General features: G+C 40.5%; 17 protein-coding genes and 1 long non-coding RNA gene across 43 annotated transcripts in view; 9 read left to right on the top strand and 9 right to left on the bottom strand.

Annotated features, from left to right (window-relative positions):
• FBF1 (Fas binding factor 1) overlaps window positions 1-22,206 on the top strand; it is a 37,181-nt gene extending 14,975 nt beyond the window's left edge. Inside the window, exons 13-27 of one of the 2 annotated variants that reach the window (XM_081320410.1) lie at window positions 803-861; window positions 2,108-2,263; window positions 4,512-4,612; window positions 6,681-6,887; window positions 7,096-7,203; window positions 7,737-7,876; window positions 9,312-9,430; window positions 10,287-10,409; window positions 13,259-13,444; window positions 13,877-14,053; window positions 14,832-14,969; window positions 16,074-16,212; window positions 20,103-20,233; window positions 20,551-20,608; window positions 21,350-22,206. In XM_081320410.1, the coding sequence (XP_081176536.1) occupies window positions 803-861; window positions 2,108-2,263; window positions 4,512-4,612; window positions 6,681-6,887; window positions 7,096-7,203; window positions 7,737-7,876; window positions 9,312-9,430; window positions 10,287-10,409; window positions 13,259-13,444; window positions 13,877-14,053; window positions 14,832-14,969; window positions 16,074-16,212; window positions 20,103-20,233; window positions 20,551-20,608; window positions 21,350-21,366 (1,859 nt within the window). In that variant the 3' untranslated portion in view covers window positions 21,367-22,206. Of the gene's footprint in view, window positions 1-802; window positions 862-2,107; window positions 2,264-4,511; window positions 4,613-6,680; window positions 6,888-7,095; window positions 7,204-7,736; window positions 7,877-9,311; window positions 9,431-10,286; window positions 10,410-13,258; window positions 13,445-13,876; window positions 14,054-14,831; window positions 14,970-16,073; window positions 16,213-20,102; window positions 20,234-20,550; window positions 21,156-21,349 lie in introns of those variants that run through there. The other variant, XM_081320409.1, reaches the window with a different exon arrangement.
• Window positions 22,207-34,157: 11,951 nt separating this feature from the next.
• On the top strand, window positions 34,158-47,459 carry MRPL38 (mitochondrial ribosomal protein L38). The gene is made up of 9 exons (XM_081319632.1): window positions 34,158-34,244; window positions 35,338-35,517; window positions 36,078-36,212; window positions 36,307-36,515; window positions 38,416-38,488; window positions 40,546-40,591; window positions 43,552-43,710; window positions 44,423-44,559; window positions 47,045-47,459. Exons 1-9 carry the CDS (start codon window positions 34,178-34,180, stop codon window positions 47,179-47,181), a joined length of 1,143 nt encoding a protein of 380 aa, XP_081175758.1. The 5' UTR covers window positions 34,158-34,177; the 3' UTR covers window positions 47,182-47,459.
• A 5,626-nt stretch (window positions 47,460-53,085) lies between these two features.
• Window positions 53,086-69,435, top strand: TRIM65 (tripartite motif containing 65; the record flags this gene model as incomplete). The annotated part of the gene is made up of 6 exons (XM_081320687.1): window positions 53,086-53,541; window positions 56,072-56,167; window positions 56,414-56,647; window positions 58,777-58,942; window positions 62,251-62,334; window positions 68,558-69,435. 6 exons carry the CDS (start codon window positions 53,086-53,088, stop codon window positions 69,133-69,135), a joined length of 1,614 nt encoding a protein of 537 aa, XP_081176813.1. The 3' UTR covers window positions 69,136-69,435.
• A 2,479-nt stretch (window positions 69,436-71,914) lies between these two features.
• On the top strand, window positions 71,915-95,371 carry TRIM47 (tripartite motif containing 47). Its single transcript, XM_081319948.1, has 6 exons — window positions 71,915-73,205; window positions 83,731-83,826; window positions 85,630-85,860; window positions 86,937-87,132; window positions 90,186-90,260; window positions 90,742-95,371. The coding sequence occupies exons 1-6, from the start codon at window positions 72,537-72,539 to the stop codon at window positions 91,365-91,367; spliced, it is 1,893 nt and encodes a 630-aa protein (XP_081176074.1). The 5' UTR covers window positions 71,915-72,536; the 3' UTR covers window positions 91,368-95,371.
• Window positions 95,372-97,605: 2,234 nt separating this feature from the next.
• On the top strand, window positions 97,606-116,097 carry WBP2 (WW domain binding protein 2). The gene is made up of 8 exons (XM_081318304.1): window positions 97,606-98,022; window positions 100,906-101,014; window positions 102,328-102,463; window positions 107,448-107,540; window positions 109,334-109,471; window positions 110,011-110,130; window positions 112,808-112,884; window positions 114,022-116,097. Exons 1-8 carry the CDS (start codon window positions 97,964-97,966, stop codon window positions 114,073-114,075), a joined length of 786 nt encoding a protein of 261 aa, XP_081174430.1. The 5' UTR covers window positions 97,606-97,963; the 3' UTR covers window positions 114,076-116,097.
• Window positions 116,098-118,951: 2,854 nt separating this feature from the next.
• UNC13D (unc-13 homolog D) lies at window positions 118,952-185,997 on the top strand (the record flags this gene model as incomplete). 5 transcript variants are annotated; one of them, XM_081317999.1, is made up of 36 exons in its annotated part: window positions 118,952-119,000; window positions 119,510-119,668; window positions 121,159-121,212; window positions 122,058-122,198; window positions 125,401-125,462; window positions 143,874-143,906; window positions 146,721-146,828; window positions 147,445-147,504; window positions 150,285-150,351; window positions 151,399-151,588; window positions 152,924-152,968; window positions 154,028-154,096; window positions 154,261-154,330; window positions 156,325-156,429; window positions 157,273-157,365; window positions 158,903-159,006; window positions 159,472-159,589; window positions 160,187-160,311; window positions 162,018-162,108; window positions 162,560-162,616; window positions 163,641-163,738; window positions 165,537-165,588; window positions 166,053-166,183; window positions 166,648-166,768; window positions 168,454-168,597; window positions 170,814-170,912; window positions 170,998-171,204; window positions 172,529-172,597; window positions 173,214-173,293; window positions 175,509-175,614; window positions 175,715-175,786; window positions 177,635-177,718; window positions 179,692-179,812; window positions 182,178-182,301; window positions 182,577-182,782; window positions 185,354-185,997. In XM_081317999.1, 31 exons carry the CDS (start codon window positions 143,874-143,876, stop codon window positions 185,458-185,460), a joined length of 3,156 nt encoding a protein of 1,051 aa, XP_081174125.1. In that variant the 3' UTR covers window positions 185,461-185,997. The 5 variants fall into 5 exon arrangements, with proteins under 5 accessions (XP_081174125.1, XP_081174124.1, XP_081174126.1 ...); XM_081317998.1 differs by lacking the exons at window positions 118,952-119,000; window positions 119,510-119,668 and having other exon boundaries at window positions 120,406-121,212; XM_081318000.1 differs by lacking the exons at window positions 118,952-119,000; window positions 119,510-119,668; window positions 121,159-121,212 and having other exon boundaries at window positions 121,901-122,198.
• UNK (unk zinc finger) lies at window positions 178,920-264,483 on the bottom strand. 3 transcript variants are annotated; one of them, XM_081318001.1, is made up of 20 exons: window positions 264,062-264,483; window positions 236,145-236,354; window positions 233,902-234,078; window positions 231,996-232,126; window positions 231,744-231,879; window positions 230,593-230,710; window positions 225,327-225,411; window positions 223,538-223,680; window positions 222,751-222,798; window positions 221,991-222,191; window positions 214,079-214,147; window positions 213,126-213,300; window positions 210,876-210,977; window positions 208,518-208,706; window positions 202,397-202,578; window positions 200,073-200,330; window positions 196,205-197,813; window positions 195,811-195,893; window positions 180,603-180,760; window positions 178,920-179,704 (listed from the first exon to the last, which is right to left on the bottom strand). In XM_081318001.1, exons 1-17 carry the CDS (start codon window positions 264,157-264,159, stop codon window positions 197,658-197,660), a joined length of 2,478 nt encoding a protein of 825 aa, XP_081174127.1. In that variant the 5' UTR covers window positions 264,160-264,483; the 3' UTR covers window positions 178,920-179,704; window positions 180,603-180,760; window positions 195,811-195,893; window positions 196,205-197,657. The 3 variants fall into 3 exon arrangements, with proteins under 3 accessions (XP_081174127.1, XP_081174128.1, XP_081174129.1); XM_081318002.1 differs by lacking the exon at window positions 210,876-210,977 and having other exon boundaries at window positions 195,811-197,813; XM_081318003.1 differs by lacking the exons at window positions 208,518-208,706; window positions 210,876-210,977 and having other exon boundaries at window positions 195,811-197,813; window positions 202,397-202,494.
• A 4,565-nt stretch (window positions 264,484-269,048) lies between these two features.
• H3-3B (H3.3 histone B) lies at window positions 269,049-271,099 on the top strand. Its single transcript, XM_081321447.1, has 4 exons — window positions 269,049-269,222; window positions 269,704-269,845; window positions 270,145-270,298; window positions 270,398-271,099. Exons 2-4 carry the CDS (start codon window positions 269,718-269,720, stop codon window positions 270,524-270,526), a joined length of 411 nt encoding a protein of 136 aa, XP_081177573.1. The 5' UTR covers window positions 269,049-269,222; window positions 269,704-269,717; the 3' UTR covers window positions 270,527-271,099.
• A 512-nt stretch (window positions 271,100-271,611) lies between these two features.
• LOC308663312 (uncharacterized protein) lies at window positions 271,612-311,092 on the bottom strand. Of its 3 annotated transcripts, none has more exons than XM_081319629.1 (16): window positions 310,977-311,092; window positions 305,757-305,864; window positions 304,657-304,732; window positions 303,568-303,724; window positions 302,310-302,355; window positions 293,422-293,480; window positions 293,246-293,281; window positions 291,272-291,324; window positions 286,831-286,963; window positions 284,393-284,589; window positions 282,253-282,298; window positions 282,086-282,151; window positions 274,110-274,169; window positions 273,855-273,937; window positions 273,287-273,381; window positions 271,612-271,870 (listed from the first exon to the last, which is right to left on the bottom strand). In XM_081319629.1, exons 1-16 carry the CDS (start codon window positions 311,011-311,013, stop codon window positions 271,836-271,838), a joined length of 1,287 nt encoding a protein of 428 aa, XP_081175755.1. In that variant the 5' UTR covers window positions 311,014-311,092; the 3' UTR covers window positions 271,612-271,835. The 3 variants fall into 3 exon arrangements, with proteins under 3 accessions (XP_081175755.1, XP_081175756.1, XP_081175757.1); XM_081319630.1 differs by having other exon boundaries at window positions 303,568-303,721; XM_081319631.1 differs by having other exon boundaries at window positions 305,757-305,802; window positions 310,977-311,058.
• A 7,082-nt stretch (window positions 311,093-318,174) lies between these two features.
• GALK1 (galactokinase 1) lies at window positions 318,175-334,276 on the top strand. Its single transcript, XM_081319787.1, has 8 exons — window positions 318,175-318,452; window positions 320,388-320,577; window positions 321,105-321,224; window positions 323,725-323,860; window positions 324,882-325,063; window positions 325,551-325,701; window positions 327,101-327,263; window positions 332,319-334,276. The coding sequence occupies exons 1-8, from the start codon at window positions 318,282-318,284 to the stop codon at window positions 332,391-332,393; spliced, it is 1,188 nt and encodes a 395-aa protein (XP_081175913.1). The 5' UTR covers window positions 318,175-318,281; the 3' UTR covers window positions 332,394-334,276.
• Window positions 334,277-334,414: 138 nt separating this feature from the next.
• Window positions 334,415-428,510, bottom strand: ITGB4 (integrin subunit beta 4). Of its 5 annotated transcripts, none has more exons than XM_081319783.1 (40): window positions 427,018-428,510; window positions 398,306-398,478; window positions 397,032-397,114; window positions 396,205-396,303; window positions 395,304-395,508; window positions 392,737-392,833; window positions 390,954-391,125; window positions 389,776-390,039; window positions 386,935-387,024; window positions 386,000-386,125; window positions 384,733-384,897; window positions 384,472-384,548; window positions 375,026-375,237; window positions 373,523-373,626; window positions 372,860-372,955; window positions 371,214-371,346; window positions 369,515-369,625; window positions 368,011-368,117; window positions 367,173-367,206; window positions 365,523-365,708; window positions 363,856-363,959; window positions 362,779-362,837; window positions 362,433-362,456; window positions 361,232-361,380; window positions 359,986-360,165; window positions 358,955-359,103; window positions 357,182-357,386; window positions 356,187-356,338; window positions 354,684-354,864; window positions 353,787-353,924; window positions 352,180-352,362; window positions 351,545-351,676; window positions 345,720-345,869; window positions 345,296-345,466; window positions 343,166-343,318; window positions 341,865-342,053; window positions 340,987-341,142; window positions 340,606-340,770; window positions 337,921-338,037; window positions 334,415-336,578 (listed from the first exon to the last, which is right to left on the bottom strand). In XM_081319783.1, the coding sequence occupies exons 2-40, from the start codon at window positions 398,382-398,384 to the stop codon at window positions 336,436-336,438; spliced, it is 5,340 nt and encodes a 1,779-aa protein (XP_081175909.1). In that variant the 5' UTR covers window positions 398,385-398,478; window positions 427,018-428,510; the 3' UTR covers window positions 334,415-336,435. The 5 variants fall into 5 exon arrangements, with proteins under 5 accessions (XP_081175909.1, XP_081175908.1, XP_081175910.1 ...); XM_081319782.1 differs by having other exon boundaries at window positions 427,432-428,510; XM_081319784.1 differs by lacking the exon at window positions 427,018-428,510 and adding an exon at window positions 401,601-403,318.
• A 9,865-nt stretch (window positions 428,511-438,375) lies between these two features.
• SAP30BP (SAP30 binding protein) lies at window positions 438,376-480,033 on the bottom strand. Its single transcript, XM_081320686.1, has 11 exons — window positions 479,099-480,033; window positions 476,573-476,682; window positions 473,928-473,975; window positions 451,722-451,764; window positions 445,485-445,573; window positions 444,442-444,533; window positions 443,397-443,457; window positions 442,769-442,820; window positions 442,324-442,382; window positions 440,976-441,057; window positions 438,376-439,603 (listed from the first exon to the last, which is right to left on the bottom strand). Exons 1-11 carry the CDS (start codon window positions 479,214-479,216, stop codon window positions 439,422-439,424), a joined length of 936 nt encoding a protein of 311 aa, XP_081176812.1. The 5' UTR covers window positions 479,217-480,033; the 3' UTR covers window positions 438,376-439,421.
• Window positions 479,496-565,694, top strand: RECQL5 (RecQ like helicase 5). Of its 5 annotated transcripts, XM_081320683.1 has the most exons (20): window positions 479,496-479,686; window positions 480,499-480,633; window positions 482,962-483,083; window positions 483,651-484,169; window positions 487,823-487,928; window positions 490,802-490,913; window positions 491,142-491,304; window positions 500,031-500,113; window positions 535,855-536,082; window positions 537,275-537,371; window positions 547,873-547,909; window positions 549,603-549,661; window positions 551,436-551,509; window positions 552,589-552,682; window positions 554,407-554,547; window positions 555,564-556,210; window positions 556,552-556,627; window positions 559,386-559,637; window positions 561,674-561,746; window positions 563,511-565,678. In XM_081320683.1, exons 2-20 carry the CDS (start codon window positions 480,513-480,515, stop codon window positions 563,609-563,611), a joined length of 3,105 nt encoding a protein of 1,034 aa, XP_081176809.1. In that variant the 5' UTR covers window positions 479,496-479,686; window positions 480,499-480,512; the 3' UTR covers window positions 563,612-565,678. The 5 variants fall into 5 exon arrangements, 4 of the variants coding, with proteins under 4 accessions (XP_081176809.1, XP_081176810.1, XP_081176808.1 ...); XM_081320684.1 differs by lacking the exon at window positions 479,496-479,686 and having other exon boundaries at window positions 480,286-480,633; window positions 565,543-565,694; XM_081320682.1 differs by lacking the exon at window positions 479,496-479,686 and having other exon boundaries at window positions 480,286-480,633.
• LOC308663891 lies at window positions 519,224-531,003 on the bottom strand. The gene is made up of 4 exons (XR_014025525.1): window positions 530,863-531,003; window positions 522,533-522,622; window positions 520,093-520,153; window positions 519,224-519,448 (listed from the first exon to the last, which is right to left on the bottom strand). It is a non-coding gene; the product is annotated as an uncharacterized lncRNA (long non-coding RNA).
• Window positions 565,695-571,002: 5,308 nt separating the features above from the next.
• MYO15B (myosin XVB) lies at window positions 571,003-674,422 on the bottom strand (the record flags this gene model as incomplete). The annotated part of the gene is made up of 62 exons (XM_081319007.1): window positions 571,003-571,411; window positions 572,129-572,269; window positions 573,599-573,732; window positions 574,893-575,023; window positions 575,860-575,981; window positions 576,486-576,634; window positions 578,872-578,962; window positions 581,570-581,612; window positions 581,873-582,040; window positions 583,636-583,712; window positions 584,935-585,041; window positions 586,540-586,612; window positions 591,946-592,006; window positions 592,299-592,420; window positions 592,631-592,791; window positions 593,939-594,050; window positions 595,015-595,156; window positions 596,029-596,147; window positions 597,143-597,261; window positions 599,355-599,430; window positions 600,670-600,729; window positions 601,803-601,918; window positions 603,933-604,128; window positions 604,830-604,902; window positions 605,250-605,403; window positions 606,449-606,550; window positions 607,464-607,560; window positions 609,494-609,898; window positions 610,828-610,922; window positions 612,475-612,561; window positions 614,946-615,040; window positions 615,140-615,337; window positions 616,304-616,376; window positions 617,923-618,101; window positions 618,194-618,429; window positions 622,097-622,192; window positions 622,774-622,904; window positions 627,700-627,757; window positions 641,548-641,641; window positions 641,835-642,010; window positions 642,672-642,789; window positions 643,622-643,746; window positions 645,486-645,531; window positions 646,843-646,991; window positions 647,534-647,611; window positions 649,257-649,382; window positions 653,217-653,348; window positions 653,896-653,991; window positions 654,990-655,113; window positions 655,213-655,271; window positions 657,709-657,822; window positions 659,326-659,487; window positions 663,061-663,174; window positions 663,735-663,798; window positions 665,224-665,327; window positions 666,555-666,651; window positions 668,487-668,561; window positions 670,287-670,396; window positions 670,859-670,922; window positions 671,193-671,254; window positions 671,817-672,136; window positions 673,219-674,422. The coding sequence occupies 62 exons, from the start codon at window positions 674,420-674,422 to the stop codon at window positions 571,352-571,354; spliced, it is 8,472 nt and encodes a 2,823-aa protein (XP_081175133.1). The 3' UTR covers window positions 571,003-571,351.
• Window positions 674,423-690,595: 16,173 nt separating this feature from the next.
• LLGL2 (LLGL scribble cell polarity complex component 2) lies at window positions 690,596-768,883 on the bottom strand. 2 transcript variants are annotated; one of them, XM_081317670.1, is made up of 26 exons: window positions 768,841-768,883; window positions 751,900-752,003; window positions 742,225-742,322; window positions 740,780-740,861; window positions 731,891-732,009; window positions 731,056-731,214; window positions 730,001-730,163; window positions 727,968-728,100; window positions 725,335-725,389; window positions 723,556-723,710; window positions 717,344-717,561; window positions 715,645-715,712; window positions 711,889-712,042; window positions 711,653-711,757; window positions 709,087-709,379; window positions 707,283-707,421; window positions 706,901-707,045; window positions 705,448-705,564; window positions 703,522-703,688; window positions 702,332-702,593; window positions 701,588-701,741; window positions 699,362-699,408; window positions 698,284-698,331; window positions 695,137-695,179; window positions 693,836-693,897; window positions 690,596-690,888 (listed from the first exon to the last, which is right to left on the bottom strand). In XM_081317670.1, exons 2-26 carry the CDS (start codon window positions 751,972-751,974, stop codon window positions 690,884-690,886), a joined length of 3,066 nt encoding a protein of 1,021 aa, XP_081173796.1. In that variant the 5' UTR covers window positions 751,975-752,003; window positions 768,841-768,883; the 3' UTR covers window positions 690,596-690,883. The 2 variants fall into 2 exon arrangements, with proteins under 2 accessions (XP_081173796.1, XP_081173797.1); XM_081317671.1 differs by lacking the exon at window positions 768,841-768,883 and adding an exon at window positions 768,588-768,659.
• A 5,994-nt stretch (window positions 768,884-774,877) lies between these two features.
• Window positions 774,878-790,003, bottom strand: TSEN54 (tRNA splicing endonuclease subunit 54). 8 transcript variants are annotated; one of them, XM_081319943.1, is made up of 12 exons: window positions 789,904-790,003; window positions 788,007-788,171; window positions 784,957-785,020; window positions 784,151-784,234; window positions 782,616-782,714; window positions 781,134-781,186; window positions 780,798-780,893; window positions 778,487-779,091; window positions 778,253-778,313; window positions 776,360-776,485; window positions 775,755-775,944; window positions 774,884-775,071 (listed from the first exon to the last, which is right to left on the bottom strand). In XM_081319943.1, exons 1-11 carry the CDS (start codon window positions 789,945-789,947, stop codon window positions 775,794-775,796), a joined length of 1,548 nt encoding a protein of 515 aa, XP_081176069.1. In that variant the 5' UTR covers window positions 789,948-790,003; the 3' UTR covers window positions 774,884-775,071; window positions 775,755-775,793. The 8 variants fall into 8 exon arrangements, 5 of the variants coding, with proteins under 5 accessions (XP_081176072.1, XP_081176071.1, XP_081176069.1 ...); XM_081319944.1 differs by having other exon boundaries at window positions 774,887-775,071; window positions 776,360-776,476; XM_081319946.1 differs by lacking the exon at window positions 776,360-776,485 and having other exon boundaries at window positions 774,878-775,071; window positions 775,755-775,826.
• Window positions 790,004-845,217: 55,214 nt separating this feature from the next.
• LOC308661513 (melanin-concentrating hormone receptor 1-like) lies at window positions 845,218-855,145 on the bottom strand (the record flags this gene model as incomplete). Its single annotated transcript, XM_081316459.1, has 2 exons — window positions 855,107-855,145; window positions 845,218-846,260 (listed from the first exon to the last, which is right to left on the bottom strand). Exon 2 carries the CDS (start codon window positions 846,223-846,225, stop codon window positions 845,218-845,220), a length of 1,008 nt encoding a protein of 335 aa, XP_081172585.1. The 5' UTR covers window positions 846,226-846,260; window positions 855,107-855,145.
• Between the last annotated feature and the right edge of the window lie 58,884 nt (window positions 855,146-914,029).

Below are 914,029 nucleotides of genomic sequence, written 5' to 3'. Positions count from 1 at the left end.
AAAAGGTTGAAAAGCCCTGGACTAGATGACCTCCAAGATCCCTTCCAACTTTATTATTAATTAAATCCAAAATGAAATCCATCTGTATTTTTAGTCTATTTATAACTTTCCAAAAACAAAGTTCTATTCAACCTTTTGCTATTTATTAAAAAAACAACAACCAGTCCTTAAACTTGTACTTAAAGCTTGTTTTGCTAAGGATTGAAGATTCCTTCAGTGTTCTCAGACTTGATGTTGCCAAGATTCCTAATAGCTAAAAAGCAATTAACAAGCAATTTCCAAAGGTGATTAGAAAATAAGTACGTTAATCCAGTGTCTTTTTGATGGCTGAATGTCTATTCCCTCAACTCCCAGAACTCTAAAGCTGCCTCGGAGTACAGTCTTGCATTCTCCTTGCAAGGTGCAACCGTCTAGAAAACCTGTGGGCGATCTTAAATCTTTTCCTTATCCAGGGAGGAATTACAAAGAGCTGCACTATTGGCTCCACTTTTAGCAAAGCTGTTATCTCACAATTTTGCAACAGTAAACAGGAAGAGCTAGCTAGCTTGTCAAAGCAGCCTCTCTTTTAGGTGTTAATCCCAAAATGCAAGTCAATTACAGGATACCAGACACAGTGGTTGCTATGCAGGAACTGCAGGAAATAGTATGAAGTCCACAGGTGACTACAGAGTCTTAGTTCTTAAATCTGAGAAATAACAGTGGGTATTATGGGCACTTAAGATCAATATTTTCTCCCTTCTTCTCTGAAATGGGAAACCTAAATTGGTTACCACAGCTGATTTTTTTGTGTCTTGGATTTCAGCATCTGCAACTTTTTGGCAAGGACATCAAGAAACCCCTAAGGTTCCTATTCATTCCCAGGTGGGTGTGGAGTAATACACTCATTTTAAATAAGGAATATCAGCAGGAATGATAAATTAATATATCTATTTAGCATCTGGTTATCTGGAGCAGGTAGATAATGGTGCTGCCTGGACTTTGTGAATTCATTCTTTTTTTTCTTTTTCTTTTTTTTGCCTATGTTGAAGAAGAAACATTTGTCCAGAGTCCAAATAATAACTTAAAAGGGGTGGTTTTTTTTTCCTCTTCCACTTATAAGAATCAGTTGAAGCATATGTTTGTATTAATAAATGCTCTCAATTTTTTTTCTAGCCCAGTGAGAACTTTCGTAGCTTCCTGACTGAAATAATTTCACACAGTAATCTACCTGTGGTGATTATATGTATCCAGGAAAAGGAATTCCTATTTTTCTCGTATAATTCACTACTTGAACTGTTTTATGTAGATCAGACATGTCAAACACAAGGCCCGGGGGCCGGATCCGGCCCGCGAAGTGGTTTCATGCGGCCCCCAAAGCCATCCTGGAAAGAGTGAGGGAACGGCCCCCACTGCCTTGGCCCTGGCCCAGAGACCCTCCTCCTGCCAGAGACCCTCAGATCTGTCCCACTCCTGCCCAGGCCCCCATAGGCACCCTTGATGCCAACGATGTAGAGCTGGCCACGCCCACCCAGTAGGCCATATGCACTCTAGCCACGCCCACCCAGTAGGCCACGCCCACCCAGGCCATACCCACCCAGCCCCCTGAGGGCAACCGCAATGCTGATGCGGCCCTCAATGAAATTGAGTTTGACACCCCTGATGTAGATGAAGATTTACTGCTGTGTATGTTTATTTAGGATGCACAGCTCTGTGGATTAGTGGGCAGAAAGGTGCTTTGGAATGATAGGTACTCACATTAAGCCAGCACCTGCATCAAGCCAGTACCCAAGCAGCTACAGGTGTGGACAAAGGTGCACTAGGTTTAAAGCTGCAGACCCATTCACTGTTTTGCTTGTGAATGCGCAATACTATACAGCCCTTCAGTTTATGGTCTTGAAGTACTTACGTTGCTTATAAAAAGGTATCATAGCACTTGGTACCCAAGACGCCACAGCCAACTTCCCTTTATTAAAACCCGTGAAATGAGTAAAGAACTTTGTGCAAGTTTTCAGATTTTCCAGAAACCTTTATGAAATTGGTAATTGATAAAGCTGAATGGAGAAGGACGCATATCTTTTAAAAAGTACGCTGGCTATTTAAAGCTATGACATTCTTCATTCTTTCTTAGGCTCTGATCTCGGAGCCCCATCTCCTGAGCTCAGCTAATAATGCTGACTATGAAAAAAGAATGGCAGGAGTGCAGGTGCAGTTCCGAGAGACCCTGGAAACCTATCAGGCTGAGCTTCTGAGTGCCCAGACTCGCCTCACTGAGCTTGAAATTCAGGTAAGGGCATTGTGCAAATAACAGAGTAAGAGACTTGAAGGGACCTTGGAGGTTTTCTACCAACCCTCTCCTCAAGCAGAAAACCCTATACCATTTCAGACAAATTGTTGTCCAGTCTCTTCTTAAAAACTTCCAGTGTTGGAGCATTCACAACTTCTGGAGGCAGGTTGTTCCACTGATTAATTGTTCTGACTGTCAGGAAATTTCTCCTTAGTTCTATTTTATTTGGTTTGATAAAGGACTAGACCTATAATTGAGAAGCTCTTCCAATAGTTAAGAGTAATAGAGAGCAAGGACAGGACTCTCATGCACACATACCACATTCTTCCTACAACCAGACTTCCATTCTCACGTATGCCTCCATAACCATAATGCTATGCATGGTCACAACTACGTAAAGGTAAAGGTTCCCCCGCACATGCGTGCTAGTCGTTTCCGACTCTAGGGGTCGGTGCTCATCTTTGTTTCAAAGCCAAAGAGCCAGCGCTTCTCCGAAGAAGTCTCCGTGGTCATGTGGCCGGCATGACTAGACGCCAAAGGCGCACAGAACGCTGTTACCTTCCCACCATAGTGGTCCCTATTTTTCTACTTGCATTTTTACGTGCTTTTGAACTGCTAGGTTGGCAGAAGCTGGGACGAGTAACATGCGCTCACTCTGTTACTTGGCACTCGGGATTCGACCTGCCAAACTGCCGACCTTCTGATCGACAAGCTTAGCGTCCTCTTTTTTCAAGTATCTACGCATATACATATCTCACACTTGTCTGCAAGAAGAGATTTTAATTACATCCCTTAGAATGATATGGTAGGGAAATGTCTATGGAGATTCTCAGTCATCCAGGTCATAGTTATCCTAATGGTGCTTTTCCACGAGGCAACTGGACTGTCTTATTTTTCTTTCAAGACGTTTCACTTCTCATCCAAGAAGCTTCTTCAGCTCTAACTGGATGTGGGGAATGAATGGAAGGATTTATACTCCTTGCAGACAGCTGGTCATTTGCATTCTTTTAGAGAATTGTTGAGGCCACCTGGAGGTTTATTTATGTCATCAGGGTCACCTGAGTAGTGCAAATGGGTGTGGAGCCTTCTTTGAACTGCTGAAAGGACTGTGTTGTAAACTGGGATAGATGATGTTGTATCCCTTTTGAGAGAGGGCTGTTCAGTTTTGACATAGATGGCCTCTTTGACCCCTCTTTCAAACCCACAGTCCTCTGTCCAAAATGTGGGCTTTGCTGTCTTCGAAAGAGTGGCCTTTATCTTTTAAATGAGAACAAACACATGAGGACAAGCAGTCCATCTACATTTAAAAGACAAAGGCCACTCTTTCGAAAAGTGGAAAGTCCACATTTTGGACAGAAAGGACCGCTGGTTTGAAAGAGGGGTCAAAGAGGCCATTTATGTCAAAATTGAACAGCCCTCTGTCAACAGAGGAGGGATATGACATCATCCATCTCCAGTCCACAACACAGTCCTTTCAGCAGTTCCAAAATGGCTCCACACCCATGTTTATTTATTTATTTATTTATTTCGATTTATATACTTCCCTTTTCCCGAGGGACTCAGGGCGGTTTACAGGGCAAATTAAAACAGTACAATATATACAGGTTAAAATAAAATTAAATAGTGGTCTGTCAGCTGCCAGCAGAGGTAGCAGCAGAGTCAGACGAGGAGAGGGAGCGGGAGGGGGAGCCTGGGTCAACTTCGGAGCCTTTGGAAGGCTCTGAAAAGGAATCAGAATCAGAGGCAGATGCAGAGCCGGGGCCCTCTGTCTGCTCCCAGGCATAGAGGCAGTTGTCTTTGGGGCCTGAGCTGAGTGAAGGGGAGGAAGAGATGGGGCCCGTCCCAGATGCGCACACACATAGAGAGGAGAAGAGAGAAACGGAAGGCAAGTTGGCTTTCAGGAAAAAGAAGAAGTAGACGCTAGCCAGCCTCTCCCTGGCTGGGAAATAAATAGTAGGGGTTTGGGAGTGGATGAGAAGTGAAATGTCTCCAAAGAAAAACAAGAAAGTTCACTTGCCTCATGAAAAAGCACCTTCGGGATTAGGTAGGGAACAGGTTTTGCCGCCTCCTCTTTTCACAGTTCTTATCAAGAATATGTTATACTACAATTGTGTTTATTCCACATTGTGACCTTCCTTCCTTCCTTCCTTCCTTCCTTCCTTCCTTCCTTCCTTCCTTCCTTCCTTCCTTCCTTCCTTCCTTCCTTCTTTCCCTTTAAAAATAACTTTATTTAAAAAAAACATTTCAGGTAAGGCGACTTGAACTGGAGAAGAATCAGCACAAACTCTTGCTGGAAAGTCTGCAACAGAGTCACCAGGAGGACTTGGAACTTATTGAGAATGCACACAGGTAGAAATAGGGGAACCACTGGAGGTTCCGGTTTCAGACCAGGTTACAGCACAGAAATGGCATTGGTTGCACTGGTAGATGATCACTGGCGGACCCGGAACAGGGGTTGCTCCTCTGTCCTGGTCCTACTTGACCTCTCAGCGGCTTTTGATACCATCGACCATGGTATCCTGCTGCGATGGCTCGAGGCGTTGGGAGTGGGAGGCACTGTTTTACGGTGGTTCTCCTACCTCTTCGGCCGTTCATAGTGGCAGGGGGGGCAGAGATCTACCCCGAGGCCCCTTTCTTGTGGGGTACCCCAGGGGTCGGTTCTCTCCCCCCTCCTTTTTAACATCTATATGAAGCCGCTGGGTGAGATCATCCGTGGCTTTGGGGTGAGATATCACCAATATGCCGATGATACCCAGTTGTTTATCTCCACCCTGAGCCAACCCAGTGATGCCCTTGACGTGATGTCCCAGTGCCTGGAGGCAGTGCGGGTCTGGATGGGAAGGAACAGGCTCAGGCTAAACTCCTCCAAGACCGAGTGGCTGTGGATACCGGCATCTCATATTGTCCAACATGTTCCATCTCTTTTGATGGGGGGGAGCTATTGCCCTCCTCAGAAAGGGCCTGCAACTTGGGTGTCCTCCTGGATTCACGGCTTAATTTGGAGGATCATCTAACTGCTGTGACCAGGGGGGGCCTTTGCACAGGTTCGCCTGGTGCGCCAGTTGTGCCCCTTTTTGGACCGAAATGCCCTATGCACGGTCACCCACGCCCTTGTCACTTCTCGCCTGGATTACTGCAATGCTCTCTACATTGGGCTGCCCTTGAAGTGCACCCGGAGGCTTCAACTGGTGCAAAATGTGGCCGCGTGGGTGCTTATCGAGATACTCCCATGTTACACCACTCCTGCGCGAGCTGCATTGGCTTCCAGTTGCCCTCCGGGTGCGATTCAAGGTGCTGGCAATTACCTTTAAAGCCCTACATGGCTTAGGCCCGGGGTACTTGCGAGACCACCTGCTGCCAATGTCAGCCTCCCATCGCCCGGTTCGCTCCCACAGAGTCGGCCTCCTCAGGGTTCCGTCAGCCAGGCAATGCCGGCTGGCAACCCCCAGGGGGAGAGCTTTCTCTGTGGGCGCGCCGACCATCTGGAATGAACTGCCTCCGGAACTGCAGACGGCCCCTGATCTTCGATCCTTCTGCCGTGACCTCAAGACATGGCTGTTCCAACAAGCAGGCCTGGACTGATCATGGTTTTTAAATTTGGTTTTTATCGGCTTAAATTGTCCTTTATTTCTTTGTTTTGTTTAATTCTTTTTTAATCTTTGTATTCTATGTTTTTTAGTTTTTTATTGTTGTGAGCCGCCCTGAGTCCTTAGGGAGAAGGGCGGCATGTTTTTTTTAATCCCATTTATATCCCGCCCTTCTCCGAAGACTCAGGGCGGCTTACAATCTAAGCACAAAATAATAATAATAATAATAATAATACTCTGAATTTCAGTATTATCTGACTCGGCTAAGGTTATATTGATCTGGATTCCTGCTTCCAAATTCTCAGGGGTATTTAGGGAATTCTGTCTGCGTCTTATTTCCTAGGATCAGGGTTCTTTATTGAAATGCTTTAATTATATCCTTTCATTGTTGTTTCCAAACAGCATGGGTATTTTGGAGCAAGTGGAAAAGCTAACATGAAAATTTGTAAAACTACAGCATTAAGAGAGAAACAGCAGCAGATAAAATATACATAAAATATACATAAAAAGTTATTTCTTTTACTCTCTTTATCTTCATTTTCCAACCTGGTACCATCTTAATCTATTCAGGCTCAATTCCTGAAATTTTCTGCTAGCTTAGGCAAAGAAATTGTGGTTTACATATGTTTAGATAATACCACTTTTGGGAAGGGCAAGGGAAACACAAATGTAAACTAACATGAAGAGCACAGTTTTCAAAAATGAAACCAGCTCCTAGATCATACCAGCTGCTTTTACCTGTAGATATGATAATCAGAAAATATTCCCGGCTGCCCAAAAAATATGTTGCATTCTTCCCCTCTCCCCAACTCTGCCAACTGGGGAGCTAGGAACCGTGTGAAGGTGGTTGAGGACTCGTATCGTCAGCGTGAGGATCGTCTCCGGCAAGAAAATCAAGAGTTGGCTGCACAATATCTGTCTCGCTGTCAGGGCGCAGAGCAGGCGAAATCAGAGATGTTAGCCCAGCATCAGCGTCGACTGACCGAGCTAGAGCAGGAAAAGGCCAAGGAAATTGATCGCCTACAGGAGCTTCAGCGGTAACATTGTGGGGAAGTTGATGAAAGAAATTTTCTTAGACTTTGAAACTGATGGTGCTTTTCAGAAGCATAAGTCAAACATGTAAGCTTGTTTTGTTTGACAGATCTGAAGCCGACTCTCCACAGATGTAGGCAAGCTTTGTGTACATACTGAAATAAATTGAGAAACAATGTTTTCTTTTTTTTATGGCCCTTTTGACTTTTGCAGTATGTCCATCCTGGAAATGCGCAAGGATCATGGAGAGCAATTACAACGGTTGAAACAACTGAAGACTCAGGAGATTGATGCAGTGACCAGTGCCACTTCTTACACCAGGTAGCAGGAGCTAATTGCCCTAAAGAATTAGAGCATTGGAACTTTTATTCAGTAGTAAGCAGCATAAATAGCTGTACTGAGTAGTCAAAGCACATTTGGTAAGCAGAATCAACTCCACAGTTCGCTTCTCTGGTTTACAGTGCTGCTATGAAAGAAAAAGGATGAGGTGTGCCCATAGCTCCATCCACGGACATGTGCAGTCCATATTAGAGGTCTGAGCAAAATACTAGAGTTTTAAGGCTGTATTAAAAGGGATTCAAATTAATAGTCTGGCAACAATGGCCAGAAATGCCATATGGGCAACTTGGATACAGAAAACTGCAGATAGATGAATCACTAAAATGCAGAGGCCTACAGCTCAAAAATAGAGTCATGTATGAGTCCAGGTCACCAGTAGGGATTTGGTCCATATCCAGTGGAATAAAATAATGTATACATCTTATTAATGTTGAAGGTAACTTTAGATTTCCATCTTTTGTTATAAGAAGTCAGTAAAAAAAACATGGAAATGATTGTCTGGTTGTCTCTTGCAGGTCTTTGAATGGCATTATAGACCAAATGGAGAAGTTCTCCAGCAACCTGAATGATCTTGCCAGTAAGGTGGAAGCCACTCACCATACTACCAACCAAGGTCTTGAGATGGGAGCTCGCCAAAGAGATGAACGGCTTAGAGGTATGTGCCTTTTGATGCTTGGGACCCACATACAACTTGCTCTAGAATAAAACCTGTTCTTGGACAGCCTACTTCCATCATGTAATTGCAATACAAAAGAAAATATTTATTGTCTGTATTGTAGATAAATGATGGATTTTTGAATGTCATAGACTAGGTTATAGTGTTTTAATATGCCATTACTTAGTTGTAAATAGTTTTAAATTTAAGCAGGAAATGGAGCAGCAGAATATAAATCACCAAATGGTGCAGTAAATTCATGGTGCAGTAATTACAGAGCGCAGTAAATTCAGTTCACATTACTAAAAATCTAATCTATATAATGCATAAACAAACCCAAATTTTGGGTGTGGTGCCAATCCATATATTAAATTGTAGTTTTAAGAGTCGTGTCCAGTCTGAGTTGAAACTTGTGTCAGATTTGCTTTTAAGCTATCAAGTTATTCCAAACACTGAAGAATCTTTCCACATCTTGGTCATCCATTCTTCTTTTGAAGGGATGAGGCCACCTTTTTAGTAAGATGACATCACTGCAAGGGGAATAAAGCTCCATTCCCCAAGCCCGATTTCTATCAGCTGGGGGGGGTCCAATAGGACCGAAAGTTGTCCCGTAGAGGCGACTGGCCAAAGCGCGAAACTTTGTAGATTGCGGGCCAGCAGTAGCTGACTCGCTTGATCCAAAGTAGCTCTCGGGATCGGCAGCAAAAAAGGCTGACTGCACCCATGTGGTCAGCCAGAAGCAGCTGCTCGTTGGAGACAACGAATACTAACAAGCGGAAAGCAAAACAGCTGATCCGGGTGAGAGTACTCTCCTTACCTTTCTACAAGCAAAAAATACTGCTTCTGGAAAAAAGCACTCAAAAGCAAGAAATCCACAAGCTTTAGGGAGGGGGGGATTTTTTGCTCTACCCCTCCCTCCTGGACTATAAGCGGCGGTTTAAGCTTTGGGGAAATTAAAACTGACTTAATATTGTGAAGTTAATTGAGGGGAAAAAAGAAGGATAATTTGGGAAACTTGCATTTATAAACCTTTTTTTTTTAAATTATTCCTTGTTTGGAAACCATTGCATTTTAACTTTTTAAAGTTTGGTGGGAATGGACTTCTGGTGCCATCTAGTGGCAAAATGAAGAACTACATTTAACCTTTTTAAAAAAAATCTTACTAAGTTGTTTTGACTGGAGTAGCGTAGGGGTATTATGGGTTAAGAAGGTTGGGGTAGGGTAGGGTAGGGTAGGATAAGGGCTATTCTCTAGAAATGCCTCATGTTTTGTCTAGCCTCCACAGATGATCGTGACAACTTTTTTGAAAATCAGTGCAGATGTCTTACTTCAAAAATTGGGCAATTTTGAGTTTGATCCAAAAAAAAAAAGTTCTGCCTACTACCCCCTGTGGCTGAAAAATGGTACTACTTCTTTCCTTGTCCTAATCTGACAGTTTTGCAAGACTCTTTGAACCGGCAGCAGAGAGACATGGAAGGTGAACGAGGCCGGCTACAAGAGGTTATTTCTAAGATGGAGGCCAGGCTAAACGAGCAAACCCGGCTTTTGGAACAGGTGAGCTGGTGCTAAACCGACTCATGGTTGGTATCGGTGGTGAGAATGTGAGAATTGAGTTGGAAGAGAGAGAAAAAGGGGATGTATATTTTCATTCCCCAAATAACATATGCATTGAAGGAAACTTTTAGGACTGCTCAGACTTAGCATTTCAATTTTTTTAATATTTACTGTGACAGAGATCTTAATGGGTTTCCATATTGACTAGTTGCCATATCTGGTCACTGTCCCTTCAAGATAAGAGTCAGAATGGAATTAGGTAAAGTGAAATTTCTCTCTAAGGACTGGCAGGTCTCTTCCCCTCAGTCAGGGAATCTGAATACTTCCTGGGAAGATCAATATAGGGAAAGGATAGATGACGTGCAGCTACGTTTGTGTATTGGGAACACTGGTGTTTGCAGATCTGCCCAGACTGTGCAAGCTAATGTTACTCTTGACCAAGAGAACATTGATAAGGAAGGTTATCTTCTTAGTATTAAGGTCAAGGTTTTTTTATTATTAATATTATTACAGGTCATCAAGTTGTTTTCGACTCCTAACATCCATATAAACAGATTTTCTCAATTGCACATGCTGGGTTTAAACAGTATATCTTGCAGTTTTAAATGGTGTTTCCAGTAGCAGAATAAATTTAGACTGGAGCTAATTCAGAACAATTAATTAGACACATAGGAAATGTTTCTCTTTTGGATAAGTACTGCCTCTGTGACACAGAAGGGCTTCAAAAGGAAATCCCAGTTGGGTTTGGGGTGACTTAGCCTAATTGTGCTTGCCTTTCCTACTTGTTTCACAAGCTATCTTGCTTGGAGGTGGATTAAGCCTTTCAGGAGCTGATGAGTGTCTTCTTCTGCCTTAGGAACGTTGGAGGGTCACCACTGAACAAGCCAAAGTGGAATCTTTGCAGCACTCACTCGAGGAACAGAGAAGAGTCATGACCCAGCAACTAACCATGGAGAGGGAAGAGTTAGAGAGGGCAAAGGTTAGAAGTGCTCGTGTTGTTTGAGTGATTAATGAGCATGTGGTGAAGTGAGGACTAAATGCAACTGGGTATATGCCATTTACTGAATTATACTAAAAGGAGGAATCTGATGATCTCATCTACTTTTTATTCTCCTATACAGTTGCAAAGAAAAGTATGTGAACCCTTTGGGATTATGTGGAGTTTTGCATGAATTGGCCATAAAATGCGCTCTAAACGTCATGTAAGTCACAACAATAGAAAAACACCGTCTGCTTAAAATAATACTACACAAACATTAGCTGTTATCATGTTTTAATTGAACATAAGATGGAAACATTCACAGTGCAGGGTGGAAAAAGTATGTGAACCCCTAGCCTAATGACTTCTCCAAGAGCTAATTGGAGCCAGGAGTGAGCCAACCTTGACGCCAACCAGTGTGATGATATTGGATGTGTTGCTGACAGCTGTCCTGCCCTTTAAAAACACACACCTGTTTTGGGTTTACTGGTCTCAAGAAGCACTGTCTGATGTGAACCATGCCTCGCAGAAAAGAGCTCTCAGAAGACCTACAATCAAGAATTGTTGATTTGCATGAAGCTGGAAAGGGTTACAAAAGTATCTCCAAAAGCCTTGATGTTCATGTGTGCACGGTAAGACAGACTGTCTACAAATGGAGAAAGTTTAGCACTGTTGCTACTCTCCCTAGGCGTGGTCGTCCTGTAAAAATGACTGCAAGAGCACAGCGCATAATGCTTAATGAGGTAAAGAAGAATCCTAGAGTGTCAGCTAAAGACCTACAGAAATCTCTGGCACATGCTAACATTTTTGTTGACACATCTACAATAAGGAAAACATTAAACAAGAATGGAATACATGGGAGGACACCACGGAGGAAGCCATTGCTGTCCAAAAAAAAATATTGCAGCACGTTTGAAGTTTGCAAAAGAGAACCTGGATGTTCCACAGCACTACTGGCAAAATATACTGTGGACAGATGAAACCAAAATTGAGTTGTTTGGGAAAAACACACAACACTATGTGTGGAGAAAAAAAGGCACAGCACACCAACATCAAAACCTTATCCCCACTGTAAAACATGGCGGAGGGAGCATCATGGTTTGGGGCTGCTTTGCTGCCTCAGGGCCTGGACGGATTGTTGTCATTGATGGGAAAATGAATTCCAGAGTTTATCAGGACATTTTGCAGGAAAACGTACGACCATCTGTCCGCCAACTGAAGCTCCGCAGAGGATGGGTGATGCAACAGGACAATGACCCACAGCATACAAGTAATTCAACAAAATAATGGCTTCAACAGAACAGAATAGGCCTTCTGGAGTGGCCCAGTTAGAGTCCTGACCTCAACCCGATTGAAATGCTGTGGCATGACCTTAAGAGAGCGATTCACACCAGACATCCCAAGAATATTGCTACACTGAAACAGTTTTGTGCAGAGGAGTGGTCCAAAATTACTCCAGATCGTTGTGCAGGTCTGATCTGCAACTACAGGAAACGTTTGGTTGAGGTTATTGCTGCCAAAGGAGGGTCAACCTGTTATTAAGTCCAAAGGTTCACATACTTTTTTCACCCTGCACTGTTAATGTTTCCATCTTATGTTCAATTAAAACATGACAACAGCTAATGTTTGTGTAGTATTATTTTAAGCAGACTGTGTTTTTCTATTATTGTGACTTACATGACGTTTAGAGCGCATTTTATGGTCAATTCATGCAAAACTCCACGTAATCCCAAAGAGTTCACATACTTTTTCTTGCAACTGTATTTTCCTCACTGCTTTTCTGATTTTTTCTTAATTGCTTTTACTGCATAAGGAAAAACTGACTAATTCTACAATAACTTTTATAATGCTTTATAATACTAGAATCCATCCATCTGTAACCATATTGTAAACACATATATTCTGTACAGGAACTCAAAAGAGCAATAGCTATGTTTCCATGTACTTCCATTTATATTTTAGCTATTCCTCCACTTATAAGAGACATTTTATAATGGAAGCAGAGAAGATTTCAAATAGAATTCTTATTCTGTTTCAAGGACAAAAAAGTACTTTGCTTTCAAAGGCACTATGAGGAAAAATTCAAGATATATCAACTAAACCAAGTAAAGCAGTGGTGTCAAACTGCCGGCCCATGGGTCGGATGCGCCATGCAAAAGCCGCGCCCATCCCATTGCCGGCAATGGCAAAACCGTCCTGATACTTTGCGGGATATCACGTGACATCGCGAGTTTGACATGTCTGAAGAAGACCAACAATCTTTTTAAAGTGGCTATAACAAGCCTATGGTGAGCTGCCCATGGGAAGAGGGGGTTGATTTATTCTCCATAGCACCTTAGGTCAGGATAAGAAGCAATGGGAGAAAGCTAATCAGAGGGAGATCCAATGTGGAAATTAGGATAAATTTGCTGACAGTGAGAACTATTAGTTAGTGAAATGGCTTGCTTCCTGCAATAATGCTCCATTGCTGGGGGGTTTTGGAAAAACTTTGGACAACCATTTGTCCAGAATGGAATAACGACTTCTGCCTTTCAGCAGGGGGTTGGACTAGAACAGCAGCCTCCAACCTTTTGGGCACCCGGGACTGGTTCCATGGAGAGAGGCTTTTCCACAGACCAGAAGGGGCGTGGTTTTGTGTGCTGCCTGCATCCCAGATGAGGCCCTGCTTGTTTGCACAGCCCAGTTTCTGGCATGCCGCAGCCCGGTTTTCGGTCCATGCACCGGGGGTTGGGGACCCCTGGAGTAGAAGGTCCATCCAGCCTTATGATTCTATGATGTTTGCTTTGATTTTCCTTTTAGTGCTGTCAAAACAACACTGATTTCCTTGTCTTCCTGTTCCTTGTTCCCAGAATGCTTTGCTTGAGGAACAGAAAGCAGTCATGCAGAAATGTGCCGAGGAGCGCCGTAAACTGGCGGCAGAATGGTCAGAGCTGCACATCCAACAGAGGCTGAGCAAAGAACGCTCAGAGCGGGAGGTTGACCGGGCTCTGCAAATTGACTCCCAGAGAGAAGGGGCCATCATGAGCCTAGCAAAGGTAAAGGGCTAGAGTCTTGGTTCTTTTAGTTCTTGGCTGTCTTTTTACTGGGCAATCTGGGAAGAGTCTAGAAGAATATCTGGTCACTGAACCAGTGGTTAGATTGCAGTTATAACCATTTATGATTTGTATTGACATGGAAATGGAAACAAAGGGTTAAGTAAAAAGGTCAATTCTCAAAAAAGACCTTTTCTTATATGATGTAGGTCAGGGATAGGCAACCTTGGCTCTTTTATGACTCGTGGACTTCAACTCCCAGAATTCCTGAGTCAGCCATGCTGACTCAGGAATTCTGGGAGTTGAAGTCCACGAGTCATAAAAGAGCCAAGGTTGCCTACCCCTGATATACAGTAGGTGAATTAAATATAGAATTAAAAACAGAAATATAAAATAGCAAATCTGTAAGACTACTTTTCCCCCTCCTCCTCTTAGGAACAAGCAGACCTGAAGATCAAATCCAGTGAGTTGAGGACCAGGGAGGAGCAGCTGGTGAGGGATCGAGAGCTTCTAGAGCAGGAGAAGCAGGAGCTGAGACTGGAGAAGGAAAGAGTTAATGCTGCAGCTTTGCATGTCAAACAGAGGGCAGACGAAATCAATAGCATGAGCAAGGTAGAGAAACTGCCTTTCTACATCTGCTATTCAAGGTAGAAAAGCTGATATAACTGAATAAAGTCTAGACTAGATATCCTGGAAATTTCATATCCTGGCACTTCTGGATGGTATCAGATAAAAGAAGGCTGGACTGTGTCACAGAAGCCAAAAAAAGCCCTTGGGCAGCAGAAAGTCTTTAAAGAATATGTAACATGCTCCTCCGGTCACAACTTGCCGCCGGTTTCTTACATTCCAGCTCCATTTTTAAAAATAATTTGTAGACTAATACATAATAGAGCCTTGGTGGAGCAGTGGGCTGATGCCTCCTTAAGTAACACCAGCTGCCTGCAATTAGTGCAGGTTCGCATCCCACCAGGCTCAAGGTTGACTCAGCCTTCCATCCTTCCGAGGTAGGTAAAATGAGGACCCAGATTGTTGGGGGCAATTAAGCTGACTTTGTAATAATGCCGCTTGGGGTGGGTGTGAAAGCCCTAATAAGCAGGCATATACATAGAATGAAGGCTACTGCTAAGCTTGTAAGCCGCCCTGAGTCTTCGGAGAAGGGCGGGATATAAATAGAATTAAAATAAATAAATAAATAAATAAATAAATAATGGCAGGTTCATACTCAGTTAAGCAATTCTGTGTGGCTATATAGCACACACCAAACCACAAGTGATCAATTATTTAGCATACTGCGTGAATGCAATTATATCGGGTTAAATTCTAAGGCAGAAACAAGTTTTAAGACTGTAGCTGAGATCAAATCCTGAGTCTTCCTCCTTATGCCGTAAAGCTATCCTCCCACAAGTACGAAGAAGGAGAGAAAGCCCTGATGGAGGCAAAGAAGGTGGAATATGAACATCAGGCCAGACTCCAGACTTTGCAGCAGCAAATGGAACGGCTCAGACAGCAGGAGGAACATTTGCATCAGGTCATCTTTCCTAACCTAGGGAAATGTCTTGTTCCTATGTACTATGTTTTTACTATTTATTAATGTTTTTTTTAATTTTTAATTCTGCTATTATTTATCTGGTCATCTAAGAGAAGAAATTTTTAAAGTAGAGCAACCTTTATTAAGGCTTCTTTTAGATGACCAAATACTTAAAAACAATTAAAAATACAATTAGCATATTAAACCAATGTTTGAAAATAAAGGATATCCAAATATTGACATGTGTGCCTCAGAGTACAAAAATCAGATAATCTAGTTTTATTGAATGGAAATAGTTCGCGCTGTTTTAGTTTGTGTTGCATTTCAGTTGCATGGCTATATAAATTAATTTAATAAAATAATAATAAAACAGATCAGCTCGTTGTAAAATTGTAGCCTGCATGAAATCAAGATAAGCAACAGTATGCCTAGATTTAAGAGGTATATAGGCACAGTATTTTTAAAATCCTTTTCTTACTTCACAAATTAATTTGCCTCCAGTTTTAACAGGTGTGCTGTCATCAGAATGGAGTTGAGGTGTCCTCCAAATGCTTTTATTAAAAAAAATGTGTACCTGAATTATTACAAGTATATCACATAATTTACGTTCTGTGGAACTCTGAATGCTTAGAGAAGTAAGGTGAGATCAGAAGGCTTCCTCCCAAAATTAGAAGTGATGAATAGCAAACAGAAGACACCATATATACCTGGTCTCAAGTTATGATGGGTTTTAATAGTTGATACCAGCCTCTTAAACTGCCTAGAAAGTCAATAGATCATCAGCGCAAAGAGCGGTAGCTTTTAATAACTTCTAGTTCACAGTCTGAAACATAATCTCACCAAAAAGGGCTTAAGGTTTCAGAAGTATAGATGCTGCTGGTCACACTGCAGCTTTCCAAAATGGACCATCTTGCACATCTGAATAAATTGTCCTTGAGCAAGAGTGGACTCCAGAGCTCTTCCCAAATTGGAAGATTTCAGTCTATTTTGATAATCTAGGAAATTATGACAAATTTAAAAATGGTCTGCTCAGCCTGAGATGGTTGAGGTATGATACATCAGTATTTACTGCTACAATATTTTTCTTCCTTCGCAATGAGTCAGGACCGCCTCAGTTTGTCGCATCAGAGAAGGCAGCTTGAACAGCTCCGGATGGAACTTCCAAGCAACCCACGGGCATTTCATAACATGCCTCAGGTGCCATTACCAGGAACTCCTGACAAAATAATCTCCAGTGTACATTGTAAGTACCTGCAGAGCCATTTGGGGTGGGTGGGCATTCTTGGTAGGCAAAATAAAGGAAAAGGATAAAATTCCAGTCTCTGTATTTTCAAGTGCTTTAATATGTAAATGACTTTAACTGAAAGGACAGAGGGCATTAATTCATGTATTATTTAAATAGTAGATCTTGGAGCACAGATTTGAGTTTCTTCCACACAAAGTGATCCTGGCACTCCGTAACACTGGCCCTCAAAATACAGAGGAGTGTCTGACAGTAAGCTGATAGGAAAAATTTAGTTAAATGTTGCTTCATTATATTTTTTTTAAAAGTAACGAAAGAGCAAAATAAAAAGAAACAGAGTTCCACAACTTGTTTCATTGTTCCATTGCCCCTTTGATCTATACCAGGGCTTTTCAACCAGTGGTACGGGTACACCTGTGGTACATTGGCACCTGGCAAGTGGTACATGATCATCGTAGAAAAGTGGTAGCAGGGGAGGGGAATGAGCTGAACCGGTGGCAGCACTGCACAAGCCTGAGCGAGAGATGGCTGGAGCTGCAGGGCTTTTCAAGGCTCAGTGGAAGTGCCAGGATCAGCACCAGGCTCCAGCTGGAGCTCGGCGCTGATCGTGGCACTTCTGCTGAGCCCAGAAGAAGCGTCGATCAGCTAGAATGTTGCAGCATCTCCAGGGTCTTGTGATTTACATTCAGAAGCTTGGCAATTGATTCATATTTATGACGGTCACAGTGTCCCAGGGTCATGTGAAGTGACCAAAACCTGCTGCAACCACCCAGCATATAGGGGGGGAATAGAAACCAAACACCCCCCACCCCACCCCCACTGCCAATCCTCAATAGAAATGCTCACAACAATGAAAACCTCTGACAGGAGGAAGAGCGCCGCCGGCTGGGCAGGCAGGTGTCTTGCTCGGCTGTGGCTTGGGGGGCACTTTTTTCAGTGCCATTGTAACTTCGAACAGTCATTAAGCGAACTGTTGTAAGTCGAGGACTACCTGTACATCACTTTTTTCCTTTTTTTTTTTTGGTCACCAAGTTTTTGACACCTTGCTAGGCAACTGGTGGTACTCGGATGTTGCCATATCCTAAAAGTGGTACCATGGGTGAAAAGGTTGAAAAGCTCTGATCTATACAAGCATCTGGGACAGGACCGTGGTGAGAGGACGGCCCTGGACTGGCTACTAACCCCCTGCTGGTGTGAGAGACGAGCAGAGGAGATTCCTGTTTACCCAGCAATACTGCCCTTATCCATCCCAGGCTGGATCTCATGGCTAAGTGAGAGGACAGTCATGGGCTCTTGCCTGGACCGGCTCAGGTGAGAGCAGAGCCAAATCGGCAGACTACTGGATGAAGACATGTTCCGGATTAAATGTTTTACCATCTTAATTAACACTTTAACATCTTATTAACATCTGTCCCCATTTGTGAATAACGGCTTACACGGACATGATTATTATTTTATGGCTCGACTACAATACTCCAGATCGGACTTGTATGCCCTCAGGGGGGCTTTCCCCTCCTGGATACGATCAGCCTCCTTTTCCATCATTTCCCTTGATGACGGGCCCAATTGTTGGGACCCCGAGAGGTGGCTGGGCTTAACTAGGGGCCTCTGGTGGAAACGCATTAAGAGGCCCCTGATACATTTTTTAGCTGGGTATTTTAAGGGATTAGGGAAGGGAAAGGATAATAGGATGGGGAGAGAATTTTTAATTAGTACTCAGTCTGGGCCTAAGACGGGTCCCGGTGGGATAGGGTTGAGGGGAGAAGCTGCTGGTTCTGTGTGTACTGGGGTGGGGCTTCAAATCCCCACAACGATAGGTAATGGCAGCAGATGTGTGCACGGAGGGCCGTATCGACATCCGGGATCGCGCCCCCGCTGCTTGCAAGCGGTGACACGCTCCGACCCTCCGATTAGCACCCTTTTGCCCGGGGGTGAGGGTGATCAGGCCCCTGAGCTCAGGCTGGTTTACCTTAATGCCAGGTCCGTTGTCAGTAAGGCTCCCCTCATTAGAGACTTGATCGAGGAGGAATGCGCGGATCTGGCATGCATTACGGAAACCTGGTTGGGCTCAGAGGGAGGAGTCCCTCTGATTGAGTTATGCCCCCCAGGTTTCCGTGTGCTACACCAACCACGGGCTCAGGGTAGGGGCGGTGGGGTGGCGGTGGTTATCAGGGAGACTTTATGTCCGCGGGAGACCACTATTGTCCAGATTGGTGGGAGTGAGTCCCTCCTCCTGAGATGTGGTTCTCGGGTTCAGATGGGGTTGTTGCTTACATACCTGGCACCCAGCTGTGTGGCAACAGCTCTGCCCAAGCTGCTTGACACCCTCTCAGGGTTGGTGGTGGAGTTCCCCAGACTCATAGTGCTGGGTGACTTCAACCTACCTTCCCTGGGAGGGTCATCGGAGCTAGCCCGGGAGTTCATGGCCTCCATGACGACCATGGACCTGACTCAGGTAATTCAAGGCCCGACTCATATGGGGGGTCACACTCTCGATCTGGTGTTCCTGTCTGGACAATGGTTGGATGATTTGGGAGGGGGTTTACTGGTTGTTACTCCCCTGTCATGGTCCGACCATCATCTCCTACGACTGGTCTTCCGTTATGCCACCCCCCACTGCTGGGCGGCAGAACCAACTAGATGGTTCCGCCCCAGGCACCTAATGGACCCTGAACGGTTCCAGATGGCGCTTGGGTCTATACCTATCGCCCTCACTCACAGCCCAGCTGATGTCTTGGTGGATGCCTGGGAAAGGGCGGGCACTGAGGCACTCAACTGTGTTGTACCCTTGCGACCTCTGACCTGACACAGATCCCGTTGGGCTCCATGGTTTTCTGCAGAGCTCCGGGAGATGAAACGTCGGAGACGGGGTGTAGAGAGCAGTTGGAGGTCCAGCCGTTCCGAATCTGACCAATTGCAGTTAAGAACCTTTATAAGGTCTTATCTTGCTGCGATGAGGACAGCGAGGGCTAACTACTTCGCCGCCCTCATCGCATCTGCAGATAATCGCCCGGCCGACTTGTTTAGGGTGACTCGCTCCCTTCTTAACCAGGAGATGAGGGAGGATCCCTTACAGGGACGGGCCAAGGAGTTTAGTCATCATCTGACGGACAAAATTGCTCAGATCCGGGCCGGTTTGGAGTCTGACTGGGTGGAGTCTGACGTAGAGGAATCGGACGGTCTTGAGCATGTTATCTGGACTGAGTTCGATCCTGTTTCCCCTGATGATGTGGACAGGATCATGGGGAGGCTGAACTCCACCACTTGTTTGTTGCATCCGTGCCCCTCCTGGCTGGTTTATGCGGCTCGGGAGAGGACACGAGACTGGTTCCAGGCAGTAATAACTGCTTCTTTGAAGGAGGGTGTCTTCCCCGCCACCTTGAAGGAGGCGGTGGTGAGACCACTCCTCAAAAAGCCTGCCCTGGACCCAACTGTTTTAAACAACTATCGTCCAGTCTCCAACCTTCGCTTTTTGGCGAAGGTTGTTGAGAGCGTGGTGGCACATCAGCTTCCTCTGTTCCTGGAGGAAACTGATTATCTGGACCCGTACCAATTGGGTTTCAGGCCTGGGCACAGCACGGAGACAGCACTGGTCGCGCTGGTGAACGATCTCTGGCGGGCTCGGGACAGGGGTTGCTCCTCTGTCCTAGTCCTATTAGATCTCTCAGCGGCTTTCGATACCATCGACCATGGTATCCTACTGCGACGTCTCAGGGGGTTTTATTTTCAGGGATAATTTAATCTTTTAATTCTCTTTTAACTTTGTATTTTATATTGGTATGATTTTAAAATGCCCTGTAAACCGCCCTGAGTCCTTCGGGAAAGGGCAGTATATAAATCTAATAAAATCTAAAATCTAAATACCATATCTAACTTGTTTTTCTTCCCAGATTTGCCTCTTCCAGTTACTGTTCCACCTAAAGTCAACCCTGAAAACACCAGAGCTACACAAGGATTTCCAAGACCAGACCCAGCAGATTTATATGCCAAATTGGTGCTGCACAAAATTACAGCTGAACGAGTAAGATTACATTGTCCAGCTTTCAGTCTACTATGAATTGAGAATATTAACATCTGTCCTGAGGTTATAATTTTACAGTTATGCAACATTACTGTTCTCTTTACCTTTAATTTCATCTAATTTTATTTAACTCTTTTTCGGGTAAAATTATTATCTGAAGAAGAGCTCAGTGTAATTCAAAGTTTGCATGAAACTTCATGTTAAGGAAATGGGAAGGACAGTGAAATTCTGATGCCTGGTCATGAAGCTTACATGTTTTTGGTTCACTTTTGAACCTTTTCTCCATTTTCATTCCTGTTTTTGTTTTTTTCTAACAGGATCATGATTTCTTGGAAGAAGAGCAGTTCTTTTTAGAAACTTTGAAGAGAACTTCCTGTAAGACTTCCTTTCAATCAGCATGAGAGAGGATCAGTCCTAAAGATAGCTGTGCCAAGATTCACACTTACTCCAAATAAAACTGTTAACACTTTGAATGGCTGACTTGAAATCAAGCATATAAATAACTGCGAAATTCAACTTTGGCAGGAGCTACAGTTTGTCAGGGACGCGGTGGCTCAGTGGGTTAGGACACTGAGCTTGTCGATCAGAAGGCCGGCAGTTTGGCGGGTTGAAACCCGAGTGCTGCGTGACAGAGTGAGCGCCTGTTACTTGTCCCAGCTTCTGCCAACCTAGCAGTTTGAAAGCACGTGAAAATGCAAGTAGAAAAATAGGGACCACTACGGTGGGAAGGTAACGGCGTTCCATGCGCCTTTGGCGTCTAGTCATGCCAGCCACATGACCACGGACACGTCCTCGGACAAGCGCTGGCTCTTCGGCTTTGAAACGGAGTTGAGCACCGGCCCCTAGAGTCGGAAACGACTAGCACGCATGTGCAGGGGAACCTTTACCTTTACAGTTTGTAAAATAAATATTTTTAAATGTTTCCTTACACTACCGCTATTGGTAGATCAACAGTTTTGTGTTTGGCTGAAACTCTTTGAAGAATGGTCCTTCAGAGCAGTGGTCTGCCTTTGATCACATTGCATATCCCCAATGTATTTTCACATCACCTTTGTCTCTTGTAATAATTTATTTGTTTATTGCATATATATCCTGCCACAATGTGATACCTTTCAGTAGCTCACATAATGTAACACAGTGAGATTGCTCCAAAGTACTACAACTACCACTGAGAAGACTTGAGAAGCAGTGTCTCCTGGTTTCTACTCCCCTCCTATCCCAGAATCATGGGACTACAAGGATTTTCTTCGTACATGATCTAGCAGGTCAGGCTGATTCAGGTTGGAGTAGGCAATCCAGAGTGTAGAGACGTATGGAGTTTAACCGTGAAGGAGCACTGCAAGAACCTTTATTTAAATATTTAGCCCCAGGAAAGAAGACAGTCTCAGAAAGAACTGCAGGATAACTCTGACTTGATTCTCTTTACTATTAGACAAATTAGTGGGAAACTCAAGCTTTTGACATTCTGTTGTTATACCCTGCAACAAAAGAATTCTAATAGTCCTTGTGATGTCTTTCCTCATCTGCCCTATCTTGAGGGACTGACATCCATCTTCAAAACTTCTCCACACATTCAGAGAAACATCAAACTTTGCCTTGGATTGTGGGATGGCATTCTCAGGACACCCCTTTATCTGCAGAACAACTTACTGAAGCCTTATTACAACCAATAAAGGAGAATATTTGAGCTCAGGGTTGAAATGAGAGGTCCTTGGTGTTCTCTGAGTTGGTTGTTTTCTTACAAACATTTCATTACCCACTCTGATGATGTTACCTAGTTTAGGTAATGAAATTTCTGCAAGAAAACAACCAAGCTCAGAGAGCACCAAGCACTATTACAACATTAATAAGGGGATATACAAATATCTCTGAATGATGCCACGGTTCAGTTGGCATATTTAATTAAATAAATAAATAAATAAATAAATATTCGTGACAATGCTTACTTCAATCAAAAGCAGTTCAGCCCAACTAATATTTCTTCACTCATAGGAGTTTGCTGATGCTGAGAAGCCTGGAAAGTTTACGGAAGATCAACCAGCAGAATTTCCTGTAGATCATTCCAGGGTGACCTTTGTTCCAAGTCTCCTGAAATAAAGAGCTGTGTGTCTCATTGAAGGCTGTGATACTTTGCTGGATAATTACCGGAACTTCCTGCAAAGATTGACTTGCATCTCACAATCTGATTAGGAGAGCAATAGCAAATGAAGAGATGCACAAACTGAAGTAGAGCAAGTGCTGACTTCATGAATCTACATTGGATTTTTAACTGTATGCCAGATATGAGGGATGGACTGATCTTGCTATGCCCAGTTTCAAGAAGCATTTGCTGATGAACTGAATGATGAATTATTGAGACAAGACATGCAAGAACTGTTCTTATGTGTATCAATCAGTGGGTGATTATGGGAGTTGAGGTGTGGGGAAAATAAGGGAGGAGGAATTTACCATTTCTCTTCACCCCTACTCCACCTTATTATGGCCTCCTTGGGCGTCAAGATTGAAGAACCATGCAAATAGGAATAGTAAATAGTCTGCATCAAAGAAACAGAGGAGATTTTGGTTTGTGTTTCTGTGGTAGAACCTCAGGACACCTCAGGAACCATAGGCCATATAGCAAGCAAGTGCCCAAATCACTCCAGAGCATCTTATTCAGGAAACTGCCATTCTCAAGAGATTGATGGGGGTCCTCAAACAATTAAAAATTGCTGAGGCATCTGAGAAAAGGGAGATGCTTTTATCACACTTTCAGGCACAGAAATAAAAATTCCTGTTTGCTGAGATTTGGGCTCAATTGTTTAAATAGCTGAGACATTCCTTAGCAACCATATAGAATTATTTGCACTTAATGATGTTGCAGCTTTTTTCATCTGCCTGGGCGTTGATTAAAAACTCATTATCCAAATGTCTCCTGGGAACAACAATTTCTGTAGCATTTCAAAAATTCTCTCTCTCTCTCACTCTCCAGCACAAAACTTTTAATTGCCCCTCCCCACCCCACCCCCAGAAAAACACAGAATATTCCGATGTTTTTGCAGAGGAAGAAGCAGCTGCATTTCCCTCATCATACTACAATCTGAAGAATTCACCCTTCCTCCTCACTTGCATCTGCGTCCTTTATTTTTTGTCACAAAAAAAAAAAATATTTGAGACCTGCTCTTGATTTTACATAAGGTGACCAATCGTCCTCCTTTAGGGAGGACAGTCCTTTTGTAAGTTCTGTCCTCTCTCAAAAAGTGTCCTCCTACATGTCCTCCTTTTCGATATTTGAAGACTAATCTGTAAATCCCCTTCATGGATTACTGCCTTGTCATGGCGAAGGGGCTTGCGTAATTCAATGAAGCAATGAGCTATGCCGTGCAGGGCCACCCAAGATGGAAAGGTCATAGCAGAGAGTTCTGACAAAACGTGATCCACTGGAGAAGGAAATGGCAACCCACTCCAGTATCTTTGCCATGAAAACCCTATGGACAGTACCAAAAGGCAAAATGATATGACGCTGGAAGATGAGCCCCTCAGGTCGGAAGGCGTCCAATATGCTACTGGGGAAGAGCAGAGGGCTAGTACTAGTAGCACCAGAAAGAATGAAGCGACTGGGCCAAAGCCAAAAGGACGCTCAGCTGTGGATGTGTCTGGTGGTGAAAGGAAAGTCCGATGCTGTAAAGATTTTTTCTCCATAGGAACCTGGAATGTAAGATCCATGAATCAAGGAAAGCTGGACGTGGTCAAAAAAGAGATGACAAGACTGAATATCGACATGCAAGTTCTTGAAAGGCTTCAGTGGTCTCTATAGCCCCCACCCCTCTCCCGGCTGCCCTCCAGTTCCTCTGAGCATATGCAGAGTGGCTTTGCTTTCTGGCCCTGTCACCTCCGTGGAGCTGAGCGACAATATTGTTTCCTTTTTTTTGCCCAAGATGACGGCGGCTGCAGCCTGAGCTCTGTGTGCTCCGCAACGGGCTTCACATGGGTCGGTCGGGGAGGCCCAGCCGAGGCATGACATGGTAGGCCGATTTAAGGGGGAGTTGGACACAGAGACAATCTGCCAGGCGCTGTTTTTGGTGGCGCTGAGCCTTCCCTCCCCCTTTGGATAGCGGCGCCTGCCTACCAGCCTGGAGATCAATCGTGGTTAGGCCTTGTTATCCGGGATTTGCAGATGGACGCTGAAGTTGCTGCAGGCTCCCTCCATTTATTGCAGGCTCCCTTCGCTGTTTTCTCGCCGTGGACACTCCCCGCTTGTCTGAGGGTCGGCGGCGATGATAGGACGAGCCAGGGATTCGGTCTGGAGTTGGGATTAATATCAGCTGGCAGACGCCATTTTCGGTGGCGCAGAGCCCTCCCTCTCCCCCCGAATGGCGGCAGTGGCTTCCCAGCCTGGAAATCGGCCGTGGCTTTGCCCTGCCACTGTGGATTTGTTGGTGGATGCCTGGATTTGGGGATGGAAATGCCTTCTTCTCGCCGTTGTACTGTGGGCGCCCTCCCTCTGTTTGGAGGAATGGGGATGACCCGACTCGGAAGATCTGATGGGAGTAAAACAACTTGAAGGCCGTCTGCAGCCTGAACTATCGTTAGATCAGCTGCCGGGTGTTTGTAGGTGGGGATGCCTTTGCCCCCCCCCGGAATGGCAGTAGTGGCCAGCGGCCCGAAGATCGGCCGTGGCCTGGCCCTCCTCCTTGTGCTGGTTGGCAGGTACTACTATGGCCCGAAGATCGGTTACGCTTTAATGCCCGGTTGGGGTTAACACTTCCCATTAATATTCTGGATTGGACCTGGGACTGGACCGTGGTGGGAGGATGGTCTTGGATTGGTCATCGACCACCCCACTGGTGTGGGAGACCAGTTGGGGTAGGCTTGCCCCGGGATTCCTTACTCTGTCCACGCCAAGCTGGATTCCTCAACCGTAGTGAGAGGACGGTTGGGGTTTCTTTTCTGATTACCACCTCAGGTGAGAGCTGAGCTGGACTAGTGGACTGAGGTACACTTACCGGACCTAATATCATTGATCCACCCATTATTAATATTAGCCCTATGTGGACATTCTTATTATTGTATGGTTCGCCTGCATTACTCTGGAGCCGATTTGTATGCCCTCAGGGGGGTTCCTCCCTCCTGGGTTCAACCTGCTGCCTTTTCCTGCACTCCCTTTAATGACGGGCCCAATTGTTGGGACCCCGAGAGGTGGCTGGGCTTAGAGAGGGGCCTCGGGTGGAGACGTATTAAGAGGCCCCTGATATATTTTTTAGCCAGTTATTTTAAAAGGTTAGGGAGGGTGAGGGTGGGGAGGGAATTATTAACCGGCACTCAGTCTGGGCTGGTTAGGGGTCCCGGCGGCACGGGGTTTGGGGTGGAGGCTGCTGGTTCTGGATGTGTTGGGGTGGGGTTTCAAATCCCCATGACGATAGGGAATGGCAGCAGGTGTTTGCACGGAGGGCCGTATCAACATCCGGGATCGCACTCCCGCTGTCTCCGAGCGGTGGCGCGCTCCGACCCTCCGGTTATCACCCTTTTGCCCGGGGGTGAGGGTGATCAGGCCCCTCAGCTCAGGCTGGTTTACCTTAATGCCAGATCCATTGTTAATAAGGCTCCCCTCGTTCGTGACTTGATCGAGGAGGAACGCGCGGATCTGGCATGCATTACGGAAACTTGGTTGGGCTCGGAGGGAGGGGTCTTTCTGATCGAGTTATGCCCCCCAGGTTCTGTGTGCTACACCGGCCACGGGCTCAGGGTAGGGGTGGTGGGGTGGCGGTGGTTATTAGGGATACTTTATGTCCGCGGGAGACCACCATTGTCCAGATTGGCGGGAGTGAGTCCCTCCTCCTGAGATGTGGCCCTCGGGTTCAGATGGGCTTGTTGCTCACATACTGTTGTGATTCAGGGTCAGTCTGTGGGTTCAGCAGTTGGGTTGGACGACTCAGAGGAGGAGGAGGGGGGTGTTGGAGAGCTTGCTGAGGGGGTTGGAGAGCTTGCTGATGAGAGCCCTCAGCCAGGCCCCTCCCACCTGGTGATGACGCAGACCCAGCTGTGTGAGCCTGACAGCATGGATGAAGATGACCCACAGCTGGCCCTGTTCAAGGACGCCTGACGCAGGAGGCAGTCAATCAGGAGTAAACAGAGGAAGGCAATGGGGCACCTCGGAAGGAGGCAGAGAGAAGCCACGCCCTGAACTGTTTAAAAGGGGAATGCGTGGGAGGGCTGGTTTGCTGAAGGCAACTGTTTGAATAGCTCCTGTTTCATGATTCGTGTTTGCTCTCTTTGCTCTGTTTGCTCTGTTTTATGTTAATAAATTTGGCAGGCTTAGTTCCAGCCTCTTGCCTTCTTGTAAAAGGGGTTGTCCCTGCCTTTTCTGCAGGGCCGGTAGCAGGCTGGTACAGAACACATACCTGACACCCAGCTGTGTGGCAACAGCTCTGCCTGAGCTGCTCGACACCCTCTCAGGGTTGGCGGTGGAGTTCCCCAGGCTGATAGTACTGGGTGACTTCAACCTGCCTTCCCTGGGAGGGTCGTCGGAGTTAGCCCGGGAGTTCATAGCTTCCATGACGGCCATGGACCTGACCCAGGTAATTCAAGGCCCGACTTGTGAGGGGTCACACTCTCGACCTGGTGTTCCTGTCTGGACAGTGGTTGGATGATTTGGGAGTCACCGGTCGTTGTTCCCCTGTCATGATCTGATCATCATCTCCTGCGGCTGGTCTTCCGTTATGCCACCCCCTGCCGCTGGGCTGCGGAACTGACCAGATGGTTCTGCCCCACGCGCCTAATGGACCCTGAACGGTTCCAGATGGCGCTTGGGTCTATACCTATCTCCCTCACTCACAGCCCAGTTGATGCCTTGGTTGATGCCTGGGAAAGGGCGGGCACTGAGGCACTCAACTGTGTTGTACCCTTGTGACCTCTGACCTGGCGCAGATCCCATTCGGCTCCATGGTTTTCTGTGGAGCTCCGGAAGATGAAGCATCGGAGACGGGGTCTAGAGAGCGGTTGGAGGTCCAGCCGTTCCAAATCTGACCGATTGCAGCTAAGAACCTTTATAAGGTCTTATCTTGCTGTGATGAGGACGGCGAGGGCTAACTACTTCGCCGCCCTCGTCGCATCTGCAGATAATCGCCTGGCCACCCTGTTTAGGGTGACTCGCTCCCTCCTTAATCAGGAGGTGAGAGAGGAGCCCTTGCACGGGCAGGCCGAGGAGTTTAGTCATCATCTGACGGACAAAACTGCTCAGATCCGGGCCAGTTTGGACTCTAACTGGGCAGAGTCTGATGTGGAGGAATTGGATGGTCTTGAGCATGTTATCTGGACTGAGTTCGACCTTGTTTCCCCTGATGTGGACAGGATTATGGGGAGGCTGAGTTCCACCACCTGTTTATTGGACCCGTGTCCCTCTTGGCTGATTTATGCGGCTCAGGAGGAGACACGAAGCTGGTTCCAGGCAGTCTGCCTCTCTCTATCTGCCTATCTGAGTGAGGGTGTCTTCCCCGCCACTTTGAAGGAGGCGGTGGTGAGGCCCCTTCTCAAGAAGCCTGCCCTGGACCCAGCGATTTTAAACAACTATCGTCCTGTCTCCAACCTTCACTTTTTGGCGAAGGTTGTTGAGAGCGTGGTGGCGCATCAGCTTCCTCTGTTCCTGGAGGAAACTGATTATCTGGACCCGTGCCAATCGGGTTTCAGGCCCGGGTACAGCATGGAGACGGCATTGGTCGCACTGGTGAATGATCTCTGGCAGGCTTGGAACAGGAGTTGCTCCTCTGTCCTAGTTCTATTAGATCTCTCAGCGGCTTTGGATACCATCGACCATGGTATCCTATTGCGGCGTCTCAGGGGGTTGGGAGTGGGAGGCACTGTCTTGCAGTGGTTCTCCTCCTATCTCCTGGGCCGTTCTCAATCGGTGTTGACAGGAGGGCAGAGGTCTGCCCCGAGGCCTCTTATTTGTGGAGTTCCTCAGGTGTTGGTTCTCTCTCCCCTCCTGTTCAACTTCTATATGAAGCCACTGGGCGAGATCATTCGTGGTTTTGGGGTGGGGTATCATCAGTATGCTGATGATACCCAACTTTTTCTCTCCATCCCGAACCAACCCAGTGATGCCCTCACCGTGATGTCCCGTTGCCTGGAGGCGGTCCAGGTCTGGATGGGGAGAAACAGGCTTCGTCTCAATCCTGCCAAGACTGAGTGGCTGTGCATACCGGCATCTCGGACTAACCAGTCTATTCCACCTTTAATGATGGGGGGTGAGGTGTTACCCCCCGTTGATAGGGCTCACAACGTGGGTGTCCTCCTGGATTCACGGCTCAGTTTTGAAGACCATATAGGAGCCATGACCAGGGGGGGCTTTGCCCAGGTTCACCTGGTGCGCCAGTTGCGGCCCTACCTGGACCGAGATGCCCTGCGCACAGTCACTCATGTGCTCGTGACCTCCCAATTGGACTACTGCAATGCTCTCTACATGGGGCTGCCCTTGGGGACCATCCGGAGGCTTCAGCTGGTGCAGAATGCAGCCGCGCGGGTTGTGATGGGGGTTTCCCGATACTCCCATGTAACACCTCTGCTCCGCCAGCTGCATTGGCTTCCGGTTGCCCTCCGGGTGAGATTCAAGGTGCTGGTGATGACCTATAAAGCCCTAAATGGCTTGGGTCTGGGATATCTGAGGGAACACCTGCTGCCTGCATCAAGCTCCCTTCGTCCTGTGCGCTCCCACAGGGAGGGTCTTCTCAGGGTACCGCTGGTAAAAGATTGCCGGCGGACAATACCCAGGGGGAGGGCCTTCTCTGTGGGTGCGCCTGCCCTTTGGAATCAGCTGCCTGTAGAGCTTAGGACTGCCCCTGACCTTTGCTCATTCCGCCGGGACCTGAAGACCTGGCTCTTTGAGCTCTCTGGCCTGGACTGAGAATATTAATTGGGATTTTAATTGTATTTTAACTGGGGTTTTATTTCAAGGTCAATATAATCTTTTTAAATGATTTTAAGTTTTGTAATTTGTTGTATTGTTTTTAAAAACCTTGTGAACCACCCTGAGTCCTACGGGAGAAGGGCGGTATATAAATCGAATAAATAAATAAATAAATAAATCTTAGGTATCAGCGAACTAAAATGGACAGGAATGGGTGAATATAATTCAGATGACCATCAGGTATACTACTGCGGGCAAGAATCCCTCAGAAGAAATGGAGTAGCCTTCATAGTCAATAAAAGAGTAGGATACTGGGATACAATTCTCATAATGACAGAATGATCTCAGTTCGAATCCAAGGCAAACCATTCAATATCACAGTAGTCCAAGTCTGTGCCCCAACCACCGGTGCTGAAGAGGATGAAATTGACCGGTTCTATGAAGCCCTACAGCACCTTATAGAACTAACACCAAAAAATGATGTCCTTATCATCATGGGGGATTGGAATGCTAAAGTAGGAAGCCAAAAGATAACTGGAATGGTGTTATATACTTAGTGTTATATGTTAACCTGACAGATCAGCCAGGCATCAGCTGTGTAACACCCAGCAACAACAGGTGGCGTCAAACTCCCATCCTATTTATCAGGCCGTTCTGGCGGGACCCTTTAAGGATGTGGATTGGCCGCCAGTTTGCCGGCAACAGCATTTAAAGGAGCTGAGCTGTGGAGAGTCTGTCTGTTCCAACCACAAATAAAGCTGAGTTGCTGACCCGCTGTCCTGTCATCTGTTCCTGATCGGTCTAACTACGATACATAACAGCGGCGACGAGGGTGGGATCCTGCTTTTAGAGCTGAAGCACTAGCTGAGTCACTAGAGCTGAAGCGCGAGCGAACCGCGGGAAAGGAGGGGAAGAGAAAATTCTCTCGACTAATTCCTTCCCTTCAAAAGCAGTAACCGGACCAGAACAGAATGACCCAATTCGGACACATCCATGAGTTTGATGTCCGCTACCTGGGACACTGGGAGTCACACCTGGGACAAGTCAAGGGATATCTCCTAGTGAATCAAATCATGGAAGATAAGTTGAGGGCAGCGGCATTGCTATGCATCAGCGGGCCAGCCGTGTATGATGTGGCTGTCGGGCTATGCATCCCAGATCCTGTCACAGCACTACCCTACGCTGACCTCGTCAGCAAATTGAGTCAGCATTTCATGCCGAAGAAATCCGAAATTTATTGGCGACTTAAATTTATCCAGAGGAACCAGCTCCCCGGAGAATCGGCAAGGGAGGTGAAGAAGAAGAGTGCAAAAGTTGGGTTGAAACTTAACATTAAGAAAACCAAGATCATGGCATCTGGCCCTCTCAATTCCTGGCAAATAGATGGGGAAAAAATGGAGGTAGTGACAGATTTTATTTTCCTGGGCTCCAAGATCACTGCAGATGGGGACTGTAGCCAAGATTGCTTGCTCCTAGGGAGGAAAGCCAGGGCAATTCTAGACAGCACACTAAAAAGCAGAGACATCACCCTGTCAACAAAAGTGCGTATAGTCAAGGCTATGGTCTTCCCAGTTGCAATGTATGGCAGTGAAAGTTGGACCATAAGAAAGGCTGAGCGCCAAAGAATTGAGGCCGTTGAACTATGGTGCTGGAGAAGACTCCTGCGAGTCCCTTGGACTGCAAGGCGATCAAACCGGTCAGTCCTAGAGGAGATCAACCCTGACTGCTCTTTAGTAGGCCAGATCCTGAAGCTAAAACTCAAATACTTTGGCCACCTAATGAGAAGGAAACTCACTGGAGAAGAGCCTAATGCTGGGAAAAATCGAGGGCAATAGAAGAAGGGGATGACAGAGAATGAGGTGGCTAGATGGAGTCACTGAAGCAGTAGGCGTGAGCTTAAATGGACTCCAGAAAATGGTAGAGGACAGGATGGTCTGGAGGAACATTGTCCATGGGGTCGTGATGGGTCGGACATGACTTTGCAGCTAACAACAACAACAACAATATGTAAATCTCTGTATTCGATCAATGCCGATCTGATCCGTTGCGTGTGATGTGACGTATTTGTATTTGACATGATGATTCGTCAAGGATCGGTACAGTGCAGCAAGACACGATTATGAGACGTATGCACTCTGCACAGGAGAATTGTTTTGAGAGAGTGCGCAATGTGCAAGTGGCTTTGTTTACTTCTTACCAAAACATGACACGGCACACATGCACGCATTAGACTCACTTCTTTCTCAGTGAATATTCAATCATACACAGGTGAGCACAATAATTCACATTTTATTAATTCATTATCTATTTAATAATTTCCAAATATGTATAATTTTATTTACAAGTTTATTCGCTTATGTTATTGTTTCAGTTTTAATAATTAATTTTATTTATTCATAATGAATGTGCTTGCAATGTTCGTGTAGCTCTATATTTTATTTTTAATTTTAAATTTCATTTAGGGATGGAAAAATCAAAAAAGAGGAAATGCCATTTCAATGATAAATTGAATAAGGAAGTTGTTGCACTAACAGCTGATAATACAAACCCAAATTTTGGTGGGCGAAGACACAAAGGGGTGAATAATGTATATGTAAAATTACAAGATTTACTCCAAAAGAAAATACTAGGAATAGGTTATAATGCACATATTTTGTCAAATTCAATCAACACGGCATCATGTGCCATGCCAATTGATGTAGAAGTAATAATAAACACAATTTATTTGTATTTTAGACATTTTACCATTCGTGTGGCTATTTTAAAACAATTTTGTGAAGAAGCGAATGTTCAATACAAAAAACTTTTAGGATATTCAGAGGTTAGATGGCTTGCTCTAACACCTGCTATAGAGCATGTTCTACAATTATTTGAGCCTCTTTGTTCATATTTTTTAAGTTTAGACAAATGTCCTAAAATCCTGGAATCGTTTTTCAATAATGAAATATCTGAGATATTAATGTATTTTGTACATAATCAAGCATCTATTTTTCACAAAGTGATTCAAAGGATTGAAGGTGAACACATTTCAGCTACAGAAGTTAGTCTTATTTTGAATGACTTTATCCTTCAATTTAAAACTCGATTTGAAGAAAAATTTCTTCCTTTAGTTATAAAAAGAAAATTGTCAGACTTAGAGGAATCAAATCCGGGCATAACGGAAAAGTTTATCAAAGAAGCGCAGAATTTTTACCAAACATGTTTTCAATATATCGAAGAATGGTCTGAAACAAACATCACAGGAAATAACAGTTTTCAATTGTGTTTTTTGACTTCATCGCAAGTATATTGGACAGATATTGAATCTTGTGTTGAGTTTTTATCTAAAGAAATGCCAGACATTAAAATAGACAATTGTCTCTTTGAAGAAATTAGAAGACTGAATGTATTTTTAAATTCTGAAAAATTAATACAATGGGAAAGTAAACACATTGAAATTGATTAAAGATGAGTGGAAATAGCCATTTCAAAAATGAACATATTCCATGTGAAAATTTATTTATTCTTGTTCAATTTACCTTGTGCTGCCCTGGAACTAATGCAGCAGTTGAAAGGGTTTTTTAAATTGCTAATGATTTTTGGAAAAGTCAGAAATCAAGATTGAATGTTGATACTCTAGCTGCAGCACTTGCCATAAAATTCAATATGAAGGATATTTCTGGTTCAGATATTTCCAATATATTGTTAGAAGATGATAAATTGACAAAAAATATTCATTCAATGGAAAACTACTCATTTAAATAATTAATAGGCATAATTACAATGAAGGGATTTTATTATACTTAAGGTTGATGTTAGTAATATTGATATTAGTAGTGATACTTTCTAATCATCTTTGTTTATGTGCAAGCAGCTTTGTAGGTGCTTTATATTGGGAAATTAGTTATATAAAAGCAAATGTTTCATGCTTTAGGTACAGGTGATTGCTTACATGAAAAGAGCATGGTAAGGGGAGGGGGGGGGGAAGAAGTTATGGTGGAACCTGAGTTGTTGTATATGAGTCATCATCTTGGAATTATTTTTCTGTACCTTTTGGTTCCTAGTACCAAACCAGATCTCTTTGTTCTGGAAAGGTATAAAAGGTGGAAGACATCTTTCCTGGTTGTTGCCTTCATCTCTCTACCAGCCACTAAGAGAGATGTGGCCACCCAACTCTATTTTGATGAAAATAAAAGTTGTTTGCTTGCTGAAACCTCAGCTCAGGAGTTTCTTTTAGCTCTTTTAAATTCCTGAGTAATGCTGGGGCAATTGTGAGGCTAAGTGTAAAACCTTACACAATATAAAATGTTATTGTTACAAATGTTTTTATTATGCATTTATCATATTATAATGTATTCTGTATTATTGTTGCAATGAATGTTTCTTTTATTTACGATATTTTTTTTCTTCTATTTATTTGTGTCCTCCTTCGCATTGTAAAAAACCTTATTATACATAGACTTATTAACTATGTATTGACCATTCAGGATGTTTCCCACTGTTTTTATTTCAGATCTGCTGAATTACCTTCAGAAGGCAGGGTGTTTTTTTTTAATTGTAGACGAGTCTACAATTTAATCAGAATGAAAGAAGACCGTGGATATTTAACTGCCTTGTTTAGCGCCACCGAGGGCGTCAGTTTGACTTGTTCATTACATTATAATTATAAAAGTTATACTCTTATCGTGGTCCTTACCTCTCCAACAAAGTAACAAAGTTGTCATATAAAAATTATAAAAGAATAAAACTAATTATTACAGGGGGTTTTCTGTATGTGTTTATACATTTGTTCATTTTGCTCGACTGGCAATCTTCATTTTAATCAAGTGATCATGTACATTTACTGTATTATAGTCTCAGTGAAAAGTCAGCTAATTTTAAAGAAATTAAACACGACTTATACTATACGCTTTTATGAATCGAGAAATGAAGCGAGCGCTGAGAAGAATTCTTGAAAGAATTAAAATATTTTTTAAAAGCCTTTGCGGGCACTCGAAGAAACAACTCCACCATGACGTCATTCCTATGCGCCGAAAGTGCGCTGATGGACCCTTTCCAAGAGAGGGAACCTGAGAACTTGCACAAAAATGGCGGCGCCCGTTCTAAACGCCGCCCTGCGCAGATTCCGGAGGAGCAGAGGGTTTAGTACTACTGGTGGGTGACGCTAGAACGGAAGGGGAAATTGTGATATTTTTTCGGTGATCTTTCAGCGCCTGGTGGAACTGGCTTCCCCACGTTCATTTTGCATTTTAGAAGTCCACGTTTGACCATTCCTCCTGTTAAGTTTGGTTTCGTTATATTCCAGTGCATCCCTGTGTCTGGAATATTGCTATCACCTTTATGGGTGTTTTGTTGAAAGACCCCAGGAATGGTGGTTTCTTCATTTAGAATTTATAAAGGATGGATTTAGGTTTTTCTGCAAGTATAGTATGCATCTTAACTTGTAAAGTTCTGCTAAGTTTTCGTTCTCTGGGCTGCAGATAACCGGACAATCATACAATAATAGACTATCGAGACTGAAAATATTTTGGTAGATGGGGTTAAGCCGTGCACCAGCGGTGCACATCTCTGCTGTTCATTTGTTGATCATTTTTCATGTTTCTGTGCAAGAAATTTGCTGTCAAAGGTGGACCCTTAAAACTGTAGCATTTTTTAAAATGCAGTCAGTTTAATAAAGGCTAGAGAGGTGTTGGATGCATGAGGGCCAAGGCATTTCTTCAAAATGACAAGAACATTGCTCTCAACTTGTATAAAGAGATTGGTTATGCATGTATCACTTTTTCATTCTGTAAAATGTTTATGAACAATACCCACAAAGGACTGATCCCAGTTTGAAGGGAACACTAGTTATTTGTGTTCATTTATGGTATTAATAATTGTGCATTTGTTTTGCATTCAGTATTTGGAAGCTAACATAAAACAGGTTATTAACATTGGCCAGTAGTATTGGTGCCCTTTTATGTGTGTAAGCATTGTATTGATTTTGATTGCAGCTAAAATACTTCGTGTTTGATTCTTTCACTTTTTTCATACTGTGTTTAGGTCTAACAATTTAAACATGTAAATTAAATGTAAATTTTAATATAATTACCTGGTTTTGCAGTCTTTTCTTCATTTTGCTCCTGTTTCCATTCTGGGATGGTTACATTTGAATAGGAGAAGCCCAAATAAAGATCACTGCGTTTTGATCCAACAAGATAATTTGTTACACAAATACAATTTATTTTGTTTTGTGTTTTTGTTTTAGCTGTCCTCTGCAAACTGGGTGTACCTCTGGGACCAATGCCTAATGAAGATATTGATGTTAGTAACTTGGAAGCACTGGAAAAGTATCGTGTTTTCACTCGTTATTTCAAGGTAGCAGAAAAAGAGAATAAAAAAACTCCTTGGTGGCGAACATATAAGAAACACATCACTCCAGAGGAAGGTAATAACCATGGAGGAGCACAAAAGCCTAGCCCAGTTTTTTTCCCCCTCCAGTAGCTTTGATTAAATAGTTTAACATTTTTCCCAAGGGCATAATGCATTTTGTATACTTATAAATTTTATTGACCATGATAAAACATATTTTTGAATAAACATAATGAATTGGATGGTAACATTCAATTCTATTAAGAAAGTGATCAGGAAAGTATAAACAAAATAAAGTTAATGATTTGGCTTTTGTAATTATATCTTAAAAGTAAAACAGAACAATTGTTTCAGTTCAAAGAGCAAAGCATCTTTACTGGAAAAATGCACCGATTTGTTCCCTCTTTAACTTGTAATGAATTCTGCTACTATTAAGAGTTCTGTAAATCAGAGATTCCAAGTCTACAACAGCCACTTTCTACATAAGATAGAAAATAGTTATTTTCACTTTTAAGGTATGCTATTTAAACAAGTTTGATTCTGCCCAATTTTTCAAATAGTTGTGGATTGTCCATCAGTAAACTATAGAAAACTGCAAGATTTATTTTCCATAATCTCTTTTCTTTTAAATCTTAGATGAAGAGGCAAAGATCGACATTGGTCTGCCCAGTCTTGCACTATCACGGAAAAATATATATAAAGAGAGAAAGGCTTTTAGGAAGCAAAATTTAACTAATCCAGAACTGGAAAAGGCATCCTGGCTCAAAACATGTATGTTAGTAACAGTTCTCCCAACATTTATTTCCTTTGCATTCACAAGAGTTTATCCACTTTGTTTACCTAACTATTTTGTTTCTGCTTGCAGTGCAGATTCCTCTAGATGATGTCAGAGCTGAATGGGAAAGAACCAGTGGCCCATATCACAAGCAACGATTAGCAGAACACTATGGACTGTACCGGGACTTGTTTGATAATGCCCTGTTTGTTCCTAGAGTGCTTCTAAAAGTGGAATATAACCAGGATGAGGATTATGTTATGCCAGTTTATTATGGAAATGTGGTTACTCCCACAGAGGTATTATACCAAAAGTAGGAACTTTGAGATAAAGTACATGCTTTTTTGGTTTTGGTTTATCTGCTGCTCATGTATTAGGTATAAGACACTAAAGTAATTTTCCTGGAAGGTTTCACAAAATTGTTTCATTACTGTAAACATGTGAATAGTTATATGTTCTCTATGTATTGATATAGTGCTCTGCCAGCAGAATACCCACCTTGCACGGCTACAGCTGTTAGGGTTAACCTGAATGAAATCAGATTCACTATAAGTTAATTCTACAATATAACATCTAGTAAATAGGAATAATTATAATCAAAGATACCTCTAGTGCTCTCTGTCAGATTAACTACAGGTAATCCTTACTTAGACAGCACACTAAAAAGCAGAGACATCACCCTGTCAACAAAAGTGCATATAGTCAAGGCTATGGTCTTCCCAGTTGCAATGTATGGCAGTGAAAGCTGGACCATAAGAAAGGCTGAGCGCCAAAGAATTGAAGCCTTTGAACTATGGTGCTGGAGAAGACTCCTGCGAGTCCCTTGGACTGCAAGGCGATCAAACCGGTCAGTCCTAGAGGAGATCAACCCTGACTGCTCTTTAGTAGGCCAGATCCTGAAGCTAAAACTCAAATACTTTGGCCACCTAATGAGAAGGAAGGACTCACTGGAGAAGAGCCTAATGCTGGGAAAGATTGAGGGCAATAGAAGAATGGGACGACAGAGAATGAGGTGGCTGGATGGAGTCACTGAAGCAGTAGGCATGAGCTTAAATGGACTCCAGAAGATGGTAGAGGACAGGAAAGCCTGGAGGAACATTGTCCATAGGGTCGCGACACGACTTCGCAACTAACAACAACAACAAATCCTTACTTAATGACCACTTGTTCAGCAACTGTTCAAAGTTACAACAATGCTGAGAAAGGGGACTTATAACTGATCCTAGAGGATGTGGCTGCCACAATTACATAATCACAATTTGGGCACTTGGCAACCATCATTGATTTACAATAGTCACTATGTCCTGCAGGCATGTGTTCACCTGGAGCAGTTTTCAACTAAAATGCTGAAAATCAGCAATGAATTATTTTGTGCAGGAAAAAAAAGTATCAGTTGCACGAGAAAAGCATGAGTAAGGCAGAAACTACCATCATCTATTAAATATCTGGGACCATAAGATGCTCTTAACCTATCACATAATCATGGCAAAAGATGCTTCAACTACTGACCCTCAACCTTACTTGTAAATTTTGCATGGGCTAGACTAATCTTACAGAATTAGATAGCTTTTTGCAATACTATAGGTGTTTGGGTGAGATTTATGTTACCAGTTAACAGCAGTATGATATTTTTTATTGTCCACAGTGTCCCCCAAATTCATGCAGTAAGGAAATTTGTCTTTGGACCAGTTATTTTCTTCTATTTGTAACCTAAAATGGAAGAAAAGGAGTGTGTAAATCATCAGGATTGTTATTGTATACATCCTGGGTTGAAAATAATCAAATTCCCCAAACAACTTGAAATATACTTTCTATCCACTTGCGTGATATAATGGGGACGTCACTACATTTCCTTGTGCAATTCATGGCTCCCAAAATTTGTCCCCACTCCCTATTTTTTTCACTATCACATCTTTCTTTTAACTCCCAAGGTTCCTTGAGAATGTTAGTTTTGATTGTCCATGCTGCAGTCATCAAGAAATGACATAAATGTCTGTTGACTGATGTGAAAGTTGTGAACAGCCAGGAGAGCAAGTATAATTTAAGAACACAAATTATTGTTATTTCAACTACGAAACCACTCAACTCCTCAGCGACTCTGGATAGCTTACAATTAAAGTTGTAATTCTTTATTCAGGACTATGGTGGGGAGTGGGAGAATAAGCTATTTAATACTCATTTTCATATTTTCCTGTTTAGGCTTTTAATCCTCCTGAAATCTCATTTGAAGCAGATGAAGGAACACTTTGGACTTTGTTGCTCACCAATCTAGGTAAGTGCCATTATGATAGGAATACTTTCTTAGTATGATAGGATTTCATAACATTTGGAAAAGATTTTCCATTGCATATTTTGAGCTTCTGAATAAAATCCAGTTGCTGCAGCAGAAGCAGACACTTTAAGTGAAAACGTCTGTAGAGAAAAAAATCAGAAATCTTGTAAGTAAGAAAAACTTCCTAGATCGGGGTTCCTCAAAGTGGCTAATATTGACCCACAGAGTCAATGGGACTATTCAGAGAGTTGATAAATGGCTGGGGATCAACAGCAGATTAAATGGTCAAAGATCAATTGGGGGTCAATCTTTTGAGGTTTCTGTAGAGTTCCATTCCAGTCTCTAGTCCTGAATGTGAGGTGCAGCAAGACAATGTTACCCAGGGTTGAATGGTAAGTTGCTGGCGAGAGCAACCATGAGTTGTCTCTTCTACTATGGTTCATTGCATAGTCAGCTAGATGTTTAGACTGGATTTGGTATGCAAATGGTGGCAAATATCTGTAGCTCAGGTGTAGAATGAGGGTGAAGGTTCATTCTCCGAACTTGTGGGTTGGTTTCTGAATGTTTCATTACAGGCTAGGTAACATCTTCAGTGGAGTTTAGGGGATGTTTATTTTTTTTATTTTTTATTTATTTATTTATTTATTTATTTATGTTGGTGTCAGTGTTCTGTTTATAAGGGCTTCAGGTGTGGGTGTGTCAAGTGAGGGTCTTGCGATAGGTCAGGTATGAGTCATCAGTGAGAGGCTTGTGATAGGGAGGTTACTTCAGGTCAGGGTCATTGGAAGGTGAACTGCTGGCGGGAAGGGGAGGCTGGTTGAGGATTGGTTGAGGGTCGGTACCGTCTCTGGTTGGCTATGTGGTTGATTTGGATTCTGAGGAGTTTGTAGGCTGGTTGTAGGTTGATGTATCTGTTGATGGAATTGCTTGTGGAGTGCCAGTACATTGACAGAACACTGACACCGACATCCCCTAAACTCTGCTGAAGATGTTACCTAGCTTGGTAACAAAACGTTTGGAAACCAACCCACAAGCTTGGATTTGGTATTTTTATCCACCTATCGAGATCTTTGCAAGGACCTGGGATAGGCAGATGTTGTTGTTTGATGGTGTTAAAGGTGTCTATTATTATTGTTTGTAGTATTAAAGTACCTATTAATTTATTTTTATATAATGTTTGGGAGTCGATGAACAATTTTGAAAATGCATGAAGGGTTGTTGAGGTGAAGCGTTTGGGGATCCCTGGCCTAGATCTTTGTTCAATTTAATTTAGATAATTCTTGCTTTTGTAAGGTAGACTGGGCATTTAAAAGGAAGATTTTGCAAGTTCTAGATGGCTTTTTTTGTCCCTAGCCTTTATTTAAGGCTTGTAGATGTTGTGAGCAACATAAAAGAAGGCTGCAATTTTTTTTCCAAAGCTGATAAAAGTTCCACTACTATCCAAACTCAATTGCTGCTTTGCCTGTCCAGGTCCATTGTAGGCTTTTGCTGAAATATTGCCTGCCTGATCTGGCAACCCCAATGAGTTATAGATTAAAGTAAAAATGTTCACAGTAAATAGCTATATTCATTTAATTAATTAATCTATATGTCACCCATCCCACTATCCTAGTGATTCTGGGAAGCTTATAATCTAGTCTAACCTCAACCCCATTTTCTAGTCATTTTTGGCATCAGAATATGAGGACTCCTCATTTAAAGAGATCAAGCAATAGTTAGAAAAGTTTTGCTATTTTTAAATATTTTATTATAATTTAATTGTAGTTTTGAAATTGGTAAGTGACTAAGGATTAATATGTGGCACAGATGTATCAGAACTGGAGGAGGGCTATTTTGTCAAATGTTCTTTATATACCGGTAATATTGTGCAACTTTTATCACTAAGTTTTTTTTAAAAAGCCATTGTAAAACTTTGCTATAGTAGCATGAAAAATGGAACTGTTGTAATAAAAAAGAAAAAAAACCTGAATATGCTACAGCCAAAACAGTATAATAAAGACAAACTTTGTAAGATGAGTTGTATATTCACTGGGTTTTTGTATACCTTGTTTGTACAGATGGACACCTGTCTGATGGCAATTTGGAGTATGTCCATTGGCTGGTGTGAGTATTAGCACTGTACAGAATACAGAATAACAGAGTTGAAAGGGACCTTGGAGGTCTTCTATTCCAATCCCCTGCACTGTGGGTATCATTTTCATATTCAAAGTTAATCTGGAACAAAAACTCAAAATTTAGCTACCAATATAATATCACGCTAATTTTCCTGATCCACCCATAATGATAGAATCATAGAATGTATGGATTAGATGGGATCTTAGTCTAGCCCAGGGGTAGGCAACCTTGGCCCTTTTATGACTCGTGGACTTCAACTCCCAGAAGTCATAAAAGAGCCAAGGTTGCCTACCCCTGGGCTAGCCTATTCTACTGCTCAGTGTACAGTCTACTACTGTTATGGCAACCCCAATAGATGGCCTTCAAGCCAACAGACTCCACTGTCTTCTGTTGATGGAACAGCTTATGCTATTAGAAATGTGCCCTTGATGACCATCTGAAATGTACTCCTTTTTCATTTAAAATTATTCTTTCTTGCCCTGGAACATGTTTGACCACCTCTGCTCTGTGTTCTATAAGGCAAGTACTTGGAGCCATTAGTTTTTAAATAAATGTCTTATGATCTCAATGGTCCAAAGCTAAGAAAAGAGTGGATATTGGTTCTTTGGCTGTTTCTACTTTTGACAAGCCAGTATATTTGCCAAATGTGATAATAACTGGACCATTCTAACCAGCCAAGGAAGATACAACTGAAATCCCCTATTGTCTCTTTCATCTATTTAATTTCTATCCAAGGATTCAAGACTTTCTTAGGGATCGGGTACAAACAGTGAGGGTCGGGTCTGCTCTGTCCACCCCCCTGAAGCTTTGCACCGGCACGCCACAGGGCTGTGTGCTTAGCCCCTACCTGTACTCTTTATACACTTATGATTGTGTATCATCTGACCCATCCACTGTGATAATCAAGTTCGCAGATGATACAACTGTGGTGGGTCTTATTACAGGTGGGGATGAGACAGCATATAGGGCGGAGGTACAAAAACTATCCATATGGTGTAGTAACAACAACTTGCACCTAAACATCAGCAAGACGAAAGAGATGGTGTTAGACTTCCGGAGAAAAAAAGAGGAACCTGCCCCACTTTACATCGGGGAGGACTGTGTAGAGAGAGTTCCCTCCTTTAAATTTCTGGGAGTCTACCTCTGTGAAGATCTGACCTGGAAAGTTAACACAACCCAGGTGGCTAGAAAGGCCCAACAGAGGCTTCACTTTCTTAGGATCTTGCGGAAGAACAGGGTAGAACAACAGCTAATGACCCTCTTTTACCGGTCTACCATAGAGAGCGTCCTCTCGTATGGTATTGTGGTTTGGTATGCCGGTCTGACAGCCGCGGATAGGAAAGTATTACAGAGGGTAGTGAGCACAGCACAAGACATTGTGGGCTGTTCCCTGACACCACTGGATGACATCGCCAGGGCTCGTTGCCTTGGAAGAGTGAGGAAGATTCTCAGGGATGACTCACACCCTGGACGGTATCTCTTTACTCTCCTACCATCCGGTAGGAGATATAGGAATATAGCCAGCCGTACCAACAGGCTGAAGAACAGCTTTTATCCATGGGCTGTTAGGCTTTTGAATGGGATATAATCTTATGCAGAGTTGACTTGGGAGGCCGGTGTGTGGTGTAGTTGGTTCACATAGTGTGGTGGGATGGAGGGTTTGTTGTCACTGTGTGTTGGGGGGAGAGAGCACAGGGGGAGGCTCAGCTAATCTCAATGTACACATGTTGTACTTTGACAATAAAGGTTTATTATATTATATTATTATATTATATTCTACTTAGTATAAGGCAATTTTAAATTATTTACTACAATACCAAAGTAACACCTAATTCAATAATGCCACAAGATTATATATGAGTGATTTATTTTCCCTCAAGGCAAAAGGGGGACAAGAATATATGGAACTAGAAAACTAAAAAGATGGTGTGTATTGCAAAAGTATTAGAAGGAACGAAGCCCAGTGCCTTCCAAATTCTTAAACTCAGCCTTCCCCAGACAGGATACTTTCTGAATCTGAGGCTTTCAAATCTCAGAATTCTTTGCCCAGTGTGGCCACAGCAAAGAATTTAGGGCCATGGTGGCAAACCTATGGCACGCGTGCCAGAGGTGGCACACAGAGCCCTTTCTGTGGGCACGTGCACCGTCGCCCCAGTCCTAGGCCTTCAGCTGGGTTTTATAAAATCTTTTCGCCTTAGGCTTCTGCCGCCGTGAGCAAAAAAAAAAAGATTCAATCAATCAATTTCAACTTCTCACAGGAAAAAAAAAGATCTCGCAAAGTTGGAATTGATTGATTGAACTTTTTAATCCCAACCAGTCTGTCATTACCACCACAGCCATGCCCACCCAATGGGCCACGCCCACCCAATGGGCCACACCCACCCAATGGGCCACGCCCACCCGGCACCTGATGATACATAATTGGGTTTTGGGTTGTAGTTTGGGCACTCGGTCTCTAAAAGGTTCGCCATCACTGATCTAGGGAATTTAAAGGCATACATCTTAAAGTTGGTGGAAAGCTGTCTGACCTTCAGTAAACTTTATAGTTTTGAATTGTCTACTCGGGAATTCTTGTGAATTTGACAGAACCCTGAGGATTGCACTGATTTCTGAGACATGTCCTGTAATGTAATACTGGTTAGATCAGAGATGAGATCCTTGGAATCCAACAGCAGTCTACCTGGTAAACCTAAAAGACCCTGAGGGATGTGCACAGGGTTTCCCCAGGGCTGTACACTGCCCAGATAAATCACTAGCAGCTTTTGCCAACTAGCAAGCCAGTTTTGCAAGGGAGCTTGCTAACCTTTATTACTACCCTCATTGGAATAGCTCCAACTTCCCCAAGATAAACACTAGTTCTATCCTTTGGTGGCTGTTGAACGAATTCCTTGTTTGTTCAGGGGAATAATGTCAGGCAAACATGTTTGTATCCTGTTTTCTATCAACAGGGGAAACATTCCAGGCAACCAAATAGAGGCAGGGCAAGAAATCTGCCATTATTTCCCTGCATTTCCAGCCAGAGGAACGGGATACCATCGCTACGTCTTCCTTCTATTCCAACAGAACCAGCCAATTGATTTTACTGAAGATGTGCGGCCAACACCATGGTAACTCTTCATATTTTCCATATAATGATGAAAGAAGATTGCACTGGAATATTACCTCTTATCTCGGGTGATGGCAGATTTATGAAGGAAAACTGAACAGTTGAAGATATTTTTAATATTAAAAATAAACAGTTAATATTAAACAGTTCAGTTCAGCAGGCAAACCAAAAAAACTTGAAAACAAGCACAACTAGCTAAATGGCTTTAAATGTTGAAACCTTTTTATTGGACAGTAGTCTGTACATACAACTTGTTGGGCTGCTGCTTTGGGTAGAAATCAGCATATGGCCTATAGTATTAAATAACTCTGGGGTCTTGCAGTGAGATGCCCACAGATAGATTGGGGTAGAGGTGTTGGGTGTCCACTAAGCTCTCTTTTTTTAAATGGCTGCACAATGAATGTACAATGGAAGGCAGAGGGAACACAGTCAAAATATATCTGCTTATGGGAGGCTGTTGAATAGGAGAACTGGATACAATTCTCTCATTCCAGAAACCTCATGTTCAATATTTAAACCAGTTTTAAATTGTTTTTTCTCACTTTCACTCACATTAAATTATAATTTCTAGGGAAAAAACATAGTACTCAACACATAGCACATCTATATTGTCATTTTAAGAGTTCAGAAATTGATGTTTGAACAGGGGGATAGTAATAGATGAAGAGATTACAAAAGGCAAACCCACTGCATTTGCATTTCCGTCTCTTCAGTCACAGCCTCAAGATGAGAACCTTCAAAACATTTGACTTCTACAAGAAGCATCAGAGTGATATGACACCAGCAGGACTGGTGTTTTTCCAATGCGAGTGGGATACTTCTGTCACAAACGTCTTTTATGAGCTTCTTAGTAAGTAATGGACCACATGTAAAATATCTACAATTCTGCATTTTTTTAGGGTTGAAATGAAATATTGGGACAGGCTTAAACTTTGTTATCCCAAAAAAACAAAACAAAACCCATTATATGAGGTGGGGGTGGAATGTAAGCTGTAGTTTAAACCCAAAATTGATAGAAACCGGAACCTTCCTCTTCAAAAATTCCTTGATAAGTCATTTTTATAGAGCCTGTTTCTTGTAATTGTCACTGACATAGTATGGATTTTTCCACCTGGGTTAAGTCATACTTCTTTCTATTGTTAGGTTTCATCTTTAAATCTCTTTCCTCTGGTTTATGTTCAGTTGTCTGTTTTATCTGCTCGCTCTCTATTTTTATTTTCTGAGAGTTTTTTTGTTGTAAAGTTAAATTGGAGATGTATTCATTTATATTTTCAAAGTTATTTTTAATTTCCTCGTGGTTTGAGATCATTGTTCTTTGAATTAGTTGCAACATAGCATACATCTCCTTCTGGAGAGTATTTGTTTTTTTCTTGGTATATTCCACAGGTCGGCAACCTGCGGCTCCGGAGCCGCATGCGGCTCTTTGAGCCGTCTCTTGCGGCTCCCAGCCGCCCGGTGCGCGCGCACCTCTTCCAACGGGCAGTGGTGCACGCGCACCTCCCCGAATGGGCGGAGGTGCGCGCGCACCTCCCCAAACGGGCAGCGGTGCCGCTCTTTGAGGAAGCTGCCGCGGCCCGTCTGTGAAGCTGCCGAAAGCGGCAGCTTAGCAGACGGGCCGCGGCAGCTTCCTCAAAGAGCGGCGCCCCTGCCCATTCCGAGAGGTGCGCGCGCACCTCTCCGAACGACCGGAGGTGCGCGCGTACCTCCGCGCGAATGGGCAGCGGTGCCGCTCTTTCAGGAAGCCCGCCGCGGCCCGTCTGTGAAGCTGCCGAAAGCAGCAGCTTAGCAGACGGGCCGCGGCAGCTTCCTCAAAGAGCGGCGCCCCTGCCCATTCAGAGAGGTGCGCGCGCACCTCTCCGAACGACCGGAGGTGCGCGCGTACCTCCGCGCGAACGGGCAGCGGTGCCGCTCTTTGAGGAAGCTGCCGCTTTCGGCAGCTTCCTCAAAGAGCGGCGCCGCTGCCCCTTCGCACGGAGGTACGCGCGCACCTCCCCAAAGGTTTGGGGAGGTGCGCGCGCAACTCCGGTCGTTCGGAGAGGTGCGCGCGCACCTCTCGGAATGGGCAGGGGCGCCGCTCTTTGAGGAAGCTGCCGCGGCCCGTCTGCTAAGCTGCCGCTTTCGGCAGCTTCACAGACGGGCCGCGGCGGGCTTCCTGAAAGAGCGGCACCGCTGCCCATTTGCGCGGAGGTACGCGCGCACCTCCGGTCGTTCGGAGAGGTGCGCGCGCACCTCTCGGAATGGGCAGGGGCGCCGCTCTTTGAGGAAGCTGCCACGGCCCGTCTGCAAAGCTGCCGAAAGCGGCAGCTTTGCAGACGGGCCGTCGCCATCGGGCAACCGGGAACCGGTTCCATCTCATTTTTAAAAAAATGGCAGCCGCGTGCGTCCACGCATGCGCAAAAAAACCTTTTTGCGCATGCGCGTGCATGGACACACGCACGCGGCTCCCTCTTTTTTTAATTTGTGATGGAACCGGTTCCCAGTGGCTCTTTTTCTTTTTTAGGTTGCCGACCCCTGGTATATTCTTTCTGCAAATCTCTGGTTTCCCATGATAGCCAAAAATTAGGGTTTTCCTTTCTCTGCAAACAGCTTTAGAGTCACAGTTCAGTAGGTATTTATAATCCAGAAAGGTCAATTTTTTTCTAAAGGCTATAATTCTTGCTTTGTAGGTAACCCAAAATGTTTTTTTTTATCACAGCTGTTCTCTGTTACTAAAGCATTGAAGGTCACAAAGACAAGTTATCTTTTCCTGGGCTTTGCCAGTTCCTGTATTGGAGCAACCACTATTGTATATTTTCATCCACCACTAGATATCAGCACCAATTTGTTTTTCAGTTTTCAAAAAAACAGTTGTCTTCTGTTTTCATGATTTAAAAAGAAAATCTTAACAAATTCCACCAATTTCAAACTTATCCAGATTTAGGTCTTATATTCATTTCATTTCAGTATATTTCTGTCCCCCATAAAAAGTTTTAATTCACCGCTTCCTCCTGTAGGAGAGTAGGGCAAAGATCCCCCTCCTTCTCACTTTCGGAGGCTTTTTGATTCTTAGGTTGTTTTTCCCCCCAGGAAATCAATTATCAAGTAGAAGAGAAAAAATTAACCACAATCTGGACATAGATTTATAATTATTGAATTCACTTCTTTTCACTTCACTAGGAAGGGAAGGAAGCATATGCTTTTTCGGGCCACAGTAAAAATACTGCAAATCATGACAGATAAAAGATAGAAAAATGATGAACCGTTAATTGGTCAACCTTGATATAAGAATCTTAAAATCAGAACTTGTTTTGTTTGTAATTTTTGAGAAGTGCTAACGTTCTCTTTTCCTTTTAAAGACATGAAGGAACCAGTGTTTGACTTTGTTCGGCCACCCAAATATCATCCCCCCCAGAAGAAATATCCACACCGTCAACCTCTGAGGTACCTGGACAGGTACAGGGACAGTGATGAACCCACCTACGGCATTTACTGAACAGAAGAAACAGGCTTCTTTCCATAGGAGACCTGAACAGAATAATTTGTGTGTCTGGTCCAAAAAACAGAAGTCCATAAAATATAATTGAAAGTGACCCAGCTTATCTTATTCTTATCACCTATTTGGAAGAAAACCCAGTTTCCATCTCTCTTGTGTATGTGTGTCACAGACTTTGTTATTATTATTTTTCCAGTATTTGATCAAATATTTTCATTTGAATAAAATCAGGCAATACATTGCACGTTACAAAGTGTTCGATTGCCACAGAGCCTGGACTATGCATTCTCTTTCATATTAAAAAAGAAAAGCATGATTTCAAAATATTTGAAACCAGTTTCATGGGAAGAAGCACATGGAATTCACTTGCAGACTAAGGTTGCTGGGATTGTCTTGCATAGATGCAGGCAGCACAAATCCTCTATTTCCAGTGTGCTTGCATTGAAGCCTCCAACTAAGAGTGTTGTCCTCTGAGCCAGTCTTGACTGCTGATGACTAAACAAGTCCCTGCAGTTTTCTTGGCAAGATTTTCAGAATTGGTTTATCACTGCCTTTTCCCTAATATTAAGCGTGACCTAACTGACTTTGGGCCTAAGGCAGGATGAAAAAACAGTCTTCGGGTTTCTAGCCAAATGCCTTAACCACCATACCAGACTGTCCCTCAGGTCCCAACTATGATTACAATTGATAATTTTTCAGGCAATCTTCAAGGGTGGCAAGTTACATTTTTTGATTGTTTTTATATTGGGTTTTTATTCCTTGTAACCACCTGGAGTCACTGAGTGAGTTGGGCAGCCATATAGAGCCATTAAAAATAACTACTAACGTTTCTGAATGTAAATGCTATTGGAAACTTACTTGAAATCATACCCTTAGAATTTAATTAAGGATGAGACATATCGCAGGAACAGCTTTACACAGCAATTCTAAGAAAATTATTTGGAGGAAAATGTATTCCATTATTTACTTTTAACTTAAATTTGTAAAATGTTACACTTACGTATTTATACTTTTTAAAAAGTCCTTAATGATTTTGTTACTCTCCTAGCAGTTAACAAATAAATAAGATGTATTGTGTTACTCTTTTCTCTTTTTTATAAGTTCTAGTGACCTTTTCTAACTTAGGACTGATGAACTATGAAGCCCAAAATTTAAATAATTTTCAAAAAGTTAGCCAAGGTCTCTGAGAGAAGAATACTGAGGATCCTTTGTAGGAGTTTTTTTTAAATTATTATTATTATTTTAATCCCATTTATATCCCGCCCTTCTCCGAAGACTCAGGGCGGCTTACAATTTAAGCACAAACCAATGTGCTTAGCAATAGCCAGGGCTTTTTTTCTCATAGAACGCTCAGAACGGAGTTCCGGCACCTTTTTTGGATGGAACCTTGTAGGGTAGGAAAGGCGGGTTGTATGACACGTGAGTTCCGGCACCTTTTTCTTTTACAAAAAAAGCACTGGCAATAGCCTTCATTCTATGTATATGCCTGCTTATTAGGGCTTTCGCCCCCCCCCCCCCAAGCAGCATTATTACAGTCAGCTTATTGCCCCCAACAATCTGGGTCCTCATTTTACCTACCTCGGAAGGATGGAAGGCTGAGTCAACCTTGAGCCTGGTGGGATGCAAACCTGCACTAATTGCAGGCAGCTGGTGTTATTTATTTATTATTTATTTATTTATTTATTTATTTATTTATTTATTTATTTATTTATTTATTTTATTATATTTGTATACCGCTCTTCTCCCGAAGGACTCAGGGCGGTGAACAGGGCATATATAAAAATACAAAATACAAAAATTAAAAAGAGAATTAAATACGAGCCTGCACTAAAAACAGTAGAAAAATGTAAAAAATCCCCAATAAAAACCCGAACGCATCCCCCATCAGGCCAGGCCGGCTTGTTCAAATAGGTAGGTCTTCAAGTCGCGTCGGAAGGAGTGAAGGTCAGGCATTAGCCCACTGCTCCACCAAGAGTCATTTTTTAAAATTATCTTTTGATACTTGCAAAAGTTACTGCCTCTTAACTACTGTTCTAGTAAGTTCAGGGGCTAAGCAAGCATTGCCGTTTTTTCTGCTTCTAGAGGGGATTAGAATTGTGATATCTTGAACTTTTTACTCAATGGGGTATGGATAGACCTGTGGTTTAATTATGAGAAAAATGAAAAACACCTATTTTTGTAGCCAATCTGTGTTTGACCCACACTAAAGGATAAAACAGCAACCAAGTAAATACCGTATATACTTGAGTATAAGCCGAATTTTTCAGCCCACTTTTTGGGCTGAAAAATTCCACTTCGGCTTATACTCCAGTCAACAAAAAAACTTACCGAGGACTTGTGCGCGGCCGAGGCTTTGGTGCTTCCGGGATCGCGTGCACCTCTCCCAAGCCACCGCCGTCCGGAGACCTGCCGAAGTTTGGGGAGGTTTGGGGAGGTGCGCGCGCACCTCCCCAAACCTCCCCAAACGTCGGCAGTCTCCGGACCTCCGCGACCTGCCTGCCTGCTTCTTTCCACTGCGGAAAGAAGCAGGCAGGCAGGGCGCGGAGGTCCGGAGACCTGCCGACGTTTAGGGAGGCGCGCACCTCCCCAAACCTCCCCAAACGTCGGCAGGTCTCCGGACCTCCGCGCCCTGCCTGCCTGCTTCTTTCCGCTGCGGAAAGAAGCAGGCAGGCAGGGCGCGGAGGTCCGGAGACCTGCCGACGTTTGGGGAGGTTTGGGCACCTCCCCAAACCTCCCCAAACTTCGGCAGGTCTCCGGACGGCGGCGGCTTGGGAGAGGTGTGCGCGATCCTGGAAGCACCGAAGCCTCGGCCGCGCGCAAGTCCTTGGTAAGCTCCGGGCGGTCACTTGCTTCGCGTCTCCTGAGGGAAGGGGGGGGCGACTGGAGCGGGCGTGTTTCCTCGCCTGCTGGGCGCCGCGATTTGCCCGGGGAACGCGCGGGCCCCGAATGGCAGCGTGGAGCGAGGAAGCGGACAGCCAGGGCTTCCCCGAGAGCCGCGGCCACACAGGGTATTCCTGTGTATTCAGGCTTGCAAAATGGCGGATCGAGCCTCTGCTGGCGGCAGAGGCTTGCAGAGCGCGGATCCAGCCTCCGCCGGCGGCGGAGGCTTGCAGAACGGCGGATCGGCTTATACTCGAGTCAATAACTTTTTCCAGTTTTTGGGGGTGAAATTGGGGGTCTCGGCTTATACTCGAGTCGGCTTATACTCAAGTATATACGGTACTATGTATTGCCATTATGTCTCATTTGTGCTTGTGTCTGCTTAAGTATCCCAGAATTGTAAAAATGGGGAAGATTTAGTTTCTGATCTGGCCATTCTTGTTGGAACTCAGTGATTCAGATGCTATTGCCATCACTACATTGAAGTCAGCTCAGTTCTAGGAAAGACTTAAACCAGAAGTCTTCAGCAAAGTTTTAACTCATGGAGATTAGTCCAAATGATCACTATGGGTCGGGTGTTGATCTTTGGAAACTTATACAGATAACTGCTACAGAAACAAACAAGCCTTTACATAATAGCCAACAAAACATACTGGCAAAGGTTCTAGCTAAAAAATTCCATTGGATTAACATGTTTAAGACGGCAGGACCTGGACCAGGAAAACGTATTTAGGAAAATTGTCCCATAGTCCAATCATCACAACTGAACAGTCGTACTGGGATCAAACCCTGAATAATGAACATAATGTAGCTTGTTTGATTTTGGTTTAAGGTATTATGAGGCCAGCCATTCTGGTTTATGTGCCTGGGATTATGGTTTAGCACAATGTGTGATCCCAGCCAATTATGGATGATTCAACAAATCATAGTTAGAAATCATGACTTAGCCTCTGTGGGACAAGAATCAAGGAATGACTTGTGGTCAGAGCCATGGGGAATTGACTAGTGCAGTGATGGTGAACCTTTTAGACACAAAATGCCCAAAAACTGCCCTGCCCCACCACCCACCTGGCTGCAGGGCCACCTACCGCCTCCACAGCCTGCTGCAAATTGCCCAGGCAGCCCTGCAGTGTGGCGGCCATGCTCTCCGCCCACGCCCCGCAGCATCATCTGCGTGCGACGGGGTGCAAGGGTGGAGTCTTGGCCCGGCTGCCCGGCTGCCATGCCCTTGGCTGTGCTGCTCTGCATGGGCCATATTCGGGGTGACTCTCCTCTAGGGGGGCTGCTGATGCGGAGGGGGCCCGGGGGGGAGGCGGGGCTGGGGCGACAGTGCACATGCCCACAGAGAGGGCTCTGAGTGCCGCCTCTGGCACATATGCCATAGGTTCACCACCACTGGACTAGCCTGTAACTGAAAGCAAGTGTTGGACTCCAGAAATGTAGAAATGCGTTTAAAGTTTATTTTCCCCTTTAGCATTCTGGGACAGGTTAGGCCAGGGGTAGGCAACCTTGGCTCTTTTATGACTCATGGACTTCAACTCCCAGAATTCCTGAGCCAGCGTAGCTGGCTCAGGAATTCTGGGAGTTGAAGTCCATGAGTCATAAAAGAGCCAAGGTTGCCTACCCCTGGGTTAGGCAAACAAAATCTGACTCTTCGGAAATTTAGCCAGGCAGACTTAAGAACGCAGAAAAACATTCAAAATGTAATGCCGAACTCCGGAGCTTTCTCTGTTTTCTTTCTAGCAGCACCTTCCTTGGCTACGCTCTGGTTCCCTTTTGCCTCTCTTGACTGCAGCTTGAGGCACCAGCTCTCTTCTCTGGGAAGGCAGTGACTTTTGCCAAAGGCAAGCAGTGTAAAAAGGGTTTGTGTGTGCAGACCTGAAGATCATTTACAGATGCCTGCAAAAGATGAACATCCACCTTTTCCCATCTCCTCTACTTCTTCTGCTTCATCAGAGTGGTCTTTATGCTCAGCAGGCACTGAGTCTGCCAAAACTTTCCAATCTGAGATTAGGAGGTTTAATCACAAGGAGGCTGGAGCCCCCCCCCCCACCTCCCCAGTACGGTTTTTGAGCTAATTTGATTTTGAAAAGACTTTGAAAGACACTGATCCTGAGCCATCTCTGGTTCTAACTCCGAAGCCTGCAGGTTTGTTTTTTTTCCAGATCAAGGGCTACTTGTACTATAAAAAGCAATAAAAAGGCCTGGGTGATAACTAGAGTTGGCGTTTCATTTACGCTTAGTTAAAAAATACAGTTAACATTACGCTCCAATCATGTATTTCCTCTTATGACCATTAAAGCTTACAATTTGTTATCAACATTTAGAAGCCTCATGAGTTCAGCCAAGCCTTTAGAACAGACATGTCAAACACAAGGCCCGGGGGCCAGATCCAGCCCACGAAGTGGTTTCATGTGGCCCGCAAAGCCATCCTGGAAACAGTGAGGGGACGGCCCCCACTGCCTTGGCATTTACTCCGGTCCCATCTCCTTCTGCCAGAGACCCTCAGATCTATCCCACTCCTGCCCAGGCCCCCCATAGGCACCCTTGATGCAACGATGTTGAGCTGGCCATACCCACCCAGTAGGCCATACGCACTCTAGCCACGCCCACCCAGTCCCCTGAGGGCAACTGCAATGCTGATGTGGCCCTCAATGAAATTGAGTTTGACACCCCTGCTTTAGAAGCTGTAGGTGACCTCAGATGGTGCACCTTCAGAGTAAATAATAAAGCTCAAGTTAACTAATGAAACATCAAAATTGATAGCACTGGCCTAAAGGTTGTTTGAAATAAGGAGAAAATTCAAACCCAAAGCTTGGGGTTTTTTCACTTAGAAAAAGGCTAATGCATTTAATATTAGGGCATCTGAGATTACCTTAAATGCTGTACTGTACTGTGTAAACTACAAATACCTTCTGTCCCTTTAAGGCTTACTCTTTCTACATTCAGGACCGCCCCTTAGGGAGCATTTTGGGTTGTGAGTGTATTAGTTTCTCTTTCTCTTTATGTGCTTCCTGGGGGGAAATGGCTTCCTCTGGATCTCAGAAGCTGGAAGAAAAGTTAATATGTTGCATTTGTCTGGAGATGTTTACCACCCCTGTGACTGTGCCTTGTGGACACAGTTTTTGTGAGAAGTGCATCAGCAGCCACTGGGACAAAGAAGAACAAGGATTAAATGGTCAGAAGACTTGCACTTGCCCTGAATGCAGAACATGCTTTACAGAGAGACCCAAACTTAGCAAAACTGTCCAGCTTGAAAGCCTGGTAGAGCTGCTGAAACTGGAAGAAGTGTCCCCAGGGATCCCAGAAGTGGAGATGAGGAAGGCAGCTGATTCTCCAGCAAGGAAATGCCACGGCCATGGCCGGCCCTTGGAGCTTTACTGTGTAACTGAGAAACGCTGCATCTGCTGTGTGTGCACCGTAAGAAGCTGCCAAAAACACAAGAGGGCTCTCTTCGAAGAGGGACGGAAAGCTCAAGAAGTAAGCAGGGTGGCAGAATCAAAACTAGCGGCTGGTGGGCTAATAGAATTCATCCTATAGCTTATACAGCCCAAATTTACAGAGGCTAAGACGTGTCTAGTGCTAAATGGAACTGGGCGTGGTTTTCTCTGAACAGATAGTCCTCAACTTATGACCATTTGTTCAGCAAACGTACAAGTTACGGTGGTGTGGAACAAAGGGACAATGCAGTGCTCCCAAGGTCATGTGATCAAAATTGGGTGCTTGGCAGTGTGCCCACATTTACAACCATAAGGACACTTCAACTTCCCCATCTATCTCCCCTCCCCCATGCTTTTTTGGCTCCCTGTACTTTATGGCAGGTGTCCCCAACCTGTAGGCTGCAGCCCACTACTAGGCCGTGGCCTAATTGCCACCAGGCCGCATGAGTGGCTGGTCAGTGCGCACATCTGTGCACACACTACCCCCTCACGAGAGGGTCATTGCAAGCATTGCGGGCGATCACAGCCCCACTCAAACGAGAGTTGTGGACGGTTGCAGCCCCACTTGGGTCAATGTTGTGGGCACTTGTCTCACTTGCACGAACCTCATTGTGGGCACAAGTGTCATTGCAGTCATTCAAGGTCCCACTCACGTAAATGTCGTTACGAGCAGTCTTGACCTGACTCGCGTAAGCCTCATTGCGGGTGCTTTCAGCTTCACTTGCACAAGTGTTGTTGCATGTGTTCAAGGTCCCACTCACGCAAGCATTACCACAAACACAAAATCATCCCCTCTTTCCCTCCTCCCACCCCCGCTCTTGGCTGCCAACCCGGAAAGATTGAGAAACTCTGCTCTATGGCTCCTGCTACCTTAGCTGACCTTCACATCTTCTTGGCCGTGCTGTTAAGCAAGTGTGCACACCCTGTCCCTTTTGCAATTCAGGTGCTGGCCACACAAGACTTTCTTCCCCAGGTTGCACACAGTGATTTCCTCTCAAGAACTGGGGAAGATGATCTCACGTGGCAATAGCGAACAGCCAGCATGAACATGGCTTGTCAGCATCAGGAGTAAGATGATGGCGAAGGTCCATGGGACAGCAAAGTGCACTGTGGCATGGGCAACTGTGGCTCAGCTTGGGCTGGGCTTCATGCTGCAAAAAGGCTGGGGCTGAGGTTCCCATTGCACTGTGGGTCAGGAGCTGCAGGGAGCCACAGCATGCATGGTTCTAGAGTTGCTTGCTGCTTTACAAGATAGGGCCAGGGCAACCACAAGGGCAGAGATGTGGGGGGGATAGGTAGATGGGGGTAATTGAAGGGGAGGCGGTCCCTTATCTTGAATGAACACAGATCAGGGCTGGGAGAGACCAAATCCTAAATGGCTTGGATAGGGGTAGGTCGTTGGTTAACAACCAATGGAATTTAGTTGATGATGATAATAATGCCAGGACTACTGTTGCTAAGCAACATAGTCATATAATATAAATCAAGGACTATATGTATATATGCATATATTTGTATGAACCAGAGCATGTTGGCATGCTCTGATTTTCAAATATAGTCACCCATTGCACCTCCAATTAAGATTTCTAAACTGGGATATGTCCATAGATCCCACTATGGTAAGAATGCATGTTGGTCTTCTTAGGTATAGGTTTCCCTTCTTTTCTGCCCAGTAACACTAAGGTTCCATATTGGTGTTATAGTAAAGAGAATAACGTCCCTGCTAAATGCCACATTTGCCTCAAATGCAACCAAGCAATTATACTAATGTAACAGAACTAATAAGCTTAACAGTTAATAGTTTCTGATGTGCCTTAAGGTACAAGTCCAACATCTCATGAAATTATATTTCCTATATATATATTTACTTCAAAGTATTGATAATCTATTCTGGCCCCAAAACACGCTGCAAGCTAACAACAAAACAGGGTTAAAAATCAAAATATAAGGAATAAGAATAAATAATACAACAGCCAAATCTGATCACTGTCCACAGTCAACTCAGGCCAAAGGCACATTGGAATAATACTGTACTGCTTTACAGTAATTGTTTTCCGAGATTGAATAATAGGGCTCTTGGGCCTCTGAGGAAGAGGATTCTACATTGCAGGGGTAACCACAGAGAAGGTCTGTTGTCTGGTCCACAAATCATGTACAATTTGAAATGGGTAATGGTTATGCTTTGATGCTATCTCACAAGAGAGATGATGCTGAAGGTCTTGCTAAATCCAAACTATTACCATGGTTCAATATAAATGTGAGTGAACCCAATTGGCCCATATACCATCACATTTTTCTTGAGCCCATTGCTCTTTCTGAAGCGGATAAGCAGTTCCAGGATCTTGGTCATCTTGTTTCAACAATGGCAGCAAGGTGATATTATTACCGTAGAGCTGTGGGACCTTTGCAAAGGATTACATGGGTAATACTTTGGTGTATTTCCTTAGATATTTCTTCCAATGTGAATAGACCAACGTGAATATGCCAAGTGAAGTATTCTCTATAGGGCTGGAAGGATCAAGGAAAGTATGAAACAATTGCCCATTTGAACTTCTAGTCTCCTTTGACAGGAGTCAATCAAGGAAACCTTGGAAGAAAAACGGAAAGCGGCAGAAAGCATTGCGGCAGAAATACAGAAACTGGAGCAGCAGATGAACCATGTTAACGTGAGTCCTGTGGAAATAGTTTGTGCTTCGGCAGTGTTTAATCGCTCTTGTGGCAGCTGCTGAATAAACAGAGGTGGTCATTTCCTCCTCATTACTAGCTTGTGTCCACAAAGTAAAGGTCAGTACCCCTTCCATTGTCTTCCCTCCGCATTTTATTTTATTGCCATATGGTGCTTTAAGAAAAGTGGAGAGAGACATTAACTGCTATGAGGATAACTTGATGTTTTGAATGTTGGCTTCCTACAGGTTTTCTCAATGAAGTTCACATCAGGAATTTTGCAAAAGTTTGATCATCTAGTGGAAACCCTAGAAGAATGCAAGAAGAAGGTGCTGAAGAAGGCAACAAGTGAGCATGCTGCTTTGCTAAAGCAAATGCAGGAGAACCAGAATTGCCTACAGCATCATTTGGAGACTGTCACACAATACAGCAGGACAGCGGAAAGGCTGCTGAGCTGTGCGGATGATATCGTGTTTCTTGAAGTGGGTAAAAAAAATATGTATGTCTCTGTGCATTGGGAGAACATTGCTATCATTGTATGCTTAATACAGTTTCTTTGCCAGAACGTACAATTGGGATCAGAGTATCAAAAGCCAGAGGCCCCCAGTGTGCAACCAGATATTTCAAAATAGAGGACAGATCAGGAATGTGGAGAAGTAATAGACAGAATTCTTCCTGACATGTGAGGTTGCTCCAAATCCTTAAGAAAATGAAACTTTATTAATAAATCTCCCAACACTGTTGGAAGGGTTAGACTAAAGTAAAATGGTAGCAACTGAATAATGGTTTATCCTCCTACAGAAACTTTTGCATGAGCCAGCCTTCCTTCCTTCCTTCCTTCCTTCCTTCCTTCCTTCCTTCCTTCCTTCCTTCCTTCCTTCCTTCCTTCCCTTCCCTTCCCTTCCCTTCCCTTCCCTTCCCTTCCCTTCCCTTCCCTCCCCCCCTCTCTTTCTTTTCCATTGGGACCACCACTGCTAGTTTATGCAATATTCTTTCAACTTCGATTTTTAGATTTTAATCATTTTGTGATCTTCTCCAATTAGGATAGGATAGGATAGGATAGGATAGGATAGGATAGGATAGGATAGAATAGAATAGAATAGAATAGAATAGAATAGAATAGAATAGAATAGAATAGAATAGAATAGAATAGAATAGAATAGAATAGAATAGAATAGAATAGAATAGAATAGAATTGCAAGGTCTTCTAATCCAGCCCCGTGCTCAAGAAGGAGAACCTATACCATCTCAAGACAGGTGATTGTCTAGTCTCTTCTTAAAAATCTCCAGTGATGGAGTGCTCACAATTTCTTTGCCTTCTGTTCTTCTATCTTCTGGTATTGCCATATCAATTATCCATATGTCTTTTTTTTCAACCACATTAAATCTGGTGTGTTATGCACCAAGATTTTATCAGTTTGTATTTAGAAATCCCACAATGTTTTAACCTGCTCATTTTTGGCTATTTGTTTTCAACTATATGTTCCCACCAATTTTTTTATTGCTGGCAAGTGATAATTTTTACAGATGTTCCAGTGAATCATTTTGGCGACTGTGTTATGTAATTTATAGCCAGCTTGCTTGTTCTTTTTGCACAGCTGAGTATATGATCTACTATTGGTTGGTCACCAGAGGTTTACATTGGATTTGGCAATTTTGTCCATGTATTGAGGATCTGAGATAGGCAGATTTGTTGTTTAATAATGTTATAGGTGTCATCACAGGATGTAAGTTGTTCTAAGTGAAGATGCCTTTTGCAATTGACTGATGAAGATTTGTCAATGCTGCTGGTGTTTAGTGGTGTTCCAGATGTTTTAGAATTGCGCCCAAGGTTTCTATTCCTATTAGTATTATTTTACTTTCTTTTGCCACAGTTGTTCTACTCCTATTTACAGATCTTTATATTTTATGATTTTCTCCAGTTCTTTCTCTTCTATTCGGCTATTACTTTGTCTGTTTCATAATCACACCAGTTCTTATTTACAGGCAAATTTATTTTATTTTTCATTTTATTTATTAAACTTATATGCTGCCCATCTTGCCAGAGGCAGCTTACAAACATTGGATAAAATGCAGAATAAGATCTTAATTTTGGATAAAATGCAGAATAAGATTTTTTTTAAAAAAAATGAATTAAAATGAAACTAAGATATTGTTGCTACATTGTTGTGCTGTGGTTTATAGTCAATCTGTGAGATCCTCAGGTGGTCCATGGTTTATCCAATTTCTTTGCAGAGCTGGCATTTGCTATCTGTTGCTGTCTTCTCAGTTCTGGTTTTATATGCATTTGTTCTTAAGGCTTGATCTTGTGTAGCCAGAATTAGATTCTCTTTTTCTTCAAATTTCCTGCTCCTAGGCATTACCAGGTCTTGTTTTATCTGCTTTGACTGCTAGGTTGTTTTTGTTTTATGTACTGGCTGTGTAATACTTTGCCTTGCCATATCTCTTTTCTATTCTTCGTCTGGTCTTTCTTGTAAAGCAGTTTGTTTTCCTTAATATTCAATAAGCCTTCATGGTGTAGCTTCAATGCATCTTCTTCACTGTGCTCTTGTTATTTTTTTAATTATCCATCTTTGCGCTAGCAGAATAATTATTTTCTATTTTTTTGCAGGAGCAACATCTCCTCTCTCCACCTAGTAAATTGGAAGCTCCTCCAGTCATTCAATTTGATTTGGATAACAGTGAAGATACCGTCACCAAGTTCTTCACTGAATTCTTCAGGGTTCTGGAGGAACTTCAGTCAAATCTTTTGAATCCACAAATGGCTGGCAGAAAAAGTAATTATCAAGCTGTTTTATGGGCAATGAAAAAATCGGGTCACACTTGACAGGTCAATTTCCTAGCAGATATATATAAGAATCTGGTAGCACTTTTTTTAAAAAAAATTCAGTCTAGCCATACTATGCATCCAATGAAGTGATTAGTGGCTCAGAAAAGCTCATGCCTTTGAATAAAATGTGTTAGCTGGAAAAGGTTAGCTACCAGATTTCTCCTTATTTTGTGCTGCTTTAGACTAACATGGCTTTCCTCCAAAGTCTGGCAGGTGCATGAAGTATATTACAATAAAGTAATATACTTTAAAGTAATATACTTTACAAAGATGTAAAGAGGTTGGGTGAATTCAAGGAGTGGAATGTGTGCCTTACATGTGACTTAAGCATCTTTTCCCCTTTACGTTTCATTGAAAAAGAAAACACTGGACATTTTGATATGTTTGGATTGGTAAAGGAGAGAAATGAGCACCTTTACTCCTAAACTCTTTATGTCTTCACCCTACAAGAACAGAATATGATTTTTTAGCTCTGCTTATTTAGTTCTCTCCATCTCTATACTGGAGGCTGCAAAGGGAGCATCAGAAGAGCTGCATAGGGCACATGCACTACTGTTAACTGCCTACCACAGCTGTGAAAAAACGAATTTTGAATATAATTGTTTGCATTAGAGGATAATACTGTAAGAATAATAGGGAAATTATTCTTGTTTCAATTAGCCTATTCAAAGAAACTCAATTTGTATAGTAAGAATGATTTAAATGGATGCCCACTCCCCACAATAGTCTGCAAAGTCCAGATCGCCTAAAAGATTTTTAAAATGTGTTTTCACAAAGAAGATGTAATTCAGAGATAGTAACTCACCAAGATTTGTCACTTTAAAAAAAATCTGTAGTAACTTTCAAATTCATACATTTCTTCCCTTTTCATTTTCAGTATCAAACAGATCAACGTTTCTGTTCTTTTTCTTGAGTGATTAATATAATCAAAGATGGGATATTCCTGAGTGTCCTTATTTATTTCAAGTTGGTTGCTGTTCAAAGCTACAAGCATGTATATAGCGCTGAATAGCTTTTACAGGTGTTATTTAATCATTAGAATTTTTTTTACTTTTTTTTTCCTTCTAACTATTTTCCTACAAGTGCAGGGTCTACTTTTTTTCCCCCTGGATCAACCAAGCGTTGGTATGACTATCTTAGAAAGAGTTTAGAACGAGTTGGTTTCTCAGAATCTCATGCAGATCAATGTGTTTTCACACGCAATTCCAAGGGAACCACAGAACGGGTGTTAGTTTATGTGGACGACCTTGTTCTGAACCAGCCCTCTTCTCGCACCCCTAATCAAAAGAAGAGACTGGAAAGCGTCCAAGGCTAAAAGGCTTCTGCCAAGATTTAATAGTAAATACACAAGAGCTTATCTTCTCAAGCAAAAGAGTTGCTTTCAGCAACCAGCCCCTCCCCAAACACTCCTTTTATAGAGAGCTCAGGGCGTGGTCTCCCTGTGCCTCCTCCCGAGGAGTCCCATAGCCTTCCTTTGTTTGTCCCTGCTCGACTGCCTCCTGCGTCGGGCGTCCTTGAACAGGGCCAGCTGTGGGTCATCATCCTCCGCACTCTCGGGCTCACACAGCTGAGCAGAGGTTCCCGGCTGAGGACTCTGCAAAGTCTCCAAATCATCATCAGCCGGTTCGTTTCCCTCCTCCCCCACATCTGAGTCCTCCGATACATCGGAGCCGGCTGTCGGACCCACAGGCTGACCCTGAGTCACAACAGACCTATTATATGTAGGGCCTAACAAGGAAAGGTGTGATGAATTTGCCAAGGCCCTGGAAGAAAAGTTTACTCTGAAGTCTTTGGGGCGGGTTGACAAGTACTTGGATGTGCATATTTTGGCCACTAAAGGGGGGTTCGCTCTATCTCAAAAAGAAAAGATAGAGGAATTACTGGCCAAATGCATGACAGAATCTAATCCTACGCATAGCCCAATGCAAAGCGACTTTTACAACCACACCCATAAGGACGGTCCTGAGTTCACAGATAACACGCTTTACAGATCTGTGATTGGCTCCTTGCTATACATCAGCAATTGGAGCAGACCTGACATAGCTTTAGCTGTGAACCTATTGTCCAGGCACGTGGAACACCCAAAGGAATTCCACTGGACTGCTGTCAAAAGGGTGCTCAGATACCTAAAGGGCACAGCTGATGCCCTCCTTATGCTAGAACCAGAGAAGGGGAAGACGGCCCAGCTCTCCGCTTACTCAGACGCAGACTGGGCTGGAGACACCAAAACTAGACAGAGCACTTCTGGTTTCCTCATATTGCTAAATGGCTGCCCAATACATTGGCATGTTAGGCAGCAAAAATTTATTTCTTGCTCCACGGCCGAGGCTGAATATGCCAGCCTGTCAGACACGGCCAATGATTTGACTTGGTTCAATGAACTGATAACAAGCATCTGGGCATCTCCCCCTCTGCCCATCCAAATTCTAGAGGACAACACTGCCGCAATTGCAATCTCGGAGGCTTATGCAGTAGGCTCCAGATCTCGCCATATAGACATACGCTATAAAAATGTCAGGCAGCTTACCAAAAAGGGTTTTATACATGTTGAGCACTGTAACACAGCTGACCAGATAGCTGATCTGTTCACCAAACCTGTTCCCATTGACCGGCACAACCTTCTGTGTAAGCGTTTGTGTTTGGCCTTCTGAATGTTTTTCATGCATGTCTATGACACCTGCTCACCCCTTACATACATTCACTGGTCCCTGTCATTGGCTGGCAAGAAGGGGAATTGTTAGATGTTTAGTGCCAGCCATTGGCAGTTCCCCAAAAGGGTCATCAGATGGAGGCAAAGAGACTTCTTTGCTTCCACTGATGAGCCAAGGGTCCCAGACCCACAGCCCCATTGGCGAGAGAGTTTTATGGTCAAGGAGGGGCCAAGACCCCCCATAAATACCTCTGCACGAGGGGCTGTTCGTTGTTCTGATTCTAGTTTTTACTTCTTGTTCTGCTTCTACTCCTAGTTAGTTTAGTCATGTAATCCTAGCTGATCCAATGGTCTCAACAGAAGTTGACTAACCAACTTGTTGCCTGAGCCTGATGTTGTGGGCTGAGAAAGAGCGACTGGGCCAAAGTCACCCATTTTTCTTTCATGTCTAGGGTAGGACTTGAACTCGCAGTCTTCTGGGGTCTAGTCTTAACTATCAGGCCAAACAGTCTTTTCTGTTATTTTGAATAATTATAGATAGAAATTTTTTGAAGTTTGCTTTCTTCGTGCTGTTGAATTTTTCTTCTCTGTATTGCATTCTGCAGTCAGACGTGAGCCCAAAGTATTTGTGAAGAGGACGCCTGGGCTTTGTCTTTCAGAGAATGAATTAAGGACAAAGCTTCTAAAGGGTAAGAAAATGGGCTAATAAGTGGGGTCTCATTCTTCAATGTACACAAAGATGTCTCCTACTGATCCTGCTTCAACAGCGAATGCACTCTTTTCTTCCAGTAATTTTAGTTACGTTCCTAAAAGGAATTTATATAGTTCCCAAAAGATTTAAGAGTGGGACAGCAATAAAATGTTATACAAGATACAGCCCCCTCTCTTTTGAAAGAAGAAAAACAAACTCTTTATTTACTCCACGTGGTAGAATGGTGACCACAGTGGCTGAATTTGCTGCTCCCTGTTCATGGAAGAGGTTACTTATGCGAATAAGGCTCTTCTTTGTATGTGTAAAGCAATTTAATTCTGAAAAAAAAAACCTCGGGAAAAGATCTCACACTCCTTTCCTACGGGAAAACCTGCTCCCTCAATACAAAAAGGCTGCTTGTCTCAGTGATAACGAGACCGCACAAAATAGATGACAAACAGCAACCTTGAGGAGTAACAAAATGTTTTCACAATAACAGGTCAAGAACATATTACTAACTCCCAGGAGGTTTTAGGTCCCCTATTCTGTTTTCTCTTGGCTTCACTCTTTGAATATATTCTCTGTGCTTATATATCTTTTTGTATGAGTGTGAAATAAACTCCACAATTTCCCTATAAACTCTCTGTTGCCCAAGCATTATCTGGGTCAGTTGCCTTAATAGTAATTCGAGATAAGAGTTCAAAGGTGCTCAAGACGGATGGGACATGTACCATGGAGGACACTTTTGCATCACTCCCTGCTCCCTTATTCTGGATGGAAGAGTTTGCAATCTACCCAGCCCTTAGCCATGAAAGCCAGCTGAGTGACCTTGAGCCAGTCACTCACTCATTACAGCCCATCTCATGTTGTTGTTGTGGGGAAAAATAGGACAAGGGTGTCTTGAATATGTTTGCTGCTTTGAGTTATTTGTAAAAATAATAAAGGGAGATATAAATAATCAAATAAATAAAATTCCTAGACCTGGGAGCCAAACTTTACTGAACAGCCCTGATACAAGTAAATATATATCTGTGGGTTTCTCTCTTCCATCTGTTAACAGCATTTCCCTGCTTACGGATATTGTATGAGGGTTAGATATTTTTCTATAAATTGGAAAAATGGAAAATCACTTATTTCTTTGATAGCTGAATCCTATACAGGCAGTTCTCAACTTCATTGACTCCAGAATTATGGTTCTAAGTCGTGCCGGTCATTAAGCGGGTCATGTGGCAGTAGTCGTTAAGCAAACCCATTGTCCATATTGGGCATTTTTGCAGGAAACTGGAAGTAAATATTGTAAATAGCAGTCAGGTGACTCCAGAATGCTGCAAACAGCCATAAATGTGGGCCAATTGTTGAATGCCTGAAATGCAATCATGTGACCATAGGTGGGTCCAACAGGACTTTGAATCCAGGTCATAGCACCATTTATTTTTTTTGCTCCATCGTAACTTCTAATGGTTGTCAAGGAACCGGTCATAAGTCGAGGACTACCTGTACGTAAGTTGTGATGAATTCAGTGGGACTTCCCAGCAAGTATTTGGCCTGCAGAGTGAAGAATGTGATAAAAAAGAATGTTTGGGATAAATTCCCTAGGCTTGATAAGAGATGTTTTTGAAATCTGTTCTTAATGACATCCTCTTCTTTATCAAAAGGACACAAGTTTATCTTTTTATTTTTCACTTGTTATTAAGGAAAGAGCCAGAGCATACTCTTGTTGCCCAATATATTACCCAACAAATTCCACATGAAGAAAACCTATTTACTTTATCCACTTTTATCAGTCACTATAATTAAATTTGTGTGAACTGCCAATTGCATAATTCTTCTGAATGCAGTATTGTACAATATGCTGATTTTCAGGATACAAGTTTCATACAAATAAGTTTCAGAAAGAGAGGACATGAGTCAGCAGGTGTTGCAGAAAATACCACAGGCAACAAGAGAAACAGGAAAAACTGCAGAATACCAGTAGGCAACTGAAAAGCTGTACAAATGCTGGTCTTCATTCACACAATATGCTAAGATGAACTACAGTATATTTGGCCAGTTAGTGCAGCATGTGTTGTAAACTCAGTTAGCATGTTCAGTTTATGGCTTACTGTGTTGGGTACTCCCATGCAATTAGGTTAATTCAAAAAAACTACTGAATTCTGTTAACTACGAATTAGCAGCCCAAAGTTTGGATTTAAATATTCTGTTGCACAAACAGAATGCAACTTCAACATAACGCTAGTTATAACATGTCCACTGTAAAAACATTTGGAGGGCCTCACATTTGTCTGAAGCAAATTTCTCAAAATTAGTTTGGGGTAGGAATTCTTCCTTTTAACAGTGTCATTTTATGATCCAAACTCTAATCTTTAATTTCTGCATTTTCAATGACAATATTATTTTGGGTCTGATGCTTTTAAAATCATTTTTTTCAATTTAGTAGGCATATGAAAAAAGCACTGTAATCTATAAGCTATGTTGCCTCATTTTGAAGATAAAACAATATTTGGACGAGTTTGCCTGTTCTAGAAAAAATAAATTTGCCTGTTCTTGGATGAAATGAAACATGTAATAGTTTTAAATGTTCTGGACATAGAAAAAAGAAGGATCCAAGAAAAGCTTTCTTGTCTGTAACAGTCAGGACTAGATGGCAGCAGAAAACACAATACACTCTAAAATGTTGCTGCCATCTAGTTGTAATGCAGGGTTTTGCAATCCAGATCTTGTAGCCTTGGCCCTAGTGTTCCTGAAATTTGCCTTGGAAGTAGAGGTGTTCTACTGTAAGTAAAGATTCAGGCTGTCTTTGTTAACCTCTCACAGCAAACAACAAACCATTCAGTCAATTACTTTCTGTGGTATAGGAGGATATTCTGAGAGAACAGAACAGAACAGAAATAGATCCACTGTCCAGAAGAGGGACTCCTTCCTAGAAAATGCAAAAAGTTTTCCCCTGCCACAGAAATCAGAAATGCATATTGAATGTACATTAGGGTTAGAGTTACTTTTATAATACTGTATCAAGTAGTGCACAGAACAAAAAATATGCTTATGAGTCATGCACACACCTTGATCAATAAAGCAACTCTTCATATTAAACCTACAGAACTACAGATGATCTCTAGCAAACAGGTTGAAACAAGCAAGTTCAAGCACACCTTTGTAACAAATGCACCATAGATTGCACTAGCTTTGCATAAGAGCACTTTTAAAATGTATTTATCTTAACAAATTTTAGAAATATAGAAATAAATACAATACCACTGGCCACACATGAAAGTTTGTTGGCTATGGCAGTGGGTTTAAGGGAAGATAAGGAACTATGGGAGAAATGTCCCAAAGGTGCTTTTCTAAAGGCAAACTTGTTTTTTTTCCTTGAAAATGTTTCACTTCTCCTCCAAGAAGCTTCTGAGTGAATAGTGAATAGTCAGAACTGAAGAAAACTTTTGGGTGAAAAGTGAAACGTTTTCAAGGGAAAAAAAATCAAGAAAGTCCAGTTGCCTTTTGAAAAGCACCTTTGGGACAACTATGACCTAGTCTAGAGCAGACATGTCAAACTTGCGACGTCACATGACATCGTGTGACGTATCGGGACAGTTTTGCCATTGCCAGCAATGGGGTGGGTGCGGCTTCCGGATGATGCGTCCGGCCTACAGGCCGGCAGTTTGACACCCCTGCTCTAGAGAATGGGGCAAGGGACTAATCCTTCACCTCCCTCATGTAGCAGGTCAGAAAAGTCCAATATGCGGGGGGGGGGATGACTTAAATAAAATGGATTATTTCACCAGGACAGTGTTCAAGAGTGAGTGACAGTTTGTCATCATGTCCCTTGTCCTGTAGAACACTCATTCAGGACATTGATTGATGAGTAAAAGACTTATAATCAAGTACCTAATGCTAAGCCTTGGCAGACCTTGGCCATTGCCTCAAATAGTAGTAGACCCATTCCCTCACTTTCCTCTGAGAAGCTTAGTTGATATAGGACACAGCCTTGTGCACTACTCTTTGAACCAATAGGCACTCATCCCGGAAAGACAAAGTGCAAAGCATACTGTCTCAAATTAAGATTGGAGCATTTGGGCCTACTAAGAAAAATCCTAGGCCAGTTACTGCTGTTACAGGAGTGGGTGTGTGTGGGGGGGTGTTCAATGGATGGCCCTAGTCTTGTCCTCCATTTGGGCTATTTACACTGTCAGTGGCCCTCTGTACCAGAAGAGATTGTCAGTTATGAACAATAATTCCCTACACCTTTGGGTCACACAGAGAGAAAAAAGAAATGATTCTTTGGAACTTAACAGTTCAGCCCCTCAAGTCCAATGTAAAGTTGGATGGCTGTTTCTGCCATCCTTGGAGTGCAGCTGCTCCTGGAGGTAGCAAAGGACTCCTCCAAGAAAGAAATCGGGGAGGAACTTGGTTCAACATACAGCTGTTTCTGAGCTTGATGTTTTTTGCAAAGATGAAAACAAGTCACGTCTTATCCTTTGTAACTGAATGGGAAGTTCTTGGTATGTAGGTAGGAATACAGTGGCTTTGAAGGGGCAATGCTGCATCACGCTTTCCAGATTTCCTTAGTTTATGTAATTTATTCCCATCTTTTTAAAAAAATCAAAGTCTGTATCATTAAGTTAAAAAAATGTAGTTGTATCTCCATGACTGCAGAGATGTGTGTACATTACATAACCCAGCAAATAGATTGCCCTACAATAATGTTGTCTATGGTACATCCAGCCAAAGTTATTTTACTGAACGTTGATTGCACACTCACCATTCTTGGTTGTTTCTAGTTCACCTGGTTGATAAGGCTCCATTTACAGTATAGGCCCCTCAGTCTATCTCATAGTTGATAGAGACAATTGTGACATCAGTGTAGGTAGGCTGAAATATGTTTATATTTCTTTTTTTATTTTCTCATTCTAATTTTTAAAGTTCTTGTTTTTAATGAGACTGTATGCAGATTAACACACAAGGAACCAGTTAATTAAATCTCTAATTTATATGTTGAATCCAATTTACCATAATATAGAGGCAGTCATTCATCTTCTTTGGCAAAATGAAAACTAATCAAAATGGAAAGCCATAGCTGTTTCTCACAGAGGTGTTTGTTTTCAGTAATTAACAACAATGAATACAGGATAATCTGTGATGTGTATGTGTCTATTTCCTGGGTTTGGGCTTCTGGTTTGTATCTCTAGGGGAAATAATTATCTCATAAATCATATTTAGGCAGAATGCTAAGCAAAGGAATCCTGAATTGCCAGCAAGAACAGATACCCTTTATCATGGCATAGATTTCAAAAAAGACTATGGTGAGCTCTTCAGCTAGGAATAATCCTTGGCCCTGAAGCTAGTTTTCAGTTTTCATTAACCATATCCTGGGAACCAAGAGACTATCTGAGTTCTACTCCTGCCTTAGGCACAAAATCAACTGGGTGACCTTGGGCCAGTCCCTTTCTCTTAGCCCTAGGGAAAAAGCAGGGACAAACTACTTCTAAAAAGGTTGCCAAGGAAACTTATCCAGGAGTGAAGACTGATAGGAACTTATCCAGGAGGGACTCATCCAGGAGTCAAGATTGAGCAAAAGATGTAAAACTATTATTATTATTATTATTATTATTATTATTATTATTATTATTATTATTATTATTATTATTATTATTATTATTATTATTATTATTATTATTATTATTATTATTATTACTTTCCTACTTATTACAGCATTTAATGGGTTTAGTATTTTCCAACCCTAAAAAGTTATTTTTTCCTAGAATCCAGATTAAAGACTCCACATCTAAAAACAATGGTAACTTGTGACACTAATAAACATGAAGCAAAATTACATTACATCAGGGGTGTCAAACTGCCGGCCCGTGGGCCGGACGCATCATCCGGAAGCCGCACCCACCCCATTGGCAGCAATGGCAAAACTCCCGATACATTGTGCGACGTCACGTGACTTCGTGAGTTTGATATGTCTGCATTACATCATCTAGAGTTTAGAAAATACAGAATAACGAAAAAGGATCTGTTCAACAACACAACTCCTAACTTTTAAAATTAACCATTACTTTAATAATATATCCTGCTGTATAACATGTTTTGATGTGTAACGTGCTTTCCTTTAATGAACGTGCAGAATGGAAAATATTCCAGAAAGGAGGTAAATTGGTGCTTAAAGATTCTTGAGTTTTGCTTTTTTTCCCCCTAATATGTTACCATTGTCACTCCCGCAGATCAGCAGAATTTGACATTTGATCCGGTCACAGCCAACAAATACCTGCAGATATCTGATAATAATCAGAAGGCAAGTCATCCCCAAGGTTTTCAAAAGCCAAAGCCAAATGACCCTCAAAGGTTTGAGCCATGGCAAGTCATGTGTACTCAGAACTTCAGCCAAGGCAGTCACTACTGGGAAGTAGAGTTATCTGACCACTCCGTCATTGTTGGCGTAGCTTGCCAAACATTCACCAGATTGAAACAGGCTCATCAGAAGTTTACCATTGGGTTGGATAAACTCTCCTGGGGCCTGCATATCCAAGAAGACAGCTACGTGGCTTGGTACAACAACAAGTCTACAAAGATAAAAGAACCTCTGTGCAAATTCATTGGAGTTCTATTGGAGTGCGATCAAGGAACGATATCCTTTTACAGCATAGACAATAATATGAAATGCCTTCATGTTTTTCATGCCACCTTTACAGAGCCTCTGGTTCCAATTTTCTGGCTTTGTGAAGGTACAGCCCTGACTCTTTGCCAAAGGCCACCCAACCAGATTGTAACTGTTGAGAAGTCACCTGATTTACAAGTATAGGCAAAGACTGCCGCTATGGAAAAACTCTGAGTAAGCAAATAATTCTGGAACATTGAAAAAAAAAATTAAGCTACTTGGCTGTAGAAGAGACAATTCTTTTCTGTTTTTATAGTTCTCTTGTGAATTCTAGGTACAGATGTAATTACTGTAGATGCTTATACAGCAAGGTATCTGATGCATGTGTTTTTGAAGCTGCATAAAGCTTCTGACAAGTTACAAAATTAAGAAATGAATAGCAATAAAGAAGTAGTGTAAACATAATTAACTTTTAATTGGGAAATGGTCATAGCCAACAAAGAATCAAGTTGGGCAGAAAGAAAATGTACAGTAGTGTTTGCCCTGGACAGATCACTATTCACAAGCATTCTGCAGTCACTTCATTGTGAAGGTATATTGTGAAACAGTTAAGTACTGAAGTAGCCGAAGGACCACTCGGGACGACAGGCTAGTTAACAACCGGTTTATTAAGAGCAAGGCAAACAGAGAATAACTTGTCCGGCTTTTATAGCCGGCAGCTGGTCGCGAGGTCCAATCAGATGTGTTTATTTTGGCGCCGTGTCAGGCAGGGACCAATCTGTATCGTCTTCTGTTGACAGCTCCGGCTTCCGCGTGGTGTGGTGTTTTGACAGCCGCGAGCTGTCAGTGGCTGCGCCTGCGCTGTGTGGTGGATGCTTTGACAGCTCAGGCTTCTTCACGGTCCGGAGTTTGACAGCCGCGAGCTGTCAGTGGAGGCGCCTGCGCAGTGCGGGGAACTTTGACAGCTGTCAAAGTTCCCGCGTGTATTCCTGTCAGGCGGCTTCCCTTATATATGCTTTGACGATGCTTTTGTGCTGTTAGCAAATATATACACTTAAGGGAATGTTTACATATATAATACAAGTACATATATAGTTTCTCATATGGGTGACTGGATAATAACAAGTTCTTCAGAATTCATATTCCGGAAAGCAATTTTTAAAATTTATTTTTGTAACCTTTTTCCTATTAGAAGAGACTACAGTCTTTAAAAAGATCAACAAGATCTTTGAATGGAAAACAGAATTATAAAAATGCAAGCATTAATGTTTTATTTTTTTTAAAAAAAAAGCAGCTTAAAAGGAAATCTAGATCTAAAGCAGGTTTTATTCCATTTTTCTAAGTTTGTGAAAATTTGCAGGGAAAGAAAGCTTATTTTTCTATGGAGAAAATTATGACATAAGTATAACTAGCATTACAGGTTCTTGTCATGTTTATTATCTGTGCATACAAAAGGAAAGTTGGAATGATGTTATGTAATGATCCTCAGAACTGTCCATTACCACCCCAAACCACATCTTAGGAAAACCAAAACTCTTGGAGTCAGTTCTAGTCCAAAAGGAATTTTTACTAGGACATGCTTGGTTGTGGAAATACAAGACAGGACTTGGTATTGTTTTACAAATTGAAACTCTATAAAGGGATCCCGGTTCAACCCCCCTTCCCTCAACCCCATTTGGTCAGCCCCCTTCATTTTACTTTGTGTCATCCCTTTCCTGGGAAATCTTTATGGTTATTGCCTTCTTCCTCTACAGAATAAAGGAAGACACAGGCCAGTGCCTTCTTCTCTAACCCTCCCTTTTGTTCCCCCAGTTCAAAAGGTTCCCTTGGTCTTTGAAATAACCTAAGGCAGGCTGAATCCACATGTGTTCCTCCTTCCTGGGGAGATGACAGAATCCATGGGGGGGGAGAAACAATGTTTTAAACATACATTTATGAATGTGATATAAATGGATTCTGACATATATCTTAGAAAATTGAACAGGATAGGACCATATTTGGTATGTGTCTGTGGGAGGGAGATGAGGGCTGAAGAGAAACTGGAAAAAGAAAGATCAAAGTTGAAACTGAGTCAGATCTGGCTAGAGATTTGGGGGAAAAGATCCAGGAAAAATAATTCAGTCAATCTGTATGGGAACAGCAGGAGGCAGTTGCTCAGCTTGCTGTCAATTCCTCCATTCTAAGCACCTCTCCATGCAATTCAAGAAGAGGCCATTAGTAGAGAGTTAGGAAGAATTCCAGAAATCATGCTATGTATTCTTCCTCTACCTAGTAGTCTTTAAGTCATGCCTCCTGCAAGTTGCTACCTCTCAAATACCCTAATAATGAAGCCATCTGTCCATTCATTAGCATGGAAAAGGAACAGCACCATTGGAACTGAAGGATCTTCCACCAACAGCCATTTTGCTACAGAGCTCTTGATGACATATGCTTAGTCTTGGCAGTGTGGGTTTTAAATGTAAACAGGTATCTCCACTATTACAAACCCATCCAATTACGCAAAATCCAATGTTACCAGCTTGTAAAAGACTTACTACTGAGGAGTGGCTCCAAATATTTATTCCTGCCCTCAGTTTAATAATAGTGGTCACAGATTGATTAAAAACAGAAGGGAAAGAATAATGCATTTCAGCTTTGTTTTGAGAAACCAGCACTAGGTGACTGCTGGCCAGATGACAGAAACTGCCTTTTCAAGCTTTCACCTGTGCATCTTCTTTCCTAGGGAATAAAATCAATTCATGGGCGCTTTGAAGAAATTAAGAACACCTAATTTGCGCAGCAATTGGATGGCTCAGGGGGTCTTCAAACTTGGCCCTTTCATGACTTGTGGACTTCAACTCCCAGAATTCCTCAGCCAGCAAAGCTGGCTGAGGAATTCTGGGAGTTGAAGTCCACAAGTCATAAAAGGGCCAAGTTTGAAGACCCCTGCGACGGCTGAACATGTCAGTTGTATAAATATGGTCCAAAATAGCCAGGTTTCGTGTTTAAAAAAACACACACGTTAAAACAGAAATTTAACTGCAGGAAAACCGGGGGCGGAAGGGGAGGAACCTGTCAGCAATTCATTACTCCTAATACCCCCCGCTAAGTGTTATATCACCCGGCTATCAGCTGCTGCAATGGACGGGACTCGAGCGGAGTAAAATGACGCGATGGCGTCCCGTTTGGAAAATTCGACGGCGGCGCGGAGGCGGGAACGGTCGGCTTCCCAAGTTCCGAAACCCCCCCCCTGGGATTGTTTCACAATTACTCCCACATTTTTAACTATAGAGTACGAAGGGCGGGGAAAAGAAAAAAAAAAGCTCGTCGCGGGTTCATTTGGCGCGCGCCTCGAGGAGCGGCGCTTTTATTTTTTCTTCTAACCGAGGCGGGCGGATAAAAGCCGGCGCTGCTGCCTCTGGTCTCAAGTCGCCCCTTTATAGAGAAACTCCGCGCACGGAAGCGGGCCCCCTCGCCGGCCTTTGGGGGCTGGCCGCGGCTGCCCGTCGTCGCCCCGAGCTCCCGATGGGCGGAGTTGGCGCTTCCAGCCCCCAGCCCTGCCCTGCCTCGGGGGAAAGGGGCCAAGCCAGCGTCGCGCTCTTCGTCTGCTAGCTGACTTCAGCAGCATGGACGCGGGCTCTGGCCCCATTAGCTTCTCTCCCAACTTCTTCCAGGAAGGTCCTTTCGGTTGCCCCATTTGCCTAGACGCTCTGAAGGACCCGGTCACCACTCCTTGCGGCCACAACTTCTGCTTGGAGTGCATCGGGGCTCACAGGCATCACCCCGGGGCCGTCCCAGGAGCCGGAGGACCAAGTGCCTCCCGCTGCCCCCTCTGCCAGGAATCTTTCCCAGCCGACCTCCCGCTCCGTAAGAACCACACCCTGGCGGAATTGTTGCAGCTCCGACAGCCCTCGCCGAGCAGTCCTGGCCTGGCTATGGCACCCGAGGAAACGGCGGAGCCGTGCGCTCCGGGCAACGGCGATGCCCAGATCGAGGAGGTGCTTTGCGACTTCTGCACCGATGGCGAGAGGGCTGAAGCGGCGAAGTCGTGTTTGGTGTGCTTGGCGTCCTTCTGCACCCCCCACTTGCAGCCTCATCTGAAAAGCCCGGCTTTCCAAAGCCACCGGCTGGTTCCGCCGTTGCGGCACATCGAGGAGAGCCTCTGTAAGTTGCACCTCAAACCCTTGGAGAGCTTTTGCCGGACCGACCACAGCTGCATCTGCCAGCTCTGCAGGACCCAGGAGCATCGGAGCCACGAGGTGGTGGCCGTGGAGGTGGAGCAGGAACACGTGGAGGTGGGTAGGGCTGTCGTCGAGGTACAAAGGGGCTCCTTTGTGCACTCTTGAGTCCAGAGGAGCGACGAAGGGCGCAACCTGGACGGGGCCGGTGGAACAAAGCCTCTAAGCTTTCGCTCGCAATTTCCAGCCTCAGAATAAACACGCTAGCGGCGTGTTGAACGTGTTAGGATTTAGAGCAGGGGTCTTCAAACTTGGCCCTTTTATGACTTGTGGACTTCAACTCCCAGAATTCCTCAGCCAGGCACGCCTGCTGGGGAATTCTGGGAGTTGAAGTCCACAAGTCATAAAAGGGCCAAGTTTGAAGACACTTGATTTAGAGGAAAGGAGTGGGGATAGGAAAAAAAATACAGATTGGAAAGCAGGAGTTGGGGAAGGCGAGAATCCGCAGTGGAAGGGGACTGCAAAAACCTGCCTCAAAGTCCACCTGATGCTCGTTCAGCCAAAGAGGAACGAAAGGTAGTTTGCAGATGGTCAGAAGCACATTTCTGCTGCTTAATTTTTAAGCGAAGAAACGTTTAACGATTAATGTTTTACCTACCAAAGTTTAGGGATTTTGAGGAAGACTGTAGTTGTTCTAGGAGAGATGGTTGGGAGATGTTTGTGGTTAAGTGTGTGAAAAAGAGAGGGATGGGGTTCCTGGCTGCTTGGGAGCTTTTCTGTTGGATAAAAAAATGGGAAAGCATTCTGCTCAGTCTTGGAACCCAAACAGGTCGGTTAGTCCTGGATGAAATTGACCCCGTCCCTTTATTTTTCATTATATAAGGCTGACCAGACAGAATCTTTTATCCAATAGATAATGGGATAGAGTTAGATTTAGATACTGAGACTAATATTGGGTGCAGGATCCTGCTTAATGTAGGCAGCTGATTTAATTAAGGTAAAGATTCTCTTCAACCTGATTTCCAAGTGTGCTTGGTCCAAACCCACCAGAATGGAAATCCTGGGAATAGCAATTCCCACTTGAATGCAGGGCTCCAAATTAGGGAAATCTGGTTTACAAAATTGACTGTTACCAAGGAACCACAAGTTGAACAGAGTAAAAGAGAAAGGGGAAGGGAGAAATCAAAGGACATTTTATATTTTTGGGGCTCACCAAAAATCTACGACATACGGCATCCCTTTTGCTGGTCTAAGACAACTGTAAATGGGAATGAATGAGCTTCATGAGAACCATAATTCCACTCATTGCAAAGCAATTTTTGGAGTGACTATCACGTGATTCTTGATAGTCATTATATACATAACTTAAGAGAGAAGTAAGGTTTAGGGGTAAAAGTTCTGGGGAATTACATATCTGGCATGTTGAAAGGGGTACAAGGAACATTTGGCATCATGAAGGAACTATCTCAAATTAGAGCAGATTTTTTGTTTTTATTTTAATTTGAAATGGTCAAATGAGTAATCCTTGATTTATGACCAATCACTTAATGACCATTTGAAGTTACAGCACACCCCCGAAAAGCTACCTATAATCTGGTTTTGAAATTAAAGTCATTGCAGAATCCCCACGGTTCCTTGAACAAAATTTGGGCGGATTCTCTCTTATGTCCAACTACAGAGATACTGCATTGCCCCTTCATCCATCTTTCCCTTCTCCCCCCCATCCTATTTAGCACATTCATTAAAAAACTCCCAGCTCATTAGATTAACCAAGAATGTAGCTTTATTGAAAAATCCATCTAGGTACTGCAGAAGCAAAGTCAGTTCTGGGATTTTTCCCATGAAAACCCACATAGGTAACTCCCTTTTTCCCTCCGGGCCACCCACAGTTCATAGTTCACCAATTGAGTTCAGTTTTTTTGCTTTGGGGAAAGCTGTCTGTTTCGGTCAAAACATGCTTCATCACTTGGCCTCATTAGATAACATCTTCGGCAACAGACGGTTCACTTGCATTCCATAGCTTCCCTCTACTCTTAGGTATTCCCTTCTCTGTTTGGCAAAGCTGCTGGCAAAAGCAGGTACAGGCAACTATGGAGTCAAATCAGGTTTGATATACACCCCAATCCTGCCCCTATCCTCCAGCTCCCTGCAGGCCTTGAGCCTGCTTCCCACCACACTGGGTCCCATACCACTCCTGTCACTGATTGCTCACTTCTGTACAGTATATTGGTTAATAGTTGATATTCAGATGGCTTGTCTAAATGTTTTATAATTGCAAGATTGAATATGGGTCAGTCAGTTTATAATTTTTCAATTTTCTGTTTTGCTTATTGCTATTTATGCTTTTCTGGGGCAGGGTTTGTAAATTATTTCAATATATTTTTAATAACTTAAAATAAATGAAAGTGGTTACACTTTTAAGGCAAAGTGTAAACTAAAGAAGGCAGCAGGCTTCAAGCCTGACATTATCTGTAAAAAGAAAGTTGATTAGCCTAGCTGGGGAAGATTGACTTCTAGAGGCCTTGGAGAGCTAAGAAGTTGATCTTTGTATAAAGCAGCTCTGTGGACTTGCATGATGAACACAGAGTGCCCAAGGATGGATGGAATAAGTGTTACAAAGCAAGATTAAGGCATAGAGGTACAAAGCCCTGGCCCTGCATGGCCTTTTGGAAAGTCTTTTTATTGGCTTAGGGGGTCAGGATATTAATTGAGCCCATGATATGTTTCTTGATTAGGCTTCTTTTGTTGCCATTTTCTATTTGAATTGGATGTTCTTTTATAACTTTGCGTTTGTTAGCTGCTTAGAGATTCATTTGCTGGGTGGGCAACTATATCAATTGTTGTTAAGTTGCGAAGTCGTGTCCGACCCATCGCGACCCATTGCGACCCTCTTGCTCACCTGTGCATGGGAAGTACAGCATGGTGTTAAAGTTGTTGTAGATTACCTGTGTATGACAACGGAGCGCAGGTGACCTAAACAGTTGCTAGTAGAATGGCCAAAGCTAATTATGAAAGAGGTGGAGTGCAGCTAGGGATTTGCAAAGAAAAACAGTTTTGTGAGCTACTGGGCCTACTTGGAATTTTGAGAATGTCATGGCTATCCCTGTAAAAATGCCCAAGCAGGGTAAGGGGAGCTAATTCACAAAATAATTCCTATTAGAATCATGAATAGTTACTATATATACTGCAAATTATTCTTGCTTACCTTAGATTTGTTCCTTGGCATATTACCAAAAAAACCAAGACCCTAGACCCTGGGCATTGAGCTACAGTATTTTATTTTCTAAGAAAAGAACAAGGTATGTATAGCCTAAAAAAGAGAAGGCCAATGGAAGAAATGACAGCAGTCTTCTAATGCAAAAAAGGCTGTCACAAGGAATAGGGGGTAGCTGTGTTCTCCATAGAGTCCAATGATAGGGCAGAACTAATGTCCAAACAACTGTTTACAAATAAAGATCCAAACTCAACATAAGGGTTTTCCTAACTTGAAGAGTGATTAATCAATATAAAAGCGTGCTTCCTGAAGTCAAGGGATGGGGATCCACCATGGAGTTTTTCAGGCAAAGGTTGGGCATCTGTTTGATTGGGATGGTCTGAGGGTTCTTGCTTCCAAGCTGCAGTTTAGACTCAAGAATGCCCAGGTCCATTCCAACCCTACATGGCTTTCAAAGTTTATGGTGCCTTTGAAGGGCCTGAAAGCATTCTTGGGAATCAGTATGCTGCTGGAGACTTTTGCTTTGCAGCATGTGGGCTTCCCATTTTTAAATTAAAATGAGTTTTTTTTAATACCTAGCAAGCACCCAAGGGGACTTAGATACCTGTGATCACATGTTTTAAGACTGCAGTCTTTGGGGATTTTTATTAGATTATTCAGTGGCAGGAATAATTTTTGTATAGGGCAAAAGCAACTGCACACTAACTTATATGGAAATATTTGCAGTCACAGAGCCTTGGGTTTGGCCCTGTGCAAGGTAGTTAATGATGAATGGGAAAACCATGCTTGGGAGGGAAAAGCCTCTGAGTTCTTGAACTGCAGCCAGACAAGTAAATACAAAAGTCACAATGACTGGAACAAATTGGGGGGGGGGAAATTGGGTGTAGTCAATTTTCCTCTGAAGTGAAATTTTGCAGTATTATTTTCCATTTAAAATAGTGCTGAATTTACTAACCTGTAAGGGAATAAATAGGATTCTAAGACCGGGCTGTGAATGGATTTGTAAAGATACGCATCCATTTATATACATTGAAAAAATATGAATAAAAATTCCAAAACTGACTTGACATAGAAAAGAAATATTAAACATACGAACTAGCCATCTGATGTCAGTCACAACCATTGTAGTATTTTTTTATTATGCTGCTAATTCCATTAAACTTTTCCCCAGCTGTGCAAGCAACTCTGTACAGATCAACCTGTTGAATTTCAATTTAGAGAAACGGCTTGGTGGATATTTGCTTGGTGGATATTTGCATTAAACTAGGGAAATAATATCTATTTCACACAGACTAATCTTGAATCACATGTCTGTTTTATTAGAAAGTAGGGGATGTTGCAAAAGAATATCACCCTAATGCAGAAAGAACTTGATTAGGTGATAAAGGTGTGAAAATGGCTTCTAGAGAGAGGGTGGGGAAGAGCTTCAAAATCTAAAAAGTGTTAGAATATTGTCTAAAAAGTTTGGAATGTATATAACTGGATGAAGCCATACAAGGGACAGGAACAATTTGGAAAAGGAAGGACTTCCCAGGAGGTAACGACTACCAAGTTAATCAGGGAAAAGAACTGTCAGGACTATAGTACCATAAGAACTGTAGTTTTAAATATCATATTGATCACCTTAAGCCAGACATGTCAAACACAAGGCCCGGGGGCCAGATCTGGCCCGCGAAGTGGTTTCATGTGGCCCGCGAAGCCATCCTGGAAACAGTGAGGGAATGGCCCCCACTGCCTTGGCCCTGGCCCAGAGACCCTCCTTTTGCCAGAGACCCTCAGATCTGTCCCACTCCTGCCCAGGCCCCCATAGGCACCCTTGATGCAAACAATGTAGAGCTGGCCACACCCACTCAGTAGGCCATAGCACTCTAGCCACGCCCACCCAGGCCACTGTTGTGATTCAGGGTCAGCCTGTGGGTCCGGCAGCCGGGTCGGATGACTCGGATGACTCAGACGAGGGGGAGGAGGAGGGTGTTGAAGACGAACTTGCTGATGATGGCTTGGAGGCTTCGCAGAGCCCCCAGCCAGGCCCCTCTTCTCAGCTGCGCGAGCCCGACAGTGCGGATGATGATGACCCACAGCTGGCCCTGTTCAAGGACGCCCGACGCAGGAGGCAGTCAAGCAGGAGCAAGCAGAGAAAGGCTGTGGGACTCCTCGGAAGGAGGCACAGGGAGGCCACGCCCTGAACTCTAATAAAGGGAGTGTTTGGGGAAGGGCTGGTTGCTGAAAGCAACCGCTCCGTTTGAGGATCAAAGTTCCGGTATCTTGTTTCATGTTTTTGTTGCTTGTTTGTGTAATAAATCTTGGCAGACGTTTTCCAGCCTCAGACGCTCTCCAGCCTCTGCCGTTTGTACAGGGGTTGCCTTTCTGCAAGGCCGGTAGCAGGCTGGTACAGAACAGCCACGCCCACCCTGGCCATACCCACCCGGCCCCCTGAGGGCAACTGCAATGCTGATGCGGCCCTCAATGAAATTGAGTTTGACACCCCTGCCTTAAGCGGTAATCTATGGCTTTTGGTTATTTCCAAGAATAAATCATTAGATGCAAGTTTAGATGATAGTCTGCGTTATGCTAGTTAAGCCACCCACAATCAAGTTTGTTTAGCATCCTGTGAATACCCAGCCATGAAATGATAAAGAGATCAGTCCTGAGCGCCTTTTTGAGGTCACATCCTAGTTTTGGGGTGGATTTGGTGGAGAACAATCAGGAAAAGAATACAAAAGGTGATTTTCCTCAGGAAGGAAAAAGAGGTTGATTAGGGTACTTAGCTTTCAGCAGTCCTCCGTAGAAAGAATTGTTTGGGGATTAAGAGAAGCCAGAAATTAGTATTTCAAACTATCAGAAAGGTCTTTCTAGTGCAAAGACTGATGTTTATTTGAATTTCTGGTGATTTGTGCCTGGCTTGCCAAACCATACACATAAAAGTAATCTATGTTGCTTGGATTTGGAAAGAAAGCGAAGAAAACAAGGAGCAGGGAAGCCACAGCTTGTGATTAATTCCATCTGATGCTAATTGGGTCCAGCCTAGTCTGATAGCTTTACTTCAGTGTGATGGCAGTAGGAGTTTATTCCTTCCCTTGTAGCTCTTTCCCACAGTGTTTCAATCCAGGTCCTTTATTTCCGTTGGCTTTTCTCCCAGGTTCCAGTCCTTGGTCCGTTTGTCTTTCAGATTGCACTACTGGCGTTATTTTTTTCAGACACTCCCTGTCCCAGATGGCTCTGACTAAACTCCTGTCGGTTTTAGTTTAAATCATTCTAAAGTGTTACTCGGGAAATCCCATTTCCAAACATTCTGTGGGTGTGCTGGACTACTTTGGAAGGATTGCTAAACTTGGAAAGGTTTTTAGGGAGTAATTTCACAAGTCATTAAAACAAAGAATGCACTAAGAGGGAATCAGGGAATCAAGTGTTGGTGAATTTCTCAATTGGCCACACCTAGGTACCAGTATAGGGTAGTGGTTAAGTATTGGATTAGGAGTGGAGAGACCCAGTTCATCATCAGCCACAGAAACTGGGTGATTTGGGGTTAGTCATGCTCTCGGCCCAACCTACCTCCTAATGGAGGAGAAGGATACCTCCACTAGTGTATTTGTTGTTGTTGTTAGTTGCGAAGTCGTGTCCGACCCATCACAACCTCATGGACAATGTTCCTCCAGGCCTTCCTGTCCTCTACCACCTTCTGGAGTCCATTTAAGCTCACGCCTACTGCTTCAGTGACTCCATCCAGCCACCTCATTCTCTGTTGTCCCCTTCTTCTCTTGCCCTCAACTTTTCCCAGCATTAGGCTCTTCTCCAGTGAGTCATTCCTTCTCATTAGGTGGCCAAAGTATTTGAGTTTCAACTTCAGGGTCTGGCCTTCTAAAGAGCAGTCAGGGTTGATCTCTAGGACAGACCGGTTTGAACCTCTTGCAGTCCAAGGGACTCGCGGGAATCTTCTCCAGCACCATAGTTTGAAGGCCTCAATTCTTTGGCGCTCAGCCTTTCTTATGGTCCAACTTTCACAGCCATACATTGCAACTGGGAAGACCATAGCCTTGACTATACGCACTTTTATTGGCAGGGTGATGTGTCTGCTTTTTAGTATGCTGTCTAGATTTTCCATAGGTTTCCTCCCCAGGAGCAAGCGTCTTTTAATTTCTTGGCTACAGTCCCCATCTGCAGTGATCTTGGAGCCCAGGAAAATAAAATCTGTCACTACCTCCATTTCTTCCCCATCTATTTGCCAGGAATTGAGAGGGCCGGATGCCATGATCTTATATATATTACACTGAGCTTTTGTACAAAAGGCGGGATTGTAAAAGTGATTAATATAATTTCAAGGGGTTATATTATACACACTGACACCTTCCAGCATCCTTGGAAGGTGAAAGTATTTCTGCACAGAGACGGAAATCACTATAACCTTTATAATAGAAACAGGCAGTCATAGATATAGAGAGAAGAACATTTGTTTCATCGCTCCTAATATATATCATTGCCTTCTACTTTATTGGATGCCCAGATGAATTTGCTCATCCGGCAGACTAGCTCAAACGTTGGGAATTGTGCTCCAAAAATGTAAGGACATGATAGGAAGGGTATGATACTAGATTGAGAACCCAGATTGTTGGGGGCAATATGCTGACTCTGTAAACCACTTAGAGAGGGCTGTAAAGCACTGTAAAGCAATATATATATAAGTCCAAGTGCTATTGATATACTTGGAAAATCAATCATCAGCGCTTTTTTTATAATAAGCTTATAGCTGAAGAGATTGCTGAAGGCTGTAGCAAATGCCTGTGGTTATCATAGTATTGGTGAAAAAGGACCCCAGTGAGTAATGCCATGACACAAATTATACAGCTATGATATGTACTACTAGATAACTAGGATTTTCCAGGGCCCAGGGTTTTTTCTAGTTTTTTTGGGAAGATTGAGAATTTTAAACTCTGTTTAAAATCTTGATTTTATACTTCATTTCCACTTCAGATAAAAGAAACTTGCAAGAAGGCAGGCAAAGGGAGAGAATTCAGGTGTGATGTGGTTAGTACTTCTGCTACTGCTTGGCTACCACTGAGACAAACATGACTAGATTATTACTCTAATGGTATCTAGAAACTGAATAGTTGATTGTCCTTGAACAAGGAGGAACAGTAATTCAGAATTTATATTTGGTTAACTCTCAGACACTGTATAATCTCTTGCTATGCTGCCTTCTCAGAAGAGATTTTTTCTTTGTTTTTGATTCTCATATTTGTATGATAAATTGCCTACTTATATTTTCTGCATCCCTGATTCCGTTCAGATAAATTTTCCAAAAGAGGCTGGATTCTTCCAGCCACTAACGGAGGCCTACCCTGAGCAAGCTAATAGTTCAGTGGTATTGTATATCTTTGACATGTAGACGTTCTTGGGTTCATTATCCAGTAGCTCTAATTATAGAAACATGAGTTGCAATGCATGGAAAGTCTTTGGCATGAGGTTATGAAAAGCCATTTTTAATCATGGTAGGCATTACTGGAATAGGTGGACCATTTCTTAGTTAAAATAAAACAGTCTTTTGTATCCTAGACACCAATTCTTTTTCCTAAGCCAGTGAGCCATAAATTGCCTCCAGCTCTGAAACCAAAGCATTCTGAAGCTGATGAATGAAAAGGAACATATCTATTAATTGTTTTCTTGCGGGAATAAAATGTTATCGCTCCTGGTGGAACAGAGGAAGCAAAGGTCTTCCTGTTTGGCAAAAATAGATGGCTTGTGGCTCAAAATCAGAGATGACTGCATTTGGAAAGGCTTAAATAAGTTGTCTTAGTTTAAACATAAATCTGAAATAGAATTTGGTAGTTTATGAGTGAGTATAAGATACATATAAAACAGAGAATTCTCCCTAAGAGAATTGCTACCTGTTTGGCTACCCACTACAGGTGGCAGCACCTGCTAATCCTGGCTGATGTTGAAAAGTAAAACAAGGGACAGATTTAGGATTTGGATGGGAAATCACCAGGAAATCCCAGGACTGAACAGAAAATCCAGTGGCAAGATACAGTCCTTGTTATTTCCAAGAAATGCATAATTGAATTTGATCCCCAGGAAGTTTTATCTTCATGCAAGACCAGTATCAAGCAAACATGACCTTTTCCCCTGCACTGTTTTAATGATAGCAGCAAAATATTTTCTAGGCATTGTAGTTAGCATATATCACTAAGGAGCACATTGGTCACCGATCTGGGAAACAGTTGTGTTTTCAGAATCTGTTTAAGAAAAGGGCAGCCTGGGGTGCTTTACCATTTAATCTCTTTCTTTTCCTCTCCTGGCTTTGTTTTAAGAGATCAGTGGGTTATTATGGCATCAGCAGATAAGCTCTCTTCCTAACACTCTGATTTCCTTGTTTTTAAATAAGAAAAAGGGTGTTGATTCATTCTGACCTGGTTCTTTCTTGATAATGCAATAATTGTTCTTTTCAGGGCAGCCCACTCCATCTGGTCTTTATCTCTGTCCAGGTCTGGTGTTTATCTCGGTCTAGCACATGGTCTCATGGAGTAGAAGAGGTCTAAATGCAGCACTTGTTCCTTTCAATTCCAATCAGAATATAACAAATACTGAGTGATAAAGAAAGAGGAAATGTAGCCTGGTTTACAGGCCTTGTAAGGGACGTGGTGGCTCAGTGGGTTAGGACGCTGAGCTTGTCGATCAGTAGATTGGCAGTTTGCCGGGTCGAATCCCGAGTGCCATGTAGCAGAGTGAGCGCCTGTCACTCGTCCCAGCTTCTGCCAACCTAGCAGTTCGAAAGCACATAAAAATGCAAGTAGAAAAATAGGGACCACTACGGTGGGAAAGTAACAGCGTTCCGTGCGCCTTTGGTGTCTAGTCATGCCGGCCACATGACCATGGAGACGTCCTCGGACAAGTGCTGGCTCTTCAGCTTTGAAAGGGAGATGAGCACTGGCCCCTAGAGTTGGAAGCGACTAGCACACATATGCGGGGGGACCTTTACCTTTACCTTTACAGGCCTTGTAGAGCGATGCTTTTTGCCCAAGTAATTCATGACGATCACGATTCCAACTCTAAATCGACTCCATGTATTTTGAGTTGCTTACCAGGCAGAGGGTTTGTTTTATGTTTGTATTAAAAACAAATTAAGATTGAGAAAGAGAGCTTTAGAGCACTTGGTTGTGTATATAAGCAATAATAAGGGCTTTAGAAAGAGAAAAGGATGAGACACAATGGAAAATGCAATCCTACATCTGATCTCTGACTGCATTTTGCACCTCCAGGTAAATGGATTTATTTTAATCTTTAGAAAAACAGGACAGTTATAAAATATATGTGTGTAGTTGTGATGATTGAACTATAAATGTCAATTTCTATACAAATTGTGGATAAATAATTGTGAAATGTAAATTTCTATAAAGTTGAGATTCTGACTTTCCTTTTTTTCCTGCCTGAAAGGCTCAGAGGCCAAAAATCCTGAACAATATTGAAAATCAGCTGGATGAACTGGGAGCCGCAATAGCACAGATGAAGAGGATGGTGGACCTCATCAAAGTATTTCACCATATTTATTTTATCCCCAGTAAAAAGCAAAATGTTGAACCTTCCTCTGAAACCTTTCCCTTCCGCAGGCTTTCTTCCCTTTATTGTCTGTTGTGAAGAGGTAACAAAAATAGGCCATCCTTCCCCTCAGGAAGGGGGCAACTATCAGGATGCTAGAGACCAAAGTCCCAACATATCTGGAAAATCTGAGGGATGTTGTCTTCAAGAAGTATCCGCTTGGGGATTATATGTCTCTTCTATAATTTTCTGTATTAACTAATTTGCATATTAATAAATTGTACTGCTCCACCATTTCTTATGCAAATGTTTTCCTGAGAACTAAATTACAAATGCAACAGAATCACATGAGGTTTCTTTCCCTGAATAACAGATAGTGACAGTGTTTAATGTTTGATCCCTGGAGTTGGGACCCCATATCCATAGAAAAGTAGTAGTACTGTAGGGCAAAGATAAAGTTCATGGATAACTTTCATGACAGGGAAAAAGCTTCCTTATTTTATGAAATGTAGTAAGGTTTGGATACTGTGCCTTAGAAATTGCAAAACGCTACAATTTTGTGAAAATTCCCTCAATTTGGGAATTGAATGTTCCTGATAATTCCAGAACATTCCATTCCCAAATTGCTACTTTTTGCAGTATTTTTAGAACAGTTGGGTTTTTTTTTATTTCTTCCAGTTTCTTAGTCATAATTAAGACATGGGGAGTACTCTCTTATCCCTCTCTTCTTTTTTCAGCATTTACATTCCACTTTAATGCTAGTTTTAAGTTTTCTGCAGCAATATGATCAGCCTGTAAAGAGAACAGCACAGTAAATTGAATTAGGAAAAATGATTAAAATGAGTGATGGAAAAGAAGCGTGTGAGTCTGAAGGACAAGGAAAGAAATGAAACACACAAAGACCTTAGCTGAACTCAGTTTGCCAAGAGATACAGCCCTAAATGAATTTTTAGAAAACTTTAAGGAGCAGCTTTTATTACAAAAATTCGGAGAGAAGCAGCTTATGTTTTTCTTTTCCAGCATGTTCTCATGAAATCCCCCTGTTTTAGGGGAAAAAAACTCCTTCATCCAATAGGTATCTTTTTAAGAACCAAGTTAGTGGGTGAGATTGGAAAAGCAAAGGTGACTTCATGGGTTACATACAACCCTCCATCACTCCATCTGCTGCTAATGGCATCTGAAGATCATTTGTCTTACATTTGGCAGCAGAATAGCTGAATTTCAACTGTTTGTCTCCCCTCTCCCTTTTTCCCTGTTCAGGAAATGTGCCCTCATTCCTACCCACATAAACTTCCCCAAATGAACCACATGTATAAAAATTGGCAATTTTGCCATACTTTTCTCTGATTAGGAAAGCTGAATAAGGATAGGAAGCTTTCTGTTCCCATTCCCGTCTTTAACTTGCTTGAAAGCTCTAAAAAAACAGTCACCAAATCTCCAGCCCTGCTTCTCCTGGATCATTGCTGTACCTGTGGAAGGCCTTCTGGAACCTTCAGCTACTGGAAGGCTGAGTTACCTCCCCTGATTCTTTGTAATAACCAAACCTGAGTGCAGAGTTTGGGAAGAAGGGTAAAACTTGTTGGTTGCCTACTCGCCCCATAGTTGTTAGTAAAAACAAAAGATTCTTTCTTGTGATGGTTTCCATATTGTATTTTCTCAGGCTATTTCTTGAATGTAGGGTTGACGTGATAATCCATTTGTTCTTATTTCGGAAAGGAGCTTGGTTTATTTACATTTTAGGCAATGATAATATGACAAAAGATTTTTATTGGAATAAATCCCTCTTTATTTTTTAAGGCTACTGCTCAGAAGGAGAAGGAAAAGGTCAGCAGTCTCTTTGCTGAGGCCACCAAGGTCCTGGCAACATTTAAGAAGGAAGTGCTTAGTTTCATTGAGGTAGATGAAAGAGCTATGCTGGGCAGAGCGAGGGAGGAACTGCAGCATAAAGAAGAGCGACGTGCCCTGCTGATGGAACACAAGCGGAACCTGGAGAAAGTCTCCAGCATGGACACCATCACTTTCCTGCAGGTGTGCTCCAAGAATTATTGTTGTAGGTGAATCAGCTGCCAGCAGAGAGACAGAATAGGCTTCATTATCTCTTCTCCACCTGGGCAAGACTATGAACATCCAGGATCCAGTAGCTCTCCCTGGAGAAGGTCAGCAGTAACTTTGGAGCTCCTGCTCAAGAGCCAGCTCCATATCCCTATCTATCTGCACAGTACAAATGTGTTTGGTTGGTACCTAAAAAGATCATTGTGTGAAATAGCATCCAAGTGTCTCCATCAATATAGTCATAGGGCAGCAACAGCTGTGTGCATTTGTCTTTAATATAAAGGGCTAGTGAAAAAGGATGCTACCATGTTTTCCCAAAAATAAGACCCAATCTTATATATTTTTTGCCTCCAAAAGAGGCATTAGGTCTTATTTCGGGGGATATATTATTTTTTTCTCAATACCTGTCAACGCCTCGCGGTGGTGGCACAAACAGCCCCGTCCAGGAGCTGTGTTGTGGCTGCTGCCCTATGTGGGCAGCGGCCACACAGCTTCTGGACGGGGCTGTCAATGCCACCATTGCGAGGCACGACAGGTGTCGGGCGTCATAGTCCTGGCTACGGGGTTCCTTCGCACAGTAAGTGATGGTGGGGTGTGTGCCTCCCCCCACCTTGTGTCTAGCAACTGGGCAGTATGACGGAATGGGCAGGCAGTCAGCTCCTCAGGCTCTTAAGTAGAGCTTCTGTTTGGGGTAGGGCTTACATTAGGCCCATACCCCAAAATCAAATTAGGTCATATTTTTGGGGAAATACGGTGTGCTTAATAATTTGCATCTACCAGCGGGTGGTTCCATATGAGTGCATGAGTGTGCCCCTGCATTGGCGTTTGCTTTATTGTCCCACCACTTGTCTGCTTTTTATTCATCCAAGATCACATGATCTGTCCCATCAAGATCTGTGCCAGTAGTTACAGCCAGTAGAGCTGTGTATACTTCTTCTTCCCTCCACTCTAACTCCTGTCACACTTTATTGAGTGTTAGTGACTTGAGAAGAGCTGCATCTGCTGCATAGACCTTGTAGTCAAACAATTGCTTGTTTGTTTTTCTTGACCAGGAATTCCAGGCATTAAAAATAGCAGCTGAGGAAAAAAACCGTGCATGTACAGACTTCCCCAGAGAGCTCAGTTTTATTAAATCCAGTCAGGCCGTGTTTGCTGTGAAGGAGCTGCTGGGAAATATTTGCAAGAACCAATGGGACCAACTGTCAGGGAAGAGTGAGAATGGACCTTTTCTTCATGGGATACCAGAAGGTTTGTAATTTATTGGTTTATTGAATATTTATAATCACCTATCTTATAGTGGAAGAAGCCCTCCCTTTGTGTTCTATGCTGAGACCTAGACAGAATTCTTATCCTTCAAGAGTTGCCCTTCAACTGAAGTACCAGATCTTTATGTGGCTGTGGAATAGGAGCTCTGTGTCAGCAGTGGAGCCTGGCATCCATTCACTGAGTCTGTCCATTATGCTAAGCCAGCGGTCCCCAACCTTTGTGGTTTGGCGGCCTGGCTGCGGGGGTGGGAGGGGAATTGGGTCGCGTGAGCAGTGGCCCGGTGCACATGCATGAGTAGCTTGAGTTTCATGAATGGTAGGCCAGTCTTCATGTGCTGGCCTGCTGCTCATGCACAGAGCTGTGCATGTGTGTGCCAGCCCGCCACTCACATGGCCAGTTCCAAATAGGCCAAGGCCCAGAGGTTGAAGACCCCTGTGCTAAGCCACAGTATGGTTTGTTCAATTTGGCTTAGTTCATTGGGTTTGCCTGTTTAATTCATGGCTTATTCAGCACACTATGATAAAGTATTAATAATACTTGACCTAAGATGTCAGTTTTGTTGTTCTCTACATGTAAGCCTTAGAAGGTCTGTAAACTGTTGTCACTGTGAGGTTTTTGTTTCTTTCCTTTCATGCAAGTTTTCAGAGTTTCATATTTATAGCTTTCATATTACTCTGATTTTTTTCCAAAAGTACTAATTCTTTTTCATGTGCAACAGAGGTATGCAAGCTTTGCTTTTTATGGTAAACCATTCTGTGGAGTTTTGATAAGTCTTTATTTTAGAACTTAGATGGAGGAGGATAGTCAAATCCATTGGGAGCAATTTATCTTTCTAAGTCCCTTGTGGCACTATAGAAGGGGCACAAAAACAGTTTTGAGTTAGCATTTGTGATTAGCAGATCAAAATGAATTGCTGACATTTCAAAGTGAAAAGAAGCAAGAACAGGCACCATTTAAAAGTGTTGTGAAGAGGTGCAACTGACAAAATTGCAAGATAGGAAGAATCTAAGTGGCCTTAGTTATTTAGGCTTTTAATAGCACTCATCTGTTTCAAAAATGACGCAAATATATAAACAGGCAACAAACAGACATCACTAGGTGTGGTTACTGGTGGTTTGGGAACCATATCCAAAGCTGGTGTCCTTGAATAACAGAATAGAGAAAGCTTTTTTATTTGTTAGGTTTTTTTTTTATTTTGAGACTCTTATCCTGACAGATTCAAAGCTCATGTTGCTTGTTCAGTTGAAGATAAAGATTGCTGTCTCATTTCTAAGTTTGAAATCTCAGTTTTTGTGTTTTCTTTCTACAGCTCTTTAAAACATTATTAAATTAGAGCTGTTCCACATCTTTCAGCCACTGGCAGGGAAGTTTGGATTTTAATCGTAATTAACAAACGCTTATCTTCTGTAGGGAATTAAATAGAAATACCTAAAAGAACTGCCAGAGCTTTTTACGGTATATATTGTCACCTCGCCATCTTGACAGCATTATTACATTTCCCCCTTCCTTTAGGTAGAACTGCAGATAGTCCTCAAGTTACAGCCACAATAAAATTTATGCTGATAAGTAAAACATTTGTTAAGTGAGGTTTGCCCATTTTTATGACATTTTTTTTGCCACAGTTGTTAAGTGAATCACTGCAGGGTTTAAGTTAGTAACATGGTTGTTAAGTAAATCTGTCTTCCTGATTGACTTTGCTTGTCAGAAGGTCTCAAGAGGGGATCATGTGACCCCAGAACACTGCAACTGTCATAAATATGAACCAGTTGCCAAGAATCTGAATTTTGATCACATGACCATGTAATCACCCACATTCCATGAAGAAGGAAAATAAAATGTTTGCATTCCTCTCCCCACCCCACCCATATCTTTACATCATGTTTTGTACATTTGTTTGATCACATGCAAAACAAAAATGGAAATGGAGATCTCTTCTCTTTGAGAGATCTGCTTCGGCCAAATAAGCAAAAAGCAGGGTGAGGCAGTTTTTTTTCTGCAAATGGTAAAAACAGTTTCCATGCAAACTCCACAGAGCCTGTGTCAGCCCTTGGATGTAGGCCAAGTCAGGAAATAGCAGCACAAGAAATAAGTAGATCTCCACTCTATTGATAAACTGTAGGCTATATTAATAGACACTTGAAAACCTGACATTTCTCATCCCCTCTCCCTTATACCAAAGAGAGTCAAAGTGGGACCGTGTTGCATTTTTCTCTTGTCTTTCCCAGGGTAAGGTCATGCTTACCTAATACTTGCCACATATCTTATTCAAGACCTCCCCATACTCCTCTATACTTGTTAGTTCTCAAAAAACAAACCAGGTTCGCAATTCTTTTAGCTGCTAGAGATCACATGGAACATGGAATATGGAGATTTTCCTGCCAAAGTCTTGGCAGTGACCCACAGAGTCCTTTGAAAATTGGCTCCACGCTTATTCCCAGTCCAAAAAAGTTGTGGATTTTATATAGAAAGTGACAAGTGCTTATAGAATCAAGGAAAACTTGCCAGCTTAACTTGAGTTTCCTGCTGGTGTCCCTGACTGTAGTATGCGAGTTATACAGAGTTCACAATACAGTGTTAGAATTGGGATCTCATGTTAACTTATATGACTGTTCTCCTCTGATGCTTTATCAGCTTAAAAATGTTTCAGGATCCAATCTGGGTCAGTCACCGGGACCAGAGGTTTAGTCTTCCGAGCTTTCGGATTCATGCTGGAGCCCATCTGCAGGGAACTTCTATCTCACCAGAAAGTGAATTTCACTGACCCAGATTACATCCTGCAACGTTATCCTGGGACATGTATATTTGCCTTCATTTATGTGTTTTATGTAGCAGGAGATTTTTAAGCCTATATATGTTCTGTGAAGATCACAAAATGTAAGGCATAAGGTATGCCATCTGGCTGAATATCAATTTGCCTTCCTCTAAAACCAGGAAGTAGTTACTGCTTTGGGACAAAAGGCTTCTTTATGGTGATGATATTTTCAATTCTGTCTGCAATGTTGACAGTATATATTGATGACAAATTCTTTTTACAGTGACAATTGAACCACAGGTTTCAGAAAGGAGGATCAATGCTGCCAGTTTGGAATCACGAGATTATTTTCTCAAATGTAAGGACATTCTATTTTCTGTATTGTTCTTGGTTTCATGCCTTTTTTGTTGGCTGATGGATTGAAACATCATACAAAACTCTAAGCAGCGGTGTCTGCAGAGATATATCTTTATTTAACTTTTTGGCATTATAGCTTTTATATGTTTAAAGGTACCGGTATGTTTTTAATTGTTACCTAGTTTTGTTTTATTTGCTGATTTTTAGTGTAAACCGCTTTGAGATGTCTAAATGGGAAGTAGTATATGAATATTTTAAATACAGTAACTAGCATTTTAAAATAAATGCTCCTGCCACTCTGAAAATGCAACATCCTCTTCAAATATTAAATATGGATTTCTAAACATCCCTTTGGTAATTCAAGATTAATCAAGCCATGGCTTAGTATGAGAACACTGCCTTTTTTGGGGGGGGGCGTATGCTTATGCCATGTGTCTTGCTTGTTTATCATTTTCAAGCTTTATATATTTGCTTTTGTACAGCTGCATTCATCATTGACTTGGACAGTGATACTGCTGACAAGTTCATCCAACTCTTTGGGACAAAGGGGGCTAAGCGTGTGCTGAATCCCATTGCTTATCCTGAGACTTCAACCAGGTTCATCAACTGTGAGCAAGTCCTGGGCGAGAATCTGATAAACCGTGGCAACTATTACTGGGAAGTGGAGATCATAGATGGTTGGGTGAGCATTGGAGTAATCACTGAAGACTTCAATCCCCAGGAGTCGTATGACCAGGGCCGCCTAGGCAGGAATGAGAAGTCATGCTGTCTGCAGTGGAACGGCCAGAATTATGTCGCATGGTTTGGCGGATTTGACTGTGTTATACAGCAGCCATTTTTTCATACTATTGGGGTGTACTTGGAGTATTCAGAGAAAGTGCTGACGTTCTATGGAGTCAAAGATTCTAAGATGACTTGTCTCCAGCAGTTCAAAGTGGCTCGTTTCAAAAAGGGACATTTTGACCCTTTCCAGAATAAGATCAACCACCAGTTTCCAGCACTGTTCACGCACAACCTCAAGCCAGCCTTTTTTCTCGAAAGCGTAGATGCTCACATGCAGCTCGGGCCTTTGAAGAAAGACTGTGTTTCAGTACTTAAGCGGCGATAATTTGGTCTGTGCATGACCAAGAATAAAGAATTTGACAAGTAGAAAGTTTGTGACATGTCTGCTGGAGCACTGTGTCATCTTTCTGAGTTAGTGTTGACGAATTAATCATACTTGTTACTGCACTTTTTTACTTATTTGATAAGTATCAAAGCTTAAAAAAGCACTTTCCAGCAAAACATTTTTTTTCTGTTGGACATAATTAGGGATCATTTACAAAGGGCTTGATCTAAAGCAAAAGGCATCTCCATTTCATCTATATGAACCAGTGGTATCTCCAGAGACTGCTGTTTCACAAGAAATACATGGATAAATAATCAACAAAATCATGGAAACCCATCTTCACAATGTGTCTCTAGGTGAATACTGCTCTTCCACTGCATTTGGAAAAAAAAACTGGAGAAAACAGTGGTCAACTGTTACATCATAGCAAATGAGATATATAAACAAATATATCTTTGTTTTGGATTATAACAGCAAGAAAAATAGTACGGGGCTGCGGGGAGCTTTAGTTGACTCTTAGCTTAAATCTAAATTCTAGTCTAAATATTAGAAATATAACTTTGAAATTAAATGGAGCATCTGTGGCTGTGTGTCAGCCCCAGTAGTTAGACCAGTTCAAGAAATGAACTCCAAAGGAAGGATAATTTTTTTACTGAGATCGGCTACAATAATTGAGGCAAGTTTGATTGTAATATACCATCACCTCTTTGTAGTTCAGTGAATTAGGGTGCCATTTGCCTGAGCAGCTTCCAAATGTTATGTCCTTGTTTTGGATGTTCCTGTCACTTTTGTTTAGATAATAACTGTGTATACTGTGCTTTAATGCTATATATGCCTGTTTATTAATATTGGGTTAAAAAGTGTACAAAGTAAAAACCGAGTTGCAAATCTGAACATGAGGTACTCAAGAGATGAGTACTTGCACAAGAGAGCAGAACGTTTAAACACTGGGTTGCAAGTTTTCTTTACAAGCATCTTACAAGCACAGAAATATTATAAAAATGGAGATTCAGTGGCTCTCTAGAGTCACTGGCTCGCTGAATCTGATGGGAACTGAGGCTTATCAGACTGTGGGTTCCTACTTCTATGATATATTCTGCTTTTCTTAGCTGTATTTTGAATACAGATCCATGGAAGTACAATGGAAGATAGACCCTTGGTTAAGATGGAGAATGGGGATTGAACTTTCATGTATAACAAGGATACAAGTGTATAAAATCCATTCTTTCCAAATATACTAAGAGGACACTGTAAACATTTATAAATTTATAATTTAGTCATGCTGATAGAATACAGGTGTGGTGAGGAAATTCTAGCTGCTATTGTTAAAAAATATTTCAAGTTAACCTATGGGGAGACCCAAGTTTTTCCTTAGGCTTAGGCTTTTTAAAAATAGTTTTATGGCTTTTTAAAGATTGTTTTGTTTAGAATGAGATTGACAGTTGAGTCTGAATAAACCATCCATTGGATTCCTTTCTTTCTAGAAGATTATAGGCTGTGAGTATAATGTAAATTATGACTGAACAGGGAGAAAAATTAGAGACAGATTTTGTTTTGCAGTCACAGCATAATTTTGTTCTTCAAAGCATTAATCCAATGCTAGTCCACTTCAATAATTTCATGATCTCAGGATTACATTGTTACAAGAGGGTTTCGCAGTATTAATCAGAACATTATTTGTCTCCCAAATGTGTTTTGTTTACAAAATACATTCCATTATATTCTGTATCTAAGATGGAAGTATAGTAGATTTATTAATTATGAAATTAATTTAATAAGAGCATTTTCTTTGCTGCTGGTCCTTACTGAAATATTCTTGCCTTTCATTAAAAAAAATGTGAGGCCTTATAGTTTGTGTGTCCTACTGAAAGCCCTGCAACATAGTCCTGAAATACACATGTGTTCTTTTTTTTCAAAGAAAGTTTTCATCTTTCTGTAAAGGAAAAATGATACATATATGATGTACGTATTGAATTACATGCTGGAATTTAGTATCTGAAATTTATACCCAATTAATTAGTGTTAGGAAGGTTACAGGGATTAATAAAGATACATCACTGGTGTTGGAATTTGTAAGATGTAATTTACTCTACTTTGAAATTAGGGCTTCTAAAGTATTTAAAGATGGTTAGTTAATAAAATAGATGGAACCATCACTGCAGGATTGAGAAAGGGGTACTCAGGATGGTTGAGAAGATCTCATTGTCCCTAACAGGATAGAAGGCACAGTTCTGTGAGGAGAGGATCTACATGCAGATGATCCCAGCTAGGGAAGGTAGACACGTTCCTTCATTTTTATAATGCAGCTATTGTAAGGGGGGGAGGGACTATAGTTTGTGATTTACTGAACAACTGGTTGAAGGCAGCAATGCCACACTTAATTTTTTGGGAGAAGTAGTTTGTTCAATTGGATTCAAACACTACCAAAATGTAGAGTTGTGTCATATGTATGACTGGGACAGGATTTTCTTTTTTCAAAAACATTCAGGATGAGAATTGAATTTTTTTTAATGCATTAAGGTGATTTAAAGTGTAGAGGTTTTTTTGAGTCATCTGTTTCAGCTTCTCAGGAAACTACATCATATTTTATCAGTCATGCTGCCAAGTTTGATAATATAGAGGGAGCTTCAAATGTTATGAAAAGGAAATATGGAAGCTAGACACCAGGGAGAGGCTACAGACTGGAAATTCCTTTATATTCCTGGTTAAAGATTAACAATACAAAAATTTAAGGCATGAAAGCATTTATGATCACATGATAATTATTCTTACACCATCAAATACAGCAAGTATTCTAAGTTTTCAGAACGATCCAGCATAAATCTTGTTAGAATCTGGTTAAAAATTATTTCTAGCTCTCATTTATTACATTCTGGTCTTGCCTAATTATTCTTCCACATCTAATAAGGTTTCATTTGTACACAAGGTTCTCAGAGCATTTAGTTTGGAAGAAAGCTTTGGAAAAAATGTGTTTTATCCACCGCTGGGCCAGCCAGGAAATTTTGTTATAAAAATCTATGGCATAAACCACAATAAACTGGAATTAAAAATAGTTCACAAAACCACAAAAAGATCTTTTTATTTATTTTGTTTTGGCAGTATATGTGCCTGTTCTGTGTGGCAAAGACTAAAAGTCAAGCTTGTCTAACAGTTCCATGTGCTTTCTGCTACCTTTATGTGGCCTTCAGATTTAATCCATTTTATTGGAAAAAAACACATACTGTAATGTTGAAGGAGGATGAAATGAAACACTGAGCGAGTTAATTCTGGTGTTTGAGAAAACAAAATCTGGTTAATGACATCTGATGGTTCAAAATCACACAGATAGCTAAAAGGGCAGACTCAAAATCATAAGTTGTTCTCTTTCCATTCACACTAATAATTAATGGTTAACTTAATGCCCTCCCCAAAGCATTGTAGCAGCAAATGGGAGAGGAGGACATTATTTGATTATTCTTGTTGGCATCATGACAAGAGTAAAGCCGAATGGATTCTCTGTATATGCTCTTGAGCTTCTCATATAAGCACGTATGTTTTATACACAATGAGAACAGCAGAGAAGTTATGTTCCCATTATATAATGCATTTTTTTAAGAATTGGAGAGATCCATAGGAGTGGAGTAATGGCAAATAACAAAACGTATAATTTGCAGATGCCATGAGTTACCTTCAGATATTAGAAGCTGATTTAGGTTAACACTTGCATAATATAACCAGGTACATTGGTCATCATCACTTTCACCGATAATCACTATTGGTTCTTGAATTTGCTTGTTTTTTCCTTCACTATTCAATCATTTTCCCACTTGTCTTTTCAGCTGAAAACCTATTTTTTAATGTATCTAGGAAAATTAAGTTGCATTATTGTATAACCATTTAGTAAAGAGTGATAATTTGGAAATGGTTTGGAAAGTGCAAAAAGTGCAAACTTATTTTAATATATTAAAATATATTTTAATAATATATTTAATATTGAGGTTTTATTGTATTTTATAAACAATAAAATGTACATAAAATAGATTTTATGTATGTAAATCTTCCCTTGAATTACTGAATGAAATTCAAAATAGACTAGAAGGCTTATACAATAATCATTGTTAAGCCTTTAAGGTACCACAAATTAGTTTTCACTGTGAGCTGCCCCACTAAGAATAATAGGAACTTCCTGACAATGGGAAAATTATCTGCCTCCACATTCTTTCTGTTAAGTGTCAGAAAGATAACAGACTTTTTGCCTCTTGCCTGCTCGTTATAGACAAGTCAGAAGAAAGTCAACCTGGTTGTATAAAAAGAAGGATGTGGCATCAATGCCAAATTATTGTTCATATGGATGGAGGGCCCCTTTAAGCCGAGGTTGCCTATCCCTGTCCTAGCATAATCAGCAGTCTCTGAGAATCAGATTGCAAGCCATTTAACCTTCAACTGTGCCTGTGTAACAGAAATACGTTTAGTACTCACTCAATATTCTCCAGAAGGAACAGGAGTTGCAAGGCGACCTATCTTTATAAATGTGTCTAGAAGCAAGTTGCCTTCAGGCAACCTCCATTATGTCCCTACGTTCTTGACTTTTATTTTTGCAAGTTCTTATGAGAATTGCCATTAATACTTTTCTGCAGAAGTCCAAGAAGGACCCACTCAGCAAAATAGGCTAGAGTGACCCCAAATGCACCAGGGATAGGTTTAATGAAGAGAAATAAGTAGTATGTGAAGTTAGCACTATCAGAATCTGAAACTTATATGTATACACAAATATGTATAAGAGTTAAAGTGAAAATCATTATTCATGTGACTAAGCAAATATGTATGAGTGACAAACTACACAGTATTATATAAACCACAGAATAGGTTCTGAAATGAAATAGAACGAGCAAAGCTGAAATAAATACACATTTTTACTTGAGCCCTGAGAGCATCTGGCAATTAAAAAAATACAAAACAAAAATTAAAAGGTATACATTAAAATTAAAAAAAGCATTAATTAGAAGAGTTTGGTTAGAGATGCATTTGGGCAGGGGTAGGCAATTAATTTTCCCAAGAGATATTGTAAGAAACAGACTGTTGTGGATGGCTGAATTAATATGGCTCTGAAGATGTGTGGGTATGCATGCACACACGTTAAAAAGTCACCTTCAAAATAAAATGCAGTTGTATGCATGGTGGCACTTATATTTGATCTCTAATTTTTGACTGACCTCATGCAGGCTGGAAAGGAGCAGCCAAAGGGGCGGATGTGGTCCAGGGGCCTTAAAATGATCTGAGCTGCTTTTATAACGGAAGAAAAAAGGCATTTTACTGCCTAGGAGCAACACAAGAATAAACCCTTTTCTATATGTCGGATACTGTTGAATGAGACTCTGACAAAAGGACATCAGAAAATTTCTCTTGCAGCTCTTACTGGCTAGAGCTAAACGTCCTAGCACAGGGGTAGGCAACCTCGGCTCTTTTATGACTCATGGACTTCAACTCCCAGAATTCCTGAGTCAGCTATGCTGACTCAGGAATTCTGGGAGTTGAAGTCCATGAGTCATAAGAGCCGAGGTTGCCTATCCCTGTCCTAGCATAATCAGCAGTCTCTGAGAATCAGATTGCAAGCCATTTAACCTTCAACTGTGCCTGTGTAACAGAAATACGTTTAGTACTCAATATTCTCCAGAAGGAACAGGAGTTGCAAGGCGACCTATCTTTATAAATGTGTCTAGAACAGTGTTTTTCAACCACTGTTCCGCGGCACACTAGTGTGCCGCGAGATGTTGCCTGGTGTGCCTTGGGAAAAATTGAAAAGTAATTATAAAATACTTTTTTTGTGTTTATTTGATTCCTATTCAAGAGAATTACTTTATATATAGTCAATATAGGCACAGAGTTAAATTTTTTAACATTTTCTAATGGTGGAGTGCCTCGTGATTTTTTTCATGAAACAAGTGTGCCTTTGCCCAAAAAAGGTTGAAAAACACTGGTCTAGAAGCAAGTTGCCTTCAGGCAACCTCCATTATGTCCCTACGTTCTTGACTTTTATTTTTGCAAGTTCTTATGAGAATTGCCATTAATACTTTTCTGCAGAAGTCCAAGAAGGACCCACTCAGCAAAATAGGCTAGAGTGACCCCAAATGCACCAGGGATAGGTTTAATGAAGAGAAATAAGTAGTATGTGAAGTTAGCACTATCAGAATCTGAAACTTATATCTAATTAGCAAAACCTTAAGAGACTAGCATTTTGTAACTTTAAACTTTATTCCAACATTACACTTTTGCGTTTAACTAAAGCATCAACTATTATGAACAGAATCCAGTGTTTTTATCCAACGTCATATATACAGACAAGAACTCGTGATTAGAAACTTCACCCTTCCCACTTTTCCGCAAAGTTTTAGCGGTCGAAAGCAACCTTTCCACCAACGAACTACATTTCCCATCATGCCTTGGCATCGCCCCGTTGCTTTATTCCTCTTCCGGTTTGGTTCGTTGCCTAGAGTAGAGCTCCTCTAAGCCGGAAGTCGCTCGCAGAACTTGCGTAGAGCCGCTTTACTAACGGCTAGCTTCTGAGCATCTCAGTCCAGCGGGTGCCAGGTGAAAAAGTCAGCAGTTGCTTACCGGCCATGGCGCTGAACAGGAACCATTCGGAGGGAGGCGGCGTCATTGTCAATAACAGCGAAAGGTACTGGGGGGCGGCATTTGCAGCTCGTGGGGTCCGGTCTGAGCGTACTGCGTCAGCGGCTCTTCCCCCTGTACCCCCCCGATTCCCGGGGCCCCGCCCTTTCGCAGATGCCCCGCCTCCAGGGGCGGAGAGAGAAAGTTCGTCGTCGCCGTCCGCCCGCTCAGCTCTCTCTTCTTTTCTTGCTTTTTCTACGTCGGGCGTCTCGTTCGATCCTTGCTGTCATAAATAATCTCTAGCGTACTATCCTCTTTTTTTGTTATGCTGCAATATGGTCATTTTCCTGGAAATTTCTTAGCTTCTGTGCGGCTGAAGGCATAATAAGATGAAAACAAAATTAGCTACCTAAGAGTGGAAAAAACGACTAAGAATTGTGTGTAATAGAACTTGTCCTGAGCTTAACATATTTTCCTAAATATCCCCAGCTTGTAAAATTTCGAAAAGAGCGTTTCTTTTTTGTTTCCAAGGATTTTAATTTATTGCCTCATTTCCCATGAAGATACGGTACTTTGAAATAACTAAGATTTCTTTCTTATTCCCTGTGGCTTAGCAGGATGATATTACTAGTAATAAATATCAATAATATCGATACCTTTTTCCCATTGTTGTCAGTATGCTCAAATCTGAGCAGTTGGCAAGTCAATAGATGCAAGCCAGCTCAAGAATCAGCTTAAAAATCACAGTTTCCACACACTCTTTGTAGAAAGAAGCTGGAAGGAATAACAGTTGGGGCCAACAAGGACAGATTTGGGAGAATAAATAGTAAAATTCAGAAAACAAATGAGAATAAAAGTTGGAACATTGCAAGTGGATGTAGGTGGCAATACTCCATCTGTAAATGTAACATTAAGGAGAACAGGAATTACAGGTAGTCCTCGACTTACATCAGTTCATTTAGTGATCATTCAAAGTTACAACAGCCCTGAAAAAAGTGACTTATGACCATTTTTCACACTTATGACCCTGGCAGCATCGCCATGGTCATGTGATTTACATTTGGATGCTTAACTGGTACATATTTATGACACTTGCAGTGTCCTGGGGTCAGGTGATCAACTTTTGTTACCTTCTGACCAACAAGGTCAATGGAGAAGCCAGTTTCAATTAACAACAGCATTACTAATTTAACAACTGCAGTGATTTATTAATAAGCATGGCAAGAAAAGTTGTAAAATGGGGAAAAACTCACTTAACAAATTTCTCACTTAGCATCATAAATCTTGGGCTCAATTGTGTTGGTAAGTCAAGGACTACCTGTACAGAATATATAGCAGTTCCGTATTTCAGATTTGGAAAGTTGCCACAGGTAAATAATCCAAATTACTTAGTAATTTCTCCTTTATTCCAGCCTGTCATAGCTACTTCTTATATATTTATAACTTTATTTATTGTACTTATATATTGCTGAATCAGCACAGACTCGTGGAATTTTATAAAACAATCAACAAATACATCCATAACAGAAAAGAAATTCCATATTTATGCAAATAAATTGAAACAACCAATATACAAATGAAAGTATAAATTATGATAAATGCAACAAATCCAAACAAAATCAAATTAATAGCAACAATAACTCAAAATAATATAACTATAGATGGAAATTTTGGCAAAGTTCCAATTTTGGTAGCTTCCTAAAGGTCAGAAGAAATGAAAGAAGCTTTAATTCAAAGGGGAGGGTATTTCATAAGGCTGCATCATCAGCTGAGAAACTGTGACACTTGGCTTCCATTCCCTTTTCTTCACAAAATAAATAAGATGATTTCTCCACTTCTACATGCTTCAGTGGCTTTTTACATTCCATATGGCATTTGTTGAATTTTCCCAAGGACTTAAATTGATACTGGGTTCTTATCTCCTCAGACTGAAAATTAATTTCCAGTACTACTTTTGTTATTTCCAGTTTATATATTGAGAATGTTAATGTTGGAAAGAATATCCTCAAAAAGAGCATCATATATATTTCCACAATAGGAAAGAACTTATGCCATAAGTGTCTTCTAATAATTTTGTCCAGTGCAAACTATCAGAAGGCTTCTTGATGTCATGTTAGTATTATGAAATAATATAATTACCACCATGTCAACTCTTCTCATCTGAATATGCTTTTGCCACTTCTTGTTCTTCCTTTGTCAAAAAAGCAGTTGCATTTAGAAGTGGCAGGCTATATTGAAATCCGTCACATTACAAAGTTTTCTATATTTGTTTCTTCACTGGAAGTAGTGAAAGAGCATATAAAATGAAAATATGACTTCAGCATTAAAAGATAATAAATGCTCAGGCTGAGGTCTGATTTTAACACCATTAAGCGAAGATTATAGAGTGATGGTACACGAAGAGAGTACCAGTTTTGTTGCTGCAGAGCTTAGGAACATGTACTGAGGAAGGCTGATAGGAACTTTTTCTGTCAATCCTGTGGAAAAGTAGAAGACTAGGGGAACTGACAACTTGTCTCAGTTCAGGATGCACAAAATACATGCATTGAAATAACAGTCCTATCCAAGTGGCAGATGGAATAGTTTGATATTGCTGCCACAGTATTAAAACTGGGTGGAATAAATAAAGTAGTCATTTTACTGAATTATGCCATTTCATATATAGTAGCTTGAGCTGTGTTAAGAATACTGCCTTTGGCAACCCTCATGCTGAGTAAAGTTGGCTCATTTTTTTGGTGATGATTTTCATATGTACATGTTTTTCAACAAAATGGGTTGCTGACAACCTCGCTGATAATCATTGTGTGCCTGTTTGTATTTAGTAATCTACAGGTTGCCTTTGTTGAAATATTGTGCCAGTGATGTTAAAGCTTATATTATCCGTCTTAGATGTAAAAGAATTTCTAGGAAGTAAATCTTAGTATCTGTTGTCTGTTTTCTTTGAGTATAGCATCTTGATGAATTACGAGCACATTGAAATGACATTCCATGATATGGAACATACGCCAGAGGCATTTAAAGGGACCAAGAAAGGCAGTGTCTTCATGACTCCGTATCGAGTAAGTCAGCAATGTGTATTTGTTTACATGCACGCTTGGAAAGAGAAAAAGATCCTAAAACTCCTGATAGTTATCTCTTTCTATCTATACCTTCTGTATTCTGGTTTAGCTATATTGAGGTGGGAGAATACATATGGATGTAGTCCCTTCTGTTAAAAACTGGGTCATTGCATTTAATCTTTGTATTAATGTGGCTGACATTTGGAATTAGCATTTTTATGCTTGGTAAGTCCAAAAGCCAAATGAAAAGGAGCATAAAATGAGTTGAACTGTAAAATAGGAGCGGCAAAGGTGGTAACTGTAAGGCCGGCCTTATCCTTTCTTCTCCTTTTCTGTCCCATAATTTGAAGTTCAGATCTTCTAGGCAACATGAAGCAATGGCTGAGGGCTTACAAAAAAGATTTGGGCTTGTAACAGATGGCATGATTTTGCAGTGCCCTAATCCCTTGAAGCTTTATGATGAGTTGAGTTTTCATTTCTAGTGGCTAGTTTTGAGTATTCTCAGTTGCAGTATGGAGCAACAGTAGAATTATGATGGTGGAGCAAGCTGGAGCTAATAAAAAGAGGTGATAAAATAGCTGAATTGCTTCAGTAACTTGAAAGTACATGGGCAGTGGGTATTTCAAGCACTTTGGATAAGAGCTCAGGTGGCATAGTGGTTAAGTACAGTATTGCAGGCAAACTCTGCTCACAGCCAGAAGTTCACCCTGATGGGGCTCAAGGTTGACTCAACCTTCCATCCTTCCCAGGTTGGTAAAATGAGGACCCAGATTGTAGGGAGCAATATGCAAATAATGCTTCAATGTTGTAAACTTCCCATAGAGTGCTATAAAGCAGAGGTCCCCATTTGAGCACCAAGGACCGGTTCCGTGGAGAGAGGTTTTTCTGTGGAGCGGAGGGGTTGTGGTTTCATGTACTGCCTGCATCTTGTGGATGGGGCTTTGCTTCTTTGCGTGGCCCGGTTTCTGGCATGCCGCAGCCCGGTGCCAATCCATGAACCAGGGTTTGGGGACCCCTGCTATAAAGCAGTATGGGCAGTATATAAGCCTAAATGCTATTGCTATTGCTATTTGATTAATACTGTACATCAATTGAGCATCTTGAGAATTTAAAAGCTATCTAGAAATAGATTAATATTGCTGCTTCATAGTATCAATCGAATAAATTGTTGGTTCCTATTTTCCTAAGATTTTGGAAGCATTAACTGAAACATTAGTTATATCATTTGAGATTAGTTAGTGTGTAGCAATGAAATCTAGTGTTTTGTTTTTCTGATTCTAAGCATTAAAAATCTGTATTCATTTTGCCTGCAGGTTATTTTTGTATCTAAGGGAAAAGATGCAATGCAGTCTTTCATGATGCCCTTTTATTTAATGAAAGAATGTGAAATTAAGCAACCCGTGTTTGGAGCAAATTATATCAAAGGCGTCATAAAAGCAGAGGCAGGAGGTAAGTACCCCTATGTTTTGGGCATTTGATTTATGTTGTTCTTACAAAAATCAATCCACAAATCATTGGGATTATTCTGCTCCGTCATCTTTGCAATGAACTCTGAATTCATCTTAATTTACTTACAAAAAATAACAAATGAGTTGTGAGTACTGTAATTAATTTATTCTAGTGAAATGTTTAGAATCATTATGCATTGTAATAACAGATGTGGGTGACATATTCAGAGGGCGAACATAGAGAACATGGAGGGTGAACATGCTGTGGACATAGTATACTTGGACTTCAGTAAGGTATTTGACAAAGTAGAGCATAACTTACTTCTTGGTAAGATAGAAAAATGTGGGATAGACAGCATCACCACCAGATGGATTCATATCTGGATTCATTCAAAGTGCAGTCCTCAATGGAACTTACATGGACGTGTGTAGTGGGGTACCCCAAGTTTCTGTCTTAAACCCAGTATTCTTCAACATCTTCATAAACTATTTAGAAGAGGATATAGAAGAGGAATGGATCACATTTGCAGGCAACACCAAGCTAGGAGGAATAGCCAATACTTTAGAAGATAGGCTCAAGAGCTAGAAAGATCCTGACAGATTTGAACACTGTGCCCTATCAAAAAAAAATGCAGATAACTAGTGAGAAAATTAAGGTTTTGTACTTAGGCAACAAAAATCAAATGCACAGGTATAGAATAGGTTGTACATGGCTCAACAGTATTAATTGTGAGACAGAACTAGGAGTCCTAGTGGACACTCACTTAAATATGAGCCAGCAGTGTGCTGCAGCTACCAAAAAAGCCAGCAGAGTCCTAGGCTACATTAACAGAGGGATAGTATCAAGGTCATGTGAAGTATTAGTATCACTACATATTGCCTTGGTAAGATCACACTTGGAATAATGTGTCCAGTTCTGGTCATCATGATACAAAAAGTTGTTGAGAGTCTAGAAGGAATGCAGGGAAGAAGAACAAATATGATTAGGGGTCTGTAGGCTAAAACATATGAACAGTTGCAGGAACTGGGTATGTCTAGTCCAGGGGTAGGCAACCTCGGCTCTTTTATGACTCATGGACTTCAACTCCCAGAATTCCTGAGTCAGCTATGCTGACTCAGGAATTCTGGGAGTTGAAGTCCATGAGTCATAAAAGAGCCGAGGTTGCCTACCCCTGGTCTAGTCTAACAAAAGGACTAGAGGTATGATAGCAAGCTTCCAAAATTTGAGAGGCTGCTACAAAGAAGAGGGGGGGCAACCTATTGCCAAAGCACCTGAGACAAGAAGTAATGGATGGAAACTTATCAAAGAGAGAAGCAACCTAGAACTAAGGAAAACTCCTGACAGTGAGAACAATTAATCAATGAAATGGCTTGCCTTCAGAAGTTCTGGGTGCTCCATTATTAGATTTTAAGAAGAGGTTGGACAGCCATGTGTCTGGAATGCTATAGGATCTTCTGTTTGGGCAAGGGGCTGGACTAGAAGACATCCAAGGTCCCTTCCAACTCTTATTATTCTGAATATTCGTCTTGATACTTTACTTATAATGAAAGACTAAATAAGCATGTTTGTCTCGAGTCATGATGAAACCAAATCATCTATGCCAGCGGCTCCCAACCTTTTCTATACCCCACACCCCTGGAGTGTTTCTGATACATTCTCGCACCCCTTACAAAAGTCTGAAATAACGGCAACAAATTATGCATATACACTTTAATTTTGAAAAGCCTAGTTTTTGCAACCCCTGGAATTTCGTCTCGCACCCCTGGTTGGGAACCCCTGTTCTGTGCTAAAGAAGAGAATGGTCTTCCATAGTACCTGAGTTGATGGGAGGGATACCTCCAAGATCAGCAGTATTGTTCCCATTCAATTCCCTGACTCTGGTCTCATCCTGCTAATAATAATAATAATTTTGGGAAACTCCAGTACTCCTTGCTTACACAAAGTATAAGATATGCATTCTTATTTTATATTTCAAATTTTGTTTTATTTTAATTTTGACCTTTTTAATTTTGACTTTTACCTTAAATCAGGCATGTCAAACTCATGACGTCATCTGACGTCGCGGGACGTATTGGAACTTTTCCCCCATTGCCGGCAATGGGGTGGGTGGGGTTTCGGCGTGAGACATCCAGCCCGTGGGCAAGCAGTTTGACCTGCCTGTCTTAAATCGAGAATGGATTTCCCTTCCATGATCTGTTTTCCCCTCCTCCCCCCACCCCACCCCCTCACTATTGCTCAACTAGAAGCTCAACTAGAAGTATTAGGGAAAAAATCATAATACAGAGCATGGAAACTTTTAAAGAGTTTAATAAAAACTGATGAAAACATCAACCACCTCAATGTCTATTTTCATTAAGTATGGTGAAGCAAGATGTCACAAAAATGGATCTCGACTTTTTTATTTCTTATAGTAAAGCTAAATCAGACACTATTTCATCTGTTTAGGTAAAATGGCTTTTGACAAGCAGCATTCTGAGATCCCACAGTGGTCAGTTAATCTATAGCAGGATTCTTATCTCGGTTGCTTTTTGATGGCTGTGCATTTCTGTTTGATTGCAGGTTTCATATTTAATTGACTTGAAAGCTCTTGAGCAGTTTTTTTCCTCTATGAAGTATGTCTTAGCAGAAGAATGGAATATGACAGTGTCCATTTCTGCCATTTTATATTGTATTAAAAGAGCCGAGAGCCTTACATCTGAGTGATGCTCAGTATCTGTCTGCTTCAAATATCCAATCTGTCAATCTAGCTGGGAGATAAAGGATCTTTTAAAGCAGGGGTGTCAAACTCAATTTCATTGAGGGCCGCATCAGCATTGCGGTTGCCCTCGGGGGCCGGGTGGGTGTGGCCAGGGTGGGCGTGGCCTACTGGGTGGGTGTGGCTAGAGTGCATATGGCCTACTGGGTGGGCGTGGCCAGCTCTACATCGTTCACATCAAGGGGGCCTATGGGGGCCTGGGCAGGAGTGGGACAGATCTGAAGGTCTCTGGGCCAGGGCCAAGGCAGTGGGGGCCATTCCCTCCCTGTTTCCAGGATGGCTTCGTGGGCCGCATGAAACCACTTCGCGGGCCGGATCCGGCCCCCGGGCCTTGTGTTTGACATGTCTGTTTTAAAGTGTCTGATTATATTGATTATATCTTTTCAGTATTTTACTTTTAGGATGGTGTTTTGGTAATGATTTGGGGCTGGTGAGCACATTTGGATTTTTGAAAACATACTATAAGTGTATACTGTTAGAAAATGGCTACAATAGAGGAGATATGGCTACTGAAAACTGGCTGTCTGTGTGGTTGTGACTACTCACATACACCTGTTTACCAGGAGGTAAAATAATTCATTGTATCAGCATATTTCTTATCCCCCCGATACACTTGTGCCTTTTTATGGGCAGGTAGGCACACTTCCAAACCCAGCACTTGGCCTCAGTTACTACCCCTTTATATATGGAATACAAAGATGTTGTTAATAATGATAACAGCAGAAACTGAAGTTTTGCTTTTCAGTATGCGCACTTCCCATTTAGTTTCTTTTAACTGAAATGCACATTGGATGTTTGGATATGTGGATATCCAGGATATGTGCACATGGTCCTCCATGGGTATCACACTGTTTTCCATATATAGGGGTTGAAGTCAACTAAATAATTCAGAAACGTACTTTTACCATGTTTTTTACGTGATCAAGGGCTGAAACATAGTCGCCTTTTCTGGAAGTTCCCAAATTTAAACGACTACAGCCATGTTGATGATATGTTTTAGTGGTCTGTTTCCAGTCCTGCAGCTCTAAATTGTTCCTATATAATCCATATAATTTTTAGCCCAGATACAATCCTATTTCTTATTTAATTTCACTTCATATGGTTGCCATTCTAGATTGATTTATGGTTATCTGAAGAGTAGTTGTAAAGATGTTTTAACAAATCAAATTTGCCCTGGCTTGCTCAGAACAAATTTAATCTGTGTAATGTTATTGTTTGCAAATTGTTGTTGTTGTTTTTCTTTCCTGGCCTTTGATGACTCTTGAAGGCACAGATCTTTTTTGTTGTTTAAAATCCATCTCCTTGTAACATTAGTGTCACACCACTTTGCACATATATAGTATTCAATTACACTTTCACACTTTGCTCAACCATTATAGAAAAAAGATTTCACTCAATTTTCCCTGCCATTAAACATATATTTATTATATTTATATTTATTAAATTTTTATACCGCCCTTCTCCTGAAGGACTCAGGGCAGTGTACAGGGCAATAAATATTAAAAAACAAAGTACAAAAGTTAAAAAACAATTACATAATTATGCCTGATATATACAATAATAAAACCATGTTAAAAACCCAACCCCAAACCCATCAAACCAGGCCGGATTGCTCAAATAAGTAAGTTTTTAGATCCCGCCGGAAGGAGCGAAGGTCGGGGGCCATCCGGAGCTCAACCGGCAAGCGGTTCCACAGGTCAGAGATAAGAACAATTATATTCACAAATGATTAGAATCAGCTAGGTCTCAGATTTTATTATCTAAATAAAAAAATATATATTTCTGGCTCCACAGTTTGAAAGTGTGTATCTGCTCTTAAAAGTAGCAACACGCAGAGAGCATGTTGGTGCAGTGATTAAATGCTGGCCTTGAAAGCAGGAAAATTCTCTCTTCTAGTCCCACCTTAGCCATGAAAGCCGGTTGGGGTGATTTTGGACCAACTCACCTCACTGGATTGTTATTATGAAGAAAATACAGGAATATTAGGTAGATGCACCACCTTGAGCTCTATATTGTCTAAAACAAAACTGGGCTAAAATGAGGAGGAGAAAAAGAGAACATGGCCCTCATTTTCTAATGTTGCTTTTTACTCTAAAAGACTTAGGCTGAAACGTAATGGAAAGATGATAGAGGAAGAGCCTTATAAGGATTTCAAGAACCTTACAAGATAAACCTGGTAGTAGACAAACTTATTTTGCTTTTTCCACCTATCTGATCTTATTTTACTAGGTGGTTGGGAAGGATCCACAACGTTCAAAATGACATTCTCAGCTGGAGGTGCCATTGAGTTTGGACAGCGTATGTTGCAAGTAGCATCTCAAGGTATTTATAACAGAAGTAGAACTGCTAAGGGCTGGTGAGAGAGAAATCTGGGTGTGCCTTGGTGAAGAGTTGAAAATGTGTTTCAGATTAGGATACGTACCTGGATTACTTAAAATAGTTGAGGGAATTTAAAACTCATTACAAAATAAAGGCTTATTTTGGTATTCCTATCTCACAATTACTCTTTTCATCACGAGAACACCAATAGATACATTTACTCTTGGCTTAGCACTTAACAACGGAAGTCTTATTGAGTGCTGTTAATGCAGGTGGTCCTCACTTAAAAGAGGCAATTCTCATTCAGTGACTATTTGAAGTTGTGATGGCCTTTAAAAAAGCTACTTACCCATCTTCCAAGTTATGACTGTGGTACCCCACCTCCCTTTCCACTTCCATCACGTAAATTTCATTTTGTGTGCTTGGCAACTGGCTCACATTTACGATTAGTTGCAGCATCCTGTGGCCCTGCGACTGTGAAGTTGCAATGTTTTATTTTTCTGTTTTTCAGCAAAAAAACCCCCAGCCATTGGGTTCATTTAATGACCACATACAGTAGTTTGCTTATCAGCTGTAGTGATATAATGGTTTTATAATGACCATCATAAAAATGGTTGTAAAATCGAGCCAGGTCACGTGATGACCCACTTAACTGCAACAACTTATGACCAAAATTCCAGGCTCAGCTGTGGTCAGAAGTCAAGGACCACCTGTGTCTGTTATTCCATAAGCCTATGGATCATCAGTTGGAGGTTCTGTTTTCAGATCTCCTTTATGCTAAGGCAGGGGTGTCAAGCTGCCGGCCCACGGGCCAAATGCGTCACACGGAAGCCGTGCCCACCCCAGCTCCGGCAAGGAGAAAAAGTAACCGTTCGTCGCGACACGTCATGCGACGTGAGTTTGACACCCCTGTGCTTAAGGGAAGAATTATAGCCTTCCTTTTCACTCACCTTTGCAATGAACCCCTCCTTTCCCCTGGCCTCTCCTGCTGCCTCTGAACTCTTTCTAGTACCAAATTGACTTTCATGAGACAGAGAAAAGTTTCATTTCTCCGGTGTCCTGTTTTCCTCCACTAACTAGTTCAATGCTGGACTTAGGCAGTTCTGCTTGGCCTATTTTTCTGCATTTGTAGTCTGGTTTTATCTGTTAGAGCCTTTAAACGGAAGGCCAGAACCGTGTTACGCTGCTATCAGCTTCATTTTTTGTTGCTGTACCAGGCTTCACAAATTCAGTTGTCAACATGGAAAAAGAAGTGAAAGAACTAAAGAATATAGCATAACTATGGGTAATCCTTGATTTAACAACTACAATTGAGACCACAGTTTAGATTACTAAACAAGGCAGGTGCATGACCTTCTTTTGCAGTGAATCATGCAGTCATTAAGTGAGTCCAGTTTTCCTCATTGACTTTGCTTGTCAGAAGCCAGCTGAGAAGGTTGCAAACGGTGATTACATCACCGCAGGATGATAAATACATGTCAGTTGCCAAGCGCCCACAGGATGCTGTGACGGTCGTAAGTGTCAGGATTGGTTGTAAGTCACTTTTGTCAGTGCCATTGTGACTTCAAACGACCTCTAAATGAATGGTTGTAAGTTCAGGACTATCTGCGTAAGAGTTCTAGAGGAGACTCAAGACCTGTAATTACTGATATTGCTAATTGTTGATTTAATTGGCACTGTAATCTCAGTGAGCTTCATGTGTGCCATTGTCCTGTGGAAGTGGGTTCTGGCTGTTGTATTCCTGAAACGCTTCCTGTCAGCTTGGTTGAATTAACTCACTCATCTTTGTTTTCTAGCTTCAAGAGGGGAAGTTCCCAATGGAGCCTATGGTTACTCATACATGCCGAATGGGGGCTATACCTTCCCACCACTTGCTACCAATGGGATGTATCCTCCTCCTCCTTCAGGATACCCTTATCCACCACCACCACTTGGTGAGTTTTGAAAGTAAATGAAGGCAGCTTTTAATTAATGTTTTATTTAGAAATATGGTAGGGAAAGGCAATAAGATTCACTTTTTCATCCTGTTTTCATCCTATTTTCAATGGTCACCCAAATGGGCAACTCCCTTGTTAAGTGTAAGCAAGTCTTGTTTTGTGTATACAAGAACTTACTTTCAGTTATTGCAAAGTTTCTACTGAGGAATATATGGTTCATTCTCATCTCAATACTTCTCCATACCTTTTATAGGTTGATTAAAGTTTTCAGATCCACGTCATCACAAGGGAGCCAATCTGGATAAGCTGGAAGCAGTTGTCATGGTCAGAAATATTTCTGAAATAGCTCTGATTGCATCATGAGCTATATTGTGATATAACCTATCAGTTTCTGAATTCCTCTTTTTTAAAAATAAATCGGGCTCTTTAAAATACCTAAAAAGGTCAGTTTGAGAACAAGCATTCCAGTGATTCTCTGGTTTGACTCAGCTAATTGTTTTTGCAGTGCTTTACTCTGTCTTTTTCCATTGTCCTAGAATTGTATCCTGGTCCACCAATGGATGGTGCTATGGGATACATGCAGCTTCCTCCTCCTCCCTATCCTGGGCCTATGGAACCACCTGCTGCTGGCCCAGATCTTCCCACCACTCCGGCAGGTAAAGATGCTTGCCCAAAGGCCAAGATAGGAAATTTTCTGAAAAATGATAAAATGGCCCAAAGCCTTTGAATCAGGGTTCACATATGTAACCTTTCTGACTTGTGCCTGGCCAGAATGCTGGTATACTATTTGTTATTCCCAACCAGCACGTTTTGAAGGCATCAGATTGGGAAAGGCTGTGCTAGGCTTAGCAAACCGTATTAGCATTTGTTTTGTTTATAAAACCCATTTAAAAGAAAATATATTTTGGAAAGCCACTCTGTAGAGATCTAATTTTAACTCAGGTGGCTAATTTCTAACAATGGCTCAGTTGAAGCTCTATTAATCTCCTTTGTAGGACCTCAAACTAATTCTGTTTATAAAGGAATTGCCTTTTGTTATTGCCAAGCTTTGCAAATCCAGTTCATAAAGTTAGTGATACCCTATGTATCACTAACAAAAAGGTAAAACATCCAGCAAATTTCACCATACATAAACCCAGGAAGGGCTGAGTTTTCAGTAGAGATGGCAGGCAATTAGTTTCTACATAGACAGAATAACAGCACAAGTTTTATTTACATGACTTTTTAAACATGTTTTTAATTAATTGAATAGAAAATAAAAATAATAAACCACATAGTTATCAAAAAGGAAGAATAAGAAAAAAAATATACAAGAAAAAGAAATGCATGCAGGGCATATATTCCTATGTATATATGTATATAAAGTGTGCCAAAAGTCAGGCCTCCATGACAGTTTATTATATAAATTACATTACATGCTTGAATTGGTTCCTTTTTCTCCTAAACTGTTCCTTATTCATTTGACACCATATCTTGTCCAACAGCACAGACTAGGAATTTTTAACGAATATTACAAATCAAAGAGGAAACTTTCACTATATAATGTTTATTATTAGCAAAGAACTAGAGAGAGAAAATTTTAGAGGCAAATCTAGTTCCTGGTGCTGGAGTCAGTGTTTGGCAACAGACATGTTATTGTTGTAGAGTGACAGTATGTCAGAGGGTATAATCTTCCTCTTGTGCACACAAACTTGAGATCTGCCTGGAGAAGAAGGGAATCAGGAAAGACTTCAGCTTTTTATCCTGCCTATAGCTTTTTAAAATGTCTAGTTTTTTAGAATAGTAAGCATCACAGTTCTTGCAACATACCCCTGCAGTAGGTCTGAGTTGAATACTGAGCAGGACTATATAACGAAATATAGAATAGTGCTCTGTTTGCTATTGGAAGTAGGTAGAAACAAGCTCTTTTTAGCTAAACAGAATAATCCTATTATGTGATTAAGGGACAGTAGACTTTCTGTTCTTATGCTGTATTTAGGGAAGAATTGAGAATTGAGTTAAATACTGTAAGTGGATGACTTAAATACTGTAAGTGGTGCTAAAGTAATATTCCATCTTTGAAGCAAGAATTGGATGAGACAAACTGCTGCCTTGTTTTAGCCTTGTCCTTTGAATAACTGTTCTGTTCCAGCCTACTACCAGCCCTGCAGAAAAGGCAGGGACAACCCCTTTACAAAAGGCAAAAGGCTGGAAGTAAGCCCGCCAAATTTATTTACACAAAACAGATCCAAAACAGAGCAAACTGAGCAAAACAAAATACGAACCGCTAAAACAGGAGCTATTCAAACGGTTGCCTTCAGCAAACCAGCCCTCCCACACATTCCCCTTTTAAACAGTTCAAGGCGTGGCTTCTCTCTGCCTCCTTCCGAGGTGCCCCATTGCCTTCCTCTGTTTACTCCTGATTGACTGCCTCCTGCGTCGGGCGTCCTTGAACAGGGCCAGCTGTGGGTTATGTTCATCCACGCTGTCAGGCTCACACAGCTGGGTCTGCGTAGTAACCAGATGGGAGGGGCCTGGCTGAGAGCTCTGCGAAGCCTCAGAACTGTCCTCTGCAGGCTCTCCAAACCCCTCCTCCTCCTCCTCCTCTGAATCGTCCGACCCAACTGCCGAACCCACAGGCTGACCCTGAATCACAACAGCCAGGGGTGTCAAACTTGCAACATCACGTGATGTGTTGCCACGTATTGCAGCTTTTCCCCCATTGCCAGAGCTAGGTTGGGCGCGCAGTTTGACACCCCTGCTTTAGCAGATTTCACAGAATTTGAATAGCTGATTGCATTCCTCTAGGAAAGAACATATGGCAGCTTTGGGTGAAAATGGTAAAGAGAGTTACAACAGGGATTATACATTGTATTAAACAATGGTGTGATCTGTTTGGTTTGATCTAGCACAGCATAATGACAATGATTTGTACATTCAGATTGAATGCTAATTTCCAGTTTAATAGTTATCAATCAGAGTTACATACGATATATAAGGTTTTTTTCTTGAATAAACCAGAACTACTTAGATTCCTACCACGTGCTAAGCGTAAATTACGGTTTACAAGTCATAATATGCATAATATTCAGGCAACAGGTTAAACCAAAAGAAAACAAATCATTTTATTCAGCAGCTGAGTACAATATGCATACCCAACTCTTATTTCCTATTTGAATCTATGCAACCCATCCTTACACAATTGTAGGATGCTCGGGTGCCATGTGTTTTTAATTGGTATACTGTATCTGTTTTATCTATTTTTATTGTAAGCCACCCAGGAGTCACAAGTGTGAGATGGGCAGCTATATAAATCGATTAAATAATAATCACCAGTACTTTTTTTTTTTGCAGCTGAAGCTAAGGCTGCAGAAGCTGCTGCCAGTGCATATTACAACCCAGGGAACCCTCATAATGTCTACATGCCCATGGTAACTTTCAAAAATATATTTAGAGCAAGTGTTAAGCAAGCGTGTCTCTTGGTTGCAGCTCAAAACTTCCACATGTCCTTTTTCTGAAAGCACCTAACACGCTGCTTTCTCATTTCTTCTTTTTTCATTCTGCCTTTAACCTTGGCGGGTTATTGTTTTGGGGGCCTTTTTGCATTTCCCCATCCCAATGATAGTTCCTCTTCTCTGTAAATTTTTCTAGATGTTTGCCTATGTATCCCCCACTTCTTCTTTTCTGTATTCCAGCCTTCTCTACTTCCTTCTTTCCGATTTCTCAGCTGCAGCTTCGTTGGCTTTCTGCCCAATCTACTGTCTATATTTGTTTGTGGAGGACATAAATATATATTTGCTCAGATCTTTAAAGAAAGGGCTGGGGAATGAGGGAGATACAGGTGGTGATTAGGCATATATAGTTTTAACAGGTGGATGTTTTACAGAAATTATATTTTTCCCGTAATTATCTACTTAATTTTAATAAATAAGATTATATCGCAGAGACTTTATAAGGGGAATTGATTTGCTTTTGGGAAAAATCCAGTGCCACAATGCTTTTGCCTTTGCTGTACCTCTCGTGGACATGAACAGCCCTTAACACAAACTTGATTGACAGTGTTTGTGGGTGCCATCTTTTCTTTCATCAAGGAACTCACAGCAACTTTGAAAGGATTCCCAAGGGCTCTTCTACCCAGGCACTAACTCAACCTAAATTTCTTAGTTGGCTGCAATGTATCCCCTCAGACCATATCCAAAGGCCCTTTATCATGTATGTCCATATTGCCTTAAATAATCTTCCAACTTGTACGTAATAGCTTCTTACATATATATTAGCACCTGAGCCTAATTATTAGGGAGCCATATTTATTTATTTAACACTGCCCGACTCCAGTAAGGCAAGAATACATGGCATAAAAGGTGCCTCAGATATGACAAAAAACAAGCTTTTTAAAATTACATGATAGTACAAGAGAAATCCCCCTGTCAGTTCAAGAACATGGTTCATGCAGCATAGGTCTAATTTATATATTGTTATATATATAAAGCTTACAACAGTGTTCTGCAGTTGAAATATGTGTAATAATAAACTGAAGTTGTTGTTTTTTCCCCTCTCAAACATTTTAGGACCAGCCTCCTCCACCTCCTTACTTTCCTCCAGAGGACAAGAAAACCCAGTAGAAAAACATCATCACATGTTGCATCTTTTATTGCCATATGGCTAAATATTGATTAGGGATATGACAATATTGTCTCCCCCCCAGTACATATATCTGTCATGGACCAAAATGATAGATATATGTGCCAGTAAGAAAGTGTTTCTAACATTTTTCTGGGTTGGTAATGCTCAGACACTAAATATTTTGTTCTCCTCTGTATGATATAACAAAGAATTCTTTTCCCCATCCCACATTTTAATTGTCCCAGAGAACATTCTTTCTCGAAGAAAGACTACTTCAGCTGAAATTCATCAACAACTATTGAATTTGGTAGATGTTGATATTTTAGGTGCTGCCCAGCTCATTCACCGTGAAGCTTCAGAAGAACATTATCTCTGTGATCTTTTGATTGGTTCTTCGTTGCATGAACCCTGCCATCCTATTAAGGAAGTTCACTGATCTTCTGACAAATTTAACGGCATGTATTAGACATTTGATTCTACTTGGACAATGGAATTTTCTGCCATTTCTTCTACAAGGTGCATGGCACAAACACTTCACACTACGGACAGTCTTGTCTATCCCTTTAATACCTTGGCTCTTTCAGTTTTACAGTGACAAAGTGGTGGCTGTGTAGTTTTAGCCAGGAAAGCATCTTTACCTCTATAGTTGAACAGGGTAGTTGATTTGACCAAATGGCTGATCATCCTAGTAGTAGGCGATATGGTTTCTAAGAAAGAAGATAGTCATATATAAGCCTATTTATGTGTTTAATTATTGCCTAGATATTATTCCTTTTATTTTGAGTGTATTGCAGCTTGAAGAAACAGATTTTTTTTATTGTTTTCAGCCATCACTCACTATGTGTGGTGAACATCAGATTATCTCTCAGTTCAATAACTCTTTGCTTTAACTTGACAAATTCAAAGGCTTTGCTAAAAAAAGAAAGGTCAAAGATCAAAGGGTTTGTGCATTTTCTCTTTCCTCAAGTACAATTCTTATCGCAAAATATCATACACAAATCACAATAAAGCAAAATTCTTTTCTGGAAACAAAATGGGGGAGGGGGGAGGTAAGAGGTAGGATTTTAGGAATTTTCTATGGCAGTAGGTCTAGATGTATGGCTTCCGAACATTCTGGAAACTTACCAGAACACTTGAAATCCTAGTGCTGGCATCCCCTCATCTGTCTGAATCATGAGAATCTACTCTTAATTCTTTAACATTGAATCTGATTTAATGCTGAAATGAAATAGATGCAAAACTATTTAAAACTACTGTCCTTGATAATAAAAATACTTGAAATTGCCATTTCCAGTACTACTTTGGACCTTCTTTCACTGTTGGCTTCAGTCCAAGTTCTATGTAGTGCTTGAAACAACACCGGTTATTTCCAACTCTGCTCTCTCCCGCTTGACAGTAGATACAAATTGCTTCCTGACTTTTGCTACAGATTGTCCTGGGGCAAAACACAGCATCTGGTAAAGAGAGCACAGCCGAATAGGATGGTCTTTCTGCATGCTTCTGCAATGCTTAGTTTTTGCTTCCCTGACTTAGCACAAATATTTTGCTATTACTAAAATTTGTGAACAAGCAAGCTTATTTATGACCCATTTGCATTACTCTGAACACGGCTACATGTCTGTAGACTTGAGAAACAGCCATCTCAGTTCAGGTTGGAAGTATTGCAGCATAAAAATTCAGATGCTTTTTCAGCAAAAGTGTTCCAGCGCTCTTTCCTCTAGAAACTGAAACACCGTTTAACTGATAACTAGGTTTGCAGACTGACTATAGCCTATTATAGGTTTTTTTGGTACAGTATGGTTTTTGCAAATGGTTTCTAACTGACCTATAATATACTTAAAAAGCCATGTATTTTTTCCCTAGATTTGCTATTTAAATGAAAGTGATGTAACAAAATTGTTATATTAAAAATCAGTATGTATTTTGGAAATTTTTTTGTTAAATTGGATGTGAAATGGCTCTCTTGAATGTGAGGCTGTCTTTTGATTTGCTGAGACTATGAAATAAAATACATGACATCACATTGCTTTGGTTCAGTGGGTCAACATATTGAAAAAAGTGCTTTATGAACTGTTTAAACACTTACGACTGTTGTAGCATCCCCCTGGTCACTTCATCAAAATTCATTTGGCAACTGGCGTGTATTTATGATAGTTGCACTGTCCTAGGATTGTGTGATCACCAATTGCAACCTTCTCAACCAGCTTCTGACAAGTCAATGGAGGAAGCCAGATTTGCTTAACAACTGCATGATTCGCTTAGCAAAAGCAAAAAAGGTTGTAAAATGGTGCAAAAGTTACTTAACAGCTGCTTTGCTTATCAACAGAAGCTTTGGGGCTCAATTGTGGTCATAAGTTGAGGACTACCGGTAATGTTTTACCTGTTCAGACCTGAATGAGACAGGTACAATGTTTTGAATTGCTATCGGCCTTCTAGAGATTTCAAAGAGGCTGCCAGCTTAAAGCCCAGTCTTCCTTTTAAGGCTGTGTTTCCCAACCTCAGCAACTTTAAGATGGGTGAATTTCAATTCTTTGAATGTTTAGCAATGGCCATGCTTCGGAAATTCTGGGACTTTATTTTTAATCTTTATTTATCAGATGCCACTCATCTCAGAGTTCGAGGTGGTTCTGAGTGGCTTATAATAAAATATATGGAAGCAACAATTATATTAAAAAATAATTAAAATTACAGAAGATTAAAACAAGCTGAAAACTGGGTTTAGACTGGAGAGGTGGGTGTTGGCTTGTCTTCTAGTCGAATTAAAGTTGCTGATGTTGGAAAATACTGACCTTTGGTTATCCTCTCCATGAAGGAAGGGAACTTGTGGCAATAAATGTTGCTGAATTACAGTCCTCAAGTTTCCCTTACTATTAGCCATGTTGGCTGTGAGGATTTGGAGAATCACAGGATCCCTGCCCTTGTGTCTAGCAGACATAAATGCAATTATTTTATAGTAGGCTTTGCTTATAAATAGGCACATGATCAACTTACTCTCCACTTGCCTTGCTGCTTGTCACTTTCACAGCAATTATGTTGGTTCTTCCTAATACATCACTGCAGGAGGAAAGGTGTGTTAGTTTTTGGTGGCAAAAAATGTAGAGGATCCTGATAGCACTTTTTCCAACAAACCCATTTTATTGAAAGGCATAGGCCAGGGGTCTTCAAACTTGGCCCTTTTATGACTTGTGGACTTCAACTCCCAGAATTCCTCAGCCAGGCGTGCTGGCTGAGGAATTCTGGGAGTTGAAGTCCACAAGTCATAAAAGGGCCAAGTTTGAAGACCCCTGGCGCACACTTTCATGAGCTTGCAGTTCCCTTCTTTGGGAACCATGGGACCAACTTGGCACCTCCTAGGTACTGGTTTCATCCGTCTGGTTTGCACAGTGACCATAGAGTGACCTCTGCATTTGCTTCAAAGAAAGGAAAGGGTTCCTGTTGATAATGCTCACAGAGGGGGCTACGCACTGCCCATAAAGCACTTAACCTGAAGCCGCACATTGGCCAAACAACATTTCCATGGCATGGCTCTTTGAATTCATTTCCTGGTATGAGTCATGTGACATTTGCTGCAGTACACTTTAGGGTTGGTGACCTATAAGCCTATGTAAGCACTAGTAAAGCCAAATTGTTCCTCCTGAGGCTGCTGATTGCCAACACTAACAACTGTTGTTACTGGTTCTGCCATCATGTAAGTGGGATAAGCAATGGCATACACACCCAAGGAGATGAGAAGCATCAGCAATACATCCAGAAAGATAATGTCAAGATTGTACAAGACTCTTACCTCTAGTTAATTTTAAGATAAGATAATCTTTATTGTCATTTTTTTACTGTGGGCACAGTGGCACACATCAAAAATGAAATTTAGTTGCCCGCTCTCAAAGTGAAACACATGACACACACCTAAAACATACTATAAACAACCTATGTTTAGACCCACACCCCTACATATACATAACAATAAATATTAAATGCTGCCCATCTTGAATATATAATGGAAGGAGGAAGCCTGAGAGTTCACAAAGTTAATGCAGTATGGAATGAAACTATGGGTGTTCTGCTATGGATACCATGAAGTCTCCTCCCAGAATGTAACAAGGAAAACAGGTTGTGAAGAGGATGAGTAGCGTCCCAGATAATCTTACGGACCCTGTTCAAACAACGCTTCTGTGCTATGTCCTGGATGGGAGGGAGGGAACTGCCAAAGATCTTTTCAGCCATCCTCACCACTCTCTGCACCGCCTTCCTGTCTGAAGCAGTGATGCTTCCAAACCAGACAATGATGCTGTATGACAGGATGCTCTCAATCGTCCCCCTGTAGAAAGTGGTCAGAACGGGAAGGAAGATGATAATTGATCCATAATTAATTCAGTTTTGGGGGTTCACATAATAACTAAATAATTCCATAACTTTCATTCATACAAGCTAGGCTGAAATGTAGTGCAACTACAGACACTGAATTTGTGTAACATTAAATGTGCACTTATGAGACACAAACTAGGTAACTACCGTATGTATTAACCTAGTTAATTGTGCAAACCCAGACAATTTTTGGAATCTGGCATCAGTTGTATTTTGAAAAGCAATGGCTTTGGTAGCAGTGTTTTCACTGCTGGGACCTTTTGCAAAACTTGTATGGCTAAAAGAAACACCTTCTCAATGCAAAGTAAAGAAATTTGCAGTTTACTTGGGGTATTTAGAGCCAAGTTTAGACGATTCCACAAGTTTTATTTACATACACACGCAACACGAACATGTCTCCTCCCTACCAATAATCTCAGAGGGATTTTTATTGGTGTAGGGTTGCCTTTGTTCTTGCCTCATAGCATTTTGCCCAACCCTTTACAGTAAAACAAGTCAATAAAGATCTACAGCTGTCAACCTCTCCTGCTTAAGAGGGAAAGGCACTTGATGCAGAACCAAGGTGAGTTTTGTCTTTCCCTTTCTTTCTACCCTGCCTGCTTCTGTTACTAAGAGCGCAGACTTTAAGCAGGGAGATTGTCCCTAAAGGGCGGATGCAGTGAAAAGCCTGAAAGAGAGCAGAGCTTATGGGCACAGGCTGCTTGGGTGAGGCAGCTAGAGAAGGGCGGGATGCGTTTCAGTTTGACGAGCAAAGAGAAGATTACTTAACCCAGATGGTCAGATTAAATCAGCATGTGCCCTAGGTTTCCACAAAAATGCTAGTGCTTGGGGGCGGGGGGGGGGAACAGCATGATGCCAGCCTCTCTAGGCAAATGAGTTTATATACGTTTTAGTCCTCTTCAGAAGTATCTCAAAATGTACTTTTAAAAGCAGGTTGCTTCAGTGTATCAAATGATAGAACGTTATAGACACATTTCTAAACATATTTCTTGTCAAATAAGACATGATATTAATATTTCCTTATGACAGATTGATTATGACTGTTTAATGGTTTTGTTTTGTTTTTTTTAGAAAATTGTTCCTGGACATCCCTTTATTTCCTGTGGCTTGAATAGGGGACAAAGGCTTTTAACATACATTGTGCGATAAAATCAGTGCACTCGTACATCGTATTGTGGCGTAGTTCACAGAATATGCTAAGCCATAAACGGACAAACTACATTTGGCTAAGTTGGTCATTTATATACATGCAGCCTGTAAACTGAATGTTTACAGTTAATAATTGGCCTCTTTCTTGCTATCTTTCATTTCTCTTTGATATTATTGCTGTGTCAAATTCCCTCAACCAAGGCTATGTCTGTATTACTATAAATTAATAAGTAGTATTAATATTATAAATGCTGTGAATACAAAATTATTATATTTAATTCTAACACAGGATAAATTTTCCTTTATAGACTGTGGTCCATGAAAGTTTACAGATTAATCCAATTGTTAGGGTTCACAGACCTGGTTTATATAATGCATTAAACCTTAATGTAGTTTGTTTTCTGTTCTTGACCTTGAAGTCAGTGAAATAATCAAATTATTGGTACTTAGTCTTCATATAAAAGTCCATATCTGAGAATGACTGGTTGCAATCAGTATTATTTTCCCTTTATAGCAGAGAGGGAAATTAATTGACAGAACTGAATATTCTTCCATGCTATAGGATGTATCTTACTTTTGATTATACTCTTGCATGGGTATGATACCATATATCCCAAGCTTATGATCATCTTGGATACCAGCTTAATTTTCTATTAGGAAGTTCTACATTTTTATTTGGTTCGTGATTAGATTAGATTTCACCAAAAGTGATTTTTATTGTGGTGTGAACTACAAATTATAAGCCTCTTTCTGCCATGTTAAAAGTACAGAACCCCTCTCTGGAAAAATACTGATAATCAGAGAGCAGTCCTTGCCCCCCCCCCCCCAACAGCCGCTGGCAGCTATTTTTCCTGTGAATAATGGAGCTTCCACAGTTACAAATTCTCAATCTGTGAAAACATAAAACTTCTTGGGACTTGCTGTTTTTGGATTTTGAGAATACTAATTCTAATAAAAAAGTTTGCTAACCACCAAGAAAAAAAACCTTGTGGCTATTTTAAAATAGATGAATTTACCTGAAATTGTTTACTTTGACTGATGTGGCTTTCCAGAGGGTTATTCCCCCCCCCCAGAAATGGAAAATACCAGAAATTTGGGTAGAGAGTTATCTAAGTGCAGAGGAATCAAAAGTTTCACAATTAAACATATGGATTTTCCCCTGTTGTTCTTTAAATACGACTTCTGTAATACATTTTTGATAGCCCTTTGTTTCAACATTTTCATCTGGAAAAAACTTGACTGAATTTTGAGTAAGAATTGAATTACTGAATTCATGTGACCCTGACTTGAACGCTAGTGTTTTATTTCAGCAGAGCTACCATATTTGCACTTTACATTTTGGTATATCTTTGTTGCCATCTAGCTCCCACCTGGATTTTTACCACCAAGATATTAGCTCTAATTTTAGCTAAATTAGCTCTAATTTTAGATATACCAGTCCTCAAAGCAGGACCAAACAGAACCAAGAAAAGCCTGAAATTGTTGAGACAAAAAAAAAAGAAAATTAGAAATAGGCATGTTTGTTGGAATTATGGATTTGGAGCTGATCATATTGTTATTTATTGTTGCAGAACTTTAAAAATTATTTTCATATGCTGTAGGTCACCCAGAGTCACTATGGAGAGGTAGGTGGCCATACAAATTGAATGAATGAATAAATAAATACTGTACATTCTGAATCAGTAGGCAACTATACATTAGATTTGATTAGCAAATCACATCCCAGTTTTGGTTACTGGTTATCATCAGGTATTTGGGATGCACGCTGTGGGTATTTACAAGTGAATGTGTGTGTGTGTGGGGTTGCCCATTGATCACAGGGTTGCCAATTGGGACATAATCTCTAAATGGAGAAGTCAGTGTGGCATCCCTCAGGCTGAGGGGTATATAGTCCTAGACAGCTGCCCGTTTGCTTTCATAAAATGGGAAAGCTTCCTCTTTGAAAACCAGAAAAGACCTGATCAGCCTCTGCCCGGGAAATGTATTTTGATATAAACAGTGCGGGGCCAATAAAATTAAGCATCCTTCTGGCAACAGGACAAGCTGTTATTTGCTTGGTTTTAGTCACATGAATGTAGCTGCCGGTGCTTGCTTTTTTTGCAAACTCATACTTTGAATTTGGAGGTCTAATCTCCAATTTCTCCCAAAAACATTAAAGCACTCAACGATTTGGAAAATGCGCCAGGCAGCTACCTTAAATTAACGTTTTAAGTTTCTTTTTCTTTCTCTTTATTCCCCCCCCCCACTCTTTTGCTAGGATTCAAGAGGAGACCAAATGACGGCCAACTGATTTGCATTAGTTCATTTCTTGGCTTCTAGCAGTAACCGAAATTGCACAGGATCGTAATTGGTGGGCTGCTGGCAAAATCCGAGGGCAAACTTCCTGACAAGAAAGATGACTAGCTGTCTGTTTTATAATAATCAACTGATAACAAAATAAGCAACTGATGTATGTTTCCGCCTTCCACAGAATGGGATTATATGATCTTTAGCGAGCCGCCAACCAGTCCTACCAGTCCTGCAGGCAAACGGGCAGCGCTTAGTTTAATGTGTCAGAGAAGCTGTTGCTGCTTGCAAAAATGCTTGGATAGATCCCTGTAATTTTTTTTAGGTAAGTATCAACTAACTTGGTAATTGGAGAGGATTATTTTTGTGGGTTACTTTTGTAATTACTCAACTTATTTGGATATTTCTAGAGAGACGGATGAATGCCTGGAAAGAGGGGAGAAAAACTTTCTCCTATTACGTGAGCTAATAACGGTCAGAGTTGTAGAATCAAGATCAGAATAGAATAGAGCTGGAAGGGACCTTGGAGGTCTTCTAGTCCAGCCCCCTGCTCAAGCAGGAGACCCTGGCCTATATCATTTCAGATAAGTGGCTGTCCGGTCTAGGTGATGCATTAGTTAGAATCCTCTTTCACATATACCTTGCATGTATCACCTGAGGGAAAAGAGAATCAGGTAGCTTATCATGGGTAACAAATCACTTTCACATAGTAGCAACTGCAGCGGTAACAAGTTAAACCTGTTGACTGATCTGGTCTGGGAAAATGTGCATTCCTAGAGTATTTGTCTTGGGTGGGGGGGTCTCTCTAGAACAACTACAGAATGGTCAGTTTCAGAAGGTGGGCAGGGAATGAACAGAGCAACCCTTTTCCCCTGGCTTTCCAGAAGTCAGAGTACAAACCAATCTTCTGCAGTCACATGCAGTTTAGCAGCTGTACGGCTTCTCTGGCTCTCATGGAGATGGAAGATCTTGAGCACAATGGTAACTGAAAGCAAGTCTACTGTGTCGGGGCAAAAGCCTGTGCTTTGGAAGATGTATGGTCTTCAAGAATTGGAGGAAGGGTCTCTGGATCCTTAAGGATTAAGTGCAAGAGCAAGCTAAAGGGAAGCCAAATATTCTGTTATATATGGAAAGAGATCTACTGTTGTTGTCAAGTTTCCGACGTATGGGTATCGAATGTTATTGCTTGACAGTTGTTCTATAATGATGATGATGATGATGATATGTCAGAAGGGATCTTGGAGGTCTTCTAGTCCAAACCCCTGCTCAGGCAGGAAAACCCATACCATTTCAGACAAATGGTTTTCCAGTTTCCTGTGAACGTTGGTGCATTCACAGCTTCTGGAGGCAGGTTGTTCCACTGATTAATTGTTCTAACTGTCAGGAAATTTCTCCTTAGTTCTAGGTTGCTTCTCTCTTTGGTGAGTTTCCATCCGTTGCTTCTGCAGGATTGGCAGCAACTAAAATACAATTGCCATCAGTTTTGTTTCAACATGGTTGCTTACGCTACATAATAGCTGCAATTTGGTTTTTACAGACTATTCAACCAAGAAAGGAGGGTAGTACTAAGCAATATCTTATAGGCCTGGCTTGTGTGTGTGCACGCGCTCGTACATACACACACACACACACACACACACACACACACACATTTTTAAATTGATCTTGACTCTTGGTGACTACATGGAGAAGTCCCTGCAGCTTTCTTCACAACATTTGCAGAAGTGGTTTGCCCTCCCTTCCTTCCTGGGGCTGAGAGAGAGTGAGTGGCCCAAGGTTACCCTGCTGCCTTTGTGCCCAAGATGGGACTAGAACTCACAGTCTCCTACCATAGTTTCTACTCAGTGTCAGTAACTGCTACACCAGTCTGGCTCTGTACAGGTTAGATAATGTCTAAAGAAATAATTACACATCTTCACATTCCGGGGCTTTTAAGAGAAGATTCGGGGGAGATTTGCCTATCACTCTACCTATTTTCTCATCTGCAAGAGAGGTCTGTCCATATGATGTTTTGGGAAGCTAGCACTCTGATTTTCTGTTCTGTATTCCTGCAAATGGGCAGGATGAATAATAGCGCTGTATTGTGAAAGCATGGAGATTCTAAGTAGGCAAGGAATTAATTAGCCCAGCCTTCTGTCTCAATCATACTCAATCCTAGTACTTTTTTTCTCTCTCTTTTTTTTTGGGGGGGGGGAGAGAGCATAATTTAAACTGTTTTAAATCTGCCTAGAAATCATGCATTGTGATTTTTTTTTAGCAGTATAAGTTTGGAAACTGCCAATGGATTATTTACATATTTCCAAGATACTCCTATCAATCCCATTTTTTACTCCTGTATTTGTCTTTGGCAAGCCTTGTTCTAAGTGAATTGGGCCAGGTGCAATCTATCAAATAACAGACAAAATAGTTTTCCCAAGGCTCAAAAAACAAAGGTAGAACATTATATTTTTTTTTCTAGACTTCTTTTTGATCCAATGTTCCAAGCTGAATAATGCTGTTTTATTCCAGCTAAAATTTAGCATAGAAATAGTTTTTCTCCAGTTTTCTCAGACCAAACCTCCTAATTGGTCCTCTTTACACCAAATTAAGTGTTCAGATAGGATCAGTCCTTCCCCCAATCTTTGAAGGAGACCAGTTGGCTCCTGGATCTTCATAAAAGAAGAAATTGAAATTGGCTTAAAGAAGAAAGCCATTCCAATAAATGTATTTTAATTTAAATACAAATATGCATCAGATCCACGAGTCTGAAACAGGGCAAAAACTGAGTTATACAGTAGGTGACAAATACGGTGTGGAGAAAAATTCAGGCCTACTTATCTTCCTCTTCATTGACACTTTAGCATTTTCATACACTTTAATATTATAGTATATTTTATATCATTTTATTGTAGCATTGTTTTTTGTGCTGTTAAATTATGTTACCATAACTTAGTAGAATAGTCTCCCTGAACTATATGATTAGCAGCTGTTAGCTTGGTTTAAAGATGGTAGAGGACAGGAAGGCCTGGAGGAACGTTGTCCATAGGGTCGCGATGGGTCGGACACGACTTCGCACCTAACAACAACAGCTTGGTTTAATGTTATTATTAGTCAGTGATCTGCAAACTGAACTTTCCATACACACACACACACAAATGGGCTATGATGTAAATAAGCTTGGGAGACAGAAGAGCAGCAACCTGAGTAATGGTCTGACAAAGTAGTTTCTCAGCCCACAGAAGGAATGGGTGGATGGAAAAAGCATCTCAAGGGACCTTCCTCAATTCTCTGAAAAATAAAGCAGTGAAAAATGTTTTGATTTCTTATAAATGGCTTTTCTTCAACAACTGCTGTTTATTGTGAAATGAGGTGATTTTGGTTTTTACACTGCAAAGTTTTTCCTTGAGTATCATTGACATTTGCGTAATTGTCACATTTAACTCACCGCCCCCACACCAGCCCTCTAGCTTTGGGCTATAAAGAAGTGAATCATTCTGAAAAATTTCCCATGACTGAGAATATACAAAGCCAAATTCTTCTATTTCTAGGTAACTATTTTTAGAAAAATCTTAAGAAAATTCAGATCTTCAGGACAATCAACACAAGCGAGGTAAGCCAAATTTTGTGTAAACCCCATAAGTTTTTCAAAAAATCAGGTTATTGTAGTATAAAAAAGGATTCTTCTTAATAGTGCATATAAGAGGTTCCAAAATCTATGCAGGGTGTTATAACAATAATTATGCCAGCAAGGAAATATTATTAATGGATGGTAGAATTATAAAAAAATGTCAAAGCTCTTGGCTCTGTCAGGTAGAGATGGGGCTTTTCAGCAGCGGATTGATGAATTTAGGAAAGGTATCATAGTACCCATGTTCAAATGTCTTTAAACTCATTTGCATATTTTTGCTAATCCCACATGTGAGCAGGAATCTGCCCTGAGCAATGATTAATAAAGTATCATAGGTCATATATAGTAACTACAGTATAACAGGTTTATGTGCAGGAAATGCATGATGGAGATGAGCAAAGCCAATCAACTAGCTAGCTACAGATAATCCTAAATTTGTGACCACAATTAAGCCCAAAATTTCTGTTGTTAAGCAAGACAGTTGTTAAATGAGTTTTGCCCCATTTTACTACCTTTCCTGCCATTGTTGTTAAGTGAATTGCTGCAGTTGTTAAATTAGTAACATAGTTGTTAAGTGAATCTGGCTTCCCAATTGACTTTGTAAGAAGGTCCCAAAAAGTGATCATGTGACCCTAGGATGCTGCAACTGTCATAAATGGGAGTCAGTTGCCAAGCGTCTGAAAAATTGGTCATGTGATGCTGCAATGGTTTTAAAGTGTGAAAAATGGTCCTAAGTCACTTTTCCAGTGCCATTGTAAGTTGAATGGTCACTAGACAAACTGTTATAAGTCGAAGACTACCTGTACATTAGGAAGAGAATCTGAGAGCATGTGTTCTGTAATTATGTAAGCCTGGGAGAAAATAAAAAGAAGGAATTGACTTGAGATTAGCACTCTTTTGGACAAAAAGCAAGCAAAGTAACAAAATGAGTCCCAGAGGAAATCTTTAACTCTCCATATCACATTGTCCCCTTGTGGTCAGTAAATCATGTAGTGCTAAAGCGTCAATGCCAACAGATTCCTCCCTCCAATCAGTGCAGTGAAATATAATGAAGGTGTATATAATAGTTGGCTCAACATATCTCCAGGGAACACAAGTTTAGGCCTAATCTTTGCCCCTCGGCCTAGGCAGACAAATCAGAATGAGTGAGCACTCTTCAGCAGCTGAATGCCTTTTATTCACTTTTATTGCTCATTTGCATGTGTCTTTGGTCAGTGGGGCACTCGAGTGAGAAAACAGAAGCTGCAAAAGCCAAGGGGCTACAGTGAAGCCTGAGCTGGTAGCGGAAAATGTGTTGACTTGTGACATGGTCTGTGCCTAGACAAACTAGCACCAGGTGTTAATGTTTAATATGAACATGTGTCCAACAGATACCATATTGCAAAGGCAATATATAAATGCACACCAGAAATATTGATGCCAGAAACAAAGGCATCCAAAGAAGCTAAAGAACACTAATCCAGTCTCCAGATGTTAAAGACAGAGAGAAAGCTTCTCATAAAGGGAGCTTGTGCCACAGATTTGAGAGAAATGGTGCTCAGATATCCTGAAAGCAAGTGGATGAAAGAGATTAACTGCCTCCAAATAAGCATGCAAACAGATTCTGTTTGTATACAGAAGGTTGTAAGAATTATTATCAAATATGTTCTCTGGATACTTGATGGCTTGCTATTTATTGTTTGGAAACTTGTGCATAATGAGACCAGCATCATTTGTTTTGCTTCTGCATGCACACATGTGTGTGTGTGTGTGTGTGTGTGTGTGTAGGAATGCATCTATGTACATATTGCAATTGTTTTTCCTGAAAAGGAATCAGACCTATGTCCACTGGATGACAAGATGTGGATGCAAATGTGAGAAGTAAAAATGTTTTGCCTCTCTTACCAACATGGTGTAGGTCTGATCCTGGGCACATACATGGGCTTGGTTAAACTGTTGTTCCCGAACTACCAAACCATCATTTCTGATGTTTCATGTCCCAGAGAAGTGGTTCTTAAACTGGGGTAATTTGGGCATATCCTGGAGGTAATGAAGCAATTGCAATTGCTTGTTTGGGAGTAAAGGATCCAGTTTAGGATTGCTGCTGATGAAACAGTTTTTCAATAACCAAGTCTGGTTGTTGTTTGTTTGTGTGTTTGTGTGTGTGTGTGTGTGTGTGTGTGTGTGTGTGTGTGTAGGTAATGATATTATTTGAGACTGGGAAAAGGGTTCTTAGTTCAAACAATTTATGCTAGAAAACCTCAGGAAATCATAGACACCCTCCCCCCCCCAAAGTGGCCAAAAAGTGGCCAGTGGCAAACCAGCTTCTTGATGGACATGCCTGTCAGATTGTGAGGAAAAACCTCAAGAACCTGGTTGAAATCATCTGGATCCAGAGGCCCAGCCCTGTGGAGATCATGGATGATCATCACTCACATTTGGACCATGAAATGCTCTGACCATGACAAAGGGATGGTGATAGTATTCTCACATTGAGATCATACAGCAACTACTCTGAAGTGGAAATAGGGTCTAATCTCTGTGTATCAGATCAGTGATTATCTTAATAGGCTCATGGTTATCATGGAGACCATAAACTCTTGTACTGTACTAAACTGAGCCTCCAAAGTATGGAGGTTGAAGTCATTCAACACCAACAAACAGGGATTTGACCACCAACCCAGTGACCAGATGCAGGAATGGTGTGTCAATTATCCTCATAACCATATATACCATGTACTAAGAGATGAACTGAAGACCATATGGCCCTAATAGAGATAGGTTACTGCCTTGTTCTAATATACTGATTTTTATATGCTTTCATCCCAGGAGAAATAAAAGATCATATAAGGTTGCTTAATCATACAAAGATCTAAATTTCACAGGCCCATTTTAATTTGCCAATTGCATATTGCCTCAATAACACATTCCTGTAGATTTTTATTGTTATTTTCATGCAGAGGTCCTCTGAGAGCTACAGAGCTGTAGATCATTACTAAGAAAGGAGGAAATAAAAAGGGGAAACAAAGAAATTCCTTTGCCCAGTGTGATCAAGAACATCAAAGCATGTTTAATGTTTAATTAATGTTTAAAAGAAAAGTTGGTGCTACAGTATGTTCTAAATAACTTTGAAGGGAAAGGAGGTGTATACTGGATATTTGAAACAATATTAATTACAGGGTATGTGTTTCTTTTTCAAAGATAAACCAAGATGGTAACAACTAGAATTTCCAAATGCAATGCTTTAAATTGCTTTAAATTGTATTAACAACTTAAAGCACTGCATTAAGGCAAAAGCCTAATAGGTTGTAGTTCAGAGGTCTCCAACCTTTTGAGCACCAGGGACCGGTTCCACGGAGAGAGGTTTTTCTGCAGACCGGAGGGGTCCTGGTTTCATGTACTGCCTGCACCCCGCGGATGCAGCTTTGCTTGTTTGCAGGGACCAGTTCCTGGCATGCCGCAGCACAGTGCCGGAGATTGGGGACCCCTAGTATAGTTGACTCATGTCGAGCAAGGAAGTCCCAGTTTGTTCTGGCTCAGGTAGGCAGCCTCTAGAACTTGAAAGAAGAGCCCTTTGGGGTTACAGGAGCCTTCTCAGTTCTTGTCTCATGTTTCCTACATTTTGAACAGAGAATGAGTTCATTCTTAACAGATAACATGTTAAATCTACTCTTCTATGGGTGGTTGTTATTTTCTTCTTCTCTCTCTGCTCTTTGATATCCTATCATGCATGTGGAAGTCCTATATTGTAAAATCCACAGGAGAGGAAATGGAGGTAGCTCACCTGCCAAAGTCAGGATGGTCATAGAGTTGAGATGCCTCAAGCAGGACATGTTTATTCACTTGCCTTTTGCAGGTGCTTGATTGCTGTTGTGTGATGGTAGATGATGCCAATGTGCACACACCACCAAATAATTAGCTTTAATTATCTGCCCCGAGGCCTCCAGTCAGCTGACTTTCCAGATTTGCATGAACATCTTCTCTTTTTTTCAGTCCTCTTTATTTATTATTGCATGTATTATTGTGGCCCAGAGTCCCTCAGTAGTGATGTCCTATAAATTTAATAAATTTGTTTTCTCTTGAGAGCTGAAGGCCATTTACATGGATCTTCCTTTCATACTCTGCAATGACACTGGATGTAGGTTGGACTGAGAGAGTCACCTTGTAAGCTTTATAATTGAGTAAAAAGTTGACCCTGGATTGTCTGGGTCCAAATGCCCTCATTACCAAACTACACGTCACTCTTATTTCTCCCAGACTTTCACAGCAATTGTTTTCTGGCTATATTCTAGTGGCCACCACCACCAAGGAACCCTGTTCATCTTTGGCAAGGTTTGTGTTAAGTCGTGGGCTCTGGAGAGCAGGAATGATGACACGAGGCTGAGTACAGAATAACTCATACTTTTATTCTTGCTAGAACTGTACTGAAGCTTGGGCCGCAACCAGCCACAATATATAGTCTAGCCCCTAGGCGGCAGCCAATAGGTTTGAACCCACGCTTGCCGCTTGGGGCTGACCAATTGCAGGACCGGAGACGGCCTGTCTGGGTTGCTGGAGAGCCGTTAGCTCCTCCATCAACGCACGTGGAGTAACACCACAAGCCCAATACCTAACAGTTTGCTAGTTGTTTGTTGAGGTTGTAGGAATTGTGTACTTAAGGAGAAAATAAGAGCTCTAGCAGTCAGCAAGTCAAAACAGAAAAAAGAAATCCCAAGCCAAAGAAATAATGAGAGGAATAGCAGCAGCCTTCTCAATCTGTCTAGATGATTACAAGTCCCAGCATTCTCAGCTAGAATGACTAGAGTTGTTTGGTTAGTAGTGAACCTTGTTTGAGAAAAAAAAATAGCAATGTTAAAAGATTTTAGAGAACAGGAGGGGGAAGTATGCACTGCTGACAGTACAAATAGATCTTTCTTTCCCTTTTTGCAGCCCTCAAAGGTCTGCTCACTATGGAGGCTAAAAACCGACAACTCCATTTCTTTTCATTCTGAGAGGAGAAAGGCATGAAAATTGTGGTGGTCACCTTAAAATATGTGCCAGTTAAGAAAAACAAATATCCCCTCCCCAGTTCCCCCCAAATTCAGTGTACGTTGTATGTGTGATAAGGCCGCATCTATTATTCAGCCTTTTTCTCCATGTTAAGGCTGCCTCTTGACCACCCAAAGCCTCTTCACATGTTTTAGCAAGACAAAAATCAGATTTGAGATCTAAGCCAAAACATGTTGTTTTTCTTTCTTAGTGAAGAAAAGACAGGCATGTTTGACCCTATCTTCATCTGTTTCAATTTCTGAGAGAATGTGCTGGTTTGGGACAGAGTAGGCCTTTCTCTTCTTGTAGGTCTGTATCACCTCAGTGCTTATCAGCGAAGACTTTTCATGCCACAAGCAAATTGCATCATGTCAAGCCTGTCTGGAAAATAACTAGTCAGTTTTGCAATTGCCAGGTTTCCTCTGGGAAAACTGTTATGTACTGGGCTTTTGGTACCACACCACGTGCGTTGCTGGAAAACTAACGGGCCTGCAATTGGTCAGCCTCAGGCAGCAAGCGCGGGTTCAATCTTATTGGTTGCTACCATAGGGCTTGGCTATATATTGGGGCTGGGAGCGGCCCAAGCCCTTGTACAGTTCCAGCTTGAATAAAAGAATGAGTTTCTCTGTACTCAGCTGTGTGTCTTCATTCCTGCTCACCAGAGCCCACGACTTAACAGTGGTGACGAGGATGGGATCCTGCTTCACCGCCTAAAGGGCTGAAATTCATGAGGGGTCGGCATTACACGCTGGAGGGAAGAGGCATCTTCCCTCCCCCTCTCTAGGCCGGCTAGTAAAGCTACACTAGTGGCCGCGTGCTCAGCGGACACATTCCCTGAGCAGGATCCAAGAATGCAGGAATCGAGGAAGATGCCGAAGGTCAGCAAACTCAGAGAGTTCAATGTAAAGCATCCAGAAGAATGGCCGTCTTACCTCTCGCAAGTGGAGAACTATCTATGAGCAAACCAGATTGCAGAGGAAGGCCTAAAAGCTGCCACGTTGCTGTGCATGTGTGGGCCAGTGACTTTCGACCTAGCAGAAAATCTTTTCGTGCCAACGCCCATTGAAGTGGTATCGTTTGCAGACCTTAAGAAGCAGCTGACCGGGCATTTTCAGCCCAAGATGTTGAAGATGGCGTGGCATTTTAAATTCGACCAAAGAGTGCAACTTCCCGGAGAGACAACTTCAGAGTTTATCGCAGGCCTAAGGCAGGCCACACGCCTTTGCAAGTTCTCGAATTTAGAGGAACGACTGAGAGACTGACTCGTCTGTGGCCTTAGAGACAGAACCCTACAGCAGAGACTGTTTGCCAGACCCAATCTCACATTCACCGAGGCACAGGACGAGGTCATGGCTGACGAAGCAGCCGGAGGTGCAGTGCAAACAGTGCAGCCCACCAAATCTTCAAAAGTAGAAAATTCCGTCCATCTCGAGGTCGCCAAATGCATTGTAGAATCGTCAGAAGACCAAGAACTCGAAATAAACAAGCTCCAAAGGCAGCCAAACGCGCAAAACCGCAGCAACCACCGAGAGAACGATTACAAGGCAGTTCTCTTACCTAGATGTAAGGGGTGCGGAGGCAACCATTTCCGTGCCAATTGCAGATTTCATTCGGCCACGTGTAGAGCTTGCGGAAGGACTGGCCATATTGCGGTGGTGTGCAGAGCCCGACAGAGAGACAGACCATCGGAGGAACCGACTAGGAGAGGTACTGGGGCCCAGGGTCCAGTTAGTGTGGGGTTCTTCAGAAGCCAGAGAAGCATTTGCCACACCGGAGCTCATCGCCCCCTTAAGCCTAAACTCAAGCTCTCGGTAGAGCTACAAGGAGTTCCATGGAGAGCCTTGGTGGAGCAGATGGGCTAATGCCTCCTTAAGTAACACCAGCTGCCTGCAATTAGTGCAGGTTCAAGGTTGACTCAGCCTTCCATCCTTCCGAGGTAGGTAAAATGAGGACCCAGATTGTTGGGGGCAATTAAGCTGACTTTGTAATAATGCCGCTTGGGGTGTGTGTGAAAGCCCTAATAAGCAGGCATATACATAGAATGAAGGCTACTGCTAAGCTTGTAAGCCGCCCTGAGTCTTCGGAGAAGGGCGGGATATAAATGGAATTAAAAATAATAATAAAAATGTAAGATGGAGTTGGACTCCGGCTTGGCGGTATCGATCATCTCGCATGACACGTTCAACTTTGTGTGCAGACGCAGTAACCATTGTTGCACCGGGTATTTTCCAAGGGATTATGGAACGCACATTTAAGGATATTCAGGGTGTCTGCCCCTATTTTGATGATGTTCTCATTGCCAGGGAATCCCCAGAAGTATTGGCCAATAGGCTCAGGGCTGTTTTGCAAAGGCTCCATGATGCGGGCCTCAAATTAAAGAAAAACAAATGTATTGGGGTCTCATCAATGGAATTCTTGGGGTTCCGTATCGATGCTAGTGGAATTCAAAAGTGAAGGCCATCAAAATGGCTCCTAGACAAAATCAAAAGGAGAGCTGCAAGCATTTTTGGGCCTCATGAATTTTTATCACACATTCCTACCTCATAAGGCTGCAATAGCAGAGCCCCTCCACAGGCTACTTGATAAAAAAGCCCCTTGGAAATGGACTAACTTACATGAAAAAAGTTTCCAGGATCTCAAAGCCCTTCTTTCAGAAAAGTCCACTGTAACTCATTACATTGAGTCTAAACCTGTATGTCTTGCATGTGATGTATCTCCCTACAGGTGGGGGCAGTCTTAAGCCACATAGAGAAGAATGGGAAACAGGTTCCTATTGCGTTTTATTCTAGGACTTTATCTTCTGCTGAGCGCAATTATGCACAGATTGATAAAGAAACCTTGGCCATAGTGGCTGGAGTTAAGAAATTTCATGATTATTTATATGGCAGGGATTTCACTGTTTACACTGACCACAAACCCCTTTTGGGGTTATTCACAACAGATAAGCAAACTCCCCACATACTATCTCCAAGAATGCTGAGATGGTCTATATTTTTGTCTGCATACAATTTTAAGTTAATTCACAAACCTGGGAAGGAAATGGGCCATGTAGATGGCCTCAGCAGACTACCACTGCCACTAATGGATCCTGATCCAGCTCCTGCTGCTAAAATATTGTCCATTCAGGACTTACCTGAGTATCCCTTCCACGCAAGGGATATTGCTGCTGAAACTGCCACAGATAAAATTCTGAGCAGAGTACTGTCATGGGTATACACGGGCTGGTTGGAAAAAAGTCCAGGCTCTGAATTTCAAAGTTATTTTGTCAGGAGACATGAGTTGTCTGCACACAAGGGCTGCATTTTATGGGGCAACAGAGTCATTATCCCCACTTCATTGAGGGACAGAGTCTTACAATCTTTACATGAAGGCCATCCAAGCATTGTGCGAATGAAAGCCTTAGCTAGAAGCTACCTTTGGTGGCCTGGCCTGGATAAGGCTGTAGAAGATCAAGTTCATGGTTGCTATACCTGCCAGCAATCTAGGCCTGAAATGCCTCAGGCCCCAGTTCACAGGTGGGAAGAAACACATACTCCCTGGTCCAGGGTTCATATAGACTACACTGGGCCTTTTCAAGGACAGCTTTTCATGGTAGTAGTGGATAGCCAGTCAAAATGGCTGGAAGTAGTTCCAGTCCCTAATATGACTACTGCTAGGACCATCCAGGTGCTGAGAAAATTCTTTGCTACACATGGGTTGCCTGATGTTTTGGTTTCTGATAATGGGGCTCAATTCACTGCTGCTGAGTTTTGGGCTTTTCTGAGAGCTAACCTCATCAGACATGCTACGTCTGCACCATTTCATCCTTCTTCGAATGGACAAGCCGAACGCATGGTGAGGACAACAAAAGAAGCACTCAAGCGCATCATCACAGGTGACTGGCATCATAGATTGGCAGATTTTTTTTTGCTCTGTCAGCATTCTACACCCTGCATGGCTACAGGTAAAAGTCCTGCTGAGCTTCGTTGGGGAAGGCGTTTAATTACTAAACTGGACAGGTTGCATCCAGACAGAGTGGCATCCAAAGCCTCTAGACCAAAACCCCCATGGGGGCTGCAAATGGGTGATTGGGTTTGGGACAGAAACTATGGGCCTGGAAATTTGTGGGTTCCTGGTCAGGTGACCAAGGCATCCGGACCCCTATCTTACAAAGTGGGGTTGGAGGGAGGGCGACTGGTCAGAAGACACATCGATCAACTTAGGAAGAGGTTTCCAGAACGGTCACTAAGTGAGGACTATGGCATAAGTCCCTCCTGAAGTCCTCAAACTGGCACCCAAGCCAGCCCACACCAGAACCACCAGGGTTTTCCCTTCTCAGCTGAAGTTGATTCCAAGGAAGAACCAGGAAGCTCGGAAATGAAACATGGGACCCCTGACCAGGCAAACCAACCGAATCTCAGCAACCACTGTGCCTACTCTGCAGAACAGACTGACTCTGGGGTGGGCCAACCTGGTGAGGCCAGGCAGAGTGTTTCAATTCCCCTGGAAGATGAAGCACAAAGGGACATGGGTCTACCCAGCCCACCAGGTAAGCTGGTAGACCACAAAGTGAGTGGAACTCCAAGGCATTCCTCCAGGCCACACAAACCTCCGGCATATCTTACAGACTATATTGTAAAATAAAGTGATGTATAGTGTTGTGACAATTGTAGCACTACCTACAGAAATTGGGGGCATTTTGTAACTGTTGGCAAGCATGTTCATTGAGATGTTTTTGTTGTGATTCAGGGTCAGCCTGTGGGTTCAGCAGTTGGGTCGGACGACTCAGAGGAGGAGGGGGGTGTTGAAGACCTTGCTGAGGGGGTTGAAGATCTTGCTGATGATAGCCCTCAGGCAGGCCCCTCCCACTTGGTCACCATGGAGACCCAGCTGTGTGAGCCTGACAGTGTGGATGAAGATGACCCACAGCTGGCCCTGTTCAAGGACGCCCGACGCAGGAGGCAGTCAAGTAGGAGTAACCAGAGGAAGGCAATGGGGCTTCTCGGAAGGAGGCAGAGAGAAGCCACACCCGGAACTCTTTATAAAGGGAATGTGTGGGGAGGGCTGGTTTGCTGAAAGCAACCGCTCAGATAGTGTTTCAAAGCTCCTGTATCTTGGTTCGTGTCTTGTTTGTTTTTGTAGTAATAAATTTGGCAGACGTATTCCAGCCTCTTGCCATTTGTAAAGGGGTTGCCTTTTCTGCAGGGCTGGTAGCAGGCTGGTACAGAACAGTTTTCACCTCTTTGTAGTCCTTACTGCATTGACAAGCCATTTAGCTGTTGTTAAATCTTATTGTAGTCCATACTACAAGGGCACATCTGTAAAGGTCACGTAATGTTATTCTAACTACCTTGAATTAACAAGCATTATTTTTTTATTTTTTGTTTTGTTATTATGTATTTTGGTTGTTGGGAGTGAATCATAAGTCTTGACTATTGTCAAGTTATTTAAGGGGATTATAGCCTGATCTTAGGAGGGAGGGGTGTGTTATGTACTGGGCTTTTGGTACCACACCACGTGCGTTGCTGGAGAACTAATGGTTCTCCAGCAACCCAGACAGGTCATCTCCGGGCCTGCAATTGGTCAGCCTCAGGCGGCAAGCACGGGTTCAATCTTATTGGTTGCTGCCATAGGGCTTGGCTATATATTGGGGCTGGGAGCGGCCCAAGCCCTTGTACAGTTCCAGCTTGAATAAAAGAATGAGTTTCTCTGCACTCAGCTGTGTGTCTTCATTCCTGCTCACCAGAGCCCACGACTTAACAGAATCCACCACAAAAAAATGAATGACCATTACTTCAACCTGATGTCGAAAGAAAAATCTTCATCAGGGTCCAGTCCAAGCTGGGAATAAACAAAATGGAGACTGCTTTAGAAAGAAGGTTGCAGTTTATTGAAGAGGAGAGCCAGACAGAAAGATGGTTCTGGGAAAAACTGACTATATGTAGTTGGGAATGGTGGGTTTTTCTACCTTCTGGGGCATTTGAAGTTGTTTCCTGTTCCTGTTTGAGGCTTTGTATTTCCTGTGTCATGCACTTTGACCTGAATCTGAGTGTGTGCTTTTGATACTTGTGGATTAATCCTATTATGTTTCCTGTCCTTAGAATTTGGGTGGGGGTATGTATATTTTAGGTGTCTATGTCTTCCTAATCTTTTCAATTTCTAGCTGGAAGGCTCCAACCTTTCTGAAAGGATTATTGAATTTGCATTTCTAAAAGCTGGCCTCTGCCTAGTTTCTGCTTGGGGGAGAGGGCTAGGGCTCGTTTCTGGGGGCTGGTTTCTATCTTTTTTAAGATCTTCTCCATTATTCCTTTGGGGAAATATATTCTGCCTTTTTAATATTTCCCAAAATATTTCTTTCTTTGGATTCTTCCCACATGATCTTGAGAAGACCACCATTTATGGAACTTGCTCTGCTCCTGAACTTTATTTCAAAGCTGAAGTTTTCTGTGGATTACATATGCTGGAGAATTAGTTTCAAGATAACATAACAGTATTACATCACCCAGGTATAAAAGGTGCTTGGTCTGGTTAGACTCTGGCACTGCTCTCTTAGAAACCATAGTTGTCCTTTCTACTTGGGGCAATGTGAGTTGCAAATTTATATTAATCTGTTTAGAGCAGTGTTTCTCAACCTGGGCAACTTTAAGGTGTGTAGACTTCAGGTCCCAGAATTACCAAGCTAGCATGGATGGTTAGGGAATCCTGGGAGTTGAAGTCCATCTTAAAGTTGCCAAGGTTGAGAAACATTGGTCTAGAGCAGGGGTCTTCAAACTTGGCCCTTTTATGACTTGTGGACTTCAACTCCCAGAATTCCTCAGCCAGGCATGCTAGTTTGAAGTCCACAGATCATAAAAGGGCCAAGTTTGAAGACCCCTGCTCTAGAGAGTTTGCATCCAGATTTAGCTCCAAGGAATTGTGACTACCGAGAAGCCCTCAGAGGAGGACAAGTAATTTTTTTAGGGTATATTCAGCATTGGGTAGAGGACTCCATGTTTAGAGAATTGCAAGGTATGAGCTGAGAAACAGAGCCCTGCTTCAATTTCCGTTTGTTGCTACAATGGTCAGAGTGATAAAAGAGTGTGGTTTCCTCTTCAGCATGTGAGAGCCAAGGGGAGCCTCAAGCTAGGAAAGGCAGATTTCTGACTTTGTGGGTCAGTCTCTGCCTGAAAACATGACCATGTTCTGATGACATCCTCCACTCAGCTTACCCCTTCCCCAGTCCATCCCAGCATGGAGCCTGAGAGTGAGACCCCAATGATGGGAATACCCCAAGAAGACAGCAGAAACGTAGGTTGTGCCACTTAACTCTGACCGGCCTTTCTTTCTTTCTTTCTTTCTTTCTTTCTTTCTTTCTTTCTTTCTTTCTTTCTTTCTTTCTTTCTTTCTTTCTTTCTTTCTTTCTTTCTTTCTTTCTTTCTTTCTTTCTTTCTCTTTCACATTCTGCTTTAATTTGAAAATATGCTGAAACCTTTTGGAGCACATTAGATACCATAATGATTTTAAGCTGCTTTCTTGGTTTGACCTCTGAAATAGTATACAAAAGTCTGCGGAGGTGGCTATGCTCTTGACTTGCCAAACACTACTTAGTAAGGCTCAGAACAGAATGAGGACCTGCTCCTATACTGTAGCCTTGCTGGTTCCTATCTAGAGAGGGACTTAATTATTTTTTCTTTTTGCAAAAAGAAACAACATGCAAACCTGAATGTTGAAAATGTGATCAATCCAGACAACTATGGAAAAGAATAACAGAGCTGGAAGTGACTTTGGAGGTCTTTTAGCTTAACCTCTTGCTCAAGCAGGAGACCCTATACCAGGGGTAGGCAACCTCGGCTCTTTTATGACTCATGGACTTCAACTCCCAGAATTCCTGAGCCAGCCAAGCTGGCTCAGGAATTCTGGGAGTTGAAGTCCATGAGTCATAAAAGAGCCACGGTTGCCTACCCCTGCCCTATACCATTCAGACAAATAGTTGTCCAGTCTCTTCTTAAAAACGTACAGTGTTGGAGCTCCCACAACTTCTAGAAGCAAGTTATTCTACTGATTAATTGTTCTGTCTCCTTAATTCTAGGTAAGTTCTCTCCTTGATTAGTTTCCGTCCGTTGCTTCTTATTCTGCCTTCAGGTGCTTTGGAGAATAGGTTGATCCCTTAGATATTGGAACACTGCTATCCTGTCCTGAAAATGTTGGCTAAGTAGATTCACACTCCATTGTATTTTGTATTTATATTGTTAACCATTATTAAACATTTTCTGAGTATGGAATTCCTCTCACTAGCTAACTTCCTCAATGACTCTGATAAATAAATAGTGACTAACTTGCCCAGGGCCTTGCTAGTTACTCTCATCTTAGTTTGCACATTGCTCTACATTATGGTTTAACTGTGATGTATCATGTAAACCATAAAGGGATTAGAGAGCATGGCTCTTAAGCAGTAAGCCATAATTTGCAAGCCACAGTAGTCAATTCACACAAAATAGTAACTATAATCAAACCACATTCTATATTTGTATGACATCTGAACTCTGTGTTCATCAAACAATTTTATGGTCAGCCTATCTGATCATCATTCCTTTAAACTGATTTCTGAGGTGGGAAAGATAGAAATTGGAAGACTAGCTTTAATTCAAAATTGGGCTTTTACGGTAACTATTATTCAGAAAGTAAAACATAATCTGGTAGGGCACTAAGAGTCCATAATCTTCTTCTCAGTCTCCCTCATTGTCTTAATTACAGAAGTAGCAAATGTATTGCTGCACTTTCTATCTTTTGCATAATGTAGGGCAAAGCCAAAATCTCCTTCCCATTTTCAAGCTATTTTTTTCCAACCTCGTGATAGCAATAGCCTTGCTCATATTTTCTTGCAACAAACTCAACTGTGTAAGTTTGCTTAAAATAAATCTTCACTCATTGTGGAGGTGTTAAGGCACTTCTGCTTCTAAATAAAACCACACTTAAATTCACACTTCAGTAGATTCCATGGAATGCCTCAAGAGCCTTATAATAATATTGATTGTTAAAGAAACATGCTTGAAAACATTAAAAAGTTTTGGAGAAGGTAAGGAGCATACAGGGATGATGAAGCCATTTTTTTTGTAGTTCTGTCTCTTAAACTGGAGGTAGAATTAAGAGACAGCTTCATCTCTTGATCGCAATTGTAGAGAAGTAGAATTAGACCCCCACCCTAGTTGGTTCTTAAACCTGACTAATATGAACATATAGTGTGAGATGCTGAAAATGTAGTTCAGTTGCATCTGATGAGACGCAGGTTCCACTTCCTACTTTAGCGTGGAGTTTAAAGGAACAAACTAGGGTAATTTTTGATAGATGGAGTATACAGGTTAGATGTAAGAAGACATTGCACAGCCCTGTTGTTGTCTTTCAGTGGCAGTATTAATCCTGGCTTGATTTGTAGAGGAAGAAAGTTGTCTGATTTGACTTGTGAGTGCAAATCCTGAAGAATGTGAATAGGGGCAAATTGCTCATCACAGATGACAGCATCTAACTGATATCAACTGATTCAGAAAAAAACAACACCAAATCGGAGTCTGAGATGGTGAATACTTGAATGGGAGATGTCTTAAGAGATTCCAGGGCTGTTGCCTAGACTGGGAGATTAATGCATCCCAAAAGAAAGCCAAGGCAACCCACTTGTTACCAAGACAACCATGAGGCTTTATCCATGTGGTCACCAAGAGTTAAGCTAGAAGTACTCTACCTTTTTGAATTCTCCTCACTCAGTCAAACCTCATCCCCACCTTGTTTTGTAAATTTGGTGGGGTCAGTGTATTACAGATAGTCCTCACTTAATGGTGATAATTAGAATGAAGGTAATTGGGACCAGAATTTCCATTGGTAAGTGATGTGGGGGGTAAAGTGCAACATCATGTGACCACCTCACTTAGCAATGGCAATCCCAGGCAGTCCCCTGTTGCCATTATAAAGCAAATCACCACAGGGCATTAAGTGAGGCTCACATGTGATCACCACCTTTGACTTCCTGCTGGCTTCTTTATTGACTTTGGTTATGGGAAGCTCTCATGATGCTGTGACACGGGAAATGCTGTGACAATAGTAATTTTGAGGACCAGTCATAACTATCTTATGTACAATGCTGTTATAATTTCAAATGGTCACTGAATGGTCACTAAGCAAGGACTACCTATAATAGTTACAAAATAAATTCTAATGCTTACTGTGGCAAGTAGAGTGGGAGGTTTCTGCTTTTTCAGGGGTGGGGTGGACAAATTTAGTTAAAATAGGGCTTGGGTTATTCGGCTATAAAAGAATGCAAAATCCAGTATTATTTGCAGGACCCATTTTTGGAGGGACCCATGTGCAGCTAATAGCAATATTTATAGGAGAGGTTTGATGGGAGGCACTATGATGGGAGGCACACACCAACCATGTTTTGTCCTATTAATTCACAGAATTTCTTTTTTATTAGTCTTCATGACTAAATATCAGCTCTTAAAGCTGCTTGTTGTAGCTGACGATTCTTGTAGCTAAATGTATCTCCTGTCCTGAGTTTTTGTGTGTTTATTTTTTGCCCAACAACTTTACTCTGCAAGTTGTAGAATGCAGTGCAATGGATTATATTTGTAAATTCCCCATCTTGTGGGCCCTCTGGGCAATTTTTCCAGTACCTGCACACGAATGCCTTAAGACTGTCTGCAACAAATATTTATTTCTAGAATTTCTTGTCTGGTGATTTATAAAAAATAAAAGTATTCTTTTGTCTTACATATTATGTCACAAAACCTTGTAGCTCTGACAGCAGATGAGGTACAAGTTAACCCAATCCAATTTTAATGTGATTCTGATATACAGCTAACTCTAGATCTGTCTAGGAATATAACCTCTGGTTTTAACTGTTTGCTAAATATGCCCAAGATATCCCATATTTGGTTCTGCACATGGAGCCCCACTCTTAAGGACCAGGATGCAACCTCAGAAAATGAGGTCACATTTAACATCCCAGCAGACCAAGTGCTGGTAGAAAGTAGCGAATAGTAAGTTTTGAGAATAAGTGTTTCTCAAAATATAAAAAAATGTCTATAAAAGTAGGCTTTTGCACACTGTTTTATATGGAAATGAAAGTTGAATATGTTAGAAGAAACAGAAAAATGAGCTGAGCACATGGTGTGACCAGCTTCATCCATATCAGGACTTCAGATACAGATAGAGAGAAAGTACTCAATGGAGCTCAAACTTAGAATTTCAACTCAGAGTTCTACACTTTAAATCAGACATGTCAAACACAAGGCCCGGGGGCCGGATCCGGCCTGCGAAGTGGTTTTATGCGGCCCGCGAAGCCATCCTGGAAACAGTGAAGGAATGGCCCCCACTGCCTTGGCCCTGGCCCAGAGACCCTCCTTCCTCCAGAGACCCTCAGATTCCCTGTCCCACTCCCCTGTCCCACTCCTGCCCAGGCCCCCATAGGCACCCTTGATGCAAACGATGTAGAGCTGGCCACGCCCATCCAGTAGGCCATATGCACTCTAGCCACACCCACCCAGCAGGCCACGCCCACCCTGGCCACACCCACCCGGCCCCCTAAGGGCAACCGCAATGCTGATGTGGCCCTCAATGAAATTGAGTTTGACACCCCTGCTTTAAATGATTATATACATATGCTTTCATTTAACAAGCAATACAAGTCCTTTGCAGCTGCAGGAAGGGATATTTAGAAGTACTATCAGAATAGTCAATCTACTTTCCTTTAAGTTCCTATATTATGACATTCCACCATGTCTGAGTCCCAATAAAGGGTGTAGAAGTCATATGAAACCCTGTACAGGGAGAGATGCTATAATGTCACACCTGTATCTCTATTCTCTGAAACTTTAAAGGAAGGTGGACTATACTATTCTGATAACACTTAAGACATACAAGACAGTGGTTAGGAATAATGGGGCATTAAATGAAAGTGGACTGAAGGCAAAAGAATGAAGGGAGTATGTGGAGATGGTTTGTTCAAAATAGTGATCTTTTCTATTATGTAATTAAGAATTGGTGCGTTGAAAGTTGTGGTTGATTTCATCAAAAACAGAGAAATTTAATAAAAGGCAATATAGGGTGATACTGTATGGAGAGGTATAATAAATGAAGTGAGTTTAAAATAAAGTTAGCGACTTTTTCTATTATGTATTTAAATTTCTTTGCTTGCTAGTTCTGAATCCTCTTCTGAACATTATATAATGCTGTTTATTTGGTCATGGAATATGATGATTATGTAAGTATTTTTAATGTATGTATTCAAAACATTTTATGTTACTTTTCATTACGAACAGTCCTAAGCCATACATTTGGCATCATGGGGTGTGAAATTCCACAAGATTCAATTATTGAATCATATTGTTTACATTAAATTAGCGTAAAGAAAGTATCAGTTTATCTGTTAGCAATGGCTAAAATAGCTATGTGTTCACAGCTGTTGAATTAGGTATGTATAAAGGATATATTAGGGACGCGGTGGCTCAGTGGGTTAGGACGCTGAGCTTGTCGATCAGAAGGTCGGCAGTTTGGCGGGTCGAATCCCGAGTGCCGCATAACAGAGTGAGCGCCTGTTACTCGTCCCAGCTTCTGCCAACCTAGCAGTTGGAAAGCACGTAAAAATGCAAGTAGAAAAATAGGGACCACTACAGTGGGAAGGAAACAGCGTTCCGTGCACCTTTGGTGTCTAGTCATGCCAGCCACATGACCATGGAGACGTCCTCGGACAAGCGCTGGCTCTTCAGCTTTGAAATGGAGATGAGCACTGGCCCCTAGAGTCGGAAACGACTAGCATGCATGTGCGGGGGAACCTTTACCTTTACCTTTAAAGGATATATAGTATATATAACATGGTGTTCCTGAGGAGAAAGTTGTGTAGAATATGTTCCCCTAAGATAGATATTTGTAGTACTTAAGCAGTACCAAGCCTAATGCATTTGCTTCAATAATTTAATATAAAATGTATAAAGTGAGCCTTTGCTATTTTTGGTATATCAGTGTTAAAAATTAGTAAATGCAAAACTAAATTTCAAGAAAACTTGAGGGATTGATTTAAAATAATGCTAATATCCATCATTAAATCAGGCTCCTTGGTGATATAAAGTAAACTGTTCTACCTCTATATGATAGATATAACAAATAAATAAAACCACCAATATTTTAAAATGTATGGTAAATAAGCAATGCCTTAACCTGGTGTCTGAAAGCCAGCAATTGATTCCGGTGTACAATTCGGATGTAAAAGACTTCTCATTTACACCCACAAGATGTGCTACTGATAAAGGAGTATGAACAGGTTGGTAATGGGAAGTGGCATTTCTTCCTTTGCACCAAAAAACTATTACACTATAGGCGTGTTAAAAACTGAATTTACAGCAGATCAAGTGAAATTGTTTTTTTCCCCCCTTTCTGTAGATGGATCTCTCCCATAAATTATCTAAGAGACAGGTGAGAATCTCATTCATTAATGAACATTTATTTATTTTATTTATTTTAATTCCATTTATATCCCGCCCTTCTCCTAAGACTCAGGGCGGCTTACAAGCTTAGCAGTAGCCTTCATCCTATGTATATGCCTGCTTATTAGGGCTTTCACACACACACACCCCATCGGCATTATTACAAAAGTCAGCTTAACTGCCCCCAACAATCTGGGTCCTCATTTTACCTACCTCGGAAGGATGGAAGGCTGAGTCAACCTTGAGCCTGGTGGGATGCGAACCTGCACTAATTGCAGGCAGCTGGTGTTACTTAAGGAGGCCTACAGACAAACTGAGCCCAAAATTTCCCTGGCTAAGCAAGGCAGTTGTTAACTGAGCTTTGCTTTTTATTTATTTATTTATTTTTATATACCGCCCTTCTCCCGAGGGACTCGGGGCGGTGTACAGAGTAAGGTAGGTATACAGTTAAACAATAGTAAAAACAATAGTAAAAACAACTGAGACCCCAAGAGCTATCAGGCCAGGCCGGACTGCTGGAACAGGTAAGTTTTTAAGTCGCGCCTGAAGGTGCGAAGGTCGGGGGCCATCCGGATTTCGGTAGGCAAGCAGTTCCAGAGGGTTGGTGCGCCCACTGAGAATGCCCTCCCCCTGGGGGCCACCAGCCAACATTCTTTGAGCGGTGGCACCCTGAGGAGGCCCTCTCTGTGGGAGCGCACAGGACGGAGGGGTGTTGACGATGGCAGAAGGTGCTCCCGTAGGTAATCCGGACCCATGCCATGTAGGGCTTTGTATGTCATTGTTAGCACCTTGAATTTCACTCGGAAGGCAACCGAAAGCCAGTGCAGCTCACGGAGGAGAGGTGTGATATGGGAGTATCGGGAGGCCCCCAAAAGTGTTCGTGCAGCTGCACTCTGCACCAGTTGAAGCTTCCTCGTGGCTCTCAAGGGCAGCCCCATGTAGAGAGCGTTACAGTAGTCAAGGCGAGAGGTCACAAGTGCATGGGTGAATTTAAATGAATCTGGCTTCCCTCACTGACTTTGCTTGTTGGAAGTCAGCTGGGAAGGTTACAAATGGTGGTCACACATGGGACACAAATGGGACACCGCAACTGTCATAAATACATGCCTGTTGCCGAATACCTGAAATTTGATTATGTGACCATGGGGATGCTGCAATGGTTATAAGTGTGAAAAGCAGTCAAAAGTCCTTTTTCTTCAGTGCCGTTATAATTTTGAATGGTCACTAAATCATGCTGACCTTTTTCAGTTCAGGCTGTCCTGCCACTTTCAGCTCCTAATGAAAACATTTGATTAGAATTATTTGCTCCTTTAGAAAAGAAAGGCTGTACTGTATTCAAATCTCTAGAGTCTAAATGTTCTGTGCAAGCACCTAGTTTCCACTGTGTGAAATGCAATATAAAGCAAACCAGCATTATTATAAAATTAGTCACAGCAGCCCCCCCCCAAACAATTTGACAGGTTTAAATGAAAGAATGCCTAGCAAGTACCATATTAAATATAGGCGATCTGGCCTCTCAGTCACTGCCCTCCCACTTCCTTCTGCCTAATGACCTCATATGGTATTTCTCCTCTCTGCTTGCTGCTGGGGATTTAGAAAGCATGTGGGGTTGGCTTGCGATGGTAACCTTTGGGAGGGGCGAACCTAGAGAATTTATGTCCTCCCCTACATCCCTGTTGGGCACAATCAGCACAGAAGGCAACAATGCACGCTGCAATTGTATCAACGGAATCAAAAGCTTGAATATGATGGTCTCTTTAGTACGTTCCTTCTTTTCAGCACAACTAATTAGAGATACCCATCACTGATGAACACAGTTCTTCCCAACAAATGAACAAAGGCAGGTTATCTTGTTAGTAATTCAGTTCATGATTTATTAATCAGATGGTCGGCAGTTTGGCGGGTCAAATCCCGAGTGCTGCGTAACAGAGTGAGCGCCTGTTACTTGTCCCAGCTTCTGCCAACCTAGCAGTTCGAAAGCACGTAAAAATGCAAGTAGAAAAATAGGGACCACTACGGTGGGAAGGTAACAGTGTTCCGTGCGCCTTTGGTGTGTAGTCATGCCGGCCACATGACCACGGAGACGTCCTCGGACAAGCGCTGGCTCTTCGGCTTTGAAACGGAGATGAGCACCGGCCCCTAGAGTCGGAAACGACTAGCACGCATGTGCGGGGGAACCTTTACCTTTACCTTTAGGTACCAAAAGTTGCCTTGTAGTGCCTTGATTCAGGAAAGATTTCCTAATGTGGAAAAGATAGTAAAAGGAGTAGCAGACAAAGAGGGGCAAATAAAATAGTTAACTGTAGAAGAGAGAATCTCTTCCAGTCCATCTACCTATTGTTACACACTTCTCATGATTTTCTCTCCCACCCCCCACCCCTTCATTTCCTAATCTAAGTGTATTGGATTCTGATCAGCTAGTTTTCGTCCATCTTGCCACAGACTATTGCTACAATTAAGAAGACAAATAGAGGAGTCTAGTTTTCCTTGGGCGGCTCTTATATTTTTATCCGTCAGCCATGTTTTGAATTTCTGCTGGACTTTGACACATCATTGTTTTAGTAGTCTGTTTAGCCTGCTGTTGTACTCCCACATGCTCATGCTTTTAGATGGACTCTTTAATTTTTTTTTTCTTGTTTACTTATCTCTTTACTTTCCTTCTTTTTTTTTCTTCCTAAATTTGTATTGCTTTTAAATTGTACAAAATATTTGCAAACTGTAAAATAGTTTGCAACCCTGCTAATCCAAATTATGCTGATTTGATTCTGATCTGTTTTTAATTTTTGTTTAATCGTTGTTGCAGCTCACCCTGCTGTACGAAGAGGTCCTTTACACCATTCTCCATCGTGTGGGCCAAGTGGAACAGAATCATGTTTCTGATTCAGATGAGCTCTATGAATATGTGCAAAAGGTTGGGTTAAAGAAACAAATTCATGTATCTTCTTATTCAGTGCTTTTTTTGTAAAAGAAAAAGGTGCCGGAACTCACATGTGTCATACAACCCACCTTGCCTACCCTACAAGGTTCCATCCAAAAAAGGTGCCGGAACTCCGTTCTGAGCGTTCTATGAGAAAAAAAGCCCTGTAATCTTATTCATCTTCAAGGCTTTAGGCTGCACTTAAGACTACATTCTTTTCTTTCTTCTTCAGTGTATGTGTTTTCTCTCTCTCCAAGTGCTAATGAAACAAATAGCTGCTCTCTGCAGTATGGTACTGTAACTATGTTGGTAGGCAGGATGCTCCATGGCTCTGTTTTTCTCCCTTCCTTTCTTCCTCTCCCCCCCCCGCCCCCCACGCACCCATCACCCTGTCTTTGGGCTTCTTGCCAAAGGTTTGAATAGATTAGAAACCAAGGGCTTTTAAAATTACGAGGAAGATATGACTTCAGGATACAGAATATTAATCCCTTGTTAAAAGAAACTCATGTTCTATTGTGTGTTTGATTTTACTTTGGGGGGCTTTCCTATTTTGGGTAATATTGAAATCATACTCTCACTCTGAAAATTTTGTTTCTGACATCCAAATCAGGCCTTCAGTATTGATCCAGGAGAGCATCAAATTATATTACAGAGGGTCAAAGAGCTAGAGGTAAGATCTAACTCCAATTTTCCATTCACTCGTTGGTTGTTATTATGGAATTGTTCTATTTATTTAGTTGCAAAGGGTTTTCAAGTATGTTTTGTTGTTTAAATTCCAGATTAGTTTTAATTATTCATGTTATGATTATTCATCATTAGACTTTCTCATTTTAATGATTATATCAACTTTGACATTCCAGATCCTATTCCCATGGTGGTGAACCTGTGGCACGCGTGCCACAGATGGCACACAGAGCCGTCTCTGTTAGCACGCATGATGTCGCCCCAATTCTAGGCCTTCAGCTGGGTTTTATAAAACCTTTTTGTTTTAGGCCTCCGTCACCGTGTGCATAAAAAAAAATGGCGACGTCCATGTTGCTCTATGAGTTCATGATGACCTAACCCTAACCCTAACCCTAAGTGGAATTTTCCTCTAATGGGATTTTCCCATGTATTTTACCAGGAAACATAGATAGGGCAGGCTAGAAAAGTTAGTGCCCTCCTAAACATACCAAAGAACTCCGAGCTTGTTGGCAATGTCCATTTTGCTCCCTGAGTTCATGGTGACCTAACCCTCACCCTAAGTGGAATTTTCCTCCAATGAGATTTTCCCATGTATTTTGCCAGGAAACATAGATAGGGCAGCCGAGAAAAGTAAGTGCCCTCCTAACCATACCCAAGCACTCTGAGTTTGCTGGCAATGTCCATTTTCCTCTATGAGTTCATGGTGACCTAATCCTAAGTGGAATTTTCCTCCAATGGGATTTCCCCATGTATTTTACCAGGAAACATAGATAGGGCAGCCTAGAAAAATAAGTGCCCTCCTAACCATACCCAAGCACTCCGAGTTTGTTGGCAATGTACATTTTGCTGTATGAGTTCATAGTGACCTAACCCTACCCTAAAGAGCCTCTTGTTGCGAGTGAAGAAGGAGAGTGCAAAAGTTCGGTTGAAACTAAACATTAAGAAAACCAAGATCATGGCATCCGGCTCTCTTTATTCCTGTCAAATAGATGGGGAAGAAAGGGAGGTAGTGACAGATTTTATTTTCCTGGACTCCAAGATCACCACAGACAGGGACTGCAGCCAAGAAATTAAAAGACACTTGCTCCTGGGGAGGAAAGCCATGGCAAATCTAGACAGCACACTAAAAACCAGAGACATCACCCTGCCAACAAAAGTGTGTATAGTCAAGGCTATGGTCTTCCCAGTTGCACTGTATGGCTGTGAAAGTTGGACCATAAGAAAGGCTGAGCACCAAAGAATTGAAGTCTTTAAACTATGGTGCTGGAGAAGACTCCTGTGAGTCCCTTGGACTGCAAGGCGATCAAACCGGTCAATACTAGAGGAGATCAACCCTGACTGCTTTTTAAAAGGCTAGATCCTGAAGTTGAAACTCAAATACTTTGGCCACCGAATAAGAAGGAAGGACTCACTGGAGAAGAGCCTAATGCTGGGAAAGGTTGAGGGCAAGAGAAGAAGGGGATGACAGAGAATGAGGTGGCTGAATGGAGTCACTGAAGCAGTAGGTGTGAGCCTAAATGGACTCCAGAAGATGGTAGAGGACAGGAAGGCATGGAGGAATGTTGTACATGGGGTCACGATGGGTCAGACACGATTTCGCAACTAACAACAACAACCCTAACCCTAAGTGGAATTTTCCACCTAGGGGATTTTCCCATGTATTTTACCAGGAAACATAGATAGGGCAGCCTAGAAAAGTAAGTGCGCTCCTAACCATACCCAAGCACTCCCAGTTTGTTGGTGATGTCCATTTTGCTGTATGAGTTCATGGTGACCTAACCCTAACCCTAAGTGGAATTTTCCTCCAATGGGATTTTTCCATGGATTTTACCAGGAAACATAGATAGGGCAGCCTAGAAAGGTAAGTGCCCTCCTAACCATACCCAAGCACTCCAAGTTTGTTGGCAATGTCCATTTTGCTGTATGAGTTCATGGTGACCTAACTCTAACCCTAAGTGGAATTTTCATCCAATGGGATTTTCCCATGTATTTTAACAGGAAACATAGGGCAGCCTAGAAAAGTAAGTGTTTAGTTAATTTATTTTGGGGCTGTTTATTTATTTTTTTAAACTTTTGTATTGTTGTTTTTATTGTTGTTAGCCGCCCTGAGTCCTTCGGGAGATAGGGCGGCATATAAGTCCCAAAAATAAATAAATAAATAAATAAATAAATAAATAAATAAATAAATAAATAAATAAATAAATAAATAAATAAATAAATAAATAATAAGTGCGCTCCTAACCATACCCAAGCACTCTGAGTTTGTTGGCAATATCCATTTTGCTGTATGAGTTCATGGTGATCTAACCCTAACCCTAAGTCCATGGTGGCGAACCTATGGGACGCATGGCACAGGTCGCATGCAAGCCCTCTCTGTGGGCATCTGCACTGTCGCCCCAGTTCTAGGCCTTCAGCTGGCTTTTATAAAACCTTTTCGCTTTAGGTCTCTGCCGCTGTGTGCAAAAAAAAAGTTTCAATCAATCAATCAATTTCAACTTCTTGCAGGAAAAAAAAGATCTTGCAAAGTTGGAATTAATTGATTGAACATTTTAGTTTCACCCAGTCTGCCGTTACCACTGCAGCTACACCCACCCAATGGGCCACATCCACCCAGTGGGCCACGCTCACCTGGCACCCAATGATATATAAGTGAGTTTTGGGTCGCAGTTTGGGCACTCGGTCTCTAAAAGCTTCACCATGATTGTCCTATTGTGTTTACCTGATAACTAGTTCCTCATGTTAAGATCTTCTCTTTTTGTTTTTCAGAGGCCAATTTTTTGTCTGAAAGCCACGGTGAAGCAAGCCAAAAATATTCTGGGTAAAGATGTCAGTGGTGAGTTGAAAAAAATATACCACAGCTCAAAAGAGAGAGAGGGGGGAGAATTCAACTGTCCATTTAGTTTCAACATTTTGAAGGAACTTGTTGAGGGAAGATACTACCGTACATGAGCTGTCTGCTAGGAAGGGAACTTTAAATCCTTTTGTTTCTTGCATGCTCATGGACATTTTCTGCCTTCTGACAAGTTGAGTTAAGATGTGCCCACTAATCTTAAGGAATCGTTGGCATGTATCAGGCATATTCCTAAATGGAACGCAGTACAAAATTTCATATAATGCCACTTGGGAGAAACAAATTCAGAGAGACAGAGACAGAGAGAGAGAGACAGACTACAGATGACAGAGAGACAGACTACAGATGACAGAGAGACAGAGAGAGAGACACACACAAACAGAGAGATATATTACTATGCTATTAAAACAATACTAACGAATATAAAATTTCAAGTCTGAAGGAAGGATGCTTTTCTGCCTGTACTGTTATATCACCTTCTACAAATTGTTCCCCGCAAGGCAGCCTACTATTTTAGTTGGAGAGCATAAGGGAAAGGCTTATGCTTTGGACAGTTTGCTTATAGTTCTCAAGGTAATCCTAAACAACACTTTGATTGGGTTGATATCTGTTAAGCCTTGCCTTGTTTGAATCATGGTTCCTGAACTTAGTTCACACACAGTACAATTAAGCCATAATATAACAGTGGGCCATCTTTTGTTGCCTGAAATATTTAGAGGAGGCTGAGTGTAATTATCAGAAGAAAGAGGAAGCAGACGATGATCCCTCCGATTAAAAGAAGTTGCCTGCGTGGTGTAAATTAATTGACGGTGGAAAATGAATGAAGCAAAGTAATGCAACGTTTTCCACCCCCCCCCCCTTGGATTTCCAGGGATAGTGGAAAATAATGATCACGCACAATATCAAGACTAATAGTGGAATGGGGAAAGAAAAGTTTAGAGGACTTCTGCCATAGTTCTGCTACTCATTATAAAACCTTAACATAGCACATGACCCCTGCGCATTTTAAAATTCCTTCTTTGCTTTCAGGACTAAGTGACCCATACTGCCTCCTAGGGATAGAAAAGAAAATCCAGGGCCCTTCAGGCCTTGTTTCTCCTCATCAGAACAAAAGGCGATCTAAGGGTGTGGTGAAGCACCTGCTGCCAGAGGACCAGACCCATCGCACGCAAGTCATCCATCAGACATTAAATCCAGTGTGGGATGAAACCTTCATTCTGTATGTCCCATCTCTTTAGCATATTTAATTTGTGTTGGCCTTAACAGAAAATTGGACTTATTAGAAAATGAAACTTAAAGATAATTTCTAAAGCTGGAAAATGGTGTAATACTATATCCAGGAAATGGTCTTGATTGACTATTGGGGGGGAAAAATCAGGTGAGAGAGATGAACAGGTGGTTGTTTGAAGCTAAAGACCCAGCAAGAGTTTGCCATAAGGCAAATAGCATCTGATAGATTTTTTTTTATGGCCAAGGCCTGAGAGAGGTGAGGCCTTGGTGGGTTACAGTACAGATACTGGAAAGGTGTAATCACACTGCTAGACCTCTTCCTGTACAATAGCCATTGATTTTAAGCTAGTAGCATAGGGTGGCCCGAAAGCCTTCGGATCAGTGTTTTTCAATCCTGGCAACTTTAACTTCTCCATGCTAGCTGGGGAATTCTGGGAGTTGAAGTCCACATATCTTAAAGTTGCCATGGTTGAAAAATACTGCTCCAGATGGATTGGACTCCATTTTCTGGGAGTCATAATTTGAGGTATCTTAGAGAACGTAGGTTGGGAAAGTTTGGTATGGTTGGTTTTTAAGATCAGTTGCTATATTCTCTAACCTTTCATTTCTATCATTAGCTACGAAAGAGGTTGGTGAACTGAATCTATGCTTCTCATTCATTTTTTGTTCATATAATTATGTTCATATTTGCTGACCATCATCTCTATATGCCTATTCATCTACTAGTAAAGGTAAAGGTTCCCCCGCACATGCGTGCTAGTTGTTTCCGACTCTAGGGGCCGGTGCTCATCTCTGTTTCAAAGCCGAAGAGCCAGCACTTGTCCAAGGACGTCTCCGTGGTCATGTGGCCTGCATGACTAGATGCCAAAGGCGCACGGAACGCTGTTACCTTCCCACCGTAGTGGTCCCTATTTTTCTACTTGCATTTTTATGTGCTTTCGAACTGCTAGGTTGGCAGAAGCTGGGACGAGTAACAGGCGCTCACTCTGTTACGCGGCACTCGGGACTCGACCCGCCAAACTGCCGACCTTCTGATGACAAGCTCAGTGTCCTAACCCACTGAGCCACCGCGTCCCTATTCATCTACTAGCTCCACCCAAATGCACTTTTCTTATCACTTAGTGGAAAAGGACCCTGATGTACATCTATATGCGGATGTAGTCCTTTTACATTGGCTCAGTGAATGGATAATTGTTCCTGCTGGCATGTGAGAGTGGGTGGGTTTAGCTCTATTTTATCTATCCTTGCAGGTAAGGGGATTGTGTACACCTTCCCACTCCAGTGTTCCTTTGCATTGGTCATGTTTTTTAACTGTTTCTTTCAGGGAGTTTGAAGATATAGAAAACACTGAATTCCAGCTAGATATCTGGTAAGCAGAACTGGCTCTTCATCCCTACTGAATTGCACTGTATCTCATTGAAATTTGAGGACAAGTGTTCCAAAGGAAGCCAGAAAGGCGATAGATTCATCAGGCAAACACAGTCCAACATAATGAGGGGGTAGCAGCAGACCACTTAGGGATGACCAGAGTGGAGCATATGCAGCCCGACTGAGCTTCCAGTGCATGTGTGCATCCACGAGCATAAGGCCACGGTTCATGAAGGGGTTGGGAAGGATTTTATCAACCAGGCAGGCTCTGCATTCTTTCTCTGGTTATTTAACGATTTGCACAAGATAAAAGTATATAAACATACTTTTCAGATAACAGTGATTGGTTTGATATTTCATCCTGTGGCAGACTCAAAGCAAACACTATAGTGCCCCAGAACTGTCAGTCATCTCAAAAAAATATATGCTTAATGTGAATAAATCCTTTTCTGAGTAAGCGGAACCTCTCACTACATTTCTTTCATGCTATGTCTCAAACAAGGAAATTCTTAAGGGAACTAAGAATTGTGCCTAGATGAACATTTAATATTCCTGTAGGCTAAGAGCCATAAAGTGAGCGAGGCTATCACAGATGTAGGTAAAGCAATAGTTGTGGAGGAGGGGCTCTCTTTATTTTTCTTATATGTCAACTATAGTTTGTTTCCCATCTGAAAATACCAAAGAACTGTGCTGTCATTTTTCAAAAATTACGGTACTCAGAAGAGGTTCTAAGGTCTTCAAAAAGGGGCAGGGGATTATTATGGGCTGCAAACTGTTCACTTTTAAACATCTCTGAGGGGTTGGAACGTCCCCTAAGTAAGCAAAATAAGAGCAGGTGATTTTAAGTCCAGATATTGCTCTTCTCCACCTTTAGAAGAAGTGCCAGCTCGGGGACAGATCATTTTGGAGAAAGTAGATATCTAGGTGGCTTCTGAGAGTCAACCCCCACTTGATGGCATATAATCAAACAATTGCTCTTTTTGCTTGATTTTTTTAATTTCTGTTTCCTGGAGGTCTTGAAAAGGAGTATCACGGCATATTTTTATTTGCTTTCTTTTAGGGATTTTGATGCTGTTGAACCTGTACGGCAGAAACTGGAAGAACTGAGTGACCTCCGTGGCCTGAAGAGGTTTGGGCTGATAATGAGCTTTTTGTATATGAAATTCTGTTAATTACATAATTCAGCTGATAAGACTAAACAAAACATTTAAATAAGGCAGCATGTTTTGTTTCTCTTTGGTACAAGAGAAATGTTCCATCATCTTTGTCCTTGTTTTGCTTTTTCCTACTCAGAATTATTAAGGACGCTCGTAAAAATAAAGGACAAGATGATTTCCTGGGGAATGTGGTCATTCGTCTGCAGGTAAGAAAGGGAATAGCATGTTGCCAGAATAATGCTGACACACACAAACACACACACACACACACACACACACACACACACACACACCCCACCTTGATCTTGGACAGATAAGTATTTCTTTAGCTCTGATCTATCTAAGCCAGACATGACAAACACAAGGCCCAGGGGCCGGATTTGGCCCGCGAACTGGTTTCATGCGGCCCGCGAAGCCATCCTGGAAACAGTGAGAGAACGGCCCCCACTGCCTTGGCCCTGGCCCAGAGACCCTCCTCCTGCCAGAGACCCTCAGATCTGTCCCACTCCTGCCCAGGCCCCCATTGGCACCCTTGATGCGAACGATGTAGAGCTGGCCACGCCCACCCAGTAGGCCATACGCACTTTAGCCACGCCCACCCAGTAGGCCACGCCCACCCAGGCCACACCTACCTGCCCCCCTGAGGGCAACTGCAATGCTGATGTGGCCCTCAATGAAATTGAGTTTGACACCCCTGATCTAAGCCCTTAGACAGCAACATAAATGCCATTAAATAAAAAGGTAAACTGAAATGTCAAGTGAAGTGTGGCTTTTATGTGACATGAAACAAGTTGGTAGCGGAATATGTCACCTTGCTCTAAATAAATCTGAGACTCCTTTTACAAACACTAAAGGTAAAGGTAAAGGTTCCCCCGCACATGTGTGCTAGTCGTTTCCGACTCTAGGGGCCGGTGCTCATCTCCGTTTCAAAGCCGAAGAGCCAGCGCTTGTCCGAGGACGTCTCCGTGGTCATGTGGCCGGCATGACTAGACGCCAAAGGCGCACGGAACGCTGTTACCTTCCCACCGTAGTGGTCCCTATTTTTCTACTTGCATTTTTTACGTGCTTTCGAACTGCTAGGTTGGCAGAAGCTGGGACGAGTAACAGGCGCTCACTCTGCTACGCGGCACTCGGGATTCAACCCGCCAAACTGCCGACCTTCTGATCGACAAGCTCAGCGTCCTAACCCACTGAGCCACCGCGTCCCTTTTACAAACACTAGACCTGATGAAAATGCTGTAAGAAAACGATAGATTTTGCTGGAATAATCAGAAAAAATATTGTAAAGGCCTATATTGCAGCCCTCGGTGTCAATTTCTATTTGGTCCCTGGATAGTATATGACCAGGGTTTATGAGAACTTGAGTGGCTCTATAAAGATCTTCAGCTATGCCAACTACAACTTAATTCAAGAACAGATTTATCTTTCCTAGCTAGATGCCATACAGATGTCCCAGCTAGCATCAGAATTGTGGAGTTGGTTCAATATATCTGGAGTGCAATAAATTGGGGAGGCAGGAAACCAAAATGTGTGCTTGTTACCAGGGAATATTCCTGAAGAACCTTCTCAGGGTCTGTACTCATGAATCAGTTGAAGCCATTAATTCTTGCACTGAAATTCAATTACAATACAAAGAGGTAAAATAGGTGGATCCATTTGAGTGATTCCTCTTGCTTGCTCAATTTCTTAATTTCTAAATTAATTGAGACACTGCATTTCCTGATGAAAGTAAGGTAGTCCTCAACTTACAACAGTTCATTTAAAGTTACCATTAAAAGTTACGACAGCACTGAAAAAAGCGACATGATCATTTTTCACATTTACAATCTTTGAAGCATCCCCGTGATCATGTGATCAAAATTCAGATGCTTGGCAACTGGTTCATGCCTATGACCGTTGCTGTGTCCCAAGGTCATGTGATTCCCTTCGGCAACCTTTTTCACAAGCAAAAATCAATGGGGAAGTCAGATGCACATAATTTGTCAGCTGCAGTGATTCACTTAATAACTGTGGCAGCAAAGGTCATAAAATGGGGGCAAAACTCACTTAACAAATATCTCAACAACAGAGATTTTTTGCTCAGTTGTGGTCATAAGTTGAGGACTGCATGTAGAACCATTTTATGGAAAAGCAGTAGAAATGGAGAAACTGCACTTTTAAGAAGTAATGTGGTTCCTGACTTTTCACCACACTTGTGTAGGACCTGCGTTGCCGGGAGGATTGCTGGTACAGGCTGGAACCTCGCACTGATACTTACCCCAACCGAGGACATTGCCACCTGCAGTTTCTTTTGGTACATAAGAAGGTAGGAATAAGAGCAATCAATTTCCCATTACGGAAAGAAAGTGTACTTTATAAATTTTTATTTAAACAGTTTTGATTCATTTAAATTTTAAGACCTGTTCAATACAGTTGCCTTCGTTTGCTGCAATCTTTGAGACAAGGTTGGCCTATCATTGAGATAGGACGGGATCTTTTTTTCCTTGTAGGGAACTGGTTGGGAAACACTTCCCCCCTTCTTCACAAAGAGAGAAGACACTCAGATACTGTATTCTAAATTGCTGTTCTGATGTGACGTTTTATGACTTTAAGAGCCAATTAAAACTGTATTGATGAAAGATTGATTTATGGATTTGGAGCCTGCTTTAGCTTATGTTTTGGAGAAAGATAAATATATCATACACTAATTTATTTATTTATTTATTTATTTAGATTTATATACCGCCCTTTCCCGAAGGACTCAGGGCGGTTTACAGGGTATTTAAAAGAAAATCCAAACAAAAGTTAAAACAATTAAAAAAGATTAAATGAAACCCTGAGAGAAAATAAAAACCCCAGTTAAAATTAAAAATTAAAAATTAAAAATTCTCAGCCTGGGCCAGAGAGCTCGAAGAGCCAGGTCTTCAGGTCCCGGTGGAATGAACGGAGGTCGGGGGCAGTCCTAAGCTCCGCGGGCAGCTGGTTCCAAAGGGCAGGCGCACCCACTGAGAAGGCCCTATCCCTGGGTGTTACCCGCCGGCAATCTTTAATGCATCAAGGACTTATTGTTACCATCTTTAAATTTTCAATGATATGTGGTTTCTGTATATGTAAGTATTCTAATATCTTCTAAGAGCTGGATCCGTGTATTTTTTTGAAAAAAAATTAGAGAGCTACTTCGGCCAGCAAGACACAGCCAAATCACACAGTTCATCGGCAACTTCTTCAGCAGATTGTTTCATATGAGATTCTTCAGTACCAGGTAAATAGATAAACAAGAAACTGTTAAGTGGAATATGACAGAGTGACATATAATCAGCTGTTCTCTGTAAGACGTGGACTCCATATAGCAGTCAGTTCATCTGACTTGTTTGCTCTTTTCAGCTCTTCTCTGAAGTCAAGACTCAAATTTGGTTTGAAGCCCAAGCTCGGCCCTCAGTTGAAATCTCAAGAAAACTTATGGCAAAATTTCAGGACTGTAAATTGATTCGTACACCTGAAAGATACCGTAGAAACTTTACTCTGAGTTGATGAAGTTGTATCCGTTCCACGGATGACCAATTGCAAAGCAGATTCCTACAATCTTGGAATGGCATGATAGATCTTTCCTATTTGAATCCTAGCGGCTTTCTCGAGAGTGATTAAATTGCTGTTATGCAGAGGGCATGTATTACTTGCTCTCCCATTTTTGGAGCCAAAGATTCAGAGTTGGAAGGTATCTTACAAACTATCTAGTCCAACATGCTGCTCAATGCAAGATCCACTAGAACATTTCTAACAGATGACCACCCACCCTTTGTAAGAAGGCCTTCAGAGAATGAGAATTCACCACTTCATGTGGCAGCCTGTCCCAGACATTTAGCTTGAATCTACTTCCCATGTAGTTTTAACCTGTTGGTTCTGGTCCTGTTTTCTGGGGCAGTAGGAAAATAAGGCCACTTCTTCTTTGTCGACCGTTAAGTTATTTGAAAATATTTTTCGTGACTCATTTCAGGAGTTTCTTCTATGGGCTAAATAGACTCAGATCCTTGTTCTGGACCTGCTCCCTTGGGGGAAAAATAGGTTTACTCCGCTTGCTTTGTTACAACAGATGATTCCTGTCATATCTCCCCCTTAGCTATCTTTTCTGTAGGCTAAATATACTCCGATCCTTTACCTGTTCCTCCTAGGGCTTGGTTCCAGACCCTTCACCATTTGAGTCACTCTCCTGTGAACTTGCTCCTGTTTATTGATATTCTTTTTTGGTGCAGAGAACTGGACACACTATTCCAAGTGGAATCAGTGTGGAATGAATTACATCCTGTAAGCTCACGTCTATTCTCCTGTTAATGCACCCTGCATAGCAGTTGCCTCAAAGTGCTGGCTCATGTTTAACTGTAATACTGCCAGTCCAGTTCTCTCCTATCCTATCCCTGTGCCTTTCATTTCTCCTGCAGAGATGCCAGATTTTACACGTCTACCTGTTACATTGCATCTCATTCATTTCTGTCCACTATACTAGCCTATCCACATCCTGTTGAATCTTCTCCCTTTCCGCTAAAATATCAGTCACTCCCCTCCCCCAGCTATCTATCTATCCTGATCATTTCCTCCAAACTGAAATGGAGCCGTTTACTCTTTAGTCAATTAAAAATGATAGGTAAATGGGGATTGCATTGAACTAAGTTTCAGAAGAAAGAAAGACCTGGACATAATACGGGTAATTGTTGTATTTGCAAAACTGTGAAGCAATGGATATGCTGCCTTTCCACCCCCATCTGATGTCATAGAGAGCCGTTCATTGTTCTCTTTCACTGCAGGCTGGCAGCACATCCTGGGATGGAGAGTTAAGCAAATATGCCAGTACTATCCTGTATCTACATGCTACTCAAAAAGACATTTCGGATTTCCACCAAGACTTGGTGTAAATATCACCTGCATGCTTCCTCCCCCCCCCCCCAAGGCAACATTCTGGAAACCAAAAGTTCCTGGCACTTTCTATCCACCCACCCCCTTAAAAAAAGGTTGGGAGGGTTGCGAAGTGAATCTGGCTTCCCCCTTGTCCTTGCTTGTCAGAAGACTGCACAAGGTGATCACAGGACCTCGGGACACTGCAACCGTTATAAATGTGAACCCGTTGTCAAGCATCCAAATGTAAATCACGTGACCACTGGGGATGCTGCAACAGTCATAAGGGTGAAAAAGGGTCATAAGCTTTCAGTGCCACTGTAACTTTGAACGGGCATTAAAGGAAACTGTTGCAAGTCAAGGGCTACCTGTAGTTTGTTTAGGCCACTTAATATGAGATGCTTTTGTTTCTAATTGTACTTTTAGCAGGTTTTTTTTTCCTCGGGCATTCAATGCTGCTTTCCTTCCCTTGTTAACCTAGGCATTGGCTGGCTTACAGCAAGCTCTATCAGTTCTTGGAGTTCAACAGCAGCTGCCTGCTCCACCAGATTACCAGCATAGAATATCAATGGTTTCAAGGCCGATTACGATCTGAGCAGGTAAGAAAGGAAGAGCTGGGGAGCTACAGACAGTCCTCGACTTATAACAGTTCACTTAGTGACTGTTTGAAGTTGCAACGGCACTGGAAAAAGAGACTTATGACCATTTTCCACACTTAAGACTGTTGCAGCATCCCCGCTGGTCATATGATTTACATGTTCACCTTTTTCGACCTTCTTGTAAGAAAAGTCAGTGGGCAAACCAGATTCGCTTAACAGCCATGTTACAAACTCAACAACTGCAATGATTCGCTTAACAAATGTGGCAAGAAAAGTCATAAAATAGGGCAAAACTCACTGAACAAGTTTCTCGCTTAGCAGCATAAATTTTGGGCTCAATTGTGGTCGTAAGTCGAGGACTACCTCTTATAGGGCTGGTGGAACATTCCCTGTCCAGCTAAAGACATCCTTGGTTCTAACATCAGACACGTATCCATTATGTGAGTTGTATAGTTTTGCAGTGCTCGTCCAAGAAACAGGATTGAAATAGATCTCTCTTAGCATAATATTAGTAGATCATGATCTTGAAATGATACAGATATTGCTGAGCAGAACTAAGTCTTCTTACATCTACGGCATGTTGATTACTTCCTGCAGACAGCTGAACTGGCAGACTCTTTCCAGTCCTTACTCAACTATGGGATTTCTCTGCTTCAAAGGTTCCGGATCGTCTTCCCACTCTCCTCACCCAAATCGACACAGAGACTGCAGTCACTGCTTAGGTGAGCTATCAGAAACCTTCCGGGATCCACATAGTCAGAAGGAAAACTACCAATATTTTTCAAGCATGGATATTCTCTCACTAGTATTACTGTTTAGTTGACATAAATCACGAATCATGATTTACATTCTATATACTGATACTATATTTCCTTCACATAACACCTAAGACTTTGTAAACCTAATGCATTTATTATGATAGAAGCTTTCACAAACCAAAGCTTGTAACTTATGGACTAATTCCCCCAAATAGTACCAAGAGATAGAAACGTATCCATCGCTTGGCACTTGTCAAGACCCCTGCAGGGACTACTTTTTTTATTATATTAGTGGAAATAGTGAACGGAAAACAAGCATGAAACAAAACAAAGCATCGGTCTCATTGGTCTGGATTTTGGTATTCTGTGCAAGATCAGTTCTAAACCTCCAGTCATATTAGCAGTCTTCCCTACCTCTGTCTTGTCTGAATGAAAGTCACGTTTGGTGATCCCTGTCTTCCAAGAACCACTTTAAAATATTTGTTCAACAGTTCTGCCAGTTCTGCCAGTGAGACTAGAAGATGGAAAGAGAAAGATCCTGATCTCTCCTTGAGCATCAGGAAAAGAGAGAAGGCTGAAACACATAAGAAGTAGAGCAAAAGTCTCTCCACAGCACTTCCTGGAAGTGTTTACTACAGAAAAGATGAGACCTATTATAATGATGTAGACTAAAGGGAAGAGAGAATGGCCTTGAAGGACAGAAGGAAGAACCTCAGGCAGGCAGGCAATGATCAGATAAGAGAGTCTTGAGCCCGGATAAAGATAATAAGAAAATCTCTCAGATAAACGTCTGTGGAGATTCTCAGACATCCAGGTCATGGTTGTCCCAAAGGTGCTTTTTTCACGAGGCAACTGGACTTTCTTGTTTTTCTTTGAAGATGTTGTGCTTCTCATCCAAGAAGCTTCTTCAGGTCTCCACCATCCAGCCAGAGCTGAAGAAGCTTCTTAGATGAGAAGTGAAACGTCTTCAAAGAAAAACAAGAAAGTCCAGTTGCCTTGTGAAAAAAGCACCTTTGGAACTCTGAGATAAACTCATCCCAGTTTACACGGAGATAAAGTAAGGGAGAGAGGAACTACAGTCAGACTTTCACTGTCAGATTCTGTTACTGTAGTTATTACAATAAAAGTAGTCTTGGCCTACCTGTCATTAGTTTCTTAGTTTGGTCTATGTTGTAAGGCAGAGATCTTCAAACTTGGCCCTTTTATGATTTGTGGACTTCAACTCCCAGAATTCCTCAGCCAGGCATGCTGGGTGAGGAATTCTGGGAGTTGAAGTCCACAAGTCATAAAAGGGCCAAGTTTGAAGACCCCTGTTGTAAGGGCTGACAAATATTCACCTCCATGTCATTGGAAATCAGGCTGCTGTTTGATCTCTTTATAATATATCCTAAAGAAAGGGATTGAACAACAATGTTGGGGTCAACAGGAATATAGGAAGCTGCTTTATATGGGGACACTGATATTTCTTAGTATTGTTCTGTGCTGTTTATCAACAAATGTTTGGGTCTTTAGCTCTCCCTACAGTTGTCAGTGAATGGATTCAGGATCTTTGCATTTGAGTCTGATTAAAAAAAAGTGGTGGCATCTTTTTCATGTGGGACGTGGAAAAGAGAAACAAAACTTTTCTCTGAATTGCATTGGATTTCAGCCATGATTTTTCATCTTCACAGGGTTTTGGTCCAAATGTGTAAAATGAAAGCCTTCAAAGAACTTTGTACTCCGACTCCTGATCTTGAAGAAATGGTAACAGAGGCACTTAAGGTACAAAGCCATCTTGTTATCTTTGTGCTGTTTTTTCTCAGCCCTACAGTTTTGCTCTTAGTGCTTTTTGAGGTCTCGAAGGGACAGGTAAAAAGAAACAGTTTTAAATTTTGTTTCTTTGTCAAAATCCATCACCTGGGTTTACACATGGTTCTCTTTATGGAGAAATGCACAGTTCTATTTTTCTTCAGCTACAGTTTATATTTTGCAGAATGCTCAAAATCTAGCTGTGATCTCAGACCCTCTATTCTTGGACCTCTGTCAAGTTACACAGTGTGTGTGTGTGTGTGTGTGTGTGTGTGTACACACACACACACACACAGAGAGAGAGAGAGAGAGAGAGAGAGAGAGAGAGAGAGGAGAGATGTTTAATGTCTGCCTTTGTGTGTGTGTTTGTTTTAATATGCAGACAAGCATATTGTGGAACTTATTCTCTTGTTTATTTTCTCAGGCTGGAACAGCAGAGTGGTTTTACATGAAGAAGCAACACTTGAAGCCAATGATAAAGGTAGGTCTTCATGACATTCTAGTAGAGTTTATGTTAGAATCTTCTAGGGATTGTTGAATTGTGTTTCCTATTGATTCTAGAAAGGCATACCATTAGCATTTGCAAAACGTCTGCTAGCCCAGCCAGGATAAAAATGCTCCTGTATTATATTATGTATAATATGCACAATCTATATGCACAATCTATCGTATTAATTTTTACAACAATTTTGGATAAAGACCATGGCAACATTTTCCTCCCAAACACCCAGATATGGCTGCTGTAGCTTGACCTTAGATAAGGAATTAAGTTTGTCAAAATCAAGACATAACTGCTACTTGTGTCCCCCTCATACATGTACATGAGCACATGTTATCATGAACATGCAACTGTATAGATATTTCCTAGAGTTATGAAGCATACTTAGCAGTCCTGAACTATATTCTCACTGAAAGGGGAGAAAAACCATAGTTGTTTTAACAGTTAGTTGGAAAGCAACTCTGCAGAGTAAATGACAGAAACTTTATTTTACAGCACTGTGTTACAAAAGAATAAAAAGACTAATAAGAGTATCAATCCCTTGTATGTGAAGTGGCATATAATTCCTAATGTCAATAACAGAGAAAAAGCTTGGTCGAACTAGCATTTCTTGCTCACTTAATTAGAAGAGGATCCAGGTAATTTGGCTCTAATCCCCACCCTCCATTGCCATTTAAGCCTCTTGATAGCCTTTAGTATTCTTGCTCTTCAGAACATGAAGCTTGAAGTTATGTCAGAATGATGTCACCTGAAATCGAGAACTCCATTTTTGGACCAGGCCTTTCTGTAACATGGAAAATCAGTTTGTACTTGCTTAGGACACACTGCACTGAGTAAATTAAACCAACTTCTCTAACACCAAGAATTACTAACAGCTTCTTCTAGCCCTGGAGAAATAGTATAGAAATCTAGGAGAAGTTCATTAGTCTGAAAGTGTCTTTGTTCTGGGGAAAAACAAAGATCATGATAGCTCTCTGCTCGTGTTTCTCTTTTTTTCTATCCATAGACTATGGAGGAATGTGGCAAAGCTCTGGTCTGTCTTCTTCTGGAGGTGAATGCAGATCTCCAAGAGTGTCACAAAACCTGGAACAAATATTTCATCAGGCAAGTCCCTGAAGGAAATTTTTCCTTCATTCCCTGCTTTGGCCAATTGGTCACAAACTGCTTCTTCAAATGTTTATGTAGCTTCTAAAGCCACAGAGAGTTGCTACCAAAGTGAGTGGCTGAATCCAGATCACAGAAGTGATAAGAGAACAAGCTTGTGTTGTTAGCTGCGAAGTCATGTCCGACCCATCACGACCCCATGGACAACGTTCCTTCAGGCCTTCCTGTCCTCTACCATCTTCTGGAGTCCATTTAAGCTCACGCCTACTGCTTCAGTGACTCCATCCAGCCACCTCATTCTCTGTCGTCCCATTCTTCTCTTGCCCTCAATCTTTCCCAGCATTAGGCTCTTCTCCAGTGAGTCCTTCCTTCTTATTAGGTGACCAAAGTATTTGAGTTTTAACTTCAGGATCTGGCCTTCTAAAGAGCAGTCAGGGTTCATCTCCTCTAGGACTGTCCGGTTTGATCGCCTTGCAGTCCAAGGGACTCGCAGGAGTCTTCTCCAGCACCATAGTTCAAAGGCCTCAATTCTAAGAACAAGCTTAGCAAGTACAAAATTCCATTCTAGTGATATGGTTGCTTGCTAGTTCTTCCCAGAGGATCTGGATGCTGTGAATTTCGGTTATTTAAATGAATGCAGGTTTTAATACATGTGCCTGTTGGGCTTAAAGAAAGGAAGAAATAATAAAACTGGTTAGGTCAGACCTCTGTGCAGTATTTACTGTACTAGAAATTTTCTTGTGGTTGGTTAGAGTATTTCCCTGCTTAGCAACTATTTTTTTATGGGTGGATTATTTTAATGCTGGCATTGAGAAGACAAACCTCTAGGTCTCTTCTTATCCTCCCAAGTAGGCTTGTCAGCAAGTCAAAGTTTCAACTTCCTGGTTGTCTTCATTGTTGCCAGTTATGAGAATTCAGCTAACAATACTGAGAATGCTGGTTCTGGGTTGCCTCTGAGCTGTTATAGTAACTAATCTGTTATATGTGGATGCATCAAGTAAATTAGTGCTGTTAGCTTTAAATACGAGGGCAATTCTGAAATAAGACTCTGTTTGGTTATCAATGAAAGACACTCGCAGATACAGAATTTTTATTATACACATTAGAATACTACAACATTGCATTACTTGTCATAATGTCTTACAAGGTTTGAAATTCCTTAGTAATAGTTGCTCGGTGCCAGATCTGGGCTATGGGGAGGGTGATCAAAAACATTGCAGATACAGAAATTTATTATACACATTAGAAAACTATAACATTACATTGCTTTTCAACATAATCGCCATTCAGATTGAGGCACTTGTCATCAAGTCTTGCAAGAATTGAAATTCCTTAGTAGCAGTCACTCGGCGTCAAATCTGTAGGGGGGCTGATCAAAAACATCCCAACGGAACTGCTTCAAAAGTTCTTGGGTGCGTCTAGTGGTGCGCAGGCAAGCATTATCCTGAACCAACATCACACTGGAAGTGGTGCCATAGAAAATCCTGCCAAATGTGAAGATGCCAAAGGAGTACTGCTAGTGAAGTTCATGGAGCGTGGTTCGACCATCAGTTCAGATGTCTACTGTGAAATGTTATGAAAACTCAGACGAGCCATCCATAGCAAGCGTTGGGGCATGCTGACTTTCAGTGTGGTGTTGGCATAATGTGTATAATAAAAGTTCTGTATCTGCGAGTGTCTGTCATTGATAACCAAACGGAGGTTTATTTCCAAATTGCTTTCGTACATAATGATAAACCTAGCAGATAAAACCCATGAGCAGATTTCTGACCGTGTCTTCCTCCTTCCTCCAATACAGCACCATGAGACTAGATCTCTTCTCAATTGCATATCTTAAAATGCAGGAACTGGTGAGTAGTTGTTTCACTGCTTTGTGTCAAAGAGGACCTCAGGCTTATATCCTATAGCAAGTTCAGAAGATACTGTGGTAAATGACTAGTGGAAGAATAAGCCAATTACTTTAGAATGTCTGAGGCAGCTTTCTCCAATAGTGATGCCGTGTGGGCTTACAGAATTCTCAGCAATGGTTATATATTGGCTGGAGAATTCTAGAAGCTAAATCTATATATCTGGAGTACACCAGGAGTGAGGGAAAGAACAGGAACTCGTCTTTGAATTAGCCACTCTAATCAGTGGTGAGGATTCATCAGTTTCACTTTGATGATGAAACTAATTCCTGAGCCAGTTTTTGCAGATTTCTACTCAGGACCGACTAGTGGTATCTTTCTGATTCAGTTTCGGTGTATCAACCCAAAATGTGTAATGTCCAATCCAAAAACCTGATCCATTATACTTTTTTTTAACGCTCCTGCAGGTTTCTTGTTATGTCAAAGAGCAGCTGAGCAAGATTGACAGCGGCATGTCCCAAATAACAGCAGAAAGCCTTTTCCAACTTTATCTCAGCATGAAGGAGTTCTATCACATGAAGGATTTTGTGTGCAGCAGGTGTTTATCTCTGCAGAGAGCAACACTTGGCCTTCAGTCTTTAGGCTGTTTTATACATTATGGCGGTTGTTCTGAGATTCCTCTTATAATGTATTGTTATCACTGAATCATCAGTGCCAAAACTAGGGCTTGATTTGAGTGCTTCACTAAAAAAATGTGGTTTGTTTGGGTTTGAGTTAGTGTGAGTTGCAAGCCCAGTTTAAGCATAGTGTGCTGTATAGACTACGTAATTATGATTCATTTGGTAAAATACTGTTAAACAAGCAAAGGTTTAGCATGTTGTATGAACAATTCTGTAGATGAACTGATGACTGTTTATAAGCAATGCTGGTTTATTGAGACAGGTTTGTGATTGGTCACCACCACAAAAATATCCTCTAGAATAAAACTAAGTCAAATGTTTGGGAAATAAGAAGGACTAGTTCCTCATGAGATTTCAATCCTCTTCTGTTTTGTATTTCCAGGGATACCCCTCTTGCATTGACTGGGTTCCACCTATGGTTTAAAGAAGCCATTCCCTTGTGGCTACAGAAAACCTACACAATAGCTCTAGAAAGGACCCAAAGAGCCACCCAAGTGGACCAGGTAATCCCACCCAGAAAGGAAAGCATTGCTCAATTGTTTTTATTTCCCTGTTTTTCCTGGATAAGGTTTTTCTACTTTCATACACTTAATTGTTGATGGATAATATGTAGCACTTTCATATCAGCCCCTGATACTACCATCACTTAATTTTGTTTGTGGATTAACAAATGAAAGTTGTGAACTACATTGTGTGTATAATTTTTGGCAAATAAGCAGGTATCTTAATATGAATTATTTGCTAACATACCTTAATCCAGTCTGACACCTGTGGTTGGCAATTATGGAATTATCTGAATCTGAGTAATTATCCAGCAATGAATTCAGCAATTTGAGTTTACATCAGATCCATGTAAGATTCATTGAGCTTATATCAGGTCCCTTGAACTAGTTGCTGTTCACATAGGTGGCACAAGCTAATAATTTTATAATGCTTTCACAATGCCTATGTTGTTCAGATAAAGACACACTGCTACTTTGGTTAAGAGAACGGATGTTCATTCTTATGAGATATTTTTTTAAATTTTTTTTGCTTAACTCAGATAATTGTCAATGATTGTTTCTATTCTTTTATCTTGGGGGTTTTCAAATGACAAAAGAAAAGATGACATGTTGTTTAATACAATGTATATTAAAAAGGTAAAGGTAAAGGTTCCCCCGCACATGCGTGCTAGTCGTTTCCGACTCTAGGGGCCGGTGCTCATCTCCGTTTCAAAGCCAAAGAGCCAGCATTTGTCCGAGGACGTCTCCGTGGTCATGTAGCCGGCATGACTAGACGCCAAAGGCGCACGGAACGCTGTTACCTTCCCACCGTAGTGGTCCCTATTTTTCTACTTGCATTTTTACGTGCTTTCGAACTGCTAGGTTGGCAGAAGCTGGGACGAGTAACAGGCGCTCACTCTGTTACGCGGCACTCGGGATTCGACCCGCCAAACTGCCGACCTTCTGATCGACAAGCTCAGTGTCCTAATCCACTGAGCCACCGCGTCCCTACAATGTATATTAGTAGAAGGTAAAAAAGTGTAGAGAGAAATCTTAAGATCTTGGGGAAAAGACAAAAAGCACAACTTTAACAATGGGCAGTGCAGGATATAAGAAAGAGACAGAAACAAGGAATCAGAAATGGCCAACATTTTCTAGAATGTCTTGAAAATTTATTTCCTTTATCTTTTTCATCCCATTGAAACCCACTGAGAAGAAAACCAATAGTACTAGCTCCAGGCTAGGACACTCTGGGATCTACAACTGCCTCCAACACACTTCCACAACACCATTTTGGGAGTTCTTACTACTCATGAAAATACCGTAGGTGTAGGAGGTATCCCTAGATCCCAGAATGCTTTTCCCATGAACATACCAGAGGCCTTTGCAGCAGAGATGTTACCTTTTCAGGCATCTCTGCACAGAATTGCTATGCAACATTTCTAAAAACAAAACAAAACACTCCAAAAGTCTGATTGCTCCAGACTTACTCCAGATGTACTGAGCAAATTGTAGATACGATGTTCTGGGTCAAGTAATTGGAAGAAGGGAAATTTGGGTGTTAAAATCCCATTGTCTGACTCTAGGATATTCAGGGTCCAAAAAACTCCAATCCAAGCCAAAAGCTCATCCTGTAACATTCCAGATTAAATTCTGACCCTAATAATCTGATGTTGTTCCCTTTCTCTGGTTTCATTTCTGTTCAGTTGACACCACTGGGAGACCTGAATAAACACAGTACATCCATTGTTGACCTGTCCACTTGTTATGCTCAGATGGTGAAGACCTGGCAACAGCTGGATTGGCCTGATCCTGAGGAGGCCTTTATGATCATGGTGAAATTTGTCGAGGTATGTGTAGAATAAGGAAGCTCAGATCATTCTAATCTGTGCCAGAAGTCACTTCTATCTCACTGTTTATTAATCTGCAGTGGTTTAAAGAAAAATCGGTGTAAAAATCACACTGGAAAGTTGCAGATTGTACAAATACAATGTGCCATACAACTTTTAAAGAAATTTGGATAAATGAGATCACCTTGAAAATTTTAAGGCTGAAGACTATATGGGAAGTTGAAAAGATTACTGTAAGTGTGACCCCCTCTGTGTCAAATTCATGTCTCTCCTATTAGTCAAGATTCTCCCATGAGAGAATGTGCAGTTTGATCCAGATGGAGATAAATTCATCCATGAGTGAGAGGATGAACTTGCCTGCACTTAAGGAGGCAGTGGTGGTCCCTTCCTTTAGAAATCATCACTGGGTCCAATGATATTGAACAGTTATCAGCCTGTCTTCAGTAGGAGGAAGGTGGTTGGACTGAAGGTACAGAAGGCTCTGGACCATGTGGATTATCTGTATCCTTTTCTGTCAGGTTTCAAATCTGGTTATAGTGCTGAAGCCTCATTGATACTGCTTGTGGATTATTCCTGGCAAAATTGAATTGTAGTAGTTGGTAGTAGTACAACCATTTGGACTGCCCTTTATCTGTGTTCAACTTTCAGTACTATCAATCATGGTATCTTCTTCATTGGCTCATTGCGGTGGTTCTTTCTTTCGAGTCACTTGCAATTAGTATTGGAGGGAGAGGTTTTGGTCCAAAGCCTCTGCTTTGTGGGATTCCTCAGGTGGTACTCATTTCCCTCCTATTTAACACTTACGTGAAGCTGCTGTGTGAGATCCTCCATTGGCACAGGATTAGTTTGCTGATGATGCCTAGTTATAGATCTCTGCCCCTGACTGATTATCTGAGACCACTAAGATTCTTCCTCTGTGTTTGGAAGCTGTGGGAATTGGAAGAGAACAGGTTTAAGCTCAATGTAACGAAGCCTAATGGTTGTGGGTTTTAGATCTGGGTACTTGAGATCTAGGTACTTGCCATCATTGTTTCTGAATGGGGTGGAATTGGTTGCAATCGGAGCAACTTCTGGACTCTCAACGTGTCCAAAGAACAGATTAAATCTGTGATTAGGAGTGTCTTTGCAGAAAACCAGTCTGTGTGCCAATTGCACCTCTTCCTAGATTGGGAGGCCTTGTTCATGGTCACTTACACCTTAGTCATCTCTTCTCCAAATTACTGCAATATGCTGTACGTAGGGTTTGCTTTTGAAAACTTCTTGGAATTTGCAGCTGTTCCTGAATACAATGGCAGAAGTAGTTATGGGTGCAATTCAGTATGACCCTGTAATACCACTACGTTGTGAGCTATGTTGGCTCTGTCAAAGGCTTCTGGGTGCATTTCAAAGTGTAGGTTTTTACCTACAAAACTTTTTTACGGTACAGAGTTGAGTTATTTGCAGAATTGCTTGTCTTCAGTTATTTCTGCTTGTCTCACAAGAGACAGCAGAGTAGGATTAGATGACCATTAGATATTAGAAAGAAGGAAGAATTGATTTTGCAATCCAGATGTCATTAATATGCCTTTTACCATGCTTTCCAAAAAAATGTATTATTCTACTGAATATTATGATTGTGCTCAAAATCTTCTAAAATACTAGTAATAAGTTTTCCTTCCAGGGCCCATGTACTGCACAGGGAAGAGATCATTGGAATTATATTTAATTAAAGACTCTTAATATATTCAGGGAATGTGCCGATGAAGCAATGACAAAAAAGTTATGTTATTTGTCCTTCACTTTGCTTCCTTTTTCACTGAAGAACAAAAGGCAAATTTGTTTTCTTAGAGGGGAAAAAAAAGATTCTGTGCAGTTGCAGCATTAGAAGATTAGAACCTCTGAATTTAGAACCTGCTACATTCCAGTTGTATGACTCAGTCATCACTGATGCTTTCTTACAGTAGAGTCAATTGTGCTTGATTACACTGTACATTGTAGGACCAAAGACAGTCAAGTGTCCTTGAAGGATGCAGCGAAGCCTACCTACGGCATTGACTGATCAGCAGTGCTTTTTTTGTAAAAGAAAAAGGTGCCGGAACTCACACTTGTCATACAACCCACTTTGCCTACCCTACAAGGTTCCATCCCAAAAAGGTGCCGGAACTCCGTTCTGAGCGTTCTATGAGGAAAAAAAGCCCTGCTGATCAGTAACAGTTTTCTCTTTTCTGACTTCTTAGGACGTGTGTAAAATTGCTCTGATGTACTGTCAGATGATCAAAGGAAGGGCAGAGGCATTGTCTTCCAATCAAAGTGAGGCAGGACAAGCAGCAAACAGGGTAAGTGGTAGAGCCAGATTTGGGCTACAAGAAACAAGGCTGGACGCAAGGATTGACCAGATTCTACCTTCCTCCCATCCTTCAGCTCTGTGTTGTGGTGAACAACATTGAACAGCTCCGTATGATGATCCTGAAGTTGCCCAAACAGCTGGACTGGGCACGCTTGGAACAGAACGCCGGACCTGTCATTACCCCCGAGCAGATCCAGCACACGCTTCATCAGCAGCTTCAGGCTTCTATTTCCTGCCTCAACAATGAGATCCGAGGAGTGGTGCAGACTCTGGCAATCAAAGTAACCTCACAGGCTCAGGGTTCCTCTTTTCCTCCAGCAGCATTAAGGGGTCAGGGGACGAGCGTGACTAGAACGGTGAAAGTCCAGTGGCAAAGTGTCATCCCGCATTTGTTTGGTCTGCTTCATAATCGGGAACCACTGGCTCTTCAGAGACAAAACTCGCTGAGTTTTTATGCCTCTGAGAAGCAGGGGTCGGTGATATTGGAATGACAGACGGTGGGAAAAACATGAATGCCAAAACCAAAGGCACTTACTTGCGTAAAAAAACCAAAACACAGCATGATTGCTTCATTTTGGGGGTCGGGAGGAGGGAATTACTGGCCAGAGCTGGTCATTGTTAGCATTCTCTGCGTGCTAAATGTTCAAGGAGCCCATCAGCCACTGATGCCCTTTCCTACCTTATTCCATTCCCTCCTTTACCCATTACAGATCTTTAGGCTTTACACTACAGGTAGTCCTTGACTTATAACCATTTGTTTAGTGACCGTTCGAAGTTACAGCGGCACTGAAAAAAGTGACTTATGACCATTGATCACGCTTATGACCGTTGCAGCAACCCTATGGTCACGTGATCAAAATTTGAGTGCTTAGCGACTGGCATATATTTAGGACGGTTGCACTAGTCCGGAGTCACCTGATCACCCTTTGTAACTTTCCCAAATTCCATCGGACAAGCAAAGTCAATGGGGAAAGGCAGATTCGCCCAATGACCGCATGATTCATTTAACAGCTGCAGTGATTTGCTTAACAACTGTGGCAAAAAGAAGGCATAAAATGGGGCAAAACTGTTTGCTTAGCAACAGAAATTTTGGGCTCCATTGTGATTGTAATTTGAGGACTATCTGTACGAGAATGTTTCATACAAGTTGCTGAATTCCCCAGCCTGTTGTACACGAAACTCAGTCCTATAGAAGAAATTCTGTCTGTCAAGGTATATGTGATGTGTGACAATGGCATTGGACAGAACAGAGAGAAAACTCGTATCTTCTATCTTAAACGTTCAAGGAGTTTAAATGTGTAAAATACGAATGGCCCAGCCTTAGGTTGTTCCCACAAAAATCTCTAAGATGCAGTATGGAATGCCTGAAATGATGTAGATATGAATGGCCTAGATTACAGGGGTAGGCAACCTCGGCTCTTTTATGACTCGTGGACTTCAACTCCCAGAATTCCTGGCTCAGGAATTCTGGGAGTTGAAGTCCATGAGTCATAAAAGAGCCGAGGTTGCCTACCCCTGGCCTAGAACTTTTAATATTTATACAGTATTATGTTTCCCCTTAATGGCATTAAAAGCATGGGTTTTTTTCCCCTTTTTTCTTGACAGATGGATGCTAGAATTGCTCAACATATCCAGGAACTATCTGTTTGCAGTGACACTAATAACCCAGAAGATGTGAGTATTTAATTGATCGCTAAATACTGTATGTATCACTTTTTTCCTCTTGGTTTCTTCCTATATTAACTATTTTGGGGTGATTCACAAAAAGCCATAACTGTAACCAATATGCTACTCACATCTGTATCTACTTCTCTGTTCTCTCTCCACAAAATATTATTATTGTTAAGATATCCCATATTGTCCCTCTTTTATCTTCCTGGCTTTCAATCAGGTTACATATGGGGGAGAATCTGGTAATGCACTGATAAGAATCCAGACTTGGAAAACCTATATATTCCACCTATATATTCTGTGAAAAGGAGTTAAACAGTGTTCTACACTGCAACCATTTAAAAATGGTTTAAAAATATTTGTTGGAAGTTTCCCCAAAATTCTAGACTTTTATAACAGGATAATTGCACAATAAATATCTCGATCTGAAAGCATCCTGGATGAATTTGGGTCAGTAATCAGCATAGAATCAACTTAAAATGTTATGCTGGTGATGTTGTACTTTGTATTTCTTGTGTCATGTTCCTTGAAAGTTTCATATGTAACAATTTAGTTTCATAGCTGATAAATGTTATTTCCCATCACTTAATTTTTGTATATCTTTTTCTGCCTCTTCTAGTGCATCACACCTTTAATGAGATTCTTGGAGTATGAGCTTCAGTATCTAAACATGAACCTTGTCCAGGAAAATTTTAACAGGTAAAGCAGGATGGTGAGAATCTTTTATTCAACTACATAAAAAGCAATGTGTGGTTGCCCAGCTATTGGTGAACTCCTACTCCAATCAGCCACAGAAAACATGGTGGTGTTAAGGAATGATGAGAGCTATATTACAGCAATACAATCAGAACCACATGTTATGTGTTCTTAGACTAAAAGGATTTCACATAAGGAGGAAAATGGCTTTTGCAGAGATGTCTTGCCATGTTCTGAATTAGGGATCATAGTTGGCACTAGCTAGGGATCTGCAGAAGGAAGAGCAAGGCTCTTATCTCTCTTAAGCCACAGTTTGGTGTAATTGGTCTACTATTCAAAAATAACAAATGTTGGGGAAAAGGGAGAAGGAAAGCATCTGAACAAGCCATAACAATTGAGGTCATCCAACCGAAGAAAGAGCCAGCTTGTGGAAATCAGGGTAAAGCACAGGAGGAATAGGATCAAAGGATAAGAGCGAGAAAAAAAAGAGAACTCTGATTTCTAAATTGATAGATAGTACATTAGGAAATCATTGGTAGGATCCAAAAACCATCGTAGATGAAGAAGGCATTAACTGTGTTTATTTAGGACACGATGGCCATTCTCCACATGTTCTGATGTTCCCTTCTTTATCTATGCATCCTTGTCTCTGGGGCTTTTTAGGATGCGATGGGCGTGAGAAACAAAATTACGGTAGGCAAAATGGAAAAGACATAAAGCTTCCTTGAGTCGAGACCAGCTCTTGGTGACCCCCTTAGCAACAATGTCTTTGGATGCATGTGTTTCTTTTCCTTTTCTTTCTCTGGTTCCTTCTTCTAATGTAAGTTTACCACGTCAGTCACCCAGAATTGTTGGGAGTTGGGCATCCTTTAAATTCAATAAAGACTTTAACTAAATAAAAGAGTGCTTTTGAATTCTTCGGTGTAAATTCTCAGTGTAACCTAAAGCCATGGTATGTCTTAATGGTGTCCTGTTGAAAGGGACAACTACTAACCAAGTCTAGCCCTGTTTGGTTTTTTGAGACGAGCAAAAGTTGGCTAGGTACTAGCATTTGCTGTGAATGGAATACAGGAAAAGAGAAGTATAAATATTGTAAATGGTTAAAACAAAGTACTGGCATCTTATTTTGTCCTTTGAATATTAATGTCCCTTTTCTGTGATTACTTTTCCTCTGGGTTTAGAATAACTGATACTCTTTCATGGCCCACTAAATATCTGCACGTTTTATTTTGCTAAAATATTGCTAAGCACATTGGTTTGTGCTTAAAATTGTAAGCCGCCCTGAGTCTTCGGAGAAGGGTGGGATATAAATGGGATTAAAATAAAAAATAAATAATAAAATTTTTTAATATCAGTCTTTTGGTTGTCTTATGTTGTTTTCCTGTGGAATATTTCTTAAACCTCTATGAATTAGAAACTTGGTAAACTGTTGGTTTGCTGCCTTATCTTCCTTAGTATCCATTTGCCCCCAATTAATCCTTCTTGAGACCGTGTGTGTGTGTGTGTGTGTGTGTGTGTGTGTGTGTGTGTTAGAATATAGGTGGATCAATGGGTGTGAATTAGGGAGGAGGGATGTAATTTAATTACTGTAGTTTTTTTTAAAATGCAAACTTTTGATATCACAAGTTTGAACCAACGCACACTGACATTTAGCTATCTTTCCAAAGTCATTCTCTAAATTTTGCAGAGCAATTTATTTATGAAAATGTTCTGCAGAAATGAGAACACTGGTTGCAAAATCTGCCCTCATTAGATAAAACTGTAAACCAAAGTCATGTGTTTGAAGAAATGGATCCTGCCAAAATTATACACTTCTCAACACAAAGTGAAGAAAATAGTTCAAATAGAGTGGGATAAATGGAACTTTAAAATGCGATGAAGATAAAACAATGTAGACAGATCTTTAAATATTAGAAATGGAGAAAAAGTTAAATTTATTATCCACTCATCCTTAATTTGAGCAGCTTCAGTCTGGCTCCAGAGTCAAATGTACTAGGCCAGGGGTAGACAACCTTGGCTCTTTTATGACTTGTGGACTTCAACTTCCAGAATTCCCGAGTCAGCATGGCTGACTCGGGCATTCTGGGAGTTGAAGTTCACAAGTCATAAAAGAGCCAAGGTTGCCTACCCCGATACTAGGCTTTGCTGAGCCTTAGTAAAAATGCCTTGTCTAGCAATCTGTTGTACAACTCTACTTCTTTTGGTTCTTCCCAAACAGTCTTCTGGAGCTTCTGTGGAATCACACCTTGGACTTGCTAAAAGATGCTACAAAACACCAAGTTGGAAAATTGGACTACTTTAGGAAATTCCAATTTGCCCTCCAGGTACTTAGGGGTGTAAAGTGAAACTAAGGAGGGAGGGCGTGACTTATGCTGTGCTCCAGCGGCCTGCTGCTTTCTCTCTTTCTCTCCATCTCTCCCACAGAGCTTGGAATTTTGCTTTCACGGAGAAGGCTGTGGACTATCCAAAGAGGCTCTTCGCACACCAGCTTTTATAGTAAGCTGCTGCAACCCTTGCTACCCTTATAACGAGCCTGTACAACTTGCATCAGGAGAAAGAGCCACATCGATAGATTTAAAATCTTTCTGGCCCCCAAACAGTGGTGGGATTCAGCCGGTTCGCATCACTTCAGCACAACCGGTAGCTAGTGTTTTTTTTTTTGCCCAGGCTCAGAATGGACTTCTGGAAGCAGCACCCACACAGAGAACTGGTTGTTCGCATATTTGAATCCCACCACTGCCCCCAAAGTAATGCGGTAGCTGGCATGCCGACCAGCTGTTTGGTGGCTTAGCGAAACAGGGGCAACCCTGGAACTGGCAGCAGCAATGAGACTTGGAGGCGTTCTGCAGTGTGCCTTTCAATCCAGCAAAGTGGTGGTGGTGAATTTATTACTTTTTTTAAAAAACGCCAATGAGCCATACGGGGCTGCTTGGCCGGCCACATGTTGTACAGGCCTGCTTTACAGAAAAAACTTCCGAGCAATAGGCACTCTAAGCATGCACAAACATTGGCTTTACATATCTAAATACATTAAAAAAACAATAGCACATTACCTACCTTTTCTATCCATTCCTGCATCAGCCTACCTTTGCCTACAAAACCCCTGCATGAACGTCCCATATGTTTCCCTGCTGACTCACATAACATTAGCGTATAAGAACCACAAATACTGCATCTGTTAGCCAGATATAAACAGGTTTTGTGGGTTTTTTTAAATGCAGATTATGACTGACGCAAAAGTTGCCCACCTGTGTTGTGGTATCATATGTGCTGCCCCGTCAGAATATCCATCCTGTTCAAACTAAGGGCCTAGTTCACATGTGAAGTGGAAGGAAAGCTTTTGTGCCTTTTGAAGAGGCCACTTCATTTTAAATAGTGTTTAAGCCAGCGGTAATCATCTGTGAATGGAGCAGGGAGGTCATTTGTACTGTTCTCTTGTAGCCGTTGGTTGAAATTATCAAAATCACTGAGTGAAAGTATTCTCTTCACTCTGACGTTAAACATAAACATGCTGATAAAATTGGCTCTAGATCAGGGGGTCCCAAACTCTTCAGCTCATTGACCTCTTCATGAAGTTTCAGATTGTCCATCAAACCCCCAAAGATTTATTATATGAAAATAATTTAATAAACTCTACTTTAACTAATAGGGTACCTGTCTGGTATAGTAGTTAAGACAGGGGTGTCAAACTCAATTTCATTGAGGGCCGCATCAGCATTGCGGTTGCCCTCAGGGGGCCAGGTGGGTGTGGCCAGGGTGGGCGTGGCCTACTGCATGGGCGTGGCTAGAGTGCAAATGGCCTACTGGGTGGGCATGGCCAGCTCCACATCATTCGCATCAAGGGTGCCTATGGGGGGCTGGGCAGGAGTGGGACAGATCTGAGGGTCTCTGGTAAAAGGAGGGTCTCTGGGCCAGGGCCAAGGCAGTGGGGGCCGTTCCCTCACTGTTTCCAGGATGGCTTCGCGGGCCACATGAAACCACTTCGTGGGCCGGATCTGGCCCCCGGGCCTTGTGTTTGACATGTCTGAGTTAAGACATCAGGGTAGAGACTGGGAGATTATAAATTCTAGTCCAGCCTTAGGCATGAAGCCAGCTGGGGCCAGACCTTGGGCCAATCATTCTATCTCAGCCCTAGGAAGAAGGAATTACTAAAAGGGCTATGCATTCAACTGCAATTTTGTGTGTGGCCTGACATTGGACAAATAAGATCACAGTGTCAAAAGTGTCTAGTGTAGCAGCACTTCCTATCTGGGAAAGCTTCCATTTTTATTTGTCTCTCTTACTCATGTATTAATTATTTTATTCATAGTCTGGTGTTTCTGCTGAAACTAATTTCTCTCACAGGCTCTGGAGAAAGAGTTGGATCTTTGCTCCTCCACCAGCAGAAAACTTATTGAAAAGTATTTCAGTGCTCGAATCCAGCAGCAGGTGAGGCCAATCCTAGCTCCTGTTTAATAATATGATAATAGCAATAATAATAGCACTTAGATTTACAGCACTCTCTGAGCTGTTTACAGAGTCAGTATATTGCCCCTGACAGTTTGGGTCCTCATTTTCCTGGCCTCGGAAGGATGGGAGGCCAAGTCAACCTTGAGCCGGTCAGGATCGAACTCCTGGTGTGTGGGCAGAATTAGTCTGCAATATTCCATTCTAACCACTGCACCATTATAGGTCCTTTTTATTTGTTCTTTCCTTTTGCTCATCTTATTGAGTTCAGTTGTTGATACAGCCATGACTATTGACTTACAGCATGGTAAACGATCTTTTGATAAATGGGGCAGCACTTACTTTTTTTTAGAAAGTGGGAGGACTGCACTTATAGAAACTGGGGCAGGAGTTGTTGCTTTCTCTGGGTTTGGCAAGGTAGGCTGGGAGTAGTTTGTTTTTAAAACATGCTGAAAATTCTTGTAGAGTTTATACATTAGTTGTTATTGATGTCTTACCTTTAACTAGTGGTAAGCCATACCTCCAATTTTCAGAATGATGTGCAGCAGACTCACACACAAGCAGAGACAAAAGTTAAGGTAACCACAATTGATGTTGGAACTTCAGGCTATCTACCACTGATTTACAGCTTCAAATTTGAAGTGTTAGAATTGGCCAGAATCACCAAGGGCCAGAGCTGGTATTTGAAATTTCCATGAGAATTTCTTTCTTTCTTTTAGTTGTATTGTTTCCTATTCAAGCTTAGTATACTGAAGCATCACAATCAGAGTGATAAAAATTCTGCCATGATACTGGTAGAAACAATTTAGGCATTTGCTCCTGCTATATTTCCCAGTGAAGAAAATACTAACATTGAACAAAGTCCACTAGCACAGGGGTCCCCAACCCCTGGTCCATGGACCAGTACCGGGCCGCAGCATGCCAGCAACCGGTCCACACAAACAAGCAAAGCCCCATCTGTGGGATGCAGGCAGCACACAAAACCACGCCCCCTCCAGTCCACGGAAAAACCTCTCTCCATGGAACCGGTCCCTAGTGCCCAAAAGGTTGGAGACCTCTGCACTAGCATACATTTTCCCACCCTTGTGAGTTTAACTTTGGGGGGGAAACTAAGTAAAATTATATGAAAGTGGTGATTGTTGTGTTAGAAAATATCTTATCAGGAAGACATGCTTAACAAGACTGTCAACAAAATGAAATTTATTTGCAATTTAAAAATTGTTATTGGGCAGTTTCTGTTAATGTGTAAATTAAGAGAAGATGCACACATTTTCAAATATATATGAAAAAACTGCACTTTTTTATGCAATTAGTTGCATAGATCAGAAGAAACTACTATCAAACAGTATTTACAATCTGAGATACAGCAGTGGTTTAGGCTTCTTAAAATGTGATCACTATATTTAAAAACCACAGCGCTGTTTGATTTTTAAAAAAGACCCACATGATCAGTGGCAGATGTTAAATATTTTTGTAGAAAATACATTATTTTTTTATTACTATTCAGGATGGAATTAAAATCTACCCACCACAACTGATAATGGTCTGAAAGAAAAACATGCACACATTGCTATATAGAAAAGGGAAAATACCTATTTAAGCAAAATGAAGTTTGGACAATGTGACCTTCCAGATATCAGATTCCCTCATCGTAGTCCCTGCTGGCTATAAATAATGGACGCTGGAATTTAACCCTTTGATAATCAGCTAGCCAGAGAGGAATTAAGCCACCCAATGATCAATCATTTTAATATGGGAAATTATGCAGTTTAATTATTTTATACATTATTTAGGAACAGGTAATATGAGTTATAAAACTGTATAATGCAATGGTATCAGACTTTCTGATTTTGGATAGATGGTTTATCTTCTGGCTTCCTTAATACTTTGGCCTTTTTATCTTTGACAGCACATCATCATTTTCTCTGACAGTTTTTCTCTTGTTCTTCTCTTAGGAAGAGGCCACTCCTGAAAAATATGGTGCTGTGACTATCAAAGCTTTTTACCGTCATTCAGAACAAAAACTGTACATTGAAGTACTCAATGCGGTTAATCTTCTTCCCATGGACTCGAATGGTAAGAGAACTTTTGGGCTAAATTGCTGAATAATTTGAAATATATTGTTAGCCTCATTAGTGTGGGGCATGAAATTGATCCTTGCTTGCACTGTTGAGTTTAGAGATACACTTATCTAGCATATTGCTGTTTAGTTTTGAGTGTAGCCACCTATTGACATTTATGGACAGACTTGATTCAAATGGAACTGATTTTACTGTAGAATCTAGCCACAGGTTAAGAATTCAAAGACAGCAAAACTAGCTTTTAATTTTCTAGGATCACGTTAATCTGTTCTGCAGTGAATACCCCCACTCAGTCTAGACCATATATTTTATGAATGAACTGTCACAGCCTTCTGTACTGTTATGTTTTGTTATATAGAAATAATAAAAAAATGGTTATTACAAGGGTGCATGTGTGGTGGAGGTTGGTATACTATTCCTAGGTTTTTTGTCAGTGTCAATTTGCACAGCATATTGCTCTGTGCAAACACATACTGTAGATTTTCTACTCTGCTGTGGCATTCTAGCCAGCAAGGAGCTGGATGTGTTAGCCATTGTCAGAGCACAAATGCAGTATTTTACCTTTCCCAATAAAATCAGTACTGAAGAAAATCAAGGAAAGTTTTAAAAATGAATGTTCAACACATTCCTATCTCAGTCAATCTTAGCCACTAAAAATTAAAGGTGGTTCTATCTGATAAGCCACCTCCAACATTTTATTTCTTATCTGTAGATGTGTCTATTCTAAGTATGTCGATACACACAGTTAGGGAAAGATGCCAAGATGTCAAAAGTCCTGTTGGTACCTTCTTAAGTGGAGAAAAGAATGGGCTGCCTGCATTTCATTTAGCTCTCCAGAAGAGGAGGATGTTGACTGAGTGCTGCTGAAACTCTGCAAATAGTGCAGTGGCTGTGCTTGTCTTTTTAAAAAGCTGCTATCAATCACACTTTGTGCTCCAGGAGCCTGGAATAATAATAATAATAATAATAATAATAATAATAATAATAATAATAATAATAATAATAATAATAATAATAATAATAATAATAATAATAATAATAATAATAATAATAATAATAATAATAATAATAATAATAAAAAATAATAGTAATAATGAAAAAGATCAAAAGGGGAAAAAAAGATCATGAAGGAAAAGAGGATTCGGTTATTTGAAAATACAGAGTTTAGCAATACAGCACATACAAGTTTCCCCAGCCTCACATCCAGATATCTTGGCACTGCAATGAAGATAATTTTCCCCTGGCATAGCAGAAGATAGGAAATTGCAGTTCTCAATATTTGGGGAACATCAGGTTGTGAAGTATGTATGTAACGTTCAGGACTGTCATTATTAGTTAACAGGAGTGAGAAAGAACTTCCCCTGATCCTTGATTTAGATGTTAGAGGATTGTTGCATATCAACAGTCAGCCCTACTCAAGAGTGACCAATAGAATGACTCAGAAAACAGTAGCTCCATCTACTCCATATCATACAGGAAAGGACTGGAGAAGAAAGTGATGCTTGATATCTGCAGATCCCTCACATCCTGTCATAAACTGTTGTGTAGTGGGTCCGACGCAAGGAAGAGACGCCAGCCGGAGTACGAGTTCAGCTCTTTATTGTGGGGGGGGGTTCGTACTGAAGAACAAGGGCTACCTGGCCTCCTTATATACCTCGCCAGGTAGGCGGCTAGCCAATGGGGTTGGCCCTAGGTTTCCCGCCGAAACTGGGTTTCCCGCCACAACCGTCCAGACCAACGCCCCCTGGTGGCTGTTGCTATGCAGAGGCTGTACCTGGATACATAACATAAACTGTTTCAACTTCTCCCCTCAGGGTGCCAGTACAGGGCATTGCATGCCAAAACAACTAGACACAAAGACAGTTTTTTCCCCCCATGCCATCACTCTGCTAAAATATAGTTCCCATAGCACTGTCTATGCCTACAGATATCTAACCATGTAGTAGGATTGTATTACTACCGGTATTATCCTTCTCTTCTTTCCTATTACCTACTCCTGTTGATATCTTATGACTATAACTTTGTTGGTTGTGTCTTATGATTTATTATTTATCACTTGTTGCTTGTGTGTATGCTGAAAGCATATGCTCCAGAAACAAATTCCTTGGTTGTCCAATCATATTTGACCAATAAAGAACTATTCCATTCCATTGAACTCAGTTTACAAACATTCTAATAAAACTGAACAATATAAGAACTTCACCTACTTATGTCCTAACCTTGTGTATTACAAGATGTTGAATACTAAGTGAATGTGGCTTACTTTGGAGGCTTTTTTGAGAAACAAATGTTCATGATAGATGAATAGATTTTGAATTATTTTCCTGTTACTTCTACACCTTCTCCTCCCCCCAATATAGGCTTAAGTGACCCCTTCATCGAACTCACTCTGGAGCCACATCATGAGTTCCCTGAGATTGCAACACGGACAACTGAGTGCATAAAGAACAATCTCAACCCTTTGTTTGATGAAGCCTTTGAGTTGTATGTATGAAGAGCCACTCCTCTTTCCTGTACTATAGCCATCTTCCAAGATTACACAGCTATCCTACTTAGAGCATGAATTTAATATGTTCCTCATCTTCCTTTGGGTGACATGTTGTAGAGATCACGGTTGTATTGTAAGAAAACTGCCTATGAGGTTGACCTCTGTTCCCCATTGGGGGTGGAGTTGGTGATAATATATTAAGTTGTCTTATTTCTATTTGAAGACTTGAGGTATCATGACTTCACCATTGGCACATGGGTTTTCCCTACAGTTTGGTTCCTCCAGAAAAATGCCAGCAAGATGGAGCATGTCTGCTGTTTACAGTGTTTGACTATGACACCTTGGGAAAAAATGACCTGGAAGGAGAAGCTTTCCTCCCACTCTGCAGGGTCTTGGGACTGAATGAGCCTGAAGAGTCAATCAACCCATCCAGAGTACCACAGATCCGTTTATCTTTAACTCATCCGGGAACTGCTGGTAACTATCTCTCTCGTCCTTCACGCTATCCTCTGGAACAAAAACATTCTGCTTAAGAATCCATCTCAAACAGGATCAAAGAACAATTTTATTTATTCTGTTGCACAAACCAGAATATTCATTATATTATTTATGTTTTGCTACAGAAAGGGAGAGGTCGTGAATTAAAATAGAAGTTATAGCATGTTAAATTGAGGAATTAATTCATTAGTCATTTTAATCTAGCTGGTGGCTCTTCTACCTTTGTCAGGCAATGATATAGATTTGCATGAAATATCTTTTGTTTTGAAAATTCCATTAAAAAAATGGGTAAGGTAAATGTCCTTCTACAATAATATAGGATGCTACATTTATAACACTATAAAATGTAGAATAGCAACTGGAGATGTACACTATCAAAAAAGAAGAAATATCAGATGAATTTCTTACCCACAAACATCTTACTGTACCACTTCTCTCAAGTAATTGTGAAGGTGGAAAAGAAACTGGCTGTAATATTTTAATATACTTCCAGGATTTTTTATACTACTACTAAATATTGAAATACTGAAATATTGAAAAGTGACATAGCATCAAGAGCTGCATGTGTTTTGTATGTTCTGAGTAACCTGTTGCAATGATGAGATGAAACCTTAGAAAAGTTTGGCTTATAATGTCTTTAAGGAAGGTAGAGTTAAGAAAATTCTGTTGGCCTGCTTTTAATCTGTTTTGCTGAAAATGGACTTATTTGCTCTTGTTCTTCTTCCATCCACAGGGAAATTACATGCAATTCTCTTTTCATTAATGGGTTAAAACTTGATTTAAGCTTTGCATTATTAAACTGAGAGTGGATATTTTCTGAAGATTTCAGTAGATACCAGGTTTTAAATTCTTAGCACACCATGGGCTTGGAAAGATAAGCTGATTACCTATTGCCTCAGCAATTGCAAAAACAGTTTTGCCTTCTTTAGTAGCAGATAAAGTGATTTCCCATTGGTAGGCATCGGGATTTCATCTCTCCCTACTCCTCTGGCCATGCTTTGTGAGTCTTGTGCCCACCACCTACTTCTCAATTGCTCTAGGGGGTCAGTTTTGCTGCTCTTTCTATATAACGAGAACATTTTCTTCTGTTGGCTGAGCACTGAAGATGTGCTGAGTAGTGTAAGGATGAAGCACATGATGAAATGAAGTGAGGATTAAGGCTTCCACTGGCATTTAGGGAAAGATAAACTCGGGGCATTTTGCAAAAACTATTCCAAATTGCTGATTACTGTATTTTTTTTTCTTTCTTAGCTCTTTCCTTCTTATCCAAGTGACTGTTACAAATCCCAGCCTGTATCACTGGTTGCTTTTGAATTTTCTTAAGGTTCATAGAAAAAGTACAGATTTCCTATGGTTCTTGATTCTATGCATTTTAAGTTCCTTCCACTAAAGACATTAGATTAGCAATGAAATCTCACTTTATCCACTCCTTTAAAAAATGTACTTTAAGATTCTCCCAAGCTGAAACATAGATTAATTCAAGACTAAAGGGGATCAGAAGAAAATGTTTAGGGCTAGAGGAGGAAATCAAAACAACTTCTTTTAAAGAAAACTGTGCCTTGTTTGTTATATGTATTATTCACTAATGTCCATTATTTTAATACACTTTTTTCCACCACTAAGTATTTCTAGTTTTTACTTCTACAGAAGTTTTTCCCCCAAATTATACCTCTCAATTTTTTTGATTGATAACCATGTAGCATATATGCTTTCACAAGGAACCGAGCATCCCCAATCAAAACAAATTGCACAAAAGTTATATTACTTTCAAAGACTTTTCCATAGGAAGTAGAGAAAAAGCAGGCAAACAGATACAGTACACATACAAATAGAAATTTGTAGTGAGTTAGGCATAATACCGAAGACCAAATTGAGCAATGTTGTCCTCTTTGGAATGCACGGAAGAAGCCAAGTCATTTTTGCACACAGAATCATAGGGCTGGCAGAGACCTTGGAGGTCTTCTTCTCCAACCCAAGGCAGGAAACCTTATACCATTCCAGATAAATGGTTGTCCAATTTTTTCTTGAAAACCTCCAGGAATGGTACACGGACAATTCCGTGAGATAAGCTGTTGCATTGACTAGTTCTTCTCACTGCCAGGAAATTCCTCTGATGAGCTTTCACACAGTTTCTTGTCCTGCCTCAGGCACTTCGGAAAGTACACCCCCTTTTCCCCAGGACAACCCTTCAAGGTACTGAAAGGGGACTATCCTGTCACTCCTAAGTGTTCTCTTCATTAGGGAAGACATACCTAGTTCCCTTAGATGTTCATTGTACAGTTTAGCCTCCGGGCCCTTTTTCATCTTCGTTGCTCTACTCTGCCCTTTTTCTAAGGCCTCAGCATCTTTTTTTATCATGGTATACAATAAAAATTCTATTGTAAAAGCCTTGCTCAGAAGCATCTAGGCAGCTTCTCTGTTGACAGCTGGGTAATGAACAATGGAACTTTGTTTGGCAGGAAACTGACTTTGTACTAATTTTCTGAGAAAAGCATACTATAGCAGTACTGCTGTACCTCCATGAAATGCATATCATCTGTTCTCTCTTAGGCAATGACATCCTGAAGCTCCTGGGGACCCGGAAAGGAGACAAGGAAGCACAGGCCTTTGTGAAGCTACGCAGACAAAGAGCAAAGTATTCCAAGGAGCTGGCATGATGCAGTCAAGCAAAATGGGTTAAAGCACAGGTTGAAGCAAGGTACAGCAGAAGTTCTGCTACCATGGCAACAGCTGATCATACGGGAGTGTAGGAAGCCATGAGGCTCTTGTTCTTCCTCCTGTTGGCTTTGATGCAACAAACCAGACACTGGAGGCTCTTTTATCTGTGCAGATTGAAACTGCCGGTTGTGTATCAATGAACAACTGATGTATTTTCATCTAAGAGACAATAATAGGAAGGAGCCATGCCACCCAGCCCACTCCCCACTCCATGTTCTTTCATTGCTGCAGGAGTTTGGAAAGTACGAAAAGATGGGGAATGTCGGAACCCGCTGCAGGCTGTCGTAAGCTGATGTATGCTCGTCATTATGTGTGCAATGCAGCTCTGCTGGGAAGAACCAGGCTGCTTGAGTAGTGAAGCTTGTGACGAGCCTCTTGAGGACCTTCTGCAGGAAATTTTTATTCTGGGCTCCAGATGGCATGGGAAAGGGGCTCACGAGGGAAAGAAAATAAACATTTTGGAGGAAGAAAAAAAATGGGTGTGTTATCTATCCTGTTACAAAATCTGGGACTGCCTTCTGCTAAAGCAGCTTGATTTAAAAAAACACCACCTGAAAAACTGCTGGTAACAGTTCCCAGGTCTCTTTATATCCAGGGTACCGTTTTCATAATTGCAGAGGCAACTCAGCAAAGTCTGAAAAACCCTTGCGGTTGAAAGCAATGGATGAATTAATAATCATTGTACAATCCTCTCCTCTACCAACTGTGCTGTTCTTGCTATAGCTGTAAGCTAGTTTTCTCTTAGGGGATCACTGAGGCCGGAGATGACATGTGTTACAAAAGCAGAATTTCGGAGGACGAGGGCAACAAAATGTCTTTGCTTCCACAGCATGAAGAAAAAGTCATGCTGCTGTGAATTAGTCTCAGGTAAATAAATTCAGGGGCATGAAAGAAAACAAGTAATGTTTCAGAAATACATTTCAGTTTTTTCAAAGTTTATAATTTTTCTGTGCCAGGACCCATGTTTCCATGACAATATTACAGCTTCATGTGCTCTTCCTTCTGAGAGATCCCATTTTCATGCCCCAGTGTCCAAAGTTAAACAAGGTTTCCATTTAAAAAAAAAAAAGAAAATTACTAAATAGACTAAGGTTCTCAGCTGTTTCTTTCCCTCTCCCATCAGAAACAGCAAGACTACAAAATGATTAAATAAAACTAGGGCACACTGTTTCACCATGTGAGAAAGGAATCTTTAGGAAGAAGCGGGGGAAGGGAGAGTTCAAAGCCTCATGATGGCTGCTTCAAGTGTGTTAAAGCCCTCATACTTCAAAGATTTTTCACAGGATTAGAAAACAGCATTGCATATTTGTAGCCTTAGGTCCACTTCTCTTTATTCTCTCCACAAGAGTGTAGATGTGGCTACTCAGACCTGAAATGCATTTAAGGGTATTTAAACATTCCTACCTATAATTAGAGCACATTTTTCACTAATAAGATTCAGGCAGGTTAAAATGTATTGCTCTAAACCACTTATCTATGAAGTCACAGAAAGGCACTGGAGGCAGATTTGCTTCCAGAAAGACTTGCTGCCTAAATCGCTACAGATGCAACCAGAGCAGATGTTACTATTTTTCTAGGAATTGGCATAGCCTAGCAGGCCTCTTCTGATTCGCAGGCGAGCATAAGTGTAGAGAGCACAGCTGGGCCTCAGGGTTCATACTGCTTAAGAGTCAACCCCTTACTTGCTAAATCTGCTCCTCATAAATAAATCTGCTTTCAAGCCAGTCACAGCTGTGCATTGCAGATGTGCCTTCCATAACTCATATGCTGTGTGAAATGCTTACCTTTAGCTGGTCACTATCCCAAGTTTACCTGTAAATATAGCATGTTCCTGCTACTTAGTATTTTTCTGCCATCGGTAAGACAGTGATTGTACTGATAGTATTTTTGCCAACTGGGACATCCTTACTTAAAAGTTCAATCAGCATCAATAGCTCTAAAACAAGTGTTATCATACCAGGGGTTTTATTTTCCATTTCCTTTTAAAATATAAGACATGTACCCCAGGGGATCATTGTTTCAGAGAGATTTCCTTATTTAAATGAGAAACAGATTACCAAGGGTGGGCAAAAAAGCAGTGGGAGCAGCAGCAACTTCTGATTTCTGCCAGCTTCCCCACTGAGTCTCTTGAGGAAATCTGGCAGAGAGCAGAGAGCACCAGAAATCTTTAATCTCTTCCCTACCTAGCAGGCAGATAATGGCTGTTGCTGGGTGGAGGAGGGAGTGAGGGATTGTGAGATTGGCTGGGAAACTGTCACAGAATATTGGAAATGAAGATCACATGACCACAGTAGCAACCAGTAGCACTGGAACAGCCAAAACGTCCACAAATTTCATTCCCTTAGAAGTCATGGGTCCCAGATTTTGGATGCATTCTGTAAGTAAGTTCATTTGGGGTATCTTGGTTCAAGAATTGCCCAAAATGCACCATTTTGCCCAGTTAAACATATAATGGATTTTAGTAGGATATAGATGGATTCATTGAATTGCAACCCATTGCATTATCAACTTTGGCATGCCTTTCACTGCTGCAGACCTATTTCCAAGATACTTGCCATTATTTATGATATGTGTCTATGAAAAGTTAGGAATCTCCCTAGCCTTGATGTGATTCAACTTACGCTTAATATGATTTCATTTCAATTCAGCTGTCTGTTTACCTTGCATAGAGAAATCAATTTCAGGCTGCTTTGATTTAAACCACCATTCTGAATAATTCGGTGTCCTCCAAAACAATGGTGCATTCCAGATAATTTAAGAATAAATTAAATCATCTGTCAAATATAGTACTGTACCTCTTACTGACTGAAATTATTATCAATATGTGTAACTGCTATGTCATCTTTAAACAATTACCGATTCCTAAGAAAGACAGCTTTCTAATTCATGAACGCTTGGTTTATGCAGGAGTCTTTACAGGGCAAAACGGTCAAAAATATTTTGAAAAGCCAATTGTTAGATGTCTAAATGGGGAGAAAAATTCTAATGAACAGAAATTTTCCTAAGTCAAAGAAGTGATGCTAATAATATGGTTCCATCTATAGACTGACCTGCCATGGATTTAATCCTAGCTGACTTTTAGGCTATCAAGCTGATCATTTGTTCTCTCTGCAGCAATTCCTTTAAAAAATTAATGCAACACCCAGTGCAGGTGATTTTAGGAATAAACAATTTTTGCCAAAACATCAGCATTTTCAGCTTAGTTTTGGAAGGGGAAAGCATGGGAGAGATGGAAAATTTCCTTCTCTTCTGCTCCCCCCCCCAAGAATTTGCCAGAGTTTTGGGAAGACTTGAAATAAGAACTTTGCTCCTCTAAGAGCTTGACTATCTCATTTTCACAACCACTTTGAACCAATGATTTCCTTTTTTTTTAAAAGGTCAGTTGAATTTCTTTTCCTCAGCCATATAACCTCCAGAGTGTTGGGATTACAAGTTCCAGAAACACCAGGAAACACAATCATGCCAGATGGGTGTAGTGGTTAAGGCAGTAGGCTAGAAATCAGGAGACTGTAAGTTCTAGTCCTGCCTTAGGCATTAAAGTCAACTGGCTGACTTTGGGACAGTACTTGCTGTCAGCCCAACCCACTTCACAAGATTGCTGCTGTGGGAAAAAGGAGGAAGGAATATTAGGTATGTTTGCCACCTCAAGTTACTTATAAAGTAATAAAGGCAGAATAAATAGAAATCTAATGAATGAATTCTCCCTATCATTTGCAATGGCACTAAGCAAAGGTTAAGGACCAAAAAGATTGATATCCAGCTTCTTAAGAAATGGAGTCAATACAGTCCTGCTTCTTTCACCTTGAGAATTTACTTTAAAAATTGCAATTGCTCAGTAGGAAATAAAGCAAAGTCATGGTACTCCGACCTGCTGTAGTCCTAGCTCTGAGAATGTGAAACTACTATAGAAACAACTCAATAATTTCATGCTAATTCTATAGTGTCTTGTGGTATTTTTGATTGGCCCTCTCCTGAGCTATCCATCTTACAAACCCTATTCCATGAGCTATATTTACTAATGCAGAGTGAACATCCTACAGACCAATTAGCCACCAGCTATTCTTAGCCTTGTATGAAATGGAACCATATTGAGCCAAAGATGAGCACCTTAAAATATCATCACACCAAGGAAGACAAACCGGAGTCATTACAGACAGAAATAAAATACAATCTGCAAATACAAATATCATTATGGACTGTATTTCAGTCCAAATGACTGTACTGCACCTAATTTACTGACTCTGAAGTTACCTACGATTTATCCTGCTATCAATAAATCTCAGTATGATTAAATTTATGATTGCTGAATTTCCATGATGGTGCCTCCAGTTTTAAATCGCCAATCTTAAAATTAGCAGAATTATTTAAGTAAGAATTGTCCAGCTCATATGAAGAGACAGATATTACAGTACAGTAATCGGTTTATTAAACAGACCTGCCCCTTTTTTTTCAAAAGTGATGGGAAGATAGATGGGATACCAGTTTGGAATGAAGAAATGTGAAAAATTCCTACCTAATATTATTAGCAGACTTCTCCACTATTTACAGTTGGATGTTGAAAAGCTGCTTGAGTAAACTTCCAGAAAGCCAGCATCTCCACTCACCATTCTGAGTCCTTTAAGCTAAGTCTTCAACAGCCGGCAATTGTGTCATCTTCAGCCATTACAAAGGTTCACTAGAGTCAACTAGTGAATGGGAGTGCCAAAATTGCTGCCCCTATCCATACTCTCATTTTTATGGCAGGGCAAAAAACGGGGAACAAGCCAAAGCCATTGCTATTGGACCAATTTCAACCAAAGACCTGCCTGAAGGCACGAAGCTGCTACAATGAAGCCCAAAACCAACCCACTCCTAAACCTAAAGAACTTCTAATGTCTCAAACAGCAAAATTTAAATGTGTAATTTGAGATTTTAGGCAGTTGGATGAAAGAAAATCAGCTTGCCTACTTATTACTGAATCTGCTGCACTCTGGGTGCAGTACCAAAGTTATTACTGTGTGAAGAAAACAAAAGAGGTACTCACTACAAAGCACCAAGGAGGAAGACTTTTTTAGATCTAGAATTGTTTTCCCTGTGGACTCTTTAGAAATGGGAATACTGGCAGTAACGACTATTTTTTTTTAGAATGAGAATTTAGGATTTGAGAAAAAGCCCAAGTCTCTTTTAATTTTGTCTTTATGCCATAAACATATTTTTTAGAAAACATCCTAAAATCCTATCGTCTGTATTATACAGAATGGGGAATGAATTATAGAATACAATATTAACTCATTTTAGCATATGAATACAATATTAACTCATTTTACTGTACACTGCCTTCAGAATTCTCCAAAACCGTATTATGGTTTCCATAGTATCAAAAACTAAAAAGGTGATAGGTAGGTTTCTTAGCATACAACCCACAAAATACTCTTCAGCCACAAGCTCTGTCAGGCTTTGCCATCACTTACTATCTTTTTACTTCTGTGAAGTTTGAATAGAAAAAAAATCGTTCTAGTGAGATACTTTATCAATGATGTGCAGGGAATTGTTCCTTACTTCCCTAACCCTTCTAAACATGAAGTAAATATTCTCTTAAAATCCAAGTGACACCACAAGTACATTCTAATACAGACGAACATGTGCACAAACAAAATGGCTACCTTTTTTTTCTTAGCAAAAAAATAAAAAAATTTATTGTCTTCTAAAAAATCCATCCTGCCTTTGGAAATTGTGACATAAGATTGCATTTTGTTTCAGCTCCACATGCAAATTCACTTTGCCAAGAAAGTGTGTCTAAAATTAGGTTTCTGGACAGCCAAACACACATATATACAGAGTACGAGAAAGAACAATAGCTGAAATCACAGTTCCGCATTACAGTCTATAATAATGTAATCAAACACCACATTGTACACACCATCTATTATTATTATCTTTTGGCTGATTTTTACACAGATAGGAATGGCTCTCCCTCCACCAGCCACCCTCCCAGCCATGGAAAATCCAAGGAAAGAGACTGGTCAAGAAGCGCCACCAAAAATACTGCAGTGTGTAGTTTTTAAGAATTTATATTGTATTATTTACATTCTGTTTAAAACACTGGAAGCTACAAAGTGGGGAAGCCCCATAGAGATTTTTGATCCATAGTTACCATATTTGAGGAACACTTCACTTATAATACTTTTCACCAGAAACATCTATGTTCTCATTGCATTACTCCAAAGGTTGATATATTGGGGGAGGGGGAGGGAATTAAAAGACTCCCTCACGCACACTGGTCATAAAAAGAAGAAATGTATTTCCTATATTTAGGAAATAGTTGCAAGACTTCTATGTGGAATCTTTGTTCTGCTCTGTCTTTATGAATTAACTGTGATTTAATAAAACAAGGTGACCCACATTAGCTTTGAGCTTGTGTGTTTCTCTTCTACTTTTGAGTTTTGACTAATTACATTTTTGTATTATGTCTAAATACGAATCTGCAGTTAACCTTAGTGAAAAAAATAACTAGTTTCTCAAACTATGTTTTAATGATGGTTTGTTTCCATTAATCACAATTAACACTAAAGGTAGTTGTAGAAGTTCAAACAGCACAGCAAGCTGTTGAGTGTTTCAAACGGATGTAGATGAGTTCAACTTCCTTTTCATAGTTGCGCTGGAGAAGAGGAAGAGGAGAGGGTATGCACCCCCTGGATTTATTAAACCATGGATGAATTGCAACATTGAACATGGGCAAGGGGACCACTATTTCTTCTTTTGGAGCCCAGCAGATGGGGAGCAATGCTTGACTGAAAGGTGCAATCCCTCACCCTCACGAAACGATTCATCTTGAAAGGAAGAAACACATGTGGGCACTTAGAGGCTTCCCTTCAATTAATCAGTTACCCTCTACCTCCTATAGTAGGTTTACTGATCTCTCTGAATAATACAATATTCATTTTTCTCATATTCAGAGCAAGACAAAAATGTCTAGTTTGGATTGGTGAATAGTATTAACAGCTGGACCTCCAACTCCATAAGACCTTTGGAGAGCGGAAATGCATTACATTTTTCTAGTGAAGACTTTGCTCAAAAAACCAGAGTTGGGAGACGAGAGGCTTTATGCTCAACTGTGTGGGGAATTCCATAATCCAAACACAATTCCTTCGGCATTTTATTAGGGTTGATTTACTCACGAACCCAATTTTTGACAGGCAGAAACTATAGAATCTGTTGGTTTAAAAGAGAGGAACTGCGCAGATCCTCTAATGGACAATTGCTGGCAGGATAGAGCAGAATTGCTCTCAAGCACCCCAGTAAACAAAACTGCCTATACAGAAATTTAATACAGAATTAAATCTTTAAAAAACAGAGAAGCCATTTTTGCTTTTCCACTTGATAACTAATAAAACATTCACATTTCAGGTATTTCATTTTCAATATTAAAATTCATAGAAATCTAGCATTTTATTTTAAAAAAGTGCTTTTTAAAAGAGTGGGATAGAGATATATTTGTCCTTCTGATTCCCGGGTTTAGATAAAACCAATCTACTGTTATATTCTCTTGCCCATGTATAATACTGATATCTATGAGGCAGGTGAAAGGGACATAATTGGATAAGAATCTGTTAAGCTATTTATAAGAACGGGGAAATTTTCAAATTTTCTTGTATTCTTTGGTCCTTCAAAATAAGACAGACAGAGTAGGTTGTGGCATGCATGTAAATAGCCGGCTTCACACACAATTTCTTTTTCACATTTCACCAGCAATTTGCTAATGGAGTTGGGGATAGGAATTGGGTAATCAACAATATTGTATAGAGTTGTCAGTTCTTGGGAAAAGATTTTTTTTAAAAAAAAAACACCTAAATTTAAGTGACACCAAGTGTATTGGTGATACATTTCCCAAAGAATTCTGCTAAATTTAATAAAGCTATGGCAATTCAGGGTAAATCAGATCATCCCACAAAGTCAACAATTCACTATGGACAATCACATAGAAAGGCAGAGGAAGCAATAAAACACAATGTTTACAAAAGTAAGTGTTACAAATCAGTCACCACCAGAGCATCTGCAAATGGCTGCAATTCTGTATAAACACTATAGACCCAATTCAAAGATTTTATTTCCTATTATTTTTAAATTAGTTACCAAAATAGTTTAGTACATTTCCAGCAGAGTATTATTCCCCATAATTTAAATGTATGTGTATCTGTATTTTTTTAAAAAATGTTCACATATTTTAAACAAACAAGCTTTCTTTAAGACTGAAGCATGTTTCCTGACCAGGGAGACCAGGGATGCCTCATGGCACAGACATTCAAAGGCTATAACCAAAAACAACACAGCTACAAGAATCAGCCAGCAGTGTCTCTCCATACATAAAAAAGCCAATTAAGTGTTTTTTTTAAAAAAAATGAAGAAAACAACAGATACTAGTACAACATACACATTGAAAAAAGCAGTTTTATCAAACATAAAAGTTAATTAAAAAAACCTAACCAGAGCTGCACTTTTGAGATTATCTGGGAATGCATATTTAACCCCCCCAAATATAGAAGGGCGGAATTAAGGAAGCAAATCTAATGTACTTGAATTACATATGGAAAAACTATCTTGATGGTGAATGGCTGGATCCCTCTTATGAAGACAAGAGTTTCCAGTGCTTTTTCAGGTTAGGGAAAAGTGGGTCAACTACTGCAAACAAAGCAAAGACTGGTGAGCAAGGGAGTAAGATTAAATTCTAAATATTACACTTTTACACATTAAACAACTCCCAGTGCAAAGTGGCAGATTAGAGTCCTTCTAGACTGGACTGTTGCTTTTTATTGTCTGGAAGCTGTCGCGCTGTCTGCAGTGAGAGCTCTACCACTCAGGGACAGTAGGACAACACATTCACTGGATACAAGTTTTAAAACAGAAATATTCCAAACCATAAATTTCAATGAAAGTCAGTTGGATTTAGGCCCCAATAGCATTATTTAGAACTTAACACACATAATTGAACTATCAACATAATCAGTGAGTTGACGCTCCTTTGTGAAACACTCTGGGGAGAGTGCAAATGAATTCTCAAAGGAAGTGTTTCGCTGGTGCTGCAATCTGAAGCACATTTACTAAGAAGCAAGTTCCAGTGAGTTCAGTTGGGCTAAATTCTGTGTAAACATGCTTAGAATTACTCCATGTTTTTTTTTTAAAAAAAACTGATTTTAATAAGTTTTTAACTCATGCTGGCCCACAAAAGCATGAGAAATAAATGACTACACCTGCAAACCCAGCTGACTGTTGCCTGGGACTCAAGACAGTTAGTTACTGTCCATCTGTTTTAACAACAAGCCAAACTTACGTATTCCTCTGGACTGGATGCACTGCATCCAGAAAGTGGATGATAAGAATGGTCACTTCAGTCTAAGACAAAGGATTGCCCATATTGTCTGCTTTATATAGTTCTCTAGTAAGTCCATGCCAAGCAACATGCTTAGAGATTCAGACATTTTAGTCATTTGGGGATGATATACACCATCTTCATTGAAGTTGTTGGATGGCAGGTACCCAGCCAAGAAGGGAATTTGCACTTACATCAAGTTAACCAGGGAAGTTAATGATGATGCTAAACAAGAGCAAAGTTAGGAGAAACTTTGTGAAGAAAAGCAGAGCAGTAGGAAGGAAAACATTTCTCATTGGCGGTATAAATGCCAAAATAGAAGTGCAGGAGAGTAAAGAACCATCTCCTCTCCTCTCTGGAATCATTCTTTGGATTCTCCAAACACAGGGTATCTCCTGTGCAGGCTCAACAAATATTCCCATCCCCAAGAAAATGGTCACAAGAAGGTGACTAGTGAAGCATGGGGTTAACATAATTGATCCCTGAAGAACACCTAATGTAGATGCTCAAGGAAAGCTTAGAAACTTCAAAGAAATAAGAAAATTTCCTAGTAATAAGGAAAAAGGAATGTATTTTGGAACTGAAGCAGTGTGGATTCTGAGCACAACTTTCCCTTCTCTTTCTCTTACATGTGGTAAAATGTGCCTTGTGGTATTCATGATAAATCTATCACAAGAAATTAAAGTGGATTAAGAACTTTAACTCCTAAACAGCTAACTAGGCATAATGGGGGATGGGGGATGGGTTGGGGTTTTTATTGTTGTTCTTAATATATGTATTTACTGTTTTTAGCTTGGGCATTATGTTTAATTCTTTTTAACTTTTGTATTTTTATACGTTTGCCCTGTTCACCGCCCTGAGTCCTTCGGGAGAAGGGCGGTATATAAATAAAATAATAATAATAATAATAATAATCTCAAGGGAGGATATTATGACATCTTACATTCTTCATCAATTTTTATCCCGCACTGTTGTATTCATCACTTCTAGCTATTTTCAGTATGAAACATTTTGAGAACTTGCATCCTGCAACCAAACACATACAAGGGCTTCTAAGCATTTGCAAAACTGTCTTTTTTGTTTCCCCCCCCCCACACTACAATCTCTGTATTTCTGCAGAAATTATTAGTTTAACGAATCCAAGTTTAGTTCATTTTGCAACTCTTAACAAAAGTCCTCAGCTATGCTATGTAAACTTTATCAGATGCTTTCTTGTATTAAATGTGGATAAAGATAGGAAAAGAAACCACTTTGCCTTATGATAGGCAGATATAAATATAGAAAGTAACTATCTTCTCTATGACATTCTGCCTATGTTTGTGTTGGTGACAACTTACCAACAATATGAAGTGCTGCACAGTTCAGGAAAGGTGATTTTGTGCTGCAAATCTGCATATTCCTGATTTCTGAATGCACGAAGAGCCATCCTTCTCTGAACTATAGAATAGTTTGCTTTTAAATACAACACTTGTAAGGGCATCATTCATAGATAAGAATGATAAAGGAAATGTGTTGATTTGTTTCTTTCTACTGACAAGAAACACCAAGTATTCAATACTAAACAAGTTGGATAACCGAGCCAAGCACAGCCCACTATGTATTGCAATCTGTAATTTGATTTTTTTTTAACCAGAATGCTCAATTTCTGCAGGTAAGCAAAAGCTAGGAAATTTAATGGGTTGTAATTTGTTTGGTGAGTTACAAACGTCTTAGACAGACCAAAAAGAACTCTGATTCTGAAGCGCTTCTCCACTTCCATGATAATGCAGATTACAAATTAGAACTTTTCTCTTTACAAAGTCCCACTTAAACGTTTCTCAAAGTCTTACTGCAGAGTAATGGTGATGACAAAAAGTATCTTAACATTGGCCTTACCTCTACAGTGTTTTTTGTCTTTTTATTCCTTGGACAGGATTAAAGAAGTATGCAAAATGACTTTCAAAAAAGGAACCTTTGGTTTTCCAAGAGACAAGTCAAGAAACTTTCACAATACTGGAGGCCACAAGAATGCAGAATAATTGAGGCTCATAAGCAGGGACTACTGACGGGCACGGGTAAGGTTATTATGGCTGCACAAAGCCTGTGAAAGCAGCGTTTCGGAAAGCACACAGCAAGAAGAAAGCACTGCTCTTCCAATTGTTAAAGCAAATTAATCTTTTGCAAGATTTACCCAGAAGCTTTGAAAGCCATTCCTGAAGTGAACATTGCAAAAGCTGCTTTAGCAATTCAAAGAAAGATGTCTTGCCTTTGGGGGGCATTGCAAAAGAGTTGCTTCAAAGGCTTTGCACACCTGTAATGGTTGTGATACAAATAAAAATACTAAATACTATAAGATGAAATGAAGACATGAATTGAAAATTGATTTCTATCTTTTCTCTTCCCCAAAGTCCAATCCTTAGGTTGGAAATCACTTGCAAACTCTCTTCATCCGCCCTCTAAATATCTCTCCAGAAAAGGTTAAAAAAAGATTACTTCCTAAATAAAAAAGGGCGGGAGGAGAAACAGATTTTGCAAATGGCTCTTTGATCTATATTAAAAAACTGCTCTAAAAGTCCCTAATGAGTTAGAATTAATGGGACTGTGGGGATGGGGAGCAGGGATCCTTTAAATGGGAGATGCAAAGTATTTAAAAAGTGCTCTGCAACTAATATTTTGTTTTTATGTGTGTGTGTGTGCATACGTACATATATACACACACTTTCACACACAGATATATATAGACATATATATATATATCTGAGAAAAGTTTAAAAATTCTATGTGATATGCTAAACAAATGTCCTAGTACAGTCACGATTGGAGAGCAAGTGGCCTGTTGGGATGGCAGATGGGACATTCACCCTCCTCGGCACAGGTTTCACACAGCACAGTGTGTTGGCACGGTAGTACCACCCGGTTCTCTTCCTGGCACTTGAGGCATTTCACCGACTGCATTTGAAACACTGCCTGAAAAGAGAAGAAGCGGGGTGGGAGAAAGGAGAAGCAAGGGGGATTGTTAGTAAAACAGAATGGACCTCAAGGACAACTGTTCTACGCTCAATAGGCAACTACTGAAGGAGCAGTCCAAGGGGCTGGGGGAGGGGGATTTAAAAAAGAAGGACATTTCATTAGCCCATTCTTCTATGTACCAGTCCAGTCTCGTACTCCTCTAACTGGAGTAGATAACCTTCTTCTTCATCTTCCTTCTTCTCTATCCTCTTTCAAGAACTTATTTTGCAGCTTAGCAGAGCTGTCAAATAAATGGGACTAACCCCTTGATCCAGGAAACTGTTAGATGAAAAATGGTCCGGTCTGGAACCATAAAGAATATGAGGGATGGGCAATCCATAGCCACTTTGGCAATCCATCATAACCCCTAAAATAAGGTAAAAATGGCTGGGTTTGTATGATGCAGTTTTTGCTTCATTTGGGGAGCTTTCTGCTGAGTGAAAGCGCGCACGCGCGCGCACACACACGGTTAAATGTCACCACTGGAAAGCCACCAGCAGCTTGGGAGACTGAGTTACTACTCCATGATGCACAATAGGTTACCAACTACTGCCAAGTATAAAAGCAGACTGGCAGACTGTTTTTAATCAATAGATGACTGAATTTATCCTCATCCTCCTCAACTCCAAACAAAATGAACTAAAGGCTGAGGGGAAGCTCATGCAAAGAAAATGTATAATGTATCTTTTGACTATTTACAGTTTGGGGTGAAAGAGGTTCATAACTTTTCCCATGATTTTCCTACAGTATTTGCATTAACTAGACACTACACATTACTAAAATATAATATAACTGGAGACAGAGAATTTTTTTTGTAAGGATAATATTTTTTTCTTTTTAAACTATTATGACCAAATTTCCTCTTTTTTTGCCTTTAGTCTCTTAAAATAATGGCAGAGAGAAAGCAAATAATTGGTTTCTCTCTGCCATTAGAGAGAAGATTTTAATCATTGCAGGTAGTCCTTGACTTATGACCATAATTGAACCTGGAATTAGAGACTTAAGTTGTTGCAGTTGTAAGTAGAGGCATCATGGGACTGTTCTTTTTACAAGGGTTGTAAGCAAACACTGCCATTATGAAATGAACATGGTGATTGTTAAGTGAATCCATTTTCTCCAATAAGCATTTTCGTTGGCACCAAGAAGTCAGAAACCAACCAAAAATGGCATAAAGGCGAACCAGTTGCCAAGTGCCCAAAATGCAATCAGGTTGTAACTCCAGAAATGTGTTGTAAGTAGTTTACAGGAGGTCCATCTTAACTTTTAACAATAGTTAAATAACATGTCATAAACTGAGGACTTCCTGTACTTGAGCCTGTTTTCAAGGTAAAAGGCCTTTGATCTGAAGAGCAACTTCCTTGTATTTCGTTATGCCTGAAGAAAACCCCACCCCCAATTCCCTCTTCTGCTGAGAAGAGCTGCCTCCTGATAAAAAATCTTCTACTACCGTGTTTCCCCGAAAGTAAGGCCTACCCTGAAAATAAGCCTTAGCTTGATTTTGGGGGTGGGGGTGGGCCTAATATAAGCCCTACCCCCAAAATAAGTCCTTGTTTTGCGGAGAGGCACACACCTAAAAATCAAGCTAGGATGGGGGTAGAGGTGTGGAGCTGCTCCACACCCCCCACACCCACTTACCTTGCAGCCAGGCCTCTCCTCACTGGTCCACTTCTTCCGCAGCATCTTTTGCAGCCAGGCCTGCATTTTTCAGTCACAGGCCTTTCCAGAAGGCCACTGTAGCTGAGAACCAACTGGTTCACCTGGTTCACCTTTATGCCATTTCCAGCCTTCCACAGTCACATCAACCATGACTGAATCCATAGCTCAGTTCTGCAAGACCTCCGCAGCCAAGAACTGAACTATGGATTGAATCCATAGCTCGGTACTTGGCTGCAGTGGCCTTCTGGAAAGGCCTGACTGCAAAATGCAGGCTGGAATGCAGCTGCAGAATGAAGCTGCTCCTTCGGTCAGAAGTGGACTGGCTGGGAGGGACTGTCCATGCCGGAGGTGAGTATAAAAGACATCCCCTGAAAATAAGACCTTGTGCCTCTTTTGGAGGCAAAAAAAAAAGGAAGAAGACCCAGTCTTATTTTTGGGGAAACATGTATTCCTTCCAGAAAAATATGGCCCAACATTTAAACTTCACTGTTTATTTGACATTAAAAATCCATCATGAGTTAAATGTGAAGTAAAACCTCCATACCTCCATTTCAAACTCACCTTATCAACTCTTTCTAAATTGGCACGCAACTGTTTTTGGAGATTATAGAGTATGGACAAGGAGAGATTATCTAAATCAGAGAATGAGCGCAGAAATTGGGGGTCCTGGCCAGTATGGATCTGCTCGATTTCTTCCTGGAGTTTCTTGACTTGCAGTTCCAAGTTCTCTCTCTGCTCCCGGGCAAGCTCACATTCTAGGGTTGCTGTACTAGCACGATCATTAGCTTCCTCTGCTTCTTTTTTCCATGCATCACAGGCCTGTGCACCCAAAGTAAAATAATATTAGTAGCTTCTCTTAATCATTTCACATGAGAAAAAAATAGCTATTTCTAGCCATTTGTACGCTGGGGACAGAATTCTGTCACATCCTATGCCTATCCTTTCTGAAATATCCTTTCAAATACCTTGTATGCAGATCAATTTTCCTATCTGTACAAATTCCTGCAAAGCAAACCCATTCAGACGTGAACATTATCAGATAAATACAGGGCATGTTTCTAAGAAAATCTGCTGAGCAAAATATCAGCAGGAGAAGCACATTTAAGTCTGCTTTTTTTGTCTTACAAGTGTAGACACATCAATTGGTTTTGAGCTTGGCCAGCACTTCAAACCACTTTTAGAATAAGTGCTCCATTTGTGTCTGCTCATTAGGGGGATAGTAATTGCTCAGAGGTGAGCAGATTCAGATCTTTTTCTGAATCTATGTATTGTTTATTTTATTTTATTTTAATCCCATTTATATCCCGCCCTTTTCCGAAGACTCAGGGCGGCTTACAATTTAAGCACAAACCAATGTGCTTAGCAATAGCCTTCATTCTATGTATATGCCTGCTTATTAGGGCTTTCGGGGGGCCCCAAGTGTTACCCTTTATTTGGGTAACACAAAACAATAAATTAAAGGCACTTCAGTTCAAAATTGCAGTTGATTACTTCCAGGACTTAGTGGAAGTAAGGTAGTCCTCAATTTATGACTGCCATTGGGGCCAGAAATTTGATCACTATGGGGTCGTTAAGCAAGCCATCACATGACCAGACCATTTTCACTGTGCATTAAGCAAATCACCTGATCATTAAATGAATCATGCTGTTCTTAAATGAATCTGGCTTCCCCCACTGATTTGGTTGTCAGAAGCTGGCTGAGAAGGTCACCAACCACTATTATGAGAACACAGGATGTTGCAACAGTCATAAATGTCATTCAGTTATCAAGTGCCCAAATTCTGATTATGTGATAGTAGTGGTGGTGTGGTAGTAGTAATTTTGAAGATGGGTCGTAAGTCACTTTTTTCAGAGCCATCGTAACTCTGAACCATCATTAAACAAATAGTTGCAAGTTAAGGACTACCTGTATGACTTAAAGAACTGGTCAGACTCCTGTGATGCTAAATTAAGACTACCTTACAACACCTTCTGGATATAATCTAACAACAGGATATGACTTTGAGGATGCAACTCCACTATGCTGCAACTATGGTTTGACAATTCCAAGAGAATCAATGGTGCTATACTCTCTGCATCCAGTTCCCCAAAAGGTTATCTACCAAAATTAGCAAAGCAGCCTTAGTTTCATCACCTATCTATAAGCCAAATAATTCAAATAATCAATATTAGCTGATGTTTCTAGAGGAGTTGCAACCTCATACCCTCTTATTCCCCTAGGTCAAGAATAGTAATATCACTCGCTGCATCAGTGAGATGGGCAGCATAAGAATTTAACAAATAAATAAAATAAATAGTATATTGGAGACTGTGAAGGAAAAGAGAATATCATTTTAGAGATGATATTCTATCATTTTAGTTAAGCTGCATGAAACCTTTAGGCAGATGAATCCAAATTCAGATTAGAAAAGCTAATACTCATAGAGCAGGGTCCCCAACCCGCAGCCCACTACTGGGCTTTGAGCCATTCAGAACTGGGTTGCGGAAGTGGCGGGTGAGCGTGCATGCACACCCCCACTTGCGCAAGCAGCAGGCAAGTGTGTGCATGCATGCTCCATTTACGGAACCATCCCCTCTCCCCCTCCCCCATCAGTCCGCAAAGCTGGAAACGTTGGGGAACTCTGTCACAGAGGAACTCAAGAATGTTTGTGCTGAGCATCACAACTTGAAATCTACTCCTCTGCACACCTAAGATATCCGTCTTTTTCTTTGTCCATTAGTGAAAAGATCTGTGGCGAGTTTACATTACAAAATCATTTAGGCCAGCTGAGCTTCTGTCTACTGTCTTAGATCCCAAATTACTCATTACTCTACGGTTGCCATCAATGCTTTAGGAAACCAACAAACCAAACACACACACGCATACACCCTGCCAACCACACTACCTGTTTGGCTTGTTTCCAAGAATCTTCCCACTGTTTTATCGTGCTGTTAGCTTCGTCTAATTCTTGCCGCAACCTGGCCAGCTCAGCAGCACCTGGACCTGACAGAAATGCAGGTGAAGTACTGGGTGAAAAACTTCCTGAAGCAAAATGCTCCCATATGCTGCTGTTCATTCCATTTAAACCTGTTTCATGTGGAGATAAGAAAAACATGTTATTTCACATTTCTTTTTCTTGTCCCAAACTATTTTTTTTTTGAAAACTAGAATAAAATGCTGCCAGTTTTTACTGGGCAATATTGCATTTGAAAACCGTTTGGAGGGATATGCATGTATTTGCACTGTCAGTCTGCATGTATTTGCACTGATAGCAAAAAAGAACGGCAGCTGAAAATCTTGTGCAAATGATGCGCAGAAGCAGTTTTGTAGCACCCTTAATCCACAAATGTAGTGTAGATAGATACAGGATGCATTACCTAGTGCAGATTCACACAGAGCACGTGAGGAACGAATATACCATAAACTCCCGGTAAAGGCTTAGGCTTCAAGGAACAGCATAGATGCTTAAGAACAAAATGAAACAGTCACCCACTATTTCATACTTTGTTAATAACTTTAGGACGACATTTGATGCCATATTAAGATAGATATCTTTAGAATTCTGGCATGATCTGCTGTCTTTTACCTGGCCACTCCTGATTGGCTACTCTTGCTAGTAGGAACAGTTAAAGAAAGTCACTGAGATCCATCCATTAAATGCCAATTGAAAATTCTGACTTGTTTAGCTGTAAAGAAGCCAGGATCATAACATATAACAAACTATGGTTGATAACTCTGTCTTATTAGGAAAGAAATAAAGACACCTCAGATCACACATTAAGGAAATGAGAGATGGAAGAATCTGAGTTTGTTTAGCTGCTCCTAAGGGCAGAAGCCAAGTTAAAGTAGAAAGCATCAGCATACGGTTAGTTCATGATGCAACCAGAAGTCTAAAAATTTGGATCTGAATATGTGTTGGCACTTATTCAAATTTTCTCTACCCATTTAATTTTGAAAATACATTCAACACACTCTTCTTAGTATTACATCCACTATATCACAGTATCTTCCTTTTCAGTTCAAATACACAATTGCTAATAGACCAAAGTTCCCTCTGGATATTTCATGGAAAAATTATAATAGAGTATATTAAACTATAGTAATGTTATTTCTGTTGTGTTGTTATTTAGCATCAGTCAATTTAAAATAATGTACAGAGTGCCCTAAACTAGATCCTCAAATGTTAATTTGAGAAATCTTTTCATCACAACAGACCAATGTGTCTTTAGATAAAGCATTGGAATTAGGCACAGAATCTGTTATTAAGGGAAAAAGATACACCACCCACTATATTTTATAGTATTTAAAGTGTGACTGTAAAAATCCATTATCACACAGAGATACTTCTGAGAGAGCAAGGACTGGCTAATTTGCTCTGCTGAGAGACATTGGTTTGTTGTTGAAAATGATATAAAGTAGGCTTCTGGATCTATTCCATTTAAGTCACAGCATACAACCATTCTGTATCTGGTGGAGATATAATGAGGGGAAAAATTATTTGATCCCCTGTTGATTTTGTACGCTTGCCCACTGACAAAGAAATCATCAGTCTATAATTTTAATGGTAGGTTTATTTTAACAGTGAGAGACAGAATAACAACAAAAAAATCCAGAAAAAAACATTTCAAAAAAGTTATAAATTGATTTGCATTTTAAAGAGTGAAATAAGTATTTGATCCCCTATCAATTGTCAGATTTTTGCCTCCCAGGTGTCTTTTATACAGGTAACTCCCTCTTAAAGGGAGTGCTCTAATCTCAGCTTGTTACCTGTATAAAAGACACCTGTCCACAGAAGCAATCAATCAATCACATTCCAAACTCTCCACCATGGTCAAGACCAAAGAGCTGTCCAAGGATGTCAGGGACAAGATTGTAGACCAACACAAGGCTGGAATGGGCTAGAAGACTATTGCCAAGCAACTTGGTTAGGAGGTGACAACAGTTGGTGCGATTATTCGCAAATAGAAGAAACACAAAATAACTGTCGATCTCCCTCAGTCTGGGGCTCCATGCAAGATCTCACCTCGTGGAGTTTCAATGATCACATGATTGGTGAGGAATCAGCCCAGAACTACATGGGAGGATCTTGTCAATGATCATAAGGCAGCTGGGACCATAATCATCAAGAAAACAATTGGTAACACATTACGCCATGAAGGACTGAAATCCTGCAGCATCCGCAAGGTCCCCCTGCTCAAGAAAGCACATGTATAGGCCCAGCTGAAGTTTGCCAATGAACATCTGAATGATTCAGAGGAGAACTGGGTGAAGTGTTGTGGTCAGGTGAGACCAAAATCGAGCTCTTTGGCATCAACTCAACTCACTGTGTTTGGAGGAGGAGGAATGCTGCCTATGACCCCAAGAACACCATCCCCACCGTCAAACATGGAGGTAGAAACATTATGCTTTGGGGGTGTGTTTTCTGCTAAGGGGACAGGACAACTTCACCACATCAAAGCGAGGATGGATGGGGTCATGTACTTGTCAAATTCTGGGCAAGAACCTTCTTCCTTCAGCCAGGGCATTGAAAATGGGTCATGGTTAGGTATTCCAGCATGGCAATGACCCAAAGCACACGGCCAAGGCAACAAAGGAGTGCCTCAAGAAGAAGCACATTAAGGTCCTGGAGTGGCCTAGCCAGTCTCCAGACATTAATCCCATAGAAAATCTGTGGAGGGAGCTGAAGGTTCAAGCTGCCAAACATCAGCCTCAATATCTTAATGACTTGGAGAGGATCTGCAAAGAGGAGTGGGACAAAATCCCTCCTGAGATGTGTTCAAACGTGGTGGCCAACTACAAGAAACATCTGACCTCTGTGATTGCCAACAAGGGTTTTGCCATCAAGTACTAAGTCATGTTGTGCGAAGGGGTCAAATACTTATTTCACTCATTAAAATGCAAATCAATTTATAACTTTTTTGAAATGAGTTTTTCTGGATTTTTTTGTTATTCTGTCTCTCACTGTTAAAATGAACCTACCATTAAAATTATAGACTGATCATTTCTTTGTCAGTGGGCAAAAGTACAAAATCAGCAGGGGATCAAATATTTTCCCCCTCACTGTGAACTAATTCTCTTCTGCTATCTGCCAGAGATCACGCAGGAAAATGGAAGGTTATGAGTGAAGTATTTAGCTTTAGAAAATAAGGGTGATCCAGCAAGTATGCAGAACAATGGAGACTCCTTCCTCTAATAAGGAAGAATCTATTTCTTACCAAACATTTGCTCAGATAAGGAAACATGCTGTAAATCAAATGAGTTTTTGTAGGTATCTCTCTGCTCTAGGCATCATATGAAAATGTTTTTTCCCCACAGAATTTAAATTATTGTTTACTTTCAATTTAAGGCTGCTGAAGCTGCACTATAAAAAGCATGGCTATAGTTTTGTAACAAAAAGGCCACAAAAGAATTGCCAAATCCAAGGCACACAACATTGCAGAACTCAAGAACCCAAAGCATAAAGAAATATGCTTTATAACAAAATTTCCTTCTTAAAAGTCTACATATTTTAGGACATTCATCATGTTGATTTGCTATCATGTTACTGCTGACACTGAATTTGTAAGCATGAAAGCTGTTTATGTTTTTGGCAGGAACAAAAATTCTAGAGTAAAATTAATCATTGAAGATAATCTTTTCCTCTGTCCGTTAGCTTTATGCAGCCCCATTCATGAGATGCCTCTTACAGTGCAATCCTTACATGTCAGTTTAGAATTCAGTTCCATTTTAATTAAATTAGGACCTACCTCAGGTCAGTGTGTATACAACTGCAATAAGAATAGCTCATATGCTCATTGCTGGAGATCCCTGCATGTATGCAATAACGGATGATGCAAACTGAGCACAGATATATGATATATACGTGCACCCCTTTCATGGAAAAGTGTTTTTCTGAACTGGGTATAACGACCTTATAGCAAAATGAATGCAGTTGCATTACTGTATAAGGAATTCTGGGAAATGAATGTTTGAGTATTGATTTCAGAGTAATACATTTGTTTAGTAATATATTTGTTCAATCATATCCTAAATTTTCTGTCTTTTCTTAAACAATGGGGTGCATCTGTCTTTTCTGCATCATCTCTTATAATCTGCCTGATCTGCCATCCCTAGTTACTAAAGTGTGTAAATTGTACGGTGCTGAAAATCAAGTGTTGCAATATATGGAGCATGAGTTTGTTCAAAGTAAATGATTACAAATGTGACAGACATGTATGACTGAACATGTGAAAACATATGACAGATTTTAAGGTCTCTTCACCCTACCCTCAAAACAACATTCCTGCCTTATTCCTTTATCAATTCTTAATTTTTAATCAATTCTTAATCTTTAATTCATATATCTTACCTATTGTGGAATAAAAATTGGTCACGTAGAGGACATTAGGTAAATATTGGTTTGTGGATATAAAACATTAGACTAATTTAGTAAACTGAAACCAATAAGCTATCCACAACTCCTTTGCTGATTTTAATGAATGGGTTTACAGAATGACTACATCTGACTCTGATTGATTAAATAGAATTAAAAAGATATAGTTCCCATCAAATCAAACTCAGTTCCTGGTGATTATATGGATATGCCTGTGTTGTCTCCTTGGTAACATAAAGAACTGGTTTACTATTGTTTTCTTCTGGGATGTTTCTTCAATTTCTCAGTCTAACATACATAGTATATATAATTGTAATAGAAGCAACACGTCGCTCAAATTTGCAAAGCACGCTACAGTTATTAGCACTTCCTTCATTAAACACAAAACGTGTCCCAAGGCCTCATTTTAATGCCAGAGTTCAATGTTAGAACATCTGATCAAATAATGAATGCTTCTATGCATACTTATGTAAGATAAACACAAAAATAATACAGATGCTGCTTTAAAATTGACATATAAAGAGAAATATTGTTCAGGTGCTGTCAGAATATTTTTTTATAGGAATCATATTTGTAAATGAAAGCAATGTAGATATCGAGTTTATTCTGAGTGAATTAAAAGCTGATAGCTAATGACATTTCATATTTGTACAGGTTTTTTTTTTATAAATTATTAAAATACATATCAGTAACCAATTTCACCCTGTTTGGGACTCATTAAATGTATATTGCCCCAGATCTTCCTATGGAGTTCAAACACTCAGCCAAGAATTGAAGTATGGAATTCAGGGGAACTGAACTGCTGTTCACATACTTGCTGAACTTTTGTATTCAGTCTGTGGAATAGGTCTACTTGCATATCTGAGATTTACTTTTGTTGCAATCTGAAATCACCCATCCCAGTTAAATCAGATGTAAATTCACAGGCTCAGCCTTTCCTCTGAAATCCATGCCCAATTAGTAATTATCCTTTATTATTAGTCTCCTACAGTACAGGCCATACTTGACTTTCAACAACAATTGGGATCAGAATTTAGGTTGCTAAGCGAGGCAGTTGTTAAGTGAGTCATGCCAGACTTTATGACCTTTTTGGCACAAACGTTAAGTGAATCACAGCAGTGGTTGTGCGAACCATGCCATCGTTAAGGGAATCCAGCTTCCCGCCCTGACTTTGCTTATAAGAAGGCAGCTGGGAAGATCGCAAATGGCAATCACACGACCCTGGGACAATGCAGTCATCACAGAACAGGTCAGTTGCCAATTGCCCACATTTTGATTACGTGACGGGACGAGAGGCTGCAATAGTTCTAAGTATGAGGACTGCTTGTAAGTCACTTTTTTTCAGTGCCATTATAACTCTGAACGTAGGTTAAACGAATTGTTAAGTCGAGGATTACCTGTACTAAATTTATTTGATTCATTCTTCCTCTGCAACACAGTCCTGTTCAAAAAAGTCAAATCCTTATAACTGACCTTAGATCTAATGAATCTTTTCTGATTTTACAGAGACTGGGCAAATACATTATGTTAGATGGCAACAAAAAACGTGAACATTCAAATGAAAGTTAATTTAAAAAAAAAGGAAAATACTTACATGGCATAAGACAGTGAACATGTTAACAGATATACTCTCATGCTTACATTGGGCATTTACCTAATGATCCATGAGAAGCTGATGTCCCCAGGAAAGTATTTTCTGATTGGCTTAAGTGTCCCTGGGACTGATGGAGGAAATGCGATGATAAGCTGACCGGTGGAGAAGGAGAGGCAGAGTGAAAGGAGGCAGAACTTCCAAGGGACCCAGGGATATTTACAGGAGCAGAACTTTGCAGCAAACTCCCACCTGGACAAAGAACACACAGAAAGTATGGGAATGCAGAAGCCATGAATTATGAGTGGAAGCACAGCACAGGAATTTGAACAGCAGGTGTTTGCTTCACTCTCTGCACCAGTAAAAGGATGGGTGAATCCAGAATATTCCTCTAATCTATACCTTTCTACGCCTTCAGAGCTGGTATTATAAGAATTGTCCCTATGGCCAAGGAAGGTTAAAAAGTAAACTACTGAATGTTAGCTGCAAAACACTGGGAGCCAGGGTTAGGGTTAGAGTTAAGAATCAGAAGTTCTCCAGTACACAAAGGACAGCTTTCAATCTAAGAGAGAGTTAAGATAGCTGGTTTTCAATGCTGGTAGCTCCATAATAACACTATTTATATACACGTTTAAATTAATTTTCTACTATCCCCATTATTTGTTAGTGCAAGAAACTACATTTCTACGACAACTATAGTATCTAGTAATGATTATCATGATTGTATATAATAATGAGAATATAATTATGATTTATACTTTTTTCCCAGAAGATGTGTGTTCATCAAATCATATAAGATTAAGAAGTACATTTTTCAAGGACAGTCATTTGAATTAAATGGCGTCTCCACTTTTTACAGACTGTGCCAAAGATATTCTTGCAAGCTGAACCTCCCATTCCATAGTAAGGATAAAAGTTTGTTAAGAGACAGCAAATGGGACAGTTCTGTATTCAGGCACTGTGCCAAAGGGAAAAAAATGGAGCTTAATTTCTACATGCAGAAACACACTCATTAAGATGTTGTAGCAGAAGAGATCAGTAAACTGGTGGCACAGCAATTATTTATGCTTCATCTACAGGAAAGGGAGCAGGGTAAATCGCCTTCTCATTTAGCTAGAGGACTCCCAGTTGCATGGCACAGAAAAGAAATCAGACTCACTAGTCCATGAAAGTTGTTAGTGTTGCCAGAATATTTTTTCTCAGTTTTAATAATGTTTGAGAACACATAGCACTGCCTGTGAAAGCTTCAAATTAAAGGGACTCCTACGTGGCACAGAACTTCCCATCCTTCTTTTACCCTAAAAGTTGCAACTATAGATCAACCAACATGTTCTTCCGGCCATGGTATACTGAGCTGGCTTGCATGACAACAGAGTTTTCTGATAATCTGAAAAACCAATTTCTCAGTCATATATACGAGACTAAAGAAGATGCTGCTTATGGGAACAAGGCCTAACCGTAAAGGAAAAACAGCACTGGGCCACATTCTCCATATTTATTTCCAAACTGATCTTAGCCCAAACCAATATGGGCATAGTAGCATTTCTGCCCAATGGTTTTATGTTGAATACTGTCTCCTCAAAGTAGAATCAATTTTTGAGAAAGCAGACCTGAAAATATGCTGGGTACATGGTAGGCTAATTCTAATTTGCACAGCTACTCAAATCGGAAGCAACAACACTAAAAACAGGATATGCTGAAATAAAACTATGCGTTGATGAAAGACAGTTGCAAACTGTTTGGCAATAGAAAAAACATCTGATACCAAGGTGGTTTAAGCTAATGGATGTGCCTTTAAAAAAAGTGTAGTGGCAGCAGTGAGCAAGGCACTTACCAATTTGCACACAGTTTCAGTTCACAAAGAAAAGTTTTGTCAATTACTAATGGGGTAGGTACACTTAGAATATAGCAAGGTTGCATAGACTATATTCACTTGAAAACAAGACATGGGGCAAAAAAAAAAAAGAAGACACTGGTTTGAAATGACCACATACAAGGGATGAGATACACAAGCGGTAGTTTGTCAATGTGTGGCGACATGCCTTGCCATGATCCTGTGACAGCAGAACAGTGATACCAATCCAATTTGTTTCCTACTGTTTAAACCGATTTCCCCCCCCCTCTTCCATGATAGTCTTGTGTCAGAATTTTGTGAACGTTTAGTGTGCCACTGTTAAGATATTGTAAAGCAAAATAAGCCATGCCTATCTCGTAAACATAATTGGGACATCAGAAACCAGTGAAAGATATTTCCAATTTGCTAACCAATGAGGGTCCTTTGGCTCTAAGGTCTCCCATTGGCTGTTAACCAATATGTCATGTAAGGGCTGGTTCTGAGAGCTTGCTAGGCTGCTTCAGCCAGCTGATAGGGCAAACCCTGCTTGGCAGAAGATCAAAGAAAGCTCTGTTGCTTTCATGTACCTATCATGATGCCACTCGTGTGGGGCACCGAGCTGCTGTCAAATGTCTTCTCCAGGGCAGCCACTCCGAATTCGTTCAGGTCCAGGTCATCCAAGGCAGACTCTGCCAGACAGAGGCACCAATTATATATTACAAAAAGGACCAACAACTTCAAGGAAAAGGGAAGTCCAAAGAGTTCACAAAGAGATGTCACTGCTCTGGACTGGAGAATCGACAATGCAAGGCTGCCATTAGTTGTTTAAATGAATCAGCTTTCAATATTGTTTCCTATTGCCTGATTTGAATCCTAGGTCTTTCAGCATCAGGCTGATCCCATAGATTGACACTGGAAATAACAGCAATGCAAAACAGATCTCCCTGCACACCTGCTGTACAGCTTGACCTTGGGTAGAAGTACATCCAGGGTTGGCTTTAATAACAGGTGCCCGTCCCAGTCACCTGGCAACCTAGGTGTCCATGATGCATAGTGGTTGGAATTCACTATTCCCATAGTTAGGAATTCCACTGTGGAGAGCAACTTGGATTGCAATTAATGACAGAGGAGATGACAATAGGAATGAGGTGCAAGTATGACAGTGCAAAGAAGGGAAGTGTGTATGGCAGTAATATAAGAGGCTGTGTGTAGGGGGGGAAGGGGAAAATGAATGAGCATATCCTATGAAACAGGCTGTAGCCAGCAGTGGCCCAATAATGAGCCAGCCATGTAGCACGGACACTGCCAGTTGGGGATGAGATGGAGCAAACCTGCACAGGATCATCCCTGGGGGTATTCCTAGCCAATGTATTATGTCTTGTCAAGTGTTGTCTCATAAAGCATCACATGGGTTGTGCTCTATTCATGACATTCTTGTGGTTTCAGAAAGGTAAGACTATAATATAAATAATAAACAATTTTAGATGCTGAAAATGGATGTTCCCCTCACCCTCCTGCATAGTTTATCTTCAGTTTCGAAGTATTGCCTAGAACAGACATGTCAAACTTGCGACGTCACGTGACGTCGCGCAACATATTGGGACGGTTTTGCCATTGCCGGCAATGGGGTGGGCGCGGCTTCCGCATGACGCATCCGGCCTCTGGGCCGGCAGTTTGACACCCCTGGCCTAGAAGGTTACTTCTTGAGCATTTAGAAAGCAATAAAAGAATTTCAGATTTCCTCAGCAATTTCCTATTAGAAAATGTAAGAAAGTAGCCATCTAGAATTAAGAAACATATCCCCCCACCCCAACAGATCCTTCATAAGTGTTTTAATTTAGTGGCAAGAGTTGTCTCTTTTATTTGTATCATTCCAGGCCTGTAACAGAACATCAACAGTTAATAAAAATGGTAACAGATTACCTGGAAAATAAGAGACGTGTATCAAACAATGCTAAATATCAATAATAATAATAATAGTCAATTGCAAAAGGCTTTACTCAGAACAGCATACATCCTGCAATGATATCTAAAATATTATAAAATAATATTTGCCTCTCCTAGGTCCTTGGGAAGGACTCAATGGGCAAAAATGCCAAATCCACTTTAAAAATCTGGTTGACTGTGCAATCAACCATAAAAATAACAATAATACATTAAAAAAGAGAGAAATGCCCATCCTTGTACAATCCGCACTTTTAAAAACCTGCATTTGAAATGTTTTGTTATTGCTATCATGAATGGAAATGTTCATCTTTTTAATATTTATAAAACAGCTGCTCAGTAACAGATTATACATGCCACATGACTGAATTTTTAGTGGATTGGCCCACACAATGGTACACTGAGCCAATTGGGTGACTTATGAGTTTAGAAAATATAGGATAAGATGAAGAACATCAAACAAGATCTACACACACAGAAACACAGAGATTTAGGAGCAATCATGATCTTTCATTGACTATCCTGCCGCATTGTCTGCTCTAGCAAAAACAGCAGAGCCATGTCACAATCCAATAAGTTTATTGTGGTATAAAAACTTATACCACAATAAATTTATTAGCCTTTAAGAAAATAAAGGACTCCATTCCTTGTGGTTTTTGCCACCTTTTTTACAAAATTCAGCTATGGGAGCTGTTATGTAAGATTGTTCTATAATTTAATTTATGAAATATGAAAGAGTTCCTATTAAATGCAAGTCATCAGCCAAGTCACAAAGCAATAAAGCATAATTTCTACTGTAAGTCCTCTAAATAAAACAACAAAAGGCCTCCCACCCATAATGGATATTCTTCTTCTGGATTCCCTGCACCATCAATGTGCCTAGGCAGTATTACCTATCACGGATTCCACAGTGTCACTAGTTGGGTAGAAAGGAAGGGCATTGGCATTCATGCCTGGTACACTGCTGGTGCCTGCTGGGCTTGGTGGTGTTGCTGCCAAACTAGAAGTAATGCTAGAGGAGATGCTAGATGTCAGTGGGCTGCCAACTGGAAGAATCCCTAATATATCCTGAAAGAGGAAAATACATTCATGTATTGATTATTGAAAATACACTTGTGTATTCCTATGATGCAACAGAATATTCGAAGAGAAGTAATGATCTATTGTCATACATAAGTATTTCTTCCTAACATTTATATCTCACCCTTCAATTCTAAGGTACACTCAGGGTAGCTGATTGGTTCTTAGCATTTAATACAACACAACACAACACAACACAACACAACACAATAAAGAAAGACTCTTGGGGACTCTTTTAGAACAGAATAACAGAGTTGGAAGGGACCTTGGAGGTCTTCTAGTCCAATCTCCTGCTCAAGCAGGAAACCACGTAACATTTCAAAGGGTTGTCCAATCTTGTTAAAAACCTCTAGTGTCGGAGCCCCCACAACTTCTGGAGGCAAATCGTTTCACTGATTAATTGTTAATAGTTCCTGTATATTGTCAGCTGCATCACATCACCAAGTTATGTAATTCATGATGACTGTGTGTAATCTTGCCATTGAAAAATCAAAGGAGGCTTAAACTAAAGAAGATTTGTAAGCTGCAGTGAACCTTCCTCTAATAATTTATCTAGTTCAAAAATTCTGGCTTTATACTTTTCTATTCACACCAACTTCAATTTTTTTTTTAATCTGAAAGATACCAGACTGATTCTTAAACACTTAGGAGAGTGTCAATATCCTTTCAACTCCAGTTAGCTTTCCACATATTCCACCAATTGAAATCTACACATGAGACTATATGAACCTCTAGAAACTAAACAGCATCCTCTGGAGTAACATACCTGCTTGGGTTGTAACAGAGGTTGTTCTTGGGTTCTATGTTCCATGGAATGGGATTTGATTTTTGCCTGCTGCAGTAAGTAGAAGGGGAAAAAACCCAATAAATATTACAGAAATTATCAGCTTCTTCAGATGTTTACAGCACTTCCTCTCTTATTTTGTCACTTTTGGTAACTTCAGGTTCCACAAAGAAAAAGGCTAGAGTGCTTCATGTAAGGGACTCCTGAAACTAGCAATTGAAAGATATTGTACCAACATTTTCTCTTTTCTTTAACATCTATTTTTTTAAAAAACTAGAAGAGATGGGATAAATGATAGGAAAATACAAGGGGATAACAAGTTGAAAACAATGTTGTTTGTATACTTTAAAACATTTAGTAAAGGAGAAGGAAAATCTGGATATGCTATGCATAAAGATACAAATTACTTTAGAAACAGTATGATTTACTTCAAAGTAAACAGTGTTTCCTTTGCATGGATAATACAGGCTAATACTACTGTATTATCAATGAAATGCCTTGAGGTATGGCCATAATTGTTGAAGAAAAAACAGTTCATTTAATTGAAAACAATTAATAGGAACCACTGAGTCATTATTATAATCTGGTGTGGCGCTGATAATTATATATCAACAGAAGTACAAAGAGGATTTGCCTGGAGCAGGAGTCTTCAAACTTGGCCCTTTTATGACTTGTGGACTTCAACCCCCTGAATTGGGAGTTGAAGTCCACAAGTCATAAAAGGGCCAGGTTTGAAGACCCGTGCTATATGCCATATGTTGCTTTGAATTTCTGACAAAATAATTTAACTGAAATAATTGACACATGCTGGATAGAATAAAGTCTTTATTTCTATAACATTGGGTTTAGTGTACACGTAAAATCAAAGACAAGTCTCAGGACAAAAAAAAAGAACTTTTAAGGAAATACTGAATCTACAGGTAGTCCTTGTTTAGTGACCTTAGGACTGGCAATTCTGACGCTAAGTATAACTTCATGTGACTGCAACAGGCTTATAATCTCACTTTGCTAAGTGAATAAACATGGTTATTAAGTAAAACATTACATAACTGCAGCTTACAATTTTATTTCCACCTTCTCTATGACCTTTGCTTGTTGCAAGTCAGTTAGGAAGCTCACAAATAGCACTGTGATTATCATAAATGCGAGGACTGGTTGCAAAGCTACTTTTTTCACCATTGTAACTTCAAATGGTCATTAAATGAGGCAGTCAGTAAGCAAGAATTATCTATATTATGAATAAATTCTCATTTGCTTATCTAAGAAATTAATTTATATTTGCATAATTTTTACTTTGGTACAGTTTATGAATCATTTCTGAAGCTTCCAAGTCTAACTCACACTAAATAGAGCAAATATAATTGTCAGGACCCACCTCAATCCACATCTTAGGAAATAAGAACTCTTGGATGCAAGTTTAGTCCAAAAGGAAAATGTTTACTAGGATGGAATCGATTGTGGGAATACAAGACGGAATCTGACAAAAGTTACATTTCAATCCTATATAAACCATTCCCATTTCAGCCCCTCCCCTCATCCATTTGGTCAGGCTGTCGTCAGTTGCTAGGTGTCAGGTCCTTCCATGGGAAAGGGAACTCTCCTTGGTTTTATGGTTATTGCTTTCCTTTTCAGTTGTAAATGAAGATACAATCCAGACCTGTCTGTCCCCCTCCCTTCCCCAGTTAAAACATCCCCTGTTGTTTGAAAATCGCTTTAGTAACCATCCTCTCCCCCCCCCTCGGAGAGATGGCAGAATCCCCAGAAATAGCACGTTGTTCTACCTATACAATTATGAAATGTGATATAAATGGATTCTGACATTCGGCTCTCCTTTCAGAAAAAAGATGAGTCCATCTGTGGGGAAAGAAAACATATAAATGTTAGCCTGGTTTGTTTGGATATTCTGTATGAAACCTCTTAAGCAACTTAGGTGCTTTAACATGGAGTTTGTTAACCCACTCATTTTCTGAGGAGGGGAGGTGTTTCCATGCCACTAAATATTGTATCGTTCCATGGTGTTTTCTGGAATCTAAGATTTCTTTCACTTCAAAATGTTGTTCTCCTTCCACCATGATGGGGGGTGGTGGTGGTGGGATTTTTTCTCGTAGTGGTGATTGTTGTTCTCTCTTTAATAGACTGCAGTGGAAGGTTGGGTGTATTCGTCTAAGATTTTTGGGTAGTTCTAATTCAACTGTTACTGGGTTTATGATTCTTTTAATTGGAAAGGGTCCAATATATTTTGGTCCTAGTTTTTTACAGGGTTGGAGTGATTTCAGGTATTTTGTGGATAAATATACCATCTCTCCTACCCTAAATGGTGCGGGATCGGTTCTTTTTTTGTCTGCCTGTGTCTTGTATGCTTTTCTGGCATCTTCCAACGCTTTCCTAACGATTGGCCATGTATTTTGTAATTGAGCAATCCATTCCTTCAGATCAGGGATAACCGGTTCTTTTGGGGTTAGTTCTGGTATTGGGTTGAAACTCTGGCCTGTAGCTACTTGAAAAGGAGTGTAACCTGTGCTTGAGTGGACTGCATTATTATATGCTACTTCTGCAAAAGGCAGTAGGTCCATCCAGTCGGACTGCTGAAAATTAATATAGCATCTCAGATATTGTTCAAGTATATTATTAAGTCTCTCAGAAGCTCCGTCTGTCTGAGGATGGTGACTAGATGACAGTCCTTGGGTGGTTCCTAAGAGGGATAAAAATTCTTTCCAAAATGCCGACGTAAATTGCACCCCTCTGTCAGATATGATGCGTTGTGGTACCCCGTGCAATCTGTAAATATGCTGTACAAAAAGTTTTGCTAATGCTTTTGCAGTCGGGATTTTTTGGCAAGGTATGAAATGTACTTGCTTAGAGAACAGATCTGTGACAGTCCAGACTACGGTGTTTCCATTACTTTCTGGCAGTTCTACGATAAAATCCATGGCTATTTCTTTCCATGGGGCTGAGGGGTTTGCCACCGGTTGTAACAGACCTGGCGGTTTCCCTTGCAGTCTTTTGGCCATCGCGCAAATTTGACAGCTACCCACATAGCTTTCTATGTCCTTTTTCATAGATGGCCACCAAAATTGCCTTTTAGTTAAGTGTAAGGTTTTTACAAAGCCAAAGTGTCCTGCTGATTTTGTATCATGGCACAGTTGCATGAAATTGATTCTCTGTGTGGCAGGTATATATAGCTTCTCCCCCACCCACGGCAGTCCATCTTTAATTGTGCACACATGTTTATTTTTCTGGAACCATTCATCACTTTCCAAAGATTTCCTGAATTCTATTCCAGTTTGGCTATCTACCTTCGGCTTCATTTTTTCTTGTGCCCTGGTGGTGACTGGTGCTGCCAGTTGTTGTTCCGGTACAAGTGGTTTAAAGTCAGTAACTCTTGTGCTGTTATATTGGGGCATGCGGGATAATGCATCTGCCAGGAGGTTCTTTCCCCCCGGTAAGTGTTTGAGAGTGAAATTGAATCGGTGAAAATGTTGGGACCAGCGGGCTTGCTTAGGAGTGAGCTTCCTGGGCGTTTTTAGTGCTTCCAAATTTTTGTGGTCTGTCCAGACCTGGAAAGGTATTTTATTTCCTTCTAAAAATTGGTGCCATGTTAGTAATGCCCACCTCAACGAGAATGCCTCTTTTTCCCATATTGGCCAGCGTTGTTCTGTTTCTGTGAGTTTTCTGGATGTGTATGCGCATGGTTGCAATGTCCCCCCATCATTTTCTTGTAATAGTACGGCTCCTACCGCTACATCACTCGCATCTGCCTGTATTACAAAAGGTTTGTCGGGATCTGGGTGTTTTAGGACAGGTTCAGCAGAAAAAAGTCTCTTTAGCCTCTCAAATGCTGCTTGACATTCCATTGACCATTTCAGAGGCTGGCTGGGTTTCACGGGTGACCCCCCCTTCGTTTTCAACAAATTTGTGAGGGGCATGGCTATTTGGCCAAATGCGGGGATGAATTGGCGGTAGAAGTTTGCAAACCCCAGGAAACTTTGCAATTGCTTCCGTGTGCGGGGGGGTGCCCACTCTAGTACTGCCCTGACCTTCTCAGGGTCCATTTTGATGCCCTCTGGAGATATGCGATATCCCAGGTAGTCGATTTTTTCCTGATGGAATTCACACTTCGATAATTTAGCATATAAGTGGGCAGCTCACAACTTCTTCAGGACTGCTCTGACTAGTTTGATATGTTCCTCTTTGGTTTCTGTGAAGATAAGGATGTCATCGAGGTAAACCAGGACCCCCTTATATAGGTGCTCTCTCAGCACGTCATTAATTAATTGCATAAAGACTGCGGGGGCCCCTTGCAGTCCGAATGGCAATACTTTGAATTGATAGCACCCCATTGGGCAGTTGAATGCAGTCTTCCATTCGTCTCCTTCCTTAATCCTAATACGGTAGTATGCTTCCCTCAGGTCTAGTTTGGTAAAAATCTTTCCTTTCGATAGGTGGGATAACATATCCTTCATTAGGGGAAGGGGGTACAGATTACATTCACTAATTGTGTTCAAATTTCTATAGTCCACAACCAAACGAAAGGACCCATCCTTCTTCTCCCTGAACAGAACCGGGGCGGCCACTTTGGGTTTGGCAGGCTCAATAAATCCTCTTTCTAAGTTTTTCTTTATGAATCTCTCCATTTCTGCCATTTCCCTTGGGCTCATGGCATACATCCTGGGTTTTGGGAGTTTTGCCCCAGGTTTGAATTCTATGGTGCAGTCTGTGGGGCGGTGGGGGGGAAGCTCATCTGCTCTTTCCTCACTGAAAACCTCAGCCAGGTCCCTGTATTCCTCCGGTATCTCTGGTAATCCCTTCTCTTTCCCCACTGCTGCTGTCTCCTCCCTCTGGGTTGGGGGGGTGCTTTTGGAGTCTAAGTTCTTCTGCCCCCCCTTTGGGAAATTGAGTTCTGCTGTCCTCCAGTTTATCCCGGGGTTCCATTTCTTCAGCCATTCCAGTCCTAGGATCATTGGGCATTCCATGCCTGGGGCCACTATAAACGTTATGTCCTCCTCATGGGGCCCCAGTGATAGGTGGATTGGTAAAGTGGCTAGGGTGGCTGGTCCTCCCCCTGCTATTGTCCCATCTAATTGACTAAAAGAGATTGGTTGTTTTAGCCTTCTCACTGGGATGCTCAATCTCTCCACCAGCGTTGGGCTGATAAGGCAGCGGATGCACCCAGAGTCTATCAGAGCTTTTATTTTGGCTGCTTCAGGCATAGGGGAAGCTAATATAGTCACTGTCTTAAGTATGGGTGGAAGGGGTCCACTTACCAATGGTTCTCCCTCTGAGCTGTCTTCCGAGTTGTCCACCGTCCCTGCGGTGCAGGCCTGAGTCCAGTCCCAGTTCCTGGCAGGAATTGTGGACTCTACAGCCTCTGTCCCCTTCATGGAAGATTCTTTTGTGTTGCCTTGGGGCTTCCCCGGCTTCTTGGAGGATGATGCCTCTGGTTTTCGTGGGGGGGGGCTTTTGAACGACATTCTGCAGCACGGTGGCCCTCTCTCCCGCAGTTGAAGCAACTTGTTGATTTTTTGGCTGTGGCTGGTGGTTTTTCCCCCTCGCGTGTTTGCTCGGGTGGCAGGCGGCCCCATGGTTTTCCTCTGCGGTGTCTCTTCAGTAGGTCTATTTCCACTTCCTCCGCCAGGATGTACCAGTCGTCGAGGTGGGGTGGGTCTCCTCGAGGCAGGCAAGCATCATACAGGTCGTAGTTCAGACCGTCTTTGAAGTGGCTAAGGAGGATGTCTTCTGGCCAGTTCAGCTTGCTGGCAATGGCTCGGAATTCTTGGGTATAATCAGCCACTGCTCGCCTGCCCTGCCTCACCGTTTTGATTCTCTCCCGGGCCTTACGGTCAGCCAAAGGATCCTCGAACCGTCGCCTCAAAGATGACATGAATCGGTTGAAGTCGTTGAGTTCTGGGGCGTTGGAGTCATGCAAGTTCACCACCCAGTCTGCAGCCGTCCCGTCCAGGGCAGATTGCACAATTCGGATGCGTGTTTTGTCACTGGGGATGTCCCGTCCGTACTCTTCCATGTAGCTGAGGACTTGGGTTAGGAAAAATCCCAGTCGTGATGGCTCCCCCTTGAATTTGACTTCCAGGGGCGGGAGTCTTTGGCTGGAGCGTTGTCTGTGCCGTGGCCGGTATTGCTCCTCATCCTGGTCCCCATCTGTGGTTCTGGGGGGGGTTGTACTGCTGAGGCAGCAATTCCTGTTCCATTGGATGGCCCCGGGGTTTCAGGTGTTGGATCCCCTCCGTTACCTTTCCAGTTGCGTCCCCAGGCGCTGCCTCGGTTGCGATTTTCAGCTCTCTCCTCCCTCAGTGAACTCAGGGTTGCTTTCATCAGATCAATGGCCTTTTCCAGGATCCGCTCCTCCTCGCTGGCGTGCAGGGAACTCTCCATCTCTTGCCTCCATTCCGGTTGGTGGTTACTACGCCTCAGGGTCGTTTCTCCTGAAGCCTTTTCCCACTCACTTTTCCTTCCAACGGCCATCGACCACCGGGGTTTTCGGTCGTACTGCTCCACCGCTTCTTCCCCGGGGGAATATGCTGCTTCAGCTTCCCATTGTCTCTGGGATTCCATTTGGGGGGAAGACTCCCCCTCCATGGGGCTTCCCTCCTCTCTTGCTTCGTCGCCAGACATTGTATTTGTTGCAAAGTCCCCCGGTAAGGTTTTCCCTTCCAGGTTGACTCTTAAAGCAGATTCCGTCTACTGTCAGGACCCACCTCAATCCACATCTTAGGAAATAAGAACTCTTGGATGCAAGTTTAGTCCAAAAGGAAAATGTTTACTAGGATGGAATCGATTGTGGGAATACAAGATGGAATCTGACAAAAGTTACATTTCAATCCTATATAAACCATTCCCATTTCAGCCCCTCCCCTCATCCATTTGGTCAGGCTGTCGTCAGTTGCTAGGTGTCAGGTCCTTCCATGGGAAAGGGAACTCTCCTTGGTTTTATGGTTATTGCTTTCCTTTTCAGTTGTAAATGAAGATACAATCCAGACCTGTCTGTCCCCCTCCCTTCCCCAGTTAAAACATCCCCTGTTGTTTGAAAATCGCTTTAGTAACCATCCTCTCCCCCCCCTCGGAGAGATGGCAGAATCCCCAGAAATAGCATGTTGTTCTACCTATACAATTATGAAATGTGATATAAATGGATTCTGACAATAATATTTATTCTGAGTGTCTCCTATCCCAGACTTCCAATTCTTCTGAGATTTGTTTTTCTCTAAAATACAAAACCTTTCCAGCAGTGTCATTATCTCTTCCTCAAAAGCCTCTTTATACTTGCTTGTATTTACTTATGTTTTCATGACCTGCACCTCTTGGATTCCCACAATACTATACAGAGATCCATGAGAGGAACTTTGCAACAATTATATATGCATTACTTGACTGCATGTCAGCTCTAAAACCAATCTACATAAGTTAGTACTGTTATAGTAATCAGCAATGCAAAGGCAGGGAGGTGTTTGCCACACCACTTTCTCAATGCCTGGATACACTTCAAAGGAATATATGCCTTTCAATTCATTCATCATAGTCATTTTCTAACAATGACGATACTACGCTCATGTGCAATGTAAAGGCTTTCTATTTATGGAATACAAGAGGTATTCCAAGGAAGTAAAAAGCATTCTGTAAGACATCTCTTTATTTTGCAGTGCATCCAACTTGCAATAGAACAAAAACTAATATTAATGTAGCTTTATAAAATTAGGATGGATAGGCAGATCCCAAGGGATTTATTGGCAGATGTTAAGGCACCCACAGGAACTACACATCTAGCATGAAGTATCAACAATTGGTTCCAGAGCTAATATATTGTTGATATATCATATCATTAATGATAACATTCATCATACATACATCTGATATCCTTTTTCTAGTATTTTAGACCTACCTGGCATTTGAAATTCTTTAGGTACTCTGCTCCAACCAGGTCTTCCCGCTCAAATCCAGGTGCCTTCTTATAGCTACTTGCACTAGTTACTGAATCTGTGGGAAAACCAATGCTTTCCAAACTATGGGGTTTTCCAATTGCACCAGGAGGGGATCCACATAAATTAGATGGGCTTCCAAGACTGCTATTTCTACAGAGAATCTAACAGAAACAGGAAGAAAAGAAGATAACTTGTGTATCAGATTATAACACTCTCTACCTTTGTACCACACCTGGTAGTACACTTCTAAAATCTAAGTTGTTAAATTCAACCAGGTGACTGAAATATACAAAGCCACAATTGAATAAAAGTCAGAATAATTATATTTTGCCTCAGTCTTAGAAATATTGAGCATTTCTTTTTCAACATAGCCATATTGTTAAAGATGAGAATATCTTCATTGCAGTTTTGATTGTTCTCCGTAGTTCATATGCTGTAACAGCTTTCTGTGACTTTCAGAGATCCAAATACTGCATCAACTGCCACAATCTCAATATATCATACGAATTTCTAATGCAAAATCAAGTACATTTCTTACTGTAAATTGATGCTTTCATATTTAAAGTGGTTTGGAATTCTCACAGCGGAAAAAGTAAACCCACGAAATATGTCCTGCTTCTGCTTCAGAGAACAGGCAATTTGGAGATGCTTATCACAATAATGGAGCGAACACGTTCCCCAATTCAAAATAATGCCTCTTCCCCTAGAAAGAATACTTACTGTAGCAGAAGTAGGGCTAGTTGGTAGAGTTCCTGGTTTATTCCATACCTACAGTGCAAAGATAAGTGAAACATATCATATGTGACATGGGCTACAGATTTCTGGGAGACACACAGGTTTACTTGCTTGGACATATTTTTAATTAAAATAAGCTTTATTTTTTCTGTCAGCTATATTACATATACAGTATGTGTCACATTACAATACAAATTTGGACTGAGATAGGTGTAAGATCTCATGCAGTATTATAATCTACTCTTCAAAATCCCCCAGAGTGAAAACTTATGCTAGGTAGAAGCAATTCCGCTTCTAAGAATTGGTTGGATTTATTCAATTGAAAAGTGGCAAGATTCTGTTGAACTAGAACTAACGTATAATTTGTGCAATTTAAATGCTACAAAGATGCTGAAGCTAGCTCTCAACCTGTAATCCTAAACTTTTATCTATGACAGGTGTATCCAACTTGTGGGCCATGAGCCACATGCAGCTCTAGACAGCTAATAATGCGGCCTCACAAGATCATAAACTTTTAAGATTATTGTGTTATTTATATACAGTACTATATTATATGTTTCATTTGCATCCCAAGATAATTCCGCTTCATTCAGTGTGGCCCAGGCAAGCCAAAAGGTTGGACACCCATGATGTAGGAGCAGTTGCCATTATTCACAAAGACAAGCTCAAGCTTTTGGGATAAAAAAGGGTCAGCAATGTTCTTTAAGAACTTATTTAGAGAGAACTGCAGTATCACATGCTCAGTGAGGAATTTTGTAACAATTTTACATACATTGCTAAGGTCTGGGGCTTGTGGACTAGAAGGGCTGACAGGAACAGAATCGCCTGCTGCTGAGGGCATGTACATTACAGGGCCAGTTTGCGTTGGGCTAGAGACAGCAGATGTTGGCTGTAAATCTTCACTAAGTGGAGGTTCTATAAGAAACAGAACAAAACAAACCACACGATAAATGCAGTTACAAAAATGGGTTCACAAACAACCCTATAAGAGCAAAGGTTAAACAATGTCCAGCACCAGTTCTAAGGGCTAATCTTCCAGCTGCAGCAATCTACAAACCACTATGGAAAAAACAAGAAGGCATCATAAGACTAAGGCAGAGAATGTAACACCTTCCTTTGTTTCTATACCGACAGTCTTAAAGAATAGCAGATACATATTCATAGTAGCTGTTTCAATTAGGCTTTATTGCTGCCCTAGTTTATTACACTTAAGATTATTTATTCAACTATATTCCACCTTTCTCTCTAAATGGCCTTCAAGACGACTACTAATAAAATGTAAACATTTTAAATAATCATTAACTAAATCAGATTGGAAAGGTCTGACTTTAATATAAAAACAGCTTCATACTGAAATAAAAAGGTAATCAACCCTGAAATTATGTATGTTTTCAAAAATTAGACAGTTTTATTTATGACTGAATAATAATTGATCTTTCAATGGGGACATAATATGACCACAGAACTGGTTACCAGTTAGTAGACTGTTTATTTCTTTTTGAGTTTAAAAATAGCTGAAACCTCAAAACACAAGCCCTATCTGTCGTTCTTTCATGAGACCTTGCCTTTGCATATATTACACCATAGCTTGTTTGAAAAGGTCGACAACCTTTATCCTACTCTCAATACAAAAGGTTGACAGGAAGAGGCCTAATCTGAAAATCATGGATGTACAATATTTTGAAATTCTGGCATATGGGGTGTACAAAAAGCGATGCACATTTAGGAGTGAAAAAAAAAAACATCCATGTCTATGATGGCAAGTAGGTGTTCAGGGAGTAACCTCTTGAAGGTTTGTGCTTCTGTTCCAGGTTTTTCTGTCTCAAGCGATTATCCTTGTTAAAAAGGAAAGAAAAAAACCCCAGACAATATAAACAGTGACCGAATAATAATATCTGGATGCTCTAGGCCAGGGGTAGGCAACCTGGGCTCTTTTATGACTCATGGACTTCAACTCCCAGAATTCCTGAGTCAGTATGCTGACTCAGGAATTCTGGGAGTTGAACTCCATGAGTCATAAAAGAGCCCAGGTTGCCTACCCCTGCTCTAGGCATTTCTAAAAGCAACTGTGGATACGTTCATTGTGGGGAAGCAGCCAGTGTCAAAAGTTTTTAAAATTTTTGCACTTTTTTCTTCATCATGCCCTTGTTTTATAGTTTGAAGGAAGAGCATGACAAACAATATAGCAAAAAAAACTGTCCCCTTTTGTTCCATCAGAATTAGATCATACCAATAGCAAATTACAACTTGAAAATAAGTAGTACACAGTAGCATTCACAGTATCTTTAACTAAGCCACTGGGTGTCACTTCTGCTTTGAGAACAAAGCGCAGGGCTATCAACCATTTCTAAAAAATATATGCAGTTTGAAATAAAATTCACTATATATTATTTTTTGGGGGTTCCCCCCCCTATGTGACTAATTATGGGGGAGGAAGGAAGTTTGGTTGCTTAAAATTCTACTTGCCTTGTTTAATACAACAAGCAATGTTGTACTCTAAACAACACTCAGAATAACATTCAGTAGACAGATTATTGCTACATAAAGAGAAGACCACCTACGTTCTACATGTGCAAAGGCACAGAAGGGTCCCCTGGGACAGCTGCCAGACTGCTGCATATCATTACATTTTGTTGATTTGTAGATCTGGGAAAAATACAAATAAAAAGAAAGTTGGGACAAGATGAAGCTGCTCAAACTCAGCTGCTTATGATGTTAGAAAGAGAGAAATGTATTAAGAACTACAATAGATAGTTTGACGTTTCGGTTGCACATTAAATGTAGACTGAATAAATCTGTGGAGATTGAGGCTACGTTGGGTCTTTGACTAGCATGCTGGGATGGGCAGCATCCCCCCCCCAAAATAGATAGATCTAAAACAAATATAATTTTAATTTCATATAATTTAATTAACTCAATCAGTTAGATATGGATAATATGACTCCAATAATTTCATTTCATTTCATTTCATTTATTGGATTTCTATACCGCCCTTCTCCCTAGGGACTCAGGGCGGTTCACAGGGCATATATAAATAGGTATACAAAAATTAAAAGAGAATTAAACCATGCCCAATTAAAATACAGCAATAGTAAAATAATAAAACCAATTAGAAAACCCATATTCCCCTTCAGGCCAGACCAGCTAACTCGAACAAGTGGGTCTTCAACCCGCGACGGAAGGATCGGAGGTCCGATGCCATCCGGAGCTCAACCGGCAGTTGGTTCCATAGTGCCGGGGCACCCACAGAGAAGGCCCTCCCCCTGGGGGCCACCAGTCGACATTCCCTGACTGGAGGCACCCTGAGGAGGCCCTCTCTGTGGGCACGCACAGGGCGGAGGGGAGTTGACGCCGGCAGCAGGTGGTCCTCGAGGTATCTCGGACCCATGCCATGTAAGGACTTAAAGATCATAACCAAGACCTTGAACCTCACCCAGAAGACAACTGGCAACCAATGCAGCTCGCGGAGCAAAGGTGTAACATGGGAGTACCGGGAAACTCCCAAGACAACTCTCGCGGCCGCATTCTGTACCAGTTGGAGCCTCCGAGTGGTCTTCAAGGGAAGCCCCATGTAGAGAGCATTACAGTAGTCTAGGCGAGAGGTCACGAGCGCATGAGTGACCGTACACAGGGCATCCCGGTCCAGATAGGGCCGCAACTGGCGCACCAGGCGAACCTGGGCGAAAGCCCCCCTGCCTGCCGTTCCAAAAAAGAACCAGTAGTAGTGTAATGGTTTAAGGCCCCAGGCTAGAAAACTGAATGACTGTGAGTTCTAGTCTAATTAGTTCTAGCTAATTGGGTGATCATGGAGCAGTCACTCTCCCTCAGCTCTAAGAAGCTGGCAATGGCAAACCACTTCTAAAAATATTGCTAGGAAAATTGCAGGGATTTATCCAGGCAGTCTCCAGGAACCAAAGACTAATTTGGAGGCAAAAAAAAAATCATTCTAAAAATAGAAATTCAAGGATTCCGGTGGACTGAGGGCTGCATCTAATCCTGAACCTCAGCCTATGCTTGGAATTAATATCTACAGAATTGTACTTTAGATCTTTAAAGAACTATTTCCAGTGAGGCACACATATACATAACATATGGGCAGAATTATAGCATAATCTATTTTTATTCACACAGAACCTCTAACGGCTTGCCCTTAAATGTGCATATAGGACTGTAGTATTAATTATCTTTGCAATTTACTCAAAGATTCTCCCATCAAATGGAGCTATCCAGGAACCCTACTTCAGTTTAGGCAATGCATTTTCAGCAAAAGAAGTAATTCGGAAGAAAACTTTCCAACTACATGGAAATCAATCCAGAGGCACTGCCCCACCAATTGCTAGCCACATCCTCCTGGCACTTCCACATATGGCTTTGGCACAGTTCCTATACGTCACTATGATCACATGCCATCTTCTTTCCGGGACAGCTGAGCGGATTATTTATTGACTCCTTGTGAGACATTTCACACCACAAACTTTTGTTTTCAATTGCTGGAATTTTGTGGCCTTTGGAAAGCTGTTTTCCATCAGCCAAACTTTGCTTCAATCTGCCTTGTCCTCCTTAACTTGGAATCCTCTAGTACATTTCAGAAGCCCCCTGATCAGGGAGCCCAATCTTAAATCTTTCTAGTGAGTTTCTAAGCAATTTCACAATCTCTAAACAACAGAAAGGCTTGTAAACAGGATGCACTGGATTTGCGTTTTATATATTATTGCATCTATACATTATATTTCCAAACACACAATAAAACATTCATATATAAAACGGAACAAAATTAAAATCAAAACCCAACTCATTGTAGGGGGCCTCATTCCATAGCCTGGGAAGCACACAAGAGAAAACTTTTCCCTGACAGTAAAGCCTCTGTATCTTCATGAGGTTACAGAACACCTCAGTCTCAGAGTCTAGCTTTCTCCTCCTTAACCAAAGTGTTTCCTTATTAAGAGTGCCTCCGTCTTCTGGATTTAACTTCAGTCTGTTATCTGTCATCATGCAGTCTATTATCACAATGAGCAAACTTCAAAGAGACCGACTGCATCTTGGAATTAGAAGGTAGAGAGCAATTGAGCAGGTTGTCATCAGTGGAGCAAGTTGTCATCCACACATTCCTGCTGTGATGAGTTCCTTCTGGAGTTTCGTGTAGCTTTAAACAGCACAGGAGGACAAGCCAAGTCCTATGGGGCACTATACGCCAGCATCCTAGGAGGTCAACCCATAGTCGTCCCCCCCCCCCGGCTGCACCTTCTGGCAGGAAGGACCAAAACTGCTGCAGAGCAGTGTTTCCAAGGCCCAATTTTGCCAGGTGCTATCCAAAGCCATCAAGAAGACAGACAGATGTATTCCCTCAACTAGTTTCTGGTGTAAATCATCTTCCGAGACAACCAAAACAGTAATTAGCCTGAGTATTGTGTACCGTATATACTTGAGTATAAGCCGACTCGAGTATAAGCCGAGACCCCCAATTTCACCCCCCAAAACAGGAAAAAGTTGTTGACTCGAGTATAAGCCGATCCGCCGTTCTGCAAGCCTCTGCCGCCAGCAGAGGCTCGATCCGCCATTTTGCAAGCCTGAATACACAGGAATACCCTGTGTGGCCTTGGCTCTCGGGGAAGCCCTGGCTGTCCGCTTCCTCGCTCCACGCTGCTATTCGGGGCCCGCGCGTTCCCCCGGGCAAATCGCGGCGCCCAGCAGGCGAGGAAACACGCCCGCTCCAGTCGCCCCCCCTTCCCTCAGGAGACGCGAAGCAAGTGACCGCCCGGAGCTTACCGAGGACTTGCTTCGGTGCTTCCAGGATCGCGCGCACCTCTCCCAAGCCGCCGCCGTCCGGAGACCTGCCGAAGTTTGGGGAGGTTTGGGAAGGTGCGCGCGCACCTCCCCAAACCTCCCCAAACGTCGGCAGGTCTCCGGACCTCTGCGCCCTGCCTGCCTGCTTCTTTCCGCTGTGGAAAGAAGCAGGCAGGCAGGGCGCAGAGGAACGGAGACCCGGCGACGTTTGGGGAGGTTTGGGCGCCTCCCCAAATATCCCCAAACGTCGCCGGGTCTCCGTTCCTCTGCGCCCTGCCTGCCTGCTTCTTTCCACAGCGGAAAGAAGCAGGCAGGCAGGGGGCGGAGGAACGGAGACCCGGCGACGTTTGGGGAGGTTTGGGCGCCTCCCCAAACCTCCCCAAACGTCGCCGGGTCTCCGTTCCTCCGAGCCCTGCCTGCCTGCTTCTTTCCGCTGTGGAAAGAAGCAGGCAGGCAGGGCGCAGAGGAACGGAGACCCGGCGACGTTTGGGGATATTTGGGGAGGCGCCCAAACCTCCCCAAACGTCGCCGGGTCTCCGTTCCTCCGCCCCCTGCCTGCCTGCTTCTTTCCGCTGTGGAAAGAAGCAGGCAGGCAGGGCGCAGAGGAACGGAGACCCGGCGACGTTTGGGGATATTTGGGGAGGCGCCCAAACCTCCCCAAACGTCGCCGGGTCTCCGTTCCTCCGCCCCCTGCCTGCCTGCTTCTTTCCGCTGTGGAAAGAAGCAGGCAGGCAGGGCGCAGAGGAACGGAGACCCGGCGACGTTTGGGGATATTTGGGGAGGCGCCCAAACCTCCCCAAACGTCGCCGGGTCTCCGTTCCTCCGCCCCCTGCCTGCCTGCTTCTTTCCGCTGTGGAAAGAAGCAGGCAGGCAGGGCGCAGAGGAACGGAGACCCGGCGACATTTGGGGATATTTGGGGAGGCGCCCAAACCTCCCCAAATGTCGCCGGGTCTCCGTTCCTCCGAGCCCTGCCTGCCTGCTTCTTTCCGCTGTGGAAAGAAGCAGGCAGGCAGGGCGCAGAGGAACGGAGACCCGGCGACGTTTGGGGATATTTGGGGAGGCGCCCAAACCTCCCCAAACGTCGCCGGGTCTCCGTTCCTCCGCCCCCTGCCTGCCTGCTTCTTTCCGCTGTGGAAAGAAGCAGGCAGGCAGGGCGCAGAGGAACGGAGACCCGGCGACGTTTGGGGATATTTGGGGAGGCGCCCAAACCTCCCCAAACGTCGCCGGGTCTCCGTTCCTCCGCCCCCTGCCTGCCTGCTTCTTTCCACAGCGGAAAGAAGCAGGCAGGCAGGGCGCAGAGGAACGGAGACCCGGCGACGTTTGGGGATATTTGGGGAGGCGCCCAAACCTCCCCAAACGTCGCCGGGTCTCCGTTCCTCCGAGCCCTGCCTGCCTGCTTCTTTCCGCTGTGGAAAGAAGCAGGCAGGCAGGGCGCAGAGGAACGGAGACCCGGCGACGTTTGGGGATATTTGGGGAGGCGCCCAAACCTCCCCAAACGTCGCCGGGTCTCCGTTCCTCCGCCCCCTGCCTGCCTGCTTCTTTCCGCTGTGGAAAGAAGCAGGCAGGCAGGGCGCAGAGGAACGGAGACCTGGCGACGTTTGGGGATATTTGGGGAGGCGCCCAAACCTCCCCAAACGTCGCCGGGTCTCCGTTCCTCCGCCCCCTGCCTGCCTGCTTCTTTCCGCTGTGGAAAGAAGCAGGCAGGCAGGGCGCAGAGGAACGGAGACCCGGCGACGTTTGGGAAGGTTTGGGGAGGTGCGCGCGCACCTCCCCAAACCTCCCCAAACTTCGGCAGGTCTCCGGACGGCGGTGGCTTGGGAGAGGTGCGCGCGATCCCGGAAGCACCAAAGCCTCGGCCGCGCACAAGTCCTCGGTAAGTTTTTTTGTTGACTGGAGTATAAGCCGAAGTGGAATTTTTCAGCCCAAAAAGTGGGCTGAAAAATTCGGCTTATACTCAAGTATATACGGTAGTTTATTATCTTCAGTAAATTGTGTCATCTCTGCATTTATCTATGTAGATGACCAACAAGGAAGAGTCTTTACCTCTGGGTGAAACTGTTGCTCTGTGCGGGTGTGACAGTACTGGCATGCATCTCCATTGTCACACTTACTAGGATCTCCCCACTCATCTCCATGTTTCACGCTAGGGCATGGGGAGGATCTGTAGCGATAAGTAGAAAAAGAACGAGTTAGAAAGTCATATAATTTTTGAGCCAAACAGAGAAACCGTATCTACAATAGTTGTATAGCTTAATTTCTGACACTGAGTACCTTTACTGTTTGCTAGTCTTCCTCAAGAAGGACAAATTGCATTTCATCAAACAACGCTAATACAAATCACTTCTATTTAATTCAAATTGGTCAAGGACAAGTAGATTATAGTGCTTAACGTTTAGAAAAGGAAAGCTTATGGCAGCAGGAACATAAGCAGAGGAGATAAATAACTGCTAATCAGCATATGATTAGAAAGTATAATGTTTTTTCTTGAAATACACTTCTCAGAAAGGTGCTGTTTCAAAAAGTCTTCACTCTGAGGCCATTCGGTTTCCAGTATTCATGAGGAAACAATATGCTGAACATCATAACAGAACAGCTGCATCTCAGTAGGTATTCCCTGATTAATTCTTAGAATATAACTCCATTTTTTTTAAAAAAAAATCCATTTATATCCCGCCCTTCTCCAAAGACTCAGGGTGGCTTACAAGCTTAGCAGTAGCCTTCATTCTATGTATATGCCTGCTTATTAGGGCTTTCACACCCCTCCCAAGCAGCATTATTACAAAGTCAGCTTAATTGCCCCCAACAATCTGGGTCCTCATTTTACCTACCTCGGAAGGATGGAAGGCTGAGTCAATGTGGCAATAGGCTGAAAACTACAATTTGAGAAATCCCCTCATACTACAGAAAGCCACCAACTTATATGCAAACTTATTTTGCAACAAGGATTATTTTCTTTTTCATGCTGACATCGTAATAGAGCGCAACAGGCTTAAAGCACACGCACCCTAACCCTTACTTATGGTAGCATTTACACCGATGTAATTCTGACCTCATGAATTAACTACTTAATGTGAAATACAATCTTCCCACCATGATTGATGTATTTATTACACTGAGATTAGAGTAAAGTTACTACCCAAACGAAGGAAACGTCAAGTCTTGGCCCTTTAGAACCAAGTTTTGAAGCACTGTACCTGTATTTGTGTTTTCTAGGGCTCCTTCTTCTATCTTTGCTATTATGATAATAAGGGCAGGCATAACCTTGGCGACAGAGGCGTGGGGGCTTCTTACATTGTTCTGTTTTGTAGTTTCCCAAAACGTAAGTTGTGTCTGTGAAGATAAGTATAATTAATTAATTAAAATCCTAAGCATACTTATTTCTATGCAAGGCTGCTTTTTTTAAGCCTAATTGGATTCAGTTCTGTGTCAAACCCCAAGGAACTTACCTTGCCACCTTGGCTCTTCACTGAGTATTTTCTCTATCATAGCATGGCTAGCGGCAACTGCAGACTGACCTTCTATGCCACTTTCTGATGTGGTCTGACCATTCTGCAAAGCTTCCATGGCCTGAAGCTCCCTTAGGGAACATAGATAAATTAGCAATATGCAGGTACAGATACTTAAAGAAAAACATATGTGCCTATTGGCTTTTTGAAAAAAAATATCTTTCTAATAATATTGAGAATCCTACTAAAAGCTGGGGTAAAAGGCAGCCCAGGGGGAAAAAAAACCAACCATCACCAAAATTTCAATAGAAAAGGGTGTGATTTGCAGAGCTTATAGTTCTTAACTGTTTCCCCTGATTTTATTTTCTCCCCTTGGGTATCTCCTCTCCCTCAGATCCCAGATGTCTGTTGGCTACATCATGGAAGAAACAGTTGGATGAAGAGAATGAAAAAGGGTTAAGCATTTCTTCACAGATTTTAGGTGCATGGGGGAGAAATGCTTAACCCTTTGGTTATTTGGTAATTTGGCTTCATTTACACATCTGCCTCAACCTAGTGCCAAAATGGTGTGCTGTTTGTTGAGTGTACTGTATATTCTTACCATGGAGCTTCTCTCTCAATGCGAACCTGTTGTTCTGGGGGGAAAAATGATGTTTTCCAATGGAAAACACATTACAATTTCCTACACATGCCTTAGGGCAGGGGTCCACAACCCCTGGTCTGTGGACCAGTACCGGGCCGCGGCATGCCAACAACCGGTCTGCACAAACGAGCAAAGTCCCATCCACAGGATGCAGGCATCACACAAAACCACACCCCCTCCGGTCCACGGAAAAACCTCTCTCCACATAACTGGTCCCTGGTGCCCAAAAGGTTGGGGACCTCTGCCTTAAGAGGTCTATAGCTCCATGGCCATTTTTAATTCGGCTGTTAAGAGAAAACAAAACAGGCCAAGCAATCAAAGCTGTTTTTTCTTTTTTTAGGCTCAGGTAGTAACATATTCCATGAAGTTGCTATTCCTACTAGTAACCTCCACTGCTTAGTTTTTCTCCTCTCCAGTATCCCAGAGAAGAGGAAAAACTGCAGACAGTATGTCTCTTCCAGTAGGTGTAAAGACCTCTTGGAAAGGAAAAAAATCTAGAGAGACAAGAGTTCCTCTGCCCTCCCTGCTCCACTCCCCTTTCCTGCAGTCGCTCTTACCTCCAAGCTGCTTTCTATAGCAGTCCGCAACAGCCGCAGAACTCCCTTCATGAGAGGGCAGAAACTTTGCTGCTCTCATTTTGAAGGTGCAGCAAGAAGGAAGCAGTGGTTTCTTGATCTGTATGTGTTCTTTCCCATCTTGAGAATGCGAGGAAAGCACAACACCAGGGGTGTGGGAAAAGCCCTACAACTCCCAGACCAGCACCTACTATGAGTTATCTAATTTGGCCATTACATATACTTTAGGTTGCTTACATTGTTTTTACAAATCCACAATTGCTTTTACTTTCTTTTGGTTGAAAGTTGATTCTTGTCAGGCATCTACAAAAGTATTTGCCTCAGAAAGAGGCTCAATATCTCTCTAGCTAACTTGCTATCACACCTATAGTCAGTGCAATGGTTGGATTTTATCTAAATTCTGTGATGTGGCACACCTTGGGTTGTATTAATTCCATTCACAATAGCCATTTTCATAAGGGTCTTTACCTAAAGTAATGGCCAAAGTCACCTTTCAATGCATAACAGTCCAAAAAGCACCTTTATTAGGATACTTGGATTAAACATCTTTTCTTAAAGAGAGAGAGAAAAAAATCTAACACAATAAATCTTCTAATGTTGATGAACTTCCCATTGATTAGCATTTTACATTCCAGGATTTCCATTTAGATTCAGCAAGTAAATATCACAGAATTTATTCCCTACCAACCTGATATCATAAACTGGAGAACGTAGGTCATGTGGCCCATGAGCAAAAGCACAATGAAGGCCATTCTTGGTGCAATTCCCTTTTGAATCAGTCTCATGGATGCAGATTCCAGTTTTGTAGTAGCGCAGATGATATCTCCGTTCTGTATCACCGGTAGTTCTATGCAGGAATGGACACCTAAGGAGGGGGGGGAAGAAAGAGGTCACAGAAATTTAAAATCTCAAACATGCTTTCTAACCAAAAAAAATCAAAATCCTTTTAGATGAACAGTCAACAGGGTTGAGAAATCCAGCATTTTTCCTTCTGAAAATAATTCCATTTGTAAATTAAGGACATGCAGTAAAACCTCGATAGTTGACCACCTCGTTACATTGACCACCTCCCTAATTTTCATACACCAGACACACACTATATGTACACAATAGAAAGCCAATCTCTCTATACTGACCACCTCTGTAAGTTGTATCTTGGCAATCTGGACCTTGATAAATTACTCTCTATAACTTGACCAGCTGAGTCCGGTCTGCACCAAGGGCAAGAAAAGTGAAATACAGAATTGGTAATAATGAATTTCTTTCAAGACGATTATCAAAGAATACAATATTTTTGACTTTGATTCGAAATAAAAACGATGACATCTTTAACGCTGACGAGTGTGGACTCTTTTTCAAGGCGATGCCTGACAGGAGCCTCATTGGGAGGGGTGACAAATGTAGGAGTGGAAAATTTTCTAAAGAACTTTTTAAGAGTTCTGCTGTGTGCTAGCTTAACTGGAGAGAAGCTCTATTTGAGGAGTGGACTGAGAAATGAAGAAGAAGAAATGGTCCATTCTCCTTGTAGTGGGCAATTGTCCTAGCAGTCCCAAAGTGAACCATCTTACAAACATGAAACTGAATTTTTTTCCTCGAAACACTACATCAAAAATTCAACTGTTTGACCAAGGCATAATCAAAACATTCAAAATGCATTACTGAACCTAGCTTCTGCAGTGGGTCACTGCTAAAACACAAACCTATGGTCTGTTTGCTGAAGCAAAACCCTGACCCAGAAGCAATTTTCCAATCAGTATTGACTGAGGTACAACACCACGGAAAAGTGCTGGAAGCAACTGACAAAACAGAAGAATTAAGTGAGGAAGACACAGAAATTGCAGATTCTGGGTATCCCCGAAAATAAGACCGGACTTTTTTTTTTTCCCCTCCAAGAGGCACCAGGTCTTATTTTCGGGGTAGGCACTAACAGACTCAGCTGGTCCACTTCTTCTGGGGTTGAAGTTCTGCAGCTGCATTCAGGGCTGCATTTTGCAGTCAGGCCTTTCCAGAAGGCCTAAGCAGCTGAGTACCGAGCTATGGATTCAATCCATACCTTGGTACTCGGCTGCTGAGGTCTTGAAGAACCGAGGTATGGATTGAATCCATAGCTCAATTCTTGGCTGCACAGGCCTTCCGGAAAGCCCTGTGACTGAGAAATGCAGACCTGGCTGCAAAAGAGACCTTAGAAGAAGACGTGGCCCGGCAAGGAGAGGCCTGGCTATAAAGTAAGTGGGTGCAGGGCAGGTGGGGCAGCTCCACACCCCCATCCCTGCCCTAGCTTGATTTTTAGTTGTGTGCTTCGCCCCAAAACTAGGGCTTATTTTTGGGATAGGGCTTATATTAGGCCCACTCCCCAAAATCAAACTAGGGCTTATTGTTGGTGTAGGCCTTACTTTCACGAAAACATGGTAGTCATTTTCCGCAGAAAAATGCCCAGGTATGCTGAGTGGTATAGAAACAGACTAAAATTGACTCTTTTTTTCCAGAAAAAATGATCACACTTTTATTTTGTGTAATACAGTATTGTATGAATTATTTTCCTGTACTTTCATTATGTATGTTTCTGTATGATATTCTATAATAAAAGCTATACAATAAAATGAGGCATGTATACATATTAGTATAGTTGTTCCATATGTTGACCACTTTCATTCAGTCTCTTGAGTAGTCAACTTTCAGAGGTTTTACTGTATATAAGGATACAATCCTCTAAACAATTACTTTATGATAAATCTCATTAATTTTTCTAGAATTACTCCAGAGCACAAAACTTTGAAATAAAGCCTTGACTTTGGGAGGAATCACAGCTTTTCCCACATTCTTGATAAGCTCTTCTGCAAGATTTTAAAAGCTGAATTGATGAATTTTCCTCTGTTAATGCAGGCTGGACTTTCCATCAGGTCAAATAAGAGACAGCCTTGAGTAACTTACTCATCTCCTTCAGGGCAGATCCCTGTGGTCTCATCATATTTGGTGCAGTAAATGTCAGGACTGTAGTTAAAGGTGCCATCCCGACGGCGGATAGATCGGCGGCGACGCTGGTTAACAAAGTGCCAATGGAAACACGTATAGGGCCTGTGCTGAGTACATTTGTGCTGCACAAACAGGGGACACTGCTCTGTGCGGAATTCCTTCAGGTATCTGCAAAGAGAAAGAGACTGGTTTGAGTTACAGCCAGACAGCTCAACTGAATCCCACAACAGATTCACACCAAATCATTCTGCCCTTCTTGTTTTAAGTTTGAAATTTAAATATATTCACAAAAAAGCTGGGCAAACATATGGCAGGTGTGAATAAATTATTTATTCTCTTCTTAGCAATCAAAACTTCTTCCCCAATTTGGTGTATTTCCATTTGCCTTTTACTTCCCACAAGGAAACCAGTTGAGTTGAGCAACAAAACACTCAATTTAATTTCTACATTCTTGGATCTTGTTTCAAATGAGTTAAATTAGATTACCATCTTTGTGGCAGCTACATGCTGTCAAATGGATATCAGAGCAAAAGAATCAAGAGATAAAGAAAAGGCAGACAGTTTATACAAACTTTTTGCATTAATTACTAATAAGTCTACAGTCTAAAGAAGTGGGAACTTTCACTGTATGAGAAGCGTAAGGAAAGGCATCAGGTATTTCTATCAGTTGAAGTTCTCACTGTCCTCCTAATGCTCAGGAGTATATTTTGCAGGAGCAGAAAAGAAGATGCCAGCAATGTAAACGCTGAGCATTTACTTTGGTGCCAGTGTTGAGTAGGGCATTCTGCACACTGCCTGCCCTACCCTAGCTCAAGAATATGAAATGAGATTCAGAAGAAAGCAAGAAGATATTTTGATTTATTTATTTATTATTTTATTTATTTATTTATTATATTTTTTTATACCGCCCTTCTCCCGAAGGACTCAGGGCGGTGTACAGGGCAATAAATATAAAAACAGAATACAAAAGTTAAAAAACGATTAAATATAATGCCCAAGTTTAAAACAGTAATTAAAAACATATTAAAACCCCAACCCTAACCCATCAAACCAGGTCAGATTGCTCAAATAAATACTATAAGGAATAAATAAATAAATAAATAAATAAATAAATAAATACCGTATTATAAGGAAAGGTAGATTAATTTTTAAAAACTACATGATAATGCTAGAAAAGGAAACTTCTGTGCCTGCTTTCATATTTCATTTGATATTGTTTGTTAACCCCTGTTGCTTTCAGGCCTTTCCACTTACATTATGTGGTTTTGCTGGAAGGCAGTGAAGAAACTAGAGAAGTAAGAACTGATCCGAATGAGGTCGATGGCCCATAGCCTGAAATTCCATCTTATTTTAAGCCTCACAGGGAATCCTACACTTTTAGCAGAATGCCCGTATTTTAGACACAGTTCTATACAATTTTGCTTTGATGTGTGTGTGAGCAAATGTATGCATTCACAGTACAGGAATACATCTTTGTTCACTCAAAAACATTTTGATTTTCTTAGGAAACTGGGCAGGTTATTTAAAAAAACAAAGCGTAAAACAATTGAAGAGGAGGCATTGCTTCAATGTTTATTTTTATTTTATTTTATTTTATTTTAATTCCATTTATATCCCGCCCTTCTCCGAAGACTCAGGGCGGCTTACAAGCTTAGCAGTAGCCTTCATTCTATGTATATGCCTGCTTGTTAGGGCTTTCACACACCCCCCAAGCGGCATTATTACAAAGTCAGCTTAATTGCCCCCAACAATCTGGGTCCTCATTTTACCTACCTCGGAAGGATGGAAGGCTGAGTCAACCTTGAGCCTGGTGGGACTCGAACCTGCACTAATTAACATAACGTAAACTGAAGAATTTAAAAGCCCGAGTCCATCTGCACTATTCTGATTCAATAATTCTGGATTCTCAAATACTTCTTATTAACACATGGCTTTTAAATGAATACAATTAATTGCAAGCACTAAAAGGTTACAGATACGTCCTCGACTTAAGTCTATTCATTCAACGACAGGTCAAAGTTACAGCAGTACTGAAAAAGTGGGTTTATGACTATTCCTTGAAATTCCAGCCATCGCAAGTCATGTGATTGTGCACTCAGATGCTTGGCTCACGATTACATCGCAGCGAGCCACATCGTGTGATTGCCATTTGCCATCTTCCCATCTAGCTTCCCACAAGCAAAATCAATGGGAAAGCCAGCAGGGTAGTTTGCAAGTTGCCCTAGTAAGTTGCTCCCGCTGCTTTCTCTCCTGGTACTTCATAGCAACCCCATCCATCCACACTCCATAGTGTACGTGTGCCTGCAGCACCACCTTGCTCTCCTGAATCCTTTGCTGACCCACGTGAGGTCACACCCAGCAGACTCTGCTGTCCCACCTGAGCCTCTGCCAGCCCCCCTTGCAGCTTCTGCTGACCTGCCCATGCTCTCTAGTGCCTGCCTGCAGCACCTCCACCTCTCCCATGGCACCTGCACCCTACCGCTGCTTTTTCCCCGCTAAACAACCCACACAAGCTGGGGTTATGACAGCAACTGGGAGTGCCAGGATTGCTGTCATTAAGCGATGCAGTCACATGATGTTGTGCTTTACAACTGCTGTTGTAACTCAAGGATTACCTGTACTGTCAAAAATCAAGGGCTTTCTGAATGTACAGAATTCTATAAACAGTTTTGTCTGCTCAACACAAGGGAACAGTTTTGTTTTTGAACATTTGGCTGCAGTCTGATATTCCACATTCATTATTCACCACCAGAATTAGAACATCTTTATTTGCAATGGTTTTTTATCAATACTAAATACATGGTTTTTTTTAAAAGCATCTAAAATATTGCTTGAACTAAAGTAGGGAAACAAGCAAGCATATTGCAGTATTTACATCATGTAATAATTTTTACTACCTTTATTGCAAATGAAAAATAATTCTTACATCAGCAACCTATTCCCAAAGGATTAACAAACTTTACATAGGAACAGCCAGTCAATAAAGCTCAACAGTGCAAATTAAGCTTGGACATCATCATCATGATCCAGGTCTAAATTTAAATAAGAAATAATGTATGTGTAAATATGGACATAACTAGAGGCATTACAAGATATGTTCACGGATGAGCTACTTCGTCCTAGAGTAAATAAATTAGTTAGTAAGGCTCCAAACCCCACCCAAATAAGACAACTTCCTTTAGACTCTTGATATGATTAAACATACCGTAACCAAATTATAAATCACAAAGCTAGTATGCCATTTCATATAATCAAATGACATAGCTTTATCAAATGTGAACAGGAAAAAGGAAAATAATGTCAAACTATGTATCAGGTAAACTGCTTTCTATAGAAATCTAAACAAGATGTATGCAGTATTTGCAGAACTGTTCCATGTTTCTATATTCTATAGAGGCTCTTTGTTACAAGAGATTCATGGCAGAAGTAAGCAAGTGAGGAAAATAAGATCTCAGATTATAATGTTTTCCTTGCTGGTGCACATATCTGGTTACAAATAATCTTTGTTCATTATTTATTCCATTATTTTAAAGTAGTAGATAAATATTTCAGTATGTTGTTTCTGAAGATACATGGCTTTATTAATTATTACATTTATATCCCTTACAATATATTAACGTTGGTGTTTAATGTCTGGGTTTTCATACTGCACTAGACCATGGTTTGTTAAACTAGCTGAAGTGGCCTGAATTGCAAATAAACTTAGAAAATAAACTAGGAATGCATAACATATAGCTATCTGGGGACAACACTTAATTAACTTCTGAGGCAAAGCTGCAGTAAGATAGTTATATAAAGAAAGCAGAACCGCTTTTTGAATGAGAGTAGAAACGGGATTATTATTTTTTTGCCTGGAATTGGGATGGGGGTAATTGTAAAGCTTCTACTACAGTTCTTGCATACTTTTTGCCTCAAAATAGAGGGAGCTACCAATTTTTTGCAATTAAAGAGGGAAAAGAGTTTTCAGGACCACAAAGTAACAGCATTTCCGAATTGTATAAAGGCCTCATATTGTACTTTATGACAGGAATAAACATACCAGTGGCCGGGTTTACCCATTACTCTTAACCAAACAAAACAAACTTCATTATGGCTTAGTGCAATATACCACAACATGTAAAACAAGACTGTGGTCCTGCCTTTGATTTGGAAATGCAACTTCTGCTTGTTTGACTCAACAGTTTGAATACGGTATATTAATTTATTTTTAATTCAGGTAACTGAGCAATCTCTCTATTTAAGATTTATCTCCCAGTCTGATGGTCTAGTACTGGGATTCTAGAGTCTGGAATACGGAAATTTTCAGTCTGTATTTTAAGCAACTGAAAGTGAAATGAGTTTGATTTTCTTCATTTTCATATTTTGTGAATGCACCTGTGGGTGCACTTCATTTCTCCCTTAAAAATAATAACCAAACAAAGTGACAAGGCCTAGAATCACTAAGAGTTGTGTAATAATTTGTGTAATAATTTCCAGTGTAAAAGATTGTCCCCAAAGTACCGGTAGCTATTTCTTCATCACAGTTTAAAGCTGCCATCAGGATGAATGTGTAAACAGCACAAAATGTTATAGAAGTATCATGATAATTTGTTACGAGTCTATGTGTAAACCTGAAATTTATTTATATATGGGAAGAATCTACATTACATTTCTCAATATATTTCTAAGGCTTTTTCATACATATACATTTTACACAACTTTTTTTTCTTAAACTACAACTTGATCATATAAAAGGTAAAGGTAAAGTTTCCCCCGCACATGCGTGCTAGTCATTTCCGACTCTAGGGGCCGGTGCTCATCTCTGTTTCAAAGCCAAAGAGCCAGCGGTCATGTGGCCGGCATGACTAGACGCCAAAGGTGCACGGAAGGCTGTAGTGGTCCCTATTTTTCTACTTGCATTTTTACGTGCTTTCGAACTGCTAGGTTGGCAGAAGCTGGGACAAGTAACAGGCGCTCACTCTGTTACGTGGCACTCGGGATTCGACCCGCCAAACTGCCGACCTTCTGATTGACAAGCTTAGCATCCTAACCCACTGAGCCACTGCGTCCCTCCTTGATCATATAAGCACGGTATAAAATATTTATACTACATTTGCTCAGAATCAATTTAAGCAGTTTTTAAAAGCATCGTGGATACATAAAATGTAGCTTCTAATAGAAGAAGAAATGATATCATTTTTAATTGTCCCATCTTGTTAAATTAGTCATAAATAGTAAAACCTGCATAGCAATTTCAGGTCAGTAACTGCTTTTTTAAGTAGCCCAAGAGAGAAAAACCTGAACTGTGGGTCTGCCTCAGAGAATAAATCATAAAAGTCATCAAGTCTTCTACAGGAGGACTTGGGTCTTGTGCTTGACTTTTTATCAAAATCTTTCTAGTAATTTGCTTTATCTAACAAGCAAATATGTAGGTTAGGAAGAAAAAAGAATAAGTCTTCTGATGGCATGAACACTGCTGAAAACAGACAAATCTCTAACAAGGTAGGAAAAAGCCTAGATAGCAGCTCAAGGACAGCTTGAGACATTTGCTTTCAGTAAGAACCAAAATATTTTACTTTTTTGTAGAACATGGTGATAAGGAGAAACAAGTACATTCACTTGGTTGTGTGACCAACTTCAAAGAAAATACAGTAACTGAAAGTACCCTTTTACAAGGCGAACATTACTTGTGAATATGACAAGAGTGAAATACAACCTTGACAAGAGGATCACTAACATGCACCTTTATAGTAGTAACCAATGGCCATATCCATTCTCAACAAAATATAAATCTAACTAAAATACCAGACTAGGAAGATAAAATTCCAAGTGTTAATTGCTTCTGAACCAATGTTAAGTCTTATAAAAAAACAATTCAGAAGGCTGAAAAATCTACCCTTAATACCTCTTTCATTAGAAAAATTGATTCTAAGTTTTCAATGTGCAAATAGCCACAATAATCTAATTCTACTCCTTTATGTTTGAGATTCTAGTATCTTGGTTAAATGGAAATGTCAATATTAGCTACCCTTCTGAAGCCTGGCTTAGTACTGATAATCTGCAGAAACAACATATTGACCAAATTCCTCTTCATCAATACATTTCATTCAGCTTTAACTTCCATTAGTAATAATGGAATGTCACTATAATGTAATAGTTAGTGTTGGATTAGAACTACTGAGATCCAGACTCAAATTCACTTTTAAAAAAGGGAAATTCACTGTGTGATTTTAGGTCTGTCAGTCTCAGCCCAACATACTGCAGAAGCTTGCTTTCGTGAAGATAAATGGAGATCCCCATGTAAGCTGTTTTAAGATCTTGAAAGAAAGGTAAGATATAAAAATGTTAGTGCCTTTGAGTTAGACTGGACTTTTATGATTGCCTGAATGAGTCTCTACAGTTTTCTTGCAAAATTTTCAGAAGTGATTTGCCACTGCCTTCTACTTAGGGCTGAAAAAGAATAAGTGGCTCAAGGTCATCCAGTTGACTTTGTGCCCAAAGGAGGACTAGAATTCACAGTTCCACTTTTCAAACTGGGTCTCCAAAAAATAAAAATATAACAAGGCAAAATATAACAAGAACAAGCAGATTCCAATTTCCCATTGGTTGAACCTTTCAGCTTGGAAAGTATGAATCTGTATTAAGCTTCGGCATCTTCCTCTTACTTTTTCTGATATATAATTTTATAAAAAATACTATTCTCATATTCTGTTCCACCTAAGTAAACATCTGTGAACCAAGCACCCAAAGCAAATTGGCATCTTCATCTAAGTAACTGAATGCTAATTCTTCCACCTCCCTTTTTGTATTAAAAAATCATCTTGCCTAGCACTGATTACAAGCCATTATTTTATTCCCAAAGAAAAGGCAAAATAGCCTTTTTAAATAGCTATCTGAACCATTCAAAGCTTCACAACTTAATTTTGTGGAAACCCAAACCAACAAATGACTAGGTAAGACAAAAGTTGAAATAATACAAATATTCCATTCTAGAATAACTAGATAAAGAGAACCCAATTAAACAAGTGAGTCAAAAATATTATACTTGTTCATTTATTGGCTGGAGGAAAATGATCCAAAGTTACATATCTGTGTGTGGAAAAGTATGTAAATTCAAAGCTTATCAGTTCATTTGAAGGGAAAATTAAAGTCAGGGGCTTCAACCAATGAGATTATAATCAGGAATGTGGGAAGTCCTGCCTTATTTAAAGAACAGAGTTCTGGGTATTCACTACCAAAGTCTGATCTTCACAACACAGCTATGCGATAGTTTGTCATAGCTTCTACAACGGAGGTTTCTGAGGATCCCTGAAAGATAGTTGTCCTTAAATTATGGACTAAAAATATATTAATTCAAAAATTTTTAAAAAACTAAACTACAACTGAAAGGTACAATTGAGGTTTTTCTTTGGGGACTCACAGAGTAGAACTAGAAGTCATGGAATATAGTTTTAAATATGACAACTGCACCATGATTATCATAATCTCATAATGGAAAGGTTTAACATTACCCACAAGGAAGAATGGTTGGTAAAAATTATGGAACTTGCAGAGATGGCTAAATTAACTTCTTAATTATGAAACAAAAAAAATGCATTTATGAATTGTGGTTTTGATATATAGAAAAAATGTATAATAGAAAAAAGTGAGCTTTTTGTAATCATTGAATAAGAGATAACTTTGTAATCATACATCTATTTGCTGCAAAGGAAATGAGAAGATTCTTTTATTTCTTTTTATCCTTTCTTTCTGCACAGTTATCCTTTCTTCTCTTAGTTTAATAAAATTTATATGAAGACAAAAGACAATTGTTGATGCTTACCAGGCTGGACAAGATTACAAAATTATTTCCAAAGATTTTGAACCACATCAACCCTGTCGAGCAGTTGCATATAAATGGAGGCAATTCAATACCATTATTACCTTTCTCAGGAATGGTCAACCAACCAAAATCACATCAAGAGCAAGTTCTATAATGTTCTGGGAAGTCTCAAAGAACCTCAGAGTAATGTCTAAAGAACTAAAGGCCTTAGTGGCGAATATCGGTGTTCATGACACCACCATCATGAGAAAACTGAATTAACAACTTATAGCCTAGGAGGATTGCAGGAGAAAGTCACTACTTTCCAAAAACAGACCACTGCTGCCTGCCTACAGTTCATGAAACATCACATGATGTCAGAAAGCTATTGGAAAAATGTTCTATGGATGGATGAAACCAAAACAGAACTTTTTGGTTTGAATGAATTCATACATATGCATTCTTACTAAAAAAACTTTATCCCATCTGTGAAACATGGGGGTGGCAATACCATGGTTTGTCCTGCTTTGCTGCCTCTGTACCGGGACAGGTTGCCATTATTGTTGGAACAATGAATTCAGAATTGTATCAACAAATTCTACAGGAATATATCAGGGTATCTGTTCAAAGAGCTGTAGCTCAAGAGAAAAGAGGTCAAGCAACAAGGCAATCATTCAAAGCACACGTCACATGACCAAAGAATGATTAAAGCAAAAGAAAGTTAATGTTTTGAAAAAGTCCAAACCTTATAGAAATGTTGTGGAAGGACCAGAAGACTATAGTGCTATGGCCAAGTTCTAAAAGCAGCATCCCACACCATAGCCCACACTGCCTACCAGTTTAACGCTAATAGCAAATGCCTATATGGAAAACCAAAACAAAGCTGGCAGGACAAATTAACTGGGACATGAAAATTATCCAGTTGAACCTGGTTGCTACACCTGATCTTGTGAAATGGCATTTGTTGATCCACAAAGCAGACCTGAGGAACGCTAGAATGAAGATTGTACTGAAGTGGTAGAAATATGTAGGTTAGTGATATGTTTTTGCAGCTAGCCAGCAATACTAAAATCATAGTTCTACTTTTCTCTATGTTTGCTTTATGTTTGCCTAATTCCTGGTCTTTCTACCCCAAAGATCAATGCCTTAAATTTTAGAGAACTCAGAATTTTATGTTCTATATTTCAAAGGATTGGCAGTCACTTATCCTCTTAGATCAGGGGTGTCAAACTCAATTTCATTGAGGGCCGCATCAGCATTGCGGTTGCCCTCAGGGGGCCGGGTGGGTGTGGCCTACTGGGTGGGCATGGCTAAAGTGCGTATGGCCTACTGGGTGGGCATGGCCAGCTCTACATCGTTCGCATCAAGGGTGCCTTTGGGGGCCTGGGCAGGAGTGGGACAGATCTGAGGGTCTCTGGCAGAAGGAGGGTCTCTGGGCCAGGGCCAAGGCAGTGGGGGCCGTTCCCTCACTGTTTCCAGGATGGCTTCACGGGCCACATGAAACCACTTCGCGGGCCGGATCTGGCCCCCGGGCCTTGTGTTTGACATGTCTGTCTTAGATACTTCTCCCTTTCTGTCCACAGAATCTCACTCTGTATGTAACCCTAATTTTAGACACAGATGGCCTTTTATCTGAATTCCACTGGAATGAGACCACTTCCAGTGATGCAAATCAGAATCAAGAGAGCAAATTCTTAGCTAACAAAAATTCTATATAAAACTACATACAAAGAACATGGGTCAGCTACAATCTTCCAACTGATTTTTTTTTTAAAATTCTATCTTAAGCTTTATTTCAAATGTATTTCAATGTTATCTTTATTTACCAATTTAAGAAATGTACTTCACCAATGTTTCCTTGACATATCATTGTAAGAACAATTATTATAATATTTAGCATGTAACATTTCAGTTTAAGGTGGCAATTAAGGTAATGTAATTACCTACATTTCATTTTAGAAGTGTTTTAATATAAAATCCAAGATAGATGTTTGTCACTTGAGAGCAATTGTTTTTAGGGTGGTAAATATAAAAGTGATAGAAAATAATTCTTTTATATCTTAAAGGATCTTTTCAATCTACTAGATAGTTTGAGAAAATACAGATACAGCATAAAGTTGAGGTTAAAATTAGAACTGTTAATATAACAACTTAGAAAAATTTTGGTAAAACCATATTTGAACTACTGCATTCAGTTCTGTATATTTTTTTATTGGTATTGTAGAGTTCAAAAAGATGCAAAAATGAATAAAGATAATCAAAGGGCTCTTATATTACAAAAGGTTACAACACTGAGGGATGCTTTAAAAGAAAAGGAATTATATGTTAAATAAAATTATATATGCATTTTCTTTTCTTTTCCTAGAATCTGGTGCATACGGTTAAATACAATAGTAGTTTTAGATCACAATAAAGGGAGCACTGCATCATGCTCCTTCAACTACTGAATTTTGTACAAGACAGAGTGATGGCTTTAAAGATCATGAGACAAAATTGTGGAAGACTATTAATGGTTTAGTAGCTACCATTCAAGTAGGTATATATTAATTTCAGTTTTGAAGATAGTACTTCTCTCTGCTCATGAACATGTGAAGAATGTTTTTGTGTTCATACCCATAGGCTTCTAATTAGTCTGCAAATACTTTGTTGGTCCCAGCTGAAAAAGATCACTACAGTTTCACATTATGTACTCAACCTTTTCTTCACCGTGAACCCCTTTTAAATACCTTTTGTGGCCACAAACTATGGCCAACGACTCCCAAGACTTAACTGAAGATTTAAATTATAACATTTCTTCAAGCCTTTGCAGACCCCCTGTGACGATGGACCACAGGTTGAGAACCAGTGACTTAGAATATTGGAATTTGACCTTATTGGTACTCAATGACTTTCATAACAATGACTTAAATAGCAAAAATGATCTATAATAAAAATTCAGCTTAGCAGGGTTCTCTAACGCTTCAACAGTCACTAAACAAGCGAGATTTGTACTAATAATGCCTCTTCTGAGAAGCAAATTCCAAACTACTAGGCCACCATCAAAAGAACATGCCTCTTACTGAATGTCAGAACCTCTTGCAATTCTGGGAAGAATTCCATTTAATAAACAAACAAAGAAATAAATAAATGTCGGCATTATTCAAAACAAACAAAGGCATTATTCATCTGTTTAGCCAGGGAGCTGTTATTATTTTAAAATAAATTCTTAAAATATAACACTATCCATCTTTTAAGTAATCTGACATTCTAGCCATCCTGCCCTAATTTCAAGTTAATATTGAAATGCCTCTGTTAACATTACACCTGCATTTACTTTTTTATTGGTGCAGGAACAAAAGAGGGAAAAATACCCCTATGATTATTTCAAGCAATACCAAATGGTATTCTGAATATTAGTTATCTCCAGAAAACAGAAGAATTTGCTTCGATCATAATACAATACTACAAGATTGGTATGGAAAATTATATGACAGACTCATGTAACAATTTCCTGACAAGTTTTGCAATGAAAAATTCACCAGAATACCTGTATCTCCCCCAGCAAAAAGACATTTGAAAAGTGATGTTTTAAGCAGCCTTCTCTTACCTCTACCACAGCTTCACTCACAGCTTTCAGTGGTTGCTCTTCAAAAAACAAAAGCAAAGACAAGTCAGGATCCTGACAGAGACACTTCATGTGGTGTTCCTCATTTGGCCATAGTTCTGAATTTTTATCTCCTCCCTACTTTGTTGGTTCAGATTTCAAGAGAAAAAAATTCAGGAAACTGAAATACCTAGTAATAACTAACTGAAGGGAAGAGCTGGTATTTAACAGAAACTCTTAGTAATACAGAGCTCGCTGCTACCTCAGTAACATGAAGTGTAATACTTTTCTTTCAAGCATCTCAGAAGTATTTGCCCTAAGAACACATAGTTCAAATGATGTATTTTTGACTGGATTAATAAATTGCCTGTCTTAATCTTGGATTTGATTATTTAAAATTATGACTTTAACATTTACAATTTTAAGAAGTGGATAGTCTTCAGCTACTCAGTAGAATATGCCCAGTAAGTATATATTTACAAACAACAAAGTATAAAATATATCGAATAATTTTACCAATTTAGGAGACAAGAAACAATATTAAAAATGTGGTAATGAAAAAATATTGTATTTTACTTTAATTTAATATCTACAACAATTTTATCCTATGGTTTAGGTATCTATGTAGCTTTCAGGGAAGTGTTTTGTAAGCAAGTCCGGTTGAAAAATAGAAGTATATAGAGATCTCAAGATAAGCCCCAAAACATATTTTCAGTACCAGGACATAATTCAGAGCTTCAAAACAATAATGAGGAACAACTCATAGATACAATACTAAAACATATGTGCATTACTCAAAATAAAAAAATATATATTTTAAGTTAATGTTCTTCTTAGTAAAGCAAGTTTCTGTCCATTCATGCAAAACATTTTCAGGTTCGGCATCCAGGAGCAGCAACCTTTAAGTGGCAAGTGCTTTCAAAGGATAGCACGAGTAATAAAAATAAAAATGTTTAAACATCAAAGACTTAAAGTAGCATATAAAGGACACATAAAGTTCTAAAGCTGTTCAGTCATTGGGAGGTATATACATTTATATTCTACTAAATGGGTGAAACAGTGAACCATAGGGCAACACTTTTTGAACTTTTGATTCATCAAATGTAGCAATGCATTCAAAATCTGGGAATCATGACTGTTGTGCAACTGAAATTTGGCAAATTTTTATAAAACATTTTATAATATAAATATGATCATGGAGCAGTTTATCACATAGAGGTAATCTTCGACTTACAACCATTCATTTTACTGACCATTCAAAGTTACAATAGCACTGAAAAAAGTGATTGATGACAATTTTCAGACTTATGACCATTGCATTTAACTTCTCCAGTGATTCGATTAACAACTGTGGCAAAAAAGATCATAAAATAAGATGCAAGTCAACAACTGCCTCGCTTAGCAATATAAATTTTGGGCTCAATTGTGGGCATAAGCCAAGAACTACCTGTAATGCAAAACGAAATAAAATGATTCCTGTGCTGATGTTTGACTGTTCAACATGGGCTATTTTCAAGGCAGATACATCTCTGAATCTATCCCAGTTTTTCCAATGAAGGTAGTACATTAGAAACTCTGTCAATGCCTTCAACAATGACAGAGCTTCCAATGTACTGCTTCGGATAAAGAAATATCTCTGAAAGGATGATCCAACAACAACAACAACAAAACAGGACAATAAAAGAAGCAGCATGAAGAACATATTTTTAAGTTATTGTAATTCATGACAGAAAAACATTCAATTCACACTAGAAAATCTCCTGGAAATTTAGCACATTAATTGCATTTAATGAAAATGTTTTAGTGCAAATTGTTTTGGGAAAACCCACATCAGTGGCTGATAGTTTACCCTCTTAACCTTCTTAATACGGTAGTAGCAATATTAGTAATACTGCAACTGGGAATAGAAAAAATGTTTTGAGACCCTGGTCTGCTAATTACTAGAAAAACAGCTATACGTAATAAAAAAAGAGCAGGCGGTAATGCAATTCTATCAGAAAACTAGAAATAAACATATTAAATGCAGAACATAACATGTGCTAAAATGAGGGAGATAGGCTGTTCAGAAATGTGAAAAATAAAAATAAAACTATATGCATGTGTATGTATGTGTGTGTGTATATATACATATACAAACACATGTATGTGTGTGTGTGTGTGTGTGTGTGTGTGTGTGTGTGTGTGTGTGTGTATATATATATATATATATATATATATATATATATATATATATATATATATATATATATATATATATATATATATATATATATATATATATATATATATATATATATATATATATATATATATATATATATAATGTTTTCTGAGGTTTTCGCGGGTGCTTGTATGTAGATCTTTGGTCATTCGGGTTTTTTCCCACGTAGAATTGGAGGTATCAGGGCAACGTTTCGACAAAATCTCATCCGTCATCCTCAGGCTGGTGGCTTCAGCTTCGTTCTTCTGGGAGAAGTGTGCCCTGATACATCCAATTCTACGTGGGGAAAAAACCCGAATGACCAAAGATCGATCTATCTATCTATCTATCTATCTATCTATCTATCTATCATCTATCTATCTATCTATCTATCTATCTATCTATCTATCTCTATCTATCTATCATCTATCTATCTATCTATCATCTATCTATCTATCTATCTATCTATCTATCTATCTATCTATCTATCTATCTATCTACACATACACACATAGAGTATAATGAACTGCATTTTCTTCTCACAGAATTCCATTTAATTATGCATCTTCTTAATGTTATTCTAAAGATACATACAGTTAAGTAAATAACTCACATTTGAATTGCAATTTTAAAAACCATTGTTTTCACTCTCATTGAAACAATCTCTTTGTAGTTCTGAAACATAAAACCAACTACTGTTTAACTAACATCCAAGTCCGAATCAAAGTCTTCACAATTACAACATATGTTTGTAATCACCTCAATTATCAGAAAGACTGAATGAAGAAGAAACAATGTCTTAGAATAGTGGTACCGAAGAGAATTTTTGAGACTAATTTGGATGGCAAGAACAAATCATTCAATATTAGGTGAAGTAAAACCAGACCAGTCACTGAAAGGAGTAATAACGAAGCTAAAGCTTAACTATTTCGGACCCATAATGCAGAAGCAAGAGTTACTGGAGAAGAATCTGAGTTTGGAAAAATCTAAAGCAATCAAAAACAAGGCCAGTGGAATATATGATCGCTGAATAGTATCACTGATATCATTAGCATACATTTACAAGAACTCAAAGCAGAGGTTACTGACAGATAATCCTGGTGAACTGCTTTCATGAAGAATAAGAAAGGAGTAAACAACAGCCTTCAACTTAATTCATTATATGCCTTTAGTCTAAAACTTTACTTTCCTCTACAATGTGAGGCAGGCACATACCGGTATATGTACACAGAACTACTTTATGTGTAAGGTAAAGCAAATTGCCTTATTGACAGAGAAGTAATTTTTGCAGACAGCACATAATTTTCTTCAGTTCTGCATTCACAAAACGAGTCTATCAGTTTCACAATGTTTAATGAAAGTAGACATTTCATAGCAAGTTGATGCTCAGCAAATTTCTTCTAAGAAAAAAACTTGCTGGCAAGCACTTGGGAACTACTTTTCTAACAGCGTTAACTATAAGGTACCTGTAACCATTGGCAAAATACCCCAGGATAACACAATCTTTTATCCACCGAACAGAGGACCTAGAGACTTGCTTGCCAGCACTGCCAAACATAATATGTGATTTTAAAAAGCTCTTTATCCCTTTATATTTAAGAGTTGTTTATGTTTAAGATTCAGTTAAATAAACATTGTGATGCACATTTCACTTATTTCAAAATCTCTCCTTAGGATGATGGGGATTTGCTCAGAAAACCAGATAAAACTCTTTTTTTTCTGGCTCATGTGACAATTATCTTAGAGAGGAAAAAAGGGCCAGGTCTTAATAGTACTTGTCTATAAATTAAAGCCACAAAAGCTTTTCCTGATAGATGGAACTGAGAGTTCCCCTACTCTTCTTGCTTAAGTAACCACTAAGAAAGCAAGTCACTATTTTAACAAGAGCTCCCTATTAAAGGAAGCCAAAAGGAAGCCACAGGTAGTCCTCACTTAATAACCTTTCATTCAGTAACTGTTTGAAGTTGATCAGTCCGCAAAGATATGGCTATTTTAGCATCCACACAGTTACATGGTCAAAATACAGGCATATGCCTGTATTTATAACTACAGTGTGCACTTCAACTCCCCCCATTCACCTAACTTCCCCTTAATCTCTGCCACTACCTACTACTGCCTCCCCCAGCTAACTTTTACTGTAATTTCTTCTTACCACTGGCCTGGGATAAAGGAATTGAGTGAGGGCACAGCCTTAGGATACAAGCCCTGATCACGGCTGAGTAGTGGAGCTCATCTGCCACTGAGAACTTGCTGGGCCAAGTCAGGGAGTAGGCAGCAGGATGGAGCCAGTGGAGTTGGCAGGTAACAGTACCAGGCTAGAAAATATTAGAAAACTATTTCTAAAGAGTTTGAACTCTATCACTCCACCATCAGTTAGATTATGTACAAATGGAGAAAATTCAACACCATTGGTACCCTTTTTAGAATGACTGACCAACCAAGCTCACACAAACAGCCTGACATGCAATACTCCAGCAGGTCTCAAGAATCCCAGTGTAACATGTCGGCACTAATTCACCATCAGGAAAACCCTGTATAACAATGGTATATGTAGCATGGTTCCAAGGAGAAAGACACTACAGGTAGTCTTCAACTTATAAGCATTTATTTAATGAACATTCTAAGTTACACTGGAAAAAGTAACTAACAACTGGTCATTTGTTGCAGCATCCCCATGGTCATGTGTTTAAAATTCAGGCACTTGGCAACTGGCCTGTATTTATGATAATTTCATTGTCCTGGAAACATGTATTGGCTTTTTGCGAACTTCTCAGCCAGTTTCTGACAAGCAAAGTCAATGGGGGGTAGCTGGATTCACTTAATGACCACATGATTCACTTCCTAATTGCAGTGATTCACCTAACCATAGCAAAAAGGGCCATAAAAGAGGATGCAACTCAATTAACTGCCTTGAGTAGAAACTGAAGTTCTGATCCGAATTGTGTCGTAAGACCAGAGCTACTACGTATGCAAAGTGCAGGGCAATGCCTCTCTCATCAGCAAAGACCAGTGGAATACCAGATGAACTTTCACTGATCCTGGCAATTGCAAGTGGAAAGCCACAGGCTTTAATTTGTTTAATCTCTGGGAAGGGGCCAGTAAACTTTGAATCAATTTTTGGGAGATCTTGCAGATGTAAAAAAAAACTGTAGAAAGTTACACCAAATCCTTCTGCAATTTTAGCCCGCTCTTATCTGTGTGCATCTGCTACATTTTAGTGGACAGTCATGCTATTTCTAGTTGCTCCTTTAAGAGGCATTGGACCACTTGCTTGTTATGCAGAAATCCAAGATGTGGGGAATTGCATTTATGAGTGGTAGATGGGAACACATGAGGTGATAACGGAAAGTTGTCTTAAATGGGGACAACCGTTGTGTAACAGCTGCCCTTCCCATGCAGTAAAAGATGAAAAACTGTCAAGGTTGTCCATTCAAGCCCTAACATATAGAACCTGCTGCTGCTATGCTCTAATCTGTCTTAAGAGATCAAAAGTCTATTTGATATAGACTTCTATTTGATATTTCCAGAAGCCATCTCCATTGTGGGAAATCAGTTTTCACTGCAACCAATTCCTTGTTGAAAATATCATGGTTCATTTCTGCTGGGAGAAGAATCCCACAGAAAAGGCACCCGGCAGTAGATTTGACCCCCACCCCACTTTTTTCCTCTCTTTAAAGTGTATCTGCTCCTATTATCACATCTGAAGTGACAGTCTGAACTATGAATGGATGAATAGGATCTGGGTGCCTTAGAACAGAGGTCCCCAACCTTTTGGGCACCAGGGACCAGTTCTGTGAAGAAAGGTTTTTCCATGGACTGGAGAGTGCTTGGTTTTGTGTGCTGCCTGCATCCCATGGATGGGGCTTTGCTTGTTTTGTGTGGACCGGTTGCTGGTATGTAGTGGCCTGGTACCAGTCCACAGACTGGGGGTTGGGGACCCCTGCCTTAGAAGAAGCTGTGAAACAAAAAGTTCTTTTAACTCTTGAAATGCCTTCTGTTCTCGAATAGTTTACAAGAATTCCCAACCCCTTTTAAAAAGTTGAGATAGTGGTTTTATATAGTCAGCAAAATTAGGAATGAACTTCCAGTATAAATTAGCAAAGCCCAGAAAACACTGCACATCTATTCTATATGTATACATGTGTTGTACCTTTACAAGATCCATTTCTATGCTTTCAGTTGAGATCCTATACCCCAAATATTCTAATTGAGGCAGGTCAAATGCACACCAACTTGGCAAAAAGCTTGTTCTCACAGAGCCTTTGTAGGATGTTTCGACATGCAACTCCTGTGAGGGATTTTCAGAATAAACCAAGGTTCTTATGGTTTCTTCCGTTTCAAATGTTCCAGCTTGCTATCATTACACAATATTGAACCAAGTCTTCCAAATTATCTGAGGTGTCTTGCCCATCAGTTCATTTCTCAGGTCTTCAGCCAAGCCCTTCTCTAAACTGGTCTCTCAGAGAGAAAGAGCTTTCCATCCCATGTCGTTGCATCCCACATCTCTGGCAAATAATTTAAAATCTAAAATGAATAAACTCATTCTCCTCTGTCCTTTCTTAATTCGCTGTGAGTCTTCATACTGGATCTTCAAAGTACGAGGGCAATTCGGAAATAAAACTCTGTTTGAGCATGTACAAGAAACAAGTGGGGATAGCAACACCCGTCCTATGGTGCCGTGTGCAGTTCAGTAGGCAGTGAGGAGTGGAAGAAGGTTGTGTTGCAGCTGACTCGGCCGCTAGGTCAACTGAAAATGAATCCTGCTATAGAAAATCCCACCAAATGTGAAGTGCATGCAATACGATTCCTGTGTGCGAAAAAACGTTCGGCAGTGCGAGTCATCACGAACTGTGTAATGTTTATGGATCAAACATGATGAATGAAGATGTCGTACGCCAATCATGTCACGTTTAAAGATGGATGTACTGACGTGCACAATGAGGCAAGAAGTGGTCGCCCATCTATATTCAGCGATGAACTCGTGCAGGAAATTGACAAAAAGGTCCGTGAAGTCTGTTGGTTCACGATATCTGCACTTTCTTTTCGCTTTCCCCAAATTTCTCAGACTATTTTGTATGACAGTGACTTAAAAAAATTGGGATACCACAAGTTCTGTGCCGAGCGACTACCACTTCTTCAGGAACCTGAAACAGTGGCTTGTGTCACACTGTTTCATGATGACAGTGCGCTTCATGATGGTGTTTCAGGGTAGTTTCATTCCCAGGCAGGAGATTTGTTTGCAGAAGTAATTTCAAACCTTGTAAGACATTATGATAAGGGCCTCAATTTGAATGGCGATTATGTCAAAAATTAATGTTATGTTGTAGTTTTTTAATGTGTATAATAAAAGTTCTGAATCTGGAAGTGTCTGTCACTGGTAACCAAATGGAGATTTATTTTCAAATTACCCTTGTATCTTTTGAACTTTTGCATGAAGTCTTGGTAATTGTCCAGCAGCAGGTTGTTGCCCTTCAATGATCAGTATGGCTCACTTAGCTGCTCCTTCCATTAGCAAACTTAGCACAAAAGTTATCTTGCTCCAATTTGTGGGAAATTCGGCTGGTTCTGCCAACCACAAACAGTTCATACTGAGTAAATTTGGTTCTAGCTGTTATGTTAGCTGCATCATGGCACTATGTAAATTGGTAATTTGTATATCCACTTGCTGCTGATGTTGTAACAAAATTCAGCTAAACAATGTGCTTGGCAGATTGGCAGATTACTAAAGACCAAAGTGTCTGTGTGTGTGTGTGTGTGTGTGTGTGTGTGTGTGTGTGTGTGTGTGTGTGTGTGTGGTCTTCTGTCTCTAAAAAGAGAGGAGGGGATCTGCAAGACTGATATCAAACCTTCAAGGTAGCCCAGACAAGAAACCAAAACCATGACTATGAATACTACATTTACTACAGGTAGTTCATGATTTAATTAAGCCCAACATGTCTGTCGTTAAGCAAGACACTGTTAAGTGAATTTTGCCCCATTTTATGACCTTTTATGATACTGCAATGCTCATAAGTGTGAAAAACGGTCATAAGTCATCTTCAACAGTTACAACAGTTTTGTAAATAACTTCTTTATTCACTCCTACTTCCCCATACATTTATAGCAGAAAAGCAGAATTTACACCACTGTATTTCTTTCTCTTATAAGCCAGTTGTTTAAATGAGAAGTTCTACTGGGTCTAGCACAATGATCCATTTCAATTCACAAGAAATATGTATTTCTACTTCCAATCTCAGCCAATGTCAATGCATGGTTGTACTTTGACAATAAAGGTTCATTCTACATTCATTCAACATAATATTGAAGAATGCTTCTATATATTAGTCAAAATTGCACTAAACAAATGTCAATACTACCTTAGTCTCGAGATATAATATGTAAACAATGTTGACTTAATATAAAACTTAACTATTACAGAATAATTCCAATAGTTTACGGTAACTAAAATCTAAGTCTGAGTCCTGCAGTCTAAAATGCAATCGAGATAATTAAAACAAAAGGATCTCGCAGGAAAACGTCTATTGGACAGTAATCTTGAAATAAGTAATTTGAATATAATTATTTTATTCCAGTGCCAGCAAAACCATGCATATGAAGCATTTTGACCTACATGTACAATGGGAAAATTAAACTTATGTGCAGAAATGGGACTAAATGTGTAAGATTGTCACCGTCATCCCTTGTAGATAATAATATAAATATTATATTTACTCTGACCAGCTGCGCTCATTATTTCCTAGATAAAGGGAAATATATTAAGGTCAAAATCTGAAAGGAAACCATGCTGAATTAATAATTCCTACCTAAACATCATTGTTTGGTGACCCTAATGTTTTGCTAGTAGACATTTTATTCATGGGGCTTTGGAGTCACTAGAAATAGGAGCCCAGCAACATTCCAATATTCATAACTAATTCAGTTTATCTTAATTTGAATGCAATCTTTGCCAGACTAAGGATGTGGCCCATCCCCTCTTCCCATCCCCATTGTTTGGAAATTTCCATAGTTTCTGGGATTATCCAGTAACACAGGAACCTCAGATTTCAGAAATTGTTGGGGGGGATGTCTTTTAATCCAAACCTAACAGTAAGCAACATACACTAAGGTAACCACCTGCTTCTTCTAGTTTAAGATTATAGTTAAACTTAGACAATTGGTGAAACAATAGAGCTAGTACAGAGGATTATCTCAGTTTCCTACACTGAGCTATCCAAAATTCTGATGTGCTTTATTTTGCAACTAGGCAGTAGTTCCGGCCTTCATTTCAAGTTACCTTCCTTGAGATACTTGTAGTGTACCAATACTTGGTACTGTACTATACCAAGTCAGACATGGGTCATTCCTATTGATATAGAGAGGTTGCATTTTTGTTTTCTCCTATCTCCATGCACCAAAAATAATAACTTTACCTTAATGATTATCAGGGTATCAACAATACATCAAAATAGCCCTTACAGAATCCCCCTAACATTAGGGGGAAAATATCTACTTTTTATATGGCTAAAAAATTGCATACAATTTCAGTGTTCTTGTATGAGATCTCAGGAGATCTTACAGGAAAAAATATAACCAAACTTGGTGATCTCGTGATATTTCACACATTTAAATAGAGACAATTTTTAAGAACTCAAAGCCTGAAAATATTCCAAGATCTTGCTTTGCATCCTTGAAAATCTGCTCCATAAGACTAGAAATTAAGGTTGACTAGAACAGCGTAAGTCTTAAAAAGTAACAAAGAAAGCTCCAGAGCGAAGATAAATCTATGAACATTGCCTCACACCTTGCACCTCTTTGCAGAAAGCCTTTTCTGGTGGAATGAGCTCTTTTTTTCACAAAATACTAAGTAGGACTCAAGCCATTAGCAGAAATCTAGCTAAAGTAGTAGTGAAATCTTTAGTTGCTTACGTTGTTAAATCTCTGTGCTACTAAGTGTTTAGATATAAAGTGAAATTTTCTTTTGACTGTATCACCAGGAAGCATACATATCATGTCAGTAAATCTTTAACACAATAAGAATTTTATTAAAAAAACCCAAAAACAAATACTGTTACTACATTAAACAAAATTATTTGTTGGCTAATTCATTAATAGCTTCCTTATGATCAACCAAACTACCACAATAAGCATGCCCACTTTCAAATTCTCCACAATTCAGTACAGTATTTGTACTTTACTACAGTAAAGACAATTATTATGTCTGGTTTTTGTTTGTTTTTAGAAAAAAAGTTGGGGAACTATACACTGCACAGAGTAATAAGTAAATATACAACCTACCCAGGAGAAAGAAAGCAGAAAGGGTTTTATCAAATATATCATTTTGCCTGAGGAAATGTTCTGAAGAACATAAACTCTGAGCACTCTTGCACAGTATTTTGGTTCATCCCACTATAACTCTTTTGTAACTATAGACTTCAAATACATAATGAAAATACATAATGAAGCAAGCAGTGGGGTACCACGAGGCTCCATCTTAGGTCCAGTACTCAATATCTTCATTACTGACTTAGATAAGAGAATTGAAGGGGAACTCATCAAATTTGCAGATGACACCAAACTGACAGGAGTAGCCAATACCCCAGAAGACAAACTCAGGATCCAAAAAGATCTTGACCAACTTGAACAATGGGCCCTATCCAACAAAATGAGTTTCAATGTAGAGAAAAGCAAAGTTTTACATTTAGGCAGGAAAAATCAAAGGTACAAGTGCAGATTGGGCGAGACCTGGCTCAAAAACAGTAACTGTGAGAGGGACCTTGGAGTCCTAGTGGACGATCACTCCACTATGAGCCAGCAGTGTACAGCAGCAACCCAAAAAGCTAATACAATCCTGGGTTGTATAAACAGAGGCATAGAATCAAGATCATGCAAAGTATTAGTACCGCTTTATAAAACCCTAGTAAGACCACAGCTGGAATACTGCAGCCAATTTTGGTCACCATATCACAAAAAAGATGTTGAGAGTTTGGAAAAAAATTCAGAGAAGAGCAACTAAGATGGTTAAAGGCCTGGAGACTAAAACATACGAAGAACGGCTGCGGGACTTGGGTTTCGCTAGTCTAAAGAAAAAAAGAAAGAGGGGAGACATGATAGCAGTATTCCAGTATTTGAGGGGCTGCCACAAGGAAGAGGGGGTGACATTGTTCACCAGAGCATCAGAGGGAAGGAGGAGAAACAATGGTTGGAAACTCATCAAAGAGAGACGCAACCTGGAAGTAAGGAGAAACTTCCTGACAGAGAGGACAATCAACCAGTGGAACAGCTTGCCTCCAGAAATCGTGGGCACTCCATCACTGGAGATTTTTAAGAAGAGGCCAGACAATCACTTGTCTTGAGATGGAATAGGGGGTGGACTAGAAGACCTTCAAGGTCCCTTCCATCTCTATTCTATTCTTATACAAACTTTTTTTTACATAAACCTGCTCTGTGGATTACAAATGAGTCAATGGCCAACTGATGCACAGATTCCATTTCACAACTATGCAGAATACACCATGATTGTTGGATCATCATAAAGCTGCATGTACCCTTCTGGTTTAAATGTTGTGATCTCTTTAAAGTACAGTTCACAATGGAATAGCTGTTTCTGATTCTCTACAAACTAGTATATCACAATAAGAACATGCAATCCACAACCATTTCTTAGCTAATAAACTATAGTTTAATGAATCATGAAGTGTATATTAGACCACATGACATTATAGCAGAATTCAATTTCCTACGAAGCTTAACATTTATGTAAAGAGAGGAAAAAAGCTATTTCTAATACTTGCAATGTGAAGGTGCTCTTGAAAATAGGCAGCTAAAATCCAAGAAAACTCATTCAAAATAGGAACTATGACCCTATTTACAAGTGGCTAGGACATAAGTGCATTCCAGTACTCTGTTTTTCTCTACAATCTGGAACAGTACAACTACTTTTTCAATAGCAAACAAGATAAAATTATGTTAAATAAAATCAGTTTAATTATTGGTTTCTTTTTCCAAACACTTAACATTCATAATATCCTACCCTTACTTTCAGGAAAAAAAATTGAGATGAAAAAGGAGCTTTCTTTATACTCACCAAAAGACCTTTATATACAAGTAAGATCTACATTAAACAGGAACACTGTTTTATCATAAGAAGCCTAGTCCAGGTAAAAATAAGAACCCATGACATTACATTAACAATCATTGACAGCAGGGGTGCCAAACTGCTGGCCCACGGGCTGGATGCATCACGCCAAAACCACACCTACCCAACTGCCGGCAATGGAAAAAAAAGTTGCAATATGTCGCAACACATCACATGACATCATGAGTTTGACACCCGTGATTTACAGCATTTCATTTGTGTGCACTATTGGCTTCCTTCTTGATTAGAAGTGTGGTTTGAACCTGGTTTCCAATTATTTTATGTATTTAGTATGCTTTGCAAAATAGCACAATTATCTTGTTATTACAAATAAGATACGATTTGCCTAAAGTCAGAAAGAAAAAAAGCCAACTACACATAAAAAAGGAGTCTGAATCTTGACTGTGGACTTATGCACTGTAAGTTTAAATTTATGACTTAAAGGTTGATAGCTCAAAAGTATTTTTCGTACAAGAAACACCACTGTCTATATATTTAAATTACATGTATACACAGTTTCAGCATTACTAGATCCTTCATGACTGTTCCCCCCCCCATTCTCACTATTTCAATACAGTATTAAAATTCTTAAAAAAAGAAAAGTCCTTTTTTCTTGTCTAGTTAAAATCAGTCCAAGGAGGATAGTAGCTATGGGCAGCATTCTACTTACATTATCTTGTTTTTAAATACAGTAAACTACAAACAAAACAATTCCACACATTTTCTTATTTTGAAATCTAAAATCCTTTCAATTTTCACCTCTGAAAGCCTTAACGAAATATACAACAGCCTGACAGTTAAATACAAATTATACTGAAGCTGTAGATCAGCATATTTGCACTCAACTTTAAATATAATCTTAATCAAAATACTGCATTAGGTATGTAGATATCAGGCTAGCTAGCTATTATCTTGTATCTGGCTTGAGGAAAACAAGTTTTGAAGTTTTTCTTTATAAGGACATTCTTCCCTCAATAGTATGCATCTTGCATATTCATAATTATTTCACAACTGAAAGTTTCTACTTTAAAAATATAGAGAATAACAAAAATTAGAAATCAGTAATAGTCTTAAGTAAATGGCATATGAGAGCCAGTTCCATAATGTGATTAAGGCACCAGGCTATAAACTTGAAGACTGTGAATCCAAGTATCACAAAAACAGCTGGGTGACCAGCCACTCTCTCTCATCCTAGGAAGCAGGCAATTCAAAACCATTTTCAAAAAAACAAAAAAACCTTTCTAAAAAACCCTGAAGGGACTAGGTCAGGCAGTCACCAGGAGTCAGCACACAGCTACACGCACAAATTTGGTACATTAACTGAATTTCTTATTTAAGATTGGTATCATTCACACTGTAATGCTGTAATAATTCATAAATATTCCTATAAGAAACACTGTCAAAACAAGTATCCCACACACACGGACATATTTTATGCCTATAATAATATGCCTCAGCAGCATTTGGACAGAACCATAAGGGACAAATTGCAGCAACACTACATTGGTATGGTATGGAAGGGACAGAAGACACATCCTGTGTTTGCAAAAACACAAGCAAAATATAAATTGTTACATTTGTGAAAGCAAATACATCTGCTGCATCAAAGCCAGAATCTGTTGCATTTGAAAGTGTGATCCATATGTATATAAATATCTGAAAAAGCTACCTAAAACTATTAATTACACACTTTCCATACATGTGTCCAATTGGTTATATATTAGTCTCCCACCCTCCTCCTCTTAATCCTGAAGTTCCTTATATATTTCCAACATTTGCTATAGATTTTCTCCCAAATTTCTAGAACTCTACTGGAAGACACTGGGATGAATAAGAACCCATTATGATACACGTTATTCCACTAGAAGTTCCACATAATTGGATTTAGTGCTATGAGCTCCTTACAACATCACACAATTTGTCAAAGCTAATTTTAACAAGAAGTTCACTTTTAATTTGTACATTTGCAAACAGTACATTAAATAACAGTAACAGAATCCAGCATAAACACATTAAAAATAAAATAAATATTCATTGCTGTGAACCAGATTGTTACCAGCTCATATGGCTATTCTTTTTTGTTTTCTTAAAACATATTTACTTCACTGTTTATGGTATTTTTGTGAAATAAACTGAGTGAAATTCAATCAGATTTTTTCATTGATATTTTAATTAGTGAAAGCAAGGAGAGTTTTTCTTTTCTATAGCTCCTCATATATACCAGTGTCATCTCTGTGTAATTCTCCCAATATCCCAATACATTTTGAGAATACAAAGGAAAGTGATGGGAACCAGGAAAAAAAACCTGCTAATACAATATTTACTTTTATTATAAATCCAATTTGCATGCTGTCTGATAATCACATGCATGATCTCTATTAACAATTCAAAATTGTGATTATGTACAGCAGGTACATGAGATTCATTATAGAAAGACTTCCTGTTTTGCAATTAAGGACAATCTCAATCATTTATACAGCCTGAAACTAAGTAATTATTGAATCATCCTGTTACACACACAGTATTGCATGTATTTAAGTTTTCTATTATGCTTTTACTAGGTTTGAGACATTAGCAGCACAACTGACCTGAATAACCCTGCACAATTAGACTAAGACCCATTTTAGTCTACCATTCTGCTTCTCACAGCCTCCAACCGGAAGCCTTTAGGATGCTCACAATTATGACATGGAGTTCTTCATATTCTTTTTCCATCACATCCAGCTGTTATTTGGTGGCATGGTGCCCTCATGGAGATAACATTATAAATAGCTTTTGAACGTCCCTCATAAATTTATTTACTCCTTTCAAAGCCATCTGAATCAGTGGCCATCACATAGTAATGAATTCCTCAGATTAATGTGGAACAGGTTATATATGATCAATTCCTTGCAAAACAAGTTTTGCCTGATACAATAAAATAGATGTAGGAATAGAAGGTGTTGCTAGTACAGTAATTATTTTAATTATTATTATTAATTATTCCAATTACCAGTAATTATTGTCACTAATAATGTATTTACAAGGTCCCAAAGTAGCACAGTATTTACCAACAGATCTAAAATACCTGTACCTGCTACAGCAACTGCTCTCAGATATACGAAATTATTAGGAATTCTGAACAGAAGAGGGCAACCTATAAATATAAGAGACAACTTATTCTAATACTTAATGAAACTCTTTATATTGTTGCTATTAAAATATTTTCTATGAACAGTATTTATTTATGCTTGTTACTTTGCAAAGACCATCTATTTTAACAAGCTGAATTATTCCTCATGATATGCCATGGGATTCAAAATTCCTTAAGGAACTACCGTTCCAGTGGATTCAAACCAAAAAAAAACAAAAAACAAAACCCACCTCAGTGCAGTTCCATTTATACTTTTAAGTTTTAATTTGTAGGCTTGGCCAGAAAAAACCACCCCCTCTAATGACAACCATCAGCAAGAGAAAATGGCGAGGAAAAAGTCACAGTACTTTTGTATAGTGTTTCACTTAGGATGCTCTTGATTCCACGAGACAGACCATTAGTACAGAAAAGACCCGTTATTAAGATTGGTGACAGACATCCCAATTTTCCCCACCAGGACCCTCGGGATCATGAACTTTCTGACTAGCCGAGAATTTCATTTTACAAAAATGACTTTGTTAACCGTTCGGCCATAAAAGCGTCCCCTTTGGCTAACGTGAGGCAGTGGATTAGCCAATTAGAGAGGGGAGAAAAAAAAGAGGGTGACGGCGAAAAAGAAGGGGATTCTCAAGGGGCAGAAACGAGACGGACACCCCCCCCCCCCGCCGCCCAAAGACCAACGGAGGAGCAGAGGACCCGTAGGGCGAACGCATCGCAACGCATCATGGGCACTGCGCGCCTCTGCCTGTGGGGTGTGTTTGTGTTTATGGGGCGGTTAGGTGCGCGCGCGCCCGCGCGCCCGCCAGCACCAAAAGCGCGATGGGGTGTCCGCTCCTTCCCCGCCCCCTCCCACAGCCGAAATTCCTCCGGCCCAGGCCGACCACAACCGGTTTCAGCCGGTTACGGGCGGGCCGTTTGTTTCCGTGCGCGCGTGCCGCACGCTGCCCGCTGACGTCAGGCGTGTGTGGCGCGCGGGCGGGCGCCGGGGTGCGGCGGCGGCGGGAGCGGCGGCGGCGGCGGGAGCAGCAGCAGTAAGAAGCGGCTGCGGGTGTTCTCGCTACGTACGTGTAGTGCTGCGGCTTCTCGGGCTGCGCTTGGAGCGCGCTGGCGGGCGCCACCGGCCCGGTCGCAGGAGGCCCGGTCCCTACCGGGCCCTTCGACATGCTCCTGCCCTCTGCTCCCTCCTCCGCCGCCCGCTACCACCGAGGAGGAGAGCTTTATTATTCACTCTGCGCGGTCCGCACGGAGACCGCAATGCGCAGGCGCTGCCGCCGCCATTACCGCCCCGGGTTACCCAAAGCATGCTGGGGCTTGTAGTCCCGGTGATGGCGGGAAATCCCCCTTTTCTTCTACTAGGCTTCCGGCCCTTGAAACTACAAGTACAGAGGGGCTCTGCGCTTGCTGTCCCGGATATTGTAATAGCGCAGGGATTTATAGGAGTAGTAGTTAGAAGCAATCGGTCCATGGATTGCTCTCGAGAAAATGTAAGCAGGGTTGCTGTTTCGTCAGCTATGGATCGTTTAATTGCATCTCCCTACCCCACCCCAATTATTTCTATTTCTCGATGTTAGCATTATTAATTTGGAAGTAAATGTCGCTAGATGCTGTAAGGTTTCCTACTGAGTGTGAATTAAGAGTGCAATGTACCGTAGGTGGTTATGTTAAATGATGATAGATAGGCTGTCATACTAAAATTATTGCAAATTCGTTAGGGATTATTAAGGACCAGTCCAATTTATTAAAAAAAACAGGCTAGGTATTATCTTTTCTTTGGATAATACATTGGTATTCCAACACAGAGAGACAGCGCCCTCAAAATTATCTCACGTCTACAAATTAAGTATGTTACAATAAAAACAAGAGGGATTGTTGATCCTAAAGCAATAGTTTAATTTGATAAACTTGAGTTGTTAAAGTAGATAACTCTAATACTGTATTCTGATCTATCAAGTATTTTGCCATAACAAAAGTGAGTATCACAAGACTTGCCGATAATAATATAAGTTAGCCATAACTTGACAAATTTCTGCCACAACAATATTTCATCTTTGTTGTAACATGTCATGACAGTATTTGATTACTCATATGGTTATTCACAGAAAAATCTATGTGGTTGCAGAGTAAACAATGACTTGATGGCATTTAATCATATGGTTATACTTTACATATCAAATTCTTTACAATTCTTACTTTGTCCCTATAGTTCAGGCATGAGTCAAAACATTTTCCAATAAGCATGTAATACCATGTTACTTGTATACTGCCACGTTCTGGCATATGCATTGAGTTTAAATTATGCATTTATTTGAGATCTCAGACAGATATTTTGACATTGATGTATTTTTCCCTTAAATAGATATTTTGTTTGGTTTGTTTCTAAAGCATACATTTTTAGGATTAAACCATTTTCTAACATCTAAGCAAGACTTTTGATATTCTTTCTTAGTTCTTTAGCATCTTTAGTAATTTAAATATACTGTATTCTTTAAGTTAATTATCACAGTCAAGCTTTCTTTAGTGTATTTCTCCAGATCATTAGGTTAAGGAAAGCTGATCATCATACTTAATCTCATCCTATTTAATCTTTATTGGAGTCTAGAAATTAATTGTTCACATATAATGCTAAACCATAGCATTTGTTTGGAGCCAGCCACTATTGTATGTAAACTACTTTTGGCCATTATGTATGAATCAGTATTATTCTTAGCAAGTTATATATACTGTAAAACAATTGTAGTTTATTTGATAAGTAAACCTAGGCAATAGTGCTGTTATTTGACTATTATCTAGGATCATGGAAATATTGTAGATATTTATTTACTGAATTTCTATTCTATACTGATGAATTGTACACTTACTGTGGTTTATAATGTAATTAGAACAATACATTCAAGGTGCTGGTAATGACCTATAAAGCTCTAAATGGCTTGGGTCTGGATTATCTAAGGGAACACCTGCTGCCGGCATCAACTTCCCATCGTCCTGTGCGCTCCCACAGGGAGGGCCTTCTTAGGGTACCGCCGGTCAAGGAATGCCGGCGGGTTATTCCCAGGGGAAGGGCGTTCTCTGTGGGCGCGCCGGCCCTTTGGAGCCAACTTCCCACGGAGCTTAGGACTGCCCCCGACCTTCGCTCATTTCGCAGGGACTTGAAAACTTGGTTTTTTGAGCTGTCTGGCCCAGACTGAGGGGTTTTAATTATTTATTAATGGGGTTTTAGTTTAAATTCAGGGACTTAATTTAATCTTAGTTTTAATCGATTTTAACTTTGTATGTTATGTATTTTTAATTTTTCCCTGTAAACCGCCCTGAGTCCTACGGGAATAGGGTGGTATACAAGTTTAAATAATAAATAAATAAATACATAGTAAGAAGCCAATAATTAATAAATCCAAATGAGAAAAAAGTAAGAAACATTGTCATACAGTATTTAAAAAGATAAAACACGTTGGATACTATCAACATAGGTAGCTTAAGTACCAAAGGACCCTTGATTCCATGTTTATTGCTTTACAGAACAATGATAATGTTTTTGTCAGTCTGTAACTAAGAAATGTTGCCTGTGAACCTCTAGTTATCTCATCTTTCATGGTGGAGATAAATAATTTTTGCTGTTGAAATGAGTACGTTGGCTGCAATGGATTCCGCCCTAGAGAAATCAATTCTGAATGCACCTATGAGCCAAACTGTAGAAGATTTCAAAGGTCAAATGAACTGCATTTGGAAATCTATTGGCAACCAGTGCAGCATTTACATTATTGATGTGATATGTTTGAAGCAGTTCTTGACTGCCAGGTACATAGCTAGCTGGATTTTGCAGTAATTTCAGTTTTCAGAGATAGTCCCAGGCAGAGGATATTGCAGTATCTATCTTCTGATGATGAGAGCATGAGTACCATTTCCAGGTTCTTTCATCATAAATATGAACACGGCACACCAGTCAAATCTAGTCAAACAATAATTCCTGATATAGATAGAACATAACAACTACAATCACATCAACTAGTAAGCTCTCCTGTTAGCTTCTTATTTATTATATTTGTGGAACAAGCAAAGTACAAATTCATAACAGCTACCAAGGTATTTCGTGAAACAGCAGAAGGGCATGCATAATTATTTGGAGCCAATACGGGACATCACAAACTGATTAGTACTCTTCTCCATGATGATTATCTCATTATTTTAAAAAATCAAATTATTTTCTATTGTACTCAAAGATTAGTGGTAGAGGATGAATGAAGCAGGCATGTAACATTCTTTTGTTGAATGTTGTTGGGATCTATGAGCATAGGGTTATGGTTTGGCTGGATAGAACATTGTTTTATCCGAATAAGAATTTTAATGTTACAAATTAAATTGGTATAGTGGAAAACCTCATCTCTTTCTCACAAACATTGCCGAGATGTTCCACTATTTAATTCACCTGTTGCTAAATAGTCACATTTAATCAAAAAACACTGCAGAAATGGCAAGGGTTTAAAATTTTAATTAGATGGGATAAAGAACTATTCATTATATATCTTACATTACACTGATTGATCAGATTTATCACAACAAAATTAAAAAATAAAATGGTCCTATAAATAAAGAATAGATAATTCATAAGAGCATCTGGAAGGTTATAGGTTGCCTGTGCTGGTTCTATAATAATGTATGTTGCTTAAAACGAATTAATTGTATTTATCTACATTTAAAAATGTAATTATGGTTGATATTGTTTTATCCCATATCTAGTACTTTGTAAACTGACAGTATATTGTCAGTATATTTATATTCTGTATGTGAATGGAAATAAGATTGTTAATTATATCCATTTTTTTCTAACTTCAAATGATTGTACAACAGTACCTATTCTTTTTAAAAAAAAAATCTGGCTGATTGTGCATTACAAATATGTTTTGTGGAGAGGCATTCTCACTTTAGTAATAATTCCAAAACAAATAAAATTGTGAATTCATTGACAGGATACTAGTAATTTCTTTTCTGCTTTGTTAACCTAATTTAAAAATAACATAATTATTAATTTGTACCCAGGTCCTGTTACGTGGTTAGAAATTAGCCATAGGATCCATAAATGCTACATAATTACATTTCTAAAAATATAGTTTTGAGTTCTAATAGTTACATGCATGTATTTATATATGACAGGTCCAAAATCATCCAGACAGCTTTCATGGTTAAGGTAGAACTAGAATCCATGGTCTCCCGGTTTCTAGCTGGTGCCTTACCCGCGGCTAGACCAAACTTGTCAAATTTAACTTGGTGTGCATTTTATATCTAAAATACACTATCAACTTGTACTTTACATGCAACAGCCAACTGTCATTCTAGAATCTAGATTCTTTGTAATCAAATTGACATGTTTTTTTGTCATTTTACATTTTGTAAATATACAGCATGCCATTATACATGGCTATTTGATCATGAAAACTAGATAATAGTCTGTTAGTTTTGCTAATAAAATATATCATATAAACCAGTTCTATGTTTCATGTTATTTCTTTAAGAATGAATTAAGAAACTTTGGTATATGTTATTATGTTAAAAGTATTAGGTAAATGAAATGAAAAATTGTGGTTTGTGTACTGCTTATAACTGAACTTTATGAATGTTCCTTATTTATTGGTAACAAACTTTGAAAAATGAAATTTGATATGGCAAATGAACGTCAAGTATAGTCAACTACGTCCTCCTACCTCTGCTACCATTTCACATTCCCTTCGTATTTGCCAGGCTGTGTTGTCTCTAATTTGCCCTCCCCATTGAGTCCAGGACACTCAGAACGGGCTGCTTTTCTTCTCCCATTGACTTTCCATTGTAGAGCTTTGCAACAAAAAGTAGGATCCAAACCATGTTTTCTATTGTCCAATCAGAATCAGCAGCTTCACGGCAGTTGTAATTGGTTTGCTCCAGCCCACGATAGCCAATCGGCGCGCACCTTTAACAACCAATCGGGTTTCGAGCTTTTATCCAATCGCGTGTAGGATGCGGGGAAACAGTCTTTGTATCAGTTAACGTCATGGCGCCGGCGAAAGTAGATGCCAATAGCCCCGCGCGTTGCGTGTATGTATTGTGACGTCGTGACGTTTAAGGTTCCCTCCCTCTATAAAGGCAGCATCCCAGCAGAGGGAGGAGACAGTTAAGGTTTCTTCGAAGGGGGGTGCAGCGCGTACCGTTTGTGTACTTACAGCGGAAGTGTTTTTTCGAAAAGGATTCGTTCGTGAAAGAGGTGAGTTTCGGCTGGGAGCGAGAGGGGACAATGAGACTGGGGAAAAGAAAGAGGGTTCCCGTGCTTTGGGGGAGCAAATTTTGTGACAAATGGGGGGAGGAAGATGTGGAAGGCCGCTTTGTTCTGGGTCCTCTGCTAAGGGAGGGCCGGAGGCTTAATGTCGGCGGGTAGTTATCGGTGCCGGGAACGAAGTCGGGCTTCCTCTCCAGCGTCGCGCGTGGGCAAACAGGAGAGAGAGCAGCTCCTGGCGTTGCGCCGCGCGGGCTGAACCGCCTTGGCCCTGTGCCCGCACGGAGGACGACTCCGACATCTGCCGCTGCCCTTCCCCTCCCGCCAAGGCGCTTCCGTCTCGGGGAAGATGAGCGCGAATAAGATGGGTGGACGTTGAAGTGCCGGAAAGCCTACTTAAGTCCGGATCGACGTTCGGGAATCTTGAGAAAGCTGCCGTGTCACCCATCGCGTTTATTATTTTCCCTTGCAGAAGAGTAAAGAAAAATGGCCCGTACCAAGCAGACTGCCCGTAAATCCACTGGTGGCAAAGCTCCACGTAAACAGCTGGCTACTAAAGCTGCTCGAAAAAGCGCCCCCTCTACTGGTGGAGTCAAGAAACCTCATCGCTACAGGTAATAAGACAAAACAATTCTGGAACGTGTATTTTAGGACAACAGCCAAAACTGATCTGTGGAAATAAAAGGATTGGAAGGGAGTGGTGCATGTTGTAACAAAGTTAGCTTCGGTTGCTGTGATTTTTGCGTTAAGCCTTGCTTTAACTATAAATGTCAGGCTGTTGGTGCCCAGTCTGTAGTGTATTTTTGCGTATTTTTACTTTGTCGAAACTATTTTGAAAGACATCTACTTAGAAACTTCCTGGAATTGTTATATTCTATGAACAGATTGCCTTACCTTTTTCTTTCATCTTCAGACCTGGTACTGTGGCACTGCGTGAGATTCGCCGTTACCAAAAGTCAACAGAACTTTTGATTCGCAAACTTCCATTTCAGAGGCTCGTAAGGGAGATTGCCCAAGATTTCAAGACAGACTTAAGGTTCCAGAGTGCAGCCATTGGTGCACTGCAGGTATGAACCTATTTGAGTACTGCTATTTTATGTGGGGAAAGGAATAATGTGTCCCTATAGGCTAATGTCTAACCAATATCTTTTTTATCTTTCATGTAGGAGGCTAGTGAAGCCTATCTGGTGGGTCTGTTTGAAGACACAAATCTCTGTGCCATCCATGCCAAGAGAGTTACCATTATGCCCAAAGACATCCAGTTGGCTCGTAGGATACGGGGAGAGAGGGCTTAAAAAGGAAGCAGTTTTTATGGTGTTTTGTAGTAAATTCTGTAAAATACTTTGGTTTCAATTTGTGACTTTTTTTTTGTATGAAATTGTTTATAATATGTTACATTTGTACTTAAAGTCATTCCATCTTTCACTCAGGATGAATGCTAACAGTGACTGTTCACATAAAACTCAGTGATGTGAGCCCTGTTGCTCAATAGTGACAAGTTGCTAATATGCAGAAGGGATGGGTGATCTTTCTTGCTTTTCATGCATGTTTCTGTATGTTAATGACTTGTTGGGTAGCTAAAATTGTAAGGTACTAGAATTGATATAAATGTGTACAGGGTCCTTTTGCAATAAAACTGGTTATAACTTGATTCAAGTGTTTAACAATTGGGGCTGTTAAGTCTGACCATACATCACTGTGACAGAATGTGGACTTTCTGAGGGATAAAATACAAATCTTAACCACAGTGTAACTTACAGTTTCCTAAAAACGTAAACCTGGCAGCTATAGAATACACTATGTGCATTTATAATAGCTATTTTATATATTGTAGTGTCAACATTTTTAAATTAAATGTTTTACATTCACATGAGTCCTGTCGTTGTGGGAAAAATAGCATTTCTACTTGGGTTTATGCTTAAATCAAGTTGAGCATGTTTATGCTTTGTATTTATCCCCAATTGCAGTAAGTTTCCAGCAATTATGTAACAAGTCATGAATAATCTTTCTGATATGTTTTCAGAATAATATAGGAACTAGGAAATGCTACTCAAGCTCTTAGCTCACAAAATTATTTCAGCCTTGTTTCTAGACTAATTAGGTGATTCATGGAAATGAAACCAGGTAGGAGGAGTCCAGCTTTCTGTGCTGCCTCTTAAAACAATAAGCTGTTCCAGGTATTTCAACCCATATGAAAATATAAATTTACAGATTGTTTTAAGAATTTGCCCTACTTGTTGGGTAACCCATAATGGGTATTTTAAATTTAATGAAAATTGCAAAGTTGTCTGCTGAGAAACTGCCGAGTTATTTGACTTGTTCCATCAAACTGGTCTTGTTTTCGGCGTAGATATGCTACCTTATGCAAATGACATATTGCTTCAGCTTGATTTTATTCCACTTTGAAAATTGACACGTAAACATTTGAAAAAAGCATTTCCATTTATGTAGAACAATTACATCTGGACAGAATTTTAATCTGTACCAAGTGACTCCATAATCCAAGGGTTGACCCATCAAGATACCACTGATTGATATTAGACTTTAGCAGGCCATTGAGGCTCCAAAAGTAGATAGAAGCCCAGCGGCAGAGCATCACATCTGTCAGACAAACCACTCTGTATGTTTAAATCCAGCAGCTAAAGAAACAAACACAGTTTGTAATGTCCTGAATATTTTTTTGATACATCACAGATAGCTTATTGCTATATTCATAAATACTTTCATGCTAGATGTGTAGTTGATAGCATTGTGTGTGGTGGCACAGTGGTTAGAATGCAGTACTGCAGCTACTTCTGGCTGCCAGCATTTTGATTCTCACTGGCTCAAGGTTGACTCAGCCTTACATCCTTCATAGGTCAGTAAAATGAGGACCCAGATTGTTGGGGACAATAGGCTGACTAAACCACTGTGAAGCGGCATATAAGTCATGCTAAGTGCTATTGCTGAACAACCTTATCTAAAATATATTTTGGATTTTAGTTCTAGGGATGTTTAGTCCAAAAATGAATGAAACAATTGGGATACAAGTTTGGAAATCCTCAGACATCAAATATTACAAGACTATATTATGTTACTATGCTGCCTTGGTCTACTTTTTTATTTCTTAAGCCATTACCCCTTTATTGATATCAAAGTAACACCAGCTGCCTGCAATTATTGCAGGTTCGCATCCCACCAGGCTCAAGGTTGACTCAGCCTTCCATCCTTCTGAGGTAGGTAAAATGAGGACCCAGATTTTTTGGGGCAATAAGCTGACTTTGTAATAATGCCGCTTGGGGGGGGGGGCGAAAGCCCTAATAAGCAGGCATATACATAGAATGAAGGCTATTGCTAAGCACATTTGATTTGTGCTTAGATTGTAATCCGCCATGAGTCTTCGGAGAAGGGCGGGATATAAGTACGCTCACACAGAGAAGGCCTCCTCAGGGTACCGTCAGCTAGGCTGTCGGTTGGCGACCCCCAGGGGGAAGGCCTTCTCTGTGGGAGTGCCAGCCCTATGGAATCGGCTCCCCCCTGAGCTTCGGATGGCCCAAAACCTCCAATCCTTTCGCCGCGGCCTCAAAACACTCCTGTTCCACCAGGCTGACCTGGACTGACAGGCATTTTAATTAATTTATATTTAGAATTTTTTTATTTTTTAAATTCTCTAATTTTAATTTATTGCACAGAAGTTCTCAATTTTATTTTTATCTTGATTTCTGTACTTATTATATGTTTTGTTGTTAGCCGCCCTGAGTCCTTCGGGAGATAGGGCGGGATATAAATCCCATCAATAAATAAATAAATAAATATAAATGGGATTAAAATAAAAATAAAGTGATATCAAAGAACTATGAGCTTTATACTGTATATACTTGGGACATAACTGGGTCGCCTTAGCAGAATTTCATTAATACAACAGGACTCTGCCCATCCCAACCCATGTATTCTGGAGATAAGTGGAAGGAAAATGCTAAGAGGTAAAGCTATACTTCAGTATAGAGTAATACAGAAACCTTAATAGAATACAATAGTCTTTACTACAACACGTATTCCAAAATAATATTCCTTACCAATCCGTTTGATGATTTCCTCACTTTCCTCTTCAGAATTTGATTCAAAAACTAGGCAATCAAAAGTGCAATCTTCTCGAGAGTCAGGTGAAGCTCTATAAAGTAAAGATGGTAACTTTAGATATGCAATACTTTAAAGATAGCATATGACTAATCACCCATATATATATATAGCATTCCTCTAATGGTCTAAGTGACAAACCAGGCTATCAATAAAATGAATTACTTGGTTCTTTCATGTAGGTAACCCAATTCATCTTGGATATAAGCTAGTTTATCAACAATCCAATGTATTGAAGATAACATTCTATGTGGAAGGGAATATTTAATCACACAAACTTTGGTAGAACATGCTAATCAGCATGATTCACAAAGTCTAATAAGGAATTCCTTAAGATTCCTATATTGTTAGTAAAGGACACACTGAAGCATTTGAATTTAATTGACGGATACTCCCTACACTAAAAATTACTACCACCACCACTACTACTATATAATTAATGGGACTGGTAAATATGGTCCTGAAATGTCACCATGTGTATAGAAGGTTTTTCAAAATAAAACTTACAAGCTACAAAAAGCAAATAAATTATTGCTATCCAGACGGCGTCCCACGCAGGAAATGTCTCTATAAGAATAACGGAAAAGAACCTGAAAATGGCAACAATTCTCAGTTAAGACAAAATAAAGATTAGATCTACAATTAAAAATAACAAACATTTCCAGTGTCTATTTTAAGTGTATTGCCCTGATTATAAAAAGTAAATGCAATAAATTATTGAGAGGGCATGATCAAGCACAATCAGCAAACAAACATTCTAACCTTTGAAGTTGTTTTGTGTTGAACAATTACTTCAGTTTCTTTGACATCAAATAAGATTTCCTGAGGAAATAATATTACAACTGTTAATAATGGTATTAAATGACAAAGTGTCCCTAACAGAAACTTAAAATTGGACCTGCTATGTTTACAATTTTCTTTTCCTGTTTTTTCCTTCCACCCAGACAACATCATAGCAACATAGCTTCACTTTACAGATCAGTGAATTTACCACTTAGAGAGCCAATGCAATCATTTCTGCAGGTATCTGAAAAAACCAATGAAAACCAATCCTTTCAACGTTTCATTAATGTAGCAGTACGACTTTAAACAGTTCTATCTACCGGTATATGTAATGTATAGCAGTTTCAGTTATTACATATTAAACCGTGGCAACCTTAGTCAAAGATAGTGATGAAGTTCAACCTATTGGCTTCACTTTACCTTTCGACCGGATATAGAGCAAAATGTTCTCATTAGGCCTTTAAAAACCATCCTGATGCACCCGAGAGAGCTATTATTTATTAATATTTCAGCTAAACAACAGCAACACGTAGACTGGAAAAATGTCTTTTTATGCCTGCTCAGTGGTATTAATAGGCACCTGATCACATTTCTGCCATATCTCTAAGATGGCAGAGCAAGAATTGAATGTTTGTGTTGCATTTGTTATTTAGATCATTAAAAAAACACACAGGCAAGTGAGCAACTTGCATTGCCATAGCTATAATATTTGGGTGAGACAAGTTGAACAAGCCAGTCCAGATTAACACTGGCTGCCAAAGCCAGCCATAACTTAAATTACAAGTAAACCAGGAACAGGCAATTTAGCATCTTTAGATGTTTGGGGTACATTTCCACCATGATAAACACTGGCTGGGATAATATAAACATATTCTACTTATTAAAGTTCCGCAGTTCTTTCTGATAGCAGAAAAATCTTCAAGATTACATATATTTGATGGATTTGGCCATGTAGCACTGCCAGACTAATCTAATTTATGTTTCTTAGAACATTTCAAAACCAGGGAAAAAAGGAATACTGAATGAAAACAGGGATACAGTTAGTCCTCAACTTGCGATGGGTCTCTTAGCAATATTTCAAATCATGACAGACACCTCCCCCCCGAAAATACTTACAATCCAGTTCCAAAGTTCTAATGGCAGTCTTCTCCAACCCCGTCAAATAACTGCATTTTGAGAGCTTGGTAACCAGCCTGCATTTATGTCTGCAGCATCCCATGGTCACATAACCACAATTTACAACATGTTTGGCCAAAATTGGTGTTTATTTCTAATTTGGGGCAAAAAATATCCCATAGTGAACAATGGGCTCATTTAACAACCACAGCATTTGCTTTATGACTGCAACATCCACTTTAGGACTGAGGAATTCACTTTATGACCACTGTGTTCACTTAACAACTGCTGTGTTCTCTTAGTGACCACCACAAAAAAGGCTGTAAAATTGGGCTTGGTCACATGATGATTCATTTTAAGACCATCACAACTTACAGCCGTAATGGGTAGGCGCCATCACAGTTGTGATTTGAGAGCTTGTTGTTAGCTGCAAAGTCGTGTCCGACCTATCGCGACCCCATGGACAACGTTCCTCCAGGCCTTCCTGTCCTCTACCATCTTCTGAAGTCCATTTAGGCTCACGCCTACTGCTTCAGTGACTCCATCCAGCCACCTCATTCTCTGTCGTCCCATTCTTCTCTTGCCCTCAATCTTTCCCAGCATTAGGCGCTTCTCCAGTGAGTCCTTCCTTCTCATTAGGTGGCCAAAGTATTTGAGTTTCAACTTCAGGATCTGGCATTTAAAGAGCAGTCAGGGTTGATCTCCTCTAGAACTGACTGGTTTGATTACCTTGCAGTCTAAGGGACTCGTAGGAGACCTCTCCAGCATCATAGTTCAAAGGCCTAAATTCTTTGGCTCTCAGCCTTTCTTATGGTCCAGCTTTCACAGCCATACAACTGGTAAGACCATAGCCTTGACTATACACACTTTTGTTGACAGGGTGATGTCTCTGCTTTTTAGTGTGCTGTCTAGATTTGCCATGGCTTTCCTCCCCAGGAGCAAGTGTCTTTTAATTTCTTGGCTACAGTCCCCATCTGCAGTGATCTTGGAGTCCAGGAAAATAAAATCTGTCACTACCTCAATTTCTTCCCCATCTATTTGCCAGGAATTGAGAGGGATGGGTGCCATGATCTTGGGTTTCTTAATGTAAAGTTTCAACCCAACTTTTACACTCTCCTTCTTCACCCGCAACAAGAGGCTCTTTAGTTCCTCTTCACTTTCTGCCATTAGAGTGGTATCATCTGCATATCTTAGATTGTTGGTATTTCTCCCAGCAATCTTAATTCCAACTTTTGATTCATCTAGCCCTGCCTTTCTCATGATGTGCTCTGCATATACAGTATGTTTATTTAGCGTATGGCTGGTCACACACAGTATGATAAACAGGCAGGGTGAGAGTATACAGCCTTGCTGTACTCTTCCCAATTTTGAACCAGTCAGTGGTTCCGTGTCCAGTTCTCACTGTTGCTTCTTGGCCTGCATATAGGTTTCTCAAGAGACAAATAAGATGGTCTGGTACTCCCATCTCTTTAAGAACCTGCCACAGTTGGTTGTGATCCACACAATCAAAGGCTTTAGCATAGTCAATGAAGCAGAAGTAGATGTTTTTCTGGAACTCTCTAGCTTTCTCCATGATCCAGCTTATGTTGGCAATTTGATCTCTAGTTCCTCTGCCTCTTCGAAATCCTGCCTGTACTTCTGGTAGTTTTCGATCCACATACTGCTGGAGTCTAGCTTGTAGGATTTTAAGCATAACTTTACTAGCATGTGAAATGAGTGCAATGGTGCGATAGTTTGAACATTCTTTGGCACTGCCTTTCTTTGGAATTGGAATGTAAACTGATTTTTCCAATCCCGTGGCCACTGTTGAGCTTTCCAAATTTGCTGGCAAATTGAGTGTAGCACTTTTACTGCATCATCTTTTAAGATTTTGAATAGCTCAGCTGGAATACTGTCACCTCCACTGGCTTTATTGTTGCTCAGTTTTTCTAAGGCCCACTTCACATTCTAGGATGTCTGGCTCGAGGTCAGTGACCTCCTCATTGTGGTTATCAGGGTCATTAAGCTCGTTCTTGTATAGTTCTTCTGTGTAATTTTGCCACCTCTTTTTAATCTCTTCTGCCTGTTAGGTCCCTGCCATTGTGGTCCTTTATCATGCCCATTTTTGCATGAAACGTTCCCTTCATCTCTCCGATTTTCTTGGAAGAGATCTCTGGTCCTCCCTATTCTATTGTTTTCTTCTATTTCTTTGCACTGTTCATTTAAGAAGGCATTCTTATCTCTTCTAGCTATTCTCTGGAATTCTGCATTCAATTGGGTGTATTTTTCTTTTTCTCGCTTGCCTTTCGCTTCCCTCCTTTCCTCAGCTATTTGCAAAGCTTCCTCAGACAGCCATTTTGCTTTCTTGCATTTCTTCTTCTTTGGGGTGGTTTTAGTTGCTACCTCTTGTACAATGTTGCGAACCTCCGTCCATAATTCTTCAGGCACTGTCTATCAGATCTAATTCCTTAAATCTATTTGTCGCCTCTACTGTATATTCATCAGGGATATGATTTAGTTCATACATTAGGGGGCTAGTGCTTTTCCCTACTTTCTTCAGTTTAAGCCTAAATTTTGCAACGAGAAGCTCATGGTCTGAGCCACACTCAGCTCCTGGTCTTGTTTTTACTGACTGTATAGAGCTTCTCCATCTTTGGCTGCACAGCACATAGTCAATCTGATTTCTGTGTTGACCGTCCATGTGTAGAGCCATCTCTTGGGTTGTTGGAAAAGAGTGTTTGCTATGAGCATCGTATTCTCTTGACAAAATTCTGTCAGCCTGTGTCCTGCTTCATTTTGTACTCCAAGGCCAAATTTGCCTGTTATTCCGTTCTGTTATTCTGTTATCTTTTGGCTTCCTACTTTAACATTCCAATTCCCCATGATGATAAGGACATCATTTTTGGTGTTAGTTCTATAAGGTGCTGTAGGGCTTCATGGAACCGGTCAATTTCATCCTCTTCAGCACCGGTGGTTGGGGCATAGACTTGGACTATTGTGATATTGAATGGTTTGCCTTGGATTCGAACTGAGATCATTCTGTCATTTTGGGGATTGTATCCCAGTATTGCTTTTCCTACTCTTTTACTGACTATGAAGGCTACTCCATTTCTTCTGAGGGATTCTTGCCCGCAGTAGTATACCTGATGGTCATCTGAATTAAATTCACCCATTCCTGTCCATTTTAGTTTGCTGATTCCTAAGATGTCGATGTTCAGTCTTGTCATCTCTTGTTTGACCAGCTTGCCTTGATTCATGGATCTTACATTCCAGGTTCCTATGTTGAAAAAAATCTTTGCAGCATCGGACTTTCCTTTCAGCACCAAATACATCCACAGCTGAACGTCCTTTCGGCTTTGGCCCAGTCGCTTTATTCTTTCTGGCACTACTAGTACTAGCCCTCTGCTCTTCCCCAGTAGCATATTGGATGCCTTCCGACCTGAGGGGCTCATCTTCCAGCGTCATATCGTTTTGCCTTTTGGTACTGTCCATAGGGTTTTCATGGCAAAGATACTGAAGTAGGTTGCCATTTCCTTCTCCAGTGGATCACGTTTTGTCAGAACTCTCTGCTATGACCTGTCCATCTTGGGTGGCCCTGCACGGCATAGCTCATAGCTTCACTGAATTACGCAAGCCCCTTCGCCACGACAAGGCAGTAATCCATGAAGGAGGATTTGAGAGCTAGCTCTATGAAAATCATTCCATGCATGTACTGCCCTAGACCAGCCAGAGGTGAGCAGTCTGTGCCCAGTCTCAAGCCCAGATGTTTTTTTCCAGGCATGAACCTGATAACATGCACATTCTGGAAGATGTGTTCAGGGATGAAAGCAGCAGGAAAGGAAAGATAAGGTGCTGGGAAGATTATGGAAAAGAGGGGCAGCTGGATGACAGTGTCTAATGGTAAAGAAAAAAGAGAGAGGGGCAAAGTGCACAGTGAAGAAAGTCAGGTGAAGATGGGGAGAGGGGCAGGTTGGGTATGCTGTACTGGATTCAAATATGGCAGCAGCTGCATGGTTATAAAGGGAGGAAAGAAATTGGAAATATCAGCAGATGGGAGATTGCACAGTTTGTAAGAGAAGAGAGGAGAGGGACATCAGGTTTCTCCTATTCATCTCATAGGACCTTTTTATTTTCTCGGACTTCTGGGAGAAGTATGGCAAACTGAAGACAGCTCTGCAAAAGTAGAACAGATGATCATGGAAAAGATCAAACAAATTGTGACTAGACTGGTTCCTGAGAACCTCCTCTTCCTCCTCCTCCAGATAAAGAGCAGATGAGCAATCGCCACATGTGTTCCTGATGGCTGTAACCTGTGTGAGAGATCACAGGGCAGCAATTTTCTGCAGGTTTGAGCATTGGGAGATGAGGGGATTAGCCATCTTGCTTGCAACCATGTCAGAGGCTTTTAAAGTATACAGTCAGGCTCATGGGGTAAACCAAGTAAGACTCGCAACCTGATGAGCTAATTCTATTTTATTGTGCAGGTGGTCCTCGACTTATAATGTTTCATTCAGCGACTGTATGACATTACATCATTGCTGAATGAAAAGACTTCATGACACCTGCCCAAAGTTATGGCACCCCCAAGGTCACATGAACTAAATTTGGGAATTTGGCAATCTGCCTGCCCTTACCAAATGACAGCAGGGACGCCCACTGGGTCCCACACCCTACTCTTCACCTCCACCACCCCATCACAGCTCATTTACCTTTTCCATAGATCCCCTATGGAGATCATATTTGAGAAGAGATCCAACTGCTCTGCCCTTCAGCCTCTCTATAAAGTAGGGAGGCCACATGGCACTGTCCTGGGATCAGGCACCATTTCAGAGCAGGCATAGTTCATTGTGACCACTCCCAAAATGGCGCCTGCTTCTGGGATGGTGCCACACAGCATCTGTGTTGGAGGTTCACACTGTGGATTGATTGCTTCCAGAAGATACACAGAAAAGGTGACTGAGCTATGACAGGAGTGTGGGGAGGCAAGTGTGGAACCCAGCAGAATGCCAAAGCCTGTGGCAACCCAGTGGGGCAGGAAGCAGAGCATGGAGTTCCTCAGGGGATGGAAAAGGCCTTGGGAGGCCCAGGGCAAGCCATGCCTGAGCTGGGGAGGTGCTGCAGTGTAGGCTTGGGCCTGTGATAGGTCACCCAGGGCCTTCCCCATCCCTGAAGCCCCCCAAACTACTTAATGACCACAACTGACATAGCAGGAATTGGGGTCATTAAGCAAGGCAATCACATGGGCAACTCACTTAATTACCATCATAACTTGCTAATAGGCAAGGTCTATTACAGTCGTAAGTCGAGTACTACTTCTAAAGCTACATTAACAGACTCTTGCAAGTACAATCTTCCCCACCATCTCCTTTACAGCCAAAGACACTAGGAAGGGTCTCTTCTGAAGCTCTTACCCCACCCACTATCCAGTTGCAGGCTGTCTCTTATTTGACTGTTCCCTTAGCAGCATCCCTTGGCACAATCTCCAAAGGTCTTTTCCACCATGCCTTCACATCGCCCTCCCTTCAGACTCCTCACCTTTACATAACTTCACAGAGGAAACTGATTGTGAGCTGTGAGTTGGGTCACTCCCCTCTTCTGCTGGTAATTCCCAACAGTTCACATGATCTCCTGAAACTCATCTGTGCTTGTAGAGGTGATTGCTACCCCTCCACAAGGAATCTATTGGACTCCCCGTCTCACATCTGGTATGCCTGATGAGGAAGGAGCTGTATCATTTCCCACGTTCCCTACTTGGGTCACTCACTCACTCACTCACTCACTCACTCATTCATATATTTCACACTACTTAACTGACCATCTTCATTCCTCCCTTTTGCTATCCCTGAGGCACCCACCACCTCATAGAAAAATCTACTGTTCCTCTTGGTTAGTGGCAAATTCCTGCAAGGACAGTAGTTGTGAAAGATAGTACTTGTTAGAGAATTGGTAATGAAAGCAGTGTACCAATTGAGGCACCTCCATGTCCACTGTTGCCTCCCATGATTTCCTAATGTGAATTTACCTACAATATAAAGGCCTGGCAATAGAGGATGAAGTATGGGGGTCACCTTAATCCATTATAACTTTCATTCTTTTTTAAAAAATGATATGTGGAAGAAAATCGGCCTTTGTGAACTGTCTATCTGCAGAATAGAAATAATTGATTACTGTAACAAATCCGTTCCAGAAGATGAAGAGAGCTGAAGTCAATTGGAAAAGTATGGATGATCAAGAAGAAATTCACTTACATGAAGATGAGTTGCTAAAAGTATTGGGCTGAACTCACCATCATGCAACAGAATAGAATCCATAACTGAGCTTCAGTAGGACCAACTTCCCCCTATTGGCTTAAATATTTTCATGCCTTCATGAACTATTTCTCAATGAAAAAAATGGTGTTCATTCAGTAAATGTGTTGCAAAATGGGCATTTGTCTATATCTGCCTGAAACAGTGGATTTCTATTAGTTCTAATCTACAAAATTCTGATACCTGATTTACTTCTCATCCATGACTTAAATGGCACTTCTCAAAGCATTTCCTATTAAAAACAAAAGTTCAGCCACGTTCTGTCTTTAACTCAGAGACCTAAGGATTACAGAATTTGTTACACAGAAAAAATGTTTTTATCTAAAATATAAGCCTTATCACCTGTGCTGTTTTCTCATTTCAAATAACCCTATCATCTAAATTCCTATTGACTTTATTAATTAAATTATCAAGACTGCCATCACAATGGGCTGTAGTGATCAACATTCAGTTGGCTTCTTTATTTAAAAAGCATAATTTAAAATAATGATTTAAGAGGAAAAGAAAGTAGTTTGATAAACATTCATCTCTTATTCCCAGCATGAATCTTACCTGCTGTGGTAAATCTTTATCTAACACCATGGGTATGCCTACGTCTAATATCTCTTTGCCTCCATACTGGAAAAGAAATCAAGAGGTGAGGGGAAAAAAGTGAGAAAAATGCAGAGGACTACTGAAAACTGAACAAACCCCTTTTCTCTTTAGAAACATAGTCTCACCTTCCCTACATTGGCCTGGCCTACATACCGCAGATTGTACAGGAGTCTATGGAGAAATGAGATTAAACAATTACGGTAGTTCAAGAAATCCGTGTACAGTTTCTTTATTTTCACAATCAAGATGTGAAAAAGTTCCAAAAGCAAAGTGAAATTCTTTGCCTTCACAGAAGCTAGGACTGAGGAGCTATGCTTGTTTCCCCAGCCTCTCGTTTCAGTAGTCCTTACCAACAGCAGAGGAAGAGTAGTTCTACTAGTAAGTAGACAGTAGTTCTATCATTTCTCATTAATCATGCAGTCAAATGGTCTTAGCATCATCAAGACAGAAACCCAAAGCCCTGTTTTCTCTAAGAAGGACATATATATATATATGTTAATAGAACTCCTCTTATATTGATCAGTTAAGGTAAAACATATAAATACAGATGATAATTAATTAATTAATTAATTAATTAATTAATTTTATTTGTATACCGCCCTTCACCCGAAGGACTCAGGGCGGTGAACAGGGCAATACATGTTAAAAACAGAATACAAAAATTAAAAAAAGATTAAACAAGTGCCCAGAACTCTTAAATAGATTAAAACGCATTTAAAAGTAATAAAAACCCAACCCCCTCCCATCAGGCCAGGCCAGCTTGTTCAAAAAGATACGTCTTTAATAACTATTAAATAATAAAAACAGCAAAAACAATATAGTGGATAACTACTAAAAACTGTTAAAAAATGAATGGCGTCTGATATTATGGGAGCACTTTTGCCCAGCCTGAATCATATACACTCAAATAATGAGAGAAAGAGAGTATTCAATAATCCAAAATATTGCTGAGATATGAACTCAAATCTCTGAAGTCCAGGAAATGATCTGTTGAGATTCTCCAGTCTTTTGCTTCAGAGCATCCACCTACATGGACAGCTCTGCTCTCCTACTTTAGCTTTCATGGACTATTTCAGGAAGGGAGGTGCATTCCACTAAATTAAGTTTGTATATTTTCAGGTAAAAAATATTTATTTAGTATTCAACTTGCAATTCCCAGGATTCACAACTGCGTCCCCAACACTTCCAGAGAGCTGGGCTATAATCATCACCAGCAAATTTATACTAGGCAGCTGAGTAAAACCTAGATGGCACGCCACACGTGTGACTGAGAAATGCAAACCTGCATTATTAGTTTTCTCTATAATAATAGATGAAAATGGTGAATGGAAGAAGTTGATCTATCCCAGTTTGGGATACGTTATATAGAGAATAAGCTATATAAACACGCCTGTGCCATTCATATTCCACAATGCAAAACATTTCCCTTCCACTGAATCTTGTACTTCCAGAAGGAGAGCAGGAGGAAGATCTCCTTTACACCATAAGGGCGCTAAAGCAGCAGCTTGTATATGAGAACAGGCTGAAAAAAATTGTTTTAAGCAATAGAACAGAATTTCCTAGGCTGGTTTGACCATTAGCTGGCTATTCTCCAACATTTACTAGTGCTTCCAGGACTTCCCTGTCACAGTTGATACAGCTTTAGAAGAGAACAATTCGCATATGTCTTCTCTCAATCTAATTCTCTTTTTGCACTCAAAAGAAATTGTGTACGTGGTCTTACAAACGCCACAAGGCATTACTTTGCTCTGCCTACGGCAAGTGATAGCACAAAGAAATCTGAACCTGAATATAAGTGGTCCACCTCAATTAAAGACTGTTTTCCACCTTTACTCCAAATCTACTACCTTTATTGTAACAGGTAGCCAAACCATGAGTCATACCACCCATAGGGAAAACCCACTCGTAAAACTAAAGATTCCCCACAGCACTCTTCTAATGCATCTACAATCCGCTGATGATTCAGTTCAGGGAACCTATAACTCTATGTTTTCTATAGCCACCAGGTTGTGAGATCTGGTGGACTTCTGTTTCGGGAGGGATATTCAAAAGTATGTGTGTCCCCCACCCTTTGTCTGACATATGAAAGAGGCTGGCTCCCTTCCAGGATTGCCTCTCAGACTAGAGACTGCAAACTGCAACAGCTGAAGGATCGGTGGGTTAGATTTGGGGGAACGACCTATGCACCCAACCAGCGGTGATAAGGTAGGACTTGTGAAAATCTGCCACACTTTTGTTTTCATAATAGTCCTGAGCAGCCACTACCTGCCTCCTTGCAATCTTCGCTCCTCATTCTCTTCTTTAGGTTTGTGCTCATGCTGGAGTTGGAAGCTGGGAATTTTTTCTCTGAGAACTTTTAGATAGGGCAACAGTGGCTTGTACATTCCTCCATCGTGCCATTTCCACCGGATTAGGCGAAAGCTTAGTGGCTTGCCTTTCAGCTTCTGCAGTACTGAACCAGCCTGCAATGAACAGATAAATGGATGATCAGCAAGAGCCTCCTAACATCACCCATTAGTTATTCCCCGTCCTTGTAATAAATCTGGATCCAGGGAAAGCTGATCTAAATGGTCACTCTGGTTACTACTAGTATATGTCAGTGAAGCTTAACTTATTGTGTATTTTTCCTAGTGATTAGAAATCGTAGCACAGTATCTCAGTTATTATCTCAGAGCATATAAGAGTTAACATGTCCTTCACTAGCATATTCTTATTATGGTGAATCCCACAGTCAACAGATGTTTAGATTGGATTTGGCATTTTTATTCACCTATTGAGTCCGTCTCAAGGACCTGGTATAGGCAGATACTGTTATTTAATTATATGAAAGGTACTGTCACAGCATCTGTACTGTTCCAAATAAAGCTGCCTTTTGCAATTTACCAATGAGTATTATTATATATGCAACATGAAATCACAGCTGCCAGTTTGTTAGTTGGTGTCAGCGTCCATACACATTACATTCTTCCCAATAAGCTAGGATGTTGTACAGTAACGTATTAGTATAGAATGTATGGTGATCCAAACCATGTGACGTTTCATAACTAACGGGTGAAAATTTTGTCAACACACACAGTTTCTATGTGGCATGCAAGATCTTTTAGTGTGGCACCTCTGTGCCAGTAAGAACTGGGATTACTATGGCCAGTTTATGCCATAATCTTTCCATTTAGATTTTTCAGATTTTGATACTTTGTGTTCTTTTCCAATGGTGCATTTTAACATGCACCAAAGATTATTATTTTATGCCACCTTTTTCATGTATAAATCAAGATGGAAAACATATTAATAGTTCTGCCTCCCACCCCATAACAATAACTCTGTGAGGTGGGTTAGGCTGAGAGAGATTGACTGATTCAAAGTCACCCACTTGGCTTTCATAACTAAGAGAGGCCTAGCACCTTCAACACTACGTCAAAACTGGCTCTGTAATATAATATGTGGATCACTTAACAGATTCTTCAGTAAAATGTTGTAGTGTGGAGTGTTTCAGTTCCTATTACCTTCCAGGAAGCTCATTCACATTTTTTATCCTTTCCCTTTCTCCATCACTTTTCTTTCTCAGGATCTGTCAGCATTCTAGATTCATCCACTGTATATCCTTGTTGGCCTGTTTTAGAGTGTCCTTCCCTGATAATAGTTTTTGTTTCTAAAGACTTTTGTTTTTAATACTTCTACAAATAGTGAAGTCCCACGAAACGTATCATTGTCTCTTTTTTAAAACGGGAAGATGCTGTTTTGCCTACATATAGTTATTATACTCAAACAATTGAAACTGGCTCTTAGTAAAAAAAAATTGCAACAAGGCGTGACCATACCTCCTAAGAGAAGCTTATATATATATATTTTTTAACTTTACAAAATTGTACAAAACCATTTGAGAGTGATAGGTACTTCAGACAAGATCGGATGATTTTTTTTTTATCTTCTCTTCCTTTAAAAAGTTCTAGAGATGACATGTTCTTTATCCACACTTCATTTTAATTGTTATTTGTTATGTTTTGTAATGCTAAGGACCATTATTCCAAAGTGTTCTTTGGCTGTGACAGGTGCCCTCTCTCTTTTTTTCCCTTATTTTTTTACATACTGTATAAAACAGACTTGGTCCTTATGCCTCAGCAGACTGTTCCTGAGATAAGAGTAGAAATGAATCATCTGTTCTGAGGAAGATAAGGTAGACTAAATAGTCATCTGTGCATTGACACTAAGCATCACTGTTCCAAGTAAGCCACCCATTCTTCTTCATGATCTCCATGCAACAGACATATAAGTTTGTATCTGAACATTCTATGTTGACTCTCATAGAAGATCATCTTCTGGAGGGATAATATGGAAGGGGAGGGGAGGGGAAAGTATGCTAATAGTGGGGTACTGTTTTAACTCTTTAGTCCTTGAATAAACCATTAATATCCAAAATTTACATTTCTGAAATCTTAAATAATAATCCTAAGTAGAAATCTCATAAAAATAAAAAGGATTTTAAAAACCTGCTACGTTTTCTTTCCCAAACTTTCTACATCTGTCCCACCTTGACTTTTCATCTTGATCTCCAGGTCAAACCCAAGAATTTTTGTTCAGTACATTTCCCATAGCAACAATGCCCAACCACATCTCTTCCATTTCTTTTCAGGTCAAAGTAGCAGACAATACACCAACTTTCCCTCTTCCATCTCCAGGGATCAGGATGTTCCTCCCTCTCATACCTGTCCATTGCATGCATTCCTTAGTGAAGATCCATTTATCTCATCAATGACATCTCCAACTAGTACTACCTCATCCACTTCTGCCTGGCTCTTTGGAAGCACTTCTATTATGAAAATCCGTCCATTTAAATACCTGATATAAAAAAGGAAAAAAACAGAACTATCCTTCAAGAATTGAATTGTTAGAAACTGCAACAAAAGAAGAGAGGGGAAAATAATGAGGTTGGGGACAGGACATTAGGAAAATAATACACCGATTAGTCACAAAACACACGTAAAAGACCAAGAGAGTTCCACCCAGAGGCCAATGATGCAGGTGGTCCAGCAACATACAAAATCTTATCCTTCTTCCAAACCTGGATATTTTGGTAAACTGAAGCATGTTACAAAATGTTAGCAAGAGGGGAAAAGGAAACCTTATTAAAAATACCTGTGCATCAACAACTGTTAGTGGACACGTGGCAGAGAAACCACATCTTGTAGAGCAGGTTTTGTTTGAATGGTTTAGACTACACTTCCATCTGGCCAGCAAAGCTAGTGCCAAGGCATGATGGGAGCTGCAGATTAAAATACCCTGAAATTGTACTGGAAATTACCTTATGATGATCTGATGTCAGATGGGGTTTAGGAAAAGGAATGGAAATGGAAAGTTGGTATGATATATGTGCTGAATTAATTGAGGAGGGCCCAGTTCAAATGTCTAGCTTTTTGAGACCACCTGCTGATGGAAATTCATTAAGTTGATATATTGCAAAGAGGTTCATTTGTGAAGATATAAACCCTACAGACCTTTTATGTCTTTCAGAAATAGTTAAAAATACTGTATCATTAATTTTGAGCAGAGAAGCAAAACTTTGGAAGGAAATGTCTTCCTGCCCATAATTTTTTTGTTTAGCTCACCCACCACTAAGTTCAAAATACCACATATGAAGTTACATTGGGAAGGGGTCAGAAGTTATAATTTGGAGGAGGTAATTTACATACAAGAAACATATTACGTACTCCTTTCCCATCTTTTTTCTTAAATTTGTTTCCAAATTTGTTTCTTCTTTTATATAATGTCCAAGCTTTACAATGGGCAAATATATCTGACAGATAAATTGCAAGAACAAAATGCTGAACAACTTATACTGGTTTAATAAACTGCTGTTTTTAACAGAAACTGAGTATATCATCAGGGAATCCCCATCATCATCATCAGGGAATCCCTTAGCCCGCGAGAGATCACCGTCCCTCAGATGGTCGGGTGTGAGTCTCTCCTACTGAGATACGGCCCGGGGGCGCAGTTGGGCCTGCTGCTGGCATACCTACCACCTAATCGTGCAGCGGCAGCCCTGCCCGAGCTACTCGATGTCCTCTCAGGGTTGGTGGTTGAATTCCCAAGACTCATGGTCTTGGGCGACTTTAACCTACCGTCCTTGGGAGGATCGTCCGATCTGGCTCGGGAGTTCATGGCTTCCATGGCGGCCATGGACCTGTCGCAAATAATTTCTGGACCGACTCATGAGAGAGGCCACACCCCAGACTTGGTGTTCTTATCTGGACGGTGGTGCGATGATATCGGTGGGGGTGCCACGACTATTATGCCCCTGTCATGGACCGATCATCACCTCGTGCGGCTAGACTTCCCCTTTGCCACCCCCCGCCGTGGGTGCGCGGTGCCAACCAGATGGTACCGCCCTAGGCGCCTAATGGACCCTGATAGGTTCCAGGCAGCGCTTGGGGACGCACATGCACTCCCTGCTCACAGCTCGGCGGATGCCTTAGTGGAAGCCTGGGAGAAGGCAGCCACGGAGGCTCTGGACCGAGTTGTACCCTTGCGGCCTCTGACCCGGTGCAGATCCCAGCGAGCCCCATGGTTCACCGCGGAGCTCCGGGAAATGAAGCGTCGGAGACGGGGCCTAGAGAGCCGTTGGAGATCCAGTCGATCCGAATCCGACCGATTGCGATTAAGAATCCTCACCAGGTCTTATCTCGCTGCGATAAGGGTGGCAAAATCCAACTACTTTTCCACCCTCATCGCGTCCGCAGATAATCGCCCGGCTGCCTTGTTCAGGGTGACTCGCTCCCTACTGAACCAAGAGGTGAGGGAGGAACCCTTGCAGGGTCGAGCCGAGGAATTCGGTCAGTATCTGCTGGATAAAATTGCTCGGATCCGAAACGGCCTGGACTCCAACTGGGCTGAGTTGGAAGAACAAGGCATGGACAGTCTTGTCGACGTCATCTGGGAGGAATTTGATCCTGTGACTCCTAAGGAAGTGGACAGGATTATGAGGAGGTTGAGCTCCTCCACATGCTTACTGGACCCGTGCCCTTCCTGGCTGGCATATGCAGCTCGAGAGGGGACACGAGGCTGGTTCCTGGCGGTCATCTCCGCTTCTCTGAGGGAGGGTCACTTCCCCACCGCCTTGAAGGAGGCGGTGGTGAGGCCTCTCCTCAAGAAGCCCACCTTGGACCCATCCTCATTGAATAACTTTCGTCCAGTCTCCAATCTTCGCTTCCTTGCGAAGGTTGTTGAGAGCGTGGTGGCGCACCAACTCCCTCAGATCCTGGATGAAGCGGTTTATCTAGACCCGTACCAATCGGGCTTCAGGCCGGGCTACAGCACGGAGACGGCATTGGTCGCTCTGATAAATGATCTCTGGAGAGCCCGGGACAGGGGCCATTCCTCTGTCCTAGTCTTATTAGACCTCTCGGCGGCTTTCGATACCATCGACCATGGTATCTTGCTGCGACGCCTCAGGGGACTGGGAGTGGGAGGCACGGTTCTGCGTTGGTTCTCCTCCTTTCTCCAGGGTCGCTCGCAGTCGGTGTTGGCAGGGGGACAGAGGTCGACCCCGAGGCCTCTCGCTTGCGGAGTCCCTCAGGGGTCGGTCCTCTCGCCTCTCCTGTTCAACATCTACATGAAACCGCTGGGCGAGATCATTCGCAGCTTTGGAGTAGGGTACCATCAGTATGCTGATGACACCCAGCTTTTCATCTCAACTCCAAACAACATCAGTGATGCCCTCGACGTGATGTCTCGCTGCCTGAAAGCGGTCCGGGAATGGATGGGGAGGAACAGGCTTCAACTGAACCCAGACAAGACTGAATGGCTGTACGTACCGGCAAGCCAGGATACTCAGAACATCCCATCCCTTAACATCGGGGACAAGTTACTACCCCCTGTTGATAGGGCCCGCAACCTGGGTGTCCTCCTAGACTCGCAGCTCTCCCTGGAAGATCACATAGGAGCTGTGACCAAGGGGGCCTTCTCCCGGGTTCGACTAGTTCGCCAATTACGGCCTTATCTGGACCTGGATGCCTTACGTACAGTCACCCATGCTCTTGTGACCTCTCGCCTAGACTACTGTAACGCTCTCTACTTGGGGCTGCCCTTGAGATCCACTCGGAAGCTTCAACTGGTGCAAAGTGCAGCGGCACGGACACTCTTGGGAGCCTCCCGATACTCCCATATCACACCTCTCCTCCGTGCACTGCACTGGCTTCCAGTTGCCTTCCGTGTGAAGTTCAAGGTGCTAACAATGACTTACAAAGCCCTACATGGCATGGGTCCGGACTACCTACGGGAGCACCTTCTGCCAATGTCAGCACCCCACCGTCCTGTGCGCTCCCACAGAGAGGGCCTCCTCAGGGTGCCACCGCTCAAGGAATGTCGGCTGGTGGCCCCCAGGGGGAGGGCATTCTCAGTGGGTGCGCCAGCCCTCTGGAACAGCTTACCAACCGAAATCCGGATGGCCCCCGACCTCCGCACCTTCCGGCGCGAATTAAAAACTTATCTGTTCCAGCAGTCTGGCCTGGCCTGATAGCTCTAATCTGGGGTCCCAGCTTGTATTTTACTATTGTTTGTTTTCACTATTGTTCATTCTGTATGCCTACCTTATTCTGTACACCGCCCCGAGTCCCTCGGGAGAAGGGCGGTTTATAAAAACAAATAAATAAATAAATAAATAAATAAATAAATATATTCTTCAATTATATAAAAACAGAATTTACTGATGGATGCAGAGTTTAGCCAAGCCAATATAGTAGTACCTAGCCCAATTATATTCTCCTGAGAAAGTTTTCCAACCTCAGTTTCTATGATTTGGTGAACTTTTACCCAAGTAGTTTTTTTTCATATCCCTTTTCAGCAATATCCACTGAAATCTCAGAGGTTGAGCAGAATACCAATCCAGAATACATTTGGATTGGATTGGCTTAGTGAACTATTATGATTTCTAAACCATAGTTTATTATGTCATAGTTTGATATGAATCCAGATACTGTGATTTACTCAGTTAAGTACAATTAAAAATCATAGCTTGGTATGATCTATGAATCCAGCAATTATTTTATTGTTTGGATCTTAGTATTAACTTTCATTTTTGATTTAAATATTAAACATGGCTACTAAAACCAAGGGTCAGAAAATGATATATGGAACTGCCAAATATCTTACCTCAGCACCATTCCCAATTCTCGGCAGGGAACAGTTTCATAAGTCTGGCACACCTGGAAAGCACAATTTGTCAGTAACACATTTGAAGAAATTCTGTCATCAAGCTAATCAACCATTGACAAAAACGGAACATTTTGCTTCCATTAGGGCCTCTACATACATCCATTCTTATGTAGCTTCTATTAGGTGGGATGAAGTATGAAGGCTGGCAAGGTAATTTATTTATTTATCAGATTTCTGCCTGCCCGTCTCACTTCAGTGACTCTGGGCACTTTACGAGCAACATCATAAAATAATACAAAAATGTGACTAAAAAAGCACAGTTAAGCTCTGGGTGTCCAGAGTGAAAGATAAATGCCTACTCACTCTGGGTGGTGAGTTTATTCTTCCATAAGGCGACAATAAAGTTTGGGAAATATTTTGTGCAAGATACTGGTGCACAGAATATAATTATGATCTTTAGTAGAAGAAATGCATGAACGTAAGAAATTAGGTTTATTGTACACTTGATTTTGAGAAACAGTACAACAAAATGATAACCTTCCATTTGAAATGTTCTATATAAAGTTGACAGTTGTTGAGCGTGATAACTGTTGTACATAAGTTGTAAATAAGGCATGCACAAAGATAAATGGAATGCTTAGCAAAAGATCTAAAATTGAGGAAGTGGTAAGTGGAAGTGGTAAGATAAGGACATGTGACGTTTCCTTTGCTGCTTACTTGCTGCATAAGATTCGCAGAACGGTGATGTCAGAGGTGTGTTGATTGGGATATACACTTTTTATGCACAGGATGCCATATTGTTACTTAAGAACTTGAATGATATGCAGAAAATTTAAAATAAAGCTGTATATGCACAAGCCATATAGATTCCAAAATTAATGTTAATACTAATGGAATTAATGTAATGAAGATAGCTGTATTTGATAGAAAAAACTGAGTCAAGGATTTCAAGTTACCGTACATACAAATAGCGAATACTACAGTAAATCAATGATTTGTATACCTATCATGTTTATGGGGAAATTATATGTATCTTTCTATGTGCATAAGCAGATGAAAGGGACTTTATAAAGGTCCCCGAAGCCTTGAAATGTCCATTTATTCACAAAGGAAAAAACAGAATTGCAGTTATAGGGTGAAATAATAGCATTAATTGTAGGGAAAGCAGAATTTTAAGGCAGATTAAGTTTCATCACAACTTGAATTAAATTATCCCGATTTTGAGAATTAAGAGGACAAACCAATCATAGCATGTCTGTATGTTGCTCCCAGCACCACTCACAATTAGTCATGCTATAGGTGTTGTAAGAAGTCATAATTATGCAAATGCAGAAGCTTATCTTGATTTAATGCACTAAATCAAGCACAGTTTAGAAACATACTGGGTCAGCCTGAGGCTCAATTTTCGTCTTACTATAGTATCTTTTCTTCCACAAAAGAGTGTAAACATGTTTATAACAGATACAATTTAAGAACAATTATCAAACTGACAGCCTATTTCCATGATCCAGCAAAAATCAGAGCTCTAAACCTTTAGATACAGTTGAAACACTGAAAAGACAAATCTTAAAATTTCAACAAAAACATACATAACAGAGAGAAGTACTGTTTGAACTTGAGGCTCAAATTCATACATGTGTTTCTTTGTAACTGAGGTTGGATGCATGATTAGAAAGCACATTAAAAGCTCATTATCAAATTCAAAAACATGCCCCAAATGCAGATTTCTAAGAGTTCCGTGCCCCTGTCACCAGTTCTGTGTAAGATAGTATGAAAATTTAATTCCAGCCCCAAAGATGAAATGCCAGTTTGGCCTTCCACTCATGAAAATATTAAGGCTCGCGTGATCAGTAAAAAAGAGAACAGCAGAATATTATGACTTATAAATCAGGACAGGAGAATTAATGTATATACCGGCAATTAATTATATAATAGGAGGCATCAAAGAAAGAAAAATTAAACATCTCTTACCGGAAGTTGCCAGCTTTCATCCAAAAAACTGGAATTCTGCAAACAGAAATTCAACAATCTATGACACCCATAATTAGAGATTAAACTGAAAGGCTGAAAAGCAGCAAGAATATCAACAAATCCATCACAAGAAAGATACAAAAAAAAGCATGATCCAAAGCTATCAACTACTGTACCTGCAAATCTAAGGAGAAATTCATTTCTGTAACCACCAACATCATGGAAAAGAAAGGCTCTTGAAAGCAAAAAAAATAAATAAAAAAAATAAGATTTTAGGTCATTACCCAAACACTGACCAGCACTAATTTATTAGAATGTCATAGAAATGTTTATGGGGGCACAACAAATGGACATTTTGTTGCAGTGAGATTCAGACTTCCCAAGATAACATTCAAACAAATGTCAAACACAGGCAGGATTATAAACTAGCAAAATTTACTTTAATCTCAAATCAGAAGGCAAGCACATTAAATCCAAGGCTGAGGAGGAGGAAACATATATCCATACCCATAACACTATGTACTTTCAGAACAAGTGCCTTCACATAAACTGCTGAAAGGGGTAAACTATAGTTAAGCCAAGGAAATCAAGGCCTGAGATACCGTATTTTCCGGCGTATAAGACGACTTTTTAACCCATGAAAATCATCTCAAAAGTTGGGGGGTCGTCTTATACGCCCAGTCGTCTTATACGCCGGAAAATAGTACATAAATCAATCGAGCGCCCCCGTTCTTGCAAAGCAACTTCAAGCCTCCTTAGTCCAGTCCCCCCTCCAACGTGACTCTCCCTTCCCACCCCCAAGAGCCTCTCAGCCCCTTCTCCTCCCCCTTGCAAACACCAGACCCCGGGAGCTCTTGCGTCTATTCCAAAGGGTGGGTGGAAGGAAAAGCCCCTTTCGGCTCCGGCTTGGCTGCAAGTCAGCGAGCCCGGGAAGGCACGCCCTCCCCTCTCACTGTGGAGGAAGCAGGGCAGGCTGACGTCTGGCGGGAGCCGGCAGGGCAGTCCTGCGCACGCGTGCGCTCCCCGGCTCCTAAGGAGTCCTCGGGGAGCCATGGCAGGTGCCGCTCCCCGAGGACTCCTTAGGAGCCGGGGAGCGCGCGCGTGCGCAGGACTGCCCTGCCGGCTCCCGCCAGACGCCAGCCTGCCCTGCTTCCTCCACAGTGAGAGGGGAGGGCGTGCCTTCCCGGGCTCGCTGATTTTCCGGCGTATAAGACGAAAAATCTTGAAAATCATCTCAAAAGTTGGGGGGTCGTCTTATACGCCCAGTCGTCTTATACGCCGGAAAATACGGTAAGAAAAGGAAATAAAGCTACATCTAATTTTCATCAGCATTGTTCACTATTCCTCTCTCTATATATATTTCTGTTCTTATTTCTACCACATCCATATGCTATTTCATACACTACATTGATGTCCATGATTGTGGCCCCTTTCTTTCAGAAGAACTTCTCAGTTCCTTCCAACCACAACTTTTGCTCTACCTTTCCTCTCAATCCTTCAAATATTTTAAATACTGTAGTCCAATTCATTCATTCAGCCTATATTTTTTTTTATTTAAAAAGTTTTACAATACATTTTGACTTTAATCCCCCCTCCCCCACCCCTATCCCTCTCCCCCACTCCCTCCTCCCCCCCCCCCGACTTCCCAGAGCTAAATACAGGGCATAAAATCAAAAAACAAACATAAACACCCCTATGTTATCAACAATAAACTATAAATTCTATCTCTCTCTAGCTCATATAAAATGAGTACAAACAATATTAATATTACAAATAAAGTAGAAAAGAAAAAGAGGAAAACAGAAAAAGATCTTTACTCAAAATAAATTTTCTTAATCCCAGTCCTTATTCATATTAATTTCAAAAAAAAAAAAAGGAAAGAAAAAAAACTTTCACCTGCTATTTGCATTCTCCCACCTTTCTCTAATTTCCAAACAAATTCTCAGTTACGCACCAAAAGCGCTTATCTCTGTTAATCTTAATAATCTCCAACCAAACTAAACTATAATCAAAAATAGTTCTTGCATGTATCACGCCAAATGTCTCACAGTTCCAAATCATCCTTAAGTTCAAATAAAAGTTCAGATAAAAAGAGTATATATAAAAAAAAATTTAGGCAATCTCTAAGACAACTTGTTGTTAATTAGGAGCTTACATACCCACTCTTAGTTCAACACATACTTTAAGTCCATAACCCTAATATACTTTTCTAGCAAACAAATAACATCAATCTTAAATTGTGTAAAATATTAAAAAAAAGAAAAAAAACTTTCTTTCTCCTCTATAATAATTTTACTCCATTGACATTCTAATCTAAAAATTTAATCAGCAATCTTAACGCCCCAAAACTTTTGGAGCACCTCTGTCATGACCCCCAAAACTTCTTTAGACCGCTCTCCTCCTACATCTTCACTGTAAGCACACTTTGAAGATTCCATAACTTTCTGCTGGTCTTGCTCTTGCTCTCGTCTCGCTCTTCTTAGGGCGGCACGCGTCATCTTCTGGCCTCCTGCAGCAACCGATGAGACTGTAGCTTGATCCCCTCCAACACCATTGTCCTCTGTCTGTCTATCTGCAACATCTTGAAACTTTCCCACACCGTATCCTTTTGCAGCTTCCAAAAATGATAGGGGGGTTGCTTTTAACACATTACTATAAAAATCACGTGCCTGACCCACAGTAACCAAACGATGTCTTTTACCTTCGTGCGTCGCCACCAACCCAACTGGAATCTCCCATCTGAACTTAATATCACGTTTCTTAAGTTCCTGTACTAGAAATGCAAAATCTTTCCTTCTCCTTAGGATCTTCGGAGGGATCTCTTTTAAAACCAAAACTTCTCGCTCAGCCACTACCAAATTAGTATCATAAGCAGCTTGAATGACTTCATCTCTAATTACTCTCTTTGTAAAATGGACCACCACATTTCTGGGTAACTTCCTCTGTCTTGCAATCCATGAATTTACACGAAAAACTTTGTCCATATTTCCCTCAATTTCAGATGCTGACTGGCCCAGTACCCCTTCCAGAGCCTCAGAAATCAGCTGCTTTAAATCTTCTTTACCATTCTCCTTTAAACCCCTAATTCTAATAGCATACTGCATCTGATTATACTGAACAAGGCTCAATTCTTCGTCCATTTTATCCCTTATATTTTCATTTTCTAATACCTTTGCTTCTAATATAGAGTTCTTTTGACTGAGATCCTCCACTTTTATATCCAGCTGTAGCACACATTCAGCTACGGATTCAACCTTAGACAAGATGTCCACCCTCATTGCTCTCAGCTTCTCTTCCATCTTCTTCTCCAATTTCTCCATTTTCTCCTCCAGCTTTTTCAACTTTTCATCCATCATATCAGACATCAGTTGTGCATGCTTTCCAAGAGCGTCTTGTAAATCCTTAAGCGTCAATACCGGGGGAGATGCAGGAGGAAGCAAAGCTTGCAGTGAGGTCTCTTGCACCAGGGAAGACCCCGCATTCCGAAGAGCTTTAGAAGTTTTAGCCGCCATCTTCCCCCACTTTCACTTATTACGCACTTTCACTTTAAAGCTATAAAATCCATTGAGCTAGAGAGTAAAAATAAAGAGTCCACTTCACCTTGACCTCCTGTACCGCTCTGCCTGCATCTTGATAATCAAAAGTATTTCCTTTTGGCAGGGGTGGTTGCTAACGCCTGGCTCTGCTCCAAGAATCCCAGAGCAGAGGCGCTGCGCAGCTCGGAGCAACCCAGGCTTCGGGGGGGCTCATCCTTCAGCCGCCCAAGCTCTCAGCTCAGGCAGCCCCGGAGAGCTCAACCCCTACCTGGGGCCTCACCCCCTCCTCTTCTCCCGAGGAGGGGGCTTCAAATCCATCTAAACAGCTGATCGGCGCTGTTTACGATGGAAAAACACAGCTGCGGAGCGGGCAGCCCGAAAACGGCTGTCTTTCGACGTCGCGTCGCCACCGGAAGACCCATTCAGCCTATATTTTATTTATTAAATTTATAGCAACAGCACTTAGACTTATATACTGCCCCATAGGGCTTTACAGCCCTCTCTAAGCAGTTTACAGAGTCAGCCTATTGCCCCCAGCAATTTGGGTCCTCATTTTACAGACCTCAGAAGGATGGAAGGCTGAGTCAACCATGTGCCAGTCAGAATCAAACTCCTGGCAGTGAACAGTGAATTAGCCTGCAGTACTGCATTCTAACCACTGCGCCACCATGGCTCCTTTTATCTTGCTATAGGAAGCAAATCTGGGTGGCTATGTTACCAAGTCACCACAACATACTTTTTATTGGTACAGATCACTTTTTGTATTCTCTGTAACAATATTTTAGCACTTATTCATTCTTGACTAACCCCTTGTTTTACCACACAGTCCTTAAGTTTCCTCTCCCACTGTATTCAGTTTATTTCTGTTTTGTCCTAACATACTCAACTTTCACTTGGGTATGCAACTTTCACTTGCATATAAAAATCAGACAGAAACATGCTCTTATAAACCTTTTTGTTTTTCCATCATTCATTTCTCACAATAGAACTCATACTGCCCTCCACTTTTCAACCTGCATTTATTTATCATAAAGTTTCTCCATTCGCTTATACATTTTGCCAGGTATAAAAATTCCTCTACTTGTTCTTGTTTTTTTCTCATTTATTCTCCACTCAATCTTCCCTGTTAAATATAACTCCTTTGATTTATTAAGTTTCAGATCCGTTCCATTTGTAGAGTCACTCAGGTTTACAGAACATTCACTTCAAATCATTTGGGAGCCCAGCAAACAACATAGCATTGTTTTCATAGAAGAGTATAGGAACACTCAGGTTCTCAACAAATTTCCAATATTGCCACAAGCACTTAAAAACATCTTCCATAAACAAATTTTAAACAACCCAATGTAACATCACACATCTTTGCCTTACTCATTGTTTAGGGTTGAGCCATTTGCTAACCGTAAGCATTACATTTATTCTCCTGGATATTTTAATTCCATGATGTACAGCTATTTTATCACATTTACTAAGCATCAACTTCATATTTGTGCAAAAACAACAGCTTCGGTTCAGGTGGGAGATACCAGTGGAGATTGTGGTGAATCATTATGGAGAAAGATATTGTCTTAATACAGTAGCGAAGGCACGTGATTTTTATTCTAATGTATTGAAAGCAGGCTCACCGTCATCCTCAGAAGTTAAAAAAGGAAAGGAAGAAGAAGAGCGACAGTTACAAGAAATAGTTTCGGAAGCTGTGCAGTCCTTGGTTTTATTTAAAGATCTTAAGATTCAAAGAATGACACGGGCTGCATCTAGATTCAAGGAATAACAATAATAATAACAGTAGAGATTAAAGTCAAGTGTATGTAAGGAGGACATTGATAGAAACAAGATTTAGTAATGGAATTTGTTAAAGATAGTAGGATAATCAAGAACTAATAATGGTGGATATTTGGGGATGGTATTTATAGTAGATCTTAAAAATTAGTATGTATGTATTTAAATTGCTAGTCTAAATGTTGGAGATGTGGTTGTGATGATGCAATGTATTATTATGTATGGTTGAATTGTACAAGATTACAATTTTAAAAGTTAAAGTAATTTAGTGGAATATGTAAGATTTTTAAGAAAAAGATAAGGTTTTTCTTTTCTCTTTCTTTTTTTTCTCTTTTTTCTTTGTATAACTATTTTTGTAGGGTACTATTATAGATTGTATTGTTATAGAAATTAAATTTAATAACTATAGTAGAATTTTGGATACTGTTACATTGGAAGAAGGCTGATTTGTTTATTATAGAAGAATGGGTTTTGAAAGTTTTCAATTAGGTAGAAAAGGTAGAATTTGGAATATGTGAAGAATATTTGTAATGGAGATATATTGTGATGTTTAAAGAGAGTTAAAGCGCGATTGGATTTAAAGTGTAATTATAGTTTGTTAGTATATTTTAGATTAAGATTGTAAAAATAATACCCTGTATTCAGCTTTGGGAAGTCGGGGGGGGGGGTTGCGTGTGGGGGTGGTAGGGGTATTGGGTGGGTTAGGGTATGGGTTAGGGGTAGGGGGGATGGGGTTTATGCTTTTTTTAAAAAATGTACTTTAAAACTTTTTAATAAAAAAACAAACAAAAAAACCTTCATATTTGTGCAGAACATTTTATAACTCAAGGTTATTTACTATATCATATGATTTTTCAAAATTAATAAATTTATAGTAAACTTATTTTCTCGTGTTCATTTCTCAGTATGCAATTCTCCAGATGTACTGGACTTCATTCTCCCAACCGTTACCTTGGGATAAGATGGGAGACCTATAAATTTTATAATAAATAAATAAAATAAACCAGCACCTCTTAAAATTTTTATACCTAGCTCAAAGCCTCCAATCTCTTAATTAAATTATTATTTTACTCTTCCTCCACAGCTCTTTGAGTGAAATAGCAACTCTGGGCGTTTCACAAGATGACTGGAATGTATAGACAAGTGCTTCATAAAATGCCTTGAAAATGTGTAAATTATCTGAATCCTCATATAAGTTTGATGAAGACAAGATGGATTTGCACTTTTCTTCATCTCTATGGGAAAAGTTACTTCACAGCAAGAGTATCGTAAATTGTTATTGGCAGCAAAATGTATTTCCTTGATTTAGATGGTAGGGAATAGGATATCCCAAAGTTGCTAGGGAACGATACCATGAAATTAAATTGTACTGCTGGTGTCCTGGGCATCTGGAGAGCATGGAGTTGTGGAAAGCTGTATTAGCATTTTTTTTTCTTGTCTGAGAAAGGAGAAGATTCCAAATTAGAGATATCAGCATAAGATTCTAAGAGAGTTTTAGGATACCTAAAGAAACAAAAAAGAATCAAGCAAGCATTACTAGAAAGAGAGGGGCTGCAGAAAACAGGAAGAAAATAGGAAATGGGAAAGCAAAAAGAATGAATAAGGCTATTCAAGAGATACAAAATGGAGAGTAATTAAAACCAAATATTTGTTCTTCTTTAAATATAACACAATAACAAAAGGCCATGAACATTTTTCTGGATTGGACTTTTTCCAGAGACCTGGCAAAATTTAAGTTACAGGTAGTCCTCAACTTACGACCATAATTGAGCCCAAAATTTATGGTGTTAAATGAGACATTTGTTAAGTGAGTTTTGTCCCATTTTACGACCTTTCTAGCCACAGTTTTTAAGTGAATCATTGCACTTCTTAAGTTAGTAACAAGATTGTTAAGTGAATCTGGCTTCCCCCATTGACTTTATTTGCAAAAGGGAATCACATGACCCCAGGACAGTGCAACGGTCATAAATATGAGTCATCTGCCAAGCATCTTAATTTTGATCATGTGACCATGTGAATGCTACAACAGTTATAAGTGTGAAAAATTGACACATTTTTCCAGTGCTTCTTTTGTAAAAACAAAAAAAGGTGCCAGAACTCACACGTCATACAACCCGCTTTGCCTACCCTATAAGGTTCTATCCAAAAAAGGTGCCAGAACTCCGTTCTGGGCGTTCTGTGACAAAAAAGCCCTGTTTTTTTCAATGCCATTGTAACTTTGAACGGTTACTAAATGAGCTGTTGTAAGATGACGACTACCTGTATTTATATTTTAAAAAACTATTACAATAAAAGCTGTCAACCTTCTGGGCATAAAAGTATGTGCAAATTCATGAGCTAGGTGAAATTAATTAATTTTCAAAGGGCAATGGTGTTGTACAAGTAGTCCTCAACTTATGATCATTCATTTAACAACAATTCAAAGTTACAACAGCCTTGGAAAAAGTGATTTACAACCCATCCTTGCCCTTACAACTATAGGTAGTCCTTGACTTACAACAGTTTGTTTAGTGACCATTCAAAGTTATACCACTTTAAAAAGTGACTTATGACCCTTTTTCGCACTTACAACCATTGCAGCATCCCCATGATCACCTGATCAAAATTCAGACACCTGGCAACTGATTCATATTTATGACGTTTGCAGCATTGTGGTCATGTAAATCACCTTTTGTAACCTTCTGACAAGCAAAGTCAATGGGGAAGCCAGATTCAATTAACAGCCATGTTACTAACTTAAAAACTGTAATGATTCACTTAACAACCGTGGCAAGAAAGGTCATAAAATGGGGCAAAATTCACTCAGCAAATGTTTCATTTAGCAATATAAACTTTGGGCTCAATTGAGAACTACCTATATTGCACCTCTCCCTCAGTTATGTGATTACAAATCAGGTACTTGGTAACCGGGTCACATTAAAATTGGTTGTGGTATCCTACCTCCATTGAAAACAGCTGAGGATACACATCTTGGTAACAGGTGACTCCTATTGCCCATTAAAATAGATTTTAATAGATTTTTTTACCAGAAAGAAGTATCATGAAAGAAACAGTGGGAAATTGGGAAGGACCACATTGTTTTAATTTTCTTCCCCGCTCCCAAGAGTGTCTGTAAATGAAGCAGGGCAATTGCATAATAAGAGCTGCACACCAAATGAATCATATCATATTTTTTAAAAAATTAAAATTATGATTGCAAACTTTTTAGGTCAGGAGTAGAAAACCTGCAGCCTCAGGGCTTCAATTCTCTTTTTTTGTAGCTTTAATAACCCATTCTTTGCTAGGATTGTTGGAAATTAATGGCACAGCTTCATGCCAAGTTGAAGTAGGCAGAGCAGGGGTGTCAAACTGCTGGCCCGTGGGCCAGTTGCATCATGCAGAGGCCATGCCCACCCCAGCTCTGGCAATGTGAAAAAAGTTGCAATATGTTGCGACACATCATGTGACACGGTAAGGTAGAAGGAGATGAAAACTACAGTGTAAACCTGAAAATAGGTATATCATGCTTAAAGCAAAAAAGACATCCATGAAAGGCCACTTTTACCAAAATACATCTGGTGGGACTTCCACTTTATGGCCCTTTACTCTTGAAAAATGTCAAGGCTGCCTTTGGCCTTCAAAGGATGGTCCATTGTTTTATGGGCTAAAATTCACTCCCTCAGTTAATGTCTAAAGTTGTTATACAGTACAATGATGTATTCAAGGAGGCGTCTTGAGATGGTAGCATAATGATAAGAACAGAATCTTACCTGAAAATTCTTCATTGCTCAGGATGGATGTTATTGAATCGTAACACTGAAATCAGATTATAAAAACATACAGTACACTAAGAATAATTTAAATAAGCTGAAAATATATGTGTATCATAATGCGAGATAATGAGTACAAATCAAGCAAGAAGCATAAATTTGAAACCTGACATGGTAAATGTAGAATATTGGAAAACTGTCAAGATGTCAAAATAGTAATCCACTCCATTTTTCTGCTAAAAAACAAAGCGCAATTGGACATTTCCAGTCAGAACAATGTCAACACGATATTGCAACATGAGCTTCCCATTAAGAAAGTATCCAATGTGCTATCAGAAAAAAGCAGAGGACAAGTACAAGGCACACTGGTCCTTTGATGTAATTAAAATTCAAGTGATGTCTGACTGCAGCTGTGCCTGGGAGGGAAAGCAAAGATCTGTGGGGCAAAGATACCTACACCATTTGTGCATGGAATGGCAGAACATAAAGCAAAACAAACTAGATGTTAGCAGACCTGAAATGTCAAAGTGAAACACTGACATTTTGGAAATGAACAAACTGAAATGAACTGAAATGGCTCATTTTGTATCGAGGAAGCACCATATCTTTGTAGACTAGGGGTGTCAAACTGCCGGCCCGTGAGCCCGTTGCATCATGTGGAGGCTGCGCCCAACCTAGCTCTGGCAATGCGAAAAAAGTTGCGTTACGTTGCAACATGTCACATGATGCAGCAAGTTTGACACCCGTGTTGTAGACTAAAAAAAGATATGCAAAATAGCTGTTATTATTAAGAAAAGCATGTCAAAGTCAGTATTCGGATGCAACACCAAAATGATAGACTTAGTTAGAATCATAGAATCATAAGGCTAGAAGGGACTTTGGAGGTCTTCCAATTGAGCCCCTGACCTTGGATTGTTGAAGTGCAAGGCAAGTCAATCAATGTTACAATGATACAAATCTATTCTCCAACCACATAAACCTTGATGACATCCCCCCTCCTCCCCCAAATCATACTAATTATAGGAGACAAGAATTTCAACATTGGAATCATAGATTCCAACATTGGATCCAGTCATGTGCTGGCTTGCTTTACAACCACATTGACCCACAACAGAAATTATAGTTCCAATTGTGTTCATAAATTGAAGACTGCCTGTATCTAGTGTTCAAGGATAGGCCTCAAGCAAAAAGACAAAGACACAAAACAAAGTATGGTAATTATTCAAATTATCTTAATTCCTTTGGATTATGTAATCACCTCAAGCAGCCTGGGAGTTCTGATGAGCTGCTGAACAGCAACTGCTAATAACTTCCCATTCAAAGCCAGACGCAGGAAGTACCGCCCTCTTCCTTGAGCTGTCAGCACCTTCTCACAAGAACTCGTTTTCTCAATCATCATGGACAGAAGGGTTCTACTAAAAGTGGAAAGGTTCTTGTTACCACAGTCTCTGCTATTGAGTATTTTTAAATGTTGTTTCAATAGTGTTAAAATAGGTGCAAAATAATACAGGCAGTCCTCTCTTAACGATGGCAATTGAGATCCGCAACTTGCTGTGTGATGCAGTTGTAAAACATGACATCACATGACCATGTCTACTTACAATAGCAGTTGAGGCAATTCCAATTGCCATCATTAGGCAAATCCTGCACAGTTGCAGTGTCCTGTGGTCACGTGATTGCCATTTGTGATCTCCTGCCAGCTTCCCCATTGACTTGGTTTGTCGGAATCCAGCAGTGAAGATTCCAAATGGTGATCATGTGACTCTGGGATGCCACAACTGTCATAACTGCAAGCAGTTGCCAAGCACCAAAATTGGGATCATGTGACTGTAGGGATTCTGCACTATGAGGAATAGTTATAAGTCCTCTTATTCAACTTTGAATGGTCGCTGAACAAGTGGTCACTGAATGAGGATTACTTGTATGTGCCTTCCATGAATCCTTTCTCTGAAGCAAGTCAGAGATTTTAGAAACTGTGAATTCCTCACAAAAAGAAAATATTTCACCCTACTGTTCATTAAAATTATGTTGAAACTTATAAAATAACAAAAAAACACAATTTCTCCATGCCTAATTCAAAAGCAATCATGGGTACAGTGTCAGTGAAACCGGTAACAAGTATGAGAGGTATTACGTTAGAGCATCTCTGACTTGCCATTTCCTACTTTTTCAATGTGGGACTACAACTCCTATTATTTCCAGCTGACGTGAGATTTCATTGGATATGAATGATAGAAGGAAATCAAGTCTGGGAACCTTGAATTAAAATTGCAAGAGTGAGAGAACAAAATCCAATATTCTGAGTTCCCGTTTACAGCATCATCAAAGGCTGCAAGAGACCACCCACCTGTGGTGGGTCTCCCGCTGTGGAAGCTGCTCTAACCAGTGCCAATAGTCCTTCCTCTTGAATCCCAGGACTGGCTCTGAAGTGGGCAAAAGACATTGTTTAGCAAGAACGGTAAGATTGAGAGATGATTATATCCCTTACCTCTCAGCATATGACTTTTTATCATCTGATGAGAGCCATTTTAGCAGACCTACAATTAGATGCTACCTTGGGTTCAGAGTGCTTTTGCAGAGAATGACCTGGTTCTATTTTGTACACACATCAATGTTTTGTGCCTTCCCCAATTGTAAAAAAGTGTTTTATTATTTAAAAACAATTTGGGGGGGGTGTCTTTTGCACAAACTACAATTCGATTACCCATATTTATATATCCTTGAAACCTGCAAGACGTGAACTTTATAAATGTTACATGCAAGCTGCCATGATGCAACAGTTTCCTAATGGTGCCATATGCTTCGGAAACCATACTTTACAGAACTGTTACGGTCTGAATCCTGAAGAAGAATATTGAATCAATAATACATAGATTAAATATGTAAAATACATAGAAAAAAAATCCTGATCTGAATTTTGGCTGGCTGAGGAATTCTGAGAGCTGAAATCCACAAGTCTTAAAGTTACCACATTTGGAGACTCCTGGTCCAAAGGATGACTTCTTATATCCTTCCTAATTCGTTACTAATTCACTACCTTATAGCAGTGGTGGGATTCAAATATGTGAACAACCGGTTCACTGTGTGGATACTGCTTCCAGAAGTCCATTCTGGGCCTGGGCAACAAAAAATTAGCTACCGGTTCTGCCAAAGTGGTGCGAACTGGCTGAATCCCACCACTGCCTTATAGCTTCTCTAATCCATTAGTGGAATAAACCATGCTCATAGCCAGTGGTTGCTAAGGCCCAATGTACAATAATTTGGTATTGCTCATGCTAGTCAGACTCTATACTGAGGCAAATATTTTTAGATCTAGGCTTTCCTTTTTGATTTCAAGAAATATCTTTTCTCGTTAGCATGACTTTCTGTAAATCAGGCCTTCAAAACCAACAAACTTTTCAAGTGTACTTCTCAATATTAAGCTATGGAGCAAAGAACATTACTCACGCTTTAATCCTTTCCGAAGAATCATTTCCAGGATCTCACAAAATGACTGTAAATGAGGACAGGTATCTGTGTAAGGACTATTGCTTTCCTGAAAGTTGAGAATGCACACTGCAAGAAAATAGAATTTATAAAACTGCATTTTGAATGCAGACTGCAGTAACAGGAGTTAAAATAGCTGTAGAAAAAAAATCCTTTTTTGAAAATACAGTATTGTATATGTTGATTTTGGGGTCAAATCTTTTTTTCTCATTTTATAGAGTAAAAATGTTAATACATTATCTCAATTATTTAGAATTATTTAAAAACCCATTCGTTCTCCTCAATGTGATGGCTTCACTGAACTCTGACACTGGGGATAAAAAGAGATCTCTTAAACCAGACTGAAAGTTTAGGCAATTTTATAGATGATAAGGTGCAGAAATGTCATGTTGTCCCCATCAGCAATTTAGGCATAGCAAATGAGAAACAAGTAAACTTGAAATAAATTACAACATACAGCAAATCAAGCAATCATATGTTTATTTTGAAGAAAGAATTTGCAGTTTCCAGTTTCCAAACCTTAACTGCTGGCTGAAAACACATGGGAAATCAATAGATTAAAGCAGATTAAACAGATTAAATCAAGTGATTTGTCTATTTAAATTGTGCTGGACACACCTACTTAGATGCAATTCTCATTACACTCAATAAGGCTCAATTTTTCTGAGGAAGCAGGTATAGGATTTTACTTCCTTGTCTCTTTCTGCTTTAATTTCATTAGTAAGAGCATATCCATTGGAAATGTTCTAAGGTGGCTGACTTCCCTTTTAATTGCATTTGCACACACAGACTAATTCATGATATTTGCTGTTTTTGTAAAATGCTTTTGCTACTTTGGAGCTACAAAAGCAAGCAAGAAATATTTAATATAAATAAGAATTTGTGCAAAAAGTCATCAACCATAGGCCTGATGGTGCAAATATTGACTGTTCCTTTGAATGCAAGTTCCACCTATTAAACTCATTGACCATTTTAGGAAAGAGTTCTTCCTGCTATTTTTTGTTTACTAAATGGAATAACAGTACTGCATAACAGATCCTGTGTCCTTTTCCCTCTGTCAATAAAAATGATGACTGTGTACTTATTTGAATATTTATAACAATTATCTCACCTTCTGCCAAAATGTTCAACATGCTACAATGTGGTACATGTGGTTATACAGAGTTATCATATCTGGGCTGCCAAAATCTGGACCATTACTAGACGGTAGCAGAGAAATATACAGTAGAAGACTAATTCTTTGCTGCTATCTAATGATCATTCTGATTTCTGCACTCTTCAAAACAACACTGCAAGGAACACCCAGCTGGTAAATAGTTTAAGATTGCAAAGAAAGTCCACTGAATATACAACTGAAGCTCATTAATATAATCCCAACTGCTTAGTATTCAGTTTCTTATATGAAATGAATTTGCAGGAACAAACTATAATGCCTGGCTATATATAAAATGTTGAGCTAACATGGGTTCACTTTATGAGTAATTCTTAACATTTATATCAATCAATCACCCTATATCAATTAGCTTAGGCTCCATTATTGTCACTGTCATCAATCAGTTGTGTCCGACCCTTGGCAACTCTATGCATCAACACTCTCCATGCTCCTCTGTCTCGCACTCCCTCTTTCAGATCCACCGTGGTCATCCTGGTGTCATCCTTTATAGGGTCCAGCCAATGGATACTAAGGTGGCCCCTTCTCCTTTTTCCGCTGATCGCTTCCAACTTGACTGATTTTTTTGAGTGAGTCAGCTAGCATGACATGGCCAAAATATGACAGTCCTTGTTTCGTGATCTTGGCTTCAGGTAATATCTTTGGCGAGGTTCGGTCTAGGTAGAGTTTAAAGTCCAGGAAGATGAATTCCTTCACTATTTCAATGGTCTCACTGTTGATCTACAATCTGACCTGTATGTTCCCCGCAGTTGTCATTATCTTTGTTTTCTTGATGTTAAGGTCAATTCAAAATTTTCACTTTCATTTTTGAGTCTCAAGAGTCAAAGCCACTCCAGATCCTTCTTGTTTTCCACGAGCAATGGTAGATTCCTCCAAATGTGCATTTCTCAAAATTATTATAACTAGATCCTTCATAATGGAAATTAAAAGTCCACTTTATCCCCTATCGCCATCATTTATATTCTTCTAGGCACTGTTGTTACACTTATCATTTCCTATAATCAAGTAATCAAGGCCCAGCTAGATTACTTCTAAGTCCCTCCAGTGGTATACATACTACTTACTGAGAACCATCTGGGCTAGATGTTAGTGCAGTGTATTGTATGAACCCAACCTATGTGGTTAAGTTTATTTATCAAATTTAGAAACTACCCATCTCCCTCACAGAACAATTCTGGGTGGTGTACAAATAAAATATTAAAACATCAAAACTGAATATAAAAAAATTAAAATAGAGGCAAGGATAGCAAAATGTAACATTAAAAGGTAAATAAAAGTGGGGGTGGGGAGGGCCTTCAGGGCACTAACCAGCCCATGGTTTTGTCTCCTTTGTGAGCCCTAAATGAGATGGCAGAGCTAGGTCTTTAGATATTTTTGAAAAGCCAGAAGGATTGGGGCCTGCTTGCATCTGGGGATGGGGGGAAAGAATATTTCAAAAGGCAGTGGGCAACAGCAAAGGGTATTCTTCCTGGACCCTGCCAGTTGGAATTCTTTAACTGACGAGGTCCGCAGCATAAATTCCCTGCCTGACCAGGCGGGATGGACTGATGTGAAGGGGCAAAGATGGTTCCATAAGTAATTTGGTCCCATGCCATGTAGAGTTTTAAATGTCATAATCAGCACCTTGAATTGGATCTGGAAGCAAACTGTCACCCAATGCGGTTTTGTATCAGCTGAAGCTTCCGGGTACTTTTCAAGTATAGACTCATGTAGAGCACATTGCAATAGTCCAGAGCATGAGAGACCGAATGAGAGATGGCCAGGGCATGAATGACCAAGAGGCAAGCTTCCCTATCCACGAAACGGCATTACTGATATACAACATGAAGCTGAAGAAAAGCGCTCCTAGCCATAAATGCAACCTGCTCTTCAAACAGGAGCTGTGAGTCCAGGAGGTCCCCCCAAAAACAAGTTCGTGGTTTGTGTTGTCAGACCATAGGTTAATTCAGTACCGTAAACCATGGTTCAAAACCGTGGTTTAGTGTGTTATGTGAATGCAGGCAAAAAAATAAAAATCGCAATAATACATAGAATGAAGGCTATTGCTAAGCACATTGATTTGTGCTTTAGATTGTAAGCCGCCCTGAGTCTTCGGAGAAGGGTGGGATATAAATGAGATTAAAAAAAAATCCTATACAAGTCTACTGAAGTAAATCCCACTCTGTTCCATGTCATTTATGTCCAGGTAGGGACATGCAAAACTAGTTTAAAGAAAAAGGATAAGGAAACCCACAGGACAAATCATTAAATGAGGAAGAAATAACTTACAATCAAAGTCATCATTTTAAACAATCCCCAGTATGTCACTGCAAAAAATAGGTATATGGGGAGATCTGTAATCTATGAAGCTTTTATGCCTTGAGACAAAAACTAAACATAATTATACATAGTGTTCATACAAGTAAGAGCCACTACAGAAATTAAGGCGTAGTATTTTTTTTCTTGGTAATGATTGCATATATTTCTTACAAGATATTGATAGGAAATTAAATTGTTAGCTTCACATGATTTCAGACCTTAGAAAAGTTCATGTTATGTCATGCAAACCAATTTATACTAGTGTGATTCAAGAAAAAAAAATAAAACATAGTTCTTCTAGGAAAAAAATACTTTATCCTCTGCGTTTGCACACTTAGGCTACAATCCTATCTGATTTATTTTGGGAAAAATTCTATAGAATATAAGAGGGTTTACAACTGTACTGCAGTTTTTTTTCTTTTCCTTTGCAGAAAAGGAGCAGTGAGTATCTGCACATTTTTTTCTCTCTGGGCTAGTCCAGTAACTATCTAGTTAGGGAAAAAAAGAGATTTTGGCTGGAAAAAAATCAATGTTTGTGGCTTGACAAAAAATACAATCCCCTAGTTTCTTACCGATGGTCATCAAAACCCAGCAGGAAATAGCATTTTAAAAAGTAGAGGGTGACGTGAAGACAACAATAAGAAATTACTCTAATTACTCCATGCACATTTTTGTCCTTGGGCATCAAAAATGGCTACAGCTATGGACAGAACATTAAATGAAGTAACCCAATATGACAACTAAAAATATTTTTAGCTTAAGCTGGACACTGGAGGTGATGTTTCTTACTTGCATATCTATACAGTAGTAACAAAGTAGTACAGACATGTCAAACACAAGGCCCGGGGGCCGGATCCGGCCCGCAAAGTGGTTTCATGCGGCCCGCGAAGCCATCCTGGAAACAGTGAGGGAACGGCCCCCGCTGCCTTAGCCCTGGCCCAGAGACCCTCCTTCTGCCAGAGACCCCCAGATCTGTCCCACTCCTGCCTGGGCCCCCATAGGCACCCTTGATGCGAACGATGTAGAGCTGGCCACGCCCACCCAGTAGGCCATATGCACTCTAGCCATGCCCACCCAGTAGGCCACGCCCACCCAGTAGGCCACGCCCACCCGGCCCCTTGAGGGCAACCGCAATGCTGATGCGGCCCTCAATGAAATTGAGTTTGACACCCCTGAAGTAGTAGCAAACATGAAATTGTCTCTTCATTGTATCCCCATGTATGAAGGACACCTGTCCATCTACCATGATCTTGTCAAGTTTTCATGACTGGGTGAACATATTACTGGGGGGGGGGAGAGAGCCCTGGAATTGAGTATAAAATGTCCCAACCCCAGCATTTATCCTGCACGCTTTGCTCGGACTTCTGGTGAGCAGTTTCCCCATTCCATCCCCTTCTTAACTGGAATCTGAAAATCCAATCTTAAATATTGCCACAAATGAGATAAAAGAGTTCTGTAATCCCTTGAACGTGGAGAGCGGAGAACACGTGTCCGGTTAGGCGGTACCAACGTTCTAGCAAAGAACCAACTGCTTTCACCTGACATCTCTACAGGGCATTTCTTCTCCATGACAACTGGGTGACTATCAGCGAGCCCCGCTCCATTTAAGCCCCAGACGTTACGTAAGACGGCTACTCGGCTCTCTCCAACACTTCGTTTTTCAAACACCCCTTCTTCGCACGACCCGTCACGAGTCTCTCTTTCTCGCTCACCTTTCAGAGCGCCCAGGAGCGGCTCTTTCCCACTCATCCTACTTTGCTTTGCTCCGCTCTGCCTTCCCCAGACTCCGGCTCAGCCCAGCGTCCCAGCCGCAGACCCCGCTCCCGCCTCCGCCCGATGGAAACTGTCCGCGAGCGACTTTCTTCGTCAAACACCCGGCGGCGGGCACAATTCTGGAAGGTACCATTTCTCCGGCGGGGGTGTATGTGTGAAAGAGAAGGGAAGCGGTTTTCGGGCCGGCTCAGTCGAACTTGCCAGGGTTTGGAGAGAGGTGAAAATGAGCCCCAAAGTTCCGTGTGTATCCTTCCCGGATATAATTAATGTCGTTAGACCTTCCGGGATAACTAATTGTTCTCCCATCCCTTTCGCCTGTGTCCGACGTTGATGTTTTGCCCCGCCGCTGGTCGCCAGGAATCAGTTGCGCGATGAAATTTATTTATTTATTTATTTATTAATGGGACTTATATCCCGCCCTATCTCCCGAAGGACTCAGGGCGGCTAACAACAATAATATACAATAAATACAGAAATTAAGATAAAATTAAAATGAAAGGCCTCTGTGCAATAAATTAAAATTAAAAATTAAAAATAAATTAAAAATTGTAAACATAATCAAAATCCCTGTCAGTCCAGGTCTCCTTAATACGGAGCTAAAACTGAGAGCCCAGACAAGGGGCAAAATTTACTAACCGACGTTGGCTCATTTCGAAAGCTGAGAAAAGGTCTAACCTGGACCAGAATGCCCAAGGAATCCTTGAATGGGAAACCACCAGGAAATTCAAGGTTGTAAGCAGGGTCAGCTCAAGGGTCTGTGGTGCCCCTAAGCCACAAGTTTTCCCTTTTTAGAATGAGTCGGAAGGAAAAGCAGCACTGGCAATGTCCCCTAAATTTTGGCAGCTAAGCCAGTGCCTACCTGGCCTTAACCTAAAGCTGGCCCTGGATGTAAAGCAGAATAGGAAGCGGAAGAAACAACTTTGAAGGTGGCAAGGGTAAACCTGAATTTTTTAAAACAAACAAACCCTGCATGGGTGTGTCCATGAAGTCAGCAGACATCAAACTTCATTGAATATTTTACAATGGACAGTCTATCTGTCATCATACATCTCATGATGCATGTGGCTAATATGTTTATTAAATACCTTCCTTGTCTTTGAATGTAGCTCTTTTGAGGCCAACTGTTTTCAATCAGTCACAAATTCTAGAACGGAATAAGAGAACTACAGGAAGGAGGCCACCAACAGCAGTTTTTAACCCCAGTGAGTGCTTGCTGCCACGTACACAACATAAGTTGCCTGCCAAGTTTGGCAGGTTTTTCTTCATAGCAATAAAAATTCTACAGAGGTTAACTAGGCATCTAACTATACTACTGAGTGCAATCAGATTATTTCCTAGTTCACAAATGTTCTCTTTTTTAATTGTATTTTGAGAGTTGAGCCCTGCACATCGGAGTGCTATGGCACCTTGCTTGTCTGTGATGGTTTTAATTCTCTAGAATTCCATATCTTCTATGTTACTGTTAACTCCCCAAGATTCTATTGCATAATTTTATAAATCTTTTAGAAGATAGTATCAACATCTGTAAAGACAAGGAAGATGGAAACAGTCATGGAGAAATAAGGAAAATCTTCCCCCCAAATCTTCAAATTCAGAAGGAAGTTCCAAACTCAAATTAGTATGTGAAAGAACACCAATAAATAGATAGTAACTGATTCAAAGATCAAACAAAGAAGAAATATACTGAAATTCTATATATTAGGAATGTCAACATCCAAGATACCCTAGAACAGCCCAGTGCCGATCCTCGTTCTGTGGATCTGCACCGGGCTGCAGCATGCCAGAAACTGGTCCACAGAAACACGTGAAGCCCCATCCAGGCAGCACACCAAACCATGTCCCCCCAGTCCACGGAAAAACCTCTCTCCACAGAACCAGTCCCTGGTGCTCAAAGGTTTGGGGGGCACTGCCTTAAAAATAACATGAACTTGTCCTACTATCATAAAAAGTGTTGAATGTTGGTGTTGGAGAAAACATTTGGAATACCACAGATAGACAAGAAAATAAACAAATGGATCATAAAACAAATCAGTCCAGAATTTGCATTCAAAGCACAAATGAGTAGGCCCAAATTATCACATTTTGGACCCAATACAGGAAGACTCAGTTCCCTTGAAAAGTCTCTTGTGATGGGAAGCTGGAAAGAGGGCAAAGAGCAGCAAGGTGAATGGACTCAATTACAATGGTGGTTTGTGTCTAAGAGCCATTTTGAGGACAGATCATTCTGGAGAAGATCTATTGTATTTATTTTTTTATTTTTATTTTTATTCCATTTATATCCCGCCCTTCTCCGAAGACTCAGGGCGGCTTACAAACTTAGCAGTAGCCTTCATTCTATGTATATGCCTGCTTATTAGGGCTTTCACATACCCCCCCCCCCAAGCGACATTATTACAAAGTCAGCTTAATTGCCCCCAACAATCTGGGTCCTCATTTTACCTACCTCGGAAGGATGGAAGGCTGAGTCAACCTTGAGCCTGGTGGGATGCGAACCTGCAGGCAGCTGGTGTTACTTAAGGAGGCATTAGCTCACTGCTCCACCAAGGCTCTTTACTGGTTAGTAAGAAATAGTACTGACTTAATGATGCATACATCAAATGATTTTGCAAATTCTGAAAGCATTTTCTGCTCAGGTTATTAGGCAGTTAACTTGAACTTTTAAGGAGTTCAAGATATTGTTTTGTTGTTGTTAGCTGCGAAGTCGTGTCCGACCCATCGCGACCCTATGGACAACATTCCTCCAGGCCTTCCTGTCCTCTACCATCTTCTGGAGTCCATTTAAGCTCACGCCTACTGCTTCAGTGACTCCATCCAGCCACCTCATTCTCTGTCGTCCCCTTCTTCTATTGCCCTCGATCTTTCCCAGCATTAGGCTCTTCTCCAGTGAGTCCTTCCTTCTCATTAGGTGGCCAAAGTACTTGAGTTTTAGCTTCAGGATCTGGCCTTCTAAAGAGCAGTCAGGATTGATCTCCTCTAGGACTGACCGGTTTGATCGCCTTGCGGTCCAAGGGACTCGCAGGAGTCTTCTCCAGCACCACAGTTCAAAGGCCTCAATTCTTTGGCGCTCAGCCTTTCTTATGGTCCAACTTTCACTGCCATACATTGCAACTGGGAAGACCATAGCCTTGACTATACGCACTTTTGTTGACAGGGTGATGTCTCTGCTTTTTAGTGTGCTGTCTAGATTTGCCATGGCTTTCCTCCCCAGGAGCAAGCGTCTTTTAATTTCTTGGCTACAGTCCCCATCTGCAGTGATCTTGGAGCCCAGGAAAATAAAATCTGTCACTACCTCCATTTCTTCCCCATCTATTTGCCAGGAATTGAGAGGGCCGCATGTCATGATCTTGGTTTTCTTAATGTTAAGTTTCAACCCAAGTTTTGCACTCTCCTTCTTCACCTGCAACAAGAGGCTCTTTAGTTCTTCTTCACTTTCTGCCATTAGAGTGGTATCATCTGCGTATCTTAGGTTGTTGATATTTCTTCCGGCAATCTTAATTCCAGCTTTTGATTCATCTAGCCCTGCCTTTCTCATGATGTGCTCTGCATATAAGTTAAATAGGCAGGGCGACAGTATACAGCCTTGCCGGACTCCTTTCCCAATTTTGAACCAATCAGTGGTTCCGTGTCCAGTTCTCACTATTGCTTCTTGGCCCGCATATAGGTTTCTCAAGAGACAAATAAGATGGTCTGGTACTCCCATCTCTTTAAGAACTTGCCACAGTTTGTTATGATCCACACAATCAAAGGCTTTAGCATAGTCAATGAAGCAGAAGTAGATGTTTTTCTGGAACTCCCTAGCTTTCTCCATGATCCAGCGTATGTTGGCAATTTGATCTCTAGTTCCTCTGCCTCTTCGAAATCCTGCCTGCACTTCTGGTAGTTCTCGATCCACATACTGCTGAAGTCTAGCTTGTAGGATTTTAAGCATGACTTTACTAGCATGAGAAATGAGTGCAATGGTGCGATAGTTTGAACATTCTTTGGCACTGCCTTTCTTTGGAATTGGAATGTAAACTGATCTTTTCCAATCCTGTGGCCATTGTTGAGTTTTCCAAATTTGCTGGCAAATTGAGTGTAGCACTTTTACTGCATTGTCTTTTAAGATTTTGAATAGCTCAGCTGGAATACTGTCACTTCCACTAGCTTTGTTGTTGCTCAGCTTTTCTAAGGCCCACTTCACTTCACATTCTAGGATGTCTGGCTCGAGGTCAGTGACCACCTCATTGTGATTATCAGGGACGTTAAGCTCATTCTTGTATAGTTCTTCTGTGTAATTTTGCCACCTCTTCTTAATCTCTTCTGCCTCTGTTAGGTCCCTGCCATTTTGGTCCTTTATCATGCCCATTTTTGCATTAAACGTTCCCTTCATTTCTCCAATTTTCTTGAAAAGATCTCTGGTCCTCCCTATTCTATTGTTTTCTTCTATTTCTTTGCACTGTTCATTTAAGAAGGCATTCTTATCTCTTCTAGCTATTCTCTGGAATTCTGCATTCAATTGGGTGTATCTTTCTTTTTCTCCCTTGCCTTTCGCTTCCCTGCTTTCCTCAGCTATTTGCAAAGCTTCCTCAGACAGCCATTTTGCTTTCTTGCATTTCTTTTTCTTTGGGATGGTTTTGGTTGCTACCTCTTGTACAATGTCGCGAACCTCTGTCCATAGTTCTTCAGGCACTCTGTCTATCAGATCTAATTCCTTAAATCTATTTGTCACCTCTACTGTATATTCAACAGGGATATGATTTAATTCATACCTGAGTGGCCTAGTGCTTTTCCCTACTTTCTTCAGTTTAAGCCTAAACTTTGCAAGGAGAAGCTCATGGTCTGAGCCACAGTCAGCTCCTGGTCTTGTTTTTACTGACTGTATAGAGCTTCTCCATCTTTGGCTGCAGAGCATATAGTCAATCTGATTTCTGTGTTGACCATCTGGTGATGTCCATGTGTAGAGCCGTCTCTTGGGTTGTTGGAAAAGAGTGTTTGCTATGACCATCGTATTCTCTTGACAAAATTCTATCAGCCTGTGCCCTGCTTCATTTTGCACTCCAAGGCCAAACTTGCCTGTTATTCCGGTTATCTTTTGGCTTCCTACTTTAGCATTCCAATCCCCCATGATGATAAGAACATCATTTTTTGGTGTTAGTTCTATAAGGTGCTGTAGTGCTTCATAGAACCGGTCAATTTCATCCTCTTCAGCACTGGTGGTTGGGGCATAGACTTGGACTACTGTGATATTGAATGGTTTGCCTTGGATTCGAACTGAGATCATTCTGTCATTTTGAGGATTGTATCCCAGTATTGCTTTTCCTACTCTTTTATTGACTATGAAGGCTACTCCATTTCTTCTGAAGGATTCTTGCCCACAGTAGTATACCTGATGGTCATCTGAATTAAATTCACCCATTCCTGTCCATTTTAGTTCGCTGATACCTAAGATGACAATGTTCAGTCTTGTCATCTCTTGTTTGACCAAGTCCAGTTTTCCTTTTTTTTTATTTTTTTTATTGAAAAGTTTTAAAATACAATTTTCCTTTAAAAATCCCCCCTTCCCCCTCCCTCCTCCCCCCGCCCCTACCTCCCCCCCTCCCCCCCTCCCCCCCCGACTTCCCAGAGCTAAATACAAGGTATATATATAAAAAGCAATCATAAACAATCATATACTAACAACTATAAACTCTAAAATCCATCACTCTCTAGCTTATAGAGGATAAAACAAGCCTTAATAATATTGAATATGTATAAAAAGAAACTAAGATAAGAAAAGAAAAAAAAAACGAAAGAAGACTTATTCAAATGCTACGTAAAACTTCTTAACCCTATACTTGTTCTGGATAAACTCAATCCATTTTGTCCATTCCATAATATAGCGTTCTTGCGAGTGATCTTTCAAATAGGCCGAAATCTTCGCCATCTCTGCCAGGTCGGAAACCTTTAAAGTCCACTCTTCTATGGTCGGCAGTTCCTCTTTCTTCCAATACTGACCTATCAAAAGTCTTGCTGCCGTAATTAAATTCAACATCAACTTGGTGTCCACAACTGTAGCATCTGTAATTATTCCCAACAAAAAAAGTTGCGGACAAAACTTTATCCTCTGTTTAAAAATCTTCTGCATGTTCCACCAGACTTTTATCCAAAAAGCCTTAACCTTTTTACAAGTCCACCATATGTGAAAATATGTTGCGTCTTCATCACCGCACCTCCAACATTTAGGCTGATAATTCGGATACATACTTGCAAGCTTTTTAGGATCTAAATGCCATCTATAAAACATTTTGTAAAAATTCTCTCTTAGATTTTGAGCTTGTGCAAATTTTACGTTCCTCACCCAAATCTTTTCCCACGTGTCCATTGTGATAACGTCCAGTTTTCCTTGATTCATGGATCTTACATTCCAGGTTCCTATGGAGAAAAAATCTTTACAGCATCGGACTTTCCTTTCACCACCAGACACATCCACAGCTGAGCGTCCTTTCGGCTTTGGCCCAGTCGCTTCATTCTTTCTGGCGCTACTAGTACTAGCCCTCTGCTCTTCCCCAGTAGCATATTGGACGCCTTCCGACCTGAGGGGCTCATCTTCCAGCGTCATATCGTTTTGCCTTTTAGTACTGTCCATAGGGTTTTCATGGCAAAGATACTGGAGTGGGTTGCCATTTCCTCCTCCAGTGGATCACATTTTGTCAGAACTCTCTGCTATGACCTGTCCGTCTTGGCATAGCTCATAGCTTCATTGAATTACGCAAGCCCCTTCGCCACGACAAGGCAGTAATCCATGAAGGGGTAATCCATGAAGGATATTTCTGTTAGTTAATTAGTAATCAGTATAGAGGCTTTTGTTTTCTTTGCACTTTTGTTTTATTTATGCTCCAACCTTCAAAGAACATTAACTTAGAAATAACCAGTCATTACTTTCGCAAACTACAGCAAAGCCTCTTTTTGTTTTTTTGGTAGATTTGCACTTTCGTTCCCTCAGTACCAGGACGCTACTTTGCAGCGGAGATAAAAAGCGCAGAGGTTCTGAAAGCGAAGACAAGATTTGAAGTTACACCAGCGACCCCTACAGGACACATAGGAGCTGCGCTGGCGGAGCAACGAGCCGGACGCCCGACAAAAGGCACGTCGAGAGGGCGGGCCTTGATCAGAACGCGGATGCTGGAAGCGAGAGCAGTCGCGCGTCTGCGCAGATCACCGGTTCGCTCTTTCGAGGGACGGTAGTTTTAATCCTCGAGCCTGCAACTTGCAAGTGGATCGGGATCATGGCAAAAGAAAGAGAATCCAACCCAGTGAGGTCGCTACTAGCAGCCGCTCGGGAAGTGTACAAAAGGGTTTATGGCGAGGAAGATCCTAAAATTGCAGTGTCGGCGCCCGGAAGGGTAAATTTGATCGGAGAGCACACCGATTACAATCAAGGTTTCGTGCTGCCTATGGTAAGGAAGCAATGCGGTGCAGAAAAATCAGATAACTTCGGCTGTGCTTCTTCCAGTTTTATGGGGATTTTCCAAAGACATCTCGTGAAATTCCTTCTTGTTGACTTCATCGATGTAGAGGAGGAGAATAAAAAAGCCGTGTCTCCCATTAAGATACTAATGTTGTTCCTAACTATGGAAATGCCGGGATTTAAAGAGATTATTTTTTGTCAATGGTAGGCGAAGCTGCTGAAGACTACGCTTGAAGATTTGACTCCTTTCAGGAATATTTTTGATCTTTTCCACGTCCAGCAGAGTTAAGCCTGGTTGGATTGCGCAAACGTGGAGTTAAATATTAACTAAATATAAAATAGAAAATGTTAAGCTATTTTTTTCAAGCTATGCTTTCATTGCCCTTCTCTTAGTTCCCTGACATAGTAATAAATTCAAAGGCAAATAATGTTCCTTAAAAAGTTGAATTTTATCTCTAAACATTATGATTTCCTGTTGCAAAATTTTTACTGGATGAAGAAATATTTTTTAAAAATTTAGCAATAAATAAAGTTCCTGAGTGTGAAAATGCTGTTCTGACAACACCCTAAGATATTCACTGAACCTAATTTCTTGAAATAACTCCCAAACCTTTGGGCTAGGTTTGCACAGCACATTCTATTAGAATGTAGTTTTATTGTTTATAGCTTTCTACAGTATAATTTGCTATACTCTATATGAAGTGGTTTCTTTTTCCCCCCTTTACTGAATCTGTTTGCGTCTAGAAATGGTTCTTAAGACATGCCTCCATTACAAGTTAAAGGGACAGCTAAATTTTGGAATGCCACATTAATATCCTGCTAAAAATCTACTCTTAAATCCCAAAATATCTTTGATCACCCTCTCCCAACGGAAAGTATGCTTTCTAAAGAAGTTATACTCTTTCTATGTCTGTGGACCATAGGCTTGGAAGTACTTTCCAGAACTTATTATAGGATGGTCCTACTTCAGTCCATTAGACATATTGAACTATAATGCCCATTGGATAATAAAAATCTCACCCGGATCCTAAAGAAGTAATTGCATATTCTCTGTTCCTCTATGGTGCTTCATTTTACATTGTAAGCCACTTATTTCTTTGTATTGTACAAGATATCCTGTACAGTGATGGCAATTTATGAACATTTGAATAACAATAGACTCCATCCAGTTTGATGGAAGCAGATATCTCTGTGTGTGCTGTAAGATTCCCTCTGCCTCTCCAAACTCATTTTCCTACCATTTTTTGCAGCTATGATTTGAGGATATCTGATAGGCGGAGCTGGACACCATTTTGCAATAATATCAACATTGTTTGAAAATAATAGTTTGACAACAAGCTGATCCATAATTTATGTAACTAAATTAATCCAAATGCCTTGGTTCATTGAACACACTGAACCCCAGACTCATACTGGCTGAGTTTGCATAATATCAAGCCATAGATTAGTCAGGTGTGATGTGTGAAGTCAGCAATTGAATATTTTGGGAAACATGTTTTTGTACAAATCAGTTAATAGGCATATTCGAAGTTTTTAAGAACTATATTGGAGAGATCGGTACAAATCAAAGGATTTTCTTCATTATAATAATTATCCGTAGTGACCAAATTAAAAATCTCAAAGAGTCATTCTTCTTCATCTACACTCCTAATCATATTCCTCATCCTCATGTCTATTCATTCTTGTACTCCTTTGCATTTGTAAGGGGGAAATACCACGCAAAAAGGGTTTTCCAGAAACCTTGCCCATCTTTTTTATTCGGTTACAGCACGCATGCCATACCTGTTGTATTCCAGATATTGTAGAACCACAATCCTTAGCACTCCTAGCCTGTTGCGTGGGACACTGGGAGTTGTAGTTCATCAACTGCTGGAAGACTAGATGATTTTCCACTGCTGCCCTATACAGTGCTCTCTTCCTTCAGGCCATACAGATGAGAACAGTAGTAGTTGGGAGTCCAAGGGAAGATGGAATAATATCCATAACTACAACTGCAGAGGAAGCGGAAGACCCTAAAACTGTGCACTTTCCAGTTCCAAGGGAAGATGATTCCTTGAAACCTGGAGAACCTCGCTGGGCTAATTATGTAAAAGGGGTTATCCAGCATTATAAAGGTAAGATACAAAATCAGTCAAAGATCGAGGTTATTACATTGGCTGTTGGGATATCCATAACGAGAGAGTAAAGAAAGTTTAGATAGCAGCTATAATCATGCAGTCAAAACTGCCCTTTCCCCAAGTGAGCCCTCCCACAACAAACTTCTCTTTGGCAAGAATGAAAGACTATAACATAACATTATTTAATAGGGAGATTGAAATATTCCCTATCCCCTCACTCTGAGTAGGTCTTTAGGAAGATTTTCCTGCTATATCCATCTAATGGGGTGCTAGCCATGTAACCCATTAAATGGGTTCCCATCATCCACAAAGCCGAGATAGCAGTGGGATAGGCAATTCCAGCCACTGTGTCTTTGACCCCTTCAAAGAAGTGTAGCTCTTTACTTAAAGCATCTTTCCGAAACCTTGACAGATTTTTAGTTAAATGTGATGCTCTTCAGAATAGTTAAATTATAGATCATTTGTGGGATGTGCCGTGAATTATGTTTTTTTTCTCCCTGTGCTGTTTTTCTGTTTCATTGTAGCTGGCCCTCTCCCAGGCTTTGATGTTGTGATAGAGAGTAATGTACCAATAGGTGGTGGTCTCTCAAGTTCAGCCTCTTTAGAAGTGGCTGTGTACACCTTCCTGCAGCAGCTCTCTTCTGGTAAGACTTATACTATGCCTGTGATGAAACAGCAGATTACTTGCATTTTCCTTAAAGCAAGTGAAGTACTAACTGGATACATCATAGGAAGGAAGGAATTAATTGTTCTTTTCCTTCTTTTCCATCACTTTAACTTGCCTCACCATCAACTGCCGCTCTTCTTTCAATCGATCCCTCTCAAAGTTCTTTCTTTCTTTCTTTCTTTCTTTTTTTCTTTCTTTCTTTCTTTCTTTCTTTCTTTCTTTCTTTCTTTCTTTCTTTCTTTCTTTCTTTTTCTTTCTTTCTTTCTTTCTTTCTTTCTTTCTTTCTTTCTTTCTTTCTCTCTCCCTCCCTCCCTCCCTCCCTCCCTCCCTCCCTCCCTTCCTTCCTTCCTTCCTTCCTTCCTTCCTTCCTTTCAACTTCGAGAGGGAAGGATTGAAATAAGAGGCAGTTGATGGTGGGGCAAGTTAAAGTGATGGAAAAGAAGGAAAAGAACAATTAATTCCTTCCTTCCTTTCTTCCTTTCAACTTCGAGAGGGAAGGATTGAAATAAGAGGCAGTTGATGGTGGGGCAAGTTAAAGTGATGGAAAAAAAAACAATCACGAAAGAAAAGGAGAAGCTCGTGTGATTTAAATCATTCTTTAAATAAACATACAAGGTGCATTTTGGTTTTCATATCTACTGTGTTTTCCATCAGTTCAGGGTTATTGTTAATGTTTTAGCCAACTAGTCTTGAGTTAATGAGAGAGAGAGGGGGAACATAAAGCTTTATTTCCCAAACCCAGACCTTAACCTACCAGGAAAAGAATGTAAAAGAATTCTTACCATTTAGGGTGCCAACAGTGACGTTTGAAATATATTTATTTATTCTCAAAATAACTATAGAAAAATATTAGAACAAAGAAAATTGGTTTCAACACATCCAGCATGATTGGGAATTCTGAGACAGAAAATGACCCATCTGGAGAACATCCATGTTGGGGAAGGCTAGGGACTGAGATGTAAAATGCAGACATTGAAATGGAAGCAAAGAATGTTTCCTGCCTTTCTTTGCTGCCATCAACCAATTCCAGATTTTTGCAGTAGCCCTTTAGAAGGCTGGTCTGAGGTATATTTTTCAACCTGAAATTTCTGCTTCCTTTTTGACTTCTTTAGCTAAATGAGACAGGTTGACCACAGCTCAAGAACTTTTGTAGATATGTGTTGCAATCTCTGGCAACTCTGAACTGTTGGGGAATACTCTGCCAAATTAGAAAGCTGCTATCACTCATGGAACAACACACCAGGCTAGGTGGAGAAAGACTGACCTGTATAGGTTCTGGTGTTCTCTTTTTCAAGCACCTCCATGGTCACTGTTAAAAACAAAATAGTGAATTAGAATTTAGTTAGTGGATGACCCTCTAAGGCAGGGGAGTCAAACTGCCGGCCCATGGGCCGGATGCATCACGTGGAAGCCATGCCCACCCAGCTCTGGCAAGGGAAAAAAAGTTGAGATACATCGTGACACATCATGTGATGCGTCGAGTTTGACACCCCTGCGTCATTTACAAAGCATAGCAGCTGAATTCAAACAACATATCAAGGATTCTTGGAGAGCAACTATCCCTGTTGGGAGGAGGGTTCAAGCATCAAATCAGCCTGGATTCACTATATAAACATAAGAGGGATAGGTGTGATCTCCCCAAATGCCTTAGAGCAGGGGTAGGCAACCTTGGTTCTTTTATGACTCATAGACTTCAACTCCCAGAATTCCTGAGCCAGCTGGCTCAGGAATTCTGGGAGGGTTTTTTTAAATTTGGATTTATATACCGCCCCTCTCCGAAAGGACTCGGGGCGGTGTACAGGGCAATTAAAACACTATAAACAACACATAATGTATAAAAATTAAAATGAGATTAAATCAAATAGCCCTAAACAATAAACACATACTAAAATTTAAAGTTTTTAAAATTTAAAATCTAAAATCCAAGTCCCTCAGTCCAGGCTGGCAAGTTCAAATAGCCAAGTCTTCAGGTCGCGGCGAAACGAGTGAAGGTCGGGAGCCATCCGGAGCTCAACCGGAAGCTGATTCCAGAAGGCAGGCGTGCCCACAGAGAATGCTCTCCCCCTGGGGGCCGCCAGTCAACATTCCCTGACCGACGGCACCCTGAGGAGGCCCTCTCTGTGGGAGCGCACAGGGTGATGGGAAGTTAAAGTTGAAGTCCATGAGTCATAAAAGTGCCAAGGTTGCCTACCCCTACCTTAGAGCTTTATTTGCTCATTTCCAGATGAGATCTGCCACTCTGGGGAGATTCCTGTGTAATAGGCAGAGAACAATTGGCTGAATTTCTTGTCCATGCCCATTCTGAAGAGCTCAAATCCTGGAAAACAAGCACTAGAAGGCTGCATCTTTTATACATCTTCATGTTTTGGCTTGTTTTGATATATATGAATATCAATTTTTTATATATTTTCCCCTCTCTCCTTTATATGGAAATAAAGTACTAAACTGTCAGTGGATATTTTTCTTCCTTGATACAGATGACAGAGATCCAGTTACTAAGGCACTGGTGTGCCAGAAAGCAGAACACACCTTTGCAATGATGCCTTGTGGTATCATGGACCAATTTATCTCCGTGATGGGAAAAGAAGGACATGCCTTGCTGATAGACTGCAGGTCAGAATGTGCCAATAGTCATTCTCTTGTAACTTCTTCCATCTATGTAGAGAGATCACGTCTCCACAGCTCAGTTATCTCATCTAACTAGGCTCACAGTATTCAAAGAGAAGAAGGATGATGTTGCTCTGTAAAAAAACCAAAAACGTCCTGTAAAGTATTTGTGGAATAAAATTCTCAAAGGGCATTCAGATAACCCTTCCGCCTTAAGCACTGGGTGAGTTGCTAAGGATGGGGATAGAGCTAAATCCTACCTATAAAGCTATAGAGCTAAATCTTACCTATAAAGCCCTACATGGCTTAGGCCCGGGATATTTACAGGACCGTCTGCTGCCAGAAACGACTTCCCATCGCCCTGTGTGCTCACACAGAGAGGGTCTCCTCAGGGTGCCGTTGGCCAAACAATGTCGGCTGGCGACCCCCAGGGGGAGGGCCTTCTCTGTTGGGGCGCCTGCCCTTTGGAATCAGCTCCCCCGAGAACTTCGGATGGCCCCAGATCTCCGGTCCTTTCGTCGCGACCTAAAGACATACTTTTTCCAACTGGCCGACCTGGACTGAAGACGGGGGTTTTAATTTTGTTTTAATTATTGGTTTTTAGTGGGGCTTTGTAAATTTAATCTCTTTTAATATTTGTATTATTGTTGTTTTATTGTGGTTAGCCGCCCTGAGTCCTTCGGGAGATAGGGCGGCATATAAGTCCCATAATTAAATTAAATTAAATTAAATTAAATATTCTTTAAGTTGATGTTTAAGGTCCAATTTTCAATGATTGTATGAATATTTTTATAGAATATTAGAAATTGTTAGAATATAACACATACCGAACTCATGTCCATTTTAGAATTTAGAAAGCAGATTTAAAGTTTAAAGCATTGAATTTGTAAAGTTGTTTCATGTGGGCAGTGCACTTTGGTTTATAATGACAGCTCATTTCGGTATTTCTTAATGTATAAGTAACTAAAACCAGCAACCACCTTTACATCATTTCATGTGGTCTAGTTATGTCTTCTTGTTATTCAAGATCCTTGGAAACTCGCCTGGTCCCTTTGACTGACCCAGACTTAGTTGTTCTCATCACCAACTCCAATGTACGACATACTTTGACAGGCAGCGAGTATCCCACACGTCGACGACAGTGCGAAGAGGCAGCCAAGTTGCTGGGAAAGGCAAGCCTGAGAGAAGCCACCATGTCAGACTTAGAGGGTAAACATTATTTGGAAAGGGGGGGGGGCGTGTCAGCCTCCAGCCTTCAGAACATCTGAAGTTTTATATCTCTGTTTCAGTGCAAAAGGAGTTGAGACGGAGAGAGGGAATTTACATACTGGGCATATAGATCGTCCTGCTCCTATAGCACAATTGGGACTCATAAGTCAATCATTAAGCAAAGCCATTGCTAAGAGAAACAGTGACTGAGCTTATGATTTTACTTCAGCTTGCCTTTTGCTTTACAGACCTGCAAAAATCATAAATGCTAGGATGGATTGTAAAGTTACTGTTCCGTGACTTTCCTTAATTGCAGATGGTCATTGTACAAGAAAATTCCTTGTACGTGAGGACTACTACCTGTACTGTCATACAGAAGGTGACAGAGTGCACATTGGAAGCTCAAAACTTCCCACTTGGGGATCATTTTTAACCTTTCAGCCCTAACTGAATCTTCTTTCATTTTGTTTTTCTCATCTCTCTCCAGAGTCCAGGAACCTCCTGAGTAAGGAGATGTACAGGCGAGCCAGGCATGTGATTGGAGAGATTGAACGGACGGCTAAGGCAGCCGAGGCTCTGGAGGCCAGGAATTATAAGAGGTTTGGAGAGCTGATGGTAGAGAGCCACAATTCCTTACGGTAAGGCAACAGTCTGAAACTGATATACAACCTAGGTTATTCCTTTTGTATTTTTTTTTAAAAAATAACATTTACAGAATCAAAGGGCCATTTTTGGGTTTCCATGTAAAGATTTTCCTGTATGTATGTAGACTGGATGTACGTGTACACCAAAGCTATTTACTGCAGAAGATCAAAACACCGTACAGGTAGTCCTCGACTTACAATGGTTCACTTAGTGACCATTCAAAGTTACAATGGCACTGAAAAAAGTGACTTATGACCATTTTTCACACTTATGACTGCTGCAGCATCCCCATGGTCATGTGATTTACATTCGGGTGCTTGACAAATGACTCAAATTTATCTGGGTCAACTGATCCTCTTTTGCAAACTTTCTGACAAGCAAAGCCAATAGGGAAACCAGATTCCCTTAACAACCGTGTTACTAATTTAACAACTGCAGTGATTCACTTAACAAGTGTGGCAAGAAAGGTTGCAGAATGGGGCAAAACTCATTTAACAAATTTCTCACTTAGCAACATAAACTTTGGGCTCAATTGTAGTCATAAGTTGGGGACTACCACTATTGTACATCTATTGCATCTCTTTGATTTCACAGAATTAAGAACACCTTAATGTAGACCTACTACTTTTTATTCCTCTTACATTCCAAATTACTGTTGTTTGTGTATCATCAGAGGGACCCATAAAAAACAATCTGTCATGCCTTTGGCCAGCTAAGATATATTTTTAAATAAGATAGAGAAAGTGTAGACTAGGTTGTCAGCCTTAATTATATTTGTTCCACATGGGACATTTCTTCCTAAGAGTAAATGAAGTCAGTTTGGCGCATCATATTCTTTTCCATATCCCATCAACAAAGATCTGCATGCAGTGTAATGACATAGAGTTTGTCTGTTGCAAATGATGCACTTTAATACAGGGGTGGGCAATTAATTGTCCAAGAGGCTACATGAGAAATTGAGACTATTGTGGAGGGCTGAACCAAGAGGGCTGTGAAGGTGCATAGGCACAAACACATGTATAAAGGTAAATTGTAAAAAAAAAAGTCACCTTCAGAATGAAAGCGATCAGTGGTATTGCATGCCTAGTGTACACTTATTTACATTTGATTTCTAATTTCTGATTGATCTCATGCGGGCCGGACAGGGACAGCCAAAGAGGTGGATGTGGCCCAAGGCCGCGAAATGCCCAGCTCGACTTTAATGTATCCCAAGGTGAGAACTGGGTACTTCTGTAACATCAACCCATGTCTATCATTATATTGATTAGATCTTCTGTAACTCCTAACCTTCCCCCCTCCCTTGTGCATAGCTTCTTTCCTTCCTTATAGTAATTTACAAGGTTTTTTTTCACATTTTTGTTTAAAAATCACTTATTTTTTTCCTTCCATCAGGGATGACTATGAAGTTAGTTGTCCAGAATTAGATGAGCTGGTAGCTGCTGCCATGGAAGTTCCTGGAGTGTATGGTAGCAGAATGACTGGTGGTGGTTTTGGAGGTTGCACTGTAACTCTTCTTGAATCTGGAGCTGCAGAAAAAGTTCTGGAACATATCAAGGTATGTGGGGAATCGGGCTATAAGAACGGACTGCTGGTTCAGCTCTCTAGTTTACAGCAGAGATGAGCAGAATTTTAACATCAGATTTTCTTCTTGGATTCTACGTTTAGCTCTCCTAGATACAAAGCACTCTCTTTGGGGATAGATATATGTTAGAATAAAGGCTGTAATTGATGCGTGCAACTATTTTTGATATCAGAAATTCCAATATGTTCATCAATACATTTCATTCGTGAATTCAGTCCTATTTTTCTACCTGTCTGTCTTTTGTGGTCTAATTCCTCACTGTAAATCTTAAGAACAAATTTTTATGAATCTGAACTTATATCCCGAAGGGATATATAGGGTATTGGTTTAGGGGTATCAGTGATATAAGGTATAAGACCGAAATAAAACATGAGGTTTATGCTGTGAAAATGGCTGTGTTCACAATCAAGCTGCTAAGCCAATAGGAGGGCTCTTTGGACCTGGCATGTTGTATGGACCCAGCTACAGCAACGTATAAAACATGATTTGTGTCTTAGTATAATGGGTGATCCAGGTCAGTAGCCACTATTGTTTTTCAAACAGACTATGATGGCACATTGGTTAGAATGCAGTATTGCAGACTAATTCTGCCCAGAGCCAGGAGTTTGATCCTGACTGGGATCAAGCTTGACTCAGACTTCCATCCTTCTGAGGTCAGTAAAATGAGGACCCAGATTATTGGAGATAATATGCTGACGTTGTAAACTGCACAGAATGTGCTGTGGACTGTGGGTATATAAATCTAAGTGCTATTGCTGTTGCTATGACTAAGTAAGACATAACTTATGTTAGGCTAACATCTTGCCCTATGAGCAAATATTTTATTTGTTACAAAATTAAATGGTTTTATTAATTTTATTTAAATCAGCTAGTAGATTTGGACAAGTGCTTTTGGATTGTTAAGATTACTATTATTTCCAAAATTTAGATATTCAAAAATTTGCTTTAGAAAAATGATACATAACTAAAGTGATGAATTTAACAACAAATTTCATGTCCCAACAGTCCAATTTAATCCACTGAAATGATATACCATCTCCAGAAAGTTTTGCTTAAAGATAAAGCATATTCTTGCTAAAATTCAAACAATGCTCTCTATAATTCTTGACACAAAGAATAAGAATAAGTTACCTTGTTCTTAGAAATGGAATTGACCTGTTTGCAAGTTGACAGTTGGCCGGAATACAGGTGTTACATTTTGAAAAAAGAATCTAAATAAGAGGAATTGTTTCTTGATTACAGGCACTAGTGATTTTATTAATAATACTGCAGTTGGAAAACAATATCAGAACATTTTCCACTAAGGTCAGATTCACCAAAGCAGAAGTCATTTATCATTTACTATCTTTTTTATAATTAGTTTTATTTAATTTGTAGTCTTTGATAGATAATCTTTATTATCATTTTTATTGTGGGCACACTGGCACATTTTAAAAATGATATTCTGTTGCCTGCTCTCAAAAGTGTACACATACATAACACACATATAAACATGCTATATACAACCTACACCCTTACATATACATATGCACTCTTACATATAAATACAATACAGCCGAACAGAACTGCTATTAAGTAGAAAAGCTTCCAGCATCTGTGTTATGCTGCAAATCTAGGTTGCACACAGCATGGATGAGTGCATAAAACATTGTTTTATTTTGAACATGAAACAAAGTTTTGTATCCTGGAAGTTTTGCTGAACCATTTTGGATCAATTATGGTTTAACACACAAACACAAAAGAAGGAACATCTAAAATGTTTGTGTTGTTTAAAGTTTCAATCTGAAACAAACCTTGTAGGATCCCAGAATTATTTTAAGGAGTGAATATAGCCAGTGTGGTGCGCAAAGCCTCCTCTCTTGTCTCCTCTTCCACATAGCATATGCACTGGCCTGTCTCTCCCTCCATCTTCTCAGCACCTTGCCTGCCTCTTTCTGCCTTCCATCAGCCACGACCTGCCACCAGTGTATTGGCCTATGTGCCTGCTTATTCCTGAGATGATCCCAGCAGGAAGAAACAGGCTCCAAACATATCCTTCTGGATCCTGAATTCCCAGCATCTTCCTTTCCTCCTTTGCCTGACTGTCTCCAGCCACTGATAATAATGTCACACCCTCTACCTGCCTCCCTTTCTAACCTGGCTCTTTGAGCTATCTGGTCTGGACTGAGGGGTTTAATGTTTTTAAATTGTGATTTAATTTTTGCGGCTAGACTTAATTTAATTTTATTTAAATTTTATATTGGATTGTTTTTAAATTTTGCCTTGTAAACCGCCCTGAGTCCTTTGGGAATAGGGCGGTATATAAACTGAATAAATAAATAAATAAATTAAGGAAAACACAAGTCAGTCTTGGATTTCCCCCCCCCCTTCTTGCTGCCCATTGTAAACCACATTTGTCCAGAACTACCACATTTCATACTGGAATGAAACACCCTAATTTTGTTCTGTATATAGACCAGAACCTCCTGCATGCATGGAATATTTTTTAGATCCCTAATGTAACGACATTATTTATTTATTTATTTATTTATTTATTTATTGATGGGATTTATATCCCGCCCTATCTCCCGAAGGACTCAGGGCGGCTAACAACAAAACATATAATAAGTACATAAATCAAGATAAAATGAAATTGAGAACATCAGTGCAATAAAAAATTAGAGAATTTAAAAAATGAATTAAAAATACTAAATATAAATTAATTAAAATGCCTGTCAGTCTAGGTCAGCCTGGTGGAACAGGTGTGTTTTGAGGCCGCGGCGAAAGGATTGGAGGTTTTGGGCCATCCGAAGCTCAGGGGGGAGCTGATTCCATAGGGTTGGCGCTCCCACAGAGAAGGCCCTCCCCCTGGGGGTCGCCAGCCGACATTGCCTAGCTGACGGTACCCTGAGGAGGCCTTCTCTGTGTGAGCGTACTGGACGATGGGAATTTGTTCCCGGCAGCAGATGGTCCTGCAAGTATCCCGGACCTAAGCCATGTAGGGCTTTAAAGGTAAGTACCAGCACCTTAAATCTCACCCGGAGGGCAACTGGTAGCCAATGCAGCTCACGCAGGAGGGGTGTAATATGGGAGTATCGGGGAGCTCCCATCACAACCCGTGCAGCTGCATTCTGCACCAGCTGAAGCCTCCGGGTGGCCTTCAAGGGCAGCCCCATGTAGAGAGCATTACAGTAATCAATACGGGAGGTAACGAGTGCGTGGGTGACTGTACGTAGGGCATCTCGGTCCAAAAAGGGGCGCAATTGGTATATAAGACGAATCTGTGCAAATGCCCCCCTAGCCACGGCTCCAATGTGATCTTCAAAACTGAGTCATGAATCTAGGAGGACGCCCAGATTGCGTGCTCTATCAATGGGAGGTAACATCTCTCCTCCTATAGTCAGAGATGGAACCTCTTGGACTAAACGAGATGACGGTATGTATAGCCACTCAGTCTTGGCCGGGTTGAGTCGAAGCCTGTTTTCTCCCATCCAAATCTGTACCGCTTCCAGACAACGGGACATCACATCAAGGGCATCACTGGGTTGGTTCGGGGTGGAGATGAATAGCTGGGTATCATCAGCATATTGATGATATTTCACCCCGAAGCTACGGATGATCTCTCCCAGCGGCTTCATATAGATGTTGAACAGGAGGGGCGAGAGCACCGAACCCTGAGGCACTCCACAATTAAGAGGCCTAGGGCTTGACCTCTGCCCTCCTGCCAACACCGTCTGCGAACGGTCCGAGAGGTAGGAGGAGAACCACCGCAGAACGGTGCCTCCCACTCCCAGCCCCTCAAGACGACGCAGTAAGATACCATGGTCGATGGTATCAAAAGCCGCTGATAGATCTAATAGGACCAGGACAGAGGAATAACCTCTATCTCGGGCCCGCCAGAGATCATTCACCAGCGCGACCAATGCCGTCTCCGTGCTGTGCCCTGGTCTGAAACCCGATTGGTACGGATCTAGATATTCAGCTTCCTCCAGGTTCAAAGGGAGCTGTCGTGCCACCACGCTCTCAACGATCTTCGCAAGGAAGCGAAGGTTGGAGACAGGACGGAAGTTGTTTAAAACAGCTGGGTCCAGTGCTGGTTTCTTGAGGAGGGGCCTTACCACCGCCTCTTTCAAGGCAGCAGGGAAGTACCCTTCACTCAGTGAGGCATTGATAACTGCTAGGAGCCAGCCTCGTGTAACCTCCTTAATTGTGAAGGATGCATTTTTATGTCTTTAGAGGAATGAAGTAGAAAGTGTCTGTGTGTGAGAAAGAAAGATTTTAACAGCATTTAGCATGGATAGATGAATTTAGTTCTGAGGAGAAAAGTCTGTGCTGGGGAGCATAGAAAATATCTTGGTCCAACCGATGCTTATCTTCCCACGGTTTCTTTGTTAAGAACTGTTTCTTTCTGTTGCTATTAGAACTGTTGTTGTTTGGATAAAAAGACTTCAGTTCAGACACGGGCAATCTGCTGCCTTCTGGGTGTCTAATTCCTTGACATTGGCAGTTTTGCCTACAGCAGATAGAAGACCAGAACATTTGGAAAAAACCAGGTTGTCCATTCCTGGCTTAAACGTCCATTATCAGCATATGTTTTCTGTTGCTAAATTTGCTGTTTGAGCAAACTCATATGCTTGCTGATAATGTCTTTGTTTTTTTTTCCCCCCCTTCAATTGTGTCTGATTATTGGAGACTGCTTGAACAAGTCTTTGCAGTTTTCTTGGCATGGTTTTTCAGAAGTGGTTTATCCTTGTTTGCTTCGTGGGTCCGAAAGTGAGTAGCCCAAGGTCACCCAGCTGGCTTTGTGCCTAAGGCAGTACTGGAACATTATAGTCTCCCACTTTCTGGCCTGATGCCTTAACCACTACGCCAAAATGGTTCTTGTTTTCGGTTTACCTCTTAAGAATTGTCGTCTGACTGATATAAAGCCATCCATTGTGCCCCAAGTCAAATTTCCACACTTGTGAACTCCCCCCCTCCCCGATATATTTTGTGTCCCTTGATCATTCAGATACTTGCATATCATGTTTTTTTGCTTTTATCAATTAGGACAAATACAGCAGGACAGCGACATTCTATTTTACAAAACCCGCTGATGGATCTAAAGTGCACCTCCTGTATTGAAAGCTCTCCTGCCTGGTCTGTAGGATTCACTGCTGTACTAAGAAAAACATGACACTTTGGGACAGCCTCCCTGGACATTAGCTTGGAGCAAAGACTTGACTTCTTCCATAAAAGGGAGCATCAGTCACAAATCAGTGAAGCCGTTGAAAAACTGTGTGCGCACACAGATGTTTGTTTCTTTCGACCAAGAGCCCCAAAAGGATTTTTTTGTTTCCTTTACAAGACAGTTTGGGGCACAAAATTTCCTTTTCACAGTGCTTTTTTTGTAAAAGAAAAAGGTGCCGGAACTCACACATGTCATACAACCCGCCTTGCCTATCCTACAAGGTTCCATCCAAAAAAGGTGCCGGAACTCCGTTCTGAGCGTTCTATGACAAAAAAAGCCCTGCCTTTTCAGTGAAACACCGTGATGAGTTTGACTAAATAGTCCTTGATTTCTGCATACAATTTTCTATGAGAAGTTCCTTCAGCAATCTGGATGGAAATACTGGGGCTGAGAAAATCTGGCATAAACTTCACAGCTCCAAAGCAATTCCCTTTTTAATCTTCCTAATGGAAATAGGCTTTCTCCTTTACATTGTGCTCTAAATATTGCTTCTATTCTTTCCCATTAATGAGCCATCTTCCAAAAGTGAATTATCCACTAAGCATCTCTTGAATAGAGTCACTTTGCGATGAGTTTCTCTGTTGCATTCCATATTATCATTTGTTAATGACAAGGACAGGCTGGTGTGAGATAATACCCTCAACCCATGTAATTGGTATAGCTAAGTGTTGTGGTAGAAAGTGACAATTGTAGTCAGTCACAGTGAAGTCAAAATAAAACAGGCATGTCTATGAGATGATGTGATGGTGTAATTGCATCATGACTTCTGATGCAAAGTTGGTGTCATTTGTATGATGCCTTGATGCATGTATCTTTTGTCTCCCCTCCCTCTGCCCAAACTCTGATCCAATGGACATACTAATCTAAATTAAGTAAAATTTACAATAATGATAACCTTTCTCGCAATAGAATGTATGATTGTCACCTTGAAGTAATTGGCTATGCTGCCTTGTATGAAACCTTCATGTGGTTAATTGGCTTTCATTTTAGCATGATATTGATCCAGCCATGATTTGTAAACCTCAGTTTATTATACCAATGTTATGCATAAGCACAGGGTTAAACACAGGGTTAAACACATCATGGATTAGTAATGTGTAAGCCCAGCCAATACCTGGTTAACATCAACTGTTCATTAACCAGATTTTAAATTATCAAATACCTAGCCTGGGTGGAGCAGTGGGCTAATGCCTCCTTAAGTAACACCAGCTGCCTGCAATTATTGCAGGTTCGCATCCCACCAGGCTCAAGGTTGACTCAGCCTTCCATCCTTCCGAGGTAGGTAAAATGAGGACCCAGATTGTTGGGGGCAATTAAGCTGACTTTGTAATAATGCCGCTTGGGGTGTGTGTGAAAGCCCTAATAAGCAGGCATATACATAGAATGAAGGCTACTGCTAAGCTTGTAAGCCGCCCTGAGTCTTCGGAGAAGGGCGGGATATAAATGGAATTAAAATAAATAAATAAAAAATAAATTATGTAAAGCTTAGTGTTTTGTGCAGCCATTATATCCCAACAGTACTATTCCAACTGTATGTTTTGCAATGGCAACACTTGCATTAAAAATGAGCTTCAGCTGGGCACTTAAACGTATTCACAAAAATCATTCAATTATTCTTCACATATATCTCAACTACTAAACAGATGCATACTTAACTTTTTCCTAATAATATTTTTAAAGACAGATAGCATTGCTATTAATGCTAATCATTAATGCTAATCTTGAGTACCTTATCCTTTCAGTTCTGGCCATTTTAGTAACATCTTCAGTAGAAGTTGTATATTTTGCTTTTATTGCCTAAGCCTATCGAGGTTTAGGTCTGTATAAGATCTGTATCATTGCCCTCATTTAGCAATCAAGGGTTTGTTGTTTTTACACATAGCATATTTGGAAATTTAAAAAAAACCAGCTGTGATCATAGAGAAAATGTTTATTAAGTGCAATACAAAGCCATCTGGTCCAAAGCACCATCTGTCAGATCTCTGAAATACTGAAACTGCATATGTACTTAATTCCATCAACCTCTCCAAGCTGTAATAATCTACAAACATGTAATTTACATTATAATGTGTTCTTCATTATACATCAGTGAAAGCATAGGATGCTTTTAAAACCTTTATTTAGAATGATTATGTTACTAAAATATGGCCAATAGATACCTCCAGGGACTCTTTGGATTATACCAAGATGTATGGCTCTTATGATGAGGGAAAAGTTTATTAATCGGTAGTAAGAATTTGCAAGAAACTGGAAATCGTATCAGAAAAAGAAATGGGACACTCTGGAGATAAAAATTCATGCAGCTTTTCCTAGGAAGAAATTATTTGGAACTCCCTTACAAAGGATCCAGGAAATCAGTATTCCTGTTGAATATTAAATAAATCTCATCCTTTTAAAAGACAGTCTGGGAACTTTAACAATATGATTCACTGCACTGAATATGATATTCTAAGAGCTCAAGATTGATATATTTTACCTGAATGGCCCAGCTGCATTACTCTTCCTAATGACATTGATAAGCAAATGTTCAGTTTCAAGAAATGTTATGTCCATCTGTTCTGAGAATCACACACAACTATGGGGCACCTTCAAGCCAGTTAGAGTTACCCACTCCTTGCGTGATGATTGGTTCTGATGAATAAACTCATGTAGATCAGGGCTCTCCAAACTTGTCAACTTTAAGACTTGTGGACTTCAACTCCCAAGAATTTCTCAGCCAGCATAGAGTTGAAGTCTACAAGTCTTAAAGCTGAAAAGTTTGGGGACCCCTGATTTAGATGGATAAGCTGCCACATTTGTATTTGGACTTTCTGATTGAAAAATTCCTGGGTAGCTTCTGAAAAATGCAACCACAGCCCTAATGTTAATTTGAATTTCAGTTTGTTTCCAGATGGATGGGTCTTAGGATTGTTTCCCCCAAAAAACACCATGACATGATTCTATCATTGTCAGTTTACCAGTTTTTATATGGTTAAAAAAAACAAAGAGTGAGCAAGTAGTAGGAAAATGCATGGAAAACAATGATATTTGGACTATGACTGAGGCTTTTGTAAATGCACCATGAGCCTCATTCAAAAGTAACTAAATTGTTGGCTAAAAGAAACTCAGTTTATTTTGAGGGCTTCCTCTGTAAAGATATTAATTGTCCATAACAAAAGTTGCCTTAATTGCCCCCATGTTGTATCAGGAATTTTTTAGAAAAGGGTTTACAAGTAGTTCTTATTTAGCAATCACAACTGGGACCAGCAACTTAGTCCTTAAGTGAAGCAGTTGCTAAGTGAAACTATCTGTTCTTGTGCTCTTGCTTCAGCTGTCCTTTGCTTTATAAGGTCATAAATATGAGTATTGGTCATAAAAATTACTTTTTCATCACTGTTGCAACTGAAAATGGTTGCTAAACAAGGCAGTTGTTAAACAAGGACTACCTGCATTTATTTTAGCAACCTTACGTTATAAAATAGGCAACAGTACTGCACAGCAGGGGATTGTACTTACCATACATACAACAATTGGACTAATTCCTCTGCATTGCAAGAAATGTATGTGAGAAACAGGATGTTATCATGCTCAGAAGAAAAAAACCAGGATGATCTTAACGTCAACAAAGAGGAAGCGATCCAGTTAAAATATGCAAAGTTAAAAGGAATGGTCTGAGGTAAAGAGCAGCAAAGCAGAGACTCATGAGTTGGACTCAAAAGTAGAACTAGACAAGAGAGTTTCATAACCAAGTGTTCTGCTAAAAGCTCCTTTCACAAGATGCTAGGTTACCAGCTAGGCTGTGTGCAGATACCACCTGGTGGTATTTCAAAAGCAATGGCCAGTGAGTGGCTTTTGGGGCTAGTGGAACACAGAGAATGCCATCTGCTTCCATCTGAAAGATGGCCCCAGAACCTTTTGTTGAAATTTGAGCGTCTTTTTGGCAGTTTCCTTCTGGACTTAAGCTTCATAGAATTGTCTCTCTGTCTGTCTGGAGAATGTCCCACTATTGCTGGACATTGTGCTGGTGATGTATTCTTTGGTGATCTGTTTGGTAAGGGTGCCGCCACTTTCCACTCGCTGAGTAGTCATCAGCATCCCATCTGAAATGAGGGAACCAAATAAAGATTGCATAAACAGCAACTTCCTCGTGGCTAGATTTGCAGATCATACTTAAAGCATAACATTGACTGGGTTTTGTTGCGCATGTGATGTAAACCCAAATATATTCTGGTTTATAAAAGTGCATTTTGCAAATCCTGCAAATTCTTTATTCACTAAACTGTCATTAAATGATGGGTTATGCAGGTTTGATCTGCGTATGTGCATAAACACATGGCCATGCATATGTGAAAGCTTACATACTTTATTTTTTCTTTTGTAATCACTAAGCATCACTTTTACGACTTCAGCTCCCGCACTGGGATCTATTTAGGAACACCCTGGAGCCATTTATCTGATACCTCCTGGACCTGTTTAGGCACTTGGGAAAGAGTTAAACCCCCTCAGAGGTGGTAAATATCCCAGCCCTTCCTGAAGTCATGTTTCTGATATTGTCTAAAACAGAGGTCCCCAACCTTTTGGGCACCAGGGACCGGTTCCGTGGAGAGAGGTTTTTCCATGGACTGGAGGGTGGGTGGTTTTGTGTGCTGCCTGCATCCTGCGGATGGGGCTTTGCTTCTTTGTGTGGACAGCTTGCTGGCATGCCGTGGCCCAATACCAGCCCATGGACCAGAGGTTGGGGACCCCTGGTCTAAAAGACCACCTTGCTGTGAAATCATAACTAAAAAATTTTAGGGTGCAGCTGCAGGCACTCAATACTGTTTGTGTGATTAATTTAATCCTTTCCAAAGTGCCTGAATTGTGTTGGGGTGCTGGTGCTAGTGTGCTTTAAGATGAAGCTGAGTTCTCTTGATAATATTGGGCAGAAGTCTCCATTTAATTTTTGTATCAAAAAACGCAATTATTTAATTTAGAAATAACTGCTCTGGTCTTAGCAGTGATAGGAGATTTTCCTCAGATAATGAAAAGAATACAGTACCATTCAGTAAAGCTATGTATGAAAAGGCCTGTTCTTCCATCTTTCGGGAGGGGGATCTATTATTATTATTATTATTATTATTATTATTATTATTATTATTATTATTATTATTATTATTATTATTATTATTATTATTATTATTTTGAAGTAGATTGGAAGACACGGAAAGAGGCATAAAGGGCCACATTCTCTTAACGTCAACATAACCATAACTTCAGGAGTAGACTGGATTAACTATTTCTGAGTAAAGATTTAAACCTTCTCTTTGTGATCCCAGAGTAGAGATTCAGGTTTGTTATCCTCTCGGATGAACCCCAGATACTATTCATTAACACTGTCCCAAAGATCTCAGCGAGGTCATTGAAAATCAAGGCACCCCCTATTTCCATCATTCCCTTTTTTACCTGCATATAAAGGATCCAGTAGGGAGTGAGTGATGCTCGTTTGGGTGCTGTATTCTGTCGGGAGATTGAATACTTCCTCCCTGGTGAATTGATGTGTTCCATATTGAGAGAATACTCCTGAAGCAGAAAGGATTGGGGGTGGGGAGGAAATGTAATTCAGTGCTTGGATATTTAATTCTCATTCCATCTAATGTTATAAAAAAAATGACTCTGAGAAAAAACACAGGAAGGTGGTGTCTAAAGCAAAACATTTGTTTTCACATAGCCATACAAAGCTCTATTCTTTCAAAGACCAAGATGACAAAAATTTGTTACTTTAGTTCCAACTAATCTTCCTAAATATTCAGTTCATTTATTATTTCTCATTTATCATCTGTCTCCCACTGAATTAAAATGGGGGATGGCAACAGCTTCAAAAGCAGAAACTTGTAAAAAATAATTTGCATTACCATGAAGATCAGTTTTCTACTCAGTAAGAAAACATAATTTAGATTATTTAAAATGTCCACCCACACATGATGTTGAGGAAAAACTGATTTACTGTTCAGGATGCTATCTACTCCCATATATTACATTTACACAAATTGGGTTATGAGAACCCAACTTTGACACATCCATATTACCCTAACTTTGGGTTTTGGATGCCTTACCAACTGTTCTTTAAGAACACATTCACGTGAGCATTTTTTTTATTTCAAAAGACTTATTTATTTTTTATTTCAAAAAACTACAAAAACCTATGGAGTCCTGAGACCAAACTTTCCCATACATCTAAGTATCACCTTACTGGATTCCAGCCTCGTCCTATCCAATGCTTGTGGCAAGAGCCAGCATTTCCAGAGCTTCTAGAACAGGGGTATGAAACTCGCAACATCACGTGACGTGTTGCGACGTATCACAATTTTTTTCCCATGGCTGGCAACGGGGTGGGCACGGTTTCGCCATGACGCATCCATCCCGCAGGCCGGCAGTTTGACACCCCTGTTCTAGAAGTTAAGGAGTACGGGGGCCTGCTGGATCTCTGGGAAAAGGGCGTTCCACAGCACAAGGGCAGCTGCAGAGAAGGCATACTTCCTAGGCCCCACCAGAGAACAACATTTAAGGAAAGCAACCGGAAGTATGCTTATCCCTATTTGTCCTTCTGATCTCCAGCCCAAAGCTAAGGCCATTGAATTTTGGGTTTTTCACACCTGACTGGACTGTGCAGTGGCGTAGCGTGGGGGGTGCAGGGGGGGCCGGCCGCACCGGGCGCAACATCTGGGGGGGCGCGCTCGCACTCGCAGCTCTCTGCCCCTGCCTGGCTCACTCACTCTCTCTCACTGCAGTGCTGGCTGTGCGAATCCGATCCAAGCCGCCGGGTCGCCGCCCACTGTGGAGGGGGTGTGTGCCAGGCGTGCGGGTTAGGGGGCGCAAATTACTTGCCTTGCCCCGGATGCTGACAACCCACGCCACGCCACTGGGACTGTGCAGTGTTTTACATCTTCTCTGGAAACCAGCTTTGTTACAAGTGCAATCTTCAGAACTTCAGAGATTACTGTGATGGCTCAGTTTTTAATGACCACTTCTTGCTAGTTCCTAGTGACACTAGTGACATAGAGTCCTAGTGGATAATTACTTAAACATGAGTCAGCAGCATACGGCAGTAGCCAAAAAAGCCAACACAGTCCTAACTTGCATTAACAGAGGGATAGAATCAGGATCGTGTGAAGTATTAGTACTGCTTTATAAAGCCTTAGTAAGACCACACTTAAGAATACAGCATTCAGTATTTGGATCCTGCATCCAGTATTTTGGTCATAAAAAAGACGTAGAGGTCTGGAAAATGTGCAGAAAAGAGGGCTGAAGGCTGAAACGTGAACAGTTGCAGAGATTAGGTTTGTCTAGAAAAAGAAGGAGTAGGGGTGACATGTTAGCAGTGTTCCAATATTTAAGGGGCTGTCACAAAAAAAGGGGGGGGGCTCAACCTATTCTCCAAAGCACCTGAAGGCAGGACAAGAAGCAATAGATGGAAACTAATCAAGGAGAGAAGCAACCTAGAACTAAGGAGAAATTTCCTAAAGTGAGAACAATTAACTAGTGGAACAGCTTGCCTTCAGAATAGCTTGCCTCTAACTCCATCACTGGAGGCTTTTAAGAAGAAACTCGACAACCACTTGTCTGGAATCGTATAGGGCAGGGGTAGGCAACCTTGGCTCTTTTATGACTCGTGGACTTCAACTCCCAGAATTCCTGAGCCAGCCATGCTGAGGGGAAAGGGAGAGGTTTCCAAGCTGAGCCACGCTGGCTCAAGAATTCTGGGAGTTGAAGTCCACGAGTCATAAAAGAGCCAAGGTTGCCTACCCCTGGTATAGGGTCTCCTGCTTCTGCAGGGGGTGGACTAAAAGACCTCTAAGGTTCCTTCCAACTCTGTTATTCTGTTATCCTGCTCTCTTCCAGTTGCTGGCAACTCGCCTTTGTGGCCATTTTCAGGTTAGGCAGCAGGAGTAATCAGGCACCACTCATTTGCCCATGGAACACCAGACAAGACCAGAGCCAGCACTGGTTATTCCTATAATTTGTACTTTACAGTATGAAAGGAAAGAGGAACTGAAATTTTGTATTTTTTTTATACCTTGGTTGACAATGTGCCCTTAACAGCACACCAAGAAGAACAGATGACAGAAGTACTTTGGCGCCAAAGCATACCTGCGTCTTGAGATTCAATGGTGATAATGCCCTCTCTTTCAGGGCCAAAGCCTTGAGTGGTCTTGGCTTGCACTTTGAACTTATATGGAACATTTTCACTCAGGTAAGGCACTGTGAGGGTGGTCTCTGGATTATCCCCCTCCACATAGATAGTCCTGGGTTCCCCTGAGCAGACAAAAATAAAAACAACAGGTAGGAAACTTAAGGAATAATACATATCCACCCATCCCCTCCTCTTGCCAGATGCTTCATTTCAGGTGATTTTGGTTACTTTATGCAACCTGGGGCTGTCCTGCTCTCTTCTATAAATTGGGAAATGCTATGCTTTAGCTGGGGAAGCGCTGCAACTGAAGTGGGATGTGTTTCCAAAGGCTAACATACCTCCACCTTGCAGGGTCTCACAAGTGACCATGTAGCCCAGAATTAAGCCATTGGGTTGGCGGGGTCTCTCCCAGCTTAGCTGAAGTGAGTCTGGACTCAGGGCTGTGAATACGAGAGGCCCTGGGGCACTGGGAGTGCTCAGGGTAAATGGTGACCCTATCAAATAGAGAAGAATGATCAGAGTCCTGTTAAAGAGAAAATCAAACCAGCAGCAAGCAGAGGCACAAGCAGAAGTTCAAAGATTTAGAACTGTAATGCATTTGGGCTTTTCAAATATCTTACACATTTGTTGCTTTGTTGAATCAAGAAAACTAACCCAATTAAACTTGACATTTACAGGAACTAAAATACTCAAGATTCAGTATAATAGTGGATGAATGTAGGATTGGCACTGGGGAAGCCCAGATTCAAGTCCTTACTGAAGTTGACTTCTCTCTCTCTCTCTCTCTCTCTCTCTCTCTCTCTCTCTCTCTCTCTCTCTCTCTCTCTCTCTCTCTCTCTCTCTCTCTCTCTCCCTCTCCCTCTCCCTCTCCCTCTCCCTCTCCCTCTCCCTCTCCCTCTTTCCTTCCCCCTCTCTCCCTCTCCCTCTCCCTCTCCCTCTTTCCTTCCCCCTCTCTCCCTCTCCCTCTCCCTCTCCCTCTCCCTCTTTCCTTCCCCCTCTCTCCCTCTCTCCCTAACCTATCTTAATTTTAAGAGGAGATGACAGTCCCATTTCCCAAAAGAAAGATGGAATATGAATAAAGACTACATGGATTGTTTTCATGCAGAGTAAGCACAGATCTACTTCAAACCTCTTTTCCAAAAAGTGCAGCTCAAAAATCAACATTTGGAAAAGTAGTAGCATATCTATGAGATTATAAACACTTCAAATCAGTTACCTGGCACAGGACTGAGAGGGCTGCGTGGATCCACTTGTGATTCAATAGTTATCACACCTTCTCTTTCTGGACCCCATCCCTCATCACTTTGGGCCTTTACTTTGAAGACATAGGAGTGGTTAGGTAATAGATCATCGACCACCACAGAGTTTTGCATTGGACTGGGAATTGTAAGTCGTTTTATTTCACCTAAGAAATAGGAGAAAAAACAGCTGTCAATCCCACAAACTACGATGATCAAAATTGCAGTTTCTATTGGCAGAATAGGCACTGCTAGTGAATGCAGTAGGCTGAATGCTACAAGTCACACCTTGAGGCAACCATGTGTATGATCTTCACAGATGATCAATGCCCTTCATTTTACGATACTTCAAAAGAAAAACTGCATCCTTGTCTCTTTCGTAACATGTTATCTGGTCTGATGGGTTTGGGGTTTTAATTATTGATTTTAACTAATTTATTGTATTCGGGCACAATTGTTTAATCCGTTTTAATTTTTGTATTTTGTACTTTGGGTATTTATTGCCCTGTATACCGCCCTGAGTCCTTCGGGAGAAGGGCGGTATATAAATCTAATAAATATAAATATAAATATATATATCTCAGAGAAAATGAAAAGAAAACTAAACCTATCAATTCTGCCTGTGGATTATTTGGGAATTAAGGATTTTACACATTTTGAATTTAGTGTTTTCATCAGGACCCAAATTCACATTATCCCAGTGGTGGGATTCAGCCAATTCACACCGGTTCAATAGAACTGGTAGCTAATTTTTTGTTCACTTCGGCAAACCAGCTGAAGCTCTAGCCCAGAACAGACCTCTGGAAGTACATGGATGCTGCTTCCGGAAGTCCATTCTGGGCCTCGGAGGCCCAGGCCCAGAACAGACTTCCGGAAGTGGCGTCCACACAAAGAATCAGTTGTTCACGTATTTGAATCCCACCACTGCATTACCCCTATTCCAGTCAAACAGCTATCTTCTAATAAATCCTTGGATCATATATTAGGAAACAATATTTATTTATCAAATTTAGAAACTGTCCATTCCCTTACAGAGGGTTTATGAGGTTTCTGCCCCTGCTATGGTGTGTGGCAACATCTGTAAAACATCAGGACAGGAAAATCTGAGCAGTTTAGAAACAGACCCCAGTAATAAGAAATACCATTTTGGTTGGGGGGGAGGGGTGCTCCATGTTACAAACCATGTTCTGATCACTCTAGAATGGTGCCTTTTGACCAAACAGGATTTTAGGTATATATTTCCAAATCCCACTTTCACCACAGAGGGAGCTTCACTGACCTCCATTGAGAAGCTGGTATTGCACACTGTATCCTTGTACTTCTTTATCACAGTGGGGTTCCTGCCAGCTGACTTTCAGGGAGGTTGGCCCCAGGGCAGAGAACACCAAGCGAGTAGGAGTGTCTGGAACATTCAGAAGCTGCATTCTAGAATCTGAGGCAGACCAGAAAATAGCAGGATTAGATTTCAAGGCAGGGAAAGGACCAAATGCAGTTTTCCACATCAGAATGAGGCCTGAAGAAATGAGGGGAACAGCATGGCTGAAGAATCATTGGGCACTGAATGAGAAGAGTATCTTGGCTGCGTTACCTGATAACATGCAGCAGGAAAAGAAGAGGAGATTTAGGTTTGTCAGGGAAGCAATTTTTCTTGTCCCCAGGTCCTAGATCCCCAGGGCATGGCAAGGTTCCAGCTGGAGGTTAGATTAAACTCACCCACCCAGACAAACCAGGGCCTAGTGACCAGAACTTCATGGACATCTTCAGAGTGAGTGGCCTGGCCTTCTGAGCCTGAGGAGAACAAAATGCACTCTGGACCGTACGTTTTGTAGAACTTTTGCTACTCTCTAAGCCTGGTTGTTTGCTTGCAGACATTTCATTACCCAACTAGATAACATCATTAATGTGAGCGAGTGCGGTTTTTGCTATCTTTTTATAAATAGTAGCTTGCTTTGACAGTTTGGATGGGGGTGTAATTTCCTCCTTGGTGGTTCCTTGATTAGAACATCATTTTTTGCCTGATTGTTTGTCTTGTGTTAATCCCTGCTTATCTAAATATGGGCTGTTGGAGGGAATGTATTCTAGTCCAACAACTTTAAGTTGTTGGTTGGTATTCTAGTCTTTTCGTTTCATTCCTAAGCTTTTTATTGCAGGTTTTTTTTGAGCAGTGCATAAATATGGTTTATTTCTGTATGTCTACTCATGGGCGATTTGTCTGAATGTCCTAGGAATTCCTTAGCATTTTTCAATTTGGCTTGGTTTATGAAGTTAACAGCTTCCCAGTTCAAAGTGAGAAACTGAGTTGGCTGTATTGTGAGATTAAGGAGTTGTCTATGGAGATTCTCAGTCATCCAGGTCATAGTTGTCCCAAAGGTGCTTTTTCAAGAGGCAACTGAACTTTGTTTTTTCTTGAAGATGTTTCGCTTCTCATCCAAGAAATGAAAGATTAAGGAATTCTTGTTGTGTCTTTCCACTGCTAGTTTGTGTTTCTGAATGTGTTCTGCTAGTCTTCTGCCTGTCTAGCCTACAAAGTGGCTTTTACAGTCCTTATGTTGTTGTTGTAAATGACTCTTGCCTTTTCTTTTCTGTTTGTTTTGCCTGTTATTCCGAATGGGAAGGGAACAATTAAATATAGTCATAATGGTAGTTGTTCTGCACCCTTGAGAAGTGGAAGACAAAATTATATAGCAACTGTTATTTGAACTGCAGCAATTCCTAGAATGTCTCCATGAGGAGACATTGCTTTCCATGCAAGCTCGAGCCAACCCACCAACCTTTGCTCATCTTCTTGTATCTAGGCAGAGCAGTCAGGAGGGAAAGAGCTCCTAAAACATTTTGCTTTCTCCTTAAAAGATTAGACTCATCTGGCCAGACAACCCCTTCCTTTTGTGGAATAAGAAGTTTCCCTCTTTTCCAAATATTTATTTTGGATGCAAGCAAGGTTCTTTCCTTTCTACTGAGGTCTAGGTAGTTTCAAAACCAGAGGGAATAGCTGTAATTATAAGGTTGTGAGCTATAATAAATGTAAGCCATGAACCTCAGCAACTCCTTAAACTATATAAATATGCTTTAAAAGGAACATATTGCAATATTTGCCTGTTGCAGTCTGGGCAAATGGACATGGAGACACAGAAGAATTGCAGATTGCTAAGGATACTGCCTGAGCACTAACTCCTTTGAGTATGTAATATAATAATTGAAGTGATGTAGTTAGAACATGAAAGTCATCAAAGTCAAAGAGATGGAAGGTTAGAAGGCAGACCAAATTAGCACATGCACCCAAGCAGGTCTACAAGCAAAGCCACTTGAAGGAACTTAACATGAATAAATTAGCAGTTTATGAGATTTAATCACTGTAGCTGGATCAAACAGCCTTTGCAGATGATCAGCCATGCTATGCCATTTGTTGTACCTAGGTATTTGGAAATCCAAGAAGGCCCATCAGTCATGGCTATAGAATCCCGAGCATCACTGCTGTCAGAGTAACCCATCACATTTGCCCTCCTAAAGCCCACATCCTGTGGGATCTGGGGTATCCTTCTAGTTTCTTCATATATGGGAGAGAAAACATTCTTGGATGGGTCTAAAGGACATGCCAAAACAGAGAGAAAGAAAGACACACCATTGAGAGTACCAGAAAAGATTGCAGCACCAACACCAGGCACAGTGACCGAAGGAATAGCCTGAGAAAAAAGGAATATTTTTCCCCCTATCTAATGCTAACTGGTATGAGAGACTAAGTGAGAGAGAAAGAGCTCAACTAACTGAAATCTTCTTCTGATAGAACACTGAACATTCTCAAATCACTAACAGATTAACACACATTAGTCACCTACCATGTCCAGACACTGTGGTATACTCTCTTGTTAGCGATGAGTTTCCGATCACTCTTCTCTCATGGTATACATGTGGACTTAGATGATTTCGGGTTAAACTTCCACTACCAGCAGGGAAGGCAATATCCAGTCGGCCATTCATCAGATGTTCTGGAAATTATTCAATTTGCTGCAGTTAACATCTATAACCAATGACTATGGAAATGCATCTCAGCCAAGTTAGTTAATATGAGATTTGACATAAAGTTATCTTAGAATGCTTGGGCTCACAGTCTGTACTAATAATGTGGTTTAATTTTTTATTTAGTGAACTCAAACACTACAGTTCATATATCAAGATTCATGGTAGCATGCTGTATTAAGTCAGCCAACTGTGGTTACATTAACCAATCCATGTTTAAACAAAATAAATGGCTCAGTAAGATATGTGAATTCAAAGTTTCTAGTATCAAAATGTAACCAAGTGCCTCCAATAATATTGACTTCAGTTGTATTATTCCCAACCAAATATGTCGCTGCAGATTAATGGGATTCAAAGCTGAAGACATCTGAAGAGCATCAGTTTGGGAAACATTGACCTCAGCTTTATTCTGCTCCTTATCTATAAAGTACATTTGGGGGCTCCATAAGAATCAACATCCCTTGTGTCACATCAGTTAAACCTACATTGCACAAAGAAACTTCATTATCAGAATTAAACAAATTGAAAGAACCAATAGTATTAGAGCAGGGGTTAATTAGGTCAGAAGGTGGCTTCATGAATGCCAGATGATGTACCAAATACTAAAGGGCATTATATTCAATAATGCTATAATTGTTTGAAGAAGAAAATGTTATCACTACTTTAATCCACTTTAAAACAAGCAATCATAAGTTCCAGGTTCTTGGAAAAGACAAGATATGACTATAATTGCTAGCAATTTTAGAGCATTCATTAAGTTCCTGTAGAACTAATATACTCAAATATTTGTCTGAATAATTAGAGACCCTTCATATTCAGAGGTATTATATATAAAGGAACCAGATATTAATAGCACATACTCTGGCTGGTCATCTCTATTTTCTGTTTTCAAGATCTTCAATCAGTTCTGCTAACCACTATTGAAAATAATGAGGGCAAGATGGAGAGACATTCTTAAATGAATTACACCAAATGCTCAGGGGAAGGCATTAGCAGACAACACTATTTTCTTAAGCTAATGTGATTTAAATGGGGGGAGGGGATTTCAAAAAGTTGCTGGGGGTGTTCTTTAGAGATGAATGCCAGCAATGGAAAAGGTTGAAGGAAAGAATGGGTGGCACCATCCAGTCTATCTTCTGACCACCTTTTCCCCCCCTTTTTTTCACTTCTTCTACCTGGTAGGAGTAGGAACTCTTATTAGATGTCTGAATTGATGGTTTGCAGAGGATTTTTGAAATTAGCATATGAGTTACATGAAGGGCAGACATAGGCAACAATTCTCTCTCTTTGCACTTCCATTCTGTTTCATTCAATTCCATAGCACCGACTTTGGAGTTAATAACCGATCACAAGCAGATTCCATTACAAATGCTAATTGTATCATGCCAATAACGTGCTTGTAGCTTGTAGAAGGGTAGCTTGAATAAATTATATTCCAAGGCCCTGGACTAGGACGAGACATCATGGTTACTGGGAGGGAAGAAGGTGGCCATCCTTCACCTGGTTGGGGCTGGGAAGTCCCACTCCTTGGTAGGCTGCCGCTGGTTGCATCACTGTCCACTAGCTCAGAGGGGGTGCTACCCTCATGGAGGAAACTCTCTGTGTCCGAGGAAAAGCAACTGCTGTCCGAGTAACGAGGGATCAGTTCTACTGGGAGCCTCCAGGTGACGTGACGAAGGTCCAGCTCGTCCCCCAGCAGCTGCACATATTTCCACCGAGAGCCTTTTGGAACAAGTGAAGGACTTGGCATTGGCACAATTGGAAGAGTGCAGGAAGCGCCATGAGGGGTACACAGCAGCTGGTCCATCACCTGCAAGCTGCCTGCAATCCTGCCTTAGTGTCTCATAGCAGCACTTTAGAGGAAAACACAATATTCAAGGACTCTTGTTGCCCTGAAAGGAGTCTGCCACATATGCACTGTATTTGTGCTCAAAGTGGAGACCTGAGCAGGATCCATAAGGCTCACTCTCTGATTCTTACCAATAATAGCAGAATTATGACATCCCATCTTTTTTAAAAAAAGCGTCTAGTATCAGCAGATCATAGGACTGGAGGTGACCTCCCTTTACCCTCTACATTTAATAAATGCAACGTTGGGTGATAGTTTTTTTAAAAAAAAAATCACAGTTAGGTATAAAGTCAAATTAGCCACGAACTAGAGCAATACTACTAGGGAAGTAATCTGGATATCTCTGAAGCAAAATATGCAGCAACAGGGAGCAAGAGCTAGTTTCTCAAACTGCCTTATTTGCACTAAGTTCCTCATTAAGCCTTAGCTGTCATCAGATACAGGTAGTCTTCAACTCACAACCATTAGTTTAGTGAGCAAAGTTACAACAGTATTGAAAAAAAGTGCCTTTGTCCATATTTCACACTTACAACTGTAGCAGCGTCCCTGTGGTCACCAATCAAAATTCAGATGCTTGGCAACTGACCTGTATTTATGATGGTTGCAGTGTTCTGGGGTCGTACCATCACCTTTTCTGACCTTCTGACAAAGTCAATGGGGAAGCCAGATTTGCTCAACAACCATGTGGCTTAATTAACAACTGCAGTGATTTGCTTAACAATTATGGCAAGGAAAGTCATAAAATGGGGGCAAAACTCACTTAACGACTGTTTTGCTTAGCAACAGAAATTTTGGGCTCAACTGTGGTTGTAAGTCAAGGACCACCTGTATTGATTTTTGTATAGCAGGACCCCAAAATCTATGTATGTCCCATGAAGAGTCACCTGAAAACAAGTTTCACGGAGTTAATTCAGTAGGATATACTTCCAAATATGCATGTATAAAGACTTCAGTGTAAGAATAGAAGGGGGAAATCATTTTCAAACTTTCTGTATGATATCAATAGCTTATACAAATGGCCATAACCGTACAGCAGCTGAATCATGCTGCATTCAGTTGCGGTTACGCCCAAATAAATCCATCTATGCATTACCGCAACCTCAAAATCACATTACTGTATTATCCTTATCATGCATCTACACACAAACACACACACACACACACACACACAGCAGAACCAAAGCATTGGTTTATAGAATAAAAGATCAGAGCATCACTGTGCTTGCTGAAGCATTTTTTTTCAAATTGCAAAATTACATACAAATAGTTGACTTATGACTGCAGTTGGGACCAGGATTTCATTACAATTAAGTGAGTCACATCCAACTTTAATCCTTTTTTTGCCATGAATATTAAGTGAATCACCACAATTGTTAAGAGAATCACATGCTTGTTAAGCAAACCCGGCTTCCCCCATTGACTTTGCTTGTCGGAAGCCAGTTGGGAAGGTTACAGATGGTGAGGACCCTGCAACCAGTGGTGGGATTCAAATATGTGAACAACCGGTTCTCTGTGTGGCTGCTGCTTCCGGAAGTCTATTCTGGGCTTGGGCAACAAAAAATTAGCTACCGGTTCTGCCGAAGTGGTGCGAACTGGCTGAATCCCATCACTGGATGCAACCATTGTAAATACAATTCAGTTGCCAAGCACCAGAATTTTGATTACATGACCGTGGGGATCTGTGACAAATTTAAGTGCAAGGAATGGAGACAAGTCATTTTTTTCAGTCCCATTGTATCTTTGAAAGGTCATAAAACAAATGGTTGTCAAGTTGAGCTCTAGCTGTAAAATGATCAGTTTCTTTACAATCCTTGAGCTGTATGGAAATTAGTGTATCCACCCCTCTAGTAATCAGTGTTCAATGTCAGAAAGCTATAATTGTGCCTTGTGGATGGGCTAAAGGGGCAGTTTCATTTCAGCTCAAGACAATGCAGTTTTCTAATATCTGTAGTATCTGGAGTGGTTTATTCTCAAATATGCATACACTGAACAAGTCTAATTAAGAGATAAGTGAAGTGGAGCCAGCTACTTCATGGAAGATTATTTCCAAAGCTGAATATAAATAAGGCTGAGGGAACAGCTAAAATGGGAAGGAATGGCCAAGGTAATGCTTGGGAGAACTATCACTCTGCAGCAGACAATGTCCAGAAAGAACAAATTCTTTAGTTTAAGGAGAGCCAGACTGGGGTGAGGTGGGGGGGAGACACAGCTCTCTATTCTTTGAAAAGGAAACAGGAAATTTTGCTATTTGACCTTTGAAAACAGATAATTCAGCATCGTTACATATGCTTAACACATCCTAATGTGGGGAACTATTTTAAGATAACATCACTGATTATTTTAAAAGATAATTATTAGAATATTTTATTATATGTTACCAACAAGATCTTTTGTTTTAAAAATGCACAATATTTCCATGATCTGCATTCATATGGAATCCATAGATATAAGCATTATGTCTGTCCTTGTTCAAAAGACTCCAAAAGTCTTTTATGTCAAGGAATAGAGAGGGGTAATTTCCAGAAGTATGCTTTGGTCACGGGGAAAAAAAAGACTAAGGATTGGAACTAAATGCTGAATCAAAACCAAATGCAAAATACAATATACTTGAATCTTGAAATAAATCATATGCCTAAATACAACAACTTATGAACTGGTTCTCATGTATGCATTGTTTACCTAACCCTCTAAAAGGCAAGATTTTGAAATGATGGGCAGTATCCTTTTCTATCTACTACCCAGGTCAAGATGTTACTAGACTACAGGGTCCCATGGCTTAAATGGCATGGATTGATGGGATTAAGAACTGATTTACCAACAGAAGCCCCTCACCTCTGATGTAGATAATGGGATATGGTTGTTAGTCTTTTTGTCCTGGTTTAAATTATTATTGGTTTTGGAAGGCATATTTTTGTTTTTTGGATTTGTACTACCTCAGTGACTGATAGGGGTTAACCAGGAAACAGGAAACTAAAAAAAACACCCTAAAAATGATGAAATAATTAGTTGGTATAATTATTCCCAGTTATCCCTAAGCTGAAATTTTCATTCTTGAAAAACAGATGGCAAAGGCATTCTAACAAGTCCAGAGATCTAACGGTGGACTTGTGCCATGATTTTGGGGTTAGATAGAAGCGATAATTTGCTATTTTGCTACTTTAGAGGAAAATCCATGAAATGCAGGTACAAAAACAAATTACAGTCCTGTTTTGCTATCAGGGGTTGATAAACCATCAAACAGAAAATTTGCACTTCAAAAGTATGTGTATGGATATTCAGAACTATGAAACCTCCGCACAAAACATTCCTCAGATTTTTTTTAAGAGAGTCTAATAGATTCCAAGGAAAAGCACAGGTCAAGTACAGCATCTTAATTTCTACATGGACCAACCAGATGCCTCCCGATGCATATAAGTGCCTGGATTATCGCACTCTGGAATTGATGTGTGTATGTATGTATGTATGTATGTATGTATGTATAGATGTATAGAAGGTACTTTTAAGGCTGTTAAATAGGTTGGACCTGATAGCCTAAATGGTTTCTTTGGACTTCTTGTTTCTACTTTTCTTGCCTTGACATTTTCTTGTAGAATTTCTGGAAGCAATAATACTCGCTCTTTCTTAAAGGTATGTTTGCTTCTAAATAATAGGAAAAAAATATTTGCTAACTTGTTAACATGGCGCCCTGTGTGTTCAAGTTGTTTTGTTATTGCTCTGGTATATACATTTTCTCTTATACATCCTAAAAAAATGACCATCAAAATTTTTTGCAAGCTATAATGAAGCATACTGTACCAGAGTCATCTGAGACACTGGGGTGCTTGCTACCAGCTGGTGAACGCAATACATCTGTGCTGTACATTAGATAGCTGTCATAGTCTTCTCTTCCTTGTGCATCAATTATTGGTGCATCAGGAATGATAGGAACTACAAAAAGAAAGAAAAGAAAAGAAAGAAAAAAGAAAGAAAGAGAGAGAGAATATGAGTTAGATTTTTGGTACATTCAAGCATAATGAATCCCAATTTTATATCAAGACACTCTTTGATCTAGTACTTTGATCTAATATCAGACAGTTTCACTATGTCGGTGTTGAAGCGCTTTGATTTAAAAAAATATGCAAGTTAGGATAACAATTCTGGAACGTGGTCGAATAGTGTGATATATTTAGCATATACCACTAAAAGTAAGAATATTAATAAACAGTTTGATCCCTTTTATCAGTGGTGTCACATTAAATACAAAATATATGCCACAATATATAGTTCTCTAAATGTAGCCTATAACACTAATTGTATAATACCTACACAACAGAAGCACAAATTCAAAGGAATGTCTCTTAACAATGCTGCATTAGTTCACGTCCAGAACAAAAATTCTGTATTGCAGCAACTTGACCATACACATTTGGAGTGCTATGATAAAAACTCACTGGACATAGGGCGTTTTGGCTGTGTAGCCAAGTTAATAGTAGCTTCTCTTTCTGGCCCCCATCCAGCTCCATTCTTAGCCTTCACTGTATAGCGGTAAGGCTGTGATTCCCGTAAATTTTCAATCAGAAGCATCCGCTTCTTCGAGCCCTCAACCAAGACTTTCTTTACGGGGCCAACGGGTCCTGCAAAATAGAAATATTTTGGTAAGTTTGGTAAGTTTTCCTTATCATAGGTTGATTTGAACTCTCAGCACCGGGACTTGTTTCTTGCCTTTTCATCACCGTGTCACTGTATTCACAGTGATTTCTGGTTATATAATATGCAATATGGCTCAGTGGTCCAACTCTAGTATAATATGTGTATGTGCATGATAGAGTACTTTATGAGAGTGGAATAGCCTTCTACTTCTTATACATGAGAAACTACAGCAAAATACATTGCTTCCTATCTGAAGATAAAAAAGTATCCAACAGGAGAGAATGGAAATGTGTACTGTGCAGTGGGTAGCTATCCTTATCTTTATAATAATTAGATTTTTATCCCACCCTTCTTTTTCATACATTTGGTCATCTCAAAGCAGTAAATATATGTAATACTCTTGCCTCCTATTTTCCCAATAGTGTAACAATCCTATGAAGCGTGTTAGGCTGCGAGAGAGTGACTGGCCCAAGGTTGCTCAGTCAGTTTTCCTGCTTACGGGAGGACTAGAACTCACGGTACCCTGGTTTTTAGGCCAGTCCTTTCACTACTGCATCAAATGGGCTCTCAGTGTTGTAGTGGATTGGCAAAATCAATCTAATGACCTCTTTTCAATAGGCAAAGGGGTTTTATGTGAAGAAATAAGCGCCAGGGTAGAGCAGCCAATATATCCTGTCAAACTGTATCTTACCTGTATCTTACAAAATTGGATACCCGGAAGTACCAGCAAGAACAGTGCTTTCCCCCCCTAATTGGATTGAGCCAAAAATCTCTTTGTAAAGCAAAAATTTGAACAGTAAATTTACAGAGAGGAGATAACATTGAATGATGGAAGTCTAGGCACTGTGGGGACTATCAAATAGTGTGGAAACAGTTGAAGGTATGGAGTGAAAGACAAAGACAAAACACCAGGAATGCTGTAAAACATGGGCTGCAAAATAAACTGCATAAGACTGGAGGATCCAATCTAGGTTGGTCACCTTCCAAACTTTTGAACTCATGCTGGAGCTCATCCTCAGGGAACTTCATTCTAGCATCTCTAGCGGTGACCAACCCAAATTGGATTCTACAACATGATTCTGGGACACATATATTCAACTTCATTCATGTAATAAGACTGTTCAATAAGAAGTCTAAGCAAGAGAAGCAAAGTCAAGCTTCACACACAGCGCAACCAAGTGTATCCAACCTGGGGAGAGATGGGTGTGTGTTATACTTCCTATCATCGCCATCTGGGGGGTTTTATAGTCTGCAGCTTGGATTAAAGTTTTGATATCACAGATTTCAAGAGCAATAGCCCCCAATGATGTCTTCTAAATGCATGCAACTGACATACTACCATGAAGATATTGAACCGGTTAGCCAGGATACATGATTTTTAAGGATAGCCCACAGAATTCATGCTTACTGTTTTCCTCGTTGACGAGTCCATAGCTGACCTCATAAGCTGTGATCATGCCATTTGTTTCTGCAGGCTCAGCCCAACTTAGCTGCGTCACGGTGGAGGAGACGACGTTGAAAGCCAAGCGCCCAGGCTCACTGGGAACTACAGAGATGAAATGCAGAAACAATTCTGTAATAACTAACATACGGTATAGGAATGTCTGAATGCCTTTGAAGGCATTGAAGCTGGAAATAGCACAAAAGCTATATAATACAGTAATTTTAAATCAGGTGCCTTAAAAAACAACCAAGTCCTTAATTTAGGACCATTTTCCACGAACTGGTCCTTATGGGAATTCTAAAGTTACAATGTGAAGTTTGATGTATACGTGTATATTAGTTTTAGGTATTAGTTAAAAAGAAGCAACAGACATAGAAAGAGCCACACAGAAGATTGGTTCAGTAATGGTAAACAATAACAAAAGAAATTGTGATGGGGACTCCACATTCATCTTATCCCAGGAACCTAGGAAAACAACCAGGTTTTTAATGATTGTCTGAATGTCATTTGGATGAGAGCCATATGGGTCTCTAGGGGTGATGACATTCCAGAGGGCAAGTACTGTAACAGTGACAGCTGTTCCTGGGTCCTGTAAAATGGCAAAGTTTTATTGTTGAGACCTGAAACACACCAGCTCTGTCTGATGTCCCTGGATGGGCAGAAATAGTTAGATTCTAACTCCAGGTTAAAAGTCTGGATGCCTCAACATAATCTTCCTGACCAGAGCCCTGTTTTGAGCTTCTCTATCCAATTCATCTGAATATGATTCATGAACATGCTGACGCTTGATGGATTAGGCTTGCAGAATGGAGTCCTTAGATGGCTCATTTTTCAATCAAAGTCTGTGGGATGCAACCTTACCTTCCTCAAGTGTCCGACAGTGGACCACCTTAGAATAAAGCCCTTCACCCAAAGCGTTATAGGCACAGGACTGCATTTCATAATCACAGTAGGGGTACAGATTGGTCAGCTCAGCCGAAGGTACTTTGGAATCAAGCAGATGAGCCTCGGATTCGGGATCTCCTTGGATCCAATATTTCACCTGCAGTCCAAAGAGAAAGACTTTTCCTTTTAAAACTTTCCATAAGTGGCCAAGAAGCATTTACCATCACATAATTATAAGATAAAGAAGGAAAACTCTCATTCAAAAATGTTACTATCCCTTAAACGAGTAGAATAAGCCAGAGCGTTGTAATGCAATGCCATAATTTTACAAGATGTTCTTTTTATCCAGTGCTTTAAAACGTAGTAAACCTAGCCTTTACATTTTCAGAGTCATAATCCTAGAGTCAGGCCTGGAAGGTTAGGATGCACATTCCTTAAATTATTATAGTAATCTGTAAGACTGCTTTCGCTTGTTTTTATAAAAAAGGGAGTCACCAAATCAATTAAGAATACAATCTATGGTGAGATACTGACTTGTTCATTTACGACTACTGTATGTTGAATAATGTACAGGCCTAACAGGCACTGCTTATTCTGATCCTTCCAACATTCTGCTTTTCCCCACATTACTCAGTGGCAGCTTCTACAACCTGACATCGCCCAGATATGCTAGGATTGCAATTACCACAATTCCCAAGGATTTAATCTAAATATCTTGGGGCCACCACACTGGAGAAGAGTTAAGGCTTGCATATCTTTAATAGCTTGGAGCCACACTTAATATTTTGGTAAATATGGAGTTTTAGTTGATTTTAAATCCAGATTAAGATATATCAGAACTTATGTTGCAGTTTTGTTTGTTTCTCATGTCAAAATGATGTGACACTATGCCTCTGATACTGTATAAATAGTATAACATTGAAAATACTGAAGGGCATTTTTAAAAAAATGGAATCATAAGTTAGTATCAATAGTGTTAATAGTGATGTTTGCTTCTACAGATAAATCATATGCAAAAGATGTTATGGAAGAAATAGGAAACGAGGAAAAAGTTTTATTTCACAAGACAGAGATGGCATTGAAAATGGATCTACAAATTACTGAAAATGTATAGTTGATGCTCAGTATAACATTAGTAAAAGATGAACCACACTAAAGTACATTGAGGTTTCATGAGATAAAAAAGTATAAATTATTGAGCTTATAAATACCTTTAAAAAATAAAATAGAATAACATAGCACCCTAAACTAATATAGAGAAGTATTTAATTTCTGACTTCCCCCTGCTTTGTACTCCTACTTGCAATACTTATTGGCATAAACTTTAGGAAGCATATCCTAGAGTGTTAGTATTTTCCTTGCTTGTATAGCAGTGCATTGTTATGCATGAGCCCTGACTTTAGCGCATGGGACAAACAAGAGTGTGCTTCCCTCCATACACAACAGTCTTGCATGTTTTCATTGCTTTACTTTCCATACCTTGTATCCTGCTGGTTTGCCTGGAGGGGGCAACCAATTGAAGCGGATCTTTCTAGAGTTTAAGGCTTGGGCATTTGGATTAAGAGGTGCTGCAAGAATGCCTCTAGGAGAATATGGAAACTGAACCTCTGATGATATCTCATGCACATTTTCTGGAAGGAGAAAAAAGGTAGAGGAAATTACACTACTTTGTAAACAACTTGGGATAATAAGAGTTAAGAGGTATTAAACACAGGCCACATTCTCGAGGCTGATATCTCTCAAGGATGCTAGACGATCCATTTAGCCCAATAAAAGGTTGTTGCTAATTCTTTTCTGCTTTTTGAACAATATTTAACATTCTGAGACTGTTTACACAGAAGCAACATAGTTCACATAAGAAAAATACACCTCAATATATGTTTTGATGATGAAATATGTGTATCCTGTAAGGGAGGTTGTGCAAAGTTATTTGGCACAGTGAAGAATCAATTGGAATAATAAAATGATACATGTAGACATCTATTGCAAGGTAATATATTGGTCATAATATATCATACTATATGTCATACATTTAGATAAACTCCGCAAAGCAAAAATAAAACAGGTAATTATAAAAATTATTGTAGTAACACTTTTATGGGATTACATTAGTAGAATTATTTCTATAATTGTATCCCTATTACATCAAATAATAGGTAAAACGATATCACTAAAATAGTCAAAATTATGACTGGATATACATGATACAGCAGATCTGGCTGAAACTCAAAGCAACATTGAACAAATAGGATCTAACTGTTCAGTTACCACACTGATAATTTATGAATGAGAGTATACTTTCTGGGAATCACGTTATATCAAGTTTCTTAATCTTAAATACTGAAGTCTCAATGGTTGCGTTTGCCAGAGCCTAGGTAATAAAGAAGTCTAAAAGTCTATACAATACAGCACAATAGGCAAATGATACTTAGACATCAAAATGAGAATTGTCATCAGAAATGAAAGTAGCTCACCTGGATCAACAATTGTCACTATGGTTTGAGGGTATTTGCCAACTTTTGCCCCAAACCTGGGGTTGATGAGATCTACTGCAAATTGTTTCAGCTGCTGGTTCCGAAGGAGGGTATCAATCTCTGTCAACTCCATCAATTTGACTTGCATTTCCTTCTGCTTCTCTCCAGGCAGGAAGATTAGATCACCTTCCGTAAAAACATAATCCTGGAAAGGTAAAGAGAGAACACCCTGAACCAGATACTACTTTTAGATTAAAGTATTGAAACATTCATATCCCATCCTTTTGATCCAAAGGCACGACTCAGAGCAACTTACAACATTTTAGAAGATGGCCTGCACCTTGCGCCATACAAAGGTATAGATATATATTTTAAAAGTTCTGTACTATGTAATCATTTCCATACTTTATCTATCAGAACCAGAATTGCATTTCACCAATGTATATTTCACTCATTCTTTGAGAAAGAAGAACAAAATCTATATTGACATCTGTAATACTATTGATTATCCACAAAGTAGCTACAAAGAAATGAGGATATGTTAGGGGGGCTTGTGAATATGCCCAGTGGGCTGATAATGGACTGAAAGCAACGCCAGCAACTTCTTATTCCTACTGTAACTTGTTCCTCTCCTCCCTTGGCTATAGAAAGAAGATGGTGTAAGAGCTCAACTACAGTAAAGGCAAAATGTTTACTGTATAAATTCTCCCTAACTCAAACCATTGTCTCGGAGAACTTTTTAAGCTTTCGTCCCAATCTTTTCCTTCACAAAATTACTGTGCCCCCTGTTCCCCTGAAGCTTAAAAATTCAACTGGCGGGGATGAAAGACCATTTTTTCTAAGACTTCCCTAAGACAGCCTCCTTCCCCTGAATACATTGGTCTCAATTGTGCCCCAAGCTAAACAAAGAAAAAGCAAAAGCAAAAACACTAAAGGCGCACTGCATTTTATCAAACAATGTTTAGTCTGCAGTTTTATGTTGCAAGATCTGCTAGTTTATCCAAGATTTCCCCATTATTATTATTACATTACCCTTAATTCAGATAGACAGCCTAAGGAGTCCCAGCAATGGAAAGATAAGTTGCATAATAAACAATATATAATGCAGTAAACAAAAAGTCTACAAAGACTAATGAAAAACCACATCATATCAAATTAACTAAACTATAACCAAACCAAGAAGGAGTCAAGATCCAAGTGTCCTCTAGAAGAGTTCTGGATGATTAGGGGTGGAGCCAACAGATCCAGAGTGGGAGGTTGTTTCAAAGAACCATCTCAGCCACTGAAAAGAATGACTGTTGAATTTCTAGCCCCCTTCAATTCCCTAAAATGGATTTTTTTTCTCAGGCATAACAAACTAGCCAGGCTAATTTCAGTGGGAAAATGTGGTTGTGCAGATAATTACCTCCCAAGCCATGTACTAGGTTAATACCAGGACATCCAAAAGCCTGTTGGCAACCCCAATGCAGGGTCCACAGAGCTAATCTAATATGGCCGGAATACTTGCAGATTTGTCAATCAGCCTTGAGATCATATTTTATTGCTTCCTGCTCTCCTCACAGCTTTATATGCGCAGTAACAGAGAGATAACAAGTATTGCTGTACCCATTTGAAAAGCTGAAGCTGATGTTTGCTTTTCTAAGTGATGTTCAGGATTTCATGCTTTTTCTAGAAGTTCCCTCTTTTATGCAGAGGGCTACAATATGACCATGCAGTTGCCAAAAGTTTTTGTGGGACAGTTATGAGAACTCTTAGTTTTCACAGAGTGCTTACTTTGCCTTGCTGAGCTGTGAGATCTCGTGTCCTGTATGTTATCTGGGATTTTCCCTTCTCCAATATTTCTCGAACCACAGGGATCTTAGCCAGCTGGTCAAAGCGGCTGTATGAATACACTGGCTCCAGGAAGCTAATGATGCTATTTGCTGAAGAGATAAATAGATAATATGTTAACAATCTTAATCATCTAATAAAATAATGGTTTCATCTAGGCACTATTCAGACATACTGTTACATTAACAAGCAGGAAATACGACTTATAGCCCCCATTTCTAAGCTAGAGAACAAGATCCACACTTTAATATTCCTGCAACTAGTTTCTTGATACTTTGCATAGCCTAAGTTGGCAGCCAAGTTCAGAATGTTTTTTTTAGTAGCATCCCCAATATTAACAGATACAGTATGTGTGTGCCTACCCTCTAAATGGATTTTGCTATGTCTTTCACCATTTTCATCCCTCCCTAAATGAAAATGAGACTTGGAATACCATAAGCATCTGTTGCCAGAGAAAAATGGAAAACACGTTTATCACCAGTGATCCTGCAAGCAGATCTACTCTTTTCATATAGCTATAATGATAATCTGTGACCTCATTAAAGGCTTGCAAGTATCTCCTAAACCCACTTATGGCAGAAATCAGCTTGACATTGGGGGAGACTTGGGAAATTTTCAAAAGATGAAATGAATGCCTTAAATATTTGCAAGGCTTAGGGCACTAATTCTACTTTTTAAAGTTCCCCCAATCCATTTACACCAACCTTTGAACTTTCCTTTTCAGGATGTGCCCTGAAGAGTTTGAAGGTGCTCTAAGTGTCACAAAAGGAGTTCTTCCACCTCTTCCTTATATTATATACTGTAGATAGGACACTTGATTTTTCAGGGAACCAAAAAGTTTTCTGACTGCCCATTAGAACAGAAGACTTTTTCCAGGAATGTGCTACATTTCACTGTGGTAAATTACAGAAAGCCCAGCCAGAGGTGATTGTATGACAAACATTTAACTTCCCCACTGCACGCTATCATACAACCTTGCTCTTTTATTATGGTGATGTTGACCTGGCGACGACCAAATTGCGCAGTGCCCACAGGAATATCAACAGCATCTACTTGCAGCTGTTTTTCATCATCATCCTCTTCCCTGATGAAGAGGGGAACCCGAACATCCACCAGCTCTACCCCTTCCTGAAACTCAATCAGGCCGTGGGCATCTGGAGTTTGGATGGAGGCAAAGGAAAGAAGAAGGATTAGCTCACAACTGGAAAGCACTCCCTTTAAAACAATATGGCTTGGGTTCTTCCTTTCTACATAATACAGGACCGGTCTAGATGGCAATATGTTCCTCTTCCTGAATTTGCATCATCACCATTTATTCCAGGAGTGGGCAACAGTTATTTTCCTAGATGTTGCTGAGCTGCAATTCCTAGTATTTGTCACATTGGCCATGCAGGCCAGGACTGTTGGGAACTGAAGCTCAGCAACATTTAAAGGCTACAATTTAGCACCACTTGAATTTATCTTGACGTTTCGTCTGTCACTGAATATTTATTCAGGAAAGGAAAACAGAATAAGACCACCGTGTCATGTGACTAGAAATGGCAGAGTCTTGTTTCTGGAATCGCCCCTAGCCTTCAGTGCAATTGTCAGTCTGCGTTAGGCTGTGCAGGTAGTACCTTGACTTACAACCATTCACTTAGTGAATGTTTAAAGTCACAACGGCACTGAAAAAAGTGACTTATGACCATTTTCACTCTTATGATTGTTGTGGCATCCCCATGGTCACCTGATCAAAATTCAGATGCTCGGCAACCGACTCATATTTATGACGGTTGCAGTGTCCCGGGGTCACAGGATCACCTTTTGTAAACTTCTGACAGGCAAAGTCAATGGGGAAGTCAGATTCACTTAAGAGCCATGTTGCTAACTTAACAAGTGCAGCGACTCACTCAACGACTGTGAAAAGGAAAGTTGTAAAATGGGGCAAAATTCACTTAACAGCTGTCTTGCTTAGGAATGGAAATGTTGGGCTCAGTCGTCAGATGAGGACTATCTGTATCATATCACTGCTGATGACGGTCATAAAAACACAAGAACTCTGCCATGTGTGAAAGAAAACGATTCCCTCCCAAAAGCTCCCTGGCAGATGGGCTCCCTTGAAGAGAAAGAACTAGGCCTGGGGGAGCATTCCATCATAGAAGGCTCCCCCCACCCCACCTTCCGTCAGTCTGAAATGGAGCAGCTCAAACGCTAAAACTAAAGGAAGGAGGAGGCTCCTACCTTGCTCAGCGATCACGGTGTAGTAGCCGGGCGACACTTTTAATTCATTGAAACCTCCTTGTGAGACATGCTTCTCTGTTACTTTGATAATTTCATTCTTGGCTGAGCGGGGAGCTGGGAGCACCGTGTCCACAATTGTGTGCTCTTGCCTGGAAAGGAGGGAAAAACATCAGGTTCGTGCTTTTGTTCTACCCCTGCCAATCAGAGGCATAATGACATGTGGCCACGTATGAGGAAGTATGGCAGTGAAGCCCCTGGTGTCATACAAGAGGGAAAAAAATCATGCCCAAATCTCTCTGCCACCCCAGCATGAGCTGTAGCAAGATGCATCCATTGCCCACAAATGCTCACACAAATTTATAACTGCTCATTCACAGACAATGCTGATCTAAAATACTTCTAGCCTTCCGCAGCTAAGGAATTAATACTGGGTGGCTCCCGCTAGCTCCACACTGAAAAAGTGGCATCTGCAGGGGATTGAAAGGACAGATAACATGTGGCACCAAAGAGATAACGTGGGCTTCTACAGTTTACCTGGTCACACTTCCTGGCAGCCTATTAATGGCCGTATGTCTGTCTTCAAACACTTCAGGCTAGAGTCAGATCCAAAGACTCAGGGAGGAATCTCTCAGTGGAAATGTCTGTCTACAACAGCCAGCATAATCTAAATGTAGCTCTTAGCTGTCTACTACGGGTAGTCCTCAGTTAACAGTGGAATTAGTACTGGAATTGCTGTCACCAAGTGATGCGGTCATAAAGTGGGACAGCATGTGACCACAATGCTTAGCAATGGCAATTCTGGCAGTCCCACCATTGTTCAGCAAGGATGTCACATGACCACAACTTCCAACTTCCTGCCAGCTTCCCCACTGAGTTTGTTTAAGGGAAGCTGGCAGGGGATGTTGGATATCGGGTAACCGCAGGGATGCTGCAACTGTCAAAACTTCGAAGACTAGTCCTAAATGCTACTTGTTCATCTCTGTCCTAAGTAGGAATGGACACTGAATAAACTGACATAAGCTGAGGACTACATTGGAATGTAATTAATGGAATGCAGAGAAAAAGACCAGCAGTGATAATGTTAAATAACAACATCCTATTTTCTGGAAGGTGGGCAAAAACTGTTGCAGCAAAGCGCAGCAGTGGAAATTATTTCTAAGTAGACCTGGAAGTTAGCATAGAAATGAATGGTTTTGTTTACCTTTTTCCAGCATTTGGCTGAATCCTGGGGAGAAAACAGATAAAATTAATAAATAACAAGGATTTAATCAAAAGAATATCAAGAACCTTAATGAAGGACAGACCAAATCAGTATCCTGTACACTTTACACAGTTATTGTTGTAGCATTGGAAAGCTGGTCAGAGGGAAAATTAAATTAAATACTACCTCCTCATTCTAGGAAAAAAGACAGTCTTCTCAGCCAAAGAGATATTCTCTCATTACAACAGTTCCCTACTACTCATCTATCATCATCTATTTCCTGTTAAAAAAATAATGTGTTGATTGAGATTTCATTCTTTCTTCCCACGCAGAGTTATGCTCTCACCTGAATTTTGTCTGCTGGAACTTTTGGACACCTGGGATTACCCTGTACACCTCATTCAGCTGTGAAGAGCAAGAGAGAGTCATTAGACCAGATCCTCAAGAGAACTAGCCCAATCCCCAATCCCCCATCCCATTCATTTTGGAGGCACCATATAAGGATTAGGATTACCCAGTGACATCACTGTTGCCTGGAGGTTGCCCGTGAGGGCTCCTTTGATGTTCCCATAAAGGAGCTGGAGCAAATGACAGGAGTTCACCCCACCACCCAGCAATACTCAAGTCTTGAACATCAGCTTGCTAACTTCCAACCAAGTGTCCTAACTACCCCAATAATCATCAAGCTGGTACACAAGGACTGCCACAGCTCCTCAGGTGTTCAGTCAACTATTGGTGTTAAAGGCATTAGGCCAGTGATGGCAAACCTTTTAGAGACCGAGTGCCCAAACCGCAACCCAAAACCCACTTATGTATCATCGAGTGCCGGGTGGGCATGGCCCATTGGGTAGGCGTGGCTGCGGTGGTAACAGCAGACTGGGTGGGACTAAAAAGTTCAATCAATCAATTCCAACTTTGCGAGATTTTTTCCCCCCCGCAAGAAGTTGAAATTGATTGATTGAACCTTTTTTTTTTGCACACGGCGGTGGAGGCCTAAAGCGAAAATGTTTTATAAAACCCAGCTGAAGGCCTAGGACTGGGGCGACGGCGCACGTGCCCACAGAGAGGTTCGCCACCACGGCTTTAGGCCCTTCATCTTCTGCCCTTCACTTGATTTATATTCAGACATCACATCCACAACAGAAGTTGTATCAATATTCAAATCCAAGGAAAGAAGCCTTGCACTAGGTTCAATATCTGTGCCTCCTCAGCAAGCAATCTGCATGACGGAGGGTTTGGGGAGGAGTCTTTGGTTTATATCTTGTCATGTTCGGTGTAGACTTAGGGTCTGTTCAAAACTACCTCACCCACCTGCCGGAACTATGGTGAGGATAAAAAGAGGAGCAAGTCGTACAGATATACACATACACCCATTTTATAACAAGGGAGAGTTAAAAATAAAACAAATACCCCTACTTCTTACATTTTCCTCCACCTCTTTCTGCACGTGCTCATGTTCACGGCTATCCAGTTTTGCAAGATTTTGGGTGTAGAGCCGTGTCAATCTGAGAGAGAGCCCATGAGGAACTGGAAATAAGGAAATTAATCCATCAGAATTTGCAGCTGCCAATCAAGCAATGAGCACAGCGAATTAATACAGAAATATAATGGGAAATAATGATATGGTTCAGCCACAGAGTTTATTTTACACATACCATGTAAACAGTGATTAGAATTCTTAGGCACCTATAATCTTGACACAGAGTTTTGCTGGACTTCAAAAATTAGAAACTACATCATAGTCTTACATTAGTTACACAGTGATTCCTTCTCTGCTTCCAAGATAACTGCAGGTAAGAGGAATGATAGGAATTTTTAACAGATCTATCAGCATCTTCAGATCAGAAATTCCAAAGACAGCCCCAAAATTAAACTTACATAAAACATATAGGTTTGTGGTGCAGTTACATCTAAAAAAACCTAATGCAATTGTACTAATGGTCATGAAATATGAATACCATCTCAAAAAACAAGTAGGAGATTTATTTATTTATTTTTGAAGCAGCCTTGTATTAAATCCTTTTCTGTTCAGGCAGCTCTATGGAAAAAGGTAGCTTACAAGCTACCAGTATCTCAGGTTTGAAAATGTGGATAGAGACCATGACTTGTGGGTATACATCAGGGGTGTCAAACCTGCAATATCACATGATGTGTCATGACTTTTTTTCCATTGCCGGCAATGGGGTGGGCGCAGCTTTGGCATGACGCATCCGGCCCGTGGGCCGGCAGTTTGACACCCCTGGTGTACAGGAAGGACGTGGCTTATTATGCCTATTCATTCTGTGACTGTTCAAAGTTAAGGCAGCACTGAAAAAAATGGAGGCACAGCCAGGCTCCGATATTCCAGCCAACACAATATGCTTGCAGTCACATAGCTGTGAACTGGGTGTTCCAGTGCCCAGCTTATGATTATCACATTGCAGGAAACTGCAGTCATACATCACCATTTGTGACCTTCTTGCCCGCTTTCCACAAGCAAAGCCCCAGAAGGAAGGTTGTACGTTGGTCAAGTAAGTTGCTCCTGCTTTTTTTACTTCCCCATAGTAACCCCCGTGCCCATGCACAGCTTCCACAGCTTCATTCCAGGCCCTTTCCTGGCTCCTGTGACTCATACAAAGCCTCTGTTGCCCTCCCCAATTCATGCAGTTCACTGCACCAGTTCTCTGTGGCCTGCACCAGCCTTTGCATGCCCTCCTTTGGCCCCCTGCTCCTTACTTGGAATGCCCACCTCTTCCTGCTTAACAACCCATCCATCTTGGGATTATGATGGCAACCAGAATTGCCTGGGACTGCTGTCATTAAGCAATGTGAATGTGTGATGTTGTACTTTTCAACCACATTGCTCAACAACTTTAATCCTAGTCTCAATTGCCATTGTAACTAAGGACTACCTGGGTCCTAAAGCCAGCAGTTCCTCACATACTTTGGAAAGCTTTAGATGGGCGAGACTACATTACTGCCTAGATATTTGAATCAGGTTTCAAACCAGATACTGAAGAAGTAACTATCACACTATTGTCACCATTAACTTTAGGAATAAACTATGTTCCATCCAGACTCTCTTTTCCGCCTTGTAAAATGAGCACTTACTGATATCTTTGGGATTGAGGGCGAATGATGAGTAGTCTTGCTTGTGCACATTGTTTCTGATCTTCCAGTGGACTATGTCTGTCCCTTTCAAATTACCGCTGCGCACCATTGGAGTGTCCAGGTGATCTGATGCCATCAGACTCTGTCTGAGCAGATAGTGGTCCTCCTTGAAACCAACCATACGACCTTCAGAGAGGGAAAGAAAGTTAGTATTTGTACTTCAGGACCTTGGATCTAACTTTACATCTTTTTAATATATTAAACAGAATAAATAAACTACTTTTGTCAAAGGAGAAACACCTTGCTTACATTGTAGCATGATTTTCCTTTCCCTTTTCCCAGGTAGACCTAATTCTAATTAGTAACCGGTGCTCAGATTGGTGGCAATAAATTTATTATTGTTAATTATTAGATTGGCCATCCATGACTTGAATTCCTAATTCTGTCCCTCATTACTGTTATGTCTTACATCTACTTTACATCATATATTTTAGCATGTGTTCATAATGTATATTCCAGAATCATAATACTATTCTAAAATTTCAATTCACCACATGAAGTTTTATGTTTCCTTACATTCTCTAAATACTGTATAAAGGATTATTTTCTCTCTGCTATTCAGAGAGTTAAATGCATAGGTCTTGATCCAGGTTTTCCCAAAAATGAAGAGCTTCAGAGAACAGTGCTTAAAAAGTCCTAATCTTCTTAGGACAGCTACTGCTTAACTGGATATAGCTTGGTAGAATTAGACAGATAATTACTAAGCTGATTTAAATAATAGGCAGCTTGTATTAAACCTCAGCTGCTAGGTTGTTTTCCCCAACATACTGTACTAGCCTTCTCTGAATATAATATAGGTAGTTCTCAACTTATAACCACAATTAGGACCAGATTTCCCATTGTTAGATAAGGCTAAGGGAGATGTGCCCAATTTTTCAACCCTTTTTGCCATGGTTACATGAACCACGGTGGTTGTTAAGTGAATCATATGATCATTAAATGAATCCAGTATCCCCCCCCCCCCGCCAATTGACTTTGCTTGTCAGAAGGCAGCTGGGAAGGTTGTAAATACAGGTAGTCCTCAACTTACAACCACAACTGAGCCCAAAATTTATGTTGCTAAGTGAGAACCTTTGTGAGTTTTGCCCCATTTTACAACTTTTCTTGCCACATTTGTTAAGTGAATCCCTGCAGTTGTTAAATTAGTAACATGCTTGTTAAGGGAACCTGGTTTCCCCATTGAATTTGGTTTTCAGAAGATTACAAAAGGGGACCACACGACTCTGGGACACTGCAACCGTCATAAATGTGAATCAGTTGTCAAGCGTCACTTTTTTCAGTGCTGTTGTAACTTCGAACAGTCACTAAACAAACCGTTGTAAGTCGAGGAGTACCTGTACTGATCCCATGACCTCATATAAATAGATGCCAATTGCAAGTGCCTACATTTTGATCACATGACCATGGGAGGCCACAATGGTTGTAAGCATGGATACTGTTGTAAAGTCAATCTTTTTGGTGCTGTTGTAATTTTGAATGGTTGCTAAATAAATGGTTGTAAGTTAAGGACTGCCTATATTGCTTTCTTTCAGTCTTGATCTAAGCACATCACCCTGATGCTATTATCACCCGTAAATTCAAAAGATGTACCTCGTGCACAACAGGGTAGCAACGCCAAACATCTCTAGATGTCAAACAAAAAACAACAAAACAAAAAACAGAAAAAATGTTGAATGGGCTTTAATGAAAAGTGCAAAAAATAAATTCACTGGCAGGAGAATAGACCTCTCAGCTTGTTGCACTTGTTTAAGTGGATGATACAAAATACATTGTTAAGGAGGATGATAGAGCAAACACAGGCTGCCTCCACTTAAAAACACCCATGAAGCGCAACAAGAGAAGCATATCAACCTGGTTTATATGGCACAGGCACTGAACTAATAGATAAGCCTAATATGACCTTGACCACTTTGAATCAATGATGTAACTGATTATGGCAGTGCATTCTACAAATGCCTTTTCTGCATGCTTATTTCTCAGGTACTTCTCGATATGACTAGTGGTAAAGGGTCACTGGCTCTCTTTCTCCATTCATTTTCATTTGCTCCTTGGCATTGATGTTGCAAGGCCATTGTTTCTTTATCTTTCCCACACCCCAATGCCTTCCAATATATTCCACTCCTAATTCCCAATCATTTCAGCGTAAAACAAAATATCTCAAATACATTGGAGAAAAGTGCTCTTTTAAAATACTTGAAGTTGAAGAAAGCTAGATCTAGAACAAAAATAATTGTCACCACTTAGTCAATATGGAGAAGACAGAAAATGTAATTTACATTGACCTCTAATTTCTACATGATCTGAGAGAAGATTTTAAAAATCTTCAGATTGTGAGAAAAATGAGTTACAGGTTAGATTAAAAACACACCGCCAAAGCCCCCCTGCCTGTTTTTCCTTTGCTACTACAGGTTAGAAAGATAAATTTTACCTTGCAACAAACACAGTATTTCCAGCATAGGAGAAGCAGCAACCCCAGGAGTAATATCAGAAAAATGAGTAGGGGTATAAGCCAAAGAAAACTTCCTGGTGGACACTCTACATATAATGACAACAAATAAAAAAAACATGTTCCAAACAAATCAAGAGACCAAAGGAAGCAACGTTATCTTTTATTTTCCTGGTTAGGGAAGAGAAGAGGAAAGTGTTATAGCAAATGCAGCAAATGCTATAACTCAGTGGCAGAACACATGCATTGCATGTAAAAATTCTGCACCGGCATCTCTAGATAGAGGTAGCCAACTGAAAACTTTCAGAATTCCTGCCAGTTCATGAAGATCAGGCTTCTAGAGCCCAGATTTCAACTCCAAAAGAGTTGGATTACAATCTCACCATCAAGATAACGCATAGTGATGTTGTGTGCAGACAATACAGTTTGTAATCTAAAATTTCTGGAGAGATTAATTCAGAGCAGCAGAGTTTAGACTAATTGAGTTGACTTTATTTATTGAAACTTCAGGAGCCACTGGAAGTTGAGTGATGGCAACTGGGCATATTTTCTTGTTGGTTTGAGACGTTTCGCTGCCCATCCAAGGTTGATGCAGGAATAGGAAAAGACAGTAAGAAAAGTGACAGACTACAGGAATCACCTATGCTTCAACCTAGTTGATACATTTCAGTGACTCCCTGTCTTCTTACTTGCTCAGACTGAAGAAGCTGCTTGGATGGCCAGCAAAATCTCTCAAACCAACAAGAAAATAAGTCCAGCTGCCATCACTCTGCTGTCAGACAACTCTACCTGAATCGTCATTGACATCCAGGAGCCATTAATGACTGCAGAAACAAACTTGGAATGAAAGAAACGCTTGCCTGCAAACACCCTTTGAATCAAGGGGTTTGTTTCCAGGATCAGAAGTCAACTGAGATGTCTTCTTCACATAAAGTCCACTCCTGGTCACTTCAAGCTTTCCTTGTTTCAGCAGCCCAATTTATTTATTTTTTAAAAAATAGTTTGTTGTTGCTCTTTCTAAAAGGTGAAGTTAGGCATCTTTGCCAATCAATTATAGAAAACTATTAGTAAATCCTGATCTACCATGATGCAACCCCATTGGTGTGAACAAGAAAATACTGACCAACAGAGTTTCAAGAACAAATGAAAAACTAGTTTACAGTGCCTATTTAAATCTAAATAATAGACCTTCTAATTTATTCCACCTGCTACATTTTGGGAACCCACTCTGTCAGAAATTCTGTTTTATATAAAGCACCACAGAGCAAACAAAGAGTACAGTCACCATGTGCTTAACTGTTCAACTATTATACCATAACAGGAAACAGGAAACTCTCCTCAGAACCAAAAGAAACCATAGGTTGTAACCATAGATGCACACTAAACACTGCCATCTACTGGCTGAATAGTTCTGTAGTTGTTGCAACACAAAATACATTCTAACATGTATTCCAACATACTCTCTTTATAGAAAGTTAATATTTACCTTTCTTCTTTTGCACAAGAACAGTATTGTTCTGTGATTGATTGGTGTCTTCTTCCCTAGTGTAACGGTAAATGCAATCATCTTCCTCATCTTGGAAGCTACAAACTCGATCTGCAGATTAAAAAGAAAATCAGATGTAATATTGCCAATTTATGTTGGAAATTCTATTGTTGGCAACAGAAAAGAGAGAAGTTCTTATTTTTCCATTTGAGGCCATTCCAAACAAGCACCTTCAGGGTTTGAGTAATTCAATTTTCCAACAGTAAGGGGAAAGAAGCTATCTTAATTTCAAAAGCCTGAATCAACAAGAAGGAACTAAGTTCCAGGACTTTCAATGCAGCTCATCCAAATGTGGATAATTCAACCAACTATATATCGTTGTCATGTAATAAATTACATTAGAATATCTGCAATATGTATATAGTCATGATGCAACTTGATGCAACAGCATGTTTAGATGTGTCTGTGCAAAAGGAGAAGAGGAAACCTAATTAGTGTGGTATAGCATTTCATGGCTGTATCCTTAGTCTTTGCCCAGTTTATTGGGGGTATAAAAAAGCAGTCTTACCAGTAATCACTGATCATTTTCTTATAAGCAGATTATAGTACATTACAATGCTACCCAACCATTACTGTGACAACAAATCATTAATGAAAATAATGTACATTAGGTGCCACTGTGAGATACTATAAATCACTAGTGAGGTAAGATCCACTGAGCAGCATGTTTCCACTAAAGTGTGATATATTCACATAATAAGGAAACAGATTTAAACAGCTTATCTTTGCCAACCATCGTCTTGCAACTGCAATTGTGATATAATGAATATGCTGTGTAACATTGGGAATCTGTTCATTCTTCAATGTTGCATACATGAAAATAGGAACATCCCTGGATTCTTCCTGCCTTCCCCATCCATAATAGATTGCTTTGCTTTTAATCAATATTTTGCATTCTGAAATAGTCTATGCTACCTGATATGGATGACAAAGCATACCTTTTTAATTTTGACTATACTGTATTTTAGAAAAACATAATTAAATATATGCTGCTATCAAATTTCAAAAGAAGGGTGAAGTGTATGTAGGTTTATACCTTACTTGGTGATTTACTGTCTGGGTACATGTCTTTACATGCATGCCCATTAAAGATCAGATGCACTCATACCCAAGATATTTTACTCCTAGGTTTTGGTTCTCAGAAACAAGAGCTGATGGTACAGCAACTAGAACAACTCACACCATTTTAATAAGTTTTTCCCAAAAGGTAAATTTGAGACAAAACAGGGACAGTAAAAAAATAGATAACTAAAAACATGGAATGCCTTTTAGAACAAAGAAGACTAGGAGTGCCAACTGTTTACATCAGGGATGGGCAATTCATTTTCCCAACCGGTCACATGAGAAACTGGGACTATTGTGGAGGGGCAAACTAAGAGAACTATGAAGATGCATAGGCATACATGCATGCACATACATATTTTTTTAAAAAAAATAGCAATAGCCTTCAAAATAAAAGCAATCCACATGGGATGAACTGGGACAGCCAAAGGGCCAGATGTGGCCTGGGGTCCATGAAATGCCCAGGTCTGGCTTACATTATTATCCCTTTTCCCCCATCCATCAAATTCCGCAGTGCAATGTGGAATGTTTCATTTGCATTTGACGATTAAACTGGGCAGTTGAAGAGCTACGCTACCTTGATTCAATTCATCCACCAGCTTTATCTTGAACTGGCACTTTGAACATTTCTGTCCCTTCTTCTCTCCAGTGTGCCAAACCTGACACTGGACACAACTTCGGAATTCTTCCTCACATACCTGCTGGAAAGCCTAGACACGAGGGAGAAAGCATGAAAAGACAGACAAAACCTTCAGTTCTAGATTAATGATGAGCACCAATAGATAATGAGGGCTGGAGAGGTGGATATTTATTTATTAAATTGATTTGCTGCCCACCTTACTTCGAAGCGACTCTGGGCAGCTTACAGCATTCAGAACATTCCATGGATATCACATAGAAAGTATCAGAAAGGACAGTACATGCCCCAAGCAAGGAATATTCTTATCATGTGAGATGCAGTCTTGTGAATGAAGCCAGTGGAGAAGAAGGGGTGAGTGAGGGAACCTCCCATAGAAAAAGAAACGCCATCCTGATTGGGAACTGGCAGACAGAAGATAAAGCCTTCTGCAAAAAGCAAGGTTTCCCAAGCAATCGAACAGGGAATTTGATTCTGCTGGGGAATTAATAATGTGAACTTCTATTCTTATGTATATTAAAATGGCCCCCAGGGGGAGGGCCTTCTCTGTGGGCACCCCGGCTTTATGGAATCAGCTGCCGGTTGAGCTCCGGATGGCACCTGACCTTTGCTCCTTCCGACGCGACTTGAAGACCTACCTATTTGAACAAGCCGGCCTGGCCTGATGGGGGATGCGTTGGGGTTTTTATTGGGTATTTTTTACATTTTTCTACTGTTTTTAGTTTGGGCTCGTATTTAATTCTCTTTTTAATTTTTGTAATTTGTATTTTTATATATGCCCTGTTCACCGCCCTGAGTCCTTCGGGAGAAGGGCGGTATACAAATATAATAAACTTAAACTTAAACTTAAAATACGCCTTGTATCGCTGAGATGCCTCCTTCAAAAACAACTAAACCCCAGTAAACATCGGCAACCTTAGTTTCTCACCACTCAAAAGTAAGCTGCATAGTTTATCCTAGCAAATCATGCATATTTGCTTTGCCACTTCTGTAGGTATTCTTTAAATTTTATTGTTCTGATTGATTGTTTGATTAATTGATAGGAACAGTTATTCCTGGATTCGGGAAGAGTTAATATTGACAGATGAAGAAAGAGAGTGCGCTTGTGTGGCTATATTTGTACAAGCTTATATTTGCATAATGGATGCTTTCAACAACATAATAGCATTATGAAAAGGTAAGGTGATTCAGATAAAGGAACATAAATAATACATTCTTGTACCAACTGTTATGTATTGGGCTCAAATGTAATACCATGTGGGTAGCTGGAGCAGCTAACGGCTCTCCAGCAACCCAGACTACAAGTCTCCAGTGCTGCTATTGGCTGTCCCTAGGCAGCAATGGTTGCTTCAAACCTATTGGCTGCCGCCTAGGGGCTAGACTATAAATTGCAGCTAGTTACAGCTCAGTTCTCAGTTCACATTCTGCAAGCAATAAACCATGAGTTTGCCTGAACTCACTTGTCTCACCTTCTTTCCTGTGCCAAAGAACCTGCTACACAACACCAACTTTTCCTAGTACAATATAGCAACAGTATTAATAGTCATAGTCCTTTGCTTAACAAATGTGCACTTTCATGCACTTACCAAGGATCCAGTTTCACAGGTGGGACCAGTATGGGCAGTGGGGTTATCACAGAGGCATCTACCACATTCACATCTTCCTCGTCCGTTACAAATCAGCTACAAGAGAACAAAGTAACTGTTCAGCTTTTCTTCACTGCATACATGGAGGCAACAGATCCAGTGGTGAGATTCAGCCGGTTTGCACCAGTTCGGCAGAAGCGGTAGCTAATTTTTTGTTGCCCAGGCCCAAAAGGAACAGAGAACCAGTTGTTCACCTATTTGAATCCCACCACTGAACAGATGGCTTTACCTGAGCTTAGAGACAGATCTCTTTCCATTATCAGGGAACATTTAAAAGAGAGAGGGAAAGACCGTTCTTCTGCCTGTTTTTATCCAAGGATCACAGATTATACAAGCAGCAATAAGATCAACTGTCAAGCTGGCCATACCTCACTAGAGATCTAATCCAATGATTCCTTTTAAGCTGAATTGACAATACTGGATTCCATCTCCAATTTATTAACTTTGTAATAACTATATATTGGCAGATTTTCACACGGATTACCATATTAAACACTTTTTGCATCCAACACGGGATTAGGGTGGGCTGGGGTGGGCAGCCAATATTTTCTTTTCTTTTTATGACCTCTTCTGATAGCTTTTCTGGATGGACAATTTACTCACCCCATTGCTGCTGACACAAGTTTCATTGCTTGTGGGACATTCACAGCCGGGGCCTTCCCAACCAGCTTCACATGAACACTGGCCCATGTAGCAATGTCCCCGGTCTGTAGAGAGACAGGTAGCATCACCACAAAGACATTGAGAGCCAACTTACTTACATAGCAGGTCTATTTTTATGTTTCTATTTTTAATGAAGTCTTAACTCATCTATTAGCGGTATGGAGGCAGTTCACAAAGAAATATGGTACATATCTTTACAGCTAAGCTAAGCAAAGGGGATAAGAATGCATGAATAAAACATCTTTTTTCCCCTTTGTGTTTGCTTTTGTGCATGTGCCTGACGCATTTTAAAAAGCCCTCAAAGAAAACATACGGACATTCAAAACACTTCTGCACACAACTAGAGATTCAGTTTGAACAAGAACACAACTGGGGCCAACTGTCTATTTGCTATAATTATATCTCACTTTTCTTCTAATAAGTTAAAGCAATATGCATAGAGTCATTCCTTACACAAATGGGGAAGATTTATCTAAGTCTGTGGTGGCAAACCTATGACATGTGTGCCACAGGTGGCACACAGAGCTCTCTCTGTGGGCACATGGGCCATTGCCCCAGTCCTAGGTCTTCAGCTGGGTTTTATAAAATCTTCTTGCTTTAGGCGTCCGCCACCGTGTGCAAAAAAAAAAGTTTCAATCAATCAATTTTGACTTCTCGCGGGGAAAAAAAGATCTTGCAAAGTTAGAATTGATTGATTGAATTTTTTAGTCCCACCCAGTCTGCCATTACCACCGCAGCCACGCCCATCCAATTGGCCATGCCCACCCAATTGGCCACTCCCAGTCAATGGGCCACACTCACCCAATGGGCCACGCCCATCAGGCACCCTACGATACATAAGTGGGTTTTGGGTTGCAGTTTGGGCACTCGGTCTCTAAAAGGTTCGCCATCACTGATCTAAGTGATCACTGAGAGTTGACATTGTTTTAATGGCACATAATCAATTAATCATTCCTAACTTGTGAGATAGGATGAATTGAATGAAAATAACTAGCCGGGCAAGCGGGGGGCAGATTCTAAAGTGACTGAACTCTGCCCAGCTTGCATTCTTGCAATGCCTATTAGAATTCTGGTATTTCCTCTTATTAATATTTTCTTTTAGTTGCATGCTTCATAAATAATATAACATGTGGTTTGACCCGGAAAAAAAAGATTACTGCCACTAGAAATCTCCAGTTATTCTAAACTTTATCACTGTAACACCTTGTCTGAGCAAGCCATTCTGAATCTTTATCAGCAATGGGACATGCCCTCAAAATTAGTCTTCTTCAACTTCTTCCAGGGGTGAGGGACTCCAATACCACCAGAGACCCCCAAATTGACCAAAGCTACTCCAGTATTCCTGATCCACTTAAGAATTGTCTGGTAGTAGTTCACAAGGCTGTATCTGAATGAACAGAGGGCAGAGTGTGCAACATTTTGCCCCCCCCCCCAAAGATTTACCATTGCAGAGGAATCCAGAAGTGCGGGGACACTGCAAGTTGTCAAATTCACAAAACTTTCCATCATAACGCTGGGTGAGATCTTCAGAATAACACTGACAAGTCCCACAAAGGCATTCGCCTTTGCCAGAACAGGGTTCTTCATCTCCAGATCGTATGCAGGCTGAAGTATCAGTAAAGGAGGAAGTTGAGCAATTACACAGGTCCCCCCGCCTGTCAAAGAGAGAGGAAGTCAAGTGTGAGAATAGCCACCAGATGCACAGATATAACATCTTGTACAGCTAATTAGAAGCCCAAGTGATTTAGGGTATTTGACTATTGATAGGGTCTGGTTTCATTTTTGACGAATAGCATAAAGTGCTTTATAAATTGCTCTATTTGTTACAGTTACTGTCCTTAGCTGACATCATTTTATTAGTTTCACTCTTATGTGGGGCATAGGTAGCTTATATATAGTTTTTTCTCCCCCCTTATGTTCAATGGTGTCCAGTTCTTAGAGACTATCCAGACATGTCTCTGCAGTTTTTTGGCAAAGTTTTTCAGAATTGGTTTGCCATTGCCTCCTTCTTAGGGCTGAGAGAAAGTAACTGACCCAAGGTTACCTAGCTGGCTTCATACCTAAGGCAAGACTAGAACTCACAGTCTCCCGGTTTACAGTGTGATCCCCTAGCCACTACAACAAACGTGGCTATCATATAGTATTTACTCCACATAGTTAATCTTCTATATGTGTTCAAACCTTTACTGGGATGTGAATTCACATACCTGATATACAGTATAGACTGGGATATAGACTGGAACTTAGACTGGCCCCCTATCCTTCTGGCCTTTAGGAAAGGTAAGGCACTGCCACCGTCCTTTAGTGTCAAGTGGTAGCATTGCGCCTTTCCAAAGATTATATTAAATGGAATGTACGTATTACTTGCATTAACCTGTGTTTGGAATAGTGTAATAATGTTTTTAGGATGGTTGAATATTTTTGTTTATATTTTTTATTGTTCTCTCTGTTATTTTTAATAGTTGTGAGCCACCAATTATATAAATCTAAATACGTTTATATAAAATATAAATATTAAAACATAATTTTAAAATATATGAATATAAATATATATGTGGACACTATCTAAAGTATGGGGGGGGGGGACTTGATGTGGTGGAGTTTTTGGAAAGGAACAACCAGATCCCTGCGGCGCTAATTTTTTTAGATGCTGAAAAAGCTTTTGATCAATTGGATTGGCAATTTCTGATGAAAGTTTTAGATAAAATGAATTTTGGGGATAAATTTTTACAACCAATTAGGGCATTATATCAAAAACAAACTGCCCGAATAATAGTTAACAATAGCCTGACTGAAGTATGTAATATTGAGAAGGGTACAAGACAAGGGTGTCCGTTATCACCTTTATTATTTGTTTTAACATTGGAGATATTATTGATAAAAATACGGAACTCGGAAAAAATTGTTGTTGTTGTTAGTTGCGAAGTCGTGTCCGACCCATCGCGACCCTATGGACAATGTTCCTCCAGGCCTTCCTGTCCTCTACCATCTTCTGGAGTCCATCTAGGCTCACACCTACTGCTTCAGTGACTCCATCCAGCCACCTCATTCTCTGTCGTCCCCTTCTTCTATTGCCCTCAATCTTTCCCAGCATTAGGCTCTTCTCCAGTGAGTCCTTCCTTCTCATTAGGTGGCCAAAGTATTTGAGTTTTAGCTTCAGGATCTGGCCTTCTAAAGAGCAGTCAGGGTTGATCTCCTCTAGGACTGACCGGTTTGATCGCCTTGCAGTCCAAGGGACTCGCAGGAGTCTTCTCCAGCACCATAGTTCAAAGGCCTCAATTCTTTGGCGCTCAGCCTTTCTGATGGTCCAACTTTCACTGCCATACATTGCAACTGGGAAGACCATAGCCTTGACTATACGCACTTTTGTTGGCAGGGTGATGTCTCTGCTTTTTAGTGTGCTGTCTAGATTTGCCATGGCTTTCCTCCCGAGGAGCAAGCGTCTTTTAATTTCTTGGCTACAGTCCCCATCTGCAGTGATCTTGGAGCCCAGGAAAATAAAATCTGTCACTACCTCCATTTCTTCCCCATCTATTTGCCAGGAGTTGAGAGGGCCGGATGCCATGATCTTGGTTTTCTTAATGTTTAGTTTCAACCCAAGTTTTGCACTCTCCTTCTTCACCTGCAACAAGAGACTCTTTAGTTCTTCTTCACTTTCTGCCATTAGAGTGGTATCATCTGCATATCTTAGGTTGTTGATGTTTCTTCCGGCAATCTTAATTCCAACATTTGATTCATCTAGCCCTGCCTTTCTCATGATGTGCTCTGCATATAAGTTAAATAGGCAAGGCGACAGTATACAGCCTTGCCGGACTCCTTTCCCAATTTTGAACCAATCAGTGGTTCCGTGTCCAGTTCTCACTGCTGCTTCTTGGCCCGCATATAGATTTCTCAAGAGACAAATAAGATGGTCTGGTATGCCCATCTCTTTAAGGACTTGCCAGAGTTTGTTATGATCCACACAATCAAAGGCTTTAGCATAGTCAATGAAGCAGAAGTAGATGTTTTTCTGGAACTCTCTAGCTTTCTCCATGATCCAGCGTATGTTAGCAATTTGATCTCTAGTTCCTCTGCCTCTTCGAAATCCTGCCTGTACTTCTGGTAGTTCTCGATCCACATACTGCTGGAGTCTAGCTTGTAGAATTTTAAGCATAACTTTACTAGCATGAGAAATGAGTGCAATGGTGCGATAGTTTGAACATTCTTTGGCACTGCCTTTCTTTGGAATTGGAATGTAAACTGATCTTTTCCAATCCTGTGGCCACTGTTGAGTTTTCCAAATTTGCTGGCAAATTGAGTGTAGCACTTTTACTGCATCGTCTTTTAAGATTTTGAATAGCTCAGCTGGAATACTGTCACCTCCACTAGCTTTGTTGTTGCTCAGCTTTTCTAAGGCCCACTTCACTTCACATTCTAGGATGTCTGGCTCGAGGTCAGTGACCACCTCATTGTGATTATCAGGGACGTTAAGCTCATTCTTGTATAGTTCTTCTGTGTAATTTTGCCACCTCTTCTTAATCTCTTCTGCCTCTGTTAGGTCCCTGCCATTTTGGTCCTTTATCATGCCCATTTTTGCATGAAACGTTCCTTTCATCTCTCCAATTTTCTTGAAAAGATCTCTGGTCCTCCCTATTCTATTGTTTTTTTCTATTTCTTTGCATTGTTCATTTAAGAAGGCATTCTTATCTCTTCTAGCTATTCTTTGGAATTCTGCATTTAATTGGGCGTATCTTTCTTTTTCTCCCTTGCCTTTCGCTTCCCTCCTTTCCTCAGCTATTTGCAAAGCTTCCTCAGACAGCCATTTTGCTTTCTTGCATTTCTTTTTCTTTGGGATGGTTTTGGTTGCTACCTGTTGTACAATGTTGCGAACCTCTGTCCATAGTTCTTCAGGCACTCTGTCTATCAGATCTAATTCCTTAAATCTATTTGTCACCTCTACTGTATATTCAACAGGGATATGATTTAATTCATACCTGACTGGCCTAGCGCTTTTCCCTACTTTCTTTAATTTAAGCCTAAACTTTGCAACAAGAAGCTCATGGTCTGAGCCACAGTCAGCTCCTGGTCTTGTTTTTACTGACTGTATAGAGCTTCTCCATCTTTGGCTGCAGAGCATATAGTCAATCTGATTTCTGTGTTGACCGTCTGGTGATGTCCATGTGTAAAGCCGTCTCTTGGGTTGTTGGAAAAGAGTGTTTGCTATGACCATCGTATTCTCTTGACAAAATTCTATCAGCCTGTGCCCTGCTTCATTTTGTACTCCAAGGCCAAACTTGCCTGTTATTCCCGTTATCTTTTGGCTTCCTACTTTAGCATTCCAATCCCCCATGATGATAAGGACATCATTTTTGGGTGTTAGTTCTATAAGGTGCTGTAGGGCTTCATAGAACCGGTCAATTTCATCCTCTTCAGCACTGGTGGTTGGGGCATAGACTTGGACTACTGTGATATTGAATGGTTTGCCTTGGATTCGAACTGAGATCATTCTGTCATTTTGAGGATTGTATCCCAGTACTGCTTTTCCTATTTTTTTATTGACTATGAAGGCTACTCCATTTCTTCTGAAGGATTCTTGCCCGCAGTAGTATACCTGATGGTCATCTGAATTAAATTCACCCATTCCTGTCCATTTTAGTTCGCTGATACCTAAGATGTCGATGTTTAGTCTTGTCATCTCTTGTTTGACCACGTCCAGCTTTCCTTGATTCATGGATCTTACATTCCAGGTTCCTATGGAGAAAAAATCTTTACAGCATCGGACTTTCCTTTCACCACCAGACATATCCACAGCTGAGCGTCCTTTCGGCTTTGGCCCAGTCGCTTCATTCTTTCTGGCGCTACTAGTACTAGTCCTCTGCTCTTCCCCAGTAGCATATTGGACGCCTTCCGACCTGAGGGGCTCATCTTCCAGCGTCATATCGTTTTGCCTTTTAGTACTGTCCATAGGGTTTTCATGGCAAAGATACTGGAGTGGTTTGCCATTTCCTTCTCCAGTGGATCACGTTTTGTCAGAACTCTCTGCTATGACCTTTCCGTCTTGGGTGGCCCTGCACGGCATAGCTCATAGCTTCATTGAATTACGCAAGCCCCTTCGCCACGACAAGGCAGTAATCCATGAAGGGGCGGAAAAAATTAAGGGTATTCAAATTAGAGATCAGGATTATAGATTGAGGGTGTTTGCAGACGATCTGGTTGTTACGGTGACCCAGCCAGAAAACTCTGTTGTGGACCTGATGGAGATAATAATGCAATATGGGAAGGTTTCTGGATTTAAGGTTAATGTACAAAAAACAAAAATTTTAGCCAAAAATATGACAGCATCGCAAAAGGCCCTTTTAGAAGGATTAACTGGATTTGAGATTGTTAAAAGGGTTAAATATTTGGGGGTGTATTTGTCACCCTCCAATGCAAAGTTATATAAAAATAATTATGAAAAGTTATGGGGAAAAATTCAAAAAGAATTGGAGAGCTGGGGAAAACTGCAATTGTCTTTGCTGGGAAGAATTGCAGCAGTGAAAATGAATGTCCTGCCTAAATTTTTATTTTTATTCCAAATGATACCGGTCCTTAAAAAGACTCTAATTTGGAAGAATGGCAACGGGGTATCAATAAATTTGTGTGGGCAGGGAAAAGGCCATGAGTTAAACTTAAGATTATGCAGGATACTCGTGAAAGAGGTGGTCTTAAAATGCCTAATCTTAAATTATATTATGAAGCTGCTGCGTTGTCAGGAATAAGTGATTGGATTAATTTGACACAAGGGAGATTATTAAATCTTGAGGGCCACGACTTGTTATTTGGCTGGCATGCATATTTGTTGTATGATAAGAAGGTAGATAATGTGTTTAAAGTGCATATTTTAAGACAGGCATTGTTGAGAGTTTGGAAGAAGTATAGACATAAGTTAGACTACAAGATGCCGTTGTGGGCAATCCCGAAACATGCAATAGAAAACATAAATGTTGGCTTCAAACATGATTTGACTACGTATAAGGAGATCTTAAGCTTGGAAAGGAACGTCTGGTGTTTGAAGCCGTACAATCTCTTGCGAGATGAGAAGATCGTTCAAACTTGGTTTCAATATACTCAGTTACGTGCCAGGTGGAAAGAAGATCAGAAAATTGGTTTCTCAATGACCGATGAAAATTTGATAAAGCAAATTAGAAACCAGGGTCCAGCACATATCAAACGGATTTATCTTGCATTGATAGATATTGACTCAGAAACAGAACTTGTTAAAGACTGTATGATAAAATGGGCCCAGAATATTCAAGAAGTTATTACAATGGACACGTGGGAAAAGATCTGGGTGAGGAACGTAAAATTTACGCAAGCCCAAAACCTAAGAGAGAACTTTTATAAAATGTTTTATAGATGGCATTTAGATCCTAAAAAGCTCGCAAGTATGTATCCGAATTATCAACCTAAATGTTGGAGGTGTGGTGGCAAAGATGCAACGTATTTTCATATATGGTGGACCTGCAAAAAGGTTAAGGCTTTTTGGATAAAAATTTGGTGGAATATGCAGAAGATCTTTAAGCAAAGGATAAAGTTTTGTCCGCAATTGTTTTTATTGGGCATAATTACAGATGCTACTGTTCTTTTTATTGAAAAGTTTTAAAATACAGTTTTCCCTTAAGAAACCCCCCTTCCCCCTCCCTGCTCCCCCCCTACCTCCCCCCAACCTCCCTCCCTCCCCCCCTCCCTCCACCCTCCCCCTCCCCCCCCCCGACTTCCCAGAGCTAAATACAAGGTATATATATAAAAAGCAATCATAAACAATCATATACTAACAACTATAAGTTCTAAAATCCATCACTCTCTAGCTTATATAGGATAAGACACACCTTAACAATATTAAATATATATAAAAAACTAGAATAAAAAAAAGAAAAAAAAACGAAAGAAGACTTATTCAAATGCTACGTAAAACTTCTTAACCCTATACTTGTTCTGGATAAACTCAATCCATTTTCTCCATTCCATAATATAGCGTTCTTGCGAATGATCTTTCAAATAAGCCGAAATCTTCGCCATCTCTGCCAGGTCGGAAACCTTTAAAGTCCACTCTTCTATGGTCGGCAGTTCCTCTTTCTTCCAATATTGGCCTATCAAAAGTCTTGCCGCCGTAATTAAGTTCAACATCAGCTTAGTGTCCACAACTGTAGCGTCTGCAATTATTCCCAACAAAAAAAGTTGCGGACAAAACTTTATCTTCTGTTTAAAAATCTTCTGCATATTCCACCAGACTTTTATCCAAAAAGCCTTAACCTTTTTACAAGTCCACCATATGTGGAAATACGTTGCATCTTCATCACCACACCTCCAACACTTAGGCTGATAATTCGGATACATACTTGCAAGCTTTTTAGGATCTAGATGCCATCTATAAAACATTTTGTAAAAGTTCTCTCTTAAATTTTGAGCTTGTGTAAATTTTACATTCCTCACCCAAATCTTTTCCCACATGTCCATTGTAATAACTTCCTGAATATTCTGGGCCCATTTTATCATACAGTCCTTAACAAGCTCTGTTTCCGAGTCAATCTCTATCAATGCAAGGTATATCCGTTAAATATGTGCTGACCCCTGATTTCTAATCTGCTTTATCACATTTCCATCAGTCATTGTAAATCCATTTTTCTGGTCTTCTTTCCACCTGGCCTGTAATTGAATATATTGAAACCAAGATTGAACAACCTTCTCTTCTCGCAAGAGGCTGTATGATTTCAAACACCAAACATTCCTTTCCAGGCTTAAAATTTCCTTGTACGTAGTCACATCATGTTTGAAACCAGCATGTATATTTTCTATTGCGTGTTTTGGAATTGCCCACAATGGTATCTTGCTGCTTAGCTTATGTCTATACTTCTTCCAGACTCTCAGCAATGCCTGTCTTAAAATATGCATCCTAAACACAGTATCTACCTTCTTATCATACAACAAATATGCATGCCAGCCAAACAACAAATCATGGCCCTCAAGATTTAATAACCTCAATTGCGTCAAATTAATCCAATCACTTATTCCTACTAATGCAGCAGCTTCATAATATAATTTAAGATTAGGCAGTTTAAGGCCACCTCTCTCACGAGTATCCTGCATAATCTTAAGTTTAACTCGTGGCTTTTTCCCTGCCCACACAAATTTATTGATACCTCGCTGCCATTCCTCCAGATTAGAATCTTTCTTAAGAATCGGTATCATTTGAAACAAAAATAAAAATTTGGGCAGGACATTCATTTTCACTGCTGCAATCCGTCCCAACAAAGACAATTGCAATTTTTGCCAACTCTCCAATTCCTTTTGAATTTTCCCCCATAGTTTTTCATAATTATTTTTATATAGCTTTGTATTAGAGGGCAACAAAATCACCCCCAGATATTTAACCCTTTTAACAATCTCAAATCCAGTTAATCCTTCTAAGAGAGCCTTCTGTGAAACTGTCATATTTCTAGCCAAAATTTTAGTTTTCTGTATATTTACTTTAAATCCAGAAACCTTCCCATATTGTGTTATTATCTCCATCAGGTCCACAACAGAGTTCTCTGGCTGGGTCACTGTAACAACCAGATCATCTGCAAATGCTCTCAATCTATAGTCCTGATCCCCAACTTGTATCCCTTTAATTTTTTCCGAGTTCCGAATCTTAACCAATAGTATCTCTAATGTTAACACAAATAACAAGGGCGATAACGGACACCCTTGCCTTGTGCCCTTCTCAATATTACATGCTACTGTCAGGCTATTGTTAACTATGATTCGGGCAGTTTGTTTTTGATATAATGCCCTAATCGGCTGTAAAAAATTTTCCCCAAAATCCATTTTATCTAAAACTTTCAACAAAAATTGCCAATTCAATTGATCAAAGGCCTTTTCAGCATCTGTTGTGGACATTAAGTTGATGTTGAACTTAATCACAGCAGCAAGACTCTTAATAGGTTAATATTGGAAAAAGGAGGAACTGCCGACTATAGAAGAATGGACTTTAAAGGTTTCTGACCTGGCGGAAATGGCAAAGATCTCGGCCTACTTGAAAGATCATTCGCAAGAACGTTATATTATGGAGTGGAAAAAGTGGATTGATTATATCCAGAACAAATATGGGTCTAAAAAGTTTCATTTAGCATTTGAATAAGTCTTCTTTTCTTTTTCTTTTTCCTTTTCATATGTAATATTAGTATTGCTTGTAGTCATTTCATATGAGCTAGAGTGCGATAGAATTAATAGTTTATTGTTGTTAGCATATGGATGTTTATGATTGTTCTTTGTTTTTATACCTTGTACTTAGCTCTGGGAAGTCGGGGGGGGGGAGGGGGGAATGGGGGGAGGGATAGGGAGGGTTAAGTAGGGGTGGGTGGAGGGAGGGGGGGATTGTTAAAGATAAAATGTACTGTAAAACTTTTCAATTAAAAAAAAAAGTTGTGAGCCACCAATTATATAAATTTAAATACGTTTATATAAAATATAAATATTAAAACATAATTTTAAAATATATGAATATAAATATATATGTGGACACTATCTAAATTATGGGGGGGGAACTTTCCGAGGGGCAAGAAGAGAATTGACCCTGTTTTTTTTTAATCCCATTTATATCCCGCCCTTCTCCGAAGACTCAGGGCGGCTTACAATCTAAGAAGCACAAATCAATGTGCTTAGCAATAGCCTTCATTCTATGTATATGCCTGCTTATTAGGGCTTTCGGGGGGGCCCAAGTGGCATTTTTACAAAGTCAGCTTATTGCCCCCAACAATCTGGGACCCTGTTATCAGTTTCTCCATTTCATCTACACTTCTTGTTCTTGGAGAAGAAAGGCATAAACTTTCTGGTAGAGGAAAGACAATGGGCCCCACGCCGAAAAAAAACCTAATTGTGATACTACTTACCAGCCTGGATTGCACACACATTGTCCACAGACAAAATTCCCATTGTAAGTGCACTTTGGTGATCTAACTTCCTGATTCTGCAAACAAGCAAGAAGACATTACTGGACCTCATTCCAGACACATAACATCCTTTAATCTTACAATTTCTATTAGTAAAAATTGCTCAGAACAAGATTAAGTTTCTCGTATCACATATTTCTTGAATCACAGGTCTAGAACAATTCTTGGAACTGCTAATCAAAGAAGAGGAAAAGAACGTACCTTTTCACAGGAGCAGGTATCACAGAGAATTGAGGCATCAATCTCCATTTTGTCACTGAAAGAGGGAGACTTAACGTAGATGATACCTTTCCGTTCCTTCTCTGGGAGATCACAGACATGCTTGTTATCAGAGTGATTAGTTTTCAAATGCACATTGAAAGTTTTCTGGAGAGAAGAGAGAAGCCTGTACTTTTTCTGGATTCGTTTAGAAAAAGAAGCAATTTTATCCACAAATTTGGGAACTGATAGACTAGAGATAGATCTATTGGGGTTCTTGAGGTCCACTGGGTGTTTTGTTTACAACTGCACAGTTCTTTATTTCTGGCCTGGCTCATTGAGGACCAATGGGAACTAAAATCCAAAGTAACTAGTGGGTTCTTTCCTCCTGAATTAGGTCAAAAGTTGAATGGATAGTAAGACGGAAATAAGATTTTCTTCTCTTGAGTTTGAAAAGAGGATGCAAGAAGGGCAGGCTTCCAAAGCTACTCGTACTAACTGCTTTGCCTCCCGATCCCTCAAGCAAAGCTAGGATGGAGTTACAACAATCCTATAAAAGACAAAGATGATCTGGGATTTGGGACACTACTCTTCTTGATCGAAACAGCCAATTACCAACACTATTAAACCTACTGGCATGGCACTGAAGCTGGGTTTGTTTACTGCCACAGTCATTATGGAATAAGTTTGATTTATATTCTATCAGAAATTAACGCAAATCCAAAATCTTCAATATATATCTTCAGGGATCAACCGGTTACATCAGTGGCTCAACCTGAGATGATGATATGAGAGACATAGACTGTTCTTATTTGTGTACAGCCAAAGGGAGCTCTTTTGAGCAGGGATATCCTCAGCAGCAGGAATGGGCAGTTACCATGATGCTACACCAGTAGAGATATGCTTTTGTTTGTTTTGTTTTTTTAAATGTTCAGATTTCTGATGTGGAATTTGCTGATTCAGTTATCCCAGATTTACTGGAAAGTGCAACACGCGTTTAGTATACGTGGGATTTGGGAGCAAATTGCACTTTGAATCTGTCAATGAATTTTGGCAGTGAAATCTTGAAATGCTGCCAAAAAAAAAAATAAGTGGTTCAGGAACTGCTGTAGCTCCCAGTTTTTCTTCTGTTGCTTTAAGTTATGCAAATTTCTGATCTCAGAGAAGGGCCCCTTAGCCAAAGGATCTAAATGCCTTTCCAAAATCAAGATTTTTTTTTGTTTTTAACTGTAAATCATTAAGAGATAGAAATGCAAAATAGAAAGCTTACCAATACACCTCGAACAATATGGAATGAACCAGACTCTATATTTTCACTTTTTAAGGGTAATATTTCAATTTTCATGGCTTTTGGGATACTATTGTGAGTTCGAACGGTCAACTTGGAACGAATGCTCTGGAGAAAAAGATAAAAAGAAAACATACAGAACTGGAATGGATTCGGTCCACTGATTTCATAATTTGAGTTACTGCAGTTGATCAACAGTATCCAACCATAGCACAGGGATATATCAGGAAATGCCTTGCCAAGCATGATTCTGACCATTTGGTGAGAACATTGAGAGAGGGCCTCCTCTGGTCCCTCTGTTATAGGAGGTTAATGGGACTAAACCAGGACACAGATCTTCATAGTGGTGGCCCCCACTTTATGGAACATGCTTCCCTGAAGGTATAATTGGTCCTTCCCCTCTGTAAGTTTAGGAAGGCCCTCATTACAAGCTTATTTCAGTAGAATGTTTTAGTAGACATTTATATTATTTCTGTTTCTGTTCTTTAATTATTATTTGTAATTCAGATTTTGGGGAAGGAGATAGCCATGTTATATTCATTTGCTCATATAAACTATCCAGAGTTATGCAGATTGAGGTGGTTTATAAATATTGTTATTAATTATCATTTAAAAACTGAACGGGAGTTTATTTGTCCTTTAATCCCCACCAATCCCTCTGAATGCAACTAAGAGCCTACATTTATTGTACAACTCCACAGGCCACCCTTTTTGAGATACACAGTTTTTACACCCCTGATTTATATCATCCAATTGCCACCTGTCTGGAAATACTTTATGAATTGGCTGAAATTAAAGCTGCTTCAAGAAAGAATTGTAAGAATGAAATGTGAGTGAGTAAATCATTTATGGGGAATTATAAGAAAATTGTGTTATCCCAAAAAGTTACAGCATAAAATACCAGAATTGCTTCTTACCTCAAAAGCCGAACGGATCAATTCCACAATGTTAGAAGAATCTTCTTGAAGCCTCCCAATTTCAGACGTTTCAAAATATTTGTGCAGTTTCTGATAAAAAAATACTATTTATTTATTATAATATAATAATTTAATATTGTAAGCACAAAATGGATAAAAAGGAAAGGAAAAATATTAAGAAAACCAAGCACATAGAAGAGTTATTCTTATTGCTCTATTGTTATTATGGCTAACTGCAGAGAAAGACAAATCACCGGTTACAATGCTGCAAAAATTTCCTATGATTTCTTTCCCTGGATTCGAATGTAATACTTTCCTTTAGCCTTTACTGAAGTGTGCAAATGCAATGGCCTGTCCTTTTAAAGTAAATGACACAAAAAACCCCATTGGGTAGACTCTGTTCACCTTCGTTCCAACATCCTTTTAATAAGAGTTTGATTTCTGAATAAAATTCCCCCAATTCACTTTGAAGGAGCACATAGAAGAAGAAAAGACTGGTTTAGACACATGCAATGGTGGAATTCAGCCGGTTCGCACCAGTTCTGCAGAACCAGTAGCTAATTTTTTGTTGCCCAGGCCCAGAACGGACTTCCGGAAGTGGCATCCACACAGAGAACTGGTTGTTCTCATATTTGAATCCCACCACTGGACACATGTACAGTACAATAGGAAGGCTGGGGTATTTAGCCTTTTCCCTAGGCTTTTTCATTATCTAAGAAACTACTGGTTGCTTTACAAAAAGAAGAGATAGTTTTCCAAATCACACCTTTGTTTTCTTTCCTACAAATAAAACGTAGTACAACATGATTGAGACTGAGAAAGTGGACCAGAAGAAAGAGGTAAAGATATTCTCCCTGATATTTCAGCAGAAAAAAAACCTAAAAACATTGTCCATGGTGTAATGTATCGGGTTCTTTGTGCAGGAAAGAAGACGAAGTGGGTGATTTCAGCAGAACTCATGGTTTATTGCTTACAGCAGGGGTGTCAAACTCAATTTCATTGAGGGCCACATCAGCATTGCGGTTGCCCTCAAGGGGCCGGGTGGGTGTGGCCTGGGTGGGTGTGGCTAGAGTGCATATGGCCTACTGGGTGGGCGTGGCCAGCTCTACATCGTTCACATCAAGGGTGCCTATGGGGGCCTGGGCAGGAGTGGGACAGATCTGAGGGTCTCTGGCAGAAGGAGGGTCAATGGGCCAGGGCCAAGGCAGTGGGGGCCGTTCCCTCACTGTTTCCAGGATGGCTTCGCGGGCCACATGAAACCACTTCGCGGGCCAGATCCGGCCCCTGGGCCTTGTGTTTGACATTTTTGGCTTACAGAATCTGAACTGAGAATAGTGCTGCAGCTTGCAGCAATTTATAGCCTGGCCCCTAGGCGGCAGCCAATAGATTTAAAGTAACCCATTGCAACCTAGGGGCAGGCAATAGCAGGACTGGAGACCTGGAGTCTGGTTTGCTGGAGAGCCGTTAGCTGCTCCAACTATCCACATGGTGCTACAATTGAGCTCAATACACAACACATGGTCTAAAGAAAGTGAATGGAAGGATATTGTTCAAAGAGGCAAACTAGGCTTAAATCTACTGGCATAAATATCTTTTTTTCAGTCCAAAAAGCAATAAAACAAAAGGTTTAATCACCATAGGATGGAGGTGATAGAAGCAGACCAATCTTAGATGTCATAACATAATACAATTTTGGCCTATCTATGGGTCAAGAGTTATGAGGTAAAAGACGAGATATCTTTGAGTTACCTCTAACATGGATTATTTAGCTAGCAGCTGGGTGTCTCCACTGCACTGCAAAAAGCAGATTGAATAGTAGCTTTGGGAAATCAGATACAAGGATATTTCATTTCCCAATCCAGTGTATACATATATATTCTTCAGATATATACAGGCGATCCTTGAATTACAACCATTTCAATGGCACTGAAAAAAGTGGCTTATGACCGTTTTTTCACAATTATGACCTTGCAGCATCCCCATAGTCATGTGATCAAAATTTGGACGCTTGGCAACTGGCATGTATTTATGATGGTTGCAGTGCCCTGTGGTCATGTGATCACCTTTTGCAAACTTCTGACAGGCAAAGTCAACGGGGAAACCAGATTCACTTTTAAGTTACTAATTTAACAACCACAGTGGTTCACTTAACAACTGTGACAAGAAAAGTTGTAAAATGGGGCAAAACTCACTTAACGGTCTTGCCTCAGCAGCAGAAAATTTGGGCCCAATTCTGGTCATAAGTCAGGGACTACCTATACCTGAAGTTAGGCATTCAGCTGCTATACTGACATACATCTAAACCAGACATGTCAAACTCGCGATGTCACATGACATCGTGGAACGTATCAGAACTTTTTCCCCATTGCGAGCAATGAGGTGGGTGTGGTTTCCTTGTGACGCATCCAGCCCACGGACTGGCAGTTTGACACCCCTGATCTAAACTATTAAAATTCAGCCTGCCCCTTCCTGAGTTCCTGCAAGCAATCTTCAATTTCCTTGCCTACAGAATTAGCAGGGATCAGCCTACTCCTTTTTCACAAAATTAATTAGTGATTTCTCAGCTGATTTTCTGGATGCCAGGAAAAATGGACAAGGCTCCTTTCTAACTCTGTAGGGACAAATGGAAAGAATTTCTAATGAAGAATTACTAGGGGTTTTTTATGTTTTAATTCCAAATCTTCCCACAGGAAGCGAACTCAGCTTCTTGCCTTAGGAATAAATAGGTGAGCTAGCTCCCTTGCTGGGCAAATATCTATAGGCCAATCCAAATATTATCACGGGTTGTTCCTTTATACTCCCAAGTTCCCATCTTTTTTCCTGCTTAATGGCATTTTTTACCTCATAGTAATCATAGGAGTGGTTGGTGACCGCAAAAATAGGGATGATGTTACTCAGCCTCAGCAGGCGCTCAAGGGTAGACACAGAGGGGTAATCCTGCTTGGTATCAAAGGTGTAAGTCCCTGCTTGATTCAGGTGGCATTTTTCATCATTCTTTCTCAGGATTCCAGCAAGGACGTTGGCGCCATCAGCTTCGTAATGGAAAGCTGACTCAGTGGAGAAGACCAGGAGGTGAGTACTGTCATTCCGCCATCCAATATTCTCCTGCAGGAATAAGGAAAGTCTAAGATGTAGAGCGGAGGTGGGTAAATCACAGCCATAAGCCTCATTTTGGCAGCTTCTGCCATCCTGAATCGGGTTTCTAAATTTGATGGGAAACTACTGAATCCCAGCAGGACAATGTTTTGCATATTTTCAGTAGAAAATAAGGGTAGCATGCATAACTGTTAACCAATCCCCCCACCCCAAATCATCAAAAATAAAAAAGCAAAAGTGTCCAGTTTTACTTTCCCAAGTGATATACGTAATGTATAATCCCCATAAAAAAGGTAAAAATTGAAGTGTGCTTTCTCCATGTGCCAAGAGAAATCGCATAAAGTGGGAATAGCTGCCAGAAACCCAGAAAGGCCTTTCGTGATGATTTTTGAGAAATATGTTATTCCAGGAATATTAGTAACCACTTGCTATGTCTTTCAAATAAAGCTTACATCAAGGTTAATTGAGAAAAATAACAGTTATAGATTTGGAATTTCATCCTTATCTTGTCTCCTCAGCAATGAACTCTTCAGCTCCCTAAATTTACAAATGTTATTAGGCACTAGACAGTTTGTTTTTCCCCTGACCTTCATAAAAGTTTAGTTGGTCATAATATAATATCCTAACTGCAGGTAGAAGCTGATAATAGCAGAATTTGATAACAGCAACAGTCTCCGGGGGAGATGAGTGGTTCGAAAATGTGAAAAATAAGTAAATGAAACAAACAGTCTCCACAATATCTAACTCCAAAGCTCGCCCATTTTCTTATCAAAGTGCAAACAAAGCTGTCTGTGGATTTTTAAAGCAAAACTTTGGCCTAGATTTTCCTACTGCTCTCCCACTTTGGTATGCAATTAAGATAGTTTTTACCCTTTATAGAGATCCACTATATCTATGCCATCTTCAATATTCTCTCTGTTTACCTTGCAAACAGCTGTTTGCAATATAGCATCAAAGCCACCTTCCGGAGCATCCAAGTTCCCTGATATACGTTCCTTCATCAATTCCTGGCTGAATTTATTAATATCATTGGTTAGACGGATGACGTTCTTAAAAGAGAAAGGCGAGTCGGCATTAAACCAAGGTTCCCGCAATCTGAAAGCAAAAGGACAGACAATTTTAATTGGTAACTACTGCCAACCTAATTATCCGAAATCCTAAACAAGGATCCTTTGTACAAACAGCTTCTTGTTTACCACAATATTTAATGCAATGAATTTGAGCATAACAGTTTCTATTTAAATAGTAAAAAAGAGATTGCATTTAAATCTCACATTAAAACAAATTCAGCTTTGTCATCTGCAGCACAATATACAAGCTAGCCATTGTTATTTGTTAACTAGGCTTTAAGGTTTAACACAATATAGGCACCTGCCCAAAGAACCAATGAGCTATAAGACTAAGCTGTGAGAAGCAAACATTTTATAGTAGTAGAAGACAATGAGGCTTAACATTGCTACTGCTTGTGTATGTATCCTACTTCTGAGTAGTCAGATATTGGAGCACCAATTCATACACTGGGTTCAGTTTCTCAGAATGGTGCCATTTCTTCCTGTTATTTTTGTTTGATAACACATGATAATACATTTTTATATTATAAGGTTATAACATAACACAAATACACACATATGAGTGAGCAAATGCACACAGAGGCTAAAATGAAGGGTTCTTAACCTTCACATTCCTGTTCCTTTTCCAATTGCTAGAAAATTCCATACAATATCACAGGATTTCTTTAAGAGAGCAGACTTGGTTCTCTGTGTATTTTCTTCAGTTGCACCTCAAAGTGATGAAAAAAACAACTACCCCAAACAAGAGTCCCTTTCTACAAATGGATGAGTCATCAATTAGTTATCGGACTTGCTTGGGCAAGATTGAGCCAAATTACCGAAACTGTCTATTCATGGGGCCATTAAAATACTGCTATATGCCCCTTTGTGAGATGTTTAGAAGCATAAGTTTAAAGGTAAAGGTAAAGGTTCCCCCGCACATGCGTGCTAGTCGTTTCCGACTCTAGGGGCCGGTGCTCATCTCCGTTTCAAAGCCAAAGAGCCAGCGCTTGTCCGAGAATGTCTCCGTGGTCATGTGGCCGGCATGACTAGACGCCAAAGGCGCACAGAACGCTGTTACCTTTCCACCGTAGTGGTCCCTATTTTTCTACTTGCATTTTTTATGTGCTTTCGAACTGCTAGGTTGGCAGAAGCTGGGACGAGTAACAGGCGCTCACTCTATTACGCGGCACTCGGGATTCGACCCGCCAAACTGCCGACCATCTGATCGACAAGCTCAGCGTCCTAACCCACTGAGCTACCGCGTCCCTTAGCATAAGTTTAGGGTAGCTTTAATGAAGCTATATTCACTGAGACCTTTATAAGCTTCTTAAAAAGGATATTAAAGAGAAGTTTTGTTGAGAGATTAATCAAACCGATCCTTAATCCATAGAACGAAATGGATTCAATTGACGAATTGATGGCAGAATTAAAAACAAAAGAATTCTAAGTGAGAGCAGAACTATCAACAGTGTTTTAATTGATATCTACAAGATTTGTATATATGTAGAATATTGCAAGAACATAAGAAAGCACTTCCTGAGGAAGACACATGGGACTAGATGATCACAGATTAGATAAAAGCCTTAATTTTTTTTAAAAAAAATCTATGGATCCTGAAGAGTTCATTTCCAATGGATCCATCACTACTACTCACCTTGTGGGCCTCATGTCTGTCTGTGGTGCTGTAACTTTGTCCACAAATTTGCCAAAACCAATAGTATAGTCATCCGTCAGCTCCCTCAAGAAATTTGCTGGCAGGATAGAAGAAAGAAAGGAAGAAAGGAGGAAAATATTTGGGAACTTTAGATTAAATTTTATAATCCCATGATGGAGTTCAGTTACTATAAATATTATGTAGAGTTAGACGTGAAATCATTCACTCCAGGAACCAATTAAAATTTACAGCAAACCTGAGAGATGTTTATGACCATGTAGAGAAAACACCAATGTATTACAAAGGAACCTTAATGCAATTTGAATATAGATTCTTGGTTTTTTTTAATTATTTATTAGTATTATGGTAATAAGAGCCAGTCTGGTATAATAGTTAAGGTACTAGGCTAGAAGCAGGGAAACCATCAGTTCTAATTCCACTTTAGGCACAAAGCCAGCGGGTAACTTTGGGTAGTCACTAGTCCTACTTAAAAAAAATATTGCCGAGAAAACTGAAGGGACTAGCTTACGCAGTCAATGACTTGAAGATGACAAAATAATAATAAGAGTAAGAAAGTCTTGTTCATTAATACTGCTATACCATCAGGTAATGTTAGGATTGAGACAAGGCAATACTGCAAAATACTAGGACTTGTAGATAGAAGTTAATACATATGGAGAAAGAAATACAGTACTGTACGGTAATTGTGATTTGAGCTCTTGGAAGAATACCTAAAGGTTCCTCTCAATATTTGGAAATTTTGAATTTATCAGACTTGAACATTTTAATTTTATAAAAATAAAACACGCTGCTTGGAACAGCCCACATCCTCAGATGCTAACTTAATCATTCTTAGGTCCTTGGTTAGAAGATGAATTACTACGTTTTCACCATTCTTTGTGAATTTAATTGTAGGTTACCCAGGTAAGTTTAAATCTCTCTCTCTCTAGCTTTATATCCTAATTATCATAGGATATCCTAAATGCACTCATTTTAATCATAGAAAACAACTGTGAAGAGGCTTTATGTTTTAAAGTTCCTATTCTTTTAAAACATTGGGCTTAATGCATTTATCCTTGACCCATCAAAAGTTAAACCTATGTATAAACTATTCACTTTAATCTCTCTATTTCTTCCTCTTATAGTTTTCTTCCACCTCTCAGCCCCTAAATCCTCTAAATCAGGAGTAAATTCCCTTTTTGTGCTTTTTGTACTTTGCTGATACTACATAAACAAAAGCAAGAACATGGTTTTTCATATCTATCAACTTTGTTCTGATGATGATGTGTGTGTGTGTATATATATATATATATATATATATATATATATATATATATATATATATATATAATATTATATATATATATATATATATATATATATATATATATATATATATATATATATATATATATATAATATTATATATATATATATATATATATATATATATATATATATATATATATATATATATATATATATATATATATATATATATATATATATATATATATATATATATATATATATATATAATATTATATATATATATATATATATATATATATATATGCATAGGAACAGAAATATCCCTTTGAGATGAGCTTGACCGTTAATAACCATGGAAGCCCATGTAGTTATTTGGCAACAATATGGAAGCATTTCTTATAGCATTCTTCTTGGATGTTTTTATTAGTTTCCATGGTAGCTACATTATTTCCTGGTGATTACCCATCCAAACGCTAACTAGCTTTAACCTTGCATAATGTTTCAAATTAGCTTGGTTGCTGTCATGGGCAAAGAATCAGGACCATTTGTAAGATTGCAGCATAGAAGATTTATCCAAGCATATACATAAGATAAATACTTTGGCCACCTAATGAGAAGGAAGGACTCACTAGAGAAGAGCCTAATGTTGGGAAAGATTGAGGGCAATAGAAGAAGGGACGACAGAGAATGAGGTGGCTGGATGGAGTCACTGAAGCAGTTGGCATGAGCTTAAATGGACTCCAGAAGATGGTAGAGGACAGGAAGGCCTGGAGGAACATTGTCCATGGGGTCGCGATGGGTTGGACATGACTTCACAGCTAACAACAACATACATAACAATTTGGTCAACTAAAGTTCAAAGCTAAATTGATGCCAGATAATGGTCAATGGAATACAGGAAGGACTGCACTTGGATCTCTTGTAGGAACGCAAATACTTTAAACTGATGATGTATTTAACTCCCCCTTCCAGCTCTGACCCATCTTCTATTGTTGCCTAGCAGCCATTATCTAACCTAAGCATAGAATGTGAGGACCACCATGATGAGAAACAACTGACAAGAATCAAGTGAAGCCGTTAAAATGGGAATAGATCTTAGTCTCACATTCCATGCTGAAGCTGGAATAGATCAAGTTTCCAAGAAAAAAAAGCCAGCTTTTAACTGCCACATATATAATCCACCTGCTAATCTTAGATTTTGCTTCCCTCCTTTGCCAACGTCCTTGAAAAATTGCAGATAATTAACCGACAAATGTCTCAGACTGCTTTCAAAATGAGATGGTTTAATCTCTCACCAAGGTTCTGACCCATTTGTTTCAGGTTGTCCAAGTCATCAGACATGGAATATGAAAAATCCATAAGAATGTAGAGGTCCACAGGAGATTCAGCGGGCTCAAACACCTTCATGACAATGTTTACTTCATCACCCGGTCTCAGTTTGAGTGATATGTGCTGGGGAGATACTTGTGCTTTCTTCAAAGATGTATCAATTTGGAAATCCTGCCAGGGAAAATATCAGTAATACATAATGGGGGATCCTGAAAAGATTTAGAGAAGACTATCACAGCAGATTGGTTGAATGTACTGATTCCCAAGATAATATTACAGTACCCCCTATGAGTATAAAGGTAGTCCTCAACTTACAGCCATTTGTTTAGTGACCGTTCAATGGTACAATGGCACTGGAAAAAGTGACTTATGACTGGTTTTCACGCTTATGTCAGTTGCAGTATCCCCATGGTCACATGATCAAAATTTAAGTGTTTGTCAACTGGCATGTACTTATGACAGCTGCACTGTCCTGAGAGTCATGTGATCACAATTTGTAACCTTCCCAGCAGGCTTCCAACAAGTAAAGTCAATGGGAGAAATCAGATTTGCTTAGCAATCACATGTTTCACTTAATAACTGTGGTGATTCACTTAACAACAATGGAGCAAAACCTATTTAACTATTGCCTTGCTTAGCAACAGAAATTTTGGGCTCAACTGTGGTTGTAAGTGAAGGACCACCTATAAATGGTTGCAGTAAATGAATAAAACATTCTAACTAATTAGAAATTACTTCATTGAGAATAGCTACTTAAGTTGATTTTTTCTGACAAATTTTGCATTGGGCTGTTCTGGAAGATTATTCAGGTATATATTAATTTTCTTATGTTCATGTCCAGCATTCTTTCACTGTACCTCTACTCACCCTTGTCTTTAATAACTCTCCAGACTTCAGTTTTATGTTGTTTTGGCAGCCATAGCTCCTTAGATTATCTTCAAAATCGCAACGGATGCCTTTAAAGTTCTGGTATGAGAATAATTATAGTAAAGTATGCTTAGAAATTAGGCTCAAAATCAAATTGTCTTTAGGAACTCACCTTCTGCCTTAATATCAGGCTAAGGTTAGAATTAGTGGCTCACTGAAAAATTCTAACTCACTCCTACTGAATTTAAAGATCCCAATCTTTTTTGGCCTTGTGAAGATGTTATGTTGTAGCTATTATCACAAAGTGGCTGTTATTGTGGCACCAAGTAGGTAACCAGGCAATCCCTCCAACCCCCAAACTGATTGAGTTCTCAGCCTCCAAATACAATTTATTTGAACTGTGGGGTTTTTTTTGCTCCAATAGGACACAAATTTCAAAGAAGGCATGCCCATAGAAAATAAAATTATTTTTCTTATTAACCATGTAGACCTCCTGGAGGAAACTTCAGTGAGGCTGGGAATACTTTACAGTCTATAGCCCTCCCCCTCAGTATTTCTGAGGCGTACTAGTGAGGCAATCAAATCACTATAAAAGCATCTGTGGGTTTCTTTTTGTTAACATGTTCTTTTATTGTTTTTAATGGGTTTAGTTGGTTCTTAAAACTGAGAAACAACTCAGGAAGTCCATGTTGTCAGCCTGAAGGTGGAGGGAATAACTCGTAAAATAAATAGATCAATGTCAAATGTTGAATGGACAGGGGTTATGGCCAAATTTCAGTGTCCTAATTCACATCGTCCTATACTCAATACCTGTGAAAAGGTTTTACCTCATCTGTGCAAAAAGTACAGTTGCTGCTCACTCGGATGCATTCAGTGCAGCTTTTTGCCCTAGAAGCCACACAGCGGTTAACTAGAGAACAAACAAAGAAACAAATAGGTTAGAACAAAATGGTCTAGAAATAGGCAAAGTTCTAAAATGTGGTCATCATTCTCTTTCAAACTTGCAATGTCAATGTTTTTTTTAACCAGGATTTGATATTGTTCCCAGGAGCTCTCATTTTTTTTAGAAAATGAGCATAATCACATAAAATTGTATATTAATGCAGATGATAATGATGGTGATTATGATTATGATGATTATGATCATTGTTGAATTTCCAAGTGTAAAATTCATAAAATTTCATGGTGCCCACACTGACCTTTCATACAATTGGATATAAGGCTTTAGCCATTTTTGCATTTTAACATTTAATCTTAAATGTTAATCCTTTAATTCTTATTTACTTTTAAGAGTATATAATTCCCATTTAGGAGTGCCATTGATTTTATGATGCCGGCAGAGGCATGCTTCCAAACTGCAAATGGCCTGGATTGGGAAGGATCATAATACATTCATTGTTACATTAATTTACTTCTAGTTTCTGCACATTAAGAGAGCATTGCTTCATTACAAATCCTCTAACAGACTTTAAAGGAATATATTGAAAAGGAAGCTGTTTATTTTGTTCTATATAATGTCTCTTCTCAAGACTTAATTGCAAGAACAATTTAATGGCAACAGAAACAGCATTCAGGAATTATTATGATCTGTAAAGTTCAGTTGATTCAGTATTTCAGTTATTGATCTCAAGAAAAATACATTAGAACTGAACGCAATAGTAAAAAAGGCTTATTAAACTATTCTGGAAGATCAAGTTACAATGGATGTTAGTTGGGCTTGCAATATCCACATGATTAGATTCTCACTGTTTTGGCAGTGTGCTAGACACAACCAAAAAATGGCAAAGCAATTCATTGGTTCTTAAGGGGTTTGACTTTTTCCTGGTCTAAAATAATGTCATTACCCTCACAAAAAAAAGACTCTTGTTTTACACAAGTGTCTCAGCAGCAACAATCCCAAACTTGATCCTTGACTCCCAAACAAGCAATTACAAATTGCTCCATTATCCCAAGGGGCCAAATTATCTCCTTGGAGGTAGTTAATCTTAGCCTAAGAACCAATGGTATAGTATAGACCGTCTTATTTGAAAACAAAGGGATATTTTAGGAATGTTTAGGGAGTAAAAGAAAGCGAAATCAAGAATGTACTTTTTGAACTTACTTTTCTTTCCTTGGCTTAAGATAAAAAGCAGGGAGAACAGAAGCAGTTGGAACCACATCCTTCCAAAGAGCTTGCCCATTCTTCCTGAAATACCATAGACTGTGGAGTCAGAAGTAATTCAGTTCAATCTCATCTGATAGTTCTTGAATTCCTTTAATGCAGCCTTCTGTAATCTGGAAGATGTAATTCCAACACTGTTGGGAGCCATCAGATTAGGGAAGGGTTATAGAGAACAACCACATGTTTCTTACCACTGCTGTTTGGAAGATAGGAAATTCCCTGCTGCAGACACGAGAGACCTCAGAATAACCTGAGATAATCAGCAATATTATGTAGCTGAATTAACATCTAATTCCTGAGTAGCCATGAACTGGCAACCAGAAATTACCTCATGGTTAATATATACACTAAAAATTAAGTTTGTCTTTGATCAAATGTGAAGTATCGTGCTTGAAAAATTTACGGATTTGTGTCTGTTTATAAGAGGAGGTGGAAAGTTTTAAAGTCCCAAATCTGAATCTTTGGAAATTCTACTTAACTTCTGAGATTTTGCCAGGCTTTGCTTTTGCACTTTCCAACTACTCTTCACAGGCACAAAATATAAGAAACTTGCTTGGAGGCGAGAAAGAGATGGGTGGGAAGGGATATAGATTCCATGTTCAGTATAAACCAGCCTGTGTGGAGCAATGCAGCACCAGTTCATATGATCTTTTGATATTCAAAGAAGGTAACTGAATCAGAGCATCTATCTAACACTGAAGGAACAATGGCCAGATATTTTGTACAGAAAGGCACAGATCTCATACTCATGCATGATGAAGCATCCTCACTGGTCACATTAGTAAACTTGCAAATAGTTTGCTCATATAGTGCTCACTGCTCACGTAGTGAACTTTCAAGTAGTTTATACATCCTTTCTCTGGTAGTTTTGTGTATTGATGAGGAAAACCATTTCAAGAACGCATTTTCAAAAATGACTATGCATCATTAGCTTGTGCTAAAAGAACATAGAACATATATTCACAAAGGAGGAGATTTATGGAGGAGATTTATTTATGGCTCTGGCCTTCTGTCTTAATTAGCATAGTGGCATTATAAGCCAAAGGAACCCAAATGCAGAACTTCTAGTACTCCAGCATTAGAAGTTGAAAGGGAATGGAAGTATTTATCCATGGCAAGCACAGTGGCAGAAAAAAAAAGAAGCCCACCATTGAGTAAAGATATGGACCTAAGTGTAATGTATTGGGCCTTTTACTTGAACTATTTTTACATGTCTTTGAATGCTGCTTCAGATTGCTTAATTAGGGTGTCTGTGTAATGGTCGCTGGCTGCCCAGACATGCAGTCTCCAGGATGATCATTGGTTGGGTCTGGGGTGGGAATAGGTTCCTTCAAACCTATTGGCCACCGCCCAGTGGCCAACCGTATAAGTAGTTGTGTAGAAGCCTCTGTTCTCAGTTCTGTTCCTGTTACTACAATAAAGCAATGCTCCTGTTTGAACCCTCTCGTCTCGCCTCCTGCTTCCAAGAAACCCACTACACAACACTAAGAATGTAAGATGAGGTTCTTGGTCACAAGCCAGGAGACAAGCACTAATTGGCTGATAATTCTCAATGCTCAGCTTCTCTGTGGCTTGCAAATATGTAAACATATCCATGATCAGAGTGCCCTGATGTTCAGTAGATCTGAAAAGAGTTAAAATAGCCCACATTGGACTTTTCATTTAAGTAACCATTTCCCAGCCTTGGGAAATTCCCAATGTGTGTGGACTTTTTTTTATCAATGGCATGCTGGGCAGGAAATTTGAGGCACTGAAGCGGCTTCTTGAAATCTCTGTTGTTCTTTGCATGAATTCCAGATAATAATGATAAGATTACTCTAGTAACTCACCATAACAATAAAATAATTCCTCACTGTGCACTGACAGATTTTGATTACAAAACAACTACAGTACCAATCCATGCCTCAGATAATACCATGAGTTAATTGGCCATGTTTAAGAGAGAGAGAATAAATTGGGTGCTTGGTTGTGGAACTCTCAAATTATGGTTCTCACACTCAGAACGGGACACTGATGGAAGTATTTTGCTTTTATCCCAGAATGTTTTGGGAATGCTTCCTATGTTCATGCTTGTTTCCCCCACTGTAATCACACCAGCAAAAAAAATTGCTAGGTCTATAAGTAGGACTTTGACATAGCCCAAAGTCTTTGCTTTGGAGAAGATCTACAAGCAAGGCTAAAGGTTCTTCTTTTTTGCTGCATGGCTGTTAGCACTTCTGAATGGACATGTGCCTGTTTGTACTGTCCCAAGGCCATGCAAAGCTTTTGTTACATTGCATCAGCAATGATTGTAGCTAGGGAAGAGATGGATTGTTCAGGATTCTTCATAAAACGCATCTCAAATATAAAACCAGCACGTCAGAAAAACAGGTTCAACTGAGTTTGTATACCTAACATGCTGCATTTCTCTGGACAAAGACATAATGTATGAGATAATGTTAAAATAACAATTCACTTGTTCCAGAAGGCAGTAGCCTTATTGTATTCCACTGGCCCCAAGTACTTGCTTAAAGTTCTGTTTCAGTTTAATAAGGTAGGTTTGTAAATTTATTACAGAAGAAGATTTGCAGGAGTTGTTGAATTTTCAAACCAGAATTAGAATATGTTGCATGTCATAAAAAAGAGCCTTGGTGGAGCAGTGGGCTAATGCCTCCTTAAGTAACACCAGCTGCCTGCAATTAGTGCAGGTTCGCATCCCACCAGGCTCAAGGTTGACTCAGCCTTCCATCCTTCCGAGGTAGGTAAAATGAGGACCCAGATTGTTGGGGGCAATTAAGCTGACTTTGTAATAATGCCACTTGGGGGTGTGTGTGAAAGCCTTAATAAGCAGGCATATACATAGAATGAAGGCTACTGCTAAGGTTGTAAGCCGCCCTGAGTCTTCGGAGAAGGGCGGGATATAAATGGAATTAAAATAAAAAATAAAAAATACTGTCCCGGAGCAGTTACAAATCTTAATTTAACTTCTATTTTTATAGAAGTTCTATAATATATACATAGAATGAAGGCTACTGCTAAGTTTGTAAGCCGCCCTGAGTCTTTGGAGAAGGGCGGGATATAAATGGAATTAAAATATATATATATAAATAATATAGTTTAGGAACTCCAATGAACTTGCTCAAATAAAAAACACAAATCTGAAGAAATAATCTTTGGAGAGAAAACTATTCAGAATACCAAGGATGTACCAAATTCCCTAGCATTAAACCTTGAAACCTCTGTTATGTACACATACCACTGATATATGGGTGATCTGCAGCAATCAGCCTCTCGTGCCAGTAGTTCAAAATGTGCATCCCTCTGCACACATGACTTACGATTCACTGCCAAAACAAGCACCTCTTTTTCCTGAGTTTGGGACTTTCTAGGCTAATAAAAATCAGAGAAGAAGAAAAACAAGATACGCGTCCAAACAGCCCCCTCCTGTCAGCTATTTCCTATTGTGCTAACAATTTCCAGCAGCTATTAAAGAATGCTAGGTGGGGCCGTGGAAAATGGCCAGCCTCCATAGGAAACTCTCGTCTGGGGAGAGCGAGGTGGGTGTCTGTAAACTTGCAAGCTCACATCCTCACAGGGTCTTTCTTTCTTTCTTTCTTTCTTTCTTTCTTTCTTTCTTTCTTTCTTTCTTTCTTTCTTTCTTTCTTTCTTTCTTTCTTTCTTTCTTTCTTTCTTTCTTTCTTTCTTTCTTTCTTTCCTTCCCTTCCCTTCCCTTCCCTTCCCTTCCCTTTCCTTTCCTTTCCTTTCCTTTCCTTTCCTTTCCTTTCCTTTTCTTTTTTTCTTTGAGGACTTGTTTATGGAACTGTTACATGGAATGCTAAACTGTTTTAAATTGAGACACGTTTAAATTGTTCTCACCTTACAAATACTGTGGCTTGGACAGAGAATTTCACTGTAAGCATGCGCTGTTCAAGGAAGCCCCAGCAGGTGTGGCATGCACATCTACACCCACTCCACAGCATTATTTTGGCTTTGGATCTAAAGTGCAGCACATTCTAGTGATAATATTCCAAAGCTGAGAGCCAGACCCATAATTTATAAACCAGAGTACGTTAGCTGGATTCATACAACACTAGACCACAAAGACAGACTCACTAGATATCTGCTGCAAACCTGACACTCAGCAGATACCAGCGGACAGCTATACTGTATAAATCTCAACCTTGCACCATCTAATGGTCATCCATAATTTTGCACCCAAATAGGCAAACCAAATGGTAGATTAAGGTATTGTGCAAACACAAGTGAGATTTTAAACATTTATTTTTCGGTTCATATCTTGTCTGTCCTCCATCTGCTCAAGGTGGCATACATAGTACTGATAAAGGAGAATATTTGTAGCTCAAGGTTGACATGAGGGGTCCTTGGTGCTCTCTGAGCTTGATTGCTTTCTGGTAAAAAGACCCAAGCACTTCTCCACCAGCAATCAGCACCAGGATCAGCATAGATTAGCTCCAAGGTTAACATCAGACCAATAATCAAGTAAACAATACCCCAATCAAGAAACTGCCAAAGAAGCCAACAGCAAACAGCCCAATCAAAGAATCTCTAAGACCACCCTCACCAACAGTGACAGGAAAGCCACCAAAATATAAACTGACAGCAAACTGCACTACTTACTAACACTGATGATGTTACCTAGTTTGAATAATGAGGTTCAAGGTGCTGGTTCTTACCTATAAAGCCCTACATGGCTTAGGCCCGGGATATTTACAGGACCGTCTGCTGCCAGGAACGACTTCCCATCGCCCTGTGCACTCACACAGAGAGGGTCTCCTCAGGGTGCCGTCGGCCAGACAATGTCGGCTGGCGACCCCCAAGGGGAGGGCCTACTCTGTTGGGGCGCCTGCCCTTTGGAATCAGCTCCCCCAAGAACTTTGGATGGCCCCAGATCTCCGGTCCTTTTGTCGCGACCTAAAGACATACCTTTTCCAACTGGCCGACCTTGACTGAAGACGGGGGTTTTAATTTTGTTTTAATTTTTATTGGTTTTTAGTGGGGCTTTGTAAATTTAATCTCTTTTAATATTTGTATTTATTGCTTTATTGTTTTATTGTTGTTAGCCGCCCTGAGTCCTTCGGGAGATAGGGCGGCATATAAGTCCCATAATTAAATTAAATTAAATTAAATGTCTGCAAAAAACACAAGCAAGTTCAGAGAACACTAAGGACCCCTCATACTTAGTACTACTCCAACTGTTTTCACCAACAACTCTCTGGCTTTTTCACTGGAAATGGTCTAAATTGGTCTCCAATTCTAGTGCAGTATTTTAGCCATTGTACTGCATTGGTTGTCTTTCCATGCAAATATTTGGAAAGTATTTCATCAAGGGAGAAAAAAAATCTCTAACAGAAAAAAAAGTGGGAATGTGAACCTGCTTGATTCACCCATACATGGGCTTAGTCGTGCTACGGATTGCATAGAGCAAACACATTGTTCACAAACACACACACATATATCTGCTCTATCTCCTGCATTAAAGCACAATATTAACAACTATGCCTGTAGAATAAACTGCAGTAGCTAAGACTCAAATATATTATTAAGTTATAAATGATGATTTCCATAGCAAAGCGGCTGGAACCACACATTAGGCTTGGCAAAAGTCAGATCTGTTTTCCTTTAGTGTGATGCCTGAATAAATTATGAATCTATTCAAACTGGGATTTGAATCCAGATAACACCCTGGAGTCAAACACACCATTCCAACGATTAATATTTTCCAGAACTCATTTAAGCACATTAAACATTTATGAAGCGTGCTGTAAAATTGTGCCATAAAATGAATGCGTTCTGTGCCATTTTTTAAATAAAGTCCATAAAGCTGTTATGATTGTAGGAAATGACTTGGTGGTGCTACATGGGCTGGTGGTGAATGCAGGAGATGGTTTTAGTCACCCTCCTAGCCCTGCAGATAAATAAAGAGTTGCCACACAGGCAACTAGCCCCAGGATCAAAGAGCAGCTTCTGTACAACTGGAAGCTGAGCCAGCAAAGTGTTTAAAGTGTTGGACCAGCCTACTTCAGCCCTAAAAGCTTACCAGGTGACTTTGGACGCTACCTTGCCCAACCTCCCTCAGTCATAAAATAGCTGCTGTGGAGATAATAATAATGGAAATCCCCAATAAGTCACCTTGAGAGGGCAGGATAAATCTAACTACATCAGTGGGTCTAGGGGGGCCATCAGCTGCCTATCTGGCCTCTCATGTGCAAGGCTCCAGCAGCCACTTTATGGTCATCAGTATTATTGATAGTATTATTGTACTATTAAAACAAACAGCTACATTTCTATCTGCATTGTCCCAAAGGTGCTTTTTCAGCAGGCAACTGGACCTTCTTGTTCAAGAATGTCCAGTTGCCTCCTGAAAAAGCACCTTTGGGACAACTGTGACCTGGATGACTAAGAATCTCCATAGACACTCTACCTGCATGGTTTTTGGTAATGATATTTTTGTCTGAGCTGTGCTGCATTCAGGGACTCAAATTATCTGTGTCAGGTATGCATATACTTTTAATTTTGTTTAGAGAACAACTCCTGTACTTTAAAAGAGAATGAACTCAGCATGATGGGTTCCCTCATGTTCTGGAAACATGATGAAGTCTTCCCACCTAGCAGTCGTAAACAGTAGTTGTAGTGGCCTGTATGATTACTGATTGTCCATGGAGATAAATAGGATTAACGTCTTCATGCAAGAGCCCGCATCCAGCAGGGGCTCATGTCTGGTTCTACATAATGAATTATTCTGACATGTCAATACAGTGCAGAAATCTTTGTGGCTGCAGCTAAGTATAAATTTGTGCTATTGGAGTACGTGTGATAATTTAACTACATGGCCAAGTGTGGTTAGGCTAGTAGTGTCTATTACATCCTTAGAGAGATGAAAATATGAAGCTAATCTATGGTTTAGTTGTACCTCAACAGAAGAATGAATCATGTTTCAACCACTGAGATTGGCAAAACTGAAAATTGTTAATCTAGTTTGGATCATTTCCTTGTCTTCTGCAGAGGTGGGGAGCGGGTGAACAAGGAAACTGTAATTAGAATTTTTGCAGCTTGGCAAGACTTGTCTGTAACTAAAACTATTTTATATAGCAAAGCTACATAATAACAGACCACTTTCAGTGTCCAATTTATTTCCTGCCTTTTCTTTTTTTTTTATTGAAAAGTTTTATCATACATTTTATCTTTGACAGTCCCCCCTACCCCTCCCCTGTCCCTCCCTCCTTACCCCTCCCCCCTCCCCACCCCCACCCCCCGACTTCCCAGAGCTAAGTACAAGGTATAAAAAAACAAAGAAAGAATCATAAACAACCATATGCTAACAACCATAGACTCTAAAATCTATCACTCTCTAGCTCACATAGGATAACTACAAACACTATTAATATAGAATATATAAAAAAAACAGAAAAAAAAGAAAAGAAAGGAAGACTTATTCAAATACTACATGAAACTTCTTAGTCCCATATTTGTTCTGGATATACTCAATCCATTCCTCTTAACAGTTTAATAGCCTCCTTAGACTTCACAACCTCTAAATTCAAAATCAAAGCCTTTTCTTTTCCTTTATTTCATTCTCCAATTCTTCCCTCCTAGCTTCCACAGCACATCTATGTTTATTGTTCATATATATCAACACCCCTCTCAAATAGGCCTTGCTAGCATCCCAAACCATATCCATAGAGGTGCCCTTATTCATATAAATTTCAAAAAAAACAAAAACCCTTCATCCGCTGTTTACATTCTTCCACATTTCTCTGGTTTCTAATCAAATTCTCATTTGCGCGCCACGAGCGCCTATCTCTATTCTCCTTATAAATCTCTAGCCAAACTGGGCTATGATCAGAAATAGTTCTTGCACATATCTTCTCCTTCTTAATCCTTAAAAAAAAGTCATTAGTCAACAAAATAAAATCGATCCTGAAAAAAGATTGATGTCTGTCAGAAAAAAAAAATATAATCCTTTTCATGCGAATGTCTTTCACGCCAAATATCTCGCAGTTCCAAGTCATCCTTCATTTCAAAATAGGATTTAGACAGTCTAGCATGACTTGGGCCGCGCTTAAAAGCTCCAGCCTTGTCCATCTGTACATCCTGCCTTTTCTTGAGGAGCTGTCAGCCCTTTAAGGTAGGCCAGCTTAGGAAATAGACACCCCAAGAAATATCAGAATTCAACTCTCTTGATATGGGCTATATAGTAACAGAATTTTAAAAGTCTTGGCAGCATTTTCCTATATTGAAGAAAGTCAGACCAGAGGAACTTTGACTTTCTTTCCCCTGTTTTCCTGTTTTCTCAGGCTAAGCTCACGGGCTCCTAAATTTTCTAATTTCTTGCTGGATATTTTCTTCCAGCTCCTTTCCGCACTCCTCTGCAAGAGCTCAAAACAAATTGGGATCTCCTTGATGTATGTTGGGCTGAGAGTATGTGACTGGACCAAATTTTATATATCTATATCTATATCTATATCTATATCTATATCTATATCTATATCTATATCTATATCTATATCTATATCTATATCTATATCTATATCTATATCTATATCTATATCTATATCTATATATGTGTGTGTGTGTGTGTTTTCTGAGGTTTTCGCGGGTGTGTGTTTGTATGTAGATCTTTGGTCATTCGGGTTTTTTCCCACGTAGAATTGGAGGTATCAGGTATACCTATATATATAAAGGTAAAGGTTCCCCCGCACATGCGTGCTAGTCGTTTCCGACTCTAGGGGCCAGTGCTCATCTCCGTTTCAAAGCCGAAGAGCCAGCGCTTGTCCGAGGACGTCTCCGTGGTCATGTGGTCGGCATGACTAGACACCAAAGGCGCACGGAACGCTGTTACCTTCCCACCGTAGTGGTCCCTATTTTTTTACTTGCATTTTTACGTGCTTTCGAACTGCTAGGTTGGCAGAAGCCGGGACAAGTAACAGGCGCTCACTCTGTTATGCGGCACTCGAGATTCGACCCGCCAAACTGCCGACCATCTGATCGACAAGGTCAGCGTCCTAACCCATTTTTGACTGTTATTGAAACACTTTCTCTGTTTTCAGTTATTTCTCCGCCAATATATATCCAACAGAATCCCTTCCACTGCCTAGATCCTGTCATCACTTCTAAGGATTTGTGTGAACAAATAGTTGCCTCAGATGTGAAGGTTTCAGATAGCTCTTGGAAGAGGATTTTTGGATCCCCTATCCATATTAGATATTGCTTGATTTCCTTTTCTTTCATCTTTTAAGGCTATGTGGACTGCATGCAGGTTTGCTAGACTAGAGCAATCAATCTAGGCAACTGGGGTTACAGCAACCATAAGCTTGTTCCTCTGATCAGGGTGGGCTGGGTCGATGGGAACTGAAGCCCAAAATATCTAGAGGACTCTTACTCGAAAGATCCTGAAGGTATTGTAGTGGCTTTAAAGTGCATTCCTCCAGTTTGTGAGGCGCGCTCCCACCCCCCACATTGCTATTATCTGCTTGACCAGTAGCCAGTCTCTCTTCTGGCTTAACAGTGAATGATGCGGTACTTAGAGTTCTAAGTGAAGGGCTGTACCTCTTTTCTCATTAGTGTTCCCACTCACACCTGCCAGATGGGAAAAACAACCATCAATCATTTTCGTTAACACTCTGATGTGATTGGGTTTGGCATAGGAAGCTATGAATGGGAACCCTGGTGTTCCCTCCTCCACCCGAAAGTATCCAAGCCATGCCAACATCTGAACTATCATAACTGAAAGTAAATAAATGCCCTGTGCTCCCTAGCCCCAGTCCCTGACCATGGCATCATCATGCATGCTGACAAAACATCAGAAATTGTCTGTAGAGCAATGTTCGTGCTGAAGAAGATGGAAACACCACTTTAACATATTGGGATTGGCTAACTACAAAATTAGGTAACCTCAGCTAGCTGCTGAAATTTATTGTTTATTTATTACATTTTTATCCTGCCTTTATTATCTTTTTTTTTTATTGAAGAGTTTTAAAATACAGTTTTCCTTTAAGAATCCCCCCTTCCCCCTCCCTCCTCCCCCCTCCCTACCTCCCCCCCTCCCCCCCTCCCCCCCCGACTTCCCAGAGCTAAATACAAGGTATATATATAAAAAGCAATCATAAACAATCATATACTAACAATTATAAACTCTAAAATCCATCACTCTCTAGCTTATATAAGATAAAACAAATAATAATAATATTGAATATATATAAAAAAAACCTAAGATAATAAAGAAAAAAAACACGAAAGAAGACTTATTCAAATGCTACATAAAACTTCTTAACCCTATACTTGTTCTGGATAAAATCAATCCATTTTCTCCATTCCATAATATAGCGTTCTTGCGAATGATCTTTCAAATAGGCCGAAATCTTCGCCATCTCTGCCAGGTCGGAAACCTTTAAAGTCCACTCCTCTATGGTCGGCAGTTCCTCTTTCTTCCAGTATTGGCCTATCAAAAGTCTTGCCGCCGTAATTAAATTCAACATCAACTTGGTGTCCACAACTGTGGCATCTGTAATTATTCCCAACAAAAAAAATTGCGGACAAAACTTTAACCTCTGTTTAAAAATCTTCTGCATATTCCACCAGACTTTTATCCAAAAAGCCTTAACCTTTTTACAAGTCCACCATATGTGAAAATATGTTGCATCTTCATCACCGCACCTCCAACATTTAGGCTGATAATTCGGATACATACTTGCAAGCTTTTTGGGATCTAAATGCCATCTATAAAACATTTTGTAAAAATTCTCTCTTAAATTTTGAGCTTGTGTAAATTTTACGTTCCTCACCCAAATCTTTTCCCACGTGTCCATTGTAATGACTTCCTGGATATTTTGGGCCCATTTTATCATACAATCCTTAACAAGCTCTGTTTCTGAGTCAATCTCTATCAATGCAAGATATATCCGTTTGATATGTGCTGGTCCCTGATTTCTAATTTGCTTTATCAAATTTTCATCAGTCATTGTAAATCCATTTTTCTGGTCTTCTTTCCACCTGGCCCGTAACTGAGTATATTGAAACCAATTTTGAACAACCTTCTCTTCTCGCAAGAGGCTATATGATTTCAAACACCAAACATTTCTTTCCAAACTGAGAATCTCCTTGTACGTAGTCAAATCATGTTTGAAGCCAGCATGTATATTTTCTATTGCGTGTTTTGGAATTGCCCACAATGGTATCTTGCAACTTAACTTATGTCTGTACTTCTTCCAAACTCTCAGCAATGCCTGTCTTAAAATATGCACCCTAAACACGTTGTCTACCTTCTTATCATACAACAAATATGCATGCCAGCCAAACAACAAATCGTGGCCCTCAAGATTTAATAACCTCCCTTGCGTCAAATTAATCCAGTCACTTATTCCTACTAATGCAGCAGCTTCATAATATAATTTAAAATTAGGCAATTTAAGGCCACCTCTCTCACGAGTATCCTGCATAATCTTAAGTTTAACTCGTGGTTTTTTCCCTGCCCACACAAATTTATTGATACCTCGCTGCCATTCCTCCAGATTAGAATCTTTCTTAAGAATCGGTATCATTTGAAATAAAAATAAAAATTTAGGCAGGACATTCATTTTTACTGCTGCAATCCGTCCCAACAAAGACAATTGCAATTTTTTCCAACTCTCCAATTCTTTTTGAATTTTCCCCCATAATTTTTCATAATTATTTTTATAGAGCTTTGTATTAGAGGGCGACAAAATCACCCCCAAATATTTAACCCTTTTAACAATCTCAAATCCAGTTAATCCTTCTAAAAGGGCCTTTTGCGATGTTGTCATATTTTTGGCCATAATTTTTGTTTTTTGTACATTAACCTTAAATCCAGAAACCTTCCCATATTGTGTTATTATCTCCATCAGGTCCACAACAGAGTTCTCTGGCTGGGTCACTGTAACAACCAGATCGTCTGCGAATGCTCTCAATCTGTAGTCCTGATCTCCAATTTGAATCCCCTTAATTTTTTCCGAATTCCGAATTTTAACCAATAATATCTCTAATGTTAACACAAATAACAAGGGCGATAACGGACACCCTTGCCTTGTGCCCTTCTCAATATTACATGCTTCTGTCAAGCTATTATTAACTATAATTCGGGCAGTTTGTTTTTGATATAATGCCCTAATCGGTTGTAAAAATTTTTCCCCAAAATCCATTTTATCTAAAACTTTCAACAAAAATTTCCAATTCAATTGATCAAAAGCTTTTTCAGCATCTAAAAAAATTAGCACCGCAGCAATCTGGTTGTTCCTTTCCAAAAACTCTAACACATCAACTATATGCCTCACATTATTTTTCATTTGCCTACCACTAATAAACCCTGTTTGATCCCCATGAATCACCTGTTGCAGAACCCTCATCAGTCTATTAGCCAAAACCTTAGCAAATCTTGGTCTTCCTTCGGAATCAAAGAGATAAAAGCTGTTCTCCAAGACGGTGGCACCTTTCCCCCCCTCTGGATTGTCTGGAACAGTTCCTTTAACGGTTTTATCATTTCTAATTGTAAATTTTTATAATAGGCCGCAGTCAAGCCATCCGTACCTGGTGCTTTATCCACCTTCAATTCCTTAATTGCTATAAAAATTTCTTCTTCTGTGATCAGTTGATTAATCCCTTCTTTTTGTAGTTGCGTAAGAACCGGGATGCTAGCATTTTCCAAATATATATCAATGTCCTTTTCATTAATTTTCTCCTTAGCATATAATTTAGAATAAAAATCCACAAAAGCGTCCTTGATGAGGTCCTGTTGAAACACAACCCTTCCTTTATGCTCAATCTTGTCTATATTAGAAGCCCTTTGTTTTTTCCTCAATCTATAAGCTAACCATCTGCCTGGTTTGTTAGCGTTACAAAAAGTGTTATGCCTGGCAAACCGCAGATTGGTTGCCACTTGGTCAGCCATTAATTTATCAAATTGTCCTCTTAACAATTTAATAGCCTCCTTAGTCTTCACATCCTCTGAATTCAAAATCAAAGCCTTTTCTTTTTCCTTTATTTCATTCTCCAATTCTTTCCTCCTAGCTTCCACAGCACGTCTATGTTTGTTGTTCATATATATCAACACCCCTCTCATGTATGCCTTGCTAGCATCCCACACCATGTCCATAGAAGTACCTTTGTTCATATTAGTTTCAAAAAAATCCTTCATCCGCTGTTTACATTCTTCCACATTTCTCTGATTTCTAAACAAATTCTCATTTACGTGCCACGAGCGCCTGTCTCTTTTCTCCTTATCAATCTCTAACCACACTGGACTATGATCAGAAATAGTTCTTGCACAAATCTTCACCTTTTTAGTCCTCAAAAAAAAGTCATTAGTCACCAAAATAAAATCAATCCTCGAAAAAGATTTATGTCTATCAGAATAAAAAGTATAATCCTTTTCCTGCAGGTGTCTCTTGCGCCAGATATCTCGCAATTCCAAGTCATCCTTCATTTCAAAAAAAGATTTAGGCAGTCTAGCATGACTTGGAATGCGCTTAAAAGCTCCAGCCTTATCCATCTGTACATCCATAACACCATTCCAGTCCCCCATAAAAATAAAAGATTTATAATCCAACTGGGTAAGCTTTGTATAAAGTAAACTAAAAAAGTCAGCCTGTTGTTGTTGTTGATTAGGGGCATACAGTCCAACTAGAAGCGTCTTTTTGCCTTCTAACAACAAGTCTATCAGTACGTATCTTCCATGCTTATCTGCTTCAATTAAATCCGCTGTTATGGCACTTTTAATATAAACAACCACTCCATTTTTCTTATTCATTGCAGAGGCAACAAAATGCGTACCCAGTCTTGAGTTCAATAAAAACTTTTGGTCCATAGCCCTAATATGCGTTTCTTGCAAACATATAACATCTATCTTAAATTGTTTTAAATATTGAAAAACCTTCTTTCTCTTCTGTGGTGAATTTAGTCCATTAACGTTCCAAGTCAAAAATTTAGTTGCCATGCATATCCTCCCAAAGCTCTTGAAGCACTGCTTTGATAGGACTATCTTCTTTAGGCCGTGCTCCTCCCACTGCTTGGCTATGAGTACGTTGTGAAGATTCTGAAGACTTTTGCTGATCTTGTTCTTTTATTTTCTTTGCTCTTTTTAAAGCAGCACGCGTTACCCTTTGCTCTCTAGGATCATCCAAAGAGGTTGTAGCTTGATCTCCTCCAGCACCATTTTCCTCAGTTTCATCCTCTTGATGTTCTCCTTCTCCTTCTCCCAATCCCTTTGCAGCTTCCAGAAGTGTTAATGGGGTTGCTTTTAAAACAGTATTGTAGAAATCACGCGCTTGCTTCACAGTAATCAACCGGTACCTTTTGCCTTCATACATCACCATCAGCCCGTCTGGAATCTCCCATCTGAACCTTATATCTCGTTGCTTGAGCTCTTGCACAAGAAATGTAAAATCCTTCCTTCTCCTCAAAATCTTTGGAGGGATCTCTTTTAAAACCAAAACTTCTTGATCAGCAATCACAACTTTAGCATCATAAGCAGCTTGTATAACTTCATCTCTGATTTCTCTTTTTGTGAAGTAAACCACCACATCTCTAGGCAACTTTCTCTGTCTGGCAATCCATGAGTTTACACGGAACACTTTATCCATAGCTGCTCTTATTTCAGATGCTGGCTGATTCAATACCACTTCAAAAGCCTCAGAAACCAGCTGCTTTAAATCTTCCTTAATGTTCTCTTTTAAACCTCTGATTCTAACAGCAAACTGCATCTGGTAATATTGGGCAAGGCTTAACTCCCTTTCCATTTTGTCTCTTAAATTTTCATTCTCCCGTACTTTAACTTCTAATATTTCATTCTTTTGAGTCAAATCATCCAATTTTTCATCTAAATCTTCCACACATTCCGCCACTTTATGCACTGAAGACAAAATGTCTACCTTCATCACGCTGAGCTTCTGTTCCATCCTCTCTTCCATTCTCTCCTCCAGTTTCTCCAATTTCTCCTCCATCTGTGCAAATTTATCAGCCATTGATTGATTAATTGATTCCAAAAGTTTATCCAGAGCATCTCGTAAGTCCTTCGATGTCAATACATCAGGAGGATGCAACGCCTGTAATGATGATTGTTGCACCGGAGAAGATCCACCACTCCGTAGAGTTTTAGGGGGAGGTTTAGCCGCCATCTTTTACTTTTCAATTATGACGCACTTTCACTAAAAGTTTAAAAAGTCCATCAAGCTCGAGAGTATAATAAAATAATCCTCTTCACCTTTTCCTCTTGTACCGCTCTGCCTGCTCCTTTAATCCATAGTCCTTTCTTCAGGCAGGGGTGGTCGCAGACGCCTGGCTCTGCTCCAAGAAGTCCGGAGCAGAGACGCCAGCCAGCTGGGAGCAACCCAGGCTTCGGGGGAGTTCAATCCTTCAGCCGCCCAAGCTCCAAGCTCAGGCAGCCCCGGAGAACTCTACCCCTACCTGGGGCCTCACCCCCTCCTCTTCTCCCGAGGAGGGGGCTTCAAATTCGCCCGAACAGCTGATCGACGCTGTTTCGGGCGAAAAAACAACAGCTGAGCCGCGGGCAGCCCGGGAAGGCTGTCTCCGTCGCCGCGGAGCCACCGGAAGTCCCCTGCCTTTATTATCTTATAAGTAACTCAAGGTGGCAAAGATACATAATACTCCTTCCTCCTCCTCCTCTTTTTCCCCACAACAACTGCCATGTGAGGTGAGTTGGGCAGAGAGAAAATGACTGGGCCAAAGTCACCCAGCTAGCTTTCATGACTAAGGCAGGATTAGAACTTACTACTTCCTGGTTTCTAGGCCAATATCTTAACCATTACACTAATGCTGACAATGTCATGAAGATGTGTTACTACAGCATGGTTAATAAGGCACCTGTGAGCCAGGCTTAGGAAGGCACATAGATGAGCCCTTAATTCAATATAATGCAGTATAAAAAGTGATATTGTACACATATAACTAAAGTTAGTTTAGATCAATCTTCTTACTGCTGGAGAAGAAGGTCAGTCAGAGTAAGGACCTGTTTGTAGGATATGATGTAGGGAAAAAGGAAAATAACAACATGAATGGCACGTGTCTAGGAGGAGATTATGGAAGGCTGGCAGCATTCTTGCTTGGAAACTAAGCACATCTACATATACATTCTGAGGCTGCGTAGATATTTATTCTTTATCTTAAAAGAGTGTAGTACAATCTGGGAAACACGTTTATTATGGGAAAGGGAAAGCAAGTGCAAGAGACGAGGAGGAGTCTTCCTTGACTATCTAACTACAGTTTGGACTTCTTCCACATTGTGCAAATCTTGTTAATAATAATTGATTTTAAGGGGAGAGATCAGCAATGCTTAATAAATGTCAATGCTAACACAAAACATGTTGCAAAGTTGTATGTGTGAATCAAATCAATATTTGATTTAATTAGTTCATCAATATTTAATTCAGTCTCCTCCAGATAGAAAGTTTCAGTGTCCTCCTGTAACTTTCCGTATGCCCTGCAACTATAGCAACACAAATTGTTACACCAGCTCATCTAGAGGGCACCCAGTTGGAAAGGCTGTGTTACTCTAGTGTACCCTCTTCTAAGATGCCAGTTACGCAGTTCATGTGTGTACGATGGTCACTTAAAAATAGAGCAACAGACCACAGATTTCAAGTCCAGACATGCCTACAGATGTACATTTCTCAGAGATATAAAAGCTGCACAAAAGAATGATCAGGGCTTATGGCATTCTATGATAAGCCTCTAGCTTTGGTCTGACCCCACAGAGCTCCTTAAAGCATCTGATGAATTGACCCCATGCTAAAAGGTCTGGATAGATTGACCCAGCTTTTATTTCAAGAAGAGCCTCTGCCACAAAATTCCATCCATACAAAAACAGAATCTGCCTTTATCATTCCATCAAGAATGGTTAAGGAAGGTGGGTTTAGCCCCTAGATAATTTCTAAATTGTTAGCTAGATGCAGCATTTATAATTGTCCATAACTGAGCATGAAGAGGCTAGCTTTCACTTCTTCCCCACTTTCTTTAAAAATAAAAATAAGTGTTGGGGGGGGGGACGGACGGACAACAAAACAGGAACAAAGAACAGTCTGTTTATGAACCCAAAACCAAACAGCAGAACAAAACCATCTCTCTCCAACCAGCCTTTCTTAATAAACCCCTTTTTGTATCTATTGATTTGGGTTCTTTAATTGAAGGAGGCTCTCTGGAGTAAGAACTCTACAGCTGGACCATCTAGGGAGAGTGAAGAGGTTCAGCCTGACTAGTAGCAGCTCATAGGGATTATCTCCCATTGGGAATACTTGAGCCTGACAGGGAAGTTTTTTTAATTTATCTCCCCCCCCCACAATCCTGGTTTGTACCAGTATATATCTCCGTATTTTGCCTTCCTAAAGTCTGCAGAATCATATATTGTAGATCTTTCCATTCTCTGTCTGCACTTACAGGGTACTTTTATGATTTTAACCCATTAGAACAACACCTGAGGGTGGATCAGTAGGCGGAAAAGCACCCAAATGTAATATATCTGGCCCTTCTAGGGATAAGACGATTCAAGAGGCCACTATATAGCTACAGCTTAAGAGTGCCAATGCACACAGTCTCCGGGCGTTTCCCTATTGACACCAGAGCATGGGATTTCCCCCCCCCCCACTTTTGTGATGGATGTCCCTTTATGATGCTGTCTTCTTGTCATCCCCAGCCCACACCTGCCACAGCCACAAATGGCCCTTAGCTGTGCTGGAATGTGCAACTTGGAAAATTAGTGGATTGGAGTTTTGGCAATGCAGAGCTTTCTTAGAATAGACTGCCCAGTCCTGAGCTGGAGGGTAGAGGGGAAAAGGTTCAGTATAGCCACACGGCATTGTCCTTGGGCTTCAGCCTGACATTAGCTGTCCTGTTGTTAAATTTTCCTCTTAAGCTAACAACATCCTGTGGCATCTTCAAGATGAGTCAAAGCTGATACATTTTGCTATTGGCATCAAGATCCCCCCCCCCCCCGGATCCATATGCGATACCGGGCTATTGGGTTTGGCAGCTGCCTTTCAAACTGAATGCTTTGGTAAACTCCCTACTTCCCCAGCCTGAAAAATCACCTTGTCCAAGAGGCTTCAGGGACTTCTATTTTGACAGATGGCTAAACCTCTAAGTCTGGTCATGTGCAGTTGAAATCAAAACACCACTATTCAGGGGCAGACCAGAACAAGCACTAAAAGGGCACAATAGGAGTTGGCAGTAGAAGGAGCAAATGCTATGCTAGTATATTTTTCTGCTGCCTCAAGGTTGGGTGGAGATGACTTTACCTGAGCTGTACAGTATGCCCTCAGTTCCAGATATAACCTGCAGGCCTATATAGAGATTTGCGTCTCAGATCACTGCAAAGTCCACACCCTTTAACTCTGCTAATGATGCTGCTGACGGAGCAGTTACGTGGGTAATCTTTCAGGAATATAATTTAGGTACAAAACACTAACAACTACATGGCATGGTGCCAGTTTTTGGTCTGAGGCCTTTGAGTCCGGAGACAGTCTTAGAGGAATGCATTTGTGTTAGATAGTCAACTCAAATTTGGTAATAGTAAATTACATGTACTGTGGTGGAAAAAGTAATCAAATGCCATAAATTCACTAGAAGAGGAGAGCTATAATATATAAAATAGTCACTTCAGATAGTTCAAGAATGAAGTTAACCATCTAGTTATAAGATAAAGGTAGCGGTAGTTAGAAAGTCAAATAATCTGTAAGCCTCCGGAAGGAAGGAAGGGAGGGAGGGAGGAAGGAAGGAAGGAAGGAAGGAAGGAAGGAAGGAAGGAAGGAAGGAAGGAAGGAAGGAAGGAAGGAAGGAAGGAAGGAAGGAAGGAATAGAGTCTAGTATCTGCCAATATTTTTGAACTTGTTATTGGTAATTGCTCAGCAGTAGCACAGCTACATATCCTGACAACCATGACAGGCATTAACTTTTGCTTTGCGTTATCCTTGCAAATGCTTTAGAATCTTGACATTCTTATTTAACATTCCAAAAAGATGGAAAACATGAAAAAGTGTGAATCCCTTTATTTAATCTAAAGGTAATCCATGCACTTGTAGATTTGTTTGTTTAATATAATGGCTTATACTTCAAACACTGCTGAAAATGGCAGCTTGAGGAAAACAACAAATAACTTTCCATAGGCTAATTAAATAACTGCACTCAATGAGCCTTGAATTGTCCTTATTAGTCCTTCATATAGTTATCTCCAGAATAACATCAGGAAACTTTGGCACAAGTTCTGGCTTCATTTGATGCCTAGTTCATTCTGAAGTAGTCAGAAAATCAAAATCAATGCACATAAAGGTAAAGGTAAAGGTTCCCCCGCACATGCGTGCTAGTCGTTTCCATCTCTAGGGGCCGGTGCTCATCTCCGTTTCAAAGCCGAAGAGCCAGCGCTTGTCCGAGGACGTCTCCGTGGTCATGTGGCCGGCATGACTAGACGCCAAAGGTGCACGGAACGCTGTTACCTTCCCACCGTAGTGGTCCCTATTTTTCTACTTACATTTTTACATGCTTTTGAACTGCTAGGTTGACAGAAGCTGGGACGAGTAACAGGTGCTCACTCTGTTATGCAGCACTCAGGATTCGACCCGCCAAACTGTCAACCATCTGATCGACAAGCTCAGCGTCCTAACCCACTGAGCCACCGCGTCCCTCAATGCACATAGTGTATCATAGTTATTAGTGCTGGCATAAGGATATGTGGCATCCAGAGACCATATTGTCTGATGTCTACTCTACTCTACTCTACTCTACTCTACTCTGCTCTACTCTACTCTATTCTATATCAAAAACTGCTAAGCCTCAATGCAAAAATATAGTACCTAAGATCCTGTATTAATAATACTAAAGGTTGATTCGTTAAAGATAGAATAAATGTAAACGAAATTTCTTGTGGTCTTTCTTTTCAGAAGGAGGGACGGCATTGGCATTCCTTAAGCTTTGGCACTCTAACCTATTCAGCTTTGGTCTAAAGCTAGGAGGGAAATCATATCTTCATGGTAGCCTTCCAAATATGTGCAGTTATGCAGCTGGGGCTAATCGCCATAAGTCCTACAACATTCATGTGATCCTAACCCATTACTGGGATATTTTTCTCTCACTACACAGTTATGTGTCTTTCTATCTTGCAGTATGACACCTTGGGGAAAATGCCTGTAAAATCATAAGTGCCTTCCATACAAGGATTTGGTGCAGCTCTTGGATCAGCACCCCACACTCTTGTGACTCCACACCACCATCAGCAGATTTAGTTGTGGCTCCTCAGCTCAGCACAAATCACACACTTTCTATTTGGCAGGTTGTGAGCCTGGCGCTCTGCAGTGCTTGGTAGAGGGCCATTTCCCCATTAGTAGGAATTATCTCTGCCAATCCCCGCCCCTCTGCAGCTTTCCTTCTTTCTTGTTCATCTGCCATTGCCCCACAATGTGTTTATACCACACTTCAGTTAAAGCAAAGAGGTAGATTTGCGACTAGTGACATTATTTTCCTCCCATAAAAATAAAGGAAGAAAAGGAAGAAAAGGAAGGTTAGGACTAGCTAGAGACTGAATTTTGCACTTCTCCCTCTGGTGTGTTGCGAGAGTGCTCGTCAGTATGTTTTGACTTCCCTTCTGGGACATGGGAATGCTATGCAAAGAGGGGAAAAGTTATGATTATCCTTTATTTCCTCTCTTCAATGATGCTAGTAATGAGTTATGATTTGAGAGTGGAGGAGCCTAAGTTTCAATGTGTTATTTAGTTCTGGGCTAATAGCCCGAGCTGAAAAAATCCAGATGACCTTTAGATGGGAACCAAGAGTTAGAGTTTTAGGAATCATCTTGCTGGTTGCCCTGCATATTTTGCAGATTGACGGAGTAGTCCTAATCTATCTGTGTGAAAAATGATGCCATCTCTCTACTGCAGGGGTGTCAAACTCAATTTCATTGAGGGCCGCATCAGCATTGTGGTTGCCCTCAGGGGGCCGGGTGGGTATGGCCAGGGTGTGCGTGGCCTACTGGGTGGGTGTGGCTAAAGTGCATATGGCCTACTGGGTGGGCATGGCCAGCTCTACATCGTTTACATCAAGAGTGCCTATGGAGGCCTGGGCAGGAGTGGGACAGATCTGAGGGTCTCTGGCAGAAGGAGGGTCTCTGGGCCAGGGCCAAGGCAGTGGAGGACGTTCCCTCACTTTTTCCAGGATGGCTTCGTGGGCCACATGAAACCACTTCGCGGGCTGGATCCGGCCCCCGGGCCTTGTGTTTGACATGTCTGCTCTACTGCCTCCCTAGAATATGCATTCTTACAGGAGGGTGTGCAATTAATGTGATTTTGTATGGTGTTTTGTTTTGTTTTGTTTTTTTAAAAAAGGAACCTAATAAAATGACGCATGTGATTTTCCTTATATCTGCAATACAGAACCTAGTTGCTATAAAGGAAAAGAATAAAATCATTTATGGTCTGCATAACACATTTCTATTGCAGTGATGTCACTAATCATGGTTCTGTGGCATTTGCCATGCATGGGGCAATAGCTCCATGGCAAGATGGGGACAAATAAATTTAACAAACAAATAAATACATTCGATCAAGGTATAAATTCAGTGGATACTCTGTTCTTTAGCACATTCCAGTCCATGGCCACTGAATGTGAAAAACAAAACAAAACAAAAAACACAAAGCAACAGCTCAATAACCAGTGCCCTGAAGACAGAAGTTCCACTACTGGTTATCCCAAAGCATACAATGCTACCTTCCAGCTGTATAAAGTAGTGAAGTAAGTCATCTACAATAAAAAACCCTTTACTAAATATTTCAGAAATCATTAATTGATGCTAAATAGGAGTGATTTTATAAGTGTGCCCACGTAGTGAAATTTCTGTAGGTAAAGGGGGTGGTGAACATTAGGTGTGATCCAAGGCCAGCTTTTGATACAATTAAAATGGTCAGAGCAATATACTTTGTAAACAGTTGTTAAACAAAAAGTCTACACCGGTGTGCCCAGCTGAACGTAAATGGCTATGGATACATTTTTTTCCTGTAATTAGGGAAACAGAACTAGCATCTGGAAGACACTGTAGTGGAGATACCTCCTTTGCATGCAGAACATCCCAAGTCAAGTGCTGGAAAGTATCTTCTGAACACTACGGATGATAGGTAGGCAACTTGTGGCCTTCTAATATTGTTGAACCACAACTTCCAATATCTGCCACCGTTGACCTACTTTACCTAGGCCTGTGAGAGGGTGACATTCATCAACACTTGGAGAACTACAAGTTCCCAGAGTTTCCACCATGGACACACTACAAGTTCCCACCATTGCCACATTTTCAGTTCCCAGACCATTTTCAGCAGCAAACTGAACTGGAGGCATTGTCGGAGACTAAAATAATACAAAATGCAACTCAGTCTGAAAAATATTGCCAGCCTATGCTTTAGATTGATTATCTTCTAACCTAGGGTTGGATACCCATGTGGCAGCCCTCTGACCACATTCTTCTGGTTCTGAGAGTCCCTAAGTTCATGCTGCCATGATTTGATGATAAATTGACTATTTCTCTTTGCATAGTTTTTGGTTTGTTTTTAGCAAAGTTAAAAGACTTATATCAAAACCTTTTAGATGTGTAAAATCTAGAATAGGGATCTCCAAACTTGTCAATTTTACGATTTGTGGACTTCAAATCCCAGAACAACCAGGAAAACAAAATCAAAGAAAAGAAGAAGAAAACACGTAAGGAATTATATGCCTTCTCCAATTTCTTTTCCCTTATTTGCCTGCTTGTCTGGGGGATCCTTTGTTAATTTTCCCATCTTGTATGTTTAAGCTTTTGTACTCTGACAGCTGTTCCAACTTGTATGTTTCTGCAAAATGAACTTTTCAACGTGCTGGGCAAGAATCAGTCAGCATTACAACAAGGGAGTGATACAACAGCTCTTTTGTTACGCCCAGATCCCAGAAGCTATGAAAGGACTCAGTGTCAGCACACTTTCTTTCCCTCCCTGTCTGTCTTTGGGCATATTTTTTTTCTCTTTTGTAGCTCTGCTAGGCTGTTGGACAACAGTTTTGCACATGCATCCCCCTTGAAATTTGTATCCTGAAGGCCAAATTGCTACTGCCTTCATTCTTAGGCACTTAAAAGTGGCATAGAGCTTATGAAATGTAAGATCTCTCCATGGTCGGTATGGTTAACACCCAGATTTATCTCTTGTTTCAGGGTTTGATTAAAAAAAATGAATGCTACCTTCTTCTCCCTCTGATATCAGTTCCTGGCACTCTTGAAACTTCAAAAAAGGCAAACAGGCTATGATATTTAAGTCAGTGATAGGCCTGAGAGATGTTACAAACTAGGAGGGTTATGTCACGTTTGGGCAGCTGGGATGACATTTTCTGAGTTTTCCTGTTTGGGGAAGCTCTTTTTAATTGTGATAATTTTGTTTTAGGGCACAGGTCTGCAACCCGCAGCTCCGGAGCCACATGTGGCTCTTTCAGCCGTCTCCTGCGGCTCCCAGTCCTCTGCCATGTGCAGTCCAAAAAAAAAAAGTGGGACTAAAAAAGTTCAACCAATCAATTCAAATATGCAGGGTAGGTGCATATCTCGCCTTGGCTCCACTCTTCAGTCAAATCCTGTTCTGCGCATGTGTGTATGTACGCACATGTGCACACATTTTTTGCGGCTCCCAGTTTTTCCTTTTGTGAGGAAACCGGTTCCGAGTGGCTCTTTCACTGTTTCAGGTTGCTGACCCCTGTTTTAGGGCTTACACCATTTTGCCGTTTGTTTCCTGCCTTAAAATGGTAGAAAACCTCAACACTGATTTTTATTTTTGGTGAAGAGTTCAAGACAAAAAAACTCAAAAGCTGCACTGTACTCCTAGGATTGCAGGTTGCCCACACCTGATTTAAGCAAACAGTAAAACTACACATCCAAAAATATATGGTTTCCTTTCTAAGGGCTAGATAGATGGCGGAAGAGTAATGTATCCACATACGTACCTATCACATTATTCACTTTTAGCATAAACAATAATGTACAAAGTGTAGGGAAGGAATGAGTAATCAATAAAATAAATTTAAAGTTTAAAATAAAATGAAAGTAAAAGAAACGCAGTAATTTAGAATACACCACTACCATTCACTATCTTTTTCCATATCTTTCTCCTTAGAAAACCGCATCTGCAGCAACACTGGAAGGGCAAGCTACTGTATATAAACAGGAAGCAAAGCCCACAGTCACTAGTGCTGATAATATTACCTAGATGGGTAAAGAAATGTCAGCAAGCAAACAACCAAGCTCAGAGAGCACCAACAACACCATAGATCACCTATAGGCCACAAACAGGTAGTGGGCCATGGCCCATAGGTTGTGGACCCCTGACTATTTCATGGCTGGTATAGGGTTGGGTTTCAGAATTTATGACCATGGTCACTAAACTCTGAAGCACAACATCGCTCAACAGACCTCCTACTATTCCCTACTTTTCTACCAATATTTAATAATTTTCAAATGTTTCCATCCATTTGATCTTTAATAAACATTCTACCATGCATCTACTCTAATTTTTGCCATCAATATATAGTTTGCAGCCATTCACTCAATTGTCTGGGCCAAAAACAATTACCTTGATTTTTTACTACATTAATTTTCAGAACTATTTTACAGAATTGATCGCATCCTTTCATTTAACATTTGCTGCAAATCTTTTGGGTTCTCAGCCAACAAGGAGGCACTGTCTTGCATACTAAAGTGTATGCACATTTGTGTCCCCTAATAACTTTGCACGATGCCTTTTGTGCCTACCCATAAATAGATAAACAAACAAGGGGACATCATGCATTTATTCCAGTGTTAAACCATTTGCTAGGCATTTCCTTTATTCTCATGCATGCTTCACTTTCATCATACACCACTGTTAGGAACAAACAATGAAACTAAGTCCATGAGAAGACATGGAGTTGAATTGAATACAATTGTTCAACATTTATCCACCAAAAAACTTGTCAAAGGCTTGGATGCTTTCAGACATAGAGCAAGATATCTCCTACCTATTTTGTTACTTTCTTAAAGCTTCTGTTTAAATCCAATCAATGTCACTATCCAGTATATGGAAAGACATGGAATGATAACATGTTCCTGTACAAATTTGTTTTTGAGAGAAGGGGAAAAAAAGACACAAGAAGATGGTGCAACACCTGGCAACATTTGAAGCCATTTCAACTCTTGCATCAAAAGCCTTGGCAGATGGAAAATGTAAGGAAAAAGATCAGCATTTGAAACAGAGGTCAATAGGACAGTCACCTCAAAGGAGGAAGTACTGTATAGCAGAGGGAGGGAGAAAGAGAAAAATAAAAAAGTTATAATGACCTAGAGAACATTTTGCAGCTAAAAAGAGAATTTTTTAAAAAAAGAGATAATCCACTTGCAAGATACAAATAGAGGTTTCTGATGTACATAGAGACAATATTACAAATGGCACAAGAGGCAGGGACAGACAAAGACTGCCAAAAGGTCAGGATGCAACCTAGCATTGTACCATTTCTTTTTAAAAAAATTTTTAAAAAATCTTATTTTGGAACACAAAAGAAATTGTGAGTTCCTATGTAGTAGGTATGTTATAACTTCAGGATGTTATGTTATGTTATGTTATGTTATGTTATGTTATGTTATGTTATGTTATGTTATGTTATGTTATGTTATGTTATGTTACGTTACGTTACGTTACGTTACGTTACGTTACGTTACGTTACGTTACGTTACGTTACGTTATGTTATGTTATGGGTGGCCATATAAAAGCAATCAGTCAATCAGTCAATCAATCAATCTATCCCCAAGGAAATTATTTCCAGACAAAGACATCGGAACAAGAATTCCATACCAATGTTCTTCTACAATTACAAAGGTGTTATTGCATCAAAGTCCTATCAGAAGATGATCCTGGACAGTATACAACTGAAGCTCACAAGGCAGTGGATCATGAAGCATGCAATTCTTTACTATCGTAGTAACCATGAGGAGACCAACACAGAATTTTTTAATTCTTAAAAGCAACATCAATCCATCAAATTATAATTATTGAAATAGAAACAACACCAAGTCTTAAAACTACCAGAAAACCAAAAATGGTTAGAAACAATAAATATATAAATGATAAATATATAGGAAGGATAGGAAATCTAAAAATGATTTAAAAGGCAGATACCTTGAATAGCCTGGGTGAATAGGCCTGTCCTCAGTTTATCAACCTGAAGACAGCATGGGGATGGCACTGGGAAGGCCCTGCTCATGGCCACTGTACTGAAAAAGAAATCCAGCAGGGGGACTACAAATAAACTTCTTCTTTTATAGCATGGATTTTATAGCATGAATTGGGTAAAATTAGAGAAGACATACTTGAGATATATTTCCCTCTTCCATTCCTTTATGCAAAGAATATGCAAAAAAATTATTCGATCCTAAATGTTCCAGATATTGAGATGTTCCAGATCTCCTGTCATCAAATTCCTACTGCCAGTCTTTTAGAATATTACTTCACTTAGATAACCACTTTTGACAAATTCCAAATTCTAATGAGGCATGAATGGGCATTCCAGTACCACACATGGCCCAAATAGGTGGAAGAGTATTGATAGAACAACAATAACCAAGCTCAGAGAGCACCAAGATTCCCATATGGGAGTATATTGAAAACAAACATAAATTAGTCTATACAAGGTGAAACACTGAGAGAAATAAATATCTCGTTTGTCTACAAAGCAATAAAAGCACAGTTCCCCCAAACAGTCTTTCCATTTGACAATTCTCGTTTTCCTTCCTTCTCCAGTAGCTAATGAATACACTTCTATGACCAGCCTTCTCATCATAAATAAAGCTAAAAATTACATATTTTCTAAAAGACTATTTTTGCAGATTTTGTTATGACTGCAATTCAGCTTGATGTAGTATTTAATGGACAGAAGGAAATGGTAGGACTCAAGTTTGCATACAAAGTAGGTATCAATTAGAGACACGAGGCAACTCTTGTTTCCTTTGTTGCATTCCTCTGTTGTCATAGATGTCACATCACAGATAATACTTTAAGTATGGCTGTTGTAAAATGCTATGCTCTAACTATATACAGTAAAACCCAGTACAGCTTTTTTCTTTATCAGAAACATCTTTTGATTTGTCTTGTATTGCTAAACTGTAAAGGAGTCAGAAATCTATTTGAGTCTTGTTGAGATATTCCCTCCTTCCCAAATTACCAAAATGTATGACATTTTGACAACTTTTATATGGGGGAGAACTCAGGAACACTTCTTGGAGATCTGAAATGTGACCTATTGCCATGGCTGCTGTTTTTCCAATAATTTATAGAGATATAATCAATTGGCATTGCAGACAATACCGTACATTGGTAGTTTTTCCGTTAGAGAAAAATTGATATCTACGGTAATATTGCAAACAAGAACAAATGTTGGTAGCTAGCTGAATCCTTCCTCAGCTAACATCCAAGGTGTCTCTCTAACCTGAAAGTGAGCTTAGTGGTAAAGAGAAATACACTATGAATATGTTCTTAACTTCACTTTTTAATTCGCAGTCATCCAAATTATAGTTGAGCTCTAGATCTGGCTAGAAGTTTTGGAGCTGATCTTTAGTGACTTCCTTATATGCAGACTAATCTCATATCTGCCCATCATCCTATAACCTCACTTTTATCCGTCCTTCTTCCAGATCTGCTGCTTTATCTATTTTAAACTACTTCTCACATTCAAACAATCCATCCAAATTATCTTAAATCTCATGCACGCTGTTAATCTACTTAGCTTCCTCATTCTTATGCCTTTCCTAAATACATTAACGTCCGAAATCAGGACAAGTACATTCTTTTTGATTATCCATTATGTTATTCTCAATTAAACAGCAATCAAATCAGAACGGGGCTTAAGAGAAATAAAAATGGCATGTGAATCCATGTCTAGAGCCTTAAACATTGATAACACATTAAAAATACCCAATCTCTTATCTTCGAACTGCTAGGAGAGTTACTGTAGTCCTTCCTCTCCCCCCCCCCCCCGTTCTTCTCCACTTTTAACAAATTGAACAAATAGCACGACAAGTTGGAACTGATTAATTAGGGAAAACTGTTTCTCACTGTACTGCCATGCCAAGTTCAGCTTTACTGCCCCAGTGTCTGCTTGCTATGAAGTTGTTAAAAACCCAAGAATATTGTGAAGGGGAAATGTTAACATCCTCACTCAGGAAAAGTTCACCTTCCTTCTTCCCTGTAATTTCCTAATGTACTCTGGAAATGTACACACAGAGAAAGAGAAATTGCACGGGTATGTGGATGCAAAGGAATTACATGACTAGCCTGGTTAATTCAGATAAAAAGGAGTCTCCCAGCAAGAGAGCGAGTGTATGTGTGTGGGGGGGAAACGGTCTGTTTTGCGGCATCAAACTGGCTGATCAAGAACTTGTGCCAAGTTCTAACTGCAAAGAGGGCAACTTACAGTCTAACTTTAAAGTAGAAAAAAAAGCACAGAACTACCTTAACTGTTCTGTCTGCTTGCTTACCTGTGCATGAAGCCCTGTGTTTCTTTTCACTTTTCTCTCTGATTAATCATTACATATATTTTTTTTAAAAAAAGTAATATAAATAAACAAATAATCAAAAATAAATGCAGGGACTGAGAACAAAAAGATTGTGCCACAAACCTCATTCATGCTGGGTCCATTTCAAAGTCCAAATCCTGTGCAACAATCCAAAGAACAGTCACCCACACATCCAGCCAACAACTTCCTCCAGTGACAAGGGATGTACGTGTGTGCGTGCGGTGTGCATATGTGTGTGTGTGTGTTGGGGGGAGAGAGAGAGAGAGAGAGAGAGAGAGAGAAGCTGTATTGCTGCATTGTCATTTTCAAATGTAAGGTTGGCTTATCCTGACTCCCCCTGGCTCTTCCTCTCCTCCCACTTTTGCACAGTCCAGTTTTATTTCAGATGAAAAGTTGAAATGAGGAAGGAAGGAAGGAAGGAAGGAAGGAAGGAAGGAAGGAAGGAAGGAAGGAAGGAAGGAAGGAAGGAAGGAAGGAAGGAAGGAAGGAAGGAAGGGGCTCATCAATTTGACCCACCTCTTCAAGCCTCCTGGTTGCTTCTGATGCAGGATTGTCTCACACCTTTCCACCCCCTTCACCTTTTTGTGGCTGCTGCCACCGTTGGGGTTTTTTTTTTGTTTTTTTTTAGAACTCCCTCAGGCTTGTTTTTCTTTTCTCCAGGAAGAGTTCCTAGTAGCAGCACCTATAGCTGTTAGGCAAGTAAAGTCGGAAAGAAGTAGTTTTCTCTTTATCTCAGGTGTGATTAGGTGTGTTGTATGCATGCAGGGGAGGTTACCTGTGACTCAGGTCTGTCTGGCATTCCTGCGCATTATGCACACCTGCGTGGGCAAGAACAGCCCGCGTAGCCAAATCTCTTCTCCATTTCTTCCCAGTATTTTTTTTTTGAGGTTCCCACCCACAGGAAAAGGGTGGATGCTAAGCATCGAGACATAGCCCAACCCAACTCTACTTGTGCAACAGAAAGGTTTGCTCGACAGCAAGGATATGAAAACAAACCTCTTTGCTTTTAAGGTGCCCCAGGACAAATTCTTCTAGTTCCTTAATTTCATCGGCATTCTGTTGCTGAAAGAAAGATTGCTGGATGGCTTTTGAAGTTCATTTTCCAATTCATACTCTCTCTCTTTCTCTCTCTCTCTCTCTCTCTCTCTCTCTCTCTCTCTCTCTCTCTCTCTCTCTCTCTCTCTCTCTCTCTCTCTCTCTCTCTCTCTCTCTCTCTCTCTCTCTTTTCTTCCAAATTCCCAGTGCTACCGAAGCAAGATGGTTTTTCTTTTCTGTTATTTGTATCCAAGGACCACCCTCCGAGAAAAGGTCACCAAAGCTGTAGCAGAATCAACAGTCTCCAATGTTCTGCTTCCTCCACAGCCGGAGTAAAGCTTGATGGCTAGGCATCCTCTTTTTTGTATATCTAGTGGGTGAAAGGGCAGCAAAGATGTATGCAGTCTCTTGATTCAGTCTACCGTATTCTTGGACCAAAACCGTGATCCATCCAGTTTCCCAGTGTTTGCAGACTTCATGTGACTAACTTGCTGAATTGCTTGCCTTAACTTGCTGTTAAGGCAGTTGATGGCTGGCTCCCTTGGATACAATTCTAGCCTTGTAAGACCAAATTCTAGGAACCTTAAGATGACAACAGATTCCTTTCCTTAAAAAGCCAGCTCTGTTCAAAGTTGGGAATCCCAAGTCTCTCCGTGTGGTCTAATGTAGGGCAAGCACTTCCCCTTCTTCTATCACACCCTCTAAAATCACAAGATCTAAAGCAGTTGGCAAAAACAAAACAAAACAAGAAAGATAGCAAAGGGTTTCCTTCTGCCCTGTCACTTTGTTGGTGGAGGTGTTCTCTTTGTGTGGCAATGTTGTGCCACCAGGAGGAACTCATTAATAGCATATATTCGCACCTAACTCATAAATCTGAAATGACTATGCTGTAGATAAGCCTCTGCACATCCAGTATCTTACATCAAAGTTAGTCACAATTGCTCACCATCCCTACCCTAATGGGACAGCCGTTAAAGTTCAAAGTAGCGTTAATTATGTATGTAGTTCTTCCTGATGAACCTAAAGGAACCTAAAGAACCTAAAGGAACCATAGAGATTCAAATCTTCACTAGAAAAAGAGTGCTGGAAGGGAAAATAAGAGAACTTGATCTTTTCCCTTTTGCTGATTTTCATTTGGAAATCGTATTTCCAGCTGTGTTGAACTCAAGGAGGGAAAGGACATTGGTAACCCTCTGATTTCAGGGCAACCACTCTCCAGGGATATCAATCTATTCAAAAGTCTCTACTGAGTCAAAAATTAAGAAAACGAAGAATATCACCGCACTGAAGATCAATTGAGACTCTAGAAAGGGTACAGAGAAGAGCAACAAAGATGATCAGGGGACTGGAGGCTAAAACATATAAGGAACAGCTGCTGGAATTGGGTATGTGTAGTTTAACGAAGAGATTTTCATATGCTTTTGATGCTACTAGAAGCAAAAAGTGCCATCAACATATAGCCTTGGTGGAGCAGTGGGCTAATGCCTCCCTAAGTAACACCAGCTGCCTGCAATTAGTGCAGGTTCGAGTCCCACCAGGCTCAAGGTTGACTCAGCCTTCCATCCTTCCGAGGTAGGTAAAATGAGGACCCAGATTGTTGGGGGCAATTAAGCTGACTTTGTAATAATGCCGCTTGGGTGTGTGTGTGAAAGCCCTAATAAGCAGGCGCATATACATAGAATGAAGGCTACTGCTAAGCTTGTAAGCCGCCCTGAGTCTTCGAAGAAGGGCGAGATATAAATGGAATTAAAATAAAAAAAATAAAAATAAAAGAAGGACCAGGGGTGACATGATAGCAGTGTTCCAATACCTCAAGGGCTGCCACAAAGAAGAGGGAGTCAAGCTATTCTCCAAAGCGTCCGAAAGCAGGACAAGAAGCAACGGATGGAAACTAATCAAGGAGAGAAGCAACCTAGAACTAAGGAGAAACTTCCTGACAGTTAGAACAATTAACCAGTGGAACAACCTGCCTCCAGAAGCTGTGGATGCTCCAACACTGGAAGTTTTTAAGAAGAGACTTGGACAGCCATTTGTCTGAAATGGTATAAGGTTTCCTGCCTGAGCAGGGGGTTAGACTAGATGACCTCCAAGGTCCCCTTCCAACATCATCATCATCATCGTTGTTGTTGTTGTTGTTGTTGTTTGTTGTTATTATTATTATTATTATTATTATTATTATTATTATTATTATTATTATTATTATTATTATTATTATTATTATTATTATTATTATTATTATTATTATTAAATTTAAACACCTGACTAAGAAACTGAACAAACAGATCTATTTCATTTTGGTCACTTAGATAGCAGATTTTGCTTTAGTAAAAAACCCTCATATTTAACATTATTATTAAGTTGATATGTAATATTTTCCCAAGATCCTATCTAGGATGTTATAATCCAGGAAACTCATCCTTTGGTTCCTTCCCCTTCTGAAGCAAAGCCTTCCTTCCTTCCTTCCTTCCTTCCTTCCTTCCTTCCTTCCTTCCTTCCTTCCTTCCTTCCTTCCTTCCTTCCTTCCTTCCTTCCTTCTTGCCTGCCTGCCTGCCTGCCTGCCTGCCTACTTCTTGCCTCCCTACCCCTGCTCATATACTTGCTGCCTTTCCCGCTCTTGGGTTGGTAGAAGATAACGCCACAGCCACATTATTCTAGCCCAGGTGTCTCCAACCTCTGGTCCGTAGACTAGTACCAGGCTGCGGCATGCCAGCAACCAGTCCGCACAAACAAGGAAAGCCCCATCCACAAGATGCAAAACCACGCCCCCTCTGGTCTGTGGAAAAACCTCTCTCCACATAACCTTTTGGGCACCTCTGTTCTAGCCCATCTTCCCTGCCTGGCCAAGTAATCCTCTCTGCTGCTCATTCAGACAGCCTTCAGCCCTGCCTCCAAATCAGTGCCCACCACAGAGTATAAAAGGGGGCAGAAGTTTACAAAGGCTGGCTAGCACTGCTGGGGGGGGAGGGCGGGAATTGGGTCCCCAGGTTCATGGCTTGGCTAATAAGTCCTGCTTCAGGAAGTCTGCTTGGTTTAGTTGAGGAAACCTGGTTAGGCTGCTCTGAGTGTTTCTGGTGACCCAGTCTGCATGTTGGTGCAGCACTCAGGGCTTTGATCTTGTTAGGTGGTGTCTTCAGCTCTTACAAAAGCTGTTGCTGCAGGCTGCAAAAAAGGACTCAGAGAACTGCATGCAGCCTATGGCTGCAGATTGGAGATCCCTGGTTTTAAATTGCCTCCTCCATGCAATTCTGTGCTATGATTTTAAGATCCGGGCTGCTTAGAGCAGGGCTTTTCAACCTTTTCACCCATTGTACCACTTTTAGGATATGGCAACATCCAAGTACCACCAGTCACCTAGCAAGGTTCCAAAAACTTGATGACCAAAAAAAAAAAGGAAAAAAATGATGAAGTACAGGTAGTCCTCAACTTACAACAGTTCGCTTGATGACTGTTTGAAGTTACAATGGCACTGGAGAAAGTGCCCCCCAAGCCACAGCTGAGCAAGACACCTGCCCGCCCAGCGGCACTCTTCCTCCTGTCTGAGGTTTTCATTTTTTTTTAATCCCATTTATATCCCGCCCTTCTCCGAAGACTCAGGGCGGCTTACAATCTAAAGCACAAATCAATGTGCTTAGCAATAGCCTTCATTCTATGTATATGCCTGCTTATTAGGGCTTTCGCCCCCCCCCCCAAGCGGCATTATTACAAAGTCAGCTTAATTGCCCCCAACAATCTGGGTCCTCATTTTACCTACCTCGGAAGGATGGAAGGCTGAGTCAACCTTGAGCCTGGTGGGACTCGAACCTGCACTAATTGCAGGCATTGTTGTGAGCATTTCTGTTGAGGATTGGCAGCGGGGGTGGGATGGGGGGAGTTTGATTTTTATTCACCCTCCCCATCTGCTGGGTGGTTGCAGCACGTTTTGGTCACTTCACATGACCCTGGGACACTGTGACCGTCATAAATATGAATCAGTTGCCAAGCATCTGAATGTAAATCACAAGACCCTGGAGATGCTGCAACATTCCAGCTGATCGGCGCTTCTTCTGGGCTCAGCAGAAGCGCCAGGATCAGCGCCGAGCTCCAGCTGGAGCCTGGTACCAATCCTTGCATTTCCATTGAGCCCTGACAGCCCCAAAGAAGCGCTGATCCTGGCGCTTCCGCTGAGCCCTGACAGCCCTGCATCTCCAGCCATCTCTTGCTCAGGCTTGTGCGCTGCTGCCACCGGTTCAGCTCATTCCCCTCCCCCACTACCACTTTTCTAGGATGGTCGCGTACCACCTGCCAGGTGCCAATGTACCACAGGTGGTACCCGTACCACTGGTTGAAAAGCCCTGGCTTAGAGTCATTTGGCTCCAAGTTATGGAGTCAAATAGACTTCTGGCCATTTCTCTCTGCAGAAAAAAAGAAAGGGGGGAGGAAAAGGACTTTCTTTTTCAGAACTTGTGAATCAGAAAGGATTTTGTTGCACTGGATAGTTTCAGCACTTGGTGCAGAATGCGGCCGCGCGAGTTGTAATGGGGGTCTCCCGATACTCCCATGTAACACCTCTACTCCGTGAGCTGCATTGGCTTCCGGTTGCCCTCCGGGTGAAATTCAAGGTGCTGGTTATCACCTATAAAGCCCTACATGGCCTGGGTCCGGGATATCTGAGGGAACACCTGCTGCCGGCATCAAACGCCCTTCGCCCAGTGCGCTCCCACAGGGAGGGTCTGCTCAGGGTCCCGCCGGTAAGAGATTGCCGGCGGGTGACACCCAGGGATAGGGCCTTCTCAGTGGGAGCGCCTGCCCTCTGGAACCAGCTGCCGGTGGAGCTGAGAACTGCCCCCGACCTCCGATCATTCCGCCGGGGCCTGAAGACCTGGCTCTTTGAGCTCTCTGACCCAGGCTGAGGAGAAATTTTTAATTGGGGTTTTAAGTGTACAGGGTCAATTTAATATTTTTTAATTTGGTTTTTAACTTTTGTATGGTGGATTTTTTTAATTCCCTGTAAACCGCCCTGAGTCCTCAGGGAAAGGGCGGTATATAAATGTAACTAAATAAAATAAAATAAATAAATAAATAAATTAGGGCACTCCGTCACACACAAAGAAAGGACACCCATCCTTGCATCTATTTCAGGCATTATTTTCATTAGCCAGCTTAATAAAGTAACAGTTTGCAAGCTGTGGAAGTAGAATTCTATTTGTACAATCCAAGCAGCCCTCGACTTGCGATCGCAATTGAACCCAAAATTTATGTTGTTGAGATATTTGTGAAGTGAATTTTGTCCCATTTTACGACCTTTCTAGCCACAGCTGCTAAGTGAGTCATTGCAGCTGTTAAGTTGGTAACACAGTGGTTAAGTGAATTTGGCTTCCCCTTTGACTTTACTTATCAGAAAGTCGCAAAAGAGAATCACAAGACCCAGGACCCTGCAACCGTCATAAATATGAACCAGTTTCCAAGAATTCGAATTTTGATCATGGGGATGCTGCAACGGTCATCGGTGTAAAAAATCGTCATGTTACTTTTTTTTAGTGCCGTTGTAACTTTAAACGGTCACTAAATGAACTGCTGTAAGTTGAGGACTACCTGTATTGTTTAAGCTTAATCAATCTGAAGTCAGGGACCGATCCCACATAATGAAAGAGAAATGGAAGGTTTTAAAAAATATATCAAAAGTGTGCGAACTTTTGGATCCAAAGGAGACTTATGTAGCACTTGTTGGCAACTCATTAGAGCAAATGGTTTTTTTTCCCCCCTGGGAATCACACTATAGCTATGATCCAGCTATTTTAAAGAGTTGCTGAGAAGTGCTATGTGAAGCCCTCCGAACTTTTGTAATGGAAAAGTTTCTGGGGATACTTTTAACAGGCTTAAATGTTATCATTTGATTTCAGACTTTAAGCACTGATGTGCTAACTTCAGCTCAGCTGAAAATGTCTCAAAATCCTTGCAACTCAAGAGCTTTTCACAAATTCAGATTTTTGCAAATTTACTTCAGCGCTTTATCTGGAAGTATGCCTTCCTGCTCTGAAACAAAGAACAAGAGAAGCTGAGGTAGTAGAAAATACTTTGTGTAGTGGGTATTCAAAAAAACAACACCACCCAATCACATCAGCTTAACATTTGTTTGATAAATAGCAATTTTCATCTGGCCATACTCTTTGTAGAGCTGCAGAAGGGCTGCTCATATGCCTAGTGGCCTTGATAGCCAAGGAGGCAAGCATGGGCAGGAACTTATAAAAGATGGACCCATATTTATGGAAATCATTCCTAAGAGATAATTACCTCTCTCCTTATTTTATTTTAGATCCTTTAAACATTTTGAAAGTTTTTAATTTTCTAGTTCTTAACAGTTGGGTTTTTAGTTTTTATGACGAGTGGCTAAGACAAAATGAGTTGATGTCTTAATTGCTCCTGTTTTAATGCTTTGGGTGTTTTTTAAATGGTAACTTCAATGTGACATTGGCATAACCTATCATTTTAAGTTTCTTCCAAAGTTAGCAAGGGTTGAAAGCAAAATACCCAGTAATTCTTCAGTAAGCCAGCAGCAGGTAATATTGAGTTGTATAACCTCAAAGGTGATAGGACACAGTAGCCAGGTGGCTTGATCAGGCACGCTCACATCTAATCATAGTCTGTATAGTTAATGTGTCATCCAAATGTAATCCTAGCATTAGCCCTGCCAGTGTCCTTTACCAAGAATAAGTGGTCATAGGCCCTGCCTGAAAGGGTTTACAATCTAGAGATGAGAACAAAGTAAGCAGCAGCATCCAGAAAAACATACTATCCTTATAAAGGTAAAGGTTCCCCCGCACATACGTGCTAGTCGTTTCCGACTCTAGGGGCCGGTGCTCATCTCTGTTTCAAAGCCGAAGAGCCAGCGCTTGTCAGAGGACGTCTCCGTGGTCATGTGGCCGGCATGACTAGACGCCAAAGGCACCGTAGTGGTCCCTATTTTTCTACTTGCATTTTTTATGTGCTTTTGAACTGCTAGGTTGGCAGAAGCTGGGACGAGTAACAGGCGCTCACTCTGTTACGTGGCACTCGGGATTTGACCTGCCAAATTGCCGACCTTCTGATTGACAAGCTCAGCGTCCTAACCCACTGAGCCACCACGTCCCTTACGATCCTTATAATTATACATAAAAAGGGTGATTTATAGTAGAAATTTGTAGGGTGTCAAATTTGGTGAGGAAGATGAGTTATCATAAAAAGGCAATCTACCAACTACCAAGATGCACCGGAAGGGGTTTTTGTTCTCCAAGATTGAGGACCCAGATTGTTGGGAGCAATAAGCTGACTTTGTAATAATGCCGCTTGGGTGCCCCCCGAAAGCCCTAATAAGCAGGCATATACATAGAATGAAGGCTATTGCTAAGCACATTGATTCGTGCTTCTTAGATTGTAAGCCGCCCTGAGTCTTCGGAGAAGGGCGGGAAATAAATGGGATTAAAAAAAAAAAGAAAACATTTCTCAATTTCAGCCACTTCAGTCCTGGACTACTATCTTACAGATAGCCTTGCTGGTTAGGGATTCTGGGAGTCATAATCTCAAAACAATTGAAATGCAGCAGCCCAAAGTGGTAGAAGGTTGCTTTAAGCAGTGTCCACAAAAAAGGCTGCTCCCAGAACTTTATATGGATGTCCTATCTTGGTTCAAACAAAACAGTGCAGTTCTGAGATTTTAGACCAGGGTCTCCAAACTTGGCAATTTTAAGACTTGTGGACTTCAATTCCCAGAATTCCCCAGGCAGTATGGGAGTTGAAGTCCACAAGTGGAGTCCTAGGAGACAATCACTTAAATATGAGCCAACAGTGCACGGCAGCAGCCCAAAAAGTCAATGCAACCCTAGGCTGCATTAATAGAGGGATGGAATCAAGGTCACGTGAAGTTCTAGTACAAAGCCTTAGTAAGATCACACTTGGAATACTGCATCACCACAATACAAAAAAAAATGTTGAGACTCTGGAAAGAGTGCAGACAAGAGAAACAAAAATGATTAGGGGGCTGGAGGCTGAAATGTATGAAAAACAGTTACAAGAATTGGGTATGTCTAGTCCCATGACAAGAAAAACTAGGGGGCACATGATAGCACTGATCCAATATTTAAGGGGCTTCTACGAAGACGAGGGGGTCAAACTATTTTCCAAAGCACCAAAAGGCAAGACAAGAAACAATAGTTGGAAACTAACCAAGGAGAAAAGCAATTAGAACTAAGGAGAAACTTCCTAATAGTGAGAGCAATTAACCAATGGAGTAGCTTGCCTTCAGAGGTTGTGAATGCTCCAACACTGAAGGCTTTCAAAAGACCTCCGAGGTCCCTTCCAACTCTATTGTTCTATGTTCTAACTGTTAAAGTTTGTAAGTTTGGAGAACCCTGTTCTAGACCACTGTAGAAGTATTTTAGGAATATTTGGCCTGGCCATAATACTTCTTCAGGAAATCCAAACAGCTGCAACTATCTGAATCAAGTTATGTGAGTCACTAGAGAATAGGAGTCAACACTCTCCCACAAACAGAAGCACTCAAAGTGGGGGAAAGGGAAGCACCCCAGAGCAGGCCTCTATGAGCTTTTTCCACTGGTTAAAACTCTGCAACTTCCATGTTGTTCTGAATTTTGCTCTGAGGTCCATGGGAGTGCTATACCCATGAGTATTAATTTTTTTAAAAAATTTCTTTATTAAATTTATTATTTAAAACATTGGACACGGTACAAACGGACTGACATACCTTCTTGTCTACAATATTCATATATGTATATATACACATAAAATACACTTGATACATATCGATTATATATAATACAATACTTAGAACAATCAACCAATCTATAAATTCTAAGAGACCTTCCTTTTGTTCCCGCCAAAAATAAAATTTATTCCAAATTTTGTATTAATTTTTATGTAAGTTTATGTCAAGTTCTTTCTGAAGAAAAACAGAATCTCTCTCTCTCCCTCAGCAAAATGAATCCATTCCAGACCAACCCGTTGTTAACTATACACAAAGGAGTGGTTTAAAATTGGCAGAGAAAGGAACATAAACGTTTTTGAAGTTTGCAGAGTTGGACACTGAGGGATGACCAGGGCAATCAGTGCATAAAAACAAGTTCACGGATGAGGAGGGACTCCCTCAATAACTTTTTGATTTAATCTCCAAGAACATTACATTGATGTCAGTGGAGACAAGAGAATAGGGGAAAACTTGCAGAATTGTACAAAGTCTCTATTTTTTTCCCCAAAAAACCTTGAACTATACCGATTGAAATTGGATGGTAGTTATTGCAACAGCGGTTATATGTACTGTACTTACTCTTCTTTGTACCCTCATAAAAACAAAGACGGTTCATCCTGAGTTGCTGAGGTAGCTTATATACCATTTTTTTGAAATGTGCTAGGGTTAATCAAGTTCCAGCATGTATCATTGCAGTCAGGAGAGGCATTTTTCTTCTCCAATGATGGTAATATAAAACACACATTATTTCAATGTTTCTTTTTGATACTTACAATTTCAATGTATTTCAATAGTGGGTGCATCTGAAAAAAACTGCTTTTTTCTTTGCACCCCATTCATTTTTCTTGACACTTTTATGCCCTTCTTCTTCCCCCTCGTTGCAGGCTGCCAGGGAAAGGATCAAGAGCTTTTGCTAGAAGTCTGAACTAATTGTATGCCAGCTTGTAGAGCAAACAGATAAATCTTTACAGAAAAAGTAAAATTAAAAAAAAACAACAAAAAACCCGGGATGGTTAAAAGAACTAAGATTTGAAAATAGGGACCGATTAAGGTAAATTTAAAAGCAATCTACAGCAGGCAATCTCAGAACTGTTAAGATTAAAGCCTATCCCGGCATAATTACTGGAAAGCAGAAACTAACTGTAGAGTTTTTGAGCCTACATAATTTTGCCTGAGCACAGCACAGACAAAAGTATTTATTGATATACTACTAAAATTCTTGTATCTGTAATACACCATAAATAATGAAAAATAAAAAGGAACCTTGTGCAAATAAATACTCTGTCTCAAGATGCAGTGAGGGCCTTCAGTGTCAAAGGTTCTAGAAGGGAATTAGAAAAGGATTATGTTAACAATAGCTATTTGCTGTAATGTCAAGGATGCACTCTCTAAATTCTACTAATTATTATTACAAGCTAATAATAGTTGCTAAGGAATTTGGGCAGAAAGGTATACTATTCATGTGTGGCTTGCATGAAAGATTTCAAGGAGATGCAAATGGTTGAAGAAAAAAACAGATGGTTGGACTAAAGGGGGCCCTTTATTCTCCTACAAGTATTTTAAATTTATAGCATTAAGCTGATTTTTGTTGGAATGAAGAAAATCTGGCTGAACACTTTCATCTGTGCTGCTCCCCCTCCCCTTGAATTTCAAGACCAATGAAATTCAACATTCACCAAATGTTATCAGGTGTATAATTGACAGTTACAATGTAAAACAAATGACAGCAATAAAAATAAGACACATTTTCAAAAGTTGTTTTTATATTCCAACATTTAAGTCAAACCAGTAAGAAAGCTTATACAAATTTAAAATGATAGCATTTTTTAAATTACAGTGGTGAAAATGGCATTATTATACAATTATGTAGTTTGAAAGTAGGGAACACAGGTAGTGGTTCAGAGCATTTACTTCTGAAACTGCCTAACTGCCCCCAAAATGGCATGGTTTGTGAGGAGGGTCAGCATTGTCCAGAGAGAGAACAGAATGTTCTGGAAGTCTCTGGAAAATTCTGTTCTGATATCAGTAAGTTATATACATCTCTATTTGGAACCTTACTATCACACATACACAAAAGACATCTAAAATGTTTATGTCACCATATTTGATTTTTTGTTCACATAAACCTTCCTATTAGTTGCATTCAGATCTGCACAAAGATTCCCTAAAGACAGGAAGGGCTACTAATATGAAGTCTCAATCTTCAAAATGTTCCAATTCCTGATTTGTGACATTTAATCTAAATGGATTGCATGGGATAACTCATCTTAATCCATATGATGACCTCCATGAAACTGAATTGTCATGTACTTTTTTTCTTCTTAAATTTTTGAGGAGTATTGAATCTTGCTTATAATTCTTGGAGGCAAACAGAACAAAAAATGTTACCAAATGGTCCAACGCAGTACAGTTTTTCTTCTAAAAGCTTCTTAAAGAGCTTCACACTCCATGAAGGTCCTAAGACAGTGACAATTGTAATACAGTTTTCAGTGAAGTATAACATTGACATAGTGACACTGCATTGCACACAATACTTTAAGAAGCAGTTAAAGCAAAGCCCAAGAGCTTTTTTTTTCCCACAGAAAATTCCATTATAAATAGGACGGTCCACTCAACTTTTTCCTATTTGCAAACAGTCTTTCATTTCCACATCAGGAAAAGACTGTCCCTCTGTATTTCAAAGACAGTGATTTTGTGTCAGTCAAATCTGAGAAAGCAAGCTTCAGTCACTCAATCAGTTTTCTTTACTGTGCTTGTCACTGTTTTGCCTTTTTCACTATAGTGCCAACAGCTGAAATGACTGTTGTTTTGGATCCACTTGCACTGGTAGTTACAGTTACAACAGCTGGCAATGTTGCAGTGGTTGTGAGAATGGTGGGCTGAGCTATTGTTGTCACAGGAATGGCAGAATCCCATTTGCTTTTCCTCTTCTGTGCATCTGTATATTGAAAGAAGCATGAATTTTAGCAGTCTTGGTTAGTTAAAATTCTCCTTATCGCAAATTTACTTTCCCCCAAAAGTAAAAAATGCTTTTAAAGTCATCCCATCCCACCTCAAAATGCTGTTGGGGAAATCATTAATCTCAAATGAGTTTTCCAATTCAATGACATTATCCTCACATTTATTTATTTTTTTATTTTATTTTAATTCCATTTATATCCCGCCCTTCTCCGAAGACTCAGGGCGGCTTACAAGCTTAGCACTTCAGACTAACAAATGATTACTACAAGTTTGCATGGAGACTCTATTGATGGAAACCTTACTTATTTATTTATTGGGTGGTGAACTATTAAAAACCCATAAAGAATATTAATAGGGGAAAACGTGCATCATCACCCAAAGCAACAACACGTATCAAATGGGCACATCAGCAACACATCCCGCAGCCTGGGGCCAATGGCCAGTTTTTGAAAAATGTGTAAAGGCTTGCAGGGTCAGAGCAACCCAATCCCTGGGGTTCCAGGAGGCAGGCACAACAGAAAAGATGCACCTTCTGGAACCCCTCGGATGACAGTGCTTAACAGCTAGGACACAAAGCACATCCGCTGTGTCAGATCTTATGAGGCAGGCAAAAATAATAGGACAGAGGCGATCTCTCAGACGGCCAGGCCTGAGTGATCACGAGAAGGAACTTGGAGTCCAGGAAAGGGTAGAACTTGTAGCACAGCAGATGAATCTGTGAAGGCCATGAACCTGTAGAAGACCCTCTGGTCCACAGTTGTCATGAGGTAATTGGGCAGAGGCTGTGAAATCCAGGAAGACTCCCACATTGTATGCCAGTCTTGAACAAGACTATGTAGACCAGACATGTCAAACACAAGACCCGGGGGCCAGATCCGGCCTGCGAAGTGGTTTCATGCGGCCCGCGAAGCCATCCTGGAAACAGTGAGGGAACGGCCCCCACTGCCTTGGCCCTGGCCCAGAGACCCTCCTTCCGCCAGAGACCCTCAGATCTGTCCCACTCCTGCCCAGGCCCCCATAGGCACCCTTGATGCGAACGATGTAGAGCTGGCCACGCCCACCCAGTAGGCCATACGCACTCTAGCCACGCCCACCCAGTAGGCCACGCCCACCCTGGCCATACCCACCCAGCCCCCTGAGGGCAACCACAATGCTGATGCGGCCCTCAATGAAATTGAGTTTGATACCCCTGATGTAGACTAAACAGCCTCCAGACAATGAACATAACAGCATCACTTGGTTGACCAGTGGTCAAGATGCACAATGTTGAAGGAGTGGTGGACAAATGAGAAAGCAGGCCTTCATCAAATAAGGAAAAACAAAAATTCAAACCCAGGCTTGTCACTTACCTCCACCCGCAGTGCTAGCTGTTGTGGTGGTTGTAGAGGGAGCATTTGTTGTCCCTTTCTTAGTGCCTGTTACAAATTCAATCTAGAGAAGAAAAAAACGAAGGGCCATTATACTCTGTGCTTCTGATTTTTATCCAAAGGAATTAAGAACATGCCAAAACAAATGGTTAAAAAGACATCTGTGCTCCTGTGTTCTTAATTCTGACAGGATCACAGAGATTCAGTGAATGAGCAGTCAGCTATTTATCAAGAAATAATAATGATTTTTCTTCATGAATAGCAGACAAGAGGGGGTCTCCTCCATTTTCCATCTTATTCAAGTACTACCTCTCTTAATTAGAATAAAGGAGTTTAAAACAATTAATTAGAACTTCATACTATTTAACAGTAAAAACATAAGGAAATTAGAACTTCTAGAATGCATGTCTCTACATGCATAACCTTAACAATTTGCATTAACAATGGCAACTCAGTAGCTGGGAAAAATCCCAACAATCTCATCATACTTCAAGAACTGCAAGATCATTGCAGGAAGGAGGCAAATTGTAGAATTATGCAATTATACTACAATGCAAGGAACAATTTGAATGGCTGTGACAGAAACAAAAGCCCCAATGTGCTACTGAGAAACCCTTACTTATATCTTATTAACTATTTGGATAATATACACTAAATCCAGGCCTTTACTAGTTAAGGCCTGTTTACTACTAGGTTCTACAGGAAGGAGATCAGGTTGGTTCTGAGGTAAACAATTCCTTAACACCACTGTTTTTTCAAGATAGATACACACAAACACAGTCTTCTACTTACAGCACAATTGAGCCCCAAATATCTGTTGTTAAGTGAGACATTTGTTAAATGGGTTTTGCAACTTTTCTTGCCGTAGTTAAGTTAGTAACACGGTTATAAATGAATCTGGTTTCCCCATTGACTTTGCTCGTCAGAAGGTCACAAAAGGGAATCATGTGACCCTGGGACACTGCAACCATCATAAATATGAGTCAGTTGCCAAACTTCTGAATTTTGATCACATAAGCATGGGGATGCTGTAAGTGTGAAAAACACATCAGTCACTTTTTAGTGCCGTTGTAACTTCAAATGGTCACTAAATGAACTGTTGTAAGTTGAGGACCACCTGTGCACACACATAAATTAAAGTGTTGTGTTATTGGGAATAGAAACATTATTACTTCTCATCCTTATCTATGCTTTTGGAATACTTAAAATATCTGTCATGGCTGTTCAAGAAAAGAGTGTCTAATTTGCTTAATTTAATTAACTGCAATCAAAGTGCAAACTGGGAATGCGACACTTTTAATTTTTTTACATTCCAAAATGTAACTGATACCTTTGTTCGCTCTTTCTTGGCCTTTTCTAGTTTGTCCATTTCTATTTTCTGAGCTTTTGCTGAAAAGAGAGCCACAACAACAGTAAACACATGCAACAGATTCAAATAAGTGGGTCAAAGAAGTAATATCTCAAACAATACTTTCAGCATCGAACCCTATCTAATAAAAACATTTATTCCCCAGATTGCAGAATATTGCAAGTTTCCTCTAATTCAGTTAAAGGGGATATAAAAGCCATAACTAATGCTTTGAGCGCTTTAAGAGAGAGAGAGAGAGAGAGAGAGAGAGAGAGAGAGAGAGAGAGAGAGAGAGAGAGAGAGAGAGAGAGAGAGAGAGAGAGAGAGCGCACATATAAAGACAAATGCATTATTTTAACCACATATTCTCCCCATTTGGCTAGGACTTAGAAACCTAGAAAAAGTACAAAAGAAAAATCTTCAATACCTAGTGCCTCATAATATGAATCTTCAGACCAGCCATGAGGATCAAACATATCCTAAAATAAAAGACAGAAAAAAGCCCTCTTACATATGGCGATTTTATATTACGCAATACTTAAAAGAAAAGGAACCCCTTGACTTCACATCCTAGTTAAACGTAGATTATCATAAACCATTTATAGACATATTAAAGAGATAAAAACTAGAATCATTCTGTCATAAAAGATAGTGCTTTTTTATCTTGCCTTTTTTGTATATAACTCAAAACAGTGAATGTATTGAATTGTGCCATGACAGTGGGAATTACAATGGACCACAAATTCTGGGAAGCAATGGTTCTAAAGCTTGATCTTTATTTTTTTTGTCCTTGCCATAAGAAAAGTAATTCATAATAATGGCAGAATAGTGAAGATGGTACCTGTTTTGTGTGATACAATATATCAGACACATATCCTATAATTGCTCCAATTTGGCAATACTCGCTTTTTTTTTCGTCAAGCCACAAAATAAGAAGCTGCTCCTAGTCAGAAAAGAATATAAGCCTCCAGGCTAGGTGGTAAAGAATGTATTTTTATAACCAACAGAAGATCTACAAAAACCTGTGATCAATCCAGTCTTTTAAATCTACTTACCTTTGGATAATTAGTGCCAAGTTCATCAATTGCACAAAACTGGATCAGCTTCTCATAGATGCTGAAACAAAGCATTGCAACATATTACTTCCATTACTTCATGTCCAGTTTCAAGTCACTGAATAGTTTCTGGCTTGGAGTAAACCAGCGTGTGTGTGTTAGACATATTTAGGCTCAAAATTGATACTGGATTATATTAGTTATATTATTTTCGGGAAGCTTTCATAAAACTCTAGAAAGAATGTCCAAATTTATTTCTCAGAGATCAGTGGGACAAAGGGAAGGGGGGGGATCAAGGCTGAAAATTCCCACTACTACACAATGTTACCTACTATTGCCCTTCCACTTCTACCAATGAAATGTTCCAAATCTCCTGCCTACAAAACCCACAGCGAACCATTTAACTGAACTTGGGAGGGGGAATGATTAAGAATGAGCCATCAATCCTTTGCAGGAAATGGTATGTCAGAATACAAAATGTTCACATGGCTTGCTTAAAATCTCCGTAGAGCGGGCGTGTCCAATCTTTTGGCTTTCCTGGGCCACACTGCGTGAAGAGGAATTGTCTTGGGCCACATATAAATAAGTCTCCTTTAAAAAAAATATTTTTATTATGATCTTGTGAGGCTCCATTAACTAGCTGTCAACCTACTCCCAGTTTGCACATGCCTATTATAGAGGATATTTTTGGTGGGGAGGGCGGGAGAACCCAAGCATCAACCAGTTTGCCTATTTTCATCAAGCTTAAAGAATGTATTTTACACAGAGAGGCAATTCTTGTCATCTTTAGCCGGTTCCAGAAACAAAAACTATCTTCTCTTCAGTCCAATCCCAACTCATGAAGAGTCCACAGATATTCCCTGAGTGGTAGGTAGTACAGTATATATTTCTGGACTCCGGGTCTGCACTGTTGCATATCAATGTGAGAGTTGGAGTTTACAAGTGTCAATATTACAATCGCAGAAAAGCCCTTGTATGAACATTTGACATTCACTCAAGTTTTGAGCTCGGTGACCTAGAAATGTGCTCCCAGACTACTTCTTACCTGGGGTTTCGGAACTCTTTTTTCCTTTGAATAATCAGATTCATGTCCATGCCTTCCTTGATTTTCCTTTCAAATAGCTTCTGTATTTTATCCTAAAGGTCAAATATAAGAGAAGCAAAGCTATGATAATAGTCAAGCATATAGCATTGAAAGAGAAGGTAAACTGAGACTTGAGATGAGGGATACAGAACTTAGTACTTGCCAGATGTTTTGAATTAAGGCCCAGATATTCTTGGAAGACAGGGTCAATGGCTCTCAAGCTGTTGCTGAACTAGAGCTCCTAGCATCCTCTCATAATTGGCTGTATTAGCTAGTGCTACTTTGGGTTTGTGTTCAATAATGTCTGAAGGGTCAGATTCCTCAACCCTGCTTTAATCACACTGCAACAATATAATATTCACAATCTATTTTGTGTGAACTAGACTGTTCTTGTACAGATAGATGGTTGTACTTTAAAAAAAAATTAAAGAGAGTAGCTATAATTATGCATGGTCACACTTTAACCAAGAATTTTGGTTGAAACTAAGGAAATGAGTGCTTAGGCTGTAAAAAATATAGATCTAGAGCTGGGCACATCTGAAAACACAAAAAACTCCTTAATATGTGTGAAAGGTCTCTTAAGAGTTCAGGTACAACAGCTTCTCTTGAAAGGAAAAGAATCAGATACCATGATACGCAAACACAAGCATTCCTCCCACTTCAAAGAGTGTTCTTCAGAATCCCATACCAATAAGTTGTTGTTTTAGATATTGTTAGTGATTTCAGCCCCCTTGTGTTAAAAAATAAACAGGATGAATATGTGAGCGTCAAGTGACAACTAACAGCATCATTTGGCTTAATAATAATCCTGTTAGACAGGATCTCTTTACAATTATAAAGCTATTATAATAGGAGTGAATATGAAAGAAAATGTGCTTGGTTAGACCTTCATCCAAGACTCCTGAAACAGATATTTTTTGCAGAATCTCAGATTAAGATGGTGATTAAATACAGAAGATCTTAGTGATTACAAAGAAGAAGAAAAAAATCAAGGACAACCTTACCTGTAAGTGGTTGGAACATCTGCCTTGTGGTTCTTGGGGGATTTTGATCTCATCAGGTGACATGTTCCTTACCCGCTCGGAGAAGGAAGCTAGGAAGAAAGAAGCCATCAGAATGAGAAGTTTTAGCAAATTAAGCTTATTTGTAAAAGTTGCATTGTGATTATTAACAGTAGATAATCCAAACAAGTAAGTGCCTCCTAAAATCTGAGAAGCAAGTTAACTGATAAACAAGCATGCATACAATACACTTCTCTTTGTATATTCTGAACTATAATTTTCACAATCTCCAACCACTTCCTACTGGCCACTTTGGCTAGAGTTGATAGAAGCTGCAGTTCACGCTAACTGAATATTTTCAGGGATCAGGACTACTGGTGTTGTTATATAGCCAAAATTTCCATTTCACCACCTTTAATTTTGTAAGCTGCCCGCAGTCATCCAATTCATTAAATTTGTTAAATAAATAAATAAATAAATAAATAAATAAATAAATAAATAAATAAATAAATAAATAAACAAACAAACAAACAAACAAACAAACAAAACCTTCAATATGAGAGATCTTCAATTTAGAAGGTTTTCCCCCCCACATATAGGCAAACTATTTGTATTTTTCCCCTAGGTCATTTGTTAATCAAGGGTGTGATTATTGGACTAAAATTTGAGAGCCTCAACATGCTACAAGATGCTTGTTGATGTTCTTCATTTAAAACACATTGCAAAAGGCATAATCTGATAAATATTAAGCAGGCTATTGGCAAAGGAGAGGACTGGAGACACAGAACATCTTACAGGAACAGAAAAATGGCTGCTTTTCTAAGTGTATTATTCCAAGGCAACATTGGGTACTGCACTCCAGTTCTCCCCTCGGCATGAGGCTCTGCCTCTGGTCTGAAAAATTCATTTGTGAACAAATGTTTCTGCTGAATTTTCAATTGTTACTATGAAGAACATAATAGGGTGGGGCAGTTCATGGAAAAGAACAAAACCTCTTTTCATTAGTTTTGACCATTTTAATACTAATCTTTGAACCTCCTCTGGTAGACTGCATCTTTATTACCTTTATCTGCCGTCTGTGAAACAAGAGTGACTCTCAGCCAGGCCTCTGTTGTGATATATAGGTAATACATTCTTCTGAATTTTTGTTCTACTGACAAGCTTTGGAAATTTGTTGAAGACACTGTAATTGGAGCTTTTCTTCTAGGATGGTAGGCAGGGCTGAATTCTCCAGCAGTCACAAGTGACAAAGAAATGTTCTTTGACATTTCCAGAGAATGCGTTTTTATGAGAAAAGAAACCTTGCCAACATCTCCAGAGAAACGCACACTGGTTTGAGAACCTCCCGACAACAAGCTACAGACTTGCTTCAGATTGCAGCTACTGCTGCGAGGGCTGGGTGATTTGTTTTTAATTAAGAACTGCACTTCGGTAGGGGCAGGGGAGGCAAAAAGCAAAACACGAAAGATATTTATTGATCTTGCAGATTAGACAAGAGTCCTAACACCTGGGACAAGATGAGGGTGGGTTTTGTTTTGTTTTTTGAATTGCATAAGGGCAAAATCCTGAATATATTACTTAGCCTAAACTGAAATCAATGGAGAATGGAGAACTTAAGTGTATATTTCCTGTGTGCCACCTGTAAACAAAAAGTTTTGGATTTATCTAAAACTTCTCCTTACTACCATTTTACAATAAAAAAATATATATGAAGAAGACATGCTCAGACAAATAACATAGAAACAGCATGCTGCTTGGAGAGCGACTTAATCAAATAGCAAATACACAGAAGATAATAATTCTCAATTATGGTGTGTTCTATGCTAATTTTCTAATGGCTGCCTAAAGCCACTCTAGGTGCTCCATGGCCCAATGGGAGACTTGATGTCAAATTTTTCTGTATCAGATTAGCACAATAGCTAACATATTGTACTAATCCTTTAAGCGAAAGACAATCAAAGAGAGAAAAGCAATTAGTGGGGTAGGGAAAGCCTCTGTATGGGTATTTAAATCAACTGGATACTTAAGCTTGAGATTAGTACAGTATACAGAAAGAAGAAAACAAAGGGTAATTACATCTGGTATTTTCACTCCAGTATCTTTCCTTTGAAAAGGAGCACAATGCCAGGATACAAGGGTAGACATTTATGCATTCTTCCTTATGTGATTTTGGCAAAGATGGAATTTTACTTTTGTTTTAAGCCCAATCAGTGACACTGGGCTGCAACTCCTGCCAGGGTGTGTCCCCTTGCTGCTTTCCAGACTAAAGAATACTGCATTGGGAATCCAGGATGTTGACTCTAGATATGACTCACCACTATGAGCACAACCTGCACTTTTGTAAAAGAAATAATTATCCATACCTTGCAGCTATGGTTTTGACAAAAGGTTTGACTAAGGCAATGCAAGCCACTTTAATAAGCTGGGACTTGACTGGAATTAGAAATGTATCAAGAAATAGTTCAACATCAGCCGTAAAAGAAATCTGCTTCGTTCAGGGGTTTTTTTTAACCCACGTAATGCATAGATGTGCTTTATTGGCAGAAAACCACCTAACATCAGAGAATCTTTTCTAGGGGCTAAGCACCAGGCTAGAAGCTGGGAGACCTTGAGTTTTAGCCTTGTCTAAGCCCAAGACCAGCTGAGTGACTTTGACCAGTCACTCTCTTTCTCTCAGCCTTAAGAAGCAGGCCATGGTAAAACACTTCCAAAACCTTGCTAAGAAAACTTCAGCAACTTGCCAAGGCAGTCGCCAGGAATCAAGACTGATTCAAAGACTCAAAACCTCCCCTGCTCTTAAAAGAACTCTACAGAGCTGTATCATTTGTATTTCTCCAAACCAAGAGCCTTCATTGCCTTATTGGGACAGGTAGCCCTGAACTTACGACCACAACCAAATCCAAAATTTCCGTTTCTGAGAGAGGCAGTTATTAGGCTTTGACCCATTTTATGACTTAATTATTGCCACAGATGTTAAGTGAATCACTGTAGTTGTTAAATTAATAACACGGTTGTAAAGCTTTCAAATTTTGATCATCTGCCCATGGAGATGCTGCAATGGTCATACGTGTGAAAACTGGCCTTCAGACATTTTTTTCAGTGCCACAGAAACTTTGAACAGACGCTAAATGAATGGCTGCTACCTATACTTCTGCCACATATCAACAGGATGCAGTTTCTCCTCAAATCAACTACAGATCTTTCCTTGTGCCTCACGGGGAAATTACATTATGCGTTTACAATATTTTCCGAAAACTTGAGTTTTTCATTAGTTTTCAAGCTTTTCCTCTAACAGATGGATGAGTACAATGAATAAGTTTTACAGCAACCATTTGAAATGGATGGTTTCCTCAGAGAAAGCCTTTCTGTCTAGCAACCCACTCGTTATTTATTTCAATCAAAGGATTGTCAGCAGGTTACAATTGTAGCAGTAACAAAACATCAACAATACAATTACGCATCCAACCAAGTAAGCAATCGTACGAAAATTAAAACCATTCAATAAAAAAAAATAGAAACAATCAATAGATATGCAATAATATACATAGCAACATTAAGAATAGTTCCATTTTTAATAATTTCCTAAAGCAAAGTAAGGTCGATTATTTTTGCATGTCATCCTTTATAGCAGACTACCAGAAATTCTGCAACCTGAGTTGTAGAAAAGGCTTCACCATTATCCAGGTCTGTGCTCTAAAGTGTGATTGTATTGCCTGCATCTTATCTCTACAAAGCAAAAGAAGAACAGGGTGTGTTTTCACTTCTATATCAAAACTTCCCAACCATTTTATGAATTGCTAAACATGCTAGCATAAAATGGCTGCAAACTAGGACAAGGCAATCTAGGTAAAGTCAATCATAATACGATTCCTAAAAAGATTCTGTAAATCATTGCATCAATATATTATAGAAAGGTAACTCTCACTTTACAGAAGGCACGCAACAAGATTGAAATTTGCCTTTTGCTTCATGGAGTAGGAACTGCCCATGTCCAAGACAAAGCAAGCCAATTAGCCCTCTGCAAATTAACTTTGGATAAATGATTTCAAAGTTATTTCTCCAAGATCACTCCCAAGTCAAATCACACATTCATTGCTCAAAATCAAATGCCTGTTCAATTAACACTCTATCGACTATTGTTCCCCTCCGGCAACTTGCTAAAGCTTAATTCTTCTCTTTATTCCAGGGCCATCAATCATTTTCAACTGTTTTGTGTTCATCTTATGAAAACTGATTCATTAATGCTATGCCCCACTCCTATCTCTTTCTGCCCTCCCCTCCCCCTCCCACCAATTTATGTGGCAGTTCTGAAATCCCTTTTTTCTTTTTCATATTTTCACCGAGCCATTGACCATGCTACAGTCTAATGTGTTGGGCTCTAATCTCCATCATTGTCATTTCTCAATGACTCTGGTGCCTGGAAGATGGCATTTAAGCCAGCAGTTAAGTTCATATATGTACATTAAAGTGTAGGTGTATGTGTGTTTGTATGTATATATGTATATGGTTGGAAGAGTAATTAAGGGGGGGGGGGAAACTAGTTCATTATAGTGTTCATTAAGTGGGGTTGGAATGGATTGGTATGATATAGACTGAAGTCTCTGGGTTAGCCACAGACTTCAGTGGATAGTTTTGGAATGCCCATCTTCCCTCAGAGCAATCTACCTTACAGGATTGCTATGTAAGGTGTAAAATAAGTAGGAATCATCATGTAAGCTGCCTTGAGCAGTATGGGTATCTGCATAAAAAAAAACCCCTGCAAAGCCTGACTGTAGTGAAATCATAAGAAGGCAGAGGTAGAACAGAAGCCTAAACATTTAATTTTTGAAGGAAACATGCTCAAGCTTGTAAAAGGAAAATACAAGAGTATTCTGCATCTCTCGCGTGTTGAAATGGTTTCCTGCTTTAGCTACATTGCAAAATTATGCTTATATCTAAGTTTTTAATAAGTAATATTAAAAAGTAATAAGTAGGTGCTAAAAAAAACGGGGGTCAGCCACTCATTTGCAAAATGGAATTGTCTATCTACTTATGCCTGGCTGAAGTACTGCACCTAAGTGTTCAATGTGCAGAAAAATCTTTCCGGAAACAACAGGGAAGTAATGAACTTTAAACTGGCATTCTCTTCAGTCCAGGATTGTCTTAATCTCATGCAAAGCAGAGCAGGTTTTCTTACTTTCTGGCGGCAGCAAAACAGACATATCGCGAGCATCAATGTGCCAATCAATCATACATTTTGCAACGGAAATACAGTTAACTAACTCATTCGGGGATACACAATGAAATCAACAAATTTTAATATTAATTCTTGATAACGTTCCTTTCCCAATTCTTGTATACCACCTTAATAACACTGGGGCATTTTTGCAAGCACTAAAATAAAATTTCAGTATTGTACCCATTATTTCCCCTAAATTATGGATAACTGTTTGGGTCTTTGATTCCTGCGTCAAGAAGAAGCATAAATTCATTTATAGAAAGAAATCTGTGGGACCAGGAAACCACTGAAGAGATTTGGATTATTTTTTTGCTAAGCACATTGATTTGTGCTTTAAATTGTAAGCCGCCCTGAGTCTTCGGAGAAGGGTGGCATATAAATGGGATTAAAAAAAAACACAAGCAACTTTTCCCGGCAATATCCTCAGTGTCACTCAAGGATATAAAATGGATTCATTTAATAATTAAAGAGAAAACAAACAAAGTGGGTGGAAATGACTGCATGTTCTTCTGTAGTTGGGCCAAAAAAAAAAAAAGATCCCTGCTATAGTTTATGATGTAGATGGGCAGGATAACCATTGCCCTCTATAGCCATTTGAGGGAAAGGAGGAATATTTGGAATGAATGGGAAAGGACAAGCATGAAAAAGAAACAATTGCATAAGAAAAATGAGAATGATAGCTGCCAGAGTTATAATTCTTACACAAAGGAGGAAAGTAACTGGTTGTGAAGAGGTATGAATAAGCATGCACTTGAGCAGACTCAAGCAAATAAGAAGAAACATTGAGTAGACAGAAAAAAGGTCACAGGGAAGAGAAAGGAGTCCATTAAGTACTGTTCTTTTACTATACACGGCCATCTTGCAAAAGTTAAGCCCAGACTATAATGCCTTTCTTCTTTCACCTCTATCCATTGGCCTCGTCTGGTTTTATAGTGAGGACAGAATTGCATGAAAATTCAAAATAGCATTAACTGTTCAAGAAAAACAAGGTGAGGAAAAATAATATTTTTTACAATACTTACCAACTAACTCCTGGGGATCCCTCTTTTCCAGTTCTGAAAAGTCCTAAGTACAAGCAAAGAAGAAAAACAACAAAGAATTAGCAAAAATACCTGTATGGTATTCAGGATTTGTAAATGCCTGAATGTACAGAATTTATTACCCAAGTCTACGCAATAAATTGCTACTCCGAGGTTCACAATACAGATGCTTAGCATGTGCAACCAAGAGCCTAAATTTGGAACAAAAAAAGAGTATACCTCAAATGAACTGTAGAAAATCAGAATCAACCATATTCCCAATGTATCTTTTTTGTTTTTTTACAATTTTTTATAATTGAATGCCTTAACTGTTATTCCAGTAATATCTTTGAACTTTGATACAATTTATGTTGCTGTTAGGCCAGCGCCAAATTTGTTGTTTGAAATGAAACAATAAAAGGGGGAACCAAAGAGCTTGAAAAGTATCTTTCCAAATTGGGGGAATGAGGTGCTCAAATTGGAGGGTAAGATGCTGCACAATGCAGCAAAGCAACTTAATCTTATGTACATGCTCACATGGTCTGAGGTGATGGTACTTGACAGGAAAGTGATTTGGGATTATGGTGAATAGCTCAATGAGTTCAATAACCCAAGGCCTGGTTGCTCTAAAAAAGGAAAGTCCCATTATGAGAATCCTTAGGAGCGAAGTATAAAAACTAGCAGACATGATGAAATATTGTTTTGATCTTCTGATCTCCTCACCCCAAAAAGAAGCAGAAGTGGATAAAATCCTCAAAAGTAAGAGCTTTTGAAAGAAGATTATGGTAATGGGTTTCTTTTAGGCTTAAGGAAAGGGCAAGTAAAAGAGATATGACTGTCTCAATATCAGTTGTGCATGATTATGGAGAAATGAATAAAGACACTTTTTGCCTCCCTCATAATGTAAACATTCATGAGATATCCAATACCAATCAATGCAGCAGTTGAATACAGATAAAAGGGGAAAAAACTATTTCTGACAAGCAAAACAATGGAATTCACCGACATGTATGATACAGTTGGCAGGAATATATATTCTTATTATTATATGGGAAACATGTGATAGATTAGGTTTTTGTGTTCATGCTTGGCTTGTGTTACCATAGGTGTGTCTGCTTACCATGAGAAAAAAAAAATCCATTGGATTAGTGCTCACGAATGAGACTAATTTCAACCTCAAAGTTAATAATTGGCAGATTCTTCTCCCAATGCTGAAATCATTACTGAGAAAAAAAATTTCACACATTTTTGTAAGCAAGACCGTACAGATATGAACTTGAATGTATTTGAAGAGATACAGGACTTCCGGCCTTACAACTGATTAGATTCAGCTGATAGTGTCACAGCAGTACGATGTTATAGCAGCTCTATGTTTACAAATGGAAGAATTTACTCAGAACTCTCCTGAATTATTAAGTGCAAAATATGAGAAAGTACTACTACCAGGAGGAAGGGTGCAAGGGACATGAAGAAAAATGGCAAGCATAAAAAACACAAATTCTTCTTAAATTAGACACCGGGAGCAGTAGCAAGTCTTTTGTAATTTGTCAAGACTTTGCCTTAATATCGACGGTATGCCTAACACTGCACTGATACTACTCATTCAAATGAGAAACACTGCCCATTTGTTGCCTTAGCGATATGACTGCCACAAATACTACTATTTCTATTTTGCGTGGGCATAGCAGGGGATTTTGTTTTAGAAGGCCAACATTCAGTGAGTTACTTTGGAAATTGGCTCTACAAAATCCATAATGTCAACATAAAGGTAAAGGTAAAGGTTCCCCCGCACACGCGTGCTAGTCGTTTCCGACTTTAGGGGCTGGTGCTCATCTCCGTTTCAAAGCCGAAGAGCCAGCGCTTGTCCGAGGACGTCTCCGTGGTCATGTGGCCGGCATGACTGGACGCCAAAGGCGCACGGAACGCTGTTACCTTCCCACCGGAGTGGTCCCTATTTTTCTACTTGCATTTTTACGTGCTTTCAAACTGCTAGGTTGGCAGAAGCTGGGACGAGTAACAGGTGCTTACTCTGTTACACGGCACTCAGGATTCAACCCGCCAGACTGCCGACCTTCTGATCGACAAGCTCAGCGTCCTAATCCACTGAGCCACCGCGTCCCTATAATGTCAACATAACCTTTTCTAAAAAACCTCTAAGGGATTAAGACCTTTTCTCAATCACTAAAGATAGTTAAATAGCTTTATATAGTGTTTTTTTTCCTAAAAGAAAGTTTTATCATTAGAAAAATGTTTGTCATAAATAGGAAGAATAGTTAGTTTTCCTTCATTCCTTCCTTCGCCAAGCAGCAACCTTTTGCCTCAGCAAACACCGTCTGCTTTATTTCTCCATGCAACTGTGTACAATTAATGATGCACATTCAAATTCTGCACTAAAGTCAAATGTTAGATGTCAAACTGCATATTTAAAGCTGACCCTATGCTGAAATTCCAGTTACAAAGCCAATTTTCAAAATAAAGGCAGGGGTAATAATAAAGGCTAGAAGACATAAAATCCAGGAGATTTTACATTGAATCTAGGAAAGTTTAAAATGTATTACCTAAATCAGCAGGCCAAAAACTGCTTTCAAAATCAAATAATACTATGGGCAATGTTAACTTCTTAAAACAAGTAATGGCAACATCATTTTAAAAGAAGCATTTCCTTTTCACGCTCATAGAGCTATGGATTCCTCTTAGAAGGTGCCTGTATTATCTAAGCATGAATTTTGCATCCCGAGCATTTTCAAAAACAAAAAAAGGGGGGGGGGGAAGAGTCTGCAATCATGTCAGCTGGAGCCTGACTACCCATCTCCATATTGTAAAACAAGATCTAACATATCAAGTATGTTTTGATTAATTGTTTGCACTTATAATTGAAGACTGCCTGGACAAGTCCCTGCAGTTTTTTGACAAGGCTTTTTAGAAGTGGTTTTCCATTGCCTCCTTCCCGGAGCTGAGAGAAAATGACTAGCGCAAGGTGATCCAGCTGGCTTTGTGCCCAAGACAGGACTAGAACTTGTGGTCTCCAAGTTTCTAGCCTGATGCCTTAACGACTACACAAAACTGGCTGTCCCAATAAGAAACTATTCCTATTCTATTCAAACGGAAAGAACAATTACAAGGCAGTTATCATTATCCTCTATTGTTCTCATCGTGGCTAAGTATACATTCCTGTGTACAAAGGCTAATGAAAAAAAAAATTAAAAAAAATTAACGATCCCATCAGAAACAAACTGTTCTGGGAATCTCACAAACAAGGCAGGAAAATAAGCTTTTTTCCCTCCCTCCTGTTTGCTGGAAGCCAGAAGGGCACTAGGATGAACATAGGTTCTAGTCCAGGGGTGTCAAACTCAATTTCATTGAGGGCCACATCAGCATTGCGGTTGCCCTCAGGGGGCCGGGTGGGTGTGGCCTGGGTGGGCGTGGCTTACTGGGTGGGCATGGCTAAAGTGTGCATGGCCTACTGGGTGGGCATGGCCAGCTCTACATTGTTCGCATGAAGGGTGCCTATGGGGGCCTGGGCAGGAGTGGGACAGATCTGGGGGTCTCTGGCAGGGCCAAGGCAGTGGGGGCCCTGCCAGAGGGTCTCTGGGCCAGGGCCAAGGCAGTGGGGGCCGTTCCCTCACTGTTTCCAGGATGGCTTCACGGGCTGCATGAAACCGCTTCACGGGCCGGATCCTGCCCCGGGGCCTTGTGTTTGACATGTCTGTTCTAGTCTATTCTCAAATACAATACCATAGGTAGAAATTCTTAACTACTGATTCAACCAATGAGTATGTCTTTTTGCCAGGAAATACACCAAAGAGAATCCTTCAAGATAAACGTAGCGAGTGGAATTTACATCCTTTGGCAAAAAGGTTCAATTTCACTCTCTAACTTTCTTGGGCACCAGCTTAGCTGTGTGGAAATCCCTCCTGGCTCCCATTTCCTTATATAAGAATGAGTAAGAAGATATACTGTTCTCCCTTTAGGCAAGGTTTGCATTCTCTGATGTTGTAAACTTACTGAGCAACAGCTTCTTTAATTTTTTATGAGGCTGCCACAAGAAAAAGGCAACTGCAATCACATTAAGGGCTATTTTGTTCTAACAGCACACTGTTCTGAACCAGCCAACTACCGGCCTTGTAATAAGGCAAACCCCTGTTCAAGCAGTAGAGACTGGAGAGCGTCTGAGGTTGCAAAGCGTCTGCCAAGTTTAATTCACAAGCAAAACAACAGAACAAGAAACACAGGAACTTGAATCCTCAAGCGGAAGGGTTGCTTTCAGCAACCAGCCCCTCCCCAAACACTCCTTTTATTTAGAGTTCAGGGCGTGGTCTCCCTGTGCCTCCTCCCGAGGAGTCCCACAGCCTTTCTTTGTTTGTTCCTGCTCGACTGCCTCCTGCGTCGGGCGTCCTTGAACAGGGCCAGCTGTGGGTCATCATCCTCCGCACTATCGGGCTCACGCAGCTGAGAAGAGGGCCCCGGCTGAGGGCTCTGCGAAGCCTCCAAGCCATCATCAGCCGGTTCGTCTTCCACACCCTCCTCCTCCCCCTCATCTGAGTCATCCGATACATCTGAACCGGCTGCCGGACCCACCGGCTGGCCCTGAGTCATAACACACTCTTCTAGATTGAATTTAGTACTACAATGCTCTGCCACACAAAGTTTGTGTCTTGTGTTTCTTACCCACTACAGGTACAGTCCTCACACACCTCCAGTTGGAGATCTCATGCCAATTTAACCGAAAGCAGAGCTGCTTCAGTTTTAGGCCTACTTTCAATCTGAAAATGTTGTAATAATAATAGTCATGATTTTGGAAGATCACCAGTGTAGTCTTTTGAAAAGACTAAATGGAAGCATCCCGTTCACTGAGTTAATTTGAATGATACACAAGAACAAATCTAAGATCTACTTGGCCACAATGCCCTTCTCCTTCCAGTAAAAGTGTTAGACTTTGGTCAATGTGCAAAGCTATAGAAATAAAACCATTTCAAACAATAATTTACAAAGTTAATTAATATAAACTGAGCTTAATAAATTAGGGTATCAAAATTAACATTTTGAAATTTGCAAGTTCCTCCTGCCTGCAGTTAATCTAAAAAAGAAGCTTCTACTCTATAAGATCCAATCTAAGTTGGTCACTGGGACCAGATGTTTAGTCTTCTGAGCTTTCAGATTCGTGCTGGAGCCCATCCTCAGGGAACTTCTATCTACTAGAATGTGTGTTTTGGGCTATTCTATGTGTCATATTTAGGGATGCGGTGGCTCAGTGGGTTAGGATGCTGAGCTTGTCGATCAGAAGGTCGGCAGTTTGGTGGGTCGAATCCCGAGTGCCGCGTAACAGAGTGAGCACCTGTTACTCATCCCAGCTTCTGCCAACCTAGCAGTTCGAAAGCACGTAAAAATGCAAGTAGAAAAATAGGGACCACTACGGTGGGAAGGTAACACCGTTCTGTGCGCCTTTGGTGTCTAGTCATGCCGACCACATGACCACGGAGACGTCCTCGGACAAGCGCTGGCTCTTCGGTTTTGAAACGGAGATGAGCACCGGCCCCTAGAGTTGGAAACGACTAGCACGCATGTGCGGGGGAACCTTTACCTTATGTGTCATATTTATCTGGTGCCATCCTATAGGTTGATTGGTGTGGTGATGGCCGTGGATTGGCTGTTGTTTCCTTGTGCTGCCAAGTCTTTTTCTACTCTGTCTAGGGAGATTGTCAATCATCCAAGTTATGGTAGTCCCAAAGGTGCTTTTCCAAAAGGCAACTAACTTTCTTGCTTTTTCCCCTTGAAAACATCTGCTTCTCACCCAAGAAGCTTCTTCAGTTCTATTCTCTTCCTCAAAGCTCTGCCTGAAGTACGGTATATGGAAATCCAGGAACAAGGAAAGCAAACCTTACACCTGTGGCAATCCACTATGTACAAACATTGTGTACCCCAATACATTTTTGAGAATGTATTTAAAAACACTACTACTGTACACCAAATATTTCTTTCAGTGTTTGGACTGGTTCCTATATCTTTTCATATTTTAAAGGAAAAACATATGGACTCATTCGGTTAAATCTGACCAATAGAAAATTACTAGAAACAGATACAATTTCGCCTCCAGTTGGACCAGTAACCTCCTTTAATTAAAATATAGCAGCAGCCAAAACATGGGACTAAAACTTAGAACTAAATGTAGCCTTTGGAGATTTGAAACATATCAAAACCATTAGTTGCATAAAGAATACAAGGTCCTGCAAAATAAAATCAACCTTCATGTTGCCCAAAGGATATGAATTTTACTGACAGTGAAGAATACCAGATGTTTCAAGACTGTACTAGTCCAAACCACAGCCTGTTATTATAAGATTAAATCACTATGACTGTCAGGTACACCTTTGGGAAAGCCAGCATACACAGCTTTCAGTTTCATTTCAGAAGTTTAAACATTCATCGCATAGATTTCAATGACAAAGAGACACAATAACCAATCAAAAGTAGAACAAAAGTCACCACTGGCAAACCGGCTTTGGCACTTCAAATGTGCTCTAGAGGTAGCATTTTCAATGTGGATTTTATATAGTTTCCCAAGCCACAGGACCCTCTTAGATTTTTCCCACCCTCTTTCTTGAGACGAAATCAAAAATTGATTTGAAATCAACAAAGACTGAAAAAAGGGAGTTTCTGGCTAAGAGGATTATCTTCTGGCAAAAAAAGTAATATTCTACACGTACGCAGAGTTTGGAAATTGTTAGAGCAGGTGCTTTTCTGATAGTTGTTTATAGATGCTAAATGGGATTTTTTTTTCCAGGATAGTCGCTATGTACTTTCAGATCTTTCTGATAAAAGGATATTTGGCCCTCTTTATATGATAGTGATGTTCTTCCGATTCAATTCTATAAACCCAGTGATTCATCATTAGTAATATGACTGAGATTTTATGCTGCAATAAAAAAACTGGCTGCTCTTCTGGTGACTGGTGAGTAACATGATAGCTTTTTAATTTTTTAGATTTCCTTTATCAGTTATCAGTTAGATAGGTGTATTTTACAGATACTGGTTTTTAATATCCTAAATTCAGATGTGGTACCTTCTAGGTAGGGAGGGAAGAAATAAACGGAAGAAACAGAATACAAATGAATAATTTCTGACTATTAGGCTGGTAGGAATTTGTTTCCAGTCTAGGAAACAGCTTTTGATGAATATAACAAAAAGTGGAGAAGATGGATTGATTACATTCAGAATAAATATGGGACTAAAAAGTTTCATTTAGCATATGAATGAGTATTAGAATTTAAATAAGATGCATTGTTATTTAGCTATGTTTAATGGGAGTTAAAGTGTGATAGGATTTAAAGTGTATTTATAGATAGTTAGCATATTTTATGATCTCAGTTCGAATCCAAGGCAAACCATTCAATATCACAGTAGTCCAAGTCTATGCCCCAACCACCGGTGCTGAAGAGGATGAAATTGACCGGTTCTATGAAGCCCTACAGCACCTTATAGAACTAACACCCAAAAATGATGTCCTTATCGTCATGGGGGATTGGAATGCTAAAGTAGGAAGCCAAAAGATAACTGGAATAACAGGCAAGTTTGGCCTTGGAGTACAAAATGAAGCAGGGCACAGGCTGATAGAATTTTGTCAAGAGAATACGATGGTCATAGCAAACACTCTTTTCCAACAACCCAAGAGACGGCTCTACACATGGACATCACCAGACGGTCAACACAGAAATCAGACTATGTGCTCTGCAGCCAAAGATGGAGAAGCTCTATACAGTCAGTAAAAACAAGACCAGGAGCTGACTGTGGCTCAGACCATGAGCTTCTTGTTGCAAAGTTTAGGCTTAAATTAAAGAAAGTAGGGAAAAGCGCTGGGCCAGTCAGGTATGAATTAAATCATATCCCTGCTCAATATACAGTAGAGGTGACAAATAGATTTAAGGAATTAGATCTGATAGACAGAGTGCCTGAAGAACTATGGACAGAGGTTCGCAACATTGTACAACAGGTAGCAACCAAAACCATCCCAAAGAAAAAGAAATGCAAGAAAGCAAAATGGCTGTCTGAGGAAGCTTTGCAAATAGCTGAGGAAAGGAGGGAAGCGAAAGGCAAGGGAGAAAAAGAAAGATATGCCCAATTAAATGCAGAATTCCAAAGAATAGCTAGAAGAGATAAGAATGCCTTCTTAAATGAACAGTGCAAAGAAATAGAAGAAAACAATAGAATAGGGAGGACCAGAGATCTTTTCAAGAAAATTGGAGAGATGAAAGGAACGTTTAATGCAAAAATGGGCATGATAAAGGACCAAAATGGCAGGGACCTAACAGAGGCAGAAGAGATTAAGAAGAGATGGCAAAATTACACAGAAGAACTATACAAGAATGAGCTCAACGTCCCTGACAATCGCAATGAGGTGGTCACTGACCTCGAGCCAGACATCCTAGAATGTGAAGTGAAGTGGGCCTTAGAAAAGCTGAGCAACAACAAAGCTAGTGGAGGTGACAGTATTCCAGCTGAGCTATTCAAAATCTTAAAAGACGATGCAGTAAAAGTGCTACACTCAATTTGCCAGCAAATTTGGAAAACTCAACAGTGGCCACAGGATTGGAAAAGATCAGTTTACATTCCAATTCCAAAGAAAGGCAGTGCCAAAGAATGTTCAAACTATCGCACCATAGCACTCATTTCACATGCTAGTAAAGTTATGCTTAAAATTCTACAAGCTAGACTCCAGCAGTATGTGGATCGAGAACTACCAGAAGTACAGGCAGGATTTCGAAGAGGCAGAGGAACTAGAGATCAAATTGCTAACATACGCTGGATCATGGAGAAAGCTAGAGAGTTCCAGAAAAACATCTACTTCTGCTTCATTGACTATGCTAAAGCCTTTGATTGTGTGGATCATAACAAACTGTGGCAAGTCCTTAAAGAGATGGGCATACCAGACCATCTTATTTGTCTCTTGAGAAACCTATATGCGGGCCAAGAAGCAACAGTGAGAACTGGACACGGAACCACTGATTGGTTCAAAATTGGGAAAGGAGTCCGGCAAGGCTGTATACTGTCGCCTTGCCTATTTAACTTATATGCAGAGCACATCATGAGAAAGGCAGGGCTAGATGAATCAAAAGTTGGAATTAAGATTGCCGGAAGAAACATCAACAACCTAAGATATGCAGATGATACCACTCTAATGGCAGAAAGTGAAGAGGAACTAAAGAGCCTCTTGTTGCGAGTGAAGAAGGAGAGTGCAAAACTTGGGTTGAAACTAAACATTAAGAAAACCAAGATCATGGCATCTGGCCCTCTCAATTCCTGGCAAATAGATGGGGAAGAAATGGAGGTAGTGACAGATTTTATTTTCCTGGGCTCCAAGATCACTGCAGATGGGGACTGTAGCCAAGAAATTAAAAGACGCTTGCTCCTTGGGAGGAAAGCCATGGCAAATCTAGACAGCACACTAAAAAGCAGAGACATCACCCTGTCAACAAAAGTGCGTATAGTCAAGGCTATGGTCTTCCCAGTTGCAATGTATGGCAGTGAAAGCTGGGCCATAAGAAAGGCTGAGCGCCAAAGAATTGAAGCCTTTGAACTCTGGTGCTGGAGAAGACTCCTGCGAGTCCCTTGGACTGCAAGGCGATCAAACCGGTCAGTCCTAGAGGAGATCAACCCTAACTGCTCTTTAGAAGGCCAGATCCTGAAGCTAAAACTCAAATACTTTGGCCACCTAATGAGAAGGAAGGACTCACTGGAGAAGAGCCTAATGCTGGGAAAGATTGAGGGCAATAGAAGAAGGGGACGACAGAGAATGAGGTGGCTGGATGGAGTCACTGAAGCAGTAGGCGTGAGCTTAAATGGACTCCAGAAGATGGTAGAGGACAGGAAGGCCTGGAGGAACGTTGTCCATAGGGTCGCGATGGGTCGGACACGACTTCGCAACTAACAACAACAACAAGCATATTTTAGCTCAAGCTTGTTAGATGCAATACCCTGTATTCAGCTCTGGGAAGTCGGGGGGGGGGAAGGGAAGGGTGGGCTTTATGGGGAGGTGGGGGGAAGTTGGGGGGAGGGAGGGAAGGGTGGGTTTATGGGGAGGGGGTTCAATTTATGTTTAAAATGTACTGTAAAACTTTTTAATAAAAAAGTGCCCTCTCTTACATAGCATGCTATGCATAACTCCATCAAACCTGTATCTCTGTACCACAACTTATATAATTCAACATGGCCCTGGCAACTTCAAAATCAGATCTTCTGCACCTAAACCTGGATCCATTCTAAAGATTAGTTATGGTTTTTAAAAAATTTCTATGCAGCTTTTTGGTTAACAATCAACGTTATGTGAGAGAAAAACTGCAAGACATTCATGATTATGCCTATATCACTGGAGAAAAAAATTCTTCTCGCTAAATAAAAATGTTACCACCAGACTAGGCACCTGACTTATATTAGGATAAAACTTTCAACAGGAACTCAAGTAAATATATGGCTGTCTATACTGCATATGCTTCTGAGTTTGGAGTATGGGGGAGCCTACTCTCATCCCTCCATGCCAGGGCTTTTTAACCTGTTTCTGCCATGAAGCCTTTTAGAATCTGGTGAAACCTCCAGTCCTCTTTTCAGAAAATAATATTTACATGCATGAAATATAGATTACATTACAAAGGATATCAATTATGCTCCTATGCATTTATCAAAATATTGAACAATAACAAATATGATATACAGCAATACATAAGCTTCTTTATTATCCATTGCATCAATAACAATACCCTTTTCTAGGGTATAATAATTTTAGACCATGAGAGTAATGGAAGCTAACTAACTTTTTTCAGGTCTAAGGGTCATTGCCTACATACCTTATTGATCAGAAAGCTAAATTTTGATTCAGTTTAGTGAAAACAAAATTGTAATTTTTTTTTCCTCCATGCAAGTTCACAGCTTTGTAAATTTTGTCTGTGGACTCAGGTTAAGAACCCACAGTCTACATGAACTGGAGAAATGGACCAAGAAACTCCATATACAATACGGTCTTGATGGTAGTACATAATGTTTAAGCAGCTCTTTACTTGGTTGCCACTCACAAGCAGCTATTTATAAAGCTACCCAGGTAGTAAGACTGTTAAAAAGAAGATACACTGGCACACAGTCTTCAAAATCTTAAAAACAGTGTATACTGCAAAAGCCTAAAGCATTTTAGGAATGGCCCACTTAAGTGGCAGCCCCTTGTCAGTCAAGGCTGATTTTAAAAAGTAAAGCAAGGTTGGATCTGATTAGGATTTGCATTAATCACCCCTAGAAGATCCCAAGGTTAGAGTGGGAAGTCAAAAAGTAACTCAGAAGAATGCAACTGCAAACCAGTTTTATACTGTTGTCAGAAAACAACGTGGATGTGTCCATAAACCCATCAATTTTCACGCTCAATATGAAAGGAACTTTTAATCAAGTTTCTCCTGCACATTCCAAGCCTAAACATCTACTTGAATTCAAGGGGGGGGGGGGAAATCACATTGAAGATCTAAGTTACATGGCAGATTCATTTTATGAAATCTATTGGTATACAGAAGCTTCCAACGCGTTACATAGATCTCAATGTACTTGAAGCTATAGTAGAATACTGTACTTTTTTCTTTGCCCAACAATGGTGGTGGTGAGGTGGTGGAACGCTAGGGAAATAAAACCTTTAAAAATATTTCCTATGGGTGTATCCTGTTTGCCAGCTTTGTGACAAGGCTCCAGGCCAAATGCCAAATTTAAGATAGTATGTTAAATTTGTTTGAAAGATTATGGCTCAGTGGAAGCAGAACAGGCTATGCTAAACAAATTTAGTGAACAAATTTACATATGCCTCTATCCAGAAATCCAATTTTCTGGGTTTCTGCAGGACAATTAAGTTCATTCTACAGAAGAAAGTAGTAATTCGTTTGCAAATGGGAAAGAGCAACCGTCAAGGAGCAACCATTTTATTTCTTAAATGCTACTCTCTAACATCATCGTAGTACAAAAGCAAGAAAATGTTACTCCTGCTTTTATTTTTAACGTGTATTATCAATATTGCGCAAATCCACAGCACTGAAATAGTTGGCTCCCAATTAAGCCAACAAGCTCTGGCAAAAGATGATTGGCTATTGAAAGATTTTAAAAACGGGGATTCCTAATATTAATTCAGCGATAATAAAATGATAAATCCAGTCCTGTCACGAATACATTTTACTACAAAGAAATTCACTGGTCAAGAAGGTATGATGGAAACTGTTTTCACAGATTATGGCAAATGTTTCAACAACAGTTCATTTAGTGACTGTTCGAAGTTCTAACGGCACTGAAAAAAGTGACTTATGACCATTTTTCGTATGTTGTAGCATCACTGTGGTCATGCGATCAAAATTCAGATGCTTGGCGACTGACTCATATTTATGACAGTTGCAGTGTCCCAGGGTCAGGTGATGATTACCTTTTGCGACCTTCTAACAAGCAAAGCCAGTGGGGAAGCCAGATTCACTTAATAACTCTGCTACTAACAACTGCAGTGTTTCACTTAACAACTGTGGCAAGAAAAGTCGTAAAATGAGGCAAAACTCACTTAACAACTATCTTGCTTAACAACAGAAATGTTGACCTCAATTGTGATTGTAGGTTGAGAACTACCTGCCCACGCACACCTTTTCAAAACAAGAGTTGTATTTTTTAGTGTACAACCTGAAATATTGGCACCAAGCATGAGCTAGCCCAGGGGTAGGCAACCTTGCCTCTTTTATGACTCGTGGACTTCGACTCCCAGAATTCCTGAGCCAGCTTGGTTGCCTACCCCTGAACTAGCCAAATCAGCAAAGTTTGTGGGATAACCACTAACCCTGACTAATAATTCAGAACAAGGGATAATAAGTCCCGAATGTTTAAGACTGCTACATACTCTAGTAAAGGTTTCTTTATACCTTTACCCAGTAAACTTTTTCCTTCGTTGCTTTTGTTTTGTTGAACATAAAATCTGGGGAAGGATACAGTCAACAGTAGCTCAATATTGTGTTTAATTGCTCAATATTTTATAATGTTTAAATCAGTGTTTTTCAACCTTTTTTGGGCAAAGGCACACTTGTTTCATGAAAAAAATCACGAGGCACTTCACCATTAGAAAATGTTAAAAAATTTAACTCTGTGCCTATATTGACTATATATAAAGTAATTCTCTTGAATAGGAATCAAATAAACACAAAGAAAGTATTTTATAATTACTTTTCAATTTTTCCCACGGCACACCAGGCAACATCTCGCGGCACACTAGTGTGCCACGGAACAGTGGTTGAAAAACACTGGTTTAAATGAACCCAGGACGTATACTATCATTAACACATTAGTTCTATTTTGTGAATGACTGTTAGGAACAAAACTAGTTAAGAATGGTAGATTTCAACTGTTCCTAGGCCACGGTTAGGGCCAAAATTCTTTAGAGTTTTCCAGTATCTGCTAGCTTCAGTAAGATGCTAGGGATGCACTGCACACTCTCCAGAACGAATAAGGTAAAGGTAAAGGTAAAGGTAAAGGTAACTCTAGGGGGCGGTGCTCATCTCCGTTTCGAGGACGTCTCCGTGGTCATGTGGCTGGCATGACTAGACGCCAAAGGCGCACGGAACGCTGTTACCTTCCCACCGTAGTGGTCCCTATTTTTCTACTTGCATTTTTACGTGCTTTCGAACTGCTAGGTTGGCAGAAGCTGGGACGAGTAACAGGCGCTCACTCTGTTACAGAACGAATACCCACTCCCTAATCTGCAGCTGTATTTGGACAGCTACTGAAAACTACTATTTCTGACTGAAAAAAACACAGGAAAAAGGCACTTTTCTGTACACATTTAAGAAACACTAGACACTCATGGCAGAAAGAAAGCCTATTATTAGCTTTGAATATGAGAATTCCCTCCCCTCCTCTCCACAAATGCTTAAAATACTACAAATGTTCAGGTCAGCCAAGTAGGTGCCGTAGATTTTGTTTCACACAAGCGAATTTGCACAAGTGAATTTAAAGCTGTTTACCAAGCAATAGATTGGGAGAATACCCTCAGGCTAACTCTTTCTAATTAATTCAGAAAATTAACTGGAACATTGTCTAAATGACCAGAGATGTGGAACCATTCACATTTGACAAGAGTTAGACAGGCAGATTTTTTTTTTAAGGAATGATAAGCCAAGGAGCAGCAAGGAAGCATCAGTTTGCGCATCTAAGTTGTTAGATTTGTCAGGGGAGGATAATAATGTAATGTAATAATGTAAGCCAATGCAAACAAAAACACCATTTCTTGTTTGGAAGCCACACCACACCCATGTCAGCAATTTGTGGTATTCAGGACTAAAGGAGTCAGGAGGTTGTTCTAGCTTGTATTTGCTGCTAAGGAAGGACCAAGCAGGCATGTAAGAGACATGCCTTATCCTCTAAAAGTACAGAAAAAGTTTAAAGAAAAAAGAACCTACAAACCCCCAGGAAAAACAATTCCTTGCTTCCTTTTATAGTATAAAGATTTGAGGAGGAAAGGACAATTATATTGAAGGGACACTGGAGAACCTCCTCTTATGATTAATACCTTAATGCCAGATGAAATTATACTATCTATGGTAGGTGACTATATAGCTTCTACTAAGGTACAGGTAGTTGCTAAGCAAAACATTTGTTAAATGAATTTTGCCCCATTTTACGACCTTTCTTGCCAGTCGTTAAGGGAATCCCTCCAGTTATTCAGTTAATAACATGGTTGTTAAGTGAATCTGGCTTCCCCATTGTCATTGCTTGTAAGGAGGTCACAAAAGGTGATTGCTAAGTGAGGACTGCTTGCATTAGAATGATATTGAACTTCACTCCTTTTTTAGTTCAACAACAAGAAAAAATATGAATAAAGACTGGAACATAAACACAGTCCTTCCGATAACAGATCTAGGTCCAATGTATGCATAAGTTCATACCTGACAGAAAATCTGGTTATACAAAATATTCTCTCTTTAAAAAAGGAAGCAATTCTCAGAAAGTAAAATGTGCATTTTATCTTAGTATTTGGGAAAAATCTTTTCATGGTATAATTGTATGGCTTCTCTGCTGTTTAAAGTGATACTTAACAGGAAGTGTGCTTTTGAAATAGCTATTTATTTCTGATTCTGTTAATCAAACAAGTTTCTGGAAAGTTAAGAAAAGCCTCCAGAAAGAGAGGGAGTTTTGGGGATGGCCATATCTCAGTTCCTACAGAAAGTCTGAATCAATCTCCTTTTTAGTGAAATTCTTAAGGATGAGTTTTAAAATATACTATCTTTCTAAAAATTTGTCTAGCTAAGCATTATTTCATTCTTAAATTTCACTGGGCAGGGTGGTTCAGCTATATAAAAAAGGAGAAATATATCAACTATATTTTGCACATATTTTGCAATGTCAATTAAAGAGAGGCTATACCTTTGGTATAGCATAAACTCTGTATACAAGAGGTCCTAGGGCAGTGATGGAGAACCTTTTAGAGACCGAGTGCCCAAACTGCAACCCAAAACCCACTTATGTATCGTTGGGTGCCGGGTGAGCGTGGCCCATTGGGTGGGTGTGGCCCATTGGCTGGATGTGGCTCATTGGGTGGGCGTGGCTGCAGTGGTAACGGCAGATTGGGTGGGACTAAAAAGTTCAATCAATTCCAACTTTCTGAGATCTTTTTTTTCCCCACGAGAAGTTGAAATTGATTGATTGATTGAACTTTTTTTTTTTGCACAGGGCGGCAGAGGCCTAAAGTGAAAAGGTTTTATAAAACCCAGCTGAAAGGCCTAGGACTGGGGCGATGGCACGCGTGCCCACAGAGAGGGCTCTGCGTGCCAGCTGTGACACACGTGCCATAGGTTCGCCACCACGGGCCTAGGGTTATTTCCTAGCCTCTCTAGACAAAGATAGGAAACACTCCTACCAAGGACCCTGAAAGCTACCACTATTATTGCATGCAACATCAGATGAAGTGAGCCAATGGTATGATTTTGCATAATGAAGCACTATACTTCATGAATTTGACAAAGAAACAATGTGTGGCAATGTATGGAAATGGAAAAAAGGACAGTTAGTACAGACCCTTATTTGGATTCTTTATTTTTTATGTAAAATACAAGATGTATATTAGGGATAGATTGCTCTAGAATTAGCTCATAATTCGGAGACTGAAGATTTTCAATAGACTCCGAATCACCTGACCAGAAAGAAAATAGAATTCATGATACAGTAGTTGGTAGATAGTAAACAAACATTTAGACTTTGCCACTCATAAAGCAATCATTAACATGTACAAAGAGAAATGCTAAGAATCTTACTTGGAACCACACACATTCCACTGTAAACTGAAGACTCTTATAATCTCTTCTACAAAGCCTGCAATTTCCCTTAACTAATATTTCCATTGGAGTTACTTGACGGTTATTTTAAAGAAAGTATTCAGAGCTAGAAGTAGGAACTTTTAATGAAAACATGGCTTCATCAAACAAGATACCACTGTATAACAAATGTAACAACATATTGCAACATTTTATATATGAAATTATTGAGAATCCATGTCAAAGGGAAGAGGCAAGAGATTTTAGTGTCCAAGACTACATCCATCTCCTCAAAATTTAACAGTTATTAGTCAAACAGGCTTTCAGGCAAATATTAACTATTAACCAATAATTAAATTAGTCTGAATGGCTACAGTTATTCCAAACTTTTTCATTTAGATTCAACATGGTCACAAGCACCATGATGCTTTTGTTGGACGCCAGGCAGCTAAAAATGTTGAATGTTTTTGCATGTGTATCATTTGTAAATCATATACAAGAAAAAAATATATCAACGCTGCAGATCTTTACAATTCACGTAGAGATATTCCACAGTGCTAACACCAAAGAATAAATTGGATCAAGGGTATAATATTAAATAAATGTAACTTCTAAGATTAAAGGCTGAAAACTATGGCTAGGGACTCATGTTTTGCTTTGTAAATGTGTGTTCTTTTAAGCAAGGTTTCCAACCTGATAATATTCTCAATAAATAATTAAAAGGGAAGTAGCAGGGGATTCTACTGTAGGCACTCCTTATGAATTATTAAAGGTGGGTATTGAAATAGAACAGATTAGAATAATGTAAAACACACACAGTAAAAAGTGGGAAAAGAAAACAAAGCAGAATCAAATCAGCCAGCATTCATATATAGAAAGCCTGGATTTTGATGTTATTTGGTTCAATATAAATTTCAGAAATTTCAAAAAGAAGTATCTTTATAACTTTTAAAATATTTTTGGAAAACAGAAATGTATGCCTATCTGAATAGAGAAAATTGCTAAGTCTACATTTCAAAAATTCAGTTGGGATGTTCTTTATCCACTAGGCTTCTTTATACTGTTATATTTGAGTCAGTAATAAGACTGGTCAAATTATTAACCTGGGTTTGTCGGTTGAGTCACACAGTTGATACAGCCTGATATAATGAAATCAGAGGATTAGAAAAATTAGTGAAGAAATACTGCCACTACATGGACAACACAGTTAATTAACACAGTTTTTAATTAACTTTGAAGTCCCAGATGTTTTAGATACTGACAGGCATACATTTGGAAAGAAGCATAGCTTTAGGATGCTTTAAAACACTCCACAAGTATTTTCCTAAATAAACAAATAAGCCAAATAAATATCTCATATATAAATAGAAGAGAGAGAAAGCATCTAATCAACATCACAATAAGACATCTATTTCTTACTTATTATATATAAATCCTCTTTTCCTTCCTGAAGTTCAGTAGTTACTCCTCCTATTTTGTCCCACAACAAAAAAACCAACATCTTAACAATTGTATCACACTGGTTCTCTGTGATATCAATTATAATGGACATATTTTTAGATGTACGTGATTTCTTCAGGGTTCAGTTTAAAATACTTGAGTATGTGAAGCAATATTTTAACTTCAACCAAGTGACAGTAAGGAAACAGATGAAATTTGTCCAAAATACATTATAATGCCTTCTTCCAGCAGGTTTATACATGCCTCTGATGTGTTACATATGTATATGGTTGGACCACAGTTTATATTCCACATTTATATACATTTATATTTAGTAGATATATTTACAGATCACTCCAGCAGGACTGATCTGTAGCTATACATTTAAAAGTTACATATGTGCTGAGAAATTAAAAATTGATCCAAAAACTAGCAATATAAGAAAAATCTCATCCGCTAACATTCCAATGAATTAACCTCACACTGTTTGCCATAATAGAAAGGTACATTTTAGAAAGATCCTCGTGACATTACCTTCATCTCAGCCCCATCTCACTGCTGAGGCATCCTATAGTTGTTCCACTTGGGAAGTGACCTTTTCCTTCTTTTCCTGACACAAAACTTGCTATTCAAGACAATTTACCTAAGCCCGGGAATAAACAGGGATACAGGTAGTCCTTGATGTAGGACCACACTGTGGCCCAAAATTTCCATTGCTAAGTGAAACAGACGTTAACTTGAGTTTTGCCCCATTTTACGACCCTTGTTGCCAGACTTAAGTGAATCACTGCACTTAAGTTAGTAACCAGGTGGGATTCTTGGTGTTCTCTGACTTTGTTTTCTTGCAGACATTTTGTTACTCAAACTAGGTAACAAAACGTGATGATGTCACCTCGTTTGGGTAATGAAACCTCTGCAAGAAAACAAGCAAGCTCAGAGAGCACCAAGGACCTCTCATGTCAATCCTGAGCTACAAATGTTCTCCTTTATTGGTAACATGGTGTTAAGTGAATCTGGCTTCCTCATTTGACTTTTCTTGTCAGAAGGCTGCAAAACGGAACACTGCAACTGTCATAAATATGAGCCAGTTGCCGAGTATCCGAAGTTTGATCATGTGACCATGAGGATGCTGTAACGCAGAGGTCTTCAAACTCGGCCCTTTTATGACTCATGGACTTCAACTCCCAGAATTCCTCAGCCAGGTACACTGGCTGAGGAATTCTGGGAATTGAAGTCCATGAGTCATAAAAGGGCCGAGTTTGAAGACCTCTGCTGTAACGGTTCAAAGTGTGAAAAATGGTCATAAGTTACCTTTTCCCCCCAATGACTAAATGGGTCACTAAATGAACTGTTGTAAATCGAGGACTACCTGTAGCAATCTGCTTAGCTGCAGTGGGCCTGGATCGTCTTCTGCGAAAAGGCTGTCTCCCGGACTAGTTCCTTGACATGACAGTGATGCATGCGGGTGCTACCTGGCCTATTTCTTATACTAGAATACACTGGCATATAAAGCTCCCAGGAGATCAGCTAGCTGAATCTTGGACTTGGGAGATTGTAAAATACAGAAAGTATGAAACACGTGCGCAAACACAGTGATCAAAGCAGAGATGGGAGAGAGAAGAAACTTTCTGCCTTACCGAAAAGGTTTTATGTGGGAAACTGGCAGGAGAGAAAGGAAGGAACGTTCTGTAGACTTTGTAGTACTGGCATCCCCTAGTACAGGGGTAGGCAACCTTGGCTCTTTTATGACTCAAGGACTTCAACTCCCAGAATTCCTGAGACAGTGTGGCTCAGCTTGGAAACCTCTCCCTTTCCCCTCAGCGTGGCTGGCTCAGGAATTCTGGGAGTTGAAGTCCACGAGTCATAAAAAAGAGCCAAGGTTGCCTACCCCTGCCCTAGTAGTTGGGCTTCACTGCTTTATATTTCAAATCAGCTCTACCAATTACTCAGATTGGGGCTGGGAGATGGGGACTGCTGAACGCAGAAGATTACGTACCAATTACTTTGGTAGATGGACCCATATTAACGCAGGTGGACACTACATGGCAGCATCTATGAAACAGTCTCATGGGACTAGCAATCTCCCTCTCTCTGTGAACCTTTCAGATTCTCTTGAACTATTTTAACAGGCTCTGGCTGCAAGAGAAAAATCTGCTTGTCATCTTACATATCCATAAAGCAGTGTTATTATGCATGCGTATAATCCTATCTATCATTTAATAGGTGCTGAACAAATGGTGGTTATGACTGGTCTTTGAATTCCAGCCATCTCGGCACCCCCCCCATGGTCACGTGATCACAATCTGAGTGCTTGGCAAGTCGTTTGCACTTATGACCGGTTGCCAAGCGCCCTACAATCACATGATCATCATTTGCAATATTCCCTCTGCTGGCTTCTACCGAAGGTCTGTGGGGAAGACAGCAGGGAAGATTGCAAGTTGATGGGGTAAGTTTCCTCTGTGCCCACCCTGCAGTGGTCACTTGCACACCAAAGCACCCACTCCAACCCTTGCGGTGCCTCCCTCATATTCTCGAACACCTCCTTACACGTAACCCAATCCACAACCCCATGCACCATGCACTATTATATGGAAAGGGACATTACTGGAACATTGCCACAGGCCTAAATATTTAGAGGTCACTCTAGATAGGGCTCTAACATATAAGCAGCACTGTACCGACACTAAAGTGAAAGTCAGTGGACAAAAGAACATCCTCTGGAAATTAATAAGCTCTACCTGTGGTGCCAAACCAAGGATCCTTAAGACAACAGCTCTAGCTCTTGCCACTCAGCAGGCGAACACACTTGCCCAGTCTGGTCTAAATCAGCGCATGGTTGGAAAGTAGATGCTGCTCTGAATGAAGCCAGCAGAATTATTACCGGATGCCTTAAACCTCAATATAAAATCTTACCACCTAGCTGACATTGCCCCGCCTGCTGTTTGCAGAGAAGCAGCAGCATAGAGAGAGACTCAAATCATCAATATCCATTCAACACCCTCTCTATGGCCTACAACCAGCTCAACAGACTAAAATCCAGGAAAAGCTTCCGTAGGTTGACAGAAGACTTTGAAGAATTTGAAAGCAGAGCGGACCAACGGAAAACTACAAAGAACCAACATTGGATGGAACCAGTGGAGGAACTGGGTCCTGGGTCTGACGAAAGCTGGGAATTATGGAAATCATTGAAAGAGACTGCGCAAAATCCACAGACTCTCCGAACAAATGGGGTTATCTGGTTGCTTCTGCTCTTTGCAATTGTGGTGACATGCAAATACACACACACACACACACACACACACACACACCTGCTCTTTGTGCCCCAATCATGACAGAACCCAATTAATGTTGCTAGTTTCTAGGCAAGATCTGTTTAATTTGTACATATTTTAATCTTGTATTTTACAGTTTAAATGTTAGGTTATACAGACACCTTATTTTACTTGCGACGTTTCTGACATGAACACACACACAAACCCCATGCACTTTCCCTGACCCATACAATGCTCCTCACTTACTCTCTCATACCCTTCCCAACCAGCACCTCTCACACACTCCTTGCACCTTCCCCAACCTGCACAACAACTCTCACACAGCTGTTGCGCTATGGGGTACCTCTCTTGCAGTCTCCCGGGCTCTCTCTCACAACTCCGCCATTGAACATATCCCTCTCCAATCCTCCCTATCACCCCTTTGTTTCTTTCCCCACCTTCCTGTAGGCCTGGTACTTGTAATTTCCTACCAGTTTCCCCACTAACTTCGGTTATGGGAAGCCCAGTGGGAAGTCATCTCACCCAATGACCGTGGGACTTAGTTAACAACGGCAACTGGGACTGCAGATTGCTGGTGCGATGTGGTCATGCGTCACTTTTATTGATTGAAGTTCTGTTATCGTAAATTGAGGAATACATATGCGGTCTTATTTTTAACAACCCCAAATTAATCTCAAGCACTGCATGAACGTCACCAATCACACGAAAGATGAAAATTTGGAAACTTGATTCTTAATGCAATCCCCTGAAACACATACAACTCCTTTTCAGACATCTGCACTGTTTCTGACCATTAGTGTTAAGAGTCCATACAAGGCATAATATTCCATTTCCTAATAATTAGCCAATCTCTGATACGGAAGATTAACTTAGTTACTCATATGTACTTTGTGGAAGGAGAAGTGTCATGAGTCTATGGTAGGATCAAAGTTAGAAGTCTGGTAGCACTTTTTTTTTGACTAACCATAGTTGCATCTGATGAACTGAGCTGTAGTTCACAAAATCTTACATCTTTTAATAACAATCTGTGTGAAAAGGTGCTCTTCTGAGTCCTCCTGACTTTTGTATCCATCTCAGGAGCCATCTCCCATTCCCCAAACAAGTTAGCTTGTCAAGAATAGAAGATACAGATGACTAACTAAATCACACTATTACGCTTTGCAGTGTATTCCCATCCCATCCCATCCCAATACTCTTCTAAATACCTTCAGATCATCAGCCTCAGGTTTTTCAGTCTCTGAATCGTCATCTTCCTATAAGACAAAGAATGTACAGAATTAAGCTTTAAATTGTCAGCAAGTTCTTGCATATTTGGCAAGGGACTTGCACTAAATAGCCTAATTTTGCTTTTTAATTCAGCTAGGTTGCTCTCTCAGCTTCTTTCTCAAACCCTGTTAAATAGCCATTCAAGGAAAAGAAGGTATAAATAAGTTAAGTTTACTTCTAAGAAGTCAAGGTAGATTCTAAGAACCCACACAATGCTGGATTTCTTTTTTTTAAAAAGGCATTAAAAGTCAGCAGATAGGATACATTTTATCAGTTGAGAATTTTTTTTTGCTAATTTTATTCTAATAAATAAAGCAGGTCACATTAGGCAAACATGAGGACAACTAGCCATGTTCCCACTTAATAACATATAGAATCTCTGATTCTAGAGCCTCCAAAACAAAGTTTCAAGATGATATAATATGCATTTGTAAGAAAACAATTGAAAATGTTGGATAAAATGGAATGTGGTGCCTTCTGAGCTTGATGGTTTTCTTGCATACAATGGAACGAATGGACCAAAGACTAGCATATAACTACTACCATAGCACTGTATTATCAATCAATAGCACGCCCCAGGTTTTTCATTGCTAAAGAATGGCCCTGAAATTCCGTAATGCATCTAGTTTGGAGTTCAACAATAGGTTACAGCCTCCACATTTATTATCACATTCACTGTATCTTTCTGAAACTGAAGTTGTTATCCAGGTTTCCCACCTAGATTCTACTTTAGGTACTTATTTCAAACTCAACATGAGATTAAATACTGAATTATCACAGATATAGGAATGCCCACAATAAAAAAGATCACCTAATTCTTTTGCCACCGTTATGAAGAAATTATAAAAATTGTAAATATGCTTTCTTCAATATAAAGACTGAAATTATGGATACCATTATTTAAAGTTAAGCTTAAAAGAATTTACAAAGATAAATAGCATTATGTCATAATTTAAATTTTAATTTATAGCTGCATGAAACATCAATATTGGGAACATATGTGGTAGAATTTTGGGATGAGGTACCAATATTATATTATTAATACACTGTTCTCCCTTTTATTGCTACCATCTGATCTAAGAGAAATGGCAGTAATCCTGAGCAGGTGTCCTGGATGTATCTTAATTAAGACAATAGTATACAGTAATAACCATCTGCATGAGGGGATATCAAAATAAGCAGGATGGTAGACAGGGTGTGGCATTGCTGATTTTGAGCAAGTGTACTGATATATGCAGACAAGTGGGATTTGCATTGTGATTTTCAAATCTTTGTATTGTGATGTTCAAATAGACCATCTACAGATGCTTTTGATAGCACTTGTAGGTTTTGCCAATCAGTGCAGAGATATACAATCACTTAGATGAACTGTGCTCCATTTATGAACTTATTCTGAGGTATTCATGCAATAGCATTATCCTGAATATTGGATGTTATCAGCTATAAAGCAAGTTATTTTTTTTTTGAAAAATGGATTTCCCCCGCTTTAAATATCTTTGGGATTTATTCACATGGAAGGATGCTTCTTGAAATAAAAATTAAGTAGCTGGTCAAAGTATATGAGCAATATACTTATCCTACTACTCAGATTAGAGTAGACCTCTTCTCAAGAGGTCATCCATGCATGGCATATTAAATTTCATTTTAAGAAGGAATCAAAAGTATTTTCAGGCCACTTATTTATAAAAATTACTTATATATCTAAATTATAGGTATTTGGAGATAATGCAAAACTGAATATACACGTAAGAAAAGTTATAGAAAAATGTTGCCTCCTTCAAACTAGAAAAATATGTAGGAATTCTCATTTACAACCCCAGTTGAAAGGATAATCAATTAAAAGAGGAAAACATGTTTGGAAAATGCCACAGTATCTTGGTAAAAAATTATCATTTGAAACTCTGGCAATTTTAAAATACTATTTGAAGACTACTTTTAATTAATCAATTTATAGAGCTGCCTAACTCACAACTGCAACTCTTTTAGATTAAAAGCAAGAATACACCAAACCCATCCAAAGAGTTTAAAAAAACAAACCACATCTCAGACTAATCAAATGTTCACAGAATGAGCTCATCTAACATCCTGGCCAAAGAAGGGAATATTACCTAAAGTAAAAAAAATGGAACAGAGTAGAGAAGCTACATTTTAAAAGCTTTGCAGGAATAATCAGCTCAAGCAATGCATGGGGGTAGAAGAAATAACAATGTATTGGCTACTATCGTAAAATCATGTTATAGGTATTTTTTTATCAATTTATGTATTTTTTTTACTTTTAGATTTTAGAATATAGAAATTTACTTCTAGAATATAAAAATGTCAAGTGTACATCAACTATAAAATGGATCATTTTATGTTTACATTAAGATTTGATCTTGCAAACAAAAAGGCATTGCCACTGAAGGAAGTTAGGAATAACAGGCTTTTCCATTTTATTTAAGCATTCCTCTAGCAATTCTGTGATAACTTCGAAAACAATATATCTAAACAAAAGAAACAAAGAAGGCACAAAACGTTAACATTCCTATATTGCTCTAGTGAAACCTGCAATCCAGGTTTGATTGCTATATAACAAAATACCTACTGACTGTCTGCTGTTTTCGTCATCGTCTTCATCATAACCATCCTCTTCTCCTTCCATTTTACTGAAGTCGTCTTCTCCATAGCTTTCTGACACCAAGCCACCTTTTTCTTCTAGGCCATCCAACGAAGGAAGAAAATGGTTAATAGTCATTTTGCAATCCGGCAGAAGATTGATACTGTTGTACAAATCACATATATAAATACACCTGCTAAAATAAACAACCCTGCTAAACAAGAAATATGATCTTTTACTTAAATAACTTTTCTTCAGCCCCTCTACCATAAGTTCTTTCTTGTTAACTGTCCAATAAAATACTAAGCATTAGTCTTACAATGTTTTGCACATACCATGGCACTTAAAGGTGCGTGAACTTGTTTAAATATACAATTTTCCTGCAAAAATATAACCTAAAACATAGTCTGTTCTCCATATAGATAAAGCTAAAGAGAACCCAATTAAACAAATGACTCCAAACATTGTAATTCATTTATTTACTGAGGAAAGCTACAGACTTGTACAGTGGCTAAAGTAAATGACCCTCTAGGATTATCAATTCATTTGAAGGGGGAAATTAGAGTCAGGGGTTTCAATCAATGGGAGGATAATCAGGTGTGAGTGTAGATGGTTTGCCTTATTTAAAGAATAGAATTCCGAGTATTCCCTTTCAGTCTGATCTTTGCAATAGGAAAGTGTGTTATGGTTCAAACAAAGATTTTTTTGAGCATCTCCTGTTGATTCTTACCAGGCTTGAAAATGTTACAAAACTATTTCCAAAGAGTTTGGATTTTATCAATTCATTCTCAGGCAAACTGTGTGCAAATAGGGATAATTCAACAACACTGTTACCCTCACCAGGAGTGGTTGACCAACCATGACCATACAAAAGGCAAGGTGTGTAATACTTCAAGAAGTCTCAAAGAAGCCCAGAGTAACAGAGTAAAAGGAACTAAAGGCCTTTTTTTGCATTGGTGAATGTCAGTGTTTGTGAAACCATCATCAGGAAAACACTGAACAATGGTGTACCTGGCAGGGTTGCAAGGAGAAAGCTATTACTCTCCAAACAAAGAAAATTGTTGTCCATCTACCATTTGAGAAAGACCATGCAGATAAACCAGAAGGCAACTGGAAGAATATTCTGTGCATAGATGAGACCAAAATAGAAATTTCTGACTTCAATGAAAAACATTAGGTTTGGTGAAAGGAAAACACGGCATTTCAGCATAAGAACTTTATCCCATATGTGAAATGTGGTGGTGGTAGTATCATCTTTTGGGCCAAGACAGCTTGCCATCATTGATGGAACTATGAATTCTGAACCGTGCTAGCAAATTCTACAGGAAAATATCAACGTATTAATCTGTGAATAGAAACTCAAAAGAAATGGGTCATGCAACAAGGCAATGATCCAAAATGCACAATTTGTATGACCAAAGAACACTTAAAGTAAAAGAAAGTTAATATGTTTATTATTAATAATTAATATAATTAATAATGATTAATATAATTATATTAATTATTAATATAATAATTCCATCTGTCCTGTTTGCCATTGTTCACTCCCTAGAGACTAAAATGGACAATGTGAAATTTCAGCGGGCCCGAACAAGGAGTATATATCGAAGGTGGTGACCCTTTGAGAGCTGTATGCAACAAAATTTCATTTTGATGTATGCCGATTGGTGTACATTCAAAGTGACAATAAAGTTATCATCATCATGTTGTAGAAGGACAATTCATGGGAATAAGCCCACCAACTTCCCTGAATTGAAGCTCCCCCATAAGAAGGAATGGCCTAAAATTCCTCCAAGCCAATATGCAGGACTGATCAGTGGTTACCAGAAACCTTTAGTTGCAATTATTGCTGCCCCAAGGTATGTGTGTGGGATGTGTGAGACATCAGTTATTGAAAGCAAAGATTCACACTTGCTACACACAGGTATGCAGTTCTGGATCCTTTTCCCCCAATAAATAATTGAATATAATGTTTTGACTCACATGTTTAATTGGGTTCTCTTTATCCAGGTTTAGGATTGATGGGGAGAACAGATCACCTTTTAGGTCTTTTAAGCACCATTGTATATACAAAACACACCAAGTCAAATGTCTGATATTTTATCTAACTAGTACGGTATGGTAGAACTCACACTGAAGAGGATGAAGAAAGCAGTCACTTTAAATAACTATTGGGTTAAAGTTAATTAACAGCGTAGCCAAGTAAAAAGGCGCTTCATATTTTCAGAAAGGCACCTTTTCCCATAACCATCTGCCCACAACACCCATCAGCCAAGAATACAGGGGCTACAAACACTTCCAGGAAACGGAGGCTGGAGGGAGGAGAAAGCTTCAACAAGGCCATTTAACATATCTTCCCTGAACACAACTCTAAGCCAAAGCCAACCAACCGTACAATGCATCAGCACACCCAGCAAGCAGATTGGGAGTTATCCCGATCAGGTTCCAAAGAAGAAACGAGGCATGGCGTCTTATTAAACCCAACCAAACCGCCCCACCCCCCCAAGGCCTCACCCGTCCCTCCTCCTCGATCGCTCCCGGCGCCGCCGGCCTCGCTATCAGACTCGGGCTCGGAATCTTCCGCATAAACCGCCAAGGAAGATAGAACGCTTTTTTTCGCCGCCGCCGCCATCTTCCTTTTCGAACTCAGTTGAATTCTCTTCCGGCGCAAGTAAATGGCGTCAGCGAAGCGCTCGCCGGAACTACCTTCGTTCTTTTCGGGACCGCGATAGCTGCGGACTAATTTTCCCAAGGCATCTCTTCGCTCAAAGTGGAGGAATTCGTGTAACTGCTGGGTCTCGCTGGAAACAGACGAAACGAAGAGCCTTTTCCCCTCAAAGTCCAGGCTCTTCAACGGCCTCTTACGTCATCAACTCGCGCTGAAGCGATGCCGAAGTCCCTGATGCTGCCGGAACCTGAAGCCGTCTGAATTAACCGGGATTCTGGCAGCGGCTGCGCCTGCACTATGAGGCCTATGGCTCAAGAATATAGTTTCAGAGAGCTGAGAAGGAAGAAAGTTTCATAGTTTGTGGGTGCACTAAAATGTTGCCCCGCGGGGCCGCGGTCTCGAGTTTCGGTTTCGGCTTTCCTCAGATGGAAAAGGTTGGAATGGCTTTACCTGGAGATTATTTGTATCCCGCCGATTTTTAATCTCTTTTCTCCGGACGAGGATCTGAACGTTTCGTCGTACTTCTTAAACCTGCTAGAGATTTTCTCTGACAGATCTGCGTCAGAAAGTAATTTTAAGAAAAGTGATAATAAGAAAGTCAGGAAATTTAAATTGGTCTCGGAGTTAGGTGTCGGTTAAAGAGCAATTTGTTCTCCAAAGCCCATCTTTTCCGAAGGTGAAATATTATATCGTGCGAAATTAAAAGATGCGTTTTGTGGAGCGTTTTCTGAAGGCTAACCTAAAAAAGCTAAGCAGAGTTGGCTTAGTACTTGCATGAACACCACTGATTTGTCCCAAAATTATCGCCTAAACTGGGAATAAGAAAAACGTCCTGAAACACACCTAATTTCCTGTTGCTTGGAAAATCGAATGGCATTGAGCTCCACGTGAAGGAAACGAAGGTTGGGACGCAGGGAGCTGCAAGGCAATAAAAGAAGTAGTAGGTATAAAATAGTAATCTGCATTCCGAAAAAGCAAGAAAATAGTTCAATTTCTTGTGCCTAGGTTCTTTTAGTCTCTGGATTATAATCTAATGTACTTACAGCTTTGCTTCTTCTATTGGATAATGAATAGCAAGAACTCTTGTATTTTACTAAATCGGAGAATGGTGATGGTTGTGTAAAAACCATACAGAAGATAGTATTATTGAAATAAATCTGTTATGCCTATACAGGTGATGATTTGCAAGAAAAGAAAATAATTGCATGAAGGTCCCCTCTTTACCTCTATTTTGAATTATTCCTAGTATTGGCTTTTAAGATGAGTAGCAGTTCTTCCTCAAGATTGGAAGATAGAGTTCTGCAAACTCTGACAAAGGTTTTTGGATTTAACTCTTTCAAGACTTCATTGCAAGGAAGTGCAACTATGACTGTGGTAAAAGGTAAACTGCAAGAACTTTTTATGATCGTATAAAATATTTTTAACATGTCATTCAAAGATTCCCAGCTTCCCAAAATATGGCAAGTATAACATTCTATTCCCTGTAACAATAAGAGAAAAACATACAGTGAAAAAGCTGTGAATATTATAAAAGACTTTTTTCTACTGCTGAAAATACATAAAATACATAAAAGTCTTTTAGGTTCATTATTTCATTTATTACAATTGGAGATTTTCCTAGACTATCTCTTAAAATGAGTAATTGATGTTGGCCAAATCCATAGTAAAATTGATTTATCTGGGAATAAACTCCATTAAACAGACTGTTTTCCAAGGAAATGAATTGTCACTTCCAAAGATTATGCTAGCTGAGAAGTCATGTAAATGTATTACAAACCTAATACATTTAGAGCAGGCATGTCAAACTCATGAGGTCATGTGAGGTCGCGCGATGTATTGCAACTTTTTCCCCATTGCCAGCAATGGGGTGGGCACAGTTTTGATGTCACAGATCCAGTCTGCGGGCCAGCAATTTGATATGTATGATTTAGAGAATGCTTGGCTGATTTTACATAAATTTGGATGATGCTGACTTAAGCTTTGTAAACTGAGATGTGATTTACTACAATCTATGCTAAAAGTTTTCATTTAACAGTAATTTCCCAATACATCCAAACTGAATAGCTATGGATTGGAGTCAGATTTGGTCACCTAGAATGGAAATCAAATCTAATAAATCAAATAGAACTGTACAGGTAATCCTCAACCTATGGCCACATCGAGCCCAAAATTTATGTTGTTAAGAGAAAAAATTGTAAGTACTTTTTGCCCCATTTTACATCTTTTCTTGCCACATTTGTTAAGTGAAACATTGAAGTTAAATTAGTAACACAGTTGTTAAGTAAATCTGGATTCCCCGCGTTCTTTGCTTGTCAGAAGGTTGCAACAACCGGTTCTCTCTGTGGATGCTGCTTCCGGAAGTCCATTCTGGGCCTGGGCAACAAAAAATTAGCTACCATTTCTGTCCAACTGTGCGAACTGGCTGAATCCCACCACTGCATGGGATGCCTATGAAATTATTTAAATTTAACTGGAACTATGACATCTGCATATAATAAATTACTTTTACAAGAAAAGAACTCATTGTTCAAAAAGCCCTGCATGCATGCACACTATCAGCTCTCAGATTTTTGGCACAGCTTGCTCTTTTGGTGTTGCAGCTGCAGGGCAAATGGAAGATGGAGCAGAGGGTCATGGTGAGGAGAACAAGCTCTTTGCAGCTGTTCCTTTTCTGGGTGACGGATGGGACTGGATTTCTATTTGGTTTAATTCCAGATACGCTGGGAGAACCAGAGATGCTGGGTTTCCCAGCCAATAGCACAGGACTAATGTTGGCTTGTTGGATTAAGGTGAAACAATTCATTTTTTGGATCAGAACAGGTAGTCCTCAACTTACAACAGTTCACTTAATGACCATTTGAAGTTACAATGGTACTGAAAAAAGTGACATGACTATTTTTCACACTTACAACCATTGCAGCATGCCTGATCGATTTATATTTGGATGCTTGACAGCTGGTTCATATTTATGACGGTTGCAGTGTCGTTTCTGCCTGGACTAAACATTCCCAGAAAGAAATCAGGCAGGAGAGCCAATTTGGTTAAATGCTGGCCTAGAAACCAGGAGATTGTGAGCTGTAGTCCTGCCTTAGACATCAAAGCTGTGGGCAGTGGTGCGATTCAGCCAGTTCGCACCACTTCGGCAGAACTGGTAGCTAATTTTTGTTGCCCAGGCCCAGAATGGACTTCCGGAAGCAGCATCCACAGAGAGAACCAGTTGTTCACATAGTTGAATCCCACCACTGATTCCATGTTAGAGTGAAACTCATGGACACATTTCAGCAACATCAATGATTTAAGACATATTCATTGCTACGGAGCTTTGTGGCCTCTTGATGGCCAATTTAGAGCCCCATTTAAATAATATCTGGGTATATAATACCAGAATCCATCTACTCATTAAACTTAACCTGTGGTACCTTTTTTCTGAACTCAGCCTGGGGGAAAAAATGGATTCTTTCAGTAAATAGCAGAAAGTCAAGCTCACACTGATCTAAAGCATTTCTTCTAAATCATTTTCATAGTACACCTAGCTTTAATATGTTTTACTACAGGGTATTGCCTCAGTACTGTTGTGCTTTTATGGATATATGTAAGATTTGATATCTTATGCATAGCCTGGGGAAAAATTGTTCTGGTCTTCAAAACAGAATCTGGAGACACTTGTAATAAAAAAAGAACTTTGAACATTTTGTTGTTGCTTTTGCAGGGGACAAGGATGCATTTATATGTATGCCAACAGGAGCAGGGAAATCCCTGTGTTATCAGCTTCCAGCAGTTTTGGCAACAGGCATTACCATAGTGATTTCGCCATTAATTTCACTTATTCAGGTAATTTCTACAATTATGTGAAAGAAGAAATATGCTTTAAATAGAAAAGATGTTTTAAAATCTGCCTTTTCCAAAGAGCTTGTTAGCTTAATTCAGATCAATAACTACAGGTTATTGTATAATTCAGTCTCATAAGTGAAAGTAATTGGAAGTTCTGGAATTAGCATTATTCTTTGGCCTTCAGGTATTACTATAGTGAGATTATATACGTAATTGTTCTGAGTTATCTTTTTGTATCAAACTTTTGAGGTGTTTAGAGGTTTCATGTTAACAAATATTCAAGGAATTCATTATTTCTAATCTTTGGTACCATGTTGGATGATACTCATTGTCATCTTTAATCAGTTTGTTTAATTAAATAGAGGCAAATCAAATATTGTATGTAATTTCAACCATTTTAATTTAAAGAATACTCTTAAGGAGCTAAAATTAAAAAAAAAATCTCATGTATAGTAGTAAATGGGTTTGAAAATTCTAAATATAGTTAGATGATCATAAATGTCTTCATATTGCAGCAGTTTGCTGGTCAGATTCTTTCTGTAAAGCTACCTTTCTCTTTTCTCGTAGGATCAAGTAGATCATTTGCTCTCTCTCAAAGTCAGAGTGAGCTCTTTTAATTCCAAGATGTCCGCTCAGGAGAGAAAAGCCATCCTTGCTGACTTGACAAGCGACCACCCTAAGATAAAGCTGCTGTACATCACTCCAGAGATGGCAGCTTCTGCTTCTTTTCGGCCCTCCTTGGAGCGTCTAATGTCTCAAAAGCTTATTTCTTACCTGGTGGTTGATGAAGCTCACTGCGTTTCCCAGTGGGGGCATGACTTCAGGCCAGACTATCTGCATCTTGGCTCCCTGCGTTGTCGCATGCCCAATATACCATGCCTGGCCCTGACAGCCACAGCTACGAAGCAAGTTCAGGAAGATATTATAGCCCTGCTGAAGCTAAAGCAGCCTGTGGCTACTTTTAGGACGCCTTGCTTCAGGCCCAATCTATTCTATGATGTGCAGTATAAAGACCTTTTAGCAGATCCCTATGAAAATCTGAAGGATTTCTGTCTGAAGTCTCTTGGACGGCAAAATGAATTAGGGGTGAGTGAAATCTCTCTTTTTTAAAAAAAAAAAAAAGGTTATTTGTGGTTTATTGGTCTTAGGTAACCATGTGCAGCTAATATGATAAGACAAAATTTGGATTGAATCATATTTCCTTTGCTACTTGTTTAGAGAGATGAACTCCCTGACGGAACATACATGAGACATCATATGCATCTATTAGATAATTTTTCCAGATAAAAATTAGGAGCTTAGTTGGGGAAATATACATGTAGCTTCATGGATTATACCAATATTTAGTAGGTTCAAAAGTATATACCGTATTTTCCGGCGTATAAGACGACTTTTTAACCCATGAAAATCTCAAAAGTTGGGGGTCGTCTTATACACCAGTCGTCTTATACGCCGGAAAATACTATTCACCTCTCTGATCTTTTCTCTTTTCTGCTGGACGGCGGGATCGCTGGGTGAATGGAGGTAGGCGATGGCGACCCGTGGTTAAGCGGCCGATGGCGAACGGGTGATGGAGGGCAAACTCTCGTCAGCTCCTGGGGCGGCTACTGCAGCCGCCGCCGTTGCTTTCTGTATGACTGGCCATGCTGGCGCTTCCAATGCTGGCTGTCAGGTCCCCAAAAAGAGGAGGGGCAGGCGGTCCCCAGAGGTGCGCTGCTCAACAGTAGGAGGGGAGCACCTTTGCTCCTGCCAAGGCACCGCCTGACCCGCACCGACCGGAAGAATCGCTTGCCTGGTCACGGAGTGCGGAACAGCGGTACTTGGCGCCCCTCTTGCCCGCAGACCATGCAGTGGCCCTCGCCAGCCGGCCTCGGCATGGCCGCCCCAAGCCCGGCTCTCTAGCGCGTCTTCCGGGCCCGCCTGGCCAACCGTCTCCTGGGCGGGGCTTGGCTCCAGACGCGGCGGCTGCTCCGTCTGCAAATGCTATCTCAAAGCCGAATCACGCTTGGCCATGCAGGCTGCCGAAAGGTGGGGACTCAGAGTTCCCGCGGTGGTTGTGGCTTCTGGCATGCTGTTTGCAGAGTCTGGCCTGGAAGAGCGCGTGGCTTTGCACCATTTGCATCAGATGGGGCTGAATCTGAATCGGGCTTGTGTCGGACACTTGGCAACTGGCATGTAAGTATTTTCTGGCGTATAAGACGAAAAATCTTGAAAATCTTCTCAAAAGTCAGGGGTCGTCTTATACGCCCAGTCGTCTTATACGCCGGAAAATACGGTAGTTCATTCAAAAGTATGCTTAGGAATTATTTCTGAGTAGACATGCATAGGATAATTCCATTGAAGTGGCTTTCCCCCCCAAAAAAACAAATAATAGAGTAGTATTACAGAAATAATAATTATTTACAGGTAGTCATCGATAAAGGGACGCGGTGGCTCAGTGGGTTAGGACGCTGAGCTTGTCGATCGGAAGGTCGGCAGTTTGGCGGGTCGAATCCCGAGTGCCGCGTAGCAGAGTGAGCGCCTGTTACTCGTCCCAGCTTCTGCCCACCTAGCAGTTCGAAAGCATGTAAAAATGCAAGTAGAAAAATAGGGACCACTACGGTGGGAAGGTAACAGCGTTCCGTGCGCCTTTGGCGTCTAGTCATGCCGGCCACATGACCACGGAGACGTCCTCGGACAAGCGCTGGCTCTTCGGCTATGAAACGGAGATGAGCACCGGCCCCTAGAGTCGGAAACGACTAGCACGCATGTGCGGGGGAACCTTTACCTTTACCTTTTTAGTCATCGATAGTTCATTTAGTAATGGTTCAAAGTTACAGCGGCACTGAAAAAAGTGACTTATGACCATTTTTCATACAACCTTTGTAGCATCCCCGTGATCATGTGATCAAAATTCAGATGTTTGGCAACTGGTTCATACTTATGACCGTTGCTGTGTCCCGGGGGGGGCATGTGATCCCCTTTTGCGACCTTCTGGCAAACAAAGTCAATGGGGAAGCCAGATTCACTCCACAACTGGGTTCCTAACTTATCAACTGTAGTGATTCACTTAACACATTTTGCAAAATTTACCTAGCAACTGTCTCACTTAGCAACAGAAATTTTGGACTCAGTTGTGGTTGTAAGTCGAGGATTACCTCTGTGTCCAGGAAAGGAAGCTGTGATCCTCTGAATTTTATTCAGTGCTAAATCTCAACAGCCCTCAGCATTGCCCACATTAACTTAAGCTATTGGAAGAGTTTATTTCACAGCATATGGAGAACCATAATCCCACTCTTGCAATATTACTTATAAATATGCATGAATAAAGGAGGGATATAAATAAATAAGTACATAGGTGATACCGTATGTATCCAAAAGCTTCAAAAGAAAGAATCCAAATTCTTCAGATTTAATTTAGCAAGTATGAATTTTTCAACAGCACGTTTGAATTCTTGATCAGTTTAACAGAGTCAGATCAGAGCAAAAGGGACAGTACAATGCAGGTTATGTAAATATTATATAGAAATATAAGATTACATAAATTTACATGTTTTGTAGAATCCTAGCTTATTGTAAATATAACTTGTGTCACCACATGGGAAATAAGATAAATATAATATTAATTTATTCTTTTTCCCATAAGATGACACAGGTTGTACAGTCTATTGATTTTTTTTTTAAAAAAAGCTATGGTTATTTTTTAAGAGTCAGTGAGGCATTGGGGTTACGCTGTTGATCCCAGGTTCGTATCCAGGATCAGTCGTAGACATTCTAGGGCCACTCACTGTTTCTTAACCCAGTATGCCCCACAGAAGACATCAGAGAAAAAGATGCTATGTATGTTATCTTGAGCTCCCAGAGGAAAAGCAGGATATAAGTAATAATATATATACTAAAAAAAATACTAAATTTAAAAAAGTTGTGTTTTACAAGTTGGGCAGCCAAATAAATCTTTGAAATAAATAAACATCTAAAAAAACCCTTTTGAAGTTACAACTCTCAGTTTCTCTGCATATGTGTAAATTTATAGATCTGTAGTTCAGACTGCAAGTATTTGTATGCAGTGGTTGTCTTCAAGGACTAAGGATAAATACCATTTATTTAGTCTTGTTATAACTTTGAATGGTCACTGAATGAATCTTTAAATCTGTAGTTTAGAAATCTTAGGTATTTCTAGAAATGCCTTCGGTCACATTTGGCATCACTGAAGGTTGCCAAACTTTCTATTAAAGTCGACATAAGAACGAAAGAGGGAAGAATGGTTTATGTGAGGTAATAGAGAGGAAAGAATATTGCCATAGAGAGAACTGAGAATTGACCTTTTATAATGAGGAGTGGGGAACTATGGCCCTTTTATGACTTCTGGACTTTGACTCCCAGAATTGCTGGGAGTTGGAAGTCCACAAATAATCAAGGGACCATAGTTATCCACCTCTGATCTACATTGATGGCTGGAGTCAGAGAACATAAATATTGTCCACCGGTAGTCTTTTTGGGCTTGACTGTTCATTGTACCTGATACTGTTCAGACTTTTGTATAAGTTCTGCTTCTATTTGGAAGAAGGAAAATCAAAAGGTTCATGAGAAAATGAACATTTAAAGTCATATGTTGGCATCTGTATAAAATATGTCAAGTGTTAACCCTAAGCCAAGCCTATGAAAACTTCTCTTAGTACCCCATATCTGTAGCTTAAGTGTTTATTGTTGCATTTCCGTATGATGCTAATGTTAGCTTCCTTCTCTTTTCTTCTGTGCAGGGGTATCCTGGCTGTGGAATTATCTACTGCAGGATGAGAGATGCTTGTGAGCAAGTGTCTATTCAGCTAAGCAATAGGGGAGTAAAAGCCAAGGCATATCACGCAGGTAATGCAAACTCTGTTTCTTTCCACTCCAAGCAATTCTTTAGTGTGCAAAAAAAAGTTTCTTAGCCTTGTTGTTAGCTGCGAAGTCGTGTCCGACCCATCACGACCCTATGGACAACGTTCCTCCAGGTCTTCCTGTCCTCTACCATCTTCTGGAGTCCATTTAAGCTCACACCTACTGCTTCAGTGACTCCATCCAGCCACCTCATTCTCTGTCGTCCCCTTCTTCTCTTGCCCTCGATCTTTCCTAGCATTAGGCTCTTCTCCAGTGAGTCCTTCCTTCTCATTAGGTGGCCAAAGTATTTAGCTTCAGGATCTGGCCTTTTTAAAGAGCAGTCAGGGTTGATCTCTTCTAGGACTGACCGGTTTGATCGCCTTGCAGTCCAAGGGACTCGCAGGAGTCTTCTCCAGCACCAGAGTTCAAAGGCCTCAATTCTTTGGCGCTCAGCCTTTTTTATGGTCCAACTTTCACTGCCATACATTGCAACTGGGAAGACCATAGCCTTGACTATACGCACTTTTGTTGACAGGGTGATTGATGTCTCTGCTTTTTAGTGTGCTGTCTAGATTTGTCATAGCTTTCCTCCCCAGGAGCAAGCGTCTTTTAATTTCTTGGCTACAGTCCCCATCTGCAGTGACCTTGGAGCCCAGGAAAATAAAATCTGTCACTACCTCCATTTCTTCCCCATCTATTTGCCAGGGAGAGGGCCGGATGCCATGATCTTGGTTTTCTTAATGTTAAGTTTCAACCCATGTTTTGCACTCTCCTTCTTCACCCGCAACAAGAGGCTCTTTAGTTCTTCTTCACTTTCTGCCATTAGAGTGGTATCATCTGCTCTTAGAGTGGTATCATCTTAGCCTCTATTCTGGTGTTAAAAAGGACTAGTCATAAAATGCAGAAACCACTAATTCTGATTCTTCTCTCCCTGCTTTTTAAGTCTTTTGGCAACATTCACACATCACATTTTCTGAGTAGAGTCCTTCCCAAGACAAAGATACTACTCACTGCATTAAAATTAATAAATGAAGGTTTTTAATGATTTTATCGTCCATATGGTCCAGTCTTACTATCTGAGGTCTGCCTTTCTTCGTGAATGTTGGGGACTAAATCTTGTTGATTCTAGTGTACAGTAGTCCTCAACATATAACAGTTTGTATAATGACCAAAGTTACAATGGCATTGAAAAAAGTAAATTCTGACCATTTTTCATACTTATTCAGATTGTAGCAGCCCCATGATCACTTGACCAAACTTTGGATGCTTGGCAACTGGTTCGTATTTATAATGGTTGCAGTGTCCCAGGGTCATGTGATTCCTTTTGCGACAAGCAGTGTCCATGGAGAAGCCAGATTCACTGTTGCTAATTTAACAACTGCTGTGATTCACTTAACAAATGTGGTAAGAAATGTCGTAAAATGGGGCAAAAGTCACTTAACAAATGTCTCACTTAGCAACATTTAATAAACCTAATTTAATAAACCTAAACCTAAACAGAAATTTTGGGATCAATTCTGGTCATAAGTCAAAGTCTACCTATATCTTAAGGGGAGGGCAACAGTTTGGGAGTGAGGACTGCCCTGGATAGGATAGTCATCTCTGCAAGGGATAGGCTCAAGATTTTCAGAATCTGTATTAGCTGCCTCTAAAAGGGGTAAGAAATGCCCTGCCCCAGATTAGGTGAGGTGCCCAAAGTGAGGTTTGAGCTTGGAGATTGGAATAGTCATTTTCAGTCTGGCTTCTAAAAGAGCTTAAATGTCTACAATATTATATATTAGCAGATGTACAAAAATGGGGCAGTTAGAAACCCAATAGTTCTTCTTTTCTATCTCTTTTTAAAATTACCGGTATTATTTTTAAAATATTTTAATTCATTTTAGATGTGCATTGCTTACCTATTTTTTTCTTTGATTAACACACACACACATTGCACAGTGAAGACTTTAACATTAAGTAATCAACTCAAGACTGAAATTTTATTTTACAAGGGATATTTGGATGCAGTCTGTAGCATTTTCTTTTTTCTAATGTTATATTCAATTTTGGATGAAAACATTGAATAACATTATGCTCATAATATCAGTATCCTAAATTGTAATTAATACCGATATATTTCTTTTTCTCTTCTTTCTTTCTATTACTCTGAGTTATCTAAACAATAGAATGTCAATAATGTTCATTAATATTATATGAATAACGGTGTATCAGAACAGTGTATCAAGATTTACAACAGTATAACAAGCGGGGGGGGGGGGGAAACAAGGTGAACAAAAACCACAGCAATGGAATGCTATCACCCTATATTTAATAACATTTAATTTGAATGTTAATCTTGTTCTTAATATTAGTCACCTTATGGTTACAGGGTCTATTTGTTTTTACACAGTGCTTGCCTATTGCATACATGAAGCTATATCAGTATATGATGTGATTAGGGTATTTTGTTTAGCAGCCAGCTTATTGCAGAGGTCAAACTGATCAGAGCTAAGAGGGAGTGACTGGCACAAAGTTGCTGGCCTCTGTGCCTAAGGGAGGGCTAAAACGTGGGTCTTCCTGCTCCAGGTCCAACTCCTTAACCACTACACCAAGTTAACTAATATTTCTTACTGCGCTTGACGTGTTGCCCTCTCTATAGAAACTTTTTTCTGAAGTGGGATTTTTTTTAAAAAAAAAAAGAATGCCCAGATATAGTACCTGCTCTTCTACTTTGTTTCCTGAGATAAAGGTGAGTCAGATTTGATGGCCCATCTACAGTCTATAAGGTGCTGTTCCAACATGTATTTCATGACATATAAATGTAAGAAAAGATGAATAAATGGCTGGATAAAGACAAAGCCTGCTGATATTATACTATTGTCCTTTGTTTTTTCTTTAAGGGCTGAAGCTGGTAGAGCGAACCTCAATTCAAAATGAATGGATGGAGGAAAAATTTCCAGTTATTGTTGCTACTATCAGTTTTGGAATGGGAGTTGACAAACCCAATGTCAGGTGCGTGCAAAATGATCACTGAGAAACTAAACGAACTGTTTGTGCTTTCAATATCAGGAAATATACTGTATGTCTTTGTTTCTTTTTATTTAGGGACGGGAGAAAAAAAAAGCAATTGTAAACTGGCCTAAATTTATTGTTGTGGTTATATTGGCCTTTAATATGGACGTATTTTGAGACTTTTAGGTGAAGCCCATGTAAAGAGTTTTATTGGTTTACATCATGCAGATTTGTTGCACACTGGAATATTTCAAAATCGATGGCTGCATATTACCAAGAATCAGGAAGGGCAGGGAGAGATGGGAATCCATCAAGCTGTCGCCTTTATTACTCTCAAACTGATAGAGAACAAATCTGCTTTCTCATCAGGAAAGAAATTACTACGCTTCAGGTAGGGGCCTTGTGTGGTATGGCCTAAGTGATTTTTATCTTTGCCAAATCAGCTCATAATTAATAATCCTTCATTTACTCTGTGCTATACTTCACATTTCAGTGCTCACAAAAGCAAGTTTAATTTTGTATTTGAATAAGGTAAGATACATCTTAATATGTATTTTACTGCTTCCACTTTGTGAAGGAGACATGTTATGTTCATTAATATGCAGACAGATTATTACTAGTAACTTGCAAGCTACATCAAAAATAAGGAAGCATTCTCAAACTTAACGTTGACTCTTTTTATATACCTCTTCTATTCTACTCACATGTAATACGTTGCAACCCATAATGGGTTTTTTTGAGGTACAAAATTTCCATATTGTACAGGCTCTGTCCCTTGATACCACTATTGTCCATATTCCCTCCAAAATCAGATTGTTGCCTTTTTTAGAAATGATCTCACCAGTTGTAATGTATTCCTTACTCTGCACTTGAATGTAGACAGCATCTTTCTTTTTTTTTACAAATTTTATTGATGTTCTAATATTACATTCACATATTTGAAAAGCAACATGGTGGCTGAGTAGTAATAATTCAGTTACATGCAGATATCATTAGTACAGATTTAAGATTGCTACCATAAACATTTCCTCTCTTTTTCCCTTATTTGTAAATTAAAAGACAAGTTTTATCTTATCAATCACATAGAAAATAACTTTCTTACATATATCCATAGTTTTTATTTTACACATATTCTAGTTTTAACATACAATCTTTTATACAATCAATGACCTAATAGATTTTTCAGCTTTAATTTCCACTAATATTTAGATTTAACATTTGATATTTATCATTCCCAAGATTTTTAATATACTCCCAATTCATCACCATTCCTCACAAAATCCTTCCGGCGTGATCTAAAAACTTATCTCTTCGAACAAGCCGGCCTGGCCTGATGGATTTGGGTTTTAAAATTATTTAACTAATGTATTCTTATTTTATTGCCCTGTACACCGCCCTGAGTCCTTCAGGAGAAGGGCGGTATATAAATCAAATAAATAAATAAATAAATAAATAAATAAATAAATAATATTCAAAATACACATCCCATCTACTTAACTTCTTACCCTCTATGTCAACAAATTAAGGATACAATATGATATCCTTCCTTTTTGCTACTTTTCAGTTTTTGGTTTTTTTAAGTAGTAATCAAAATTTCTTTTTATTTCAGTATTAAATTTATTTATTTATTTAATTCCATTTATATCCCGCTCTTCTCTGAAGACTCAGGGCGGCTTACAAGCTTACTTCCTCTCTCTTTCTCTTTGTATCTGCTGTCTCTTGCTTAAACTAATAATTTTCATTTTTTAACATTCCATATAGACCTATTTATTACTTTCAACAATAAGTTTTTAGCTTATGTACATTATTCATCTTTACATGACCTTTATGCACAAATCAATATTCAAATTAGCTATTAGTAATTTATACTGCTAAATTTTAATGATCAAAATTTTTTCTTTATCTCAGTTCATAACAATGTCTTGTGTTCAACATGCACATCTTATCTATTTTAAGTACATTCTTTTTTAGATTTCAATAAGATGGTCGAAACTCCATTCTTCTTGAGTCTTATTCTGGCTTTTTTCCTTTGCCAAATCATCTTCCATGTCCTTGTTTTTGGGTCATCGAACCAATCTCCTTGTAATATCATGTATATTAATTGATATTGGCAAAACCATCTGGTCGCCATTTTTTTGAGAGGACTTGTAGATCTAGTAGGTCATCTCTTTATTCTTCCATATCAACGTGGTTGTTCTGAATTGTTTATCTTCTCATCCAACTGTCCTCTAGTTCCTTCTGAGTTGTATAAGAAACATTTTTCTTTTTTCAAGTTGTCAATGTCTTTTCTGGATTTTCAAATGTCAATATTTGTTGAATAGTAGATTCTTCTGTCATAGTATTTGAACGTTTTATTTTTTCTTTTGTATTTTGTATAGATGAATCTTCAGTTGTGGTCAAAGTTTCGGCTTTCATATCTGGGCTGTCTTCTTGTTCCTTCCCATAGCATCTTAGGTTTTCATTGGTTGTGGTAAGAGTTTGAATTAGTGTTTTCAACATAGTGAGAATTTGTTGATCTTCATCCATAAGGAAATTTTGTTCCTGGTCTTCTTCCATATTGGTATTTTAGACTAAAGGCTTTATACTTAGAAAATCCAAAAGAGATAAAAAGTTTTTTTTTCTCTAGGTAGGGAACACAGAGCCTTTCACAGCTGTTGTTTCAAAATTCTCAAGTTTATGTATTTTATCTATTTCCCTGGGCAGTCCCAGGTCCCTTCTAAAGTTTCCCTTTCAGTCCCAAAGTTATTTTAATCTTTTCAGTTTTTCTTTTTCTTTTTCTTTATAAGAAAAAACCCAGATTTCCAACAGAAGTAGATAATGAAAAATAAAAAATCTTTCAGTCCACATGCTTTGAGAAGTAAAGTTGCAATTGGGATTCAGTTACTTTTTCAACATTTAAAACGCCCCTGGGTATTTAGTCCCCGCTCTTTCGGGAGGGAGGGCTAAAGTCCCCCTTCCCTCACTGCAGGGGGAAGAATCCTTAGCAGCTTAAGGAGGTACAGAAAACAATTAGGGTGTAAAAGTCTCAACCAGTCTCTTCCACGCTGCTTTAAGTGTTGTCTGGTGGAAAAATGTAACTTCAGCTGTTCACAGCCTAGGGACGAGCCATAATGGCCGGTCCTTTCGTCTACCAGTTTGGAGGGATCACCAGGTCTAACGGGTGAGTTGCAGCTCTCCTGCGATCCAGCGAGCGCCCCTCCTTGCTGGTCGCCTCTTCGGGATGACTTTCGGCCCTTTTCAGGGGTCCCCAGTGATGCGAAACTGGACGGGAGAGAGAGAGCAAGTCTCCCAGCCGTTCATAGTGGCTGTGTGGCAAACTGGAAGTCTGTAGACAGCATTTTTCATCTTTCTTTAAGTTCTATCAGTTCCTTCAATAAACTAGTCCAGAGGTAGGCAACCTTGGCTCTTTTATGACTCATGGACTTCAACTCCCAGAATTCCTGAGCCAGCTGGCTCAGGAATTCTGGGAGTTGAAGTCCATGAGTCATAAAAGAGCCAAGGTTGCCTACCCCTGAACTAGTCCTTCAGTTGTTGAACAGAGTAGGGTCTAGGAGTTTGATGTTTTTTTGCAACTTGGCAAGTTCCCCACATTTTGCTATACCTAAGATACCCATGATCTCACATACTTAAAGGAGGTAAGGGCTTAATACCCCACCCCATTATAATGTTACACTCTGTTTTCTTATCTATATTTCAGTTGTTCATACATACCTCCCCAGTCATTTTGTGAATTTAACAAAATACTAGATGCTGGTAACCTAGTTTACAAACATTTCCCATCAGTAATTATGCTGTTGACTTTTTGTCCAAATAGAATTATTTTGTAAGCTCAAAGACACAAATAAAAATCAGAACCATCCAGCTTCTCTAATATTCTGTTTACAATCTGTATAATTGTTTTAAGTTGGCATAAGACAGGTACTCTTGCCAATAATACTTTCAGTTCATTTAAATACATCTTATATATTCATTTAAATACATCTTCGTCCAGTGCGCTCCCACAGGGAGGGTCTTCTCAGGGTGCCACCGGTAAGAGATTGCCGGCGGGTAACACCCAGGGATAGGGCCTTCTCAGTGGGGGCGCCTGCCCTTTGGAACCAGCTGCCAGTGGAGCTGAGGACTGCCCCCGACCTCCGTTCATTCCGCCGGGGCCTGAAGACCTGGCTCTTCGAGCTCTCTGGCCCAGGCTGAGGATTAATTTATTTTAATTGGGGTTTTATTTATACAGGGATAAATTTAATCTTTTTTAAACTTGGTTTTTAACTTTTGTATTTTTGGTTTTTAATTACCCTGTAAACCGCCCTGAGTCCTCCGGGAAAGGGCGGTATATAAATGTAATAAAATAAATAAATAAATAAATATACCGGCATCCAGGGAAATTCCATGTCCTGTAACATCAGCTACCTTAATGGAGTTTTCAGAGTAGAACAAATTTTGCTAAATAATTAGCCATACCTAAAAATTGCTGAAGGTTTATTCTTTGGGTTTGGCATGCTAACAATAGCTTCAGTCTTGATTTTAAACCAAATCAGTCTATGTCAGTTTTCAACTTTTATTTATTTATTTATTTATTTATTGATGGGATTTATATCCCGCCCTATCTCCCGAAGGACTCAGGGCGGCTAACAACAAAACATATAATAAGTACATAAATCAAGATAAAATGAAATTGAGAACATCAGTGCAATAAAAAATTAGAGAATTTAAAAAATGAATTAAAAATACTAAATATAAATTAATTAAAATGCCTGTTAGTCTAGGTCAGCCTGGTGGAACAGGTGTGTTTTGAGGCCGCGGCGAAAGGATTGGAGGTTTTGGGCCATCCGAAGCTCAGGGGGGAGCTGATTCCATAGGGTTGGCGCTCCCACAGAGAAGGCCCTCCCCCTGGGGGTCGCCAGCCGACATTGCCTAGCTGACGGTACCCTGAGGAGGCCTTCTCTGTGTGAGCGTACTGGACAATGGGAACTTGTTCCCGGCAGCAGATGGTCCTGCAAGTATCCCGGACCTAAGCCATGTAGGGCTTTAAAGGTAAGTACCAGCACCTTAAATCTCACCCGGAGGGCAACTGGTAGCCAATGCAGCTCACGCAGGAGGGGTGTAATATGGGAGTATCGGGGAGCTCCCATCACAACCCGTGTAGCTGCATTCTGCACCAGCTGAAGCCTCCGGGTGGTCTTCAAGGGCAGCCCCATGTAGAGAGCATTACAGTAATCAATACGGGAGGTAACGAGTGCGTGGGTGACTGTACGTAGGGCATCTCGGTCCAAAAAGGGGCGCAATTGGTATATAAGACGAATCTGTGCAAATGCCCCCCTAGCCACGGCTCCAATGTGATCTTCAAAACTGAGTCGTGAATCTAGGAGGACGCCCAGATTGCGTGCTCTATCAATGGGAGGTAACATCTCTCCTCCTATAGTCAGAGATGGAACCTCTTGGACTAAACGGGATGACAGTATGTACAGCCACTCAGTCTTGGCCGGGTTGAGTCGAAGCCTGTTTTCTCCCATCCAAATCTGTACCGCTTCCAGACAACGGGACATCACATCAAGGGCATCACTGGGTTGGTTCGGGGTGGAGATGAATAGCTGGGTATCATCAGCATATTGATGATATTTCACCCCGAAGCTACGGATGATCTCTCCCAGCGGCTTCATATAGATGTTGAACAGGAGGGGCGAGAGCACCGAACCCTGAGGCACTCCACAATTAAGAGGCCTAGGGCTTGACCTCTGCCCTCCTGCCAGCACCGTCTGCGAACGGTCCGAGAGGTAGGAGGAGAACCACCGCAGAACGGTGCCTCCCACTCCCAGCCCCTCAAGACGACGCAGTAAGATACCATGGTCGATGGTATCAAAAGCCGCTGATAGATCTAATAGGACCAGGACAGAGGAATAACCTCTATCTCGGGCCCGCCAGAGATCATTCACCAGCGCGACCAATGCCGTCTCCGTGCTGTGCCCTGGTCTGAAACCCGATTGGTACGGATCTAGATATTCAGCTTCCTCCAGGTTCAAAGGGAGCTGTCGTGCCACCACGCTCTCAACGACCTTCGCAAGGAAGCGAAGGTTGGAGACAGGACGGAAGTTGTTTAAAACAGCTGGGTCCAGTGCTGGTTTCTTGAGGAGGGGCCTTACCACCGCCTCTTTCAAGGCAGCAGGGAAGTACCCTTCACTCAGTGAGGCATTGATAACTGCTAGGAGCCAGCCTCGTGTAACCTCCCGAGATGCATAGACTAGCCCGGAGGGACACGGGTCCAACAAACATGTGGCGGCACTTAGTTTCCCCATGATCTTGTCCACTTCATCCGGAGTCACAGGATCGAACTCTTCCCAAATGTACTCAGCCAACTTCATCGTTTTCCTCTCGTTAGATACTGCCCAGTCAGAGTCCAGACCAGCCCGAATCTGAGCAATTTTGTCCACCAGATATTTACTAAATTCCTCAGCTCGTCTATGTAGGGGGTCCTCTCCCGTCTCTTGACTTAAAAGGGAGCGGACCACTCTAAATAGGGCGGCCGGGCGATTATCTGCGGACGCAATGAGGGTGGTGAAGTAGGCGCGCTTTGCCACCCTCATTGCCACAAGATAGGATCTAGAAAAGGATCTTAACTGTGTTCGGTCAGACTCAGACCGACTGGCTCTCCAAATGCTCTCTAGGCCCCTTCTCTGGCGCTTCATCTCCCGCAGGTCCTTGGAGAACCAAGGAGCGAGTCGGGACTTGCGCCGGGTCAGAGGCCGCAAAGGGACAACGCGGTCGAGCGCCTCCGAAGCAGCCTGTTGCCAGGCATTAACTAAGGACTCGGCCGGGTTGTGGGAGAGGGAGGTGGGAATCGGTCCAAGCACCATCTGGAATTTATCTGGGTCCATCAGGCGCCTGGGGCGGAACCACCTGGTCGGTTCCGTCTCCTGACATCGGGGGGGTGACGTGACGGAGGCCCAACCGCAGGAGGTAGTGGTCTGTCCATGAAAGGGGTTGTGATGTTGGAGTAACCCCACCCAGTTCATTTAGCCACTGCCCAGAAACAAAAATAAGATCCGGCATGTTTCCTCCCTCGTGAGTTGGGTCCTGAGTAATTTGAGTCAGGTCCATGGCCGTCATGGAGGCCATGAACTCTCGGGCCACTTCTGATGCACTGCCCAGGGAAGGTAGATTAAAGTCTCCCAGTACCATAAGTTTTGGAAATTCGACCGCCAATCCTGAGATGGCGTCAGGTAGCTTGGGTAGAACCGTTGCTGTGCAGCTTGGAGAGACGTATACCAGAAGTAGGCCCAACTGACCACCAGGACCCCATCTTAAGAGGAGGGATTCACATCCGTCTATCTGAGGGGCAGTGGCTTCCCGTGGATGGAGGGTCTCTCTGATAACGACCGCCATGCCACCTCCCCTACCCTGAGCTCGAGGTTGATGTAGCACACGGAAACCTGGAGGGGATAAATCAGTCAGAGGGACCCCTCCCTCTGGGCCCAGCCAGGTTTCCGTGATGCATGCCAGGTCTGCGTCTTCCTCCTCGATCAAGTCATGAATGAGGGGAGCTTTATTCACAACAGACCTGGCATTAAAATAGATCAGCCTGAGCTCAGGAGTCAGTCCTCCCTCTTCCCCAGGGCAGCAGGCGAGAGCCAGAGGGTCAGAGCGCGCCACAGCAAGAAGATAGCGTGGGCGTGATCTCAGAATACTATATGGCCCTCTGCTCCTCCATCTGCTGCCATTCCCAATTACTGTGGGGATCGGTATCCCTGTCCCATCCCCCTGGTTTACAAGACTCTCTTCAGCCCTCATATTGCCGCGACCATTGGCCAACCTAGGCTGAGACAGGTCCGGTAGGATCTTCCCCTCATTCTGCTGGGCCTGACCCTCCCCCCTCCCTAACCCTTCAAAAATTTTTAAAAGAAAACTTTTGCCTATTTAACTTCAGATTTCTTTCCTCACACCATTCCAGAACCTTCTTCCTGTTTATCCTGATCCTATATTAATATATCTTCAATGAACAATACATTTTCTAAACTTTTCAGAATTTGTAGCTCAGTAGAGTTTCATATACTTCTGAAGCTGAAGAGATATCAAATGGTAAATGCTTGAATTGGTACCTTCCAAAAGGTACATTGACTACACAACTTAGACCATGGGTGTCAAACTGTCGGCCCACGGGCCGGTTTTATCATACTAAAGCCGTGCCCACCCCATTGCCCACAATGCAAAAAGGGTCGCAGTATGTCGTGACACGTCACGTGACGTGGCGGGTTTGACACCCATGATTTAGACTGTCATCTAACTGAATTTTCCAGAATTCATGGCTTGATTTAGGACAACAAACATTTGGTCTCCCACTTAATTAGTTGCATAATTGGAACAATCTGGCAAGAATAAGCTAAAAAAATTATGGAGGCATTAATACCTCCCCTTTGTTTCCTTGTTAACATTCTTTTGTGGTGTACAGTGATTTTCAGATTTCTCAACATTTACAGGTTCTGCTTATCAGACTACTTATCTTCAGATTAGAATGCATTAAAGATTTATGTTATTTCCTCCCTAGCAACATGCATAATGAAGCTGCCTGTGGTTTCTCATTCTTTTTATTGGCTCTACTTCCCACACAATAAAGCTCAAATACTGCCTTGTTCCCATCTTCTCCAGGTTTTTTGTACATTTCCCAAAAAACATATCTGTAGGCTACTGCTGGTCCATGGCTACATGGTATTATCCATTTTTTTTCTCTTGCTTTCTTACATATGTTTTATTCCTTAGCACAACAAACAGAAAATACACAGAAAGACAAATTCAAATATGGAGATGGGTTCTACCCTTGCAAAAGTAAAGAGCCACATGCACACACATCTGGCTCCTCTTATTTACTCACAAGTAATATGTTACAGTTGATGATAATACTGAGGGGGAAAAAATGTGAGAAAGTTTATTTGCTGCATTCTTATATGAAGGAGAATTATACCCATAAAGATTATGGTTTCAAATTACTGCAATACTTTTACAGGATTTAAATAAAATGCATGTTTGGTTGCAGCATCATTATACACCTAAAGCTAATGTGACATTATTGTGAATAAATGGTGTTCTGAATTCAGGACATAGATTTATTTATTCAGTTTTATGTTTCCTCAGGAGAAACGAGGTTCCTTGAAGGAGTCTGATAAAGCTGTGATGAAAGACTTTGAGGCTATGGTCGCCTTCTCTGAAAATCTTGTGTAAGTATGGATGGGTACTCAGATGGGTTGGTAAATGTCTATTGGCCTTTGGAGGCTCTTTTGCTACAGATATATATGTATGTGTATGTGTATGGATGGATAGATAGATAGATAGATAGATAGATAGATAGATAGAGTGGTAATTTTATTATTTGATAAGATGGGCAGGGCTAAAGTGGGGCTAGTAGCACAAGAATTCTATGTTCTTTCAGTTTTTTCTTCAGAAGATCTGTGGGAAACCTGCCTCCTATATTACCATTTTTGGGGACCTTCTCTTCTTTGAAAAAAAAGGTGTGAAGCCTAACAGCTTGAGGATGAAAAATTAAATAGGACGCTTCATGGTTACTGATGTTCTTATGTAAAATAGGAGCTGGAATATTCAGTAATTAGTGTAGAAATTACAACCTGTGCAAAAATAGGTTCTATATTTAAAATAAATTGTGCTGTTAGAGTCATGAGGAACTTACTTTTGCAAGCAAGACAGTAATGTATAGGTGCTAAATATAGGAAAATATAGGTTTATGTAGTCTAGTGTGCCATTGCTGGATTTCTAGAGGGCATTTAATGTATTATAACACAGATAGATGCCAAGCAATAATAGGCAGGACTGTAGCTCATGTGGGTAGAGAAGATATATTTTCTTAAATAGTTTTGGTGGCTGTAATTGAAGGTTGAGGGCTGTAATAAAGAGGTTCAAAAGCTCTCTCTGGATATGTACCTTCATTCAGCTAAAGAAACATCATGATCAGTGATATCAAATATTTAACAAATTGCAGTCATTTACAGAGCGCTAGTTTGTTAACTTCATCCATATTATGGTAGAATAAGAATAAAAACCTCAAGATTTTGTGTTTATATGGTTGTATTTGCACAGTTATTTTGGCAATTGTTTGAGCTTGCCATTGGTTTGTTCCAGGATTTCTTTTTCAACTTTCCAATCTAGCCTACAACTTCAAGTTTCAATAGAAAAGAATGTATGTAGCTTGAAGTTGAACTATGGAGTCCTAGGTGCTCTGTAAGCTTGCTTATTGGCTTGCAGATGTTTCATTATCAAATAGGTAAATCATCAGTGCTCAAACAGCGACACAGATGACATTAGGTAATGACATGTTTGCAAGCAACAACCAAATTCAAAGACCCTCAAGAACTCCACAGCTTCCAGTTTCCTAGTAGTTTTCCATCCAAATGCTGACCAAGTTTTACACTGTTTTGCTTTTTTCAAGATCAGCCCAAGTTGCCTAAATGATGGTAACTGTTGTGGTAGAATAAGGCTACAAGAAGCTAATAAAATTTTGTTTACATTATTCTTCCATAATTCTTGTTGCTCATGGGTACTACAGTGTCATTTCATATACTACTTGCATTCCAGTGTTGAATAAGAATTGTAAGATGAGCTGATCTATTCTGAAATAAATTTATTTTTTTGTGTCTGTGTGGGGGGGTGTTGCTACCTAAATCTTGGAATAGTGGTGGTTTATTTGTAAATCTATTGGAGTTTCATATATTTTGTATGTTTTCTTCCAGGGCTTAAGGTAGAATATGATTCTGTATTCACTTTACCTTTTTTTAAGATAGGTTAAAATAAAAGTAGGAAACACAATATCTGGGCAACATTGCTCAATAATCTGGGGCCGATTATAGACTTGATATCCCTGGTTTTAGTTAGGTGTTATGCTTACTGTGCCACACTGCTTGAAAGGAATAGATTTTTCATATGTAGAAAAGACAATTGGGAAAAAAAGCTTTTTCATATGCTGTACATGTAGAAAAGACAATATAAAGCAAATTGTCCTTCGGGGACTTGGACTGACTCTTAGCTAAGTACTTTTCATTAATTAAGAGCAAATCTGAACCAGCAGCTTCCTGTATGTGTACTTCACACCTGTTAGGAACACTTTGAAGCAACTGCATCTTTTCCTAGGGCCACACACAGCTGCCTTCTACAGCTGGCAGGCAAACCCAGGAAAATTCACATTTGGCTTAAAGTATTTTTGGCAGTTGGTACAAGTATCTTCATCTGTGGCTCAAATGACATATCTTTTGAATTGTTGCCCAACCCTCGTTTTTATGGCAGTTGCCTGAATTCAGGTGAGAATGGAGATTACCCTCATAATAGATGCTTTATCTTATCTCTGACTGCTTCGGGTCAGTTTTTTTCTTCTATTCTTGAGTGGTTCTAGGTTACATATTGGTTGGGATAATATTGGATATGTAGATTTGGGTACATATTGAATGAGTGGCAATTGAAGTCCATTAGAATGAGAAGGTTTTCATTGTTTCTTACGGAAATCCTAACCATAATGCCTTCAAATTGTTGGTGAAAATTTTCCTGAAATCAGTCAGATGTGGTACTCGGATGTAGCATCCAAGTACCCATGGAAGGTAAGCCATCATGTGCATGTAGGAATTTGTACTTATGTTGTATGAAAAAATATTACAGCATATCTACTTGGACAACAGAGTAAATTGTATAAAGGGATAGGGCTAGTCTTTATTTTAAATAACAATTTGATTTTTTTCTGGTTCATAACATTGATTTTAGATGTAACAAATGCTGTAAACAGAACGTCAGGTCCTTTCACACTTAAAAATTTTGCTAGGAAAAAAAAGTAGATGATCTTCAGAAAAATTAGACATAATCTGAAGTATTGTATTAAAACTGGCCTTTTGAATGATTAAATGTAGATTTCTGAGATCACAGCTATTTATTGTTCAGGTTTCCATTGCTAACAGACACCATCTTTGAATCAAAGAGACAACAGAAACATGGTTGCTTAACACAAACTTCACTTGGAGTCAGGCCCTCAGACAGTAGCTGGTTTTGTGCTTTAGCAGCATCAGTTTCTTCTCTGATACATTCATTTCTAAACTCAAAAGATAAACAGCAAGAAGAAGAAGCTCATTCTGCTGCTCAGTCACTCTAGTTCCAATTCCGTAAAGGCAAGTGATCTGATGATTTACTCAGAACTTAGCTTCTTTCTTTGAGTTGAACAGCAGCCAAAGATCACAGCAAACAAAATGAGGACAATGATGATAGTGAAGAATGAAACCATCACCACCAGTCCCCCAAGAACCCAATCATCCGTTAAAATCCGAATTTTCATATCTTCTAGAAATTGAAAAGCTTCTTGCTTTGCATTTGCCATTGTCTCCAGGCCCTGAAGAATGCAGGAAATGAAATGTGTATGTACACTTATTTAATTGACAATGCTTTAAAAAAAATTCTCCAGTCAAAAGTTATTTCCAGGCTAGCAATTCTCAAACAATACAGGTAGTCCTTGACTTTTGACCAGTTGCTTAACAACTGTTCAAAGTTACAATAGACTTCAGGCTACTTATGATCCAGATTCTAACTTCCAGCAGTCAAAGCCCCTCATTGGTTATGTGACCATACTTCGGGCGCTTAGCAACATGGCCGCTTTCCCAGCCATTTACAGGTTCCTGCAGTCACATGACTGCATTTTACAATGGTTTTTGCCAAAAAAATAGCACTTCCAGTTTTCAGCAAAACCATGCCGTACCAAACAACAGGTTTGCTTAATGATTGCAATGTTCGCTTAACAACTGCAGAATTTGCACTTATAGCCACAGTGTTCATTTAACGACCGTTGCAAAAAATGTTGCAAAATCGGGTCAGTCATGTGACTGGTCTATTTTGCAACCATTGCAACTTGCGACCATAATGGGCAGGCTCTGTTACGGTCATGTATCAGGGACTACCTGTAGAAGTGCTTGGAGATGGCTCTAGGAATAAGGTCACTAGATACTATTCCCCACAACAAAGAGAAGCAGAAATGGTTAAATTGTTTTTTTTTATCCAAAGAAGAGAATATATTTAATTTTGGAAATTGCTTCTGTATTTTGGGCTTGCAGTGGGGAAAAAATATATATGAAACTTTGATTTTGTTTTTGTTGGTTAGATAGGTTTGTTGCTATAGAAATGGCTAGTATATACTGTTGTGTAAAATAAAAAGTTGAGGTTATAATGTTGTTATCTTCTACTGTGCTGAAGAGAGTTGGAAGTCTGTGCCTTTTTTTTTCTTTTCCCCTGCCGCCGCCCCCCCTCCCCCAGTTTCCTATTACTTTTAAAAAATTCTCTTTGTATATTATACTTTGATAAACTAATAAAAAAAATATATGGGGAAAAATGAAATAAGATTACTCAATAGAGGTAGTTCTTGACTTACAACCAAAATTGGGGCTGGAATTTTGTTTGTTGAACCAAACAGTTATTAAGCAAGATGCCCATGCGACCCCTTTGCTCCGGGCTCTCCCAGTTGCAGTCAATAAGTGATTCCGTGGGTCGTTAACTGGAGTGCAGAGTGCCTCGTGGTGGGGAAGATATATTGCCTACCAGCGCATGAAAATTAGCGGCAGGCTGGGAGGGGCCCTTGCCTTCATGCCACTCGGTTACACCTGGGAGGCCCAGGTCCTCTCCCCACCCCACCACACTAGGGTCTGCATATCTTTGCATTCTTCTGCAGCTACGGACAAGTGCACCCAGCCCATGCAAGGCACAACCTTCCTACCAGAGCCTCCTCATGCCATTCTGCAAGTGGGCTCCATTCTCGCGATGGTTTGGAAGGCTCCTTCGGCAAATCACATAATTTGGAGGAGGACCTTCTGAATGACTGCAAGAATGATCACATTTGCTAGGCTAGGAAGGCTAGAAAGCTAGCAAATATTGTCATTCTGAAGGCCTGTCATGTTTTGCCAACAGTCTCCTTCTGACAGCCAGGATATTTAACTTTATTACTTGTAACATTCCCAGTTAAGCTGCTGAACATGTTACGCCATAATATTGTGGTGATCACAACATACCGTAAATGTTAAAATAGACTAAGGAAAAAATGAATTGAAGTAGTGTTCTGATTGCTTCCTAATATGGGCATGTCTGATATAGACTGGCAAAAGTTGATAGGCTGCTAATAAAACTCTGCTACTATTTGAACATAACGTGAACCCAGGCTAATTGGTATTTCACATTGCACTAAGCAATAATGTGGTTTGTTTTTGGCTTAACCCATCCAATTCTGGTTTACTCAAAAGAACATGTTTAAACCAACTATGACTTAGTATAAATCAGGCATCGTGATGTGTACTAGGATGTGTGGACAATCCAGCTACTTTTTACCTTTCCTGCAATTAACAATAGTGATATTGCTGGGCATAATTTTTTCTGCGTCTGATAAATGTTAGTATTCTACCTTTCAAATGGAAATTTCTCATATTTAGCATTTCACTTTTTAAGTGACATGGCTAATTATCTTAGTATGAAATGTCACACTAAGCAACATTTTAAAGCTACTTTCACCTTTAAAGTAATTCCCCCGATTTGTTTTTATTGAAAGAATATATGAATTATGCATTGAATCAGCAAATGTAAAGTGAACTGATTAAAGACTGAAAATTAAACATTAGCTGGATTCAGCCTGTTTATAACTAGTCTTGCTTTCCAAATTTTGCCTTAAATCTGGTTTGGAATGAGAAGGGGCAAGGAAAATGTAAATAATTTCTCTATTATAGGGACAAATTCAGTTTGAATGTTTGAAATGTTGCCATTTATCTGCACATTAGTAACTCCATTTACCTGAAGCATCCTTATAGCACTACACATTTTATTTTGAAAGGATCTTTTATTTATTACTACATTCAACCAGACTAATACAGATAGAAGCAAGAAAAAACTTTTCTAAAAATTCATCTGTAAGCCTTCAGGACTTTTTGTAATCCCAGAAGCACTTCCTATAAAATGATGACAACTTTGCCAACAGCAATTGCCTCAAGTCCCAAATAAAACAGCTATTTAGTTGTAAATACAAAAGCAAAAGAATGACTCTGTTCTTACCTTTGTGTAGATTTTTTCTCTGCTGTATGTGATTTCCTTCTGTGGAAATCTATCAAATGCACTCTTGTCTGCTAGAAGACCTTATTTCACATGTGAATTACGAATACAGAATATCTAATATAGGTATTTATTCTTTAGTAAATCATTAACACACCGACAGATTATTTCTCCTCCAGTACAGAAGTTTCTAGGGGACAGGTGTATCTGCAATTCTGTTATGAATACTGATGAATTAATTTTCACCATGATTAATCCACCTCCAAAACTGAGTAGAACTTGTCATAAGTACAAAAAAAAGCACTCTGGAAAATTTTCTAATTTGCTGGGAATTTCCCCCCCCCCCATTTTCCTATTTGCTGGGAAATAAATTTTGGTCCGGGGCTATCTATTTTTATATGCATTATAAAGATAGGTATAATAAAAGTGGTATTTGCAGTAAAGATTCTGGATGAGAATGGAGAGACGCAAGTTCAATGTTGTTTACTTCTAAGCAAAAGACTCCTAGATGCTTAAACTAAGGACTCCCCTAGTGCAGGGGTGTCAAACTCCCAGCCCAGAAGCCACGCCCACCCCATTGCCGGCAATGGCAAAGCTGTCCCAATACGTTGCGTGACGTCATGTGACATCACGAGTTTGACATGTCTGCCCTAGTGAGTCCTTTAATCACTTTTAGTATTTGGATTTTGCAACTACTCCAGATCTCTTTTCTCTTACAGTGAGACAAAGGTTTGTTCAGTATTTTCAGCCCACCCACACCAAAAGATTATATATCACTACAGTACAGGTAGTCCTCGACCTACAACTACAACTGAGCCCAAAATTTCTTTGCTAAATGAGACAGGTTAAGTGAATTTTGCCCTATTTTACAACCTTTCTTACCGCAGTTGTTAAATGAATCACTTGCAGTCGTTAAGTAGGTAACACAATGGTTAAGTGAATCTGGCTTCCCCAGTGACTTTGCACGTCAGAAGGTCGTAAAAGAGGATCACATGACCTCCTGGGAACACTGCAACTGTCATAAATATGAACTAGTTGCCAAGCATCCGAATTTTGATCATGTGACTCTAGGGATGCTGCAACGGTCGTGTGAAAAACAGTCACAAGTCACGTTTCCCCAGTGATGCTGTAACTCATTAAATTAACTGTTGCAAGTCAAAGATTATATTTGTGGATTTACTTTTAGTCTCTTTGCTAGGTATTTGCAAGGGTCCATTTACTATTGCTGGAGTATCTGACTTTTTGGATGAAGTTTCTTTTCTGCACAATTCTTGATAATTCAAAAGTATAATTAGGAGTGGCTTTTGATTTTATTTTTATAAAACTATACAGTATTCCACATACTTTATGGCACTCAGGGAAAATTCTGCTGTCTATTCTTTTGCATTTATTAAATTAGCCTAAAGACGAATAAAACTTTGGTAATTGAAAATCTGGGCATGTAAGGCTGTAGTTTCTATTTAAAGCTACATTAGAATACAATATATGTGAGTAAAATGTTAATATAGAAATATTGGGTAGAGTTATGGAAGCTAATCTTAGGGGGAAAAATCTATTTGGGAATTTGCATTCTTGAAAAATGGTAGCTTTATCTTTTTGAAGGGGTTCTACCTCTAGCAAGAAAATGTTTGCTTTATTTTTCATCTGAAGTCATTATAAAATTTCATACATAGCTGCCTTCTTGAGCAGGCAATTGTTCTTTATATTCTATGAAGAATATGGCAGTAATTTAGCTTTTGATGCTGAATGACTTTCATAATTTCATGTTAAGAGCAATAAATATTTTACAGATGTTTAAAGCCAAAACAGTAATCGTCCCAAAATGAGGATGTGAATAATGACAAAAGTACAGACTAGGCTTTTCTTTTAGAAACAAAGTATTAGTTGTTTTACATGCTTTCACTGAAGATCTGCGAAACTAGTATTTTTAAAAAGGTGCTTATTTTTTTTTCATTGCAAGGCCTTTCTCAATACAACGCATACTTTTGCTCCTTTCCCCTCCCCCTGAAATCTCTTAATAGTTTTGTGAGAAAAGTAGATGTGTCCAATAAAAGGGTTCAATATTTTCTCCTGGAAAACTTCCTCCCTAATCCCTAAAAACAATTATTTGGGTCCACCATTGGCTTCAGTTTCTTCGAATCCAGCATTTTTTCCAGTGTAATACTTGGTTTAAATTTATTATAGTATTAATGGAGATTCGGGATATTATACAGGGTTTTTTTTTGTAGCGCCCCGTCATTGTATTGTTGGAAAAGCTGGATAATGATTTAGTATGGGATCATTTTGCATGACTGACTGGTTCTCTCCAGTCTGGCAGCTGGGCAATTATAAAAAAGCAGCCACGTTTGAAATCAAGTTAATCTTTGGTGTCTCTGGTTGGTGAAGCTGTTATCTTCTTCCTGTCATTTGTACAAGGGAGTGACTTCTGAAACAGTGCGCACCCAGAATAAATATACTGGAGGCTTTTCATCACACTTCATAGCATATAGAAATAGAACTTGCTGGCAGATGTTGCTGAAATGCAGCTCTCATCTTTACTTATGTTGATTGAGGTTCTTCCCAATTATAGTTCTAAATATCTAGGCCAGGGGTAGGCAACCTTGGCTCTTTTATGACTCATGGACTTGAAGTCCACGAATCATAAAAGAGCTGAGGTTGCCTACCCCTGATCTAGGCCATATGTTTCTTATCCTTCCACTAAGAAAAACAATTCCAGTTGTACCTTAATGCAGCAACACTGCATGACAACTCGGTTGGATGCTTGATAAATTTGGTTTTGCAACTTGCCCGGGACTGCAGAAAATAGAAAGAATTAAATATTTGCAGGCACAACATATAACTGGTGCATTGCTCTAAGCTTGAGTCAAAAAGGTGTACAGTTGTAATTGAGGTATGGTATATATATATTCAGAAGGGACGCGGTGGCTCTGGGTTAGGATGCTGAGCTTGTCGATCAGAAGGTCAGCAGTTTGGCGGGTCGAATCCCAAGTGCCACATAACAGAGTGAGCACCTGTTACTCGTCCCAGCTTCTGCCAACCTAGCAGTTCGAAAGCACATAAAAATGCAAGTAGAAAAATAGGGACCACTACGGTGGGAAGGTAACAGCGTTCCGTGCGCCTTTGGCGTCTAGTCATGCCGGCCACATGACCACGGAGATGTCCTCGGACAAGCGCTGGCTCTTCGGCTTTGAAACGGAGATGAGCACCGGCCCCTAGAGTCGGAAACGACTAGCACGCATGTGCGGGGGAACCTTTACCTTTATATATATATATTCAGCATATTTAAACAGAATAAGGGTTTATTAATCTAGATTATTCAAAAATGTGGATTCATGGGATATTATTAGTTATCTATGAGATTTTGCATTGTGATAATAGGTAACCCTATATCACCTTAAATTCAGAGTTGAACCACTTTGTGGTAAACAAGATAGTTAGCTTACTACTACAATAGGAGTCTTAGCAGTCTTCCTGGGGGTGATGACAGATATAGTCCAATACCTCTAAAGGACAGCAGAGATACTGTTATCCACCACCAACTTTTCTATTTCCACTTACACAGGTCAAGGGCCACTGTTTCTCTTTTGTGCACATGTAACCCCCTTTGAAATCGACTGAAGCAGAAACTGTCTCTTTGGAAAGGGACAGTTGTAAGCTGTAGCTGGGTAACTCATTCTTGGTTATGTTTTTGCTGTACCATTTAGCATAATGCTGTTGTCCAGCTGTTGCATACATTTCCTGAATTAAACCTGCTTTTACAGTACTCCGTCTGATCTCTCTGTGTATAATAAATTCACCTTAAAACCCAGGCTCCCAATGAAGGGAGCAAAGGATTAAACTGCGAACCTCAGTGAATGGTTGGAAGAGTTCCTGTTACCATGCCTCTTCCTTGATTACAGTCCAAAAGTTGCCTTTTTCCTCCTTTGGTATATTTTAATTGCCTTAAAAATAACATGAACCCACCACAACCAGGGGTAGGCAACCTTGGCTCTTTTATGACTCATGGACTTCAACTCCCAGAATTCCTGAGCCAGCTGGCTCAGGTATTCTGGGAGGTGAAGTCCATGAGTCATAAAAGAGCCAAGGTTGCCTACCCCTGCACCACAACTATAAATTATTCACAAGATTATTCATAGAGGACATGTATAAATCTTAAGCCCAACATAAATTTGAGTGATTCTTTTTCTTCCCTTTTTTTTGAGTTAAGGATTTGTCATATACAAAGTTTAAACAGAAGACACCAAAACATTAAAAAGGCAGTAATTTTTAAAGACAAGGAATAATACAGCATTCTGAGCATTATCGTATCCTTTCGGCTTTCCTTGGGTATACAGCCGCTACAGCAAATGTGCCCTCTTTGACAGTTGTTTATTCTTTTATTAAGTTGGGAAGGAAGAATAGAGAATTTGTTGCTGCTTTTCTTTGCTGTCTCTGAACTGGTTTGTCAGCTTCAAGCCTGAATGAATATTTTCTGAATGAATGACTTGCTTAGCTATCATGTCTCTGGTTAACTTAGCTTTAAATGGCTGAGCGGACTTCATTCTGCTGAATGCTTGCAGATATCTTGATCTTTCTGGGGCTTGCTCAGCTGTAATGTGGAAATGAAATCTGGTCTAACTTTCCTCTGCAAGTTTGCCCAGATTTTAAAAATTGTATTGTCCTGATAGGTTGAGAGAGAGAAATATTGCAAGTGGTGCATCTTCAACATATCAAAAGCCTTGTCATAAAACAGAGTCCTACTGTGTTCAGGTTCAGTCTCTTTTTCCTTCTCTCTCTCTCTCTCTCTCTGTCTCTTATTTTATCTCCTCATTTACCGTTATGTTCCATGGATTGGTATGCCGTGTTGGAGTCATTCCAAGTCTTTCCCCAACTTCAGTGTTCTTTTTTTAAATTCAGTTTTATAAATCATCCGCGGGCTGAACCTCAATCCTTTTGGCCTTTTCTTTTGGTTTTCCATCATAAAAGCAGCTGCAGCAAAAGCTGCAAGCTACGATCATCATTGAAAGCATCGTAACTGAAAGGTGAAAGGAGACAAAGAATATTGGCTTTGGAAATGGACCAGAAATGAGAACCAGCCCAGCCCGCTACTCAATGAGTGTAGCAGATGTAGTCCAGATGTACGGTAGCTTCGGAAAGTAATTTCTGAGATTGCTTATAATGCCAACATAATACTAGCTGGTAAGAATTATTACATTCGATATTCACATTATAAATTGGGGCTTAGTGTTTTTAATTGTTGAGCTTCTTGGGCTTAAAGTTGTTCTTGGGCTTTCTGCCACATTCATTGTAGAAATGTGGAAGGAGAGGTAGGTATAGCTGAATACCTGGTGCAGAAAAAGCCTAAGCAAGGTGTTAGGTTTGTGCACATCCCACCCTTCTCCTTCTATATAGACATGAGGAGAATTTTAGTGGATTAAGCTTCACTTCCCACAAACCCTGGGTTTTCCTCTTCCCTTTTGCCGCTGCAATAAATCTTCTCCGGGCCACAAAGAAGGGGAGGAATAGACTCAACAATTTGCTTAGGTTTGTTCAGGCTAGTCTGCCAGCCTCTCCTTTTTACACTTTAACTTATTCTTCAGCTGCTTTTATTTACGGTTATGTTCCTAAAAATTAATGGGCCTTAATTAAATGTTCATTTGTTCTGTGAACTCTTTTACTCCTCCTGATCTAGTTTAGAGCTGGTTCAAATATGCACTTGTTATTAGAATATTTCAGAAGTAAATAGGTTCCGTGAAAATATAATCACAGACATTTCATATTGCTCCACACAGTCTGCTTTCTAATGCTTTTTACACTAATAAATGCCCAGTTATAAACATGTATACTTCAGTATAATGTTGAGATATGCATGTTTACAATTATAGGTAGTCTTTGCTTAGTAGCCACAATTGGGACCGGGAATCTGGTCATTAAGCAAAGCAGTTGCTAAGTGAAACCATTTTAATGATCTTAGTTCAGCTTTCCTTTGCTTTACAAACCAGCAAACATCATAAATGAGAGGTCTGGTTGTAAAGTCACTTTTTTGCTACTCTTGTAACTATTAATAGTCATTAAACAAGGACTGTCTGTGCTTAGTGTTTATAACCTGGAACAAAAATGATGCTAGCACAGTTTTTAAATCAGAAGCCTTATTCTCATAATACTTATTTTGTTGATTGACCATGCTGATTTGGAATAGTAGGCATTGTAGCCCTGCATATCTGAAGCCAACCAGTTCAAAAAGCTTGGCTTAAATATTGTATACGTGTTACCATATTGAAAAGCTTTGCTGTATTGCACTATACATAAAAACTTTAGACTATCCCATTCTAAATTAAAGCATTTAATTCCTTCTGAACTTTATACTCTTTAACAAATCAGAAAAGATTTAAATTACAGAATAAGCTTATGAAACAGCACTATTTAGAGCTCCTATCAAACATGATAGCTGAGCCCAGATCTGTTGCAAGCATCAGGAAGTTGGATACTTACCGATGAATAAGATAATAATAAAAAAACAGACAATCTCCAGTGGGTCAGCTTTGGGTAGTCTCTGGAGCTTAAGCCATAATTTGTAACCAATAGCGTTGAGCTCGTTCTGAAACTCTTTGAAGGACATTCTGCTGTTCTCAGTCCACACCTTGCAGCACTGGGGCACAGAGAGGAAGGTAGAAAATGTGTTGTGCTTTAGTTTCAGCTTGTGAATGCCAGGAAAAAGACTTGCCTTTTATTTGAAGCCAGCAAAAAGCAGGATCATTAACAAAACAAGTTTAGCCGGGCTGTGCCCCAGGATTTTCAGACAGCTGCTTGGATGAAGGTTCTCCAAAGTTATCGAAACATAAAAATACATTGAAAGCAATCAAATGCTAATTTGCATTTGCCACATTTTAGAGTTGTAGCACGAGTGTAGCATCTCCTTGTATAGAGTCCAAGCAATTAACCATGGGCATATGTGTTTATTTAAAGTATGTGTGTTGTATCTTCATAGTACATTATCAATGGTTTGTTCTATTGACAGCACACTGACAGTTAAGGAGGGCTTTATAATTCACTTGCTCACTTTTCTTGATCTTCCACTGAGAAAATAATCTGTTAGTGCTCCAGTTACTTCCCTCTCAAAGTAAAGCAAGCTTAGAGCAAATCCAGCCTGAAGTGCATCATATTGCCTTTCACCTAGTAAATGAGGTTCTAAGTTCTATGTTCCATTCCACTAAGAAGTATTTGTTTCTGTTCCAGAGTTGTTGGGGTTCTATCTGGTACATTCCAAAACCCTCACTATTTCATTCTGAATGCTCTGTTCAGTGCTATTTTATAGTATAATTCAGATTACCGTAGATATATTCTAAAATATAGCACAGAAATTATGAAGGCATATACTACCAGAAAATAATAAGAAAGGGACCACAAAGAAAACACCTGTTACAGTTTCATTCTTTTTGACCTAGCTACCAGTTTGTTGTGAGCTACGTATTGCCTTAAAGCTGTTGAAAAATGACAATGTAGTAGCATGTAATATAATTAAAATCTCAGGGGAACTCCTTAACCTAAGGAATTAGACTAGCTCCAATTATAGTATTAGTGACATTTAACTTGGAAATGGATTCTGGCTACAGATGGTGGGGTGGATCAGGCAGTTTGAGAAAATCACCCTATCATTTGGGCAGGGTGATTCACAGTGTCCATTTACAAATCAAAGATGATGCTCCTGGCATCTCAACATCGTGTTATTTTTACCTGGGGAAATATAGGCATATTTTTAAATGGGTGGTTACATGGAAGTCCAGAGATGTAGTTTTGAATAAAGAAAATGCTTAACACCAGTGCTTTCAAATGAGACTGAAGGAAGATTGGTGGATGCTGAAGCAGGTGTCCATAAAATAAATTGCCTATAGACATCTCATAGCCTACATTTATATTTATGGGAGGTTCTTGTTATGTTATACCTTGTATTGTTTATTTTTTATTTTAAATGATAAATGATAAATGCATGTGGTCATATACTCTGTGTTGGCAGAATTATGGGAATTAAATTCATAAATACCTGAAATCTTTCAAGATTGAATCAATAATTGCTAGCATTATGTCAAAATAATGCTGATTTTTTTCTTGTATATCTTGTATATCATGAATTAGAGGATTATTATCTAAGCAAGATATTTAATTTAATAGCTGAAACAGTAAAGTGAATAATGGGCCAGAACTCACAGTGGTAGTTGATTGGTTGGAGAGCACAAGCTCCTGAATGATACAATCTATGTTATGATTGGTTGCTGGATATAAAAAGGAAGTTTCCCCTTTTCCCGCCTTTTTTCTTCTGCGTGCTCTGTATGCTGATCTGTGATTTACCTGATGATTTACCTCATGATATAGTGATGTGTCTGGCTATCTTATTTGCTGTAAATATAGATGTTAAATATATTTATTTATATAAAATTACAGCATCTCTGACTCCATTTGGACACCTGCTGCACAATTCCCTGACATATTATGGGTCCAGAAGCATCCAGAAACAACAGTAAAAATTTCTCTGAGGTAGGGCTTAGAGAAAGGTTGAGGATTATTGGCTTGTAAAGACATCACAGTGCTATCTGTTACAGGAATGGGAGGAGGATTTCCTTTGGCTCATCTTAATAGGACAAATTATCTCTCATAGAGCCTAAAATTGCAGATGTTTCTGTGTAGGGAGGATTTGTGGACAACTGTAAGCAATCCTCCAGCAGATCTCAATGAGGAACAGCAAAATCTAAATGAAAAAGCATTAGCCAGAATTCTTTTGTGCTTGGAAGATAGTCAGGTAATACATGTGCGTGTGCTTATATCTGCTAGGGAATGCTGGCTTGCCTTACGCTGAATTTTATGTCAGGGAGATGGCATGCAGCAAAGTAACTCTCACCATAAAACTTTAGAGAGCAAGGCTACAGTTTGGAAAAACTGTCAGTTCACCTCCAGTTCATGAGGAAAAACTTCCTCAAATTAGAAGAACAAGGAATGGTGTTTTCAGAAGCGCACAAAGTGTATGTTTTGCTGAGCTACCTTGATGATACGTGGGACATATTGGTAGCAAGCCTTGAGTACATAAATGAGCATGATTTAACTGAGTTATGTAACCGGGAGGCTTTTTGAAGAAGAACAGAAAAGATTAGAAAGAAACAAAATGATATTAATATACAGCTCAGTCAAAATGAGCGCATTCCAGAGAGATAAAAAGGTGTGAAAGTCTGTTTAGTAAAACACTGCTTTGCATGTAGATTCACTCAACATATCCAGAGATATTGCCCAGTAAGAAGATTAAAAGAAAAAAACAGGAGAGAAACGGCACAACAGAAGAAGGAAGACACACAGGTTTCTGTGGTAAAGGCAAAAAACAAAGGCATTAAAGATATTTAGTTGTTGGACAGTGGGGCAAGTGAGCGTATAGTAATAATGGATCCTTCCTAGACATCCTGATCAGCAAGGACCACAAAACATTTTTCTAGTCTGGGACCATTTGCTCAGGAATATGTGAGCCTGGCAAATGGTAATAATTCTTTTGGACAGGAGCACAGAACAGTATATGTACCATGTTTGGTAAGTCGTTTGATAAGGTTTTATGTGTATCAGATTTAGATCACAATTTGCTGAGTGTGTCTTGCTTAGAGAATGAAGGGTATGATGTAATTTTTGTAAAGCGTACATGCAAAGTCCTAAGGAATAACAGGTTCCGTGCACAAGGTTTGAAACTGAAGTATTTATATGATTTGTACCACAAGGAAAAAAGTGACAGTGTGCAAACAATAATTTCTAATGAACCAAAGCATAATGGGTGTGCATATTTATTACACAGAAGACTGGGTCACACAAGTTTTAAAGTACTACAGAAAATGCCTGACTTGGCTATAGGTTTTAATGTAAAAGATTGTGACAACTATTTGGATTGTGTTATTTGCAAAGAGGCCAGATTGAAAGTATACCATGTTAGCAAAAAAAGTGATAGGAAATCTGACTTCCGGTTTTGTGCAGTAGCAACCAGTCACAGGCTTGGGGCAAGCCTTCTAACCCAACAGGAGAAAGGCTGGCCGTACTGCATTGGCCAGCCCAAGCTACTAGCAACCAAAGTCCAAAAGTACTAATTAGCACAACTGTGAACAGCGGTGGTTGAAACTGGGTGAGGAATTCAATGTTCTCTTTTCTATTCTAGAAGGGCGGTATACAAATATAATAAACTATAAACTATAAACTATTTAATTTCCTGGAAAAGATCCTCAAGAAACAAAATACCTCTGAAAGGGAAGGAGGGGGATTTCTGCCCCATCCTTATACTAATGGAAGTGGCGAATTAATCTTTTTATGGAGGATCAAACTATATGGAAATGAAATAAATATAAAACCTGAAAGAACATATCAAGAAAACATTAATACTCCACAGAAGGAGATATATAGTATACTGCAACTAATTCAGAAAACAATGACTTTAAACTGCAAAGAAATCCAAAATAACTTTAAAAATATAAATCAATCTATTTCCACGTTAACTCTACAACAAAAAAAATTCCCAGAAAACCACAACAGAGAAGGAGCAGATCAAACAGATAAATGGATATAGAATTGAGAATAGAGACTTAAAGATGGAACTTAACAAAACAAGGAAACATGATTTAGTGGGGGGGGGATCACAAGAATTGGAAAAAAACAACTTATCCCTTAATACTACAAAATAAATCTGAGGACAAGAAAAGATTGGATAAAATGGACTGTATTGATGTCAGGAAAGCAAATGATAAGAGAAGCAGAGAGAAAGAAAAAGAAAAAGATTTTCAACAAACATGGAAAGGCAGAAGTCCCGTACAAAAACACTTCACTTGATTTACTTTTTATAAATACAATAACATTTACGAACATACAGAAAAAAACTTTTGATTCAGCAAAATACATTGACTAAAGTGGAAACCAAGAAAATAGATGATGGGACTTACCAGAGAGAATATTTAAAAAGTAACATTTGTTTGAATATGGTTAAAGAAATAGAAAGGATTTACTGTTCTAAGAAGGATGAATTCCCTAAATAATATAGTATGCTTTCCCCCCTTTTTTATTCTTTTTCTTGATTTGAGTAATATAAAAAAGTTGAATTGACTTAGATAAAGGAAACGTTTTAGATATTTAAATGTGATTGAATTTAAGAAAATTATAGGATGAAAAATGTTTTGAATAAGAGTTAAAGGACTAGATGACTAGATGTATTAAATGGAATATTTAAAGATTAAACATATTTTTAATTATGGTTAAAAAGAATAAGAAATTTTGGAAACAAATATTAGCTTAGGAGGGATATATATTTTAAGTAGCATGTTATTTTTTATGTTTCTTTACTCTTGCTCTCCTTTCTTTTTTTTCCACTGTTTTGTCTATTCCTTAAGAAATGTAAAAGTGTGAGATGGTTCATATAGAAAAAGTAGAGTTAAATTTTTAAATGTAATTAAATTTTTGAGAAAAACTTAATCAGTAAGAATACCTAGAATTTGGTGGGAGAAACAAATTAAAATAAGGACTGTAACAGGATTTATGATAAGGCAACCAATATGATTGTATAGAAAAGAAATATATTGATATGATTATTATTTTTAGGAATATTGGGAAAAATTACATATTGTTATCTATCAAACTAATACGAATTGTATTAAGAAGATATTTTGGGAAAAGAGGAAATCAACTAAAACCATTATGTGGATTATGGATTATAGAAATCAATTGTTAGTGATTGTTTTACAAATGTAAACCTGGATAACACACTGTTCACCAATTATTAAGTGATTTATGTTTTTTAAAAATCAATAAAATATATTACTAAAAAAAAGTGATAGGAAATCTGACAGGATTTTTCAGTTAGTACATGCTGATTTAATTGACTTTTTATCTCCATCAATTGGAGGGGCCGAATTTGCTTTGGTAATTGATGATTTCTCAAGATATGGGTTTTATTATTTACTAGAATGCAAAAGAGAAGTTTTTCAACAATTTAAGCAGTGGGTAATGTTTGTAGAGAGGAGATATAATCAAAGGGTATGTCAACCTCAGACAGAGGAACAGAGTTCATGTCTAACATATTTCAGCAGTGGCTGAGAAAGAAAGGCATAATTCATAGAAGAATGAACCCCTACACTTCGGCAGAGAATAGAGTTGCTGAATGCAGGAATGGTGTGTTATACTATTAATGAAACTATTAATGAAACTCCATATTACATGTTATATAAAAGACAAGCATCCTTGGCACATTTAAGAATCTTTAATGGCGATGCATGGGTGCACATTCCCTAATTGGAAGGAAAGAACAACCAAAGGCAAGGAAAATGAAATGTATAAGTTATCAGTCAGGATCAATGGTATATAGATTTACAGATGGACCTAAAATGTTATTATCTCACAGTCTGCAAATTTTACAGAACATAAGAATTGGGAAAAGGTACATGCCAGTAGTGAAATTTTAATGCCTCTTAAGTCAGAGGTCTCCAGTGAATTCACAAAGGCAAGTTAAACAGGAATCCGAGAGTAGCTTGGGGTCTGTGTATAGCTCAGAGGAATATTTGGAGAGTGAGATTCCAGTGAAACAGGAACAGTTATCCCCAAAGGTATGAAAGAGCAATTAAAGGTGTTCCATCATAAAGATTCACACTTGAGGAGGTAAAAGTATGTAACATCTTTTATGAGCCCCCAAATTAACAGGAAGTATTAAATTTATCTCTGGCAGAACAAAAGAAATGCAAAGAGGCTATAGATAAAGAAATGTTGTATATGCAAAAACATATTTCATTCCAGTGAGGTTACCAGAGGGAGAAAAAGCTGTTGGGTGAAGATGGGTGTATAAAAAGAAACTTTTGATGAATGATGAAGTACAGTATAAAGCAACGAGACTGGTTAGGAATTAAAGGAATACTATGTTATTTAAAAGGAAACATGGATTTTGGATTACATTTGCAACCATCAAATGAATTTGAATTGAAATGTTTTGTAGACAGTGATTGGTCTAATGATGTACAAAATAGAAAGTCAGTGTCAGGATTTGTTGTAATGTTTGAAAAACACACTAGCTGATTGGAAATCTAGAAAACAGATTTCAATTGCCATTTCCACAGCTGAGGCGGAATTCATAGCATTGTCAGAATTGTGTTTAGAGTTAACATGGTACATACAATTGTTAAAGGATTTGGATATTGAAGTGAAAGGAGCTATACTAGTATTTGAAGATAACACAACATATATACAAATGGCAACAGGTGAGAGAGTAAAAACCACAAACAAGCATGTTGACATAAAATATTGTAATGTCAGAGAAGCAGTGAAAGAAAATATAATAGACTTAATTTATTGTCCATCAGAAATCAATTTAGCTGATGTCGTGATAAAGCCATTGAATATACAGAGAAACAAAGATCTTGTGAAACAACTTGGTTTAAATGCTGTCCAGCTATAAATTGGAGATATTTTCTATACGGTGCTATTGTTTGGTCGTTTCTGTTTTCTATGCTGTTTTTTGACTGAAATCAAGAAGAAGGAATGAGAATGAAACACGGTACTTAGGTTTTATCACTTTAATCTTATATTTTATAATCATACTCTATCAAGAGGTACGATGAGGGACACGATGGCAAGTGTTCTCTGTGTGGGATGCCCTCCTTCAGTAAAGCCTGCCCCGCCTGGTGAGGATCCCTCCCGTGCTGCTTCCAAGGGGCTTGTAAAAACCTGATCTATTAGGCAGATCAGTCCAGATAACAAATTGCTGCTTTTTCTCAAAAATAAGTATTAATTGTTGCACTCTGCACAGTTTTTCTTTCTTTCTGCAGATGTACAGAATATTTTTTTTCATTCTGGACATTAATTGTGTTAACGTTACAAGGCTACGTTGGTTCTGGAAGTTCTCTCAGTGCATAAAATATCAGTTTGTATCTCTGTTAATTGTCACAAGGATTGGTGTTTAGATAAGCAAAGTTAAGAAATGGGATAGCAGGGATCCTAGAAGTGCTCTTTATTGTCGTAGGACCTAGTAGCAGAGTCTTGAGAGCCTCTTAAGAGTTTCTCTGTTCCACATATATTAATCTTAAACAAAATGAAAACCAAGTTAATTTAGAACTCCATTCTCACACTTTTTACGTTCTCACAGTTGAGCTGCTGTTTCGCCTACCTTAAGATTTAATTGGTCCCTTCCCCTTCTCAAGTCTTGCCAAGACCAGGTTTATATCATGCTTAAAGTGAGGTGGAAAAAAATTGGTTAAAAATTAGAATTAGGATATTTGTTCCATGCAATAGTAATGAGTAATGTCTAAAGAACTACCAGATATTTATGAAACAAAACAAAAAAATGATATTTTTATGAAGGCACAGTATAGATGTTACAATAAGAAAGTCATAGCTCAGGCATGAAATGATATTAAAATGTCAGAGGAAAAATGTGTATATTCAGCATATGATTTTAATGCATGTTCATTGGAATTAAGCTCTGAAGCTGTTACAGAAGCAAACTATGTGAAATTAAGTTTCAGAGCTAATGTTGGAATGGCTTTGGCAATTGTGAAATTAAGTTTCAGAGCTAATGTTGGAATGGCTTTGGCAATTTTGTAAAAGGCAAGGAATCATTTTGTAAAAAGGCAAGACAAATTTTGAATGCCCGCAGGCGAAAGAAAACCATTCATGAAATTTTTTTAAAAGCTCATTGATTCTGAAGGTATCATACTCCCACTATTTGTAGGCCAACATGAGTAGTTGCAGGTAGTCCTCGGCTTATGATCACAATTGGGTGCAAAATTTTAGTTGCTAAGCAAGGCATCTTGTTAAGTGAGTTGCACCCCATTTTACAACTTTTTGCACAGTTAAGTGAATCACTGCAGGTGTTAAGTGAATTATGCAGTCATTAAGCAAAATCTGGTCTTCCTGCATTGACCTCGCTTGTTGTAAGTTGGCTGGGAAGGTTGCAATTAGTGATCACATGACCCCATGATGGTGCAACTGTGATAAATACATGCCAATTGCCAAGTGCCCAAATATTGATCACATGACCATGAAAACCAGTCATAAGTCATTTTTTTTCAGTGCCGTTATAACTTCAAACAGTCACTAATCAAACAGATGTAAGTCAAAGACTACCTATATTTCTAGCATTAACTCTCCAAGTATACTCAGACTTTCAAATGTGAAATGTCAATTTTAGGTCAAAAGCAAACTTAAGGATTTGAATTGGGAAAAATCTAATCAAGTTTTTAGGATTTAGTATGAGAAAGTAAAAAGTGTATCCTTGCAAGGCTTAGGAAAAATTTGGGACATATGATAAATAATGTTGGCTTGTGGGATTGCAAGTAAAGGAGACTTTATTGTTTCCTAAATTGTACATATTAATATTTTTAAATGTAGACTTCCTTTGCAAAGCCTATTTTTATATGTAGATTTCCATTGCAGTACCTATTAAGCAATGAAAAAATGCTAGACTAACACAGTGAACTACATATAAAGCATATTCTGGAAATGGATAATTTAATAACAAGTTCGGAATTCTGCATTAGATTTCCTTTTATAAATTATGGTTGGGAATTTGGAGCTCCTCTCATTCTCCACTTGGATGCAGCTTTTAAAGCCAAAATTATGGATTTATTTGCTTATTCCAAGCAAAATACATAATAAGCACTATTATGCAGTATTGTATACCATTTCATTAATAAACAATTCTCCATAGAAAAATCCAGCCACTATAAAAATGAACTGTTCTTAAGCTAGATTTATTCTCTTTGAATGCCATTTTCCTCAGTGAAATGCAATAACAGGTCAGCTCATACGAACATTCATTACAATGCGAAGCAATCTTGATATTTTATTTACATAATGGTATGCTATAGTAATATTTTTAAACTTGTTTTTCCTGTATGATTTCCTGTCAGGTGGTAATGAATTGCAGATAGATATGTAGGTATCCTCAACCTTTAGGTTGCTTCTCTCTAAACCCTGATGATGGAGCAGACATCTTTCTCCAGAATATGTCTATGGAAGGAAGACATTCTTCAGAAGTTCACGATCCTTGACAGCAGCTTATTGATCCTAAGACTCCACTAAGTGAAATACACTATTTTGTGCAGAGCCCCCTCATCAACTTAATGTCGTCATCTGCTCTACCTTTGTTTCATAGAGGCACTACTGGTTTGAGTGGGCAGTCCTACAGGTGTCCAGGTGCCTTAGGTTGAAAACAATGCTCTAAATGGTACCTGAAAACCAATAGGTAACCAAGGCAAGGTCTGGAAAACCAAGTGTTGTATTTTATCAACTCCAGGAGGCCAGAAGTTATAAGTCACTGTATTTTGAACTAATTGTAATTTCTGAATAGCCTTTAAACACTGCCCCAAATGGAGCACCTCACAGTAGTCTAACTGGGTAGTGATAAAGTAGTGAGTTACTGTACTGTAGCCAGGTTCTTCTGTCCCAGGCTCAAGGCATAGCTGGCACACAAGACCTTCTGGCAACAGCGTCCATCTGCTATTCTGGCAGGAGCTGCAAATCCACAAGGACACCAAGTGGTGAGCCTGTTCTCTGCCAAGTATTGCTTGCCCATTTAGGAGGCAACAACAGCAACTCTGACTTACTTGGGTTCAGCTTCAGTGTGCTCACTCCCAACAAGACCTTGATTGCCTCCAGACACCAGGCAAGAATGACAACAGCATCTCCCTCGCAACCTGGGATGGTGATATACAGTTGGTTATCATGAGAGCTCAGGTATTCCTTGCTTTATGACCATTTGTTCAGCGACCATTCAGGGCTTACCATATAGCACTCTATGATTGTGGAAGTGATGGGGCTGAGATAAAGGCTTGAGTGTAGTTCAGGTTGCTGGTTATCACCATTAAAACTATATGGCATGGGACCTGGTTATTTGTGGGGTTGTCTTTACCTAAGATTGTCCATCTGTCTCACTAGATCAAATTGAATGGCCATGGATAAGATCCCTCCTTTGAAATCTTGCCATCTCCAAATTCCATCATTGCACGTTTTTTTTCATATTTTTGTTGGATAATATCAAGTAAAGAATAACATCTTCTACTCTCCTCCACTTTCTGAAGGAGAAAATTGGTGTCAAGTTATACATTTCATGCAAGGTCCATGGTTGACATGGTTTGCTCTTCCAACAGAAGTTGGGGCAGTTAAACTGCTCCATCATTATTATTACTGTATCTTTTTGAAAGATGTACAGTTTGTTTTTGTAAAGTATTATCCAAATTCCTTGGTTAGGAATAGAGGTACCAATAACAATATGATTTTGTTAATGAAGCCACTTATTTTAATCCAGATGCTCTCTATTTTCAGTTAGACTGCTGATCTAACTGATGCAGTTATTTTTTTCATACACAGGGCAACTCCCCCTGTTTTATTACTACAGGTAATCCCCAAGTTACGAGCATTCACTTAATGCTTGTTCAAAGCTACATGATGAGCGCCCCCTAGTGCTTACGAGCAAGTCCCGAAGTTATGAATATTGCAGCACCACGGCATTCGTTCGCACTTATGAGTGATAGCAGTGGCTCTGCAACATTCACCCTGGTTATTCCCTCCCTCCCCACCCCTGCCCCGGGTCTCCCTAGGCACCAGGCCTGCAATACTCACCCTGCGAAGATTGAGATCCTTTGCTTTCTTGGCTGCTCCAAGCCTTTGGTGCATTTGCACAGAATGGAGGCCTAAAGTAATGCAAGATCACGCAAGATCAGTGGGGCAAGATCTCACATAACTGAACTTCCGTGATCTCATGGTACTTTAGGCCTCTGTTCTCTGCAACAGAGAATGGAACGGAAGCTGGGGGATGCTCCCATGTGCCTCCCGATGCTGGATCGGGGGTCCGAAGGCCTTTTCTAGGCCGCTGCAGCTCGGATCTGAAGCCGGGGAATGCTTGCATGCCCAGCTGCAGCCTGAGCCATGCTCTGGAGGCCTTTTCCAGGCCGCACCTGCCCAAATTTGAGGCTGGGGAACAGTTCTGCGTCCCCCGCCTGTGGCCCGATCTGGGCTTTGGAGGCCTTTTCCAGGCCACTGCAGCCCAGATTTGTGGCTGGGGAATGCTTCCGCGCCGCCCCCGCAGCCCGATCCGGGCTCTGCAGGCTTTTCCAGGTCACTGCCGCCTGGATTTAAGGCTGGGGAATGCTTCCATGGCCGCCACAGCCCCGAACTGGACTCAGTAGGACTTTTCCAGGCCGTTCCTGCCCAGATTTGAGACTGGGGAACACTTCTGTGTCGTCCCCCCCCCCGCCTGATCTGGGCTTCAGAGGCCTTTTCCAGGCTGCTCCCGCCCAGATTTGAGGTTGGGGAACATTTCTGCGTTCCCCCCCGGTGGCCCAATCCAAGCTTTGGAGGCCTTTTCCAGGCCCAATAGGGCTGCAAGGGGGCTGCGGAAACGTCCCCCAGCCTGAGATCCGGGTGGTGGCAGTAGCCTGGAAAAGGCCTCTGGAACCTGGATCGGGCCATGTGCGGGGGGCCGTGGAAGTGTTCCTCAGCCTTAGATCTGGGCGGCAGCAGGAACCACAGCAGAGAGGAGACAGATTTTTTCCAGGTGAGTCCGGCAGGGAGGGGGAAGCATGCGGTATCTCAGTGGGTTGGGGAGGCCTTGGGGGCCTGTTCCATCACTAGGCCCTCTGGCCTTCCCCATCCTGAGATGCCTCATGTTCGCTTAACATGCGTTTTAATGAGCAAGGGAATAATCTCGTTCGAGGTACGAGATTCACTCTACAAGTTTTCAAGTTACGAGTGTAATGGGCAGGCTCCATTACACTTGTAACTCGAATACTACCTGTATGGGAAAAATCTTCAACCTATAGCATGAGAAGAATATGACTGAAGTTCTTGTTAAGGAGGCTATAATAACTTCTTGTAATGCATAGTGCATTTATAGCCAACTGTGAATTAGGACACCAGTACTTATACTGTCTTTGTGTTTGTTGGAAAAAAAGTATAGTTGGTTAGCTATACTTTTCCTAGTTCTACCCAAACATCAGAAGGCCATGAATAGAATAATTCTCCTTCACACGGAATGCAATATTTTGAGAGCACTGATTGGAACAAGTAACTAAGTTGAAGCTTTAGCGCTGGCATTTTTTGCCTAACTGCCAAATGGCAATTTCTGTATGTGTCCTGTGAAATAGAAATGGGCAGGAGAAGAAATTTTTCAACAGACTGAGCGATCTGGATAATTGAATGATCTAGATAATTATAGTGATTTTCTTCGACTAAAATAAAGCTATGTAGTTTACCAAGTTTAATTACTGTCCAATCTGGATTTTATTTAGCTGTATTGTTCTCTGGATGTTCAGTCTGGCATTTGGCTGCCTTTGCCAGCAAAATATGCATAGGCCTCCACTACATGGGGGAAAATAGTTTCTCTAGGAGAATGATCCCATCAAAGGCTCTTATATGTGCTTGTTAGTTTGTATGTTTATTCTTGGCTTATAATTTTATCCCCACAACTACCAATACAGAACTGATTTTCTCAAATTCTCCTTCGCTCTGCATTTTCTTCTAACTTGCAGAAAGACATGAACTCTCTGAGAACTGCAAACCCCTCTCATTGAACTGAGTAGCTGGCATGTGGGATGAAGCATGGGTTTTTTTTCCTATTATATTTATTCCACAAAAAAGTAAGGCAAATTTTTCATTCAGGCATATATACGTCCCCTTTCTATGCTGCCAAAAATCCAAAGAGAGGAAACTGATTAGGGGAAGATGAGTGTCTTTCTCTAAGCCACAGAATTAGTGGCTCCTAGTGGAATCTAAGAGCGACGTTCTTTTATTAAAACTTCCCGTTGCTTATGCTAAACAATTGGATGTGGGAAATGCATTGTTCATTTCCTCGCCTTATGTGCAGGAACCCAACACGGTCTGACTAGCTTAAAAGAGCCTTTTTTAAATGTACTCCTTTGAACAAAGCTTGTCTGTTTTAGGGAGTGGTTTGAGAGTGGGTCCCCGTTTGGGAAAATAAGGAAAGCTCTTTTAATTAGCAAAAATTTGTACAATGTTTTTGTATCTGTTTTTGTATGCACATATTCCAGAATGCCTTAATAACTTGCCTTAATAACCTGAATTAGGGGATTATTATTATTGCTGCTTTTGATTCTTCAAGAAGCAGCACTGGATAACAAATCAGCAGGTTGTGGTCATCTGCATACATTCAGATATTTACTGGGGTGTTTCTACTATGACCTGAGAGTGCTTTACCCATTTTTTTGAAGCAGGGGTGTCAAACTGCCAGCCCGCAGGCCAGTTGTATCATATGGGGGCTGTGCCCACCCCAGCTCCGGCAATGCAAAAAAAGTCACAATACATTGCGACACATCACATGATGCGGTGAGTTTGACACCTGTGTTTTAAAGTGCTGTCTCTTAAAGTGAGTACAATGATACAGATATTCAGGAAGTGGCCAGTGTTATTTTCACAAAAGGGATCAAGTCCAAATACTTACAGAAATAAAGGAAAATACCTTTTTGTATTAATGTTTCATCTAGATATTGTTCAAAGTTTTTGTCAAGTGAATGATACTTTGCTAGCCTTTTGCTGTGCCTAGCCCTGGTAAAAGGTATTTGGTAGTTGTGTTTAAGAGCAGCAATTTAAAATGTGGGGACTCCAGCTTGTTGGCAGAAGAATTCTGGGAGTTGAAGTCCACCTATCTTAAAAGTTGCTGAGGCTGAAAAATACCACTTTAGAAGACTTAGAGGCCTCTTTACTACATGACAGCTGGCAATGCAAGCAAGGGCTCTTAGGTTGAGACATGTGTTTTAAATTGCATGTTTCCTTTTAGCTGCTGCATACATTTCTGGCCAAATGTTGAATGCTTTTCTTTTCTTTTGGCCACAGAATGTTGGACTGTTTTTCCTCCCTGTCTTTTAGCCTTCTCTGGAATCTTCTTTTTTTATTAAGCTTTCTTTCCATTCTCTGTTTTCAGCTAACAGCAGCAAGAGGTTTTGCTAGAGAAAGACAGTAGTATTTTTCCTACTTAATTAAAAATTTAATAGTAATTGTAATTGTCACCTCCTCCTTGCTGAATGTTCTAAATGCATTGCATAACAGCTTACAAAAAAGAAAGAAAGATCACCCTAAGATCAGTTGGATCTACACTGAACCTGAATTTGTATCAAACGTTTAAGGTGAATTAGGGAATTCTGGAAAAGGTCCTATTGTGGAGTATTTAGCTTGAGCCTTCTTTTCATCAAGACTGTAGACTTATTTGAAACTTTATGTTGTATTGTCACCCAGAAGTGATTGTAGAGCCATTACACTAGTAGTAGTTTGACCTAATTAGCTTCATGTACAAAGAGAAAAAAAGGATTTGGTTAATTTTTATCTCCACCAAAAGTAACTAAAGTATTTCACTAAGGCAAGTCCTTACTGAAGCAAACCTGCTTTCTGATGTGTTTGAGCAAATTCTCTGTCTTTAAGCATAGAGACCTTATGTGGTTAAAATGATCCTCTCTACAATGTCTGAGTCCTGTAACAGTATTATTTAATTATTTCTTATGTTGTCACATACCCTATAACCAAGAGTCAGAAGGTTTGAGACTATGAGTTATCCCATATTTCACAGTTAACTAAACTAGGATCAAGGGTAATAATAGAGTTTTAAACCTCTGATTTATTGGCTATGTTGCTGCATAGTTAGAAAAAGCTAATACAAAAGATAGTGTTGTGTTTTGGAAGCCTATATTGCCAACACCCAAAATGAGAAAAACTTTAAATTTTAGTTCTAGATTTTCATGGAAGAACAATTAACAACTGGAAAATTTATTCAGAAAAATGTAGAAGCAATAATGGCAAGTAATTTAAATGACTGATCTGTGCAGATGGAATTATTTATTATTTTGTACCCCACTTTATTATTTTTGCAAATAATTCAAGATGGCAAATATATCCAGCATGCCATCCTCCTCGTATTTTCCCCACAACAGTAATCCATTCAAATTTAGCTGACAGAAAAGGATTTCTAAGGACAAAACTGACTCACAGAAATCTGTCTAAAGATTAAGATATTCCTCAAAGATTTTTCCATTGGCCTCTGTCCTTTTGGAAATGAAAGGAATATTAACTAGAGACACGGGCTTTTCTTCTTGTGAGAGTTTGCCATCGAAATGTTTTGTATTGATGCAAAAAACAGGTTTTGTAGGCCTAATAAGTTTCTCAGATTTTTAAATTTTAGCTTGTTCCAATTCTACTATATTAGTTTAACTTTGCCTTTATTATATTTATCATTAACATCTTTAAATGGAAGGATGATATATAATATTAATATAATATATTTATATTATGTATAATATATATTGAATTATATATACCGGTAATATAAATAACATAAAGGACTGTTTCACAATCCAGTTGAACCTTGCACATCTCAATTTTGGTTTTCTTCTGTATTGTTCCTAACTAAATGTAGTCTGACAACTGTTGCCTCTGTTTTTATAGACTTCTGGATCTGTTTGGTTTGTTTGGGGCTGCTGTTACAAACTATCTTGAAACTACAGCTAATGTCAAATTCCTAAGAAGGTCTTTCTTTTTTTAAATTTCTGCAGCTTAGCTGCCCTGGGCCTCTCATTTTTTTAAATTAATTTCCCTATAACACTTTAGATCGTAGAGAAAATTACTATTTCTCAATTACATTTTCAAAATCAGTTTTGGAAGTCCTCAAACTAGGATTCAGATTATGTATAGTTAGTCTTCTGCCACAGCCGACTATTAATTTTTTAAACAATAACTGCTGTCTAGGTCAGGGGTAGGCAACCTCGGCTCTTTTATGACTCATGGACTTCAACTCCCAGAATTCCTGAGCCAGCCATGCTGGCTCAGGAATTCTGGGAGTTGAAATCCATGAGTCATAAAAGTGCTGAGGTTGCCTACCCCTGGTCTAGGTGCTTAAAATCTATAGTTGAAGAGTGAAAATTGTACTAGTTGTTGGTATTAGCTGGAAGTTGATATGTGCTGGTGAAGCCAGGCTTGGATGTATCCTGATAGAAAATATCAAATTGTACCTCAGTGTTCCTTTATAAAAAAAAGCATTTTTCTTTCTTTTAGATAAGCCGCCTCAATTTTCTCACAATTTGTTTTCTTGGGCAAAAGCTCTTCAGATTCAAAGCTCTCTTTAAATCTTTTAAAGATGATAACCTGTTTCAGTTAAAATAATTATGTATGTTATGGTATCTTGAAGGGTAACAAATGTATTGGAACATTTGCTTTTGTAGGTTAGAGGTCCCTGTATGTATTTATTTAGAAAATGTGTATGCTGCCAACTACATTGATGTCTTTGGCCAACTTACAGGATGCAAATAATAACATACTAACCACATTTGTTACACACAAAATATAAAATAAGCTTCAAAAATAATTTTAAAAAAATATTTAGATATCTTTTACATGAAGAAATGTAGTATATGTATAACCCTAAAAATAGGAATAAGGAAAAAAAATCAATTTATATTATTAGATCAAGCCCATCAATGCATGTCTGGCCTCTTTCAAATACAGATCTTTCTTAGTGAACAGTAAAATTGTCATTTAGGTGATGCTAGCTGAGTAGCCAGGTTGTTAGCACAGGGTAAATGTGAGAACAGCCATATTTGTTATTATACAGTAGTCTGTGCCAAGATTTCTTTTGGTCAAATTTACTGTGGAATTTATCAGAGCTTTGGGCTGGTCTTATTTTGAAGCTTTTTGGAGGAATCTTACAGATTATCCACAACGTTTGGAATGTCATCCTACAGGCTTCTGGGAGTTGCCCTTTTATTGCTTTGGTTTTTTTCTTACACAGAAATTTGCCAATCCAGAAAGGTTAGCGACAGGAGTATTGGCGGATGAGTATCGGCAGATATGTCATGCTTTTGAATATGCAGATAGGCAAAACATTAATATTGCTGCTCATTTTGGAACTGAATTTGTTCCTTATTGTACCTCCATGAGGTAGCCCATTGTGACTATGTCACTAATAGATCCAGTTACTTTTTTCCAAATACCTGCATTACTCAAACACCACACTTAACCTAGCCAGTGCTTCCTAATAAATAAGCTCAGATTTCCATTAAAATACCAGCCTGTTCTGAAACTATGTTCTGCTTGGCTATGCATGCTTCATAAGAAGGGTTTCCGTCCTCAAACAAGCACAGCGTCTCTGCTATTTGTTAGAGCAGTCCTAACCTGAGAAAAAGATAGTCACCATTCTAAAGAATATTACTAAATGTAACGCAATATGAGCAGCTGAAACTTTTTCCTTTACATTGTCTACACAACAGTAATAATAAATTACACATCAACATAAATTCACATAGAACTCCTTGATAACTGACTTTGTTCAGAGGTTTTTATGCAGCTGTTCCCTTCTGTCACTGCTGGAGAGTGAAGTGAAAACATATAAATTTTGATATTATTCTCCTACTTGGTACAATGACAATTTCAGCGAGTCATATTTCAGTGGTTGTGCACTGAAGACAAAGATTTCACCCTTTCAGAAAAAAAAGTGCTGCAATAATGATTGGCAGCTTCCAAAGTATTCCTTCAACATCTAAAGCTGATTGTCTGAAAATGCCATGTAAACGGAGACTGGGAAATTCCAGAAAATATTTTCTAAATTCTTGTTTCTAGTAGTAGTTTGTTTGTTTTAGGATAATGCATGCATTTCAAACTAACAAGGAGTAAATGCTACTTTTAATCTTGCATAAATGACTGTGGGTGCTCCAGTAGTAGTTGCCATTTTTCCTGTTACCCATTTAAGTTCTCGCTGCTGAGTTTCTGAGAAATAAGAATACAAGTGAACGTGCAGAAACTGATCTGTTAACATGCTTTTCCTGCAGCGCAACATAGCCAGCCTAGCAAAAAGCTTTTATCTCGCCACCCAGCACTCCCCTGCCCCGGTGTGTCCTTTCTACACACTTTCCTCTGGCAAGCTCCATTTACAAATACTTACTATACAACTGTAAGTTGAACAGATCAGTCTTCGTCTGTGATTCTACTTGAGAAGAACTTTTCTGCAGTGGTGTTGAAGAACTTTCTGTTTTCTGGGTCCTTTTTTCCTCCCCTGTCCTTGTCCTTTCATATCAGCTCCCATTGCATTTTTGATTCTCAACGCGTGCGTATCTCCTTCCTCTGTTTCTCTTATCCCTGTTACTGACAGCCAGCTGCTTTCTCTGCCTGCGTGTGCGTGCGTGCCTGCGTGCGTGCTGGCACTCTCTCTTTTTGTTGTTAGTAATCCTGGAGATGTAAAGTTTCATATTACATCCTCACCAAGAAGGGGGGAAAAACACAACTGGAGTCTCACTATTGCCACAAGGTTCCCCGAATGAGGAGTTGTTGCAACTTTTTGTGTAACTCTTGATCGCTTCTGAGAAATTTCCTCAGCTCTCTTCTCTCGCCGTCTGGGTAACTCTCTCGAGTTCTTTTCCACACCGCTGGAGACTGCTGATTTTGTGACTGGCGTTAGAAAAAGAACGACTTGCCCTTAGTAAAATCAACAGAATGGAAGAGATAACTGAAAGGCTCTTCCTCCAGAGCAGGATACATGAAGATCTTTGCAGGCTAATTTTTTTTCCTGTGAAATACCCCATGAAAAAGAATCAAAAGACCCAATTTATGGAGAGAGAGAGAGAGAGAGAGAGAGAGAGAGAGAGAGAGAGAGAGAGACAGAGAGAGAGACTGATTCCATGTATTCTGAGTGGCTTCTTTGATCTTCACCTCCTCCTCCTCTTCCTCCCCCTCCTCCTCCCTCCCCCCCATCCCCTGCCTCAATCTAACACTTTGTACAGAGTTTGCTGCCCTAAGGTCATGAATAAAGTATTCCAAAGGAAACTGCTCTGACTATTCTAAGACAGACCATCAAGCCCCTTCTAGCCAAGAAACCAACTGGCAACTTGGGCAGTACTTGTAACTCTGCCAGAGATTGACCTTTTCAATTGAATCTGTAACTCCCTTGCCTCCACCACTAATTAAAAACATTGCCTGCATTTTTATTAGCTGGTATCATTTTAAAGATGAGAACATGGTTTTAGTTGCACATACTGAGTTCTTCTCTGTTACCTTGGAAGCCCTGTAGGAGTGCTAATAATTAAACAACGAAAGTTGCTCTCCTGGCGTAACCAAGTTATATTTTGTTCTTTGCCTTTTCTGGAGAGAGAGAAAAAAATGGGACTGCCAAAGACTCTTAGCATTTCCAGCTGGGTAATGCTAGCAATTGCTAGAAGGGCATGAAGAAAAAAATTCAACCGGATAATCTTTCATTGGTTGTGAAAAGAGGCTTTCTTTTAGCCCAAGAACAGTGTGAGTCAGTGTCACTTTGCAGAACTGATAAGGGTAGCTTTGTGGCATTTTTTTCCCTTCCACATCCTAATTTTTTTATATTCGGGGATTTCAAACCAACAACTGAGTATCTGATACAGATACAGCTTTCTCAACCTGGTGGGTACTATGTTGTCCTGTCTTAGCATAAACAGGTGTTTGTTTTATCTGTCCATTCGCTGAAATAGTCCTGACTCTTAGAAAGTTTTACTCCCTCCTCCTTAGAATTCAGTGGGGAAATGCCTCAAAAGGCTTTTTTTTAAAATGCCACAAAAATACTCTGCTACCATGGTTCATATCTTTCCAACATAAGCCTGTCTTCAAATGGGAGATGTTTTTGGTTTTCATATTATTTGGAATAAGGAAAAGCGCCAGTGCTTAGAAATATTGTAAGTGAACTATATATTTATATTTATATTTATTTGATTTATATGCCGCCCTTCTCCCGAAGGACTCAGGGCGGTGTACAGGGCAATAAATACCAAAAATACAAGATACAAAAATTAAAAACAAATTAAACAATTGTGCCCGATACAATAAATTAGTTAAAATCTATAATTAAAACCCCAAACCCATCAGACCAGGCCGGCTTGTTCGAATAAATAAGTTTTTAGATCACGTCGGAAGGAGCGGAGGTCAGGAGCCATCCGGAGCTCAACCGGTAAACGGTTCCAAAGGTCTGGCACGCCCACAGAGAATGCCCTCCCCCTGGGGGTCACCAGTCGACATTCTCTGACCGGTGGCAACCTGAGGAGGCCAGGCCCTCTCTGTGGGAACGCACTGGACAGAGGGAAGTTGACGCCGGCCGCAGGTGCTCCCGTAGGTAATCCGAACTCCTAGGATATTGTACCTATCATAAGAAATATAAGAACTTATCAGTTCTAGCAGAAATGAGAAACTTGTGTTCGCCTTTTACTACATTTCTTAATGGACATGCTGTGTAATAAACACGAGGCTACAAAAGAATATTTTAAATCAGTGCATGGATAAAATAAACCCTACATTTTTGGGGTAATGAAGAATGAGACAAAATATATCTTCAGTTTACCGTATATACTTGAGTATAAGCCGAATTTTTCAGCCCACTTTTTGGGCTGAAAAATTCCACTTTGGCTTATACTCCAGTCAACAAAAAAACTTACCGAGGACTTGTGCGCGGCCGAGGCTTTGGTGCTTCCGGGATCGCGCGCACCTCTCCCAAGCCACCGCCGTCCGGAGACCTGCCGAAGTTTGGGGAGGTTTGGGGAGGTGCGCGCGCACCTCCCCAAACGTCGGCAGGTCTACGTTCCTCCGCGCCCTGCCTGCCTGCTTCTTTCCGCAGCAGAAAGAAGCAGGCAGGCAGGGCGCGGAGGAACGGAGACCTGCCGACGTTTGGGGAGGTTTGGGCGCCTCCCCAAACCTCCCCAAACGTCGGCAGGTCTCCGGACCTCCGCGCTCTGCCTGCCTGCTTCTTTTTGCAGCGGAAAGAAGCAGGCAGGCAGGGCGCGGAGGAACGGAGACCTGCCGACGTTTGGGGAGGTTTGGGCGCCTCCCCAAACCTCCCCAAACGTCGGCAGGTCTCCGGACCTCCGCGCCCTGCCTGCCTGCTTCTTTCCACTGCGGAAAGAAGCAGGCAGGCAGGGCGCGGAGGAACGGAGACCTGCCGACGTTTGGGGAGGTTTGGGCGCCTCCCCAAACCTCCCCAAACGTCGGCAGGTCTCCGGACCTCCGCGCCCTGCCTGCCTGCTTCTTTCCACTGCGGAAAGAAGCAGGCAGGCAGGGCGCGGAGGAACGGAGACCTGCCGACGTTTGGGGAGGTTTGGGCGCCTCCCCAAACCTCCCCAAACGTCGGCAGGTCTCCGGACCTCCGCGCCCTGCCTGCCTGCTTCTTTCCGCAGCGGAAAGAAGCAGGCAGGCAGGGCGCGGAGGAACGGAGACCTGCCGACGTTTGGGGAGGTTTGGGCGCCTCCCCAAACCTCCCCAAACGTCGGCAGGTCTCCGTTCCTCCGCGCCCTGCCTGCCTGCTTCTTTCCGCAGCAGAAAGAAGCAGGCAGGCAGGGCGCGGAGGAACGGAGACCTGCCGACGTTTGGGGAGGTTTGGGCGCCTCCCCAAACCTCCCCAAACGTCGGCAGGTCTCCGTTCCTCCGCGCCCTGCCTGCCTGCTTCTTTCCGCAAGCAGGCAGGCAGGGCGCGGAGGAACGGAGACCTGCCGACGTTTGGGGAGGTTTGGGCGCCTCCCCAAACCTCCCCAAACGTCGGCAGGTCTCCGTTCCTCCGCGCCCTGCCTGCCTGCTTCTTTCCGCTGCGGAAAGAAGCAGGCAGGCAGGGCGCGGAGGTCCGGAGACCTGCCGACGTTTGGGGAGGTTTGGGGAGGTGCGCGCGCACCTCCCCAAACCTCCCTAAACTTCGGCAGGTCTCCGGACGGCGGCGGCTTGGGAGAGGTGCGCGCGATCCTGGAAGCACCGAAGCCTCGGCCGCGCGCAAGTCCTCGGTAAGCTCCAGGCGGTCACTTGCTTCGCGTCTCCTGAGGGAAGGGGGGGCGACTGGAGCGGGCGTGTTTCCTCGCCTGCTGGGCGCCGCGATTTGCCCGGGGAACGCGCGGGCCCCGAATGGCAGCGTGGAGCGAGGAAGCGGACAGCCAGGGCTTCCCCGAGAGCCGCGGCCACACAGGGTATTCCTGTGTATTCAGGCTTGCAAAATGGCGGATCGAGCCTCTGCTGGCGGCAGAGGCATGCAGAGCGCGGATCCAGCCTCTGCCGGCGGCGGAGGCTTGCAGAACGGCGGATCGGCTTATACTCGAGTCAATAACTTTTTCCAATTTTGGGGGGTGAAATTGGGGGTCTCAGCTTATACTCGAGTCGGCTTATACTCAAGTATATACGGTATGTGTTTATAACCGCGTTTGTGATGTGCTTGGAAATTAATATGCTAGGAAAAGATTTTTTGAAAGTCTCTATTAAATAGTAATTTCCACCTCATGAAGAGCCTGTGCTAAATGGCAAGGATGGAAAGGAAAATGTTGGTTCATTGGCATTTGTCCTGTTTGGGTTTTTTTAATGTTGTGAACAGAAATAGTTTATCCTTCTCCCAAAAGTATCTTTTAGCCCAGTCAACAAGGACTGCTTTTTATTGACCTTTTATGGTCTGTACAGACAGTTCCATTCATCCAGCCAGTTAGATGGTTACTGTGACATGAACAGTACACAGCACGTTTTTCCACTTGACACTCTGCCCAACAACTTTCATAAAAACATATATGGAGGGAAAGGTTAATATGAACCAACCCTAAAACAAGGCCTCGGTGTGATTTTAAATGCCTGTGGTTTTGATGTGTTATAACTGCCTTTATAATTTCTGGTTAGAGATTAGTGGGAGAGGTTGTCAACAGATCGTTAAAGTTACCAGACTCTATACTCAAATAATCTCAAAATAGAATGCTAGCATTTTTCAGTGGTCTAGAAAACATAGGAAACAAATAATGCTCTTTGTGTCACTGTGTCCTTATCCTGTGAGTATTTTTAATTTGGCCACCTTCAGAAAGCCTCTGGACCTTCCAAACAACTGTAAGAAAAGTGTTTTCTCTGTTTCCTTCCCTCCCCCCCCAAAAAAACATCTAACATTGCTTCTTTTGCCTTGTTTGCCTGTTAGTTGTCGTCATGCTGCCATAGCCAACTACTTTGGAGATGATGTTCCTCAATGTAACAAAAGCTGTGATTACTGTAAGAATCCAGCAGCAGTGAAGAAGCAAGTGGAAGCATTACAGCATAGTACCAAAAGTTGGAGTAGAACCTATATTGGGCCTTCTGCTTCATCTTGGAATGCCTATGACCCTGAGCTGTATGGAGGAGGAAAGCGAGGCTGTGGTGGCTTTGAAAGGTAGGTCTGCATTAATTAACTGGGAAGAGGCATTTTTGTGGCCAATGTTGTTAGTGACAAATAAGAACTGCTCTTCCTTTTTCCCTCCCCCTCTTTTTGGTGACTTAGAGTATTCTCCTGACTAAGGAGGACAAAAGTTGTGAGATTTTTTTTTCTGCATTAACAGACTAAAGTGATGATCTCAAAAACCACAGTTTCTTTCATGAATCTGTCATTTCAGTAGATTGCACAATTATTCTTTGAAGCTCAGTTTGGAAGTCAAAAGGATCAAGAATAAGGAGAATAAGAAATATGTATGGTTTAAAATTGGTATAGAAATGCTTTTACACATTTAAATATAGTTATGCAATTCTCTTAATACAAATATTAAACTGGATCTCAGAATGCATTGAGTTGTGCAAACCTGTTGCAAGTAAAAGCTGCTGTTCTCCTTTGTGGGGCTGCACAATTATTCTGCCTTTTTGTATTTCCTTACTTAAGGGAAGGCTGCAGGCTCTTAAAAACAAAATAGGGAGAAGGAACATGTCCACGTGTGGGATAGGACCCTCTTGCTCATGCTTCCCAAATTGACTTTACATTATCCTCAAAAATGCTCAGGAAAAAATGACAGTTTCTTAGAACAATCTGCCAACTCTTGCTGGTAAAAAAAATAATTTCATAATTTATGTTGGAAAATTAACCATACATTCGGCATCACTTTCTTCCTGTGAGTGAGAATGAAAGCCAAGTGTATCTTAACAGCTTACTCTAATATTTGTTTTTAATCTTTGCAGCACACTAAATGAAAGTTAAGGGCATTTTCGTAGATTACATAGTTGCACAAAATTGTTTCCATTATATTGGTGCTGGGGCAGGCAGTATGTGACCTTCTAGAGATGTTGTTACAATGCAGATCCTATCAACCTTCATCAGTTGGCATGCTGGCTAAGTTCGTGGAATTCTAAATTAGGCTTGAAATTTAGCATGTTGCCCATTATAGTTGATTCAACAAATGCAATTAGTAACCTTATTTACATGAACAAAAGACATTTTACTCTGTAGTAAAACTACAATCTTGTTTATGCAACGGTCCACAATTTTGATGCTTAATCCTAATGCCTAGAATATTAGCCTTTGATCCTAATTTAAAATTTGATATAATTTTACATGATTTTCCTGTTCAACTTCCAACTCTTTCTGAGTTACTATTCAGATATGATGAAGATACCAGGAGTGTGGGTGAAGTTAATGAGGACAACCAGAAAAAGGAATGGAACATTTTCTATAACAAACAGATGAAGTTGCGCAGGGTAAGTGGAAGGGCTTTCTTTTTTTTATAATATTTTATTAGTTTTCCAATATTTACAATAATATTTTAAGAAGCAACGTGGTATCCAAGTTACAATATTTCCATTTCAAACAAATACATATTATTACAGATCTCCACATAATTATAACCAATACTTGCTCTCTCTTTTTTCTTCTATATATACTATCTCTTATCTAAATTAACATATTTCTTATTGCTATCATCAATCATTTAATAGTTTATTTTATTTTATTTTTTGAATATATATCCATCAATCTTTTAGTATATTTCATATTTTAACATTCCATCTTTAAAACATCTAACACCTTATCTATTTTTTCTAGCTTAATTTTACATTGATATTAAAATTAAAATGTTTAAGATTTCTCAATTTCATATGACTAAAAAATCTCTCTTTCCTTTATACAATTCTCTTCAATATCTAGTAATGTAATCCAGTTCTCATTCATCTCATTTCCATATCTATAACAATTATACAATATTTCAAATAGTAGTCATTAAAATACAAATCACAAGGAGGAGAATAAAAAAGAAAAAAGAGAGAAGAAAGAAAAGAAAAAAAGGAAAGGAAAAAGAAAAGAGGAGGACAATAAAATATTCTTATTTCTCATTTATAGTTTCCACATATTAAAAATTAACCAAAATTTGTTCCATTTTAACATTCAATACATCTTTCATGTCTCTGCATCCAAATATATTACTTATATTCTATCATTTTTAGCATATATACATCTTAACCCAAATCATTTAGAAAAACTCAATATTTCAATGTTAATATTCATACATTTGTATTTTATTTTTTTATTTTTATTATTTTTCATTAGTTAATCAATATTTTTATCTACTCATCAAAACATTCTCGTAATCCCAGTACCATCCTGTCTATTTTAATATTATCTATTTGGCCTCTTAAAAATGTTCATATTTCTTCAATCTTATTCTTGCTTTCTTCCTTTGCCATGCCATTTTACGCTTCTTTGCCTCAGGGTCATCAAAGAATTCTTGTATTACTATATCATATTTTTTTTTTTTTTTTTTTTTTTTTTTTGCCCAAGATGGCGACGGCCGCAGCCTAAGCTTCGGGCGCTCTTCGAGGGCTCCAAGGAATCAGCTTAGGGAGGCCCACGGTATGTTTAGGCGACGCTGGGGGTGGGGGATTTAATAAACAGCTGCTGGGCGCTGTTCTTTGCGGCGCTTAGCCCCCCCCCCCCGAACTAGCGGCGCTGGAGAACTGCTGCCTGCCGAGCTCCATTATGGCCCCGAACGCTGTTATAGCGTCGTGAAGACAGGGACGCCTTGCTTGATTTCTTCTTCTGCCGGCCTGCCGAGACGACTTTGGGGATTGGGAGGATTCTGGAACAGCTGCTGGGCGCTGCTCCTCGTGGCGCTGAGCCCCCCCCCTCTGAACTGTCAGCCGGCTGATCCGAACCGGCGGCTTTCGAGAACTGAGAATTTGCCTGCCTGCCGACCTGCTCTTTGCTATGACGCCGAGAAGTCCGGGACGCCTTGCCCTGCCTTCCCTCTTCTGCTTGCTCGCCGTGAATACCCTCTGCTTGTCGGAGGGGCAGCGGCGACGATCCCACCGGTCAGAGATCTTTTTACGACCATCAGCTGGCTGGCGCCGTTTTTGGCGGCGCGGAGCCTTTTTCTCCTCCCGGATGGTGGCTGCAGATGGTGGGCCTGGTCATCGGCCTCGGCGGACATGTTGGCAAATTCCCGGACTTACTACATCGGCTGGGATTGCCTCTCCCCGCTGTTGGAAGATTGCCTGGACTGGCGGACGAGCGTTGGGAAAGAATGTTCTTCCCCCTCCCGGACTGGTGGTGCTGGCTGGAGATGCGAGGATCGACAGAGGCCTGGCCTGCCTGTTCTTACTTTTCCTGTTGACAGGCAGGCATTTGGCTAGCTCCATGCCTGATGGGAGTTAAGATCCCTCCTATTGAAAGCCCAGTGTGGCCGGGACCGGACCGTGGTGGGAGGACGGTTTTGGACTGGTCAGTGGCCACCTCACTGGTGTGAGAGACCAGTTGGGGTGGCCCTGGCTCAGGATTCCCCTTTCTCTCTCTGCTGCTGGATTTCCATCTCAGGTGAGAGCTGAGATGGCTCTGCAGATTAGGAGATATGCCTACTGGACTTGTTTACCATCTATATACCATCACTGAGTGATCCTTGGACATTAACATCTGCCCTAAAAGACTATCCTAGCGCAGTATGATTTATCATTATTCCGGAGCGGACTTGTATGCCCTTAGGGCAGTTCCTGCCTCATGGGCGCGACCTGTCGCCTGTTTCCATACTCCCCTTAATGACGATCCCAAGCTTTGGGATTCCGAGAGGTGGCTGGGCTTAGATAGGGGCCTCGAGTTAAGACATGCGAAGAGGCCCCTGATAAAATTTTTAGCCGGTTATTTTAAGAAGTTAGGGAGGGGGAGGGAGGGGGGGGTAGGGAGGGAATCTTTAACCGGCACTCAGTCTGGTCCTGTTAGAGGTCCTGACGGGACGGGGTCGGGGGAGGTGGCTGCTGGTTCTGAGAATGTGGGGGTGGGGCTTCAAATCCCCACGGCGATAGGGAATGGCAGCAGGTGTTTGCGCGGAGGGCCATATCAACATCTGGGATCACACCCCCGCTATCTCCGAGCGGTGGCGCGCTCCGACCCTCCGGTTAGCACCCTCTTACCCGGGGATGAGGGTGATCAGGCCCCTGAGCTCAGGTTGGTCTATTTTAACGCTAGATCCGTAGTTAACAAAGCTCCCCTCATCCGTGATCTGATCGAGGAGGAATGTGCGGATCTGGCGTGCATCACGGAAACTTGGTTGGGTTCGGAGGGAGGGGTGCCTCTCACCGAGTTATGCCCGCCAGGTTTCCGGGTGCTGCACCAGCCACGGGCTCAGGGCAGGGGTGGTGGGGTGGCAGTGGTTATCCGGGAGACCTTGTGTCCCCGGGAGGCCACCATTGTCCAGATGGCCGGGAGTGAATCCCTTCTCTTGAGATGTGGTCCTCGGGTTCAGTTGGGCTTGTTGCTCACATACCTGGCGCCCAGCTGTGTGGCAACAGCCCTGCCTGGGCTGCTCGACACCCTCTCGGGGTTGGCGGTGGAGTTCCCCAGGCTTATAGTCCTGGGTGACTTCAACCTGCCATCACTGGGGGGGTCGTCGGAGTTAGCTCGGGAGTTCATGGCTTCCATGACAGCCATGGGCCTGACCCAGGTTATTGAGGGCCCTACTCACGAGGGGGATCATACTCTCGACCTGGTGTTCCTGTCTGGACAGTGGTTGGATGATCTGGGAGGGGGTTCTCCATCTATCACCCCTCTGTCATGGTCAGATCATTACCTCCTGAGGCTGGTTTTCCGTCATGCCATCCCCCGCCGCTGGGCGGCGGAACCGACCAGGTGGTTCCGCCCCAGGCGCCTAATGGACCCGGACCGGTTCCAGAGGGCGCTTGGGCCGATACCTATCACCCTTACCCACGGCCCAGTTGATGCTCTGGTGGAGGCCTGGGAAACGGCTGCCACCAGGGCACTCGACTGCGTTGTACCCATGCGACCTCTGATTCGGCGCAGATCCCGTTGGGCCCCATGGTTCTCTGTGGAGCTCCGGGAGATGAAGCGTCGGAGACGAGGTCTAGAGAGCGGTTGGAGATCCAGCCGATCCGAATCCGATCGATTGCAGTTAAGAACCTTTATAAGGTCTTATCTTGCGGCGATAAGGACGGCGAAGTCTAACTACTTTGCCGCCCTTGTCGCATCCGCAGATAATCGCCCGGCCGCCCTGTTTAGGGTGACTCGCTCCCTCCTTAGTCAGGAGGTGAGAGAGGATCCCTTGCAGGGACGAGCCGAGGAGTTTAGTCATCATCTGGCGGACAAAATCGCTCGGATCCGGACCGGCCTGGACTCTGACTGGGCAGAGTCTGATGTGGAGGAATCAGGCGGTCTTGAGCATGTTATCTGGACTGAGTTCGACCCTGTTTCCCCTGATGATGTGGACAGGATCATGGGGAGACTGAGCTCCACCACCTGTTTGTTGGATCCGTGCCCCTCCTGGCTAGCTTATGCGGCTCGGGAGGGAACACGAGGCTGGTTCCATGCAGTAATAACTGCTTCTTTGAAGGAGGGTGTCTTCCCTGCCGCCCTGAAGGAGGCGGTGGTGAGACCCCTCCTCAAGAAGCCTGCTTTGGACCCGGCTGTTTTAAACAACTATCGTCCAGTCTCCAACCTTCGCTTTCTGGCGAAGGTTGTTGAGAGTGTGGTGGCGCATCAGCTCCCTATGTTCCTGGAGGAAACTGATTATCTGGACCCGTACCAATCGGGCTTCAGGCCCGGACACAGCACGGAGACGGCATTGGTCGCACTGGTGAATGATCTCTGGAGGGCTAGGGACAGGGGCTGCTCCTCTGTCCTGGTCCTATTAGATCTCTCAGCGGCTTTTGATACCATCGACCATGGTATCCTGCTGCGACGTCTCAGGGGGTTGGGAGTGGGAGGCACCGTTTTACGGTGGTTCTCCTCCTACCTCCAGGGCCGCTCGCAGTCGGTGTTGACAGGAGGGCAGAGATCCGCCCCGAGGTCTCTCGTTTGTGGAGTTCCTCAGGGGTCGGTTCTCTCGCCTCTCCTGTTCAACATCTACATGAAGCCGCTGGGTGAGATCATTCGTGGTTTTGGGGTGGGGTATCACCAGTACGCTGATGATACCCAACTTTTTCTTTCCACCCCGAACCAACCCAGTGATGCCCTCTCCGTGATGTCCCGGTGCCTGGAGGCGGTTCAGGTCTGGATGGGGAGAAACAGGCTTCGTCTCAATCCCGCCAAGACTGAGTGGCTCTGCATATTGGCGTCTCGGGTTAACCATGTTATTCCACCTCTAACGATGGGGGGTGAGGTGTTGCCCCCCGTTGATAGGGCTCGCAACTTAGGCGTCCTCCTGGATTCACGGCTCAATTTTGAAGATCATATAGGAGCCGTGACCAGGGGGGCTTTTGCACAGGTTCGCCTGGTGCGCCAGTTGCGTCCCTATTTGGACCGAGACGCCCTACGCACAGTCACTCATGCGCTTGTGACCTCCCGTTTGGACTACTGTAACGCTCTCTACATGGGGCTGCCCTTGAAGACCACTCGGAGGCTTCAACTGGTGCAGAATGCGGCCGCGCGAGTTGTAATGGGGGTTTCCCGATACTCCCATGTAACACCTCTACTCCGCGAGCTGCATTGGCTTCCGGTTGCCCTCCGGGTGAAATTCAAGGTGCTGGTTATCACCTATAAAGCCCTACATGGCCTGGGTCCGGGTTATTTGAGGGAACACCTGCTGCCGGCATCAAACGCCCTTCGCCCAGTGCGCTCCCACAGGGAGGGTCTGCTCAGGGTTCCGCCGGTGAGAGATTGCCGGCGGGCGACACCCAGGGATAGGGCCTTCTCTGTGGGAGCGCCTGCCCTCTGGAACCAGCTGCCGGTGGAGCTGAGGACTGCCCCCGACCTCCGATCATTCCGCCGGGGCCTGAAGACCTGGCTCTTCGAGCTCTCGGGCCCAGACTGAGGAGGAATTTTTAATTTGGGGTTCTTTTTTAACTGACTACAGGGTTAATTTAATTTTTTTTTTTTTTAATTTGGTTCTTAATTTTTGTATTTTGGATTTTTATTCCCTGTAAACCGCCCTGAGTCCTCAGGGAATAGGGCGGTATATAAATACAATTAAATAAATAAATAAAAATAAATAAATATTGAAGTGGACCCCCAGACTCCACCATTGAAGAATTAAAGAATCTGCCAACAGTACCACATCTTATTATTTTCACCTCTTGGTACAATTGTCCTGGTCCAAATAAACTTCCTTCCATATTTTCTCCATCACCGTCTTCAAAAACCTGTATTTGTTGACTATTTAATTCTTCTGTCAGTGTATTTAATTGTTCAATTTTTTTCTATTAAGTTCTGTCCCAGTAAAATATTAGTTGTAGTCACAGTTTAAATTTGAGTTTGTTTCATCAAGATATTTTCTAATTCTTTCCCAAAAGCTCTTATTTCATCGCCAGCTGTAGAAAGGAGCTGATAAGTTTGGCAGGATATTTCCCACAGAGCATGAATTTGTTTTTGAAACTCTTCCATTGTAAGCTTTCGCATCTGATGTTCAAGGTTTCTCTTTATCTTATTTTCTTAAATATTTTCTTGGTTGTTTTTTTTAAAGAGAAAGTCAGAATTGCAATTTCAAATTTAGCCACTGGGTGTCCCCCAAATACTTTAAGAGTTCTTTTCTTTTGTTATTTCTTTCTTAAACGTTCTTTGTTTCCCAAAAAAACCACCCCTGAGTTTGTTCGCTGCCTTCCGAAGGGAGGGTTAAATTCCCCCTCCCTCTCCACAGGGGGGAAAGTACTTAGCAGCTTAATTAGGTGAAAAGAAGATGATTAAGGTACAACAGAGGAATCTTACCCTCGTCTCTTCTACGCTGCTTTAATGTTGCCTGATGTTAGCTTTGACTTCGGCTGTCTGCAGCCTAGGAGCTGGCCATATTCCTATGGTCAGTCTTTCGTCCGCCGGTACAAAGGGAATGCAGGCACTAACGAGGGGGTTGCTACCCGCCTGCGTTTCTGCAAAAGCCCCTTCTGTCTGGACACCCCTCCAGGGCGACTCTTCGGTCCTTTTAGGACCCCCCAGCGATGCGAATCTGGATGTGGAAGACGGGAGCCGTAATACGTAATACTCCTTCCTCCTATTTTTCCCACAACAACCCTGTGAGGTGGGTTGAGCTGAGAAAGTAAATGGCCCAAAGCCACTCAGCTGGCTTTCATGCCTAATGGGGAACTCGAACTTACGATCTTCAAATTTCTAGCCTGGTACCTTAACCCAGGGCTTTTTTTCTCATAGAACGCTCAGAACGGCGTTCCGGCACCTTTTTTTTTTTTTTTTTGCAAAAAAAAAAAAGCTTTTGCACAAGCTGTGCTGCTATTGGCTTAAGCCTATTGCAGGCTTTGCTCTTTTATGACTCATGGACTTCAACTCCCAGAATTCCTGAGTCAGCTATTCTATTGGCTTTTGGAAGCCAATAGGAATTGCTGCTGAGCTTTCCAAAAGACCCGGCAGGCAAATGTTGCACAGGCAAGTTGCAGCGAAGGCAGGAATTTTGCACTTCTCCCTGCTCCCCAACTACACCATCTCAACTAGGTAAGTAAGATATTATTTGCAAATAGGATATCCAAGTATGACTCAAGGAAAATTTCCCTGCATGGAGGGAGTAGTGGTTTGTTTCACTTTATTTTACTTTTCAAATTGCTGTAGGGAAGAAATGATGATTAGAAAAAGGCAGGAAGTTATTTTTATTAGGAAGAATTCATTTATCCCATGCTAGATCTTTGGGAGCTTAATACCACCAGCACAGAACATTTGCTTTTCTGAAACTTCATTCAAATTCAATTCCTGATAGGGGCATATGAAAAAAGTTATTTATTAAATTTATATGCTGACTATCTCACCAGGATGACTCTGAAGTCAAGGAGAGGGCTTGCAACTTCTGTTTGTAGTTATCCACGTTTCTGCACACTGAGATAATTGGCCATTGTACAGATACAATGTACAGATACATTGTACAGATACATTGTACAGATACTATCATGCTTTTATATTTATATGGAACAGATAAATTACCTGAAATTTTTGGAATGTGTAAAAAATTTGAACCAGCCCAGCAACTCATTTCCCATTGTTTGTGTATATAGAAAGTAAACCCTGAAATAGATTTGGAAAGAGCAAGGACTTTGATTAAATGGAAATGTTGCTAAGCAACTCAACAGTTCTAACTGTTGAGTTAATTTGCAGCTGTTTCTGCTGTTTTCTTTTTATGTGCTTATGATTTTACATCACATTTTAAAATCAGCCAAATTGAATAGGAATAAGATTGTGACTGAAAGAATACTAATTCTGAAATATAGTAAATATCTTTAACAAGTAACGTTAAATTTAGCTTTAATGTAATTTGCTTGTTTACTGTAGCTAAAACTGGAAATTATATTTCTAAAGCATTAGTTTGGATCATTGGAAAGAAAAAAGACTTAATATTTATGATTCAAAAATATAAATATGTGAGAAACATGCTTTTAAAGACCTTTGCAGCTTGTTCTCATATATACCCTGCCACAAAGGAATAACTAAAATTATGAAATTTAGAATCTACCAAGCTTCCCTCCCATGGACAGAAGACAATCCATGGGAAACGTGAATCCGTAATCCATAGCTTTAGCAGCAATAATAAATCTAATTATGCTATGCATATTTAAGTTAGCCAAGCCCTGGAGCAGTGGTAGCAATCTTCTATCACAGTGGCAAGCCCTTTAAGATTATATATTGTTAATCATATAAGTGAAGAAATGAGGAAAACTGTGGTTAAAGAAATTGTTTGATCCAATAATAAAATTTCATTGATAATTGATGTATCAACCACAATAAGCAAAAAAACTACCCTCATAGTATTTGTTCTGTGCTGTATCGAAGGTATGGGAATGAATTCACCAGTAAATTTGTTTTGGGACTTGGTAGAACTTGAAAAAGTAACAGCAGAAGGAATATTTGATTCCTTATTCCAATGTCTTTACTCTTATGGGATGACAGAATTTTATTTGAAAAAATATTTTATTTCTCTGGCATGCGATGGCACCGCTGTGATGATGGGATGTAAAAGTGGAGTGAAAAAATTGCTGTCAGAATGTTTTCCTTCTATTATAGTTTGGCATTGTGCTAATCACAGACTAGAATTATCAGTAGGTGATGCTGCCAAGGAAACTTCAGGAATAAATAGTTTCCAATCATTTATTGATAATGTCATATACCATGCTTCACCAAAGAATAGCAGAGAGTTGCATTCATGTGCAGAATTACTGGGGACTGAGCTGCTGAAAATTGGAAGAATTTTAAGTACCCGATGGGTGTCATCTAGTTTGCCTACAGTTTTGGCTGTATGGAATAATTTTGAATTCCTTGTGTATCATTTTGAACAAGCAATGCATGATCCTACAAGAGATAAAAATGATAAATGCACTTATGATGGCTTGAAAAGAAAAATAACATCTACAGAATTTTTATTGGACCTAGGATTGATGTGTGACGCTCTCCAAGAATTGTCAGATTTAAGTTTGGATCTACAGGACCGCAACATCGACTTGTATAAGGCAAATAAGAAAATAAAAACACTGGTACAAGTTTTTGAAGAAAGAAGACAGAACTTTGGGCCCTATTATAAATGTGCTGTTGCTGCTGTAAATGATCTTCGCTTTCATGGAGTTTTACTTCACAAAAGAGGTTCAAAAAAGGACCATCCCATTGACCCAAGTATATTTTATACAAAATTGAAAGAGCCAATTGAAAAAAGATTACTTCATAGCAAAGACGATGAGTTGGCGTATTGGTCTCGCGTACTTGATCAAAACATTGGCCTGAAGATGTTAATACTCAACTGACATTTGGAGAAGTGGAAATTAGAAACTTATCAATCAGACTGCAACTAAATGAAAGAGAAATAATTTGTGGATTCTCAAAAAGACATATCCAGAAAAACTTGCATTTGATACGGACTCTGAATACCATTCCTATGTCTTCAAATGAATGTGAATGTGGGTTTTCACAGATGAATCTAATTGCCACCCCAACAAGAGCTTCGTTAAAGACTAAGACAATTTCAGCACTTTTGTTCATCAAACTTGTCGCACCACCTCTGAGACTTTTCAATCCTTCAAAGTACGTTGATCTGTGGTTACTCAGAGGACGACATTCGGCCATATATACTAAGAGCAAGGAAAGAAGTCAAGAAGATTTGCCAGACGAGAATTGTACAAAAGTTTGGAATTTTCTATTAACATTTGCCTTAAAATACAATAAATTAAATGTATGTTAAGAATTGAATATATAATTGTTTAATTATATAAATAAATAAATAAATAAATAAAATTATATAAATAAAAGATTAACAAGATGAGAGTTGTGGCACCTTTTTTTTTTTTAGAAAAAAAGCCCTGCCTTAACCTATAAGGCCAAACACAGATCTCAACTCAGGGGTAAGTAGAATAGGATTTCTTCAACTGCGAGACTGCAATTTTAAATTATTTCTGTTTCTAACCATTTTCTTGTTTTCTATATGACTAGAATATTATCTAGTAATATTCATCCAAAATTTACTTGCACAGGTCAGAAAATGTAGGATGAAGATACTGTAGATGTTAAGTTTAACAGATCTCTACTTTAACCAGCTAAAAATAAATTACCGTAATTGTCAAATGCATTAGAGGACTCTCCAGTTATTAACCCTTATGCTGTTTAGCAAAGAATTAACCATATTTGGTTTAAAATATTTTTTAACTTTTTAAATACATTGATTTTTTTGAGTTTAAGTTTCATATCCTTAGTTAAGTTTTAGCATGCAACATTGTAAAAAACATTTCCTATGGTCATTTTAAATGTGTTGTTTCTGTTTAATCTCTTTAATTTTCTTCTTTTTTATATCTTTAGAGCAAAGAATCTGAAAATGATAACTTTGTTCCTCCAGGTAAAAATTATTTCAAATGTCAGTTTTGGATAATTTTCTCATGGGTGTTTCTGAAGAGTTGACAGTAATTACAGCCTGTATATAGTTTAGCCTGTAAGATAGAGGGATTCAGCTATAGCAGCAATGGGTGCTATATTGGAAGATCTGAAAGATCAGGTGGGGATACTGTGTCCAGGAGAAAATTTGTCCATGTTGTCATTAACAATTGATTTCAACTTGGGGACAGATAATCAGTCAATGCTTTAGCCTGCATAAACCCTAGTGTGAGAGCTAATTTGGTAGAGTTAGAAGCAAATAACTGAAAATAGATGGTAGTTTACAGTAATGTAGAACAGGTGAGAAATGTTCATCCTGCTCAAAAGAGAGATGCTTCCAGTCTCTTATTACACAGATAGAAGAAAAAGGTGCAAGGATTTGGACTTTGATTTCATTATAAATGGGAGTTTGCATTTTATACGTAGTAGTTGCTGGAATTCTTCTTAGTTTTTCTGTTTACTGTAGGCCTGCATCATTTATAGCTTTAAAATTTACCACCAGAAGTTTGCTTAATGGATATTGGTATGCTGTTTGCTCTTTGTATATGACATTACTAAGCCCAGATAGTATAATCACCTGTGAAGAGCTTCTTGCTAAAGCATTTGGATTTAAACCCAACTGTGGCAAAAATAGCTAAATCAGACTTTCACTAGAACTTTGCTGCTTTCTCGGTGCCAAATACCATTCTGGAAATCTGTGATAAATATAGGTGGCACTTGGGCATTATGTAAATGAGTTTCAGAGCTATCTCATTATGAGTAAGATGACATACAAGACAGCATAATCAATTCTGTGACTTAGATGGCACTTAATGACATGGAGAGAGAAAAAATAAAAGCTGCCTCTCCTTTAATTGGCCTCAGAATGGCTTTTATGCGATTGAAAATTTCAGATATAACTAAAAACATGTAAGCAAAACAAAGCATAATAAATAGTAGGTAAATATCAGCAAAATGATACGCTTGCATTATGATCTACCCCAAAAGATGAAATAACTGGCAGATTTCCAGATCGCTAATAAGATGGATCTTCATCACATGCATCAGCCAACAGGATATAAGCCAGGAACACCCAGCGCCTTAGAGCAGACATGTCAAACACAAGGCCCGGGGGCCGGATCCGGCCCGCAAAGTGGCTTCATGTGGCCCGCGAAGCCACCCTGGAAACAGTGAGGGAACGGCCCCCACTGCCTTGGCCCTGGCCCAGAGACCCTCCTTCTGCCAGAGACCCTCAGATTTGTCCCACTCCTGCCCAGGCCCCCATAGGCACCCTTGATGCGAACGATGTAGAGCTGGCCACGCCCACCCAGTAGGCCATACACACTCTAGCCACGCCCACCCAGTAGGCCACGCCTACCCTGGCCATACCCACCCGGCCCCTTGAGGGCAACCGCAATGCTGTTGTGGCCCTCAATGAAATTGAGTTTGACACCCCTGCCTTAGAGAGTCACATGAATTCTTCCAGTGTAAGGATAGCATATGCTGGGAGAGGAAGTTTAAAAAAAATCTAGTTATAGATTGGTGAAGTAACAAAACACACAGGTATACAGAAAGAGTTCTGTTCTGCAATCTGATACAGTTATAGTTCCCATCTGTAAAAAGTTTGGCAACATATTAGAAATTGTTAACTTAGCTTCTATATTTACTCCTTTTGATAGATAGTGATTGTCCCTTGAAGGATGCAGCCAGTAGGAAAATTGCTAGAATTACGGTAAAGGTAAGTGGAATTTTTTCCCCACACAGGTTATTTTTGTTCTGTACCAGCCTGCTACCGGCCTTGCAGAAAAGGCAACCCCTTTACAAACGGCAAGAGGCTGGAATAACGTCTGCCAAATTTATTACAAAAACAAACAAGACACGAACCAAGATACAGGAGCTTTGAAACACTATCTGAGCGGTTGCTTTCAGCAAACCAGCCCTCCCCACACAATTCCTTTATAAAGAGTTCAGGGCATGGCTTCTCTCTCCCTCCTTCCGAGAAGCCCCATTGCCTTCTTCTGTTTACTCCTACTTGACTGCCTCCTGCGTCGGGCGTCTTTGAACAGGGCCAGCTGTGGGTCATCTTCATCCACACTGTCAGGCTCACACAGCTGGGTCTCCATGGTGACCAAGTGGGAGGGGCCTGCCTGAGGGCTATCATCAGCAAGATCTTCAACCCCCTCAGCAAGGTCTTCAACACCCCCCTCCTCCTCTGAGTCGTCCGACCCAACTGCCGAACCCACAGGCTGACCCTGAATCACAACAATTTTAGTACAGTCTACTTATTATTTGTTGTCAACTGATCTAAGTTGTGATATTCAAATTGAAGACTAACTGAAGAAAAATATAGACAGATATGTTTCCTGGGTAAAGTCAAGATCAATCAAAATTTAGGTGGAGCCACCCCTTCACTCTTTACAGCACTCTGTGAGCAGTTTACAGAGTTATCATATTGTGCCCCCAAGAGTCTGGGTCCTTATTTTACCAACCTGGAAGGCTGAGTCAACCTTGAGCCGGTCAGGATCGAACTCCTGACAGTGAGCAGAGTCAGCCTGCAATAATACCACATTCTAACTGCTGTGCCACCAGATGCGCTCATACATGTAATTTTGAAAGCAAGAGAGAGACATTTTGATATTAGATCTTAATAATGTAGAAAGATTTCTAAAAGTTATTTTGGATTACTTTGTTTACTACTAGTGGAACAAATCTCTTCATTCAGCTTTAAAAAAAAATCTGCGCGCTGTTCACCTGAATATTCACGTTGTGATGAGGGTTCAGGTCCCTTTCTTTCTTTCATTGCTTCTTCCACATCCAGACCTAAAGAACCATAGCAGCTCTTAGCCCCAGCTTTCACGTAGTGAAGTTCAGTTCATTCTGAACTACTTGTCTCCAATATGATGTAACATTTCACACACAGGTATTGATTTATAGCTTTGAAATGTCTTCATGATTATTTTTTTTATTAGTACCTGTGCTTTATTTCAACTTTATGAATGGTCTAGAAACCATTCTGCAACCACCAGAAAAAAAATGTCCAGGGTGTGCTTTAAATGTATTTTCAGAGTCCCGCTAATAAATTTGTATTTCTTTTTCTGATTTTTTTTAAAAAAACTTCTTAGCTGTTTAGACTATGATATAGACTTCTCCAGTCCTTATCATCCCAACTCTATGAAACCTTTTTATTTATGCCCTAAAACATGTTTTAAAAAATCAGTTAGTAATGATATTGCAATTTGTCATAAGTACCCTGATTTCGTTGAGTACACCAAACGGTTATTGTATTGGGCTTTTTCTTACTTCGTTTTAGGCCTGGGTTAATCTTTTTAAAGAAAAAGCTTAATAAGCAAAAAAGTAGGGTTTGGCTGTAACCCAAACTCCTGGAACAATTATTGGGGTAGCAGGACAGATAGCATCCCGCTGCACATACATTAAGTTACACATTTGGCAAGAATGATACCTTTTCCCACCACAACTGGAACACACTTCCATATGTCGACTTTTTATTTTAGGCTCGAGAACACTGCCTTTGGATGCTGGAAGAAGCATTGGTCACCAACCGGCAAGCAGCGTCAGTCACAGATAGGTAGATCTAATCCAATTTGGTGGAAGAGTCCCAGAGCCCTCTTTGGATCCTTTTTCCTCCCTGCTCCACTCAGACTAAGTTAAGGGCACAGAAGCAGACCAAATATAAGAGCTCTCTATTCCATAGAAGAGCTGCTATGTATAAAGTTTCCGGCTGTTCCGTGTAGTTACATCGAACCTTTCCTTCCTGGCCCTTGCAAGGGACACGTCCAGGTGAAATTTTTGGATAGGGAAGGAACTACTACTCACTTGTATAGGTTCTGCACCGATATTGAATTAGATGGAATTGAATCTAACTGATATGTTTAAATATGATCTATTGGCAAAATGTTTTCCAGATTTCCTATTAGCCTTTAAAAGAGCTAAGGAAACAAATAACTTCTGTGGGGATTTCAGATGTGTGTGGGGTTTTTTTTTTGTTCTATTACTATTGCTATTTTTGTTCTAAAATTGCCCTGGGATTTGTTTTATCTTGCTGAAAGACAGTCTAAAAATGATTAAACTTGCATACTACTGCCATATTTTGAACCATGCAAAATTTGCTTAAGTCAAATGTCATCATGCTTCAAGGTAAAGCTCTAAATATGCACATTGTTAGGGGTGACTGTTTTGGTTCTCCAGCAAACCCCATTATTGGAACCAAAGTAGGCAGTTATGAGGTCCTTCTTGTATTACTGGGTAAACTTACATGACTGTGATTATCTTGAGTGACCCACATATATATGCATATTTTCTTCTGTGATCTAAATAGTGCAATTCCCTCTGTCCCCACCAGAGGGTAGCAATGTAGCATGAAAATACAGCATACTGCAAAAAGAAATGGGTTAGAGGTACTTGCTCAATAAACTAGAAATATTTGAAGGAAAAGTATAACTTTTATTGTTATTGTTTCTTGTCTCCTTATTTGGGGAAGAATAGTCAATTGCCATCAGTATTTTTGCACTCAGGTAATAATTTGGAACTGCCAACTGTCAGTGTGGATTGTGCAGTGACACCTCTTATAAGAAAACACGGAGCATGTCCTTTGCATTTGGAGAAATGCCTTCAGCCACCGCTGCTCAAACTATGGGTCTGTTTTAGTTCAGGTCTTCTAACATGTGCTGTAGAGATGGAATATGAAGCTTTCCGGACCAATAAGATGGCAAACCTATACAAAGCATCAGTTCTAAAGAAGGTAATAATAAACAGTTGTGGAGATTAACACTGTGGGCCAGAGTTCTCTCTGATAGCTGGATTTCTTGAAACCTATGGTCATAAAGGAAAAAGGTTGTGTATTTATTGCTGACTTACTGGAAAATGCTGTTATCATTCCAATAACACCGTGTAGATCTTTAACTTCAACAGAATGCAGATTCAGTAACAATCATATTTGTAGCAGTTTTTAGATCAACCATTGGATCACAGTTGAATATCTTCTCAAGAATGTATGCTTTCAAATTAAAATCTGCAGCGTCTGTGTCAGCAGTACAGCTGTCCCTCGTTCATTTCTGAACAACCATTCTTTAAAAAACTGTGTGGTTGCAGCAACAGAATAAAACTTCACAAAGGAATAAAGGGGGGGGGGAAACCCTGCTTCTTCTGAAAAGGTTGACAGGGCCTTCTAGTTGAATGAAAGTAGGTAAGTGGCTTGGGATATCTAGAAAAAATGCATCCCTTCAGCAGCTGAAGGCGTAGTCCCTTTTGCGTGCTTTGGAAGCCATTTTCTAACTCTAAAATGGAGACTTGCACAGCTTTCCCTGTGGGTGGCTGTATAAGAACCTGATGTGTAAATAAGTGCCAGTTTCAGTGGCAAAAGCTTCCTTTCAGATGTAGAAAAGGAACACTGTTGTCCAAAAATTACTAACAGTTGTAGATTCAGTTTCTAGCATTCCTCCGTAATTTCCAGAGTCTCACTTCATTGCAGATTAGTATAAATAAGTGGCTTGAAAGACAGGTGCCTGCCTAAAGATCTGCTGCCTTCTCCTTGAAATTGCCTCACTCTCAGAAGGTGATGCTAGAGGCCCAGTCCCAATTGTGGATTGCCCTTTCTTGCATTGATTGTTTGGCACTACACTGGAGTTTTAAGCACAACGTGAACTTTATCCCGTAATTCACTGATCGCTATTGTTTTTAAGATTTTACCCTTTCCTTTGTTAATTTCTCACGTTCCTATATTTAAGCCTTGGATAGGCTCTGCATTTAAAAGTGGGGTGCATCTCCTTTGAATGAATCATAGTAAAGTAAGAACTTTATTTTTTGACAAAATAGGAAAAAAAAGTCCTTGCTATCTGTGCTCAAGACATTTGAATGAGAGTTCAGACAAGGGAAGAATAGCTGAAATAATACCCTGTTAATCCAGGTTAGGTTATTAAGAACCTGATCAGGAATGATGATAATGCTACATTAATTGATTTGAATAAGAAAAGCCTAATTCCTCAATATTTCCTTACATGGATTTCCTGCTTGTTGCTACTACAGATAGTCCTTGCTTAACATCCACTCATTCAGCAACCATTTGAACCTATGACAGTGCTGAACGAGTGATAGTTATGACTGATCCTTATACTTAGGTCCGTTGCAGTATCCCACAATAACAGGATCACCATTTTCAACCTTCTTTCCTGACTTCCTACAAGAAAGTCAATGGGGAAGCCAGCAGGAAGTCACATGTAGTTGACCACGTGAGGTCCTTGCTTCACACCCAGAGTGATTTGCTTAATAATGGCAACCAGAAGTGCCAAACATACTGTCACATAGCAGTGCAGTGATATGACTTTGCACTTTATGACTGCGTCAGTTAGCAGTGGAAATTCTGATGCTGGTTACTATTTATACTAAATGAGAACTAGTATTTTGAAGCAAACACGGTACAGTACAAGAGACTGAATCCTCTTTACTCTGTCCCTTTTTTCAATAAAGGTCACAGAAATTAACAAAGCTTCCAAAAATGGGGAATTGTATGCTATACCAGACTTGGGAATCAGTGACAACCCCAAGATGAAAGGTGAACCAACTGCTACACATGATGATGTATTCTGTCAAGCATCCAAAGTGAATACTGTAAGTGCTGTGAACCTTTTGTTTATAATTCATTATTGGGTAGGTGCTTTTGCAACAGATTTTGTCTGATGCATAATTTCCTTGAGCTTTCAGAGATCTCTTGTTATATTTGTCACGTAGGAAAAAATATCTATCCATATACTACTACAATTCTCTTTCCTGTAACCTTGAACTGGGTGAAATGGTGCACCCATAGGGCAAAACATCTTGAAACAAGGCAGCTCAAATGGGCTAACTTTTAGAATGCATCCAAAGTCTAGGATCCATGATTCCCATAGAACTGAAACTTGGCAAATTTTACACAGCATTTTATGATATAAAAATTAACATCAAGCAGTGTATGACATAATACAAAATGTCATAACACATTTCCTGGGCTGATGTTTGACTGTGCTCAACACTTCAGCATGGGCTATTTCAAGGCAGATACGTTTCTCTGACTGTATCCCAACTTTTCCAGTGAAGGAAGTACATTAGTTCTGTTGTTAAAGGCATTGAGAAATCTAATAAGGAAATAACTCTGCAAGGATGACACAAAGGGAGTCACATGTTGTCCAGTATACTACTATTAAAATTCTCCTGTTTGTCTGTGTGTAACTTTAACTGGCTAAAATTGTGCATCATGTGGCAACCATTCTTGAACCAAAATATCCTAAATGGGATAACTTACAGAGTGAATCCAAAACCCATGATTCCCCTGAAATTGAAATTTGGCAAATTTTCTAAAACATTTTATGGCCTAATAGAAAATATAAAACATTTCCTCTGGTCCTGATATTTGACCGGGCTCCACAGTTCAACCTGGGCTATTTTCAAGGCAGATTCCTCTCTGAATATTTCCCTGAATTTTTAAAAAGGTTTTCTAGTGAAGGCAATATATTAGAAGCTCTGCATGAATTGTAAGTAAGTAAATAAATAAATAAATAGCTCAAATGGTTGTGCTTTTGATTTCAAATATTCATAGGCCAATTGAAATGTTTTAGAAATGTAACTGTTTTTTCATCTCTTTCCCCAAGTTCAAACCCAAGAGAACGGGGATTGGATTTCGAAGGGTGTCTTGCATGTTCCAGTCTGCTTCAGAGGTTCTGTCGGCCAAGGAAGGAGATGAGGTTAATGTTGTAAAAGAGGAAATTGGTTCAGACCGGAAGGAGGACGGTGGCTGTGGTCCCAAGCCTTTGGATATGGGTGACTTTCCTGAGGATAAGGAGGAAGCAAGCAACAAAATATGCAAAAACGGTGGTGAATCCCCTGAACAAAAGGGAGAGCGTGATACTGCTGAGGCTGTCACCTCCTTGGCGGTTAGTCTTGAAAAGAGAAAACCTACTAAGAAGCAGTTGCTGTTGGCAGAAGCGGCTAGGAAAGAATCTCAGAACATCTCCAAATTCTTCTCCATCCCCAAAGCAGGATGTAAAGCCAAGGCTTCAGAAATTGATTTGGCAGAAGAGAAAATCAACTGTATCAATGAACTGCCTCAGTTTCCCTCCCGAAGAGCGTGTGAAGAGAAAGCTGAACCTAAGGAAATGGCGACTGTCTTTAAAGAAGAACTAACGAGTTCGTCCCCCAAAAAAGAGCAGGAATCCAAAAATATAGAAAATCTGTCTTTGAGCAGTCAAACATTAGGGAGAGAGTCCTCGTGCTCGGGATCAAGTCTTGAAAAACCAAAGTGAGATATGTTTTTCTTTGCCTCTCAGTTATTACCTTTCTGAAGTTAGGATGGACAGTGGGCAGTTTAATGCAAGCAATGATTCAACTATAGTTTCTCCAGCCAAAGTTGCTAAATTCAAGCAATTGAATTTAAGCTTGTTGCTTATCCTGAGAGTTGTCACAGATTGTATGGGTACAATTGAGGGTAAAAAAGCTAAACCTTAGCCTGAAATTGAACAGAAGGACAGCTCAGTGTGTAGATATTGGAGGTCTGAGTGTAGGCTAATTTCAGGCATTTCTTTTGTCTCCACAATGAGGTTATTCTTAGAAGACGTATTTGTTATCCTTTTTTTCTTGAAGGGCTGAATCTGTGGTTGAAGAAGATATGACCAATGATTGTGAAAATTTTAATGGAAAAAGACCAGGATCAGCTGAGGTGAGCTATATTTTATTCAAATTATCTTGTCTGTTTGTCCATCCATACAGAAACACACAAACACACACGCACACACACACACAAACAGAGAGAGAGAGAGAGAGAGAGGCAGGGGTGGAAGAAAGAGAGAGAGATAGCTGCAAAGAGAGGTATACGAAGGGATGGCCCTGAGATTTGATGACAGGAATATAGGCGTGAAGGAATAGGAAGTAGCAAGTGAGATGATTTCTGTTTGCCTGAACTAATTCCCAAATGACATTTGCAGTGAGGCCAACTAAGATTCAGGTGGCAATTTAATAAATTGATAAATACATGATGCTTCATCCGATATAGGAACACTTGACTCTTGAAATACAATGAGAAAAGAGAGGTCAGTTTTTTCTTTATAGAATTTGTCTCCAGTGCTAACTACCAAATGGCAGTAACATTAATTAAGCCTGGCTGGCTTAATAAATTAATTTAATTAGCCATGCATCTGAAGTACATGAATGGGTGGGGAAAGAGAGAGAGAGACTGTATATACATATACAAAAAATAAAAATAAAACACGCAGCAGCCAGAAAAGTAATAAAAATAGCCATCAACACAAACATGATCTTGAGTGGGTTGCCTCTAGATCAGGGGTGTCAAACTGCCGGCCCGCAGGCTGGACGAGTCACGAGAAAACCGCGCCCACCCCGTTGCCTTGAATGGGGAAAAAGCTCCGCTATGTCGCGCGACATCACATAACGTCGCGAGTTTGACACCCCTGCTCTAGAGTTTAATGCTAACGGTATATTGGTTTTATTGCATTGCATTTTAGTGATGCACAAATCTGTGTTAACATCATACTTGGGAACTGACATACTTTTGGTTATTTTTGACTGTTCCTTTTTTAAAGTGTAATTAGTGTTCATTTATTTTTCTCAAACAAAGACTGTCCTTTTTAGGTCACGTAATTAGAAGATATGTAGACAAACAAGCCTTTATTAGTCTTGCTGCTTTTGTTTGGCCCAAGTTAAAGCAAAAGATCAAACAGAGTAGAGGAAGAGATTAGCACTGAACATGTGCTTGTTAATTTGTGTTCCTGGATATCTGTTTGATCCTTTGCTTCAGTCTATTAATGAGGATAGAACTAGGCTTCAGAAAAAAAATGATAATTTCCCTTGACGCGCGTATATCTTTGAGGTGCTGATGCATCTTGATTGAGAAATGTAAATAACAAAGGAATATTCTGTTACAGTGCTTTTGGGTCTGCCAATTTTTTATCTCCAGAAGCGTTCACTATCTCGGAAAGGTTTCCACTGTACCTTTTATGTATAAAACTTATTCAACAAAATATGACTGAGTTATTTCCAAAAGAAACTAGAACTAAAAAAGCTGTCACACTTTTTGATAGGGACCTTCCTCATTCACTATATAATGAACATTCTTATATCAGTAAGTGGAAACATTAGATATTTCAAAAATATAAAGGGATCTTTTAAAAATATAAGTAAAAATATAAGAAACTGATTTTGTGAACCTGCTTCCAGGCAATGAATTTCATATTGCTTCTTGTTGTATCCGTCAGTGTTACTGGGTTTTTTAGATCTGCCATTTGGTTTGGGCTGAACAATTAAGCCAAGCAAATCTTGTCATAATTAGTTAATTACCCAATTAACTTAAATAATTAAAACTAAGTTGAAATACTGTTAAAATGAAAGTGTTCTGACATTCCTTAGAGCAGGGGTTGCCAACCTTGGCTCTTTTATGACTCGTGGACTTCAACTCCCAGAATTCCTGAGCCAGCATGGCTCAGCTTGGAAACCTCTCCGGTTTCCCTCAGCATGGCTGGCTGAGGAATTCTGGGAGTTGAAGTCCACAAGTCATAAAAGAGCCAAGGTTGCCTATCCCTGCCTTAGAGTGTTGTTTTTTTAAGTGATAAGGAAACCCTTTCCACGTGATTAACATGTTTCAGGTTCATTTAAGATTAGCCTCATTGGGAGTGAGCTACATTGCTTGAGAAAGATTGGAGAAAGTAATGCTGCGGTAACTGCGATTAATAGTCTGTATTGGGATATGTGTGTCAGTTGAAATTCTCTTGCAGTTCCATTTTGAACTTACAGTATAAGAGCAATGATTTCTTAGCTTTCAAGGAGGTAAGGGGCAGAATGTGAGTTCATCACAGCTATCTCCCTGCCGAGTTTGTGAATCCATGAAATCATCCCCCCTCTTTGTCCTCTGTGACTTTTGCACATCCATATATGCCAGCACACAAAAAGATACTATATTAGGTTCTAGAGTTGCGAGTTGTTACGGAGAGACACCTTGTTCTACGCTGGAATACAGTTGTTGGAGAAGAAGTCACGTCCAATTTTCTTTTACAACAGTGATAAATACAAATGAAAATTAACCTCTTACTCTGTGGTTATGGCATTACTTAACATTTTCTATAACCTTAATTTTTTTTTTGCACTTTTGGTTTTGACTTTTTCTTATGTTCCCCCCCACCCCGTCTTTATTTTAAATACTGAATTAGTTCTTGCTATTTTCCATATTTTTTCCTTTGAATCTTTAATAAAGACACCCAAAAAAAGGAATAAGGTGGTTTTTTTTCCCCTTTCTGCTTCTTGAATTAAGAAATCAGATCACATTATCATCTCTGACGCATGCAGTGTCAAGGGTTTAAATTGTAAATCATATAGACAAAAAATAGGTGTTTCTTGTATTTCAGGAAGGCTGCTTAGGTTTAGCCATGTAAAGTTGCTTTAAAGGATTTCTATTTCTGCCTTTCCAGGACCTGGAGAGCCCTGCTGAAAAGAGGCTACGGATGATGAACAAGTCCACCATTTTGTCACAGTCAGAGGGGAAAGCTGTTGGGCTGGCAAAAAAGAAAGTCACTTTTGATCCAAATTTATCACAGGTTGACAAAGAAGGGACCGCAAGAGTCATCCAGCCACCTTCAAAAACATTGTCGCTTAAGGAAACAGCAGATATTGTTGTAAAATATTTGACTCCTTTCTACAAAAGTGGGAGATTTGCATCTAAGGTGGGTTATGAACTATTTATTTCCCCCCTCCTGTGTTTGATTTATGTTTCCCTATCAGTTATAGCCTCTATGGTGACACAAAAGTTAGATACGAAATTAAATGCTGTTGCAGATAATATCTAAGGAAATGCATGGGAAATAAAAATTTCCACAGTAGTATCGGTCCTTTGTGGGATGGGGATGGGACATTGCTGGACAGAGCTAATTTTTTTCCTGCCACTGTATTCCAGTGAAATAAGCACAGTACTTTCAAACAACAATTGCATGTATTTAACTTGCCTTATTTATGAGCAGACAACACTATCCTCCACTTGTAATTTTTCTATCTTTCCCCATCTCTTCCATCAACTTCTAACAAAACCCATTCAGGGAGAATAATGTAAAATAGCAGCAGTGTTTTGGGGCAGGTAAGTAGTAGTACCGTAGGTAGGGATGTGCAAACTGTGACATCGCAAAATGTTCCACCCTAGAACAAAACATTTTACCTGATCCAGAACTGATCTGACCTCAAAATGGGCTTCTCCAAATACTTCACCAGCCGTTTAACAAATTGGAACCCTGTTGAGTGGCTTGTTGCGAGTCAGAGCTCTCCCATCCCAGGGCTGAAGTGGCCACTTCGAGGCCAGAGCAGTTCAGGAGAGGGATGTTTTGCACATCATCACTTAGAAGCCCACCGTCTGGAAGCGCCTTCTCGGTTGTAGTTTTCATTCATTGAGGAACATACGTGTAAGTTGGCAGTGATTCCTCTTCAAGACATTGCTGTCTGCATGAGCCTCTGTTACATTCAGTCCAGCTATTCTTCTGATCCTATTTCGGGGTGACTGTGCATTTATTGAGAATGGTAACTTCACTAGAGCTGCTTTGCTTTCTTACCAGGGCAAAAATGTTGAATTCTAAACTTGCCATTCTACCACAAGGATAAAGAGCTGCAGTAATGCCCAGTTGGAGTTGGCCCAGATTACTTCAGCACAATCTATTGGATAGGGAACAACTTATTTATTGCTTGCTTATTCATTTAAAATGTGCAAAATGCTGATATATTCAGTGATATCTGCCTTAGACTCAATCTAGCATGGAACAAAGCAAAGTACAAACATCAAGCATCTGTTTTATTTCCAAGAATGCTTCTGGGGTCTGGTATAATTCCTAGAAAATTAAAAATGGCGGGTGACTTAACCCGGTGCTTTGTAGATATGCCTACCTAACTCTTCAGGGGGGAAAAAGGCAAAGATAAATTAAGTAGTAGAAAAAACTGTGAAAGTTTTGAGTGGTTAGCAGGAAGCAACTTCTTCATTAAGGGGAGTCATTGTATAAAACAGATTCTCAAAATTAAAAATCCAAATCCCTTGTAGATCCGTGGATCTAATACTATTATACCCTTATATTGGTAATTATAATATAAGCATCTAACCCAGGCCTGGGCATTTTATGGCCCCTGGGCCACATTCGGCCTTTGGCTGTCCCTGTCCAGCCCATGTGAGGTCAGTTGGAACTTAGAAAGCAAATGTAAATAAGCCTGCCGCAGGGGGCAGGAGACAAAGCCAGGTCAGGTCCACTCTGTGCAGTCTCCCTGCGTTCCTTCAGTCAGCTGGCAGCCGCAGTGGGAGAAGGGGTGGCCGAGGAGAGACAGTACTGTTTTGCTCCTGCTCCTTAAATGGAGCAATCGGAGGAGTTGAGGTGATGGAGTTTGAAGACATCAAATCAGGTTACACCAGTTTGACTCTTCACTGCAGTCCCACTTTCTCCTATGGTCCCTTTGGAAAATGAATTGCCCATCCCTGATCTAGAAGAACCTGGATTTGATTTGAGTTTCACAGCCTTGACTGCCTTGCAATGTCTAATCGTTTGCACATGCACCTTGCATTTAAATCACAGATAGCATGTTCCCTATTGTATGATTAAACAGAGCACCTGATTATGAGGCTGCCCAGCTAGGCATCAATTACTTTGTCTGGCATAGAAACAGAACAGTTAGATGTTAACAAGGGAATCACATTCCACTCTGCTTATTCTGCTCTCTTATCTCTGCCTGGCAGGATTTGTTCAAGGGATTTGCCCGACACCTCTCTCATTTGTTGGCTGCAGACAAAAGCAGTTTCCGCAAAACAGGTGAGAGCAGCCAAATAAGGGATGGGGTGAAGGAATGTCTTGTGCTTTGTCCTTCTTATTTTGCAAAATTGTTGACTCTAATTTTCAGCTCTTTGGGTATGTGGGGATAGTTAAGCTTGGATTTGGTAGGCTGCGGTTGTCTCTGAGTGTTTGCTGTCCGAAGGGGATCGCTATCCGTTCTATCCGTCACAGCCATTGCTCTTGTCATTGAATGTGTTCTCATACCGAAGCATCTTGATGGTTGCTCTTCCTCTTTCTCACGTTCTGTGGTGTGGGGTCGTTGTGTAGCTATGCAATCCTGATCCTGGTTTGGCGGTGTGCCCTGTAAGTGTTCGCATTGTCTGCGTTCACGTTGTCCGTGCCATTCCTAAGGGCTTGGTATGCAGGGGGGAGGTCTACATGACAGTTGATTGAGAGGTGGTCGGAATACCAGGCTTCTTTGAACAATCGTCCACCCTTGGTGTTGTCAAGGGCGATCGAAGGTGTGATTGTATGTGGCCATGTGTGCCCACACCTGTGAATGTTGTTCCTGTCTTTGTTCATGTAGCCTAGTTCTCAGCCGTTTTGCAGTCTCCCCAATATAATTATAGTGGCAGTTCTCACATGCCATCTTATATACGACTGAGAACTTCTCTTCATTGGGGAGCGGATCTTTTGGGCGCACGACACGACTATGCAAGGTCTGATCAGGTTTGTGGGCAACACTGACTTTATAGGGGGCCAGTATGTGCGCTGTGGCTTCGGATACACTATGAATGTAAAGCAGTGTTATCCGTCCCATCAAGATGTTTTTCTGCTGGTTACGGACAGGTTCACATGGTTTGCTATATTGCCTGATGAAATTTAGTGGATATCCATTGCTTCTGCAGATGCGGTAAAGATGGCACCTTTCCTCCTTTTTCACTTTGTGCGTGCTGCAGTGCGTATCCACTCGCTTGAAAAGGGTTCTAATAGAGCTAACTTTGTGAGTCATGGGATGATTGCCCTTGTCCATATGGGTGGGTTTGCGGTAGACGGATGTGCAGAGGCAGCCATCTGATTGACAGCTAATCAGCACATCCTGGAAGGCCAGAGCTCCGTTGGCTTCTTCCTCCGCCGTAAAGCGAATACCAGGGTCGACGGAATTAAGCTCACCTATAAACCTATCTTTGTCCTGCTTCTTGACGACCACAAACGTGTCGTCCACATATCTCACCCAGACTTTGGGGCGATATGTGGACATCACCCAGGTCTCCAATTGTTGCAGGACCACCTCAGCAATGACTCCGTAGATCAGGGACCCCATGGGGGTACCCTTCACCTGTTCATAAGTGGTGTCGTGAAACATGAGCAACCATCAAGATCCTTCGGTATGAGAACATGTGGAATGACAAGAGCAATGGCTATGACTGATAGAACGGATAGCCATCCCCTTCGGACAGCAAACACTCAGAGACAATCGCAGCCTACCAAAAAGAGTGCGAGGCGGCTCGAGAAAATACAGCCAATAGAAACGAACAGACCGGTTACTTTCAGTAACTGAAGATTGTTTTCTGTACTTCTTGATCACCATTAGCTCAAGCGTAATGTTACCTCAGCCATTTTCTCACCACATTCCATGCCCTACCAGATATTCTTCTCCTATTGATCGTATTTTGCAGACACCCTTTGAGCCAGTAGGCACAATTTGTATTTGGCAATTAACGTACCTGCGTATGAGAGGAGTGATAAGTAAATTGTGATTGAGAACGTCACTATCTCAGGTGCCACTTTCCCTGTTTGCAGTGAAAGAAGAAGCGCAGAGGCTGATCAAGTCGTTTTTCAAAAGACGGGACAAGTGTGAAAATGAAACAGACTGGCAAGAGCTGACCCCTTTGGAAACGTGACTCATGAAAGGCCCCGCTTTGCTTTGCTGGTTGTGACAGGAGACTGTCCCTCCACGTTTGCGCTGTAACTATTAACGCTTTGTAACCATGCAATGGGGAAGCGGAGGGAGAGAGAGAGAGGTGCCGGGGTTAAGGATTTTATCTGCACAACAGATTTTCTCTGTCTGGGGAAGAAGAAGAAGAAGAAGAAAAAAAAGTCACGTCGCTGTCAGGTTTTGAGTGCGGCCCACTTTCCTCCTTCTAGCAAGTATGAGTGAACTGATTTTTATTATTTCGCTAGGCATATGATTGTGACTGGAGAGTCTCCAGTCTTTTAATACAGATTTCACTGGCAGCTGCCTTAAATAGAAGACAATGCATTTGCTTCAGTCAGGGTTTCTTTGCTGTGAGAGTAAGGTGTTAGAGAGCACTCTGGGAAAGAGCAGCTAATTTATAACTGGGAGGAAACCCAGAAGGGTTATTTTGGCCAAAGCTCCCTAGATTTCTGTTCTTTTATGGTGTCGACATGTTTCTTTTATTCCAAAAGTATTCCCTTGCACCAGAATAATTTTTTTAAAAAAAAAAAAAAAAGCTTATAAACTGTAACAAAATGTGCTGAGTTGACTGGGCAGCCGTACTGACAGTATTTTCCCTGAGTTGGTAATATAACAACAAATTAAATGCAGCAAATTAAGGGCATAGCAGCCAGTACTAATTAAACACATGCAGCGCTTTGTTTTTTTAAGAGCTGTTTAGGGAGGAATGTGGGCAACAAACGTTTTTGATCCTTAAGCTTTCCTACGTTATTTTGTTCCCAGTTGCTGCTTCTCCTCTCCTATGAAGTTCCAATTGCGCCATTAAGGGATTCTGTCTTCCTTCTGCGACCTGTCAGTATTTGCTACGTGTACTTCAGGGACCCCCTGTCAGCTGCCCTGATAGGTACTGGTGTCCAGTTTCCTTCATCTCTCACCAGTATGACCAGGGTCTTTCCTGGCTGAGAATGATGGAAGTTATGTCTTTAAGCTGGGTTTGGGAAGAGAGTTCTGATACGTTATTTTTAAGGAGGGAATTAATATTGTGTCTTGCTTCTGTTATTAGTTGGCAGGTCTTCCTTTATCCAAGAGAGACTAATCACACCTGTTATGGTTGGAAGTGTCTAGTTAGAAGCAGATTTTTCTTTTCATAAAACCTCAGGAATAAAGGTCAATACCCCCCCCCCCTTTCCCAAAGATTCTGTTCTTCGATATTAATCGAATGGAAATAAATGCCTGATATATTTAAGGAAAATTGCCATTTGCAGTATCAGTGCACATCGCTCTAAAATTATGCGGTCGTAATATTTTACGTTGCATTTTTATTTTTGCATCTGGAGTAAATTCTGGACCCTTACAGAAGATCATTATTCACAAACATTTTCAGTGGATTCTTGCAAGGCTGTTACACAGATTATTTGTATGGTGAGGAGCTGTAACATTATTGGAGACCCTTGGATTTGCCACACTATAAACATGGGTTTGTTCTATTAAAAAAATAGTTTTAGGTAAATAATGTAAAATTAGCACTTTAAAATATGAAAAATGTGAGATATTTATCAACTACTGTAGCAGTCTCCAATTCCCACCTTGAAGTTGAGGTGCTTCAAATATTTTTTTTTCCAGGCAAGGAAAAAAAATGTTTACAGTCTGCTCACATTCCCTACCGTAAGTAGAGAAATAAATGTGCATTTGAAAGAAATGAACTAATTCTTTTCATATGTCACAGACTTTAAAGCCATACTACTGGACTGTGCCTCCCATCTGGACCTAACTAGTAACTCAGTATTATGGCAAAGTGACCCAGAGCTTATAAGGAAAATGCTGCTTTAATGATATTTAAGAGGAACTGGATATATTTGGGGAATCTTGGTTAAAATAGTAGTTTTTATCATTGTGGTTTTTTGACCTGTGCCTTAGATCTGTCCCTAGAGAAGCCACTGATCTTTCTGATGATGAGAGCTGGTAGACAAAGGCAGAATTGTGGAAGAGATCTTCAAATTAGCTTCTGGTGAGGAAATAGGCTTTGTAACTTAAAGGTACATGGCAAGCTGCTAATAAAATTAATGTTAAAGATGTTACCCTTGTGGCTTTGATTTATTTAGAACAAAACTTTGTGTGTCTGGTAAAGTTAATCTGCGACTACTTAGCATAGTCTGTGAACTAAGAGAATTTCCAAATGGGAACCATTCTGCATTCCATATAAAACGCACACAATTGTTTGTGTTCAACAGCTGAGCTGATTTATTTCTAACTTCAAGTGTATCTTAAACGACACAACAAATTTTCCCACTTGCAACCTACCAAATGTGCAGGTGGGCTGATTGATTTGATTATTTGTTTATATCAATTTTTTACACAGAATAAAAGGCTAATCAAAAGGAAAAAAGGAAACAGGAACAGAAAGAAAAAAAGTACAAGAAATGAAAAAGAAAGATTTTGTACCATATACAAAATCAGTCTGTCATGAATCTTTTCTCACTCACTGTCCTCAAGTACCAATGAACGGAATTCTAGTTTCTTTGCAGCGTTAGTCTTTAAATTCTTTGTACCAGGTATGAATTTGTGTGCAAAATTTCTTAGCTTTTTCACAAGTTCGCCATGATAAAATGTTCCCCCATACTTTTTACATTTCCAGCACTGATTTGAAATGCCTTCATATTTTTTTAAAATTTATTTGGTGTCATATACCAACAATACTTTTTATAAAAAATATCTCTTAAATTATGCAATGTAATAAATTATCCACAGTCTCTCCCAAGTGTCCATCTCAACTGTATCCAAAGTTAATAGCCCATTTTGTCATATAGTCTTTAATCTGTTCTTCTGTTTCAAATTTTATCAAATGTTTATACATTTTTGTGATTGCAAATTCAACATTTGTACATAATTCAGTTTCAATTTTTTTGCTTTTCAATTCAGATAGTCTTTTTATCCATATTAAACCTTTCTTTTGACTGTGCACATGGAAACCATGGAAAGCTATGTCCTTTTGCAGTTTCCATAAACAAGTGAGCTATTGCCTGTTACTAGGGAAATGGCTTTCCTCTCTCTTCTTTGATTAAGCCATAGTCCCACCCACCCCTTTTGCAGAAATTCAGCAGCTGTAGAGCAAATGTTCTTAAACTAATCGACAGCTGGTGCCTCGGACGTTTTGCACCTGATCACAGCAATGACTGTTCGGCTGGGGTGGGCAAAGCCCTGGGCAAGCACCCAGAACTAAAAATATGGATTCGGGGCCACCAACTATGCACTGTTCTTTGTGCCCTCCTGCAGGATGGAAGACCTGAGTGGCTCATGCTAGACTTTGAAGTTGGTGGCAGTGAAGACCATTAGTTAACTTTAAACTGATTTTGAAAAATCAGGGAGTAGAAATTGTAATGATGTGAAGATGTCCTTGATTATCCAAGGATTAATAATAATTCTTTGACCAAGTGACAAAACTAGTGGATCAGAGGAATGCTGTGGATATAATTTACTTGGCCTTCAGTAAGGCATTTGATAAAGTAGATCACAACCTACTACTCGATAAGATAGAAAAATGTGGGTTAGACAGCATCACCACCAGATGGATTCGTAGCTGGCTGACAGGCCCTATTCAGCGTGTGGTCCTCAATGGAACCGCATCTACACGGAAGGAAGTGTGTAGTGGGTTGCCCCAGGGCTCTGTTCTGGGCCCAGTGCTCTTCCACATCTTCATCAATGATTTGGACGAGGGGATAGATGGGGAACTCATCAAATTTGCAGACGACACCAAGCTGGCAGGAATAGCCAACACTCCAGAAGACAGGCTTAAGATACAGGAGGAACTGGACAGATTTGAACACTGGGCGCTATCTAACAAAATGAAATTCAATGGTGAAAAAGTAAGGTTCTACATTTAGGCAAGAAAAACCAAAAGCACAGGTATAGTATAGGGGGTACCTTGCTCACAAGTAGTAACTGTGAGAGGGATCTCAGAGTCCTAGTGGACAATCACTTAAATATGAGCCAGCTGTGTGCTGCAGCTGCCAAAAAAGCCAACACAGTGCTAGGCTGCATTAACAGAGGGATAGAATCAAGATCAGGTGAAGTACTAATACCACTTTACAATGCCTTGGTAAGGCCACACTTGGAATACCGCATCCAGTTTTGGTCACCACGAAGTAAAAAAGACGTTGAGACTCTAGAAAGAATACAGAGAAGAGCAGCAAAGATGATTAGGGGATTGGAGGCTAAAACATAAGGAACAGCTGCTGGAATTGGGTATGTCTAGTTTAATGAGAAGGACAAGGGGTGACATGATAGCAGTGTTCCAATATCCCAGGGGCTGCCACAAAGAAGAGGGAGTCAAGCTATTCTCCAAAGCGCCCAAAGGCAGGAGAAGAAGCAACGGATGGAAACTAATCAAGGAGAGAAGCAACCTAGAACTAAGGAGAAACCTCCTGACAGAACAATTAACCAGTGGAACAACCTGCCTCCAGAAGTTGTGAATGCTCCAACACTGGATGTTTTTAAGAAGAGATTGGACAGCCATTTGTCCGAAATGGTATAGGGTTTCCTGCCTGTGCAGGGGTTGGACTAGATGACCTCCAAGGTCCCTTCCAACTTTATTATTATTATTATTATTATTATTATTATTATTATTATTATTATTATTATTATTATTATGATGATGATGATGATGTTGTTATGCATAGTTTAAGAGAGAGGCCCCCAACCTTTTGTGCAGCAGGGACCAATTCCGTGGTGAGAGGTTTTTCCACGGACCGGAGGATGTGTGGTTTTGTGTGCTGCCTGCATCTTGCAGATGGGACTTTGCTTGTTTGTGCAGACCGGTTGCTGGCATGCCACAGACCGGTACAGGTCTACTGACTGGGAGTTGGGGACCCTTGGTTTAAGAAATGCATATTCCTTTCTTGTTTATTTGCAAGAACATTCTGATTAAATGAAACTAGCAAACAGCAACAAAAATATCAAAAGTTCAAAGCCAGATTAAGACCCTAAAAAGAGGCAGGGAAAAATTAGACCTTTGATTTTAAATCTCCTCTCAATCAGTTGCATGATCCTGGTTTCTTCTGGAATGAGGGAGAAAAAAATGTATCTATTTTTGCTTTTTATAAAGTGTGTGCAGTTTTATCCATCTCTATCATTTCCCACATTTTCTAAACTAAACATCAACAAGATATTTGGACAGAGAACATTACTGTATTGATACAAATATATAACTAGACAATCTTATTCTAAATTAAACATAGCATAGCCAATATTTAGGGACGCGGTGGCTCAGTGGGTTAGGACGCTGAGCTTGTCGATCAGAAGGTCGGCAGTTTGGCGGGTCGAATCCCGAGTGCCGCGTAACAGAGTGAGCGCCTGTTACTCGTCCCAGCTTCTGCCCACCTAGCAGTTTGAAAGCACGTAAAACTGCAAGTAGAAAAATAGGGACCACTACGGTGGGAAGGTAACAGCGTTCCGTGCGCCTTTGGCGTCTAGTCATGCCGGCCACATGACCACGGAGACGTCCTCGGACAAACGTTGGCTCTTCGGCTTTGAAACGGAGATGAGCACCGGCCCCTAGAGTCGGAAATGACTAGCACGCATGTGCGGGGGAACCTTTACCTTTACCTTAGCCAATATTTAAGTTTAGTAACATATACAATCTACAATCAATCCAATTATCCAATTAGTAATTCAAAAATACTTATTCATCATTATCAAACAAGGTTTTAAAAATAATTTCTAGTTTAAAAATAAACCTAAACAAAATCTTAAGATAAACAAAATATTCAATTTCAGCATCTCTCAATTCATTTTTCCAAATCCAGTTTTTCATTACCATTTTTATCTTTATTTCATCTCTGTCCATTGTTACCTAATAAAAAGTCCTTAAAAAATTCCCATATTTCCTCCATTCTATTCATCAATCACAACAAAAGTTCCTAATCTCAATTATACACCCATCTTTACATTCTTACATAAATCACAAGTTCACCATAAATGTCATTCCTTAAATTCACATATTTACCCATAATCAAAATTAATATTATACCCGTTTTAGAAGTTTAATCTCAACTCTCTATCAATTAAAAAATATACCTGTACCTTAACTATAAATAGCCATCATTAATACATAAATCTCCACTAAAATTTATTTTCTCATCTAAGCTCTCTTTATCAAATATATGTATGCACATCCTTTTCTTTTTACAGTTGTGTTATTATTAACCCAACATTTCTTTAAGCAAAAATAATTTACTCAGCATAATCAATAAAAAAAAATTAGAGGCCGTCTTATTATGTATCTGTAACCAACCTTCATTATAATATAGCCCCCAAAATAACTTATAGTCTATATGTATCATATTTTCTCTTCCCAACATATGCCTCCTATTTCCTCCAATTCCTAATTTATAATCTCCAGACTGTTGTTGAACATGCATTTCTTTCTGTTTCTGTTAAATTTTGATCAAAATATAGTACATTTCCAGTTTGAAAATCAATAATCCTTGACAAAATATAGTTTGATCTATGAAATACAGTGTTTGCTTGGTGTACATCTAGTAAAATAAAATGTTCCTGTCTTTTTCTCAAGCTCCACCTAGAGGTTTCTTTCAAAATAGTTATATTTAGATTTTCAGCTTTTAATCTTAAATCAAATGAAAATGATCATAAGAAAACTTGTTTCTGTATTTTTTTTCTTTCCATAGACAACAGTCACTTAAGATGTATTTATAAGGTGTCCTTCCTTAATTTTAATTTCCATTTTATCTTTTATTTGTTTATGTTCCACAGGGATCATGTATAATTTATTATCCAGTAATTTTTGAGTTCTCTCAAACTTAACTTCTGTGAACTAACCTCTCTAAAAATGTGGTGTGGTTTCCTTCTCCCCTCCCCTCCCCCCCATCGTATTAAATAGCACACTCTAGTGGCCAAAAGAAGAATTGCAAATTATGTTTTCTCAGAGAAAGGGGGAAGCAGGCACAGAGAGCTCTTCCAATTACATTCATTGATCGATTCAAACCAAAATTAGAAAGGAAAAGAATGCAGCTTCAAATATCACAGGTACAGATTGTTCAAATTTACATTTTCAGCCTTCAACAAAAAAGCAGTTTAGCCCCTCCCCCAAAGAGTTTAAAAATCCAAAATAGTATCTTCTTGTTCTATAAGCTCAATTCCAAATTCGATGAGTTTCAAAGCAGTTGAATACCAAGGTACTATATTGTAGGGGTGTTTATGTGTATGATAACTGTTTCAGGAAAGAATTTTACTGATTTGTATTTTTATTGTTCTGGAACATTTAGACAATTTCGATACAAATAAAGTAAATGGATATCAGAGAGGAATAATCTTCTCTAACATAGCAGCTCTTGTGTATTGGAACACAACTTTAATGCCATCTATACTTGCATTACAATATAAGTTTTCTCTGTGGTCAAAAAAATGAGAACCAGCAATGCTGTTGTAAATATGCAGTTAGGTGATCCACCAAAAGATACTTCAAAGCAGCTATGGTACATTTGAATGGCTTGGAAGTTGAGAAGCTGCTTTTGCTGTCTGCAAGTTTTAAGGGCTGGAAGTGATGCAGGAACGAAGATAGGAGAATGGTGAATGGTGGTTCAAAAGAATGACGTTTCCATAGCTCACATCTACTTGGGAGAAAGCACTTGGCAAGTAGACACATCAAAAGAGTATGGGCATTTTTGGAGTACTGGCAAAAGATATTGCAGCCAACTTCTCTTGGTTGTCACTAAGCCTGGGAATCCGATTCGTTACCGAAGATTGTAATTAAATGAAATAATGCTTTAGCCTGTCAAAAAAGAGAAAGCGGTAGGAAATGGGGGTTTTTTTCCTATTCAGACATGCAGTTTCTCCTTCCAAAGCAAAGTCTGAAAATAACTTCTATCAAACCTTCCATATAATTATCTTTGTGCCTGTACAAACTCAGCATATCATTTATGAAGTAACGTAATGTTCTTTCTTCATTTTAAAAAAAAGCATTTGAGTGCTTTAGAGCCATAATCAGATCCATCAGAATTTTATCTACTCTCCTAAGTCCATCAACTGCTTTTTGCTTGGTTATCTACCCTTGACCAAAGATCGGTACCCTCCTTCTATCTGGGAACACACAGCTTCAAGAGAGATGCACATGGAGCAGTGAGGGAGGAACGGGACACCCACCTAGCCAGCCTGGCAATCTATGGGGTGACAGATGTCGCAGCCAGATCACCCTCACAGAACACTGAGGTAAGCAAGCAAGCAAGCCAAAAATAAATAAATAAGGTTATTGGCAGGCACACTATTCTCCCTTTCTCTTAAAGCTAGAACAACCCCATTTTCCTCAAATATATACACTGAAAGCTGATGTTGCAAACCAGTGTTTTTGTTTTTTTACGCTGCAAAGCCACAGCTGCTGCCTGTTCTGATCTATGCTATGCTACCTTTGGCTATGGTTTTAGAAAAAAAGATGGCAGTGCAATAAACATTTAGAATATTTCTTTTAAAAGATGGCACGATTGATGTGTACCTGTTGTAATTCAAACCAGATTGTCTTGGGATTTTCTGTTGAGCCATAGTTGATTTCTACGCCTGGAAGACCAGCTGTGCTGACTGGGCGTAAGGTTTTCATCCGTACTATCTGGTTCAGTGGAATGATGATCTGATTGCTCTGGACATGAGGAAAGACAAGCATAGTGGACACTGCAGAATCGGTCATCTTTTTCATCCTTTAATATTCCATTTCACCTTCACTCGGCTCCCATTAAAGGGCAATGTTCTCAGTGAAGGCCATAATTACATGTCGAGATGTTGTGAATAATTTTTAAAAGTGGATCCCAGGCATGTTAGTTGTCCAGTTCTCTATGTGTGGGGGTTAAAATACATCAGTAAAGTTCCATTGGGGGGACTGAATATGGGCAATAGAATTCAGATAATGTGAACACAGAAAGTTGCTATCCTCACAGAATTGTGTTTTGACAATTTTGGTATGAAAGATTTGACCTAAAACTATAAATGGTTTTACTAGGCTTGTAAGCTGCTCCAGTTGTTACCAGCCCTGAGTGGCTAATATACAAACAAGGATAAAACGTGAAGCAGAACAAACACTTATGGCAATAATGTAGTACAGGCAGTTCTCAACTTGCAACCATTTGCTCAGTGACCATTCAAAGTTACAACAGCACTGAAAAAGTGACTTATGACTGATTTTCACACTTAATGACCGTTGGAGCCATCCCCATGGTCATTGATCAAAATTTAGGCCCTTGGCAACTAGCACGTATTTATGACAGTTGTACTGTCCCAGTGTCAGGCAATCATCATTTGTCACCTACGCAACCAGCTTGTGACAAGTCAATGGGGGAAAGCCAGATTTGTTCAACAACTGCATGATTCACTTAACAACTGTAGTGATTTGCTTAACTGTGCAAAGATCATAAAATGAGGTGCAACTCATTTAACAACTGTCCCACTTAATTAACAGTGGAAATTTTGGGCTCAACTGTGGTCCTAAGTCAAGGACTATCTTCTTCATGCACCAGGGAGCCTTAGCATTCGTTTAAAAAGAGATCCTCCTTGTAACATATCAGCCGGCAAGACTCAATGAAATGGGTAGGTTGTATTGGCTTTTTAAAATCTCAGCATGGCTGATGTTAGTAACCAAATGTTGTTGGGAATAAAGAATAGAAATATCTTCTGACCAAGTCAGGCCAAGGAAAGGCTGGTATCCTTGAAAGAGCCGGGAAGCAACGTCCTGACTTGAGATTTTTTTTTTTAATCCCATTTATATCCTGCCCTTCTCCGAAGACTCAGGGCAGCTTACAATCTAAGAAGCACAAATCAATGTGCTTAGCAATAGCCTTCATTCTATGTATATGCCTGCTTATTAGGGCTTTCGGGGGGGCCCAAGCGGCATTTTTACGAAGTCAGCTTATTGCCCCCAACAATCTATTTAGGTTCCAGTGTTTCATCCATTGTGACATTTCTGTTAGAATCTTACCTGGGTTTCCCTGCTCATTACAACAATCTCCTCCTCCTTCACTCCTACAATGCAAGGTGAGGTGATATCTGGGGCACTGATCCTCTCTACAGAGAAAACATTATAGCCAAAGAGCGGCAGCTGAATCATATGTTCTGCAAGAAGAGAAACGACAGGAATGTCATGTCAGAGTCGCCAAAACCACACCAGCTGTGCATCTTTTCCAGGGCAAGTTGCCATCTCTGTGGAAGCAAGAACGTGGCTCAAAGCCAAGCCATTGAAGCTGTGGCACTTTCAAAGCTGCCCAAACCTCCAGGTCCAAGCATTTTGCATACCCAACAATGCTTGCAGTTGTGGTTGGACATCTACTGACATATGATTCCCTGCCTGCACATCATCCCAAGTGGACAATTACAGCAACCTTGGGACAGCCTCTATTTTCATGATAGCAACAGACGAGGCTACAGCTACTTTTCATGATCCTAAGGAGGTTTGCCTTTTGAGGGATTATATTTCTGTGCTTTTGTTAGCTCCACTAACTACCAAATCAACAAATCAACTCCACAAAAGGGCTAAAATATCTTTTATTGAGATTGTAACAGAACCTTGTAAGCCTGTGATGTATCGATTCTCTTCTTATAGTTCAATGAATTAGGAAGTTGTCTGTGAGCTGCTTCTAAATGTTATCTGGCTGTTCTGAATTTAAAACATTTTTTAATCCCTTGTTGCCTTGGCAATGGAGCTTGCATATCTCTGTCAAAGCAATTTTCCTCACTCTCTCTTGTTGATCCATATAATCCTTGCCTCTGGCCTATATATAAAAATGAATATTTATACAAGGGTCCTTTCACAGACCACAATTGTTGCTATATGTTTGGAGAAAATGGGTTTACGCATGTTGGTTAGCTGTGCAAGTAAATCTGGAAAGCTTTGTAATAATGTCTTGAACAGATTTAAAATAGAGAACTGCCCACAACTTGCCCCATATAATGAGCGGGAGATCATCCTTGGCGGTCATCTATGCATGCACAGCTTTGGCAACAATATACAACTTATATGCATATAGAAATGAGATGATGTAGCAAGAAAGCCATCCCAAAATCTTGCCTATTGCAAGAATCTAGCCTACTTTGAGGATAATTATACAATGCATGTAGATGTACAATGTACACACAACTTTGGAGGAAATTAGGTATAAAAAAAATAAAACATTCCCTTCAAATCCCACGCTACCACGTTCAAAACATATTTCAGGTAGCAGCATAACACCAGAACAAAGGTTAAGATGTTTATCAAATGCAGCTGTTGAACTCACCAATAAAGCGTATTTGTGCCTGCAGTGGCTCACATGGTTCTGTTGTCTCCAGTTGATAAGCCATGGCAACTTCAACAATGTCTGGGCTCATGTGGTTGATTGAAACAGGGATGTAATTCTTCAGTTCCTCGCTATTGAAATAAATAGGAAATATGGACTTGACCATAAACTAAAATTAGAAAGTATTCAGAAAAACCCTTCCGTGCCTGGGGAAGAAGTACAGAGGATTTCTTGCCGTTATCCTCAAAGTGAGCTAGAAAAAACCTCATGCTTGAATGCCAAGTGTTAGTGTGCAGTTTGCAATTCTATGAATAAATACTGTAGGTATGGAAGAATTGATCTGGATAGAGCAGGGGTGTCAAACTGGTGGCCCGCAGGCCAGATATATCACACGCAGGCCACGCCCACCCTGGCTCCGCAAAGGCAAAAAACGTATGATTATGTCAAGTGATGCGATCGAGTTTGACACCTGTGGAATAGAGCATCAGGATCCTATGTAAAAGCAAGGGAGCTTAACTGGCTGCTGTTAAGAGTCACTGAGGGAGATGGGCAGTTTTTAAATTATACAAATACGCATACACCTATACATACTCTTGTCTGAGGCTCTTGTTTTTGTGTATGGTAAATTTTTCATTTTATGTGTGCTTTTTTGAAAATGGATTAAAAGAAAGCTACTCTAGGTTTTGGAGAGGAAGGGAAATTATACAATATAATTTGGGGTGTTGCAAGGCTCTGTTGAGTATGCTAACAGAGGGTGTCAGCTTCTGTAAAGAACTGCTTGAATGGGAAACACATAGAGGGTCCTGGCAGTGACTCATTTCCTTAATACTATAGGTCTAAGCACACCATCTTTTCCCACTTTGGGGCCGCTGCTTAGACTGCACCAATCAGTAAACAAACAACCTAGTCTACATTCTATTCTGAATTGATGTTCCTACCTCCATTCCAATATTGTAGAAAGCCTTACCTTGTAGGGACCGATTTAGCTCCTCTGGCCCAGTGCTGAAGCAAAGCCAAGGTGCCCAGCTGCTGCCCAAGTCTGCTGGTGTGCTGCAACGGCAGTGATCCTGTCATATAATTCTGCAAGACCTAGAAATAAATAACCCAGAAGAGAGTTTGCTTTGTACTTCTCCATAGTAGGCTTTTAAAGCTGGCATCACTGAAGGAACATTTGTAATTGCACAGGTTCTGCAATTCCTAGCATTATCCTGTGATAACAACAACAACCACAAGTTTAATAACTAAGTAAATACAACAAATTCAACCAAGTGGGAATAGGAATTTATCATGTACTTCTAGCCAATGCATGAGTCACCTTCCATAAAAATTAGTCAGCCACCCTTTGCATTATTATCAAAATCATCATCATAATTATCACCCTACATCTTCTCCAGGAGTTCTACAAGGCATCCAAGGAGACCTGTCTTAATTTTATCCCCACAACAACCCACTGAACTACTTTGGGCAGAAAGTGACTGACACTCACTCAATCCCTCTGTGTTTGGATAGCCAAGTCCTAGTCCAGACCTTAACCATAATCCCATACCAGCTTCTTACAGTCTTACTAACAGTGCAATACTTTTCCTTTCATACCTGGTTATAATGAATGTTGATGTAGGCCTCATTATCAAGGTGCAAAGGAATCTTCCAAGTGATCCTACAGAAATTTAGTCCTATTGAACTTTCTTCTAACAAATAGTCATGGACATATTCCTCCTGGTGCAAAGGCCTTATCATTTTGCCTGCATAGGATAAAAAATGATGATCACGCCATCCCCATCCAAAGCACTGAGCTCAGAGGCAAATATTTTAAATCTTTCCCCCAATACAGGTAGTCCTCAACTTACGACCACAATTGAGCCCAAAATTTCTGTTGCTGTAAGTGAAACAGTTGTTAAGTGAGCTCTGCCCTATTTTACAATCTTTCTTGCCACAGTTGTTAAGTTAGTCACACAGTTGTTAAGTGAATTTGGCTTCCCCCCTGTCTTTACTTGTCAGACATAATCCCAGGACACTGCAACCGTCATCAATATGAGTCAGTTGCCAAGCGTCTGAATTTTGATGACGTGACCATGGGGATGATTCAACGGTCATAAGTGTGAAAAACAGTCATAAGTCAAAGTATCACACATATTAAACTCATCCAGCTTGTCTGTCAATTTTCACCGAACAATATTTTTTTTATTTTTTTTTAATTTTTATTACATTTATATCCCGCCCTTCTCCGAAGACTCAGGGCGGCTTACAAGCTTAGCAGTAGCCTTCATTCTGTGTATATGCCTGCTTGTTAGGGCTTTCGCCCCCCCCAAGCGGCATTATTACAAAGTCAGCTTAATTGCCCCCAACAATCTGGGTCCTCATTTTACCTACCTCGGAAGGATGGAAGGCTGAGTCAACCTTGAGCTTGGTGGGATGCGAACCTGCGCTAATTGCAGGCAGCTGGTGTTACTTAAGGAGGCATTAGCCCACTGCTCCACCAAGGCATAGCTTATCAGACTTCACTAAGATGGAAACATTTTTTTCCTATCTCAATCTTTCCATCTTCGTCTCATAAAACTTTTAAACTTTTTTTCAAAATTAGTTGTTCCATACAGACACCAAAAAGAAAATGGTCATGACAGAAGGAGAATATATATTTGGCATCATTTGAAAGCAAAACATGACATCTACAAGCCTTGAGAAATTACTACACCCTCTTCGAGTTCTATGGTTTTATGTACAGTATCAGGACATAGTAAAAATTGCCTGGTCCTAAAGCAGTGCTTAAAAATAGTTAAATACAATGTCAGATGAACAAGGCATGAGATATTACACCATGTCATTATTTATTTTACAAAGAGAAAGGCAAAATGGAGAAGCCATGTCATGTGTTGTTTTCCATCTAAGATTGTATTTAACTACTTTTAAGAACTGCTTAAAAGTAGGGACGCGGTGGCTCAGTGGGTTAGGACACTGAGCTTGTCGATCAGAAGGTCGGCAGTTTAGCGGGTCGAATCCTGAGTGCCACGTAACAGAGTGAGCGCCTGTTACTCGTCCCAGCTTCTGCCAACCTGTTCTGTACCAGCCTGCTACCGGCCCTGCAGAAAAGGCAGGGACAACCCCTTTACAAACGGCAAGAGGCTGGAATTACGCCTGCCAAATTTATAGCTACAAAAACAAACAAGACACGAACCAAGAAACAGGAGCTTTAAGAAACACGAACTATCCAAGCGGTTGCCTTCAGCAAACCAGCCCTCCCCACACATTCCCCTTATATAGAGTTCAGGGCGTGGCTTCTCTCTGCCTCCTTCCGAGAAGCCACATTGCCTTCCTCTGTTTACTCCTAATTGACTGCCTCCTGCGTCGGGCGTCCTTGAACAGGGCCAGCTGTGGGTCATCTTCATCCATGCTGTCAGGCTCACATAGCTGGGTCTCCGTGGTGACCAAGTGGGAGGGGCCTGGCTGAGGGCTCTCATCAGCAAGATCTTCAACCCCCTCAGCAAGGTCTTCAACACCCCCCTCCTCCTCCTCTGAGTCGTCCGACCCAACTGCCGAACCCACAGGCTGACCCTGAATCACAACACAACCTAGCAGTTTGAAAGCACGTAAAAAATGCAAGTAGAAAAATAGGGACCACTACGGTGGGAAGGTAACAGCGTTTCGTGCGCCTTTGGCGTCTAGCCATGCCGGCCACATGACCACGGAGACATCCTCGAACAAGCGCTGGCTCTTCGGCTTTGAAACAGAGATGAGCACCGGCCCCTAGAGTCGGAAACAACTAGCACGCATGTGAGGGGGAACCTTTACCTTTACCTTTATGTCAATCAATGCTACGTCCTGATATGTAAATCAGAGGGTTTACTTTCTTTCTCACATAACCCCAGAGAACTAAGACCCTGGCAGTAGAAGTCTATGGGAAGGAGGAAGCTGCATCAGAATGAATCACCACATTCAACAGATTTCACATATTGAAGTTGACTATCGTCCACACTACACTTGCCTTTGCTGGCTAGGATGGCAAATTCTTGGATCTCCTTCAACTCAGTAACTCCTATGTGCTTACAGATTTCCTTTAACACGTCTGCTGTAACCTACAATCAGAAAAAAAAATTGTCTACTTCAGCGTGTGCAAATTGCTTTGGACAAATGTGGTCTGACAAATGAAGTCTGGAAGGAAGGAGGGCTTCAAAGGCAAGGGCCATCTTGAACTCAGTGTCTTTCATTTTAAAAATCAGAAGGTGTAAGGGAGATAGACAAATGAGATTTAGGTTTTGTTTAATTCCATTACTTTTTTAAAAAAAACTGTTTTTGTTATGGGAACAACCACAGATACAAAAAAAAAAACCCACACATTTGAGAAACAGTGGGTGAAACAAGCCCTCTCAGTTTTCAGAAAGATGATCTGGATTCAATCAGAATAGAGATGGAAGGGACCTTGGAGGTCTTCTCGACCAACCCTCTGCTCAAGCAAGAGACCCTATACCATTTCAGACAGATGGCTAGGAAGTTTCTCCTTAAATCCAGGTTGCTTCTCTCCTTGATTAGTTTGCATCCATTGTTTCTTGTCTTGCCTTCTGGTGCTTTGGAAAATAAGTTGACCCCTTCTGCTTTGTGGCAGCCCCTTAAATACTGGAATACTGCTATCATGTCCCCTTTAGTCCTCCTTTTCTCTAGACTAGCCGTACTCAATTCCTGCGACTGTTCTTCATATGTCAAGCAAGAGAGAATTTAGCATTATTATGAGTTTTAATCCAAAGTATGATCGTGTCTATACCTCTCAGCAAGCAGGTTACAAAGCTTTGCCCAAATCCAAAAAAGAAGGGAGAAATTTGAAGGGATTCCTAATGTGCCATATTGATATTACAAAGGAAGGAACACAGCCCAATGGAGTATATGTTGTCTGCTGTGACTCCCAAGTTCAGGCCGTTCTCATCAACAATTTTATCTGCTTTATTTTTAATCCAGGGATGCAAACTACTGTTGCCAAGCTCCCTTAACCTTCCCTCCCCCGCTCCCCAAAAGGCTAGAAAAAATATTACAGGTAGAGTTCATGTAATAAGACACAAGAACTTCAAAAAGTAAAACTGAGTAACCAAAGATGCAGATTGGCTTCTTAGATGTCTGCATCAAAACTGCTCTTCAGATGTCCTCAGTAAGGCAGTAAGGCAACATCAACGTTAATTAAAAAAAAGAAAGAAAAAAGTACTCATCACCATGGGTTTGTGAGCACCACTCCACAATATGCTGTTTAATGGACTAAACAGGAACTTACATCGAATGTCTTAATCCTTGCATTATAGTGCAGACCTCCAGGTAAGAGGATTGATATCCGGCGGAAACAGTGGCCCTTCTGACAATAGGAAAGCAAGAATCAGTACAGTAGAGGCATTTTGTGTTCCTAATTGAAAGCCAATTCCTGGCAAAATTGAGCACTTTTGAAATAGAATTAAGAAATAGAATTTCAGTGCAGGTAGTCTGCAATTTACATTGATTCATTTAGCAACAATTCAAAGTTACAAGGGCACCAAAAAAAGTGACTTACAACAGATCCTCACATGACGGTCACAGCATCCCTACAGTCATGTCAGAATTCAGGTACTTGGCAATCGGTAAAATCTGGCATTGTTCAATTAACAACCACCTTGCTTAGCAACAGAAATTCTGGTCCCTATTGTCATAATTCAAAGACTACCTGTATTTTTTATCCTTCAAATCAATGGAACTTGAAGCTACGTTTTGGTTTAACATTTGATTAAAAAGATAATTTTGATGAAAGCAAATATATATGTGAGCAATTTGAGCTAGTCTTACTCCTAATGCTAGTCTCCTTAGCATTAATAAGTAAAAAATTGATTTCTGGGCCATTTCTGTAATCACATATATGATTATGATTCATATAGCAGGTATGGATCTGTTTTCCTTCAAATATTGTTATAACATCTATTATTCCAGATACATTGTTTCACATAACGCATGTTTTATCTTAGATGTCTTCCCTTATAACTGCTTGTAATCATCTCAAAGAAGAATTTATTTGAACAACATATTCTTCCAGCTTAATTCTTCAAAACTTCTTAATGGACACCAAGGATATACATGAAATTTATAAATATATGTGTGCAAATGATGTGACCTATCAAAACAGGTTTTGTCATTACATAAGTCCACTATTTGCCTCTAAAAATTCATCATGCCAAAGTCTACTTTTACAAATAGTCAAAAATACAGGAAAATTGTGCCCCAAAATAATGAATCTTGGGGTAGTTGTGCTCTTCAAGGTGATGCTGCCAGAGGATGAAGGTGGTCAAAATATTAAATTCTAAAACATTTGGATGATTTGGCATAATTCTGGACATCAGGCCTCCCTAAATAGGCAATACTACGGTAAGCAGCACACACAAACCTTTGCTCAAAAAGCCTGTTTTCTCACATATCAAATTGCCTTCGATCCTGACCTTCATAAATCATATTTATGCAAATGATTCAACCTCAAGGTGCACATTAAAAAGCTGTTCCATTTCCAGTATTTGCTTTGTTTTATCATCTTCCCCAGCTAGGCTCTTTTCTGCTTTTCTGCCTGGGAGATTTGCATCAGCACTCAAGCGGAAGACACTCCCACCTTGACCCATATCTGCTTTTCATTTACCAAAAATGCATTCATCTCTGCCAAAAAGGGCAAGTGTTGTCGGCCTCCATACGTAATCAGTTTCCTCAGGTTGCTCTGGCAATCCTTGGCTATTCCTGGGGATTAAAAAAGACACAAGGTTGAGCATACGACGTAGGAAGTGTGGCTGACATTTAAAGAGGCTTCTGCCAAAATAGAATTAGTTGCTGGAACTCATTCATGAGTTCCCCACCTACATTCTCCACACAGGACTGAGGGTTGGCTGTTGACTAGTAAAAGGATGTCAAGGGACATACAGAAATGAAGGTTTGGTGGTGGATAGACTGCGAGCATGGAAAAATTCCACCAAATTCTTCCCAACTAATGAATTAAAAACTGCTCTTCCAGTGAATAGGAGAAGACGTGTGGTGTACCTGAGCAGTGGTGGGTACTATCATAGCAGATCTGCTGTAAAAACCCAGTGATGTAAGGCCTCAAGGTACTGGATGGGAGGAAGTATCCGGTCAAAAGGCTGAGGAGCCGCCAGCCATGCTGACAACTGTCCCTGGAACAAAAAGTAAGAATTGTGACAGATTTTGAGCCCATAATCACAAATGAAAAGATGTCTTATTGACTAAACGGGAAAAGAAAAAGAGAGAAGAGAACGCTGAGGAGAAATAAATGAGAAGAAAGTGGAAAACAAAAAGGTACAAAGAAGCAAATTTGAGGTGGGAAATGTGAAAACAGCTAGGTTAGCCCCCAAATAGCCATATCACAATTTTAAAAACACCAATGAACCCACCCCCACCCACATAACTCCCTGCCTTCCAAAAAAATGGAAATGAGGATGTGATCATCAAAAGATTGCCCAACCTAGCACTAAAAAAAAACCAAAAACCTAAACCCAAGATCTGGGAAGACCTTTCTATAGGACTGCTATAGTATCTTTAAAAAGAAACCTATGAGATAAGATATTTGTACTCTTGAAGTTAAAACTAGGACAACCCCACATTTATCTGGAGCAGCTTCCTATCACTGTTTAGCCTATATAAGAGTCCTTGGTGGAGCAGTGGGCTAATGCCTCCTTAAGTAATACCAGCTGCCTGCAATTAGTGCAGGTTCGCATCCCACCAGGCTCAAGGTTGACTCAGCCTTCCATCCTTCCGAGGTAGGTAAAATGAGGACCCAGATTGTTGGGGGCAATAAGCTGACTTTGTAATAATGCCGCTTGGGGTGTGTGTGAAAGCCCTAATAAGCAGGCATATACATAGAATGAAGGCTACTGCTAAGCTTGTAAGCCGCCCTGAGTCTTCGGAGAAGGGTGGGATATAAATGGAATTAAAATAAATAAATAAAAATAAATAATACTCTGTAGAACTTTGTAAGAATAAAAGAAAATGTGACCCAAACATATAACAAGATAACATAAATTATCTGTCAATTCCCAAAACGGAGTCCATCAGACTAATGAGTCACTGCTCCTATCTTTGTTTGTTTCCTTTCTATTTATCTATTTATCTATTTATCTATCTATCTATCTATCTATCTATCTATCTATCTATCTATCTATCTATCTATCTATCTATCTATCATCTATTGCATTTATATCCCATTGGAATCCAACGACTCTCTACAGCTTACATCACTTACAAGATAGGCAAAATATTAAAAATACCATGTTATGATTAAAAATGTACTAATAAAATCACACTAATAAAAACCTAAACCAAAAGGCACTATATTACCAAAGCAAAATACTACAAAAATAAATAATTGGAGTCGAAGATGGACTGGTGCATAAACTCAGTTAAGACATTCTCTGATATCTGTTCTCTTTTAAACCTTTTTCTCAGAGACAGCAACGAGGGGCCAGCCTGAGATCCCTTTAGAGTCTATTCAGAGCACTGGAACCACTACGGAGAAGCAGCAGCTTCTGATGTTGGTTCCCTTGACTTCTTGGCAGTCTGGGGCAATGAGGAGTTCCTTATTAAATGAACCAGAACTTTGGGCTGATACCAATAGGAGGACCAGGTGACCAGGTGCCACACCATAAAGTGTTTTTTTTTTAAAGTTAAAACCAACACTTTAAATATTTGTCAGGAATCGATCAGCAACCCATGCAAGGTGTGAAGAATCAGCGTTATGTTCTCTGGTGCTTACAGATTAGGGTTCTCGGTGATTTGCTTGATAACCTGGCAATAAACTTCATCATGCAGAGTCTTCTTCTCTTTGCACAACTATAAAAGCGAAGGGGAAAAATGTGAAGGATTTAGTTTCCTCTTTTCTTGTAGGCCACATGGGAGGCACTAAGATTACCCCGATCTGAGAAACATTGGAATATTAATTATTCTGCAATGGTCACTAATTGTACTTTGCAATCCTGAGCCCCCAAGGTTGGAGTGCTATCTTGCACTTTCATTGGAATCTGAGGTCAGATTGAGGTCAGTATCTTGCGATAATCTGCATTGTGGTTGATAAGAATATATGAAAAAGCCTTTGGTTCTGATGAAGAACCCAGAAAGCAGGACTTCCTATTCCCCTTAGCCCATTTTTGTGCTGGATGAGAGCATTATTGCTTTAGCACAGACATGTCAAACACAAGGCCCGGGGGCCAGATCCGGCCCGCGAAGTGGTTTCATGTGGCCCGTGAAGCCATCCTGGAAACAGTGAGGGAACGGCCGCCACTGCCTTGGCCCTGGCCCTGGTCCCATCTCCTTCTGCCAGAGACCCTCAGATCTGTCCCACTCCTGCCCGGGCCCCCATAGGCACCCTTGATGCAAACTATGCAGAGCTGGCCATGCCCACCCAGTAGGCCATACGCACTCTAGCCATGCCCACCCAGCAGGCCACGCCCACCCTGGCCATACCCACCCGGCCCCCTGAGGGCAACTGCAATGCTGATGCGGCCCTCAATGAAATTGAGTTTGACACCCCTGCTTTAGCAAATAGAAATTGGAGGACAAAGGGGCAAGTTTTGTGTGCCACAGAAAAGGAATCAACAATGAATTCACTGCTGAACTCAGAGCAGAAGTTCAGACCTTCTCAGCAACTTTAACAAAAAGGTCCCAAGGCAACAGAACTAGCTTACCATAGTTCGAAGTAAACAGACCAAAGTACAGTACATATAAACTCATTAGTGATAAGAACTCATATTCTGAAATGACTCTTTGAGAACTTTTAATGTCTTTCCTTTCCTAATACTTTTGCTTCCCTTCCCTCTTCCTATTTCCTACTTTATCCTTATTGTCAGCTGTATATATTGCTTCCTCTTGATATCTTTGATCTAGGACTGATATTTTGCAAATTCTTAAAGTGTGCATATATATATAGGGGAAATAAGCATCACAAAAACAATCTCCTTTCAAGGCTATCAATGTTCCTTCAGCAGAAATATGATGTCCTTCCAGGTCTCATTCGAGTCACTTTTATCTATACAAATCCATTACAAGAGCCACAAACCTGAAGGATTTCATAGATATAATCCATCTTATCTTCTTTCTTGAGGCCTGGCTGGTCTCCCATGAACCTCATCAGAGCTTCAAAATAAAAATCAGCATTGATCTTAACTGAATAAGTAAAATATAAGGTTATGGCACTGATTCCTAAGAAGAGATTCAGGGGCCTCTGTTTTGGTCTGTATTATCACATCAAACACAAACAGTACAATATCATCTAAATTTATCTTCCACTTAGAAAACAGAAACTGCCAATGAATTTTTTAAGGGGATGATTCAAAGTAAGAATTAGCAATATAATTTTTGTGAACATCTGTTGATCCCTGATTATATGCAATAAAATAAAACTATAGACTCAAATGCACATGATTTCACTATTCTTGTAAAAGATCTTTGAAAATTCTCACAAAATGTGGGACAGGAGATGCATAAGCACTACCTCATAAGATCTTGCAGTGCTGTCTAGTGTCCAAAACAATTCCTGATTCTTACTTCAGAATGTGCAACTATTTTTTTAAAGGGAGGTGGGTGGCAATCAAGCGTTGCATTTATTTATTTATTTATTATTTATTTATTTATTTATTTATTTATTTATTTATTTATTTATTTATTTATTTATTTATTTATTTATTTATTTATTTATTTATTTATTTATTTAGTTGAATTTATATACTGCCCTATTCCCGAAGGACTCAGGGCGGTTCACAGGGCAATTAAAACAGTACAAAAAAGAATAAAATGGAATTAAATTAGTACAGGCCCCCAATTCCTAATAACAATAAAATTAAAATTTTAAAATTAATTTAATATAATTTAATTAAATACTTTAAAATTTAAAATCCCTCAGTCCAGGCCAGACAATTCGAACAACCAGGTTTTTAAGTCCCGGCGAAGAGCGAAGGTCGGGGGCAGTCCGAAGCTCCATCGGCAGTTCATTCCAAAGGGCGGGCACACTCACAGAGAACGCCCTCCCCCTGGGAATCACCCGCCAGCAATCTCTAACCGGCGGAACCCTAAGGAGGCCCTCCCTGTGGGCGCGCACAGGATGAGACTGATGCTGGCAGCAGGTGCTCCCTGAGATAATCTGGACCCATGCCATTTAGGGCTTTATAGGTCATCACCAGCACCTTGAATCTCACCCGGAGGGCAACTGGAAGCCAATGCAGCTTGCGGAGAAGAGGTGTTACATGAGAGTATCGAGACACTCCCATGAGAAAAATGTTTCTCATTCCAACAGCATTTAAAATGTCTCTGCATAACCAAAACCCTTTTTACAGGTTGAGTGTCTAATATAAGTATTAGAATGCATCCCCTTCTCACATTTCATTGTAAGATGATGACTAACTGCTAATCCTTTCTCTCCTGTCTCTATCATTCTTCTTTTATTTACCATATTGTCAGCTGGAAAAGGTTTAAAGAATTCAAAAACAAACATATATGGAAGTTGTTCTGGTGAAAAAATATAGTCCTAATAGTTGATTTTCAGAGAGCTAGTAAAAGTAGAAATGTTCTCAGTACCTTTCCTGAATTCATAGCTAAATTAAATAAAAGTTTAATCAGTGCTCTAGCAATAGAGTACCCATCACTTCACTAATGGACCATTACGTACTCAAAAAGTTTCCTGTAGCCAAGTTATTCAACTCATCATCAGAATGAAACAGGAGAGCTTCCCGGATCGGTACCTACAAAGTCAGAAGGCAGAGATTCAACAGAGGCAGTGGATTCTAAAAAAAGATGAGCAGAAAATGATGGGTGTCCTTTTTGCTCAATGAAACTTAATATGTGACTAAGCAACACTTTTTATTTTTTGGTCAATTTACACAAGAATAACTCATGGGGAGGGGGCACATTTTACACCTAATGCTGGATGGGATCAGAGCCAAAAATGAGTAAAGCACCCAACTAGCTTTTCTTTTCATTACACCTATTTTCCCCCCTCTATCTCACCTTCCCTTTATTTTGTCTTTCCTCCTTACAGAACAGGCTCATATAGTGAAAGGATCACACCTACAAAACGTTTGGATTGATTCCTTGGAAAAGACCTGTGCACCTTTGTCAAGGGCAGTATGTAGTTCTAGGGTAAAGGTAAAGGTTCCCCCGCACATGCGTGCTAGTCGTTTCCAACTCTAGGGGCCAGTGCTCATCTCCGTTTCAAAGCCGAAGAGCCAGCGCTCGTCCAAGGACGTCTCCGTGGTCATGTGGCCGGCATGACTAGACGCCAAAGGCGCACAGAACGCTGTTACCTTCCCACTGTAGTGGTCCCTATTTTTCTACTTGCATTTTTATGTGCTTTCGAACTGCTAGGTTGGCAGAAGCTGGGACGAGTAACAAGCGCTCACTCTGTTACGCGGCACTCGGGATTCGACCCGCCAAACTGCCGACCTTCTGATCGACAAGCTCAGCGTCCTAACCCACTGAGCCACCGCGTCCCTAGTTCTAGGGTAGTCATGCCTAATTGAAAGAGTGGGGAACTTGGTCCTTAAATGGCATGTTGGAGCATTCTACACAAAGTGGGTCTCTGTGAGTAGGAGCAGAAGAAAAAAATAAATTCAACTGAATCTAGCTTTCGTTTTAATTCAGATTTCATGTAATTACATGTAATATGAATACTTAATATGAATAATTCCCAAATATTTAATAATGTTTCCTGTAGTAGCAAAAGTGTAGTTCGATAGTAATTGTTGGAGGGGTGGCAGGAGCCATGCTATAGCTCCAGAGGTAGCTTCCAGGACTTGGGTTCAGGTTGCATATTCAGGTATGGAAAATAAAACTTCTATCAATTAGAGAAAAGAGAATATCTACATTTATTGCTGACTGCAAACCCCTTACAGACTTCTTGCAGAAAACAAAACAACCCCCCAAACTTATGATTTATAGTTTTGATTATTAGACAGGATATAGATAAGCGCTGGCTCTTCGGCTTTGAAACGGAAACGAGCACCAGCCCCTAGAGTCGGAAACGACTAGCACGCGTGTGCGGGTGAACCTTTACCTTTACCTTTATAGATTATATGAAGAATACTTTTGTAACTTTAGAGAAAGAAGCAAATTTAGAATTGTACTTCTAACTGCTGTAATGAAGATGGGCAGTGACTTCTTTGTGTCTTCTCCCCTTTCTCTCCTGGTTTGATATTTCCTTTCTTGCCTTTTTAACTTTCGCTTTGATTGCTTTTTCTTTTTTTACTTTCTCATGTTGTGTTAATTTGTACTCGTTTTTATCTCCTTTTTTAAGAACGTTTAATACAAATATTAAAAAAACAACCCTAAGACCTCTGCCCCTTACCCATCTTTTAACTTTCTGTGCCCCAAATGACAAAGAGGAGGAGGAACCCAGACTGGAGGGTTCCTCCTGATTTACCTTCGTATGCTGAACCAAGAGAGCGGGGTCCATCAGTTCAACTCCCGTGCCCTTCCATCCTAGCCTAGCAGAAACACAAAATGGGGATTTTGTTACCTACAAAATGAACCATGGGAAGCCACAGGAGATGCTCCAACCTTTAGCATGTGCTCATTCCTGGCTTCAACTTTTGCTCAGTGGAAACACATACAATGATTTGCAGAAGGCCTCAGGTTCTACCCCTCACTGTTCCAGATTAGTTACTTGTGTTTTACCAAGCCCTCCACCCCCACCCGCCAAAAAAAACCCAGCATATGTGAACAGTTTTTGGCAGAGACTCTAGAACAGGGGTCTTCAAACTTGGCCCTTTTATGACTTGTGGACTTCAACTCCCAGAATTCCTCAGGCAGCGTGGCTGGCTGAGGAATTCTGGGAGTTGAAGTCCACAAGTCATAAAAGGGCCAAGTTTGAAGGGCCCCGCTCTAGAATTAAAAGAGGAGGGTTCTTTATAAAATCAAATATAACAACTGAAATCATAGGCTACCATTAGCTGTGTTTCGCTTAGCAGAGTATGTTGAACAATCAACATTGTTGGACTCACAAAACAAGCTATGCTAACACCTTTGTAAGGAACATGTCAATCATACGCAGCTTGACATGCTAGAAAGCAGCCATCTGTGCTCATGATTTTTGAAGTATGGTCTATATGAGCTCTAATCGATTTGCAAAGCAATAACTTAATCTATGCTAAAGGGCTAACACAATTCCCAGTACATCTTTAGACCCAAACATCTTTAAATTAAAAACTTTTAACATTTGGCATAAAATACTCAGTAGAAATGATCAGCCGCATACATGTTTCTCCACCCTGAAAGAATAAATAGGGCATGTAAAAAATAAGAAGCTTTGTTGGGAAGGTGATGGAAGTCTATCTATGCGATAGATTTATGTGACTATAAGTACAGTACTTGGTACCTTCTCTATTTTGATTTTAATGATGCAGCTTCAGTGTTTTTATTATATTGAATACGGTTTTAATAGGCTTTGTGCTCCATTCAGGTTTTTTTGCTAATGAAGCTCAGGAGGTGTTAAACAATTAAGGACTTCTGAGCAAGCTCAGTGTTAAAGTCGCAATCATTTCATTATTTTCTTTTGTGTGCTGAAGACAGGAAAACCCACTCCCGACTCTTAAGGACAAAAACAAAATGACAAAAACAATCATGTGCTTTGCATCTTGAGCTCCATACATCTTTACCTTACTATCAATCCTTGAAATGGTTGACAGCTTATTCTCAATCCTTCTTTGCTAAATAATATTTACTTGATATGTCTGCCAGGAGTAACTGGTCTTGTGACAGTTAATCTTTCCATTTATCCAACTCACCTGATTCTGCCTTTGTGAAATGAAAAAGCTCTAAAATTAATTATTATTAATTAATAATTTAATGCATTTAAATTAACATTTATTTAATTAATTAAATTATTAATTGAATTATTAATATTGCTAGACACTCAGTAAGACTAATTCTATGAGCTTTTATGAAAATTTGGGATTCTGAAATACCTTGTTCTCTAACAGCACAGGCTTAACTGATCAATGTAAATAGCCTCTTAAATTAATTGGAACTCAGAAATAATACAATAGCTCTTATATAACTGTGACCAGTCTCACCAGCATTAACTAAACCTGAACTAGTTAAGTGAACTGGCAGCTGTGCCAATCTAAAATCCTCTAGCAAGGCTCTGGAAACATGGTTTCTTCTATCTGAAAAACAAGTTTTGGTTTGTCCCACTTAGGAAAATGCCATCACCTGTTAATGAGGAAATGTAATTATGTAAGGTATCTTAAGCTTTCTGAAGTGAAATATAAAATAAAATGATCAATATGGTTTCAGAGCAGATCACATCACTTTTTATTTTATAAACCTGCAATGAAGACAAAAGCTATGGTACCGATGGAGCTATTCATAGAGAAGACTTCAAAGCATCCTTAAAACTAGAACAGGTGTGCTGGAAGGAAAAAAGAATACACAAAACCATTTGAAATTCAAAATCCCCATTTCAAGTAAGAAACACCCTGCTTCAAATTCAAAAATAGCTGCTTTGCTTGGAACAGGGGTGTTTTGAGATTCCAAAACACTTAAAACATCCTCTTTGATATATCACGACAAAGGATTTCAAAGACTCAGGCTCACTTCTGAGGGGATCATATCTAGAAAATACTATCTTACTAATCATGATAAGTATTCAAAATCTCTGCATGAGTCAAAGACGAAGACATCCCTTTAGATATGCTTTAAGTCCCTCAATAGTCTGGGATTTGGTCTTATCAGCAGAGATGCTTCCTCTCAGATTGAGATAACACCTGACAATCTGTTTCTTAGCTCCATGAACCTCAGTGCGCTGTTTATTTAAAACGTCCACATACTTTTTTCAACATTTAATTCTTTATTGACATATATTTTAAATATGTAAAGGTGATTATAACAAATCAAACATTAAACGAAACATTGCAGATTAAATAAATACACACTAAAAAGAACTGATTACAGCACATCAAGAGTGATTTCACTAAACAAAATGGTGGAAAAAGAATTAAATTTAGACGGCGATTGGGATTTAACAGGATGAAGCATAATAATTTATGGAGAATACACCTGGGTGTGTGTTTGCTGTGGATGCGTGCACAGAAATGAAATATAAAAATATTTATTTTGAGATAAATCATGAGGAGAGGAAAGGGAAGAGGAGAGGAGGAGAGATGCTTCTTTAGTGTATAATTACTTGCTGGCTATAATGGATGGCAATTTTGTACACAGCCAGTATTTTCCATATATTATAAAAAATATGGAAGTACATTGGGACGTTTTTCCAGAATTACCCAGTTATTTCTAATCAGTAAATTAGCAAAATTTCAGCTAGCCAAGCAAAGAACATTTTTGTCACATGCTTCTAAACCTTTGAACCAGGGCTTTTTTTTGTCATAGAACGCTCAGAATGGAGTTCCGGCACCTTTTTTGGATGGAACCTTGTAGGGTAGGCAAGGCGGGTTGTATGACATGTGTGAGTTCCGGCACCTTTTTCTTTTACAAAAAAAGCACTGCTTTGAACTGAAAAGCATTCTTGCCACGAAAGATTTCCAGTAGAGTTGATGAATCAGAAGTGGTCTTGGGAAAAATATATCTGAGCAGCTAAGAATCGATGTAGCTTCTCTGATCATTCTGACAGCACAGTAATGTCTTCCAAATAGATCACTGGCCCGTTCAAAACTCTGGTCCCACTCTATCTCTGGGATAGGAAATCTTTTTCAGGAGAAGGATCAGAAGGCTATTTTATATGACTGATTGAATTTATCTATCCTGGACAGTGTAGTTGATCCCAGTTCCCAGTTGGATAGGAAAAAAGTGCCTTGTTTGCAAGTAATAGAACAACAGTTTCTTCAAGATACAGTATCTGGAGAGGAATAAAGGTGCTAGAAGTATTCTTTCCTTTGTATGTTCTTTTTTTAGCTGGCTGATACCTTCATTTTTCCACAGTGTGTATTATTAATGAAAATGTAGTTCAGAATTGCAATGTCTGAGGCACTACTGAAGGTTCAACTACTTTTATGTGCCTTAAGACTCTGAGAAACAAAAGAGCCCAAAAGTATATATAAGGAAAAGGTTTGGAGAAAAAAACCTGTGCCCAAATAAACTTGACAGTGGTAAGCAAAGGGTTTTCCACAAGGTGCAGATCCTCCCTGCATTGATAAAGGAATGAGAAGCACAGTCCCAGATTATTATTCACTGGTCTGTTTAACCTATTTGTACACCATCTTTTCATTAAAACAAGAAATTAATTAACATCACCTAGATAACGTCTGAATATTTGCACACAACACGCATGAACAAGGTTACAACCATCAAACGAAGAATCTTTTCCCATGCTGGTGACCACGTAAGAAATACATAGGGGGCCACAGCTAGCAATTAAACTGAAACAGTAGATTGCAATAGTATATGTTTTAAGGGGTTTTGCTACAGAATACCTACATGAATTGGGCTTCTCGGAAATGTGCCATCGCAAACTCCGTCATAGTGTAGTGGCAAATATCAAGAGAGTTTACAGGTGTGCTAGGCCTGGTAACTTCTGACTCTGTGCTGGGGGCAGAGTTCTGAAGAGATAGAAAATCAGTCATCAGAGAACTGGTACTCTTGGTAGTGGAAAAAAAATCATCCTGTGATATTCATATTCCATCTCTTGCGTAGTCTTCTTCATATTCTGCAGTCTCTGCGGATGGTTTGCATTTCTTCAACAACAACATGGTCTCCTCCCTTCACTTTCTTGCTTGACTAATCCCCTTGGTCTCTGCTTGAACCCTCACCTCCTTGTTAGCTATTCTCTCCTGTGTGTTTTTCTTCCAGCCTGTTCGGACTTCTTCATGTTGATTCATGTGGAGGTTGAGGTAATCAGGAGCTGCCACAACCTGCACCATTCCAGAAGGGAAAAGGCCAGAGCGCCCACCAATAGAGCCAAACTGCCAACCTGAACAGAAAAGACTGAAATTAGGCTAGCCAACTTTAACTTACGTGGTCTTTAGATTCAGTCACAGTTTCTTCCATACAGCACCAACCTTGTGAACTCTCAAGTTTCCTCTTTCTGCCATGTTTTCAAAATGGACAGTGATAGCTGATGAGAGCAAAGCAGCTTGAAATAGCTATACCAGTCTCCCTTTAATTCTTTGTTAGCAATCCAAATTTAATATAAAAATGATTGTCGCAGTAGCAACTGCTCCCTGTGGATGGCCCTAGTTTGGGCTGATACAGGCAAAAGATTTCTTCTCCCCATATTTGGGTCGACAGGGTGCATAAAAAAATACTCAAGACATACATACATATACATACATACACACATATATATATATGTATGTGTGTGTATGTATGTATATATGGCATGTGCGTGTATATGTGTATTTATGTGTATAAATGGTGTATGTATGTATGTAAGCATGTGTATATATATATGATATATATATGTGTTATGTATGTATATGGGTAGACATATGGGTAGATATATACTTCTTTTGAGAGCATTGTTCATTTTTAACGTGGGCCAGTGTGCTCGTAGTAAAAAATGACAATAAAAGTTATCTTATCTTTGCAGCTTATTTCCCATAGGGGAGTCTCTCTCTCCAATCCTGAATATGCTACTGCTTTGTGAGTTTGAAACTCCCCAGAATTCTTTAATCAGCATAGCTATTGAGAACTGTGTCACTCAAATTAGCTAACCAATGTTCTTGTCTGACCGAAGCAATAATGTGTGTGTGTGTGTGTGTGTTTGGGTTGACATTGTGGACTCTTAGTATTAGTTACTTGGGGCTGGATGATTTCACAGAATTGAGTTCCTGATGGTCAAGCACCTTGCTAAGGATTCAGTAATGTCTAAGGACTCTTTCAACAAATGCAGACATATTTGAATTTGAAACACCCTGTTTTGAACTTGAAACTCGTTGAGTGTGAGACAGCAGGGCAAGAGATATTGTGTGTGTGAGCTCAGAAGGAGATAAGAGATCTGTTTTGAACATGACATTCTAAAATGCTCAAAACCATGCACTATAGTTGGCAGCTGTTTCACTCTTGATAAGGGATATTTTGAGGTTGAAAGAGGATACATTGGATTCAATCTTTCTTACCTGGCTCCAGTCCCTTCATGGGAAGTAGTCGAATGAAGTCACCTTTCTTGAAATTTAAGAGGCTCTTGTCATCTGTGACATAGTTACGCATGGCAATGACATAGTTGGAATCCTTTTGGAAGGATGAGAGAGGAAAAACAGAGGTAAGGGGTTGAAATTACAGGTAGTCGTTGACTTACAACAGTTCATTTAGTGACTGTTCAAAATTACGGCACTGAAAAAAAGTGACTTGTGACCTATTTTCACACTTACAACCATTACAGCATCCCCATGATCATGTGATCAAAATTCAGATGCTTGGCAACTGGTTCACACTTACGACCGTTGCTCTGTCCCAAGGTCATGTGATCACCTTTTGCGACCTTTTGACAAGCAAAATCAATGGGGAGGCCAGATTCACTTCACAACTCTGTTACTAACTTATCAACTACAACGATTCACTTAACAACGGTTAGGTCATAAAATGGGGCAAGGCTCACTTAACATGAGAAATTTTGGGCTCAATTGTGGTCATAAGTTAAGGACTATTAGTATTTGGGGAAATAGGTTGACATTAAAATATTTGCCTTTGAGAGTGCTTTTAGATGGGGTACCTGTACAATCCCTCTAAAATTTATTTATTTATTTATTTTATTTTATTACATTTATATACCGCCCTTTCCCGGAGGACTCAGGGCGGTTTACAGGGTAATTAAAAACCAAAAATACAAAAGTTAAAAACCAAGTTTAAAAAAGATTAAATTTATCCCTGTATAAATAAAACCCCAATTAAAATAAATTAATCCTCAGCCTGGGCCAGAGAGCTCGAAAAGCCAGGTCTTCAGGCCCCGGCGGAATGAACAGAGGTCGGGGGCAGTCCTCAGCTCCACTGGCAGCTGGTTCCAAAGGGCAGGCGCCCCCACTGAGAAGGCCCTATCCCTGGGTGTTACCCGCCGGCAATCTCTTACCGGTGGCACCCTGAGAAGACCCTCCCTGTGGGAGCGCACTGGACGAAGGGAACTTGATGCCAGCAGCAGGTGTTCCCTCAGATATCAGCCTATAAAGATTCATGACTTGCACAATGATCTTGTTCTTACCTGTTTCAATTCTTTCAGGAAGATTTCCACTGTAGCCTTGATCTGCTGAGCTTTTTGTGAATGAAGTATGAGCTGCTCATTCTTCAGAGACAACTGAAGGACATTCCGACTGATCAGCTCCAAAGAAAGGACATCTGCATAACTGGAAAAAAAATAAGAGAACATGAATTCCCTGGCTTGTTTGGCTTTCATCCTTGGCTTAGTTCTTTTGCAGCTACTTTACTAAGCCTAGTGGGATAGTTTTTGTTAGGACATGCCTTCTGAACTCTCAAAAGATACCTGAAGTTATAATAAATCTACTAGCACAAAAAGTACTACGACAAAGGTCATCTACTCTCCCCTTTTATCAAGTTATAAACCTGTGCTTGTTGATCTCTCTAATCTGCACCCAGTGCAGTCTAGACCAGGTGGTGCTGCAGCAAAAAAAAGCAGGTTGAATAACTCAAAATGAATCAAGTGAATCAAGCATGAATTGAATGAGAAGATCAAAGCAGAGCAAAACTTGTTTTATTTTGTATTTTAATGGGAATTTGGGAACATTCAAGGTTTTTTTAATTGAATACGTATAGTTGTACGTATGTATGTTGTTTTGGTTTATCAAACTAAACTATCTAAAGTTTATCAAATAGTTAAGTAATGCAGAGGACTAAAATAGGTCCTGCTCACCAGCATGAAATCAAGTAGGGTAAGGAATAAAAAAAGGACTGGAAAAAAGAAATGAAATGCTTCAGTATAGTTATAAAAAGTCATATGATTTCAGATGTCTGTTGGGAATTGATGTGCAGTGCAAAATCAGGTGATAAAGGAGGGTTTTTTTTGCCAAGCAGAGTCAGTTGATGTTCTCCAATGTGCAGCCAACTCACCTGCATTAATTGCTGTAACCACACTCAGCCTCTACGTATATCTTTGCCAGGGAGCCTAGAGTGGGTTCGTGGTATTCTACTGCCAAGGAGGCAATGGCCTCCCTCATGAATTTAGCAAACAGTTCTATGCATGGATTTTGTTGCCTCTCACCTGAAGTTGCAAAGGATCTTCAGATGTTCAGGACTGAAACTGGCTTCTTTGGATTTCTTCAACAGCTGCAGACCCCGGTGAGAAACTCCCAGTATTTGGACATCACTTCCATTTTCTCCCTATTAGGAAGGGAACAGACAGCAGCCACAAAATGGTTGACAAAATGTTCCCATGGTTTGCTCAGGCAGAAGGGAAACTTTTGTGAGAGGGGGAGCAATCTGAAGAGTCGGCCTCTTTGGACTAGATGTTTGATGGATGAAAACTACAGCTTCGTGCTCTGTTTCAGGCCACTGGGCCAAAAGAAAGAGGAACACAAAAGAAGCAGGCCGGGTCTATCCTTGACAAATTATTCCCCCAAGAACACTACCCTTAGGACAAAAACAAAAACAAAAAACCTTACCTATTTTCATTCTGAGTTTTGCAGTTTTACCCATCCAGATTAAATGAGATGATGGGACAAGAAAAAAACTCCAGGTGAAGAAAAAAAAATGTAGCTTATCTGGCTTGGCTCAGCATTACAGGGAAATCCAACCGATAATGCTTTAGTCTATAAACTATACTTAAACAAAGTAGAGTTTAGCATAAGGGGGTGAATCCAATTAAATAATAAAAATGACAGGCAGTGTGGTGTAGTGGCTAAAGTGCTGGGCTAAAGACCTTGATGTCTGGTCCTCTCTTAGGCAAGGAAGCCAGGTAGGTGACTGGGCCAGTCATTCTCTGTCACTCTGGCCCATATCACAAAGTTGTTGTGAGGAAATTAGGAGGTGGGAGCATTAGGTATGAACGCTGCCTTGAGATGAGAAAAAATATATATAGGGCAACAAACAAATAGTAGTATGTTCTGGAGATTGGCTTAAACATGATAGCTGAAAACTTCCTGGTGTGCTAAAGCTTTCTCACACAGTCTATCTAGTCAAGGTCAGTTTTTCAACCATGTCAGCCTTCATTGCACAGGCAACCTCTATGGGGCAGAGATCCTGGTTCAGAGGGCTGCCGTATAACCTATATTACCCATAACAGCTGAAGCCCTGCGGGGAAAGAAACCCCTGAATCTTAGTGGAAGGATGGTAACAGAAGTGTCAAGTTATGGAAGGCTGAGGTAGGGCTAACTTACTTTTACTGGGAAAAGGCGAGAGAAATAGCTGGCCCAGTTATCACGAGCAGCCACCACAATTCTTTTCTTGATCCCTTCTTCTGGGATGGAGCTGACATCCATGCCCACGTGGAATTCGGCTGATGGCAACAATACAAAGGAAAAGTTTAATCAGCAGGCTCAGGCTAGGGATCATTTCCCCTGATGGAAGCAAGCCTCAGAGATGACTCCAGTTAGCACACTTTAGGAAGCACATCAAAGAGTGCGCTGTTTCCAAGGGCAACCTGCAAGCAGGGATCTGATGTTCTGCAGCCAGCATTAGACAGCCTTCTGTTGCAGTTGGTCATAGTCCCTTAAAGGTAAAGGGTGCGTGCTAGTCGTTTCCGACTCTAGGGGCCGGTGCTCATCTCCGTTTCAAAGCCGAAGAGCCAGCGCTTGTCCGAGGACGTCTCCGTGGTCATGTGGCCGGCATGACTAGACGCCAAAGGCGCACGGAACGCTGTTACCTTCCCACTGTAGTGGTCCCTATTTTTCTACATGCATTTTTACGTGCTTTCGAACTGCTAGGTTGGCAGAAGCTGGGACGAGTAACAGGCGCTCACTCTGTTATGCGGCACTCGGGATTCAACCTGCCAAACTGCCGACTTTCTGATTGACAAGCTCAGCGTCCTAACCCACTGAGCCACCGCGTCCCTATCATAGTCCCTTAATTTGCATCAAATAGATTGTTTTAATCATCTAAAGCATTTGATTATATGGGGAATTTGTGGTTTGGGGATGGCAATGGCACTTGAGAATCTCTCCTCCTTTTTGAATAAGAGTCCATCAGAATCTGGAACAGGAGGCAAGGTCCAGCAGAAGGAAACAAGCTAAGGCTCGTGCATGTGAAAGTTAGCAATTTTGTGGCCGAAGGGAGAAGAAAGAAATGCAAGGTTCTAAGTGAAACAGTGGGGGCAACTCCAGAGGGCTACCCATACTGTTTCCTGAAGTTCATCCTGCCATTTAGAAGTGCATGTTTGCTTCTGCTGATCTTTGCAGGAAAAGCAAATAAACATTTCAAAACTCTAGTGCAAATTCACCTCAAGGAAACAAATCCTGATAGCACTGCTCTAAGACATTTTGTCTTTTGGGAAAAAGTAGGCATGCACAACAAGGCTTTATCCTGTATACTGTAACTGGAGTGAGATTAGGTTGGATCAAGTAAGTTTGGGATATGTGCATGTAAAGTGGGTAGCAGGAAGCACTCTGGATTGTTATACTTGTGCACCAGCATTTCTTTGGGTTATGCACAGCAATGCTACCTCTTCCCAACCTCTCTGGAGTGGGGGTGCTGAAGAATGATTTGCGGGGAGGAGATTGTATTGCCCAAGAAAAACATAATGACACGTTGCCATGCCCAGAAAGCAGTTAGATTGGCACCTGAATTTTCTTTTGATGGAAGTGATGCAGAGTACTAATGCTCTCCAAGGTACCCAAAGGAACAGGCTATCTCCTGGGGTGGAGAATAACCTATGTGCCAGTGGCAGTTCTGTCTTCCAAAGGAAGAGAGCAGTTGGGTTGCCTCTTGTTATTGAATGGAAGGAGAGCCCTGAACATCTGGACCTTGGGAGTGAACAGGAATTCATCTGACACATTGCTGCTAATTATTTCAGTCCCTAAACTCAGTTATCACTGAGTGAGGAACATTTAGGTAAAGGTAAAGGTTCCCCCGCACATGCATGCTAGTCATTTCCGACTCTAGGGGCCGGTGCTCATCTCTGTTTCAAGGCCAAAGAGCCAGAGCTTGTCCGAGGACATCTCTGTGGTCATGTGGCCAGCATGACTAGATGCCAAAGGGACACAGAACGCTGTTACCTTCCCACCGGAGTGGTCCCTATTTTTCTACTTGCATTTTTACATGCTTTCGAACTGCTAGGTTGTCAGAAGCTGGGACGAGTAACAGGTGCTCACTCTGTTACGTGGCACTCGGGATTCGACCCGCCAAACTGCCAACCTTCTGATTAACAAGCTTAGCGTCCTAACCCACTGAGCCACCGCGTCCCTTGAGGAACATTTAGAAGGGGCTTATATTTCTTAGCAGGAGAATCGTAGTGGGATCAGTAACAGACCGTGAGGGCAGAACATGATCAAACTTATAACAGTTCCCATAACATTAATGAATAAAATAATGCAAAATAATTCTTCAATTTTAGATATTTGAGGACCAGGAAGAACGCATGACTGGCTTCCTTACCTAACAGGTCTTTCATTTTGCGCCTCTCCTCTTTGGAAATTCGAATGCATGACTCAGAGTAAGTATCTCTCAAGATCTGGGAAGGGACAAAAATGGATTTCAGTTTCAACTCATAACAGTTATAATGCAAGTGTCAAGCTTTGAGACAAGAATATATGGAGTAAATTAGATACAGACAGTCTGCGACTTACAACAGTTCATTTAGTGACCATCCAAAGTTACAATGGCACTGAAAAAATTGACTTAAGACCATTTTTCAAGCTTACGAACTTTGTAGCATCCACATGAGACTGTGCGATCAAAATCCAGATAGTTGGCAACTGGTTCATACTTATGACCACTTCTGTGTCCCGGGGGGGGGGTTATGTGATCCACCTTTGTGACCTTCTGACAAGCAAAGTCAATGGGGAAGCCAGATTCACTTCACAACTGTCTTGCTAACTTAACAGCAGTGATTCACTTAACAACTGTGGCAAGAAAGATTGTAAAAATGGGGCAAAACATTTTAAATGAATGTCTCACTTAACAACAGAAATTTTGGGCTCAATTGGGGTCATCAGTCGAGGACTACCTGTATATATATTTTTTCTTTAATCCCATTTAACACACACACTGCTAATAATTGCTCAAGGGAAGAATATTTTATTGCATCAGTTCAACACAACACTTGCTGGAATGATACAATGATCGTCTGAAATAACTTGCCAGCTCTTAGAACAAGAGTTCTGCTGACATGCTTCTCACTCATCAGCACGTATGTTATTGCATTCTGCAATAATTGCAGGGTTTTTTTTCCCAATCCCATTTATATCCCGCCCTTCTCCGAAGACTCATGGCGGCTTACAATCTAAAGCACAAATCAGTGTGCTTATCAATAGCCTTCATTCTATGTATATGCCTGCTTATTAGGGCTTTCGCCCCCCCCCCCAAAGCGGGATTTTTGCAAAGTCAGCTTATTGCCCCCAACAATCTGGGTCCTCATTTTACCTACCTCGGAAGGATGGAAGGCTGAGTCAACCTTGAGCCTGGTGGGACTCGAACCTGCACTAATTGCAGGCAGCTGGTGTTACTTAAGGAGGCATTAGCCCACTGCTCCACCAAGGCTCTTTGATTCTTTGATATTCTTCACATAGTGAAGAAAAAAGATAAAAGATGGAGTCCTTGATGCGGAGGCTGATGTCCAAAAGAAAAGTGAGCCCCTCTTATCTTTCATGCACACATATGTGTTCTCTCTCCCTCTCCCTCTCTCTCTCTCACACACACACTCACCACACAAGCACAAACACACACAGATAAACACACACAAAATACTTACCTGGTCACATAACAAATTCAAGCAGTAAGGATGACTGAAATTTTCCCTGGGATAAAAAACCTATTGAGGAAGAGATCCAACACAAAGTTATTTTCGCACATGCAAGAATAAAATCGTGGCTCAAAATAGCAAGTGATTGTATACAAATCAGGCATGTCAAACTGCCAGCCCGTGGGCCGGACACGTCATCCCGAAACTGTGCCCACCCCATTGCCGGCAATGGGGGGGAAGTCGCAATAAGTCGCGTGACGTCACGTGACATCATGAGTTTAATATATTCAAACGCAATTCACTGAGTGAAGACAAGATATATTTCATTTTTGGGGGAAATAGTGGCTTATCGACACAAAACTGTCCTGGCATAGGAAAAGTATTTGAAGTCATCCTTTCCTTTTGAATGCTGCTCTTCTCCAGCCAGTCATACAATCAGACATGTTGGTGCTAACCAATCTATATTAATCTCCACCACAGTGAGTGGCTTATTATATGCTTTCACACTGTAATTAAAAAAGCTTCCATTTTTTAAATTTATGATTTATTATTCTTATTTATCAAGTTTATTGGCCACCCATCTTGCCACAGGGTAACTCTTTTGCCATCATCCTAGCTTCAGTTTTTTAGATTTTTTCTTAAAATCCCACCTTTATTCTTTTTATAAATAACTCAAGGTGGCAAATACACAGAATTCTTCCTCCTCCTCCTATTGTCCCCACCACAACAATCCTGTGAGGTGGGTTGGACTGAGAGAGAGTGACTGGCCCTAGGTCACCCAGCTGGCTTTCATGCCCAAGGCATGAAAGAACTCACAGTCTCCTGGTTTGTAGCCCAGAGCCTTACCACTACACCCATCTCAACCCTGCACAACTGATGACTACTCATGATACAATAATCCATGTGCAGCCATCCCAGATTTCATATTAACCCTAAGCATAATATCCATAATAAGCATACAGGACAGAAGGCATTGAAATTATCCAAACACAGTTTGCAGAATGGGAGCTGCAAGAGGATTAGCCACTAAGTCTCCAAACTGTGGGAGATGTTGTCACTACAGATGGACATGCTGAAGTCAGAGATGCTAATTTTAATAACTAAGCATGACGGGAATGCAAGGAGGTAGGACCATGGCACACCTCTTTCCGCAGGAAGAGTTTCCAGGTAGGATTAGCATAGGAGAAGCTGACACTAGCAGAAAGATTGAAGAGCTGGGTTTTGACATTAGTGTCTTCCAACACTGTCTTAGCTGAATCTAAATGTGAAAGAAACAGAAAAAGAAGGAAATGTAGTATTCTAGTATGTATAGGTTATTTTTTTTAAGTTATCCTCAAAGCAACTAAGAAAATTTTGAAATATCTCTGAAATCTTCTTGATCTTCAAGTGCATTCTCAAGTTAAAAACAAAATATCCATCTCCTCTTAAAATGGGATCTGAGTAAATATTCTGACTACAGACTACCATCCTCACAATATCTATTTAAAACTGTAAAGCAAAACTAATTATGGAGCAATAAACTGTTCTTTGCTATAATAAATGCATTGATTGCCCTCCAATGAAAGGCACCCAATGTAATAATTCAAAGTAATAAAGGAAAAAATGAGTAAACTGGGGGAAAATCACACTAATAACTGTGAGCTATGATCTAGCCAAGAGACTGAGGCAGCCTTTCCAGATTATTATCCATAGAGTTTTGTCAGAATCTCAGTCAGGGAGACAACGATTGGTGAGAATAAGAGCTGTGAACCATTAGCACAGGAGTCTTCAATCTTGGCCCTTTTATGACTTGTGGACTTCAACTCCCAGAATTCCTCAGCCAGGCATGGTGTGGCTGAGGAATTCTGGGAGTTGAAGTCCACAAGTCATAAAAGGGCCAGGTTTGAAGGCCCCTGCATAAGCATCTGGAGATCTCTAGTTAAGAACAGCTGCATTAAGTTGAATAGTTAAGGCAGATGAGCTATGCAGAGTTAAGGTAGATGAGCTATGCAGAGAAAGCCATGTGAATTTAAAAGTTATATTAAAAAGAGCGGAAGAAGCTTCTTGGATGAGAAGCGAAATGTCTTCAAAGAAAAAAACAAGAAAGTTCAGCTGCCTCTTGAAAAACCACCTTTGGACAACCATGACCTGGATGACTGAGAATCTCTATAGACATTATATTAAAAAGGAGTATTATGATCTAGTGGAATACTTTGTTTCTGTTCACCATTGCCATCTAAATATTGTCTGATGCTTTTAGAACATTTATAATCTAGATCAGCATTCAAATAGCAATAGCAACAGCCCTTAAACTTATATACTGTTTCATAATGCTTTACTACACTCTCTAAGCAGTTTACAGAGTTAGCATATTGTGCCCCCAACAATCTGGGTCCTTGTTTTACCAACCTGAGAAGGATGGAAAGCTGAGTCAACCTTGAGCCCTGTCAAGCTCGAACTCCTGGCTGTGGGCAGAGTTAGCCTGCAATACTGCATTCTAACCACTGCACCACCATGGCTTTCAAATGCTTTCAAAATAACATATTCATACTGCGGATCCCATCAGTCAAGGAATTTCAGCTGGCAGGATCCAAGAGAAGAGTCTTCTCTGCCATGGATCCTGCCCTTTGAAATATATTACCCACTAAGATGAGATTGGAACCCACCCTCCTGACTTTTCGTAAGAGCCTTATGACCAGGCTCTGGTAGATGGCTTGGGGACCCAATAAGGGAGCTTCATACTGGAAGTGGTTGACTAATTAAAAGTTAATCCCTCCCTGTCCCAATGTATCCAGGTCCCTCCTTTGCCATCTTGTGTTCGTGATTTTAATTTATCTACTTTGTCATTGTACATCTGATGATTTTAATATTTTTATGCTGTAAGCTGCCCAGAGTTGTTTAACATGAGATGGGCAGCAAATACATTTTATAATAAATAAATAAATATACAATATTCAACCTTTTTTTTTCTCCTGATACAATATTATAGAAACTCAAAAAGTGAACTAAAATATTTTGTGGAAATGACAAAATTCCAAATAGCTACAGATTTGCTTCTGTGCTATAAAAATAGGTTACTTATGAAGCACAATGAAGACTAGACTCTATTGCACAGTTTAAGCAACATTAGCTAAAACTTGCTTAGTTTTATAAAAGAAATGTATCCAGAGTTACACCCAAAATGCTTACCACATTTTCCCCAGGAAAAACACTCCGCCTGTAAAGATGGCTGCTTCCTAATTTACAGTGGATGTGCCAGACAAAGTCTACAGGATCAGAGAGGCTTTACTTACCTATTGTGCCCATTGTTTCATCTGTGACAGAATCTGGAGGAAATGAAGGGGGTGGGGGTGGCCCAGGAGGGGGAGGAGGAAGCACTGAGCCATGATGACTAAAAATATTTGTGAGCGCCAGTTGTTTTTCTTTGATGGTATTGGAGGGTTTAACTGGTGGTGAAGGTGGTGGCGGTTTAATTTTTTCAGAGGAGACCTGGGATGGGGAAGAAGAAAGGAAGAGTAAGGGCTCAGTTCAGCCATGGCAATGTTACTCACATATGATTAGCGTCTCATTCACATCACAGAGCTAGCAAGTTAAGTCTTTGACAACAAAGTGTAATATAAAAAAGCCAACAATAATGTAAGCTGGAAGCTTTCTGGCAGAAATCTCCTAAGTTACTGAAGACAATTGTCATTTAATTTGTTCATTTAATTTGATAGATTTCTATACATGGACCCATTAGGATGATTTAAATGGTGCAAACTTTATAAATGCCACAACAATTTATTAGTAGTGGTAGATAGATTTTAACAGCATCTAAATAGAGTTAGTGGTGCCTTGTCTATAGGTCAAATCATGGTGTCTCTTGGTTGAGACTATCAAAATTATTTTCAGAAGATTGAGTTCCATCAGAGAGAACAGACAGAACATTTCCAAAGATGCTGACAGAGTGGAGATAACTACAGCCATATAGTCAGGTGTTATTTTCATACGTTATGAAAATTAGTTTTATTTTCCCTTTGGTGGCAGATATAGATTTATCTGATTTTTATCCATAGGCTGGGCAAAGAAAAAGTGAATTATTCAAAGCTTCCCAATGAGTACTATGAGCTGACTGGAAATTTAAGCCTGCAAATTTTGATAGGACATTTCCTTCTGCACACTAGATTGAAAGTAGCCCATCAAACACTCACCAGCCCTAGAGTCTCCAGTTTTGCCAGAGCTTCATCCTGTGGCTCACATTTTGTAGGAGATTTAGGGATGTCTCTGCAATTAAACAAAAACCAACTAAGATGACCTGTGGTGTGGACCACCATGGATTGTGCACAACAAAAGACCTAACCTTAGAGACTTTGTTTATAGAGGTTCTCTTACATACATAGATACAAAAGCTCCATGGCTGTTCCCACTCTAGGAAGGGAATCCTGTGACAAGATGGTTAATCACTTATGCAAGAAATGTCCAGTATTTGGAGACAAATATTTTGTCAACTACACATTAACACACTTTCCCTCTTCCCTCAAATTGAGAAGTTCTAGGGATGGCCTGAATTTTTCCTTCCTGCAACTTTAACCATCAAGGGAGATCTTTGATCAACTTGACACTTTTCTTACCTAGCAGGCACGAAGGGTTTTGGTGGTGGGACTGGACGCTGCTTGTGGTTTTTAATAATCTTCCGTATCTCCTGGCTTGGTTCAGGCTGTTCAGGCTTCGTATTCTGGAATTTCCTCTCCTGATAATTCTCCAGTTGTGTAGGAAGTGGCAAATCTGAAGCAAAGAATTAAGAGTACCGTATGTTTTTCTTTTTTTTAAGTTACAACCCTACTAAACTTCTACACACACACACACACACACACACACACACAAATACTGTTTTGGTATTCACCAATAGTTTCTAAACAGCTACTTTCCAATCTCTTACACAACGTTCTTGCTTTCTTCATCCTGTGTGTGTGTCTAAGAAACTAGAATGGGCAGTGAGATGAACAGCAAAAACCAACTGTTTCAGAATAGAAAAATTGAAGGAACAGGATGCAAAAGCAACCCCAGGTTGCTTGGATAGACTGCTATATAGATCTGTTGAATGGATGGATGGATGGATGGATGAACAAACATGTCACCGTCTCTTTATTCTGCGCCCTAACCACAGCCCTTTCTGCAGAGATTAATATGAAGGAAGCCATTTGGGGTGCAGAATCATACTCTCATGCTGCAGTGTGAAAGACGAATAGAAAATAGAAGGTTAATGTAAAAAAATCATGGGACTGTCCTGCAGTTTGCTTAGTTCAAAGAGCGGTTGACATCTACCTGATGTCTTCTTCCATGCATTAATGTTTTGGCATTGTTATTTCTTTATCGTATCTGATAAAATCAGGGAAAATCTTTATCATATCTTATAAAATCACCAAGATTAATATCAGACCAACAATCAAGAAGTAAACAATACCTCCACCAAGAAACTGCCAAACAAGCCAACAGCAAACAGCCCAACCAAAGAATCTCCAAGACTACCCCCACCAACACTGACAGGGCAAGCCATTAGAATAGAAACAGAGCAAACCCCGCTCCTCGCTAGCACTGATGATGTTACCTAGTTTGGCTAATGAAACGTCTGCAAAAAAACATCATCAACCAAGCTCAGAGAGCACCAAGGACCCCTCAAAATCAGCTATTGTCCACACAAAAATCTGCTGCAACAAATATGTCATTCCCTAGACTGGTAGCAGCACCTTATAAGAATCAAACTGTTGCAAGTCTCATGCATGAGCTTTTTGCAGTATTCAGATGCTGATTAGCAGTGGCCACACCTTACCTGAATTTGATTCTTGGTTGGCACCTGGGTCCTCTGATTTTTCTTTTGTTCTACGATATTTTGAAGAGGAATTTACTTTCTTCAGTGGAATTGTTTCAATTCCTATATACAAGAAGAGGTTCAGGCATTGATCAATGTTTTGTTCTAACATCGGTCTAAGCAAAATCTGCAAGAAGCCAGACTTTCAGAGGCTGCAAGGGACTTAGAGACTGATACAGCTAAACTTTACTGTACAGGTAGTCCTCAACGTACGACCACAATGAAGCCCAACATTTCTGTTGCCAAGTGAGGCATTTGTTAAGTGAATTTGGCCCCATTTTATGGCCTTTCTTGCCACCGTTGTTAAATGCATCATTACAGTTGTTAAGTTAGTAACACAGTTGTTAAGTGAACCTGGCTTCTCCATTGACTTTGCTTGTCAGAAAGTTGTAAAAGGGGATCTCATGACCCTGGGACATTGCAGCGGTCATAAATATGAACCGGTTGCCAAGCGTCTGCATTTTGATCATGTGACCATGGGGATGCTGCAATGGTCATAAGTGTGAAAAATGGTCACAGGTCATTTTTCCCAGTGCCATTGTAACTTCAAATGGTCAGTAAATGAACTGTTGTAACACTACCTGTACACAGGGGGAAAGAACTGCATGGAGACATAGATGCCACTACAACAAAGGACGACTTTAGCAAATCAAAATTTTGATTATTCTAAACTATGTAAAATATATTAGGAAATATGACTGGAAAATATTTTTTCTCTCCTAAAATCCTAATAGTCAGACAATGGAGGCACAATGCTGGCTTGTCATTCACAGTCCTCATCCTGTTCCTGTTATCAATATTAATTTCTATTTGGAGAACTGAAAAGTCTAATTATATCCCAGGAATTCATTCTTATTCTTACAAAACACACTTTACTTGGAAGTAAGTATGAGAAGGCTGCAACAAAGATTTTGTTGCATTAGTATAAAAAAATGAAAACATGACATTCTGAGAAGGACATTGGCTTATAACTCACCCATTCTCTGGAAGAACTCGACTTTCTTTTGAAAAGTCCCCTGAGAGAGAGAATCCACTCTAATGTCTACAGGCACATCACCTTCCAAGATGTGGATCTAGGACATATACCAGAAGGTGTGTTACCATTTGGATTGTGTCCTTGATCTATTCTTTAGAGAAATAGCTAAACTGTAGAATTCAAATATATTTCTAGATCCACTTTTCCCAATCCCAGATGAGTAATAAAAACACTCATGGAAAGCATTTGATCAAAACACATTAGCAACACTGAAGGGAAAAAATAAGATATTGTCTCCTCTAATACTTTCTAGTCCTGACAGAGATTTCATTAAACTCTCTTTGAGGAGTCGATTTTTCCACATTACTACCATTTCATCCTCAGAAGAATCTTAAGCTCCAAGGGAGACATGGCTGAGCATCTTTCTCTAAGCAGATGGATCCTTTTCGTGGCAATTTTGTCACCTACCAAAAATCAAGCCTATTTTTTACAATTAGAAAATGTGGTGGCCAACCTAAGTCTATGAGTGTAAGTAACAAAATAATCTTCTATTAAGGAAAATCCCTCAGGATATAAAAACAAGTCTATGGAGATTCTCAGTCATCCAGGTCATGGTTGTCCCAAGGTGCTTTTCCAAAAGGCAACTGGACTTTGTTTTTACTTGAAGATGTTTCACTTCTTCATCCAAGAAGCTTCTTGCAAGAACTGGGCATAGCTAGTCTAGTGAAGAGAAGGACCAGGGGTGAAATGATAGCAGTGTTCCAATATTTGAGGGGCTGTCACAGAGATGAGGGGGGACAATCTATTTTCCAAACCACACAAAGGTCACACAAGAAACAATGGATAGAAACTGATCAAGGAGAGATTCAACCTAGAAATAAGGAGAATTTTTCTGACAGTGAGAACAATCAACCAATGGAACAGCTTGCCTTCAAAGGTTGTGGGTGCTTCATCACTGGAAGCTTTCAAGAAGAGACTGGACAGCCACTTCTCAGAAATGGTATAGGGTCTCCTGCTTGAGCTGGGGGAGTTGGGCTAGACGACTTACAAGGTACCTGCCAATTCTGTTATTCTGTATTCTTCAGTTCAGTTCAAAACAATACAAATTAAAAGAAGATTTTATTCTAGCCTTTTCTCAGTTACTTTTATGGTACATTTTATGTATTTGCGTATTTTAGTGTACTTATGGTTAGCTCAAAGATTAAATGGTAGAATTTAATGCAGGCTTATTTTTAGAAAATGGATTTACCTTGTCACCTGTTGTTTGTAAGATTTGGGGCACGTCTTTTAAGTTAAGAGCAAATATAATGGCAGAAATCTTGAACTTCATTTTATTTATTTCATTTAAATTTATTAGCCACCTAAGTCCAAGGGACTCTGAGCAGCAATCTCTCTCCTTTCTTCTTTTTTGTCTTTAAACCTTGGGAGCTGGGCAGAAATATTTTTTTCCCTTATGAAAGTCTAATCAACATTTTGTCCCATAGCATTTGATCAAATCAGCAAGCAAAGGGAGATATGAATTATGGACCAAAATACAAAGGATAATGACAAGATATTTATTCAGTCCATTTGTTTTCTTTTCCAGTTCTACAACGTATGTAATTTGTAACTATATGACTAGTTCAATTATTTAATATAGGCTGATAAATAGCCAGAAATTTAAAGAACTGAATATAGTTAATCCTATAGGGTCAACTGTAGAATTAACACCCTAACTTTCAAATCTACGCTCAGATATAAAACTTTGGCAGACAACTAAGATGAGATGACCTTATCTATGAATTCTGAGTTTCTTGCAATTCAAATACAACAAATATATATCTAGAGGATGTCACGTACTACGCTCCATAAAATGAAGTGATAGGATTCTTTCCCTCTCTTCCATCAGGCAGGAATACTATCATGGAGTACAATCCAGAAAAAAAAATTCTATAAGGGATACTCAGTACCAGTGATCGTGGTGGATGTGGAGGAGAAGAAGAATCTTGTATCGGTCTTGAAGATTCAGAAGGCTGTTCCTTTGTTGATACCTTTCTTGTTCTTGAAAGTTCAGGAGACCTTGTGAGAAGTAAAGTTTCCTTTGGGCTTGAAGGTTCAGGTGACTGGCTCTTTGGGGATATTCGTCTTGACCTTGAAGCTTCAGATGATCTCTTCCTTGGTGACACTCGTCTTGATCTTGAAGCTTCGGATGAGCTTTCTGATGATGACGATCGCCTTTGTCTTAAACGTTCAGGTGTCCTCCTCTTTGGTGATGCTCGTCTTGGCCTTGACAATTTAGGTGAACTGTGTGGTGAGGCTTGTCTTTGCCTTGAATATTCATGTGATCTATGTGAAAATAATTGGTCCGAGTGTGAATTCTCAGGAGATCTATACTTCTGTTGCCGCTGCTGATCCTGTTCTGAAATTTTCATGGCTTGAAGTGTCATCTGTTGAGCCTACAAAATCAAATACATATTTTGTTGCTGCTCATTTACTTTGCGCATTTATATCCACCAACATTCAGATCTCAGATTACTTTTAATCACTAGTTGAACTATGATTGCAACTCTGATGTTTTAAAAATTTCCCTTTTTCTTGTGTCTCTCCATGGGTTTCTTCTCTCTATTTATTATTCTCTAATATCCTGCACCTTGCTCTTAAGCAAAGCTTAACACTAATGCAATGAATACAGTAGTCCTTGACGTAAGGCCACAACTGAGCCCCAAATTTATGTTGTTAGGTAAGACATTTGTTAAGTGAGTTTGGCTCCATTTTACGACCTTTCATGTCACAGTTGTTAAGTGAATCATTGCAGCTGATAAGTTAGTAACCAGTTGTTAAGTGAATCTGGCTTTCCCAGTGACTTTGCTTGTCAGACAGTCACAAAAGAGGACCACATGAACTTGGTACACAGCAATGGTCATAAATATGAAGCAGTTGCCAGGCATCTGGATTTTGATCATGTGACCATGGGGATGCTACAAAGGTCATAACTGAAAAAGTCACATTTTTAGTGCCATTGTAACTTTGAATGGTCACTAAATGAACTGTTGTAAGTCAAGGACTACCTGTAAATATGATACCACTGGTATAGCTTTAATTCAGGAATTCACTCATTTGTATATTTCAATCATGCACAAATTTGGCAAAAAAACCCAACCCCTCCCATGAGGCACTTTCTCTCTATTGAACTCATTCCTTAGTATTAGATGCTCAATCATAACTTGACCTTTTGATGCCTTACATTGCACAATAAATTATTTCTTCAGATTGTTGTGGGAACTGACAAAGTAGGCATGACTCACAGCCAAGACCCTTCCCAATTCACAGCCAAGACAATTCATGCAATTCTTGCAAACTTTTTCATTCTAACCCTGTCACATACCAGATATAGGGCTTGCTGGTTGATGACAGATTGTTGCTGTGCTGCTGCCTGGTTGGGATCCACTGTTGGCATCATGGGCTGAGTCATCATCATGGCTAAAAGAAAAAGAAAAAAAAAAAGAGAGAGAGAGAGAGAGAGAGAGAGATGGTTACATGGAATCACAATGCAGATGGTCAACATCCTCCTACTGTGTGTCCCCACAAGCTGTTAAATTCATAGCAATTCTTCAGTAAGCTAACCTCTACCTGGATGAAGAATGTATAAAATGTGTATAAAATGTTTTCCAAAGTCCATTGGAGTTGGAGGTGGAGGTAATAAATTCAAATAAAAGGCTTATAAGATGACTGTTGTCCTAGGGGAATTATCACTGCCAGAGGATAAGAATGGAGAAATTAATATTATAGCTGGATGAAAAGCAAGCTGTGCTTCTTCTTATAGTGTTTATAGCAATAGTTAAGCAGAAAGCCACCGAACCAATCCAAACTATGGGACAATGGTAACAACCGTGCAGAAGTGCTACAGGTTGTGTCTGACTTACATTACCAAAGCTCTTTCTGTACCCCTAATGGCAGATTGGCAGAATGGTTCAGCTGTTTGGTCCTTAAAAGGAAGCTTTTTTTAAAAAAAAAGGCAGATTGGCAGAATGGTGCAACAAGACATCGTTGTCTTATGTTTGTGTAATCTGTTGCCCACGCCACAGATTCTCTTGGTGCTGGAGTGACTTTATATCATACAGTCTTTCTACTTGCTTCCTGTTCTTAAAAGCCACACACCAAAAAAACCAGAAAGCCTGGATCCTGAGTTGTAACTCCTGATCCTTCAAACACTGCCTGCTCCTATTCTAAGTCCCTCAGGAAAAAAATCGAGGGATCAGTGTACCACAGTTACCTGCCATTAATGAGAAGAGGGATGTTTTTGCTTACAGGTTGTCCTTGCTTAGCGACCGGTTGCTCATAATGACAGATCTCGTAACTTCCCAGGGCTATTGACAACCCAGATTTGAGGTTCCAACAACCGTTGCTTCCCCGTGGTCACTTGATCATAATTTAGAATGGAGGATTTTTTGTTGGAAACTAGCATTTACTCCCAGTTTCTGGCAAAGAACCCTCCCAACATCCATGGATTCGCTTGACTGTGGTATTCACTTAACCACTGCAAAAAGGATCATAAAATCAGGTGTGATTACCAGGTGACCTGACCAGCATGACTTATGACCATAATTCCAGGCTCAGTTATGATCATAAGTCTGCCAGAGGATGTTTATCCATTGACAGACTATCATGGACTATGATAAATGAGAAGCATATCCCAATTAAAGAAAATTAACACATATGTACATCTAATCTTTATTTATGTTATATTGCAGCTTGGGGATGGATTTAAGCACATCTCAAATTATTAAAAATTATTTGCAAATAAAACCTTTTTTTAAAGTAGTCACACTCATAATCATGCAATTATAATAAAAGGAACTAGTAGAAAAGAATGGAGAGACGGCAATGCTTTAAACACTCACAATGTGATCATTTAATACTGAAAAATCTAAAATTGTTAGGATTATTGTGGGCTTCTGCCAGGGACTGGTTGTTTTTTTTCTCCGCTGGGTTTCATCCCATCTGAGCCCTCAAGTCATTGTGTTCTTGTTACCTGGCATTCCTGGCATGGTGGCTGGCATCATTCCTCCCATAACTGGCATAGATGGAAACGCTGGCATGGTCATCATTCCAGGGTAACCTGATGGATGGAGAGAAGAGAGTGTGGCTTGTTCCCGTGAAACTAACGACCAATTCTTGCTCCCTATTTTGGGTTGCACAAACCTGGACGACTGCTAGATTTCAATAATAGGCTATCCTTGCGTTTGTCTGGAGTTTTGCAGCCCAGATCTGACGGCCCTAAATAAAATTCACTTGAGGTTCTGTTCATATCCATGATAGGGAAAATCCTCCTGTTTTCAATTAAGAGTGCATTTTAAATACTGTACTAAGGGGCATACAATACAGGTAATCCTCGATTTATTACCACAATTGAGCCCAAAATTTCTTTTGCTAAATGAAGCATTTGTTAAATGAATTTTGCTCCACTTTATGACCTTCCCTGCCAAGTTGTTAAGTGAATGATTGTTGAGTTAGTAACAGGGTTGTTAAGTGAATCTGACTTCCGCACTGACTTTACTTGTCAGAAGGTCACAAAATGGGGATTGCATGTTTCCAGGACACGGCAACCGTCATAAATACAAGTAAGTTGCCAACCACCTGAATTTTGATCAGGTGATCATGGGGGCTGCCATAACAGTCATAAGTGTGAAAAACAATCACAACTGACTTTTTTCAGTGCCGTTGTAACTTTAAATGAACTGCTGTAAGTTGAGGAATACCTGGAGAGATACAACAGACTGCTGACTCACTGAATAAAGACAGTTTGGAAAACAGCAACAAAGGAATTGTATATTTCTCAATATGAAGCTCCTATTTAAGCTGTTGGTTGTAGAAGATGCTTGTTTAATCAAATTTCAAGGCTGTCCAACTCTTTGACAACTCTGGGAGGCTTACAGATAAAAGAAAAACAATACATACCAAAAGAGATCCTGGCAGACTTAGAAGACCATAACACCCAGCCACCACAAACTACCCAAACTGAAGGGGGCACCCAAGGCCTGGAAGGCCAAAGCGACTTTTAGTAGTTCCCTAACCATCATTAAGAGTGGGAGTTGCTTTAATCTCGGGGGGGGGGGGGAGTAGGCACTGTAACAGAGTAAGCACATTTCTTGACTCTCGTAGGATGGCACTGTTAGAGTGATGGGACCTGGAGTGCACCCACACCCTGTCTGATCATACCAGATGAACAGAAACAACTGGAGAAAAGGGGCCCCTCAGAAAACTAGCCCTTATGCCACAAAAGACTTTAAGGGTGACAAGCAGCACCTTGAATTGCACCTGGAAGCCAAACAGGAACCAGTGCAGCTTGCAAAGCAATGGTGGTGGTGGGGTGTCATGTGAGTCTCACACAATGTCTCTCATCATGGCTCATGAGGCTGCATTTTGGATCAGCTGTAGCTTCTGGATGGTCTTTAAGGGAAGCCCTTATTATTCATTGTATTTTATAATATTGACATATTGTTAGTTATATTATTGTTACGTATGTTTACCTATGTTTTACCTTTGTAAAAGATACGTGCAGTTGTAAATGCATTTGATAATATGAGCATTGTAACGTTTTTAATGTTTCCCCCTATAAAGGAATTACCGCATCTGAAGCATACAGAATTCTATATGACAGTTTTTAGAGATTTTTCATGTTGTCCTTGTACAGTGGTTCCTCCCACCACGCACACACACACACCTTTTAAAAAAAAAACCTCCCTAGTTGCAGGGAGAAATATTTAGGCCAATAATCGTCATCCCGGCAGGGTGAATAAGTAGTCTTGGTTCCAGAATTGCTAAAAAAGAGAACAGCCGCAGAAGCCACCACCTATCCTACCTCCTCCTCATGTTCTAACTCGCACCTGAATAGACTCCCTGGTTCATAGGTCCAATTTTCCCACCTCCTTTCATACGACCAGTCAGGTTTGCCTCGCTTTCCATATCCTGCAGGGGAAAAAAACAAACCCAACATTTAGTTTCAACCCTAGGTACTCCTGGAGATCATGTCTCTAAACGTGTGGCGAAGAGGCAGTGATCACAACCAACACCACATTTCTGTTCTCAGTGCCCTCTGGTATCAGAAAATGGTGCATGAGGAAGAGCAGAAAACTTTAAAAAAAATTAGACTTACTGACATATGAGGTCTGGAGCCAGCATATAACAGGGGTTTAAAGAGACCATCCACATAGTGATCCAATTCTCTAGAGGGAGTTGGACTATCAATGATGTCTAATTCGGGAGCGGGAGGAGGAGGGGGAGATAAAATCCTTGTTAATCAAAGAAATATAACTCCTGTCACTCTCGTTTACCATCCCTTGCTCATTTTCTTGACCTATCCTCAATGCATTGGTTGAGTATCTCTCCCTCCCCTCCCAGATCCAAATACGGGGAGCTTTAATGGCTTCAAGGGTGCAAAGGTCAAATAGTCGCCGGCATTCTCAGATGCCTTTGAACTCCTGACCTGAGACAGAGACTCACCTGGATGGACTGCCTTGTCAAACATGGGAGGCAGGGCAGGTGGGGGGAAAGAAGGGGCCTTAAAGGTTGGTGCAGGAGGGATATCCAAGGACATCCTATCAAAAAAGAAATAAAGTGTGGTCTCAAAAGCAGTGATTTCTGGGGATACAAAAGAGAGGTTGTTGAGTACAGGAGGTAATGAGGCAGTCACTTACCTATTTGGGGAGTTATTTTGAGAGTAGCTCACATCCCTTTCAGGGATAATAGGATAATGAGAGGAGGACTGAGAAGGGCAATTTACTTCCTCCATTTCACCAATGAGATCCAAGACAAAGTCACAGCCTGCTAAGTCCTGCCACTTGTTGCCTGTTAACATCGATACGGACCATCCACGAGGGAATGCATCCAGACCCCTGAGATCAACAAAGAGAGGAGACATAGTGTCACAGGAGGTAGCAGAGGATGCTAAGAAGCAGTGAAAAGGACCAGGAAGATGGTATGATGTGGGAACAGGGAGGAAAAAAATCATACGTTCCTCCTCCAGTTTCTGCACTATCTCTTACGTGCTAGTTAACATCTCACATAAACCATATGCATAAGAATATTATAAAATGCCCTAGAAAAGCTAACAGATTTCGGGCCTCCTTTGAGGCATCATAGGTCTATGCAACTGAGATAGAGTTGGGCTTTATGGTCCTGCAAATTATTTATTTTTATTTATTTTAATTCCATTTATATCCCGCCCTTCTCCGAAGACTCAGGGTGGCTTACAAGCTTAGCAGTAGCCTTCATTCTATGTATATGCCTGCTTATTAGGGCTTTCACATACACCCCAAGCGGCATTATTACAAAGTCAGCTTAATTGCCCCCAACAATCTGGGTCCTCATTTTACCTACCTCGGAAGGATGGAAGGCTGAGTCAACCTTGAGCCTGGTGGGATGCGAACCTGCACTAATTGCAGGCAGCTGGTGTTACTTAAGGAGGCATTAGCCCACTGCTCCACCAAGGCTCTCCACCAAGATTAATGAATAAGGCAAAAGAATATCAAATCTCTCGCTACAGAAAAGTCACCACTGAATAACTAATATGGGCCACTGAATTCAGAGGACTGTTTCAAGAGTAAATTAAACAAACATTATCATTTTCCTTCAAAATTCTGCTTTTCCTAAGCCGCTGAACTCTCTTGCAATGGCTTAAAAGTAATAAAGGTTAGTTCTGTAGACCATTTGGATGAGGAACAGGAGATCTCTGTTGGAGACCAGAAATTCTATCAAAGAATATAGTCTTTAGCTTTGGTGGATATGTAAAAACAACTAACTGGTTTGTTTGTTTTTTTAAAAAAAGAGGCAAATCCCAATTTCTCTTGCCTTTAGATTACCTTGAGTTCAGGATCCAGCCTGCATATTGCTCTCCTGTGGTCCAAGATTCTACTTCTGCTGAAATCCTCTCCTCTAAACCAAAGAAAAAGAGAGTTTAAAAACTATGAATATAACCTTTAAGAAAATCTTGCTCTACTGTAGAGTGTGTACCCTCTAGTCATATTTCTTTCCTATTCTCCCCACCCTCCGAAAACACATTGTTTTGTATATATGTTGAATTCTGCAAGGTTCGATTTTTCTGGACACTCTCTTGTAAGTACTCAGGATGCCATCCTGATAACTGAAACGACTGCCAAAAGTGAATGGGCATGCCAGGTTGCAGTGTGAGCAGCTCACTGTAGGGACAATGCGAGATTGAGAACTTAATGTTATGTATTTGTTCAGAAATATCGTAAGCTCTACTTAGAAACCTCCATACCGCCATGTTTTTACTCCCCAAATCCTCAATTTTAAAAGATACAGCAGGCCAAGGTCTGTTCTCAGCCCCTGGGTTTCTGGTTTTGCTCTCATGCTAGCATTGCACTATAAATTGCAGTGGGACAGCAAAACCCTGTCTCTGTTCTGTACCAGCCTGCTACCGGCCCTGCAGAAAAGGCAACCCCTTTACAAACGGCAAGAGGCTGGAATACGTCTGCCAAATTTATTACTACAAAAACAAACAAGACACGAACCAAGATACAGGAGCTTTGAAACACTATCCGAGCGGTTGCTTTCAGCAAACCAGCCCTCCCCACACATTCCCCTTATAAAGAGTTCAGGGCGTGGCTTCTCTCTGCCTCCTTCCGAGAAGCCCCATTGCCTTCCTCTGTTTACTCCTACTTGACTGCCTCCTGTGTCGGGCGTCCTTGAACAGGGCCAGCTGTGGGTCATCTTCATCCACACTGTCAGGCTCACACAGCTGGGTCTCCATGGTGACCAAGTGGGAGGGGCCTGCCTGAGGGCTATCATCAGCAAGATCTTCAACCCCCTCAGCAAGGTCTTCAACACCCCCCTCCTCCTCTGAGTCGTCCGACCCAACTGCCGAACCCACAGGCTGACCCTGAATCACAACAGTCTCTCTGTAGACCCAAAGGAAAATAATGGAACATTTTGTACGAGGGTTTGTTGTCCCAGCAGTCTTGCTGATCAGACTAAAATCTTTGGAACAGAGAGATTCACTATGTTCCACGAACAGTGTCAGAGTCCACTTGTTTACTCCCGTAAACATAAAGTGAGACAAGAAACAACGGATGGCAACTAAGCAAGGAAAGAACCAGTCTGGATTTAAGGAGAAACTTCCTAACAGTGAGGACAATTAACCAGTGGAACAGCTTCAGCCTTCAGAAGTTGTGGGTGCTCCATCATTAAGAAGATACTGGACAGCCACTTGTCTGGAATGGTATAGGGCAGGGGTAGGCAACCTCGGCTCTTTTATGACTCATGGACTTCAACTCCCAGAATTCCTGAGTCAGCATAGCTGACTCAGGAATTCTGGGAGTTGAAGTCCATGAGTCATAAAAGAGCCGAGGTTGCCTACCCCTGGTATAGGGTCTCCTGCTTGGACTAGAAGACCTCCAAGGTCCCTTCCAGCTCTATTCTGATTGACAGACTGAGTGCTGAATAAGAAAGCGATGATTACCTTTATAAGTGCAGACCTCCAGGACCATCTTGCCTTTCCTCTGATTGGCAGTCCACTCCAGGTGGGTGGGAGGGAAACTGCGGGACAGCTCCAAGCAACTCTCTGTTTGCTTCATTGAGGTCAAGAGTTTGCGCTGGCACATTCCATTGTAACCCTCCAGACCATGATCTGACACAAACCTACATCCCGGAAAATGAAGAGCCTTTAGCAACTACTACTATTATTTCAATGCTGCCCGAAACCCCGGGAGGAAAAAAGGCCCACTTCTTACTTCAGCAGAGGCTTCTCCAGAGTCGGTGAAGGTGTGAAGGCACTCAGGAGGGTAGCCATCAATACCCAGCCTTGTTGGCATTGCTCCAGATCTGGGTTTTTCCACAGCTGGGTGGCCACTTGGCTCAGCAGCTCATTGCGTAACGGGAGGCTGGCCAGTCCCTGGCTTGCTATGTAGTTTCCTAGAAGCTGTTCATGGACGCCCTGCAAATCCCCATCACTGATGAATCGCAAAATCTGCAGCAAGAGAGGTACAATTTAAAAAAAAACAAGGGGCGTCAGATATGGATGGAAAAAATCAGGATAATCTCATCTTTGACCCCTTGCAAGACATCAGGGCTAGGTTATCCCCTGGGCACAAGGGTCTGGGACTTCCAAAATTCAAAGAAAGTGATAGCACACGTTCCCCATCTATTTTATAGAAGTTATGATTACGCTGTGGAACCTACACGTTGGACAGAATGCAAGCACAGAATCAATTTATAGTTCTACTTTGGCAGGCTATAATTCTGAAAATGTCCAGAAATGTCAGTCTTTCCTGAAAATATAATTCCCCCTCTCCATCACGAAATCTAAACTGGAGATGCCAGGAACTGAACCTGAGATCTTCTACATACTAAAATGTGAGTTCTGCCAGTGAGCTATGACTTCTGGAGATTATTTTTCCTTTCTATCCATGCTAGTGAAGTAGGTTTATTTTTCTTATTGCAGCTGACTAAGAAATACAGTAGGAGGTAAAGAGATACATTAATTGCTAGGAATTTAGGATCAGAGTGCTGTTCCCATTCTTTCTTCCCTCTTCCTATCCTCAAAGTACTACCTGTAATATCTCTAGGCACAAGCAACAGTAAAAGGTGGTTTTCCTTCTTTTCATATAAAAAAAATCCAATTAAAAGCTTTAAAAGAAAATTAGTATAATTAACAATGAGTAGAAACACGTTTTCTTCTCCCAGGATCATAAAACGATGACATATGTAGCCATATAACATAAACACATAATAAAGGTAATGTATTAACTGCATTGTTCCTGAACATCCTTATCTTATCTCTGCCTCTTTGATTGACATCACACCCAAGTAATGAAACACTTTCTGTACTAGCCCAGTAGATAAGAACAGAAACCTGAGGGCAGATAAGGACTACCCAATATGTTTTTAAAGGCCATATAAAGCACATACCATAGTCTCTCGAGACTGAAGGATGCCAATGAAGATGAAAGTTTCCGGACAGGGTCATTTATCAAAGGTCTAATGATGATAGTTTCTCAATCATAGGTTGTCTGAGCCTTTAGGCACAGTTCTAAACATAATTTAGATATCAGATCACAAGTAATCCTGTGGTCTCTGGACAAAAAAAGATTCTACATAACAGGGAGGAAATTGTGAAAACAGACGAGAGGCAAGACTTTGTCGGGAATACCCAAAGAAGTTGCATAGGGCAGAAGAAACTGGATTATTATTTTTTATTTCTCTCCCTGCTCCTACTGTCCCATTCTTTTCACCAATGACTCCATGCTGCACTGAGCAGTAGGAAGAAGGGAGGATTGGCGAACAGCCATGTGTATCTGAGAAGATGTCTGACTAAAGAAGATGGGGCTCAGATACTTGTACAGGGCCCAGTTTAGGCACAAACAAACTTCTTTCTTGTTATTCTTAATTGCTGAAAACTTTTTTTTCTAAATTCCACTATAAGCCATTGAATTACAAATCTTAACGTCTAGAAGATTTTGGGCCTGATCTGGTCATCCAGCTACTTAAAATAGGAATAGCCAACACTCCAGAAGACAGGCTTAAGATACAGGAGGATCTGGACAGACTTGAACATTGGGCGCTATCTAACAAAATGAAATTCAATGGTGAAAAAAGTAAGGTTCTACATTTAGGCAAGAAAAACCAAAAGCACAGGTATAGTATAGGGGGTACCTTGCTCACAAGTAGTAACTGTGAGAGGGATCTCAGAGTCCTAGTGGACAATCACTTAAATATGAGCCAGCAGTGTGCTGCAGCTGCCAAAAAACCCAACACAGTGCTGGGCTGCATTAACAGAGGGAAAGAATCAAGATCATGTGAAGTATTAATACCACATCGCAATGCCTTGGTAAGGCCGCACTTGGAATACTGCATCTAGTTTTGGTCACCACAATGTAAAAAAGATGTTGAGACTCTAGAAAGAGTACAGAGAAGATGATTAGGGGACTGAAGGCTAAAACATATAAGGAACGGTTGCTGGAATTGGGTATGTCTAGTTTAACGAAGAGAAGGGTGAGGGGTGACATGATAGCAGTGTTCCAATATCTCAGGGGCTGCCACAAAGAAGAGGGAGTCAAGCCTCCAAAGCACCCGAAGGCAGGACAAGAAGCAACAGATGGAAACTAATCAAGGAGAGAAGCAACCTAGAACTAAGGAGAAACTTCCTGACAGTTGGAACAATTAACCAGTGGAACAACCTTCTTCCAGAAGCGGTGAATGCTCCAACACTGGAAGTTTTTAAGAAGAGACTGGACAGCCATTTGTCCGAGGTGGCATAGGGTTTCCTGCCTGAGCAGGGAGTTGGACTAGATGACCTCCAAGGTCCCTTCCAACTTCTTCTTCATCATCATCATCATCATCATCATATTATTATTATTATTATTATTATTATTATTATTATTATTATTATTATTATTATTATTATTATTATTATTATTATTATTATTATCTTTCTGTTACATGAACAGGAGTAAAAGCCTGGAAAGGCCTTGAGGCTCCTGGAAGCTCCCTCTAACCTAAAATAGTCCCTCTAACCTCAAGAGTCTTTGTAAGTTTAGTTTGTTAAATCTGCCTTCATGCACAAACCATGCACTGATTTAAACTGGATTTTATTTGATTTTTTTTGATCAAGCCAGGGAAGTAGTTTTTCCCATGGGTCAGTTAGATGGGCAAAGACAATAGCATGACTATTATACAGCTTGCAAGAAGGGGATGAAGAAGGGATGAAGATTTATCCATTGAGGTAAAGCATGGAGTCCCATATATGTAAGTGAAGGATTGGGTAGCATATTTACTTCCAAAATATATTATTTTTAAAAACTGGCAGTTTATCCCAGCTCATGCAGTTGGGGGTAGAGAGTTCTTTTGGATATATATTGCAAAAGTTTAAAAAGCTAGACACGCTGGTCCATGAAAATGTAACTTAAGTTGCTAGTCTGAATAATATTTTTAAAGGGAATAGCCAAATGCTATCAGGTGAGAAACTACAAAAAGCAAAGGATGGGGAAAGAAATGAATACCAGACGTCTGCACCATTAGATTTGCAGTTTGCACTTTCTTTGAAAATAAAGATTGCAGATTACAAGAACAGCCCCCATCAGACGTTAAATTACACCTATCATCATGGGCCAAAAATAAAATAAAAAGTTTAAATTCTCATTTTTGAAAACATGAAAAGAGACATAACTCTGTTGTTTTTTTCTTGCTCTGAGCAAACTCATAGGTTATGTTTGCACAAAACTCTGCAGTTGCAAATGATTGGGTTCTCACGGTGCCTTGGACCAGAAATAAACCAAGAATTTCAATTGTTTGTGTTGTGCAGACAAAAATAAAAGAGGGTCAGGCTGTGTAAATCATGCGAACACAGTTTAAACTTTTTGATTAAGAAGAATGCAAAGTCAAGGGCAGGGATAGGCAACCTTGGCTCTTTTATGACTTGTGGACTTCTGGGAGTTGAAGTCCACGAGTCATAAAAGAGCTAAGGTTGCCTATCCCTGGTCAAGGTGAAAGAGGACAGCTAGTGGAGAAAATGAGAATGACATTCCACCATGAATCACCGTCATCTCTCAAGACCTGTTTACATTTCGGGGGGGGGGGGAACGTTGCCTATTTCTAGCTAGATCTGCCGGTTCAGCTGCTGCTTTGTTTCTTCTTACCAGCTTGTTGAGCTGTAGAGCATGTTGCCTGTGCTCAGTCTGGAGTTGGGTCAAAGGCTCTTTCAGGGGCTGTCCAAGGGCTGGAAAACTCACAACCTACAAAGGACCAAAGATAGACAGATGGAGGGAGTGTGGCACTACCAGCATTTAGGTCATTAAAAAAAATTCACGTGCGTCCATTCGATGTATGTATTTATTTGTAGCCCGCCTTTATTATCTTTACAAATAATCATATCCCACGCACTTTCCTATTCCTATTTTCCCCACAACAACAACAACCACCCTGTGAGGTGGGTTGAGCTAAGAGAGAGTGACTGGCCCAAGGTCACCCAGTTGTCTTTCATGGCTAAGGCTAAGGGAGTTGAACTCACGGTCTCCTGCTTTCTAGCCTGGCGTCATAACCACTAGACCAAATCGGTATTTTTAGCACTAGCATTTGTTGGCAAATGGGCAAGCGTGAGCTTAAAGGACCTTTTACATATATGTAACGACAGCCACAGCCAAGGGAAAGGGAAGGCGTTTAGACACCCGGTAGGCTGGAAGATGAGATGACAATGCTGCAGCCCACCTCGCTCACATGACCTGCTTTGTCCATCCAACAGACAAGAAAGGATCCTAAGGATAGTTCTGGTCATAAGGAAATCGGGGGAACCTGTTTACTGACTGTGCAGTCTTACCTGGAAGTGATTTTTGACAAATGTAGAGAAGGGAAAGTTGTTTATATCAGGAGGGAGAGAGAAGGTAGCCTTGGCTTTGACTTCTGGAAGGGACACCTCAGTGACTTGGTTATCCTGAGCGCGATTGTGATCTAAAAAAAGATGGAAAAGGGACAAGTTAAAAGTTCTTCCCCCTGTGACAAGAAGTGAAAAGTTATTTTCAGTGCAGGGGTATGCTCGAGTATTTTCCCTGGCAGCAATGCAAGATAAATCTCCCATAAACTGCTGTGCAGGTTCTGAGGTTTTGCTTGATTAAAAAAAAAAATACAGGAAACCGGAAGTTGCCTTCAAGCATTATGTTTTTATTCAGCTGAACAAAGACGGGCTACTCTAAAAAAGAAAAAAAGCCCCAAATATCAGAAGCGCCTTATTTTTATACCTTCTTTGATTACATAAGCAATTCACCCAGCAAAGCTGACACACATAAGATAAAAGACTTCGCCCTTTAAGGCTGGCACACTGTAGATAAGAAGGAAGAAAGCGGAAGTAGCTAAAAATTTCCCTTTTGGGTGTTCCCCCAAGACACCATATGTTCCCTTTTGGGTGGGTTAGGATATTGGGTGTTTCTTTTGCTGTCCTTTTATGACCTTGCATTCATGGTTCTGCAAGTGGCCAGAGATAGCAGGGCCATCTGCACCTATTCACAATTGATACTGTCCCCTAAGTCTGGGTCAACAAAACTTTGCTGCCGTGACCAATGCTTACATGTATGAACATAACATGTTGCAGTCAACAGGCTCCAGGAATAAGCAGACTGGCCATCTCAACCTAGTGGGGGGGACTTCTTCACATGTATGGACTTCAATTCCCAGAATTCATTAGCACCATTGCAATTGCAGAGAATTTAGGGAATGGAAGTCCACCAACATAAAGCAGACTGATAAGGATGTGCAGAGTACCTCTTGAGCTAACAAGAGGTTGCACAGAAAAAGAGGATACTGAGAGTAGTCAAGTTTACGCATCAACCACACAGATACACTGAGGTGTGTAAAAAAGTTTTACTTGTGGAATAATACAATAGCACAGTCCAAGAAAAAATCAGTCCAGGTCATACACGAGTAAAGAGATGATAGCAAGGATTATCAAATACAGAGTCTTCTTACCAGTCCGTAAGTCAAAACACAGTTCTTCAGGTTTAGCAAACAGTAGCAAACCCACAAACCACAATAATCAGCAAGAAACAGCAAACGTAACAGAGAGAATAACAGAGAGAAAGAAGCTATGTCTCTAGCTCCCTCTTATGGCCGTTGGAAAAACAGCGTTGGCCAATCATCACACATTTAAAGTGATACAATACAGTTTCTATTACAACAATACAGTCATAGTTTATATATATTGCCAACCCATCCAGTTAGGCCATAGTCATCTACCTAACACAGATCAAGCTGAGAAAGGTTGTATTACACAGTGATGTTTCCAAATTCCTTTTGGTCGTCAAAATGTTATCTGGCTGAGCTAGAATTCTTATTAGCTTTGTCCTGTTCATTCTTGCAGGGTCACCATTTTGCTTAACAGCGTCACATGCTTATAGATGCTAATTATTTCAGAGGATTTTTTTTTTCCAGCCAAGGAACTTTGCCCACTGACTTTGCCCACAAAATTATTTTTCCCCAATCCAACAGTAACTGAAGTCCAAATTAAATGGGCTTTATAGATGACTGCTACAAAATATGAAGAGGCTGCTCACGCACTCAATGATATTTTGGTGAACAAGGTTTCCATGTAATTGCATAAAATCCTTGGCTTACAACCATTTGTTTAATGAGCATTCAACACCATTCATTACACCTTTACTGAATAAAATGGCTTATGATCGGACATTGTACTTATGACTGTTAACATTTTACATGGTCATGTGATCAAAATATGTGCACTTGGCATATATTTATGATAGTTGCAGCATCTAGGGGTCATGTGATCACTACAGGCAGCCTTTCCAGATGATATCAAACAAGCCAAATTAATGAGGGTAAACTGGATTCACTTAACAACCGTGTTATTCACTTACTACAGGGGTCTTCAAACTTGGCAACTTTAAGACTTGTGGATTTCAACTCCCAGAATTCCTCAGCCAGCCCTTGCTGGCTGAGGAATTCTGGGACCTGAAGTCCACAAATCTTAAAGTTGCCAAGTTTGAAGACCCCTGACTTAGCAACTGCAGTGATTCACTTAACAAATGTGACAAAAAGGGTTATAAAATCAGGGGTGATTCACTTTACAATTGCTTGGAGAGGGAAATTCTGGCCACAGTTGTGATCATAAGCTGAGGACTATCTACTGTGATTTTTACTATTTCATCGCAACTTATGAGTTCGGGAACAACTGCAGTGTATATGATGAATAATATTTCAGTTCCCTAGAGAGAAAGATATGTCCTGTAATGTTGGCTGTTTCCTGCTGTGGCTTTCTTTAAGAAATTGCTCTTGTTTATCCATTTCTGTATATGGATCTGCAAATGTTTACCATTTAAAACTCAGAAAACAACCCTGCAATGGGAGGGGCATAGGGAATGTTGGTTTTGGCTGGCCATCTGCCTCTGTTTTTACTCTTCTCTCACATGTCCATTTTGCAGTGGGAGAGAGACAACTAGCCAAAATCTAGGACAACAACAAAACTATTCCTGAGAGCAATAGGAAGAAAGGAAGAAGATGCTACAGCTCTTTGGCTTCAAGGAGCAAGGAGACAGGATGAGGCAAGAGCGCCCCCCAGTGGAAAATCACCATCATGTATCTCCAAGGGGGATGCTGAAAAACTGCCTTCGGACTTTACTCCCTCTGGCCTCTGGAGCATAAACAGAGGTGAGGTAATTGATTGCCATTTCCTCATAATTTTTGTGAAATAAATTGATCTATAAAAGGTGTATAGATATTCTTCTTTCCCCCTTTAATGCTTCCTAGGGCTTAATAATGATTTACAATAGTATTTGTGAGAAGTGCCAAAGAAGATTATTGTATCAAGGAATTATCCCTAGAGAACAATGCTTGAGATATTATCTGCAAAAGGTCTGATGCTCCATAGATCCTTTTCCCCAGTTCAGAATCAGTGTGTGGACTGGAGGCAATATTTTGTATAGGATAGCATTATATTTCAAAGGTGTGCTTATTCATGCACAGCATCCAACATAAGAGTGAAAAACCAGATGCCCAAACTGTGACTGTCTTTGCATGACCTATGTGCATATACATGTCTTGATATGTTTAAGCTTAAGAAGAGCAAGCAGTATTCCAGGTGTGATTTCAACATTAGAAATGAAGTATTAGAGACTGCTTTTGAAAAAGTTAACATTTCTTTTAAGTCAAGTTTATCCCCCAGAGACTGACTGATTGACTGACTGACTGACTGACTTACTTATGATTTGTTTGCTACCTATCTTGTTGCAAGGCACCTCCAGGCAGCTTACAATTTTGGCAGCAGTTTGTTATTATCTGGTTCCAGGATGTTTTTCAACGTCCCAGTCTAGCCTATAGTCTTGAAATTCTCCCATGGTCATGCCATCTAAATATTAACAAAGTCCCACTATTCTTAGTTCCCAAGCTTAAACAAGGTGTCCAAGTGCTGAGACATGAAGACATATTAAGTATTTGCTAAAAAGCTGGTTTTAGTCTGTGGAATTTGAATGTAGAACAAACACTTTTAAAAGAATAGATGTTGCATTAAACAAGCCATCACTGTATACATGTTGGTTAGGTGTCATTTAGTCAGGCTTGATTTTGGTGACTTTAGGGACAAATGCTCACCACTCTAACCTGCCACTAGAAATAATTCATAGTCCCAATAAAGGAGAGTATTTGTAGCTCAGGGTTGAAATGAAGGGTCCTTGGTGCTCTCCGAGCTTGGTTGTTTTCTGGCAGACATTTCATTATCTGATGATGTTACCTAGTTTGGATAATGAAATGTTTGCAAGAAAACAATCAAGCTCAGAGACCACCAAGGACCCCTCAATGCATAGCCCCTCCAAAGGCATTCCGATGATTTGTTTGACATCATATCTGTTCTTCTGTTTCTATCTTCTTTCCAATGCACAATAATTTTTCCTAGTGATCTGCTGGCAATACTTCACAAACATCTGTGAGTTTGTGGTTGTTGATCACAAAAGCATCTACTCCTTTTTGGGATCCAAAATGGATTGATTGTTCTCCTTGAAATCCACAGTATACTTAATTATCATCTCCACATTTATAATCCAATGTTTATTTTCTTGCTCTCATCTTTTCTCAGAGTAAAGATTTCATGAGTCACATATTATTACTAGAAATATCATTGTTTTAATCATTCCACTGAGATCCTTCATGTCCTTGTCTAAGTTTGTCATTGTCTTCTATAGGATTAAGTTCCTTCTTATTTCTCTAGTAGGCTCTTCATCTTTATTCTTGAACCAAGAAAACCAAAACTATCAGTTTAACACCTTCACAATCAATTGTAAATTCACCACTGTATACGGTAGGTAGTCCTTAACTAATAGCTGTTAATCACAGTTCAAATTTACCACAGCCTTGGAACAAGTGACTTACAACCTGCACTTGCACCTATCACTGTCACACATCCCCATGGTCATGTGACTGCAATCTGGGCACCTGGCAACCAGTTTTCATTTACAACTGGTCACACATTGAATACACATGTATCTTGGGGATTGTCAAATTAAGTCCAACCTTTAAATACTTTTCTAAATTTAAAATGTACTGTAATATCAGAAATCACATTATCAAATAAAAATAACCTCACTTGGATCTGAAGTACTTAGAAAATATTCAAGCAGTTGGAGAACTGCAGGAAAGTACTGGGGGATCTTTAGCTTTATTTTAAACCTGTTCTTTGGAAGTGAACTGAAAACTTTCTGCAGGTGAAGGACACGGTCTTAATTCAAATGCAAGGCATTCTACTCACCCTGAGCCAAGCGGAGGAGAGCTGCAAGCTCAGCAGGAATTTCGAGCCGTCGGACATCCTAAGGGGAAGAAATAGCAACAAGGGCACTTTGTTGGTTTAATTCCTTTCCTCATGTAAAATGCAGTTCATTTGATTAAATTAAAAAAAACTAAAACCCTCGCTTTTGTAATAAGCATATATAAATAAATCATAAATCCGATTCATGGGGAAACCATTAACAATATTTTTTTTAAAAAAATCATCAACTATTAGGCAATAGTTTGCTGGCATGATGCAGAGAATTGTGTATGTATTCTTAAAGAAAGGAGGAAAAAAGGCACCTGCCTTACGAGATTTATTTTTGTAAGTTGCCAAATGTCCCAGAAAAAGCTTCAGTCAATTTAGCTTCTTCTAATAACTGCTTTTTTCCTGCTTACTTACTGAATTTTCCATATATTTTGGATTCGTGGCTCATAAAACTTTTTTTTAGCGATTTAAAGTTATTTTTACAATCCTAAGCCACGATGTTGACAGTTGCAACATTCGGCATCATGTGAGCTGTTGAGAGAACAGGTTCCTGTTATAATCCAGCCCCACAGATGGTAGACTGCTGATCAGATCAATTGATCACTTCTAAATTGAAGCAGTGTAAGCAGAGGTGGATCTGAGCTGTCTCTACTGCATTATGTGTTAGTGATGTTTTTATCTCTATTTCTATCACAGAAAGGATGCAAACAGGAGATAGTGCCTTATAGACCAAAGCACCTGAAGGCAGGACAAGAAGCAATGGATGGAAACTAATTAAGGAGAGAACCAACCTAAAACTAAGGAGAAATTTCCTGACACTTGAATAATTAGTTGGTGGAATGACTTGCTCCAAAAGTTGTGGGTGCTCTAAAACTGGAGGTTTTTAAGAGGAGACTGGACAACCATTTGTCTGGAATGATACAGGGTTTCCTTCTTTATTTATTTTATTTTTATTTATTTTTATTCCATTTATATCCCGCCCTTCTCCGAAGACTCAGGGCGGCTTACAAGCTTAGCAGTAGCCTTCATTCTACGTATATGCCTGCTTATTAGGGCTTTCGCCCCCCCCCCCAGCGGCATTATTACAAAGTCAGCTTAATTGCCCCCAACAATCTGGGTCCTAATTTTACCTACCTCGGAAGGATGGAAGGCTGAGTCAACCTTGAGCCTGGTGGGATGCGAACCTGCACTAATTGCAGGCAGCTGGTGTTACTTAAGGAGGCATTAGCCCACTGCTCCACCAAGGCTCTTTCTATGTGTCTTGAGCAGGGGTTTGGACTAGAAGGCTTCCAAGACTTCCAACTCCGTTATTCTGTTACCTTCTCGTTGCTCTTGTAAGGAGTGAAAATGGCTGTCTAATTAAAGCTTACTTGGGTTGCTCTGCTTAAAGCAGTCTTTATCTTCCTGTTAAATACTAAAGACATTACAAATCCATTCACAAATCAAATCAGGGTACAATGACTAATATGCAACTTAGTACAGAGCATGTTAATTCATACTGTTGGCACCGTAAAGCTGTAAAATACATTCCATTTCCTTGTGGCTACACACGGCTAAGAGAGCCACCAGAATAGAAACCAGGAAATGGTGTGTTCTAGCCCTGCTTTAGGCACAAAGCTAGCTGGGTGACCAGATCCTCCCTCTCCGCTCTAGGAAGAAGCCAATGGCAAAATTTTTGCAAGGAAACTGCAGGGACTAGCACAGGAAGTCACCAGAAGTCAAAAAGGCACGCGCGTGTACACACACACACACACAAACACACACACTGCTAATAATTGCTCAAGGGAAGAATATTTTATTGCATCAGTTCAACACAACACTTGCTGGAATGATACAATGATCGTCTGAAATAACTTGCCAGCTCTTAGAACAAGAGTTCTGCTGACATGCTTCTCACTCATCAGCACGTATGTTATTGCATTCTGCAATAATTGCAGGGTGGTTTTTTTTCAATCCCATTTATATCCCGCCCTTCTCCGAAGACTCAGGGCGGCTTACAATCTAAAGCACAAATCAATGTGCTTAGCAATAGCCTTCATTCTATGTATATGCCTGCTTATTAGGGCTTTCGGGGGGGGGGCAGGCGGCATTATTACAAAGTCAGCTTATTGCCCCCAACAATCTGGGTCCTCATTTTGAATGCCAAGGGCATTTCCAAGGATAGTGCACTTCAGTAATTCAAGTGCAAGGTGATCAGAGTATGAACTATTGTCAAAGCATCTTACTCCCAAAACAGCTGCATTTGTCAATGTTATGTTACATTAATCTGTGGGCAAGTCATGTCAAGATATCTTATCCAACATAAAATCGATCCACTCAGAAAGTCTGCAATGAAAGGGAACAACCATGGATTAAAGCCTTGGCTCTTTCTATGTGTCTTGATATTTTATACATATACAAAGGAGCGAGGCTTCAATATGTGGTTGTGTCCACCAGTTGGACAAACCCCTTGCACAAGCAGTAAATTACTAAACTACTCCTACAAGAAAAATTAATGAGGAATAGGATATACTATATACTATAGTATGCCATACTATAACAACATAAACATATATTTGTTTCTATCCTTTGTGTTTTTAAACAATAATCTACAGAGCTTAAGATCAAAATCTGATTATTACAATTATGATAAGAGTTTTCCACAAGAACATTTAATTGACAGAAAATCTCTTAAAATTCAGATTTTAGTACTTTGGCTAATCTCCAAAGTTACTTAACAGAGAGTGGATAAAGTATTTTGGAAGTGGGCCCTAAACTCAGCCTAACAGTTTGGAAAGTAAAAAAGACAATTTAGAGCCTCCAGTCCACCTCTCCCTGAGGGCATCTACCCATTCTGCCATTTTGCCAGATAGTCTATAAAACATACATGTTCCGGGTCCCTTCCCTTAAATATTGCCATGTAGAGGGACCTAGGAAATGTTTCTTTTCCATGACAGCCTTGGGATACTCCACCCCTAAAGATCTAACAGACCCCCATGCCCTCCTTGCCTTCTAGACACTCTTGAATTGCTGGCTCATCCCTTAAGGCCTGGGATCAGATGAAGTCAGAGCTGGGAGGTAATGGCACTGGCTTCGTTGAAGGAGAGTGGTTGTGGGGCCAGGTTTTTATTTCCGCCCTTGGGTGGTTTGTTTTTTTTTGCTTTTATTGTTTTATATTTAATTGTATATAATTGTTGTGAGCCACCTTGAACTGTGTTTTTAACGGATGGCCATACAAGTCAAACAAATAATTGTCTTTGCATGCTAAGTACCATCATGCATAGAAATTGGAAGAGAGAGAGAGAGAGAGAGAGAGAGAGAGAGAGAGAGAGAGAGAGAGAGAGAGAGAGAGAGAGAGAGAGAGAGAATGTTTGCTCTTCGGCAGATGATCCAGCAATGCACAATAATAAATGTATGCATGTAGAGTTTTGGGTGTTGTCTGATGACATCCTGTACTTTATGAACTTAACCTACCATTTCCAGGCAACTCCTGCTCCCTTCAGTACTTTTGATCAGTGCCTTGTTTCTCTGCTTTCTGTCTTCAGACCTCTGCAACAAGGAGAGTTAAACAAAAAACAGTATGCATGATCAAGCTAGACTCTTTCAAAAAAAATCATAGCATTATGAAAAAGAGAAATAAACTCTTTGTTTTTTGTAAATTATATAGATTTATATTGCAGCATATACATTTATTCCAATTTCCATAACCTTATTTCCTCTCTTCCCTCACCCTGGCTTGTCTTCCAAATTGCTTTTACTTTCACAATTAGCAATGTGTGCACTCTTACTTTAGTACTGTTGTGACAATGCTGTATGTATACATCCACCACCCTTATCCATAGAATTTTAATCCACATACAAATAAATCTTCCTAGCAACATCTTTATTCATTAAAAGCGAGCACCCAGTTCAAAAAAGAAGTGGATCTCTTCCTCAAAGACTGTTCAGGGGGAAAGTGTAACAGGAATAGGAGCTACCATCAGCTGGATTGTATGCTTGAGTTGACATTTGATGCAGGAGGGGTGAACTTTTGGTCCTATAGATGAATTGCTGAATTCCAGCTCCCAATAGCCCAATAGGGCTAGCATGGCCGTGGGACTGTGGTCCCAAGAATAACTCAGTCCAATATATTCTAATCCTTCTCACTGAAGTAAAGCTAGACTGGAACAATACTCTACTTTATGGTAATTTCTGTAAACCTGAACTATAATGTTTTGCTTCCTCCCCCTTATACTTAATTTAGAAGGCTAAGCATGATTTAAAGATCATTTGGACATATTAAAGTGATTCTTACTGTAGCCATTCTAGGTTCAGGTTCACATGGAAGCCTGAACAAAGTTATGGTTGCTTTAATTAGTAACAAGGACTGCTATGTTTGGGTAAAATCAGTGCTGGGATTCAAATATGTGAACAGCCAGTTCTCTGTGTGGATGCTGCTTCCAGAAGTCCATTCTGGGCCTGGGCAACAAAAAATTAGCTATCAGTTTTGTTATGTACTGGGCTCATAGTAATACCACGTGGGTTGCTGGAGCTAACGGCTCTCCAGCAACCCAGACTACAAGTCTCCAGCGCTGCAATTGGCTATCCCTAGGCAGCAATGGTTGCTTCAAACTGATTGGCTGCTGCCTAGGGGATAGACTATATATTGCGGCTAGTTGCAGCCATTTGCTCAGTACAGATTCTGCATGAAATAAAATATGAGTTTCCCTGTACTCAGCTACCTCGTCTTCATTCCTGCGCCAAAAACCCCGCTATTTAACACTGGAGATGAGGGCGGGATCCTGCTCACTAAAAAAGAGTCGAAGTCTGGAGGGAAAAGGCATTTCCCCCTCCCCCTCTCAAGGTCGGCTAGCAAGCTACGCGACCTTGTGCTCAGTGGACTCATTCCCTGAGCCTGGAAAGCAGGATTCGGAAAGAAACGCAGGAACCAGCAAAGAAAGAATGCCGAAGGTCGGGAAACTTTGAGAATTTGACGTGAAGCACCCGGAGGAATGGCCATCATATTTATCCCAGGTAGAGAACTACCTCAGGGCTAATCAGATCGCGGAAGAAGGACTGAAGGCCGCAACGCTACTCTGTGTGTGCAGCCCAGCAACCTTTGATTTGGCTGAGAACCTTTTCGCGCTGACACCGATTGAAGCAGTCTCCTACGCAGACCTCAAAAAGAAGCTAACCGGACATTTTCAGCCCAAGATGTCTGAAATGGCTTGGCGGTTCAAGTTCGATCAAAGAGTGCAGCAACCTGGTGAATCAGCTTCAGAGTTCATAGCGGCCCTGAGGCAGGCCACACGCCTTTGCAAATTTTCAAATTTAGAAGAGTGACTACGAGACCGGCTCGTCTGCAGCCTACGGGACAGAACGCTTCAGCAGAGACTCTTTGCTAGACCAAACTTAACGTTTTTTGAAGCACAAGACGAAGTGATGGCCGACGAAGCCACCGAGGGCGCAGTTCAAACAGTACAGCCCACCAAAACAACAAAGTTTGTAGAAACTGTCCACCTTGAGGACACCAAATGCACCGATGAATCGTCTGAGAAAGAAGAGCCTGAAATCAACAGACTCCAAAAGCAACCCAACGCACAACACCACAACAGCCAGCAGCAAGAGGACAATTACAAGGCAGTTCTCTTACTGAGATGTAAGGGGTGCGGTGGCAACCATTTTCGTGCCAATTGCAGATTCTGATCAGCCACGTGCAGAACTTGCGGAAGGACAGGCCACATTGCAGTGGTTTGCAGAGCCCAACAGAGAGACCGGCCACCCAAACTGTTTGGTTCGAATTGACGAGGACTCAGAGTGGTTAACACTAACGAGTTTATTGAATACACAAAGTCAACTGTCAACTGTCAAATGTTGCAACCTTATATAGAGACAGCGATTGAACGGTAACCAATAGGAACAGTCTCTTTTCCCGCTCCTTGGTTGTGGCGTCCAATGAGTGCACCTTATTTTCCCGCTTTTACCCTTGCAAATCTGCACCGTGTTTGCAATCTCTTCCATGGCTTATTGCTAACTATTTACATAACTATTTACATACACAACACAAACACCAGTCAGAAGAACTGACTAGGAGAGGTACTGGGGCCCAGGGTCCAGTTAGTGTGGGGTTTTTCAGAAGCTGTAGAAGCGTGTTCCGCACTGGGGCTCGACGCCCCCTCAAACCCAAACTTAAGCTCATGGTAGAGCTACAAGGAGTTCCATGTAAGATGGAATTGGACTCTGGCTCTGCAGTCTCAATTATTTCTCAAGACACTTTTAACTTCGTGTGTAAGCGCAGTAACAATTGGGCCAAACTAAGACCCTCAGATATAATCCTAACTGATTTTCAAAATGCTCACGTTAAAGTTAAGGGAGAAGCCACTTTGATGGTAAAATTTAAGGGGTTTGGGGGGCACCTGGATGTAATAGTAGTAGGAGGCCAGAGAACGAGTCTCATTGGACTCGATTGGTTGATGCCTTAGGTATTCAGATTGCTGGTATAAACTGCAGACCTCGCGTCAGTATGCGAGGACTATGCAGATGTTTTTGATTCAACCCTAGGAACATACACAAGCCCGCCTATCTCATTTAAGATAGATCCCAACGTAGTTCCAATCAGAGTTAAGCCTCGTAGGGTCCCCTTTGCCTTTAAACATAAAATTGATTCAGAAATTGATAAGCTTGTAGAACAGAGCGTATTATAGCCTGTTGATGGTGGGGAGTGGGAAACTCCTATAGTCACTCCATTTAAAGCCAATGGGGAAATTCGCATTTGCACTGACTATAAATGCACTCTAAATAAACCCCTCAAGCAACACGCTTACCCAGTCCCAGTAGTCAACCACATTTTAGCCCCCTTGCAAGGGGGTACTATTTTTGCTAAACTTGATTTAGCACAGGCCTATCAGCAATTGCCGGTTGATGAGGCCACAGCAGCGGCTCAGATGATTGTGACTCACAGGGGGGCTTTCAAAGTTAAACGCTTACAGTTTAGTCTTGCACCGGGCTTTTTCCAGGGAATCATGGAGCGTACACTTAAGGGTATTCAGGGCATCTGCCCTTATTTTGATGATGTTCTCATTGCAGGGAAATCCTCAGAACTGTTAGTCAGTAGGCTCAGGCCTGTTTTGCAGAGGCTTCACGAAGCAGGCCTCAAATTTAAAAAAGCAAGTGTAGTATTGGGGTTCCTTCAACAGAATTCCTGGGTTTCCGAATTGATGCTAACGGCATTCACCCTGCTGATTCTAAAGTGAAGGCCATTAAAATGGCTCCTAGGCCCAAATCCAAAGGAGAGCTACAAGCATTCTTGGGCCGCCTAAACTTCTACCACACATTTCTACCTCATAAGGCCGCACTAGCAGAGCCCCTTCACAGGCTTCCTAGATAAGAAAGCTCCATGGAAATGGACTAACTTACATGAAAAAAGTTTCCAGGACTTAAAAGCACTATTGTCAGAAAAGTCCACTGTAACTCATTACAAAGAGTCTAAACCACTATGTCTTGCATGTGATGCATCTTCCTATGGGGTGGGGGCAGTTTTAAGCCACATAGAAAAAAATGGAACACAGGTTCCTATAGCATTTTACTCAAGGACATTGTCCTCTGCTGAGCTCAACTATGCTCAGATTAACAAAGAGGCCCTAGCCATCGTTGCTGGAATTTAAAAAAATCCATGACTATTTATATGGCAGGGACTTCATGGTCTTTACAGACCACAAACCTCTGTTGGGACTTTTCACAACAGACAAACAAACCCCCCCCCCCATACTTTCTCCAAGAATGCTGACATGGTCTATTTTTTATCTGCATACACTTTTAAATTGATTCACAAACTGGGCAAAGAAATGGACCATGCTGATGGCCTCAGCAGACTACCACTGCCACTAATGGAACCAGATCTGGCTCCAGCTGCTAGAATACTGTCCATATAGGACATACTTGAATTTCCCCTCCATACAGGGGACATTGCTGCTGAAACTGCCACAGATAAAATACTTAGTAGAGTATTGTCATGGGTATACATGGGCTGGTTGGATAAAAGCCCAGGTTCTGAATTTCAGAACTGTTTTGTCAGAAGGCATGAGTTATCTGCCCACAAGGGGTGCATTTTATGGGGAAACAATAATTCCCACTTCCCTAAGAAACAGGGTTTTACAGTCATTACATGAAGGCCATCCAGGCATTGTCAGAAAGAAAGCTTTAGCTAGAAGCTACCTTTGGTGGCCTGGCCTTGATAAGGACATTGAGGCACAAGTCCATGGTTGTTATACATGCCAGCAATCTAGGCCTGAAATGCCACAGGCTCCAATTCACAGGTGGGAGGAAACGCACACTCCATGGTCTAGGATTCACATAGACTACGCTGGGCCCTTTCAGGGACAACTCTTCCTTATAGTAGTGGATAGCCACTCCAAATGGCTGGAAGTAATTCCAGTTCCTAACATGACTACTGCTAGGACCATCCAGGTGCTGAGAAAACACTTTGCCACACATGGGTTGCCAGATGTCTTAGTTTCAGACAATGGGGCTCAATTCACTGCTGCTGAATTTCAGGTCTTCATAACTGAGGTGGAACCAGAGGGAGAAGTGGGGAGTCCTGGAATGCAACATGGATCCCCTGAAAGAGCAAGCCATCCAAACTTCAGCAACCGTTGCGCCTACTCTGCTGATCAGTCTGACTCTGGGGTGGGCCAACCTGGAGAGGCCAGCCAGAGAGTATCTAATCCCCCTGACTCAGGAGCACAAAGGGGCACAAATCTACCCAGCCCACTGGGTAAGCTGGTAGACCACAAAGTGATTGGGACTCTGAGACGTTCCACTAGGGCACACAAGCCTCCATCACATCTTGCAGATTACGTTTGAGCTATAATATTGTTGTATTGCTGTATGCCACTATACTACAGAAACTAGTGCTATGTTTGGAAGGCAGAATTTATCTGCTACTGTTCTGATCCACCAATAGTCCTTACACAGTTGTCACAAAATGCTTATGACCCCAAATCATTAATTTGCCTAATTTTGAGGAGGGAATTTTAAATCGCTGTTAAATCGCCTGCAAGGTTTCTAAGAATGAAATGTGTGTTAAAACTTTTCAGGCTAACACAACAACTATCTACCTACTTGATTTACAAAATACAACCTTAAAAATGATTGTCCATCAAAGCTAGCCTCCTGTCTCCTACAATATCTGGTATATGAAGCTCCTGGAAGTTTTAAATGCTCAAAGTATATATACATACATATATACATATACATATACATATACATATACATATACATATACATATACAGATACAGATACAGATACAGATACAGATACAGATACAGATACAGATACACACACACACACACACACACACACACACACATATGGGACATGGTGGCTCAGTGGGTTAGGACGCTGAGCTTGTTGATCAGATGGTTGGCAGTTTGGCGGGTTGAATCCTGAGTGCCGCGTAACAGAGTGAGCGCCTGTTACTCATCCCAGCTTCTGCCAACCTAGCAGTTCGAAAGCACGTAAAAATGCAAGTAGAAAAATAGGGACCACTATGGTGGGAAGGTAACAGCGTTCCGTGCGCCTTTGGCGTCTAGTCATGCCGGCCACATGACCACGGAGATGTCCTCGGACAAGTGCTGGCTCTTCGGCTTTGAAATGGAGATGAGCACCGGCCCCTAGAGTTGGAAACGGCTAGCATGCATGTGCGGGGGAACGTTTACCTTTACCTTTACACACACACACACACACACATACCTATACAGAATACTTTGCTCATTACCATTAAATCCCAAGCTCTGTTTATTCACTAGTAACTGAATTAACATAATATTATAAATGATGTATGTAACTGCAACTGCCAGTTTAACTCAGAAGCGGTATTCATTTCATCTGTCTCCTCTACTATTCAAGCACCTGAAGAGGATGACTGAAAATATTTTAACTAGTTCTGGAAAAGACGCATCGTGTTTCTTTTTCCTCCAAAGAGTGATGGATTGAACTACAATAATCAGCTCCTCCCTGGCTTTGTCTTTTCTGTTTATAAACCCATGTTCCCCAAAGGTACTTACCAGTTTTGCTGTTAAGTGATATATTGAGTATTTTTCCTCTTCTTCCCCACAGCCTGGTTTTTGAGTGGCAGTTAACAGATACAACTAGCTGCCTGGTTAAGACTTAAAAGAGTGCTAAAGTCCACCCAACGCAGTATCAATAGGAGGAAAATGAACAGGGAGGGCCTGCGACGCTAATAGTGAACTTTGAGACCTTTTATTGTAATTCTCCCATAAAAATCTCTATGTCATACACTAAACACAGAGGGTAGGGATGGGGAAGTAAAGGGTAGAACTTTGCTTTTTTCCTAGCACAGAATCACAGGGAGCCATTAAAAGAGGGAAGAATAGATGCAGAACACACACCTAGGCTAGGAACTGAAGTTAAAACTCCAGAACAAGCTAGGCCTGCAGTGGACATTTTCTTGGGACCTTTTCTGGCAATTATTGCATTTTGTTTAATTATATCCATATATTAACTGATCAATGGAAGAACAGATTCTTCCTTCCCCATGCCCTCCCCTGTTTACTTTGGGGAGTGGGGGGCGGGAATCCCTGAACAGACTGTGAAAGGGATTCATAAAAGAGAGAAATCTGAAAGAAAAATCCACTCACATAATACGGTATGTAATTTAATGCCACAGCTTTGAATTATACAATATTACCTGAGAATATCAGTCAATTTTTGCCAGGTCTCTCTCTCTCTCTCTCTCTCTCTCTCTCTCTCTCTCTCTCTCTCTCTCTCTCTCTCTCTCTCTCTCTCTCTCTCTCTCTCCCTCCCTCCCTCCCTCCCTCCCTCCCTCTCTCTCTCTCTCTCTCTCTCTCTCTTTTAAAAATTAATTTTGTACACTTCCTGACTCCCAGTGACTTTTACTAGAAGTAGTCATCTCAAGGGAAAAGGGAAATAAAGATTGGTTTCTTATGCTAACTTTGCACTTTTGCCCCATGTATCAGGTGTGCACCTTTGATATAAACCAAGGTTCTCTATACTTGATTAAAAGCCCAAAGTAACAGAATCACAGTTCAGAAGTTTCATTTAGCATACAACTTCCCAAGAAGCCCACCTAGTAAAGTGTTCCAATGTTAAGTTCCAAGGATGTCATTTTATAATCATAATATGCACACTCTAAAAGTTATTCAAGTACTGATTGTTTATGTACAAAGACGATGATGTGTGTGTGTGTGTGTGTGTGTATACACACACACACACACATACATACATACATACATACATACATACATACATATATATATATATATATATATATATATATATGTTTTCTGAGGTTTTCGCGGGTGTTCGTATGTGGATCTTTGGTTATTCGGGTTTTTCCCCGTGTAGAACTAAAGGTGTAGGGGCACCTACACCTTTAGTTCTATGCGGGAAAAAACCCGAATAACCAAAGATCCATATATATATATGATGACGGATGGGATTCCGTCGAAACGTCGCTCCTACACTTTTAGTTCTACGCGGGGAAAAACCCGAATAACCAAAGATCCACATACGAACACCCGCGAAAACCTCAGAAAACAGATTATATATATATATATATATATATATATATATATATATATATATATATATATATATATATATATATATATTCAGTTTACATTCCAATTCCAAAGAAAGGCAGTGCCAAAGAATGTTCAAACTATCGCACCATTGCACTCATTTCTCATGCTAGTAAAGTTATGCTTAAAATTCTACAAGCTAGACTCCAGCAGTATGTGGATCGAGAACTACCAGAAGTACAGGCAGGATTTCGAAGAGGCAGAGGAACTAGAGATCAAATTGCTAACATACGCTGGATCATGGAGAAAGCTAGAGAGTTCCAGAAAAACATCTACTTCTGCTTCATTGACTATGCTAAAGCCTTTGATTGTGTGGATCATAACAAACTCTGGCAAGTCCTTAAAGAGATGGGCATACCAGACCATCTTATTTGTCTCTTGAGAAATCTATATGCGGGCCAAGAAGCAACAGTGAGAACTGGACACGGAACCACTGATTGGTTCAAAATTGGGAAAGGAGTCCGGCAAGGCTGTATACTGTCTCCTTGCCTATTTAACTTATATGCAGAGCACATCATGAGAAAGGCAGGGCTAGATGAATCAAAAGTTGGAATTAAGATTGCCGGAAGAAACATCAACAACCTAAGATATGCAGATGATACCACTCTAATGTCAGAAAGTGAAGAAGAACTAAAGAGCCTCTTGTTGCGGGTGAAGAAGGAGAGTGCAAAACTTGGGTTGAAACTAAACATTAAGAAAACCAAGATCATGGCATCCGGCTCTCTCAATTCCTGGCAAATAGATGGGGAAGAAATGGAGGTAGTGACAGATTTTATTTTCCTGGGCTCCAAGATCACTGCAGATGGGGACTGTAGCCAAGAAATTAAAAGACGCTTGCTCCTCGGGAGGAAAGCCATGGCAAATCTAGACAGCACACTAAAAAGCAGAGACATCACCCTGTCAACAAAAGTGCGTATAGTCAAGGCTATGGTCTTCCCAGTTGCAATGTATGGCAGTGAAAGCTGGACCATAAGAAAGGCTGAGCGCCAAAGAATTGAGGCCTTTGAACTATGGTGCTGGAGAAGACTCCTGCGAGTTCCTTGGACTGCAAGGCGATCAAACCGGTCAGTCCTAGAGGAGATCAACCCTGACTGCTCTTTAGAAGGCCAGATCCTGAAGCTAAAACTCAAATACTTTGGCCACCTAATGAGAAGGAAGGACTCACTGGAGAAGAGCCTAATGCTGGGAAAGATTGAGGGCAAGAGAAGAAGGGGACGACAGAGAATGAGGTGGCTGGATGGAGTCACCGAAGCAGTAGGCGTGAGCTTAGATGGACTCCAGAAGATGGTAGAGGACAGGAAGACCTGGAGGAACATTGTCCATAGGGTCGCGATGGGTCGGACACGACTTCGCAACTAACAACAAATATATATATATAGTTTTGCTACGCCCATCTGGACCTATCAACTATACACAACTTGGGATCTTTTCACCACAGAATGCTAATGATATAGATAAGGTAGTGGCATATTCTGGCAACATTTGGGAGGATGGGAAAGAGCGATTCCTTTATCTACCCTATTCCCCATAATGCTCCCCTGCAGAATGTTTCTCCTGCTCACAGCAAAGTTTTATTGCTTCCTTCTATTAAAAGAGCTTTTTTGTGACAGAGAAAATAAAGGTAGCATATAAAATGGAGGCTGCACCCCTCTGAGACCCTTCCTTGTCTTTTGGACATGAGCAGATCAAACCCAGCTCCTGCCTTTGCCTAATCCTATCAGATACAACTGATCCTCCCTTTGTCAGGCCCCCAGACCAAGCCTGCTGCAATCCCATCTAAGACAAAGAATAAAAGCATCCACTCCAGCCCATAGCACAAGGGCAGCCTTAACAAAGAAATTGCAACACAGTGAAACTTCAAGGTCCACCATCAATCAGAGACATTCCTCTGATTATTACCTTAAAATTCATTTCCTTAACAATGGGCTTCCCCTGAATGGTGCCTTCCTGAAAGGGCTTAAAAACAGAAGTAACCGCAAGTAGGAGCAGGACCTGACTGACTTCCCCAAAAAACAGCCAACAAATCAGATTCCTAGTATTTCCTACCTGCACCCCTCTAATTTCTATAAAAAATTTGTAAAATGTTGTCCAGGATTCCTCTTTTAGGTAAGTTGGGCTCTAACAATTGTTGAATAAATGGCTGCTTATTTGCCCTCAGGATTGTTCTCTTTCTTCTGAATTTTACTCGCTGGTGATAATGTGGCCCATCAGGAAGTGGGTTATCTTAAACTTTCCCCAACTCGTTGCCCATAATTTTGTTACCTTGCCTTCCCTCATTTTGTGAACCAGGTTCCCAGAAAGAAGTACGGCCACCCCAAAGTGTAGCAGAGTTTTCCTCAGTCTTTGGTATCGTTTTCTGAAGGTTACAAAGAAAGGGTAAAGTTAGAAAACAAAATGTAAGTGTGGGACTTTAAAAACCTCTGTTGGGTAAAGCTGCTATAACTCATTGGTGTCAGTAAATCTACCAGCTGACATCAAAAGTCAATGGAATTTCCTCCAATATTAGGAGTATTGTATGAGCCACGCCTGCTTGATTATTGTTTCCTGACCTTGCCAGATAACCTCGGAAGTGAGCCTGGATCACTGTGATTTTCTGCCTGAAGGCCTGAAACTGCCGATGGTGGATGAGCCCTCGGAGAGAGCGCTGGAGGGTGACAATGGCCCATGTCAACTTTTTATTTCGCTCCTTCTCTAGCATCTGCCATGTCTTTTCTTTCAAGAACACCTGAAACAGTAGCCAAAAGCTATTGTTTGGGGGCAAAAAAATGGGAGGTTACCTAACACATAGGTAACTTTCACACCCTCACTGTCTTGTCTAACACAAGTGATAAACAAGGGAAAGAAGAAGTTGTTGAATTAATTTTAACAATCTTTATTCCACTCATGAAGTACGATGACTCTTAGGACATCAAAATATTTAACTGTATTCATGTTCAAGGCATCTACATTTTACCAGTTTGATTAATGATTCACCTTGATCGTCAAGGACAGTGAAAGAAATAGAATGCAATAAAACAATAAAAATATATTTATAGCTCTTTGTTCAACTAATAATCTTTTACCAGTAGTCTAAGAGTCAAAATAAGTGAGACAATAAGGTGTTGAACAGATGACTAGTCTCACAATTATGTTTCCATATGCAATATGTAAAAAAAATTCTTGAGAGAAAAATGGATGCCACTGTGCCCAGGAACAGAATGAGAATCCAAATGGGAACCTGGGAAAAGCTTTTTCGATAAAGCAGCATACTAAAAATATGACCATGAGGCTCATTCTAAATTTTGGCAATAGTTAAGGAAGTATCAATTCAGGACAAGTCAGTGAAATTAATATCCATATTTGAGCTTTCTAAAGCCAAACAGTAAGCAGGCACATAGACAATCTACCTTGGTGATTCCGATCTGATAAAGCTTTGAGATATCTCCCACCACATGTGAAAGCACGGCAGCACAGCCATCTCTCTTCTGCAAGCAGCTGGGACCTTGAGCAGCCAGAACTCCATACCTGAGACACACAAAGGAGGATAATGCTCACTTTGCAAATTACTCTAGTCTCCCAAGATATATTCAGAGAAAGTACAAATAAATCCCAGCACTTCAGAGGAACATATTTCTTATCTGACCACTGCTTGGCTGTGGCTGTTCCTCCTCCTGCCTCTCAAGGATATTCCCACAAACCACTGCAGATGTTTACTTTAACTGTCTTGAGAGAATCCTTCCATATCTTGGAGAGGGATGGTGGGGGCCCTCCAATTAAGATAATTAAAGGTAGAGGAAAGTATATCATTTGCAGGAGTAACTTGTTAAGTTGTTTTCTTGCCTAGAAATAGCCATTCTGCCTTATTCTCTGGATTGCAGGTGCTGCTGCTGCTGCTAAATGTCAGGTCAATGAATAATAAGATTTCTCTCTCATGTTGGCTGAGAGAGAAATCTCTATCTGCCCTGCAGATTCACTAGCAGGCTGCAGATTCTACTAGTATATTACCCATTCTGCTTCTCTGAACTGACAAAGGTGGTCTTGAACCTGACTTTCCTGGCTGGGACCCAAGTAGCAGAAGCAAAGCCTTTTTTCAAAGCTAGGCAAATACTTTTTATTCTCCCAGATCATTTAACAAGATGCTAAAGTGGCTCTGATAGTTTAACCTTTTCATTGCTGTTTTTAGTCTCTATTCTGATCTCATTGCTTATTATTTTGTGTATTATATTCCAATATGTTAGGCAATATTTTTTAAGTTGAATTTTTACTAGAAGTTACTTCAAAAAAGATTGAAATGGAAGTAGAATGTAAATGCTTTAAATAAATTATTATGTGCTGATACAGCAAAGAGAAGGAATACCTAGTTAGGAAGTGGTGGAATGAGAGGCGGATAGGATAGCCTCCTTTGTGGAGGCAAATGGCTTCTAGAATCCCCAAATGTCTCAATTGACAAGCCACGAATTCTGTATCAAAGATGTCTGGCACCTAGGATCAACATGCAAAAGACGAATGGATCAAAGACAGAAAATACAGCTGAAAAAGTTCAGTACATCAATAGTTACCCACTGTGCATCTACAAATTGCAACTCTTCAATTTTTATAAAATAATATTTGTAGCTGGGGTCAAAATGAGGGGTCCTTGGTGCTTGAGCTTGGTTGTTTTCTTGCAGATGTTTCATTACCCAAACTGGGTAACACCCTCAGTGCACTGACGGGCCCCTCATTTTATAAAAGAAAATACACAGTCAACTATCTAAACCAGACATGTCAAACACAAGGCCCAGGGGCCGGATCCGGCCCGCGAAGTGGTTTCATGCGGCCCGCAAAGCCATCCTGGAAACAGTGAGGGAACGGCCCCCACTGCCTTGGCCCTGGCCCAGAGACCCTCCTTCTGCCAGAGACCCTCAGATCTGTCCCACTCCTGCCCAGGCCCCCATAGGCACCCTTGATGTGAACGATGTAGAGCTGGCCATGCCCACCCAGTAGGCCATACGCACTTTAGCCACGCCCACCCAGTAGGCCACGCCCACCCAGGCCACACCCACCTAGCCCCTTGAGGGCAACCGCAATGCCGATGCGGCCCTCAATGAAATTGAGTTTGACACCCCTGATCTAAACTGATTATGTTTGGAACAGAACCAAGTGTTCTATTCCAAAAGTCCATGATACACATGGGAAAAAAGAGGATTGTTTTAAAGTGAAAAATATTTCACAATGTCAAGGAACTAGGCTAAGACACATGACTTGCTCTTCCACTGGACATGTTCAAGGCATCAGGGAACTAAGTCATCCGATCTCCTCATTTGGCTTACCTCTGTGCATCAAGGTTGGTCAGGAAGTAGACACTGTTTCAGCCCTCACAATAGTGGCAAGGCTGAGAAAGCATTTCCTGCCATTTCTCCTGCTATGGTCTCTGTCTGTCTGTCTGTCTGTCTGTCTGTCTCTCTCTCTCTCTCTCTCTCTCTCTCTGTGTGTGTGTGTGTGTGTAGCAGCTGGTAGGGAAAGGATGATTTTAAAAATGCTTTCTGTAGATTGGATAATCATTCCTTTTGTAAGTACTTCACCTCTCTTATAACTGCGTAAGAGGGGCTACTTTAGTCTAAAAAGAGCTGTTCACACTAAAACTAACTCCTTTTTGGGTTAGCTGCTAGCTTAACTGAGTTGCAGTGTTCACAACGCACACTACCTTTCCCAGGTAAGCATAAACTTTAATTTATGTTAATGTTAATTTAATGTTTCCTTGTGTTCTCCGAAGCTGATGTCTCATTGTGTAATGGTTATTTCCTTACTTCTCTCTTGCTAATGCCATTAAGAAAACACACTTAACTGGATGAATGAGATGCAGATACAGTATATGAGGCTGAAAGCATTGTATAAACTTCTGAGTGAGCAAAATGCTTTGTCTGTTACTTTTTGTCTGCAATTTTGTGCAACAGCCAAGTCCTGCTACACATATTGGCTGGCATTTGCAGTTGTTCTTCGTTGCTGCTTGTTAAAAAAAAAAGTAAGTTTCTAGCTTTAAAAAAGAACTCAAATACTCAGGTGCAAATTTCCCTTGGTTTTGATTGAGTGGCTCTTTATAAATGAAATAGTGCTGCTATCTCTTCCTATACTTCCAAGGTTTATTTCTTTGTTTTCTTGTTACAAATATTCAATTCTTTCCCTTTAGAAGTGCCTGACAACCACCTCAGTTCCAGTTCTGCAAAAAGAAATCACTTTCTTACCTTTTTGGAATTGGGTTTGATGCACTGAACAAAGAATACATGGCTCCTGTAAGGTATATGGGGGCGGGGGGAAGGGAAACATTGGAAAATCAAACACTATTTTCTGATCTGACAGTCAAAGCTTAGGAGAGCTATTATAAAGATGGAAGAGGAAAATATTGTTAAAATAGACACAGATTGACTTTTGAATTTACTTTGACTCAGTAACAAATTAAAATTGTTTCATTGCTATGAACGAATGTTGAAGAATGTATCTCACATTTTCATGGTATTAAGATGATGTTAGGTACAATATTTATTAAAAGACTTTTTTTAAAAAAAATAAAGTCATTAATGAATGGAATGAGATGAATGGCTCTAGTCTAGGCAATCACTACTACTCATGCCAGATACAGAAAATTATTCTAGTTAGCTAGAAGTGATAGGAATTAAACCACCTTTCCTTTGTTTATTTTAAAGTTAAGTGTCCTCCAAGTCAAGCTTTATTCCTGCTTACATCATTGACAGATCTATAACGGAGTTGGGGCAACATTCAGCTGTTAATATCCTCCTGCTTTCTTTAAGGATATATTTTAAACTTCCTAATTCTAGCCTATAGCACTGGGATTTTCCTGATGGCCTCCTATTAGAATAGTAATAAAATTAAATCCACCTTAGCTTTTTCTCCTATTCCAATCACATAATCCGCCAATGATCCTGAGATTATTTGAAGAATTTCTGGGATAATGTATGAGGAAGTTTCTAGATACAGTATATCTCCTGCAAATATGTCCATCTGACATAACACAAATTATAGTTTTAACATATGCTGAAACAACAAATTGTACGTTTATCTTTAAAATTATCACCCATGTATATTTGTGATTAGATTCTCTTTCAGTTATTGGATACTATTTTAACCTATCCTCATACTCACCCACAGGGAGGGTCTTCTCAGGGTACCGCCGGTAAAAGATTGCCGGCGGACAATACCCAGGGGGAGGGCCTTCTCTGTGGGTGCGCCTGCCCTTTGGAACCAGTTGCCTGTAGAGCTTAGGACTGCCCCTGACCTTCGCTCATTCCGCCAGGACCTGAAGACCTGGCTCTTTGAGCTTTCTGGCCTGGACTGAGAATATTAATTGGGATTTTAATTGTATTTTAATTGGGGTTTTATCTCAAGGTCAATATAATCTTTTAAATTGATTTTAAGTTTTGTAATTTGTAGTATTGTTTTTAAAAACCTTGTGAACCGCCCTGAGTCCTACGGGAAAAGGGTGGTATATAAATCTAATAATAAATAAATAAATACTCGCATTCCAAACATAGATATGGTAACATAGGCACAGGAAAAGGCAACTATATAATTATATTTCCTTACCTGCCTAATTTAGCAATGAGATCTTGTAAAGATTGCTGAAATCTAGATACTAATGTAGATGCTTGATGTTTTAGCCTTTGGACTCTACATTTTGACTCTTTCTGGTTGACCTGCTGTCCCCTGACATTCTGGAAAAGACTGGAGACCAGCTTCAGAGAAGACAAGGAAAGAATCAAAGACACCCCTCATTAAAATAACATCAAAATATGAATGAAAAGTTAGCAAAAAGGCGTGTTTCAATTCCCCCAAGACCTGAAAGAGGCACGTTTTGAACTTCAATAAGAGAATGGATGGGAGTATAAAAAACATTATGTCATGGAGTCTGCTACAAGTTCTATACCCTCCAAAATGGATCATGTCAATGAGCAGACTGTTCCAAGATCCAAATATTCCATGAGAGGATATTGCAACAGAAGAGAATATCTATCTCTGTCATTGATGATGTTACTTAGTTCAGTAATGAAACATCTGTAAGCAAATAACCAAGCTCAGAGAGCACCAAGGACTCCACATGAAAAGATTTTCTGCATTCCCCTCTACTATATCTTGTCCGCAATTCCACTGCATCCCATGCATGAATGTTTGATTATAGAATATTGCCTGAACAATAAATACATTAAAAAGTCCATGTCATGAATGAAAAATAAGCACATACCAATAGTACACAGTAACCTAACCCCATTCACTATACCTTAAGATGGCTGTGTGAAAAAATGTCCAGGACTTCTGGGCGTAACTGATCATGATTTTTATTCAGAAACTTGTGAACCTGAAAAGCCAGAATTTATATCATCCTCATAGTCAGTTCTTGTTCGTGGTTTTTATTTTATTTAATGTGAGACTGGTAACTTCAACAGATTTACCCAGGCAGTACAATCTATTGAACACAAAGAAGCTTATGTCTAGGAAGATGTGTTCTGGATTACACTGTGGCTATCCTGCAATATATGTTTCTCTTATCCATTTCCAGACTTCTTCCAAGATGGTTCTTACCTCACTGTTTTACACAAAAGAGTCAGCCAGAATGACTAAAGCATGCTGCAGCTAATTAGGGTCTTCCTACAAATTTAATTTAATTTAATTTAATAATTTAATTTGTATACCGCCCTTCTCCCGAAGGACTCAGGGCGGTGAACAGGGCAATACATAATAAAAAACAAGATACAAAAATTAAAAAGTAATTAAACAGCAATGCCCGTAATAAATTAAAACACATTAAAAGTTAAAACCAATTTATAAAACCCAACCCCATCCCATCAGACCAGGCCAGCTTGTTCAAAAAGGAAGGTTTTGAGATCGCGCCGGAAGGAGCGAAGGTCGGGGGCCGTCCGGAGCTCAACCGGCAAGCGGTTCCATAGGTCTGGCGCGCCCACAGAGAACGCTCTCCCCCTGGGGCCACCAATCGACATTCTTTGATCGGAGGCACCCTGAGGAGGCCCTCTCTGTGGGAGCGCACTGGACGGAGGGAAGTTGACGACGGAGGGAAATGAGATCTCTTACAGGGATTGAGAATATATTAGCCACTAAAGCAGTGATTTTTTTGTAAAAGAAAAAGGTGCCGGAACTCGCACATGTCATACAACCCGCCTTGCCTACCCTACAAGGTTCCATCCAAAAAAGGTGCCGGAACTCCGTTCTGAGTGTTCTATGAGAAAAAAAGCCCTGCACTAAAGTGTAAACTAAATTTAGATCCTGATTGTTTTATCTTATCAAACCAAAATTAAACATTCAACCTGATTTCAAATTTTAACTGGGGAAAAGAAAGGCAAGAGTCTAGATGCAAAAATTCCTCAAATTTCTACCATCAGTAAGTTCTTGACAGCTATAGTGCTGTCCTTAACAAATAATGATCTTAACAAATAAGATTGAACAGTATACAAACATTTGTTCCTAATCAGAAAACTAAAATTCTCAGCAATTCTGGCTTACTGTTTTGCCTGTATTATTTTGAAAATTAAAATCCTGCTTCTATTTTCACCTGTAAAGTGCACCATTTGGACACCCATAATAATGTTAGACTTTAGTTTTTAGTTTGCCTTTTAAAAAAAAGGTTTTCATTTTTGCAGAGAACCATTTCAAACCATGGTCCTAATGTGTTATAAGGACATTGAGAAAGGACTTTTAAAAGAAACAGGACGCTTGTGAGCTAACATTAGGGTTATATGTCCAATTTGGAGAATCAAGCCAGCATGGAAAAAAAATGCCATTAGCAGATTCATTTTCTTAGTTATTTATTGGAAACTGACAGCTAGGAATGCTGTAATTAAGATTCCTTCCCTTATAATATCTACCTCACTTTGTTGATGAAACCAACACCATTTGTCCCACTTAATAATTAAAATTCTGTCATTCCCCCAGTTTACATTCAGACACATGAAATCAGGAATGTTTGAAGTTGAAGCTTCTTGGTGTACCTGGTAAGTAACTGGTCCTGCATAATGTTGTACAGTGAAGATGGGCAAAGGCAGATTTGGCTTGACATAACACCGATTACTGGCATGGTGGTAATGGCACTTCTGTAGGAAGGTATGGTCTGTAGCCTGGATAAGAGATTAAACTTCTAGGCACAAAACATTAAGAGTCAGCAATGACATCCATGCTATCCTTTAGAAGGAAGTGGAAGCTTTATAGAGCCACACCCACAAATGCAACCAAATGCTGTAATATTTCTGAATATACAAGAGATTATTTCTTAGTCCTGGGTTTATACTGTTCTCATTATAAGATCCATTACTATACCTTTGTAAAGCAAAGGCACATCTTGCTCTAGAACAGGGGTATCAAACTGCTGGCGCGCGCCAGATGCATCATAGTGAAACTGCACCCACCCGATTGCCAACAATGGCAAAAAAGTCGTGATGCGTCGTGACACGTCACATGACATTGCAAGCTTGACACCCCTGCTCTAGAAGCCAGTCTAGGTAGCCTTCCTACCTAGTTACTTATTTAGCAAATAAAAATGAGTAAGGGCCAGGTATGGCTGTAAAGGAGGTGGCAATATAGCTGATAGTACTTTTCTTAGGTGACTAGTTGAATAGAAAGAACTCAGCTCTTCCAGAAATTAATAAAAGTATTGAAATATCATAATCCAGTAGGAATGGGATGAATGAACATCCTTATGACATAAACATCCTTCTAAGAAAAGTGGGAAGGACTTTGAATCTCTATTTAAGCTTTGACCATTATTGTGGTTGTTTTGGTGCCTTCAAGTCAGTGTTAACTCCTGCGACTGCCTGGACAATTGCCTATAGTTTTCTTGGCAACATTTTTTGGAAATAGTTTGCCATGGCCTGCTTCCTGGGGATGAGAGAGAGGGACTGGCTTAAGGTCATCCACCTGATTTTGTATCAAGGGTGGGACTCACAGTTTCCTGGTTTCCAGCCTGGTGCCTTATCCCTTACACCAAAGTGGCTCTTTGGTTTTGAGTAACTAATGAAAAATATATCCAGTAAGATCCTTACTTGTCCAAAATCCTAACAATAGTTGTGGATGTAATTAAGCACAATTTCAGCTGGTTGAATTTATACACCCGGATCAAAATGGTTTTTTACCAAAGAGACAAATTAAAAATAACTTAAGAGTGATAATAGATGTATTGGAATACTATGAGCTACATCCGGGGAAACAAATGGCATTAATATTTTTAGACGCTCAAAAAGCATTTGATAATCTTTCATGGCAATTTATGTTTCATCAATTACAAATAATGGACTTTGGACAGAATTTTATAAATATGGTAAAAACAATATATAATAAACAAACAGCCAAAGTGATTGTGAATGGAGATTGCACTGAGAGCTTTGAAATAAGGAAAGGCACAAGGCAAGGATGTCCTCTATCCCCCGTTATTCATTTTCACTTTGGAAGTTTTAAATTGAAATATAAGACAAGATACAGAGATTAGAGGGTTGTGGATAAAGGGTGAAGCATATAAACTACAAGCATTTGCTGATGATTTAGTATTTATTTTGGAAGAACCCTTGGAGATGATCCCAAAATTGTGGGGGAAAATAGAACAATATGGTGAAATAGCAGGATTAAAAATAAATAAAGAGAAAACCAAGATAATAGTTAAGAATCTTACGGATAAGCAAAAAAGCTGAATTTCAGAAGTAACAGAGGTACAGATAGTGAAAAAGGTAAAATATTTGGGTATATATTTATCAGCTAAGTGCTCAACAATAAAAGAAGATAATTATACAAGGTTATTGAAACAAATAAAGCTAGACTTGGAAAAGTGGAAGAATTTAAAATTGTCATTATTAGGAAGAATTGCTACAGTTAAAATGAACATATTGCCTAAGATTTTATTTTTGTTTCAAACAATTCCAATAAAACTTGGGAATTTTTTTTTCAAGAGTTGAATTCATTAATTTTGAAGTTTGTATGGCAAGGAAAGAAAGCTAGAATAAAGATGAAAACCTTGCAAGATACTAAGGAAAATGGAGGCTTTGGCCTACCTGAGTGGGCTTTGTATTATCAAGCATCTGTATTAACATGGGTGAAAGAATGGATAATGCTTAGGAACAAAAGGTTGTACTTGGAGGGACATGACTTACAATTGGGGTGGTATGCTTTTTTGTGGTATGGTAAAAACAAAATTCATAAGTATTTTCAAAATCACTGTATTAGAAATGCTTTGATAACAGAATGGGAAAAAATTAAAATGAAAATATACCAGTATGTAAAAATTCCAGCTTCAACAATTGAAGCTTTTTCACACACCAATTTGTTAGATTTTGGAAAAACTTGGACATATAGAGATATTTTAAATACTGATGGGACATTAAAATCAAAACAAGAGCTGGAAAATCAGGGTATCAACATGTCATGGTGGATACGCTTACAAATAAAAAGTAGATATGAAAAAGATATGAAACTGTATGGATTCTATAAAGATCAAACTTTATTTGATAAGATATTATTAACTTCTGATGAGAAATTAATTAAGAAAATGTATAATTTTTTGTTAATTTTAGAGATGGAAAGTGAACAAAGTAAAGAGACAATGATAAGGTGGGCAAAAAACTTTGGTTATAATATAGAATTAGAAAAATGGCAAGAATTATGGGAGAGAAATTATAAATTGACAATGTCAACTGCGTATAAAGAAAATCTTTATAAAATATTTTATAGATGGCACTTGCCTCCAGCAAGGTTAGCAAAAATGTTTAAAAATGTATCAGGTAAATGTTGGAAATGTAAACATAATTTAGGTACGTATTATCATATCTGGTGGACATGTGACAAAGGCCTATTGGAAAAAAATACATGCTTGGCTAGAAAAAATATTAGGAGAACATGTAGTATTTAATCCTGAATTTTTTTTACTAGGCACAGTACCAGAAAAGATTAATAAGAAAAATCTATATTTGGTTTTACATATTATAACTGCAGCAAGAATAAGTTATGCGCAATGCTGGAAGAATGAACGAATACCTTCAGAAGAAGAAGTAATAAAAAAGATACTGGAATGCGCGGAGATGGACAGATTAACTATGAGGCTGAAAGATAAAGAAGAAACAGAATACTACCAAAGCTGGAATTTATTCTACAAATGGCTAGAAGAGAGAACCAAAGAGTAAGACTTGATTATGTATTAGCGTTATCTGAACCCAGATCACACATGTAGAGGAAAAAATAATAATAAAAAGCTTATATATATATATATATATATATATATATATATATATATATATATATATATATATATATATATATATATATATATATATATATATATATATATATATTTGAACAATTTCAGCTGCCAGTTTTAACAGTGTCAACTTTTAATCTTTTTGCTGTCAGCTATTTTTGAGAATTGGGATATATCTTCAGAATAATCCTAATGCTTAGGGAAATGTAGTTCTGTTTAGTTCTATTTAACATCATCAGGTTTCTGTCAGAAAACAAATTGCTGTTTAGATTTCCATGTTAATTTTATTAAATCTGGGAATATGAGAAGTTTACTATGAGATTGACTATAAATTCTTATATGCATATGCCTTTATTCATGACATGTAACCATGGGAGGGAAAAAATGAAGCTTTCCAGATGCTATTTGTGCATAGTTGCTTCATTATGCCCATAACTTGCTTATAAAATATGGCTATAACATATTCTCATAGTAACAAAAACATGCATAATTTTGTAAAGAAAATGCAAAATCCAGAGATGGGTACTGTAATGCCTTCATTGGGATTAAGCAAAATGCAAGAGTGTAAAGATTCTGGAGTTTTCCTGAACTTGTCATCTGGCCATTTGGATCCAAAATCAGGAATAAGATATACAGCAAAACAGAAGGGTCATTCTATAGAAGTCTTCTACATTCCAAATGCAAGGAGGAACATGAACCTTAATAAAGTCCTGACCTGTGACAGGAGAGTTTGCTCGTCCAGGATTTGCAAGATCCCATGGGGTTTTGCGGCTACCAGATCCAGGCACAATTCAGAAGGCCTCTTGGACACAGGACTCCAGAGGAGATTTTCTTGGGTATACTCCTCCTAGTAGTCAGAGATCATCCAAGTAAAATCCCACTGACATGCAAAATTCTCATAATTCTAAGTAAGGTCTTAATCAATGTGTTGGTGTCCCCCAGGGCAAGTACAAAACCATGCAGATCACAGACATGTTTGCATAAGTGTTGCAAAATTTAGAAAATATACAGTAGAATACGACCCAGGTAGGAGATTTTGCCCATGGTGGGCAGCATGAAAGGATGCAAACAAGATTCATGTTTTATACATTTATATGCTAGATTTGCAGCCTGCCTACTTTCCAGGAGCTTCAGGTAACATGCACTGGATTCTCTCCAACTTCTTTCTCCCAGGAATCCTGAAGAATCGGTTGGGCTGACAACATCATCCAATGAGCTCAGGGTACGCTTGAATCTTGGTCTCCCCACTCCTAACAGAAGACCTTAACCCTATACCACACTTCCCTTTGCATAGGGCAGGAACAACTACACCAATCTGCCTCTGTAAAAGCTGACATTTTCTTTTGTGCCTTTATGTAATTGTGCACTCACATATTCCTAATTGTGTGTCTTACCTCCTCTTGGGTGACAACTATCTGATGGAAGAAGTGCTGAAGATGTTCATTGGCAAAATTAATGCATAGCTGTTCCAGGCTATTCATCCCAAGATTCTGCAGAGGGAGGGAGGGAGGGAGGGAGGGAGGGAGGGAGGGAGGGAGGGAGGGAGGGAGGGAGGAAGGAAGGAAGGAAGGAAGGAAGGAAGGAAGGAAGGAAGGAAGGAAGGAAGGAAGGAAGGAAGGAAAACCTTTCACTTCTAATTCACGAGCTTGCATACAAAGTTCTATGCACTTAGTAATCGGTGTACTAGGGTCACTCCCCAAATGATGTGTAGGGATGGGACAAAAACTGAAGTTGACTTCATCTCATTTATGTTTACTTGAAATTAAATACATGTAATATTATTTTCCAATCACCTATTGTGTTTAAGGAGTTTCCCTTTGTCAACATTAAGACTTACAAATTGATAAATACACTCCAACTTTTTGGAGTGGGCACATGCGTAGGACCACATAGCCTTGAATTAAGCATCTTTGCAATTAGGCCCCGCTGGCTGGACAGACTTCAAATGCTGAGAATTGAAATTGTTATTGTTCCTTCACAACAACACAATTTTGATTAAGGTTAAAATATTTACAAATATCTGGACTTTTCTCTGCAGGGAAGCTATGAGTCATCTCCTTATTAAACTGGAGAGATGGAGAGACTGGCTCTTTTGCATTTCAGCTTTCTTTATTGGAAATAAGGAGGAGCCACAACACCTTGGGGAACTTTCCCCCACCTAAAATCATGAACTAAGGTGTGATAGCAAGTCCATACATGCCCTGATATGCAAGGTAGCTGACAAAAAAAAAGCAAGGTCTGTTCACTACTGCATTCGAGTTCCATTCAAGAGCCAGAGTGCATTTGCAGCTATTGGCTGCAAGGTTAAGATATTTTCACCTGATCCTTTTCATCATAGACAGTGTGCCTGGCCTTGGCTTTACAAACCTCCACTGAGCAAAGTGCTTCAGGTAGGTCCTCATCAACATTTTCACCTATCCAAGTAGAGGGCAGACCACAAGCTAACCACCACCCCCATCAAAATCATATGTTATACGTAGAAAGTGACCTCAAATCCATGCATGTCAACAATGCCAATAGTGCTGTCCATTTCCAAGGGAGCCAGCCGCTCACTGATTTTCATCAGCAGCCAATCGAACAGCTGAGAGTACAGAAGTTTGGCTATAGAATCCCTGAATAAGGAGGAAAGGGGGAGAAAGGAGGGGAACAAGACAAGGATTAGTATCTGGATGAAATGTTTAAGGTGTCAGAGAAAGAAAGGAAAATCTCACCTGGCATCTATAGCACTTTCTACTGACAATGGACTGAGTATCTGGTCATACTGTGTTTCCTAGGGGAAAAAAAAAGAGTACTGAATTTGATATGATTTATCACATAGTAGAATTCATAGGGTTGAAGTGAGGGAAGCATTTACCAACAGGCTGAAAAATAGCTTTTATCCGTGGGCTGTTAGGCTTTTAAATGGGACATAATCTCTGTGAACTTGTGCAGAATTGACTTGGGAGGCCGGTGTGTGGTGTAGTTGGTTCACATGGTGTGGTAGGATGGAGGGCTTCTTGTCACTGTGTGTTGGGGGGGGGGGAGAGAGCACGGGGGGAGGCTCAGCTAACCTCAATGTACACATGTTGTACTTTGACAATACAGGTTTTATTATTTTATTATTTATTATTATTTAGGCAGCGAACTCCAATCCCCTGATCAGTCCAGGATTCCAGATTAAGGTATCCTTGACAGATGGCTGTCTAAGTTGTGCTCAAAGACCTCCAATAAAAGGGAGCCTACTGCATCTCAGAGTAATCGATTCTACTGTTAAGCTGCTATTAGTAACCGTCAAGTTGGTGTCCGGTAAGAACATCCATTAGGGTGACAGAGAAACTTTAAGTTTCATTATTCTTCAAAGTATGTTCACATCTTTCCTCTTAAAAGATATTAATATAAAGTGTGCATTCCTTTGATCATCTGGTTTTGGAAATAGATAAAAAAGACCTGCACGTTACAAATATCTTGATACTCAAAACTCTTTGCCAGATTAGCACTAGTTATTATAGTAGGATAGAATCTGTCTCTGTCTCTCTCTCTCTCTCTCTCTCTCTCTCTCTCAAGGTATGCAATAAAATGCAAGCTCTACCTGAGAAATCTATATAGTTAAAAATACTTCTGTTTTGTTTATATCACCAAAGCAACGTAGACATAAAAATAACATACAGGATAAAACCAACCAATCGTTTAGTAGTGTCCTGATAACCTTCCGAGAACTCATGAGACGTGAAAAAGGGAATCTGCAAGCTAAGCATCTATTCTATATTTCTGAACTGTGAAATGCCTATGAAGGCCACTGAATAACTTCCTCAGTCTTCTTCAGGCCATTGACCAGATTCGGGCAAATACTGATCTCTGGTTATATTTCAAATGTAATAGGAGACAATAGTTTAATAAAAAAAATGGCACAGCTTTCCTTCTCCTTCACCAAAACTCTGCCTCCCTTTCAAATTAAATGAAGGATTGATAAAACTTCTAAACTTATACACAGCGATTTTGCAAGGAGACTTATCTGTAACATCTACCGAGCCATCTATTCTTGCCAGAGAATTCCTTTTCCACAATGGTGAGGGAGACTTGAAAACAGACACGTGAAATTGCCCTTGTGCTACATATCTTACTATCATCTTCTTAACAAGTAAGAATTCATTCTGCGTTCAGTACATACACCCTTGTGCTTCTACCACTGGCAAACTGAAGCAAATGACTTTTGATTAAAACTATCCTCTCTTCTGAGTGTAATATGGAGCATCCAATTAGTATGTCAATTTATACTCATTGCTGACAAAAGCAAGAGAGAAGCTTTTGCGAGCAACAAGTGAGTGAATGGGAGACGTGATAGCAGTATTCCAGTACTCGAGGGGCTGCCATAAAGAAGAGGGGGTCACGTTATTTACCAAAGCACCAGGGGGCAGGACAAGAAACAAAGGTTGTAAACTGAACAAAGAGAGAAGCAACCTAGAATTAAGGAGAAACTTCCTGACAGTGAGGACAATTAACCAGTGGAACAGCTTGCCTCCAGAAATTGTGGGCACTCCATCACTGGAGATTTTTAAGAAGAGGCTAGACAGTCACTTCTCTGGGATTGTATAGGTTCTCCTGCTTGAGGGGTGGGGGCTGGACTAGAAGACCTCCAAGGTCCCTTCCAGCTCTATTCTATTCTAAGTGAGAGGCTTTTGCTAGCAAAGGGTGAGGGGGGAGGGGTTGCGAGAAAAGGGTGAGAGAAAAAGGGAGAAGTGAGGGAGAGAAGGGAAAACGAAAAGAAAAGGCTTTGACTTCTGGGTTCCACTGTTGCAGTAGGAAGGAAGCATTAACATTGAACCTCAACTTTTTACTTTTCCATAATATTATAAACTAGCCATTTCTATAACAACAAATGAATCTAACCAGTAAAGCTCCCCCCCCCCTTTTTTTTAGTCATCAAGTTTTTGACACCTTGCTAAGCACTGGTGGTACTGGAATATTGTCATGTCCTAAAAGTGGTACAATGTGTGAAAAGGTTGAAAAGCCCTGCTCTACAGCAATGTTTCTCAACTTTAGAATTTTAAGATGTGTGGCCAGAATCCCCAGCCAGCAAGGGAATGCTGGCAGTTGATGGCCACACATTTTACAATGAAGGCCAGCTGAAGGTCACACATCTTAAATTTGCCAAAGCTGAGAAACATGGCTCTACAGAGAGCCCAGTGCAAAGTAGTGAGACACGGGTAAGAGGGGTAAATGATACTCACAGTGACCCGATGAGTGATAGCTCTCTGAAGAAGATCTGCTGAAACATGCAGCAGTTTGGCAACAATCTGGATTTCCGTTTCACTGGGGATGACCACAAGCTCAAAGGATTCTTTCTAAGTAACAAAATAATGCATGTGTGTGTGTGTGTGTGTGTGTGTTCGCCTGTGCATGGAATAAATAATAAAATGGAATGGAATGGAATGGAATGGAATGGAATGGAATGGAATGGAATGGAATGGAATGGAATAGAATAGAATAGAATAGAATAGAATAGAATAGAATAGAATAGAATAGAATAGAATAGAATAGAATAGAATAGAATAGAATAGAATAGAATAGAATAGAATAGAATAGAATAGAATAGAATAGAATTCTTTATTGGCCAAGTGTGATTGGACATACAAGGAATTTGTCTCACATATAAACAGCAAGTTAATAGGTCATAGGCAGTGGTGGGATTCAAATATGAACAACCGGTTCTCTATGTGGATGCCACTTCCAGAAGTCCATTCTGGGCCTGGGCAATAAAAAATTAGCTACCGGTTTGTGCCGAAGTGGTGTGAACTGGCTGAATCCCAGCATTGGTCATAGGTCATAAATTAATCATAAGTTACAAACAATTGATAACCCATAAGAAACCAATAGGAGGAGATAGTAGGAAAGATGAGAAGATGAGAAAAGATGAAAAGTGAGACAATGGGAATTAAGTGTTCAGCAGAATGATGGCACAGAGGAAACAAACTATCTTTATGTTGTCATGGCATGCAATGCTGTATAGTGGCATCTTGAGGGAAAAAGTTGTGTCCAAGATGTGAGGGGTCAGTAAATATTTTCTCAGCCCTCCTTCTGGTTTGTGCAGTGTACAGATCCTCAATGGAAGGCAGGCTGGTTGCGATTGTTCTTTCTGCAGTCCTAAGTATCCGTTGAAGTCTGTACCTATCCTGTTTGGTTGCTGTGCCAAAGCAGAAAGTTATTGAGGTACAAACAACAGACTCAATAATTCCCCTGTAGACCAGCAGATCCTTGGGCAATCCGAGCTTTCTGAGTTGACACAGGAAGAACATTCTTTGTTGTCCCTTTAATTATGGTTCTGATGTTAGGTGTCCATTTCAAGTCCTTGGAGATAATACAACCTAGAACCTTGAAGGTCTCTACTGTTGATACTGTGTTGCCTAATATTGTTAAGAGGTGGTACAACAGGAGAGCTTCTTCTAAAATCTACTATCATCTCTACAGTTTAAAGAGCGTTCAGCTCCAGATAAGGACATTGGAAGAGTGTATATAGGCACTTCGTGCCAAAATGTAGTAATTAATCCATATCATTGGTGTAATAGTAACATTCACTATGCAATTATATGAACATATTTTATTATTTAGTGTTTGATATTTCTTGCTTTGTTGTATACCATTCAGGGTTCATAAGAGGTTGCTCACAAATACTGTAAGTAAATAGCTAAACTAGTCTAAGGATAGCACATCTTATTAGTCTAATATGAATAGCAGTTCATGTACCTCCTTTTAGGAGAAAAAAGGGGGCCCAATGCAGGGAATGGATGGGACATTAGACTCAAGCAGCATCATGAAGACTGCCTGAAATTAACAAGAAGGTAACATACCTCAAAAGAAGTAAAGCAGATATTTCCTAATTGCAGGATTCCAGCAAGGACTGCCCAGATAGAAGTCAGCTGGTCTTCAGAAAGGCCAATTATGTGGAGGGCTTTAATCAGGACCAGAAAATCTTGATCATCGTGTTTCCCTGAAACCTTGCATGTCCTACCCTGGAAGAGTCAACACAAACATCTTGTTAATTATTAACTTGAATCATGAATATCTTTAAGATATTTCCTAGCTCTGCCTATTTTTTTTGTTTTTGGCCAGTAGACACTTGGAAGTGGAGGCCCTGGCACACCATTTATGGGACCAAAATTGTTTTCAGCCTAAAAGAGTTGAGCACCTTCGTCCCAGATAGAAGAAAAGCTATTATTATTATTATTATTATTATTATTATTATTATTATTATTATTATTATTATTATTATTATTATTATTATTATTATTATTATTATTATTATTAATATTAATTATTATTATTAATAATAATAATAATAATAAGAAGAAGAAGAAGAAGAAGAAGAAGAAGAAGAAGAAGAAGAAGAAGAAGAAGAAGAAGAAGAGAGCATCAGGATCCTATGTAAAAGCAAGGGAGCTTAACTGCCTGCTGTTAAGTAACTGAGGGAGATAGGCAGTTTTTAAATTATACAAATACGCATACACCTATACATACTCTTGTCTGAGGCTCTTGTTTTTGTGTATGGTAAATTTTTCATTTTATGTGTGCTTTTTTGAAAATGGATTAAAAGAAAGCTACTCTAGGTTTTGGAGAGGAAGGGAAATTATACAATATAATTTGGGGTGTTGCAAGGCTCTGTTGAGTATGCTAACAGAGGGTGTCAGCTTCTGTAAAGAACTGCTTGAATGGGAAACACATAGAGGGTCCTGGCAGTGACTCATTTCCTTAATACTATAGGTCTAAGCACACCATCTTTTCCCACTTTGGGGGCCGCTGTTTAGACTGCACCAATCAGTAAACAAACAAACAAACATAATAATAATAATAATAATAATAATAATAATAATAATAATAATAATAATAATAATAATAATAATAAGAAGAAGAAGAAGAAGAAGAAGAAGAAGAAGAAGAAGAAGAAGAAGAAGAAGAAGAAGAAGAAGAAGTAGTAGTAGTAGTAGTAGTAGCAGTAGTTGGAAGGGACCTTGGAGGTCATCTAGTCTAACCCCCTGCTCAGGCAGGAAACCCTATACCATTTCAGACAAATGGCTGGCCAGTCTCTTCTTAAAAACTTCCAGTGTTGTTGGAGGCAGGTTGTTCCACTGATTAATTGTTGTATCTGTCAGGAAGTTTCTCCTTAGTTCTAGGTTGCTTCTCTCCTTGACTAGTTTCCATCCGTTGCTTCTTGTCCTGCTTTCAGGTGCTTTGGAGAATAGCTTGACTCCCTCTTCTTTGTGGCAGCCCCTGAAATATTGGAACACTGCTATCATGTCACCCCCTCACCCTTCTCTTCATTCAACTACACATACCCAATTCCAGCAACCGTTCCCTATATGTTTTAGCCTCCAGCCCCCCAATCATCTTTGTTGCTCTTCTCTGTACCCTTTCTAGAGTCTCGACATCTTTTTTACATCGTGGTGACCAAAACTGGATGCAGTATTCCAGGTGTGGCCTTACCAAGGCATTGTAAAGTGGTATTAGTCAGTCAGAGATAGAAATCTTGGTTCATTTAATTGCCATTGTATCTGGTGAATAGTAAGAGATGATCATCAGACTTTATTGGACTTCAGAATTCATCAAAAACTGACTGAAACTGAAAAACATGTGGTGTGAACCTTTCTATTCTTAGAAACTGTAGTCTGATAGAAGTACTAAGAAGTCCTCACAACAGAGAATGGTTATTACTCATCTTTATTTTAGAAAAATCTGCTCCAGTATTTAAATACTCCTCTTACCATGACTGACTCTGTTACCTATTTGTTGGATAGTTTTCAATATGCAATAAACTTCAAAGTATACCGTTCAAAATTACAACAATGCTGAAAAAGATGACTAATGACTGGTCCTTGCACTTACAGCCATCACAGTATCCTCATGGTCACATGATCAAAATTTAGGCGCTTGGCAATTGGCATGTATTTATGATGACTGCTGCATTCTGGGGTCATCTGATCAGTAAGGCTCTACATTTAGGCAAGAAAAATCAAATGCACAGGTACAGTATAGGTCAGGGGTAGGCAACCTCGGCTCTTTTATGACTCATGGACTTCAACTCCCAGAATTCCTGAGTCAGCTATGCATGAGTCATAAAAGAGCCGAGGCTGCCTATCTCTGGTAGAGGTGGTACCTTGCTCAATAGTAGTAACTGTGAGAGGGATCTCAGAGTTCTAGTGGACAATCACTTAATTATGAGCCAGCAGTGTGCTGCAGCTGCCAAAAAAGCCAACACAGTGCTAGGCTGCATTAACAGAGGGATAGAATCAAGATCACATGAAGTATTAATACCATTTTACAAGGCCTTGGTAAGGCCACACTTGGAACACTGCATCCAGTTTTGGTCACCACGATGTAAAAAAGATGTTGAGTCTCTAGAAAGAGTAAAGAGAAGAGCAACAAAGATGATTAGGGGACTGGAGGCTAAAATATATGAAGAACAGTTGCTGGAATTGTTTATGACTAGTTTATTTATTTTATTTTTTATTTTAATTCCATTTATATCCCGCCCTTCTCCGAAGACTCAGGGCGGCTTACAAGCTTAGCAGTTTAATGAATAGAAGGACGAGAGTGGACATGATAGCAGTCTTCCAATACCTCAAGGGCTGCCACAAAGAAGAGGGAGTCAAGCTATTCTCCAAAGCACCTGAAGGCAGGACAAGAAGGAATGGATGGAAACTAATCAAGGAGAGAAGCAATCTAGAACTAAGGAGACATTTCCTGACAGTTGGAACAATTAATCAGTAGAACAGCCTGCCTCCAGAAGTTGTGAATGCTCCAACACTGAAAATTTTTAAGAAGAGACTGGACAACCATTTGTCTGAAATGGTATAGGGTTTCCTGCATGAGCAGGGGGTTGGACTAGAAGACCTCCAAGGTCCCTTCCAACTCTATTATTATCATTATCATTATCACCACCATTTGTGACTTTCCCAGCAAGTTTCTGACATGCAAAGTCAACGGGGAAGCCAGTTATAATTACTGACCATGTGATTCATTTAACATACATGGTCATTTGTTTAACAACCACAGCAAAAAGTAATAAAATCAGGCATGACTCATTTAATGACCACCTCACTTAACGACAGAGGTTCCGGTCCCAATTGTGGTCATAAGTTGAGGGCCACCTGTAATGTTTTTATGGGATGGGGAAAGGACCGCAATGGATCGTTTTTCCATGTGTGGCAGGAATTAAGATTTTCTATTTTTTATGGGATGTGGAGGATTATATGTACTTGTGTATTATGTGGACACAAATATATATATATATATATATATATATATATATATATATATATATATATATATATATATATATATAGAGAGAGAGAGAGAGAGAGAGAGAGAGAGAGAGAGAGAGAGACACAGCCAGACACTATTTTCCACTGTTTTACTATATTCTGTCCCACACAGTGATAAGAAAATTTAGCAGTGCAATCAAAAGAGCTTTGGAGGCCATTAAAAAAAATAACCTCAGGAGCTCATTTCTTCTATTCTTGATGTACAGTAATGCAAGGACAAGTCCTGTTATGACTGAATCACATCTCTGAAGTCATCTGTTTACTTGCCTGGTTGAGATAAAAGTAAGTCTCTGGCTCTTGCAAATACAGTTCTTCTTTCTGTTCTCTTGACAGGCCAGCCAACAGCTCATAAAATACGTGAAAGCTCCTCTCACCACACCCCTTGAAAAGAAAAAGGAAAGGAAAAAGGAAAGGAAAGAGGCTTCAAAGCAACCTATCTTCAGCCTGCTACTCACCAGGAATTGCCCAATACATGTGGAAGGTGCCAGAGTAGGGGGAGAATCTCTTAGGGAATGCTGCCAAGAGCCGTGCAATTTAAAAGCATCTCTGTGAAGTTGAGGATCAAAACCTGATTAGCTGTGTCTCTCTAGAGCTGGTAGTAGGAAATCAATCTGTCTCCTTCACAAGATTTCACAGGAATTCTATATAATTCCACTTATAACCCTCTCGTCTTTTCTATCTTTTCTGCTGCCACCAAAATAAGAACAAAGGAAAAGAAGCGGGGGGGGGGGGGGGGAATGCAGAAGAGCTCCACAAGAGCTTTTATTTGATGATGGGAAGGTGAATATATTCCACGATTATCATTATTATTATTTAGCCAAACATTATTTAGCCAAACACTGCATGGATTTATCACACAATTAGGATTCTTTGGTATATAATTATGCGATGTATACACATAACCATCTGTGGTCTGATACACATAGATGTTTGAGGCTTACCTGTAAAACAACTCTAGATTTTTCCAAAAGGTACTGAGAGATCGAAGTACCCACAATGAAGCCACTATAAGGAAGAATATTATTATAAAGAGTCATTTTATGTGAATGAAGGTAAAATGTTGCAGGATCCAATCTGAGTCAGTTACTGGAACCAAAGGTTTATTCTTCCAAACTTTTGGGCTCGTGCTGGAGCCCATGATCAGGGAACTCCTCTCTCTCCAGAATATGAAGTTTGGAAGAGTAAACCATTAGTCTCAGTGACCGACTCAGATTGGATCCTGCAGTCATTTTATTCTCATCCTGACCGTACAACTTTATACATGAAATCAAGAAGAGGAAGTAATACCTAGCAAAAATCTAAGAGTCATTATAAGAGGTCTTCGCTACTATATTTAAATTTACTTCCAAAATCAATACTGGAATCTCAAAACAGAAAGAGTTTAGACCCTCCTTCTCTGGTTTACATGTAACACTGGCTAAAACCAGTGGTGGGATTCAAATACCTGAACAACCAGTTCTCTGCGTGGATGCAGGCCTGGGCCTCCAAGGCCTAGAACAGACTTCTAAAAGTGGCATCCACGCACTTTCAGCAGGCTGTTCTAGGCCTAGGAGGCCTCCTACAGGCTTCCAAGGCCTAGAACGGACTTCTGGAAGCAGTGTGCATTCAGCCGGTTCTCCGAACTCAACAAACTTTAGCTACCAGTTCTGCCCAACTATTGCGAACTGGCTGAATCCCACCAGTGGCTAAAACATTATGATTTAGCATTATGTGTGATCTTAGCCAATGAATTCAGCATCAATCAACTTTCATGAGATGGCACCTGGAGATTATTGTATATCTTGATAGTTCAATACAAGCTTTAGTGGTTCTGTCATCCAGTGGTGGGGAAAAAAAAGTCCTTTCCATGGTTTAGTTAGATTTTTACCATTTAAGTGTCAATAAACAGGTTGGGTTTGCACACTGTGCTAAATGATAATATAATTGATTTTGGATTAACCTGCTATATGAACTAAACCACATTTATTCCCAAAATCATAACAGACTAAAGATGGGTCAACTCTGTGAATGCCTCTTTGACACTTTGAAGTGTAGATCATGATATTAACAGCAATTTAATCTTCCCCATAATAAAGAGAGGCTTGAATAGTAGCCCCAGCTTCTGACAGACACAGTTCTCAATCATGGAAGCTTAGTTAAGCTATTAGATCAGGGGCCTTCAAACTTGGCCCTTTTTTTACTTGTGGACTTCAATTCCCAGAATTCCTCAGCCAGGCACGCTGGCTGAGGAATTCTGGGAGTTGAAGTCCACAAGTCATAAAAGAGCCAAGTTTGAAGACCCCTGTATTAGATTATAATAAATTGATCCATCATAAATTGATTTAGTTACTGACTAAAACAATAAGCATATGTTTCAGAGGGATAGTTGAAGCAACTAAACTTTAAGGCAGGAATATGCCCATCTGAATGTCTTTTTCTACTGGTACTCACTGTCTCAAGTAGAAGTGCAAGAATTTCCCCAAACGGCTGGAGTTCTCATGCAGGACAGTCTTTGCATTTCCAAAACTTTCTAGGATGGGGAGCACATTGGATGGCTATAAAGGTAAGATAAATACTATTGTTTTTATTTAACATGACTGCAATTTAATACAATGAAATTAATGGAACTCTTGTATGAGTTTTAATTAGTAGGACAAATGCACTTATTGAGGTGGGCCAGCACCCAGAGACAGGATATGCAGATATAATCAGCCATAGCTAAAGGTTTGCTGGCTTCACAATAAGCAGGGGTGTGTTGCTAGCTTTTGTTACAGCTTTCTGTCCATCCTGTCCATTCTCCCCCCCCCCCCCCAATAATTGTTCCTTCTCACTGAAGCCAAAGAGATTTTACAGAAAGAATGAATGAGCAGGTTCAGGATCCCACAGGACCAACCCAAAGCATACCCTAAAATGTCCTATTAGCATAATGACAGATCAACAGGGGTAACTGAGTCACCAAAGCAATAAACCTCAATTCCCAGCTCACTTTGTTCTCTCACTTCACAGATCTCCATTTCTACCTGCAGAGAGAGAGAGATCTGCAGTAACTTACAGATACTTAGCAGCCCCCCACAGGAATTTCATACTGCTCTCTAATTGATCAATTAAATTTGCATAAATTGGTGACTAAGCACCTGTCACTGAGGTCAGATCATAGTAGTGTTTAAACATAAGCTAACAATGAGCAGGGACTGAGTTACTTGCATTTTGTGGACTCTCTGAGGTTGGTGGTTTTCTTCCAGATGTTTCAATACCAAACTTACTAATATCATCAGTGCTAAACACTTAATCTCTGTTTATCTAGGTTTTGATTGCTGGCCAGCTGGTGTTTTGGTTGTTTTGTTTCCTTTCTAGCTTTTTGATTGTCTCTTTTGAATGGTATGTAGATGCTGTTTATCTCTACATGCCTATCTGTTGATTTGTCTGAGTGCCAGGCTTCTAAGATTAACACCAAGATTACTTCTAGACCAACAACCAAGAAGTAAACAATACCCCAATCAAGAAATTACCAATTCAGACAAACAAGTAAGCAACAGCCTAATCAATGAGCTATCAAGAACACTCCCACCAACACTCACAGGTCAAGCTGCTACATATAAATAGGGAACAAGCCCTACTCCCTTCTGGCACTGATGATGTTACTTAGCTTTGTAATGAAATGTCTGCAAGAAAGCAACCAAGCCCAGAGAACACCAAGGACTCCACAGTTCATCCCTGAGCTATAAATTCTTCTATCATTATTTGCATATTGTTCTATCATGATAATGGTACGACCATCATACTTGCTTTCCTCCATGGCATTCTTGCTGTTGGTATAGCCTAGACAAGTATAAGATAATAACTTTGACAGCTTCACTCTTCCCTGAGCCACTCTGTCCACTGCAGCAGAAAACATTTCAAAAGAAAAATTCAGTTCTGATCAGCATTTTTATCAGACCACCTTGATGCAATAGAAAAGGGTTTGTTTATATTTTTATTCATTAGAACACATTGCCTAGTTGAGATCTTTAAGATTCACACATATATATACATAAGGGATACAGCAATAAAATAAAAGTCTTAAATCATTCCAGCTAGCAAAAAGCACATGAAATACTTTATAAAAATAAAATAATCCATATACTACTTCAGAATAATTGGGAGTTGAAATAATACATCTTTCCAGCAAAGTGGTTTGGTTGCATCTATTGTTTTAGCCTAGCGTGTTATAAAAATGCAGTACAATAAATTAGCGTGATTTATAGAGTAATTCTCTAAATTCCTTCCTTATAATATAAATTATGCTAATTTTACCAAAAAAATACCATATACTTTTGAATTAATACTGTAACAATGAATGTATAAGGACTCTTCAGCCAAAGTTAGGACAATCTAATAGGATATTGTGTTCTTCCTACCCTACTTAAAATGCATCTATGGGGTCTTTGGTTTGAGGTCTGGGACTCACGGTTCTAGCCTGACTTAAATCAATCAGAAGAACATACATTCAAACATTCTGAAGTTACCAAATACACATTTTGGTAAAAGATCTGACAAAATTGAAATGTACATATGAATCATTAGAACCACTAAACAGCTAATCACAAACTGCATCAGCGACTCTTTTCCAACATTTCCATTATATTGCTTTTCCCAGGGGCGCTGTGCCATTGTGACAACCGCGAGGGATCCGGAAGAAAGCCCTTGGAGATAGGCCCATGGCCAGAGAGAGCGGGGGGGGGGGAAGCTTTGCCCCGCCATTTCCACCACCAGCCTTCTCCAAAAGATCACAAGAACCAACCCCATACAAAAAAAAGGAAACTCAGTCCTGTACCTGAAGTTCTTTTGTTGGGGACAGTTAAAACTTTCCCCAACCAAGAGATTTAAGCATTGCTCTTTTTTGGCTTTTTTTTTTTGACTGATGTCAACTCACTATTGTTTCAAAGTACCATCATTATAAAAATGTCAGTCTTTTAAGAATAATTGGTTTCTCCAAAAAAAAAAAGGATATCTGCATATCTTGTATATCTTCTGACTAAAAGCCCTCAGTAGGTAGGTAAGGGGATTTAGATAGGATGCAGAACACAAAGCCAAATCATTTCTGCCTTTCCTTTTGGCCAAACCAACTGGCTTAGTGAGGCCAGTGAGGTGACTTAATCCTCTGGCCTTCTACCCCAAACACCTCCAGATTAGCTGCCCAAACTACAAAGTCCTAAAGAAAAGAGAAAGTTGGAGGAAGAGATGAAAACAGAAATTCCCTGAGAAGCCTGGATACATGAAGTAAAGGGGACAGGCAACAGGAATCCCCAGAAATCTCCTCGGTTAATTTGCATTTATTCAAGATAACGAGGAAATATCAAACAGAGAAAAATATGAAGTTATCTTATTTATTTATTTATTTATTTATTTTTATTAATGGGATTTATATCCCGCCCTATCTCCCGAAGGACTCAGGGCGGCTAACAACAAAACATATAATAAGTACAGAAATTAAGATAAAAATAAAATTAAAATCATCTGTGCAATAAATTAAAATTAAAAATAAATTAAAAATTGTAAATATAATTAAAATGCCTGTCAGTCCAGGTCAGCCAGGTGGAAAAGGAGTGTTTTGAGGCCGCGGCGAAAGGACTGGAGATTTCGGGCCATCCGAAGCTCAGGGGGGAGCTGATTCCATAGGACTGGCGCTCCCACAGAGAAGGCCCTTCTCTTGACAAAGGTACCTTTACTTTTACCTGATAACAATACACTGTTCTTTCTCTGAGCTCTGAGAGAAGGCATACGCCATTTCCGTTATAGCGAAGATGTGTCTGGAAAGCCACAAAGAAACGAAACACATTTTTTTAATATACCCACCAAACTTCCAACTCTGCTCTGCAATGTTACCTCAGTGTTATTTGTTTCAGTAATAAAACATACCTACATGTGTATTCTTACCACCTTAGCCTTCAGTAAAAGAAATTTTAAAAAGTCTGCAGAAACTGAAATGAACATTGGAAGGGGAACATAGTAAAAATCAATTCCCAAGCCAAAGACACAAAGGCTGACACCCTAGAGAGCTACCTGGATGAAATCTTTGGTACACAATGAAGCTTCTTTCCGGGTGAGCATATATAGAGCCGAGCTTGCTAAAGAATCTACTAAAAAGATTCTTAGTAATATTATTTTGGGGATACTTTTTCTGATTAGATGTTCAATGTTCTTAACTTTGACATGTAGTTTTGTTGTTAGCTGCGAAGTCATGTCCGACCCATCACGACCCTATGGACAACGTTCCTCCAGGCCTTCCTGTCCTCTAGAACTTTGACATAGCCACAGCCTAAGATGTAATGTCTACAACTCAAACAAAACTTATGTTCTTAGTTTTTCTTCAGCAGAATATCATTTCGCCCGCTATTGTCAAACCTGATGCCTACCAGTTTGGAAGTGAAACTGGACCACATCAAAATAAGGTGCTCCAGGTACAAAGAACTATAATTGTAAAGTAATGATACACTTTAAAAAACAAAAAAACTAATCCTATGCACTAAATGTTGTGGATGCAAAAATAAGAACATCTGAGAACTGTATGTCTCTTTGTCTAGTGGGAATATTGGAAAGTTCTTTAATTCAAAGGCCTTCTGTCTTGGATGCTACTTGTTGTCCAGTACATCAGGGTAGAACTTTGGGCTTCTAGGGCTGCAGACCCTGTAACAACTGCTCTGACTCATCCCAATGGCAAATAAATGAAGAATATAATCTAACAAGCATCATGAGTCCATTAATATGAAAGGGAGGGCATCAGCGAAACCTCTAGTTCTAAAGCCCAGGATGACATAATTGTATCATCCCTACTGCGATAGTAAATCATAGCTACAGATTTCTCTATTGCTTCTGCGGCTGTCTCATATTTATGACGATTGCAGTGTCACGGGATCATATGATCACCTTTTGGGGAAGCCAGATTCACTTAACGATCATGTTACTAATAACAGCCACAGTGATTCACTCAACAGCTGTGGCAAGAAAGGTTGTAAAATGGAGCAAAACTCAGTTAACAACTGTCTCACTTAGCAACAGAACTGTTGGGCTCAATTGTGGTTGTAAGGTGAGGACTACCTGGAATTTGCAGAGATCAGCAAGAACTCCTGATTTCCAACCCTTTATCTATAGAGGCATAATTTCCCCCCAAATTAGGTTGTTAAAATATCAAGGAAAAAATACCATGTCCGGTGATAATGAACACACTGTTTTGTTTAGTTCCAAACATGGTTTTAGTCAGAAGAAAGTATTCTAAGATCCTAAGGGACAACAAAAATTTAACTACCGGTAATTTAAATTGAATGATACATTTACAGGATGTAAATTATGTACTTAACTTATATAGTGCCATCTTAGGCACTATAACCCTATTTGGCTCACAGAACAGCAATAAAAAAAAAGTTTAAACAACACAATATGAATTCTCAGAGCCCAGCGTGAACACTTCTCCATACATCCCAACTGTATCCCAACAAAAACCCCAAATAAAAGAGGAATTAAAAATACAGACATACGGGGCATTTCTAGAAAGCATTCCTTTCTGGTACTGGATGATCACATCTTCTGAATAAAGATTGAGAGCCTTGAATGGATTCACACAGATCAAAATATGACCAACGTAGGTCTGGGAAGAAACAGAATATGACTTTATTATATTTATGCTCATTAGCTTAGCTGGCATGTCAACAAATAGTTCCATTTCTCTTGTTGAGCATAGGCTTTGCATGAAAGATCTCCCAAGTTTAATCTCTAGAACAGGGGTGTCAAACTGCTGTCCCGCGCGCTGGATGCGTCACGTGGAAGCCGCGTCCACTCCATTGCCCGCAATGGTAAAAGGTCCCGATACGTTGCGCGACATCACGTGACGTTGCAAGTTTGACATGTCTGCTCTAGAAGACCAGGAAGAGCTAGAAGAGATCCTCTGAAGAGCTATTACAAGACAGCTGCTTTTCTTCTATTGTTTATTCAAGATGATTATGGATCTTCATAAACAACACATTCCCTTCCCACACCCCATCTTTCAAACACATGCAACAATCAGAGATATTGCCAACAATCATAGATTTTTAAAAAGTAATGGTCATACATAGATAACATCTTGATGGAATCTCTTCTTCAGGCACAACAACACTGAGCTTTCACAGACTTCCCTAAGAAGAAACAGAAATATTGTAGTTATTCTTAATATTCATGTACCTAGCTTTTATTAACCCCAAACTAGAGTCAGGTGAAAATATGATTAGTCTTTGAAATAAATAATGATATGTTTTCATTTCCAGTGATGGACAAGTTTCAGAATGTAGAGTTCCATTGTGTTTTAAGAACTGCTTCCCTAATACTTTGGAGAGGAAATCAATGATAGGCCAGAAAAATGGCACTACAAGGGATGTTCTGCAAATAATTACCCGTGTTTTACTTACTCCAGCCTGGAAAGGTCTTCCGTCTTTTCTAATTCAGTGTAACAATATCCATCTTTATATACCTGGAAGAATATGACCAAGATATTTCTAAGAGTTATATGTAGCATCATTTTAAACAATTATCACCCATAATGATCCTTTATTCACATGGCTAACCACAATGCAAGTGCTTTATAAAAACAGTTTTAACTACAAGTGTGTGTAAGATAAGATAGTGGATCTGTGATTGCAGATACATTTGCATATATAAGGTGGTATATCCTTCAGCCAAACATCAAATTCTGAGGAAGCATGGAATGATTTGAACTGGATTTGTATTGACCTAAAAAGGAAACAGATGGGTCTGAACTTATATTATTCCAGTTATAGGTTGAGAAAAGCTCTGGAAGTGTTTCCCTTGACTTTCAAGCAAACCAGTCTATACCTCAAGTCAGACCACTCTGTTTCTGAAATGACTCAGACTGAATCAAGCTATTTCTGCAGCTGTGGATCAGGCAGTTTCTATAAGCCTCTCTAGACCTAGGTTCATATTTGGGTAGCCTAAGAAAGAAGTCTTTTGAAACAAGGGCAAACTAGTGCCAGTAGACTGAATAACCGTGTAAGAGATTTTTCTATGTTCCTAACCTGTTTCTGGGTCATGTCCTTCTGAAGAATATCTTCAGTGACATCTTCTGCCTCCCATCTTTCCAACAGTGATTTTTTTGATTTATGAGACTGGACTGGGCCCTTCTCTTTATATAAAGTCCACTTGCTTAGGTTCTCAATGGTAAGCCATGGAAGTAACGTTTCAGAATTCAACCAAGTTGTAGGGTCACATGTAAGAGGTTGATGCTGAGTCCAGTGTACTTGCTCCGTGGTTTCTGGTTCAGTTCTCTGAATGAGGTCTCCCATATCTTCTTCCTCAAAGTGCCTGGGAGAAGAGCCCTGCGACATTTTCTCTTCCACTAAAAGAGAAGTAATAGCTGTAACAATGACTATTGCTTATATTTCAAGATATACGAGTCTGGAGTGTCTACTTAAACCCTTGGTCCTTCCAAAAACACTACAGAGATATCACAGTATGGATGTCTTAAAAATGGGAACATACTGCTTGGTGCATTATTTTCCCTCTCAGATTTTACTTCAAATTTTTAAACAATGATGCATCCTTGGAAAGAAGTTTGCCTTTTGATTTTGTGATATCTAATTTCTGCTAAAATTAAAAGAATAATTGCAGAATGATTCTAAATCGTAACTGTAAATACCACAAAGAAAAAAGTATTTTCTAGAAAAGAGAATGGGGTAGATAATCTCCTTTAACAATGTCACATTTGAACTTTGTTACTAATGTACAGTACGTATTTTGGAGAACAGTGAAGATCCTGCATATTGGACAGCCCATTAATTTGTGTGTTGTTTATTTCAATGTACAACATTTTATTTATTCATAGTACTGCAGAAGGGAAGAATATAATCAACATGTGAAATGGACTCAGCATGGCTAAAGCAAGAGTAGAGCAGAGAACTGGGAATCATCTCCTGATAAATTTAGATTCTAAGAACCAAGAACATGTGTAGCCATTAGTGAGAACATGGAATTATAACGTAGGTGAGCCCAGAAAGAGAATGCACTGGGAATCTATACTTGGAAAAAGAGGACACAGAAAAAATATTTAGAAAATAACCAATTGTACATGTTTGACTTCAAAGTCTTCACATGCCACAAAATTTTTTCATTTACTTTAGATAGAATAGAATTCTTTATTGGCCAAGTGTGATTTGACACAAAGGAATTTGTTTCCAGTGCATAGCCTCTCAGTGTAAGTCATAGGCCATAAATCATAAGATACAATTGATAAATCATAATATACCAACAGGAGAAGGGAGTAGGAAAGATGAGAGGTGAGAAAGATGAGAACATGAGAAGAATAAGAAGATGACAAGGATAGTAGCAATACAAGCTACTACATGGGTAAATATCTTCAGACACAAGATTGTAGGAGTTAGATATTTAGCAGAGTGATGGATTTCACATGATTGGACTTACTTAGTATGGGTTCATCAGCTTGAAAACTGCAAGGAAATCCTTGAGTATTTCTTCTCTCCTTATTTCTAAAGATTCTGTGAGAAACATTTTTTGAATTCACTAATTGGTGAACCTGGGGAAATACAATGGCAAACTTATTGTCAGTAATATGATTCTTCTCTTCCTCAGATAATTCATTGGACTTCATCCGTGAAAAAATAGCTTCCTTGAAGAGATCATTTGAAGTCCTTCCTTCTTGCTCATCCTTTTCTATTAATGTCTCTTCATTTGAAATTTGATCACAATTTGATGAAGAACAAGAATATTCGTTGATATCCAAATCCTTTCTCCTGTGTTGTCTTATTGAAGTCTTATTACACTTCTTGGCCATCTCAGCTAAATTAACGATTCTGATGGTCATTCTTCTCCTGAATCCATATGGATTGCTGCTCCTCATCCTCTTACCAAACCTCTTAGAGAACCATCCTGAGATGCCAATTGCACGCACTACCTTTAAGAAACGATGTTTCAAGCTTGCTTTTGTGTGAGGTTTCTGGCTAAGCCAATGGGTTACTTTTTTAAATGCTGAAAATGATTGTAGCGATTTGTGTCTTGGTGGCTTAAATATTAATTGTTTTTCACCAGTACTTTGTTCCCATGCAATCTCCTCTTTTCTGCCCAGAGTCTGGTGTGAAATCTTTTTGACCTTTCCTATTTTTTCCCCATCTGCATCTTTCTTCTCAGCAGAACATTCTTTCACTTTAGATCTTGAAAGTGTTTTATTTTTCCTTGTATTTTTTTCTAAATGGATATTTTCACTTTCCTCCAATTCAGAACCAATTTCTGTTTCCTTTCTGGGAGAAAAAAGCTTGCTAATCGCCAACAGCTTGGTTTTAGCATGTTGGCTGTCTAACTTCAGCAGAATTTGAGGCTGAGAATTTGGGTGAGTATATCTTTTAGCCAGCAAGGCTACTCCATCTACCCTTGTTCGACCTGCTTGGTTTGACTGCTCTTCTAAATGGGAGCTTTGTTTGGTTGCATCAAATTTATTAGGAGCTTGACTTCTACATTTTACCAATTGTGAAGATGGGCTTTGAATGCTGGCCATTTGGTCATTGGCACTTGAATTTTCTTCTACGATGGTGCTCTCTTCTAGGGACTTATTCAAGCTAACATTATGGAACTCTGATCTTGTCACGTCAAGAAATGCTGTTACCTGGTTCATGCCACTTTCCCCCCCAATGCTACTTATCACATTTACAGTATCTTCACTTCCACATCTATTTTCCTCATAGTTAGACTCTTCTTCACCCCTTCCATATTCTGGTGGATGCCCATGGTTCCAAGAATCTCTCTCATCTTCAGTGTGGCTTCTACTGTAGTTTTCTGGGCTGCTTTCATCATTGTTTTGCTCATGGCTATCACCCAGTGGAGCTATTCCTGTTACTGAGCTTCTATCCTTCCTCTTTATTTTCTCATCTCTCTTAAAATAATTCCCTTTAGTTTGAAACTCTTTTTTCTTCTTTTTGATCTCAGGCTTTTCTTCCCTTTGCCTAATTGTTTTGTGAGATGTCCGATAACTTCTTCTTTCTGTAAAAGCTGGTTGCCACTTCTCACCCAAATTATCTTCCAATAAGCTTCTCTTCTCTGTTGATTTGAACGTGGCCTTGCCTGTCCCTTTATTTCCACTTCTTTGGTTCCACCTGCATTCCTCTTGGGAGTCCAAACATGATGAATCTTCTGAATTCACAGGAGTTCCTTTGGAAAACGTTTTGGCTGATTTCTTAGCCTTTGTTGCTTTGCCTTCCTTGTTTTTTCTGTTGCACCTCTTACCGCTGTTAGCGTGAGCCACCCATTTAGATTGTTTTCCAGTTTTATTATAATTTCTTCTTTGGCATGACTCTTGCTTCCAAGAGAAGTCTTCCTCACTTTCTGTTCTGAAAGATTCTGCATCAGGAGCAGTTTCGTAGTTTCCTGCTTGCCCTTTATCTTCCTTTTTCAATGTGTATTTTTCATGGTCTTCAACGCCTCTTGGTTTGACAATGATGTTGTGTAGTTGTTCTGAACTCTGATATTCTGGTCTCTGGCTCCTTCCTTTAGTCTTCTCTCCCAAATAGGTTATTGGTTCTCCGTAGCTTCTCTCTGAATGGCCTTCTCTACTTTGTCTCTTTTCTTTTATTTCTTTCAAGCCACTCCTTCTTTCTCCCTTTAGCTTTGTCAAATCTTTCTCACTCTTCATCAGGCTTTGTAGGGAAAGACCATCCCCATCTTTATCAGAGAACCTATTATCAGAATTAATTTCTTCATTGCTCTTTCTTTTCTTCAGTCTTTTCTTCTGCCTTTTAAATTCTTCAGCATGCTTTTTCTTTTTCGGGGAAGGATTGCTGGAGTTCTTTTTTCTGCATGTTTTTTGTTCTGCCTTAGATTGAGAAGGTGCCATTTTTCTTTATTTGTGAGCACATCTGTGAGGGGAGGGGGGAAGAGAGAAATGCCATTTCTATGTCCAACTGTTTGCAAATAACTAGTGCTTTTTTTGTAAAAGAAAAAGGTGCCGGAACTCACACATGTTATACAACCCGCCTTGCCTACCCTACAAGGTTTCATCCAAAAAAGGTGCATTCTGAGCGTTCAATGAGAAAAAAAGCCCTGCAAATAACAATCCTGATATGCAATGCAACACACTTACAGGTAAGATGACCAATTTCTGTATTATCTGAGGTCATTGGTTTGTGCTTAAATTGTAAGCCGCCCTGTCTTCGGAGAAGGGCGGGATATAAATGGGATTAAAATAAAATAAAAAATTCGGTCCTCCAGGATTTTATGGACTTGTCAGCCCATCCAACAGTTGTTTTACTTTACATATCAAAACACTAAGGACATCGAAGTTTTATTATTCCAACACATCTATGATATTGCAACCAAATCTTGTGCAAAATATTACACAGAAATGAAGAACTTATTTGTATCTTTATATCTTACACCTGGACTTTAAATACAATTTCTTTTCTCTCTGCATTGAGATTGAGGACAATTTTTGTGTTGCTCCTGAATGAAAGAACTGGGAGCATTCAACTGTTCAAATGTAATTCAAATGCAGACCTAGGAGAAAGGATGGATCCTATGCAGTTTATGATAATGATATGATAAAAATGGTGGTGCCTTGCTTGGCTGCGGCTGCTTCAGCTCTCAAAAGTGTGGGGGTTAGGGAGGGAAATGAATATAGTATGTTTAGGTGTGTCTCATGTATGTGTTTCACTTTGAGAACGGGCAACTAAATTTCATTTTTGATGTGTGCCGTTGTGCCCACAGTAAAAAAAATGACAATAAAGGTTATCTTATCTCAATGTCCAAAATTACAGTTTCTGCTTATGTCAAATAAATTAAACAACCTGGGAGCTGCACCAACGCATTGTTTCATTAGAAGGAAAGATGCAAAACTAAGGTAGATGCTCACTGAGCACAGAATGTAATTAAACTGTTTAATTTTTCTCATATGCTAAGCAGCTGCAAATACTTTCTTTTACTTCTCCTTAAGAAAATGCAGCAGTCCTATTCCATGGAAATTGAAAAGAATTGGGTTCTAAAATTAAACAATCAGTGTTGTGCCCCCAGCAATAATTGTGTCAAAGTCTGCTAATAAGGAGTATGTGAAAAATATTATTGGCTATGAGAAAGAAAACTCTGTATTTGGTCTGATATTGATTTAGATAAGGTTTCAATTTTTTTTTAGCTAGAATAATTGAGATTTCTTACAAAAAATGTGATATATATAACTGCTAGCTTTGGGCTGCACTAAACATTTGCATTGTAACACAGATAAAATTCAGACATGCAGATAGTCCTATTTGTCTATCTTACATTAATAAAAGCTACTCCGATAAAATGTGGTAGATTATCCTTCATCCCAAATGGATGGTGTTACCACAACAATAACATTTTATTAACTCTGGATTTAAACCCCTATTTTCAGAGATTTAAAAATGTTTTCATTCCAATTAAAAGTTCTGTTTTATCTTAATATCAAAATATTGAAAAAGCAAGCAGATATTTTTTTTCACTTGTTCTTACTTACCTGTCTACTCTGATTTCATTTATGGAATTAGTTGTGATGAGATTAGCAGAACTCACACTTTTGCAATACTAAGCAAACCATGTTCCTTATTTCTCTAATAACCAGTAGAGGACCTTTTCAATATTTATAAGCATATCCACTTTGATAGCAAACTTTGGTTGAACTAGGAAGTCTATGCAGTGAGGAACAGAAGGATGAAGGGAAGCTACTATCAATAATTAAAGATTCTTTTCAACCAACAATGGCACCAGGTGGCTAGCAGTCCTCCAGGAAAATAGAACCAATGAGTTTTGATTGAATGTAGAGGACATGCCAGATTCAGACATAGTGGCAAAAAAACCCAAACCCCAACCCTGTAGATTTTACATCGGAATTAACTCTGGGAATCATTATGGCTGCATTTTTAATTTATTGTTCCAGATTGTGACGTGGATTTAAAGCTTTATTTTCTTAAATAATTTTGCGTATTAAAAAGAAAACAATGACAAAGAATCCCACAGCATTTGAAAAGCTAATGAATCAATTGCGGTACAAACTTTTATTTGCCAGTACAAATGTATTGCTAGGCAGAGAGAGAAGGAAAAGAGTCAAATGAACTTCAGCAAAAGAGATTTCCTAAAGTGGAGAGAATAGGGTGTGTGTGTGGGGGGGAACCCTCATCAAATGGTAGAAGATCCAATTAAGGCTGATGTGCCCCTATCCCAGCTAATAATAGTAAGGTAAAAAAAGCTGTAATTGTTTCTAATTACTTTCTGCAGCCACTCTAAGCCTGAGAATGTTAAATCTGCATATCAATTCAAAGCCAGCAACTTTCGGCTGGGGCCTTTTCTTTTTCTGGTGAAGCCTTGTAGGTGGGTGGGTTCAACAAAATTCAGTCCCAATATTTTGGCAATCATTGGGCTAAACGAGAGCAGAGAAGAGTACATACAATTAGACCGTCAAATTGTATCAAAGTTACTGATCCTAATGTTATGGCTCTTGCTTTATGTAACTTGCTTGGAAGATGGGGAGATATACCTGTACTTTGAGAAATACTGGTTTCCTTGGGTTCTGCTTGATGCAGGGCAGCTTCGAAAGAGAACCAAGAGCGAGAGGGAGTGAGCCATGCAAAAAAGGCAATGGAGTATCCACACCGCTTGTCTATGCGCAAGAAGGCAGCTGGCTTTACCTTTAGCACTGATGAAGAATTAGCATGTTGTTCTTCTCTCTCCCCCCCCTCCTCCATTACTGTACTTGTGGTTGCACGGTGTGACTGTTTGTTAATGGTGTCCCACCTGAAACTTAATTGACAATCTCTCCCAAACACTCATCTGATATATTATCTAGATCAGGGGTAGGCAACCTTTTATGACTCGTGGACTTCAACTCCCAGAATTCCTGAGCCAGTCATGCTGAGAAAGGGAGAGGTTTCCATGCTGAGCCATGCTGGCTCAGGAATTCTGGGAGTTGAAGTCCACGAGTCATAAAAGAGCCAAGGTTGCCTACCCCTGATCTAGATACACAAAGAAAATGCTGCCCTCCCCTTCCATCTATACATATTTATTTCCACCTTTTTTCTCATCCCAGTTGCTGAGTAAATCACCTTTTCTTTTTTTGTAGACCGTGGATTAGAGGAGGAGGAGGGGGGGCTTCTTACCTACACAGTAATAAAGCCCCCTTTGTTGCACCATGCCTACCCATTCACCACTCACAATCACCCTTATCAGGAAAACTCAGGTGTTGGCGGGAGATCCATAGACTGAACATCAGTTTTAAGTAGCACATGCTCATCCGGGTTTTTGCAAGCTAGTTTGTTCGGCCTGCCTAGGGGCGATGGAAAGAGTCAAGAGGGAAGAGCTTGAGGCGGCGTTAACGTGCTTCTTATCTATTGTTAAAAAAGAAAAAAGGCAGCTTGATCCTGCACCCCCGCAAGGTCGTTAAGATAAGACCTGGATGCTAGCCCTTCTTTGCATGTTGGGTGGGGCCTGAATCTCTCCCTCGGCCCGTAAGAGGTTACTTAGTTAACATCCACTTACGTTGGGGGGGGGGGGCGGTGGCGAGAGGAGAGAAATCTCCAAAAAGCCGATCTTGATTTACACTTTTTCCTCCCACCGGTTTCCAACCAGATAGACTTCGCTTTTCCCGAGAGCTCGTTCCCCGAGTCTGAACGTTTGGAAAGAAACGGAGGTTAGTTCGGGTTTTCATGGTTTCCCCCCTCGTGTGTAGATTTCTTGTAATGAATCCCAATTTGGCCCATAAAAGTCGAAGGCATCTCAATTCGAAGTATCTCTCTCTCATTTCCCGTTTGATCCGTCTCGCCCGCTTCTTTCTCAAGGCCAGACGCTGCCAGGGGGGAAAGCCTGCAAAAGAAGAGGCCAAGGGGATAGTTTGGGGGAGGCGGGGAGGGCTGCCCCTTCCCCCCCACCACCACCACTCATCCCTTCCTGGGTCGAATTGAGACTTATTCCCTAATGGCCCGGTTTCTTCGGAAGTGGCCCGGGGTGCCTTTTTGGCAAAAGATTCTGCTACGGCCACATTGGCGCGTTGATTTCCACCTTTCGATGTGTGGAGTCTCCTTGTTTTTTTTGAATGCCCCTTTGAAAAAAATAATTGAATCAGTCAAATCAGTGGGTTTCCCCCCCACCACTCCACTTTTTGGGACCGGGTGTTTCCCAGATCCAGCCTCAACGCCTTTTTTTAAAGTTTCCAACGGGTGCAGCGTGCCCTACGTGGGCTCAGGAGCATGGGGTGGGTAGGAAGGTGGTTTTCTTGCACGACTAAGAGAAAGATCCAGGGGATCCCGTGTCAGCTTCCTCTTTTCCAAGGCCAAGAGAGGGCCCAGCTGGACGAACCTTCCTCCCCCTCCGACTCACAAGATTTTGCTTAAACCAGATTTAGAGGTAGCACCGAATGGCGGGGTCGGTATAAAAATGTCTTGTGTTGGGGGAATCGCTCAGGATCGCGTGGCAGAAGAAGAGCCGGCATTCATTCCTTCGCCCTTGCTAGGTGAAGTAACCGGCAGTGAGTCGCGGTGTTGCGACTTCGCTTGGTTTACGGGACAGGTTCAGCCTGCAACCCCAATTCACGCGCTCTTTTCAACGAAAGGGGAAAGGGTGCTACACAACTCAGTTGCGAAGGGGGAACTCGTCTGCCAGGGCCCCGCGACGGCCTGAGCGCAAAATACATTTTGGCGTCGGCTATTGGGAGAAAGAACGGACGTGGACGTGACTGTGACTGTGACTGTGACTCCATTTCATGGGCAATTTAAATTGGATCGAACCCTTCAGAGTGGCGTTTAACCCAGTTGTTGAGTCTAATTATGAAAGTCCTCAGGACGTTATTGTAAATGCATGGCATAGCTGGTTTAATTTGGATACTGTAGTGTATACAATAACAGAAAGGGGTGCTTCCCCCCCCAGACTAAAGCAGAAAAATAACCAGAATCTTGCAGTTGTTCTATCTTGTTTTGCTACCACTATACAGTGGAACAGGAGAGATGGTGATAGGCTATGAATTCTATTTATGAAGGCCACCAAGATAACAGATTCTAGGAAGAAAGAGGGGGGGGGAACCTGCTATTCCTTGTGGTATTCAAATTCCACTTTGAAGCAGCATTGCATTCAGCACTAGGGGATGAAATGGATTTTGAAGTCCACTAACCCACCTACGATATCAAATATGACCAGGTTAGGCCATAAACTTGCTAACTTCAAAAACCCCATCTCATCACATTCTTAGTTCCTCATCTAGTATCATCCAGAGATGGCTAACTAACCATCCAGGGATTGACCAAGTGGACTGTTGTTTTAAGGAATTTGCCTTGAAAAGTCAGCACTGAAGTTCGGAAATCTTGCAAAAATGAATACTCATCATGGAAATCAACTATACTTTTAAAAAATTGACTTAAACCTCTACACCAGGGGTCCCCAACCCCCCCCCCCCCCCCCGTCTGTGGACCAATACTGGGCTACAGCATGCCAGCTGGGCAAAGCAGGATGCAGGAAGCAGACAACCATGTGCTCTCTGGAAAAAACTTCTCCACAGAACTGGTCGCTGGTGCCCAAAAGGTTGGGGACCTTTGCTCTACGAATGCCAATGCATTCTGGAATGCCAGTTTTAGTATGAGAGCGAATTGGGGAGATATAAAGAATAACCTCTGCAAAATTACCTCCATACCTCTTTCCCCTCTTGGTCTATAGGTTATATTTTAGAGATATTTCTATTAATAATAATTTGAAACTTAAGCAGAATGACATCGTTTTCTTTAAAGCAATTGTTGAAGACAGCTCCCACCTTCACATTAACGAAATGAAAGGCATAGATTTCATGCAGCTAGATCTTTGCAAATACAGTATTGAGGTGAGATATAAAATAAGAGTTTATATTTACTTTCCCTTGACAGGGCCAAAATCCCTTTAATGACTGCAAATTTTGCCTGTTCTGGATCCCATTGATAAAATGATGAGACCTAGCCTTGCCTCTTATGACACCTGGCCTCTTGAGCAACATACCCTACCCCCAAGATTCATACAGCCCACCTACTCTGACCTTATTTAAACAAATCTTTAAAACCTGGCTCTATCCCCAGGACTTTGGCTATAGTAGAAGATTAATCCCTTGGATGATTATGCTTTTTTTCTTAAACGATTGTTGTCTTTTTCCACGTTTTTGATGGAATTTTTTAGTCTTTTTGTCACGCTCTTATTGTTCTATTTTGTAAGTCTTCCGGTGCTGTAACTAATTGGGTGGCCTATAAATTTCATAAGCAAATAAATACATTAAATATTTGGTTTCTTTGTGCCAACAGAAAGCAGTGATTCCAGTGATGATTTTCAGCCTGCTGTGTAATTAAAGATACAAGTGTCTCAGAAGAAAACACTTTTGGAGAATGGAAGGTAATAAAATAATATGAAACCGATAGTCTACAAATACACACTTCTAGCAGGAGGCAAAATAAAATGTTGACTCTTCAACAGGAAATGGTTTTGTTTAGCAGATGCATGCTTTTACATTCTTTTGGAGAAAAAGGACCATTTCTAAAAATACATTTCAATAAAGCCCACACTAGCCAAATTGGAAAGTTGTAAGCTTCATTAACTTTTTATGTGCCAGGCTACAGGAAAGTATTTCGGTATCCTAATTTAATACTAAAACTAATACCGTTTTAGTGCTTCCATTTTCTCTTAAAAAAAACCCGAAGATTATTCTTCTATATCTTAGTTTGCCATTGAGCAGTTCAAGACAGTACACTTGATTGGTTCTCCCCCTAATTATTTTAATATTAATTTTACAAGCATTCCAAGGACAATTTCTGTCATAACTACTACTTCTTCTCCTTCTCCTCCTCCTCCTCTTCTCTGCCTCCGCCTTCTTCCCCTTCCCCATTCTCCTCCTCCTTTCTTTTCCTTAGTGTTTCAATTTACATTGTAATTTTCCATTTTTAAAGTGGAAAGCATCCTTGCTTTGTAAAAATTCATTGATGCAGAAATAGCAGAAAGTATTCACACCACTGTGCACTGTAAAATATGGGTGTATTGCTAATAACGATGTATTACCTTTTTGTGGTTTGGAGAATCCTAAAAGCTGGGTGAGCATTATCTTTCTGTGGTAGAATTCCTGGGGTTTTAAGACCAAGGGCACATCTGCACATCCCACTGAAATCCTGCCAGATTGTTTTAATACTTTTATTAATAATTACAATTAAAAAGAACTATAAAGGATAAAAAGAAATGCAGAATAGGAAAAATAGTAAACTAGAAAATAAAATAACATATAGTAAAGAAAAGAATAACTTGTCCTTCAACACTTCTATAAACAATTTTAGTAACTTTTCATCATCTTTTAAAAGTGATTTCTTTCCATATCTCATCTCTTGTCTATAAGGTAAAGGTAAAGGTAAAGGTTCCCCCACACATGCGTGCTAGTCGTTTCCGACTCTAGGGGCCGGTGCTCATCTCCGTTTCAAAGCCGAAGAGCCAGCGTTTGTCCGAGGACGTCTCCGTGGTCATGTGGCCGGCATGACTAGACGCCAAAGGCGCACGGGACGCTGTTACCTTCCCACCATAGTGGTCCCTATTTTTCTACTTGCATTTTTACATGCTTTCGAACTGCTAGGTTGGCAGAAGCTGGGACAAGTAACAGGCGCTCACTCTGTTATGCGGCACTCGGGATTCGACCCGCCAAACTGCCGACCTTCCGATCAACAAGCTCAGCGTCCTAACCCACTGAGCCACCGCGTCCCATCTTGTCTATAAACAAACCCTTAAAACCTCATCATTTCAGTCCTGGTCAACAAAAGATTGTTAAGGGTTGTTAGAAATGACAGCATACCTATTTGATCAAATAAATCAAATTTGTATTTCTTCCTTTTAATGATTTGAATCCTGACCCCTCAAATAATGTCCAAGAATTTTATTTCTTTTCATTTATAATTGTTCCTTCTCACAAAATTCTTCAAAGCTTTAACAATTCCCTTTCACAATTTCAATATTGGAAAGTTATCCAGGTCACTCTTTTGGTTTATTTGTATATCCCTTTCAATTATTAACATATCAGCTGGTTTCATTTACATGCCCAGTGTAGCATCTTTTTCCATATCATTCTTCTAATCTGGCCTGTCATTTTAAAATCCATTTTCCGATAATTTTCAGTCTTGTCTGATAAAATTGATTTCTCTTCCATAGCTTCTTTTAAACACAATCAAAAGTTAAAATTAGCTTCTAGGTCCGTTGTTCAAAAATATCCTTCAGTATGTCCAATGTTAAAATAGTTTGCTCCATTCTAATTATTATATGTGTTATTCTCTTTTAATTGTAATCTTTAGTTCCTTCTAGTTCTGTCTAGTGTACAAATTTCAAAATCCCATCCTATCATGTTGCAGACATTTTCATGAGTTCTCCTGATTGGGAGAGGAATTATGAAGAGCTGGTCTATTTGCCAGGTCTTCTTCATTGTGCCACTGTCATTACCATTTTCACCATTTTTCCCCTGGAAGTCAAATCCTGTCAGGTTTCTTTTAATTAGTGTTGTGGTCAGCATATGAATTTTGATAATACTTGGTTGAAAGAAAATTGTGGGAACAGGCATGAAAAGGATAGATTCAAGAAAAGCAGCGTTGCTGCTCAGCTCAAGACATTATGTGCATGAATTAATTACTGAGCTGGCTTGGATAATTTACGCATATTAAGTAGATATTATTGAATTGATATAACATTATTATTTGAGCTGGCTTGGATAATTTACGCATATTAAAGTAGATATTATTGAATTGATATAACATTATTATTGTCTTCGCTCCATATTCTAATTTTGAATCCTGATTGGATTAAGTAAGAGATACATCTCTCTATACTTTTCATGAAAAAATGGGTATTAATTAGCCAGGAAAATGTAGATGAAGTGGCAGAACCTGGGGGAGAGTTAAAAGAGGGATCAGCCTAGAATCCCTACATAGCCATGGACTAAGTTCAGTCCCCCCTTAAAATCAGTTGATACTGATCTAATTCCAAGCAGGTGCTAACCATTAGTTGAAAAGATTCCTGTGAATAAACTTTTTAGCAATAAATTAATTTAATTGGATCTTCATGTGTAGACTTGGTCTTTCCTTTCTGACAAAAATGTTGTTTCATAATTTTACAGTTTCAGTCAGGTAGCTAATTTTAGTCAGCTAATAAATTAGAAGCCAAGTGGGTTATTGACCAGGATGTGACATTTGATTTATATCCCTTTTGTTTAGTAACCATAGTTTCTGAAACCCAACTGCAAGTGAATCAGTGCTGTCTCCACCCACACAATGCCCCCACTTTGGTTACCCAGCAGCTTTTGAATTATCTCCCCAATTTGCTTCTGTGCTCCAGGAGATTGTTACTGCTTTGAAAAGGAAAGAAAATTCATATCCAATCTCTTCCTCCTCAAAAGAAACTGGAGACGATTTGCTAAAATATTCATGCCCAGGAAGAGAAAACCAGAGCAATTAAAGGGCACAAATTTAGAAAACCTGTTCCCTTATATGTCACAGATCCCTGTTGCCTAATAGTTGGTTAGTCAGTCAGGCTCAGGGCACAGATGCTGTTGTAAAGGAAGTGCTGTCTCCTCCTGGATCCCCAGGAGTGTCATAGGTCAGAGAATTAGGCTACTCTTTTTTAAAAAAACCAACTCTTCAATTGTGTCCAATTCTCAGATTGGATAAGTCCCTGTAATTTTCTTGGCAAGTTTTTTTCCAGAAGTGATTTGCCATTGCCATTTTCCTAGGGCTAAGAGAAAATGACTGGCTCATATTACCCAGTTGGCTTTGTGCCTAGGGCAGGGCTGGAACTCCCAGTTGCTAGCCTGATGCCTTGACCACTACACCTAACTGGCTCTTCTTACACCAAATGATATTTGGACAGAAAGGTGCAAGCAAAATATTTATATTGCAGGTTGCCTACCCCACTAGGCTAATCCCTGCAGTTTTTTCTGGCAAGATTTGCCCTTGTCTCCTCCTTAAGGCTGGTGAGAGCCACTGGTCCAAAGTCACCCAGCTGGTTTTGTGCCTAAGGCAGGACTGGAACTGATGGTCCACTGTTTTCTAGCCTGGTACCTTAATCACTGTACCACATTTGGAAGACCTAAATTTATAGAGCTGTTAATGGGATTTGTTTAAAGGGCTTCTTATTTATTAGATTTCTATGAAGGGGAAGAATGAAATAGCCCATCTGATTATACAAATATCACCTTGTCTAAAATCATGAAAAGGTTCACAAAGTTCAAAGATCAAAGCAAAAAAAAAGTCTAGATGCAGAACATGCACATTTACTGTAGAAGGGGAGCAAAAAAAAAATTGAAAGGGCTTTGCTTTAAAAATAAATAAAAGGAAGCCAGCAGCGTTTTCTCCTGCCATCTAGTGGTCACCGGATTTTTGCAGGGCAGATCTGGTTGCTTAATCAAGACCAGCGTATGAATGCAATTAACATTGCAACTGCCTATGATATTAGAAGGATCTTATATTTGAAAAGGCTTGGTAAGCAAGGTCTCTCCAAAAGATCTATACATTGCCTCCTTGCTCCTTTATATCAAATCCAAAAGTCAGTAGAATCTGAGGATGGGATTATGACCTCCCATTCTGTTTGATGCAATGGGATCAGGCAAGTGATATACCATTTTCCCCAATCTGGTAACCTGCTTTGGATTTCCCACAGTTCACTGCCAGCACGGCATTTGATAGAAGTCCAGTATGTCAAGAGGGCAGCAGATCGGGAGTGGCTTTCGCAAGATTCAGGTCTCTCTTCTGTGTGAGCAGCCATAGGAGGACTATGACAGCGTATATAATTGGAAAGGAAAACCATTTAGATTTCTTAGGTGCATTGTTGCACTGTAAATCAGTGTTTCTCAACCTTGGCAGCTTGAAGATGTTGTGGACTTCAATTTCAAGAATTCCCCAGCCAGCATGCTGGCTGGGGAATTCTAGCAATTAAAGCCCACACATCTTTAAGCAGCCAAGGCTGAAAAAAACTGCTTGTAAACACATACAAGATATTCAAGGTTTCCCAGCTGCAGCTTTGGTTAGGGATAGATTCCATGTAAAAAGTGCATCCTGGCCCAAATTAACTGATCATTTGTTCCATATTATTGACTTCAGAATGCTTATGACCTTGGAAAGTTTGGATCTTTGTCCCAACTGCTACAGCTTCCATGGCTTAGGCCATGAAGCTTACTCCAGGCCTGTGAGATCTAGAATGTGTGTTGCCAGGCAACACTACAGCTATTCCTACATCAATTAGAGACCTGGAGGTGAGGGAAAATACTAGAAGTACCAACCTTTAGCAAATTACATATTAGAAAGCTCTTTTCATTGATTTTCACTTCTGTCTCAATCTTTAAATCTCAGAAACTCTTATGGAGGCAGCAGCCACAAAAGATAAGATGGCCGTGCATCCCAATGTCACAGAAAAGCCAAAATCTTGCAGGGAGAAGTTTCTTCAAGCATGGAATGAAAAGCTGAAACTCCAGCCATGTCCCATATTGTATTCTCAAACAGTAGCATCTCAATCGGCAGTTGATATTTCTGTCCAGGAAAAGCAGACAAGGAACAAGGCCCTGTCAGATTTACAAACAAGGGCCTCTTTGCAACACAACGAAAACGCTGTTTACTTTGTGAAAGTAATGTCTCTTAGTCCAGAGCAAATGCATCCAACTCCTGGGGCTGTATGTGTAGGTGAACACTGCCCACTACAAGATGCTGTGGTATCTCAGCATAGCAACTATGATGTTAAAGACAAGAATGTGCCAAGTGGATCCGTGACGAGTGTTGAAGAGGAACTCCTACAGATTTGCGTTTCTGATTTACTGATGGAGTCTCCAGCACGGAAGAGGCCTAGATTGCTGCCACCTCACCGAAAGATGCATGTGGAGGTGTGGAAGAAAGAGGCATCACCACCACTGCAGAAACATGCAAGAAATCCAGTCCCGTTGGCATACAATCACCTGGTAGATACCATGTCAATGACCAATCTTGCTGACCTTCCTGAAGTGGAATCTTTTTATCGCAGATTTAATCCTAAATTAAAACCAAGTTGTGATAGGAAGAACAGTCCAATCCATTCAGGTGCTGAGGGCTTTTTGCTTGCCAGGAACACAGATGTTTCTACCTCCCAAGAGGCTGGTGGAAAAACTGCCAAGCAACATCAGCAACTGAGTTTGAACAGAAGTTCTCTCTTACCTAATCTTATGGTGGCAAACATAGAATCTATGAATTTCTCTCAAAATGTCCACCTGCCACCAAAGAAACGATACTGTCATGGCTGCCTCTAAAAGACTTGCAATTAAGTTGACTGCATGTTTTGCTAGATGTGCCTAAGACCAAAGCTTTTTAACAAATCTTCCAAATGATAAATAAAATGTATATATTAGCTATTTTACAGTGCTTGGTGTAAGATTTTACTTTTGTATTTTTGAAATAAATTTTTTAAAAATATATAATTGAAATTGTGTTTCAGTAATTCTTAGTAGCTTTAGAAATAGGATATTATTTATTTTCTCCCTTTTCCACCTGTCAAAACAGATACTTTGAAAAACACTTCTATCCACAGTGTGGCTCCATCAGCAGTGAAGTTGGATGGTCCATTTTTACACGCACACCCACAGGAATTATTTCAGAGTATGAGGGATATTGTAGAAAGGTAGGATGTCACTACTTTGTGTATATAGCATGTGATACAACTACACATTTGTCCATTGTTGTGTGTGTGCAATTGATCTTTTTTCCAAGTTTGGTCAGGAAAAGGATCTTGTATTCTACAATTAGAACATGTAAAATGTCCCTTATACCTGCTTAATTCTGTACTAGCTCATGTTTTCAGGCTGTAGTCTGAGGCCCAGGAATTCTAGGAGACTGAGTACAAATCAGAGGCTGTACCCTTAAGATTTTCAGCCTTTCACTTTGTTTCATTTGAGAAACATTGTTTTCTAGAGAGGAGCAGTGGCACATATTTTTCACAATGGATATAAGAAAAAAATGAATATATTTGCCTATGATTTCAAATCCCTCTCTTAAATTGCTTTTCATCAGCTAACATTCAGCTTTGGTATTACTTGAATTTTATTTTTATTATTTTAATAGTTCCAGTCCCTACTCCCTATGCAGGAACTGCCATATAAAGAGGGCTGAAATAGTCCCTAGGAATTCTGGGAAACAAAATAGTCTTGGAAAGAGGCAAATTCTGCTCCGATTCACCAGGATACAAACAAGAGGGGAGGAAAAGCACAATTAGACTTGCAAGAGTGACAGTAGCCCTTTGAAGTAGACAAAGACTACAACTATATTTCATTGAAATAGGTTATAACAAAATCTTGAGCAAGACTAGTTGTTAGTTATTTGATGAGGTGTTTATTAAAGTTGATTGGACCACAGGAAATTGGAATCACTTTGTCTTGTACCTCAGATTGTAATTTAGCAGTGATGGCAAAAGTTTTTGGCTTGACATGTCAACATTTCAGAAATGCCTAACTTGACACTGTTGGCATGTCACACACTGTCCTGAAACTAAAGAGAAACAATTCTTTACATGTTCATTTATTTTAAAAAATACAGTCCAACTGTGCATGATCTCCAGGATCTGCTGTGCGTGGCTTACTTCCAGACAATGTTTTCTTTGTTCACAAGTCCCTGTGGCCTACCTGAGGCTGCTCACACAAGATTTTCATTCTTGGAAGTGGCTTCAAAGAATGATCTTTCATGGCCTCTGCAGCCTCGGAAAAGCATACCCCATTCCCAAACAATTTTTAGAGGATCGAGGCTGCATAAGAGCATGGCCTTCTCACGTGACCTCTGCAACCTCCGACTATCACAGAATGGGGTGGGAATACAAGAATAGTTGCTGGGTGTTGGTATACACTAGCATGTCCCAAAGTATTGTGGCATGTTACCTTTGACAGACTTGTCCTAGAATCACCATCACTGTCCTAGAGAAGCAGTATATTATATAATCCTTTGCACAGAACTCAGAAGTAAAATTAACTGACAAAGATCCAGTCAGGATAGTTATGTGGAACTTACTGGTTTAGATTTACTTTCAATGGATTGTAATACGGCTCACAATTACATAGAAAAAATGCATTAATGATTGTAATGAAAACTTGTTTAGGGGCTATTTTTGGCCTACAGCATCTCTTCAAAGTGAGAAGGATACTTTAAAATATACAGTGTGTGGAGAAATTGCCTATATAAAAAGGATTTGCAAAACTACTTGTGAAGGAATGATTTTGATGATTTTAAGTCTAAAGTTAAAAGGATAGCAAAACATGGGGGGAAAAAATCAAGCATTTAGAATTTATAGATATTCTAAACATTTCAGAGACTGTAAAATAAAGATAGTATCACAAAATGTCTTGGCCACAAGAAAAAAAAATAAAGGTACTGTTTTATTTCAAGAAAAATTAATGTAGTGTTCCCATACAAATCAAGTTAAATTTGATTAGTTTGCTCACATCTGAACAGCTACAAAAATAATCTACTCAGTCTGCCAAACCATTTAACAGTACTGTAATACGACAAAAACTTCATTGGAGCAGCCACAGGGATTTAAAGTGACATATATTATTTCAATCATTTTTTTTAAAAAAGCACACTTCTAAAATATGCCTCTATTAAACACCCATTATTATTTTAAAAATGTACAAAAAATAATCTTAGTGGAAACAGTACTTATTCTTAAAAGTCTGCTTCCAAAACAGTAATTTTATAATTTAAAACCCATCCCAGTATATATATATATATATATATATATATATATATATATATATATATATATATATATATATATATATATATATATATATATATATATATATATATATATATATATATATATATATATATGAAATAAATTGTGCAAACACTTGAAAAATTGCAAAACACAGATCCAGAGGCATAAAAAGGAAGAGACTAGAGTGGTTCCAGCCTCTTCACCAGGTGGATAACTCAAAATAGGTACGAGCTTCAGGTGAGGCACAATAAGGAAAAGGATGCAGCCCTTCAATTTTATCCGAAGCCCTGGCCAGGGGATGATTCTCAGCCCTGACGATGGTGTACCTATGAACGTAGTGTTATGGCACTCCTTTTAAATGCCCAGACCTCACAAACGACACGCCAAGGCACAATCATTCTGTTGGAAAGAAAAAAGCAGTTACTCCACATAACTCAAAAGACTTAACGTATTCAACTTACAGCAGTCTTTGCCAACCTAGTACAATAACCAGATGTGATGGATTAGAGGTTCCATGATTTCTAGCTAGTTTATACAGTCAGTTGACTAATGAAACACTGAATTGATTTGAGCCAGTGCAAGTACTGACCACTCAAGTGAATAACTCTGGATACTGTAGTCTCAGCACATCTAATTAGCTTGGGCCAGGCAGTGAATTTAATATCTGTAGATTTTAAAGAGCTGGGACAGAAATAATCTATATACTACTTGCTGGTATTTCCCCCTAGCTCAAATTCTGTATCAGCGACACCCTTTAACTGGTGTTTGATTCATCCAGTAGCTTCTAATTGGACTGAGATAGTAAGAAAGTCCAAGAAATGCCAACCCTGTCTCTCCTGCAGCTCCTGCTAGAAGTGTTCTACTGTTGCTAGGCCTTTCTGAGAAAGAAGCCAAGTTATTCTTCCTAGAAGGAAAAAAAGAGGGCCAAAGCGCTCTCTTAGTATGTTGGGTTTTGTAGTAAACTCTGGCTAGGTTCCCAGTAGTCTGTCTTAAAAGTAGAAAAAGAATATAGGAGGAAAATGAGAAATAAATCCTCACCATTCATTTGAAGAGAAATAAGAGTCTGGGGAAAAAAATACTGAATGGTCTTTTTGACAACCATAATGTCAAGAATTGTCATGACAAGGCTGTCTTTTCAAGAGCAAGACAGGTTTTAAGAACAGCCTGTTCTTGTCCTGGATAAAACAAGATTAAGGTTTCCATCAAGATATCAGGACATAGTAACAGGACAAGGACTTAAAAAAAATAATAATCTGTGACTTTGTTGCTGTATATACTGACTGCAGCAAGAATTCTTTATGCATAAAAATGGAAAGATACATTAATCCCCACAATGAAAGAATGGAAGGAGAAACTGATGGAGTTAACAGAGATCGCTGAATCAAATGCTTTGAAAAATACGTCCAGTTTTGTTTCTACTTGGAAACTGCTTCTAGACTGAAGACAGAGAGGGGAGAAAAATGAAATTTTGGCTTTAGGGTTTGCTGATTAGGCACATCTTTTGTTATAGAAATGGCTAGTATATTAAATATAAAAAAGGCGAGGCTGTACCTTATTATTTTTATTCTGCTACTCTGAGCAAAGTTGGAAGTTAACACATTTTTCTTCTTTTTCTCCCTACCCTACATGTCTCTCTTCCCCCTTCTTTCTTTTCCCATTTTCCCACTGTCTTTATTTTATTTATTATTTATTTTATTTAATTCCATTTATATCCCGCCCTTCTCCGAAGACTCAGGGCAGCTTACAATCTAAGCATTTGTATTTATATTATGAAAATTTAATAAATGTTTTTTTACAAAAAGATCAGGAAAACAACCCAGGCTTTCAATGTAGCAAGGTAAGTTGGTGCCCACATTTTTCTCCACTCTGTGCAGGGGCATTATAACTGAAAAGGCAGCTGGATGTGAGGCCCAGACTGTTGAAATTTTCCCTGGCATAAAGATTGCTCTGGAGATGCACATATATTCCTTAGTGGGAAGAATAACCACATTTTTTTCAGCTTTGTAAGATATTTATTTTTGTAACTTTTTGCAATATACAGCAAAGGAGTGGCTTTAGAGTTTAAATGCTAATGCTTCAGAAAACTGGTTTAAAGGAAGACTTTGAAACTAATCAGAAAGATCCTTTTCTGAAGGAGAAGTCTGTTTTGTTTACATTTCAGTGCAAAGCAAGACTCTGAAGGTCTATTACTAGAACACATGATAGGAAACATTTAACGTGTGGGCATATGAAGTCCTTGAGCTTTTTAACTCTTTACTGGAACTAAACGTTGCTACTGAAAATGAGCAAACTCCTTTGAAGACAATAGACTGGACTGCAAGGTGGGCTCATTAAAACTTACGAATTACAAAAATGAGATGGAAATGCTGGATTTACAAGTAGGAATTGGATGATCATTTAAAAATCAAAAAGGGCATACAAACAATGTACCTTAAGAGCAACGTGAACTATTCTTTTAAATAGAAATGTAAGAGATTTATTGGAGTTAACTTCATAGAAATTGCAAATGGACTTGGATAAAGATAAGAACTTCAAGAGAAGAAGCAAAGAGACTATACGAAAACGAGGTAGAATTTTATCTGTGGGACCTAAAGATGGCTGGGAGAAATAAGGGGGAAAAAATCCTACAAAATTGGTTTATTGGACTGTAGTTAAATAATGATTTGCTATCTTTGGTGATATTTCATGGTTATCTGGTTTGGAAATGTTCAATTTGTAATATTTATGTTATCATTTTTAGATATGTAAAGGGGTTATTTCTGGTAATATTTAATAGCTTTCAATTTTATTATTCTTTGTTAATGTTTGTTAAGAGAATATAGTATAAATGGAAAGGGGTTTTATATTTGTTATTTTTTTTATTTTGACTGGACCTTTATTGATCAATAAGGAGAGCTGAAGATTTAGAGATCCTGCAGTTTAGAGATGAAGTATAGAAAGAAAATGTGCATCCGATTAAGAGACAGTCATAAATTGTTAATGTTGAATATGTTTGCTATGGATGAAGAGGAAGAATTCTTTTTCTTACTATCTTGGGGGGATTTTTTCCCTTACTTTTCACACTTTCTTTTTTATATATTTTTTGTATTAGGTTTGTTAGTTTTATTAATTTTAATAACCATGATGAAATTATTGGGAAAAATTCAAACTAGATGCAATTCTAGTTTGCTAACATTCTCCACCTTCACAGAAACTAGTCATTTTCTATTCAAGCTAAAGGGGGGAAAAATTTATAAGACTGTTCAGCAGTCTCAAATAAAGAGTGGGAAGCAACACATTTTTGTAACGAGCTGTAGTTTATTATGTTTCAATACCTACTACAAGTAAAAATATAAAGTCAACTTACCTCCTCCATTACTTAACGTATGCCCTACTTGGATTCTTCCTGAACTTCTATTATAGTGACTCCTACCAAAACAAACAAACAAAAAATGAAAAACAGGAGATTATGAGATAGCCAGTTTATGTCATATCATTTTCATATTCAGTATATAGTGGCAGTTTCTTTCCAAACAAACATACTTATTTATTTATTTATTTAGTTAGTTATATTTATATACCGCCCTATTCCCTGAGGACTCAGGGCGGTTTACAGGGAATTAAAAATCCAAAATACAAAAATTAAGAACCAAATTAAAAAATATTAAATTGACCCTGTAGTCGATTAAAAAGAACCCCAAATTAAAATTTCTCCTCAGTCTGGGCCCGAGAGCTCGAAGAGCCAGGTCTTCAGGCCCCGGCGGAATGATCGGAGGTCGGGAGCAGTCCTCAGCTCCACCGGCAGCTGGTTCCAGAGGGCAGGCGCCCCCACTGAGAAGGCCCTATCCCTGGGTGTCACCCGCCGGCAATCTCTTACCGGCGGGACCCTGAGCAGACCCTCCCTGTGGGAGCGCACTGGGCGAAGGGCGTTTGATGACGGCAGCAGGTGTTCCCTCAAGTAATACATTGCAACAGTATTTCATGGATCTTTGAGTCAGAAAAAGCAGCTGTGTCTACGGAGACACTCTCCATCGTCCAGGTCACGGGTGATTGATTATCTCTTATCCGAGAAGCAAAACATTTTCAAAGAGAAAAACCAAGGAAGTCCAGCTGCCTTTTGGAAAGGCACCTTTGGGAGAAAAAACAGCTAGCTGTCTTTCTAAAAAGAGATCTCTCTCCAATGTTACAAATTGAATTCATTGGAAAATTAAAAACCAAATCCATACAATACCAATCAACTTTCAGTTTTTGTTCTAATTGGATACACACACACAATAGGGATATATCATACACACATGCAACTTTCCATTTCTAAGCAAATTTATTTACTATTTAAGAAAGACACTCTCCTCAAAAATGAAACAACTCAAGTTTCATACTCTAGCTATCAAAAGGAAGATTTAGTTTATAAGTCTTAAAAAATGACTTATTACCACTGAAAAGCTCTTCATAAAACCAAAAATACACGCATCACATCCAAATTGGCCAAAGGCTGTGTAATTAGAATCCGAATGGTAACATCCCTCTTCCTTCAGAATATTTTATCTCCAAAAATACCAAAAAATATTATAGATCTCTCCTGTGCTATTTCCATTACTATATCTGAACTCGCGACCAACCAAATTAATTTCTTAATGGTCATCACAAGTGTGGGTGTATCATACTCACCCTCTCCCACCTTCCAGAGTGCTTTGGATTTCCTTCAGAACATCTGAAAGGAGAGAGAAAAATGAGTTGTGAGAAATATAGGTGCCTTCCATCATCACAACCTGGAAGAAATATAGAAACAACTACCGTATATACTTGAGTATAAGCCGACTCGAGTATAAGCCGAGACCCCCAATTTCACCCCCAAAAACTGGGAAAAGTTGTTGACTCGAGTATAAGGCGATCCGCCGTTCTGCAAGCCTCCGCCGCCGGCGGAGGCTGGATCCGCGCTCTGCAAGCCTCCGCCGCCGGCGGAGGCTGGATCCGCGCTCTGCAAGCCTCTGCCGCCAGCAGAGGCTCGATCCGCCATTTTGCAAGCCTGAATACACAGGAATACCCTGTGTGGCCGCGGCTCTCGGGGAAGCCCTGGCTGTCCGCTTCCTCGCTCCACGCTGCCATTCGGGGCCCGCGCGTTCCCCGGGCAAATCGCGGCGCCCAGCAGGCGAGGAAACACGCCCGCTCCAGTCGCCCCCCCTTCCCTCAGGAGACGCGAAGCAAGTGACCGCCCGGAGCTTACCGAGGACTTGCGCGCGGCCGAGGCTTCGGTGCTTCCAGGATCGCGCGCACCTCTCCCAAGCCGCCGCCGTCCGGAGACCTGCCGACGTTTGGGGAGGTTTGGGGAGGTGCGCGCGCACCTCCCCAAACCTCCCCAAACGTCGGCAGGTCTCCGTTCCTCCGCGCAGACCTGCCGACGTTTGGGGAGGTTTGGGCGCCTCCCCAAACCTCCCCAAACGTCGGCAGGTCTCCGTTCCTCCTGCCGACGTTTGGGCGCCTCCCCAAACCTCCCCAGGTCTCCGTTCCTCCGCGCAGACCTGCCGATGTTTGGGGAGGTTTGGGCGCCTCCCCAAACCTCCCCAAACGTCGGCAGGTCTCCGTTCCTCCTGCCGACGTTTGGGGAGGTTTGGGCACCTCCCCAAACCTCCCCAGGTCTCCGTTCCTCCTGCCGACGTTTGGGGAGGTTTGGGCGCCTCCCCAAACCTCCCCAGGTCTCCGTTCCTCCGCGCAGACCTGCCGACGTTTGGGGAGGTTTGGGCGCCTCCCCAAACCTCCCCAGGTCTCCGTTCCTCCGCGCAGACCTGCCGACGTTTGGGGAGGTTTGGGCGCCTCCCCAAACCTCCCCAAACGTCGGCAGGTCTCCGTTCCTCCTGCCGAGGTTTGGGGAGGTTTGGGCGCCTCCCCAAACCTCCCCAGGTCTCCGTTCCTCCTGCCGATGTTTGGGGAGGTTTGGGCGCCTCCCCAAACCTCCCCAGGTCTCCGTTCCTCCGCGCAGACCTGCCGACGTTTGGGGAGGTTTGGGCGCCTCCCCAAACCTCCCCAAACGTCGCGCAGACCTGCCGACGTTTGGGGAGGCGCCGAAACCTCCCCAAACGTCGGCAGGTCTGCGCGGAGGAACGGAGACCTGGGGAGGTTTGGGGAGGTGCCCAAACCTCCCCAAACGTCGGCAGGAGGAACGGAGACCTGCCGACGTTTGGGGAGGTTTGGGGAGGCGCCCAAACCTCCCCAAACGTCGGCAGGTCTGCGCGGAGGAACGGAGACCTGGGGAGGTTTGGGGAGGCGCCCAAACCTCCCCAAACGTCGGCAGGAGGAACGGAGACCTGGGGAGGTTTGGGGAGGCGCCCAAACCTCCCCAAACATCGGCAGGTCTGCGCGGAGGAACGGAGACCTGGGGAGGTTTGGGGAGGCGCCCAAACCTCCCCAAACGTCGGCAGGAGGAACGGAGACCTGGGGAGGTTTGGGGAGGCACCCAAACCTCCCCAAACGTCGGCAGGTCTGCGCGGAGGAACGGAGACCTGGGGAGGTTTGGGGAGGTGCCCAAACCTCCCCAAACGTCGGCAGGAGGAACGGAGACCTGCCGACGTTTGGGGAGGTTTGGGGAGGTGCCCAAACCTCCCCAAACGTTGGCAGGTCTGCGCGGAGGAACGGAGACCTGGGGAGGTTTGGGGAGGCGCCCAAACCTCCCCAAACGTCGGCAGGAGGAACGGAGACCTGGGGAGGTTTGGGGAGGCGGAAAGAAGCAGGCAGGCAGGGCGCGGAGGAACGGAGACCTGCCGACGTTTGGGGAGGTGCGCGCGCACCTCCCCAAACCTCCCCAAACTTCGGCAGGTCTCGGACGGCGGTGGCTTGGGAGAGGTGCACGCGATCCCGGAAGCACCAAAGCCTCGGCCGCGCACAAGTCCTCGGTAAGTTTTTTTGTTGACTGGAGTATAAGCCGAAGTGGAATTTTTCAGCCCAAAAAGTGGGCTGAAAAATTCGGCTTATACTCAAGTATATACGGTAATCTACTTATAAGTGAATGAAACATTCTGGAGCTGCAGAATGCTTTGTACACTGAGACCTCTCTCAAACTGTTTTGTTAGGCAGGTTATCATTATCCATTTCACAGATGTAGTATGTGACCATTGTGCCCAGAACAGAAATATAGTAAATGTGGTTTTTAAGCATATATTAGCAATTGAATTATGAATGACAGCTGGAAACTATGTAAAAGTATTGAAGAGTACACACCACACATAACAGGCCAGCTATGCTAAATAATGCCTGTTAGTCCTCTCAGATATATTACAAATAGTCCTTGATTTACAACAGTTCATTTAGTGACCATTCAAAGTTACAATGGCACTGAAAAAAGTGACTTAGGACCGTTTTTCACACTTGAGATTTTGTAGCAGCCCCATGATCATATGATCAAAATTCAGATGCTTGGCAACTGGTTCATATTTATGACTGCTGCTGTGTCCCAAGGTCATGTGATCACCATTTGCACAAGCAAAGTCAATGGAGAAACCAGATTCACTTAACAACCAGGTGATTTAACTTATCAACTGCAGTGATTCACTTAACAACTGTGGCAAGAAAGGTCGTAAATGGGACAAAACTCCCTTAACAAATATCTCACTTAACAACAGAAATTTTGGCCTCAATTACTATCGTAAGTCGAGGACTGCCTGTATTAAGTCTGATCTATTAAACACTTAAAATATACAAGTCAAAAAGAAATCTATTGAAGTTATATGTCTTTGGGTGGAAAAACAAGTAGTTGAAAGTGCATTAGTAAAAACATTCAGGATAATTCCCACCAAAAGTCCACTTCACAAGCCTTTTTCTTACTCTCATCATTGAGGAGGGCGTGTTCCATCAGCCTACCAGTCATTCTTTCTAAAAAAAATCATATTAATATTAAAGCAAGTAATTCTCACAGTCTAGAGACAAATAGGACTTTGAGTGTAAATGCATCAACAACAGAGAAAGACAAAACAAATGTTTTAAAAGTTATTAAAATGGCTGACGGGTCCTTAAATCTACTGAATAACTTAGGCCATGACTTACTTCTGCATTCAAAAACCCGGTTTCGAAATTCAAAACTACCATAAAGTGACTGCAATGATCCAGATTTGAAAGGGGCAGGTGATTCAGACATTGCATGGACATGGACGTTAGCACCTGTTAATTAACTGTTAATTAACTATTACTAACAGTTACATTAGTAGTAGTATTAGTTGTTATGCTTTAATGGTTCCGTTTATTCTTGCAAGAGTTAAACAAAACAGCATTATTTTTTTTATTACATTTATATCCCGCCCTTCTCCGAAGACTCAGGGCGGCTTATTTGGGTGTAATAAAAATAAGGTAAATCAACTGCTTGAGCATAATGATGAATTGGTCATAGGAATGGGAAGGAGTAAAAAAAAATATCTATTGCCCCATTTATTTCCAGACCAAAAGATGCTAGGTTTTTGGATTTATTTAAATGCCCCTAGAGCGGTGTTTCTCAAACCCGACAACTTTAAAATATGGCAACTCAAATCTGACAACTTTAAGAATTCCCCAGATAGTTGTAGAGTTTATTTAAATAACCAAAAATTAACTCTTAGTTAAGAAGGCATGTGTATGTAAGGGGGTGTGTGGTGTTAGGTGTGTCTATGCACGCAGATGGGGGACGTTTCTGATAAATTCTACAAACTGTTTTCTTCCTTGCTGTTTCAGCTCTTTCTTGTGTGGGGGAGGGGATTTTCATGAAGCTTTCCAAAATGTTTTATAAATATTTTGGCTATTTTTTTTGGCAAGTGTAGTACCCAGTTGTGTATGTATTGCCAATACAATCCATACTATGGGATACAAAATGATCCCATCGTTTTCTATGATAGACCCAAAAGCAACTGAGTTCTAAGCACCATAGTTTACTTACCATCACCACCAGGCTCACCAGAGGTTTGTCTTGGTTCCCTAATATTGCTTCAAAAAAGAAAAAGAGACAGTGAGACAAACAGTTCAATAATTCTGGCTTAGAATATGATATATCAAGCAGCACTCTTTAGTCCTCACATTACAGCAAGCCATGTTTTATTTAAGTCACAACTTGTAACATTTACAAAGAGAACACCTACACCAGTGATGGCGAACCTTTTAGAGACCGAGTGCCCAAACTGCAACCCAAAACCCACTTATGTATCATCAGGTGCCGGGTGGGCGTGGCCCACTGGGTGGGCGTGGCTGCAGTGCTAACGGCAGACTGGGTGAGACTAAAAAGTTCAATCAATTCCAACTTCGCGAGATTTTTTTTTTTAATCCCATTTATATCCCGCCCTTCTCCGAAGACTCAGGGCGGCTTACAATCTAAGCACAAATCAAATGTGCTTAGCAATAGCCTTCATTCTATGTATATGCCTGCTTATTAGGGCTTTCCCCCCCTCAAAGCGGCATTATTACAAAGTCAGCTTATTGCCCCCAACAATCTGGGTCCTCATTTTACCTACCTCGGAAGGATGGAAGGCTGAGTCAACCTTGAGCCTGGTGGGATGCGAACCTGCACTAATTGCAGGCAGCTGGTGTTACTTAAGGAGGCATTAGCCCACTGCTCCACCAAGGCTCTTTCCCACGAGAAGTTGAAATTGATTGATTGATTGAACCTTTTTTTTTTTGCATACGGCGATGGAGGCCTAAAGCAAAAAGGTTTTATAAAACCCAGCTGAAGGCCTAGGACTGGGGCGACGGTGTGTCTGCCCAGAGAGGGCTCTGTGTGCCACCTGTGGCACGCATGCCATAGGTTCGCCACCATGGACCTAGAACCGTGGTGGCAAACCTATGGCACGCGTGCCACAGGTGACACGCAGAGCCCTCTCTGTGGGCACACGCACTGTCACCCCAGTTCTAGGCCTTCAGCCGGGTGTTATAAAACCTTTTCGCTTTAGGCCTCCGCCGCTGTGTGCAAAAAAAAAATTCAATAAATCAACCAATTTCAATTTCTCACAGGGAAAAAAAAGATCTTGCAAAGTTGGAATTGATTGATTGAACTTTTTAGTCTCACCCAGTCTTCCATTCCCACTGCAGCTACGCTCACCCAATTGGCCACACCCACCCAATGGGCCATGCCCACCCGGCACCCAACAATACATAAGTGAGTTTTAGGTTGCAGTTTGGGCACTTGGTCTCTAAAAGGTTCCCCATCATTGACCTAAAACATTCCCCTAGAGGGGAGCAGATTGGTTTCACTGATAGATCTATATTCTATCCACTTTACAAGAGTTAGGAATCTCAGGCTTTATTTGCCCAGAAATACACAACTAAGCAGGCTAAGGTTATTGAAAAGTGATACACAGATAGTCCTCAGTTAATCACCAGCCCCAAAGTTCTGGCACTCCTGCTGTTACATGATCAATTTAGGTGCTTTGCAACAGGTTCACACTTAGGGGGGGGAGTTGCAGCATCCTGGAGTCATGTAATCATGATTTGCAACCTTCCCTGCCAGCTTCCCACAAGCAAAGTCTTCCCTGACAGGGAAGGACTCAAATTGCTTGGGTAAATCCCCCCCGCTGCCATCCATACACCCTCCCCAAGCTCCTCTGGGGTGTGGCATGTGTTGCCAGCTACCCACACTCCTTGTGAGGGGGTGCTCACTTAATGACCCTCAATCCTTGCTTGATGCCATAGGGACTTCAGGGATTGCTATTGCTAAGTGATATGATCATATGGTGCCTCACTCACTGCTTAGCAATGGAAAATTCCAGTCCCAATTGCTGTCCTAACTCAGGGAGCTGCTTGTACTGGTAAACTCTATAAATCAGTTGATTGGGCATCAAGGGACAAGCAGATGCACTGATGGGTTATGCTCATAAAAAGAGAGTAAAGAACAACATCTATTCAAATGTATCACATCAGAAAATGGATCTCTTCTGGACATAGGTCTTCCCATAGTTTTGTGAATTATACATTCCAAAAATTATAGCAACACGAATGCATGGGCAATATTATCCCGGTATTGTTCACCAACGGCCAGACTCCCTAGGCGGGATTTGAGTTCTTCAATGCAAGACTATTAAAATATCATCCATACTGTCAAATAAGTTAGTTACACTTTGTAAGTGTGACAAAATGGACTGTTGACTTGACTGACAGAAACTCTGACAAGACATACTTCGATTTCTTTGAAGTCTTTTCTGTGCCAGATGTGCTGTGCCCGTGGCAGTTTTCTCTTTTTTCCAATGCATTCATAAGACATCGAGGTTCAACCAGCCACTTTGGTGAAAGGGAAAATCTTTCAAATTCTGATGGGGAAATGAGATAGAATCCTGCAGGGAATCATGGAGAAATGGCCAGTTGAGCAGGGACAGATATTATGCAAGGGGTCTTCTTTCCTAAAGTCCTACCTATGCACATTCTCCCTTTTAAGCAGATTAACATACATGGAAGCTATGAATGTACACTTATTTGGAAATAGGTGCACCTGAGACTTAAATTCAGAATATACGGAGCAGACTACTACATGATCAACGTCCAGTGTCACATCTGAACTAATTCGATTGATTTTATAACTGAATATCCCAATGAAGTATCTAGCCGTTTTTGAATGAGTATGTTAAAAAAATAAGTCCCAAGGATGAAAAATTGCAACTAGGATATGGATACTGATTCCTTGGGTTGTTACCTCACAAAGACACTTTTGTGCAAATATTAAAGTAGAGAGCACTATTTTTAGTAGACCAATTTAAACCTCCTTTTCAGTGCAAAAGGAGACGATTCTTCCCCCTTTCCCCAACCCAGTCTTCTTCCTTAGCCTTCCAAGTATCCAAGAATGTGCTCTCGAGGCATCAGTTCAAAGGTTTCAAAGGCCTAGCTAGCGCACCAAAGTGTAGCAACTCACGGATGACCCTCATATTACCTTGTCCATATCGGGTGAACACACAGGAAGCAATGCCACTCACATCCTCCTTGCGAATGCAGGGATAACGAGCTTGGGTTTTAAGTGAAGGCAGAGAGATAATCTGGATGTCTCCCTGGTTTGTCAGAACAGCCAAGTCATTCTCACTATGCTCCGTCTTAGCGCTGATGAAGTTGGCAACAGCCACCTTCCGCACCCTGGAACCTTCCAGAGCTGTAAGTTTCAGCTTCAATTTGGAGACCACTTTGGGTAATGTGAAAACCTGCCAACATGAACAAATTCTATCATTTCCTTCCTTGGTGGAAGAGTTACATCAAAGCCTCCACTAGTCAACCTGTAATGAGAAAAGTGCAGTATTCCCCCTCCTTCGCTAGCAAATGAGCCTGTGTTGTTGTTTTTTTGAAAGCAGTGAGAAAAGCTATGATTTTCTGCCTCAAGCTACAGAAAGCAATTAATGAATTTTCTACAGGGCCAGGATTTGCCTCTCACTACTTGCTAATATCTTTCTACATACAAAATCAGAAAATGGGGTATACGTTGTTATTGGCAGGGCCCCAGAATAGTCTTCAAATTGAGCCTACTGGGTTCTTTTTAAGGGAGCCAGCAAATCAGATAAATATAAATTGGGAAAAGTTGCCGAGTGAAGAGCTAGTAATGATGAAACAACGTTCAGGTATTCTGTAGTTGGGGGAGGAAGAAGGGAGGGTTAAGTCCACTAGCTCTGTTTGTATTCCTGTCTTTTCAAATAATTGTTCTCTTCAACTTCCAGAAGCAGAAGGAAATTACCCACAGCACAGGTCCTCCTATATTAATGGAGACGCTGCTCAATTTAGGGTCCCAATTTTCCATCCATTCTCTAAAATTCTTTTGGGTGATGGTGGAATGAAGATAATGATGACTCAACTATTCTTCCACCTGTGTAGAAGTCATACATGTGGAGAATGCATGACGAGCGAACAAGGTAAAATTGGGAATTTCTGCCACGTGCAAATCAACCTTCCTAATTTACAGGCTGATTGTTCAACTCTGGGCAGCCTTGTTTAGTAATACATGCCACTGAATGTCTCTTGAAAGCAAGGAAGAGACAAGGAAGTAAGTCTGTGTTTCCAGAAGTCCTCTGAACACTGCATTCCAAAAAGCATAAGACAATCACACATGTACAAAACCACACATACAGGGAACCCTGTTACCTTAAGTTGTTCTTCAGACACTACAAGAAGCTGATGACAACCTTGCATGTTGGGACTTTTGGAGAGATCATGAGCTACTTCAAGTGGTTCAGGAAGAGGAGTACTTTGGCCATCCAGAATAATAATGCCAATAACTGGAGCTCTATGCATTAGCTGGATCTCTTTGGCTAAAGAAAGGAGAAGAGAAAATACACACGGCAATAAGGTGAGTTCTAGATCCAAGACATCGGTGAAAAAGCTGCTTTGCTTTGGGATCTGTTTTTTTGTTTGTGTTTCTTTTGATTTTCCTTTATTATTTTTATGGTATTTATATTGTTATTATTACTACTCCCTAGTCTATGGTGCTGCTTTCTAAGCTGCTTTTTATGTAGCTTTAGCTTTTTATAATTGGTTTAGCTCATGGCTTATTAAAACTGTAGTTGTCAGGTTTTATATTAGGGGAAAAAGTCATTCTTTAGCTAAGCTGATTAATTTCCTGGTAGAACACAGCTCCCTTGTTTTGCATGCATTGTTACTACCTTAATGATTTCACCATGACTCAGATGAAATTCAAGAAGAGCCAATGTGGCTTTAGATTATGAATGGAAAGACTTGGGTTTCAAATTTTTAATTTCCTTGTCTAGTTACTTTCTCACAATCATACTTCCCTCACAGGCAATTGCAAAAGTAAGAAATAGGAGTAGACAAATATATACTGCTCTGAGCTCCATATTAGAAAGATAATTGTAATAAAAATGGAAGAATTAAAAATTAATAAATGGGCAAAACCTTAAAGCTTGGACCGATAAATAGCATATAATGTTCAAAGGGGAACTACTGGATAATTTTCTCTGAAAATCATCATCAAGAAATAGATTATATACTCAGCTTGTGCAATGAAGATTGCACAAACTGATTACAAAGACATAACACCAAAATGTTATGTCAAAATGACTTACTGAACACCTGTAAAAATATGATGTATCATTAATGAAAAATTGGTGGGAACAGAGCTGAAAAAGTAGCTGAAAATGAATAGGTTAAAATATGTGGGATTTTCGAATACAGACTAATAAAAGTCTTGACTCACAACACATCAGATATGATTACGGTTAAAAAGAAGAAGTTTGATAATATCAGGGGCTAATGAGGGACTCCTGTTACTATCTGAGCTCGGTTTTTTTGCAGATGTTTCATTACCCAAACTAGGTAACATCATCAGTGCCACCTGAGTGGGATTTTATACTCAACTCTGGCACCGACAGCCCCACCCAGCTGGCCTACTTCTTCTGACCGAAGGAGCAGCTTCATTCTGCAGCTGCATTCGGGCCTGCATTTTGCAGTCAGGCCTTTCTGGAAGGCCTATGCAGCCAAGTACTGAGCTATGGATTCAATCCTTAGCTCAGTTCTCGGCTGCAGTGGCCTTCCGGAAAGACCTGTGACTGAGAAATGCAGGCCTGGCTGCAGAAAACGCCACAGAAGAAGTGGGCTAGTGAGGAGAGGCCTGGCTGCAAGGTCAGTGGGCGCAGGATGCATGGGGCAGCTAACCCTAACACCACCTTGATTTTTAGGTGTGTGCCTAAAATGTTTGTGCACACACATTTTAGGTGTGTGCCTCGCCCCAAAACTTATTTTTGGGGTAGGGCTTATATTAGGCCCACCCCTAAAAATCAAGCTAGGGCTTATTTTCAGCGTAGGCCTTACTTTCAGGAAAACAAGGTAAATACTACACAAATCATCAGAGACTGCACATCCATTCACCAAATATCTAAGGGCTGGTAAAATACCCACCAAAGTAGTTTTCTGATATTCTGTTACACAGTGAGCTCATCACCCTCAAGGGCATTTATCACGTATGAAAATGTCATGTTAGCTCTTTACGGTAGAATGGATAAGATCATCACATCCATCAGCCCTAAATGCAGTTCATCAGTGTGTCTCACTCACCCTGCTCGGCTCTCACAGGCTCATCCATTCTTCTCTCTGCTGGAGGAATGCGCAGGCAGAAAGCATACACTGTGCCCCCATTAGTACCTGCCCACAAAGAAGGGCTGTGCCGAGAACCTGAAAAGGAGTAACAGAACTCAAAAGTGCCACTTGAGTAGCAAGTGATGAAAAACAATGGTGGGTTTTTTTGTTCACACTGGGCTCAGATCTCCAATGTAAGTACAGAACTTCTCTGACTCAGTCCAGTCCAGTCCAGCTCAAAGACACAATGTTGGGCTATTAATTAATTTAATTCTTTTTAATTCTGTTTTTTATCTTAATTTTATATTGTCTTTTAAATATTTATTTATTTTATTTATTTATTTTATTTATTTATTTTGTTTTATATACCGCCCTTCTCCTGAAGGACTCGGGGCGGTGTACAGAGCAAGGTAAGTATACAGTAAAGCAATAGTAAAACAAGTGAAACCCCAAAATCTATCAGGCCAGGCCGGCTTGCTGGAATAGGTAGGTTTTTAAGTCACGCCGGAAGGTGCGAAGGTCGGGGGCCATCCGGATTTCGGCTGGCAAGCAGTTCCAAAGGGTTGGCGCACCCACCGAGAATGCTCTCCCCCTGGGGGCCACCAGCCGGCATTCTCTGACCGGTGGCACCCTGAGGAGGCCCTCTCTGTGGGAGCGCACAGGACGGAGGGGTGTTGACGCTGGCAGTAGGTGCTCCGGACCCAAGCCATGTAGGGCTTTGTATGTCATCACTAGCACCTTGAATTTCACTCGGAAGGCAATATTGCCCTGTAAACCGCCCTGAGTCCTTCGGGAATAGGGCGGTATAGAAAACTAATTAAATAAATAAATATTGGGTACTAAATGCAAAAGTATATACAAACATACCATTTTTTTCCACTGAATTAAACAGCCCAAAACCTGATGGCCACAAATGCCTTCCTCATCAAAGCAAATATTCTTTTTCTTTGTGATTTATTATTCAGCTTCTAAAAAATTGCTCTAGAAATTCTGCATCTTGAATAAATGGCAAACATTGAACAGTGTGCTTACTCCAGGTGATTTAATATTTAGTGCACGGATGTATGTGCATGGATGAATGTGTACATGTTGCTGTTTAGATTCATTTAGATTCATTCATTCATTTAGTATTCTTTTAACCAATATTTTCTTATCCAAAACTAACAAATATGTTGAAATACTTGGAAGAGTCACTTTCTAAAACCTTTATATAGAGGAGAGCATATTTCGTTAATGTCAGAAAACGTAACTGTTTCCGACCAATTGTAGTGACCAGTTATAAAGACTCAAGTGACCCATGCATTCATGTGTGTTTTGCAGGCATTGGTGGAGAGTTAGATTTTAACCAATGATGACCAGGAAGTGATAAATGCTCTCTAATAACCATTATTTGTTCTCTGAGCAGAGACAGATGGCAAGTCTTCTTACTTACTGTCTCTTAGGAAGGTGTCAGCAAAATATAAGGTGCGCACGAAGCCCGTGAAAGAGTCCTCTGCTGATCGTGCTTCAATCTTTCGTTGGACTGGAGCTAACTCAATTTCTTGTAATGCATCACGGTTATGCCTGGAAATTCCCTCCTGCATTGTCCCATGGGAAAAAAAAATGGGTAACCATTGAATATCCACTTTTACTAATCTAATAGTTGAGAACAAACACATAGAGTCCTTATGTAAAAGACTCAATCGGGTCTTATAAAATTCTTTTCTCCTTACAATGTCTACTTCCACGTAAGGAAGTAGGGAAGGCAATATCAAGAATCACCAATGACCTGTCATTTAAAAAAGGGGTTACGACTATGTGATACATTGTCTCACCTGGGCAGTTGGCCGCTTCTGAGTTGACACTCTGCTCCTTCGCATCCTGCGGAAGGACTGACGGAGAGACTTCTTTAAGGACTTCACCCTGGAAAGCGGGCCTTCTAAGGCCAGGTGATCATTAGGATGGAGGGTGCATCTAGAACGAAGCCAGTAGCATTTGCTCTAATATCAGGGCATTAGGACAATTTTTTTTCATTCAAAATTCTAAACTGTGCACTTGATAAATACTTCTCTATGCCAAAATTGGCTATTCTTTAGAACCAACATGCTGGGAAAATATTGGAAGCCCTTCTCTCAGTCAACACAATTGATTAGTTTCTATGCCATACTGACCTGGTGTTTTAAAATTATATAGCTGCTTAATATGGATGAAAACTAATCAAGAAGAGAAGCAAGCTGGAATTAAGAAGAAACTTCCTAAGAGACAATGAGGACAATGTGAGGACAATTAACCAATGGTCACTTCCAGCTCTATTCTGATTGATTGATTTATAGTAACTTCAGATAAATTATCTTATCCTTCCAATGGAACACGTGTCTTAAATTCATAAAGAATCCTCCTCTCTCAACACCTCCCCACCTAGCAATCTCTGATAGACAGGAGGGCTTTGCTTTTGTTTTGCCAGAGAAACAGCTAGAAGCAGCATAGTTTCCACTTATTCTGCTGTGTTCTAGAATGGCATTAACCCTCTTCTCCCTTAGTCAGGACTGGCACCCATGTGGTACATTTTGTATCTATGTTGCATCTGAACTATTTGGAGCTTAAGCTTTTTTGTAGGATCTAGGAGTACAGGATTCTTCTCAATAGCTTGCCCAGAGAATTCCATCTCACTACACAGAAGTACTCTTGATACTTCTCCTATTATTCTTCAGGTGCCAAGTACAAATTACAACTAATTTAATGGACAACAAGGAGGATAATAATTTACCTAAATCAGAAATGAGCAATGTTTTGATGGATAGTACAGTTAGTCCTCAGCTTACGACCACAATTGAGCCCAAAATTCATGTTGCTAAAGGACCGATTTGTTAAGTGAGTTTTGCCCCATTTTATAACTTTTCTTGCCACATTCGTTAAATGAATCACTGCAGTTGTTAAAATAGTAACATAGTTGTTAAGTGAAATCCGGTTTCCCCCTTGATTTTGCTTATCAGAAGGTTTGCAAAAGAGGATCACATGACTTCGGAACACTGCAACCGCCATGAATATGAGTCAGTTGACAAGCATCCAAATATAAATCACATGACCCTGGGGCTGCATCAACTGTCAGAAGTGTGAAAAATGGTCATAGGTCACTGTTTCCAGTGCCATTGTAGCTTTGAACGGTCACTAAATGAACTGTTGTAAGTCAAGGACTAACCTGTAGTCACATTTAGGTTTGGGGAAGCTAAGATTGAAGCAGGTAGAACAATGCTAACCAGGCAAGGCTGCATAGTGCCCATTTATGATAGCAACAGGATAATAAGTGGGTTTTGTGGGATGGGCTTTTTGTTTTCACAGTTATGTTAAACTTCTAAGTCTTACTTCTCACCTCCAAATTAAAAGCAGCCATACTGCTGCTATATGGTAGCGCAGCTCAAAAGAGCTCCAGGAATGTGAAAAACTGGGACTCGGTGACCAAACCATTCCCTGCCTGGGTTAGATTTCATTGCAAAAACCACCAGCTCATTATGTAAAAAAAAATGATAGTAAAACCAGAATTGAAAACATACAGTGCTCCAGAAAAGCTTTAGAAGCTACATACCAAGTGTGTCACATAAGCCCTCTCTTAAATATCTTCTTCCCCAGAAAGTAACTTACTTCACAAAAACCAGCCGCTTCTGCTGATGGTCAAACAGCCCAAATCCATGGCTTGTACCAAAGGCCACAAGTTTCCATTCTGAATGAAGGGCCAGTGATGTGACGACTGCTGGAGGCTGACACTGGACCAAGACAAATGGCTGAAAGCCTGGCTCAAACCGGACAGGCCCATCCCTAGTTTTCAGGCGTTCATGACCCTTCCACTTGTAGCCTTCCTGGTCCTGGAGAAAATCTGCTTCTGCGTGATCAATCCCTTGTTCTGCTTCTTCGTCATTCAGTTCCATGACCAGGACCTTCAGAGGGAGATAGATTTCATTCAGAGCTGCCCTGTGAAAGCTCAATACTGCAAATCCCACATTATATATACTTCCTCCTTTGAGCTTTTCCCAGCGCAAAACAATTCACCATTTCATTTATTTTTGTTTTGTTTTCTTTTTCCTCTGTAGGGGCAGGGAATTCCAACCATCGCATTTATTTTGGGACATAATCCAACAAAAGGATGTTGCTTTAACACCCAAAGAGTCCAAATAGAATAGAAGCAAGATGTAAGTCTTTTCTGGTAGTAAAGAGGCTGTTAACATCTTGTTTATGCACATGAAGCTTTTAGGGGAACACTTACAATACTATGACCAATAAGAACAAGAAAAACAGCTAAACATTTGGAAAATTATGCTTTGTAAGCTCTGTGTAAGATGTCTAAGATTTTGTCCAGCAGTATAACAGGAGATTTTTACATGTATAGAGAATGCCACTCCAGCTGCTTATTGGTATTCACTTTATGGCAGCCTTTAAAAACAGTAGAAGAACAATCATTTGTAAAATTACTTGAGCATGACAAGCTGCTACCTTCACGTTTGTGGAGACTGGGCCAAGGGCTAACCATCAAAAAACACCATTTGGCAAATCAGTACAAATGCTTCTTGCAGTCAATGCCTAAATTAGAGCAGGGGTAGGCAACCTCTCTGCTCTAGAGCCATGGTGGCACAGTGGTTAGAATGCAGTACTGCAGGCTACTTCTGCTGACTGCCAGATGCCTGCAGTTCAACTCTCATTGGCTCAAGGTTGACTCAGCTGTCTATCCTTCCGAGGTCGGTAAACTGAGGACCCAGATTGTTGGGGGCCATATGCTGACTCTGTAAACCTCCTAGGGAGGGCTGTAAAGCACTGTGAAGTGGTATATAAATCTCAGTGCTTTTGCTACTGCTATCATTTTTTAAAATCCTTCCAACAGGAATCTAGTTTATGCAATATATTTCAATCAAAATCCAACAGAGACATTAAAAGCAAATTTGTATCTATGGGAACGCACTTCAGAACAAAATAGATGCATATGTGATTTACTTGTAATAACTGGCCTTCCCTGCTCAAATATATAGTAGAATGACACATCATTTACACACCAAGTACATCTAAATGTATGTCTGCACTGGGCTGGTTAACTCTGCAAGTTGCACCGGTTGCTAGTTAGCTTCTTGGTGCAACTCAAGGTGTTGGTTATAATCTATAAAGCCCTACGTGATAGAGCCTAGTTGATGCATTCTGGATTTCTTTCAAAAAAGGCCATCTACTGGTTACTTGATATTTTACTTGTCATCTCCTATGTTGTCTGCCCTAGTTGATCTCCTCTGGATTTCTCTGATTCAAAAATGCCACCTACTGGCATCGTGGAAGTGTTCCTCCACTCTCATGGTGCCTGCCCTCCGGAAGGAGGTTCCCCTGAAAATTCTCATCCTGATTGTGCTCTGGGCTCGAGTCTTTTCCCACATTTTGGGCTAGTCTGGATGGAGCCTCTTGTTGAGTGTATGATATATGTGTTGCTAGTTGGATTCACCATCATGTTTCAGGTTTTTATTCTGACTGTATACTTATTTATTTCGTTATTTTGGCTTTAGTGATGGTCAGCAGGTACTGGGGGTTACAGAGGGAGCAGCAATGGAGTGCAAAGCAGTCAAAAAGGCAGAGAAGTGGGGGAGAGAGGTGTGTGTGGGGGGTGGGGCAGCTGAAAAGGATATGAGCATGGCAGGACAGGAGAAGTGAGAGTTCCTGCCCTAACAATGGCATAGTCTTAGCGTAATGAACTGCAACCAGGACTACCAAAACTGCTGTTGCTAAGCGATCCGGTCATGTAATATTTCATCTAATAACTGCTTTGTTTAGTAATGGATATTCTGGTCTCTGTTGGGGTCATTAAGTGAGGATTACTTGTAATTGTAGCTGTATTAGGGGACACCACATGTTGAGTAAATAACAAAACTTGTGCATTGCACGCAGAAGGACTGCTGAGAAGATTTGGCTTGCTAGAGTATGGAAATTATTTCCCCATTGTGCAGTGAAGAGACCATTGTCCGCGAACCCACTTTTCAGCCAGAACCAGCAAAAAAAAGGACACAGTAACTGAGCAGGAATGGATTGCATCCAATTCCCACAATTCTGAAATTGTTAGGATAAGAGAAACAATCTAACAGCTCGGTCTAATTAAGGATAATTGTATTGCAGTGTGAAAGCCCAGGTCTCTAAGCTACAACAGCCCATCCAAATCCATTTGATATATTAATCCCATTAGTACCTGTCCTGCTGTCCCTGCTACAGCTAAATAGCCACTGTATTTGCATAAGAAGATCTTCTGGATCCCAAGTCTGGGGTCATCGCTGTAAGGGTCAAAGGATCCAACCTAATGCAGCAGAGAAAGAAGCAACAGATACCACCTGAGCACAAAAATACAGCATATAGTTGCAAAGAGCACTTCTTTGAAAGTAGAGAAGAGAGAGCAAGCTTTGGCTTCAGGAGGTGCAGGCTGCTTACCTTGCGCAGTGGAGGCCATTCATCCTCTCCCAGCTGGTTCATATTGTCATTGAGATCTGAATCAGTGAGAAACACCTTCACTGTGGTCAGTTTATACAGGAGGTTCAGACACACACCAGATGCATTCCAGAAGCGCACTGTGCCGTCCTCATGCCTGAGCCCAAAGCAGAAAGGCAGGTTATACCAGAATCACTCCCTGATTTCTAAGCAAGAGAGATGCTGAATGACTGGCTGCTCCTTAATCGAGGCTAGCCTGGTAGAAGCGTGTTAGTCAATACATACTAAGTATTAATGAAAACAGTAAGAAGCTGAATTTCCTCTTGCTATTTCATGGAGGCTTACAAGACGTTAATTATGCCAAATACCCTTTCCACACTGATCTCGCTGCATGCACCTCAAAGCACTTCTGGCAAAATACTTTCCCTACCTCTCTCTTCTCTACTGTCCTAGTCCTATTAGATCTCTCAGCGGCTTTCGATACCATCGACCATGGTATCCTACTGCGGCGTCTCAGGGGGTTGGGAGTGGGAGGCACTGTTTTGCAGTGGTTCTCCTATGTCCTGGGCCGCTCGCAGTCGGTGTTGACAGGAGGGCAGAGATCCGCCCCGAGGCCTCTCGTTTGTGGAGTTCCTCAGGGGTCGGTTCTCTCGCCCCTCCTGTTCAACATCTATATGAAGCCGCTGGGCGAGATCATTCGTGGTTTCGGGGTGGGATATCATCAGTACGCTGATGATACCCAACTTTTTTTCTCCACCCCAAACCAACCCAGCGATGCCCTCGCCGTGATGTCCCGTTGCCTGGAAGCGGTCCGGGTCTGGATGGGGAGAAACAGGCTTCGTCTCAATCCTGCCAAGACTGAGTGGCTGTGCATACCGGCATCTCGGGTCAACCAGACTATTCCATCTCTAACGATGGGGGGGGGTGAGGTGTTACCCCCCCGTTGATAGGGCTCGCAACTTGGGCGTCCTCCTGGATTTGCGGCTCAATTTTGAAGATCACATAGGAGCCGTGACCAGGGGGGCTTTTGCCCAGGTTCGCCTGGTGCACCAGTTGCGACCCTACCTGGACCGAGATGCCCTACGCACAGTCACTCATGCGCTCGTGACCTCCCGTTTAGACTACTGCAACGCTCTCTACATGGGGCTGCCCTTGAGGACCACTCGGAGGCTTCAGCTGGTGCAGAATGCGGCCGCGTGAGTCGTGATGGGGGCCTCCCGATACTCCCATGTAACACCTCTACTCCGCGAGCTGCATTGGCTTCCGGTTGCCCTTCGGGTGAGATTCAAGGTGCTGGTAATGACCTATAAAGACCTAAATGGCGAGGGTCCGGGATATTTGAGGGAACACCTGCTGCCAGCATCAAGCTCCCTTCGTCCAGTGCGCTCCCACAGGGAGGGTCTTCTCAGGGTGCCGCCGGTTAAAGATTGCCGGCGGATAACACCAGGGGTAGGGCCTTCTCAGTGGGCGCGCCTGCCCTTTGGAACCAGCTGCCCGCGGAGCTTAGGACTGCCCCCGACCTCCGTTCATTCTGCCGGGACCTGAAGACCTGGCTCTTCGAGCTCTCTGGCCCAGGCTGAGAATTTTTTAATTTTTAATTTTAACTGGGTTTTTATTTTTCTCAGGGTCTCATTTAATCTTTTTTAATTTGTTTTTTAACTTTTCTATTGATTTTCTTTTAAATATCCTGTAAACCGCCCTGAGTCCTTCGGGAAAGGGCGGTATATAAATCTAAATAAATAAATAAATACCTGGCCTCTCCAGACAATTTAGACTTCAGTTCCATAATCTCTAGTCAGCATGCTAACTAGCAATCTGTGTCACTGCAGGTCAAGACCACTTGGAGGTCATCAGACTGGGGAAGAATGTCATCAAGTGCACACTTTGTGTGTGTGTGTGTGTGTGTGTGTGTGTGTGTATATTGCTCAAATATATATATATTGCTCAAAAAAATAAAGGGAACACTTAAACAACACAATGTACTGTATTTAATAGTAGGATGTCTTATTTTGTGTTCCCTTTATTTTTTTGACCAAAATATTCTTCTTTTTGCACTAGGCAATGGAAAGATCAACTCTGTGTGTGTGTGTGTGTGTGTGTGTGTGTGTGTGTGTGTGTGTGTATGTATGTGTGTGTGTATATATATGTGTGTGTGTGTGTAAATTATTCAAATTGCTAATAAAGAATTAGGGAGGCTGAGATGGCCATTTCGAACTTATTTTGTTCTCATCAGTCAGTCATACCCTTTATCTGACATTCGAACCTGGGCTGATTATATATTCGAATGTCAGATAAAGGGTATGACTGACTGATGAGAACAAAATAAGTTCGAAATGGCCATCTCAGCCTCCCTAATTCTTTATTAGCAATTTGAATAATTTACACAAATAATGAGCTGTCCTAAAAAAAAGCCTTGACAAATACTTAACATATATTACACACACACACACACACACACACATCCTAAACCTATACAGAGTTGATCTTTCCATTGCCTAGTGCAAAAAGAAGACGACCTGCCTTGGTCACATCTTGGTCATATCAGACTGGAGGTGCCTGGCAGCAAGTCTTTTGAGGACACTTGCCGGCTCCCCTTGGTTAGTTCACCCGAACACTAAAAAGTAGGGCAGCTATGTTCTATCCATATTTGTTTCTACCAGTTCTGAAGTATATTAAGAAATATTTACCTGGAAAGGGGCTTTTCTTTCCAATGAGCATTCTAAAGTAGCTTCTCTTTCATTGCTCAAGTTAGTAAATCAAATATAAAAGGAATAAATTGCCGTAAACAATTGAATGTTTGTCAGTCCACTTTTGGCCTACTAGTCTTGGCCTATCCTTCCCCACCATGGTTACTACTCTGTCTAATCATTATACAGCTCTTAAAATAATTGGTGCCTGGAGTTATCAGTCCTCCTCTCTCCAGTTCTACTCCTCCTCCATTTTCATTTCTTAAATTACGGCTACAAAATTCTTGAACTCTTTGTTACCCTCCAGATTTATGTAGGATAGTTATAGGAGACCTTTGTAAACCACAGCTATTTTTTTAAAAAAATGAATGCGGCTGTTAAAATGTTGGTATTACACATGTGTATGTATGCACAGAAATACATATTGCATGCACACGCAAGTGAGATCAAACAGAGAATTTTTTTGCGGGATAAGGTACTGATCTGTTCCCATTTTACTGCTTACAGCAGTACATCAGAAATGGATTTGTATTCTAATTAAGTGAGGTTAAGTGAGGTTTGGTGAAGAAGCATCATATTCCAGAAACAGCAGCCGTAATTATTCCAGAGCATCAGTACTATTTGTATACCATACGTCAACTCCTGCATGCAAATCTCTCTCTTTAACTTAACTGGCAAAGTGTCTGGATCTTTAAGTCACAATCTTACCAGGAATTTACACAAGAATCCTGAACATCCTTTGAGAACATTTTTGTCTCTTTTTGAAATTCCAGATAGAAAAAGCAGCCAAATGAGGCTACTTAATGTGCAGAGCACGCAGGATTAGATCACCTGTAGCATCCTAGCTCACTTGTTTACTTATATGTTAAAAGGTCAAACTCAGTTTAAAGCCTATAATACTAAATGGTCATTTCCAAAATGATTGGCATCTCATTTACTGCTGCAAAGGTTATGGCCCTCACTTTCTATTGACTGCTTGTTACAGACTAAGCAGAGGGGAATGAGGCAGTGATGAGTTATTGTTTCTACAGGAGTAAAAAAGCCAAGGGTGAATTTGCATGCTTATACCTACCCAGTGAGCAGTAAATCCCGCTGGGGAGGATCTGGAGCCTTGCTGATACCCCCATTAATTGGCCAGGGCTGGGAAAAGGGAAAAGAGAAATTGTGGGAGGAGAGTTCACAAATGTTATGGGCAGCGATGTATCTACAGAATAAAAGACTTGGTAGCAAAAAGCAATTAAAAACCATCAACCACTTGTTTATCTGAAATGACTCCATGCATGATTGCGTGCGCTCATGTACAATTTTTTCCATGTGAGCATGGACTGGGGCTGAACACAAATCCCATCAATACATGTTCAGAATCTCCCTTCTCCTATGCTATACAAATGTCTTTATAACAGGGTTGCTGTTATACAGGACCAAGGAACATGGATATGACAAGAGATCAGTAACAGCAGGTAGGGATGGTTCATGCAACCCATCATGCATGTTCCAGGCTGGCAGCAAATCTTATCTTTCACACTCTTGAGTGCTAATGAAATCTGACCCAGTTTTTGAGCTCTGCCAATTGACAGGATGACATCTTTCCATAAATTTCAGAAAGATACACTTCCCTGATGTGCTTGGGAATAATAGAAATTTAACCTGAAATTTTAAAAATCCTATAAGCAGGTAACTATACAATTGGGCAAGATTTAATATAATTATAGGATCCGGTTACCTTTCGCTAAAAAGGAAGATTAAGCTTCACTGCATGACATGCAAGAGTAGCATACAAAAAAGCAAAGGAATCACTACAGATAGTCTCGACTTACAAACCATTTAGTGACCATTTGAAGTTACAACGGCACTGAAAAAAGTGACTTATGATCTTTTTTCACACTTACAACCATTGCAGCATCTCCATGGTCACATGATCAAAATTCAGACGCTCGGCAACTGACCCATATTTATGATGGTCGCAGTGTCCCCGGGGTCATGTGATCACCTTTTGCGACCTTGTGACCAGCAAAGCCAATGAGGAAGCCAGATTCACTTAACAACCATGTTACTAACTTAACACCTGCACTGATTCACTCAATAGCTGTGGCAAGAAAGGTCGCAAAATGGGGCAAAATTCACTTAACCACTGTCTTGTTTAGCAATGAAAATGTTGGGTTCAATTGTGGTTATAAGTCGAGGACTAGTGGGAAAACTATTTTTCCACATAACAACAAACTCTTGGATAGTTTTGTGGCTAAAATTATCCACTAATAATTTCATTAGTCAGTGATGCAATATTTTGGCATTGATTTAGGGAAACTATGGAGAAGGCCAAATGAAGCACCTGTCTCTGTCCTTATTTCCAGGAATACTGCAGCAAGCCCCCCCTCCCCAAAAAATAATGCAGCTGCTTTAATGAGTAGCAGATAAGTGCTGGATACAAGCTTCTGCTACATTATATTAGTACTAGCAAAGAGTACTTTATCACCCTGGAAAGATTATTCACAATCACTAAAGGGCGGGATATAAATGGAATTAAAATAAAATAAAATAAATATACTCTTATTTGTCCCCTAATGTCAATCAAGTAGGTTCCATACAATGTAACAAATGGAACTGGTGCTGAGACTGCCATTTCCCCCTTTGCTCCTATATTTCCTTAGAAGTAGGAATACTTTGTACCTCCAAAGTCTTATTTGAGGTCATTCAAAATCCAGGAGAAAAACAATCACAATCTGCATCTACTTCAAATGCATCCCTATTTCACTAGGATATGCAAGCCATACCATCTTAGAAAACTGAACGTTCTGCTTGTTCCCAGCATTGATGATCCTTTCCCACAATTTTAGAGGAATGTTGGAGACATGGTGAGAACATGTGATGGCCGAGCAGTGGAGAGATGCAAGATACGGAGGTTGGATAGATGGCCAGCCAGGAGACTTCAGGTCTATTACTACGAGTTCTTCTTCTGCCAATACCAGCATGGCAGAAGGGTCATCAAACTCTGCAGGAGAGAGGATCATTCATTTCACAGAAGGGTGCACAAACTCAAAATGCTAGTAACAAGGTTTATCTAGGTTAAAGGTTCGGCAAGAATCAAGTATTTAATATTGAGTTAGGGGAATCTCACATTTTTATGTTGTAAATTACTAGGTGTCATTTTTGTAAAATCTAGGAACATATAAACACAATAAAGCCTAAGAGATAAAAGTGAGTATTTGCAGTTTTCCTAAACATTCTAAAGTGGCATCAGACTGCACTTTTATGGAAGGGAACTTCATAGCACTGGAGCCGCTGCCAAAAAATCCATGACCTTTATAACTGAAGGCAACTTTCTGTCCAACTTTCTGAAGGCATACTCAAAAGCCCTTTATCAGAGGAACATAGTTCCCAGGTAACTATTTAAACAGGAAGTCTTTCCAAAACATTTAGGGATTTTAATGACATTTGAGCAAAAACCTACTGGGAACCAACATGGCTTAGTTATTACATGCTCAGACTTGAATCCCGTTGACAGCTTGGCTGATTTTTCAAGGGCATCCATCCTTTCACCAAATGGATTACAACAGTCCAATCAGGTGGCACAAACCCATGGATATTGGTAGCTAGATCAGATCTTTCCAGGAAGGGACATAAATAAATCATAACTAGAGCAACAACAAAAAAGTCCCTTCTGAAAGGCTGAGCTCTTTCCCAGCCACCAAACTCTTTCATTTGTCTAGATTCAGTTTTAACCTGCAACACCTTATCCAGTCCATAATCTGGCCCCAGGGACAGTTTGAACTTAGGCCAATTCGGTAAATTTCAGGTACTTAAAATATATCAACTTAGCTAGTGATGAGAATTGTTATCTGGAGAATAAGAATTGTGTGATAGCTTTGACACTACTTCTACTGGAGAACTTGTTAATTTGCTTTTGGAAAAGAAAATGCAGATAAGCGAGCATTAAATTTCATTTAAAACACATAGTATTAAAACTGAAGTTAGCAACACAGATTCTTCCCTGTGAACACTATACACACATTTCTGTAAAGCACTATGAAGTGGTATATAAGTGTAAGTGCTATTGCTATTTCCATTCCGAAGAGTCTCAGCGGGTACTTTCAGCTAATGCATCATTACAATTTTATATTACAGCAGCTTACAGTAGATCCTGAAAGATCAGAAAATTTGTTATCCAAGTATTAGTCATAGCCTATGCTGCTCCAAAATGTCAAATCTTTAAAAATATCTAAAATTTTATATTTAACAACCTCATCACATGCAACTTTAAACTGTCGCATGATCTATATGTAAAAAAACAAGTAGCAACATTTAAATTAATCAAAAGTTAATTAAGGGTGTCCATATTTAATTCCAGGCAGAATTTGATTCATTTTTAAACGCATTATTTTAAAAAAGGGAATGGATTCTTCCTTCTTTCCATTAAAAAAATTCTTTAAATCACATATTTGTGTAACATAATAGATACGAAGATGTAAACGGATTAACAAATAAAACAGATAATGATGAACTAAAACTGCAATTTATTGGAAAGAGTAAGTTACACTGAAAACAGGAAAAAAATTTGGCTAGGATTGTAATCTCCATTTAAACATGTGGCAGCATCTATAACATAATTTCAAGTAAAATTACCATTAAACATTTTCCTATTAGATCTCATCAATCAATACAGTAATTATAGTACTGTCTGAAGTCTGACCAAAAAACATTTCTATATTTAAGGATGGAGATAAGCAAAATAAGAGCCTTCTGGAACAACCAAATGGCTTGTTCCTGGGTGTTGATGATACATGCCTACTTTTGCTTTCATGAAATGTACTAATAAGGATGTGCAAAATGTTCTATGCATAATTGTTGTTCTGGGAAGTAACTGCTGGTTTCATGCCCAAATCACCTGCACTCTATCTGAGTGAAGCCATGCCAACCTCTCTCTTAACACTTCCCCCAGGCTGCCTCTCCTTAGGCCCCAGCCCCTCCCCGGGCACCCTCCCCATTTCCATCCCCCTTCAGCTCCTGTAATTCCTGCTTTCACGCCTTCTCACTCCAAGAGGACCATGTCCTACGTCTTGTGCCTCCTAGACAAAGAGGCAGATTTTCGACCAACCGCTTCTTATCAGTCAGAGTTAGGATTTCAACCCCACATCAATGTATCCTCAAACCAGACAGGGTTGTGGTTGCCTCTGCCAACCCTGCTCGCTTCCCACAAAACAGAACTAAGATGGAGATGTCGCTTCAGGCCATGGTGCTGGACATGACTCGCACAGCAGATGAATCTGCCTGGTTAGGAGCTGTTTTTCTGGGCAGCCAAATCTCAACCAGAGATATGTGGGTTCACAGGAGATGGTGAGTTCTTCTGGTTTCTATGCCAAGCTGACGTCTGTCTGTCTGTCTGTCTATAGCCCACATCGTCATTGTTCCACCTTAGGCAAAAAGCGGTCCAAGAAAACACCCCTGCAAAATGCTTTGTAAGCTACTATCACTGCAATGTAAACTTTGCTAAGCACTACTGATAACATTCCTTCCTTAGGCGTTGCTAAGCCAAAGTACAAAGCCATCTGAAATGGCCACATCTGGTGGTCCATTTCAGGCAGAAAACACTGTGTAAAAATGTACAATTCAAAAACAGAGTGCTGTTTCTCCACAGAAGCATTTCTTGGAAAAGAGAGATAGAAACTCTCCACTCATACTGTTTCCTAATTGGCAGAGTAGCCATCCTGTTTGTACACTATCCCCAACCACCTGTTTTTTCCGAAACAATCCCAACAGAGCGGAGCCCAGACCCTAAATAAACAGAAGAGCTTCCCAACACCAGGCGTGCAATTATAGGACTATTACTCATTGACAGTGAGTGACCGAAGGGCTCAAAGTGCTGAGCAGAACAAACAGTTAAGTAAGATTGGCTAAGGCTTCGGAAAGCAGCCACTGCAAGCCACAGAAACCTCAGATGACTGAACAATTTCCTGGATTAAGCAGGCAAGTTCCGGTTTACATTGCAATTCCTGTGGTTTGCGCCAGCAGCTTGTCAGCAAAGCACAGTCACTAGGACCCTGAACTTCCAAGGGACTGAGGTTGCGCTGCCTCTCTTTGGCAGCAACGCTGAAGAAAGCTGAGCTCAATGCTTATGGGGTTTTTTCCCCTCTCTCCCAAGGAACAGGAATGCAGCATAGCATTAACAGCTCCTTCTGTCTGGAAGCGACTGAAGCAAAGCCAAGGATGGAGCAAGACCAAGATAAGGAGAAGCCCAGAGCTTCACATGAAGAAAGCTTACTCATTTGCAGATACTTAAGATAGGCTTCCCAAGTAGTAGAGTCTCCAGTGCTGCATGGTAGATTAGGAGTCAAAGCTTTGAGGAAAGAACCAGATGGCTTAAATCCAAAGGACATTTTGGCCCTTTCACCTTGAAGTCTGTTTCTCATTATTTCCCAGCAATCACCAATACAAGAAACACGTCTAATTTCCTTCCTGCTCTAAACTATTTGTTCGTACAATTAAATGTCCCAGATAGTAATGAAGGGTAACAAATCTTTGGTTTATTGATGCAAATCAGAAAAAGATGTGAACGTTATGAAACAGTTCCTGCATTTCAATAAAGTAAGGTTTGTTTCAGACTGTTATATCACTATATTGTAAAATCAATTTCCCCCAACATTTTATATTTTAATAATAATAATAATAAACCTTTATTGTCAAAGTACAACATGTGTACATTGAGATTAGCTGAGCCTCCCCCCGTGCTCCCTCCCCCCAACACACAGTGACAACAAACCCTCCATCCTACCACACCATGTGAACCAACTACATCACACACCGGCCTCCCAAGTCAATTCTGCATAAGTTCACAGAGATTATATCCCATTCAAAAGCCTAACAGCCCACGGATAAAAGCTGTTTTTTAGCCTGTTGGTACGGCTGGCTATACTCCAATATCTCCTACCCGATGGTAGGAGAGTAAAGAGATACCGTCCAGGGTGTGAGTCATCCCTGAGAATTTTCCTCACTCTTCCAAGGCAACGAGCCCTGGCGATGTCATCCAGTGGTGTCAGGGGACAGCCCACAATGTCTTGTGCTGTGCTCACCACCCTCTGTAATACTTTCCTATCCGCAGCTGTCAGACCAGCATACCAAACCACAATACCATACGAGAGGACGCTCTCTATAGTAGACCGGTAAAAGAGGGTCATTAGCCGTTGTTCTACCCTGTTCTTCCGCAAGACCCTAAGAAAGTGAAGCCTCTGTTGGGCCTTTCTAGCCACCTGGGTTGTGTTAACTTTCCAGGTCAGATCTTCACAGAGGTAGACTCCCAGAAATTTAAAGGAGGAAACTCTCTCTACACAGTCCTCCCCGATGTAAAGTGATGCAGGTTCCTCCTTTTTTCTCCGGAAGTCTAACACCATCTCTTTCGTCTTACCAATGTTTAGGTGCAGGATGTTGTTACAACACCATATGGATAGTTTTTGTACCTCCGCCCTGTATGCTGTCTCATCCCCACCTGTAATAAGACCCACCACAGTTGTATCATCTGCGAACTTGATTATCGCAGTAGATGGGTCAGATGATACACAATCATATGTGTATAAAGAGTACAGGTAAGGAGCTAAGCACACAGCCCTGTGGCATGCTGGTGCAAAGCTTCAGGGAGGTGGACAAAGCAGACCCGACCCTCACTGTTTGTAACCGGTTCCTAAGAAAGTCTTGAATCCAATCGCAGATGGCGGGGGAGAATTTCAATTCAGTCAGCTTCTCGATGAGAATGCTCGGCAGAATGGTGTTGAAAGCCGAGCTGTAGTCAACAAAAAGCATTTTGACGTAACTTCCAGGTTTCTCGAGATGACTTGCTACAGAGTGTAAAGCAGTAGCTATGGCATCGTCTGTCGACCTATTTCCCCTGTAGGCAAATTGATGTTTATCAAAGTGCAGTGGGAGGCATGTCCTAAGATGTTGGAGAACCAATCTTTCGAAGCATTTCATGACTACAGACGTTAATGCAATAGGTCTGTAGTCATTCAGGCACTCAACTGCAGTTTTCTTGGGGACTGGGACAATGGTAGCTGCCTTCAAGCACGATGGTACACATGCCGTTTGCAAGGAGATGTTAAAAATCCTTGTCAGGACCCCTGCTGATTGATCGGCACAATTCCTGACCACTATCCCCAGCACCCCATCTGGGCCTGCGGCTTTGTTGGGATTCACAGCTCTCACTTGGTGTTCACACAGGGTGAGTGGCTGAGAGTCAGAAGGCCGGCCAGCAGAGGCTACGGGGTCTGGTCTTTTAACCTCGTAGCGAGCGAAGAAGATATTCAGCTCCTCAGCCAACGAGGCATCGGTGTTTGCCATGCTCCTCGTGCTGCCCTCTTTAAAATACTATTTGAATATCGAATACAGTTTGTGTATTTAATACAAGCTCATGGAGTAAGATCAGTGCGTAATATATGTGAAATATACTACAAGAAAACAAAGAATTTGATGATAGCAACCTACAACAAAACCACTGACAGATTATAGAACATTTCTACCTACTGTACTGTATGAAATAAAGGGCTGGATATAAAACAGTAAATGAAAATGAAAGTGCTTGAGTGAACAACAGTGTCCCTACCTTGGCATCTAAATATTTGCAAAAGAGATGATAGGGGTAACTTCACAAAAGAATATTCCAACAAATCCAGAGCACACCACATAAAATTATTTGCAAAAGGAAGTGATACTTGGGCAGAATGTGCCTCTGCAACAAAGGTATTTGGAGCAGGGTATCAGGAACACATTTTGAGCTATGGGCAAGTTAATCATCGTTTCAGTCTTTAAAAACTTATGTGGCTTAGGGTTTAAATGTAATTGAACTTAAAAATGAACAGGCAAGCAGATCAGTTCTTCTAAGCTGAATACAGAGGAATGCCGTGACAAGGGAACAAACCACTCAGGAATCTAATTAGTGAATTAGTCTTCTAGAGTCCAGAAATGACACTGCATTAGATCGCTATTTCAGCTTTCTACATACCTGCGAATGGTTCAGCACTGGCAATGACAAAGAAGTCTATCACCCGTGATGTGAAGTCAAAGGCAATCTGCCGACTGCCATGAACAACCGTAATGCTATGCCGGTCACCGTAGCTGGCTCGAGGCATCCCTCCTTGGAATATGAGGTAAGGGAGCCTTAAAAGAAAAACAGATAATATTCTGAGTCTTCACTTTAATAGCATTTCATAGCTAGAATTAAAAAAAAAACGGCCTTACTGAAATCTCTCCATCTTTAGAATTAGCTCCTTGAAGGAAGTCACTAGCGAGGGATAAGCAAAGCGTGCAGTACAAGAAAAACATTGTAAGCCCTGAATAGTGGTGCTTGTGTCTTAGTCATGGAACAGCCTCGCAGCCGAGATTCTCTAGGGATCTTTAACTTTTCAGCCTTGCAGTGGGGTTGTGAAAACTTGCCTATTCCTCTAAGCATTGGGCTAGAATGGAGGTTGAGCTGTGAGGAAGATTGATCTGGAAGGGTACTTTGGTTTTTAATATGTTTTTATGTATTGTTGTGAGTTGCTTAGAGTCATCATGTGAGAGGCAGCCACAGTATATAACTCTTGTAAATAAGTAAATTTACTTATATATGCATATGCGAAATTGTCAGTCCTCCCTAGTAAACCAGACCAGAAACATGACCAGATGACCTAATTCTAATTTTAAGGTAAGGCTACATATATGGTGGACGCGGTGGCTCAGTGGGTTAGGACGCTGAGCTTGTTGAACAGAAGGTCGGCAGTTTGGCGGGCCGAATCCCAAGTGCCGCGTAACAGAGTGAGCGCCTGTTACTCTTCCCAGCTTCTGCCAACCTAGCAGTTCGAAAGCACGTAAAAATGCAAGTACGAAAATAGGGACCACTCCGGTGGGAAGGTAACAGCGTTCCGTGCACCTTTGGCGTCTAGTCACGCCGGCCACATGACCACGGAGACGTCCTCGGACAAGCGCTGGCTCTTCGGCTTTGAAACGGAGATGAGCACCAGTCCTTAGAGTCGGAAACGACTAGCATGCATGTGCGGGGGAACCTTTACCTTTTACATATATGGTAAGGCTACAAGTCTGAAAATACAAGTCTCACTATCACTTTTGATGGCCTTATCAATTCAGGCAGGTCCTTTCTAAGTTTCTTTCTCTGGCTGTTAAGCACTGGGGGCCCCTCCTTCTTTTGCCTGGTTGTTCCCAAGGCAGTATCTCTTCCCCGTATCCCTCAAGGCAAATTCCCACATACCTACCATTACAGAAATGGACACTGCTTTTCCAAAGCCCCATTAAAGAGGAGCCATTCCTTAGGGTGGCAAATTATTGTGGACTTTCTCTCCTCAGGGTTCTTTGATAGAGTCTTGACTTTCATTCTATCATTTTCAGTGGTACTTAAGATTCTTCTATCTAACCTTTAGCTGTCATTTCTATCCATTGTATTTTCTACTGTTCTCATTCTGGCTTTCACTGAATGATATGAAATATGGATATATGCTTATAGAATTTTATAATTACAGGATAATTGTTTATGGTTAGGTGAGAAGGTAAGCCTGCAGCAAAAGGCGGATTACAAACTTGGTACGCAAGGACACAACATCAATTCAAATTGCCTAAAGGCAGGCAGCAACATTTTGTCTCGTAAGTCCATACAGATCTTTATTATACGCAGAAAAGAACACATGGCTGTTACTTAACCAGTTGCAGGTTCCCAGGAATAGCCTCTCTTGTTACTAAAATGTCACTTTATATACAGACCACGCGCAACATTGTCAGCCATAATACTCACCCATTCTTTGTTGTTAGCCAGTAAATCTTTGAAATGGCCTTACAAGGGAAGGGACCTACAACAGAATATTTACAAAGATTGTACCATTTATTAAATATATTTTTGTATTGCAAAATTAACAAATAGTTTTAGTAAACCTGACACAACATGGTAACATCTCTGTGCATAACTACTCTTCATATAAGTTGCACAGTCAGACAGCTTCACCAACTAATTATGCAGACCAACGTACACTTAAGATTGCCTTTTCATACATCTATTATGACATGAAGGATAAAAGGAAAAGCTAATCCAGTTTCATCTATTTTCTGGTAAAAAAACAGCTACTGTAATTCCAACGGCTAAAAAACCCCTGCCATCCCTATATATCTCCAGAAGGTTTATTAATATTGTTGGAATTAGTATTGCTGTTAGACATCTAATTGTCTAGCAATTCAGATAATTTATTTTCCATGATTTAGCTGTCTATTGTTTTAATATGAGTGCTGTTTTAATATGAGTGCTTCTTTTGATACAAGTTTTAGTCTCTGGTTGTAGAATCATTCAGATAAACACTTATGCTACACATAATTCGACCGTGACTCCGGAAGAGGTGGACAGGATCATGAGGAGGCTGAGTTCCACCACGTGTTTATTGGACCCGTGCCCCTCCTGGCTGGTATATGCAGCTCGGGAGGGGACACGAGGCTGGCTCCAGGCAGTAATAACTGCTTCTTTGAGGGAGGGTAGCTTCCCTGCCGCCTTGAAGGAGGCGGTGGTGAGGCCCTTCCTCAAGAAGCCTGCCCTGGACCCGGCTATTTTGAACAACTATCATCCGGTCTCCAACCTTCGCTTTCTAGCGAAGGTTGTTGAGAGTGTGGTGGCACATCAGCTCCCTCTGTTCCTGGAGGAAGCGGATTATCTGGACCCCTACCAATCGGGTTTTAGGCCAGGGTACAAAACGGAGACGGCATTGGTCGCGCTGGTGAATGATCTCTGGCGGGCTCGGGACAGGGGTTGTTCCTCTGTCCTAGTCCTATTAGATCTCTCAGCAGCTTTTGATAACATTGACCATGGTATCTTACTGCGGCGCCTCAGGGGGTTGGGAGTGGGTGGCACTGTTTTACAGTGGTTCTCCTCCTACCTCCTGGGTCGTTCGCAGTCGGTGTTGGCAGGGGGGCAGAGGTCGGCCTCGAGGCCTCTCGTTTGTGGAGTTCCTCAGGGGTCGGTCCTCTCGCCCCTCCTGTTCAACATCTATATGAAGTCGCTGGGTGAGATCATTCGTGGTTTTGGGGTGGGGTATCATCAGTATGCTGATGATACCCAACTTTTTATTTCTACCCCAAATCAATCCAGTGATGCCCTCGCCGTGATGTCCCGTTGCCCGGAGGCAGTGAGGGTCTGGATGGGGAGGAACAGGCTTTGTCTTAATCCCGACAAGACCGAGTGGCTGTACATACCGGCATCTCGGGTTACCCAGTTTATTCCATCTTTAATGATGGGGGGGTGAGGTGTTACCCCCGTAGATAGGGCTCGCAACTTGGGCATCCTCCTTGATTCACAGCTCAGTTTAGAAGATCATATAGGAGCTGTGACCAGGGGGGCTTTTGCCCAGGTTCGCCTGGTGCACCAGTTGCGGCCCTATTTGGACCGAGATGCCCTACGTACAGTCACTCATGCGCTCGTGACCTCTCGGATAGACTACTGCAATGCTCTCTACTTGGGGCTACCCTTGAGGACCACTTGGAGGCTCCAACTGGTGCAGAATGCGGCCGCGCGAGTTGTGATGGGGGTCTCCCGATACTCCCATATAACACCTCTGCTCCGCGAGCTGCATTGGCTTCCAGTTGCCCTCCGGGTGAGATTCAAGGTGCTGGTGATGACCTATCAAGCCCTAAATGGCATGGGTCCGGATTATTTACGGGAGCACCTTCTGCCGGCGTCAACTTCCCCTCATCCTGTGCGCTCCCACAGAGGGCCTCCTCAGGGTGCCGTCGGCCAGGGAATGCCGACTGGCCGCCCCCAGGGGGAGAGCATTCTCTGTGGGCGCGCCTGCCCTCTGGAACCAGCTCCCTGTTGAGCTTCGGATGGCTCCTGACCTTCGCTCGTTTCGCCATGACCTGAAAACTTGGTTATTTGAGCTTGCTGGCCTGGACTGAGGGTTTAGGATTTTAAATTTTTAGAATGTGATTTACTTGTTGGGGCTAATTTAATTTAATTTATTTTTAACCTTGTATATTGTGTTTTAACTGCCCTGTACACCGCCCCGAGTCCTTCGGGAGAAGGGTGGTATATAAATCCAAATAAATAAACAAACAAACAAACAAACAAATAAAACAAACCCTGAAGCAATTAATCGTGGCACTGTTTTATTATATCACTTGAGGAAGCTCTAGAAACATGAATCAAAGCTCTAAAGAAGATCTACGCAATATATTGTCATGTGATTGGTCAGATACTAAATAATACTCTTGCTTTTTACATCCATATATGATATTTGAACCAAACAGGCCTTCTTAGAATGGGTCCAGAGTTTCTAAAATCAAGCTTTGAATTTATTTATTAAATCTATATGCCAGCAAAGGCGACTTCCAATAAAATCAGAATCAAAGTTGATACCAAAGGCATATCTTCCCAGTTTCCCTCATACTAACCGTAATGTACTTTGCTTTCCAAAGGCTCTGGCTGCCTATCATCACTTGAAATGGGCCACTGTGTATAGCTCCCATCATAATGGCAACTGATGATATGATGGCCATCCCTCATCCAGAAGAGATTTTCTAGTTGCTAGAGAAAAACAAAGAGACACATCCTGAAGTAGCAACAGGATTGATTTGCTCACAATGTCTGTATTTAAAACATAATCACTTAATTCTCCAGCTTTTATTTTGAACCCTTACAGAAATATCATGTGCTGGAAACTTAACAGTTGATTAAGTTGTTAGCTGGATCTTCTCTCCTGAAGCTAATGCTTTGAAGTAGGCCACAGACTAATAGGAAGCTCTGCCTCTGGTCTGCCTCTTCCCTTTTAGATACCATCGGTCTGAACTGGCCAGATCCAGGTTGTGGTGATGCTGTCACGGTGTACCAGACAGTGTGCATTTTCTCACCAGAACAAAGGTGGAGAGCATATACCAGTCTAGACCCATGAAAGCCATAGCACATTCATTCATCTTCAAATCAGAAAAGTGTGGTTTATCCAAAAACAAGTGGAGCCAGGACAAAAGCTAAACCAAATGTAATTTAAATAGTTAATGTGATTGCTGCTGATAGATTTAATCGTTTCTTCTGTTTATACATGGCCAGTGCACACTTTTGGAGAGAAGCCACACCCACCGTTTTGTGGAAAGATTGGGTGTTCTTTTTCAAACTGAACTAGCACATGTGATCTTCTAATGAAAAAATTCAATATTCTCATCTAGAAGAGTACATATGTGATAATGTGGAAATAGTGCTATCAATCTTCTTCACTTTTATGGTATAAACGACAGATCAGGCCAACAAAGAAAGTTCAACAGAGCGTTCAAAAGGCTCCCTCCACAGCACGTTCTCCCATCTCCTCAGAGGGCCTATGGCTTCTTGGTTTCTCGATTAACCCTGTCAGTGTAAAGCTTGTCTTTTCAAGTTGCACTCCAGACTGTTCAGTCATACTGTTATTCTAACCGGCAATCTGAGCATTTTAATATGCTGTTGGAAAATGTTAATGAAGAATACGAATTCATATTCCAGGGGCCACAGATCTTGAGGGTTATCTATATGTTAATAAACTGGTATAATAAAACTCTGATAGCAGGTTTTTTTTTTGTTTGTGTTCATGTTTCAGATTGGGGGTAATGAAAGATCCATTTCCTATTCTCTATCTTAGAAAGGATGCTGAAAGGATAAATTGCACAAAAAAATGCATTTTCTTTGCAACACATTTCACCTCTCTCTTGCCCTCCTGGTTAAAAAAAATGTGCAAGGGCCTCATAATAATTGCTAGACACAAGGCATTATCAATGTCCAAGCAGATTTCCTTGCTTTTTGTTCTGGACAGAGTTTCTATGACTTTGCCCATATTTTACAGTAAACTATAGTTTATTCAAGGGACGCGGTGGCTCAGTGGGTTAAGATGCTGAGCTTGTCGATCAGAAGGTCGGCAGTTTGGCGGGTCGAATCCTGAGTGCCGCATAACAGAGTGAGCGCCTGTTACTCGTCCCAGCTTCTGCCAACCTAGCAGTTCGAAAGCATGTAAAAATGCAAGTAGAAAAATAGGGACCACTACGGTGGGAAGGTAACAGCATTCCGTGCGCCTTTGGCATCTAGTCATGCCGGCCACATGACCACAGAGATGTCCTCGGACAAGCGCTGGCTCTTTGGCTTTGAAACGGAGATGAGCACCGGCCCCTAGAGTCGGAAACGTGCGGGGGAAACTTTACCTTTATAGTTTATTCATGGTTTGAATCTTTATTACAGTCACTGACCAATCCATTTAATCCTAGCCTATTAAAGTAAAATCTGTCAGGGCCACACTAAGCCTAAAGAGTAGTTTACAAAAAAAACAATAAACGGTCTTATGAAGTTTACTAAGCTAAATTCAAACCAACCACATTTTGGCTTATCAATTTGGATGAACGTAAAACTGTAACTTGCTATGTAAGCTAAGGAAACAGGACCTTTGTTCAGAACTTCCAGAATTCACGAGTACCTGATTGCCAAGTAAATGGTGTGTTGCTTTCTTATTTATCAAATCCCAGAGAACAACGAGGCCCCTGCTATAACCAATCAAAATCTGATTGGGATTCCGAGGATGTTCCCGTAATACTTCTACCAATTCCAGTGACCTCCTGTTCCAATAATCTTCTGGCACTCTGTGAGGAAACACAAATGGAGCCATTATTGTGCAAGCAAAAGAAAAAAACTTAAAATTTGCAAAGAAACAGTTGCACATATGGTAGGGCTCCACCTACCTCTGCACCATCATAAGGCCAAGCACGTGGCTTCTTGCCAGTGCCTCTGCTTTCAGCCCAGAACAGACCAAGCTTTTTCACCAGCGGGCTTCCAGGCCAATTGTTGAAAGTGTGTGTGTAGGGGGGGGGAGGGCGGGGGGGCAGGGCTTCATGTTCCAGAGAAACACTTCTATTTCTAAGCTCACGCTTTGCTTGAGTGCAACATACTTAGGTAATCCAATTCAGTCTATTTTTTCATGGGGTGTCTTTAAGGAAACAAAATGGTACCTTGACCTATCTGAACAGTGTGGTCACAACAGAAATCTTTAAGTGGTTATGCTGTGGAAGCTGAACCTTGAAACATGTGAATTGCCTAGGTTATTCAAGACTGGACAAACTCTGTATTTTCATAGGCCACCCCAAATGTTGCTCTTTCTCTGGCTTTAGGGCTTGCTGCCACCTTTCTCAGAAGGAGTTCTCAGCAGAGATTTGGAACATTTGCATCCCAACAACTCTCTGCCTACTCACATAAGGAGCCTATCCAGATTAGGTGAGAAATGAAACCTCTCTGGAGGACATACATGGGATCCCACTAACCAACTTGCTCAAACTGAAGAAGCTTAGATAAGCAGCAAAACGTTTCGAACTGACAAGATGTCCCGTTGCTATGACTTAACTTCCAGACATCTTGTATGACAGACAGGTTGGTATGTTGATCGAGACTTGTAGAGTCTATACCCATCTATGGTTATATTTATAAACAGGGCAAAATCTCAGAAACGTCATAGGTAACAATTTCAGTGTTTGACATCACCTTTGTAATACTTCTTCTGGACTGATGGTCTGGTCTTCTAGCACCCTGAAGGATGGAAGCTCTACCACAAACACATTACCACTTTCAGTACCAAGATACAGAAGTTCTTGAGAAGAATGTGCCAGGATTGCTGTTATTTGGGTAGCACTTGGAGGGGAACTAGAGGCAGAGAAAAACAAAGAAAAAAAATGTTTTAAGATTCAGGTGAATGAACTTTATATTGCAGGCAACATTCATGTAGTACCATATGAAGTAAAAAAATTGATCCAAAATCTATTTGGAAGAATTCAGAAAGGACTACCAAAGACAAGTCATTGATATTCTAACTCCAGAATCTCGTGGCAGAGAAACATTTGTGAAACTGAAAATGTTATGTGGTTTATGAACAGATAAACTTGCGAGAACTGAATTTTAGTCCCTTCTGCTTGACAATGCTAGATTTACTAGCATCTATTGATACTTGTTAATATTTCCTCCTTCACCATTATCCTAAAATCTATACTAAACTTTTGCCATTGTTTTAATTACAGTAATTTAGGCTAAGTTCAGACACTGGACCATCCTCTGATTCTCTTGCTGAAACACAGTTGACCTTTGGTTCAGATGAAATAACAAATTAAGTTTCCTCAAATAAAGCCAAGAAGAAAACTAGATTTACAAAAGATGAAGCATACCACAATTCTCCATACCACAAAAAGCAGATTACTTAAGAGTGCAAAGAACCTTTAAAGTTTGTATTTGCTTGAAACACCAATGGTGAAGAATTTACTGTATGTCAAGCATGTTGACTTTCTTAGCAGTCCAGATGTGCTAGGATTGGAGGTATCCTAATTACCCAGGAGGCCCACGGAGTGTGAAATGTCTTTCCTCCTGAAGCTCTGATGTACCATGATGGGAATGTTTCAGGGTCCATAAATGCAGGCTGTTATCATCCAATAAGGTCACTAAGCGGCACTGAAAATTATCAAGAGGAACAGAGATAAAGCAACCTTTATTACCTGCAGTAGCACATCAAGAACTGAGCTATTGTTTTAAGCTACAATCCATGACTAAGCTGAAATAAAATTCCCATCTGGGATGGGACAAAGTTATATACAAACAGATTTGTTACAGAATCTCCACTTTAGAAGTCTATTCCAAGATAGTAGCCAAGAGCAACAACCAGGACAACAGATAAATGCTCACATATTTTATAGAAGTTGACAGCTTATTTCAGCACATATACTATACATACCAAGCACAGGAACCCCTTTTAAGACAAGATCTATTCTATAAAAAAACCAGACTGGCCTCTAAAAGCCATAAGGGACAGGACAACATAGGAATTGGCACATGAGATGGGGAGGGGGATGGCTATGTGGGGGTGTGCTATGTGTGAAATAGCCATTGAACAGAATGCAGATAGTCCTCGACTTACAACTGTAATTAAGCCAAGAATTATGGTTATCCCTGGAGTTGCTGAATAGATCACGTGGCCAGACCCAATTTTATGACATTTTTTTTGCCATAGTCATTAAGCGAACCCCCACAATTGCTAAGCAAACACCATGGCCATTAAGCAAATGCTATGGATGTTAAGCATATCAATTTACTCAAAATGGATTTTTGCTAGAATTTTTTTTTTTGCTGAAAACCAGAAATGCTGGAAACTGGCAAAAAAGTAGAAAATCATAGTCACGTGACCATAAGATGCAAACAAACATAAAAGGTGAGCTGGTTGCCAAGTGCCTAAAATGCTACTGCATGACCACAGGGTATGTTTGTGTATACAGCTACTAGTAAAATCTGACAGGATATTTAACACCCTAATTTTACTTCTTAGTTTGAAAAAAAAAATCAATAAATCCACTTTGTTGTTGAATTCCAGCTGTTTGATCTTGGGGGTACCAAGAGCTGCCATTAAAAAAAGGGAGGGAATACTTTGAAAGATGTATCACAAAACTTATAAATTGCTCACACTGGTGTATAAATAAAATAAAGATAAATAAAAAACATACAAGGCCTTAAGAAAAAAATCTATATCAAAGCAGACCAAACAATTTGCACATTTGCGCATTTCAGAATATAAATAATCTTACCAACATTCACCCGATTTGATACATGGTATCTACTTAGAACATTGATTCTAAAGTGGTTATCCAGAAAAAAAATATCTACAATACAGTACATTTGCAGTCAACTGACAAGTATTATACAGTACTAAATGTTATCACAAAGTCATATTTAACTGCTTTTCACATAGGGAATACGTATATTCTGGACATTCGGGACACACTTGATATCTAACATGCTGGAAGAGAAATGGCCCGAACAGGAAGTTACTTTCAGTTCTAATGAGTAATGTACAATGACTTATGTACAATCACATAAATCAAATGAACCTGAATTTATTAGTTCTTATTAAGAGTGTGCCTCTTTGGTTCATATATTTGTTCAGCAAAATAGAACTACTCTGCCTTCTCCAACTGTATTTTTTTGTATTACTTTCTGTGTTTGGAAGCCACTTCCCTCATCTATTTCACCTTAATATAAATTCATTAACGTGGTATTATAAACTTGTAGAAATGTGGAAAATATTTTTTACTTGGGTAGTAGGTGGTTGTGGTGGTTCCGCTGATGATGTTACCTAGCCTGGTGATGAAATGTTCCCAAACTAAGCAACAAGCTTGGAGAACAAACCACCACCAACCATAAACTTTTATCCTGCATGATGTTGTCAAACCTACTCCAATAATATTCCATTTCTTGTATTGCCTTAAGATTCTGTCCATCAAGCCTAAGCAGTCCAAGCTATTTCTGGGCTTTTCATAGTGTTACACAACAGCAAGTACTTAAGACAAACTGTGTTTAAGGTCAGTTAACCCAAAGTTACCTGAGCTACCTGCTTCCAGGGATAAATTTTACCTAGCTGATAATCTGAATTCCTGATGTCTGAATTAAACACACACCCTTTTTGAAGTGAGCATTTTTAAATCTGCCTTTTTCACTTCTGCATTCTTTGGATATGTTAATTTTTTTAAGTGGTGTGCTCTGGTCTATTTGTTAATGCCCAACCCTCAAGGTTGACTCAGCCTTCCATCCTTCCGAGGTAGGTAAAATGAGGACCCAGATTGTTGGGGGCAATTAAGCTGACTTTGTAATAATGCTCCCCTTCATGGATTACTGCCTTGTCGTGGCGAAGGGGCTTGCGTAATTCAATGAAGCTATGAGCTATGCCGTGCAGGGCCACCCAAGACGGACAGGTCATAGCAGAGAGTTCTGACAAAATGTGATCCACTGGAGGAGGAAATGGCAACCCACTCCAGTATCTTTGCCATGAAAACCCTATGGACAGTACCAAAAGGCAAAACGATATGACGCTGGAAGATGAGCCCCTCAGGTCGGAAGGCGTCCAATATGCTACTGGGGAAGAGCAGAGGGCTAGTACTAGTAGCGCCAGAAAGAATGAAGCGACTGGGCCAAAGCCGAAAGGACGCTCAGCTGTGGATGTGTCTGGTGGTGAAAGGAAAGTCCGATGCTGTAAAGATTTTTTCTCCATAGGAACCTGGAATGTAAGATCCATGAATCAAGGAAAACTGGACGTGGTCAAACAAGAGATGACAAGACTGAACATTGACATCTTAGGTATCAGCGAACTAAAATGGACAGGAATGGGTGAATTTAATTCAGATGACCATCAGGTATACTACTGTGGGCAAGAATCCTTCAGAAGAAATGGAGTAGCCTTCATAGTCAATAAAAGAGTAGGAAAAGCAATACTGGGATACAATCCTCAAAATGACAGAATGATCTCAGTTCGAATCCAAGGCAAACCATTCAATATCACAGTAGTCCAAGTCTATGCCCCAACCACCAGTGCTGAAGAGGATGAAATTGACCAGTTCTATGAAGCACTACAGCACCTTATAGAACTAACACCAAAAAATGATGTTCTTATCATCATGGGGGATTGGAATGCTAAAGTAGGAAGCCAAAAGATAACTGGAATAACAGGCAAGTTTGGCCTTGGAGTGCAAAATGAAGCAGGGCACAGGCTGATAGAATTCTGTCAAGAGAATACGATGGTCATAGCAAACACTCTTTTCCAACAACACAAGAGACGGCTCTACACATGGACATCACCAGATGGTCAACACAGAAATCAGATTGACTATATGCTCTGCAGCCAAAGATGGAGAAGCTCTATACAGTCAGTAAAAACAAGACCAGGAGCTGACTGTGGCTCAGACCATGAGCTTCTCCTTGCAAAGTTTAGGCTTAAACTGAAGAAAGTAGGGAAAAGCACTAGGCCACTCAGGTATGAATTAAATCATATCCCTGTTGAATATACAGTAGAGGTGACAAATAGATTTAAGGAATTAGATCTGATAGACAGAGTGCCTGAAGAACTATGGACAGAGGTTCGCGACATTGTACAAGAGGTAGCAACCAAAACCATCCCAAAGAAAAAGAAATGCAAGAAAGCAAAATGGCTATCTGAGGAAGCTTTGCAAATAGCTGAGGAAAGGAGGGAAGCGAAAGGCAAGGGAGAAAAAGAAAGATACACCCAATTGAATGCAGAATTCCAGAGAATAGCTAGAAGAGATAAGAATGCCTTCTTAAATGAACAGTGCAAAGAAATAGAAGAAAACAATAGAATAGGGAGGACCAGAGATCTTTTCAAGAAAATTGGAGAAATGAAGGGAACGTTTAATGCAAAAATGGGCATGATAAAGGACCAAAATGGCAGGGACCTAACAGAGGCAGAAGAGATTAAGAAGAGATGGCAAAATTACACAGAAGAACTATACAAGAATGAGCTTAACGTCCCTGATAATCACAATGAGGTGGTCACTGACCTCGAGCCAGACATCCTAGAATGTGAAGTGAAGTGGGCCTTAGAAAAGCTGAGCAACAACAAAGCTAGTGGAAGTGACAGTATTCCAGCTGAGCTATTCAAAATCTTAAAAGACAATGCAGTAAAAGTGCTACACTCAATTTGCCAGCAAATTTGGAAAACTCAACAATGGCCACAGGATTGGAAAAGATCAGTTTACATTCCAATTCCAAAGAAAGGCAGTGCCAAAGAATGTTCAAACTATCGCACCATTGCACTCATTTCTCATGCTAGTAAAGTCATGCTTAAAATCCTACAAGCTAGACTTCAGCAGTATGTGGATCGAGAACTACCAGAAGTGCAGGCAGGATTTCGAAGAGGCAGAGGAACTAGAGATCAAATTGCCAACATACGCTGGATCATGGAGAAAGCTAGGGAGTTCCAGAAAAACATCTACTTCTGCTTCATTGACTATGCTAAAGCCTTTGATTGTGTGGATCATAACAAACTGTGGCAAGTTCTTAAAGAGATGGGAGTACCAGACCATCTTATTTGTCTCTTGAGAAACCTATATGCGGGCCAAGAAGCAACAGTGAGAACTGGACACGGAACCACTGATTGGTTCAAAATTGGGAAAGGAGTCCGGCAAGGCTGTATACTGTCGCCCTGCCTATTTAACTTATATGCAGAGCACATCATGAGAAAGGCAGGGCTAGATGAATCAAAAGCTGGAATTAAGATTGCCGGAAGAAATATCAACAACCTAAGATACGCAGATGATACCACTCTAATGGCAGAAAGTGAAGAAGAACTAAAGAGCCTCTTGTTGCGGGTGAAGAAGGAGAGTGCAAAACTTGGGTTGAAACTTAACATTAAGAAAACCAAGATCATGGCATCTGGCCCTCTCAATTCCTGGCAAATAGATGGGGAAGAAATGGAGGTAGTGACAGATTTTATTTTCCTGGGCTCCAAGATCACTGCAGATGGGGACTGTAGCCAAGAAATTAAAAGACGCTTGCTCCTGGGGAGGAAAGCCATGGCAAATCTAGACAGCACACTAAAAAACAGAGACATCACCCTGTCAACAAAAGTGTGTATAGTCAAGGCTATGGTCTTCCCAGTTGCAATGTATGGCAGTGAAAGTTGGACCATAAGAAAGGCTGAGCGCCAAAGAATTGAGGCCTTTGAACTGTGGTGCTGGAGAAGACTCCTGCGAGTCCCTTGGACCGCAAGGCGATCAAACCGGTCAGTCCTAGAGGAGATCAATCCTGACTGCTCTTTAGAAGGCCAGATCCTGAAGCTAAAACTCAAGTACTTTGGCCACCTAATGAGAAGGAAGGACTCACTGGAGAAGAGCCTAATGCTGGGAAAGATCGAGGGCAATAGAAGAAGGGGACGACAGAGAATGAGGTGGCTGGATGGAGTCACTGAAGCAGTAGGCGTGAGCTTAAATGGACTCCAGAAGATGGTAGAGGACAGGAAGGCCTGGAGGAATGTTGTCCATAGGGTCGCGATGGGTCGGACACGACTTCGCAGCTAACAACAACAACAAAAATAATGCTGCTTGGGGTGTGTGTGAAAGCCCTAATAAGCAGGCATATACATAGAATGAAGGCTACTGCTAAGCTTGTAAGCCGCCCTGAATCTTCGGAGAAGGGCGGGATATAAATGGAATTAAAATAAAAAATAAAATAAAATAATCACTATTTAGATTTAAAATTAAATATACTGAACACCAAACTGACACTCAGCAGAGCATACCAGTTTTCCTATAGCTATTTCCTGATTGAATGGAATATACCAGTGATGGCGAACCTTTTAGAGACCGAGTGCCCAAACTGCAGCCAAAACTCACTTAATCTCCAGGGGCTGGATGGGCGTGGCCCACTGGGTGGGCGTGGCTGCAGTGGTCACAGCAGACTGGGTGGGTGTGGCCAAGGTGAGTGTGGCCACCTCGATGTTGCTTGTGGTGGGGGCTAGGGAGGATTGGGGGAGTTCCAGGGGTTCTCTGGTGGGTGGGGCAGCTGGGTGAACTGGTTGTTAAAATTATTTGAAACCCACCACTGGTCACTTTCAAAGGCCATGTGCTCGCTCGCTTGCTGCCCACCATCGCTTCCAAAGGCTGCTCACTCACTCTTCTGCCAAAACCTGCTCCTTTTATAGGTTCCTTTCTTCCTGCCTAGCTCTCACAGCTGTTCCCGGACTCTGCATGCATGGAGAGGGGGAGGGGAGCAGCCCGGGCCCACATCCCTCTGTCTGGGCGAAGGCGTGCGTGCCCACAGAGAGGGCTCTGAGTGCCACCTCTGGCATGCGTGCCAGAGGTTCGCCACCACTGGAATATACAAATGGAATATAAAAAAAGTACTGCAAAATGCAGGATCTTTTTCTTAATATGAAAATGTTGAAGGAAATTACATGATATATTAAATATAGAGCTCTTTGCTTTCTTTTTGTATTCCTAGGTGAGTACATGTGCAGCCATGCACATTCTGAATCACCCTTTGAATTCAGATCAGTGCATAGCCCTGGTATTTAGCCTTTTTAAATGTTTAGCTCTTGCCTTCCAATCTGCTATTCTCCAAACACAAAGGTTAAAAAAGAGATAACCTTCATATTAGTGCTAATAGTTGCTTTTTTAATAAAAAAAATCCTGCAGGACATTTCAGGCTGCAAGTTATTGGGGAAAACTGTTTACGTCATTTCCTTCTCCCACAAACACATAGCCCCAATCCAGAGGGGGGTCCCATAGGGAAAATAAGAGGGCTGTGCTCTTCTTTGTCTAATCATACGTCTGATATACAGATAAAGGTAAAGGTTCCCCCGCACATGCGTGCTAGTAGTTTCCAACTATAGGGGCCGGTGCTCATCTCCATTTCAAAGCCGAAGAGCCAGCGCTTGTCCAAGGACATTTCCGTGGTCATGTGGCCGGCATGACTAGACGCCAAAGGCGCACGGAACGCTGTTGCCTTCCCACCGTAGTGGTCCCTATTTTTCTACTTGCATTTTTACGTGCTTTCGAACTGCTAGGTTGGCAGAAGCTGGGATGAGTAACAGGTGCTCACTCTGCTACGTGGCACTCGGGATTTGACCCGCCAAACTTCCGATCTTCTGATCGACAAGCTCAGCGTCCTAACCCACTGAGCCACCGCGTCCCTTTTGATATACAGATAGTCCTTGGTTAATATTGCTTAACAAAGGTAATCATGGCAGTCCTCATTGCTGTCATTAACTGACTCCCACAAATTGTTAAGTGAGGACCCACCCTGATCCAAACCATTCACGCCCTGGTCCCTCCCAGCCCCAAGCCTTGATAAGGTAAGGGACTGCCTGCTCTGTCTCCTCTTGAACTCCACCCACGTGCCTCTCTTCCCACTCCATTCTGCCCTTTTGGCTGCCTGCTGACCCACTTCTAACTGCCCCTGCCACTCAGCCCTGATGCCACAGCACTCACCAGTACAATACTGGCCTGGGTCTTCTTTCAGACTGGTGCAGAGTTTCTCTCACATCCCTTCCAGGGCCTCCATTCTGCCCCACCCAGGGTCTTCTTTCACAAAAAAAACCAGACATATGAAAGTAGGGCTGACTGCATTGGCATAAAAGGACCCGGAAGCTGGGGACTTCTTTCATGCACCAGACTTCTTTAGGAAAAACAAGTCCTGGGTGGAATATGAAGGGAGAGACTGACTGGCATGGGGCAACCCTGCATGGGGCAAAAGAGAAAGGCCCAACTGCACCAATGTGAAAGAAAGTGGTGTGAAGGAAGATCACAACTGGTGGAATACTGGTGTGCATTGCAACGGGTCTAGACCAGGACAGCTGGTGGCAATGGGTGACCAGACAGCCATAACAGGGTCCACAAGAGCCTTGGTGGAGCAGTGGGTTAATGCCTCCTTAAGTAACACCAGCTGCCTGCAATTATTGCAGGTTCGCATCCCACCAGGCTCAAGGTTGACTCAGCCTTCCATCCTTCCGAGGTAGGTAAAATGAGGACCCAGATTGTTGGGGGCAATAAGCTGACTTTGTAATAATGCCGCTTGGGGGGGGGGGCGAAAGCCCTAATAAGCAGGCATATACAATAAGCACATTTGATTTGTGCTTAGATTGTAAGCCGCCCTGAGTCTTCGGAGAAGGGCGGGATATAAATGGGATTTAAATAAATAAAATAAAATAATAAAATAATAAAATAAAATAAAATAATATAATATAATAAAATAATAAAATAAAATAAATAAAATAAAATAATAAATAAAATAAAATAAAATAAAATAAAATAAAATAAAATAAAATAATAAAATAAATAAAATAAAATAAAATAAAATAAAATAAAATAAAATAAAATAAATAAAATAAAATAAAATAAAATAAAATAACTCTGGGTGGGCCTGAATTCTGTTCACGTGACCACACAGACACTACAACGGCCAGAACTTCGAGGACTGGACATAAGTCTATTCATTCGGTGTTATCATAACTTAGTTTTATTTATTAATTCAATTGATAAGGACAGGAGTCTGAATCATCTTCAGGACATCTAAATGGAATGAACAGGAGACAGGACAGTTCATGTTTCTCAAAGCCTTCCTCCCAGTAACTGCATCAAGCAGTGTTGGGTCTGTCAGGAAGATGGCAACAAAACGTCAAGGAAGATGACAACAAAGCTGGAATCCTCCCTCTGACAGGTTCTGCTGGAGCTGAGATCCAAAATCAAAGTCTTCCTTTAAATATATAGGATTGGGGAGCTCGGAATAAAATGAACATCAGTTCATAAATACTCCAGGAATCATACTGAGTTACCAGCTACATCAGTGCTATGTAGCAAGTCACATTAAAAACACTTTCATTTTAATACTGAGTACTTGCATTATTATCTCCAAGGAAGTCAGATTTGGTTGCATCAGTTTTACTCACCTGTTCAGGAATGAAATGTATCTGCATGACGGTGTTGGTCTCTTCATGTAAGCCCATGAATTCCACTCCTGGAGCACCATAACTGAACTGCCATTGAGGTCAATAGCGCTGAAGTAGACATATATTACAACTGACATCTTGCATGAAAAATTAGTTATATTTTAGGACAACGGTCATTCTTTTTTGTGTTGTATCTAGAATTAGGTTGATTACACTTCTTCTAATAACATTTTTATATGTTTGAGCTGAGGACTATTTCCATTAATCTGAAGAGAAGAAAGCAGAAGTATAGCAATTTACTCCTTGATTTACATGAGATCCTGGAGTAAAGTACCCTGAGCGCTGAAGGAAAGATGACTTATAAACCTAACAAATACACTAAAATGGAAAAGGGTTTTTCCAAAGCCTTTCCTGATACTTTCTAACAGGTTTTTAAGAGTCATGTTTTTGACGGGCTTGATCACATATGCACCTTTTTTTAAAGAATTGAGCAGGATGGAATGACTGACACCTGTTTATTCCCAAGGAGGGTCCTGTTTCAATCCACAAAGCCAGCTATGCAGACGATCCAATCATACAAACAATTTCCAAATGAGGAGCCAATTAAAATGACAATTATGTGGGAAAGCATTCAGATTCTTGGCCATCCATTTCCTCCACTCTTCTATATTTAACCGGGTTCATGCCGCAGGGATAAGCATTGTATTTTAGATATTGAGGCTAAACGAAAGAGAAGCAATTTTAAAGCAGTCTTTTTTTTAATTTCAATCTCCAAACAAGAACTGCCACTTTCCATTCCCCATGAGAGAAACTAGCTTAACATGGCACAACCTGAGCTCCCAGGACTTCACTCTGAAGTGATTAGGTTATCCTGGTTCAAGTCTTAACCCCATTTCAAAGACAACCGACTTAAAGCAAGCTAGCATTTTTCCATCCTACTCTCCCAACCCATTATTCTGCAATACAGCGATAACCTTAGTACCATTCATGTTCACAATTACACTTTATATGATGAGGAAGAACAAGAACAGCAAGTACAATTTGAATTCTGATTCTATCCACTCTCGCCTGCTGGTAGGGAACAGAAAGAGTGAACAGAACCGGGAAATCTCTTCTGCATTTAGGAAGACCAAATATCTTAACTGAGCTATTATTTTTATAGTCTAATCATTTAGATAACGTGCAGAATTTTTTGAATGAAGTTCTTTCTACAGACTAAAAATGAGGGTTGTGCAGTGTTTTGATTAAAGTTTTTAAAAATGCTTTATACACAGTCCCTAGAAAAGGCACAGTTACTTTAAGGAATTATAGATATGTACTATTTCTGGGTTCCATAGCATCTTTGGGAATTCTAGTCTAAAGCATTGTATCTATTAAGTGTGCAACTAACCTACTTTCTCCCCTAAAACTGATTCAAAGGCAGAAATAAACAGCTGAAAGGATACATTTTGAGGGCTCCTGCCCGGGTCCCAATAGCCATAAGGTGGAAGGAAGCACTGTAGCCCAGGGCACTTGGCTGATGAGGAAAACCATGTTCAACCGTCTGATGGAAAAGGAAAAGATGAACCAGCAATCTACATTATACATGAAGACAAAAAGCTATGCAAAAAGCGAACCTACATAAGAACAAATTTCATCATAATATCCGGACTCAAGCAATATAATATTGAAATAAAGCACTTCTTCAGACAAATCTTACAAAACCAGAGGTCTGCCTTAATCACTCTTAAAGACATTATAGAAGAATTTCCTCTGGAATAATAGCTCAGAAATACAGTTTAAAATCCTTTTACTATAAAATATTGGTAGCATTCATCCAGACGAGGCATGAGTAAAATCACTCTTCAGAACCTTTATTTCCGGAATTTCCATATTTAGCTTGTCAATGTTAATTTTAACAAATTATTTTCTATGTGCTATAGGATTTTCTACAGTGGAGACCTAGCAATCCTCCACAGCACTGCCTTTACTCTGTAAATATATCAGACCACAAAAACATGCATCCTATGGCCTTATATAGCTAGACCTTTGGACCATATAGGTATCATTAATCTTAAAAACAGCATTCCAAAGTACAAGCAAAGCAATTTCAGAAGCAAAGCAGGCAAACAAAATATGTAGGAAAACATATAACCTGGTTTGAACATTGCTCTAATCCAGTTTACCCTACCCATAAGCCAAAAGGATTGTATTAACAGAACATCTATGCTATCAAGCATGATTTACCAGCCAGAGTTTGTAATAAAAAAATAACTGGATATGCACAAACATGTAAAACATACTTTTTCTTTCACATTTACAAGAATCAGTGATTCTTCAGACATAGATGTATATGTTAAGGGAAGAGAGAGGTTTTGCCGTTTGCAATGTTGAAAATGTCATCTGATCTTTCTTCCATCCATTGGCAGCCCTCTACTTAGGAGCAAATACACAAACTGTGGTGAAAGATTTTTAGAATAAGGGTTTGAATCAAGCCCCATTATGGCCAAGATGGTAAGAACTTTTGGGAACATATTTCTGTACTATGAAACTGCTCAAGTAACGATGTCTGGTTGACAGAGTCATCAACATTAACAATCTGGGAAATATACAAACTCCGGAACTATTTATTTACTGTAATGATTAGTGTAAGGCATAAATAGATGGGCTCAGCAGATAATCTTTGAAGGAGACAATTGTGTCTTTTTTTATTCTTAATGCCAGAAATATGACACAACTGACAAAATTTATGAAGTTCAGCTTCAAATCAGTCACATTTCTGATTTGATAAAAACCTAAAACTACAGCATGATCAGCATTATCTAAACTTAATTCTTCCAAAATATGAATGTAACTAGGATTGTGCAGAATAAAACTATTCTCTGGTGACACGTATCATGGATCCAATCCCTTAAGTCTATGTATACAGAATTAATATCTGCAGGTGGAAGAGGTTTCCAGCTTAGCTGAAACACCACTGGGTATCATTTCAGGGGGGTTTTCCAAACAGGATATATGGGGTACAAAAGAAAGCCAAGTTGTCTTATCATGACAGAATCCTTCAAGAATTACTTGCAATAATTGGCTGTCTGAAAAGCGGCAGACAAAAGACCTGTATATGTACAAATACCAAAGTGTCTCTCCAAGATCCCTACAGGTAGTCCTTGAATTATGACCATAATGGAGCCTGCCGATTATGGGTGTAAGTCATAACGGTTATAAAACAGATCAGTCATGTGGCCGACCCAATTTTATTATATTTTCTGTGGCGGGCATTAAATGAATGCAGCAGTTGTAAAACAAAGGCAGCATGGGCACCGTGACACTTTTATGCAATGTCTCATAATAACAACAACAACAATAATGTTGGAAGAGACCTTGGAGGTCTTTTAGTCCAAGCCCTTGCTTAGGCAGGAAACCTGATACCAGTGGTGCCAAACTCGCAACGTCACGTGACATGTCATGACGTATCGCAACTTTTTTTCCATTCCCAGCAATGGGGGGGCGCAGTTTCGGCATGATGCGGGCCAACAGTTTGACACTCCTGCTCTATACCATTTCAGACAAATGTCTGTCCAGTCTCTTCTTAAAAACTTCCAGTGTCGGAGCATTCACTGCTTCTGGAGGCAGGTTGTTCCACTGGTTAATTGTTCTGTCAGGAAATTTCTCCTTAGTTCTAGGTTGCTGATAGAAAATCTGGATTTAAATTAAAACATTCAGTTTGCATGTTTTTGGTGGGTTTTTTTAAAGTTTGATTTGGAAAACTTCCAGGATGTCCTTATCCTTAACTGAGAGGTTGCTTGTTGGAAAGAACACTCATAGTTTGAACTCGCACTTAGCTATGCCGATTGCATAGAATGGCAGAAATGAAAAATCACTTTTCTTACGTTTCCTTATAAGATGGAGCACTAATAAGCTACATATACACTGAAAGCAGCAGCACCTTAATCCTGATTATACATTGCAAACAGAGGTACAGAACATTAGAAAACACAGGTCACCTTTGTATTCTCTGTCTCTCTTCATCTTTTTGTATTCTGTTTAATAAATCATCCCTGGCTGAAAACTGATAAACTTTTATTTTATGAACATTGATTACATAACTAAAGCAAATAAGCTTATGAGTTTTATCAAAGCATCTTGTTCCAATACACTCGGCTACTATGAATTCAATGGACATAGCATTTATTATCTGCAAGTACACCTATTTTAAGCCCCATATTTAAGAAAAAAACATGTTAATGTGTTGAGTCCACATAGCGTATTACAGTGGTCCCCAACCTTTGTGGCTTGGTGGCCTGGCTGGAGATGGGAATTGGGCCATGTGAACTGGATCGGCGCTCATGCGTGCATGCACACACAGCCCTTGTGCAAGCTGCCACCCGATGCACATACACACTCGACTTGCGCAACTGGTGGGCCGGGGCACACATGAAAGAGTACCCACCAGCCCACTCCTCATGCAAGTTGAGTTGCGCATACACGCTTGCTCCAGCCAGCCACTCGTGTGGCCCAATTCCGAATAGGCCACGGCCTGGCAATGGGCCGTGGCCCAGGGGTTGGGGACCCCTGGCCTACTACACAAGTGGAAACCTTTCAAGAGATTTTATTTCCACTGATTTTACCAGCCTGAGCAACACACGTTGTTTGAGAGCCCACCCAACCCTCAGGAAAGTATACTTAGCTGTGTAGGAAAGAATATCTTTATTTATAGTGCTTTGCTTTCAGTTTAATCACAATTAGCTACATTTCATAGCATTCCAACTCTTTGTAGCACAACCAACATGGCCACTGATAAATGAAATTTATTTGGGCATAAAAGCAAAAATATTCAGATTTTGTAAAAAAACAACAAAACAAAACTAAGACAGTTGCACCTTAGAACATAAAGTACAGTACCAGTAGGGGACAGAAGCAGCTACACCTGGAGTGGGTGTGGAAGGAAAGAGAACAATGAAACCGTAGTGGAGAGCAAACAAACATACACACAGAAAGAAGCCAACTCAGTTTTGCTGACTGATTACGAGCCATCAAGTTGGCTTTTATTTAGGGAAAGTATATTTTATTCTCAGAACATGGAACTCCATATTGGGTTGTTTGTCATGGGAGGGGCCAACTTTCAGACAAGTGAAAGGATTTTCTCCCAAGTTTCAGTCAAAAGTGACACTATCATTTTATAACCCTGAGAGAAACAAGCTGCTTTCTGAATCTGCCCTTAGACATACAGCAGATCAAATCTTGGCAACTGCTCTGCCACCACACAAGCCTGTGTTTACCCCCAGTGAACAAAGCAGGCTGGAAGACCTACCAGCTTAAAGAACCCTACTCAGGTATGAACCAAGTGGATTGCTTCCAGGTAGGTAAAACACAGGTGAAACCAGCCCGTCTGGCAGCTGAACTTGGCTGATTAGCTAACTTCACAATTGAGGACATGTCTGGCCCTGCAGAATTTTACAACATGCCATACCAAGAAGAGGGAATTAAATTTAACACTGTGCTACTCATTGGACTGAGAATTTTTGTAAGATAGAACCACAGGTGTTCTTAGTATCCCCAAGTGACAGCTGCTTATGTTGCTGGGAAACATGTACTTATACATGAACAAGGCACCCTCTGGTTAGGAGAGAAATGCAGCCTCCCTCCCTCGGACCACATGCTGCAACAACACCACAGATACACCATACTAACAGGATAATCCCTTTCAGTTGCGTATCTGCTTTTGGCCTTGCCTGGGGGGAATGCCTGAGTGAACAGATCAATGTTCCATTCTTTTAAAGATATGTCTGACCATAATGTGGACATGCATACAAGAAGGAAAAATTCAAGAGCAGCAAAATGAGGAAAAACACTCAAAATAAACAAGCTATGAGACAGAATCTATTTAAAAAAAACAAACTAACAGTCAAATTCAAAAGACAGCACTTGTTTAAAAAATGTTTTATATTACTCTGGAAAGACTTAAAACAATTCAAACAGAACTCAATTGTTGTTATAGTCTTACATTTGCTTCACTTTCGTTTCGAGACAGATTAGATCAGGAAAGCCCCACCCACGGGATGCAGGTAGCACACAAAACCACGCACCCTCCGATCCATGGAAAATCTTTTCTCCACCTAACCGGACCCTGGTGCCCAAAAAGATTGGGGACCTCTGGATTAGATTATTTCAAGAAGGAAAATGTTTTAATGAAGCTAGAGATACCCCAAATATCTGGATTTGTAATAGTTTGAGGCTGAAAGCTCAGTTGCTCAAAGTTTGAAGTTCACCGTTCTGACTATACTGGAAGTATTGTGTAATAAAACAGCTCCAGGTTGAATTTGAAAAGGGGTCTCTTTTTGAGTTTGGGAGAGGGAGGACTATTTCAAGTGTTCAACGCTTCTACACTAACCAGACCAATATTCTTCAAACTCTAAAATGTTTTACATATCCTTAAAAGCTTGAGTGAAAACTAATTAGGGAGAGCTGCCGTAGGGTGTGCCTGCAGCTTTTGGGGAATCATTCAGTGGATTCTCTCTCCACCCCATCCCACAGTGCAACCTTGTTTATGTACTTGAAACTCACTCCTCTAATACTCTTTATGATGCAGCTTTTCAGGGAGGAAAACATTTTCTTTTAGATTAAGAATACTGATATTTGAATTTTACATACTGAAAATACAAACGATATCTATGGTTTACACCCAGTTTTCCAGGCAAATAGAAATCCCAAGTTGAATATTCCCAGTAGCTTTGGGATTTTGTTTATTTATTTGCCAAAAGCACAATACTCACAACACCAAGGAGAAAGACTCGAAAAGCTGGTTTGCTTTGGGTAATCTTTAAAGCAAAGACTGAGCTGTAGGCATTATATGTTTGCAGCTAAGTGTAATATGTAACTGAAGCAGTTCGAAATAAAAATTGGGATGCTGCACGGCCTCTAGAAATAAAAAATGGACTTGCAGAAGTCCTTGGAAAATGTGACATTTTAGCAAGGTTTCTTTTAAAAAAAGAATTGATATTTAGCCACTTTTAAGATGTGTTATTTAAAGTAAATCAAGAAGAGAATGAATGGATGAAGAAGCTATCAAAGTGTTCACAAAATTAATGCTAAATGGAGCCACCCAGAGTGATTTGCTGAGGTGGGCAGCTATAGAAATCGGATAAATAAGTACAGGTAGTCCTCAATTGAATCCAAAATTTGTGTTGCTAAATGAGACATTTGTTAAGTGATTTTTCCTCATTTTAGGACCTTTTGTGCAACAGTTAAGTGAATCACTGAAGTTAAGTTAGTAACATAGTTGTTAAATGAATCTGGCTTCCCCATTGAATTTGCTTGTCAGAGATTGCAAAAGATGATCCCATGACCCTAGGACACGCAATCATCATAAGTCAATTGCCAGGCATCTAAATTTTGATCACATGATGATGGAGATGGATATTATTTGGTTTTAATGACAGGTTTGCTTTTCTTTTCTTTTCTTTTTTTTCCTCACTGCCCAGAGTTAAACTGTTTTGAGATGGCTGGCCATATAAATGTTGCAAGTAAATAAATAACCAGATACATCAATAAATTCATTGTTTCATTGTGGTTATCTAGTGAATAAGCAATGTGTTAATTTAGTAGCTACATTTCTACTGCACATTTAAACATTCTAAGGCTTTCCATGCACCATTGCGCCATATAAAATACAGCAGGCAATCTTTTTATGGCTCTTAAAATGCAATCAAAGTAATGTGCAGCTAAGAAGAGTTTCCACGTAAAATAGGCATGACAAACCTTGTGGAGAGAATAGCTCACCTAAAATTGCACAAATCATGCTGCTCAAAATCAGTATTTTGGTATCCAATGTCAATGGTGCAATCTTGAGGTTTTTGAAGACCATAAAAATGGGATTCAGGCTACCTGAGATTTGGTTCTAAGCTCCCTATTCTAGTGTAGGACAAAATCTATACTATGCCTGTACAGATAGCCCTCAACTTACAACCATTCGTTTAGTGCAGGGGTAGGCAACCTTGGCTCTTTTATGACTCGTGGACTTCAACTCCCAGAATTCCTGAGCCAGCATGGCTGGCTCAGGAATTCTGCAAATTGAAGTCCACGAGTCATAAAAGAGCCAAGGTTGCCTACCCTTGGTTTAGTGAATGGTTACAACCATTTGAAGTTACAACAGCACTGAAAAAGTGACTTATTGACTGTTTTTCAGACTGATGACCGTTGCAGCATCCCTATGTGGTCACGTGATCAAAATCTGGATGCTTGGCAACTGGCTCATATTTATGGCAGTTAAGTGTCCTGGGGTCATGTGATCATCTTTTGTGAACTTCTGACAAGCAAAGTCAATGAAGAAGTAGATTCACTTTACAACCACGCTACTAACTTAACAACTGCAGTAATTCACTTAAAACTATGGCAAGAAAGGGTGTAAAATGCAACGAAACTCACTTGAAAAACTATCTCACGTAGCAGTGGAACTGTTGGGCTCCAACATTATGTGATTAGGAATTATGTGATGATATACAGTAGATTAATAAGTATTTAACAATGCAGTTGAGTTCAATACTGCAAAATTTTAACCTTAACTTTAAAAGAACCTTCCAGAATGTAGCCGTATTTCGAATGATTCTTTATTTCATGGACATTATTAAAGAAAGATTTCCTGGGTTGAGTACAATTTAATGTTTTAAAATAAATTATCACATCAATAAATCTGATTGCTTTGTGAAATTTATATAGCAGGCATTTTTTTTTCTACCCTGGGCCAATTCACCACAAATCACACCAATCAGAGGCTAAACATGTAAGTTAAAAATACTACCTTTCATGATTTAAGAGAGAGAGAAGGGTCAAGGATGGATACTTCCTGCGCTCCAGTTTATATTTAGTAAATGAAACCTAAGTGTGTAAACCAACTGCAAAATGAGAATCTGGTTATCTGAATCTGAATATCAAAATTATATTTTCAAATGAAATCATTTTGGTGGCTTATCTTTAACATGGAATTCCATGCATGAACAACTGAATCTGCAGTTCTCCAGTTCACTATGAAGAAGTATGGCAATTAAATGCCTTAATTTATCATTCCTAAAGTAAAATAATGACAAGGCCAGAACATAAGCTCTGTGTTGCTCTCTGCATGGTGTGGATTACAATCCATTTTCCCTATTAAACAGCTGACTGTCCTCTGAGTAGGAATGAGAGAAAGTCTCTCTGGAGACCAGCAGGGGAGGGAATACAATCACGAATTACTTCAGCTTTCTACAACTGATTTTTGAGTAGCACTGCTTAGTTACAAAAATCTGGGGAAGTAAAACACTGAAGCTATCCCAGTGCCTCTCAGTATTTGTAAGAGGTGTGCTAACCTATCTTAAGGTTTCCATGCAAGACTGGCCATAATTCAGTATTGTAAATCAAGTCATATTTCTTTTCCCTCAGTTGCTATATATCTGCTCTCTTTTTCATGACTGTTAAGTCAGAGAAAGTGACATTTTTACAGATTTACACAAAAATTAAGCACCAGTAGAATATGTAAACACCACAAAAACACTCCACCTTTTACTTCTTCCAGATACAGTTAACCACCTCTTAGCAATAGCACTTAGACTTATATACCGCTTTACAGTGCTTTACAGCCCTCTCTAAGCGGTTTACAGAGTCAGCATACATTACACCCCAATAATCTGGATCCTCATTTTACTGACCTCAGAAAGATGGGAGGCTAAGTTCAACCTTGAGCTGCTCAGAATTGAACTCCTGGCAGTCGGCAGAATTAGTCTGCAATACTTCATTCAAACCACTGCACCACTCTTTTTAGCCACCACAACTGGGACCAGCAACCCTATTGCTAAATGCTATGGTCACAACGTGAAACATCACATGAACCCAACTTGCAATCTTACTTCCCTATTTTAAATTCTACTTGTCTTGCACTGTAATGGTGATGAGCATCTGACTGTGGAACACTGCAATGGTCATAAGCAGCATCACTTGCAAAGTGATAGTGACCACATGACTGTGGGATGCTGAGATGGTCACAAATGTGAAGATTAGTCATAAAGCTATTTTTTTTATGCCATCGTACCTTTGAATGGTTGTTAAAGGACTACCTGTTGTTTACTGCACTGTTTGTGATGTTGAATTCAAAGCAGGTTTCAGAAGGTAGAGAAACTTATTTTCAGTTAACAGAAATCTATTTAGAGCAGACATGTCAAACACAAGGCCCGGGGGCCGGATCCGGCCCATGAAGTGGTTTCATAAGGCCCACGAAGCCATCCTGGAAACAGTGAGGGAACGGCCTCCGCTGCCTTGGCCCTGGCCCAGAAACCCTCCTCCTGCCAGAGACCCTCAGATCTGTCCCACTCCTGCCCAGGCCCCCATAGGCACCTTTGATGCGAACGATGTAGAGCTGGCCATGCCCATCCAGTAGGCCATACGCACTCTAGCCACGCCCACCCAGTAGGCCACGCCCACCCTGGCCATACCCACCCGGCCCCCTGAGGGCAACCGCAATGCTGATGCGGCCCTCAATGAAATTGAGTTTAACACCCCTGGTGTAGAGTTACTTTAATAGCCATATCAGTATTAGCTTTTCAGATTTTTTACTAAATAATCATACCAACTGCTTTCATTTTTAAAAATAAAATTTAACACTCCTACTCACACTAAAAGGGTACATACAAGCCTATGAATTGCATGCTGCCCTTTGCTTATTTAAAAACAGTACTATATCCAAACCACAATAGCTGCCATGTGCTTCCACAGAGGGAACATATTGCCGGAGAAAAAGACTTTGTGTCTTAAAAATTATAACTGAAAAGTATGAGTTCTAAATGGCCATCTGGAATTCAGGAAACCATCTGCAAGTTTAAGACATGAAAATATCAAAAAAATCTATTGTCTCAATAGTAGCATAGGTCCAGTACAAGGTGAAGATTGATTAAATTTTATACCACCAACTCCCAACAACTCTGGGAGGTTTTATCAGACACTTTTGTATTTCATGCTATGTTCTAAGCTATGCCAAAAATCAAGTATGATTATGGGCACACTGCATTTGGAAGAGTCATAGGGTTAAAGAGTCCCATCTGAATCAGCAATGAAACATGAAATGTGGAAAGGTTCTGTACTTGTTTCCTCTTAGATCTTATTCGAGCTCCGCAACATACCTTGTTAAACTGAAAGAGGTCACGCTTGAGCCTCTCTCTTACGGTATCATGTCCAGGCCTCAAAAATCTTCTCATTTTCCTCTTTAATCACGAGGCACCAAAAGCTGTAGAGAAGGTAAAAATATCTTTAAAGACACTTGGATATCAGCTACATAAAATGGGCTTAGATAGAAATAAAAGTGAAAATTCCAATATTGCAGAAGAGAATATCTGCAGTTCAGGGCTGAACTGTGGAGTTCTTGATGCTCTCTGAGCTTGTTTGCTTGCAGACTTTTCAACATCCAAATAGGTAACATCATCAGCTTGAGGGAGTGTAGGTAGCAAAACTGATTCTTAGTATTGATGTTGTTACCAAATTGTCTGCAAGCAAACAGCCAAGCTTAGGGACTACTAAGAATTCCACACAATGAAACCAGGTATCTTGCCTCTTTAAACTAGTAAAAAAGAGATTACACTACACATCAGAGGTTAGGACCAGCAGGTTATTTAAAAGGTCTTCAATGTCCCAGAATGGGTAATTAGTACTAGTATCTCCCGTCACAGCAAATTCAGATTTATTGAATATGGGAGAAATTAATTGTGGGCATTGGTCCATACACCCACATACACATATACACCACCTCATTTTAAAAGGCCTAGCTATGTACCATATCAAATATGCTGCCATAAGACTATAACAAATACCATTCTGTTAACTGGTTCTCTTTACCAGGAGACTAGCTTTAAAAATTGTTCAGCTCCAACTTAAAAGATCAACTATTACTTCGGAAATATTAGAACAAAGCAATCTATTGGATACCAATCAAACGGGCTGGTCTCACAAAGGCCCCTCAAATTAGGCCTTAAGGCCCGGGGGCCAGATCCGGCCCGCAAAGTGGTTTCATGCGGCCCGCAAAGCCATCCTGGAAACAGTGAGGGAACGGCCCCCACTGCCTTGGCCCTGGCCCAGAGACCCTCCTTCTGCCAGAGACCCTCAGATCTGTCCCACTCCTGCCCAGGCCCCCATAGGCACCCTTGATGCGAACGATGTAGAGCTGGCCATCCCACCCAGTAGGCCATAGGCACTCTAGCCACGCCCACCCTGGCCATACCCACCCGGCCCCCTGAGGGCAACCGCAATGCTGATGCGGCCCTCAATGAAATTGAGTTTGACACCCCTGCCTTATAAGTTGATATGTGAAAGGCAAGTCCCAGTGGAGAAAGGTGATCCTCCAAGTAAACTGAGTGGAGATTAGGACTGAATTAATCTCAGGGATGGCAAACAATGTGACACTGTATAACATATCTCAACTGACTTTGGAATTGCACATACCGATAATGCTGACATAGCCAAGACCTATTCCACAAATCGTACAACAACCTGTAACACCACCTGTCGAGCAAGCTCTCACAGAAAGATAGATCTAAAATCCACAATACCGTTTCTAATGTTATATCAATCAAGTAAATTAAAAGGATATCATGGTTAATAGCATATTCAAGTCTCTGAAAGACCCATCAGAATATATGCATTTTTTAATCTATTCCTCAGTGTAAGTCATATCAATACAACCTAAACAATTTACATGTAGAACGTAGGCCTGAAACCAGATTGCATGTGAATCTTTTCACCATTATTTTTTATCCTTTTAATGGGTATTATGCTGAAGATGGCCTTGACCGAGTTGAAGATGGCAGGATCATAATGGGTATTTATTTTTGCAAAGGAATATCAAATTTAAGCTGTATAGACAAAGAGGACCCACAGCCCTCTATGATTTGTTTATACTTGGCCTAGAAACCTTATGTGAAATTCTGTTCCAATGGAAGGAGTAAAGTTCTATTAAAATTATATTTTAGAATTGCAGCCACTGTTGAAGAGAAACAAGTAGAAAGCAAGGTTTCCTTAAATGAGATGTTGAAGACAATAAATAAAAAGATATGCAACTCCAAATAACTATTTTTACGAAAGCACAGGAAAGCTCAAAGCAAAAAGCGGCAAAGCAATAAATGAGGACTTTTTAAAAACTAAAAAACAACGATCTAACCAGAAAAAGAAATTATTCTGAGTCAGTGCAATTTATAGTCCAGAGTTCATTTGCCTTCATTTGCAAAAAAAAAAAAAAAAAAGCTGGGGAAAGTTTATGACCATAAAGGAAGGGCAATTTAAAAGGAGAAGGCTGAGAAATCGAAGGTTACCTCCTCAAAGGTAAGATGTGCAGAAACATAATAGTCGGATGAAAGGCATTGTGGATTGAGCAAAACAAAAAGAAACCTTTGAGCCATACTTTTTAATTTTTATTTTAATTCCATTTATATCCCGCCCTTCTCCGAAGACTCAGGGCGGCTTACAAGCTTAGCAGTAGCCTTCATTCTATGTATATGCCTGCTTATTAGGGCTTTCACACACACCCCAAACGGCATTATTACAAAGTCAGCTTAATTGCCCCCAACAATCTGGGTCCTCATTTTACCTACCTCGGAAGGATGGAAGGCTGAGTCAACCTTGAGCCTGGTGGGATGCGAACCTGCACTAATTGCAGGCAGCTGGTGTTACTTAAGGAGGCATTAGCCCACTGCTCCACCAAGGCTCTTATACATCTGTACACACCGAGAATCAGCTTCCTCATTCACAGTGTTTTGCATTCAGATTAACAGTGTTGCAGAATACAGAATAACAGAGTTGGAAAGGACCTTGGAGGTCCTCTAGTCCAACCCCCTATATGCAATCAGGAGACCTTATGCCATTCCGAACAAATGGCTGTCCAATCTTTTGTTAAAATCCTCTAGGGATGAAGCACCCACAGCTTCTGAAGGCCAGCGGTTATACTGGTTAATTATTATCTCAGGAAATTTCTCCTTAGTTCTAGGTTGGACTTCTCCTGGATAAGCTTCCATCCGTTATTTCTTGTCCTGCCTTCAGGTACTTTATTTATTTTATTTATTTATTTGATTTATATACCGCCCTTCTCCCGAAGGACTCAGGGCGGTGTACAGGGCAATAAAAATAAGAATACAGGATACAAGATTTAAAATTAAATGATTGTGCCCGATGCAGTAAGTTAGTTAAAAACAATGTTAAAACCCCAAACCCATCAGGACCAGGCCGGCTTGTTCGAATAGATAAGATTTTAGATCACGCCGGAAGGAGAGAAGGTCGGGGGCCATCCGGAGTTCAGCCGGTAAGCGGTTCCAAAGGACTGGCGCGCCCACCGAGACTAGAGAGGTTAACTGCGCCCCTCAAATATTGGAAGACTGTACTCCTAGTCCTTCTCTTTGTTAAACTAGACATACTCGGTTCTTGAAACCATTAATTCCTGATGCTATTTGTACCACGGTGCTTGTACTTCAACTGGGATTCTCAATTCTTCAATCAAAATAGAAAAGGGCCCTAAAGAGAGAAAGTAATGAGATTTATTTTGCAGTCTGGTACCACTTTTAGCACTGGGGGGGGGGGGTTGGTAGCTGGATATGCTTCAGACATGCTGGACCTCAACTCTCACAAGTGCACTGATGGGAATTATGGAAATTCAAGCTAAATCAAAACAATTAACACCAAAACACTGACTGTTGCCAATGTACATTCATCATAGAAATCATTCCAATTTCTTTGAAGATGCACACCTGTTCTTTTGGTTGCAATATCTAGGAATAATGCATCTTTAATCAAAAGACTTTGATTTTAAATGATAAATTTATGAAAGTAAGTCTTCCTATAATAAAGCATTTGGCTGAGCTATAAGTCTTCCATATCATTTAAAAAACGAAAATCTCCCGGATCAAAACAATCCTGTAAGAGCACATGTTCTTCTGTCAAGAAATAAATGAGACCATGGTCTATGTTCACAAAGAAAGCTGTAGAATTTAATTTTTATTTATATATCACATTTAGAAACTACCCATCTTCCTCACAGAGGAACTTTGAGCAGTGTGGAGTAGGCATAAAAGCTACAAGCGTTATAAAAGGCAATTAAAACAGAATTCTGCAAATCTGGTTCTATGTGAATACAGTATCTATGTTGATCTTTTGCAGCAAACACCATGAGGAGTGCTACAAGAGTCTAATATATAATTTGTTTGAGATTTTAACATGCCTTTGTGAGAATGTTAAAATCGGATTACCGGTATTCACATTTAAGCACTAGTTTTCCATAAGATCTTTACTACAAATAAGCCATGCAGAACAATCTCAAATGTAAATAAAGTTAGTAACTACTCACAGACAAAAGTATGATATTAATTATGAAACTATAAGAACTAAAAAACTTATTCTGACTTACTTCCATTTGAAATTTTTGGACTGCATGGGAATAATGTAGCAGCTACAGTATTCATTACTTCATTACATAAAGTATATCATTACTTTGTGCTTATGTAAACAAGTGGGCTTATTGTCCCCACATTCCTACCATCCATTTGTCATGTCATAAATTCATAAAGGACAAAATGAGAGTCCTGACAATATCAGTTCATTTTTACATCTAATTTGATTTCTTCTCTAAATCTAAGAAGAATATTAGACATCTTGTGTAATGTTTTAGGATTAAGCTAACGTTTTAAAACCTAGCCTAGAGTGGAATTATCTTCCACTTCAACAAACTGTTTATATGCATCAATCTGTATTATTGTGTAGCTTCTAACGTTCAACTAATTGAGATATTAATTTGAGTAAAAAAACAGCAAGATATTGCAATAACTTGATAGAAAGAGAAGGTCTAATTACAATAAGTAAAAAACAAATGGGAAGGGCTGTGTCCAACTCTGTACCTAGCACAAAAAGAAAAAAAAGTGGAAGTAATAACCACAATGAAAAGCTGATAAAGATGTTGCTTGAACAAATAACCTTTGCCCTTCATTATTATGAATAAGTAACAGAAAGGCTTTCCAAGGTTGTTAAATCTGGTGCATAACAAAATGTCCTGGTTCAGTCCTGAGCACATTTCCCTTAAAAGCAAGACCCATAAATGTATACAGATGAAACAGGATACGTTTAACTCAATTTACACAGAGAAAATTACTCTGTTCACAGGGCACACATTTATTTCTCTCTGCAATGCAACACCCTCAACACTAAGAAGATTAAAGTCCGGTCACCCCCAGTCTTCTCCTCCTTAGCAGACTGCTCCTCCTTTTAAATATTATTGTGGGAGGGAAATGCTGCCACTTCAAAGGCATTCTTAAACTAATTCTTTACTCCTGAGTGATGTTCTTTGAATTCAGTTTGGCTTTATCTTATCATCCCAGTTTGCATATTGTTTTATGCATAACAGAACAATTAACAGTACCGCATGTGGTCGAATTCCTACAGTGATACAATATTTTTTTTAAAAAAAAAGGTAGAGTTATACACCTGATTGATAGAGGAGCTATGCATAATTGAGCCAACTGCCAAATTCACAGCCAGAGGCATACTAAGAGCAAACATTTTTACTGAATGAATTTAACAGTTGTTCTTCAGACTTTCAAAGCAGCTTAAAAGAAGATATAAAATGACAACCAATAACATGACAACCAATTTAGTAAAGTAAAACAAAGAGGAAAAAAAACCTTCCATAAAATCAACATAGGACTAAAAGCTAACAGGGAGAAGAGCTAAGCAGTGTTATACAGCTTAAGAAAAAACTCTTTACCTGGCATTAAACTTGGAATTATATTATTGTAGACTTGTTTTCTGAATTAGAGCATAATAATTTTTATGACATGTTACTTCTATGGCGTTTATTTTAAAGTTGTCATTTTAATGATTTGTTATTTAGCGTAATAATCCTTCTAGTCAACCTAATCTTACTTCCTTTATATATTTGTTCTGCACTTTCATCTTCATTCTATCCGTATCTCAGAAACTCAGCACAGGCCATTCACTTTTTTATTCAGTCCATGTTCATTCAGCACCCCTTCATTCTCCACCCTAGTTCTTCTCGTTTTATCATACACATTCCCAGTGCATTCCACACCTGATATAATCAACTCATATTTCCATTTACTGCAATAAAATATGCAGAGGCAAGCAAAGATACAAAACCATTTCTACTTATTTTGACCCTTATTCTTTGCAACAGACCATATGCAATCAATAACCTTTCTACTATTGTAGTTGTCTTAAAATGTCTCTAATTGTGTTTCCATCTTCACTAGGCATTATACTAAGTCCCAAAAGTGTTTTTTCCAAAAGGCAACCGGACTTTGTTTTTCCTTGAAGATGTTTCACTTCTCATCCAAGAAGCTTCTTCAGTTCTTCTTGGATGAGAAGTGAAACATCTTCAAGGAAAAACATAGTCCAGTTGCCTTTTGAAAAAGCACTTTTGAGATAACCATAACTTGGATGACCAAGAATCCCCATAGACACTTATACTAAGATAGCCGAATTCATCTCCTTCCTGTAGTTTTTGACTATTTTTATATAACATGCAATTATTCATTTTATTTTTCCTGTCAAATGCAACCATTTCAGTTCCAATACCTATATTTTTAGAACCATGCTCTTCCTTACAGTATCAAGTCCAACATTCACCAGAAATAAGTCTCAGCTAATGACAAAACTTTCTGCCAACCTAGCAGTTCGAAAGCACGTAAAAATGCAAGTAGAAAAATAGGGACCACTACGGTGGGAAGGTAACAGTGTTCCGTGCGCCTTTGGCGTCTAGTCATGCCGGCCACATGACCACGGAGATGTCCTCGGACAAGCGCTGGCTCTTCGGCTTTGAAACGGAGATGAGCACCGGCCCCTAGAGTCGGAAACGTCTAGCACACATGTGCGGGGGAAACTTTACCTTTACTTAATGACAAAACTACCTAAAGATTTTACGATAAAACGGCAGATCTTATAAACACATGTGGGAGTTCAATTACCTGTAGCATGGAAATATTGCGTCCCCCCCAAAAAAACACAATTAAACTATGGCCCTGTTGGAACATATTCTCGCTATGTTTCCACACAAAACCCCTTAGTCTTAGTTAACAATGACTGATTAAACAAATCACAGTAGTTTGTACATCATACTAAACCATAATGATTCATTCACACATCACACTGTCAAAATCAAGCAAGCTGTCTTTTTTATTCTAATTTTATTCTAATTTACAATAGTCAGCCAACTCTTTTGTTTGAGATATAAAAGTGACATAAATTGTTGGCTTCTATGTATAAACCAGGACTTAGCTCAATCAATAAATTTTAAATTAAGGAACACAGGAACACATACAGTATAGCTTGTCCATATGGATTTAATTTATACAGGTGGATTGTTTAGTAACTTCCAGCTCACAAATGTTTGATGCCATTTAAAAAGAAACACAAGCTGCGCAATTAAGACAGCTCACTCTCAAATGTCATTTCTGCCTGGACTAAACATTCCCAGAAAGAAATCAGGCAGGAGAGCCAATCTGGTTAAATGGTTAAGGTGCTGGCCTAGAAACCAGGAGATTGTGAGCTGTAGTCCTGCCTTAGACCAGGGCTTTTCAACCTTTTCACCCATTGTACCACTTTTAGGATATGGCAACATCCGAGTACCACCAGTTGCCTAGCAAGGTGATAACCAAAAAAAAAAAAGGAAAAAAGTGAAGTACAGGTAGTCCTCAACTTACAAGAGTACACTTAGTGACTGTTCGAAGTTACAATGGCACTGAAAAACTGCCCCCCAAGCCACAGCCGAGCAAGACACCTGCCTGACCACCTGGCGGCGCTCTTCCTCCTGTCCAAGGTTTTCATTGTTGGGAGCATTTCTGTTGAGGATTGGCAGCAGGGGTGGTGGTGTTTAGTTTTAATTCCCCCCCTCTGCTGGGTGGTTGCAGCAGGTTTTGGTCACTTCACATGACCCTGGGACACTGTGACCGTCATAAATATGAATCAGTTGCCAAGCATTTGAATATAAATCACAAGACCCTGGAGATGCTGCAACATTCCAGCTGATCGGCGCTTCTTCTGGGCTCAACAGAAGCACCAGGATCAGCACCGAGCTCCATCTGGAGCCTGGTGCTGATCCTGGCACTTCCACTGAGCCCTGACAGCCCTGCAGCTCCAGCCGTCTCTCGCTCAGACTTGTGCGCTGCTGCCACCAGTTCAGCTCATTCCCCTCCCCTGCTACCACTTTTCTAGGATGGTTGCATACCACCTGCCAGATGCCAATGCACCACAGGTGGTACCCATACCACTGGTTGAAAAGCCGTGCTTTAGACATCAAAGCTGTGGGCAGTGGTGGGATTCAGCCAGTTTGCACCACTTCAGCAGAACTGGTAGCTAATTTTTTGTTACCCAGGCCCAGAATTGACTTCCGGAAGTGGCATCCACACAAAGAATCGGTTGTTCACGTATTTGAATCTCACCACTGGCTGTGGGGTAACTCTAAGCCAGTCACACTCTTTCAACCCAATCCTCACAGGGTTGATGTTGCATGTTTGTCATCTTGAATTTATAAAAGTGAGATATAAATAAAATAAAGCAAGAGAAAGGTAATGTGCATTTATTTAAAAGTATCTCTGCAATTTCAGCACTAAAATTTAGTTTCCGAAAGCTTTTTGTGCCAAGCTCCCACTTACATGTTTATTTTTAACTAAAAGCCCAGACTTAAATAGTATACAGATTTATGAAAGCCTAAAGAAATACATACTGTTTAAATTCAGTATAAAGCCAATTATAAATAGAACTCAAAACAGAATATTATTACACTTATTTGAAACCATGACAATATTCTAGGACTCCTAATATAGTTTTCTAAAAAGTTTGTCTTTATGAAGATGTCATTCTTTACAAAATGTGTTTCCATTTTCTGTTGTTGTTGTTGTTGTTAGCTGCGAAGTCGTGTCCGACCCATCGCGACCCTATGGACAATGTTCCTCCAGGCCTTCCTGTCTTCTACCATCTTCTGGAGTCCATTTAAGCTCACGCCTACTGCTTCAGTGACTCCATCCAGCCACCTCATTCTCTGTCGTCCCCTTCTTCTCTTGCCCTCGATCTTTCCCAGCATTAGGCTCTTCTCCAGTGAGTCCTTCCTTCTCATTAGATGGCCAAAGTATTTGAGCTTTAGCTTCAGGATCTGGCCTTCTAAAGAGCAGTCAGGATTGATCTCCTCTAGGACTGACCGGTTTGATCGCCTTGCAGTCCAAGGAACTCGTAGGAGTCTTCTCCAGCACCATAGTTCAAAGGCCTCAATTCTTTGGCGCTCAGCCTTTCTTATGGTCCAACTTTCACTGCCATACATTGCAACTGGGAAGACCATAGCCTTGACTATACGCACTTTTGTTGACAGGGTGATGTCTCTGCTTTTTAGCGTGCTGTCTAGATTTGCCATGGCTTTCCTTCCCAGGAGCAAGCGTCTTTTAATTTCTTGGCTACAGTCCCCATCTGCAGTGATCTTGGAGCCCAGGAAAACAAAATCTGTCACTACCTCCATTTCTTCCCCATCTATTTGCCAGGAATTGAGAGGGCCAGATGCCATGATCTTGGTTTTCTTAATGTTAAGTTTCAACCCAAGTTTTGCACTCTCCTTCTTCACCCGCAACAAGAGGCTCTTTAGTTCTTCTTCACTTTCTGCCATTAGAGTGGTATCATCTGCGTATCTTAGGTTGTTGATATTTCTTCCAGCAATCTTAATTCCAACTTTTGATTCATCTAGCCCTGCCTTTCTCATGATGTGCTCTGCATATGAGTTAAATAGGCAGGGCGACAGTATACAGCCTTGCCGGACTCCTTTCCCAATTTTGAACCAATCAGTGGTTCCGTGTCCAGTTCTCACTGTTGCTTCTTGACCCGCATATAGGTTTCTCAAGAGACAAATAAGATGGTCTGGTACTCCCATCTCTTTAAGAACTTGCCACAGTTTGTTATGATCCACACAATCAAAGGCTTTAGCATAGTCAATGAAGCAGAAGTAGATGTTTTTCTGGAACTCCCTAGCTTTCTCCATGATCCAGCGTATGTTAGCAATTTGATCTCTAGTTCCTCTGCCTCTTCGAAATCCTGCCTGTACTTCTGGTAGTTCTCGATCCACATACTGCTGAAGTCTAGCTTGTAGGATTTTAAGCATGACTTTACTAGCATGAGAAATGAGTGCAATGGTGCGATAGTTTGAACATTCTTTGGCACTGCCTTTCTTTGGAATTGGAATGTAAACTGATCTTTTCCAATCCTGTGGCCACTGTTGAGTTTTCCAAATTTGCTGGCAAATTGAGTGTAGCACTTTTACTGCACTGTCTTTTAAGATTTTGAATAGCTCAGCTGGAATACTGTCACCTCCACTAGCTTTGTTGTTGCTCAGTTTTTCTAAGGCCCACTTCACTTCACATTCTAGGATGTCTGGCTCGAGGTCAGTGACCACCTCATTGTGATTATCTGGGACGTTAAGCTCATTCTTGTATAGTTCTTCTGTGTAATTTTGCCACCTCTTCTTAATCTCTTCTGCCTCTGTTAGGTCCCTGCCATTTTGGTCCTTTATTATGCCCATTTTTGCATGGAATGTTCCCTTCATCTCTCCAATTTTCTTGAAAAGATCTCTGGTCCTCCCTATTCTATTGTTTTCTTCTATTTCTTTGCACTGTTCATTTAAGAAGGCATTCTTATCTCTTCTAGCTATTCTCTGGAATTCTGCATTCAATTGGGCATATCTATGTTTTTCTCCCTTGCCTTTCGCTTTCCTCCTTTCCTCAGCTATTTGCAAAGCTTCCTCAGACAGCCATTTTGCTTTCTTGCATTTCTTTTTCTTTGGGATGGTTTTGGTTGCTACCTGTTGTACAATGTCGCGAACCTCTGTCCATAGTTCTTCAGGCACTCTGTCTATCAGATCTAATTCCTTAAATCTATTTGTCACCTCTACTGTATATTCAACAGGGATATGATTTAGTTCATACCTGAGTGGCCTAGTGCTTTTCCCTACTTTCTTCAGTTTAAGCCTAAACTTTGCAAGGAGAAGCTCATGGTCTGAGCCACAGTCAGCTCCTGGTCTTGTTTTTACCGACTGTATAGAGCTTCTCCATCTTTGGCTGCAGAGCATATAGTCAATCTGATTTCTGTGTTGACCATCTGGTGATGTCCATGTGTAGAGCCGTCTCTTGGGTTGTTGGAAAAGAGTGTTTGCTATGACCATCGTATTCTCTTGACAAAATTCTATCAGCTTGTGCCCTGCTTCATTTTGTACTCCAAGGCCAAACTTGCCTGTTATTCCAGTTATCTTTTGGCTTCCTACTTTAGCATTCCAATCTCCCATGATGATAAGGACATCATTTTTGGGTGTTAGTTCTATAAGGTGCTGTAGGGCTTCATAGAACCGGTCAATTTCATCCTCTTCAGCAGTGGTGGTTGGGGCATAGACTTGGACTACTGTGATATTGAATGGTTTCCCTTGGATTCGAACTGAGATCATTCTGTCATTTTGAGGATTGTATCCCAGTATTGATTTTCCTACTCTTTTATTGACTATGAAGGCTACTCCGTTTCTTCTGAGGGATTCTTGCCCGCAGTAGTATACCTGATGGTCATCTGAATTAAATTCACCCATTCCTGTCCATTTTAGTTCGCTGATACCTAAGATGTCGATGTTCAGTCTTGTCATCTCTTGTTTGACCACGTCCAGCTTTCCTTGATTCATGGATCTTACATTCCAGGTTCCTATGGAGAAAAAATCTTTACAGCATCGGACTTTCCTTTCACCACCAGACACATCCACAGCTGAGCGTCCTTTCGGCTTTGGCCCAGTCGCTTCATTCTTTCTGGCGCTACTAGTACTAGCCCTCTGCTCTTCCCCAGTAGCATATTGGACGCCTTCCGACCTGAGGGGCTCATCTTCCAGCGTCATATCGTTTTGCCTTTTGGTACTGTCCATAGGGTTTTCATGGCAAAGATACTGGAGTGGGTTGCCATTTCCTTCTCCAGTGGATCACGTTTTGTCAGAACTCTCAGCTATGACCTGTCCGTCTTGGGTGGCCCTGCACGGCATAGCTCATAGCTTCATTGAATTACGCAAGCCCCTTCGCCACGACAAGGCAGTAATCCATGAAGGGGCCATTTTCTGTAGTAGTCTGAAAAAAATCATGTTTAAAACCAACTTATTAGAAATTAATGTTCAGCACCAGGAATTGCAAGGCCAAATGTAACTGAAACGTACTAGTTAGCATGTTACATAGTATATGCAAATCTTCAAAAAATCAATAGAAATTACTAGGAAGTAAATAGAAGCTAATTTGGTGAAATGTACTTCTGAGTAAGGAAGATTAGGATTTTGAAAAACCAAATATTCCCCCCCTCAACACATATCAGGAAACACTTCTGCTATACATGCACAAACCAGTTTTTCTAGATCATGCTCATTAAAAAACAATAATCATCTAAGTTTCAGAAACTACCAGCCTGATTTCAAGTTCCTCACGTAACAAAATACTGAAATGGATAGTCATTCAAATATGCACAGAATATTAATTTATGAAGCTTTACAGTAAAATTGAGATTTGAGAACCTGTTATTATTCCTCATGACTAACAAACCCCAAACAATCTTCTACATATTTCTATAGCCTATCAGAAACTTAATTCCCTTAAAAAATTTAAAATAACTGAATAGAAATGATACAGCAAGTGGAACAAAAAAAGCAGAACAGTTGATTGGCAGTCAAAAATCAGAATGATCAAAGTAATAAAGATGAAAACAAACTAAAGTCTAAGATTCAATATGATACAAAAAGTACAATATTAAGTGTTGAACTAATTCAGGACATTTAAAAATATAGAATTGGAATGTTATAAAACTACGGTAAATCAAACATATTTGCAAAGTTAGAGGAGCCAAGATTAGCTTTCTTGCCAAATATACAGATCCACAGGCAGTATCTTATAGATGGAAACCCTGATGAGCAATTAACAAAAGAAAAATATTGTCCAAGACATTATGTCAACATTTATGAAGCTCTGAATGAACACAAATAGCAAAACTTTAAAGTGTTGGGGTATGTAGTCAGGGTTCACACATCACTAAGACTTTTTTTCAACCATAATTTATTTGAATCAGTGACTGCAGTTATCTAACTTTCTAATTAAAAATTATGGATTTCAAAGCATAATGATAATGTTCACACAATATTAACTACTGTAACTGCTTCTACAGCAGGCATGTCAAACTCGCAATGTCATGTGACGTCGCACGACGTATCGCGACTTTTTCCCCATTCCGGCAATGGGGAGGACACGGTTTGATGCATCCGGCCCGCGGGCCAGCAGTTTGACATGCCTGATCTACAGTGTTTTGTAACAAGATACGAATATAATAAACACAAGACTCTCAAGCTACCACTGAACAAGGGCTGAAAAGATTTAGATTCAAATTATGATTGCATAGTAAATCATTTGATAAATTATGCCATACATCTATCATCCAGTGCAAAGCAGTTTCATTTTATGCTGCAAACTACCATTTTCATTCACTTCTGTGCTATACATAGTTATTTATGCAGTACTGAATAGCTAATTTATTTGCTAATCCCACCTGAAGAGCTAAAAGGGGCTTGCCTAGTCTAAAGAAAAGAAGAAATAGGGGTGAGGTGATAGCAGTGAGGAGCTGCCACAAAGAAGAGGGGGATCAAACTATTCTCCAAAGCACCAGAGGGCAGGACAAGAAACAATGGTTGGAAACTAATCAGAGAAGCAACCTGGAATTAAGGAGAAACTTCCTGACAGTGAGGACAATTAACCAGTGGAACAGCTTGCCTCCAGAAATTGTGGGCACTCCATCACTGGAGGTTTTTAAGAAGAGATTGGACGGTCACTTGCCTGAGATGCTATAGGTTCTCCTGTTTGAGCAGGGGGCTGGACTAGAAGACCTCCAAGGTCCCTTCCAGCTCAATTCTATTTTATTCCAAATAGCAAATGTCACACATAAGCTTTGCTGGTGTCAAGCAAAGGTAAATAATATTTTTTTCTTTTAATTTTTTTATTTATAGGGCTTAGTGGCCACTCCAAACAGAACCAACTCCAAGCAGCATACCATTTTCCTTTTTGAAAATCAGGATAAAAACACATAATGATCAATAATCACTCAAGGAAAACCATGAACACACCAATTATAAAGTACATAGTCTGAGGATCACTGCCAACTGAATATTATTAAAATAGTGTAGCTGCTAGAATCCACCTGCAGAATAACCAAATATTATCATTTAAGTTTACTAACTCAAGTTGACTCAGCCTTCCAAGGTCTGTAAAATGAGGACTCAAATTGTTAGAGGCAATATGCTGACTCTGTAAACCACTTAGAGAGTGCTATGAAGCACTATGAAGCTGTATATAAATCTAATTGCTATTGCTATTCCCTGTGGGCTGGACTCATTTTTAAGCATTGCATTCAGGCGTCATTGATCTGCATATAAAAACACAATTATCCAAATGTGTGCATATAATACATAAAACAAACATACAACATGTTTACCAGTGTTTAACCACAGGTAACTGCAAGAATAGGCTCAAGTTCTTAATAAATATAAAAGGGAGTTTTAAGTAAGAACAAATGTACCTGTTTCCTCATGAAAAATGTCTGCAAAAAAGAGGCAGAGGGTGGGATAAGAGAATTAAACCCATACATAAGCCAATGCACTATTGTTTGAATGTAGAAATAAAACCTGATAAATGCTCAGTGGCAAATAAATACCTTTGTGTTTGATGTAAAAATAAATTGGAGTATTTTAAAGGGTTCGAGTATCTACTAAATCAGCCCACTTTGGTTGGGGAAAAAACCAGGACAACTTTTCCCAGCTTACAATGCAGTTAATTTTTCAAGTGTGCCATTGGCTACTCTTTTATGGTTTTGAAAAATGTAGACTGTCAGGTCACTGGGATTCCCGGCAAGCAGGGGGTCAGGTACAATTGACATTCATTATCTCATTTGCTTAGAAGATGATATTCAAAAGACCAATCTCTTTAAGTGGGAAATTTTATTAGTTTATATTGACAAAGACTACAAAGGGGATTCAGTTTCTCTTAAACTTTATTGGCAGAAGCATTCACTGTGTCAAGCCTCTTTAAGCAAAGTTTCACAAATAGGTCTAAATTTGATCTAATTCTAGATCCTTAAACAAAAGTTATCTAATTCCACAGCTAGGTCCATACAGCTACATGTAGTCTTCGACTTACAACAATTGAGCTACCATTTTTGTTGCTAAGTGGAACATTTCTTAAATGATTTTTGCCCCATTTTAGGATCTTTTCTGTCACAGTTTTAAGTCAGAGGTCCCCAACCTTTTGGAAACCAGGGATCGGTTCCGTGGAGAGAGGTTTTTCTGTGGATCAAAGGATGTGTGGTTTTATATACTGCCTGCATCCCACGGATGGGGCTTTGCTTGTTTGTGTGGATCCCTGTTTTAAGTGAATTGCTGCAGTTGTTAACTTAGTAACATGATTGTTAAGTGAATCTGGCTTCCCCATTGAATTTTCTTGCAGGAAGGTCACAAAAGGTGATCACATGACCCTGGGACACTGCAACAATCATAAATATGAGTCAGTTGCCAAGCATCGGAATTTTGATCATGTGACTATGGGGATACTGCAATGGTCATTAAGTGTGAAACACAGTCATAAGAAAATTTTTCAATGCAGTTGCAACTTTAAGCAGTCACTAAATGTACTGTTGTAAGTCGAGGACTACCTGTATAGCATGGGTTTTTTTAAAAAATCAGTTATAATTGGTTAGGCTCACTCAATATACTAAGCTGTAAACCTAACAGATCACACTACAGTTGAATGCAGTGTGACCTGCTTGGCAATAATGGGACAACTTTATGTTACTATTAGATTTATATTCCACCTTTATTTTTGTACAACTCAAGGTGGCATATATATAATATTCAGCTTAAGAAAACTTTATCATACATGTACAAGACTCATTTAAAAAATACCTGTATTGGCCCCAAGGCACAATACTTTGTCTCGACCTAGATTGCTTGCATTAAAACCTCAATCTCCACACCGATCTGGCATTTTTCCCCCCTTTAGGTTTCCTTGTTTTTCTTTGGTATGTTTGTTCCATGAAATACAGCCCTCTCTACACCAAGAGCAGATACTTAATTCTCAAAGGAAGGGAAACAGAAAGCAAGAATGATCTGGGCAGTTCTTATAAGAATCACCTCAAAACATGTAGTAACAGGAGAAAAGCAACCCCCCACCCCGTCCCAAAATACTGAGCAGCTCATTGTTTGCTTTTTAGCCTACGGTCTCCACCTGTAAGACAACTAGTTTCAAGTTAAAGCATTCCTGAAATACCATCTACCTTATTCCACACATTAAAAGGCGCAAGAAGCCCCAGGGCCAGTGGTGTCTTTAGGACGGCCAAAGACCCTGAGAAATTTGAACCAGCCTAATCTAGGTTCAAGTTTCCCACACCTCTCCCTCCCCAGGACAGTGCTTGTAGCAGATTTATTGACTTACATTAAATTTATATAGCACCCATCTCGCAATGCAAGGCAATTCTGGGCCGGCTTATTCAAGGGCCACCCCCACCCCCCAATACCCTGGCCAAGCCAAACCCTTCCACCCTAAGGCTCCCAATTCACCCGCTAAACATCTACGGGCTCCCGCCCCGCAGTGAAAACACCCCGCCCGATACCTACCCTTCCCTGTACCAGCCTCCACCCGCTCTTCCCACTACCGCGCCTATTCTCCTGAAGCCCTTGCGGGAGCGCGGCTTCAGACCGACTTGCAAGTTGTGTCACCCGCTTTCCTCCCACCTCAGCGGAGCTCACCTTTCGGCAATGAAGTCAGCGCCCCTCAGCGCCACTTCCCCACATCCGTCCAAGCGCAGCCTCTTCGCTTCCTTTCCTCTCCTCCCTCCTCCCCCCCCCACAACCCTCCGAGCCTCCTCACCTGTCGGCCCCTTCCCGTCCCTCGCCGCCCCGTTCCCCGAACTGGGGCACCCGCCCAGCCCCACTTGTCCTACCTAACCCCTCCAGGCCGCTCGCGCGCGCGCGCGCACCCGCGCGCGCTAAGCCACCTTACCCTGCAAGCAACCACAACTCCTCCTCGCGCCGCCCCGGCCGCCTCTCCTTCCTGGATACCTCCGGGAGGGGCGTGCCCACCCCTATGCAAATGAGAGCGGGGGCGTGGTTCGCCCGGCGCCTTTCTTTCAAGCCCCTCCTCCCCCCCCTCGACCCCGACACCCCGACACCCCCGACGCGGCTCGTGAATAATTCATTTTCCTCACCGCTTTTAACTATCCCGGCCAATCGGGAAGCGGCGAGCCTCGTTCTCGCTTCGCCTGCAACCAATAGAAACTAATCAAGGTCGGCCGCGGAGGGGGTGCAAATCACGGCGAGAGTGCCGTAGACTACGTTGGATCTGCTTTCTGAATGGCTTTTTGTAATGAGCCTTGGCCACGCCCCATATCCGCCGCGTTCTGGGCGTACCTTTTTCCGGCGGTGAAGACGGTGTAGCAGCCGGGTACAAAGGGCCCTTGAACGCAGCCCGGGAGGTTCTTGTAGTCAGTGAGGTCACTTACGGCTGATTCTAGAATGCGAGGATGCGTTCCTTCTGCGGAGCTGAACGAACTGCTTAAAAGCGGAGCTCGATTTGATCAGGTTGCATTTCTTTCCATCCGGATCTTCGGCTGCGGCTTTCAAGCGCAAGTGAAGTCGGGATGTATACCGACTCGCAATTTGGAAGCAAGCATCCGTAGATTCCGGAGGGGAAAAAGGCATTGCCTCTTGCCTTGTAAGTACGGTGGCAGCAAAAACATGGAAGTCGAGCTTTATTCCTTGAAACTGATGCTTTCATTCACATTCTCAGTTTAGCTTTAGTTCAGCCCAATGAGTTTGGGCCAATGTTCTGCCTCTCCCCGTCTGTGTAATTAAAGGCAATAAGTATTGATTTATTGAGCTCTTCCTGGCCACTCGTGGTAAGCACATCATGATAGAATTGATGGTCCTTAACGTTTCCTTGAATTAATGTGTCTATTTCCATTTACAAGCCATGGTTATTTTCCATGTATGGCAAAATAGTGAGCCACGGCTATTAGCTTTTTATCTACATGTGTGTATGCCTATAGAAGAATGTATGGGATGAACATATATAATACTCCTACCTATTTTCTTCTAGGTGAAAATCCCATAAAAGGGCTGGAAGAGAAAGGAGCTGGTCACCCATCCAGCTTCCTTCCTAAGGAAGACCTAAACTGGTGGTTTCTAGGCCAGCTCCTTCAGCACTACATTAAACTGGCTTCATCAATATTTATAATTTTTGAAAGTATAGCTTTATCCAGTCAGAAGTAAGAACTAGATTGCTGTGTTTAGGGCTAGGCTCCAGGTCTTCAAAAATGAAAATGGTATTCCTTAAATTAATGCCTAGGAGTTGTGATTGTTTTTGGTTTTTTTAAAATGTGATTAGTAGTCATGCAGTAACATTCTGAATACTGTATTCTATATTTTAAACAGTATTTTCTAATGTTACTATTTCTAGTTTTGCATTACAGTATGTAATCACACTCATTGTTCTTATTCCTTTATGTGGAAATTTACAATACAAAGCAAACCATCTGGCACATGGATTTCTTCTAAGACATAAGTATTGTTGCTTATTTGTGTCAGAAGCATCACAATTAAAATAAGGCATATCATATGACATAACATTTAAAATATAAAATACAAGATTAAAATATGTACAAATTAAATAGATCTTGCCCAGAAACCAGCAATATTAATTGCATTCTGTCGCACTGCCATGAAGTCCTCAAGTTAACAAGCTGGATTTGCTGATTTTTCTCAATTATGCAAAGCTAATCAGCCATCACTATGCCCTAATGCCCTAAAGCATAGAAGTTGAATTGTGCTCCATGAAGACACTAGAAAAGCATGAAAAGAAAAATGAGCAAACATTTAGTATTTAGTAAACAGTATCAGCTGAATATTGGCAGTGAGTTGAATTTAATCCCTGGGAATTGCCTGTCTTTCTTTTGCTGGTGGTTTTTCAACAAACATTTTTGCTTGATTAGAAAATACTGAAACTGGCTCAAATTACTACCTTTTTGTGACACTACAGTATGGAATATATGATTACGTAGTGTACAACTGGAAAGTCCAGCATTGTAAAATAAACAGAGCCTTGGTGGAGCAGTGGGCTAATACCTCCTTAGGTAACACCAGCTGCCTGCAATTAGTGCAGGTTCGCATCCCACCAGGCTCAAGGTTGACTCAGCCTTCCATTCTTCCGAGGTAGGTAAAATGAGGACCCAGATTGTTGGGGGCAATTAAGCTGACTTTGTAATAATGCCGCTTGGGGTGTGTGTGTGTGAAAGCCCTAATAAGCAGGCATATACATAGAATGAAGGCTACTGCCAAGCTTGTAAGCCGCCCTGAGTCTTCGGAGAAGGGCAGGATATAAATGGAATTAAAATTAAAAAAATAAAAAATATGTAGTTTTTGTGCTTCAAGGAGTACAAACTGCCTTAGAGCAGTCATTCTGTCACCAAATTAACAATAACAAATTCAGATTTATAAGCCATCGTGATGTAAGTAAATCCTGCTGGACTGGCTGCAACAAATTGCACTATATAGAGGTAGTCTTCAAATTATAAGAGTTTACTTATTGACTGCTCAAAGTTAGAACAGCATTTAAAAAACAGCAACTTATGACCATTTCTAACCCTTAGGACCGCTGCAGCAGCCTTATGGTCACATGATCAAAATTTGGACTCTTGGCAACTGGCTTGTATTTATGATGTTTGCACTGTCCTGAGGTCATGTGATCACTTTTGCGACCTTCTGACAAGCAAAATCAGTGGGGAAGCCAGATTCACTTAACAACCGTGTTACTAAATAACTTAATAACTTGCTTAATAACTGTGGCAAGAAAAGTTGTAAAACGGCAAAATTTATTTAAAGCTGTTCCGCTTAACAAAGTTACAATGGCACTGAAAAAAATGTTTTACGACCCATTTTTCACCCTTACGACCCTTGTAGAATCTCCATGGTTACGTGATCAAAATTCCGGCACTTGGCAATGGGCCTGAGTTTATGAGAGTTGCAGGGTCCCAGGCCAGTGATCACCAATTGTAACCTAACCAGCTGGCTTCCAACAAGCCAAGTCAATGAAGAAAGCCAGATTCACTTAATGACTGTACAACTGCAGTGATTCTCTTAACAACTGTGGCAAAGATCACAAAATGGGGCAAAACTCACTTAACAACTGCTTTGCTTAGCAACAGAAATTTTGGGGTCAATTGTTGTAAATTGAGGACTACCTGTATAAAGATCATTCTGCATTTTTGTACTCAGTTGTCAAGAAGCCAATCCCTGATCAACTCAAGATTATTTTTGAAAAGTAAGAAAGCATATTCAAGTGCAAAAAGCAAGTTCTTTTTTCATTATTTTATTCTGAACTGCTAAATAAGGCTTTGGGGAACAATTCATTAGGTGAAAATGACAGCTGTCTACTCCTTGCATGGGAACAAGTCTTAGGTGATTAATAGGGCTGGAATTTTATAGATGCCTATGTGATTAAAGAGATATAGGTAGCACTCAAGTTACGATCATAATGTAGCCTGCCCAACACAGTTATAACTCATGAAAGTTGTCAGGTGGATCAGTCATGTGACTGACCTCACTTTATGACCTTTTTTGCAGTGATTGTTAAGCAAAGTGTGCAAAACTTGTATCGATCAACTGACTGTGGGACCCTGCAGATGGTCATAAATGTGGCCCAGGTGCCAAGTGCCAAAAGTGTGATCGTGTGACTGCTGGGAAAGGGGTGACTGTCAGAACTTTGAATCTGGATTGTAAGTACTGCACCAAGTCAGTCCATCAGAACTTCCAACAGTCTTGAGGAAGTAAGTCCAACAGAACTTGAGGACTACCTGAATGTATAAAGCTACACCTACCTCAAGAGCTACATACATTTGCTACATGTTAATCATCCTGTCCATTCTCCCTGTTGGTCTTTTTTTAGCACATCATGATCTCACCTCTAAAAATAAGTATCTCCAACTGGATGCTCTCCAATCCATCTGGAAGGCAATAGGCTGAATAAATCTTCTATTACCTATGTTTTCAGTTCTAAAGTTCATACTCTCAGCATTCTGTATAGGTACTCTTTGACGTAAGTCCACAATTGAGCCCAAAATTTCTGTTGCTAAGTTAGACATTTGTTAAAGTGAGTTTTGTCCCATTTTACAACCTTTCTTGCCGTAGGTGTTAAGTGAATCAGTGTGGTTGTTAAGTTGGTAACGTGGTTGTTAAGTAAATCTGGCTTCCCCATTGACTTTCCTTGCCACAAAGTCGCAAAGGGTGATTACATGACCCCAGGACACTGCCGCCATCATAAATGAGTCATTTGCCAAGCATCCGCCTTTTGATCCCATGACCTTGAGGATGTGACAATGCTTGTAAATGTGAAAAATGTTCATACATTTTTCAATGCTGTAACTTTGAATGGTCACTAAATGAATGTTGTAAGTCGAGAACTACCTGTTTTGAATTAACTCATTGCCGAGATTCACATGACCCATTGCAACTGGAGGTTCCATTTGTCTGAAATGGTATAGGGCAGACATGTCAAACACAAGGCCCGGGGGCCGGATCCGGCCCGCGAAATGGTTTCATGCGGCCCGCGAAGCCATCCTGGAAACAGTGAGGGAACGGCCCCCACTGCCTTGGCCCTGGCCCAGAGACCCTCAGATCTGTCCCACTCCTGCCCAGGCCCCCATAGGCACCCTTGATGTGAACGATGTAGAGCTGCCCACGCCCACCCAGTAGGCCATACACACTCTAGCCACGCCCACCCAGTAGGCCACGCCCACCCTGGCCATACCCACCCGGCCCCCTGAGGGCAACCGCAGTGCTGATGCGGCCCTCAATGAAATTGAGTTTGACACCCCATGTATAGGGTTTCCTGCCTGAGCAGGGGGTTGGACTAGATGATTTGGAGCTCAAATCTGGAGCAACTCCACATGAAGGCAACCTAAACCTCATCTCCAGTCCACACCATCCAAACAATGAGGGTTTCTTGCAGAATGTCAGAGAGCAACTGTTTACAGAAGACAAGCCTTTAAATATTGGCTTCCACAAGACACGAGACAATGTTGGTACAGATCCTTTTTATGTAGAAGCCAATCCACCGAGAGCTGTATGCACGATGGCTTTCTTCTAGTCCAGGGGTGTCAAACTAGCAATGTCACGTGACGTGTTGTGATGTATCGCACCTTTTTTACCATTGCCGGCAATGGGGAAGACGCAGTTTCGCTATGATGCATCTGGCCTGCGGGCTGGCAGTTTGACACCCCTGTATCTAGTCAAACTCATGCAAATGCACCAGGAGGCTGCTAACGCTTGATTGACATGGGGCCATTTTGTCTCTTGACAAATATGCAGTGCTTATTTATAGAAAATTTGTTACAATTGCTGACAGTAGCAATTATAAACCACCACCAAAGAAGAAAGTCTGAAGGTACATGCGCTCTATATCAGTAATCCATGCTTCTGATCACCATCCAACTGGATGACTGGAATTTCAGTTCTGCATGGAATTTCTTTGAAGAAGACCCAGAAGCTCTGGTTGGCACAATATGCAGCAGATGGACTTTTAGTGGGACAATTCCGGCAGTGTAGAATTATATATTAAATTCACTGCATCGGTCACCAAGATTTCCAGTGAAATTCAAAGTACTGGTTGTTTTAGTTAAAGGCCTACACTGCAGAACTTAGCTATATCGCACAACACCTTGCCAGAGCCAGTTCAGGTGTCTGGTCCAGAGGGTCTACTAAAACAAGGTACATGAGATATGATTCTTCTCTGATAACCCCCACCCTCTGAAAAATAGCCTCCTGCCCAGAAGAATGTACAAGTCCCATTTTTCAGAAACAGCTCAAAGATCTGTTTCAATGAGTATTTGATTGATTGTTGTTGATTGTTAATAATACAAATAGTTTTGCTCTTTGGTGATGGGCATTTTTTAAAATGTTCATATTTGTTGCTCCTCTAGGACTGGGAGAGATTATAACCACCATAAATATTTACAAATGTATATTTCTATGCATGTATTGCATACATCATTCATTTTGCCAAAAAAAGATGTCACTGTACATGAAATCTTTTAAAATTCTGTTAATACAAATTTTATTGCTTTTGCTTCTAAACTAAAGTAATTGAAAACTCAAAACAATTTTTCTGCAATTTCTATGTAAAAATCCTCATTTTCTTAAACAACAAAATATTCAATGCCTTTTTTCGTAGTAGCAGGATCTGCAAAAAAAAAAAACATAGCCAAGAATGTAAAGTAAACTTGGTAATATGAACCGTCTTAAATTGCATCTAGAAGTGATGCTAGAAAGCAAAAGCAGTCCATAGACTTCCACTAACCAAATACTAAGTAAATTAGATAAATCTCTTAGAGCTGCAAATAGAAATTAAGTATTGATATAATTCCACTGATTCTGTACAAATTATGCATTTGGTAGCCTCCAAATATTCTTGTAGAAAAGGTAACAAATGACCTATATATCCAGCTATTCTCATACATTCCATGTTTGCGTCTGGAACTGAAGATTACTAAGAAAAATATTTATTTTTGTCTTTGCAATTTGGTGAATCATGAAAGTAGCTTCCAACTTTTAGATTCAGCTGATGCCAGAATATATTTTGGGACTCTGCCTAGGCTCAAATTCGTAAATTGTTCCAGAAAGATTGGCAGAAAGGTTAGCTTGGGTAGTAGCAAACTTAAAAACAGAGAATTTGTGGATTAAAAGAATAAAATAATTGTGTTGCTAATCAGAAGAGATTTTGTTTGAACAGTTTTTTTTTACTTTTTAGGCTCTTGTTATATATAGAATATGTGTCCTCTCGCAGCACAGTACTATTAGTCAGAACTCTGGATGATATCCTACTGAACAATGTCAAACCCTGAGTAATCTTTTGTTTCAACATACCCATTTATAAAACTGCTTTTCCAAATGATACTACCAATATCAGGGGTAAATGTCAATTGGCAATCTGAACTCCTTAAAAGAAAAGAAAGTGAGATTTCCGTTGTCAACTAGAGCAAACACCACTGGAACATCTCCACTTTGATAAGATAGTTGCTTGACAATCTTCAGAGATGGGACCTGCTCGTCAAAACTGGGGAAAAAAGAAAAGAAAAAGAAGCCAACTTTTTTTTCTATTTGGTAATATATTTTAAAGAGTCACAGCATAAAAAGTATTACTCTGTCTGGGGAGAACACTGCTGTTCCAATGAAATAGAGATCTATTTATTTATTTATTTAAAAAAAGAGCTTCAGGTTCCCCATGGTGAGAGCAAGAGCTCCAATAACAGCCAGTACTTAGGTCCAATAACCAGAGGATCTAGTTTCAGGATGGATTGGGATCCGAAATCCTAAATCTGTTTGAGCAGCCATACAACTACCTCAATAGGCGTGCCACAAACAGGACAACTGCTACCTCTCTTCCTCTTTTCCCATCAATCCAAACAGGACAAGCCATGTAAACACATGAGCAAAATCTATAACGGATTTAGATTACAAGCACGTAGTACCTTTGAACGTACATCCGGACATAAGGCTTCCCAGGATCATTCTTTTTAAAAGTTGAAGCTCCATCAGCAGGATACACATCAAAATCTATTTTTAGCTCCGATGAACCATTCTGTAATCTGTGGAGGCTAATCGTTAGTTTAAAAATTCAGATGTTCTTTGATATACCAAAAGAGGAGAAAGGGGAAAAAAATGTTCAGGTATAGCAATTCCGAGCAGAAATTATAATGAGCATTCTCCCTATACTTTTAGCAACTGCAGAAGTCTCAAAACAGTTAATGCCGAAAGTTGGTGGCACAACATCTCACTATTTAAGCCAGAAAGCACATGAAAACTATAGCATAGGTTGTGTGCTGGTTTTTTTCATATTAAGAAATCCTTACCAGAACTTCCCCAAATAATACAACTTTCCATTACTGCGGTCAACGCTGTAAAAATCCTTTTGTTAGGACTGGGTTGGATGAAGGTGCTTTCTCCTTGAGGGCAGTATGATAATGAATTGGTTAAGTCCTTTGCCGTGTATACTTTCAGTTGTGTTTGTTTTTGAAGAGTTATTTACCAGATGTTTTACCCTATGATGCAAGCTGTCACTTACTGAGGCAGCATATAAATTGACAATAATAAATTGCCACAGCTGTCAGATTTCTCAAAATGTTACTTTAAGACCTCATCCATTAAAAATGATCCCTGAGGGCAGTTGGATAATCCATACTGGACATGAACAGGTTGGCAAAGAAAGGAAAGTAGCAGGATGGCATATCTGATTGAGGATTACATTTTAAAATGGAGTGGAATTATATAGCAAGCGGTGGAGCAAATGGAAAAAATTATATCCCTTCTCCACAAACACTCAATGTTTGCAATACAGCGGATCCCATGGGCTTGTTGTAATGTCCAAAAAAAAAAGCAGATAGCAATTGTACACTGAATGACTAATGTAACATGATCCTCAACTTCACTTCCCAGGCATGTAATTATAGTAAAGAGCAAACTGCCTCCTTAAACTGGAAAGCATTTGCATTAAGAGAAAGACCAAAACTCAGTGAGATAAATTTTAAGATTCCAAGTATCTCTATCACTTATAGCCTAAGGGCAAGAGGATTTCCTAGAAACTATTACGTGCTGAAAAAAATTAAAGCAGACTTCCTCAACTTCATATTCTTATTTGCTTGGGGACAATGGCAATTCGGCTCCAACCTCTCTGGAGAATACAAAGTTTGGACAGCAAAGTATGCATATTTGAATCTGATACTTATTTACTTTTATCGACATTTAGTTAAAAGAACTGCAATTTAACAATTAACACTTTAGAAGACAAGAAAAATTTATTGCGGTGCACCGCATGAAACACTTTCAAAATTGGTTGGCATTGTTGGGTCACTTGCACTGCACAGAGACGTAGGGGACTTCAGGTTAAGTGCTGGCCTTTCAAGTAACGCTTCTGATATATGGTACAATTTGTAATGCTATGCATGCTGGGAAAATGATTTGGAAGAAGTCCTTTGGATCACACATGAACACAGCACATTGCTGCTACTCATTAAAGCAGCTGGATTCTTCGGGATCCTGTGCAACCCTGAAAAATGCTGCTGCAATGAATAGCAGAGAGATGTCACACTCATATAGGGGCAGAACCTCTATTTCCAGAACATTTTCTTAGTGTAAACAGCCCTAATGATTTGTAATGCTTTGAAGTAAACATCCCAGGTATATACTATATGAGAAGAGCCTCTGACCTTCCAGAAGTTGTTAAACCTGAACTGCCAGAGCTCTAGCTAACAGGGTGTTATAGAGGGCTACAGGTTCTGCATCCTGCTCAATATGACTGTTGCTCATACCTGCAATTACTGGGAGAGATTAAAAGCATTTAGCTCATTTTCTGGTTGGATACTTACTGAAATGCTTCCTCCAGTAAGTGTGAGGGTTGGAAAACACTGATCTGTCGAAGGATGTCAGCTAGAGGGAAGGGAAGAGAAGAGATTTGGATTAGGGTCTTCATAAAACATTGCCTCTGCCACCAAGCCAGCTATTCTGGCATTCGGAAATACCCATCACCTTCAACAAGGGCATGTGCATCCTTCTTCAGAGAACAAAGCAGACCTTTCTCTCTCTTTCAGAAGCCACGATACCTGTGGAAAGTCCTTGGCTTGGTTTCAAAAGTGGGGTGACTGTCCCTACGCAGAGATCTTCCCGGCCACTCCTCTCTCTCAGAAGTGCCTTGTACTCTTGCCAGGTGGTGCAATGCCGGACTTCGGCATCCTCATTGACGCTGATTTTGTATCTGCTCTCCCACTTCAGCTGCTCCTGTTCCTTGCGAGTCAACTTCTCCTGTTTCTGGTTGAGCCGCCTGCGCCAACAGCTTGCATCGATTGCCCGTGCTGTCACGTTCTCTGGGAGGAGCCTCTTATCGGGATCTGGCAGGAAGACTTGAGGGCAATCGGCACCCATGTTAGGAAAATCAATGGAGGTGAAATTCCACCTGGATGCGCAGATATCACTGTGGCTTTCCCCAAAGGCCTTCCTACATGTCTCTTTGTAGTCTTGAGCACAGGTGGGCAATTCACCGCATTCGCTTGTGACACTTGAAGATGGGACTAATTCAATATTTGCAGGTTTCGGATCCGGTGTCTTTATTGTTGGCTTCGGTGAGCCACCTGATGCAGTAGAACTGGAACTAGCATGATGGATCTTGGCCTTTTTAGGTGACGGTTCTTGGGCTTTCTTCTCTTGTAATCTTATGAAACAGAAAATGATAAAAATATGGGCACAGATTATCTTTTACTATCACAGAATTACTCACAACATTCTATTCATAAACTGTCTTTCATCCAAAAGGATGCAAGTAATTATACCGCATTTACTTTTAATCATTTTTTTCAACCAATAGTTCAGTCCATTAAAAAAACCTCTAGACATTTAAAATACTCAAGCAACTCCTTAGTTGCTGGATCAAACTGGAGATTTAGAGGGACAGCTTTTGTTTGATCGTTGTGAACCAATGAGAGGCAACATACAAGTTTAATAAAGTATTAATAGTTTAATTTCTTAACAGTTTAGCAAACTAGCTATATATCAGTTGAATTCTGAACCACTTAAAGCGTCTTTAACTATTTTTGAGCACAGCCCCATGATATTAAACATTCCTAGAGCATAAATTCACCATAGCAAGGCTATTCCTGTTCAGGAAACAGCATTGCTATGTGCCAGAAAAAAACTGCTAAGTGTTGATCTGAATCTTATTGAAATTGTGGATTAAGAAGTATCTAATGCCATGTGCCTGCTTCTTCAGTGGGTGTGTGATCTCATCCAGAATACATCAAGCACCAAATTTTTAAACCTGGAAACCACCTGTTTACAACAAAGTTTCCATCTTCTTGAGACTTTAACTTACTTGTCCTCATTTATCCCACTGCCAAATCCAGTGATTTAGCATCTCCAGGCCCTCACTTGATTAAGATAACCCAGAGAAACAAAACTTGGTGTTCCCGACATAATGATGACCTTACTTCAAAGTACTGAATGACTGCCCTCAAAATGACTGCTGACCTCACATGTGCTTAAAATGGCAACACAATGATCCCACCAGCGTGTCACTGAAACAGTTACTCCTTATTCCTTTTTTTTTTAAAAAAAAGTGAGCAAGTCACACAGGTGTGTCTTGCAATGCATTCTTCTTACTAACTGTAGCTGATCTTTCTTTTTTAAAAAATCGGATCAGGAATCTATGATCCTCGGGTACTCCCACTACAGGTAGTCCTTGACGTACGACTGTAATGGAGCCGCCCCATCATGGTCATAACTTGGGACAGTCCTAAATAGGTTCACCTACGTGACTGACCAAATTTTGTAATCTTTTTTTGCAGTGGTCATTAAGTGAATCTGGAGTTGTTAAGCGAATCGATGGTTCACTATGGGCATGGTTTTGCCAAAAAAAAAAACCAAAATAAATGCCAGTTTTTGGCAAAAACATTGTAGAATGCCATCGTGTGACCACAGAACGTTGCTAACATCATAAATCTGGACCAGCTGATACAAGAACCTGAAGCATGGTCATGTGATCGCAGGAGGGGCACAATTTTTGGAACTTCAGATTGAAGACAAAAGTACCCCCCAAGAGGTCTATTGTAGCCTCAAATGGTTTCTAGGCAATGGGTTGTAAGTTGAGGACTATCTTTGTTGGGAGCACCTGTACATCACACTATCACCCAAGTTCCCTGGGGCTGCTATAAATTATGTTCAGCAGTAACTGGAGAGCTACTGGCTCGCTACCTAGTTTAAAGTAAAACTTTCTTTTCATTAGAGCAAGAGACAAAGGTGAAGACAAGAACAAAAGCAGATGCATTTCTCAGTGCTTAATTCCATGCCCACCTGGGGCTAGCTTGTCAAGGCCATCATTCCCACTGCCCACATTCGCCACTATTGCAAACCACATGCTTTTACCCGGGGCTGGAGCATCTCCTTTTGTGGCTTCCTCTCTCCTTGCTTTGATAGTGGCTATCCAGATTCAGCTGCCTTTCGTAAGGTGTTGGAACAGTGCTGTAAAAGACAGATTCCCCACCCACCCAAAAAAGAGTGATAGATCAAAACAATTGGTTCAGAGACAGTGACAAGTCACACTAGGAAAGTGGAGATGCAAAAGACTGAAAGACAAAATGCAATCATCTCGAGCAGTAGGGTTATTGAGAGGGGAGAAGAGGGAGCAACCATGCAAAAGTTAAAGAGATGCATAATGAACAGACTGCCAGGAGAGAGAGAAAACAGTTGTCAAACAATTACCTGGAATGGAATCTCAAAACGATGTAACCCAGTCGCTTCAAGTGGCTATATACCTTACAATAGGGATGAAATGTAAGGAGTTCACATGAGAAAGGACATGGACTCTACATTCTTTAGAGATTCAATTATCAAACTCTTTTTTTTCTAATCTGAACTATGTGTGAATGAAAGTCACCTTCCTATTGGTAGGTGGTTTCTCACACATACAGTGACTACCATATACACATTCAGGAGGATCTGTAGATGCTCCCAGTTTTTAACAAGGTGTATCTATAGCAAAGAGGCATTTAAGTAGCCATTTGTCATGCAAACAAAACTTTGAATACCTTAAAATCAACTATACAAAATCAATTTAACAATTTAACCTGCAGCCTTCACAAATCACAAAAAATTAAGGCTGCAATTTCCACACCCGAAGGCAGCTGTGGCAAACTATTTCCATAAGGCTGCCAAGTCAACATGAACATATCCATGTAGTTACTAGGAGTTGAGCCCCATTCCAGGGAAACTTTACTTTTTAACTTTCCAAGTAAACATATAGGATTTCAATGCAAAAGTGACGGGGTCTCAAAGCAACAATTTGATACTAGGGTGGTCAACATACTGCAGCATTTCTAAAATCTTAACCAAGATCGCTCTTTTCAATAGAGCACATCGTTTTTTCTTTTTCATCTAAAGAAGATCACAATAATTTTAACTAAGGACATTTTTGACAACCTAGGTCTCTAAGAATTCTAATCAACATAGAAGCTGAATAAGCTTAAGAGCATCATAGAAATGTTTCACTGATATATGCTGGTTTTTTCCAAACAAACCCCCCCTTAAAAATAAGAGATTATATGATAATAAGATATTACAACAGCATAATTTAGCATTTGCATAGATGGAGGCATGAAAAATTATTAACAAGTTACATTTTAAATTATTAATAAGTTAAATGGGCTGTTTTTCATTCAGCCATCAAGTCCATTGGCAAGCTGATAAAGCTAAGGACACTTGTCTGAATTCTGCACCTTGAGCCTAATACTGTATATGCTCATGCCATAGAGCAATATCTAGACTATATTGCAACTTGAAGTATTTAAGCAAGTGCCCATTACTGAGGTTTCAGAGGTAGGACTAGAAACAGGTTTTTTAACAAGTACAGTGATTCCTCTTTTCACTCTACTCCACTTTTTAGGGAATACCATCAAAATATCATACTGAAGTGTAGTATTATCCTTGTGAAAATAAAGCTGAACAGCAGCATTCATCTTCTCTAACTCAGCTACTGAAGTTTAGGCTCACTACTAAAGCACTGTATAAGCAGTTAAACTCAAACTTCAATGGAATATCCTCACATGCCCTTTCATGTCAACTGAACTGTACAATTAATTGTGATAATACAATTACAGCAGTATTGCCTGCTTTGAAATTCAATGCTTCTTTTAAATTGCCAATTTTTACTTCTGTAGAAGTTGAGTTCCAAATTTTGAAATGCACCTGGTATTTCAGTAGGCTGATCAACTTTGGAGACAGCAGATTCTCGTATGCTTCCTGGATTGACAAAGGCAGGTCTTTGTGAAACAACTGAAGGGATCCCTGTAAGAAAAAAAAATCTTTAAATGTTCAGGAATTATGCAGACCTGCCATTGTGGTGACAGCCAATCTGGGGTCTGAAGAGCTACACCAACTTGCCCATTTTGCCAAAGGGAGAACTTTGTGTCAATTGGATGTCAGTAGAGATACTTGTGTAACAATGGTCACTGGGGCTAGAATTTCTGTCACTAAATCATAGTTATAAAGTATGATGTATTGTGACAGCATCGCTTAGCGATGGCAATTCCAGCAGATCCCATTTCTGTTGTTAAATGAGGGTTGCGGATTAAGGGAGGATCTTACATGATCACAACTTGTGACTTTCTGCTAGCTTCCATCAAACAAAGTCAATGAGGAACCAAGTAGGAAGTTGCAATTCTTCATCATGACAAGCCTTTCCTTAGGTGGCTTGCAAGCCATTTAGCAGGCAGATGTGTGAGTCTGTAGCCTGACACAAATAAGGTGGGGGGGGAGTTGCAGTGCAAGCATGGGTGGGGGGGGTAGAAGCATGTCTTCTCAGGAGAAAAAGCTTGAAAAAGCTTGCGAACCTACCCTGGCTTCAAAATTGATTTTGGTTGTGGGAAGCCAGCATCCCAGGTTGTAAACAGTGTTTACATGACCATTGGATGTTGCAACCATAATAAATATGAGTCAGTTATCAAGTTCCTCAGTCATGATCATCTGACCACGGCGGTGCTAATACAGCCACAACTTTGAGGATTGGTTTTAAGTAACACTTGTTCAGTACTTTGAACAACTGCTGAATGAGTGGGTTGCTAACTTGTAATCTCAAGATACAAGAATTGGTTTCACAATACAATACGGCTTATAGAATGATCACACAGAGTGATCACACATTTGGGGGCCAAATTCTGTAAATAAAACAACTGCAATGAGAATACTGGAGCAGTTTTCACGATACTTAATTCCAAGAACTGTACACTGGTATTTATAAACTCATGTACATCTGTATGTTTCAAATGGATGTGCTTTCTGCAGAAGAAACTAATAGTACAATATCAGGGACTGGGAGATGGGAACATTTCCTGCAAGTCTGTTCATCCCAATCTACATGTTCACAAGAAGGGTCTGAAATGAAGATGTGGCGTTTATTCAGACCTTCTGTGTAATCCTGATTGCACAGGATTCTCAATCCTATGGGGATTGCAACCACTTTTAATAATATGGTTACACTCTCATTTCAGATGTTCCCATTAGTATGAGGTTAAGACAGAGAGCTAACTCCCCTAATCAGATTTCTTCCTTAACTCCTGAAAAAGTATTATAGGGCTGTAGTCACTCTAAGCATCCTTGCTACCTAATCCTGTTAACTTTCTTTCTTAATTTATATGATTATTCTATGGCAAAATTTAACGGAACAGGGGAGACCCTTAACTACACAAAACTGTTTCATAAGCTTGTGGATGTGATATACTCACACATTCCAGGAGATACAAGGCTTCTTCTGGAAGCAGGCACTGCTTTCCATGCTGTGTAAAACCCATGGTATGCCAGAATTTCCCCTGATGGCAACAACAAGCAATGTTAATTTAGGAGATCAATCCCAACCTCTATTAACATTTCAAAAAGAACAAAATAAGCCCAGGATTGTTGGAGTGTTCTAGGAGCCTTTCACTTCATGATTCAGTCAGAGCGTCTCCATCTGAATTAAGACTGTATTTCATCCTTGTGCAAAAGGATTGAATTACAATTAGGGAACATAAAATCCCAGAACTTTTCATGTCTCAATGCACCCTATTGTGTGTGTGTCCATAGAAGGTTAGCCTGATGTGCAGTTCTCTCAAGTCAGAGCTTGAATGATTAGAGGTGAGACAATAAGAAGTATTCAATATCCTTGTCTTTCAAAACAGCTGTCTTTTAGACCGCTATGGAGGACAGGAAATAAATCAACAGTAAGACTTAACAGATTTCATTTGCTCAACCCATATCTTGTTTACCCTCGTATCACCTTCCAAGAATCATAGCTGGTTCCAATACAAAACAGTGCCAAGACAAGCATCGCAAATACAGTTTTTATTTTGAGCAATTTGATGAAAGAGAGAGGACACACATTATTCAGTGGCAATGTCATACTATGAAAACTGAAATCAACTCTACTATATCTGGCTCTGATCTGAAAAAAAGTCCCTGGCTACTGGTAGGTGGTGCTCTGACACAGAAGCTGGTAACAGTAAGTTATTTAAAAGAGAAGGAATGACAGCATGTAAAAGATAGTAAAACTTACTGCAGGGGATTTCAGTTCCACAATGCCTTCCTGGGGCTTCCACTCAGCCTTCACCAAACTTCCCCTATAAAGGAAATTTAAAAAGAAGAGCATTTGTTCAAGCACAAGATTTACATCCTCTTAAAATAGGTCCAGAGCAGCTCCAGAAATTAGTATGCATAAACACAAAGCAGATTATATATAGAATCAAGATCATGCGAAGTATTATTACTGCTTTATAAAACCCTAGTATAGACCACACCTGGAATACTGCAGCCAATTTTGGGAGTTTGGAAAAACTTCAGAGAAGAGTAATTAAGATGATCAGAGGCCTGGAGACTAAAACATATGAAGAACGGCTAGTCTAAAGAAAAGAAGAAATAGGGGAGACATGATAGCAGTGTTCCAGTATCTGAGGGGCTGCCACAAGGCAGAGGGGGCCAGGTTGTTCACCAAAGCACCAGAGGGAAGGATGAGAAACAATGGTTGGAAGTGATCAAAGAGAGAAGCAACCTGGAATTAAGGAGAAATTGCCTGATAGTGAGGACAATCAACCAGTGGAACAGCTTCCCCCCATAAATTATGGGCGCTTCATCACTGAAGATTTTTAAGAAGAAACTAGATATTCACCTGTCTGTGACGGTATAGGTTCTCCTGCTTGAGCAGCGGGCTGGACTAGAAGACCTCCAAGGTTCTGTTCTACTCTACTCTACTCTACTCTACTCTACTCTACTCTACTCTACTCTACTCTACTCTACTCTACAGTTGAACCTTTTCCCAAAAAATCCATTTCCTACCAGCACAAAACAGTTACTCTTGCCTCTAGGATTTTAAATAAGTTAACCTATTGTGAGAGTGAAGTTGGGATTGCTTTCTGTGCTTTGGAAAAGCAGCTGCAGCCAGGCAGATATGCTTCCCACCCCACCCCCCTCATACCGTCATACTTTCACTTTACTCACAAGCATCTAAGCCAGATATGTCAAACACAAGGCCCGGGGGCCGGATCCGGCCCATGAAGTGGTTTCATGCGGCCCGCAAAGCCATCCTGAAAACAGTGAGGGAACGGCCCCCACTGCCTTGGCCCTGGCCCAGAGACCCCCCTCCTGCCAGAGACCCTCAGATCTCTCCCACTCCTGCCTAGGCCCCCATAGTCACCTTTCATGCGAACGATGTAGAGGTGGCCACGCCCACCCAGTAGGCCATACGCACTCTGGCCATGCCCACCCAGTAGGCCACGCCCACCCAGGCCACACCCACCCGGCCCCTTGAGGGCAACTGCAATGCTGATGCGGCCCTCGATGAAATTGAGTTTGACACCCCTGATCTAAGCCAATGTTGCAGTTTTGCTTGTGATAATTGAGCCACTCCCTGGTGTTTTCAAGGATGTGCTGACGTCCAGAGGCAGCATCACTCCACCTCAGGGCCTTGGCTTACAAAAGCAAATGCTAAGTCAGAGTGGAGAGGGGTATAAGAGGAAAGGTGAATGGCAAATGGCTATAGAGGGGAAATGGTGGCATGAGATTGGCTGCTATTAGGGGCTGGTAAGAGGATTTTTGTTCAACTGCCAGGACCACAAGCTACTGTATATCGTGGTGGGAGCCCTGCTTAGAGTTTTGCCTGGAGCTTGGTAGCAACTAGAAAAGGAGTAACCACACTGAAACAGCACCCCATCCCAACCAGTGCAATAACTTTTGGAAAAAGGCAAAAGGTTGCATGCTACTTTATAGACCTGGAAACTTTTTTAAAAAAAAAAAGAGTGTTAAAAGACTCAGTATAGAGTATTAAAAACATGTAGCCACAGCAACTTGCAAGTCCTAGATGGGTAGAGCTGACCCAGGGAAGTAGCTTGTTGTTTGGGAAGGTCTGTGCTGAAATAAAAGCATCGTGTGTAGATTTGCTATGCTGTGATGTGTCCATTCCTTGGAAAACAAAAAACCCTCAGCCCAATTTCATTATGAAATAGACTCTCGGAAAACCTTACAAAAGTGCTCCATGGCCCCTTATATGGCATTGGTTTACTTTGGGGTAGATATCGTGAAACAGAGAAGCATCTTCCCATATATCTGATCGGCAGGTTTCCCAAGCAATGACATTATCACAAGAGGTTTTTTGCAAATGTCTGTAACCAGATTCATAACAAGAGAAGTGGCCTCTTAGACAAACCCTAGGCACTTGGATTTTTAAAGGAAAACGTTCCTCTTCCCTTTTTTATGTAGATCAGACATGTCAAACACCAGGCCTGGGGACCGGATCCGGCCTGCGAAGTGGTTTCATGTGGCCCGCGAAGCCATCCTGGAAACAGTGAGGGAATGGCCCCCACTGCCTTGGCCCTGGCCCAGAGACCCTCCTTCTGCCAGAGACCTTCAGATCTGTCCCACTCCTGCCCAGGCCCCCATAGGCACCCTTGATGCGAACGATGTAGAGCTGGCCATGCCCACCCAGCAGGCCATACGCACTCTAGCCACACCACCCAGTAAGCCATGCCCACCCTGGCCATACCCACCCGGCCCCCTGAGGGCAACTGCAATGCTGATGTGGCCCTCAATGAAATTGAGTTTGACACCCCTGATGTAGATCAACAAAACAACAAAAGCAGTCAGTGCCATTTTCAATTTAAAAACCTGGCTCAAATATATCCAGACTCTAGATCAGGGGCCCCCAACCCCTGGGCTGTGGACCAGCACCAGGCCACGGCATGCCAGAAACCGGGCCACGCAAACAAGCAAAGCCCCATCTGTGGGATGCAGGCAGTACATGAAACCACGCCCCGTTCAGTCCACAGAAAAACCTCTCTCTTCAGAACTGGTCCCTGGTGTCCAAAAAGTTGGGGACCTCTGCTCTAGATGTAACTGAAATTGTGAAACAACCGTCTTTTCAGTTATTTAGCTAAGAACTGTGTATTTGAGAACTGTCTGAAACACTCGTTTGCTGGCTCAAGAAATGTTTTTCCCTTTTCTGTTAACAGTCCTTTGTGTAAAACTGGTAAAGCTAAAAACATACAACACAAAACATTTTAAATTAATTTTTAGTTGAGTACCGGTACTTTAATTCTAAGCATAATTCATACATACAATCGCACAACACGTTCCTCCTCCAAAAGTTGCCAGTGTTCTTTCCGACATTGGTGCAGCTTTGATTCTTGTTCTTCTGATCCATCGGGAATGAAATCTTTCTGACCAAGTGAGCGCTGGGGGATCTTGTGATCACGTGTTCGAGCTGCCAGCAATTCTGCTGGGCTTCATGGGGGGAGGAATTGGGGGAGAGAGAAGGTAAGAATAATCACCTAAATATTCAATTTCTCCATGATGGACTCCTCCAAATAAGGTGGCAGATCAGACTGCGAGTCTATTTAGCCAGCACTATTTCCTATCAATAACCAATTCCAGCAATTGCTATGACCCACTTCCTTTTACTCTTCCTAAATATCCTACCGTTCAACTTCCCCACATAACCGCAGGTTTCAGTGTGAAGATAATTTATTTTTACATTGTTAAGTGTACAACCAGCGTTTCTCCATCTTGGCAACTTTGAAACATTCCCCAGTTGCCATACTTAAAGTTGCGAAGGTGGAAAAATGTTGGCATATACACTTCTAATCTTTTCTCTAAATTAAAAACTTTAAAACTTTCATCCTTTTAAGGAGAATCAACTGTCGGCTCCTACACCAGTCTACATGTGTACCCTTTCTGCCAAAATGCCCACCTTACATGGCTCTTTTGCTAATTTTTGTGAAATCCCTTTGGAATTCCTCAAACTTTTTTTTAAAGGTAGTCCTCAGCTTACAGCCACCATTGAGCCCAATATTTGTTGTTAAGTGAAGAATTTGTTGAGTTTTGCCCCACGTTATGACTTTATTTGCCAAATTTGTTAAGTGAATCACTGTGGTTGTTAAATTAGTAACACAGTTGTGAAGTGAATCTGGCTTCCCCACTGACTTTGCTTGTCAGGTCACCAAAGGGGATCACATGACTCCAGGACCCTGCAACCATCATAAATGTGAGTTAGTTGTTAAGCAACTGAATGTAAATCATGTGACGATGGGGATGTTACAATGGTTGTGTGAAAAATGGCCATAAGCCACTCTTTTCAGTGCCATTCTAACTTCGAATAGTCACTAAACGATCATTTGTAAGTCAAGGACTACCTGTATTTAACTTTCTTAATAGCCATTTACTGTTTAAAATACTTTAAGTTTAATTCCTTTCACTACAAGCCAAAGAGACACAAGGGATCATGAAATAAATTCAGGTTTGTTGTGATGCTCTTATTTCTTTCCATTTTTAGCATGTATACCAGGGGTCTTCAAACTTGGCCCTTTTATGACTTGTGGACTTCAACTCCCAGAATTCCTCAGCCAGCAAAGCTGGCTGAGGAATTCTGGGAGTTGAAGTCCACAAGTCATAAAAGGGCCAAGTTTGAAGACCCCCGATGTATCTCTTAACACGTGCGTACACACCGACCTCTCTCTCCGCCTGCAATATATTATCCTCTTCCTCATCAATCCCTACAAGAGAAGCAGGCCCGTGAAGGCCAGGCAATTGTAATTACTCGAAAAAGGAACGAGAGCTATACAATTAAAGTCGTTTCTAGGGCGGAACCAGCTGAGCAAACCGAATTGGATGCTCACGACCCACTAAAAAAAAAAGCAGTTGGCGAGTTTGTAGGTCCGCGTCGTGTCGTGAGAACGTAGCCTCAATTTCCTCCCTGCCTGGTTGAAACCACTGGTCCTGCATCGCGTGTGCAAGCAGGCTTCCCGGAGCCAAATTCCTGGCTTGTGGATGTCAGAACGGCCTGGGAGGGGGAGGGGCTGCCCACCCGGAGCCGCACATGGCAAAGGCGCCGGAGGGAGAAGTGAACGCCCGGCCTTCCAACACTTCCGGACTTCTCTCCAGCCACCCATCCCCACCCCCGGGGAGGGAGGCGGCTCCTCTAATCTCGCTCACACGTTCTTCCCTCCCTTGCAGATACCTGAGTAAGCGACGTCCAGCCGGAGATTCTTCTCCGGCCTCCATGGTTTTAGGTGCCAGTCGAATCCACTGCTTCGAACTTCCGCTGTTGCCCGCCTTGCCTGCTGGGTCCTAGTGCCGTATGAATCAGGCTTCCGAGCCCGCGGCTCAGAATGGCCGGAGGTTCGGCGCGGTTGAAAGCAATTCGTCGTCTCGGAGAAGGATGCCGACCGGGCGCTATCAGCGGGATAACTACGTTTCTAATCCTAATTCTGTTTCAGATGGAATTCCCATCCGTCCGTTCATCCAGCCAAACGTTAAGTACAGAATAGTTGCGGCGCATAAAGGAAGTGCCATCACACAGATGTGGAGGGGCTGAAAAGGACTAGGGGTGACTTGATAGCAGTGTTCCATCTGAGAAGCTGCCACAAAGAAGAGGGGATCAACCTATTCTCCAAAGCATCTGAAGGCAGGACAAATGGCTGGAAACTAATCAAGGAGAGATCCAATCAAGAACAAGAAGAACTTTTCTGACAGAACAATTAATCAGTGGAACGGCTTGCCTCCAGAAATCGTGTGTGCTCCATCACTGGAGGTTTTTAAGAAGAGATTGGACAGCCATTTGCCTGAAATGGTATAAGGTTTCCTGCCTGAGCAGGGGGTTGGACTAGAAGACCTCCAAGGTCCCTTTCAACTCTGTTATTCTGTTAATCCATAGCTAAGGCATCTTTTAAACTTAGGCTCTGAGTTTGACTAACTCTAATGAAAAGAAGGACTAGGGATGACATGTGTTCCAATATTTGAGGGGCTGCCACAAAAAGGAAGGGGACAACTTATTTTCCAAAGCACCAGAAGGCAAGACAAGAAACAATGGGTAGAAACTAATCAAGGAGAGAATCAACCTAGAACTAAGGAGAAATTTCCTAACACTGAGAACAATTAACCAGTGGAACATCTTGCCTTCAGAAGTTGTGGGTGCTCCCATCACTTTCAAGAAGAGACTGGACAGTCATTTGTCTGAAATGTATAGGTCTCCTGCTTGACCAGGGGGTTAGATTCATTAGAAGACCTCCAAGGTCCCTTCCAACTTTGTTATTCTGTTATTAATTGCAAAGTCCAGCCAGATTGAACTGTCAAATTCTATCGATAATTGCCCTAGAATTGGAAAGCAGATGCCTCTGGCCTCATCCCTCAAACAAAGGAGCAAGAACTGCTATTAAGACCAGAAGAACTGCAAGAGAAGAACAACCTGGACTAAACTAAACTTCCAACATATTATTTCCAAACATAAAAGAAGTGATGTCTCCTCTTTACCATTCATTCCTCCTTACTTGTGTACAATATCTTGCCTTTCTTGATTGCGATCCTCAGGGTAAGCCTAGTCTGTCTTTTAATTGGCATGAGAATTATTAGTGGCTAGAAACCCCTTATTGCTGAAAAAAAAGAGAAGAATGAATTTGTGATTTATGGATTTTGAGGTTAGATTGGTTAGCTTATGAAAAGAAAATCATGATGTAACCTTAAAGAGACGGGATAAAACACTTATATCTATAACTGCCAGGGCTTTTTTTGTCATAGAACGCTCAGAACGGAGTTCCGGCACCTTTTTTGGATGGAACCTTGTAGGGTAGGCAAGGCAGGCTGTATGACATGTGTGAGTTCCGGCACCTTTTTCTTTTACAAAAAAAGCACTGATAACTGCTGTCATGAAGATAAAAATCTGCTTCTTTAGAATCTTTTTCTATATTTCGTTTTTTGCTTTTTATTACTTTTCTTTATTCCTTAATTCAAAATTCGTACTTTTTTAATTCTGTTGAAAACATATTCAATAAAAATTGTTTTAAAGATGAAAAGACTTTCAGCATTTATTTTATATTTTTATCCCACCTTTATTATTTTTGTAAATAATTCAAGGCAGCAAACATATGTAATACTCTTTCCTCCCCCTGTTTTCCCCACAGCAACAATCCTGTGAGGTGGGCTGGGCTAAGAGACAGTTGCTTAAAGTCACCCAGCCGGCTTTCTTGCCTAAAGCAGGATTAGAACTCCATTTCCGGTTTCTAGCCTGATGCTTTAACCACTAGACCACTGTTTCTATATTTTAGGTCACCTTAAGTATATTTAGAAACTAAAAGAGATTGAGGGATGTGCCTAGTATATTTTGTGTTTCCATACACGATGGAAAACTAATGGAAAAAAGAACCCTGAGGAGAAAGCAGAGTCATGTCACCTGGTTGCTTTTGGCTAAGTTGCTGTTTTTCAGGCTTTACAGGCAATGCTTGCAAAAATCCAGATGACCACTATATGGTAATTAAGACTATGTTTTTCCTCTGTGTTCTTGTTTTTTATCCAGACGTCATTAGATGTTTGCAGAGTATACAGTATATGGTAACCTTAATGCTTTGGAACTGGTCATACCCAGCATAGGACATTTTATGAACAAATTAGTTGTTTCCATTAGTTGTGACCTAGACTGCAGCACAGTACGATCTCCAAATTCTGGATATGTCCATGGGCTCAAACCCCCCCCTCCCCTAACCAAAGTAACCTTTTAATAATTTATCCCTGAGATCATTTTCCTCACAGGGAGGAAAGACCTATTAGGGCAGCCTGGCCCAGGTGCCTTATGGATCCCTGGGGTTTTCAGGGGATGCTGGGAGAATGTTCTGGACTGGAGAATAATAGCCCAAACAACAATTTTTGCTGAACTTAGATTAATAAACTTTATTAGGAAATCGTTGTAGAGCATAATAACAGAATCTTGAAAACCTGTCCATTTCCAAATATACTGTCCATTTCTTTAAGCCATAGCATAGATCATTGTTTAATTCAATGAATTTTGGTTCTAGTTCTGGTCCAATTATACTGTAGAATGACTCGAACAATTTATTTGAAGTTTGAAGAAGTGAAACCCAGTTCAGTACCATTATAAATGTTCAGACAAGGGCTCTCTGCTGGTGGAGGTCAAAAAGTTAAGATGGCACAATTTCAAACATGCCCTTTTTTAAAACGTATCACGTGTAAAAACAGAGCAGAGCTTTGATCACACAGTTGTGGCCGCAACTTCTTTTTTTTAACACCATGAGGATTCCTGTGGAAATGAAAACTTTGTTCACGTGTGTTAGAAGAATGTATCTCCTAGTCCAGGGCTTTTCAACCTTTTCATCCATTGTACCACTTTTAGGGTATGGCAACATCCAAGTACCACCAGTCGCCTAGCAAGGTGTCAAAAACTTGATGACAAAAAAAAGGAAAAAAGTGAAGTACAGGTAGTCCTCGACTTACAACAGTTCGCTTAGTGACTATTCGAATTTACAATGGCACTGAAAAAAGTGCCCTCCAAGCCACCACCGAGCAAGACACCTGCCTGCCTGCCCAGTGGCGCTCTTCCTCCTGTCTGAGGTTTTCATTGTTGTGGGCAATTCTGTTGAGGATTGGCAGCGGGGATTGGGTGGGGGTGTTTGGTTTTTATTCCCCCCATCTGCTGGGTGTTTGGTTTTTATTCCCCCCATCTGCTGGGTGGTTGCAGCAGGTTTTGGTCACTTCACATGACCCTGGAACACTGTGACCTTAATAAATATGAATCAGTTGCCAAGCATCTGAATGTAAATCACAAGACCCTGGAGATGCAGCAACATTCCAGCTGATCGGCGCTTCTTCTGGGCTGAGCAGAAGCACCAGGATCAGCACCGAGCTCCAGCTGGAGCTGAGCCCTGCAGCTCCATCCATCCTTCACTCAGGCTTGTGCAGTGCTGCCACCAGTTCAGCTCATTCCCCTCCCCTGCTACCACTTTACTAGGATGGTCACGTACCACCTGCCAGGTGCCAATGTACCACTGGTTGAAAAGCCCTGTCCTAGTCAAGTTTTTCGTGAGTTTAAAAAGACAGTTTGAGAATAGCTGGAGATTGCCTCAAAACCAAATTATTGTTTCAAAGTAATCTCTTAACCCTATCAATAAGATGAATATATTTGCAAAGCAAATAGTAAGTTACTTACTTGCAAATTATTGTTTATACCTGTTAATGATAGCTGTACCCTTGTCAATTATCCAAATTCATGCAAGTTCATTTAACATGCTGTTCATTGCAAGGCTCTCACTTTTTGTTCCACTTGCTATATTTGTAACAGTAGCTATATCAATCCAGTATCTGTAGAAGTATCCTCATATCTCGATATAAGCTGGTAAAGATTATCCTATCAGTTTACCTTAATTCAACAGAAATAATCACTGTTTAATTTATCCAAGGCAGATAGTTGTTTATATTAATTCATAGAATAAGGCCAAGGAGATATTCCCTGTAAGAAATGTAAAGAACAGGATGAAAAAAAACTAGCAGACATCAGTTATTGATGAACCACATAAATAATTCTCTCAGTTATCAAGGGATTGAATCCTGTAATAATTCTCAGGTTTATTTCAGCTGAGAATTAATTTAGGCAAGCTATATTCAGCTATTTGAATATAAACTCTGCCAATGTGTTTCATCCCACATTCAGACTTTGGCTTGAATGTCTATAGAGTGGAAACTCATACATAATTACCTTTCTGTGCTTCCTCTTGTACTTAAGAAGACTTCCCTTTTATACATATTTGGATCAATAATTGAATTTGCCTCTAACAATGCCTGACATCCTGAAACTGAAAGCTAAGCTAGATGGGAAGGTAGTAGCTATTTCTTCTCATTCACTCGTGTCTCAGATGCAGCGGAGGTGGAGAAGAGAGAGGTTTCCACCCCAACTTAAAAGAAAAAAAAAGGGCTCAGTTCAGATGTTAACTGCTGAATTCTATCTCTGCAGAGAAAAGAGTCAGAAGCATAGAAAGAAATCAGGATCTTCAATGTGCAGGCAGCGGCAATCCATTTGGGAGTAAATCATTGACTTTCTTTGTGCATTTTGAAGGCTGTAACCATAAGATGATGAATAATGGCCATGAGCAAGAATCTGTTATTCATTTGCAGGAAAAGGATCTTGACAGCTTTCAATAGAGGAGCCCAGAAAGTAGTGTACACTTACATGAATATTTCCATTCTTCCTTTCAGGTGCTTTTGGCTGATTTTCAAAGCATAATCTCAGAACTGATTAGCTGGAACAGCAGTGAATTTGTTCTCCTTTGCCCTCCTTTTGTTACTATTTGTATTAAACCCAGCCTTGAAAGGTTGATAACATTCTTTCAGGATACAGGGTAGTTTGACAAATAAACTTAACACACTGAAGAAGTGTGAAAAAGCCTGTCACTGATGGTGCCCTAATTAGGACACTGATGAAAATGGAGAAACATTGCTTTTTTTTTTGCTTTTTTTGGGGGAGTGTCTTCAAGTAAGTTTTTAATTTCTGAATAAGCCCCAGCAATTTTCTTAGCAAAGATTTGCATTGCCTCCTTCCTAGGGCTGAGTCAGAGCAAGTGGTTCAATCACCAGTTGACTTTGGGCCAAAGGAGGATTAAAACTCAGGGCCTCCCAGTTTTTAACCTGATGCCTTAACCACTTCACCACACTGGCTTGTCTTGACTCCTTGACAGGTATGGGGGAAAAATGCTACTATCTGGATACAGGGAGACATCCATCAAGGATTCTAAAAAGATGATACCTAATGCAGGTAGTCCTTGACTTAAACAATAGTTCATTTAATAACCATTCAAAGTTACAATGGCGCAGAAAAACTGGCTAACCTTGGAAGCCCAATGCCCTCCTGTGGGGCCTTTATCCCATCTACTAACATAAGCATGGGTCACACTTCCGCTGGTTATGTATGGGATGGGCAGGCAAAGGAATTCTACCTTCTTGAGGAAGAATTCTGGTTAATATCTATGGAGATTCTGAGTCATGGTTGTTCCAAAGGTGTTTTTTTCAGTTGGAATTGAAGAAATTTCTTGGATGAGAAGTGAAACATCTTCAAGGAAAAACAAAGTCCTGTTGCCTTTTGGAAAAGCACCTTTGGTACAATTCTGGGGTCAGTCCAATAAGATTCGTTGCACGCACAACAGAAGCCTATACACATATGTATTTGTACAAAGGATCATAGTACGTATCAACTAAATATGGAATTGGAAGATAGGAATTGTGATATACAGTGAAATGCCCTTATTTTAATCTTTGACAGAATGCATAACTGATATGTGGAGATAATTAATAGATGGGAGACCCATGTGCCTACGTTCCCAGTTTCAGGCATTTAGCATCCCTACATGTATCCAAGCGTAGGTATCTGCAGTTTGAGGACCTGTAAGTAACAAAACCATGTATAAAAATGTCACAATGTACACACACTGTCACTTACATCTTTGGCAACTGTGACAGAAGTACAAAAGGGCAGAGCTTTTAATGACGACACAATGCATGTTTTGGACTTTTGACTTTAAGGTTAAGACTTTAAGGACTTTAAGGTTAAGAATCCACACCAAGGTATCTAAGGATGATTTCTGTCCTATATTATAATTAGTTTCAAACTCTTTAGGCCTATGTCTAAGTTTTAGCTCATAACGCATCAGAAAGGGCTGCAGGAGACTAACTTTTAATCTGGAAAGAGCACTGTGCTGGCAGATGGATCACCCTGGCAATGAGAAATCTTACACAGAGCTCTTGAAAACAAGGCATCCATTTCAGTTATCATTACTGCTGCTAAATTTGCTTTTACATAAATTAGCATAGGCTTTTTAGGCTGATCCGTTTTTTAAAAAAAAATAAAAAGTGTCAACTGAAAAATATCAAACGAAAGTCAGAACATCCGCCTGAAGCTTCATTGCTTTTTGTTATGCATCACAATGCCCCTAAAATGGAGCCAGGCTTCATCTGCCACTGTTGCATCGCCTTTTTGCCTTTTTCAACTGCCCACCCCAGGTGCCCTAGCCTAGCCTGGGGGGGGGTCTTCCTGCGCTGGACATAACTTCGTCCGCCTCGTCTGTAGTGGCTCAGAGACATCTTAAGTCCTTGTCTTACTCTTACTAGGAGGCCATCTATTTCAAGAGGGCGGGGCCGGGACTTGGGATGGTTCAAAACAACAACAACAACAACAAAACTTTCTGTCCTATGAAAGACGCGCGACCTGCGAGAACAAAGTGTGCCTCCTGCACACCCAAACTGCGATCGATTCGTTCGCTTCTGCTCGAGAACACAACGTGTACAAAGGCAGAACCTGCGCAAGCAGAGGGCGCCGTTCTGCTCCGCTGACATCCAGACGGGGCACGGACGGGCTTACGGCATAAGTGGGCAACTTCTTCCTCGGGGTCCTGCAAGCAGATTTGCTGCATCTCGGCAACCCACCAGTCGGCTGATTGGGCGCCTGCCAGGAGCAATCACGCACTCCCCTTTCCCCTATACGCTGGATGCCATGGAAACAGATTAAGACTTGTTTGCATTCACGACACCCAATGTACTGGCTGCCCTTACATGATCTTCTTTGTTACCGACTTCCTTCTTCTACCTATATTGTAACAACAAATCCTGTTCTGCAAGTGACTGAAGGCTAACTACAATAATTAGCTAATAGCTAAATGGAACTTCCGCCTCGAGTAACGTGATATACTTTAAAAACAAAGGCAGACACATATCTTCCCCCCCCCCCCAGAAATACAGCAGTAGAATCAGTACTCTAATCATTAGCCTTAAAATTCAAATCATTTGGTAGAGTTAAGTTCTACTCAGCTGGGTTGTTTCTTCTTCACCTGTATTTCCTTCTCCTGCTTTGAGAGGGTCCCTGAAGAAGACCTGGTCAGTCACAGGAAAAGGTTGCATGTTTCCATAGCTTATCAAGGTCTTCTCCAGCAATGGTGCCTTCCCATTTGGCTTTTTAAAATTGCACTTTGCCCAGTGGTGGGATTCAAATATGTGAACAACCAGTTCTCTCTGTGGATGCCACTTCCGGAAGTCCATTCTGGGCCTGGGCAACAAAAAAAATTATCTACCGGTTCTGCCAAACTGCGAACTGGCTGAATCCCACCACTGAATTTGCCCCATTTTATTTGGTAGGGAAAGAGTACATGGTGATTCAATGGGAGCTCACGCCACTAAGGTTTATTTAAACCTTGCAATTTGCCCCCATTTTACTTGGTAGGGAAAGAGTACAGTGTGATCCAGTGGCAGCTCATGCCACTAAAATTTATTTAAACTTTTGCTGAAGGGCTGATGAGACACTTCCTTCTCCAAAAGACAGGCAGAAAGCGGAGAAAAGCAGAGGAGAAAGAAAGAAAGAAAGAGAGGTAATGGTTGGAGTAAGAAAAGGGAAAGGAAAGGAACTATTAGCATAGGGTTAGCCCTGCGAGGTAGGGCTTATGCAGAATTGACTTGGGAGGCCAGTGTGTGGTGTAGTTGGTTCACATGGTGTAGTAAGATGGAGGGTTTGTTGTCACTGTGTGTTGGGGGGTGGGAGCATAAAGGGAGGCTCAGCTAATCTCAATGTACACATAGTTGTACTTTGACAATAAAGGTTCATTTCATTTCAAACAGGAAGGTGCACTATCTCTTTATTGTTAGACTGCATTAACCAAATCTTGCAAGATTAGAAGTATTTTCTCCTCCTTTCCTTTTACTCTGGAAAACTAGAGAGGGTCCTTTCTGTTTCCCATCCCCTCCCTCTTGTGAGCTGAGACCGCGTGTTCAATCTGTGGCTCTCCCTCCTGTCTACCAAGGACATTCCCACATCGCATTACACATACATAGAAGAGCGGCCCTCATGAAATGTCCACTGTAAATAAAATACAGCTTATATCTTACCCTAATTCTTCATATTATTACTAACATTCATATAATGTGCATATATTCCCATGTTGGCAGGTTGTATTTACTCGTCCCAGCTTCTGCCAACCTAGCAGTTCGAAAGCACGTAAAAATGCAGGTAGAAAAATAGGGACCACTCCGGTGGGAAGGTAACAGCGTTCTGTGCGCCTTTGGCGTCTAGTCATGCCGGCCACATGACCACGGAGACATCCTCGGACAAGCGCTGGCTCTTCGGCTTTGAAACAGAGATGAGCACCGGCCCCTAGAGTCGGAAACGACTAGCACACATGTGCGGGGGAACCTTTACCTTTACCTTTTATTTTTAATAAACAACTGTAAATAAGAGACAATTTGGTATTCCACCCACGCACCTAAGATACTATGTTACTCAGAAAAAAAGCTAATAAAAGAGAAGATAACGTGTCTATAAGAACTCTACAGTTTATCATCTTGGAGTGAGATTTTAAATTACATTTATTTGTCCCTAAAATACGTTTAGAGAGACTTATGCCACTTGTGATCAACTAAACTCAGTTCTGTCACACATGATTAGCACAGTAAAACAATCAAGCCAGGGAGTTTTCTCTCAGCTTTGTGAAGCTGATTAGATCAATCATCTACTTTCAGATTTTTGATTAAATTGATTTGGAAGATGATGGGGAAAGGAAGGGCTCTTGATCTCTGTTTTCTTCAAAGTACTAATGGGCAGACAATGGTTGATTTCTTTAAAAATACACATCAAATCTGTAAGCACAAAAAACATGACTTGATCCTATGTAAATTTTCAGACAAAAAATAGGGCGGGAAGGAGATTAAGGAAAAAGCAAACACAATAGCCACTGGAACCTACAACTACAGTTGCAGGTTACGCAAAACCATAATTTCCCGCAATTTGCATTTAAAATCACAGTGTAAACGTCTTGCAGGAAAACGTGGTCTTCCAGACTCAACTGTCAAGGTAGTTGGTGCCATCAGACTCCTGTCAGTCCTAGTTCAACAAAGTATATTCCATGTATTTTGGATAACTTTGGTTTCATTTATGTGTTGTATCTCCCAGTTTCCCATACTTCACTATAAATGACTAAAACTTAATTGTTTTGTATTTCTTCCCACTATATGAAGGTTCTTTGGAAAATCAGTCATTTGACTATAACTTGCCTCTGCCCCTTTCCTGTAAATAGGTAAATTTATTTCCCTGCTTATGCTCAGAGTATTCAAAATTCAGCAAATACGGTATAGACTGGCTGTTTTTTATTTAGTGAAATATAATTGTGTTTTAGAAAACTCTTGCCCTTTCACTCAGAACTACTAAGAACATTTGAAGATTGTTGTTGTCTACTTCCTTTAATACAAGGGATTTATTTCAGTGTTGTAATATTTTATTAAGTGCAATAGGTTCTCTTAACAGAAAATATTTGGAGGATGATCTGGGATTTGAACTTGATTAACTTCATTGCGATTCTTTGTGACACACAATTCCTTTTTAATCTTTTTTTTAGTAAAGAATCAGAATTGGGCATAAATGTAATCAGTTGGTATTGTAGTATTATACTCTGCTAAAATCGCATCAAATTAATTTTAATTGTACTAAATTGTAATGATGCAGTTGTAAATAATTTTGCATATATTACCATATTCCATCATTCCTTTGGGTGAAAGATGTTAAAGGAAGTGAGAACATCACCAATCAAACATATCCTGCTATTGCTATCCAGTTTCCCAAATGCATATCAGTCAACACAGCATAAGAAATTGACTCAATTTCTATTGTTAGATGCCAGGTTTCCTGTTGCAAGATACGGGAAAAGTAAAATAATCCACTGGTATATATAAAAAGTACAGACAGAAAATGCTTCAACTGAAAACCTGAGAGAAATATGTGTTTATGTGTGTTGGTATACATGTCTATGCACATGGCATGTGTATGCATATATCCACATCATACACACAGAGAGAGACACACACACACAGAGACACATATGCACAAGAATGATATATTTTGATTTTGCAAAAAATAAAAATGAAAGCAAACTATTGCTCCCAAGGAGCCGTCCATAAGGAAGAGGTTTTGGTAACAACATGCCCTCAACTGCTGGGAAATCCTTCCTGCCATCGCTACATAGCAATGAACATTGTATTATTGACCCAGCTGGTTTCCTACATTCCTATTTTTCCCCCTTGATAGGAAAAGAGCCATGTTGGTCTATGGCAGAAAAAAAAAATCAGGAATCTGGTAATCTCTTTTCTGTCTAATAAATGTTATTAAAGGCCTAAGCTTTCATGAGCTGCAGCTCAATCTGATAAAGTCAGCCACAGCTCATGAAAGCTCATGCCTTTTAATAAAATGTGTTAGGCAGGGAAGAGGTATTACCAAGACACATGTTTTCCCCAGGAAACGTTCCTTAAAAAAACCCCAGCAACTGATTATTATCTCTATCCTCTCAGCTTTTCTCTAGAGACAGGTTTTTTATTGCTCATTTTATGTTTATTACAGCTTAGATGAGTCGATGTCTTTAATTTAAATTATTTAAATGATATAGGATGGTTCTGTGTAGCATGCTTGAAAAGTCAGCATCCCACCTCTTTCTAGAGGCTTGTCTTACAACATTCTAATTCACTGACACATCTCTTTGCTCGAGAAATGAATGGTTATTTTCCTTAATCAAATGTTTCAATACCTACCCAGTAATAGTCTTTAGCAGCAATAAAACCAATACAGATAACAATGTTTCTCCCTTAAGAGACCAGCTAACAATCTTGCTTTTCATCTACAGGAAATTAGGATAGAGGAATGACAGGAGAGATGAATGCCAATGCTTCCTTGTTTGTTTGTTTTTGTGTGTGTGTGTGAAGCTCATTCTGTCTTTGTGTGAAGCATTGCTTTTCTTTTTTTTAAGGAGAGGAAAGTACATTTCATACGAATAAGAAAGTGATGGAAGGGGAGTGGGGAGAGAAAATGGCATTGTAAATTCATCAGAGCAAAGAACACAGGAAGAAAAAAAAATGCTTGTGAATGAGTGAATCTGAAGCAGGGGGAATGTGTTGGCTTAGTTCATACATTTTACTGAAAAAAGACAGTTTGCTAGGCAGTGGCTTAATGTATTGTGCAGACATAGGCATTTGTGGTTTATTCCATGGATCATAGTCAGATGAACCAGGGCTTAGGCATAACATGTGAATTGAATCATTGCCATTTTTTTTCACCTGAATGGACAGAACTATGTGTTGCTTGGGTTTTCTGCAGTGGAAAGCCTCTTCTTTAAAGAGAATTAAAACTGGTCATTTTGGACATCTTATAAACGGAGAGCAAATGCAATGCATTATTGCAACACTAGGTGGCTCTCACAGTAGCCACAGAAAGGAAGATTATGATTCCAGATCTTTTGAGAGTTTGATGCCCGTTGAAATTGGTGGAATTTACCATTTTCACCTAACATGCACAGGTAGTCTTCTACTTATGACCACTATTGAGCCGAAAATTTCTATTGGTAAGCAAGGCAGTTGCTAAGTGAGTTTTACTCCATTTTGTGATCTTCTTTGCCAGAATTGTTGAAATGAATAATGCAGTCATTAAGTGAATCTGGCTTTCTTCATTGATTTTGCTTGTTGGAAGCCAGCTGGTTAGGTTACAAGTGGTGATCATTGGCCCGGGACCCTGCAACTCTCATAAACACGGGCCCATTGCCAAGCGCCAGAATTTTGGTCATCTGACCATGGAGATGCTACAAGGGTCATAAGGGTGAAAAATGGATCATAAAACACTTTTTTCCAGTGCCATTGTAACTTTGATCGGTCACTAAACAAATGGTTGCAAGTTGAGGACTAACTGTATGCAGTCAGTCTTGTTTTAATCAGGGATTATTAAAAAGAAATTGATTGAATTCATGGAATATACTAATCTGCAAACAACCAAAGTGCAGGAGCCCTGGTGGCGCAGTGGTTAGAATGCATTATTGCAGGCTAATTCTGCCCACCGCCAGGAGTTCAAACCTGATGGGCTCAAGGTTGACTCAGCCTTCCTTCCTTCCAAGATCAGTAAAATGAGGACCCAGTTTGTTGGGGGGAATACGCTGACATTTGTAAATCGCTTAGAGAGTGCTATAAAGCACTATGGAGCAGAATATGAGTCACTGTTATTGCTATTATGGCTTGGCAAAACCAATCAGAGAATGCACATGCGAACGCCCCTTAAGGTTTCAAAAACTATACCGTAATGAAAACATATCTCAGTGGAAGATATGTGCTCCCTTTGCTCCCAGTCATGCACATTTGCCACGCACATCTTAATAAGAAGATTGTTTGTTCTATTTTTTTTAAAAGATTCAGGCATCCCACTGGCATAAAATGAGAGCAGGACTCTCTGAACTCAGTGGAACTTATTTCTGAATATAGGATTTTTCTGTGAAACATGCCTTCTTGGAGATAATGTCCTTCTTCCTTAAATGTTACTCGCCCTCATACGTAGGCTATGAGAACTTGTTTTGCCAGCATTGAGCTCAAGTAATGTGCCAATGGTCCTAGAGGAGAGGAGAGGAGCTTGTTTTCTTGCACTAAATCATTGCACAGATCATTTGGGGGTTAGCTGACTAGGTTTATGAACCCAGCCATTGCAATTTGGAAATTATAATTTATATCTTAGCAGATACTGTAAACCTATTGTTATTTAATGAACCACAGGTTAAATAAGTTTTAGTGTCTTGGCATCATACATGTACTTGGCCAGATGATATTCTACCTTAACATTTCTCTTTAATGCTTGAACACAGCTCGCTACAAAGCAAAAAAAAATGCACTAAAGAAACACAGAAGCCCAAAAATGATTCTGGTAAAAGGAATAAACCATCCGGAGTGAGGGCTGAAGAAATTCAAGAGAATATTTTAAAAGAAAAATAGTGCTATGTTCTCTTCTGGAGACCCACACCACTTTACAGCCAGAATAAAAACTGCCCAACTTTAAAAATGTGTAGAGCTCTTGAAAATGTCAGCATTGCTCTTCAACAAATAATGTATTTCTTACAAGGATCCTAGAGTACCAAAGGAAGGGAGCAAAACCAATCAGAGTCCTCTCATTTGTTCATTCATCAGTTGCTAAAGTAAGGAGCTCCAAACTCTTGTAGGAGAAAACAACACAGCCTGAGAATATAGTTTTTAGGGAAATGTAACAACACCAGGAGCAGAGAAATGGTGAACAGGTGAACAATTATCAATTTTTAAAATACATTCCTATTTTTCAGAGAGGCCATACTTTACAGTATTCTTTCTATCATCACAACACGGCCTATTGTTTTGACAGCCAACCGGTAGAAAAGATCCATCCAACTGCTCTGCAAAAGAGACTCTTGTAACTGAATGGTTGTGTCCTTTTCTAGAACAGAAGTACTATATTTTGCTATCTCCAACCTAGATCTTATTTCCTCTTCCGAAGATCAGTGAATTTCCATAAGCCTATGTTTGGGACTTTGCCTCCATCACCACTTAGTTTTCCCCACCCCCTTAATTATTCTCTTTTCCTTCTTCTGAAAATCTTGTAGATCCCTTAAATGTACTGATTTCTTTCTACCCTGAATTTGAACAGTACCCTTTTTGGCAATTTTAATGTCTTTTGTTGGATACTGCTGCCATCTGGGACAGCAAACAGAGAAATTGTTTCTATGTTCCTGTGGAATGGATGAGACATCCTGAACACTAAACTCTTTGGCTGCCAGTTCAGTTGAGTGTTGTAAATTCAATTCTCTCGTGTTTCTGAGTAATCTTTGTCTCATTCTTAAAGCACGTCATAAGAGGAGCTATAAATCTGAATGATTTCACAGTGATTGGTGACAAATTATTATTTTCCTATTGATCCTTTACAGAACATTTGTTATGGAGATTTGAAGCACAATGAGAGTTTGTTTATTGGTGCCAGTCAGCTCTTGTAAATTACAACTCTTCTGATTAGCCAATCACTTTCTCCTGTACCTTCAATTAAACTGTAACTACATGGCCATCACTCTTCTGTTTAGCTAATCCCCCTTTTCTCTAAGTTCAATTAAATTGTAATTATATGGCCATACATGTAATTCCACTCCAATTGACAAAGATTGTTTGTGATATAGGATAGTGTAATCTCAACCTCAGCTGCTTTAAAATGTGCAGACTTGAACTCCGCAGCATGGGGTGGGGAAGTCTGGGAGTTGAAGTCCACACATCTTAAATTTGCTGAATTTGAGGAACACTGATCCAGGAGCTCTCTTGGGATCAAGAATGGGGAGAAAAAATATCAAAGATATATATATTTTTAAAAAGTTTCTATTTATAAAGGAGAGAATTTAAGATCTTAGGTTCCTGGAGGACTGTCTTATGGGGTTCATCAATGGGCGAGTCCATATTCTACTAACCATTTCGCAGGGAACAGCAAAACTCTACAGAAGAGTCAAGATAGGCTAAAGTCAACAAAAGGAATGTGTTTCAAAAGGAACATAAAGGCCTACACTTAGATCAAAACAATGTCTCTCTCTTGTTAGATAAAGTTTCACCATACAAATATCCTGCAGAGGCTTCAATGATGGATGAATTTCCTTTAATCACACACATGCAGGCTTCTCTTTAAGGATCGGGACACCTGGAAATCCATTCTAAACTCTCAGATTTACATGTGGGCTTCAGTACAATACAAAGAACAATTAAAAAAAAACCACTGACCTCTGTTTAACTGCAAACGGAGCTTCTACTGCTCTTCTTGGGAGGAACTGGATGCTTTGATCTCTTCTTAGCTTTCATCTTGCTCTTTTCAGACTTGTATTATCCTGTGTTTCTGGACAAGGGCTCCTTTAGTTTCGCTGTTCATCTTTCCAAGGCCAATCACCTTGTCTACATGTAATATTCTATCCAATTATTTCCACATCAAACCATCTTATTACTAGTTCATATTGTCAGATTATTGCAGTAATTATGTGCCATTTAGTTCAGCAGTGAAGGATATCTGTAGAGAAACTGCTATTAAAAATAAAAGATTATGATGGAGTAACTTTATGGTAATGCGCTGTAATACACATAAATCCTGACATCTGTCTCCTGAGCTTGTAGTTACTTACAGTCTAGATTTAATGTTCTTGTCTTGATTTTCTGCCCCAAATCCCCCTTTGAGGGATGGAAGTGGGGCAGATAACTACTCTTTTGTCTCTTTCTTCTAACCCCCAAATGGCGTTTTAAATGATAACAAAGAATACCAAGAAAAAAGTATGAGACATAACAAGATGAAGAGGGATTAGTCTCACCTAGAGTTTTTTGAGAGGCAACTGCTTGATTGAGAAGATTTGGGCCACCATTAGAAGGTGATTTGCCTTTTCTAAATTTATGTTAAAGTTATTTTTATTATGGGATAAACAATTGAACTGTCATCTTACAACCAAAGTTGTATTCTTGTGCCTATTTTTCTGGAAATAATCTACAATGAACACAGAGAAATTTACTTCCAGGTAAATTTGGAGTTGATGAAAATGAAATGGTTTGACAGAGTTCACACAACATAGTGAATCACAAAGTAGCTAACCGTATTTCAAATTATTGTGTTGTATAAATCTACTTCATGCAATTAGGTCATAGTTCAGTGTAACTTGTGAACCCAGCATATTGGGTTAATGAAGTTAACCACAGTTATGTTAACCATGGAGAAATTGTTGTGTAAGCACAATCATTAGAATGTTTAATATTCTCGAAGAGTTGAATGTTTCTAGGAATATTACTGAATGTTAGAAGTTAAACAGAATAGTGGTGTGTACATACCAGAAGTGGAACATTCTAGCCCCTTTCTCTTCCCATTTTGAGTATTACTGGATGAAGTGATCAGGGAAATAGTTTGCAGACTTTAAAAATCCAACAAAAGATACAGTCTTATTCATTTATGTCTTAAACATGTTCACTTGAAAAAAAGGTATTATATTCCATAGACACATAGTAATTTCAAGTACACATACATAAAATGAAGCTGACAGGAATTGAAGTTCTTATATTTTCCCAGTCAGGCTGATCCCTTGTCTCTACTTCAAAATTAGCTCTGTGAAAAACAACAGGATTTACTTGCAGCAAAATATGTTGACGCCTGCAGATTTTCTGTTTGTGTTAGAATACATTTGAAAGTTATGTGGCTGCATAAATATGAAGATAATGGAATACAACAAGCATTGCAAAAAGGTAAAATCAAACTACGGAAAATGTTCTTTCCTACAGCTGTGTGTCTTCACTATGAATAATTCACTCAGTATTCTGCTGTTTTGTGTATAATCATGTGTCAAACCACTTTACTGAGTGATTTACAGCAAAGACGTTAATGACAAGGAAAGAATCAGTTTCCATTTCTAACTTAAATGAGGTAAAAAAAATATTCTTGTATACCTTCTCCTGTGCCAGACAGAGGAAGATCACCATGTGTGACCAAATATTTACAGGGATCTTAGTTTCGAAGCACGGTTTTGCTGGTGCAACAAATATTTCTTCTCAGCTTGCCCATGAACTTGGGGGGAAGAAGAGAGGTTTGGAATGCAGACTTCAAAGATTAAGAAGCCAGACCGTGAGACTCAAGGACATTACACCAGATGTCTGGTCAGGCCTAGAGATGCCTTCTCATAAAAATAGTTTTCTTCTTGATTGGGCAACATGACCTGACCCAGAGGGAGGAAAGAGAATTCAATGCTTTTACTATATGGGTTTGGGAGGGGTCTTGCCAGAGCTGGTTTTGCTTTCATCAATGCTGAAGTGATGTACTAGTTTTACATTAAGAGATCAGAATATCTCAAAGGTGTTTGCTTGGTTGGGTTCGTCAGCTGGAACCTTGATACTTAGAGTACATTGTATGCTTTCATGGGACAAGCAAGATATTTTTAAAAAAAACAAAAACAAAAAACAAATGTGAGGTTTTGTTCCTGGATATAAGTTATTTGCATCCATTATTTCCAGCAAAAAGCTAAAGAGAAGAAGATCAAACAGCAGGATATTTAGAATAGGGTAAAACATTAAAGCAAGCTATTTATTCTTGATTTTTTTTTCCTTTTGGAAAAAGGAAAGCCATGAAGGCCTTGAAAAAGGCCATCATTGCTTTGAGCTTAACCAGCCATTCTTCTGATATGGATATGTCAGAGTCTTTCCACTTTTGTGCATATAATAGTTTTGGGGCAATAATCACATATAATAATCTTCCATGTCTATTTTCTAATTGACTGCCCATTAATCCCAGCAGGAAAAGTTCTAGTTTCAGTTGAATGTTGATGTTTAAAATTCTTTGCATCATTTTATATATCTGAACTCAGAAATTTCTGGATTTTTTAAAAAGTTCACCAGTCATGATAAAATGATCATTCATGTTGTTCATATTTTCAACATAAATCTGAAGTACCTCTCCACATTCTAGACATCTTTTCTGGACTTCATATACCAATGGCACATCATTTTTAAAAAGTCTCCTTTACGTTGTAGCATAATGTAAATTTAAGTCCTTTTAACCACATATTTTCCCACTGTTTCATCAGTATATTGTATCCAAACTTGTTAGCCATTTTGTCATATAGTCTTTCACTTGTTCTTCTGTTTCAAATTTCAGTAAAAGTTTATACATTTTAGTAATGACATCATCATTTATATACAGTTCATCTTCAAAGTCTGTCTTCTGCCACTCAAAGCTTTATTTTATGTACAAGATTTTTCTAAACCAGGAATGATGAGTTCTGCTCAGGACAAAACTTTGTGGGTGGAAAGCCCCGAAAGCAGTGGAGATTGATTCTGCACAATCTTTATTAACCTTTCATAATGTCATAATGGTGGGACTGATGGATTATGATGCTGAATGATGATCTGATCTCTTATAGCAGGGGTCTCAACTTTGCAATGTCACGTGACATGTCGCAATATATCGTGACTTTTTTTCCATTGCTGGCAATGGGGTAGGTGTGCTTTCAGCATGATGCATCTGGCCCACGGGCCAGCAGTTTGACACCCCTGTCTTATAGTGTTGTGATTCAGGGTCAGCCTGTGGGTTTGGCAGTTGGGTCGGACGACTCAGAGGAGGAGGAGGGGGGTGTTGAAGAGCTTGCTGATGATGGCCTTGAGGCTCCGCAGAGCCCTCAGCCGGGCCCCTCCCACCTGGTCACGACGGAGACCCAGCTGTGTGAGCCTGACAGCGTGGATGAAGATGACCTACAGCTGGCCCTGTTCAAGGACGCCCGACGCAGGAGGCAGTCAATCAGGAGTAAACAGAGGAAGGCAATGGGGCACCTCGGAAGGAGGCAGAGAGAGGCCACGCCCTGAACTGTATTTAAGGGGAATGTGTGGGAGGGCTGGTTTGCTGAAGGCAACCGCTTGGATAGTTCCTGTTTCATAGCTCCTGTTTCATGGTTGGTGTCTTGTCTTGCTCTGTTTTATGTTAATAAATTTGGCAGGCTTTATTCCAGCCTCTTGCCGTTTGTAAAGGGGTTGTCCCTGCTTTTGCTGCAGGGCCGGTAGCAGGCTGGTACAGAACATATAGCATGATTCCCTTAAGAGAAAAAAGCACTATGGCTAGTCTAACTGACTACATTTGAAGGCAGTCAATTATATAATAAACAATATAATAGAAATATAATAACAGAAGAATGTAATAGAAAAATCTGCGGACATATTTATTGGCCAAAAAGAGAGGATTCTACAACAAAGGAATTTCTTGCATTTGTGTGTGTGTGTGTCTGTGTGTATGTGTGTGTGTGTGTGTGAAGTTCTCCAGCTGCTGATTTCAGAGTGTATTGCAGCCAAATTGTAACTAGAGGAAATGGCATAACCTCCTGGCTGGAGAAATCGTGACAGCACAGTTTCAGTTGGTGAGCTCTGAAATGGAATTCTGACATACAATTTGATGTGACTGGAAATTAATTGGGTTTGGGAATTTTTTCGCAGAATTTTTTTTTCTCCTACTGTTACTATAACGCTGTGGATGGTAATTAAAACAGGGGTTTTCAAGGTTTTTCAGGCCATGGGACCTGTTAGTTAATTTTAAGAAATCCTGAAATCTATGATCCAGAGGCCAAGATTGAATGATAGACAGTTATGTATGATTTCCCCTCCCTTCCCCCTGGTCTGTCAAAGAACACCTTCAAGTTGTTAAGGAATCTAAGATTCCACAGAACACAGAAACATGATACAAAACAAAGGGCCCTCAGATACAAAGAATTCTGTTGCTCTTGCAGGTGTGTGATCAAGAAAAAGAAGTTTTCAGATTCCTTTCCTAATCTCACAGGAGGGGGCGGGGAAGGATATAAATGAAACTCAAAATCAATGCCCAAGCAATTTCCAGCCACTTAATGCCTCTTATTATGGCATCTCCGACTCTTATTCACCTGTCTATTCAATTTGCTTCTGTTCGGATCACTCCATAGTGCTCTACGCTTACGCTAATTATTGAAATGACATAAATGGTACTTGGCTAGTTTTTGAGTAATGATCTCTTGCTTTGCTATTCTTTTTTCTTTTAAAGAACATTCCTCTTGGATGTCACAGTATGATTTTAAGTCAGCAATAGACATAATTAAATAGCATGATCTTTAATGCAAGTGGACACAGAAGTGTAATTTTTACAGAGGCCACAGCATGTAATTTTGGAATGAGGGACAGAATATTTAATGTTGAAATCCAACACTATGCATTTCCCCAAGCTATCTGTCAGTATGATAGAAATGATAACGTACCACAACAAAAAATAAATGATTTTATCTAGATCCCTAGATAAAACTGAAGCCTTCTTTAGCTAGTGGTGAGTATAACTTCACTTATTGCAGACTTTGCCCTACTGGTCCTGCTACATTTGGATATTTTCGTGTTCATTCTGCTGGCTCTGAGTTTCTGTCCTAAAGACCAGCTCCAATGGCACTCATTAATGTAAGATTTGGTGCACAGTTTGCTTAGACACAAAGTTCCATTTCACACTTCTCTTGTCATTCACTCAGACACTTAGCCCACCCTGTATCATATATTATTTTTTAAATTTATCTGCTCCTATTGGCTGTAATGGGGCCGCAGTGGCTCAGTGGGTTAGGATGCTGAGCTTGTCGATCGGAAGGTCGGCAGTTTGGCGGGTCGAATCCTGAGTGCCGTGTAGCAGAGTGAGCGCCTGTTACTCGTCCCAGCTTCTGCCAACCTAGCAGTTTCAAAGCACGTAAAAATGCAAGTAGAAAAATAGGAACCACTACGGTGGGAAGGTAACAGCGTTCCACGCGCCTTTGGCGTCTAGTCATGCCGGCCACATGACCACAGAGACGTCCTCGGACAAGCGCTGGCTCTTCGGCTTTGAAATGGAGATGAGCACCGGCCCCTAGAGTCGGAAACAACTAGCACGCATGTGCGAGGGAACCTTTACCTTTACCTTTACCTATTGGCTGTAATAGTTTCAAATACATAACACATGCTTAAAGTTAAAAAAACAGAAAAAATATAAAATATAATACATAATTTTGTGTTTTACACTTTTTTTGGTTATTATTTTAGAAGCAATACTTTTAAAAATATATATATCACATTTCATCTAGAAGCATATTCTTTAATGCAGAAGCAGGAGCAGCACTTGTTTCCCCCAAGAGTGTTTGGAAGTCCAAAAAGAGTTGAGGTGCTTTAATCTGGAGTTAACCTAGCTGAGAGTCAAGCAGAAAGATCCAGTATTAGAGGGGAATCCTAACATATGTATGGATTATGAAATGTGACCGCTCTGCTAAGGAAGTTTTTTTTTATTGAAAAGTTTTAAAATACATTTTTAAAAACATAAACTCCCTCCCTCCCCCCCCACTTTCCCCCCTTCCCCTCCCCCCCTGACTTCCCAGAGCTGAATACAGGGTATAAACTTTAACCAACTTAAGCTAAAATATGCTAACCAACTAAAAAAAGACATTTTAAATTCTATCACACTTTAACTCCTCTTAACATAACTAAATAACTAAATAATAATAACTAATTAATAATACATCATATAACACTACTTATTCATATACTAAATGAAACTTTCTAGTCCCATATTTATTCTGAATATAATCAATCCATCTTCTCCATTCCAAAATGTATCTCTGTTGCGAGTGTTCTTTCAAATATGCTGAAATCTTTGCCATTTCCGCCAGGTTTGAAACTTTTAAAGTCCACTCTTCTATAGTAGGCAGTTCCTCCTTCTTCCAATATTGCACTACCAAAAGTCTCGCTGCTGTAATTAAATTTAACATCAATTTAATATCTATAACAGTACAATCTGTAATAATACCCAACAGAAATAACTGTGGAGAAAACCTTTTTCTTAAATATCTTCTGCATATATACAAGTCCACCATATATGATAATAGGTTGCATCATCACAACCACACCTCCAACATTTAGGCTGATAATTCGGATACATACATGCTAATTTTTTAGGATCTAAATGCCATCTATAAAACATTTTATAAAAATTCTCTCTTAAAATGCAAACTGCCAGCCCCTGAAAGGCCACTAAAATGTCCTCTCATATTTCTTTATTCTTCTCATTAATAAGTTCAGATATTTGCTGAGATTGATTTTTTAAAGCATCTTGTAAATCTTTTAATGTTAATGCAGGTGCAGGTACCGCAGGGGGTGGCATCAGTGCCTGTAATGAAGAATGTTGAACTGGTGATGCACCAGTACTTCTAGGAGCAGAAGCTTTAGCTGATTTAGAGGCCATTTTGACACCCAATTAATCTTCGTTGCCCGCTTTCACTTTTCCACTCAGCTTGCAACTTTGTTTCTCCCCTGTTAAATACACAAATCCTTAAGTGCACTTTTAAACCAATTTCAAATATTTTGCGCAGAATGACTTTAAAAAAACCGATTTCTTCCTTCTCAGTCTTTATATTTTATAATATATTCCTTGTCTTTTTATTTTTCACTAACAATTCACTCCTGCGCCATCTTTCTTCCTTTCTTTTAGTATAAACCGGAGTTAAAGATCATATACTTGCTGTTTCAAAATTCTCCTGCACAGCTCTGCCTGCATCCAAGTAATCCAAAATACAATGTTGATTGCAGGGATGGTTGCAGCATCCTGCTCTGTTCCAAAGCCTTGGAACAGAGGAGTCCCCGAGTCCGGAGCTAATTCAGGCTACGGGGGGGCTCTTCACCCTTCAACCCCCAGAATAACAATTCTAGGGGTCTAGGGGAGCTCTACCTCTACCTGAATGCTCCCCCTCCCCTCTTTTCCCAAGGGGGTTTTTCCAAACCGCAAAACAGCTGATTGTCGCTGTTTTCACGGTTCAACGGAGGACAACGGGGCTGACGGTCGGAATGGCCGCCATCGACGGAGCCTTGCCACCCGGAAGTAACTGCTAAGGAAGTTTTGAAGCGAAATAATGCTGAGATTGTTTAGAGTCATAGTTCTGTAAAAAGCCGTCTGTTGTTTCATTCTCTCTATGGGCAGCAGATTTTCTTCCTATATTCTTGATTCCATTTCCAGTTGCATTTCAATACAAGCATTTTTGAGCAGGTGGAGGCCATATGATGATCATTATTAAGTTGCAACAAATGCCCCTTGGTCAAAATATGCCAACAGCAAACATCTAGATTCTGAAATCTTGAAAGTTACTGAGGATTATGAAAAGGTCAATACATTTATGAGTGCTGGGAGAAAAGACTGGTGCTAAGCAACCGCGCTATTCTTCACAAAGAATAATGATCAATTCACGTGCCTTGTGTTAATATTGGCTGTTGAAAAGTCAGCTCAGCAGTCAATTTTGTGATTGCTGCAATTTATATCAGCAGGCAGAGAAACTTAAGAGATTTTGGAACTTTCTTCACTATTGTGCTATGTATTCTCTCTCTCTTTTTGTCTTGACACAAAACAATGGTGTCATAAAATTTAATGTCCCCATTGCCAATCTTTATGCTGCTTTTGTTGCAAAGCTCTGCAAAATGGTACTATCAAGTCTTCCAGTCACTCTTAACGCAGGGGTGAGGAATTAATTTTCCCAAGAGGCCACGTAAGAAACTGGGATTGTTGTGGAGGGCTGTTGCCCTTGCCCCCTGCCACCCCTTGCCACCCCTTGCCACCACCATGGGCCGGACAGGAACAGACAAAGGGATAGTTGGGGTCTGAAGGCTGTATATTGCCCAGGCCTGTTCTAAGGTGGGTTTTGTTTTTCCTTATGGCTTTGCTGCCATCTTAAAACAATCGGAACCCTACTCCAGGCCCCGAGTTAACATGGTTCTTCTATAACAGACATGTCAAACACAAGGCCCGGGGGCCGGATCCGGCCCGCGAAGTGGTTTCGTGTGGCCCGCAAAGCCATCCTGGAAACAGTGAGGGAACGGCCCCCACTGCCTTGGCCCTGGCCCAGAGACCCTCCTTCTGCCAGAGACCCTCAGATCTGTCCCACTCCTGCCCAGGCCCCCATAGGCACCCTTGATGCGAACAATGTAGAGCTGGCCACGCCCACCCAGTAGGCCATATGCACTCTAGCCATGCCCACCCAGTAGGCCACGCCCACCCAGGCCATACCCACCCGGCCCCCTAAGGGCAACCTCAATGCTGATGTGGCCCTCAATGAAATTGAGTTTGACACCCCTGTTCTATAAGAACAGTTACATTCTCTTCTTGCTGTCAAGGCTCTCTTCTTCTGATGGAATGCAATGTAACCCAGTGTGTTGCTTTTATTTTAGACTGTTGCTTCTAGCTTCCTTCTCAACTGGATTATCTATTACAGTATTCTGAAGTTTCCCTCTCCCCCTCCCCCTCCCCCCACTGCTGTATACATTTTCACAGTCCTAATTTGTGATATGTAAAGGAGATTTGTGCCATTCCTCAGCATAATTTTATGTCTGAAGCAAATGTACGAAGCAAAAGATTGGCTTGAATAAATTGCAAACGCATTTTCTGATTTAACTGAGAGGAAGAGAGGGAGGAAAATAAAGTAATTCCACAAGATTTAATAAGAACGTTTCCATATGAATAGGTGAAGAATTCCTTCATTTTTCCCTCTTCCAAGTCTGAATGTTGTTTTCAAACATCATCAGGTTTAGTCTATAAAGATAGTGACATTTCAATGCTTATTGCCTAGGATATCAGTCACATAGGCAGAAACCAACAACAACAAAAAAAGGAACTCATGCTTCAGGGAACTAAAGTCCTGAACTTTGGAAGGATTCCTTTTTAGGAAAATAATACAGGAAAGTTAAAAAAAGAAAAAAGAAAAAGATAGTGGATGCAATCATGTGATTGAAGCCCTGCCACTTTTTTTCATGCATGGGACACATGTTAAAAGAGTAAGGACTTTATTTGCACAGTTATGCCCACTAACTTCACTTTTTGATTTGTCTCCAGCAGTCATCCCTATGGGGAGATTTTAGATCAAGAACATAATTGTGTTTATTAAAAGAGACTGGTCAAATCTCTCCTCAGCCATGAAGCCTGCTTGCATGGTGATCTGTGAAAGATTCAGAATTCTTACTAGGAAAGATTTTTTCTTGGATAACAGGCTGAGTTCACATGACACCGTACGTCAGGGTTTCCGAAATAATGACCTGTACCTCTCTCGGGGAGGTGCAGAAGGAGTGCAGGTCAGGTTCTCTTGTGAAGAATCTTTTAGCTGTACATAGTTACAGTAAATCCACATTTCGCAAAGTTTAATTGCACTGTTCGCATTGTTCATTTGTATTTGTTTTACCCTGTGGATTTTTAGAATAGTTGTGTATATTAAGGTTAGATATCAGAAGGTGTGATGGCAAAAAAATTAGGCACCCCTGCTCTCTAAGCCAGAGGTCCCCAACCTTTTGGGCACCACGGACCAGTTCCATGGAGAGAGGTTTTTCCGTGGACAGGAGGGTGCGTGGTTTTGTGTGCTGCCTGCATCCAGCAGATGGGGCTTTGCTTGTTTGTGCAACACGGTTGCTGGCATGTGTGGCCCAGTACTGGTTCACGGCTCGGGGGTTGGGGACCATTGCTCTAAGCTTTTACCAAACAAACCCCATTATCTTTTAGCACATGCCTAAACCAAGTCTAAAGTGTCCCAGTGAAAAAAATATTGGCTGTTATTGTGAAGTGCCTGGTTAGAGGAAAGTGATTGGATTTGTACAAAGGTTATGGATTTAATTATTTATTTTTTAAAAAAGAGAAGCAGATGACTCAATGTAGGGCCAAGAACACACAGGCAGAAAATGGAAAATACTAGAATGTGCCTTTGAAATAGAATATAAAAAGGGAAGCAGAGGGAGAAGGCCTTATATTTCATATCCGAGGAAAATGCTGTTGAAGAGGACAATACCTGCTTAAGGTCAAGTGAAGAAATGACCCAACCTACCAAGCGCAGAGATTCCAGCCTTGGGACATGGAAGAAGACCAGAAGAAAAATCTTGGAGTCATGTGTGAGGATGTGGGAAGACCAGAAGGATGGACCTTGTGGTATGCAGTGAGATTCCAATACGGGACAGTGCAATTTTGTTCGTTAAAAGCTTTGTTTAGCAACGACAGCTGGAGGGAAAAAAAACCTCACAGATATTCCAGTACAGGTTATCTCCGGAGCCCCAAATTTATGTTGCTAAGTGAGGCATTTGTTAAGTGAGTTTTGCCCCAGTTTATGACTTTTTTGCCACAGTTAAGTGAATCACTGTACTTCTTAACTTAGTAACATGGTTGTTAAGTGAATCTGGCTTCCCCATTGACTCTGACTTGGCTTGTCAGAAGGTCACAAAAGGGGACCACAGGATCCCAGGACACTGCTCCATCATAAATATGAGTCAGTTCGCAAGTGCCTGAATTTTGATCAAATGACCATGGTGATCATGTGTGGAACAGTCATAAGTGTGAAAAATGGTTATAAGTCACTTTTTTTCAGTGCCCTTGTAATTTTGAATGGTCACTAAATGAAATGTTGTAAGCTGAGGACTATCTGAATAAATTACAAGGGGAAACTGAGAAAAAGAAACTTCAGAGGGAGGAAATTGAAGCAGGCTAAGCCTGATTTATTTAAATATATATATTATATATATTTATATATAATACACAGAACCACACACTGGTTCTGTAAATAATACTTTTATTCGTGTGTGTGTGTGTGTGTGTGTGTGTGTGTGTGTGTGTAAATTTTTTGGCTTGCTAACAAAGAATAAAGGGAGACAGATATGATCATTTCAAACTTATTTGTTCTCATGATCATATCTGTCTCCCTTTATTCTTTGTTAGCAAGCCAAAACATTTACACAAATATGAGCTGCCACTGCTGTGGCTACTGCCTGTAGATGGCCTTGGGTTAGGCTGAAACAGGAACTAAGATTTGTCCCGTGTTTGGGACCTAAGCAAGTGCATTCTAAATACTTAACAAACATTTAACATATGTGTGTGTGTGTGTGTGTGTGTGTGTGTGTGTATATATACACACACACACACACAGTATATATATATGTGTGTGTGTGTGTGTGTGTGTGTGTGTGTATAAATATAAAGGTAAACGTTCCCCGCACATGTGTGCTAGTCGTTTCCGACTCTAGGGGGCAGTGCTCATCTCCGTTTCAAAGCCAAAGAGCCAGCGCTTGTCCGAGGACATCTCCGTGGTCATGTGGCTGGCATGACTAGACGCCAAAGGCGCACAGAACGCTGTTACCTTCCCACCGTAGTGGTCCCTATTTTTCTACTTGCATTTTTATGTGCTTTCAAACTGCTGGGTTGGCAGAAGCTGGGACAAATAACAGGTGCTCATTCTGTTACACGGCACTCGGGATTCGACCCGCCAAACTGCCGACCTTCTGATCGACAGGCTCAGCGTCCTAACCCACTGAGCCACTGCATCCCTTTATACACACACACACACACACACACACACATATATATACTATTAAGTTACCTTACTTCATTAGTATAAAGACCACAGTGTCAAGAATAAAACCCCTCATTTCTATAATGATAAGCTCAGTGTGTGTTGTATCAGCTCCCATCCTTACCCTCCCCCCAACAGTGATCAAGCATTTTTAAGGAAGTCTCTGTTTCACCAAATACAATCCGAGCACTTATTTGTCTTTTTCACTGAGAAAGTGCCAAATATTAGCTAGATTGTCCCCCTATTGTTTGCCCAGGGGGTGCTAAGCAAGATTTCTAAAAGCAGGGTGATTATCTCAACTGAACCCTGACAAATGGTCAAAAAGTTTAAGGTCAAGGTGCTAATTGTTGGCTTCATTTCAATTTTGAAAAAGTCAGTACAAAAGGATGAATTCTAAGAAAATGGGGGATATGGATATGGTACAATGGCTCCAGCCAGCCAATCGTATTTATTTTGCACAGCTGCGCTACAATTACACAAAGCATTCTTTGTGCATGGGCAATTTCCATTCAGCCCTTCCCATCTTCAGCTAAGGGAGCTAAAAGCTTTGATTAACATACACGTGATTTGCATAGGCCTATTTCTATTTGTGCGAGCTCAGTGAAAAGAGCTGCTTTTTCTTTCACAAAAACTGTGGATTCTATTCATTCTTTAAATACATCTGCAAGGGCCTTTTAAAGAAGAAATCCATATGGCCGACATCCTCTGCTGGTTGCAAAAATGACTGCCTCCATATGCAATCTGTTGTCAGCTTTGTTGTCCTTATATGGCGGTAGCAACTGCAATTATACTGAAACAACCCAGGCATTTCAACCCAGGCTGGGGGCTTCCAATGGAGGTCAGGCAAGTTTCCAGATGAGATGGTCTATCAAAGGCTATTCATCCGAAGCTTAAATAAAAGACTGAGTCCCACTTTTTTGTACTGGTCTTGGAAGGAAACATGGTCTCCTGACTGCAACAGAGCAAATGGAAATAGCTTGTCAAGGTATTGATTTAGCAGCTAACCAGCTTATGTAATGTAAGATGTAAGCAGTAATGATGGGAATGACTCAGCAGGGTCTGTGTCTCTTTAAGAGCCTTTGTATAAAGGGAAGGCTCTGCTGATGTGTTCTCTCTCTTCCGTTTCCTGCTGTAACTGTTATTTGTTGGATCCTGCTGTATTAGCACATGTATGTATATTATGCCTGGTGTATGATATTGTGAAGGGACGCAGTGGCTCAGTGGGTTAGGACACTGAGCTTGTCGATCAGAAGGTCGGCAGTTTGGCGGGTCGAATCCCGAGTGCCGCGTAACAGAGTGAGCGCCTGTTACTCGTCCCAGCTTCTGCCAACCTAGCAGTTCGAAAGCACGTAAAAATGCAAGTAGAAAAATAGGGACCACTGCGGTGGGAAGGTAACAGCGTTCCGTGCGCCTTTGGCATCTAGTCATGCTGGCCACATGTCCACGGAGACGTCCTCGGAGAAGCGCTGGCTCTTCGGCTTTGAAACGGAGATGAGCACCGGCCCCTAGAGTTGGAAACGACTAGCACGTTTGTGCAGGGGAACCTTTACCTTTTACCTTTATGATATTGTAGATAGTGTAAGATAAACCACCATTTACTATAGACCACTGTATACTGTGTTTACTCCTGGGTTATCTCGCACAATGACATAACTCTTCTTGATGTAGAGGTAGTCCTCAACTTATAGCAGTCCGTTTAGTGACTGTTCAAAGTTACAACAGACCTGAAAAAAATGAGTCAGGGCCATTTTTCACACTTACAACCGTTGCAGCATCCCCAGGGTCACATGATTAAAATTCAGACACTTGGCAACTGACTCAAATTTATGACAGTTGCTGTGTCTTGGGGTCACGTGTTCTCCTTTTGTGACCTGCTGCACAAGCAAAGTCACAATGGGGAAGCCAGATTCGCTTCACAGTCGTATTCCTACCTTAACACCAGTAGTGGTTCACTTAACAACCGTGACAACAAAGATCGTAAAATGGGGCAAAACTCACTTAACAAACATCTCACTTAGCAACAGAAACCTTGGGCTCAGTTGCGGCCATAGGTCGAGGACTACCTGTAATGATTTAAGGGGACTTACTTGGCTATATACAGTCTCCGCCTCACCCGTTGATTCATTTTGTGAGCAAATAAATTAAGCAAAATTGAACAGCATGATGGGCTTAGATGCTGTGCATTGCTGGACTAGCCCATCCTTCTCTAATTCGTGGCTCCATACAGTTTTGGCTTACGATTCTCACCATCCTTTGCCCGCATTATTCAATACTGAATGTTAGGCACTGGAGTTCATTCCAAGAACTGGAAAACCTGGCAAATAAATCTATCGAATGTGTAGAGCAGTTCTACATTTCTCCACCACCCTTCAAGAACCTCTTCTCGTGGAAAGATTGGCCAAAGTTTTGTTGTCACATTATGTCATTCCTTGCTGTAATGTGTGAATGGAAGCTGCAGTCTTCTCACTTTCCATGTAATTTACTCAACATCCTATCTTAATAACTGAGAAGAAAAAAGCAAGGGTTACATTGCGAGGCTGTGAGTTTCCATTGTTGGATTTCCACCTGCAGAGAGAAATTCAATTATTGTCCCCCTGCTAAGGTGTGCATTAATGCCATCTACTATCCTGATCGTGCATATTGTTATGATTCTGAACCTTTATAACCTTCACAAAATAAACATGCTGCAGCATTCCTTATATTTGTCATAAGCAATTAAAAAAAACCCCACCTCTAGAATCCCGTTCTCTTTTTCTCTCTTTCTCTCCTTTAATTAAACAGGAGATTACTGGGGAAAATCTGCATGTCTATTCAGCTTTTAGCTAAATTTATCTCCAAATCCTTAATTACCTGAATGTACAAGCACAGGTCCTCAGCTTTCAATATTCATTTGTTTTTCAAGGTTTGCTTTATTTCCCTTGGAAAATTGCACCTTGGCTGTGACCACACAATTCTCAGTTGTGGTACTTAGATTTTTTTTAGTTGGTTTTTTTCCCTCCTGATGCATAATTGCTGCTTGAGAGTCAGCAGGGCCAAGGAGGAAAGAATGAAAGCCGGATCCAAAGGTCCTTCTTACCACATTTAGTCATAACCGGTGGTTCCCCATTCTTGAGATGTGATCCTCCTTGTAATTTTTCTGACAACTTCAGAATGCTGAGAGCAAGGTGTAAAGAACATAATTTAATCATTCCTGTTGCAGGGCCAAGAAGAACGAAATTACTTTCTTCCTTATATCATGCAAAATGAAAATTAAAGAATAGACTTGCATCTCTCATCCCCATCCAGTCTTTTATGTTGTACCCAGTTGTGTTGTATGCCAAACAAATCAACAGCAGCTCCTGTCTAGAAGAACTGCAAAGCATCAGATCGACTTTCCTTTGAAAGACCCTCTAGCACAGGGGTCTTCAAACTTGGCCCTTTCATGACTTGTGGACTTCAACTCCCAGAATTCCTCAGCCAGGCACGCTGGCTGAGGAATTCTGGGAGTTGAGGTCCACAAGTCATAAAAGGGCCAAGTTTGAAGACCCATGCTTTAGCACAATTGAAACCTCAGAGTTAAGTCATGGTGAATCAAAAGTACCCACAAATGGGGAACTGGATCATCCATAATCTCCCAACAGCACTTGGACAAAAGACTACTTTTACTGATGTTCTAAATACACTATAACTGGGTCAGCAATAGATCAGTTCATCTCTTAAGCATGGACATCAGGAAATCATAGATGTCCAAAACTACTTTAACTTACCCAGCGTCCTTATGTGCTCTTACTCAGTGACCCGCTAACAGACTGGGGAATTCTGGGAGTTGAACTCCACACATGTTAAAGTTGACAAGTTTGAGAAACACTGCTCTAAACAATTACTGCAAACTTTTCAATCAGTCCTGTTGATAAAACAATATCTTGATTTTTTTTTAAAAAATGGCTCAATTACGATGTCTACGTTATGCCAATATTATTTGCTTGTTTCTGCTACAATGTTAAAAAACCTCTCCTGGAGTGGCTTTATAATAGAGCCATAACGAATTCTAGCAGCTCTCTATAAATGATGGAGTCCTGTATTCAAATTATTGTAGTCAACTTGTGCTTGGGTGGTTATGAGTGTATTATCAGGCATAATTTGCTCAGAAAATACTTAGACAACTGAGTAAAAAATAAAATATATTCACATTTTCATCAATCAGAAATTACACAATCTTCACCTCGAGGATAGATGATATAACATACTCTCCATGACTTCAATAAAGAAGTCTTCTTCTATTCTCCATGAGCCTGCCTTTGAAGACTTTCCAGAAACTCCACTAAACATAAAAAGCATCTACTCACCCTCTGGTAAATGAGACACCCAACAGCCAAGTAACACCAAATATCTACCATAGGTGCTATGCTGACTTCCAATCAACTTACAAATACAGCACAATTCAAAGTGCTAGTTTAAATCTATAAATTGTATCTTTTTTATTTGATTCCCAAGTATTTCCAAAACCAGAACTCTCTCCTTCAAAAAGGACCAATCTATGTGGTCTGCTCATCTCCGTAGGGATATTGAGGGTTCTACCCTCTGCAACGTATGAGGTTCAGAGGGACTTAGGAGAGAATGTTTTTAAATCATTGTTCCATCATTCAGGAACCCACTTTGCCCTGTTGAGTGAGATGCCTGCTGGTGTTTAGGAAGGTAGTTATCAGAAGTTCGGCAGTTTGGCGGGTCGAATCCCAAGTGCCGCGTAACAGAGTGAGCACTTGTTACTAGTCCCAGCTTCTGCCAACCTAGCAGTTCGAAAGCCCATAAAAATGCAAGTAGAAAAATAGGGACCACTAAGGTGGGAAGGTAATAGCGTTCCGTGCGCCTTTGGCATCTAGTCATGCCGGCCACATGACCACGGAGACGTCCTCGGACAAGCGCTGGCTGTTTGGCTTTGAAACAGAGATGAGCACCGGCCCCTAGAGTAGGAAACGACTAGCACGCATGTGCGGGGGAACCTTTACATTTTACCTTTAAGAAGGAGCTGTTACATAGAGTTTTTGTAACTGTTGCAAACTTCATGGGGGACTGATGTTGTTATTAGCTGTTATCAGTTTTATGTACATATTTTGTCTTTGATATTGTAAACCAGACATGTCAAACACAAGGCCCGGGGGCCGGATTCGGCCCACGAAGTTGTTTCATGTGGCCCACGAAGCCATCCTGGAAACAGTGAGGGAACGGCCCCCACTGCCTTGGCCCTGGCGCAGAGACCCTCCTTCTGCCAGAGACCCTCAGATCTGTCCCACTCCTGCCCAGGCCCCCATAGGCACCCTTGATGCGAATGATGTAAAGCTGGCCACGCTCACCCAGTAGGCCATACACACTCTAGCCACATCCACCCAGTAGGCCACGCCCACCCAGGCCATACCCACCCGGCCCCCTGAGGGCAACTGCAATGCTGATGCAGCCCTCAATGAAATTGAGTTTGACACCCCTGTTGTAAACCAAGAGGAGTTTTTTTTCAATGTGGTGGAATAACACCCATCACAAATAAATAAATCCTAGCACTAAGATCCCAACCCCACTAGGGTTTTTTTACAATCCTTTTCTCTGGTGCAAATTAACTCATATGTGTTATGCAACACACATGTAGCAGAAGGCATATAATGCATTCCGAGAATAATATTGTTCTGCAATTGTTACAGATCTGTTGTTCGCAGTGACCAAAGCAGTTCTCTTGGTTTAAGCAAGTCTAAGCAATCTTTCCCCTTCATGGATTACTGCCTTGTCGTGGCGAAGGGGCTTGCGTAATTCAATGAAGCTATGAGCTATGCCGTGCAGGGCCACCCAAGACGGACAGGTCATAGCAGAGAGTTCTGACAAAACGTGATCCACTGGAGAAGGAAATGGCAAACCACTCCAGTATCTTTGCCATGAAAACCCTATGGACAGTACCAAAAGGCAAAACGATATGACGCTGGAAGATGAGCCCCTCAGGTCGGAAGGTGTCCAATATGCTACTGAGGAAGAGCAGAGGGCTAGTACTAGTAGCGCCAGAAAGAATGAAGCGACTGGGCCAAAGCCGAAAGGACGCTCAGCTGTGGATATGTCTGGTGGTGAAAGGAAAGTCCGATGCTGTAAAGATTTTTTCTCCATAGGAACCTGGAATGTAAGATCCATGAATCAAGGAAAACTGGACGTGGTCAAACAAGAGATGACAAGACTGAACATTGACATCTTAGGTATCAGCGAACTAAAATGGACAGGAATGGGTGAATTTAATTCAGATGACCATCAGGTATACTACTGTGGGCAAGAATCCTTCAGAAGAAATGGAGTAGCCTTCATAGTCAATAAAAGAGTAGGAAAAGCAATACTGGGATACAATCCTCAAAATGACAGAATGATCTCAGTTCGAATCCAAGGCAAACCATTCAATATCACAGTAGTCCAGGTCTATGCCCCAACCACCAGTGCTGAAGAGGATGAAATTGACCAGTTCTATGAAGCACTACAGCACCTTATAGAACTAACACCAAAAAATGATGTTCTTATCATCATGGGGGATTGGAATGCTAAAGTAGGAAGCCAAAAGATAACTGGAATAACAGGCAAGTTTGGCCTTGGAGTGCAAAATGAAGCAGGGCACAGGCTGATAGAATTCTGTCAAGAGAATACAATGGTCATAGCAAACACTCTTTTCCAACAACCCAAGAGACGGCTCTACACATGGACATCACCAGATGGTCAACACAGAAATCAGATTGACTATATGCTCTGCAGCCAAAGATGGAGAAGCTCTATACAGTCAGTAAAAACAAGACCAGGAGCTGACTGTGGCTCAGACCATGAGCTTCTCCTTGCAAAGTTTAGGCTTAAACTGAAGAAAGTAGGGAAAAGCACTAGGCCACTCAGGTATGAATTAAATCATATCCCTGTTGAATATACAGTAGAGGTGACAAATAGATTTAAGGAATTAGATCTGATAGACAGAGTGCCTGAAGAACTATGGACAGAGGTTCGCGACATTGTACAACAGGTAGCAACCAAAACCATCCCAAAGAAAAAGAAATGCAAGAAAGCAAAATGGCTATCTGAGGAAGCTTTGCAAATAGCTGAGGAAAGGAGGGAAGCGAAAGGCAAGGGAGAAAAAGAAAGATACACCCAGTTGAATGCAGAATTCCAGAGAATAGCTAGAAGAGATAAGAATGCCTTCTTAAATGAACAGTGCAAAGAAATAGAAGAAAATAATAGAATAGGGAGGACCAGAGATCTTTTCAAGAAAATTGGAGAAATGAAGGGAACGTTTAATGCAAAAATGGGCATGATAAAGGACCAAAATGGCAGGGACCTAACAGAGGCAGAAGAGATTAAGAAGAGGTGGCAAAATTACACAGAAGAACTATACAAGAATGAGCTTAACGTCCCTGATAATCACAATGAGGTGGTCACTGACCTCGAGCCAGACATCCTAGAATGTGAAGTGAAGTGGGCCTTAGAAAAGCTGAGCAACAACAAAGCTAGTGGAAGTGACAGTATTCCAGCTGAGCTATTCAAAATCTTAAAAGACAATGCAGTAAAAGTGCTACACTCAATTTGCCAGCAAATTTGGAAAACTCAACAATGGCCACAGGATTGGAAAAGATCAGTTTACATTCCAATTCCAAAGAAAGGCAGTGCCAAAGAATGTTCAAACTATCGCACCATTGCACTCATTTCTCATGCTAGTAAAGTCATGCTTAAAATCCTACAAGCTAGACTTCAGCAGTATGTGGATCGAGAACTACCAGAAGTGCAGGCAGGATTTCGAAGAGGCAGAGGAACTAGAGATCAAATTGCCAACATACGCTGGATCATGGAGAAAGCTAGGGAGTTCCAGAAAAACATCTACTTCTGCTTCATTGACTATGCTAAAGCCTTTGATTGTGTGGATCATAACAAACTGTGGCAAGTTCTTAAAGAGATGGGAGTACCAGACCATCTTATTTGTCTCTTGAGAAACCTATATGCGGGTCAAGAAGCAACAGTGAGAACTGGACAAGGAACCACTGATTGGTTCAAAATTGGGAAAGGAGTCCGGCAAGGCTGTATACTGTCGCCCTGCCTATTTAACTTATATGCAGAGCACATCATGAGAAAGGCAGGGCTAGATGAATCAAAAGTTGGAATTAAGATTGCCGGAAGAAATATCAACAACCTAAGATACGCAGATGATACCACTCTAATGGCAGAAAGTGAAGAAGAACTAAAGAGCCTCTTGTTGCAGGTGAAGAAGGAGAGTGCAAAACTTGGGTTGAAACTTAACATTAAGAAAACCAAGATCATGGCATCTGGCCCTCTCAATTCCTGGCAAATAGATGGGGAAGAAATGGAGGTAGTGACAGATTTTATTTTCCTGGGCTCCAAGATCACTGCAGATGGGGACTGTAGCCAAGAAATTAAAAGACGCTTGCTCCTGGGGAGGAAAGCCATGGCAAATCTAGACAGCACACTAAAAAGCAGAGACATCACCCTGTCAACAAAAGTGCGTATAGTCAAGGCTATGGTCTTCCCAGTTGCAACGTATGGCAGTGAAAGTTGGACCATAAGAAAGGCTGAGCGCTAAAGAATTGAGGCCTTTGAACTGTGGTGCTGGAGAAGACTCCTGCGAGTCCCTTGGACCGCAAGGCGATCAAACCGGTCAGTCCTAGAGGAGATCAATCCTGACTGCTCTTTAGAAGGCCAGATCCTGAAGCTAAAACTCAAGTACTTTGGCTACCTAATGAGAAGGAAGGACTCACTGGAGAAGAGCCTAATGCTGGGAAAGATCGAGGGCAATAGAAGAAGGGGACGACAGAGAATGAGGTGGCTGGATGGAGTCACTGAAGCAGTAGGCGTGAGCTTAAATGGACTCCAGAAGATGGTAGAGGACAGGAAGGCCTGGAGGAATGTTGTCCATAGGGTCGCGATGGGTCGGACACGACTTCGCAGCTAACAACAACAACAAAGCAATCTTTTTGCTTAGAAGAATGACAAGTTGTATTTTGGGCTGGCACATGCCAACATATATGGCAGTTGAGTTCATATAGCATGAATATCATATTACTAGGATTATCTGCAGCTCAGCATGATAATAAGAATCCAAGGATGGGCTTAAGCCTGTTGTGTCAACTTGGTTGTCATATTAGCCACAATAGAGATAATCCTCAACTGACAACCACAACTGAGCCCCAAATATATGTTGCTAAGTGAGAAAATTATTGAGTTTTGCCCAATTTTATGACTTTTCTTGCTACATTTGTTAAGAGAATCGTTGCAACTGTTAAATTAATAACACGGTTGTTAAGTGAATCTGGTTTCTCCATTGACTTTGCTTGAAAAAAGTTTGCAAAAGGTGATTACATAACCCCGGGAAATTGCAGCCATCATAAATGTGAGTCAGTTGTCAAACATCTGAATGTAAATCACATAACTATGCAGATGCAGATGCTGCAATGGTCATAAGTGTGAAGAATGATCACAAGTCACTTTTTGCAGTGCCATTTTTACTTCAAATGATCACTAAGTGAACTGTTGTAAGTTGAGGACGACCGGTATGCTCATTTGTCTGGCATAGCATACATGAATTCTGCTTATTAGAGTTTAGTATATTGTGTGTACATGCCCACAGAGTCTTCCCCCCCAACACGCACACCTTCTTTTTTAGATTGTACAGCTGAACATTTCACAACCTGGCTACAAATGGTCAAACTGCAAATCAATACACTATGTCTTAGGCTAAGTTTTGTTTCAAAGGTCACTTGAAAAGCTTTGCCTTGGTACATAATATTTCATTTCTCCAAGTGGAAGAAAAGACGTGTGAAGCAGCTGATTGAATTTGAGTAAAGAAAAAAGCAAAAGATGAAGGGGGAGAGAAAAATATACTGCAACAAGTAAACCCTTGGTTGTCTTCTGGTCCTGATGTTTTCAAAGATGGCAATTTTTAGGAATTTGCTACTTTCAGCACAAATGGCCTGCAGCCTTCAGGCTAATTTTCAAAGCTCCCTGCAAGTAAGCAATGCAGACAACTGGTAAGAATAATCTGCCCCAGGCTCTTTTGGGGTATATGAGGTTGTATGTAAGGCTGGGAGGAAGAAATAAGATTTCCATCTTATTAAAAGAAAAGAAAAAAGATCTGTAATCGGCAAATTTAACTATTTTCAGATCTGGTCCACTTGCCATTTCCAATGCAATGCAGACTTCTACACAGAAAAAAATGTCCTTTGTTACTCAGACTGTTTTTTTTTAACTAGAACTAAGATTATGAAGTTGTAAGAATTAGGACAAGAGGATGACCATTTAATCATTGTAAAAAAAAAAAGGCCAGTTTTCTAACTTGTTCTTATATTTTCCAAATAGGTGCTTTTTACAACTCACACTCCTATTTAATAATCTAGCCTTTGATCATTCACCAATTGTAATTGATTGACTAATCCTTCCATTCTCCACCATTCAGTCAAAACTGAAGAAGCTTCTTGGATAAGTGAAACGTCTTCAAGGAAAAACAAAGAAAGTCCAGTTGCCTTTTGAAAATAAACCTTTGGGACATTCTGTGATGTTGTATGCAGTAAATAGGTGACAGGATAGGAATGTTTCTTTACAGAAGTTCATTTTCAATCAAAAGATCCATGTAGATAAAAAAATTAAGGCAGTAGAAATAGACTCATCCCAGCTTTTCCAGGGAGGGCATAATTTAGGTCTACCAAAATTGTACAGTTGGATGAGGTGCCCTCAGCCATGGAAGCTCTCCGGTTTGCTGTATCAGTGAGATGGGCAGTATGGATACTCAATAAATAATAATATAAAATATAAAATATAAAAATATATACAATAAAATAAATTATAAAATAAAATAAATTATAAAATTAAATAAAATGAAATAATAAAATGAAATAAAAATAAAATAAATCTACCTCACATGGTTGCTTATGGGACTGTTTGGGGAGGGAGCAAGGGATTGCAAGACTGGCTGGGAAACTGTCACAGAACATTGAAAAAATAGGTCACTGACTGCAATAGCAGTAGCATTGAAGCAGCCATAACTTTTCCAAATTTCATTCCCTCGAGAATCATGGGTTCTGGATTTTGGATGCATTCTGTTAGTAAGTTCTGTAAATTAGCCCATTTGAGATACCTTAGTTGAAAAATGGTTGCCCGATGATGCCCTGATTTGCCCAGTTAAAGATCATGGGCACCAGAGTTTTAGTGATATATAGACTGAGGTTTAGATTACTATAATAATACATTGTTTTTTATCCTTGAGTTCCCTACTGGATCATGGGGTTTGAGATAAGTACAAGTAGCATCACTGCCTTGAGTTGGAGTTCAGAAACCTTCCCACAGGAATATTCCAGTGGCTGGTCCTCCAAGCATTATTGGACTGGAATTCCCGTCATCTATACCTTTGGCGATATTGGCAAGAATGGAGGAGAACAGGAGTTGATTAATGAAGTACCACCTTGGATTATTGTATGATCCTGATTTCAGATCTGCCTCTAGTGTGCCATCATATCAAGAATTTTGTCTCAAGACTTGTCTTGCTCCCCTTTTCACTCTTCTTTCTGTGCAGTTAGAAGCATAAATTTATTATATATAAAATCAGCTAAATATTGAGATGAGAACAAACCCTAATCCTAACCAGGTAGTGAAATGTGCATATTTTTGCTTGCACATCTAATGGTAAGCTTTGGTTTGTAGTTATGCCTGCATTGGACCAAAATATACAAGCAAAGTTCTTCCCTTAAATATTTGCTGAAGGATTGGGAACTGAGCCAACACATAAAAATTAGTCTTGCTGGGAGTATTTTCAGAGGCATGGTCAAACATATTTTCCAGGGTTAGGGACATTCCAAGAATGTTTATTTTTTGTACAGCATCTGCATGTCTGAACTAACAGGGCAGAACATGTTTTGGTTATGCCTCAGTTCATCTAATTAACTTTGAACCTTTTTTCTTTTTAAATCATTCATTGAACTGTATGAGCTGCATGTTCCAGCAAACCTGTCATGGAGGGAAATACTTTAATAGATGGCTGGGCATGTATATTCACATGAATAATGCTCTATGTGGGGACTGGAATATGGTAAATTATATAATTCAGCAAGCCTACTATTACTTTTCTGTGAAATGCCCTGACTGCAACAACATAAGGTATTAGATCCCAATGTGTATTTATTACTGGAAAAAAGTTCTCAGAGGCCTATTTTAATCTATTTTGGTTGTAGTTTGTTCAGTGTGGGGCAATGAACAAAATCAATAGCGTGTTTCAATTACACTCCTCACAAGAATGAGTATGAGCTGCTCCTACTGATCTCTAGGGAAGTCCTCGACTTACAACAGTTCATTTAGTGACCATTCAATGTTACAATGGCACTGGAAAAAAGAAACAGCCATTTTTCACATTTACGATCATTGCAGCATCCCCCCGGTCATGCAATCAAAATTCAGACGCTTGGCAACTGATTCATATTTATGATGGTTGCAGTGTCCCAAGATCATGTGATCTTCTTTTGCGACCTTCTGACAAAACAAAGCCAATGGGGAAGCCAGATTCTCTTAATAACTGCATTACTAACTTAACAACTGTGGCAAGAAAAGTCATAAAATGGAGCAAAACTCACTTAACAAATCTCTCACTTAGCAACATACATTTTGGCCTCCATTGTGGTTGTACGTTGAGGGCTACCTGTATTCAGGCATGAATCAAAAGGTTGCCTAAGCGTTACAACTTCAGTTTGAGGTAGTTACATTAATAAAATGTGCCACTGAACTGTGTAAAATTCAGATTTTTGGTGCTCCAGGTATAAAATGAGTTTAAAGGGCTTCTTTCCTGGTCATAGTCATTGTTCATTGAGCTGTCCTGTACCAAGGCCTAGAAACAAATCAGTCAAAGGCCCTCTCCATGCTCTTTTCTGTGTTAATATGCTTAGAGAAAGAAACACAAAAGGAAAGGAGGAGAGGTGACCCTGGATGCTTTGGTGGAAATTTTTTGATGCCACAAACTCTTGGAATTGGAAGGTATTGACGAGCACAGGTTCTTACATAAGTGTTTCTCAACTGTAGGAACATTAAGATTTCTGGACCTCAACTGCCAAAAGCATTTAAGGATTGGGAACAAATAGTTGTGGCTTGGCTTCTCATAAATAGCAGAATGGGACAATTCGCCACAGCCAACTCGCATAGGACAATTCGCCACTGTCAACTCGCCACAGGACAACTCACTGTGGGACAATTCAACAATTCAATTTAATTCTTTAAAATAGTTTTAAAAATTATTTTAATTTTTGTCATTCATATTTCATTCTGTCCCTCCTTTGGCCTCCTTTCCTTAATGATTCTATTCCGCTATTTCTTCGGTATTAGTGTAACTCTTGTCCTGCAGCGAGTTGTCCCGTGGCAAGCTGGCCATAGCAAATTGTCCCGTGGCAAGTTGGCTGTGGTGATTTGGCTGTGGTGAGTTGGTTGCGGACAGTTGGCTGTGGCGAGTTGTCATAGACACCGTAAATAGGGTGGCATGGTGACTCAGTGATTAAGGCACAGGGCTTGTCAGCTGGAAAGCCAGCAGTCCAGGTTTGAGACCTGAGTGCCACATGATGGGGTGAGCACTGGTCCTTGCCCCAACTCCTGCCGACCAGCAGTTTGAAAAAGCATGCAAGTGCAAGTAGATAAATAGGTACTATTTTAGTGGGAAGATAACAGCAGTCTGTGATTTCATCTTGGCCACATGACTGCAGAAATGTCTTCTAACAGCACTGGTTCTCTGATTTTGAAATGGAGAAAAGCACCGCCCCTTACAGTTGGCAACGAATGGCAGAGTAAAATCCACAGGGACTCCTTTTTTTTTACTTCTCATAAATGCACTTTAGTAGTTTAAGAAAAAAAAGTTAGGTTTTCAGACTATATCAGGGGTGTCAAACTCAATTTCATTGAGGGCCGCATCAGCATTGCGGTTGCCCTCAGGGGGCCGGGTAGGTATGGCCAGGGTGGGCATGGCCTACTGGGTGGGCGTGGCTAGAGTGCGTATGGCCTACTGGGTGGGCGTGGACAGCTCTACATCATTTGCATCAAGGGTGCCTATGGGGGGCCTGGGCAGGAGTGGGACAGATCTGAGGGTCTCTGGCAGAAGGAGGGTCTCTGGGCCAGGGCCAAGGCAGTGGGGGCCGTTCCCTCACTGTTTCCAGGATGGCTTCGCGGGCCGCATGAAACCACTTCGCGGGCCGGATCCGGCCCCCAGGCCTTGTGTTTGACATGTCTGGACTATATGAAACTATGTGATTTGCTTAACTGCGGTTCATTGAATATACATTAGCTGGGTTTATGTAATATAAGTTTAAAATTAAGGTTTACAAATCACATTGGCTGGGTGCCCATATCATGGAATATATTGTGATCCTAGCCAAAATTATTTCGGATCACCCTCAACTCTGCCCCAATCAAGCACATATTTCTATGTGATATTTGAAGAATCTATTGATATTGGAGAGCATTTAGCTGCTCAGAGATGCTCTAAATCGTAAGGCAAGTTGGCTTCTTCAAGTAACAGTCTGGACTGTCATGAGATACAAAGATTTTCTGGATGAATAGAGAAAGCAGCCAGTTTTTATTTGAAAAATCAAGAAGTTTAGACTGGTTCTGCTTTCACCCATAGCCCCACTTTAAACAGGTACACACTTAAAGCACCCAAACTTTTTTAGCTTCAGCATCCTAACTGATGAGCTTATGAGGCAGGGATACGTGCCTGCTTAAGTGTGACATTTATCTCACATTTCACCTAAGAATGTCTTCTCCAGCTTTCAGCCGAGAATACATCACAAGCATTAAATGAAAAAAAAACCTTGAGCAGCTTGCATACGTAACATTTATTTAAGGCTCAAACAATGTTAAACCGAACATTTGTTGATTTAACAATGCCACCCATTTATTTGTAGTTCTTGTGCAGTCCTTGTTGATAATTCCACAAATCTTACAGGTTTTGATTTCTTTTCATTGGCTAAACTCCCCCCCCCCCGCGAAGTATTTTTAAAAAATGGTCCTGAAAAAGATGAGCAGAGGTTTCTGTTCAACTGAGCTACTTTTTAATCTCTTTTTCTTTACCCCTTTTTTCTTTTTATTCTAAAGAAAGCTAAGCCAGCTCCCAAAACATCAAGAGAGGAGAGTAACTCAAGACTTTAGCTAGCAGTACAAGACAATATCTGTTTATTCTCAATTCTCAAGTTAAACCATGCTCTGCGCCCCTTCCCCTTTTAGTATGTGTGAATACTACATTTTCCTTTTTTGTTATGGCAAGAAGCCTTGAGGTTAAATCCCCACTGTCTGTTTTAAACTCACTCTTCATCTTCCAAATCAATAAATTCCCCACAGATTGTTAACTACTAAAAAAATCTGCGCAAGTCTTTGGACTGTTAGCTGCTGAAGATTTCAACAGTAGCCTGTCAACTATTAACTGCAATTATTGAATAGTAAGCTATTATTTCATTGACTTACATGCCTTTAGCGGACAATATTATTTAATAAATGATCTTACAGGATCCAGAGAAGCAGTTACTGACAGAATAGTACTGCGAAATTGATGTCTCCTGGATCATGCAGGGTCAGAAGCAATCAAATGAATCGATAACTACATTGATCCTTTGGGGGCTCTTTGAACGCATAAGTCAATTTAATAAGCTATACTGCCCTGAGGGACTGCCCAGTTTGTTATAACAGGAACAGCAAGTTATTAGGAGCTTTAAGGCTACACTTGGTCCCAGGCTATGGAGATATCGTAGCATCTTCACACAAAGAGACCTCAAAGATGAACAGCCTACTATATAGCCAACAAAGTCATAGGTTACAGGATAACTAACCCTATCACAATCATGATCAGGACTCGTAAATAGGTTATGGCTATATAGATTATAAACTGTAAAGAGGTTTCGTGCTCTTTTCCACACTGCCTACCATTGTATAGTAGTAGTATTATTCAAAGTGAACAGATGAATAGTCATCTCAGATTTCATCCTAACGTCAGATGAAGACAATATACAAAGCAAATTATGTGACTCAACTATTTGCAGAATATTCACAATTTTGTAAGCAGAGGGATAGTAGTATAGGTACTATTTTTCTTTAAGAGATTAATAACTGCAATAGAGTTCTTCATTAACATATGAGTTGTAAATGTAAATAAGGTAATAAAAGGGATGTCAGCTCTGCTAAAAGCTTCCAGACTGATTCTCTGAAAATAATTGCCCAAGAAAATCTGTTGTTGTTTTTTTTGTTTTTTGGCTTACATGTGAAAGCTTATATGTGGGACTTAAATGGTGGATGAGAAAGCTGGTATGCCATTGCATGAAGGCACAGAAACATTCTTAGTGAAGTTGACATAGGAGGAGAAAAAGAAGCTGATATAGAAAATTACTTTTAGACCCACATTAGACTAATGAGCAAGTTCTGGTATTGAACAGAGAAAGAAAAATGCCTCTCCATTTTTCTACAAAATGGTGAGTCTAAAGTTATCATGTCCTCTTTAAAAGAGATGATAGATAGATAGATAGATAGATAGATAGATAGATAGATAGATAGATAGATAGATAGACAGACAGACAGACAGACAGACAGACAGACAGACAGACAGACAGACAGACAGACAGATAGATATAGTCCTCTTTACATAAAAATAGGATAGTAAGGAATTATAATAGAGGAAAGCACATTTCCCATACTTCACATTCCTATGGTGGAAGAGTGAGAAATAAGTTTTCTTTCTAAGGTTTTCTTTGTTTTGTGGACTTAAAACATGTTTTTCAAGGTGTCTCTGCTGAGTTTCACCAAGCTCATCTGCATGGCTTCCTACACTTCTACTAGCAACAGAGCGCCTATGAAGGAGGGCAAAAGAGGGTGATGCTTTTCACCCTTACTACAAGGAGGACTTTTCCTCTCTTCTAGTATTCTTTCCACTGTATCTATTGAAAGTATATTGCCTCCCTCAGCACCTGTTTGTTTTAATTAAAAATCACTAGACATTGTAGCCTTTCCTCATACAGCAGCCCCAGTCTTCCCATAATTTTGCTTAATTTGTCCAACACCTTTCCCTCTATTGGGTCCTATCTTTTTTTTAAAAAAATACCGTTTTTAACAATGCCAACTCTAATTCCCAAAATTATTACAAAAGAAAGCTACACAAGGTATCCTAAAATTGGCAGTGCTCATGTAAATGTTACATGCAAACAATAGCACAGCTATGCACGAGATGTGATCATGACACCTGAGCAGCACACCTTTCTTCCATGAGCCATCTCACTTGGTAAATCAATCAATCAATTTAATCTGATTAAATTAGGCAAAATATTTTGTTTGCATTCAGGGTTTATTATACCACTGAGTCTGTTTCAGTGAACGTTTGTATAATCGAGACCTTTGTTTAGCTTAGCACCTTAGTAGCTAAGCTAAAATGACAGAATGCAGGCTGAGTTGGATTTGTTAGACAAAACTTTGGGGAATGTGAAGGCACCAGCCTGATTATCTTGATTGGAGCATTAAGATGCAGCCTTTGCTAGAGACCACAGCAGGATGTTCATCTGCCACCTGAAAACAGCAGGGAGGAAAAATAGCAGTAGCTGAACGTTGCTTCTCATTAACCAGCCCACCAAATGATGAGTAATGCCCTTTTGAATAAATAAATAATGTCCTTTTAAAATAATTTAAAAAAAAATACTAGACTGTGCGGAAATGAACAGACTTACTCTGGGGTTGAAAGAAAAAGAAGAAACAGAATATTTTCAAACTTGGGACTTATTTTATCAATGGTTGGAGAAACAAACTAGGGATTAGGAATTTAATTTGTATTAGTGAATGATAAACTCAGACAACATGTTTGTTGAATAAGTACTGTTGAATCATATCAAAAAATCAATAAAAACTTTTTTAAAAAATGAGTAATGTCCTTTATTGAGAACAATGCCTTCTATCTGGAGAATGGGATCAAATATCTATCCCACTAAATAAGCATTTTTAAGAATTATTGGTGGTATATTTGTTTGTTTGTTTTTCTATATTATATTTATTTGAATAAATAAATAAATTGGTGGTATAGGAGTTATTTGTTAACAGGTTTGTGAGGAACTTGCTGTCAGTCACTGACTATCTACTTGCACAAATACCCTAACAAACTCAAGAGTTTGAATGGAAAGTCAGTGTTGTTTATATTCTGGTTGGAAAGAGTTATCATAAGAGAGGGAGGGGGTGATAGATGTGGAGTGGTAAAGAGGCAAGTCTTAAGAACCCCCAGGAGAACTTGGGAAGTTTGCAAGAGAGATGAAGGCTACTAGCTAAAATGGTTATAGCGGCTGTTGAAGATGGACTCTTAGTTTCAATCCATAGTAGCTATATTTCAATTCTATGTGTGTGGTAGAGTTTGCGATGCTGAAGGTCTGTCAGTTCAACAGTGGTCCAAAGTCCATGAAGCATTGATCTGATCATGATCTGGAGGAAGAGTGCTGAAGAGAAAGAAGATCAGACTTTACCTATTCATCACTAAGAGTCCTTGGTGGAGTTAAATGGCAGAAGAAATGATCACCAGCTAGACCAAGACCAGCTGCCCGTTTGTTTGATGGAGTGAGAAATAGGACAACTTACACTATTAATACTTATAAGCCTTTAACTCTCGAATTAGGATAATGTGCACACATAGTAAATTTGTATTGTAATCTGTGATTCTGCGAGCTACACTGGCTGCTGGTTTGTTTCCAGGTGCAATTCAAGGTGTGGGTTATCACCTTTAAAGCCCTTTATGGCATGGGCCCAGGTTACCTCACCCCTATGGGACTGGCCCGTCCCCCCCCCCAATGCCAGCAGAGGAGGCATGCTGTGTATCCTGTCAGTCAAGGAATTCCAGGTGACAGGAAAAGAGCCTTCTCTGCCATGGCTTCTACCCTTTGGAACATCTTCCCCTGTGAAGTGAGATCTTCTCCCACCCTCCGCACTTTCCATAAGGGCCTGAAGACCTGACTCTGCCAGTTGGTTTGGGCCCCTAATGGGGAAGTGTTGTGCTAGACATGGTTGAGGGACTAATAACAGATTTCACCTCACCCCCCTGCATGCCTTGTTCCCTCCTTCCCCATCTTTTTACCATAATTGACCATTTTATTGCCAGAACATATGTATGTGTATGTTTGCATATATGTAAACTGGTATGTATATGTGTATGCACTGTATACGAATAGAATAGAATAGAATAGAATAGAATAGAATAGAATAGAATAGAATAGAATAGAATAGAATAGAATAGAATAGAATAGAATAGAATAGAATAGAATAGAATAGACCTTGGAGGTCTTCTAATCCAACCCCCTATTCAGGCAGGAAACCCTATACTATTACAGACAAATGGCTGTCCAGTCTCTTCTTAAAAACTTCCAGTGTTGGAACATTCACTGCTTCGGGAGGCAGGTTGTTCCACTGGTTAATTGTTCTAACTGTCAGGAAATTTCTCCTTAGTTCTAGTTGCTTCTCTCCTTGGTTAGTTTCCATCCATTGCGTCTTACCAAGGTGTTATAAAGGCACACACACACACACACACACACACACACACACACACACACACACACGTGTGTGTGTGTGTGCGTGCATGTACTGTGTGTGTAGTTCTATTTTTTATAGAATGATCTAAATAAGACAACCCAAGACTGATCTGGTACAAAAGCTGACAACCTAAGTCTGACTCGAACTATTCACCCAACAGAGATTGATTTAAATTTAATGAGCGCTTGTCTTATCCTAAGAGATACTAAGGCTAATAATTGCTTCAGGAAAAAGAATTGGGCAGCCAGGAGAAAGCCAATTGTGCCTGTTCCATCACTATTTGTTGTCTATTTATGGAATTAGTTTTCTCAGCAATGGCACTCAGACTCTGACATTCTGTGTTAAGAAATCTATTTCTCCCACTCTCCTATTTTTCTGGGAGAAAGCTAATCTAAGCGAAGCATTATTCTGGTGCTGTCTTGTAAAATTGAAAAGTTGCCAATAAATAAAAGCTAGGTTACTTGGAAAGTGGTCACTTAGGACAAGGTATGTTTCTTTCCTCCATATTTTATAGTACAGGTAGTTCTCAACTTCATTTAGTGACCATTCAAAATTACAATGGCACTGAATAAAGTGACTTATGACTGTGTTTCTCACAACTGTTACAGCATCCCCATGGTCACATGATCAAAAGTCAGATGCTTGACAATTGGTTCGTATTTATGACAGTTGTCATGTCCCCGTGTCATGTGACCACCTTTTGTGACCTGCAGACCAGCAAAGTCAATGAGGAAGCCAGATTCACTTAACAACCATGTTACTAACTTAACAATTACAATGATTCACTTAACAATAGTGGCAAGAAAAGTCGTAAAATAGGGCAAAAGTGACTTAACAAATGTTTCACTTAGCGGCATAACATTTGGGCTCAGTTGTCATCGTAAGTCGAGGACTACCTGTGTAGCTCTTAATTTTCACAAACATATTTTAAAAATCCTTCTGTGCACTGAAGTAATCTATGCAGCCATGAGCTGCGAGGAAAGACGAAAATAACTTTAGAAATATTGTCCTATAATAACATCTCTTGTTCCAAGCAAAATCCTAGATCAGGTTGGCACATTTTTGATGAGTATCAGATTAAAGCAGTCAAAGAGACTTGCTCTAATATTTTTTATTTAAAGTATCTTTCATTGGTAAAAAGTAAAACAATATTGGGGATGGAGGCTTTATCCATTTTTTCTCACCTTTTAAATCCCTAGTTTTTTTATAATCAATGAACAGGTGATTGTGCTTAGTCGTGGCTGTTCCAGATTGTACAAAGTTGTGGCTGTTCCAGATTGTACCTGCTGGATCTGTAAATCCCCTGTTCCTTTCACTGGAGAGATAACATTCAATGATCCTTTACATCAAATCCAACTGTGCATCAATATAACCTTCTTAAATAAGCTACTTTAGATTTCTGAATCCATCTTTTAACATTCTTATATGTCAGCCTGGGAGCGTAATTTTTGTAGAGTTTTTTTTTCTTGTGTTTCTTCAGTAAGTGAATATGTCTCATATGCACAGTGGTGGGATTCAGCCAGTTCGCACCACTTCGGCAGAACCGGTAGCTAATTTTTTGTTGCCCAGGCCCAGAATGGACTTCCAGAAGCAGCATCCACACAGAGAACCGGTTGTTCACATATTTGAATCCCACCACTGCATATGCACTGAGCTGACAGAGAAGCCACTGAATATTGTTTTAATGCCCTCAGGTTTTATTAATGCATAGCAGCATTCTTCGAATCATCTGTCAAAGCAATAGCTCTCATCATTACAACCATCTGAATGCTGGTTTTTTTCTTTTTTTGCCAAGGGCACTTCCAGATGTCCAGCTTTTTGTCATTGCCCAAGTCATCTGTTTGGTTTTTTTAAAAATTAGGCCCTGACTGAGCTATTTAAGATACCAGGATGCTGTAGAACCAGGGACACTTTCGTGTTTTCAAGCCTGCAGTCCTGATTGTGCCCAGATGTGCCCTTCTGGGCCAATGCATGAACACTGGGATGTTTCAGCCAATCTCTGGTCACATGCCAGCTAGGAAAAAAGGCATCATCTTGCTTTTTGAGTCTTGCACACACATACACCCCCAAAAATACACCCTCTCGATAACAAGAGCAAAACCCAAATATTTATGTGTTTGAAGAGGAGGCTAGCTGCCAAACTGCTTAAGCTGCTACATTTGGCCCCTTTACCAAATCCCAACGTCCCCAGCCCAGAGCCTAGGCAATGCAAGGTGGAGTTCATACTATGCCTCATCCGATAGTTGTGTGGAAGCCTCGAGGCAATAGAACTCAGGAAAAGATGGTTGCTTCTCTTGCAAATGGGAGTCCTTCCTTTTGACAAACCTGTTAAAAATACAGCAGGAAGATGTCAAGACCACAGCAGCATACGATGATCCCCAGACAGGGGAGGTCAACTTTCATTCCTGGTGGGATCTGTACTCCCCTCTGGAAGTGTCCCATGTTCCATTGTGTAGCATGGGGTGCATCACAAAAAATGTACAACTTCAGTCTAGAATACATCTTTGAATTCCTAAGATGTAAGTCAGAGCTGCTTCAAATCAAAGTCCTTTCACCCAACTTTGGCTAGGCTAATACCCTCTTCTGGGAAAGTCACCAAACGCAGCAAGATGATGGAGAAAGGATAGCTGTCTTATTAGGATGGTCTCCTTGAAGAACTTATTAAAATGTCTTACATATACTGTATCATCCATGAATTTACCTACTCCTGTTTAAAGACCATCTAATCAAGTGAGGTCATTTTCACTTCTCACAGTATCTACAGTATGTATGTAAGTCCTGCCTTTATTACTGCTGTATATAATTCAAGGTGGTGATCACACGCAATACTCTTTCTTCCTCCTATGTTCCCCATAACAACAATCCTGTGAGGTGGGTTGGGCTGAGAGAGAGAGACTGGCCCTAGGTCACCCAGTTGGCTTTCATGCCTAAGACTGGACTAAATGTCAGTCTCCTGGTTTCTAGGCCAGTGCCTTAAGCACTAGACTAAACTGGGTCTCAGTTCCTTATGCTGAAAATATTTATTGTGCAAAATTGCACACCTCTTTTTATCAGTCTGAAGTCTACAGCCAAATCAGTTAAACGTATCAATATTTGCTATAGCACTGCATTGATGAAACTGGGGAGGAGCAGACATGAGGTGGTAGAGTACTGTACAGCAGTGGACAGGAAAACAGATTCATGGCTTCTTCCTGTGAATGGCTGAAGTATAACTTAAGTGCATGGAGGCTGCACTTTTTAAAAACAATGGCATTCTTCTTTAATTAGATTCGCATCTTGTGCCAAACCAGGGGTAGGCCATCTGGGACTCAGGAGATGCATATGGTCCCCAGATCCCCATTTAAAACTTCAAAGTGCTGCAAGATCTGAACAAAATGACCAAATTTCAGTGGAATAATTTGGGATCAAACGTAACAAAATAAAGGTGAAAATGAGAATTACAAGCATTTAGGGAGCTGAAGTGCTTTCATTCTGATCCTTAAGGGGAGACATGATAAAGGAATAGATGCAGGTCATGGAAAATATGGGCGAGTGTGGGGTTGGGGGGGGGGTGCTCTCTTGTCTCAGTGTTAAAATTTGGAGCGATTCATTGTAACTAAATGTGGCAAGATTCAAATCTGATCAAAAGAAAATGCCACTTAATATAGTTGGATTGTAAAATTTGCTGATGTGTGATGATGACCACCAACTTGCATAGGTCTAGACTAGAGCACAGGTGTCAAACTTGATCACATCACGTGACATATTGTGATGTATTGCAACATTTTTTGCCTTTGTGGAGCCGGGGTGGGAGCGTGGCCTGTGCATGACGCATCTGGTCCATGGGCCGTCAATTTGACACCCCTGGTGACAAAACCAGGCTACAGGTGATTACTGATTTGGAGGGTTAAAAATCTTTTCTGAATCCCAGGCAATTCTACTTAAATGCTAGCCAGGTGTGCTAGTAATGCTGTCCAAGTTTGGGGTTCCCTCATGCTTCTAATTCACCACTTTGTGGTGAACTGCATTGGCCTTTAATTTGATTTGGCAGGTTCATAACTTGATGAGCCTTTGTCATGTCACTAATTGATCTTTTGTTATGGTAGACCCTGACTTTTTTTTACAGTAACATCATAGAATAATTGCATCTGGTTCTGGACAGATTGCCTGTGTTGCAATACACTGTCTGGCCAGCTCATAGCTTAGATTTTGATTTTAAGCATGTAGTTCCCAAGCTTCTTGGAAAACATTACAATAAAACTGTTATCTTGACCACAAACAATTAATCCCAACTTTTACCTCACCCCTAGGGTCATCTACATTTCATAATTTAAAAAAGAGCATATCAGAGCTCTTTTATTGTCTATGATAGTATTAGTAGTCCTGTTGACAACACTATTCTTTCCATGTACTATGTGGGAACATTATGTTATGTTATGGATATAGAACTTAGGAATGTGCAGATGAAAGTTTATCTCTCCTGTATGAAAAAGGGAAGATTAAAACTGTTGCTCCAAATAACAGAATAACAGAATAGAACAGTTGGAAGGGTCTTCCAGTCAGTGGTGGGATTCAAATACGTGAACAACTGGTTCTCTGTGTGGATGCCACTTCCGGAAGTCTGTTCTGGGCCTGAGCAACAAAAAAAATTAGCTACTGGTTCTGCCGAAGTGGTGCGAACCGGCTGAATCCCACCACTGCTTCCAGTCCAACAATGGTTCCAATCCAACCATAGCCGGGCAACCTAATCTCCAGCTGAACCATATGTAAATGTAATCTATCGTGTAATTGCCCATTTACATGGGAAGGGCATTACCCTCAAGATTAGATTGCCCCTGACTCTGTCAGATTTTCAGAAAGATTGAAGACATAGGTGTGATCCCAAACCTGTGAAGTTGTTATATTTATGGCACTATAAACTGAATTTTACCCTGCCTGTACTTATATGTAGTGTGTTATAGTTATGTCATTTGCATTATGATTTTAACAGCTATTAGTTGCCAAGAGACACTGTATAAATCAAGGAAGTAAATGAGTCACAACAATACTGAATTATCTCAACATATGAAAAGTTGTGACAAAACAAACCATTCCCCACTGCATATGGAGGACATAAACCAATTAGGGAGGTTAGAGAAAGGTGGGGGGGTTTTTGAGTTAAAATTGAATTCTGATAACTTCATGAAATCCCAATAGGTAGGTAGATAGGTAGAGAATACAACTTCAGTAAAAGTGTTTGGGTGTCTTCCCCACCACACTCCAAAAGGGAAGTTTGGGTTTTTTGAAAAGCAGCTAGCTACCTTTATTCTTAGCACATTCAAAATATAACATCACCTCAGTTACATTCCCGTCTTCATTTTGTTACTAACATAAAAGATAACATATGTACACAACAGCACATCAATTTTCTATCTGAGTTTGCAGCATTTGTTGTTGCTAACCAGTCTCAGATTTGCAATCACACCTGTGATTGCCCGGAAACAGCCATTCAACTATGTCTTCTGGTGCAGCTTCTTTCTGCACAATTTTATCAGAAACCTGGTGCAGGGGAGAGAAGGTAATTCTCCAGAAGTATCATTAAATTTGAACTACAGGGCAAGACCACAGTGCCTGTCAGTCATAGCAGAAGCGAGCCCTCTAAAGAAGCCACTCAAGCTGGGCTCTCAGATCTTCGCTGCCAAAAAATCAGGGTTGCTTTCTGCCAAATTTAAGTCAGACTTGCTGTGATATCACTTATAAGAAGCCTGCTGATCTGCTGGAATGAGCAGAGCGCATATCTACCTTATTCAGCACTGTAGCAACCTTCATATTTGCCACTTTCAGGACATTGGGCTTTAAATAAAAACACAGCTGAAGGTGTTAGTTTGAAGCATCACAATCATTTCCTCTGTTCCCTCCACCTTTTTTGGAAGAAGGTAAAAATCTTTCATTGACTTCAGTTTAACTTAATGAAGTCATGTAACCTCTCTTAAAAAGAAAGTTTCCCCTGAGTTTCATTATCCTTCCCATCACAAGACCATAATTTATAGCCTTAGCCACCGCCGCCCACCCCACCGCCCACCCCTGTCCCCTTGCCCAGTTCCTCCTCCATTGCTCAATGACGGTGTAATTTTTTAACTCCTGGCAGCACTTTGACATTTAATAAAGGGCATTGAATGAAGACCTCGCTCTTCTATAGAGCCATGAAGGTGACAAGAGTTTTAAGTTGGAAAGGCTGCTCTGTTTCTTAGGCCTACAAGGTAGACCAAACTAAGAATCCAATGTCATCAAGGGCAGGACTTTTCATTTTATCATCATGTGATCTAGGGTGAAGGCCTTTCTGAGATGTTTTTCTCAAATTAGTTTTTGGAAGGGACTTAAGCCCCACTTATCAGGAGCATTGCCTTGGCAACTACACTTCCTTCTGTCTTTCAAGGCCATCCCCTATTGCCAAAGGACATCAGCAGGTTGCAGGGCCTTTATGTTATCATGGTTCATGTCTAAATGATAGGCAGCAGTGTAGGGAGGTACTGTTGCCTGTTTGAACTGAGCAGTGTTGCTAAGAAAGAAGAAATGCTTCCACTGTCCAGGCATCATTTATCCATCTGAAAGACACTTAAGGAAGTTCTTAACTGGAGACACCAATGGATAACACTTGGACAGAATTGTACCATTTTTGGAGTCGATTATGGGATTCTCGTTCTACCTTTGTTCATGCCGTGATCTTACTCAATGTCCACTATATTAGGCTAATGCATTTTCTTCCATTAAACACATTTGAGCTGTTGGTTCCATGCCAGGAAAGCTCTAAAATTTCCCGTTTTTATTTACAGGGGCATAAATACTGGTAGCCTTTGACTTACCACCACAACTAACCTTAGAAATTTGGTTGTAATTCATTGTGGTCATTACGTGGGTCGCCATGCAACCGGACTCAATTTTACAACCATTTTTATGGTCCTAAAGCAAGGCAGCAGTCATTAAATGGATCATATGCTCATTAAGTGAATTGTGTGGTCATCAGGTAAAACCGGGCTATCAAATGGGTGCTTTTTGTTGTTTTCTCCTGGAAAACGGCCAAAAACAATTGCAAATACTGGTCACTTGACCACGGGAAGCTGCAACCAGTTGTAAATGCAAGAAAGTTGCCAAGTTGCACCAAATGCAATCGTGTGTGTGTGTGTGTGTGTGTGTGTGTGTGTTGTAATTTTTTAAAAATCCATTGTATTTTGAATGATCGTTAAGCGACCGATTGTTAAGTGAGGACTACTGTAAAAAAAAACATTCCCAGATCCTCACTTTGTTTATGTCATGCTTGGTTAGTTAAGCCTACAATGGATCTGATTTTTTTTAATACTATTTTTTTTTTGCAAAGGCAATTTGGCATGAGGCAGAGATTATTTCACTCAATGAGAAACCAGGAATTAATAACATCCGTGACACTGTGTTTAATAAAGCTTGGTCCCAGGCAAATAAGAGAATCCTCCTCTGGAGTCTGACATGCCACAAGATGATGCAGGCTCTGCCTGTCCTCTGGGAAGATGTGTGCATGATCGTGGTTGTGCTTTTCTTAATTGATTGTTTTTAAATGATATTTTATTGTTGTTTACCACCCATAGTCGTTGGGAATCAGGTGCCTTATTAAATATGTTGAAAGATATGGCAGAAGGCAGGGAGGGATGTTTGGTTGCGCATTTATATATATGATATATTGTTTATTACTAACGGAATAATATATTATATACTATTGACAGGATAATTTCTACATTATTTTATTTTTAATTCCATTTATATCCCGCCCTTCTCCGAAGACTCAGGGCGGCTTACAAGCTTAGCAGTAGCCTTCATTCTATGTATATGCCTGCTTATTAGGGCTTTCACACACACCCCAAGCGGCATTATTACAAAGTCAGCTTATTGCCCCCAACAATCTGGGTCCTCATTTTACCTACCTCGGAAGGATGGAAGGCTGAGTCAACCTTGAGCCTGGTGGGATGCGAACCTGCACTAATTGCAGGCAGCTGGTGTTACTTAAGGAGGCATTAGCCCACTGCTCCACCAAGGCATTATAACTTCCACTGGCTCTTCAATAGTTTTCAAGTGGATACTTGCCTCCAATACTCCCAGCAATTATTTTATCACTTTTCTTCATGAATCAGAATAAATAACCTATTAGCATTTGCACATTTAAGACTCCCATTAACACCTCATTGACTTGTGCATAGCAGTTGCTCTGATGATGCCACACATTTACCACATGCTGGATTACTGTGAAGGAAAACATATCTCGGTCTTCAAATAGCTAACGATGAAACTCTTAGCAAAGACCACTAGTGAACTGCAGCTGTCACAGGCAATGAACGTGGGGAAAACTCCTCCAAAAACTGCGTCTGTTGAGTGGATTCTGGGGCAAGCTTCAGGCACACACTGGCTTCTGTAGTGCTGTTGTGATGGTTGTTTACCCTGAAGTGTTCTTTGGCTGGATGGATGGCTACCATGAACTGGCGCTTGAAGGTCTCACTTAGGGCAATGTAGAGGAAAGGATTGATGCAGCTGTTGGCATAGCCTAAGCTGATGGCAAAGTTGTAGGCATAAAAAAAGGCAATAGAAGGGGTGCCTATTCCCAAATGGGCCAGCTGAAGGATATAGAAGGGTGCCCAGCAGATAAAGAAGGCTGAGCAGATGGCAACAGCCATCCGAGTGACCTTCTTGGTACGAGCCCGAAGACTTCTCTGTGGTAAGGGCACAACAGTGGTGGCCATATGCTGGAGGATTTTAAAATACACCACGCATATGATGATCAGTGGAATTGCAAAAGCTAGCATGAACTGGTAGATGGTGAACCAGTAGACATCAGTCTCAGGATTGGGAAGCAGAAGAGCACACTGGACAGTCCCATCATCCAAAGGCATCAGTCCTGCATACATCCACACAGGGATGACAGTCAGAAATGAGAGTAGCCATACCAGGCTGATAACCAAGGTTGCTACACATGGAGTTCGGACATAAGTGGATCTCAGAGGATAGACAGTGGCCAGGTAACGATCTAAGGTCATGACAGTTAGGATGTTGGTGCTCGTAATCTGGCTGTGGGTGTCTAGAGCAGTGATGATAGTGCACCATGGAGCTCCAAAATGCCAGGAACCGTTGCCAAGGAGTTGGTGGATAAGAAAAGGCATGCCCAGCAGGAATAGCAAGTCAACAATGGAGAGATTGAAAATGAAGATATCAGGCACTGTCTGTTTGCACTGAAGCTTCTTCTTTTTGATAATGGTGTAGATCACAATAAGATTCCCGACTATGCCAAGAAAACAAATGATGCCAAACAAGCTAGGCATGATCACATTGGTGTAGGGAGCTGTCCTTTCCAACCCTGATCAAAGAAAGAGAGAAAGAAAAGGAGAGGGAGAGGGAGAACGAGAGAGGGAGGGAGAGAGAAAGAGAGAGAGAGAGAATAAGAAAAAGAACAATTAGAATTAGAAAAACAATTCAAAATTACATTCAGCTAATTATGAGAGCTACCCAAGGAAAACCACAGACCAAAGGTTTGTTGAAATAGTACCAATATGACGTGCTTCCTAAAAGCAAGGAGGATTGGAGTCCCCTGTACTAAGAGGGACTAACATGTTCCACAAGGAACATTCCCTGGTACTAATTTGGAGCTAATATGTCCCACAAGGTGAGGGCTACCACCAAGCATGCTTGTCACCTGGCTTACACCGCATGAACACAGGATCAGGGAACTTCTAACAAGCTGGGGGAAGTGGGGAATGTACAGAAATATTTGAAAGCAGCAGATGTCAGAGCATCTAATCTCAAAGGCTGCACAGGATCAAAGTGATTTCTCTGCCAAGAACTTTCTTGTCTAGATCATTCGTTTTTATGAATCTAAAATATGCCATTCTTCAGTAACATTTTGAATATAGAGATCTCTTTTGTAATGTTCAAATCGTTCGTAGAAAACAGGGGATGTCAGGCTCCTGTGTCTGCAGGAGCTTAATGACAAATCATAAATTAGCCAGGTGAAGCTTTCCCTGGCATAGAAAACTAAAGATGAAATCATAACACAGTAGCAGTCCTGCATTCAGTCCTTAACATCTTTAGGTAAAGATGAAAAACTCCAGACTGAAGACCTGGGGGGGGGGAAACATCTTGCTGATCAGTATTAAATCTGAGAAGTAGATGAACTAATAATCTGCTCAATGGAAATGTTCACACATACCCATAATGAAACGGATGGAATTAAACCAACTGTCTGAATTTGCACGATGCACTGGACCCTTACAACCCTGAAGAAAACCTGGAGAGAGGAATGGTCCAAAGTGGCCTGGCTATTAGTCATCCCTCTGCCAAACCACCCTGGTTTTAACCTGCCACATTCTGTCTGGATGAAATTGAACAGAATTAGGTGTGATACTGGAAGAAGTGCCTCTGCCCTGTACCAATGGGGATGGAAAGTCCCCCCCCCCGATTGCAATTATGGTACTGATGCAAACTATTAAATATATTGTGCTAGATTGCCCACAACATGCATTCTCTGGTTCCTTAGAAGATCTGCACGAAGCAGCACCAAAAGGGATTGCCTGGATAACTCAGTTGGACATCCAGTTATGAGGCCATGCTGTATCTCCCTAGAGACGTTTTCTATATAATTAGGTGAATTGTGTGTATATGTTTATTTCTCTGTCACTTCATGTGCTAAATAATAACTGGACTCTAAACCAAATAAGGGTGATTTGCAAAGTGCATGCTAAGCTACAGCGTGCTTAGTTTCCATTTCAGTGTGCTAAGTGAACACAGCAGTTGTAAGCAGCTTGCTATCCTCCTGAGATGGAAAGGTATCATTGCCTAATGAATTTCTCCTCTTCCGAATTATTAAAACTAAGAGGAAACACTGGGAAATCTGTCTTTCTCATGCCAAACAGTAATGTAAAAAGCTCATGTTTTAATCATTAATTTTAAGAAACAGATCAGAGGAGTTTACTTAGTGGATGACACAGGATGATTTTTTTAAATAGATACTTCAAGCAACCTGGATGCAATAATGATACAACACACCATCCATCCAAATATAACAGAACAATCCATTTTTTTCTGTTAGAATATTCTTCCCTAGTCAATTTTACAAAAACAGATGTCACAGCCTAGCTAATTTGTAGGAAGATAAATTACTACCATGGACTGAATTGACAGCATTTCAGTGGCCTTCTGAAGTAGAATTTTTTTTTACCAGCTAGTTATTAATTCAAAGGAAATGCCCCTAAGGTCACTGGAGAATTCTAATTAACTCTCTATATTGCCATTTAAAACTGAAAAGAAATTGTCCTGCATCCTTTCCTGTGGTACCTGTCTAGTATATCTGTAAACCACCCAGTCACTTAGACACTGAGATGGGTGGTGTCTAAATTTAATAAATAAACAAATTAATAATCAAGTCTATATGATCGCATTCAAGCTATTTTAAACATGCTTCCCCTGTTCCATAAACTGCATTAGCAAATTCACAGATTAAAGTTAAGTGGAAAAAGAAATCAGATCCCATTATTATTTTGTGTATGAATATATACAGTATTTCTGAAAGCAGGAGGATGTCAAAAGAAGAACAGGACTCCTAGCAGTGTTGTTGTTGTCTAGGTACCCATATACTGTAGCCTATGGGTGGGGGGGTGGGGGGGGAAGAAGCGTTTACTTCTTTTTCTGTTACCATACCTTTTTTTGTCGTCTCTCTCATCTCCTGTGAACACCAAAATGTTCTTATCAATTGGAGCCCTCATTAACTTCAGAAACTCAACTATATCGTTGATTAAATCAAGTGCAATGGTAAGGATGGCAAAATACAGTTGTTTAACTGTAATCTTTAGTCTGAATTCCATTTTCTGCCATTTTTATCTCCTTTGTTTTTACTGTTATATAGAGAAAAATATATAACAGGTACCATATGAAAGGGTACAGGACTGAATGAAAATCCTATGGAGCAAATAATCCCACTTTCTTAAATTAAAGTTTCTTTATGAAACTTATTAAGAAATCTTGAGTCAGTGACTTTCTGTCATTCACAATTTTAGAGGACATATCAACTCTGTCACATATTCCTACATATGGAAAGTCCAATCCAGTTCCATTCACACACTGAAACAGCTGTCCTATTTTATGGAAAGAGAATGGCAGAGGACAAATCTATTTACCGGTAAATTAAAATTAAACAGAAGACAGAAATTGATGTTCAGCAGTACAGCCATGGAAAGTCACTCCTCAACTGTAGCCATTCATATCTAGAATGTTAAGCTACTTGGACCCGAATCCGATTTCCACAACTCTTAGTGTTTTTCAGTTCACAGATGCACTCTCAGCCTTTGGAAAGTGTCTCCCACCCCCCCCACCCCAAAAATGAACTCAATCAAAAATGAACACAATTAGTGTTCTTTGATTTCCTTTCCTTTTTCCAAGGAAGTTTCCTGTGACTTGAACAACTGTATGACAGGCAGAATTTTGATAAGGAAATAATTTTTCTGCAGTTCCATAAGCAGTGGCAGATATCTGCCAGTTCCTCTTCTGAAGGCACAGGATCTGAGACATCTGGAATCCAGTCATAATCAGACAGGGAGCTCATTTCTATGCTCAGAAAACTTTCATGCATTTAATTTTATGAGCCAAGAAGCCTGGAATGCACATGAGTCCAATGTAGCCTCATAGAAAAGACAGGGAGCCTCTGATTCATGCATCTGTGGCTGTCATTCAACAATTAAAGTCAAGGGACAGAATTATCACAGCCCGTCTTTGCCTTCCATAGTGCCATCTGGGATGCAAGCAGCATACTGAGCTTTGGTGATGGCAGAGATTGGCAAGATATCCATTTTTAACAAAAGGAAGGCATTCAAAAAGTAGTAGGCTTGATTTGGGCAAAGAAGAAAATCTATTTTTTTCACCCCGATACCATTGATAGGTAAATAGACATAATATTATATCTTGGAGCAAAGTATGTAGACTTAACTGTTTGTCCTGATGCCTGATTCCATTGAGGTTTAATAGATGCATACAGCTAAACTCCAAATAATTTATTTATGAAGTAAAATAAAAATGAAATACATGTCATGGGAAGAAAGTTTATTTTAAGTAGCAAGATAAGAACTTTCTCCATCTCTTCCCTCCAGATACTTCTCAATTCTAGTCCTCTTTTGAAGAAAGAGGAGCTGCTAAATTCTTGGTGTTCCAAAAAAATACACACAACTAAATTGGATTCACAGCCAGGCTTTCCTAAGTTAGTTCTTGTCTCTGCTTATTAAGCTTGTGAGGATGCTGAAATAGACTGAAATTCACCAAAGTCCATAATGATGCGTAGTGAAAATGAAATAAATCTAAAGTGAAAAGATTTTAAATGACAAGCATCTTGAATCAATGACGCTATCTTGGTCATGCCAGATAAGGATTGGCTCAAATAGGCTAGCAAGATTACTGTGACACCAAAGTCTTAAGGTATATCTCTCCTCCCTCCTCAGAACCTGCCTAATCAGGAATTACATTTTAGACTTCACTTAAGGTACAGTATATATTCTGGTAGGGATGGGCAATTTTAGGCCCTGTGGCAAGATGTGATCAATGCCCCCTCCTTTTATGCGGCTCTTGAAGCACCTCTTTGCTACCATTTCCAAATATCAGTAGTATAGTTTGCTGACATCTTAAGAGAGAAAACACAGAAAACTGATAAATGATGTGATTCCCAAATGCATCCTACCAGAACAGTTCAGCTCTGGCTTCACTCGCCATTATTGTATGCCCCTGTTCACAAACAGTCTTTGCCTTCTTCCAAAAATATTCAGTACAATCACCAGCCCCTCAAATTTGCCCAAGCAAATATGAAAAGGAAAAAAAAAACAACCCCATGGCAACTAAGATGATCAAAGGCCTGGATACGAAAATATACGAAGAATGGCTGCAGGGTTTGGCTAGTCTAAAGAAAAGAAGAAATAGGGGAGACATGATAGCAGTATTCCAGTATTTGAGGGGCTGCCACAAAGAAGAGGGGGCCACGTTATTCACCAAAGCGCCAGAGGGAAGGAAGAGAAACAATGGTTGGAAACTGATCAACGAGAGAAGCAACCTGGAATTAAGGAGAAACTTCCTGACAGTGAGGACAATTAACCAGTGGAACCGCTTGCCTCCAGAAATCGTGGGCACTCCATCACTGGAGATTTTTAAAAGGAGGCTAGACAGTCACTTGTCTGAGATGGTATAGGTTCTCCTGCTTGAGCAGCGGGCTGGGCTAGAAGACCTCCAAGGTCCCTTCCAGCTCTATTCTATTTTAAATCACACATTACCTACAATGTTTAAAGGATGCATCTAAAACATTGTGTGCAAAAGCAATAACTGTGTATGTTTTGTAAATAATAATAATAATAATAATAATAATAATAATAATAATAATAATAATAATAATAATAATATTTTCTTTATTAATTTTTAGCTTGAATATTTTTTTTATTGTTGTAACTTTTTAATAAGATTACTGTTTAAAAATGATTGATCTCATCTTTTTTCTCAAACCCTTTCTCCACAAATATTCTCCTGATCAGTTGATAACATTATCATCTACAGCAGCTTTTCCAAACGGATCCTTGACAAATATGTTGCACTACAATTTTCATAATTTCTCACCAATTTAATCAAAGACCAAGTTATCTGTTATAGTAGTAATAATCTAACACAATAGATAGTTTAGTGCAATAGTTTAAGCATAGGGTTAGAAATCAGGAGACTGTGAGTTCTAATTCTGACTGGGGTATGAATTCAGCTGGATGATCTTGGGCCAGTCACTTTCTCTCAACCTTAGGAAAGAGGCCATGACGGCAAACCACTTCTGAAAAATCTTGTCAGAAAAAAACTGCAGGGACTTATTCAGGCAGTCTTTGAGATTTGGACCTGACTTTTAAAAAAACATATTTAATAATAATAATAAAGTTGGAAGGGACCTTGGAGGTCATCTAGTCCAACCCCCTGCTCAGGCAGGAAACCTTATACCATTTCAGGCAAATGGCTGTCCAGTCTCTTCTCAAAAACCTCCAGTGTTGGAGCATTCACCACCTCTGGAGGCAGGTTGTTCCACTGGTTAATTGTTCTAACTGTCAGGAAGTTTCTCCTTAGTTCTAGGTTGCTTCTCTCCTTGACTAGTTTCCGTCTGTTGCTTCTTGTCCTGCTTTCAGGTGCTTTGGAGAATAGCTTGACTCCCTCTTCTTTGTGGCAGCCCCTGAGATATTGGAACACTGCTATCATGTCACCCCTCACCCTTCTCTTCATTATCATGCCATGTATTGGAGCTTTTCAGGAGCTGAGCATAGTGCTTGGAAAAATAAGGGCATTTATTTCCCTTGAGACAGTCATGACAGGCTAACAATTGTTAGAACTCTTTAGCATCAGTAGATAGTTAGATTGTTTAACCTGTAATATTCCAGTAGAATGGAAGGACCCACTTTTCTGGTTGGAAGTATTGAGAGCTGCAATATGACTGTTTAGAAAGAGCCATAAATAACACTTATATGAGAAAAGGAATAATACATAATCTGTCATATGGATACTGGGAGAGGAAATAATATGAAACCAAGGCAATTCTCTCATCTAAACTCTTCTCTCACTTCTCATTTGCAATCTTTTCTTAAATTGTTAGGGCTATGTCCTTTAACTGATTAGCAGTTAAAATGTTCAGAAAAAAACCCAATTGATCAAAAATATGCCCTCAATACATCATCTAGGTTTCTATTTTTTTTAAAAAAAAATGTATTTTTAATACTAGTTAAGTAGCAAGTGTGTTTAAAAAATGTTTGCCCTTTCTTCTCGTTATAATAATGACTGCTATGGCATATTCTAAAACAAACAAATGAGCCAAAAAAACAGGCTGTCTTTTATTTCGGAGTTATTATTTTATGAAGATGGATACATATATGGATTTATACCTGGCCATCTTCTTCAAAAGGGAGCCCTGTTTTGTGCCACGAGGTTCACATTTTGATGAGTTGGCTTAATGATTACTCAAAAGGTCTATGATTAGCTATAATTCAAGAGCCAGATGTCCTTTTTGTCACATCCCTTTCACACATGTAGCATGTAGATCAGGGGTGTCAAACTGCCAGCCCACAGGCCGGATGCATCATAGCAAAACCGTGCCCACCCCATTGCCGGCAATGCCAAAAAAAGTCATGATACTATGTCGCGACACATCACGTGACGTTGGGAGTTTAACACCCCTGATGCAGAATTGTGGATAGTTCTTCGCCATTCTTTTACATTAATTACCTGATACAAATAATTAGTGATTAATTAGAGGTAGTGATCAATCCAGAGGTAGCGATCAATCTCCTAAATCAGGTGATCAATCCACAAAATGAACCAGTGATCATAATCAATCCAAACATTTCGTGGCTGAATAAAGGCTCTATCTTGGGATATTGTTGGACCAAGACTTCAGGGTTATACTAACATTTTGTGGATTAGAGTGCACTTTTTAATTGGAGGTGGTGGGGACTAGAGCTTCTGGGACGTGGAAACAGTGCCTGAGTATAACCAGGAAAGAGCTGTAATGCTCAGCTCCTTTTATGTATTGTTTTCCATTTAAAAAAATCTAACTGAAGCAGGTATCTCAGACTATTAGATGTGGAACACTTTTACTTTAATCTTGTTTCCAACAATATAAAAGAAATATCAACAATACCAACATCATCAAAAATTCAGTGATGTGCTGTAAGAGCTTCCAAAAATAAGATGCATCTCTAATTGATTGTGGGTTGTCTCCCTCCCTCATTTTAAGGTGCATTTTATATCCATAGTACCACTTCATTTTTTTAAATGCAAGTATCTTTGCTCCATACTTTTAATTAAATCTTATTTCATCCTTTTTAAAAGCTTGTTATTTCGTGCATTTCAGGAGCCTAAACATAGAAATAGGACTTACAGCTAGTCATAAAAAATTCTACTCAAATGTAAATCTGGTTGGTTTTAGGGGTATGTCTTTTCTAACAAGCCCATCTAGGATGACAGTTTGACTTCCTGGCAAAGTATTACTAGTGTTTTACGCTCTCAGTTTTGATATGTGTCATCATTTTAGAGTATAGCGACACATTTAAACTTGGGTCTTAATATTACCTCCTCTATAACATGAAAAGATTTGGGGAGTGTATGCTTTGCTGCTATTTGTTTATCTCTGGATCAGAATGCTAGGAAATGACTATCTGTACAGTACATTAATAGTCTATGGCAGGGGTCCCCAACCCCTGGTCCGTGGACCAGTACCGGGCCACGGCATGTCAGCAACTGGTCCACACAAACAAGCAAAGCCCCATTCGTGGGATGCAGGCAGCACACAAAACTATGCACTCTCCGGTCCATGGAAAAACCTCTCTCCACGGAACTGGTCCCTGGTGCCCAAAAGGTTGGGGACCTCTGGTCTATGGTACATAGTTCAAATAATTTATTTCAATTTACTTCCAAGGCATTACCTCCTTCTTAAGACAATATACATAGGCTATTATTCTTTGCAAATATATCTGCAAATAAGCCCTCTTAAATTCTTAGGACTTATTTCTAAATTACTATTGAGTTGAACTATTAAATTCATATAAAAAGCAAGCTGGTAAACAGATTTAATGTTTCAAATAAAAAAGGAGACTGAAAATAGTTGCTAAAATATTCAGAAATTGCTTTGCAAGCTCTTAAAACAAGCTTTTCTTTTCCCCCCCACTCCCCTCCTCCATCGATTTCCATCATTTTAGCTTTTTGTAAAGCAAATAGGGCGCCTTCCTGCAGAAAACACCAACCAGCTATCTGAGGGAGCTGTCCATGAATGTTGGTGCTGAAACGAATCCCTTTACCCAACCTATTGCACTGCTAGAGGGGCGGGGGAAGAGGATATTAGATACAAGTGGTTCGGGCACCCAATATATATTCCTAAAAGTCAGCCACTACAGGTTAAAAAATATTGTTCTATTCTTTCTTTCCATGTTTTGGAACTGAACCGTTTCCATTTGTTAAGAGGGCGAGGACTGCAATGAAATGCCAAATTAGAGCAGCAATTGTGAAATCATCAGGTTTAGTATTTGCTAACTCTTCCCTGAGCTGTTGGATGCTGAGAGTAGCTGGGAAATGCAATATCTGCCAGGAGCTAATCCTGTTTTTGCATTCTCTGAAAAGTTATCTGCTTAAGTTATCATGCAAACTCCTCCATCCCCAACTTACTTGATTCATTCCTGGCAGGGAAGCTGGAGGAATTCCTTAGGAAAGAGACTCTGGTAGCGTTGTCTACAGCCATTTCTTCCCCTGCTGTATCTTCCAGTCGGATGGTATGGGTGATAGAAGGCAAACAGAGGAGTCCAAAATCACCCTGCCTTTTCTTAGGCTACAGTGCTCCACTTGACAGCTAGCATTGTTCTCCTACAGGTGCGATCAAGCAAAGACAAGAAAAGCTCAGTGCAAGAACAAGGATTCCGAAGTGGAGGAACTTAACAGAAGTTCCAGCTGATGCTTTGCCAAAGTGGGAAAGGAATAACTTGCCTTCTGAGTCCACAGAGATTCATGTCACTTCTTTAAGTGTTCACAGTCACACCTCACATGCCCAAAATGGTCTTCCCATCTGCTGATCTGGCTGGAGGCTGCGTAAATCAAATTTGGAGATGGCTGTGATAAAGCGTGACAGCAGGCAAAAACGCTGTGGGTGGGTTTAGCTCTCTGCGCAGAAATGGAAGATTAACAGGCTGCATCCAGCAGGAAGGAACGGGGGGGGGAGGGACGGCACCATTAGCCCCTGATCCTTAAGTTCTTCTAAGGTGCAGTCAAAGATTCTGCCTCTGTGTGACAGAAGCTGACATCAAAGAACAGCTGACACCATTTGACACATCGTAGGGGCTTGGGAAAAGGAAGGGGGTGGGCGGAGGGATGGGGAGTGGTCTTGGGGAGTGTGTCCTGAATGGCAATAGGGCTGAATGGATTTGTATATTGCTATACAAGAGGCATATTTCTGACTGACCAAGGAGCAATCCAGTGACAAGTCGGGAAGCAGTGATGGAACTTAAGCAGCACCTTCTATGGTGGAAAATAGGCTTGAGCAGACTTTTCTCTCCAGCAGTTACAGACCTCCTGAGGCTTTTCTACTAAGCAGTGAAGAGTAAGAAAGAATAAGAGTGGGGTTGAGACATGAGAAGTGGTGATGTATTTATCCAGCCTAAGAAACGAATTATGATATTTTGAGTGAAGTCTTTTTTCAGTCCTGAAATCCTTAGGAGAGACATTCTTCTTACTCAGCCACTTCTCCCTTCCTGCATAATAGGTTTAAAATACTGGCCTACCTTACAAAACACTGCAGGATATTTTGTTCCCCTCGTTCTCTGCCACAGATTTGGATGCAGCAAAATAATCTCAGACTTTGGACTGAATGACTTCACTCTCTCAGTGGCAGTAGGCATTTCTTCTGCTAGCTTTTTGTTACCCCACTTTTACCTGTCATGCAGTGTTTTACAACTATGCCTCCATATGCAAACATAATCTAATAGTCAACATATACAATTTTATGCTGACAAGAGCCACTTTGTCCACCTGCACTTCAAACCATAAAGCCCTAAATGGCATGGGTCCGGGTTATTTACGGGAGCACCTCTTGCCGGCGTTAACTTCCCATCGCCCTGTGCGCTCCCACAGAGAGGGCCTCCTCAGGGTGCCGTCGGTCAGGGAATGTCGACTGGCGGCTCCCAGGGGGAGAGCATTCTCTGTGGGCGCGCCTGCCCTGTGGAATCAGCTCCCTGTTGAGCTCTGGATGGCTCCCGACCTTCGCTCGTTTCGCCACGACCTGAAGACTTGGTTGTTTGAACAGGCCGGCCTGGACTGAGGGATTGGGGTTTTAGAGTTTAAATTTTAAAAATTTTAAATTTTAGAATGTATTTATTGTTTAGGGCTAGTTTGATTTAATCTTATTTTAATTTTTATACACTGTGTGTTGTTTATAGCATTTTAATTGCCCTGTACACCGCCCCGAGTCCTTGGAGAGGGGCAGTATATAAATCTAAATAAAATAAATAAAATAAATAAATAAACTGACTTAAATCAAGCCATCCGTCACAAGTGTGGGGGAAAAACATTCATTTTTACTACTTTAATTAATTATGTTTATTGCCTGCTTGCCTACCTAACCTTTGCCTAAAGTCTTTAAAATATTTTAATAATCGTTTTAAAAGAAGAAAGGAAAAATTGCAGCATACAAAATTAGCATAATTGCTCCTTTGAAGCCCAGCTATGCTTGTGCCAATTCTGTTCACTGCAACCTTCATTCCTTGACACTCTCTGGAGACCCATTTGTGTTCCTTTCTTCCAAATTCTGCAGCTCTGAATTTGACCTTGGAATGAATTTCTCAATACTCTGTTGACACACCTAAAACATTTTCCATGGCTGCATAGATATATAAATAGAAAAATATAGTGGATGGTGCACCAACTTTGTTTTCTACTGCTAGAATGAGAGTTTCTTTTGGCCAAGATAGAACAAGGTATTATTGGATTTCAGTTCCCATCAACTTCATTAGTCATGCTGATTAGGTGTGTAGGAAATTGGAATTTTATAACAGAGCTATATGTTCTCCCCTAATTAAGAAAATACAGCATAGTCTATAACTCTCCAATTTAATCAGTAATTTCCTTCATTTTCAATGTATCCTCCTGAAATATGCTGTTGATTGCATTATCCACACATCTGATGCCCCCCAGACATGTTGGACAGTAGTCCAAATCATTTTCAACCAGAAGGGCAATTAACTACTTCTGGACCTTCACATCCAGTAAATTTAAAATTATTGATACTCTGACAAAATACATATGTTTCCTTCTGCTCCAGAATTTTTCAACCGTCCAACTTCTAATTTTCCAGGGCCTCTTTCATGCTTCTCCTTGAATGTATAACTAGCATCTCAAGTTCCAAATGTTCAAGTGTAAAATCTCATCCTTTTTTCTTGGGACTTCTTGGTAAGAGATGATGAAGTGAAGACTTCGGTTTTCAGTGGAACTGACAACTGCAGCAGAATAAAGAGCTGGTTGAGTAGACTGCCTCATTGTAATTCCTTTCCAAACAAGAAGAGGACTTCAGATCACCCACAAATGCTCCAGATAGTTGCTTCTGATGAGAAGATTGCAAGATAACGATCTCCAGAAGGTTTGGCAATCTGGAAGATGAAGGAATACGGTAGCCATCTTGCTCAAATCACAATTTCACTTTTGGAAATTGCTTGTTACCTCCTTTTCAGCTATTAGGAACCTTTTGAATAACAAGCCTGAAAAGTTCAGGTCAATTTCTTTCAGTCATTAGTGAAAGAAGTTTTAAATACAAATTGAAGGGATCATAATCAGCAAAAGAGTGATAGAACTTTGATTTGGAAAGTTGCAAATGGACCAAGAGTCCAGATAGATTTAAAATAAGATTTTAGAATTAATTATAAGAATCCTTCCAGTGGGAAAATGCTTTTGTTTTGAATTCTTATTTTAAAAAACATAATAAGATGGGACTTCGAAGACTGTACACTACTAGAGGGTACTTGAAGAAATTGAAGATTACAATTAAAGGAGAAGAATACTTAAGTTTGCGTTACTAATAAAGAATGGAGCAAAATATTTTAATACCGGATATACGGAAGGATATTTTTGAACACGAAATTAAGTTTAAGAGTAGCTGCCTCTATAGACAGATGTTAAAAGAAATTGCAGAATGTGTTTTATCAGATAAGACAGACTGATCTGATAGTGGATTTTAAAATGACAGTGTAAGGACCCACTTCAATCTACATCTTAAGAAGACAGAACTCTTGGAAATGGTCTCTTCCAACATGAATTTTTATTAAGAGAAACTGACTGTAGGCATGCTAGACAGGATCTGAGGGGTCCCCCCACCATTCAATGTTTTAAAGTGTTCCCAAGCAGCCCCCCACCCTGCAGTTTTTCTGGGCAATTCAAACGGGCAGATTTCTAGGTGTTAGCTTCAGGAAAGATAACATCAGTCTGGCTCTGTCAGCACCATCATTCAATCCTCTTTTTACCCAGGTCCCAGGTGTTGCATCTTTCCCCCTCCCTTTTTCCCTTGCTGTCAGTAAAGAGGAGAGTTTCAGAGGGGCAGAGGATGAAAGGCAGATGGCCACATTGTTATGGTTAGCAGACCTGAAGTGAATCAACAAAAGGTTACTTTGTAGTGAATAAAGGAAGTGAAAGAAGTAAAAACCCCATGTATACCCCCTCCCCTTTAGTAGTATGACAGAATCCAGGAGATAGTAAGGATTGGTTTTAAATCAGAGAAGATAGATAGAAATGAAAAATAACTGGATTCTGACAGACAGGCTACAAGAATGATATGGAACAAGATGGATTTCTTAATAATTCAAAGAGATAAACAAAGAACAAACCAAGAAAGTGACCTGAATAATTTTTCTACACTGGATTTATAAGATAAACATGTTAAAGCTTTGAAGAATTTTGTGGCAAGAAAAAGAAAAAAATGAAAAGAAATCAAATTCTAAGATATTATTTGATGGGACTAAAGTTCAATATAATTAAAAGGAAAAAGAAGGAATAGAAAGTTGGTCAATTTGATCAAGGCTAAAATAGATAGATTTGTTTATGGATAAGAGATGGGATATGGGAAGAAAAATAATTTGTTCTATTTTAAGAGAAGGCAATAAGTTATTTAACTATTTATATACTTGTGATGAACAGGGAAATTTTTTATAGATTTCTTTCTCACTATTCTTATTTTTCTTTTTTTTTCTTTTCTGTACTTTCTATTTTCTTTATTAATTTTTAGCTTGAATATTTTTTTTTATTGTTGTAACTTTTTAATAAGATTACTGTTTAAAAATGATTGATCTCATCTTTTTTCTCAAACCCTTTCTCCACAAATATTCTCCTGATCAGTTGATAACATTATCATCTACAGCAGCTTTTCCAAACGGATCCTTGACAAATATGTTGCACTACAATTTTCATAATTTCCCACCAATTTAATCAAAGACCAAGTTATCTGTTATAGTAGTAATAATCTAACACAATAGATAGTTTAGTGCAGTAGTTTAAGCATAGGGTTAGAAACCAGGAGACTGTGAGTTCTAATTCTTTTTCTTTTTTTTTTTATTAAAAAGTTTTAAAATACAGTTTTCCCTTAAGAAACCCCCCTTCCCCCTCCCTGCTCCCCCCCTACCTCCCCCCAACCTCCCTCCCTCCCCCCCTCCCTCCACCCCCCCCTCCCCCCCCGACTTCCCAGAGCTAAATACAAGGTATATATATATAAAAAGGCAACCATAAACAACCATATACTAACAACTATAAATTCTAAAATCCATCACTCTCTAGCTTATATAGGATAAGACACACCTTAACAATATTAAATATATATAAAAAACTAGAATAAAAAAAAAGAAAAAAAAACGAAAGAAGACTTATTCGAATGCTACATAAAACTTCTTAACCCTATACTTGTTCTGGATAAACTCAATCCATTTTCTCCATTCCATAATATAGCGTTCTTGCGAATGATCTTTCAAATAAGCCGAAATCTTCGCCATCTCTGCCAGGTCGGAAACCTTTAAAGTCCACTCTTCTATGGTCGGCAGTTCCTCTTTCTTCCAATATTGGCCTATCAAAAGTCTTGCCGCCGTAATTAAGTTCAACATCAGCTTGGTGTCCACAACTGTAGCGTCTGCAATTATTCCCAACAAAAAAAGTTGCGGACAAAACTTTATCCTCTGTTTAAAAATCTTCTGCATATTCCACCAGACTTTTATCCAAAAAGCCTTAACCTTCTTACATGTCCACCATATGTGAAAATACGTTGCATCTTCATCACCACACCTCCAACACTTAGGCTGATAATTCGGATACATACTTGCAAGCTTTTTAGGATCTAGATGCCATCTATAAAACATTTTGTAAAAGTTCTCTCTTAAATTTTGAGCTTGAGTAAATTTTACGTTCCTCACCCAAATCTTTTCCCACATGTCCATTGTAATAACTTCCTGGATATTTTGGGCCCATTTTATCATACAATCCTTAACAAGCTCTGTTTCCGAGTCAATCTCTATCAATGCAAGATATATCCGTTTAATATGTGCTGACCCCTGATTTCTAATCTGCTTTATCAAATTTCCATCAGTCATTGTAAATCCATTTTTCTGGTCTTCTTTCCACCTGGCCTGTAATTGGATATATTGAAACCAAGATTGAACAACCTTCTCTTCTCGCAAGAGGCTATATGATTTCAAACACCAAACATTCCTTTCCAGGCTTAAAATTTCCTTGTACGTAGTCACATCATGTTTGAAACCAGCATGTATATTTTCTATTGCGTGTTTTGGAATTGCCCACAATGGTATCTTGCTGCTTAGCTTATGTCTATACTTCTTCCAAACTCTCAGCAATGCCTGTCTTAAAATATGCATCCTAAACACAGTATCTACCTTCTTATCATACAACAAATATGCATGCCAGCCAAACAACAAATCATGGCCCTCAAGATTTAATAACCTCAATTGCGTCAAATTAATCCAATCGCTTATTCCTACTAATGCAGCAGCTTCATAATATAATTTAAGATTAGGCAATTTAAGGCCACCTCTCTCACGAGTATCCTGCATAATCTTAAGTTTAACTCGTGGCTTTTTCCCTGCCCACACAAATTTATTGATACCTCGCTGCCATTCCTCCAGATTAGAATCTTTCTTAAGAATCGGTATCATTTGAAACAAAAATAAAAATTTGGGCAGGACATTCATTTTCACTGCTGCAATCCGTCCCAGCAAAGACAATTGCAATTTTTGCCAACTCTCCAATTCCTTTTGAATTTTCCCCCATAGTTTTTCATAATTATTTTTTTTTAATTTTTTTTTTTATTGAAAAGTTTTAAAATACAATTTTCCTTTAAAAAACCCACCTTCCCCCTCCCTACTCCCCCCCCTACCTCCCCCCAACCTCCCTCCCTCCTCCCCTCCCTCCATCCCCCCCTCCCCCCCCGACTTCCCAGAGCTAAATACAAGGTATATATCTATAAAAAGGCAATCATAAGCAACCATATACTACCCACTATAAAATCTAAAATCCATTACTCTCTAGCTTATATAGGATAAGACACACCTTAACAATATTAACTATATATAAAAAACTAAAAGAAAAAAGAAAAAAAAACGAAAGAAGACTTATTCGAATGCTACATAAAACTTCTTAACCCTATACTTGTTCTGGATAAACTCAATCCATTTTCTCCATTCCATAATATAGTGTTCTTGCGAATGATCTTTCAAATAGGCCGAAATCTTCGCCATCTCTGCCAGGTCGGAAACCTTTAAAGTCCACTCTTCTATGGTCGGCAATTCCTCTTTCTTCCAATATTGGCCTATCAAAAGTCTTGCTGCCGTAATTAGGTTCAACATCAACTTAGTGTCCACAACTGTAGCGTCTGCAATTATTCCCAACAAAAAAAGTTGCGGACAAAACTTTATCCTCTGTTTAAAAATCTTCTGCATATTCCACCAGACTTTTATCCAAAAAAGCCTTGACCTTCTTACATGTCCACCATATGTGAAAATATGTTGCATCTTCATCACCACACCTCCAACATTTAGGCTGGTAATTCGGATACATACTTGCAAGCTTTTTAGGATCTAAATGCCATCTATAAAACATTTTATAAAAGTTCTCTCTTAGATTTTGAGCTTGAGTAAATTTTACGTTCCTCACCCAAATCTTTTCCCACATGTCCATTGTGATAACTTCTTGGATGTTTTGGGCCCATTTTATCATACAATCCTTAACAAGCTCTGTCTCTGAATCAATCTCTATCAATGCAAGATATATCCGTTTGATATGTCCTGATCCCTGATTTCTAACTTGCTTTATCAAATTTTCATCAGTCATTGTAAAACCATTTTTCTGGTCTTCTTTCCACCTGGCCCGTAGCTGAATATATTGAAACCAGTTTTGAACAACCTTCTCTTCTCGCAAGAGGCTATATGATTTCAAACACCAAACATTTCTTTCCAAAGTTAAAATCTCCTTGTACGTAGTCACATCATGTTTGAAGCCAGCATGAATATTTTCTATTGCGTGTTTTGGAATTGCCCACAATGGTATCTTGCAACTCAACTTATGTCTATACTTCTTCCAAACTCTCAGCAATGCCTGTCTTAAAATATGCACCCTAAACACATTGTCTACCTTCTTATCATACAACAAATATGCATGCCAGCCAAACCACAAATCATGGCCCTCAAGATTTAATAACCTCCCTTGCGTCAAATTAATCCAATCACTTATTCCTACTAATGCAGCAGCTTCATAGTATAATTTAAAATTAGGCAGTTTAAGACCACCTCTCTCACGAGTATTCTGCATAATCTTAAGTTTAACTCGTGGTTTTTTCCCTGCCCACACAAATTTATTGATACCACGCTGCCATTCCTCCAAATTAGAATCTTTCTTAAGGATCGGTATCATTTGAAACAAAAATAAAAATTTGGGCAGGACATTCATTTTCACTGCTGCAATCCGTCCCAACAAAGACAATTGCAATTTTTGCCAACTCTCCAATTCTTTTTGAATTTTCCCCCATAGTTTTTCATAATTATTTTTATATAGCTTTGTATTAGAGGGCGACAAAATCACCCCCAAATATTTAACCCTCTTAACAATCTCAAATCCAGTTAATCCTTCTAAGAGAGCCTTCTGTGAAACTGTCATATTTTTAGCCAAAATTTTAGTTTTCTGTGTATTTACCTTAAATCCAGAAACCTTCCCATATTGTGTTATTATCTCCATCAGGTCCACAACAGAGTGCTCTGGCTGGGTCACTGTAACAACCAGATCATCTGCAAATGCTCTCAATCTATAGTCCTGATCCCCAACTTGTATCCCCTTAATTTTTCCCGAACTCCGAATCTTAACCAATAATATCTCTAATGTTAACACAAATAACAAGGGCGATAACGGACACCCCTGCCTTGTGCCCTTCTCAATGTTACATGCTGCTGTCAGGCTATTGTTAACTATGATTCGGGCAGTTTGTTTTTGATATAATGCCCTAATCGGCTGTAAAAAATTTTCCCCAAAATCCATTTTATCTAAAACTTTCAACAAAAATTGCCAATTCAATTGATCAAAGGCCTTTTCAGCATCTAAAAAAATTAGCGCTGCAGAGATCTGGTTGTGCCTTTCCAAAAACTCTAACACATCAACTATATGTCTCACATTATTTTTCATTTGCCTGCCACTAATAAACCCCGTTTGATCCCCATGAATCACCTGTTGCAGAACCCTCATCAGTCTATTAGCCAAAACCTTAGCAAATATCTTATAATCTGTATTTAAAAGCGATATCGGTCTGTAGTTTTTAACTTGAGTAGCATCCTGGTCTTCCTTCGGAATCAAAGAGATAAAAGCTGTTCTCCAAGACGGTGGCACCTTTCCCCCCCCTCTGAATTGTCTGAAACAGTTCCTTTAACGGCTTTATCATCTCAAATTGTAAATTTTTATAATAGGCCGCAGTCAAGCCATCCGTGCCTGGCGCTTTATCCACCTTCAACTCCTTAATTGCTGTAAGAATTTCTTCTTCTGTAATCAGTTGATTAATCCCCTCTTTTTGTACTTGCGTAAGAACCGGGATGCTAGCATTCTCCAAGTATATATCAATATCTTTTACATTAATTTCCTCTTTAGTATATAATTTCGAATAAAAATCCACAAAAGCATCCTTAATAAGATTCTGTTGAAACACAACCCTTCCTTTATACTCAATCTTATCTATATTAGAGGCCCTTTGTTTTTTCCTCAGTCTATAAGCTAACCATCTGCCTGGTTTATTAGCGTTGCAAAAAGTATTGTGCCTAGCAAACCGCAGATTGGTTGCCACTTGATCTGCCATTAATTTATCAAATTGTCCTCTTAGCAGTCTAATAGCCTCCTTGATCTTCACATCCTCTGGGTTCAAAATCAAAGCCTTTTCTTTTTCCTTTATTTCATTCTCCAGTTCTTTCCTTCTAGTTTCCACTGCACGTCTATATCTATTATTCATATATATCAACACCCCTCTCATATAGGCCTTGCTAGCATCCCAAACCATGTCCATAGAGGTACCCTTATTCATATTAATCTCAAAAAAATCCTTCATCCGCTGTTTGCATTCTTCCACATTTCTCTGATTTCTAAACAAATTCTCATTTACGCGCCACGAGCGCCTGTCTCTTTTCTCCTTATCAATCTCCAACCAAACTGGACTGTGGTCAGAAATAGTTCTTGCACAAATCTTCACCTTTTTAGTTCTCAAAAAAAAATCATTAGTCAACAAAATAAAATCAATCCTCGAAAAAGATTGGTGTCTGTCAGAATAAAAAGTATAATCCTTCTCCTGCAAGTGTCTCTCACGCCAAATATCTCGCAATTCCAGGTCATCCTTCATTTCAAAAAAAGATTTAGGCAGTCTAGCATGACTTGGAATGCGCTTAAAAGCTCCAGCCTTGTCCAACTGTACATCCAAAACACCATTCCAGTCTCCCATAAAAATAAAAGATTTATAATCCAACTGGGTAAGCTTTATGTGGAGTAAGCTAAAAAAATCAGCTTGTTGTTGGTTAGGTGCATATAATCCAACTAGAAGCGTCTTTTTAGCTTCTAACAACAGCTCAATCATAACATATCTTCCATGCTTATCTGCTTCAATTAAGTCTGCTGTTAAGGCACTTTTAACATAAACAACCACTCCATTTTTCTTATTCTCTGCAGAGGCAACAAATTGCGTACCCAGTCTCGAGTTCAATAAATGCTTTTGATCCAAAACTCTAATATGCGTTTCTTGCAAACATATAACATCTATCTTAAATTGTTTTAAATATTGAAAAACTTTCTTCCTCTTCTGCGGTGAATTTAGTCCATTAACATTCCAGGTTAGAAATTTAGTTGCCATGCATATCCTCCAAAAGCTCTTGGACCACAGCTTTGATAGGACTAACTTCTTTAGGCCGTGCTCCTCCCACAGCTTGACTATATGTACGTTGTGAAGAATCTGAAGACTTTTGCTGATCTTGTTCTTTTATTTTCTTTGCTCGTTTTAAAGCAGCACGCGTTACTCTTTGCTCTCTAGGATCATCCAAAGAAGTTGTAGCTTGATCTCCTCCAGCACCACTTTCCTCTGTTTCATCCTCTTGATGTTCTCCTTCTCCAGATCCCTTTCCAGCTTCCAGAATTTTAATGGGGTTGCTTTTAAGACATTATTGTAGAAATCACGCGCTTGCTTTACAGTAATCAGCCGATACCTTTTACCTTCATGCATCACCATCAGCCCATCTGGAATCTCCCATCTGAACCTTATATCTCTTTGCTTAAGCTCATGCACGAGAAATGTATAGTCCTTCCTTTCCCTTAAAATCCTTGGAGGAATTTCTTTTAAAACCAAGACTTCTTGTTCAGCAATCACCACTTTAGCATCATAGGCAGCTTGTATAACTTGATCTCTAATCTCTCTTTTTGCAAAATAAACCACCACATCTCTAGGCAACTTTCTCTGTCTGGCAATCCATGAATTCACCCGAAACACTTTATCCATAGCTGCTCTTATTTCAGATGCTGGCTGATTTAATACCACTTCAAGAGCCTCAGAAATCAGCTGCTTTAAATCTTCTTTAATGTTCTCTTTTAAACCTCTGATTCTGACAGCAAACTGCATCTGGTAATATTGGGCTAGGCTTACCTCCCTTTCCACTTTGTCTCTTGCAATTTCATTCTCCCGTGCTTTTACTTCTAATATAGCATTCCTTTGAGCCAAATCATCCATTTTTTCATCTAATTCTTCCACACATTCCGCCACTTTATGCACTGAAGACAAAATGTCTACCTTCATCACGCTGAGCTTCTGTTCCATCCTCTCTTCCATTCTCTCCTCCAATTTCTCCAATTTCTCCTCCATCTGTGCAAATTTATCACTCATTGATTGATTGATTGATTCCAAAAGTTTATCCAGAGCATCTCGTAAGTCCTTCGATGTCAGCGCTTCAGAAGGGTGCAACGCCTGTAGTGATGACTGTTGCACCGGCGAGGATCCACCGCTCCGAAGAGTTTTAGGGGGAGGTTTCGCCGCCATCTTTTAGTCCTCAATTATGACGCACTTTCACTTAAAGTTTAAAAAGTCCAACAAGCTAGAGAGTATAGTAAAATAATCCTCTTCACCTTTGTCACTTGTACCGCTCTGCCTGCTCCTTTAAATCATAGTCCTTTCTTCAGGCAGGGATGGTTCGCAGACGCCTGGCTCTGCTCCAAGAAGTTCAGAGCAGAGACGCCGGCCAGCTGGGAGCAACCCAGGCTTTGGGGGAGTTCAATCCTTCAGCCGCCCAAGCTCCAAGCTCAGGCGGCCCCGGAGAACTCTACCCCTACCAGGGGCCTCACCCCCTCCTCTTCTCCCGAGGAGGGGGCTTCAATTTCGCCCGAACAGCTGATCGGCGCTGTTTCGGGCGAAAAAACAAACAGCTGAGCCGCGGGCAGCCGGGGAAGGCTGTCTTCGGCGCCGCGCCGCCACCGGAAGTCCACTGTGAGTTCTAATTCTGACTGGGGTATGAATTCAGCTGGATGATCTTGGGCCAGTCACTTTCTCTCAACCTTAGGAAAGAGGCCATGACGGCAAACCACTTCTGAAAAATCTTCTCAGAAAAAAACTGCAGGGACTTATTCAGGCAGTCTTTGAGATTTGGACCTGACTTTTAAAAAAAACATATTTAATAATAATAATAAAGTTGGAAGGTACCTTGGAGGTCATCTAGTCCAACCTCCTGCTCAGGCAGGAAACCCTATAGACAAATGGCTGTCCAGTCTCTTCTTAAAAACTTCCAGTGTTGGAGCATTCACCACTTCTGGAGGCAGGTTGTTCCACTGATTAATTGTTCTAACTGTCAGAAAGTTTCTCCTTAGTTCTAGGTTGCTTCTCTCTTTGGTTAGTTTCCATCCGTTGCTTCTTGTCCTGCTTTCAGGCACTTTGGAGAATAGCTTGACTCCCTCTTCTTTGTGGCAGCCCCTGAGATATTGGAACACTGCTATCATGTCACTCCTCGTCCTTCTCTTCATTAGACATATCCAATTCCAGCAACTGTTCCTTATAGGTTTTAGCCTCCAGTCCCCTAATATCTTTGTTGCTCTTCTCCTTACTCTTTCTAGAGTCTCAACATCTTTTTTACATCGTGGTCACCAAAACTGGATGCCGTATTCCAAGTGTGGCCTTACCCAGGCATTGTAAAGTGGTATTAACACTTCACGTGATCTTGATTCTATCCCTCTGTTAATGCGGGCTAGCACTGTGTTGGCTTTTTTGGCAGCTGCAGCACACTGCTGGCTCATATTGAAGTGATTGTCCACTAGGACTCCAAGATCCCTCTCGCAGTTACTACTATTGAGCAAGGTACCACCTATACCAGGGGTAGGCAACCTCGGCTCTTTTATGACTCATGGACTTCAACTCCCAGAATTCCTGAGTCAGCAATTGCTGACTCAGCAATTCTGGGAGTTGAAGTCCATGAGTCATAAAAGAGCTGAGGTTGCCTACCCCTGACCTATACTATACCTGTGTATTTGATTTTTCCTGCCTAAATGTAGAACCTTACTTTTTTCACCATTGAATTTCATTTTGTTAGATAGCGCCCAGTGTTCCAGTTTGTTCAGATCCTCCTGTATCTTAAGCCTGTCTTCTGGAGTGTTGGCTATTCCTGCCAGCTTGGTGTCATCTGCAAATTTGATGAGTTCCCCATCTATCCCCTCGTCCAAATCCTTTTGGGAAAGACTAATCTGCTGCACAGGCTCCATGAAACCTACTGTTCGCTTTGATTCCTTTCTCTTTTTTTTTCCTCCTTTCATATTCAGTTTGTTATTAAATCATTGTAAGGGGAGAGCCATATTAGTCTACAGTGGCACAAAAGCTTAAGCTTTTGTTAATCACCGTAGGGGTGCTGTCAGACTCCTGATTATATTTTGTTTGTCACTAAATCATATTATTTGCTTACAATATTCTAAAAACGTAGCCCTTTTCCTCTGATCTCAGATGGACACTCTGGCCTATTCCCTGATTACCTCTCACTTAGAGTAATCTCTTCTCTGTCTAGTATGTTTATGCAAGGATTTACTCATTTTTAAATTTATTTCTTAGATTTATTAAGGTCACCCAACTCCAAAAAGACCCTCTTATAATATGCACAATACATATGTTAAAAACACAACTAAAATAACATCCCTGCCCAAAAACAATATCACCAGCATTTTTTTAAAAAAAATGTTTGTTTTGAAGCATTGCGTGGCAAAAAGAAAATAAAGCAAAAATCTCATAACATTACCAAATTGTGTGACATTTTGACAATATTACTTTTGGGTTGTCACTAGGTTCACTAGATTTCATCCCAAAATCTCATGAGAATAGGATAGTAACCTACATTTATTTTGCCCTTTATGCCAAATGTTTGAAAATCTTTTGATTCTTGAGATGACACTTCCATCTGCCTTCTAAAACATGTCCATGATGTCTCCCATCTTTTTCCTCCAAATCTCACCTTTTCTTTCTTACCACAACAAAATTAATTGTATTAATCTAAATCCCAAATTCAGAAACAAATCGGATGGTTTGAAAACATTTGATACACAAATTAATTGTATTAAGATACCTCTGAAACAACTTCAATCTAAATGTAAATTTAAATCTAAATCCACCTAAACTTTCATTTCTCAATATAAAACTAGAAGCAAAATAGCTTTTGGGTCTTCATACAATCTATTTAAACTATAGTAACTCAATTCCCTTTCTAGGTTCACATAAACCAGACATGTCAAACACAAGGCCCGGGGGCCGGATCTGGCCCACGAAGTGGTTTCATGTGGCCCACGAAGCCATCCTGGAAACAGTGAGGGAACAGCCCCCACTGACTTGGCCCTGGCCCAGAGACCCTCCTTCTGCCAGAGACCCTCAGATCTGTCCCACTCCTGCCCAGGCCCCCATAGGCACCCTTGATGCGAACGATGTAGAGCTGGCCATGCTCACCCAGTAGGCCATATGCACTCTAGCCACGCCCACCCAGTAGGCCATGCCCACTCTGGCCATACCCACCCAGCCCCTTGAGGGCAACTGCAATGCTGATGCGGCCCTCAATGAAATTGAGTTTGACACCCCTGACATAAACCATTAAATTGCTGGGTTTGCATGCACATAGTAAGCTGCACTAAAAAAAATTAATCTAAAGTTTAAACCACCAAAGCCTAACATATGGTTCAGATATAACCACTTAACCAATCTGATTTACCATGAGGCATGAAGACAGGCCCAGCACCTGCAAAAGCTGAAAAAATTCTCCACAAATTCTCTATATAACAAAAAATTTTAGGGGTATGGATTGAGGGAGAGTTGAGCAACAATGTTTAGTAATAAAAAAAAAAATCAGCAGCTCAACAAAGTGAATGTTCTTATCAAAACTCTTCAATCACAGTGCAATTGATGTCACACTTTCCTAGATAAGATAGCAATAGACAAGGCTAGTACTTTATGCTTGCTTTAAAAAGGCTGAATGTTCAAGTCTCTCTGCCTCTATGCCCTCCACTTCCCATCATCAACTCTGACTTATCCTATTGACCTTAAGTCTTTGTTCTTAACAAAGCGTACAAAAGAGTTGTCAATTAATTGTTTTTAATTACCTTAACTGCCTTCTTCTTTCTCTAACTGATTTTTACGAGTTGCTTGTCAACTTCTATGACTTTTATATAAATTATCGGAAACAAATAGAACAGGGAAAAGGAAAAGGAGCTCATTGTGAAATAGTCTTTCACAAGAAACCATTGAACTTATTTTGCAGGTTACTTAGCTAGGATCGCCTAACTACACTTTTCCACAACAGAAGTTCATGAACAAAAGGAGATAAGTAAAGTTCTTTATTTTTGGAAATCTCCAAATTTGGAAATCTGCTTTTGTACTGGTACATCTAAACCTGTAAGTGTGAAAGTTTGCCAACTTATCACTCAGAACAGTTAATTTAACCAGAACATATAATCCAATCCAGTCTGTTTCTTCCAAGTTTCAACTCATTTTCTTTCTTCTGATGTCTACTTTACATGTGCGTATACATGATAAACTCCTTGGCTCAGTTCCCTCCTTTCCTGTAAAGCGCCAGTTGCGACCCTACCTGGACTGAGATGCCCTACGCACAGTCACTCATGCGCTCGTGACCTCCCGTTTAGACTACTGCAACGCTCTCTACATGGGGCTGCCCTTGAGGACCACCCGGAGGCTTCAGCTGGTGCAGAATGCGGCCGCGCGAGTCGTGATGGGGGTCTCCCGATACTCCCATGTAACACCTCTACTCCGCGAGCTGCATTGGCTTCCGGTTGCCCTTCGGGTGAGATTCAAGTTGCTGGTGATGACCTATAAAGCCCTAAATGGCGAGGGTCCGGGATATTTGAGGGAACACCTGCTGCCAGCATCAAGCTCCCTTCGTCCAGTGCGCTCCCACAGGGAGGGTCTTCTCAGGGTGCCGCCGGTTAAAGATTGCTGGCGGGTAACACCCAGAGGTAGGGCCTTCTCAGTGGGCGCGCCTGCCCTTTGGAACCAGCTGCCCGCGGAGCTTAGGACTGCCCCCGACCTCCATTCATTCCGCCGGGACCTGAAGACCTGGCTCTTCAAGCTCTCTGGCCTAGGCTGAGAATTTTTTAATTTTTAATTTTAACTGGGTTTTTATTTTTTCTCAGGGTTCCATTTAATCTTTTTTAATTTGTTTTTAACTTTTGTATTGATTTTCTTTTAAATATCCTGTAAACCGCCCTGAGTCCTTCGGGAAAGGGCGGTATATAAATCTAAATAAATAAATAAATAAATAAATAAATAAATAAATAAATAAATAAATAAATAAATAAATAAATATACAGTAGATATCACAGTTTTTAAGGTATCTGTTGAAGTGCTCTTGCATACAGTTCTGTAATACGTAGCATAATTTATAGTTATATAGCGATGCACTCCAGATCCAGCAGAGTTCCCATAAAAAACAGATTGCACTTCTTATGGAAACCAATCCCAATTATCAAGAGTTGTATCAAAGCAAATCCTGGATCACAAAAGCAGATTTTCCAAAATTTAGTTCAAGAGGTTGCCAGACTCTATTCACAAATCTTTAGTCCTGCACATAGTAAATAATATAATGATCTGAAAAGAGAATCTTATGTGCCAGTTTTGTTTGTTAGAAGTATCTATTTTTCTATTGCTGTACTATGCTAGATTCTCTCAAACCAGTGGAAAATCAGAACAGGTTTTCCATTGATATTATGTTTGTTTTCACAGTTAGGCTTCAAACTGTGTACATCATGCAGAATCACTGCTGTGAGGTGGGCAGCCACATCAATTATTCAAATAAATGTTGTTGTTAGCTGCGAAGTCGTGTCCGACCCATCGCGACCCTATGGACAACATTCCTCCAGGCCTTCCTGTCCTCTACCATCTTCTGGAGTCCATTTAAGCTCACGCCTACTGCTTCAGTGACTCCATCCAGCCACCTCATTCTCTGTCGTCCCCTTCTTCTATTGCCCTCGATCTTTCCCAGCATTAGGCTCTTCTCCAGTGAGTCCTTCCTTCTCATTAGGTGGCCAAAGTACTTGAGTTTTAGCTTCAGGATCTGGCCTTCTAAAGAGCAGTCAGGATTGATCTCCTCTAGGACTGACCGGTTTGATCGCCTTGCGGTCCAAGGGACTCGCAGGAGTCTTCTCCAGCACCACAGTTCAAAGGCCTCAATTCTTTGGCGCTCAGCCTTTCTTATGGTCCAACTTTCACTGCCATACGTTGCAACTGGGAAGACCATAGCCTTGACTATACGCACTTTTGTTGACAGGGTGATGTCTCTGCTTTTTAGTGTGCTGTCTAGATTTGCCATGGCTTTCCTCCCCAGGAGCAAGCGTCTTTTAATTTCTTGGCTACAGTCCCCATCTGCAGTGATCTTGGAGCCCAGGAAAATAAAATCTGTCACTACCTCCATTTCTTCCCCATCTATTTGCCAGGAATTGAGAGGGCCAGATGCCATGATCTTGGTTTTCTTAATGTTAAGTTTCAACCCAAGTTTTGCACTCTCCTTCTTCACCTGCAACAAGAGGCTCTTTAGTTCTTCTTCACTTTCTGCCATTAGAGTGGTATCATCTGCGTATCTTAGGTTGTTGATATTTCTTCCGGCAATCTTAATTCCAACTTTTGATTCATCTAGCCCTGCCTTTCTCATGATGTGCTCTGCATATAAGTTAAATAGGCAGGGCGACAGTATACAGCCTTGCCGGACTCCTTTCCCAATTTTGAACCAATCAATGGTTCCGTGTCCAGTTCTCACTGTTGCTTCTTGACCCGCATATAGGTTTCTCAAGAGACAAATAAGATGGTCTGGTACTCCCATCTCTTTAAGAACTTGCCACAGTTTGTTATGATCCACACAATCAAAGGCTTTAGCATAGTCAATGAAGCAGAAGTAGATGTTTTTCTGGAACTCCCTAGCTTTCTCCATGATCCAGCGTATGTTGGCAATTTGATCTCTAGTTCCTCTGCCTCTTCGAAATCCTGCCTGCACTTCTGGTAGTTCTCGATCCACATACTGCTGAAGTCTAGCTTGTAGGATTTTAAGCATGACTTTACTAGCATGAGAAATGAGTGCAATGGTGCGATAGTTTGAACATTCTTTGGCACTGCCTTTCTTTGGAATTGGAATGTAAACTGATCTTTTCCAATCCTGTGGCCATTGTTGAGTTTTCCAAATTTGCTGGCAAATTGAGTGTAGCACTTTTACTGCATTGTCTTTTAAGATTTTGAATAGCTCAGCTGGAATACTGTCACTTCCACTAGCTTTGTTGTTGCTCAGCTTTTCTAAGGCCCACTTCACTTCACATTCTAGGATGTCTGGCTCGAGGTCAGTGACCACCTCATTGTGATTCTATTCTATTATTTTCTTCTATTTCTTTGCACTGTTCATTTAAGAAGGCATTCTTATCTCTTCTAGCTATTCTCTGGAATTCTGCATTCAATTGGGTGTATCTTTCTTTTTCTCCCTTGCCTTTCGCTTCCCTCCTTTCCTCAGCTATTTGCAAAGCTTCCTCAGACAGCCATTTTGCTTTCTTGCATTTCTTTTTCTTTGGGATGGTTTTGGTTGCTACCTGTTGTACAATGTCGCGAACCTCTGTCCATAGTTCTTCAGGCACTCTGTCTATCAGATCTAATTCCTTAAATCTATTTGTCACCTCTACTGTATATTCAACAGGGATATGATTTAATTCATACCTGAGTGGCCTAGTGCTTTTCCCTACTTTCTTCAGTTTAAGCCTAAACTTTGCAAGGAGAAGCTCATGGTCTGAGCCACAGTCAGCTCCTGGTCTTGTTTTTACTGACTGTATAGAGCTTCTCCATCTTTGGCTGCAGAGCATATAGTCAATCTGATTTCTGTGTTGACCATCTGGTGATGTCCATGTGTAGAGCCGTCTCTTGGGTTGTTGGAAAAGAGTGTTTGCTATGACCATTGTATTCTCTTGACAGAATTCTATCAGCCTGTGCCCTGCTTCATTTTGCACTCCAAGGCCAAACTTGCCTGTTATTCCAGTTATCTTTTGGCTTCCTACTTTAGCATTCCAATCCCCCATGATGATAAGAACATCATTTTTTGGTGTTAGTTCTATAAGGTGCTGTAGTGCTTCATAGAACTGGTCAATTTCATCCTCTTCAGCACTGGTGGTTGGGGCATAGACCTGGACTACTGTGATATTGAATGGTTTGCCTTGGATTCGAACTGAGATCATTCTGTCATTTTGAGGATTGTATCCCAGTATTGCTTTTCCTACTCTTTTATTGACTATGAAGGCTACTCCATTTCTTCTGAAGGATTCTTGCCCACAGTAGTATACCTGATGGTCATCTGAATTAAATTCACCCATTCCTGTCCATTTTAGTTCGCTGATACCTAAGATGTCAATGTTCAGTCTTGTCATCTCTTGTTTGACCACGTCCAGTTTTCCTTGATTCATGGATCTTACATTCCAGGTTCCTATGGAGAAAAAATCTTTACAGCATCGGACTTTCCTTTCACCACCAGACATATCCACAGCTGAGCGTCCTTTCGGCTTTGGCCCAGTCGCTTCATTCTTTCTGGCGCTACTAGTACTAGCCCTCTGCTCTTCCCCAGTAGCATATTGGACACCTTCCGACCTGAGGGGCTCATCTTCCAGCGTCATATCGTTTTGCCTTTTGGTACTGTCCATAGGGTTTTCATGGCAAAGATACTGGAGTGGGTTGCCATTTCCTTCTCCAGTGGATCACGTTTTGTCAGAACTCTCTGCTATGACCTGTCCGTCTTGGGTGGCCCTGCACGGCATAGCTCATAGCTTCATTGAATTACGCAAGCCCCTTCGCCACGACAAGGCAGTAATCCATGAAGGGGATTCAAATAAATACATTATTATTATTATTATTATTATTATTATTATTATTATTATTATTATTATTATTATTATTATTATTCCCTGCATAAATTATTATTCAAGGTTTATCTCCTTTTACAAAATATTTTATTAGTTAATCTCATTTCTTTATGCATGATACTGTTAATTTTTCTTGGGGAAAAAAACCCTGAAGCAGCTCCTGCAAGACAAGGTCATAATCCATATAATATCACTTTATGATACACTGAATTATTTTGCTTCTATTTACAGTGGTGGGAGGATGAACCAAATGTGTGTCTGAAATGCAAAGCAAATCTTTTTCCTTCTTTTACATATGGAGAACATTTCAAGCCACAAATGAACCGATCGGCTTGCAAGGATCATTTCTGCCATGTCTGGGGAGTAGAGAGTTTATTCATTGTAAACCATTCATGGACCGGTTTCCTCTGCACGTATTCTTTCAGACCCTCCGTCTGACTCACACTCATGCAGTCCTCAGCCCCAGGCTGTTGAGGTTGTCAGCAGCACAATGCTTCCTCTTGACGCTTGTTGACGTCTCCTGCAGCTCTTCTCTACTTAAGCAAAATCAAGTCATGAGCTTCCAGGATGTGGGGATCAGGTGGGGGGAGGGGGAGGAAAGAGTATGAGTTGCACTTTGATTTTCATAAACTTCTGAATTACAGAAGAATTGGTAGCAACTGAGCACATCGTGTACAATTTTATCAAGGTTAATTGTAACTCAGGTTATCTAATTCACAATTAAAAAATAATAATAAACTCATTTGCAGTGCTTTGCAAAGTGGCCCCTGGGCTGTGGGCTCATTGATTCCAGATAACTAAAACTTGTTTGCATTGGTTGACTGGCTTATATATAAATATACAAATCATCCTGGTTTTCAACATGCCTGCATTCATCTCTAATGTCCTAATGCAGACACAAACACATGCGCAATGAGCACATTACTCTTGTGGGTGCCATTTTTTTTTGTTTCAGTTTTGATTTGCTCTCTCCTTCATATCATTTCCACATTAAACAGACATAAAAATGTTTTATAGGCATTGATTCACATCTGAAAGACAATATTCCAGTCTGAGTTATATGAAATGATTGAATCATCCACTAGACCTTTGCCCTAATGAAGTAGGATAGTGCCTCTTAAATTAATTCAGTGAGACAGTATATTCCAGCCTTCTTCCTGAATAAGAATTCCAATTATAAATGCTCAAGAACAATACATATGTTCTAATGTACCAAAGATAGCAGTACATTAGCAGAGAATATCTGTAATGTGGGGATGAACTATGGAGACTTTGGTGCTCTCTGAGCTTGGCTGACTGCTTGCAGACGTTCCATTACCCAACTATCCCAAAGGTGCTTTTTCCAAAAGGCATCTGGAGTTTCTTGGTTTTTTTCTTTGAAAATGTTTCACTTCTCATCAATGAAGCTTCTTTAGTTTTTCAGAAAGGATCTAATTCTCCAGAACTGAAGAAGCTTCTTGGATGAGAAGCAAAATGTTTTCAAAGAAAAAAAAATCCAAGAAAGTCCAGTTGCCATTTGGAAAAAGCACCTTTGGGACAATCATGACCTGGATGATTGAGCATCTCCATAGACATTACCCACCTAAATAACACCATCAGTGTGATTCCCAAACAGAGGTTTTGTTATCTAAGGGCTTTTTTGCACTGCAGCTTTGAACTGCTGATCTCCTGTATTTAAATCAGTTGGAAATGAAGTCATCTTTAAAAATGTTTTCTTTTCCCCACCATTATCCTCCATTTTGACCTAGTCAAACAAAAACATATTTTTTAGTTCCATTGGATTCTTTAATGAATGTTTTAAGAGAGCTGGTTTTATCCTTTCTAAGCTGGAGCTATTATAAACATGAGAGAATTCTATTAGTTTGGTAAAGTCCATTGATTAATAAACCGATCCTAAAAGCTGGCTAAAAAATTGTCACCTCTTGACCGTGTGTTTTTGAAAGGCAAAATTAGACATTCTAGATGGGTATTAATTGGGAATCAAAAATTAACTCTTGAGTAGTTGCATAAACATGATTTTTTTTTATGTTCTAGTTTTTATACCCTACAAAATAGAAAAGCCTTACTGGTATTGTATGATTGTATTGTTTCTGCTTTTTTCCTTTCATTCTTTTGTTTGTTTTTATTTTTTCTTCTCCCTATTTCTTTTTTCTTTGATCTAATTTTATGTTTTTCTTTTAGCATACAGCTTATTTTGAATAGTTTAGAGTATTGCTATCACTGGTAGCAATTAAAATTGTAATTAATAAAATTAATTAATACAATTAATAAAAATAAAAATTTATGAAGAAATTATCAGGCTTTCAAGGCAGGTGAGATCAAGAAACAGAAACAGCAAGGATTCCAGGAATATTCTTCATGGTTATAAAGAACCTTAAAAGATAGAAGGGTTTGATTCCTTTTATTTCATGAATGTATAAACCTTCCTCCAAATCCCCTTTAATGGCTCTCTCATACCTTCCCCAAAGTCAGCTTTCCCCATTACACAAGGGGAAAGACCAACGTTGCTCTGGGGTTCTCATAGATATAGGGAACACCTCTGGGATGACACACAAATAAAAGTCTTTGTAGGAGAGCTCAACTGAGATGTTTGTTGGCGCAGTGGTTAGAATGCAGTATTGCAGACTAACTCACTGCTCACTACCAGGAGTTCGATTCTGACCGGCTCAAGATTGACTCAGCCTTCCATCCTTCTGAGGTTGGTAAAATGAGGAGCCAAATTGTTGGGAGCAATATGAAAATAATGCTGATGTTGTAAACCACTAAGAGAGTGCTGTAAAGCACTATGGGGAGGCACATAACTCTAAGTGCTATTGCTATTGAGCCCTGTGGCAAAATCCCAGGAGCCTAGTTCAGAACACAGCACCTGATATGCCTCTCTGATCTTAGCTTATCCTCTTTCCCAGGTTGCTGGGTCCTGGATTTTCTGGCTAGAAAAAATAGTGACCAATTGAAATTTCTGATATCTAAAGTAGGGCTTTTTAACCAGTGGTACAGGTACCACGTGTGGTACATTAGCACCTGGCAGATGGTATGTGGCCATCCTAGAAAAGCGGTATCAGGGGAGGGAAATGAGCTGAACCGGTGGCAGCACCGCACAACGCTGAGTGAGAGATGGCTGGAGCTGCAGGGCTGCCATGGCTCAGCAGAAGTGCCAGGATTAGCGCCAAGCTCCAGCTGGAGCTCAGTGCTGATCCTGACACTTCTGCTGAGCCCAGAAGAAGCGCTGATCAGCTGCAATGTTGCAGCATCTCCAGGGTCTTGTGATTTACATTCAGATGCTTGGCAACTGATTTATATTTATGACAGTCACAGTGTCCCAGGGTCATGTGAAGTGACCAAAACCTGCTGCAACCACCCAGCAGGGGGGGAAAATAAAAACCAAACACCCCCCCACCCCTCCCCCACTGCCAATCCTCAACAGAAATGCTCACAACAATGAAAACCTTGGACAGGAGGAAGAGCGCCACCAGGCGGGCAGGCAGGTGGCTTGCTTGACTGTGGCTTGGAGGGCACTTTTTTCAGTGCCATTGTAACTTCGAACAATCACTAAGTGAACTGTTGTCGAGGACTACCTGTAGTCACTTTTTTCCTTTTTTTGGGGGGGTCAAGTTTTTGACACCTTGCTAGGCGACTGGTGGTACTTGGATGTTGCCATATCCTAAAAGTGGTACAATGGGTGAAAAGGTTGAAAAGCCCTGATCTAAAGGACAATAATGATGGCAAAACGTAATCCTGCTTCAGAATGACTCATAATGTTTATCAGTAGTTAGGGCTCTAAAGGCAAGTAGATAGCATCATCAGAGTCATGCAAGGAGTTTTCAAGGAGAACACACAGCTAGGAACTAAATGCAAGATATGGAAGGTCCACTCTCCTTCTAATGACTACCCCGTTCAAGCCGGAAACATCCCTTCTCAATACAGAAAGCTCCCAATCTGAGTCAACTAGGTCAGGTTCAGTGTGTAGGCAGAGTTTTTTTTGGGGGGGAGTCAGGGCTTTTTTTCTCATAGAATGCTCAGAACGGCGTTCCGGCACCTTTTTATTTGCAAAAAAAAAGCTCCCTCTGAAAGCCTATTGCAGGGCTAGGCAATCTTGGCCCTTTTTTATGACTCATGGACTTCAGCTCTCAGAAATCCTGAGCCAGCTATGCTGAGGGGAAAGGGAGAAGTTTCCAAGCTGAGCCATGTTGGCTCAGGAATTCTGGGAGTTGAAGTCCACAAGTCATAAAAGAGCCTGCACTAGAGGAGGACATTAAAATTATTTACAGGGTTACTTCTTTAGGAACTAAACTTTTAGAATCTAAAACAGCTACCGGTAATTCAAAAAAGCCAACAGGAAAGAACCTCACATTTTTCATCTGCTTCTGTTTTTTGGAAGGTAAAATTAGATAACAAAATAATCTATTTCCTATGTTAACATCTCTGCAATGAAATCAAGGTAACAGGAAAGAAATGAGAAACATTTTTCTCAATGTAATATGTCTAATTTAGCTGATGCTAGAGAAAAAAATAGTATCTTTTGTATATATTCTTGAAAACTATTTTGAATCTAATCTAACCATCTATTACAACTAAACCACTTTAAATTAAACAATTCTTAAGAATGAAATATTCTTAATTTGGACTTTACTTTTACTGTTTGGACTGTTGTGTGTTTTGAAAAATAGATTACTTAGAATCTAGTTATGTTGCACTTCAGTCTTTAAATAATTAACCTAGTACAGGGGTCAGCAACCTGAAACAGTGAAAGAGCCACTTGGAACCGGTTCCCTCACAAAAGGAAAAACTGGGAGCCACAAAAAATGTGTGCACATGCGCGTACATGCGCACATGCGCAGAACAGGGTTTGACTGAAGAGTGGAGCCAAGGCGAGATATGCACCTACCCTGCATATTTGAATTGATTGGTTGAAAGTTTTTAGTCCCACTTTGTTTTTTTGGACTGCACATGGCAGAGGACTGGGAGCCGCAGGAGACGGTTGAAAGAGCCGCATGCGGCTCTAGAGCCGCGGGTTGCAGACCTGTGACCTAGTATATACATAACAATATATGATGTTTTCCATGGTGAGCTTAACATCAATAACAACATTTATTAAAAAGGCTAAAATAATTTCTGGTGGTATTATCTGTACATTAAAATTTTGTTTAGTCACAATCTTTCACTTTTCACATTCTGGACAAGCAGTGGTCATGTATCCTAGCAAAAGATGTTACATATGTGCATAAGCGTAGTCAGTAGCATATGCCTTTTTAAAAATATCAAACATGCAAAGAAACAAAAATAAGTCCAAAATATCTATATTACATCCAGAAATGCCAACTTTGCAACTAATATTTCTCATCCATAACTATGGCACCTTAAGGATACCTGCATACATGCAAATGCTTCTCTGGGATCAGTAACACAGCAGGGATTGCTTTTTCCTTCCAGTAACAGATTGCTGGGAAATACCAAACATGGCCTTAAGAATTCCAACATTTGTTACAAATTTTTCTGGAAGTGGTTGGAAAGAGGCCTAGAAATGCCAGCACAAATACATCACACTTGCTGAACGTGCACACGCAACTAATTATAATCTTCAATTATATGTGATATATCCAGGGCTTTTTTCCCCATAGAACGCTCAGAATGGCATTCTGACACCTTTTTTTGCACACACAAAAAAAAAGCTGAAGGAAACTGTTCCAGAGAGCCAAATTCTCCTCAGGCAGCCAGGTTGCAGAGCAGCAGAATGCATCGCAGCGATAGGCCTTCAGATGGCTCAAATCGAAGGAAATGCAATCCGTACAGGCTAATTTAAAAGTGGAAGGGTAAGAAGGCCGAGTGTGAACAGGTCGCTTAGCAACCTGCTTAAACAGTCTCTGTAACTTTCAGCTCCTAGTGCCTTGCCTTTTTTAAGCTGGGAAGTTGGAAAAAAGGCTAAAAAGAAGGGAGTAGAGTGCTATCAAGGAAAATGTATAGATATAGCCAGCAGACGTTTAGGGAAACTTTATTTTTCATATACTGTTCGAATTTTGTTTTAATGCCATGGTGATATAGTATAACAACTGTCACCCTCACAAATCTAGACAACATGGTTTGGCAGGGACTCGCAATAGAAGCAACAGAATGAAGATAAGGATTGGCGGTCCAGATGGCTAATTGTATGATATATTTTTTTGTTTTGTGCTGACACCAAGAGGGGTGAACAGCATTTTGAATCAGCAGCAAGGAAAGGAATCTTCAGCTAGACATAAGATATGCAAATTTAATCAGTCTTTAGGTTCAGAACTCAAGAAAAAACAAAATAGAAAACTCAGCAACAGTAAGTTCTTTCATAGCAAAGGCATTGCTTTAAATAAGGAGACAGAACCCGGGCTATGCCCAGAATACAGGTAATCCTAGATTTGCAACAGTTTGTTTAGTGACCGTTCAAAGTTACAGCAGCACTGGAAAAAGTGACTTATGTCCATTTTTCATACCTGCAGCATCCCCAGAGTCACATGATCAAAATTCAGACACTTGGCAACTGATGGTTGCAGTGTCCCAGGGTCACATGATCACTTTTTGCAACCTTCTGACAAGCAAAGTCAATGGGGAAGATAGATTCACTTAACAATCGTATTACTAATTTAACAACTGCAGTGTTTCACTTAACCACCATGGCAAGAAAAGTTGTAAAATGCAGAAAAACTCACTTAACAACTGTCTTGCTTAGCAACATAATTTTTGGCCTCAATTGTGGTCATACGTCGAGGACCACCACTATGCAAGTTTGGAACTGTGGATGTGAATGAATGAACCTTTATTGTCGAAGTACAACCATGTATACATTGAGATTGGCTGAGCCTCCCTTTGTGCCCCCACCCCCAACTTACAGTGACAACAAACCTTCCATCTTATTACACCATGTGAGCTAATTGCACAACACACCGGCCTCGCAAGTCAATCATGCATAAAGTTTATAAAATTATATCCCATTCAAAAGCCTAACAGCCCACAGATAAAAGCTGTTCTTCAGCCTGTTGGTACGGCTGGCTATACTCCTATATCTCCTACCCGATGGTAGGAGAGTAAAGAGATACGACCAGGGGGCTTCCGGATGGCAAGGTGACGCCGGAGGCAGCCATTTCTTGGCTGTCAGCCTCGCGGCTCGGTAGAGCCGCCGAAAACAGCGCCGATCAGCTGTTCGGCGGCTCGGAAGCCCCCACCTTGGGAGAAGAGGAGGGGGTGAGTGTCCAGGTGGGGTAGAGCTCTCCGGGGCCGCCAGAACTTAGAGTTTTGGCGGCGGAAGGATTGAGCCCCCCCGAAGCCTGGGCATGCTCCGGACTGCGAGGCGCCTCTGCTCCGGGTTTTTTGGAGCAGAACAGGGCGTTCGCAACCATCCCTGCTAGCAAGGAAGAGCTTTTGAGAACGAGGACGCAGGCAGAGCGATGCAGGAGATTTTGGTGAAGATGATGTTTTGATCTTTAACTCAATGGACTTTGCTGAATCTGTAAGTGAAAGTGCGTAGTTAACAATAGAGGGTGAAAATGGCGGCTATGTCTTCTAAAGTTCCTGCCCTGAGGCAGCAGTCTTCGGTGAAAATTTCATTGTCCTCTGCATCTGAATCTGTATCAGCTTTTACAGCAAAAGATTTGCAGAATCTGTTGCAAGAGACTATGGAAAAGCAAATGCAGCAATTTGTTGAGATAATGGAGAAAAAGTTGGAGGAGAAGTTTACAGAGAAATTAACAGAAATGAGAGCAGACATCACATCTGCAATACAAAGCATGGTTAAAAGTATTGAGATTTTGGATGAAAGAGTGGAAGATCTTGCTCAAAATGATATTAGATTGGAAGCCAAAATGACAGAAACTGAAAATGTGATAGAGAAAATGGATTATGATTTGATTTCGACACAGTATTATCAGATGGAATTTGCTTTAAGGATTAGAGGTCTGAAAGAAAATCCTAAGGAAAATTTGAAGAAAATGGTTTCTGAGGCTTTGGAAGGGGTGTTGAAGCGACCAGCAGATGAAATAATGCAAGATATAGATAAAATCTTCCGTGTTAATTCGTGGATCGCAAGACAAAGGAAACTACCCAGAGATGTGGTGGTTTATTTTACAAAGAGAATGATTAGAAATGAAGTTATCCAGGCCTCCTACAATATTGATTTTGTAATTGCTGAGCAAAAAGTTCTGATTTTAAAAGAGATCCCTGCAAAGATTTTAAGAAAAAGGAAGGAATTTGCTTTTTTGACACAAGAATTGAGATGACGTGATATCAAGTTTAGATGGCAAATACCAGTGGGTATGGTGGTGACCTATGAAGGTACGAGGTACTGTTTTACCACGGAGATTCAGGCACGTGATTTCTACAGTAATGTTTTAAAAGCAGTCCCCATACCATCTTTGGAATCTACAAAGAAAAAAGGTGAGAGAGAGTCTCAACGTTCCAGAGAGAACCCGCAAGTTGCTGAAGGGTTAACACAGACAGATGTGAAAGATACAGGAGTGGGTCAAATTTCATTATCACTGGAGAAGGCCAGAAATTGGAAGAGGCGTGTTACTTCTGGACGAATGAATCAAGCCTGAAGATTTAGTCACATAACTGTAAGAGACAATAATGTAATAAGGATTATGGGAATTAGAATTGCTAGAAGGACTAAATATTTGGGGATATATTTTTTACCCTTATAAAATAATTATGTAATATTTTGTGTTGCTTTAGTTTTAAGATGATTATGAAAAGTTAATCGGGAAGATTTGTAGTAGTGTTTATTGATATTCTGTAGGTTATGATTTGTTATTTGGATGAAAAATTTTAAGCTTTTAGTTGGATAGAAGAATAGTTTTATAAAATTGATATAAATTGTTTTCTTTGTGATTGAAGCTAACTTGTAATATTTTTATGGGTAATATTGGAATAGGTAATAGAATATAAGAATATAAGAATGATGTGATTATATAAAAAATTTTAAGTTTGGAAAGTAATCTATGGTATTTTAAGTTGTATAACACATTAGAATAATGTGAATTTAAAGCTTAGTTGGAATGAGGAATAGTTTTAGACAATTGATATAAATTGGTTTATTTGGGATTGTTTTTATTGGGTATCAGATTGGAAGGTATTATTTTGTATTTGAATAATCATTGATATGATATATATATGTATGTTTGGAATTTACCTATATGAGTTAAAGTTTGATAGTTTGAATAGTTTAGGATTGTTTGCGTAAGTTAGATCATGATTGTTTGTATTTTTATACCCTGTGTTTTGGTATTAGATTGGAAAGTATTATTTTGTATTTGTATAATTATTGATATGATATATATATATATATATATATATATATATATATATATATATATATATATATATATATATATATATATATATATATATATATATATATATATATATATATATATATATATATATATATATATATATATATATATATATATATATATATATATATATACACATATATATATATATATATATATATACATATATATATATGTTTGGAGTTTTCTTATATGAGTTAAAGTTCGGTAGTTTAAATAGTTTAGGATTGTTTGCGTAAGTTAGATTATGATTGTTTGTATTTTTATACCCTGTATTTTGCTCTGGGAAGCGGGGGGGGAGGGGAAAGGGAGGGAGGGGTTGGGGAGGGTTAGGGAGGGGGAAGAGGGTGGGAGGGGAGGGGGTTGGGAGGTTTTTTTTTCTTTTTTTGGTTTGTTAAAGATAAAATGTATTGTAAAACTTTTTAATTAAAAAAAAGAGAGAGAGATACGACCAGGGTGTGAGTCATCCCTGAGAATTTTCCTCACTCTTCCAAGGCAATGAGCCCTGGTGATGTCATCCAGTGGTGTCAGGGGACAGCCCACAATGTCTTGTGCTGTGCTCACCACCCTCAGTAATGCTTTCCTATCCACGGCTGTCAGACCAGCATACCAAACCACAATACAGTGCGAGAGGACGCTCTTTATAGTAGACCGGTAAAAGAGGGTCATTAACCATTGTTCTACCCTGTTCTTCTGCAAGACCCTGAGGAAGTGGAGTCTCTGTTGGGCCTTTCTGGCCACCTGAGTTGTGTTAACTTTCCAGGTCAGATCTTCACAGAGGTAGACTCCCAGAAATTTAAAGGAGGAAACTCTCTCCACACAGTCCTCTCTGATGTAAAGTGGGGCAGGTTCCTCCTTTTTCCTCCGGAAGTCTAGCACCATCTCTTTCGTCTTGCCGATGTTCAGGTGCAAGTTGTTGTTACAACACCATATGGATAGTTTTTGTACCTCCACCCTGTATGCTGTCTCATACTTTTAAAGAACATGATCATTTGGAGAAAATATACTGTAAACATGGGATATCGGGTCTTGTTAAGAGTACCCAACAAATAAAAGATGATGGAGAGAGATGAAAAACCCCAAACCATCATGAAAAGGATATTAGGTGGGGAGAGAAGAATACAAATAACCTGAGCACCACCATATCTGCTCAAAGCAGTAACAAACCAAGCAAGTCATGGAAAGTAATCCAGCTGAATACTGGAGCAATTTATATAACTCTTTGCTATTGCATGGCAAAAAAAAGGCAATAGGCCACCATACAAAAATAAGTTTTGGCAAAGTTGAGTAAGTTTTAGAAAGCGGAAGGAAAGAAAGACCAACCTAACACTGAAAATTCATGTTTTCTGATAGCTCATGTCCTAGGTAAATAGAGTGAGCTAAGTCAAGAAAAGAAATTCTGCATGCACTCAGAAACTCCTAAACTATGTTAGACGCCCAGTCCATCCGTGCAAACTTTGCACTTAACACCATGAAGGAATGCAAGCTGTTTATGTCCCAGCTGATCCCGAGTGCCGCGTAGCAGAGTGAGCGCCTGTTACTCGTCCCAGCTTCTGCCAACCTAGCAGTTTGAAAGCATGTAAAAATGCAAGTAGAAAAATAGGGACCACTACGGTGGGAAGGTAACAACGTTCCGTGCACCTTTGGTGTCTAGAGATACAGGCTTACCCTTCCTGCAATGCTTTACAACAGGGTCCTCCAAACTTGGCAACTTTAAGACTTGTGGACTTCAGCTCTCAGAATTCCTCAGCCAGCCATGAAGTCCACAAATCATAGAGTTGCCAAGTTTGGAGAACCCTGCTTTAGAACCGTGGGCCCCCAAGCATTAGCTGGTTGGATTATGCAAGGGCCTATGTTCTATGTTGACATTTTGTTCCACATAGCTGGTGAGAGAAAAAAATCTGTGCCACCTTACTGTTAGTCTTCCCCAACCTTGTGACCACCAGATGTGTTGAGATTACAGTTGCTAGAATTTCCAAGGAGTCTTAATGTCTGAAAGGTATCAGCTTGGGGGACGCTATAAACTTAAATTGCATGTGCTTGTTATTTTTGCAATTGTATATATCTAAAAGAAAATACATTCATAGATTACTTTTAGATTTAATTGTTGATTTGGTACCCTGTGATAGAGAAGGAATGAAAGGGTTGAAAGTAGACATAGGATTTTTCCACATTTGTATTAACTAGAGGATATGCCAGGCTTTCCTTATTAGCTAGACTGTTCCAGGAAGGAATGTAAACCCACAAAGAACATTTACAAGCTACTGTGGGAAATGAAAGACCAACTGACTGTTATACAAAGGAATTGTGAAGATGCATGTTTTTGAATCCAAGGGAGATATACTTTAGGGAACCAGCATTTGTAAAGGCTGCTGTTCTTGAGTCACAATAAAGGTTAGTCCAGGCCGCATCAGTTGCAACCTGGTTTGTGTGTATCTTGGAGGAAATAAAACAGCTCTTTTTATGCTGCATTCCCATAAGTGAAACAGTTTTAAACTCGATGTTAAAGTAGTATTTTCTCCCCATCTCTATCTAAGAACAACCTCACGATATATAAAATCTGTCAAACTTTAGGGCCTGTTACTTTGAAAGGAGGTTAGATTATTGCTGTTACTCAGAATAGAGAAGAGATATTGGTCATGGAGGAAGCAAATGCCATGTTGTTATAATTTTCTGCTGACTCAAGGACAGATGGAAAGCACTTCAACACAACAGTGTACTTAGCTATGCAAACCCATAAAGTTTGAGTACTGCAGCTTTACAAGCTCACTTCAACATATCTATCTATGTTGAAGTACTGCCTTATGACACACTTGCTTTGGTCTTCACTTGTTGCAGTCTTCTTAACGAGCTCTGGAGGATCCATTAGCTTTGCTTTCCTCAACTCCTGAGCAAGATGTAACAGGGTTGACCATGCAAAGGCATCCCTTTAGTATCTTCTGAAGCAACCTAGGAAATTAATCCCTTCAAACTTCTCATTATCAGAACCAAATGCCTGGTTAATTAACTTTAACGGTCCATTCAAACTGGACCCAGATAATTACCACTTTTTCCCTCTTGACAGCCATCATTGCAATAGTGTAAACTTAGAAATGAGAAGGATGAAAGCTGACTTTGCACCTCTCTGCTAATTTGTCTCCAGTTGATCATTCGAAACTTTTCTTTTCTTACTCTACAGTTCGTTAGAGCTAAGTCAAGAGAACTGCCTCCTACTTATTTGTATTCCAGACTCAAATAATGAAGAAGAGAGAAGATTTCTCTCTTAACTACAAGGATGCAAAGAGATGGGTGTTTAATTCAATTACCTTCATGATTTCTTTTTTTATAATTACTTTAAGCCAAATTTCTATAATTTATATATGGTATATATGAATATTCTATGGATATTGAACCTACCTTTGAAAAGTTGATTGGCATTATAAAGAAGTAACAACAAAAGAAAAGAGCAATGCTTTTTTTGTCATAGAACGCACCGGAACAGAGTTCTGGCACCTTTTTTCCAATGGATATTCCAAGTTTTAAAAGTAACTTTTGAAAAATTAATGTTTGGTCCACATGGATTTGAATTGCCCTGTCAAGTGTAGCAGAATGGCGGCAAAATCATTAAAACGGTGCATGCGGGCTGCTTGTGTGTTGAGTCTGATGCATGCATACTTCGTCTGCACTGGTTGTCATGGTGCTGTTCAGCTTGTGGCACTGCTTGGCTTGTGATTAGTCGTGTGGTTGCACACTGAGTGCTTACTGCGGGTGGCGACCGTTATGTTTCATTACACACAACTAATTAACAAGATGTAAGTTCCGGCACCTTTTTTCTTACAAAAAAAGCACTGGAAAAGAATATTAGTTTTAAAATACTAAAAACGTGTTATGGATTAAGCTCACATTCTGTTTAAATATACAATTACTTTTACTGGTTTTTAATATCGCATCCTTCATTACTTTTCCTGATGAACATGTCAACTTTTCCAGCTCAGTGGCTAATCAATTTTTAAGCAGATTAGATTTTGAGTAAGTAGATTTTTAAATCCTGTGTCATCACTTTTCTAGGATCATGTACAGTTAATTTTAATTCCTACCAATACAGTTGACAGTTAAGCTAATTCCTCCCAACAGTCCTTTATCTTCTTTCTGATTTTACAATTTTGTAAATTCCTATTTATAATCAACTAACAATAAATTGTCCTGGGGAGCAATCCTACCCATTCATAATCTGCATTTCTCTCATCAACAGAATGTATAACTGACACTTGTATCAACAAATTATAGTACAGGATCCTACGCATATTAAGGTTAATGTGATTCTTTCAAACAATGGCATATATTTCAGGATTTTATGGAAGCTAGAAAAAGTTGTTTTGCTTTAATGAAAGCAGAGTAGCGATAGGCTGGTGCAAGATCCAAAATTCTTATTTCACATCAATTTTACAGCATGGACAGCCTATGGGTGTATGTGGAATGTGAAGCCTCAGATTGTGTTAAACCCCTTACTGATAACATGATGCTATTATCAGTGATTAACATCCAGAGAAACCCTGGATTATTCCAGGTGAATTTCTTGGTCCACAGAATTCTATTTTCAAGCAGACAGTGACTTCACAAAACCAGCACCTTCTAAGTTCCTTGTCTCTCAATGTGGGACATGAGTCAAAAATACATAACCAGATAAGAAGCTAGGCAGTATGACAAGCACATAAAAGGTTTGCTGCTTATTGTTCCAAGTGAACAAGTGTTGGGTGTGTGTGCTGCTGACTGGCAGATATGCACTGATTCCCTGAATTATCTCCATTTTCATTTATGATTAGTTCTCGATTCTCTGTGACCGCTGAAGACTGGAAAAGAAATATACATACTATATTCATTCCTATAACATCCTGCAATTATTAAAAATCCAGTCCAATCAAACCATACATGGCTCTTATTGTCCAATCAGAAGTCTTGGGTGACAGAAAGGCTGGTTGTCTGGAAAGGCCCAGGTAAATGCTAGAAAATGTTATTTCTTTACAACTACAGCGCCACCTGGAGGTAAGAGATATAAATGAGACAGAATTAACAAATATGTATTTTCCCCTCCCCCTTCATGGATTACTGCCTTGTCGTGGCGAAGGGGCTTGCATAATTCAATGAAGCTATGAGCTATGCCGTGCAGGGCCACCCAAGATGGACAGGTCATAGCAGAGAGTTCTGACAAAACGTGATCCACTGGAGAAGGAAATGGCAACCCACTCCAGTATCTTTGCCATGAAAACCCTATGGACATTACCAAAAGGCAAAACGATATGACGCTGGAAGATGAGCCCCTCAGGTCGGAAGGCGTCCAATATGCTACTGGGGAAGAGCAGAGGGCTAGTACTAGTAGCGCCAGAAAGAATGAAGCGACTGGGCCAAAGCCGAAAGGACGCTCAGCTGTGGATGTGTCTGGTGGTGAAAGGAAAGTCCAATGCTGTAAAGATTTTTTCTCCATAGGAACCTGGAATGTAAGATCCATGAATCAAGGCAAGCTGGACGTGGTCAAACAAGAGATGACAAGACTAAACATTGACATCTTAAGGGGACGACAGAGAATGAGGTGGCTCGATGGAGTCATTGAAGCAGTAGGCGTGAGCTTAGATGGACTCCAGAAGATGGTAGAGGACAGGAAGGCCTGGAGGAACATTGTCCATAGGGTCGCGATGGGTCGGACACGACTTCGCAACTAACAACAACAAAAATTTTCCCCTCATGCAGAAATTGAGAAATAGGTTCACCTCCTGGAACACAAGAGTCCAACAAACTCCTATGGGAAAGATTCACCCAGATTCATCTCGCGTCTGTGTTGTTCTGCTAAATATTGATGCCCAGTTTGGAAATATTCCATTCAGATTCTTTAAATCCCACTAAAACAAATAAATTCTACTTTCTTCTTCTTCTCCTAACTTACAGAAAATTGCAGCCAATTGTAATAAGAAAACAACAATTAGAGAAGAATATTAGGCCCTCTCAACTTAGCAGCATCGCAGAGCAGACCTGCTTGTGATCATGGCAAAGGCTTCTTACAGCAATGAAAACAAAATGCCAGACCAGGTTTTGCTAGAGAGGAGCAATGGCAGATGCTGCTTGGAAACATGGCAGAAGATGGTGTGGGTATTAAAGCAAATTTGCCAGTGGTTAAGGCTCCAGGCTAGAAACCAGGAGACTGAGAATTCTAGTCCCATTTTAGCCATGAAAGCCAGCTGGGTGACCTTAGGCCAGTCACTCTCTCAGCTCACCTCACCTCACAGGATTGTTGTGGAGAAAATAGGAGGAGGGGGAAGTATTCTCTGTGTTTGCGATCTTGAGTTATTTATAAAAATAATAAGGTGGGATATAAATAAATAAAGTAATAGAATAACGGAGCAGCTCCGATTGGAGCAGAGGGTGATCTGGGAAACCATAAAGTATCTTCCAAGTTTGGTTGATAGTCCAAGAATCAACATGGTAACCTGAAGGAATTCATATGATAACTATTAGAAGAAACAGACTACGGATATGCAAAATATGCCTTCCATGAACCATTCCATAGAAGAAAGCTCTGGATTTTGAGATCTATATATTTGCATCAGGCAAAAGTTGGGGGAGGTGGGGGAAAAAAGTCACGGAGATTGCCTGTGTTGGCTGGGAAGGGAGGTAAGGGAGGGTTGGACATGGGCTGGCTGATAGGTTATGTTATTCTTTACTGCTGAGGCCCCTGAAGTGATGAACAGTCATATAGGCCAGTAGATCAACAGTGGTGTCTCAAAGGTGCTTTTTCAAAGGGCAACCGGAACTATGTTTTTTCTTTGAGGAAGAAGACATTTCGCTTCTCCTCCAAGAAGCTCCATCAGAACTGATGAACTGATGAAGCTTCTTGGATGAGAAGTGAAATGTCTTCTTCCTCAAGGGAAAAAAACAAAGTCCAGTTGCCTTCTGAAGAAGCACTTCTGAGAAACTGACCTAGACATCAATAGTGGTGGCAGCTAAATGGAGGTGGGGAGTGATGGAAGGAAAAGCTCTGGGGAGATGGGGAGTCCAGGGAACAATCAGATAGGCGAAAATGGGACAGCAGTAGCAGCAAAGGCGGAGAGAAGCAAGACAAGACAAAGCACTAGGAAGATAGAGGGCAGGCAAGCTGGTGGCAAATGAACACAAGAAAAACCATAAACATGATATGGAAAAGAATCCAAAACAGGTACCGTGTTTTCCCGAAAATAAGAGCCACTGAGAAAATAAGCCCTAGCATGATTTTTAGCCTGCACCTAATATAAGCCCTACCCCCAAAATAAGCCCTAGTTAAGAGCTCGCCCACTCCATCCCACTGTCTGGTTGCTAGCTGCCACAACAGGGCAGGAGGCCGCATGCTGCGCTGGTGCCACCACCACAAGTTGAGGTGAGGCAGGTGGGGAGGTGGAGCTGCCCCACGCTCCCCGCACCTGCTTACCTCAGGGGTCCCGGCAGCCAAGTCATTCCCCGCTCAGCAAGCTCCCCCCACCCGTTCAATGACCCAGCTGCCCGCCTGCCTCTTCCCTTTCACTCCCCTCCCAAGACGGACTGCCATGCTAGGGACGATGGGAGAGGGAGGCTCAGTCGCCTTACCCAGTCCCCCTCTGCCGTTTCAGAGCCAGCGGGGAGTGACGGCAAAAGGCCTCCACCGCTGCGCATCAGCTGCCTCCGCTGCTGGAGGGGCTTTCTTCAGTCCCCGCCAGCCCTGCCCCACCCATGTATAACTGGTAGTGGTTTGTTTCTTGCACTTGGAGATCATCTCTTCCTGCCCATGACAAACCTCTATTTTACTCAAAGCAAAGGGGATCCAAGAAAAGTAAGTTAACTTTGCTTAATTAACAGCAATCCATAATTCAGGCTCTATGTGGTTGATAAAGGAGAGTGCTCTATTAATTAAAAGTCCTCGAAAGGGAGCACATATATTTGAGATCTGTGAAATAATTTGCTTTTCTCTGGGATGATGGATGGATCTTAATTTCAAGACCTAATCAAGTCTACAAGTATTCCAGCCGGCTACCAGAATCATTAATACATTCTTCATTAATGAAAGTACAAAGGAGCTTCATTTGAAATTAAATTACAAGTCCATGTAGCTTAGTGTGATTTATATGGATGAAAAACAGTTCGCCAGAATTTCAGACTGGACCAGAGCCTTTCTCAATTCTACTTTGAGAAGCCAAAATTGAAGTTGAGAGGTTCTGTAGGCACTGAACCACAGCATTTATTATTGTTGTTGTTGTTGTTGATGATGATGATGATGATGATGTTTTATTGAGAGAGAATGGAAGCATAGTTTCTGAATTGCATAAGCTATCCAGAGTCTAATGAAGTGGGTAGCTATAACATGATGATGATGATGATGATGATGATGATGATGATGATGATGATGATAGAGTTGGAAGGGACCTTTGAGGTCTTCTAGTCCAACCTCTGCTCAGGCAGGAAACACTATACCATTTCAGACAAATGGCTGCCCAGTCTCTTCTTAAAAATTTCCAGTGTTGGAGCATTCACCACTTCTGGAGGCAGGTTGTTCCACTGATTAATTGTTCTAACTGTTAGGAAATTTCTCCTTAGTTCTAGGTTGCTTCTCTCTTTGGTTACTTTCCATTTGTTGCTTCTTGTCCTGCCTTCAGGTGCTTTGGAGAATAGCTTGACTCCCTCTTCTTTGTGGCAGCCCCTGAGATTTTGGAACACTGCTATCATGTCACCCCTAGTCCTTCTCTTCATTAAACTAGACATACCCAATTCGAGAAACCACTTTTTAATCCCGATCATCTTTGTTACTCTTCTCTGTACTCTTCCTAGAGTCTCAACATGTTTTTTTACATCGTGGTGACCAAAACTGGATATACTTTTGATTCATGGCGAAACCTGCAAAAGGTGTTCCACTAAAGCAGGGGTGACAAACTGCCAACCCACGGGCCGGATGCGTCATGCAGAAGCCGCGCCCACCCCATTGCTGGCAATGGCAAAACCGTCCCGATACATTGCGCAATGTCAGTTTGACATATCTGCACTAAAGACATCAAAATATGTGACCCTACAAGAGGAATTAGTCATGCAGTTAATTTGAGCCTTAGCTATGTCAGGCCTTAGACATCAAAGTAAGCAGCTTGAATGGGGTTTACAAAGCAACTGGCAACTAATGTGGCTCTTTCAACACAGATGTGGTATGATACCTCCTACAGTGCTATTTGCCATCTGTGCTGCTGCCTCCTGAGCCAGCTGGAATTTTCAGAGTGCCCCATGAAGCATGTACTGTAGTAATCTACTTGTGAGGTTGCCAGTACTTATGCCAGTTCTCTGTTGTTCTGGTCGGAGCAAAGCCACTTCATCGGCCAAAGCTGATAAAACTGCCCTGTGAAGTACCTTAGAAGGAAAGGTAGTGGCTTGGTTCCTACTTCTTTGTGAGCCCAATATATGAACCCACCCACTTTATGAAAAATTGCCACAACCTCATTGCTTTTCTGGTGTGCATACTTCAGCTTCTAGAATTCTCAACAGTGAACATGCTGGCTGACAGAATTCTGAGAGATGAAGACCATATTGACATCTATTCATGCCACTCCATCCTGCCAATAATTCTGAATTATTAACACTTCTCCGTGCCAGGCAGAGTTCCTCAGAGAGTTGTTGCTGATTCTGAACTTTAGAGTTTGGGTGAGAAACCAATTTCTGGATGGTTGTAATTCCCCTTAACAACAACAACAAAAACTTGCAGTTGATCCTTCGGGTGGCAGTAGGAAAAAAATGGAAGCATCTTTCATGGAGGAAAAAGTTTCAGGAAATTGTTAAAATTTCAGAAGTAGGTGGTGTACAGTATATGTATTTAGGGAGGGAAGGAGGGATTAGAAAAAGAAAGAAATCAAAACAGTGCCCAGGCTTTCTCTGCTTGGTTACATCTCTGTGATGGAATCCAAAATCTCCTAGTCCTTAGGAAAACAATTGTGGATTGACATACCACAATCCTAATCCTACCCTAACCCTAAGTGGGTTTCTTCCTCTCCCTGATGCCCTGTGCATTGAAAAGGGGGCACTGCCCTGTGCTCTCAGCCTCTGCTTTCCATTGGGATCCTAAAGCACTGCGGTTGGCCTATTGAACTCCAGGCTGAGAGGGTGGCCTTCCCCCCCACCCCACTGTGAGACAGCTCATTTGTTAAATGATTTAGAAACAGCTGAATGAGACATCTTTCCTCCATGTACTTCCTTCTCACTGGCCATAATATGATTAATTGCCCGTTTTTTAGCCTAGCAGGAGGTAACCAGTGGCCTTTCAAAGTGCTTGGTGGGAGAGAAAGAGAGGGAGATGACTGGGGACTACCAGCAGCTGCGCAGAAGAGTGGCCATCCTGGAAAGCAAGGTCTTCAGAAGAAAGCAAGGTCATCTTCAGAAGTCAGTCTCTGTCTCCCCCTCCCACCCACCTCCACATAGTCCAAATTTCAGAAAGCAGCCCAAAGTTATGCTCTGGGATTCTGATATTAATGCTGATAAGCATTTTCCCCCTCCTACCACTTGTTTAAAAGGGACGCGGTGGCTCAGTGGGTTAGGACGCTGAGCTTGTCGATCAGAAGGTCGGCAGTTTGGCGGGTCGAATCCCGAGTGCCGCGTAACAGAGTGAGCGCCTGTTACTCGTCTCAGCTTCTGCCCACCTAGCAGTTCGAAAGCACGTAAAAATGCAAGTAGAAAAATAGGGACCACTCCGGTGGGAAGGTAACAGTGTTCCGTGCGCCTTTGGCATCTAGTCATGCCTGCCACATGACCACGGAGACGTCCTCGGACAAGCGCTGGCTCTTCGGCTTTGAAACGGAGATGAGCACCGGCCCATAGAGTTGGAAATGACTAGCACACATGTGTGGGGGAACCTTTACCTTTACCTTACCACTTGTTTGCTTCTATTGGGAGATGATGCAGGGTGCCTTCAAGACTTGTTAGAAGAGGCATTTCTCTCTTTTAACCCTCCCCCACCTTCCTTGCCGGGAGTGCAAAATCCAACAGACATCAAAGCAACAAAAACAATGATCCTGTTTTGAATCCGCCTGACAGCCTGCAGAGAATGTTAAAACAGGGAATCTGACACTCCGCTTAAAAGTGGGGAGGGGGTCTTTTGGACCTTGAAGGAATGTGCAAAAGGGGCAGAGAGGGCAAGACAGCCTGGGAGGAAAAAAAAACAAGGAAAAGAATTTCCTTGACTTGCCTGAGAGAGTGGCAGCAAATTGAGGGGGGGGGGGAAGAGAAGTGAGCAGGTGGCACTTGGCACCAAGGGGCAGCATGTGTTTGATTCTGAGCGTATCTGCCTGACAGGAACAGAGGAAACTTTTTTGCAATGATCAGCATGTTTCTTAAAATTTAACCTGCTAGAAAGATAAATAGCATTCATTGTGCCAGATCATTATTTGCTAGATTTGGGCTCAAGTTTTTTAGAGATGGGGTTGTACAAGCAGGATCTCCATTAACTAACCCCAAATGTAAGAGGCTTCTTTGCTAGGCAAGCTTGACGAGGGTGTGTAGGTTCACCGCCCTGAGTCCTTCGGGAGAAGGGCGGTATAGAAATATTATTAAGTTAAATTAAAATTAAATTAGGTTGGAAGGAAGCAATTCTGCTACTTGGTGGTTTGGATAAAACAGGAAGGTCTTTAGCCGGAAAAGATTTCTCTGCTTCTCATTCTCCTGACTAGTTTTATCTTATTGGAAGAAACAGAAAGGAAGCAATTTTGTTATTTTTCCCCACAATCATCTTCTCCAGCCTGGGAATCTCTTGAGAGGGTTAATACATAAATCTCAGTACTACATACAGCCTGTTTGTTGGAACTAAGAGTTGACAGTGCTATAGTAGCATGGTTTTTATGGCTGCTACTACTGATAAATTGTGCCCAGGGCTGGATAGGTGGGAACTCAGGTGTCGCCTTCCTTATTTTAGGAATAATGGCCTCTTCACTTAAAACGTATCCTGTTTAAAATCTGGATTGCCTCTGTGAGGGGGTTATGTAAACTCTGGGTTTGTGACTTCATGAGGATAGATGGCTATGTATGCTAGGCTGGCTATTTCAAAACATGATTGAGTCAGCTCCCTTCTGTCTGGCATACTCATCTTGACTGTAGTTTCAGACATCATCCCCCAGGTTCTGATTGGATGGCATTGTTCCCCGCAGGATGAGAAGGAAAACCAAGAAGAACTGTGACAATTAACAGCTTAGAGCAAACCTTGTTAAGTGCTACAGGCTGTTCAGAAATTAACTTTTTGGTGCTTGAAGAAGGAAATCCCACATCATCTTCTGGCATCACAAGCCATTGGCCATTTGGTTCTTTGGGGCGGGGTTCTCAAATCTGTTACTACCCATGTTTCCCCAAAAAATAAGACCAGGTCTTATATTATATATTATACTGCTAAGCTTGTAAGCCGCCCTGAGTCTTCGGAGAAGGGCGGGATATAAATGGAATTTAAAAAAAATATTTATTTTTGGTCCAAAAGACCCATTACGGCTTATTTTCAGGGGATGTCTTATTTTACCATGTACAATAGGCAAGCAAGCGCCCGGGGGTTGAAGGTGTCTGGCAGTAGCCACAGCCCACCAGCCCCTTGGCCGGCACACTCTGGGGTTGCGAAGGCTGCGCAGCACAGGTGAATGGGAGCACTGCTACTGCCAGGCCAGCCCCCGCCAGATGTGCTGCACAGCCACCCACCCACTCATGAAGCGAGGAAAGGCAGGGGGCAAGGGTGGATTGCCCCACGCTCCCTGCACCTGCGCACCTCAGGGTCCCCACAGCTAGGCCAACCGTGCCCCGCCACCTGCCTTGCCTCACCTTGTAATGGCACTGGCACGCCATGTGGCCTCCTGCCCTGTTGCAGCCATGAGCAAACAGATGGTAGGACGAAGTGGATGGGCTCTTAACTAGGGCTTATTTTGGGGTTAGGGCTTATATTAGGCACATATATAAAAATCATGCTAGGGCTTATTTTCTGGTTAGGTCTTATTTTTAGGGAAACACGGTAGTGGCCTGCTGTTGTCTGGCTAATAATAGAAATGGTCAGTTGAACTTTGCATTGCTGTAAAGCAGGACCACGATTGATTTGTAGAATTCTGCTCATTAGCAGCCCAACCATTTTGCTGATTTCTTTTCCTGTGATACCCAAAACATTTTCAGCAAGGGCAAATGCTACCTGTTAGATTTTTTTTTAAAATTCCATTTATATCCCGCCCTTCTCCGAAGACTCAGGACGGCTTTACAAACTTAGCAGTAGCCTTCATTCTATGTATATGCCTGCTTATTAGGGCTTTCACACACACACCCAAGCGGCATTATTACAAAGTCAGCTTATTGCCCCCAACAATCTGGGTCCTCATTTTACCTTAGATTTACTAAGTATTTGGGTCTAATGTGTAGTAGGTTTGAGTCTGATCTACAGGGTTTGGTGCCAAAGTACATTATAGATGGGATGCTAATGAAAATAATAATAATAATATCTGTTTGTACTACATGTTATTTTTATCAGATGCCATTTTGATGTGTTGGGCTTCTACTTCCATTAGGGGCCAAAGAAGTGCTGACTGGAGGATCAAGAAAAAAGAAACCCAGTACCTCTAGAAAGTCTCAAAGTTTTCTGAAAAAGCAGGCAAATCTTTAAAATGTCTCTCGACACCAGCAGGTTTCTGCCAGCACTCATCAATTCCATCATATGATTTGGCATTAGTTGAGTGGAGAAAGTAATCCGTAACTGCTAAAGTCTTGGTGATGACACTCCTAAGGTAGCCAAAACAATTTTTATATAATGAAGCACTCAGAAAAACACCCTGAAAATCAGAGCATCTTTAGTACCGTGTCTTTGAAGTTATCAAAAAAAAGGGGGGGAGGGCGATCTAATGACTTTCTGGAAGCAGCAGCGATCTAAGAGCCATTTCTGAAAATTAGAGACATCTGGCTCACAGCATGTATGCCTTCAGAACCGTCTGGTTCTCACTCATTCAGCAGGATTCCTCCTTACTCTGTTGGTAACTTTATCTGTACTGGAAAAACGAGCAGGAAGAAATGGTGTGCAGCAACCTAGATGGATGGGTTTCCTGAAGCTCTATGGGAGCCTCTAATATAAACTAAGAAAGAGACAGGGATGGTAGTGGAAGAACCAAGAGGCAGTGCAGGCACAGGCAGATAGAAAAGTACCAATAAAGGAGAATATTTGTAGCTCAGGGTTGACATGAGGGGTCCTCGGTGTTCTCTGAGCTTAGTTGTTTTCTTGCAGACATTTCATTATCCAAACTAGGTAACATCATCAGTGCTGGACTGATGATGTTAACCTAGTCTGAGTAATGAAATGTCTGCAAGAAAACAACCGAGCTCAGAGATCACCAAGGACTGCTCAGATAAAAATGTTTGGGAGAAATTTCATTCTGGGGCAGCCAAGTCGAGCATCTTTCTTTGGGTTTGGAAAGGCCACAGTTTCTGCATTGATCTCCAGTCGGTATCCATTTTAGAGTTTAGATCTGATCAGTATAAAATCAGGATGACTACTAGACGGCCACTATGTTCTGTAGAAGTGGTTCTCTAGATTTTTGCAAGCAGATCTAGCAACATCTGATGCATTATAATCAGTGGTGGGATTCAGCCAGTTCGCACCACTTCGGCAGAACCAGTAGCCAATTATTTGTTGCCCAGGCCCAGAATGGACTTCCCGAAGCGCCATCCACACAGACAACCGGTTGTTCACATATTTGAATCCCACCACTGATTATAATGTACATTTCATCATAATAAACATCAGACAAATGTCAAACAGAAACTGGATGAAGGACATTCTCTTTAGAAACAGTTCTTTGGAACCTGTAAGGGGTTCTTACAAACGTATGAATCTGCTTTACAGCAAATCAGTGGAATGTCTTTGTACAAAACACTAGTTATGGTCATTTTAACAGCTGATGTGCTAAATCATTAGTTATTCATAAAGCACATTGACTGGACTTGCACAATGTAATGCTAAATCATAACTTAAATAAGCTACCTTAGGGCTTAGCATCTTGAATAAACTAGGCAAAAAAAACTTCATGGAAAATGAATTTTTATGCTGGTTTGTGTTCCTCATGATATCCAAATGATAACGTTACCCACAAAAGTTGAAATGATACATTTAAAGCTCTACTGTAGAAATAAATGCCCTCACCACAGTGGGACTTTTTTCTGTCTCAGTTGCCCAATTGCATCATATGAACAAAGTAATAGTGCTTTTCAGGCTCTTGTAAGGATTATTGGGTCCAGGATATTTGAGGGAACACCTGCTGCCAGCATCAAGCTCCCTTCATCCTTTGCGCTCCCACAGGGAGGGTCTTCTCAGGGTGCCGCCGGTCAAAGAATGCTGGCGGATGACACCCAGGGGGAGGGCCTTCTCTGTGGGGGCGCCTGCCCTCTGGAACCAGCTGCCTGCGGAGCTTAGGACCGCCCCCGACCTTCGATCATTCCGCCGAGACCTGAAGAACTGGCTCTTCGAGCTTTCCGGCTCAGGCTGAGTATTAATTGGGGTTTTAACTGGGGTTTTACATGTTGCAGGGACTTAGTTTAATCTTTTTTAAATTGGTCTTAATTTTTGTATTAATGTTTTAAAAATTATACCCTGTAAACCGCCCTGAGTCCTTCGGGAAAGGGCGGTATATAAATTCAATAAAATAAAAAATAAAATAAAATAATGAGTTCCAAAGAAGCAAGGGCATCCAAGATTACATTGCTAACATCTGGTCAATAATGGAAATGGCACTGGAGTTCCAAAAAGATGTCTAGTTTTGCTTTTGTGATCATTCAAAGGCTTTTATATGAAGACCAAAACAAACTATGGACATCTTTTAAAGGCTTTAAGCGTGCCAAACCACCACACCTGCATATTAAAGAATTGTAAGGTGACCAGAAAGCAACAATTAGAAGAGAATGTGAAGCAACTAAATGCTTCAAAATTGGGCAAGTAACCCATGTACAGAATATGTATCAAGAGAAAGAGCAAACTGAATTAAAATTGCTGAGTAGAAGCAATCTCAGATATGCTGATGATACAGTTTGTTGGCTGGAGGTTAGAAAGATTTAAGGAATGTTTTGACGAAGGAAGAATAACACAGCACAGAAGTTGATCTGCTCAAACACAACAATATCCCCACAGGGATTAGGCAGTGCCAACCCACTGCAGATAGGCAGAGATAAATTCGAAAAAGTGAGATTCTTATCTTTCAAGGCTCCAAATTGATTAGAATGAGGATATGGCCATTAAATAAATTGATACTTACTACTTGGGAGGAAAGCTATGATAGGTCTAGACAAAATATTAAAGTGCAGAGATAGCACACTGGCAGCAAAGCTACATATTGTGAAGTCTTTGATTTTCCTAGTTGTGACATATGGCTGTGAAATTTGGATTGACAGGATGTCTGAATAAATAGGAATTGGTGCCTTTAAAACTATGGTGCTTGAGAAGAACAAGCCATTCCATATTGGATGAAGTAAAACCAAACTGATAACTAGAAGCACAACTGAGGAAGTTGAAACTTAAATATTTGGGACATATAATATATAGGCAATTGATGGCTGGAAAAATTGAAAACAAGGTGACAAAACAAGAGGCTAAATATCACTGATATCACATGTGTGACTCAAAGAAGCAGTTACTAGTGGCAGATAAAGTATGTCCGTTCATGAAGAGTAAAGGTAAAGGTTCCCCCGCACATGCGTGCTAGTCGTTTCCGACTCTAGGGGGCGGTGCTCATCTCTGTTTCAAAGCCGAAGAGCCAGCGCTTGTCCGAGGACGTCTCCGTGGTCATGTGGCCGGCATGACTAGACGCCAAAGGCACACGGAACGCTGTTACCTTCCCACCGGAGTGGTCCCTATTTTTCTACTTGCATTTTTACGTGCTTTCAAACTGCTAGGTTGGCAGAAGCTGGGACGAGTAACAGGCGCTCACTCTGTTACGCGGCACTCGGGATTCGACCCGCCAAACTGCCGACCTTCTGATCGACAAGCTCAGCGTCCTTACCCACTGAGCCACCACGTCCCGTTCATGAAGAGTACAGAGGCACAAATGACTGAATGGCCAGTAATAAATATATGTAAGGCTTTCAACATTCCACTTTACTGTACACTCTCATAGTAAGTATTTTCCTTCCTCAAATTATTGGAAAGAGCAAAGATATACAGGTGAGATCCTTCTTACTTCTAACATTGCCAAGTAGCTATTTATTTACAGTAGTCCTCAACTTACAACCACAACTGAGCCCCAAATTTCTGTTGCTTAACTGAGATAGTTGTTAGATAGTTCCTTGTCAGAGGTGTTAAGTGAATCACTGCAGTTGTTAAGTCAGTATTATGGCTGTTAAATGAATCTTGGCTTCCCCGTGGACTTTGAAGGTTGCAAAAGGTGACCCCATGACCCTGGAACACATCAAACGTCATAAATATGAGTCAGTTGCCAAGCATCTGAATTTTGATCAGGTAACCATGGGGATCGGTAATGGTCATGTAAAAAATGGTCATAAGTCACTTTTTTCAATGCCATTGTAACTTCGAACAGTGACTAAATGAACTATTGTAAGTCAAGGACTACCTGTATTAGCTGGTCTGCTCTTTTTCTTTCAACCTAATTGGGTTGATTTACAGTGGATTGGCAACGGGGATCAATCTGGACTATGTCCACTGCAAGACTTATAGTAGCCATTCGCTTATTTCCTGCCTCTCCATCCTTGCAAACTTCATTGGCTATATCAGGGGTGTCAAACTCAATTTCATTGAGGGCCGCATCAGCATTGCGGTTGCCCTCAAGGGGCCAGGTGGGTATGGCCAGGGTGGGTGTGGCCTACTGGGTGGGCGTGGCTAAAGTGCGTATGGCCTACGGGGTGGGCACGGCCAGCTCTACATCGTTCACATTTAGGGTGCCTATGGGGGCCTGGGCAGGAGTGGGACAGATCTGAGGGTCTCTGGCAGAAGGAGGGTCTCTGGGCCAGGGCCAAGGCAGTGGGGGCCGTTCCCTCACTGTTTCCAGGATGGCTTCACGGGCCGCATGAAACCACTTCGCAGGCCGGATCCGGCCCCCGGGCCTTGTGTTTGACATGTCTGGGCTATATGGACCAGTCTGCTTTTTCCTTTTAGGAACTGTTCCCTTCTCAACAGTCCCTGTGTCTTCTCTTCAATTTCCCAATGTTCCCAACACACGGCTGTTCTCACACCCTCCCTTTCCCACATCACCTCTTTTGACACATCTGCAAACTCTTTCTTTTTTGTTTTCCCCAGTGTGGTATCATCATTACTCTGATACCACAATAATCAAAGCAACGGGGAACAGATTGTCTCTATAGGCCCACAGAAATCTTGTATCCAGGATGAACTGAGAGTTCAGCTTCATAGAAACACAGTTGGAACGTTCCTATATAATAGTTTAAGCTTTTGTTTGAAGAAAAGGGAGAAAAGATTTTGTTAATGCTGTGGGCAGAAGGTAAGAAAGCAACCCCCACACACACTTTCACCCAGCCTAGGCAGAAACAAAAAAGAAACAGAAGATTTGAATGGAGCATGAGTTCCTAGATATGAGGATTATTCATTGACTTAATGGACCATTGTTGGATCACCTGGAAGATTATGAAAACATATGAAGAACAAAGCTACCTAACAGTCCAGGATTAAATGGATGCCCAGGGCAGCAACTGGCAGCTGTGGGAGAGGGGATGTACCAGTTACCACAGCCAGTTGAAACTTCGACTACTGTTAAAATGGAACAATTCATTGGAAACCATCCATTCTGAAGGGCTTAAGATGGCTGTGGTCAGAAAACAGCAGTTTTACATCAATCATGGGGTGCATTTGCAATGGGTTGGGAGTCACTGAATTGAGAAAGGAATGGATGGCCCATTCTGATGATGAGCCAAGCAGAAAGGGAGGAGCTGCTCTCAGTTTCAGGTGACCCTTTACACACCCATCGATCCATCCAATCCACAAAATAAAAGAGGATAAAGGAAAATTCAAATTCACTGCAAAATATGCACATATAGAGTTAAAATGTGCCAATCTTGAGATAACTGCTACCATTTAAAGAAGAAATAACAGGGTACCTGGGTGAACTGCATGCCTATCCAGATGTTTACTGTTGAAGAGTCTGACATACAGACTTGAGACTCTTGAGCTGCATACCTTTTTAGTTGGGTCACAACCTGGGAAGACATTCAAACAGAAGATGGCTCACAAGTAGAGGGCTGTTTTCTGTTACACTTTCAAGCACAGAACCATCCTCCGCAATATAAAGACTCGTGGTTTCCTTATTATCTGAGTTTGCTATTTCAGCTGTCTTCTGCACATATTCAAAGTGATGTTTAGGATTGTAAGGATTAGAAAGTGCAAACTGATTGACCAGGTACTGTCAAGTTGGTGTCAACTCTTATTGACCATGTAGAATGTCCTCTCTGATGATCTCTCCCTAATCTGGTCCTCCAGATGTTCCAAGACAGCACCCATCACCACTGTAATTGAGTCGGTCCGCCTTGCTGCTGGTCATCTTCTTTCTCTTTTTCTTTCTGCCTTTCCCAGGATTAGAGTTTTCTCCAGAGAACAAGACCTTCCTATAATGTGACTGAAATAGGATAACTTGAGCTTGGTCATTTCTGCTTCGAGTGATGTTTCTCAGTTGATGTTTGACGATCCGTTTCTTTGTTCATCTGGTTGTTCATGGTATTCTCCAGGAATCTTCTCCAACATCAAAGTTCAAAACTGTCAATGCTGTTTCGATCCTGCTTCTTCAAAAATTCAAATTTCATTCCCATATAGAGTATTCCGCTCTTCATAGGTACATCACATCTGAATATCTTTCCCAAGGCCTTAAGGGCTGCTGCACCAAATGTTAGTCAGTGGTACATTTCTTGACTGCTCTTTCCCTTATTTTCCATAGTTAATAATTAAGACTTGGTGGAGCAGTGGGCTAATGCCTCCCTAAGTAACACCAGCTGCCTGCAATTAGTGCAGGTTCGAGTCCCACCAGGCTCAAGGTTGACTCAGCCTTCCATCCTTCCGAGGTGTAGGTAAAATGAGGACCCAGATTGTTGGGGGCAATAAGCTGACTTTGTAAAAATGCCGCTTGGGGGGAGCGAAAGCCCTAATAAGCAGGCATATACATAGAATGAAGGCTATTGCTAAGCACATTGATTTGTGCTTTAGATTGTAAGCCGCCCTGAGTCTTCGGAGAAGGGCGGGATATAAATGGGATTAAAGAAAAAAAAAGACAGAGGTTCTTTTAGTTGTAAAGTTGGTTATTGTTCCTGTTGTCATTAGTTTGGCCTTTATATTTAATTTTAGTTTCATTTTTTTACCGTGCTCAACTTTTATTAGAACAGCTTGTAAGTTCTTTGTATTTTTGCCTACCGCGGTAAGGATACACAGAAGCGGAAGTTTTAAAAAGAAGAAAAAAAGAAAAGTACATTTTCCAGAAGTTTTTTTCATGTTTTCCATGAGTTTGAAAATATCCAGAGGGACTTCAACTTACAGCAGTTCATTTAGTGACCATTTGAAGTTATGACACTGAAAAAAGTGAGTTATGACCGTTTTCACACTTATGACTATTGCAACAGCCCTGTAGTCATGTGATCAAAATTCAGACGCTTGAAACTGACTCATATTTATGACGGTTGCAGTGTTCCAGGATCACATGATCCCCTTTTGCAACCTTCTGGCAAACAAAGTCAATGGGAAGCCAGCTTCATTTAACGACTGTGTCACTAACTTAACAACTACGATTCACTGAACAACTGTGGCAAAAAGGGTCTTTTAAGATGGGATAAAACTCACTTAACACATTTCTCACTTAGCAACATACATTTTGGGCTCAGTTGTAGTCGTAAGTTGAGGACTACCTGTACTTCTTTGGGAATAGACCAGCAACATCACAATCCATCTATTCCTCAGACATAGATAGAGTGTTAGATTCATGTGTCATCTTTGCATCTTTCCATCCAAGTGTGGGAGTTTGGCCAAATGAGCCTTTTGGTTTTCCATGCCCTACATTTGACAGTGGCTTTAATTCTCTGAGATCAAAAGGGCAACAACATGATGCCAATTTGTTCCAACTAGCAAAATATTTTCAAGAGAACATTTAGAAGTGATGAGATTGGAAGAGTGGAAGAGGTGACCTTCTTGCTTGTTCATTCTCAAGAAGAAAATATTGTCTCGGGTGATAAGTGTGTGCATTTTAAAGATAAACTGTTGGCATCTACCCCCTCCCTTTAAAGTTTTGCTTTGTACTGGAAGGCAGTTGCTTTCATTCATTTCCATGACACCAGCAGCCCCCTGGTTTTGTGTTATCTTTATCTGCAGTTTTCAGGGGAAGGGAAAGAGCACCATTTTTAGCCTGCATCCTTAATCTGTCAAACTGCTAAGCCGTTTTTGGTTACCCAAAGAAGCAGATTTCATGGCAGCGGAAAAATACTTCTTCCTCCTTTGCTAAGAGGCACTCCATGAATTCCTAGATTCCTGCATTCAGAACTACAGCTGGAAGAATCAAGTAGGACATGACGGGTCTGTGCTAGAACAATGATGGAATTTTGAGGAACCATGTCAGAATTTTGGCATCCTATCACAGGGCAAGATTGTGTCCTCCACCCATACACACAGACACACACGGATGCATACACACAAAAACCCTTGGCTTTCATTTATTTAGGCATTCGGCAGGCCAAGGTAGATTGTAAGAGGAAGACTGAAGATTATTTTCATAACAATGATGCGAGGCAGGTGTGGCAGGGGATCCAACAAACCACCACCGATAGACCCAATAACATCACTCCTGTTGACAGGGATGCTTCATTGGCAGAGGAGCTGAATCTTTTCTTTGCCCGCTTGGAAGTAAAGCCATCAGAGGCAGCTGTGCTACAGTCATTAGTCCACCACAGCTCTCCCCTCACTGTGGAGGAGCATGAGGTGAGGAGTACCTTGAGAGCTGTGAATTCATGGAAGGCTGCTGGACCTGACGGCATTTCTGGCCGGGTGCTTAAAGACTGTGCAGACCAGCTGGCTCGGGTCCTTACCAAGATTTTCAATCGGTCCTTATCCCAGTCCACTATTCCATCCAGTCTGAAGGCCTCCATCATTGTGCCATTACCAAAGGAGTCCTTTATTAACAGTCTCAGTGATTATAGACCCGTGGCACTCACCCCTATTATCATGAAGTGTTTTGGAAAACTGGTCCGCAGGCACATTGTGTCCTGCCTCCCATACACACTTGACAGTCACCCGTTTGCATACAGAGCAAAAAGATCCACAGAGGACACCATAGCCATCACTCTCCATACTGCTCTGACTCACCTGGAGCAGCGGGGGACCTATGTAAGGATGCTCTTTGTGGATTTGAGCTCTGCACTTAACACAATTCTTCCGTAGACACTGGTGTCTAAGCTTGTCAATCTCAGACTTTCACATTCAAACTGCCTTTCGATTATGAACTTCCTGTCTGGCCGCTCTTAGGCAACTAACTCTCTTCAGCCCTTATTCTTAATACGGGCTCCCCACAGGGCTGTGTGTTGAGCCCCCCCTACTTTACACCCTCCACACTTATGACTGCACCCCCACTCATCCCAGCAATATTATTGTTAAATTTGCAGAACGTTCAACAGTGGTGGGGCTAATCTCCAAGGGGGATGAGTCTGCCTACCGGGATGAGGTGGAGCAGTTGCTCTTGTGGTGCAGAGACAATAATTTGGTTCTCAACGCAACTAAGACCAAGGAGCTTATAATAGATTACAAAAGGAATAGATCAGACATCCAGCCCCCAATCATCAGTGGAGACTGTGGAGCTGATGGCAAGGTTTAGGTTTCTAGGTGTTACCATAAAGGAGGACCTAACCTGGAGTGCTCATGTTATCGCCTTGGTTAAGAAGGCCCAGCAGAGATTATATTTCTTGAGACTTCTCAGGAAACAACAACTGAATGAAAAACTGCTGATGACCTTCTACCATTGCTCCATAGACAGCATTCTAACCTACTCCATTTGTGTGTGGTTTGCTTGCTGCACAGTAGCAGATAGGAAATGCTCCAGAGGGTTATTACCATCACCCAGAGGATTATTGGATGCCCTCTTCTCTCCCCACCCCCGGATGAAGTGTACAGTTCCCGTTGTCTTAGGAAAGCTCAAAATATTCTTAAAGACTCATCTCATCCTGGATGTTCTTTTTTTTTGAACTATTACCATTTGGCAGATGGTACAGGATAATAAAAACAAAGACAAATAGGCTAAAAATAGTTTTTATCCTAGAGCTGTAACCATATTAAATACTACTGTATGGTGCAACATTGAAGTGCAATATTAGGGGCAACACAATGGTGAATAGAATGTGAAGGATGTATGTAAATAATGTATGGTCTTATTTGTGGTTTTTACTTGTGTGTAGTGTGCACTGTGGACAGCTCTTAATTTCGTTGTGAGTTACACAATGACATTAAAAATATTCTATTCTATTCTATTCTATTCTATTCTATTCTATTCTATTCTATTCTATTCTATTCTATTCTATTCTATTCTATTCTTTAGGGATATTCCCAAGAACACTATTGCATCATTTTTAATGCAATCACTATTTTGGTGTTCTAATGACCTATGGACTCATGAATGGCTCACGTTGATAAAGCAGCTGTTATTCCCAGAAAAGGCTTACCTGGATTAAGGAGCATTAAAATCTGTTATTTCACACATTGTACTGAGACAGCAGACTAGACCACTGTGGCTTCCAAAAGAGTTGTAATTCATTTAGTAAACCATAGTTAAATAAACTATGGCTTAACAGTGAGTGAAGTTTTATTGATTTGCTTTAGTTCAATTGTAAGCTTGGCATTCACCACTAGATGGCAACAATGATTCATGAAGATTGTGGAAGGCGGTTTATTTATTTATTATTTATTTATTTATACAGAAGAGGAAAAAGAAAACATAAAACGAAGGAAAAAAGAAAGTACAAAGAGAAAAAGAGAGAGAACAAAACATCCACAACACAATGATATAAGAGGTCTTTTCACCCATGTAGGTACAAATATAGAATTATAAATAACAGCTTCAGTAAAGGATGACCATTACAAAATTTCATTGTTACTATCCACACATAATGAACATTTGTACACTATTTCATTTTCCCATCTCATGGGATGCTTCTCTGAACAAGCTATGCCCCCTTTCTGAAAAAAGAGAAACATTTAAATACACTAGCGTACATTATAATACACAAAATCTTCTGAGTGCATTATTTTCCTGACTAGGATCCAAACTACCTCATCCTATTTATACTAACTAGCCTCACTTTGAAAGGTGATGAACATCCATTGATCCAGCAGTATCGCGAATAGCGGCAGAGCACCATCGGCCAGCAATGGAAGTCTTGAGAAATAGGGTGGACAAAACCTCACCATACATTTCCTTCACAAAGTTTATCTTTCTTCTCTCCACCCTGAGGTCACCTATGCCCCAATTGCGAAGATAATGAACTTGAATGGCTTTTTCATTAGTACCATTTCAAAGCGATTTTCCATCTTATTTCCCACCTCTAGAACACAGTGAAAGGATGAGCCTTAGGAAAAAGCTTTACAAATTATCACAAAAGGAAAGGAAAAACTCAACACCCCAAGTGTTACCACCTGGATATGCTGGTTCAGACAATCTCACCTTCGCTGAAAGAATACTTTTGGTCTTTCTTTTTAAACCAGAGGTGCCCAATCTTGGCAACTTTAAGACTTGTGGACTTCAACTCCCAAAATTCTGGGAGCTGAAGTCCACAAATCTGGAAGTAGAAGTTGAGTTGAAGTCCACAAATCTTAAAAGTTGCCAAGGTTGGACACCCTTGGTTCAAACAATGGGCTGTCTGATATGGTACCTCCTTTTTGGAGTTGCATAAAGATATGGAAGGGACGCGGTGGCTCAGTGGGTTAGGACGCTGAGCTTGTCGATCAGAAGGTCGGCAGTTTGGCGGGTCGAATCCCGAGTGCTGTGTAACAGAGTGAGCGCCTGTTACTCGTCCCAGCTTCTGCCAACCTAGCAGTTTGAAAGCACGTAAAAATGCAAGTAGGAAAATAGGGACCACTACGGTGGGAAGGTAACAGCGTTCCATGCGCCTTTGGTGTCTAGTCATGCCGGCCACATGACTATGGAGATGTCCTTGGACAAGCGCTGGCTCTTTGGCTTTGAAATGGAGATGAGCACCAGCCCCTAGAGTCGGAAACAACTAGCACGCATGTGCGGGGGAACCTTTACCTTTACCTTTAAAGATATGGACTTTGTTTTGCATGATTACTGGAGCTCCATGGAGGGGAAAAATAGCCATTGAATATAATGCCATTCACTGCTCTTGATAGCAAAGTGTTTTGATTTGAACATGTTCGGGCTGTCAAGACTTTACTTGATGAAAATGCCTATTTTTCTATCAGGTGCAGGCAATGCTTTGCACTGGGGAGAGGCGTCCTTTTGGGAGAGCAGCCAAAAGGTCAAATGGGTAGGGTGATGATGGAAAGTATAGTAGCTTCATTACCTGATAGGAAGAAGAAGGTTGGGTTCTCAGAGGACTACACCTGTGAATCGAGGGGGCAAAAAACAGGAATAACTGGGCTGAGGGCAGATGATTACAGACATCCCTGCTGAAAGGTGTGGATGCTTTTCAAGATTAGCAGCCCTCTCACCTCAGCAAGCATTGCCAGGTATGTTTGGCCAGGTCAGCATTAATGACTCCCAGCAGTATTGGCTTCAGAGTTTGGGAATGGCCAGCTCAGTATCTTACAGTGCCCCTAACGTAGGATTGCTCCCGAGGGATAGGCAACTTGCTACTTTAAATGTTTGGGATTTCAACTATCATAGGAATAACATTTAGGTTTAGTTCCTGCTTTATTTCTCCAGGGCTAGAGGTCCCTGATATGGAGATTTCTCTTCATTTTATCTCCCCAGCAGCCGATGCTGTGGGACAAGTAGACTGAGAGTCATACAGGGCATTCCTGTTCTGGAGGGCAGGCTGGACTCTTTCAGGTCCTAGTTTAACACTGTAATTACTACACCATACTGCCAGCATGGCCCCAAAGAAGGAACTGAGGGAGTTACGGTCCAAATATCCAGAGGGCACTAGATTACCCACTCCCACTCTAGAGCATATGGGAAATTTAAAAGGCTGGTTTATTTAATCAGATGCCAACGTTGATCTGAGCCCTGAAAAAAAATGTTAGGGTTTTTTTCCCCCAGGGGAAAATAAGGACAGATAAATTCTGAGGTCCTTCCTTACAATACTGTATGATGTTATTGTGCCATCGAATCCTACAAAGCTGTCACTGGGAAAATGTGATATATATTTTTTTACAAATCAGGCCAACGATCAAGTTGTCTCCTTTGTGATGTCCTGGTTTTAATACTTGGTTGGCCTTGATTTGAGTGTACAATATCTCTGCGCCTCTTGAAAATAGGCTTATCTCTTTGGGGAGTTGCTAAGTTTAATTAAGATTTTTTTTAAGGATAATGGGTGCCACATAAATACAGAACATCATTATAAGTGTCAGTGAACTTTACAAGTGCTGGCAAAGTCAGATAATGAATTACAAGACCTTTAACTTGCACTGTTTCCAAGCATATCTACTTATAGACACAAGTTCTTCCAAATAAAAGCTATAAGATGCTGACATTTACCCAAACACTCATAATTATCTTCATATTGAGCATGAGGGAGGTACATTTTAGGAAAAAAAAGAGTTCACTCCTTCCCAATCCATAAACTTTTATTTATGTTTGTTCAATTAAGCCCAACAGCTATGTACATCCCACTCTCATCTTAGGCATGGTGAGCATTTCTCAAGATACAACTCCATAGAATCCAATAGGATCGTGTGATTAACTTGTTAAGAGCAGCTCACAATATAAAACCAAGAATCCAAGAATGGGTTGGGGACAGGTGATTTAGTATTAGAATGCCACCTGAGGGAGAATAGCAGGCTGAACTGGAAGGGGGAGTTAAACGTGTCATCAGTTTGGTGTCATTGCATTGCCACAAGAGATCCAAGTCCAGCCCTTGTGAATTCTATTGACCCTAACCTAGCATCAATTTAACACTCACCATTAGTTGATTATTCTTGTCTATAAATAGCAATAATAGAAAGGCAAAATACATCTGGCAAGTTCTCCCTCCACCTTTAATGTTTCTACATCTTTGCTGCAAAAATCTTACCCAGTACCCCTGTTACGTGAACAAACAATCATGCGTAGCAAAAACATTTATCTATAAATGACAGAAGATGCTTGTGTGGGAAATGTATTCAACAGCTCCTAATAAATTCCTCGTGCACGGGACTAGGAGCAAGAACAGATGAATTCAATGTGTCTTGGTACAGATATATAGCACAGGAATGCAGTGCAACATAGCGACCTATACATTTATTACATTGTTTATTTGCATCTTTGACAAATGGATACATTTAAATGCCTTGTTACAATACAGCTGTATCCTAAAGAATGTATAAAATCAAGTCAAAAGAGGTAAGCCATAGTTAACTATACTATAGTATACTAATTAACTCCACTGACTAAATTCACACAACACAAAGAAGCTTCAGATAAACTGGGTGGTTATAACTGCTGTTTCCGATTAAACCAGGAATCCTCAACATCAGTCCTGTAAATATCAAGGTGCCTATGGCTATCTCTCAGTACCCTTTGCAGTGTACCATTAAAAAGAAAGGAATTTAATTTTAAATAATGGCAAACTGATATGCTGAAAAACAAACCAGCAACTTCTAGTACCATTTTCCCCCCTCAGAAATGCATAGGAGAACAAACATATGGCCATTTGCCCATGCTATTTGCAAGAGTGACTAGGCCATACTTAGTCCCACTGCCTTAGTCACTGACCCCAACATGATTTAGATCACTGATCTGGCCTATATTGCAAGGATATTGTAAAAAACTATTCATACTTTACATGATACAGGTTCCACCATAAAAATAAATAAATGGTAATTAATCATTACCCGCTACATAGCAGAAGAGACAACAGAGTTATCCAGATGCTGTTTTGCAATTACAGGCATTCTTGGATGATCTGGCACCTGTCAAAACATTTCACCCCCACCCATCCCCAACATAGCTAGTAAATAAAAGCAAGATACAATGTTAACATCTAACACTCTTCACTAATTGGAATGGTGGATTACTCCTATGCATCTTAGTTTCTTAGTTATATTGTGGTTCTATAGTTCTATAACAAACTGGATTCTTTCTTATGGCTAAGCCAGTGTTATCTTCCGATTCTTGAGCTAACAGCAAATGAAGTGACATAAAATTAGCTGTTACCATGAGTTATCCCTTCCCTGCCACAGGCACAATGTTGCAAATGGTGCTTATTAATGTTGTATGCAGGTCATGTTAAAGACAGTGATTGCTGCATTTTCTTAGCTTTATTTCATTCCTTTCCAGCCGATGTCACCAGCCAGTCGGAATGCATTCACCAATTACTTTAAATGTGGAATGGGGGCTGGAAAAGAAAGCAAGTTTTGACAGATGGCTAGAACAACAACAACAACAACAACAACAACTACAAACACTCAGTCTAATTTTGTGCAAGTGTTTTATGTTAAAAAAAGAGCAAGGCTACCAGATGTTAACTGGATTCCTTCTGGGCATGAGTTTAACGCTATTCCAGATGTTCACAGGGATTGGAGAGGCTAGGGAACATACCAACACTAGGTCAAACTGGGCAGTGGGAATAGGGATGATCCAGGGGCCCTTTGCTATTGCAATAGTGGAGAACCTATAACGTTACCTAGCCTGGTAACAAAATGTCTGCAAGAAGAGAAGAATCCAATCTGACTTTGCTACCAACCATTGGTTCCTGAAGTAGAGCAGATTGTATCCACAGCAAAGCTGTCTTGGGATAAGGAAAAACACATTACTTCAATAGCAGTATAGTAAGGATGGCTTAAGGTTGCTTCACACATGGTTTGGAGAGCCAGATAATGCCACCTCATGAGGAAACAGCAGAAAAAGTGTGGTTGCCAGGATATGTTTGTGCTACAGAGAGAGGTAAGTGAAGAAAACCTCAGTGATTGTTACTTTTATTGTCATCTATATACTACAACCCCTACTTGCAACAGTTATGACTTCTGTTTGCCAAATCTGTATTTTCCTGTGACACAGTGTTTTAGTCTGCACAACCTAAGATATTCTTGAGAACTATATAAGATTATTTTATAGTTGAGTATTATTGCCTGGTTTCCATCTCCCGAACTGGTATATTTTAATTCTTGCATCAATTTTGATATCTGCGTAAAGACCACATCTGACCTCTCCGCAGCCTGCAGATCTGGGATGGAGACCATAATCCTAAACTTCAGTGA

This window comes from Vipera berus (assembly GCF_964194415.1).
Source record: "Vipera berus genome assembly, chromosome: 2".
In the NCBI taxonomy this organism is placed as follows: domain Eukaryota; kingdom Metazoa; phylum Chordata; class Lepidosauria; order Squamata; family Viperidae; genus Vipera; species Vipera berus.
Note: the sequence above shows the minus strand (reverse complement) of the source record. Positions and strands in the feature narration are given on the sequence as shown.

Excerpts from the sequence above, each read along its gene's own strand:
- MRPL38 (XM_081319632.1), top strand. The coding sequence starts at position 34,178 with ATGGCGGCGCCCGTTCTAAACGCCGCCCTGCGCAGATTCCGGAGGAGC. Across the intron at positions 34,245-35,337 it reads CAGAGGGTTTAGTACTACTG|CTGTCCTCTGCAAACTGGGT; the intron begins GTGGGTGACGCT and ends TTTTTGTTTTAG. Across the intron at positions 38,489-40,545 it reads TTTGTTGCTCACCAATCTAG|ATGGACACCTGTCTGATGGC; the intron begins GTAAGTGCCATT and ends TTGTTTGTACAG.
- TRIM47 (XM_081319948.1), top strand. The coding sequence starts at position 72,537 with ATGGACGCGGGCTCTGGCCCCATTAGCTTCTCTCCCAACTTCTTCCAG. Across the intron at positions 73,206-83,730 it reads TGGAGCAGGAACACGTGGAG|GCTCAGAGGCCAAAAATCCT; the intron begins GTGGGTAGGGCT and ends CCTGCCTGAAAG. Across the intron at positions 87,133-90,185 it reads TCTTCATGGGATACCAGAAG|TGACAATTGAACCACAGGTT; the intron begins GTTTGTAATTTA and ends TTCTTTTTACAG.
- WBP2 (XM_081318304.1), top strand. The coding sequence starts at position 97,964 with ATGGCGCTGAACAGGAACCATTCGGAGGGAGGCGGCGTCATTGTCAAT. Across the intron at positions 98,023-100,905 it reads ATTGTCAATAACAGCGAAAG|CATCTTGATGAATTACGAGC; the intron begins GTACTGGGGGGC and ends CTTTGAGTATAG. Across the intron at positions 102,464-107,447 it reads CATAAAAGCAGAGGCAGGAG|GTGGTTGGGAAGGATCCACA; the intron begins GTAAGTACCCCT and ends TTATTTTACTAG.
- UNK (XM_081318001.1), bottom strand. The coding sequence starts at position 264,159 with ATGTCGAAGGGCCCGGTAGGGACCGGGCCTCCTGCGACCGGGCCGGTG. Across the intron at positions 231,880-231,995 it reads TGAAGAGCCAAGGTGGCAAG|ACACAACTTACGTTTTGGGA; the intron begins GTAAGTTCCTTG and ends TTATCTTCACAG. Across the intron at positions 200,331-202,396 it reads CTTGGAAACAAGCCAAACAG|GCCTGTGATGCATGGAAAAA; the intron begins GTAGTGTGGTTG and ends TTGGGTGCACAG.
- H3-3B (XM_081321447.1), top strand. The coding sequence starts at position 269,718 with ATGGCCCGTACCAAGCAGACTGCCCGTAAATCCACTGGTGGCAAAGCT. Across the intron at positions 269,846-270,144 it reads AAGAAACCTCATCGCTACAG|ACCTGGTACTGTGGCACTGC; the intron begins GTAATAAGACAA and ends TTTCATCTTCAG. Across the intron at positions 270,299-270,397 it reads CAGCCATTGGTGCACTGCAG|GAGGCTAGTGAAGCCTATCT; the intron begins GTATGAACCTAT and ends TCTTTCATGTAG.
- LOC308663312 (XM_081319629.1), bottom strand. The coding sequence starts at position 311,013 with ATGAGTGGGAAAGAGCCGCTCCTGGGCGCTCTGAAAG. Across the intron at positions 293,282-293,421 it reads ATTTCTCCTTAGATTTGCAG|AATTCCAGTTTTTTGGATGA; the intron begins GTACAGTAGTTG and ends TTCTGTTTGCAG. Across the intron at positions 282,299-284,392 it reads CGAAGATTGCAAGGAGGCAG|ACTCCTGTACAATCTGCGGT; the intron begins GTAGTGGCTGCT and ends ATTTCTCCATAG.
- GALK1 (XM_081319787.1), top strand. The coding sequence starts at position 318,282 with ATGGCAAAAGAAAGAGAATCCAACCCAGTGAGGTCGCTACTAGCAGCC. Across the intron at positions 323,861-324,881 it reads GCCTTGCTGATAGACTGCAG|ATCCTTGGAAACTCGCCTGG; the intron begins GTCAGAATGTGC and ends TTGTTATTCAAG. Across the intron at positions 325,064-325,550 it reads CACCATGTCAGACTTAGAGG|AGTCCAGGAACCTCCTGAGT; the intron begins GTAAACATTATT and ends ATCTCTCTCCAG.
- ITGB4 (XM_081319783.1), bottom strand. The coding sequence starts at position 398,384 with ATGGGCAAGCTCTTTGGAAGGATGTGGTTCCAACTGCTTCTGTTCTCC. Across the intron at positions 367,207-368,010 it reads AATACTGTGTTTGTTGCAAG|AGATGTTTGGCGTTGCTACC; the intron begins GTAAAATTTATC and ends TTTGACATCTAG. Across the intron at positions 353,925-354,683 it reads CTGTCGGACACTTGAGGAAG|TTCCCAGTGAGCCTGGGCGC; the intron begins GTAAGGTTGCAT and ends TCATCTCTGTAG.
- SAP30BP (XM_081320686.1), bottom strand. The coding sequence starts at position 479,216 with ATGGCGGCGGCGGCGAAAAAAAGCGTTCTATCTTCCTTGGCGGTTTAT. Across the intron at positions 443,458-444,441 it reads AAAGAGTTCCGAAACCCCAG|CATCTATGAGAAGCTGATCC; the intron begins GTAAGAAGTAGT and ends GCTTTGTTTCAG. Across the intron at positions 442,821-443,396 it reads TTGGCACTAATTATCCAAAG|GATATGTTTGATCCTCATGG; the intron begins GTAAGTAGATTT and ends CTTTTATTTTAG.
- RECQL5 (XM_081320683.1), top strand. The coding sequence starts at position 480,513 with ATGAGTAGCAGTTCTTCCTCAAGATTGGAAGATAGAGTTCTGCAAACT. Across the intron at positions 483,084-483,650 it reads CATTAATTTCACTTATTCAG|GATCAAGTAGATCATTTGCT; the intron begins GTAATTTCTACA and ends CTTTTCTCGTAG. Across the intron at positions 561,747-563,510 it reads AAGCAGTTTCCGCAAAACAG|TGAAAGAAGAAGCGCAGAGG; the intron begins GTGAGAGCAGCC and ends CCCTGTTTGCAG.
- LLGL2 (XM_081317670.1), bottom strand. The coding sequence starts at position 751,974 with ATGAGAAGATTTTTGAGGCCTGGACATGATACCGTAAGAGAGAGGCTC. Across the intron at positions 715,713-717,343 it reads ACGTTCAGTTTTCTAAGATG|CCCTGGCCAATTAATGGGGG; the intron begins GTATGGCTTGCA and ends CCCTTTTCCCAG. Across the intron at positions 707,046-707,282 it reads AGAAGCGGCCAACTGCCCAG|GAGGGAATTTCCAGGCATAA; the intron begins GTGAGACAATGT and ends GGGACAATGCAG.
- TSEN54 (XM_081319943.1), bottom strand. The coding sequence starts at position 789,947 with ATGGAGGCCGGAGAAGAATCTCCGGCTGGACGTCGCTTACTCAG. Across the intron at positions 785,021-788,006 it reads GAGGAACGTGTTGTGCGATT|GGGAAGTTTGGTGAAGGCTG; the intron begins GTATGTATGAAT and ends TTTCCTTTATAG. Across the intron at positions 779,092-780,797 it reads AGGAGATGCTCCAGCCCCGG|ATTACAAGAGAAGAAAGCCC; the intron begins GTAAAAGCATGT and ends CTGTTTCATAAG.